Source organism: Gopherus evgoodei, chromosome 7 (genome assembly GCF_007399415.2).
Source record: "Gopherus evgoodei ecotype Sinaloan lineage chromosome 7, rGopEvg1_v1.p, whole genome shotgun sequence".
NCBI classification, from domain to species: domain Eukaryota; kingdom Metazoa; phylum Chordata; order Testudines; family Testudinidae; genus Gopherus; species Gopherus evgoodei.
Genome location: NC_044328.1, coordinates 108,368,947 through 109,522,379, shown reverse-complemented (window position 1 = coordinate 109,522,379; position 1,153,433 = coordinate 108,368,947). Strand labels below are relative to the sequence as shown.

At 47.7% G+C, this 1,153,433-nt stretch overlaps 6 protein-coding genes and 1 long non-coding RNA gene across 21 annotated transcripts; 4 read left to right on the top strand and 3 right to left on the bottom strand.

Moving 5' to 3' along the window:
- Window positions 1–493,370: 493,370 nt before the first annotated feature.
- PLXNA1 (plexin A1) lies at window positions 493,371–894,561 on the bottom strand. 5 transcript variants are annotated; one of them, XM_030568426.1, is made up of 32 exons: window positions 894,292–894,561; window positions 738,909–740,248; window positions 719,320–719,502; window positions 643,128–643,268; window positions 636,568–636,668; window positions 632,404–632,527; window positions 629,716–629,869; window positions 628,057–628,156; window positions 609,759–609,873; window positions 596,875–597,075; window positions 576,354–576,450; window positions 575,790–575,980; window positions 566,297–566,448; window positions 565,298–565,418; window positions 564,492–564,628; window positions 563,356–563,523; window positions 561,851–561,944; window positions 560,672–560,911; window positions 559,608–559,751; window positions 556,495–556,729; window positions 554,231–554,373; window positions 542,973–543,229; window positions 533,809–533,875; window positions 517,583–517,729; window positions 516,115–516,274; window positions 514,993–515,096; window positions 514,076–514,172; window positions 513,199–513,389; window positions 511,014–511,183; window positions 507,262–507,474; window positions 501,734–501,884; window positions 493,371–495,071 (listed from the first exon to the last, which is right to left on the bottom strand). In XM_030568426.1, exons 2-32 carry the CDS (start codon window positions 740,070–740,072, stop codon window positions 494,976–494,978), a joined length of 5,658 nt encoding a protein of 1,885 aa, XP_030424286.1. In that variant the 5' UTR covers window positions 740,073–740,248; window positions 894,292–894,561; the 3' UTR covers window positions 493,371–494,975. The 5 variants fall into 5 exon arrangements, with proteins under 5 accessions (XP_030424286.1, XP_030424285.1, XP_030424287.1 ...); XM_030568425.1 differs by lacking the exon at window positions 894,292–894,561 and adding an exon at window positions 770,188–770,433; XM_030568427.1 differs by lacking the exon at window positions 894,292–894,561 and adding an exon at window positions 769,156–769,233.
- Window positions 863,536–1,044,871, bottom strand: CHCHD6 (coiled-coil-helix-coiled-coil-helix domain containing 6). 5 transcript variants are annotated; one of them, XM_030568431.1, is made up of 10 exons: window positions 1,044,680–1,044,871; window positions 1,042,093–1,042,234; window positions 1,040,410–1,040,479; window positions 1,038,207–1,038,351; window positions 986,823–986,843; window positions 976,521–976,604; window positions 943,098–943,168; window positions 921,908–922,015; window positions 916,515–916,650; window positions 863,995–864,108 (listed from the first exon to the last, which is right to left on the bottom strand). In XM_030568431.1, exons 1-10 carry the CDS (start codon window positions 1,044,767–1,044,769, stop codon window positions 864,085–864,087), a joined length of 891 nt encoding a protein of 296 aa, XP_030424291.1. In that variant the 5' UTR covers window positions 1,044,770–1,044,871; the 3' UTR covers window positions 863,995–864,084. The 5 variants fall into 5 exon arrangements, with proteins under 5 accessions (XP_030424295.1, XP_030424291.1, XP_030424293.1 ...); XM_030568433.1 differs by lacking the exon at window positions 921,908–922,015; XM_030568432.1 differs by lacking the exon at window positions 986,823–986,843.
- Window positions 953,666–957,649, top strand: LOC115654326. The gene is made up of 3 exons (XR_004001166.1): window positions 953,666–954,063; window positions 955,786–956,037; window positions 956,706–957,649. It is a non-coding gene; the product is annotated as an uncharacterized LOC115654326 (long non-coding RNA).
- A 6,569-nt stretch (window positions 1,044,872–1,051,440) lies between the features above and the next one.
- On the bottom strand, window positions 1,051,441–1,076,581 carry TPRA1 (transmembrane protein adipocyte associated 1). 6 transcript variants are annotated; one of them, XM_030569012.1, is made up of 11 exons: window positions 1,076,440–1,076,581; window positions 1,067,909–1,068,117; window positions 1,067,624–1,067,756; window positions 1,064,678–1,064,764; window positions 1,062,585–1,062,657; window positions 1,061,490–1,061,569; window positions 1,060,044–1,060,154; window positions 1,059,353–1,059,413; window positions 1,057,057–1,057,159; window positions 1,056,188–1,056,268; window positions 1,051,441–1,054,518 (listed from the first exon to the last, which is right to left on the bottom strand). In XM_030569012.1, the coding sequence occupies exons 2-11, from the start codon at window positions 1,068,103–1,068,105 to the stop codon at window positions 1,054,284–1,054,286; spliced, it is 1,161 nt and encodes a 386-aa protein (XP_030424872.1). In that variant the 5' UTR covers window positions 1,068,106–1,068,117; window positions 1,076,440–1,076,581; the 3' UTR covers window positions 1,051,441–1,054,283. The 6 variants fall into 6 exon arrangements, with proteins under 6 accessions (XP_030424872.1, XP_030424870.1, XP_030424873.1 ...); XM_030569010.1 differs by lacking the exon at window positions 1,076,440–1,076,581 and adding an exon at window positions 1,076,339–1,076,430; XM_030569013.1 differs by lacking the exon at window positions 1,076,440–1,076,581 and adding an exon at window positions 1,076,339–1,076,430 and having other exon boundaries at window positions 1,067,909–1,068,112.
- Window positions 1,076,582–1,080,001: 3,420 nt separating this feature from the next.
- MCM2 (minichromosome maintenance complex component 2) lies at window positions 1,080,002–1,099,347 on the top strand. Its single transcript, XM_030570826.1, has 16 exons — window positions 1,080,002–1,080,057; window positions 1,081,778–1,081,962; window positions 1,082,754–1,082,929; window positions 1,085,254–1,085,517; window positions 1,086,502–1,086,721; window positions 1,087,315–1,087,522; window positions 1,088,261–1,088,395; window positions 1,088,676–1,088,867; window positions 1,090,277–1,090,370; window positions 1,091,050–1,091,300; window positions 1,092,232–1,092,358; window positions 1,092,610–1,092,722; window positions 1,093,668–1,093,910; window positions 1,094,887–1,095,069; window positions 1,096,188–1,096,343; window positions 1,098,235–1,099,347. The coding sequence occupies exons 1-16, from the start codon at window positions 1,080,052–1,080,054 to the stop codon at window positions 1,098,343–1,098,345; spliced, it is 2,664 nt and encodes an 887-aa protein (XP_030426686.1). The 5' UTR covers window positions 1,080,002–1,080,051; the 3' UTR covers window positions 1,098,346–1,099,347.
- A 3,826-nt stretch (window positions 1,099,348–1,103,173) lies between these two features.
- On the top strand, window positions 1,103,174–1,104,048 carry LOC115654786 (NADH dehydrogenase [ubiquinone] iron-sulfur protein 3, mitochondrial-like). Its single transcript, XM_030569563.1, has one exon. The coding sequence runs from the start codon at window positions 1,103,212–1,103,214 to the stop codon at window positions 1,103,980–1,103,982; it is 771 nt and encodes a 256-aa protein (XP_030425423.1). The 5' UTR covers window positions 1,103,174–1,103,211; the 3' UTR covers window positions 1,103,983–1,104,048.
- A 6,346-nt stretch (window positions 1,104,049–1,110,394) lies between these two features.
- PODXL2 (podocalyxin like 2) lies at window positions 1,110,395–1,152,302 on the top strand. Of its 2 annotated transcripts, XM_030570841.1 has the most exons (8): window positions 1,110,395–1,111,182; window positions 1,124,207–1,124,500; window positions 1,136,797–1,137,722; window positions 1,139,518–1,139,592; window positions 1,143,746–1,143,902; window positions 1,145,625–1,145,686; window positions 1,148,965–1,149,144; window positions 1,149,829–1,152,302. In XM_030570841.1, exons 1-8 carry the CDS (start codon window positions 1,111,137–1,111,139, stop codon window positions 1,150,036–1,150,038), a joined length of 1,950 nt encoding a protein of 649 aa, XP_030426701.1. In that variant the 5' UTR covers window positions 1,110,395–1,111,136; the 3' UTR covers window positions 1,150,039–1,152,302. The 2 variants fall into 2 exon arrangements, with proteins under 2 accessions (XP_030426701.1, XP_030426702.1); XM_030570842.1 differs by lacking the exon at window positions 1,124,207–1,124,500.
- The last annotated feature ends 1,131 nt before the right edge of the window (window positions 1,152,303–1,153,433 follow it).

Genomic DNA, 1,153,433 nt, shown 5'->3' with positions numbered 1-1,153,433 from the left:
AATCCTGTGCCCATGAGCAACCCTACAATAACAAACCAGTGAGCAACCCAGCACTCTACAATAACAAATCTGCCATAGAGTGAAGTGCCATGGAGGAAAACAAATTTTACAAAGAAAACAGTTTAGGGACAGATTCAGCCCTACTCCTCAGCTGACCTTGAAGCAAAGGCTGGGAATAGAGGGGGCAGCAACATTGGTTTAGGCCAATGCCACATTTGTGTTTCCCCCTGTATTGGGATTGCTGTGGACCAGTTGGGGCCCCAGCTCAGTTTAGAGCAGCCTCAGGTTGAAGGCGTTTGCCCCTTGGTCCTTTTGTATCTAAGGGCATATGAGACAGCACTTTATGGTTTCCTTAGCCATGGGTTTTACATCATCCTGAATTTCAAGGTTCAGACTAATCCAAATGACTCAAAACAAATTCAGCTGAAACCTCTGAGGTTCACATGGTTTCCACACAAAGCCCTAAACTAGGACCTCCACCCCACCCATTCCAGGATTCTGTAATGCAGGAGCACATGGATTCACCTATCATTCAATATGCAGCACTAGTGGGACCCGGAAGAGTCTTATGGGGGTCCTGAAGCTGCAGCACTGAGACATGGGCAGGTGGCTCATCCCCATCCTTCTCCTGAAGATCCTTCCTCGGGATTTGGGGTATTGGCCAGCTCTCTCAGAAAACTGATGATGAAGGGAACAAGACATCCATCTCCCCAGGCCCGAAAGAGCCTAGAAGGGGGACTAAAAAATCAGAGATGAAAGGATAGTGATCTACCACTGCATCCAGAATATGTCCAAAGTCATGGGACAGGAAGAGATTGGACCTGCGTACAAGGAGGGCTGGGCATGCCCAAATATGGTTGGAGGTTTTCAGAAATGTACATGAATGTTGGTGAACTCTGGGCCAGTTTTCAGATTTGTAATGATCTTGCCTGGCTGGGGATTTGTTAGAACAGCTTTGTCCAGCTCTAGTTATTGTAAACAATAGTGAAGGAAAACACGTGGTTAGAAAGGGGCCTCATCCCATGTGCCTTCCACTGACTGTATGTCAAAGCCTTTTCTGAGCAAAAAAGTGATGTGCAAAGAGAAAGCGATGGTCGGCAGTAATTCTGTTGTTGCAGTATTTTATTCATAACTGGCACTTCCTGCTCTGATGCCTTGTTTTGCAGAGAATTAATGATCACATTTCCAGTCATCACCTGATGTATATTGGTCACTTTGCGGTTTCTTCTCTGGCCTGGAGAGGATACAGCAGTCCAGAGCAATTAGGTCCAGGGATGACATGAACCCATACCCCGAGCAAAGGGGAGGGGGAAAATCACATTTCTCTAGGGTAAGATCAGAGAGGACAGAGTGAATGGACTACTTTGGTGCCAAGACACCATATGCCTCAATGAAGCTGTGAATAACTCCCAGGCCACATGCAAAGTTAAACTGTGAAGTTTCCCTTCCATTTTCCTTTCACTGCTGTGATCTCCCTCTCGGGCATGGTCACCCCACCCCACCTCAGCCTTATCCTAGCTGCATCTCTGTCATGGTATCTTTCCCCAACCTGAACCTTAGAGTCCAAAAGTTGGGGTACCAGCATGAATTCCTCTAAGCTTAATTACCTGCTTAGATCTGATAAGCTGCCACCAATCAGGAATTTCAGTGCCTGATACACTCTGGTCCCCCCAAAACCTTCCCTGGGGACCCCAAGACCCAAATTCCTTGAGTCTTACAACACAGGGGAATAAACCATTTCCCTCCCCTTCTCCTCCCCTCCAGGTGTTCCCTCCCTGGGCTCCTGGAGAGATATACAGATTCAAGCTCCGTGAATCTAAACAAAGGGATTCCCCCTTCTCCTTTCTTCCTCCCAGAACTTTCCCGCCCTGGGTACACTAGGAGATCACCATGATTCAAACTTCTTGAATCACAACACAGAGAAATCAGGTGGGTTCCCCCACTTTCTCTCCCCCTCCCTTCTCCTTCCCTGTTAAGTACAGACTCAATTCCCTTGAGCCTCAACAAGGGGAAAATCAGACAGGTCTTAAAAGCAAAACTTTTAATAAAAGAAAAAAATAATAAAGAAAATCACTGTAAATTCAAGATGGAATATTACAGCGTCTGTCAGCTTCTAGAAACTGGAGAAAAAGCCTCCTCCAGCAGAAATACAATTTAAAATACTTCCAGCCAAATACACATTAAAACTCTACCAGCCAGATACACATTTGCAATAAAGAAAAAACAATCAAAAAGACTAAACCACCTTTCTACCTTTTGTACTTACTAAATTTGAACAGAAGATTAGAGAGCCTATGTGTGGTTACTCTCAGAACCCAGAGAGAACAAAGCCAAACCCAAAAAACACAAACAAAGGCTTCCCTCCACCAAGATTTGAAAGTATCTTGTCTCCTGATTGGTCCTCTGGTCAGGTGTTTGGTTCCCTGTTTGTTAACCCTTTACAGGTAAAAGAGACATTAACCCTTAACTATCTGTTTATGACAATCTCTCAGTAGCTCTTTGCTCTTGCAATGTCCCTTTTGATTTTATTAGGGCCTGTCAAAAGTGGTGGCACTGGCTGAACTGTTGGATCACATGACTTGGTTGGGTGTCCCCAACTTTCCTTTTCTTAATAAGATGTGGTGATCTCATTTAGGTGCAGGAGAGAGATGAGATGGCTAAGGGTTCTTTCTACAGAACTTTGATACTGGTAGGAGAAGGTGAGAGACCCTGAACTCTCTTCCAAAACTTGAACCCAGCCCAAATCCTGATCCTTTTGTGACTATGAAAACGCTCCAGTTAACCTTTCCACTTTGTTATTTTCACACCCCACTTTCCATTGACCAGGACCAGAAACAGAATTGCTAAATTATGGCAAGAAAGCCTGGTTGCCCAAGGTTTCTGGGAGAGATGGGGGCCAAGCCACTGCTTCCAAATCCTGGTTGGGATCCAGAGCTATATTTCATCCATGTTCAGAGAATTAGGACCTATGTGGGTTTACACCCATTGCTAGTCATCTAGCAATCTTGTTTGGATAAGCTCTGTAGCCTTGTGGAGCTAAACGGAGAAGCTAGTTCAGATAAAGTCAGGTGCTTTTCTGATCCAAATCTTTTGTGGCTTACCCTTCCCTATGGCTCTTTGTTTCTTAGATTTGGCATCAGAGCAGGAGAAAGGACTTTTTGGACAAGCTCAGGAAAATCCTGCTCTGGTGCTTTGCTCACACCATCATTGCAGGATCCTAGTGATAGACTAGACAAGCCCAGCCATTGGTAGACACAGCCTTGAAAAGCAGATGAAGCCCCCAAAATGTCCAACCCCCCACATCAGTTTAATTTAGTACGAAGGTAGATAATCCTGACAGAGAGTGATGAGTGTAGAGCTGGGCAAAATTTTTTGGCCCCAACTTTTTTTTGGTGAAAAATGCAGATTCGTGACACTGAACTATTTTGAGAATTTGTGTTAATTTCATCAAACTGTTTATGTTGAAAACTTTCCTCCGCCCCTCACATTTGTTTCAACATTTTCCAAATGAAACATTTTGATTTTTCGGTTCAAAATGATTTTTGTTTTGAAATTTCCTTTTCTTTTATTTTAAACAATTCAAAAATGTTAAAAAAAAATGCCCGAGATCAACATGAAATATTTTGGGTCAAACTTTTTTTCAAATTTTCGATTTGCTGAAACATTTTATTCTCAGCTTGACCTGAAAACTTTTTTCCCTTGCTTTTTTTTTTTTGGAAAGGCCAGTGAATTGAACAATCTATTATTCACACACAGTGCTAGGTGAGTGCGTGTCTGTGATTCAGTAGTAGAGAGACTGTATTTCCAAAAGAGAAAACTTGACACCCCCCAGCCACTTGCCCAAGATCCCCTGACCCTGACAAAGCTGCTCCCCATCCCCCTCAGGAGGCTGATGTCCATCATTGTAACGCTGCCTCCCCCCACAAGCTCTACCTTCCACCCAGTGGGAGGAAGGAGGGCTGGCATGTCTGCTCACCCACCCCCACACGTTCCTCCACTCAGCACCCCACTTTTTGGACAAAAGTGGGTGTTTCTCTACCAACTGATCCATTCAGCAAGACCAAAGGGGACAAACGCCTCCTTTTGAAAAAAAAAGTTGGGACGACAAGGACATGACTTAAAAAAGGGACCGTCCTGGCCAAAATGGGACATGTGGTCACCCTACTCAGTGGTTCAGGGATTAATAAGGACTGTAAGGAACTCCACACTTCTTGGTTCACTTTAACAGCCCACTTGAATAGTGACTGAAAGTCATTAGTTCCTGATGGTGGCCTCTACAAAATGAATTTGTGACCATGGTTTGCATATTTCCCCAGTGGAATGGTGTCCACACTGCCAAAATCACCCACAGATATGCCTTGCTGATAATCACTCTAACGAGGCAGAAGATTGACTGAGCACTGACTGAGCGCCCTGCTTGCCCTTATGCCGGGGCATGCTGGCATGGAACAATGTACGTGGGCTGTCTGTGCTGCTGCTGCCCATGGGGCAACTCCATTATGTGAATAAGCAGAAAACGTCATTCCCTCCAGGGCTGTCAAGCCAGCACCTTTGGCCAGCCCTCCACTCACCTCAAAAAATAAAGAAAGCAAAGCAAACTGTAAGTGATGCTTTAGGGAAGTCTATTTGCTGGGAGGAGACTTTCATTCTCTGCAGCACTCCAGAGACCTCAGGGAGGTCTTCTGTATCAGCTACACATTGTGGCTAAATGCTTGGGAAGCCAGTGGAGGCAGCCACCAAAAATCTATATGGATGGAAGTTAAGCAAGGGTCTGCTAATTAACAATGCAAGTAGCACCGGCAACAGGATCTGTCAGTGGTGACAGCACAGTTACTGCTTTTCAAGTGGGAGGAACGAATTCTCCAGGAAAGAAAAGTGTTATGATACCTGACACGATGCCAGCAAGTATGAGACACAGGGCTTTGTAGCGAGAGATCTATTTATGTCATTCATTACAAGGTTATCTTTAACGACTGTCTCGTGCACTTCATCTTCAGGGCTGTGTGAGGGAGCATGAAGGAGGAAGAGTTTAAATGTCAGCTCAGCATCGGATGTGCTTTAGAAACAGCAGATGACCACGATGAAGCCCCAGCATGCTGGGGGAGGGAACAGCAAACCCAGGAGGTCCTGCCATTGGCAGGCTGGGTTTAATTAACTCCCTGGTGGCTGTTGCCTTTAATTATCTCAGTGGCTGCTGCCTAGGCCCTGCAGTCTTTTGGTGGTGGACTTGGTGGTGTTCTGTGACATGCTGGTGTGTCAGTGGAATGCTGGTAGTTCAAAGCAGGCCATGTAACTAGCACACGGAGCAACACTGGAGTTCTCTTTAGCCTCTGCACGCCTGGCCAATGGGTTGTGCTGGCAGGGCCTGTGCAAGGAAGTTTTGTGCCCTAGGCAAAACTTGCGCCCTAGGCAAAACTTCCACCTTGCGCCCTCCCCAGCCCTGCGGCAGCTCCCCATCCCCCCCAACGCCCTGAGGCTCTCCCCCCACCATGGTAGCTCCCCCTCCGCCCTAAGGCGCCCCCCCCAGCAGCTCCCTCCCTCCCCCCGGGGAGCCATGCGGCACCTCCCCACCCCAGCTCACCTCTGCTCCGCCTCCTCCCCGGGCATGCCGCCCCTGCTCTAATTCTACTCCCAGGCTTGCGGCGCCAAACAGCTGATTGGCACTGCAAGCCTGGGAGGCGGGAGAAGTGGAGCAGCGACTGCGCGCTCGGGGAGGAACACTGTAAAAAAAAATTGAGGGCACTGCTTTTTGGCGCCCCCAAATCTTGGTGCCCTAGGCAACCGCCTGGTTCGCTTTAATGGTAGCACTGGCCCTGTGTGTTGGATGTATGTGTTTGATTCTATAAAACACATTTTGCTTCCACATAGCAACCTGCCACATAGAACAGTGCATTTCCACCTCTTTCCGGTAGGTTTTAGTTCCCTATACCTGCTACATGGGGCTGCACGGGAAGTATGTTTTGTCTGATATATCGCATGCTTCAGGCTGTGATCAATTAATCTCAGAAGGCCCAATTCTATTACCCTTATTCACAGTGGCACACCTTACATTATGAATAATCAAGGGAGTACTTGGAGAATAAGGTACGTCTCGAATGGGGAAATGTGAAGAATCAGACCTTTTATTTGTAGCAAACACACCAGGCAGACAAGCTCTAGCTTGTCCTTTAAGGAATCTGCCCAAAGGCTTGGTCTAATATGCCAATCTCCAGGTATTTTCCATTTGGGTTGATGCATCTGGACAAAAATTCCTGTCTGAATTTCAGTCTACAGATTATCTGACTTAGAATGCTGGACTCTTTCCACGTCCAATTACTGAATAAAATTATATGTACTCTGCCGCACCATGGCAATTGGCAATCTCAAGTCTAACCAGGGCATATTTTCCTTTTCCTACTAACGTAATTAAAGAGCTAGGCAACACAGCTGCAAAATCCTTTTTCCTGTAATAGACAGGATTTTGAATTATTCACCATTTTTCAGGTGTGTGCCCATCTATTTTTCTGTGGTATTTTAAGACATTCTGACAACATTTCATCTATGCCTCAGTTTGGCCTCTTGCTAGGTGCCTATAGTCATCCTAACAGCTCACACTATTACAGAACTTTTTAGTCACAGATCTCAAAGCACACTAAGAAGCTGGCTGCACTTATTAACCACGTTGTGCAGATGGGGAAAGCAAGGCACAGAGAAGTTAAATGACTTGCTCAAGGTCATGTAGCCAATCAGTGGCAGAGCTAGGGAGTGAATCAATTTCTAGTCTTTAATGTTAACTGCTAGACTACACTGCTGCTCTACAGAACAGTTTCAGCTGGTGAGACTTTGATTTCTGGGCTGGAAGGTTGTAGGCTGAAGTCCTATGCCAGGACATAGACTTCATGATCAGTGGTAACTCTGAAGAGGTGTGCTGTAAAAAGTGTGTGTGTCTCTGTGTGTGTGTGTACACATATGTGTGCCGTGCATGTACCAAAGGGAGCATAGGGCCAGAAATAGAATAGTAGAGACTGATGCAGGTCAGGATTAGAGGATATTGGCAGAACTGGAGAGAGAAGACCAGAACTGGAGTAACTGGAACTGCTGCAGCTCAGGATTGAGATGCATAAGCAGAGTAGTTGGCGGGGGGCGGCACTAAAAACTGAAACATTGGGGGCTGTTGTAGGTCAGATCTGAAGAGCATTAGTATTGATGGGTGAAGAGGAAGTTTGCACAGCACCTTCCCTCCAGCACTATTCATCCCCTATGAGTACTAAATTCAGTCTCAAAAATTTTTAAAGAGAGAGAGAACAAAATGGCAGCATCAAAATAGCTCAATTCTGCCTGGGCTGTCAGTTTCCCTTTATTGCCAGTTCTTTCAGATTCATATCAGGAGGTCTGGAATCAGAACATCTATAATGAAAAAGAGAAAATATTAGTTGTTAAAAATGAAGTATTAAACTCTTATTGGTTGCAGTAGATGTAAAGGTTCATTTGAATGATTCCCCATGCAGTGAGACAAATGCAATACAGATAAACAATGCTCAGGCAGCTCCGGGTGAGGCTGATGATACATGCACTTGTATCAAAACTTGCATCTAATTTGCCTTTCACGAACCTCATTGTCTCAAAGACCTGTGATTTACTTTGTGTTTAAAGAGGCAGCTTAAGTATTCAATGACTGGGAGTGGTTTCCAGAGCTGTTCTTCCCTGCTCTGTTCAGCAGGAAAGCTTGGCAGAAAATGCTACTGAAAATGATCAGCTTCAAGACATTAATCAGATACATAAAATGTTATGGGAGGAAGTTATCTCTTATTCTTTACCCGACGCACTGGGGCCTTCCAAGTCTTTGAAGATACCCCAATTTAGGATCTAGGTGCTGAGGTCCTGTGAGTTGCACCTTCAGTTTTCATTTTGCAAGAATAGGATGTTATTTCTTGAATCTCTCCATTTCTTAGAGCACTCAAGACCTGCACTGAAGGCACCATCCTTCTGTTTAAGAATAACCAAGTTTTGGGGGAATTCCATCACAGAATGCCAGCGCTGCTGATTGGCAGGAACTGCAACATCTGGCTGAAAGTATTGCCTTCCAGAAAGCAGCATTTCTGGAGAAAACTATCACAATACAACAGCAGTTCCTCAGAGTACCAACAGGCATTTTAAATATGTGTCCATCTCTGCATTCCACAGGGGTTTTCTTTATGTTACGCCTTTCACTGTGAACCGAAATATTGCCTGTAATCTCGTCTCCAGTCTTTTCACTGATCAGAATAACCTTCATCTACAGCTAGAGCTGGAATGAAGATATTTGTACTTCTGCAGATCTCTTAGCCATTTCTATCTAATAAGAATTTAGAAGTACCTTTTAAGGTTACAAACTGAAAATGGTGGATGTGTTTCCTCTTAACCCAATATGAGCATTCTAGGCCTGAGTTATGTCAAGGCAAAGATTTGCAACCTCTGTTCAGTTTACAGGCGATCTCCATTTTGTTATGTTTTAGAGATTCAGCATTAAGATCATTTCAGTTTTACACAAGGAAAGCTGGCTTGTCCTTCAAACAGACACGAGAAATCCTTGCTGGTTGGAAGTTCAGATATGTGGTGTGCAAGATGGCTGATTGACACACCTATAATACCACTATCCTTTTCACTCCTAGATTTGATTTCACACTAAAGTGATGGGAGAACTTTTGTATGTAATTGTCCTTTACATGCCAGTAGCCAGGGATGAAAGTAACTTAAAGGACTTACCAGTAATCCGAAGTCCTTAGGAGGGGGAGGGACCTCAACCAGAAGAGTCGTGACCTCTACCAGAAGAGGCAGGGCCTTTAAATACCCAGGTGCTTTAAATCAGGATTTAAAGGGGATGAGGCTGTGGTAGCAGCATCTGGGAGCCCCGGGCCCTTTAAATCACCTCTGGAACTACCAGCTGCAGAGGTGGTTGGGAGCCACAGGGGTGATTTAAAGGCCCTGGGGCTCCAGCTGCTGCTTCTGCAGCGGAGCTCCGGGCACTTTAAATCACCAGCCTCTGGTGGAGCTTTAAAGGGCCCGGGACCCCGCTGCAGTAGCGGCAGCTGGGAGCCCCTGGCCCTTTACATCACTGCCAGAGCCCTGCTGCCACTACCGCAGGGCTCCAACAGCGGGGCTTGGGTGGCGATTTAAAGGGCCCCAGAGGGTAGCAGCAGTGGGAGCCCTGAGCCCTTTAAATCACCACCCAAGCCGCACTTACAGAGCCCTGGGGTAGCAGCGGCATCCAGGGGCTTGGGCAGTGATTTAAAGGGCAACTTCAGCTATGTGACTAATGTAGCTGAAGTCGACGTACTTAGATCTACTTACCGTGGTGTCTTCACGGCTGATGCTCTCCCATTGACTCCACCTGCGCCTCTCTCTGAATTGGAGTACAGAAGTCAACGGGAGAGCACTCGGGTCAATTTATCACGTCTAGTCTGGACGCAATAAATCAATCCCTGCTGGATTGATCGCTGCCCGCCAATATCCGGCGGGTAGTGTAGACATACTCATGCTGAGTGGTACCTTTCTCCCTCAGTAGCCCATTGTAAACAGGAGTACTTGTGCTATAAGATGCTGTTCAAAATGCATAAGGGTACCCAAATCTGGCCCAAACAGTACAACCCTATATCAATTCCCTCAAGCTTTGAAGCCACACACTGGGGTAGGTGTGTGTGAGTGAGACTAGTGGGAAGTGCTGTCCTTGCCCTATGGCTGGTCTTTCAGGGTATGTCTACACTGCAGTTAGACACCTGTGGCTGGCCCATGCCAGCTGACTCAGGCTCCCGAGGCTGTTTAATTGTAATGTAGATGCTCAGGCTATAGTCCAAGCTCTAGGACCTTCCTACCTCATGGGGTCCTAGAGCCGGGACTCCAGCCTGAGCCTGAACATTTACATCACAATTAAATTGCCCCACGAGCCTGAAGCAGCCAGCTGGGCCAGCCACAGGCTTTTAATTGCAGTCTAGACATACCCTCAGATGCTCATCATCGGAAAGCAGAGAATCATCTCATCGGGGTTTCACTCCACAACAGACAGGCTTAGTGCAGCAGAGACTAGGTTGATTCCAGCCATAGTGAGCGAATCATGGCCACCAATATGGACTCTCCATCACCCTCCCTTCTTGGACTGACCTCCGCTTTTAGCACAAATCCCTAGCTCTGGAAGCAGGCACTGTGGGTGAAATATAACTGAAAGCTCCTAGACCCTCTCTGTTAGGCCTCCTTATGCAGGTTAGTCCTTCCAAAAAATAAATAAATAAAAATAAAAAAAAGGACTAAACATTTTCTATTTCAAAACAGATTTCATCTTCCATAGAAAGTAATACTGCCTCCAGCCATGTGTAACTTATTTTTTATCCAACAGAGTATATGGGCTTATAACTAGATCCTGATAGGAACCCGGGTTTAAAACATTATTCACAGCAGGTTATTTGATCTTTATTTGCTGAATGCACTCAGCTGAATCCCTATCTCCAAACAATATGAGAAATAAAATGCCAGGCATGCTTCATTGGCCAGCTAGCTCATCTTGATTTGCAGAGACGATTACATCCCTCTCAGCAGTTTCGCACACATGCCACATTCCAGTCACCAAGGTACAATTCCCTCTCCCCCTCCTGACATACACACTTATCCCTTCTCTCTAACTCCCTTAATTAAGTGCTTTTAAAAATACTTTAGAGCTCCCCCTTCCTTCCCACTCACAGGAGTCTTCAGGGAGTGTGCTTCCCTTTGCATGCTTGAAAATGCTCATTCATTCCGGGTACAGTCTGTTATATATTAAGGGCCCGATCCTGTAAAACTCACCTGAATAGTCCCAGTGACTTCATGCTGAAACCACTGACTCTAGTAGGATTGGTCACATGTCTAAGGGTTTGTAGGATCATATTCTGTGTTAGCATAAGCAGGTATAAGTTGACAGACTCAGTTTAGCTGCACCTCCTCACACCAAGGCTGGGCTTGTCTCTAACCGTTGAACATCCCTGTTGCATATAGCCAGATGTGCCCTCCATTACTGCTTAGTCCAAGCCAGGACCTACAGGCACCTCAGGTGGTTACACTGTGTGGCAAGTCATTTGGGGACCTTGCAAGCCAGGGAGAACCCCAGGAAGTGTCTGTGTCCAGAAACCTCAATACTGAGTTCCCTTCATTACTGCCGAGTGCTCCTGGGGACACTGCAATCCCCACAGCAAGGTCAGTGATGTGGGAAGAGATTTGCAGCATCACAAGGGACAGTTAGGTGCCCATCTCCTTTTGGCTTTCAGTGTGAGTTGTCTTTGAAAATCTTCTCTGTAATGTCCTGAGATAATCACCTCCAACTTCTAGACCAGACCTTTGGCCCAACCAAAGCAGCAAATGTTCTCCAGAGGCTCCTATCTGAGACACAGTGCATGCTATGAGAGGGCTTTGGATGTCCTCTGCAGACATCCAGAGCAGCAAGATGTATTCATTAAAATAGCCAGTCCTTTACATTATAACCAAGACAAAGCAGGCAGCAGGACTCTTTTCCAAGGAAGATCTATGGCTTTTGTATTCTCTTTTCCCTGGATACATTTCAAAAGCTGTAAGGCCCATCCTTTGTATACTTCATAGCTAGCTGATCCTTGGTGTACCCTTCAAGGCCAGAGCCAAGATATTTTTGGATTCCATCCTAACCCTAGAGAATGTGTTTGTAACTTATCAGAATATATAATATTCTTTCTGGGGAGGACAGAGTTTTATCCTTGATCTTTGCCCTCACTTTGAGGAGGATTTAGGGCATATGGCCATTTTTTGTAACTATGCTTTTATTATAAACTTGTTAAGGCAACCAGAGGTCTCAGGCCATGGGGCAGCAAAGGTATCATTAGAGACAGACAGTGTGCCTTGTTAGTCAGGGTTCTGTGATCTTGAGCTAATCATTTCTTCTCGGGATACCTCTCATTCCTCTCCCACCCTTTACCTGTTAACCTCCACATTGGGATTAAAAATCCAACCCTGCCAAATGTTGGGCACCCTGAACTTCCGCTGAACCCACAGGAAAGCAGGGTGCTCAGTACTTTGGCATCAGCCCTTTAATCTGTAGTGTAAAACTCAGATTACACAGTTCACATGGAAGGAAAGTTGGAAAAGATGGGGAGAATTCAGACTATTGCTTTTCTTTCCCAACTGCAAAGCCAGGGGAAAAAACCAAACAGCCAGGGGTGTATGTTTGCCTGGTTGGATAAGAGTCACCACGTACCAGATTGGACTATCCCCCTTGGGAATGCTGTTCTGCTATTAATAAAAAAAGATAAACAAATCAGTTTTTGCAAATTCATTTGATTTCACTTCTTCTGCTTCAGGGAACCTTGTTCCAGTTAGTAAGCTCTGCAATAGGAGCGGAGAAAAAGGGTTGCTCAGGCAGAGACAACAAGGGAGGAGAAGGAGGGAGGCTCTAACCCCCTCCCTTCCTCACTCTGTATCCCAGTAGGACTGGCAGGGGAAAGTCCAAACTGCTGTCAGTGATTAAGGGAATCTGACAGCCCTTAGATCCATGATGCAACTCAATACACCTGAAGGAGGCTATTATTTATTTATTTATTCATTCAGACAAAAGACTCATTTCCTATAGGCTTCCAAAATTCCCTTCCAGAGTTCTTTTAGCTATTGGCAAATGACTGTTACTTTCCCCCTTGCTGGGTTTGAGACAAAGCCTTCTGCTTTCATAGGGCCTGCTTAGGTTGAGGAGTTATTCAATAGAGCATGGAGTGGGGATAGGGGTCCCATGTAGAAAGGAGACCATCACCTAATTTTAGATAAGGAATAGATGTCTGGATCCAAGGCATGAGGCGAATGTTGCACATCTTAAAGATGCGTGCAGGCACAGCGATTGGGAAACTTGTCGATCATTTCCAAGTTACTCAGGTTGTTTGGACCATGTTATAGATGGAGTTATGGATCTGGTTACACATTAACCTGTAATAGTGGAAATTCTGTATCAAGTTAGACATGCAATTGCATGGTGCATTTTAGGCATTTGCTTTAAAAAAAATCAGACTCAGTAGAAAGGCCTGAACCAGAATCCTTGGTCTGAAATTATCCAGCAGCTTTTGCTGATTCATTCTTATTGTAGGGCATAGTGCAGAATTTCAGTAGGTGAACAGAAAAAGTATTGGTATTGGCCAAGGTGTAGAGCTGTGAATTATCCATGTGTGAGAGAGAGCTACCAATTCATTGACATCTCCAGACTTGGTTTCCAGTTCCTTGGACTGACAGGAATTTGGAGCACTCCAGAGGCAGCAGCTGTTCAGTCAGCTCATCATAGACCTCTAATGGCAGCTGCCACTTCTGTGGTGGAATAAAATCCTCCTTGGTTACAAAGAAGGGATCCTACAGGGAAGTCATCAGGACCTACCCGGGGTGTGGCAGGTTCTGTGGGGTGTGGGGATATAGAAGGCAGTGGGTGTTTATGGTCAAAACATTCACCTTGGTGCCTTCAGAATGAGTTCTGCTTCTCTCAGTATTGTTCACAGGATTCACTTGTGCTCTTTGTTGTCAGATGCTACCGGTGTGGTGCTCTGCTCTGTTCAATGTTGATATCAATCAGCTGCGTGCGTGTGTTCCCTCTGTGTGCTGCCCCAGCTCTGCACACATAGCTGACACAGCAGACCCCCCAATGACCACAGACTCTAGTAAGGTACGAAGGCACGTCAGCCAGGTTTATTGTCGAAGAGAAACACAGTTTCCAGCTTCCTGGCAAACAAAGTCCAAGGTGCTGCTAAGGTGCAGCTAGCCAGTACATATGTGCTCCCTGGCAATGGACTCAGCTCAGCCTGTGGTGGACTTTCCACTGCCCCCTATTCTGGACAAAGACATCCACTCAGGGAGGCATTCTTATACAGAGGTACAAATAAGTCACACATCACTCCTGACGTATTGAAGTGCAACCCCCCTACGTAGCAAGGTACAACCCCTCTACGTAGTAAGGTGCCGCCTCTCACTTGTACATGTTGGTTCGAACCAAACAACTCTATCCATCATATTACCCTTTTGGCTCTGTCATTGGGATGGGTCAGTCTGTTCCTTGTTATCTGTGTGGAGTGTACAAGTATGCAAATGTTCTATTAAGACTGAGGAGAAAAACAACTGAGGAAAGTTGGCAGTTTTTCAAAGGGACGCTATTAAGGGCCCAAAAGCAAGTTATTCCGATGGTTAGGAAAGATAGAAAATGTGGCAAAAGACCACCTTGGCTTAACCACGAGATCTTGCGTGACCTACAAAATAAAAAGGCATCATATAAAAAATGGAAACTAGGTCAGATTACAAAGGATGAATATAGGCAAATAACACAGGAATGCAGAGGCAAGATTAGAAAAGCAAAGGCACAAAATGAACTTGTCACGGAGTCACCGGGTGATGCTCTGGAACTGCTCCCCACCAAGCCAGTCAGGACTTTGGGGAGCCTCCTCTCCCTTGGAGCAGACTTGTTCAGGGCAAGAAGCTCACACAGCTTCACCTCCTGGGTCTCTCCTTGGAGCATTCAGCATCCTCTGCCCCTCCGTGTGCTTCCCTCAGCGAGTCCCCCCCAACGGGGTCCTGGGGAAGCCACCGGGTTCTGCACCCCCACTTTGCAGTCAGACGTGACTCTCAGCCAGCCAGTAAAACAGAGGTTTATTCGATGACAGGAACAGGGTCTAAAACAGAGCTTGTAGATACAGCGAACCAGACCCCTCGGCTGGGTCCATTCTGGGGGGCAGTGAGCCAGACCCCCAGGTCTGCCCTCCACCCTGGACCCCAGCCAACTCCAGACTAACAACCCCTCCTAGCCCCTCCTCTCTGCTCAGCCCCTTTCCCGGGCCAGGAGGTCACCTGATCCCTTTGTCTCCAACACTTTCAGCTGGCACCTTTGCAGAGGAGGGGCCCAGGCCGTCAGTTTCTAGGAGACAGAGGGTCAGGCATTTAGGTGCACTTGCCCTTTGCTCTGCCAGATACTTAAGAACTGCCATGGGGACACTGAGGCACCAACATAGTATTCAGAGCAAACATTAAGAACATTCCTAGTTCGTCACAGAACTCAAACTAGCTATGGGAATAAAGGGAAATAAGAAGACTTTTTATCAATACATTAGAAGCAAGAGGAAGACCAAGGACAGGGTAGGCCCACTGCTCAGTGAGGAGGGGGAAACAGTAACGGGAGACTTGGAAATGGCAGAGATGCTTAATGACTTCTTTGCTTCGGTCTTCACTGAGAAGTCTGAAGGAATGTCTAGTATAGTGAATGCTTACGGGAAGAGGGTAGGTTTAGAAGAGAAAATAAAAAAAGAGCAAGTAAAAAATCACTTAGAAAAGTTAGATGCCTGCAAGTCACCAGGGCCTGATTAAATGCATCCTAGAATACTCAAGGAGTTAATAGAGGAGGTATCTGAGCCTCTAGCTATTATCTTTGGAAAATCATGGGAGACAGGGGAGATTCCAGAAGACTGGAAGGGGGCAAATATAGTGCCCATCTATAAAAAGGGAAATAAAAACAACCCAGGAAACTACAGACCAGTTAGTTTAACTTCTGTGCCAGGGAAGATAATGGAGCAGGTAATCAAAGAAATCATCTGCAAACACTTGGAAGGTGGTAAGGTGATAGGGAATAGCCAGCATGGATTTGTAAAGAACAAATCGTGTCAAACTAATCTGATAGCGTTCTTTGATAGGATAACAAGCCTTGTGGATAAGGGAGAAGCGGTGGATGTGATATACCTAGACTTTAGTAAGGCATTTGATACGGTCTCGCATGATATTCTTATAGATAAACTAGGAAAGTACAATTTAGATGGGGCTACTATAAGGTGGGTGCATAACTGGCTGGATAACCGTACTCAGAGAGTAGTTGTTAATGGCTCCCAATCCTGCTGGAAAGGTATAACAAGTGGGGTTCCGCAGGGGTCTGTTTTGGGACCGGTTCTGTTCAATATCTTCATCAACGATTTAGATGTTGGCATAGAAAGTAAGCTTATTAAGTTTGCGGACGATACCAAACTGGGAGGGATTGCAACTGCTTTGGAGGACAGGGTCAAAATTCAAAATGATCTGGACAAATTGGAGAAATGGTCTGAGGTAAACAGGATGAAGTTCAATAAAGATAAATGCAAAGTGCTCCACCTAGGAAGGAACAATCAGTTTCACACATACAGAATGGGAGGAGACTGTCTAGGAAGGAGTATGGCAGAAAGAGATCTAGGGGTCATAGTAGACTACAAGCTTAATATGAGTCAACAGTATGATACTGTTGCAAAAAAAGCAAACGTGATTCTGGGATGCATTAACAGGTGTGTTGTAAACAAGACACGAGAAGTCATTCTTCCGCTTTACTCTGCGCTGGTTAGGCCTCACCTGGAGTATTGTGTCCAGTTCTGGGCACCGCATTTCAAGAAAGATGTGGAGAAATTGGAGAGGGTCCAGAGAAGAGCAACAAGAATGATTAAAGGTCTTGAGAACATGACCTATGAAGGAAGGCTGAAGGAATTGGGTTTGTTTAGTTTGGAAAAGAGAAGACTGAGAGGGGACATGATAGCAGTTTTCAGGTATCTAAAAGGGTGTCATCAGGAGGAGGGAGAAAACTTGTTCACCTTAGCCTCCAATGATAGAACAAGAAGCAATGGGCTTAAACTGCAGCAAGGGAGATTTAGGTTGGACATTAGGAAAAAGTTCCTAACTGTCAGGGTAGTTAAACACTGGAATAGATTGCCTAGGGAAGTTGTGGAATCTCCATCTCTGGAGATATTTAAGAGTAGGTTAGATAAATGTCTATTAGGGATGGTCTAGACAGTATTTGGTCCTGCCATGAGGGCAGGGGACTGGACTCGATGACCTCTCAAGGTCCCTTCCAGTCCTAGAGTCTATGAGTCTATGATATCTGGTGTCCAGTACCTTTCGGGTATGTCTGTTTTTGCAGTATCAGCCCTTTCCTTGCCAGCTTCTGTGAGCAGGCCCTGCTTCTGGCTCACAGTTTCACTTTGCTTTATGTTAGCAAAGTTTTAACCATTACTTTAGTTCAGGCCTCAGGCCTCATATCGGGCCTCTGATAAGGGTTTATGTTTCAGGGCCTCATCTTATTACACTCTTCAGTTGATTCCCTGTACCATCACTGTGAATTGAGACTGCAGTGTGGCTTTTGTAAGTAATACCAGCTTTGAGGTGAAGTGATGAGTGGGCCGGGGAAACCAAATTCTCAGGTCAGTACAGCAGCACCTTGGCAGCAGGAGGGAATGTTCCATTGCTGCTGCTCTTGTTCTACCTGCTCGCTGAGGAACCCTGCTGGGCCAGCCCATATTCCATCTTGTTCCCACGGCCCGCTAGGGATAGTAGCTGGTGGCTCCTTCATGGAGCTATGAGCACGGGCGTGTATCTGGCACTGTTCAACCCCTGCCCTGACACCTGCCCCTTCTGTGGCATCAGGGAGACCCTGGCACATATTTACATATTTCCAGCTCCTCTAGAATCTTCTCCTTAGGCTGTGGCTGCACCTTTCCCCATATCTCCAGATTTATGCACACCATATCTGGGCCCCCATGCAATTGTGAGACCTCCTCATCAACCTCCGCCTAGTTCTGGTCCCGGTGACCATCTATAAAACCAGGAGGAGGAAGCTGGACAGGGAGGTGCTCAGTGACTGTAGGACCTATTTCCGTTCCTCCTTTGGTTTACGTCTCTAGGCAGAGTTCCTTTGGGCCGTGTCTGATGGTTCCCTAGACACCTTCGAGGAGCAGTGGGTGCTGTCCGGGGTTCTCTGTTGAGTGTCCCCTTCTGGATCCCTGATTTTGAACCTGTGACCCTCACTCTTGACTCTGTTTTTCATTTGTTGTACTCTGTAATTATTTGAACCTCAATAGAGGCCTCTAGTCTCCTGTGTTCTCCATCTAGTACCTTTCATCAACATGGCATTGTGCTTATACGAACAGACGCACACAAGTTTGAAAAAAAGATTATTTCCCTATTATGTTCTCGATGATTGTGAAAAGAGAAAGTGAGAGCAGCACTAGAGATGGTGTGGATGGTGTGTTAACGGCTGCATTAGCTGTAGAGGGGCAGTCAAAACACGATGTGTAATACCCCACCCAGGCTGCCCTTTAATTTGCTGTTACATGGAGCAGAAGATTTGAAAGCATATTTCTGGGTAATTAATTCAAAGAGCAATTCTAATGGCTAATGCTGTCATTTGTGACTGCAAGGGAGGTCTGGGGCTGCATCAGTCAGTGAAGGGAAAGGAAAACACTTGGAGGTCAGAAGCAGATGTTAAAATATTTTGACAGCCCACATGCAAGAGGCTAACTTAATGAAATGCTTTAGCCAGCACCTTCTAAGAGGACTGTAACAGAATCCATTTATTTCTCTCCAGTACGTCACTCAGTAGGTATTGGCTTGGACACTGGCTTGGCCATTAATCACCATCCCCCATCTGGTGAGTGAAGCCATCCATCACTAACAATGCCCAGCAACCTAGATGGTATCTACATTCTGTGCCATAGCAGAGCAATATTAGGAGGGATTTGGTCTCACTTTAAATTAACTCAGAAATTTTCAATGACACATGACATAACCTTTAGCTTCACCTCTGCTGACTGTTAAAGTCAATGCCGCTGAAGTCCTGCACATCTCTATGAAAATTTACATTTAGTGGCACCACTAAAACTCCATTCATGACCATTGCTACATCTTTCCTTCCTGAGAGCTACTTAATCAAACCGTTGAAGCTTGCTGGTGAGCCAGTGTGTAACTCATGAGGTCTGTTCACTTCTGCATTTCCTAGGTGTCCACACTGCATTTACTAAATATCCCAATAGTCCTGTCCCAGCATGCACTGGACTCAGTATAGAATCTGGAAAGGATTCCTCAGGTCAGTTTCTTCCTTAGTTTTTCCACAGTCTTGGTCAAGAATCTGGAAGGAATGGACCCCCTGCAGCAATACCCATTGGCTTCCCTATCTTTCTTGTGGTTGAGAAAACACCCAGAGTGAACAGACTGTACATAAAAAAACCTTGACCATGAAAAATAATGAGTAGGAGATTCGGTTTAAGTTTGAATTTTGAAGGAAGGTTTGGGTCATGCCTTATTGTGCCTAAGCCACACTGCCCATCTTGCTAAGTTTATGGAGAGGGTGGTATGATGGGATAGCCTAATTTTGGCAATTAATTTGGCAATTGATCTTTGATTATCAGCAGGTAAGTATGCCCAGTGGTCTGTGATGGGATGTTAGATGGGGTGGGATCTGAGTTACTACAGAGAATTCTTTCCTAGGTGCTGGCTGGTGAGTCTTGCCCACATGCTCAGGGTTTAACTGATCACCATATTTGGGGTTGAGAAGAAATTTTCCTCCAGAGCAGATTGGCAGAGGCCCTGGAGGTTTTTTGCCTTCCTATGCAGCATGGGGCACGGGTCACTTGCTGGAGGATTCTCTGCAGCTTGAGGTCTTCAAACCACATTTTGGGGATTTCAATAACTCAGATATAGGTTAGGGGTTTGTTACAGGAGTGGATGGGTGAGATTCTGTGGCCTGCATTGTGCAGGAGATCAGACTAGATGATCATAATGGTCCCTTCTGACCTTAAAGTCTATGAGTCTATCTCTAGAGTTTGTATCAATCCTTGAAATATGGGGTGTTGATAAACTGGAAAAAGCATTCATCACTTGCTCCTAAAGTTTTGTGTAGTGTTGTGGTGCATTGAAAATAGCTGCAGTATTTCATATCAACTCAGAGATGGCCACATTTGAGTGGTAAATGAAGTGATCCATGTTTGTGTGTAGTTTTTATATGGGTTCTGCTCTGTTTTTCAGTGGACAAAACTTATGGAATTAGAAAAAAGGAAAGCACAGGAAGTTTGCATGCATGCACGCACGCACGCACGCACGCACACACACACACACACACACACACACACACATTACACAGATGTATACACACTTGGCCAGATTTTCACTAGACTCTAGGCATGCAAACCCATGCACAAAATGTAATGCATAATTGTATTCTTAATTTACATGCAAACACTAATTTCCCACACCAATTAGGTAATTGTATGTACAAGTGGCTAATTGGTTGTATTTGTGCATTCAACTGTAGTTATTGCATGCCTAATTACAGATATATTTGGTACATGCGTGCAAGCATAAATTGCCTGAAAAGTTTGGCCTTGCCTACAGAATTTACAGTTCTGTAAGGAACCTGGTGCTATAGTGTGAAAGACTATACACATAAAAACAATCTGTCTAGTTGAACACATTTTTCATCAGCAGTGCTCCATGAAGGCAAATAAATGACTGTGTATATATATGTATACAATTAAACCATTACTTACACAGTATATCTCCAGGTACATGAAAAAATCAATACGGAATGTTCCCAGATCAGCAGCAGTCATCAATCCCCTTTGCAATCAGTAAATATCTCCCTCCCTGTCCCTGCCAAAGGACACAGAAGACAGAACACAGATGCAATCCTTATATTCCCTTCAGAATGTCTGAGAAAAAACCTTTCTCCCCTCATATGATAATAAAGGAACTGACTGGACTGTCAGGGGTGTGCCAGAGCTTTATGCTTGGCTGACCCAGAGTGCTGGGCTGCTATTTATTCACACTCCATTGCCTTTTAGCTCCATGCAGAGGTTGCCTCAAGCAGCCCCTGCCAGCCTTCTCGATATTTTGGACACAGAGTCCTGAATGAACAATAAGTAGGCAGTGTTTGTGGGGAGTCAGAACTTCTCTCATTCCTCTCTCAGCTGGTCTACCAAGGAGCTCAGGGATGGCTGGACAAATGAGACCTGGTTCCTCAGGAAAAGGAGGGAATATACTGATAGCAGCAGAGGGACTTTATTTCACCACCTAATTAGGATGAGGCCTGGGGAAGGCTGAGAAGGATTTTTTGCACTCAGTTCCTTCCCAGCAACATTCTTAAACAGAAGAGAACTTTCCCCACGGAAGGTTAAAACAAAGCCATATTCTGATGAGTCTCCAATGTGAATTTAAAACACACACACAATATTTAACTGCTAACTATGGCCTTTGAGTTACAGCTTTGCTTATTCACGATAATGGTGTGGTAACCAATTCCTGGTGATGTCAAGCAGAACTGAACTGGATTTAGAGATGGGCAGTGCTCAGAGGCTGATTAGCTTTGTGGTTTGAGGACCAGTCAGGATGAGGAACTGGGCTCTGATGCATTCCATACCAGACTATTTCTGCCTTTTGGCCCTGAATGGCAGATCAGTTGTTCCTGCAAAATTCTTCAGAGGTGGGGAAAATGAGGCATATAGAAGTGATGTGACTTGTCTAAGGTCACCCAGCAGATCTACAGCAGAGATGGTTTTGGAATCCAGGTTTCCTGAGTTCTGAGAGCTCTGTCCACAACACCTTCATACTGTACATTACAACTCCCTATATATTGTTAATACATATTGCAATTGGTAAAAATAACCTTTTACTCCTGTTACTCTGCCATAACCAATACAGCTACAAGAAAGCAAGATCTCATTTCTTCTGCTTCAGGCCTCCTCAGCAAAAATTGCCAGCTAGATTTCAGCTGCAGAATCAATATTGCATGCTAGTGATGCTGTAAGAAACAGAAAGACCCCAGCTTGATTTTCAGAGCCTGGCCAAGTTTAACTATGCAGCATTTAGCAATATGAAAATTTTTCTTTTGATTTTCAAACTGGGCAAATTTAATCTAGCACCCAGTGGAATCAAATGAATCATAGACCCCCTCAATATTATTTTTAGAGCCACTTTTCTGACTGCAGCCAAATGTTTTGGAAAATGAATATTTAAATACCATGGCCAAAATTTTCAAACCTGAACATCTTAAGTTTCGCTCCTAAGTCAATATTTAGGCAATTAGAGTATGTCTACACTTAAAACTGATAGGGAAAACAACCCCCCGCCCTTAGTTTAATAGGCTTGCATATGTAAGTTTTACGGGCATACATATAGAGGCCTTAGGCTTCTGCTAACTAATAGGAGTTAAAGGCTTAATTGAATTAAGGATAAAGAAACAGGATATGCAACACTGACAAAAGAGGATCTGGAAAAGAAACAACAGGTCCCTTAGAAACCTGTTCCACTATAGATAAATATATTTGTTTTAGCTTGCATATGATGCATAAGGTGGATCCCAAGGAGGGGTCACCAGGTAACCGGCTCAATACTGCCCTATCATATAATACTCGATAATGGCTTCTAATGGAATTCCCCTTTAGCTTCAGTAAGTTCTATAACAAAGGCTTTGTTGGCTTTATGCTAACTTTGCCTTAATAACTTGTCTGTCTGTATAAAGTTAAAAGCTTGCTTATCAGTATAAAATTAAAACTTGTCTGTCAGCGCAAAAGCCATCTGGCCAGAACTGGGGAAACTGAACTCCAAAAGAGGATCCCAGGAGACCATGTGAAGCTTGCTCAAAGTAACTGCAAGTAGGAGTAACAGAACAGTCAGGGCCGCATAATGGCCAAAGGACATCAACAAGGAAATATAAAAGTCAGTTGCTTGCAAAATTGTATGTATGCTATATAAGGAAAATATTAATTGTGTTTTGCAGTATAAGCTATATAATAATCCAAATAAGGTTGTGTTAATGCGTAAGCAAGATATGATAATTTGCGGTTTTAAGCTTTATAAGGTAGAGGAAAATCTGTAAGGGCAGAGCAGCTTACCCCTTGTTAGGGGATATGCTAGCTCTCCTGGTATGCATACCTGTGTATCAATAAAAGAGCCTCAGGCTGTCTGATCAAATCATTAAGGTAGTGTTTTTTCCCCCGACAAAACACTGCAGCTGCATCACTGTAATGCTTCAGTGTAGACGCTACTTGTTCCAATGGCAGGTGTTCTCACATCAGTGTAGTTAATCCACTTTCCCAAGAGCCAGTAGCTAGGTCAGCGGAAGAATTCTTCCATTGACCTAGTGCTGTCTACACTGGGGGATAGGTCGGCTTCACTACATATTTCAGGGGTGTAGATTTTTCCACCAACATAAGTTTCCAGTGTAGACCAGCCCTTATGGTATGTCAACACTATGGAGACTATACCAGCATAACTAGGTCTCCGTAGCTATGCTACCCCGCAGCATAGATGCAGCCGACAACAAAGGAAGGACTTTTTCTGTTGGTGTAGAAAAACCACTCCTCAAACTACAGTAGCTATGGATATAAACTGGACACTAGGATATTTAGACTTGAAATTAGACCAAGGTTTCTAACCATTAGAGGTGTGAAGTTCTGGAACAGCATTCCAAGGGGAGTAGTGGGGGCAAAAGACATATCTGGCTTCAAAACTGAGCTTGATAAGTTTATGGAGGGGATGGTATGATGGGATAGCCTAATTTTGGCAATTAATTCATCTTGGATTATTAGCAGGTAAATATGCCCAATGGTCTGTGATGGGATGTTAGATGGGGTGAGATCTGAGTTACTACAGAGAATTCTTTCCTAAGTGCTGGCTGATGAGTCTTGCCCACATGCTCAAGGTTTAGCTGATCGCCATATTTGGGGTCAGGAAGAAATTTTCCTCCAGGACAGATTGGCAGAGGCCCTGGAGGTTTTACGCCTTCCTCTGCAGCGTGGGGCATGGGTCACTTGCTGGAGGATTCTTTGCACCTTGAGGTCTTTAAACCACGATTTGAGGACTTCAATAACTCAGACATAGGTTAGGGGTTTGTTACAGGAGTGGGTGGGTGAGATTCTGTAGCCTGCATTGTGCAGAGGTCAGATTAGATGATCATAATGGTCCCTTCTGACCTTAAAGTCTGTGAGTCTATGAGACTGAAGTATTCTTCAGTGTAACTGTGTCTGCACTGGGGGTTAAGTTGGCATCACTATGTTGGTGAGGGGTGATTTTTTCACACCTTTGACCTAATTTTTAAGTATAGACCAAGCCTTAAGCAGTTGTTTTCAAGCATGCTGAGAACCCAGCAGCTCCCATTTACTTTAGTGGGATAAATGCTTAGCATTCACCAATTCCAGTGAACTCCAAGAGTGCTGCAGGTGTCCAGCGCCTTTGAAGATGAGGCTAGTTTTATTTAGGTACCAATGCATGAAATTATTTTCAATGGTACTTCTGCTCCTAAATCTGGTAGGTGCTTGTAAAAATCTCCCCTCAGGTTTGTAAATGTTGGCTAAGTAATATTATTACTACCACCAGCTTGTTAGTGTCCTTGCTTAAAACGTTGCCTTTAACATCTATCACTGCTGAAGCTAATGCAATGCCCTTTGCACCTCAGGCAGGGCTATGCTTTAAGAAGCTCTGTTTCTCTGATTCATGTCCAGACTATATAATCAGGGATAGGAGAAAACCTGGAACAAAGGTCTTAGAAGTTACCTCCTGGGTTGGGAGAAACTTTCTCTTACCTTTGAAAACTACAGTGCTTTTTCTACTTTAAAAAAACCCCATGATGTCTGCAAAATTTCTACAACTTCATAAAACTACTGCAGACTTTCTGTGAAATCCCCATGCTTACTCTTCTGAGATGGAGAGGACAAAATATCAGATATCAATCCACACAAAACCTGGTGGGAAGGGAGATCAAATATATTTTCTGTCACTTGGTTTATGTATGTTTTTAAAAAAGCTAAAATTTTACTTCTGATTAGCAATGGACAAAAAATTGGTATCAGGCCATCAACATGAGTGTAGCTCCCTACCCATCGTTAGGGTGATTTATGTCACATGTGCACATGCGCCTTGCCCTGCTAACAATGGATTCTAGTTGGGACTAATGCTAGTGGAGTTGCGTCCAAATAAATAATGCTGAGTGTTCAAAAGTCATGTCCTGAGACCTTTGTTTCTTCCTTTTGGTCTTTGTGGCATGACTGGCAGCCATCATGATGACTCTACAAATAGAAATGTGCCTGTGTTTTGTCTGGCATTGAAGAGAAGACCAGTGATGGGACGACAGAGGAGAAAGGGCAATGGCGGGGCAGGGGGAAGGGAGTGACACAGTAGCAGGAAGAAGCTACAGCGATGGGAATGAAGCATGATGCACAGGGGCTAGAGACACCAGCCTTTCACGTCTGGAGAAGGGAGTTCAGATTCTGGGTTAGACCTCAAAGAGAAATTAGTCTGGTCCAGGTCTTATCCTATCCCCCTATTTGAATAGATCACAAAACAACCGGTTCCTTATATGCTCAAATTCAGCCAAATTAAGAGTGAGATCGTTACCCAGAATATTTGGTGTGTGGGATTCAGTACTGGAACAGCAAAGGGGAGTGGGATGCAGTCTAAGAGTGAAGTGCATTGGCAGAGTTTGTTTCAGGGGACAGGATTCGAATAACGGAGGGATTACAAATCAAGAACGAGGTGCATTGGTAGAGCTCTACTGAGATCTGAGGAAAGGAATAATGGATTAGGACAGAGATGCTTTGGCAGAGCTCTTGTGGGTGCTCAGGAATGGAATAGCAGGTAATGTTGCAGGTCAGAATTAGGGGGTTTACAGGCAGAGCTGTGTATGGGAACCCAGGGCTGGAATAGCAGTGAGTGCTGCAGGTCAGGACTGAGCTGGATTGGCAGAGGTGTTTGGGGCCAGGAAATGCTTGCACAACACCTGCTCCCGCTGTGACTTCCACCTGGCGCCACTATTAACAGTCCATCCCTTTCACAAGAAGCTAAGTCGTTCAAAAGCACCTAAAGAAAAAAGACTTTAAAACTTGTCAAAAGAATGATAAATAAAATAGCTGTATAAAAAGGGCCATTTACATTGGTAGGGTTTTTAAAATAGCATTTAGAGGGAAGTCATTGGCCCCACCTTTGTCTGTGCTTGTATTTTTCTCAGGCTGTCTGAAATTTCAGGAGTTAAGAAAAAACCATCGCACTGTCTATCCCAAAGAAATGCAATACAATCTGATTTCGCCTCTTTCTCTCACGCCTGAATGTGCTCATTTTGGCTTACAAAGGAAAGGCACAGAAGAATGGTAAGAAAAGGAATCAGATAGTGCTGCCCGATATGGTTTCACAGCTAAAACATGAAAACAAGCCCAGCTTCTTCCACTGATGTTTGGGTCTGGAAAATAAGTTATTATTCTTTTAAAAGGGACTTCGTTTAAAGGGAAATCATTCGGAATGCAATCAAAAGCCCTGTTTATTGTGACTTAATAGAACAGTTGTCTCGTGTTCCCTAAAGCCAGCTGGAGCTGGGAGTGCTGTGGAGACAGCATACTAAGCCTCCCTAGGAAGAGAGGATGCTAGAGTCATTCTACAGTATACCTTCTATCAGATCTAGCACTGCATAGATGGGCTGCAAAGGGAGCTCTAGTCTATTCTACTGAAGTTCTTATACCTGGGCTCCATGCAGCTGTCCTTGGTTGATGCAAGGTCACCATGATGAGGGCCCTTGAGGAAGACATTGTGTAAATCAGGGGGTGAAGTTCTATGAAGGGCCTCCCTTGCCCACTCCCCCACTCCTCCAAAGCCCCCTACTAAGTAGAAGATTTTGCATTCTATGGCCTGAAAATCATTAATTCATATAAAGGGCTTGATTTTCCTTTCGCACTGAAGTCATTGAATTCACACAGGTGTAAACAGGAGAATCAGTTCCCCAAATCTCGGGTTTATAGGCTCTTTGGCTGGGCATATTTCAAAGGATTGGATCCCTCAGATGTATATTTTGCAGGGCTGCTTTTGCAGGCTCCATTGCCATTCCCAATCCCTTCTCGCACTCTAGTGGCTTCTGCTTTGTCAGGTCAATGTGAAATCCAAAAGAAACTGCAGTATTTGAGTCTTCGATTCAGAAGGTTTTGTTGCTGTATTGTATCCTGGTGAAACAACAGCTTAACACAAAGTGAAAGGGGGAGAAGGATAATTACTGGGGAATTCCCCCCCCCCTTCAAAAAAGTTTTATCTGGCCAAAACAGGCATGTGTGGCATTTAGTTTTTACAGCATCTGAGCAAGTTACCTCCACTCTCCTAGTAACTGATTAAAGCTGTCTCAGCAGCCTAATTCACCTACAGTGACTCCGTCATTGAAATTTCTCATGTGTATCTGTATAGTTTATATCTCAGTGAAGTCTCATCTTCCCAGCCTTCTTCCATAGGGTCTCAAATGAAAGAAATGTTTAGCAGAAGGCTAATGGCTCTAGCCAGAACACTTGGAGTTCACATACCCAGGCACGTCAATCAGCTACTCTTTAGTTTAGAGAAGCACGCTATCAACTCTGCAGAGGCTGAGCCATTGAGGTGGTCTTCAAAAATACTCCCTTTGTAACAATATCATAGCACCAGTGGTAGTTGAAACTATGAGATAAATGACCATATTATTGTAGACTGCTAACCTACGGCTTCCCCATCATCTTCCTTGTCCAGTTGACAAGGTAGTGATAGGCTTGAAGAAATCTTGGATCTGGATTTGGATCCAAGTGTGCAATTTGAACCTACAGTGTATCCTATAGTAGGACACACATTAACACACAAAACTTCAGGGAAGTTCACACTCAGATGAAGATTTTGAACCTCTATATTCCAGGGTGTATGGGTATGGGATTTCAGTTCTGCCATCTATGGGGATGTGAAGTTCAGACTCAGGGGTTTGATTCGGGCCCATTGCTAAAAGAAGCCACCATTAAAAACCAGGAGGAACTGCTGTTCAACAGAACCCAAGAACATGTAGATTGTGCTATGTATGGCAGGATAACTCCTTACCTAATCCCTGTTTCAGCAAAGGAGACTATTACTATCTGCATCCAAGACCAGAATGTGTGGCTGCTGGAAGTAGACTGAAGAGCTGTCCTCTCAGAAGGGAAAATGGGATATAACAAAACAATAGAACTTAGGCCACGAATGTCTTGCTGCTGGTCCCATGGAAAAGATCCATTGATTAGGGTGGGTATCAAGGCAGTGCAGATGTTCCAGGTAGGCCCGTATGGCAGGCTATAGTTGAGTTTTACTCCCAAGTGCGAGACAAATGGATGGAATGGCAATGGCCATCCTTGGACACAGATTGAAATGGGTTGATTGGCAAGATGATTTGTTCAGATGGCAAGTAGTTGCCACTGTCTTGGTTTCACTGAGCATTTTCTCCATTGCTGGAAGTAGGTGGTCAAAATGTCCATACCATGGCTGAGATGTGGAAGTCATTTCCCGTGTCAGCAATACAGATGTCATCAATATACACATACCTGGAACACCTGACAGTGAAGATCTCGTCCCTTGATACAAAAACTGATGGGAACTTCCTGGCCAAATCTTTTTGTCCTCGTAAGTCTATATTGGCACTGGTGTTTGCTCCACCTGAATACTGCTCTTAGGTCTGGGGGCACAGCTGCCACATCAGCTTGTCGACACAGCTGAATTCAGTCACTCACATTATTAGTGGCTGCTTGAATTATATGCTGACCTCCGGTCTTTATTCATTAGTGCTCATAGTGAAACCAGACCTTTGACAAGATACCACTACTGTTAAGTCTAATTGGAGAGCTGCAACAGATTAAACAAACTTACTATATCTCAGTTTGACTGATGCCCCAGCCTCAGAGAGGGAACAACTCACTGTACCAAATCAAAGATCTACTCATATTCAGGGGAGGGATCTCATTATTATGGACCAGGATCTGACATCGCAGCTGATGTCTCAGTTCTCCTTTGCTATGGAGCTCACACACACTTGGCCTTTACCATGCACAGATGATCAGTGCCACCAGGGAGCTTCAAATTATATCCTTACAGAGTTGAAGCACTGATGGGAGAAGGTCTAAGTAACACACTCAGTAAATTCAGGAATCCACCACTGCACCTGCCTCCTTCTCCATTTGATGATAGATCCTGGACCAGGCTCAACAAGCTAGTCTCTGGCTGGATCAGGGTTGCAACAACCATGCACTGGTTTGGACTGGTTTCCTTCCATCTCTGACTGTGGGGCAGCATCATGCACAATAATTCATGCGGTGGAAGAGTGCCTAAGCCAAAATCTGAAGGGTGGTCTACAATGCCCAACCTTCCTCGATACACAGGCCATCTTAGTAATAATTAGAGATATACCTATCTCCTTGAAAGGTCATTGAGTCCAGCCCCCTGCGCCTTCAGTAGCAAGACCAACTACTGATTTTTGCCCCAGAACCCTAAGTGGCCCCCTCAAGGAGTGAACTCACAACCCTGGGTTTAACAGGGCAACACTCAAACCACTGAGCTATCTCTCCCCCGTGACAGAACCTGGGCATCAAACTCTGATATCTGCATCTGAGAGGAAGTAGTGTGGGTGACAGAGCTCCCCTCTCACTTCCCACAAAATCAACACCACCATAGGCTGTGTGTGTCAGGGGCTGCTGGGCAACTCAATGAGGCAGGGTTGGAGCCAGTTCAAGCAGGTACAGGTGGATACTGCTATGAGACTAGCTGGTGAGAGCAGGCTGGAGGTTTCAGACAGGAATGGGTGCAGGCTGGAAGCCTAGGCAGTCTGTTACACCACAAGGCAGAGGGAGAGTTCCCAGCCGAGTGGTGATGTTGCATAGAATGGCTCACTGCAATTTCTGAGGTAATAAGCAGCTGCTCCTGGGAGTCATCTGACCTGCTCCTGGCTTTTGGATTGGCAGCTGCAGCACACCAGAAGAATGAGTCATCACAGGTTCTGGCTGAGGAATTACCTCACAGCATGGAACATTCCCCCCAGACCTGTATGGTCAGGGATGTATGCGCTGCATTTACCAGCATTGTCACAAATCAGCTACTCCCCTCGTCAGGCTCACACTCAGTCACCCTCTAGAAGCAGGCAATGTTATGCTAGTTTCCATTATGAGGGAACCAATTCTGTTGATGAAACCCATCAATGGCATGTGGTGCTGGCCCAGTCCTTGGATCCTCGGATGAAGGCATTCACTAACCAGAGCACAAAGCAGTCAGAACGTTGCCCTCCTTGGGCAGCTGTGGATTCCTCTTGTGTAGAGGTATCCCTGGATCATGTAAAGCTGGCACAGCTGTCTCTATGACATTTACTTCTTGATACCCACGCTATAAAGGGGCATTCCTGAGTGCATGAGGCATGGGAGAGAGCATGGCTGGAGTTCCTTATGATCAGTGATGGTGGGCAGGCAGAAATGCACCCCGGGGGACAGCCAGTGAAATTTAGAGCAATCCTGAGGCTGCTCTAATTTATACCATGGCCTCCACTAAGATTGTAAACAGTGTCAAGTTGGTTTAAAGCCACCTTTCTCCATACTCAGGACCTGTAGCTTGGCCAGATCTGAGAGACTGGCCCTAAATCTTCCCCTGTGTGGAATATAAGAGAAAAAAATTGCTTGCCTTTCCCAAGGCATAATAATGGTGCAGAGTTTTAAAATAAAAGTTCTCCCTTTCCAAGGTTCAAACATGAGAGCAGATTGCCTGAGCTTAGTGTCCTCGCTACCCCACCACTGCTGTTTGCTTCCTTCTGCTTTTGTACCCAATAGCTGGGCTTGAACCTTGATAGATTACTGACCCCAACTGCATGGCCCCACCAACCTTTAAACCTTTCCTGTTTGCTTCTACACGGCCAGCAGAAAATGGGATTGGGCCAGAGAAACTATTGCAGAACCATGGCCAAACCACCAGCAGCCTCATGGGAAACAGGTAGGTTGTACGTCCCACCATAGCGCTAAATATTGTTAGTATTAGACAAGAGCATCTGAAATGCAGATTGGAAACAAGAGTTTTGCCCTCAAGTTAAGCAGTGAACTAATAACATCAGCAATTCAGAGAAATTTTCTTTATAGAGATTTCTTTATTTTTACAGGTTTCTTTATACAAATGATGTACTGGTGGTTTGAATATCAACTATCAAAGTCATCACTCTAATATCAAGGGGGTTATGTTTTCTTTGTATCTTTTAATATTCCATATGCTGGTCATACAATACATTTCTTTGTATTCTTGTCCCCTTTTATGCTCGTTATTTGTTCATTTGATGCAGTTGACCATTCACGACTTATCTTTTGGTGGCAATTTAATTACTGGATCTATATTATTATCATTTTTTTTAAAAATGCAATAAGAAGTTTCAATACAAAATAATGAAGGCAATTCAGTTTCCATCAGTGGGAGAGGAAGGTGGACACATTCACCGGAAGAGGAGAGAATACTGGAATATAACATTTTAAATAATAATAATATAATAGCACTTTGTGTTGCTTTAACACCTTCCACCTGAGGTCCCCAACAGCTTGAGAAATATTAATAGTACCTCACTCTTGTACAGCACTTTTCACCTGCAGATCTCAAAGCATTTAACAAAGGTGGATCAGCAGTGTTACGTCTATTCAACAACTGTGGAAACAGAGGCCCAGAGAAGTGAAGTGATTTTACCACAGTTATACATCAAGCCAGTGGAAATGTCAAGAATAGAACCTAGGTCTGCTGAGTCCCAGTCTAGTGTCCTATCCATTGGATAGTACCACCCCTCATGTAGTATCACAGATCCTCGCCTTCTATGATAGGTAATAAACACCTCCCTTTTTTTGTTTGCCAAACGACCATTCTCTTTTTCTGAAATCTTTCCTTAAAATGTGGTCCAGCCACAGAACTTGAGGCCCAGCATTCCTTTCACAGCTCAAGCTTGGATTTCTCCCTTGCACATCATATGTGTCTGAACAGCTTATCTGTGTCTGCAGTAGGCTGTAGGCTCCTTGGGGCAGGGATCATGCCATCTCATATGCTTGTAGAATGTCTGGAGCACTTCCAGAGTTGGGAGCAGTAGCAATTTAGCCAAGACACCACACCCAGGCTCTGTCTGATCTTTAATAACTGTGTACAGTTAAGATCTTGGTTTTACATCACATTTGAAAGATGATGTCTCCAGCAGCACAGTGTCTCCTAGCAAGTGCAATGCTGGGGCATTGGGTCCAATGGAAACTTGGAAGGAAGAGCACCACCTACTGAATCACTAGTATTACTTCCCGTAGGGCTTTAGTGTTTCTTGGAGTCTACAAAGTATAACGCCAGCCTCACAAGGTCTGAAAGGTGCAGCACAGGCTGTGGCTCCAATAATGTGTGGGCAGATCCCTGCAACTGGACAGAGGCCTGTTGACTTCTTCATAGGTGCAGGGCTCTGCAGGATCACGGGCTATGTACCTATATCTTCCTGAGACTTGAGACTCCGAATCCATAACTAGGCCTTGTGAAAGATATTATTTTCTGGTCAGCAAAATATTTAAAGAAATATTTTTTTTCAAAATATACCAGTCAGTTTTCTTCTATGTAGCCTTTTTTTTTCTTTTTATGAAACCATCAAAAACATTTCCAGTCCCCAATTTATCACAAAGACACAAAATGCTCACAGGAAAATGAGAAGGGAGAAAAGGAGCTAGAAAGGTGGTCTTGAAATTGGCAGGTGTCGAATGGAATTTTATTTTTTTTATTATTACCATGGAATTATTGTATCTGCGAGCCAAAACAACAGCACTCCCTGGTGCCAACTCCAGCTGTTCCTCTCTTGTAAAATTTATGAGCTGTTTTCAACAGCTTGAGTAGATCTTGTGAGGAAACTTAGGTGCAGCCACTAAGATATTTTTAGTTGTTGCACTGTTGTCAGGTTTCCCTGTGCCACAAAGCATGCTGTTAGTTGGTTGATTAGTGTCTGAGATGCCAGCTTCCCAGGTCACCGAGCTAAAGAAAAAAGTCAATCTTGACTTCTGATCCGCTGCAAATACTTGCTGGGAACACAAACAAACAAAGCCCGCTGAAGTACTTTTAAATAAGCAAGTGCAATAGAAGAAGAATTTGATAGAATTGTTTGTTTGTAAGCTTCAAAGAGCAATGAGCATAGCACTACCCCTGGGGTGGCAACTCCACCAGTTTTCCTTTGCTAAGAAGGGTCAGGCTGAGCCAATAGCAGGATAGCAGTTTGGCAGAAAGTGTACTGTTGAGTCATCTGGCGAAGGCTTCTCTGTGCCGAACCTGCAGCCCATTGTTAGGGCATGCATGCTGCTGCAGGGGCTGCCTTTCAGGCTGGTGTACAACTGAGGTCCCGACCACATGTTATTAATGATTGTCGGGCACTTGTAAGGATAGGAGTGTTAACTCTGGTGTCCTGGCCAAACTTCAAGTATGATAATTACATTTTGCTTTTCTTTCTTCCCCTGACGCTTTAATTAGAGAAGCTGTTCTTCACTTCCTGGCCTTCAGCGCTGCTGCACTGTTCTGATGGCTGCCACATTCTTTCTCAGAGATGATTACATTGTGGCCGTGGATGAAACGAGCTACTTCCTGTGTGGGCCGTGTCTATACTAGACTTTCTTTTCTTAAAATCTCCAAGTGTTGCTAGTCATGCAGGTCTAATGAGGGGAGCAGTAGTGTAGTCCAGACACCAGCCTCTTCACCACCATGTTGTCTACCCCTGTTCACAGCAGTGCTAAACAACGTCATTGTTAAAACATCAATGGCACCTTGTCTACATTAGTGCTCCCACTGTTGCTTGGTGTGGTTGAGCTGTATGAGGGGTTGCTACTGTGTCCCATGCTAACACGGTGTCGCTCTTTGTCCTATCTAGTGGCTGAACTGCATAAGAGGTTAATGAGCCTGCTCCTGCCTTTGAGCTAACAGACCTAGTCCTTAACTCAATTAGTAGGAGCTCATGCTTTTTAGATCAAGAAATCTTGGGTTCAAACCCTGCAGATGAACCAAACATGGATGGGCTGCCACTTTTCCCATAACCTCTGGACAAGTCATTGCAGGGACTAAAGCCAGCACTTTTAGACCTAAAATCTTGATTCTCTAGTGTTTGAACTAAATAACCAGAGCCATTAGCTCAGAGGCATACTCAAACCTCCACAGATTTTCCTGGCACTAGTGTGGGACAAAGATCCACACTCCACCAGCAAGGATTAGAGAGGGTAGCCTTTCATCATATCTGACTGTAGTGCAAGAAACCTACAGGCCTGTATCCTGTAAGATGTTAGCTGGAGCATAAGTTAGCATAAGGGTGGTTAAGTGGGCCACAACCAGGCACAGATCCAGGGTTACCTTTAGATTTTGGAAACTAAGAAGAGCTTGCTCAATGGTAGAAGTTAGAATGTTCCAGTCAGTGCGACCACAAGAAATCTGGAAGGAATAACCACAAATCTGCTTAAGCAAGGGGTGATGGAATGATCCTGTGCTGAAATGGTAATTACTCATGTCAATATGTTAACCTATAGAATAAGTACACCTCAGTATTATATTGGTGAAAAGGCTAAATATGGGCATAGTAATGGGCATGGAAGACTGAGCGTGAGCAGATGATGCTCAGGCCCTGTAACAGGACGGTCACCATGTGGTCTGGGGCTGTTCTTTCCTGGGCCTCTTCCATTGCTGTCTGTTTCTTTTCTACTTGACCCTTCAGCTCATTGGAAACTTGGACCATCGGCACTGTATGCTAGAGGCAGGGCCGGTCCTTTTGTCTCTTACCACCAGGTCCTCAACTAAGGGTGTGAGTATGAAATTCTAAAAGCTTATGCATAGTATGATCCTATATTATCTTTATCTTGTTACATGGCTTGGATCTTTTCTAGCTTTCTCCATTATTTTAATAAAGGTATCTAAGGTTTTACTTTGCCCTCAATGTGAGCGGGTCCTTGTTATCCACCCTGAGATATCCCCACAAGATTTTGAACTCCAGAGGTGAATTCTGTGTAGCCTGATTCTGGGAGAAGAACCTTACTGCAGTCAGATCAATTGTTCCTTATTCTAACATTATCAAACTTAAAAAGGATCAGGAAACAGGAATCATGAGTAGACACAACCCTACTTCTCTACTAAGCATATTCATAATATTTTCTGAGTCCATTCAGCTATGATTCAGTCCCACTGAGATCTCAGGTCAGCAAGAAAATTTGCCAAGCACAGATATGAGACAATAGCCTTAAAACATCTGTCAAGGATACAAAATAAGGGACATAAAATTTTTAATTAAGGAGGACATTTGAAAAGCTGTGGGATTATTAATTGCTTCCGTCTAGCAAAGTTGTCTATAACCTCGGTTCCCCTTGCGGCTCAGAGGTAAATTACGGTCATAAAGGAAGCTGGCATATTTCGGTACATGTATGTTTAAACTACAAAGAAAAACCTGTAGGGCTGAATCTCAGAGCTCGGGCTCCTGGGGCTTGAGCTGCAGGGCTAAAAATAGTAGTGTAGACCTTCCCTCTTGGGCTGGTGGCTGTCTCCTAGACCCCCCCGCAGCCAGGTTTCAGAGCCTCAGTTCGCATCCATCTCTTTGAATACCAGCAGGCTTAATAAGAAACACTAAGTGGTGAGAGATTATAGATTGGATTCCCAAGACTTTGCTCCAGGATGATGAGCTGCATTAATTATCAACATTATTGAAGAACCAGCCCACAGAACAGCATTGCCTTATAGCAGAACCAGCACCTGCTGTAATGTCCTGGGAAGATACCAGTTGTGTTTGGATAAGGACTTAAACACTTAAGGAGAGGAAGAATCCATCTCAGGTTTTATGAGGAAACTGTGCAAGACAGCTAAAGACTGCCACATTTATACCAGCTCTCTCACCCTCATTAAGTTGTATCAATATGAGGCAAAAATGCAAAATTTCCAGTATCATGATGTGATCGTTCCAACCATAGCTACGCTATGTAAAAAACCAAGCAGGCTGCTCTCTCAGGTTAACAGCATCCATGTTGTCTGGATGGACTGCAAAACAATGATCTGAGAGTCATGGCTGTCTTTCAAATGAAAGATGAATTAACAAAGAGTCTGTCAGTAGGAGACTGCTAGGAAGAGATCCCCGTGAAGGCACAGCAAGTGAATAGCATGTGTTTAAAGAGCCCATAATCCTATATTTACAGAACAGTCTTTAATGGCTCATTCAGAGCCATTGCAAAGAACCAAGTAAATAGTGTCATTAGGAAAGTCTGTTATTCTGTATTTATTCACAAGACCATCTGCTGTGGAAACTGTGAAGTGCCCCATAGAGCAGAAAGAAGTTTTTCATTTTCAGCAATGACAAAAGCGACATAGCAATGAACTGAAGACCACAGTTTCCATGGGATGTATACCTCACGTTTAAACAGTGAGTGTGAACTGCCACTGCAACAGCTTGTCAAGGGAAATGGTAAATTCATCATCACTTAGTGTCTTTTACATTGAGATTGGGTTCTTCTAAAAGATACGCTCTAATTCAACCACAAGTTATTGGGCTGGGTAGTGTTCACTTACGCAGCTGGAAAAATTCCTTCCTTCCACTACAGGAATTACTGGAAGCAATAATATGGCCAGTTTTACACAGGAGGTCAGACTAGGTGGTGACAGTGATTCCTTCTGGCCTCAAAAACTATGAAATTATGTACCCAAACACAATTTACACCCTCAATAATTTGTGCCTGGAGGCCCTCAGAGCTTCAACTGCAAGCCCAAACTTGCGCACAAAAACCAGAGAGTGAAAAGTGTACCTGACTGGCAGGTGCAAATGACATTGGCACAGAATACTGGGGGATTTGCATATGCAGATAATTGTAGGTGGAAATGTTGTGGCCATTTCTGAAAATATGACCCTAAGGATCTGACAAAATCCACACAAGCCAGAAAATTCACAGAGGAAGCTGAAAATCCCAGTTCATGGACTGTCAAGTCTTAGCTTTACATTTTCAAAGCTTTGTACCAAACGTTAACTAAATAACCCTCAGAACTCCCCTGGGAGAGAGGCATATGTTGAAACTAAGTGAATAATTAATGCAATGAATTTCTCCTTTTTTACTGTTTGTGACGTGTCCATGAACTGATTGCCAAATTATGAAAGTTATTCATTATTCAAAATTACTCACACATTTATTCAGTCAATAATACTTGGTTTGTAGATGGTTCACAAACTGCAAATATTTGCCATTCATGTTGTGTTGGTGAGTTTGGAGTCATGTGGTCCTGTTGCTCATCCCTGATTGGATGATTTACATAGCCAACCATAACAGCTGTCTAATGGACTGGAACACAGGAGACCAGGGTTCTGTTCTCAACTCAACCTTGGGGAAATCACTTCACCACCTCCTGCCTCAATTTCACCATCTGAAAAATGGGGATAATGACACTGACCTGCTTTGTAAAGTGCTTTGAGATGTACTGATGAAACGCACTATATAAGAGCTAGGTATTATTTTACAACTGAACATATCATTTGAAATTTATTTTCAGTGACTTCTCTAACTTCACATTTGCTTCTCTTGTGGATTCGTGCTGACAATGCTTGAGTACTTGAATGTGTCTGGGGGACTAACACAAGAGGGCCGGGAACATGGTCTGAAGTTTCCCTTTAAAATTGAATGGCTATATGTGGTAAAAAAAGGCCTGTGGCTGACTCAGTTCTAGCAAGTGTTATCCTTGCTTTGCACATGGGGAAATTCAGACATAGAGAGGGGAAGTGTCTTACCCAAGTCTACAAAAAGAGTCAGTGGCATAGCTAGGAATAGACCCTGGTTCATACTGAATTATATTCAACTATATTCCTCACCTACATAAAAAAACATCTCAGCAGTATGACTAAAGGCCAGCGGAGCCATCCAGATTTTCCACATTACACTAAATCTGCTTTTCCTTGATAGCATTCATTGAGGTCAGGCCATTTATATGACAAAAATACATTTGTGTCATTGAAATTTTTAATGTATTTAATTAACACACTGAAATGACCATAAATGAGTGTTAAGCAAATTAGTATGAAACTTCTGAAGTGAATTTAGTGCTGGTGTGACAGCTCTGAAGATTGAAGCCCACTGTCTATTTAGCAAGCCAGCAGCATTGCCAGCATTGTCTTCTGCTGCCAATCTCGTTGAGTCCTGTCCCAGCTCTGTGGTCTGAAATTGCAAGGAGTGATCAGACTCCCTGGCTTTTCATCTGCATTCTGAGCCTGTCTGTTGATACTGTGAAAAAGACCATTATGAAAATATTGGTCTTTTAAGTCTTAGCTTGTATATATTTATCTAGCTAGGCAACTGGATCTATTTTAATTGATTCCACCCTGGAGTACTGTATATTGGGGCTTATACAACCTGCTACCTGGACAGATAGGGAGATTGCAAATGGTAATCTATTTCTCAGTGACTGTCAGGGATGATTCAGCATTGGTTTTGTGCAAGCAGAACTAGCTCCATTACAGTCAAGCAGTACAGCAAGCCCTTACCAACCAGTCTTTGTCAGTAGCATGTGTGAAGTGCATTGGACTAGTTCTTGCCATGCATCTTCCTCTTAAGGGTAAGATTTGTTCCATGGTGTGGTCAAAATATAACCCCTCATGCAAAGCCATATCCAAAACCCATTAAAGTCAATGACAGCCTTTCCAAGGACTTCCATGGGCTTTGGATCAAGTCCGCACACTCCACTCCCAATGTGTGGAGTTTTTTGCATTGCAAGTACGTAGTTTATATTCCTCCCCACGCTCCCACCCCAATATGACCTATTTGTAGTGGCCCGATCTTTCCATCTCCTAAAGATTGGTGATCCAAAGCAGCGGGAGGAGAGAAAGGTTGGGGGCAGCTGTTCTAAAACACATTGTTGTCTTTCTTTCCCAGTGGGTTTTTTATTTTCTTTTTAGCTGACATAAAAGACCTTATCTGAATGTGAAACTGAAATGTCTCTATCTGAACCGACTCTGGCCTAAGGACACACAGGCTTGGGAGATCCCCAGCCACTGGACAAGAGTTTTTGAGGATTTGCACAACCTAGGAGGCCTCTGCCACTGTACAAACGTGTGAGTGTACATGGGCACTAGGTTTGTGTAATTTTTGGTGGTGCCCAGAACGGGTCCAAGCAAAGCCATCTCGTGACAGACCAGGGCAACCGCCTCAGGCCCCGTGCTTTGAGGGGTCTCCACACTTCAGGGGGAAGCAGGATCCAGGACAGCCTGGCACTGGCAGCAGCAAGCAACCCAGCCCCAGCCCACCCCGCTCAGCTCCACCTCATCCCGCCAGCTCCCGGCATCGCTCAGGGGAGGGGGCAGAAGCCGGAGAGAGACGGGGCAGAGGCACGGGCTTGGGGGAGGAGCCAGGCCCCCCTCTACCTCCAGGCCGCCCTGGACCCAGAGCTGTTCCATCCATAGGACGGACTGGGGCAACCACCCTGGGGCCTGCAATTCAGGGGACGTGGGGTCCAGGGCAGCCTAGGAGACTAGTGGGGGGCCTGGTGCCAGCAGCAGCAAGCAACCCAGCCTGAGCCCACCTCTGCTTCACCCCTTCCCTGCCCTCATTCCACCCCTTCTGCCAAGCCCTGCCCTGCCTCTTTCTGGCTTCCACCCCCTCCCCCGAGCGATGCTGGGAGCTGGTGGGGTGGGATGGGCTGGGGCCCAGTCACTCTATGCTGCCGGCGTCAGGCCCTCTGCTAGCCCCACAGGCCGCCCTGAAGCATGGGGCCCCACAGAGCACAGTAAGCCCAAACATTGGTGGAGCCAGGTCCACGTTCCTAAATATTGGTGGAGAAGAGGCAACATGGACTGATATAACTCACCACCTATATGAGTGTATTGTTGACGACATGCCAATCATCAATAGCAGATTTAGAGTTGGGGGGCCCTGTGCTCAGCTTCATTTTTCCTCCCACCCACCCACAGGCGGAGCATTCGCTCTTATCTTGCCCCCCACCTCGTTTGTAATTTTTTTTCTGCATTCTCATCCTTGGGCTCAGGGCTGGGATTGCAGGGTCTGGGAGGCAGTTATGATGAGGGATGGAGCTCAGGGTTGGGGTGCAGGGTCAGAGGGAGTGGAGTGCGGAAGCGGGCTGGGGATGCAGGGTCTGGGAGTGAGTTCGGGTGTGGGAGAGGGCTCAGGGTTGGGGGTGCAGGGTCTGGCAGGGTCTTAGGGTGCAGGAGCGGGCTGGGGCTGCAAGGTCTGGGTGGGAGATAGGGTGCAGGAGTGGTCTGGGGTAGGGGTGCAGGATCTGGGTGGAGTTAGGGTGTGGGAGGGGGCTCAGGGTTGGGGTTGCAGCGTCTGGGAGGGAACTAGGGTGCAGGAACAGGCTGGGGAGGCGGGGTCTGCCCAGGAGTTAAGGTGCGGGAAGGGGCTTGGGGCTGGGGTAGGGGGTTGGGATGCGGAGCACTTACCTGGGGCAACTCTTGTTTGGTGCAGGCAGTGCAGGTGCATGGAGTTCTGGTGGCTCTGCACGACCCTGTGCTTGCCCCGCAGGCACTGTCCCCCGCAGCTCCCATTGGCCATGATTCTCAGAGCTGCTTCCCCCCAGCACGCCAGGCAGGTCTGGAATGCAAGTGCTTTAGGACTGCAGCCCAGGGCTAAGGGGGCCCCAGAGCCCTGCCCCCTTTCTGAATCCAGCACTGTGAGCAGGGGTTGCAGGACTCAGGAGGAGCAGGGGCAGCCACGCAGCCTGAGAGAAGCAGCAGTTTCCCCTTCAAAGAGCCGCTTCTCTCCAGCCAGCTGCGCAGCAGCCCTGTGCTCTTCCTGAGTCCTCTAGCCCGCGTTCCCAGCACCTCCCGGCTGCTCCCCTGAGGCTGCAGGTGAGCATCCCTCCCTGCTCCCCACAGCTTCTACCCCTGCAGCCTCTCTCCCGTGGAGCAGCCCCTCCACCGGGGGTACGCTGGTGCTGAGCTGCTTGAGTGCCCAGGCCTGGAGCCCTCTGTTTTTGGGGGGCCCCGTGCCAGGGAACTGTGGGTTTCATGGTAAATCCACCTCTGCCAATCATAGTATTTATAACTAATATAGTTAAACATTTGGACACAAAGTCCACTCCCCTTTGTGCCAGAGTCATCCCCAGGTTTCACAAATAAAGTCTTTAAAGTCTGTTCTTTCAGAAAAATCAGATCCTAGGCTTCGGTCCAGCAAAGTGTGTAAACGCATGAGTTGTCCCATTGACTTCAATGTCACTACATACATACTTAAGTGAGTCACTGGATCAGGATCCTAAGCAGTAGTAGATATTGATGAAAGCTGATTTCGCATTCAGTTCCCCAAAACACAGCCAAAACAAATATCCATGCCAGAAGTGTAGGGAGGGAATGCTGAAATGATAGGATACTTTGCCCCTATAGGGCATTGGCAGACGCATTTTCAGACGATTCTATATGGCAATCAATTGATAAGAAAACAGGACTGGACTAAGCAGGACTAAGTTGAAAAGTTTCCATCAACACTCTTTAATCCAATCAGAGAGAGAAACCTATACAGGAAAATGGGAGCAGGAGGCAACCAAACTGCAACTCCCAGGCAGCACTGCAGTGCCACTGCCCAATTAAACTATTTCATTTTTTTATTTTTCGCTGCACAGTTTATATTCTCCATGGATCCCATCCCTCATCCCCATTTTCTGGCCAGCTGCAGAGCCAAGTTCATCCCTGTTGTAAATGCACTGGAGAAACTGTTCTGAACCCTGACTTCCTCAGGTGCTCAGTTCTGAATCAATAACTCAGCACCTGGATTTTTTTTTGATTGGTTTAAATTTTTTGCAAGTGCAACAATTTAACTAGATAAAATCAGAAATAAAATCAATATTATCTGTACACCTTTCATAAACACAGGAACAAAAATGAAATCCTCTGGTGACTACGTATACTGTCAACCTTAATATTAGACCTATAGTGCACTTGGACATAGTGAAAAACTCATTCATACTAGAAATTGGCCCAAACCAATATAATTCCCACCCCTGACACCCACAAAGACACATGTACAAACTTGCGTACATGTGTCTGATGAAGTGGGTATTCACCCACAAAAGCTCATGCTCCAATATTTCTGTTAGTCTATAAGGTGCCACAGGACTCTTTGTCGCATGTACAAACTTTGGCCTCTCTGGATAACATGGAAGCTGAAATTCAAACCACACCTGGTTTTGTTTTGCAAACCCAATATGTGACTGATAAAGTTACGCAAAACCAAACAATGGGCTTCCCAGCCTCTCTGGAAAGAAGCACAATTACAGCCTCAGAATGATGCAGTGCCTCATGATATGTAAATGCTGCTCACTTACAGTGACTTTTGGATTGGAGTGAAGTAGCTCTGTGAAAAAAAAATGAGCCCTCTTTTGTGAAATGCTGAGTCTCGTTGCCATTAGGACATTTCAGCAATGCACAGGATCAGTTCCTGTGAAAGCTTTCCAGTGTGTTCTTCATCCTGTCCCTAGTGCACGAAATAAAACATGGTGCTAACAAGTGCACTTTGAGTTCATTTGTTCTGATTGGTTCAGTTTCCGCTGTTCCCCATCAGATGATAAAGTGCACGCATGCACGAACCTTCGATACCGCTCCCGTAATTAATGAACTCTGTATACGGCTGAATGTGAATTGGCTTCAGGCTTGATTGAGGACCACTTTATGAGTAAGAAGCTGTGATTCCTCCACCCAGGCTCCTAAATTGGTCACCAAGAGAAGGCTGCAGTTGCTTCCCTTACTAAATACAGCCCTGGCTTCTGAGTGTCAGGTGACTCTTCCAAGCTTCAAATTAATTCCCTAATTCTCTACCACTTTTGAGAAACTGGCTCGGCTGGGTCTAAGGCTCTTCCCTGAGAAGCGTTAGCTAATTAAATGTTTTAAGAAGCAGCGATCAAAGTTATATAGACAGAAGCAATTTTTATGAACTGGTAGCTTTAATTTAAACTCAATTCCAGCAGAGCATGCTGCAATGTTTCGGGCTATTAGCCAATCACTAATGTGAAATACAGAATGGTTAATAAAAATCCATTCAAATCCAAGACATTTTTTGATTTGCAGAATAGCTTAGTGCTCCCAATGCAGCTCAAATAATAATAATAATAAAAAAAAGACAATTCAAGTGTGATTGGATAATCTGATGGTTTTGCTCCCAGTTTATTTTTAATTTCTGGCAGGCTTGATGTTGGAAATTAAAAAAACTCTCTTGACGCTTGAGTGACTCAAATCTCAGACCAGAGGTGATGAAGTGACTGATGCAGTTCTCAGGCCTTTTATTCTCCCCCATCATTATGACGGTTAATAAGAAAAAACCTGTGAGGTTACCGAGCAGTGAAGGCTTGAGACCCCACTTCATGTGCCATCTGAGAAACAGCAGTAATAGGACAGCTCAAGCTCATTTCTAGTGGAAAGGGAGTGGAATACTGGTTAAAGGAAAAGCACTAGCTACTGTGCACCTTTGGAAAGGGACAGAAGTGGCTTAGTGATTTGAGCATCTGATTTAAAACACCTAGACTCCTTGAAGTGATAGGCTCGCATTCCAGCAGGGTTGGATCAAGCCTTCTTTGTTCCACAATCCAGTAAATAAATTGAGTTCCATTCCGTTTACTTTGCATGAGTCTTTCAAATAAGACCTTAAACCCTGTGCCCTGTCTGCTTTGCACGGATATTAAAGATCCGAGGAGACTTTCCAATCCGAACCTCTTGATTTATCTTACTTCACATGGGAAGTGACGGAGGAGGTAAACAGCTGGAGACGTGCACAGTCCTTAATAGGAAATGCTCTTAAAGAAAAGCAGTTGGGTTGAGAGGATCTGATCCTAATTCCTACCTGAAAGATATTCACATAAAAAACCACCTACTCATAACTGGTACTAACTGGCACTCTCATCATCAACAGAGTGGCTGGGGCTGAACAAACCATGGAGACAGAACGTATTAGATGGGGTTGCCCGGAGGCAGATGCTGGGGTGAGTACTCAGATAGATAGATAGACAGACATTGGCAGAAGGCAGGGGGATGCTTGCTCTGTCACCATCTAGACTGCATTTGTTTTGTGAACAAAAAAGACTTTGGTCTACGGATCTGTCAATTCCAGCAACTAATTCATTTTAAATAAAAAACAACCCTTGAGTGCAGGTGTTAAAGTGCTCTATCTGCTGGAATCTGTGTCTGCCATGTTCCAGAGAAATGCTCTGAAAGGAGCAGGCCATGGTAGGAAGGCAGAACACAGCTCTCGTTTGCTGCATAGTCATCTGTTTTGCTAATGGTCCCATCACTTGCCCTGCTCAAGAAGACTGTGTTTTCAATGCATCGTTGAGGCCACTGAGCATGACTTATGGGTTTGGTTGCTTGGGTGGGTTTTCCCCCCTACCATACAACTGGAGTGATGAAGTGCTGGGAGTTGTATGAAATGCAACCCCGTCACTTTCATACATGAGCAGGAATCAAAGTGTGCATGGGAGGAAGGGCAGCTGGGGTGGCTGATCACTAGGAAGCTTACCTAGTGGACAGTGGACATTTAGGAAGATGATTAAAATCAGGAGATGCTGCACAGCCCCTCCTCTAAGTAGAATCTTTTCTTTGCTAATGCCTTCAGTGAGCAACGAGTGTCCGCACTAACAGATGTCGAACTCTGTTCTGTTTGAGGGATTAGGAAACAGAGGGGGAACAAAAGGAGCAGTGGCTCCCATAATAACTCACATGCCTGGCAGACAGACAGGCCAAGCTGGTAAGTGAATTTCATGATAATGGGGGTGGGTATTTAACATTCGCCTGTACTTGAACAGGAGGGCCTTTGTCGCTAATTACCGAGAGACGTTAGAGGAGATGGGATGTATTTAAACCTTATTATTTGCTGTTAAAACAGGAATAATTCTTCTTCTTTTCCAGTCTAAGCAGTTAATACATTTGTAGCAAGAGCAGAAGGGCACAGTGGATTAATCACTGTCCTTGAAAATAAAAAGTGATTAATTTTAATGCATGCAAATGGTAGGAGACAGGCAGAAGCAAGTGGCCACTGGCTCACAGACCAGATCAAAGGTAAGAGCATTCATGCCAAGACTTTCCATGCTGACAAGCTATTCAGCATCAGCCCTGACTTGGATACACTATGGAGAGTAAAGGCCAGGGAGCCTGCTAGAGCTTAGTGGTAGAAATCTCCATAATCCCAGATCTGCCTCACCATAGTCATTCACAGGAGATTCATGGGACACCGGCCATTCATGTTTTGTCTATTTTCCATGCCAAAGAAGATGTCAGTTTCTTCAGGCTCAAGAAGTGCATCATAATTGCAGCAGCATCTTTGACCATTTACATCATTTCTATCCTTTGAGGCTTCTTCACAGTAACAGTAACAGTATACTGTTCTTGATTCCTTCTTGCAGCTATTGTGTATAAGTATCTACAGCTTTGTGTCCAGAATCACCGGCCCCCAGAAACAGTTAGGTCCCTATTAGTCAATAGCATAACACTAACAATGTCTATAGGGCTACTGGAAATGTCTAGAATCCTGCAACTGGTATCTACTGGTTTTCATAGATTTAAAGGCCAGAAAGGACCATTATAATCATCCATTCTGATCACCTGCATAACATAGTCCAACAAGTTCCGCCCAGCGATTCTTGAATCAGACCCCTAACTTTTAGCTGAACTAGAGCATATTTTTGAGAAAGACATCCAATCTGATTTGAGGGTTTAACATCTCTACTAGTCACTATTGGCTGGTACTGGTCTCTTTTGGCTTCATTTACAAAACTAGGAGCCAATAATCTAAGGAACACCAGACCAATAGGTAATGTTGCTTTGCTCCAAAGTCTTGTTGGCCAACTGAAGAGAGAATGAACCAAATGAATGATTTCAACCAGAATTTCCACTGAAGAGAACTCATCATCTTCAGCACATGTCAAAAACATTAACAGATTACGATGTAATTCCTCCTGTGACTAAATGAGTATCATTTGACCTCTTTTACTGAAGAGAGTTCTTAGGTGAAATGCCTTGCCCAAGGCCAACAAGAAAAGCAGTTGGGTTGAGAGGATCTGATCCTAATTCCAAGAGTATGTCCACACTGCAATTAGACACTTGTGGCTGGCCTGTGCTAGCTGACAGGAGCTTGCTGGACTGTTTAATTTAAGTGTAGACTTCCAGGCTCAAGCTGGAGATCAGGCTCTAGGACCTGTGAGGTGGGAAGGTCCTGGAGCTGCAGACCAAGCCCAAAAGTCTACATGACAATTAAACAGTCCTGCAATCCGAGCTCTATGAGCTTGAGTCAGCTGGCACAGACCAGCCACATGTTTTTAGTTGCAGTGTAGACATACCCTGAAGGGAGTCAGTGTCAGAACTGTGACTGGAACTCATCTCTCTACATATTTGTATGGATTCATCACCATGCTATCTGAATGCCCACTCTTGGGATCACACCACACCTCTATCTCTAATCAGCATAAGCACCTAATAATTAGGGGTAGGCAACTTGGGTTGGATAAAATAAGAAAGAGTCTGTGCCTTCAGCCAGGTCCCTGAAGCTTTTATGGCAGCTGGAACATACTGTTAATCTCTTCCTTTGCATGGCTGGGGGAGCAGGGCATTGTGTTTGCTTTGTTCTTTTGTTTTTCATTTCCACAAAGCCTCTGCATTTCCTGATTTCACTTGGGAATAGAAGTTTTTCCTGAGGTATTTTCTACTAGGCCGTAACTTGGTCATACAGGACACCTGACAGGAAGGCTCCGTCTCATGAGATACCTCGTCTAACTGCTGTACGTTTGGATAAACCTTTGAACAAATCTGAACTCGACCTCTGAACGCTGTGAGGTTTGCCTGTCACTGATTGAATTATGGCTGCTAACCACTTTAATTTGGGACAGTTTTGAGACTGCATGGCTCAGTTGCCTGGTGCCAGTCAGAATCCTGGTTGGCGTACTTTGTCACCAGTCACAGCCTGTTAATCAAATGAGTCAGAATGGCAATAAGCAAAGGAGTGCAATAATCGACTTGGAAAGACACAGAGGCCTGGATCAAAATCTCTGCCTCACATGATGCCTAATTCTGGAAACATTTCTCAGTTATACAGGATGATTGATGGGGGTAAAGGGAAGGAATGCAAAGGTGTGGGGTGTTGAACAGACATCTACAGCACCCAAATCTGGAAAAGAATAGGCAAAAATTCCAGAGTAGAATCACAGGGAGATCCAAAGATTTAAGTGAGATCTGTGCTGAGTCATTGGAAATGTCTATGGGCTTGTCTTCACGTATAGCGCTACAGTGGCACAGCTGCACCACTGCTGTAGTGTTTTACCGAAGACACCAGTATGCCAATGGGAGAGCTTCTCTCATTGGCGTAGTTAATCCACCTCCCCAAGAGGCAGTACCTATGTTGAAAGGAGAAGCTTTCCATAGACATAGCACTGTCTACATTGGGTGTTAGGTCAGTAAAACTATGTTGCCCAGAGATGTGGATTTTTCACACTCCACGTGACGTAGTAATACCAATATATGTCTGTAGTGTAGACCTGCTCTATGTTGGTGGATTACAAAATCCTTTGGGGTGGAATACTTCATTACATTTGTGTTTCCCTTTTCAGGACCTTGACCTCAGCTCCAAATCCTGTATTAAGCAGGGGAAGCTATGAGCCAGCATCTGATGTTTTGCTAGTCACAAAGGTCTTTAAGAAGTGGAGCCATGAACATCACTACTGGGAAATCTCCAAGTCTCCAATCTCCATCTCTGGGAAGTCACTGGCTGGGCTTGGTGACTGTGTGCATAAAGCATGTTACTGCAAGCAGGACATGAACTAGGATCCTTTGCCAGATGAGCCAAAAGGCAGCCTACTCCAGATGAGCCAGTAGGAGCTGAGCTAAAACTTTTCTCAGCTGGAAGTCACCCTTAGCGTCTATTACAACAGCAGGGTTATCTTTCTAGTTGAAAGTCAATGTAATGCTGAGCTGTGACATACTAATTGTGGTTTACAACTGCTGCGGAAATTGTCACCAGCAATGAACTTAGAAAGGACACTCAGGGAATATTAACATAGTTCAAAATAGTGGTTTAAAACCATTCCATTCGTCCCATTGCTTTCACACCGTTATCCTCAGAAGCTTGAAACTTGAACTTGGATTGCACACACGGGCAAAGCTTTATTATTGTAGGGTTGCTCACACACGAGTGCTGGGCATGTATTTCATTCAAGTGAGGGGAAAATAGCATTGAATTTGTTTGTGTTCAGGGGAGAAAAAACTCATGTAGAAATCTTTAAAAATTAAAAAAAAAAGAGGGCAGGTGAAATGTTATGCCTATTATAACAAATCCATGTGCTGAAGACAGCAGCGTAACTATTCCATCTGTCACACACACAGAGCTGGGATCAGAATTCTAATCTGTCAGCTCCACAAATACAGGCCTCTCTCACTAGAGCTAAAGGAGATTTCCCTCTACTTAGCAGGAATGCTAAGGCTGCTCCACCAGCACTGCTTAGCCCTAAAGCCAGCATAGCCAGTAATGGGAGGGTTCACCTCAGTCCTTCACTGACAAAGGATCACCACGGTCACTGTTACACTAGTCCTCTCTATGGCTCTTGTAGAGGGCTAGGCTGAGACTTCCTTGGTGCTACCATAATACCCTGGCTGTTATAATAATCCCCTTGGACAGCAGGCCTGGGACACAGCTGGCCTAAAGTCAGGTCAGGCTCCAAGGTGGCATAAAGCCACCTTTTTGTCCTCAGTGAGCTGTACTGTATGTTCTTCATCCTCCTTTGATAATGCCTTGGTGGGAGGAAAGTAGGGGAGCTTATTGTTATTTATTATTATGAGTGCTTCAGAGATTTCCCTAATTAGTATCATTATAAATACAGGAATTAATCTCGAAAGTCTGGGCTTGTCAGTTATTGACAATGTGGCAAATTAAAAATTAACTTTAAAAAGAAAAATATATATATAAGGTTTGACAGAGTGTGAAGAAAACCAGGTTCTAGCTACAGTCTCAGAGAATGTGGGAGTTTGGGTTTAATCTTTGATGACTGTGGCAGTTTAGAATGAGCTGCTGAAATAAAGGAGGCAGCCGTGTGCCAGAAAAGAAACCCAATGCTTATTATTAGTAGCATTATATTTGAAAGAATGCATGTAATTTGTCACAGGAAAAGTTTGATGTCCCTATGCATTCCTTCCACCACCAAATTCTTCCCTGCAATAATAGGTGAACATAAAGTTCCAGCCAATGAACACTGAATTCTAATGGAAAGAAACTCTACAGGAGTGGGAGTATGCCTGGCATCCACATTAATACCAGATGAGTTAGTTGTTACCGATGATATTCCAGTGAACACCAAAGGAACTAATAATGATTAGGGCCACTATTTTAAAGCATTGCCAAAAAAGGGAAACATTTAGATGTCTTCAATGGTTATCTTTCATGGTGTGCTTACTGCAATGATCATAGATGTAATTTTGCTTATTAATCAACAGGTGATGGAAAAGGACACAACTTGAGAGCACATCCACATCCATGTGCCTTATTTGCTGATGTGCCTGAGATTTTATTGCTGCAGTTGGGACAGTCCGACTTCCTGTTCTGGTAGAGAAAGATGGCTCAGGAGATTGAAAATGGACTAGAGAGTCATTCATAAAAAAAAATTTCTTAGCACTTCTAGGGCCAAATTCTGCCACCTGTTACATTTATATAGTCCCTGTCACTTCAGTGGGACTGCCTGGTTGTAACTGAGGGCAAAATTTGCCATGTAGCACCTTTTTGTTTGAAGATCTCAAAAATCTATATCAATAGCAACTGATGATGACTCATAATAACCCTTTGACAATATTATCACCATATTACAAATGGGAACAGAGAGGACATGAGGTCACATAATGATTCAATAACAGAGCCAGAAATGCAACCCAGGAGTTCTGACTCCTAGCACATTGCTGGGAACTCTCCAGCCTGTGCTTTATTGGTTCATTTCTATCACTGGCTGAAAATCATTACCAAAAGTCAATATCCATTTGTTTAATGGTGCTGTGCAGTGCAATGAATTTGGTGGGTCTCTATCCAGTTTTTAATGGACAGGTGTAACCATCACAGTTGACAATAACTGTCTATGGGACCTGGGGACTGTTTTAGAGATGCTCCTATTATGCTGTCCTTGCCTGGATGACATTTTTTTCAACAAAGAACAAATGTAAGTTTCCACAAGAAGGAGCACAGTGTGTTACTCACTCAGTAGCATTCTGCATATGAATTGAACACACACAATGGCAGCTGTTTCTGCAGCAATGGGAAGGGGACTTCACTATATTTAAAGGCACAATATAAAGAAAACAGAATAATATCATCTCTTTTCAGTCCGTTTTTGTACTACTTCCACCCCAACCCAACTCAAGCTCCCAGTCTGTTCCCAGCTACACAGGGAAGAGAAAAAGAGAGAGTTTGAGTATAGGGTTGCAATAAAATGGCAGCATCGCTCAGGACACTTTCTTCCCAGTTAAATTCATTTTCAACTTTAATTAACCTCTCCCACCCATGGCTACCATTTTCCTTCAAAAAAGTGAGCTGCTTTTGCCAGCCAGTTGTCTGTATCTCTCAGTCACAGCTTTAATGACTAATGGCCTGAGGCAGTGCTGGAAGTCCCTGATCCTGTCCCTATTGAAAACTACAAAATTCCCCATTGATTTCAGTGGTGCCGGATGAGATCCAAAATGATGAACCAGCCCTAATAACGACCCAATTGCAAACCCTCAGCCAAATCCTGACTAGCTCTTCAGCTGAGGTAGACTGGCATTACTCCATATGGATGAAGAGATGCTGATTTACACTAGCGGAACATCTGGCCTACAAGCTGTCACTTGGCATATGAGATTCTGGGCGATGCTTCTTATGAGTGCAGCAGCCCACGCTGCGGAGGTTGGCAAAGGGGGCTTTAAGCCATCTTTGTATCACCTGGATTCTGGGCCAGATGCGGGATGGTAAATGAGAGCAGCCCTATTTTACAGCAACCTCCCAAGGGCTGCCTGTGGACTGTGTTGCAGACCAGAATCCCCCTAGTGTGTGCCTGGGAGACACCTCCTTCCACCCTTGGCAAAGCCCCCTCCTTCTCCTATCCCTATCCCCAGCAAACTTCCCATGCTAGGGCTTGCAAGAGAGACAGCAATGGGCTGGTTATAGTGACCCTACACCAGAAGAATCCTCCCTTGACTACTTGTGACATTTTTATGGCTCCTGTAAGCTACTGGAGCAGCATACAGTGGTAGAGAGACCCTCTCCCTTGGTTCTAACTCAGATGTGATTCCACCCTTTCTCAGACAAAACTCCTCTGGGTTGCTTCATTCTGCCCCACTGTGTGAATGGGAGTTTGACTGATTAACATCAGAGTAAGGGCCTCAGGATTTGTCCTTGTAAGTGAACCACTAGTTGTACCAGGGACCTCCCCAACGATTCACCCACCACAAAACATCCTGGCAGGTGAGAGGTTGAATCCTACCTCGATACTTCTGTTACTTGGGAAATGGCTTGTTTGTTAAACAGTATGTTCCTGGGTGAGGTGAACCCGCAGTGCAGTGCTTCATTTTAGGGACCATGCTACAAACTGCAGAAGCAAATCAGAATATATTTATGGAATTAGCTGTATGGAAAATCGTCCAGGCTATTAAAAGCCACATGAACACACTGAATATCATGCATTTTAAATGTACATAGAAAAACATCATTTTGAAGGGGATTATTGTTTAAATAGTCAATACAGGTTCTGGCAGATAAGCATCTCGCTGGTGTCTTCTCCTATTGTCTGGAGTGCATTATCTCCCCCATACCATTCTCAGTTCTCTCCAGGAGTATTGTCAGAGTTAAATGCTATTTTAAAGGTATATGTTTATGTTTCAATAGACGTTACAATAGCAAACACATCCTTCTTTGACGGGGGCGAGGGGAAGACTACATGTCATCTACTGTATTGTGTGACAGGTGATAAACATTTTAATCAGAGACCAGAAGGTAGGAGTTCATAATACCTTCCCCAAACAGGGCACTGGATGGGACTCCAACTTGCTGATTTTGATAGCATTTGGAGGAAGGATGGCTAAAGTGTTCCGGAAACCACTCATATCCTTATGCAGTCACCTTCCTCTTTAATAATGAGGTATTGCCAAAAGAGACTACAGGTCACAGCATGCTGTGCTCCATCTCTTTCTGAGTGGTATACTGCATACCACTTGGACTAAGGTTTATTAGCACAAGACTGATCATTGTAACATCCGAGAAACGTACAAGATTAAAGATTCATCATATAATGCACCCCTTAAAAGCTAGAACTCCCTTTTTCCTCCTATTAGCTGGATTGCTATGTTGTTTAGGGTCTCGGGGTCCTTTTTTCCTGAGCTGGGTGTCTTGGGAAAAAGCTAGTTTAGCAGTGCACTCTACAGCAGTGAGAGCGGGGCTCAGCCTGCTGTCCTCCAGAAGAAAGTTCCATAATTATGTACCTGTTCTTGCCCCAGACTTGAACAAGTTGAAACCTGGGCCATAAGGTTTCCATTGAACATAGTAGCCGTGGCTGGGAGCAGAGAGGAGACACATCAAGATGGAGCCTTGAATTATGGTGACTGCATGGGTTTCAAGCCTGAATTAAAAATGTAAGTGGTTGAAATCTGATTAGTAATATGCAAATTTTGCCATACTATGCCAAACCTTAGGCTCCTGGAAAGCTTTCAGTGCAGCCCTGATCAGGGCAATGTTTGAGTGCTAGTGATACTGAGAAAATCACAGACAGACACATGGAACCGTGGGGACAGTTGTTTGTGTGTGCATTTGCCTCCTACAGTCTGTGTATGTACAATGTGGGTATAAGTGTGCTGTGTTTGTGTTTGTACAAGGAAAGAGGCAGGAACTGCCACTGAGTCTGTAATTCATTTTGTAAACTGGCAAATATCTTTACAATGTATTTCTGAAAGATATAGTGTATAGGGCGAATTTCTAACAAGCTTCCATGTGATTTTCATCTCCTGAGTCAGAGAAACCTGATAAAGATGTAGATCCTTCCTCAGATCTTGGCATAAAATCATATCTTATTGGTTTAGATCATTCTGTGTCTTATTTTTATAGTACTAGTGTTTTCTAGTTCTTGCAGAAAATAGAAATGCTCAGGAGATCTAATTTTTCTGCTAAATGGATTTTCATTCCACATAGCATTTTCTCTTTCTTTGTATAGAAAAACACATACACACAGAGATATAGCATGTGTACATACACTTGTGCGTACTCACACACACACTGCCAAAAGCAGCATTAAATGCAGTGTTAAAATAAAAAATTCCCAGACCCGTACTTGAAAATGGCCACTTTTAAACATTTACAACTTTAAAAATATTTAACCCATGCTCTTCAAACTTGAGTTGATTCTCCTTCCTCCAATGAAGGACTATAAAACAAGCCAAGTCGTGAGTTTCTAGGTGTAGCTATTTTTGGAGCAATGCACACATAACAGTGCCATTGAAACATATGGGCTAAGTGTATTTTTGTTCATGTTCATCTCACTCAAACAGCCGAGCTGATTTGGCTCAAGCTCTCAATAACAATAATAAAATAGCACACAAAGGAATTCATTTGAGAAAATGGGGAGTGTTTTTTCCTTCTGTTTGAGAAAAAGCGAGGTTAGCATGGAATGGTACCCAAATATCAACGCTGAGTACATGGCAAACTTTTTACTGCACATGTACATCCAGTTTTTGCTAACAGTTATATTAGTCTGGTGGCACCTTAAAGACTAACAGATTTATTGGGCATAAGCTTTCGTAGATAAAAAAACACTTCTTCAGTGGTTTTTTACCCACGAAAGGTTATGCCCAAATAAATCTGTTAGTCTTTAAGGTGCCACCGGACTCCTCGTTGTTTTTGTGGTTACAGACTAACACGACTACCCCTCTGATACTTGACAGTTATATTAGTATAAATCTGGAATAACTCCATTAATTTAAGTGGAGTTACAATACCTCAGAATTACAGTTGCATAACTATGAGCAGAATCTGTTCCAATTAGCCTAAACCAAAATGGTTAAATTTAGCTGCCAGAAGCTAGACTCCTAAATCCATACTAGACATCTAAATAAGTGACCTCCTTTTCAGAGTGCCAAACACCCACAGTTGCAGTCAATGGTATGACTATGGAGATTTATTGGTGTAACAGAGCAGAATTTGGCCTCCAGTCAGAGGATTAAAAATAATTTAGCTCTACTGATTTCCTAATTGATCAGCTGTTTTGGATGTTAAAAACTACTGACCAGCTAGTAATTGGATGAGATAGACAGACGAACCAACCTTAATTTTGTCTTCTTCTACTTAATTGCTTTCCCCTTAGAAATAGATGCCCAAGGAGCTGATGTCATCAACAGCACTACCCATGCTGCCCCTGCTGCCAGAGTGGATCCTGAGATTTCTCCAGATTCTAATAAGCGACCCAGGTCCATAATATGGTCCAGAGAAGGAAGAGATACTTTGTTTTCAAGGATGAACCACTTTCCATAGAAACTGGTTGTTTCATCTTTACGGCTAAGAACGGGTGTCAGAAGTACCCTAGGAGGCACAATGTAGCCCCTACCACTGGGAAACTTCAGAGGAGACAGAGAAGCCACATAGAAGATCCTAAGAAATGTCTGAGCCTCCAAAGTCAATGTGCGAGCTGCTGGTCTCAGCAAGGAAGAGAACATTTGTCATTAAGTAGAAGGCAAGCAAATAGGAAGCTGGACTGGGAGGCTCATGAGATAAAGATAACAAGAGAAAACTAAAGAGGGAAGCAAAAGGAAAGAGCTAGGCAGGAAGGAAAGGAATGTGGATGAGAAGCAGGCACTGGGTGTACGGGAGATGTTGGAGGAAAGGTGGAAGATGAGTTAAGGTTGTGTTTCAGTTCTTTCCATTTTTTTGGTTGCCACAGATTAGCGAGAGATCAGAGCTTTACATTTACAGCAAAACAGCTATCCACTGGGTTTAAAAACTGAATTCCAGTGGGCATTGTTATTATAACTCTCGGTCAGTGACTTTTTCAACCTGAGAGGCAACCGATTTTCATTCTAAACCTCAGCTGTTGCCAAGATAGATCATACTGCCGAGCCCATGCAATTCTGTGTGTGTTACTCCTCACATACCTAGCTCCCAGCTGCAGTGTGTGTATATATCCAGATTTCTTAAGATTCCAGTGGTCCCTTTTAGCAGTGGAGAGAGACTGAGAGAGAGTGAGAGAGCTACTCAGTTCTCATTTAGTTTACTGTTGACATGTACAGTTTCCAGAGTGCATGATGTGATATGTTCTTCCTTCTTCCTTAGGACACTGAGTACATGGGAATGTGAAAGGAAAGAAACCGCTTGTTAACCCCTAGGGTGTAATTGGCCAGCAGTGACGGGCATCCAGCCAAAGGATCAGAGGAAGAGAGAAATGGAGGGAAGGGGAAGGAGAAGGGGTGCATAATGAAGTGTATGCTTTTAATTTCACTTAAGAACTCAAAGGAGGAAAACCTGAGCTATATCCATTGGGATTGTAATCAATATCAGAGCAGATAACAAAGAGCTGGCACTCAGGGTAGACTCCTGCCTTGCCTGGGCCCATTAGTTTATTGCTCCATTTTTCTTTACAGATCTCTCTCCATTTCTGCCTATGTTTTGGCTCTGGCTTTGAATCCTTCAAACACTAGGGAGCAGCAGCTTCCCTTGAAAACATCCAAGGCTGCTGCTGCTACCAGCCTTTGCAGTCTGCCAGATAGTTTAAATAAAAAAGGGGGAAGGCAGAGGGGGGCTGGTGGTGAAATGTTCTTGATGATAATTTGATTGCATGCATTAATGATCAAAGTGTTGCAGACTAATTACTAACACTTACCTCTCAGATATTAAGTTATCATTTATTCCCCCCCCCCCACTTACTTTGCATCTACCCCATGATCATGGTAATAATCTGCAACCTGACTATTCTACTTGCATGCCTAAAGACTGTCTCGGAGTGCAGATCAAGAACTCACCTAACGAACTGGAAGGTGCAAACTCTGCAAGTGCCATTGCTTTGATGTCAGTTGGATGCTCTTTGATTCAGGAAGTCTTCGTCACACCCAGTGGACAGATGCATAGGAGATTTTGCCAGAAACTAACAAACAAAAACAAGTTTGAATCCACCACCTCCTTGCCCCTATCCTCTGTCTTAACGAATGATCAAGCCCACACAAGGCTGAATGTGACGAAGGTACTTAGCTGCAGTGGAAGGTCTCTCTCAGGCGGCACTCCAGATGGGCAGCCAAGGAGCCAGCCATGAAATAATAATAAAAATAATAATAATAATAATAATCCCGAACTATCAGCCAGTGATGCTGTTTCCAGTGTTGGCTCAGCCTTCTGCCATATGATAGGGAAAGGTATGAAAAGCATCAGCGAGGTATCAGAAGGATCTCTAGAGGTATTGTCAGCTGCCAACAGGTTTGGGGAGGAGGGGACTTTAACATGGGGAAGTAGGGGGAAAATCTATCAGCAACTGCAGGCAATTCCACTGTTCACTTTGTGCACAATAGTGACGGGGGAGATACCGTCTCTGACTTTGTGCATGGTGGCAGAAGTCGGGGTGACCTTGCATCCACTGATGCCTTTATTTATGGGGGCAGGTGCATGGGTTGGTGTGCTGCATTCCCTGATTCCTTTTGCTCAGGGGATGTGAATGGTGCACAGCAGCCTTTATTCATTGCAGTGAGACTATGGGTTGCTGATGCCCCTCAGGTTCAAGCTGTGCAGAGTTTGCCTCCACTGCAGCATTTAATTCATAGCTGTGGGTGTTTTGGTGAGGGATGGGACTTCCCTGATGCCTTTGTTCTTCAGAATACGTGGGGGCTGCATGGTCCAGTGTTGTGTTTATTGGCAGGGGTGGCTGTGAAAGCATATAGAGTTGTACTCACTTATGATTTTATTCATGATTATTGGATTGGGGGGAAGAAGTTGCCTATGAAATAATTGTTCAAATGACGTTATCCTTATTTGTCTATTATCTGGTTTTACACCTTCCCTTGAATCATCTTGCATTGGCCGCTCTGAGTGATGGGCCACCAATTAGCTGGGCCATTTTTCTACTCCAGTTCGGCATTTTCTAACTCAACCCAAACAACCTCCTCATTATCTGCCTGCATTTAATAGAAATAATCTAAAACAAAGGACTCGCTCCTCGGCTGGTATAAATCAGCTTCTATTTAATGCTGTCAGTGGAGTTACATCACATTTACACCAGTTGAGGATCTTTCCCAAAGTGTTAAAGAATCTATTCCCGGTGAGTTGTACTTTTGGTCCAATTCATACAATTAATGTCAGTCACTACCTGAATCTAGTTTTATTCCTACTGTTTGTTGCTACATTATGTTTCCCCCTTAGAGATCAATCCTGTGCTGATTCATGATACCTGTAGGGAATTTAACAATCTGACCAGGTTCTCCATTAAGGACATGATTCCAGCCAGGGGATTTACCATCTGCAGGACTTGGTGTGTGTCATCTCCCTGATGCTTGTACTCCCCAGCACAACTGGCTGAATCCAAGGAGCACTTTGGAAGGCAGCTTCATTGGAGTGTACACGCCGCAGATGAGATGTCACTCTGTTTACTTACACTCACTGTGCACAAACTACCCGTTACTGGCATTGCAGTTACCTGCTGCAGGAGGCAGAGTGCTGCATCTTAAAGATGGCAATGAAAGTGGGTCAGACACTTGCCGTTCCTGGGGCAATCCTTTAGCATAAGAAGGGATTTTACGTGCGCGTGCTCCCCATTATCTCGGGTTGGTATAATCCTTCTCACAAAGAAAAGGCTTCATAATTTGACCGGAGATGTCAAACACTCTTTTAGGAATACAAGGATGAAAATGACCTAAAGAATGATAAGGAACTTCCTCCTTGCCAAGGTAGGATACAGTCCTCCTGGGAGAGGATGTATCCTCTATTCAACTAATACTACACTTGAGTTTAGCAGAATAATTTCAGCATTCCATTAGTTTGATTGGTTTTCTGCCATTCCATCTCACCCACTGCAGGATAGGACCTGATCCTGGATGGTGCTGAGCAGCTGCAGCTCCCACCGGAGCTAATGAGAGCTGCAAATGCTCAGCGCCTCTCAGTTATGGAGGTTATTAGCAAAGGCAAAGGCAGGTAAAAGCGTAGTGGGCCAATGAAAAGTGCAGTGGAAAGCAGTGTGTGGAGAGCTTCAGGATACCACAGAGCTATCCACGAGCTCTATTAATATTCCAGGCAGCAACAATCTGTAATGGTTTTGCTGTCATTACAGGCACCACAAGGAGAGGTAGAAAATGGCAGCGGAACAGGGAATGTTATAAACAACACTGTTTTCATCGCAGTCTTAAAAACTAGTATCGTGGCTGTCCTCGAAGGACATAAAGCAGCTTAAAAGCCTTTGCTCGAAGTGACCTTGTCTTAAACAGCTCGTTCCTCTTGGGAGAATTGAAAAACTGGTGAAGGAGAAGGGCTCTGCCCAGGGAAGTGAGGGAGACAGAGCGAGGAAATACCTATGGCCCAAAAAGAGGCGACGACAGAAAAAGAAGAAAGAAGCTTTTTAGCTTAATGGTTTGTGTTTGCCTCTCAGGTTTGGAGGCAAATCTGTTCTCACTGCTCATGGCTTGTTACTCTGTCTGCTTTCTAAGGCCCCCCATGGCAGTGCTTCTCAAACAGTGAGGCTGGCTGGCAGGCGCAGTGAAAGCCCCGGGGAAAGTCAAGAAGAGAAAGAACAGTCCTTCCTTTTTCATTTATTTCGTTATTTTTGCTGGGGTCCTGCCAAAGAAACAATCCCCTAGCGAGTATCCAGAGCTGCAGGCGACACTCGCTAGATGGTTTCCATGTTGGCTGACTCCAAGGGGGAAATGAGCCAGCATGAAAGAAAAAGGCTCAGGCAGCCCCTGTTCATGTGATTAATGTGAAGTTATAGGCAGGGAAGTGACTTTCTAGAGATGACCTCCAGGTGTTCCAATTGTTATTCTCTCTCCAGGGCTCTCTGCTCACAAGTCAAAAAGATGATCTTTCTAAATGCCAGCTCCTCCAGCTCCACCAGGGATCGGATGAAAATTCTATCTGGCTCTTACCTCCTCACTAGCACTGAAGATTCTCCAAATGGAAATTAGCAAAACAGATTTGATAATGATGATGCACGAGCAGGAGGAGAATCCAGCTCACTATGCCATAGCTATGTGAGATCCTTGGGGAGAGCAGGAGTGAAAATCTGTTGTGTTAGCAAACAAGATGTGTCCTGAATGCACACAGGGGACATATTTATCTTGAGCAAGGGTGCCCATTTTACAAGCATATTCCTGAACTTAATATAAAACATGTAGCCCAGCTGCGCAAGTCTTTTTTTCTCCAGTAAAGACATTTTGCCCCCATGTTCCCATATTAGTGAATGTTTTGATTCCTGGGAGCATTCTGATCCTTGCCATTGTGCTTGGCAAATCTGGGGATCCCTGATCTATGTAGAAAGGGTGACTCCAGCCTCTGCCTCTTTTCCTGTTCCCTTCTGCCAAAGGCAGTTTGAGTTCTTGGGCTCCTTTCAGAGTCCACCCATGCCATTTGTAGATCAGCCATAGAACTGGCCAACATTCCCAATGTCTGCTCCATGAGGAACTCCAACATTTCACAGTTTCCTTTAGTCCAGAACTGGACTGAAAAGTCAAATTTTTGAAATTTCCCATGAAATGAAAATTTTGAAAAAAATTCATTTTGGAAATATCGAAATGACCTTATCAAAGTATTTGCCTTTCAATAAGATCAAACCCCTTCATTCTGACATTATGTTTGGACAATTTCTATTATCCTATATTCTAAATGATAGAGTCAAAACAAAGCACCTCAACAATTTTTAGTTCAAATTTTAGATAAAATAGAGATATTCCAGCAAAATGTTTCAGTTTGGTTGAATCAGTATTTTCCAATGGAAAACTGTTCCAACATATTTTTTTTGAACAGCTCTAATCCACAGTCAGACTTTTCTAGGGCTGGAAAGAAAAGACTGGCTTTGCTCTGAAGTCCTCATCTAATGAAGCCAAAGGAAGTTGAGGGCCTTACACAGTTCGCAAAAGGTGCTCAGCCTTATTGCATGTAGCTGCCTGGCTACCAGGGGTTTAACGAAGGATATAATTGAAGAGTGTACAGGTGATATATGCTAGGACAGTGTGGGTCTTTGTCTCCCTCTAGTGGCTGATCCACATAAGAGGTTATTGAGTCCGTTACAGCTGCCAGGTAAGGCAGTTAGGCCTTTTTAAGCTCATAAGAGCTGCCATACTGGGTAAGACCATGGCCCATCTAGCCCAGTGTCCTGTCTCCGACAGTAACCTGTACCAGAGCTTCAGGGGGAGTTTACAGAAAAGGGCAATTTTGGAGTGATTCACCCCATCTTCCACTCCCAGCTTCTGATAGTCAGAGCCTTAGGGTCAGCCCGAGCCCGAGTTTGTGTCCCTGACCATCTTGGCTAATAGTCATTGATGGACCTGTCCTCCATGAATTTATCCCATTTTTTAAAACCCAGTTACACTTTTATCACAATATCCCATGGCAATGAGATCAAAGATTAATTATGCACTTTGTTAAAATGTACTTCCTCCTGTTTGTATTGAACTAGCTGCCTACCAATTTTACCATGTGACTCCTGGTTTTTGTATTACGTGAAAGGGGAAATAACACTTCTCTACTGATTTTTTCTACACCATTCATGATTTTTAGACATGTATCCGATTCCCCCTTAATCATCTATTTTCTAACATGAAGATCCATAATCTCTTTAGTTTCTCCATTTCATACCCTTGATCATCTTTGTCACCCTTCTCTGAACCTATCTTAGTTTCACTATATCTTTTTTGAGATGGGGTGACCAGAACGGGACACAGTTTTCAAGGTATGGGAAAGCCATGGATTTATATAGTGGCATTACGATATTTTCTGTCTTATTTTCAATCCCTTTCCTAACAGTTCCTAATAGCCTTTTTGACCAGTGCTGTGATCCATCAATAGCTGTGCACTGAGCAGAAGTTTTTGGAAAACTATCCATGGCAACTCCAAGATTTCATTCTTCAAATGGAAGAGACCCAAGCTTTTAAGTGCCAAAGGTTCCATGCTCAAATCCTGCTATCAGCCCAAGTGGGGTCGGTTACACAAACACCCACGAGTGAAAGGTATTGTATAGGAGAGACAAGGTGGGGGAGGTAATATCTTTTATTGGACCAACTTCTGTTGGTGAGAGAGACAAGATTTTGGAGCTCCACCAAGCTCTTCTTCAAATCACGCACATCATCTCTCATATATCCTGGGGTCAGCGTGGCTACAACACTGGTGCAAACAGGATTTGGGTAGGGCAATCCATGAGGATAATAATTTAACAGCAATGGGATGAAACAGAGCAAAAGAAAGCTTAGTCCAAATATTAGGAAATATTTCCTAGCAGAGAGGTCTATTAAGCTGTGGGTGAGTCTCTCCAGGGAAATGGAGGAAATCCAGTTACATGATCATCTGAAGCTAGATTGGACAGAGCACCAGAGAACATACAGAGGGGAATAATCCTGCCCTGATCATGGCAGCAGGAGGAGCAAGGGATGCACAGGATGCGCTAACAAGTCTTTTCATCCCTGATTTCTATGAAATGGAGACAGCTCCCCTGAATTTACAGTGACAAAGAGTATGTTGCTGCCATCTCTTTCTATTTAACTTAGCAGGTCAGCTTGGGAGTCAGGATGGGAGGGTGGTAGAGGAGTGGGAACTGCTTAAAACAACTAAGGGAAAAATAAGGACATCTCAAAGGATGAAGAGAATCACTAGGAAAATGGAGTTCACTTACAAACACCTCCTTAGCATAAAGATACTAAAATCCAGCAAGCTGGATATATGTCCACAAGGAGATAGAATCCAGGTGCTTCCTCAGTAATTAGGTCACTGTCTTCAGATTCATGAATACAAGTTCTCCCCCTAGTAGGCAGCAGAGCGTGCTCATAACCTACCATGTATCTCCCAAATCCATCACCCATCCCCAGATAGCTTAATTCATTTAGAAAAACAATTTGTTTTTAAACATCAAAACAGAGAAGCAAATTCAACAAACATAGAGCACAGAATATAGTCCTTGACAGATTCCCCATTCTGACAATTTTTCAGTGTTAATCTAGCACGGGGAGATTTTTAAAAAGTCACTTTAAAATTCAACCCAAATTTCTGGTTGTTCACTTCTATTCTGTTCTATTCCATATGGGTTCTTGTATCGTCTTCATCACCATAGCATCTGAGTTGTAGCCTTGTTAGTCCCAGGATATTAGAGAAACAATGTGGGTGAGGTAATATCTTTTACTGGATCAACTTCTGTTGGTGAAAGGCACAAACTTTTGAGCTTTTGCAGAGAGGAAGAAGAGTGTGGCTCAAAAACTTGTCTCTCTCTCCAACAGAAGTTGGCCCAATAAAAGATATACCTCACCCACCTTGTCACTATAGTATCTGAGTGCATTTCTGTGGTGCATTAAGCAATGTCACTAACATTTGTCATGTGTGGTTCATTCTCTCTCAATCCTCTCTCAAAAGGGAGAACTGTGTGTGCACGGGGATGGTTTGGCAGGGTTTTGGTTGGGTTTGGTTTTTTAATAGACATGCAGCTTGGTGTTTATGTTAGAGAACAAAGGTGGAAGAAGTGCGCCTTGCATGTGGAGCAGAAAGTGGTGAGGTTTGTGATGGCCCTCTAGTGCCTCTGAGAGTTCATTCCACTATCTTGGGCTGCACCTCCCCTGCAAAAAAGGCTGTTTTCTGCACAGAAGATTCCATTGTGTCTGAGGAGCAGAACGGTTGACCATGGTCCCCGGTTTTAGGTGATCTTTTATATAATTTGAGACCAGGCTATTGAACACCTTGAAGATAAAAATCAAGACTGTACCTCATTATTCTATGGGAAGCCAGCACAGAGAGCAGAGAACAGGTCTGATGTGGTAACCTGTGTTGCTGGAAAGAGACACTGCAGCGTTCTATACTAGCAAGAGTTTCCTAGAGGCTGATGGCTTCATGCCAGGGATATTGCTTTGCTGTAGACCAGACAGGAGGTAACAAACACATGTATAACTAAGGCCAGGTTATTGTTTTCCAGGATAAGATGAAGTCTCCTAGTCAACCAGAGAAGCAGAAAGTGTAAACTCATGGCTTCTGCTATGAAAGAGCTCAGCATCAGAGAGGAATCCAAGAGCACTCCGAAACTAGAGATGGAGTTGATGATTTGTGGCTGGGTGCCTTCATCAAAAGGAGACTACACCATGGCTGCAAACTTTCAAAGTGCTTCCTTCTGCCCACCCAACATCTCTCTGTCTTGTTCAGATTCAGATTCATTCAGCTGTTCTTCATCCCCATAAGCTGATCTTGTCTAAGCCCTGGCTGATCTTGGTGGTAATGGTATGGTCATATGTTGTGAAGGATACATACAGTTGTGTGTCATTGACAACTTCCTGTGCTAACTTTTGTGCAGATGCTTAAGGCATAAGACTGCTTCCTGAGAACCCCCTGCCACAGGGAGTACGTCTGGGGGCAGAAAGGACGTGACAGGAGTGCAGAGATTCTAAGTAGGGCTAAGGCCCATAGGACAGCCCAGGAAGGCTGCTGAAACTTAGACTGGCTCCCACAGCAGTCCAATTACTCCAGGGGCTTCTCCAGTCCCTCGGGCAGCCCAATACTGGGCATGCATAGAACCTATTAACCTACCTTTTAATGGGCTACATGTTTCTCTTAGAGACAAAGGAGAATCTTATCTCGACTGTTGAGTGGAGTGAAGTGGAGTTCTGACCCAGTGGAGTTGTATTTATTCACGCAGACAATTAAAATGCACTAAATACAATTTAAGAAATGTAAGATTATTATTACTATTTATTTTAATGTAAATCCAGAGCTGGGTCTAACACTTGCTTTCAAAGCAATTTTGCTATCAGTGGGAGAAAAGCAAATCAAGAAAACGATATTGGTTTTAAAATGCTAAATTGCTTCATCTGAGTCAATGGACTTGTTTTCCTGCTTGCAATGTGTGGCTGCGCGTGCAGCTCTCCATTGTTTTTAAAGACCTGCTTGGCATTGGGTTAATTGATCCACTCAGACTTTGTTCATTAACCTCCTGACTTTAATAAAAGCACTTGTGGAACTCATAAATACTAAGACAAATTGAGATAAAAATATAATTAAATAGGTTTCTTTTTTAGCTATTTTTTTCCCCTTTGGTTTTCTGTGGCTTATAGCTGCGTATAAGAAACCAAAGAAGACAGCATGTGGTATAAAAGATTTCCTAATTACTGCAGCTAATTAGAAAGAAGAGTAAGAGATCTAACAAAGCACTTAAGCACATGCTTAACTTTAAACATGTGAATAGTCCCATTGATGTCACAGGCACCTTAATCACTAGGAGCTTGATTCAAAATCCACTGTCTTCATTAGATTTTGGACCAAGTGTGATGGGGTGTACCAACCCCTCACTGGGCTGGCAGGGGCAGACCAATCATTGTGGGCCTAGGCAGCCACACCCCTTTCCCCTGCTGCACATGCTCCAGGTGAAGAACCAAATAAAAGGAGGCAGCCCAGGTCAGTTGGGAGGAGTGACGGAGGATGAAGGACATACCCTGCCAGTTCCTGCAACACTTCTGGCAGTAGAGCCCGAAGACTCGGACTATGCTCCAGACAACTCACCAACTGCGGAGACCGCCGGGGAAGCCAAGCCACTGCCCGCTGAGGAGGCTGCTGCTTATTCTATGTCCCAGTCCAGGGGGAAGTAAGACCCATAGATGGTTGAGTTTTTTTCCCTGCCATGGGACCATAGACTAATTGATATTTTGCCCTGCCCATGGGGTTAATACCCCCATGGCAACTGCCTGCCCCACCCCGGGGGTTGCAGGGCAATAAGACTGTTTCTTTGCTTTGCCCCAGCCCGGCAGCTGCGGGGCCATAGACTGTTCGTTTGCTTTACCCTGCCCGGGGCTACAGCCTGCTTACTGCTTTGTCCCTCCCTGGGCTAATTCCCAAGCCTTGCTGCCGGCCCCAGCCAGGAGACTGCAGGGCTCGAGACTGGTTGTCCATTTTGCCCCAGACAAGAGGATCCGGGGTTCCAGACTGTTTGTTTTGGCCACCCAGAGACTATGGACTATTTATGTAAGGCCTTGTCTACGCTACAGGGGGAGATCCAGTGATGACCTGGAGCCGGTTCACACCGGTTCACAAGAGCCAGTTGTTAAATTTAGAAGCCAGTGTAGAACTGGTTGCTAAAGGGGTGGCCCAGCAGCCCTCAGGGGGCAACCTCACAGTCAATATACAGGGTGTGGTAACCCGGGGCCTACTCTAAGATGAGAGAATTGTGTGGCTCTGTCCCAAAGAGAGACAAAGGCATGGCGCCTGAGACCTGAGAGAGTGCACTGAGAGAGGGGTCAGAGGAGCAGACAGGCCTCCAACCGTGACAGCTCTATTAATTTATACAGATAACTGCACAGGACAGCTGATCTAGAAGCAGCATTGTGTTCAGAGAGAAATCTTAGCAGAGTTTTCCAGACAGCATCAGATGCTCTTTAATATTAGCCAGTGCTTCCTGGAAAGCTGTGAAAAATAATCTGGTTAGAGACAATTCTGCCTCATCTGTTACGTTTTCTCATTAGTTTTTATTATTTGGGATATTTATATCTTAAAGAGCAATTAAAATAAAAAAGGTCAAATTGGCTCAGTTTACAAGTCGGTTTTATATTTAAGTTACCTATGTGTATTTTTAAAGGCATTTACAGGTAGATGCACATGAAACAATTGTTAATGAAGTACACAAGTCAATATGTACACACATACTCAGGAAGATAAACAGGTAAATAAGATATACATTTACCTGGATACAAGGTTTCCTTTGATGTGGCAATAGTTATATACAGCTTGGCACGTAGGTGATTGCTGCAAGTTTATTATATCCCTGTACAAAGGCATGTTTTTGCCATAGCATTTATCACAGGTGTTTGCGGTGGCATTATTATCTGTGAGGAGAGACAGAAGATGATGTTGTAGAATTGTGTAGCTGAATGTAGGGCTGGTTGGGGAAGAGTCATTCTGTAAAGATATCACCAACATATGGATGACAGGTTGATGCCCTGGCTGGATGCAGTGTTAGTGACATTTGTCCTTGTTGTTCGAATGTTGTAAATAGAGTGTCAGCTGGCTCCTTGAACTGCTCTTGGGACTGTCAAGTCTGTGATTTGTTCCACCTCTAATTTCTTTTATTTTCTTTAGCCATGCTACAAGTGTGGTACTTTCTTTCCTGAACCGGAGGGACATTTTCTTGGAGCCATTTGATACTTAGAACAAATCCATCTTTTTGTGCTGTGACAGTTGGAGGGAACGTCCCCTGAGGGCATCAGAGGTCAAGTCTGTATCATGAAGTATATTTAAGGTTGTTTGTAAGCTCTCGTGTACGTATGAGCAGAATGTGGACAAGCCTCAAACGGATGTGTACATAAAGACTGACTTACCCATATCATCTCCAGCTGATCATATGAGCTAGTTTTACTGGTGATTATTAGGGTGTAGAATCTGCCTGCAATTGCTTCCCATTGGAATTCTCTCCCCTGCATTATGAGAAACTGGTTGTGTGGACATCCTGGAAAATGTTTGTCCAGATATCATTCTCTCTGGTAACCTGGAGCCCAGCATACTTTTCAGCACCGTAATAATGATAATAATAATAATAAAGGTGGAATCTTGGGAGGCCATTCATTTTAATGATTCGTGCTCGGCCTGCTACAGTCAGAGGTAATACCAGCTATCTGTCTAAGTCGTCTTTAATCTGACCAACTAATTTGAGGTAATACTTATCATGTAAGGACTCTGAGTGCTCATGAAACCATCTCTGCCACATTCACAGGACTCAAGACCTGGATTTCTTGATGCAGATTGTCCTCTTAGTATAGTAGCCTTGCTTTTGGATTTGTTCATTTCAGGCTCAGTCCCTCAAGGTGCAGAATGCTCCTCTCAGTTGCTTGCTTACCTCTCACCGACTTCAGTGAGAACCGAGGGTACTCAGCACATAGCAGGATTCGGCCACTCCTCACCAGAAATGAGGCTGAATATTTGTGTTAACTGGGAGTTTGTTGGTTCTAAAGTGGCCAGGTTTGTGATATACAACAAGGTATCTTTGGCATACAGATATATTTTGTTCTCTATTCCCCCTCTAGTTATAACTTGTATTATTTTGTACCTTACTATAATGTACAATGCTGGCTAAGGGCTTGATTGCTCAAGGAAAAAAGATTAGGAGCATTCTTGTCTGGCTCCTCTATGGAGTCTAAAAGATTTTTTAGTTAGGCCATTCACCCTGACTGTTAAGAAGGGAGCCACACATGGGAGATTAAGCCAGGACATACATATTTCTTCAGCTCCTATGTGATGTGATGTTTTGTCCATTACTTCCTACCAAAAGTTTTCTGTGTCCTATGCTACGTTAAGAGGATGACTGCAGAGTGTGGGTGACAACATCAGAAAACTTTGTTATGTTGGCTGAACCTTCTCTTCCTTATATGAATTCCAGTTAGCCCTCGTGTAATTTAGAGCAACCTCAGAGAGGTTCAAACGCAACCTGTCTGGGGAAGATATCTCAGCTGAGCTGTAGCTAACAAGAATGTTTATCAAAGTTTTCCAGAAAGATTCAGAAACTGCTAGGGTGGATTCAGGGCACTGAGGTCCCATCCTTTGCATTGCAGGCTCTGCTCTTTTGAATCCTGGTGCCATGACTCATGCAAATGAAGAGCAACACAACTTTAAAAAAAACCCATAGGGACAATCAAAGTGCACTGAATGTGGGTAGGAGAAAATGTATTTGCATAGTCATGACAGTCATCAGAGCAGTGCACAATTAGTCTCTTCCTCGCTGGTGAATTAACAATGTTTCAGCTGTGGTATCTGCTCAGCACTCTGTAGGAGAGTCAGCCAGTTCTTCAGATTTAAGATTAATGTTTTCAAAACCAGGGGAAGTTTACAGTGGAGAGACACTGCCACCCCCTCAGGATGTTCCCCGAGATATAACTCCATGTTTCACTAGCCAGCTAATGAATGTCACCGCTGCTCTGTACACAGAATTTCCAAGGTGAATTTATCTGACAGTAACACACACAGACACAAAAACCCACACAAATCTTTTGCCTCCTCAACAACAAGAAAAGATGGGGGAACTTTCTGTGCTTCACTGAATCAGATCTGACTCTCCCACTTACCTTAGGAGCCTAAAACCCAATGAATACAAATGGAAAATGTTGACATTCTGTGGGTGTATGTATATATGTCTGCGTGTATATATTTATATATGGGTACATAAAGTACACACTCAAGACATAAACATATAGTTAAAGACACAGTTGAAATGCCATTGTAGTCAGAAAGATGACTGTAAAAGTCACCACTGACTCCACATATCTGAGCCTTTGTGCATCTTTGAGTCACATTTGCTCATGTTCCTGATAAAATCAAGTGTTTACTCATTATCTTAGCCCTGTAGATGCTATACAGCTAAGAGAAACTGAGCTGGATTGTATTCTGCCTCGCATATCATTAACTTGCTGATTGCAGAATCTATATTAATGGTGTGTTAGAGAGGCAGAAAGAACATGGCTTGATTTTACAACAATCGTTGTCTGACTTGTACGCTGAGTACATTTGCTCTGTAAGCTAATGAAATAGAGTAAAGATTGAATCCAACCGGGTGACATTTGCAAAGTCGCCTGTCAGGACAACAGCACTTCTAGTGTGAAATGATGAATGGCCAGTCAGGCTGACAATCCCTAACCCTGTACAGCACCGAGCACAATGGAGATCTGGTCCATAGCAAGGGCTCTGAGGCATTACTACCATACAAACAACAAATAAAATAATAATCGTATTCTATTTTGCCTCTAAAAGGCATCTTTGCCTAGCGAAATAACCATTCTAGGAATGTCCCATTTTAAAATGTAAAATTCTTCCATTTTAAGGGGGAAGGTAGAAGAAGACAAACTGTTTCCTAAAGTAGCTTTGCTATTTCATATTTCATTGCTTTATAATAAATTTACCACCCCAGCTGGCCCGAGGGCCCTTCTTTTCTGGCTGTGCAGTGGCATCGTTTGTTCGCGGTTCATGGGACATGGAAGAACCCACCACCTTCCTTTCACAGTCTTCTAGCCCGGAACCAAGAACTCCCCACATAATCAAAACAGAGACACTCCTTTAGGGCACCATATACATTTAGAAAACAAGGACAGTCAGCACTCCATGACCAAAGCCTATCATTGAAGGAGAGGATGTTGTTTTCTATACAATACTCCCTGAACTGACTGGCAGAAACAAAACAATGAGATTACATACCCATAGCTCTCCTCAGCAGAAATACTGCGAGAAGGACACATCTACCTGCAATGACCCCTTCAAGGCAGAGATTCTGCGTACAAGAGAGCGTTCTCCTCTTGATTGCACCATGGGAGTGTACCTGGGAGATTTTGCATGGGTAAAGGCCACTGTAAAACAGAAAGTGTTTCTGGTAAGTAAAGTAGGAAACAAACTGGTACATTGGGATTCCTTGGTTCTATTCCCAGTTCTCTCACTAACTGATTATGTGGAGCTTGGGTAAGTCACTTCAACCTCTCTCGGACTCAGTTTACTTAATACTGTAGCTGTTTGTATGAACCCTCAAGAAACGTGTATAACCCCCAGGGAGATTACTTAGATTCCTGGGGCTCTGTCTGCTGGCAACTCAGGGAAGGGGAGCCAAGGCAGACTCAGAGTCCAACCAGCAACCAATAGGGAGTGACAGGCCCTCCCAGGGAGAAGCCATTATGTAGTCAGTCTGGAGCTGGGAAGGGCAGGACTGGCTGTGTGGAGAGCTGGTGAGACCCAGGCCTGCATGCAGGGTTCCCCCTGAGAACAGGCCTCTAGGGACCTGACAGCAGATCCCTCAGCTGGGTTTTTCCTTCCCCACTGATGATTCCCAATTTGTAGCGTTTGCTGGGAAAGTTCCCCAGGCAGGCTGGGTTCACCTTCCAGCTCCCTAGGTGAGACCAGTCACCACATGTTCAGCTCTGCTAGACCAGGGAAGCTGCCTGCTGAGTGTGTGACTGGAGGCTGGGCTAGGAGACGACAGTTTGGATGTTAGTGTAGTTGTATAACCTACACCTTGAGCCCTGCACCCCTTTGTGGTGAGGGGAAATCCTGAAACGGACGCAGCCTGATTCCTGCCTGAGGAGGATCCCTGACAGCAGACAGCAGCCCCTCTGCAGTGACTGTGGAGTCCAGCATCATCTTCGAACCTGAGGATCATTCATGGAGTTTGTGAGTGCACCAGTTTTTACTTAGTTAGTCAGGGAATTTGTTTTGGGGACCCCCTACTCCCTGAACTGTGTCCTCAAGCCAGGGAGTGAGGGTTTGAGGATTTTATAACCTGCTGCATATTATGCCTGTGGAGGGATTTACCACCTCTTCCCACTTGTGAGCCCTCTGGGCTGTACTGAACCCAGTCAGCCACACTGCTAAACCACTGCAGAGAAGAATTTTGTGGTTATAGGTCATCAAGGGCCACAGCAAAGTACTCGTACCAACAGGACACTAATTTTACATTTGCTACATCACGTCACGGGTGTTTTCAGTGTGGGCACCGGTGACCCTAAAAATACTGTTTCACCCTGTTATGTTGTATTTGTCTACTGTTTAATACAATTATTGTGTTGAATATATTTTTATGTGTTTGTGTTATTTCTTGGAAGTCTCCAACTATCTGGCAAGTAAGTGGGGATCACTCTGTAGTTAGAATTTTCCACCCGAGCTGCCCTGGTGACCCTGCCAGGAAGGAGCGAGGGGGTGGAGGCACCGCCAAATAATTTCATAGAAAAAAGAAAGAAGATACACCCTGCTGAGTGGGTGGTGGGATCCAAAAGAATCCAGACCTGTCCATCAAAACATGTAAGTGGATTGGTATTAAAGGAGGTAACCAGGTGAAGAGGGGAGCTACACTTGGTTTCAATGCTCACCCCTCAATGCCCATTTTGGTAGTACACACATGCAATAAAAAAGATAGACCCTTCCCCCAAAGAGCTGGCAGTCTTAGCATGTGTCGAGAGACACCGGCGATGATCATTCCTGTGTGGCTACAGATTTGGCAGCTTGGGCTGGATGAATTTTAGGTAGGGCAGGGAGCAAAGGGGGCTTGCACCTCCACAATGAAAATACTGTGGGAACTGATCTATGTTTCCAGTCCCTGCGCTTTGTTCTTAAGTTGTTTTGCTACTTATTCTGGGAACCAATTGTGATGGGTTGGATCACAGAACCCCCTTTGGGAGCTACCAATTGATGTGCCAAGACTACTTCTATCCCTGATTTTTTGCCCCGTCAGCTTAGGACTTCAGTGCTCTGCATGGTTTGAGCCAGACTCGCTAGCCTGCTGCAAACCCAGACCCAGGTCTGAATCACGTCCCCTAACAGCTGTACGCTTACCTGAAAGCAGCTAACAGAAGTGTTCCTGACTTTAACACTCAGATGCCCAGCTCCCAATGGGGTCTAAAACCCAAATAAATCCGTTTTACCCGGTATAAAGCTTATACAGGGTAAACTTATAAATTGTTCGCCTTCTATAACACTGATAGAGAGATATGCATAGTTGTTTGCTCCCCCAGGTATTAATTCATACTCTGAGTTAATTAATAAGTAAAAAGTGACTTTATTAAATACAGAAAGTAGAATTTAAGTGGTTCCAAATAGTAACAGACAGAACAAAGTAAGGCGCCAAGCAAAATGAAATAAAACACGCAAATCTATGTCTAATCAAACTGAATTCAGATAATCTCACCAATTCAAGAATGCTTCCTTTTACAGACTAATCTCCTTTTAATCTGGGTCCAGCAATCACTCGCACCCTTGCAGTCACTGTCCTTTGTTCCAGTTTCTTTCAGGTATCTTTGGGGGTAGAGAGGCTCTCTCTTTAGCCAGCTGAAGACAAAATGGAGGGGTCTCTCCTGGCTTAAATAGACTTTCTCTTGTGGGTGGAGACCCCCTCCTCTCTCCTATGCAAAGTCCAGCTACAAAATGGAGTGGAGAAATCACCTGTGCAAGTCACATGTCCATGCATGACTGAGTTCCTTACCAGTCAAGCCACATTCCTGGGAAAGTCCAGATATGGATTGGTGTTTCCAAGTTCATTGTTGGCTTAACTGTTTCTTGATGGGACACTTACTGAGAATAGTCTTTTCTCGGGAAGCTGGCCAACTGCTTCACTACAGCCTACTTAGAATCAAACAAGTATGCAGCCAATATTCATAACTTCGAATACAAAAATGATACATACATACAAATAGGAATAATAGATTCAGTAGATCGTGACCTTTACAGAGATATGTTACATGGCATATGTAGCATAAAACACATTCTAGTTATGTTATATATATATATACACATACACGTACATATATATATGTACATACATACACGTACATATATACATATATATGTACATACACGTACATACATACATATATATGTACATACATACACATACATAAACATATTTCCATAAAGCCTTATGGGTGGCACCGTCACACCAACGTTCTCTGTAAACTGCATGCACATGAAGCAATCTGCACATACCATGCATGCTAAGCTTCTCAGGCCAGGCTGGGCTTTGTGACTGCTGGCGGCAGAGGTAAGAGTGAAACCCAGAAGAGCTGGAGTGGCCAATGCCACAGTGCCCAGGATCAGGCGGGGAGGAGACAGAGCCAGGAGCAGCTACCCCTGGCGAAAGAGACTGGAACAGAAAATATCATAATATCACTTTGTAAATCCATGGTACGCCTACACCTGTGTTCTGTTCTGGTCAATCCCATCTCAGAAGAGAGATATTAGAACTGGAAAAGTTACAGAGGAGAGCAACAAAAATGATTAGGGGTATGGAACAGCTTCCATACAAGGAAAGATTAAAAAGACTGGGACTCTTAAGCTTACAAAAGTGAATAAGAAAGTTATTTATACCTTTACATAACACAACAACCCAATTAAATTATTAGCAGCAGTTTTAAAACTAATATGAATTTGTCTCACAATACACAGGCAACCTGTGAAACTCATCGCCAAAGGTGTTGTACAATCCAAAAGTATAACTGAGTTCAGAAAAGAATTAGATATGTTCATGAAGGACAGGTCCATCAGTTGCTATTAGCCAAGATGCTCAGGAACGAACCACATGCTCTGGGTGTCCCTGAACCTCTGACTTCCAAATGCTGGGAATGGATGACAGGGGATGGATCACCTGATAAATTGTCTGTTCTGTTCATTCCCTCTGAAGCATCTGGCACTGGCCACTGTCAGAAGACAGGATACTGGGCTAGATGGACCATTAGTGTGAAATGATAGGCTTTGGCCCATTGACCCTGGCCATTCTTATGTTCTTAACCACTAAGAGCCCCTTTCCCAGCCTGGAGCCAGCTTCCTCCCCACTCCCCACCGAGTCTCAGAAGCTCCCTTTGCTCCCTATGCAGAGAACCCACCCCAACTTCCCAGAATCTCCCAGCTCCCCATGCTTAGGATGATGCTTAGTACATTTAGGTTTCAGTGAGTACCTCCACTCCCCCATTCAAAGCAAGCTTCCACTGCCTCTGGTTTTATGGGGTGGGCATGCACTGTCTTCTCTGTTTATCACCAGGACAAACTGCCTATCACTAGAACCAGTGCCACGTGACCAGTCCAAACTGGCCCAGCGTGGTGATGAGCTGCAATGAAATTGCTGAAGCCAGAGGGAGGAGAGAGTACGCCGTGCTCTACTTTGCTGTTATGTTGGTGAATACAAACAGGCCTTGTGAGGACAGTCACACAGTTCACTGCAATTAAGTGATGTGTGAGGCTGGGTTTATACTATTCCCACTAAAATGCTATTGCCCTCCAGTGCTTAGGTGAGAGGTGAGCGGATAGGAGGGGCTTTCCATCACCATCAGGACAGTCTGGCTGACCGCGTCACCCATGACAATTTGTGAGCTCTTTAGGGCAGGAGCTGACTTTTTCATTCCGTCTGTACAGCGCCTAGCACAATGGAGCCCTGACTTCTGATCCAGGCACTCAGGCAATACAAATTACCACCACGACAGCTCCAGCTCTTAGCTGTCGACAGCTGCTCAGGATCAAAGCATGAGAGGAAGGAACTGCTGAGGAGATGGAGTTATGTCAAGTGCATTTTTCCCTGAACACTTTCTCTGCCAGAGGTTGGTGCCCTGACTCCCTCTGTGGAAAATGAGATGAACTGGCACAGTCTGGAGCTGGGGTTTGTCACTCCTCTGTCCCTCTGGGTGTTCAGCACTTTGCAGGCTTGAGCCCTCACCACTTGGTTACTTATAATGACAGTTGTGGATATGTGTGCTGCTCAGGAAGCTATGGAAGAGGATGACTCATAACGAGGAAAGAATTAAAGGGGTGATTATAGAGGAAACACTTCTCTTCACACAGGGAAGCTGCTTGCTGATTGATTTTGGCTACATTCAGAGGTTACTTCAGATCACTTGATTTTATGGTCATGATGACCACTTCTCACTGCCCTGATAGAGAATGAGTGGGGTAGAGAGAGGATGAGACAGGATTACAACCCACATCAGAGGCTTCGCAGAAATGCCAGCCTACCTGTGGGACATTTATTCCTCGCTGTGAAAATGACTAGACCTGGATGACACTTCTAACAATGGCTGAACTCCGAGGTCCATCTTGTTTCCCTCAGGAGCCTGCCAAATAGCTCTTATCTCTTCCCCTTTTCTGAATAGCTAGGTTTTCCTTTGAATCACCTTTATGGACAGATGTCATGACGGGTGCAAAGAACACAGTCAAATCTGCTTTGTGCAGCTCCACAGCTCAGTAATCTGGGAGATATCAGGCAGATTATTAATGCAAATGCCATTTTGTCGGACAAGAATGGGATGGAGAAGTATGGCGAGGTGAACAGGGACTTCTGGGGGCACGTGGTGCAGGAAAACAGTCCCTGGTAAAGAGCTGAGTCATTTCTGCAGATTGTGACACAGCTGATGCTATGAGAATAGATACTACCTGGGTTCTACATTCTGTGACTTTGCCAGTTACTCCATTCTTCTTTACCACTAAGCAATTTAAGCAGGTCCTCTGAACCAACCTAGAGAGCACACAGAGAGCTGGGTGCCATGGAAAACATCCAGTCATCTGGGTCCTTCCCCAAGAAAAGAACAATATGCCCCTTCTCCAAAGGAATATTGTCCCTTATGCTGTGTATCTGATTCCTCACCTAACACTGAATCCTGTATATTAAGCTCCCCATCATGCTCATTGGGGGTAGATGCATTGTCTACTGACTCTCAGCAAAGATTGTAGCTTTCAAGAACCCAAAAGGCCTTCAGGGTGTTGTTCTTTTCATGTGCACAAACCTCACTGCATTGCTTTCTTTAGGAGCTGATATGGGGCTGATGAATTCCTACCCCAAGTTTCAGGACATAATGATTTACAGGTCTTTACATTGTCTTACCCATAGACTTCTTTTTACATCCCATATTTCTTCAAAGTAAGTAGATTTTGCTTTTGAATGATGTGAATGTGTTAGCATGAGCATGACAGGAATTTATGATGTGTGAATTGCCTGCCCATCCCCTAGGACTCATGAAAATATTACACGGCATGAGGCTATCAGACTGGAGCAATGTTTCAGGCAAAGCCCAACCAAAATGGCTTTCTGGTGACTGGAGATATTTATGCATTTGCCAACGTTTTAGTCTAAAAATAAGGAGAGTTACAGCAGTGTGTGTGGAAGTGAGGAAGGAACTGTAAACTAAACATGGCCATCAATCTGACTGCCTGCTGGGCCTGCCCTGGGGGGAGGAGAGAGGCAGTCAGATCTTAGTGATGACTCTTTGCAGGCAGTGCCTATATGGGCATCCTGCACAAGTGGCAGCTCTGCAATCTGCTCTAGCTGCCCCACCCATTCCCTGCAAGCTCCACTTCCAGGCCTCTGTCTTCACCAGGAGGGTTTTGTGACACAACAGTACTTTGTGCGACTGTGGTGAGAACCTCCAAACACTCAAACACAGTGCCCCAAATATGGATTCCAAGGTGAATTGGATGATATCCACAACTGCAGAGGAGGCCTTGAAATGGTTTATGGACTGTCACGGGCTCCATTCACTGCAGGTGGTGCCTCCTACTGGCTGCTCCAGGGATTAACGCCTTTCAGTTCTGGGGCCCTCTGCTGCTTCTTGCTACACACCCTGCTGCTGCTCTCTCTCTGTGTGGCTCCTCTCTTGTGCCAGACCAAACTCCCTCCTCTTAGGGAATAATGTAGACATCCCTCTATAGTCCCAAACACACCTCTCTTTACCCAGGGAGTAACTGCAGAATACTCCCCTACAGGCCCTTCTACTATCAGTCCCACCTTAATTAGGTTTTCCTCTCAGCCTTAATTCTCCCAGCCTGCCACCTAATAGGTGAATTGGCCCATCTGGCCTCCATTAACCCCTTCAGGGTGAGTGTGGGGTGAACACCCCCTCACATGGACCTACAACTGCATCCATAGAATGCTGCTCTGCAGATGACATGAAGTGACACAACAGATGAGTCCAATCTCTATGCCAGCACTTATGCTATTGCTAGATTCAATGCGGCTGCAGCAGTGCTGGGAAGCATGCAGTTTTCTGGTGCAGTGGTTTTCAACCTGTAGTCTACGGACTATGTCTAAGATTTCCAAAGGGGTCTGTATCACCATTAAAAAATGTGCAGGGGTCTGCAAATGAAAAAAGGTTGAAAATCACTGTTCTGGCATAAGCACTGTCTAGAGGTGAGTAAGGAGTTTAGTTACTATGGGACAATCAATCTTTTCTGTTTTTGCTGAGATTAAGGACCCGCTGTGGCAGTGGCATTTGTGATGTGGACAGTGGACATGTGGACAGATGCCACCAGCTTTCGAAGGACCACCACATAGCTGTCAGAGAAGATGTTTGTCAGTCGGAGCCTGAACCAGATTTTACCTCCCATAGCCACAGATCCTATTAATAGCTCATTAACGATCCTGTTTGTCTAGGCTGCTTTGCTCCACATATTACTTCTGCTCATTAGCCTTTTCTCTCTCCCTTCCTTCTTATCTTCCCTCCCCTTCTCTTCCTTTTCTGGTGCTTGGCCTCTCACTGCAGGTAGGGAAATGAAACTAGCTTGAACTTTTGCCTTTCAGTTCCTTGCATCACTTCCCAACTCTGCTCCATCCAGCTTTTGAACCTCTTCCACTCTATAGGCATTTTGTAGAAGGCACTTCAGGCACATATGGGTTTGGAGCACTTCCTTGTTGATTGGTGAATAGCTATTTACAATCTCTAGGGTGGAATGCATCTGCCTTCCATCGCCACATGATCTAGGACAGGAAGTGAAGAAATTCTCATCACTGGGACTCACATCTTGACTGTTGTGAACAATATCATGAGACATTTAATAAACTTGAAGTGGAGATCCTGAAGATGATAACTTCGCAGCTTCTCTATGAGCCATGCTGGGGAATTGGTTTAGTGCCAACTCAGAAGGAAGAATCCCCCCCCAATGAGTCTCTGTTATGGCTGGGTGAGCCATTAGGAATAAATAGGGCTGGTTGGAGACCATCAGCATTTTGACTTAAAAAAGAAAAGGCAAAAGAATTCCATGACATTTTGACTTTTTTTGGACTGGCTCTAGCAGCAAGCAATGTACACGATGAATTAACCCTTTTTGTGTAAGTGCCTGAAAATTATTTCTATATCAGCTTTGGCTTTTACAAATTCATGCATTAATTGTAATTGGCAGATGAACATTTTATGTAAGCATATTTCAGCCTATGGGTTCTTCACATACTATTTGTGCAGGCTATGTGTATTCTTGGTTTGCAGTTGGTCCTGTAAAATCACATGGTATTGTTTCTGGCTGGAGGACAGTAACTTTACTGACATGGGCTGGACACTTCAGATGCAAGTAGAAGACAGGGAATACACGTGGTCATGCCTGAATACCTATGCTCAGTTCCCTTAATTTAAATGTTCTCAGGAAAAAGAACAAAAACAGACAGGAACATGGTTGATTCAACACCGTCTTGAGAATCCAAACATTCACTGCTTTGCAATATTTGTCCAGCACTGGACCCCATCCCTTTTCCTGTAGCAGTGCAAGTTCTCCTGGGAGATCTCCTATCCTGTTTGAGAATTGTGAGCTCTGTCGGAGATCATGGTACAAAATCACATGGCTGCAGGCTTCGTACTAGCGGCAACAGTGCAGCCCCTCTTAAAGGCTGAGAAGATACTTCTGGTAACAAATGGTGCCTAAGTGAAATGGAACAACACTAAAAGTTTTTTGTTTTGTTTTGTTTTTCAGTTGGGATCCATGTCCTATGGCAGTGATAGACAGTCAGTTCAGCTGTTAAACTACCCATCACATCCTTTCCTCCCACTCCTCTGTCTGAAATCAACCAGCTGTGTATGGAGGATACAAACAACAACCTGAGCAAGAAAAAGACAGGAAAGGAAGGGAGACTGTGTAGCACTCTGGGACTTGGTGCATGCAGTTGCCACATGAGATCTGAAGTGTGCCAGCTGTTGGGACCCACCTCCACAAGCTGCTGGCATGATCGGCACTGCAGCCGACTTTTTCCTTTCTTTCTTTCTTTCTTTCTTTCTTTCTTTCTTTCTTTCTTTCTTTCTTTCTTTCTTTCTTTCTTTCTTTCTTTCTCTGAAGTTATGAAAAACCTGTTATTAATAGTGTTTGTGCAGATCCGACTGCCAGCGCAATTCCTGACACCTACCCTCTCTCCACTGCATACGAGGGATTGTGGGGCACGCCAACTGCAAGTGCATGTCCTCAGAGTGCAACAAGCAATTCTTTTCGATGCCAGGCTTCCAAAGACAGACTGTGAGTGAGAATATGCTGGGAACTTGTACAGCTTTGAGCACCTTCTCTCTATATACCATAGCCAGAGTGCATAGTAAAGCACTGATCCATAGAGTATATACCAGTGCTAGCCAAGAGCAGGTGAGCACAAAGACTGCACTTGTGGCCATCCATGTGATTGTGGATGCAAATAGGGTAGATACTGGCTTTCTCCCCTCCCACTTTCAGAGACTGCCCATAATCTATTTTAGGTACTTCTATATCCCCCGTGGCTATAGTATCTGAATGCATCTTTAACATATTTTCCCTCACAATGCCTAAGTCATACAGGAAGTCCATGGCAAAGTAGGAAATTGACTCCAGGTCTCCCAGGACTCAGCCCTGCTCTCTAACTGCCAGACCATCCTCCCTCTCTGTGAGGACAACACATAAGGACACACAAAGTCATGGAGACACAAGTCCAGCTCAACAGAAGCCCATGCAACAGGAAAGAAACAAAGAACTCAGCTCTATGGATAGAGGAATTTTTGCTTTCAGGTAGTGCTGGTCCTGGATTGCTGGTCCTGGAGACTGAGTCAAACATTTATCTCCAGAGCAGGTACATCACAAGTATCATCACTGTAAGCTTCTTAAATACATCACAGACCATCAATTTGCCAACTCACTTGCAGCCCAATCAGCACACAGCTGTAGTCCATGTGATATCCTCAGGATCATGCACATAACATATATATTGTGTGGATGTGGCCCACATAACACAAAGAGAGCTACATACGCAGCCCACAATGATAAATAGATTGAGAACCACTGAGCTGGAGGAGTCCTTTCTATGGATAAATGGATAGCTTGATCTCTCTGGACATTCAATCCTTGAATCCTTACCAGCCTAGGAGCTAGGGAGACCAGATGTCCCGATTTTATAGGGACAGTACCGATATTTGGGACTTTGTCTCATATAGGCACCTATTACCCCACACCCCCATCCCAATTTTTCACACTTGCTGTCTGGTCACCTTATCAGGAGCTGATCCAATGATCGTGTCCTTGGTTTTTGTGCTGTAAAAACCTGGGAACTGGGAACTGGACTTCACTCATGTCCCACCTGCCAACAAAGAGGGCTGCCTAGACCCCCTGGTATATGGTCAACACTCCCTTCTATTCCTCTCTCATACAATATTCTATGCTTGGTGAGCAATGTTGCTCATGAGTGATTTCTCATGAGTGATTTCTAATCAGCTGCCAAATTCAAATTGGACCTTTTCATTTCACTGCTGCATATCCTCCCAGATGCAATGACAATAATTTGCTTGCCAGGAAGACCACTGCCATCACTGGTGGAAGGAAAATGTTTGGAGCGTAGGGTCCTTGCAGCTCTTTCTGCTGGTTGCAGAGACACAGAATGTTACAATTTGGGCATTGGTTGTCTCCTGTAGGGTCTGGAGAGAAAGTTACTAACAAACCCAGATCTTTCACTCTGAATTAATTTTCTTGCATTTCCTTGTCATTCCATGCCCTGCATCCATAGTATATTACATTAATCTAGTTTTGTTTGTACTCAGGAGCGGCGCCAGGGTTTTTGGCACCCTAGGCGGGGGTCCTTCTGTGCTCCCTGTTGTTGGTAGCAATTTTGCGGCGGGGGGGGGTCCTTCCGTGGCACCCAGTCTTTGGGGCACTTTGGCGGCGGGTCCCGGAGCGAGTGAAGGACCCGCCGCAGAATTGCCGCCGAAGACCTGGAGCACGGAAGGACTCCCCGCCACCGAATTGCCGATGAGGGTGGCAAAATGCCGCCCCCCCAAATCCTAGTGCCCTAGGCGACTGCCTAGGTCGCCTAAATGGAAGCGCCGGCCCTGTTTGTACTGAATAATGCCATGGCCAAGGGATCAGTGACAGATGCTGTGGAGAGCTTTTTCTCTATTCAAAGTCTGCTAAAACCACGACAAAATTGCAACCAATTCAATATGCAATAATAGGGACATCAGTCTTCCCTAAAATTTCTGCATGCCAGGGGCTTGCTCCTCCCTCTCTGAAGCTGGTATTTTCCTTTCTGCAGCAGGGATGTATATCAAAGATCCATGATGACTGCTGCAGCATAACCAACACTTACCCATCACCTGCCCAAGAAGTGTGTTTGAAAACCTCCCCAGTGAACATGAAGGTTCTTGGTAAGTGCTTAACATTTCAGCCTCCTGCAAAGAACCAGACTACATTTGGATTCTTCTTGTTTAGAGGGACTGGAAACCTCACCTCACCTCACCAGAGGCTGCTGCTTCTCATTCGTACTTCTGGCTTCCTAGATCTAATCTGAACTTTTCTGTGTAGCACTAATGTTATGGAAAATCAGTCTTAATAAACGAGGGCCATTATTGTTCTTCAGGTCAAGCAATCAATGTAGTTATTTCCTTCCACTCTAATGCCATTATTTGGCTGTAATCATTTCCAGCTGAGTTTGCATGAGAATCAAGTTGAAACTACTCCTGGTCACATTCACCTGGAAAATTTTCAAGACTCTCTTCTAGAAAATCAAGTCTTCCTTCCTATGAGCGTTAATTAGCTGGGGTCAGGATGGTTAGGCTCTGTTATTTAGTGCAGATTTCTCAGCTTTCAGAGATGCACCCGAGGGAGGGTGTATCTCATTGCACACGGCTCTCTGACAGAGGGCTACTGTGGCATTGGCCCTACAAGTGTGTCATGTGCTTGTTTGTTATTGTTGAACAGTAATGATAAAGAAGGAGAGCCTCCTCCCTTGGTTATCGAGTTACATCAGCCCTCAGCTACCTTTGAGATTAAAGAAACACAGAACATTCACTAGAGAGCAAACCCCAAAACACTCCCAGATTTCTTCACTAAATCCCACTGTTTTAATAGCATTTGCTTAGTTCTGATTGACATCCTAGGCTGCTGGTCCATGCTGTACCCGCTGCATTGTGGCATACTGCACGAAAGTTGTTTGCAGGCCTGTCACATTCGGGTAAAAGGTCAGGATTTCAAAATGAACATCACCTGGGGGTGTATGAAGGGCATCACTGGTAGTTCATTTTGCCACATGTTCCTACTACATTTGGCAGCAATGTACCAGGTAATATGCCTAATATATACGGGGTTTGAAAACCAGAAAGATAATTCAGGCAGGCTACCTGTGTTCCACTGGTGCAACAGGATCTTCCAGCATGGAAGCAGATTTTGAAATAGCTAATATCTGTAGAAGGAACAACTCTGACCTAATTGTTCAAATCAGCTCAGAGATTCACTCCAACTGCCTCTTTGGAAGCAGCAGCAGCAGCTTCAATAAAGCTATTGTTTGCGGAGATAGATTTGGCCTGGCTTCTGAATGCCTGTTAGAAAGCACCTTCTGTATCAGGACGGTGGTGTCCAAGAGCAGAGGGACTGGTGGAGCAGAAAATCTGAGGCACAGTCAAAGAAGCATGGGGTTGACTTTGCTAACCAGGTTTCCCTTGTGCTTAGCAACAGCTCTGGTGGGCCCCTGGGAGTTTTCAGTAGTTGGGAGCCTTGTTCCTTGGCAGGAACATAATGTTGGCTGTTTAGCATGCTGCTGAACCTGTAATCTACAGCCAAGGGATGACAGATACTGTAGCCAAGTGAACAGCAGGCTTGGAAGGGGGTTGGTTTGGAGGATGGATTTTCTTTGCCTTTTTCAAAATGGTATCCTGCAGCCAGGCCGTATGATTCAGGACTTGAATCAGGAGATAGGCTCATCATGGATGTGCCAACTCCAAGGCTCTGGGTGCATAAAAAATATGTACCATGTACAAAGGACTTCTGTTGTGTAGGGAGAAACTTCTGGTTTTGTATCAATCCTGTAAGCTCATTAATGTGAAAAGACCCATAGTATTGAACCATGCATTGTGAAGACAGGTGCTGTGCAAGCTTCCCAATCACAGCTCTGCCCATGCACCTCAGTCCTGGCATATAGCACCCTTTGCTATTCTCAGTACTCTGCCCTGGCTCTCACATAACTCCTCTATTCTGATCTGTAGCCCGAGCCATTAGCCACAGCAAAGTGTCTTGAGTAGTCTACTGGGACAGCACCTGAGTGTGCTGAGGGGCAAGTAAATAAGTCAGTGAGTGAATAAAAGGTGGGCTGTTTGCTTGTAAGTGAGTTGAATGGATTTGGGAGGGTCCTGCTTTTCAGGGTCATTAGGGTGTATATATAATGTTTCCAAAGGCTGGATATGCACCCCGAGTGCTGAATGCATGTGCAATTGCCTGCCTAAACATGACTGCATATGTAAATTAATTAATGGTGCCTGCAAATGTAATTTATGTGTCCAGTCTGCCATTTAGGTGTGCAATTAGCCCGAAGCCAGGGGAGAGGTGGGTGGGGCGCACCCCTGTGCAGGGGCCACTCAAGCTATAGCAAACGGTGCTGGATTGGCAGCCCTGGAGAGTAAAGCCCTCTAGGAAGAGAAGGTGCAGAGACAATGCAAGCCTCCCTCACTTGTTGTACAGTATTGTACCTCACTCAGTCCTGTCCTGGCGCTACTATCTCTAGCACTGACAGCAGCTCAACCTCCATGACCCGATCAGTCCTTGACTTCTTTAGGGTACTAGCTAGGCTGCCAGGCAGCATGCTGGTGGCTGTTGTGATGTGAGCAACTTCCCTCTAGGACTCTGTTTCCCATAGGCCAATAAACAGCTGCAAAGGGAGTTGTGCCTGCTTACAGCAGAGCTGAATTTGTCCCTTAGTCATTATTGACTTATATGGACCTAACCAATGACTTGGAAGTCAAAGGCTCTTCAGCTCCCCAGCCCTGTCTTTTCTCCTCAATACAATCTTTCTTACACACACACACACACACACACACACTTTAATGCTTAACACCATTCAATAGCAGAGGCTGCAGCACAGATCTTACGCTCTGACTGTTCATAACTAGCACCTCCAAATATCTACAGTGAGGTTTTATTTCAGGGGCACCAGCTCAACCAGCAGTAAGAAAGGTGCATGGAACCAGAGTGGGAAAGATTTGGAGTGCGGCAGTAAAGCTACATGTTTCTACAGCAGTCCAGCCATCTGGAAATGTTTTTTTTAAGATGTTGACAAACATTTCTCTCTAATAGAGCTTGTTCCCTAGCGTACTTTTTTTTTCAACATTATTATTATGCATTGGAAGGGGCTTGAGGGAAACAGCAGTTTTGCAAAGCAGAAAGTAACAAACCATTCATGAGCCGGGCAATGACTTTCCATAAGGACCTCCAGGAAGCCCTTCATTTAGATTTATGAAAGGACAGTTTATTTATTATGTAACCAGCATATGAGGTTTAATAATATATACAAGAGGTAAATGGAGTTGCTCTGGAATTTAACTGGCCCATAAATAGAGACTGGCACCACCATTCATTCATTAATGGAGTGAGGGAACTGCAAGGTATTCCAATTAACATTTCATAAACTGGCTGTAGCCTGTTAGTTATGAACTGGCATGTGTCATTTTCTTTTTAGAAATTAAATGATGCCTAATTCCCTTGCCGTGATGGAGCTGTCTCCTTTGATAGCATTCAAAATTCCTAAAGAGGCCTTATTCGGAAGGTATAGAGATTGGGGTTGTTGTTGGTTTTTTTTAATTAAAAAGCATTTTACAGGCTGTGTGGGCTTGCTTGCCCAACATCGAGTTAAATATCCATTAGCTAGATATATCTTACTTAATCACAGCAACTGGCCTGGTACCAGATGAGTTAGATATTTATTTAACAAATAGTCCTGTCTCTGTAGATCTAAAGTCGAGGCTTATTTGAAATACTTAAAGTGTACCCATTACTGTTTGCCCTCAGTGAAAATCCAAGTTCTGGTTACGTCCCCGCTCACTAGGATTAGAACTGTCACAATATTTATTTAACAGGATGAGGAATGCTAAGCCATGCTGCAAACATTGCTGTGCCAATATGAAGAGAAACGTACTGTTTTTAAAGTGTTTCTCTCGCTGTACATGATTTCTCTCTCTCCCTTCCTCATCCTCTCCAATTCTTCCTACCACTATACCCCCCTTCCCATTTCTCTCTCTCTCACTGAACTGTAGGGCTTGCTTGTCCCCCTTCATCTAGAAGATGATGCTGGGGGAAAAATGTGCTACATGCAGTACTTTTAATCATGAGGGCCAGACAACCCACATGATTCTCCTCAGTGCTGGTCCTAGCAACTAGTCGGGAAAGGAGACTGGGATGCTGCTGCCCACAGAAAGACATTTGTGTTGATGAGGAAATTGTTGCAGCAGCAGAGGCACAGATGGCACAGGGCGGCTACTCTGGCTGCTAAAATAGTGGTACCAATAGGGCACCAGTGGAGAGCCACAGGAGGGGGAGGGTCAAGACTGTTGCTCCCTGGAAAAGTGATAATGCTGCCATGCTGCAGCCTGTAGTCCCTGTCCTTGGATGCTCTTACTGTGCACTGCAATCCAGATAGGTTGAGTTGTGCTGGAAAGGACATATGGAGCCAAATGAGCCCTGCTGCGTCTGTTGTTGTCGTACCATGGCTTTGTCCTGTGCTGGCTGATGCCCTCACTGACTACATTCCTTACACAAACTCTTCCCCAGTAGGTGTTCTGGGGTACTCCCCTCTGCAGAGTTACTCAGCGTGTGCACAAGCTGGATAAACAGGCTGTGCTTTTGAACCAGCTGTTACTGGGTGTCCATTGCAGCATCTCTTATTTTTCCTCCGGTGACTGCCTGAAACAGGGCTCTCCACCAGTCACAGACTGATCTTTGTCCCAGCACCATATACCTGTTCCCCTTACTTGGCCAATAGACATCACCCCACCATTGCACCCTTCTTGGATCCCCTTTTACTCCAGACCCACAGTAAAAGGTCAATGCAAGCTTTGGCTTTTTTCCTTCCATTCTGGTGAAGCTCAGCTTAACAGAGTCCAGCAGAGGGGAACGCACAGCATAGACTCATTTGTCTTGACCAGGACTTTGCCATTCATCAGATCCACCTTTCCACAGGAACTCCTTGCCTTTGTGTGGCGGCACAACATTGAGGAGGACACTGCGTTGTGGTCACTGAAATCATGAAAGCCCATTCACTTTGGTGTGCACTGCACCTTTTCCAGGCTATGTGGGGAGCACAGGGGGATGTCAGCAATAGGATAACTTGCTAGAGTCATTTAGTCCAGTGATTCTCAAACTAGGACCTCCATTTGTTCAGGGAAAGCCCCTGGCGGGCCGGGCCAGTTTGTTTACCTGCTACGTCTGCAGGATCGGCCGATCGCAGCTCCCACTGGCTGTGGTTCGCCGCTCCAGGCCAATGGGGACTGCAGGAAGTGGTGCGGGCCGAGGGACATGCCAGCCGCCCTTCCTGCAGCCCTCATTACCAGCTTGGCGCGGTGAATCACGGCCAGTGGGAGATGCGATCGGCCGAACCTGAGGACGTGACAGGTAAATAAATTGGCCTGGCCCACCAGGGGCTTTCCCCAAACAAGCAGTGGCCCTAGTTTGAGAACCACTGATCTAATCAATCCCCCTTTCCCCATCTGTCCTCTCTCTCTCGGACACACAAAATGGAGAACTTGTCTTCTGTTCAGCTATTGGCCATTTGTGAAACCTCCTGGATTTCTGGGGAGGGACAAGGAGAGAAAGGGAGAGGCACAAGGTTAGAAAAGTCTCTGTACAGAGGCCAGTGCAAGGAAAGAAAAGGGAGAAGCAGAGTTCTGAATCAAAAGGCAGAAAGGAAGAAAATGGCACTGAACAATGAACTAATGGTCATTCTGATGATCCATGAAGAACAAGAGAAGAAGGTTGATGTCTCAAACTGGTATTATTGGAGGGGTTGTGTCATAAACAGATAGCTAAGGGTTAATGTCTCTTTCACCTATAAACGGTTAACAAACAGTGACCTGCAAACACCTGACCAGAGAACCAATCAGGAAACAAAACACTTTCAAATCTTGTGGAGAGAAGCCTTTGTTTGTGGGTTTTGGATTTGGTGTTGTTCCCTCTGGGTCCTGGACGGGACTAGAGGTGCAACCAGGTTTCTGCCAATCTCCCTGCTACAGTCTCTTATCTATTCAGAATTGTAAGTAAGCAAAGGCGGTCATAGTCTTTTAATTTGGTTTTTTTTCCATTTGCATATGTGTACTTGCTGGAAGTAGCTTAAATTGTGTTTCTGCTGGAGAAAGTTTCTTTCTATTGTTTATAGTTGAAAGACCCTGTAACTTTTTACCCTCTAAAGTGCAGAGATAACCTTTTACTTTTTTCTTTCTTTTTTATTAAAAGTTTTGCTTTTAAGACCTGTGTGATTTTTTTCTCCTAGTTAAGGTTCAAGGGAATTGGTGGGGAGAAGGGAAGGATAAATTGTTCTCTTTGTGTTAGGTTCACGCAGCTTGAATCTGCATGGCCTCTGTGTGAGGGGGAAAGTAACACTCCTTTCGGTGTGGTGATTCAAGAAGTTGAATCAGGCGATCTCCTACTGTTCCCAGGGCGGGAAGGAGATGGGAGGAAGAAGGGAAGGGGAAGGGAATGGTTTATTTCCCTTTGTTGTGAGACTCAAGAAATTTGGGTCTTGGGACCCCCAGGGAAGGTTTTTGGGGGAGACCAGAGTATATCAGGTGCTGTACTCTAAGTCCTGATTGGTGGCAGCCTATCAGATCTAAGCTGGTAATTAAGCTTAGGGGAATTCATGCTAGTACCCATATTTTGGACGCTAAGGTCCAGAATTGGGAATTATACTTGACAGGTTGCAAGTGCTTGGGAGGATAGGATTAAAATTCAAAATCATGAGGACAAACTGGAGAAATGGTCTGAAGTAAATAGGATGAAATTCAATAAGGACAAATGCAAAGTACTCCATTTAGGAAGGAACAATCAGTTGCACACATACAAAATGGGAAATGATTGCCTAGGAAGGAGTACTGCAAAAAGGGATCTGGGGGTCATAGTGGACCACAAGCTAAATATGAGTCAACAGTGTAACGCTGTTGCAAATAAAGCGAACATCATTCTGGGATGTATTAGCAGGAGTGTTGTAAGCAAGAAATGAGAAGTAATTCTTCCGCTCTACTCGGCTCTGATTAGGCCTCAGCTGGAGTACTGTGTCCAGTTCTGGGTGTCACATTTCAGGAAGGATGTGGACAAACTGGAGAGAGTCCAGAGAAGAGCAACAAAAATGATTAAAGATCTAGAAAACGTGACCTGTGAGGGAAGATTGAAAAAATTGGGTTTGTTTAGTCTGGAAAAGAGAAGACTGAGAGGGGACATGATAACAGTTTTCATGCACATAAAAGATTGTTATGAGGAGGAAGAAAAATTGTTTTTCTTAACCTCTGAGGATAGGACAAGAAGCAATGGGCTTAAATTGCAGCAAGGGAAGTTTAGGTTGGACATTAGGAAAAACTTCCTAATTGTCAGAGTGGTTAAGCACTGGAATAAATTGCCTAAGGAGGTTGTGGAATCTCCATCATTGGAGATTTTTAAGAGCAGGTTAGACAAACACTGGTCAAGAATGCTCTATATAATTAGTCCTACCATAGTGCAGGGGTCTTGACTAGATGACCTCTCCAGGTCCCTTCCAATTCTATGATTCTATGATAGCACTCAGAACCACCATTGTCCTAGGCACTGACCAAATGAACAGAAACATTTTCAGGGGCATATATATATATACAAACTCAAGATGCATGATAGGGAAAGCGGAGGAGGAGGAGGTGAACAGATGTGGTGGAGAGGGATAGTGGTTGCAGTGATAGGGCAGATACATTTGAATGCAAGGGGAATGAAGATCAATGAGGTGTCAATTGTAAGTGTTCCAGCCCCTTCAGGAAGGGCAGAAGTCAGTTTCAAAAGTGAGGAAGAGGTTGTAGAGCCATTCAGAATCACAGAAACTAGAGACTGAGAAGATAATTCAATATAGGAACAGTGTAATGAGCAAAGCATACCCAACTGCTCCCAAATAACCCACCCCTGTCTCTGTTAAAGGAACAGTTCAATTCAAGGGGTCAATTAAGAATGGAGAGACTTATACCTGTGCTGTCATAGCCGTGTTGATCCCAGGAAATTACAGACACAAGGCACGTGAGGTAATATCTTTTACTGGACCAACTTCTGTTGGTGAGAAAGGCAAGCTTTCGAGCTACACCGAGCTCTTCTTCAGGACTGGGAAAGGTATTCAGAGTGTCACAGCTAAATCCAAGTGGAACAGCTAAACGATTTAGCTGTGATACTGAGTACCGTTCCCGGTCATGAGGAAGAGCTCGGTGTAGCTCAAAAGCTTGCCTCTCTCACCAACAGAAGTTGGTCCAGTAAAACATATTATCTCACCCGCCTGGTCTCTGAGTTCTATAACAGTCAATTATTATTGCAGCCACAGAAAAGAAAACCTGATAAAATAAGGCTTAGATGGACAGTGGATTGAAATAGAGCTTGGGCAGGGATTGTAGCCAGAGAGAGATTAGAGGCCATAAATATTTCAAAAGGAAAGGACTCCAAGATATGGTCATATCTCACTGCAGTGCCACCCTTTATAAACCGCCAGAGATCCTGATTCACATCTCACTGTTCATGGGCATGTTGAAAAAAGCTGCACAATTCAGATGCACAGAACAAGTGAACAAAGACCCTTCTTCCTTTAATGTTACTGCCGCTTTCAGGAACAGTGGTTTCTTCAAGGCCTCCCATAGAAGCTGCTGCATCTATTAAGATATTCCTCATATCTTGTGCTAAGTCCACCGTGTTGAAGTTAACTTGTGCTTTTTCATCAACAATGCAATGTCCCTTATACCAATTTTATTTTACCTTGCCCAGGAGATGAAGGCAATTTATAAGTTTAATGAGCACAGTCTGGCTGGGATCCAAACACAGGAAGATAATGTTTAAAAGGGAATTGATGGAGACCTTAATATCTGGCATATAGCATGCCAGTTTCCCTTCCAATCTGTATAATGAAGAGCAGCAGCAAAGTGCTGATTTAGTGTACTTCAGTAATATTGTCCAAGACTCTGGATGACCTGTAGACACAGGATTATGGGGATCCCAAACCACGATCGAGAGCAAATGGCAAGAGAGCTCTGGCTTGCATATGTCTTTTCTTTGTCCTTTTGTCCAGGATTTTGGAACAATAAGATGGAAGACATGAGTGGGTACTAACAACGTGAGATTTCTTCAGGCCATGCTAGATGGATGGGGCTATTAATGGTGGATTTCACAGCCATCTCTGTAACTCACTGGAAATCCATTTCTAGGATTGCAGTGAGGTTTCAGAAAGACCTTAGCTCCATTCCGGTTGAACTGAGCTGATCAGAGTCCAACTCATTGGGAGTCATTTCTATGAGCCCTCCCGACTGGACCTAATTCTTCAAGAAGTGAGTGGCAAAAAAAAAATGAAGGAATTAAATAAAACCCTACAGTTGATGGCACTAATCAGATGGACACCCAGAAGTAGGGAACTTCTGACTTACTTTATGATACATGGCTGTGCCTCAGTTTATAGGATCTGTAAAGTGGAGATAACAACATGGACCTACATCACAGGGAGAGAATGCATTTGAGACTTAATGAGGAGTCACAATATAAATTAAATTGGTAAGTGTATGCTTATATAGATGCCATGGGTACATGTTCAAGCTCTGGATATGGAGAGCTTGATGGGGCATTCACCCCACACCAGCACAGATGGGGTTAAGGTGGCAAGAGAGGCCAATTAGCCTTAGGCTGCACCCGCTGAGGAGCTAAGGGGCAATGAGACTGGCTGAGAATGCTGCTCACCAGGGCAGGAACAGGCAGGGCTTCTATAAAGCCTAGGAGTTGAGGAAAGGGCTGCAGGGAGGTGAGCCTGTAGTTACACTCCCTGGTACAGGGCAGAGTAGGAGCTGAGAAAGGCAGGCGAGGAAGAAGTCCAGGGAAGGAGCAGTTAGGTCTGAAAGGGATAGACCTGAACTGCTGGTCTGAGGGTCCCTGAATTGTAACCTGGTAGTGGGCAGGCCTGGGTTCCCCTTCCAACCACTGTGGGAATGGTGCAGTCAGCACTGTGGAGATGGAGACTGCCTGAGACTTTGGGGAAGGAGTCTCTGATAAGACCCTGGAAGGGGAGGACAATAGTGATTTGGCCAGAAGGCTAAGCCATGAAGAAGAGGCAGTGCAGCTACAGACTTGCAGGACCGTGGCTGCAGAACGAGTCCCTGGGGCAACAGGCTGAACAAGTGCCAGATGGGGCGTAGCCAGTGGTGAATTAATTCTCCAGATGGACCACAAGGAGGTGCCACCAAGCAGTGAGTAGATGACACCATTACAGAGAGATAAAGCTATGCAGCTGTATATGTAATGGGCTGGCTATCTAACCTGAGATCAAGAGAAATGCATTCAGCAGAGTAATATGTGTCACAGTCCATATTTCATAAAATACAGTAGTAGCTAGAATGTGATCAATTCAGTGGCTCAGATTATGTAGCAGCCGTCTGCTGTAGATTCTACTTGCCTGCCAATTTCAAGATTTAATGGAGTCACTGTCCCTTTTAAAAAAGGGGTGTGATCGTTGGTGATAAACACTCAAGCCTGAAAAGCTGCATGGTGTATAACCCCCCCCACACACACACACATACATATTCTTACAGCTAATTTTCTTGTTGATGGGAGGTGTAATGGTGGATGAAATGGTTCATTTGAGGAACAGTATAGGAAGATTATACCTTTAAAATTCCTACTTGGGAGGGATTTATATTGCTCCCCTCTCTACACAGCCACGGGAAAGGTGGACGAACAGCCTTTTTAGATAACTTGTGAGGGACTTCATCTCAGTCATGGTACACAACCATGGTGCTGGTGGAGAGCACTGTATGATTTAGGTGGCTTAATTTCTAAGCCATGCTCAGCCAATATATGCCAAAGATCTTGTTGCCTTAGAATTTCCTAGGGATATTAGGAACAGAAAACGATGAAAGCTTCTGGAATAGACTGTGCATCCAATATCCAGGAAGATGAAACCTTCTCTGTGATGTACCTTCCCAACTGTGCAATGCAGCATGTCAGATGAGTTCCTTCCTGATTCCTCAGGTGATCAACTAATGCCCCAAAGAAAATAAATTTGATTTGATTAGCCTTACTACATACGTACAAATATTACTGGTTATCCAACCCATTTTTAAATTCAGACATCGCACATGGCTGTCTAACCTCTTACAGAAGGGACTCCCAGTTTGGCATTTCCCTTTACACATTCTACATTTACGAACGATTCATTTCAATGAGATGCCCTTTGCTGTCCTAGGAAGCAGGATGGTGTAGAGAAGATGCCCATCTTGTGTAAGTGCAACTTTGCCATGTTTGACATAGAATGTCCTCCCAAATAGACTGGACATTTCTCAGATAGCTCCTTTGGTTTGTATTGCCTTGTTGGTCCAGGTCTAGCTGCACTGGTCATGTGACAATTCAGGGATTTAGGTTTTGATCTCTAGCTCCATTCCAAACTCTCAGGCCAATATGAGATACCAGGTGTTCAGTTGTGGGGGTGGAGGTTTCTGCATCACACTCTGGACACACCCCTCCCAGCATATGCATGAAACAACATTGATGGAGTCCAGACTGAGTAGTCTCCTGCTGTCCTCCAGGGGAAGGATGATTGCTATGTCATGCGGCTTTTAAAGTAGAAAAAGTGGATGTGGGGAGAGAGAGATTTTGATGGTTTGAAATAGAGCTTGGAAGACTTTTCCCTCCATTAGAAAAAAAATTGTAGGCCAAGCCCACCCAATCATTAGAAGACAATTAAGTTGGGTTAAGGCAAGTTTTTGCTGTATTGTTAACATTATTTCCATTAGAGTTTTATGCATTCCTTGCTGGTTATTGAGCAAATGATGTGAGTCATTAACTACTGAGGTAGCTCAGCGGATATGTTGCTACCGTATAGCCTGTGGAATTCTGCTTTGTCTTGACAAAAATCAGTTCCGTCTGAGAATAGAATGTTCTGAGTTTTTTGGCACCATGCACCATTTAGTGTCATGGAAACAAGAGAGGGAAAGGACCCACTGGAACAGCTGCTCCTTTGCCCCACGCACATCAGAGAAGCTGGAAGAAGGTTCCAGTTGATGCAGAAGGTGGCCTACTTTCATTTACATTTGCCTCTCAGTTGTTTTTCATACTACTCTCCTTTCATCAAAGTCAGAGCAATATAGACTCATCTGGGCTCAGTGGGCCAAATTCAGAGGTGACCTGCCCAGGCTGAATGTTCAGTAAGTGAGAGTGGGTCTAAATAAAGTCTCACTAAGACAAAAGGAGTGTTTGGGGGGGACTGGAAGAAGGGGAAAGTACAACAATTTAGATGCCTTCTAGACTTATTTGAATTCACATATTAATTTGCTTACAGGTCTTTCTCCTCTAATTTCTATGAATTTGTCATTTGTTCCACAGTCTAGTGGACATCAGTGTGAGGAAGACCAATTTCCCCGAGTCTCAACCTAAAATTGTCTTTTGCTCAGTCTCACGAACTTTCTCCTAATTTATCCCAACAGGGGTATGTATTCCAAGCCGCATCCTTGTCAGAGGCAAACAGGGACGTTGGACTTCATTGGTGCAGGAAAGGGGAAGGAGATTTTTCCTATTGTAGTTTATCCAAACCCAGAGAAAGAGCGTAGGCCCTGGCTTGCGCAAAGCCCTGATGTATGCAAATCCCTCTTCTGCGCCTGTGGACCTCTTCTATAGTTTTCTTCTCTCCTTTTAATTCCAGATTTGAAAATAAAATGCATGTTGACTGCATGGGGATCTCTCATGTGTGTAACTTCCCATTGTGGCAAATTGAAACTGTCGATGCAAACAGCTTGTATTTATTTATATATTTAAGCGGGGAGGGAGGGGGGATCAGATCCAGGCAAAAAGGGATTTGAATCTCAGATACCGCTTCCTGGCCCATATTATAAAAAAACCCTCCAGCCCCATCCATGGCTGTTTCTTGCCTGTTTAAAAACAACAGGCAGGAAATCAAAAACCTCTTTTTTTCATACATCAAGTGTTGTCGAGTTCTGCAGCTGCCGTCAGCCAACCAGAGTCTAGTGCTGAGGCTGATACAATTAATACTTGGTGCTTGAAAACATTAATGTAGCTATTTATATAAATTAGTAACCCGAAGCCCAGGCGGTAGCATTATTACAGCATTACTAATTAAATCACAATAAGCTTAGTTTGCAGTAGTATTAATTATGAACCTGACAGAGTGATACTGGAGATCTGATTGGTCCACTGCCAGTCATTACCCTGTCGGTAATGAACCAGGCAGGCAATGAAAATCAAAGCAGCCTCTCTGACAGAGCCTTTGTGGCTTCCCAGGCAGAAGGACAACAATTCTAGCAGCAAACACATAAAGACCCTTGATCAAAATAACACTAAGGTTTGTGTAGCATTAATTGTAGCTGAAAGACCCAGGGTTTGTGAGTGCTCCATCTACCGCAGGGGTTTGCCGGCTTCTTGCCAAAAGGATTTCCTCCTGGAACCCTGAATTCTATTAGATTCTTAGGTAGCAGAAGTGGCTTGTGCCACTGTTTTCCACCTGTGGTTAGCTAGGCTGTGGGCCACCTTTGCTTGGGCAGTCTTCTTTGTAGTGTCACAAGCCTCTGTCCACTCTCATGGCTACTGAAATGCAGTCCGACTGCTCTAGGGAACCTCAGTAGGGTAGTTATTACAGTTGGCCCTGGTCTACACTGGGGGGGGAGGGAATATTGATCTAAGTTACGCAACTTCAGTTACATTATTCATGTAGCTGAAGTCAATGTACTTAGATCGACTTACTGTGGTGTCTTCACCATGGTGAGTTGACTGCTGCCACTTCCCCGTCGACTCTTGCTTGCGCATCTTGCAGCACTGGAGTACAGAAGTTGACAGGTGAGGGCTCGGGGGTCGATTTATTGTGTCTAGACTAGATGCAATATATCGATCCCCGTTGGATCGATTGCTGTCCGCCAATCCGGTTGGGTTTTGTTCAGGGAAGGGTATTGTTCATGGTATCTATTGAGGGCAGCTCCATGCTAATTTGTAACAGTCTCTTACATTTAGCTAGCCAAAAATCTTCTGCCAAAACAGTTTCCTGTTGGGAAATGCTGATTCGATAAAACCGAAAGGTTTTGCAGGAACATACTGATCTCATCAAAGTTTTAATGGGAAATTATCAAAATGTTTTGTTTCAACTTTATCCCTTTTAAATGAGTATAATATAATGTTAAATTTATATTTTTCAGTAAAATCAGAAGGTAATATTTCCAGCATATTTTGTTCTGCAAAAAATTCTCAGAGTTCAACTTTTCTTCCTGATTTGGGACAAAACCAAATTTTGAAATTTCGGAATTCCCCACAGGATGGAAATTCTGCTTCCCACCTAGTTCAGTGCTAGCCCAGTGCTCAGAGGCTGCAGGGAAGCTATCCAGTTGGCTTTAGCCATTCAGGGATGTGGAACATCAAGCTCCCTGAAGCACATTTGCATTAATACAGAAGTAACTCCAGCCAGAGATGGGAACTTACACTTCCATGAATCAGTCACCATCTCTGCCCAAGACAGGAGGCAACGGGATTGTGCCCAGAACCATGGGCTCAGCTGGGAGATTCATGGGCTTGAACCATTGCAGACTTACTTTGCTAAGGTGTCCAGTGCAGACGTCTGTTCTAGCAGCACCCCTCTCTCCTGCTTTGCAAAAGCAAAAGCTTCTGAGTGAGTAGGCCATAAAGTAGAACAAGAGTACACTTACCTACAGCCTATGAATGTTTCATTAAGCAAGAAGGTATATGATGGGACCAGTACTTAGCGTAGTCTGCTCCTGTGTTCCTTCCTCTTGTATTTCTCTATGTACCCACACCAATGAGCATACCATGGAAACTCAAGCAAGAAAGAGAAAAATCCTCCACTTCCCCATTGATCCAGCACCCTGGTTCTATGTCACAAAAAGTGTTTAGTGCTAACTAATATATTAAAACAGTCTAAATCTTCACTCACTAAAGGTGAGACCCAGATGAAAATGAACTTGATGTGATCCTACTGGATGGGGGGAGCTCAGTTTTATTTCTATATAGGACAAGAACAGGGCAGCAGTTGACATCAGAGCAGAGGGAGGAAGAGTCTTGGGAAGAGCCAATAGAGCAACATAACCTCTGTGCCACTTGACCTCAACAGCAGGAGCAAGGCCCTATGTAGTCAGTGATCTTCAGCCATGGAATCTGCTGTGGATCTTCCCCCCTTCCTCCACAGCAGAATTGTCACAGGATATGTGTAACTCTCCTTAACTTCAAAATGGGTCTTTGTCTCCTACAGGGAGGGGAATAGGGTCCCATGTTTCTAGCCTGCACGGCTGTAGAAATAACTTAGCAAAGATGACTGAATATAAACCAAAGCATAGTTGTCCCCAGTATCTGCAGGCATCCTGAAATTTTAGGCCTGAGAGGTGTCACCTGCTCTGCTCATCTCAATGAGGAGCTCATTCTGAAACCAAGATGATAATGTCAGTATTATTAACTATTTCACTGCTGGTCATTTTAGCAGAAGCCTCCAGCAAATGCCCTCCCACACTACCCTAGCTCCTGCTGTCCTCTGTTCACCTGCTGAATCTGGCAGCCTCCCCGCAACATCTTCCACACAGATCTGCACCATCAGTACAGAAATCTGGGGTGTATCAAAAACAAGGAGCAAAGTCAAATAAATTGAATTTAACAGGACACTTAATAACACAAGGAACACTGTATAGGTTTCATTATCCAAGGTTATAACTAATTCATTAAACACCTCACCTGTTTTTAGAATGTAAATGAAGCTGTCACTGTCTATTCCAGTCAGCTGCACCAGAGTGCTGCAGAATCCAGCAACCCTGCCGTGCAGAATATCTGGGGAGAGAACCTCAGCTGGTGTAAATCGGTACAGTCACTGATTCCAAGCAGAGCCACCTGAAGTTCTGACCTTTTACATCCAGCCTGTCACAGAGCTCATGGAGTCTGGTTGGCCTTGGAGCTGGGGGTGTGAGTCCCAGCTTACAGAGGCGTCCCCATGCTAGCGCTGCTCAAGCTAGCATACTGACGAAAGTAGTGTAGGAGTAGGAGCACAGGCAATGGCAGCGCAAGTTAGATGTCCCAAGTACAAACTCATCTGCACTTGGGGCAGCTACACTACTCCCTAGCTGGAACAGAACTAATGTTGGTTCATCTGCATGCTGGAATCACCCCGTCCCCCAGTTCCAAGTGTAGATGTAGCCTTTGGCTATATAAGTTCTGTATATGCTACAGTTAGGTACTATGAAAAAGGGACACGGTGTAAGTTATTGATGTGGCATGGGTCAGCTGATGCCACTGTTACACTTAGTCTTATACATTCTCTTTCTTAGCACATGAGCAAGTTTGAAGTCATGGACGAAATCTAGTGATGTTAGATGCTGTTGTTTCTCTAGGAGAGCTGTGGCAAGCGGCATGGGAGTTCAGCCTCTTCCTTCATCTCCCTAGCTAGAATCAATTCTCGAGGCAGAGCTGCTCCCTGCAAATGGTGCATTCTTGTTTGGGCTGATATCTCTGAAAGAAGGAAGTGTCTGCATGTTGTGTGTGACCACCTGTGTTCCAGGAGTGGTGTATAGAGCATAAATAAAACAGGTTACACTAAGAATATATCCAGACTCCCTGTCACTGATTTCTCCTCCAATGGGAAGTTGACTTACGAGACCTCAACATCCACTACCACAACAGGATTTTAATGTAATTTTTGGTGTTGCAATAATGTGCAACAATAGGAAGGAAGCCATGGGAGGTGGAAGGTGGGTCCCACAACAGCAAAATAGGTAGAGAGGAAGGGGAGAACAGAGGCTGAATGAGGAGAAAGAAGAAACGAACTGGGACAGTGGTAACACAAAGCGCATACTGCCTCAGCTCAACACACACAGTGTTTCCTGCCAGTACCAGCTCTATTTGCAACAATGTTATAAATTGTAATCCACGTTGGTGGATAAAAAAACCCTTTGCAGCATGTTCTGCCAGGCTCAGGCTGCAGCATGGCCCAGAGCCTCAGCTGCTGGAGATGTTAGGAGCTGGCTGAAGACATTGGCAGGCATTTTAAGGCAGCAAAGATTGAAAGCAAATAATAATAGGCTGCCCAGGGGCAATCTAGTGCTCTGTTCAGTTTGAGTGGGAAGGGACAGTGAGAAGACCCTGAAGGGGATACCTGCACTGGCAGCTCATCAGGTGGGATCAAAAAAGGGAAGAGGTGTCTGCAGGGACCTTTGCTCGTCTAAAACCAGGCTGTGAGCTAGTGACATCCAAGTAAACTGGTGGGTGGGTAGGCTAGCATCAAGAGTCCTGGGGAGAGTAGGGGTAGGCTCACATAAAGCCAAAGATGAGACACTGAGGGGACTTAGGTGAGGCAAAAGGCAGGGACTGAGGCGGCAGCCTTGGTGTCTTGATAAGAAGTGAGCTCATTCCATATCATGGTCAATGAGTCCTCTCAGGTGGGGATGAGGGAAGACAGGGTACTGTCACAAAGCTACCACAGGCTCTAGGGACGACATCCAGTTGGCTGCAAGATATGCATTGGCATTACTCTGGAAGCTACTGCAGTCAAAGATGCGCCTTGCAAAGTCATAGCACCAGTCCAAGCCATCAGCAGTGTCTGCCTAGCAAGGGGGCAGTTCAGGGCATGTTACAATGAACACATACTCTCCCTAGTGGGAGCAAAGCATGCTGCAGCAGAAGGGATACCAGCGCAGGGCCAGGCAAGGTTCTCCTCTTCCCGAAATAGGATTATTGTGAAGGCAGTCACTCAATATCCAGGGAGTGCCTTGCTTTACTCTCTAGATGCCCCTCCTGGACTCCTGAGGTAATGGCTGGTCTCTTCAAGTAGCCACATCCAGCTCTGCTCAAATGGGGGGGAAAGCCACTGCTCCACAGGGGTTGTGTGAACCACAGAAAATGGAGGCAGTGTTTACATGTCAAGAGAGGCTCTAAAAGAGATGAGAAAATAAGTTGCATGGGACCATAGAAGGAGGAGTAAACAGTAGAGAGAAACCCCATAATGAGGAGAAAATGATGAGTCCTGGAGGATCCCTTTTCCCTCTTCATAAAGAAGAGAACACTGTGTGTATGTAATGACCTATTTACTTTCCTAATGCAGAAAAGCCTGTATGTGTATGCAGGGGCATCAATAAAAACCATTTCTAGTGCAGCATTTCTAGTGCAACCCCATGTACCAAACAATTCCTTGGACCATTATCAACACCAAAAAAATGTCACTGTGGCCGATGTGGAGAACCCACCACAAATAGGCCGATCTTCAGTGACTTGGGCAGCCTTCCTTAATGCTCTTTGCAAGCTGCATGTGTAGGTGACCCAAAACTCCTTCTGCTCACCAGGAAAATTACCCCAACTGCATAATTTAGTTCTGTAGATTATAGCAACAAGAGGAGCAAAGCAGCCAAAGGATTCGGTCAGAATGTGGGTTGAAAGCAGCAGCAGCTGCTGGGACACTAGCAGGCAGCACAGCCAGAAGTGACCTCACTGAGCTGTTCCCCAACTCCTCACGTGATCACATCCCAGCTAGAGCACTGCCAAGCCAGGCTGGAATGTCCAGGCCTCAGGCGGAATCCGCCACCACTGCATTATCCTTCACAGCTGCTGTTCATGTGCTCATTCTCACTGGGAGAAGAGGTGGGAAAGAGGAGGGGAGCCAGAGCTATTTTTAAACACCCTGAGCAGATCTTGGAAAGCACAAAGTGGTCACAAAAGCATGGGCCATGTTTTCAAAGATGATTAGAACTATGAATCAGGCTGGTTTGGGAGGGAGGGTGGTGGCTGCGATATGAAATGAAAGGCTGTAGAGAGAAGCACTGCAGAGCAGAAATAGGTTTAGAATCCCATGGAAGGTAGAGTAGTTATTCTGTGCAGGCTGGACCCTGCACAGAAATCATGTTTATTACCAGAGATGGGCTCAAGCTGAAATATTCAGATCTGGATTTTCCACATCCCAAAGTTCAGGGATCCACAGTTCTATGTAAAAAGTTGAGGCCATTTGGAACTAGATCTAGAACTGGATCAGATGATTCAAATTTCCAAGTGGAGGAATGTTTGGATCAAGGAGTTTTCATTTGCACCCATCACAATGTATAGTCCTTTACAAAACACAGAGGAAAAAATTCATCCGTGGTGTAACTGCACTAGCGGAATTTGGTCCATGACTTAAGCCCAGGTTTATTCCTTGAGGAGCTGACAGTCTAAATTCAATGGAAATAATACAGACAATTATAGACAGGGTTTGAGAGAAGGAGCAGGTGGAGTTGTAATCAATCAGAAGTGAAGAGCTAGGTGGGAAGAATGGGGCTAGGGAGAGATCTCAAATGGGAGATGAAAGAGGCTTGGTGTACAGGAAGAGGAAGACTTCAAAAAGACAGAGCATGGGGTGGAGAAAGGGAACTCAGGACTTGTACAGCTCTGATTGACAGAACTCTTGATTTAACTACTCTGGTGCTGCAGCTTCCATGCTGCAATTACTTTTGAATTGGTTATCTGGTGCCAGCAGTGGAGAAGCTCAGATACCATGATGATGAGGGCTGGATAAGAACTTAAATAGAACAGAACTGAATATAGTGCAAGTAGGCGTGAAGCAGTGACTGTCACCCATAAAAGCTGGGTGAACTGGTGTTGGTAAAAGATGGGAGAGGTGAGCTGTTGGGTCCCTGGAGAAAAGATGGAGCCAGAGGAAAAGAGACAAGGGAAACAACTCTTTTCCTGAGCTCCTTCTGGAAAGCAGCCTAAGGGCTCACGCTCTGGGAGCGCCTGTCTATAACTAAGTTGTTAAACTTCCCATAAACATGTCTTTAATAGGCAAGCAGCATTTAATTACTATACAAGCAACTACATCCCTTTACAACTCTTCCAAACCCTTCCTGTAACACTTTTTCCCTTCCGCCAACCAGCCGTCTCCTCCATGGTCTGCCATGCCATCTGTTCTGTAACCCACGCCCTCCCTTGAGCAAAGGAATCAATAAAGATGACCAGAGCCCTTAGTCAGCTGTGGAGGAAGGGGAGGGAGAAGGGGGATATATTTTCAAGACAGGACAAGTGCTTGCCATTTATATGCAGAATCCCAGTACATCTCAATTACATACCTCCCACGGGGGCCTATTACAGCTATCCTGGGCAGTGAACATGTGTCAACAGAGAAAACATCGAAGACTTCTCCAACACATTCCAAAATGAAATGCAGAAAAAATGGGATCTGAGCCTGTCTGCAGCTGCTGCTTTTTCTTTCTTCCAGCATTTTTCATGTTTAACAGCCGTGTACTGCCCCGCATGTTTGACATTTAAAAGCTGTGGTTGCAGAGTTCCCACCTCGCTCCACATGGGGGAGTCTGAGACAGCACTACCGCCACATCATGGTTCCATGCAAGTCATTTTGTGGCTTATGTTACAAGCCAACACTCCCTACTTTTTTTCATACAAAGCATGTGAAGTCCCAGAAAGGAATGGCAGTGCAGAGGGTATATATACATATAGGAGGGAGATATAATTCCTCCTTGAAAAAGCCTTTCTACCCTTAGGATGACAAACACAACACAGACACTCCCTCTATCTCTGAAACACCCCCTCCCCCCAACCACACAAAGAGAAAATTAAAATCTGAACAAAAACCTTACCCCAAGCAGAGTTTTGATCCTGAAAAGGGAGAAATGAAGAGACTCCATGAGGTTCACTAGGAACTTGCTATTGATTTTACACAGAAGGCACTCAGATACTATGGTGATGGGCAGCAGTATACAATCCTGAGAGACACACAGAGAGAGGATGCTTAGAATTAACATCTTGTCTTCTCTTGTCCATTCCCAGTTTAGCCAGGTAAACCCAATTGGCGGTACTGTTGAATATACCATGTGCATCCAAGTAGAACATACCTACTGAGTTGCTTATAGGGGACCAGAATTTCCAAACTGCGTTTTGTCACACACCTTGCTTTGTATGCCTATGTACCTATGCGCTGGAGTTTGTGTGTACAATTCAGGCATGCACAAAAGGGCACAAGCACTCAAGAAACCCGGTCTGTACCAGGAACTGCCAACTGGAATGCATTTCTCATGCTACTGAATATACCTGCTAAAATCTAGGTAAAACACACCCTCTCTGTTGCTTACCGTACAAGGTACAGCCAGATAGAATGCTGCTGGGGTGCTGGTGAAATCTGTCAGGCATTCCAGTGAGTTCAATGGCCAACACCAGTTCAGCTGACTCAGTGGCTAAAGGGTTAAGAATGGAGAGATGGATGTGGCAAAGAAACGGCATGATTTTACTTCCTTTTTTGTTTTAAGTTTGACTTTGGGGGGCCAAATGCAGAAATGTGGTGAACAAGTGCAACTCCTGCTGAAGTCAACGGAGTAACACCTGGTCTGAATTTGCTCAGTTGATATTATGTGGCCCAGGAATGGACTCTGACAAATCATCTATGTTGCTGCACCTTTGATTAACTGTATAGCTCACTCTTTCACTGTTTGCTCTCCACTGTTTCTATTATCTGAGAATATTTGTTGCTACCATTAGCCTGATACTTATCCAGTGTTTACCTTATCCAGTGTTTACCTTCTTTATTTATCTTACCTAGTCTAGTTGCATTTCCTATCATGCAGGATAGTACTTGGTGGTAAGAAGTACTTATTTCTGTCTTCAGCCTAGTCTTTAATATATCCAGTATATTTTTGGCTGCTGGTTTCTGGAGGGCAGGAAGTTCCTTATATGTAATCTCCTTGTATATAGCGCCAAGCTTGCAAATGAGCTCATCTCCTGTTTAAGCACTTAATTAAGAGCCAGATTTTCAAAAGAGATCAGCCTCCAATATACTGAGCTGTTTTGCAAATGTGCCCTCTTATTTTGTAAAAGCAACAAAGGCTACGTCTACACTACAGCATAAAATCGAAATTACTAAAACCGGTTTTATAAAAATGATATTATAAAATCGATTTTATGCGTCCACACTAGGGCACATTAATTCGGTGGTGTGTGTCCATGGTCCTAGGCTACCATCGATTTCCGGAGCGGTGCACTGTGGGTACCTATCCCATAGTTCCTGCAGTCTTCCCTGACCCTTGGAATTATGGGTTACTACCCCAGTGCCTGATGGGGCAAAAATCACTGTCGTGGGTGGTTCTGAGTACAGCCTCACCCCTCCCTTCCTGAAAGCAGCAGACAGCCATTTCGCGCCATTTTTACTGGGTGAACTGAGCAAACGCCATAGCACAGCAAGCATGGACCCTGCTCAGCTTGCTAGCGCGATCGTGGACGTTGTAAACACCTCGCACATTCTCGTGCTGTCTATGGTGAACCATGAACTGCAAACGCAGGAGAGGAGGAGGCAGCTACGGCAGCTACGGCAGCGCAGCGACGAGAGTGATGACCTGGACACTGGACACTGGCCTAACCGTGGGCCCCCGCGCTTTGGAGCTCCTGATGGTAATGGGGGAGGTTCTACCCATTGATGGCCGATTTTGGGCCCGGGAAACAAGCACAGACTGGTGGGACCGCATAGTTTTGCAGGTGTGGGACGATTCACAGTGGCTGCGGAACTTTCGCATGCGTAAGAGCACTTTCTTTGAACTTTGTGACTTGCTTTCCCCTGCCCTGAAACGCCATAATACCAGGATGAGAGCAGCCCTCACAGTGGAGAAGCGAGTGGCAATAGCCCTCTGGAAGCTTGCAACGCCAGACAGCTACCGGTCAGTAGGGAATCAATTTGGAGTGGGAAAATCTACTGTGGCGGATGCTGTGTTGCAAGTAGCCAAAGCAATCATTAAGCTGCTGCTACGAAAGGTTGTGACTCTGGGAAACGTGCAGGTCATAGTGGATGGCTTTGCTGCAGTGGGATTCCCTAACTGTGGGGGGGGCCATAGATGGAACCCATATCCCTATCTTGGCACCAGAGCACCAGGGCACCCAGTACATAAACTGCAAGGGGTACTTTTCAATGGTGCTGCAAGCACTGGTGGATCACAAGAGATGTTTCACCAACATCCACGTGGGATGGCCAGGAAGGATTCATGACACTTGTGTCTTCAGAAGCACTGCTCTGTTTAAACGGCTGCAGCAAGGGACTTACTTCCCAGACCAGAAAATAACAGTTGGGGATGTTGAAATGCCTGTCGTTATCCTGGGGGACCCAGCCTAACCCTTGATGCCATGGCTCATGAAGCCATACACAGGCAGCCTGGACAGTGGTCAGGAGCTGTTTAACTACAGGCTGAGCAAGTGCAGAATGGTGGTAGAATGTGCATTTGGCCGTTTAAAAGGCCGCTGGAGAACATTACTCACTCGCTCAGACCTCAGCCAAACCATTGTCCCCTTTGTTATTGTTGCTTGCTGTGTGCTCCACAATCTCTGCGAAAGTAAGGGGGAGACCTTTCTGGCGGGTTGGGAGGCTGAGGTAAATCACCTGGCCGCTGATTACACGCAGCCAGACACCAGGGTGATTAGAAGAGCACACCAGGAAGCGGTGCACATCAGAGAAGCCTTGAAAACGAGTTTCATCATGGGCCAGGGTACGGTGTGACTGCTGTGTTTGTTTCCCCTTCATGAACCTCTCCCCTTTATTGACTCCTCCTGCAAGCAACCTACCCCCCCTTCCATTTCAGCTTGCTTATGGAAGTATAGTTACTATCGTTTAAAAAGCTTGTATTCTTTATTAAAAGTCATTCCCTGTAAGCAACCCACCCTCCCACTTCGTTTAAAAAGCATGTAATTATAAAAAGAGTAAGAGAAATAACAAGGTATCCCGGGAGTGGTTTGGGAGGAGGATAGGAGGGAAGAAAAAGGCCATTAATGTAATCACAGCCTTTTGGTTGGACTGTTCACGGGGGTGGAGTGGGCGGGTGCAGAAAGCCTTCCCCCACGCGTTCTTACACGTCTGGGTGTGGAAGATATGGAACATGGTGAGTACTGAGGGTGGTTAAACATGGGCTGGAGCGGCACTCTGTGACCCCACTGCTCTTTCTGAAGAGCCACCAGCCGTCAGAGGATGTCAATTTGATCGCGCAGCAGCTCCAGCATTGCATCCCGCCACCGCTGATCTTCCTGCCGCCACCTCTCATCTTCCTGCCGCCACATCTCATCTCGAGAGTCCCTCCTGTCCTCACGTTGGTCCCTCCTGTCCTCATGTTCACTGGCATCTTTCCTGTACTTTGCTACCACATCCTTCCACTCCCTCAGATGAGCTCTTTCATTGCGGGTTACTGCCATGATTTCTGTGAACATTTCATCTCGTGTCCTCTTCTTCCTCCGCCTTATCTCAGCTAGCCTTCGGGATGGAGTAGGGAGGCTTGAAACATTTGCAGCTGCATGAATGGGGGAAAATAGTGACAGAAGGATTATAAAAGATACATTTCACAGAACAATGGTTATACTCTTTCACAATGAACTACACTATTCACCTTACGTAGCACATGTCATTTCACTACAAGGTCGCATTTGGATTCTTTTAGTATTTAGTGCCTGCGGCTGTGATGTAACAGATCAACACAGACGCAGGTCCGGGGATCACAATTCAGCTTGCATGCGGTCATGGTAAGGCCTACATCTAATCACCTCCCCTTTCTTCTCCCCCCCCCCCACCACGTGGCTAGTAGCTGGGAAGATTCCTGCTGGCCAAATGCTAAAAAGCTCAGCGCCATTAAGCCACCTCCCCTCCCCCCGCAGGGCTACCTGCAAGGAAAGATTTCTTTTCAGCAGCAGGCAAGCAGCCCCGTAGGAAGGGTTAGGGTTAGGGTTAGGGGCCTAGATGATCAACTGGACCTTAGTTCTCAGGCTAAGGGAATTAGATGTCTAATCACCCCCCCTTTCTCCTTCCACCACCCCTCCCCCAACACGTGGCTAGTAGCTGGGAAGATTCCTGCTGGCCAAATGCTAAAAAGCACATCTTCTCCCTGTTCTTCTGCTTTTACAAGGAGCAGCAGACGACATACTCTACCCCTAAGGGAATTGTCTGTCCCCTTAATAAAATACATTAATTTTAACCAGGTTACCATGAACAATATCACTCTCCTGAGGATAACACAGAGAGATAAAGAAATGATGCTTCTTGAATGCCAGCAATCACCGGGACCATACGCAGCTAGGCTTTGTCATGCAATGATACCCGATTACTTGCTACAGGCATGGCATGGTAAAGTGTCCTACCATGGTGGACGGAACAAGGCTGCCTTGCCCAGAAACCTTCTGCAAAGGCTTTTGGAGTACCTCCAGGAGAGCTTCATAGAGATGTCCCTGGAGGATTTCCGCTCCATCCCCAGACATGTTAACAGACTTTTCAAGTAACTTTAATGCCAGCTAATGCATGCAAGCCCTCATGGCAAATCAATCATTAAAAAACGCTTGCTTTTAAACTATGTTTTATATTTACAAAGGTACACTCACCAGAGGTCGCTTCCATGGCTTCACTGTCTGGGCTAGTGGCTTGGAAGGGCAGGGACGGTAATTCCGTCTGGGTCACAAAAAGCTCCTGGCTGTTGGGGAGAATGGAGTGCTGTGTGCTTTCAGCAAGCTCATCCTCCTCTTCCTCCTCCTCATCTTCCCCCTCCGCTGAATCCTCATCTATGGTTGAGATTATAACCCCCACCTTGGAATCCACGGACAAGGGGGGGGGTTGTGGTGGCGCAGCCCCCTAAAATTGCATGCAGCTCAGCGTAGAAGCGGCATGTTTTTGGCCCTGATCCGGATCTGCCGTTTGCTGCTTTGGTTTTCTGGTAGGCTTGTCTGAGCTCCTTGACTTTAACTCTGCACTGCACTGAGTCCATGGTATGGCCTCTCTCCCTCATGGTTTTGGAAATTTTTTCAAAAGTTTTTTCATTTCGTCTTCTGGAACGGAGTTCTGTTAGCACTGAATCCTCTCCCCATATAGCAATAAGATCCAGTACCTCTCTTGCGGTCCATGCTGGAGCTCTTTTTCTATTCTCAGGAGACTGCATTGTTACCTATGCTGATGAGCTCTGCGTGGTCACCTGTGCTGCTGAGAGCTCCACGCTGGCCAAACAGGAAATGCAATTCAAAAGTTCGCGGGGCTTTTCCTGTATACCTGGCCAGTGCAGTAGAGTTCAGTTAGCTGTCCAGAGAGGCAACTGGTGCACTGTGGGATACCGCCCGGAGGCCAATAACTTCGATTTCCGTCCACACTAACCCTAAATCGATATAGTAATATCGATTTTAGGGTTACTCCTCTTGTTGGGGAGGAGTACAGAAATCGATTTTAAGAGCCCTTAAAATCGATTTAAAGTGCCTTGTAGTGTGGACGGGTACAGCGTTAAATCGATTTAACGCTGTTTAAATCGATTTAACTGCGTACTGTGGACCAGGCCAAAGAGTCCTATGGCACCTTATAGACTAACAGATGTTTTGGAGCATGAGCTTTCGTAGGTGAATACCCACTTCGTCGAATGCATGTAGTGGAAATTTCCAGGGGCAGGTATATATATGCAAGCAAGAAGTAGGCTAGAGATAACGAGGTTAGTTCAATCAGGGAGGATGAAGCCCTCTTCTAGCAGCTGAGGTAGGAAAACCAAGGGAGGAGAAACTGGTTTTGTAGTTGGCTAGCCATTCACAGTCTTTGTTTAATCCTGAGCTGATGGTGTCAAATTTGCAGATGAACTGAAGCTCAGCAGTTTCTCTTTGAAACTAAACAGGCCTTCTTATTTTGGTGCCTGTTTAGGCATCACTCAGAAGGGTTGTCAGATAGAAGGTCTGCACTCAGAGTGTGCCGAGGGTCCCCAAGTTTGGGGCAAGGGCTGAACTCTGTTCAAGATCCAGGAGCTTGAAACACCCCAGGGACCCGGAGTGGTAGAGTCCCCTCACAGCAATCAGAGTGGGTCACCAAGCAGGGAGTGCTCATAAGAATCTGCGACACATCTATTTTCCCCCTAACTTCTGCTACCCCGCTGTCAATTTTTTCCTCTTATTATAAATTAGAGTGAATTACAGGACTCAAAGTGAGGGACTGATAACTCCAACTAGACTCAGACATGAACATTTGGATAAGTGAGTTTTTATTTCAAGAATATTCCTGGAAAGAAAAAGCATCACAAACACTGGAGAAATTAAACAGCTGTGAGAGTATTCCTGCTGGAAATGCATTCAAGGACATTTTGAACAGTTCTATGTAATACTCACACAATGGATTAGTTGAGCAATTATGCTTGTTTGCAGATATTCTGTGGATGGGAAAAAAGAGATAGTCATCCAATCAGGGGAAAGAGACAATACCATGTGACTTAGGTGACGGACTATATGGAATGTATATTAAATAAAATGTAGCAAATACTCATTGCAAGTAGTTTGCAAATGGACCATCATTTAAATTTATTTGTACAAACCATTGCGAACAAGTGCAAAATTGTAAGTAATGAATAAATTAATAAACGTCATGACCTACTGGTAGATAATTTGGTGAACAGAAAAATAAAATGAGGTTAAATTAGTTGGATACCTTTGTGATGGATAACTTGATCAGCTCTCCTCAGATGACATTTATGGACACAACTCTTACCCATTCAATGGAAAGTGCTTTAACAATGGTCTGCTCCAGTGCAAAATGTCTCTAGAGGATGTTCCATCCCTTTAGATCAGAGATGCTTTGAATGGTCAGTTTTGTGGATGAATGGTACCTTTGGATGACACCTACCAAAGATAAACTTTTACTTGAACATACCATAGATTTTGAATACCACAAAAACTGGCCAGTTTTGTAAAATCTGCAATGATTTTTACACAATGTTACATACATTCCCAGGACATGTTAAAATGTTAGTTAGTTATGTTGTTTATGTAATCATACTGCGATAGATTCTCATTGAAGTCAATTGGGATGCATCGATACATACCAGCTGAGGATCTGGTCCAAAACACATAAGAATAGCTGAGGGAGATGCAATTTTTTAGAAGGATTAGCTCCTAGAAATGGAGCCTTTAATCTCTAAGAATTTTATTTAATTCCACCCCAAATTTGCAACTATCTGATGGGCTGTTTGGTGGCCTAGCAGAAATAAGTTAGTGGTTTCAGACCATGTCCTTGGAGACATACATCCACATCACACATTCAAAACACCCCGCCACCACAACAGATACTGTTGTTTGTAGGTGTAGCAGGGGAACAGGAAAGCTCAGCCTCCATGGCCCATTTAGGTACTGACCTATCTGCTGAGACAGCAAATGTGAAGACCAATTGTACTGTTAGATTTTGTGATGTGGACTCCTCATTAGAAATTCGACTGAGACTCACCAACTCATTTCACATAGACCACACCAAGCAACCCATGGATATTGTTCAGTGTCAGTTTGAGCCTTGATGTAGTGACCTGAAAGACTCTGTATCTCTTACCAATTATCGAAGTCATCTTGTCTCCTGCTGTGGTATTTCCAGTGCTTCTTGTTGTCTTTGTGCTAAGCATCAGACTTACTACAATACCCTCTTTGTCTGGATGAATTTGGCTAGCGTGCTCTACTATTGCTTTGATCATTTCAGTATTCTGTCACTTGATTAGTTTGTTGTTGCACTCCTCCCCCGGGGGAAGATGTGAGTGTGAAATAGGAAGAGCAGACAGCAAATTAGAGTAAAGAAGACTGAAACAGTCCATATGGTAGAAAGCCCAGCCATTATACATGGAACAGTATAGAAACAGTTATATGCCTGAATCTTATTTGTGTATCAAAAATGTAACTTGAGCAGAAAGCTGCAAAGAGCCTATATATTGTCAAGGCAAGGGGAGGAGAATTGAAGAGTCTAGAAAATAAATGTAGCCAATGGTTCCACCTTGGAAAGTTGTCTTTTCTGGTGACCAGCCAGCCTTTAAAGTTACAGGAAAGACCAACTACTAAGAGAGGAGTGGCAGTGGTAAACAATAAATTAAAGGATCCACCAGTGACCCCTGGAGAACTGGGTTCAAATCTGGAAGACATAAATGATACGAGTTGCATGGAAATCGGTGTACATTACAAAACTAACACACCAATGTGGCACAGTTGCAGTCTATACTTAGAAATAATAGTGGACATAACGGGTCAAGATTAAGTGATATTGGCAGAGATGTGAGAGGAATAGAAGGTCAGGTGCATGGGGTGTGTGAAGGGCCAGCGACTGGCACAACAGGGGATTGCATACATCAGGAGTGAGGTGCATGGGCAAAGCGGTGTAGGAAATCCTGGAGTGGAATAGCAAAGGGTGCTGCAGGTCAGAATTGGGGTGCATTAGAAAACCTGTGGGGAGCACGTGGTCCAGGGCCGGAACAGCAGGGCTGCTTCGGTTTATGGCTGAGGTGTTTTAGAAGAGCTGTGTTGTTAGCCCCATGAGAATCACTGTTTCCCTTTCCTTTACTGGAGCGCCATTGAACAGACTCATTTCTGTTTCCTGACACCTGCAGAAAAAGCAAACGGCTTCTTTCTTAACATTCATACCAACTGACTTTACTGAAGTTGTGTAAAAATTAAAGGAAAGAAACTATCCTGTTTACTTCCAGACTGAGAGCGTATTTGTGACAGTTGAGTATTTAGAGCCAAAGTAAACAATCCCACAGCACAGAGAACTGTACAGTGGAAAGGACACTGATCCAGCCTCTGCATTAGCTGGCTGACTGTCACACTGCCATACATATATAGCAGATCACTCATGGAAAGTTTCAGTTCGGTCTTCCTCTGGACGTAGAATTACACTGCATCTGAGGAGCACAGTAAACCAGCAGGAGCTATGGTGCTGCAACAGTTCTATGTATGAAGGCCAAAAATTTCAAAAGTGGACTCTGATTTTAGCCATCTCCATTCTTGGGTGCTGAACTTGAAGACTCCTTAAAATTCATCAAGTCTGAAATGATCTCCAACAGCAATAATGATGTGTGTGCAAGAAAAGCCTTAAACCCACAGAGCTGTTGAATACTCTTAGATTCCAAGGCCGGCCGGGAACACTGAGATCATCTAGTTTGACCTCCTGTAGAACACAGGCCATAAAGCTTCCACAGAATAATTCCTAGAGCAGATCTGTTAGAGAAACATCCACTCTTGGTCTAAAAATAGTCAGTGATGGAGAAGCCACCATGACATATGTTAAATTATTCCAGTTGTTAATTACTCTCACTGCTAAAACTGTACACCGTATGTCCAGTCTGAATTTGTCCAGCTTCAGCTTCCAGACATCGAATCATGTTACACAAGCGTGGGCAAAAATTTTGGCCCAAGGGCCACATTGGGGTTGCAAAACTGTATGGAGTGCCGGGTAGGGAAGGCTGTGTCTCCCCAAACATCCTGGCCTCCGCCCCCTATCTGACCCCTCCCAATTCCCACCCCCGTCTGCTCCTTTCAGAATCCCCCAACCCATCCAAACCACCTCCACCCCACTCCTTGTCCCCTGACAGCCCCCTCCTGAGACCCCTCACCCCTTATCCAACTCACTGGAGTCCTACCCCCTATCCAATCCCCCTCTTCTCCCTGACAGCCCCAACCGCTATCCACACCCCCTCCCTCTGACAGGCCTACAAGGGACTCCCAAACTTATCCAAGTCCCCTGTTCCCCATCCCCTGACCGCCTCCCTGAACCTCCACTCCATCCAACCACCCCCTGCTCCCTATTGCCTGACTGCCCCCTGGCACCCTTGCCCCTTAATCCAACACACACACCCCAGCTCCCTGCCACTTTACCATGCCGCTCAAAGCAGCATGTCTGGCAGCCGCACTGCCTGGCTGGAGCCAGACAGACTGCCGTGCTGCTGTGCAGGAACACGCCGCTCTGCCACCCAGAGCACTGCCCATGTGGCTTCAGGAGAGGGGGGACAATGGGGGAGGAGCTGGGGGCTAGCCTCCCTGGCTGGGAGCTCCAGGGCTGGGCAGGACAGTCCCGCGGGCTGTAGTTTGCCCACGTCTGTGTTAGACCTTTCTCTGCTAGATTGAAGAGCCCATTATTAAATATTCATTCCTTATGTAGGTACTTATAGACTGTAATCAAGTCACCCCTTAACCTTCTCTTTGTTAAGCTAAATTGATTGAGCCTCCCATCACTATAAGGCATGTTTTCTAATCCTTTAATCATTTTCGTGGCTCTTTCTGAACCATCTCCAGTTTTTCAACATCCTTTTTGAATTGTGGACACCAGAACTGCACACAGTATTCCAGCAGCAGTCACATCAGCACCAGGTCCAGTGGTAAAATAACCTCTCTACTCTTAATTGAGGGTTCCCTGCTCTTGCATTCACGGACTGCAATAAACCTTTTGGGCAGAGCATCACACTGGGAGCTCATGTTCAGCTGATTATCTCCCAGAACCGCCAAATCTTTTTCAGAGTAGTTGCTTCCCAAGATAGAATCCCTTATCCTGTAAGTATGACCTATGTTCTTCGTTCCTAGATGTATACATTTACCTTTGACCATATTAAAATGCATATTGTTTGCCTGCCCTCAATTTACCAAGCAATCCAGATCACTCTGTATTAGTGACCAGTTCTCTTCATTATTTACCATTCCCCCAATAGTCATGTCATTTTCAAACTTTATCAGTGATAGTTTTATATTTTCTTTTAAGTCACTGATAAAAATGTTAAAAAGCTTAGGGCTGAGAACAGGACCCTGTGATACCCCCACTGGAAACACACCTGTTCAATGATGAGTCCCCGTTTACAACTACATTTTGAGACCTATCAGTTAGCAAGATTTTAATCCGTTTAATGTGGGCCATGTTAATTTTATGTCATTCTAGTTTTTTAATCAAAATATTGCGTGGTACCAAGTCAAACGCCTTTGAGAAATGTAAGTACATTACGTCAGCACTATCATCTTTATCAACCAAACTTGTAATCTCACCAAAAAATGATATCACGTTAGTATGACAAGATCTATTTGGCAATCAGCATGGGTGTATGGAAATCATTATATTCCCCTTCTTTAATTCTTTATTAATAGAGTCCCATATCTGCAGCTCCACTGTCTTGCCTGGGCTTGATGTCCAACTGACAGGCCTATAAATATCCCATTGATCCCATTTTCCCTTTGTAAATACTGGTGCAACACTACTGTTCTTCTAATCTTCTGGAACTTCCACCATGCTCCAAGATTTATTTAAAATCAACATTAAAGGATCCAGCAAACTCCTCAGCAGCTTTAAAAAAAATTCTTGGATGCATGTTATCTGAAGCTGCTGATTTTAAAATGTGGCGCTTTAGTATATGGTGTTTAACATCCTCCTGAGATACGAGTGGAACAGAAAGAGTGTCATCTTCTTAGGATGAGCCCAAGTCATCTGTTTTTCCCCCCAGACACAGAACAAAAATATTTATTGACCTCTTCTGCCTTTTCTGCATTAATTCTGCATTGATCATTCTACCATTTCCATTAAGTAATGGACCAATACCATTGTCAGGGGTCTTTTTGTTCCCAACGCTGTATAGTTAAAAAGATCTTTCTTATTGTCTCTAGCACCACGCCTGTTCACTGCCTCCTGAATGCCTTCTCATTGCCAGGTTGCCTGTGCAGTGCCTGGCCCCCATTTTCTCCTTCATACAGCGCTCCCTAAGCAAACTCCACACAGCCAAAGGAAAATCAGAATATTCCCACTTGAGGTACAATGTATTCAGTCCTCAGATAGCACACTGGCCCTCCAGGCCCCAACCAGTTCAGTGTTGCTGTCTCCATAGTTGGTGGGTTCCCAGCCCTCTTTTCCAGAGCTGAGTCACAGTAAAATGTCTCTGTAAGAGTCAGTCTTACTCCCTGAAGCTGCCTATTCAAGCCAGCTACAGCTTCTCAGTATTCTGTTTCCTGAGCAGCCCCCAACTTACTGCCAGGATTCCTATTCCTGGCAGCCTCAGCTACTGTCCCTCAACCACCCCTCCTTTCCCTGCAGCTTCTTTCTCCCTTTTAAGCTGGAATCACCTGATTCCTCTTAGGTGAGGCTGATCTTGTAACCTGGGTTGTCTTAGACGCAGGCTCCAGCACCCAAGAGCAAGCCACCCTGGCCATAAATTTCTCCTTGGTCACTTTGCTTCCCTTATCAATTGTCTACAGTTCTTAGCTTCTCATTTCTATTCATTACTATCAACTTCACCTTTCTACCATTTTTATTATAGCATAAAGTATTTTATTGTACTATATAGCATGGGGAGAAACTAATGGGTTTAACTGATTTGGGGCAGGATCTGGGAGAATAAAGGAGAAAAAAGTTTCTGACACCTCTATGCCCCCTGCCCTCCACCTTGATCCTGGGCTAAACAAGAGATGGTTTGGGACCTAGCTCAAATTAGATCAGCTTAAGCAGGGCCATTAAGCCAACTAGGGATTGCAGAGGTACTGCAGTGATCTGGCTATGCCCTGTCCCCCAGCCAAGCCCCAGCATCAGGGTTGTAAAGTGGGGGCTGTTGTGACATAATAGCCAACTTTATGCTAACTGGGATTTCCCCACACCAGAGGGATCCTTAACCAACTGGTTAAGCTAAACTTACATCTGCTTGGGGCTGCTCAAGTGATGCAGAGAGGCCATAGGAGGGTCCAGGAGCTGACTCATGCACAATTTACAGGATCAGGCCCTATATCATGATAGCAGGTGGAGGACTGATGGACTCTTCTCAGCTGTGTTCCTCTAAGACAGCTCTTTCTCTGCATGTCACTCATGGTAAAACTAATTGGCCTGTCACTAGCAAGCCACATTAAAAATTATGAGATGTCAACAGTCATCTTAAGGCTCTCTCTCTAGGGAACAGTAACAAAGAACGGGGTGACCCACAGCTGGTGCGTTCATTTACTTAAGAGCCTACGTAAGTTCTAAGTTTGACAGAAATAACAAATGTCCTAGTGGCTCACACTGGCATGGTTCTTCCCCCTCGAGTCTCTTACTCATGGCAATTCCTAGAGGGATTCTCATGACATTCAGCTGGGCAGTAACTAGGGCTTGAGACTACTTCTGAAAGCCTGATATACACATGCAAAGAGGTCACCTTCACTTATATTATACACAGGATGTTGGCATTTTTGTTGGCTAAAAAAATAAAGGTGGCATTTCCTGCTGAATTTTAAGCAGGCCAGTAGTTAAAGGTAAATCAATAAGTCGGTTAAATCACCAGTCACATGGCCTGGCACCAGCCTAAGGTATCGGTCCTTTGAACAGTCAATCATTTAAAGCACATTTAAAACACACAAATGCATTGCTATGGAAGGGAAGGCTTGAAAGGCCTGCTGAGTCTTACGGATCCTCCGTCAGCCCGGAACCCTGTCTGCCCCAAATGGAATCATGCAAGCAGCTGCCAGGATTCTCTGTTGCAAAACAGGATGAGCATTTTCTGGAGTCCTGCAGTGGCATTCAGGTGGGTCTGTCAAAAAGAGAGCAATAGGCTAAGATTTCAAGCTGCATAATCCCCCACCTGCAAGGTACAGCCCAACCCATTCCTATAACTGTTTGCCTCTGGCCTAGCGATTGGTGAACCAGTGGGAATAACCCTGGGGCAGTCAGTGATCACTCTGTGCCCAAAGTGCTTCCCAGAGCTCTGGTTTATTCTGTGTTTGGCTCCAACCTGCTGTGCATAACAGCAAGAGCTTCACAGCGCCTCACCCAGACTGTGTCTGGGAAGCTCAGCCCTCTATTACAGATGGGCACCATGTGCAGAGCTCCAACCCAGATCTAGATCCAGGTTTTCCCAAAGATCAGATCCAGGCGTTTGGTTTGGCCCACAGTAGAAAAAGGGGCCAGCCCTGAAGCTGGGATATAGATTGACATTAGAGTGACCAGATCTCCTGATTTCATAGGGACAGTCCTGACTTTTAGGTCTTTTTCTTATATAGGCTCCTATTACCCCCCACCCCAGTCCCAATTTTTCACACTTGCTGTCTGGTCGCCCTAACTGACATTGAGAGCTGGGTTTTTGGATTGGGCCTGTCACTGCCTCTTGCAGTTCAAAAACGTTCTGAGGAAGTGTCACCCTATGTGGTGTCCAGCTCTGTTCTTCATGGCTCCTTTTCAGCTCAGCACCCAGACATCTGGAGCCCTTAGCCCGACGGAACCTCTGAGCCATTTGAGGTTGGCCCTTCTACCCTTTCGCAGCTCTATGATGCCTCTCATTCTACCTCGCTTGCTTCCTTCTCTCATTCCCCGCTCCCCAAGGATGGCAGCACTTCAAAACAGCTTTAGGGATTCTCTGCAAGGAGAAAACAAGGAAACCCAGCGACAACAAGCTAATCAGCAAACAGCTGAGCCGGGGATAAATTCACATGGAAAGCCTGTGTTTGTTTATTACTAATGGGTAACGAAGATGATAACCTTTTAATCCAAAACCATAATGAAATATGCATATTTGTTAATGTGCAGCTCTAAAATGCAAATCTTGCAAACACAATGAGGAAGGGCAAAGAAAGCACTCGGCACCAAACCTAATTTATTCCTTTGGCTTCAGACATTTATCCAAATTGAGTTGTGTATGTAATATAAAGTCAAATGAATATGTAATTGTAATGTATATGGATAGCCATTTTCTTCTCGAATATGCCAACTGTTTATCATAATAGGAAGTAATACATATTTTGCAGGATAAAAGGTTACCTATTAAAATATTTTATACATCCCCCTTAAGCTTTTGTATCTATAAAAGCTCTATTTACATAGAGACGATATCTGGTTTCCCTTTTGAGATACAGCCTGACTTCAAAAGATATAAAAGAGATTAACAAAGTAAAACCAAGATTTTTATTCAAGTCCTTTTTTTTTCCCCCCCTTTATCCAACTGCACTGAAATTAATGAGCTTGGCTGGACTTGTTCTAAATGGATGTTTTCCCACTTTTTTGTTTTCAGCCCCCGAATAAATGGTCTTTTCCTGTTGCTCTGTGTTCCCCTTTTATTTGCATTTTTATGCACTAGGGACCCAGCTTTACTGTTAACCCTGCTTGCCATAGCTCCTGTAAAGCTCCTCACTGAGAGCCCAGCAATTTGCAGGCTACAGCACAGTGAGCTTGGTGTATGCAAGATTGGCTAGAGCCAACTTGCTCATGTCCCGGGTTGAGATGAATAACCATAACAGGAGAAAAAAAAGACCCAGCTTGAACCTTCCTTCCTGAACTCAAGCCAAGCCGGAACCTATTTCTGCGATGTGAAAAAGCTCACGAAACCCTCTCATCTTTCCAGCTCTCTCTCAGGTTCTTTTATGGCTCCCATCACGATGGCATTTGAAGTCACTAGTTTGACAGTAGTCAAGCCTGTTCCAGAAACCAGGTGGAATCTTTCCAATGGTTTCAGTGAGCACTGGATCAGGCCTAGGGTGACCATATTTCCCTATGCTGAAAATGGGACACCTATTAAGATTACTTGTATTCAAGCCTGTTCAAAGGTGATCCATCAGAACTATGCAGTACAAACATTTAAATTAACTTCAAGTTGACTGAGCCCCTATTAAAAGAAATATTGCTTAGTTGGATTCTGTATATTTCTTATCTTTAAGGCTTTAGTGTTCACATACACACACTCCCATACACTTCTCCTACATGGGGGTAGGCGTGACCGACCAACCCTTCCTGCCTAGCGCTCTCTGCCCTCTGTGTCTGGATGGGCCACCGGAGAGGACCTGCCTCTCCTAGTACCTGGCACCACATCTTCCCGAGGCACCACATGGGTGGGGGGCATGCAGGGTCACATGCCTCCACTCCCCAGATTTCTGTCAGAGTTCACACCAGAATGTGTGGGAAGGAACGGAGCCGCTTCCAGCCCCAGGGGAGGAGGAGATGGGGAAGAGATGACATGATCCGTGTCTTTGCAGAGCTCATCTCTCTCCACCTCCCTTCCCCATGCAACTGGAAGCAGCTTGTCCCTTCCTGCCAGCACAGTGAGGAAAGGCAGCTAACTCCTCCAGGCTGCTGCTAGCCACTGACATAACCCAGCTGCCTCCGGCTACAGCACAGGCAGGAAGGGGTTAAGACCTAAGGATGCATTGTATACCAAGGCCTGGGGAACCTGATCGCAGGGGCTTCAGCAAACCCACCAGAGAGGTGGCTACCAAGGGGAGGGTGCCTAGAGGACGGCGCAGCCCCGTGTTCCCTGGGGGCAGGACCCCGGGCAGGGTGGGGGCTAATGAAGACGGTGCTAAGCCTTTGCTCCAGGGGACTGCTGTGGAGCCTGCAGGTTGGGGTGTGAACAGGCTGGAATCCCCCTCCACTCCAGAGCTCCCCTGAAGGGCAGAGAGGCTTCCCCGTGCCAGCACTGCGCAGGGCTTTAGCACATGCAGGGCTCGGCTTCTCCTGGCCAGCACCCCAGGCCAGAGGGTCTTGGGCTTTCCTTGGGTGCCAGCCAAGCCAGAGGCAGTGGAGAAAGGAAGGAGCCTGCCGGCCAGGCTGATGGCCAGCTGAGCGCTCCAACCAGGGGCCGGTTCTCCACACATCGCTGGGAGCAGGATGCGCCCTGTTGGGGTGGGATATGGAGGAGCAGCAGGGCTGGGGGCGGGGAGTGAAGGGGCAAAGCAGGGAAAGGATAGAGAGAGAGGGAGCATGTAAAGGGCCAATGGGTGGGCAGCAGATGCAACACATAACCAGCTGCCACCTGGCGCCTGCCTGCATTCACCAGCCACCGTGGCTCACAGTGCGCATCCAGGGACGGCCGGAAATGGGATGGTGTGTGGGGCCCTGCTGGCCAAGACCCAGCATGCAGTGAGGGCTGTGCTGATGGACCAGCAGAGGGAGCGTCCAGTCCTGAGCTCTGCATCTTTGCCTCGCCACCAGCATTGCACACCCATCCCCATTATTGGGCACTGGATCCAGGGCCGGCTTTAGGCCAATTCAACAGATTACCCTGAATCAGGCCCTGCACCTAAGAGGGCCCTGCGCCCTTGCCGCTGCCGGTACGCTGTACCAGGGCAGCCGGCTTCCTCAGGGGGCAATTTAAAGGGCAGCTGGAGTCCCAGGCCCTTTAAATAGCCCCTGGAGCCCCCTGCTACCCCAGGGCTCCCTTGGCTATTTATAAAGGGCCAGGGTGATAGAAGCAGGGGAGCCCTAGGCTAGCCCCTGTCTCCAGCCAGCCACGCACCCCCTGCCCTCAGCCAGCACCTGCTGCACCCCCTGCCCTGCCTCCAGCCCCGCCCCCTGCCCTGCCTGCAGCCAGCCAACTATCAAAACATAAATTATTTTCCTAATATGAAAGTGAAAATCTATAATTAATATTCTTTTAGAATGTGGTGATGTCTATCAATATGGGTAAGAGATCAAGAGACATTGGTAGAAAGTACCCAAGTGGGATTAAGAAAAGAGCCATATACAAGGCAAAGGCAGTTGAAAGACAGAAGCGAAGGGATGCTTTAAGCAAGTATTTTAGCAGACCTGATTCTACTGTTGAGTCAGAAGAGCTCAGTGAAGACGCAGATATGATTGAAAATTCTCCAGTAGAACATACGACACAGACAGAGAACGACAGCAGTGACGAAGAATTTGAAGAGCCAAATCAGTCTGAAGAAGACACTGAAGACAGTCATGGTGAAGAGAAAACTACAACAAGGGCTGTAACTGATGCTGAAGGTACTGAGGGTCAAGAATGCTTTTCTGATAATAAAGATGTGAGTGGTTTAGATCCAGAGCAGAAAGGCAACTTTTACTTTGCTGACCAAATAGAATATCTGATGATCCTGCAACTTGGCCAGAATACATTAGCCAGCGTATCAGGGAGTATTTAGTAAAACAAGGGCTGCCTAAAATTATTGTAGAAGATTTCTCTAAAAATAAGATTGGGAAACACTTTTCAAAGTTTCACTGCAAAAGAAAACTTTCAAATGGTGAAATTGTACCTCGTCCATTGGTGATATACTCAGTGTCAGCTGACAAGATCTTTTGTTATTACTGCAAGGTTTTTTTTGCAGTAATGTGACAAGTTCATTAACATCTAATGGTTTTAATGACTAGTCTAATATTCATACAAGATTGGCAGAGCACAAAAACTCAAAAGGAAATTTACAAGCTGTGCTTAGTTGCTGCAAGCTTCAGCAAAGGTTATTTGCTGGTAAAAGCATTGACGCAATACAACAAAAACTTATTGACCAAGAAGCAAAACACTGGCATCAAGTTTTTGAGAGACTAGTAGCTGTCGTTCAATTGCTAGCAGAAGGAAACTTATCATTTTGTGGGTCTGATGAATGGCTGGGAACATCATACAATGGAAATTTTCTTGGAGTTATTGAATTACTGGGAAAGTTTGACCCAGTGATGCAGGAACATTTACGAAGAATCAAGAACAAAGAAATACATTATCATTATTTAGGAAAAAACATTCAAAACAAACTTATTAGTATTGTAGGGAATGCTGTTGAAAATGAAATAATAGCTCGAATTAAGGCTGCTAAGTATTTTGCTATTATACTCGACTGCACTTCTGACATTAGTCACCAAGAACAAATGTCATTGACAATTAAGTATGTGGCTGATGGTGTATCACCAAATATTCCGGCAGAAGTATATGAACATTTCATTAAGTTCATAGTAGTAGAAAGCAGCACAGGTGAATATTTGTACAATATCCTTTTAAGTAAACTTGAAGACCTGGGATTGGACGTTGCAAATATCCGTGGGCAGGGCTATGACAATGGTGCAAATATGAAGGGAAACATATCAGGTGTACAAGCATGACTTTTGAAAACAAACCCAAGAGCTATTTTTGCACCATGTGCATGTCACAATTATAATGCCATTTTGGGAGACATGGCCAAAACATGTCCCGATATGATGACTTTCTTTGGAGCCTTGCAGCGTATTTACATCCTTTTTTCTGGATCTACTAAAAGATGGACTATTTTTAGAAAACATGTTACTGACCTTTCTGTAAAGCTTCTTTGAGAAAAATGATGGAAATGTAGAATGAAAAGTGTCAAAGCTCTGCGGTACCAAGCAGGGGAGTTTTATGATGCACTCGTTGAGGTAGCAGAAACAATTGATGATGCTCAAGCAAAAAGTGAAGCTGAATCACAGGCTATTCGAATAAAGAATTATAAGTTTTTGGTTTCGCTAGTTTTCTGGCATGATTTACTTTTTCGAGTGAATTTTGTGAGCAAAGAGCTACAGAGTGATACAATGGATATTTCTGCAGGAATTTCTTCATTCGAAAAGCTTTGTAACTGGTTAAAAATGTACAGAGAGAAGGGTTTTCAAGAAGTGTTAATTGGTGCCAATGAACTTACCAAAGACCTAGATGTGACTCCAGTATACCAGACTCAAAGCTTGGGCAAATGAAAAAAAAAATTTGAGTATGAGTTCGCAGATGAGTCTTTTTCTGATCCAAAAGAAGCTTACAGAGTGCAATGACTCATAGACTCATAGACTCTAGGACTGGAAGGGACCTCGAGAGGTCATCGAGTCCAGTCCCCTGCCCTCATGGCAGGACCAAATACTGTCTAAACCATCCCTAATAGACATTTATCTAACCTACTCTTAAATATCTCCAGCGATGGAGATTCTACAACTTCCCTAGGCAATCTATTCCAGTGTTTAACTACCCTGACAGTTAGGAACTTTTTCCTAATGTCTAACCTAAATCTCCCTTGCTGCAGTTTAAGCCCATTGCTTCTTGTTCTATCATTGGAGGCTAAGGTGAGCAAGTTTTCTCCCTCCTCCTGATGACATCCTTTTAGATACCTGAAAACTGATATCAGGTCCCCTCTCAGTCTTCTCTTTTCCAAACTAAATAAACCCAATTCCTTCAGCCTTCCTTCATAGGTCATGTTCTCAAGACCTTTAATCATTCTTGTTGCTCTTCTCTGGACCCTCTCCAATTTCTCCACATCTTTCTTGAAATGCGGTGCCCAGAACTGGACACAATACTCCAGTTGAGGCCTAACCAGCACAGAGTAAAGCGGAAGAATGACTTCTCGTGTCTTGTTTACAACACACCTGTTAATGCATCCCAGAATCATGTTTGCTTTTTTTGCAACAGTATCACACTGTTCACTCATATTAAGCTTGTGGTCCACTATGACCCCTAGATCTCTTTCTGCCATACTCCTTCCTAGACAGTCTCTTCCCATTCTGTATGTGTGAAACTGATTGTTCCTTCCTAAGTGGAGCACTTTGCATTTATCTTTATTGAACTTCATCCTGTTTACCTCAGACCATTTCTCCAATTTATCCAGATCATTTTGAATTTTGACCCTGTCCTCCAGAGCAGTTGCAATCCCTCCCAGTTTGCTATCGTCCGCAAACTTAATAAGCGTACTTTCTATGCCAACATCTAAATCGTTGATGAAGATATTGAACAGAACCGGTCCCAAAACAGACCCCTGCGGAACCCCACTTGTTATACCTTTCCAGCAGGATTGGGAGCCATTAACAACTACTCTCTGAGTACGGTTATCCAGCCAGTTATGCACCCACCTTAGAGTAGCCCCATCTAAATTGTACTTTCCTAGCTTATCTATAAGAATATCATGCGAAACCGTATCAAATGCCTTACTAAAGTCTAGGTATATCACATCCACCGCTTCTCCCTTATCCACAAGGCTCGTTATCCTATCAAAGAACGTTATCAGATTAGTTTGACACGATTTGTTCTTTACAAATCCATGCTGGCTATTTCCTAACACCTTACCACCTTCCAAGTGTTTGCAGATGATTTCTTTGATTACCTGCTCCATTATCTTCCCTGGCACAGAAGTTAAACTAACTGGTCTGTAGTTTCCTGGGTTGTTTTTATTTCCCTTTTTATAGATGGGCACTATATTTGCCCCCTTCCAGTCTTCTGGAATCTCCCCCGTCTCCCATGATTTCCCAAAGATAATAGCTAGAGGCTCAGATACCTCCTCTATTAACTCCTTGAGTATTCTAGGATGCATTTCATCAGGCCCTGGTGACTTACAGGCATCTAACTTTTCTAAGTGCTTTTTTACTTGCTCTTTCCTTATTTTCTCTTCTAAACCTACCCTCTTCCCGTAAGCATTCACTATACTAGACATTCCTTCAGACTTCTCAGTGAAGACCGAAACAAAGAAGTCATTAAGCATCTCTGCCATTTCCAAGTCTCCCGTTACTGTTACCCCCTCCTCATTGAGCAGTGGGCCTACCCTGTCCTTAGTCTTCCTCTTGCTTCTAATGTATTGATAAAAAGTCTTCTTGTTTCCCTTTATTCCCATAGCTAGTTTGAGTTCATTTTGTGCCTTTGCTTTTCTAATCTTGCCTCTGCATTCCTGTGTTATTTGCCTATATTCATCTTTTGTGATCTGACCTAGTTTCCATTTTTTATATGCCGCCTTCTTATTTTGTAGGTCACGCAAGATCTCAAGGGTAAGCCAAGGTGGTCTTTTGCCACATTTTCTATCTTTCCTAACCATCGGAATAACTTGCTTCTGGGCCCTTAATAGCGTCCCTTTGAAAAACTGCCAACTTTCCTCAGTTGTTTTTCCCCTCAGTTTTAATTCCCATGGGACCTTGCCTATCAGCTCTCTGAGCTTACCAAAATCCGCCTTCCTGAAATCCATTGTCTCTATTCTGCTGTACTCCTTTCTACCCTTCCTTAGAATTGCAAATTCTATGATTTCATGATCACTTTCACCCAAGCTTCCTTCTACTTTTAAATTCTCAACAAGTTCCTCCCTGTTGGTTAAAATCAAGTCTAGAACAGCTTCCCCCCTAGTAGCTTTATCAATTTTCTGAAATAAAAAGTTGTCTGCAATGCAGTCCAGGAACTTATTGGATAGTCTGTGCCCCGCGGTGTTATTTTCCCAACATATATCTGGATAGTTGAAGTCCCCCATCACCACCAAATCTTGGGCTTTGGATGATTTTGTTAGTTGTTTGAAAAAAGCCTCATCCACCTCTTCCACCTGATTAGGTGGCCTGTAGTAGACTCCCAGCACGACATCACCTGTGTTTTTTACCCCTTTTAGCCTAACCCAGAGACTCTCCACCCTTCCGTCTCCTATGTCCATCTCCACCTCAGTCCAAGTGTGTACATTTTTAATATATAAGGCAACACCTCCTCCCTTTTTCCCCTGTCTATCCTTCCTGAGCAAACTATACCCATCCACACCAACATTCCAGTCGTGTGTATTATCCCACCAAGTTTCAGTAATGCCAATAATGTCATAGTTGTATTTATTTATTAGCACTTCCAGTTCTTCCTGCTTATTACCCATACTTCTTGCATTTGTATAAAGGCATCTAAGATACTGGTTTGATCTTGCCTCCCAGCTTCGCCCTGACCCTCCTTCCTCTCTGCCATTATAGCCCGTGCTCCCTCCTGTTTCCAACCCATCTCCCAGGTCTTGTTCCCCACTTACCTGTGGGCTTTGCTCACCTGTCCCCGTCGAACCTAGTTTAAAGCCCTCCTTACTAGGTTAGCCAGTCTGTGCGCAAATAAGGCCTTTCCCCGCTTCGAAATGCTTCATTGAAATGCTTGATTGAAATGCTTCAATCAAGTCTTAGACAAAGCTTTACAGTCACTTGAACCAATGTTTGAAGAGTTACAAAAGCATGTGAGTTTATTTGGATTTTTATGCGAATTCAAAAATCTTCCCAGGGACACTATGTGAAAATCTGCAGCAGATCTGGAACTCATATTGACAGAAACTAGTGCAGGAAAATGAACAAGTTTCAACTGTAAAATCAGTTGACATAAATGGCTATATGCTTTGTGAAGAACTGGAAGCATTAAAGCCAATTCTTCCGTCTGATTGTAGAAACTCCCTAAAAATGCTTCAATTTCTTGCACTTAATAACCGATCAACAGCATTCCCAAATTTATTTATAGCAATTCAGATCTTCCTGACTATTCTAGTAACTGTAGCCTCAGGAGAGAGGAGCTTCTCAAAGTTAAATCTAATTAAAACATATCTGCGATCAACAATGCAGGAAGACCGATTAAACAGTTTGGCAATCATGTCAATTGAATGCAAAGTAATGAAGCGCTTAAAGTTAGGCAATATACTGAAAGATTTTGCTGAACAAAAAGCAAGGAAGATAAAGTTTTAAAACCATATAGGTGAGGTGTACAATAAAGTTCCTCTTAACCAACTTGATATTTATAATATATGACGCAATGTACGGAATATATAATTTTATTATTATTGATATAGTTATAGAAAGCAAATAATACATGGAAGAAATGAAAGGGAGTTTTTTACGTGTATTTTTTTGAAGTCATTCCTGCTGGGGACCCGCTGAAAATGTTTGAAATGGGCCCCACACTTCCTGAAACTGGCCCTGACTGGACCCCCCCACTCACTGCTGGTGGGAGGGCGGCTGGAGAGCAGGGATCCGGCCAGCAGTAAGACCCACTAGTACTGATGGGGGGGAGGGGAAGGCAGAAAATACAGGCCAATTCGCCCATTTTTAAGAAAAAGTTGGGACACCTGCAGGAGGGCTTAAATACGGGACTGACTCTTTAAAAATGGCATATCTGGTCACCCAATCAGGCCCTAAGCAAGAAGACAAGTAGGAATAAACTGGATTCTCTTTTAAGCCATCTCACAGCTTCACCCAACTTGTTCTACCCTGTCTCCCAATTCCCTTGTTCAATCTCCCTCTAGTGTTTGGATATGTACTGCATTTACTCATGTGTGCCCCAATCGGTTGACATTAAGTGCAACAAACTTAAAGTTCATATGAAATATTTGTCACCTCGTTCTGTTTCTTGGTTCTCTACAGGAGCAGCTGTGCCAAATGAAGGCAAGAAGAGGTGGAAATAATAGTAATATTTAGCTGTTGTCAGTACATTTCAAAACACTTTACAAAGGAGAGCAGTCTGATTATCCCCCTTTCACAGAGGGAAAACTGAGGCACTGAACAAGGAAGTGACTTGTCCAAGGACACCCAGCACAGAACCGAGGTCTCTCAGTCCAGCGTTCTATCCATGAGGCTACACTGAAAGGTACAGGGAATGCATGACAAAGCCTGTTCTTTACAGCTCCAAATTGTGCAAACTCAAGCGATTTTGACCGTACAGAGAAGCGTCCAAAAAACTGGTTGCTTATTAAGAATGAGTGACTTCCTGACATTTTGAAGTGCGCCTAACACATTCTTTAAGATGCAGAAAGGAATATTTTGAAATGGACTTCTAACGAAGTCCCATGCACTAAAGTAAAGAAAGTCTATAGATTTACTCCTCCTTTCTCCATGTCCCTACGAAAAACAAAACAGTCTTATAAATTATGGCCTGGAACTATTCAATGGCTCATCCACCCATAGGCTGCAGCTTCAGTTCTCTTCCCTGTCAGGGCCCTACAATTTATTCCTCTAATAGAATTGATCTCAGGAGGCCTGTGGAAAGTTCTCTTACTAAAGTCTCAGTAAACTCTAAGAAGACATCGGTAGGAACCTTCCTGCACTGCTAGATTGACTGATACTGCCAACTTCAATAGCAGCCAGTGCCATAATAAGATCAGAGACCTTGAAGTGAAGCCAAACTTTACAGCTGGAATCAGTCCAGCTACTAAGGATTTGCAGGAGGGGGAGGGGTCTTTCTTCTTCCTATATTATTTGAGACTTAGATAAATATTAAAGGAATAGCAGCAAGAAAGCAGCAAGCTTAAATATTTCTTTCAATGCCGATCATCAGTGAAGACCCCACTCTGTGAAAAGGCAGCATGGGAGAAAAGACACATTTGCTTTTGTGGCGATCTGGGCGGGGGCTGGAACGGGGGGAACCCTGGCAGAATAAAAAGTGTTTCACTAAAAGTTTCCAGTCATTTTAGACTCATAAATCCTGACACAGATTAATGAGAAATTAATGCAGTGCACAAATTACTGGGTGTGAGAAACTGTCGGTCAACAACAGGAGTGCCTGCCTGCTCATGAGATGGAGCGGTGGGTATCCAAAGGGTAAGAATGCTCAGCAGCCTGTAGTTGTTCTTTAAAGAGCAGGGAGGAGGGTCAGCTTGGGAATTAAATAGCTTTATTCTGTAGCTTAGTGAAGATGGAGAAGTGGTTACCCTACCTAAGGCTCTTTGGGATGATTTACGTTGAGATCCTGTTGTCCTATTCATATTACCAATGAAAATTGCTCTAGCACCAAATCATATTATCTTAGCAATTTAATGGAAGAGAGTGTGGGGAGAGAGACACAGAGGAAGAGACTATAAAAATGACGGAGGTAAATTTCACTATTCATCTCTTCTGTTTGCAAAAAAAGAAATTTAAACAAGGAGAAAATCACTCACTTTGCTACTTGTTCTCTCCCCTCAGATCCTAGGATGACATTATTTTAAGTATTTAACCTTCGGGAGGGTTGGTCACAGAAGTCACTCCATTTATTGGCAGCTTTTGAGTGCATTGTTTACTGCGGCAATAGAGAATGCTGCAGAGATTACTTTTTCAGATACAGGTGCATGAAACAGCTGGAAAGGCTGATTTGTGTGACCAGAGATTTGAACCCTGGACACTCAGATTAAAAGTCTGCAGATCTACCAACTGAACTAGTCATGCTCACTGATAGGGCAATAGAAGGGTTGGAGCAGGCATATGATAGATCGGGGTCGGCTACCTCTGGCACACAGCTCGCCAGGGAAAGCAACCTGACAGGCCAGGCCAATTTGTTTACATGCTGCATCAGCAGGTTTGGCTGATCGTGGCTCCGACTGGCCACGGTTTGCTGTCCCAGGCCAATGGGGGCGACGGGAAGCCATGGCCAGCACATCCCTCCCTCACGCTGCTTCCCGCCTCCCCCATTGGCCTGGGACAGCGAACCGCAGCCAGTGATAGCCACAGTTGGCCGAACCTGCTGATACAGCAGGTAAACAAACTGGCCCAGCCCGTCAGGGTGCTAACCCTGGTGAGCCGCATGTCAGAGGTTGCCGACCCCTGTGATAGATGATCCCCTCTCCTGTTGTCTAAGCATCCGGGGCTAGATAGAGATTAAGATGTTGCTTGCTTAAGTGTTTTGGGAGCATTCTTTGTAGAGAGCCGGGGGAAGGCTGAAATGTAACCCTCTCTCCCTCCTTAATTTTTTACAAATAATGAGATAAGGTGACTACAATGGTCCCTTTCAGAGTAAAAATATGTACAGGAGAAGAAAGTGCTCTTAAGTGTTAATGCAAAGAAAGAAACTGTGACCTCATGTCCCAACCAGTTCATGCAAATTTGCAATCAGAGCAACAACGTGTGGGTGTGGTTTCAGAGGAGGTGGACTTTCCATAAAAGGAATAGGGAAATATTTTTGCAAATGTTGCAAAAGCACCTTTCTTTATGGCTTCTGTTGATCCCACACCCAGCAGAATACCTGTAACCATAGCAATAGGCACTGAAGTGTCTCTATTGTGTGCAGAATGGATAGTGGCAGCTGATGGTATCAACAGAAAGAAGTATTCAGACAGTACAACTGTGGATGATGAGTGGATAATGAGACTGCAGTCCCAAATCCCAGGAAGATGAAAATCCAAAACAATCCAGGTAAATCAGGTAGGCAGCAGAACTCAGATACCATGGAAATGGGCATGATAGAAGAACCTGAGTAGAACAGAAGTCAGAGGTGTACAAGAACAAATATTCAAGCCAACTCAAATGTGACTGAGACATCACTACATACCATTTCTAATAGAGCTGTACATGCAATCTTCTTTCTGCTCAATCCCAACATGTCTGTCACTGGAGTGGGTTTGCTGGAAAAATTAGATTGTGGTTACATTCAATCAAGGAAAAACAACGATGTGTCCTTGTGGCACCTTAGAGACTAACAAATTTATTTGGGGATAAGTTTTCGTGGGCTAGAACCCACTTCATCAGATGCATGGAGTTGCATCTGATGAAGTGGGTTCTAGCCCACAAAAGCTTATGCCCAAATAAATTTGTTAGTCTCTAAGGTGCCACAAGGACACCTCATTGTTTTTCCTGATACAGACCATTCAGTCAGGAGTTTCAGCAGCATTGCAAGAAGAACAGGACTCATCTTTATAACAGAGCTGACTGATTCTGAGATGGATCAGTAATGGAGATCATGCCCCCACAACTAATGACACATGCCTGAACACCACATGATCCATCTCCCCAAGCATGTTCCATCATATGCATATTCTCTATATAATGGCAATATGACAACCATATGATAGTAATAGGACAAGCCAGAATCTCTCAAGGGTCTGGGGCCCAGCACTGGACCTATGCTCTCCTACGTTCCATGTGTGGAGTGGTAGAGGTGCACATTATAGATAACTTGACAGCTGTAACTTGCAGCCTGGTTGGCACTCTTCAATTCAAGGAGGGGATCGTACTGAGAGAGAGAGAGAGATTTGGCCTTTACACACTGACGTGACATGTAGGAAAATTTCCTGCGTGCCCCCAGTCAGAACTCCCCCATACCTATACCCCCAACACAGTCACTGCAAGAAAATAATGATTAGAAATAGGGCTGTCAAGGAATCACAATAATGCACATGATTAACTCAAAAAAATTAATCATGATTAATCACACTGTTAAACAGTAGAATACCAATTGAAATTTATTAAATATTTTCAGATGTTTTTCTACATTTTCAAATATATTGATTTCTATTGCAACACAGAATACAAAGTATACAGTGCTCACTTTATATTATTATTTTTATTTCAAATATTTGCCCTGTAAAAATGATAAACAAAAGAAATGGTATTTTTCAATTAACCTCATACAAGTATTCTAGTGCAATCTCTTTATTGTGAAAGTGTAACTTACAAATGCAGATTTTTTTGGGGTTACATAACTGCTCTCAAAAACAAAACAATGTAAAACTTCAGAGCCTACAAGTCCACTCAGTCCTACTTCTTGTTCAGCCAATTGTTAAGACAAACAAGTTTGTTTACATTTACAGGAGCTGCTGCCACCTGCTTCTTATTTACAATGTCACTTGAAAGTGAGAACAGGTGTTCGCATGATACTTTTGTAGCCAGCATTGCAAGGTATTTACATGCCACATATGCTAAACATTAGTTTGCCCCTTCATGCTTCGGCCACCATTCCAGAGGACTTCCTTGCATGCTGATGATGCTCGTTAAAAAATAAGGCATTAATTAAATTTGTGACTGAACTCCTTGGGGGAGAACCGTATGTCTCCAGCTCTGTTTTACCTGCATTCTGCCATATATTTTCATATTATAGCAGTCTCGGATGATGACCAAGCACATGTTCGTTTTAAGAACACTTTCACAGCAGATTTGACAAAACGCAGAGAAGACACCAATGTAAGATTTCTAAAAATAGCTACAGCACTCGACCCAAGGTTTAAGAACCAGAAGTGTCTTCCAAAATCTGATCGAGATGGGGTGTGGGGCATGCTTTCAGAAGCCTTAAAAGAGGAACACTCAGATGCAGAATCTATAGAACCTGAACCACCAAAACAGAAAAACAACGTTTTGCTGGTGACATCTGACTCAGATGATGAAAATGAACATACATCCATCTGCTCTGCTTTGGATCGTTATTGAGCAGAACATGCCACCAGCATGAACGCATGTCCTATGAAATGAGGGTTGAAGATGACAGGACAAGTGAATCTTTATTGCATCTGGCATGTAAATATCTTGTGACCCCGGCTACAACATTGTCATCCAAATGCCTGTTCTCACTTTTAGGTGACATTGTAAACAAGAAGCGGGCAGCATTATCTCCTGTAAATTGTAACCAGACTTGCTTCTCTGAGCGATGAGCTGAAGTAGGACTGAGTGGACTTATCAGCTCTAAAGTTTTACATTGTTTTATTTTTCAATGCAATTATTTTTCGTACATAATTCTAGATTTGTAAATTCAACTTTCATGATAAAGAGATTGCACTACAGTTGTTGTATGAGGTGAACTGAAAAATATTATTTCTTTTGGTTTTTACAGTGCAAATATTTGTAATAAAAAATAAAGTGAGCACTGTACACTTTGTATTCTGTATTGTAATTGAAATCAATATATTTTAACATGTAGAAAACATCTAAAATATTTAAATAAATGGTATTCTATTATTGTTTAACATGATTAATCATGATAATTTTTTAATCACAATTAATTTTTTAATCGCTTGACAACCCTATTAGAAAGAATACCTAGCACTTTACCAACATTAATCAGCCCAATAACCCTATGTGACAGGTAAGTAAGGACTGTCCTCATTGTATAGATGGGGAAACTGAGACAGAAAGATTAAGTGACTTGCCCAAAGCCACTGAGAGAGCCAGTTTCAGACAACCAGGATTAAGACGCAGGAGTTCCTGATTCCCAGTCCTATGTCCAGACCTCTGAACCGTGCTTCTCTCTCAAATCATCTTAAACCCTCATTGTTTCCAATCTTCTGTGCATGAAACGGGTTGTCTCCCTCAGCTTTGGTGTCAATATTTCTCTGGGTTTCTGCTGTTCCTCAAATTAAATATGGATGGATCTATTCCAGAAACACTGCAACTAGTTCCTGCAGTGATGTCTGATCCCTGTGCAAACAGGCTGTTGTCTTGTCCCAATGATGATGACTCTTGAAGTGTGTATATTGATCCCGAGCTCGCCATAGTCATGATGTGGAACATCAACTAATTTGGAGTGTATTATGAGACTAGTTGCACCACAAGTGCCTTAATAGGACAGGTGGGTCACACAGTCATGCAAACCGCACTTCTCCAACTGTTCCACTTGCTTTTAACATGCACATTCTGTAGTGCTGCACCACTGTGCCTAACACACTTTTTTTTTAACCTCCCAAAATGAGGATGAAATGAAGAAAAAAAAAACAGAAAAAGAATCCTATTTGTCAAAGAAAATAATGGCTCAGTGGTTGCGGTGAAATAGAGATATTCTTACTTAGTGATAATAAGAGGAAAAAAACATTGTCGGAATGATAAGACCATTTCTGCTGTCTCCCCAAGTGATACTATCTCTGCTACCATGCATCCCAGAATATTGTTAGGATATTTCATGAAGTGTCTTAGGCAGAATAAATAGACCAAGCTTATAGTTAATCCACTCCACTTCCAGCCCTCCTCCCCCTTCACACAACAGCCTCTGCTTTAATATCATTGTCGTGCCAGTTTATATTTCCCAGTGCTTCTCTCCTACTTCATCCTAAATGTGTTGCTGCTCCATGCTTAGCTGATGAGGGACCTTTCACTGATAAGCAGCCCAACTTTGTCTTGCAATAGGTCATCAGCCAGCCTGCCAATCACATCTTGAAAATTGCAGGAAATGTTAAAAAGTGCCAGTGAAATGAGGTGTGGGGAGGGGAAATAACAACACTGAAACAAGGATACAGGGATCAGCTGAAAATCTGCTGGCACAAGGCCTGATGTTCTTGCAGAGCTTGGAGATAAAGCTGCTGACCTTTATACTAAGAGGCTGAGATTTTACTCTCATGCCAGTTTGACACCTGTGCACCATCAGTGGAGTAACTCCAGATTTATGCCGGTGTGAAAAGAGACTCAGACCCTATCCTAGTCTTGTGCACCTGTCAGTGAGGGTGTGTGTGAGTCTCATGTATATTTGCACGATGGTCAGCACTGCAAAGTCAATATCTATCCACAAAGTCGTAAGCTAAGGAGTGATCTCCTGTCCTAAGTGTACGGGAAATGCTGTCTCAGATACTGCAATGTAACACCTGGCAGATGTTCACTTTTTAAAGGTGACCCCAGTATATGAATATGATGAAGATAATAATAATCATAATATTTCTATAACCATAGAAACTTGTCTACCTGAAGGATCCAAAAGCATTTTACAGACTTCAGGCTTGAATCTTAGTTCAAAGGAGTTGATCCTGACTTAAGTGAGAATAGTTAGATGAGATAGTATCTGTCTAACAACCTCCACCATAGAGTAATCAACAGTGATGGAACTTGGGACCTTCAGCACAGCCTGCTACCAGTTGAGCTAACTCCATTAGCTGGTAGCAATAGCAGGCTCTTATCCTTGTAGGCCTAACCTGACATGAGTAAGATGACATAAGTAAGACTTCATTTCTCAGTGGGAATGACTGGAGAGGTGAATGGAAGATTAAGTCTTAAATCAGAGTATAACAAGGATTAGGCTGGAGTTGACCTAGCTAAGTCAAGAAGGAGCAGATAAAATAAATGGATTAAGATAAATGGAATGTATCAGGTTATAAGGGAACACCACATCGACAGAGTATGCTGTACATGGATTGGGTTCCTGAAAAGTTATGGAGCCAATCACAAAGAGTGTGATGCAGTGTATAGTCAGGAATGTAGGTGTTAGTAAAGATGTAGATAAAGAAAAGTTTTGCTGTGTAACTTTGGATTTGTGATATCCCCTGTATCCACCCTCTGTCTGAGCATGGCCAGCTTGGGCATAATGTTGCTGTGTGTCAAATTAATGTACTTGAATTCCAAAGCCAAACTGAAGTTTTAGGAACCAAATGGAAGAGGTTCTCAGAGGAACCCAACAAGCCTCTGTATGGACCAACCACCAGAGAGAGGACATGACGCACTTCCCCCAAGAAGTACATGCCCTTCTAAGGTTTATTGCACCCTACTGTAGAACATTATCTAAGGATCAAATGAAATAACAAATCCAGGGACCTACATCTGCTTCGAATGTTTAAGGGTTGGACTTTCAGCAATTAATGAAGATATGCCATTGCCATCAAAATATGGACCACATTCTTCCACTCTGCCCACTAAGTTATGTCATACCAATGAAAGCTAAGGAAATGAAAAAGCTGGCTGGCTATTCTGCAAATCTTGATTAAATCCTTTATTCAGAGAAAGCCTTTCCAAAGGCCATGGCGGCGGAAGGAGAAACATGCTCTGAAAGAGGTGTGACATGAAAATCTGATTGCAAACAAAATGAAGCCTGTTGCTTCCTCTACCATTGAAATGCAGCCATCTCTGGGGTGTAACACAGAAGCTACTTAACAGCACTGCAAGCAACAATTTACAGCAAGAAGGGTCCATGCATATGCATGTCTATACATATCTATGAAGTATGTATATTAATTTATAAAATGCCTTTCACCCCTGTCTTCAAAACCATGACAGAAGCTGCAGGAATAAAGATGATCATAACCTCAGAAATTCCCCAGGAAGAGGGAAGTCAAAATCTTTGGAATGAAAGTCTGTGGAGAAAACAGATTTTCTTTAAGTCAATATTTGAGGCACACCATGTGAGTTGTGGTAAGTATATCAAATACAGTGAATCCCCAGATTATCAGCTTTGAAGGCATTAGCTGTTGGAAGAAAACATCCACCCCCAATCTGCAGAATTAGAAAGGGATAGGGAAAAAAAAAAGGCTCGTGAAACAGTGAAAAAATCCCTAACAATCCATCTGAATAAATAGGGCACAAAGTGTCAGCATTCCTATTAGTATCTGTCGGTCTCGCTTGTGGGCCTGGTTCTTTTTCCTCACAGCTATTACCTGCTTTGAAATCAAGTTGACAGAGAGCTACATAGCTAATCAGGATGGGGGGCAGATGTTCTCTTCAAACATCTTCTTAAATTCCTAGCTAGAGTCATCCATCTCCTCTTAGTCTCTCTTTTGCATCTTCCTGGGGCCCTTATAGAAAACGGTGTTTCATGTGGAGTATAACAGTTGGCAAATGCTGATTTTAAGTGCATTCCTACCTTTGTGGATTGATCATAAAAAGATCAAAAGTAAATAATCTCCCTAGTGCTCTTTTGAAAAGAAGCTAATCAAGCTTGGGGTGGGGAGAGGGAAGAGGGGAGAGTTTAGACTTAAAAAAATGATTTTATTGTAATTAGTAGGAACATTTTTTCCCACCTCTCCCCACACCCCATTTCTCTTTTATTTGAGATTTTCTTGTTATCCCTCTGCTATTTTATTTTATTTTTGTATTTTTCATTTAAATAAATACTTAGGATCTCCTTCCTACATAAAGGAGGGACTCCGAAGCAATCCTACAATAACATCACATTCAAAATAAAGATGGGTATGAACCAAGCATCCCCTTATCCCCATCTCCACCTCCAAACTCTGGAGAAGCCTATCTCCAGGTTAAAAAGGTGGATCCAAGATTCACAGCTGGCTTACTTCTTTGTAAGGGGCTGGTGCAAAATCCCAGGAACAAACACAGCCCCAAACTTGCTGGGAAGTTTGAATCTGTACTCAGATCCAAACTTTGCCACTTGGGTCAATATCCCATTCAAACAGACGGGAAAAAGTTAAAAAGTTAGCAACAACCCTTCAGCCACAAGGCCATCTCTCCAGTCACACAGGAAAAGGCAGCGTAAGCTAAACTGCAACAGCTTTGTTCTTATACAGCATTATAGCCACTTACAGTCTGCAAATATGCACAACACTCTGGTCTCCATTAGATCTGACAGGCGCTGCCCAAACTCCAGCAGTCGGCCTTGAATATTGATAGGAGAGTTTTAGTCGAAGCATTCAGATAAAAACAAGCCAACGGAAGACGGGAAAAAAAAAACATTAGAAAGGGGTCATGGCTGGATTTGCTGAACAAATGAGCTCTCTTGTGACGAGGAGATCTCATCAAACTCCTCTCAGTTTTATAATAGGAAGCAGCACAAGACAATGGCTGCCATTCAAGTACAGCGTGGGAACATGCAGGCTGATGCTCAACCAGAAAAGCCCACCTAGAAGGGTATAATCATAAATTCCCTTAGGAGAGCTTTTCCATGCTGCTGCTTAATCTCTCCTGCCATATAGTTGTGCACACATTTCAAATATATCGACTGCACAGCTACATTCCAATAAGGCCCCAAACATATCATAGGCTGTTACTGCAATATGGATTTACTTTGCAGCAGGGTGGGAGGGATGAAGGGCTCCACTGGCCTGCAGTATATTTCTGGGTTATTTGGTGTACAGACAATGTCTTCCTTTAACAGAGCTGGGGCATTATTGTTATCGCAATAGCGCTATGAAGTCCTGGCAAAGACCAGGGCCCCATTGTGCTAGGTGCTGTACATATAAACAGGAAGCGAGAGTCCCCGTACCAAACAGTTTACCATCTAGACAAGAGAAAGGGTGGGAGAAAGGGGGCATCATTATCCCAATTTTACAGATGGGAAACTGAGACCCAGAGAAGCTCAAAAGAGATTTTCAAAGTGGCCTAAGATGTTTTTAATAGGAATTAGGCCTCCACATCCCTTAGGCAGCTTTGAAAATCCCACCCTAAGTGAGCTGGCCAAGGTCACAGAGAGAGTCCATGGCAGAGCTGAGTCTTGAACTCACAAACCTAAGACCCAGTCCAGCGCTTTAAGCATAAGACCATTGAAGTCATTTTGAGAGGCCATTGACATTGAAGTCAATGGGAATCCATCTGCTTGGACCCAGTTATAGGATCAGATGCTGATTTCTATCAACTCTAGACACAAATGTCTGTGGCTCCAGCCCAGAAGGACTCGATGTCCACTTCCATTTCAGAAGGCATGCATTGCCATGGTGAGCGGAACAGTGACAAACAGGAAGCTGAATCCATTTTATTGCAAGGAGTGGATATTTCCAAACAGCAGGCTGGCTGAGCCTCTCTCGCAAAGCTTTTTTATCTACCTGTACTCACTGTAGACCTAAACGAGATACAATACTGTACAATTAAAAGTTAAACCCTGTGCACATCACTGCTGGATCTGACAGGGACACGTCTAACTTTATTACCATGGTTTTGTATTTTTTCAGCATCACCCTACAAACAGGTCGCAGTTTTGATTTATATTTTGCCATCTGAAATGCATAAAAGATACGGTGCTTTTGCTTCCCCATTAATCTTCCAAGGTTTTGTTTGAAATTTTATTGAAGGTGACATGACAAATTACTGCCGGAGTCAATCTGTTCTTGAAGAGGGAGTCATTTAAAAATAAAAGAAGAACAGAAAAGGAACGAGTGAATAGGGGTGGGGGGGGAGGGAGGACGCACTAATGCAAAGTAAATGGCCTCTCTGAACATGTGCTTCAGTTCATATGCCAACGGAACATCCTTTCAAAGGCAGCGCTGCCAGAATGAGAATGGCAGGCCAATTACCAACACGGCAGGTTCATAGATTCAGAGATAGCAGGGCCTCAAAAGACCAGTTGGACCATTCAGGAGAGTAAGACTCCTGCATTTATTTTTTTTGGCAGAACTGCTCACTACATCATTCTCAGCTGAGGCTGTCTGCAACCTATTCTTAAATCTGTGTAGTGACTGTGCTTCAACCACATCCTCTGGGAGTCCATTTAACTGCCCAGTTTTTCTGACTGCTGAGAACATATCCCTGCTGTTTCTACTCAAAACTTTTCCATGGGGGACTGTGGCTGTTTTGTGATGCTGATAGCGAAGGTAGAAGCACGGTGGGTGTATCTACAAATATTCTGGATGTTATTCTGATGTATGTGGTCATGTGACATGTCCTGAAAGCTCATCTTTCCTCATGCTGTGATCCACTGACTTTAATGGGAGTTGGATGGCCCCGAATAAACCCTGCCTCAGAAAAGTGTGACCATTTAAGATAGCTGGGAATGTAAAACTATCCCCCTACAGCTTGTATTCTGTCAAGAATGAGCAGCATTGATGGCAAAGGGCCTCTTAGGGTATGTGTTCACTGCAGAGTTAAGGTGGGTGATTGACACCCATGTTTGAGCCCCCGTCTTAGCCCTGGCCTGGGTCTAAACAGCCATACTGCAAAGCCATACTCGAGTTACCGTGTTCTCACTGATGCTGCACCCACCTGTGTGCATTGTTAGGCCTTCCGAGGTTATATCCCATTGATTCCTTGTGCTGCTGTAAGCTGATCTGATCTGTGAGTCTTTCCCAATGAACTGTGGGAGAAGTTTTCTGCCTTTCTGGGCATATGGGGGAAGTGTGGGAAGGCACTGGAGGATTCAAGTTGTTTAGTCTGTGTCTCACTGCTGAGTGGACCGATAACAGCTCAAGTGGAAATGGCACCTGAGGTCTAACCCATCCTCAGCTGGGACAGTTAGCCTAGCTGAAAGCACCCACAAAACTCAGGTGAGAGAGGTTTGTTTGTAGCTAGGACGAGGATTGGGGCCACACCTAGGTAAGAGCTCAGGCTAAATCTGCAGTGAAGACAGACCATTAATCTTGCAGATCCATTGCACTCTTGGGCACTGTTTCTAGGATCTATTGTGCTGAGGTCAGCCAGGTGAAGTGAACCATGAGTGAAGTCTGTTAACCTGTTATGCAAGGTGAGATGAGACTAAAAAGGAAGTCTGCACCGGAGAGGTGTCTGTGCATGTATTATTGGAGATCCAGCATTCTGCTGCCTTAAAATATGGAGAAGACAATGGATTTACCATCCCTTTGATAAAAGGGATCCATTAGACCACCCCATCTGTGCCCGTGCAGCAACTCATGCCATGATTCTTAGAGATAAATAGCAATAATAAAAAGCTACAGTATTCAAATTGGTGCATTTCTTTCCTTTTGCTGTTTTATTAATTCAACTAGCTGCTAAGTAACTCAAGCACCCTGTTTGCCTCAACCTCTCACCCAATGGCAACTCAATTAATTGTTAAGTGCCTAGAATCAGAGGCCTCCTGAGCATTGTCTGTTTTGGAAGAAGCAGATATACTAAGGAGCTTGCCAGCGAGCTCTATTTGCATGTGGTAGTCTCAATAACTCACTCAAGTGTTTGACTGTCTAGCAAGCGGGTGGCCACTCATTGAAAGCAAGAGTTGACAATGAAAAAACTCCTGCATTTTTCTCCTTCTCACAGCGATATTTATAGAGCTGGACAAATAGTGCAAAAAGAGTATTTGTTGAGAACTTGACTCAAATGATTATGAGGTATTAGTGTGATTAAATATTTGACCTATACAGTTCAAATGTATGTATATGTGCATGCTAATGAGGGACAAGGTAGTAGAAAATAAGGCCCTATAGCTGTAGAGATCAAGGGGTGAGAATGGGACAATGGTGGCATTTTACACCCATTGGGCGAAGAGATAAATGACTACACAAGGTGCAAGGCAGTGGAGAACAAGGCCAAAAGTTTATGAGACAGGTGCTCTGAAGAAAGAAGGTACATGGCAAAGGTTTGGATCAAGCAGGTATCACCTGTGACCTCATGGACTGAGATCCCAGTCATTAGTCAGCTGTACCACAAATCTAACCCAAACGCTTTCCTGAAAGCAAAAGATACTTCCGTTATAGCTGATGACTTTTGACCTCTTTTCGTGAGGTGAAAGGCGGCCCTGGGGCTTTTGGCTTCTATCACAATACACTCAAGATGTGCAGGTGATTTGGTATAAGCAGATTAATGAATGTATTTAAGGTCCCTTTGAAAAAAAGACAAAGCACTATAGTAAGCGTTAAATATGATTATTAATAATATTCACACTTTGCTACGTGTTACTTCTCCTACATATTTTAAGGTGTTGGAAGGGGAGTTTATTTATACAACCAGTAATGACTCTGGTGTTTGCTTCGCTATCTAGTTTCAACACTTTCTGCAGACAGAAAACTATCTTCTTGTTGTAAATATAAGGATATTTCTCTGCATGAACCACCATTTTCACCACCTCACCAGGGCCAAATTCAGAAACACTTGTGAAAATCTTTGATTTCACACATGTCCTGGTGAAGCAAATATGAGCTGAGTCATACACAGCTCTGAGTAACACACGTTCTCGCACTTTCGGTCTGAACTGGTCTTACAGGCAGGTGCATATGGTGAATTTATACTAGAGACACAGCCATTCTGAAAAACATGAATTTGTGTTAATTTAGTGTTTCAATCCTTATCTAGAGACAAGTCATTTTAAGTGTGACCTTGCACTTCCCCCTCCATTTACTGACAATATAAGTCAAGGATATTCCTATTGCACACAGAATTGTTGTTACAAAATTACAGCTGCAAATTATTATTTCCATTTAGACTTTATTTACTGGGAAAATAAAAATGTGACAGAACATGCAATTTTATAACAAGCAGAATCTAACGATTCTTTTAATCACTTAGCCAGACTTTCCAGGTGCATCTTGGCAGAATGCACCTGCTATACTGCTGAATTTTCCAAGCATAGTATGTCCAGATAGAAAACGCCTACTATTTTAGATACACATAAGGTAGAATGTACCTGCTGTGCTAGTGAACATACCAGGTGCACCCAAGTGGAAGGGGATTGGCATGCCACCAAATACAGTACATACAGGTAGAGCAAACCTGGGCTGCTGCCAAACATTTCATATACATGGGATTCGGATATTTCTTTTAAACTCCTGGGTGCTCTGGGGTTGTTCTAACAAGAAAGCTACTGCCTGCTGCAGAATATTCCAGGTACATCCGCGTTGCACACACCTGCTGGGCTGCTAATGTTTCAGGGATGTCCCATTAGAACACACCTATTATGCTGCCAGATGTTCTAAGTACCTTCTAACAGTCCATTGGTTTCAATGGAATGTTAATAGTATGACAGTAGCACAGCAGTTGTGGTGAGCATCTGGCAGTGAAGGAGTTAAACCTACAGTCAATGGCAAAACAGCAGGCCGGGACAATGATTTGGGCATACCTGCACTGGAGTGTTGTAACAGTAGCAACATTTCCTCGGGAGGAGATATGCATTTTTGCCCAGTTGGCTGGAAAAATAAGTGATCTAGAGCAGACAGTGAGTATGGAAGTCATGGCTTCTCTCATGCCAGGGTAGCTACTGTTCTGGGCTTAGCTTTTGGAGACGTTCTGTATCGTAAGGTGTTCAGCACAAGCTGCGGAAATGCTGGGATAGCTGCTGGATGAGGCACTAGCTCAATTAGTACCAGATCATACAGGAGTCATCTATGCTAGTGCAAATCATCAACAGTAAAGGCCACAGCCAGGGACATTTGTCTGAAAATCTGAATAAAACAGCAGCGATTTGACATCCCCACCAAGTGGTTGAGCCCAGTGAAAAAGCAGAATAGAAAAACAGGCCCCACTGAGATGAGGGTCAGGGTGAGGTTCTGAATGGGGATCAGTCTGACACCCATCCTGGGCAGACACCTTACTAGCACTCTCCTTTTACTGGATCTCTTTCCTTCCTGGTTTGTCTCCTTATCTTCCTCCTTCTATTTTTACATTTATGATGATTGAATGTAACACACAAGACATGCCTTTACTGTCCTTCTGCTGTATATTCTCCACTCTTGTATTCCTTATAGCCATTAACATCATTTTGGGAATACATCTTGAGTGAAAGCTGGGATACCAGAAACAGACTCCAAATGACCCAACAGGCTCTAGGAGCCGGTTACCCACTGAAGGGCTGAAAACATTTTCCTTACTCCTTTCTGAGCAAAACCTGCCTTTGTAAGCTACCAGCAAGCACAGCCAGATAAGGAAGTCTCTTCACAACAACAACCTGGCACCTCCCATTGTTCCAGATATCATCTCTGCTCCTTCAAATCCCTCAGTTCTTTTTCCCAGGATCTTACGGTGACCTCCTTACAGACCACATCTCCCACACCATCCTGCATTTGAGTTAAGATCCCATCTCTGCGACATATCTGCCGTAGAGTGCAGAGTATAATCTTCTAGAGGCAGGTTCTATCATCTTAGCATCAACAGTTCTGTCTGTCCCCTGCCAGTCTGCTAGTCTAGTTCTATGTAGTTTTATCTGCTCTACACACATCTAATAATCATGGTAGGAGCCCAGTAGCTGATTCAGACATCTGGGGTAGCTGGCTGGTGTGACTGTAAGTTGGATAATGACCCCTGCCATGTGACTGATGACCTTTTGGAACACACATGCAGATGGCTGGGGCCAGGAAATGAAGAGTAATCTTTGGCCAGCATGCCTGTGTTTCACACCCTCGTCGCAACCAGCATGTAGCAGTTTCTGCAGTGGACTAGTTTTTGAGCTATTGGGGGGGAAAAGAAGTTGAAAATCTGAGAGTTTGCATGAATTTAAAGCTGGATACAAGAAGGATGCACACCCACTTGCCTATCTAACATCTGCCCCAGACAGCAGCTTGTTTTTTTGGAACTAGCAACTCTGGCATAAATAGCAAGCCAGGCACTTACAAAGGGCAATGTTATCAAAGGATACTGCCCCTGTTCTCCTCCAAAATATGAGTTACTCAGGAAGGCATCCTTTATTTATTCTCCTCATCCCCCAATAAGTGCAGGTACGAAGTCTTTTAGAGGAACAGTTAGTGTCTTTGGAGAGGCTCCTTTCATTCTGTGTTTCTATCTGAAATGCATTCCAAAGGAAATACACAACTACAGCCACAGCAATGGAGTTGGGAACCATACAAGATGATGGGGACAGTGAAAGGGGGTTGCCAGAGACTTATACACAGTATATAGGATCTTGCACCATTGAGTTCAAATCCATGCGCCTGCAAAGTTTAAGAATATTTAGGTCACATTTCTGGTTTACCCATTATATAGATGGGGACCATCTGCCAAGTTCAGATTTGGTTCCAAATTTCCTCAAAGTTCAGGCACATTCAAATCCGAGCTGTTCATTTGGGCTTGTCTCTAATTCGCACAAATCTTGCTAATGCCAGTGTAAAATGTAGTGTATGAAATCATCCTTTCTTGTTAATAGGAACTGGGGGACAGATTTTCAAGAGCGCTCCCCTTTAGACACCTGGTTTTCAAAATTGCTCAACACCCAAAGAGCACCTACCGCTTTGCTGGAACTTCTGGTCTCTGCATGCATAACTCCTAACCCCTGCCAAGTTAGGTACCTCATGGTACCCACAAGAGTGCCTGTCACTAGGGGTTATTTGGAAAACCAGGCACGTGACAGGGGTAGCAAGAAATTCACATACTATCCACCCTCACCAGAAATGCCACACAGGTAACCCTCTTTAGAAGACAGAGGTATATGAGACACTCCCTGAAAAATAGTCTCTCCTGGTAGGGAGTGTGCAGGCAAAGGATTTTGTGACTGGAGAGCAACTATCACAACAGCCCTTCTCTTCTGCTTGCTTACTCACTCTCTCTCTTTTTTTTTTTTTTTTTTTTAAGAAGAGCAGCAGCAAGATCCTGTTGACAGCCCTTCTCCTCTAACTATCCACTTGACTCAACACAGGCCATGCTCTTGAGGCTTGTTAAGGAAGGGAAAAAAATCCCACCACTGTTTTCTTCCTTCACTTTCTTCTTTTTTTGATTAAAGACAAGCAAGCAGCCCCCTCCTCCCTACTCTTTGGCTTGCTCCACTATCTTCCCCGCTGTCAAATGCTCCAACATTCCTTGCACGTGTTTTGCTTCAAAAGTTAGGAGACAAGAGGGAGAGGGAGGAAGAGAAAGAGAACCACATTGTACAGTCCCTGTTGATAAGGTTCAAAGCAGAGATGCCTCAGAAGCACATGCAGTTGCTTGTTTGCTCTCTCGATCTTTTTTTTTTTTTTTTTAAGAGCTAAATTCCACAGTAGACTTTGCTTTCTCTTGCTGCCATTATCTATCCCTCACACAGGCTAGAGGTAGGGGGAAGGTAGAAATTATCTGTTTACCTGGCATTATTTTTACCCCCACCCACTCCTTGAAACGTCAGCTCTAAGCTGCTTTGCACTCCCCTCTTTTTAATGGCATTTGTAAAAAGGAAAAGAAAAAGCCTGCACATGAGGTTTATTCATTATTTACACACACACACAGCTACAATGAAACCAGCTGGGGCTGCCTGAGAAAAGACCCGACCTACCTTCTCTTGTCATTGACATATTCCCCCACCTTGTAGTTCTCTGGAGTGTGTTTTCCTTTTCCTTAGTACCTCCCTGTGATTTTTCCCTTCTAATCTAGCACTGGAGTGGCAAGTGAGTGATACTACATTACTACTCGTGGGGAATCCAGCCAAGAATTTCTAGGCATAGCAATATACTCAGAACCATCTGTCTGTTTTGCTGAGGAGAGAGGAGGAGGAGAGAGGAGAGGAGAGGCAAAAACAAGTCCTATTAAACTAGCCATTGCAACCTACAGTCACTAGGGACACCAAGATAACATTTGAGTCACTTCACTGGGGTATTTTGGGGCAGAAGCTCTCCCTTTATTATCTTGAAGGAGGATTTCTTATGGCAGAAAAAGAACTACTAGGATCCAGTAAAAGTTAGAGAGACCTGGAAAGATTATCCCCTCACATCCCAGCTGTTTAATATGAGCATTAATCTACTCAAGATGCAATACCCACTCCACAGGCCCCCTAAAAAGCAAGTTTCAGAGAGCCCAATTTATAACTTCCCTCTCCTTAGGCAGGTGGGCATTGAAGAAGATATCTTGTGACCTACAGGTGAAAAATGTTAGCTCCCAGATTAACTAGGCACCTCTCTACCTCAGTACAAGGTTTGTTAAGAGCTAACATTTTACACCTGTGGCAGGTTAAAACCCAGCCTGAATGTCTTTTCCCCTCTCCCAAGCAATTCAAAGCCTTTCAGCAACAGCTTTTCTTTTGTCTGCTCTTCAGGCAAACAGTACTGCCTGTGAATGTACAATACACAAGGTGAATACCTGCTCAGATTGTCAAGCCCAGTGGTAATAAGGCACAGAGTGTCTCATCCCATTGTAGGTGACTGATTGGGGCAGTTGCTCAGTCCCTTTTGGAATTTTTCTGGAATATAGCAGCTGTAAGTCCTCAGCTCAGATAGCCCTTCCTTACCCTACAGCAGGGGTCAGCAACCTTTCAGAAGTGCTGTGCCGAGTCCATTTATTCACTCTGGTTTAAGGTTTCACGGGCCAGTAATACATTTTAACCTTTTTTAGAAGGTCTCTTTCTATAAGTCTATAATATAGAACTAAACTATTGTTGTATTTAAAGTAAATAAGGTTTTTAAAATGTTTAAGAAGCTTCATTTAAACAAATTAAAATGCAGAGCCCCCTGGACCTGTGGCCAGGACCCAGGCAGTGCGAGTGCTACTGAAAATCAGCTCGTGTGCTGCCTGTGGCACTCATGCCATAGGTTGCCTACCCCTGCGCTGCAGCATGGTTTCTTGTGGGCTTTTATAGCAAAAGACACATTAGAAAAGGGGGCAGGGATTATGGCTGGGGAATGCTGGCGAAAAGGTAGGAGAGGGGAATTTATCTCAGTGGTAAACAAAGCCTGTTTTCTTTTTTTCTTTTTTTTTTTTTTCCTGATTTGTGTCACATTAGCCAAAGGAGAGGAGTTAAGAATTCGGAGCTCTTCTAAAGGTCTGATCTAGTCTTCTTCAACTAAGCCAGAAAATGGATCTTCTGTGATATTTGGATTTTGTGTTTCTCCCTAGACAAAGAGCAATTGTCAGCCTGAATGACTTGTGGATCAAGAGAAACAATGAACCAAAAAAGTGTGCACAAGAAAAGTCTCCATGTGTGAGAGAGAACATGGTGTGTGTGTGTGTGTGTATCACAACCCCGCCCCCCTGAAATGTAATGGGGCAGTGCATAGAAAACAAGATGGCAACAGTTACATAGCAACATACACCCCATAGGTGGCTTCCCTTTTTCAGTTTGAAGGTAGAGATCAGCCAGGGAAATTCAGATTCAGACTTCATGGTTCCAGGCCATTCTTATAATGGAACAATCATGGACTGCATATGTGAGCCCACAGCCCATGAGATGCAGATCAGCTTCCAGATTTGACCTTCCTGATTCAGCCCATTTCCCATTGTAACCACTCCAGAATGTGTTATTTACAAACCTATTTGGAGGCTGAGATAAGTCTTCCCTGTGCATTACATAGCATCTGATGACAAGACACCAAAGTTCCTTTCCGCCACCTGCGAAACAGACATTTCAAAGTTAAATATCTCAGCCAGTTTCCATTTTTCTTTCCAATACCCGAAGAGATTGCACCACATTATGGGCTAATCACCTGTCAAATTTAATTTCTTAAACTGAAGGTACTTTAGAGTCATGCTAATAAAAGGGAAAATACTCCAGCGAAACACACTATATTATTATTTTTCATACTAGGACAAACACCTAAAAATAGCAGCATTGGCTTTCCCTTTTGTTTAAATGGATAGTAAATGTGTTACTGCCAGGCTAGGACATTCTGTGCAAAGTGTTAGCCTCCAATGTGTGTTCGTAGCTAAACTGTAATCTCATGAATGTCATGAAAATACCAGTAGTCCTAGCTAGAAGCAATGACCTCCTCTCCCTGGGTACTGCATCTCAGCATTGCAGGGGACAGACCTGATGATCTAATAAATCTTTAACCTCTCTAGACACTAGGCTCATTACAAAGAGAGGCTAGTAGTACCCACCCCTTGTACAAGTTGGCCAACACTTTCAGATTTTTTCAGGGGCTTTTAACTTTGCCAAACTTAAAGTATTTGGGATGAAATTTTACATTCTGGGTGTCTACCTCTGGCTGAATTTTTTGGAAAGTTGCAGCCAAAAGAGTTCTGCCATTTCCAAGCTGAACCTAGGCAAAACATGTTGTTTTGTCATTAAAAAGAAAATTCCTGGCAACTTTTTCTTTGAGAAGCCCTAGCACCCCCATTGCTTTGGAGAAAGAACTTGAAATTTAGCAGGGAGATGACCTTTGTGTCATGGATGTGCCTTTTGCTGTTCCTGTGAAACCCTAATTTGGCACAGTTTTAAGCCTTTCCAAAACCTACATACTCAAATACTCAGTAAAGTGCTTAGAGTTTAGCTGCTAAAATCTTGGATGATTCCATACTCTCTGAGCATGCTCCAGCCTGTCAGCTCTGAGTTCTGACTAGACTGACATGTGCCATCCCCAGAGTGAAGATGGACTCTTCTGTTGTCATTGCTGATCCTGGTTTCTCTGGGCTGGGGTGGGGCCATGCATTGGAAGTGAGATCAGGAAGCCTTTCTCTTCCGTGCTTTCAGCTCACCCTCCCCCCCCACCCCGCCCGCCCGCTGGTGCTCAGGCAGTGTAGAGGCATCTGTCTGATTCAAATGCAGAGGGGATAAGACCCAAACTTAAGGAAGGGAAAGGAGCAAATTGGGACAAGGAACCATGTAAAACTTGGACTCAGAGCCAAGAGAGGCAGGGGGACAGATTGGATGAAGAACCAGGAAGGGATAACTGCAACTGGGTGGGCAAAGAAACTGGGGACAATTAGTCAGGACAAGGGGAGGGAACTGGGCAAGGATACTAAGACTGGGAGTATAGGGGAGGCTGGTACTTGGACAGGGAGCCCAGAGAGGGAGATTAGGACTGAGTGGTCAAGGAGAGTAGGACTGGATGAGAAACATCAGAGGTGGAGACTAAGACTGGGTAGGCAAGGAGGAGGGGACTAAGTCAAGCAGTGAGGAATAAGGAAGTGATAGAACAGGGACAGGCTGGAGTCAAAGGGATCAGGTTTGAGAGGAAGAGGCAGAAATGTTTGTGACCACTAGTGAACACTCTCCTCCTGAGACTGGAATGGAACCTAAGGTTCCTCAATCTCATCATTCCACTGCTGTCAGCAAATATCAGTGAAACACATTGGATAAGTATGTGTCTTCTCCTCCTCTAGAGCTGGTCCAGATAGTGGATTACAACCTACTACTACTGTCATGGTATGGTTGAGTGACACTGGAAGAGTCAGAACTAGAACCTAGGTCTCCTAACTTAGAATTGGGTCTAACCACTAAGCCATATACATTTATGCTCGTGATAGAGGGAAAAAACACAAGCCAGCTTAAAATAGCCTTTTCTGGTTCACCAAAATCAATCTAAAACCATAGAATCATAGACTGTCAGGGTTAGAAGGGACTTCAGGAGGTAATCTAGTCCAACCCCCTGCTCAAAGCAGGACCAACCCCCAAAACATCATGGTTTGCACGCACACACACTTACACGGGGCACGTTTCTGCTCTCTCATTGTTAGTGGTGTAAATCTGGAGTAACTCTACTGAAGTCATTGTAGCCGAAGGGGTGCAATTGAAAGCAGAATTACTCTCAAGATGTGTGTGTTTCCACTGAGTCTTCTCTGCCTTTGTGGATAGCCTCATGGGGTAAAAGCAACTGGAGGTGGGGAAGCATTTAAATAAACTCTCTGAGTGCTGAGTGATCCCTCCTTCTGGCATCTGTGAACAGGCTTGTAAAATGGCTGAAGTCAGCTGAGCAGATGTCCCTATAAAAGCGAAGAATGGCATAAATTAATTCATTCATTAAGGTAAGAACGTGCTGCCTTTGAGCAAACTGGTGCTAGTCTGCAGTTGCCATTTACAAGAATTGCAATGGTGCACAGAACAGTTCACTGTGGGCAGATCTGAGGGAAATGGGCTGTTGTAACTGTGGGGTTAGTGGGTGCTGATGAAATATAAATCACACACATCACAGGAAGGATTAACATGCTGGGAGCATGTTCTTTTTTCCTTCCCCCTCTTCTATTTCTGCACACACAGGAGCTGATTTTAATACATCAGCGCTGGAAAGGGAGCAAGCACAGCAAGCGTGAAGGTCTGAGTATTAGTCTAGAGAAGAGATGAATAAATAGCCTTGGAATGGTGCTCATCTGCGTTTTCTCCGCCCACTGCCCTTTCCATTGCGGTGGATGCTACTCCATGCAAGTACTGATTGATCAACTGAGACCACTTACCCCTTCCTAGGTGGCTTCTGTCTCTCTCCACCATATGAGCTCCCCACCCCACCTTTCTACAGCCCGGAGCGAGTGAGGTGGACATGATGGGAGACAAAGTCTGCTCTCATTTTACAGTCTGGCAGAAAAGGGACAGGCCTGCAATGTGTCCAAGTCCAAAGAACCTCCTTACTCCTGGACAGGGAAGCAGAAACTAAGGGCCTGATTCTCCACTGCCCTGACCCTTGTGTCTTTGTTTATATCTGTGCAAAATGGGCTGGATCCTGGGCTATGCCAGAGCTGTGCTTGGCACAACTTGGGATGAAGGGGTGAAAAGGTGATCGTAAGCTGCCATTAGGCTTTCTCCTTACCTCTGATCCATTCCCCTGGGGCAATTTAGAGACATCTCAGGGCTACTATAAGTTATTCCTGTTCTCCATGGCCGCAGGAGGGATTGCTGGATCGTGCCCCCTATTGCAGCGGTTGGGAGAGACGATGTCATGGAATTGTTATGCCAGTTTTATGCCATCTGGGGATTCCTCTTATGCACATGGATTCCTGGGGGGGAGGAGGAAGCCATCTTCTGGCTATTGGCAGTGCTGGAGTAGTGATAAGAAGCTGCACCATAGGGAGGGTGAGAATAGGCATAATTTGACTTCTATATTGGGGGGGAGGGCAGCTCCAGTCAGGGAATGGGGCTGCGCATGGGGGGGGGAACAAATTCCATGCCTATTAGAGGCTGCCCCCCACCCTCAAACTACACCCATGAGGGTAAGGGCTAAAAAGGTGTGAAATGAATGAATAACCCATTCTGATTGAGTAGTGTTTTACACACACTTTACCCATGTACCAGTGAGAAACAAGGTGCAAGGGAGGAGAGATGCAAGTCCTGGGAGTGTAAAATACACCAGGTCCCGTGCTGATGCACATATCAAGATTTCTCCTTTTCAAGATTCCCCTGACTCCTGTTAAGGGTCCCTCCTATTCAAGTGTCTGAGTATTATGTCTTGCCTACACGTGAAAGTTAATCTGGAATAAGGGAGGGTGTGAATTTAAAGTGGATATATTGTAGCTAAGGGTAAAGAGCAAAGGCTGTTTTGGGAAGCCAGTCTCCTTTTAACACTGAGATCTATAGTTGGCTGTGGAGGGGTCTTTCAAGGGAAGAGTTGGCAGTGGTATCTCCTGAGCCATTTAAAACTGGACCGGAGAGATCAGTGGAGAATACAATGCAGGGAACAATCCTCTACTGGCCCCCGAGGGGGGTTGAACTAGATGGGACCTAATAGGTCTTTTCCATCTCTGTTTTCTATGATGTGTTGTACACAAAGCAAGAAACAGCAGCAGCTAAAATCGATGCAGAGCCGGAGCCGAGCTGAGGGGTTTTAATCAATCTCAGAAGTCATTTATTGTGAGGATGCAACAAAGTGACAGATTATCGCTATTACTCAAGAAACCAGAACATGGATAGCAAGAAAGGAGCATTGAGCTCTTCCCAAGCCGGGGCTGGAATGTGCTGTGGCTGCCTCTTTCTTGGACTTCATAGCAGCAGAGCTAGAATGAATAGCAGTGTGGAGGTGTGGGGGTTGATTACATTCCAGCTACTGATCAGTGGTGGATATAGAAAAGGAATGATTTCTTTAGCTCCATAGACCAGAGGGGACTAGGAGGGAATCAGAGGCAGCTTGCTCAGCCCCCCAAGGTGGAGGGAGTACCTTGTGTCACTCTCTACCAACCCCTCTGGCTGAAGCTCGGAGGAAACAGGGAGCAGATCTCGGAGGAGCCCTGTCCATGGTCAGAGAGAAGGTTATTGTGATGTGGGTGTTTAGAGGCGTCAAAGGAGGAAAGACAAATAAGGGATTATCCCAAGGACCACCTGCTCTGCAAAATGAACTAATCAGAGGGGGACTGGGTGGGTTTGAGGACCTGGGCAGGAGTCTTGGTGGAGGGTTTTAAGTGATTTCCAGCACCTAGAAGAAGGTCTGAGTGCCCTGTTTGTAGAGATGGGTGCAGACCAGACATCTGCTGTAAACATCCCTAAACTTGGAGAAAATTCAGATCTGAATTCTAGCTTTGTGTCTGATCACATCTGTGTCATGGAGTCCAAACTAAAACCTCAGCTCTGAGCACCTCTGAATTCAGAGGAAAGCTGGGATCCAGGTCCATACTGCATAGCTTGAGGCCATCTCTCTCCAACTGTTACTAGACACTTAGAACAGCAATAAGGGTTTTACTGGTTGCGGGAGGATAATTGTCATGTTATCTTAGTTGTGACTGGCTAAAATACTACTTGTATAACAGTGGATAAATGCACTTCAGAACTGATGCTTTTATCAAGTATCAGTGCTTGTCATGGCACGGGTACCAGCTGAGCCTCACAATTTCACGAGTACTGTAATTATTATTACATAAAACAGCTTTTGATAGGGCTACATCTGCAAGGGAAGGGATTGGCTATCCTAAGAGAGATTTTCCATCCTTAACTTGTATTAAGTTCAGAATACAAATACGCTATGACACTATGCAAATACTCAATAAGTGTGTGTGTGTGTGTGTGAAACTATATCTGTCTAGCTATCTATATCTATAAGATTGCCCAGGAGAAGATAGAGGGAGGGACTACTGAAAGGAGCTCTTGGTTCTTTAATGACTTCCCTCACTTCTCCCCAACCAGAAGACTCCCACTGATGCTCCCACACTGTCCTCCCTTCTACATTTCCTGCTGAAAAACTACAAGGCTGCTTGATTGCTGCCACATCCCACAACTGAGAACATTCCACAGGCATCAGAGCATCCCGGGTGATTGCAAAGTTTGCCTAGCCCTAAGACTGGCTCTGCTGATGGCTCCAGTTCCTCTCCTTCATCTGGAAACCCTCCCAATATTCCTAACCAAATGACACCCCCACCTGGCACCTGCTAGAAATCTTCCTTGTTAATCCCTCCTGAAACAGACATCCACTGGATCCCCTCACCCTGCTGCCAGAAACTCACCTAGTCCCCTTGACCAAAAGCACTCTCCCAGCAAATGAGAACCTCAACTCCTCCCCGACCTATATACCTATCCAACCACCTACCAGAAGCCAGCCACATCCCTTCTGACCCAGAATCTCCACTGATCCAGCTGCTGGAAGGAAAACATCAACAGAACCTCCTTTATATTATGGCAGTGCCAGCAGCTGTGTCCTGCTCTTGGTATGGATAGAGAGATTAACTGTATCAATTTCATAAAGAAGGACCGGATCATGGCTGTCCTATGTGCCTGCACAGGGGAGTAAGGGAGGTTAAGGTGCACCCTTAATCCCCTGGGACAGCAACCTTAAACATGAGTAGCAGTGCAGGCAGAGGTGAAAGTAAGCCAGTTCAGTCCAGTATGGCGTACCAGCAAGAGCCAGTGCACCGTGCTGGACCGCATCGGCTTCCACGGCGGGGATTGAAAGGGGTCTGGGCTGCCCGTGGCTGTGGGCAGCCCAGAGCCCTTTCAATCCCGTCCACGGCTGAGATTTAAAGAGCTCAGAGCTCCCTGCCACTGCGGGCAGCCCAGAGCCCTTTGAATCCCAGCTGCGGCTCCGGCGGCCAGACAGGGGCCAGGATTTAAAGGGCTCAGAGCTCCTCATGGCTGCAGGCAGCCCAGAGCCCTTTAAATCATGGCCATGACTGAGATTTAAAGGGCTCAAAGCTCCCCGCAGCTGCAGGCAGCCCAGAGCCCTTTGAATCCCGGCCACAGCTCTGGCGGCCAGGCTGGGGCCAGGATTTAAAGGGCTCGGGGCTCCCTTCAGTGGCAGGTGCTCTGGGCCCTTTAAATCCCTGCCCCAGCCCTGCAAAGCTCGAGGTTCCCCCTGGCGGCGGGAGCCCAGGGGCCTTTAATTTGCCTCTGAGCCCCGGGAGCCTCCCAGCCACCTCTTCAGCTGGGAGCCCCTGGTTGATTTAAAGTCCCTGGGTCTCCCAGCCACAGCTGGTGCCCCAGAGCATTTAAATCTTGAGAGGACCCTCCTCTTCCGCTTGAGGCCATGCCTCTTCTGGTTGAGGCCATGCCCCCTTCAGAACTCCAGCAGTACCGGTAAGTCCTGTAAGCTACTTTCACCCCTGAGTGCAGGGGATGGAGCAGACTCCGTGGGGCCTCTGTCTCTCCACTACACATGTGGGCAGAAAAGGGGCAAAAAAGGAGTGGATGATGGATCTTTGGCTCTGATCCAAATGCTTAGACAAGGCCACTGGGGGAAGTACACTGCACCAGGTATAGGGCTGATGCAGAGTGGGTTTGTTCAACCTGGAAATGAGGGAAACTCGGAAAAGTCAGCCTACTCCTTGAGGCCTACTTCAGGGAGTGTGCAGCAACAGACTGCCCTATTGCACAGGTCTGTGGAAAAGCCATGATTTAGTCCTAATTTAAAAAAATGTTATCAGTCCATGAGGACATTCCTGACAACCAGCAAAGGGGCCATGGAGGAAAGCTAATTTTTTTCCTAGTCATTACCTCATGTTCTGTTCAAAACATCCATGCCTTAACTGTGAAAACTGAACTGAATGCATACACAGCTGAGAGGTTTATAGAAGAAAACCTCAAACAAACAAAAGTAATCCTTAATATTTCTTTAATGTCTTTTTTAAAAAATGGGAGTGGAGGAAGAAGTGGGAGAAGGAGAACCTAGCAGAACAACCTAACTATAAAAATGCAACTGCAGTTGCTAAAAGCCCAATCTATTTTCAAATGATGTGCTCTAATGGAATGTTGCTGTACATCTTTTGATGAGACAGGAGTCTATTTAAAAAGACAGGCGCCTTCGAATGTGCTTTTAAACCCTGTCTGTCAATTAGAACAACATCAAGGGTTCAGTGGCTGGGAAAAAAGATGACAGTAATGAAAAGCTGGGAGGGCAGGAAAAGAAAAGAAAGATAAAGACAAAAAAGGTAGAAAAAGAGGAAGAGAAGGAGTAAAAGGAAATGAGATTACAAAAAAAGAAAGGTCAGGAAAAGGGGAAGGAATAGGGGCAGAATAAAGATTCATGCCCAAGTTAAAATTCGTCCTCTAAAGAATATGCTCATTCATAGGCCTGGACTGTGCTGAATACAGGGAGAGCAGATAATGCAGTTGCTCTCATACAGCCTGCTCCTGTTGTCTTTCAAAGTTGTATAACTTTTCACTGGGGTGGCAAAAGGCACATCTCTGATGCAAAGGCCACTGCCTTGCCAAATGTTAAGTTCCTGCTCCAAAGCACGGGGGTGCTAGAGCTTCTCAAAGAAAAGGTTGCCAGAATGTTTTAACATGAGCAAAATAAAATATTATTTCCTAGCCTCATTCTCAGAAAGAAGCAAACTATTTTGGCTGAAAAATTCTAATCATAATAATTATAATTAATTCATTAATAAAAAGAAGCCTGAGGGAGACACCTGGTGTGGAAAATGTTAAAGTTTGGCAAAGTTGTAAGTAACAGAAAACAGGGACTTATAATAGGACTTGTCGGGTATCCTTAATACCAGCCCTGCCTATAAGAAAGTGCTTGTCATCTGAGAACTCATACGACCTCACAATGAGGGAAGTCAGTGTCATTACCCCAACCATACAGATTGAGGAAACTGAGGCACATAGAGGTTAAGTGATGTGCCTGAGGTCACACAGGCACTCATGAAGCAAGGTCCCTAAGCACATGCCTAACTTTAAGCACATGCTTAAAAGCAGGCAAGCACTTAAGCAACCTCCGCTGAATCTGGGCCACAGTGAGAAAGCAAGGAAGAGACCTCAAGTGTCCAAATGCTCTTTCTCTACTCTAGCCATTAGCCCACATTGCCTTCTACCTCTCACTGCAGCTCAGCTCTGTGCATTCCTCTTCCCAGGTGAGGAGAGCTCTTGGGAAACTGCTTGACATTTACAATTGACTAGCTATCTAGACAGCCAGGAGAGAAAGGATGGCCCAGTCACTCTGTGCTTCAGTTCCAGCTGTAAAATGGAATACTACCCCAGCCCTAGCTCACATTAAAGACTGTGAGGGACTCCACACTATAGTAATGGGGGCCATATCAGTCTTGTAGGTTGCTCGCTTCTGTTGCCATTAGCGTTCCCTGTGCAGCAGAGGCCATCACAATTTCTGCAGGTAAAATGCAGGGGGGGGGGAGTGTTAAAGCAGAATAACTTGTTGCTTTGTCCCTTTTATTGTAAAGACCAAGAGCCATCACAAGTAAAAGCTCCAAACTCTCACTCACTCTGCTGTGATTTAAATTCTTTGTTTAATTAGTTTCTAGACTGTACGTTGTTTATAGCCTTTATTTCAATGTGCCTTTAAAAGTTAGACCATCTAACCTACTCCAGTTCTCAGACAAACTAAATAAATCCCGCTCCTTCCCAGTCCATCCCATCACTTACACTGCAGAGGTAGGGAGGCGTCCTTCTTACATGCGGAGTTGTGTATAAAATGCAGGATGTGACTTCGTGAGATTTCATTACAGTCATTTGCATATTGTGATCTCCCCATTGAATCCCTTCTCTTGTGTTAAGTATTATTTTAATTATTTGTATGACAGTTACTCCCAGGGGTCCTAACCAGGACTGGCACTCCATTGTGCTATCTTCAGGAGCAAGGCAAAGCCAAACAGATGTAGGCTCCTTGCAAATGCAACATCACCTAGGTAGAGCTCCAACTAGGTCCATATGACTGGCTGGCTGGCTGTTCCATATGTACAAACCTACAGCAAGACAATAGAGTTACACTGGCCTAAAAGCAGTGTGACAGGAGACTCCTATCTCTAGAATGGGCCAAACCAAATTCGATGTCCCTAGCCCCATCCCCACACAGAAAGGTATTTGGGAAAGTTTATCTCAAGTTCCAAATTTTCTGGCTCAGTCTCATCTCAATGCAAAAATGTACCAGTGTTCTACATGTCTCCCTGGAAGGCACTTTGTGACTATTGAGTCATCTTAATAACACTGGTGCTAGTTTGGTGTTGAACATTTAGGGTGGGAGTGTCTAAGTTGCCCAAGGGAATCAGGAACCTAAATCCCACTGGTGCCTAACTCCCTCTGAACCTTTGAAAATTCCACGCTTAATAAATGTTATTATTGCAGTTCCAATATATCATAACAAAATAACTAATGGCAGTGCTGGCCACTCGTGAACATTCACAGGCTCAGCAAATATCCTTCCATTATCCCTGTGACATATTAGTCCTTACTGTCCAAATCCATCCTTTCAAATTCATTGATGCTAGTCCATTCAGTCCTATGGCTCCGGGGTTCAGATTAACCACTGGCATCCACTAGTGCAACTTCATTGAAGTCAAAGGAGTTGTGCCCCTGTGTGTCCAGAAGGGAAAAGGCTGGATAAGTCTTAACCCTTGAGAGGAGAGGTTCCCCACAACAACTCTGTTTTGACGTAACAGGGTATTTGTAGATTTAACAGCCACATCCCCACCTCTCTGCGTTGGGTAGTATATAATGGAAGTCATGGCATGCTATACCTCTATCCATTCACATGGGAGCAGACAGAAAGAACAGTATTGAGGTTAAGGTACTGGGGCGTAACTCAGGAACTCTGGGTTCAATCCATACTTTTTTGCTTCGTATTTCCTGTACATACAATAAAGAAGTCACTTAAACTCTCTCTGCCTCAGTTCCTCATCTGTAAAAGCGAGGAAATATACTTCCCTGGCTTATGCGGCGTTGAGAGGATAAATTCATTAATGTTTGTGAGGCACTCAGATGCTCCAGTAATGAGGGCTATATAGTACCTAGATAGAGTGGGTACATTTAAGCAACCACTGCATAAATCTCCAGTCATCATTACCCTGAGAAACCTGCTGTTCTTCTGCTATTTATGATCTCCTCCTCCCAAACCTACCCTGACTATGACTCAACCCACAGTCTTTAAAGTGTGCAGTGTATTGGCATTTATATAGTACATTTCATACACTTCCTCTCAAAGCTTTTTACAAAGCCATGAATTACATACCTGTCACCCACTGAATTCATTCATCCAAAAAAGATGCAGTCATTACGCACTCAGCAATAAGCCTCATAATACTACCCGCCATTGAGTTTTTATATGTGTGCGCCAAAGAGATAAAGTTACTTTAATGCCATCGCTGCTATTAATGCAAGAGAGAGCATGGGGTAGGGGGAGAGAAGTAAATGATGGGTGGGACGGCTGGGGTCTCTCTCCATAACTAGATGTGAAGATGCAGCATATATTAACTTCTTAAGAGGCTGCAGCTGTAGAAACCTAATTGTGTGAGTAGCAAGGCGTCCTCATTCTAGCCTATAGGGGAGATAATAAAACAATAAAATACTTTGCATTTATTTAGCTCCTTTCATTCAGGGATCCCAAAGTGCTTTTCAGATATGAATTAATTCCCATAAAAACTCCTGAGAGGTTCTCATCCTTAGGCACAGACAGGTTAAGTGACTTTCTCCAAGTTGCACTGTGACTCGATGGCAGAAATAGTACCCAGGAGTCCTGGTTCCCAGTTCACTTCTCCAAGGAGCAGATTTACTGCATGCCCATCTATTTCTGCCATACCCAGGATCAGCATCTGCTCTTTGTAATCAGTACTCTAGTGGGCAAGGTTGCCTTTAACCTTTGTACTAATAATCGAGCATATGCATAGCAGCTAATTAATATCCCTGCTCAACCAAAAACCCTAAAGGAAGACAAAAATCTCCCCAAGAGTGGGGGGGTGGGCGGGGGCAAAATTGTGTCAGCATATAGAACATTACATATGATTATATTATATTCTATAAAGACGGTGGTGGGGGTTGGGGAATGGCAGCAAAAACTGGAAGACATAATGGAATATATAGACCTATGAAGAGTCTGGGGAGGGGGAGGAGCAAACCAAGCTCTGGGGGTAACTGCCCCCCTTGCCCCATAGCTAATGATGCTCCTGAAGGAGAAGTCAGAGGTGGGAACAGAATTTGTGTTCGGCCTTGTTCAACCAGGCAGGAGATCGGTGTTTCACCATCAAGTCTTGGGTCCTTTATTTGGCAGCCGGGCTAAAATTGTCAGCCTCAGCCATGCTCCATCAGTGTGAAGGCTCAGTCCTAGCATAGCTTCTGAATCCAGGTTTAACTGGGGAGCAAGCACCTGAGATAACCTCCCTGATATCTCTTCTTCATTCATTCCATTACTCCAACTATTACTACTATCTGCAAGAGAGGGTCTTGTTAGATTAGTCACTTCTACCTCTGTGCATGTCCTGTCACTGAATCCTACATTCATTTATGTTGCTGCTCTAGTAGAGAAGAAGATAGAAAGAGACAGAATGGAAAGAGAAACCAGGGAAAAGAAAGGAGGGCAAATCAAGGAGGAAAGGCACTCTGGCTGAACGTTCACACTCCACCTATCTTTCCCATTCAAATAAATGAGAAGCCAATCAGAAAATAGTCCCCTCTGTCATATGATCATGCAGGGGCTAAGACTGCACCTGAACAGGTTCCAGTAGGCTCAGCTCATTTCGTAGGGGAAGGAGTCTGGTCACCAACTCAAGAAAGTAGCTCCAGTGGAATCCACTCAAGAAATACAGGTAGCCTCCTTTTTTCCTAGCCCATGATCCACTTTCTTAATTATTTTGCCAGTGGTTAGAGAACATCAGGTGTTCCCAAAATGCTCAGGAGAATGTCCAATCTCTTAGCGTGGGCTTCATCGTACCAGACAGAGATACAGAAAGAGCACTCAAGACAAAGGGGTATGTCTCTGCACTGAGAACAACTGAATTCTTATAAAATAAGGAATGACCTAAACCTTCCTTCTCCCCATACTCAAGCTGAACCTATCTCTGGAAGAATCAAAATAGCAGTAACACTTTGACTTTCTTGAAAGTCTCCCATCTAAGTAATGAAACAGCCCAATCCTGCACTGCTTGCAAGATCAGACACTATCAGGATAGTATGTCTGCCTCAGTTATATCAAAGGGAGCTACCTACAACAAGTGCTTAGGCAGCCAGGCCGATAGATGATTAGACATACATACAGACAGATGATATATAAACAGATGTCACAGTTGGGATCTAATTTACATCCTATCCTAAACTGTTGTGTAATATCATCATTCACTCTTACAGAGTTGCTGCATTCCATCCTAGGTGGATGAAGTCTGTGCTGCAAGTACAGAGCCTGGTTCTGGTCTTTCATTTAAATAGATCAAGAGTAACTACACTGAAGTCAATCATCTTACGCTGAAATAAAACCAGTGTAAGTGGGGGTGAATCAGGCCCAAAGTTCTTAAATCAGTTTGTAAATACCTTTTTGATTTTTCTTAATGAAAGGCACCATCTAAATGCATGCCATTAACTTATGTTAAAATGATACTAATGCTAATATCGCCTTTAGCTCCCTTCCTCTACTATGGTGCAGAATGCTGAAAAGCTAACAAGTGATCTAAGCCCCTCATTCAGTTACAGTTCCAGGAAATTAATTTGGATGCCAAACACTTGACTGAATATATAAAAACAACCCAGTGAGCACCCGAGTTCTGCATCCTCTGACACTCACGTACCTTTCAAACACAACACCATGCAGCGAGGAAAAATAGTTTCCTTCTTCCTCCTCTATTTATAATATCTAAAAAGGGCAAATGCAAAACTGATTTTACTTATGCTCATAAAATCATACTTCTCCATGGGAATTTAGAGATTAAATATGCTTTTAAAGCTTTCCACAAATGGCAAAGTAAAACATTATGATATCAAAGCAGAAAAGAGTTCATTACTTTAAGCCTAGTTTTCATCATAATAAAATATAAAGATGTTTATTCTACATTTCTCCAGCAACTTTCATTCCAAGGTATATTATGGAATATTGTTGAGATTTTCAAAGCCATATAGGGGATTTAGACATCTAGTTACCTCTAATTTTAATGGAAAATCAAGATCAATGTTTAAATCTCTTACATCCTCTCTCTACACATACACCCACTCTTTGAGCAACCACTGAAATGCAACAGCTCTAATGAGAACCCAGTAGTTGTTTATCAAAATGCAATGCCACACATCAGTTTAAGACAGGAAGCCAAGAAGGAGATATCTTACTGGAACTGCAGGAGGACTTTAGGGAGGCAGGATGCTCCACCTGATATGACCAGGACAGCAGAATTAACATCGTAACTCTCACAAAAAGTCCCATAAGTTCTTTGAGAGCTAAGATTTGTTAGAAGCTTGGTCTTAACATCTCATAGAAACTATATCCAAGAGACAGAGACTCTAGATCCTCCATTTGGTTAGTACCTCCAGCCAGTGCCATGACCATCATTTAGGATGGTATCTTTGTGGATAGTCTTACTGGATGATTCCTAGAAGACCAGCAGATGTTTCAACTCAGGCTAATCTCACCTGTTAGGACATTATAAACTGAATGAGTTACAAATAGTAATACCACTACACAAAGCACCTGTATGTTGCAGATAGAGACAAGGTGGAGAATAAAAAGGAGCAGGAAATTTAAACCTGGCTACAGTTCACAGTGATGTCAAGCTGCAGGAAATGAAAGAAAAAAGTGAAGATTTATGAAAAAAGTGGCAAGTGTAATTATTATGTGTGCAGTATTGATTAGAGAAGATCACACTGCCCCCAAATCGAAATGGCTTTTATGTGTTTGGGCCCATCCCTGATAAAAACACTTTCTTCTCTGTTGACAAGGCCCTGTTGCCATGGAAATACAGGGCTGGATGCATTGGCAAAGGCACGTTTCGATAAGGCAGGCCTAATGGATGTATTTTCACAACATTCACAGTTCTTTTCTGCTCATTTTCTCCTGGGCAGACTCATCCATTCCTTCTATTTTGCCACTTGATGAAAAAATATCTTTTTAATCTTTTAATTTAGCTTAGATTTCCCCTCCCTCTAGCACTCTGGGTTAGCAATTAAACTACTTATCTGGAGGCGCCACACCAGGGCTGGATCCCTGTTTTTCATTATCAGGCTTTTTTTCTGTGAATCTTCTTTGCTGCTTCCTGTCCATTGTGGTTGTTACTGCATAAGTAACCTACGCCTTCATGGTCCTGCTACCAAAGGCAAGTATGAGCTGAATTCATTCCTGGTGCAGCTCCACTGAAGTCCTTAGAGCCATAAACAATACTGTGTTGACTGGCACACACAAGTGTATGTAACTCACTGGTGAATGTGTGACAGATCCTCTCTGTGCCCAGTCTACACAGGAGGTGACTCTGTTACAGACTTTTAGCTAAAGGTGTTGCAACTCAGGCTTGTAACTCTGCTGGTCCCTGGTACTGTCCCCAGTACCTTAGCCAAGATGGTGGCCATCACACAGACATATCCTGTAATTTGATACAGTGGGCTACCCTAGAGGAGAGTCACTGATGCAAGTGGAGCTACAATGGGGTTGTGTTTGTCTCAGCATGTGATTTCCTGTTTAGTTTTCAACCGGGATCATCATTTGGCAACTTTACACTTAAGTGGATGGGGCTGCTCATGTGAGAAAGTGCTCACCAATATGAGAAATGGGCTCACAATATGGACCTAAATGAACCTCTTTGTGCCAGATTGTCACTTGCTGGAAATGGGCACAACTCCATGGATTTTGGCGCAGCTGCGTCCCATTTACACCACACGAGGTTCATCTATACACATTGCAACATTTTCATTCTTTTTAAAATAACACATGGACAGGAATAGAAATGGGCAAATTTTGCACACATGCACACACACACATTATTCCATGCTCATTTGAATTTTGAGATGGATTTGTTTTCATTGACTTTGAACACCCTTTGAGTCTGTTTTCCATGAATATCCTACTAACCATATTCACCAGGAAGAATGTTCATGGAAACATCACATTTGAATGTGTGGAAAGGGAATTTTGAATTAATAAATTCAGTAATTGCACTAAAAATATACACATCCTACCAGGAGGAGAGAAACATGCCATTTGATGGATGTGTTCAATAAAAACCAACCAAAACCCCTTGAATTCTGAATGCTCACAATGGACTGCTCCTGAGAAAGAGTTACAGACCCAGAACTACTGCTTGCATCAGCAAATGATTTCAAATAACCAATTAGTTTGAGAAGAATCTACAATCTGCCCAGGAATAATTCACAAACAGTAAAAGAGGCAACATTCATCCAATAAATTATTAATTGTGAATTATTTGCCCAGCTCCAGTCAAGAGAAATGGCTCAGGTTATTACGAATTAGACATGGACCCTAGGTCAGCTGTGTGAATCAGGCATCATTATGGAAGTGGCTGAGAGCCATTACTGTACGGTGTCTTATTTTAAAGGAGTTGGGGTTTCAGGATAGTTCCTAAGGGACAAATGTAAACATCACAAAACCTGCCATCGCAAGTGTCTGTAATGGATTATTTTTTTGACAGTGTCAGTACAGAAGCCAAGGACTGAACAGGCATGGACGCTGAACTGTGCTTTCGTATTTCACCAGGCCAGAGGTGCCGACTTCCTGTGTTCCGGGGGATGCTCAATCCACACTCCACCTCAGGCCCCACCACCACTCCACCCCTTCCCCTAAACCCCCACCCCATCCAGCCTCTTCCTACCCTGTTCTGCCTTCTCATGCCTCTTCTTGCCTCCACTTCTTCCCTGTCCCTCCCCACGCCTCCTGTATGCTTATCACTGGTGGGTGGGAGGCACTGGTGGGGAGGGAGGGGAGCTGAGCTGTGGGGCTGCCTATGGGTGCTGAGCACCCACTATTTTTTTTCCATGGGCGATCCAGCCCCGGAGCACACATGGAGTTGGAGCCTGTTTCACCCCTAGAGGTCAGGCTTCAGACACATTATTGGGTCCATATCAGTATGTCTATACGGCAAAAAAAAGACCTGTGCCAGGGAGTCTCAGAAACCAAGTCATCTGACTCAGGCTCAAGGGCTGGAGCCAGGGCTCCTTTGCTGGGTTTCAGAGCTCAGTCCCCAGCCCAAGACCAAACATCCACACTGCTATTTTTAACCCCATAATGCAAGCCCTAATCAGTTGACCCAAGCTCTGGGACGCACTGCCGTCAGTCTGTTTTGGCAGTGTAGACATACCCTCTGTGGGAAACTTGTACTTTTCTATTTGTTGAGTGACTACCCATAGGACTTCAAACGTCAGAGCCGTCAATCAAATGCCTTTAAAAAATTTTAAATATAAACAATGCTCTTGAAAAGTAAAGAAACAGGACTCCTGGGTTCTATCCCTGGTTCTGCCTCTGTTAGTACAACACCCAGTGTAATGGGACCCTGGGCCATAACTTGAGAAGAGAAGGCAGAGAAGGAACATGATAGCATCTTCAAATATGTAGAAGGTTGTTATAAATAGGATGGTGATGGTTGTTCTCCATGTTCACCAATGGTAGAACCAGAAGTAATTGGCTTAGTTTGCAGCAAGGGCGATTTGGGTAAGACATTGGGAAAAGCTTTCTAACTATATGGGTAGTTAAGCACTTTGCCGAGGGAGTTTGTGGAATCCTCATTATTGGAGGTTTATAAGAGTTAGACAGACATCTGTCAGGGATGGTCTAGGGATACTTAATTCTGCCTCGGAGCAGAATTATAGTGATCACTGGCCCTTCCAATCCCACATTTCTATGATTTCCATGCTACCCAAAGACTAAGAATCACCATAATAATAAGAATTCTTTGTGACTTTGGATAAGTGATATTATCTCCCTGTGGCTCAGTTTCTCCATCTGCAAAATAGGGGTCATGATACTTATCCAATTTCGAGATCTTTGGATGACGAGTACCGCGTAAAAAGCATTATTGTATTATTACTAAAGCTAATATTTTAGACTACAGATGCTCATACAACCCAGGATCAGCAACGGAGAGCAGTCCTGGAAAAGCCATAATAGAGAATGGGACTGCATGATGTGACTTGTGCTGTATTCCACCACACCCCGCCCCAGTTGTTATTGACAAAAGACTGAATCAGCTTTCTGTAGTATCCTTGACAGAAGTAGTGAACCCAAAGGAGTATGACAGTCTCTCCCAAACACTCCTGGATGAGTTGGAAGGGTGGAAAGGGACCTGAGTAAACAGAGTAAGGTTCTTTCTGAAGTGCAAGAAGGCTGTGGGGGGAGGGGAGCCTTATTTGTGCACATTGTGTGTCTGTGTGTGTGTTGTGCACACTAGATAAGCACTTCTGGCCAAGATGGTAATGAAGAGTAAGAATGGGAAGGAGTCTTATTAACTAATTATGCCTCCCACCCCCACCCCTTGGTTATCTTGCACACCTGAGAAGACAAAGGGAGTAGAGCTACATGAGTTACATGAAATGGTCTGAGACCTTGATGCTTGCCTTATAGCACTACTTTACCGGTGTTTCATATGCTCATGCTTCATTGATAAAACTAGTCCCAAGAAGGTTTATTCATTTTGCAGGCATATTGTTTTGTCTAAAAGGGGTGATTGCTAAAATTAAGTGTTCTCCGGTTATTCATATTCCTTCTGTCTCTTTCAGATGCTTCTTGCTACAGCAGCACAGTATACTGTTTAGAGAATGAGGGAAAGTGAGGACTGATTCTCTCATCTCTAATTCCATCCTTATTAGACCAGTGAAATGTACAGCCTCTGCCTCTCACAGGTTCCTCATTCTTTGTCCTTGGTGGGCCTGATCTAAGGGCTCACAGAATATGTCTCCTTCTCAAACACACACACACAGACACACACATATTTGTTTTATACACATCCCCCTTATAAATACAAAACAAAAATTTCTATAAAATATATATCCCCGTGGTATCTTTGTCTATTAATTCAGCTTCCCACCCCCAGTGTGAACATCTGGAAGTTGTTCCAACAAGTGTCCCTTTAACATATCACTTCCCCACTTCTCCCTCCACTACACCCCACACACAGTTTGGGGATCAGTGGGTAGCATCGCAGAGTCCTGCGGTGCACTTGGGCAGGCCTGTCCTAATCTGTCTCACCACTTTATTCAGCTCAGCTTGTGCTGGGTACACCACACTCAGCTCTATTGCTGACCTCTGAGCTGCCTCACCACGTAGCCACTTCCATCACATATTTTTGCAAAGTCATTAATGGAGATCAGTGATACATTGCGGTCTTGGCACTGAGGCCACAACAGACTCCTTGCCCCATATTTATTTCACTTCATTTCTACTACCCCTCCAATCTGGAGTTTGTATATAGTTCTGGTGACATCACTTGGAGGAATTCTGGGTAGAAAACTTCTGCAAATGAAACTCTGTTCCCCTAGTTCACCAAATGTGACAAAGATCCCCTGTTCACCAACAGATGTTAGTAGCAAGCTTCCTACTCTCCATACCTTCAGGCCACACACACACACACACACACACACACACACACACACACACACTGTCTGTACAGTATATATATATTTAACTTTGTTGTTAAGTCCCTGGTTCTGTTTTTGGAAGTTCATGCTCAAAGCTGATTGGTGCAAACTGAGAACCAAATGCAGACTGACTTGTCAGTCTTTTTTTGGCCTCTATCACACACATTGCTGAGGGCAATGAAGAAGGAGATTGGAGTACAGGTTGGTTTTTATGATTGTCTATGTGGCAAGAATTAGTTGTGACTTAGGGAAAGGAAATAGAGCAAGAAACTCTCCCCAGGAAGTAGGAGAATTTAGGCTGCTGGGATCATCAGCTACATACATAAGGAACCACTGGGTGTTTTTCACACAACTGAATCGCATACCGTATTCTTCTCAAGTAGCTAGATGCACCTGAGTGCATCTTTCCTTTCTGCATCTGGCACCACCAGAAGCGCAAATGTTCTGGTTAATTGCCCGGACTGAATTCTGATTCTTTTACTGAAGAATGTTTTCTGTCCCATAAACAGCGCAGTGTGAGCACACCTGGGATGGGCCTCATGACAGATTACATTCCTCCCCTATGGGTCGTTCCAATAATGGGCAAAAAAAACCAAAACATTTTTCCATTCTTAAAACTCCAGTTGAAAAAAATGGATTCTTCCACAATTTGTATAATTAAACTCTGTAGCGGTGTACCAGGTTAGGTCTACTCTCAACTTTTGCTATTTTCTTTAGAAAATTTGGCCTTTTGAGGCAAAAATACAAAATTTGTGAAATACCCCTGGCTCATCTGATCAAAACTGTGAATTTATCCCAAGAAGTTCATCATTTTGCAGCAAAAAGATGTTTCTATTTTCCCTGAAGTGGGAAAACTATGGTGACAATTAAAAATGGATTGATCCATCCTGAATGTTTAAAAATAGAATTTTTTAAAAAAAATATTTTCTGCTAGTTTCCTTGATTCTCATTATGCAACATGCCATAAATGTGAACTCTAATAATATCTTGGAGCAATTCCTTCTGGGAGTTACCCAGGGTGCGTTTCAACTGCGGCCTCAAGCCATGAACATTTTGAGGGTACCAGGCCTGAGGAAACAACATGTAAGGATAACAACAGTAGGTTGGGTGCTCCTTCCAGTCAATAGACGCTGAACTCAGCCATTGTGTAATCAAGCTCAATTCAACCAATTGCAGTGTTACTATTATTATTACTTATTATTTGAATGATAGGAGCACCTGAAGGAGCCCACCCAAACTGAGGGCCCGCCACACTAGGCACTGTAGAAACTGTCCCTGCTTCAAGGGGCAGACAATGGGTGGAACAGGAAAGAGAAGCACAGAGGGGTGTCAACAGGATTGTTCCTGCTTGCACCAAGTCTGAATTGCCCCAGTAGCAGCCAATGGCATATCTTGTTGTTCACATTCTTTCCCCCACCCATATGCATCCTTCCCCATGTCACCTTCCCTGTCATTCTCAATCCACCTGTTATGACCATCCCAAGTCATACATCTCTCCTGCTCCTTCTCCCCCCACACACTTCTCTCACAAACTTCCCCACATCCCCATGTCTCTGTCCCATATGCCTCCTCCCTCACTCTTCCCTGTTTCCCTTCTACATACTTCCCCCCATTTTTCATGTCCCCCAATTTCCCCACACAGCCAAGAAAAATGTCTCACGTTCCTTGACATGTCAATTAGGTTTGGGGGTGGGACTTCCATTTCAGAGAGATCAAGCCCACGCTGCCTGTCATCTGTAAGCAATATGCAAGACATGTTTCTTCCTTCATAAAAAAAAAGTAATTTATTTTCTAATTACAAAAGAATATAGGATAAAAAAGAAATGATGACTGCCAGATGGCGAATCGCCATTTAGCAGGAGCAGGAAAAAGAGGACTCAGTCAATCACAAGGTAAGTGATAAGACACTGCAGTGAACTACCAAAAAGAAAGGAAGCTCATTACACCAGGCACTAAATTATTCTTATTGAGACTTCTCCTCCTTCTTCCCTTCTTCTATTTTTTATTCTGAGCCATAAAGCAAGTAATTCTACTGAGACCCTCTTTGAAATGATTAACATTTCCATTTTTACTTTTGTTTTTGATTGTGTCCCTGTCATTAATCTCCCTGTCTCTTTCCCTGCCCTGCTATTCACCCCACCGTCTAACATGCTTATTCATTCTACTGCTTGCCTGTGCCCATGGATGCAGCAATAGTACTTCCTGAAGGTGAGGGCCAATGCTGGTATTCTGGAGATGGAAGGTCATGTGCCTGGATGGCGTGTGGACCGCCGGCTCGGGGAAGCTAGCCCTCCACCCCACCCCTTCTGCCCAAAGCCTCGCCCTTTCCACCAGGGCCCCAACGTAGCCCAGAGCCCTCCCAAGGCAGCCGCTGGCCCCCACCCCAGCCTAGCACCCCCAGCCCCAGAGTACCCCCAGCCCCGGGAGGGCAGTGCAGTCCCAGGCCCCCCACCCATCCCAGAGTGCTGGGAGGGTGGGCAGCATGCCAGAGCCCCAGTGCCAGCCCTAGCCCAAGCCAGGGACCCAGCTGAGGGGAACTGGGAAGAACCTGATTGGGAACCAGGGCGGAGTGTGGTTGGATCCATACCTGGCTGTTTGGGAAGGCACAGCCTTCCCTAGCCTGTGATACCCGCCGCCCATAGTCATGTGGGTTCACCACCCTTGCCCTTTGTCTGAGTGCAGTACTAACACAATAGCATGGCAGGTTGTTACCAGCAGGGCTGGTGTAAGGATGTTTTGTACCCTAGGCGAAACTTCCACCTTGTGGCCCCCCCTCACCCCGTGCCCGAGCTCAGAGGCACTCCCCCCCGCTTGCGGCAGCTCCCCCCCTCCGCCCTAAGTCATCATGGCCACATAAAGCATGTTGGGGGTGTCCCTAAGTCTGAACTGCACTCTATACAACCAAATTCAGTTCTGGTGCTGCATCTGCCTATGCCTTCCCCCAGTGCAGTGTTTCAGTGAGACTGAATTGAAAGTACAGCCCCTGTGGGGAAATTGCTGTAGAAATGAGAGTGGGTTTATACCACATCTGGACCGAAGATTTCCCATTTCCTTAGGGAAGTTACAGGGAAGCCTGCAAAGATCTAGATGGCTCAGGAGATGGATTAATTACATGTGTTTGTCTGTCGGAGGGTGGGAGGACTGATATCTCTTGCATCTTTAACCTGACGGGTGGTGCCCTGCTTGCAACCAGCAACTCACGAAAGATCTGTAAGGTAATGTGCTCTCGTGACTAGGGCACTGGACTGTGAATCAAAAGGCCTCTGTTCTGGTGCTGCTACTGATCTGCTGTGTGATGCTAAGCAAATCACTTCCCTTCTCTGTGCCTCAGTTTCCCCATCTGTAAACCGTGGATAATAACTGACTTTCCTTTGTAAAGCACCTTGAGCTCTACAGATAAAAAGCACGGTGCTAGATCTAAGTTTTGTTATTATTGTCTTACTAAGTTTTTTAAAGAAAAACTAGCAAGATGAGGTGGGAAATGACCATATGCAGGTACATTTGCTGATTCAGGGACAGGCAGAGCTGAGCACCCAGGATTCCTCCCATCCTATAGTTTCCCTTGTGAAGCAGCAGTATGAAGCTAAGGTCAGTTGCTGGCACTGTAAATTCTTTCACAGTACACATGGCCTTGCTCATGGTGAAGCCTTCCCTGGGAGAGGCTAGCTCCCTGTTTTACTTCTTCCATTCTCAGCCTCACCCACACTCCACCCCCGCCCTGCCCCAGGCCCCACCCCAGCTCGGCCCCCTTGCCTGTCATTCGCCGCATCCCTCCTCACTCCCTCACCAGACCCCCCTGCCCACCATGAGATCCCTTTGCTTGCTGCTCACCTCCGCACCCCCCTGCCAGATCCCCCCTACCCACAGCAAGACCCCCGCTGCTCACCTCCTCACCACCTCACCTGCCAGCCTTCTCACTTCCCCAGTCCGCAGCAAGACCTTTGCACCAGCCAGCTGATTGCCTCCTCAACCCTACACCTGCCTGCCACTTGCCTCATCACTCCCCTGCCAGACCCCCCTGCCCACAGCAAGACCCCCACACACCTGCCGCTCGCCTCCTCGCCCCTGTGCCTGCCCGCCACTCGCCTTCTCACTCCCCTGCCAGACACATCCCCACACCCTGACAGTGAGATCCCCATGCCTGCTGCTGGCTCTCCGGGTCTCTCCTCACTACCCCACCTACCACTCGCCTCCTCACCTCACCACCCACCACTGGCTCGCCGCATCCTTCCTCATTCCCCAACCTCTGCAGAGGAGGGATACGGCAAGTGACGGGGACCTCAGGAGAAGAGTAGCTGTAGTGGAGGAAGACTTATCAGGCAGCAGCAGGCAGTGTGGGGACTTTGGGGAAGGAGTGGAGCAGGGAGGGGAAGAGGCAGGGCCACCACACCCAGGTGTCCAGCAGCAGTTTTGCAGTGGCTGTGGCAGGAAAGACTTAGCCTTCCATGGCCTGTTATACCCACCGCCAATGGCCTTGCTAAACTGGCATTAATATTAATTGTGTCAATGGGGATTTTGAGAAGCATTACACTAGGTATCGTTAGTCTGGTATTTTATTACCCATATTTCTTTGGTGTGAATCATGGACTGGACACAGCTTTGAAAATGAGCCAGGCTGACAATGAATACTTTTGTGACACTAATCAAAATAAATCCAGTGTCTACTACTGAAGAGGAACAAAACCTCTGGCACTCTTTTTAAGTATAGTCTGCTTTCCAAATTAGCTCCACTCTGTTGTCTTTTGCTGCAGAGAGATATATCTCCATTTGGGTGTAACAGAGCAAAGTAGTTCTCCATAAATAGGAACCAACCATTGGTAATTGGGGGACTCTGGGGAATGAGTTTTGTGTTACACATCTCTTTCTCTTTATAGGTAGCACAGAATTGACTGTGGAGTTTTATCTAGAAAGGGTTCTTGGAGGGGTTGAAAGCAAGTATGTGGTAAGGAGCCCTTAAGGGAGACTAGAAGCACTACAGCATAGGGTACTGAATTCCACAAAGACTACAGCAGTAATTTATGGTAGTTTGGTCTTTTTCTTTTCTGAAGCTGTGTAAGCAGTTTAATAAGGAAGCGGAGATTCCAGTCCCTGGGTATATTTTTGATTAAAACAGGAGGAGTTTAGCTTTTAGTGGTAAGGGAGACTGTTAATTGTACCAGATCATGAATATGGTACTTTATCAATAAATATCAAATCCTGCACTTGAAAAGAAAACAAATTACAATTAATAAATCAGTGGAAAAAATTTCATTTGATCCAGGAAAAGCAGCTGGAACTATCAAATCTAGGTGGGCAAACAGGATAATCAAATCAATACCCACACTTTCTTATTGGCACAGAGCCACAAGTTACAAAGCAAATGCACACATGTGAATCCACTTCATTTCTATTAGCTGATTAGTTATATAATGAAGTTGAATTCAAACCTGAATGGGAGCCAATCATGCATGTCATCAGCTGCCTGGATCTATGTCTATACAAGAAGGATGAACTTTCCATACTGTTGTTTTACCCACATCTGGTACCGCTAATGTCATTTTGGATACAAATTACACTCCTTCCAGCTGGATTCCTGGTATCTACTTCTTGCCAATAGGAGGCCTAATTTTTCTCTGTCTTCTCCCGCCTCCACCTTCCAGTTCTATCTTTTGGTGGCAAACCCCTTTCTTTATGGCAAACTGAGCACTCTGTGAAATGCACTGTGTAGGAAGTGGGGGCAAGAAACCAATAATAGCCCCAAAGTGCCCTCTTCCCACTAACCCAAGATTAGAAGCACAAAAGATCAACCCAGCCTATTAATATAATCTTTAATCAGTGCCATTGTCAACAAGAATAGCTGTGAATGATTAGGATCAGACGTGCATTTAGTTAATGGGGTCTTAGTTAAAACTGGATTATAGTGCCCCAGCACAGGGTCAGAGGTGAGGAAGAGTGGATGTTTTGTTTTTTTCTGGGCTGGGGGGAAGGTTTGGTAATAGTTTTTAATAAAGTTAGCACTGGTTAAAATTACCAGTCGGACAGCTGTGGACTGCAAACCTCTCTTTAGCTGCTGAAGAAGTCTGACAAAGGCTTCTGCAAGGCAGGCTTCCCTCCCCCAGTTCCCAAGTCCTTCTGCAAGCAAACATCACCCTTCTTCCAGAAGGAAGTTCAGTCTCTGGGATACAGTCCTTGGCTTCTCTGGTGAGATTCCCCAGCACTAACTGGCCCTTCTGTGGAGATTTTTGGCAGCTTGGGCACCTCTCTGCTGGGAACTGAATGCACCACCTCAGGTTCAAAGCCTGTCAAAAAGCCACCAGTTTGAAACTGGTCTTCAGTCAAAAACAACCTGAGCCAGGTTCACACAGCTAACCTGGAGATTAAAAAAAAAGCAAAAAACCCCCCATCTGTTTCTACCTACCCTGAGCTGCCCAGCCTCTAATGGGGGAGAGTAACTGTGGGTGAAGGAGAGTCCACTGACAAATTGAAATCTTTAGTTTTATTTTCTACAATAAGCCAGGACAAGCCCATCTACTCCTAGGTGCATTAAATAGGCTTATATTAACATGCAAGAAACTCTGCCTCTCTGCAGTTAGAAATATAGATTTTGAAGATGGGCAGTAGCTCTCTTAAATGAAAAGGAACAGGATTAGTGGTTTTTCCAGCTTAAAAGCTGATGACTCCAAGTACACTGATATCTGTGAGTGCCATGCACTTTTATGCCTCATATGGTTGCTAGTTTTGGGATCCCACTAGTGAATGAAGAAGGATGTTCCTATGACTATGGAACTAGTATAGGATTTGTGAGAGCTAGAGTCAAGTTTCTGTTTTGCCGCACTTACTATGTGATCCTGGGCAAGCCACTTAACCTCTCCATGCCTCAGTTTCCCATCTGTCAATTGGAGATGAAAGCACTGCCCTACATCAAAGGATAAATGTTAAAGATTAGGAGGTGCCCCAATACTAAGCTATCCTGTTTGCCCACCTAGATTTGATAGTTCCAGCTACTTTTTCCTGATCAAATGAAATGTTTTCTACTGATTATTTAACCCTAGACATTTCTCTAGGGTTAGATCTGTTGTTCACAACATTCTCTCCTGTAAACTGGAATAGCTTGTGCCACAAATGATCCTGTCTCTAACTGGTGACTTTTATGTCTCCAAAGTTACATGTGGATGCCAGAGTTCTCAGCTCTGTAACATAAGTATCTATACTCTCTTCAATTTCTTTGTTTCAGATAAAGAAATGGTAATTCTCTACAGTCTCATTCTATCTGGGGTCACAGTACTCATCAAACACCTTGGTCAGCTGCTCTAGGGTTTCAAGAATTAGTTCTGGCAACAGTGTTTTCTCCCCAATGAGAAATTAAAGAAGTTTTCTCTTTATTTTCTCATCTTCACCCCCCCACCTTCTCATCAGCTCTGTAAACAGACTTAATTCTTGCTTTCATTTTTTCTCTGCTTATACAAGGTACTTTGTCTGGAAATCCAGCACTTTTGATGATCTAAGTCCCTCTGTTTGCTCTTTTGCTAAGTGCTGGTTTGTTTGCCTGTTAATCAAACTATCTTCTTTGCTGTGGGTCTCGCTACACTGACCTCTGCCACCATGTTGCATGTACCATATGCTGGGTAATAACATGAAAGGACTCTGTGCCTGTAATTTTAAATAGGTCTCCTAATAAAGAGCCAATTTACAAAGATGCTGCAACTGCAGCTAGCATTCCAGCCATGTGCATACAGACCAATGTTTTGGCGCTTACTCCAAACTCCTGAAAACTGTGCTCCTCCCTCCACGTGCCATGCAGGTTGTTGTACGGGGCACACGTAGGATTGGGCTGCTCATCCTACCATAAAGTTCTTGCTCAGTTTCTCTGCTGTTAATTTCTCCAGGCCCTACTGTAATCAATGGGAGTTTTGCCATTCACTTCAATGGGCCAGAATTTCATCCTCTGTCTCTTTTCTTCCTGTTGATCAAGACAGAACTCTATATGTCTTCCTATTTGGGATCAGTCAGCAACTAGGCAAGGAAACCTGCTCCATTGCCTTAGTGGATAGAGATTGAAGTCACGATTTCCACCCCTAATCGTGCATGTCCATGACAGGTCAACAGCTCTGACCTCTGAATCATTAAAATCTGACAAAGGATTTGTTCTTTGGAGAGGAAAGGCTGAACTTTCATCCTGGGATAAAGACAGCTACCTGGTGGAGAACAAAAGACAGAATTATTCTCTAGTCCCTAAAGAAGCTTTCTGACCATCCTTGGTTACGAAGCTCTGAGTAAGCTTGAGAGCTTGTCTCTCTCACCAACAGAAGTTGGTCCAATAAAAAGTATTAACTCCTCACCTTGTCTCTCTACAGTACATTAAATATGCACAGGATATTGCTACATCTGTTTGTGGACTGAGCATTTCAGGGGAGAGGCAGATGACAATGCTCTCGCTCACGCACACGCTCACACACACACACACACACACACTCTCTCTCTTTCTCTACAGAAGCTGGCCAGATTTCTGAGTGTGGATTGGTGCTGTACTCCCTGCGTCAAAGGAGCCATCACCATGCAAAATGTTTCATTGTTACACAGAACAACAACTCAAATTAAAACACTGTTAAGGGGGCAAGTTCTCAGGGGGCTTCTGTTCATGAGTTCATGTGTTGCAGGCATGGGTGCACGTGCGCACATGGAGACATAGACACACACACTGCACACTCAGCCTAACTGGGCTCGTGAGGAGGTATTTGCATGCACAGTTCAATATGCGCATCCCAAATGAAAGGGATATGCCTGCACTTTGTGTGCGTTGAGGCGTACTGACTCTTTAGCACCTGCTCTTTAATCTATATGGGCCAAAAAAAAAGAGAATTCCTGAGTGAAAGCAGGACATTTGGACCAGATCCTCCAGTGCATTGAGGTTGCACTGCTGGTGTACTTTGGCCCCAGATCTGGGTAAAAAGCCCCACGAGGCTCTTCCCAGCCTAAGGGTGGCTTTTCAGTGGAGTGCAGCCAGTGCCGGGATTTATGCATTGCACAAGCTTCTCGCTGCCAGCGTAGTGGCCAAGAGTTGTGTGGCTACTGAAAGGGGGAAGGGAGGTGGTGTTAGGTCAGGGTAACTGCAGCAATCCTCAGACTACCCTGCGCACACATGGCAGAATTACAGAGCAGAACCGAGGATAGGGAGGGGCACAACTGTACATCCTGTTCTGATGTGCTCTGTGCATACTGGGGGGATTTGAGCATCTGACCCTTTATCTTCAAATCACTCACATCTGCCTACTTGGACCGCAAATTCTAAATACTAGGGCAGTCCTTATTCAGGCAAAAATGAGAGTGTTACTGACAAAGGGCAAGGTAAAAATGGAGTCAGAATCTCAGGATTTGGCCTATGGGAGGTTTAAAATCCCCTGGCATTGAACAATCCCCCTGGATTATCTAGCCACAGCAGGGTAAGGAAAGGATGGAAAAGTAGCCTCATGTCTGAATGTCTTGGCTTTTCCTGCCTCCACTTAAACCCTCCTCATTTATTTTCGTGTCAATTTTTGCAATTCATTATAAATGTAATCAAGACCTCTTGCATTTTATATCCATTCCAATAACTGAGGTCATTGGTCATCTCTTTAGGGGGCTGGGACCTTTGACCTGCCATTAATATTGTTGCGACCGTTCTCCTGATGTCCCAAGGGACAATGTTGCAGCAGCATGGCTCTTAGTAGCAACATTTCCCCACAATGCTGCATCTTCGCCATCACATGGAGCTGGAACATTGCACCTCAATGCAGAGGGGTTGTGGCGCTGTGACCAGAGCATGCCCGATGGCTTCTGTTGATTGAAAAATTCAGCGACGTCATGCAGCAAATCAAATGAGAGGGCTTTGTTGTGGTTAGTATTTATTTGTATCGCTGCCGCGACCAGGTGGGGCCCCAGTCAGGAATAAGGCCCCATGGTGCTAGGTGCTGTAACACATACATTCCCTCCCCAGAGATCTGACCATATGACCGACGTATAGGTGGAGAAAGGCCATTTGATGGGGGGCTTCCCTAGCTGGTGGATAGCTCCAAATTCACACTCCGTGCCTTAGGATAGAAGCCCCTTCTACAGACAGGCAGAAATCACTCCGACACCTTTATTAGTAACAATCCCCTTAATCAGCAAAGAGCACTTTTATTAGCACACATAGCCCAAGCACTCTCCAGCATCAGTCCCTCAGTCACTGATCAGGGCATCTGCTTTCCTTGAGCTCTGGCTAATCCTCACATGAGGCGCAAGCTCACAGCCTTCACACAGACAGGCTCCTCCGTGGGCCTGTCCTCTTACTTCTGTGCTCAGACTCTCAGCCGCCTGAGTCTCTGCAGAGGCAGCAACATTGGCCCCCTCCAGGAGCCTGCACAGTTCCTTCTCAAAAGGCATCCCTGGAGGAGAGCAGGCAAGTAAGGGTGGGATTTCCTGCCAGGTCCCTAGCCTATCAGGACTCTGGGGTGTGGGGGAGAGTGGGTTCCAGTTGCACAGCAGAGGTAGCGGGTGGGAAGAGAGTTGTGACTAGAACAGGAATACACGGTGACACAGACCAGTTACCTACCTCACTGCAGTTGGATCTGATTGGTTTTCGTATCGGTGTCCAACAGGCCACCTGTCTCGTCGTTAATGTACGGTTGACACTACAGTAGAGGCAAGTCTGAAGAAGGGATCTGACATAGGACCAAGCAGTGGCATTGAAGCGTAAGGGGAGAGATGGAAAAAGATGCAAAGGCACTTGCAGTGCCAGAGGACAAATCTGTGCCAGAGGACAAAGGAGGCCAGCATGGTGGTAATGTGAAGGACTGCAATAAGACCCCAAGCAGGTATTGTGGAGCTGAGTTCTGAAGGCCCTTGTGTTGGGTGGGGTGGAGAACGGGGACTCGAAGGGGTGACATGGTCAAAGCTACAAAGCAAATAGATGACCACCTCAGTTGCATTTGGATTGGATCTGAGTGGAGAGGGATCTATTTACATATTCATGCAGATTTGGCAAATCCACTCTAGCTGTGACCTATGGTCGTACACAGCATGACTTCAGGGCTCTTGAATTCCCCTGTGAATTCATCTTCACAGCCAAAGGTCAGATGCATGAAAACCACATGGCCCCACACATGAAGGGGACTGGACTAGATGATCTCTCAAGGTCTCCTCCAGTCCTATGATTTTGGGAGGGGAAGTGATCATAACTATGAGCAACACTCTGCCCTTTAATCCCACTTTAAAAGAGCCCCAGCACATTCATTAAAACCCAGGAATAGCTCTGAGCTGCTTGTACAAATTCAGGTCCAAACTTTTTTGAAGTCCAAAAGTGTTAGGATCCAGGGGTTTGGTTTGGCCACTTACAGGGTCAAGGGGGCCTGTATTTTCCCAGCCTTTTGGAGAGTTCGCAACAGGGCTTTTGCTAACTCTGATAAAGTCCTCAGTAAGGGGGCCAATTATAGTACCAAATGAGCAACTCAGCATGTAGTTAGCACATTGAGTTTGGTTTGGCTGACACTTGGTAGTAAGTTAGTGCTGTCTTATTTGTGTATGTTTTCATATGGCACTTACCACAATAGGGTCCTGCTCCATGATTGGGGTTCCTAAGCAATCAGTCAACCAGTAATTAGTATCTAAGGGCAGCCTAATCCATTAATGAATGGGGATTCTGTTCTTGTCCTTGCGTCTACTTACAGAATCACCAGCTTTCAGCATGTGCCCTGACATATCTTAGGACTAAATATGCTTATGAAAGGAATCACATAATATGTGTTTCACTTCAAAACACTTTTCACTGGGATTTGCCAGGCCAGGGAAAACCACAACAAATCTTCCTTTTAATGCAGTCAAAAATCAAGCAGTCACCTTCTCATTGCTATATGGAGCAGTGCCATGCAGGTGCTGAATGCTGTTTTGGAAGCCTGGCTATCCACCTCTATCTCTCCTTCTCTCAAATTCATTGCACACAGGACCATTGCAGTTACTCCTTACACATGTGCGCATACACACACACAGCCCTCCTATCAGCAGGGCTGCCAGCCCCTGAACCTGTGATTAAATGAACATGTGAGTCGGAAATGTGATTATGCTCCTGTGCCCCTACTAAAATGTATTAACAGCAACTGAGGGGCCCAAATGGAGACTGGCTTTTAGCAGGAATTTCTGATGAGGAAAAAGGCTCATGTCTCGTTTGTCAAGCACGAGGCTAAGCCCATGTTGGTTAGTCGATGCAAAATTTAATTTGCAATAAAATAAATAAGAGTCCAAACATCAGGGTTTCTTAGATGAAAAATGCTGTAGCTCATTCAGTGTCGATACATCCAGCTCCCAAATAAAATAACCAAAAAAAACCAGTAAATATTTCAACACTTTGGGACTGTCACCTGCTGAGCTTTAAAGCCCAGAGTTTGCTTTGTACATAGATTAGATCCTCAGCAGCCACTGGACCAAGCTTAGAATGCTTTCTTCTAAACAAAAAAATTAACCCCCCATATTATCCCTTGTGTTGAGAGAGAGCTTAAAGGGATTGAGAGTTCAAGGTCTCAGTCCTTATCTTCAGTGTGCTCTTGCCTGGGCCCAGGGCATAGACAAGATTTCCTGAAGCTCCAGGATGTAGATTGAGTTCTACATGTCTGTTCTTCTGGCACAACGGAACTTTTTGTACCATAAGGGTGAATCTCATCTGTGCAGGAGACAGAGCTTTCTATGGGGCTGGTCCTAGACTATGAAACGGACTCTCCCCAGGAACTAAGGGCCATCACAGACCTCCCCTCCTTCCTGGCCAAGTGCCAGATGTGCTCCTTTGACCTTCCTTTTCCAATATGGACACAGAATAGAAGGTATATGTCTAAAACCAGTACCAAAACAACACAATCCACTGCACACACAATTCTCCTCCTGGCAGAGGATGCGAGAGAGAACAAACCACATGTGACAGGTGGCAGTCAGATTGCTTAATGCACCGCTGGAAGGTGCTCAGATACTCCAGCGATGAGGGCAGTAGAAGAACCCATATAGATTAGAACACAATAGGTTCCACACAGTACTCAGAGGGGCAGAAGATGAGTTCCATAATGATGCTTATGTGGCAGGATTCCTAGCAGAGTGCTTGAAGCAAGCAAAAGTTCAAGGTCAAGCAAAGTTTGAAGACCAAAGAGAACATCAGGGCCTAGTGGCCAAGTCCTAGGACAGTCCTCAGAGGGAGGACATGCAGACTGAGAGCTGGGGCAATGCTCAGAGGCAGCCAATGCTCATATCTGAGCTGAATCCTGCCTTGATGCTTAGGGATAGAAAAAGATTGAGGAGCCAACTCCTGGCATGGCCCTCAGAGGGGGCAGGAGCTCTCACAGCCCATCTCTAGTGACCATCTCCCCTCTTTTCCGAAGTTCTTCAGGGAAATAGATTCAGTGACTTATCTACAATTACAAAGGATGCTCTGCCCTGCCTTAGCCACACCCTGTAATGTAGTTTGTTATATAGCTTGTGAGGGGGCTGTGCTGCTAGTTGTTTACTGATTTGTATTGATCAGACTGTTTATACCAGTTCAGATCAGTACCCTGAAGGAACGGGGAGAAGCCATTGGACATAGCTATGAAGTAACCAAAAAATATGGTTTATAGCAGAAGTGAGCCTAGAATCAGGTGTGAATCCACATTTTCTCAAAATCCATGAGAGTTTGGAATTGTGGCCATGGCTCAGGCTTATGGTCTTGAGTCACGACATTCAGGGTTACATCAGAGTTAATCCAGAGTAACCTCAGTGACTTCAAACGTGTTCTTTCAAGTTCACACTGCTGTCATTGAGATGAGTTTCTGGCTCCAGATCTGGCTCTGAATTTCCCCAGAGTCTGGATCTGGTGGCCTGCTCTGGTCTCCAAAGGCCAGCAGTTGGGCCCTGGATATGGCTGGCAGGTCATCACGAAGGCAAAGTATAAAGCCCCAGCATCCTTAACAATACCAGGATTTTCAAAGCCAGTCCCGACCCCCACATTTCCCTGCTATTTCCCCTTTCTGAAAACAAACAAACCCAAACCAGGGGTTGTCGCATGAATGCAAAGGAGGGGGAGAGAGAGAGAGAGAGAGAGAGAGAGAGCAAGTGAGTGAGCGTGCTTGTTGGAGAGAATCTCTTTCCTTTGGGCACTGAAGTGTTCCGACATCAAACCTTCTGTCCTCATTAAGAAGCTGTGTGTGTGCCATTGTGACATCTTTATTCACACACCCCAAGACTTCAAAGCCTTCAGGAGATTTCCTTGGTGGGTTTAACATAAAAGTATCAGGAGATGAAACAGTGCAAAAGGCAGCCCGGTGCATTCTTGTTTTAATTAAACCTCCGGTGGAGGGGAATGAGGAGAGAATGGTTCAGATGATATGCACATTCAAGCACGCACGCACACACAACACTCTCTCTCTTCTCTTACGGATTGCACTATCATACACAGAGTGCACACAACCTGATCAGCTCTCACCTTTCTCACGTGTTCAAGTTTCAGGACTGTGAAACAGATCGTGAATTCAGCAATATGATTTTTACGCATATAAACAGACACGCACTAATGTCAGGAACAAGACATTGTCGCAGATGAACTGCATTTTACTGTTACACTTCAAGCTTTGTATTTAGCTAACTAAAAAATGAAAAAGAAGCAAAAGTAAGAGAGAGTGAAAGAAAGAGACTAGTGAAGCGAGTCAGAGAGGTCTTGGAGATTTTGGATAGGAGAGACTAGAGCTGGACAAATGATTAGAAATGCATCATGTATTTAGATGATGTTTGCCTCTCTTCTGTTTGTCATTTTTCCATGAACACATTACTTCTGTTGTTGTTTATTCATTGTTTAAAATTATTTTCCAGTTAATTTCCATTAATAACTCTGTCTGTAGCTTGTTCACAAGCAATTGGTGGTATATGAAGTTTGCAATTGAGCTGTTTTGATTGTGTGTGTAGGATGTGGTAGGTTTCTGGTCCCTGATTGGGTGATAATAACTCTTTAGAATCCAGTTGCTAGTGAAAATGCTCTGAATTACAAATGCAAAATGTAATACTTACTATAAATGTTCTCTAATATTCACTTAACATTTTCTGTTTCTTTTAATATCCCTGCTAGTAAACTCATTTGCTAGAATGCTCGCAGGAGGCAAACACAAAGGATTGCATTGAAATGAATTTACTTATAATTTTGAGTGAATATTCACAGACATTTTGTCCTCAGTATTTAGCCAGCTTTATGACTGAGCCAATTTCTCCTTGCAAAGAGTAAACAATTAAAAAAACCTCTCTCTAAAAAGGTCCTCTTCTCCTCTTTAATTTGGTGACACATGGGAAGCTTTTTTGTAGGAGTCAGATCTGAGGTGACAACCCCAAATCTTACTTACCTTTGTGTTTCATATATTGGAACCCAGATTCATTAGGGGCTTGCAGCCTCATCCAAAGGCAACTGAAGTCAACAGTGGCCCTGTCTCTAGGATCAGGACTACTGCTAGGTGGTTCAATCTATCTAGATATCTTAGGTAATGGATCAAAACAATGACAGACACAAGTGCAGAACAAATACACAGGATCGAGCTAAAGGAAACTAGGTGACAGAAGAGACAAACACCAACCAAGATTGCAGACATCATAGTCCAGAAAGCAAAACAAAAGGCAGAAAGAAAAATGCCCAGCCTATGGGCAATGGTGCAAGGGATGAGGAAGATAGAATCAGTTCATGTCCCAATGCTGCTGCCATCCCAGGAAGAGAAAAGCAGTGGTGCAGGCAGTGATCGAGGATGTAGAAATGTCCAGTAAAGAGGAGGATAGATGCAATGTGACTTCAATGTACACAGACTGCAGAAGAAGACTGCCAGACATTCTACTCTCATATTTGCAACTATGCTATTCAACCAGCAACCAGTTCTATTATAGCTGGAGTGCGGAGCCAGCTGCAGTCCCAGTCACCCCGGTAAGCAGCAGTATTAGACTAGAGAAATGTGACCAAGTGCTGGTGATATACAATAAAATCATTCTGTGGCCAGTAGGCAAATGCAGGATGTTGACTAAAAACCATGAAAGAAGAGATCTTCTTGCCTGGAGTTTACAGCAGTTGACCTTCAGGGCTACCATTGACTGCTGAGCATCATTCTTTGCATACCTCCACTGGCCCTTTCTTCTCTGCTGTATGGAATGTAAGCTACATTTGATGTCTTCACTTTCAAGGCCCTTCATGACCTATCTCCACTTTGCCTATCATCTCTCATTTACTAGCACCATGTCAACTCCTGCCTCCAACTGGCTCATGGCACCAGCCTCCATCACCCACTTATCAGATGTTCAACAAGTTCCTTTGTGCTCTCTCCCACATTGCCCCTCATACCTGAGAGGCGCTCCTTGTAAACCTCCACAAAACCCATCCCTTATCTTCCTCCAAAACCTCCTCAACACTCCCCTTTGCTGAGAAACCTACAACAAAATTGGCAACAGTAGACCTGATACCACTGCTGATCATGCTGCCCACTGTTGTCTCCTTGTCTCTTTGTACTCCCCTCTGGGGTCTGTCTGTGTCCATCTGTTGTCTTGTGCACTCTTTGGGGCAGGGGCTGCCGTTTGTTCTGTGTTTGTACAGCACCTAGTGCAATGGCGTCCTGGTCCATGACTGGGGCTCCTGGGCGCTATGGTAATACAAATAAATAATAGCAATAAAAAGAGTAGATTATTTCAGCGGCACCTGGAATTGGACAGTTCATCGATTTGCACATACACTGACAGCAGTATAAATCTGAATGAACTCCAGCAGCTTCAGTGGGAATATTTTGGGTTTACACCAGTGTAACTGAGCACAAACTCAGGGCCATGCCTTAGATTTTGCACACAACACTTTAGATCTCTGTCAGCTCTAGTAAACTCTGTTTAAATCCCTTCCCCAGCCCCTCAGTGAGCTGTCTCAATGTCACTAGGAACTTTTCAGCAGCTTCCCCAAACTTTGCTGCAACCTCTGGCAGCCAGTTCAGGCTTCCTGCATTGTGGTATCATTCTCTTAATTCTAAGAATGGGCTGCTTACTTTAGCGTGTCTTTGTGTGGCCTTTATAGTCTCTGAGGATGAAATAGGCAATATCCTCATCCTTCCTTCCCCAGCAAGCCAGGCTCCCAATGCCTGGTCCAGGGTTAATCATAGGGTTAAACAAGTCATGAAAAATACTCTGGGTAAATGCAAAAGATTTCTCCCTTGGCTGAGCTGAGCAATCTTTCTTTTTTAATGTCAGTGTCATGGGGTAGCCAAACAGATCTTTCTCCCTTTTATGCAGGAGCTTCTGCTGAGGCAGAGACTGCACAGATCAGCTACAGAACATGTCTCTCTTCTCCTGGAATTCCCTGGCAGCTGCGAAGGACTAGAGTTTGCTCCAGTCCTTTTGGAATGCTTGCTCTGTTTTCCTCCCACTCCAGCACTGGATTCAGGAGCAGCAAGTCACAGCTCACTTTTGAACTCACTGTAGGTCATCCGACTTATCTCAGATGGTGCATGTTGTCAGGCATCAAAGCAATGGACCAGATTTCTTTCTGCACCAGGCTTGATTTGATCCTGCAAAATGTAGAAGCTGATTAGACGATCCACATCCCAAAAGCCTGAGAGGTCTTGGGCAACTTTCTGACTTTGCCTGTGTCTTCCTCCTTCCATGTTAGTGGTGCTTCTTTATGCCTGTCTGGATTCCTTTGTATATAGAGATACCACGGTGAGGGGCATGGTATCATAACCTAGTCCCAGATTTGGACCTTAGCGTCCAAAATATGGGGGTTAGCATGAAACCCTCCAAGCTTAGTTACCAGCTTGGACCTGGTAAAGCTGCCACCACCCAAAAAATTAGAGTGTTTTGGGGCACTCTGGTCCCCCCGAAACCCTTCCCTGGGGACCCCAAGACCCAAATCCCTTGAGTCTCACAACAAAGGGAAATAAACCTTTTCCCTTCCCCCCTCCAGGTGTTCCTGGAGAGATACACAGAAGCAAGCTCCGTGAATCTAAACAGAGGGATTCCATCCTCCCCGTTTCCAGCCTTGGAAAACAAAAGTACCGAGAGCTAATCTCTCTTCCCCCCTCACCCAGAGGGAATGCAAAGTCAGGCTAGTAAATCTAACACACACAGATTTCCCCCTGACTTCTTCCTCCCACCAATTCCCTGATGAGCACAGACTCAATTCCCTGGAGTTCTCCACTAAAGAAAAATTCCAACAGGTCTTAAAAAGAAAGCTTTATGTAAAAAGAAAGAAAAATAAATTAAAAAAATGGTCTCTCTGTATTAAGGTGACAAATACAGGGTCAATTGCTTAAAAGAAATTTGAATAAACAGCTTTATTCAAAAAGAATACAATTCAAAACACTCCAGCAACTACATACATGTAAATACAAAAAAACAAACCTATCTTTGTACTCACAGCTTGGAAACAGAAGATTAGAAAGCAGGAAACAGAAATCCCCTCATAGCCAAGAGAGAGTCAGACAGAAGACCAGAACAAAGGACTCAGACACAAACTTCCCTCCACCCAGATTTGAAAAAGTCCTGTTTCCTGATTGGTCCTCTGGTCAGGTGTTTCAGATTACTTCTTTCCAGGTGAAAGAGACGTTAACCCTTAGCTATCTGTTTATGACACATGGTATAAAAGCCAGGGTGCATGGATGAATGCATGCAACCTCTAGGGCCAGAATCACTGAAGCTGGCCCAGAAAGGTGCAAAGTTACACCTCCGTACACCAAGATGACCCCCTGCATTCTGAGCAAAGGTAAGCAGTGATATGATGACAACCTTCCCTAGGAGGTAGGCAATTTACAAGTACAGCCGAGGGAATACACTGAGAGTGCACACCTCCCAGCGCCCGCTCCTCTGACCATTCCCAGCCAGTGGGACCAATAGAGGTCATGGTCTCTCTCTATTTTTCTCCCTGGTGGATTTCCCATCATGGAGGTCAATTTGCCTGGCAGTAGCCTAGTCCTCTGTTGAATCTGGCCCTTGGATTGACTGTAGCCTCTTCATCTTCCTCTGTTGTCTATATCTCTCTTTCACTGATTTTTCTTCATTGTCTGCACCCGGCCCATTCTCCTGCATTGCACCTTCAAGGCTCTGCATAGCTCTGATCCCTTCTCCCCTCCTCTCTGCCCCAGCTTTCCTCCTGCAGAACTTGGTGGCCCAGCCCTAGGGGAGGAGCAGGTGTAGTTCACCTTAGCCAGTTGGAATGGGAGGATTTAATGTACTGTGAGGATGGATGTTCTGGGCATGGAAATGACTTCCCTGACTTTCACATCACAATCAAACAAGTGTTGCTGAATGTCACCTCTGCCAGCAGTATCTTCCTGAGGTACTCCTGGTTGCTTTGCAGCCAGGGAATATGATGTGTTAAGGTGGCACTCCATTACATGATATGGTGGCTGCATGTCATTTACACCTTCTCGCTACCTCTTAAGGATCTGCCTGCTTAGGCAATGCATCAAATTAACCAGAAAGAGCAGCCATGCTGAATGCTCTGGCTCCCGGATCAACATCACAGACATTTCTTGACACTTATTAGGGTTTCAAAATATACCAGAACAAACCACTTGTGTTTGGAAGTTCAGGCTGAGTCCCCCTGTGCGGGCAACCAGCATTTAGCACTGGATCTTTTACCAGCAGGCAACGTAGGGAAGGTGTGGGTGGGGAGGCTTGCAGAGACAACATGCTCAAGAAGAGGAAGGAAGGAGGAGAAGGCCCTGTCCCTGGCTCATGACTGCGTTCGACCAATATCAACAAGCACTTTTGGAAGGGTGGGTCAGCTCAGCATGGAGACTAAGCAAAATGAAGGTTAAAAAAAGGGTGGGTTGATCCCTCCAAAAGAGAAAATAGTCACTATTAAAGTTCTGATTTTAAATCCCTTAGATAGTCATCTTGTTGTGCTGGGCTACAGCAAGCGTCTGATATCAAGATGTCAGTGTGTTTGAAAAGGCAGCTCATATCTGCCGTGTATATAGATGAATTCATGGTGTATAACAATCCATATCAGCCACGGGGCAGTACCTCACACTGGAGTCAGGTCTTATTACAGAGGCTATAACCTACTCCTATGCTATTGAGCAGTTTTTTCCCCAAACTGAGCTCTCATTACATTGCCATCTAATTTGGTTGAGTTTATCCTACAGGTGGTTTTTAATTAACTTATACCACTCATTCCTTTTTTCAAATTGAATAGTGACATGTTCACTTCCTGTCCCAAAATGCTGTATAATGTTGTTACACACTGCTATGCAGCTATTATATTCCACCCCAGAGGTGGCTATATGTCAGTGGTGGGTGAAATGACTCTTGTGTATTTAGTTTATAAAATTCTTTGGCATCTTTCAGGATAGAAGCCACTAGAGAATTGTAAGATATTAGTAGCAGTGCGCGCTCGCACACACACACACACGTATTTTCCATTTCATATGCCCAGACAGAACATCTCCTTTTCTGATGAAGAAGCCTAGATCTTTGGACCAGTAACATCCATGAAGAGGAGAATCTTCTGAACAAGTGTATAGAAAATGTAATAGAAATGAACACAGTGGGAATGTTATTGTTGTGAGCTGGATAAGCTATTGTGATTGTGTGTAAGACCAAGGAGACCAAAGAAAATCCGCCAGCAGGAAGCACTCCTCAAATTGATGCATGCAGCAGTCACCTTTGTGAATGTTTGTGGTATTAACCCCTATGATCGGAGGAAACGAACTGATGTGGCTTGGAAATACATTATGTAGGATTAAATAATAGAGTGTACACACACATAAACAAGCAAGAAGCTGCGTTTTAATACTGTGTATTATTATTGACATGCGGGACCTTAATGGCTGTAATGTCAATGGGCACTCTGGGACCTTTTACTCATGGATTATTAAAGTATTAGACCACAGCTGTTATGGGCTATTGTGTCAAGAGCAATTTTAGTAGATATCTATAGTTTGGACAGAATAAATACATCATTTAATCAGTGTTCTATACACTGAAGACATGTGAACTGTGCACCCTAGAAATCCTTTAGACCATTCTGTAATACCATCTCTTAGCAGGTACTTTCTTATAGCAACATTGTGAATGCCAGATAAGAGCAAGAGAGAGATTGGAGAGAGATCCTGTCAGTTCTTCAGAGGAAGGCGGGGATCCACCATAATGTACACAGACAGTTGTGAAATACTGCCCCGTGATGTGAGGACACCAGCTGCTGCTCATTTGAAACCCTGAAACATGAAGATTAATAGCCTTGTTTAGTTAGTTAGTTTGCACTGGCTAGGATAAAATAAATAAACTGCAGGTGCAACTTTTAGTCCTGTAAATGTGTGCTCCTTTCCTAACTCTATTTGCTTTGCACAGTTCACTCCATGGGACTTCAGTGGACCGTGAAGCTTCATGTTGACCCTCTGCGCAGGAATGAATTTCATACTAAGGTCTTCATCTTGAGTGGTGCTGAGGACCCCTCAGGATCTGACCTTATTTTATTCCAAAGGGCCTTTCTGAATGCATTGTAATTCACTGTAAAAGCTGAAGCAAGCAAAGTAGCTGGAATCTCTGTGTGATTAATTCCAGGTGAAGAAAATGCATATATTCGCCATATCTCTGCTACATGTTTGGTAAGATCCATTGGTCAGATCCCACAGGTGAAATATAGGGGTCATAATAAACCTGCGAGGACACTTGGAGTGTAAGAGTGGCTGCGTGTCAGAAGTGAGATGCACTGGAAGAGCTCGGTGTGGAATCAGGAGTGGAACAGCAGATAGTGCAGCCAGTCAGGAGTGAGCTGCACTTGTAAACTTTGTTGTTCTCCCTGAGGTCAGCCCTGTTTGAGCCTTCATTTTCCTAGGCACTAAACTCAGATTCTAGGGAAGGAAAAGAAATCCCCTGATTCTCCTGACAGTACTGAATAGAGTTAGACTTTTCATCATGTCATATCTGGGCCACGGAAAGGCCCCTGCTTTTATTGTGTGACGACATGGAAATTACCGAGTAATTATAGGATTATGCAGTACCCGGTAAATTAAATGTTACCTCTTTACCTTTTATAGAACAAAAAATAACCATGTAATTTCCTAGTGAATTAAGCTGTTAAGGTCTCATAGTAATTATACTTGGAGTCAAAAGCTCGGAGTTCTTCTGGTAGTTACAAGTAAGGAATTATCTTTCATTTTTAAACATATGTTGCAGTCGGATCCCAAACCCTGCATTTCCATTTTAATAACACTATGCCATGCCCAAATGAAAGCAAGCATATGTTTCCTATCGATGTGTCCAAATATAGTGCACATGTTATGTAAAATAGATTGGACATATGCAAAACTGACCCAGCTTTGTACCAGAAAAAATTATATGGAATGACACGAAATAGACATAGAGCTAAAATATTATCAGTCAGATCATAATGTTTAAAATCATGCCTAGTTTCACAGCATGATGGCTAGTTTTCACGGCAATCAAGTCAGTGTTGGGCTGGGTTTTTTTAACATATATGAGCAATATCTTTGAATATAGACAGTGGAACTGGCTGGTAAGATGCTTGAATATAGCCCAGCTGTTTACAAGGAAGTCTAATGAAAGCCCTGAATCCTTTCAGTGTGTGGGTGCATCTCCCTGTACATTGCCCACAGGTAGAGAACAATTTTGTGTGGGCTGGAGTGTGAAGAGAGTATCATATAAACAAACAAAATAGTGAAATACGCTGTATGGGTTAAACCCTGGCCGTGTCAATGGGAGTTTTGCCATTGACTTGAATGGGGCCAGGATTTCACCCTTGTCCCCATATCTTGGGCCTCCTGTTAGAATTCTCAACAACGTTGGGCAAAGACTCAGCTCTTGGGGTGTTCCGTTTCCAGTGTCTGCAGGCAGGATATGAATGAGAAAACAGAGCCTGCTACAGGGCTATTTATTGATCACAACTCTAGAATAACCCCATTCAAGGTCGAATGCAGAGCTTGTACAAGTTCACTCAGCACTGGGGGATATGATAGCCATCCAGCACAAGGGAGCCCATATGTGTCTGATGTATACTGAAGAAACAGGGAAATGTGGTTTTCAGGCTTAAAATACATCCCTTGAGAGCAGACTTGAACAAGTAGGCAGCTTGAATAAGACATAGAAGCCCACCAAAATTTACAGCACTCTAGCTATTCCCAGATAGCTTGTCCAGTACTTTTCAGGCTACCTAGCTAACCTTGCTAGGGTAGACTTATTTTAGGGCTGGAAGGCAGGAACTGATCCCAACTCTGTCACTGACTGTGCAGCCTTAGAAAAGTTATTTAGGCCAGGATTAAACTGAAACAGATGGGACAGCTCTCCTGGACCCAAACAAATAAGGAAGGAAGATGTGGGGGAGCTTTATTTTATATACCAGTATTAGTTGCCTGATTTGTAGAGGTGTTGAGAACCTGCAACTCCTTTTGATTTCTAGTGTTGTTCTGTGAGCTGGTCAAAAAAAAAAAAAGCCTCTTGTATTAAAAAATGCTTGTGCATTTTTCAACATTTCCTACACAACTCTTTTGGTTTTGTTTTCATTTGTTTGTTTTTGACAAACAAATGAAATAAAATAAAATAAAATAAATAAAACAGGCTTTTGAAAAACATTGTCAATAAAAGTTTTGGTAAAATGAAAACTGACCATTTTTATCTGAAACCGAAAAAAAGTTACTAAATTCTTTTCCATTTCCAGTTTTTTATTAACAAAATGGAAAATTTCAACAAGAATCCAAAAGCCATTTTTCACCAAACATGTTTTAAGGAAAAATGTTGGCCCGTGCAGGTGCTCAGAACCACTGATTAACCAGGCATTTATTTAGGTGCCTAAATATGTTTTTAAGTCCCTAACTTTAGGCCCCCATGTTTGAAAAAATAAAATGACCTCAATACTTTTGCCTCAGTCAGACCGGGATAGTGCAACATTCTCAACTGCAGTACTTCACAGCGGTGCTGTGTGCATTCATTAGCTAATTTTATAACTTGCTTTTAAATATGTAACATAGTATAAAAGTGCTAAGTATGATTATGGCAGCATTACTGCAGACTCCTTCCTGAAAGAAAAAAAAAGATACAGAACGACTGTCAGGATTTTTAATGAAGTTTAACACTAATGTTTTAAATGTTAACATTTGAGTCTGCATTTTTTAGCACAGATTGAACAATTTCACCTATAAGTCATAGCAAATCCAAGCAGTAATTGCTGCGGGTACACATCTGCATTGAAATAATTATCCTCTGATCTTTTTATTTTGAGTTTTTCTTATTTTAGTTTAATATTAGCTGGCAGCTCTCAGACAGCCAGTTTGTTTATTAGCATCCCAGCACTTTGAATCCTGTACTAATATTGCACACTTCCATTGCACGGCGAAACCAATAACAGGCACTTATTTAAAGGACATTGCTGTATCCCACAGTTAAGTATGTAGCAGTTGCTATCGATATGTTGTGGCATTTTGGTGCAAATGAGCTTTTTTATGTAACTTTTCCAGGCTTTTTCACAATCTGCCTGTCACTCTTAAAGCTCGATATTTGCCTTTTGACAAATATTAATAGTCACTCTTTGGTGTTTGATCTAAGAGTTAAAAAAAAACCACTCTGTGTCTCATCCCTAGTCTCTTTCATATCATCCCTGCAGCCTGACACAGATTATTGCTAGCATTGTGCTTGCCTGGTCTCTCTTCTTAATAGCCTTACATCTCATTCCAAGAGAGATGAAAGAGTGAAGTACCAAAGGGCTTACATTCAATTAATGGGGAAAAGGGGCGGGCCTTCAAAGTGCTCATCGACAACTCTGTTTGCAGCAGGCTGCTGACTGCAGATCCTGTATCAGCACTGTCAAGATGTGTAAAACCAGCACTTTCACCCCCACGCTTAAACCGAACAGGGCGGAGGAGGAAAGCACTTATAAACAGGGTGACCATATTTCCCAAAGCGAAAATGGGACATCCTCAGCCACTTGCCTTCCCACCTTCCCGGCCCCACTGAGTCTCTGGAACCTTGTCAGCTCCCCGCATCCTGGAATGCTGCCTCTCCCCATCCCCAGTACAGGGCTGGCATCTCCTCTCACAGACCCTCCCCCCATGTTCCTCCACACTGCACCCCACTTTTTTGACAAAAGTGGGCATTTGTCCCATTTGCTCTTGCCAACTGATCAAATTGGCAAGAGCAAATGGGACAAATGACCACTTTTACCCACCCCCAACAAAAAATAAAAGGTTGGGATGGATGGGACAGGGCTTAAAAAAGGGACTGTCCCAGCCAAAACAAGACATATGGTCCCCCCACCTGCAAAAGAAAACTGGGTTTATGGTCTTTTCTACTGCTTTATAGATGAAGAAAACCTGAGTATTCCACACAGGACCATAGAATATTTTTTTCTCTTGCTTGTTTTTCACTTTAGAAATATCAGGAGTATCAATTCTTATTTTCCCTAGCTTTGCTGGAGATCTCCTTGGAGGACCAGAGACCTGGATCAGGAATTCTCTCTCAACCCTTGGCTGAATCGTTGAGGAAGTTCAATTTTGAACAAAGAGAGCTTTCCTTCTAACTTTTTATTCAAGTCTTTGGTTTAAAGAGGCATTATCCACAACAAATAGTGGGCCGAAGGATTTTTTAAACACCCTTTTTAAGCCAACTGGTTTAGAAGGAAACTTTCCTTAGAGGCAGGTTATTCCATAATTGTTCACTGGGAGAGAGGGGGAAGGGCCGGCGGGGGTGAATTTGGTACTAGCAGGGCCGATGCAAGGATGTTTCGCGCCCTAGGCGAATCTTCCACTTTGTGCCCTCCCCCCCATCCGCCCTGAGGCGCCCCCTCCCTGCGGCAGCTCCCACCTCCGCCCTGAGGTGCCCCCCCACCCTCCGCCCTAAGGCACTCCCCCCACCCCAGCTCACCCCTGCTCCCTCTCCATTCCAAGCACGCAGTGGCTGCTTCACTTCTCCTGCCACTCAGGCTTGCGGTGCCAATCAGCTTAGGCGCTGCAAGCCTGGGAGGCAGGAAAAGTGAAGCAGCCATGGCGTGCTCAGGGAGGAGGCGGGGCAGGGGTGAGCTGGGGTGGGGAGTTCTCCAGAGTGCTGCCCCCCCCACTTGCTGCAGGTGGCCCTCCCCACACTCCCCTGCCCCAGCTCCCTCCGCCTAAATGCCAGCGGCGACCGGGGCGGCCGAAGATCTGGCTGCCGCGGTCGCTGCCGAAGAAAATGGCGCTCCCCAAATCCTAGCACCCTAGGCAACCGGCTAGGTCACCTAAATGGTTGTACCAGCCCTGGGTACTAGCCCCTGTTATACACAATGCTAAACAGGAAGGACCAGTGGCGTGGTTCAGTATGGCAATTTTTGTGTTAGGATTTCTTTGGTCCACCTTTTTTTTATAGTGAATGACTATTTGCAAAACTTAGCTGTGGATCAGGATTTGAATTTTCAACACTCCTAAAGTGTTGCGCAGGTTTGGGCCCAGATGTCATATGATACATATTAAATATGTCACTGTAACATACAAAATGCTGGGAAAGGATGGCCTCTTAAGTTCCAACAAACACTGAGTCCGTACTTCGGTTCGACTTAGATTTTGTTTTGTATTTAAGAGCTTTGATATCGGCAAGATCCATTCTGGAATTAGACTGAATTATCTTGAGTGATGCTCGGAGCTGACCTTGCACCAGGACTATTTGGACTTATGGCTATCCAGGTGTGTTTGTTTATTGGGATGCTTTGCATTTGCCTGAATTTGCTTTTAATATAAACTTTGGAGAACAGAAAGTTCTTGCCTGAGACCAAAACCATCTGCTTCCCTGGACTCTATCACTGCCTCATGCCAATAACATCCTCCACTACTTTAACCTTTTACAATTCTCTGCATTACTATTGGATTTGGCCTCTCCGCTTGTTTCTCACAGGTTAACAATGCTGTAAAGAGCCTGGCTGGTCAGTGTAATCAGAAAACACTGAAAAGGTCAAGGCATGTTGAGGACTGCAGAGGCTCCCCTCTAATTTAGTGTAGCCTGTGACCTTCACTTACCCCTTTACTTTAAATTATTGCAAATTAACTCAGGCAGCAGAATGGGGGCTTTAGCAATCTAAATGAATTGAAAGAGGAAACTATATCAAAGAGCTTTCCATCAATGTCAGGCAGCGCTCTCCAGCATAGCGTACACCAAATATGCACACAGACAGAACTGTCTTACTTAGCCAGCTGGGCTATAGCCCTCAGCGTTCAAATAAAGCCCCATTAACTTCCCCGATACTGAGTGACGTTCTCTACGCATTCATATGTTGGGACCGTATCACATCATCCTCTCAGAGAAATGCTCACCACGGCACATCTGGCACTCTAGGCCAGAGATTTTTCTTCCTGGTGCGGGCCCAGGGCCTGCATGGTTTATGTGTATGGAGTACAAGTGAGGAATTAGACATCATAAAGCCGAGGATCACAATAAAGCAACCTGATCTTGCACCCACGGAAGTGAATGGCAAAGCTTACATTGAATTCAATGGTCCAGCATCAAGCCCTATATGCTCATGGTGACAAAACTGTCCACCACCAAATGTCAGTGATTAAATGTCTGATAAAGTAGCAGATAATAAGAGCTGCACAACAAAATGCCCTGTGACACACACGTGCTTGTGCTCTCTCTCTCTCTTAACCCTTTCTGCACTGTGACCCCATGTTACAGTGGAATAAATTTTCAGGATCCTCGCCCCTCTCTTATCTAACCATAAAGAAAAGGAGGGTGAACGCAACCTCGAACTGAGCACTCATAATCTAGGTGTCACAGAGTGTGGGGAGTCCAGTCCTGCACCCCTCTTCCTGGGACCCACAGTGAATCTTAGCCAGACAGTAAAACAGAAGGTTTATTGGACAACAGGAACACAGGTTACAGCAGAGCTTGCAGGCACAGTCAGGACCCCTCCCTCGAGTCCTTCTGGGCTTTCAGGGTGCTTGGATCCTAGCTAAGATACCCTGAATTCCGCCCACGCAGCCCCAAGCCCAAACTCAAAACTGCTTCCCTTCTGCCACTCCCTTCCTTTGTCCCCCTTCCCGGGCCAAGGTGTTGACCTTTCCCCTCTCTTACCTAGCTCAGGTTACAGGCTCCTGTCTCGTCCATCCCCTAAAGTCCTCCCCTGCTCTCCCATTCCCCACACAGACAGCCCCTACTCCATCACACTAGGTTCTTATGCAAAGCCCATTACCAGGTTTTGAGCCAGGCAATGTGTCCAAGAGCTTCAGTAAGAGTCAGGTGAGATGGTTCCCCTTGACACACGCCTTTCGAATCCAGCTGAAATCACAAGTGTTAATTAGCAAACCAATTACTGCAGAAAGAGGAGAATGTGTGAGACTTGGATGTGCATGGCACTGGCATCAGTTCTTGCTGCCTCCATGAAATGGGCATCAGTTTATTAGAAAATGTTTAAAAATAAACAATACAGAGAGTTTGAAAAGTCAGTTATTGATCATCGGGGGGTAGCATACAGAGTATAGGGGGATGCTAGTAGTTTGGTATTGAACAGCACATAGCATATACAGTCTGCCATGTTCCCAATGCTGGGTGTACGGTGGGTGAGATCAAGATACAGTCAGGAAGCAGTGGGGGTACATCGCTCATACGTACAGGTTACAGACAGTCATGGGTAAAGATAAGCGGGCTGGGTAATGGGGAAAGGATGACCCTCACATGGTGGAGTTCAGTTCGGTGGGTTCAGGGCTCAGGGGATAAAGTCCAGAAGGGGAGGTCCACAAGTAACCTCCCCCTTGTGGGTTCACAAAGTCACACCGGCTCACACTTGGTATTGGCGGTGGCCGGTGATGTGCTCTGTGTAAATGTCTCTAGACCATCGAATAGTGTCCGAGACCATTAGGCGTTTCATGAGCCGCGCGTAGCGACGGCCCACCCCACAGATGCGAAGTACGCATTCATTACAGGGGACCCAGGCACCCAGGGCCCCAACGATCAGAGCGTCAGTGTAGACCTCGTAGCCCTTTGTTCGCAGGGTGTCCACCAAGGGAGCATAGTTTCAAGTTTGCAGGCTCTATTAAGGTGGCTGTTTTCTTCTGGGTACACATTTAGCTGGCGCTTTTTATTCCACGTTGGCAAAAATGGAAAGGGAGCCATTGCTGAAGGGAAAAGGTACATTTCCCCCCAAATGTAAAGCTACTTCCAAAGAGCGAGAAATTCAAAGCAAACACCCACCAATGTTCACCCCTAGCAACTCCACTGAGAGCCCAACTTTTTGCCAGCTTCACTGATGCTAGGGATGTTTCGCAGCAGCTGCATTCGTTCTGCCATAAGCTCAAACGTTGTTAAATACCTGGGTCCAGGAAGGGCTGCTCAGTGTGATTAGTTGGCCGATAGTATATGCTACTCAGTGAATTCCCATGGAGATGGCCTGATTTCCATAGCAACTGAATTCATCCTCTTACCTTTCCCTTAAACAAGCATAAGTGCAATGATTAAAAATACACTCTGGTGTTCTGTAGTCGTGGCTTAGAGCCCTGTAGTGGCACCATCACGGACCGTAATAGTCTGGGCTATTACTGGAGCTCCTAGATAATCCGGAATATTTTTATTCGTGTGGACTCCTGCCTTCCTTTTCTTCTCATTCCTTAACTTTTTATCAGGCTACCTGTAGCAAGGAGTGAGTATTGACTGAGAAAGCCATTGTTGGAAAGGTGGGTTTGACACTTCACTCAGAATTATTTAGATTATGGCAGTACCCAAAATGCACATGGTGCTTTCCAGGACATGGAGGTGGACACAGTCTCTGTCCTGAAGAACACACAAAAACTGATGAAGACTTGGGGAAAGGGATGTAACATCACAGGCCCAGACTTTTGAAAGTGCCTGGGGGTGTTTGACACTTGGCTTTGCCCCAGAGCTTGTCCCCACTCCACCTCTTCCCCCATGGCCACACCTTCGCCCCACCTCTTCCCACCCCAATTCCACCCAGGCCCCGCCTCTTCCCACCCAGTTCCACCCTCTCCACTGAGCACTCCATGTCCTTGTTCCTCCTCCTTTCCCCCCAGAGCCTCCTGCATGCCGCGAAACAGCTGATCATCGTGGACGGGAGGCACAGGGAGGGAAGGGGAGGTACTGCTCTGCGGGGTCCGCCAGCGGGCAGGAGGCTCTTGGGAGGGGAAGGAGCTGATGAGGGGCTGCTGGTGGGTGCTCAGCATCCACCATTTTTTCCCCTTGGGTGCTCCAGCTCCAGAGCACCCAGGAAGTCAGCGCCTATGTGCAACCTACAAGCAAAGAGATCAGGGTGGTGACAGGCACAAGTTTGTTGTAGGGTTTTTTTGGTTGTTTTTAGTGTAATCAACAAACAAACAAAAGTTCCCTCTTCCCATTTCTGCCCTCTCTTCACACAGCAGCTCCTAGGTTCACTTCTACTGTCCTTACCCCCTCTCTCACTGTTTTCATCCCTCTTCTTCTACATAAATGAGCATAAGGGCTAAATAAACGAATCCATACATGGATGACTTCGTCAGGAAGTTTCTTCTAAGCATCATGGAAGAAGTGGGTCTTAGGGATGGAGTTAAACGAGACAGTGGAGACCTTGTGGATCTGCTCAGCATGCATACAGGACAGGGTGACCTAGAGGGAAGCACTCAGATGATAATAAGATCACATGTCAATCTGATGTCTGGTGGAAGGGGGCTCCACAGACATTATGGGCCAGCCACTGAGATGGCCAAGTTTCCCACTCCTGCAAGTTATTTTCTTGACACTCGTGACTCCACAGTGCTTGATAATCACATCTGTCATGTCAGGAGAAAGAGACAGCATCTGAGATATCCTGGACCCTCTCCATTAAGGTACTGGTAGGTCACAATCAATAACTTAAAGAGGATCTGGAAGGGAATAAAGAGCTAGTACACAGGGCAAAACACATAGGTTAATTACTGCATTGCTTAGAAGACTGGTGGCCACATGTAGGCCATCGGAAAGTTTTGCATGGCCCCCTGTATAGGTAGAGGGCTTTGCAGTAGCAAAGGTTGGAGGTGATGAAGGTGAGCACCACTATGGCTAGGTCAACATCCAACCGGAAGTGGCACATTTACTCATCTGGCCAAAGATGGTGAAAGTTGTTTCTGGCTATGGAGACCATTAGGGGATCCAGGAACAAAGAAGAATCCTGAAAGAATGAAGCACCAATGCACCGGGCTGATCAGGAAATGGGCACTCACCGTCAAGGAGGCCGTGCTGGGATAGTGATGTCTGTAAAACTTTGTATACACATGTGCAAATGGAATCTAACACACTTTCAGATATAGCTGTGCTGAGTGTCCAGATGCTCCTTCGTGTTCACAGCTGCCCACTGTGGGTGGGTGCAACCTACCTAGGCACCTCTCCTGGAGAATGCTGACCCTAATTCCATATGATTATTAGCATTCATCAAGCTACAACAGCTGGCTCAGGCCCCGTGCAGGATCTGCCATGAGGCGCTTACAGCACTTGCAAATTTATTGAAATCTGCTGTGTTTAAAATATCAGGTGTTATGTCCTAGATTTAAATCATCATAAAAACCGGCCAATTTCCTGCAATCTTTGCAATATATTTTACACCCTGTCCAATAGTTTTGAAATCTAAACACAAGGCACCACCTGAAACTCAAACCCTGGGTTGGCAAATCTCCTGTATCACATCCCCCCCATCCCGAGTACCAGTGTTACACATTTCCACATGGCCCCATCTCCTTTCTGCACCTCTCTTCCCCTTCCGGCCACCATGCCCCTTCCACCCACTCCATCCAAGGATTTCATTTTGCACTCGACAGACATAATCATTCCTTTCTCCTTTCCCCCTTTGCGCTGAAAACCAGGGAGGAAAGCATAGCAAATTGAAATAAATGAGAGCGGAGGAAGAAAAGGAGAGGAGGGGAGGGAGCAGGAGAGGGCTCCCAGAGCTCGTCAGTTTAGCAGCCTCAGGGGGAGAAGGGGAGACGGGCTGGTGATAATCAGACCAATGCTGGAGCAGAGTGTGCTTCTTGGCAGAGAGTGTCAGGGAGCTTTATTGCCCGTGACCTTCAGAGCACTTAGTGCTGATGAGGGACCAGTGAGGAATGCTCAAATTATCATATTATGGTTGTCACGGGGCATGGAACCGTGTGTTTGTGCGAGGGGGAGAGGGCCTGAAGGAGGGGGAGAAAGGAGGGGCCAGCACCCAACTTTGCCAACACCAAAGGATGCAGCACGCAAAAGTGAATCTGTTCCCTCTCCCCCAAGGTGAATCAGGACAGGACCATGTTAGATGCAGCCACCATCCGGGGCAGGTGGACTCATGTGCTTTGTATTTGTTCATCCCAGACGGGGAAGCCTGGCTTAGTTGTGTGCTTGACAACCTTGTGAAAAATGGCAGCCCTGGAGCCTGATGTCCTGCTTTCATTTCCAGGATGTGAACACTGGGGTGGCAGTGGCAGAGGCAGCTTCCCTCAGCTGCCTCGTGGGCCCCATGCAACTGCATGTGTTTTCATGAGCCTAAAACAGACTGTAATTCGGGGGTGGGGGGAGGTCAGTCTGGGTGACCCAGATGTTTCCTGTGGCCCTGCTATCTGTGTATCCACATAACATTTCTTCCCCCTCTTCTTTGGTCCTCTGCTGAGTTGTCAAGAATCAGTGGGAGCTGGCTGGGGATTCTTGGTGTATTTCTGATCCTAAAGGAGCAGACGCTACCAGAGCCTCCTTTTGGTTGCTTCTCTGTTTGCCCCAGTGCTATTGATTGTGTGTGCCAGGCCAGCCTAGTTCTGGGATCAGTGCTAGCTGGGGAGCCGGTCACTGCAGACCGTCAGGAGGAGCTCACAACACTGCACTTTGCTGCCTGTTTGTTGCATTTTTGGATTTCTCAGCAATAGAAAGGCAGGTGTTTGTAAAATTGGAGGAAAAAAAAACCCTCCAAAGGCATCCCCAGCTCAGGGAATAGGCTGTAGCTTTAACCCACTTCCTGTGCTGGAAAGGGGCATGGAGGGACTGTGCTGGCTGACTCCATGCAAATTCTTGATGGTGGCTTTCAGGAATGCATGGCACTGTGGCAGCTCCATCACCCTGGGACAGGGGGCGAGCATGTGCTCTGCTCTGAGCTGACTGGTGCAGGACTATGGAAAAAGCCACGTCTCCATCTCACACCTCTCTGCCTCTTTTGAAGAGGCTAGTGATCATTGCTTGCACTCCCCAGCCACGGGCATCTGGCTGTGTGTGTGTGTGTGTGTGTGTGTGTGTGTGTGTGTGTGTGTGTGTGTGTGTGTGTGTGTGTGTGTGTGTGTGTGTGTGTGAAAGTCTTTTGCACTCTCTGCCTCATGCACCTGTCCTCCCAGCCAGCCTTGATCTAGCCCTTAATGAGGGTGAAGTGGGGGTCTGTCAGGCCCTAGCTCTCTGAAGGTCTGCAGTGTCTCTTTAAAGGAAGTGTCTGTAATAAAAATTTACCTCCAGGTTTAGGAAGACAATTATTGCACGTTAACTAAATATGAAATTACACTTAAGAGCATATCCATTGCCTTAACAGCGACTGTCTGTAATAATAATAACACTTAGCACTTACACAGCTCTCTCCATCTACACAGCACGTCACAAACATTAACTAATTAATCCTTGCAACCTCCCTATGAAGCAGAGAGACCACTGGGAAGTGTCAGGGGAGTAAGTCTCCTTCGCCACTTCTTACTATCCCGTTGAGGCTGCTTTTCACGCAGCTGCAGTGCTAATGCACTCGCTCTCCCCATCACCTTGACCCTAGTTTTGTCATGTGGCTGTACCACTGCTGTAAGGCAGGTAGGCCCTAGGGTGAAAGGGAAACCAAACCAGGGAAGTGATGTGACTTGCCCATCAGTACTGACGGTGTCAGAGATAGAATTAGAAGTCAGGGCTCCCTGGCTCTTAGGTCAGGCTTTGTCCTCTAGACCATGTTTCTTGCCTTGCCCACCTTGTTAGCATGCAGTACCTGAAACTGACTACTGACTTGTGTGGAGAAAGGCCTCAGCTGCCGAGCTTGAATGCAGACAGTGAAATGTGACGGCATTTGGACCTGGGATTCCAGGTTGGCCCATTAAAAAGGTCAGTTACAAGGTTCTGATCTGAATCCATATGGCCCTAAAATGTGAGGGGTCCAGCTCTGTAATGTATGTAGTTCTTATGTCTTATGTTAAGTATGAAACTTTAAAACAAGGCCTGCGTGCACCCCAAGTCCTTTTATGCTGCCCTCTGCCAGCTAGAAGGTCGCTCTGATCAGGGCCGGCTCCAGGCACCAGCTTATCAAGCAGGTGCTTGAGGCGGCAACCCCAGAGTGGGGTGGCACTTTCAGATATCCGGCGGCAATTCAGCGGAGGGTCCCTCACTCCCCCTCCGAGAGAAGGATCTCCCGCTGAATTGCCGCAGATCACAATAGCTGCTTTTTTGGGGTGGGGGGGGGACTGCTTGGGGCAGCAAAACCCCTGGAGCCATCCTTGGCTCTGATTCTAGCCTCTTCACCTGACTTTGAATGTGATTCTGACCATATAACCCAGCTTCCCCTACTGTGTTACCCTTTACCAGTGTCATAGTCTCTGCCATGGGCAATGGACCCAGAAGAGCTGCAAAATCGCAGCTGCCATTTTGGATTCCCTCCTCTCCTTGGCTTTGCCCACATAGGTTGTGGTGTTGGGATACTCAGATTTTTTGAGTCCAGACCTGTTAGAGATTGAGGTGGATCACCTCTGAGATTTCCTGAGGTTATAAGGGGTTTGGATCCAGAGGTCTGGCTTGGAACCCATCGTTAGCTTACCTAAGACAGCTGCAGCGCAAGTACCACTAATGTGATCGTCTCACACGCTGCCTCGACCAATGAATCTCCACGTTGGCCTGAAGGGGCAAGAGGGAAGTTCAGCCTTCTATTCTGTTGATAAAGCGTCTATTGCTTGACCACACTTTGGTCTGTTATAAAATATACTCAAGAGACCAAATAACCAATGTTAGTCTGGTTTAAAGCTGTAAGCCAATAATAATAGACTACAAGAAAAAAAAGCCCTATACAATACCAGTCTCTGGGAAGCCTCCTTGTTCAGCAAAGTTACATTTGCCTGCCGCAGAAGGTGTGCTCCCAAAGTTACACATTTCAGCGAGTATTATTTATACGACCATTTTACAAGTTTTGCATCTTTTTATACATCACTAAAATCGTACCCATCAGTTTGTCCCAGTTTCCTGACATTGTTCTGTTCCTTCCTCATGGGTTGGATACTAGCACTCTAAGTACTGATCCATGAAGGTACTTCCCTAGCTTGTAATAAGACATAGACTGGAATATATTTTGATTTTGACAAGTTTCTTATCTGCAAATCCAAGGTGTTATGGGATACTTAGCTTAAGTGAACAGGGTTATAGTAAAGGTGTCATCCAGTTTTGGCTATACAACTGATACAATATTGGTGCTGAAAGTGCTTTGTGCTGAATGTGTACTAATATATATGGTGCAGATAATACACATTATTAATGTGATAGATATAGATATGCTAGCCCGCATATGTTGGCCAATAATTCTGTTCCATTCTAGTCTATGTTGTACTCATCACCTTGGCTTCTGAGCTGCCTGAGACCATTCCTCTATTGCCTCTCTGCTGGGACAGCCAATAAAGGAGGGAAAGGAAGGCTCATTAGAGGTGGAAATTCAAAATAGCGGTGGAAGCTGCTTCATGAGGCTGTCACTGTGATGCAAGGCCCTGAGTGAGCTGCTACTAATGGAAGGTACGCGCACCCAAGGTTAAGCTTTCATAAATCATTGCTGCCAAAACCGGCCAGAACAAACTCCTCTCTTGTCGAACACCTGCCCTGGATCTGCCTCCCCCCTGACTGCCTGGGAATTCTAGAGCCACCTCTAATGCTGGGGCTGTCTTTGTGTTTGTGTCCTGTACAGCACCAAGCACTTTGCTGACACTTAACAACTTAGTATTAACAAGCCGTAATGTGGCTCTGTTCACATCACTCCCAAGAATGCTTTTCCAGCTCAGAGCTATTTCATAGGTGACTAAACTAGCAGAAAAAATACACAAAGTTAGGTCATGATGAGCACTTAGGGCTGCAATAAGGAGAGAGGCAATTATGTGCCCCTTTTCAAGCTGGCTTTGTGGGAAGCTTTCCTCATGTTCCTCTTTCAGACCTGTATTCAGCATCAGTTTCCTTAAATAGCCAATGAATATTCAAAAGCTCTTTATTTAGATTAATGGCCACGCGCTAATAGTTACACCATCTACAACACAAATCCCTGTGTATATCTGCTAAGCAGTTGTCAAGCCACAGCAATATGTGCTCAGCGATAAAGTCGTGGTGAAGACATCCCTTGAAACATTTAGGACTAGACTGGAAGGAGCACTAACAGCTGTACAGAGCAGTTCTGCAAGGGGGAGAGCAAGACGATAACCTCATAAATGCTTTCTGACTCCAAGTTCTGTGATTCAGCTGTGATTTAACATACAACAACTCCATTCTTAAGGCCCTGGTTTTTCAGAAGTTTCTCAAATAAGCCTCCAATTTTGTACCCACTAATAGTTGCCTGTGGCACAGTGTTGTGGGTGTAAATGATTTCAAGTATATTTTGTGGCACTTAGATATCTAATAAGTTCCTGTCCATGTCCCCAAAGTAGACTTCCAAGAGCCAGGTGATGTACCTGGAATTATGCAAGGGCATAGAAATGTGGGTGCAAATTCAGAGGCAGCCTCTGATCATCAGGACCTAAATCTCTACGGGCTAGATTGTGAAGATACTTTGGTTCATGCAGAATAATGCTTTATGCCTTGAGTAGCCCCAGCGATGTCAATAGCACAATTTGGGCAGTGAGGTAAGGACACAAGTTACAGATAGAGACAGGGCGACCCTCAAATCATTCATTCACACTTCAAGCCCTCCTTCCCACAAACTGTGTGGTCTCAGGTAACATGGAACCTGGCCTATCCCAGCTTTTGACTTTGTTTTGCAAACCCAAGCTTCGACTGATGAAATTTGATCAAACAGTGCAACTAGCACCACCATCCATCTCCAGTTACAGGCCAGCAAAGAACTGAGTGTGTAGATTTCAATCCTCCAACTTTCTGGTCAGTTCTTTGTAAACGTCATGCGTATATTGTGTAATGCCAGTGAACCGCTTTGCTGCCCGGCGTCATGTAAATGATGTGAGAAACGGTGAAACACACCTAGATAATTTGAAGTCAAATTGCAGCAGGGAGGAAAGATTACTGTAAATGATTCTGAGTGGGCTTGGCAATGCCTGCCCTGCCCATGAGCAGGTTCCTCCCCTAGGGTTAACATGGAGTCACTAGAATGCAGCGGTCCCCCATCACTATTCTCACCCTACTCAGTCCGCATCTGGTTCTTTCTCCTTCTCACTGGTTAATAAATTGGCTGTTCTCTGAGAGCAGTTAATTTCTTATTAATGGCGCCCATTTCTCACCACGTACTTTGGCTGCCAACTTTTGAAGGTAATTGCATTGTTATTTAGAAAAGTCAAAAGTGCATTCTTCCGGAGAGATTGTAGCTGTGATCTTGTGCACTGAAGTCTGCGGCTTGAGATGGGGCCTGCATGCGCTTGTTAGCAGCCAGGTGTCACTGCAGGCAATGGGAAAACAAGGATGGATTCCAAGTCTCACCCCCCCCACCACACACACAGAAAGGATGAATAGAAGCCTTTAAATGAAGAAGAAGGCAAAAAAGAAAATTACCGTTTAAAATACACAACACAAAATGTTCCCTTCTGTTAAGAAATTGATGTCGCAAATGACCTTATTAAAAAAAGGTAAAAGGCTTGTTTACTTAAAGCTCGTGCTCACAGACAGCAGGGGAAACGTGGCTTTAGGACATTTTTCTTTCTCCTTCCTCTTTCCTCCTAAATGAGATTGAAATACAGTTTCACATTTGCAAGGGCTAGTGCCCTTTCTGCCAAGAAATCCATTGACAGTCCAATCAACAGACATGTTCTAGTTACAAGAATCAAGCATCAGTCAAACACTTGAAAGCCAGATCCAGCAAATACAGGAGATAATCGTATTGAAAACAGCCAGTGAGGAGAGGGAAAAGTTATTGCAGTATAGGCAGAGGCTAGTGTAGGTAGGATGGATTGGCACATAGCAGAGGATAGAAAGGGAGGGGAACAGTGGAGGAAGGCTAATGAGATGGGTAGTTTAATGCATCAGGCTTTTGTCTCTGGGGACCCACATTCAGACTGTGCCATGGGCCACAACTGGTAGTTATTTGGATGGACTCAGCCTATCCCACGGGATTTGTATCCCATCCACTCCATAAAAATACTGCAACTTCTGGCACAAATCGAACAAACAACATGACTCAGGCAAGACCCCAGAGTAGAATAACAAGTGGATGCTTGGCAGAGCAGTGTGAGGGCTTGGGACTGGACTGGCAGTGATCATTGCAGGTCCATACTGAATAGGTTACCAGACAGAAAGAGTGAAAAATCAGGACAGAAGGTGAGGAGTAATATGCACCTATATAAGAAAAAGTCCTGAATATCAGGACTGTCCCTATAAAATTGGGACATTTGGTCTCCCTAATACCGAAGGGCTTTGGTAGAGCAGTTTGTGGTGGAGAGATCAAGACCAGGATTAGCGAGGGATACTGCCGGGCAGGATCCATGTGCATTTGGCAGAGCAGTGTATGCCTGTCAAAAGAGTCAGGCCTGAAATACCCCAGGAGGTGCTGTAAGTGAGAACAGAGGAGCATTGGTAGAGCTATAAGAGAAGCTTTGCAGGAAGCCCCCACATATGTGCCCTTTGTGTTGCTGAAACTAGCGATTTCAGTTTCTCACAAGCCCAAAATTTGCTGATTTCATCCCAAAATGTAAAAATCTAAAGAAGATGATGAAAGCAAAAATGAACAGAATAGAACTTGATTGTATGTACTGTATCTTTAATGTATTCCAGAGCTCTAGCTAGTAAAATACCCAGTGTCTGATTAGAATGGTGATCCCAGTAGAATTACTTTCTTCCCATGGGTAACATGGCCAGCAAATTACCGGAACTACCTGTAAACCTGCAATCCTCCTTTGGAACTCAGTTCCTGAAAGGGAAATTAGGCAGGTGGGATAAGGGAACACTATCTCACAAGCCCCCAATTTTCAACCTGGGTAGGTTTGCTCACCCCTCCAGTTTTTTGCATCTCTTACCAGAAGTCACATGCCCCTTCCCTCTTCCACTTAGCACCCCAATTTTATTGCATCATTGGGGAAGGGCAGCTTGGCCCTTAAAAAAAAAAAAACCAAAGAACTTTAACTCTCTTTTAAAGAAGGCACCAAATATTCCAAGGGAATACAGCTCTGACTCGAGCAAGTGGAAGTGGCAGGTCAATCAAATATGTATAGGAGAACTCCATCCATTAGCATTGGTGCTGTAATAGGAATGACTGAATGAAGTCGGAAGCGTTTTCAGACCTGTGGGAGGCGTACACAGCTTTGCCTCCCAGAGATCAACTCTGGGAGTCTAGCAGCTTTGCCTTGTCAAGGCAGTGAGTGGGAAGGTTTAAAAAGGGGAGGCAAGGAGAAGAGACGGAGGGAGACTGTTGGAAGCACTAAAAATAGTTTGGATTATTCAGAACCATATTTTAGAATAAATTCCCCTTATCTCCTCAGGCGGCTGAATGTGTTTGCACACTATCGAGGAGATCCGTGCCCTGAAAGGATGCATCCAGCGGAGGCAGGGCATGTCTCTCTGTGTGTGAGTGTTTATAGAAGAGGAAAGGGCATCATTTTTGCATTCACTAGCAACACAGTCGTTACAATCGGTGAAATGCCAGAAAAGGTTACACCACAGCAGCTGAAAACTATGCAGGAAACCTTAGGAAGAGAGTGGAATGGAGCCCTATTTTTAGGATCACGTGTTATGAATTGATTAATATTTTAGGTGGCAGTTATCACGTTAAAACACCAAAAGATCATTAGCAGCCTACTCAAGCACATGCTGCCAACATTTTAACGAGAGGACCTCATCCAAAATTCCACCTCCTCTCGGGTCTATGATTGCTAGGAACAGGGGTGTAATGTGCTTGCATTGAAAAGGGGTGAGGAACTGAGGAATCTATTCATTTGCTTTCTCATTCAAACTAAGACACACTAAGACACTGTGGCCATGATCAAGGAAGAAGGCAGCACTGCTCTGCACAACACAGTTAGCTGAAGATACGTGTTGCTGGAAATGTTTATACTTTGCCAATGAAAAATGTACTCTATGTCCATCAATAGCAGCAGTAGGCCAAGCAAGAGAAAATCAGGTTTGTGATTAAAAGGGCCACATTTGGGGTACAGTCTAGCCAAGTATTTAAGCACATGCTTATCTTTAAGCATGTGAGCAGTACTTCCTAAACGATTAATCACAACATAACATGTTATTCTAAGAACAGGCGTGCTGACTCTATTAGACACTCTTCCTAAGGTCTCCTGGGTGATTTTAGCTGTTATGGCTTAACAGCTTCTCCTGTAAGCATAGTCCTCTGAGACTAGTCATTTGCTTAAAGTTAAGTATGTGCTTAAGTGCTTTGCTAGCTTTGCTGTGCTGCCATTTGTGGGGATCAGATAATTTGTTATTCACAAGTATTTGGAGCACTGAGTTCATGAAAATGTGCTTGAATCTTGAAGCACCAAGATATGTGAGTCCAAAACCTCATCATGGAAACACGTCTTTTGTCAACCTTCATTCACTAATAGCTTTACAAAGTTTAATTCATCCAGTCTGGGAGCAGCATCAATACCATGTGACTGAGGTGACCAATCACGCTGTTCCCACACCATACTTAGGAAGGGCTTGATATTCATGAACAACCCATGCTCTGAAAATTGATTGGCCAAAGTGTTTTGGGAATTAGTACTAACTGCAAAGAGGCAAACAGTAACTGGGATCAGTGGGTGAAGTGTTAGCAAGAGATACATTGGTGACCATGATAAATGACAGCATCGCAGTATTCCCCTTTTTGATCTGGAGTAAAGGATTGGAGCAAAGACTCTGTAAAAAGGCACCAGAATGAGGCCGTATCACCAAACGGATAGATCACAGGACTGGGACAAGGAGACCTGTGTTCAGTTCCTGGCTCTGTCACTGGTTTGCTGGATGACCTTTGGCAAATCACTTTACCTCCCTGTGCCTGTTTCCCCATCTGTAAAATGAGGCTCATGATTCTGATCTCCTTAGTAAAGCACCTATGGGTTCTATGGTGAAAAGCGCTATATGTGTGTGAAAGCTAGGCACTGTTAGTATCCTTGTCAAGGACTTTCTTAAAAACACAAGCCATTTGGTGCAATATGGTCCATGCCAAAGGCTAAAAGAAAAAGCTCTTCACGAGTATTTAGCCCGTCGGATAGGTCATCTCTGGCAAGGATGATTTGGCAGTAGACAGAATGGGGGAGCTCCATTAGCGGTAGGGGAGTCATTCTAGTCAGACTGGTGATGAAAACTTTGTAAGGATATCCAGACCCTGCTCTCATACATCCCTGACCCTACCCCACATTCTCTACTGGTGTAGATCATCCTGGTTCCATCAGAGTCAATGGAGCTTCCCCAAACTGCATCCGCTAAGGATCAAGCCCATTTCTGTATTTCCTGAGGTTTCAATGCTGTATTCCAGACCTGTGTCTCCTCTCTGCCAGTGCTGCAAACTCCATGAAGCATGGGAGAATCGCACCAGTGTGTTAGTTCTGCTCCGCACAGCAACACCAGCGCTAAGGGATCTGGAGTCCAGTGTGGTAATTCTGCAGGTGATAGTCAAGGCAGCACTGAAAGCTGATCTCCCCTTCTGCCATTGGAGTCTTGCCCATGCAGGGCTGGTTTATTTTTGTCAGTAGACCAAGCAGACATGACTCAGAAAGGAAGTTGCCTAAGGAAGCAGGTACGTGCAATAACAAGGTGCCATTTCCAGAGTTGTCATTCTGTCCGCAACCAACACTTCAAACGTGTCCCAGATGTACTTGGGACCCAGGTGTTACCATTTAGAAACATTCACTTTGGAGAATGGACTTGAACATGGAAATTTTCTTTTCCCTTAGGCAGTTTCTGGAGTTTTGTGACTTACAGGGAATTTAACCTCTTCGTTGATGAAGCACATGAGACAGCTCCAGCAAATGCAGATGTCCAGGGCATATGGCTGGTTGTAAAGGAGCGGGGATGTGCCTGAGATCCCATTCATTTGACTGGCTGTTCCACAGAGAACTGGCTGCAGGACACACCCACTCAGATTCTGCTCACTGTGAATGGGGGAAATGATCTTTTGCCCATAGCTAGAGGAAGGATCCTGGAAAAGTATTTGGTTCCCAGCAGAGTGGAGGCACCGGTTTAATATACCTGAATACTGTATATTTCAGTTACTCCCTTGCAAGACCCGTGGATGTCAAGTTTACTTCTGTTTTTCCGTCTAAGACAGACACTGATAAATGTTAAAGACTAACAGATTTATTTGGGCATAAGCTTGGGCAAAACACTGCATGCATCTGAAGAAGTGGGTTTTTTACCCACGAAAGCTTATGCCCGAATAAATCTATTAGTCTTTAAGGTGCCACCGGATTCCTTATTGTTTTTGTGGACACAGACTAACACGGCTACCCCCTGATACTTGATAAATGTTATAAAGTTTTAAAAATTGAAATTGTTAGTTTTCTTTGACTCATTTTAGATTTTATTTTTAGCTTTATGAAGTGGCTTTTCCATTAGCAGTTTAACCACTCAGGCTTTCTCAGCCAGGTTCAATGCACAGCTCAGTCTAACTGCCACTCTCTACTTGGGTGGGCGCACAGGACTGGAAGCGCACACAGGCCAAGACTGGGGTTCATTGGCAGAGCTATGGGAAGGGCAATCAGGAGAGGAACCAGGACTGCAATAGTAGGGGTCGCTATGAGTCAGAGGGAGGTGCATTGGGCAAGCTGAAACGGGGAGGCTTCCAAAGTGTCTACCCACAATATGCATGTAACTCAACTCCGGGCTGTCATTCACTTTCATCATGACTATTGTGCACTGGAGCTAGTATTTGTGCTTTGCATTTTTCACCATTTCCCTCCCCCAGTGATTCAGGGAGATATTTATGGGTCCAAAACTCGTACAATAAAGTTGCTACTATGTTCTACAGCAATGGCGCCAAACACTGCAGCTCCCAGTCATGCTACCGCAGCAGTTTGTTCTGTTGTTATATGACATCCATGGAAATTCTGGGCTTCCCAGAACACGTTAGTTTCTGTATAGTGACTGCATCTTGAGGACACCAGGAGAGGCTGGAGATCTGGAATTGTTTTAGGCAAAGAAGACTGAAAGCCCCAAGGACAAATGCAAACACGAAGGTTTATTTAGCATTTCTGCGGTAGCAAAAAAAACAGGCTTGTCTGGGCACCTGCTGGCAATGGCCTGATTTTGATCTCATTTACACTGGTGTAAACTGGGAGTAGCTCCACTAAGGCTAATGGAGTAAAACCCGTGTGAAACTAGAGTGAGCTCACGATACAAATGTCTTCCGGGAACCTGATCCACAGCCCACTGAAGTCAGTGGAAATACTCCCATTGATTTCAGTGGACTTTGACTCAAGACCTGAATGCATAGTATTAATATAAGCTTCAGCTATCCTACGCTGAATGCTGCCTGCCACGTGCCATTTCGTTTTGCATGTCACAATTACCATTTTTAACAATGCCTCCACATTCTCTTGTCTAAAGAGACTCTGGAGATCCATCTGAAATAAAAGATTTCTCTTCCCCTTGCCTGGAGGTGTATCTGTATCGCAGTGAACTCTTCCTAAACGCTAGTTTCTTCAGAGACACTCCCAGCTTCATCTCCTCTACTCGAGATCCACCTTTGCCATCTCTAAATAATAATGCAGTTACATAGTAAATGAGTAGTGGGGACTGTGCAAGCAGCAAATCTCTGTTCTGGTGATGAAAAAGAAAAATTAACCCACTTATAGCTCAGTTCTGAGGCAGCAAAGCTTCCCAGATTGTAGCCATTATGTTTACAGAGTTCCCGTTGACTTAAATAGAAAATCTATGCTTGGAATGGCTGCAGTACTAGACCCTATATATACAGGAGAACAAGCCTGCTAATATTGACTCACTGTACATTGATATAGTGACTTCCATCCTGACGTTCTGGGTAAGGATTTGCACTTCTAAATGTAAACCCATTTCTTAGTGTGACAGCCACCTCTTTGGCTGGCACATCAGAGGACTGAACTGGGGAGCGCCAGAGCTCAAAGCATGAATTTCTACAGTTTAAGCTAAGCACTAAACTGGCTGTTGCAACACAACCATCTCCTCTGGGATACAGGACACGTAGCACAGGCTGATCTGTGGGTTGCAAAAGCAAGCGGCATCCCAAATTGAGCCTGGGATATTTTATAGTCACCTTCTGGGGAAGAGATGGAAAAATTCCCTGGTTTCACCAGCCTTTGTATTTGACCCTAATCTTCCCCAAGCCAGTGTTCCCATCCCTAGTCTTTAAAATTTTAAGGGGATTGGATAGCTCGGTGTGTCTGACTGAACCTCAAGCAGTTATTTCATCTCAAAATATAGAACCAAAGCAAACTCATATAGGAAACAGTACTGGGTGGCAATGCTGCAGGCTGGAATCTGATCTCGGTTATGCTGGTGTAAATGAGGATTAACTCCAGGATTTAAAGATCATGCCAGGGAGATCAGAATCAGAGCCAATGGGAAAGTCTATGTCATTTCCACCCTTAGGGATGACTCACCACTCACTGATACAGTTTTACGCCAACAAAACCACTGATCTCAACAGAAGTTGTAAAGCGTCGCCAGTGATCCCTTGGAGTTCGAGGATGATAGCCAGTTAGGGTGACCAGACAGCAAATGTGAAAAATCAGAATGGGAGTAGGGGGCAATAGGAGCCTATATAAGAAAAAGATCCCAAAATCAGGACTGTCCCTATAAAAATCAGGACATCTGGTCACGCTATAGCCAGTTATTGCAACAAGATGATTGCGTCACAGTGAGGAGATGCCGCGTTGTTGCTCGTGGTGAGAAGAGAAGATGCAGTCTTGTGTTGGTCAATGAGATGGCATTGAGAATCACAATGCATTGTGATGGGATGATGCACTGTTGAAATGGGATAACCTAGTGTTGGGCTGACACTGTATTACCATGCGACAGTGATGCCTTGAGGCGGATAATGCTACAATGTGATGGGACTAAGCTGCGCTATGGCCATGAGTCAGTAAAATATTTAAGCATGTACTTGATCACTTTGCCAAATAGGGGCAGACAAGCATGTGCTTAAGCAATTTGCTGAACTGGGGCCTATGTTGGAATAAAGCCATGGTCTGAATGGGTATTATATTGCCTGGGGACTGCATTGCACTGCAATGACTCACAAGTGTGGCATATCATCCTTAAGCTATATCTGGGACTTCTTAATGTCCTGCAAGACAGTATAGCTCAACATGAGCTAGATCCAGTGAAAGCTGGATTGTCTCACAAAAGTCAGGATGGGTGGCAGCCATACTAGTCTCCATGCTAACATTCGTACATCATCTACTCCTATAGCTGACCCACAGCCAGCTGTGTTTTCCAAGAGCTCTCTGCAGCCTCTGATGGGCAGCCTATATCCTGGAACCCAGAGGAATAATGCCAGCTGAGAAAATGAATTGCCAACCTCCAATGAGGTGGTGGCAAGAAGCAGTGTATATATTACATCCCTAGATGTAGCATTCTGCCATTCAAAACAGCTCTCACGCATGGATAGCACAAGATCTGCTCAGAACAGTACTAGGTGGGGGGATTTTATTCAGGCAGTGTCTGAAACTTAGTTTTTGTTAAATTTTAATGTTAATTAATTGTGCTCCCAGGGGTGAGCTGAAATGGCCTCTATTTTTAATTTTTTCCCTTGAGACGATGTCCTTAAACCCCTTACCATAATGATATGTTCCCAGCCTGGTAAAAAGCCAGTCTGGATTTATTATTCTGCCTCTCTTCTTGTCCCATCTAATCCTAGCGAGACTGTTGCAATGACTGCTGGTTAGAAAAGTAGTTAAGTGAACTGTATACTGTATTCTCCATCTGTATTTTTCCTTATTAGGCTAGGCAGAAAATGTAGTTCTCTTCCCTTCCTCCTACCCCCCATGGTGGGAACCTTTAACAGCCTGTCGCACCTTGCTTGCAAAATGACGCACACCCCAAAGCCCTCAGGACACCTCCATTTCTAGAGCAAATGTTTTGTATCATGTTTGCAGGGAGAGGGGGGATATGATAGAGGTATATAAAATCATGAGTGATGTGGAGAAAGTAGATAAGGAAAAGTTATTTACTTATTCCCGTAATACAAGAACTAAGGGTCACCAAATGAAATTAATGGGCAGCAGGTTTAAAACAAATAAAAGGAAGTTCTTCATCACATAGCGCACAGTCAACTTGTGGAACTCCTTGCCTGAGGAGGTTTTGAAGGCTAGGACTATAACCGCGTTTAAAAGAGAACTGGATAAATTCATGGAGGTTAAGTCCATTAACGGCTATTAGCCAGAATGGGTAAGGAATAGTGTCCCTAGCCCCTGTTTGTCAGAGGATGGAGATGGATGGCAGGAGAGAGATCACTTGATCATTACCTGTTAGGTTCACTCCTTCTGGGGCACCTGGTTTTGGCCACTGTCAGTAGATAGGATACTGGGCTGGATGGACCTTCGGTTCTGACCCAGTATGGCCGTTCGTATGTTCTTATGTAGGTTTGCCAGGACACGGGAATGGTTTGCTAATGATTGACTAGCACTTAAATAATATACCTGTAGGGACAGTCCTGCACTGAAGGAGTGTGGGCCATGGACAAAGTGGCCATTCTGTTTGGGAAAGTGCATTGCATGGGTAGTTAAACACTTGATGGCATGTATTTAAAACATTGCCGAAATGGACCCATTTACATGATTGGTGAGATGCCCAGAATGCTGTCGTTATACAATAGGATGTATCGCAACATGCTGTAAATCCAGTGGAGTCCACATCTTCACATAGACTAGTGAAGGGAATGAATTTTCCCTGCAATAAGCCAAATCATTCTACAGTGCCCATTTTTAAAAGAATATCTGCCAAAAGAATAGACCCATTAAGAGAATAAGCTCCTAGGGAGTTAAATAGAGCAATTCAGGAGGAGGCTGACCTGAGAAGAGCCGAGAGAGCTATTAAATGAAGCTATTCTTTGTACTTCAAATCCAAATATATCTCATAAGGGAGCAAAGCTTTCTGAAACAAATCCCTGTGACAGAAATAGAACTTAGGTGCAACGAGGTTGTCTGTTTAATGAATTCCCAGTATTCCCTCTGTCGAGGGAGAGGACCCAAGCCTCGAAATTCAAAGCCAATTGTGGATCAGAACGAACACGAATAAAGTTTGAGGGGGCTCAGAGCAGGCATTTCAGTGTGTAGTCCCCCTCCAAAGCTTTAAGTCATACCTTTTAATTGGAGGTGAATGGATAATTCACTGCAAACAATGTAAACAATGATTTTAACTTCTCTTTCTGGCTCCCTGAATATCTGACTCTGAGCCATGATGCAGGCCATATTTTCAAAAACTAGTGCCTAAAATGCATCAGCAAAACCTTCCTTTGCCCTTGCAAACAAATTATAGTGCTTACCCTTGCAGTCACCCATTGGCAAATGTATCATTTATGGGCACAGCTGAAACACCAAGTCAGCATTTGAAAAGCTGGGTTCTGTAATAAGCCACCTGCTTCATGAGCAGAGCACAGTATGTGTCCTTTTGTTTTGAAAGAGACATACTTAGGCACCAACTGGGGCCCTGCATGGAGGGAAGGCTGGGTGGGTTTGCTGACCATGTTTTGAGTCAGATATTGACCTCGCTGCTGTAAATTGTTTGTGAAATAAGGGTCAGGAACCCAGAGCTCAGCCTAGGGCAAACTACAAAAGTTTTTGTCCTGGGAGCATCCAGGCTTGCATGTGTAAATGTGTTAGCTAACTCAGAGTAGGTGGCAATCAGTTAGCTCAAATTAAAACACACCAGAGTGGACAAACTCATGGAATTCAAGGGCTTGCAAACTTCTTGAGCTCTGTCCTGGGTTCAAAATATTAGTCTGAGTTTAGGAACCTTCTTGCCCTGTAACTTACACAGGCAATGGGGCCTTTTACCAAAAGGTGATTCAATTATTTTTATAAACAGTTTTACCCAAATAGGCAGCTTGAGTGTGCTATGTGGTAGGGATAGAATAACACTCCTGACCATCTCAAGCACAAGCTACGCTGGCATGACTGGACAGACTGTAATAACTGATTATGTTAACATTCACATTATTCTCACTTCCCCCCAGATGCTTTATTACCCCTCTGGATCTTTTCTCGCTCTCCCTTTCCTTTCCTTTTCTGTTCCTCCGAAGTAGAATGTGAAACCCACAACAGGAGCATTCAAGGAGAGCTTAGGAACCTGCAGTGTTCAGATGGATTTGTTGTTAAGCCAAAATCATTTCCCCCTGGGAGCGCACTCAGGACATCCATGTTGTGGATGTTACCACGCTGATCACTGTCATCTCACTGTTACCATGTGCTCCCCCAGTATGTTTATTGCACCGTCTGTTGTTTCTTGTCTTACAGTTGGTTTGTAAGTTCTGTTTTAAGTCTGTACCATGCCTAGCACAATGGGACCGGGACCTCTAGGTACTGCCAGTGTAACCCACACACCTTCTGGGTGTGGTGTTCTGTCCCATCCAGTGGCACCGAGACCACTTCGAGAGAGTGATAAAATGAGTCTGCTCTACAGCCTTCGCTAAGAGGCAGTTGGCTTTTAGCTTGTGCTGTAGAGGCTCGTGCACTTAGCTCCAGAGGTCCCATCCTGCCCGCTGATGACTGGGGTCTGTCAGTGTTACACTAGTACACATGGAGTGGGCCAGTGCTGCATCCTCATTTTAAGGTTCTCATCCTGCACCTGTGAAATTAATGGGGGCTTTGCTATTCATTTCAGTAGCCACACAATCAGACCCTGAATATCTCCCCAGCCTGCCCTGAGCCAGCTTCAGAAAAGGAGTTGGTTTTATTGAAGGGACATTGGAGTGAGGCTAAATGAAGGACTGCTGAAAGATGCCAGAGTGACCACTCTGGAGGCTTCCAAGCAGGGACACACACACACACACAATTGTCCCATACAGACTGGTTCTTTAGAATGAAGGGACAAGACTGGTAAAGCTTCCTAATTGGTCACCATTGCTATTGTATGCATGTCAACAGTAATTCAAGGGCATGACCTCCCTCCTGCTGATATGTCCCTTTCCTGTCAATTGCATCAGCTCAGGGAATGCATTTCAGGGGGATTGTTGCACTTCTTGGGCAGCTTGAGGTCACTTGGCTTTTGGCTTCCTACTTCACACCACCACCAAGGGCATCCCTAGGAAAGGCATGGCCTGTCAGGTCTTATAACTTAATTAATTTCTGATTGCTGAGCAAAACATAGCCTCACCTCTCCAGGGACACCTCTGTTGTTCTCATTGGGAGGTTGCAGGGGGAGACTGATGTGAGTATTTGCACTTCACGTGCTGGCATTTGTTTGAATTTTGCCTATTTCTGTGGCCTTAATGCCTCAGGGAATAATTTATGGGTCCAAAACAATATAGACTCCTAGAAATGTGGGACTGGAACAGCCCTTGAGAGATCATCTAGTCCATCCCCTGCACTGAAGCAGAACTAAGTATTATCAAGACCATCCCCCAGCCTGTTCTTATCAAATATGAGATCTCGTGTCCTCACAGAAGTGTTTCAACTCCTGGATGGTGGAATTAACATGGTGAGACCAGATCATGCATTATTTTGTGCTGTAAAAATGGTTTCCTAAGGCAAAAAAAAGCCCATGGTTAGCATGAGGACAACGTGATACCAAGATATTTGGGCTTAGTCAGCTCCTATGATGGCCAACTGCTCAGCCCTGCTTTTTAGATACAATGGGAATCTATCCTCTCATGCGCACAAGGGAAGACTCCTTTGCACTGATCTCCATAAAGTAGCAGAATATTATAGATGATCTCTTGAGATTTCTCCAAGTCTGTCATTTGTTTCACTGAAAGATCCCATAAGATATTACTACCGCTATGTTCGTCCCCCCCAGGATCAGACTCGGATTACCCTGGGCTCAAAGCCACCAAAACTTCAGCCCTCTTATCTGTAGCCAGATCAGCTATATTCACATTATTGTGCAATCTTTGGTATAGGCTCTTTGGTTTTAAACAGCAGCTAAGAGCAGAGGAGCAACTGTCGGCGACATGCTTTCTTAAGGGACATCAGCTCTCTCGGGCTTTCTGTAGTCAGTCTTTAGTGGCAAGAGTCAAGGCAAAGTTACACTATACTGGTGATGCTGGGAGAGAGGAGCAGGTAGCTGAGCACACAAGTTATTCAACTCGTTAGCTAAAGAGAACTGGATCGTATCACTGAGATTTACCCAAGGTTTCCCATTGCAACCCTGTAGGAATTATTGCAGAGTTGTCACCAGTGGTGTGCCATGACAGTTCTATAAAGCATATAACAACTCACTTGCATGTCTTAAGTGATCCAAAATGGTGTCCTCTACGGTGGCCAGATTGAATTGTTCCACAGGCTGGATCTAACCCATGGGCCACCATTGAACAATGCACAGCCAGTCGGGTGTGCAAGTCATGCCTAGATGGCACAGCACCACTTGTCACAGAAGCTCCCAAACTGTTTCCTACCAGCAGCTAGAGATGCAAGTTGTTTCATGAAAGCAGAAATTACTTACCTTCAGTTTTAAAACAAGAACTAGTGAATAACCCTAGGTAGTTTTAAGGTGGAGCTTGATAAGATTATGAAACTGATTATATGATAGGGTTGCCTGTGATAGCAGGGGACTGAATGATCCATAAAGTCCCTTCCATAGGTTGCTAACTGCTCCCCACACCCCACTGGTCTTCAGCCGAACTGAACAGGATTTTTTTTCTTTTTAGATTAAAAAACTGCTTGAGAAACTGTTTCTTTTCTCTGTAATGTTCACACACCTGCTCACTTCCTGCTCCCCTTCCAAAGCAGAAATACCACCAAGAAATACTGTGCACAGCATATTTCTATGTTGATGTCAAAATCAGGATGTGCTGGAAATCTCAAGATTTCCATCCATCTAGACACCTTCAGAATCTGATCATGCACCATTTGATGTCAATAGGAGGGTTACCATCAACTCTCAATCACAGCCGCTGAGTGCCCTTTGCTGCGGTGTCTCAATGCTAGATACAGAACTCCAAAGTTAAACATAATCTTTCCTCCCCTCCTCACTAATTCAGCCAATCTTATATCATTTTATTTAAAGGTTGTTGAATCTACCTATACGCTTATATCATCCTCTGCACCATAGTCTCTGAAAGCCTCACAATCATTAATGGGTTTTATCCTCACAATATCCTCATTTCACAGCTGGGGAAGCAAGTTGCCCACAATCACATAGAAAGCCTGTGTCATAGCTGGGTACTGAATCCATGTGTCCTAAATTCCACTGAAACACTCTACCCAATACCCAATCCTATCACCCCTTGTCTTCCTTCTCCTCAACCATTTCCTCCTCCTCTTTATCATTGGCCCACCCCATTTCCATCACCATCTCCAGCCAAGAGAGGCCAGGAGAAGCTTGGATATGCTTTGGCTATCTGGGCTCATAGGTGCTTGAATCCAAACAGAGCTTTGCAATATCTTGAGGATGCACATCCACAATCTGTCTCCTGAGCCACCAGCCTACTGAAATTTCTCATCTCTGATCAAGCAGATTAGCTCCTGGAAATGTCAGAGAGAGGCTACAGATGGCAGCTCTGTGGGGAGAAACTTCCCTGCCAGCTCTGGAAGTCGCTGAACACTGGACCCCAAGAGGGATGCTCCACAGTCCATGGCACAACGTGAGTTGCCCTCTAAGGCTATTACTGCAAAAACACCCCTATGTGTTCTGTTCTCTGCAGTCAGTTAACAGAGCATCCGCTCAGGCAGACAGCCACTTGGTTCAGTGTTTCTTTTTTTACATTTTGATAACGGATCGGAGTCAAATTAACAACATCTGGCAATTAGTGCATCTCTGTGCTACTCACCTCTGCAGCAAAGTTCTCAATGTTTGACTTTAATTTTAAATGGGTGGCTGTCAGAGAGAATTAAATGGTGCCTAAAGAAACACACAGACATTATAATTAAAGACACGCCAATCTTGACAGGTAGCTAGAATTGAGTTCAGAATTTCAACTTTTAATAGGAAATCATCTTCAATATATGTGTGCGTGTGTGTGTGTATGCACACATTTTTCTGCTTTATGTGCCCTTGCTGTTCTAGCCTCAGATGTTTTTTATGGCTCCACACTTGCAATTAGTTTTCCCTTCATCTACTAGGTATCAACTGTGATCTGGCCCGTTCTGCACCAGAGGCACTTTTATCGGGGAATATAACACAACTCCATTAACTACACCTCTGCATGTTTCTGGTGGCCCGTTCTGAATAATAATCGTGATGATAATTAAAGGATAACACACAAGGAGGAGTGCATATGTTCCAGGGTATCAATGCACTCTGAGCGGGAGTGCCACCAGCTTTTTTGGCGTCCTAGGCAGTGGAAGGTCCTGCCCCCCAAATTTGTTAGCGCCCTAGGCGACCACCTAGATCACCTAATGGATTGCGCCGGCCCTGACTCTGGGGGCTGCAAAGGTACCAGTCTGGGACAACAGACATGCCTGCTGTAGCAAGTACCATTGGCACCATCCCAATACCGGGCGACATTCTCGGGTAGAAATGGAGTTCCAAATTATTAGGATTTCCTCACAGGGCACACATGGTGTCTTACCCCCCCTCTAGCAGTGTGTTATCACTTCTCATTCTGTCCACCTGTCTAATTTAGGCAGGGCCTAATCCTTCTCACTTCAACTCACAGGTGTCCATGTCATCAAAATCACCAGGGCAGCTGGCACCTTTAGGAGACTGAATAGGGCATTGAATCCGTGCTACCATGTCACCTGCTGACAGGGAGAGAGTTGCTTCAGAGCAGCATTTAATGGAGGCACCGCAGAGTGGAAGCCTGCCTTGTCACTGACCATGTGATTAAACAGAGGAACTGAGTCTCAGGGCTGGCATTCTAGTGCATTCCATGTGGTTGGCTTGGACGTGTGTAACTCTAGAGTATATGAGGTCTCAACCTGGGAACAACTTTTTTTTTTTTTTTGCTGAAAAATGCAAATTCAGGTCCACCAAAACCTTCCACAAATTCATGTCAAATTTCCCAAATTGTTTTGGTAAAAAAAAAAAAAAAAAAACAGAACATCTAAACATTTTGTTTCAAACACTTTTGAAATTAACATTTTGATTTTTCAATTCAAAATAATGTTTCTGTTTGGAAATTTACTTCAATTTCATTAAAAATGTTTTCACATGTTTTTGAAAAGCTTCAATGAAATGAAACATTTCAGGTCAAACAAAATGTTTTATTTGACTCAAACCAATTTTTTTTCAACATTTGGGTTTGCCAAAAATATTGAAACATTTTTGCTTTGGGTCGACCTGAAACAATTTTTTTCCAGCCTTTCAGAACAGCGAGCAAACGGAAAAATCAGTTATCCACACAGTTTTAATGAGGTCACAGGTTCAAATCCCCCGAAAGTCTCTTAGAAATAGGTGTTAATGTTATGTCTTTTATAGCTTTTCCACCCACTAGCCCAGGATTTAAACAGCCTAGCACCTTTTTCCCCTATGAAAAGCCAAATGGCACAAAGTTGTGAGGTGCTAAATATCCCCAGCTCCCATTAACTGAGCAAACATCTTTACTTGCATTGAGCAGCAACCTACTCCATGAGTAGTCTAATTCATACTCCTGTGGGCATTCTGCACCCAAAAAAAATAAAAAAAACCCACAAACTATGTCCATAATATTTTAAAATTCTGCAAATTCTATTTGTCAAATAAATGTGAAGGCTCCAGCATGGCACTGGGGAGCACAGGCCACTGGCTGCACAGAGGTGGGAGATCACTCTGCTGCTTCCCTGCCCCCCGGGACACAGACTCAGCGGTGAGGCTGCACCCAACCCTGACACGGCGCAAGGACCGGGCCTCCCCCAGAAACACTCCAGGGCCCTGTCCTGCTATGCCAGGTGCACTAGGTGCAGGCAGGCAGGCTCAGCAAGGCAGGATCCAAGCATGGAGGGGCTTAGTGTGGGGGAATCCAGGTGTGGGTTGAGACGGTTCTGTGTGGGGCAATCCGGGAATGGGGGATCTAGCTGCACAGGAGGTTCTTGGGGGGGTTCTGGGTGCAACGGTAATGGAACTCTGCAGGGGGATCCAGGTAAAGGTGATTGGGGATCGGTAGGGTGGGGATGCGGGTGGCTCATAGGGGTGGTCCAGGTGCAGGGGGAGTAGGGCTCATTGGGAGGGGAGTTCTGGCTATGAGGGGGTCTGGATGCACAGGAGTTGGGTGGATGGGGGAGCAGCTCCCTGTACAGTGATCCCTCCCACTGCAGCTGAGCAATGATGGATGCAGGAAGCACGGCGGAAGGGGCGGAGGTGGAGTTTGCAGAGCTTGCTACAGCTGAGGGAGAAATTTGGGGGTAGGTCTGACACAGGCCTGGATGCCATACAGGGGAAGAGGAAGTCCCATCCTCCCCAGCCCAGCGCAGGTTAGGAGTCACTAGCTGGGTTTTCCCCAGCTCCTCTCCCTGCCCCACAGTGATTTGCCTCTCTGCTGGCTGCCCTGAGCATCCAAAACATACTGCTGGGGAGGGTCGCTTGCCCACTCTTGTGGCTTCCCTTTGCTTCCCCATCTGAAAGAATTCTGTGGGGAACATAAATTCTGCGCATGTGCAGTAGCACACAATTCCGCCAGAAGTAAATTCATTTCAGTGAGGCCAAGATGCTGCTGAGCTGAGCAAAGGTGTTAGAATCTGGCTCTTAACTTTTAAGGTAAGGCAAGTCTTTGGAGTAATCACCCTTCCTGGTGCAGCGTGGCCTGCACTGAATATGCACGATGCTTCGTGGGCCTGATTCTGATCTCAGGCCAGCGTAAATGGGAAGTACCTCAACTGAAGTAACTGGAGTTAGATTCTTGTAAAACCTGCATGAGCTCAGAATCAGGTCCATTTAGTATAACCCCTGGGCTCTGAATACAAGATCGAATGGTTTGAAAACTTGCTTTTATTCCCCTTCCTTCTTTCGCAAAACTGTAAAGAGAATGTGATGCAATTTTTGCCTGGCTCCCTACAGGGAAGAAAAAAACCCAACAGATGATGGGCATCTGGATGTGTGTGTGATGGAATGAGGCCCTTGCAAAGTGAGCATGGTCATCTTCATTTCCATGAGTGTCTCCTGGTCAAAGCATGGTATTTGCTACCGATTTCTCTGCTTACCCATGGTAGTGACAGATCTAATTATAACATAAAACAGGCCTGCCTCAGAGAAGCAAAGAGCCAAATTCTTCATAAGTCCAGTCCAGAATTCTCTTTCTCCCACACACAGAGTTGTGGGAAGTCAGGGGAGACCAGGCATTGGGGTGTCATGGGGTTCAGCACAACCAAATTTAACCAGCCCATCATGTGGCAGTCAATCAGGCTGAGATATATCTCCTTGGCAATCAGAATGTCCTCAGTCAGCTGCGTTCTTCATTGGGGGGAACTCAGAGCTGAACAGATCTGTGACATGATACAGGAGAGCAATCACCCCACCATCTTCCTGTCTCTCTGCAGCCCAGATTGCTGTGGGGAAGATAAGATATTTTCGAAGGAGAGTGAAGCTAGAAAAAACATTGAGAGATGGAGCTTCCCATCTCTCTTTCTCTCCTTCATTTTCGTGGGCTTCCTACCGCCACACCCTTTCATTTGTCTTCCTTTCTTTCTTCTTCCCTCTCCCTTTTTCCCCATGCTCCTCCCCACTGACTCACTCTGTCTCTGATGGATGGAACCATTAGTGGAATCACTGTAAATAATGTGTAAAGTTAGAAGTTACAACAAGGTATCTCATTAAAGCCGCTTCACTCATCTTACTTCCCAATTAATGTGTAAGGCTTCACTGGAATGCAGTGACAATATGTCACAGTGAATCACTGTGGCAGGCGACAGAAAGTTAATAACCCAATGGCCCTTAAAGGGTCCCTATATTGTCAGCAGCAGAAGAGTAAATAACCCTGGGTTTTGAGTAGGCCTGTAAATATGAGAGCTCAGGAAAACCCTGCCTCTGTAGCTCCCGTTCTGCTTCTCAGCTCTGCTCCCCGTCCCCCACCCCTTTTTTTTTAAATGTCCCTTGTGCTTTTTTCTTCTTAGGATTTTGTTTTCTCTGAGCCCCTAAATGCAACTGCACAGTGTCAATCTAGGGGAAAGGCTCCTTTCATGTGTAGTGGCTTGATTTGTCATTACTGTAACTTTCCTCCTTTGACCATACTGCTTTGCGGGGATGAGGTTATCTTTGCCTTTCATTCTGCTAAGTATCTTCTGCTTTTCAGGGTGCATTTGGAGTTCTTTGCTGTTGTGTTTGCAGACTATGGTTCTGGATCAGCGCAAGGTCAGGAGGAAGCAGAAAGTTACTGAGTGGGTTGAATTCTGGTTTCAAACCCAATGGTATAAATCCAGAGTGACTTCACTGAAGTCATTGAAATTGTTCCGATTTACCCCAGTGTCACTGAAAGCAGAATTTGACCCATTGATTTCATCAGTGCAGTTTCTGTGGTATAACTGAGCTCAGAATCTGGCCTACTGTGTGAATTGTCTCTTCTAACCATGCTCAGTTTTGAATAAACAGCTTGTTACCTGAGCTCCTGTCTCTGTACTTGTAGCCAACATAATAATTGGCAGGGGGTATGGAAAATTTACACACACAATCTTTATTTTTAAAAGTTTCAGGAGTTTTCTAGTGACTGGAGGATAGGACTGATGAGCCAACACTACGGGTTGTAAGCCCAGTTCTGCCACTGCTTCATTGTGTGACTTTAGGCAAATCATTTATTAACCAGTTCTGGCCTCAGTTTCCCCATCTGCAAAAGGCTAAAGAGGCTCATCCACGTTGCCTAATTATTCCTTTAATGTTTGTAAAATTCTCGGAGCTCTTTGGCTAAGGGGCACTATAGAAGCACAAGGTATTGTTGTGACTATTTGGGTATGTTTATTATACCGATAATACAAGGATGAGTATAAATGTACTGTTATAAGATTAGGTACATTCAGGATGAACAACAAAAAAGATGTCCTAGCAATGAAATCTGCCAGTCTCCAGCATAGGCTCCTGAGAGAAGTGACAACTGTCCCCATTTAAGTCCATTTAAAATACAGCTGGGTGCAGCACTCCAGAATACATACAAGATGCACTGCCCAGGGAGGGGGGACAAAGGGGACCTAATAGATCTTTGCTATCCCTCATGCCTAGGAGGGTCTAGTGACACTCTGCAATTGCATTGTTGGCATCAGTATCAAGAGAGCCATTTATAACTCTTGTGGGCCATGGCCGCCGCCTCCAGCAGGATAACAACAACATTAATATAGCACTTTACATCTTCAGAATGATCCTTACACAGCTGGGAGATGGGGTGTACTAGGCATTTGCCACCACTAGCCAGAGGTCCCACCTCCTGGGCACACCTTGCCATATGAACATCTCCTGCTGGAAAAGAAGAGAAGTGAGTTCAGAGCTCCAGGGGATGCGCAGAGAGGCCTCCCATGATCAGCTGCAGGCAGAACTAGTGCGAGCTGATCCTCCAGTCAGAACCCAAGCCAGAGAAAAAGGGCTGGTGGCTTCTACTGCTGGCCTGTGCTGGGCGAAGCCAGGAAAGGAAGGATCTCCCTGCCCTAATCCAAGTAATCTGGCCCAGTCAAGGCCTCACCTTGATAATATTGTCTCTGTGAGCACTAGTGTCTATATTATGGACTTTATCACCTGGGTGATTATTCTGAGATGAGATTTAATTTGGTTTTCTGTTTACTTTCTGATTGTGTTAATTTGTTTTATTTTCTTGTTACAGCCATGGATGCCTGCGGGAAAGACCTTGCTGAAAGAGAGTTGTTTTCTTCCGCTGAGTCACTGGCTTCTACTCACATCTGCTGATGTAGAAACACCCCTGCCATGTGCTGCAGTGGGCAAATAGTAATTCCAGCTGCAGTGAAACTTCCATTTATGGGGAAATTATCTTGAGAAAGAAACTCTAGATAAAGTTCCCTCTCAGAGGATTGAGCTGTTCACATGGCCAAGAACCTGGAGGGCCATAAATAGACTCTGGGAAGGGAATAAGGAAGGTGGGCCTGATCTGCTGCCCAAGAGCCCTAATGGGTAATCACACTGCGACATGAAGATGGAGGGAAAGGGAGACTAGCCCTTTGTGTGTTGGAGGAACATGTAGCAACTCATGGAACAGCCAGCGGGAAGAAGTGGTCCATGCCGGGGCACAGAGTCAAGCAATATCCTTGGGACACCATGTCCCAAAAGCATGCCAGAGGTATTAGCAATGCCTGGAAAGGAATCAAAGCTCCATGTGCCGCTGTACCATTGGCATTCCAGTGCAGACCTTACACAAGAACAATACTGTGAGGAAGCACCATTTAGGGTTTAAAGCAGAGGCTTTACTGATATTCAGGCCTCCTGGGTTCTATTCTGTGCTCTGTCATTAACTCACCACGTAACCTGTGGCCTCTTTGTGCCTCTCTTCACCCATCTGTACATGGCAGTTGATGATACTGACCCTACCTCCCAAAGCTGTTGTGAGGTTAATTAATGAGTGTTTGCAAGTTGCTTTGAGATCCCCCATGAAAGGCACAACAGAAATGCAAATTGCGTACACATTTTTTTCCTTCTCTCCCTGGGCTCAAATACATTATTGATTTGCTCATTTAACAGGGGCCACTTGTCAAAAGCATAATAGCATTAGCAACACTTGACGTAATAGGGGAACGGAGAGGTCCGTGATTAAGTTTAGACAGTCTTGTCTGACTTAACTAATTGGTTAAATACATTTGGTTACACATGCAGCTTTGGGCTTTTGGCTTCAATAAGATCTAATATTAATTCTAATTAAAGCTCAACAGAGTTGGCCAAATATTTCTGTTTTCTGAATATTTTCTTTAATTGCATAATTCGTATTCTGCAGTGAGAAGGATTCCAGGAATGGTTGAGGCTTGGAGCCTTTTCCCTATAGAGAAAGATCTGGGGAGATTGAAAAGGGCTAACACTGAGAAGAGATTTTTTTTTAAATCTTTCTAACCAGAGGGGGAAATAAAATGGACCAGGGGCAGGTTGAGAGAAGATGGAAACCTTCTAGGAATCTGGGTCTGAAGCAGAATCAGCTCAATGGTGAGTGAAAGGCTTTGCTAGACTGGTGAAATATTTATTGAAGTGTTGTTTTTTTTTCCAAAGGAGGAAGGATGGCCCAGTGGTGAGGGTCCTAGTCTGCTCAGGAGACCCGGGTTCAATACTCTGTCTCAGATGCCCTATGTGACCTTGGGCATTTTGCTTAGGGCCAGATTTTTAAAAGTCTTTAGGCACCTACTGGAATTTTTCCAAAGCATGTAGGTGCCTAACTCTCATGCCTAGGTTCTTCTCAAAATGACTGTAGGTACCGAGCTGCATTTCTGGGTCCCTTTCAAAATCTGTGTCTTAGTCTCCCTGTCCCTCGGTTCACCATTTGTAACATGAGGATAATAGCAATTTCTTCCCTCACCGAGTTTGAGGATAAATGCATTACAGATTGTGAGGCACTCCGACACTGTGATGATGGGAGGGCACACAAAATAGAAGGGCAACCTGGATCTCCAGTTTGGTTGTCTGGCAAGATAATATAGTTGTCTCAAATGTTTTCCTGTAGCCATGCTGTTCGCAAATAGCCACATGAACTCTTCCCAAAATTCAGCAAGGGTTGCAAATTGGCTGAGTGGAGCTGCCAGAGGAATTTAACAAATGAGTGGGTCAGACCATCCATTTTGTCTGCCTTCTGTGATGTTTTCCAGGAAAATGAGGCAGATGGGCAGTTTTCATATTTAGCTTTGGGACTGGTGCATTGGTCAGCCAAAGCACCCAGAATGTTCAGTAACTCATCTGGATGGTGCAAATAACTAATTCCACTTCCCCAGGCTGGGACTTGGTTGTCCAAGGACATTGATAGCAATATTGTTCTTAGCTTCTTTCTCTTAGAATTGTTACCTTTTAGACTTTATCCTCCAGCATACAGTCACTGTATCAGTTGCAGGTCATGCACAGATACCATCATGTCGTCGTGCAGTTGTCAAAACACAATGCAATGACTTTTTTCCCAGGATGACATTCTTGTGCTGTTGTAATACCTTCTCTCCATCATGCTTCCACAGAGCCACACTGTAGGAGTCACATGCCTGGCCACATGGCCCCAGAATTGCTTTGAGCTTTGACAGCTATGGGATGCACATATCCCTTGAGCCCAACATTCCCCTGTCCATGGGTATAAATATGACATGTGTTCTGACCACCCAGCTTTTTTCTCTTCCTAAGGGCTTGAGGAGTTGAAGCAGAGAGGAAGAGGAAGGGTCATTGTGTCATGGCTCTTTGGGAGGCAGTATATTCAGAGAACAAAAGTTAACTGTGATCAGTAACACCTCTTGCTAAGCCTAGTTTACAGGTTACAGGCAAAACTCAGATCAACCCTAGGCAATGCCTGATTGTTGTTCAGTGGTCTCAGTCCAGTTTCTAGAAGACATGAGTCCATCACAACATGAGTGCTAGTTGGCACCTTTATCAGCTGCCTCAGCCCAGGGTCTCAAAGACTGGAGCATGAGTATCTTTAACCCATAGCTCACACAAGGAATCATCTTATCAGGGAATCTCATTTGACATCAGTGATAAACACCACATTCATTTCCATCCACTTTGGTTGACCATTGAGTTGATATGTGTGCGAGGGATCTGTAAATAACAGATTATTAGATCTGCAAAGGATAGCTTCCATTGGAGAGAAACTCCCCCCCCCACACACACAACTTGTGCCTGGATTGACCCCTCTGTGGCTCATTCAGCTGCTGTTCACAGAGCATAAAGGTCCCTATCAAATGTTCAAGCATGGCAATAAGCCAGTTGCACATGTCCAGAAAATCCAGCCACCTGATAGAGGTTACTCCTCTAACTGGCCTAGACTAACCCAAGGCTCTGCAGGACACCAATGGGCAGGCAGTCTCAAGAGCGCCCAGCAGGTGTTAATGGGGGTGGGGTCTGCCTCTTGTGAACTGTGTGGACATAATAATTACAAGAGTTACTATTGCCTTTTTAATGACAGCCATTGAAAGAGAAAATGCAGCCATAGCGCATTAAAAATAACCCTCTGCTCCCACGAAGCAGCAGCAGCTGCATTTGGAGGACTTGCTCAGTGCAGAGAATTATCGTCCAGCCCCTTGGTTTTCCTGCCAACTACCCACTCTGCCACTTCCCATGTCAATTTTTTCCCTCTTTTTCTATCTAATATTAGAGTCAAAGATAATAAGGGAGAAAAATGGAAGGCAACGGTGGCTCATGTGCAGTATATGAGCAACTCACAGTGCTGCTTTATAGTACGCACATGGAATCTAATATCAAAAGTATTTTTTATAATATTGAGACTCAAACCTGCATGTCTTAATTAAAGTGTGGGTGTGGTCAGACGTCTGACTGTGCAGTGGCAGCACGTTCTCACTCAGCAGATCGGTCCTGGATGTGGTCAGGGTCAGATATGTGGGTGCTACTGACAACAATGTGCTTTTACTACTTTCTGCTCCCTTTGGCACAGCTTCTGGGAGAGGGAGCTGGATTCTATTCTGACCCATGCAGCATCAGTGCCATTAACTAAATTTTTCTGATCCATTGACTTCAATAGGACTTAAAGTTAAGCAAGTGCTTAAGTGTTTTCCTGAATTGGGGCCCAGGTTCTCCTTGTAGAATCTGTGGTCACACTCTATATAAAGGGTACATCTATAAATATTTTATAAAGGGTTAATACTAATACATATTACTAGATATAAATCAGGTGTATAGAGCCCAGCAGATCAATAGGTTGCTTATAACTATAGCTAATAAGAACATCAGTGGTCAGTATAATACACACTGCTCACGTTTGTAACATATTTATGACACCTATTACGCTTGTATTACCCCCTATAAACTATTTATAAATACCTCCTTAATATAAAGTGCAAGTACATGTTTATTCCTGGGGTAGGTTGTACCAGTTCAAAGCAACTGCCCTGCATTCCCCCTCCATGGTCCGGCAAGGGGACACACTTTCAGGCTTCCAGCTCCCCAACTGTCACACTTCTTGAGAGGAATCATGTCTCTCTCCCTCTGTGTGTGTTTTTCCCCCCAGGCTACACAGTTCCCTGCCTACACTATGTTAATCCTTGCAAGGCAGATGACCTAACCAGCTCAGCATCTGCACTTTGCTTACTCTTCAGAGGCTACAGACAATGTGTTTGCCCACAGTTGTAAGTTACTACACAGCCCTTTCCAAGCAAGCACATTTATTCCTAAGGCAAAACCATTACAGAAAAAAGCAATAAAGACCTACATGCATTCTAACATGTTTACTGGAGATCAGCTTCAACTCCAGCAAGAGCATTGGTAGGTAATCAGTTCTTCAAATCCCACACAGCGGGGTTTCTGGGGTTACAAGTTCATAACTGCTTTTGCTCAGAACAAGAACAACCATAAAGAGTTCGTTCTTTCCTCTATATAGCTCGGGCCTTTGATCTTGTTCTCATTTAACCAGCTGATGAGCAGACAAAGGTCCTTTTCTCAGGGCATAGCTTCAAAAGGCTGGGTTTTTGCATAATTACAAAGGAGGTAAATTTGCATTCACCTTCCCCTAGAGATTCCCACTTTACTCTGTTTGTACCAAAAATTCCTCTTTGTCTGGTCCACTTTTCAATATAATTATCTTAAGCTTGTAATACTTCTCAAAGTTTTACATTGGCCACACTCTTTCCCTCTAGAGAAGTTACACACGATTCCACAATAATACATAACATTTACATTTTTAATACAATGGGTCCCAAAGACAGTTAAACTTAATTCAATAAGGTTTTTCAAGGAGATTGCAGGAAATGTCATCTCGGTCACAGAGCTGATGATGCATGAGCCTGAAAGCACTCAGCCTGCTCAGATCCCAGGGTGAGTTCCGATCCCAGCTGCAGTATCCTTCGTTTTGCATGGAGTGTGTTGCTGTTCAGACCTCCTTTTCTCGAGGAATGATGGATGTGATGTGTGGCTTCAGATGTGGGTGGAATCCTTTGAATTTTATTCTAGATTCTGGGATACGTGGTCCCTGGGCGAGGAAGGATTCAGTAAAATAACCTCATTATTAATATTGAACCGCTGATATTGAGATAACGCATAAAGACCACAAGCAGGTTGGGCCCCATTGTGCTATAGCTCAATAGAAGAATCCTGACATTCCCCTTGTTTTACTTGTAGCAGAGAAATCAGACTTAGGTTTCCCAAGGGAATTTGTTACAGGACCAGTTCAGGAGCGACATTTAATTATGGAATAATGCATGTTCTTCCCCCTACTCTGTTTCTAAATTAGCCATCATGTCACTAAAAATGTTTCTGTGTTTCACAATCAGTCCACTTAACTATAACAAAGCAGCACAGATCCATCAAACTCACAATGAGCTCGGCTAATGACTGCTGAAATTACCAAATCAGCCCTGCTTCCCAACACCCCAGCCTTTCTCCCGTGTCTCTCCTCAATCATCTCTCTGCTTGTGGCCATGCTCAATGGGAAAGGACCATAGCAGGAAGCACTTGAGCCCAGGTCCCAGAACCAAATGCATTATCGTGTTACCTTTTTGACTGATTATTCTCCAAGCTATCCACTTTGTTACGAGGCAGTGGATGGGAGGCAGGGGAAGGGAGGTGGCAAAGCTGAGGCCAGCAATAAAATACCAGCAGAGTGCATTCTTCTCATTCCCTGATTATGCATTTAACTGCATTTCTAAGCACATCTATTTTTTTTTTCTAAACCAGTGCTTGGAAGTGCAATTTCATTGCTATTCAGATACAATGTGGCTTCTATTCTCTCGCTCGATTTTAATTATGTGTCCGCTCCTGCGCCTTCTCCAAGCTGGCGAACTCTGAGATTCATAATTTCAGCCTAACACCATAGAAACCACTTAGTTTGATTCAGGACCCTAATGTCATCACTTGCTAGTCTTGAATGGAGCAGGGAGAGAGGGTGTAATTTGAAGGCAGCATCACACAGAAAGTGCAATTATTTCTCCCTTTCAGAGGGAAATGTAAACAAAAGGTCATCACTGGTCAGTGCTCTTCATTCCCATTCCTGCACATTGACAAGATGACTTTTTTTGTTTATTATTTATTTCCTGATTATTCCTCTCCACATAAGGGCTGGAACTAAGTAGCAGCCAGTGTTACCACACAGGCGAGGGCATAGACTGCACCCCTAAATTACCCTGGCAGCTCCTCATGAACATGGCGGCCTTACAGAGCTTGTTAACAGCACTCCATGTTCACGGCACCGGTGTAGGCCAAGAGCATGACTTCTGTAGCACTCTGCACCTGGATACTTCAGAGTGATTAGCAGGATAGACGGTCCCAGCCTCCATCTTGAGCTCAGCAACCTTCTGCTCCAATCAAGATGGAGTGCTGCCTTATGGACTGGTGGTTGTGGACTGAACCTAAAAAAAGAAAGAGCTACACAGTACAATGCCATGGTCCATGTTATTAGCCGATAGTCTGCAATTTGGCCACATTTCTAGGTTAAACTTTGTCTGATCACGGTGGGAAAGAGAGAGGCGCTTAGAAAGAATATTGGCAAGGAGAATTAATACTTGCGGATGGTGGAATACAATTTGCTCTGCGCTGTTCTGCAGATTCTGCTGAACTAAATGAAGCTCTCCTGATCTCCCCCTATGGCTCAGTGATAGAAAGGAGTTAAGTGAATATAAATGCTCATATCAAATCACAGGTATTGATTTTCTGAGCTGGTAAATGAAGGTGCTTTATCTCCAATGGGAGATTGAAGGTCTGTGTGCCACACTTTGCTCTGTTTTCATAAAATGCCGGCACGGTGAAATTCTTTTACCTGACACCTAATAAAATGAAAGGGGATCAGATCCTAATGTCAGTCACATTGGTGTAGACCCAGAGTGACTCCAATGCAGCCAACTGAGTTGTTCTGGATTTACATCAGGGTAATGGAGAGCAGAATCTGGCTCAGGAAAAAGACGGTTACTCACCTTTGTAACTGTTGTTCTTCGAGATGTGTTGCTCATATCCATTCCAGTTAGGTGTACGCGCCGCGCGTGCACATTCGTCGGAAAACTTTTACCCTAGCAACTCAGTGGGCCGGCAGGTCGCCCCCTAGAGTGGCGCCACCATGGCGCTCCATATATACTCCTGCCGGCCCACCCGCTCCTCAGTTCCTTCTTGCCGGCTACTCCGACAGTGGGGAAGGAGGGCGGGTGCGGAATGGATATGAGCAACACATCTCGAAGAACAACAGTTACAAAGGTGAGTAACCGTCTTTTCTTCTTCGAGTGATTGCTCATATCCATTCCAGTTAGGTGAATCCCAAGCCTTACAAAGGCGGTGGGGTCGGAGTGAAATGTGGCAGAATAAAACTGCCGAGCCAGAGGCTACAGCCTCTCTTGACTGCTGAACCAGGGCATACTGCGAAGCAAAGGTAAGGACCGAGGACCAATGGAGCTTCGCGACAGGTCCCGTGGGTAGAAACACGAGCCAGCAAGGCGGCAGATGAAGCCTGAGCCCTGGTAGAATGCACGGTGATGTGGCTTGGGGAAATATGAGCCAAATCAGAACAAGTGGGGATGTCCGCCATCACCCAAGATGAGATCCTCTGAGAGGAAACAAGCAAGCCCTCCCTTTGGCCCGCTACCGGGGCAGAGCTGGGGCACCTTAGGAAATGATTCTGTCAGCACAACATAATGCGAGCACTCCACAGATGTCCAAGGAGTGCAACGGTTATGCCCATTGCGTTGAGCTGTGGGTAACATGAAAGGCCAAAACACCTTAGGGAGGAAAGCCGGGTGCGGTCACAACTGCACCTTGTCTTTGTGGAACCTTCGTAAGAGCTCTGATCTCAGAGACCCGTCTGGCCAAGACTAGGTTGAGGCCCCAGGGCGGGGCTGGGCGGCGCACCCGAGGGTGCAAGCGCTCCAAGCCCTTGAGGGACCTCGAACCCATAGAGCGTGGGACACTGAACGTCCATCTTAGCCTGCTGGAAGGTAGGGACGGCTGCTGAGAGTATCCTCAGCGATGATACCGCCAGATCCTGCCGCTGAAGGCCAGAGGCAGGCCAAATAGAGGGGATCGAGACCTCAGCAGGAGCAAGATCGAGCGTACTGCAGCTGTAAAGGAAACGCTTCCACCTGGCTCGGTACGTTGACCAGGTGGAAGGCTGCCTGTCACCCCAACTCAGGTACGCAGGAGCCACCGTGAGGCGAAGAGGCTGCAGGTCCGAGTGACGAAGCCTGTCATTGCCCTGAGTGATGAGGTCTGGGCTGACAGGCCGAGCAACGTGGTATGTCAGTGCTGCCTGGACCACTCTGGAGTGATCATGATGACGCACGCTCCGCCCCTGCGGAATTTGAGCAGGACGTAACGAACCAGTGGGAACAGCGGGAAGGCATAATGCAGTTGGCCGTTCCACGGTATCAGGAATGCGTCCAAGATCGATTCCGAGGAGAGACCTTGGAAGGAGCAGAACACCTGGCATTTCCTGCACTCGCGGTGAGCGAACAGGTCTGTGTGAGGAACCATTTCCACTTCCGGAAAGCGGGACGCCTCACATGGGGCAGAGTGATGACTCGTAAGACAGGAAAGACCTGCTGAGTCAAAGAGATAAGACGTTCCGAACGCCTGGGAGAAAGGACGTCGCCAGCTCCATCGAGCGGGCCATGCAAAAGACCCGGAAATGGATGGCCTCCTGACAAAAAAGGGGGGAGGACTATGTCCCCCCTGAATGCTTATGAAGCACCTGGCCATTGTGTTGGCTGTAAACACCGAGATACAACGGCCTCGCAGCTGCCGCTGGAACCCCTGGCATGCCAGGCGGACTACTCTGATTTTTGGGGCATTAATGAGGAATGCCAGCTCCCTAGAAGACCGAAGGCCTTAAGCTCGGAGGTGACCATGAGCACTCAAGCAGAGAGATGATGCGTCCGCCGTCAGGGGCAGTGAGGGCTGGGGCGGATGAAACCGCATCCTGTCCACACCAAGGAGGGGGTTAGCCACCACTCTAGGGAGCCTAAGGCGTTCGAGGGAACGGTGACTACCATGACCATTGGCTCCCTGTCCAAGCGGTACGCCGAGGTGGGCCGGACTTGGAGAGGACGGAGGCGGAGCTTGGCGTGTTTGGTTACAAACTTGCGGGCAACCATGGACCCAGGAGACTGAGACAAGAACGAGCTGAGGTCGTTGGGAAAGCCTTCAGACCTCAGATGATTGATGCCATCGCCTAAAACCGCAGTTGCGATAAGCAGGCTCCGGCTAGGTAGGAGACCAAGATAGCCCCTAGGAAGCCCAACCTCTGCGTGGGAACCAGAGTGGATTGCTCTATAGTAATCATCAGGCCTTGATCTGTGAATAAGACCGTGACGATGCCCACGGCTGAGTGGGTTGTGTGTCAGAGTCTCCTCGGATAAGCGAATCGTCCCAATACGGAAAAACGCATATCCGACATAGCTACGGTAGGCGGCGACTATGGCCGTAAACCGGGAGTATTCACCGCTGGCTATAAAGCGGAGGCATCTCCCGTGCGGAGGGAAGATGGCATTGCGAAAGTACGCGTCCTTCCTATCCAGGGCGGCATAGTAGCCCCCAGGAGGCAAGGATGGAATAATGGTTCCCAGGGATACCATGCAGAACTTCAACCTTATCCCAAACCGGTTGAGTCCATGCAGGACCAGGGAGGTCTGAGACCTGTGTTCGAGTGGGGAACTAGGGCATAACGGGAGTAAAACCCCTAGCCCCTTTCGTCCGCTGAAGGGGGACAGGGCTGGAGCAATTTAAAGGTGGTACCTATGCTCCATCGTGCGCAGGACCCAGCGATCTAAAAGTAACTGGGGCCATGCCAGGAGAAAGCGGGATCAGGATCCCGTCCTGCGACTGGTACACCGCCCTCCGACGAACCTTGGAAGGTCCGTCTTTGGTCCCAGTGGTAATTGCGAGGGACCTCGACTCTGGCTTTTTAGGGGGCCTGACGTTTGTCTGCGACCACCTTGGCCTTGCCGTTTTCCAGAGTTCTGCCTCTGGCTAGGCACAGAGTATGGCGGCTGGGGCCATAAAGGCCTGCGTTTGGTCGCAAGCGTATACACACTGAGACGCATTAGGACCCTATTGTCCAGCAGGCTTCGCAGTCTGGGGCTGTCTCTGCCGCGAAGATGCCTTTACCAACAAAGGGTAAATTCTTTCCCCCGTCCTCCAAGACGGCAGCGAACTCTAGGTGGGAGGTTCGAGGGAGAAACTCCTCCACCCAGGTGCTATAATTATCGCAGCTAAGCAAGGCTTGTTGCTTTGCTACCCAGAGGCGCAGGGCCCCTGCAGAGTACACCTTGCATTCGCCAAGGCTCTTTCTGCTTCGGGGCTGGCGCCCGCTGGCCATGATATCAGGATCGTGGTCCTGAGCATAAAATCTGCGCATATGGGATGACACGGATGCGTGTCCGGATGGCCATGGAGGTACTAAAAGAAGGCACGGGCCGAGTCTCTGACTCACTCGGACCTTGCTCAACTCGGCACCGGGGACCGGCATCGGGAGGCGTATCGGTACCTGGAACGAGATCCAGACCCGCAACCAGAACGGTGTCGGGAGGTCGACCGAGATCTCGAGGCTCGGAGAAGAGCTACAGGAGTCAAGGTACCTGCCCCGGTGCCAGATGTCGGAACGGTGCCGATAGCGGGTCGGCGAACGGGATACCGACCGGTGCAGCGAGTGTGACCAGTACCGAGGAAAACAGTACCGGGACTGCCAGTGGTGTCCGGCGTGCCGACAGGACTTGGAGTGTCTGCGGGACCGTGATCATGGACGGTGCCGCTCTGCTGTACTGACAGGGGACAGTCCCTTGAAGAGACTGTATTACCCGTACCGGCGGTGCCCGGGTCAGGCAGCACTGACTCTGTCATGGCACTGAGAGCCCTCGCCGTTGGTAACATCTCCGGCGTGCAGGGAACAGCAGGCTCAACCACAGTGCGTACTGGGGAGCTGTCAGGCACCGGATTCGACGGCCCTCGTGGGGCCGGGATCCACGGTACCGAGGTCATCAGAGCTTCGATAGGTGCCGGTGCCGGGCGAACCGAGTTAGATAAGCTGTCTGGCTGCGGTGCCGTCAGCACTGAAGCAGCGGGAGTAATACGCTCAACCACGGCGCGTGCCGGGGAGCCGTCGGGCACCGGATTCGATAGCCCTTGTGGGACTGGAATCGACGGTGCCGATAGAAGCAGCCGGAACAGGAGCTCAACCACGGCGCGTGCCTGGGAGCCGTCAGGCACCGGATTCTACGGCCCTTGCGGGACCGGGATCGACGGTGCCAACGTCATCGGTGCCGCAGCAGGTGTCGGTGCCGGGCGATCCGACTTAGACTAGCTCTCTGACCGCGGTGCCGTTGGCACGGAAGCAGCCGGAGCATTAGCTCGACCACGGCGCGTGCCGGGGAGCCGTCAGGCACCGGATACTACGGCCCTTGCGGGACCGGGATCGACGGTGCCGACGTCATCGGTGCCGCAGCAGGTGTCGGTGCCGGGCGATCCGACGTAGACGAGCTCTCTGGCTGCGGTGCCGTTGGCACGGAAGCAGCAGGAGCAATACGCTCAACCACGGCGCGTGCCGGGGAGCCGTCAGGCACCGGATTCTACGGCCCGTGTGGGACCGGGATCGACGGTGCCGACGCCATCGGTGCCGCAGCAGGTGTCGGTGCCGGGCGATCCGACGTAGACGAGCCCTCTGGCTGCGGTGCCGCTGGCACGGAAGCAGCAGGAGCAATACGCTCAACCACGGCGCGTGCCGGGGAGCCGTCAGGCACCGGATTCTACGGCCCGTGTGGGACCGGGATCGACGGTGCCGACGCCATCGGTGCCGCAGCAGGTGTCGGTGCCGGGCGATCCGACGTAGACGAGCCCTCTGGCTGCGGTGCCGCTGGCACGGAAGCAGCAGGAGCAATACGCTCAACCACGGCGCGTGCCGGGGAGCCGTCAGGCACCGGATTCTACGGCCCTTGTGGGACCGGGATCGACGGTGACGACGTCATCGGTGCCGTAGCAGGTGTCAGCGCCGGGCGATCCGACTAGACGAGCTCTCTGGCTGCGGTGCCGCTGGCACGGAAGCAGCAGGAGCAATACGCTCAACCACGGCGCGTGCCGGGGAGCCGTCAGGCACCGGATTCTACGGCCCTTATGGGACCGGGATCGACGGTGACGACGTCATCGGTGTCGTAGCAGGTGTCAGCGCCGGGCGATCCGAGTAGACGAGCTCTCTGGCTGCGGTGCCGCTGGCACGGAAGCAGCAGGAGCAATACGCTCAACCACGGCGCGTGCCGGGGAGCCGTCAGGCACCGGATTCTACGGCCCTCGTGGGACCGGGATCGACGGTGCCGACGTCGTCGGTGCCGGGCGAGCCATCTTAGACGAGCTGTCTAGCTGTGGTGCAGCTGGCACAGAAGCAGCAGGAGCAGTAAGCTCTACCACGGCGCGAGCCGGGGAGCTGCCAGGCAGCGGATTCCCTGGTCCTGGGGGACTGGAATCGACGGAGCCGAAGTCATCGGTGCCTCTGCAGGTGACGGTGCCGGATAACGCAACTGAGGCGAGCTCTCTGGCTGCGATGCAGGTGGCACGGAAGTAGCGGGAGCAGGGGGCTCAACCACGGCGCGTGCCGGGGAGCCGCCAGGCACCAGCAGGAATCGTAGACTCTCTCGACCTCGGAAGAAGGGAGCGGTGCCGAGTCGACATCGGTGCCGGCGACGGTCGGTGCCGAAAGGCCTTGGTGGTACCGGCGGGGTCCGGTGCCGAGGAGGCGCTTCTGCCCGCCGCTTGAACATCGCTCCGCGCCCAAGGTGGAGGGGCAAGTGAAAGTCCCGCACCTTTTTGTTCTCGGCTTAAAAGCCTTGCAAATGGGGCACTTATCTGTCAAGTGTGATTCCCTGAGGCACTTCAACAGGAGTCATGTAGATCTCTCTTCGGCCGCGGCTTCTGGCAAGCCGGGCCCCTTTTTAAAACCCGGTGAGCCATGCATGGCTCCGGCACTGGGCTCATGGAAGGGGCTACTTCCTGAACCCCGCTAACTAAACTAACCATACAAATATATATATAAAAGTGTTATAACTGCATAATTATATACGAGAAAACGAGTAGCTAGGGAAGTGGAGGTCAGCTAAGCCGCGCTCCACTGTTCCAACGACCGACACGGGCGGTAAGAAGGAACTGAGGAGCGGGTGGGCCGGCAGGAGTATATATGGAGCGCCATGGTGGCGCCACTCTAGGGGGCGACCTGCCGGCCCACTGAGTTGCTAGGGTAAAAGTTTTCCGACGAATGTGCACGCGCGGCGCGTACACCTAACTGGAATGGATATGAGCAATCACTCGAAGAAGAACCAGTCTTACGTGTAGACCATCCATGCAACAAACATGTAATGCCTTTCCAGGGTTTCCATGGCATTGCTACAGCCCTCCAGAGCCTGTTGGTAGGGAACAGGCAGGGGTGTTACAAACACACACATGTATATACACACAAACACACACACACACACACACACGGGCTGCACGACAATTTTGCTAAGTTAATCTTTTATCTAAACTATTTTATCCCACTGACTGGTTTGAATCAAGACATGTGGTTTCATTGGCACTTAGGCTCAAAAGAGTTTTGTGCTCAAAAGAGTTCTGAGCAAGATATGAGCTATAACAGCAATGAGAGACACCTTAAAGAGAGCGCTCTGTGTCCTGAGGAGTGCTGTGAAAGACCAAAGCAGGATGAGGCAATGTAACTCAAGTGCCCAGTAGGGAGGAAGGAGCTATATAAGTCACAAAGCCCTCTTGGAAAGATAACCTTTGTGGCATTACACTCCATCTTCTTCATAAAGATATTGTTATGATATGATTATGGCATAACTACGATGTATCTTATGCAAGATAAGGCATGTGAGATCACTGGAAAGGTTATGATTTACTGAATAGGGTTATCCTATTTGTAGGCATGTAGCATTTTTGTGTCTGAAGTTAGGAATATTGTCTATGAATCTATTACAAATGTGTTTATACCTGGGGAAGGCCCACTAGCCAGAATGCAATCAGTCTAGATGGTTCGCTGGGAAGGGCCATTTGGGAGAACAATAGGTCTTAGAACAGTCGTTCTCAAACTGTGGGTCGGGGCCCCAAAGTGGATTGTGACCCTGTTTTAATGGGGTCATCAGGACTGCCGTTAGACTTGTTAGGACCTGCTGCCTGGGCCAAAGCCCAAGTCCAAGGGCTTTAGCCCTGAGTGGCTGGGCTCAGGTTACAGGACCCCTGCCTGAGGCTGAAGCCCATGGGCTTCAGCTTTGGCCCCCCTGCCCAGGGTGGTGGGGCTCAGGCTTCAGGCTTTGGCCCACCCGCCTGGGACAGCGAGGCTTGGGCTGGCTCTGGCTTAGGCCCCCCTCCTGGGGTCATGTAGTAATTTTTGTTGTCAGAAGGGGGTTGTGGTGCAATGAAGTTTGAGAACCCCTGGTCTTAGAGGATGCTAATCTCCCACCAGGAAGCCTTCCTGGGGACACTGCAAACAGACTCTGAGTTATAGCTGCAGGAACATGTGACCAAGTCACCTGGTACTGGACTCCATGCTATACTAGTGTTTTTCCACTGACTGGGTGTGGGAATCAAACTAGGAGACAAAAGATTCCCACCACATGCAAAAACTATTTAAGGCAGGGGAGTGACATCATCGTGGTTCATTCTTCACTGACTCCCTGCCCAAGAAAGAAGACTGCTGGAAACATCTGAGAGCAAAAAGACTGGCCAAGGGAAGAAGGGCTGAGCCCAGGCTAGAGGGTTGTCTGACCTGTGAAAGGAATATCTGGAGCTTTCAAGAATCTCTGCAATCTGCCTAAATCAACTTTTTGGGTGAGAATGTGATACTTATGACCAGTTTCTTTAGTATATGAAGCAATAAAGAGTAAAGGGAGCCCAAGCTGGTGGGTCAGGTGGGCTCAGTGGTACCCCAATCCCAGGTGGCACCCAGAAGAGGGAGGTAACCTGTCCCAACCTCCTGCTGATCAACCTGTGTCTATTGTTTTGCCTGCCCAGCCTGATGCAGCTCCAACTGAAATCAGTGGGCTTGCTTCTGACTTCAGTGGGAGCAAAACTAAGCCCATAGACCAGGAGTCAGCAACCTTTCAGGAGTGGTGTGCTGAGTCTTCATTTATTCACCCTAATTTAAGGTTTCACATGCCGGTAATACATTTTAACATTTTTAGAAGGTCTCTTTCTATAAGTCTATAATATATAACTAAACTATTGTTGTATGTAAAGTAAATAAGATTTTTAAAATGTTTAAGAAGCTTCATTTAAAATTAAATTAAAATGCAGAGCCCCTCGGACCGGTGGCCAGAACCCAGGCAGTGTGAGTGCCACTGAAAATCAGCTTGCGTGCCACCTTTGGCACCCATGCCAGAGGTTACCTACCCCTGCCATAGACTATAAGTTCTAGGGAGCAGAGGCCATGTATTCCTCTGTGCTTTCTAAATCACTGAGCATACTCTTGGTACATAACAAATAAGATGGAAGGAAAGGAATCATAGAACTGGACCTCCGGGGTCAGGAAGGAATTGTTCTCCCTGAAGCACAATTGGCTAGACATATTCAGGGTTGGGTTTTTTTGGCCTTCCTCTGAAGCATCAGAGATTGGCCACAACTGGAGACAGGACACTGAATAGGGTGGGCCAGTGCTTAGAGATGATAAAGAAAGTCCTTTCTAGTGACTTGGCTGGTGTGTTTTGCTCCTTTGCTCAGGGTCTCACTGATCTCCACATTTAGGGTCAGGAAAAAACTTTCCCTCAGATCAGATTGGCAGGGACTTTTTGTGAGTGGGGTGGGGTTTGCCTTCTGGGGTCAGCTGGGTATGGTTTGAGCATTGGCCTGCTAAACCCAGGGTTGTGAGTTCAATCCTTGAGGGGGCCATTTAGGGATCTGGGGAAAAATCTGTCTGGGTATTGGTTCTGCTTTGAGCAGGGGGTTGGACTAGATGATCTCCTGAGGTCCCTTCCAGCCCTGATATTCTATAGTCATCTAGTCTGGTCCCCTGCACTCAAGGCAGGACTAAATATTATCTAGACCAGCGGTAGGCAACCTATGGACAGCTGATTTTCAGTGGCACTCAAACTGCCCCAGGTCCGGGACTCTGCATTTTAATTTAATTTTAAATGAAGCCTCTTAAACATTTTAAAAACTTTATTTACTTTTCATACAACAGTAGTTTAGTTATATATTATATACTTATAGAAAGAGACCTTCTAAAACTTTAAAATATATTACTGGCACCCGAAACCTTAAATTAGAGTGAATAAATGAAGATTCAGCGCCCCACTTCTGAAAGGTTGCCGACCCCTAGATCATCCCTGACAGGTGTTTGTCCAACCTGCTCTTAAAAATCCCCAATGATGGAGATTCCACAACCTCCCTAGGCAATTTATTCCAGTGCTTAACCACCCTGACAGTTAGGAAGTTTTTCCTAATGTCCAACCTAAACCGCCCTTGCTGCAGTTTAAGCCAATTGCTTCTTGTCCTATCCTCAGAGGTTAAGAAGAACTATTTTTCTCCCTCCTTCTTGTAACAATCTTCTATGTACTTGAAAACTGTTTTCATGTTCCCTCTCAGTCTTCTCTTCTCCAGATTAAACAAACCCAATTTTTTCAATCTTCCCTGATAGGTCATGTTTTCTAGACCTTTAATCATTTTTGTTGCTCTTCTCTGGACTTTCTCCAATTTGTCCACATCTTCCCTGAAATGTGGTGCCTGGAGCTTGGCACAATAGTTCAGCTGAGGCCTAATCAGCACGGAGTAGAGTGGAAGAATTACTTCTCATGTCTTGCTTACAATACTCCTGCTAATACATCCCAGAATGATGTTTGCTTTTTTTCTTTGCAACAGTGTTACCCTGTTGACTCATATTTAGCTTGTGATCCATTATGACCCCCAGATCCCTTTCCACAGTACTCCTTCCTAGGCAGTCATTTCCCATGGGAAGGTTGTTGAGACATAGGACAGGCTTTTCCTGCTTAAGAACATACAATGGAGAGCAGTAGTGGGACCTCTGACCCTTGACTTTCTTCACTTCCATCACATGGGCATCTCTTGGTGTTGGGCATCTCTTGATGTTAGCCAGAGGCATATTGTCTCTAGAGTGGTGGCCTTGTTCCAATATGGGAGTTGGTTCACAGCATATATCTGCCGTTGCCAGGATGCAAAATCCAAAACATATCAGATATTTCCTTCAGTTGGCCCTTTTGCATTCAGGCATTGGGCATATTCACATAAAGAACCTCTGGCTCTAGGGCGTTCTCCAGAAGCTAGTCCCTTGATGCACAGCTCCCCACACTGTACCAGCTGCAGTAATGAGGAAGACAGTGGTGGTGGCAGCATCCTCATGGCGTCAAATCCCACTTTTCTATTTATTCTGTTGTCTGTAGGTTCTTATCCCACCCTTGTAGTATCTGAGTCCCTTCCAGTTGTGCATTAAGTGACTTGCCTAGGATCTGTCCCAGGAGATTTGTTCTCTCTCTTATCCTCTCTGCAGGGGAAAAATTGTGTGCACTGTGGAGTGTTATTTGGGGTTGGGGTTTTTTTCTTTTTCGTTTTTAAGGTACACGCCACCATGTTTGCCAGCTTCCCTCTGCTTGGAAAGCTTTTTTTTCACGTCTTTTGTATTTTTTTTCCCAATCATCATCTTAGCACTACAAGTGGAAATGTCTCCCCACACAAACTCTGTGCAAAGTGCAAACATCAATCCTTTCTTATTAAGCTGAAGCTGAAATGCTCATAGACAAGCTGTTAAAAAGAAGAAAGTGTCCACACTGTGGCGGAAAAGGTAAAATGCAGTAATTGTCCAAACCTTTCAAGAGAGGAAATTGCATTGGAGAGAGGAGGACCTTTTCCTTCTGCGACAGTTTGCCAAAATAATGCAGAGAGATTCACTTAACTTACATATTGTTAGGTGCAGAATCACCTGAGTGCCTCTGATTCCTGCAGCTTTGTACTACCCAGTCAAAATGCAAAGAGGGATTGAATACCCTTTGTCGTTGCTATTTAAATATGTTGTATTGATTTATTTGTAATCCACAAAAGTGAAAATGATGTCTCAGACAAACAGTGAGTTCCCAGCAGGCAAAATGGATCAGAATGAAATAAAAGAAACAAGAACTGTAATAATGCTGTGGGCCCTGATCCTGGGCTGTGGCTTTAGAACACACGCTGCAAGGGGTGCAAGGTGGCTTTAAGACATTTTTTGCAGGATCCTGGAAGCATTGTGCACTGGGCCAGTGCCCCAGCATCTAATTTGCAGCAGTTGTAATGGGCCCAAGGGGCTGTTACAGTAACTACGGATCACAACTTCAGCAATGAGAATAGCATAGCTGAAGTCAACGTATCTTAGGTCGACTTACCTCGCGTCCTCATGGCGCGGGGTCGACAGACACCGCTCCCCCATCGACTCCGCTTCCGCTTCTTGCCGTAGTGGAGTACAGGAGTCGATGGCAGAGCGATCAGGGATCAATTTATCGCGTCTACACTAGACACGATAAATCAATCCCCGATAGATTGATCACTACCCGCCAATCCAGCCATGGAGCAGGGATGGCATCAGAAACACTATGTTCAGCTTACCCTTGAGTGATTGTTTTCTTGTCTGGTTTTGCTGGCTTCAGGCCCAAATTGCACTGCTGGAGAGAAAGGATAAACAGAGTGGCAGGAACTCAGGAGATCTTGGGTCAAGTCACTTAATATTTCTGTGTCTTAGTTCCCCATCTGTAGTACTGGAATAATGATATTTCCTCTCTCCTATCCTGCCTTGATCTTATCTGTTTAGATCATAAGCACTATGGGGCAAGGATTAATTTTTGCAATACTGCACCTGGTATAATGAGGCACTGATCTCACTTGGACTCTAGATAACACCACAGTGCAAATAACCAAAAAACAGCCTGAATGCAGGGGAAAATCTGGGCCTGGATTTAGAAAGTGAAACTGATTGTGTCCTTTCAGTGGAAAGATGGGGAAAATCTCCTCTCTTCTACTATCTCTCCCAGTTGTCTTTCACAGAGTTTAAGGCCAGACAGTACCACTAGGTCATCCACTCTGACCTCCTGTGTATCACAGGCTACCAACACCACCTAGCAACCCCCACACACACTAAACCCATCAATGGAAGTGAGACCCAAGTAAATGAGACCCACAGGAGACTATACTATTATATGGCACAGGCTGAGAATAGGAGAGACTGAGGTACACCAGCGCTCAAGGCCCCTGCAATGGCAGACAAATGATTAGGTGAGATATACCCAGATAATCCTGGCAAACGACCCACACTCACACTGCCACGTATGGCAATCAGTTAGACCCTGAGCACATGAGCAAGAACCAGCCAGCCAAGCACCTGTGAGACAGAATGCTCAGTGCCACCTCGGAGTCCTGGTCCTCTACATCCAATGTCCCATCTCCATCCATGGCCATCCCTGATGCATCAGAGGAAGACGATAACCCCCCAAAAATATTGGGGAGGGGGAATCCCTTGCTGATCCTTGCCAATGGTCATCTGAAACCCTGAAGCATAAGCATTAGGACCTTTGTATTTTTTAAATTCTTTTACCTTCAGCAAAGATTCTATCTATGAAACTGACCAAAATAGGATGGAAATTCTGGAGCAGCAAAATCCCCTGTGAAATGCATAATGGTCTGTGCAGCTTTGCCCGGAGTTTTCCAATGCAGGATCCAGAAATTGTACATGAGATTATCGCGCCTCAAGAGAAAAACCCTAATGGCAGTAAAGGAGCTGAAGTACATCAAAGTCTGAACAAGTCGATACAGCTCAGTCTCATTTATACCACCCCAGAAAGATAGTCCATATATTATTTAAACTATCCAATTTACTGAGCGGCTTAAACAGGGCTCTCGATGCTGCAGTCAGAACTGCCAAGGCTGCCCAGAAAACACTGAAAAACATTCTGTTTAGAGACAATTCTGCTTCAGTGTCAGAGATTTTTTTGCTTTTAATCATCTCCCATTCTCTAATGCTAGGATCACTTCCATGAAGAAAGGACCTTTGTTCCTGCTGCTTATTCCCCACCCCAGAGCAGAATCCTTAGTGATGGCCTTGCCATCATCTCCACCACTGCGTATGAGGAAGCTGCACAGCTTCGTGGTCCCAGGCAGGGGACTTGAGGCTACAGTGATGGGCACACACTTGCAATATCAGCATAGGGAGCAGGACCAGATGAACTCTTAATAAACAAAGACTCTTTTAGAGTTCTTTTGTAACCGGAGCAACAGCCCTTACCAGAGAGAGATTGTATGGCAAGTGCCTGCATGGATAACTCTGTGAGGGTAAGGGTCCAAATCCCGCCAACCTTATGGAGCTCTTCAGATTCCTGGATAATGGGGCCCATATAAGAACCTCAATATCCATCTACTTCCAGACAAAAGCAGGATGTACAGCACCGCCAGACACTGTGCAACAGAGAAATCAATCAAACTTTTTCACACTTAAACTACATTTGGCCATTAGTTCCAGTTGTTGTCTGGGTGACAGTTTGAGTCAGTTGTTAATAGATCCTAATCTTTTGTGACAATCTTTGGCCTCTGCTTTTCAGCCAATCACCAATGAATATTGTTAGGATACAGATATTCAGGCCTGTCTGCACAGGCCTATACTTTCAGAATTTAGGTGTATTCTTATCACTTAGCTAGTTATAGAGGTATAAAAGAAAGAATCAAAATCACTGTCTGTGTAATAGCCTTCTCTTACTGTGACAGGCAAAGGCCTTCAGCTAAGATGTAGTTAGGCAGCCATAAGCTGGGAAGTGTATGGTCACATTCTTACATTCCAAACTAGTCACATTGAAATAAGGTGCTATTGGGCTATTAGGAATACAATCCTGTCTTGATATTCCTATCACCTCCAGAGAAAGGGAAGAACCTAGAAGATGTAAAAGGATACTTAGTTTGATCGCATCCTGTCTGGCAAGAACTCACTTATCAATAGACACAGCTGGAGAACCCTTATGTCTGTATAGATGTAGTTGTGAAATCCTCACTTCTTTATTGTTTTGTATGTTTATTTGCATGGTCTCTGTCTGGTTCTGTAATTGTTTCTGTCTGCTGTATAATTAATTTTGTTGGGTGTAAACCAATGAAGGTGGTGGGGTATAACTGGTTAAATAACCATGTTACAATATGTTAGGATTGGTTAGTTAAATTTCAGTAAAATAATTGGTTAAGGAATAGCTAAGCAAAACTCAGGTTTTACTATATAGTCTGCAGTCAATCAGAAAGTGAAGGGGAATGGGAACAGGGACTGAGGATGGGGGAATTGGGATGTTTTGCTAAAGGGGGGAATGGGAACAGGGACTGAGGATGGGGGAATTGAGATCATGTTTTGCTAAAGGGGGAATGGGAACAGGGGATGGGAACAGGAAAAGGGACACAGGAAGGCTCTGTGGTGTCAGAGCTGGGAAGGGGGACACTAAGGAAGGAAACTGGAATCGTTGCTTGCTGGAAGTTCACCCCAATAAACATCGAATTGTTTGCGCCTTTGGACTTCGGGTGTTGTTGCTCTCTGTTCATGCGAGAAGGACCAGGGAAGTGAGAGGGTGAAGGAATAAGCCCCCTAACATATATGTTTATATTTGGAAGTTGTGTGAGTGGCTCTTCCCTACCTGGCATAGAAGTGGAGACAAAAGGGTGAAGGGGCACATGTGTGCGCATACACAATGGGATTAGCACAGCTAGTTATAAACCTAATAAATTGGGAAGCCCGGCTATCCTTCTGTTATCATTGGCAAGATGCTTGTAGGAACAGCACCTTTTGGATATTCCATGGGAAACTGTAACCAGTCCTGAGCCCCTGCTGGCTACTAAATTCAAAAGGATCTGAAGAGGAGGACTCACCATGGCAGCATCAGCCCCAGAACTGCCAAGATCAGAGATTTCTCTCTCTTCTCGCCAAGATATACCTATGGCCTTTAGGCAATTTTCTCTGCTGTATAGTGGAGATGGGCCCAAGTTGTTTAGTGTGGATCCCAATCTCTATCTGAACGTTCCCAGTTCTAACAGGTTTGGATGAGGCATTGTGCCCATCTCTCTACCTCATTATTAATTATTATCATTATTATTTGTATGAACATAGCAGCCTGGGGTCCTAGTCACAGACCAAGACCCCACTGTGCTATGCACTGGACAAACGCAGAACAAAAAGATGGGGCCTGCCCCCAAAGGACTAACAATCTAGGTATAAGAGAAGAGACAACAAGTGGACTCCGATAGACCCAAGCAGGATCTCAAGGAAACAATGAGAGAACACTTGGTCAGCATGGTAGCAGCGGTCCTTTCAGTATGTTTCCCCAGAGGAAGGAGGCAGAGGGAGAAGATCTTCCCCACCATATGTCTTTGCACATTTTGTATTGAAAGCAATTTTTTGCTGGTAAAAGATGCTGCCTTGACAGGCTAAGAGACCAGCTTCGTCTACTTCTCTACAGAAGAGGAGCAACAGCAAGGTCGAGGCAAGCTTCCCTCATGCTGCTCCACTAATGTCTCCGGGGAAGAGGGGAGCTCAGTCTCCGTGGCTCATTCAGTTCTTGGCCATTTTTCTGAGACTGCCAGTGAGGGGGAACGAGGGGCCTCTTAGTAGTTTTTGTGATGTCTCTATGTGGAATTGTTTCATGTGGTATATAGAACAGTTACCAGATGGCAATGCCTTTTGATTGCTTCCAACCTTGACCAGTGCCCAAAAGGTGGAAAACTCTCAAAATAATCCATTATCTCATGAGCCCGTCAGCCCACTTTCATTGTAAATTCTAAACAAGCCCGGCTGGAGACTGTTGGCAAAGGAGAACTATTGAAATCGCAGAGACTAGAGACTAACCTGAATGGATTTAATTCTCAGATTGCAGGAGTGACTGACATGATAAGGTAGAATTAGCAGCTCTGGGCTGAAATCCCACTTCCACCAGTGACTCGCAATGTGGCCTTACAAAAGTCGCTCAACTCTTCTGCGCATCATTTTTCCCACCTGGGAGATCAATGAACACCCACCTTTGCAAAGCACTTTGAGATCTACAGCTCATATTTATCCATATTAGTTTCTTGTTGGAGTCTTTTTGAAGTTTTTTTGTTGGAGAATTGCAACTTTGAGGTCTGTAATCGAGTGACTAGGGAGGTTGAAGTGTTCTCCAACTGGTTTTTGAATGTTATAATTCTTGACATCTGATTTGTGTCCATTTATTCTTTTGCAACGAGAAACTGCAGAATTGGAATTAATTTGCAAACTGGACCAGGGCCGCCCAGAGGATTCAGGAGGCCTGGGGTCTTTGGCGATGGGTCCCAGAGCGGAAGGACCCCCCACCGCCGAATTGCTGATGAAGACCCGCTGCGGAAGAAGCTCCGGGGGCCTGGGCCCTGCGAGAGTTTTCTGGGGCCCCCAGAGCGAGTGAAGGACCCCGCTCTGGGGGCCCCAAAAAACTCTCATGGGGGCCCCTGCGGGGCCCTGGGGCAAATTGCCCCACTTCCCCCCCCCCGGTGGCCCTGAACTGGACACCATTAAATTAGGCTTGAATAAAGACTGGAAGTGGATGGGTCTTTACACAAAGTAAAAACTATTTCTCCATGCTAATTTTTTCCTACTGTTAGTCACACCTTCTTGTCAACTGTTTGAAATGGGCCATCCTGATTATCACTACAAAAGTTTTTTTTCTCCTGCTGATAATAGCCCACCATAATTGATTACTCTTGTTATAGTTTGTATGGCAACACTCATTTTTTCATGTTCTCTGTGTATATATATCCTCCTACTGTATTTTCCACTGCATGCGTCTGATGAAGTGGGTTTTAGCCCACGAAAGTTTATGCTCAAATAAATGTGTTGATCAATATTAGTGTTAGTGATAGCCTCCTTTGACCCGAGCAGATAGCCAAAGCTTACAGCTATACATATTGTTTCCACTATGAAGAGAAACTGAGACGAGAGCCAGGTATTTTCTTTGATGTAACCCTGTTTATTCACACAGATTGTACATCAAGTCCTGCTTCCCAGAACACAGCAGGAGACAGTTCCTCTGCTTGCTTTTCCAAATCTGCCTTTCCAGCAAGCACTTTGTGCCCAAAATTCTCTCTCTCTCTCCTTGCTTTCTCTCAGGGCTACATCACCAGTGCCTCTGTATTATTTGCTTGGCTTTCTGATTGCTTCTGTCTGTCATGAGAATGGCCATACTGGGTCAGACCAATGGTCCATCTAGCCCAGTGTCCTGTCTTTCAACAGTTGTCAATGCCAGGTGCTTCAGAGGGAATGAACAGAACAGGTAATCAGCAAGTGATCCATCCTCTGACATCCATTCCTATCTTCTGGCAAACAGAGGCTAGAAACACTCACAGCATGGTTTTGAATCCCTGACCATCTTGGCTAATCGCTACTGATGAACCTATCCTACATGAACTCATCTAGTTCTTTTTTTAACCTGATTATAGTCTTGGCCTTCACAACATCCTCTGCCAAAGAGTTCTACAGGTTGACTCTGCATTGTGTGAAGAAATACTTCCTTTGTTTGTTTTAAACCTGCTGCCTATTAATTTCATTGGGTGACCCCTAGTTCTTGTGCTGTGTAAAGGAGTAAATAACACTTCCTTATTCATGTTCTCCATGCCAGTCATGAGTTTATAGACCTCTATTATATCCTCCCTTAGTCATCTCTTTTCCAAGCTGAAAAGTCACAGTCTTTTTAAAGTCTCCTCATATGGAAGTTGTTCCATACCCTCTACCTGCCTCCCCTCGCCCCCTCCACACACACATGGGTCCAAGCCCTAGCCCCTCCATTTGAAACCCATTGGACCACATGGTTCGGCTTCTACTCCAGCTTTTTCATGTGCCTGCGTTTTGGGTACTACTGCCATACGTTTATCCTGAATGAAAGGCGGTGGTTATACCCAATACATGCCACCATGTGCTTATAGAGATGATGGCCCCATATTGCATCTTGCAAGCCATGGCACATGGTGACTGGGGAAGTGATAGCAACAGACTTCACTAATGGTAACTTATAAACATTTCCACTTGTTCTTGTCCCAAAAGAATCATGATGACATTTTGAGATAATAGAATAATTAATCATACAGCACACCTGTAAGCTCCTAAAAGGATCTTGCTGATATCACTGACCAGGACTCAAAGTGGAGACTTCTTTGCAAATAATCTGGTTCAGGTTTTACCCAGCACCCAGTGCCTGCTGGATGGGGATGATTGGAGTTGTTGTGTGGGTCCTGAGACCTCCAAGCCATCTGGATGCATTTCAGTACATCCACTAGCGCTGCTTAGTCCTAGCATATTAATATGAGGCTGCTGGAGACCCCGGCTACCCTCCCTGGGTAGCAGGCTTTTTGAAACATTCATGCAAAAGTTCTGGGCTCTGCTCTTGAAGAAGAAAAGCCTTTGGAGTCATGCCGTGGCATCAGAGCGCTTTCTGTCCAGTGCACAGGAGCAGCTAAAAAGAAAATAATGCTTTGGGTGCGTTTACATGAGAGAGTGCACATAGTGCTGAGCAGGGTTGGCACTGGACAGCAGCTCTGGTGATTTCAATGTAATAGAGAATTCAGGGCTGTGTCTTGGCTATGAGGCTGGGGACTGCAGGATAATGGACTGTGCATCTGGGCAGTGGCCACTGAGCCCTCAGGCTAAATTCACTAAAATTATAGGTATATATAGAGAGAATATATAGAGCATATCCCCTTGCAAGTCATAAAGCAAGAGCTGGTTTACATCCTCTGAGTTGGGTTTCCCAGTAAGGCTCTAAATGAAGTGTCTCAAATAAGGATCCACTTTAGACTCAATAAAGAGAGTTATTGCTTAATAATGAAATGGAGAATGGTTACTGTAAACACATTCAGTGAGGTTTAACCACCCCATAAATGGGTATGCAGAAGTCTTGGCCTGGCCGGGAAAACTCAAAGAATATCTTTTTAATCATATATTGGGATTTAATCGATATACAATTCTATTCCATTAAATCTGAATTAAAAAGACACCACTGCAGTGAGAGCCTACCCTAATTCTCCTGCATTGCCAGGCTATTTCCACCCATTGCAGATGGCTACCATTAGAGCTGGGTGAGATGTTTGCACAAAATAAGCATCAACCTTCACTCAACACTTTTGACCCAGGATCATTGAGTTCTTGGATCACTTGTGCCCTTCCCTCCCCTTTTGGTCATTGTTAAGCATGCAATAGGAAGTGCTTCCAGACCCATGGTGAACCAAGAGTTACGGTCATCTTAGTTGCCCCCTCCCCTTGCACGTTAAAAATCTAGGCTGTGGTTGGGAATTTGAGTTCAAGGCCATAATGGGATCAGGGTTTGATTTTGTGGCATTGACATCTCATGAGCTCTTCATGGGAGATTCCTGCCATTTTAGCAGCGCATCTGAACCACATCTGGAATATAAACCCCATCTGGCATTGGATCAAACCAGGCTGAGATCAGAAACCTGAATTTCATGGGAAAGGCAGTTCAGATTTGAGGTTCTGGTTTGAGTCAGTGTTTATATAAGTCTAAACAGTGCCCAGGGTCCATAGCTACCAAATGGCCACACAGCAAACTAAAGGGTCTGTGTAACACACATGAGATAATAATATAATATAAGGAGATATACCTATCTCATAGAACTGGGAGGTCATTGAGTCCAGGCCTGTGCCTTTACTAGCAGGACCAAGTACTGATTTTGCCCCATGTCTCTAAATGGCCCCCTCAAGGATTGAACTCATAACCCTGGGTTTAGTGGGCTAATGGGTAAACCACTGAGCTATCTCTCCCCTGTGAGTGTCTTGGCTCCCTGTCCTGCCAGTGATACCTCCTTCCCAGCCCTGAGTGCCAAGCTTAGCACTTTCTGCCAGTGCCCTACTCCCCACAGCCCCATACGCAGAGGGATGGTAGGCCCTCTCCCAGCCTACAGCTTGGCTCCCTGAACCCTGCCTTATTCCACTCCTGCTGCTTGTGGCAATAAACCTGCCATTAGTTACTACATGGAGACATTTCTGCCATAGAACTGCATGAAGTGCACTGTGTAACCTCTTCATGCCTTACAGATATCAATAGCAACTTAAAGATCCCAATTAAAAAAAAACATGTAGGGCTTCATAAGGCAGGGTGTACAATGGAGGATGCAAGCAGAATCAATTCCTTTAAGGACAAAAAAAATATTCACACCACATATTGTCACAGAAAAACACTCCCCAGTTAGCAGAGTAAAGAATCTCGCTCCTTTCCACCAGCCAGTGACTTAAATTGATCTAATGCAGGAAGCCATCCCGGCTAATCCTAATTTTATAGGGTCTAATGGGCATCACTTAAACTGTGATCACACTTCACCCGGTGTGTGAAAGAGATGCAGTTCAGGCTCAGCTAAAGCAAGGGAGAGATTATTTTCTTTCCAGATACATAAAGAGAGAGGGGAAAAAAACGCTCACCTTGATTGAGTAAGGCAGTTAAGTAGCACATCAGAGACCACACAAATGGAACTTGAGCTTTTATGGAGATCTCCACTCTTTATTTTCTTTAAAGATTACTCTTCTGCTTTTGTCTTTACTAACTAAATGGCCCTGGACAAAAGGTACTCGCTGACTAGCATTTCATTTGCTTGTTATATTTGGGGGTGAAACTAATGCTCATGAAAATGAAGGACTGAAAAGGAATAGACCAAGATCTACAGGAGGCAGGTAACATGCAAGCTTATAGTACCACATGGCTCTGCCAGTGCTCCTCCATCTTGTCCTGCAGTACCTCCTGCTATTCCAGCCCTAGGCTGCACACACAGCTCTGTGAATGCACATCAACCCTAACCTACATCCCGGACCATCCTACCCCAGTCTTCCAGCTCATAAAATACTGCCAATGTGCTTCAGTTTTGACCGGCAGAACTCTTGCTATTCCAGCACTGAGTCTCTCTGTTGTAAAGACTGACGGTGGAACCAAACTGTTCCAAACTGGGCTTTCTGATGCTTTACTGATATGATAAATTCAGGAAGGAAATGGAGTACCAAGGTTATCCCCAAATTCTTCCATCAAAGTTTCCACTGATATACTGGCCCATAAAAACTCCAGCAGTTTCGACTCATGGATTAGATTCTATTAACTAAAGCAGGCAACTATATATACCATTAAATACATAAGCATGGTAGTTTGTAAATTTTCTCAGGGCACAGATTAAGGACCCGATACAGAAAAGCACTTAACCACATGCTTAACTCTAAGCATGAGTGTAGTTCTATCATTGCATGTTTAGAATTAAGGTTGTAAGTAAGTGCTTTGCTAAATCAGGACCTAAGGGCTTGTACACACTACCGCTTATGTTGCTATAACTTATGTCGTTCATGGGTGTGAATAAGCCACCCCCCTGAGCGATGTAAGTTACACGGACCTAAGCACCAGTGTGGACAGCGCTGTCGGCAGGAGAGCTACTGCCTCTAGTGGAGGTGGTTTTATTATGCCCCTGGGAGAGCTCTTTCTCGTCAGCATAGAGCGTCTTCACCAGATGCGCTACAGTGGCGTAGCTGCCTCGGTGCAGCTGCGCCACTGTAGTGCTTCTAGTGGAAACTTGCCCTGAGTGGTAAAGGACTGCTCATTTCATTTAGGCCTTGTATTTTTTTTTTAAGTGATGTTTTACAAAATCTAACTTGAACCGAGCTGTATTCAATAGCTTTAAAAGAATCATCAAAGGAAAAAAAGACCACTTCAGGGGAGGAGGGACTGGATTTAAATTATTCCATGCTCTTCTTTAACCCCCAAATGACTAAAAATGTGAAAAATGAAACTTACTATAAACAAAAGTGAAATTGCCCAGTCTCAATTTCATTCTTTAAACTCAGTGAAATGAAAGCTGAAAATAAACAACACAGTGAATGGGAATTAGATTAACAATCTAGGATGTTATCGCAAATAATGATAACATTCATCTATAGACATTATCGTTCAATAGAGCACACATATCATTAGAAAAAGAAGCGAAGCACAGACAAAAGGATGCACGATACAAAGGTGTAATATAGGTAAACAGAGTCTCAGCTGGACCATGTGGGTCAGTTTTGCTTGGCTATATTCATGGTGAGAAGCACAAAGTGCTGAAGCAATGACCAATGCATCCATGTGGGTATGTAGGGTGGACAAAAGCACTTGTTACTCCAGAAATGGCTTTAGCGTTTCATTATAAAGGATGGATTTTTGCACATGCCAGCACATCCAAAGTTGTGCACAAAAAATGTTGCCACCAGGGGGGAAGATAACGAGCTGACTGCCTCTTCCAGCTCCATACAGCACTCTTGAGAATTCTTGTCATTAAATTGGCATTCTGGAGGATTCTGTCCCTGATCAAATGTAAAGGTTTTGGTCAGCCTGGAAATAAACACTGGATAAACATGTTCTTGACAAACTAGTATTGGGATAAATTCCCTTGTGGCATTTTGCGAAGGCTGTTGAGCAATGCAAAGTGGAAAGGCAACTTTGGGGCATCAGCTTCCTCTTCCATAACACAATTAACAGGTCTCTCTCATTAACTGAAAAAGGGTTTATGGCCTCCATTCTGATTCATATCTGTCAAGTCACTGGACACGGCCAGATAAAATGTGACCATGTGGTAATCCAAAGGAGAGGCACAACAAACAGGGCTGGAAAGGGGTATTTCAGAGAACAGGGAGATTCATTTCTCCTTTGCCTATAAGGGAAGCTTTTGCCAGTTTTAGTTTAACAATATGAAACTTGCAATCAAATATCTATTATGAATGAGCCAGATCCTGCCATCTTTATTCAGGCAAAACGTCCACTGAAGTGAATGGTAGTTTTGCTATGGAAGGTGTTCAGGATCTGGTCCATTATTAGGTGGCTAATGCATGAAGCTGGAATGTGCTTCTAAGCCAGCAATGAGTTCTGGGTGCCAAAAGACAATAGACCAAATGCTGCTTTCTGTTACACTCATGCAGAGGCGGATTAGAGGTTAGTGGGGCCCCTGGGCCAGCACAAGTGGGAGCCCCCCTACCTCTTCCGCCTGCAGTCCCTGTGTTCCTGCTGGGGAAATGGAGTCGGGATGTGGGGCTTGCCCCACTCTGCCTGCCCAGGGCTCCTGCCAGGAAGCGAGGGAAGCCCTGGTGCCCCAAACATGCTCCCGGGCAGAAGCGCTGGGCAGGAGGAGCAGGTCGGGGCATGGGGTCCCTCCCAATTGGCCAGGGCCCCTGGGCATGGGCCCCGTTGGCCCAGGGACTAATCCACCACTGCACTCATGCAACACTGCTTTGCATTGCTGACTGAGGCTGCTTCACACCATTAATCTAGAGAACTCCAATAAAGACAGAAGCTGCCCTTTAAAGAGCAAATGAAAGGCCTCCTTGGTGACTCAATCATTAGGCACTCAAGAGTAGAACAAATCCTTGTTTAGCCCTTCTCATCTTCTTAGGGGCCTACTTTATAATGGGACCATCTGGCACCCCCTTAACTACAGTGCCACTAGGACAATTACTCTGCTAATATTGTTTCTCCCTTCGCCCTATTCCTTTTTAGTTAATTAACTTAACACTAAACCATCCCTGGATAGGCTTGAAAGCCACATTACACATACACACAGATTTAAAATAGGCTGAACCAGCATAGCACAAACAGAAAGGCAGTATAGGGACTGACACGAGACTGATGCATGAGTCATTCATATGTAATTCCTAAGAGGGGGCAGGCATTGGGATTCATGGGGAAAAAAATTACCTGGCTGCGCCCAGGATGCTCAGACACACAAAAGAGACAATACAATAATAACAAGAGAGCAAATGGGATAAATAGAAGGCTGGACATGAGGTTAATTCCATGGCTGGGATTGAAGAGATCCAGTTCTATTCCCACTTCTACCACTCACTGTGTTACCTTGGTCATGTTACCCCACCTCCTGTGCCTCGGTTTCCCTATCTGTAAAATGGAGATACTTAGCTCACAGGCAGGTTGGGTTTTAATGCCACATTTACTGACTTTTATAAAATGATTTGAGATCTTCATCTGGTAGATGCTATGGAACAGCAAAATATTACAACTCAGAAAACAAAATCAAGAGGAATGTGGTATTCCCAGCAGCAAGTGTAACCCACACATGCTCTGGGAGTGGTGTTCTATTCCATCTAGTGGTACCGAGACCTCTTAGAAAGAGTTAAATTAGCCTGCTCTACAGCCTTAGCTAACAGCCAGTTGTTTTTTAGCTCATGCTGTAGAGACTCAAGAACTAAGCTCCAAAGATCCCCGTTCGATCCTGCCTGACGACGACCGGGGTCTGTTGGCATTACAGACTTACTGTAGACTCTGCTAGGACTGCGTGAATCATTCACAATTAAGTTCAAAAACTTTAGAATCCTGCTAGTTTCGCATTTGGTTTTGATTTTGCTTAACTGTCCAAATTTCACACACAGAGTAATTGTTGAGAAGTCATGGTATTTTACCAAGCAATGACAAAAAATACTGGAAATGGGTCCTTTACTGTTCATGACTGATGCTAATTTTTGTTGTAAGCCTCAGCATCTTTAAATTTAAAATTCAAAATCAAATGCAGGCAGGGATCAATCTGGTCATCAAGAGAGGTCAATGGAGTTTTTTTTTCCAACATTTTGCTTGTTTTGATGCGAAAACTTTGGAAAAAGCCTAATGGGGGGAGGAATGGCAAATGGATCCAGAATGACAGTGCAACTTTGACCTACATTTTCAAAAGTGAGTAGTGACCGTGGGCCTCACTTTCTGGCTGCCCCAGCTAAGATCCTTAAAGGGGCCTGATCTCAGCCCTTACTGAAAATCAGGATCCTTAAAGATGACCCAAGATGACATCAAAAAATGGACACATCACAAATCTCTGGTCACTTTTGAAAATATGTAACAAATTTTAATGAATTTTTGCAAATATATATATATAGAGAGAGAGAGATTCCTTACATTTCCTTCCTTTTTATGACAGCTCTAACTGTCCATAAAGATGGACTCTCAACAAAACCAAACCATCTAGCCTCCCTTGGAGAGCCACTCTTTGTTCTCCTAGCATGGCCAAATCCCAGCTCTCTACTAACAGAAGGGGGTTTTGATGAAGGATTTCCACATCAGAGCAACCGATTGGGGAGGGAGGCATGATGCCTTACTGATTGCACACAGCAGGAAGTGGTGAGAAATCATTTTACCGCTGTCTGCTGGTGTGACAAAGGAAGAGGTTTGGGGACAAAGCTCTGATTTGGGCTCATCATGGGAGTGGTTAGAGAGGCAGAACCCCCGGTGCAAAGCTCCTGACATTTCTATGCAGTGACAAGGATACCTCTCTCTCCTGGATGAGACAGCTAACCCTTCCTAGCGATGCCCCCTCCCTCTCCCCAAAAACTGTGACTATGGGAGATGTTTGACTTGGCTAGTTCTGTGTTCCTTCTGCTTCCATGTTTGAAGGGGAGAAAGAGTTAAACTGCTGCCAGTCCCCCAAGAGATGGCAATATCCAGAAAATTCTCTGGTTCCTATTTCTCTAAACACTCATTCAGATTCAGTCTGCCCCCTGGGTTTTCCCCCGTATTAACTATCTTCATTCCCCAAACCCAAATAGTGTTGTTAGTTCCAGTCATTTTTTTCTCTGTTTGCATTATTTTTATCATTTCATCCCCCTCTGCCCACCTGTCGGCGCACTGGTTTCCATCCACAAACAGCAAATCAACCCATCTCAGCTTCTCTTGTCCTCTCCTACTCCCCTGAAGCTTGTGGCTGGCCTAATGTGATGTTCTAGCAATGCCCATGTCTGAGGGAGGACTCTTGCTTGGAAGGTTATTTAGAATCTATTGTACTTATTGGTGTACCTCTGTGGGGGTGGGATGGCACAAGGAATTAAATCTAGCTGTAACCTCTAGGTTACTGGTTTACATCCATCTCAGGCAGGTCATCACCTTCTTAGAGCTGCTCAATGGCCGATGGGAAATGAGTTAGTGGTTTCAGTTCTTCATGGGGCAGGTGCCTACATCGCAAAACCATCTCAAGTGGTGCTAACTGTCTCCATTGTTGGCACAGGTGTTGTGTAAACATGTAACAAGAGTTTCCAAGCTCATCCTCCAAATAGACAAGGTCAGTAAATGATGGGAGAGGAAATGGAAACACGGAGAGGTGAAGTGACTTGGCCAAGGCTACCCAGTGGGCGTGTGGCAAAGCCAGACCCCACCCCCTCCTAGGTCTCTTGAGTCCCCATCCGGTGGTCTAGCCACTGACCACTCTGCCTTTCTCCTGCCTTTTCTCCTCCTGTCTCTGCTGAATCCTGCCATCAGACCAGGATGCTAAACTGGTGACATCACAATCAACTGCGTACCCCCAGGCTGTGACGTTACAATCCCAGGATCATGACTTTGCTCTAGGGAGTTGTAGAGTCTGGCCAGGGGTGGGGGAGATTTCTCTCTTCTTCAAACACACAAATATCTTCCACAGCACCTCTGGGGAGAGGAGAAATTGTCGGCAAAATAAATTGCTTTTCGGATTGCTTTTTGTCCCATTGTGAGAGTCTCACTTTAAGAATTGTCATGGGAAGGGCTGACATATTCATGTATAAAGCACACATTCCAGAGGCTGCTCCCAGGGGCTCCGTGTATCAAAAAACATATTCCCTGTGGCTCAGGCAGGCCGATTACACTTAGCACGGCCTTTATTTGTGTAAAATGCAACCATTATTTTTAAAAATTCATACCAAAATAATGGTAAAAAATTCCTAGTTTATTAATCCGTTATTAGCCGGAGTGGGAGCAATTATAGGAAGAATAGGAAGTGGCAGCTGCAGGCCCTAGATAGTCAAGGCACAAAAGGGGAGGTTTAGACAAATGTCCTTTGGATAATGGGTTTGTTTCTCGTCTGGTTTGGGGAGGAGGGTGGTAGGGATGGGATGTATTAAGAGCCTCTTTCACATGTAGGGAACTGAGAAGCTGCTGTCAGGAGGATCTGCAGGAGTAATTAGATGTCATTTATTGATTTATTTATTTTTACATTCCCTAGTTACATTGCTTAAAAGCAATGCAGCTCCCCCAGAGCCATTTACACCAGAAAAGGCACAGGTGGGTCCCAGGAGTAGCTACCTTGCAGGGGTGTGGCAGGATGGGTGCAGTGCACAGGTAATATGGTAACAGGCCTGATATAAGTTGTCATGGTATAATTCCCCACTCTGAACCTTAGCGTCCAAAAAATGGGGTACCAGCATGAATTCCTCTAAGCTCAGTTACCAGCTTAGTACTTGTAGCGCTGCCACCAACTAGGAATTCCAGTGCCTGGTACACTCTGGTCCCCTGCAAAAACCTTGCCCGGGGACCCCCAAAACCCAGTCCCTCTGGATCTTAACACAAGGAAAGTAAACCCTTTCCCTCACCGTTGCCTCTCCCAGGCTTCCCCTCCCTGGGTTACCCTGGAAGATCACTGTGATTCAAACTCCTTGAATCTTAAAACAGAGAGGAAAATTCACCTTCCCCCCTTCCTTCTCTCTCCCCTTCCCAGGCTCTCCCTGAGAGAGAAAGTAATCTTAACACAGAGAGAAATTAACCTCTCTCTCCCCCTTCCCTCCTTTCTCCCCACCAATTCCCTGGTGGATCCAGACCCAGTCCCCTGGGGTCTCACCAGAATAAAAACAATCAGGTTTTTAAACAAGAAAAGCTTTTAATTAAAGAAAGAAAAAAACAGTAAAAATTATCTTTGTAAATTTAAAAAATGGAATAGGTACAGGGTCTTTCAGCTATAGACACTGGGAACACCCTCCCAGCCTAAGTATACAAGTACAAATTAAAATCTTTTCAGCAAAATACCAATTTGAACTCCTTTCAGCCAAATACACATTTGAACTCCTTCCAACCAAATACACATTTGCAAATAAAGAAAACAAACATAAGCCTAACTCACTTTATCTACCTAGTACTCACTATTCTGAACTTATAAGAGCCTGTATCGGAGAGATTGGAGAGAAACCTGGTTGCACGTCTGATCCCTCTGAGCCCCCAGAGTGAACAACAACCGAAAACTAACAGCACACACAAAAACTTACCTCCTTCCAGATTTGAAAGTATCCTGTCCCCTGATTGGTCCTCTGGTCAGGTGACATCCGGCTCACTGATCTTGTTAACCCTTTCCAGGCAAAGAGATCTGAAGTACTTCTGTTCTATTAACCCTTACTTATCTGTTTATGACATAAGTACTGACAGCAGGTAGAAGCATTCACTCCGAGAGTGGTGATGTGGCCCCCAGGACACCAGAGGAAACTCAATAACAGTCATCTAACAAAGAAAACCCAGAGAATCTGGAGATTATAAATAATGAGTCCTTTCCTACATTGCTCCCTCTGTGAGATCTACTTTAAAGGGGTACCAGATGGCATCTCTTGCCAAAGAGTGTTTAGTAACGAGACTTCAAGGACTTGGTATTGTCAATGTGCTTCCCACTTTGGCCATGTTGAGCTTCACACCAACACATGGATGCAAGTCAATTTCTCGTGCTCCAAAGGCTCAAAGGAGATTCTCCACTAAATGACAGCAGTATTGGATCTGTAACTATCAGCTCTGAGAAGTTCTAATTCCAGGGGGCAGAGTGCTGTCACTATGCATTTGCCTGTTCATTACAATCAAATATAACATTTAAACGTTTTGGATTTTATTGCATCTTCTTCCAAGGAAGCTCCACTAGAGCATCCTCTTTCCCCTCAGAGCATCCCAGGCTGTTCTATAGAGCAATGAATTAGGGTGTTGCAGCATTTTGTAGGCAAACAGGGCAGCCTTTGCTGCTTAGCAGCATCTTCCCCCAAGCCTGCCACTATAGAACCCGCTTTATAGAGACCAGGGATGCTAGGTTGGGTTCTTTCAGTGTTTTTGAAGAGGTTCCGTGGAATTGTTAAGTGAAACCTGTGTAATCCTTTTGCCAGGCCAGGTTCAAATACTTAGAGGTCTCTCCTAAAATTCACCACCACCAGCAGCTCAGGCCTCTACCCAAAATGTCTGAAATCACTAAGCATCTTTCTTGGGCACCTCAAGAGGCAATACTTCCCCTCTTGCTAGCTCTGAATCTGTGTGTAGAACAAATAAATCTTTATTAGAGGAAAAGGGAACACAGCATCAACTTGGGAAAACACAGAAACAATCTCTCTGTATGAATGGTCCATAAACTCTCCCCGTGGTGCCTTTGGCAGTAGTCTGTTGTCTTTGTGCCTCATCTTGATATCCATTTGTCACATGGCTTCCCCCTTCCCATTCACTAAACCCCACATACAGTTTGGTGTCAGTGGGTAGTGGAGTCTCATAGACCTGAGGTGCACTTGGCCAGTCCCTAGGAAGTGCTGTCTGGTTCTATCTAGAGGCTCCATCATCAAATCCAGCTACAATACATTTAAGAGGCTGGGGAGGAAGGGCTTCACTGGAGTCCGATCAGATCTGCCACTGTTCTCTATGTTTTTAACAAAAGTCATCCCCAGAATGCAGGATCCTCAGAGGATGGAAAACCAGCAGCATATAAAGCCCTTGAGCAGAAACTGCCATGAGGTAGTAACGCCTTTCCTCCTCTTTCCATTCAGTTCCACTACCCAGTGAGTGTGTGCACAGTTATAGTGGCTCCCAAAGTTTCACTGGAGGTATTCTGGGAAGAAGCCTTATGCAAATGAAGCACTCTTTCTCTCTCTTACTCTCTCTCTCTCTCCTCTCTCTGTAGCTGCACTTCCCCTTATTCCCCAATAGATGGTTATTCTGGGTTAAACAGCTGATGCAGATAAATTAGCTTGGCATCTGTTCTTTGCCCTGTCCGTCAACAGCTCCTTAACTTCTAGAACTTCAGGCCATAGGCCGTACATCCAGACAGCCCCAACCAGAGCTAGGAGCTCCCTTTTACCTCTCTCCTGAAGGCTCGTACCTCTAAGAGTGAAGCATCTCTCTCCCCCCATTAGAGAAAGTTTGAACGTCTCCAAATGCCAAACCCAAGACCAAAGCCCCTCATTGCCCAGGCCCTCCTGTGCTGCTTCCCCTCCTGACTAACTTTCTCATGAACCTGAGATTGGCTCTCAAAGCTCCAGGCCTGTTCCATTTCCCTGTGAGAAAGTTACCCTTTGCTGCTCTAATCCCTAAGGTTTTTCCAGTTGCCTAATAATAAAAGGGTTCTCTCCTTTCAGCGCACAGGGGAGCTTAGGGTATGGAAGGCAGAGGAAGAATGATTCTCTTATATAACAATGAGTTCCATGATAACAGTGAGAGAAGCAGCTGCAATTTGCAGAGATGATGACACATAGGTCAGATATGCTCCATTGTAATTTACTTCTAGGAAAATGTAACCAGACATGACCAGACAAGGAAGTACGACTGTTATTATGAACAAAGAACATGTGGGGGTAAAATTAAAGGCCTCTGCAAGGCCCTTCTGACTTCAATACCGTTACATCTCGGAGTTTAGTTATGTGGCCCTGTGTGCGTTAGTAGTGACTTCTGGATGTTTGAGTTCCTGTGTCACAGTGTGAGATTCAGAACCATCGGCACAGCACACGGCTATCAGAGCTTCTTTAAAAGGACTTATATGAAATTTTCCAAAAAAATTCAGCCTGCGGCAGACGCCTGGCATGGAAAACTTCAGCCCCCAGATGGTTAAAGCTTGGCAAAAGTTATGAGTATCTGAAAGCCAGGTCTTATAATGGAAAGGGCTGGGCAATCTGTGGATAGTTCTAAGAAAATATCCACTCAGTGTGCAGCGGCAGTCAAAAAAGCAAACAGAATGCTGGGAATTGTTAAGAAAGGGATTGATAATAGGACAGAAAATATCATGTTGCCTCTATATAAATCCATGGTATGCCCACATCTTGAATACTGCATGCAGATGTTGTTGCCTGTAGCGAAGCGGTGGGATACCCCACAGCCCCGCTGAGGGATGAACCTCCCCTAACACCACTGTGGGCAGAGCCGCTGGGTCCTGCACCCACCCCTCAGAGGTCACGGCGCAGACCTGGAAGTATAAAAGCTTGCCTGCAGAGCTCAGTCAGGGCCCAGCAACCGCAGGGGTCAGACCTCTGTGGCCGCTGCCAGCCGGAGCTCACACCCAGCCAGCCAAGCCTGCCCCGCGCCCACTACCCCGAGGAGGACTGGCCGAGCCTGCCCCGCGCCCGCTGCCCCGAGGAGGACTGGCCGAGCCTGCCCCGCGCCCGCTGCCCCGAGGAGAACTGGCCGAGCCTGCCCCGCGCCCGCTGCCCCGAGGGGGACTGGCCGAGCCTGTCCCGCGCCCGCTGCCCCGAGGGGGACTGGCCGAGACTGCCCCACGCCCGCTGCCCCGAGGAGGACTGGCCGAGCCTGCCCCGCGCCCGCTGCCCCGAGGGGGACTGGCCGAGCCTGCCCCGCGCCCGCTGCCCCGAGGGGGACTGGCCGAGCCTGCCCCGCGCCCGCTACCCCGAGGACGACTGGCCGAGCCTGCCCCGCGCCCGCTGCCCCGAGGACGACTGGCCGAGCCTGCCCCGCGCCCGCTGCCCCGAGGACGACTGGCCGAGCCTGCCCCGTGCCCGCTGCCCCGAGGACGACTGGCCGAGCCTGCCCCGCGCCCGCTGCCCCGAGGAGGACTGGCCAAGATTATCCCGCTCCAGCTACCCTGAGGAAGAGCCGAGCCTGCCTCTTACCAGCTACCCCGAGGGGGACTGGCCGAGCCTGCCCCCCGCCCGCTACCCCGAGGAGGACTGGCCAAGATTATCCCGCTCCAGTTACCACGAGGAAGAGCCGAGCCTGCCTCTTACCAGCTACCCCGAGGAGCAGCTGAGCCTACTATCGGCTACTTACCCAGAGGAACCGATGGTGTTTGAGACCACCGGTGATGCTACGACGACTCAGGTACCCTACGAGGGAGAGTGTGGAAGTAGCCCGGGGGCAGCCGATCCCGGTCTGGCTGCAACACTGCCAGAGCCAATGCCAGTGTGTTGCAGCCAGGATCCTCACTGACAGCAGCGAGTTTCTGCCACTGCTAAGGCCCACGACTGGGACGCAGTGGAGTGAGAGGGCCTGCGCCCTCCCTGCTGCCCCACTCCAAGGTGGCAGGCTCCCCCTTCCCCTGGCCTGAGGAGGCCGAAGCCTGTGAGTACTGCTCAGCCCTGCCTGAGGGCCTGAGCATTCTGACTCAGTGTTTGTTGTCCCTCCCTGACCTAGGGCCTGGGCCAGTTTCAGACTATTGACTCAGCCCTGCCCAGGGTTTGAACCCCCTTAACCGAGTGTGAGTTATTTCCCACAACAGCAGAGCCACCGGCTGGCAAACTAGAGCGAGGCGGTGAGATACCCCACAGCCCCGCTGAGGGACAAACCACAGCCGAGCATCAGTACACTGCCCCATCTCAAAAAAGATACCTTGGAATTGAAAAAGGTTCAGAAAAGGGCAACAAAAATGATGAGGGGTATGGAGCGGCTTCTGTATGAGGACAAATTAATAAAACTGGGACTTTTCAGCTTGTAAAAGAGATGGCTAAGGAGAGATACGATTGAGGTCTATAAAAGCATGACTGGTGTAGAGAAAGTAGATAAGGAAGTGCTGTTTACTACTTCTCATAACACAAGAACTAGAGGTCACCAAATGAAATTAATAGGCAGCAGGTTTAAAACAAATAAAAGGAAGTATTTCTTCACACAATGCACAGTCAACTTGTGGAATTCCTTGCCAGAGGATGTTGTGAACTCCAAGACCATAACAGGGTTAATAAAAGAACTAGATAAATTCATGGAGGATAGGTCCATCAGTGTCAGTTAGCCAGGATGTGCAGGAATGGTGTCCCTAGCCTCTGTTTGCCAGAAGCTGGGAATGAGCGACAGGGATGGATCACTTGATGATTACCTGTTCTGTTCATTCCCTTTGGGGCACCTGGCACTGGCCACTGTCAGAAGACAGAATACTGGGCTAGATAGACCTTTGGTCTGACCCAGTAGAAACATTCTTATGTTTTTATGCTATGTTAACCTTAAAACTAGGCATGCTACCAGCTCTGCCTATAATATGTATCCTCTAGGTTCAGGACATGAACTAATCTGTGATACTTTGACTCCAAGCAAGTGCCACTGCTCATCCCATTTGTTTTCTCATATGAATTTTGTACTGCTGACAGACTGACAGCTATGAATACTGAAGTACCCAGCCATTGAGGATACTGAAGTGCCCATCCATAGAGCAGGTATGGAAGGGGCAGCTGCAAGGCAAGTTTCCCCCATCCTTTCTCATCTACCAGTATGCCTCAGTCTTCCCATATTAAGATATCCACTAAGGACCAGAGCTTCTGTCTCCAGATCACATTCATTGTCCTCTGTGCTGTCAGCAAAGGTGCCCCTGTAATGGCTTATTTAAGATGTGGTACTGGATTGACTCCACTAACATTAAACAGACTAGGGCAGGGACTATGTATCTGCGCACTGGTGAAGTGCCTAGCATAATGGGGCCCCGATCTTGCCTGGACGTATAAGTGGGCTAGCTGCCTGCCATGTGCCCTATTATGGCCTAGGGTCAAGTTACAAGCAGCCTGCCTCAGTTTCCCCACTTGTATTTTTCAAATAAACTTAAATTGAGGCTTTTCCTTGGTCAAAAAATGTCCCTCCTTAGGGCTGCGTTGATTAATATAAAATGAACAGTAAATAAAACTCAAACCTCCAAACAAAGTCCACTCATAAGTATGCACAACCCAAGGTTTCTCTTCCCCCTCCCAGCCCTTCCTGCCTGGGGTCTTTGTGGTCTCCCATGCATGGGCAAGATCTCTTCCAGGTCTCCCTGTCAATAGAGTTTTGCAGTCCCTCCCTTGCTGCTCAAGGTCTCTCCCTGCCTGGAGAGGTTTCCTCCCTCTCTGCCATTTCCTGAGCTTCCCCCCAGGACAAGTTTTAGGGACAGGGATCATCTTCTGCAATGTGCCATCATGTCACCTTAGTCCAAGGAACAGGACAACAAGGAGTTCTCGCCTGGAGCTCACACTCCAGCTTTTGTATTTCTTCACTTCTCTTATTCCTGTCAGCACAGAGCTCCCCTGCTCTCACTGCAGACGTTATCACAGATTATGCTGTGCGTGCACTGGTAGGGCACAGCATCATCATCATTCCTCCGAAAGGAAGCTAAATGAGACTGCAGCGGGGTGGGAGGGAAGGAGGCAAAGGCATTTTGTTAGTGTAGGATGAGGCGGACGGGAATATCAGTTTTTCAGTCCTTTACTTTAAGGGAAGGTCAACGGGTGTCTCTGAGCAGAGCAGCCCAAGGCACTTCTCAGTCATGGCCTGCCATATCAGATGTAATCATATGGTAGTTGAGTGTCATCTCTCTCTCCTCCTGCATTGTTGTGACTCAACTGGAAATGAGATCACTTATCTCCCAGCCAGTGCCAACATTTGTTTCATCACCGTCCCTCTCTTTGAAAAGTATGCAAAGATGGTAGAGGAAGTCAGCTCACATGGTAGATGTTTCAAGTACATTCTTGGCTGCAGAGACAGTGGAGGATGGGTCACAGGGAGATGTTCAGTGACTTGCCACCAACCTGGGTAGCTGACTGGTGGTTAAAGCAGGAGTGCCAGAAGCTTCCTTAGAAGTGGGGAAGCCACTGGCCCCCCAAACTATCATCCTGGCCCCACTCCACCCCTTCCCCAAGGCCCTGCCCCCACTTCACTTCTTCCCCCGGAAGCCCCCCCCACTCACTCCTCTCCACCCCATCGCTCACTCTTAAGGCAAGTAAAAAGTGATGGGGCTGTCTCAGGGTGGGAGGGGTCTGCACTGAGACTAGCTAGGATAATATTTCAAGGACTATTCTCCATCACCATGCTTCAGAGCCTGACCTGACCACCAGCTGGGATCATGAACAAATGTCTTCCAGGTAATGGAATTGCCCAATTCAGAGATGCATTGGGGGAGGGGGATGATGAGCTACTACGGCTGGCTCAGAGAAACCTGGGAGTTCCTGCACAATCACTCTAGGAGGCCCCAAGATTCAGTGTGCAACTTTCTCTCCTCTCCACCACTTGTCGGAGTCCAATGGGGCTGCCCATGGCAGCTCGAGGAGAATTACGTGACATGCCCAGAACAGCTGAGTGTGTGTGAAGGGAAAACAGTGAGTGGGGGGATGTGGTGATATGCCCCAGCCACGGCTGCAATAGAACTTCCAGGCAGCATGGAGCAGTTCATGTTCCCACATCCCATGCACCTGGAGTATGTGTACTAAGTGTCACACTAACATTTCAACCTCTCCCTGTTCAGTGGGGCCCCGCACTGGCTGAGGAGTCCCTTGCAGCTGCAGGTTTGGCAGCGTTATCTGAACTATCCCTCAGGGTTACCATTTTCCTGGACACATCCAGAAATGACAATCTGGATGCTAGATGAAACGAACAATTGCTCTCACCTGGAACTGTATGGCAAGAGCATGTTACTGTCCTAGATGGACCATTGTTCTGATCTAGTATAGCAGGCGATAGGTCTAGCTGAAATACCGAACTGTTTCCATATGGTAGCTATCAAGATGCCAGATTAGGGAATGGTCTGTCTGTTATGGTAATTGCTATATTTGTAACCATCTCACTGTCCATTTTGGAATCACCTGGTGGCAAAAAGTATCATACATTCTCTTTGGCTCAGGCTGTGTATTTTCAGTCCATGCTACTCTATAATAACTGATACTAATCTCTAAATAAAGGGCACACCGCAGCACCACATTTCTGCTCTCTGTTGTTATAATCCCCTCTTAGAAGGTTGGAGAGGGGGGACGTCTCCCCTAACAATTTGCTTATTTCTTCATTTGGCAAACACGGACTAAACTTCTTCTAATGAAACTAGACAGAATTCTGTCTAGTTTTGTTATTGTTTGTTTCCTGAGAATCAAACTTCTTAATTTAACTGATTGAATCCCAAAGGGTAGCCCCTGAATCACTAACCATCCCTGCAGAGGCAGTGACCTACAGATTGAAACACTTTGATAAGGGATGGAGACAGACTGGGAAGTTGGGACAGGAGGGGAATCTGTGATAGGATCTTTTCTATACAGGGTGTTCCATAGAGTTTAACTATTGCTGTAGGCTCAGCAGAGGGACAACAAAGAACATAACATATTTTTGTAAGTCCTACATAAACAGTAGCAGACAGAGGAATTTTTAACATTTTCTCATTAGATGCAAGATAAAAAATGCATATTTAGGCCTGTATTTCCTCTATCATCCATTTTGCTGATTTCACCCTAGAAGAGTTACTTCTGCCTTACTCTAATATACCCAAGAACAGAATCAGGCCCTTAGAAAGCAAGTGGGGGATCATTCCCCTAAAAGATCAATAAGCTTTTCAGACAGACCAAATATTGAGCTTCAGGTAATTGGCAGGGATGCTTAATGTTTAACATTCACTTACTAGTAGGGAACACCATTAAGCAATAAGATATGGAAGGACCTGAAGTGCCAGGCATAACAATTCAGAGCTAGTCTGTTGTTCATCAGAAAGCTGAATACTGTCATTTACTCTAGGGGTGAATTAATACAACCAAAATCACGCACTGAAGCAGCTTATTATTGCCATGATCACATTTTATTATGAAACGTTTTTGTTTTGAGTTTTTTTAAATGTATTTATCTGCATTAATTCTGTACAGAGGCAAGTAAGTTATGAGCAGGGAATTGTATTAATTTCGCTGCTTGGAAATATTTTAATAGCTGATTAGGTTGTTCGGGTTTTTTTTTTCCTGCTCATTATGTAATTGGTGGTTTGTAAAACATACACCACAGGGAAGCATGCACCAAACCTCTAACTTTGTACTCTTCTCTCCAGACATCCCGTCTGACCTAGTCTCCCCACTACTCCCCCCACTTCCCGCCCCTATAGTTCAGTGGTTGGACATTACAGCTGTAACACTGGCAGACCAGGTGCCAGGCCAGCTCAGGCCAAGGTCCCCATGCCTCAACTGAATACTGACAAATCCATAGCTGGAATCAGGCTGGCTCACTTGTCTGTTCGTATTGTTAAAATAGCTGTTAAGAATGTGTTCAATATTTAGGCTTTGTTGAATGCTTGTGAGTTGCTGCATGCATTCATCTCACTTATAGCATCTGTATCCCATATATATGAGGTAATATATGAGCATTTGCCTTTGTAACTGTGTAAATCACCAGACAGGAGAGAGACATTAACTAGTGTGAAATGCTGGTCTCTAACAGAAGGTGTTATGTCCTACCAGACTAGCATGAAACCTTAAAAAGGACAAAAGACTGCTCTTTACTCTCACCACTACCATCAAGATGAGTCTTGCAAGTGAATTCCTCCCATCAGCTGAGTTTGCAGCTCAAAGCAGAAGAGGGGAGAGGAAATAAAAGCCCCCAGCAAGGAAGAATGGTATCTTCATGAAGCTTGGACTCTGGAGGGACAAGGATTACTAAGCATAAGTAAAAGATCCCCAGTGCTTGGCTTGGGTTAGCCCTAAAGGACCTATAGAGGTTGCTTATTATACAAGTGTCTATTACTTTTTGAAACTTAATATTGGAACTCATTTGTGTGTATATGTTTACCTACTTTAACCTTGTAAATAATACTTTTGTTTCTTTTTTCTGTATAATAAATCTTTACATAGTTTATTATAGGATTGGCTACAAGCATTGTCTTTGGAGTGAGATCTAAAGTGCAATTAACCCAGGGTATGTGACTGCTTCTTTGGGACTGGGGGTAACCTGAGTATTGCTGTGATTCTTGGTGTAAGGGGCCATCTATCACAAAAGCAGGCTTAGCTAGATGACAGGACTGATTGGAGTACCCAAGGGGACTGTGTGTGACTCCATGTTTTGGCTGTTGTACTGCCTGGGACATTTACACTTGATAATTGGTTGACGAAATTTAAGTCTAGACCTCACACCCACTTTGGGGTTTGTGCCCTGCTTCTGAACAGCCTGGCCTGAGATTGATGCTCAAACACTTTAGCCACTGTAGTATAGCTTGACAACAATCAAAACAGAAGTGTGTTCCATAGCTCTCCCTATCCCCTCTCAATGCAAATCAAACACATTCTACTCTGATGTCAAGCACAAGGGGGGTTAACAATTTTGAATTCAGCAAAATTGCAATTCAACAACTGCTAGTAAATAATGTCACACACCGAGTACATGATTGCTCTGCATTATCTCAGCCTCCTGTAAGTAATGCTGCTCTTCTTACATCTAAAGGAAGGCTCCAGGGACTAGCTGGCTGCAGGGAACAGTGAAAAGCTAAAGATCCTTTCGTTTCTAGGTCACAGGTCAGTACTGAGTTGAAATGTGTTGCTGTCCTGCAGCTCTTTGGTGGCCAGTGTGGAAAAAAGGAAATTTGGCAGGACTCCGCCTGTTTCTTGGTGAACAGTTTTCCATATCACCGGGGGCATGATGCTAAGTGCTAGCAGTGAGGACAAGGACCATGGAGAATGATCTCTCCTTCTGTCTGTATAGAACAGAGCAATGTGGGTGGATAGCTTGTTTCTGCTGTATCTATTCTGTGAATAAACAGCAGGAGGAGTTCAGCTCCCAGATCGGTCAGGCTTGCACCTTACAACAGCATGAAATTCATTTTCTATCGTAGCAGCTAAGGGGGAAGGATAATTATTGCAGCCTCTCTCTTTCTATGTTTTTCTTAAAAAAAAAACTGTCCAGAAAAATATTGTTTCCTAACCCAGCTGCCCCTGTCATGTTACAGAGGAGAAGTGTTTGATCCATCCCATGTAAAGAGAGAGAGAGAGAGATCTACTTTAAATATCTGCCACCTTCACATTTTATACTTAAAGGCTTAAAATGAGTTTTAAAAATCTGGCTTTGTGGGTTACTGTTTTTTCCCCATGGGAGCTGTGCTCCAGTCTTTATCATGTCACATGTGAAATGAGTTTTGGGGTCTCAGGCTAGCTCCTGATGGGTATTTATCTGCCTCATGCAAAACCCACACACTTGCATTCACCACAGCTGGGAGTCTCTGTTCAGAAGTCCAGGACTGAAGCAGCAGGGGCTTGCTGCAGGTGCATTGGCAGAGCTGGAGGGTAAGGTCCAAACTAGAGCAGGTGGGGGATGTTGCAGATAAGGACTGGGATACAGGTGCAGCATATGTGCAGCCCAGCATTGGAATAGAAGCAAGTGCTGCAGGTCAGGATTGAGGCTTCTTTGGCAGAGCTGTCGACAGGACAAGAACTGGCACAGCAAGGGAGGTTGGAGGACAGCAGTGAAGCAAATTGACAGAGCTGGGCAAAGGAGCAGGATTAGAACTGCAGGATAGACTGCCATTGAGAATCTTAAATACCTGCCCCCATGTTGTCCCTTGGACCCATGTTGTTAGCTCTTCACTCTCATGGACACCAGATTCATCCCTCCCCGTTTTTAATGGGAATTTACTTTAAAAATCCCACCGAGAGAAACAGAAGCGGCTCCATTGTCTTGCATGCAAAAGAATTGCATGCAAGCCCAGCATTTCCAGCTGCTAACATCAGAGGCTAAGAAGCTGATAGGAATCTAGCAGTAACATTTTTCTTTGGCTTAATTACTGAAATAGACAAATTGGAAATTGGCCCATCATGAAGATAAATAGCAATAAAAAAAATGCAGTTGAGAAAACTGTTTCTTCTAAATTATAATTAACCACCCATCAAGCGCTACCTGACAGAGGTGAAATGGGGTTCCATTAACAATCCCACTGATTGGCTAGCAGTGTATCCCCTGATGATCCTTGTTACTGCACCTCCAGGGCTCTTAATGCCGCAGTTTGCTTTCAGTACAATTATAAAAGGCCACTTATATCTACAACCCCCCTCTTTGCCTCACCACCCCAAGATAGCTAATAGTCTAAATTATCAGCAAATTGCCTATTTGATAAGGGCAAGCCATTTTGCATTGAGAGCTGAACTACTTCCCACTTCTGGGGGATAATATTAGGCAAATAACAAGCATCATTCTTTTGACATGTACAATTATTTGCCAAGTGTATGTTTGAATAGCCTGCTCCTTTGTGTGACAGGGTCCGTTCTCCATTAGCATACTTGACAGATGAATATGCTGGGCCATTGCGGAAAACCTGGCAGTAACCATGGTGATCGGGAGACAATGTTTTGAGTGAGGGATGTATTCTCAATTTCAACTGCAAGTTTAAAAAAAAAAAAGTGTATCACTAACCAGCCGATCTGCAGTCTGGGGGAGTATATTGTTCCTGGGTAATTAAGCCAATCTCAGTGCTAGCTTTCGACCCACCTAAATTAGAGACATGGGTGTCTCCATTCCTTGCTTGCTTGTACTCTTCCTTTGTTTGCTGCTGGTGGTTGTGGCTGTTTAAATTAAAGTACTTTTTAAGAGCAGGAATGTGCCCTGTTTGTGGCCTTATTACAGGTTTCTCCCCCACCCCCTGCATCCTGGGCCCTGTAATGTCCACAGCATGAAGTCCTCAGGACCTACATGGCCCATCTATAGGAGCCAATTTGGATCCCAAGGGCCGATCATAAAATAGGGGAAAGCCAGGCGTGGCTGTGGTTACTGCTGCGGCCACAGTTGGGGAGACAGTGACAGGAGAATAAATGGTTTGGGGAGGAGACGTCCCCTTTACGCCAACCCATTGGGAGCACCCACTGCATAGAGATTATGCAACTGCTCAGCCCCAGCCCGGAATGAGAGACTGAGTGAGCCTGCGGCCAATCACTGGGCTGACAGTTCCAAAACAATCATCGAGGGAGGGGGAGAGGGACACCCCCAAAATAAAAGGGCATCTGACCCTCTTCTCCTGCCCATCCCCAGTGGAGCCATGTGGGCTAACCTCAGCCCTGCAAGAGAGGAGAGTAGGAAGCAGGAGTGAGACCATTGCAAGGAGTTCCTTGCTCCCTATGGTAACAACAAATCCATCAGGAGAGTCCTTGCTGTGCCTCTCCTTTCACCAGGGGGTGCTGTTCACACACTTCTTTCCTCTGGGAGGGAGAGAATAACTAAACCTACCCCTATCAAGGCAGCAGGCCTGCTTCCCCCTTCACTGAGCTTCACCCAATTGTTTACCCTGCACAGAGTGGGCAAATAGCATGACTGGTCTGACCTGGTAGCACTGTACCCTGGCTTTGCATGGGTGCAAATGCTGACGCTAGGACTAAAGCATATTTCCTTCACTCTCTGCTAATAAAATTAAGTGGTCTGTTCAACCAGCTGTCTTCCCCCCTCCAAAACAAACAGCCCTATCCTCCCACCCCACCCCTGCAAAAAAAAAAAATCCTCTTTGTCCGCATAACTCATCTCTATTTTGCTGTAGCAGAGACAGATTATAGAAACAAGGTTATTGTAAGCGGTTTGATTAGGAACATATTCTCAACTGTCCCTTATTAGCAGGGATGTCCCTGCTTTTTTAGACACACGTTTGCCATCATTTCCCATACACCTGGTGTTCTCTCGCTTTTTATGATCGTAATATATTGACACAGAAAATGCTGATTCGGAAGATCAAGGTCAGAGGGAAGGTTATTTACATTGAAGTAATGAGTCCCACTGTGTTTGGAGCATCTTGTCTTTTTCCTCGGTCTTTGTCACATGTCTGCATCTGATTCTCCCCAGCCCCTGCACTCACAGGCACCCTTTCCTGTTTTGGACCTTGGCAGGTTAAGAGCTACAATTAGGAAGCATGCTTATGGGGCCATATGGCTCGTGATTCAAAATAACAGCTGCCTGGGAATTTAGAAACCATCCCTACTCAAGGTCACCATGGAAATGTGAGAATGTGCCCACCCAGGTGCTACACGGGAGCTTGTAGTTTGTCGATCTATTACAGCACATACGCGCGCACACACAAAATGCCGTCCATGCAAGCTAATGTCAGAACAGCTGTGAAGTGCCAGTAACCTCACCAAAGACAGCATCCTTGTAAAGTGTTTAAAAATCTGTTTGCCTGAAAAGTCTATTGGAACCCTTGGGTTTTTCAGCTTCTTCTTCAAGGGACTATCCACAAATTCCTGGAAGCTTACAGCACTATGAAAACAGTTCATCTATTACTTATATCTCCCTAGCAGGGCCAGCTCCAGGCATGAGCAAAGGAAGCAGGTGCTTGAGGCAGCCAATGGAAAGGGGCAGTACGTCCAGGTCTTCGGCAGCAATTCAGCAGCGGGTCCCTCAATCCCTCTCAGAGAGAAGGACCCTCTGCCATATTGCCGCTGAAGAATGAAGCAGCATGGCTGAGCTGCCGCCAAAAAGCCCCAGATAGGGGCTTTATCTTTTTTTTTTCCCACTTCACCACTTGGGGCAGCAGAAAAGCTGGAGCCGGCCCTGATCCCTGGTTACCATAATAGCTGAGCACCTCACAATCTTTCATGTAGTTAGTGTCACAATACTCCTGCCAGGTAAGGCAGTGCTGTTAGCCCCATTTTATAGATGGGGAACAGACGCACAGAGGGGTTAAGTGACTGGCCCAAGGTCACACAAGGGAGTCTGCAGCAATGCAGTCTGAGTCGCCCATGGCCCAGACTAGTGCTCTACCTCCTGGATCATGCGTTCATCCCAACTACGTTCTGGAGGGAGTCATTTTGTCAGAGGCTCTCTAAGAGTAAATTTGATGCTGGAGACAAGGTTAAGGCTGGCCGTTCCAAAAGAGCCAAAGGGAGTTGGGTACCCCATGGGTGAATCTCAATAGGAGTTGAGCACCTTACTCCCTTTGGCCCCTGGGAAAACCCCAGCCTAAAAAATGAAGTGAGAGTTCAGTAATAGACACAGAAAACAGGAAGCAGGTGTAAAGGCTAATAAGAGTGTGACGGTACCTCCCATAAGGCTTTATGGGAATATGACATAACTGGAATATGCTTTGTGCTGCCTGTGCCATGTAACATATCTCTGTAAAGGTTATGGTCTACTATATCTATTCATCCTATTTGTACACATACATCATTTTGTACCTGAGGTTAAGAATATCAGCTGTATACTTGCTGGAGTCCTGAGCTGGCAGAGAAAACAGGAGGAGAGGTAGTCTTGGCACATCAGTTAGCAGCTCCCAGGGAGATTTCTGTGATCCAGCCTTTCACAAAGAGAATAGGCCAGGACTGAAACAAATCAATGACAAAGGCAGATCTGCCAGGGCAAAAGAGCAAAGAATCACACACTAAAATGGAAAGGGTTTAAAATGAGCCTGTGAGTTTCCTCCTTTTACCCTCCCTTGTCGTTTATTGTCTGTTCAGTTTGTAAGCTCTTTGGAGTAGGGACCTGCTCTTATGTCTGTCAAGTGCCTTGCACAGCTATTGCACCATAATAAAAACAGTCACTGTGGAAGCCACTGTGCTGTCAACCTTGAAGACTGAGGTGGTCTGTTTATCCACAGTATGTGGTGTGACATTGGGAGTAGCAGGGCAAGTGCCTCCCACACTGCCCCCTACCAATGTGCTAACCTTGTCCTGGAGAGACCACCTCTAGGGGCAGGCAATGACGGCAGTCTACCTGGCTCAGCCAGTCCTTGGTTTCTCCCCTGAATTCCTCAGATTATTGCCAGTTGGTTTCCGTGGCAATCCTGTCCTAGACCTGAATGATAATGTCATCATCATCACGGTACCTTGTCTGGCCAGTCTCAGCCATGCAGGTCATGAACATGTAGCAAAAGGAATGTCACTATAATCACCAATCCATCAGTCAAAGCAATCAGTGATTTGTCCCCGATTAGTTTTTCGATAAAGCAATCATTCATTTGCCATAGAAATGACTTTGAAAAAGCAATCTGAGCAGTCTTGCACCCAGCAGCTTTTCAGGAAACCTAGTGCTGAGCTGACCATTCTGGCAATTCCTCTGGGTCCTGCGCGAAGCTGAAAGAGATGTTTTTAAGGATGTCAGATTCACAAAAGAGTGAGAATGTGACCTGACCAGAGCAGGCATTTCATAGTCTGGTTATCACCCTATGATAAATGGATAAGAGCATTTGATGTTCACAGACCTTAATGAGAGTTGAAACAGAGCCCTCTCTAGAACCATGCAGATGGGCCTGTTACAGTCACAGGAATAGGCTTGCCTGTCCAAATGACTGACTTGTTGGCCATCATCTTGATGGAAGATGAAAGCTTTGCATGCTACGTGGAATCACCCACCTCTGAAAGGTACCCATTATTATTGGAACAAGGCTGTTGTTTTAACAGAATTTGGCAACACTACACAAGAGTTTGATAAAGGAAGAGAGGAAGGCAGCCACTTCTGTCTGATACTGCCAGGGGAAATTAGCTTAGCAGAATGTAGTTATCCAAAGAGACTTTTAGCAGGAAGCCAGGGCTCCAACTCTTGAGAAAAGTGCCAGGAGATTTTTTGATGACAGCAAGTTATTGAGACCTCTGCTTTACATCTCATCTGAAAGCAGCATTGCCAGCACCACACGGAGGGCTTTGCATCAAAACAAACTCTGAAAGTGGTGATTTCACAGGTAGCAGCTCCCACACCACACTTCTTTCAGTGGGTCTCCCATCCAAATACTGATCAGAGTCAAATCTGCTTAGGTTGTGAAATCTGAGCTGTGCATTGCCCTGGATGGTGAAGTTGCAAAAGTAATGTTCCTGTAATGGGGGGCTAGGAGCACAGGTGCTGACTTTTGTTTTTCCCAGTGGGTGCTCCACCATCGCTCCATCCCAAGGCCCCACTCCCACTCAGCCTCTTCCCCCAAGGCTTTGCCCCCACTCCACCTCTTCCCGTCCCACTCCACCCCCTCCCCCAAGGTCCCTTCACCCACCCAGCACTCCCTCCTCTCCATCCCTCCCAAGCACTTCCCACCAGCCACTCACTGGTCTGCAGCCAGCCCTGGGGGGCCACTGAACAGCTGATTGGCTGCCAGCCCCAGGGGCCAGCCCCCTGAATAGCTGAGCAGTGGCCAGCCCCAGGGCCAGAACTTGTAGCTAGTGGGTACTGAGCACCCCCTAATTTTTTCCATGGGTGCTGAAGCACCCACAGAGCCAGCACCTGTGACCAGAAGTGTCCTCCAACTCTGTCATATGCTTCAGAGCCAACCGTGTTGTAATCATTTGCTTTGTTCCCAGCTCTCATGGTACCAGCATGCAGAATTGCCAGCATACTCATTAGTCTGCACCCGTCTATCAAAAAGCGAGTGACTGATGCATGTAAGCGAAGGTATTTGTGTATCTGATGCAAGGCATAATTCCAGAGGCTTTTGCTGAGCGACTGAGTGTTTCCTGCATTCTCCAGTGCTTCCACTGGGCATTCGTCTTTCTCAGCTCCATAAGGAAAGTTCTTCAGTGTCTTTAGAGAAGAGTAGCCCATGGGCAAAATGGAGATAATGTTACTGACCTCCTTTGTAAAGGGCTTTGAGATCTATGAATGAAAAGTGCAATCTGAGTCATTGGTATTATTATCATTAATACTCCATTTATGGGAATGGATGTTCTTCAAGGAGCTGTTTGCCCAGACATGAGGATGTGTAACTGCAACAAAGGGGTTAATGGTGAGGAGCAAAGAATGGAGATAGAAACTGAGGCTTGGACAAGAAACTACCAAAGGTCTTTGGTACCCATAAGGGTCACATCCTTCCAGTCCAAACACCACAGCTCATGTGGGCATCACCACCCCGCTGAGGTGTGCTTTGCCTTTGCCAGTTTGTGTCACCTGCTTTTTCCCCCAAGGTTTTGAGGAAATGCTCATTATGTTAGCCTGGGGCAGAGCCACAGGGTTCTAGGAAATGGGGTGGCCCCTGGCATCTGAGAGGGAGGTAGGTTTGACTCCTGTTCCATGTGGCAAATTGCCAGTACTGCTATGCTGGGTCTCACACTTTCTCTTCTTTGGGGAAGGTTCAGGACGCCATTGCTTGCCTCTGAACCAGTATTTTAATTACCCCACTAGTGTCCTTGAGGAGGGGAGTGGAGAGGGAGGGACCTGGGCCCACCCTCTTCTCCAGGTCCCAACCCAGGGGTCCTGAGGTTTGTGGTGAACCACTTGAACTAGCGGTTCCTTCCCCTGGGCTACTTCCCTCTCCTGCCCTTCAGCTTGGGAAGGGGCTTCTTGCCCTCCTTCTTCACAAGCCAGGTGCCCCTTACCTAGGGCTTCTTTTGGATTTCTCAGCCCACCGCAGCACTCCTCCAAACTTTCCTTTTGTCTCTCTTCAAAACTGCTCTCTGCTCCAACTCCCACACTGTCTGACTGAAGCAGGGGGGTTTTATCACATGACTGACTGCTGGTGCTCTAATTGGCTTCAGGTGCTCTAGTTAATCTATAGCAAACCTTCTTCCCCTTGCAGGGAATAAGGATCCCTGCTAACACTCTCCTGCTGCCCTCTGGCCATGCTGTATCACATTCCCTATAGCTTCTGTCACTTTGCCTCTGCTCCTCAAGGTATACACAACTCCCATTGCAACTGCCTCTGACACTGACAAATGGGGCCACTAGGATAAGAAACCACCCAACTCATTATCTCTTGTGACCGGTGGCAAGGGGTTTTCCTCATTTGGCTTCAGGCCTTGGGGCGTGAATGCACTAACCCCACTTTGAATCTACTATCCAACCACGTGTTCAGGTGGAAGCACTTTCTGTGAGGGCATGGAGGCTGTGCCAAGCCTGGGCCCCCCTGCTATATGGTCCTCTCTGAAACAGCAGCAGCAGCAGCAGGCTATTTCAGCCGGGATCTGAGACGATAGTTACTACTAGACACAGGCCTAAAGACACATTAAAACATAATGATGTGTCTTAATCATCCCTTACAAGCTAAATTTATCACCGGGAACTATATAAAATGAAAGTGAAACAGCAATTCTACGACCAACACTTACTGAAGATAGAGAGATATTATTTGTTGTTAATGAATGGCAAACGTATTGTCATCCCCATCCCTATGAATGAAAAATATAGGGACACAGAGAAGGAGCTCTGGGCTACATACAAGACATTTTGCAATCAGCTCACGGCATCTATTTGAACTGCCAGGAAGCTCTGTTACACTGATCGACTGGATAATGTCCAGACACAGACACGTCTGCCTCAAAAGCCTCTACTAACCTAAGCTCAATAGCATTCCTACCCCTCCAGATTCAATTGCCTCAATCAGCGGGATTTTCCCTCACAGAACCCAAAGGGATATTGCAATGCTTTCTGAAGGTTCTTTATTGAAGCTGAACAGCTCTTGGCCTGAGCAACATCTCAGCCAGCATCATTAAGTATTTGACAGCTGTTAAATGTTCCTGGATGTATCCAGGAAAAATGCACCTGCAGCGCTGCTGATGTACCAGGGGCATCCCAGGTAGAATGCATTGCAGCTCTGCTGAATGTGCTAGGAGCCTCCTGAGTGGAGCACACCCATTGTGATGCTGTACGGACCATCCTGTCCCAGGAAGAACACACTTGCTCTGCTGTCAACTGCCCCTGACGCATCCCAAACTGGAACAGATCTGCGGGGATGCTGAACCTACCAGGTACATTCTCACACTGCATTTGTTTTAATAGAATGATATTTCAGCAGCACAGTAAGCAGAGAAGAGGTTAAACTTACCCTTCATAATCATCTCACGGCCCATGCAGATTTCACTGGGCAGTGACTGGAGATCCCATTCCCCAGGGGGCAGAGGTGCTAATTTCCTGAGCTAGGTCTGTTTGACTGATTCCACGGGCTGAAAGTTTAAACAGAAGGAGCCTTGTATGTTACTTCCCCATGACTGTTGTTAATATTTCCCTAGATGCAGGACAGGTCCCCTACAGTTAGAGAATAGCTAAAATCACCCCCAGCCCTTACACAGTGGGAGGTGGAGCTCCAAGGGAAGTGAAGCTCCAATCTCTCATGTCCCACTCCACTTTCATTCCAGTGTCTAGTCCCTGCCTGCTCCTATTCTTGTGCCATGGTCCCCTCCAAAGAGGGAAGGAAGGGAGAACAGCAGAGACAAGCTGTGAGAAGGAAGGCGGTGGCAAGGACCCGCAGGGTTAAGGAGAGTAGGAAAGGCAGATTGTTTCCAGACATGACTACACTACAGTCTGGAGAGGGACCTCACAGGTGATCTGGGGCACGGGACAGCAGCTTTTCCAGTGAGGAACCAGTCCAGCACACTCCACTTTCTGATCTGTGGCTGCTTCCAGCTGAAGAAAGTCGCAGATGATCCTAGGACATTCCATTCCTTTCCTCCCCCTTTCCTCAGCTGTACTCTCAGAATTCACAGCATCTCCAAATCTACACTGCCCATCATGATCAAAGGGAAATGCATGCAGCCATCTTGCTCGGTCACAATAAAGCTTTCTGCCACAGCTAACTTCTGGACATTAATTAACTATCTTCAGTGTGCCGCCTGCTCGGATGCAGCCCTAAAACTGCTTTCAAAGCTGCCTGAACAGCAAGTGGTTATTGCAGTCCAGGAGGATAGATGGAGGAAGTCCCACAGGGCTCAGTTATAGGCCCTTTGCTCTTTTCGATACATGCAGACAGCGATCTCTGTCCCCAGTACATGCCCTTAATTTGCTGTTTTCCTGTGGCCTTAACGATGATGACACTATGCTTTGTGAATGCAGATAAATCCTTAGACAAGACAGAAAAGGCTCTGAGCTCAGAGCCACTTGAAGGCTCTAGGAGCCTCTGGAAAAAACAGTTTTCTCTTAATCTGAGCAGAACTCAGTGCCTCGTGTTCCCACTGAGGGCAGATTTTTCCCACCGTCCCCTTATGCCAGCATTTATCCTTCCTCACATTTAAACACTCAGCATTCTGTCACATGCTCCGAAGCCAGAGTTTCCTGCAGTTTTTCTCTCATGAAATGTGATTTCACAATCTCTTCATTAGAGTCAGGCTTGACAATGCACAATACACATGACCAGCCAGAGGGAGCCGGTCTCTTCCTTCCTCCCTGACAGGAGTGCGTGGCTCACCTTCTGGTGACCTGCCCTAACTCAAATACAGAATTCTCAGTACAGATACATAACTCCTTAAACATTATCCATCCGTTTCAAAATGATTATGCTGGCCAGTGGGCTACTGGCTCTTGAAAGAGACCTCCCATGCCACCCTTTGGTAAACTTAGTATGCATATATTGACCCAGGGGCGCTCTGTAAAACTCTGCACCCCCCCACCACGCCCTTTGCCAGTTGCCACAAAGAGGTTCCTGGGTGAGTCATAGTCACCAAGCATAAACATTCTGGGATTATTACAGTGGAAATTTTGGAGGCACCCTAGTATCATGAATAGGGTACTATGCCCAGCTCTGCTACTGATTCACCACGTGAGTTTGGGCAAGTCACTTCATCTGTTTGTGTCACCTGTAAAATGGAAAGGTTGGTGTCCACTTTTATTAAGCTCCTTCAGAGCCCTGGATAAACAGCTCTTGGTGTTTTATTAATCATTGTTCTTATTATCATTTACATTGACCTGAGTGACCGGGAACCTTTGAAGTCAATGTCTGCAGGAAAGGGAAAGAGACAGCTCTCTCTAGCAGCCAGGGAGCCAATTATCCCATCAGCTGCGCTCCTACCCTGTCTCATGACAGTTAGTGAGAGCTGCACATGTACACTGGATGGGACTCCTGGTGCCTGAAAGCATGACTGGGCTGGAGACCCTAAGTGGACCCTTGTGCTGCTGTAACTTCTGGGACTATATAGGCCAAACCATGTCTATGATGCAAAAAAATAAATAAATCATCCTCTGAGCATTCCCATCTATCTCTTTAAAAGCGGACAACACATCATGACTTTCCTGCCACGTGAGGCTGGCTGGGCTGTTTTCTTTGAGAGGATTTCATACATCCACCTCTCCTGGAATACTGTGATGCAGGTAACTGTATGTTAGGCTGTACCCAGTGTGAATACAGGAAGACTGTACAAATAGAGCATCTTGTCCTTGAAGAGCTTATAAATAAATGGGCTCTTACCTTGACTTCAGGCTGCGGCATTAGTCAACACTTGGGCAGTTCATTTGTATTTGTACACAGTAGAATTGAAGACACTTGAAGAAGCGGCAGAATGTTCCTCTGTGTGTGTGTGTGTGTGTGTGTGTATGTGTGTCTGTGTTTAGTGCTTCTGAAAGCTGCTACACTGACAGCCTTATAGTAGAGGTGCCCTAGCTGTGAGGTGCACTCCCACTGGGGGGGGGCATGGAGGAAAGTTCAGGGGCACCCCACAGGGGGTGGGGAGGGAGCACCACGCTGCTCTGCTCCTGGGCCTGGCTGCTGGCCCCACCTCCAGGGCTCCACTCCTGGCGGCCGGTCCCACTCCTGGAACCCCAGCTGATGGTCACATACCCAGGGCCCAGACCAAGCCTCCGCTCCCGGCCCTACCCCCGCCTGTCACCCCTAGCTGTGGCCCCAGCCTCAGCCCCCTTACTTCTGTCCACATCCCACCCCACAGAACCATGGCCCCACTTTTGGCCCCTGGTCTGGGAGGGCATGGACGGGGTAAGGGGGGGTGCAAGGTAAAAAGTTGGGGGACCATTGCCCTAGAGACTGAAGTCTCCTACCTACCCACAGAATAGGTCCAGCACAGACAGCAGAAGTACAATTTTTCCCTTCTCTGCCACCTGGGCAATGTGCCTCGATCCTGCCTAGGACCACCTCTCCGGCTGACAGGGGAGTTCCACTTCCATGTCTGCTCTACTGATGCTGCCAGTTTGTACCAGTCCGACAGCCGTTCGCTGCCAACTCAGGCACATGGATTGCAGCTCCACTTACAATGTTATGGACATCTCCCGCCAGTACTGCTCCCCTCGAAGCTTGCAATGGTGAAAGCGCTAGTGTGAACTCACCCTTGCTCAAAGGAAGCATAGATAACACAGTGGTGAAAATGTCTCTCCATAATGTCAGAAACTCATATGCCACAGCCTGCGTAAATCTCTCTCTCACTCACACACACACACACACTCACTCACTCACATAGGAAGCTGGGACTAGCACTCTTGGCCATCTGCTTAAATACACAGGCCTCTACCACTTGAGCTAAGAGAGATCTCCCATAGCTAGCTGTAACTGTAAGTCCCTTATCCTGTCTGCAGTTTGTTCACTAGAGGGTGCCATCATTCATTCTACACTCAAAAGGACCTGATTTTCAGAAGAGCATAGTGCCTCCAACTCCATCTGAAGTCAGCTGAAGTTGTAGCTACACAGCATCTCTGAAAACCAGGCCCAGAACCAGTGTGTTACAACTGAATATCAAACAGCCAGCCGATAGCAAAAGTTACCTTCGATAGAAGTTGGATCAGGCCCTCAGTCATTGCCAGCCTGGATGGATGGGAATCTCTGACCTAGAGGGGAAAATCTCCATATCCCATTACCAGTCCTCTGCTAATAAAACATTTCTCCGTTGGTCACTTGATTTTCTGCACATAACCATTGTAATCATTTCTTTTTTCCTCCATTATTAGCCTTTATGGCTGGATGCCTTCATTTATTCATCATTTAATGTTTTTACCTCACTGTTTCAGTAATTTATACTGCATATTGTCTTGCTGCCTTGTATTATTTAATTTTGTAAAGTATTTTGAGAAACCATTTGACATAATATATAGAATAGACTTGTAGCATATTGTATTGCAACCGTTTCTGGCTGGTCTGCTTCACAGATAAGTCTGGGTCAGAATCATGAGGGACATCAGCCATTAGAATAAATGAAACCAGCCCTGACTGATCAGTCTGTTTGTGAGATATCATGTTCCATCTCAGTCACGTCATGCGGGACTCTGCGTTACTGAACAGCAAGAGCAGACTCTGCGCAAGCGCCTCTCAAGGAAGAATTAAAAACCATCACACGCTTAGTGAGGCTAAATGAGTATTCAAATTGGCTAATAAAAAAGTAATGAGAAGTGCTTGCAGCCCTCAGCCACCTAAAGAAAATCAACAAACTCCAGTTACAATGCAAACACTTTCTGTGCTAGGCACTGGGGATTTCAAAACAAGGAGTGGTGCTGGAAAAATGCAAAAATCACAACTGCAGTGGGAAGGGACAAACCTTAAGGGGATTCTTCAGTTAAGCCAGAGACAGAGCCACCCTTGGCATCTACTGGCTGATATATGGGATAGAATTATTCAGCTTCCCAGCCTATCGGCAAGACGTACCATAATCTCTACTCAGTGTCGACCATCACACATCCTTCCCAGGTTAGGCCCCAAATTCCTGAGTCTGTCCTTACTAAGTCTCCTGAGAACAAATGCAGGCTATAGAAAGTGGATGGTTTCTTTTAGGAATTATTAAGAAGCCATATTACCATACAAATGTCCTCGCTAAAGGCCTGATCCAAAGCCTGTTCAAGCCACTGGGAACCTTTCCCTTGACTTCAGTGGGCTTTGGACTGGGCCTCATGGCCTGGCAATGTCAGTGGGAGGATGGTCCAGTGATTAAGGTAGTAGCCAGGTATTCAGAAGATGTGGGTTAAAGTCTTTGTGCTTCTACAGCCTTCCTGTGTGATCTTCAGTAAGTCACGTGGTCGCTCAGTGCCTCAGTTTCCCTATGTAAAATGGGAATAATAGCACTTCTCTGCCTCACAGGGGTACTGTGAGGATACATACAGTAAAGACCATGAAGTGCTCAGGTACTACGCTAATGAGGTCTAGATAAGTATCTAAGATAAGATAGCTGCAATAATAAGTCCTACCGCAACAGTGCAAAACGCTACAGCTTATATCAGTGTTACTGCAGTGTTTTGGTCGATTATTATAGTATTTTCTAATTAGACATGGTGTCATCTCTTCCAGGGTTGTTGCTTTGCATCCCTACATGCTGAGAAACAGCAAGTGTTTCTTTCTGAAGGTGCCTTGATTGTGAGGGACATTCATTGGGTAGTTCAAGAACCCCGGCACATTCAGTCAACGATGAGCCAAAGAGCCTGAGTCTAATCTCGAATACACTCCTGGCAATAAAGAGTGACTCTATGGAGATCGATGGAGTGACACCAGTGTAAAATAGATCCAGATCCAATGAGTTTTCAAAAACCTATCTAGACTAGTCATGAGATTTCCAGTGCTTCTGGGCATGAAATCCTCCCCCAAACTACCTTTCTCAAGAGGTATTTCACCTCGTCTGCTTCACATGGAAACCTAGAAGCACAGACACTTGAAAATGAAAAGTGAAGGGGAAGAAAAGTTAAGCAAACTTTTCTGATCCTCAAATTCAAATTTTGTGGTACTGCTCTGGATCAGTGCTTATTTTATCCTAACCAATTTGTCCCCTCCCTAATCATCTCAGCTATTGGCATATCCATCCAATGGGAACCTGAAGAGCTAATGAAAAAGAAACAAATGACATTGACTTTTTGTGCTGTAACTAGAAAAGGGATGGAATAAAAAAAGAAGCCCTGGAAGAAAGCCAGATAATGTGTTTTCCGGAAACATATAATCTGTAATTGGGCTAATTCAGATGTATTTGTTTCTCCAATTCTTTGTTTCACTGTTGTCTGTATAACTCTTGATTGGAACATTCGATGTTCCTTTTGTGAGTTCCTAAATCCAATCCTCTCTGATGATTTACATGAATGTGCATCTGATGGATGTTTTCCAGCACCTTTTTGTTCCTTCAATTAAGGGATAATGAACAAAAATTGTTTCTATTTGTAAAACAGCTCCAGCTATTTCTTCCTTCCCAAATGGTCGGACAATGTGTCTTAATTAAACACAAAGCATTGTCACATCAGTTACAGGAATGAGATCGAGAATGGAAACAGAGAAAGAAATTGTGGGGAGAGGTGAGATTGTCTGAGCAATCGGCTTCGGGAGGCAGGTTTGATTTGTTATAATAATTGCCACACCATATAGGCTTCCTTGGGTCTAACAGTAGGAGAAGAAATGAGGACATCTGAGGAAGCTACACTTAAATCCCAAACTCCATAAAATATCACAATGGATGGCTCAGGGAATGAAATCTGGAAACTTTCACTTCCATTTACCAGACTGAATCCAGTTAATCTCCATAGTCGTGACTGTAAACCCTTGCCACTTGATGGCTGTTTGGTGGCTCATGTAACATGAAATCTTAACAGGCATGCCAAAAAAATCCAACTGTCATCAGTGGCTGGCAGTCTCAGCACAGAAACCAAGGACTGACTGGATCATGAATGGAGACACAGCTCCCCTCTCACAAATACAGGGATCCCTCCAGTGTTGAAGCTTTCTGGAGCAGGGTGGGAGACCCTTGCATGTGCACTGCTGCTGTCCATGCTCTGTAGATAAATAAAGGATGTCAGTCTGGTCACTTTCCACCAGAGTGAAATTCACTTGGTTGTATATTTTAATATTAAGTGTAATGCAGCAGGATCTGGCCAATTATACATCATCCAATTTCCTATTTTAATCCAATTAAAAGCCTTAAATAGCATCTTCTTTTCCCATTATAAAAAAGCAGTTTCCATTTTGTCTTTACTGTCTGAAATCTCGTTAGCACCCAGGTTCAAACTCGCCTGTCCTGTTCACTCTAGTGCAAGTCCCTACGGTAGGTTTCTGTTTGGCTTCCAAGGCTTTGAGGTCAGGTACATTAGATCAGCTGTTCTTCTTGCCAGGTGTTCTGCTTCTTACAAACTGTAGGGTGTTAGGTTCATGTGAATGTTGGGATTGTCCAGTGTTACGTAATCGCAGACTAATCGGTTTCTTGCTTATGTCCTCACCCAAACTTTTCATCCCTTGCTTCCATGCAGCACCAAAGAAGAAAAATTCATCTTGAACTAATAACCAAGATGTTCAGACTAAACGCGGAGCCCAGCCCTTATTAAAATAAAACCGTGTGTTCAATGATAAACACACAGAGTCAACACAAGAAGGGAGTGGAGATGAAGACTCTCCCTGTTCAACGTTTAGCACTGAAGACCTGTGTTACACACACAAATATCGGCTGATGGAAGGGGGGGCTGTTCCCCTTTCAGTAGGTTGACAACTATTCAGAATCATGACATTATCCTGCTCTCACTAGTACACACACACACAATTACAGAGAGAGAGAGACAGCGTTGTTCTGCCAAAGCCCAGCCCAAGAGAATACAACACCCTGCAGGACAGCAGAATTTTGAATGTGTCCTAACACCAGATCTTCATGCCCATAGAATATATTAAAGAGAGAGAGAGTTGGAATGACAGTGAGACAAAGGACTGACTCTGATCTCCCCAACCCAGTCTGGTCCCAGTCCAGCTCCCAGAGAAGTCAATGTGAAAACTTCCACTGACTTCGGGGAAGAGCAGAGGATTGCTCCCATTAACCTCCACTGTTTCTCCAAATTTGCACAGGTCTAACTGAGAGCCCTGTGCTGTTCAGAAGCTTTAAGATGCTCTAATGTAGCAGTCAGTTTCTAATTGGAGCACTATATGTTCACACGGGTGTGAGCGCCTCTTGGAAGACAGCAGCAATGCAGTATTATCAGAGAAACGAATAGCTGTCCGGGAACTCTATACCTCACAATAATTCAGAAGAACATTAAGGAAATTGCCCAGTTTGAAGCTCTAAGCAGCTAAAACAATGCAGTTTATGGGGTTCCAGCAGTGCCCAGCTCCTTCCATGACCAACAATTCTTAGCATCCCAGTAGCATTGTCTGGAAGCAGCTAGTTGTTCTGAATAATGTTTTCAAAATGATGGGTAAGTGGCAACCCTGCCTTTAGCATCATTTTACCCAGCTTTAAACATAGCTTCCCAGGACTGTTCAACACAAAGGTGATGAAAATGATATAAATGGATTGAACTCTTCAGGGCAGGAGTGTGTCATTGTCTGTGTGGACAACATCTAGCACATTATGGGCACTACCAGAAACAGGTCAAAATAAAGAAATGGAGGCTAGAAGTAGAATAATTACGGGCTTGGTCCCATTCCCACTGCAGTCAATGGCATAATCCCCCTTGATTTAAGTGTTGCAGGATGAGGTGCTAATGTGTAACTAAACTAGGATATAATTGAAAACACCCTAAAACCAGGGAACTCTTGTTTAATCTCCAAAGGAACAGATGCCTTCATGGGAGTGTAAATACAGACTAATGAAATAAAATTTAGCCTTAGAAAGTGTGGTTTCTTTGAATGGATTTTTTTTTAACTATCTCAGGCATCAAAAAAGCCAAGAAAATGCAAATGTTAAGACTTTCTTCTTTCTTTTTAGAGCTGGAAACCTTCCAGCCTAACTCCCTGCATTCCCTGTTCCACTGGTGTCCCCTCAGTAACAGTCCATCCAGGGAACTTTGGTCCTCTCATTCCAGTTCCATTAATCAAGATAGATCCAGAAAACAATAGACAGATGGCAGCCCCGGAAGTGGGAGAGCCGGAAGTTGCATTGCTGTCCCTTTTGTATATAACACAGCTGGCTACTGTCTCTGAAGCAAGGTGGAAGTTGGAAGGGTCATCAAAGATTAATTCGCGCCTGCTGCCCTCCTCCCCACAATTTATTTTCCTTTTGCAGGGGGTGCTGTAATGCGAGTTATCTGGTGATATAACCTACTCAATTTGGAGCTTTGTCCCAATCTAGTGGTGGCTCGGCAACATTTAGAGCAGTGTCTCTCAACTTTTCCAGATGGCTGTACCCGTTTCAGGAGTCTGATCTCCCTAAGTTTCACCTCACTTAAAAACTACTTGCTTACAAAATCAGACATAAAAATACAAAAGTGTCACAGCACACTAGTACTGAAACATTGCTGACTCCCATTTTTACCCATATAATTATAAAATAAACCAACTGAAATATAAATATTGTACTTACATTTCAATGTGTAGTAAACAGAGCAGTGTAAACGTCATTGTCTGTATGAAATTTTAATTTGTACTGACTTCACTAGTGCTTTTTATGTAGCATATTACAAAATTAGGCAAATATCTAGATGAGTTGATGTACCCCCTGGAAGACCTCTGCGTACCCATAGGGGTACATGCACCCTTGGTTGAGAACTGCTGATTTAGAAATTTAGAGGCTACAGCCTCAGCTAATGGAGCTGCTCCTTTTAGATGAGGCAACAGAGATTTGTATTTTTAGAACCAGAGATCCTGAGTTCAATCCCTTTTTCCAACAACCCACCCAGAGGTGCAGCATTACGGATGCTCACTCTCTCACCACATGTATACCACCATTCTCTCTGCTTTATTCCCCTCTATTTCCTTTTTCTCTCACTCACTTGTCTCGCTCACCCTTTCTCACACTCCCTCTTTCCTCAAGCCCAGAGCCGTTTACTCATTTCAGACAGCAACAGAGCCATGGACACCCTAATGAAGAGTGCATGCATATCTATGCACTGGGTGTGTGATTTTTTTCACCCTCAACTTAAAAATTGTAATTTCTGATGGCCATTCAGTGATTAATGCTGATGAGCACTGATTCAGCATGCCACAAAGTGAATTCTGCACTCATATTATACTCTTTTGTAACTATATTTTATGCTGTTATATTAGTATGGCCCCAGGTGGGTATAAATTGAGGGTGGGGGAAAAGGTAAGATAAAGGAATTACAATAAAGCCAAGCTAATGTAAGAACAAGGCAACGTCTTATGTGCCTCAAGGTGTAGAGTTAATCTCTGATAAGTTATTAACTTATTAATGGGCTGAGAAAGGATGAACTACTTTTCATACAAACTCCCATGTGCTCCCGTTGTCTTCAGCATACTCATCCTGTCAACTAATTCCCCTTCAGTGCTACTTTTCCACTTCCTCATTTCCTTAGTGCATCTTGTTTTGGACATAATGAACTCAGCTTGGTAGGATTTCTGCATGCAGAGCGTGGATTGTGTCGGAAGCATGGGGCGCTGGGACTGCAGGAAGGATTCTGGGGGAGAAATCTGGATGATCAAAGTTTAAAAAAAACCTGAACTTTAAAAAACTTTCTAATTAATTCCCCCCTCAGTTGTCAACGAATTGCTGATGCGGAAAGGCAAAGAGAGAAGCGAGTGTTAGCGGTCTGAACAAAGGACATGGAGCTAGAAACTCTCACACTCCAGCCCTGATTTTGGCACTCACTCACCGCAAGTTATAAAAGCCAGAATTTCCAAACTTGCCTGAAGTTAAGCTCGTAAATCCAGACCTAGGCCTGCTTTTCAGAAATGCTGAGCACCTACAGCTCTCATCCACTTCAGGATCTCTGAAAAGCAGGTTACTTAGGGTCAGATCCTGCACCCATTGAAGTCAGTGGCAAAACTGACTGAGCTAAAAGGTGCAGGATCCAACCCTTAGGGGCAGATGGAGACTTTAGACTTGCCTTTGTGTTGGGGGGGGGTGTAGCTGTGTCACCCCAAGAGAAGCCCTGGAAAGGATCTGTGGCTTTAGAGAATCACAATTCTTTCACAGCTTTTCCCTGGCTTTCAGGAGGGAGTAACTTACTGCAGCCCTTACACAGTTACAGCTTCTCTCTCCCCCCACACCAGTTCAGCTCAACAGGTTAGTGATCGGGGATCAGACAGCTCCACCTACACCCTGCCCATCTCCTTGCTACTCACCTACCTGCTCTCCCTCAGCACTGGGAACCAGGGCCACCCAGAGGATTCAGGGGGCCTGGGGCAAAGCGGGGGAGCGGACATAAAAAAAGGCGCCACCTGCTGCAGCGCTTGTGCTCACCGGGCGGCGCTCCGAGTTGGACGCAGCGCCAGATCCTTCACTCGCTCCGCGTCTTCGGCAGCACTGAAGGACCTGCCACTGAAATGCCACCGAAGACCTGGAGCGACTGAAGGGCCCGCTGTGCCCGGTGAGTAGCCAGGGAAGGGATTCTCGGCCAGGGCTCACAGGGCCCCTGTGGGGCCTGGGGCAAATTGTCCCACTCTCCCCCCACCCCACCTCCCAGGCGGCCTTGCTGGGAACCACAATGAAGGGAGCAATCACGTGGCCATGGGGGAAGAGGGCTTACTCCCGGTTACTTCACTGTCTGGCCATATAATGCTGTGCCACAATCCAGCTCTTACTAAGATGCCTAAATATGGACATAGGCACCCAATTTCTGCCCTTGTTTTGCATATTTATCCCTTTGCCCCTCTGCCTCCATTTCTCCATCTGCAAAATAAAACTATTGGCAGCCATCTCAGAGGGTGCCGTGAGGACGGATTTGTTAGGGTCTGTAACGCACTAGGTATTTTTCAGTGGGGTCGGATAATGGACTGGCCCAAATCCTCTGCTGTGCCCTATCCACATGAGAGTGCTCAGCACTCATCTCTTCCAAGGCTGCGTCCCCTAACAATGGCCTTGAACCCAGGAACCGCAGCCGAACCAAAGGGGGCTGCCGTGAATTCATTAATTTTGTTTGTGGGGACTTGAGCTGCAGCCTTGGGGCATCGGAGCAGGTCTGGTTGGAGTAATTTCCCTGTGCCCTGCTGCTGCCTCTCCATTCTCCTCTGTGTTGCTGTGTCCAACAGAAGCATTCTAAGGAGCATTGTAGACAGTCACAGATTTAAAGTCAGAAGGGACCAGCAGATCATCTAATCTGACCTGTTTATCACAGGCCACCAACACCACTTAGCCACCTCCTCACCACACGAGGAGTGACAGAAGGTCCCTAAACGGGCTCGACTCTCACTCTGCCCTAGGCCTTGCCCCCACTCCACCCCTTCCTCCAAGCCCCCACAACAAGCCGCCTCTTCCTCCCCCTCCCTCCATGCCTCCTGCATGCTGTGAAACCAGGGCCGCATAGAGGATACAGCGGGTCTGGGGTCATCCCTGGCACTTTGGCGGCTGGTCCCGGGGCGGAAGGACTCCCTGCCGCTGAATCGCCTCTGAAGACCCGGAGCGGAAGAAGCTCTGGGAGCCCAGGCCCCGCAAGAGTTTTCCGGGGCCCCCGGAGCAAGTGAAGGACCCCTCTCCAGGGGCACCAAAAAACTCTCATGGGGGGCCCTGTGGAGCCTGGGGAAAATTGCCCCACTTGCCCCCCCTGGTCGGCCCTGCATGGAACAGCTGATTGTGACAGGAGGTGCTGAGAGGGATGAGGAAGAGCTGATTGGCAGGGCCACCAGCAGGCAGAAGGCACTGGGGGAGAGGGTGATGCACTAACCCTCAGGACTGCCTGGTGGGTGCTGGGCATCCATTATTTTTTTAGCACACCCATGGAGTCGGTGCCTATGGGGTCATTGGCACCCAAACTGTGGCTCCGCCTCCCAGCACCACCCCTTCCCCAGAGGCCCTGCTCCAATGCTGCCTCTTCCTCCCTGATCCCCCCCTCTTCTGATGCCCCTGCACCATGCCCAACACCTGAAATAAGAGCAAAGTATCAGCCCTCAGGAGACTAAACTAGGCAGACGACAGGAAGGACTGAGGTGCACCAGCATCCAAGGCCCCTAAAATGGCAGGGAATTGATTGAGACCCTGATGAGCCCAGCAAGTGACCCACACCCCATGCTGCACAGGAAGCTGAAACCCCCCCCCCCCATGCTCACTGCCAATCTGAGCTGGGGGAAAATAATTTCCTGACCCCCCAAAAAGAGTTTCTAAAAGATCTAGACTGTGACCCCCAGAGGCTAGAATCCCTTGCGGTTCCCCCTCCTCCGAGTTGTGCCGGGGACCCCACTGTGACATAACACTGTTTCTCCATCTTTGAGAGCAGAGCACAGATTTCAATTTTTCATTCCTGGCTCAGGACCCTGGGGCTGAGGTTGCCAGAAAAAGCTAAAAGAATAAAGCCCATTATAAAGTACAGAAGCTGATGAACCCTAGAAATCTTCCACATACAAACCCAGTGACCTTTTAGCAGCCAAAAGGCAGGATGTCTCAGCCCAAGGCAGAGTGGGGAGGAAAATAACCAACTGACAACTCTGGAAAAACACCCAAAGGCCCTTCCCTGAATCAGCAGAGGCATCAGCACAGACCTCCTGGTTCCCTCTTAGACAGGTTGGCATCTCTGCAGTGCTGCAGGAGGCAGAAAGCTTGCTGAAGCATGAAAGAGAGTGTGATAAAGATATACTGACTGCCATTCTCCTTCCAGAGAAACAGGCTAAGCTTCTGGATATAGATGACATCTCAGACACCAGGGTTGGGGAGGGGAATTATTTGCTGTTCCTCCCCTACTGTTTTTATTTGTTTGTTTGTTTGTTTGCCATCAAGACAGCTTTTCACACATACAAGCGGGGGCAGCAAAGCCCAGGTTCCTCAGTACTTCTGATCCATGATCTCTGCTCACTAATTCACTCACCTCACTATTGCAAAACAGAGAAGGGGTTGAATGGTTCTTGGTATGTACATTTTGTTGCCGATTTCCTGGCTTTCCCTTCTTAGGAGTTATTCTTACACCAACCCTGCTTTCTACTAAAGTCTGCTACTCAGAAGAATTTTCAGAAGACTCTGCGCAAATCATTTTCAGCCAGGTATTCCAGCCAGCCATTCACCATTTGGTCTTTGTAGGCTGTATTTGGTCACCTAGGACACAGGAGGCCAGATCTTCGGTTAAGACCAACATGTCCTTGGCACAGCCATGGGTGAAGCCAAGGAGCTTTTTGTACTCCCCCAATCATGGGGCTACTCTGCTGGTGGCCAGTCCCCAGGCAGGCTGCACCAGCTGCCAGTGGCCTCAAAATGCTGTTTTTGGGATTGCCAAGGCATCCAGGCCATGCCCCTGTGCCAGCAGCTGGGCAAACAAGTGACGGAGGAGCCACAAAGGTGTTTTTGTACCACCTGCGGAGTGCCCTATGCAGGGGACATCCTCCGGGAGCTGGATCTTCCAGACATAGGAACAAAGAGAAAGGATGGCCAAGGGGTTAGGGTACTAGTCAAGTCCTTGCTCTGCAACAGACTTCCTGAGTGACCTTGGGCAAAGCACTTAACTTCTCCATGCCTCGATTCCCCATCTGTAAAGTAGGAATAATAGCACTTCCCTACCTCACAAAGGTGTTGTGAAGATAAATGCATTAAATAGTGTGAGAAACTCAGATTATACAGTAATAGGGGCTATATAAGTACATCAGCTAGACAGACTTTGCACCAGGACAGCTGCACAAAGCAACCAGAGCTTGGCCCAGGATTGGAGGCATGATATTGTTTCTGCTAGGTGACTGAGAATAACGAACACCACATGACAAATAAAATACCCAGTCTGGACCAAGTAGCCAGTTGTTTAAATATTTATGAAGCCTTGGGATTAGTGAACATTTTTCCAAAGACCAAGTGTTTCAACAAACACTCATGAATCAAGAAGTAATTGTCATAACTTACTGGCCAGACATAAATAAAACAATGCAACCTTGGCTACCGCCAATAGCTCATTGTCAGGCAAGTGTTGGCAATCTAACAAACTCCCAAGTTGCAAACTCAAGTAACAAATTGCAGATGGACACTGTCATGGGCAGGGGAATCCATGAATTCTGTATGTTTTTGACATGAAACCATAAATCACCCAGCATCACGCCAAAGGCTAGCGAGTGAGACTGAAACTCAGTGAACCTGAGCAGAGCTCTGGAGTTCTGCTTTTGTAATAATACCCAAAGCCAGGCCAGTTTTGCATAGTTCTCCTAGTTACTCATATCTCTAGCACAAGGCTTGAAGCTGGAGGCCTTTGCTGTATTCTTCCGCAACTGAAATGAAAGATGTACACGCTCAAGTCAAGGGGCCAAATGAATCTCACTTGTAACTCTGCTGACATCAGTAGAATTACACCAGGGATAACTCTGGCCAGAGGAGGAATTATAGCAAAGAACTAAGCTTTAGGAGACCTGGGGCCTGTTCCCAGCTCTGCCAGTCACTCACTGTCTGACCCTTGGAAGGCATCTCACTTCTCAGTGCTCTCCTTTCATCATGTGGCAAATAGAGATGACGACTCGGTCCCAGCTCACGTGTGGGATGTGATGCTTCATTCATGAATTGTTGCCAATCTCTATGCAAGCTACTAGTGGCAGTCACTAGAGCCTATGGAAGTTAAGTGCCTGAACACCATTTGAGGATCAAGGCCTCTGTTCATAGGCTTGTCTTGTTTCCTCATGTCCCACAGACTGCACTCGCAGAGCCTTTACTGTCCCCAAAACTGCTGCCCCCAAAGCAGCAGCATCCCAGGACAGTGGTCCCCAAACTTTTTTGCTCATGCCTCCCCCTTACCTGGTTCGTGCCCGAGCTGCAGTTGAGAGCAGGGGGTGGGTGCGGGACCAGATCCATGGTGGGGAGCCGGGGTCGGGAGCTGGGCCGCGGCTGGGAACCAGGAGCCAAGAACCATGGCCAGGATCTGGGAACCATGGCCAGGACCAGGAGCCAGGAACCATGGATGGGAACAGGGCCAGCACTGCAGCTGGGCCAACGGTCAGGGCCAGGAGATGGGGCCCCCAGTCAGGGCCAGGAGCTGGAGGCCACAGCCAGGAGTAGGCCTGCAATCAGGGCCAGGAGCCAGGGGCCATAGCTGGGAGCAGATCCATGACTGGAAGCAGGGCCATGGTCAGGGCTAGGGCCAGGAGCGGACCTGGGGGCAGAGTGGGGCTGGGTGGTGATCCATCCCCGCACATAGAGGCTGGCCCCAGCCCCTCTGCACCCCCTGAAGGTTCCTCCACACATTCCCTAGGGAGCCATGCCCCACACTTTGGGGTCCACTCTCCTAGGATGTGTTGTCATATTCATGATGACTATAAACCCCTGGGAATAAGATCTCCTAGCAGAAATGCTGTGAGAGACTTTTCATTAGACTGATGCCAACAGATACTGCCTCTATGCTAAATGGGCATGTTCCTATGAATAAATATGGGTGTGTATTTTACATGCGTTGAATATCTATAGTGACAGAGTATAGATATGTGCAGGCATGGACATTTAATATGCAATTCCACCATGGAGAAGGAGGAGCCATAGTAACAACTATAATTCTGTTGATGCTGATACCAACCACAAGGATGCACGGGGATCCCAGAGAAACAGCTATATGGGATGTTAGCAGTGGTTCCTTCTGTCTGTTGGCATTGGGAAAGACACCCTATTATAGTATTATGCATAGGAGCCTGAGCTCCCTCTCTAGCTGGGGCATGAACCAGCTGGAATTCAATAAGAACCCTGGCTCTTTCTGAGCATTTGTCTGAAGCCTCAACCAAGTCCTGAAAGTTTGTTGGGATTTGGAAAAGTTTGGTGAACTTTTTGGTCTAATCCGTTTTTATCACTTTCTCTGCTCTCTCATCACTGGCTGCTTATGGACACAAATGGCAACCTGGAGATCTCACGAAGAAGGCTCTCCAGTGTTCCCACCATGACCAGGAGCAGAAATTCACAAGAGAGTTTGTTTTCACGAGATTTCCCTGGAGGCTGCACAGACCCATGGAGTTTTGAGAGCTTGGAGCCGCATCTGAATGGCTGGGTGCTTTCGCACACAGCATTCAAAGCTCTTGTGATTCACCCATCACAAAAAGTAGAGGGAAAGGAGCAAAGTGGGGTTCCCCCAGTCTGTGCAGTAGCCGTCATTGTCGTGTAAAGATGTGGCTGTAGAGACCAGAGGACATCATCTAGTCTGGAAGGTTGAGCCCTGAACTGCTGGGGGCCACAGGCCGGAGTACACACCAGGTTCTGGCTGCAGTTGTGCTAGAGTTAGGTAAATCCAAGTGTTAAACACAAGCTTTCAGTGCCCTGAGAGGAAGCACGCCCCAAGCCTCCACCTTCCGCAGCCTCTGGATTGCAGTAGTTTGTGCTCCTGCTGCATCATGCCCACACAAAAGGAATAATGGGTGATCCACCAGCCCCAATATTCCCCCTCCATGTTGGCACAGAAGAAGCCCCAATAGGAGGGCATATTCTTGGCATTCTGCCCCTTTCTCAGGAGAACCGTGCAGAAGACACTGCAGGAAGAAGCCCCTAGAGGCATGGCGGCGGCTTAGCACCTAACTGAATTGCACTTGTTTCTATTCCCTAGAAGTAAAAGAAAGCCAGATGCATTCTGAGTTCCTCCTGACCCAGCCTGAATAGCGCCTTGTTAGGTTTTGTGATCAGTTAGAAGTTGCCGTTGAATACCATAATGGCGAGGTGATGGTTACCAAGGCAACGGGCCAGCAGAAGGTCAGCGTTTGCTGGTTATTCTTTATGCTTTATCTTGTTTGACACTTCTTCCAGACCAACACATTTCGGTTTCTTCACCCCAAAAGAACAAAACTGCCGTACACTTGGGAGAAGATTGACAGGAAGGCAAGAGAGAAGTCCCTCTCTTCAAACTCTCCACAGCCATGCCCTGCACCAGGACAGCTGAGGTGTTAACCTCACCACTGCTCTTGGTATAACTATCAGAAACAACTATAGTGCCACTATCTGCTGTGTTTTCAATCCTGGGATCTAACTGGGCGGCCACTGGGTCCATAATACCCAGGCATTTCGCTTGTGGAGTGGCAGGTACAAAATCAGTTTAGCTCACAAGTATGCTGGGAGAAGAACATAAACGCATACAAATGCCACAGCACAACAGTAGAGTAATTATGGTCCAGATCCTGAGCTGGTGTCAACCAGCACAGCACCACTGACTTCCATGGAGTTATGCCAGTTGACACCATCTGAGTTTCTGACTCTCCGGTAATGATAATACCAAGCACTAGATACTTAGTTGGGTAATGAGACTATCTACAGTTACATTCCAGAGGATTTAAAGAAAAAGTTACAAGGGATATAAACTCTCATGCTTCCAGAGGTCAACCGTGTGTTAATTGGCAGGAGTTAGGAAGAAGATTCCCATCCAGGGAGGTTATTCTACAGTTGATCGTGATAAGTCATGGCCACTCCCTCTCAGCATTTGGTGCTGGCTGCTGCTGGAAATCAGGATATTAGCCAAGATGGTGCATGGGTCTGATCTAGTGTGGCTTCCTGTATTCCTAACAACAGCTTACGTTTCCATAGTCCCTTTCATTCTAAAGGATTGCACGCAGTATATGATATACAGGAACATAGGAATCGCCATTTTCTGTTAAAAGTGTGTGCTGAGAAGTGGAGCCAGCCAAGCTACATAGTCCTTAGCTAGGGTGACCAGATAACAAGTGTGAAAAACCAGGACGGGGCAGGGTAAGACAAAGTCCCGAATATCAGGACAGTGCCTATAAGATCAGGACATCTGGTCACCTCGTCCTTAGCCAGCAGTTTGCACCACTCTGTGTTTTCTAAGCTCTTCACAACAAAAAGGGCTAGAGCCCAGCCTGTACTGCCCCCAGCAGCCCCCTGCCGCCAGCCGGAAAGCTGCCTGCCCCATCCCCCCCAGCCCTCAAAGCTGGCTGCTTGTTCCCCTAGCCAAGCTCTGTCTGCCCTGAAAATTAGAAGGACTCACACCTGCCTGCAGTGGGAGGCAGCAGCTTCAGCAGCCACACACACTGGGAACCAGCTGATAGGCAGCAACTTCGTGCCAAACAGCTAACTGGCCACAGCCAGCCAAAGAGCTGAGGGGGCTGTTGCACATGTCCAATAGCTGATTGGCAGTTGCCAACAGCTGATGTCCCCGGTGGGTGCTAAGCACCCACTAATTTTTTTCTGTGGGTGCTCCATCCCCAGAGTACCCATGGAGTCAGCGCTTATGGAAGAGACTTTTTTTTTAATATAACGCTGAGATTTTCCTTCCCAGATCTCAAAGGTCCATTCTGTTTCCAAGGGGCTTGTGAGAGAGCCCCTTTAGCTTAGGATGGCTCCAGACCCCTAACCGAGTGAACTTCCAATATCAGCTAGTGAGAGAAACAAACCGTGCAGCTTGCCTGGACAGAGCAGGCTGTGCTCAATATTTTAATGCTAAGGCAGCTCAGCCAGGCTATAATCAGCTCTAATTGGCACTTCCACGTAACACGCTTTACCTGCGGCCAAGTGGCCCTCTGAAAGGTGTCAAGTTCCTTCCCAGCTTTGACAACAACAAAGAAAATCAAAGAAATTATTTCCAGTTTGATCCTCCCAAGTGAATGCCCTGCTGATCTGTCTGAGCAAGGGGCAAACCCATTAGGGAATGGCTTTTGGAAGACAAGTTTTGATGCACAGGTCTAAATAGGCATGTTCAATTGTACACTGCTGCCTTGCGTGAAAGCAAATGCTTCAATGCTTTTTTTCTTTCTTGAAAACAAAACAAAAAACCAGGAGGCTGGTGCTCATGAGCAACCCTATCATAACATAACTAGTTTGCACAGCCCAGCACTCAGGAGCAACTCAGGTGCAGTAGATAATGAAGGTGCTCAGGTCAGTACTTACAGTAACCCTGGAAAGCAATGTGCTGTGCATATTAGATGGCAGGAAAAGCGCTCAATTAGACAAGCTGTTTTGTGAGATGTAGGTAAATAAAAAGAGGAAGCAAATTATTTTTTTAAAGCATGGAAAATATATTGACATTGTCCCTTTAAGATGCAAGTTGGGGGCCATATTTTAAAAAGTGAACTGCTATACCTGATCTGCACATGCCCAGTCCCTGAAGAGGGTATGTGTGTGAGTCCGGGCAAAGGGAGGGATTTGCAGATGCACACAGCTATGAGCACTCAAGCCTGACTGGCATGTATTGCACATGTATACTTTGGGATGATTTATTTATATTAAATATTTAAATACAAGCTGATTATTCAGTAGCTGTTTGTTTACACTCAGCAACCACAGAGCTGATCTATATCCCTCAGGCAACACAGCTCCCTTCCTCATTCCACATCAAGTCCAAACTCCTCTTCCTCACTTTCCAGGCTGTACATGGTGCCATGAGCTTTTGTGGGTGAATAACATGCATCCGACGAAGTGGGTACTCACCCACTAAAGCTTATGCTCCAATACGTCTGTTAGTCTGTAAGGTGCCACAAGACTCTTTGCTGCTAATAAAAACAAGTTTATTAAACAATAAGACATAGGTTTAAGTGATACCAAGTTTAAAGAATAAAGATAAAAAGGGTTCCAAGCAAACCATGAGGAAAATACTGAGACTAAAATCTGATTTAACAAGACTCTTTGCTGCTTTTACAGATCCATACTAACATGGCTACCCCTCTGATACTTGTTTTTGTTATAATCCGGTTCTGTGCTTTGATTAAAATAGAGTGTTTGTTAACCCCAGTTAAGGTAAAAGGCAGCTGGGTACGGTGTCTTTAAGGGAGCAATGAACTTAATAACTTGTATAAGGATTCAGTGAGAGGGATGGACACTACAGGGAAAATGGTTTGGGGAAAATTTGAGACTGGGAAAGTGTTGTGATCAACCTGCAAGGAGTAACCAAGGCTGTTGGCAGGGCCGGCTCCAGGGGTTTTGCCACCCCAAGAGGCCAAAAAACAAACAAACTGCAATTGCGATCTGCGGCAATTCAGCAAAAGGTTCTTCTCTCCGAGCAGGAGCGAGGGACCCTCCACCAAATTGCCGCCGAATAACTGGATGTGCCGCCCCTCTCCAGAGTGGCCGCCCCAAGCACCTGCTTGCTAAGTGGGTGCCTGGAGCCTGCCCTGGCTGTTGGGAGTGTGGGTGTGAGCTGCACAATTGTAGGCTATTGGTGTCAGGACCGTGAGCCACAGCAGCATAGCACTTAAGGCATCCAGGTTTACAGGACAGGCAGTGATACAGTCCCTTTCTGGGCTGGTTGAATACAAAAGCATCACAAGATCTCAAAGGCAGGGAGTGTCCTTACTCTCTGCCCACTATCCACTGTGTGGCTACATTAGGCCAGGACACAATCCAATCCATTGTCATTATCTGTATTGGGAAGGTACCCAGCAGTGCAGTTTCTAGGTGTCCTTTTTGCTACATGCCTTGTCCCTTCCTTCACCTGTTCTGTCTGTCTTTGCAGTGCCATTCCTTGGAGGCCAGGGACCTTCCTTAGATACCTAGCAAGCAACATGCCCCTGACTGGTGCAATTGCAATAATAAATCATCATCATGGTGTGTTTGGAACAATATGGAACTTATTTAAGGGGACCCTGTCAACTTGAAATCACATACATTTCAATGTATATGATTCCAGGAGCACCTCTGATCATGAAAAAGGAAAGAATTTTAAAAATGCGGTTTGCTTATCAGTCTTTCTGCCTTGTGTTTGTGTTTTCCACTTTTCTCAGCTCGGACAATGAAAATCAATGCTTCCCTTGCATTTATCGTCCCTTTGGCTCTCCGGTTATCACTGCCACAGCCTGGGTTGCAGACACGGCAGGGGAATGTTTGTTAAGTTAAAAGCAACTGGTTCCACTGGAAGGTTTTGTCTGAAAAGAACAGAAACATTTTTGTTGGTGTCAGGCTTTGCAATAGCTCATTCATATCAATCCCAAATTTGGGATTGATTTGAGTTGGCAGTGTCTGTTTAACGTACAATACCTGTCTTCTTACACCTCCATCTAATGCATATTTGGGAGCCGTCACTGAAAGCTCTGTATAAAGAAGTATTATGACGTCAGGAAATCTAAAAGTACCTGAACTGCAGATGTGATAAATTCAGCAGGGCAATACGTGCCTTGAATTCTTGCTCACCTTTCCATTGGCAAACAGTCACCTGGGCTGTATCCCCCGGGATAGCCGAAGAGTACAGCCAGTTTGATGAGCTTAACCAGCCATTGGATGGCACTTTGGCTCCACATTAATTCAAGGGAAACAGCATTTATCTGGCATAGGCAGCCAGCTCTCCAGCAGCTGAGAGTTTAATTATTGAAGGTTCAGGCAGATTCTGCTCTCTTTATCTCTGACTGGCTGCTGGGTAGAAAAGACCTTCCTGCCCTGCCCAGAACTTTGTGCAGCTCTTGCAAGTTCTCTTGCTCACTTAAAATGAGTCCAATCCAGTTTGCCCTTTTCCTGCAGCAGCTACCAGCTTGTTGCTAACAGAAAGGGAGAAGATGAAATGACAGCAAAGAAGAAGCCAGCCTAGAAAAGGAGAGGCAGCCCCAGTGGAAGGGACTTTCTCAGAGAAAGCATCAGCAAGGAATGTCACTATTGGGCAGATCTTAGCTGATGCTTCAGTACTACAGTGATGCACGTATTAGAAATGCAGTGTGTGTGTGTGTGTGTGTGTGTGTGTGTGTGTGTGTGTGTGTGTGTGAGAGAGAGAGAGAGAGAGAGAGAGAGAGAGAGAGAGAGAGAGAGAGAGAGAGATTCCTGAGATTGCTATATCTATATGCAGCATCACTCACTTGAATCCAGTCCAGACTGGTTGTTCCTGAAAGTTGTCGCTGTCTGATTGGTGGCCAATGTGAGATGAACTGGTGGCCCTTAGCCCGGTTCTCAGTGGAAAGGTGTCTGTAGCACACAAAACATCACCACAAGTGCCACCGCTTGGCCTTCCCACTGGGAGTCTTTCCAGACTGGCTCTGGATTGAATGGGCCATGGAAACAGAGCTTCCCCTGCGTGCAAGGCTGAGGCTCCTTGTCAGGACCAAGAGGAGAAGCCTGCACTTGGAGCCATGTGTCCTGTATCTATATTGCAGATAAATGCCAGTGTTCAGCAAGTAGCGAACGGCTACTCCAGAGAAATCAAGGGGAAAATGGTGGTACTCTTCCAGTATCCACCCATAAACCAAGCAACACTCACTTGAAATGTGAGAAACTGATGCCAATCACAGCAGAATGTGCAGATGTTGAAAATATTAGCCCATGCCCTGCTGGGTTTCCCAGACTTACTTCCCTCTGTGTCTCAGATACCCCTCGGCGTTCCACAGGGCTCCTTCTGATTAGTGTCCCCCTTTGTGGGGTGCAGATGCCCGCCAGGACTCATCTTTTCTGGCTTGTTGGCACTCTGGGTTAGACTGAAAACAAATTGCTGGGGTTATCTCAAACTCTGCTCACAACCCAAGCTCTGCCCACTCGTGAGACCAACATGAGATATCCCTCGCTATAGATTTTTTTCATGTTTCTGTCACATGACCCTTCCTCTTCTTTCTAGATTGTTTTGATTGGCACTGAAATAGTTAATAATGTTGACACTTAAGCTATCATCACTGGACTTCAGAGTCAACATGCCAGTAATGTGAACAGGGATGTTCACACTGCTCTCAGAGCTACTGTTTCGGGCTCTCTGCAGCCTCAGGCACACATCATTCCTTTGGTTACACACATTTCTCTCTTCAGCTATAAAGGCTAGAGGCTTGATTTTTTTTCCAAAGGAAAACTTAGATTCTGGATCACAAGATGGCTGCCTCCTAAAAAGGACCAGCTTTCTGAATCACCGTGAACAAGCCCACTTCAACCTTGACTTGTTTCCCAGGAATGCCTGTTATGCAGCTGAGCGATCAGTGAGGAGCACTGTTACTAGGTGAGAGGAGATTCTTTTTTCCCCAACCTCTACCCAGGAGAAGGCTCTGTGAAGTTTAAGGAATCCCTGTTATTTCTCCTTATCCCCCAAGCCTTCACCCCTCGGGAGGACTGGACATTCCTTCCCCACAGAAACTGTCTATGCTATGTCAGTCAAAGGCCAAAGAAGGTAACTACAGTGACAAGTTCCTTCAAGGAACTGGACCAACCATCCTGCCAATGATTCCCAGGCACTTGCTCATGGCCCCCTCAAGAGCAAATCTTCCCCATGCTCCTGTGCGCAGGAAATGGTTCTGGGAACGAGCAGCGTCCAGTTACGCAGACGGCAGGAGTGCCAGAGCCACAGTAGCAGAGACCTGGCAGCTCGGTGCATGTCTGAGCCTGGGAATCAAGAAGGAGGAGCGGATAGGCCGTGACTGAGAAAGGAACTAGATAAAAGAGGCAAATCATGTGACCTACAGCACCTGGAGCAGGAAAGCATCTTCCTGGAGAAGGCCTCTGAAGTTCCCCTGGACCCTTCTTGTATCCTACACTGTCTAACGAGGAAAATTATTAGAGTACTTGCCCCATTATCAACTTGGCAGCCTTTGCACCCGTTGCAGGTTTCAGCCCCAGTTAGCCCAAGAAGTGTAAGGTGTCTAGAATGGCTCCTGAAGCTGCATTATCCAGTGAAATTGGATGGAAACAAAAGCAGTCTTCTGGGTGCACTGGCTGATGCAGCATAGATAGAGCTGGGTGCAAATATGGGATATTTCACCCCTTGGCATCACCACCACCACCAGTGAACTCAGAATAAGTCCTGCCAGTTGCTTCAGATGGATGTGGAACAGATGCTGGAAAATCAAGGAAGATGCCCTGGAGGAGGTCGCCTTGGAACCTTGATCTCGGGTCCCCCAGCAGTAGCATATAGGGGCTGTCAGCAGACAGCTGGGCCAGGCTGGCTGATTTTATTTTTTGTCAACGGAAGGAACAAAAGTGCTTATTTAATGCTGTCTCTCTGGGGTTCCCCCAGCTCCCTCATCTCCAGACCTGTCAGTTTAGTTACAGCATTTCCAACGGCATTCTGATTAGGCCAGTTTCCCCTCTCCTCTCCCCATGGCTATCACTTTCATTAACAGCGAGGGGGTGATAATGGGGAAGGACGATCAAAGCTGATGGTATTAACACAGGGGATTAACAGTATTTATATTCCTGATCAGTGCACTGTGTGTGAAGAGGGGACTGCTTCAAATCAGCAATCTCCGGCTGAGAGGTACTGTAGTGCTGCTGCCACCTAAATAGCTTCATGCTAATCAGCTGTGGCTCTAACTCAGGGAGAAATGCATAGCCAGTTGGATAGCTCAGTTGCTCACTGGCCAAGACTGAGGTTATGCCAGCTAGGTACGGTTTAGCAACTGAAAAATCCTTGCTTCTACCTCTGACCCTAGGTTACAGGCCTGGGTCAAACGAAAGCAAGTTATTTGTAGGCAGCAGAAGGAATAGCCAGTCTACATTCTGGACTGGGATTTCGCAACATTCAAAGCCGGGGGCAGCCCTGGAAAAAATCCATCCCAGGTTTTACACATAGGACAGAAAGCTTTAGTTCTGTGCAGACGTCCGAAGAGAATAGATGTGTTTAATAAAGCCATGAGGTGCAGTGTATTGTTTCAGCCTGGTACCCATCATCAGGCTGAGCTTGGGGGGGGCAGGTGGGGAAGAGGGAGCAGTTTAACTTGGTCACTTATGATCCCACACGCACACACCTATTGTTAGGTAATAAAGCAAGTCCTTACTCACCTCTCCAGCACCCGAGTTCGTGCGGGAGGCTATGGGCACACAATTCTGTCAGAGACCAGACACAAATGCGTTGATCAACGGGCTCACACTAACCCAAAAGCTTTAGAATAAGTGTGGCCCCTTTATTAGGGGTGAGCATCAATATTTATACACAGAAGTAAACAAAGTGATTAATAAAAGATAATGGTCATGCATAATCAATCAAGATTTTACAGGAAAAGCAAGTTTAACAAGTAAATGCATAGAGATAAAGGCTAATGGCTACTTAATAAAGGGGGTGTCATGAGTAGTTTGCAGGTCAGTGCTTTGTTCGATAAAGGGTTCAGAAAGGATTATGCAGAGACGGCCAGTCTGGGTGTGTTTTGGCTCCAATAGTTCACCAAAAGTTTAGACCCAACATTCCTTCATTTGTAGCTTTGAGATAACTATTAATCAAAAAGCTACACCCTATTTCAAGATCTCAAGGGCCGCTTGGCAATTTTAGCCTGGGCCAATTCGAAGAGAGTAAGGCTTTTAGCTGAAGTGGGAAAAGAATAAACTGACTTACATGAGTTTATGAGGGAGGGGACACACTGAATACAGCAACACAGTATTATAAGGACTACTATGGCCCCAACAACACCCACCAAGAGGTTTTTAACCCACCCAAATCCGGGCAGCCAATTTCATAAGGCTCCCCACCAATTATAAGGTGGCTGGCCAGAGGAGTAGTTTTTAGCCATTTCCCTTAGGTGTTTGGTACGTTGAAAAGTGTCAGAGTAGGTGTCATTTACAAAAACACAGCATTCTTCATTTATGAGGGCGCAAGTTCCTCCCTGGGCTGCTAACATTATATCTAAAGCCATTCTGTTTTGCAAAGCTAACTGGCGCAGCTGGGACATTTTCCCGGCCTGATTTTCAAATAGGGTTGCAGTTTCATTGGTCAAAGATTCTAATAGTCCCTGTAGACGGATGATAGCACCCTTCAAGCTAGTGTGACCAGCCCACCGCTGCCAGGACAAACCATCACGGAGATTAATATCTCTGTCAGTTTCACGGATGTTACGAACGTGGGGAAAATGAGGGGGAGTGAGGGAGATGCGAGAAGGCGGTGCTAGCCATGCCAAATAACATGACCCTGCCCAATCAGGGGAGAGAAAATAATAAGCCTTGGGCCCGCACACCCAGTATGTTCCATATAATGCGTTTTGGGTATTCCATTTCTCAAAGTAGGAGGTAACCCACCACCCGGTGTACCACTGTTTCCCTGGTAACGCAGAGGGGTCGTTGTGTGAACTGCAGAGGCACAATTTGGTAGTGTGGTCCTCAAAGGGCAGTGTAGTACTGCTTGAGCAGTTGTAGAAGGCAATTGTGTATCCTTTAACAATTAGTTGGACACCCTCGAGATCTGAGCAGGGCTTTTTAAAAACTGACTCTGAAAACCTGCCCCTCCATGAAAAAGTTGAAAAGGTTGGATTGGGGTGAGGGATCCACATATGGGATAAGTGGGATGCGCAAGGCTTGAAGCCAAGATTTTTACTAAAGGCAGTGCCATTAAAATATATGTTGCATTTACTTGTTTCCACAAAAGTTGACCCTTTTTTTTTTAACAAAACACAGTGATCCTGTTTGATTGGTTACCCTGAGATATTTGTTAATTAGCACTTCTGTTTTGTCCCATGTAAGATTGGGTTGGACTGGATCTTTTATTCTAGTCGGTGGCATCCAAGTCATATTAGCAGTGGTTAGGGGAATGGGTGTGAAGGGGAGTCCCTGTGCTGCATTTACTGGAAATTGAGTACATACCCAGCAATTACTTTTATTTTCTAAAATACGAGTTTTAACCTCGTGGGAATATTTAATAAAAGCATTATCTTCATAAGCAGAAAATAAACTAAAAAAGCATAAAAAAACATACAGTTGTCAGAATAAAGGGTCCTCTCATTTTTTCCGAGTTAATTTAAGTCTAATGTCTGAGAGAGGTAAGCTGGTCCACTGGTCGAAGGCAGTGTCCTCAGTGGTGACAAGAGCTGCTGGTCCGTCACTGTGGTCCACTACGGCTGGCTTGACGTGGGAGTGGTGGATCCAAGATTTGCGTCCTTCCAGGAACACTGCAGTCTGGGTTGTCAAAAGAACCTGGTGGGGTCCAGTAAACCTTGGCTGGAGGGTGTCGTCACGAAGGAACTTTTTGGCCCAGACGAAGTCCCCTGGTTGGAACGGGTGGATTTGTTCCTCCAGCGGCACGGTCTGGGAAAACTGCGAGGCTTTCCAAAGGGTACGGAGGCGAGCCTGTAGGGAGAGAAACTGACACGCGGTCATATGATCCCCTCCCAATAGTGAAACATCAGCACGTGGTAGCGCCCCGCCTTTGAAAGGGGGGTGTCCATAGAGCAGTTCAAAGGGGGATAATCCCAATGCGCGGGTTGGGCGAGTACGAAGGTGAAACAGGACCAAGGGAAGTACCTGAGGCCACTTTAATCCTGTTTCCTGACAGTATTTAGCCAATGTAAACTTAAGTTTCCTATTTATATGCTCAACTTTCCCGCTAGACTGGGGGTGGTAGGGTGTATGAAAGGAGTGTGAAATGCCCAGTCCTTGTTTTAAACGGCCAAGGACATGACCAGTAAAGTGAGGTCCGCGATCTGAGTCGAGCACAAGAGGGATGCCAAAACGGGGTACAATATCTCTAAGGAGAATCTTTGCCACTGTGGCAGCAGTACAATTAGCAGTAGGAAAAGCTTCGACCCAGGAAGTCAGAGGGCAAACCAAAACAAGGAGGTGCTTTTTCCCAAAAGCCTTTGGCATATCTGCAAAGTCAATTTGAAGATGTTGAAATGGAGCAGCAGGCGGAGGTTTTCCACCCTTAATTTTGTTAAGAGGCGGAGCAGGTCCATTACGCTGACATGTGCTGCATGCTTTCACTATTGATAGGCAATAGGGTTGAATGCCTGGAGCATACCAAAAGCGAGCGATAGTGTCCACGAGGGAGTGCGTGCCGTAGTGACCCCCTTTATCATGGTGCCAGCGAACTGCCACGGGGTATGTGGAGCGAGGGAGGCAGGCTCGGCCATCTGGCATAAGCCAGGTCCCTTTGACCAGAGTGGCCCCGAGGCTTTCCCATGATTTTAGTTCAGCAGCGGGTACTGGTACGGGGTGCGGTGGAGTAAAGGAGGAGGTTGCAATAGCCAATGTGGGCATGGCTAAAGGTAAGGTGGCAGCCTTTTTGGCGGAGGCGTCAGCCAGGGCATTCCCACGGGTAACGGGGCTACTATCTTTAGTATGGGCCCGGCAGTGAACTACAGCCAGGACAGAGGGTTTTTGGAGGGCGTCCAAAAGCTTGTGGATGAGGGGGAGGTGCTGAATGGGTTTACCGGCAGCTGTCTGGAAACCTCGAAACTTCCAGAGGTGGATATGACAATGCACAACTCCAAAAGCATATTTGCTATCAGTAAAAATGGTAACGGTCTTACCAGCGGCCAACTGGCAAGCTCGGGCCAGGGCATAGAGTTCAGCGGCTTGGGCTCCCCAGTTGCCTGGCAGTGAGGCGGCCTCTTGAATGTCGCATTCAGAGGTGACAGCATAACCAGTGAAACGCTTGCCATCAACATAGAAGGAGCTTCCGTCCGAGAAGAGGATGCAATCGGGATTGTCCAGTGGCACGTCAAACAGGTTGTCCCTTATCTGTAAGATGCTGGAAACTACTTCCACACAGTTGTGCTGATCCTGGAGGACTGGCAGGTCAGGAAGCAAGGTAGCTGGATTAAGGGGTCCACACCTTTCAAAAATTAGGTTAGTGTCTTCTAAGAGTTCGGCCTCTAGCTGTTGCTGACGATGGGCCGAAAAGACTTGGGTTGTGCCCCTACGCAGAAGGGCTGACAAGGCATGAGAGGTCCAAACCGTGGTAAAATGACCCAGGGTTAGGCTTTTTGCCTTTGTGATCAGCAGGGCAGCTGCTGCCAGAGTCCGGGTGCAGTATGGGGTTTCCTGAGCGACAGGGTCGATTTGCTGAGAGTAAAAAGCAAGCGGGAAATGGTGGGGCCCGCTCAGCTGGGTAAGGACACCACTAGCAATTCCGCCCCTCTCGTGGACAAAAAGGTGAAAGGGTTTGCTGTAATTGGGGGGGCGGAGAGACATGGAGGAGGCCACACTGTCCTTGAGTAACTGAAAGGCTTTAATAGTGTCCGGGGACCACTGCAAAGGGTCAGGAGCAAGGTTAGCAGTGAGTCGGTGGAGCGGTTTGCTTAACTTCCCGCAGGATGGCAACCAGGGGCGACAGAAGCCAATTAATCCTAAGAAACCTCGAAGTTGTTTCTTGGTGTTCGGTAGAGGGCAGTTTTGAATAGTCCTTATGCGGGCTGGGTCCATCTGTCTTCCCTCTGGGGTTAACAGGAAGCCCAGATATCGGACCTTCTGTGAGACCCACTGAATCTTTTTAGGGTCTACCTTGTGGCCTCTGGTGTGTAGGTATAATAAAAGTGCCTTACCATCGATGCGGAGGGCAGCTTCTTTGCGATTACCTAATAGGATGTCATCTACGTATAGGACCAATGTGGATCCCTGCGGACTGGTGAAACCTTCCAAGTTGTGGCGGAGGCACTGGCTGAAAATCGTGGGGCTGTCTCTGTAGCCTTGAGGAAGTCGTTGCCAGACATAACTTTGTTCCTCCCAGGTGAAACCAAAGAGATACTGAGAGTCTGGGTGCACAGGAATGCTGAAAAAAGCTGATTTTAAGTCAATAACAGTGAACCACTCAGCATCCCAGGGGATTTGGCTGATGATAGTAGCTGGGTCAGGAACTACTGCATGAAGAGGGACCACATACTGATTAACAACTCGTAGATCCTGTACAAAGCGCCAACGAACAGGGTCTCCGTTCTTTTTAGGAGGCTTTTTGACAGGCAGTATAGGGGTGTTACAGGGAGTGCGCTGAGGGCGGACTAGCTTTTGTGCAATGAATCCCTCGATAATGGGGCGGATGCCCTCCCGGGCTTCCAGCGACAGGGGGTATTGAGGGACTGACAGGGGGGGGTTAAGGAAGGCTTTACCTGAATCCTTACGGGCTCTGCCGAAAGGAGCAGGCCAACATCAGTGTCAGAAATTTCCCAGAGGGTTGAAGGCAAGTCAGTGAGGTCAGGGGAGAGAGAGGGGGGTGTTTCCCAATTACCCTGAGTAGGGGCCGAATCTCCTAACACTGTCATCAATAATCCTACCCCTTCAGGAGTGCAGGTTAAAGTAGCCTCAAGCTTACAGAGTAAATCCCGGCCCATCAAAGGGATCGGACAAGCTGGGGAAAAAAAGAAAACGGTGAGGAAAACATTTATCAGCATAAACAACATTCAAAGGCAAAGTGAGTTCCAGAGACTGTGGGTTGCCCTCCACCCCAGTCGCAGTTTTAACCTCAGAGGATAGCCAGGGAGAGGGGGCATGATTTAAAAGAGAGAAAGTAGCCCCAGTATCAATGAGGAAAGAGACAGGCAGTCCCTGGACTGAAAGGGTTAAACGAGGCTCTTTGCTGGGAGGGGAGAAAGTGAGAAAGGAGCCGGCTAAAGACATTAAGGAAATAAGACCATCACATTGTTTGCCTTCGCCCCCGGGGTACCGTCATTGAGGAGGCTGAGTTTGCTGCGGCTGCTGCTGTTTCCCGTAGTTGATCCAGGCCTGGGGAATGGGCTGAGCTGGTGGTGCAGGGGTGTATTTCTCACTTGTGTAAGCATCTGCGGATGCAACCAGACCCTCTGGGCGTCCCCAGGGGCATTCACATTTAAAGTGAGCAGGCTGTCCGCACTGAAAACAATTTCCTGATGGCTGGGGTCGCCAGGACCCCTTTCCCCGAGCACCCTGGAATCCCCTGCCACGGCCACGGCCTTTGCCTCGAACACCGCCGTGAAAAGCTAAAGCCATCAGCTTATATTCTTCCTTTTTCTCTCTACTTAACAACTGATCCACATCCGTATAAGTAGGATTATAACTTAAAAACAATCTTTCTAGAAGTTCTATGATCTTTCGGGGATTTTCCCCAAAAGACCCTGACAACTGTCCCACTCTTTCAAGTCCCATTCTAGCCATCCTTTATATTCCACAATACTAGCATGTTGCAACCGTCCATCATTGCCCATATAAGGTTGATCATGCACCTGTAAAGGCATCTCTCTAACTATACTTTCCTCAGGGGGGGGCATGCACCCTGCCGTACCTGCTTGGACATAAGCCTAGTAACTACTCCTCCCGAGGTTTGCCCCTCCATTTCCTCCTCATCCTTCTGCAGAAATTCCAATCTGGTATCCTGCAGATTCCCCTCTGCTACAAGGAGAGAGTCCCCCTGCGGAGGAATAGGGGCAGGTGCAGAGGGGACCAGCTGACGAGTCAAAACACGCCGTGGTCTACACCCTTCATCGAAATAACCTGGAGGGGGTTCACTCTCGGGAGAGTACCTGACTGCCATAATTTTTAAAGATTTCCACAGCTCTGCTGCTGTGTCCCAACAAAACCAGTAACATAACTGTCCCGGATGGTCTTTTTCGATCTGGCTCTTTACTCCTCTTAAGGCAGCCTGTTCGAAAGAGCCATACGAAGGCCACCTCATCCCCGGGTCGGCCAATACCGCGGTATACCCAGTCCAATTCCTTACACATAGTGTGTACAATTTCTTCCTAGACATTCCTGTCTGTACTGGGAGTTTCCCTTCGTTCCATAACTTATTTACAATCCCCAACGGACTCTCAAGAGGCACGCTAGTCCCTTGACCCATGGTGTCTGACAGGAGCCCTCCAACTGGCATTTACCCTGCTGTCCAATACACGACCCCTCAATATTGAATTGGCTGGGAGAAATCTCCTGTGGCGCCTTGCCAATTCATATATGAGTGGTCTGACCACTGGACAGAGGTACCGCACCAGAAGGTATCCCGGACGAGCCCCCAAATTGTTAGGTAATAAAGCAAGTCCTTACTCACCTCTCCAGCACCCGAGTTCGTGCGGGAGGCTATGGGCACACAATTCTGTCAGAGACCAGACACAAATGCGTTGATCAACGGGCTCACACTAACCCAAAAGCTTTAGAATAAGTGTGGCCCCTTTATTAGGGGTGAGCATCAATATTTATACACAGAAGTAAACAAAGTGATTAATAAAAGATAATGGTCATGCATAATCAATCAAGATTTTACAGGAAAAGCAAGTTTAACAAGTAAATGCATAGAGATAAAGGCTAATGGCTACTTAATAAAGGGGGTGTCATGAGTAGTTTGCAGGTCAGTGCTTTGTTCGATAAAGGGTTCAGAAAGGATTATGCAGAGACGGCCAGTCTGGGTGTGTTTTGGCTCCAATAGTTCACCAAAAGTTTAGACCCAACACTATCAAACACACAGCTGATTGAGGAGCAGATGTGTCACATTTCAGAGGCTGAAGACCACTAAAATGGGGAGCTGGAGAGGGCAATGACTTCTAGCATAGGACTTATTAGTGGAGGGGCAGGCTAGTGTGGCACAGTTTTCTGTGACACTGATGTGCAAGGGGGAGGGGGAGAAAAGTCCCCCCAGAGGTGACTTTCAGAGGGCATAGGTGTATCTGTGGTGATCAGGGCCAGCGCTTCCATTTAGGCGGCCTAGGCAATCACCTAGGGCACCAGGATTATTGGTGGGCGGCGTTTTGCTGGAGGGGGCGGCAGGCTGCTCCGGTGGACCTACCGCAGTCGTGCCTGTGGAGGGTCCGCTGGTCTGCGGCTCTGGTGGAGCTGCCGCAGTTATACCTGCGGACGGTCGGCTGCTCGCGCGGCTCCAGTGGCCCTCCCGCAGACATGACTGCGGCAGCTCCACCAGAGCCGCGGAGCAGCCGACCATCCGCAGCCACGACTGCGGCAGCTCCACCGGAGCCGCGGGACCAGTGCGCGGGGCAGCGAAATTGCCATGCGCCTAGGGCGCTAAAACCCCTAGCACCGATCCTGGTCGTGATTCACCATGGGGCAGGTCACAAAACAGCACTTTAGCAAAAGGAGAAGCGGCGCTTGCCGAAGCTGTGGAGAAACTTCGCAACCCTTTCCACCCATCTATCAGAGCGTTCGCAGTCCCCTTTGAAAGCGGGTGACACAACAATCAATGTGGAGCCCAGGAAGTTAATCCATATCCAGAACATTTTAATAAATAAAAACTTTACAAAACAAAAAAATCAATGTGTCCCCATTGGCGCTAGGCGTCTCTTACAGTCTTAACACCATTTGACTAGTAATAAAAGTTTCTGATGGGTTTAGTTTGCAGCACTGAGCTTTTTACCACATGGACCACAAAGAGCTCACAGCAGGGGAATTTATGAGACTTGCCATGAACTCCTCTAATTAATTATTATTATTATAAAATAAGGCATCTTAAACAAAGCCCTGTTTATTTGTATGTAATTTAAGGTCATTGCTTCCTTTGTGGGGAGTTAGAATTATCTGCGATCAGCTGCATTTTAACAATTGCTTTTCCCCTTGTGGTGCATCTCTTGCTCCTTCTCCTCTGTGCAATATGATGTCGTAAGGGCTTATTTATATCATCATAATCAGTTGCCATGGAGATGATCATAATGTCACAAGTACCGGACTGGGAACTGTGGATTGAGAGAGAGTAGCAAAGGGCTGCAAAGGTGCGGACTGCTGCTGAAATGCACATTTGCACAGCCACATAGACATGCAGTAAATTATGTACTTACATACCCAGGCACAACAGGCACACCTATTCACCCACACACACACACTCATATGTGCAGACACACTCACAGGCATACACATTTATATTCACGCACAGACACGTCCCTACATGCACACAATGCATACATTCTGTACATGTTTAGAGCAGGCAGGCAGTGACTTGCCTCTGCTGCAGGCCTCAGGGGGTACCAGAAGCCCTCAGGCTCACAGCTCCCCACTTCCTCTGAATGCACAAGATGTCACATCTGTGCCAATGAGCATGTGCTACTTGCCCACCAGGTCCCCGTCCCAGCAGCTGGGAGCATGCATCCCAACAGGCTACCACTCACCAGCTCTGCTTTTCTGAAGGCAACATTTTGCACTGCTGGTTCCTCCTCAGGGCATGACGCACATCAGCTACAGTAAAGAAGGCACAGGCCCCGTCCTGCAGAGCGATGGGACCTTCTCACTGGCCAATTTCCCAGCATGCCTTTGTCACAAGTGCATCATAGATCTGGCTGATTAGGGCCTGTTTGTGTCCTGGGGCAACAGGCAGAAATGGCAGGCATTTCTGCCGGGCTCCCGCATATGTCTGGCAAGTTGTCATCTCTCTTCAGGTACTACTGACAAAGACGTAGGAGAAGTGACTGCTCAGGGGCTCGGTAATGGACTATGGAGCCTTTCACCTCTGGGTCACTCATTTACACAGATGCCGGGTCAGTATCAATTGCCTCTGGCGGTTGTTTAGTAACCTATGTGAGATGAGAACTGGTCTCTGTCCAGTGGGGGAGTTTCACTGAATCCGCTATCCCAAGTGGCACTGTTGTTGGCAGTCTCAGCAGGGGTTTGGCCATGGAGACAGAACTCAGCCTGACAGGTCATCCAGGACACAGTGGGGAGGCAACATGGGGGAAGCTGCCTGTGCTGGAGTTGGCACCAGACCTGTTCCAACAATGAATAGAGAGTAGTTTGGTCTCCTGGTCTGTCTGGGCAGGGAGGAAGGGCAGACTGAGAACAGAAGTGTTCAGCTTGTACTCTTGAGTGGCTGGGAGTGCTGTCAAAGCTGCCATGTGGCCCAAATAAATGTGTTACCTATCTATGTATCTGATTCAGAGGTAGGTATGCTTCAGAGAGATCGCAGAAGGCACCGAAATTATTTAATGTAATTAACTAAGCATCTTTCACCCTCCTGAAATTCACTTATTGTTGTATATTATAATCATAATCATAATATAAACAAAGCTATGGATTAAAGAGACCAACAGAATTTTTTAAAATGTAAACTCACTGCAGGAAGAAAAACAATTGTATTTAAGGTAAAGACTGCCCATATTGTTAATAAATATTATTGGAGGGACTCCCAGCTTTTCACATTACCACAGTGTGATATGACAGCATATAATGGATTTCTCAACTGCCCGAAGCCATTGTAGGAATAAATCCCTTTTAATATTCATGTGCGGTCTTTGAGAAAATAGATGTAAGCAGTTAATACTTTTCTATAGACAAAACAATACAGTTTATCAACCCAAAATATATGCGTGAAACAAAAAATCCCAAAGCTCCTGGCCTTTCTCTTTTCACAAATCAGAGAAGAGTAAGAATTCCCACAAAACAAACAGAGGTCTGGAGTGGCCGAGGAGCTGGAGATGGGCAGGGCAGGGGCATGGGCCAAGATACTTGCTGGCCTGTTCCTTAGTGCTGATAAAGAGAACACTGAAACCGTGAGAAGTGGTTTGCCTGTTGCAAATGGAACTCTGGGTTGCTGTCACCAGGGCACGAGAGGATATATGGGCTATGCGGCAAATATAGATGCCGCTCATTAAAGAGCTTTAGTGCTCTTCAAGGTGGAAGGAAACTTGCCCCATGGCTTTTAACAGGAGAGAGAAGGGCCCCTAGACCCTACTGCAGCAACATGGATTTCTGCATTTCAGTTAGGGTGATCAGATGTGCTGATTTTTTAGGGACAGCCCTGATATGTGGGGCTTTTTCTTATACAAGCGCCTATTACCCCTTGCCCCTATCCTTATTTTTCACATTTGTTATCTGGTCACCCTAATTTCAGTACGGAAGGGCAGCCTGCCGAGACTGCAATATTATTATTGCTTAATATTTACATTCCAGTGGTACCCAGCAATGTCAGTCAGGATCAGGGCCCTGTTGAATTCGAAGCTGTACAAATACATGCAAAAGCAAGACCCTGCTTCCCAAGGTGCTTACATTCTAAGAAAACACGTGCCATATGGTGAGGAGTCCCAGCCCTGGAGTGCCCCATCCATATCACTCAAGTAAAGATGGAACACTGCCTCCTGAGAGCAGTAGTGTCTGCAGGTTGACTGGCCATATTAAAAGATATGGCCCTGCTGCATTCTTATGCTATACAGGTGCTGCTACCACTGGGCCTGTGCTATGCAACCTCTTGGGTTGGGTAAAAACTGGGCAGCCCCACTGCACAGCATGTACAAGGAAAGCAAGCCTGACGTCTCATAGCCTACATCAGCTGCAAAAGAAAGGACATCAGGGGGCCAACAGCAGTCACTGAAGGGCACTGAATGCCAAGAAATTCGTGAGTAGGGAGCAGTGTGTGCAGCCAGCTGATGGCTATTCTGTTTCCCACGGTCAGCTCTGTGTTCCTGCTTCCTCTTTTATAGCTGCTCTATTAAACCTGCAGGGGTTTTATCTCTCTTTCTTTACACAGCGGAGCAAGGGAAAGCAGCAGCATGGACAATCCCTTGTTCCTTTGCGTGAGGTGTTTAAATGTAACACACAGTTGAAAAAAAGCAAAAGGAAACAGGAAACAGAGTTTAACCCTCAAAACCCTTGGACCCTTCCACCCACCCAGCCAAATGAATCCTCATGGTGAGGTATGAATGTAGATAGCTAGATAGATTCAACTCTATCTAAGTGGATATGGGCAAAACGGGGTGGTACATTTGATTTTGCAAAAGCAAAGGCAGTTAAGAGATGGAACACCTTTTATCTAAACCTCCATACTTTGTGTGGGAGGAGATTGCATACCTGTTTCCAGTTTGGGTGCATCTCCAAGTGCAAGAGAGGGAATATAGAATTTCTGTAATGCCTTCATCACCACAAGCTCTAGGTACCATGTACAAGCTTAAATGCAAGCACCAGAAATCCAGAAGGCTCATGTTCCTGTGATGTCTGTGGTTGTGGGGCTGGCCAAGTGATTTGCTTGATGCATACATTGCCTCTGAAAGTGGACGGGCAAAAGCCGTAAATGATGCCACTTACAGCCTTTTATGACAACATGAGGCAACAACATTGTACCTGACTCAGACCAGGATAGTCAAGGTCTATCCTCAAGAGATTCCACTGACTTTGACCCAAACCAAAATATAGGCAAGAGTGTGACACCACTCTGAATTTCACAGTTCACCCAAAGCCCCAAGCCTGCAATGAGTTTCAGAGGTGCTTAACTTTACTCTTGTGAGTAGTGCCATTGGTTTCTGTGGGACTACTCACATGAATACGGGTTAGTGCATGCATAAGTTTCTATCAGATTAGGGCCTTAGTTTGAACTATCAGTACTACACCTGACATGCTCTGATTCTGACAGGTCAGGAACCTAAGACCCCTATAGCTTAAAGATGCTAAGGCAAAATCCTAGGTGTCCCCTGTTTTGCTAACAACTCTTGTGATTAGCAAAGTGGAGAAAAAAATAATTTACTTTCAGGTTGTTTGCATTTGTCACCAATCAGCTTAGCTTATTATGATATTATTATTTATGTTGTGGGAGCATCTAGGATCCCTAGTCATGAACCATGCCCCCATCATGCTAGGTTCTGTGCAAACACAGAGCAAAAACCTGGTCCCAGCCACGAAAAGCTTAGACAATGAAAACAAACTGGGTTGGGAGAGGAAGGCTGGTTAGGGGTTATAACACATGCCTGGGGCTTGGAAGACGTGAGTTCTGTTCTCTGCTCTGCTACAGAGTAATCTTGAGCGCTGGGGCAAGTCACTTAGTCTACCTGTCTCAGTTTCCCATCTGTAAAATGGGGGTGACAGCACTTTGCTTTCTTGTGAGGGTAAATACACTAAGGCATGTGAAGCACTTTGAGATCTACTGATGAAAAGAGCTGTCTAAGAGTTGGGTGTTATTACTGTCACTTTCTCTGTCTGCATTAACGCAAAGAAGTTGGGTCAGCCAGGCTAATTCAGCATAGCTGAATAATGCTAGCCAGATTCATCCCAGCTGAGGACAAACTAATTGGGTTTAGGTTTCCAACACTGCAGGAAAGATTTCAGTTTTTCTTAAAACATTTATGGAACCATTTCCATAAACACTGCGTTTTGTAAATCCCAATTTTATTTTCCAACCCAAAACCCTGTAGCCAAAATGCTGTCTGTATCTTTTTAAATACATGGTCGTTTTATACCATGTACTTGGCAGTATGAAAGTGGGTCAGTTATATAGGTCACATCCTTTTTGAAAATTGAATAGATTAGGAGAAGATTGGGTGCAGGTACAAGGAGAAAGATTTTCCTGCAGCAAAGCAGAGGTGTCTTTCTTTGAAAGGAAAAGAAAAAGTTTCACCTTTTAATTGTTGTATCGAGTGGCTCATCGACAGAGCTTTTTGTTCAATATCTTTTTTACCACTAAGATTTTCTAATCAAAGTCTTTTCCTTCCTCATCCCAGCTCACCAGACTCTGTCATTGATCTGAAATTGGCAAGGAAAGAGGAAAACTGGTCCCTGGAAAAGAGAATACAATTAACACCCAAGTGGCTTCAATTCATGGGTGTCTTTCAACATCTCACACCTCTCTGGGTCTATGCTCTCTTTCTTTTATTTTCCCTTTTGTGCTCCTGAGTTTTCTTTAAGAAAAGCCTTTGTCAGCAGCCCAGAGAGAAGATTAAAGCGCCCGTCAGAGGGAAACAGGTTGCTTTTGTGTCCGAGTCCTTAATCCACTTTATTAAAATGTTCCAAATCTTCTTTGAGAGAAAATATCACAGGAAAGTTCCCCCATCACTCCTGGCATACAATTCTTTGGATACCTGCATGTCATTAGATACTGCAAAAAAAAGCAAAAAAAAAAAAACAAAAAACAAGGAAAAAAATGAAAAGGGGACTGGATGGGTTGGTAAAAATGGGCTACAGGGCCTTTCACCTTAACGTCCCTGGTTCCAATCTGGCCCCAAGCTAGAAGTGATTGGAGCTGTTACTATCTCAGGGCTGTTTGTGTCAGTTGAGTTGGTGGGTCCCTGGGTATGTCTCCACTAGAAAGGCTACAGTAGTACAGCTGCAGTGGAAACACTTACTGCAGCGAAGGGAGGGGTTGTTCCATCACTGTAATAAATCCACCTCCCTGAGCAGCTTCTCCCATCGACCTAGCGCTGCCTACACTGGGGCTTAGTTAGATTGGCTTCACTACATCACTCAGAGGGGTGGATTTTTCAAGCCACATAGCTCAGTCACTTAAGCCTCAGGTGTAGACCAGCCCTCAGTCTATTTTGCCATTGAGACTGAACATACAGAACCCTTTCCTCCACGGGACAGGCCCCTCCTGAGCAGGTCTGTGGCTAAATAGGCTCTCAACCCCTGAGGCTGTAGGGCTGGTGCCTGTCATACCATTTACTTATGGAATGTGATTGAAAAAAGGTGCAGGCTGCCTGTGATGAAGAGCAGCAGACACCTCCTGGGAAGCAAATCCAGATCTGAATCCAGACTACAGTTGGGTCTATCACTATTTCATACATTGGCATGCAAACCCGATCCTTGCCCAAGGACTGTTCATCTGATCCTGCCCTTCCCTCCTGGAGTCATAAGCCTCTGTCTGACTGCTGACATCACAAATGGTTACCGTGGAGATGATGTGATGTCACACAGAGTCTTTTGGCCAGAGGTGGGCTAACGACTGGGAGAAGCAGATGGATTTTTGGACGATTTCTTCTTTACGCTAATGTCTTCATGGAGAAAAAGTGAGGGAAGAGAAATACCAAAGACTGGAGTATGAGATGAGTCTGAACCAAACCACTGCCAGACTCTGGGGAGTTTCTCAGCTCAGGCCTCTCTGGCCCTAATTTTCAGGTCTGGCTGAGCTGTGTTTGCTGCGGGACACTAGTGCGTAGGACAAAGGTGATTTTCTGCCACTTTTGCAATCTCTCATCCCATTACCAGAGGCTGGAAACAGCCCCAAGTGGATGGTAGCGAAGTCTAAGATAGCTGTAACCAAGCAGCCACCTCCACCCCTCTTCTTGCCTCCTCCAAACCACTAGCCCAGCACCCCCGCTGGGGTCTGCAGGAGGAATCCCCTACAACAAGTGAAATAGCTGCATTAGCCCCTTTGCTTACTGGAGTAGCACAGGACAGTGCCACCCACCTGATCCAATGAGTTCTCCTGTTGTGAGGAAGTATATTTGGTATTAATTGCAGATAGTTTGATATTATATACACCTCTATCTGAGATACCGAATCTCTACATGCCCATTGTGGGTACGTCCACACTATGATCAAGCACCCACAACTGGTCCATGTTCACTGACAGGCTCACAAAGCTTGGGCTACCGGCCTATAAAATTGCAGTGTAAATGTCTGGGCACCCAGAGGAGTCCCAGACCTCAGGCTCCAGCCTGTGCCCAAACATCTACACTGCCATTTTATAGCCCCACAGCCCCAGCCCAAGTCAGCAGGCATGGGCAAGAGGCAGGTGTTTTATTGCAGAGCAGACATACCTGATGTGATCTTGTGTGAAAGTAGCTATGTAACTTCCATAACTTCATTTTTCTCTTTACATTTCTAAAACAGCCACCTGTCTGCATGGGCAAAGAAGATGTATGCTACTACAGACATACACACTCAGCATGCTTTCTTGGGAAACCTTTACTTTTGTTCTTTCTTGTATTGCTGTTTCTCTTAGTCTAAAATAAGTCATCCAGTCTGAGAGCATATGGCTGAGCTTTGAATATGGAAAACATAACAAGAAACCTGATGACAAGGATGAGAGAAGCAGCACTGAAGAGGCCTCTGAGCTAAGAGAGAAGAAAAGTAAATGAGAGAACACAGTAACAGCTCAGCATCAGCTCTGCCTCATAAAAGGGTAGACTCCTTAAAAATTTAAAGGTGCAGTACAGAGAAAACAAAATCATTACAGTTACATACACCACAACGTACACAACAGATTGACTTTCCACTGGCCAGTTAGCTCTCCTGGACTAAGAGTACCAAAGTAATTAGCTTTTAACGTGGGTAGCTGTGGTCATAAAAATGCAGTTGTAATGACGGCCCTTATTGTTACTGTTTGTATTGTGGTAGCACGTAAAGGTCTCAGCCAGGATGGGGGCTCCATTGTGCCAGTCCCTGCACGAAAGAGCTAGCAATCAAAGGGGCAGATTTTTAAATGGGACAAGTGCTCCTAAGCTCCACAAACACACTTTTAAAAAATCTCCCCTTAAATAGACAAGACAGACAGAGGTTGGGAGAAAGACAGCATTAGTGTTCTCATTGACAGAGATACTGAGAGATTAAGTGACTCGCCTAAGGTCACACAGGAAGTCTGTGGCAGAGCCAGGATTTGAACCCAGGTCTCAGTGCAGTCCCTTAATCACAAAATCATCTTTCCTCTGTGTTTACAGCAGATAGGTTACTGTGTTTTGAATTAGCTAAAGCTCCAGTTCCAGGCAGAGTGCCATGTAGTAGTCTAACCTTGGTGTCTCATGTTCATTTATTCTCTCACAATGGCCTCCATAGATATTTGCTCTATTTTAGCAGCAAAGAATCCTGTGGCACCTGTGCATGCATCTGAGGAAGTGGGTATTCACCCACGAAAGCTCATGCTCCAAAACGTCTGTTAGTCTATAAGGTGCCACAGGATTCTTTGCTGCTTTTACAGATCCAGACTAACACGGCTACCCCTCTGATGCTCTATTTTAGTATCTATTTGAAAGCCTTTTGAAGTTGCTTTTGTGCTTGGAGATCCACCTCACGCTTCTTTCCGCTCCATCCATCTTCCCAACAAACTCTAAAGCGAGGGCATCACTGGCAGTTCTGTCAGTGATACGCGAAGCAGAACAGAATCCAGTTCACTCTGCTGCAGCTAGACTCAGTAGCACTGACAAAAGAAGCAACTTGATTTTATCAATACAACTGGGCAGACAGATGCAGGGAGCAAATAGGAGCAGTACCAGGGGGCCGATTTGCTTGGGTGAGGTTTTTGGTTGGTTTTTGAACAGATGCACCTTTCTGACCACAGCCACCTCCCTGCTAATGGGGAAGATAAGAAAATGTGATGGATCAGTAGATGAAGGAATACAGTGATGGAAGGTCTCAGTGGGGCACGTTGGTCCCAATGATCCGCCATCTACTCTGCAATTTATTTCTTGTTCTGAATGCATTTGCTGGTTTGAATGACAACTGGGTGGCATTTCTGCAATTAAGCCTATCAAAGGGAGATGATTTGATGTGGAGTCGGCCTCATATTTATTACCCCATGTTTTTGTTTATGCGTAGAGGTGCTGCCAACCATCTCCCTAGCAAGGCCATACAAGTTCGCAACAGCAGACACTGGGTTATTAACCAAGGATCTTCTCTTGACATTTGAAGACAGCACAGCTAAAATATATAACCTCAGACTGTCCTAACAAGCAATCTCTAAATAATAAATATGCAACAGTAAGAGAAAGTATTTCTTTCCCAGTGATGCACTTCAATGAGTGGATGGCTCAACAAGTCTTTTACATGGCTGTTTTCCCCTCTTTGCAAATATTGAGATTTATGGCAGGAGGGGAATGGGGAAAATAAGGCATATGTGCTCAGGGAGAAACTGAAGGAATAACAGATTCCACCCCATCTCTTGCCGCACTGTTTTCCAAATGCACCCATAAATTGTGAACCAACTGAACAGCTTCGGCACCTGGATGGAATTAGCCCTGGTGGCTGAAATGATAGGTGGATTCAGAAAGGAAAGGAATCATGGATTCTTCCAGTCTGCTAATGTGAGGACCACTTGCCCAGAGCTTTTGAGTTCTGATAGCAATTGCCCACCACTCATGATGACGAGGGAGGGGAAGAGAGTTTGTGGTGGGTTTTTTATTTGCAAGGAAGCACTAGCACTGGTGAAGGGCCTTTCCATTCCCATTTTCAAATGATGGGTCAGATCCCAAGGTTTTTATGTAACACTGACTGACTCTGGGCATCGGCAGGCGAGGTTGGACCTGGGACCTCTAGAGCTAAATGCGTGAGCCTCTACCGCATGAGCTAAAAGCCATATGGCTGCAGAGCAGACTCATTAATCTCTCTCTCTCTAAGTGGTCTAGGTGCCACTAGATAGAACACATTACCTCCCAGGTTATTGAATATTCCAGATCTTACCCAAATACATGCTACAGCCAATTCTTGTTAACTAAACTAAAATTTATTAAAAAAAACAAAAGAGAGAGAGTATGGGTTAAAAGATCAGCATACATACAGACATGAGTTCAATTCATTGAGATGCAGATTCATAGCAGAGATGGTGAGCTTTGTGGTTGCAAATCGTTCTTTCAAAAATAGTTCATAGGTTATAGTTCAATGTCAAAATATCATATTCAGGGTGTACCAATGTAAGTAGGATCTAAGTCTTGTAACTCAAACTTCCCCTGATGAAGCCTAAGCAGATCTGAGATGACGGAATCTGGACCCAAGGATCTTTTATACAATTTCATCTCCTGTTTAACAAGTTGAGATTTCCTAGGGGGATAAAGGGCAATTAGGATGACTTTGAAGGAGGTCCATCACCAGTACTTAGCTATACGAATTAACATAAGGCCATTTGCTTGTTCCTCCACCATTCACAATACATTTCAAAGAGAGCTGAATACTGAGATATCCCATATTTACAATTCATTTAAATGCTAGGATGTTCTTTTGATCTCTGAACTAACAGAATACAGCATAGACAGAGACTGTTGATTACACTGTCGACCCTACTCACACATATATAAATACACAAAAACACAAACATTAGCTCTCCACATGTCTTTTGAGGGTTATTTATTTTGCAGGATTTTTAACCCTTTCAAACCATGTGTCACACCTCTACAGGGTAACTCTCTTGACTCACTGCTGCACTTTGAAGTCTTTGAACAAGGAACATCTGGCCTCAGGGACCCTGAAGAATGTGCTATGGGAAGGTCTTGTCACTGAGGTCACACAGATGCAAACATCAGCAGAATAAATATGATGCTTTGCACTTTCCTTATTTATCCAAAAAGCTATTTTTGTTCATTAAAAACTAGTTACTAGCTGTATCTCCCCAATAACCTGGAGTGCCTGCTTGGTTAATTTAAGCAAGCAGAGCTTTGACGAAGTAATTTTACTGTCCTTGGGGATCTGCCAGCTTATGCCGGTCTTCACTATTTCAGATGAAATTGAGTTAATTTTCGCTGAAATTGCTTCTTAGCAGACAAACACATTCCCCATCATTGTGAGCTTATGCCACTGCAGCTCTATTATTCTTTAATTTACACACCCCAGCAACGGGGAATTAATGCCTGAGACATACAAAAGGCTACAGAGTGGAGGGGGAAGGAGAGGAGAGAGGGAGAGTGGAGCTCTGCGGGGAATAGGTAATGGTGTTTTAGCTTTATAGTCAAAACATTTAAAGTTTGGCATTAACATGAAGTCAACTCCTGTTGTCCTTTCACTCTGGAAATTCAACACCCAAGTTCTCAGGGCAGCAAAATCTGAGCGACTCAGCCACATTGGAGATTGCATAAAGCCTTTCTTGGATTGATGGGCTAAGAAGGCAATAAACTGCTCTGAATCCAGGAACCGATTGACAGAGAGCCAGGTGGCATCAAGCAGAACTGCATGAAGTGGCTATATCTTTTGACAGCATCTTCCTTGCAAGTCCTGGCTTCAAACAGAAATCCCATGTGAAGAGGCTGCTGGTGAAGCCCCTGGGATATGTCTCCAGTGCTCTGATACTAGAGCGATGGGGCCATATCTCATCCCAGAGAGATCCTCAATTACTCCTGAAGCAACTCCACATGTACTCAAAGGGTGACTGCAATCGGATATTGTATATACGGGCATAAGTCCAATGTCCCACTAGGTTCTCTGGTCAGTATCCCTGTTAAGCTACCAGAGATATCTTAGGTTATTATTAATAATAAGTATTACTATTTGTACTACAGTAACACCGAGCAGCCCTGGTTATAAGCAAGGGGCCCTTTGCTCTAGTTGCGGTACAAACACAGAACAAAAAGACAGCCCTTGCCCCAGATTGCACACCATCAAAGTGTAGAACAAGAGACAATCAATGGACAAGACAGGGAAGCACAATGAAGCAATGAGATGATATTGTCTAAACAGACAAGACAGACACAGAGTGGGGGAAGGATTGTTACACACCCGCAGAGTAAACAATGTGATGGTGGCAAATGTCATGTTAGTTCCACGTATCTTTTTTTTATGTCCTAACCCAGGCACTGTTGGTGACTAGTAAGAACAGTAACTAATGAATACAGAGCAACTACCCTGTTCTTATTTAATTTTTTAAAATGTAGAATATATATCTAAACTGTGTAGGCGGTGATCATATCCATCCCCACAACCCTTCAGATTGCTCTGGTCTTCTGAGATCTGGGTTTCCAAAGCTTTGTAAGCTGGCAACTCCTTATGTGAATTCAAAAATTTTCATGACTCTTTTTTACGTTTGCTATAAAAGTAAGAGTTAAAAAATGTATTAATGGTAACTATGATAAGCCTCGAGCATTCATTTGGGTGCACATTTCAAGGTTGACAAGTTGAGGGGAGTGGAGGAGCTTCGTATTGTAATAAAATCTTCAGTGCCTCATGACTGCTCCCTACCCCCGTTTGCCTTTCATAATCCTCTTAGGGTCACAACCCACCAACTGGGACTATAAGCACTCCAGGGCAGGGACTTTCCCTTTCTTCCTGCGTCTATGGATAGAATCTAGCCCAGTGTTAATATTACCAGAGCACCAAGACTAATGTTACTACAATGCTAGTATGCAAGACAACATCATTTGAAAGTCAAACTGTATATATGGGTGCAATGGCATAGCCAGGTTTTAGGCGTAGGGGGAGCAAACATAAAAAAGGCGCCCTCCCTTGGCTCCTTCTCTGATCACGCCCCCTTGGCTCCTCCTCTGGCCACACCCTAACTCCTCCCGTTTCCCCCCCAGATTAACCCCAGGCTGGCTCAGGATTCCTGCGGGCTTCCTGGGGGTGAGGATACCCCCCCGTCCCTGGGACAGTCGCCCCTGCCCAGCATGCTCAGCAGGTGTCCCCTGCCGGGCTGTGCCACCTCTCCACACCATTGGGGTCCTGTCCCCCCCATCCCGGGCTCCAGGATCCTGTGCCACACCAGGGCCTCCCATCCAGACAGCATGACCTGCGCCCCTGCCCTGCGAGCCTAGCCCCGGGGAGCCCCTTGCCTGGATCCCCCTAGTGCAAGGCACCGGGGGCTCGCCGCTCACCTTCTGTCCTGCTTCGCTGCCTGTCCCCGGCCTGCTCCCGGTGTTCGGTGCGCTCCATGTGGGGCTCGCCAGCCAGGCGGCCTTAAAGGCACAGGGGCCCTTCGCCTCCCCCTGCCTGCCGCATTAGCAAGGTGCCGGGAGCACTTGGCCATCGAGCCCTGAGCCGCTGCTGCAGAAGGTGGCTGCGGCGATGTTGGGGCCGCGCTGAGCATGGGGCACTAAGGCCGAGGAGCTGGCCCCCCTCACTTCTCTAGCCACACCTGCTGCCCCTCCATGGCTCCTCCGGTCGTGCTGCCGCCAGTGCTGGCCCGGCAGGTGCCGCTTTTTGAAAACATGCTGAGGGGAAGTGGCTGCTTCCCCTGAACCCCACTAGCTACACTACTGCATGGATGGGGAGTAGGGTGACCAGATGTCCCGCTTTTACAGGGACTGCCCCGATATTTGCTTGTTTGTCCCGCGTCCTGACCAATGTTAGGTTGGGACACTAGACAAACAAGTAAAGGCTCCAGAGCCCAGAAGGGCTCTTGCCCTCCCCCGTCCCAACTCTGCCCCCTTCTTCCCCCATTGGATCCCTTCCCAAATCCCCACCCCCATCCCCACCCTCTCATGGCCCCACAGGCTCCCTCCCCAAATCCCCTCCTCTTGCCAAGCACACCATGCCCAGGAGACGCAGGGGAGCACAGAGCCGGGGTGAGTGTGAGTCTGGCCTGGCCCAGCGCAGGCAGGACTCGGGGGCGGTACCTGGAGGGATAGTAGGGGGAGGCCAGAGGGGCCAGGCGGTGGCTGTTCTCCCCACCTGGGCAGAGGGACTCAGGAGCAGCCGCTGCTGCGGCTCTTACTGCCACTGGGGGAGGAAGGGGCCAAGCACATGGAGCTTGACGCCTGCAGCTTTGGCGCCCAAGAACCCCCCGAGCCCGGGCCTGCTGCAGGGACCCAGCAGCGCACACGCTGTGCCCAGCCCCTGGCCATTTGCATCTGGGCTGGCTGCCCAGCTAGTGCAATCCCCTGGCAGAGGCATCGGCAGCCCAGCCATATTCATTCCCCTGCCGGAACCGAGCAGGATGGGGGGGCTGGGGCCTGCTGCCCCCACTCCGGAGCCGCCCGCGGGATTGCACCAGCTTGGCAGCCAGCCCAGACACGACTGGCCAGGGGCTGGGAATGCACAGCGTGGGCTCTGGGTCTCCGCAGCAGGCCTGGGCTCGGGGGGTTCTTGGGCACCAGAACCGCAGCCGCCGAGCTTGGCCAGCGCCCGCCTCCTCCCCCCGGGGCCGTGGGAGCTGCAGAAGTGGCTGGTCCCGTGTCTTGCTGCCTAGGTGGAGAGAACAGCCGCCACCTGGCTCCACAAGCCACCCCCTACTCTCCCTCCACATACCGCGCCCGAGTCCTGCCTACTCGGGGCCAGGCCAGACTCACACTCACCCCGGCCCCGCACTCCCCTGAGTCTCCCGGGCCTCCCTCTAGTGCTTGCGGAGGGAGGACGAATCGAGGGTGGGGGATTTTTTTTTTTTGCTCTGCTGCCATTTTTTTTCCCCTCTGTCCCCGCCCCCCCGCATCCCGATATTTGACCTGGGTGATCTGGTCAACCTAGTGGGGAGAGGTTGAGGTGAAGGAACTGGCATCAACTGTGTTTTGTCAGGACTACCCCGAGATGGCCGGGAACGAGTTGGCAGTGGGAAGGCACCCAATCAGATTCATGGGGAGGCAGGGTCAAGGAACACAACAGACTACAGTAAAAGCCCCCACACAGTCCCTCTTACAGTAATATTACTGCGGCGGTGGGGGTTACCATTATCTTGCAGAATTCTTTCTTTGAATGTGGGAGAACAGAATGTGCCAGGGAAAGGAGAGCAGCTGCACTTGGCCTCTCTCACCACTTGCACTCAGGGGGAGACTCAGCAGTGAAAACGTGTGCAGAGAGAAGGAAGATAAAATTGGAAAGACAGAGGGAGAGAGAGGAGGGGAAGAGAGGAAGCAGAAGAAAAACCTTAATAGAAACACAGTTCCATCGAGATGAACAGTAAATATTGAAAAGCACGGGGTGCATTCAGCTGCCTGGAACTGGAATCTGACTTACAATGCTGGCTAGTATAAATTTATTCCAGCGTTCCACCTGCAAGCCTACCTATCTCAAAAACAACTGATATTCAGCCTAAAAATGTGTATTAAACAAGTGGCCTATTAGTGCCCAGCAGCACAGGGTAATAAGCCAATTGCATGGGAGAGAAGGGATGGGGGCTCAGATGGAGCCTCTGAGAAGAAACTCTTGAAGATACTGGAACTCCAGCCCCATTGCTTGTAATTCTGCTTCTTGGAAGAAGAATGTGTAAATCTATTCAGCCTCTGGTTTTAGCAGGACACAGTGCATTATGGGCTTGGGGATGGGGGTGAGAAGCCAAAGAACCCAATCTCAGAGCTACCCTGCTGCTGGTTTGTTTGAAGAATGACCCAGCCTCATTATTTTCACACCCATTAAACATCTCACTCTGGACAGAAAGACATTTGTGCTGTGTTTTAATGAGGCACTTTCAGAGACTACAATTTATTCAGGTCAACATGGTGCTGAGGAAAGTTGCCAGACTGACAATCCTGGAGGCTGGAGTCCTCTCTTTATCCACAGCACCAGGAGCTGTTCAGGCAAGGAGAGAGCAGGCTTCTCAGACAGAGCCCCATCAAACCTGCCCGGCAGAGGCCATCCCTGTGGGGACAGCTGGGAGCACAGTCTCCATGACTCAGTCAGAGTTTGGCCTTTCGAGCCTGCCAATGAGTGGGACAATCACCGATGCTTGTGAGGTGGATACCCATCTACTAGTCATGGGGCTAACCCAGGGGTCAGCAACCTTTCAGAAGTGGTGAGCCGAGTCTTCATTTATTCACTCTGATTTAAGGTGTCACATGCCAGTAGTACATTTTAACGTTTTTAGAAGGTCTCTTTCTATAAGTCTATGATATATAACTAAACTATTGTTGTATGTAAAGTAAATAAAGTTTTTAAAGGTTTAAGAAGTTTCATTTAAAATTAAATTAAAATGCAGAGCCCCCCGGACCGGTGGCCAGGACCTGGGCAGTGTGAGTGCCTCTGAAAATCAACTCACATGCTGCCTTCAGCACACATGCCATAGGTTGCCCACCCCTGGGCTAACCCGTCAGCTCATTTGACCAAATAGGCCATCACGGGTCATTGGGGCAATAGCTTCCTATCTCCGTTTCAATGGCTTGAACAAGGGAGACTCCAAGTCTTGCACTTAGGGTGCCTCATTTAAAGCCCAGTTCCTAACTAGGTGACTGGGCTGCTTTGGAAACAGGTAACAAAGGTGGGCAAGGCAGTTCCTTCTGCATGGTGGGGATCATCTCCAGGAGCGGCGCCAGAGTTTCTGGCACCCTAGGCAAAATTCAGGGGGTGGCATTTTGTGCACTCCCCACTGGGTGCACGGGAGCTTCCAGTTTCACTCCCATCACACCACCGAAGAAGGACTCTCTGTCGAAATGCCACAGGAGACAGCAGCAGTCATTGAGGTGCGCAATTGCCTGCCTCTGTTTTCCGCAGCACATTGGCAGAAGGTCCTTCTTCGGCGGCACAACGGGAGCAGAACCAGAAGCTCCTGTGCACCCCATGGAGAGCACACAATATGCCACCTCCCGAATCCTGGCAACCTAAGCAACAGCCTAGGGTCACCTAATGGAAGCACCAGCCCTGATCATCTCATCCCTCCAATGTCCTGGTGCAATTCCCATCAGCTTCCTGGGAAGGCTGTTTCTAAGACTGACTCTCTCAGGCTCCTGGCTTTTAGCCTGATGCATTTTTTTAGAAGTGCTGCCAGTCTGAACAGGGTCTTTACATTTTTTAATTGGTCTGAAAGTAACTGGGGATTTATAATAGGTTTGATTCGTTTTTCTGTCCAGTTGAATTCCAATAGCTTGTCTTATTCCTAGCAAGTGCCACGGTCTCTATGGTGATGAAGGAACCTCTACGGGAGGCCCCTGAACCGAAGGGGGAAGCATTGGCTTGTTTTGTTTGTTTTTTCCTTTGAACCTTCTGTTTATTTTGAAATGAAAAGGGCCTAAAGAAATTTAAACCAAGTGCAAAATTTAAACCAAGAGCAAGGAAACAATCCAGCTTGTGCTGATAACTTAGTAACCTATAAAGACCAAGCTTGCTACACTGATTCCTCTGGTAGCCCCTAAGGATCAGGACCAGGAATCATTGTCAGGTCTCCCTCCCAGGCACTTTCATCAGAGCATAGATTTTATCTTGTTTTACTTTGTACCTACTGCAGAATGGACATACCCCTGAACTTCTTGGTTTCATGGGAGTCAGAGCCTTAACATGAGAGATGGAAGTAAGTTGCACAACTCAGGTCCTGATTTCAAACTCAGTCTCCCAATTAGTGAAGGCATATAGATATGGGGGTTTGGTTCAACCCATTATAAAGAGAGGAGCCAAACACACACACAGCTGGGGTGAAAGGTCTCTTCCAGAGGAGAAGAGGAAGAGCTCAGTTGTAATAAATATAAAATGGATTCTCCACTGAGGCTGCTAATCAAAGATGGGAACCCAGGTTTCTCGTTGGCTATCCAGCTACCAACCTGTCCTGCCTAGCGTCACCGTGCAGGATTATCTGCTGTCCTACAATGAGTCTATCAGGGAATGGATTGATAACTCTACTGAAGGGGATGTATTCTGAGTAGGGCTGTCAATTCATCACAGTTAATTCACGCTATTAACTCAAAAAATTAATTGTGATTTAAAAAAGTAATCATGATTAATTGCATTAATAACAGTAGAATACTCATTGAAATTTATTAAATATTTTGGGATGTTTACTACATTTTCAAATATATTAATTTGAGTTACAACACTGAATACAAAGTGCACAGTGCTCGCTTTATATTATTATTTTTTATTACAAATATTTGCCCTGTAAAAATGATAAACAAAAGAAATAGTATTTTTCAATTCACCTAATACAAGTACTGTAGTGCAATCTCTTTATCGTGAAAGTGAAACTTACAAATGCAGATTTTATTTTGGTTACATAACTGTATGCAAAAACAAAACAGTGTAAAATTGTACAGCCTACAAGTCCACTCAGTCCAAATTCTTATTCTGCCAATTGCTAGGACAAACAAGTTTGTTTACCTTTGCAGGAGATAATGCTGCCTGCTTCTTATTTACACTGTCACCTGAAAGTGAGAACAGGGTTTGCATGGCACTGTTGTAGCTGGCGTTGCAAGGTATTTATGTGCCAGATATGCTAAACATTCGTAGCCCCTTCATGCTTCGGCCACCATCCCAGAGGACATGCTTCCATGCTCATGATGCTGGTTAAAAAATAATGTGTCAATTACATTTGTGACTGTAGTCCTTTGGGAGAGAATTGTGTCTCTTGCTCTATTTTACTCGCATTCTGCATATATTTAATGTTATAGCAGTCTCGGATGATGACCCAGCACATATTCATTTTAAGAACATTTTCACAGCAGATTTGACAAAACGCAAAGAAGGTACCAATGTGAGATTTCAAAAAATAGCAACAGCACTTGACCCACGGTTTAAGAATCTGAAGTGCCTTCCAAAATCTGAGAGGGATGAGATGTGGCGCATGCTTTCAGAAGTCTTAAAAGAGCAACACTCTGATGCGGAAACTACAGAACCCGACCACCAAAAAAAGAAAATCAACCTTCTCCTGGTGGCATCTGACTCAGATGATGAAAATGAACATGTGTCAGTCCACACTGCTGTGGATCGTTATCAAGCAGAACCCATCATCAGCATGGAAGCATGTCCTCTGGAATGGTGGTAAACATCCAAAATTATTTAAAATAAATGGTATTCTATTGTTGTTTAACAGTGCGATTAATCACAATTAATTTTTTTAATTGCTTGACAACCTGATCTCTGAGCTAGGATTTTTGGTTCCATCCCATTTCTACTTCTTAACCATTTGAATTGAATTGTTGCAAGGGATGAAAGGATCCAGGATGTCTGCAGGCCAGCATGGTGACTGGGTAGACTGAGCCATTGGCAAGATTTCTACGGAAGCAAAACTTCATATATAAAGTTCAGCTTTAACCACAACCACTCTCTACCCTTCATGCTGGCCTCCCTATAATACACAAATCTCACCAGCTCCTGTTTGCATCACACAATGATGTAACCAACAGCACCATCTCTGACTGCTTGGTGGAGCCCAGGACCTAGGGAAATCCTGGCTGATGACAGTAGATAGCACAGGCTGGGATAGTCAAGAGAGGGAGCTGTGTACAGCAGCCTTAATAAAGAATCTTCTTTATAATAATTACAGCTGAGGCCTGCCTGTTTGTGGGCATGAGGGGCATTCCCCAAAGAAACCCCATCTTTCCTGCAGGGAGAGACCCAAAGCCTCTGTACAACACACTATGAGACATAAAAGGAAAGTCTAGCATGGTTCGAGCAGACCTCCTGCTGTGTGCGGCTCCTGTATAAAGCCTGAGGCCGCCTCAGTCCCAAGACATCTGTAATAGACAAAAGCCCCACCAAAACATGATTGGACCTGATTTCCCTGTGTGCCTGTGCCGACGGAGACCGTACACAAGCCCTGGTGAATGGTAGATCTGCAAAGTAATTAGTGTTTGTCCACTCACTAGGTCCTGAAGGCGATCTGACTAAATGTTCTCTCTGTCTCGGTCATTGGCGATCTTAGACTCATAGACTCATAGACTTTAAGGTCAGAAGGGGCCATTATGATCATCTAGTCTGATCTCCTGCACATCGCAGGCCACAGAATCTCACCCATCATGGTTTAAGAACTTCAAGATGCCGAGAATCTTCCAGCAAGTGACCCGTGCCCCACACTGCAGAGGAAGGAGAAAAACCCACAGGGCCTCTGCCAATCTGCCCTGGAGGAAAATTCCTTCCCGACCCCAAATATGGTGATCAGCTAAACTATAAGCATGCGGGCAAGACTCACCAGCCAGACACCCAGGAAAGAATCTTGGAAATGCTTCATAAAGTCCCCAGACCCATGTCTACTCTGTATGCTTTATTAATTACGAGTAACTCTATTGATCTGGAGTTCTTTGTGAAAATGTGGAGAGTTATCACAGCCCTTAAAACAACCCCAATGGCAGGGCATGTTACAGATGCTTCTGTGGATCTTGGGCTATGCCAGATACAACAACAAATTATCATACCACTGAAGCTTCTGGTGACCGCGTGATCACAGACTGTGCAGCAGCCTTACTTGGTAAACCAGGGGCAGAGGTGGACTAGCAGTTTGTGGGACCCTGGGCCACAGCAAGTGGGGGCCCTCCCCACCTCTTCCACCTGCAGTCCCCCCCAGCCCCTCCCCCAGAGCTCCTGCCAGGATAATGGGGTCAGGGTGCAGGGGTTTCCCCCACTCCCTGGCAGGAATGCTGGGCAGAGTGGGTCGGGGCACAGGGGCACCCATTTTTCTGGGGACCCCCAACTGGCCAAGGCCCCTTTGGCCCAGTGGCTAATCTGTCACTGGAGCTGATGGAGGGTTTGGCTACAAACGTTCTCACTGCTGATCCCTAGGCGCTGGAGTAATAGAAATAATAACAGGAAACACTGTCCTAAAGGGGAGAATGCTCCTCCCCTTAAGGCTGAGAAGGGGTCGCTCCCTATGGCCCATTCACTTGTTGGCCTCTCTGCTGGCAATACCACAAGGGCTCCATCAGTGCTGGATGTGATGGTTTTAATGTAGAATTCTTGTCCATTGGGAACTAGACTGAGGGGGAGATCTTCAGGGCACAAATGGCAGCTTCGTGTCTATCTGTCACCGAAAGTCAATGGGAGTTCAGTGTCCTCCTGCCATTTGTTTCTTTGAAGGAGTCTCCAAGCATGCAGATCTTTGCACAGAGGACAACAAGCAGCTAATGATAACTCAGTGACACTATGAACTTAACTTGAACTGCGCCTGCAACCTAGATTTGAAAGGTTTGGGTTGTGCACACCTGCAGCATGGAGCATGCACTCTTTTCTATTTGGATGGATAGGAAGGATGGTTCAATGCTTGGGGCACTAGCCAACTTGGGTTCAATTCCCTGCTCTGCCACAGACTCCCTGTGTGACCTTGGGCAAATCACTTAGCCCTTCTGTGCCTCTGTGTCTCATCTGTGAAATGGGGATAATAGCACAGCTTTATAGCCCAGGGGTGTTGTGAGTAGAAATACATTAAAGATTGTGAGGTCTTCAGATACTACAGCCATGGAGGCCATAGAAGTACTTAAGACAGATAGATTTGGAAAGTGTTTACCAGTCCTAGCTGTCCTGGGAATTAACAATAATCATAATAACCAACAGGCATAAAACTGGCCATGTACACATAGAATCCTTGATTTGAGCACACACAGAAAGCAGCGTTTGGATGAACAAATTAAGCATGCACAAATGTATACAGACAATTGCCTGTGCCTGACATGGACCATGGCAGCTCCTCTTGGTCTGTGTCACTGCTTCCATGGTTGTCAGGCCTCCTAGCAATGCAGGACATGCCTGCAAATTAATTCACGCACAGGCCCCACGTTAGCATTCCCATCTCGGAGCAGCTAAATCTGCAGACAAAATGAGTGTCACAAGGAAAATGAAAAGCAGTGGAGGCTTTAATCCTGTCAGCACACAGAAGTTTGTCATTGCCTCGCCTGCCCCTGAATTATGCATTGTGAGTTTAAGGCCACTGGCGATATAAAAGGCAGAGGGTGGATTCCGCCCCACCTTCCCCTGGGTCTCAAGTCCAGCAATAGGAAAAAACACAGGTGCTGTTCCCCTCCTTCTTGGAGCTCAGATAATCACAGGGAGGAGGGCAGCCATGCCCTTTCCCAGCACCTCTGTCTGTGAGCCATTTAAAGGCACCTGTGAGACATGATATAAATTAAATGTCCTCCACAGGAGCAGGATGCTGGGAAGAGTCCACCCGTGCCAGTGTGGAGGTTCTTCTATAGCTCCCTCCAGTGGCAGTGAGCTAGGAGCATCTCCAACCAAGCAGTGGGGAGGAATTCCTCAACTTGGTGCCATATCGGCTGCTTGGGACCCCTCTCCCTAACAGCTCAGTGGTACGCGCACCGATTACATCTCGCGCTGGTACAGCTCTTTGTACCCGTGCACGCTCGGTGAGGGAGGTTTGTGACTCACCCAGAGGCCTGGGAGCGTCATGTTTTAGGGCACAAGCTGATCATCTGCAGAGATCTACCCTCGCTGTACAAGTGGAGGTACATTATGGGGGTGAGACTACCCTCCTTGGAAGCCACAGGCACTGCTGGCCATTGCCAGAGACTGGTTGACTGTCTGTCTTGCTACCCAGTCCAGCAGCACAAAGGTGCTGTGAGCCAGTGCCACGTGGACTCAGGTGTTGTTTAAAAACAAAATTGAAGCTTTTAAGTGAACTAGACTGTAAATCATTGACAGAGGAGGGGAGAAGGGAGGCAGAGCTGGAGAACAGAGAGGGGCAAGGCGGAGAGCAGGAACTCTAAAGGTGGACGAGGAGAAATCGAAGGAGAATCAGAAGAGGAAGATGAAACAAGGATGGGGAGACAGAAAAAAAGAGAGGGGGTGGGGAAATAAGAGAGAGGCAGCAGGGGGTAAAAGGGAAAGTGGGAAATTAATTTAAATGAGTTAGAAAATTCCAGCCAGATGACTTCAGAAAGTCAGCAGCTGAAATGCAGGGCTTCATTAGCACAGACCGAGGGAAGATAGAGACATTAAGGAAGGAAATGTGTGACTCACAGGGGAAAATGGGAAAAACAACACAACATAGCAGCTGCTCCGTTTACTTCAATTAAAGAACAGCTCAAAGGGTATGTTAGGGATGGGGGGGGGGCAAAAAACAGATGAAGCAATTGATACCCTAAAGCTCCTAAATGATCTGACTCAGGAGTCTGAGCACAGAGCCAGCGTTCTTTGTCCTTCACTTCAGAATGTATCTCGCATTGCAGAGCCCGGCTCAGTGAGGAGAGGCTGGAGTACCAGCAAAGGGCCTCAGAGCTGCTTGATAGGTGTGGAGCAGAGTGGGCAGCCATTGACAGCACAACTCCTTGGCTTTAAAGAGATCTGCTGCCCCCTGTTATTCCCCAGCATGGCCCTTTAAGGCACTATTACACAGCGAAGAGCGCATCCCACTGCATCTAAATCACCAGCTGCATCCAACGCCAAATGGTTGCGCTTTAAAAGGGGATGTGCAGGGCCTCTGGCTGGCAGCATCTGGTGCATTAATGAAGGGCATCACTAGCAACAGAGCTATGTGGGCCAAATGTGCCAGTTTCACCTGGATATGGGTGCACAAAACAGCAGCGACCCCTTGCACACATTAATCGCACCACAGCAGTGAGGCAGCTAATGATCTAAAACACGCTGAACCTGTCACCTGGATTCAGCATGGTTGCTGACTCAGGGCTGCAGGATCAGACCCTACAGCTTTACCCTTAGCTGCAGTTTGGATAATGCAAACTGTCACCAAACATCTGACCGTTTCCCTCTTTTGTCTTGTTACCACATGGACTGCCAGCCTTCCCCTGAGGCAGGAGTGGAACACGCTCACCTCCTTGGCAGGGTGTGTGGATAGCCAGTGAACTCACTGAGATATGCTCTGGCCTCAATGCTTCTCTCCAGGAAAAGCAGCTGACGTTAATTTGAGCCAAAGTCCTTTATTATTGCAGCTGCTCAGCTTGACTGAACGCAGCATTGAAGAATGTGCTGTAGGGCACATTTTTAGGCTGGACAAGTAATACACAGGAAAATGAACCAGATGTCTTGATCGAGCATTTCCATCTTTAATTTCTCTGAGTGTGGCAACTCGGGCTGAGTGAATTATTCACACCTGTGGCTCTGAAGACCCGCTCGAGCTGTTCCCTAGTCTAGCAGAGTACAATTGCAACTACTGCAGTCCAAACAGCATTTCTTTGACAACAAATGAAAGTGAATCCATCTTTAATCGGGTTGTTGATGTCCTCGCTGGATCACTGGCAAAGCGGAAAAGACGCTGACACTCTCCGATTGAGATGTAGGTGAACAGAAATCAGGATGACAGTCAGTTTCTCATCATAGTCAGGAAGTTTTGACACAGGACTGCGCATAATCACACCTGCCTTGAATTGCCTTGTAGAAGTGGAGATCTCACAGGGACATGATGATGGGCTATGGAGCGGTCTGCCTGCAGGTTGCCAGTTTGGATCTGGCACAGTTTAATCAGTGGTGGCCATGTGTTCTTACCCTCTGCTGAGCGCTCACTGATCTGTGGGAGTTTTGTGGCCTAAACAAACACTATTTAACAACAAACGGGGGGGGGGGTGAAAATTTTCATGAACATTTTGTCCTCTTTTTCATTAGAATTTGGTATTTTGATAAAAAAAGGCATCAAATTTTTCACCTAGCCCTAGTCTCAGCCCTCAGCCCAGGGATGAGGGTCAACAGCCTAGGAATCTACTGCTGCCGCAGTTCTCAACCCTATTAGGATCCGAAAAGAGAGGCGAAGGGTTGAATGGTCCCTGAAGACTTCCTCTTCTCACTAAAGACAGTCCTTGCAGAACAGAGTTGAGACCAATAGAGAGGAGCAACAGGTGAAAGTTTGCACTGCAAACCCCCATGTTGTTCTTGACTTTTGGAAAGAGAGAAGACTTTGGTCTCCAGGCCTTTCAGTCTGGCACATTTCACCAGGAGTAAATGCAGTAAAGGTTGGTGTGGAGAATAGAGATACCCATGTGTAACCTACACAAACCCATGGTGGGTCCTTGTCTCCTTGTCCTAGCTGCACTATATAAGAAGTCTACCAGTTTGCTTCTACTGCCTGGGTAAGAGGCTTAGTACCTTAGCTACATCAACAGAGGCTCAGCCTTTCAAATGTGGAGGTCCCAAATTCAGTGCCTGCTGCTGTCCCATTTAGGGGACCCTTACACATACGTTTAAAATATCAGAAAAGTTTGGGTTGGGAGAATCTTCATTCTAATTTTATCTGAGCCAATTCTTCCATCCGTTTCCCTAGGAGATTCTTTCAAGGCCATGTATACCGAGAATCTCTGACCTTTCTGCTAACCAGTTCCATATATAATCACAGTACTGGATTTCATCACCAAGTCTCATGGGCCTCAGGATAATTACCTGCCCAAAGCCTCAGATGGAGCACCCAGATACAAGCAAACTCCCAAAGTTCTGCCATTTATCACTCTAAAGAGCAGCCAGTGGAAAGGCAGCCCCTATCTGATAAGAGGTGTCAGTCAAGATTTCAACACTGCCTGCTGCAGCATGAAAAGGACACATCACCATATATCTGCAGAACTAACTGTGGAGAATGTTAAATCTAAACAGCCTGGGAATCAACACAATGGACACAATCTCCATAATTGATAATGGGAACGCATGAGTCTCTTATGTGAACTTTAATGACACATATACCAGAAACAACCACCAGGAAAGAGAGGCTTTTCTTCCAGACTTCTGAGATTGGCTGCATTTAAATCATTCAGCTCTAGCTAGCTGAATATTCAGCTTGAGACCATATCTTCATCTCTACACAATCAAACATCACGTCAGTCTGAGACCTAGTTGTTAAATTCGGGATACCTTAAAGGGCATGTGAATGTGCTTATTAGGAAAACAATGTTTATGTAGCACCGACATGGGCTAGGTTCAAACTTCAGCTCTTCCTCTGACATTCTTCACATTGCTCTGAGTTCTGAGACTCCACCTTGCTTTGCAGGGAGGTAGGTATGTTTTTGGCAAAAGACTCCACTTTTCCCAGATCTGAATTTGGATCATCACTTGGGCTCAGATCATGGAAGATTTTTGGTGACTATGTCGCAGAACTTCCTGGAGCATTGGGGATCCCTAAACGCCACGTGGAGCACAGGAGACCTCAGCTACATTTTGGACAGTGGAACGGGGAATTGAGAGGCCATCAGAACAGCCTTTCTTTGGTAGTGTACAAATACTGGCTCTTTAATCTGGATGCTGGAATTCAGACAGGATGCCTGCTAATGCTGCCTAAAAAAAAAGGATTTGATCAGTTCAGGCACTCACTGACTGGGACATGAGAGGACAGGGATCAGGCTGACAGCTGGTTTCCTAAAGCTGTAAAGTTTTGACAGAGCATTAGGTATAATCACGCCTGTCAAGAATGATGTTCTGTAGGAAGCCCTCTCTTGGAGAGCTAATGGTGGATGGCCGTCATAAACCCTCAGTGTCACCTCTGGATTCCCAGAGTCTGCAGGAGACAACTTGATAAACAGACAATACCTAACTGGACAGCCTAAGGCTTATTTAGCCAGAGCTGTCCTTGAAGGCAGAAAAGTTGTAAGTCCCTTTACTTCTCTTAATCAATAGGAGCCAATAATGCGCTTCTCGAGATCACCACCACTTAGGGGCATAAGAATTGCTGTGCTGGAGCAGCCCAACCAGCCATCTAGTCCCCTGTCCTGTGACCCCAGTAAAGGGTAACATTGCTGAAGTTTTCTGGGTGTTTACGAAATCCAAGTGGGTAAACAAAGACCCTGAGATGTCTGACAACATAGGGTTAAAGTCTGGCTGCCCCCTATGTAAGTGAGTTATGGGAGAGTTATGGCTTCTCCCTTCCCAAGCATCCCTGTGTGGGACTTAAGCAGACTGCTGACATTAGCACTAAAGGGGTAGGCAGCTGATTGCTTGCCTGGGGGCACTTCATGGGCCAGATCCTTGACCAGCAGCACACAGAGGACTTGAAACTGCCTTAGAGTAGCAGCTGAGGATTCCCCTGCCATAAGGAATCCCCAGCAAGTGAAAAACTGGGTGTGATGTTTTGGGGGTTCAACCCAGACCAGCAAGGGGTTGTGTCACCACGTGCCCTGCAACTCTGGGTGACTTCAATGCTTCGCTGCTGTGGCTCACAGCCTTGACACCAGCAGCCAGCCTACAAGCATCCAGGTCTTACCCTGGCTCCCACTGCCCAGTTTCTTTTTTCAGAGTGACGCCAACACTATCCCAGTCCTGAATTTTCCCCAAATCATCCGGCAATATGCTGAAGTCCCCAGAACCGAGTTACTATATTACCCCTCTCAGCCTCAGCAAGTGACAACTCCCTGACACACCAGCTTGTCTGTCTTGCTAGCAAACTCTTCAGGACTCTGCCAGCCCAAACCATGCCTTGCAAGTAACCCACGGTGAACCCCAACTCCCATGTTCCCCAGAGATGTCTCCCTGCAATGTCAGCCCTCTCCTGGAACACTCACAGAAGTTACTACATATGTCCGTTGCTCCTTTAAAGAGACACTACACTGCAGCTCATTAGTTTAACTGGGGTAAACACACCCGTCTCTTCAAACATAGCACTGAATTGGTTTATAGTAAAAGTAAAACAATCTTATTAAATAAGATGTCATAGGTTTAAGTGCTACCAAGTACAAGGAGTACAGATAGAAATGGTTAAAAACAAAAGTAAGACTAAAATTTAACTTCAGCAAATTCCAATCTTTGCCTAAGTAGGCTTCTCACCTATATTCGGTTCCCACCGACTTCAACCCCCTGGGTTGAAGGATCCACTTTTATCAGATGTACCAGTGACAGATAACTATGGGTTCTCTCATCTTTCTTTTTATAGTTCAGTAAACCTTTGAAATGTTTTCTTTGAAAAGTAAGGCCAGACAAAGCTTCTTTTCCCTGCTAGGTCTGGATGCCATACTGTCTTCTCTCCCACTGGTGATTTTTACAATGCAAATGATCTCTTCCTGTAACTTCCCGTACCAATGAATAGCCCACTGAATTTAGCCACACCTGGTTTGAGGTTTTGCCCTCCTTTCTTTGGAGAAAATCTGTTTGTCAACTCCCCGACATGCCTGGTTTAAACACGCTTTGGTGACATATTTCCAGCATACGTGTATATGTCTTTTGTGAGTTAACCAGCCACACATGGTGCAATAATATTAATGAGCAGTAAGTTGTTAGTTTATCGGTGATATATTGCATGCCACCTTTGGGTACATATCATGAGAACAGTGTGTTAGGTGTAGTCAGTATGTCAGACCTGACAGCAGTTCCTGACCCCGAGTAGTGAACCACCAACAGGCCTCTGAGTCACAGGTACAAGGTGCCGGGAGCACTCCATGTTGGGCTGGGGATGTGGCAAAGTAAGGGCCTGCTCTAACTTGGGCTTGGGGCAAGGGTCAGTTTATGCCCTGATAGCCCCTGGTGCCCACCCTGCAGAGATGCACCTAGAATCTGGCCCTGAGTATCCAAGGGGTCATAAAGAGGCACCCGTTTTCCTGTGTACTTGCTAGCAGGTGCTAGAGGTAATACACAAGCAGGTGTAAGGAGCACTATACAATATGGTCCCCACATCGTTCCCTTGAGGTAGTCTGCCTGTGTCAGCTCTGCACAGACAGAATAGCTCCAGACATCTTATTGGTTGCCACAGCTCTATATGCCTCCTGTTCCACCATTAAACACTCTAGAGAGGAGAAAGGTCAAAATATGGCCCATGGAGTCTAATCCAGATATTCTTATCCAGGTAAGGCTTGAATAAGAACCAGGAAACAACTAAATTCAATATAATGGACTAAATCCTACTATCCTTGTTCAGGCAAATCCTCACTGACTTCAGTGGGAGAAGTGGCCGAGTAAGAACTGAGGACTTCAGGATTTGGCAGAATCTATTTAAAATATTGCAGAATTGACTACTGTGTGCATTTAGCTAGTTTCCATGCATATGTGTGGGTATATATATCTGTCTATCGCACATCCTTGCATCCTACCATATGTTTTAAACATCAGGTGAATGGGCCAATTTGGAAGCATTTCAAATGGATTTCCCATTGTGTTGCACCTATTTTAAACAGATGCAGTTGCCCCCCAAACAAGTAATAATTATAAAGAAAATGTGTGTTCTTCCATAAAAGAAATATTATTTTAATGCGAGGGAGTCTGTCCAAGAAGATTCCCCTGCATTCTGAAATGTGTTTTTTTTAACGTAAACAAAATTCTTCTGCAAAAAAAAAATTATTATACATATATTAAGAAAAGGAAACCAATAAGAACAGGCATCTTAGTAAAGTGAAGGGATTTTCCAGTGCCACCAAATCTAAATCTTATAGCAAACTGACCATGAACATCCAGAACAGAAGATCAGCAGAACAGTGCCAGAGAGGGCAATCTTGATTTGGCTGAGAACCGGGCTGGATGCTCTAGCCTCTATAAAGATTGTGGTTTGATCTTGTATTAATTCATCACCACAGTGCCGCTCACGAGGTTGTCATCATTATAATACCCTGTGTTTTGTTTCTGAACCGATTATCTGATTGGCATCATTGCTGCTCTGCCACTTTGTTCTTGTCATTATTTGTATTACAGAAGCATCTCTGGGCCCCAGCCAAGATTGAGCTAGGCGCTGTCTATCTACATAGTAATAGAGAGTGCCTGCTTTGAGCAGGTTACAGTCTATAGACAAAAGAGAGATTATTACCCCCATTTCACAGATGTGGAATTGAGGCACAGAGAGGTTAAGTGATATGCCCAAAGTTGCACAGTGTAAAGTGCTTCACTTAGGAAGGAAAAATCAAATGCAACTACAAAATGAGGAATAACAAGGTGGTAGTACTGCTGAAAAGGATCTGGGAGGTTACAGTGGACCACAAATTGAGTATGAGTCAACATGTGATGCAATTGCAAAAAAGGCTAATCTCATTTTGGGATGTTTTAAAAAGTGTTGTATGTAAGACACAGGAGGTAATTGTCCCACTGTACTCAGCATTGGTGAGGCCTCAGCTGGAGTACTGTGACCAATTCTGGGCACCACACTAGGAAAGATGTGGACAAATTAGAGAGCAACAAAAATGATAAAAGTTTTAAAAAGCTTGACCTCTGAGGAAAGGTTAAAAAACTGGGTACGTTTAGTCTTGAGGAAAGAAGACTGGGGGGAAGCCTGACACCAGTCTTCCAGTATGTTCCGGGTAGTTATAAAGAGGAGTGTGATCAATTATTCTCCATGTCCACTGAAGGCAGTCCAAGAAGTAATGAGCTTAATCTGTGGCAAGGGAGATTTAGGTTAGATATTAGGAAATACTATAAGGCTAATTGAGTACTGGAATAGGCAGAAGGGAAGTGTGGAATCCTGATTCTTGAAGGTTTTTAAGAGCGGGTTAGCCAAACAGAATTGTGACAAATTGAAGCAGCAGCCTGGAAAGGATTAAGGGATCCCTGCATAGCACATGGCTGGGCGGGGCATAGAAGAAAGAGAGGGGTGGGCCCAACTGGCCGAGATGAAGGATATCTTCCCACCTGGGTAGTGGAGCCAACGGAAAAGCCTATAGGGACTGTAACCAGATCAGTTGTATTATGGCAAACAATACCCTGTGTCCTGAAGCAGGGGCCTTTAAAAGACTAGGATGAGGTGTTTGCTTCCCTTCCTGGGGTGGTGAGCCAGCCCACCAGCTTACAAGAATCCTCTAAAGTTTCCAAAGCTCCTTAGCTAAAGCAAGGAGGGATGCAGAGGATCCAATCATCCCTGTACTTGTCACACATTCTAATTGCAAGGGCATTAACACAGTGATGGAGTTCCCACTCTCCTGTGACATTAGTGCAGACATTAGCCGCTCTGACTGTTCGGCTATCACTCTCCAATGGGAACCCTATGCTCTGGGAATAGTTCTACCTCACCCTTGTGTGCTAAAGCAGCAGTGTCAGTAACAGAGAGCAGCAGAGACATGCTTTCAGCCAATTGTACTTGTAGTTTTTAAGACCATGTTTTATTTCCTAATTAAACTGAAAGGATAGGAATTGGATAACAGTATAGAAGATTTGCAAGCTACATATATTTCAGAAAATGAGTCGTGTTCCCACCAGTGTAGCTCATCAGCCCCAGCCCGTGCTGCAGAGTGTGGGACTAATAGATTTGTAACAGTGATAGCTAACATAAGGCTGTTCAGGTTACATACTTACTGTGCTTCCTTGACGGCTTTTCCGCAACACGACTGTATTCAAGTGCTTTATATTTAATCATTTCTGCCCACAAATCCTTTGGCACATTGGCCCCCAAAATAATTCATCGAGGCAAGGCCACATGTCTCTCACATTTATTTATGTCCTTGGAAAACTCAATGAGATGGGAAGATTTCCACACAAAACAGGAAGCCAGATCTTCGGCAGGCATGAAACAGTGTAGCTCCACTTCAGCTGGGGAGCCAGCCTTGTATCTATAACACAGCAAGAGCCAACTAAAATATAGAATGATTTCTCTATAAAGAAATCATTCTATATTTTAGTTGGCTCTTGCCTGTTAATGATGATCCATATGGTACCGTATTACATCAGAAGGGAGTGAAGAACACAGACGACAAATGGCAGTTGGATACAGAGGGTTGGCTTTAAAGCCCACTGAAATCAGTGGAAACAATCCCATTGATTTCAATGTGCTTTGGATCAGGGCACAGGGCAATGCACAGATCCAAGACATCCTTTATTGGATATAACACTGACAGTGAGTTGACTGAAGTCACAGCAAAGCTTTTTTTGCCACCTTTAAATCCCTAACATTGTCACCAAACTGATAAGGGTTCAGTTCTGGCAAACAAGAGCAGAGAACGCACCTGTAACCTGTGTACTCCGGATCCCACCAGCTGAGCACCTACCACCCAAAACAGAGCAGCCCTGGACTCTGGCATTGCCTTAATTGACCCAACATTGGAGTTGGCTGGTCTTGAGATGTGACCATCCAGTGGGGCCGCATCACAGTCTTCAGTACCTGTGCTTGTCTGTGGCAGAAAGCCTCAAAACATGAAGCCCCTGCTGGAATGCCAGCTTCTTGAGCGTTAATGCCCTTCCAGTGACCTGGCAGACTGCAATGCTCAGGCAATCACACATGCACAGAGGTGGCAGGAAGCAGTATGAGGCCAGGACAAGAAGGGGATGATCAGGGCTGTGGCAGCTGTTGCAATGAAGTAAAAGAAAGCGGGTCATGTTTGGTGACATTACTCTATTTGGGGATGATGTTTTAGCCGTGTGCTTTCCTGTTACAATCTTATTCACCAGTGGGGCTGGGGAGATTCATGTCCGTAAAATAAAAAAATACATCCTAAGTAGTCTACAATAGCAATGCCCTGCTCACCTCTAGTTGTACCGCCAGGGCCTGGATCCTGAAATGAGATGTGCTAGCTCAGAACCGTCTACCATACGGAGACCCAGTGATCATTCCTCTCCCAACTTCATGTTTACACCCTTCAAATATTTTTAGACTGTTGTCATGTTCCTCTCCCCTCCACACACACACACACACACACACTTTGCCATCTCTGAGCTCACTTCGCTGATTGAGTCTTTCTACATAAATCACTTTCTCCAGCCACATGAGCATTCGGTTGCTCTGCCCCCAACTTCCTCCCATTTGTCGTTATCTACTGGTAATGTGGTTTATGTCAAGACATCACCACAGAGGCTTCTGAACAGCCCAAAATATGGCAGCAGCTGCTGCTATATGAGTGTCTGTATCTTTCATGCCGTTCTCCAGTACTGTTTATAAGGCTGTCCGGTTATTTGATAGTTGTCACCTGGTCTATGTCCCATCTGGACCGGTTAATACTGACCTGATTGTACTTTGGACTTGGGTTCTTCTTCATGGTAATGGCCAGGAACTTAGTTTTACCCAGATTAATAACCAGAACAATCCGCACTGCTTCTTGACCAACCAGCTGCTGCAATTCACCAAACTGAGGGATATCATAACATCAAGCTTGCCATGAAGCTGCAAATCTATAGGACCGTGATGATACCAACATTACTACACAGAAGTAAAACATGGGCACTGAGGAGTGCTGAAGAACTCAGGATTTACTTTTTCAATTCTCATTGTCTTCATCAGCTGCTCCATAGCAAGTGGCCGAACAAGTTCAGAAAACAAAACCAGTCAACCTCACCTCAGTCCCTGAAAAAATCATGGAGCAGGTCCTCAAGGAATCCATTTTGAAGCACTTGGAGGAGAGGAAGGTGATCAGGAACAGTCAACATAGATTCACCAATGGCAAGTCATGCCTGACCAACCTGATTGCCTTCTATGATGAGATAACTGGCTCTGTTGGTATGGGGAATGCGGTGGACGTGATATATCTTGACTTTAGCAAAGCTTTTGATACAGCCTCCCACAGTATTCTTGCTAGCAAGAGTATGTATGTATGGATTGGATGAATGGACTATAAGGTGGATAGCAAGCTGGCTAGATTGTCGGGCTCAATGGGTACTGATCAATGGCTCAATGTCTAGTTGGCAGAAATATCAAGCAGAGTGCCCCAGGGGTCGTTCCTGGGATGGTTTTGTTTAACATCTTCATTAATGATCTGGATGATGGGATGGACTGCACCCTCAGCAAGTTTGCAGATGACAATAAACTGGGGGGAGAGGTAGATATGCTGGAGGGAGGGATAGGGTCCAGAGTGACCTAGACAAATTGGATGATTGGGCCAAAAGAAATCTGATGAGGTTCAACAAGGACAAGTGCAGAGTCCTACACTTAGGACGAAATAATACCATGCACTGCTACAGGCTGGGGACCAACTGGCTAAGCAGCAGTTCTGCAGAAAAAGATATGGGGATTGCAGTGTACAAGAAGCTGGATATGAGTCAACAATATGCCCTTGTTTCCAAGAAGGTATTATCTCATCCACCTTGTCTCTCTAAACTCCTGGGACTAACACAGCAACAACTGCACTGCATATTATTATAATGGAAGATCAATGAATTTCAGAGCGTGTTTACCAGTGAATGCTGCTACATGACCAGTGATCATGTAGGCACCAAAAGCTTTGGGGGCACGATAAGATTCCAGTGATGGACATAAATTGAATGTCCAGCCAGACTACCTTAAGGGTCTATCTAGAGATGGATGTGCGTGGCACTCAATACTGCAAGGAAGCCATGTCCCTTGGGGTTTGCCAGGATGAAGGCAATGACTGGTAATGTTGTGTCTGGAACTGAATGCAATATTCCAGTTGTAGATGTATCAGAACCTTGAGGACAGGGACTGTTACTTCCTTACTTCATGATGTGATGCCTGTATAGATGTCGCCTAAAATTGCACTGTTGGGTTTTTGTTGTGGTTGATGGGATTTGTTTGTGGTTTGGTTTGGTTTGGTTTGGTTTAAGAGTCATACCACACTGCAAACATATCTATTGTGTTGTCCACTATCACCAGTAGGACTCTTTCAATTTCACCAGATAAGGTAGTTGAAATTTTCCATCTAAACTGCTTTTTGGTGGAAAATTGGGTTGCTGACTAAACGAGAATTTTGTGGAAACATCTGCTTTCCGCAGAAAATTTTGACTTTTAATTGAAAATCCCCAGATGGACATGTTTTCAAACAAATTTAGTTGGGGGTTTTCAGTTTTCAGTTTTTTGACCAAAAGTTGAAAATTTCTGCATGAGAAAAAAGAATTGTTTTCCAGCTCTAACCCTAGACGCTCAAATTTCTCCTCCTCATGGAGTAGGTCGTGTACCCTGGATACTGATAAATGTGCAAGTGCACATAGAAGGCAGAGTTTACGGCTGGCAGACATCAAACGGCAGTATCTGGTTTGTGGGCATAGCTGGTAGGTAGCTAGGCAGCTAAGTATCATGAATACGATGTCAACCACTCACACCCATAAACTCTCAGACACCAAGCGGATCCTTAATCTTTCCGTATCAGTGAGTCACTTCAGCACAAGGTCCCCTTTCTTTGTAAAAGCCCCATTATTAAAACGGGGACAAAAAAGTCAAATATCAATGTGATCAATCCACGGCTCTGGAAAGAAAAAGATATTTTGGTCCAAATCCTTTGGTATAAATCAGTATAGCTCCACTGACATCAATGGATTTATGCTGATTTGCACTAGCCGAGGACCTGGCCCATCCTTTTAAAGTCTCCGTCCAGAAATATTTGGCTAACTTGCTATATCAACTGCCAGTATATCAGAGGGACCATCCTTTGGTGGCACAAACTGATTATTCCTCCCTTTTTCTTTTGCTCCAACTTCTCCTCCTCCCACCTCTGCAATGTCCCTGTTATTAGGTTCAGTAGTTGACAGTTATGAGTTTGTTACTGGTGAACAAGGTGAGAGGCTGGCCTGTTGAAGATGCACAACACCATCCTAAGGCCCAGCAATATCTCACACTTCTCTCCACCTCTGACCTCCTGTGTTTTGCACCATCAAGAGCCATACACAGGGCAGCTTCCTCACAACTGGGCTTAACCACGGGTTAGTGCTTTACTCTTCATCAGTTATTAAAACAGTCTCCATACATGACAGCTCTTGCCTCTGTGAAATGCAAGCCCGTATCTTTTTGGCCTTTGTGGGTTACAGAGGGTGGTGTGTAACCATAGAAACCATGTTGTAAAACAGCATGGGAGTTGATGTATAATAAAGTGCTACTGCCATGCAACACCTGAGCAGAGCCCTTCAGGAGGAATAATTATGGTTATGCTTGTAACGAGTTTAAACAGCGCTGTCCTGCATGGAAAGCAAATCTCCTTCTGGAATATGGTGTTTGATGGGATATGCCACATACTGGTCAATTTTCCAACATCTTTCTCAAGAGGGAAAATGACAGAGAGACTGACTGACAGACAGACAGGAGTAGCTCCAGACCCCAGCACGCCAAGCGCGTGCTTGGGGCGGCATGCCATGGGGGGGCGCTCTGCCGGTCACCGGGAGGATGGCAGGCGGCTCCAGTGGACCTCCCGCAGGCGTGCCTGCGGAGGGTCCATTGAAGCCGCGTGGCTTCGGTGGAGCCGCGGGACCAGCGGACCCTCCACAGGCACGCCTGCGGGAGGTCCACCGGAGCCGCAGGACCGGCGACCGGCAGAGTGCCTCCCACAACATGCCACCCTGCTTGGGGCGGTGAAATGTCTAGAGCCGCCCCTGCAGACAGACTAGGGATGGCTCCACATTCCGAGCCACCACTAAGTTCAGGAATGTTTAGTTTGGATTCATCAATTTGATTCAATCTATTTGACAAAATGCAAAGTTTGGATTTGCGCTCGGTCTGGATTCTGATTCTCCCTCCCCAAAGAGCGAGGCAGGTTGGTTCAGTTCCACCTCTAAGAGACACAGGCAGACGTGTGTAAATACGATCACTGAGCATTTTCTAAAGTATCATTATGAACTGTTCAAAACAGCAACATTTCATCATCTGAGAAGCCGATCTTCCCATAATGCCTGCCCGTTGGGGCTGGTAACATGTACCTTTTAGATCTCGAGGTGCAGGATCCTAAACTGCCTTTCTCATTGTTTACTTTACAGCTTCTTTGATCCCCTTCATCGCTTCTTCCCAATTCTCCTTCAAACCTAGCCGTACGAGGAGGAATTCCCATTTCACACTACAGCTAGTCCCAGATCTGCATTCTCACTAGGCAGGGGGAGGCTGCCAGATGGCAGTGAGCAGGCAGGGAGATGTTGCTATCCACATGCAGGGACTAAGATTTAGCACCTCAGTAAAAGTAAGGAACAGCCCAAAATCCATAGTCAGGCAAAGTTGGGCCCTCCTATAGCAAAAGGGGGAGACTAGCTGGCTAAACCAGAATGAATGAAAGCAGAATGTTGTTGTTATTATTTATACTAAGGCAGTGCCTAGAGGCCCGGTCAGGATCAGGGGCCCATTATTCTAGGTGCTGTACGTACATACAGCAAGAAGATCCCTGCCCCACAGAGCTTACAGTCTTACTGAGAAATCCACAGACTCTCTTAGTCTAGTTGCAGCAAACAATTTAAAGCTCAGGATGATATCTGAGCTGACTGGGAACTCCTCAAGGCAAGGCATGCAGACTCAATAGCAAGGAGATCAACTATAAGCTCTGCTTATCACATCTGCACTCCATTGGCAACCACAGAGCACAGACTAAATTCCCCAAGCCCCATCTCAGCATGCTCTGAGCCAGTGGTTCTCAAAGCTGGTCCACCGCTTGTTCAGGGAAAGCCTTTGGCGGGCTGGGCCGGTTTGTTTACCTGCCACGTCGGCAGGTTCGACCAACCACGGCTCCCACTGGCCACGGTTTGCCATCCCAGGCCAATAGGGGTGGCAGGAAGTGGCACGGGCCAAGGGATGTGCTGGCTGCCGCTTCCCGCCACCCCCGTTGGCCTGGAGTGGCGAACTGTGGCCAGTGGGAGCCGCGATCAGCCAAACCTGCAGATCCAGCAGATAAACAAACCGGCCTGGCCCACCAGCGGCTTTCCCTGAACAAGCAATGGACTGGCTTTGAGAACCACTGCTCTGAGCTCAGTGTAAATCCTGGCATAGGTTCTCTAGGGGTCATCTTCTGGTTATTCCAAAATCCTGATCGGGGGTGTGAAGGTGGCTCCTTCATGACTGGTTGTATTTACATATCAAGATAAGTGCCTTATAAATACATCTGGTAAGGGGCAGATAGATATTCTCACAAGATTTCCTCTTCTTCTTCCATTAGCAACACCTGAGAACTGTCCAGCAATAGGTATGGCAACAATTAGATAGTAAATGGAAAAACTTGTAGGATCATTTTAAGGGCTAAATACCGAACTTCCTATTTCTTTTCTGCTGAGACCCTCCTGTCGATCTCAAAAGGAACCTGGCAAGGGCAAAGGGGCTGTAACTGTGGTAGCCCTTGATCAGAAGATGGAAGGTTCTCTCACCTTCATTGTACAGCCACAATCTTGGTCTAAGACCTTTAAAATCAGATTTACCTGCATTATTCCTGCCCTTGCTGCACCTGATGCCTTTGAAAGAGGAAGCAGTGAGGCTAATGCAACGTGGTCCAGCTCTGGTTTCCGTCGTTCTCTTCTGTTGCACATATGGCACCATAATCCCTAGTGGCTAAACAGAATAATAGTCTCCATGGCTGTGAATCCAGCACTAACATAAAGCTTCTTTAAACACTAGCCTCTCCAGCAACAAGTGATGTCTGCTCCATTCCAGATGTGTGCTTCAGCCCCTCACGCAAATAGTAAATGTGCACTGATGCAGCTGTCCACAACATGCAAATGCAGTGACTGTGCCCTCCAAACCAAGGTTCTCAAATGGAACTCTCCAGCAGCTCCACGTTCTTCCTGTAATCAGATTCGTTATTAATGGAAGGAGAGTGCTCTGAGGCAACTATCATCTGATAATTAATACACATAGAGTGAGGGGAGGGAAAGAACTGAAGTGCTACTGAGGTCCTGTAAATTGTAAGAAGTAGGATTGTCGTTACGCTTTCCTTCCAAGCCCACGAAGTCGGTAACACGCAATCGTCGTCCATCGACAACTCACCCAGGAAACGCAACCTGTTCCATTCGCACTTCAGAGATGAGGCACACCATGATAGAAATGTTCACGCATTGCCACAATTCTCAGTGGCATCACACACTCATATACACAGACCCCCATGCACACGGAAAATTGAATACCGGTTGTCTATGGATTTCCAGAGGCTTTTGTGGATTTATTATTTGTAATAACTACAAAACTCCATTCCTTTCCTACTCAAAAGTTAAACTGATTTCCTGCTTGGATGGAATTGTTCCATTAAAACCTTAGGAGCTTGTACAGTCTTTATAAAAAGATAAGTGAAAAATGCAATCTCTTTAGTATCCACAAAATACCTCCCCACCCACTACAATAAAATTCTCCTCCACTTCACAACCCAGTCAGACTCCATTCATGCCGCTGCACCTCCAGGCAGACTGGGAGACCAGATAAACCTTGCAGAAAACCCTTCAGGTTGAAATCCAAGCTCTGTTGGACCAAGAGGTTAAAACTCTTCAATAGCAATGCCCTGTTTAAACCTGTTTAAACTTGTCAGACCAAGTCCCTAGGCTAATCATACCTGTTGTGGCCTCACAGAAGGAGACAGGCTGAAGGATAGGCTTGTGTTTAAGGCACTGGAGAGGGACTGATGAGATGTGAGTTTAATTCCTGGCTCTGCTACAGAGTTCTTGTGTGATCTTAGGCAAGTCAATTAGTGTCTCCGTCTCCCATCAGTAAAATAAAGCTAACAAGAGTCTTATGAGGGTAAATTCATTAATGTTTGAAAGACATTCATATCCTATGGCAATAAGAGCCATAAAATCACTGAGACAGGAGGTCTGAAAAATAGACAGGACTTCATGCCCCTCAGGAATTTTATAGATTTTTACTTATAAAACCCCTTATTTTTTCACCTTTTCTTTGATACCTATCTAGATGATTTCTTCCAAGGACTGAACTATCTATCTATGGCACCTATACCATGCCTCTCACCAAGATATCTAAACTCCGGGGATTTGCAAAGGACTTTACACTAAGTCAGTGTCCCATCTTCACTGGGAGTTAGGTCAGTATCATCACTTCCATTTAGAGATGAGGAAACTGAGACAGAGAGAAGCAAAGTACCTGGCCCAAGTGGCTCCTTCCAGAATCTTGCAGCTGCTTTCCCTGTTTATCCAGCAGGTCACACAAAGGATTCACAGGTCCTGTAATGGTGTGCTGTCTTTCTGATGCCTCTCCACGCCCCAGCCAGAGGAAGTGGTGAGGAAAACACAATGCAGTCCTGTGCTGGTGTCGCTCCATCTCTCTTGCCACACATGGGGCCTAGTAATCCCTTTCAAGCCCTTACAGCCTGGCCAATGTGCTTGGGTAACAAAGAGACATAAATCACCAATATGTATTTCTTTTTAAAGGGTAGCAAAGGAGAGGAGCATTCTGGTGCTTACACTGGGAAAGCTTTATTTCCCCCTGAAAGCTTCACATGGCGAGTTAAAGCATCTAATCCGAACCTCGCCTGAGCCTGGCTGACCTCTTTTTGCAAGATGGAGGAGGAGGATTTCTTTAGTTTTTTGGTATTAAAATCCCACAGTGTTATTAAAAGGAATTGTTCAATCCCTTTAATTGGCTCAGAAGATAAATTCTTCCCTCAGCCCAGGGGTCATGGCCATCAGCAGCTATTTATTAGCTGCATTGATTGAGAAGAACAGCCTTTAAATGGAAATAAATTGAATTCTATGGCAAAGAGGATTCCATACCAGCTATTAATGTAAGACAGGGAGGCTTAGCAATTGCTTGGTTTTTTTTCATTTTTTTTTCTTTGCAGCTCCAGATATCCCCAGCTATTCAGCTCCCCACCATCCACCTGCCCCCCATCCGATATCCCTCAGTAATCAGAGGCAACAACGGGGACACCATTTCATTGCCTTTTATAGCCAGGCAAGAGTGAGTGGAAAATCGGGGGTGGGGAAGAATTAGACGAGTAAGACGTCTCAAAATAACTTGGATCAGGATACTTAGGGAGTGGGGGGCAGGGAAAAAAGGGGAAAGAGGAATGCAACACTCCTCCTTTCAGAATCTGCACTAGAAAGAGAGGGGGACTCTCTCATTCTCTCCCTTTCTGGGGCATTTTCATTTTATTCACTACTGCTCAAAGATGGTCTTTGCCAGCCCCCGCCACTGCAGAATACATTTCATGGTGCTTGCCTTCATTCCGGAGTTTAATTGCTTGAGATTGTTACTTGCAGGCTGTTAATTTATTAAAACCAGATCTCCCATATTACTCTCGAGCCTGGAAGAATCATTGCATTCCATTAAAGGCAGTGGCGCGCGCCGGCTTTTCTTTTTCTCTGGCCACCTCTGTAATTGCAGCCTTCCGCTAAGCTCAAAAACTCCCCCACACAAGCTAAGCAACCAGCTCCTCCCTGGGGCAGAGTAGGCTTTGGAGTAAGCACAGAGGCCAAATTCACTAGTGGTGTAAGCAGAAGTAACTCCACTGAGGTCAATGGAGTTGCATCTCCTTGTATTAAGGCACATCTTGGCCCATGAGTTAGCCTTGTGGGTACTTCTTAGGGGGCCGAGGGGCACAGTACCCCATAGTGGGGTTCACTGTAATGGATCCAGGTGCTGCAGGCAATAGATTCAGTTACTAGATGCACCACATACCTAAAGAGCTGGGACTAGAGCCCTGCAGTGAAATCCTGGCCTTGCTGAAGGGACTGACAAAACATTCACTTCTGGTCTTCAAGCTGCAAAAGCACAGATCTCTTTCAGTTGATGTAAATAAGATCTCCCTTAGTCAGCAGTAGTAGTAGGTCCCTAGTCCTCTTGGTGGGTCCAGCCATTAGAGAGCAACATTACTTGTGTAACCCACATACTTACTGGGTGTGGTGTTCTGTCCCATCTAGCAGCATCGAGAGGGGGATAGATATATATTAATGAGTCTACTGTACAGCATTAGCTAACAGGCAGTTGGCTTTTGGCTCATGCGCTAAGCTCCAGAGGTCCCAGGTTCAATCCCGCCCACCGCTGACCGGGGTCTGTCGATGTTACATTTGTACATACAAAGCCAGTATATGATGCCATCCAAGAGCATCACTATCCGCAGGGAAATATCTCACAGGACTGCATCACCTCTGGCTAACCTGACACGTGGTCCCGTGGTAAGTTTGCCACAGGATGATCATGGGTAACCCCCTTACCGTCCCTGCTCTGTGCAAGAGCTGGATATCCTTGGGCTATTGTATAATGTACCCAGCTTTTCCTGTGCCATCATTCCCATCAGGAACCAGTACGGAGTCTGACCAGAAGCTAACGAATCACTGAGCTATGCAGTCATCATGTTGGATTGACTCTGGACTGACACAGTAACAGGCAAGACAGCCCTGAGTCAGCCTGCCCTGGGCTAGGGCAGGTAACATGCACGCCCTTCTGATGACTTCCTCACAGTGAGGAGCTGCCCGAAATGTCGCCTCACATTGGCTTTGCCATCTGTATCGCTGCACAGACCTAGCGTTGGGGATGCTGAACAGCCAGGCCAGGGATCGGAAATACTATTTGCCTTCACTCAGCCAGGGTACATCATGGAAAGCAAATTAGCTACTGCTGGGGACTCCACAGCAGCCTCAAGAGGGGAGGCTAGTGAGGAGATGTGCTGCCTTGACCACACACTTTGGGACCCCAGCAGAGGTTGCATCCACCTTCCAGCACCGGAGAAGCCATGTGTACAAGAGGTGAATCTAAACCAATAAATGGAATGGTGAAGTAACAGGAAATGGCTACTTCAGTGAGGCTTCTGTTGCCCCTAGTGCAGGGAAGTGCTTCCTGTCAGGGAATAAGGCTCTTGTGTGAGTATAATTGTGCTAATGGGTAACACCATCTGTCTCAGCTCTTCCCAGCGGGGCTGCCAGCCCTCTTAGAGGAGCCTTGCTCTCCTCGTTTAAGCCCCCAAAATGGCCTGTCTTAAAAGGATTCTGGAATCTGGCCCTGGCCTCAAATGCCCTCCTGATTCTAGAGACACTACTGCCCCCTTGCTACGAAATCTAAAAGCCCCACAAGCAATTTACATGCCCACCACAGATTACATCATGAGACCATGGGTGAATTCCCCCTTGTGGCTCCTAAGAGACACGTCTCCCACAGTTAAGTGCATTCCTACTGACACCGTAGCTGCAGCCTGGCTAGTGAAAGGCACCACATGCTATCTGACTAGATAGAGGCCAGACTGTTTGTCTTTGCCACATTGTGCATTACTGTTATGAATATCTCGTCTGCCTTCAGAAAGTGCCTGTTTGCATGGTTATAGTCCTATACTAGGGTGACCAGATGTCCCGATTTTATAGGGACAGCTCCGATTTTTGGGTCTTTTTCTTACATAAGTGCCTATTACCTACTCCCCCTCCCCCCATCCTGATTTTTCACACTTGCTGTCTGGTCACCCTGTCCTATCCAGGTAAGGAAGGGAGTAGCCCAGGCAGTCAGGAGACAGTGAATTAAAATAAAAAGAAAATCCCAATGTATTGCAGTGAGTGGATTAGATGGCCATGACAGAATCAGTGCAATATGATGCATTCTCTTTGCCTGCCTCAGATTGTTATCTGGGGCCATGTTAGACTCTGCTATCTCCGAGATAAATTACACAGATTTAAAAAAAGCCACACAAGTTGCATACAGTATGGCCGCTGAGATCATAAAACCATGCAAAAGCAGCAAAGAATCCTGTGGCACCTTATAGACTAACAGATGTTTTGGAGCATGAGCTTTCGTGGGTGAATACCCACTTCGTCAGATGCATGTAGTGGAAATTTCCAGGGGCAGGAATATATATGGAGGCAAGCTAGAGATAATGAGGTTAGTTCAGTCAGGGAGGATGAGGCCCTGTTCTAGCAGTTGAGGTGTGAAAACCAAGGGAGGAGAAACTGGTTCTGTAGTTGGCAAGCCATTCACAGTCCTTGTTTAATCCTGAGCTGATGGTGTCAAATTTGCAGATGAACTGAAGCTCAGCAGTTTCTCTTTGAAGTCTGGTCCTGAAGTTTTTTGCTGCAGGATGGCCACCTTAAGGTCTGCTATAGTGTGGCCAGGGAGGTTGAAGTGTTCTCCTACAGGTTTTTGTATATTGCCATTCCTAATATCTGATTTGTGTCCATTTATCCTTTTCCGTACAAACTGTCCAGTTTGGCCAATGTACATAGCAGAGGGGCATTGCTGGCATATGATGGCGTATATTACATTGGTGGATGTGCAGGTGAATGAACCGGTGATGGTGTGGCTGATCTGGTTAGGTCCTGTGATGGTGTCGCTGGTGTAGATATGTGGGCAGAGTTGGCATCAAGGTTTGTTGCATGGATTGGTTCCTGAGCTAGAGTTACTATGGTGCGGTGTGCAGTTACTGGTGAGAATATGTTTCAGGTTGGTAGGTTGTCTGTGGGCAAGGACTGGCCTGACACCCAAGGCCTGTGAAAGTGACACCACGGTGCAAATAAGTGATGGTCACGTTAACACCACCCTATACCGAAAACCTACCGACCGCTATGCCTACCTTCATGCCTCCAGCTTCCATCCCGGGCACATCACACGATCCATTGTCTACAGCCAAGCACTTAGGTACAACCGCATCTGCTCTAACCCCTCAGACAGAGACCAACACCTACAAAATCTCCACCAAGCATTCTCAAAACTACAATACCCGCACGAGCAAATAAGGAAACAGATCAACAAAGCCAGACGTGTACCCAGAAGCCTCTTACTGCAAGACAAACCCAAGAAAGAAACCAACAGGCCTCCACTGGCCATCACATACAGTCCCCAGCTAAAACCCCTCCAATGCATCATCAGGGATCTACAACCCATCCTGGACAATGACCCCACACTTTCACAGGCCTTGGGTGTCAGGTCAGTCCGTGCCCACAGACAACCTGCCAACCTGAAACATATTCTCACCAGTAACTGCACACCGCACCATAGTAACTCTAGCTCAGGAACCAATCCATGCAACAAACCTCGATGCCAACTCTGCCCACATATCTACACCAGCGACACCATCACAGGACCTAACCAGATCAGCCACACCATCACCGGTTCATTCACCTGTACATCCACCAATGTAATATACGCCATCATATGCCAGCAATGCCCCTCTGCTATGTACATTGGCCAAACTGGACAGTTTGTACGGAAAAGGATAAATGGACACAAATCAGATATTAGGAAAGGCAATATACAAAAACCTGTAGGAGAACACTTCAACCTCCCTGGCCACACTATAGCAGACCTTAAGGTGGCCATCCTGCAGCAAAAAACTTCAGGACCAGACTTCAAAGAGAAACTGCTGAGCTTCAGTTCATCTGCAAATTTGACACCATCAGCTCAGGATTAAACAAGGACTGTGAATGGCTTGCCAATTACAGAACCAGTTTCTCCTCCCTTGGTCTTCACACCTCAACTGCTAGAACAGGGCCTCATCCTCCCTGATTGAACTAAACTCATTATCTCTAGCTTGCCTCCATATATATTCCTGCCCCTGGAAATTTCCACTACATGCATCTGACGAAGTGGGTATTCACCCATGAAAGCTCATGCTCCAAAACGTCTGTTAGTCTATAAGGTACCACAGGATTCTTTGCTGCTTTTACAAATCCAGACGAACATGGTTACCCCTCTGATACTTAAAACCATGCAGCCACCAGCAGTGCTAATGCAAAAACCATGTTCCGAGCAGAGAGGGGCCTGACCTGGAACCTCACACCTGGCCACCTCCAGACTCTGGGGAGGTTTGTATCCTCTGCTGGATCTGGCACTGAACTTCATTGCTAGAATGGCTCCAAACACAACTGAACTTTGGAAGCACATCAGATAACCGGGCTCTGAAATTCTGAGTCTCAGCCCCATTTCTAATTCCCTGTCTGCAGATGGACTGGAGGTCGACTTGGGTTCTCCGGTATCTTCAGTCACCTTGTAAGCAGGATTTAGGAGGAGTCTTCCCTTCTAGAAAGCCATTCCTGGGAGTTGAGCAGTCGAAGGATGAAAGCCAGGGGCATAGACTAGGGATCACACACACAGGGATGGGAGCTTGCGGAGAAACTGGGAGTCAGTGTGTAAGAGCCCTACTTCACAGGCAAGCTTTCTAAACAAAGGTGGCCCTGATTATAGGTAGCAATTGCAGCAGAAATGGGCCAAACTGGAGCAGCCTGCCCAAAACACAGGCCACACCTGCCCATGGGAACTCTGAAAGATCGCCAGCTATCTCCAACAAGCAGCTCTTCAGGGGTTGCTGTATCTAACACTGCAATGTCAGCGCTCAACCACAAGAGGAAGGGGCCAGCAAATGAACTCCACTCATATTTCCAAACTCCCCTGGGCCTTGTAGAAAGTTCCTTATAAGTGAGCTGTTCGGCAGGGTTGTTAGAGTCAGGGGCGGCTCCGGGGCCCAGCACGTCAAGCAGGAGGTCTGCCGAAGCCGAAAGACCAGCAGACCCTCTGCAGGCAAGCCACTGAAGGCTGCCTGCCTGCTGTGCTTGGGGCAGCAAAATCCCTAGAGCCACCCCTGGTTAGAGTAGGATTTCAGACTAAAGGGCACCCATCTCTGAACCTGTGTGGGTAGGAGGGACCCTTCACACCTGAAGAGTAATTAGTATCCTGCTTAATACCTGCGGTGCAGGTAAACTTATGTTCCTATTTTCCAGGACTGACCTCATAGTTGGGGCTGGATGACTGTTCATTGCTTTCTGTATTTATTGTTTTGCGGTGTATTCTCTGTTTGACAAAAGGTGATGCATGGTCAGCTCTTGAGCCCAAAGCCCTCTGTCCACAGAACAAGTACAGTACAGGCAGCAGCAGGGCAAGTTTCAATTACACATTGCCCCCACTCTGCACTTTCCCTCCAACGTGCCTCAATCGTGCCCTGACGGGGCCACCCTTACATGTGAAAATGGAGTCAAGTTCTCATGGCCTATTCATTCCTTGGCTGTTCATTGAGATGCCAACAACAGCATCGCTCAATGCCAGTTGGGACGGCAGTTTTGGTGATATGGATACTTGTCCACTGGGAACTGAGCTGAGAACCACCAAATTCATTTTATGCAGGCCACACAACAGTGTGGGGGATGACCGCTTTCAACCCAAACCATATTCAAGCCTATCAGCGAGATGGGAAAGGCCCTGTACACCATCACCCATTCCTTTAGTCATCCCTTCTCCTTCATGTCACCATCCAGATTTGGGAAATTTCCTGGTGAGGAATTCTACATGAAAATATCCACTAATGAGGGACCACCCAAAATTCTACTTTCTACTCAGTTGCAGTTCCATATCAGCCACAGCAAAAGCCCAGTTAAAATGACTGACCCCTGATGAATCAACCACAGGGGCAGGGAGAAGGTGGTGAAAAGAGATGGCATTGTTCCGAAGTGATAGCCATCCATTGTAGGGAATCTTAGCACTTTTCTTCTAAGCATCTGCTTCTGACCACTATCAGAGACAGAACATAAGAACAGCCATATCGGATCAGACCAAGGGTCCATCTAGTCCTGTATCCTATCTTCCGACAGTGGCCAAGGCCAAGTGCCCCAGAGGGATCCATCCCCTGTCGCCCATTCCCAACTTCTGGCAAACAGAGGCTAGGGACACCATCCCTGCCCAGCCTGGCTAATAGTCATCGTTGGACCTATCCTCCATGAACATATCTAGTTCTTTTTTAAACCCTGTTACAGTCTTGGCTTTCACAACATCCTCTGGCAGAGTTCCACAGGTTAACTGTGCGTTGTGTGAAGAAATACTTCCTTTGGTTTGTTTTAAACCTGCCTATTAATTTGGTAAATAACACTTCCTATTTACCTTCTCCACACCAGTCATGATTTGGACAGGATAGTGGACTTGATGGGTCTGATCTGGTATGGAACTCAATAGATACAGAATTGTTGTTAAGTGGAATAGCTCCACTGAAATCAATGGAGTTATGCTCATTTATGCCATCTGAGAATCTGTACCTATGTTCCTAAATCAGATAGCCTTCTGCTTGAAGTTGGGCTGCATCCTCCTAGGATTTGATTTATTTTAGGCACAACATCCCCAGATCTAATCAGAGATCTGCAAGAAGCAGGAAAACACACAGAAAAAGACAACACTTGTAACAACCCATTTAATTTAGATTAAACAAGGCAGTTATTGTGTTTTAATAAAAGAATTGATTATTATCAGTATGTTTATTGAGCTCTAGCATCTAAGATTTGTATCTATTTCATAGTTGTTAATCTTCGATAAATATGTTTTTAATAATCTCTAGGTATTTATTGAATATAAAACTGTCTTGTGAAATTGAAAGTGAGATTGCTAAAGATACTTATTCTACCTTACTTCAATACAGATTCATTATTAAAACCTTTTACTGAGGTTCACTTTTAACCACTAGATAACAGATGCACCTACTGCATAGTTAATCTGCAATAAATGCATTTTTAATAAACTATTGATATTTAACCCACAATAACCAGCTTAATAAGTGCAATATATTAAATGGCTGTGGGAAAGCCTCTCCCTTTCTTTTTTCTGTCAAACATTTGGTGACTGTGCTGAAATCAAAGTCTAGAACTAGCACCGTGTGACCAGGCAGAGCACACATTTCACCCACACAACTCCACCAATGCACCTCAGTCCTGACCTCCAGCCCCTTTCCCCCCATGCTATTTCAATCCCCAAATTCCCCGCTATTCCAGTCCTGTGTCCCCACATGATCCTGCCTATATATCTCAGTCCTGATCTGAACATCTTCCACCAGTCTCATCCTAGACCACAGCATGCTCGGCCCAGGCAGATGAATCCTGCAACGCCGGGCTTGTTATTCCAGTTCTGGATATCTCCTTAGAAGATGCTGCCACATATTTCACAGTACGTGATTGTTTTGCAAAGTGTATTAATGTCCTTTAGGGACCAGAGATGGACCACAATCCAAAAACCCAAACTTTGGGGAAATGTGGATCTGTATGAAGGCCCAAACTAGGTGGGCTTGGTCCCTAAATCACTGAAAGTAGATTGATGCCATCAAATTCATTTGACTCATGATCTAGGAGAGAGATTGAATCCCAGCCACCAGAGGCGAAAGGCTTTATCCCCAAAGCTATTTAGTCCCTGCTTAGGCTGAGGATTTGTTAATTCTTTCTGTATCTCTTAATCACTCACTTCAGTTATTCCCATGATCAGACTTCAGTGGTTATGCATAAAACTTCATTCACTTTATTAATCAAATGGGGGACAGGTGGAAGAACTCCTTCTTGGTCCATTCAGCCAGTGCCTACCCAGTCACAGTTACAAGTCCTGGAATCCTTCCCCTCGTCTAGGGGTGTCAAACCTATTTCATATGGCAGGCATGATCCAGTACCCTGGTTACTGGCAGGGGCCACATTAAGCAAAAGTTACTAAATTAAAATAGATAAACCATGCTGGAAATTATTTACATTTATTTTATGCCTCTCCGATGCCTCTTAAACATGACCCAGTGGTTGTACCTGCACACGAGACTTCTCTGGATTACTGTACCAGAGTCTGGACAACAGAGGTGTGATTCATAGAAAGCACCAATGTAGTGTGCTCTCACTCCCCTATGTTGACCCAGCTGGCACGCACTAAATGTTCCTGTTTGGCACAGGACTACATCAGTGCACACTAGCAGGATCTACACAGGACAGTTAGAATGCAACACCCCGGTGGGCTCTACAAATCACATCCCCACAATGTGGACAAGTCCAAAGATTCATTGGCAGTCCATGGGCAAGGTCAGGGGCCATATGTACTCTAAGCCATGGCTGATTCCCGTACATCATGGAGAACCACTATCTTAATGTGGCAACTTTTAATTGAGCTGTATCATCAGCTGCAAACATGAAATTAATGGTTCTACATCATAATCATAAATTCATACATAACCTCATGCATCAGCAAATAACTCCTTGCAGTAATATTACAGTGCTAAGCTGATTTGCAAGTAGCACACGCTACCGAGGAATCCTAATTAACCAAATTAACACCATCACTTCAAATCATGTCCCAGCAGTAGGACATTTCCGACTGGCCTCAGGCTGGAGCAAAACAGCCAGATGAAAAACTGATTCCATCTCCAGGGGTCCACAAGGCTAATCCTTCAATGAAGGAAACGGCTGGTGCCCACACTGGATATGCTATGTGTACGGGTGAATATGTGCACTTGTGTGTGTAGGCATGGACAGGGTGCATGCACAAGTGAGTGCATGCACAACCTCAAAATGCTATGAAGGCACAGGAAAAACTCAGTACCACAAAGCAGTGGTTGCCAACCTTTTCAGGCAACTTTAACAGTTTAATCGACAAGATCTAAGTTGTGCTGGCCAGTGCCAACTTCCTCCCATTGAACTGGGAGCTCCCTTGCCCACCACAGAGCTTGGGATGCTCACAAAGCCATTTGAGAGACTGGGGTGGGTTCCAAACCCATGACTACAAGATGGAGGCTTGGATCAGTCCTCCAAATTCCATGGTGCATCAGAGCCCTCACAGCTGAATGAGAGGCAGTCAGCAGCACACCTGGATCTGGCAGCATGACAGTGCCATGGGTAACTCAGATACTGATTCTGCTGATCACTGAGGCATGTCTGTATGGTTGTGGGGGAAGATTGCATAAAAGGCTCCATTTTGATCTGTCGGTAGTTAAATAGATTATAATGCACTCACTGCATTCATCATCCAAGGACCTGAAGGTGCTTTCCAAACAGGAATTAATTAAGCTGTACAATATCTCTGTGGCGGGGTAAGGGATATCAAAATACCATCAGGGCTACTTTACTCATTACTGAAATGCAGCCACTTCTGGGGTGAAATCAAACAGCCCTTTAACATCTTACAAGAATGCCACACAAATTAAAGAATACCGTGTCCAATTTAAAACTGCAGGGGACATTTTGGATACCAGAATGTAATTATCTCAGTTGACATTTGGTCAGGACCCACGCCATTGTTCCTTTATGAAAAGGACCATGTCATTATTAAGGACCAAAAATGATTGTGACCTGTTTTTGTATCACCCCCAAAAGTCATCACTTCCAGCAACACAGCACCCCTTATCACCACGCCAGAGCATTAGCTAGAATACTCGACCAGCATCAGTTCTTACAACACCTAGATGGCCTAAGGAATTCCATCATTATAGCATTGTCGTGACTCAATCCTGTTTAGCTTGCAGGATCATAGCCCAGCCTGCAGTGGTCCCAGTACCTTAAAAATAGCATGCATGTCAGAGACAGAGAACCACTGTGCTAGAGTAAGTGTGGCAGGTCCTTTTGGGCATTAAGGAATGGAAGATTGGAAGGAATGTTGATGACTTATTCAGATCCAGGGATTGGATCCACCCCCGCAGTGCTATTGCCCCCATGTAGAATAAATCCAGCCATGTGCAAGTTTCACCTTTCTGGAATTACTTTCTCTCTCTCTCTCTCTCTCTCTCTCTTCATGTAGGGGAAACATTTCCCCAAGTCTTCCTCCTTCCCTTCCCCATCCCACTCCCAAGTGTTTAGCAATCCTCTGTGTAGTTGGTCCATTTGCAGTGCACTGTCCCGGTCAAGCTCGCCTGTGGGAGCTTCTAACTGCAGCACCCACATTAATGCCAAGCAAAGTCATTATAACATCGGATGTGTTGCACTAGTCAGCGCCAGAGGAATCTGCTCCTAATGAGAGACTTCAAAGCATTAATGAGCTTGCAACGCTCTCCTCTTCATTTACAGAACTGCACCCATGTGTTCAGCACTTAGACAGGGGTCATGCATCAGGCAAAGATAATGCCTGTGTATGTGCACAGATATAATATATTTGCCATCCTCTAAAAAGCGAAGATTAATAATGCCTGCTCCGAAACAAAGCTTTTCCGCTGTGCACAGCATGGGCAGCTCAGACATCAGGGGCACACAGAGTTCAGATCCCAATGTGCAGATGATGCACCAAGCACTGAAGTAAACATCTCTAATTAACCATTTCATTCCATGCTGTGGAACTTGGCAATAACTGGCAGCAGGAGCTGAAAGCCTGAGGACTGAACGAGCCGTTTCCCCTTGGGGTGATCCCTGCGGGGCAGGTTGAAGGCACTTTGGCAGAAAGTAACGTGCGTGCGTGGAGCTTACTCTGCTCTTCCCTGCCTGTTGTGTATTCTGGGAGCAAACACAGGTCTTCAGTCTCCATTTGCTGTCGGTCTGACTCCTTTCTGCAGGATGCTGTGCTCCCCACCTGTATCACTAAAACCATCTAGGCAGGAGTGTTGTAGGCTGGGCCCCAAAACAGCTTTGGTTCCCACAGCGCTAGCATTGTGGCCACTCTGTCCAGCTGTCCTGTGCGCTTTGCAAGGGTCACTCACTCCATCATTCCAACTAAGAACTTTCCCAACCTGTCTTTAGGTCTCTTCTGTGAAGTTGTCTCACCCAGCTCACTGGAGTCTCCCACTGTCCGATTGCTCTCACCATTAGGAGCTTGGATTTGGAGTCCTTCCCAACCAATCAAAGGGCATAAAAACCCCTGCGAGGCAAACAGACCAGGCTGGGCAGGCAGTTGATAGTTCCTCATTCTGTTGCATGAGGAGCCATGCTTTTGCAGCGCTTCTCTCTGCTCCCTTTGTCTCCCAGGACTTTCCACACCGATTTTATCCCCATTCCTGATCTCCACACCCCTCTACATGCAGACTTGCCTATCAGCATTCACACCGCTGTGGTGCTGTGCAGCGGAAGCACTGCACACTGGTTTGCTGTCTCATCATCCATGTTGCTGAACAATTGCCTTGTCCAGCACGCAGTCACACTGGTGGAGGGACGAGTCAGCTTCTATTGGCTAATTTGACATGTTCCAGAAACCCATTGCCTCAATAGGTACTGAGTCCAAGCCTTGCTCAGAAGACACTGGTGGGGAAAGGAGAAGAGAAGAGGGAGACAATCAAATAGTGGGATGTAGAAGGCGCACAGAGTGAGCAGAGAGGAACTCAAATGCAGGGAGACTGAAGAAAGAAAGTAGGTGGAGGAAAGAGAAGGCACCTAGGGCATCCAGTGGACCTCACAAGAGGTTAGTAGTGGGTACAGGACACAGTGCAGGTAGGTTTTAATTTTGCATGTTGTCAATATTTAGCAGCCAGCCAGAGTCAGCAGCTAGGTACCTCTGAAATGAGTCGAAATCTTGTGAAATGGGAGGGGGTGAGGCAGTGACATGAGGCATAGTTCAGAAGGCTCTAATGCAGATCAAAGAACCACTTAAACCTTTGGGGTGATCATAACCTCTTTAGAGTCTAATTACAAGATGCAATCAGCTTGTAATCTAAAGGTAATGCGTCACAGCATGCGATGCCTGAGTAATCCTAATAACTAATGTATTGCAGCACTGCTCCTCCCAAAGGGTCCCCAAAGTCCTTCATAAACTATAGCTATGCAGGAATCACTTCTCAAGGGCAGTCTTCTCTGGGGAGGTGCACAGTTGCTGTTTAACAGTGCAATAGAACACTTTAGTATGAGGATGGGGAATTCTGTATCCAACTGAAAATGCAGGGGAAATTTAGTAAGGTAGCCAGTAGTCACCAAATACAACTTGGTGCAAACATTAGGGTTAACACTCTTTCAGGGTTACATGTTATCAGTACCTTGGTTTTTCATTGCTTCTGAAAGACTGTACCTTCAGCAGTGTGCCACTTACTGCATCATCTGGAGCACCTTGCTTTCTCTTGACTGTCTCCCATTCAAGTAGTGGACCAGTCAGAACCTATTTAATTTGTGTAGCCTGATGAGATGACAGCCTAAGGTGACATAGCCGCAGGCTGTTGAAATACACACTGTGTAAAAGAAAGACACTAATAATGTCCCAAAGCCAGTCGGCTGCTACACTTACTGAGTTTCAGACACACATTGGCACCATTAATTGGAAAGCAGGCAGTCCTCTGATATGGGACAGATCTCCTGGCACTGTACCGCTAGTCAGTAGATCTGTGTTTAATTTAAACAGCCACTGGAGGCTATTAGTGCAGCTGGAAAGCATCTGATGAGTAGTTAAAAAAAAATCTTAAGTCCTAAAACCATAAGGAAGGCAGAATAGAAACGACACTTTGGGAAACTTCAGTTAAGAACTCTTCTGCATTACTTCTATGTGATGCAAAAAATGTATCCCTATATCATAGCCCCAGAAATGGCCAGCCAGAGACAGTAACAGAGAAACAGTGTGAGCAGCACAGGGTTGTGTCCCCTGTTTATTCCTTTTATATCCTTCCTCTCTCTAAGGTTGGTCTCAGGCATCCAAGCAATTCAGTGTATGGGTAACAGCAGCCAGGAGTATATAGCAGCCATTGCTATTTGGATGGGGACAACCAAATAGAGGAGGTGCTATTGGAATTACAGGCAAATGATCAATCATCTGTTGCTTATATTTGGTGAGGAGAGAGTGCCTGATTCGATCTTGCATAAGGAACCTTTGACCAAAGGCCAGTCCTGCACATTGCAAAGATGCTGTTGTGTTGAGTTTATACTAAATAAGGAAATTCCTTGAACAGGGTCGGATTTTAAAAATAAAGCCCCACCTATAATCCCTAAATCCTCCCACAGTCCCAGAGTAGCTGGATGTTTCTGCTCAAATGAAGGACTAACTAGGGCTGACATTATTATTTAAATTGCAATCAGTAGGTTTCATACTGAAACTGCTGGAAAGAAGGGGGGAAGTTCACACCTTCCAGAGCTATTGTTCCTCTCTGTCTAAATGCAAGCTCAGGAAGACAGCCCAGCATCATCTGACGTTCAGAAGGTTTTCATCACAACCATAAAGGCTAGAAACTTTAAATTTTATTTCTTTAGAAGAGAGCTTAAATTCTGCAGAATCTGATATGGTATCCCACCAATTATTGGCTCAACTGAGCCCCTGGGGAACTAGAAACGTTGTGGTGCTATGTAACTCTAGGGGAAACGGTTTCCTTGAAGTTTGCAAATGCTGATACTTGGCCACAAAACCAGAGCCCCCTTGCTAAGGGCACACGGATTGTATTAAAAACCAGTGGAATTTTGGGTTATTTATCCCAGAGAGAAAATATGTTTTCTGTGTAAGTTCCCAAAAAAAAAGCAGTGCAATTATTGGAGCTGTGCAAATAAGTCACAGCAAATAATGTATTTGTCCAGATTTTTCTGCTCATGAATTATCTGCCAGCTGTTTACAATTTTCTCCCAGCTATTGTGATCCTAAGTTATTTGCCAGATAGTTTCTGCAAATTGTTCCTCAAGCAATTCCTTATGAATATTCAAAATGTGCAATTCAAGTGACACGTGACATGGACCCCCATGGTATTACTGCTGTTCCGTGACTGGATGGGCACAGAAGCAGGTTTCTATAGCGAATATTTGTGGTTATGAGTTCCAAAGTTATTTGCTACGAGGATAGTCATAAATACCTTCCTTCCCATTTGCAATCCCATGCACTAGTTTCCCACCCATGCACTGTCCCATAACATCCCCATGGAAATGACAGCAATAGCTTATACAGGAAAGTACTCTCAGAAAAATATTGAACTAGTGACTAGGTGATGTTGGTGCCTCACATTCTGAGTGCCCCTTGACACACCTTAATGGGACCTGATTTTCAGAAAGTGCTCAGCACTGCTAGCACATGAAGACCTAAAGCCTAAGTATTTATCATGGCTATTCTAAGAACAACCATAAAGCTTTGCAAAAAGTAATGCTAAAAGAGATAATATAGAATTATTAGCAAATAAGAACCAAACTGCTTGTTAAATGGAAATATGTTTCAGAGCATGACCTTTTGTTATAGCTGTATAAGGTTTTTAATCACGTATGTGCTTGCTAGGTAAAATATGATTGGCTAAGCAACTTGAATAACAAGTTATGAATTGTAATGGAAACCACCAGTAAGGGACAAATAGTTAAAAACATCAAAAGGGAATGAACAATGAAAAGGCAGACATGACAGAGTGCAACAATTAGTAGTGACTGAAGACTTGTTTTGAATCCATGTTAAAATAGGTTAAAGTTGTTATGCTTCTTTATGGCTGGAAACGTGGAGCAAAGTAGAAATTGTAAGACATTGACAATGAGTTGACATTTGTTACTGGCGGGATGACACCAGCTATGTAGCTAAACCACAAACATTGTACGATGGGCTAAACAAGGGAGAAGGGCAGGCAGGCCTGGTACCCTAGAACTGGTAAGTTAGGCTTTTCTGTTTGTGCAGTTTATTTTTAGAAACCTAGATCTATGATTAATAAAACAAAACTGAGCTTGACCTGTTGATCTCTCAATAGATAAATAATCCAAGGAACCCATTACTTACGGCACCCACCAACTCAAAATGAGGCCTGTTTGAAGTGTTTCAAGTTGGGCATCCAAAATACTGGTTGCTTTTGAAAATCTTGGCCTATGTATCTTTTAAGCTGCCTTTTAATGCAATTTAGGAGCTGGCAGTAAAAAGGAGACGATCTCCACCCAGCTCCAGCAAGTGCTCCCTTTACCAATAATGGTCCAAGGACTACCAACTGGGAACCGCTGTACTACAATACTTGAAGAAAGCAAACAGAGAAGAGATGAAAACAGACACAGCAAGTACGATTAGTGTGGGTGCCTATTAACAGAAAACATCTCCACACATTAGTCCAGCTATAACAATTATTTCCGTGCCACATGCAAATTTGTTAATTCAAAGCAAGTGGAAGAAACTTGTTCCATGCCACCTATTGCATCTGCAGTGCCCACTGTTGTTTGCCAGCCTAACAGAGAAGTGTACAAGTGACACAATAAACCCAAGATGTCAAGGTATGTGTTGCATGAATTCCTAAAGTGACATGTGTTCTTTAGCCCAGAGCCTGGCTCCAGGCTAAGAGCTAAATTTGATGTTCTCTGAGGCTAAAACTTCTTCAAAAACAATTCTGGATTAATTAGAGAAGGGAAGTTTTGGATGCACTATCTGACATAAAAGCAGTTTGGGGAATGTTGTGAAAGTCATTATTTTGGGGAGACCAAAGAGAAAGAAAAAGCTAATTTCTGAAGAGCTGTTCCTGAGAACTTCAGAAAAGTGCAGAACTTAAAAAAAATAAAATAAAAGACGTTTCTGAAAAGCAGAACATACCCTTTGGCTAAGCTCATCCTCTCCCAGAGGTGCCACATCATTCCTGCTGCTCTCAGAACAGCTTCTGTCTCATTTTAATAGTTTTATTTTTAGATTTGTCTCATATTTAATTCGCTCTTTCCTTATGTAAGGATGTTGGAAAGGCTGCAGTGTCAAACAATAATTACATCAGAGAAAATTTAAAATTCACAATGTTAAAAGAGGCCTTTGCTCTTGACAGATAATGAATGTATGAAATGATTTGATGTAATCATGGGAAACATACATCTGCACTGCATTTGCACGCCTGTATTAGCACACACCCACATGCAGCTGTTTTTGCATATACCTGCATACACCTGCCCACACCTACACTTGCATTAGCTCACACCTACCCATATAAGAAAAACTGAATTTGAATAAATATATAATTGCATTTGCATTAACACACCTGCCCTGTTGTACAAGGCATTAACACGCCTGCATTAACATATCTGCACCGCCACTATAGAACAAGCATGTATTCGCCTTAGTATGTGCCATCATCTATATTAAACAGTACACTTATAGCACATGCCTCAGTTACTACACAGCTGCACCTGTATTAAAACATCTGTAACATACACCTGCCTCTCTGTTACTGCACACCCATATTGGTATAATCACAGGGATGGAGGAAATCAAGGTGAGGTTAAAAAAACTCATAAAGTTTCTATTGAACATAATGAGGAGAAGGAAGCACCCAACCTGGGCAGAGTGGTACCACTGCTCTTCAACAATCGTGAGCAGAATGGAATCCCTCGGGAAGCAGCTGGGGGGATGCTAAGCCCGCCTCTGTTCTCACCCCAGCATCTGGCTCCTTATCCTGCATAGCAATGCTGGAAGACAGGGAGAAGCAGGATCTGGTTGAGTCAGAAGGATGACAATAGGTGCATAAGCAGCTGAGCGACAAGAGAAATGGAGGCCAAGGAGGACGAAGAGAGCTTGTGAATCAATGCAGGGATGAGGACATGCCTCTCACAGAAGGGAATGATCTTACACCAGATTTACAAACAGAAGCCATGCCAGCATCAGGACAGAGAACTGCAGGGTTGAGGGACCTCTAAACTCCAAAGGCTTCTGTGGACAACCAAGAGTCACCAATGACCCAGCCTCACTGAGCCTCAAGGCACGATTCAGTATACAAGGTACAGTACTGGGAGAGAGAGCGAAACAGGCTGAATGGCACAGGCTCTTGGAGAGGCTGATTTTCAGTGGCACTCGCACTGCCCGAGTCCTGGCCACCAGTCCGGGGGGGCTCTGCATTTTAATTTAATTTTAAATGAAGCTTCTTAAAAATTTAAAAAAAACTTATTTACTTTACATACAACAATAGTTTAGTTATATATTATAGAAAGAGACATTCTAAAAATGTTAAAATTTATTACTGGCACGCGAAACCCTAAATTAAAGGGAATAAATGAAGACTCGGCACACCACTTCTGAAAGGTTGCCGACCCCTGTCCTAGAACGTATAATAGAAATAAGCAAGTCTCCCTGCTGATTTCACACCAGTCTGAACACTCTCAGATTCTCCATCACCACTCGCCGTCTTGTCAAGGAAGTCCTTCTCAGACTTGCTACCCCAAAGACTCCAAGGGAAAATCTCTGACCCTGTATCACCCTGAGCTGTGGGAAAATGGAGATAGCAAGAAGATAGTCCATAGATAATCCCCAGGAGTGAGAGAAAAAAAGGACCTACTAGATGCTCCAGTCCCTATCTCCGAGTCCAGTGCAGGAGTTTCTCTGGAAATACACTGCTCTTCAGGGCGTACAGTGCTTGGAATAATGGAGCCCTGAGCTGATCGGGGTCTCTCAGTGTTACTGTCTCACTGATCATAAATACTGTGACTAGCGATGATGATGACAATAACAGTGCTCTGTCCAGTGCAGTTAAGAGATGATGAAGGGGCTAGCAATCCCCTGCCAATGTCCCTTGTCCCACAGCAGGTGAACCTGAATGAAGAAGGCAACCCAGGCAGAAGACTACTAGGCAGTATGTCAGCACTGCCTGGCTACAATAATGTACAGGCCCAAGGCCAGGATTCTTGGGATCTAACGAGCTGGCTGAAGACACCTACAGGCGATTCAGGGAAGAAGAGCTTGAAAGCAAATGAGGACAAGGTTCCTGAAGCAGGTCCTGCTGCTTAGCTTTGTGCAGGCAGTGGCCAAGTGTGGGGAGCAGCAGAAAGAAGTCCCTTTTGGGAATATTCTCTCAGATGCAGTCTGCTGGGACTGGATGGCGGGAAGTGTGATACTGGGGGTAGTACTAGGCCAATACAATAAGACAGCCAGTGGTGGTCTGATCACCAAAACTGGGGCAATATCCAGTCTTTCCAAGCTATATGGAGCACTCCAGGTCCAGCGATCCACCAGTGAGAGCCTTCAGCTACCCAGATTGCTTGCTCACCAAGGCCAAGGAGCAGTCACAGGATGTCAGAGGTTCGGAGGAAATCCAAGCAGATGGAGCAAGGGAGGGAAGAGTACAGGCATCTGAAATCACAAGTGAAAGGAAGGTTGGCTTGGAGTTTGCATTATTTAATGCCAAAAAGGTATGGATCAAAACAAGGATATTGGGCTGCTGTTTTTTCTAATTGATGGAGGAGTTATCTAGGTTTGATCCTGCTCATATTGAAATCAGTGTTGACATTCCCATTGACTGCAGCACCGGAAGATAAGACCAAGGCCAGCATGGTGTGGCCAAAGAACCGTGACTGATCCAGGAAAGTGGCCTGCTCCAAGGAGCATAGAGTATACACTACCTGGTCTGGGTCCACCCATGAGCCTCACAGTAAGAAACCAGAGACTCAGAGAGATAGCCGTGGGGATGTGTGCCAGCCAAGCCTCATGCCAGGCCATGGGGAGGAAGCTGGTTAGGCTCGTTCATACATACAAGCACATACAATAATGTCTCAGTGAGATAACAAGGTTCTGGGAAATATATTTAATTTATTTCCTCCTATGAGTTATCAGCTGGATTTGTGTGCTGCCTTGGAAGAGAAAAATCAACTGTGATGGTGTACAGTACCCTCCTAGTTAAATGTGGCTGTCTCTGCAAGCAGGGGCCGCAACATGAGCACTCTGCTGGCCTGGATGTCTGCCCAGCTTCTCTTGGAGGTTGCTTTTTTGTTGCAAATTTATTTTATGTTATAGGCGTAACCCACACACCTTCTGGGGGTGGTGCTCTGTCCCATCTAGTGGCACCAAGACCACTTTGAGAGACAGAGAAAATGAGTCTGCTCTACAGCCTTAGCTAACAGCCAGTTGGCTTTTAGCTCATGTGGTAGAGACTCGTGCACTTAGCTCCGGAACTCCCCAGTTTGATCCTGCCCGCCAACAACCCTAGTTACATAGTCTGTAAAATGCCATAATGTAAAAATGGGACATGGTGAAAGTGGAGGGTGGGAGAGCATTGCCCAGCACTAGGTAGAGCGCGAGCAAAGCTATGTGAAGTCTTCCCAATGCCACCATCTCCAGCTCTGCTGATACTCCTCAGTCCTAACCTGCAGCACCCTCTGGATTCCACTCCTGAATCCTTACACAGCCTCGCTAACATCCCTTCAGTCCTGACCCACAGAACCCCCTGTTACTGCATTCATTCCTCCTTCTCCATGTAAATCCTCCCCACCAGCAAAACCTTTGCTATTCTACACAGTGGCTCTACAGAAGCAGAGCCAATCAATCCTACTGTCATGGTATAATTCCCCACTCTGAACCTTAGCGTCCAAAAGATGGGGTACCAGCATGAATTCCTCTAAGCTCAATTACCAGCTTAGAACCTGTAGCGCTGCCACCAACCAGGAATTCCAGTGCCTGGTACACTCTGGTCCCCCCAAAACCTTGCCCGGGGACCCCCAAGACCCAGACCCCCTGGATCTTAACACAAGGAAAGTAAACCCTTTCCCTCACCATTACCTCTCCCAGGCTTCCCCTCCCTGGGTTACCCTGGAAGATCATTGTGATTCAAACTCCTTGAATCTTTAAACAGAGAGGAAAATTTACCTCCCCTCCTCTTTCTCTCTCTCCCTCCTAGACTCTCCCTGAGAGAGAAAATAATCCTAACACGGAGAGAAAAATAACCTCTCTCTCCCCCTTCCCTCCTTTCTCCCCACCAAGTCCCTGGTGAATCCAGACCCAGTCCCCTGGGGTCTCACCCGAATAAAAAAAAAACAATCAGGTTCTTAAACAAGAAAAGCTTTAATTAAAGAAAGAACAAAGGTAAAAATTATCTTTGTAAATTTAAGATGGAATAGGTACAGGGTCTTTCAGCTATAGACACTGGGAATACCCTCCCAGCCTAAGTATACCAGTACCAAATTAAAATCCTTTCACCAAAATACAAATTTGAACTCCTTCCAGCCAAATACACATTTGCAAATAAAGAAAACAAACATAAGCCTAACTCGCCTTATCACCTAGTACTCACTATTCTGAACTTATAAGATCCTGTATCGGAGAGATTGGAGAGAAACCTGGTTGCACGTCTGATCCCTCTGAGCCCCCAGAGTGAACAACAACCAAAAACTAACAGCACACACAAAAACTTCCCTCCCTCAAGATTTGAAAGTATCCTGTCCTCTGATTGGTCCTCTGGTCAGGTGACAGCCAGGCTCACTGTTTTTGTTAACCCTTTCCAGGCAAAAGAGATATGAAGCACTTTTGTTCTATTAACTCTTACTTATCTGTTTATGACAGCTACCAAGCTGGGTAAATAATTTGCAAAACAAGCAGACAGCCACTAGGGAGTCGGTTAGGCCACTGAGATTGGATGACTTTTTCTAAAAGATCTGCTCTGGCTCAGTCAGAAGTGATGGGCTAGATGCAGAAGTCACTGGGCAAAGTTATTCTGGCCTTAATATCTGTGGATCAAAATTCATTTCACTTGTGACCTCTGTGTGGATTTCAATCTAGGTTGAAAAGCTGGAACTTGGCAGACTTAGCCCTCTGCCATCTTTGTCGCATGGCCGTTACGTCACTCACCCCAAACGCTTAGCCCAGTGTTTCAAATGAGCTAAGGGGTATTAGGGACCCAATTCCATTGAAATCCAATGGGAGCTGAGTATCTAACTCCTTCAGACCTCTTGGAAATTCCCAACCTTAAATGACAAAGAAACGAACAAACAACCCTCTCACATACTGGGGTCATTGACTCATAATTTTTAAAAATAAGTTATGTTTCTTCTGGGATTTACAGCCAGATTTTAGAATAATTAGGCAAAATAAACCATGTGTTAATTCTTTTTTTAACGATCTGCTGTAAATGTGGAGTTTTGGAAAGTAGACAATGAAATTATTATTATTTTGTCTCACAGCTGTGCTAAAGCACAGGGGAGATGGTGGAGAGGCACTACTATTTGTTTATTTGGCTTTCTATTGCTATGACAAAGCAAATAGCTTTGGTCTTGGTCCATAATTGAGCTAATTGGTAACACCTCAAATTGCATGTCCTAAAAACTTCTAATTAGCAGCTGAATGCAGCATAAAGTAGGTGCTGTTAGCTCCCTCAGGCTCCAAAATGACCAGTTTATTAGCGTTTAGTGCATTCATAACAGCCAAGTAGAATTATGATCCAAAAGACTCTGTGTGTGTGTATGCGCGCGCGCGCGCGCACGCATGTCTGTGTGTCACTGAAATCAACAGATGTTGTGGATGCTCAGCATTCCTCAGGATTTTGCTGTATGAAAGCATCCTCCAATTATACACTTCGAGTCTGATGAAAATCCTATTGACATCAATAAGAGTCTTTCTGTTGATAGCAAAGGGCTTTGGATCAGGCCCTTGTGGCAGGGCCTTAGTTGGTCTTGTTCTTCTGTAAACTGTGATCAGAAACTATATTCCATTTTAGAAAATCAATGAGGAGAATCTTGTTGTTTGCTTTTCTGTTTGTAGTCGGAGCCTCTCACACTCAGGGAGGGTGCTTAGAGCTGCCTGGCAAAGAAATGAGGTGGCAAATGTTGAGGAAAACCCAACTTCCTTTTAGGATTGAGCACTGATTAATTTCAAAAAGGGCTGTAGGCTGGGACTCTGAATTTTATATTCCTGGCATGGAAATTAGAAGATCCAGACCAGAAAATCATAGATCCAAACTGTATTGTGTAGGACACTAACAGCTGAGGTGTGCCGTGAAGGGCAGACTGGTTAGCCTGTGGGCTTAATAACGAGCTATGGTTGGAGTGTTTTAGTGCCATTCAGCACTGGTTGGTAGTGACCAATAGCTGTTTGAAGCAGATGGCTGTTTGAAACAAGCTGCAGGGTCTCAGACCATTTCCTATTGAACCGATGCCCACAGCACAAACCCACTAGCACAACTGGTGCTACTTAGCATCTTGTTGGCAATTTAATCAGAGAACCGGATGACTCATTGGGACTGACGCTTCATTCTGTTCCCTATCAGCAACTGTGGCATCAAATGTTCGTGGATTAGAGCAGGAGTGATTAAATGTAATACATGAGAGCACTAGGAGTGTTGCGAACAAGAGCAGAAGAAAGACAAGATTGCAGGATATCCTGCTTTTAGGCCAAAATGCAACTTCAGCCCCTCTATGTGACGGGCAGAGGGGAGGTCTGCCACTGTGTCCAGTCTGTACTCACTGGTGGCTATATAGAGGACATCGGTCTGCAGGGCAGCAATAATGTCATCTTTCTCTAACATTACAACTGAAACACAGCCCCATTTCCGCTCCATCAGTCTGTCCTGCGCTGAGAAAGAAAAGATACATTGGTGGATTCACAATCCCCAGCCAGATGCAGTGACATGACAGCTAAAGACACATGGGTATATTTATAAAGAGAGACTGGACACAGCCTGCTAAGACTCTCATGGAGTGATGCAATCATATATGCAAAAAGTTGTGGGGGCTAGGAATGGACATACTTAGTCCTGGCATCTTTACTGGTGGTGGAGATAGATGTTCCAACACAGAAAAACCTTGGGAAGGCAGGACCTGTTCCCTTTTACCTCCCTCCCCAAACTTACTTACACCGGTTCCACCTCTATGAAAATGGACACCCTGCAAGAATGATTCTAAGTGTTTAATAAAAGCATTCTCAGTGCTCTTTCTGCTTTGCCATTTGCCTGGCTATAAGAGGCAGATTGCCTTCTTTGGTAACTAAATAAACAAGGAGCACAAATTGAGTGAAATGAAAACACACATGGCTTGTCTGCAAATAGAGACAAACTCCCTGATCGCATGGCTGCACCCAGATGTCTAGCTGTTACCTACTTTAAGGGCTTTAATTTCACAGTAAAGTCAATGCAGTCGTAGCGTCTCCTCCCAGGTTGAAAACCTAGCTAATGAAACACTCAGGTTTGAATTGAGTCCACTTCAGTGCATTAGCTGAGTGGTTAGACGAGCACTGGGCAGGTGCCACTACTTTTCTTAGGCAACGACAAGGCACCATGCTGGAGTATTTTGAGTGAGGGGACCACTGAGCAGTTATTGCAGATGATGTGAGACAGCAAGAGATGGATTGTTACCCTTTATTTCTATTGAAAGATGTGGATCACCCATTGAAAGATGGGGAATTTTTATATGCATAATGCCACTAGTGGGGGCGAGCAGCGCAGATAGCCCCTGCTTCTCCATACCCTGGGGGGTGAACAGACTCTTATGTGTTTATTAGTGCCAAGAATATTATAATACCTTGTGCTTTTTTGATACTTTTCATCACAGGATTTTAAAGCACTTTACAAAGGTGGGTGAGTATAATCATCCCTATGCTAGCTTGTGAAACTGATGCACAGAGAGATGAAACAATTTTGTCAAGGTCACAGAGTGAGTCAGTGTCAGGGCCAGATGCAGAACTCAGGTCTCTTGATTCCTAGGCCCCTGGCTGCAGCCACTGGACCCTACTATGCTCTGATAACAAATGCCAGGCACTAGCAAATCTGTAGCCACCTGGGACATCAGAGTGGCAGTTTTGCTGCAGAGCATGGCCAGAGGTGAGGCAGACTCATCTTCTCCTCTCAGTTAGCTCCCTCTGAAGCTTCTCACACTGCTCTCGAGCCTTGACTAACTGAAAAAAAAATGGTGTCATCTGCAAATTTTGCCACCCCATTGCTTACTGCTTCTTCCAGCTCATATATGAAAGCAAGCCAGGTCCTATTATCAATCCTTGTGGGACTCCTCTTTTAACCTATTATGCATTAAAAATTGACCATTTTATTCCTGCCCTTGGCTTTCTGACTCTTAGCCAGCTTCTAACTCATGACAGAACTTTACTTCTCACCCCGTGACTCCTTAATAGCCTTTTATTCGGGTCTTTGTCAAAGGCTTTCTGAAAGTCCAAATCAATTATATCAGCCAATTTTCCTCTATCCACTGTTATATCGATACATTCAAAGAGTTTTAATAGATTAGAGAGGCATGAGTTTCCTTTACAGAAACCTATCATCTCTCATCAGTTAACTATTTTACATTAGTGTTTCAGCAAATTTTTCTGATATTGAAATAAAGCTCACTGGTCTGTAATTCTTAGAGTCACACTGAGTGTCTTTTCTAAAGATGGCTATAACATTTGCTACTACGCCAGTCCTCCAGTGTGGCACGTCATTTTAAGGAAACTGTATTTTTTTGTTAGCAGCTCATTCACTTCATTCCTAAACCCTTTCAGAAATCTTGACGATACACCATCCCGTGCCTCTGACTTGTTGAATTTTAATGTATTTATTTGTTCCAGCAGCTCCCTTGGAAGCACTTCAGTCTCAGGCAGTGCCTTATCTATATTATGTGGGAAAGGTAGGTCCGGGTTGGTGTGTTCCTAACTTCCTTGGAGCTGAAGACTGATACAAAGAAATCATTTAGCTTATCTGTAATGTCCTTATCCTCCTTAATTCCTCCCTTTACATCTTGGTGGTCCAGCTGATCCACTGATTTTTTTACATGCGTCCTGCTTCTGACATATGTAAAGAATTTCATGTATTTGTGTTTTATGTCTTTGGCTATTTAGTTTTAAACTCAGTCTTAGCCCTCCACAGGTCCATCTTATATTTTACCTTTCCAAGACTCCTTTCTATGGGCTTCTCTTGGGTTGGAAACCCACTGTTGAGGGCTACCTGTTTGGCTTGAATAACCCCTTGCACCTTGCCATTTACCCTGCTGGCTTTTGTTTCTTTGCTTTCCCAATTCATTATTTGTTTAGGCACTCTATATGTGATGTTTAAGCAGTCTCCATACCCAGTCTAAAGATTTTAATTTCCTCCCTTTAGATTTTAGGGTCCATTTGACTATCACCAGTGGTGAGCTGGAGCCGGTTCGCACCGAACCGGTTGTTAAATTTTGAAATGGTTTTAGAACCGCTTGTTAACCAGCTTCCCTGTGCAGGGGCGCTGAGGCTTTGATGGGCTTCGGCTGGGACTTGATGTAATTCCTCCTCCAGCAGCCAGGGGTGCTGCACTGTGGGAGCCATGTGGACCACAACCTGGCCCTGGGCACAGGCCCTGTTGCTGCTGCTGCTCCCCCGACTCCTGGCCCTGGGGCTCCTGCTGCTCCCTGGTGGGTCCCTGGCTGCTCTGCTGGACCTGGGCTGTGTCCTGCTGCTGAGGGTGCTCCGAGTCGCTCTCCCTGTGAGTACTCGCCACCCTGCCAGCAGCCAGCTCATCTCCAGCCAGCCCCACACCTGCTGCCCTGCCCTCACCAGCCCCACAGACCCTGCCCACAGCCAGCCCCTGCCGCACCTGCTGCCCTGTCTCCAGCCAGCCCGCTGCACCCCCCTACCGGAAGCCAGCCAGCCCCACACTCCTCTGTCTCCAGCCAACCGCTGAGACACACCCCTGTGGTCCTGCCCGAAGCCAGCCAGCCCCACATACCCCTGTCTCCGGTCAGCCCCACACCCCTCTGCCTTGCCTGTAGCCAGCCCCACACTCCCTATCTCCAGCCAGCCCTGCCTCACACCCCTGTCTGCAGCCGGCCCCATGTCCACTGCAGTAGCGTAGCTAGCGGGGTTCATGGGAAGCAGCCACTTCCCCTCAGCACGTTTTCAAAAAGGGACGCCTGCTGGGCCAGCACTGGCGGCAGCATGGCTGGAGGAGCCATGGGGGGGGCAGCAGGCACAGAAGTGACTCCTGTCAGGCCAGCGCTGGCAGCAGCACGGCCGGAGGAGCCATGGGGGGGGGCAGCAGACGCGGCCGGATTAGTGAGGAGGCCAGCTCCTCGGCCATCACACCCCACACTCAGCATGGCCCGAACATCACCACAGCCACCTTCTGCAGCGGCAGTTCAGGGCTCAGCGGCCAAGCGCTTCCCGCCCCTTGCTAATGCAACAGGGGGAGGTAAAAAAGGCCCCTGTGCCTTTAAGGCCGCCTGGCTGGCACGCCCCACGTGGAGCGCACCGAACACCAGGAGCAGGCTGGGGACAGGCGGCGGCGCAGGACGGAAGGTGAGTTGTGGGCCCCCGGTGCCTTGCATTGGGGGGTCCGGGCAAGGGGCTCCCGGGGGCCAGGACGCAGGCCGTGTTGTCTGGACAGGGGGCCCTGGTGCGGCGCAGGAGCCTGGGCAGCACAGCCCGGCAGGGGACACCTGCAGAGCGTGTTGGGCAGAAGAGATGCTCCCAGGGATGGGGGGGTATCCACAGCCCCAGGAAGCCCACAGAAATCCTGAGCTGGCCCCGGGGTTAATCTGGGGGGGAAACGGGAGGGGTCAGGGGACATGGCCAGAGGAGGAGCCAAGGGGGCGTGGCCAGAGGAGGAGCCAAGGGAAGGTGCCTTTTTTATGTTTGCTCCCCCTACACTTAAAACCTGGCTACGCCACTGGTCCACTGGTGCCCTGCAGTTCCCAGGGCAGTAATCCTGCACACCTGCTTCAATGATGGGGTCAGGGAGCAACCGGGACCCACACATGTGCACACCCTAGGGTGACCAGACAGCAAGTGTGAAAAATCGGGACGGGGGTGGAGGGTAGTAGGAGCTAATATAAGAAAAAGACCCAAAAATCGGGACTGTCCCTATAAAATCGGGAATCTGGTCACCCTAGCACACCCCCAGGGAGTGGCGGGGACCCACACATGTAAAACGGAGCTCATTTCTAGTTCAGGCTCATCTTTTTAAAAAAGAACTTTAGGTGGGGTTAATATACATCCATATTTTCCCTGACATGTCCAGGAAAATATGGATGTATGTTAACCCCACCTAAAGTTCTTTTTTAAAAAGATGAGCCTGAAATTTAAAATTTAAAAATTCCTCCCAGGAAAATACAGACGTATGGTAATCCTATTGGTACAGAAAATACATATTGTGGCACATCCCTTAAATCAGAACTTTTTATAGGGAACCAGTTGTTAAGATTTCGGCGGCTCATCACTGACTATCACCGTCTCTCTTGTCTTAAACTCCCCTTCTCTAGGAGTCTTACTTTAGAGTCACTGTGCAGTTTTCCTCAGCACTGTGCACTCTGCCTCCTTTTCCTAATTGGGAGGCTGGGAGGATAGCCCCCACTAATACATTTGCATTATTCCAACTTGTGATTAGTACCTACTCAGAAATTTTATCACATTGGATTCTGCAAAATCTTTTAGGTACCTACAGTAAATGAAAAAACAGAAGTTCCTTTTGGATTGAAAAATTATGATGCTGGCAATTTTAACTGCTTTTTATCTTCTCCCTGTGTCTTCTCTGGCTCAGACGTGCTTAGCTTGCTGCCAACAATCATAGATTCATACAAATTTGAGACGGAAAAGCGCTGTTAGGTTCAATTAGTCAATTTCTCCTTCCAGGACAGGATTGTTCCCTACAATATGAGTTCTAGTATTTTGTCTAGTCTATTTTTAAATGTCCCATGTAGCAAAACTACATTTACAATTATCAAGATTTCGGAGTCAAGTTCATTATGGAAGTAGCAGCTGTATTCTAACCTGCCTTGTGTGGCAATGGCAGCAGATAAAATGCTCGCTATTCCCTTTGAAGTGGATGGTAAAACTCTTATAGGCTTCAGTGGGACCATTCTCAGGTCTTGGTATGGACAACTGCCGTGAATAGCTATGGAGCACTGATAAGCCATTCTTCCCGTATCACGTTCCAGGCCATAACTGCATTTCAATAGGCAAAAATATTGTTTCAGCAGCAGCAAGAGTGCAATAATAACAAAGCCATGCCAAGCACATTGCAACCTGGTTCTAAACAGAAGCGCCCTCCTCCATTACCAGAGCAGGTCGGATGTCATGTCTGGACAAGTTCTGCATGATTCAAGGGTACGGGCAGAGGTGGCTGTACAATATGGCTACATCTCACTTAAAGCTGCCAGGTGCTAGTCCAGCTCCTAATGTATATTAGAGCCACCTCAAGGCTACTCTAATATGCACCAGTTTGCAATTGCCCCTACGGAGCTGTTATATCACTAGGAATAATTGCAGCCTGGAGTGCTGCAGTCACCCCTCTCCTACTGCTAGCATGTCAGGCAGAACTTAGCACAGGGCTGGATCTGCCCTGTTAATTTATTATAAATTATTGGCTGTTGAATTATAAAACTCATTTGACTAGAACTCAATTCTGCTGCTATAAGCGAAATAATAAACCAATACCCCTGTTAGAATTAGCAGGATGGAATGCTCCACAATGAGAGTGAAATTCTCTCTCATGCATATATGACATCTGCAGAGCAACAGTTTGTAGATGCTGGTAGAGGTCCATAAGCCATTTCAAGGCTCCTCGATGACATTGTGGGCATCCAGTTCACCTTTGAAACTATATTTGGGGCACTGCATTATGATGTGTTCAATGATTTGGATGTTCTCACCACAGTCCCACGAAGGGCAGTCTTTGATTTGCTACTTGTGCATCCTGTAGCCGCATCTTCCAGAGTTTGTTGGGATGCAGTTCAATGTGGTCCCAAGTCTGCATGGCAGGTTGAAACCAGGAAGGCAGCTTGTTGGGTCAGTAATAATGTGCTTGATTGTGATGGTAGATGAGGTCCAAGCACTAAACAACTAGCTGTTGTGACTACAATCTGATACTTCACTTTTTCCTTGTTTGTTAAAGGGCCGGTGTCAGGCAGATTGTAACCAAAATCTGCTTCAATTTAAAAGGTTTTATCCCTGGGAGAACACCCTTTGTCTCCAAATTGCATTTCTATATGTTATCCCAAAGGGATTCATAAACAGTTATACAAGCTCGACTCAGCGGCACTTTTATCCAGCACTGTCCTAAGGATTTATGGATCCCGACAGAGTATTAAACTGGTGCCCCTCTGCCCAAATTGCTCTTAGCAACACAAACATAAGCTTACGGTAATGGAAAACTTGCCAAATGCACTTTATTAAAACCAATTGAAACAAATTAAGCACACTATAATGCTGATGGACTATGTCCCCCCACCACATTGCAGACACACACCGAGCTTCCTATGGAGCAGATGCTGCAGCAGCCCAGAGCGGGAGCGGGGAGGGACGAGGCAGCAAAGGATACCAAGCTGCTCTACTGGTGGTGGGGGTGGGGTAGGAGGAACTGGGTCTATTCCAGGGGTGCTGGTGGGGAGCGGGAGATGGGGCAGGGGAATTGGGTCTTCAGTTGCTCTGTGGGGCCTGGCCCAAGGGCGCTTACCTGGAACAAGGGGCACTCACTGGTCAGGGTGTCCGTCCACTGGGTGCTGGTGCCATCTCCTGCACAGCATGGTCCGGGAACCCCATGATCCCTGGCTTCCACCATCGAATAACAGTGGGTCCGGGGCAGGTGCACGGGGGGGGGCATGCACAGCACCCTTCCACCAGCACTGCCCCAGGCCCAGCAGGGGCCCAAGAACACAGGGAGGAGGCAGGGGGCACGCCATGGGGGAGCCCAGCTGACCGGGGCATGAAGCGGCTTAGCAACCAGAAACCTCCAGGCCTGCTGCCAAGCCTCCCCTCCATGCCCCCCTCCACCTCGCACCACCAAGTGGTACAAGCCCCTGGGGGGAGGAGGTGGGGCCGGAGTGGAGCCACAGAGGCTGAGAGCTCCTCTTCACCCCAGTCACTGGCAGGATCCCTCAGAGCTGGCGGCCAGCTGGCCGAGAGGAGCAAGTGAGCAGGGGGGAGAGGGCAGGGAGAAAGCAGCCCTGGGCCTGCCGGCGAGAGCACCCAGGGGGAGGGACTGGGCCGGAGAGGAACCTGCGCTGCAGCCACTTGGCTGCGGCACACATGGAGTACCCACCCCGGCTGCCCACCCCAAAAAGGCTGTCCCTGGTCCCAGTGGTGCCCCAAATTTTCTGGTGCCCTACACAGCCGAGTATGCTGTGTATGCCTAAGGACGGCCCTGCTTTTATCCACCACTGCAATGAAGCTGTCTCTCTCTCTCTCTCTGGGGTGGCATACAGCAGCTGTTTAATAGTGCACAACCACACTGTGCAACGGATTAGGTCAGGAAGTGAAAAATACAGTAGCCATGGAAAGCTGTAAACAGAAAGTACGCAGGCAGAATGTAATGATCCCAGCCTGTCATTCACCCTGCTTATGCGGGTTAGCAGCCCTTGTCGTGAACAGATAGCTAAGGGTTAATGTTCTTTTACCTGTAAAGGGTTAACAAAGGGAACCAAACACCTGACCAGAGGACCAATCAGAAAACAAGATTTTTCAAATGTCAAAGGAGGAAAGTTTTTGGGTGGGTGTTCTTTGTCTTGGTTCGGTGACCCTCTCGGCTCTGAGAGTGATCTCTCTATCTCCAGGCTTTCTAATCTTCTGTTTCCAAGTTGTAAGTACAAGGATAGTAAGACAATAGGTTTATATTGTTTTTTGTATTTACATGTGTGTAGTTGCTGGAATGTTTTAAATTGTATTCTTTTTGGATAAGGCTGTTTATTCATTTTTTTCTTTTAAGCAATTGACGCTGTATATTGTCACCTTGATACAGAGACATTTTTATGTCTTTTTCTTTCTTTTTATATAAAGCTTTCTTTTTAAGACCTATTTGAGTTTTTTTCATTGGTTAAAGAGGGGGAAAATCTCTTTGTGTTAGATTTACTAAGCCTGACTTTGCATACTCTCTGGGTGAGAGTAGAGAGAGATTTGATCTCTCGGTACTTGCGTTTCAAGGACTTGAAGCAGGGAATATCCTAGAGTACCCAGGGTGGGGAAATCTGGGAGGAGGTAAAGAGGGGGAAGGGAAGTGGGTTATTTCCCTTTGTGGTGAGACTCAGGACATCTGAGTCTTGGGGTCCCCCAGGGAAGGTTTTGGGGAGACCAGAGTGAGCCAGACACTGGAATTTTCTGGCTGGTGGCAGCGATATCAGATCCAAGCTGGTAATTAAGTTTGGAGGTTTCATGCTAGCTTCTCATGTTCTGAACTCTAAGGTTCAGATCTGAGTAGGAAAGTTATGACAGCCCTGTTCCTCAGAAAGAGCCAGCATGAGATCTCCTAGTTACCACAAGAGTAGGTGTCACAATTCAGGGTGATTGCACCTGTATTCCCCCTCCCACCCCAAGTTGTCCAGCAAGGGCACACACTCTCAGGCTTCCAGCTCCCCATCTGCTGCCTGTCTTGGGTGGAGTTATTGCAGACGTACACCAGTGTCTGTGAAATCAGAATCTAGTCTTAACCATTAAATGCCTCAACTTCCTTTTTTAAAGGCCCACATAAAGCATGGGTCAGATTTACCATGATTTTCATCTGTGTGTGTATGAGTTATACAGACAGTAAGTATTCTGTCATCAGGAATTCTGCCAGTGTGTTCATTTTTACAGTACTGATCATAGGGAATTAATTTGGTCTTCATATAGCTGTTATCTGTATTACCGGAGCAGTTTCATTCTAATTTAGCATTACTTAATGGCAGTGATAAAGTTAAGTGTTAGCTACATGGGTCTTTCTTCTGTTTCTCTCTGTGTGTGCAAAAGGAAGAGCACAACTGCAGGACACATAATGACCAATAATTTGAAAGATTATGAAGAGGAGGGGAGAGCAAAGATCAAATACTTGTCACTCACCCAGAGTCTTTCTGCTCATATGTTTCTGAGTGGACCCAGTAATCTTTGATGTTTTCTCTCTGATTCTTCTGGTTTTTGAAATAGCACAACCACCAAAAATACTTTTTTAAAAGAAAAGCATTAGGTTAAATTAATCTGTTTCCAATTTGTGTGCAATAATCAGAGGTGAAAGTAAGCCGGTACGGTAAGCCAGCATGCCGGACTGGACCGACTTCTCCGGTGGTGATTTAAAGGGTCCAGGGCTCCAGCCACTGCAGGGAGCCCCAGGCCCTTTAAAGCACCGTCCAAGCCCTGCCATCACTACCCCAGCAGTGGCAGGGCTCTGGAGGTGACTTAAAGGGCCCAAGGCTCCTTGCAGTGGGTGTCCTGGGCCCTTTAAATCACCATGGGAGCCCTGCTGCCACTACACCTACTCTAAAAGCCCAACCTCTTCCAGTTGAGGCCATGCCTCTTCCAGTTGAGGCCACGTCCACTCAGGACTCTGGCCTACCGGTAAGTCCTTTAAGTTACTTTCACCCCAGCAATAATAATCATATGGAAGTGGGTACAGCAAGCAAAACAAGCAGGCTGTAGGGCAGCTCCCCTTGTAGGGTTCACAACTCTGAACAGATGAAGTGAAATTGACAAATTAAAACCCAGCCCATATAGATGACAGTGACAGGTGCAATATACAAGCTGGCTGAGTGTATGAGCTGATGCAGGGAAATGGAGCAATTTTATAGTATCAGTTGAGTGACTTGTCATCGCAATACCCTCCACCCACCTCACTCACCCGGCTTGGGAGGCTAATCATTCTGTGTATATCACTAGCTTGTTTAAACTGGAGCCGAAAAACTGCAAAAGCACAACTTAATTGAACCCTGTATTGTATTATTACAAACTATGCCAACCTCACTTACAGTCCATGATTGGAGGGGTCTGCTGAATGCTTTAATTAAAGACAATAAGGCTAATAAAAAGGCATCATTTTCTTGTCTCCAGCACCGCTGGAGAGTTGGGCTGATAAACCTGGATTATTTCCTGCCAATGCTCTTCTCTGTTTCCTCACTCCCCCCACCCCCTGGTTTCTAAATAACATGGGCTCCCAAATTCCAAAAGATCCTTTTAAAAAAAGTTTTCTGATTTGTTTATATACATTGATCTATGACTACCTAGGCCCTTCTTTCAAATCATCCCATCACCCAGACCTCATTGTCCTTAATCCTAAGAGATGGTTCCAATCCAGCAAGAATCCAGCTTCTCTGCACTCATGTAGGGACCAAAGTAAAATGGCTTAGGGACAGATTCTGTCACGGGGACTCATGCTGAGTAGCATCTGACTCCTGGCATCAATCCTATTGATTGCAGTGGGTAAGATACTGCTTGACGTGAGCCAGGATGGGCAGAATCTGGCCCTGAGTAATCCAACGCCTCACCATAATTAGGGTGCTACTCACAAATGGACCAAAGGTGCCATCTCTGTTTACTTTCATCTTGGTATCATTAATGACATTGAAGAGGCAGCACAATGAAAGCCAATTAAGGTGGCCTCATTGGGCAAATGCCTGTCTTACCCACTTTCAGATCAGAGCAATACAGCAGAGGGAAGGCACAGTGGGAGCAGAGGGGCAGTCAGGAGCCAACGGGGAATAGCATAGTGGGGAAGTGGCTGAACCATCTTGCGGGAGGAGTGGTCTGACGAAGGCCACGGGCACAATGCAGGTGGGGACATGTCAAAGAGGGAAGGTAAAATTGCCTCATAAAAAAGAGCAAGAGGTAGGCAAGCTGGACTGTGTTTGGCTCAGCCTGTTTAACCTGCAGGGGCATATGGGAGAAAAGGGGGCCAAGGGTAAAGGAAAGTAGTGGCCTTTGGGACACTTGGATGTGGGGGAAGGGATGTTTCTATCAGATGTTTCACTCGGCATCGATTGCTTTTTCCTTCCCATTGAAGGTAAACATATTTATTGCGGCCAAAAGGTGCTGGGGGCTGAAATCCACTGTTTATACCCTCAAATGCCTGGCGCTAACGTGCTGCTCCCCAGCTATATGCATAATGCCCTGACCTCCAGGAACAGCCTCTAGGTGTGAGAATAATGATCACTTTCCATGGCCCATTCAGCCCTTGGCTTCTCGGCAGAGGAGGCCAACAAGCAGAGGGGGTCAGCTCATGCTAACTGTGCTGTGGGAGTTTGGCAATATGGACACAGCAGCCCAGTAGGAAATGGACTGAGACCAACAACTTATTCCACAGAAACCACCAAATGGTTGAAACATTATGTCACTACCAATCCAGGCCACATTTCCACTAGACACCTAGTGGTAATAGACTTTAGCACCGCACTGTGAACAGTCTGAGGCTCCCAGTCACAATGTAATTAAAAATCCCTTGAGGGACAAGGGAATGAAAGACTAGCACCAAATACCTGATCCTTGGCCTCTCAAGCAGGAGTGCAAAGCGCTAAGCACTGAGCCAGATCATCTTTATGAGATCTTTATAGGGAAGGAACGTTTGCAATTAAACACTGCAGAAGGGTTTCTCCACTTTTAGCCTCTGAATATTGGTTGAAAGAGACAGAGAGAGTCTTAAGCAAAAGACCAGGTTAAAAAAAAAAAAAGAAAAATAAGCAAGCCTTGATCTGTAGGCTGCTAGCTCAAAGCTAATAGAAACCCCATCAACTTACTGAATGGGAGAAGTGCGGGGAGGGCGAAGACCATGACTTCTCTTTGTGCTAGAGATGAAGCTGCAATGTGGAGCAGGGTGACCTAGTTACATATTTCTCTCTCTCTCTCTCTCTGCTGCTGCTGCTGTTGTTTTCTATTTAAAAGCCACAGTTGGGTTCGGCTGCTACTCTGCAATTTGTTAATGAAGCTTCTAACATCCAAGCCAAGTAGGGTAAAAACAGGGAGCTATTTGAACCCAGCCCCAGCTGTATCAGAGTCCCTTGCAAGAGTGCTGCAGCCCAAAGGTTTGGGGAAGCAGCTGAACTGCTGGTTCCTTCTCCACGCTGAAGCCTCAAGTCATCTATCACTAGTGGTGAGTTACAAGAAGTGATGGCCTTAAACCAAACAGATGAGATGCAAGGGAAATATTCCTCCTGCTGAGAGCAATTAGATTATGGAACAGCTGCCAGGAGAAGACACGGAGGAACTACCAATAGAAACATTCATAAGGAGAAAAGGCAACCCTTTGGGGGTTTGTACATAGGAGAACTGATGCCAAATGAAGGAGTTATAATGACCCATGAGGTGTCTCCAAGCCCTAACTTCTAATTACAACTGAAGGGAAGGGAAACTGGAAACCTTCTGAACTTTCCACCATGCGATCTTTAATTTTGAGCCACATAGACCCTCTTCCTAGGATAGGGACAAGTTCCCAGTCACACTTGTTGTGACGTTGAGCAATGCGTGGATATTCTGTACTTAAATAAAAATGTTTTCAATGGAGAGCATTGGGGTTGTTTGTGTGCAGACTTGTTTTGTCAGTCACAGACAACCCCTCTGGTTGTAAGGAGGAGATCTGCATGAAGCGGAAGTCAGGGTTTCAGGGAAAGGAGTGGTGTGGACGCTGAGGCTGATGTTATGCACAGCTTAAGCTAGGCAGAGTTCATTCAGTAGTCAGCTGCCATGTCACCACTTTTCAATGTCACTCTCTATATACAGCCCATCTCGCAGGGCAGGATTTGCAGAAAGGGGGTTAAGGCAGAGGATTGCTTGAATTTTGTGGGATCATCCCCCAAATTCACTGGGCGGTCCTGGATCCTGCAGACAGAGCTTGAAGAATCATGTTATTGATTGCAGACTTTTAAAAGAAACATTGTTGTCACGCGATGCCATTGTCCTGCTGGGTAGTACATCAATGCTAAAGGTACGTCCACTGCAGCTGGGAACATGTGTCCCAGTGTGGCTAGACAGACTTGTTAGTTCTGCTCAAGCTAGTGGGCAGTGGGTCAGGCTAACAGCACAAGTAAATACCCAGGGGGTCAGGGCAGGTTTGGTCTCCACTGGATAGCCCGAGCTGCCACCCCTGGTTACACTGCTCTTTTTAGGGCCCTAACTCAAGTGGAGCTAGTGTATGTCTGTCTACTCCAGCTGCAGTGTGAACGTACCCTAAGGAGTTTGTCCTATAAGACAGGCTCTCGCACTTTTAAGAGTTTCAAGACCTGTGACACCTTTTGCCTTAGGGTGTGAGTCCTACATTTAAAAGTGCTAGCACTTGATCTCTATGGAAGAGGAGTGACTCCAGGATGTATCTTTCTTCATTCTTGGAGGGCCATAAAGAATCATTCCTGCAAAAATCATTTCAAGAGCTCTGTCCTTCCTGATGTAAAGGAACCCTAAATGCATTCACATGTGCCCATGCCACTAATTAGTCACCATGTCCTCTGATGGCCATCAGTCAGGACCACTACTCTTCTGTATTAAGCAAGGCCATCAGCCAGTGATACCCAAGCATTAGGACAGCAGAGGGCATTGCTGTGTACAGGTGGGGAATTAGCTTCATAGAACCCAATACGGTTGTTATAAGAACATAAGAACCACCATACTGGGTCAGACTAATGGTCCATCTAGCCCAGTATCCTGTCTTCCGACAGCAGCCAATGCCAGGTGCTTCAGAGGGAATGAACAGAACAGGCAATCATCAAATGATCCATCCCCTGCCGCTCACTCTTTGCCTCTGGCAAACAGAGGCTAGGGACACCATCCATGCCCATCTTGGCTAATAGCCATTGATGGACCTATCCTCCATGAACTTATCTAGCTCTTTTTTTAACCCTGTTATAGTCTGGCCTTCACAACATCCTCTGGCAAGGAATTCCACAGGTTGACTGGTACTTCAGAACCACCAGCTCACATCAGGTCAGAGTGGCCAAAGTAGCTGAATCACTCCAGGGATCCTTGGGAGGGGGCAGACCAAGGTCTTGACTCTCCCAATCCCCTTTTAATATCAGATCAATAGGCTTGATCTCTCTAAGCATTATCTCAAGGTGCACAAATGAGTTCCCTGCCCTATGTGCTCCCTGGACCCCTCTGTCCAGCTACTTTTTTCTCTGCTCCGAAATCTCTCCTGTGTCTTGCTTTGCTTTTCTCCCCACTTCCCCCCGCCCCACAATTCTGCATTGTCTCTGCATTCTGACCAGCTTTTTTCTTAATGTACAAAAGCAATAAATAATGCAAATGAGCCACCATTTCATTATTATCTCGGTTTGTTGTTCAAGGAGCAATTTGGAGCATGGACCCAAGCTGGTGAATCGCAGCGCATTCCCTCCCAAAGGCGGGCATATGGCAGCACCACTGCTCCCCCTGCCTCCCACGGACCTACCCTCCAGCTTCCCAACACAAAGACTCACTTCACAAAATTTAATTACTCTGCTAACATGTCCCATATGCTCCGTGGCAGGCAGAGAAGGTTTTAATTACATCTGCGCTAGATATGCTGAAGAGCCCCGATTTCCCCAGATCCCAGGGGCCTGATGCAGTGCCCAAGGGAAAAAGCAGGTGCTGCCAGACGCATCCTGGTGCCTACAGATTGGGCAATCAGTCTCAAGAAACCCCTCCCATCTCCTTTGTCTAACACCCCCAGCTAAATCTCACTGCAAATGAGGATTGACAAAGGTTCCCTACTCGTTAGAGGAGAGCAAATTCCCCATCCTTGTAGACTCCTGACCAGCAACACTAATTAATTAATTAATTATCATTAATAATCAGAAGCACTTTCCATGGGACTTCTCCTTTGCTTGATTACAAACCTAGATCAAAGTGGTCCCTGCCCTGAAGAGACTAAAATAAATCAGATTGGGTAAGCAACTCGAGTGCACCTCCAAACTCAAACCAAATCCCCAACGTCATCCTGGGATTTGAATCAGCTCAGTTAGCTTCTCCCCTCTGTCCCCTTTACTTTTCATTTTCACAGCTGCCTCTGTGATTGTTAATTTACAAACTGCCAGTTGTTGCATAGGCGGCAGGTAGGCAAGACCATTTGGGGGACAATAAATCAGATGGAAGACTAGAATTGGTGTGACGTGACATCATTATGCAAGGAGGGGTACCTAAGATTCTTGGAACAGCTGTATCGTATTCTTCCTAGAAGCTGAAATCATTTTAGTTTGAGTATTTTAGTCTGGGTCCATGACTGTGTGTCTGCTTGTTTTTTATTTGCTGGAAGTAGAGGGTCTGCTAAAGCGGATCTGCCCTGGAATTAGTCCTGGGAAGGGCTGTTTCAGATGATGGCTTATTCCGGATCTCATATTCCTTGAATTTTGTCTAGGCACATCTTCATGTAAAAATCTCTTTTGTGAGCCACAACGTGGTGATATGTCTCCTAGCAGCTATTGTTAATATTTTGAATAGGTGTCACTCTTCAGTGTTTTTGAAGGGTTTGGGTGGAAGTTTGTTTCCAAGGATATATAGCAAGTGGAGGGGCGGGGTTTAAACAAATGATGCCCTGACGAGTATTTTTCAGGCTATTGTATATGTATGACCAGACATTTTGTATCTGAGGGAAGTCCCATAAAATGTGTATGTGGTGATTGATCTGTCTGCAATCTCACTGGCAGAGATTTAGGAAGTCTGGTTTATTTTATTGGTTGTACACTGGAATGAGGTTATTTTCACATGAAACTCTCCCTAGTATGGTGAGCAATTGGTGGGATAAGCCATTCAGAACTTAATTATCTAAGAGTCTACTATGGCACTCTGGAATTTTAAGTCCCATTTCATGTTTAGATCCAGCATTTTAAGGCTTTAGAGATTATTTAGGATTGCACAATGTCTGCCTGTTAGCACTTCTTTTTTTTTTGTCTAAAGTTGTCAATTCAGTTGTAGATTTGGAAACTGATTGACATATGTTTTGCCCATCAGAGCTGGTGTGAGGGTGGTATCATCAAAGAAGGAAGTAATGAAAATCCAATTTGTGTCATTTGAATTCTTGGGTCAATTGCTTTTATGGTTTTGAGTATGTAATATGGAAGACCTGACCTAGCTGTGTCAATATCTCCCGTGTTCATCCATGATGTCCTGGATAAGGCCAAGGGTAAAATCTGGGCAGTCACGGATCTGTATTAAGGCATAGATCAGCATTCACATTGCACTCCCCATCAGTACCCAGCCCAGGCCAGGGAAGCTAATGATCCAACCAGACGACAAATTTGGTGATGAATCCTGGTCAGGTGCCAACTGAGGCATGTTGCGCATGTGATAAGAAAAGGAAGTTGGGATAAAATTGTGATTCCTAACTTCTGTGCTTTCAAATCATGAAGGTATTTTAAACCCATATATTGTTTTGAAATTAAGATGCAATCTTTGATCACTTTAAAGAGAGTTGGTAGAGAGGCGTTTGGCTTGGAGCAGAATGTTATATGCCAACAGGAAAATGTTGTTCTTCTGTCATTGTAGGAATGGGGTAATTGTGTATCATGTTAGTCATGTTGAGGGAAATGAGGGAGGTAATCGTTAACTTAGTCCAGTTCTTTGGTTCAGCCTTAAAGGTTCAAAATATAGACTGGTCACTGGGGTTAGGAAAGAAAGGACTGGGCTTATGCATAGCTTTGGTACCCCGGATGAATTTGTCTCTGAATCGCATGTGGTATCATAGCGCCAATAGACACAAATGATTTATTCTGTCAAATGCATGCTCTAAAGTTAGTGATAGTAAGAGGGGGCTTTCTCTGAAGGTTAGAATTTGGGGGAAAGACATTTTAAACTCTTCTGAGCTCAGATGAGCGTCATCTCCCTGGTATGAAGGGCATTTGGTTTGGGGAAATGGTGAAAATTATGGGTTTAGCTGGCTGGCTGGCTTACACAAAAACAAACCATCTGTTTGGCAGCTGGTTGCCATCTCCAGACAGGAGATGACGGTCTGGGGGTCAGGAAGTAAAATACAGTACTGGTGGGAGTCACCAGATGGCACTGTTACACATAGTTTTACAAGTTCTTTTTCCTATTATGTGGGCCCTGTTCAGTCTGAAGAAATGCTGTGTTCTTGTTAATGACCTGTTGTACTTTCTTTCTGGTGGAGCTCTTGCAAACAACACAGGAGTTAACTTTCTTCCTTATTCTCTCTAACTACCGTCAAATCTTGGGCTAGACTTGTTCCCTGGGAGCCAGGCACTGGAATTTTGGCCTCATGAAGAAACTTGCACAAATACAGACAGATATCATCTTCCTTTCCAAATGCAAACGGATGGACATCATACCAAATGGACTAAAGGTAAAAAATCCACTGCTATCTACATACTACACAGACCACAGTGAGAGATTATGCCATACTCTATCAAAGAAACTGAGGAAACACCTGATCAGCATCCTATACAGCAAACAGGAAAACATCAAAAAAGAGCTCTCCAACCTGGAGACTCTCATTAATAACCAAACTTCCATACAAACGGACTTCACTAAAATAAGACAGGACATCTACATTACTCACTTCACCTCTCTACAAAGGAAAAAGGACTGTAAGCTGTCTAAACTCCTACCTGCCTCATGGGGCCACAACCGTGGTACCCCCAACCCACCCAGCAATATCATCAATCTATCCAACTACACGCACGGCCCAGAAGAAAAGTCTGTCCTATCTCTTTCTGCCCTGCCACCCCCACCAATATGATACAGTTCTGCGGCGATCTGGAAGCCTACTTCTGCCATCTCCGACTCAAAGAATACTTTCAGGACAACACTGAACAGCACACTGATATACAGGTACTCTCCCACCAACAGCACAAGAAGAAGAAGAACTCCACATGGACTCCTCCTGAGGGTCGAAATGACAGTCTGGACCTCTACATTGAATGCTTCCACTGACGTGCACAGGCAGAAATTGTGGAAAAACAACTTCGCTTGCCTCATAATCTAAGTCGTGCAGAATGCAATGCCATCCACAGCCTCAGAAACCACCCAGAGATTATCATCAAAGAGGCTGATAAAGGAGGTACTGTTGTCATCATGAACAGGTCTGACTACCAAAAGGAGGCTGCCAGACAACTCTCCAACACCAAATTCTACAGGCCACTTCCCTCAGATCCCACTGAGGAATACACTAAGAAACTGCAACATCTACTCAGGACACTCCCTACACTAACACCGGAACAAATCAACATACCCTTAGAGCCCTGACCAGGGTTGTTCTGTCTACTACCCAAGATCCACAAACCCGGAAATCCTGGACCCCTATCATCTCGAGCATTGGCACTCTCACTGAAGGACTGTCTGGATATGTGGACTCTCTACTCAGACCCTATGCCACCAGCACTCCCAGCTATCTCCGTGACACCACTGATTTCCTGAGGAAACTACAATGTGTTGGTGACCTTCCAGAAAACACCATCCTAGCCACCATGGATGTAGAGGCTCTCTACACGAACATCCCACACACAGATGGGATACAAGCTGTCAGGAACAGTATCCCTGATGATGCTACAGCACAACTGGCTGCTGAGCTCTGTGCCTTTATCCTCACACACAACTATTTCAGATTTGATGACAATATATATCTCCAGATCAGTGGCACAGTTATGGGCACCTGCATGGCCCCACAATATGCCAATATTTTTATGGCCGACCTGGAACAACGCTTCCTCAGCTCTCATCCACTCACGCCCCTTCTCTACCTACGCTACCTTGATGACATCTTCACCATCTGGACCTATGGGAAGGAGTCTCTGGAAAAATTCCATCACGATTTCAACAGCTTCCACCCCACCATCAGCCTCAGCCTGGACCAATCTACACAGGAGGTCCACTTCCTAGACACCACGGTGCAAATAAGTGATGGTCACATTACCACCACCCTATACCGCAAACCTACTGACCGCTATGCCTACCTTCATGCCTCCAGCTTCCATCCCGGGCACATCACACGATCCATTGTCTACAGCCAAGCACTGAGGTACAACCACATCTGCTCTAACCCCTCAGACAGAGACCAACACTTACAAAATCTCCACCAAGCATTCTCAAAACTACAATACCCGCATGAGGAAATAAGGAAACAGATCAACAGAGCCAGACGTGTACCCAGAAGCCTCCTACTGCAAGACAAACCCAAGAAAGAAACCAACAGGACTCCTCTGGCCATCACATACAGTCCCCAGCTAAAACCTCTCCAACGCATCATCAGGGACCTACAACCCATCCTGGACAATGATCCCACACTTTCACAGGCCTTGGGTGGCAGGCCAGTCCTTGCCCACAGGCAACCTGCCAACCTGAAACATATTCTCACTAGTAACTGCACACCGCACCATAGCAACTCCAGCTCAGGAACCAATCCATGCAACAAAGCTCGATGTCAACTCTGCCCACATATCTACACCAGCGACACCATCACAGGTCCTAACCAGATCAACCACACCATCACCGGTTCATTCACCTGCACGTCCACCAATGTAATATATGCCATCATATGCCAGCAATGCCCCTCTGCTATGTACATCGGCCAAACTGGACAGTTGCTACGGAAAAGGATAAACGGACACAAATCAGATATTAGAAATGGCAATATACAAAAACTTGTAGGAGAACACTTCAACCTCCCTGGCCACACTATAGTAGACCTTAAGGTGGCCATCCTGCAGCAAAAAAACTTCAGGACCAGACTTCAAAGAGAAACTGCTGAGCTTCAGTTCATCTGCAAATTTGACACCATCAGCTCAGGATTAAACAAAGACTGTGAATTGCTTGCCAATTACAAAACCAGTTTCTCCTCCCTTGGTTTTCACACCTCAGCTGCTAGAACAGGGCCTCATCCTCCCTGATTGAACTACCTCATTATCTCTAGCTTGCCTGCATATATATACCTGCCCCTGGAAATTTCCACTACATGATTCTGATGAAGTGGGTATTCACCCATGAAAGCTCATGCTCCAAAACGTCTGTTAGTCTATAAGGTGCCACAGGACTCTTTGCTGCTTTTACAGAAAGAGGGAATTGCCTGCATGCTGTTTGTGACCCCCTCTGTTCAAGGGTTGGCACATAGAGTGATTTCTTTTCTGACAGGAAGCTAACCTACAAGGTCACTACCACTGGGCAGAGCAGTGACCATGCTTTCCTCTCGCACAGTGTTCAGCACAGTTACCCTCTTTTCTCTATAGTGTTTCAGTCCATGGGGAGGTCCCAATGGGTCAGTAAACACCCAACAGTCCTCTAAAAATACACTGATCCAGATGCTGCCCTTTCATCCAGTCCTCCCTAATGTAGAGCACTGGTCTCGGCATTAACTCGTCACGATTGCACACCAGGGAATTAATATGCACTGGATCGGCTCTGCGCTAAGGCTTATGCATTAACAGAGATTCCTTCTTCTGCAGCATCATTAGCTCTGTCACAGTCTGGAGCCTAAAAATACCACCAGAGCAGAGGAGAGGGGGGCAGGAAAGCAAAGGCAATAAAGAAAGCAAGCAGGGAGTCAAGTGAGAGCTTAGGACCTTTCAGCTAGGAAAGGTCAAGTTGCACTTTTGAACGGCTCAGCCATCATTTAGGTGCATAGTAACGGGAGCTCCTGCCCTTCTCCGCTTTATGGATTTGAATGGTGGTTTTGCCCTTTAGGTGAATCAAATTGATTTAGTCCAGCCACTGAGTTCCATTTCTAGGACTACTTTGCCCGGTCTCTCTAATCCGTGAACAGGATTTCATCGTGCTAGGTGTGTCTGATTCTTCAGCATGTGGCTAAGCATTAAATTGGGCTTCAGAGATGCAGGGTGCTCGGATTACGCATTTTAAAGATCAGAAGCGGGGGTGGGGGCAAGACACTCAGCTATGTTCGGGGGGGTGAAAGATGTATTTGTTTGTGGGCTTGGCTGGGTGAAAATAACCCTCCAGTACCCTAGAGTAAGGATACAAAATGCTCTAGTCACTAGGGCTGGTCAAAATACTCCCCATCAAAACGCCCCCAATTTCTGGTTTTTAGATTTTGGAAATTCCAGCAAAATTTTCTGCTGGAAATACTCCACCCTCTCCCCATTTTCCAACACACTCTAGTAGTATCACTAGCACCTGGGAGCTCGGATCTAGAATACTGTGGCATCTTTCTTACTACCGCTGAACAAAAAGTGCTGCTTTAACAAGTGCTTAGAGATCAGTGAGCAATGTAAGGGTGCTGAGAGCCCTCAGCTCCCATTGAAGTCCATTGGGAACTGGAAGTGCTCAGTACCACACAGGACTGAGCCCCTAGGCAGGGAGTTGTGAGCTGCTCTGAAGGGCAGGAGTTTTTTTCTCTCAGCATCTTCAAGAGCGAGTGAACTTCCATCATCTCCATTTTAAAAGAAGGGTACGCAGAACCAATAGCGACTCATTGAATATCCTGTGCATTTAGCAGCACAATCAATACTGCATGGTAGCAAGGAACAGCTGGGTTTTGTTAATACTCAGCACTGCTAAAGTCAAGCCCTTGAAAGTTAGGAAATACAGATTTACGATTGTACATGCAACCTTAGTTCTGCCTCTAAGTGCATCCAATCCATGCACAGAATGAGGTGGGGAACCCTGTGGAAAAATCATATGTGATCATGCAATTAAAGAATGGCTTATAAGACAAATGCACCAGAGGGCTGAATTAAGATTGCGTGAGCATTTTTAAACTTTTGGGCGCTCACCTTTCAAGCTAAAGAACGCCCTTTAAACATAGTGGTGAGGTTTTTGTTTGTTTATTATATAATTTCCGAACTTTTTTATTTGAAAGGAAAAAAGGAACAACAAATTCTATTACATGTAGCTGTAGCAACACCCACCTCGTGCATCAGCAGCAGCATTTGAAGCCTGAGCCTTGAGCTCTGCAGCACAGGCTGCTACCAATAGAACTATGGGAATAACTATATTAGCTGGCAAGCAGAAATTACTGTTGTCCCAGAAAGGGGATGGAGTGCTGGATCCAGGTGTTGGGTGTGGGTGGTCGGGGCAGAGCTAGCCCAGCCTGGCTTAGTCTCTTCCCTCCACCACTTCCCCTCAGGAATTAGGAGTCTCCAGGCCCATATGGTGCCTCCAGGGGGATGGGAAGACAGGGCTTTATAAAAAGAGCCCTGTCGGTCTCTCCCTCCCATCCCACAACACCAGCTGAGAGCCGGGAGAGTTCCTGTCCTATGTGGTGCCAGCAGAGGGGGACATGGACCACTGGATTATGTGCCACTAAGGTGACCAGACAGCAAGTGTGAAAAATTGGGACGGGGTGAGGGGTAATAGGCGCCTATATAAGATAAAGTCCCAAATATTGGAAATGTCCCTATAAAATTGGGACATCTGGTCACCCTATGTGCCATCCCGGCTCTCTTCTCCACCCTCCACCCCACCAGCCACTCCAGCAGCAAACAGGTGGTCCAGAGCACTGTGCTGCTGCTGTTGCTTTGGTGGTGGTGTGAACTTGGCCTTAGATGTTTGTATGTTTAATCATCATTTTGCCAGGCTGCCAAAATTCAAAGGACAATTTTCCCTAGTTTGTATCTCAGCAAAAGCTGAACAGAACATCACCAGGGCCAGCCTTAGGGAAAATGGCTTCTTGGGTGAGCTTGTATGTTGGCACCCTCTTTCTTTACCAAGATATCCCACCCTTACTTCTGCGCTGCTGCTGACAGCGGCACTGTCTTCAGAGCGGGGCATCTGGCCAGCAGCTCCTACAACAGCCTTGTGACCCCCTTTTGTGTTGGGACCCCCAGTTTGAGAAACACTGTTCTTGAGCATGGTGCCCCCCGCCCATGATCACCCTAGGCGGCCACCCATGTCGCCCACATGTAAAGCCAGCCCTGTTTGCCACCTGCCCAGGTTTTGCCAGGATTGTCCCTTTTGTTGATATAGCTGCCCCAGGAAAGATGCTTTATACCCACTTCCAGCTGGACAGTTCTATTGGCTCAGGGTCGTCCTGAATGTCTCATTTTTTGTACCTCAGAGGTGGCAATTTTAGTCACAGTCCAAAAAAAAAAAAGCACTGCCATAACATTTCCTCCACTGTACATTTAAGGCCTGCTGTGTGGAATGGAGGTGACTTGCCGAGGATCAACCTGTGAGTCAGCAGGAGAATGGAGAATAGAACCCAGGTCTAGTGCCCTATCCACTGGACGTTGCTGAACCCACTTCTTAAATTAAATAAGACGGATAAACAGACATACAGAGGTTCTTGTGGAAAGACAAAATGATCATCTACTGACCAACTGGATGATCAAATTAAGCCTTATTAAATTTCAGCCACGCTGTGTCCAGTGACAGTAATTATTGTGTATTTAACAAATAGTAATTGGTTTTTTAAAACATGCTAATGAACATCATGGCGAGAATCTCATGCTATTTAATTAACATGCTATAGCTGTCCCTTTATGACACTTTTTTCTGCGTTTGTGTGTTAATTTGTCTCTCTTCTTTTATTTTCGTGAACTGCCAGCATTGTAGAGAAAAATGAATAAAAACTCGGGAACTTATAAAAAAAGAGTGGATTTCTTGTCCAAAAAAGTTGGAGATGGCAAATGGCTAGAGCAAAACATCATAGAGGCAGATGCTATGCAAGCTTCTCCCAGCCCAGACTGGGACTTGCAACACACTTCAGTCCTGTCCTGCAGTACCCAGCTATTCTAGTCCCGGGCTCTGCCAATACAGCTCACTCCTATGCTGCAACCTCCCCTGCCATTTCATTCCTGAATCCCTCCCTCTCCCTTAGATCTAGCAACGCAGCTCTTTGTTCTGACCTGCCCCAGGCCTGGAATTCAGCTGTTCAGAAATGGCTAATGCTAGCAAACCACACCGCAGCTTAATGGTGTGCATCCACATGAACTAGGACGACACCTACCCAAAGCTCATTTCCACTTGCGGCTCCAAATGCAAGGACACCTGTGGCAGAATTTGAATCTGGGTCCCCAGCGCCAAGCAAGCCTTGTAACGCACTGCGTCAGCTGCTGATCTCCAGTGCACTAAGTGTCTCATTAGTTCTAAACAGCATCCTCATTTAACACACATCCGTTTAAAGTAGAATTGATATTTCTTACTTCAGAAAGTCTCACCTGCCTCTCAAACAGCTCCTGGCAGGCTGCCCATGCTCACTTTCACTTCTGCTGTAACAAGGGGAACCTTATTCCTCTCCACTGGAAAAGAGCTTGAAGCCCTTGATTTAAAGCTCTGCCAACACCCCCCCCCCCCGCCCCCCGCCGCCACCTTAAATGCCTCAAAAACCAAAAATGTATTTATTGCTGTTATAATTGGGATACCAGGCTTTTTCCAATATATTTCATACCTCAGGTATCATGAAACCTGAACCTGGAGTTAGCATCTAACAAAGGACTCAACAAAGTTCAGCGCAAAAGGGCCTGTATTGTTCTCTGGGGGAGGGAGGTTGAGAGGGGTTGATTCTTCTTTTGCTTCCACAAGAATGTTCCCTGAACATTGAAGCCTTAGGTGGAATATATCTAACGCTTCAAGATTTCTCTCCCCTCCAACCCCCAACCACCCTCCTTCCACCGGTGGCTTGAAATGCAGAGATCCAAGAGAAAAGAGCAGCACTCGCAGTTCCTGCTTTCCTAACAAGATCTCATTATGGTGCTGGGGAAAGTTGGCCCTGCCAGAAGTGTCAAGCCGAGGCACAGCATTTATTCTGCACACCGTTCGCTTCTTCTATAGCTTAGCAGTAGCTGAAGGGGATTTTCCCCCTCTCCTTTTACTATCACAGGGAGTGAAGTTTGTAAAAAGAAGTTATTTTAAAATATATGTTTAACTCTTTGTGCTATTTAAAACCACCCATAGAACAAACACATATTCAGAGAGGATGGAGGCAGAAGATCCATGTGCAAAAATGTGTGTGTGATTGCACACGTGCACACAAAGGTGTTGATTGCAATAATTTGCAGATGGCCAGCTTTGGAGTTAGCTGCTTAAATGACCATTAGGATGAGATGCATAGTTTGCATGTGCAATCATGAACATCTAAAACATAATAAAACTGAATGGCTTCTATGGGTGACTAAACTCCACACTCAGCCCAGGCTCATCCCAAATCTCTGTGAGCGCTTCCTGGGTGAACACAAACCTCAAGTTCAGCCAAATGTGGGAGTGGCCCCATTGGGACTGCACATAAAGGAAACATGCACACACCTCACGTGTGGGGGAAGTGCTGAGTTTTGCGTGGCCCAAGCAGTTACACAATCACATGCATTGTGCTTCCTGCTCCCCTAACCATCCCTGTTCTGTATGCTTGAAAATCGCTTTGTATTCACTTCACAGAAGTTTCTGGAGAGATATCCAATATGGCAGCTACCGCCACTGACTAGTGAAAGGCCCAAGACTACAACAGGATCTAAATCTAAACTTCCCCAAGGGCTGAACTGGTCCAGCAGCAGAGGGGGATGAGAATCAGCTTCAACATGTAAGGTCACGATTTACTTTGAGCTTCACCAAGCAGCAGCTTCAGATTCAGTCCCAAACATCCCAGAGTTCAAAGAGTCTCCACTCCTGCATTCTGTGTCAGCCTCAGCTCTAATATTCACACATATGTTGTATTGATATCCCTGGAAACTGCAAACTTCTGTCAACAGAACAAGTACAGCCCCAGGACAAACTTCCCTTTCCACACACCCAGAAGCCTGAGGGACCTCATTTTAGTCAGTGGATAGAGAGGTTGGGTTCTAGGGCCTCCTTGTTGTCTCAGACCTGGTCCACACTACGCTGTTAAACCGATTTTAACAGCGTTAAATCGATTTAACGCTGCACCCGTCCACACTACACTGCTCTTTATATCGATTTAAAGGGCTCTTTAAATCGATTTCTGTACTCCTACAAAACGAGAGGAGTAACACTAAAATCGATATTACTATATCGATTTAGGGTTAGTGTGGACGCAAATCAACGTTATTGGCCTCATTATTTTACAGTAGCTACCCACAGTGCACCGCTCCAGAAATCGACGCTAGCCTCGGACCATGGACGCACACCACCGAATTAATGTGCCTAGTGTGGACGTGCACAATCGACTTTATAATATCTGTTTTATAGAATCGGTTTAAGCTAATTCAAATTTATCCTGTAGTGTAGACGTACCCTAACTCAGCAGATGCAGATCACAGTAACTGGTGTGAAATACGATTTGGAAACTTGATCCCTAGCAGTTTCAAAGCACACTCTTGCACAGGGGCTGGCTAGCAGCCATTGGACAGCAACAGTTCTTTTTCACTAGTTACTCAGTTTGGATTGGCAGCCACAAGACAGAAGGGCTTAAACTATTTTTTTCATACGTAGCAGATTATAAACCCAATCTCTGAGGCTACAGAAGCGTGCAGTCAATGTTTATCTGCAGAGTTTGAGTATTACAAAGTTGTCCATGCTCAGTAAATATGTTTTCTGATAATCAGCTGGCATTTACTTTGCAGACATCTGAGTTATTAAATACACAGAGAACGGGGATTTAGGGATTTCAGCGGCAAAGGCTCCCCAGATCAGTCTATAAAGCACCACACAAATCCAGGTGTCTGTCACACAGGGAGGTGCCACTACACCTGACACCTTCACTCAGCCTACAAAGATGCTGTAACTGCCAATCCTTCCTCCGAAGTAGATACTACCGTAACACCTGCCAGGTAAATGTAGCATGGACACTGCTGACTAGTGCTGAATTATTCAGCCTTCCTGCCCATGAAAGGAAATTATCCGCTGTTTAAGTGGGATGAAGAGAAGTTTGCATCAAAGGTACCTTAACTCAACAAAACACAGGTTGAAGAGTTCCTTGTCTCTGACTATCAGGGGCAATAATCGCAGCTCTGATCAAACAAACAGCCCTTCAGACCCACTTAGTCCCTGTAATCAGCAGGTTCAGATCTCCTCTCTCAGCTGTCAGGGGGGAAAGAGTTTAAAGGGTTTGGGGGCTGAGTCCAGAAGAGATAGGGGGGCGGGTGTTGGGCTATGGAACAGGAAGGTGTTGGTTATAAAGGACGCTCTGGCAGATGTGGACTTTCTGAATGCCCAGATATTTTGCTTTATACCACTCTGGTCCCATCAGCGTCCTCCTGTCCCAGGAGGATGGGTCAGTTTACAGGAATTCAGCATTAGTCTATTAAATTGACCCTGGGTGGCTGGAGGAGTGCTAGAGCCAGTGCTGGAGAGCATCTTCCTTCACACACTGGCTCTGAGCTGCCATAGCCTCCTCGCATCAAACCAGCATCTCTGAGATCCCACCTCACACCTATCCTTGCCTGTCACCAACTTTCACCTCCCCCAGCTCCTAGTCGCTGGCCCTCTGACCCCCTACACCTTCCTCTTGTCATAGACTCCCTCAGCTCCTACATTTGCCTAGCTGCCCACCAGCCCTCCCAGCCACCCACTAGCCCTCCTGCTGCCAAAGCTGGAAACAAATCCCAGCCTCATGCTATTCTTCATTCAGTGGGTTCATTGGATGCTGCTAAAATACGGCACTGCAGCCTTAGATTCCATCAAGCAACTGTAGCTCAGTGCTTTGAGCATTGGCCTGCTAAACCCAGGGTTGTGAGCTCAATCCTTGAGGGGGCCATTTGGGGGTTGGTCCTGCTTTGAGCAGGGGGTTGGACTAGATGATCTCCTGAGGTCCCTTCCAACCCTAATGATCTATGATTCAAACTACCATTGTCTCTAAATCCCACAGCAATGGAGAGCTGTGGCACAGCTTCTTCAGGCCCAAATGTTATTGCCTTAGGGAAGGCTGGCTGAAGGAGCTAGTCTGGCACTACTAGCCAGGAGTCCCCTGGAGAGAGCTGGTTATGAAATGTCTTCTTGACTGTAGGGCACTGTTAGAGCAGGGGCTGAGGGGCCATGCCAGTAATATGAAAGCTGGGCCAAAAGATGAGGACATTTGGTGAGCTATGGGCTAACAACAGGCTGTGATGCTGGCAGACCAGGTGCCAGCTTATGCCAAGGCCCCTAAGCCTTACTGAACACCGACAAGTGCATAGCTGGAAAGCAGTCCACCTCGCCCGTGTGCTAGTATTGTTAAAATGGATATTGGAGTTTAGACTTTATGAAATGCTCATAGGATGCTGCAGGTATTAATCTTACTTGTAACATCTGAATCCAGCAGTATAAAGTAATATTTAAGTGTTCACGCTGTAACTCTAAAAGTGTTTGCTAAAACTGCAAAACCCCAGAATCAGGAGAAAAGCATTACCATGTATGAAGTGCTAGTTTACCACAAGATGGGGTCATCTTTCTCCCAACAAAAGAAGGCCTATAGTCACCAGGTAAGCCATTGTGGAACATCAGTGGACAACAGCCATTGTTGATTACTTCCTCCACGCCCACAAAGAGGGTAGCGCACAAGCCCTTGTCCCATCACAGTTTGAACTCTGGAAGAAGGGTATAAAAATAACTGACCAGAAGAAAAATGTTATCGCTATGCTGCTTTGAGTTAAGAGATGGCAATATTTCTAAGCATAAGCAAGCAATCCCTAGGCTGATTGGCTTGGATTAGCCCAAAAGGACACACAGAGCTTGCATATTACAGCTACCACTATTCCCTTTTAGAATTTAAGACTGTGTTTCATTTGTGTGTGTGTTTACCTGCTTTAACCATGTAAATAACTCTCATCTCTTTTTCCTAGTTAATAAACCTTTAGTTAGTTTACTATAGGATTGGCTATAAGTGTTGTCTTTTGTGAGAGACCTAGGGTGCACTTGACCCAGGGTAAGTGACTGCTCCTTTGGGACTGGGAGTCACCTGAATATTGTTGTGATTTTTGGTGTAAGGGACCTTCTATCACCAAGGCAGGAGCTTGCCTGGGTGGCGAGATAGACCGGAGTGCCCCAGGGGACTGTTTGTGACTCCATGTTAAGGCTGTCACAGTGCCTGAGGAGTTCACACTTGTTACTACTTGACAGTCTGGCCTGAGGATGGCATTCATGGGCATGAGCCACTCCAAACAGTTTGACGCAAGGGTCCTGTTGTCCCAATTTTAGGCCTTTCTCCTTCCTCAGTTCTGATAGATTGTCCCCTTCTCTCCAGTCTATATCCTTCCCCTCCCGCCGCTCCCACTCTGTTACTTGCCCTCCATTGGCCCCACTTCCAAAATGCCATTGTCGGGGCACTGGCCAGCAGCACTAGCACTGCATGACATAAACTTGCCATCCCTGGCATAGCTGAACTACCGTGGCTGCCATTGCTTTCCACTCCACCACCCCCACCCCTTCTCAGAATTGCTAGCATTAAAGGGATTATGGAACAAAATGATCCGAGGGAAGGGATTACAGAGCATTATCAGCCGTGATCCCCTCTTAATTAATTACTGGTCAGATAGAAGAATGGATAGCTCCAGCGCACCCCACTATGCTGAAGAGGAAATGATATGTGTGACTGGAAGGAAGCTAATGCTAAGGAGAGTGTTTGAAAAATGCCCCTGCTCATTCCACGGCAGCTAGGGTCTGGGAAAGGGCTCTTAAAGGGGCACTTCTGTGTGGCCCATTTTGACTCCTATGGGGCGTTTTTTCTCCTCAGCACTAACTCTTAGCTTGCACTAGCATCCCCATTCACATCCTTACACAGAAAGCAGAGCTGAAGCTGCAACATCTTCCGAGCAGAGCCCTGGGCCAAGTACAATCTGCACGCAGCAGCCAGCTCTGGCTCCAGAGAACATTTCCCCTTTCAGGTGACAATCAAAGCTTGTGGAAAACCTGCTCCCAATCCCATTTACTCCAGTGGGAGTAGGATGGGCTCCAAATGTTTGTCATCTTTTGTAGGCAATAAAACTTAGCAGCAATCTATGGGCCCAACCCAGTTCCAACTGAAGGCAACGAGTTTTGGTGTTGACTTCAGTGAGAGCCAGAATGAGCCACAAGACCATTATTTTTGCAGCTGTTCCTTGACTTATCACCTCCTGTGATATTTCAGTGTAAGTTAATTCAGCAAGAGGAATGGGGACCCATCCCTCCAATGAGTGCAAGGTTGCTGCTCCCAGGGCTGGGTTTGTTGAGCTAGTGTTTCTGGGGTTGTTGCTGGTATTTCTCCTGTCCCTCTGATTGCTTGAACCTATTCCCTGGGGTCCAGAAGGGCAGCTCCGCTCAGCACAGAAGAGGTTTCTCCAAGAGACAGAGGCTGCATTTTAGCTCCGTTGTCGTCTAGCTGAGGGGAAATAAAACAATCAGGAAAATCTATTTCTCCCACGTGTGTTGGCAGGCAGGAGTCTAGTTGGGTTTTATTACCCCTCTAATTCCACCATTTATTGGGAACTGCCTCGTTATTATTTTATTGTTTGGCTCAGTTAATTATATTCCCATTTTACAAGGGGAAGTGTATTTCCCTCAGATCACAGCAAAAGCCTAGTCTCTGGGTATTATTGTCAGCGGCCCCATATCCGCCTTCAGTGAGAGCGGGAATGTCTCACCTAATGACCATGCCCTGATTTTACAAGAGGACGTTTGTTTCTCTGAGAGCAGAGTTCCATTGCTCCATCATAGCAGAGGCTTAGCCCCATCTGTGGTTCTAGCAAGTCATTATGAACAGAAACACATCCCTCTAACCTGGTGGTCCCCAACCTTTTTCGTCTGGCGGGCACCAGACGAAGGACCGTGGGGGCGGTCAAGCATCCACTGAAATGCCGCCGAAATTCAGTGACATTTCGGCAGTGATGCCTCTGGATGACGTCGCTCATCAGCAGCAAGCAGCGTCATCCAGAGGCATCACCGCCGAAATTCAGCGGCATTTTGGTGGATGCTTGACCACCGACCAGGATGCGGGGGCATTTAGATGCCGCCACAGGCACCATGGCGCCTGCATGCACCGCGTTGGGGACCCCTGCTCTAACCTAAAACTTCCCTATGGCTTCACAGTGAGACCTGACCATGGGTTCCCTCAAGCTATAAGACCTGGAAACAGAGCCAGCTACAAAAGGATTCAAAGCCTGTTTAGTAACTGGACATGTACAGCCCTACTCCATAGGAGAACTGATTCCATATGGGCCCACTTCTAAAACCACGATCCAGACATGCACTGCTTCATATCCTCTCACACGGTGAAGCACACTGAAGTGGTGTGGAATGGGCTTGGAATACATGGATGGTTCCTTCATTCCAGACTCTTCTAATCATAGAAATTGAATGGATAAGATCTTTTAGACAGACTCCCGCTGCACAATTTGCATCCAGATCTTGCTTGGATTTTGAAGACCCCAAATTTTGCAGGTGCTCTGATTGGAAGATCTGGTTGAGCCTCATCTCTAATTAGATCAACATCTTCTCCGTGCCACATCCACCAGAGCCAAACTCGTCCCTACAGTCTATTTTCCAGGGGTTGGAATCTAGATTCAGCGACCCAAGCTCCAAATCAGGTTTGGTTTAACAATGTCTAAATACTGTAACTAAGGAACAAACGTAAAGCCTGGGCACCAGACTCCAAGCCTGGGCACCAGACTCCAAGCCCCTCACAAACTTTCCCTGGGCTCTGCCTTCTTTCAGCAAGCACACATCCGCCAATCAATAGAGCAAAGAAAGATGGGGCAGGCAGAGGGAAAACCCTGCTCACTGGGAATAAATTGTTCACCACTCCTCACTGTGTTTCTGCTTGCTCAGAGCTCCAGCATGCTGTCCTGTCGAGCTTTACGCTTCTCCCTCCAAACTAGCCTGGACATCATTAACGAGATGGAGTAGGGCACTAAAATGGTGGCATCGCTCTTCCTTATTGCATCTCAAGCTTGTTTGCTTTGTCAGCTGCTGTCATTCGTCTCATTTGTCCACGAACAAAGTGGGGCAGGAGGCTACATCCCATTATCAGTGCAGCTGCCCCGGAAAGGTACATGGCTCCCCTTGCCAAGGCACCTTGGTTCCTCCAGGAGCTGAGAAACTCGAATGGCTGAGTGGCAGGAGCATCTGCTCGCAGGCTTAATCCAGCAAAGGGGCTTCCTGTTCATGTTGCACCTGCAACAATCCCTCTCTCCTCAAACTCGTTTTCACATGTGACCTTTCAAACAGAGCATCCCCAGAACCACACAGACGGGCAGGCCTTCTGAGTCCACAGAGCTTGCCTTGCTTCTAGGGGAATGGCCCTTTTCCGTCCTGCACAGAAAGGGTTATGGGAAAGGCAGAGTTAGTGAAATATCTGAAAAATACGAGCATGCTGGTTGTGACAAATGCACAAATTGGAGACGATTTGGAATGCAGATGTATGTAAACATTCATACAATTATCAGATCCTTCCTGCATAATGTCACCTTGCAGACGGCAAAAGCTCTGAATGCTTCACTGAGGCTAGACCCGCTGGATCTGTTCGAATTAAGGAAGAAGCACCTGGGAGATGACAGGCAAAGGAGCATGATGCCAGGGAAAAGGGGAAGCAGGAACCAAATAGTTAAACTAAGCAATCGTACCCAGTGGCAGGACACTCCGCCTCCTGGTTCTGAGCTGCCAGTCTCCAAGGTACCCTTTTGTACCGTGAGCTGAGCACTGGCCCTGCTCACTATACCCTGGATTTTCATGCAGCTTAACTATGTTGCCCCCTTTCGCAGGGACAGCCACTACTCAGGTACGGAGCCAGCAGATATCAAATTGTAAAAAGGGAGCAGGGGTTGAATGCACTGATGCATGATTAACGCACATCTCTGAAGGCGCCTCACCTACACCCCAGTCTATTATTCCTGTCCTGGGTTCCCCTACACACACACTCTATAACTATGCCAATGCACCTCCTGCCTGATCCATGCAGACCTCTCCAGCCCTGGGCCCCCACTCTGTTCTGTGAATGTAGCACAGTCCAGACTCTTCTCTGCCAATGCCCCTTTTCAATCATAGTTTACACATCTATTGCCTGATTCAAAGCCCATAGAAGTCAACGGGAGTCTTTCCGCTGACTACAGCAGGCCCTGGGTCAAGCCCACTGTGCCTTTCAGCCTCAGCTCTCTATGTGCTTTGCAGAGACGGCAGCTCAGGCCCAGAGAAGTTAAGCAACTTGCCCGAGATCACACGGCGTCAGAGGCAGAATCGGAAATAGAACCCAGGTGTCCTGACTCCTTGCCCCTGTTCTAACCATTAGATCATTATCCTCCATAGCTGTTGCCATGGAGATGATTTTAATGGTGCCATGACCTCTGTGAAGCATCAAACGAGAGGAAGGAGGCAAACCATGAAGGGAGAAATTACCCATGTGGAAAAACAACTCTCACCCAATTCCCACATCTCTGATGAGCAGCAGAAGTGGCAAGGGAATTCCTGGCTGATCCAGGTAAGAGGCAGGAGGATATAAAGCTTCCCCCAGTGGCAGCATCCCTCTTTAATATCAAACACACATCATTTCTATTTACCAAGAGCCAGTTGCTCTCTTCTGAATATGAGCTTCAAGCCCTGCCAAGGAAAGTCTATGGCTAATCTGCCCATTGTGCTCGCACGGCCTGAAAAGCCTCCATTCCCTTTTTCATAAAGGTTTGTATGAACAAATCTCCTTCATTAATCCCGCACCTTCCCCCAGCCTTCTGTGACAGTGCATCCCAGCACAAATCGGCTCCCTCTGCCGCTGCAGTTAAAGGAGGATTATGGGGATAACAGAGAAGTCCCTTGAACATAGGACTCCCTGATTAAACTATATAGAAGAAGGAACACATCAGAAATGGAGAGAACAGCAGATGGGCTATGCGCTCATATGGGCCCGTTTAATGCAGCCATGGGCTCCTCCAGGTAGCTTGAAAATACTCAACACTCAGTGTTTAGACCAAAGAAATAGAAATGAACTTGGCTGCCTCTGTTATTGGGCTCTAACTCTGTTAGCCTACCAGAGATACCTGGCTTCCCTATGCTTGGGCTGTTGGAATAAGAACCATCACACGTGCCCCGGACAAAGAGAATCATGCTCCAATATCCCACTGCCAGAAGCAGCAGTTGCACTTGATGCTTCAGGCAAAGGCAAACAAGAAAGCTAATACAATCAAATAATAGTTCCCTTAATAATTAGGATTAAGATTTAGAGATAAACCGGAACAAAGAGCTGTTGAGCCCCTGAGCTCTGCACCTCAGCCCCATCTCTAATGATAAGGGCAGATCCCTGTTCATTCCAAAGCTTTTTACAAACATAAACTGATATGCTGCACAAACCCTGCAGAACCAGAGCAACCACTGAATGCAGCTACCTCTGCGGTGAAGCGAACCAGCTGTCAGTTGGCCCACAGTAACACTACACAACGGCTTAGGGTGGGGAGTGAACAGTACTACATGCAGTTGAAACTGTAGAGAATTAGGAAAGCAAGCTGTAATGACCGGCACTGAAGCCTGACTCTTTTGTAAAGTGTCAGGCAATCTTTAACAACATGAGTAGTCACAATCGGCCCCAATGCCATGGTAGGATATGGATTTGTTAGGAAGCACCACTTCCTACTACACACATCTACTCCCGGCAACCCTCTTACACAATAGCTATCCACCTTCGGTATTTACATGGCCCTTATTACCATAATATCTGAGTGTCTCACAGTCTTTAACACATTTATCCTCACATTTAACACATATATCCTCACAACACCCCTGTCGGGCTATTGACCCCATTGTACAGGTGGGGAACTGATGTACAGAGAGACAGGGGCATGTCTACACTATGGAGACTATGCCTGCATAACCCTATAGCATAGACTCAGCTTACCTGACTGAAGGGGTTTTTCTGTTGGTGTAGGAAAACCTGCTCCCCAAATAATGTTAGCTATGTCAACAGAAGCGTTCTTCCATCAACACAGCAGCACTTACAATGGGAGTTATGTCACTCTGGTTACATTAGTCAGGGGTATGAACCGATGTAGCTATGCCAATATAACTTTCAAGTGTAGACCAAGCCTACATGACTTGCCCAAGGCCACAAAGGAAGTCAGCAGAGCAGGCAATTAAACCAAGAACTCCTGAGTCCCAGGCTAGTGCCCTAACCACTAGGAAAGACTTCCTCTGACCTACTACAACTCTGCTTAGTCCCAACAGACTCACAGCACCGGGCAGAGACTGCCTCAACTTTAACAGTAATGCAGCCCTATGGATGTTGGGGCTGAGAGAGAACTCATCATAAAGATGTGTGTTCCTGAAGCAGGGATCTGATTATTATTATTAATTATTTGCATAGCACCATGTGGTGGCAGAGCTGGGAATAAAGCTGAGTCATCCTGACTCACCTATAGGAAAAGAAGCCTAGTGTGTAAAGCCAACAGCAAAAAGCTAATTTTTTCCTGTTTTCCTACAATTTCATTTACAGGTTTTTCTAAAAGAAAAGAGGAGGAAAATCCCACATTATACGGCCCTTCGCAGCATCCCCTTCTCTTACGAGTGCTAACAGTTCAGCAGCTTTAACTATTGCTCTGCCGGACAAGGGAAGAACAGCACTTTGTACTTGTGCTGGGTGGATAGGTCCTGTCCGCACTTGGCCACGCTGGGGGGTTGTCCTCACTCTCCAAAGCACCTGCAAGGACTCGGTGCTGGGAGTGGCTGGATATCAGGGCTAGCACAGCTGAAGGGATTCTCTGATTTCCCCCTGCACACTATCAAAAGAAGGTGCTGCGGGTGGGGGCAGGAAGAACCAGACATGGGGTAAGGAGTAGTAGTTGTACAAATATCCTCTTTCTCCCAAACCTGGATTGACAGAGCCTCTGAGCTTCCATCTTAAGCCCTGACCTAGGGAACCCTTGTATATTTGTTTAATTAGGCTCAAGGGTGCCTTTTTAACCTCTTAGTCAGAATCCTGGTTTGTAGCACCCGGTTTGTAGCACCCATCAGTTGGGCTTTGGGGTATGGTTGATCCCAGCCAATACCCACTACCAGTCCCAGGTTCAGCAGCTCCATGTACTGCACCTCGCAGATCTGCACTGGTGCACGTTAGGAGAGCCCGCATCCTTGAGTGCACTGTGCTATTCGTTCTGAGGGCACTGCAGCTGCCTCTGGCTGGTTTATATATGTATAAGCTTGGAAAAAGACAGTTTTCAGGATTGGCTCACTGGGGGGACACTGATGTGAATTTGTTCTCTATAAACGGTTTATTTCTCCATTATCAAGACACACAAAGCAATGTCAATCACCCCATCCCAGTACAAAAGCGGTGAGGTTGCATTAAGTGCACTCCAGGAGGTAGGGTGTTATTGGAGTAAGTGCCTATTTGGTGGGAACTGCTTAAATTATAAGGGTGTTGAAGCATGTTCAGCATGAATTCAAGTGTTAAATTGTGGAAGCAGAGTATACCAGGTGGGTTATAAGGGAAAAGTCTGAACTAAAATCCCAGAATGAAACATCCTGGGACTTTAAGGAGGTTAAGAATCTGAGCATGGATTGGGATGAGAATTTTCCAGCTGCTCCTGTCTCTGAGGGCATGTCTATGCTGCTGACTCGGGTTCAGGCTAAGCTGCTGTTTAACTGTGGTGTAGACATTCGGGCTCAGGCTCTAGGACCCTGCAAGGTGGGAGGGTCCCAGAGTTGAGGCTGCAGCCCAAGCCCAGTTGTCCACACCGGAATTAAACAGACCCGTAGCCTGAGCCCTGCAAGAATGAATCAGGTGGCACAGACCAGCCTCAGGTATCTACTTGAAGCATTGAGGGGCCAAACCAAAACCCTTTATTCAAATACTCTCAAATGTTAGAGGATTTTGCAACCAGACACCAATTCAGGTGACTGTGGATGTGCTCTCTCACCACCACCCTTACCTACGTTAAGGTACGAAATGCACAACTGGCACCCTTTCAGGAACCAGGGTGGGACTAGTTACCTGTATGCACCAGACAATGAGTCTTTCAGGGAATCATGAACCATCCTCGTCTTTCACATACCAGACTTTCCTCTCCTATTCTCACTGCCCTCGCTGTCCAGTTCCCTAGCAGGATCTGTTCTCATGTTTGTGTTTTAACTAGGATAGGCCAAATGAGTCCGAACTAAATAAGAGCTGAGCTGAATCTTCACCCCAAATCAAACTGAGTCCCAGGTTCAAACACTTTCCATTGTCCTTCCTAAAAATAACCCCCAAAACCTAAATTGCTTTTCATTTCTGTTACTGCCTCTCCGCTTCATGATTCTAGCCAGGGCCTGAATTGCCATGAGAGATACTATTCTTGTAATATTTCCAGCCCAGTACTCAAGTACTGGGAATCTCATGAGAGTGTTGTTCTGGCCAGGCCTCCAGCTTAGGAGGTCTGGATTGTTAGGATATACATCAACACTCTTGCATGTTTGTCCTCAAAGCTTTGGAGGTTCACCTGTCAAGACTCCCACTGACTTTTACTTATGGATCAAGTAAGGACTATGGGGTTTGGTCCTTTGAAAGGAGAGAAGCCAGCTGAGGAAGTGGACTCCAGTTAGACTGTGCTCGTAGAAGCTGTAGAAAGATATGGAGGCAAACTCCAAATGAGAGATCACACAACAGGACTACAGAGCTAAACAGCTGGCTTTGAAAGTGGGAGCCTCACACCAGTTATTGGCATGTAATTACCAGGAAGTCATAGCTGTGCTACACCTGAGCAGGTGAAAATGTGATTGCCAGCGGGTGTGATCGCACTCCCATCACCCTGATACGCCATTCCCGGGGTGAGCGCGCTCCGTGCTAACAGGTGCAGGGACTATTTGCTTGAGAGAGATTTAAGCAATCTGGCCTAAGGAGGCCTTTAAAACAGGGCTGGGGAGGGAGTTAACAAGAGACTCTGAAGTGGTGAGACAAGAGCAGTAATCATTGCAGGAGGTGAGGATAGTATCTGAACAACTGGGGAGCTTTCTGGAAAGTCTTTCAGAGCGCAGCAAGGTGTGCACTGAGAAGATAAGGGAAGATGTTCTCCTACCAAAACTGGGTATCGGAGGTCAGTTTTATGTCACAACCTGACCCTCTTTGTGGACACCAGTCTGTTGTAAATGGACCCAAACCCACTTCCAAGCCCCCTGTGTCTGGGTAGTGACTGATCATTGTTCCTAGCTCTATTTTCTAGTTCAGTGTCTCTGAAGCATACTCCCAGGGGCAGACCCCATGTCCAACACCCTTCTTGGACAGTGAGACCCTGCAGTCTAGCTGTCTAGACCCCAGAACCAGTGACACAGCCTCCTAAGCCCCCAGTGGCTTAGACATGTTCTCCCAGAATCCACCTAGCTGCTGAAGCTCTGGAACCCTTCAGGGACAACATGGCAGTAAAGCAAGGCATACAGGCAAAGCAAGAGAATTTCTTAATGACAAACACTTAACTCATTTTAAAAAAGCGCAAGAGACTTACAGATCTGTGGAGAACAACAAGCAGCCCTGAATGCAACCCCTTTGGTCTCTCGCGCTGTCTGTGAGTCTTGGTTCTATTCAGTGTCCATAGGTAAGGCAGAGTCTCACCTGCCTTTTCTTTTCTACAGCCTGGTCGAGTTATACATTGTGATGAAATGTCCCCTTGCTTAGAAAAGCAGCCTTCTTTTAAAAACTGTCTCTGGCCTATTTCTACCCATGTACTTTGACTTGGGGGGGGGGGAAGGTTCCTAGCTCCAGTGTACCCCTCCCCAACTACCTCTGTTAGCTTCTTCACAGAGAGTCTATTGCCCCAAGGATTGGTCGCTGAAAGTAATCCAAAGACAATAGAAAACCCACCATCCCAGTAGTGAAGAATCATTAACACTTATAGCCCCGATGGCCCTCTCATTCTTAGCTCTCCTTGAGTGTCCCACTGTCCAAAATATACTGACCCTGTCAGGATTTCAACCCTGGCTTTCAACACTACCTGGATGTCTTAACTCAAGATGGAGTCTACAAGGCAAAGTGAAGATTACAATCAAAATGGCCGAAGGCATTCACAACTGACACAGACATACCTCCAATCTGTCACACCTTATTATAACTGTGATTAGCTGCTGTCAGATCTTTAAGTGGACACAGTCAACCTCATTAAGCTTAACATGCTGCTTGCTGTAAAGATTATCCCTAGGTAAGAATTCCACTACAGTTATTATCATTATTATTGTTTATTATTTGTATTCCCATAGTGCCTAGGAGCCTGAGTCATGGAGGACCCCATTGTGCTGGGTGCTGTACAAACACAGAACAAAAAGACAGCCCCTGCTCCCAAAGAACTTACAATCTAAGTATGAGACAAGTTACAGCAGATGACTACATATAGATGGAGGAGTACAAGGAAAATATGAGACAATACTGGTCAGCGTGGTAGGCAGTGGTGCTGCACACCAGAGGCCTAAACAGTGTCAAGTTTCTAGTAGGCATCATGGCACAGGAGATTTCTGAGGAGAGTTGTGAAGGAGGATAATGAGTTGGCTTTGCAGATATTTATGGAGAGCTCCTCCCCAGCATGAGGGGTAGCCTGGGAGAAAGCACAAAGGGGCTCGTTTGAAGATTTAACTTGTGAGTGATGGACTGGAGGCTGGTACCCCACACTGGTCAGAGGTGGGAATCAACTTTTCAGTTCTGAAGGAGATGATAGGTAGGGTGAGGATAGGTTGTGAAAGTCTTTGAAAGTCAAGAGAAGTAGCTTATGTTTGAGAAGATACAGAATAGAGAGCCAGTGGAGGGATGCAAAAAACAAGATGCTAGTTCTTGTGCAGTTGATCTGTGCAGTGGACAATTATGATGCCCCTTCCCATCCCCTCACCCCGAACCAGGTCAGACTTCTTCTTGTATTTGTAACATCAAGACTACAAAACTGGATATTTGATTGAATTTGGTATTGAAATATGCTTCCCCTGCGCTGACTTGTGGGTGATGTACTTACCTCAAATTCCAGAATAGAGGGAACATCTTCTGCAAAGTTCATGAACAGAGACGGGGGGACCGTAATGTAGACGCCAAGTGGCCTCCAGCCTCAATACCCCTTGTGGGGCTCCATGTGGTTGGGTTGTTGTCTTATTCCAACTGCTTTGCCTGGCTGCAGCTGGAGAGCTCAGTGACATCAAACAAAATCTGAAACTGCCTCTGTTAGACAAGTAAGTTTGCTTTCAGGTGGCTCGGTGAACTGGGACAAAGAGGATACAACTACTCCCCTGAGAAGTCTTCTGCAGCTACAACTCCTCATGTGATTCTCATGAGTTCTGTGCCTGTGCAAATGTTATGGTAATCTTTGTCCCTCAATTTAATTTTGCTAATGGGAAATTCTTGGACAGCAGCCTACTCCTGCCTCCACTGAAGCTAGTGGGCATTTGGCCATTGACTCTATGTCTTCTTTCCTAATAAACAACATGAATACAGCAGCAGCAACAATGCTACGGGGCAGCCCCAACATTCCAAACACTTGCAGATTCTCAAAACCAAACCCCTTGCCTGGCCCGCCAAAAAAATGTGTGGGTAAACCAGGCAAGTGCCCAGTGTCCTGGTCCTAATCATACATCCAGTGCAAGCTCCCTCTGCTCTCCTGTTTGTATTAACTTTCCAAGGCTGTTGCACAGCTCTGCTGGAAAAGATTGTCTGGTGCTTTCAAACCAAATGAGAGAAAACCATCTCCACAATGATGAAACCTCCCTGCCCCCCTTCCCTTTTTTTTTGACAGAATAGCAGTTCGTGTCATGCATGGAAAAGGAGGTGACTGTTTCACAAGTTGTATGGCAAATGACAGGGCCCTTCCCTCCCCATTTCCTCCCTCCCTAAGTTCAGAACCAGCCTCATGGAATGACTAGTGGATGATAGGCCTGAATGGGCTGAGACAGCCTGAGCTGAAGGCATCCTGGGGGTGCTGATCCTGGTGGCATTAACAACACACCTAAAAGCTGCATACAGAGAACATTTTATTTTATGGAATTTCAAGGGGGGAAACATGGCACTTGGATTTGAATAAGCCAGCAACCAGCAGGTGGGATTTTCATGAGCTGAGAGTCCTGAAACATTGAGCAAATGGAAAATTAGCCTTTCAAGGCCCCATGCTCAATTATTTATCTTGAGGGAGAAAAGAGGTCAATATTGAAACCAAGGGTAAATATTTGGCCGTGTGCGTAGAGCTGGCCACACACCTTGGTCCTGTGCTGAGCTGCTGCTCCACCATGCCTCCATCCCTCTGATCTCTGCAGCTCTCCAGTGCTAGAAGGTGGTATTATGCCAGTCCTACTGCTCTCAGACATCATCTCCCAGTCTGCTGTGTGCATGAAAAAAGCTAGAAGGTCAGGTGGATTTATCTGATTTGACAGGGCACCAATAACATGCAATAATTCCATTACAATGTTATATGAGCCATATGAACATCGAATTAATGGCTACTTCTGCCTTCCATATTAGAGTATTACCAAACCACATGGTTTAAGGACAGCCACTTATGTGGCCACTATTCAGGGAATTTTGTTATAACCTAATGCCCCAATGTGTCAAGATTAAGTGAAGGATTCAGAGACCTTGTGCAATTTAATTCAAGCACCAAGTATATTTCATAGACTTGACTTCTGCAATCTACAAGCAATATCTTGCCTTTGTCTAGCAGCTTTCCTCCATACAGATTCATCAAGCACTTTTCTGACAACATATTCAGGGACCATTTCTCATGTTATTTTTTTTTTTCAATCAAAAATAAAATTGCAACCACTGCTGAGGAAGCACATGACTGTTTAACATTGAACTGCAACATTATATAACATTTTAGGACAGGAAGCACTGAAGAAAGCCACATCCATTTGAAACTGCAGGGAAAACTTAGGGAAGCATAAAATAACCAGCCAAGTTTGGAATTTGTACATTACACTGCAGCTAACAACTGTACTCTTGTAAAAAAGTGCCAGAGTTGTGAATGACAAGCCAGAAGAAGCCCTGAGTTCCATCTCAGCTGAAAGCTTCCCTCATTCTGTTCTGTCCTGATGCAGAAGGAGGAATCTCACTAACGGAATAATCAACACCACTTCTTTCAGCACCTTACTTTTTCGGGTCAGGTCCGGTATTGCACCATTAGAAGTACTATGGAGCAAGGATTCTCTTTTCACTGATGCATCCAGCACTGGTTAGTGTTTGAACCAGCCCACCCAGTTAGATGAGCCATTGATCTGTTTCACTATGATGGCTATGCTCCCACTTCTGCTAATCAGTGGAGGGATGCTTTATCCTCACCATCAAAACAGTGTGTGTTTTACCATGGGATAACTAATACATGTAAGCTATCCCACTGTAAACGCCTAGGGGGGAAAGGCACAGCAGCTCTTACTGTGAGGTAGCTAGGTGAGATCAACCACAAGCAGGAATATAGGTTAAAATAACACCTTTTTTTTGCAGTGAAGACATAGCTGGGGCCTATTCCCACTTCTACACAGTCTCCTAACTCTTAATAGTGTTAATGGTGGCTTCTGTATGCATGTTAAGAGGGATAAGAGACCTGTCATTTCATAAAGGATACTCCAGTCATCATGATTATTATTTGCAAATAGGTTTATGATTTTTTAAAATCTCTTGCAAGTGACTTCATATCAGAGGAGAGGTATGAGACTTTCCATAGCTAGTTCTGTGCTATTTTGCTCACTAGCCAATGTCCTATTCTGAGCAGGATCAATACATACATGTATTTATTCATGTGTGTTTATATGAGAGGGTGCATGACAGTGAGAGTGATTTAATGTGCATGTATATGAGGGTGTATTTATCTGTGTATGCACAAGAGTATGTGTGTGAGCAAGTGAACACTTTTCAGTGTGTATCTATGAGTATGGATGGCTCTGATAGAGGAAGTATGACTATGCATGTCTGCAAAACTGTTCAGACATGCGTGTCTGCATGCATTTATATAGGAACTTTCTCCTGTCTTTCACCAGGGTTGTTAGTAGAATCCATTTGCACATCTCACACTTTTGCCACTAATTCCCCTTCCTTGGAATTGCACTGAGTGGTTGGAAAGCTCTGTGAGTTCAGCTGCCCACAGGAGCTAGATGTTAATTAGTTTAGCTAATCTGACAGCTGAATTTCCCAAAGAGCCACTCTACACACCCCAGAGAGCAGGGACAGGCAAAACACTTCAATGGAAAATAAACTTAGACTCAACTCTTCACCCCTTCACCTGGGTTTGGATAAAGCCCAACTAAGGCTCTCTCTCTGTCCTCCACAACTTCCTAAAGACTGTAGCCCCCTCCACCTTTCCCTGGGACCTTGCCGGGAGACCATCTCATTGGCAAATTGTTCCCTGAATGTTCAACCTATATTTTCTTTGGTTCAATGTCATCCCCTAGTTACAAACACTGCCCTAACGAGCTCTTCTTATTGTTTACACATTTCCAGTTCATAGTCCCATATTTAGATGTCCTCCAAAGCCCTGCTGTCTCTCAAACCCAGCTCCTTCTCACCACCAGCCAAAGGCCTCTCCCGAAACCTCAGCTTCCTGCCTTCCCTCCGTGCCCTGCCTCACTTTGGAACATAAGAGAAGTTGTGTGGCAGCCCTACTTTCTGGCTCACGGATTAAATAGACTTTGTCAGGCTTAGAGCTGCCAATCAAGTTCAAGTGCATTTTTAATAGTTTAATTTGTGGCACAAGGTTTCAAATAAAATCATGAAGTGCAGTCGATTAAACTCATTAAGTCCTTATGGACTCAGCTGTGTACAGCCTGTTATCAGATTCTGAGACATGAGAATTAATTAGGCCTCTGTTATCCTTTGTCTGGATTAGTGTGCTAGGCCCAGAGGCCTGGTGTTTGCCTGTGAAAACTCTAGGCCTATAATCTCCTTAGTAGCGCTACTGGGGGAGGCAGAGCCCTAAAGAGATTTCTTCAACACTCCTCAAAGATCAAACAACAAGGATCGTAATGTTCTTTTGGATTGTTATTTTATTTTATTTTATTTTTAAGGCACACTGTGCAGCTAATGAATAAAAGCCAGTTCCCTGGGAGCAGAACAGAAAGGTGGAAATGATTACTAGATTCAATAGGGTCCAGATATCCAGGGCTAGAAGCTCTCCGCACATGTGCTATCCTTATTGGAATGCACCTGGTCTCCCTTGCAAGATATTCGGTTAGGAAAGGGTCCTTCCTTCCTTTGCTTAAGGCCTAATCCTGCAGTGCTTGCACACAGGCTGAGTCAGCAAAAAGAACAGGAGTACTTGTGGCACCTTAGAGACTAACAAATTTATTTCAGCATGAGCTTTCGTGGGCTACAGCTCACTTCTTCAGATGCACAGAATGGAACACACAGACAGGAGATATTTATACATACAGAGAACATGGAAAGGTGGAAGTATGCATACCAACAGGAAGAGTCTAATCAATTGAGATGAGCTATCATCAGCAGGAGAAAAAAAACTTTTGAAGTGATAATTAAGATGACCCATAGAAGTTGTGAGGAGAACTTAACATAGGGAAATAGATTCAATTAGTGTAATGACCCAACCATTCCCAGTCTCTGTTTAAGCCTGAGTTAATTGTATCTAATTTGCATACTAATTCGAGTTCAGCAGTCTCTCTTTGGTGTCTGTTTTTGAAGTTTTTTTGTTGCAAAAGTGCCACCTTCAAGTCTGTCACTGAGTGGTTAGAGAGGTTGAAGTGTTCTCCCACTGGTTTTTGAATGTTATGATTCCTGATGTCAGACAGGCTGAGTCGAACTTACTCACAGGACTGGTCCAATTGCCTCAAGGCGCCTGACTCTCCACTGCCCTACACATTGTGTTGTCATTTACACCTATGCAAAGTGAGCGTAAAGTGATACCAGATGAGAATTCTCCACTCATTCGCCCCAATGATTGTGTCTGACACCCATACTGCAAAAGTGTAAATGATGACTCTGGGTATCAAGCAGTAATGAAGTGGAGATGCTCACATACTCAGTGTATGGGATGCAGAACAAGTGATTGCCTTTACGAAGTCAACAGCTACTAACAGCTGTCTTGCAGATACCATATATTATAAACAGAGTATCTCAGCATCTCAGACACCACACTGTGGCAACTGTTCATCTTTTTAACAGCAACCACTGTAGATTTGGGCTTATTTAGATAAAGTAAGAGACTGATGTTCAAGCAGGTGGGAAGGGAAACTGTGAACGTGGAGCATGGATAGATGTGGGTGTATCTGGGACAGTATATTTGTATATACAGGGTATACATGAGCAGATTTCAAGATATATATAGGGTGGCCACGTGGCCATGAGTGGCGATGTAAATCGCTATGCATGTGCATATGTATGTAAGCAGGTTCAATTCCCACCCTGCTCTAAAGAGACTATACACACTGTGTAGAGCCCAAATTTACCCCCTTTCTGGGACTTGCCACTATTACTAATTCAAACACACAATAATAACACATATATCGTACCATAAGCTTTTCCCCCAGGTTTGGCCATTCCTATAGCTTCTCAAAGGACCACATCTTCCCCCTCCCCCTAGTTCCCTCTGCTTCAAGGAGACACACCAAATCTCCTTGTGTACTGGTTGGAACTAACAAGATCCACCAGCTAACATGAGTCAGCAGAAAGCAACAATGAGTCCTGTGGCACCTTAAAGACTAACAGATGTATTGGAGCATAAGCTTTCGTGGGTGAATGCTCACTTCGTCAGACACATGTAATGGAAATTTCCAGAGGCAGGTATAAATATGCAGGCAAGAATCAGTCTGGAGATAGCAAGGTGAGGTCAATCAGGGAGGATGAGGCCCTGTTCTAGCAGCTGAGGTGTGAACATCAAGGGAGGAGAAACTGCTTTGGTAGTTGGCAAGCCATTCACAGTCTTTGTTTAATCCTGAGCTGATGGTGTCAAATTTGCAGATGAACTGAAGCTCAGCAGTTTCTCTTTGAAGTCTTGTCCTGACGTTTTTTTTTTGCTATAAGATGGTTACCTTTAAATCTGCTATTGTGTGGCCAGGAAGGTTGAAATGTTCTCCTACAGGTTTTTGTATATTGCCATTCCTAATATCTGACTTGTGTCCATTTATCCTTTTACATAGGGACTGTCCAGTTTGCCGATGTACATAGCAGAGGGGCATTGCTGGCACATGATGGCGTAGATAACATTGGCGGACATGCAGGTGAATGAACCAGTGATGTTGTAGCTGATCTGGTTAGGTCCTGTGATGGTGTCGCTGGTGTAGATATGTGGGCAGAGTTGGCATCGAGTCAGCAGAAATTACACAGCATCATTATACAGGGTTCTATCACCTGCACTTAGAGAGGAGCCCTGCAGTCCTGTGTCATAGGACAAAAAGGGGGTTAGTGGATTAGATTGTTGTAATAACCCGCTTTTTGTCCTATGACTACAGGGATGTTAATGAGTCACTTCACCTTGAATGGTCCCATAGAATATGTACTAACTACTTATGCTAAATTATCTGTTCGACTTTGTGACACTGTGAATACCTTTCCCAGACCTGCAGAAGAGCTCTGTGTAAACTCAAAAGCTTGTCTCTGTCACCAACAGAAGTTGGTCCAATAACAGTTATTACCGCACCCTCCTTGTCTCTCTAATAGCCTGGGACTGACATGGCGACAACATGGCATATATTGACCTTCCACGTGAGTCAGGAGCCTAACTGCCATTTACGCCTTCAAGAATCTCTCCTCTTTGATAAAGGTTGCCTAAACTATATCAAAGTCATACTGTTTGTTTATTATAGGGGAGGGCAGCATCCAGTGGAATAGCAGCAGACACTGATATACTGGGAGTGCATGTGTGTTTGTTTGTGTGTGTGTGTGTGTGCGCGCGCATGCGCGTGTACTGTGGGCTAGGATTGGTGCTTCAATTAGATCCTTGACATTGGGGTTTGCTGGCCCTCAAAAAGCTGTTATTCCATGTAACAATACAGCCGCTGAGGGGACTTACAGGGCCACGTTGCCAAACAGAGCTTTATCCAGGAGCCTTTTCCAGTGGACACAAATCCTTTCCGATAGCCCAGCTGCCGGTAAGCCCACTGCAACAAATTTATGAGAACATAACCATGCTGTAAAGAGATGAACTTAAGGGACAAGGGAAAGTAATCCATACTGAGGCTGGCAAGGGCTTTGCGCTTACTAGCAATCCTGCTGAATTGTATTTGAGGAGAGTTCAGCTACAGCAATTTCTAAACTAAATCACTGGGGCCTACCAGTACTTTCTCCAGTTTATTATAGAAATTTACTCACATGGATCAGTGACCCCTTAGTCAATGACTCCCTCAGGTGACTTCAAGAGCTGAGTTACGCTACAGCATTTCCTCTCTTTGAACTTCTCTCCCTCCTTCCTTGCTTCCCTTTTCCACTTCCCTTCTCCCTGACTCCCTTTCTTTCTTTCTCTTCCCACCTTCCTCCCTCCCCTTCCTTCTCTCTCGCCTCCAGTTTAACCTGACAGTGTTTGGCTAGAGCCCAGTAAAGCTCCTTCTTTTCCTTCCTCACTTTTGAACACCTGGTGGATATTCACTACCACCAGGAGCATTAAGCCTCAAAAGCTAATGAAACTCTGAAAATTAACTAGCCTTCAAGGCACAATAGCGGCATCTCTGGAGTTTAGGTCCTTTCTGCAGCATTAGAGGGGAAGCGCAAAGTGTCAGAGAAAGCAAATGAATGAGGAGAGAAGAATGACAAGGAGGGAGCTAGTTGAGGAGGAGAGAAAGAAGAGAGAAATGAGGCCAAATACAAGCTCAGACTTCTAGGAACAAAGAATAGAAGTCTCACTTGCAGGACAGGGGACTGTATAGACCTCAGTGACTCCAAAAGGGGTTAGGAGTCATGCTGGATAATCAACTGAATGTCTGCTCCCGGTGTGATGCTGTGGCTAACAGGGCAGATGCAGTCTTTGGTTGTATAGGCAGAGGCAGGGTCGGCTCTAGCCATTTCGCCGCCCCAAGCACCAGAGCCGCGGGACCAGCGGACCCTCCGCAGGCACGCCTGTGGCAGGTCTACCGGAGCCACCTGCCACCCTCCCGGCAACCGGCGGAGTGCCCCCCGCGGCATGCTGCGCCAAGCACACGCTTGGCATGCTGGAGCCTGGAGCCGGCCCTGGGCAGAGGAATATCAAGTCGAAGTAAGAAGGTGATATACAAGAGCTGGATGGAGAAACATATTCCAGTTTGTGAATCATTTCAATATTTTGACATTTGGTTTTGTTCCGATTCAGAACAAAACCCCCAAATTTTGAAATTCTCCATGAAAGGGAATGGAGCCCTGACGTATTTTGACTAACTTTTTCCAATTGCCTCTGATATTACCACTGCGTACAGCATTAGTGAGATAATCACTGAGATGGTGTGTCCCATTCTGGTATGCATACTTGAAATGGATGTTAACAAAATTGGAAAGGCTTCAGAAAAGAGCTACAGAAATGATCTGAGGTCTGGAAAACCTGCGTTATAGTGAGAGACTGAAGAAGAAGAAGGTTAAGAGGTGACTTGATTGTGGTCTATAAGTACCTACCCAGGGAGATTTCTGGCTGCTCTTCAATTTAGCAGACAAAGATATAACAAGATCCAATGGCTGTGAAACAAACTGGACAAGATCACTTTAGAAATCAGGTTCAAATTTTTAAGTGAGGATAATTTACCATTAGAATCACTTACCTAGGGATGTAATGGATTCCCCGTCACTTGAAGCCTTTAAATCAGGATGCGATATCATTCTACACGGTACGCTCTAGGCTAACTCAACCACAAGTTAAGGGCTTGATGCTGGAATATAATTCTGGGTGTAATTCTATGGCCTGTGTTATGCAGGAGGTCAGACTGGATGATCAGAATGGTCTCTTGTGGCCTTAAAAACCATGAATCTATGAGACGATGCTCACCAGCCGACTTCTTCCCCTACGCTTGCCTCCTGAGTGACTTCTTCGCTTGGCAGACCCACTGGGCATAGACCAATTCCCTTGCACTGAGTGAGTGATACCACACAAAGTGAAGAGGGACAGAAGGGGGCAGTATAGATGACACTGAGGGAGAGATGGAATAAGATGGGACTGGTGGGCAGGTGAGTGGGAATGAGGGAGTTACACCTTCTTTCCACAGGAGATGAAGTCACAACAGGATTGAAAGTCTGCACAGTTGCCCTGGCACCTCTGGTGCTCAGCATCCCAGCATTTCCTGCATGCCATTTTATTATTAGCGCCCAACAGTCCCAATCCAGTTTGGGATCCCGTTGTGCTGGGTGCTGTCAAACATACACAAGGACTAATTCCAGAGAAGTGAGTGTAACAAACAATAGCAGGGAAGAGGGCAGGAGAATGGAGGGGATGGTAGGAAGATCCCGTGATTACAATATGCACATCTTGATGGTTCCAAGTTCTTTCCAAGTTTGCTTTAACCTATAAATTAATATATATCGGCCTTCTTCAACTCTTCCACATCATAGACAACAGTAACTGGTATCTTAGAGAGGAGGAGAGGGCGGTAGGTTTAAGGATTGGTTCAGGGTGGGAAAACAGAGATATTGGTGGGAGAAACAGAGAAATGGCCATTGCAGCCTGGCATTATTAGCAATGCACAGGAGAAAGGAATGATGCAATGAGACAATGGTGGCTGAGCAATCAAGGGCACAGTTGTGAAGGGGCTTAAAGGGGAGGACAAGAGGCTTAAATGTGATGGAAGGGGAAACAGGGAGCCAGTGAAACGATGTGGGTGTGGTGATCACAGGGACAGGCAAGGAGAATGCTCATAGCAGTTATGTTTTGCATGGCCTGAAAGAAGGTCTGGCTCTGGGGGCCAGAGAGGAGGAGGCTGCAGTAGTCAGGATGTCAGCTGGAGAGGACCCAGAGAATGGTTTTACCTAGAGAGGCAATGAGAAAAAGGTTAGCTCTTTGGGATGTCATGGAGGAAGAAGCAGCAGGATTTGGACTTGGCAAGACAGAAGGAGGCATCAAAAGTTGGAGGGACAGAAAGGATGGTGGTCCTGTCCACAGTGACAAAGTGCATCTGATTTCACCAAATGAGATTAGAAAACACCTTATAGAAGCCTTAAACCCATCACAGGTGCGGCATCATGACTTTACATAGCCAGTGCCTGGAGCCTTATGAAACATCAACTTCCCTGGGTTGGTCATTGTGTGCAGATGGCTGATATTCATCTTCCAAAGCAAGTCCTCCTTTCTCAACTTAGTCACAGTAAGAGGACCCATGGGAGACAGAAGAAACTACAAGGACACCCTGAAAGTACATCATAAGAAGGGCGGCATTGACCCTATGAATTGTGAAGAGCTGGGTGGCAATAGACTGCAATGGCATTGCATTGTACATCGTCTCAGCCCGTTTTGAAGAGAATCGCCTTGCTCGAGAAGCTGAGAAACAGCAGAGAAGGAAGGAAAGGGCAGAGCATCCCAGCCAGCAGTTGTGCTCTCTGCAAGCAACCACCTGTCAGATATGTGGAAAAACCTGTAAAGCACAAATTGGACTCCTCAGCCATCTTAAGTCTCCTCAGTGACTTTTCCCTCTGGCAGGCATCATCCTCCTATCAAGGGATAACCGATGACAAGTCCCTCCAGAAGCACACAGGCCTCAGATGAATGCCAGCAGGATGAAGGGGGCACGTAAATGTTACGTTTACTTTGCTACACCAGCAGGATATTCAGGTCCTGTCATTTTGCTCTGAGCAAACTGAAGGTAAGGATGGGACTGGACAACATATCCTGTTCGTCTGCCATCTGGTGGCCACAGCCGAAGCAAGCTGAGATTCCCGGTTAGTGCTAAGAAGAGATCTTGGCAGAAGTCAAGAGGCCTGAGGAGAGAGAGAACTGAGGCGGGTCCCCAAGAAAGGGGTCAACCCTTTCTGGAGTGAAAGGGAAGTGTTTCTCGGCAATGAGATAAGTACTGGGGTTGCGGGAATCTCCTGCACTCCCACTCCAAGGAAGGAAAGCCCAGAGGTTATGGTTAGACCCATGCTTCAGGGACCACTGTCAAAAACTGCTGCCTGAGCTCGAGAATTAATAAATAATAATAGTCACCTGGGTGGAGACTGATTCAAACTGCCACCACAGTTCGCACCTGTATCCTGTGCCCAGGTGTGTGCCTAGCATCCGCTCTATCTTGGCAGAGTGAGCTGTGCCAGATTCAGTTCTATAAATGGAATGGAGCATGACCCTTCATTTCTTTTCTACTCAGATTGTATTTTACACACACCCCATGTGCAAAGATGATCTTCATACACTAGAGCTGCCATGCTGTGGGATACATCTGTAGCGTTGCCCTAAATGTATTAGTTGTAAAATGCTGGGAGAAGCTGCTGAGGTGAAAGTGCTGGGTCATTGTATCTCCTGCCCACTCCTTATTCTCCAGGTGGCTTTGCCTGAGAGATACTGGCACAGAAAGGCCTGACGGTGGAAGAGTGTGATGTCTTCCTCCATCTAGAGTGGGCTTTCATCAGTAAGGGCTCCATATGTGCCAGGGGACTCCAGTACTGGGCCTAGGCTAAGTCCATCCCCCTTTCTCTCCCTACAAGTGCATCCAAAAGAAAAATCAAACCACTCTGTCAAGGGGCAAAAGAAAGTGAAAAAAGAAATTAGAAATCATGGACTTGATTTCCAGCTCCCCATCCCCATATGCATCAGAAGCTATTCTATGGGAGACAGTGGAGTCATACCAGTGTCAACCCAGCCTCTGTGTCTGGCTGATGTGAGTAATTTTATGTACCAACAAACAATACAACCCAGTATTTACTCAACACTCGGCTCTTGGTAGGGAAATGGCAGGCAAGGCATGGATTTTTAAAGGCAACCAAAATGTGAGCATTCATCATAGACTTCTGGGGCAGGACAATAGCTTAGACAGCCTAATAAATCCTTTCCATCTCTAATGCCTGTGATTACAAGGCAGGCCAAATGCTCTCAGGTAGCTTAAGCTGCTCATTTGCTTGGTAAGAGGCACTTTTCACTTGGCCATGTTGTTAAGGTTACAATATCAAATTGCTCTGCATAACAGGGGCTGTGGAAAGCCACTTCTGCAGAATGATCGGCTCAGCTGCAGAGTGCCAGGTGCATCGAAAACCTTCTGTTGGGTGTACCTCAGGGTGATCTGGCCTCTGTCATCCTAACCTGAAACGAAGAGAGATGGATCCCAGGACAAGTCTGCCTGCAATATCGAACACAGTGAATTTAATTCCTCTGAAGTGTGAGGAAACTGCAGTCATTTACATTTAGAGAAGTCAAAGTCACCCATTCGGAGCAGAAAATAAAAACAGCCAGATTGTAACCTTGGATGTGATACCTCTGCATGGACTCCAGTCATTGCTACTTCACAAACAGCAGCTGGAATCCTGGAGGCCCCCTTGAGGGAAGGAGCTAAGATGGTTGCTCTGAAGATCTTTGGGCCCCTGGGGGTTCCCCATCCTACTTTAGTCACCCAGTTGTGGAGGGAGGCTGATGGAATGCCCGAGAGAGTTCTCCTGGCCAGGACTTCAAGTGAATGAAGTTCACTTGAAGACTCTAGACCAGAGACTCTATCCCAGGTCTTAGACAAGAAGTAATAGATTCTAGGGTGGCTTTGGGAGCTCCGGGTTGGCTGGGTGTACTCAATAAAGCTGCTAGCTCTTAATACTGAGATAGGGACCCTGATTCTCAGTTTCTCCAAGTACTTCGGGAGGGTAGGGGCAGAGCTAGCTTTAAGCCACTCTGGCACTCCTCAGATCCTGAGGCAGACAGACAGCTTCCCAGTCCTCAGTGTGAGTTAGAACAGAGACTAGCTGTAGTGTAGTGTGTTCTGGCCACCCGTGTTCCCTTTTCCATACCCACTCCCTTGATTTCATCACACACCCCAGTGCACACACCTTACACTGCAAATGGGAGCAGAACTCGTGTGGCACCTTACACCAGCTCTACACCATCTAAGTCGGCCTCTTGCTCTTAGGAAGCCAGTCTGTCCACATCAAGGCCACTTTATGCTACAAAAAAAGCATAAAGAGGCCATAGTATCTTAACTCCAGGCTCCTGGACACTGGGGCATGATTATTTTTTCAGAGGCCTCAGCTTGGGGGCGGGGGGTTGAGCAGCATTTGTGTCTATTTCTGTCACTGGAGTTGGGAGACCCTGTGTTTGGTGAAACTTCTCCAACTTGCTTTCTTCCCTGAAAGTGAAGGAGAATTTTATTTGAGCTGTGCAAAATATTCCTTCCTCTCCCTTGCCCTTCTTTAACTGAAGCCCTTACTGCCCTAGGATGATGCACTATTACCGAGCCATGAGTTTCCAACGGTGAGAAAGCTGGTGCTGTGCACACAGTGAAGTTGCCTGACAGGCATTCTGGCCTTGTTCCTCCGGGTCTGCCAAGTGAATCAGCATAATAATGAGCAGATAATAGATGAGAATTCCTGTGTGTCCAGTGTTACCCGAAATTGGGCCAGCTAGTAAGCTTAGGGAGGACTAATGACCCACCAGAGTTTGGCAGAAAGCAGCACATTTATTATAGTGATAGCCAAGCTCAAAAGAAGTGGGAGGGGGTGTCACACTCACATTAGCATATTCACGCTCCCAGGATAGGCACAGCGCTGGAGATGTTAGGCTCCTTGAAGATAAGTATCCCACAGGCAGCTCAGGGATGGACAGCGTGGTGAAGGTATGTCTTCCCGAGGCAGGATGAAATGCAACACAGTGAACTACTGGCCAGGTGGTCCGGGCAAAGGACCTTCACGGGAGGTACAAGCTTGTGAGTTCATTCCTGAGCACATGGCTCCTTCCCCTTTTAAGGGCCTGCTCCTCATGGCCTGTGACTAGAGATGACTTTGCCAGGCCTGGTTGGTCACACTCCACCTCCGGCATTGAGTGTGTGAGTGCTGCCTAGTTAGAGTCCCAGACACTTTGTCTACCTGGGTATATCTGATCTTCCAGCTGTTTAAGCGGCCCATTCATCCCACAAGCATTCCAGGAGGGAGGGGGAGGGGGAAAGCCACTTCACAGGTATTCAAAGAGGGAAAGGAGACATGAGGCACCGGGGGGGGGGGGGCAGTGTAACAGATTTTTGAGCATATAGGTTATACATAGCATACAGATCACTGGTGCTCTTACAACACCCAGACTCAAAGCCCCACAGTTCTGCTCTCTTCTCCAGTGGCTTCTAGAATCCTGATCTAAATCTAAAAGCCATTATTTTCGCAAGGAAGTTCTTAACTTGGCAAAACAAATTCCTTAGAAAGTATTTCAACTACTTTACCTTCCTCTAGAAATACATACTTAGAACACCTTGGAAAGTACTTGCAGGAAGTACTTAGCCTGCAAGTTATTTGGAGCAGGGACGCTCTTTTTGTTCTGTTTGTACAACACCTGGCACAAGGGGGTCCTGGTCCACAACTGGGGGCACCTGGGCACTACTGCAATATACATAATAATAATATGCTCTCCCCCCACCATTTCTGCTTAGTGACCTCTTTGAAGCAACATCCAACGCTCCCTGTGGCTGGCACCATTTCCTGCAAATTGTTTAATTTATCATCAGTGAAAACAGCAAGAGAAGGGAGAGGTTCTTTTCCTTTCCAGCCTCTGAAATGTCTCTCTTCACAGCATCTGTTTCCCACTCGTTCATTTTTTTGAATTCATGTGAAATTAATGAATGCCTCTTTAAGGCCTCATGCCCGCCACCTCGACAGAACACCCTTGTAAATCAGATAAATATCTCAAGGATCCTTATCCTGGGAAAAATGAGATAATTGCACTAAATTGAAGTGCCTCTTTTTTTTTTTTTTCAGCTGGAGTCTCCTGTGGTAACAGGTGCATTGACTGCTAATTCCTGCACTGAAATTACTGTCTCTGAAGGAATGGCCCTAGGTAGCAGGTCCAAGTCAACCTACGGAAATCATATTTAACCAAGATAAATTATCAGTCAGGAACCTTCCCACAGCTCCATCCAATTTCTAAGAGGTTAATTTTGCCAGACCCATAGTAAATCTAGGACATTTTCAGGTTTATGGAGTGTCTGCATGGCGTAAGTGGGGAGTTGCCCCTTTAAAAGTTGGAGAGGAGCTTGTTCTTAAAGTGCATCTTTCAGGCCAAGGTCATATCATTATGTATTGAACATAGGCGGAGTATTTGGTGCTGTACAAATTACAGACTTAGACATTTTTTATGCCCCAATGTAGACCTTACAATCTAAATGAGAAAGACTGCATATTCCAGACTTATAAGGTAGTGTGACCAGGTGCTGAGCTTCAGGACTCCATGTAGAGGTACAGAGCTATTTTACTGACTCACACTGGCAGCGATTCCAAGTGGATCTCATTAGCTCCAACTCAGGAGTATAAAATGTCCAAGGCAAAAAAAGAAAGGAGGACAGAAGGTTCTACGGGGAGGAACAGCTGGCTCAAGAGGGAACTTGGGCTAAGTTTCATGATTGTAAAGTCAGTTCTCCCTCAGACCTTTGTTAAGAACAAACTCCAAGAAGGATATTGAGTAGGGAGCATAACACACTGTGTGTGTGCCATCTGCGTGGGGTCTTGCCTGTTTACAAAGACATAGGTTTAAAATGTTCTGTGCATGACTAGTTATCACTGAAAGGTCTCAGTGAATAGAGGCCGACTAGTGGATCAGAGATTCAGACAAAGGGAGTAGCCTCGAAGGCAGAAGAATGCCACAAACAGGATGTGTTGAGATGCGGGCAGAAGGTTGGTAGGGGAAACGGAGACAGGGACTGGGCCAAGAGTAATCTACAGCCTTGAAGGCAGAGTAGTCCAGAGCCTTGAAGGCAGTGAAGCGCCTTGGATTAGCAACCGTAGGGGGCAGCTCCACCTCTTGGTAATGGGCTCTCAGCTGAAATGAAGTCTGGTCCTGGCTACTCATGACAGTCACGCAGTCCTGCTGCAGCTCCCACACTTACAGGAGGAACATCAATCTGTGTCCAACTCCCACCAAAACGGATCAGAATTTAGAAGACACAAAGGGGCTGAGGCAAGTGGCATGGAAGACCTGAGTGAGGAAGAGAAGAACAGAAGGAAGGGGGACAACGGGGGAAGGAACAGATCTGAAGGAAGACCTAAGGTTGCACAGGAGACCTGATGGTGCCCAGGAGAGGGAGATGGAAGGAAAGAGAGCAAACAAAAACACGTGAGGAGAAGGAGGATGACGGCGAGGAGCAGGAAGCTCAGTGAAAGGAGATAAACAAACAAGGAGTTTGTTCTACAGGAGACAACTTGAAAAATGAGACTGGAGGCAGGAAAGATAAAGGGGGCAGAAAAAGGTAAATACCAATGTGCCAAGTACTGGTGAGTAGGGGATGAGAGCCAGCAATGGATCCCCAGTTTTCAGTATGGTCACCATTGACTTCTAACCCATGCCAAGGAAAGTGACAGCTCCTCACCTGCTACAAGGCCAGCTAGGTTAGACACTCTGGCTCGAGAGCAGAACAAATCAAGGTACGTCTACAATGCAAAAAACGGTGTTCTTAACTTGGGTTAGCTAACTTGGGTTAAAGTAGCAGGGAAGACATAGCTGCTCGGCTTTTAACCCAGGTTATCAGCATGAGTTCGAGCCTATAGGGCAGCCAGAGGTTGAGCTCAAGCTGCTCTCCCGAGTTAAAAGCGAAGTTGCTGTGTCTTCTCTGCTATTTTAACCCAAGTTAGCTAACGCAGGTTACCTAATCTGAGTTAAGAACATACCTTCTCTTCCAAGTTAGATTTACCTTCAGTGTGACTGTGATGGGGTGGGAGACCTTCCAGCTGAGCGACATTATTAACCCACTTTCCCAATTCAATGGTAAAAGCCTTCAGAGGAGAATGCCATGGGGCGCTGGGTCGGGGGCAGAGAGAGAGACAAGTGACCTTTCTTTTCTCCTCTCTCTTGGGGAAGGAAACTTAAAAAAAAAAAAGTCCATAATATTTGGTTTCCAGCGCTGTACAGCCGAACACACAAGCAAAATGGGGACTGTCACAGGGACTGAAGGTGAATGATGGTGCAATCCAAATGGGATGATTAGTTCTCTAAGAGCTTTCCGGGCAGCACCTGGGGTCCCAGGAGGAACCAGCAGAGAGGATTTTGCAGGTGATTTTCTGTAAGAGGAGGAGGGAAGAAATCATAAATGATAGGAGGGGAGAGGGAGACGCCTAGATAAGCACAGTGAGATGACTGGGCTGCTTTCACAGCAGCACTCCCAAAACACCAACAGCGATACAAAAGAGGGGATGTGAGTGAGCGTGACACTAGCAGCTCCTCACATAGGGAAACATGTTGCTTTATGCTTCTATAGGCCTTACCATCCTCCATAGGGCAGGTGAAGAGTTAAACACGTGGGGCTAGAGGATAGGTAGCCTCAAACTGCTGTGATTAAATCTCAGTTCAGCTCTAAACCCCCAATATTCGAGGGGATCAGGTCCAGGTCCAACACTGAGCCGCTAGATTGTTTTCTAACTAGACACCGTGTACAGCATCCTGGCCTCCACAGCATCTGTTGCAGAAGGAGAATGCAGAACAAGTTGTTACTTTGCTATGTAGTTTTCTCCTTCAAGCATGTCAGGCCCCAACCACCACCAGCACCACCACACACGCACACACAATGGCCTCATGGAGCACAGGGGGACGGCAGGGAGTGCAGGGCAGGCTGGAGAGATCTCAGTGCCGCAGGTGACGGCAGCAGCAGCTGTTCCTACTTCACCTAGGTCTGCTGTGCCAACCACAGCCCCCCTCAATAGATATAGCTCTGTATGGATTCATTAGAGCCCATTCTTCAGAGATGCTCTCGCTAATAATAACTCAAAGGCTGGGCAGGACTGAACCGAGAGGCGGTGACTGGCAGGGCGAATGCCGCTGCTGTACCAACTGGTTCATAGCTGCAGAATCACCCAGGGACTGTGCTATGTGTTTGCCCCAGTTCACACCTAAGCTCACCACAGTGAGAGGGGCAGAAATGGAAGGCACTTGTGAAGAAGTGGAGAAATGGCATCACTGAGGGTAGAGTGACTGCTGAGGGGTGAGCAGAGGTGACCGATCCCTTGATTCAGATCCTGCCTCAGATTTCACTTTTCTCCTCCCCAGTGTTCCTCCCACCATGTGCTCCATCCCTGCACTGAGTTACCTATTCAAATGCTGGGCAGCTGGGACATGAGGGTGGAACCAGTAGCTGGAACGAGCAGGGCATACAGCGCGGAGGAGGAGGAGGACATATAGAGATGAAGCTTTAATCCCAGCCTTGGATCTGGGAGTATGCAGTTTACCATTCACCCTCAGCCCTGTTTGTATTGCAGCTAAGACTAGACTCCAATGAAGCCAGTGCAGCCCAAGGAAGATTATAGAAGCCAAATGTTATTGGCTTTGTACACAATGAAAGGATGGAGAGACTAGGATGGGAGAACTGGAGTAGCCTTGAAAGCAAATGTGAAGAGCAGTGATGTGAATCATGGATCTCTGCAATGTGTTTCTTAGGGTCACTTCCCTCCATCATAAGCATTGCCAGGATAATCCAAATTCCCACAGATCTGGCCTGCGTCCTAATCTAAACCTCCTTTTCTTGCCTGTTTCAGACAGCACAACAGTACAATCTCGTCCTGTTGTGATGCTGCACCCTGATGTTACAGGTCCTGGAATAAACCTGGATTTACTCAGCCTGGGAGTCTCTTCCTGTACTAACCCTGGGAGACGCAGTGGATGCTCTAAGGGGTCTCTTCCATCTCTCAGTTCTGTGACTGCTCCTGCAGGCCAGGCGCGCCAGGCATGAATCAAGACTGGTCCCTGAGTACCAGTTGGGTGGCTGTTTGTCTATGCATTATTTTAATATAGTTAATTGCTGTTGATTGGGGAAAGGTGCTGGATTGAAAGCCCGTGAGAGTGACGCCCAGACAACACGTATACCTCAGGCAGCAGTCGAGGATGCTTACTCTACTCCACTCCCTGCTTGTTATCCCCAGCTCTGACCTGGAAGTGCCACCTCCAGGGCAGAGAAGGGGAGGTCAGTCTCTCTGCCACATTCAGTCCCTGGCTGTGTGAAGAGACTAAAAACAAGGAGGCCAATGAAGAGTTTCACTGAGCGACTGGGTGGATGACCTCTAGCCTTTCCTGGTTCAGCAGGAATCTTGTCTGACATCAAAGGCATCCATGTGACATTTCCACTGTTCTCGAGAAGAATCAGCTTGATGGTGTTTTGACTCTTTTCTCGGAGACTCCCACACGGCACTTGACAATCTGACTTTGCTCTGAAATGCAGATCCTGGGCGGCATGGTGGAGACGCATGTCAAGCACGAAGCGCTGTCAGTCAGCCCCAGTCACAACATATCACGGCTTAGAAGAACTCCGATAGACTGGAGGGCAGGAGGGGGAAGAGAAGCATATGAACAAGCAGAAGAGACTGAACAGGAAGGTTAGAAGAGAAAGAGAAATCGAGTGCCTGTCAGACTGCAGGGAATACTCCATGTAACAATGGCTTTTTGTCTTTAAATGGAAAACTACAGTAGTGTCAGGAGCCGGAAGGGCTAGGAAATCAGCCAGTTAGAAAGAGTAGGGAGAAACTAGACATGGAGGATGGAAAAAGAGTGGCTGTGTTAAACAGGTGTTTTGCATAGGAGGAGAGGAAGGATGGTTTGAAATCCAGAGCCTTTCATCTCTGCTGCTGCAGGGAAAGTGGATCAGGTTGGTAGCGACTGGAACACGTTACCATTTAATGGCAGTTTGGTGGTCAATGTAAAATTTGCTAGTGGGTCACACGCCAAGTCTTAAGGGTGAGGTTTCTGCCTCACTAGAAGCCTCCCCTACAGCTGGCCCCCTCATTGACCATCTTAGCAAAGAAGCTAAACACCGAATGCTTCGGAAGAGGTCACCATTAGCCATGGTTAAGGTCACTGATGGGATTGCATAGAAAATTCCTCCCTGCTACTGCCCAGGCTGGACGTTTCTGTGAATAAAGGGAAGACCAGGCTGGCAAGAGAGGCAAGGCAATGCTGGAGCAGGGGAAAATGGGAGCAGCTAGGAGAATGCTGGGACAGGAAGAAAAGGGGAAATATTGGGGTTCAGTTTGATTCTAGTCCCACTAATCAGGTTCCTTTATCTGGCATACAACAAAGCTACACTGAGTTGATTAGACTCAATCATAGTGGGTGAGTATAGGACACACCGCACATCCAGTGTTACATAGAAAATCTCTTTCTTCAGATACATTTACTATACATTGCATTTCACATTTGGGGATTGGCCTGGTTAGTTTGTGGGAACCACAAAGAAGCCCTGTTCATGCACTGTCCATATATAACATACACTTCACGTCATCTTACATCCCAGGGTTATCTTGTCCATAGTAAATGGTTCCCTGGATGTTCTGCTTTACCTTAGCTAGTACAGGTATTCTGTCTTTTAACGTACTGAACCATTTACCTATTTTTGTTAGCATAACCATTCTATTTGCAGCCTGCTAATCAATTTACCTCCCTAACCCTGCCTCCCAAAAAATAAGACCTCACCTATGTCTGATTACTCATGTCAAGCCAGACCTACAGAGAAGACCTCAAAAAACAGCAGAAAAGCTTCAGGATCCTTATTTTAGGGACTTATTCAACATAAATCAAATTTACCTAAGCTTTCTGAGGTTGGCCCATCATTCCATGAGCCCTGCAAGTGGTACCAACAGAGATGTTACCTTCAGGTCTATTGTGGAGAAGACACTGGAAGAAACTGCAAGAAAACCCAGCTCAGCCACAGACTAGCTGTGTGATCTTGGGCAAATCACTTAATCTACCCTGTGCTCAATCCCCCATTTGTAATACTATCCTTTCCCAAAGGAGTGTTGTGGGGGTAAAACCCATTAATGACTGTGAGGTGCTCAGTCACTAGGAGGATAAGCACCATATAAGTAGCTAGATAGAAAGCAACCCTGACTGGATTTGGGCCCATATGCAGCATAGTGCTATGAGGTCAGTAGCTCATCTTAGCTTGGGGAAGGTCTGATTCTCCTGTTTGCTAAAATATTGCTGCTGTGATAGACAAGGGAAATGCAGTGGGTGGTTATTTACTTAAATCTCAAGGAGCATTTACTAATCTCTGAGAAGCTAAATGAAGAGGTTGTGAGGGATGGGGATGGGAAGCGACATAAATTACATATAGGCTAGAAAATCAGCTGAAGAAAAAAGGCGAGTAATTGGCTCTCAGAGGCCTGGCTCTGGAGAGGGGTCTCTCTGCCAGAAACTCAGTCCCGTTCATGTACTGTCCTTTGGACAATGTGTTGTGCCCTAGCCTCAGCTCACCTACTGGGGTCTATAGCTGCACCCTCCGCCTGGTGGGCAATGTGGACAATGCTGCGTTAAAAAAGGAAGTTTACTGCAGGGTGATGGGTCAAGCAGGGCATCCAGGATCACTGCCAAAGAGCAGAAGGAAGGGGACTGTAAATAGAACACACATGGGTTAAGTCTAAGGTTATGTCTACACTAGCAGTCTTGTCAGTCAGGGGTGTGAAACCCGCCCTCCCCCCCTGACTGCCATAAGTTTCACCGACAAAAGCATCGTTGTGAACAGAGCTTTGTTGGTGGGAGACACTTTCCTGCCAGCATAGCTGCTCATTGAGGTACAGTTATGCCGCTGTAAGGTCTGCAGTGTAGGCCTCACCCTGAAGACTGGGGCATAATAATGAGCTATAGCACCTTTCATCCAGGGAATTGAAAACACTTTACAGAGTTCATGAAGCAGCATTGCTTCCCATTCGTATGGCTGGAGAAACAAAAGCACAGAAAAGTGATGTCACCCAGTGACTCACTGGCAGAGTCTTGACTAGAAGCCACATCCCCTGAATCTCAGTTCCCCTACTGTAACCAGTTGTCTACACTACTTTCCACATCTGGGAACACAACCTATGAGTCCCCCTCTGACTACTAGACCCCCACACACCCTCCCATAGCCAGGAATAGAACCTAGCAGCCCTGTCACCCATTCCCCAGCTCTAACCACTAGCTAAGGGAAAAGAGGAAGAAAGATATGTGGGCTGGAGGCCGCGCTGAGCACTAAACCTCATTTGCTGTGTGTGTTGATTGTGCGCCAAACCCATATGTTTGGCGAAGATGTCATGGAACACCTCTCCAAGTCCAAGTGGAACAGCAGGGGGAGGGATGGGGAGAGGAAAAGCCCAGGCCCCACTGGTCTGCCCCAAAACGGTGGAGATATAAGTCCGACAGCACATGCTCACGAACCCAGGCCAGGCTCTGTGGGTTAATGTGACAATCCATTTCTGACAGCGTGTCAATACAAAGCAATTTAAGAGTGCATGAGAAATCGACCCAAGGTAACAGGCAATTTCTCCGCTCTGTTGGTTAGATGGAAGTAGGGACCGATGAGGCTGGCTTCTCAGAGTGCGCTCACCTCAGCACAGCACAGGGGCTGCTGTCATGTTAGGCACTCTCGCTAGAAAGAGAAAGACACAAGCAGCTGGGCTGCCCTGTTATGAGACACAGGCCTTGGGGAGGTCCCCTTCTCTGTGATCGTTTGGATTTCTTTTAATTAGAATAAGCTTACCTAAGTACAGCAGCAGGCAAGCTGCTTTGGAAATAGTACCCCTTTAGCAGCACCCACAGATTGTGTGCGTCATCAGGCAGCAGAGACCATCCCCTGCACAAGGTTGTGTATTGGATGATCGTGGATGGGGTCCTTCCTACTGTATATAAGGGGATGATTTTCTAACTGAGGAGCCGCCCTTTGTTCTTCTGGGTGCTTTGGGGGCTGGTTATTGTGGGATGGGGGAGCTGAGTTAAAGCAATCAGAGTTTCAGCTTTCAGCAACTTCTTGTGATCCACTCTTGAGAGTTTCTGTGTCTAAATGAGATTGAGCTTTGACAAAATTGTTCATAATCCTCCTGGAATGAGACTGGGGAGGAAGGGAGGGAACCCAGCCACCTGACCCTGAGTTCAGGCTGCCATCTGATGCCTTATATGAAAGGCAGATGAGCCAGCTCAGGGCACAGAGTTAACAGCTGAACTCTAATATATTGGGTAGTTCCCTCCAGAGGGTTGCTCAGGACTTCAGGCCAGTTAAAAGATGAGCATGGGCTCTAGAGAATCCATACCAGGTTTTACACCAGTGCCTGCTAGGATGGAACTTGGGGAGTTAGGCAGTGCTGGGTGGATACCCAGGCAGCGGACATGATCGATAGCACTCAAATTTATGCACCTGACTCTCAGTCTCCAAGGGCTTAAGGGGGCCCTCGTAATCAGCGATAAAGCTGTAGAAAGCCCAGCCATATGACAAGAGAGTGGGAAAGACAAAGGAGAAAATAAGGCATACTGAGGTTCAGCCCACCAGCCTTCCCAGACCTGCAATCCCTGGAACTGATTGTTGGGATCTTGGGAGAAGCATCTACGTCACATACTGCAATAGTCATCTAAAATTCACTGTCGCCATGACACTTCCTGCATGCAAACCCGCTCACTCAAAATGCTCCTGGCAGATGAATGCAAAAAGGATGCAAGCACAGTTCAAGCGAAGCCATTTACAAATCCCGACATTTATCAGCGGAAATGTTTTGGTGGTATTCATCCAGCGCTGGGCGCTGATGAGAATTTCCATGAGGGTAAAAGCTCCATGGACTGTTTTTAATTAAAAAACAGATAGAACCCTGCTTTTGACCTGAAGTCCCTCAAAATCAAGGAGTGTTTGAATCCAGTGACTAGATTAAAGACCACTTCTAATCTAAAAAGGACATAAACTGTGTCATCTCCTGCAAACTAAGAAATTACAGTATCTGGCCATTTCTAGACCAAAGAACTCTGGATGCTTTTGTGACCTGCACTTCCATCCAACCAGTAACTGAAGACTGCAGAGAGACCAGCTGTACACCCTAGAGGGGCTAAGCAAAGAAGTCAGAAGTAGAAGAAGAAGGAGATGGTGGGAAGTATTAGGTTAGAGTGAGCATGCTGGAATAACACTCCAGTTTAAGAATACTGATTAGTTGCATTTTAATCCTAGTTGCCATCAGGTAAAGCCAGGCACTGAGGGCTTATTCTTCAGCGGGTTGCATAAAGTGTCAGATTCCCATTTTAGTCAGATTTAACAATGTAGTTAATATATGTTAACAAAATTAAAAGTAATTATTGAAAGCAGATGTACTGGTGTTTGATGAACTAGGCACTAGCTCTGCCTTTGGAGCTTGTTCAGCTCCAGCATATGCTTCTGATAACCAGCTGTCACTTACCAGCTATGAGGTAACTATTTTATTAAATCCTAAATGGGCATATGGAGGTTACAGTTAAAGCACTATTCCTTCCCACATCCCACCGCAGTATCTTTTCTCCACAAGCAACCAGGCCAAATCCCCAATTTCTAGCAATATGTGGTCCTTAGTTAATGGGATGCTTGTTGAGGTCAGCTGACTCAGCTTATGACCTATCTTTTTGTTTTTACACCACTATGGAAAAGCCACATAACCTGCTGTGAATTGAAATAATCATCATAAAACCCAGATGCTTCGGTGTTTTAAATATATTTTTTTAAAGCAGAGACAGACACGTGCGCAACCCTACAATAACAAACCAGTATTCACAGCCCAGTATTCATGCATAACAAGACAGTAACAAAGCAGCGTGCCCAGTTCTTGTGAGCAGCAAAACCAGTGTGTGATGGGGGAGGGGGATGTTGGAATAGGGAAACCAGTCTCATTCTCAACTTCCCTGGGGTTGTATTAAAAACAACTGTAAGTACAAAACAGTATTTAAAATTCTGAAAACACTTGAATATTGTATCACAGTCACGTTGCTTAGTTTGGGGTTAAGCCGAGGCGCATAAATTAGCCGTGCATTCTTCAGTCTTCATAGCTGCTAGCACTTTGGTTTCCAGTAGGGAACAAAGGCAATGTACCTTTCCCAGAGGCACAGAGATGTACCTTTCCTAGAGATAATGTACCTGCCCCCCCACCAAGACATCTCCAACACAGACAAAAGTTAGAACATCGGAGTAGGAATACCAATAAGGGCCAGTTTGATTCTTACCTACACCACAGACAGCATTAAAAATCTGCTCACACGGCCCCCTTCTTGAGGGTCCCATTGCATACTGGAGATGGATCTATGCCTTCTTAACAGCATTTGAATGCTAGCGCAGCTGGGGAAGGGAAGGATGAAGGTGGATCGAGAAAGCTCTGATACTGCAAACCCGTATGATAAAGCACTGGTTAGCTTGGAGGCAGCATGTTCAGCCTCTGAAGAGGAAGGACCTTGTGTTGCTCAACAGTGATGCCTCTGGCCACACAGGGAATAGTCATGACAAGTTCAGAAGGCCTGGACTCCTCCAGCTCTGTGTGGCTGGGCACACGCAGACGTATGATAGGGACTGTAAGGCAGGTGTGGAAAGAGTTCGTAGGGAGGGCCATATTTAGTGACCACCTGGGCTGCCTGGGCTTGGAGAGCACTGGGCTCGGGGTGCTGTTTTTATTGTTAGGGACAAAAGGGAAAATAAAATGCTTGAAGTAAAACGTTTCAGGTATTCTGTATGTGGATTCACTTTTCGTTAACATTTTAGAATATTCTGGATCTGTTTAGAATCTCATGGAACCTTTCAGACTTTCAGAGAACTACATTTTCCTTGAACCTCCTAGAACGTTGTTAGCCATTTCCTTGCGAGTATATAAGGGGCGGGGAGTCATCAGTCAGTCAGGGAGATATAAGAACAAAGTGAAGTGAGAGCCCAGCTGAAATATTGTGAACCTTGTTTTATCGTAAAAGCAGCAAAGAGTCCTGTGGCACCTTGTAGACTAACAGACATATTAGAGCATGAGCTTTCGTGGGTGAATACCCACTTCGTCGGATGCATGCAGTCTATCAGGTGCCACAGGACTCCTTGCTGCTTTTACAGATGCAGACTAACACAGCTACCCCTCTGATACTTGTTTTATTGTGCAATAGTGAAAGCTTAGAGGAAACTAATTTTTTTTACTTGCTTATACATGGCATGAATAAATACTGATTTACAGATCCTAGAATGCAAATTTATCATCTTATACAACTGAGATAAATCATGGATGCAAGTTGTGCATCAAAGTCAAGAAATAGGCTACAAATGCAATAAAAAATAAGGTATTCAAAAGTTTACCAAATGGAGGGGGGGGGGCAGTGAAGACTCTCCTCAGCTGGGGCGCCATTGGTCCAGGGTCGGCCCTATATGTAGAAGCCAGAAGTGAGGCTTTAGCCCAGCCCAGGACCGGCGCTAGTGTTTTTAGCGCCCTAGGCACACGGGCATTTCGCTGCCCTGCGAGCTGGTCCATGGCTCCGATGGAGCTGCCGCAGTCGTGCCTGCGGAGAGGGTCCGCTGGTCCGCAGCTCCAGTGGAGCTGCCATAGCCGTGCCTGCAGGAGGTCCACCGGAGCCACGGGAGCAGCGAACCGTCCACAGGAATGCCTGCGGCAGCTCCACTGGAGCTGCAGGACCAGGGGAGCCTCCGCAGGCACGGCTGCAGCAGGTCCACCGGAGCCGCCTGCCCCCCCCTCCGCCGGCAAAATGCCACCCCCCAATAATCGTGGCGCCCTAGGCGATTGCCTAGGCCACCTAAATGGAAGCGCCGGCCCTGCTTGTGGCAGAAGCTGAAATGCAGAGAATAGAAAAGAACACTCTGGTACTCTGCACCAGCAGCCAGGCCTGTCTCCTTTCCACACGCCACGTGTCTGAGTTTTCTCAGGCATTACAGTCCGTAGAAGACACAAGAGCCATGTTTTGTTTCCGTTGCGTGAGGGCTCGGTGATCGCTCTTGACAGCTTTAACCCCATGTTCCTTGGATCCTCAAGGAGACTGGAGCAGATGCACTTGAGTTCTAAACTGGCTTGGAAAGTCCAGTGTGTGAATAGTTATCTGCAAAGAGGACCTGGGACACTTCCCTGCCTGCGCCTCAGTTTCATGACCATTAATACGGGGATGACAGCACAAATCTGCCTCACGTGTTGCGAGGCTCAGTCTAGCATGCGTGAAATGCTTTGGGATCCTTGGCTAGAAGGCCCTATCTACCAGATTATCAACCAGCCACAGCAATGTTAAACTACTTGGGGCTGACTTTGTGATGTGCTGTGCTCTCTGGCTTCAGGATCAGGTCTCTTGGCTATCCCTACCCATTTTCTGAGAGCAGAGTCCAAGCCCCCAAATCTCATTACAGTCCCTCTGGCTGCACAGCCCCCTCTCATTCATCACCTGAGCGCTGACTACGGCTCATAAATTAATGAGTATGTTTATCTTTAAAGGTTTTGGGGTGAGGCAGAAGTTGCAAGCTTTGGAAGAAAACAAATACCCAACCACACACAATCAGTTCAAATGATGCAAGATGTTTTACAGCATGTAAGTCCTTCAAAGCCACAAACCCCTCAGTCTCTAACCACAGGCTGGATTCGCTAATAGGTTTACCATCAATGCCAATGTGAAAGACTGTGATGCTACAGGACCCACAGTCCTTTGTTCTCCCCTCAATTATGTGCCAAGTTAAAACTTGTGCAGGGAGGAAAGGGGGAGGAACTCAATCCTAAAGTCACTCTTTAATCTTCTGCAGTTTATTAAAAAGCAAGAGGACAAGATAATCCACACGGGCTGGTGAGTTGGAGATTGCTTGCTCCCTCTCCAGACCAAATCAGCTCATGTTTTCTCTGGGGGGACCCAGGAGGTGCAAAGACCAGCCGACACTGACAATATGTTACAAACACACACACAAAAAGATAATTATGGAAAAGGTTTAGTGGAAAACACGTTTCTGCACAGCTGCTGGAGAAGGAACGAGACACACATACTCAGCGGGAGCTGCTGGCTAGTTCCTGGTCATTAGGAGAAAGCAGCACAGAGGCAGAGCCTGGGAGAAGGTTGTTGGCACAGTGGGCAGGTTTCAGTGATTCATCCTGAAATGTGTGACCCAAAGAAGGAAAAAGAAAATGTGTGAAGCTAGAGACTGAAAGGCCAGGAAGGATGGTTCAGTGATTGAAGCACTCGCCTATGAATTGAGTTCACATCCCCTGCTCTGCCACAGAGCTGTGTGACCTCACTTCATCTCTCTTTACCTCAGTTCCCCACCTGTATAATGTGGATAACAACACTGCCCCGTCTCATGGGGGTGTTGTGAGGATAAATGCATTAAAGATTGTGAGACGGTCAGATACTGTGGTGATTGGGGCCATTTAAGCCCACAGGCAGATAGGTTTCAGGTAATATGGCTTATGGGACATGACACCTCCGAGTTTATTGAGTTCTGGGATTTTTATGGTACATCATCATCTCTCAGGCCAGATTCTGATTTTAGCAGGTTAAATCTAGAATAACTCCACTTACTACAAAGGAGATTGACCCTAGAATAACTGAGATTAGATTCCAGCCCTTCATCACAGGTACCGCCCACTAGATCAGTTTGCAAGGGCTCAAGGATTTATCCTAATGCAAGCCACAAACAGATTAAGTATGAACTCATCAGACAGTTCTAAATGCCTTTGAAACTAGAGATGGGCCTGAACCAAATCCAGGCTATGATGCCCACTAAACTTTGGAGATGTTCTCATCCAGATCTGAAGGGCACAGCTCATGTCGTACCTTCCACTGGAAAGTCTTGTGGTTTTGGGGGTCCACTGTAGAGCTTGGCGGGGTGGGGGTGGAGAGACATTTGAACATTTTAAATCATATTTTTCAGCCATCAAAAAATTTCCACCAGCTCTAAAGCTGGCTGAAATAAATGGTATGAAATTTTTCAGGGTTTGGTTTGTTTGGGAGGGAGAGAGGGAGTGGGAAGACGGGCAGTCAAAAATTAAATTTTTGAAGAAGAAATTAGTAACTCAAGATTTGGGAAATGCAGATCAGCTGTAGTTCACATCCTTGTTTGTGCAGCAAGAGCAACTAGTCTCACCAGCAGTCATTGGCTAATTAGCTCCTGTTGTACAACCAGCAGAGCTGGCATGCAGCTATATAGATACAGAAATAGATGATATATACAGATTGTTTAGTTCCTAACCAAAAAGGTTAGATAGATAGATAGATAGATAGATAGATAGATAGATAGATAGATAGACAGACAGACAGACAGACCGACATTCTTGGGGCATTCAAGAGAGCAAACAACCTACCTAGTTTTAAGATGGACCTTGATAAATTTATAAATGGGATTATATGAGGGAGATGCCTGAGACAGCAAGGGACTGGACTTGGTGACCCAGGAGATCCCTTCCAGCGCTATGTTCCTATGTATTTGAGCAGGACCTAAACAAAAACAAAAGGTTATTCTCCATGTCACTGCTGGCTTTACAGCAGCTACCTAACAAACATGCCAGTGGGACCATTGATGATCTTGGTATATCTATAAAATCCATAGAGTATTTCTCTACCAGGTTCATGTAAATAAATATTTGGGATCTTTCAGCACAAAAGGTACTGCATAAATAAATGGGGCAGAACCATGGCTGGTGTAAACGGGGTAGTGCCATCTAGGCTAGTGGAGCTATGCCCATTTGATCAGCTGAGGATCCGGCCCAAAACATTTTATAAATGTCTCCCTCACATTTATGCAGACTTGTCTACTCCCAAAGCACTTTACAGTCTATATATAGCAGCTGTAATACCTGCCAGTGAAATGCAGCTCTAGGGTGGGACTGTTTCACAGTGCAGCACTACCTCAGGGCGAAAACTGAGGAAAAATACTGAATCAGAATGAGCTTGCACCCAGGTTTTTAGAAGACAGAATGCATTTACCCAAGGGAGAATTTAGCCAGGGTCCCAGGGGTAACATCCTCACTAGTGTAAAAAGTGACACAAGTGGCCAAGGCCTTGGTTTAACAGCTCATCTACTGAAATGCAGCTCTTTATTCAGAACCATCCCCACCAAGCAGCGGCATAAAATGCTGCTTAGAGACTCTCCTGGGTCCCAGCCTATGAAAGAATATTCTATTTGGAGACAGCGCATCTTTCGGTGTCTTGCTTTCATCTGGCTCTCCTGTTGATAGGATTTGCATCACAATGTCCAGGCCCTTAGGAGTTCTGCTGCTCCTGTCACCCTGTCCCCACAGGCTGAATTCATCCTTCCACTGGAGATGTCAGCACCAGTCAGCGTGGCATGAGACAGAAGGGGGGCAGAGGCAGAAGAGCGGGACTTGATGTGAGGAATAAGCAGCCAGACCACTGGCGTCTCCCAAGAGGCAAAGCTCTTGTTCCCATTCAACTGCCTTTAATAAGAAAAGAGCTCTAATCACACAGGACAGTCCAATGCAGACAGGATATGGTTTCAAGAAGCAAATGCTTTGAGAACTGGTCAAGCCTTTTAAAATATATCCTGCCTGAAAATAAAGCCCACAAGGCCTAAAGCATCCCTGAGGCAAGTGGGTGCATGTGGCAGGGGGTAGGGGTACTTCCTGGTCCCTACGGAGCAAGAGGCTAACTTAGGAGTGCATGCCCCGCCCCTGTAGGACAAGGTCTTGCTACCCTTGAGTTTGTTTGTTTGTTTTGCTGAGTCAGCCCACCATTTTGCAGTGTAATCCCCACAAAGGTGTCTGGGTGAAAGTCAGTAACAGACATAGAATCATAGAAATGGAGGGCTGGACAGGATCTCAAGAAGTCATCTAGTTCATGCCACACACTGAGTCAGGACCAAGTAAACTAGACCATCCCTGACAGATGTCTGCCCAACCTGTTCTTAAAAACCTCCAGTGAGAGAGATTCCCCAGCCTCCCTTGGTAATCTATTTCAGTACTTAACTAGCCTTAAAGTTCAAAAGTTTTTCCTAATATCTAACCCTAAATCTCTCTTAAGACCATTACTTCTTGTCTTACCTTCAGTGGCCCTGGAGAACACTGAGCACCATCCTTTTTATAACAGCCCATATCATGTTTGAAGACTATCAGGTCCTCCTTCAGTCTTCTTTCTTCAAGATTAAATATCCCCTGTTGTTGTAAACTTTCCCGATAGGTCAGGTTTCCTCAATTTTTTATCATTTTTGTTGCTCTTCTTTGGACTCTCTCCAATTTGTTCACATCATTTCTAAGGTAGGGCACCCACAATTGGACACAGTACCCCAGCTGGGGCCTCATCAGTGCTGAATAGAGCAGGACAATTACCCCCTGTGTCATAACAGGAGTGTCGTTATGTTCCCAAAGATAATCACTAATGATTCCATATTGCTTCAGCTAGTTCCTTAAGTACCTTAGGATAAATTTCACCATGCCCTGCCAACTTGAATACATCTAACTTCTCTAAATATTCTATACCTTGTTCTTTCCTAATTCTAGCTTCTGTTCCTTCCCTTTTGTTAATAATTTAATTGTGTTAAAAATCTGTTCACAATTAACATTTTAGTGAAGACTTAAGCAAAATAGACCTTAAACACCTCAGCCTTTTTGGTGTGCTGCATTATTAGCTCTCCTTCTCCTCGAAGTAGTTGGCCTACATGTTCCTTTGTCGTTCTCTTGTTCCTAATGTATTTATAGAACCTCTTTTTGCCTTTTATGTCTCTTGCTAGTTGTAATGCATTTTGTGCCTTAGCCTTTCTGATTTTATCCCTACATGCCTGAGCTATTCTTTTGTACTCACCCAGAGCAATTTTTCACATTTCCACTTGTTGTAGGATTCCTTTCTGATTTCTCAGGTTAGTAAAGAGCTCTTGAAGGATTCGCCTTGCGCTCTTACTATTCTTCCTAGCCTTTCTTCGCCTCAGGATGGGGAAGGGGGTAAGTTACACATGGGGTGTAAATTGTGAAGTTGTGTATTATGCACCAAATAACAGAGAGGGTGGCATTTACATGCTGATGGGCATAGATGGGCAATGTTGCAAAGAAAAACAGCTAATATAAAGGGTGTGTGATGAAGCAGATGGGTACATGTCCGGTGAGTTGGCTTTCCTGCTATGCCCACCCACGTTCTGCTCCCTAAGGATATACATTATACTCATTTGCACACCCACCAACTCACTGCAAGCTACACTACTTTACCACTTACACACTATTGACATCACCTCAGCACTGACTTTGACCCAGCAGCTATGTCAAAGTTGTGCCTACTGACACCAGGGCTGAATTTAACCAGTGCTGCTCACTATTTGTTCAAGAGGCCAGAACAGATCAAATGCCCAAGCTCCCCAGCGTGTAGGCTTTGTCAGTGAATTCAGTGCTGGTTACAGCCACAAACCTGAAATCTTCTGCACAGCCACAGAAAAAGTGCAGCAGCAATGAAAGGGTCCTGCCCTTCTTCCTGCCCACATGCGTTATCTCTGCACCAGGAGGCAGAATGTGGCATGAGAGGAGAGTTTGGTCTCCAAGGCCCGCTCAGTCCTTGACCTACTATAACTGCTGAGGCTGCCAATGAAGAGTGTCAAAGCCAGTTCCCCTCCTCCTTTTCCTCACTCCCAGTCTGATGGAGCCAGCCTTCCTCTGGTCTCAGATTCTAATGCCCACAGAGTGCCCTGGCACTGGGCAGGTGAGTGCCGCCTGAGGGTGGAAGCCATCCGGATGGGATTTTAGGTAGGAACGTGGCTACCACTGATCCTCCCCACCCATTGCCCAGCTCTTCAATAGAACAGAACCAAATCTCATGTGTGGTTGCGCCCTCAGGGCCCCTTGCACAAGTTATGCTGCAAGACTCTTGCTAAGCTGCCCTGCCAGGAGCCTTCTGAAGCTCTGTACAGGTTGGTGCTCTTTGCTGTTGTGGGTCTCAGGGTGGGAAGGTGGCTGCACCTTCCAGCCACTCACCTCCTCCTGACTCTCTCCTTGGTGTTTCTTCTTCAGTGCCTAAAGAGGCTCCAGTCCCCACTTCCCTTCCCTATTGGTTGCATGGAAGGATCATTTGACCTCAATCTGTCTGCTCAGATTAGAGTCCCTAGACATTCCTCTCTCCCATACACAGAGCTCCGTCAGGTCTGCAAGGCTGCACCTGCCATGTTGGATTATTCAGGATGGGACTCAGCAAGAATCATTGCTGTTATGGGAGCTGGGATAAAGGGGGCCTAGGGTCCGAGGGGAGGGAAGAGAAACTGAATTGTACCCCAGCTGCGAGAACAAAAGCACCAGGAATTACAGTGTTTTGCTTCCCCATGTTACTCCAACTGTACTAGAGGCCACAGGTTCCCTGTGCCTAGCTGAATGCAAAAGGTTAAGGCCAGAAGGAAAATGATGAGCAAGAATTCCTCCTCATAAGAAAGCAGAAGTCACTGCATGCATGGCCGCCCGGGCTCTATTCAACATGCACGCTTTGCCTGGCTCCCTTCTGCTCAGCACTCTCTCCCCTACTCTTCACTGGATGGTTATTTGCTGTGGGCCCTCTTTATCCCTTGTGCCTTTGCTGATAGGCTTTCTCAGCATCCCAGGGTGCAGGAGGGGTTCCCTGAGCTCCAGTCTTCTTTTGGATGCTAGCGATATCAGAGGTCTCGGGTATGCAGGTCAAGACGGCTTTACAGAAGCCAGAGACAAACAAAGGAGCAGCTGGGAAGGGGAAAGGAGGAAGGAGATGGGTTTTACATCCCAGGCAATGCCAGACAGCTGTGTGTTTGATGAGACATGAAGATAATATGGGGCAGGGAGGGCAGATAATATGGAAGGGCTGAGATATCACAGGGATGCCTGCGAGGCAATCAGATACTACAGAGCTGCAGACGTGCCCAGGGACTGTGCAGCTACCGCAAAGGCAGGCAGACACTGCAGAAGTGCTCATCAGCGCTGGAGATCCCATGCAGGTGCTCAGCGAATACAGAGCTACTTCAAAGGTTCCTAGCTACCCCAGTGGCTCCCAGACATGAAGGGAATGGGCATTGCAATGCAAAACTGGAGAGAGTCAACAAATGGTTTTATTTTTCTTAATGGATTTTAAAGGGTGTTCAGCTCCCATTCAGGCCCCTAACTCAGCAACGGATTTTGGGAAATACTCCTGTCGGGTGCTGAGCCCTTTGGGAGTCTGGGCTCAGTTGTGCATGCTGAGCACTTAGCAAGCCTGCCTCAAGCACTTGGCTAAGTGGGGCCTCAGGGGCTTAATTCTTTGTGTTTCTGAAGCAACTCAGTGAAAATTGTCGCTTGGCATGCTCCAAAGGCATGACCGTTCCCATGTCACCCTGCGTGGCCACGGCAGCAGACTGCTCAGCCCTAATCAGCCCTCAGTTGGAGTCTAGCCAGTGGCAGCGAGGATCCTGCAGCACCCAGATAGCAGCTCCCTGGTGACATTCTGCAGTGGGCAGAAGACAAGCTGATCTGAGCAACCCCCTATGCCTCCAACATGGGAGACCAGCCCTCTCTGCTGACACCCATGCACTGCCCGTGCCAGAGTCCAGCTAGCGCTTGGTAGAAGGCCTGAGTTCCATGACTGGTTCTAGTCTCTGGCTCTCCAGGTGAGTTGGACCAGTGAGAAGCCTTGCAAGAGGGAGAAACTAAGAGAGACCTTCATATCACTGAGTTCCCACCCTTCTGGCTGACTACAGATTGGTGTTAGCAGCAAGTCCTGCTAAGCGGGCATAGGGATGCTAAAGCAGGAGAGGCGCCCGCTCATGGGGATTTGCATTCCAGCAGTGCCTAGAAACCCCAGAGCCAAGGCCCATGTGTGCAGGGTGCTGGCCATGCATAGGAAGGCACAGTCCCAGCCCTGAGGAGTTTACAGTCCAAGGCAAGTGGCATATGAAGAGAGGGATGTTACAACCAAACAGGAACAGTTTTATAGGCCTAGACACATCTGCAGCCAAACAAAAAACCCCACAGTGTTAAGTGAGAGCCAGCTCTTCTCAACTACCCTCAGTCTGGCCATCCTGAACAGGCTGGTTTCTAAATTCTTACAGGCCTCGTGGCAGAGGTGAATCTGGAGGAGGGGCCGAAGGAGGAGACAGTAGTGGTCTCCACGCAGTCGAGGGAGGGGTTCCACACAGATGGGGCGGTATGGAAGAAGGGGCAGAGACATCTGTGTGAGAAGCTGGCTGACGAGGTTTGGCAGAGATTGGGGGGCGGGGTAGGGGCTTCAGACCTCCATCTCAAGGAAACAGGGAGCTGAAATGACAGAGGCAGGGGCAAGGCCAGTGTAATTCATCAAGCAGAGAGTGAGGCAGCGCATAGAGGCCCCATCATGCTGTTATCTGTGACAGACTGCATCTGACAGCTCCATGCATAGGTGCTAGAACTGGGGTGCTGGGGGTCCTGCCGCACCCTCTGGCTTGAAGTGGTTTCCATCATATCCAGAGTTTACAGTTAGGTTCGATGGCTTTCAGCTCCCCAACTATACAAATTGTTCCATTGTCCCTAGCTCCATGTGCACCTCATACCTACTGTGCTGCATTCCCTGAATGGCAATGGTGTGACTTTCTACAGAAAAGTGCAAGCAATGCCTAGAGGCCACCAACCACACTCCCCCTGCCAGGAACAGCCTCTGGTTCTGGCCTGATCCATTCTGGGTCCTTTTCTTTAGCATCTCCCAGACACACACTCTTAGAACACCACCCCTATATCGGAGTGGGAGGACTGAGGTCTACCAGTACCACTAAAACCATCATGGACAATCATGGTACTTGGGACCCTAATCCCTGCTCACTGCTCCCAGGGAAGTCTCAGACCCCTCCAAAGTCACAGCTACTGTATCAGAGGGAAAATGAAATCTACAGATTGGCATAGGGCTGTGCATGTAAGCAAGAATCAGCCCACAAGCATATCATCCCATTGTTACCCACCAGACAGGCACGCTCTTTCCTCTCCGCCCAGGTCTGTAATGCAGAACAGCTGGAATATCAACAGCTCGATCTGAGCTGCAAAATTCAAATCCTCGGGACCCTACACTTTAGGGCTGTCTGGCTCTGGGGCTGTTGGCTCAGCCCACTAGGGAGAGCAGGGTCAGCGGGGAAATTTGGATCTGGTTTCTGAACAGCCTCAGAAATACAAGGATGCTCAGATCTGAGATTTCCATTTCAGCCCATCCCAAGCAGAGTCACAGAAACTGGACATGGACAAGCCCTGTTAGGTCACATCTGTTTCATCCTTCCCAGAGTCCATAATGGGATCATTTACTGGACCCTATCTCCAGGGCTGTCCTTGGCCCAGTTTGAAATGTCCTGAGCAATGAGGCTTCTATTTCCCTTGGCAGACTCCTCCACAGCCTTGGCATTTGCTCCACCCTGCCCCCTCCTCTCACACAACTCATCCCCTGATTGGTCTATGCATCCCTTAAATACTGCAGACAGTTGCATCCTCCCTTGGCCACCATGTCAGAGGCAGCATGCAGCTCCACCAGGGCCCACGCAACAGCACCCAGTGCTGGGTAGTTAAGGAGTACCAGTAGCAGTCCTCAGCTGAGAAGATCAGGTGGAAACACGAAAAAGCAGGAGATCTAAGGGTTCTGATGAGGTGGGGGAATGCATCCTTCCTTCTCTCTCCAGTTCGCCCCAAGGAAGGAAAACAAAGCCTGCTCTCCTGGGGTAGTAAAGAGAGTGTGACTGCTGATGGATCAGCACTGCATAGAGAGCGGATGGCTTCAGGCTGTCCACCATGACCCCATACCACCCTGTGGTCGCACTATTCTGGAGACAGCTTGCAAGTCTGATGAGAGATGACATGGTGCTGACAGGATAAAGGCCTGGCTGGTATGCCTAGGTCGGATGAGATCAGTCTCACTCAGTCTGCAGGAATGGGTCTCCAGGAGAGTGGCAAGCTCTCAGCCTGGCTGTGCTCCTGTTCTGCCCCCGACCCGCGGCCCCCACACACCCTTGACTGGAAAGCCTCTGCTCACTTCAATCCAGTGACACAGAAAAGCAGCCATCAGGAAGTGGGGTCAAATGCCATCATGGAGAGATCCACTGAGTGAGACGTATAAATAAATGAAATTGCTGCTTCTCATGTCAGAGCAAGTAGCACAAACTATAGCTGCAGAAAAAAATCCAATAGACACCAATTAAATGCATGACTTGGCTGCTGCTGCCGCTCCTGCTAGTGGCTGCTCGCTGGTGGCAGCTGCGTACTGCTGATCCCAGCTGGAGTGACACAGATCCGGTCCGGATCTTACCGTGCTGCCTAGTGACAGGCCGGCTGCTGCTCTGCTTCTCCCAGCCTGTCTTTGTTTCCCAGAGGAGGCAGCGATGGGGTAGGGGGGTTGCAGAGAGGGATGTGGGGATCCGGGACTCTGAGCACCTTCAGCGGAGGCTAGGTACAGAGAGCAACATCCCGTCAGCAAACAGAAGGCATTTGGGGGGAAGGATCTAGCATGGAGTTTCCTCTGATTTAAGTCAACAGGAGGTGATGAGCACTAAGGATGGGAGCTTCAGAAGGGCTCAGAGTTAGCCTAACTCTGACCATAGATTTCAGGGGGAGCAGGGATAGGCCAACGCTGAGTGCTTCTGAACTCTCGCCCTAGATCTCATCACAGACAGAACTTAGATCCTCCTGCTCTAAAAATTAGGCTGCCTCCACATGAGCCCAGGAGAAGCTCCACTAGCTGTGTTAGTAGGTCTATGACACAGCAGAGTAGTTGCGATTCCCTCCAGGAGAGGGCAGTGGTGCATGTACACACTGTTGTGCCACCATTCCTAACCTCACACTCATCCCCCTCTCACCTCTCTGTCTGTAACTCTCTCTGGAATGCCCACTGCATCTCTAAAAATACTACAGTCATCCAGAAACTTTTCTTATTATATAACAAATGGAAGCAAGGAGAAGTTTATCGTAATGAATATAAATCAGAAGCTAGCACTTGTAGAAAATTGATAAGGGAGGCAACAGAACACCAGGAGAAATCTATAGCCAGCAGAATGAGGGACAATAAAAAAAGTTTTAAAAATATATTAGGAACATAAAGAATCCCAACAATTATACTGGTCCATTACTAGATGGAATTAGTGGCACTGTCAATAATTATGCAGAACAGTCAGAATCATTCAATAAATATTTCTGTTCTGCATTTGAGAAAAAAGCAGATGATGCAGTCACATCATATTATGATGATGAAACACTTCCCATTCCAATAGTAATTCAGGAAGATGTTAAACAGCAGCTACTCAAATCAGACATTTTAAAATCAGCTGATCTGGATAACTTGCATGTAAGAATCTTAAGAGAACTGGTTGAGGAGCTCACTGGCGTGTTAACATTGATTTTCAATAAGTCTTGGAACACTGGGGAAGTTCCAGAAGAGTGGAACAAAGTTAATGTTGTGCTAATATTTAAAAAGGGAGAACAGGATGTGTAAAGGGTAATTTTAGGCCTGTCACCCTGACATTGATCCCAGGCAAAATAATGGCCTGGTTGATATGGGACTCCATAAATAATTAAAGGAGGGTAATATAATGAATGTCAATCAACATGGGTTTATGGAAAATAGATCCTGTCACATTAACTTGATATCTTTTTTGATGAGATTACAAGTTTGACTGATAAATGTGATAGTGCTGATGTAATCTACTTAGACTACCGTAAGGCATTTGACTTGGTACCACACAACATTTTGATTAAAAAACTAGAATGATACAAAATTAACATAGCAGGCATTAAATGGATTAAAAACTTGCTAAATGACAGGTCTCAAAATGTAATTATAAATAAGGAATAATCATAGACCATGTATGTTTCTAGTGATGTCCCCCAGGGATCAGCCCTTGGCCCTGTGCTAGTTAATGTTTTTATCAATGACTCGGAAGAAAACAAATTAATCACCAATAAAGTTTACAGATGGCACAAAGATTGGGGTAAATAATCAAGAAGACAGGTCAATGATACAGGCCGATCTGAATCACTCGGTAAGCTGAGCAAAAGCAAACCATATACACCTCTACCCTGATATAACGCCACCCGATATAACACAAATTCAGATATAATGTGGTAAAGCAGCTCTCTGGGGGGTGGGGGCTGCACACTCCAGGAGATCAAATTAAGTTCGCTATAACGCGGTTTCACCTATAACGCGGTAAGATTTTTTGGCTCCCGAGGACAGTGTTATATCGAAGTAAAGGTGTATGTTTTAACACAGTCTGATGTAAAGTTATACATTTAGGAACAAAAAATGTAGACCAAACTTACAGGATGGAGGACTTTATCCTGGGAAATAGTTACTCAGATAAACAAACTGGTAAGGAAGCAGCAAAACGTGAGCTCCCAGTGTAACACTGTGGCCAAAAAGGCCAATGCAATCTTTGGATGCATAGATGGGATTATTGCGTAGGAGTAGGGAGGTTATATTACCCCTGTATTTGTCACTGGTACAATCGCTGCTGGAATACTGCATCCAGTTCAGATGTTCACAGTTCAAGAAGGAAATTGACAAACTGAAGCGTGTTCAGAGAAGAGCAATGAAAATGATTAAAGGATTGGAAAAGATGCTTTAGATTGACTGGGTTAATCTGTTTATTTTAGAAGGCTAAGGGGTGACTTGATCACCGTCTATAAGTACCAAATGGGAAACAGAAATTGGATAATGGGCTCTTCAGTCTAGCAGACAAAGGCCTAACAAGATTTAGTGGCTGGAAGTTGAAGCTAGACAAAGTGAGAGTGGAATTAAGGTGTAACTTTTTAACAGAGGATAATTAACCATTGGAACTATTTACCAAGGGTTGTGGTGGATTCTCCATCAAAGGCAATTTTTAAATCAAGACTGGCTGTTTTCTAAGAGAAATGCTCCTCTAGTTCAAACAGGAATTAATTCAGGGAAGTCCCATGGCCTGTGTTATACAGGTCAGAGTAAACGCTCACAATGGTCTCTACAGTCTATAATCTTTGAATGTGTATCTCACTCCCTCTAGCTCCTGGAGCTCCCAGAGACTGGATCCCTTCATCTGACACTGCCTCGCATCAGCGCAGGGACTCCACCTCCCCAGGAGGCAGTAGCTATGTCAGCGGGAGAAGACCTCCTATGGACATAGCACTGTCTACACCGCAAGTGTGGTCAGTGTAACTGCGTCACTCAGGGGCGTGGCTTTTCCACACCCCTGCACGACGTAGTTATACCAGCGTGAGTTCCTCGTGTAGACCAAGCCCAAGCTAAACAATCTGGAGGTATGTGTTTCACTAGTCGCAAGACCCAGGGTTACAGGCGCTGGTGGGTCCTTCTAGCCAGACAAAGCCACTTCCTCAGACCATTTAAAAATAGCCAAAAAATAATAAAATAAAAGTTTGAAAACCCACCATAACCTTGAAATCTCCATTAATTATGAATTTTGCATGGCAACCGTTACCAAGCAAGTTTCCTCTGAAACTGATGTTCAAAGAACTTTACATCAAATCTTCAAACAGCTGAGAAAGGTTCAAGCTACAAAGTCGAAACATCTGTTGCTTTCCATGCATTTTTCAATGGGGAAATCAGAGAGAGGGGGAAAAAAGCATACAAAACAATCCTCGTTCTGCTTTATTATGTAAATATAACAACAGCCTGCAATATACACTGTATGCAAAAAGAGAGCAGGAATGTAATTAGGGTGTACACAGACTTAATCAGAGACAAAAATATACACTCCCAGAAATAGTTGTTTCTTTTCTTTAAATTTAGCCCTGGTAAGAGAAGCTACATTGGCAGCCCTGGAGGCTGAAGATTAGGACTGGAAGGGAAGGACATCATCTCCAGAGGAAACAATGAGGTTGCAGATCTAGGCAGAGTTTAGTGGATTTGACAAGTGCCGTATTAAGTCCATTTAACGTATAATGGTGCGAAATGTATGCCATAGTTTGGAGGGTGTTTCTCACAACCACACATACAGTATATTGTACTGCAGCCAACAGCAGGCTAGAAGAAAGAGTGTCCTGTGTGTCTGAGACCTTTGCAGGACTGACTGCTCAGGGCCACATTTTCAAATGTATTTTCAAAATGTGGTTTTGGGCAAGCAGATTTTGCTCCCATGATCCAAGGATGGGCATAAATCTGACAATTTGGGCCTCTTAGTAACCTATCTGTCTGTCTAGCTAGCTTCGTATTAGAGGAGGTTGCAATGTTTCACTTCTTTCATTAATATTATCCAAGTTTTCCAGGTTTTTGCAAAAAATTCTATGACATTTTTAATCGCTATTTTTCTCAAAATAGTTTTCAAACTCATTACTGAGTCTTGGCTTGACCGGCAACATGGTTACCAGTACTTAGGTAGAAAGCACTTTGGGGCAGGGAATGTCTGTGTTCTGTGTTTGTGCAGGGCCCAGCACAGTGTGATCCTGGGCCCTGACTCAGGCTCCTATGTGCTATGATAATACAAATAATAAAGAATCATAACAACATAATCACATAACTTCAATAACATTTTGATTAAAATATCAATTAAAAATGTAACAGAAAATGTGTGGGAAATGGGGGTATTTTGAGCGCTGTGAAATGGAAACCACTGGCAATTTGGAAATGTTTTCCAAAATAGCATTCCTGCTTTTCAACCAGCTGTTCTAGCCAAGATTGTGACAGTCATTGTTGCACCTGATTGTGGTTGCAAATCCAGCAGCTAGAGACACACATAGCCAGACACCTCCCCACAACCCATTTGTTCAGGACAAAAAAAAAAGACAAACTTCATCCCTTTGCCAATGCATCCCTAATGACGTCATCCACATGCACACAAGCCATCCACTGAGTCTCTGCAGTGATGGTGCCCTAGTGGCCTCTCTCAGGAGCCTTTCCGTTGTTGTGATGGGGGAACTTTACCCAGTGACAGTGGTATATGCATGGTTGTGTTCCTCTGCACGCTGGACATGCTTAAAAGAGGTACCTGCCTGGATGATGGCCAGATGGTCCGACCGCATGCACCCAGGGTTCTGTTTCCCCATGAGAGCTGCTGACATTGCTGTGCTGGTAGAAATTCCCTCTGCCACAGGTTGGTTGACAAGGAAATGCTTTCACAAGGCGAGGCGGTTCATGCATGCAGTCAGCCTCTTCCCCACCCCCGTCTCCTCTGGCTGCTAAACGCCATCAGCTTTCTCCCACACACCTTCAGCTTACTCGGCCTGACTGCAGAGCTGGAACCAAAAGATCCCAAAAAGGCCAGTGGAAGCAGTGGGCATTCAGGCCTTTGGGAGGGAACATGCCCAAAGGGATACTAGCACATTGATTCAGCTTACACCACCAGACCCTAAATGTCATGGCTAGGTATGGGCCCAGAGTGCAAAGATTAGGCCCAGAGCTGAACTCCCTCCATTATTCAAGGCACTTAAGACTCAGGGCTTTGGTTCAGCCCATCTCTCACCTGGGTCCCTGGAAGGAGGGCAGTGGGGGTGGGAGGGCTGCATTATTGCTGCTTGTATGTAGTGCTATTTCTGTGCATGGCAACATACAGCTGAATAGGAAACCTCTGCTCCTAGGAACTGACACCCAAACCAGGCAGAGGTCTAAAGTAGCTGACATCTAAAGGCAGATGGCTCAGAGGGGAACAGGAGATAGAGCCATGGCGAGGCAGCGATGGCTGCTCTTGGGCAGGGAGGGTCCCCTTAGGAAGCAGCTTTTCACACATCATTTCCCAGGGTTTGTTTGGTGCGTAATGTTCTCCCACCAGAGAGCGCCCAGGTGGAGACTGGGACTGAAGGGCTAGCCAGAGGGGGGAGTGGCGGATGCGGGAACTGAAGCTGGAGATGGAGGCTGTGGGGAAGAGATCGGCTGTACCAGGAGGAAGGGTGGTCTGAGGAAGGGGGTAGAGTGGGAGAAGGAGGTGAAGGGAGCAAGTGCAAAGGAGAGCAGCATGGGGACAGAGATGATCGGATCCCACAGTGCTGAGCATGGGATGAGAAGAGAGAAGAAATGGCAGGAGACACCGGACAGCCACCAGCAGCCCTGCCGCTCATCTGCCCTCAGAAGGAGACTGTAGTTCCAAGGCCTGGGAAACCCCATTTCCCTCTTGGGAGGACAACTGGCTCAGCAAGTGCATTTTGAGGCAGGCCTCAAAAACTCCCCAGCCTCCATGGGGCCATTGGGGTATCAGGGACACAAGGCCCGGCAGGGAAGGGAAGGGGAAACAGGAAGAGGTGAAAGTAAGCTGGTGAACCCCGGTACAGAGTACCGGCAAAAGCCAGTGTGCTCTACCGGGGCAGATCGGCTTCCCCCGGCAGCCATTTGAAGGGCTTGGGGCCCCTTTAAATCGCTCAAAAAACCACTGACTGGGCAGGATTTTTGCAGTTCCTTCTCAACTGCATGAAACTAGTCCCTAGATTGCTGGGGGGAGGGGAGGACCCAAACACCTATGAAACATTTAAAGATTTTCACTTAAAAACCATCCCTATAGCTATTGAGAGCAAACACCTTCCACTTTCTAGAGTTCTGAAATTTTCTATATTTCAAATTGCCCTGTGCTGCCCTGCCAACCGATCCCCTTACCCTGTGCCTCCAACAGCACCCCGCCATCCGGTCCCCCTGCCCCGCACCCCCAGCAGCATCCTGCCAGCCGGTCCCCCTGCCTCGCACCCCCAGCAGCATCCCGCCAGCTGGTCCCCCTGCCTCGCACCCCCAGCAGCGCACAGCCAGCCAGTCCCCGCGCCCCCAGCAGTACCCTGCCAGCCGGTCCGCCCTGCCCCACACCCCCCAGCAGCGCCCCACCAGCCGGTCCCCCCGCCCCACGCCCCCAGCGGCGCCCTGCCAGCCAGTCCCCCTGCCCCACTCCTCCAGCAGCGCCCCACCAGCAGCCGAAGCCCCGGCCCTTTAAATAGCCGCCGGGACCCTGCTGCCGCCTCCTCAGGGATCCAGCAGCAGGGCTCGGGGACGATTCTGGGGACTGGGGATTTAAAGGACCCGCCTCTTCCGGAAGAAGCCATGCCTCTTCTGGTTGAGCCCCCGCCCACCTCCTAAGGACTCTGGAGTACCGGTAAGTCCTTTAAGTTACTTTCACCCCTGGGAAACAGATTTCCAAATTGTTAGTTTTCAGTGACCTGGGCCCTCCCCGACACAATAGCTCCCTCAGAGGCTGGGGGGAGTTTAACCCTCTCATCAAAGTGCACCTGCTGGGCAAGCTTGCCTCCCAAGAAGGAAATTCCTTCACAGGGGCCTGGAACAGAGCCTCCCACTGGAAGAATCTCCTTGACACCTGCTCTGGTCAGGGCCAGACAAGGTTAGGCTCCTAGATGCAAATTTAGGGACGTAGCTAAAAGCAGCCTGTGTCTCAGAGGTGTCAGGCACCCCCTCCCCCGGATCCCATTGATGTCCACAGTGCTCCACACCTTTATCATTCAGGGAGCTACTGAAAGCATTTGTGGGTGCAGATAGATAAGCAGACTGTTACATTCTGTCATTTGGGCCTGCAAGCTAGCGTTTGCAAAGCAGAGGCCTGGTTATTAATGGCAATATGCCCATTAATGGCTATTCGTGGGCTCCTTCTGCGTTGCTGTTTCCAAACTATGAAGCATACAAAGCGTGCACCTGGCATTTTTGAGTCCGCACCAATGTTCTGCTGATCATCTGGGATCTGAACCTGTTTCTCTATCCAGTTTGGAAGAACTAGTTAAGCAAGGGGCTGGCCAAGGGGCTTAGCATCCCACTGCTGTGGAGCTCACTGCAGGGAGCCTTTATGTCAAAGGAACAAAGCTGCCCCTGGCAGGCAAAATGGATTAGAGATTTGCAAGTGAGGATGCACAGATCTGGGAGGCAACAGATCCCTAGACTGGTCAGCTTCCTCCTCTAGCTATCTGTAGTACCAGCACCAACCTGCTTCATTTCACATCTGAAAAGCTAGCATCCTGCAAGGGAAGGCAGTGTTTCCTAGTGGTTATGGTCACAGTGCCCTGGGAAATAGGACTCTTGGGTTTGAGATAGAGGATGGTGTTTTACTTTGATGTGCTCTTTGATCATTTTAATCCAGTGCCTGATGTCCATTGCTGCTGTCTAGAGCCCACCTCTGAGTGGGGAGGGGCGGGAGGAATGCTTTTTAAAGATATCACCATGAAGTGTTGTTAGTCCCACCTGTGTCACAGCTTCAATGCATGCCCTTGGGCAAGTCACTTCTCACTGTGACAGTTCCCCCCTTCTTTGAAGTGAGGCCAATGCTAATGATGTCCCCTCAGGCACTGTCAGCATTGGAGATCAGTAGCACTAGGTATAATTGATTAGCGTAGGCACTGCCTACATGCCCCAAGTGAAATTGGGCCCCACTGTGCTAAGAGTAAGAAGCATTTCCTGCCCCAGAGATCTTACAGTTTAAACAGATGACAGGGGGAAAGGAAACAAGTTACTCAAGGTCAACCTGTGGGGGAGGGATTTGAACCCAGGTTTCCTGAACGTTCATAGAATGTTAGGGCTGGAAGGGACCTCAGAAGGTCATCTAGTCCAACCCCCTGCTCAAAGCAGGACCAATCCCCAGATTCCTAAATGGCCCCCTCAAGGAGTGAACTCACAATCCAGGGGTGGGGGGGGGGCAATGTTCAAACCACTGGGCTATCCCTCCCCACAGTTAGTGTTAGTCTATGTCTCACTCTCTACCAGCCAAGCTGCGAGGAATTATTATTGACAGAGCAGCCTTAGCTCATAAGGCTTATCTGCCTGTGATCCAAATGGCCTGGGGCCGACAATCAACCACGTTATCTGGAAAGTCCCAAATATCCCTCTTGGAGGGAAAAGAACACAAAGGTTCCCAAGCCGAAGGGTGTCTCAGACTCAGAGGCGATTCAGTTCAGTCATAGCACATTAAACGGGGCTGGTACTTTGCTCCCCTTGCTCTGCCTTTATTACTTTGTTGAAGTACTTTCAAGTATAATACTTATATTTGATAGGTCTCAAGCACAAGATTATTCAATTTGCTTTATGGGCCTGGTCTGATAAATCCACTCAGGAGCAAACGACATGGTAATTGAAATCCATTGCCTGGCGAGGAGGGAATTTTTGCGTCGACATCAGCCTTCATTTCTGGGCGCTGACATTCTGTCACACACGCGGAAGTAAATTAACCCTGCTCGGCTTTACGAGCCGGGGGGGCAGTTAGTGACGAGTGTGGGGAGGGGAGATGGAAACACCTTGTTGTGCTGGAGGACCCTCAAAATTAAACCCTTTCTTCCTCCCCCCTCTTGTTCTGTTCCTTTGCTCTACCCTGAACAAAAATAGTCATCGTAATAAGTGTAGAAAATAACGCCGGGGCCCAAATCTCAGTTAAAAACTGCATTTAAAGCAGTAGGCTGGCTATGAATCAGGTGCAGCCGTGACTGAAAAGAGACTGTGAATTTTTAAATATGCCTTCAGGCACCGCATTTGACAATTTATCCCCGCCTGCTTTGAGCTGGCATCAGCAGAATTTATCAACTGGCTCCAAATGAACTCAGCCGCAAGTCAGTCTCCTTGGAGAGACATGCCTCTTAGGAAAAGCTTAGCACTGCCCATGGGAAAAATGAGAGTCACCCGCTTGTTTCTCACACACGCACACCAACGCTCCCCCCGCCCAGAGTGCACTACTCCCTGAGGAAAGTCTTGGTGTTAGTGGGGATTTGGAGGCAGGCGGGGCCAGGCACTACACTAAACCCTTATCCAGGGCACTTTCCCATGGAACCGGACATCATTGCTGCAAATGGCTCCAGTGGCCAGAAACGCTTTTTAACAAATTCTGGTGGCCCAAGAGGGTCCATGTTCACAGGAAGCCATGTGTAAGGGGACTTTTGCTCCCTTACTAACATTCAGTGAGGGTGTTTTGGTTGCTAGCTCCCAGCACTGAAAAGGCAGGGGTCAATGGGAAATCAGGAGCCTGAGACTGACAGTCTCCAGGATCAATGTGAAGAGGCCAATGCTCCAGATCAGCCTGACTGACAGGGCGGGCAGGCTAATCAAGGAGTCAGGAGGCCAGGGGGGTCCCATCCTCCGTGTGAGCTGGAATTGTCTGAGTCAGATGGAGTGGGGCCGAGCTAAGGAAAGAGTAGGGGCCCAAGCTAAGCTGCTGGGAGCAGAGCTGCAGCCCAAAAAGCCGGAGCACAGCCCAGAGAGAGCAGACCTGCCCTGGGAGGAGAGTCCAGCCACCAGAGCCAGAGGGGCCAGACAAGCAGCCCAGGAAACAGGTGAGAGCTGAGAGAGAGTCACAGAAGCAGCCTGCAGAGCAGACCTGCCCTGGGAGCAGAGCTGTAGCAACTGGAGCCAGAGAGGCCAGAGAAGCAGCCCAGAGAGCTGAAGGCAGAGCAGCAGCAGCAGCCGTGCTGAGGCAGTGTGGAGCTGGGGCTGGTGCAGTCCGGAGCTGGATGCGGTGAGCAGCTGGGGAGAGCGAGGGGGATCCTGGGCAGTGGGCACAGCACAGGGAGACGCCTCAGCCAAGAGGCCCTGCAGGCCAGACTTGGAGGGGGATCATAACCCTGACAGGGTGGGGGTGACACTGGGGAGAAGTGTCCTGCCACCCAGAGCCTGAGTGTGTGTGGCCACCACCAGAGCAAGTGTCCAACCCGCATTGTCCCTGCAGCACAGCCAGGGCCTGAGAAGTAGGCCTGGGACCTACAAGGAACAGACTGTGAAGTGCCCTGATGTCCAGAGACACTGTTTGTGATGGTCCCTGCCACAGAGCGGGGTGATGTGTTTTCCATTAACCTTTCCCATTTTTCCTTATTCTTTTTTAAAATTAATTGTTAGTTAAATAACTTGTATTTGCTTTAAATTGTATGATGTGATCAGTGGGTCAGGGAGGTGCGCAGTGCAAAGAGAGTACCCCGGAGTGGGGACACCCTAGCCCCTGTGCTGGGTGACCACAGCAGGGTTGGGGGTTCAGCCCCCCAGGAATCCTGGGCCCAGCTTTGTTGGGATTACGAGAACGCTGCCAGACAGGAGAGTGGAAGGGGAGTCCTCAAGGGCAGGGAGGTCTCTGGGTAAAGGAAGTGGGAGCGAGGACTCAGATCCTTTCGCTAGCCCACTTCATTGGGGTAGTGCAGAAGCCAGGAAAGTTCCCCACAATAGCAGGACCATTCCCCCGCTTACACATGCTTCCCTGGCCTGCAGACGCCACTACAGCACCGCGCTGCACTGGGGATTGAAAATGGGATCCCTGAAGAAACTCAGTGAGGTGTGGCAGCAACAACACAAACAGAGCCCCTAGTCCCCTGCTCACTACATTCTCATCCCACACAAGGCCAGAAGCCTGAAGAGGCTGCGCATGAGGTACCTTAAGGATCACCTCTCCTAATACAGCCAGCAGTTCTGGAGACCCACGCTCATCAGACATCAGAACAAGGGAGTAGAACCGTGCCAGCAGAGTACCTCCTTCCACAAGAGCGCAGAATGAGCACAAACATGGCATCCTTCAAGTCAACCCCAAAAGTCCCTGCTTCCACTTGGCCTTTCCACAATAATTAGTGCATGTGCTTACATGTGCTTAAAAGAAAACAAAATGCCAAACTCCACACCTTGGTGGAGAGGAGAACACAAAGCACCCTGCTCTTCCTTTTTGACTCCCCTCCTTGCAAGGTATTCAGGTATCAAACTTGGCTCCTACAAACACATGCCTAAAGCACTAAGGAGCAGCCCAACTTCTGAATGGTACAGCCTGCTGTCATCATGCGCCCAAGTGGGTAGAATAAGAATGGAGGCTATGAGCCTAGGTTACCCTTTACCAGCAGCAGCCTCTTGTATTTGTGTAGCTGCAATGCCCAGGTGCTCAGTATGATCCAGCAGCCCCTATTGACCATGGTTGGAGAACTGTTTGGTCATTGGCAGATTTTTGGGGGAGGGAGAACAAATGTTGTGGTCATAGTTTGAACCTGCATCTGTCACGGAACATGAGGGACTAGGGCTCCAAGCCCACATCTCAGGAGTGCATATGCCCTGGGCTAGATTTAAATCCACATTTTCAGATAATTGTCAGATCAGATCATTGAGCCGTCTAGCCACCATCTCACCTCCTGCACAAGGTCAGTCCAGTGGTGTGTCTAGTCCAGCAATCCCCCTAATATCAGATTAGCCCATTTTTCCTTTAGTTAATGGTTTTGCTGCCATGGTAACAGGCCCGAGGAAAATTAGTAAAAAATATTCAGATCAATGTGTCCAACAGGTCAGGTGATGGAGAACCCTGAAAGTTACATCCCCAGCATGGCTTGCCTGCTCTTTCTGTGCCCTCCTCTTATTGCTGACAAGGGCTGAAAAATTAAATCACTCTGCCTCGCTAAACACTCCCTGCATTAGCACCAGCTCACTTGCTTTTTTCGCCATGTGTCACTAATTTTACTCATTTTCTGGGTTTGTCAAGAACAGTAAAAGATTTGATTAGAGCATTCCCTGTTTTAATTGTAATTAGGACAGTCATCATATGGGCTATAAAAGGAAATTGGGCTACCACCGAGTGGAAAAGCTCCAGTGAGAATAGGATATGAGGCTGGAGAACTTTGTTAATAAAAATCCAGTTTGGGAAGGAATACAGTTCCAGTTCAGCACTCCTTGGTAGCTGTGGAAGCCCCAGTCACACAAGTGGATGGGGGAGCAGTGTCTAGTGGTTTGAGCATGAGGATAAGAATTGGAGTGGGAGGGTTTCTACTCCTGACTCTGATTCACTGTGTGCAGGGCCGGCTCCAGGCCCCAGCGCGCCAAGCGCGTGCTTGGGGCGGCATGCCACGGGGGACACTCTGTTGGTTGCTGGGAGGGCGGCAGGCGGCTCCGGTGGACCTCCCGCAGGCGTGCCTGAAGAGGGTCCACTGGTCCTGCGGCTCCGGTGGAGCATCCACAGGCACGCCTGCAGGAGGTCCACCGGAGCCGCGGGACCAGCAAGTGGCAGAGCGCTCCCCGCGGCGTGCCGCCGTGCTTGGGGCAGCGAAATGGCTAGAGCCAGCCCTGACTGTGTGACACTGGACAAGCCAGGTCTCCCCTGGCCCCCTGTGCCTCAGTTTCCCCTGTGGGGCTAATGGGACACTGAGACCAAGGAATGGGGGGTTGGGAGGCTTAATAAATGATTGCTTATAAAGTGCTTTGTGCTAAGTAAGTGCAAAGTACTGAAACAAATCCATGGTGTCTGATAACATCCTGGGTGTTACCTTGTCGCACACCACAGCCCCTGAAAACATCACACCCACAGGGATAGAACTCAGATTCTCTTGTTCCCAAAGCACAGCTCTCCACAGCTTGAGCTAAAGGAGAACCTGATCTTGAGATTAGGCACGTACAGCCTCAGACATAAAGTTGAGCCATTCTGATGCCGTTCAGCAGAGGGAAGATGAGGCCAAGTCATTACAGGCTTGTTGTTATTAATCACTGAAGCAGAAGGAGATTAGTGTGAAAGTGATCTCTTTGTCCATCTGAACTAGGAGCTGGGCATGTGGCCATGCCCTTAGCTAATAGACTATTTGCATTGCCTTAGCATCAGGGAGGCTGGAATCGCCTAGATTATTGGGGCGTCATGCCAGAGGGCCAGGCTACCTGGTGTCCAAGGGTTCACCTAGCTGGCCTGTAGAACTGTGACTCACATGAGGCAAAGTATATGAAGCAGTAGTCAGGCTTCCCTGCAATGTCATTTCTCAGCTGACTTCAGCTCACAATAAATTGCTTTTGACAGTCATCACAAAGATTCTTGGTCATGGTCTTTAGCCTTGGCCAGTGTTTCCCCGCTCCACCCCTCCTGCCTCCCTGCTCAGATAATCATGAGCTAATGGAACCGTGGCTTCGCTCCAAGCATCTCCACAGAGCAATTACAAGTCTTAGAAAAGAGGGCACCTTTCTAAGCTGCAGCCAGCTAGTTCCACCAGCACTGACCTGGAAAGCAGAGGCTTTCCCTCCAGGCAGTAGGCCAGGAGCTATTAGTCAGTGTGTGTAAAAAGGACTCCAGCGGTGTGCCCTCTGCAAGGTCAGTGGGGAGACAGCCTTGGCCAAGGAACTATCCAGACACTTTTGCACAGTGGACAGGCTGCTAGCGAAGAAACCTGCAGGGGGTACCACCAAGGTTAGTGGTGGGATTGGCCACAAGAGAGGTGACTGAATCACTGTAAAATCAGAGACTGCGTGAATTTAGAAACACTCCTGGTGTCTTTGTCCCATTTCACCAGGAAAATAATTAGCACGCATCCAAGAGTCCATGCGCTCAGCTGACATGGAGGCTGGGTTCACATTCTACACTGGATCCCAGCAGAGGCCAGGACTCCAGGCTGGGAGACAAATCTTTTCCCAAATCTTTGGCTGAGTCGTGGTGCAATCTTGGACAATTCACTCCACCTCGGTCTCTCCACTAGTAACATGGGGATGATGTCAGTGGCCCATCTTTGCAAAGTGCTTTGAGAGATCTTGATTTAAAGGGCTACACACCAGCTGTGGTGGAAGCCTGCCCTGACACTGTTCCTTGCTGTACTCGTCCTGGGAAGAAGATGGCTTTAGTCTCCAGAACAGTCAGTCTGAGGCTATCCAATTCAAAAGAAATCAATACCCCAGCTTTAATTCCACAGATCTGGGTGGTCATTTTCCTGTAGCAATAATTTGCTGTAATGGGGCGGGGGAGTCACTGATCATCACACATCAGTGTGCATCACTCGATGCCTGCCAGTTGCTAATGATCCCCAGCTCCAATTCAAGCCAAGAAAACATGGGCTTTTTAGCGGTATGTTTAAAGCAAAGAAACATAAACCAGTTGCCTCCTGGAGTGACTGTGATTTTCATTAGCGAGGGAGGGAGGCGAGTAGGGTGGTGCTTGCACTCAGCTTTTACTGCCTTCACGATTTATGGATTTTTTTCCCAGAAGCTGGGAGGAAACATAATCATCACCCATGGCTGGAAAGAAAGCCCGTTTGATTGTTCTCATCACATGCACGCCAAAGGAATCTTCCCTGCTGCTCCTTCTCCTACTCCTTTTGAAAACATTCCACATCCACTCCTGCAGCCCCAAAGACAGCACCTGACCCATCGGCCATGTGCCAGGACAGGACCAGCACTAACGACTGACTTGGTATATAGCTCCAGTTTTATTTATTTAAGGCTGAGTTTCCAAATCTAACTAGGGGATTTGGACACCTGAATCTCCCATTCACTTCACTGGGTCTCGGGGACCCCAAACCTTTCAGCAGCTCTGGAAAGCTCAGCGTTCCTTATTTTGTGAGTTATAGGAGCGAGAGAGACACCCAAGGCCTCGTAGTACATGCCAATGGAACCAACCCTCCCACAGCAGGCTCGTCTGGTATTGACGGCACTTGCTGTGCTTGCTACACGCCTCATATACATGCACAAAAGTTCTTGCAGCAATGCCCAAGCGTTGCCAGCGCTGCTTCGACTGCACTTACTCAGAGTCGCTCTCCCAATTATTCCATGCTGCATCCAGTGGCCCTGCGCTGTCACACCGCTAGTCTGGGTTAAACGTGCTGGCTGCTTCTGCACTGCAGTTGGTCCCCCCAGTGCTGTTCCACATACCATGGTCCTTTTCCTGGACAAAACAGGTTCCACAAAAGGTAGGTAGTAGCATCCACTTCTCTGGAATCACTGAGTTCACAACCCAAGCACACCAGCCTTCAAGAATCTGTCCAGGAACTGGGGGATAGCTACCCATAGTGCACTGGTAATGCAGTAGTTGCAGACACTGATGTGTGTGGCCTGCTGTTCCTGAAACTGCATGTCTAGTGCAGATGCACGGCACTCTCAGAACTTGCACTGATGCAGTTCTCTACTGTGGGGAGGCTAGGGAGTGGAGGAATTGAGCTACCCTCTGAATGGGGGCACACATGCTGGGGATGGGGGAAGAAGAAGGGCGATCTCTTCCCACACCCTGTGCTGTCTGTGCGTGAGCAGCCTGTATAAGGCCCTTAGCATATTAAAGGCTGCTGCTAGCCATCTGAGCCATAACAATACCCTGCAATAGGACCTGACAAGCAATCAGCACTCATAAGCTTTGTGGCCAGTTAGTGACTGCTCTTTCCATCTGCCCTTTTGCAAAGTCTAAGAAGAGGATGAGTCTAATGACATCTTTAATGGATAAGCCTCTCAGGGAAGGGGCTCAGTATGGAGTTCTCTTGCTGGTCAGTGCTGCACATGGCTTAAGAAGATTACTGGAGCACTCAGGACTATGCACATGTTGCAAAGTTTTGCTGCTCTAAGGCTCGGAGCAAATCAGCAACAAAAGCAGAGTTATGGGGGGAAGAAAAGCCTTCTCTGGGATCCACAGCCCTGAGGCTCCCTCGCAAAGGGATCCATGGAAGAGATAAGGCATTACCCATATGGATCTGGGCCAGGATACTGGAATAATTGCATAAGCCTGACCCAAAGCCCCATGCAGTTTCAATGGGATTTTTCCTGTGCTAAACCTATATAGCATCACTGTGCACTTTTAAATGCCCTCTGTGCTCCACTTTGAAGGTAGCTGCATTTCAGTGGTGTCATAACATTTTTTCCCAGATCTGGACCTTAGCATCCAAAATATGGGTGTTAGCATGAAAACTTCCAAGCTTAGTTACCAGCTTGGACCTGGTAAAGCTACCACAAGCCAGGAATTATACAGTGCCTAGCTCACTGTGGTCTCCCCAAAACCTTCCCTGGTGGACCCCCAGACTCAGATGCCTTGAGTCCTACAACAAAGGGAAATAAGCCCCTCCCCTTGTTTCCTTGTTACTTCCTCCCAGGCTCCCCTCCCTGGACGACCCTAGGAGATTCCCTGCTTCCAGTCCTGGAAACACAAGTACCGAGAGAGCTAATCTCTCTCCCCCCCTCAGCCAGAGGGTATGCAAAGTCAGGCTTAGTAAATCTAACACAAAGAGATTTTCCCCCTGACTTCTTCCTCCCACCAATTCCCTGATGAGCTGCAGACTCAATTCCCTGGAGTCCCCACTAAAGAAAAACTCCAACAGGTCTTAAAAAGAAAGCTTTATGTAAAAAAGAAAGAAAAAAGGACATTAAAAATAGGCTCTGTATCAAGTTGACAATATACAGGGTCAATTGCTTAAAAGAAAATGAATAAACAGCCTTATCCAAAAAGAATACAATTTAAAACATTCCAGCAACTACACACATGTAAATACAAAAAAATATATACACCTATTGTCTTACAGCCTTGTACTTACAACTTGGAAACAGCAGATTAGAAAAATCACTCTCAGAGCCGAGAGGGTCAGACCCAAGAGAAAGAACAAAGAACTCACACCCAAACTTCCCTCCACTCAGATTTGAAAAAGTCTTGTTTCCTGATTGGTCCTCTGGTCAGGTGTTTCAGGTAAAAGAACATTAACCCTTAGCTATCTGTTTATGACAAGTGGGGAGTACCGCAGCTTCTGAATACATGAGGCCAAATCTTGATGTCCTTCATCTGTAAACCTCATTGAAGACAATAGGAGTTTTCCCTGCTAAGAAAATCAGGACTTGCCCTATAGTTTATGAGTGATCTTCAGAATGGCAGGCACAGAGAAACATAAATGGTCCTAATATTACTCCATCTTGCTGTCTCATCAAGCTGACTTTCCTGGCAGCCCAAGTGCAGGCGTTTTGGTGAGAGGACAATGGCTGGGAACTACCTGTGTATATGCACAGCAGCACACGTACATTCGGAGAGACACACACACTATGTTCCATGGAGCAACACAGTGCAGGTTCCACACAGAGGCAATGCCTTTGACTGGCTGACAGTGCCCTTCGGCCACAGTTTTACAAGAACTTGGTGCAGTAAGAAACGGTGACTTTCAAGAGGTGGTGCCTGGAAAAGGAGAAAGCATCAGGAACGCGAGGAAGACAGGGCAGAGCAGATACAGAGGAGACAGGGCTATGGGACACAGGAGGCTTAGAGAAGGATGTGAGCTCAAAGAGGGAGGATGAAGAGGAGTCCATGAGGCGTTTAAAATGGAAAGGGGAATTCTGAAGTGGACGGGAAGATGAGTGAGGTGATAAGGTCCCACTTTCTGGAGAGAAAGGGTAGTTTTGCGGTAGGTTTCTGGAGGCCCTGAAGTCCAGTGACTTAAAACCACCATAAAACCGGACATCAATAACTGAAACAAGAACAAGGCTTAGTGGTTAAAGCACTAAGATTCAAGAGAACTGGGTTCTATTCCTACCTTTGCCACTGACCCATTGCATGAGCCTGGGCCAGACACATCGGTGCACCATGCCTCAGTTTCCCCACATGTAAAGCAAAGCTCATGATAGTTCCTTCACAGGGCTGCTGTCGGGTGGAATTCAGACAGAGTGGTAATCAGCATAGAGATCATCAGCTGCAAGGTGCTAAGGGGCAAGTGCTACATGTAGAAACATTTCATTGAGTTGTGCTTACAAGTGTATTACTGACAACACACACACTCAAGGGCCCAGTTCTGCAAGACAATTTAAATTTTCCTGTAGATATACCCAAGCGAGCTTTAATCTAGCGAGCTCGGGGACCAGAGTGGCAAAGTCACATTAGCACATAATTCAGTGTGGGCTGTACAAGCCTTCCTGGCACCCAGGGTAATTACACACAGCTACTCCAGTATCTGAGTTAGCTACACGAGCTGCAGTCACACCGAGTGGTTAAAGTGTAGACATACCCAGCCTCCAGTGGGCTGCTGAGGGCACTCACCACCTCCTGGATCAGGCATTAAATTCCTACTAGGAGCCTACAAATGGATCAGTGAAGATAAGGTACTTGTGGGAGCCTCGATTGGCAGGGCAGGGCAAGGCAGGAAACGCTCCAAGATATTTTTGACAGTCTGGCTTTTTACGCTGCTACAGTCGTGGCTGATGATTTACTGGATTAGTTGCATCTCCGTCTCCAGTAGTGTATGTTGTCGCTGGAAGGTTCACATTTTATCATTTAATCAAATAAAGTGCATTTACGGATTACACAATCCTTCTCAGTCCCTACTAATCCTTTTCTGCTTAGCGGTGCACTAGAACTGGGAAACAAAGACATTTATTGCAATCTTTGCAGGCTGTGCCTCCTTGCTAGGAGTGCTGGCTCTCTGGAGATGCTAGTGCAATTTGTATTACATTGTGTCCCATCCGTCATGAAATATTAGGAGATTTTTTTTTTACCATCTGGGGAGTTTAAACTTCAATCCCAGTAAAATAATGAAACAAATATTAAGAGAGAAACATCTGTAAGTATCTGGAGGATAATGGAAGTGCGAGAGGCAAGCACCCTGGGGAGGGTTTACAGAGAACACCTCGTGGCAGACCAGCTCTGTGGCTCTCTTTTGGAGCAAGCTATAAAATTTGGGGGAGATGGGAAGCAGTCGATGTCATACATCCAGGCAGCATGAAAGCATTTTGTACAGTAATAAACACCCACATATGAATTTGTTTTTACATCACAATATTCATCCCTTCCGCCAGAGGGCTGCACGAGCAAAGACTGGGAAAAATCCAGATTCATTGGACCCAAACTAGTCACCAGGATCACTTCATCCACCAGTGACATGCAGCTTCCCCTTTCCACAGATCAGTGGCCGGAACCATTAGATCTACAGCACAAGCACATACCATTTGAGCTAAAGGAGTAACTCCATTACCAGGTAGCAGTAGTTCATCCCATCCTGGGCTGTTTATGCCATCCTGGACCAGCCAGTAGAACTCTGCTAATATGTTACTGACTTTCTGTTGGAGGGAGATCCGATATCTTCTGCAGCTCAAGGCCTTATTCAGGCATCACATTGTAATGACATCGGTCATCAGTAGGGTTTGAATGCAGGATCTTCACATCCACAGCACTGCCCTCTCTCACATGATCCAAAAAAGTAGCTTCCTTAAGCTGGTAGTAATAGTAGGCTGTTATCCTCCAGTGGACAGGCCACTAGTGGCCGGTGCAACACATGCTCTTGCCAGTGTGTTGCACAGCCACTTCTGGGATGAAACAGCAAGTATATCACAGAGCTCAGGAGAAAAAAGAGATAGACAGGCAGGCACTGGAGGACAAAGATCCTGTTGTGAGGCAAATGTCCTCACTGAGAAATGTAAGGAGAGGGAGTCGGGAGAACCTACAATACCTAGGCTTCCTTGTCTCCAAAGGGAGAGCTCCCCATCACCTAGGCAAAGCACGCATGTGTTTAACAGGCAGAGGAAGGACACTCTTGTTTAAACATTCACCATGTGTTGCAATATTAAACAGTGAAAGAAGTCTGACTGTTTCCCAGGCAGATTTATGGGCTCCGTTGGGCCATGTGGAATAGGTGCCCTATGTCACAACGAGGGAAGAACAGCCCAGGTGGAAATTAAAATCGTTTCCCAGAGGCTTATGGGTTAACTCCTAATTTTTCCTCTAACAATCCCAGCATGATTTATGGCACCTCTCCATCGCCAGCAATGAGTCATCCCTCTCATTGGGATGTGCCCCAGCTGATCGCTCTGTTTCTGATGCAAGTTCCCATCTCTGTCTCCCATTCACGATCCCCGAGTCCCCCGAAGCCTAGGACCCACTCCCACACAAACCATTAGTCCCCATGACAGTGGCAAGGGAACAGAGGGAGCATTACAGTGTATCCAGTAATGGGAGGGCAGCATGCCTCCCTGCATATCCACACACTGTCTAGAGTCTCCATATCACTAGCGCACCAGGAAGGAGCTGGAAGGAATTGTGGGAAGAGGGAACCTGGAAAGCACCAGCTGGGATTTCACAGCTGTTAACTAGCTCACAAGTGAGTGCAGAAAGAACAGAAGGGCTTGTGCACAAGGCCCTGGGAAAGGCAGAAGCAGGCTGGCAAGTGCTTCGGTGCCCACCTTTTACAGGGCACCTCTTAGCCAATATCTCACAGAACACTGCAAAGACAGCCTCCCATGCCACCAGGCTGCTCAGAGGATAACAGGACCCTGCCATACAGGTCCACTGGCTGCTCTCTGAGTCAGCAGCAGGGACCACCCAGGTAAGTTATATTTACACTGCAAATCACAGGCACCTCAGCTGCCTCTGTATCAGAACTGCCCGGCACATGCTGACCTCAGTTGTTAATGATGAGTGCTGCACCTGACCGGGGGTCAGTGCTTCTACATCCCTGGGCACCAAGAACATTCAGAAGAGGGGGGAGATGCTGTCTCTCTCAGGGCCAACGGAGAGTGCCACATTGCCAACCATAGGGCTGGGAGAGCACCATGTATCTCCAGGACAAGTCCAGCCAGGCAAGCTTCCTCTCCATTCCTCTCCCAGCTGTGGGCTTCTGTGCTGACCATCAACATACAGCTTTTGCTGTGAGAGGGGAATTCTCCCTTCCCACCCAATCGGCCTCTTTGCAGGCGCTGCAGGCCAGCGTCAATTGCACTGGCATTTTTTGTGATGCGGGCACCTGTGATGTGATTGAGAGAGCAGGCCCAGGGCATGGGGACCCATGTATGCCTCAGATGCCAAACACCTTTAACACTGCTGGGAGGGGAAACTTTTTCAATTTTTTCTTTTAAAGGTCAGGCAGATAAAATGACTCTGCTCCTGGGGAAAATGGCTAAGACAAATAAATAACCTGCCTGGATGTGCTTCTTGCTAACACTGCCACAGCATAAATCTCCCTCTGATTTAACTCCCAGTGGCTCTGGTTTCACCAGGACACAGCTGGAGAGCCTGGAGAACGTTGGGGCTGGGTTGGAGAGCACAGATCTTCAATATTCTCTTCTGACAATTTAATTAAGATAATAAAAGCAATCAGGACAAATAAAGCTAGCACTCTTAATGCAGGCCATTCCCAACAGAATTAGACACGTTGGGGTGCTCCATCCCGGAGATGGCATGTGGGTATCTATATGCATGTTATTGCATATGCCCAAACTCTCAGGCATGGGGACGGACTCACAGGGTGGCTGACTCTCACCATGTTATGCTTGGGTCTCACCAGATTTGTCGAAGGGGGGGTTGTTTTTTTTAAGTCCCACCTCCTGGAATCACATGATTATGTGAGAGACTCCACTTTCCATTTTTGAAACAACTACGTTTCTTGTTCTCCAGCGTGGAAACATGACCCATGCGCACCCAAACGATTCAAAAAGCAGAAAGAACCAAAAAAAGATCATTTACAAATGAGAGAGTCATGATTTTTAAGCCAATCTCATCATTTTGGGTCACCTGACTCATGAATTTTGAATGCTGGGGGTTGCCATGCCTGGTTTCATCCCCACGTTGGCACTGGGCATCAGTGCAGGGATTGAGGGGTGTCGTTTGTGCCTCCTCTGTTCAGGGCCTGAGGGGCCTGGTGCAGCCCCAGATACAGCCTAGGGCAGCCCTCAGGGCTGCCATAACTTGTCCCTCTACTTCAGGGCCTCTATGCAACTTTAGATGTCTGTTCTGGCCATGCCCCATCATGTGCGCTCTGGCCTGTCTCTGTTCCCTGCCAGGAGAAGGGGAGCATAGCTGGCTTTGTGTCATTTATAGAAGCTCCTCTGTCCCCAGAGAATTCCCTCATAGCCGCACTATGGCTCTCTTACATCAGCCTCGCTATCATAAAGTTGCCAGAAAATGATCATTTGGGTCAGTGGTATTTTAACTCCTATCACAGGATGAGTGAAACTTGATGGTCTGTATTATTGCCACTTTCAGTTGTTGATTAAGGGTTAAATAGAAGGAAATTCACTCTCATTGTATTTGCCAAGTCCCAGAACGTTCTGGGAAAAGGAGATCTTTACATAGGAACTGTGTGCCTTTTATAAAACAACATGTCAGCTCAGGTCCCTGTCAAGCCCTCCTTGGAAGGAGCTTTGGGAGACCTTAAAATGAAGATGAATTAATTCCAGGAGGTCCGTGTTGGTCCTACTGCGGTTATAGGAGTTTCGCTGTTCCCTTAAATGGAGTCAGGACATCACGCCAGGTCCAACAAGTGATGACGGCCACCCTGCTGCTTTTAAACAGTGTTATTAATGCCAGAAGATGATGTAATATAGAAACATAGAAATGTAGGGCTGGAAGGGACTTTGAGAAGTCACCAAGTCCAGCCCCCTGCACTGAGGCAGAACCAAGTAACCTAGATCATCCTTGACTAGTGTTTGGCCAACCTGTTCTTAAAACGGTCAATGACGGAGATTCCACAACCTCCCTTGGAAACCTGTTCCAGAGCTTAACCACCCATAGAGTTAGAAAGTTTTTCCTAGTATGATACTGTGAGGTGTGACACTGAGCAGATCAAGAGTGACTACAGGGCTCTGGGAGTACGGGTTAAGGAGTTTGGAGCGCAGGTGGTATTCTCTTCGATTCTTCCTGTTGAAGGTAGGGGCCCGGGCAGAGACAGATGCATCGTGGAGGTGAATGCCTGGCTGCGAAGATGGTGTCACCAAGAGGGCTTTGGCTTCCTCGACCACGGGACGCTATTCGAGGAAGGACTGCTAGGCACAGATGGCGTTCACCTTTCGAAGAGGGGAAAGGCCTTATTTGCGCACAGACTGGCTAATCTAGTAAGGAGGGCTTTAAACTAGGTTCAACGGGGACAGGTGAGCAAACCCCACAGGTAAGTGGGGAACAAGACCTGGGAGATGGGTTGGAAACAGGAGGGAGCACGGGCTATAATGGCAGTGAGGAAGGAGGGTCAGGGCAAAGCTGGGAGGCAAGATCAAACCAGTATCTTAGATGCCTATATACAAATGCAAGAAGTATGGGTAATAAGCAGGAAGAACTGGAAGTGCTAATAAATAAATACAACTATGACATTGTTGGCATTACTGAAACTTGGTGGGATAATACACATGACTGGAATGTTGGTGTGGATGGGTATAGTTTGCTCAGGAAGGATAGACAGGGGAAAAAGGGAGGAGGTGTTGCCTTATATATTAAAAATGTACACACTTGGACTGAGGTGGAGATGGACATAGGAGACGGAAGTGTTGAGAGTCTCTGGGTTAGGCTAAAAGGGGTAAAAAACATGGGTGATGTTGTGCTGGGAGTCTACTACAGGCCACCTAATCAGGTGGAAGAGGTGGATGAGGCTTTTTTCAAACAACTAACAAAATCATCCAAAGCCCAAGATTTGGTGGTGATGGGGGACTTCAACTATCCAGATATATGTTGGGAAAATAACACCGCGGGGCATAGACTATCCAATAAGTTCCTGGACTGCATTGCAGACAACTTTTTATTTCAAAAAGTTGAAAAAGCTACTAGTGGGGAAGCTGTTCTAGACTTGATTTTAGCAAATAGGGAGGAACTCGTTGAGAATTTGAAAGTAGAAGGAAGCTTGGGTGAAAGTGATCATGAAATCATAGAATTTGCAATTCTAAGGAAGGGTAGAAGGGAGTACAGCATAATAGAGACAATGGATTTCAGGAAGGCGGATTTTGGTAAGCTCAGAGAGCTGATAGGTAAGGTCCCATGGGAATCAAGACTGAGGGGAAAAACAACTGAGGAGAGTTGGCAGCTTTTCAAAGGGACGCTATTAAGGGCCCAAAAGCAAGCTATTCCGATGGTTAGGAAAGATAGAAAATGTGGCAAAAGACCACCTTGGCTTAACCATGAGATCTTGCGTGACCTACAAAATAAAAAGGCGTCATATAAAAAATGGAAACTAGGTCAGATTACAAAGGACGAATATAGGCAAATAACACAGGAATGCAGAGGCAAGATTAGAAAGGCAAAGGCACAAAATGAGCTCAAACTAGCTATGGGAATAAAGGGAAACAAGAAGACTTTTTATCAATACATTAGAAGCAAGAGGAAGACCAAGGACAGGGTAGGCCCACTGCTCAGTAAGGAGGGGGAAACAGTAACGGGAGACTTGGAAATGGCAGAGATGCTTAATGACTTCTTTGTTTCGGTCTTCACTGAGAAGTCTGAAGGAATGTCTAATATAGTGAATGCTTACGGGAAGAGGGTAGGTTTAGAAGAGAAAATAAAAAAGAGCAAGTAAAAAATCACTTAGAAAAGTTAGATGCCTGCAAGTCACCAGGGCCTGATGAAATGCATCCTAGAATACTCAAGGAGTTAATAGAAGAGGTATCTGAGCCTCTAGCTATTATCTTTGGGAAATCATGGGAGACGGGGGAGATTCCAGAAGACTGGAAGGGGGCAAATATAGTGCCCATCTATAAAAAGGGAAATAAAAACAACCCAGGAAACTACAGACCAGTTAGTTTAACTTATGTGCCAGGGAAGATAATGGAGCAGGTAATTAAAGAAATCATCTGCAAACACTTGGAAGGTGGTAAGGTGATAGGGAATAGCCAGCATGGATTTGTAAAGAACAAATCGTGTCAAACTAATCTGATAGCGTTCTTTGATAGGATAATGAGCCTTGTGGATAAGGGAGAAGCGGTGGATGTGATATACCTAGACTTTAGTAAGGCATTTGATACGGTCTCGCATGATATTCTTATAGATAAACTAGGAAAGTACAATTTAGATGGGGCTACTATAAGGTGGGTGCATAATTGGCTGGATAACCGTACTCAGAGAGTAGTTGTTAATGGCTCCCAATCCTGCTGGAAAGGTATAACAAGTGGGGTTCCGCAAGGGTCTGTTTTGGGACCGGTTCTGTTCAATATCTTCATCAACAACTTAGATGTTGGCATAGAAAGTACGCTTATTAAGTTTGCGGACGATACCAAACTGGGAGGGATTGCAACTGCTTTGGAGGACAGGGTCAAAATTCAAAATGATCTGGACAAATTGGAGAAATGGTCTGAGGTAAACAGGATGAAGTTCAATAAAGATAAATGCAAAGTGCTCCACTTAGGAAGGAACAATCAGTTTCACACATAGAGAATGGGAAGAGACTGTCTAGGAAGGAGTATGGCAAAAAGAGATCTAGGGGTCATAGTAGACCACAAGCTTAATATGAGTCAACAGTGTGATACTGTTGCAAAAAAAGCAAACGTGATTCTGGGATGCATTAACAGGTGTGTTGTAAACAAGACACGAGAAGTCATTCTTCCGCTTTACTCTGCGCTGGTCAGGCCTCAGCTGGAGTATTGTGTCCAGTTCTGGGCACCGCATTTCAAGAAAGATGTGGAGAAATTGGAGAGGGTCCAGAGAAAAGCAACAAGAATGATTAAAGGTCTTGAGAACATGACCTATGAAGGAAGGCTGAAGGAATTGGGTTTGTTTAGTTTGGAAAAGAGAAGACTGAGAGGGGACATGATAGCAGTTTTCAGGTATCTAAAAGGGTGTCATCAGGAGGAGGGAGAGAACTTGTTCACCTTAGCCTCCAATGATAGAACAAGAAGCAATGGGCTTAAACTGCAGCAAGGGAGATTTAGGTTGGACATTAGGAAAATGTTCCTAACTGTCAGGGTAGTTAAACACTGGAATAGATTGCCTAGGGAAGTTGTTGAATCTCCATCTCTGGAGATATTTAAGAGTAGGTTAGATAAATGTCTATTAGGGATGGTCTAGACAATATTTGGTCCTGCCATGAGGGCAGGGGACTGGACTCGATGACCTCTCGAGGTCCCTTCCAGTCCTGGAGTCTATGAGTCTAGTATCTAACCTAAATCTCCCTTGCTGCAGATTAAGCCCATTACTTCCTGTCCTGCCTTCCACAGACATGGAGAACAGTTGATCACCATCCTCATCATAACAGCCCTTAACATATGTGAAGCTGCTATCAGTCTTCTTTTCTCAAGACCAAACATGCCCAGTTTTTTTAATCTTTCCTCATAGGTCAGTTTTCTAAAGCTTTGATCATTTTTGTTGCTTTTCTCTGGACTCTCTCCAATTTCTGCATATCTTTCCCAAAGCGTGGAGCCCAGAATGGGACACAGGACTCCAGCTGGGGCCTTGCCAGAGCTCAGTAAAGCAGGACAATCAGCTCCAGTGTCTTACATACAACACTCCAGCTAATGCACCCCAGAAGGAGATTCACCTTTTTTGCATGCCTCACTCATGCTCAATTTGTGATCCACTGTCACCCCCAGATCCTTTTCAGCAGTACTGCCACCTAGCCAGCTATTACCCCTTTTATGGCTGTGCATTTGATTTTGCCTTCCTAAGTGCTGTACTTTGCACTTGTCTTTACTGAATTACATCGTGTTGATTTCAGACCAATTTACCATGGTCATTTTGAATTCCAATCCTGCCCTCCAAAGTACTTGGCAACCCCTTCCTGCTTGTCGTTGTCAATACATTTTATAAGCACACTCTCCACTCCCTTATCCATGTTATTAAGGAAAATATTAAATCGTACTGGACCCAGGACTGACCCATCCAGATACCCCCTCCCATTTTGACATTGAACCGTTGATAAAAGACGGTTACTCACCTTTGTAACTGTTGTTCTTCGAGATGTGTTGCTCATATCCATTCCAGTTAGGTGTACGCGCCGCGCGTGCACATTCGTCGGAAAACTTTTACCCTAGCAACTCAGTGGGCCGGCAGGTCGCCCCCTAGAGTGGCGCCACCATGGCGCTCCATATATACTCCTGCCGGCCCACCCGCTCCTCAGTTCCTTCTTGCCGGCTACTCCGACAGTGGGGAAGGAGGGCGGGTGCGGAATGGATATGAGCAACACATCTCGAAGAACAACAGTTACAAAGGTGAGTAACCGTCTTTTCTTCTTCGAGTGATTGCTCATATCCATTCCAGTTAGGTGAATCCCAAGCCTTACAAAGGCGGTGGGGTCGGAGTGAAATGTGGCAGAATAAAACTGCCGAGCCAGAGGCTACAGCCTCTCTTGACTGCTGAACCAGGGCATACTGCGAAGCAAAGGTAAGGACCGAGGACCAATGGAGCTTCGCGACAGGTCTCGTGGGTAGAAACACGAGCCAGCAAGGCGGCAGATGAAGCCTGAGCCCTGGTAGAATGCACGGTGATGTGGCTTGGGGAAATATGAGCCAAATCAGAACAAGTGGGGATGTCCGCCATCACCCAAGATGAGATCCTCTGAGAGGAAAACAAGCAAGCCCTCCCTTTGGCCCGCTACCGGGGCAGAGCTGGGGCGCCTTAGGAAATGATTCTGTCAGCACAACATAATGCGAGCACTCCATAGATGTCCAAGGAGTGCAACGGTTATGCCCATTGCGTTGAGCTGTGGGTAACATGAAAGGCCAAAACACCTTAGGGAGGAAAGCCGGGTGCGGTCACAACTGCACCTTGTCTTTGTGGAACCTTCGTAAGAGCTCTGATCTCAGAGACCCGTCTGGCCAAGACTAGGTTGAGGCCCCAGGGCGGGGCTGGGCGGCGCACCCGAGGGTGCAAGCGCTCCAAGCCCTTGAGGGACCTCGAACCCATAGAGCGTGGGACACTGAACGTCCATCTTAGCCTGCTGGAAGGTAGGGACGGCTGCTGAGAGTATCCTCAGCGATGATACCGCCAGATCCTGCCGCTGAAGGCCAGAGGCAGGCCAAATAGAGGGGATCGAGACCTCAGCAGGAGCAAGATCGAGCGTACTGCAGCTGTAAAGGAAACGCTTCCACCTGGCTCGGTACGTTGACCAGGTGGAAGGCTGCCTGTCACCCCAACTCAGGTACGCAGGAGCCACCGTGAGGCGAAGAGGCTGCAGGTCCGAGTGACGAAGCCTGTCATTGCCCTGAGTGATGAGGTCTGGGCTGACAGGCCGAGCAACGTGGTATGTCAGTGCTGCCTGGACCACTCTGGAGTGATCATGATGACGCACGCTCCGCCCCTGCGGAATTTGAGCAGGACGTAACGAACCAGTGGGAACAGCGGGAAGGCATAATGCAGTTGGCCGTTCCACGGTATCAGGAATGCGTCCAAGATCGATTCCGAGGAGAGACCTTGGAAGGAGCAGAACACCTGGCATTTCCTGCACTCGCGGTGAGCGAACAGGTCTGTGTGAGGAACCATTTCCACTTCCGGAAAGCGGGACGCCTCACATGGGGCAGAGTGATGACTCGTAAGACAGGAAAGACCTGCTGAGTCAAAGAGATAAGACGTTCCGAACGCCTGGGAGAAAGGACGTCGCCAGCTCCATCGAGCGGGCCATGCAAAAGACCCGGAAATGGATGGCCTCCTGACAAAAAAGGGGGGAGGACTATGTCCCCCCTGAATGCTTATGAAGCACCTGGCCATTGTGTTGGCTGTAAACACCGAGATACAACGGCCTCGCAGCTGCCGCTGGAACCCCTGGCATGCCAGGCGGACTACTCTGATTTTTGGGGCATTAATGAGGAATGCCAGCTCCCTAGAAGACCGAAGGCCTTAAGCTCGGAGGTGACCATGAGCACTCGAGCAGAGAGATGATGCGTCCGCCGTCAGGGGCAGTGAGGGCTGGGGCGGATGAAACCGCATCCTGTCCACACCAAAGAGGGGGTTAGCCACCACTCTAGGGAGCCTAAGGCGTTCGAGGGAACGGTGACTACCATGACCATTGGCTCCCTGTCCAAGCGGTACGCCGAGGTGGGCCGGACTTGGAGAGGACGGAGGCGGAGCTTGGCGTGTTTGGTTACAAACTTGCGGGCAACCATGGACCCAGGAGACTGAGACAAGAACGAGCTGAGGTCGTTGGGAAAGCCTTCAGACCTCAGATGATTGATGCCATCGCCTAAAACCGCAGTTGCGATAAGCAGGCTCCGGCTAGGTAGGAGACCAAGATAGCCCCTAGGAAGCCCAACCTCTGCGTGGGAACCAGAGTGGATTGCTCTATAGTAATCATCAGGCCTTGATCTGTGAATAAGACCGTGACGATGCCCACGGCTGAGTGGGTTGTGTGTCAGAGTCTCCTCGGATAAGCGAATCGTCCCAATACGGAAAAACGCATATCCGACATAGCTACGGTAGGCGGCGACTATGGCCGTAAACCGGGAGTATTCACCGCTGGCTATAAAGCGGAGGCATCTCCCGTGCGGAGGGAAGATGGCATTGCGAAAGTACGCGTCCTTCCTATCCAGGGCGGCATAGTAGCCCCCAGGAGGCAAGGATGGAATAATGGTTCCCAGGGATACCATGCAGAACTTCAACCTTATCCCAAACCGGTTGAGTCCATGCAGGACCAGGGAGGTCTGAGACCTGTGTTCGAGTGGGGAACTAGGGCATAACGGGAGTAAAACCCCTAGCCCCTTTCGTCCGCTGAAGGGGGACAGGGCTGGAGCAATTTAAAGGTGGTACCTATGCTCCATCGTGCGCAGGACCCAGCGATCTAAAAGTAACTGGGGCCATGCCAGGAGAAAGCGGGATCAGGATCCCGTCCTGCGACTGGTACACCGCCCTCCGGCGAACCTTGGAAGGTCCGTCTTTGGTCCCAGTGGTAATTGCGAGGGACCTCGACTTTGGCTTTTTAGGGGGCCTGACGTTTGTCTGCGACCACCTTGGCCTTGCCGTTTTCCAGAGTTCTGCCTCTGGCTAGGCACAGAGTATGGCGGCTGGGGCCATAAAGGCCTGCGTTTGGTCGCAAGCGTATACACGCTGAGACGCATTAGGACCCTATTGTCCAGCAGGCTTCGCAGTCTGGGGCTGTCTCTGCCGCGAAGATGCCTTTACCAACAAAGGGTAAATTCTTTCCCCCGTCCTCCAAGACGGCAGCGAACTCTAGGTGGGAGGTTCGAGGGAGAAACTCCTCCACCCAGGTGCTATAATTATCGCAGCTAAGCAAGGCTTGTTGCTTTGCTACCCAGAGGCGCAGGGCCCCTGCAGAGTACACCTTGCATTCGCCAAGGCTCTTTCTGCTTCGGGGCTGGCGCCCGCTGGCCATGATATCAGGATCGTGGTCCTGAGCATAAAATCTGCGCATATGGGATGACACGGATGCGTGTCCGGATGGCCATGGAGGTACTAAAAGAAGGCACGGGCCGAGTCTCTGACTCACTCGGACCTTGCCCAACTCGGCACCGGGGACCGGCATCGGGAGGCGTATCGGTACCTGGAACGAGATCCAGACCCGCAACCAGAACGGTGTCGGGAGGTCGACCGAGATCTCGAGGCTCGGAGAAGAGCTACAGGAGTCAAGGTACCTGCCCCGGTGCCAGATGTCGGAACGGTGCCGATAGCGGGTCGGCGAACGGGATACCGACCGGTGCAGCGAGTGTGACCAGTACCGAGGAAAACAGTACCGGGACTGCCAGTGGTGTCCGGCGTGCCGACAGGACTTGGAGTGTCTGCGGGACCGTGATCATGGACGGTGCCGCTCTGCTGTACTGACAGGGGACAGTCCCTTGAAGAGACTGTATTACCCGTACCGGCGGTGCCCGGGTCAGGCAGCACTGACTCTGTCATGGCACTGAGAGCCCTCGCCGTTGGTAACATCTCCGGCGTGCAGGGAACAGCAGGCTCAACCACAGTGCGTACTGGGGAGCTGTCAGGCACCGGATTCGACGGCCCTCGTGGGGCCGGGATCCACGGTACCGAGGTCATCAGAGCTTCGGTAGGTGCCGGTGCCGGGCGAACCGAGTTAGATAAGCTGTCTGGCTGCGGTGCCGTCAGCACTGAAGCAGCGGGAGTAATACGCTCAACCACGGCGCGTGCCGGGGAGCCGTCGGGCACCGGATTCGATAGCCCTTGTGGGACTGGAATCGACGGTGCCGATAGAAGCAGCCGGAACAGGAGCTCAACCACGGCGCGTGCCTGGGAGCCGTCAGGCACCGGATTCTACGGCCCTTGCGGGACCGGGATCGACGGTGCCGACGTCATCGGTGTCGTAGCAGGTGTCAGCGCCGGGCGATCCGAGTAGACGAGCTCTCTGGCTGCGGTGCCGCTGGCACGGAAGCAGCAGGAGCAATACGCTCAACCACGGCGCGTGCCGGGGAGCCGTCAGGCACCGGATTCTACGGCCCTCGTGGGACCGGGATCGACGGTGCCGACGTCGTCGGTGCCGGGCGAGCCATCTTAGACGAGCTGTCTAGCTGTGGTGCAGCTGGCACAGAAGCAGCAGGAGCAGTAAGCTCTACCACGGCGCGAGCCGGGGAGCTGCCAGGCAGCGGATTCCCTGGTCCTGGGGGACTGGAATCGACGGAGCCGAAGTCATCGGTGCCTCTGCAGGTGACGGTGCCGGATAACGCAACTGAGGCGAGCTCTCTGGCTGCGATGCAGGTGGCACGGAAGTAGCGGGAGCAGGGGGCTCAACCACGGCGCGTGCCGGGGAGCCGCCAGGCACCAGCAGGAATCGTAGACTCTCTCGACCTCGGAAGAAGGGAGCGGTGCCGAGTCGACATCGGTGCCGGCGACGGTCGGTGCCAAAAGGCCTTGGTGGTACCGGCGGGGTCCGGTGCCGAGGAGGCGCTTCTGCCCGCCGCTTGAACATCGCTCCGCGCCCAAGGTGGAGGGGCAAGTGAAAGTCCCGCACCTTTTTGTTCTCGGCTTAAAAGCCTTGCAAATGGGGCACTTATCTGTCAAGTGTGATTCCCTGAGGCACTTCAAACAGGAGTCATGTAGATCTCTCTTCGGCCGCGGCTTCTGGCAAGCCGGGCCCCTTTTTAAAACCCGGTGAGCCATGCATGGCTCCGGCACTGGGCTCATGGAAGGGGCTACTTCCTGAACCCCGCTAACTAAACTAACCATACAAATATATATATAAAAGTGTTATAACTGCATAATTATATACGAGAAAACGAGTAGCTAGGGAAGTGGAGGTCAGCTAAGCCGCGCTCCACTGTTCCAACGACCGACACGGGCGGTAAGAAGGAACTGAGGAGCGGGTGGGCCGGCAGGAGTATATATGGAGCGCCATGGTGGCGCCACTCTAGGGGGCGACCTGCCGGCCCACTGAGTTGCTAGGGTAAAAGTTTTCCGACGAATGTGCACGCGCGGCGCGTACACCTAACTGGAATGGATATGAGCAATCACTCGAAGAAGAACTGTACATACAGCTTACTGTTCATCTCGTTCATGTCCTGATTGCAGCTGGCCCTGGGTGTGCCGGTAGTTACACTGGCAGAACACAGTGCCAATTCTCACATCTGCCCATTCTCAAGCCCAACGATTCCTTGTACACTCCCCCGCCCCACACTTGCCCAGCCGCCAGCCCAACAATTCCTTATACACATCACATCTGCCCACTCCTCAGCACAGCAATTCATTATACAGACCCCACCCACATCTGCTCAGCTCCCGCCCAGCAATTATGCACCCCATATCAACTTAACCAAGGGTCATGGTGGATTCTCCAGTGCTGGCCAATTTTAAATCAAGACTGGATTTTTTTCTAACAGATCTGCTCTGGGCATTATTTTGGAGACCTTCTATGGCCTAGGCTACAACAGAGGTCAGACCAGATGATCACAGTGGTCCCTTCTGGCCTTGAAATCTATGAACCTGTAAAACTTTACCTTTCTTCTGCCCTGCCAGGTTTCACTTCTCCCTCCCCACATTTCCACATCTGTACTGTGCCTCTTAGTGTACCTCTGCTCCACAGGGTTCTTCACCCCCTCTCCAAGGCTTGCAGCTGCAGCAGGGCCCTCTCCTCCTCAGGCCTGGGGGGGGGGCAGCTCCATGGGTTCTTTAGTCCCACCCCACGCCCACTGCTGCAGGAATGGAGAGGAGCACACCCATTTTTCACTGAAGCTCCCCTGAGCTTCTAGGCTTTTTCTGCTCCCCCACTTCTCTTCTCCAAGGGGCGCTGCAGTGGGGAGGGCAGCCAATCCGAGGTGGCTTTCCCCAAGGCTGAAAATCCCACAAAGGCTGAAGTTTCTCCCCTTATTGGATGACTGGCTCCAGCAGGGTCTAAATTAGCCTGACTCTGTGAGTAACAGGGGGCAACAAAGATGACACCACAACACACATTGTTCCTGGAAATGAGTGAGTGCTGCTATGGGATAATTATAATGAGAAAGGTTATAAGTGACTCTGTGAAAACTCACTGACTACGGCAATGCAAACAATCAAATAAAAACATCTGAACAGCCTTCCCCATCCCACAGCTCCACTTAACGTAAAGGGGCAGGAGAAAAATCCTCACCCAAACTAAATCATTGAGGGGCCTAAGGAAACGGCAATGTTCACAGCTTCCTACAACAGTCTGACTGGTCTCAGCTGTTCTTATTAGCCAGCATCTCAGTTAGCTTTGCCCTTGCAATGACGCAGCCGACACAAATGTGACACTCCTGCCTCGCGGAAAGCAGAGATGGAAACTCACCCTATCCATCCGTTTGAGGTGAGGATGTCAAAACTGAATCTAACATTAACAAGGACAAGCAATCCTTCCTACACTCCGCCCTGCCTTTCCCCCCCCTTTCTTTATAAAGCCAAGGGAAATTAAGGGCACAAAGCTGCACTCATGCAGCATGAAGCTTCCCCAGTCGCAAACAGTCTGGCAGTAATAAAGTTCTGGTTGCAATAGGAACATTAACTCCTCCATGTCAGAAATATGTAGCAGTTTATACGCCTATTTTGTTGGATGAAGTGCGTAGCTTAGCATATTACTGCTCATGTTCAGTGTAAACTGTATACCATAAAACGTAGGAGAGCAAAACGCACACTATAAAATATACAAGATATGTGTAACACGGATAGTTTAACATTCGCGCCAAGTACTTTAACTTACGCATGTCTTGTTTTTTGTTGTTGATTTTTAACTAGGCAACATTGAAGGAACAGCATCGCCTTCAAAAAATCAAACCTGAGAGATTCAGGTTGCTGGTTTAACCTGTCGCGTTCCCAAGTAATGCTTAAAATTCCTAGAACAAAGTGATTAGAGAAGAAAACGCTGTTCTGTGTTTTTTCGGGTTATTTACCTCATGTACTGGACAGACCTGTCCATAGGGTCAGTTTCATCATTTCCCCTGGAGTGTTAATTACACCCTGACCCTGCAGTGAGCTCTGCATGAGTGCAGGGATTCAACTCTGGAGAATAATTTGCTGGATCCAGCGTCCCCTAGATGGGAAAGGCCCCAGATAGCCTATTTCTTGATCTGGAACTGGATCCAGGTTGCCACTCCCTAGAGGGGAAAGGTCCTGTATCCCATTCCCTGCCCCCCAAGCCAGCCAGTCCCCCAGTATGGGAGCAGATTGGAGCTGGATCAGAGTTTGCAGGATCGGGAAAAGTGTTGATTAATTTCCCCTGGTTGTGTGGGTATTTTATACATCAGAAAGGAAGAGCAAATGAAGAAAAAAAATTGAACATGCTCCTCCAGCTCTGCACCCTTGAGCCTTTACCCCAAATCCCAGGCTTTGTAGAAACTTCCAGAAAGTTTGCCTTCAGCTTTCCCTCCTTGTTTTTATTTGCCCAGTAAGCTGCCCAGTGCTGTTGGGACCACAATTGCTATCATAATGCTTGGGTAGGCCCTTCTCACAGGACTGGCCTAGCAGAAAGCTGTGGAAATCTTGTGGGGAAAAGCCTATTCCCAGGAGATTCCCAGCCCCAAGAATTGTGGGTAAAACCTGTGTTTATGTCCCTGAACTTCTGGGTTCCCAGGTGTCCCGTTTTCAACCAGAACACCCAGTCAAAAAGGGACCTTGGTGGCTCTGGTCAGCATGAACCGAGCCATTAAAAGTCTGGTTGGCACAGGGCTGGCAGACTCCCTGCCTGGCTCCACGTGGCTTCCGGAAAGTGACATGTCCCTCTGGCTCCTAGTATCCCTTGAGCCATGGGAGCTCCACGCGCTGCCCCTGTCCCTAGCACCAGCTCCACAGCTCCCATTGGCCAGGAATAACAGCCAATGGGAGCTGTGGGTTTGGCACCTGCAATCAGGGACGGCACCTGCAGGTGGGGGGGCAGCATGCAGACCGACCTGGCTGTGCCTCCACCTGGGAGCTGAAGGGTTATGCTGCCACTTCCTCAAAGCTGCCTGAGGGAAGCACCGCCCAGAGCCCGCACCCCAAACCCCCTCCTGTACCCCAATCCCCAGCCCAGAGCCCTCTCCTGCACCCTGAACCATTTCTGGCCTCACCCCAGAGCCTGCACCCCAGGCCAGAACCCTCACCCCTTCCTGCGTCATCCTCCTGCCCCAGCCTGGTGAAAATGAGCAGGTGAGTGAGGGTGGGGGAGAGTGACCAACGGTGGGAGAGGGAAGGAGGGAGTGTGGGGCGAGGCCTCAAAGGGGCAGGGCCTCAGGGCAGGAGGCGGGACAAGGGTGTTCAGTTTGGTACAATTAGAAGGTTGGCAACATTTGCTCATCCAAAGCTCCCTTGCTGTCCTCACACTTGCCATCTTGTTACATTTGATTGATAAATTGAGGCAGACGTGTTTCTCTGGGGATTTGTTTTTTCTCCCCTGCTCCCTCTCCTCATCACCCATCTACCACACACTGCACCAGGCCATTCTTCAGCCATCATAGAGGGAAAGCTTGTGTGGAGAGGTGGGGCTCACACTGATCGCTGGCTGGAAAGGGTTCCACCAGCAAGGCCCCTGCACCAAAGGTCTGATCCAGCTCCTACCAAACGTAGTTGCAATGCTCACATTGATTCAATGAGGAAAGATGGAGCCCCAAGTCGGTTTCCAAGAGTCCCCATCCTGATCTCCATCAGCCAGTGTTTACCTTTTGGGCTCAGCTGGCTTGGTACATTGTGGATAGACAGGCGGGCCATGCTGAAAGAGGATTTCAAGCTGTTGGAGGGCTTAAATATCAGGACTGGGCCCTCGAAGCAGTTCAGGAACTGTAGAGAGCCAACAGAATGCATTGGTCACCCTTGCTCAGAAGGCAGGCTACTGGGTGTTGGACTAGATGGAGTTTAACTGTGCAGTTATAGCAGATACTTGTGTGACACCCTGGCTTAGTGAGTGCGATCGTGTATGTCTCCACTAGCGGCTAGCCCTAGCCAGGATAAGCGCCTAGTATGTATAGCTAGCGGATGGAGTTACTCCTTTACTCACGTGGCAGAGACCTGTGCCTTTGACACTAAAGACCTTAGGTTCAGTTCTCACCGAAGACCATAGTGTCTATGCATAGGTGGCCTCTAAGTTTCCTGCTTATTGGTCAGTCAGGTTTCTCTTCTCCTTTAGCCTCTTTCAGGGAGCAAGCGTGCCATGGCGTATGGCACTGAGCACGTTTCTGCTCCACGTAGCCATCTTTAAATGCCTTTTTGCAGTGTATCCGGCCTGCCAGAAATGATAGATTTTTGACTAGTTCGTCACATTGATCTAGATCCCCTTCTGGTGGCTGTGGGATTTTTTTTTTAAATGACTCCTTGAAAACAATGCATTTGAAATGTAATCAATGTCTGTTACTAGTGGCGGAGGACAACACCAGGGAAAGCAGTTTAAACCCCTCATTATTTTCTTAGGCATTGAAAGCAGGTGCAAGGAAGCTGCCCTTGTGATGCGAGCCAGGTGAGCCGAAAACTGAACAAGAAAATGAAATAGGCAGCAGTTAACCAACACTGTGGCACAGAGGGAGGGGAGAGGGAACAACCTAAGCCTTTGGCCAACACCTGGTAGAGTTGGAAGGGAGATGGATCAGCCTTGGTGAAAGCTAGGAGCAGCAGTCAGAGGGAAGAGGGAACAACCTTGGCCGAGATCCGCAGTAGCAGTCCAAAGGAGGGGTTGGACCCTTGGTCAAAGGCATGTAGAGCAGGGGAAGTAGGGTGGACTAGGTCAGTCACAGGCAGGATGCACAGAGGTTAGCACTAGCCTTGTTTGAGGCTGGCAAAGCAAAGGAGAAAGACAGAACAGCCTTGGTGGCTCAGATCAGAGACTAAGGCTGCGTCTACGCTAGCACTTTTGTCAGTCACAGGGTGTGAAAAAATACACCCTTGACCGACATAAGTTTTACCAGCAAAAACTCTAGTGTGGACAGCTCTGTGTCAGGGGGAGAGCGTCTCCTGCCAACATAGTCACAGCTGCTCGTCGGGGATGGTTTAATTATGCCATCCGGAAAGGTCTCCCCTGCTGGCATAGAGCGGCTACGCAGTGTACACATAGACTAAAACAACACACACGAAAAGTCAACAGCTGAAAAAAGAAGCTGGCAGGAGCGAGAGAAGCATTAAAATACCTTGGTGTGCCCACCCCGCCACACATTTCAAAGGGCCTCAACTGGCTTCTTTTGAGCCCAGCTGATGTTAACTAGATGCTGAACTTTGCCAGTGGTTTACCTCTTTTTTTTTTTTTTTTTTTTTTGCTGTCTTGATGGAATTGATTTGTTTCCTTTGCATCTGATCACAAGGCCTGGGAGCTTTGAAATCTAGGGAGTGAAACCAAACAGTTTAAATAAACCACCCTTGGAAAATCAGCCATGTAAGAGATGGAAAAGATTCATCTCGGCCCCTCCTCCTTCCCCCAGCCAGTGCCTTACCGTAGGTTCTCCAGGGGATCGAACAGAAGCAGTTCAGTTGGTGAGCGGGATCCATAGGTGCCATTCGGAATGAACCGAGCTGGCTGGAGCTGGCCCAGCTGCTGGGGTTTGTTTAGATTGGCCACTTTTAAATGGCTGGAGTGGGCTAGTGACCATCTAGGTTTTCTCTGGGATGGCTGTAGGGAAATGGGTTCTCTCTCAGTCTGTGGTGGGGAGAGACCCCCTCAGCTGGACTCTATCCAGTACGACCATTCCCCCCCCCCCCGCCTTTCCATTGCTTGAGTGTCGAGCTAGCTCATGGACCCTCAGGAAAGGCTCCAGACCACTGGGGATCCACACGCACTGTTTGAGCCCCAGCTGCAATAGGGAATGTTGCCTCATCCCATCTGCACAGCACATGGCTGCATGCCCATCACACCTAGTAACCTGCCACCTCCAGGCCCAGAGCAAGGTTGTGTTTCAGAGCTCCCAGTGATCACACAGAGCTGGGGTTAGCTCAGGGGCCACCTCCCCAGCTGTCTTCTTCTCCCAGGACCCTTCTCGCCTGCATTCCACCCTGGAGATGGCAGTGTGTGTGTGTGTGCGCGCCTTGCCTAGGTTAGCCACTCAGCTTGTCAGCTCCTCAGTCCCAGGGCCTTGTCTGAGGTGCCACACATGGCTCTGGGGCAGGCACATGCAGGCCTCTCTGCTCTTTGTTCCTGCCTGCCCCCAACACTGCTGAACCTCACCACCTGGAAGAGGATGAAAGGGAGAGAGAGTAAGATGGACTCCTGGGTAATAGTGGGCTGGAGCTGAGCTCTGTACTCCCCTGAGGAGAGAGCAGCGGAACTGCACCTCAGTTTCCCCATCTGTAAAAGGGGGCGCATGCTACTGACATCCTATGTAGCGCTTTTGAGATTGCTGGGTGAGAGGTGCCAGATGAGAGTTCAGTTTTATCAGTGAGTTGCACCAAGGAGGGGCATAGCTGGTGGAAACCAAAAGGAAAAGGGCAATCCTCACAGGAGTCAGAACAATGCGAGCAGCCTTAAAGGGCCCGCTACAGAAAGTAACAGCAATGGAAGTGTTGCTAAAGGAGGAGGAGTGATTGCTGAAGGGACAAGGAGCCACCGTTCCCTGCAGGCCTCGCAGCGCTTTGACACTGCTCATCGCCCAGCAAGCTCGGAATGGTAGTTCCACTGCTCCACCCCACCGTTAGCCCTTGTTGGGCTGTCGCAGCTACCAAGGGGGCTTGAAGCACCGCTGGCGATGCTCAGCCCTTATCCCCAGTCTCACAGCATGGGGTGCTCCAGGACTCCTATGATGAGGGGAGATGCTCAGCTTTTTAAGGAAATGTCTGGCCCTGATGGCTGCAAAGAAAAGCTTGAGTAGGTGACCCAACGGGCAGAAAGCAGGTACAAAGGAGTATCCTATGATTTTAAAGCCGGTTTTTTGGATTTCAAGGGGCCTGACCCATGATTTGTGAAAGCTGCGGGTAGGCAGTCCTGGTGAAGGTGAGAGGAGCAATGAGCTGCAAGGCAGTGCAGGAGTTAACAGAGGGTCTCCTCAGTCCATAGAAGCGGTGCTGACTCTGTGTCACTTCCAGGTTAGCAGTAGAAAAGAACCCACCTCTGCGGGCACCACACGTGCGCCTCCATGCCTGCCCACAGTGCAAGGCAAAGGGACATGGTTCCGCTAACAGGGAGCGGCGTGAGTGGGCTGCAGGGTGAGTCCAAACAATTGTTCTGGGAATGACACTGAGCCAACATTGCCCAGCAATGATTGGGGGTTGGGAGGTCAGGAAAACAAAATCCCTGGCTTCAGCTGCCTCCTGACCTCTGCCAGGTTCTCAGGTACCCCACGCTCAGCACAGCAGTTCAGTGCCTCAGATGTTCCCAGGAAGATGCAGCACCGGCTGTCTCCAGGAGCAGCTGCCTTGGCCCCTCACTTCCCTGGAGCACCTCCAAAGTGGATGTAAAAACCCAGGCAAGTCATGTTATTTAGCAAAAATGTTTAATCTCTCCTTGATGCGCGTGTTTATTTACAAGTACTAAATCTGAAGAACATTAAAATAGGAAATAGGATATTTACACGGTCGAAGGGTGTCGACCAGCCACACTGGCACAGTTGCTTCAAGTTTGAAACAATCACAAAGTTTTCAGGACTCTGTATGTTACTATTAAAGTTCTCGGCCTTTTGTTGTTGGTTTCCCCCCTACATTCTTAAAGGACAGCTAACTGTGCACTGTGGTTCCTTCAAAGAGAACACAGCTCTGCTTATATCTCCCAGAGCAAGGCCACTCAGCTCCCATGAGCTGGCCAGCTGCTGAGCAGGTAGTGGGCTCATTCTCGATAGAAGGGTAGAGAAGGGCACTTCCATGGCTTGGCTGCATTTTAAATCTAAAATGAACTGAAAGGAAATGTGTGAATATTGTCCCAAATCAGAAGATAACCAAGATGGCAACAGCCACATGGTCATTTCCACCCTGGACCAATGCAGCATTGATCCTTGTGGTCTATTCTCTGACACCAGCATCGGGCAAAGCCAGGATCTACCCAAAGTCCAAGGGCTCAGGCTTCAGTGCTGAGAGATGAGGAGGCATGGGCTCTCGCAAGCACTTCCCTCCCTGTTTTCATTCCCAGCAGGATGTTTTGGAAGAACCTACATGGCCAAAGCCTGCAGGTCTCCATTTTGCTGCCACCATCCCATTCCCATGGTTCCTATTTGAATACCACGGTAAAGATCCCAGTTCTGGGGGGAACGGGCGGGGGGGAGCTCCGGGGCACCAGGCAGAAGTCTGAGCATGATCCTGGGCGTTAGATATGAAAGGCTAAAAGTAGCACCTGACAACTTAGCAAAAGTGGAGAGTATTAAAAAAAAAGTCCCTTTCTTAAGAATCTCTCAAGTCATGGAGATGCTGTCTGACCTCACCAACAGCTGGGCCTGGCAGCGATGGGACCGTCTCCAAGGTGGGAATGTGCTGGGATGGGTCTTTGGTGGAAGAAACTGATGAACTTCCAAAGCACCTTCCAGAAATGCCACACCAAGATGAGTGGGGGGAAGAGGAAGAGAAGGTGGCTGCCCTGCCCTGGGAGCTGTGCCTATTCCCAGGACCAGAGTTAATGCCCTAGAGGGAATCCTGGGCTCCATTATCACCATCAGAGGGGCTCATGCCAGCTCAGGCAGATGTGCTGCTCATGTCAGTCAAGCTATATACCTCTTACACACCAGCATCGACTTGCACTTACTTCTTTCCTGCTATTTAAAACCCACAGTCTCCCTTCCTTCTCAGCTGGCTCCTCCTGCCTGATTCATTGAGGCCACTGATTAGGGCTGGTGACCTCACAATTTGTCAGCACAAGAGTGGGATGATGATGAATGACTCAGGCAGACTGATTGGAAAGGAGAAATGTAGGTAGGAGCTGGGTCCCTACAGCAACGAAGGGAGGAGGTCACAGGGGATCTCGCTCCCAATGGCTGGAAGGTCAGTAGAGGTGCAGGCAGGCTGAACTGCACCCTCCTGCCTTCCTGATCTGAACTGAGTCCCTCTCTGGACGAGATAGGCCTGCAGCTCAACTTTGGGTCCAGATATGAATTGAGATTTCACTGTTCCCCTCCGCCTCCTCTCTAGCGTAGCTAAACCAAAACCCATGTCCAGAATGCCTTTGGGCACACACCCATATATACCTTCTGCCTCACTAAAAACCATGTGCAGTGTAATTACAGCCTAGAAATTGTCTACATTAAAATCGTCTCTTACTTGATGTAGCTGGAGGATCTAAAAACAACTGGTTACTGCTTCAAGTCATTCTTGGGCTAAGGATAATAAAGCAGCCTCACCACAGAAATGCCCTTCCCACTACCGTGGATTATTGCGGCCAAGATACCACGGTGTTGTGTGTAAATTCCTAGCCAGGTTGGTGGCACTGGCCTTGAACATGTTTCAACCAGTGCTACACAGCAGGAGAAACAGGAAAAACTTTAGATCAACGTGCCCTTGTCTCTCTTAAAAAACACTGATTTCAATGAAGCTCTGCCCATTTACACCAGCTGAGGATCTGGCCTTCATTTTCTAAAGTATCCACAAAGCCAAGTTTCATGGCCCACAGCCCAGTTTCACTTGAGGATTCCTTCCCTCTCACCACTGCTGAAGGAGATTCCAAAAGAGCAAGTGAAACAGATGTTGCCTCTTTCGGGGGCCCGCTGGCACACAGCTGTCCTTTAAGGGTCTTTGAGTACCATTTTGAGAAATAAACCGTTGAAGTCAAATTAATTTTTGTCTTTGATGAGAAAGTGACAAATTAATTTCAAAATGTAAAAGAAAAGGTCTAAACAAACCTCTAGTATTCAACACTTGCAGTTTTTTGTTTTTGTTCCTTAAAAAGTTCAACTCAGACTAAAATCTAGCACAGTCATGCAACAGCCCACAGGTCCCACAACTCCGGAGATGGCTCAGGTTGGGTTGGGTATTTATTTTATCTTTTTTTGTTTGTTTGTTTCGTTTGTTTTTGTTGTTTTATTTTAAAAAATCACCTTCTCCTTCTCCTCGTCTTTAATTCAAAAAACAAAATTACAACGTAATTAGAGATGTGCAGGCTTCAAAAGATTGTTCTGCTTGGTGAGAAATGCTTGGAAATTTCTTCCAGATCATTTGGTATTTTCCACTGGCTGCGTAAATCCATTTAATATTTAATATTGGTTTGTTTCTCCTTCAGTTAACTATACAGCACCCCACTGGGGCACAAGAATTAGATTGTAACCACATATATATATATATATATATACACACACTATTTTTTTTAATTAAAAACTTCATTATTTTTCCCCCTCCGCCCCTTACTTGCAATCTAAGGAAATGGATAGAAACTGAGCCGGTATCTTTTAAATTTTCAGTAGCCCACCTCTGGCATGGTGGGGGCCTCTCCTTGGCCCAGGCAGCAATGTAGATTCGCAGTTCCGTATGCAAAAGAAAACTAAGTTTATAGAAGGTTTTGGTCACCTGCTCTGAGTCTGGGCAGCGGCTCGGCATCTTTGTTTCTTTAAATAATAAAGCCAAGAGGATCTGACATGCCAAGCAGAGGCTTCCAAAGGAGATGGATCCCTGGATTTCCAGTGAAATGAGAGAATGCAACAATCACCCAAAAAGACAGAGCGGGGGCTGGGGGAGCGCGAGAGGGGAAGAAAGAGTGAGGAGAGGGGAAAGAGAGGTACATTCTGGGCAGAAACCCAGTGAGATCCTAGCCTGGGTTTGGTTTCCTGGGATGTGGGGAGCAGGCCAAGTCAGAATGCTTTGGCTCCTCACCTAGCTCTCAGTGGGCTAATGAAGGCTAAAAGGAGAATTCTCAGGTGCTTTGTAAAACACTCGTTCCCCAGGGAGAGGGCTGGAAATCGGCCCTGTGGAATTCCAGGGCCCTTTCCAACCATGGCTGAACAATGCCATGCGAGGGCTCTGGTGGGACATACAGGAGCTGGGTGGTTGTATGTGTACACACACAGCGGAGGTATGAACTACGTGTAGCACCACCAAAATACAGCACAACATGGCAGCCACAGCAGAATCCCCCCAGTCCCTCCTACCTTCCCTTTCGCACTGTCTCCTGATGATCTATCAGAGGGTTTTCTATTGCGCCCTTCACCCTGGTACTTGAGCACATAACTATCTGGATAACTAGCATCACCGCTGTGTGAGCTGTGCACAGACACGCCACGCACACACACTTGCTCCAGGGGCTTGGGGACAGCAGGGTGAGTGGTGCCTGCTCCCTGTTTTGTTAAACCAGTGCATGGCAAACTCATTGAACAGCTTAGTTTACAGAACCCTCTCCAACCTTTTGTGCCAACAGCTCCTGACCGCGTACACAGTAGCAGCAGGGATCTGAGACAGCCGAGTATGCAGCGAATTCACATCTGGAGAGCTACGGCAATCACCACTCGGGGTTTGCCCTCTTAGCCTGTAACCGACCACACACAAGGGTGGACCTTTTCTTTTTCTGCTTTCCTTCCATCCAAGGTTACAGCCCATACATCCCTCCGGAACCAGTGCAGCTACAGAGAAATGCCTTATATGGCATCATTGGTCTGTGACAGATTTCTGCAGAGAAATAAGGACCTAAACCATTTCCCTGGGTGACCCAGGCCCTTCCCTTACACCAGCACAAAAAGAGGACCGAGAAAAAAGGTTTCACCATTGCAGTCAAAATTCCAGGGCCATCCTCACACCCCCATCCTCTTCCCCTTTCCGGGATCGGTTAGGCCTAACCTGAAACAAATCCACTGATGTAGCTCCAAACAAAAATGCATGTAATTGGACTGTGAGGCTGCAGTGGGTTATGGCTCTGTTACAGCAGAGTGGCAGGCTGACAGCTCCCCACACCTCACACCTAGCTTCTTGCTAAAAAAAGAAGGGTATGTTGGACTACTGTCTCCAACTGCTTTAAATACAGGAGCCTGCCTGGTAGTGCTGGGAGAACCCTGGGATTGTAGAGGTTTCGGAGCCTGGCTGGAGTGTGAGCCAGCTGCCATCAGTGGCTTCATTCAGGCTGCTTTAAAGGACACCAAGAGCTGCAAATGTGCTGAGATGCTCAGCACCTTAGGCCGTTAGGGGGCGTCAGAAGGAAATTTCTCAAAGGAGGCAAAGACAGGATGCTAAAGCCCCACGCTGACACTCCCTTTCCGCTCCCCGTTCGGGTCGCAAAGCCCTTTGCTCCTAATCCACGTTGATGTAGCGCAAGCTCAAGCTCCCAGAACATCAACCTCCCCACTACAGTCATCTAGCTGCACTTGGAGTCATGGAAATGCCAATTTGAAAGGTCTGTTTTCAACAGCTTCCCAGCTTGAAAGGTCCCTGAGGGCTTCTCCATGGCCCAGACACCCCTCACAGCACCGACTGCCACCAGGGAATGCTGCCCAGAAACTCCCCTTTCACAAGAGAGGATGGAGCACATGCTCTAGCTATAAAGAGCTCAACGATTCTCCTCCTTCATCTGCGTTGTCCTGTCCCACGCAGAAATAGCAACATGCAAATAAAAACAAGGATGAAGTTGACACCATGCCACACCCCCGCCATGATTCACAGCACCGGCCGATCCCTCGGAAAAGGCCCCGAAGATCGTCACCCCTCTCTGTTCTTCCTCCTCTTGGATTGTGACCTTCGGACACCACTTAAGCAGCATGTAAATTAGAGCTGATTCAGCTAACAAAAGTTCCTGTTTTGCCTTCTGCACTAAACAACATTCAAATCAAACATGGCCCAGGACAAATTTTATGGACTACCCCAAGGTTCTGGGACTTGTCTCCCACTCCCTGCCCATCCTCACCCTTCTCCTCCCAGAATCTGTCCTTTGAGTGATTTTTTTAAATCCTCCTTTTTTTTGTTAGTTTGTTGCAAAATTTAGAACCTCCCTTCCCCTCCCCGTTTGTGTTATACATTGTTTTAATTACATTTTTTTGTTTCTCTCTTGTAAATTGTGCAAATATAGCAGTTAACACTAATGGCAGAAGGGCAGAGAGCTGGGGTGGGGAGGGGAGAGAGAGAGAGAAGGGGGAAGGGATATGGGCAGAGAGCTGGGAGGCAGGTGGGGAGGAAGGGGGAGTGAGTCAAGTACAGAAAAAAATGAAAGCCCCGCCCCCCCTCCCTGCGCTAAAAACAACAACATCAGACATGTTGCCCTAGAAGTTAGTGCAGTCCCCGACCCTCCAGCCTCCATCGCCAGATCGAGGACATGTCCCCAGCCGGAGCAGCTGTGCTGGGTGTGCTGCAAGCTCCCTGCAGTTCTTCTCGGCTCCTTTGCACTCCTGCCCACACTGTCCCTTTTGCAAGGTCTCTGAATAGGTCTGATTGGATTGGGTGTGATACGGTGGTAGGTTTTCTTGTTCGTTTGTGTTAAGAGTTTCGGGACACGGTGGGCTCCGTGTGTCCATTTGGCTCTGGACCCAAAGTACTCTGCTGCTGCCGCTTGCTGGCCTCTCTCTTGTAGTATCCACTGCTGGAAAGCTGTCAGGGCTGCCTCGGCCTTTTCAGCTGCTTAGGGCCATTGTGTCAATTGCCTGCTCCAGCTTACTCCTCAGCCGTTGCCTCCTGGCCTGTTCATCCTTCTCTAAAGCAGCTAAAATCTGGCAGGGAAGAAAAGAGAGGGGAAAGGATGAGCAAGGAAGGATGAGAGAAGGTGGTACTGTTACCTGCAACCTAGAAAGAGAAGATGGGAAAGGAATGCAGGTCCACCAATGCCACCCCGGCTTCCAGGAGAGAGTTGTCAGCCCTCACTAACAGGCAAGGTAAAACACTGCTGCGTTCATTCCCGAGCACTGCCCCACCAGGAAGATGGGGCCAATGATGGGAATTCAGAGAAAAGCAACAAAATCTGATCAGAGGTGAGAGAGATTGACCTAGGGGGAGTTATTAAAATAGCTAAACATGGGCTAAGCCAGTGGTTCTCAAGCAGGAGTACGCAGAGGTTGTCCAGATGGTACATCATCTCATCTAGATATTTGCCTAGATTTACAACAGGCTACATGAAAAGCACTAGTGAAATCAGTGTAAACTAAAATGTCATACCGACAATGACTCGTTTATACTATATCAGGGTTTCTCAACCTGGGGGGTCACGATTTATTGTATAATTGGATGGTAAAAATGAGAAAGTAAGCCATGTGTCAGCACTAGTGTACTGTGACACTTCTGTATTTTATGTCTGATTTTGTAAGCAAGTAGTTTCAAAGTGAGGTGGAACTTGGGGTATACAAGACAAATCAGCCTCCTGAAAGGGGTACAGAAGTCTGGAAAGGTTGAGAACCACTGGGCTAAGCAACCACTAAGGGGAAAAGCATATGAAAAAAGCCCGGGGGCGGGGAGGTGTCTAAAGCCCAAGGATGGAGAGAAATTATTTAGCATGAGCTTATGACTAGGAGGAAATCAAGACTGAATTTTCCTTTTCTTCAACCTCAGGAAGAACTTCCGGAGAGTAAGATCCCTCCCTCTGTGAAACAGCCTTCTAAGGGATGTGCTGGAAGCCCAGTCCAAGGGGACATGTCAAACTAGACTACACAAAGTACTAAAAAAAGTCAGTAGGTGCCAATTCTGGCTTTCATCACATACCAAGGGCCATCCGGTGGTAACAACTCTGACCAAGATTTTCAAAAGTAACTAGCTATTGTGGGTGCCTTAATTTGGGGATGCCCAGTTTAGGGCACCCTAGAAAGGCCTGATTTTCAGAGGGCAGATGCACAGCGCATTTTGAAAATCAGGTCCCTTTACAGTGTCTCAACCAGACATCTACACTCACTAGTCATGTCTGAAAATCTTGCCTTCTCCATGTGTCTATTTAAATCGCTGGGTTTTGGCTGATGTCTTTGATTTTATTAATAAGGAGCTAGGGATAACATTGTTGAGTTGGTGGTTGATTAGAAAACATGCTAGCCAACACAGACATCACTGATTTGTCTGTCTAGGGGATTGTTTTATTTAACTTCCCAATTTGATCAAATGAATAGAGTGTCTGTCTGTATGGAACTGCTACAGAACAAAATTCCCAGCTATGCAATGAGGGGCCCCAAAAGGCTTGGGGCCAGCTTCAGTGACGCCATGTGAACTCAGAACAACTCAGCCGAAGACATGGAGTAGCTCTGGATGTTCAGCAGTGTAGCCGAGATCAGAATCTGGCCTTAGGGTACATCTACACCACAGACACTATACTGGCCTAGCAATGCTGGCATAGCCCCACAGTACTGACAGTAGGCGTTCTGCTGTCACCGTAGGAACACCTCACCCCAACCCCCAATGAAGTTAGCTATGTTGATGGAAGCCCTCTTCCATTGACACGGCAGTGTCTACTCTGCGGTTTTTGTTGGTATAGGTGCATTGGTCACGGGTGTGGTTTATGCCAATGTAATTTTTCAGTGTAGACCAAGCCATTGAGTGCTCATTTTAGTGTGAGACTGGTCAGGATTGACGCAGGCTGGCTCAGCCAGTGGGTCCGCTGAACCAGTCTGATTGAGAACTGGCCCAGACAGGCACCAAATCTCAAAGAGAACCAGTACCAAACCCTGCATTGGTATTATTTGTGCTGCGGTAGCAGCTGGATGCCACAGTCAGGATAAGGGCCCTGCTGTGCTGCGCGCAGTACAAACATGTGGGAAGAGCTTACAGTCTAACCTGGGAATAAAAGTGATGGCTGGCAGCACAGGCAGTGCCTTATCTGTTTCCCCAGTGTTCTGCACTGGCCTCAGGTAAGGTGCAAACAAAAGTTACAGGAGACAAGGAAACAGCCCCGGGGAAACAGCAGCACTATGCGGGGTTTGCCCCACCACCTTCAGCTTCAATAACCTTCAGGTAACACTTCATCTGCCTTTATTTTTCAGGGCATAGCTGCCTCTGCATGTGCGGGACCCAGCCAGGACAGGAGCCAGGACTATCCTAGCAATGGCTATTGTTCTGCTGGTATTTCCAGGCTGCTGTTAGGTAAGAAACACTGGAAACCTTTCAAATAGAGCCCGCTCTCCAAATGTTGACCCAGCAGCTTCTGAGAGTGCAGGGAGCAGCCACACAGCTGGGTGCTTCTCCAAACTCACAGGCCTTTCATGGTTTCTCAGCTGCAAGCTCCCTGGCTAGAGAAAGTTTGTCTGACTGCATTTCCACCAATGACAACTCTTCTGAGGAGTGGAGATGTGGCACTTGGCACGGTGGGAGCGACACAGGAAGACATTCAGGCACGCGGCCTCAGCAGAGTCTGCCTCAGGCAGTGGGTGGCCGCACTGCTATGCAGGAGAAGTGCTCGCAACATTGGAAACATCAGACAACGGGATTTCTCCATTGGAATCTCATTTCTCTGAACAAGCTTGTCTTTTGGTGACAAATCAGAGGATGAGAGGGGCACATTTCTCTGGTATTTACATGAACTGGGACATTACTAAAGGCACAGGGAGAGGCTGGGTGCTGAAGGCAAGAGTCAGCATGGTGAGGGAGGGGTAATGGAACATAAAAGAGGGGTAGTTGCTCGTCTACCCATCACCCAGGAGTCTGAAGTGCTGAGTCCAGCTAGCTAACATTGTGCCACCAGACACAGAACAGCTGATTTAAAAACAACCTGACAGAAATCCTGTCTCCCCAGATAAGTTTATCAGGAGACCAAATTTTCTGCAATTAAATGTCAAGGCATCCGTCAAAGGGGATTTGATTAACCATTTCATTGGCTGCATAATTGGAAACAAACTGTTGTATAATTAACAGACTTACTAGGAGGCAGGCAAAAGTCCATCACAAACGCTACAGGTAACTCCTTAATAGGGAAATCAGCTCTTTTTGATTAAAAGTCACTGCAGCGCCCTGCAGGTTTCCAGCACTGAGCACACAGGACGTGCTGTGGAGGATATGCAGCGCTGGATGCTGGGAGACTCACGGTCACAGCGTGCATCTCAGTGCAGTGCAGGTGATGCCAGTCAGTCTGGCCTAGTAGCCAGCCCTGGGCAGTGGCCTATAGCTGACTTCAGATAAGGATGAAATTACCCCAGCTGCAGTACACCTAACCAAAAGCTCAATCCCGCAAGATGCTGAATACTCGACTTCTGTGTGAATTGAGGGTGTTCAGTGCCTGTCAGGATCAGACCCTGGCTCAGATACAATAGCATGAGGAGAAAAATTCCTCCCCGAGATTCACTTACGTCCTGTGGGGATGCAACCACAAGATACTGACAGTCATGAAAGGCTCCTCCAGCGCTCTTCCAAATCTTGCCATGCTTCTTGGCTGCCCATTAATTTGGTTTAGTGACCTCTTGTTCCCAGATTATGGGATGGGACTCCTGGGTTTTCACTGTACTCTTTGGAATTTTTGTCCTTCAGAGGACATCCGACCTACCTAACATCCAAAACCCGAGCTGAAAGCATGCAGCACAAAGTGGACATTTGTGGAGGGATGTAACTTTTGACTATTTCCATTCTGATTCAAACTCTGGGTTTGTTCATCCCATCAAGTCAAATCGTCAAGCTGGACTTTAGAAAGGGCTGCTTAGTTTCATAGCCACCAAGAGAAACATTCATAGTTCTGCTCCATAAGGGCACCAGCTGATCACTTGTGACACTCAGGAAGAAATTTCCCCTGTGTGCGTGTCACAATTAGCCAGATATACTACAAGGGTTTTATTTGCTTTCCTCTGAAGCATCAGCTATAGGCCAAACCTGGAGACAGAATACAAGACTTGATGGGCTCATAGTCATATCCAGTTGCATACTCTATAACAGGGGTCAGCAACCTTTCAGAAGTGCTGTGCCGAGTCTTCATTTAGTCACTCTAATTTAAGGTTTCGCGTGCCAGTGATACATTTTAACGTTTTTAGAAGGTCTCTTTCTATAAGTCTATAATATATAACTAAACTATTGTTGTATGGAAAGTAAACAAGGTTTTAAAAATGTTTAAGAAGCTTCATTTAAAATTAAATTAAAATGCAGAGCCCCCCGGACTGGTGGCCAGAACCTGGGACGTGTGAGTGCCACTGAAAATCAGCTAGCGTGCCGCCTTTGGCACACGTGCCATAGGTTGCCTACCCCTGCTCTATAATATCAATATACACGTCCCTGCTATTAACCAGACCAGCCTCTAGATGGCACCAATGCACCTTATACCCAACCACCCCAAAATATTCATCTGGGAGTCAAAAAACACATAACACATATCTTAAAGGCATCTGAATCAGAATTGGACAGGATCAGACAGAGAATATGAATCCAAGACTAGTCCCCTGTACCCACCTCACCGCTGCCTCTCCTAATAAGAGAATAGTTTATCATTGAAGTCTTAGAGTGCTGAAAGATTCACAACCTGCCTTCTCTTTATTTGATTATCTGTTATCTTGTTGTCCTTATGGAAAACAACACAGCAAAAAGAAATCCATGCAGAGTATAAAGAGAGATACATGCCTGTCACCTGCTGTAAGGAGCCAGGACCAGTAATTATGAAGATGCAAGTACCCAAATGAAAATTAATTATGATTTTCATTCACAGCCAATGACAGCATATTACTGCACTGAACAACAGGAAAAATGATTCTCTCCCATTTCGCATCAAAGAGGGTGCAATCGGGCTGCATGTAATTGTGCTTAATGAATGAAAACAAACAAAGGGAACAGCTGCGATTTATTAATCCCATTATGAATAATAAAAGAAGTTCCTGAGAGCTGAGAACACACTAGTGGTGCTTTCAGAGTGGGCTATGGGGGAACATTCAACAGATGCCAGACTGCAGTGAACTGGCAAGAACACAGGATGGCTACTCACCCTGCATCTTCAAAGAGCAGCTCGTTAATATCACACCTCCCCCCGGACCCCGTCCCCGACAACTCTCACACAGTGGCTGGCTTGTGGTTGATTTTTGAGGCTTAGGTGACTTTTGGTGCTGATGAAAGCCTGATGACTGAAGAGCCAGGCACAGGCCTGGCAGGTGTTACGAAATGTTTCCCCACCCCTCTGCCAATGCATGTCAACCCAGACTGCTCACAGCTCTGCCAATGTGTAACAGCCCTCACTTGCAGCAGACCCTGTCACCCCAAAACTGGGCTCTCCCCACACAGCTCTGCTATTGCTCCTAAACTTAATCTATAGCATCCCTTGTAATCTGTTCTGCTCTACCTTGTCCCACAGCACTCTTGGCTACCTGTCTACTGATGGCCCTCACTTCTTCCTGGCTCTCTCACGGCTTAGACACCCTGTCTCTCTCAGGAGACAATGCAGCAGCTTGGGGCAAAGGCTTTTTATTACTAAATAAACCACTGCTCGAACACAAGTTTTCACTCTGCTTTATTGGGACAATAAAATCTAGGTTATGTTTTTATATATATACACAACGGTTATATATTTTATTGCTTTAATAAAGTATTGCAGAGTGTGTTTGAATAGTGCTTTATGAAGTTAATTTGTACAATTTACAATTGATGGGTTTTTAACCACTCTTGTTAATATTCAAGAAGAGGCCTATTGGCACAGTCACCTCATCACTCCAAATGCCCCCCTAGGATAGCAAGCAAGGTCACTTGGGTACCTTCATGGGTTCTACTGTGCTAGGGGGTCATTTACAGCAGGTGGGGAAGAGAGAGGGATGGTGGTGAGATGAGGCGAGGCAGACGGGGGTTCAAATCCTGACTTCATTCATACGGGAAAGGAGTTTAGCAGTTTCCCATGCTGCTTGCCAGAGGAAATATGGGTACAAAACAATACTCTTATCAGAATGTATGCTCAGGAAAGGCCCAGGACTGGAGGAGCTGCTGCAGGTTGGGATGGAGGGGTATCAGAAGAGCAGATGGGGGAGTGCCCATGGTAAGAACAGCATGAAGAGCTGCTGGTCATCTCTAGAGTGGAACAGCAGGGTCAGGAGTGAAGAGAGTGGTCAGGAAAAACTTGTGTACCACCTCCTTTCACTGTGCCTGGCTCTATCACTGCTCTCAGCCCCTTCTGTCACTTGTACAGGGTGAGTGTTAATCCAGGTAGGTGGAGGTTATGAAGGGTATTAGTGCCTGGTAACGTCTATCACTGGCTGGTAGTCACACACACACAGTAATAGGACAGGTAACTTTACTGCACACGGGGATACTTTACTACACACTTTCACTGTGCAGGCTGCTATGATCCAGAAGTGAGGTGAATCCAGCCACCAACAGCAATTTTCCCCTCTCTGTATTTCCTACGAGACAATTTTTCTGGGCAGCAAGAGGGGGAATGCAGAAACTGGGTGGCAGGTGTGGGGATGTGCCCTTGTTTGAAAACAAGATGCCCCAGCCCCTGTTGACTTACCTCATCCTTGTACTTGGTGATGTATGAGTAGATCTCGTGCAGCGCGCTCATGCTGTTGAACTGGCTCAGGTGTAACCGGGACTGTTCTGCCAGGTATGCACTCATGTCCTGGTCACTGATTGCTGGCATTTTAGCAATATCTGCATAATATCTACAGGGGGGTAGGAGAAACAGAATAGTGCATCTGAAACAGGGAGAGGGGCAGACCTCCATGAGACTCCCTCTGAGAACACCCTGGGGGCAGACTGAAAGGTGAATACAAGGAGCCTTTTGTTTCACAGTAATAGTACTATATGGTGCTTTTCATCAATAGATCTCAAAGTGCTTTACAAAGGAGGTCAGTATCAGAATCCCCATTTTATAGCTGGGGTAACTGAGGCACAGAAAGGGGAAGGGATAAGTCACCCAGTCGTCAAGTGGCAGGGCAGGGAATTGAACACAGGCCCCGTAGAGCCCATTCCAGTGTTCTGTCTAGTAGGTCACACTACCTCCCCCTTAAATTAACTTCTTGTTACACTGAAGCAACTGGGATAGTTAAAGTCAGGTGCTCTCAATGATTTTCCACCTGCCATCCTCTGACCACCCACTATTCCCTTCCATGACCTTCCAAACTACCCACTTTTGCCCTCACGACCAAATATCCCCAAATCCTTTCTGCTGTTCCAGTCAAAAGCCCTGCCCCCCAGGTGCTGCCATATGTAACAATTTGTTTGTTTGCAGTGATTCTCTTGAAGTTTACTGTGTCACAGAAAGCCAAAGATGGCATTTCACATTCAGTGCATACGCTTGTGATATTTTCACATCCACATCGGTACTGTACACATCCGTACTGAACATTTCATGAATTGCACCTTCCCCGGTGATGTATATTCAGTAGCCCGTATTATTGGGCTAGTTGTGCTTGGAAAGGCTACTGCTCAACAGAAAGGTCAGAAACTGGGTTTTTAGTGAAAACAGATTCTGCAGAAAATGTGAGAAATGTCAGAAAACAGCTCAATGAGCCACTATGGGGTCATAACCCTGAGGCTGAGAACCCTGCTTTACCGGAATCAACAACAGAAAATGTGACTTCACCCTGACTAATGCTTCATGGCATCACGTTACCTGTACCCAGACAGCACTCAGCGTTAGCCAGAAACTTGACAGGGCAGGTAATCAAGCATTCTACTGAAGTGTTTTGACCATTGCTGGAGGAAGGATACTGGCCTAAATTGACCAGTGGACCAATAAGGTATGATAGGAGATGGAATACTTGGGTTATTGACCAATGGTCTCACCCACTCCTACATGACCCACTGATCTGATTGGGTAGGGCAAAAGGGGGGCATACGGGACTAGATGGCTCACTGGTATGCTCAGCAAATTCAGGCAACTATGTAAATTGGACTCAAGGGAATTCAAAGCCATGACACCCAGATTAACAGCAGGTGCATTATCCTAGCATCATCTGATGTTCTTAGCAGTTTCCTGCATTCACATGTCATCCACAGGGGCGGGACATTCTTGCACAAACCATACGAGTATATTCTGTGCTGCCTTCAATGGCAGGGGCTCCCAGTGCACGCATGGGATACCCATGTACATCACTTCCTGAGGTAAAAGCAAGGCCTGCCCGGACTGAGGTGAGCTTTCCTGGGGAGCAGCTCAGCCATTCCCAGAACAGAAACCTACCAGGCACTGTGCTCAGGATGGCTGCCTTTAAACATTTCCCACAGGAACATGCTAATATTTGTTTCCCTAAAGATATTTTGAAAAATTTTTAGGGCAAAATGATCAAATGTACGGTCTCCATTTTTGCATGGGCAGAAAGTAAAGCTGCAAAATCTGAGGGCAGATTGAGGTCCAGCAATCAGGTTCTTAACATCTTCACAGACTTCTCCTGCAAAACAGCGCTGTCCTCGACAATCAGGCCTTGCCACTCCAAATACCTGTAAATACTGAGTGCAAACCCCACCCAAACATAGATCATAGAATATCAGGGTTGGAAGGGACCTCAGGAGGTCATCTAGTCCAACCCCCTGTTCAAAGCAGGACCAACCCCCACACAGATTTTTGCCCTCCCTCAAGGATTGAACTCACAACTGGGGTTAGTAGGCCATTGCTCAAACCACCTTGCTTTAATCTCTCATAACCCCATGGAAATGAAACACCAATGCAATTCACAGTCAACATTCCGGCACTGTGATTATTAGCATCATCATCATTAGCTGAATCCAATCTCACTGAGGTGGAACGATGCTGGGTCAGGTATTTGTGTGGGAGCAGATGGCAGCGTAACACCTTCAGGAGATGAACATGAGCCCCACTCTATCCTACGGTACTGAGAGCAGCCAAGAGTGCATGTTAAGATGCTTACGCAGGGCAGCGCCCAGCAGGGGTTCCGGAGACGCCGCAGATTCCAATAGAGCCGGAGAGTCTGACTCTTCACCCTCTAAGGAGCAGTGCAGAACAAAGGTTCGAGCACAGAACTGCCAACTATAGCAGGCACCAAGGGATCCACTGTGCAGCTGAGAACATCAGACGTGGTTTCGCATCTTTTCCTCTCAGATTTTTCCTTACAGGATAGAAAACACCTTCCATCCACTTCAGGAATATGAGAGTAGAGAGACCAAGTCTCGGGGCTCACAATTTTCAGCCATCTTCTAAATTAAAGGCCACTGAAATCACACCAAGATCCTCCAGGGCATGCTGTAGGGTTGAGTTTGTGCCTGGGAACCCAGCTGCCTGGACCACGCTGTCTGAAATGCCCTTGATGGGAGGCGTGACGAGGGGGCTCCCACGGCAGATGGGTGCATCCATGACTGCAGTACAAGATCTCCAGCCAAAAGGAAGCAGAGAAACCTTTCTGGTTCGAGACTTATGCAGGGGATATGGGGCCACAATTTTCAATGCACACAGTGACATCTCTAATGGACTGACATCCCATGGATTGCTAATGTTCAAGCTGGATGCCTACAAGCTGAGAGACTACACACCTTGCATAACAGTGACTCAGGATGCAGCCAGCCTGGAAGCAAAACTGGGTGTGACTCTCTCCTCCCCCATTACTGCGTGCTCACCCTTTTAACTCTGTTTCTTCCCTGGAGTGGCCAACTGGCAAAATGCCTTTTTTTTTTGCCTGGTGTCTGGGTATCACGATGATGGACATAACAGACAGATCTTCCATTTGGACTGCCAGGTTCAGTCAATCGCCCTCCCTTCATTTAAACCCTTCCTTCTGCAAAGCTTTGCAATGATAATCTTCCAAAGAAAAAAACTGCAGTTACACAACAAAGCCCCACCACAGATGAGAGGTGGGAAATCCAACCTCTTAGCCCAGAGAGGAGAACCTACTCCCCACAGGGCAGTCCTGCCCTCTTCTTACCTGCTGTGGCCTGCTGACATTTTTCTTGTGTTTTCAGTCAAATTGAGGTTCTAAGATCCTCAGGGCAGGAACCTTGTCTTTTAATTTGTCTGCAAAGCACCATGCATGCCCCTATGGAGTTATATAAATATTTAATGCGGAAAAACATTACAAGAACATTATTTAGGAGGCAAAATCAAGCAGTCAAAAATTAGGTAATGCTAGATTTATGGTTGCCTGTGCAACTTTAATTTGGCCCTTTGTGCGGCCATCCTGTGCACTGAATGACACAGGGGTCCTGGGGGGAAAACGAACGTGATCATGTAGTTAAAGACTATCATTATACATAACGCACATGAAGGCAGAATTAAGGTTGTACAGGAAACTTTAAATCTGGCATTTCCTAACTATCAAGTGTTCAATTTGGCATCCTAAATAACTTTATGTATTTTTTGTACATAATTTCCTAGGTTTTCTTTAAAAAGACAAAGGTTAAAAAAATTGATTATGTTTGACTGTTACAACACCCAGCCATACATCGCAAGCAGCGTTTGAACCAGGAAATTTCAGCATTGCAGCACATCCATCTACCATTTGAGTCACAGGACCTGCTACCTCAGCTAATGACAGGAGAAGGCTATTATCCCAGAATGGGGGATGGACTACAGAACAAGGTCCTGGGTTGAAGGATTGTTCGGGGGGGGCCCTGGTCTGGTTCTCCCCCCTTCATCCCCGCTATAGCTGTTCTGGCAGCACCTGGGAATTCCCAGCATAGTGGCAATAGCTGCTGCTGCTTTGATAGTGGCCTGGGCTCTGCCTTAGAATGTTTATGTGCCATTATTATTTTAGAAGGCTCCCAAACTTTTCCTGACGAGCAGACACGAGAGAGGAGAAATGGACCTGAATGGATTTTCATGGAACAAAGAAGAGGCACTTCTCTAACCCAAGGGCTTTCTCCTTGATGATCAAAGGCCTACTGCAAACAACACAGGTTAGAGCTTTTGACAAAGATCACAAGAATCTCTTGCAATAGAAAACATTAGGCAATCTCAAAACAGACGTCACTACCAGCTCCCCTATAAACAATCATAAATGGCTGCCTCCAAATGTCAACCCCAAAACAAGGCACTAAGGGGCTCCATTAGCAGGCAGATGCCCCTGACCTCCTGAACTTTCCACTTCCTAGAAGACCACCTTCCAGCAGATAGTTGGTGAGACTCTTCTGCCATCCACCTGCGAAGGATTCTCTATAGAAAAATCACTGCATTAACCAAGCCCTCTTCAGTATGATGTTCTCTGTCATGCTTACAGATGCCTTTCATGACTGTGACACAAGGATTGGCATCAGATACCGGACTGATGGCAAGCTCTTCAATCTGCTGAGGCTACAGACAAAGATGAAGATACAGAGAGTGACTCTTCATGACCTTCTGTTTCTGATGACTGTTCCCTGAATTCCAAATCTCAGTCTGACATGTAGCAGAGTATGGACTATTTTTCTTCACCTTGTGACAATTTTGATCTCACAATCAACATCAAGAACACAAAAGTGATGTACCAGCCTGCACTAAGAAAGCCTTCGGTATAGCCTGCTATCACAGTGAATGGCCAAACCCTGCAGGCAGTGGACAAGTTCACCTACCTCAGCAGCATACTCTCAAATGCAGTTCACATCAATGATGAAACTAATGCTAGAATTGCCAAAGCAAGCATGGCCTTTGGCAAACTCTGTGAAAATGTGTCCGAGAGCAGAGGCATTGGGCACCAAACAAAACTGAAGGTCTACAAAGCCATCATGTTGCCAGCTTTGACGCATACCTGCGAAACCTGGACGGTGTACAGACGTCATGTTATAAAGCTGAACCACTTTCACATGGGCTGTCTGAGGAAACTGATAAAGATAAGATTAATCAAGTGACCCATAGTAGCACCTCTTGTTCAGTGTGCCAGAGACAGCTGAAAGCTCAAATTGGCCTGATCAGCCACTCATGTGTTCACAGAAACCAAACCAATCAATGATGTCATGGTCATCTTTGAACTCAAAGGATGAACAACAACCTAGAAGGATCACTGCATTAATCAAGTCCATGCACAATGAGGACTACGAGGTCTGTACTTCCCCCATATACATATTGCAGACATCATGGATATACAGCACGGAGGAAGCAATGCTGAGGTCACTCACCTTTCTACCCAGCTCTTATAGTTGGGGATGTCCTTGGCATACAGTAGTTTGTTGGAGGGAGAGTCTTTCCCTAGCTTGTGCTCAGAAGTTGAGCAGGAGTCCATGAATGTCTGTGCCACCACGGATAGGCAAGCATCAGTAATACTGTTCTTGTGAATGTCAAACACAAACTGGGGGTTCTTAATCACATTCACCCAAAAACGCAGAGGTAGACTGAGGAAAGAAAGAACAGAGATGGTCACTGCAGGAAACAAGACCCCAGACAGGAGCTAGTGCAGACAGAGCCCCAGCAGCTTCCTGAATTTGGCAGATTCAAGCCTGAATTTGGCAGTCTTCTCCCCTAACCCCACAAAAAGATAAGTAAGTTGGGGAAAACATTCATTCACCTACCGCCCCAATGGCACCCTGGACACCTGGGCTATCATACCCTCAAGCTTATCCTGAATATGGTCATTTCTATCCACTGGGCACAGTTAAGAGAGAGGCCTTGGGGGAGGAACTTCTCAACTTTGTCAGCAATTTCAAAGAGAGCAGAGGTGATCGGGACTTGAGGATGCTTTGGGGACCCTGCATCAGATTGCTGTCAAATGACGGTTGTAGATGCTAAGAAAGATTCCCTAATTACTACAGCCTGCCTCTTGTTTGACCAGTGGCAGTGCTGGTTAGGAATAAATCGGCTCCTGTCTTGCAGCTGCCACTTCACCACACAGCTTTGGTCATAGACACCTCACCCCATTGGGGTTTGTGGGCATGGAACCAGGAATTGCAATGCCCTACCTCTCACAAAAGCCCAGGTATTACTGAACAGATGCAGCACCACACAAAGAGGACACAGCTGTGACCACGTGCCTGTAACATGAGGATGACGTTGTACGGAAGACATGGGAGGGAACTATCCCGTTCTCTTTGGCACCAGTGAGGCCTTAGCTGGTGCACTATGCCCAGTTTTGGGCACCACCCTTTACAAAAGATGTGGACAAACTGGAGGGAGCAACAAGAATGATAAAAGGTTTAGAAAACCTGACCTATGAGGAAAGGTTAAAAAACTGGACATGTTTAGTCTTGGGAAAAGATTGAGGGGGACCTGAAAACACTCTTCAGAAATATTTTATGGGTTGTTATAAAGAGGACGGGGATCAGTTGTTCTCCATGTCCACTGAACACAGGACAAGTAGTAATGGGCTTAATCTGCAGCAAGGGAGATTTAAGTTAGATATTAGGCAAAATGTTCTAGCTATAAAGGTAATCAAGCTCTGAGGTAGGCTTCCAAGGGAGGTTATGGAATCCCTGCCATTGTAGGTTTTTAAGAAAGGGTTAGACAAAAACCTGTCAGGGATGGCCTACATATACTTGGCCAGCCTCAGCATAGGGGGCTGGACTTGATGACTAGAGCCCTGCAAATCTGTGGATATCTGCTCTACATCCATGGACCACGTTTGTTGATCGGATGCATATACAAATTTTGTATCCATGCAGGATTCTATGGATGACCTCTCAAGGTCCCTTCCAGCCCTAAATTTCTGTGATTCTAAGATGGGGCCCAGCAAAGGTCTAGGATCACGTAGACTCAATTTTAGTATTCCTCGTAGGCCAAGTCACACGGGAGAAGAGGAAGCCAATGACACCAGGTGCTGATGGCTCCCAGGTACTCCTCTCCTGGAGTCTACAGATGTAGGCATTCACTCTACTTTTGAGGTTTTTCCCTCCCTTGGGTTATTGTAGCTATCTGGGGCATGGGTGCTCGTGGAGGACAATCTACAAACCTCACGTACCCAGGGCCTAGGGAGGGTGTCCCTTGACTTTACATCAGTGAATGGTGTTTTTAATGCATTCCCTCGGAAGTAACTCCAACATTGCAGGGGCTCCGAAAGATTTAGTATGGCATAGGGGTCTGGGAGAGACTTTGCTTTGGAATAGTTCCCTGCTGGCCCACGGCCACAATGGGGTCTTCAAGGATCTTGAAGAAAGGCCATCACAGTATTCTCTCTCTCTTCCCTGTCCAACTGCCACCTCCCAAATGCGTCGTCTCCATTCCAAGTCCTCTGGGTGTTCTTTCCCTCCCCTTTCCTCACACACACTCATAACCCCAAATCCCACCTTATCAGAAAACCAAAGCTTCCAAAGCCCAGTGATCAAAACCTCAGGAGTCCCGTTTAACCCCTCTGAACACTGCTACTGCCTCGGTTCCTAGGACCGGCTCAGCCGTCTGCTCCCATTCCACAGGAGCCGGTTCCATTCCCATGGAACAGTCATTGCTTATGCCCAGACCCTATAGCTTATTTCAAACCGTGCAACCTTTCTTTCCTGCCTCGGCTGATCCTTTCTAAAACCCCTCGGGGAACTTTACAAAGCTCCGAGACAGGCTCAGATGGGAGAATTGTTGGGCTCTTTAAGGGACTCATTAGGACATTTATTATCTGAGGAAAACGTAGGCTACCTCAGATACTGAGATAACAAATCTATGATTCAGATGGGCTCACAGCACAAGAGGGGAATCCTGGCTAGTGACAGACCATGTGCTTGTTCACAGCACATATGCATGCCCCTCTTCTATTCTATCCTTATATCACCTCCTCTCAGTAGCATCTAACTCTCATTAGAAGGTCCTCAGAGATCGATCTCTGGTATAAAGCTCCTGAGAACTCCTCCTAAGCTTCCCTGTGTCATCAACAATGCTTCTGTCTAAGATGCCAAATGCTGGGCTCCCCGGGACTCCTATAATGAGGGTGCTGGATGCACATACATATTTCAATCTGTGAAGGGAGCGGCCTCAAGAAATCAGCTCCACACATCGAATTAGCGCCCAGAGATAAGCATGAACATTAGTATGCAGGAGCCTGCATCCCAGGCCCTGTGGAACTGGGCTCCCTCCCACCACCAACTCCTTCCTTCCTTTAATATAGAAAGCAGAGTTATAAATCAGTTCCAAGCGCTTCTGCACTCTCATATCTCCATTTAAAAATGTTTCTTTTCCTGCCCTGCTAATTGCCGACAGTTACTGAACTATACAAAAGCAATTTGGCTGCCATTTAACAAATGCCAGACATGGGAACGTATGTACTCATTGCCAGTAGCGGCTAGGAGATCAGAGAGATGAAATCAGCGAGGCAGCAGAAAAGAGGACTGCCAGGCGAGGAGGGAGTTGTGGAGAAGTGAAGTCTATATACGGTGGAGTGCTAGACCCATCACATCGCTCACAGAGATCTTATCAGCACCGGCCCCTCTTTCCTGGAAGTGATTAGCAAGCCTGATGGGTCAGCTCTTCAGGCTCGGCTAGGGAGGATGCATGTGTGGTATTACACTACCTTCATTACGACATGCTTGGCTATGTGGCAGGCTGGAGTGCACATCACAAACACTGGTGGTATGAGAATATAGCCTGGGGTTTGCAAAGGTGCCTAGGGAGCTAGGGGCCAACATCCCATGAATCTGCAGGTGAGCTGGGCATTTAACGGCACAGCCCAGCCATATTTCAATCATGGAGCACCTAGTACTTCAGGATATGATGTTTATGGGAAGGGTGACATGGCTGAGACTACTTGTTATAGCAGAATGTGCCTGGCACTCACCCACCCCGAGCAATACTGGTATACAAGTAGGCTTAGGTGCCAGGGCACTTTTAGTGTTAATCTGCCCTGGCTGAGGCTGGCATAACCAAATTTCACCCCAGAAGCTTGGAGACATTCATTAGCTGGGATAACACAAATGGAAACGGCTGACACCTCTCCCTCCCCTGGCACCTGCTCAATTACCAGTTACTCTTCCAGGTGTGCCTGACGTCATAATCGTTGATCTGATGTTTGTCGGCTTGTTCGTCCAGAAAGTCGAACATGTACTTGATGGCCAGGGGCAGGGCGCTCCCGCGGTGTGCCGTGCTGAAGATGGTCTCAAACAGGTCATCGACGAACTTCTGCAAGGTGCCCTGGAGATGAGAAAGTGAGAGTGGCTGCTCAGTACTGCCCAGAAAGTCAGGCATTGGAAGAAAGGAGAAAGCAATGGGGCTAGCCATCAATTTCAGATATTAACATCACTGCTATCACCAGTAACGGGCCATAATCCAAGATGGGGCTGTGGGGAGGAGGGCCGAAGCCAAAGGAAATCAGTGGAACCACACTGGTCCTTAATGGGGAGAATACTCTGTGGTGACAAGAAGATCTCACAAGCCTGTGTCAGAAATTCTGGGGTGTTGTCTGGCATCATAACTCGAGCCACTACAGGTCCACCCCAAAAGATAACTATATTGTGCTGCTTTACAGCATGACATAGTCCCTCCTTCATGGTCACTGCCCTGTCTGACTAACGAGGGAAACCCATTTGGATGATTCATTTTTTTATGGCGCTGTATTGTTTGGTTACTGGATTCCAAAGACAGATGTGGGCGTGGCTTTTAACCCCTGGTGAGCAGAGCTCAACTTGGAAACTCAACTGACAGGAACTACTTGGAGTTAACTAATCAAATGAAAAATACCATATAGACCAAGTGACTCCCATTAGGGTGTCTGAGTCCTTCACCAACACTAATGAATTTACTCTGAGCTCCCCTATGAGCTGGAGAAGTATTATCCCCATTATACAGATGCGGAACACAGACACAAGTGCTAAGTGAACCTGGAGCTCCTGAGTCCTGATTCAGTGCTGTAGCCTCCCCTTCCTTTCTACGTCAGTCTCAGACATACAGCAGCTGCTGTGCTGCAGAAGGTTTTGAGCATGCCCAGGTAAGATGTACCTGCCCTGATGCCAAATGTATGAAGTACATTATCATTATTTCTTCACTGAGCACCTCAAAAGTGTGCTAGGCACTATACAAAGAAACAAGACACGGTCCCTGCCCCTGAGACATTACAGTCTGATGTCTCTGATTTGCGGCCAAATGCACCAGGTCCATTCCAGATAGAATGCACCTGCTGTGTTATTGACTACATTAGCTCTGCGTGGGCAGAAGACATTTGATTTGCTTCTCAATGTTCCAGGTTTGTTCTACCATGCCACTGAGCTCCACAGAGTGTCATTAGAAATATAACAGCAGTGCAGGTCATCAGCAGTGAAGGAGTTAAAGTCCACAGTCGACTGCTACAGTTGATGGTGGGGCTTGGTTTGGAGGAGAAGGAATACCTTATAGCATGTGTATCTCAGCTCCTACAATTAACAGGGGGTCCCGCCCCTTAAATCACAGCAGTAGGATTTCGTCTGCCTCTCCTATTGACCATACATGTGGCAATGGCAGAATTTAGGGCATTTGTGTCATAAGCTAACCCAGCCCCTCTTTTGCAAATGCAAAGAACTGGTAAAATGATAACATCTCTCACTACCCGAACAACGAGCACTGGGGAAAATCAGTGTTTGCAGCAACTGCAGGATGGGCGGAAGCTTTGCTTCTTCAACAGCCTGGCAGCAAAACTGGGCTTTGCAGCTATTTCCTTCGCCAGATGTAATCAGTGCTGCAAGTACTTGGTTAGGTGAAGAGACAGCAGGAATGGGGGTTGAGCTCTACGGTGGAGCTTGGCACTGGTGGGGGCTGAATCTGAAGATAGCAGGGCAGGGTTATCTGGTGAACTATGGAGACAACAGGGGAGGTGCAGAGCCACCTGGTGGAACACAGAGGCAACAGGACAGATGGGGCACATTTTGAACCCTGCTTGATGCAGCTGTAGCAGTAGGAGGTACAAACTTCTGGGGCCAAGCTGCTGGGAGATCAGAGAAAGGGTGGGTCGCGGTAGCTGCATGAACCTGATTCCAGACTGCTCCCTGCCCATAGGAGATATTAAAGGCATTTAGCTAGAATTATCTATATTTGACCTCTACTGTAACCAGGCAAGGAAGCTGGCTGGCAGGCACAACCAAGGGGATCCCAGGAATGATTCCCAGTCAGCACCCTCATCTCCCACCTCACCTCCCACTTTGAATGCAACCAGGCAGCCTTGCTTCCTGGTGCTGTACCTTGGTAGCCAGCAGACGGGTCAGATAGATCTCGGACACCATCTTGCTGCCCCGGTCTCCCTCCCGCTGGTCCATGTGGTCATGATTCTTCACTAGGTGCCAAAGCTTGGTACCACTCTCCAGGTCAGGCGTGATCATGGGGGTCCGTGAACGTAGACTGTCGGGGCTGCTGGCTGTCCGGAGCATGCTCTCTGTGGGAAAACCAAACATAATGGGAACATCCCTTGCCTTCTGTACTGAAACCCTAATCCTTGTCTGCTTCCTCTCCACCTCCCTTCCCTTTGCCTGCAGACAGATGTCACAGCACACCCTCACCCACAGTCTGGCCTCTTCCTTTAGTCTTAGCACACAGAATGGTCCCTTCCAACCAGGGTGGAGGCACACTGGCAGGACAGTGTGAACAACGTTGCTCTGCAGCTCCTTGTCTGTACCTGTTCTGGGGTGCACAAAGGACTTCAGGCTACAAGCTGCCAATACAGCACCTCTTGTGCACCTGAAATTCACTTACACATAACTTCCTTGGCTCAGATGTCCCTGTACCTATCTGAATTTGCAACCTGTATGTTCGCTGTCTAGGAAGGGAGATCCCTTTGCAGCTCTCCCTGTTTGCCCCTGTGTACCACGTTGCACGAATAAAGGAGGAGGGCATGTGGTTACCGGAGGCTGTGCTTACAGTCTGGATGGAGCCCAAAGCGAATGGGAGGGCACAAGAGAGCTGGGAAATTTGGAGGTGCTTGTTTCAATACATCACGCATGCTGTAGTCTGCCTCCTTTTCTGTTCTGTGCTTTGGGTACACACCCTCGTCCCTGGCCCATCCAGAAGGGCTTGTTCCCGTTGGCTCCAGAGAGCAGGCTGTGGGATTTCCTCCACACTCACCATATCTGCTGAGTGACTTGGTGAAGGTGGAAGAGTTGGAGATGTTGTATGCCGAGTTCTGCTTGGGCACCAGTGCCACAGAGGAGCCGTCAGTCACCTAAAGGCAGAGCAGTGTGACCAGAATGTGATTCATGGAGATTCACAGAGAGGTTCTGCACAGCAAGGGGAATGCCACTGCAGCAGTGAGAAACCAGTAGCTTTCGGGGTCCACTAATGACACAGGAAACCCTGTGCCCCTTCCCCCTGCACTGCACCTCTAGAGCACCAATCACCAGCTAATGCAAACCAGAACCACCCTTCTCCACTGACTCCATATAACAGAGCCTCTGGGGGTAGCAAGATCTTGGATCTAAGTGCTTTCAGTGGGAATCCCAACAGCTGCCTTGAAATTCAGATAATACAGTAGGGCTCCCTGATCTGGCCCTTCACTGAACCTTGGGAAAGGAGAGGCCTTGATGCAGCCCTGAAACAATCTCCTATCCCGTTACACACACCCCGTGAAGGCCTCAGGTTGCAGTCCTATCCCTCCATTTGGGAAGCACTAAACGGGATGCTCATCAGAACCAATAGATGCTGTTCCCTCACTCGCCAGTGGGTTTGCTGGGCAGGGAGATGAGCAGCTTCATCTCCACTCTGTGAGGCTCACAGATGTTGCCTGCCAGCCCCAGAGACCGAAACACTGGGCAGTGAACTTAAGTCTCCAGATGCCAGTCCAGAGCAGTGGCTATTGGGCCCTCTGGCCTGGTGTCCCTGCAGCACTAGAAGTGAGGGATGTGGATTAGCAGCCAAACCCAGTTCCCACAACATGCTAGAGAAGAGACTTAAACCTCTAGGTACCCAGGCTAGGCCAAGTTCCTTGACAGCTGGCAACTGCCCACTGCCGTACCCCAGTGGTTTGCACCTGGGGGTGACCTGACCTGGTAGTGGGCGAGGGTGTTGAGCCTTTTCCAGTCATTGTCTATCTTTGTGGTCACGTCTTCATCCTGCAGAATGATTCGGGCCATCCTGCCCTGCCGCCACTCTGCACCGATGAAAGAGAAAGGCAGGGAGTTAGTGGCACTCTAGATGGGACACAAAACAAATGGGAAAGGAAGTGGAAGAGAGAAGGAGCCAGGGCTCCAGAACCCTGGCACAAACAGGTAGGAAGCTGCTCCCTCTACAGAGTATCTAATGCACTGGGCGTGACGCTGGGTAAAAGCAATTTCTAAGCACCCAAGTGAAAAGACTGGGCATCAGTTTGGGCTTGGCATCACTGAGCTAACTTTGCTTCTCTATTCTCTATCCTCCTGCTCCTGGCTGGGAATGGGATGGGTCATCATTTCTGGTCTCCTCTGCTCTAGTCTCAACCCACTGCCAGGAATGCAGATCACAAACCAACCCAGAGATGTCCCCAACCCACCACCCTCCAGTTGTTACAACGCACAGTTTTATTCCCAGGTTCCTCCCATCTTTGTTGTCACCGTGAGGATTCCTCCGTAGTTTGCAGCCGTTGCTCTGAGGTCAAAGCCACTAGCACCAGAACCCCAGCCAAAGGGACTGAATGGTTCCTCCCCTGCTTTGGAGTGCCAGTCAATGCTTCTTTCAACCATTCCCCAGGGTCGCTGTTGGGAGATGTGTGGCTCTCCCACCCTCTCGGGGGTTCAAAAACATAATCTCTGCTACATGGCCTGTCCTGGGCAGCCCAGAGGGTAGGAGTCCAGGCCTGGGAATTGCAATCAGGTTTCCTGCATGCCAGTGTGGAGCATTTATCACCAAGCTGTTCCCGTCATACTGTGTGTACCCTGCATACTGAACAGCTAGCCCGTAGCTACTGGATACATGTTCCCCATTGTTACGCAGTGGTGGATTAAGACAAGATCAAATGTAATGGTCCCTCTGGACCATGTGTTCTACAGGACACTTGCATTAGGTGCTCTGCCTCCACCTTCTATGGAAACACTCAGACTAGCTTGTGGCCCCTCGCATCAGGATCTTCTAATCGACATTGATGCTCCATCTGTCCTACGCATATGGCAAATGCCTCTGTCTCTTAATCTCACCCAGGTCCATGTCTCCTGCCTTGGGTCTCTGGGAGTAGGGCACGCCCTTGTAGACAGCATCTAGCAGCTTCTCCTTCACTTGTGTGATGGTGTCGCAATTCAGAACCTTGACAGGAATCTCGGGGGCATTCTCATTCTCAGGGTTCACGCAGTTCAGCGTCTGTGCAGCACAGGGAAGCAGAGAGACTTGTGTGATGGGACGCACCTCACCTTTGGCCAGGAACATATAACCAGGGGCACAGGTCACACAGCTGTCTACTGGCTGTGCCTCCACATCCAGGGGCAGTTAGTTTTGAGGAGTGGCAGCTCTGAAGAATTCCCCTAACCCCAAAGCTGAATATAATTAACCCCCTCACCCCAGGAAGGCAGAGAGATATCAACAAGGGGATCCCAGCAGCCAGCAAACTAGAACAAACTGATAAAACAGTGCAATCCTGAGCCACGCCCATGCCTGGACGTATTCCAGAGAAGGTGGAGTAGGAGAAGTCCCTGTCCCCACCTTCTGGAGAGCACAACATGGGACAATCAGCAGTTCCAACTTCACAGATGTCTTGATGGGACAAAGCAATAGGTGGTGCTTCAGAGAGACTATTCCTACATAATGGTAGGGCTGGCCCACACTAGAAAATTAGGCTGGATTAACTAAATCAGCCAGGGCTGTGAAAAATCCAAGCTCCTGAGTGGGGAGATGGATGTCCTATGCCAATGGGAGAACCCCTCCTGTCTACATTGAAGCGCTACAGTGGCCCAGCTGTGCCACTATAGTGTTTTTAATGTAGACAAGCCCTTAGCTATGAATGGTAAGAGCTCACTGCATGTTCTGTGGATAAGAGGCAACAGAAGGGTAACCAATCACTCGCCCCCACACTTCCAAAGCAATCCAAGTGAAGATAAGCAGGGAGAAGTCAGCACTGGGTTTAGTCATGGGAAGGGTTCTACTGAATCACCCAGAGGGGGTTGGACAGACAAGACAATTAAGGTGGGTGGGGTGGGAGGAGGTGACAGCTAGTACCTAATTTCAGGCTCTGAAAAGAAGGAAGAAGATATATACCTGCAGCCATCTCTGCCTTTTACAAAGACACCCTCATCCCACCCCAGAAAACCCATCGGCTGGTTGGTCCAAGCCCCTGCCCACAGTGGGCTATGCTCAGTAGCATCTCCTTCCCCCTCCATCTCTGACAGGGCCCCAGGGAGTGTTGGTGCACTGCATCCATCCGTCCTGCGCTCAGCTCTCCCAGCTGTGCTGTGATGGCGAAGCCTGCCATGCCACCCACTCTCTCCAGCCCAGGACACGTGAGGAACAACGTGGTCAGGGTAAGAGGCACTACCAGGGATGCTAGAGACAGAAAAATGAGACACGAACTGCTCTCTGCAAAGTACCTTGGCTGCCTCAAAGACCTCGTTAAATAGCTGAACCTAGGGGTCCTGGCAAGAACCAGTCCTGGGCGAGGCTCCTGCTTGCACTAACCAGCATTTTGTAGTCAATCTGCTGCCGGATCAGTTTGTCTTCGCTCAGTGAGTAGCGGGCCTCTCCGGTGATGGCGTCAATGGGTCCCTTTTCCATCTGCTGTTTGATGGCACAGTACAGCATAAAGAGAGGCTCTCCAGCACACTCCTGTGGGGTAAAGGGAGGGAGGAAGAGGGAGAGGTGAGAAAGCACCAGACACTAACCCTAACCCTTCAAGGAAGCCCTCAGCTACTGCAAGGAGAAACAGAATGCAGGAGTCTGCCACGTTCAATCACCAGTGTGTGGCCTTATAAATACTGTTCCCAGCACTTGCCAAGATAGTCCCAGTCTACCTTTCTGCAGCTCTGTTACCAACAGCAAACACGTAATGTTGCCAAATGCTTTGGGGAGCATTAACTATAAAAGACTGCCCTATGTGTGCATAAAAATGACCCATGCTGTGATCTCAACAGCTGGGGCAAATGGAGGCAATTTACCTCCTTCTATCGCCCTCAGAACCAGCTGCTGTTTGTTTCATTGCACAATTCCCTAGTTTATTTTTTAATTAGAATAATAACCCCTAGCCCATTCCCACAATGCTTTCCAGTCATTCTCTGCTGAACCCTGCTCAGGTAGGAGTGCGCCCATTTTACAGGTGGGGAGACGCAGGCAGAGAAGTTAAGCTCCAGATTAGAGAGTGAGTCAGCAGCAGAGCTAGTCTGTGCTCAGAGCACCCCTCTAAATCTGATCTGGGTGAGCTCTGTCAGCCATCTTGGGTTTTCTGAGCTTGTGGAGTATAATCGATGGCCTGAAGTGGCCAAAGGAAACCACTCATGAACTGGACACCCTGCCAAAGGGGGCAGGGAGCGGTAGCATCATGGACCCCACCCAAGGATTACAAAGCGGGAAGACCAAGGATTACATGCTTAGCTTCCTTGGAAAGGCCAGACTCAGGTGGGCAGAAGGATAAATAGGAAATGTTGATATTATGGCGATGGGGACCACAGCCAGATTCAAGAGACAGAAGGATTAAGAGGCCAACTCAAGAACTCTTCTGCTGGCTTGTCAGTGGAGGCTTGGGCTGAGTGATGGGGTTTCCTTCAATTCACCCAGTCATGTGGCCACCCACGTTGCCTGCTTGGGAAGCAGGCAGGGCCAGTGCAAGGATATTTTGTGCCCTAGGCGAAACTTCCACCTTGCCCCCCCAACCAGTAACATCAGTTCATTGAGGGGCAAATCCCAACAAGCCTTTATAGACCCCAGGGGCCAGCCTGCCCAGGGGCTGCTCCCCAGACCAGGTTCCCCACTCCCTGCCTCCTGAACTCTCCTGGAGGGTGACAGACACCCCGCCCCCGAGCCCTCCCCACCACACCCCAGTGGCCTCCACCCTGAGTCCGCTCACTGGCTTTGCTGGACTTAGGCCACTACAGCATTTCGACAGGGAGGAGGTGCCTTCTGGGGACTCCTGCAGCACATGCATGCGGGAAGAAGCGCCCATGTGCCCCCCAGCTCCCCCCTTGCCATGCTCAGACTCTGCGGCTTCTGGGAGCGTGAGCCGCCGCTGCCACTGCCCCTCCTAGAGCAGGTTCAGGGCCCTGCACCCGGCAGCAGCTCACATGCCCGGGAGCCACAAAGCCCGAGCATGGCAAGGGGGCAGCTGGGCAGCGCACAGGGGCCTCTGCCTGCATGCATCTGCTGCAGCCTGCAGGAGCCCCTCGGGGAGGTGCCAGGCCGCAGCCTGGATGGGGGGGGCCCACGGCTGCTCCCCGCTAGCGGTGCCGCTGCCTTTGCAGGGCTCCTGCCCCACTGCACCGTGTTGGCTCCTCCATGGCTGGGGCTCATCACCGCCGCAAGCAGGACACTCTGGCTCTCCAGTGCCTCCAGAAGGTGGCTCCTCCCTGCTGAGCCAGGGCACCGCTTTTTGGTATCCCCAGAGCCATCCTTAGGATTTATGGGGCCCTATGCAGTCTTATTAAACTGGTGCCCTTATGCCCCATGGCAGCCTGAGCTTGCAGCCCCGGCAGGGGTAGGGGCAGAGGGACAAGGCAGAAAGAACAACAAGACACTCGGCCTGTCTCAGAGTGGTGGAGAATCACAGTTTCCCACAGAGACCCCTGTACCCTCTCCCTCATGCAGAATGGACATGCAGAAGGTACCTAATTAAAAGCACTAAACTTGGAAATAAAAAATGTCAGTCACAGGTTTTTTGATATGTCCTGAATTTTGTCAGACACTTTGTAGTAAGGGCGAGCCAGCTGTCTTGCTGAATACAACACTCAATATTATGGAATACATGATACAGCTCTTCTTTGTTTTACATTTTCTCAATCAGTATTTCTAAGCTGATTTTATATTTTAAATGTACTCTTAAATGTACCCATTCCAGATTATTACATATTTAACTCACTGAAACAAACATTATTTTAAATTAATCAGTCAGGAGGTTCAGTGTGTTCATAACAATGTCCATCGCTTTTAGAAAAAGGGAACACTAATTTACTGTGTGTGATCTCCATAACAATACACGTTTATGAAATTTCATCAACTTTAAAAAATATGTTTCCAAAGATTTTAGGAATAACAAAGGATTTTATATCTTACTAAGGTACGGATTTTGCTTAAAACTATTTCATCAGATAAATCAGAAGTAAAGAAAGGGAAACTCTTTGTCTGGCTATCTGGAAGCAAAGGGCTGTTGCTTCCTTCAGTGGGGGAGGCGGGAGAGAGTGGAGGAAGGGGAGAGGGGGTGAAGGAAGAAATGGATAGACAGAAAGGACAGGAAGACTTTGGAAGTAAGTTTTTTTACTATAGTAATTAAAATATGTATCTTAGATAAGGGTGCTCTTTTTAAGAATTTATTTAAAAAACCATATGTCTGAAGATCCAAGCATTTAAGGCTAAAGATGATTGTGCATCTAAAAATCTATGCAAGGATTTTTTTTAGAGATGTGATTGTATAATCTTCACCAACTCACTAATGAAATATTTTTAAAGCAAATTTCAAACTAAGGTCCTGTAGACTGACATGTTCTGAGTAAACTTTAGATAGTGTTTTCACCTCTCAGCCACAGTCATGCACAACTGTTTTTGTCAGTTCTTTCAGAAACTGACAGTAGATACCTGGGAGTTGGCAAATGCCTGTTAAATGTCTTCTTTGCCCCTTGAATGGCTCTTTAACAGTTTCAGTGTTGTGCTAACAGCTCTGGCAGACTGGAGACTTTTTCTCTTTTAACTACTAGATCCCCTTCCCAGGAAGACTCAGAAGCCTATAGAAAGGGTCAGAACAGGGATAGGAAAACCAGTGGACACTAAGACCCAGTGGTGCCCCAAATTTTCAGGTGCCCTACCGAGCTGCCTATGCCTAAGGACAGCCCTGGGTGCTCCCAACCACTCGCCACCCTAGGCCACTGCCTAGCAGGGCCACCCAGAGGATTCAGGGGGCCTGGGGTCTTAGGCGGCGGGGGGCCCCCACTTCGGCGGTAATTCGGCGGCAGGGGGTCCTTCCGCTCCGGGACCTCCACCAAATTGCCGCCAAAGCAGGACCTGCTGCCAAAGTGCAGCCAGGTCTTCGGTGGTAATTCGGCAGCAGGTCCCGTTTTGGTGACAATTCGGTGGCAGGGGGTCCTTCTGCCCCAGAGTGGAAGGACCCCCTGCCGCCGAAGACCCGGAGCGGAAGAAGCTCTGGGGGCCCAGGCCCCGCAAGAGATTTCCGGGGCCCCCAGAGCAAGTGAAGGACCCTGCTCCAGGGGCCCCGAAAAACTCTCATGGGGGCCCCGCAGGGGCCCGGGGCAAATTGCCCCCCCCCCCGCTGCCTAGTTTGCCTACTGGTTGTACCGGCCCTGGAAGCAGGGCATGTCCTCACTATCAAACAACATGCTACCAAACTCCTCTGCAACCCTTCAGCCACCATTACCCCATAAAGAGGGGCAGGGGATGCATGAAAAGTGGCCACAATGGAAAATGTATTAAACTGCAACATTCTCAAAAAAGACAAGGCCAGGCCAAGGGTGTAGGTATGGTATCATCACGCGCCAGGGGTTCTAGGGAAGGGAGGCATGGGATGGAAACATACCGTGATCAGCGCAAATGGAAGGGGTGAGGAGATGGAAGGGGGACTGGGAGAGCAGGGATGTGGGAGTTGGGGAAACAAGAGAGCCAAGTCCCACAGCGATGACACTGCTAACATAGTGCCCCACAACTTGAATCTTCCCTCTGAACTGCATGTCCCTCCCAGAAGCAGGCTTTACCTGACCAAACAGGGACAGGAAGAGGGACCGGGTGGGCAAGAAAAAATTCCAACAGCTTCCACCCAACCAGCACCACCCCCCTAACCCGTCCGCCTTACAAATAAATTGTACTTTGGTGCAAAGTGCGGCTGCTCTCCCTGTCACCATATGCTGTTAGCATCTCGTTAGCATCTGCGGTAATTAAAGAGACAGCTGCTAACGAGCAGGAACAGGCATACATCATCCCCAGACCTTCCGACAACACGCCTGTCTTTGAAATTATGTTTCATTTGCAAACTTGGCTTCATTAAGTCAGCTTGGAAAAGAGAGAGAGAGGGAGAAAGAGCCCCAGTGTGGGTGCTGTGCTGTTTATTAATAGCTTCCTCGTAACGCAAAAGCAAAATAATGACCGTAAACCAACCAGCCCGCTCAGCAATTCCATTCCAGCCAGCAGAGACGCGCCTGCCTTTCTAGTTTGCTTTCTTTGCCTGCTTTCATGAGAGTAAAGAAAGGGAGTCACTTCCTTTGATTGCTTATAAAAGCTCCTGTAAAACTCCCAGCCAGGGGAAAGTGACACAGATGAAGAATAAATTGGAGCAGCCTTCGTGGTCACATCTTGTTTCTCTGCTCCATTCTCAGCACGCAGTTTTCTCCCTCTTGCCAGCAGTCCAGCCCCACTCTCTACAGAAACCCGCTACCGTAGCAGATTGTTTTCTAAAAATGTCACCCCTGAGCACTGACCCATTTCGTTTTCCAGGCCAGTGAGGCTCTGCAGATCCCCTTTTTGAAAGAAAATGAATGTGGAATATGGGGCTTTCTGTATGCAAAGGGCTGGAGAGACATTAACTAATTAACCAATTTGATCCTTTAAAGCATGTTTAGCACTCTGAAACGGTGACAGGTTGCCAGCCTAGAGGAAGCAGTTCAGCCCAGGCAGCTGCAGAACGAGCTTCCTCCACCCAGGCCTGCGGAGACCCCCCTCTAAAAATGACAGGTATGTCCCTATAGTCCATTCAATCCTTGGCTTCTCTGCCGAGATCTCCAGCAAGGGGGAGCAATTAGTGCCAATCATGGTGGTTTTTCCACACTGCAGATCTCTGTTCTCTTGCAGCTGGACTGACACCACCTGATCACTTCACACAGGTCACCATTAAATGGGCCATTAGATAGGAATGATTTTTGGTCTCTCCCTGCCACAATCAAATACACCTGTACACCAATATAACGTTGTCCTTGAGAGCCAAAAAAATCTTACTGCGTTATAGGTGAAACTGCTATATCAAACTTGCTTTGATCCACTGAAGTGCGCAGCCCCACCCCCTTGGCACACCGCTTTACCGCGTTATATCTGAATTCATGTTATATCGGGCGCGTTGTATCAGGGTAGAAGTGTACAAGAGGTGAAAGGCTCTGTGGTCTATTACCAATGGCCCTATGCCAGACAGTTCTCCCCTTCTCCTTACTCTTCTGACTAACTCTCTGCTCCATTCCAAGCAGAAGCAAAGATGACAGACAGCACCCGGACTGGTTGCCATCTCACTGTGGAGCTGGAGTGCATGTCCCCCGGGTGATCTGAAAGGAATCCACAATGCACTCCCACTGCTGTGAGATAGCGACCAGTGATCTGGAGCCAGTGCCCAAGAGAGCCAGCAATCAGCTGTTTGCAGCAGATCCCAATCTCAGTGTCAGTGGATCCCTGCAAAGCATCCTGTGGGACAGACCTCGGACAGGCCATCTTAGCCCTGTATGGTTACACTCCAATGAAAGGAGGAAAGCATTGCCACCACTTTTCACCTCCTCCCAATCACGTGGGAGAGAGGGATGCTATCCAGAAACTGCTGGGGGTGCTTTGACCTTGACCAGAGGGTTCCCTTAGGAGCTCCCTACAATACCAGATTGCTACAGAAAGCAAAATAAAAGGGGGGCCCAGGGACATCCCAGTGTGGGATCTCCTCTCTGAAACGTACCCAACGATGTGCCGCCCCGACGGCACAGAGGGCAGCCTGGCTTTAGAATGCAATTCTGCCCAAGATTCCGGCTGCACCATTGCCAGCACTTAGTGTGTCTGAAAAAGTTACAAAGGAAAATGCTCCTGGAGAAGTTCCCTCACACGAGCAAGACAAGCTGCAGGAAGGAGGCCTGTAAGAGAATGTTTGTATGGCGCATACAATGTGGGGGGCGGAGGGGGGGCGAGAAATAGGCCCTAGGCAGTCTGAGCTAAGCCAGCAAATGCTCACAGTGTCTTACTGACGAGATTTAGCTCATCAGGCACCTAATACCATGCATTTTTCAATGCTCGTCTCTATTTTTTTCCCTTCTGCCTTCCCCTGAGGTGTCTCATTAAGAGTCTGATGAATGTTGCTGCAGGGCCCTATGAAAGCACCAGGCCTTGCTGATTCCACTGCTGCCGCCTGTCCCCATTTCCTCCTCAAGAGGCAGGGCCAGGAGACACCTAGGCAGGAGGAGAGAGGAGCTCTGGGATCCTATCCTAGAATCGGTTTAATTCTTACACTGGGTGGAGCTAGACACCTGTACTGCACTGCGAGAAACAATACGCAATTTCCCAGTTGTGTATGACGACTGGCCAGCTTGCTTTGTTCCTCTGAGTCCCATGCTGCCAGATCGCTCTGTGCAGCCGCATCTCTAGGTGCTAGCCACCATAGGGGTACCCAGGGGGTGCATTCTCTCTGCTAGACCATGGGCACAATGCACGCAGGCATGGGGGGCAAATGCATCTGCCAGCGAGTGTACAAATTGCACCTTGCTCACTGCACTCCTGCTGTCAACTGGCCGTACGTGCTCCTCGGGGTGGGGGAGGGATAGCTCAGTGGTTTGAGCATTGGCCTGCTAAACCCAGGGTTGTGAGTTCAATCCTTGAGGGGCCATTTGGGGAGCTAGGATAAAAACCTGGGGATTGGTCCTGCTTTGAGCAGGGGGTTGGACTAGATGACCTCCTGAGGTCCCTTCCAACCCTATGATTCTATGGAAGCTCCTCTTGGGGGAAAGCCAGAGACAAGAGGCCCTGCCGTCTATGGCTTTGCACCAGATCAGCAGCAGCTCACATCTGCTGAAGACACCGGGTCAACCCCTGCTCAAACAAAAAGGACATCAGGGCAGTTGTTTCTGAGAAGTGTCCTAGCAGCTGTGCACAGAGAAATGCTAGCCCGGCCACATGCCTAATTTACATGCGCAATTACCACCAGTTGGTGCAAGGCATATGTTTCCCTGCTGGCAAACTGTCTGCTGCAATAATGTTCCATCCACCTCCAGGGTTTCTTCTCCCTGCCACCTGCAAGTCTAACCTCGCAGAATCACAGAAATGACATGGTCCCACCCATTCCATCTCCCTGAGACCAAGGCAGGAGCAGTCCCTATCAGACACATCTTCTAGGGCTTTGTCCAGGCTAATTTTAGGTGTCCCAAGCAAGCAATGAGACTTCCACCGCCTCTCCCGGCTGACTGTCTCACAGCCTAACAGATCTCACTGCCAGCAAGTTTGTCCTGGTAATCTGCATACATTTTCCTTTAATTATGCCCCTCGGTACTGCCCTAAATAATCCTTCTCTTCACTGCTCCTTAGACCAGGGAGACTGCATCCGCTCCCGCTGCCAGTTAGCCAAACATCTCCATACAGAGATGTTCCTGGTCCCTCCCCAAGTCTCTCTTTTCCTCTTAACTTCTTAGTGGGAGTCATGCCCCAGGACAGACAGCGAGTGAATTGACTCAGAGGAGCTTTCAAATCAGACAAGGTATCGAGGTGTCAGCAAGGAGAGCAAAGCACACACAGGACATCGGCTCAGCATGGAGGCTGAAACAACTGCACGTTCAACTCCCAGCAGGATTGGTTGAGCCCTTCATCCTTTATGGAATACAATCTGCCTATCTCAGTAGCTCACTCTGTGGGTTTCATCTGAACGAGACCAGCTCCTTTATGTCCCACACACGCAGCCAGAAACCCGTTGTTAGAATACGCATAGTCACATGCACAGAAATGTGAGCGCCTTTGCAAAGGCCTTTACTCAAGCAGTGGCACTTACTTCATGAGTAAAGAGCCAGTTAGATGCATCGCTGGGCATTAGCATGTCCAAGCAGTGCAACGGCACGCACAGTCACAATTACACGAGCAAATCAGGTGCACAAATGCACTCAATTGTATTTTACAAGAGCAAATCATTTCCAAAGGTCTGGCCCCTGGAGATCACCTGCCATTTTCCCCAAAGTGTGAGTCTGTCCCAGTATCTTTGGCCCCTGTGCTGTAGTGAGGGGCACTAGGCCTGGATCGTTCACTGACTGCATTTATAAAGCCTTTTGAAACCACTTGCGAAGCAAAGGGTGATGCGCAAATGCAAACCCATGGAGTGAGGAAGACATGGAGGATTTTTAAAGGCGAAAGCTCACTCCTCTCCTGCCGTGGGAAAGCGACAGACACTGTACTGATATATTTTTATAGATATGGGCCATCCCTAGACAGAGGCACAACGCCAAGTGCATGTAAGTGATATTATAAATCACCTCTCATTGGCTATCACTCCAGGTCCGCACAGACGCCTGCTCACACACATTCCTCTCCTGGAAATGGTTCAAACTTTCTTTATCTTAATGAGGGATGAAATTGCACGAAAATGGCTCCGTGCCACCAGGACTCACTGAGTAAACACCAGGCGAGGTCCTGGGGAAGTGGCTCTGCTGACAGAAAAATGGGCAGCACCATTAACCCAGCTTGTTTCCTTCTGGAGCGTGCAGCAGACCACTGTCCCTAAACTCTGCCAGCAAACTCGGCTGCTGCAATTTGCCACTGGTGCAGCCCTAACGGTGGGGGCAGTAGAGTACACAGCACTCAGGTGGTTTTATCTCCACTGAATAATATTAGATGAGCCAGCGGTAAAAATGCTCCCATCCTATTTACACCTCAGCTTCCCTCCTTGCTACCGCGGGTGAAGCTGCGCTGGGGTGAATTGTGGCCACCAGGTTTGCAAGTGCAAGGAAGGAAATGCAGATACTGGGTGCCAACTGGGTATGGAGAAACCATGAGCCTGGCTGAGAGAAGGGGGCTCCTTCTAAAGGCACTGACACCTCCTGAACAGCTTGGGAGAACAGCCTACTGAGAGGCCATTTGGCTCCCGCACTGCTGAGCCATGCTGGGCCTACAGGATGTGGGTGTGAGAGCAGCACCTGTGTTGCTCAGAGTCTACCTGGCTCCTGCTGTTTGAGTCCCTGTCCCACACTGCCAACACCTCAGTCAGCACATGGCAGCTTGGCGGGTGGGGGAGACGTGAATGGCTGGAGCCAAGGGACTCTGCAAGATGCCATTTCCCTGCTGAACAGCCTTAGCTATAACAGATACAAAGAAAAACAAAGCAGCTGAACAGACAGGGCAGGGCAGCAGAACAGGCTCTACGTCGAATGGGCTGCAGAGCCTTCCAGCTGGCATCCACAGCTAGAGCTTTAGCTGGGAGGGGCCAATCCTGGGACCCTGGCTCCTGCATTACTCTGGCAAACTCCCAGTCCCATAAGTGGGGATTGGGCTGAGTAAGGCCCTCAGGATTCAGGTGACAAGAGCACCAGGCCTTGCTCTAGCACTTTCCATGCAGAGAGCTCAAAACACTTGGGTATGTTTACACCTAAATCACTACAGCTGTGTGTGATGCAGTAGGGACTGTCTGTGTGGGGAGTGGGAGAGCAGGGGAGGACTTTAGGGGATGGACGATGCCAGGGCCTGTAACCTGAGCTAGGTAAGGGAGGGGAAAGGTCAACACCTTTGCCCGGGAAAGGGAACAAAGGAAGGGAGTGGCAGGAGGGAAGCAGTTTGAGTTTGGGGCTTGGGGCTGTGTGGGCGGAATTCAGGGTATCCTAGCTAGGATCCAAGCACCCTGAAAGCCCAGAAGGACTCGAGGGAGGGGTCCTGACTGTGCCTGCAAGCTCTGCTGTAACCGGTGTTCCTGTTGTCCAATAAACCTTCTGTTTTACTGGCTGGCTAAGAGTCACTGTGGGTCCCAGGAAGAGGGGTGCAGGACCGGACTCCCCACACTCCGTGACAACTGGTGGTAGCGGTGGGATATACTGCACCCCGTGGATGGCGCTTCCTGCAGTAAGTGACTGGGGAGCAGTAAAATGAAGGGGTGACTAACCCCTGGGAGTGTGTGCCCAGTGAGAAGGACTTTGCAGTAACAGGGTCCCCCAGGGGATTGCAGCGAGTGGTCCCAGGGGCGAAGGAGTCGGCAGCTCGACCCTGGCAGAGAGGTGGTGACCTCACGAAGGGCTGGTGCACTAGGGGTCCCCCTGGAAACTGTGGGGAGCGGCGAGCACCCCGGCCTGTGAGTGGCCAGCAGGAAGATGTATGCCAAGCGGCGCAAGTGCGACCTGCTGGAGCTGTGCAAGCAGAGGGGGTTGCGCCCAGGGAGACGCACCAAGGACCAGCTGATTGCCCAGCTGGAGCAGGGAGACCGCATGAATGAACGGAGCCCTGTCTCTGAGGGAAGCAGCCGAGCAGATGCAGCACAGGCACCAGTGTCTGTCCCCGCTGGGAGCGGTCAGCCGGCGGACGAGGGCTTCCCGAGACCCCCCCTTCCTAGGCGTAGGGGAAGGGCGGGGAGGAGCCCAGTGTATACCGAGGGCACCGTGACCCCCCCCGGCCAGCAGGGGAGCCTCACAGCGAAGCTCACCCCCCAGCAGGGGATCCTCCCGGCAACGCTCGGCATCCGTGGAGCGGACGCGGCTGGAATATGAAAGGGAGCTGAGACGGGAAGAGCTCGAGTTAAAGAGGCGAGAGCTGGAGGAGAAGGCGAAGCGTGAACATGAGGAGAACCAGCGTAAACATGAGGAGAACCAGCTCCAGCGTGAGTGGGAGGAGAAGGAGAAACAGCGTAAACATGAGCTGGACCTGGCCCGGCTGAGGAGCAGTGAGGCTCCGGCTGCGGTGAGTGAGGGGGGACCCAAGCCTACAAAGAGCTTTGATAAGCACTTGCTGCCCTGGCGTAAGGAGGGGGAGGACATAGATACCTTCCTGACGGCCTTTGAGAATGCCTGCGAGCTGCACAGGGTTGATCCTGCAGACAGGATCGCAGTTCTCACCCCCTTACTGGACTCCACAGCCGTGGAGGTGTACAGCCGACTGAAAGGGGCGGAGGCAGGGGACTACGAACTGTTCAAACAGGCCCTGCTCCGCGAGTTTGGGCTGACTCCTGAGATGTACCGGAAAAAGTTCCGGAGCCAGCGTAAAACCCGTGAGGTCACATACCTACAACTGGTCAACCGGGCGCAGGGGTATGCCCGCAAGTGGACAGCTGGGGCCCAAACTAAAGAGGACCTGCTTGACCTATTCATACTGGAGCACCTGTACGAGCAGTGCCCGTCCGACCTGAGGCTGTGGTTGATGGACCAGAAGCCGGAGAACCCGCAGCATGCAGGCCAGCTGGCCGACCAATTTGTGGACAGTCGGGCAGGGGATGGCAGGGAGGAGTCTCGAAGGAGCAGGCCTGCCTCAACGCAGAGAGAGAGTCATCATGGGACCTCCCAAAGGGGGCCTATGGAGAACCCCCCCAAAAGGGGAACATCCAGCGGCAGGTCCCTCCGACCCACTCAAGGGGACCCACGAGATATGGGCTGCTATCGCTGTGGCCAACGAGGTCACATACGGGCCCAGTGCCCCAAGCTCAGGGACAGACCAAGCAGACCCAACCGGCAGAGGGTGGACTGGGTAAAAACCCAATCGGAGGAGGGGCTACATTCCCAGGAAAGGGGGGTTGGCAACATACTACCTGTGGATGCTCCAGGTTCCGGGTTTTTGGTTTACCGGGTGGGCGCGGGGCTGCCCCTCCGGAAAGAGTGCTTTGTTTCCCTGGAAGTGGATGGGAGGAAGGTCACTGGGTACTGGGACACGGGCGCAGAAGTGACGCTGGCCCGGCCCGAGGTGGTGGCCTCAGATCGGATGGTGCCCGACACCTACCTGACCCTGATGGGCATGGGCGGGACCCCATTCAAGGTACCCGTGGCAAGGGTACACCTGAAATGGGGGGCCAAGGAGGGCCCCAAGGATGTGGGGGTACACCAATATTTGCCCACTGACGTGTTAATGGGAGGGGACCTTGAGGACTGGCCTAGTAACACCCAGAGTGCCCTGGTTGTGACTCGTAGTCAGAGTCGGCAAATGGCACTGCTCCCTGACAACGGGGAAGGTACTCGACCTGAGGTGCAGGACCCTAACTCAGGGAGCGGGGAACGCCCAGGGGCACGGTGCAGAGAGGCTGCGGCCTCAGACCCAGCCAGCAAGAGAGAGCCGGTCCCCATTCCTGTCCCAGCTGCTGAGTTCCAGGCTGAGTTGCAGAAAGATCCCTCCTTGCGGAAGCACAGGGACCGGGCTGACCTTAGTGCGGTACAGACCATGAGGAGAGGTTGCAAGGAGAGGTTCCTGTGGGAGAAGGGGTTCCTGTACCGAGAATGGGCTCCCCCAGGGGAAGCAGAGTCATGGGGGATCAGGAGGCAGCTGGTGGTTCCCCAGAAGTTCCGTCACAAGCTGTTGTACCTGGCCCATGACATCCCTCTTGCAGGGCACCAGGGAATCCGGCGCACCAGGCAGAGGCTGCTACAGAACTTTTACTGGCCTGGGGTCTTTACCCATGTCCGACAGTACTGCCAATCCTGTGACCCCTGCCAGAGGGCGGGGAAGGCCCGGGACAAGGGGAAAGCGGCTTTGAGGCCTTTACCCATCATAGAAGAACCTTTCCAGAAGGTGGCCATGGACATAGTGGGACCCCTCAGCAAGACGACCCGGTCAGGGAAGAAATACATCCTGGTGGTCGTGGATTTTGCCACTCGCTACCCCGAGGCGGTGGCCTTGTCCTCTATCGAAGCAGACACTGTGGCAGATGCGCTGCTGACAATTTTCAGCCGGGTGGGGTTCCCCAAGGAGGTCTTAACGGACCAGGGGTACAACTTCATGTCGGCCCTGCTCCGGTCCTTATGGCAGAAATGTGGGGTCCAGCACAACTGGGCCTCAGCGTATCACCCCCAGTCCAACGGGCTGGTAGAAAGGTTCAACGGGACGCTGAAGATGATGCTAAAAACATTTATGAACCAGCATCCCGCAAGATTGGGACAAGTACTTACCTCACCTGCTGTTTGCGTACAGGGAGGTACCCCAGGAATCTACCGGGTTTTCACCTTTCGAACTGTTGTATGGAAGGCGGGTGAGGGGGCCCCTAGACCTGATGAGGGACGAATGGGAGGGGAAGGCCACTCCCGAGGGAGAGTCAGTGGTGGAGTATGTCCTGACCTTCCGGGAAAGACTGGCCGAGCTCATGGGCCTGGCCAGGGAGAATCTGGCCCGAGCCCAGAGGAGGCAGAAGGTCTGGTATGACCGCACAGCACGAGCCCGTGCCTTCGCCACCGGGGATCAGGTGATGGTTCTTATCCCCGTGAGGAGAAACAAACTCCAGGCCGCCTGGGAAGGGCCCTTCAAGGTTATCAAGCAACTGAATGAGGTAAACTATGTGGTGGAGCTGTCAAGCCGGGCACATCACCGTCGGGTGTACCATGTGAACATGATGAAACCATACTATGACAGGGAGAATGTGGTGTTGGACGTGTGTGGACATTGGGAGGGGCAGGGAGATGACCCCTTAGTGGATCTATTCCCTGGGACAAAAGCTGGTTCCCCCCTGGAGGCGATTCCCCTCTCTGAGCAACTGACCCCGGGCCAGCACGCTGAGATCAGAGGGGTGCTGCATCTGTACCGACAGCTGTTTTCCAACCAGCCTGGACGCACTAATTTGACTGTCTACCGGGTGGAGACCGGGTCACATGCCCCTATAAGATGCTCCCCTTTTCGGGTCACTGGTAAAACCGCCCAGGATCTTGAAAGAGAGGTCAGGGACATGCTGGCTTTGGGGGTGATCCAGCCGTCTTCCAGCCCTTGGGCCTCGCCAGTGGTGCTAGTCCCCAAGAAGGATGGGTCAATCCGGTTCTGTGTGGACTATCGAAAGCTCAGTGCCATCACCGTATCTGATGCCTACCCTATGCCCAGGCCTGACGAGCTCCTAGACAAGCTGGGAGGTGCTCGGTACCTCACCACTATGGATCTTACCAAAGGCTACTGGCAAGTGCCGCTGGACGCAGATGCCAGGCTGAAATCGGCCTTTATCACCCCTTTGGGGCTCTATGAGTTTCTGACCCTGCCCTTCGGCCTCAAGGGAGCGCCGGCCACTTTCCAGCGCCTGGTGGATCAGCTACTGAGGGGGATGGAGAGTTTTGCCGTGGCGTATATTGATGACATCTGCGTCTTCAGCCAGACCTGGGAGGACCACATGTCCCAGGTTAAACAAGTCCTAGACCGACTCCAAAAGGCTGGGTTAACAGTAAAGGCTGAGAAGTGCAAGGTGGGGATGGCTGAAGTATCTTACCTGGGCCATCGGGTGGGGAGCGGCTGCCTGAAGCCGGAACCAGCCAAGGTGGAGGTGATCAGAGACTGGCCTGCTCCCCAAACCAAAAAGCAGGTCCAGGCCTTTATTGGGATGGCGGGGTACTATCGAAGGTTCGTGCCCCACTTTAGTGCCATAGCCGGCCCCATCACTGAACTGTGCAAAAAAGGGAAGCCAGACAAGGTGATCTGGACTGAGCAGTGCCAGGAGGCTTTCCGGGCGCTGAAGGAGGCTCTGGTTAGTGGCCCAGTTCTGGCAAACCCAGATTTTGACAAACCCTTTATGGTGTTCACTGATGCCTCAGACACGGGACTGGGGGCAGTGTTAATGCAGGAGGATGAAAAGGGGGAGAGACACCCCATCGTGTACCTGAGTAAGAAGCTGCTACCCCGGGAACAAAGCTACGCGGCCATCGAGAAGGAATGCCTGGCCATGGTGTGGGCCCTTAAGAAACTAGAGCCATATCTCTTTGGGCGACACTTCACCGTGTACACCGACCACTCTCCCCTGACCTGGCTGCACCAGATGAAAGGAGCCAACACCAAGCTCCTGAGGTGGAGCCTGCTCCTGCAGGACTATGACATGGACGTGGTCCATGTGAAGGGAAGTGCCAACCTGACAGCGGATGCGTTGTCCCGGAGAGGGGGCCCTGAACTTCCCCAGGTCACTGGGCAGAGTGACCTCGCTCAGTTCAGTCTCGAAGGGGGGAGAGATGTGATGCAGTAGGGACTGTCTGTGTGGGGAGTGGGAGAGCAGGGGAGGACTTTAGGGGATGGACGATGCCAGGGCCTGTAACCTGAGCTAGGTAAGGGAGGGGAAAGGTCAACACCTTTGCCCGGGAAGGGGAACAAAGGAAGGGAGTGGCAGGAGGGAAGCAGTTTGAGTTTGGGGCTTGGGGCTGTGTGGGCGGAATTCAGGGTATCCTAGCTAGGATCCAAGCACCCTGAAAGCCCAGAAGGACTCGAGGGAGGGGTCCTGACTGTGCCTGCAAGCTCTGCTGTAACCGGTGTTCCTGTTGTCCAATAAACCTTCTGTTTTACTGGTTGGCTAAGAGTCACTGTGGGTCCCAGGAAGAGGGGTGCAGGGCCGGACTCCCCCACACTCCGTGATACTGTGCCACTCCAGTGCGGACCCCATCGATGCCAACAGGAAGAGTTCTCCTAATCCAGCCTTGTAAGAGGCAGTAGCTAGGTTGACGGAAGAATCCTTCCAGAGACCTAGCACTGTATACATCGCGGATAAGGTCAGCACAGCTGCATCTCTCGGGGGTATCGTTTTTTTACACTCCTGAGAGATGAACGTTCCCAGTATAGACCAGCCCTTTGTGTTAGGCTAGACAGGACTGGATTTAGCCTCAGGACCCTGCCCTGTGGGGAGGTGAGTCAGAATCATTAGCTCCATTTTACAAGAAGAAGGGGAAACTCAGGCACAAAGGGGAAAGCGACATGTCCACAGTCACACAGCAAGTCAGTGGCAGACCTGGGAACAGAACCCAGCTCTCTTGGCTCCCCATCCACACAACATCCCATCCCAACACAGAGATGGCTCCCACAGGGAAGGAGGCCAGGCCTTGGCCCCTGGGGCTAGTGGTCTCTTCTACACTTACCTTTAAAAACTTGTACAGGAGGAACGTGAACCAATTCGTCAGCATCTTCTCAGCCACAGACTCCGTCCTGTAGGGAAGGCAGAGAATAAGAGCGTCACAACAGAGAAGTGGAGGTCTCCGCTCTTTCCTGCAGTCTACTCCGTCTCGGACCTTTTACCTATTTCTCGTTTGCTTTACAGGTCATGTCCTGAAAGGCAGAAAACTCAGAGCAAAGGACCAGGAGGATGAGGCAAGAGTCCTGGGGGTTGAGATGGCCCCCTTGGGAGTCAATCCTGGCATTCCCCAGGGAGAGCTCATTAGAGGGGAGCCCGCTCACCTGCAGGACTCAACCACAGGAATCCAGCCGGAGGGAGAAGCAGAGCTGACTCCATTCCCTGTCAGCAACACCTCAGTAGGGAGGAGATGGCAGGCAGGGCTCCTGTCCCCAGGGGATCCTTGCAGCAATGCAAATAAGCCTGTGCTGTGCTCTTCCCTTCCTCCCTCCCTGGTAAGCCCCTCCCACCCACAGCTACATGAGATCTCTGGCCTGTTTTTCCAGGTGTCCCACTTTGGGGCTGGACAGTTTCCTCTACAATCCTTCTCAACTGGGGAGCTTGATCTCGTAAATTTCACCCACTGGGGTTCATCTTAATGTCTTCAATGGGAGCAGAGCGTTTGAGGCATCCAGTAGAAATATTATAACAAATCCATGCCCATCTAGAACACCATATTTGTCACCAGGCTGCACACCTAGGTCATGCAGAACTTCGGGAACAGCTGAGGTATGTATCTGATCCTTCTGCTCCAGAAGCTCAGGCCCCTGCCACTTGAGCTAAAGAAGAGGGTCCAGAGAAGAGCAACAAGAATGATTAAAGGTCTTGAGAACATGACCTATGAAGGCTGAAAGAATTGGGTTTATTTAGTTTGGAAAAGAGAAGACTGAGAGGGGACATGATAGCAGTTTTCAGGTATCTAAAAGGGTGTCACCAGGAGGAGGGAGAAAACTTGTTCACCTTAGCCTCTAATGATAGAACAAGAAGCAATGGGCTTAAACTGCAGCAAGGGAGATTTAGGTTGGACATTAGGAAAAAGTTCCTAACTGTCAGGGTAGTTAAACACTGGAATAAATTGCCTAGGGAGGTTGTGGAATCTCCATCTCTGGAGATATTTAAGAGTAGGTTAGATAAATGTCTATCAGGGATGGTCTAGACAGTATTTGGTCCTGCCATGAGGGCAGGGGACTGGACTCGATGACCTCTCGAGGTCCCTTTCAGTCCTAGAGTCTATGAATCTATGAAGAATCACCACAAGCTGTTAGCAATGCATGGCCTATGACATATGGTTCAGCAGATCTGATTTCAGCCAGTAAAGGACAGTGGCGCTCACACATTAGCCCATCTATTCTGCACAAACAATGCACCCTATATATGAACCAACTGGAAACTCAAGTTGTCTTCCATGTTCCTTTGGAGCACTGAACAAGGATCCTCGACCAGGAACAGGGGGGTTTATCCCCTAAGACCGGATCCCTGCTGGTGGAGTGGAAGTGGGCTGACTGGTGATCCTGGGTCCTTGTGTGGCACATGCCTGTTTCCCAGCAAGGTGAATGTGATGGAGAAGGAGTTTGGAGCAAACGTTGATGGAGCTGTCAGTCAGTGCTGGCACCACAAGGCGCTGAAACACAGAGACTGATAGATAAAGTGATGCTTATCAAACTTCAGGGGCGCAGCAACTCTGTAAGCAGCCTCTTGCTTCTGGAACGTTCGGTTCAAATCTGGATCACATCATGGGCAAAAATACTGGAGGACAGCAGGGACAGGGAGTGCAAAATTGTTTCCTATGCACCTTCAGGAATATCACAAAACCACCTAAAATTCCAGCACAGCTAGCCAGGTCTGGACAGCAGAGGGCCTGAACTGGAATAGTAGGGGCTGCAGGTCAGGCATGAGGCGGACCAATGGATCTGTGTGAAGGGGCCCAGGAGTGGAATAGCAGGGGATGATGTGGTTCAGAATTGAAGTGCACTGAGAGAGCTGTGTGAGAAGCCTAGGTCTGGAATAAGAGAGGGTGCTACAGGCTGGCAGTCAGGCGGGGCAGGAATGGAATAGCAGTGAATGATGCAGGCCTAGATTGAGGTGAATCAGGCAGGCTGCATGGGAGAAACTTGCACAGTGTCTGCTTGCAATGTGCATGTCCCTGCACATGACAGGCCTCACACTGTCCCCAGGATCAACGTTCTCTTTAACATATTCATTTCTTTAAAAGCCACTCGCACTTCCTTAAAAAGAAAAAGCCCAGACAGTTCCCATTGAAATTCTCTAGTTATGCTTTTTCGGCTCCTCCATCCATTAATCATCAGATCAGCTATTTTCGAATGCAGATGCTCACAAAAGCACAAGCCACACTAATGACCTCGAGAAGGTAACTGCCTTCCCGCTGCACCGGGGGAGCAAAGAGGAACACAGAAAAAAGCCTTTATTTAAAAATCAAAAAAACCCCAACACTTGGAGCCATGCGGACTCTAAGCCATGTCCCCGTGATACAAAGGAAGCGCCACGCGGGGAGGATGGGAAGGGAACAATTAATGATTACAGATTGTCTGGAGCAGATCACCTTTCCTAGTGTTAATTTCATCTGATCTGCTTTTCGTCAGTCCTGCCCCCACCTCAGCCTGCTCTGCATGTGAGAAGGGGAAGGTATCATGGGGAAGAGGGAACCAGAGGATGAAAATGAAGAACTTTAACAGACATCCCACCCCAACCCTCCGGATTGTACAAGAGTTCCAGAATAGCCCCTCCCGTTCATTTCAAGTCAGCTTCTACCACCTTTCTCAGGAGATTGTTCCACAGTCCTGGCTACAAGCGGACGTTTGTATTTATCTGCGCTGTGGCCAAATGCCACAGTTAGAGGGGATTATACAACAGTAAAACAACTAAACACCACATCTCCTCGGTCTGGTTAAAGTTAATCCTGTTACTCTTGATGTTCGATCCCACCCCCTGATCCACCAGAAGCCGACTACAAAGGCTGGAGGAGGAATAGTGTGCGTGTGAGGGCATGGGGACTGGTGGAAATCGGTTCATTCCTTAAACATAACCACACAACAATTAAATGAGAGTAAAAAGAAAGGCATCAAGCTAGGACTAGCTGTGGCCAGTACACCTCAATCCTGCCCTGCAGCATTCCTTACTACTGAGGCCTGATCCCCACACTGCTCTCTGCCAGGACCCCTTGCTCCTGCCTGTCAGTTCCCCCTGCTATTCCATTTGTGGGCCCCTCACAGCTCCTCTGATGCACCTCAAAAAATCCAACACCTGCTGCATTAAATCCTCCGCGCTGCTTAGGCCCTCTCAGAACACAAACTCCTCCTGCACCTGTGCAAGACGAGACAGAGGTAGCAAGGGCTGGGTCTGCCTTCCTCGCCGGCCTTGGACCGCTGCCACGATTTGGAGGAGACGGCTGCCGGGGGCTCCCCAAGCCAGGGCTCATTCACTCTCCTTTTACTGATATTGATTTGCTTGATTCTGGAGCTTTGCTTGGCGGCGGCTCTGCAATGCTCCAAGTGACACACGATCTGATCATCCGGCTTAAATATTTCAGTGAAACCAGTTGTCGTATGTAAATGGGAGAGCGGTTGCGAGAGGGGAGGAGAAAGGCGGTTTGAGCAGAGTGCTGGGGAGGATGATAATGGTGAGATTATGCAGAGAAAGGAAACGCACAAGGTCACAGCCCTAGGTCAATGGCCAGAACTTGGTCCATGTGTCCTTCCCAGGCACCGTCTATCTGCACTCAGGGCGGACATTAAAAAGCACGGCACTCCCTGGAGGTCTGGGTCACCCCCATTTTACAGATGGGAAAACCGTGGCACAGGGAGGGGAAGTAGTCACCCAAAGAGAAACAGACAGACAGGAGGTGGTTAGTGGAAGCCCTTTTGGGACCTTCCCCTCCTGGTACTGCCAATGAAAAATCCCACTCTTTGGAAATTAAGCTCTATGCCCAATGAGCAGCAAGCCCTTAAGTGCCATCCATGCAGAGGCCAGCAGACCTTGGAAACCCTGAGTACATAAACATATCTCCCTCTCGGCTTGGCTGGCAGGCTGCGGGGAGAAGAATTACTGTCCAGCTCCCCTGCTCCCTTCTGGTGGCAGGCTAATACCATGTCCTCTGGGCCACCCCCACTCTCCTCAAAGGCTCACACCAAGTCCAGGAAGAAGGTTCTGTGGCTGTCCTTGACTCCACAGGTCTCTTATCCTGGAGCCCTCAGGTGCTGCGGTGCTGGGGAGAGGACAGCATGGCAGGGGAAAGGTGAGCTCTAGGAAGAGGAAGAAAGGGGGGGCAGGTGCTGCGGTGCTGGGGAGAGGACAGCGTGGCAGGGGAAAGGCGAGCTCTAGGAAGAGGAAGAAAGGGGGGGCAGGTGCTGCGGTGCTGGGGAGAGGACAGCGTGGCAGGGGAAAGGCGAGCTCTAGGAAGAGGAAGAAAGGGGGGGCAGGTGCTGCGGTGCTGGGGAGAGGGCAGCGTGGCAGGAGAAAGGCGAGCTCTAGGAAGAGGAAGGAAGCAGGGAGGGGCCAGGTGCTGCGGTGCTGAGGAGAGGACAGCGTGGCGGGGGAAAGGCGAGCTCTAGGAAGAGGAAGGAAGCAGGGAGAGGACAGCGTGGCAGGGGAAAGGCAAGCTCTAGGAAGAGGAAGGAAGCAGGGAGAGGACAGCGTGGCGGGGGAAAGGCGAGCTCTAGGAAGAGGAAGGAAGCAGGGAGAGGACAGCGTGGCAGGGGAAAGGCGAGCTCTAGGAAGAGGAAGGAAGCAGGGAGAGGACAACGTGGCAGGGGAAAGGCGAGCTCTAGGAAGAGGAAGGAAGCAGGGAGAGGACAGCGTGGCGGGGGAAAGGCGAGCTCTAGGAAGAGGAAGGAAGCAGGGAGAGGACAACGTGGCAGGGGAAAGGCGAGCTCTAGGAAGAGGAAGGAAGCAGGGAGAGGACAACGTGGCAGGGGAAAGGCGAGCTCTAGGAAGAGGAAGGAAGCAGGGAGGGGCCAGGTGCTGCGGTGCTGAGGAGAGGACAGCGTGGCGGGGGAAAGGCGAGCTCTAGGAAGAGGAAAGAAGCAGGGAGAGGACAGCGTGGCAGGGGAAAGGCGAGCTCTAGGAAGAGGAAGGAAGCAGGGAGAGGACAACGTGGCAGGGGAAAGGCGAGCTCTAGGAAGAGGAAGGAAGTGGGGAGGGCAGGTGCTGCGGTGCTGGGGAGAGGACAGCGTAGCAGGGGAAAGGCGAGCTCTAGGAAGAGGAAGGAAGCAGGGAGAGGACAACGTGGCAGGGGAAAGGCGAGCTCTAGGAAGAGGAAGGAAGCAGGGAGAGGACAACGTGGCAGGGGAAAGGCGAGCTCTAGGAAGAGGAAGGAAGCAGGGAGAGGACAGCGTGGCGGGGGAAAGGCGAGCTCTAGGAAGAGGAAGGAAGTGGGGAGAGGACAACGTGGCAGGGGAAAGGCGAGCTCTAGGAAGAGGAAGGAAGCAGGGAGAGGACAACGTGGCAGGGGAAAGGAGCTCTAGGAAGAGGAAGGAAGCAGGGAGAGGACAACGTGGCAGGGGAAAGGCGAGCTCTAGGAAGAGGAAGGAAGCAGGAAGAGGACAACGTGGCAGGGTAAAGGCGAGCTCTAGGAAGAGGAAGGAAGTGGGGAGGGCAGGTGCTGCGGTGCTGGGAAGAGGACAGCGTGGCAGGGGAAAGGCGAGCTCTAGGAAGAGGAAGGAAGTGGGGGGGCAGGTGCTGCGGTGCTGGGGACAGGACAGCGTGGCAGGGGGACGGCGAGCTCTAGGAAGAGGAAGGAAGCAGGGAGAGGACAGCGTGGCAGGGGAAAGGCGAGCTCTAGGAAGAGGAAGGAAGTGGGGGGGCAGGTGCTGCGGTGCTGGGGACAGGACAGCGTGGCAGGGGAACGGCGAGCTCTAGGAAGAGGAAGGAAGCAGGGAGAGGACAGCGTGGCAGGGGAAAGGCGAGCTCTAGGAAGAGGAAGGAAGCAGGGAGAGGACAGCGTGGCAGGGGAAAGGTGAGCTCTAGGAAGAGGAAGGAAGTGGGGGGGCAGGTGCTGCGGTGCTGGGGAGAGGACAGCGTGGCAGGGGAAAGGCGAGCTCTAGGAAGAGGAAGGAAGCAGGGAGAGGACAGCGTGGCAGGGGAAAGGCGAGCTCTAGGAAGAGGAAGGAAGCAGGGAGAGGACAACGTGGCAGGGGAAAGGCGAGCTCTAGGAAGAGGAAGGAAGCAGGGAGAGGACAGCGTGGCAGGGGAACGGCGAGCTCTAGGAAGAGGAAGGAAGTGGGGGGGCAGGTGCTGCGGTGCTGGGGAGAGGACAGCGTGGCAGGGGAAAGGGGAGCTCTAGGAAGAGGAAGGAAGTGGGGGGGCAGGTGCTGCGGTGCTGGGGAGAGGACAGCGTGGCAGGGGAAAGGTGAGCTCTAGGAAGAGGAAGGAAGTGGGGGGGCAGGTGCTGCGGTGCTGGGGAGAGGACAGCGTGGCAGGGGAAAGGTGAGCTCTAGAACGAGGAAGGAAGCAGGGAGGGGCAGGTGCTGTGATGGTGTCGTTTATTAATTGGTTTTGTTCTGCACTTGGTGTATCTTTCAATATTCATCGGCCCGTGAGAGGAGAGCTCAGCTCTGTCATTAAGTATTGATGGGGCAGAGCAGACTCATGGTGGAGCTGGAAGGCTGCCGCCTGCTCGCACTCCCTTCCTTCGCCTGTCTCTGCCCCCAGCCAGACAAGCTGCTTGTGAAAATCCACTTGACTTGCATAACCCAGCAGCTTGCCTGGTCATGTGGACAAGCCCTGAAGAGGCAAGGGGGATGGTTTGCTGCCCAAGGAGACATAGGAAGGGACCAGCACATATGTTTGGTGGCAACCAACCAGGGAGTCAGCTACAGAAGCCATTGAGGTGAGGTAAAATGCGGCTGAGAGTCTCACAAGTGGGGAGATGCTGACTGCCTACGTAAAGGCCAGGAGCACCAGGTTGCTGGAAGGGGTGCTGGAAGGTGGTCCGGGGCACTGGAACGCCAGTGAGAATAGTGAAGACCAGAAGGAGTGCTGGAACGCCAGCAGGAATGGCAGGGGCACGAGATGCTGGCTGTGGCACTGGAATGCCGGCAGGAATGGCAGGGTGCCGGAGGGAGCACTGAGATGCCAGCAGGAATGGCAGGGTGCTGGAGGGAGCGCCGGAACGCTGGCAGGAATGGCAGGGTGCTGGAGGGAGCACTGAGATGCCGGCAGGAATGGCAGGGTGCCGGAGGAAGCGCCGGAACGCCGACAGGAATGGCAGGGTGCCGGAGGGAGCACTGGGATGCCAGCAGGAATGGCAGGGTGCCGGAGGAAGCACCGGAACGCCGGCAGGAATGCCAGGGTGCTGGAGGGAGCACTGGGATGCCAGCAGGATGGAGCTGGGAGCATCACTGCAGTGGTAGCAGCAGCCTGTGCTAGCTCACCATAGGTCTCCAACTCTACATAGCATCCCCAATGATGTGGAGTTCCCGTTCTCCAAGCAGCTGTTAGCCATGGATCAATTTGCCTTTAGTGCATGACGCCAACACCTCCCCCACTCATTCGACATCTTCTCACATAAGTCAAATGAGAAGCCCCAGAGTTAGCATTGGGGAAAGCATGGATGTGTTTTCCCTCCCTCATGCTAGCCAGGCACTGGGAGCCTCCTGGAGACAGAGAGCTCAGGGCTCTGGCAGGGGAGGAAGCTCCATTCCTCACTCAACAGTGACTCCCCTCCATTTCCAAAAGCAGCAGCAATAATAGGCTTCCAGTTGAGTCCTGCCCAGTTCAGTCACCTCAGCTGACGGACAGTCAGCACCGAGACCCCAGCGGGGACAAGGAGGAGATGTCCCCCAGCCTCATGGCTCCCAGCCTCCATGCCAGGCGCACACCAATAGAAGGGAAGGCAGATAGGAAAGCACACACATCCCAGCCGGGCTCGCTGCTGCACCCAGGGCAGTCAGGGTCACAGATAACTCACACAGCCACAGATGGGTGGCACAGCACGCTGCTGAAAAACTAGGTGGGAACCAACAAGTTACAGGTCCAATGTGTTGGTACTGCCAGTGGCTCCTGCCACTGCAGCCTGCTGGTAACGTACATATGGCAGGGGCCCTGCGCCAGGACCAATACAACACAGCACCCGTCCAATGGCAGACCTGGAGGGAATCCTGGCTAACCTCGAGCCGAGGAACCCACAGGTGCTGGACACCTGATATTGGCCAATTTGGGAAGCCTGCAAAGGCAGCACAGAAGGATGGGCATGTCTGGCCTCTCCCTACACCTCAAAGCAGCCAAAGCCAGGATGAGGTGAGGAGGAAATCCACAGGCAAAGGTCTCATAGGGAAGTCTGAATTACTGCACTAGGGACCCAGCAGGGAAAAACACGTTGTCAAGGGAGTAGAAGAAATTGAGGGTTTCATTTCCAAGGAACAGCCTGGTATGCTGAGAAAGCTCCATCTCCAGCACTGAAGGGTTCGATCTGACATCAAAGAACTGCAGAAAGCAACTGCTCCCAAATAGCTTCTAAATCCTTGGCTTAAAAACAAACCTGTAGTGTTCTCTAGGCACTGAAATAAAGCATGACTTCCGAGCACCCGACTATCCGTAACTCAGGGAGCCTTTCCCAAGGTCCCACACCCGTCTCACGCAGGGAAATCTTTCTGAGTGAATCTCTCACACAACCAAGGAAATGCTTTACCAAGGGTCATATCCATTGGATGCTGCCACCACTGCCACCAACTCAGCTGATGGAGAAGACACCTCACATCACAAAAGGGGGGCACAGTGCACTTTCAATACATGCACAGGCATAGACAGGGGTGAGGAGGCAGGAGCAGGGCAGCAGCTCACGTGCCAAACTGCTGTGCTCTCTGGAGTTTGACCACAAGGAACCACAGAACCACAGTCTAGAGCAGTGGACAGAACACCTCTGCTTTCACACTGCAGAACAAGATGCTCTGATACAACACCATGGTCAATGGCATCAGCACTGATGCTGCCCCCTCGCTGAGAAGTGTCTGTGGCGGGTGAGCAGGAATCACCACCAGAGGCACAGACACAGTGGGACTTTCATGGAGCGTCGTGCACCAGCGATGAAGACCATGGTGCACTTTTTGTACTGACAGCACAGGGTGGGGAGGCTCCATCAGAGTCCATGCCAAGCATGTATTTTAGACAGACACTCACCTCCGCAAAAGCAGCTTGGGATGGTTCTTACTCTCCAGGTTCTTCTCAATCAGGTCTGAGAGGAGCTGCTTCAGCACGCCGGTGGCATACTCCATCTCCCCCTGCAGCGCTGTCATGATCAGGGAAGCCACGTTGCCCCGGTCCCGCATGGAGAAGCTGCGTTGCGCCTCCAAGGTGCGGATGAAGGTCAGCAGGAAATGTTTCTTGTTCAAGAGCTGCCCAAAGAGGCTCAAGGACTTCTCCACATTCGCCTGGACCTGAGGGGACAAAACAATCACCCTGAGTCAGACTTGGGGAGCAGACATGCTGGAGAAGGAAGGGGGACTGCACCTTGTTAGTGTCCTGAACTTACTCTCCTTCCCATCCTGTGCCTTAGCAATGCAGAGAGCTCAGAGAAGCACATCTGACTTCATGGGCACTACCAGGCAGGCTGCATGGCAGAGGCACAGCAACAGGGGATCAAGGAATATAGGAATCGTCATACCAGGTATAGCCAGTTGCCTATCTAGCTAGCACCCTGACTCTAGCAGTGGCCAGTACTGGATACTTCAGAGGAAGGGGAAAGAACCCCCCTAGTGAACAATTCTGGACTACCCTGTGGCGAACAGAGGACAGGTAAACAGAAGGCATTTGCCTGAGAGTTTGCTTGGGGGGAGTTCCCAAAGAGGGGTTTTTTTTTTTGCCTTTCAGGCTTCTGTGAGCAGTAAATACAACATCTGAAGAGGCTCTTAGAAGGAAGACATTATGGATAGTGAGTGATCAGCTGTTCTGACCTGCACAGGATGTGCCATGTTTGTCTTTCTCCCAGAGGATAGAAGCAACTTCGTCTGTAGGAAGTGCAAGCTGGTCTCCATATTGGAGGAAAAGGTTAAAGGATGAGAGATCCAAGTATCAACCCTGTGCTGCATCAGAGAAAAGGAAGATTTTCTGGACAGAAATCAGCATTTGGTACTGCAGCACAGCATGCTGAAAAATCTGCGAGGGTAGGGCAGAACGCGGAAGAAAATTGGCAGCATGTGATCTCCAGAAGAAGAAAGAGGAGAACCCATGTATGCCCAGTGCAGATAGAGGTAAGAAACCATTTTCAGGCTCTCTGCACAGGTACTCTGGTGGATAATGGTTTGGAAGAGTCATCTGACAGACGGCATCAGAAGGAGACCCCATTGACTGGAAGGCATGGGATGCATTGTCCTAGGAATGGGAGTTCCATGACCGCCACTCCCAAGAGAAGGAGACAGGTGGTGGTGGTCAGGGACTCCCTCCTAAGGGGGAAGGAGTCATCCATCTGCTGTCCAGACTGGGAAACTCGAGAAGCGTGCTGCTTGCCTGGAGCTATTGTTCAGGATGTGATGGAATGTTTGCTGACCAAGCCCTCAGACCACTACCGCTTCCTACTTCTCCATGTGGGCACCAATGATACTGCCAAGAATGACCTTGAACAGGTCACTGCAGACTATGTGGCTCTGGGAAGAAGGATAAAGGAGTTTGAGGTGCAAGTCGTGTTCTTGTCCATCCTCCCTGTTGAAGGAAAAGGCCCAGGTAGGGACCATCGAATTGTGGAGGTAAATGCGTGGTTATGCAGGTGGTGTCAGAGAGGTGGCTTTGGATTCTCTGACCATGGGATGTTGTTCTAGGAAGAAGGATTGCTAGGAAGAGATGGAATCCACCCAATAAAAAAAGGGAAGAGCATTTTCGCAGGCAGGTTTGCTAACATAGTGAGAAGGGCTTTAAACTAGGTTCACAAGGGGATGGTGACCTAAGCCCTGAGGGGAAGTGGGATACCGGGAAGAAACACAAGGAAGACGATGTAACAGGGAAGGCCTCCTGATTCATACTGAAAAAAGTAGAGCAATCAGCTAGTTATCTTAGGTGCCTGTACACGAACATAGGAAGCCTGGGAAACAAGCAGGAAGAATTGGAAGACCTGGTACAATCAAGGAACTATGATGTGACTGGAATAACAGAGACTTGGTGGGGTAACTCACATGACTGGAGCATTGTGACGGATGAGTATAAACTGTTCAGGAAGGACAGGTGCGGGAGAAAAGGTGGAGGAGTTGCACTGTATGTAAGGGAGCAGTAAGATTGCTCAGAGCCGCAGTATGAAACTGGAGAAAAGCCTGTTGAGAGTCTTTGGGTTAAGTTTAGAGGAGAGAGCAACAAGGGTGATGTCATGGTGGGCATCTGCTGCAGACCACCAAACCAGGAGGATGAGGTAGACAAGCTGTCTTCGGACAACTAACAGAAGTTTCCAAATCACAGGCCCTGGTTCTCATGGGGGACTTCAATCACCCTGACATCTGCTGGGACAGCAATACAGCAGTGCACAGACAATCCAGGAAGTTTTTGTAGACTGTTGGGAACAACTTCCTGGTGCAAGTGCTGGAGGAACCAACTAGGGGCCGTGCTCCTCTTGACCTGCTGCTCACATACAGGGAAGAATTGTTTGGGGAAGTAGAAGTGGGTGGCAACCTGGGCAGCAATGACCATGAGATGGTCAAGTTCAGGATCCTAATAAAAGGAAGGAGGGCAGCAGAATCTTCTATGATTCTATTGGCAAGTGTCTTCCAAACCCCATCAGTCAGTGGTTGGCATATGCCAGAAAGCATGAAGGTTATAGTCCTTTTAAGCAAAATGCAACTGTATCTAATATAAGCAAGGGTGTTTTCTCTATCAACAGGCATGTTTCATCTTTTCTTATTCCTGCTGAGCTTTTGTCCTCAAAGATACTTTGTGGCAATGAGTTCCACAGATCAAATATGCATTGTGTCAAAAAGGATTTCCTTTTGTCAGTTTTCAGTTGGCTGCCTTGCTAGTTGACTTGTTGCCCTATCTAAGCACTACAGTAACACAAATTAATAATAATAACAATAATGACAATAAAGAGGAGCCTGATTTCCGTTCTCTCTACCATTGCATCCTCTCTTATTATCTCATGTCTAAACTCAGCCTTTTAAATTTTTCCTTACAGGGAAGTCTCCCCAGGCCTCCAACTCTATCAGCCATCTTCTTCCGCTTTTATTTCTACTAGCTGGGAACTCAGAACTGCCCTTTTGTGTGTCACCCCTTTGCTATTATCTGGGCACAGTTTTCCTCATGTAATTCCACATAGCTACCTGGCTATGCATGGCACATACTGTTCATGTGCTGGTGACAGTGCCTCTGGGCATGGTGCAGGTTAATACAAACTGAGCATGCCATACAGCCTTCACGGCACAGCAGACAGCTCCCTTAGATTAAATTACCTCCGATATCCCCTTTGTATGAACAGCCTGAGACACCATCCCTCTAGACTGATACCCCTCACCTCTCCAAGCCATCACTTGGTGCTGCCAGGCTCCAGACAGAGTACATCCAGCCTCCAATGAGGGCTTGAGGGAGGGTGGGGTTTGCAAGAGCGAAAACGAAAGAGTTAAAAAACACAAGGAACCTAGAAGATCCTCCCCAGCTGTTGCTCAAGGTAAGAAGAGGGGAAGTGCTATCGAACAACACCGGACAGCCTTGCCCCTACATTCACTATGCCCCTGGGAGCCAAAATGTCCTTGCAGAGGTCACTGCTGGGAACCTGTTTCTTCGACACATGCTCTGTATTAGTGACTGGCCACAGGCCACCTCTCTGCCCACAGTGCAGTAAGGCTGTTTGAGCAACAGCGAAGCACTGCCTGAGTGGAGAACAAGAGCCTATCTGCAAAGAGATGCCTTCAGGGCAGTTGTGATGGCTAGATTAGAATAGAATGTCCACAGACTCATTCTCCCTCTCCAGCATGCAGCCTTACCTTCCCCTCTCTGAGACTTCGGGGGATTGGCACTTTTTTACACGTTGGCAACATGCATTTGTCAGGCTAACAATGTCACTGAATTTATGTGAGCGAGGGCACACGTGCGCACACACACACACACACACACTCACAGTCTAACTTCCAATCTCCTATCCAATGGGAAGTTGAATTCACATTGTACCCAGCAAAGACCTCGAACCAGCTCTTTGGACATTCCGCAACATAAGAAAACATCTCCCCCTTTTCTACCTTTCCAAATAAAAGAACTGCCAAAATACTGAGCTCGCTAAAGGACATAAGTGTCCAAGCTTTTCTGGCTAGATCTCAGCACAAGAAGCCCAAAATACTTCCTGTATCCTCGAGATTCATGTTACGTTTCAGGGCATGCTTGGTTCTGTACAGCAGTCAGCCATGCATGTGCCTGGGCAGGAAACCCAGGGAGGGAAAGAAGGGGAAGCTGGCTGACTGAGGAGATGGGGTATGGAGACTTCTACCTCCACCTCTCCAGTACCAACCCAGTTTTGGTCAGCAGTGAATGACAGTCGTTACTAGAGATGGATGAAATATTTCACACTCAAAGTCTTCCCATTGGAAAACATGGTTTCATCAAAGTAAAGTATTTTCCGTAGGAAAATGTCAATGTTAATGAATTTTTTCCCCATTTTCCAATCAGGGGAATCAAAATGAAAATGTCGTTTCAAGCCAACGTTTGAAACCAAAGAACATTTTTCATTTCAAAATGTCAGCTCGAAATGAAAAATGGAGCTTTGACGCCTCCCATTATTTTGCTGAGATTGAAACTTTTTGGCATTTTTCATTCTGTGAAATTTCCCAATGTTTCAACTTAATGTTCCACAGCAGAAACAAATTCTAAACTCTGGGCATTTCCCACAGGACAAACCTCCCCTTTCTCTCATCACCAGCGGGTGGCTGTTGGATAGTTTGGGTGACCACAGGTTTGTGCGTCACAGCCCAGGTGTCCATCTCACACCCCAAACCACACAACAGCTGGTACTCACTGGCCTCTTGTTGGCAATCTCAGCATAATGGCCAAACTATGAATGGGTGATGGACAGGGCAGAGGTGAGGAACAACCCTGGTGCTGTATCTGCCCTGCAGAGAGAGAGAGAGACTCTCTGCACATCTCTACTTAGATGGCCCCCTTGCTGTAGTATCTGAGCACTTCCCAACCCTCACAAAGTCAGGCAGTACTCTTATCCCCATCTTATATATATATATATATATACACACACACACACACAGAGATCTCATAGAACTGGGAGGGAATCTGAAAGGTCATCAAGTCCAGCCCCCTACCTTCACTAGCAGGATCAAGTACTGCCCCAGAAGAGCCTATCTGCAAAGAGATGCTTTCAGGGCAGTTGTGATGGCTAGATCCCTAAGTATCTCCCTCAAGGGCTGAACTCACAACCCTGGGTTTAACAGGCCAATGCTCAAACCACTGAGCTATCCCTCCGGTTCCAGCTGGGGGAATCTTCCAGCGGGGGAACTGAGGCCTGGAGAGAATAAGGGCATGTCTATACAAGCACTTACTGTTGTGCAAGCTGGGTTGTAAAGCTCCAGCCTGTCGTGCTAACCGTCTGCCTGGACTCAGCTGACGTGCACGAGGAGCTCCCTAGTGCGCACTGACAGGTGGTTTGAAACAGTGGTGTGCACCCACCCTTCGTGACTTGCTCGTGGTCACGCAAGAAGTCTGTGGAAGAGCAAGGAACTGAACGCAGGTCTCTCAAGTCCTAGGCTAGCACTCCGGTACTTTCGGCTAGTGCTAAAGTCACTCTGGCAGCGAAGCCCTTGAAAGGAAGGGTGAGAAAGAGGGAGGGATTCTTCGGGGAGAGGGTGGGCAGGTGGCACAGCTGCCTTCAGCATTCAACTCTCCCCCAGGGGGTTTGATATGGGTCTGAGCATGGAGAGCCGGCTGCCTGCCACATTTCTGACACACTGACTGATTTCAAATGGGCGCAGGCTACAATTTCAAAATAAACATCGTCCTCTGCTTGGCTGGGAGATGCAGGGATTAGATGGCACGATCCTATTGGAGCCGTGTTCCCAGTTGGTGGAGCAGCCAAAGCTTGATAAGCGGGGAAATTGGTCCTGTCCAGCCCCAGCGATCTTATCAGTGTCTTGCGCAGGGGATGGAAGAGGACAGCGGGGGAGAGCGCAAAGCATCTGTCACACACGGTGTCACCGAGCACGCCCTCAATGAGCCCACTTCCCCGCTCTGCAGCAGCTTTGTGTCTAACTCACTGATCATTAGCAGAAGTAAATGAACAATAAAGAATTAAATATTTAACAGGATTAAATTCAAACAAAGCAAAGGAAAAAAACAAAACCCACACAAACCCAAAGCAAAAGGGAGCTGTTAATGACGGCTCTAAGACTTAGCTTCGAATTAGGGTGTGTGGGGAAGAGCTCCTTCCCCGTCACTTGTAACAGCTAGCGTTACACTCATTTTGATTAAGGGGACAAATAAACGCAAACCTGATTAAATTATATGAAGCTTACACAACTGTATTTGCTTTATTTAATCTGTTTTTTTTTCCTCCCTTGAAACTTTTAACACTTCACTTCCCAACCAAGCCCACATACTCTCTCTAGCATTTGGAGTGCAGTATGTTTAAAATCACAGTAATTGGAGTTGGAAAAGACCAGTGCAGAATTATCCCCTGCAGTTACTTCTCCAGGGCTTTGTCATGTCTGGATTTCAATGAGGTTTCCATCCCTTCCCTTTGGAAAGGATTCCACTGTCTAGCAGGTCTCCTCGCTAGGAAAGGTTTCCTGATATTCTGCCTAAATTGTCAGTGATTCAATTTCATCCCTTCTCTCCTAGCAGTAAGTTCTATCCCCAGTCACCCAACTTGGCCCTTTAACTTTTGCGCGCGCACACACACACACACACACACACACACACACACACACACACACACACACACACACACACACACACACACACACACACACACACACAGGCTAACTGAGGAAGTGATAGCAGACAGTGTGTGGTCACCGCAGACCAACTGCCAAAAGCGAGGCTGAGATGGGCCAGAACATACCCTAGGAATTCTAGGCAGGGGGAGGAGGTAGAGTCAAATCCTTGCATCTGAATTTGCCCTCACAGTTTGGATCCAAACCCAGAAGGGGCCTGTTTTCTGGTTCCAGCTCGGCTGTGAGAAAATTTTAAGCTGGCAAAACTCTCCCAACAGCAGCTGACCTGACATCCAACTGCACGGAGCCAAAATCTCAGGGGGATTTGGAACTGTGAGATCCAAACCCCAGCCTAAGCCTAAATCCAGACCCAGACCCAAGCCTCACCTCTTAGGCCCAGCTCTAGTCTGGAAGTTTTGCCCAGCGAGCTAAGTTCGCTGGGGCTACCTAAACAGACAGGAAAGCAGGAAGCTGGTCGGTAGCACTGAGAGTACAACAGAAACATCAGCTGCATTCTCACTTCTGTCACAGCTGGGGCATCATGGCTGAGCAATGGGACTTCAGATACGTCCCCTCCTCCCCGTTCAGGGGCTGAGCTTGAAACAGAGAAAGTGAGAAGGCGGAGCCTAGAACCGCTCTGTCATGCTGGGCAAAGAGGAGTGCCATTGGGTAGGGCAATTTTCACAAGCAGCTCATACCCACCCCCCCCAACAGCCCGAGAGCTATCGCTGGGTTAACCCCGCGACTATGAGTACAGGTCCTTGTGAAGAAAATCCATCTTCTCCAGATCTCCCCAGCTCCTCCTGCCCTGCTCTGTCCCCACACCTCTCTCTCATGCACAGAGGGAAGGGCAGCACTGTCTATGGCTGCGGAGCCAGACATGGGTTTTTCTATTTAACCTGAGTTGACAAATAATACTTCTCCTCTGCAAGAGGCAAATAGTGAGAGGCAGAGCCCAAGATTCCCACTGTGTGCCCCCGAGTTACTCAGCCAGCCCACGTGTGGCTCCCGTCACTAGCTAAGGCTGCCAAAGCCACGGGAAGACTCCACCAGTAAAGGGTCTGCCCTGCTCATTAGCTCACACCCAACACACAGGAGTTCATTCATCTACCTAGTACTTAGATACTCATCACCATAGCCTCTGAGCACCCACCTTCCCTTTATCCTCACCATACCCTGCTGTCAGCCAGGCACTGCATCCAGGTGTCCCAAGTCCAAGCTGCAGGCTCCTATCCCCTAACCCATTCTGCCTGTGAGGGGGACTCGCTCCCTTCTCTCACGACTGTCAACTGTCATCTACAGGGGCGTCTGGGTTGGGGGAACATTCATGCCTGTGTCAGATCCAGGGGAGCAGAAGGGGATAATGGAATGGGCCCGGTGAGCTTGGGAATAGAGAGCCAGCAGAGGCAGCAAGATAGTTATGAAGAGGCAGCCCCCTCATAGCTCTTAGTAGCAGGTTTATTCGCCAAGAATTAGCCCCTCCCCACCGAAGGCCCAAGCTGACTAAAGCCCTGGTTACAATGGAAAATGAGAAAGGGTTAGGGTCTCTCTGGCCTCTTCATCTTGTGCTGTGAAGCACAGGGGGGAAAGACACCTTTGTGCTGTGTGGTAACAGTACAGTGCCCTACAGCCAGGCCAGGACTGTCTGAGCCTCCTGCAAGCCTGGGGGAAGGTAGATCCATGAACACTGGGACTCTGTGGTGAAAGCCAGGACAAGTGCTCCCCACCCCCCACAACGCTGGGGGTAGGGACTAAAGGGAGCACGGGAGATAGAACTACAACCCACCCCACTGAGAGAGCCAGATAACAGTAGCAGCAGCCATCTGGGTTACAATGAATGCATATGCATTTGCAGTTGTAAGGGGCTGATTCCCTGTAATTAATAACTCTGCATCCTGCACCAGGGCCGATTACTTCTCCTAAACATGTTCTGAAGTCTATGTCAACATTAATTACTGTGTCCGGTCAGCAGCGAGGGGAAGCTAAGGTCACCCCACACCACTCCAATCAAGAGCAACGTTGGTACTGAGGAAAACCAGAAGCCAATTTATGTGCACTTGCATGCACTAAATTAAGCAGACATTGTGAGGCTGGGAGGGAAGGAGGAGCTGGTTTGGGGAGCAGGGGGAAATGGGACAAGATGCTCTTCTGCAGGGAGGAGCCATGGAGCTGGGAAGGTGGATGATGTCGGACAAGTCTGCTGGAAATGAGCAGCGGGTCATGCATCAAACAAACCCAATTGAATAAATCAAGTGCAACAGAAAATGACAGCGGCAATGATATTAATACAAATATTGATATTAATGTCAGTGAGTGTGGTAGCCATGCAGTGGCCTCCCTGTGCTCACGTTGACCTGCACGTGGCAAGATGCATCACAGAGGGACAAGCTGGTGTCCAAGACCATGTGCTCAGGAGCTGTGGAGAAGGGGCAGCATAAATGCAGCCATGCTTGTCTTAGACTAGGAAGTGAAGCCCCCGCAGATATGCAGAGACCCGTCTTGATCATGCTGGTGGTCTCCAGGTCCCAGTTAAAAGGAAGGGCAGGTGTAGTCTGCTCCACCTAATGCAGATGAGGTGTGGCCCAGGCTCTTGCCCAGCTGCCAACGTAGGCCTAGCTAGGTGAAACTTGGTCAGTGCAGCCGCAGAAGAATAAAGTGGGGTGTGGAAGGTGGCAATGCAGGTCTGTGGCAGGGAATGAAAGAGCAACACTTCCCAGAGGGGAAGCGGGTGGCAAGCACACAGCCCTAGGAGTGCTATAGCTAGGCCGCAGGGTCACCATCCTGGAGACAAGGTGAGGGATAAGATGGGGACAACAGTGATGGAAGCAGCTGCTGGTTGGGTGATCTGTGGTCCCCCAGAAGGACGGGAACAGGTTGAGCCCATGCTTCAGTGTCTGGGAGAAGCCGCTGGTCTCTATGGCTGCAATGACCTTCTCACTGCAGGACAGAACAATACCAGCAGCACAAGGGTTAGAGTCTCGGAATCACCAGCAAGAGAGATGAGCCAGGCCTAGTCAGCAGCACCAGCCCCACTCCCTGAGACCAACACTGGATGCTTCTCTACTGTGTGTTTCCTAGTACATTGTCCACTCAGAGTTTCCACTGTGCCAAGCCAGGAGACTTCTGACATTTCCTCAGGAGACTATTCCACAGGCCAGCAGATCCAGCGATCAGAAAAACACTCCTGCACTTTTCTTACCCAACGTCATCCCATTACACCTCATTATACTCCCTCCCCTAAACTGCCCCAGACAGCTCCTCTGCTTCCCTGAGGTTTCCCCTTCACCTGTCTCTAGATGGGTCCACCCTCCCTCCTCCTGTCGCCATTCAGCCTCGCTATACACTTAACTCTTCCAAACTTTCCCCTTTCTGTTGCTCTTCCCTGAATTCCCTCCAATTTGTCAACATCTATCTGGTACCACGGGGACCGAGAATTGTACTGACTGCCCCAGGCACTGTCTCCCTGGAGCCGCACAGACAGGGACCGGCTCCTCTGGACTCTGGGGATGAGACAGGAACATAAGAATTGCCTGATTGGATCAGGCTGGTGGCCCACCTCCAACAAAAGCTAGTACCAGATGCTTTAGAACAAGGTGAAGAAACACTATGATGGACATTTGTGGAATAACCTGACTACAGAGGAAGTTCCTTTTTAACTCTTGTCACTTAACACTATACTCCATCTGTTCTCAGTGGGGGCTGAGTGCTTTTGAAATCTGGCCCTTAGCACCTAGCTAATTGCCCTGAAGCTTGGGGGTTTATATCCCTTATAAAGACATTTTGTTCCTCTCTAACATACCTATAGATCTTCTCATTATCTGTAGAAATAGCTAATCCTACTTTGAATCCTGCTAATTGTTGGCCTCAGTGACATCTGTGCCAATGAGCTCTGCAGGTTAATGATACACTGTGTTAAAAAATACACAGCCCAAGATTACATTGGGTTCCTCTGCTATGCTGCACTGCAGTCCTGTAAGCTCTCATCCCTCGGTTAAGGAGTCACAGGGCACCATAGCAGAACAAACCTCTCTATCCAAGAGAGGAAACCCCAGTGTCACCCAGCTTTACCATGGGGGTCCTGGAGGACCAAGAGGGAGGTTTCAGAACATTGTACATACAATCTCCTCAGTCGCTTCTGGCTGGAAAACCCAGATGTTACAAATCCAGACCCCAAGAGCTCAGGCAGAGGACACTGCATGGACAGGTTGCCATGAAGAATGCTCCTCCGTGGTCTGTAAAGAACATGGACTTTTGCCAGAATAGAGTCTCTGCCCACTGCAGTATGTTGCAATCTCCTTGGATGGGTGGCCAGAGTCATTCCTGAGCCAGTCATCTCTCCCCATCCATTGCTGAGCCCTGACCTGTGAGTTCCCATCATTCACTGAAACTTCCAAGACTTCCTCACTAAAAATGAAGGTAGAAGGTGCAACGGTGAACCCTGCAGCAGACGGGCATGGAGAGCAGCTCCCAGAGGCAGGTGTCCCCAGGGTGAAGCATCAGAGAGACAGACAGACACACATACACACATTACCACACCTCCATCTCCTTCAGCACAGGATGGTCTTCTATCCCGGGGAAGAGGACCCTCATGGCGTAGGTGCGATAGTCCAGGAAGGGGATGCCAGCCCCGTCTAAGTCGTTCGTCAGCTCGTGGATGTCTGTCTGCAGTTCAGCAAAGGCTGAGATGGAAAGAGCAGAGTTATGTTAGGGGACTATGGGCCTGCAGGAGGTCAATAGGTGAGGTCAGGTTGGGCCCTAGAGCTACCACACTGGTGCCAGCAAAATACAAGAGCCCCACAGATCTAGAATAGTGGGGGCTGCCCTCTGTCCCTAGCACTGGTAATTGGATGGGCTCAAGGCAATTTACAGACATCAGTTAGCTCAGTCTCACACCACCCTGTCAGGAGGGGCTGTGCCCTTATCTCCATTTTACACATGGCAAAGCAGAAGCACAGAGAGGGGACATGACCTCCCCGGGGTCACACAGCAAATCGGTGGCAGAGCCGGGAATAGAACCCGAGAGTCCTGAAGCCTCAGCCTGTCAGCTCTAACTCCCTTTCTATGTGCACATATGTAAGAAACCTGTAGGCGGCTGTGAATGACAGGGCAGAGATGCTGGGCGAGAGAGAGGTTTAAACCACAAGAATGTTCTCATTTCATTCTGACCTAAATAACATTAGAGAGAAAAGCCCAACACAAACCCAGCACCCTGGGGTAAGAACAGGCACAGCCTGAGCTTGTGCTAGACAGAGGGGGGGAAATGGTGTCCTGTGCCTTTAATGGTACCCATGGGGGAAGGCTTTGGGGATGGAGGGGAATCTCTAGTACTGTATAAGGGAAAGAGAAAAAAACACAGAGAAATCAAATTAACAGCACTTTAAAGGGAACTGGAAGCTAGGCAGAGGGTTGCAGGCTTGTCAGCCTGATGAGAAAAAACAAACGTCAGCTTGAAAGGCTCGCTATCTTATCTGTAACTAGAGGGACTAGAAAAAAGAAAAGGCAGGGAAGAGATTGCGCCTTTTAATTAAAAGCAGATCCTTTTATCTGCCAGCTGTGGAAGAGGAGACGAGATCCCCTCCACCCTCCCCTCTCTCTGTCACTATTGCCATCTACATGGATTTTTAGGGTTTTTTTCTTTTTTATTATCTCATTTTAGGTGCCCGCTTCTCCCCCAGCCTCTGGGCTGGCTGAAGTTGGCAGGGTCACGGCCCCAGGCACTGGCTTGTGGCGATAATGGGCAATTAGGTTTTATCGGTAGGATCATAAGAGGCATTCTGTCCAATTTCGCAGCATCCCTCTGTCACATAATGAGAGACACAAGGCCCTTTTCAGGCAGGTTCCTCTACCCTCTTTTGTCCTCTTTTACACTTTAAAAACATAAAATCCTTAACCGAAAAAATAAATCCTACTCAAAATAAGTTAAGTTCCCCCCCAACAAAGTCACTTTGCCTGCTCGGATCTCCAGTCCCAAAGGTGGCTTAGAGCAGGGGAAGGTCCCTGTAGATCAGGAGCATGAGACCTACAGCACTGGGACGAGAGGGCAGATTTCCCAGGCTGTTCTGACATGGTGCTTGCAGAGCAGGAGACTGGCGGATATGAAAGAGAAGGGAGCACATAGGAAACACCTGTCCAGCAAAGACCCTTGTGCCATAAGACCAGGATGGTGCATTGCAACATACTGTGCTGTCACTGTGGTGAGACCATACTCATAGACTCATAGACTCTAGGACTGGAAGGGACCTCGAGAGGTCATCGAGTCCAGTCCCCTGCCCTCATGGCAGGACCAAATACTGTCTAGACCATCCCTAATAGACATCAGCCCTTTGTCATATACGGGTGGGTTCCTTGTCCCACGCTGGGACCAGATGTTGTTAACGGACACATCAAAAGCTAAAACAAGCTGTGGCACTCAGGATAGGGACCTGCTGCCTGCAAATGCACACGCAGCACCCTATGGGAATGCAGAAGCAACAAGGGAAAGGACCTGACAACGCTGGAGAGGATGGGGGCTTTCATGGGAGTCTCTATAGAAATGAGCCTGCCAGTCTCTCTGACTGCATGTGAACATCAATACCCTGAACATCTGACCTGGGAATCTTGGCTGAGCGATCATGGATGTCCATGGTACTGCTACCTCCTTCACCAAACAGTAGGGTGTGAACAGAGTGTCTTGGAGCAAACACAAGAGGAGAAACCAACAACCCAGAGGGGGCAGAGCTGGCAAGGCAGGTGAAGGGGCTGAGAGGTGGGGACAGGCTGAAGCTGGGAAGCCGTGGGGAGAGAAGCAGAGATTGACTCACCCTCCTTGCACTCCAAGGCCACACGGGACTCCAGGTTGTCCATCTGCAGCTGCAGGCGTTTCAGGGTGCGGTCGGCATCCCGGGACTTGCGCTTGTAGGCGATGAGGACGATGATGATGATGAGCAAGAGGAGGCCGCCTCCGCCACCGATCCCGATGATGGCAGGCAGTGTCAGTAGGCTGTCTGAATAGATCTGCAACGTCCCCGGGGAGAACTCAAACCCTCCAGCCTTGATCTGAGCCGCATGGGAGGGAAAGGGCTTCACGTTAGTGCTAAGGGCTGGCGAGTGGCTCGCCTCCCTGTTGAGAGGGCTCTGTGCCTCCTTCTTCCACCCACCTGCCACCCTACAGGCTGGGGGATGCTATACAAAGAGAGAACTGCAGAGCCCCCGGCCGACTCTCATATGCCCCAAAACACATCTGGGGACAGGAGCGTTTGGCAGCTGAGTGAGTCGGGGAGACTTCCCATTGGCATGGGGAAAAGGTAAAGAGTGGGGGGGTGGGTCAAGGCACCTCTCCTAACTGAAGCAGGTTGTGATCAGAAGGGTTTTTCCAGCTGGAAAGGGGCAGGGAGGGCCTTTCACCACCACTGGAGCTCATCAGACCCCCATGACATCCCCAGGAGCCAACTAGGGAAATGTGGTCTAGGTGAAATGACTGTCAGGGGGGTGGACAATGGAGGTTGGAAAATCATAGAGTAGTTATCAGTGGTTCACTGCCACTGGGAGGGCTATCTAGTGGGGGCGGCAGGAGTCTGTCCTGGGTCCGGAACTGTTCCATATTTTCATTAATGACTTGGACAATGACCAGTGAAGAAAGGTTAAAAAAACTGGGCATGCTTAGTCCTGAGAAAAGCAGACTGAAGGGGGGGACCTGATAACAGTCTTCACATATGTCAAGGGCTGTTATTCAGAGGACTGTGATCAATTGTTCTCTGTGTCCACGGAGGGTAAGACAAGAAGGAGCTTAATCTGCAGCCAGGGAGATTTATGTTGGATACTGGGGGGAAAGGTCTGACTCTAAGGGTAGTTAAGCTCTGGAATAGGCTTCCAGGGAGCCTATCCCTGTCACTGGAGGTTTTTCAGAACAGGTTGGACAAACACCTGTCGGGATGGCCAAGGTTTACTTAGTCCTGCCTCAGTGCAGTAGGCTGGACTAGATGACCACTTGAGGTTCATTCCAGCCCTACTTTCTATGATTCCCTCTTTAAAGGGGCGGGGGGGGGGAAGCGACCCTCCCTTCCCCTTTCTTGTTGGGGAGGAGGTGCATGCTGGAATGGGGTTCTCAGAAAGCAGAGACCCCCAGACCGCAGGATCTGTGTCCACACAAATGGCATATGTCCAAGGTGTGTAATAGGAAGGTCAGATCATTATCATGCCAGCCTGGGCAGAGCCCAGTGAGTAGTGAACCCTCACTTCTGAGGTTCATTGACACCAGAAGATAGTTTGGAGGAGGCCATGGGGCAGGCCGCAGAGCAGGTGCGGGGACTACAAAGCAAGGGGCTCTCCGAGTGCATGCAGAGCTTTAATGGGATGCAGAAGACATACTGGTGTGTTGTCAGCGCCTGTGAGGAGCAGGCAGCGAGTTTGATGTCTCATTCAGACAACATTACAATAACAGATGGGATGTAAAGTGAGTTCCCTGATGGATGGATGAGGAGCCTGGGGGGACCGTTGTGGGTCCCTTTCAAATACACAAGGCTGCACTGAGACCCTGAGCGCTGCTGCTGCTGAGCTACAACCTGACAAAGAATCTTACTTAAAGCTAACCCAGGAGCTGGGGGAAGTGAGGGGGAGGGAACCGCTTGACCATATGGCTCAGACTGAGTCTCCTGCGGCCAGTAGGGAAGGAATGGAGCTGGCAGATCCAGCCAGGCCCACCCAGAGTGTGGGTAACAATGGAGCGTGCTTGTGGCGGGCTGGCTGGAGCACTCAGCCCCTCTGAACAGACTACTGGGGGTGGGGGACCAGGCACCAGGGAGGCAGGCAGCCAGGGGTTTCTCCCAGCAGATCTAAGCCCCTGCATGTGCACATAATCTGGTGTTGATGAGCTCTTACCCAACAGGAACCAGTGGTCAGCTGGCGCCAGGCAGGGGGTGAAAGGGGAAGGGCCCCTGCATGCTTTCCAATGTACGCCAGAAGGGGATTAAGCCCCTCTGTCTCCAGGCACTGCCCCCTGCTCAGTAAAAGGGGAGCCTAAAGTCCCAGGCTGAACGTGAGCTACCGCTGGGCATGTGATGTCCCCAAAGTGACCATCGGTGAGCACCGTGCCAGGTCAGGTGCCTTGGGAGGCACCCAGGAACAAGGATCTTTACAGAGCCCAGTGCCCTAGCCTGCAGAGGAACAGCACACCAGCAATGCACTCAGCTTAATAGGCTACTCTATCCCTCATGGCAGCATGGGCTGAGCCAGAGGGGAGCGGCCCAGGGGAACTAGGCATGTTTAGGGTTACATCATCATCAGAAAGTTTCATTAGGTACGGCTGACCCCCCAGCGGGAGGGGATTGAGGCAGTGGGGTTTAGCAGGGTGCCATGCCAAAGGGAGTGGAAGGGGCATGGCAGGGCCCGTTCACTAAAGGAGGATGGGGTACGGCAGGGCCGCATGCAGGACAGGGCTGGAATTCAGCAGGGCCCCATGCAGGAGGGAATTGAGGGCTGGGGAATGGCAGGGTGCTATGAAGTAGGGGGTTGGGGTCCAGCATGTCAGCCCATGCCTCACCCTCCACACACACACGCACACAGTTGCTCTCAATGGCAGAGTTGTGCTTCTTGGTAACTTGGGCTGCTTTTACGACTGAATGCCACCAGGCACATTCCCAGTGCTGTGCGCAGGCTGCTGCCCAGGGGACTCCCCTTGGGTCCTGCTACAGAAAGTGCTCCCAGCTGGGGCGGGGAAATGCAGCTATCACTCAGAACTCAGGTGGGACCCAACAAGGGTTGATAAATCATATCCCAGCTCTGCTTTGGGGCTGGAGGCTCTTTGTCTGGAGGCCCCAGCCACACGAGGCTTGTTCAGCGGGAAGAACAAGTGCCCAGTGCATGGCTTGGTGCAGTCCTGGCAGCACCTGCGGGGATGCCAGGGCCCAAAAAGGCCCGTTGGGGCGGTTAGCAGTACCGTGACTTTGTGCTGTCCTGTGAGGTTTGGCGACTCGCACAAGAGCTGAGTCTCGGAGACAGTCAGGGCGCAGGGAGTGTCACCAATCAGCACCGTGTAGTTCAGCCGGGAGTTACCAGCAGCCGGCGGGAGCAGGTTCCGGCCCTTTAAGGGAAAAAGGAGTAAGATCATTAGTTCTCCCACAGCTGGATTCTCCCATTACCAAGCAAATTCTCTTCCTCAGCCTTCTAACCCCAGGGAGAGCAGGAGGCTGCAGGGATCCTTCCGCTCCGCTGTAGTCCCTGATACAGGTCCAACAAGAAGTGAAGGGGGAGTGGGAATCTGAGCCAAGGAGACACAAAGAAGATGCACCCAGAATGGGCCAAACCCCTGGGGCACGCTCCCTGATTGCAGTGCAGTTACCCCACGGATGACTTTGTCCCTGAGCTCTGAGAGGAGGGACGCCCCTCCCACCCATGGAGACACAGGGTTAACTGGGGGTGCCCTCATCTAAAACACTCCAGATCCCTTCTGTAAGGCTCTAAAGGTGCCACATACTCATCTGCCCCATGGGGATAATTAAACCAGGGCTTCGTTACCTGGGGAGCGCGACCCCACCGGTGCCAAGGGGTCCCAACCACGCTGCCCTTCCCATATCGCTGAGGGGGAGGGAGACAGTTTGGAAAAGGGAGACCCCGTGATTTCCATCTCCGTGGAACACACTCCTTTGTGTACCTCCTGCAGCAGACCCCAACTGCATCAGCCTTTACCTATAGCCAGAAAATCCCACCTGTTCTGCAGGCAGAGGGTTTGTAAGGGCACAATGGGGTTCTATGGCTCTCCCACTGCTGGGCATGGAATACCACCCCTTCCCCACTTACCTGGCCGGGAGAATCCATTTAACCCCCAAGAGACCAGCTGCCAGGTCAGCAGCTCTGACTCTGAACTGGTCCATTCCATCCCCGTTTGAGTTCTCTGACCTGCTGTACAGGCACTGCTGGCCCAGGGTGGAAAAGGAAGCCAGAGATCTGGGGCTGCAATAGGGCAGCACAGGCAATGGGGGAGAAGAGCTGTGAGGGGCTTACCTTGAGGATAAGGGGAGAGCTGGGCTTTAGCTCCAGCATGCCAGAGGGGCTGAGGGGCTCGAAGACGGGGTCCGGATAATAGACGAAGCTGGTGGTATTAACAATCAGCAGGGCCTGGACATTATCCATGACAAAGCCAATCTCATCTGGGCGGTCACCGATCTCCGGGGGGCTCCGAGACGGGTTGTCGATGGATGGAGCGTAGCACAGCATGGTGGTGTCATTGTAGACAGTACAGTTCTACAGAGGGGACAAGGCACCAAGGCTGATCAGACAGTCTCCCATCATCTCAGGCTGGGATAACATCTGATCTCACAAGCTAAGTTGACTCAAGAGTGCTCAGTCCCAGGAAGGAAGACCCCCCTGCAAGAAGTAGTTGTGCTGAATCTGTCAGGGGCACTCTTCCCTCCGAATCACCCCTGAACCTAAGAGGTGCGGTGCTGTTGGAAGCCCGTCTTGTAACGGAGACGCAAAACCAAAGTACTGAGCACTTGTGGCCATTCAAAATCCAGTGACATTTTGCACAATGGCTGGTGCTGGGCCACACCCCATCCATAATCCCACCTTCTCACTGCTCCCAAGTGAAATGGAATATAAAGTGGAGCCCTTATATCTTCCCTCACCGCTTGAGCACTGCCTGTCAGCTCCCCCCGAACTGCCAGCGGGATACCGGATTCTTCTCCACTTCCTGTCCTAGACTGTACTGTAGTGTTGCTGTGCAACACCTCATGTTCCATCCCAGAATTGGCTGCATTTCAGTGCTGGGTGAGGAGACTCCTGTGTGCATGGGGCTTGATTTTCAGAGAGTGGATGTAAGGAGAGACCCTGCCAGGGACTGGAGCTTTGCTGTCCCCCGTCGGTACCATTTCTGCTTCCAAAGCACTTTCATGAAACAGCATCCAGTTCCCCACTTCTCTCCCTCTCTCCAGATCGCTAACCCCATCCAGTCACTTTCTCCCCCACCAGTGACAGACCTGTTTTGGCCCCTCCCCAGGTAAGACCCAGCTGGCTTGGTGTCTCTCTTCTAATGACTGAGAGTGTCAAAGTCACAGGTACAAAGGGGAGGTGGCAGAACTGCTTTTCACTGGTGTCCTGCATGGAAGAAAGGAGATAGGACTCTTTGCGCTCCCTCCCCAAACCAGGCACAGGGCCTCTCCAGACAGCTGAAGATCTACTTACGTTCTCCCTCTCAGCGCTGCCGTACTTGGCACGGATCCTAGGCTCTTTGATAGTGGCCAGGTTGGTGCCTATCACAGTCAGCAACGTCCCACCACTAGGAGGCACAGAGAGAAAGGAGTCAGAGGAGGCTGTCCTGGCACAGGGCACCCAGGCACTGGTGAAGGTGGGCACATGCCATCGCTGCCTATCTTGGAACCTGTCCCAAGGGACTCGCTTGTAATACTGGAATATGGAATCGTCTCTCCCAACTCCAGTTTGGAAACATCTCAGCAACCCATCAGCATGGGCCAGGTTCTGCCATTGGGAACAATGTGCCCACCTCACTTATGGCACCACGCTGGCTTCTGTCCACGCAGCAGGAACAGCTGACTTCCACCTTCAGCCACAGCGGCAGATCGGCCAGAGGCTTCCATTTGAAACAACAACGCCCCCATGGACCATTCCCATAGCGCTTGCCCACTGCCACCTCCTGGCGAGCAGTGCACTGAGAGCATGGCACAGAACCTGGCTGCTTTGGGCAAGTTCTCTGCTGTGCCTGTCGGCTTCCTGCTGCTGGAAGGTGCTGGGTTTGCAGTCCTGGCGATTGCAGATCTCTGCAAGCTCACAGAGGAGCTACAGCAGGTTGCCATAGGGCAAGCTTCCCTCCGCCACAGACCTCTGGGATGTGTGGGGAATTCAGTCTCCAATGACCCACTCAAGCCTTGGCCACTCTGCTGAGGCAGCCACCAGGGTGCCGATTGGGGGTGGGTTCTGGAACATGTACACCTGCCTACCAAGGGGTGAGACCTTCCCACCCCATCTTAACACAGGTCCTCAAAGCGGCAGCAGCTGAGAATGTCCAGGGTACATTCCGACTGCCAACCTCCCTTGGCCATCCAGTGAGACCCAGAGGAGTTTGGAAGTCAGAAATGGAAAAGCGCACCCAGGTATGCTCTGGGGGCCAGGACAGAGCCTTTTCTGGGTCTTTGCTTTAAATGCAACAGAGCAGCAGGTCTTCCCCTCAGGCTTCTTGGGGAGCCTGCAGTTTAATCGAGTCCTTACCTTCCGCTCCAGTCAATTCAAGCCTTTTAACAGCACATATAAACCCTTCAGAAATCCCCTGGCGGAAATACTTTCATGTTATTCACTGCAGCCAAATGCCAGGCTGATAGCCCTCTCCTCTTCTGCCCCTGCCAGTCTAAGTGCTGCAATTCCAGGAGTGTGCTGAGGCCAGGTACCATGCCAGGCACCCCTGGCTACTCCTGCTTTCCTCCCAGTGCTCTGCAGTGTGTCCTGTAGCCAGCCCTCCAATGGCCTATGGTGGCAGTGCCCAGAGCCCCTGATTGGGATGGGAGCCCAGGCCTGCTAGGCGCTGTGCAGACATATCAGATGCATGATCCCTGCTCTGAAGAGCTATGTGAGGGCCTCACCTCTCACATATACTCAGCATACACTCACACCTGCTAGGGCCCATGAGTAATTCCTCCCCCGGTGAGCATGAGGATCCCTGCCCTCTGCAGATTTACCTGTTGATGCTCCACTCTGGGTCTATCTTCTGGATGGTGGGGTCCTCTGTGTAATTGTACTTCACCTCGGAGTTACTCAGCTCGGCCCGGTTGATGTTGATGAGGATGGGTGACCCGCCAGGGCTCTGGCCTGGTGGTGTCCGGCACCGGATCTCCCGAGCGTTCCTCCTGGGGACAAGGGAGAAGAGCCATCAGATATCGAGGAGGCTCTGAGCATCTCTGGCTATGGGGAGGGGCAGGACAGCATCTCACTCTGAGCTGCACACTGAGCGCCAGACTCTATTTGATGGTACCAGCCCTCGCGGGCACCCTCCACCTCCTCCTACCCGAGAGGGGGGCCCAACACTCAGTGCTAGAGGCGGGACAGAAAGCCACCAGCCCAGTTGCACAGGTGATGCAGTTGTGTTGGAGAGCATCCCCCTGTCAGTTCAAAACACAACTTCACCCGCCAGCCACGGGACCTCTGGGCTGGAAAGTTTCTGGCAATCAGAAAGGGAGCCCTGTGGGGTGTCCAGGACAGCCTCATCAATGCTCAGTTCTAGCCACGGCCTCCAGCTAGGGGATGGGGTGCACTTTGGAACCTGCTGACACCGCTCCTGGTCCCACCAGCCTTGGGCAAACCCAGCAGTGACAGCGCCCGAGCACTGCCTGCTATCTCTACCCATCTCCCCCCTCTTTCCCCGGGGAACTGCTGGTGAAATTGTCAGTTAAGAGAGAGAAAAATAAAACAAAAGGCAGAAGGAGAAGCCAGCACGACTCCCGAGCGTTCCCCATCGCGCGGCTGCTGCAAACAGCAGCGATTAGGGCTGATAACCAGTAATTACCGCAGGAAAATATTTAAAGAGCCGCTCCATTATCATCCCTAATCTAAAAATTATCCACTTCATGCCTCAGGGCTTTGTGATTTTAGAGACAAACTCCTCATTCTCTGGTCTCTTTCAGGATCCTTGGAAACAGAAAAGCCAGGATTTTGAGGGAGAAATTCCACAGGAACCTGGCAAAGGCACCTCACTCCAGTGCCCTCACTCCACCCCCAACATGGCTGTGGGTTCACTCCCCAGTCTCTCCACACAGCCCCGGGATCATACCTGACTTTCCAGCCTGCCCCAGCGATCCCCTGTCCATGGAACCCCTACCATGAAAAGATACAAGGTCGTCCCCCGATGGTCACTGTGACATCACTGCCTGCATTGAGATGGTTACCCTCAATGCTAATCCAGGTGCCCCCAGAGAGAGGACCCCAAGCCGGAGTCACACGGTGGAAAGTGGGCGTCTGTCAAAGAAAAGCAACAAATCCAGCAATTCAAGCGTGAGCAGCGAATGACAAAGTGCAGAGCCAGAAACTGCACGGGTGGACGATGGTGAAGGGGGCAGCTATTGGAGCAAGATGTGCAGGAGGTGGGAAGTAGCTGTAGGACAGCAACAATGCACTGAAGTTAAGGCTGGTGTCTAGAGGAATCTTATACCCAGCTGAAACTGCAGAGGTGATTTTAGAGAGGCAGAGCAGTTAGCTGAGATTTGACCAAGACACCCCAACTCTTGACAAGAACCCCATGGGATCTATAGTGACCAGGGCGAGGAACCTGTTTTTATTGTCCAGCTGAAAAATGGTGCTTCCAAGCAGCAAAGTGTCAACTCAGCAAGATGCATTGTGTCTGGAATCACCGGCTCTGCTTCCTGGAGTGTCTGGGTATTCCTAGGTCTCCCATCCAAGTCCAGAGCCAGCCAATCCCTACTTAGCTTGGGAGACCTGACAAGGTCGTAAACCAAGGTGGGCTCTTTGCAGGCTTCAAACTGGGACCATGTCCACCTCTTCTCCCCACTCCCCAGAGATTTGTTTCTATGAGCTCTGGTGCCCCTGGGAGGGAGCGGGATTGGTAACTACAGATCAAAGGGAGGGAGACATGCTGGGAGCCAGAGGGATAATATTGTATAACCTTACCACAAACGTGAAGCTTTTCGGGGATGTGGCCCTGTAGCTGGGGGAGCAGTCCCTGATGCACACCTCCACACGGGCATCGTGGGCTCGGCCTGTGCTGGCGTCTCCGATCTCACACACAATTCTAGGGGAAGCAGGAAGGGAGCTCTCAGCGCATTTGCCATGGTGAGGCTGCTCCACGGAGCTACACATGGATGCCCTGGAGCAGAGGGGCTGGGGAGCCGAGGGCAGGCCGGGCTGGGTGTGCATGTCTCCTGGAAGAGCAACTACCATGACGCTTGACTATAGGACCATGACTAGTTCTGCACAGCTCTTTCCTTGCCACCTCAGCCCTGCATTCTGATGGGCTGTTATAATTCACACAGCCTAGCCCATGGAGACGCAGGAAGTTACAGCTCCCAGAAGTATGTGCTTGGAGGGGAAGGGACAGTCCAGCACTGATCAGCTGTCATTGGAGTAGATCTCATGGCACAAGCTGAAGCCCCTGGCTGCCAAGGAGCTCCATGTGAGCATGAGGACATGTGGAGATCTTCCCCAGAGAGCACGTGTCCTCCTTCACCTCTGTCCACAGCAAGCAGAGCCGCCCACTGGCTCTCTCCCACTGTTCAGGTTAGTCCTTCATTGCCGCCTAGCCCAGGGACAGGCCTGGGGGGGCTCATGGGACCAGAAGAGCTGGGTCGACAGCTCTCCGCTGACCGAGATCACAGCTCTAGGCTAGGAAGGCAGCAGGAGACACTAGGGCCAGTCTAGAACTGGCCAGCGTGGCCTGTGGGCTGGGTGGGTTTGCAGCTCCACAGGCAGTGTCAGAGCCACCTCCCTGCACTGGCTGGGCACGGGCTCTGCCCCTCGCTGCTCCAGCTCAGTGCTCCAGTGTTAACACCAGCTCCCAGCAGCGGGGGTGAGCACTCCCACGCAGAACACGTGAACCCCTCCAACCTGGAGTCACCATCTCTGGCTAGCAGACCAGGGCACCTGACCGCCCCCTGCCAGTTGGGCACTTACTGCTCCGCGCTGATGTACTCGCTCTCGATGGGGGTGCACATCACTCTGCCGACCCGCACTCCCATGCGCACATCCTCAAACTTCAGGCCCAGATTCTCCCCGGTGATGGTCAGACGGGTCCCTCCCTGCCTGGGGCCTGTCTCCGGCGACAGCTGAGAGAGAGCAAAGCAAAGCTTGAATTGGAGGCAGCAAGAGGACAGGGAGAGGGCACTCTGGCCAAGGGTATGAAGGCAAATGCTTTGGGCTATGATAAAGGCCCAGGGGTTCTTACTGTGCACACAGAGCAGAACAACCCCCGCTCCTCTTCACCCCGGGCTCCCCTGAAAGCCCCGCAGACAGTAAGCTGCCTGGCACTTTGGTTATCTGCCTCGGGTGGCGGGGCAGTGGAATTAACCCTGTGCTCCAAGGAATCTGGGTCTTTCAAGGCACTGAGCCACCCCCTCTAACTCACAGGAACTCTGCCCATGCCCATAAGCGCCTGCTGATGCATAAGCACAAACAGTCTGTAGGCCCAGCTGCAGGGACAGCCATGGCTGCATGGGGTGCCAGGCCTTTGGACAGATCAAAACACTCTAGAATCAGGACCACACCCTGGCCAGAGGACCAGCTCCACCACACTCCTGCTGTCCTGGCAAGATCAGCAGAGGCCCCGCCGAGAGGCTGCTGCCCCTATAGGCAATGGACGCTAACCCCTTCCCCACAGGCACCCAGGCCCCTCTCAGCAAACAAAGCCTGAGCTGGCGCCAGCTGGGGAGAGAACGGAGCCCCTGACGTTGAGACAAGCCTCATTTAGCAGGATGATTCCCAATAAAGCAAACAGGTGTGGCCTGACAAAAGCCAGCACGATGACGGATGAGCAGAGAGGCGCAGGCCCACCACTGCTAACAAGGTAATTATGGGCAATTTTACACCAGATTTCACTGGCCCCGGCACTCAGCACACACCTGCAGGCATTAAACAGAATTAATGGGAGCATGCTGTGCTCCCATGCCGGGGGGCTGAGACATTGGGAACATGGAGCCTGGGGAAGGAAAGGCAGGAGAAGGCTGCCACGGCAATTCCCATAGGCAGTGGATTCTTAGAGTGGTGCCAGTGGGGAGCGAGCTGACACGTTAATACAGGGGCAGCACCTTGACCCAAGAGCATACGTCTGACCTTCCCACATCCCAGCAGGGAGCGCTGGGAGAGATCGTGGCGCTGTCCTTGACAGCCCCAGGTTGCTATGGAGAAGGCCTCAATGCCAGAGCCAGCTCCTTCCTTTAAGAGAATTTTCTGTTCAAATTCCTGGCTGGCCCTTTCCTCCCTCCTTGCCCCAAAGCCCATACCAGCTCCCTTTGGGGCTGCTGCAAAGCCAAGCTGGCCTAGCCTATCTGCATTCATGGCAAACCTGGCCTGCTATAACTATGGGTCTTGGCTGCTTTATCAGCTGGGGATATCCCCGTCCTGGTGGTGGGTGTCCATTCGCTAGACACAACTTCTCCCCAGCCAAGAGCCAGGGCAGAGAGGAGCACAGGGAAGGAAGAGAACCAAGCAGTATCCAGCCCTGTCTCAATGCACCCCAGACGTGAGGAACTGCGCCAATCTAGGAGCAATTTCAGTAAGGCAATCTAGTTCCTCGCCACAGCAATAGCCACTGCAGGGTTACTAATCAGCACCTAGCATTCGCACACTGCATCTCATCTTCAAAGTGCTCTGCAAACATCTCCGTGTACAACTAATGATGCTGTTCAGAACAAGTCCTAACTAATCACCCCCGACCGAGGCACAGGCTTGCTTCAGGTCAGCAGTAGAGCTGGTGGCAAAACCCAGGAGTCCTGGTTCCCATTCCTGCACTCTGACTCACAGGCCACGTCGCACGTTAACTCACAGCAGGCTCAGGGCAATCACACGCCGTGAGCCGGAATTTATACGACAGTAAAACTGATTTGGGCTTTGGGGTTTTGCTGTTTGCCTAAATTCAATCCAGCCCTCTGCTAAAGTCCCGGATCAGGACTCATTAAGGCAGCTGCAGCAGGCGATCAGATTTGTTCTCCCCTAAATTGGGCTCCACTGGGGCGGTTGGCGAGAAGCGGCTGTTTGTTCGGCATTTTTAAATTAGTGTTAAAAGCTGCCCCAGCGTGTTAGATTCCTCCTCCTCTGCGGTGAAATTGACAAAGGCCATGCACGGAGGGAGCAACAACCCTGGGAAAGAGATGACACCACTCGCACCGCTGCGCGGGAAGGTCACAGCTAAACAAGGCACATGGGAGCGAGAGCTAGCAGGGAGATCGGAGGCTCTCCCAAACTTCCCACCCCCAAATCCCCACCCACCCCAGCTCCAGCCCTGACAAACAACATTGCTCTTCTGCTAATTGGTTTCACAGGGTCCTTTTACATAAACCAGCAACTGGCTCCTCTGAGCGCAAGAGGAGTGCTTGCTCCTCAGACCTGCCAGCCACAATGGGTGCAGGGACTGCCAGTGGCAGAGAACAGGGCGCAGGCCAGGCCAACTGGCTGGTAAATCGTTCCTAAGGGGACAGCCCCATTCAGTTCCATACTGGGTCCCTTCTCGTACTAAGCACTTACGTGCATGCCAGATCAGAAGGCCCCCGCTCATCAGACAGGCTAGAGAAAGAGGATCTGTTTGCAGAGATGCTGGGAGCACAGAATCACTCACATCCAGTGTCAGGGTCACCATCTCCCAGCTAGGAGACAGCTGTCCCTAGGGAGAGGCTCAGGCTAGACTGGCTGCAGCAGTACAGCATCCCCTCACCTCTTCCCATCACAATGCTGTGTCAACACAAAACAACAGCACGTGACCACACAGGTGGCCAGACGCTGCAACGCAGCATTGCTACATGACTGGGTCCCACAATATCAAACGCGGAGAGGTTCCCCCTGGGATCCCTCTGCCCCATGCTCTGATCCCCGGACCCTGCTTGCATCTTCCTCAGGCTGGATGTCCTCTAAGTGCAGGAGTCACTGAGAGCAGCATGGGTGCTCTCCTGACTGCACTCCCAGTCCCCGAAGACACTTGATTCTAGCTCTGCTTTATATTGTGCAGCTGGTCTGGGTTAAACAATTGCATCATTTCTGCGCACAGGCACGCTCCAGCGTCACTGTGCAGCACCCACAGTTTTGTATAACTGTAGGACCTACAACCAGTGCAGCAGCTGAACACAAAAAAACAGTCACCAATGCCCCCACACCCACCCTCTAACCATAGGCTCGAACAAAGATGAGCACATGCTGCAAGGGCAAATGATGATTGCTCATTGATTTATTTATGCAGGACCTAAAACCAGTGTGGCAATTTCTTAATTTATTTTTAATGATTTAGGGACAGAGAGACTGATATTAGGAGCAGACAGCAGCAGCTAATTGGATGCAGCTTGTAGCCAGCACATGCCATGTCTGATGCATTCAGAGTGAAAGGCAGGAGCCCAAATTCCTCAGTCACTCCCTCAGTCCCTGAGGAAACCCCCCAAAGTCAGGGCCCATGTGTAGAGAGCAGAGAGCCTGTGGGTGCAGTGAGCCCCCTCCCACGAAGGGGAATGTTAAGGGCCAGATTTCAACATGCTCAGCACGCCCACTTGGAGCCAGACTTTCCAAAGCCCCTTATTTAAGTGCTGAACGGGAGCTGAGCTCTTTGGGATCTCTGGCCCAAGTGTGGGTGCAGACTCCTTTTTTAGAATCCTGGCTTCACGGGTTACCCTCTGCCCCGAGACGAGTTCTAGTCTAGGGCTGGCGTATTTTTAAAGCTTCCCAGAACAGCACCGAGACATGTGCTCTTCCCCTGGATTCACACAGTGGAGTTATCTGTACCAAAGATGTTTGATAAGTGGATCCCTGTTAGCCACAGCTGGGTTTCCCATACAGAACATCCCCATCTCTCCCACCTACCCAGCTGAGCCAACACCCCAGCAGCCTGCCATTCCGCAGCCCCACCTGTGAATAGCTTGGCCTGAGGGTTAGGAGCCCTTGTTAGAAGCCCGTCCCTTGGGCGCTCCAGCTCAGTCAGGCATTCAGGCTGTTCTAGAAGCTGTAGCAGCATGTTCTGCTCTGGCAAGAGGGAAGGAGGGAAAGCACCAATCCACTGGCCTGCACGACTGCTGCTCCCACCAAGCAGAAGAACAGGCAGGGGAGAGCCCACTTCCTGCACACAGAGTCCTGGCCCAGATGGCAGACGTGCAGGCAGTAACAGCTGGGTTGGCTGCCATTTAAAGCAATCAGCCCTCGTGGCTTTAAAAGCACTTTCAGGTCTATGACACTGCAGCGTTCCACCTTCCAGACACTTAGAAAATTCATTCCTTGACCTCTCTGATATCACAGGGCTGTCCCCCTTCGAAATTTTAGGCAAAACTAGAGATCCTGAAATGAGAAGCTGACAGGGCAAGTGATGGGCAAGCTTCTTCCTAACATAGCCCTGCCAAGGCATCTCACTTCTCACCTGCAGCGCTCCCTGTATTTCACTCCTGGCTCTCATTCCCTTCTCAGTGTGTCAACTCCATCCTGACCTAGCACCCCCTGTTAGCCCAGCAGCCCCTGGGGCCCACCCACAATATGTCCCCTCCTGCTGCCACTGAAGCCAATGGGAATTCGGCCACTCACTTAGAGGCAGCAGGATCGGGCCCATGTGAGGTCATGTGAGATCAGGGCATGCATCTCTTCATATGCAGAACTGGCTTCAGATAGCTCAAAATAAGGTGACAGCTGGTCTCCTGGATGGCAAACATACCATGAGGAAAGCAGAACTGGGGTCATTTCAGTCCTAAAGTGACTCCCAGGCAAAGAGCAATCTACATAATACAATTCCAGGAACTCGCTGTGTGTCTCACTCTGAAACCTAAAATCTCTGTTGAGTCAGTGTGAAGCGATAGATACAGCTACAGTCATGGCTGAGAGCTCTTTCTGTTTAATCATCACTGGGATGCATGGTCTGCTACCATCCAGTTTTTAAGGTCTCAGCCACTTGGGCTTTTTTACACATATGACTTTATGAATTATGCCCATGTGACAGCAGGACTTTTAGCTACTAGTACATAATCAACACGCTGGCCCTTCCAGCACCTACTAATCCAAGGAGCTCACTACCCTTTAAAGACAGTAACAAAGCTTCCTAACCCTCTTAGGAAGCAGGTCACTATCATTAGCTGCATTTTACACATGGGGAAACTGAGGCACGCCGAGGTCTCAGAACATTTTCAGAAGTGTCTGCTAATTCTGCATGCCTCAGTTATTGGGGCCCCAACATGGGGCTTCATTTGCAGGCATTGTGTGCACCTGCTGTTCCCACTGACTTCAACAGGAGTGACAGGAGCATACTTCCTGAAAATCAGGCCCTGGTTGTCTCGAGCTGGGCACCCAAACACAGGGGTCGCTTTTGAAAATGATGGCCAAGCGGCTCGCCGGCAAAGCCAATGTGACTCCCATTCCTGTGACATCTGAGTTCTCATGCTTGGGCGTCTCCGCACCAGACTGGCCTTGTGTGATTCTAAAATATCAGTTACCAGGTCACCTTATAATAGAGCTGCCAGGCCTTGAAGTGCCCGTCCCTAAAGAGCTATGCTGGGATTCTCCCTGGCTACCACACCCAAGAAGAAGGGGCTCAACTGGAGAGCTCTCAGCACGTTAGCCTGAGCTGGTGGAAAGAGAACAGATGATGAGGTGCATTTCCAGGTCAGGATTTACACAGTGTGTGTGTTTTAGCTGATGAGGAAGGTAGGCGACAGGGAGCAAGGCATGTTTCAACACCCAATGCCCAGAAATGCTCCTTCTCCTATCACTCCGTGCCCTGCCCCCAAGATCATTAAAACTGAGTAGATCTTAAACCCCTCATAGACTTCATAGTCAGGGCCGGCTTTATGAACTGTGGGGCCTGATTCGAATACCTGGCAGCAGTCCTGGACTTTGGCAGGGTGTGTGTGTGTGTGTGTGTGTGTCTGCTCCAGGTCTTCAGCAGAACTTTGGCAATAGGAGATTCGCTCTGGGTCTTCCGCGGCACCAAAGGACCCCCTGCCGCCAAAATGTCACCAAAGACCTGGAGTGCACCCCCTTCCCCCATCGAAGACCCGGAGCGGCCACCACCACCACCCCCCGCCGCCAAAATGCTGCTGAAGACCCGGATCTTTTCCCCCCCACCCCACAGGTGCCGGGTGAGTAAAAAAAAATTTAAAAATTAAAACGACACCTACAGCACAGGGTCCTCTTAGGCGTGGGGCCCTCTTAGACGCGGGATCCAATTCCCAGGAATTCGGGGAATCGGCCTAAAGCCGGCCCTCTTCATAGTCTTTACGTTGTTTGTTTTTCCTTCCTGCACATCCTGCCCAGCCTGAGGCAGAGAAGCTAAGGGGGCCTATTACCTTTTGTAGGCCAAACCCTGCCCTAATGCAAGCAGGTGCATCTCCTGATGACTTCAACAGGAAATGCGCTTGCTTTGGCACTTGATGAATTTGGTCCCCTCTGTCTAATCAGCATCACTTTGTTTTTAGCCAGTTCCAATGTCAGGATCTTAGGTACTAGCTCAAGGCTGTAAGGCTGGAGAATCCAATGCTGCAGAGCAGCCCCTGCTCTCCCCATCCCCCTAAGCAAGCTTTCATTGATGTTTATTAATTTATTAAGGAAGTGTTATTTACTCCTTCTCATAACACAAGAACTAGAGGTCACCAAATGAAATTAATAGGCAGCAGGTTTAGAACAAACCAAAGGAAGTATTTCTTCACACAACACACAGTCAGCCTGTGGAACTCTGCCAGAGGATGTTGTGAAGGCCAAGACTATAACAGGGTTCAAGAAAGAACTAGATAAATTCATGGAGGACAGATAGCCAGGCTGGGCAGGGATAGTATCCCTAGCCTCTGTTTGCCAGAAGCTGGAACGGGCAACAGGGGATGGATCGTCTGATGATTACCTGTTCTGTTCATTCCCTCTGAGGCACCTGGCATTGGCCACTGTCAGAAGACAGGATACTGGGCTAGATGGACCTTCGGTCTGATCCAGGATGGCCATTCTTATGTTCCTATGACCGCTTTAATGTTAGCAGACATTTTGGAAGAGCCATTAAACCTTATGCCTCAGGGTTTAAGCCAATCTCTCTTTGCTGGTGACTAAGAAGTTTCTTGCACCTTCCTCTGAAGCATCTGGTGCTGGGCACAGCTGGAGACAGGACACTGGACCAGATTGCCCCCGATTCAGAGCCAGCACGGCAATTCCTGTGATTTAAACCTTGGCAGCAAGGGGTGATAAGAAAACACTCCTATACCTAGAACACGGGAGTCGGATGAACCCTTTCGTGGGTCATGCACACAGTATGGAACAGTGTGTCTTGTGCTTAGAAATGAGGATGGCATCAGAAGCCCTTCTGCCAAATCCATAGCTGATTCGCTGCAGGACCTTGTCACTTCCCTGTCTTGTGCCTCGGTTTCTTCCTCTGTAAAAGAGGGATAATGGTCCTTATCCCCTTCCATAAAGTGCTTGCAGCTGCAGTCCCTGGGTGGAAGGTGATGAGCCAATCCAGGTCTCAGAGCAGAACGTCTCTCAGGCTCTGCGGCTCAGCCCATCTCTGCTATAGGATGGCTCAATGCTCTTAATCACTAGTATTTTTTATCATTAATTTGAAACAAAATCCCAGTGGATGGGTGACAAGCAGGCATTGTCGGGGCATGGTTCCCACCCACTGCTGTGAATGGCAGACATGTGCCTGCAATGGAATTACACTTCTCAGCAGGGCCAGTGCAATAGTCACCTCAGTGCCAATAACCAGCCCGAGCTGAGCGACTTTGGGGAACAGGAGAGGCACGACTCTCATTTCCAGCCTTCATCTGATAGGACACTGAAACCCAAATAGATTAGATACTGTGCTGAGATTCCGGTAATTAACACCGTCAAGGCCTGCCTGGCCTGGAATCCGTGGGTAAATAGAACACATCAAATAGAATTACCCACCAATCCCTCCTTTAATGCACTTGGAGCCTGGCCCAACAGACATGTTAACATTAATATACACTATCTTATTAACTGAAGGTCATAAAAGCTGTCACAGACCAGAGATGATGAACTACCACTGCCCAGGGGGCAGGGAAGAGGGGGGAAAGAACCCAGACCCATGGCTTGCCTGGGATTCCATACCAGGATCCAAGGAAACCTAGGAATATGTGAGGAAGGTTGGAGCCTCTGGGCGTGAAAGCACCAAGAGAGAGGCTATTAGTCTGCAAAACCGCAGAGAGGGAATAATAAACAAGCAACCCACGATACCAAGGCCATGTTTACACTAATTGGACCATAGTGGCATAGCTACATGCCAGCAGCACGCTGGGATGTAGTACCGCCTGCACCGATGGAAAGGGGTTTTCCATCACTGCAGGAACACCACCTCCCCAAGCTACATCAACAGAAGCATTCGTTCACTGACCCAGCTTTCTCTGCCTCGGGGGTAAGGACAGCATCGCTCAGCGGCTTTTTCACACCCTGGAGCCACACAGCTATGTCAACCTCCATTTCAGGTGCAGCCCAGGCCTAAAAGCCTGCCATCTGAGGAGCTCAAAGAACTAACTAATTATGTGGAATCATTATTACTATTTTACAGAGCAGGGGAACTGAGGCACAGAGCCAGGGTGTGACTTTGCCCAGGATCACACACAAGTCAGTGCCAGAGCCAGGAACAGAATCACGGAGTCCTGGCTCCCAGCCCCTTGCGTTAATCCACTAAACTGCACTTCCCTCTCTGTATAGAAAGATGTGACCTCCCCACCCCCATCGCATGGGAAGGCATGTGCCCCATGGGTGTCAAGAGATCAGCAGCAACAGGTGAGACAGGGAATTCAGGCTTAATGTGTCAGAACAAATGAGGGTAGAGTGACATGAGAGAGCCGGGGAGATCCCAGTCAGGAGAGCAACTAGTGTTGCTGAGAATTCCGCATGGTCACGGGCAAGCATCACCAGAGCAGGCAGGGAGCCAGGGGAATGTGCTCATTGGGGCCAAGCAGGAGAGAGATACAATAGATATGAAAGTGTATATAACTAACTAGGAGAGAGAGGGACTCTGCCTCTGTGCCACCCTCCCCATGTCCCTAGCCCTGAACTCTGCTAGCTCTGGTCTCCTTGACACTCCCTCTGCCTCCTTCTCACACTCTACCCCATTTCTCGAGACACCCCTTGCACCGGTACATCCGCCCTCTGCCTCGCAGTCTCCCTCTCCAAACGCTGAGAAACGCTGTCTGAACAACTGCTCCCTGGAAGATCTTCCCTGCCCGAGAGCTGCTAGCTCTGTATCTCTCTCTCCCTGCTCAGCCATGCTCCTGTATGCTACCCATCTCCTTTAGACTCAAAACTCTTCAGAGGAGGAAGCTGGGCTCCTTAATGATCTGGACAGGCACGTGCACACCAATGGCACTCAATATGCTAGTCCACCACAGCCATGTCCAGTGCTGAACTGCCCCCTGCAATGTATTCTCCAGCACTGCATTCAGCACGTGTGCACACACACAGGCCCGTCTTCCCCCCCTCCCAGACATACCTTGATGATCTTGGGGTCTGTACAGCGGCTGTTGCCATTACTGGCATGCATCCAGCTGTTCTCGTAGGCCGGGCAGTGCTGCCGCAGGGTGCACCTCTTCTCCGTCACGCACCAGCCACACTCGAAGCGCGGATCTGCCTTGAGGCAGAGGCCACAGCTTTCACGCAGAGCCGAGCACTTGTACAGATGAGCTGCAAGGGAAGGCAGAGGGGTGTCAGGTCATCCATGCATTGCTGTTTTTTATGAGGAGGGCACCTGCCCACCTACCCATAAGGACCCGGGCAGAGACCCACCAGCTTATTTAGCACTGGCCAGCCAAATGTCTGACAACGGCTAACACCTCGGGATCTGCGCTGACCAGATGGCCTGGAGTGCGCTGCTTCGCAGAGGACATGCTTCTGGAACAAGCGCATCTTGCTTAAGGGACTGGCTGGCTCAGGGGGCTGGGAATGGGTATGAAGGGCTTTCCCTCTAGGGCGCCGGCTCTAATCAAGCCCCAGCTAGAGGCTGATGGCTGGGAGGCTTGCGAGTGGGCTGTGCAGACAGATCATGTCCCCTGCTTACCCTGGATGTTCTGGGGGTTGTCGATGACAAAGTTTCCATTCCACACCACCGACAGGTTCACGGGCAGGTCGCTGATGTCATTCCCTTCATAGAAATACTGCAAGGGGAGACACAAGAAAGCAGAGACCCTTCGTCAGTGGGGGGAGGGAAGCCAGACGTGTCCTGACGGATGAAGAGAGGTCCAGGAATCTCCCCACTAATGCACTATTCCCTAGTGGGAGCACGGAGAAGGAAAGAGACTTGGCTCAGATGATCCTGGCCATCAGGGATGGGTCTGGCACCGCAGGTGCTTTTGTGCCACAGAGATTGGCGGCTGAGGGACAGGGAGAGAGTGCTCATGCCCAAAGGCCTCGACCAGCAAAGAAAGAAATGTCATACAAACCACGGGTTTCAAACTGGCAACAAGCCCCATTAATCAAAGAGATCCCACAGCCAGCCGGAAACTGTGCCTGCCGGGGAGCAATAAACAGAAACCCCCCAGCACACATGTGCCCCCAGCAGCTAGAAGGGAGGCTGGGGCGACACTGGGGGGCTTTGCTACTTGCTAACGGGGTACTGGGACAGGATTCCTGAGGATCCTGCGGGAATGAGTGGACAGGAGGTGGGGGAGCATGAGAGCCACCTGGGGACACAGAGCTCATAGGCACCTTGCAGCCAGAGCCGATTCCGGCGGGGCCATGCTGTACTGGGTTTGCTTGATGTGGGCACACGAGACCCATTCCCTACTAACTGCTTTTCTCTTGCACCTCCCTGCTGAGGAGCAGCACAGCCATTAGTCAGCTACCCCGGCATGCCCCACCCTTGCCCCAGGGATGGGGGAGGGCAGCTGCTTTCAATAGCACTGTGCCCTACCGCAGCCTCTTCTCTCTCAGGGGGCTTTGGACACTACCATACACCTCTCCTTGCTGCTGTGGAAGGAGCTGAAGGCCAGGACTACCAGCCCCATCTCACAGGTGCAGCGCTGAAGCACAGCGATGAGGGGAGGAGAGGCTAATGAACAGCGTCACAGATCTGGGAGAATTTGATACATTCTCATCACAGTCAGAGACTCCTAGCACCGACTGGGCAACTTCCCGTTCCCTGTGGCTCTTCCAACGTACCTCAGTCCTAAGCAGAGACACCCACTGTTATTCCAGTCCCAACCCCCCTACCGCTCTGCCAATGTTCCACCAGGCTGCCTCTCAGCACCCACTGCCATTCAGATCTCCTGATCCTCCCGCCTCTGCTGACACCCTTCGCTTCTAACTTGCAGTCCCCCCTCCCTGCTATTGCAGGCCTGGGCCTCTTGCTGCTCTAACAACTCATCACAATCCGGACTCAAAACCATCTCAGTGAGGCAGGCAAGCATGCATTAGGGACTAGGGAAAGGCAAACTCGGGAGCACAGAGAGACGACATCTCTCTCTCTGGGAAGAGTCAGGATGGACCCTGCTATCTGCAGCTTCAACACTTGCTCACAAAACAAACCTGTGAGATAGTCTTCACCAGAGCAGCATCAGCACCTGCAGCCCAGAAACGGGGCCATTCTGGGAACACCATGGGGGGAAACTACTTCGATTAATTATCCTTCAGTCCTCATGATACACAGGCTCAGTCTGTGGCCACAGTAAGGAGTGTATTCCCCTGCTGGTCTGTTTAAATGGAACGATTGAGCTGCCCACACCTTGGCAGAGATTGGAGCTGTCTTTCTCCCCTCTGCAGAGCACAAGTGGTGCTGGATTCTACCTTCAGTGAAGCACAACTCCCCCCCCCACCCGCCCATGCCTGGATTGCAAAGCCAAAGGAACTCAAGCCACACTCAAGCTCTGGGGAGGTAAGCAGGGGGCAGTTCAAAGACAAAGAAAGCAGAGATTAGAGCTGCAGCAAACTGCTCCTCCTGCCCCTGGGCCTCCTCCCCACCAACACTGTCTACCTTGCTTCTAACCAGAGCCAAACTCCTGGCAGCCCCATCAGCAGTCCCTCCACAGCCCCTGCACGCAGGCGGAGGATTAATCGATAGGGAGACAGAAAGGCAGTCGGAACCTTCCCTGACAGCTAACGACCTACTCTGGCGAGAGAGTCTCCGCTCCTCTCTGGAGAAAATGACAGGCATGTCAGGAGAGATTAAATGAATGATTCATGGGTTGCTGGAGTTTGTTGAGAGCCACATACATGGCCATGTTGGCGCTCTTTGGCTCAGACCCCACCCCCAACCCCTGCCAGTTACTCTGCTGCCCAGCTTCACAGACTGGGCATGATGATGGCGGTAGCAGGGTAAGTGGCAGCATTGCCCCCTGGTCCATCCCTTCCTTCAACACCAGTTCCGTACTTGGCTCAGAGGAAAGTGAAGTGATTCATTCCCCCTTGCAGCCCTCAGATGGGACTAAACAGATACCAGTACTAGGGGGAGAGGCTTTCTCCTGCCAGGGAGCCAGTAACACCTCTGCACCCCCTTGCCTGAGCTAAATTAATCACCACGTTATATTAGATATGGAACTTTTCATGGAAGAATAGCCGAGCTCGCTACAAATGGGGAACTGAGGCAGAGAGCGCGAGAGAGGCAGGAGGAGGTGAGTCACCTGAGTTCATACAGTGAGTTGGTGGCAGAGTTGGGAATAAAACCCAGGAGTCCTGAGTACCAATCCTGTGCTCCAGCCACTAGGATCCTGCCTCATCTGTGTGAAGCAGCAGCAGGGGGCTGAACTGCAAGCTTGGGTGGCAGCAGCATGAGTCCAGCGGGGACAGAGAAAACCTGGCTCCGTGCAGACAGGAGTCACGCCCCCTTTAGGGCTGGGTATACTGGGGAGTCTGCCAGAGTAGAGGAGTTATTGGGACTCATGCCAGCCTTCAGGGCCAGGCACCATGGGGTCACACAACAGCTGGAGGGCCTGATTTGGGCACTATCTGCCTTTCTACAGATGTGTAAGCTTGTACTCTTCAATGGTAAACGGACCGGTTCCTGTGCTGCTTACTGAGCAGTGGAACTTCCAGGAGACCGGGAAATCCTGCATCCCGCCTGCCCTTCCATGGACACTAAAGACCCTGGAGCACCTCCTATCAGAGATGGATTTCACCCTGCAGTCCTTAGCCATTAGTTCCCCAGTGCAATGTTGTTGTGCACCGGTTGGCCATTGCCCTTCCTCCCAGAGGTGGCTGCATTTCAGTGGTGCTGCATGTACGCCTGTCTGTACAGGTGCACTTTGGGAACTTTCTGGGAGGGAAGGTGCTAAGGGAATAAGATACTAGTAGCCTGTCTACACACCCGAGCACAGTCAAGGGGGTTAGGACTCAGAATGGAACATATGGAGAGAAATATGGCAAGGGGACATTTTTCGTGCTCACATCAGACTGCCTTATTCTGTGTCAGTGCACACCCTGGATAAGCTGCCTCTCGGACCTCAGGCTAGTGACAGCTACCACAGCAGCCCCCCACTAGCTAGCAAGGGGGGAAATTCCTTGGCCTTTCTGGATGGGACCAAGAGCACATGTGGGCAGGCCAGTAACTGTTACCTGGGCTGTGCTGGCCCCCGCAGGAGGCCTGCCCAGGGAAAAGCACGCCTGGTAGTTCAGTGATGGTAGCACAGGATGATCTCAGTGCCAGTGTTTGATCCCTGATCAGTGTAAAATCAGAGGGACATCTGGGCTCCGTGCCCTACATTAATGGGGGTAGGCAGGAGGAATGGCTACTCCCCACGATGTCTCTCTGCCTGGACCAGAGACCAGATTACACCAAGGCCCCTGGCCCGTTACTGGTGCACCCAGAAGAGATGGGGGCCTTTCCTTCCTCTGAACCTCTGCACTGTGGTTACTGAAATGCCTCATCTTTAACCCAGCTGGCGGGCTGAGAAGCTCCCTCAGTGCTCCTCTGGGGATTGGCCAAGAGGGAGCACCACAGTGGAAACCAGCTGCCCCACAAGCCAGAAAGCCCTGCTGGCCCAGCCCTTCCCTCCTTCCCACATGGCGACTCAGGGCAGGAGACGCGCCAGCCCCAATACTGAGTCATATACAGGGCTCTGCTTTACTGGGGCCATTCGCCTCATCTCCAGGCTCCCAAAAGGCTGTAGTGCGTTGCTGAGCAAGAGCCAAATGGATGTCCCAGGAGATGGAGCAAAACAACTCTGCTCCAAAGCCAAGGCAGCAGCAGGAGGTGACACATGCAGCAGTACTTGGGGTCATTCCGACTTCATTACACAACATGCCCCACCAGCCTTGGATATCCCACACCCAGGCCGCACCATAGGTTATAATCCATGCATGGCATACACACATACCCCCACTAGTGAAATGCAGCCACCTCCAGGGTGGAATGCAGCTGCTGCTTGCTCAGTGGTGCAAGGCAGTTTATGACAGGAAGTGAAGAAGAATGACCTATCCAATTGAAATCACCACTGGGCTATTCATTATCATAAACCACCAAGAGCTCTATTTTCCAGCTCAGCTGAAAGCTTCAGTGGAATAGCACTGCCACCATCAACACCCTAGTGATTCACGGCTCCCGCACAGCTGAGCCAGCACCAGCACTACATGAGGTGCTCCTTGACGGTCTCCCATGCAACTCTCCTTGGCACATCGTGGCACATTGAGCTCCTTCCCCACTGGTCCCAAGATGACAGAGCAGAAAGGGGTAGGAGTTCAGAACTTTACAGGTGTATCCTCCTTTCTGTCCTACCTCCACCTCAACAGGTGGGCAGAGCCTGAAGGACCCTCTAAGAGGGACAAACTACATGAACGAGTGGAGACCATCAATCGGCAGCCTCGGGAAGCGGGAGTTGGGGGAGGGGCAACAGAGCAGGATTTAGCTGTGACGAGCAGCATGGCAGCCTAAGTGAAATTGGCATTTTCAATTTGTACTCTGACATGTCTCATTTGGGGCCCTGGCATCTCGGGAAGGCATCCAGCCTGCAGCTGTCCAAAACACTTATTTGCATCTCTCTGCCCCAACTCCTTTTGGAAATGAGTTCCTCCTGGGTGGGGGTGAGGGGATAAGAGAGATGATTAACCCTTCATGCACCAGCCCTGGAGACAGCAACAGGCACATGTGGGAGGCTGGGAGGGGACAGACCCAACAGACTGCGTATCTGCCTCTGGAAGAATAGGCCTCCCCACTCAGCTCAGACTCCCGGAGCGACGACACATGGCCTGGGCAAGGAGGGTGCACTGAAAGGCCGGCGCTGTCTGAGCAGAGCAAAACGCAAGGTGAAATGGGAAGAAATGGCAGGAACGGTCTCCGAGCTGCACACACTGCCAGCCCTCACTCTGCCAAATGAATGAATGATCATGGCCAATGGTGACAGTTCTGCCCTGGTTCTGAAGTTCACTTCAGTCATGTATTATCTTCGCTACTGAGATGAGCTAAAGCCATGCAACTCAGATTTGAATTACAAACACCTCCAGCCCTACAAGAGGTTTGGAGCCAGGGCTTCAGTTCAGCCCTTCATGTAGACCGGAACGGTTGGCTTGAGGTTCAGCTTTCGAGTCCTTTGGAAGGTCAGGAGTACTCACATCAAACCCATCTCTAATTTCTATCACATAGTGTGATGAATCGGGAATCTGTCTGTACAGTCTATGAATTCTGTGTGGTTATGAGCCCTATGTGTCAGTGTCAGGCAAACTCTATTCTGAATGAGCCACCTTTTGTCTTGTCCCTGACCTGTTTGCCTCCAAGCTGGGATGAGGGTCCAAAGGCTGGTGGCAATCAAAGAACAACAGAGGCTAGCTAAGTACCCAGTTCTTTGAAATCTATTCACAGTAGACAGAAGATTGGTCCCTGCCCAGAAGAACTGGTTTAGGAGGTGGGGAAGTCCCCTTGGCAGCAGGCACCTGAAGGGGTTTCTGCTTGTGTAGGAAGCTGTCCTGATGCAGGGGGGCTAAAGGTTTTAAAAAGGCAGAGGCTGGTCTGTTTGGAGGCTATTTTCTCCAGTCCATAAGGGAGAGGCCATTCACCATGTAAGAGCTTGCGTGAAAATGGGACATCCTGCCTGTGCCGAGATGGACCCCCAAAAGCTCACAAGGAAGGGTAAGATAGGAAGTGAGGGCCTTGCGGGTTCAGCTGTGCATTGTTTTGTATGATCTGCACTCTCCTGCACTTGACATGATTAAGGATGGAAGAGCATCAGGCAGTTAGACTGAACAAGTGTATGTGTAGTGGCTGCTTCTCAACTGCAGTGTGCCCCTGGAGCTGAAACTGGAAACCAGATGCTTCACACCTTTGGGGTGGAGTTCTGGGACAGGGTGTGTTTGAGTAAACCAGGAATCTGAAGTGTCAACATAGCACCCAGAGAGGATGGACAGAGGGCTCCAACATTCAGAGAGGGCTGCCACATGGGGTCTCTAGACACCCTCTCAGGGTGCAGACCTTCCAAGTTTGGGGAAGTGGCTGGACTCCATCCAGGCTCCAGGAGCTTGAAACACTCCAGGGAGCCAGAGTGGCAGAGGCTTGGATTCCTGTCCCAGCCATCCTAGTGTGTGGACAGGAAGACAGCTCATGACACGCAGTACAACTTGAAGTACACCATAGTGCCCTGCCAGCATCGCTGAAACGCAGCCCTTTCTGGAATGGAGAGGGGCAGCCCCTGGCACACACCTCAACCTTTTAGTCTAGCGCTCAGTGAAAAGTGCTGTGGAATCATTAATGTCCCCCACAGCAGACAGCACCTGGGTTATTAAGGTCTTGTCTTAAAGACACATGCAGCAAACTGCATGGAATGCAATCCACAGCACTAGCTGAGGTCCACGAGTCACCACTGCCAGGATCCTCGTCTGGAATCCAGGAGTGGGTGTTTCTTCCCACTCCCAAAGCCAGGGACCATGTAAGCCAAGAGACTAACTCCGAGTTCCCTGCACTTCTCTCCAGACCATCCCACCTCCCAAACACAGAGATCACGGAGCACACAGCTTCAGGTCCCTTCCTGAAGCACAAAGCTCACTTAGCAAGCGAATGCTGAGCGGGCCAGAATCCAGAGACTCTGACAACAAAGTGCTACAGCAGGTGTGAGGACACCTCTCCTCGATTTCACGGCACCCCTGCTATGTTCCACTGATGGCATTAGGCCTGGCCACCCTCAGCAGGGCAGCCAGCAGTGCACAGCATAGGAAACACCCTGCTCTGTTCAGAAACAGACCTTAACTATTCCTGCAAGTGGGAAGATATGAGCTGGCAGCCCCAGCTGGTTGTTTCGATGGTCACTTAGCTGGGGAGCCCAGCAGCTCTCGCTGCAGGGAGGGTTACAGAGGGCTGTGAATTATTAAACCCTGTTGTCCAAGATGTTCTTACATGAGCTCTCATCTCTTTCAGCCACTCCAGGGAGCCTCATGGGAAAACAAGTACTCTTTCCTTTGGGCTCAGCTTCTCCTGGGCCAACTTGGCAGTTGCCCGTCTCTCCATGACTCAACCGGAGGGAGGCCAAGCCAGCCTTTTGGTCTTTCCAGAACTGCCGTGAGCATCTCCTTGAATGTTACACATAGGAAGGGAGCCCAACACGTATCCTGAAACCAAGCAGGGGAAGCCAGGGAAAGTGGGTGTGTAGGAAAAGTGGTGAGGAAAGCAGCCAGCAAATCTTCTCCCAGGCCAGGAGTCTGACACCACAAGCTAGTGTTACACAAACACAGCCAAAACCTCCCTCCTGCTTACACCTGGCTTTTTCTTTTTACACCCTTACCCATCTTAGGAGCTGGAAAATCCCTTCTCATTTCTTCCAGGGTCTGCCCTCTTTGGAGTTGACCTACATTAGCAATTTAATCAGGGCAACAAGCTTAGGGTGACCAGACAGCAAGTGTGAAAAATCAGGATGAGGGTGGGGGGTAATAGGCTTCTATATAAGAAAAAGCTTCAAATATCGGGACTGTCCCTATAAAATCAGGACATCTGGTCACCCTAAATGGGCTGGACGTGAGCTCGCAGGCCAGCTGTGGGTTTGGTATCCATGATTCTAGGGTTCCCCTCCCTGTCAAAAAACAATCCCCACAACCATGTTCTCAGGGATTGCTCTTTACCTTTGTGTGTAAATTACTTCCATGTTTGTGCACCAGGGTCAGTGCCAATGTCAGCAGAGCTCTAGGAATCCAACAGGTCTGAACAGATACTGTTGTGACAGATGTTTCGATACTACGGTGACAGGCACCAGAGAAAATCCTCTAGTTAGAATAGGGCCTTGTTCTCCATTGCCTTGCACCATCACTTAGGCCTGTGCAAAGTGAATGTACAACACACCCATTTTGATCAGGTATTGCATATGTAAAGGACATGAGGTAATAGGCAGGGGAGAATCAGGCCATAGGTTTAGAGGCATTTGATAGGAGGTTCACTGCTGTTAAAGGTAAATGGAAAAAAAAAATTTTTTTAATTAATGCAGAATCTGAATCAGATGGCAGATGCCCATGAGGAGAGCCAGGTGGACTTCCTCAATCAGCATCTCCCAAAAGATAAGCTGAATGGCTTTTTATTCCCCAGTGTTGAAGATCGGGGCGCCGAGCTGTTTTCTCCTACAATAGTTGATGACATCACTAACACCTACGGCAGAGCAAGGAAGCTGCTGCATTCCATACCCCGATTTACTGGTCGTGACTGTTACAAGGAAAACAGATTCCTGACCTCGGGACTTGGCAGTTAAGGAAAGAAGTGGCTGATTTCCAACTGTTGTTGAAGGCTACACAGATGGGTTCTGTGCACGTTCTGGAATCCCAAACAGTGTTTGTATTTCAATGTAAAGATGTTATTTAATAACAAGGACACTCACAAGTCCATAGCGGTAGGACTCTACACTTTAAAAGACTACACAAAGTAACTGGTTTACTCCCCCAGCTTCCCCTCAGCCCCACCCTGGGAGGCAGGTAAGTGCATTCTTATCATCTTCCTTTTTCAGATGAGAAAATGAAGTGTAGATAGGGGAAGTGACTTGGTCCAGATCAGTATCAGTGCTAAGCCTGGGACTGTGGTGTTCCTGGGTGCCATTCTGCCTCCAGTTCCCCTTTAACCTGTGTTCCCTCTGCTGAGCTAAGTGAATAACGGATGCAGAAGGGCAGGCCAGATCGTTCAGTGAGTTATTACATGTCACTTAACCCAAAGATTCCCAAACCACAGCCACAGAGAGCCAGCTAGTCACATGGTGCAGGCTCCTGCTGGTTGCTAGCTATTAAACTGCATTAAAAGAAATTAAATACCCATTAAACACTTTGCTAGGATTAAGTGCCCAGTTAATCAATGGTTACAGTTGCCAACGGGCTGTTCTGTGATGGTGGGGAATAGGAACGACATAAGGGTTTGGGCAATGGCAAATGGTGGGGATGTGCCTAGCAGACACTCTTCTTATGAAGCTATGCTTTCCCTGTGAAAAAGCTTAAGAACCCCTTGTTTAATCAGACAGTCCTTTGAGGACACAAGCAGCACAGGCACATTGCAGAAGGAGCCATAAAGTAGAGAAATTTGCAGCCTGGGGACAAAAATAGGAACTGCAGCCTGAGTAGCAAACTATACCCCCACCTCCCCACCCCACGAGCATTTCTCTGGCATCATGCCACTTTCAGCACATGCATCATCATGGGACACAGGACTAAGGAGATACGCATCAGACAGACACACACACAAACTTTCTCCCTGCTCCAGCCAGGCTGGCAGAACAATAATACTCAGCATGTGTATGGTGCGCTTGATACCCGGGAGGTAGGTCAGCATTATCCCCATTAGACAGCTGAGAAAGGAGGGGAAGGGGCGTGCCCAATGTCACACAATAACTCAGCAGCAGAGTCAGGAGTTCCCTGGTCCCAATCCCTTGATCTCACGTTTGGTGTATCAGAACAGAACAGCCTCCCTGGAAGACAGAGCATGGGGTAACTACAGTGGTGCTTCGCTAGGAATGCCCCAGCCTGCCCACTCCTCTTCAGATTGCACCTGATTGCTCCCTGCTGGGTATCCGGTCCAGCTAGAAACCACTCAAGCGAGAGGGCTCCCACCATCTCTCTCAAGACTCATCCTAATCCTATCTCACTGACTTTGCTGATTGTCAGCCTACAATTTCCTTCGGTTAATTTCATCTCAGTCCTGATAGCTATATCATCTCGTACCATCCTAACCCATTTCTCTCAGTCACAAGCACCTGTGGGTCTGTACGGTCCAGAGTACTGGGACAGGGATATGACCTTTCACCTCTAGCACAAGTGTGTGAATCCAGCCCAGAACAGCAGTGACAAAGTCATTACACCTACTCTTCCCCCCGACTTCCAGCCTCAATGTGCCCCATCTCTGTTCCTCTGGCTGATCTTGGACTGGGGTTGATGGGCCCCAAAGGGAGCTGGAATCTGTCCTCTTTGGGGAGAAAGATTTGTTGGCAAAGTGGGGCCTTTGAAGAGGAACCCCTGAGAATTCAGTTTCCCAGCATCCAACAGGGACACACAGGAAATCTATGCACAAGAATCGCTTTAGCCATCTGCTCTGAGCTGCTCCTCCAAATTCCATTTGCCCCCATTCATACAAACCAAAACCAACAAGCCCCCACCCCAGCAAGAATGCAGGAGCCTGTCCAGGCTCCGCAGAGGCATGTGATGCATGACCTTCAGAGCAGCACTTACAGGAAGGGAGCTGGGCCACTCAGCTTTTCTCCCAGAACTGTACATTTTATTGGCACAGTACATCTACCTTCCATAAGCTCAGTGCACACACACACAGACCTCCCTCTCATACACACACGCACACAGACCTCCCTCTCATACACACACGCACACAGACTCTCACACGTTCTCTCCTCACTCTCATGTGTGTGCGCCCCTTGACTGCATTTCTGTAGGAACGGTACAATTGCAGCTGTGTCCTATTTTTCTGTAGTTGATGACCTCAACTTCTTCCCCGCGCTATGGGGACGGCTGTAATGTACGTTGTGTCTCGCTGGGGCTCAACTGCAATTCATCATTATTTTATCTGCTGGAATTTAATTGGATCCTATCAAACTCTCCTGATACTCCCTTTTCCCTTTAAACACTGCTGCAGGAAAGATAAATGTAGGCGCTGCTCAGAGCGCGCGCCTGGTTTTTTCCAACATTTCTGGGGCTGTAGGATCCAATCCTATTTCACTCTCCATGGCTGGTTAATTAGAGACACATACACTGCAGGTGTGCAGCACTCATCACAGAGCATGTATGTATGATTTGTGTTCCCCTATAAATATACTCCAGGCCCAGTAAAATACCATCACAAACACCATGAGCCTTGGCAGTAATGCTTGGGCTCTGATTTTACAACACCTCTTTCTCTTTTACCATTCTCCTCTCCCGGCATCTTATTCAAGTTCCTTCCCTCAGATTCACCCAGTCGAGAAACCTGAGTTCAGTATGAACAGGGCCCAGAATATCATCAACAATAATCTGGAGACCCTCGGAATTAGGTCCGATCAAAGCACAAGCCAAATGTTTGCTCAAATCCACTTGAGGTCTTCTGACATCTGGCTTAGTGTTAGCCATGGAAATGATGCAAGATCCCACCCACTCATCTGCCCAGCCCCCAGTACTTGCAACATCATGGCACTGTAAGTAGCCTGGCATCTCGTTCAACATGAGAGGAAGTGTTGCTAGTGTTTGGAGTCAAGACTCTATTTCTGGTTCTGCTAGTGGCTCGCTCTGCAGCCTTGGACAAATCCCATAATCTCTGTGCCTCAGTTTACCCACCCATACACGGGGACAATACTGCCTACCTCCCAAGTGCTGGGAGGCTTACTTAGGGTTTGCAAGTAATTTGAGTGCTAGAGCTGTGCATAGGTATAATACAAAGCAATCAGCTCACCAAAAATATTTACATTCTGGATCCCTCTTAATTTCAGAGAAACTCTACAAGAATTCATAGAATCATAGACTTTAAGGTCAGAAGGGACCATTATGATCATCTGGTCTGACCTCCTGCACAATGCAGGCTACAGAATCTCACCCACCCACTCCTGTATCAAACCTGTGTCTGAGCCACTGAAGTCCTCAAATCATGGCTTAAGGACTTCAAGATGCAGAGAATCTTCCAGCAAGTGACCCGTGCCCCACGCTGCAGAGGAAGGTGAAAAACCGCCAAGGCCTCTGCCAATCTGCCCTGGAGGAAAATTCCTTCCCAACCCCATATATGGCGATCAGCTACACCCTGAGCATGTGGGCAAGACTCACCAGCCAGACACCCAGGAAAGAATTCTCTGTAGTAACTCAGATCCCATCCCATCTAACATCCCATCACAAGCCATTGGGCATATTTACCGCTAATAGTCAAAGACCAATCTCATTATACCATCCCCTCCACAAGCTTATCAAGCTTAGTCTTGAAGCCAGATATGTCTTTTGCCCCCACTACTCCCCTTGGAAGGCTATTCCAGAACTTTGCTCCTCTGATGGTTAGAAACCTTCGTCTAATTTCAAGTCTAAACTTCCTGATGGCCAGTTTATATCCATTTGTTCTTGTGTCCACATTGGTACTGAGCTTAAATAATTCCTCTCCTGCCCTGGTATTTATTCCTCTGCTATATTTGCAGAGAGCAATCATATCTCCCCTCAGCCTTCTTTGGGTTAGGCTAAACAAGCCAAGCTCTTTGAGTCTCCTTTCATAAGACAGGTTTTCCTTTCCTCGGATCACCCTAGTAGCCCTTTTGTGTACCTGTTCCAGTTTCTAACGAACAAATCCAGTAAGTTTCAGCCTGGCTCCCCTCACTGTGCTGGGTGGTGCTGGGACATGGGAAGAGCGTTTTCCAATCACAGGCCACTTTGCCACCGGGATAAAAAGGAAAGGGGGGAACTCGCTGTTCGTTTTCCAAAGAGGTAGTTACACTGGCAGATGCCTCTCCACACCAGGAACACCATGCTGGAAGGGACGGAATTCAAAGAGCTCACGGCTGGAAGCCAGAGATAAGATGCATGAAGGAGAGTGACTCTTCGGCTGTGAGTGAGGGGGGAACTCAAAGAGAATGACCCGAAAGGGCTTTCCACAGTTGACACAGCTGCACACCACCAAGCGTGGCTTTTGTTAAAGGGAACGGGAAATAGCTTAGCGCTACATTTCCCCTCAAAGTGCCCAGACTACAAACCCAAGTGTGAGCAGAAAGGAGAGCCGGCGTGTATTCTTATTTTACAATGTAAATGGACAGAACGTTTCTAGGGCCTCAGTGACTGACATTTCACCTTGGAAAGGAACATTCTCAGGAGAAAAAACTTGGGCCAAATCCATTTCTGGTGTAACTCCTTTAACCCATATCGGCTACACCAGAAATCTGGCCCCATATAATTAAAAACAACTCTTACCTTTGTTACTAGCAATGCCTCAGATTATGAAAAACAATGTGTGGCTGTTTACTGTTTGCTGACTCTGTTACCCGGCTGGCAGGTGGGCAATAGGGAGCAGAGGTAAGGGCTTGGGAGAACGGGATGGTTTAACTGCACACATTTAAGAGACTGTATCAACTGTGAGGATATGCAAATATTTATCAACCTTCCATTCGCACTCATAGACTCTAGGACTGGAAGGGACCTCGAGAGGTCATCGAGTCCAGTCCCCTGCCCTCATGGCAGGACCAAATACTGTCTAGACCATCCCTAATAGACATTTATCTAACCTACTCTTAAATATCTCCAGAGATGGAGATTCCACAACCTCCCTAGGCAATTTATTCCACTATAGCATCGAGCCTGCGAACACTTTGCCTGCACAAGTAGCTTTACTCACAGGTAGGTTTGCAAGATTGAGGCAAGTGTTCATCTCCACACTTTTACATGTTAAGGAGTTTTAAACTGCACAAAGGATACATGCTTCAGTTTCAGTGTATCACTATGCCTAATAATAAGGCTGAAGTTTTTGTCTCTTTAAGGATTTTAATTAACCAAAGCACTATACTCAAAGTTGACATGCAAATAACCTTTTTTTTTAATCAATCTTGTGCCCTGTTTTTGTTTCTTTATGATGTATACAGAAAGCTCAAGAGCGGGGGGTTAGTCTGCTTGCTTTTTACCCATACAAATATCAGAAATGTCATGTCTGGTGCCCCTTAGTTTTACTGGATGGTGTGCTAGATGTCTCAGAGAATGCATATTGTCAGGTTTCATAACTTACTGGATGGAGTGTTGAATCTTTAACAAAGATGTCTTTTCTTCAAAATGTTAACTGGTCATTGGAGTTAGATAAAATATATGGAGATATACCTATCTCCTAGAACTGGAAGGGACCCTGAAGGGTCATTGAGTCCAGCCCCCTGCCTTCACTAGCAAGACCAAGTACTGATTTTGCCCCAGATCCCTAAGTGGCCCTGTCAAGGGCTGAACTCACAACCCTGGGTCTACCAGGCCAATGCTCAAACCACTGAGCTATCCCTCCCCCTCCAGATCAATGTTACTAAAATTAAGCACAAGACAGAGCATCTCTCAATTAAAAATGTCTTTGCCATTCAGCCTCCCTGGCACCTTTCAGAAAAGCATCCCTAATCAGAAAAGCACTTAACTCCATGTGTAGGTCCCACAAAAGTCATGGGAATTAAGTATATGTTTAAGGACCTTCCTGAATCAAAGGGCTCAATTACACAACTTTCAGTCTCTGGTGATTTCAGCATTTCACTAGTTCTCCAGTCACTAGAGTGTCTTCTGGCTAGACAAGATAACTTTCTAACATTGTAAACGAGTCAAATTTAAACAAACAAACAAAAACAGGAATAGCATCCAGCCTTCTTTATCCATCACAAAGAAACAACCCAGGGTAGGAACTCTATCCCTCCTCCACCCCCTACTACAGGTCACCATTAATTATACTTAACTGCATGGAAAGTGTGAAGTGTTATCATCAAGCCAGATGGACCGAAAAAGGATAGAGGAGTAAAATTACAAAGAAGTGTGAATTTTAAGCACCCACTCTAAAGAACGGGCTGGCTCATTGCCTACAAATATTAAACAGGCACTGAGTGTACCCTGAAAGTAAAGACACGTCCTGTCATTTGAGAAAGATTTCTCTTGTGCAGAGTTAGAAGGGGAATGAAAATTGGATTTACAAAGGAATTCTGATTCATATCTTAACACCATGGAGTTGCAACTGACCAGCCCCAAAATCTCAATGATTTGTAACTCAAGGACAACTTGACCAATGTTCTACACCCTGTACACAGACATTTTGCTTTGCTGCCAGGGCACATTTGATCAATTCTAGGCCAAACCTGTGTTTTCATACTAGCCAAATGGCAACCTCTTTGCAATTTTTAATTATGGAGATGTAGACTCAAGCAGGAGATGCAGTGCTGTCCAATGGATAAAGTATTGGACTGGGACACAGGAAACCTGGGTTCTCTGTCCCCTATATGCCACAAGCTGTTTTGTGATCTTGTGCAAGTCCCTGCACACTCTCTGTGCTCATGTCGTTTCTTCTCTGTTCTGCCTTTCAGTTCTTTGGGAGCAGGGACTACCTCTTACCAGGTGTCTGTACAGTACCTAGCACAATAGCCCCACTGTAACACAAATAATTCATAAGAGTGGCTGGTTCTAGAGTTAAGTGTTGTAAGTTCTGGAACCGCCTTCCAAGGAGAGCAGTGGGGGCAAAAGACATATCTGGCTTCAAGACTAAGCGTAATAAGTTTATGGAGGGGATGGTATGATGGGATAGCCTAATTTTGGCAATTAATTGGTCTTTGACTATTAGCAGTAAATATGCTCAATGGCTTGTGATGGGATGTTAGATGGGGTGGGATCTGAGTTACTACGGTGAATTCCTTCCTGGGTGCTGGCTGGTGAGTCTTGCCCACATGCTCAGGGTTTAGCTGATCACCATATTTGGGGTCGAGAAGGAATTTTCCTCCAGGGCAGATTGGCAGAGGCCCTGGGGGGTTTTCGCCTTCCTCTGCAGCATGGAGCACGGGTCACTTGCTGGAAGATTCTTTGCATCTTGAAGTCTTTAAACCATGATTTGAGGACTTCAATGGCTCAGACGTAGGTTAGGGGTTTGTTGCAGGAGTGCGTGGGTGAGATTCTGTGGCCTGTGTTCTGCAGGAGGTCAGACTAGACGATCATATTGGTCCCTTCTGACCTTAAAGTCCATGACTCTATGACTCTAAAATACATTTGTGTTTCAAACAAAACCTGCTGGTTGGTGCCTAAACTAAAGAGCCCTCATGTTCCTTTAAATAAAAGCTCCAGGCACAGTGCAGTTAATGTACCGTTGCGAGAATGTACAGAACTGCTCTGAAAATACAGAAGTTACCTTTTGCCCCTAGCATTTCCCATCGTCCCTGTTTGCAGGCAGTAGTGGAATGGGAAGAAATCAGCACAGAGTGTCAGTAATTCCCATCCCCATCCCCAAAAAGCCACCTACTCGCCCCCAGTCATGGTAGCATCTCTCCCAGGCTTTGCATTTCTATAGACAGCTTCTCCCACTGACTGTGTAACAGATACAACCTTCAAGACCCATTAAGCCAGCATTCCCGCTACCATTCAACCATGCCATTTATTTTTATATCGTGCCCATCAGTACCCAGCATCCCAGAGCACTTCAGAGTGAGCTAAGCCAACCCATACGCTACAAAAACAGAGACTGTTTAAGAGAAGATTTAGCCGTCTTAACTCCCACTGAAGCCAGCAGGATCGAGGATCCACTCAGCACCTCATCGGATTGGACCCAAGTGAATTGATTCTGCATCTCCAGGGGAGGAGGGAAAGAATAAGTCAAAAGAGTTAATTTCCCGGGAGGCAGGAGCCCATGACCAGAGGCCTGGACTGAGCTGGCAGGAGGGAGGCTAGGGGCAGGGAGGTGGGATTGAGAGCAGAGGCATAGAATAAACTGGGGAGGGAAGGAGATGGCGACAGGGTGGCTCCTCAATAAATGCTCACGGATGAATACCCACCTTAAGGCTGGGAGATCACCAACGCCCACCACCTCCGTGCTTCTCTCACATTTTCAGCCTGGTTTCCTTCTTTTCCACTCTGTTGAGAGCAAACCCCACCAGACCTCTGGCAGGTACTGAAGCGCTGAGGGAGGGTGCGAACACAAAGCTGCTCTGATCTCCCGGGGAGCACAAGGGCAAGGACCCAGCTCTGCTTGGCTGTTCTTGGGAAACACCCCCAGGATGCCGGGTAATGGGCAGATCAGCAAAGGAAATGCTGGCTTCTGTGATTCTGTGATGTGGGTCCTGATCCCACCAACATTCAGGTAAGTGAGTAGCTTTACTCATGCGAGTAACCCTACTGACCTTAACAGGACTACTTGCATTAGTAAAGTCAAGCCGGTGAATAAGCAATTGCAGAATCAGGAACTATATGACTTTTCCTCATGCACCAGCTGTATCTGCACTGTCTTTCCCCAAAGAGCCATCCCACGGGTGCGCTGGGTGGCTACTCGCCAATGGATGTGGCTGGCATACTGGTAACCTGTCTCTGCGCTGGGCTCAGACTCCGTGCAGCCTCGCTGTCCTGCAGTGACTAGGAAACCCCATTCCTCCCTCCTCCACAGCTGACAAACGGCTCCTCCAAAGCACTTGCGCGACCAGGCTGCAGAATCCCCCAGCCTCCTAATCAACCCCATTTCAAGGCTTGCGAGCACTGGCAGTTGGGATGCGATTAGGCCTCGTACAACAGCCCGTGTGTTGCAGTAACGGCCCCCAGATGGCTGAGCAGGTATTTTGTGTAATTGGCCTCCTGCTGGGAAAATGGCCATTCTGCTGACCTCCAAAGAATCTCTTACAAGACTCTTATAGAGACGGAGCAACAGAGCTATCCACGGTGCAGGAATGAGAGTCCAGCTCGGGCGTTCCTAGCTGGGGGAGCGATCTGAGCTCTCTCTCTCTCACACAGACACACACACATACAGCACAAGGACTTCTTCATTCAGTTTTTCTTCAGACATTTAAAACTGGGCTACACGGAGTCCTGGAAAACAGACTGAGCCCACCAGTATGAGGTCAAGGGGATGGATAAGATGGGACCTGATGTCCCTTCCCTATCTCTACAGGGCAAAGCCCTGGTGGAGGATAACCCTGCACTGGCCCCACAGAGGGCAGGGCAAAGTGGAGCCTGACCAGGTTGCTTCAGCTCTGCATTGGCTTCCTCTCATCTCCCAGATACAGTTCAAGCACCTCAGCCTTCCCCGGAGAGCGCTCCCCAGCCCTCCCTGGACCCAGAACCTTTGCCAAGCTGCCAGGAGGGAAATGGCTGAGATGGGTGCGGGACTTAGGGCTCACCACGGGGAATGGAGGGCAGGAGTCAAGGCTTGCTGGCTGTCTGAGGTGGGATTTAAGGCTTGCTAAGCGTGTGCAGCATTTAGGGCTCAGTGGCAGACAGGTGGAGGATAGGGTGGAATTTTGGAGAGCTCCCCAGGACAGAAACGGTGATGTGAAGGAGTCAGTGACCCTTTGAGAATCTGAAACATACTCTCTCTAGAGCCCATTAGTAGCTCACATTCACAGCCATGTCTGTGTGGAGGGATCTCTCTCTCTCACACCCACCCACACACACAAAAACAAGACCATGGCATCTTACAAGTTCAGCTGCCCCTTGTTGCTTCCTCCCACCCCACACCTGCCTCTCATCTGAACTCATACAACTCTGTGTGCGACTTCGTGCCATTTCACAGCTGTGAGCAGGCTCTGCTCCAAGCCTGGCCTCAGCCCAGCACACATACACTGGGTAAGTGCCCCCTCCCCTTTCCCGTTGACTTATACGACAACACAATGTAGATCTTAGCTTGAGTTTTCTCCCATGAACAGTTTCTTCCTAGGAGTCTCCCTGCAGACCCTTCGGTACCAGCCTCCAGTCACCTCTCTACCAGAAAATGGTGCAGACATTTTATACCGCTGGGTCAGGTCCCAGGGTGAGTCAGCAGCAAAGGCGTAGCTGACTCGCTGCCCACCAGCCCAGGCCCATCCAGAGAAGGGCGCAGCTGCCCTGCTGTCAACCAGCTGGGGCAGAACAGAGCTGATAGTTTAAGTAGCAGATCCATCTGGGTGGAGAGCATCTCCTCTCCCCCAGACACACTATATACATCATGGGCAAAGAATCCCCTCTGCCGAGCTCCCTTTCCCCAAACCCGAACTCAAAAGTGTGGAGAGAGAGAGAGAGAGAGAGAGAAAGAGAGACATTGTGATGTTCTCCGGGCCCAGCCTAACACCCCCCAGTGAGACCTGCGAGGGGGAGGTGAGGAAGGAAAGGCTGTCTCAAGCAAACAGCAGCTTTTCAATAGCTTCTAAATGTCACTTGTGCAGCTGAAAGATGAGAGAGCAGGGAGCACGGCTCACGTAGGGCTGCAAACGAGTTTCATGGTGCAAACAAATTTTGAAAGGATTAAATGAGAAAGCGAGAGGAGAGGCCCCTTTCATGCAGATGAGGAAAGGCCAGTACAGAGCCTAGCAAGTCAGCAAAGGAACTGTAGAAGCAGCATTCCTTAGAGGTGAATGGAGGATTGATACTTTAGATCTGCCTGTTCGCAGCATCAGCGCTCTCCGCACACACAGCTTCCCAGAGGGACCACATGGCCTGGCTGTGAAAGCCACTCTACTCCTCATCCCATCCAAGGGCAGAGCGAGCCAGCCAAGAGGCGGTGCATCAGCAGAGGTGTTTGAGGGGGACACTGGGACTGCTGGAGGTCTAGACAGAGTGTGCACTGGCAGAAGAGTAGGAGATGGGTCTGAAATGCATCATCAGAGCTGGGGAAGAGGAGCTGGAATAGCAGGGGAAGAGGTTCAGCATTGAGGGGCATTGGCAGAGTGCTGAGAGAGAGCTCAGGAATGGAAACACAGAGGGGCTGGAGGGCAGGAGTGATGGGCGTTGGTAGAGGTGTGGGTAAGAGCTCAGGACTGGAGTAGAAGCGGGGGCTGCAGGGCAGGGTTGACAGTCATCGGAAGAGCTGTGTGTGGAGGCCCACGGTTGATGGACAGCAACCAAACAGGCTGGAAAAGTGTGACTGGACTTGTGTGAGCGCGAGTGAGCGAGTGCAATGCTGCATGCAATAAGGAATTAACTCAATTCCACTTGTAAAGTGGGATCATTCGGTGTAAGGGGAAACCAAGTGCAAACAGGGAAGGAAGGAAGCGGGAGCAGAGTCTCTAACTCCAGCCCAGGCTACTTTCTTTGGCTTTCATAAGCAAATTCCCTTAGAAATGCTCATAAAGCATGGGAGGGTCCCCCCTGGGGTTGGTTTGGCTCCACAGCAGAGGAGGGAGGGGTGTTGATTCTGCATGGAACAATTCCACCAAGCAATCTCTCCTTGCAGCTGGGAGGGGAAAGAGACAGGGAAAGGAAAAGACAGAGACTGGAGGGGAGGGATACAGAGCCCGAGGAGCTGGAGAATCTCTCCCAAGGCCCCAAGGGCACCATGAACTTACATTTTCTACCTGCCGATCAAGCATGAAAGAGACAAAAACCAGCCAGGGAACAAGCGAGGCATGGGGTGACCTTTAATCCGTGGAGTTTGTGGGGCAAGTGGAGAGGAATGACCTGGAAGCGAAACACGTTCTGCCTGGAGAAGTGCCAGGGGAGGCGTCCCAGACACTCTGCAGGCAGGAATGATGTTCGCACATACCCTGCGATGGAAGAGCAGCCCAGGCCCAGCAGGGTGGGAGCCGTGGACTCACCGAGGTGTTCTGGCACTGGATGCTGGTGCTGTTGAAGCGCAGAGCTGTGACACGGGTGGTGCTGCCGGGGATGTGGAAGATGCATTCGTAGTTGCGCTGGCCAGACTGTGGCTGTGGCAGGTTCTTGGCTGTCAGAGTGATGGGCTTCACCACGCCCACAGGGATGTAGATCTGGGTGGAGGGCAGAATCTGTGGGCAGTCCTGCAGGAGGAACAAACAGTAGGCCATGAACTAGTGAGACAAGGCACAATAACCCCCCAACCTGGAAATGCAGGTCATCACCCGCACTGAGATACTCCAGACCCTACTGAGAAAACACCCAAACCGATGGGCCAGGAAAATACCATGAGAGATGGTACACAGCTGGAAGGGCAGGATCCTGCCCTTTGTGAGTGCAGGAATTCACAGCTGCTTTGACCAAGGCTCTGCATACTCAGCAGCACGCAGGACCCACCTTCTGCAGCATGGCCCCCTGGTTTCTACTGCAGCCCAGTGCAGCAGGCTGGGAATTCTGCGGCACCTTTGGGCTAACACAGAAACAGGACAATGTCAATGTCTTCATGTCACTCTGTCCAATGTTGAATCCGTTTCCCACTGCCCCAACATCTGCCATTTTTAATGAGCAGTAGGATACAGTTGCACAAACATAAAGCCCAACTGTGTTACAGACTGTTGGGCCGGCAGGGAGACTGTGGGAGGCAGGTTGGAGTTGTGGGATGAGCTTGTTAGCTGCATGTTTCTGGTAAAATGATCAGCAGTGAAGTAGGCTTTGACATCTTCATTTTCATCATTAGGTTTCAGAGTTAACACACTGAGGTGCCCTTTCTCGGGCTACCCTTCTCAGAGCTACTGTTTCAGCTATCACTGCATCAGTTTCCCTAAGTTCACATTGTGACGAACTGGGAAAGTTCTTAATGTTTTCTCTGAATACTGTATTGGTGCCTCAGTGTCCCCATGGCAGTTCTTAAGTATCTGGCAGAGCAAAGGGCCAGTGCACCTAAATGCCTGACACTCTGTCTCTTAGCAACTGATGGCCTGGGCCCCTCCCCTGCAAAGGTGCCAGCTGAAGGTGTTGGAGACAAAGGGATCAGGTGACCTCCTGGCCCGGGAAAGGGGCTGAGGAGAGAGGAGGGGCTGGGAGGGGTTGTTAGTCTGCAGCTGGCTGGGGTCAAGGGTGGAGGGCAGACCTGGGGGTCTGGCTCACTGCCCCCCAGAATGGACCCAGCTGAGGGGTCCGGTTCGCTGTATCTACAAGCTCTGTTTTAGACCCTGTTCCTGTCATCGAATAAACCTCTGTGTTACTGGCTGGCTGAGAGTCACGTCTGACTGCAAAGTGGGGGTGCAGAACCCAGTCGCTTCCCCAGGACCCCGCTGGGGTGGACTCGCTGTGGGAAGCGCACAGAGGGGCAGAGGATGCTGAATGCTCCAAGGAGAGACCCAGGACGTGAAGACGTGTGAGCTTCTTGCCCTGAACAAGTCTGCTCCAAGGGAGAGGAGGCTCCCCAAAGTCCTGACTGGCTTGGTGGGGAGCAGTTCCAGAGCATCGCCCGGTGACTCCGTGACACACATTTGGAAAGATTTTGAACAATCACTGAGGGTTAGGAAAGCTGAGTTTCTGGAACACATTTCTGTGGCAAGGGGCGAATTCTGCAGCAAATTTTTCAAGAGGGACAAGCTTCCCCCTCACCCGCTTTCCTCCTACACCCTCAGCCCCTGTCCACAACCCGTCCAACCAAGAAAAAGAGGAGACCAGTTTTAGAGCCCATCAATGACACCCCCCACTCAGCCGGAGGGGGCACTGCTCAGCGGTACCAGGCCATGTTATTCAGCATGCCGTCACTGCCACACTACACTCAGCTCTGTCACATGCTACACTGCCACCCTCCTCACACTTGAGCCTGCCGGGAACCTGTTCTCACTCCCGTGCAACCCTCTCTCTAGGGCAGAGCCAGGTCCACGTGTTGTCTCTCCCACAGACACTGCTGGGCTCAGTCAACTCAGGCTAGTAGCCTGGAGGGGAACAGACGACAAACCAGCTCGCACTGAGCCCCCGAGCCCTACTCACAACCTGCCTGCTAATGCAGGGCTTCCCATGGAGCATTCCAGCTGGGCCTAGGCAACTAGAGCCAGCAAAGGACAAGTGAGCCCCAGGCCAGCCCATAGGCCCCGGAAAGGAAGCAGCTCTGCACTGAAGGTTGCAGGTCTATTTACAAAACGGAGAAGGGAAACTGAGACTCAACACCGGCCGGAGCCAGGCACACAGCAGTCCAGGCAGCCAGGCAAAGTTACCCCCACCCTCACTGCCCTGCCAGTGCATCTCCCTCCTGACCCACAGCCCCCCTGGCTATTCCAGTCTTGGGCCCCACACAGCTCTGCCAGTGCACCTCCCTCCTGACTTCCAGGCCCCCTATTTCAGCACTGGGCAATCTTGCTGAACCCCAAGCAAGAACCAAGTCTAAAATAAGTACCGTAACCCACGAGGGTGGAGAGTTGAGCATGCTACAACTTGTGGGCCCAACACTAACCCATCTGTGACAGCCCGAGTGAAACTCCACAGCTTGCCGAGAACAGAGCCCTGATATTCCAGAAGGAAAATCCTGCCTCCAGTTCATCCCTTTAACGTTCCTCATGAATTCTAAGCTGCAGAAAGCCCAGCTGGCCCATGAGGCCCTACAAATAAACAACAGAGCCAACTCCGGCTCTCCCGGCAGGTCTGACCTAGAAATCCAGCGCAGCCCTTGCAAAGGAGAAGCAGAGCATTCAGTTGTGGGATCTGCATAAAGCCACTTCCAGCCAAGAGGGGCTTAACAGAGTGTTCACCAGCTCTGCCTGGCACAGCAGCCATGTGCAGACCCCATGGAGATCTGCAACACTAGTGGGAGGCTCCACTGATTGGTGGCAACATCCACGCAGTAGATACGGCATCAACCCGGTCCCAGAAAGGAGGGTGACATGCGCGATGGATGGCTCAGAGCTGCACCTGAAGCTGGATTTATAGCTGAGCAAGCTGGGAGCTCAGAGGAACGGCAGCTGGCACCTGAGCCAGAGCCTCATCTTGCCAGTCTTCTGCAGCAGCTCAAGGGGGAAGCGGGCGGGGGTTGCACTAATGCAAAAGGGAACTTTTCACAGCATTCAGTTTCAACACTCAGGCTGCTCTCTGGGGATCCCCCAGGCCTGTCTGCAAAGCACAGGAGAGCGGGTGGAGAGCAAAAATAAATGGGTCTGGGCAGAACAACAGCTCGGCATTCCCGAAGGACCTCGCTTCGGCAACAATAGCCTGATGCAATCCCCAGGCCAGCCTTGCAGGGCCCGGTTGGGGACTCGTGCCTGGGGACAGCTACTCTTAGTGGCACTGGCTTTAAATAGGGGAGAGAGAATAACATGTTTTGAAACGAATACCGGTCCAAGAACAGAAACGGCACTTTGTTCGGGGATCTGCAGCAGCTTCTCCTGGCCGCCCTGATGGGAGCAGGGCGGGTCGGCCGATTCCCCAGCTGCAGCCTTCACAGCTCTCACCTGACATAGTGATGCTAATTCCAATAAGTGGGGCTGGAACCAGAGGCAGGAATAGCAATGACTGAGGTGCCATTCCACTGAGGAAAGCTACTCCCAGCACCACTGCCACTGCACATTCACCGGAGCACCCAGAAACACTTTACAGACATCCTTAACCACCACAAACCCCTGCACCCCCAGATCAGCAGAGAACCAGCACTGCTTGAGAAGAACCAGACCAACTTGCCATGTGGTCCATCTCCCTGAGGGCAGCGCAGGCTTGGGCCCTGCAGCACACTTCCTAGGGCACTGTCCCACCTGCTTTCCAGAGCTCCATCACCTCTCTTGGGAGGTGATTGCACAGGCTGATCCTGGTCGCCACCAGCAGGGTGATCATCTCCGTTTTGCAGGTGGGGAAAGTTAGGTGTAGAGAAGGAAACTGACTTGTACAATGATAGAATCCAGGAGCCCTGACTTGCAGAGATCCATGATCTCGCTCCCTGGTGGCGGCGGAGGGGCTCATTTAGGCTCTGGTTTAGAGCCCAGATACGTCATATTTTTCTTACAATGCTGTAGATTCTCTCCAGGCCACCAGGAGACAGACACCTGGCCCTGGGTCGGGGACTTGCAATAACGTCTCGGCTCTGCCAATAATCCCAATGCCATGGCAATAACTCCACTCTGGATATACTGTCCCTCCAGTGGGAACCTCCAGGGGATGCCCAGCTCCATACATTCGCTCAGGGGCACTCTGAAAACTGCCAGCACTGGATCATAGGACCGATTCAGAGAGCAGCAGCCGGGTCTGAAACCCCACAACCTCCTAGCTGGTGCTGACTCCCATCAGCCATTGCTCAGGATGGGATGTGAGCTTCTGACAGGATTTTAGCACTCTGTAAAATCCCCCTGCAGTTCAGGGAGGTATGGTAGATGGCGCAGCCTCCCTGGCCGGGAATCCACACACTCTCGGGGGCTTTGCTTCTCTTAAACAAGACCCGAAACCCCTCCACTTCCTTGCCTTCAAGGCCCTGAGTAACTGCTCACCCACCCTGCTCCCATCTCCCCCATGTCAGCCTGCCTATGTCTGCTTCTCCAATAGCCACCAGTGCAACTTCTCCCTAGGCATGGAATGCTCTGCTCTCCCTGAGCTGGTCGACAAGCCTACTGCCCTTGGACCCAGCGCCCTCCTGAAGACCCTCCACCAGCAATTCTCTGACTGACCCTTAAACAATTGGCTTGTGCTCCCTGAAGCCTCTGCTGAGTAACTGTGCGAGCCGATTGCTGTAGCTCCCTACCCTGCCAGCTGTTCTGTTACCCCACCTTGCTCAGGCATGCCTGGGTGCAATAGAGAATGGGCCCCACAGTCCATGCAAACAGAGATAACGCTCACACTCTCACATGAACACACAGTTAATTCTTCCTTATGCGCACACGTGTGCACTCGCTCTCTCTTACACACACACACACACACAGAGTCAATGCGCTCTCTCTCTCTCAGACACACTCACACTCCCATTTTGCTGAAGGAGCCGAATCCACCAGCTACGTCACATGTTCTGCATCTGCCGGGAGATTTGTCTCATCCAGCAAAAATCTCACCCTGCTCCAAAACAGGAAACACCTGGTGCTGGGAGCCATTTCCAGTGAGCCGCAGGCCCTGTCACTCCAGGCCAAAGCGCGTGATGAGGTTTCCTCGGGGGGACTGGCTGTGACTCTACCCAGCCCCCATCTTGTGTGGTGGCCAGGGGATTTTTATAACTCCTTCCTGAACAATTTTCAAGCACCAATTCAAAGGACTGATGAAACTTCCCATGCAGTCAGTTAACTCCTGCCATGCTGGAAGGCTCCATAGAGCCCCAAAAGCTCTCCACCCAGCTCAGGGGCCTATGCCGCATTCCTCTCCAGCTCCCCCTTCCAAACTCCACCACCTAGGAGCAGGGCAGGTGGAGAGTTGGGTTGGTCGAAAATTTTCCATTTTTCTCCAAGGGTTTTCAACAAACCGAAATACTCGGTGGCCATGTCAGCTGCCCTCAAAAACTGGAGACCTTTAATTAAAAAACAAACAACCCCTAAAATGTTAGATTTTCACTTTTTTAATGAAAATTCGTAATTTTCCACAGAACTCCCCCGCCCCTGTTTTCCAAAAAGCTCCAGTCATGGAGTTGCAGCACCACATAGATATTCCACCACATGGTCCAGATGGGTACTGGCCACTGAGACGAGAGTGGATGGCCACCCTGGCTGGAACCTCCCAAACTCTAGGGGCAGTGCCTGGGGGTCAGGGGGTGCAGCAATTGGGTACGAGGCTGCACCCCCGCCCTGCCTCCTACGCCGGGCCTTGCCCCTCTCCATCTGTATCTCGCCATCTCTGGGCCATTCTGACCCTCTCTCTTCCCTTCCATCTGGCTGCTTCTCCCTGTCCCTCAGCTGTCACACTCTCTCCTCGCCCTCCATCTGTCTATCCCCCCCCGGCCCCACCCATCTGTATCGTTTTCTGTCTCCCTTTCCTCCACCTTTGGGTGTGTGTCTCTCTCTTTGCTTTCCCCCACCCTCTATCTCTGGCTATGTCTCTCCCCACCCCACCTCCCCACTTCTCTCTGCCTCTCCCTCTTTGGACTGCTTCTCTCCCAGCTGATTCCTTCACTGGATGAATCCAGCTCTCACTGGCAGGAGAATAGCTGTGGCATATGCACAATTCTACCCTCAGGAAGTGCCTACCCATGCTAGCATGACAGTACACTGTAAGCAACCAGATTCAGCCATGCCAGGTCCTCAGCTCCCAGCACATTGGGGCAGCTGGGAATCTGACAGCCACTGCTCTCATTGGGGGAAATGCACTGGAGGACTTTGCTGAAGCCCCTACCCAGCCCACCCCAAATTCCTCTTGGAGTTTGTACCAACTCAGCTTACATTCCCCCTCAGTAAGGGCCCACCATCTTCCCTCCCAAAACTGGTGGGGGGCCCTCATCTTCCTTTAGAAGGATTGGAACAGCCACCAGGGTGACCAAACCTCCCACTCTTCCCCCAGGGCTGGTCCCTTCTTTCAGTATAATTAGCCCTTCCCTCTGCTGTGATCCCTGTCTGCGGGCCTGCCTTAAAGCAACTCTGGGCCAAGCTGGCTCTGAGTTGGGACCTGGGCTGCCCCCTAACTCCCCTTCCACTGAATTGTGGCTGCATTAGTGTGTGAAGGAGTCTGGCTTGATCTGGATTCCCAAGAGAGAAGGGGTAGGCCTGGGAGGCTGGGAAAGGGGTTGAGTTGGGAGGTTTGGAGGTGGAGGTGCAGGAGAGTGTTTTAGCAGCTGATGGGATCAGCTGGAGAGCATGTCAGTGGCCTGAGGAGAGGCGGTCTTGGGTTAACACAGCAAAGGGTAAGGTGGTTTGGACACGTGGGGGAAGCAGGTGGCTTGTCCTGCGGGTGTGGGTGGTTGGTGCAGTCAGCAGCTGGGAACCAGGTGCACCATCCTACAGAAGGGCCCGGTTCCATTCCTGGTCTCTTACTCCTCAGGGCTGTCAGTGCTGCAGAGGCCAGGCCGGGGGTCCAGTGGTTAGGGCTCTGCACACTGCCATAAGGTCTGGAGGAGAAGGGAAGACCCTGAACTCATTGCCAGCCCCAGCCCCTTGCTCTGTGGGTTGGTAGCATTGGAGAGTCGCTCTCTGCTACCCCTTCCACCCAAGCTGGCTGAAGGAGGCCCTGCCAGGCTCCCAAAGGAAGCCATCCTCCACCCAAGCGCTTTGATCCTTTCTGGGGAAAGGCAGAGGAGTCTTTCCAATGCTTCAGGGATGCCCCAAAGTCCGACTGGGTCTCCACAGCTCAGAGTAGCACCTGCTCCTGGGTATGGGGGAAGAGCTGACAGCATTCAGCACAGGGGCTCTCCACAGATCGTTGCAGCCTTCAGAGCACAAGCCTTTCATGGTCCTCCCCAATTCCACGGCAAACTCCCCTCCAGCAGACACACAGGACCCTGTCTCCGCAGAGCAGCCTTTTACTAAAAGATAATTCAATCTGAACGGTTGATCACATTCTCCAGCCACCACTATGAGTGGGAAAGTGGGGCGGGAGATGGGAGCTCCTACTCTCCCCCCATCATCACGGCCTTCCCTCCTGCCGCACTCCTAGGGAAAGCCCAGAGGGTCAAAGAGCAATGTGGAGTTAAACCTCAGGAAACCAAAGCCCAGAGATTCCAAGCCCACCAATGGCCTCGGGGCAGGGGCTTAATTCTCACTGGCAGCAGGAAAGTGGCAGGGTGCTGGCTGTTCCCAGGCACACCCTGGACAAACACAAGGACAAATGCAATGAGTGATAGCTCCTACCAACCCGCAATCCCTCCTGGCCTGCTCTCATGAACCAGCCAGCACCAGCTGTGCTACCCAGCTTTCCATACACGCCCCATGTAGCCCGCATTTTCTGTGCTGCCAGTGCCCAGGAGCCTCCAGGGGACTGCACTGCTCCCCTGCTGCATGTGCCAGACTGGCCCAGGTAGAATACACCCATTCGGCTGCCTCATGCAGCGGGCGCCTCGCAGTGCACCCCTGATTACAAGGAGAGCTTACTGGCCAATGACAGCACAGCAGGTACAAGAGGAAAACCAGCAAGGAAAGGGTTAACGCTCTGACTAGAGGCAGGAGATTTCCATTACCTCACTGGCCACACTCAGACAAGCTGAAATTCAGCCAGACCAAGCCCTGCTTAAAATAACTCTGAGGGTTAGACACACACCCACGAAGGCTAGAAATTCAGCATCAGGTTGAGTCTCTGTTCTTAATTTGACCTACAGGCGATGGCCCAGCACCAAGGAGGATTGCAGCAACCTCTACACACTCACGGGGCTCATCAGGATCTGTGTCTGAACCGCTCTCATTTAAAAACTTCCCGAAAACAGGCTCTGTAGGTAGAGTGGCAGGAGCTGGGAGAGGCATCCTGGCAGACAGTTTGCCAGTACTTCGCCACCCCTGCCAGGATCCCCCAAGTGAAAGTGACCTCAGCTGAGCTGTTCCAAGCATCGCACAAGGCTCAGGTCCTGCCTGAGTTTAGCCCCAATGTTTGGCCAGGGCCAGATCTCACCCACACGGTGCCCGTTCTCAAACTTGGACCTCTGGGAAGGGCCCATGCATCAGAAAACAAGAGTCTGTGGATATTTTCAGATGCTTTTAGAATCATATCTCCAAAGGTTACTCCAAACTGCTTCCTGCCGAGGTTTGCACATGCAGACACAGCTAATGAGTGCATGCAGAACAGGGAGGTATGCAGCGAAAGGGCTGTGAGTGATGACCGTACAGTTTTCAGGTGCGATTTTGGAGTTGGCGAAAATGTGAGCCCTAAAGTGCAGCTGCTCTGGAAAACAGCATCATTGGGGTCTGTGTTTATTGGGCCTCGCTGATTCCAGATCATGTATCCGAGATATTATGAGGTATACAAGACCAGGTCCTCTTGCCTTGCTCATGGAAGCAGCCCCACTGACTTCTGTGGGAGCAGCAGGATCAGGCCCATTGACTTCCGTGGGCCCCTTGCACGAGAAAGGCATGTAGGATCGGGTCTATCATAAATAAAGTCGCTCCCTCACACGTAAGCAGCCGTTGCACAAGAGTAATTGTGCTGCTGATGGCTGGGCTCTGGATGAGTAATTGCCCAGTTCTCCGCTTCCTTCCTGGAGGGCCCAGGCTCCCAGAAATGACAAAAGAGGGGGAAAAGAAAAATGAATGGTTCGTCGCTGGGAGCTCGACCTATTCAATGCCGAGCAGACGCTCGTCAGCCCGGAGCGGCTGCAGTGACAGGAGTCAGGGTGGAAACGACGCAACGAGAGGGAAGTGAAAAATACCAATGAAGGTGCCTAGGCTGCACTGGCACTCACGGTTGGATCCATCTAACTCTGCACATGAGCCACCCACAGGGTGGAACCAACTCACAGCTACTCCAGAGGAGTGCCAGCTTATACACCCTGTGCTGGGGACTCAGGAGACACCAGCCGCAAGAGATGAAGAGGAAAGGCTCCCAATGGTTATGGGGAGGGGGCTCTCTGAGAGGAAGCTTCTGCTCACCCTAAGCATGGGAGCAGAACTGGACAGGGGCAGGACAGTTAACTGGCTGGGCTATTGGCAGGTCCCATAGCTGATGTGGGGGGGTGAAGGCAAACCAAGGGGTATACGTGAGGGATGGCTGAAGATAGGAAGTAAGCATCTCTGGTGGGAGGAGGGCAGGAGGAAAGATCCCAGAACTGTGGAGGAGGGGTGGCTATGGGAAAGAGTCTGTGAAATGAGGTGGGGATCAATGACGTTGGGGGGCAATGTACTGGTGAATCTAGGCCTTCTCCCAAGTTGGAGGGCTGACTGGCTTCTATAGGAAGATGCCCTCTACTGAGGAGGTGAATGTCTCTGAGCCAGCCAGAATTTCATAAACCCGGAGAGAGGAGAACAAGGGGGAAATCTTAGCTGTTTTTTATACATGGGAAAGTACAAGCTTTACTTTCCCTTGCTCCCTGGGCCCAGTCCTAGCCTGGGATCCCTGATGTGACATGAGTTCTGCCAGATCTCAGCTTCACCATTAATGGGCAGGCAGGAGAGAAGTCCCTGAGATCACGTTGTCAAGTGTTTTCCCCAGTAAGAAACACATTTGAACCATCCCCCTGAAGAAGGCCCATTGCTCCTCCTTTCAGCAGAGAAAGGGGAAAGCACCTAACAGGTGTCTGGATGGAAGGGGGACAACACACACCATGTCTAAAACAAGGATGAACATTGTCCTCAGAAAGCCTCATTATTTCTAGCACTCTCTGCTAATTGCTGGGGGAAGGCAAATGGGAGGCCTGACTTCCCAGTGTTGCTAATTCCTCCTCCAATTCAGAGAGGCCCCTCTACGAGCAAGTGCTTTTTCAGCCTGCCTTCAGAACAGGATGGCTCTAAACCACAGAATGGCTAGCCAACCTCTGTGCCTAACGTTGAGGGCTGGGTGTCCATCAGACAGAAACGCAAGCGGCAGGTCGATCTCCGGGGGCAGACAGCCAAGGAAATCACCAGAATTCAGTGCAGTACTGCTTTTAAGCTGATCAACACCATTTGACAGCGGGGAAGGCATTTATGACAGTTTGAGTCCAACAGGAATGCACTCATTTTAAAAGCAACCTCGAAACCACCTCTCTCAGGTATTAACAAGTACTTGTTCCTTGTAATGTATCAGCAAGCCAGGACGTCAGCTACATCTACACTACAAGCTGGGGGGTCTGATTCCCAGTTCACGCAGACATCCTCATGCTAGCTCTCATCTGAGCTTGCACACTAAAGATACTAGGGTGGCCACATTAGCATGGGCAGTGGCAGTACCGTGCTAGCCGCCCTGAATACAAACCTGCCTGAACCCCGTGGGTACATATGCAGGCTGCTAGCCTGTGCCACCACTCACAGCTGCCTGCGGTACCACAACGACACTATTTTTAGTGCACTAACTCAGATAAGAGCTAGCACGAATATGTCTCCTCCAGCTGGGAATCACATCTCCAGCTCGTCATGCCAATGTAGCCTTGGGGAGCGTCTGGTGACAGTACACAGGCTGTATTACTCCACCTGGGAGCTAGACAGAGCCATAGACTCTGGCTGAGCTCAGAAATTCATTGCAGCTAAGTGCTGCCTCTTCTCTGCACCCCTACCCCACAGTATTCAGGTGCATAACTGTTTGACGCTGGACGAGGTGAACAGGTGCAGTTCAATCACAGTAAATCAGTCACCAGTGTCTGGAGCATCCCAACGCACCCGTCAGGGCTTGCAGAGCCCCAGACGCACACACACCACAAAGGGTCACTGCTCTAACCACTAGACATTTCCTTGCCTTTGGCGACTCAGTCTAAAGCTTCCAGCATGGGAAGGGTTAGTGCCGCCTCTGACAAAATCAAACTGCAAAGGGGAAGTGATGGAAGGGCCGAAGGGAAACGGTTCTAGGCAAGTGGCAGTTTTTAACAAAGCGCTCCTAACACATGGCTTTTTAAGGGAGCCCTTTTCTTCCAATTTAGCAGATGGTGACAGAAAGCACAGAGCTCAGTCTAACACAGACAGCCTTGGGGAGAGAGAAACCTTCATTAGTCACTTGCTCTCCGCAGCAGGCTGGGCAGCTAGTAACACAGGACAACAAGGCCGGCAGCCATGCATGTCTGAATCGGAAGGGGATTCAACTGCTGTCTTCAGGGCATTAGCGCATCACCACAGGGGGTCAGGAAGGAAATTCCCATTGACCCCAGCTCTAGTGACATTGTGCAAATGGCCACATGGACTTGGGCTGTATTGGGCCGCTGCAGGAAGCCACATGCTGGCATTGCTGGACCTCTGGCCACCATCCAGAGATAAAACAAGCTGCATGAACTCTTGAGTCCCGTCTGGAAGGCCTATAACACAGCATGGGTGAAATCCTGACTCCACTGAAGTCAGTGGTCACACCATAGGTTTTGCAGCTGCACACACCCTGGTACCACACCACCACATGCAGTCCTAGTTACACCTCTTACCCCTGGCAGGGCATGGAACATTCCCCCCAGGCAATGGCAGGAGCTCTGACCTAACTGTTCAGAAGTGACTTGTGATGCTGGGTGCTCAGCTTGAGACACATTTGGAAAGGGCAGATGATCTCATTCTGAAAACCAGGCCCCTGTAACGGTGTCTCAAGCTGGACACTCCCAAATCACCAGTTACTTCAAAAGGCAGGTCCTATGCTTGAGCCATCCGGAGCTAGCCTGAACAAAGCGCATGCTCTCTGGACTAGTCCGGCACTGCCTCCTGAAGGAATAGGCTGAGATGGTCTCATGAGCCAATTTCCCACTCCATTTGCGGCCATGGCTGTTCACGAGTGTAGTGAGACATGCACAGTGTGACGCTCATTTGTGCCTGCACACACTGGGGTTGCAAGTGTTAGAGGCCAGTTGAAAGTTTGGCCGAATTTCTACAAGTCTCTAACTCCACGAAGTAACTGTAATTAAATGACTTGGGAGCCCCCTGCAACTGCAGCACATGAAGGGTTAATGGTCTAACATAGTAGCGGGTTTGAAGCCGCCTAGATAAGATGAGGTGCAGGAGGGTGAGAGGAATCACCAGTGGCCTGGTTTGTAATGCACTTACTGTCACCCAGGCCTCACTCTTAATGGCTCACACAGTGACTGATCATCAGGACAAGCTGATGATACCACTCAACTGCATCCATCACTGCCCAGGCAACAGAAACCACGAGCAAGCCCTGGCTGGAGGGCTGCAGGCTTGAGGCCATCACAGATTTCGGAAGGTTTCGGGGGACAGAGAAGGGATTGCAGCTCTACAGATCTCTCCCTCAAAAGCTAGCAAACAGTCCATGTCAGAAACCAAAGCAGAGCAGATGGGAGGTGGCTGGAGACTCTGGGGGCAGCAGTTTTACGGCTCCTTACCTCAGACATGTTGACACGCCCCTCCTGGAAGGAGCAGTCAGCAGCGTTGTGGGTGCAGATGTGCCGATATTTACACCAGTGGCATGGGAAGGAGCCATTCACACAGGACAGGCAGCTGTAGGGAGAAAGAGCCCATGAGGTAGCATCAAAACACTGTGAGGCAGTCACCACCTCTTGTGGTCCCAAAGCGCCTAACAGACTGCAACAGGGCCCGTTCCTCCACCCACAGAAATGCAGCTGTATTAATGGCCCATGGCAACATTAGGCCACACAATAATTTAGGACAAGAGGTGAAAACACACACTCACTCTCCAACTGAACCTGCAGGGGGATTTAGGGAGGCAGAATGGAATTACCCGCAGTCAAATTTGGCCAGCATCTAGGGGTTAACATCCTGACCCTTGCTTAAAGTGCAACAGGATTTTTAATCACCATGAAAGGTCAGGGCCTCTATTTCACATCTTATCCACATGGTTGTATCTCAGGGGTTCTCAACCTGGGGGTCGGCACCCCTCAAGGGGTCGTGAGATTATTACATGTAATGGTGTTAAATATATAAAAAAGTGTTTTTAATTTATAAGGGGGCGGGTCACACACAGAGGCTTGGTAGTTGAAAGGGGTCACCGCTAAAAAATTTGAGAGCCATTGTTGTATCTGATACAGCACAGAGCCACCTAGCACCACTTTGGGGGCAGCACACAGTCAGAGGGGAGAATGCCCTTACCACGTCACCCACTCCATTACCTGCGGCACAGCACCCCCTCGCACCACCCTCAGGCACTGAGACAGAGCACAGTCAGAGGGTTGACAGACCCCACAGAGTCACCCCTCCACTCCCTATGTCAAAGCACCACCCTGGGGCCCTGCGGTCAGTCTGACTTCTAACAGGGGAGCCCCCTCCAATACCAAATCATCCACTCCAGGGCCTGTATACAAAGTTTACAGCTTCTCTCACTCCTCCCCTTGTCCCAGCCACGTTCTCCTCCTCTACTTCCCCTCAAAACATGTGGTGATAACACACGCCATGTGCTCAAAGGCAGGGGACCTGCGGCCAACCTTTCTCTCTAACTTGGCAGCGCTGGGCCCTTCCCTTCCTGCCTGCTCATGAGGGGGCTGAATTGCACACTTTGTGAGCTTTATTTTTGGTTTTATGAAAGGCAATTTTAGCAAATGGAGTCAGAACAAGGCCCCTCCATTGCAGGGAGAAAAAGCCCTCTGCATTAATGCACATTCATTCAGAGGAAAATTATAACTGGCCAAAGGTTGGGTCAGATTAACATTTCATAACTGAAGCGCCTTTCACTTGGTTACAATGCAATGTGTGTGACCCCCCTCTGTCGGCCCCCTCCCACATCCTTGGTCACTCGCTGGGCTATGCCTGTGTTTCCCACCCCCTTTTCTGGTTGTTTGTGTGTCTCAATCCCTCCCATGGTTTTCTGTCTCCTTCTGGCTGATTGTGTGTGTGTGTGTTTCCCCCTTCGCTCTAGCTATGTGTCTCTCTCTCCGCCCCCCTTCCTCTATCTCCTCTGCATCTCCCCAGGGCCCATGCTCACCATTGTTTGATCCCAAGAGCCCTGCTCCTGTACTTTGAAGTCCCTGTGTCAGAGACGCCTTGCAAAGGGACAGCTTTGGTAGGATACAGACATGGCAGGCAGGAAGCTTTTATTGAACACAAAGAGCACAACTGTAGCCCTTCCAAAGCACCATAATTAGAGCTGGACGCGAAAAAGAGACCTGGAGTTACCTCAGCATGTCAGCCAATTCCCAGAGAAACTGAGCAGCTAGCCAAGCCTGCAGCATCGGAATCCACAGGGCCCCTCTCACCTACCCACTATAGCAGTGCAATAGTCCGCACTATGTCTTTGGTTCCAAGGCTGGGCATAGGGATTCAGTGTGAAATATCAGTCTGAGCCACACAGAGGGAATGGTGGGAAGGGGCACTGCGCTCATGCTGGAGCCCCGGCATGGGACAAGTGCTGCTGGATTTGTGTTAGCTGTCGATCCTGGCCCATGTGCTCGTGGTCTGGACATGCTGTCTGCTGACACTTCCTTGGCTCTATTACAAACCACCCCAGGGATTGCTCACCTGGGAAGAATTCTACTAACTTGATGGTATTTTGGCCTTGCCACATATTCACGCAGCCTAGGGCTGATCACACCCAGCTAGCATGTTTGCCAAGGTATTAAACCCTTCCTATACTTGGTGCTAATACACTTTTAAACAGGACTTTGTTTAAAATGTGACAGCTAATATGTTCTTCAGAAACACCATTTCTCCGAGTCTAGACAAGGCCACCATCCTGTTGTAAGACACATTTCAGAAGTGCTTTAACAGCCTGCTTCAGGTCCAGGATCAGCTGACACAGAGTATTTCTAGTACAGATGGCGATCTCACATCAAAAGAAGGCTCAACTCAGGCAGAATCCCAGCTCTAAGCCATCACCCAGATATTAATGTGGTTGTTAAATAGCTGTTTAGCGCAGAGCAAGTAGCTAAATAAATGAACAGGGAGTCTCTCCGTGACACCAAACAACAGTCTCTGACACTATCACTGCTTCAAGGGTAAATCACCAAGGAGCTCAGTGTTTTGCTGGCATGGGGCATATCTCCACTGGGAAGGGTGCAATTCAGGTCTGCACCACTTGAGTCTTGACTTCACAACACCTGCCTCCATCAGAACATGGCTCCTTCACAACAAGGTGCTGTCACAACCCCACAAGGCCCTAAATTAATCCAGGATTCTTACTCTCAAGCCAGGCCTACAAGAAGCAAGAGCGTCCCATGGAACCAAACCTGGCCTGCTGATTGAGAGACAAGCAGCAGGGGGGATGGGAGGAGGCAGGGAGACAACCAAGAAGGAGGAAAGAACAACGGCACAGCATAGATTACCCCCAACAAAGGGCCTGTCCTGCTGCCATCGTCCCCACTAGCACAGAGCTGGGCCCCCAGCAATTACGTGGAAACACAGGGACACCCTTAGGTACATAGGGCCCTTGGCAGGAATGAGACCAGTGCACTGCCTAGAGTGGAAAGGCTAACCTTGAACCCCATCTCTGAACAAGTCAGGCTTCCATGCCAGCACCCCCTGTGGGGCTTTCGCAGGAAGAGCAGTGAAGGAGGTGAAAGGGAGGGGGAGACCCTAGATCTGCAGTGTAAGGAAACAGAATGCCTCCCAAATAGGAGGCTCCAACCAATTCAGGAATCACGCTGAATTCCTTCTTCCCCCTCTCCCCTCAGCCCCCTGGGCCGAGCTGTCACTTCAGAGGTGCTGGGATAACACAAGGATGGTGAGTATGACATAGATGCCTGCTCAGACAGATCAAGCTACAGGCAGCTTCTGTATAAATCCACACACCTGGGGCTTTGCAGGGACGGGGCTCCTTGCTCTAGAGTTTCACACCCCATTACATATACAGCAGTGGCTTTTTAAATCCATGCGCACATGCTAAGGAAATATTTAATTAAGCTGCTTGCAAAGGGGCTGAAGTCATTTCCGTGTTTCGCTCACGTTTTCACTTCCAAATGAACAGCCCTTGTTGCTTTACCCACAAATATGTTAATTGAGATGCTCCTTATGCAAATATATACAATTTTATTTCAGCTGCAGATATTCAACTTAAAAGCACAGCTGTAGCCTCCTATCTCCAGTAGCTTTAATGGGGTGGTGCGGAGTGGAAAAAAAACAAACAATAAAGCAAAAGGATTGCTCCTATCCTCCCTCGAGCAGGGATGGGGAGGCAGACAAATCTGCTATCAGGGTGATGGGAGACTGGCAATTAATCCAAGCAGTAAAGCAGTATCCATGGAGAGGTTGGTCAAAGGGGTTCCTGGGTACAAGCGCCTGATAGGGTGATCACTGAGGGCAGAGTAGACTCGTTGGGTGGCCCAGTGGTACAACCAGAAATAAGAGGATGAAATGAAGCTCCGGCAAATACAAGCTGAACAGGAAGAAACATCTTCTAGCCATGAGATTTTTCAGACTGTTTCATAGTCTCTCGAGCCTCCATAACTCTGGACATTTAAAATGAGGCTGCAAAAACACTGGGGAATATGTGGTATGCCCTGGGCAAGGAGAAGATGGACCAGAGAGAAGGACTCCACCTAGGAATCTGTGTACCACATACAACCTTATACCTAGTCTTGTCCCATGTTACCTTCAAGGCTAAGCAGTCTTTTCTTCCCATCTCTTTCAGGTCATGGCCTAATGCTTCCAGACCTCTTCTAAAGTTGCCATCAGTCCTGAATTGGGAGGGACAGTCCCACATTGGGGGCTTGATCCTAAAAGGCACTGAGGCCATGAGCTCCACTCCGAGGCAGAGCACTCCAGCCGTGTGTGTGGGGAAGTGGGAGGGGAGTGATGAGTGCACCTAATCATCTTCCATTCCCTTCTCCCAGCCTCCCCTGGGCTGAGTCTTGGGGTTCCCTCTAATTTTTCCCACCTATGGGCAGAATGAATTTTGTTATGTGCACCAGTATGGAGATGATGTGTCACACATCACCTTCATATCAGTGCACATAACAAAATTCATGTGGTGGGGGTGGGGCCGAGGGGTTCAGTGGAGGGGGGGCTCAGGGCTGGGCCAGAGGGTTGGGGTGCAGGGCTATGAGGACTCCGACTGGGACTGCGGGCTCTAGGGTGGGGCTGGTGATGAGAGGCTCAGATCTAGGGCAGAGGGTTGGGGTGGAGAGGAGGGTTCTGGCTGGGGGTGCAGGCTCTGGGGTGGGGCCAAGGATGAGGGGGTTGAGGTGCAGGAAGGTGCTCTGGGGCTACAGCAGGGAGAGAGGACCTGGGTTGGGGGGCGAGAGGCGCCTCTCCCTGCTGCGACAGCTCCAAAGTTGGGGCTGCAGGATAGGCGCCCCTCCCCCAGCCCCAGGAAGTCCAGGCTGGGGCTGAGTTTGGTGAGGGGCGCCCCTGCCACAACAGGTCTAGGCCACAGCGGGGTTCGGGCTGGGCCACCCCAGCTGGGTTCGAGCCGAGTCACCCTGGCTGTGGCTGGGTCCGGGCCACGCCACGCTGCCCTGACCAGATCCGGGCTGCCCGGGTTCAAGCTGTGCCGTCTCATCCGAGTTTGGCTCGCCCGGACGCAACAGATCCAGGCTGCAGCATAGCTGGGGCTGGGGAACTGCCCTGGCCTTGGCAGGTTGAGGGCCGGTCTAGCTTGGGGCTGGGGAAGGTGCGCCCCTCCCCTGGTTGTAGCTGGTCCCCGGGAGGGCTCCCTGAGCATCTGTGCGGCGCTAAATAGGGTGCCACACAGTTGATAGGGAACTTGGGTCTCCAGTATCCCCAGGTATACTTTAGGCCGTGTGTACCTTACCAGTTACCCACACTGGGTTCTCGCTGGCCTGCTGGCTTCCTCTTTATCTGCCAGGGAATAGACTTATTTCTAGTGACTCTAATAAGCTATTCTTCAGCAGCCTCCAGGGATTTTAATTTCCTAATTTACACCTTCAGGCTCTTTCTAACCTAAGAGAGCCATTTCTAAAGTGCCAGTTCCTGGAGTTCTGCGTGACATTGTTACCTCTTGCTAGGATTCCCCTCCACCATGAAGATATCAAATGTAATTATATTATAGTTACTGTTACTTAATCCCTAGTGTACAGTGGCATTAACAGAGACTGGCTGGCCAAACTCTCTATAAAACATATAGCAGCTAGAACACAAGCACTAGGGAACCTAAACTAGAACAGAGTTAAAGACAGTTCTGACATGTGTTACCCTTACCTATCCTAGTCAATTCCAATTCCAGTTCCCCTCCATTCAGCAATACTTCCTTGGCAAGTCCAGGAGTCAGATTGGGACAATAAATTAGTAATTCTACTCTCCTGAACTCCACTTGCGGCCTAAGCTTTCTCATTCATGATGCCAGAACGAGACCCAGAGGGTACAAACCATGTTATTGACATTGTCATACCAGGCCTATCACTGTGATCATAGAAATTTAGGGTTGGAAGGGACCTCATGAGGTCATCTAGTCCACCCCCGCAAGCTGAGGCAGGATTATGTATCATTAGACCATTTCTGACTGATTTTTGTCTAACCTATTGTTAAAAACCTTCCATCACCTTCCTAGAAAGCCTGTTCCAGTGTTTAACTATCTTTATAGATAGAAATATTTTTCTAATATCTAACCTTAATCTTCCTTGCTGCAAATTAAGCTGATTACTGATATCTGATTGTCCCTCTCTTTCCTTGCATGCTTTGATCAGCAGTGAAACAGTTAGCAGCCTTGAAATGTAAATGATCACGATTAGGTGTTGGAACCCTTTGAAATGAATATGGGAAGCTGAAACCTCTCCCAGAGCTAGCTTTTCAAGCAGTCTGCAGACTGAGGGCTTGTCTACATCAGAAAGTTGCAGCGCTGGTGAGGGAGTTACAGCGCTGCAACTTTGAAGGTGTACACATCTGCAGGGCATCACCAGCGCTGCAACTCCCTTTTTGCAGCGCTGGCCGTACTCCCGTTTTGTCTCGGGTGTAGAGGATCCAGCGCTGGTGATCCAGCGCTGGTAATCCAATGTAGACACTTACCAGCGCTTTTCTTGACCTCCGTGGAAGGAGGAAGCCTCTGGTAATCAAGCTGGTCTCCTTTCCCGGTTTGCTCTCTCGTTCCCGGAACCCCGAGCAAGCAGGTCTCCTTCCCTGCGGTTTGCAGGGTGGCTCCGGGAACGCGAGAGCAAACCGCGGCGAAGCTGGTCTCCTTTCCCGGTTTGCTCTCTCGTTCCCGGAGCCACCCTGCAAACCGCAGGGAAGGAGAACCGCTTGCTCGGCGGTTCGGGGAACGAGAGAGCAAACCGGGAAAGGAGACCAGCTTCGCCGCGGTTTGCTCTCGCGTTCCCGGAGCCACCCTGCAAACCGCAGGGAAGGAGACCTGCTTGCTCGGGGTTCCGGGAACGAGAGAGCAAACCGCGGTGAAGCTGGTCTCCTTCCCCGGCTTGCTCTCTCGTTCCCGGAACCCCGAGCAAGCAGGTCTCCTTCCCTGCGGTTTGCAGGGTGGCTCCGGGAACGCGAGAGCAAACTGCGGCGAAGCTGGTCTCCTTTCCCGGTTTGCTCTCTCGTTCCCGGAACCCCGAGCAAGCAGGTCTCCTTCCCTGCGGTTTGCAGGGTGGCTCCGGGAACGCGAGAGCAAACCGCAGCGAAGCTGGTCTCCTTCCCCGGTTTGCTCTCGCGTTCCCGGAACCCCCCTTGAAGCCGCCCAACAGCGCTGCAGTGTGGCCACATCTAACACCACTTGCAGCACTGGTTGCTGTAAGTGTGGCCACTCTGCAGCGCTGGCCCTATACAGCTGTACTAATACAGCTGTAACAACCAGCGCTGCAAAATTTTAGATGTAGACATGGCCTCAGACACCACTGCACTAGTTTGCACTTGTCCGTTATGAAAAACAACCTTCAGAACAGGAAGCAAATGCTAGAGAGAAGATAATGAAAACTGAGATTCTAGAGATGAGATACCTCTAGCAGCAAAACTTACTAGTTCAATGAATCACAGCAAACTGGCCCAGTTGGATCCCTGGTGTTGCCAAAGCACACAAAAGAGCCCGAGCTCTCTGCTGTGCATTTGAGAGAGGCGCATTCTGCCCAATGTCAGGCTGTGCTGCGCATTTGAGGTTTTATCCTGAAGTGTCCATTTGTCATTACTGTCTGTTCCCGATGCAGTGGCAGGTTGCTCGGCAGCATGCTGCCATCTGTGCAGTCTCTCTCCTGCTTCCCACCGTCAGGCATTTTTAATTCCTCGTCACTTATCAGCTAAAAAGCTTTCATCACTCCTGATAACTGGAGGAAATCTCCCTCACACTCATCCTTAAACTTTAGACATTGGGGCAGACAGCAACTCTCCTATCGCACCTGTTCCACAACCAACCAAACTGGGCAGGAAACTATTTCTGTTGGAGCCACAATACAGACCCAGATGTAGGCACAGAGCCCCAACCAGCTCAGCCGCCATGTTACCCATGACTAATTCACCAGCAATTTCTCCTGCCTCCTCCAAGTGGTGGAGCCAAGTGTCACGAGTGGAGACAAACTCAGCAAAGACCTCCACTTAGGCAAAATAGAAACCGACCCCGAGGGACTGGATTCATTGGCAGCAACCACCAGGAGGCAGACTAGCAGAGTTGCCAGTCACACTCCCCCTCTCCTTGCCTCCTAAGGGTCTCTGAGCATTATGATGACGATTTATTAGTTGTATTACTGTAGCTCCTAGAAGCCTGAGCCATAGACCTGGGCCCCATTGTGCTAGGTGCTGTACAAACAGATCCCTCCCCCAAGGAGCTCATAGTCATGAAACGATCCATGTCTGGGGTTTTCTCTGGAACATCTAAGGGGGCCACAATGGGCTGGGGTGCATCATGGCCGTAGGTTCCCCCACCTAGAAAAAGAGCAGTGAGGTCTGCAGCCAACGAGGATCACCCTAATAAACACAAAGCCTTGCAGAAAGAGAGGTGGAGTGAGCAGCATTGAGTAGGGGACACTGAGCCTTGGATCTGAGGCGAGAATCTCCACTCATGGCCTGCTGTCCCCGCTAGGTGATGGCTCAGCGGGGCTGCTTTCCTTCCAATTCTGGGGTCATTTTTGAATTTGCTCACGGTTCAATTGACACAAAGAAACATCTGATACAGGAGCACCAGGCAGCAGTGCAGGGGGGTGTTTGAGGTTAGTGAGTCAAGGAAGTCTCTGGATACCGCAGGAGAGTCACCAGGCTATATGGAGAAAAGGCTATAAAGAGTAGAAAGCGTCACTCCTGAAATCCCAGCTAGGACACAATCAGCTCCACAGAGCCCAGTCCGAGAACCTGTGGATCACAACATCAGGAGACAGTTTCCTGTCAACAGTTTAGAATCAAGCAGCTCAAGTCCCCATGGCCTTCTTCCTGCTGTCCCAGGGCCTGGTCCAAGCCTAGTGAAGCAACAGGAGTCTTTCCATTGAGTCCGATGGGGTAGCATCATTCCTCATTCACCTTAACTCGCTCTCATCCCCAGGCACAGAGTGCACCTCACCATTATATTGGTAGATGCATGGCCTGGGGCACAAATCCCCTCAATTCTCTCATCTCCAGCTTAGCGCACCGAGAACTCTTCAGCGCTCTGTGCAGAGAGAGGGGAAGGCAGAGAATAAAACAAGAATCCACAGGGGGGAGATAAGCCTGACTGGGGAAACAAGTAGAGAGCGGGGGGGAAGGAAGGAAGATGCAAGGTGAAGGTGGCCAAAGGTGCTCCCCGAAAGCGAGAGAAAGGAAGAGGCAGGTGTTTGACATGAGAAGTCTGGGCTCTTTCACGTGAGGTGCTAGGAGGAAGCCCTGCTGGTGGGGAGCACTGCCTGGAGCAGTGATTTCTACACAAGCCGGCTCTGGAGGAAGGATACGGAGCAAACCATGGAGAGGTGAAGGGAGGAGGAGGCAAGTTCCATTACGGGCACACACAGAACAAGAGAGATTCACTGGAAAGGAAAATTATATACATGATCTGTGCTGATGGAAACAACATCTGCATACGCATAGCAGCTCCTGACTTCCTAAGATCCCCCGAGCTACTTTTAAGACGGTATCTCAGGATGAAAGATACATCCTTAGAAATATTACATTCCATTATAGCCTACATTTGGAGTGGCAGCTGAGAGGGAGGGAGGTTGCATTGCAAGCGCCTTGTGCTTTGCTTCCATTAATCTGCAGAACACATTGATGGGGGGTGGTTTAAGGAGGCCTGTGCTAGTGGGAGTCATCAGTGGGTTGATGGCATTCCCCCCCACAGAACCCCACGAGTTTGAGCAGTCTCCTGCTAGTCTATGGCAGACTTCTGTCCATGTCACCAAACTGCCAGCCCCCTTCATACTCACCAGGGTACAAGAGAGACCTAGGACTGAAAGAGCAAGGAGTGCTGCAGGCTGGCTCTCATCTCCTTTACACCCACGCCGCTCTCTTTGCTCAACCTAACCCATCTCTGTGGATGCCTCTCTGAACTCACCTCTACATCTTCTTTCGTGCTGCCCTATATCTGGGGCTCCCTCCTGACCCTGCTCACTACACCCCCTCCCTCCCATTCTCGGAGTCTCTCCTGAAAAGTTGCAGCTTTAAGGAGGCCTTTCAACCAAAGCCTTAGATTTAAAAAGAGAAACCTTAAGATGTGCACATTATTCTCCCAGGGAACTTATCGACCTTGCCTCTGTCCTCCCTATACCGCTGTGTGTCCCCAGCTCCTCATGTCGTTGTTGATTTTCTGCATCCCTTACGCCAAACAAGTAGCATAACAGTCCCATCAGAGGCAGTAGGATTGCTCACATAAGTAAATGCTACTCATTGGGAGTAAAAGTTGCAGAATCCGGCCCTAAAGTTATATGATCTGCAGGATGAGGACACGATCTGTACTTGTTTTGTAAAGCACCAATTGCATCTAAATTGCCGGGCACAGGCAGAACCATGTAGGAAGTCTGGGACAGGGACAGCAGGGGGACCAAAAGTCTGGACAGCGGGGGCACGAGCAGAGCTAAGAGAGTTTGCACAACACCTGTCCATACTACACCTGGCTCTAGCAAGTACCAGCAGCCGACACTTTCCTGAGGAACACAAATTAGTTTTAAGCTATAGAAGAAAGAAGGAAAAAGGCAACAGCAGGGTGAGGAGCCTGGAAGAGTCTGTGCAGTGAGCAGGGGCTGCAGTGATTCACACACTAGCAGCGAGCCCAGCCCCTGCCTTCCTTACACTGCCATGTAGCACCCGGCCCCTGAAGCAATGCATTAAAATCCCATTTGCCTAATGGAGACTTATAACAAAAGCCTGACCTGTGAGACAGGGCTGCTCTTTCAACCGCAGCAGCATTCACATGCCTAAAGTTAGAAGGACACCCAACTGCAGATGTGGTAGAGTTACAGTTGCTTGGCCATTTCTGTATTGTTTGGGCCTCTTATTTGTGATGCCCTCAAATAAGCTTTATAAATAAAATGTATTTTCCTGCCTCCCCATCGGACAAACACCAACTCCGGCCCCCCTCTCCCTTTCCCACAGGGCTAGTGGAGCAGAAACGAAACCAGCTTCTTTTGCTTCGCTTCCTTCTTTGTGCACCAGTATCACCCTACACATTGCCCTCGTTCTGGGGTAGGGTTTATGGGCAGTCTGCTGCCACGTGGCCAACAGGGGGAGCTCAGAACACAGGGCCGGTGTGGTGGAGGCTCCAAGAAAGAACAGCTTTGCTGGGAGATGTTAAGGAGGTTCAGTTATTGACCACTGATGGTTCTTAAGGCCACCACTGTCACCACCTGAGGGCAGGGCTCTGGGCCTCCTTGTTTTCTGTGTCAGCACCTGATGGCATTAATGTTTCACATATGAGAATTACACAGAGGAAGGGTGTGTGAGCCCAGGCGTGATTTCCCCAATCCAAAGTGCCATCCCACTCCCATCAACCAAGTTCCCCTCTGTGACCTTCCAAAATCCTGCCATCCATCCAGATCAGGCACTCTATCACCATTTGACCTTTTATGGGACCAGCTTCTGTTGGTGAGAGAGACGAGGTTCTGAGCTTACACAGAGCTCGAGAGCTTCTCTCTCTCACCAACAGAAGTTGGTGCCATAAAAGAGATTACTTTCCCCACCTTGTCTGTCTAATATCCTGGGATCGACATGGCTAGAACTATGCTCCCTATGCCATTTGACCTTCTCCATTCCCCTATGCCAATGAGAGGAGTTTGTTTACATGCTAGTGGGGCTGCTACTTTGTAATGGATTCATCTCTGCACAGGTGCCTATGTGAGTCTGAACAAACTTCTGTTAAAACCCAAATGTTCTGCCAGTTCATCGAAATGAAGAAACTAAGGAACTAGCCCCCGTGTCTGTTAAACCTCCCTCCACCCTGTCCCCAGAGTTTCTCTGGTTCTGGCTCAAAACTTCAGAGAGAAGCCACAATAGAAGCTCTGACCAAGAGATTCCAGAGGGGGGACCCTCCCCCCCGCCAAAGAAATACTGGGAACAAATTTGTTTGGGTTTGGGAGGTTTCTTTCACCTTTCTCTGAAGCAGCTGGGGCTGGACACTAACGGACTCAGGACTGGATGGTGTCCCTAGCCTGTTTGCCAGAAGCTAGGAATGGGCAACAGGGGACAGATCATTCCCTCTGGGGCACCTGGCACTGGCCACTATCAGAAGACAGGATACTGGGCTAGATGGACCTTTGGTCTGACCCAGTATGACCGTTCTTATGCTCTTATAGATGCCCCTTACTCTGATCCAGTCCGGCAGTCCCTATATTCCTACAGGCCAGCCCTCCTGCCAGTACCCTCCCGCTCTCATATCTATGATTTCCCCCCTCCTAGATGTCTGAGTTCAGAGTTCTCCCTTCAGAAGTGTGTCCCTATATTGAGCTCACTCTCTCACTCTCTCTCTCTCTGGAATTTCCAACTCACTTTCAAGGCAAATTTCTCACTCACCTATGTAACCAGAGCACAGTCTCTATTCAAGTCAATATGGGAACCTAGCATTATGTCTTTATCTCTAAAGAGGACTCAATTTCCTGAAGAACACCTTGACAAGGGAGTTAACGCTTACAAGAAGGGCCGTGTCATCTGGACACAGAATGACTAATTGGATTATCAAAGCAGCTGGAGTAGCCTTTAAACAGTGTCTACCTGATGGGGACAGAAAATCGTCAAGGGGCAGGGCTAGCAGGGAAGGAACCTACACTAGGTTCTCCCTGGGGAGATTCCTACACAATCATCCCATCACTGAGTGGGGGAGAGGAAGAGAGTTTGCACCCCTGACCTAAAGACCAGCCCGCATGGACAGCCCACAAACCCAGTGGATTCACATGAATTCAGGGTCAGGGGAAGGCCCCTACCATTGGTGTGGGGTCTGCGTCTCTGCATCAGCTCTGGGTCTCCACTGCTCCACAAAGTATGGCTCAAATACAGGTGTGCTGACAGGGCTCCCACAGTTAATGGGTGCCCCCGAGACACCCCCACACACACACACACACTCTAAGGAGAATCCCCACTGCAGAGGAAAGATCCCAGAACGAGAATACAGCCTGGGGCTATACATTTTGTTACTCTGTGCTCTACAAAGCTGAAATATGTCTCCCATCAGCCCAGCTCCTCTCCATGAACTGATCCCACCACCCATAGAGTCTCCTCCTTGTGATCCAGAGTAAGGGAGGAGAAAATGTTGTCATAGAAGCCACTAAATCCCTTTTCCATACCGAAATATGCATTATACTAGGGAGTGCAACAGGGCCCAGCGTTACTCTGTATGTTTCTCAGCCAAAGATTTAATGAAAACACACAGAGCCATGGGCTCAGGACAGCTTAATATAGCCTCAGACTTCACACTAAGAGCATAACTAGCTACCCCTTAACCAAAGGCCTCCCCCAGGCATTTCAGGGAAAGCTCAGCCATATCTAGTCACTACACGCAGAACTGCAGACGCCCCCAGCACATGGAGCAAGTACATAGTCAAACGCTTTGTGCTAATCTAGGTTTAACAAACAGGAGCCTGGGTCGTCTTGCCGCAGCTTTTTCTGAAAGGATAGAGACTAGATTCTTCTCTGCGCATCTGCTAGATGTCACATAGGACTGGCCTTGAAAAATCAGCTGTGGGGCAACCTTGTCAACAGTCAACAGCACTTCAGTGAGAATTACATAATCTGTATTGAGAGGTGCTATAGGCCTCCAATTCCTAGTGTCAGGGTGATTCCTCTCTCTGTAAAGCAGAGCGACGAGAGAATCGTTGTAAGGCTCTGTCATGGCTCTCCCCTCTCAAAGCAGTTTGGAAAATACCGACAAGGTCAAAACAGATTAACTCATGGGGGCATTTATAAAAGAGAGTTCTAACCCCCTCCTCCTCCCCCCGTCTCAGATTTACCAGGAGGACTCCAAGCAACTCCCAATTCCTATTTGTTAATTGGAGCATGGAAAGCCATAGCTTCCCAAAAGGGGAAATTACTGAGAATCCCCTACCTGTCTCCTTGTCAGTGTCCTTCCCTTGCAAGAGGTTACTACGGAAATCAGGAATAAGGTGCATTATCTTTGTTGCTAACACAAACTGACTCTTCAAGCAAACCTAGCTAGTTTCTATTTTAATTCAAGCCCAACGACGCTCAGGACAAGGTCTGCTTTCCTAGTGATGCTGTAAAGCGGCAGTTACACTGGAAACAAGGGCTCTGATTCCCACCTGCACCTTGCAAGAGGCCCAGCTCCAGATGGCAGTGGGCAAAACTCTACGCCCAAACCTCAGCACATGTTACAGCAGCACTACTGGCTGTTCTACCTAACGGCAACTTCCCACAGCTACATATAGGCTGCTCAGCAGCCCAGAATAGCTGGAACACTCGCACAGGCCCGCCAGCCCCAACAGACCTCTTCCCTCCCTGACCCACTCCATAGCAAATTCCTGTGCCACAGACTGTGTGGGGACAGTGACACTGGGCCACTACGCCTGCCCTACACCACCAAGGGAGTCCCTGCACCAGAGGAAATTACAAGAGAAAGAGGATTGAATGACATCCAGATGTGGGATCAAGATCTCACCTCCTCCTTGAAGGGAGTTGTGACAAGATTTTCAAGGGATTTTGGTGCCCAACTTGAGACACCTTAAAGGGCCTGATTTTCATCCCCCCTCTGAAAATCAGACCCTTTTATGGCATCTAAGGTTGGGCACTGTAATACACTAACCATTTATGAAAATTGTAGCCGGCAACAAGAGATTTAGGTTGCAAATGTTGGAAAGGAATGTAAGAGAGTGGGAGGAGAGGCCATTTACAAAAACCTAACACCAATCGAAATGTATTCATGGATTTTTTAAAAAGCTTTCAATATAAACAGCCTTTTGTGGTTGTTGATTTCAACATTCCCCTGGGCTATCAGAAAACCCAACACGGTAGCACTATGCACACAGAAATAGAAAGTGCAAGTGATCAGCCTGAGGTTTCCCTTCCCCCAAGCTGAGGAGGTACAAAAAGTAAAACAAGCAGCAGCAAAGCGGAAAAGTAAAGGAGATTGCTTAAAATTATTTCTGCTGTCGTCATCTGAGGTGATTAGCAGTACTGCAGGGAAAGACTTTCTAAGCCCCCCAAGCAGAGCTCCCTATAACCAGGGAAAGGAGAAATGCCAATGAAATTCATTAGAGATTTGGTTATGCTAATCTATCAAGGAGAGGAGCCCATGTCTAGAGTGCTGGTTGGAAGCACAAAGCCCTAAGATAACAAATCAGAAAGAAATAGGATAAAGTCCCCTTAGGTTGTTCTCTCGAAGATACATTCACAGGAGAGACTTTTTAAACAAGTTATTTTAAGCTCATCTTGACTATTGATGATTCATTTTCATTATGGTCACTTAAAAATAAAAAAGGGGGGAGGTGGGAGGGGTAACATACTGTTACCCTACCCAAGTCTCCCCTATAGCGAGACCAAGATTCCCAGGGCCCTTAGAAAATGCACAGAGAGCCCAGTTCATGCATGGCAACAGGAATCAAAGGTTCTCCATGCATGGCAGGACCAGACCCACAATCTGCAAATGGATTTTAGCTGCAAATTTTCTCAGTGCTTTTCCAGAGCTCTGCTGAAAACACACTGGGCCAGCATTTCCACTGGCATAAATTGGTGGATCTTCATTAGAGTTCCTGGTAGCTACTCCAATTTCAGCTGGCCCACAATTCTTCTATCTTTCTATAATGATTTGAAAATCTCCCAAACCTTTCATCCTCAAGCAGAGAAATGATTCAACACTCAGGCCCTTGACTCCTGACCTAAGTGAAGCTGCCCAAATGTAAAAGTAAAACATAATACATGGTGATCAGAAAACTAGACAGTAAAAACATTAGCCTTGTGGAAAAACACATTGTTCCTAATACAGAATTTATCAGGCTGACTTATAGATTTTCCTCTGCAAAATATGAAACTTGGATCCAAAAGGCTATTAACTCTGAAGAGATCCATTAAAGCCACCTGTCTGCAAATGGTATTTAAACGTATTGCATCACCCTGGATACTGTCATGTTCTTCGGCTATGACTTGACTGCAGGGCACACAATTAAAATTGCCTCCAAACTCTAAAATCCTTGACGTAAAGAAAATAATAAAAATGTTCAACAGCCTTGAACAAGGACTTTCCTATCAGCTCCAACCCAGAGTCCATAAATATTAATGAATCCATAATTAGCCTTTTTAAATAATGCATCCAAAATCAAACCTCAACCTGATAATAAATCAGGCAGGGATTTTTGTTACGGGTTTTTATTTCTACGTCATGCCCATAAAATAAAATGCCACTTCGCTCAGCATCTCTATCCTCTAGACCAACACAATGGGGCCCCAATCTGGCCACAGTTGATGCCACTTGTAGTTAAAACTCTTGTTTCTTTTACTGATTTATTTTTTTAAAATCACACCTGCTTTTTAAATTTGCAAAATAATGACATGCAACTTTCCCCAGCCCAAGCTGATCTAACAGTACTGAAATCTCACGACATGAAGGGAGACAGAGCTTTTGTCTTGGGTCAAGGTGAGAGAGAAAGTCCAGTTTTAAAACTCTCTTCACCCCTCTCTCTGCAAGGGAGTAAAGATCTGCTCTTTGAAGAAGCAGCAGGCAGTACCAAATTGCCAGACGTGGGACCGGCCTTACCTCCCCAACACAAAATACCTGGAGGGAGCATTTCTGTCTGTACATCACAGCTTCAACTGTCTACCTCACAGTCCTGACTGCTCTGTTCTGATGCCCAGCCTTTATGCCCTAGAGGCCCTTCCCAATTCCACCTGGATACAGACATCTCCCTGGCAGATAGGTACAGATAGGTGTATTCAGGCTCTCCTGTTCACCAGCAGCCCCAGATGCTGAAGCTTGAATATTCACTACAGGTTTCCAGGCACCATTCCGGGACTCCCGCATCTCAACTGCTTTTTCCCTCATCAGAGTTGAAAACTCAGCTTGTTTGATGAATTGTCTTTGAAGAGGCTTTTTGTAGCAGAGCTCGAGGCTGCCCCTATGATTTGGAGCTAAACTCTTCTGCAGGAAACTTTCCAACACACATTGCCAGACATCCACTCTGCTGGAATCATTGATCACCCTGTCTCTTGAATGCAGGGTTTCTGGCAGAACAGAACCACTCACATTCAGAGCTCAAGAACCATTCTTGAGCTCTGAATTTTTTTTCCCAAATACACCCCCGACTCTTCTCTAACTAAAGTTTGCATACTACACTTATTGCCATGTTATCTACACATGGGGTATATCACCCATCACTGCATATCCCAATAGTCACATATCCCACCCCATATTTTATCATAAGCATGGCTCAAAGACATCACAGATCCACATTTAAAGAAGGTTCCAAAAGAGTCTGGGTAGAAAGCTAATCCACAGCTACTTCCATTTAGAAAACTCCTGGGCAAATGCTCCACCATATGCAGGATGTTCCATTCAGTCTTGCAGGAACATCCCAACCTGCCATCCCTAGGAAAATGTAGGATTTCATGAGTTCTGCATAGCCAAGTCATTCCTGCCCTGCATGTTAACTGTTCAAAGGCATAACAAGATGCGCAGCCCCTAAAAGAGGAGGTTGAGTCACAGGAATTGCTAAGGAATCTGCATTCTGGTGAGTATCCAACTCGTCCCTGTTTCTTCCAACGCTTTCCAAAAAGAAAATCCTAGTTTTCAAATGAGCTTCTGCTATGAGCAGCGACTGTAGAAAAGAGGCACTGTGGGGCACCATGTTTATCGTCTCACATCTGCTTCCAGGTCCAAGCGCTTCGTTTACAAGTAAAGAAACTGGCCAGGTGCTGGGGGCTATCTAACTGCCAGTCCTGCAAACCCAGCGTAGGCTCAGAATGTCACACTTGTGGGCTCTTCCCTTCCCGGTTCTGCAGGCCAAGTCACCCCTTCACAAGATAGTTTATTGTCTTGAGTGCCACCTGCGCAGCACAACGGCCTTGCATGAGATTGCACAGGTGTGTTTGACTGGAACTTTGCAAACGGTTCTGTTGGAGAAGCAGCAGGAATGGACTCCCATTCCCTCTCTCTCAGCTGAACAACAAGGACGGGATGGATTTATGACTGTTTAGAGATTTCCCCTGTTCTCAGGGACCTTGGTCCAGTCCTTGCCCCTTCGCTACACCAAACTTTAGGGGAAGACCAGTTGGCTTAGATCCCCAACAATCCTACCCCAAATCCCAATGAGCCATAGCACACAGCTAGCACTGTCTGGGCCTGTCTACACACGTTTCTTAGGTGCATAGCTGGCATCTCTCCCTGCCTGCTTCTGCCTGTCTCCGTCTCTCATGCCCTACTCTGACCCCTCCTCAGAACCCACTCACGCAGCCCAGGTCACTTACGACTGATGGACGCTGCAGTTGTAGAAAATGAAATCCACAGCAGCAAATTTCTTCCCAGTCTCCTTGGACTTCAAGTAGAGCTTCACCACCCGCTTGTCGCCTGCAAGAGAACAAGGTGCATGCACTGTTCAGAGAGGGGCCACAGGCACAAGGGACATGGATCAGAGAGAGGCCTATGGAACAGAGCACATGGCACAGCAGCGAGCAATCGAGGCCTGTGTGCAGATTGACTGAGGCACGAAGCAATCCCAATTAACCCCAAATAGCTAACAAAATCATCCAGTTACTGAGATAAAAAGGGAGGGCTCTCTTTCAGGAAGCCTCCTGATTGGCTGGCAGGGCTCAGAGGACAGGCAAAGTTGCTCTGCACAATGCCCCTTCAGCTTCCTGCTCTGCGCGGTGCTGGCAGGTGGAGGTGGGGATCGGAGGAGCACGCGCCCTGGGTTGTGCTCATGGTAGCAGCACCGTGAGGGGCTAAGGAGGGCACCCAAACCAGATACTGGAACAGTCTAGGCCAGCAAAAGAGTCTGGTGGAGTCTGCTGCAAAATCAGCCTGTTTGGAGAATGCTCCAGTGCTAGGGAATGAGGTGCCACAGAGCCCTGTAGAGTACCGCAATGCTAGACTGACAGTCAGATGCTCGGGTCATCTACAGGCAGCTGTGCGCAACAAGCGGGAGAGGGTGAGGGCAGAGCACAATGAAGCATCTACCCCTTTCTTAGCTGCAGTCTCCCCTCTCTCACCCACACAGCATATGAATCCATGCCTCCAGGAGCCGAGTTCTTGGCAGACTCACCTGCATGCTGCTATACGGGGACAGACTCTCTGTGTAACAGGTCACTACACCATTTGGCCCAGAAGGAGGAGTGGCCGGGCCAAATCTGACTGGCGTTGTGACCCCTTGCCCCAAGTAACCATGCCACTCACTGAAATTTGGCCAGCCCCCCCCCCAACCCCTCCCAGCAGTGCCCCTGGAATGTGCCCCTGACTCTATCCCTGAGACAAGTGGCTGCCCAGTTACATGCACATACAAGTGTGCAGAGAACAGAAACAGTCTCTCCCACTGCTGCATGTCCAGCCCCACAGCATCAGCGCCGCTGGATATGGAAAAGAACTGCTAGCTCACCCAGCCATCTCCCCAGGGCCAACACAGGACTGATCCCGACAGGGCATTTCCTCATGTCTGGTCCAGGCCAGCTTTAAATGCCCCAAATGATAGGGTCTCCGCATTGCTCTCCTGGAGAGACTACAGCACTGCTAATTTCATCCAGGGGGCAGGGATGGTGTGTGTCTGAATGCCCACACCCTGACCACACGTGTATTGACACACTTTACCCCTCTCCTCTATCTTGTGGCAGAGAGGGGGGCTGTCACACGCATTTACGCTATAGATAGCTAGAAAGAGGCAGAGTTTTGAATGTAAGTTTAAAATATACAGGCTAGGGGTGGCTGAGCAGCCATCGAACTATTCCAGACATTCATGCTTCCTCGCTGGCTTCAAGGTCTACAGCACTATGGGAACTGCGGAACTAAGTCATAAGGGGAAAGCCGGCGACTAGCCCAGCTCCTGTCTGCATGTGGCTTCCATGGGAAAGTCCTGCAAGGTATGTCAGGCAGCCGCTGTGAAGGTGACATGGACCAAGTGTGGTTCCTAAACTCACCCTTGCCCCTGGTGATGGGGATCACATCCTTTGCAGATGGAGAGCTACAGTAGATCCTCCCATCTTCAATGCGGCTCTCGGACTCCGTGAAATCTTCAAAGGAGCAGTTTACCCCAGCGGAGAGATCTGGGACATTCCAGGCCTGCAGAACCAGCTGGGGAAAGGAGGGAGAAATATCACACAGAGAATCAGCTAACAAGAGGAACTCATTAATGATCAACCAGACCAAGCCCAGCCAACAGGCCAGGCCAGGAACAGTACCCACATGCTCCCTGAAATCCAGCAGGGGAGCCCGGTCCCAAGTCCAGAAGCAAACACTCACTCATTCCTGAAAATTCCGGGGGCAAGGAAGGAGGTGAGATTCAGCGAGCACAAGGCCAGAAGGGACCATTAGATCATCTAGTCTGACTTCCTGCATAGACTCATAAAAGATTAGGTTAGAAGAGACCTCAGGAGGTCATCTAGTCCAACCCCCTGCTCAAAGTAGGACCAACCCCAACTAAATCATCCCAGCCAAGGCTTTGTCAAGCCGGGTCTTAAAAACCTCTAAGGATGGAGATTCCATCACCTCCCTAGGTAACCCAGTCCAGTGCTTAATCACCCTCCTAGTGAACTAGTGTTTCCTAATATACAACCGAGACCTCCCCCACTGCAGTCTGAGACCATTGCTCCTTGTTCTGTCATGTGCCACCACTGAGAACAGCCTAGCTCCATCCTCTGTGGAACCTCCCTTCAGGTAGTTGAAGGCTGCTATCAAATCCACCCCCAAAGGTCTGCATAGCGCAGACCACTGCATTTCATCAAGGTACCTCTGAACTGAGCCCAATAACTTGTGTTTAGCTAAAGCACTTCTTACAAAAAGGCATTCAGTCCTGATCTGCAGACGTCACGAGATGGAGAATCCACCACTTCCCTTGAGCGTCTATTCCAATGGTTAATCACTCTCACTGTTAGAAACGTGTGCTTGATTCCTAATTTAAATTTATCTGGCTTTCACTGAAGCCATTGGTCGTTCTCATGCCTTTCTCTGCTAGATTAAAGAGCCCTTTAGTATCTGTTATTTTCTTGCTGTGAAGGTACTTAGACATCATAATCAAGTCACCACTCCAACTTCTTTTTGATGAGATAAACAGACTGAGCTCTTTAAGTCTCTCTCTCAATAAGGCATTTTCTCCAGCCCTCAAATATTTTTATGCCTCTTTTTCTGCACCCTCTCCAATTTTTCAACTTCCTTTTAAAAGAATGCAGTATTCCAGTATTGGTTTCTCCTATGCCGTATACAGAAGTGTATCACCGCCCTGCCCTGCCCACTACTCTCCTGTTCATATACCCAAGGACTGCACTAGCCCCTTCTGCCACAGAATCACTCTGGGCACTTGTCTGGAGTTGCCTGTCCACTCTGACCACTAACTCCCTTTTGGAATCCCCCATTCCGCAGGAAAAGCCTACACGCCTTAGTCTAATATGCACAGCTCTGTATCTGGCTATATTAAAATGCAGTCTGTTTGTATGAGTCCAGCTTACCAAGTGATGCAGATCGCTTGGTCTGACTGCCCTGGCCTCACCATTAACCACTCTGCCAATCTGCATGTTCTCCATACAGTTTACCAGCAGTGATTTTATACCAACTTCCAGATCACTGATGAAAATACTGAATAGTGTTGAGTCTGTCCCTGCAGAACCGCGCTAGAAACAACCCCATTTGATGGTGAGTCCACACTGACAACTACTTTTTGAGATCTGCTGGTTAGCTGTCCTTACTCCATTTTGCATGTGCTTTATTGGTACTTCATAGTGCTAATTTTTAATCATAATGTTGTGTGTTACTAAATCAAATGCCTTACAAAATCTAAGTATATTACATCTACACAGTTACCTTTGTCAACCAAAACATGCAATCTCACCAAAGACTGGATTCAAGTTTGTTTCACAAGACCTATTTTCCATAAAACTGTGTTGACCGGCATTAATTATATTCCTATCCTTTCACTCTTTATCAGTTGAATACCGCATCGGTTTTTCCATTATTTTGCCCAGGTCAAGCTAAGCAGCCTGTAGTGAAGCAGGTCATCACAACAGCCTTTTCTGGTGCGCCTTTTTGAATACAGGCGCATGAGCATTTCTTCAGTCTTCTGGAATTTCCCCCTATATTAACAGAGATTTATTAAACTCTGTCATCAGTGAGCCAGAGATCTCCTTAGCCAGCTCTTAGGTGCTAGTTAACTGAGTCTGCTGATTTAAGAACGCTTATCCCTAGTAGATGCTATTTAACAGCCTCATTAGTTACTAATGGACTGGAAAGTACTTTATCAACCTCATGTGATACGAGTACATCATCCTGCTTCTTTCCAAATACAGAACAGAACGATTTATTGAACAGTTCTGCCTTTTCTACATCATTATTAATAGTTTTACTAGCTCCAGGATTTTTTTTATTCCTGATATACTTAAAGAAATCCTTATTAGCCCTAGTCCTGCCAGGAATGGCTTTTTCCCTGTCTTTAGCTTCCCTTATCAATTTTCTGGATTTCATAACTTGTAATTTATAATTGATCACTATCTATTTATCATTTTCTCTATTTGTTTGATATTGAATTTTTATTTCAAATTGTTGCCTTCACTTTGCCACAGCACCAAAATGAAGCTAGCACAGGTGACACTTATATACCCCCAGGCTGAGCAGCTTACCGAGACCTCAGACATAGTGACCGATATGTTCTTGGGCTGGACGGTGAGCTGGACGCACTGGCGCAGGTCTGAGGCAAAGCGCTGAGGCTCATCAGCCCGCTCACATCGGTCCTTCCGCGAGCAGCTGCAGAGGGATAAAACAGCCACAGTGAGAACAAGGAGAATCCCCTGAGCTCAGAGCTAAGCACTACCCAAACCTGCGGGAGGGCCAGTCACAGGGAGTTACTGCTACAGTGAGCTTTACACAGAGCTCAGAGGCTGGCCAAGACTAGAGGACCCACATGCTGCGAACTCACAGGTCAGAGCTTTACCAGGGTGGGATGGAGAATGGACATCACATTACAGGCAGTCTCAGGAGCCCTCCTAAATCCCTGAACAACTACAGCCAATCCCAGAGCAGGTGTTTGGAGAGGATGTATCACATCCACCAGGCTACTCTAACCCTGGGTACCTCCCACGGCTCTCTCCCAAGGCACCCCAACCAGCTACTCCAGCCTGGGTATGCCACACAACTCTGCCGACACACCCTACTCCAGCACTACAGCATGCCCCTGGATATTCTAACCCCCTCTCCCAGCTCTTCTGATGGTGCTCTCGTCTAATTGTGCGGTGGCCTGGGGTGGCGTGAGAAATTATTTTCCACTTGTACTCTAAACTCTGCTATGGACTCAGGTCTTCAGAGGATAGTGCACTAACTTAGTCCCTTCCCTTCTCTTGCACCAGTATCAACCAGCTCCTCCAGAACATGCTGAAGCTCCCCCGTCTTTCCTCTACGCTCTAAGTGCTTCTTCTCCTCCCGTACATCACCAGATCTCTCAGAAAGCAGTTCTGGAATTACCAGCCCTCATGGCATGGGAGCCATTCCCCCACTCTGCAGCCCCTTCCAGACGCACTGCTTCCCCTTAATGAGTTCAAAGAACTTCCCTTTATCTTCAACAACATTATTGCATTATGGGAAAAGTTTAATTAAGTGGAGGGCAAAAAACAAGAGAGATGCCTGGACGCATGTCAAGTCCTGGCTGTGGTCTGGGTGATTTATCCCCTGAGCAGATGCCAGTGCCACACCGTACCTCGAAGACCCCAAAATACACTCTGTCCCAACCCCCCTCAACCCCCCCCCCCCCCACACACACACACCTCTCTCGGAGGGATCATGGAGGGAGACAGCAGCTCAGAGTTTAATTAAACACTCTGCATGGCTAGAGAGGCAGAGCTTTGCCAGGGAGAGACACGCTTCCAAGGTGATTTTCAATTCCAACCCCCAAAAGAAAATCCCCAACTTTGTGTTGGTTTTTCTACCTTTCAAGCCACTCTCCCATCCCTCCTGCATATGGAGCTGAGCTGTGGGATCCTGGCTGCCAGGTTAAAGGCCTTCCCACCCAGCTGTCCAGAGCAAATTACAGCCCATTAGCACTGCCCCCTCCCTGCAGTAAGTACGGGTGAGGCATGACTGCCTGCCTGCGATTTGCCTCTGAAACACTATGACTTTCATTCCTGTCAGACACAGGTGGGGAGCGAGGAGAGAGTCAGGGCCCCTGCGGTTTAGCCTCTCCGTCCAAGCAGCTGTGCCGGCATCACTGCTAACCGCAGGTGTCTGTGGCTGACCACATGTGCACCACAGCGGGATGTCCCGCTGCTGAGGGAGCTATTGCCCGGTTCATTGGGTCTGACCTGAAATCTACCCTGGGGATAGGGAGAGAGGCATCAGTTTTTGCCCCTTGGACAGCATGAGGCCCAGCAAGTCTGGAAAAGGAAGGTTCGGGTGAGGCCCCCGGCCAGGAGTTCACTAGCTCCATTCAGCAGAAATTCCCTCAGACTGCCCCACACCCCATGTTTGGGTCTCTCCTCCCCAATTTCCCTCTGCTTCTTGCCTACCCCTCCCTCCACAGGCCCACTACAGCTTGGCTGGAAGCTTGAGGGGACGGCTCACCATACTATGGCTCAGGTGTGTAATGCCTCAGCTCCCCTCACAGCCACTGGGACAAATCCCAACAGGCTCAGCTCAGCCTTTTGCCCTTCAGAGCTTGGTTCTATGCAGGTTACTGCATGTGGATCCTGCAGAGTGGAGACACTGAGCTCCTGCCTGCTCGGCATGGACATTAAAGATCCACGGGCGCCCTGAGAAAGCGCAGGGCTTTGTCCACGGGGCACTGACTGCTGCCCTCCATGCCTGAGGCTCTGCATTTTGGCTGCGCTGTGCACACGAGGTGAGAGGCGCAACAGTGCAAAAGGCAGATTATTCTATTGCATCTCTCACCCACTGTCTGCACTTGCAGCCCACTTTCACTGCTAAGGGTGCTGGCACACAACAGGGTCTTGGCTCTGTGCAAGTCTGACTGTGCCCACTGCCTCTCCCCAAGCTGCACCATCACACGACGTGCAACAGCACAGCCGGCTGCCTTGGCCACCGACACTGGCTTCGTGTTGCCAGCGGGGAGCTGAGGAACAGGGCCTCTGAGAGGTAAAGGTCCTGCTTTCCACAGGCCTCCTGAGTAACAGAGAGTTTAGCTCCAGCACTTCTGGCCTAGATGGCACAGTGAAATCGAGTACGTTTGCATGAGTGTGAGAGAAACTGGTGTAAACATCACAGCATGAAGAGATGGGCAGCTCCTATTAGCTCCCTGAGTCTGTCGCCCACTACAGGCTTAGCCCCACTGTGCATTTCCTAGGAGCAGGTGTTGCTGGAGGCAGTGTAGGAGACTGAGGCCAGGATCAGTGTCAGGACTCGCTCTCCCCATGCTCTCTGCCATCCATGCTGCAGAGTGACTCCAAGGCTCTCAATCCGTGCCCGCTCTGCTAAGGCTGTTCACAAGGTGGGTACTTAGTGCCTGTCGTGGTGGGAGCTCTGTGCTGTGGGCACCGGTCTGCTCAGGACTGGGCTGAGCCCCAGCAACTCATTTCACAGCAGGCTCCGAACCACCGTCAAACCACGTCTGGTCACGAAGGGGAAAGTCACCACAGGGATGAAATCTCCTGGACTCCACAGGGCTAATGGGGCGATCCAGACTCTGACACTGCAGCACCCTGCATGCCCCAGCAGCTGCCAAGCCCAGAAGGGCTGGAGAACAGTTGAGCAAGGGGAGCAGGGGAGAGCTTCTCCATTGCCATGTGACCTGCATTAATGTGTGCTGCAGGGGGATGGGAAGCTCCTGCCCATCAGGGAGGGAAGCTTCATGTCTAATCCTTACCCACCCGGCAGATCTGACACTCAGAATCCTCCGCGTGCTAGATGGCTGGCGACTCGGTGCGGGCTGCCATCAATCACCCTCGCAGCACCACTTCATTCCAGGGGACACAGCACAGCCGGAGGAGCCAGAGAGAGACAGCACAAACCAGGCAGACGGGCCCTTATCTCCCAGGCTGGTGTGCCACCAGCTGGAAACTGGCAGGGAACCAACCCCTCAGCCAGTGCCTCTCTCTGAAGGGCTCTCATCTGCACCCATACGCTCCACAGAGTCAGTGAGTGGCAAAATCACCCACAGCGGAGGAAGCTGAGGGTCACACCCGCTGAGATGGACTATTCTTCCTTTCGCTGGGGTCTGGTAGGGGCTGAGCATGTACCACAGATCTCAGCAAGAGCACCTTGAGAAGCCACCCAAGCAAGGCTAATCGGCCAGCATCTCTGGTGAGGACTCGAGAGGGAACAGTGGGGGGCTGCAGGTCAGCACTGAGAGGCCCTGGCTGAGCTGCATGAGGGGCCCAGGACAGGAATGGGGAGGGGGAAAAGGCTGGACAGTGCCCAGGACAAGGATAGTAAGACAGGTGAGGAGCAATGGGCACTGGCACAGCACCTGCCTGGATTGCGCTTGGCTCCAGCAAGGCCTATCATCAGTCCCTGTAGGAGCAACAGACTGGCACCCAATCTGTTTAATGTGCAAGGCACTCAGATACCACGATGATGGGCGGCAGTACAAACCCATACAGACAAAAGGCATACAATAAAAATCCAACAGCATGCTCAACCCCCAGCGAAACAGGGATCTGTTATGTTGTGTTGGGGTGGGGTGGGGATTCATGTCCTTGCTGGTCCTGGGAGACCCAGCGGTGCCCTGGCTCAGGGGGCAGCAGTGAGTGTTTGTCCTGGGCAGCCCTGCACGTGACCGGGGAAAGAGGGCAGCTGTGCAGGGCTGGCACAGACACACAGCACGAGCCCGCCATACTCACACGTTATGAAGGACACACCAGCCACAGTGGGGGTCCTTGGATCCCAGGCACAACGCACAGCTCTTGTATTGCTCACAGCTCTCCACGGGCACTCGTGTCACCTGGGGGAGAGAACGAGACAGACAGATTGTGAACATGCCCATCAGAAAGCCCCAGGCCAGCCTGTACCTACCCACCCACCTCTTGGGGAGCCCAACAACACACACCAGGAAAGGGGCCCAGCCTTGGCGGAGTGGGAGCAGCATCGGGGGCAGATGGAACCAGTGTATGGAGAGAGTGGGGATGGAAGAGAATGGGGGAGATGAAGGGATCCTGCAAGGTAGATGGAATGGGTAACGGGGAGCGGGAGGGGAGTGGGACAGGGAGAGGAGGAAGGAGGCAGGAATGAGTGACAGCGAGGGAGGGAAGAAGGGAAGGTGGATCACACTACTATAGTGGCTCAGGCCCATGATTAAGGGAAAACTGTAGGGTACAGTCTCCTTATGGTGCTGGATCCCATCCCCAGTTAACTCTACACTGTGTTAAAAGCCCCACCTTTGGACATGAAGGGATTAACAAAATATAGGGGCACGCCCCAGGTTTGTTTCAAGCCCAGAGCTAAAGACCTGAGGTGCCCTGAGGGTTTCTTTGAGGCTAGGGGGGAGCAGTGGGGCAGCAGGCAGACACTCTTCTCCTGTGCTTTCATCTCATTCTGTGCTCCCCAGAGCCAGCTCACTGCCTATGAATCCAGTGATGGGGCTAGGAGCCCAGTTTCGACCCCTGTACAAGCTATTGTGGCTGGTCAGGGACACAGAACCTCCCTCTCCCATCAGGACGGCCGCAGTGAGCACATGACGTGAGCAGGTGCCCTTGCTGACTCCACCATAACCAGAGTCCCACAGCTTGGGGCACGCAGGCAGCATGGCGCCTCGCAGCCCCCTACCCCGGCTACCCGGGGTGAAGGATGCCCTCGGAGTTCCCTGGGGGGGCTACAAGTGTCTCCTGCCCATATGTGGGAGTGTCTGTTAGAGAGTCAGCAACTGTGCATGGGGCCAGTTGCTGAACAGAGGCGGCTCTCCTAATAAAGGCCCAGAGGGCCTGTTAACACTACAGCTTGCCTCATGACTTGAGCCTAGGCTGGCAGAGGCTATACCTAGGGCAGGGCTTTCAGAGATAAGCGGCTAGATTTAGGATCAAGGGGCGACGTATAGACACCTGATTTTTACAAGTGCTGAGACCAGAGAGGCAACGGTGCCCTCCCCTCAGTCTCAGGCAAAGAGCAGCAGGACCTGGGTGAGCATTTATTCGTGCTTAATGCCCACAGGGAACACTTTGGGGGTCAATAAGGTGAAATCTGGTCTCCAGGAATAGCAGTCCCATAAATCCACTAGACTGCAGGTTATTTCAACCCTATAAATAGCTCCCTTCTTGTTCCTCACAAAGCCCATATACACATGACCACAAACACCAATACGGGGGCATCAGGGGTGTATCCCAAGCACAGGGGCACATGGACCACAAATGCACAACCCTGGGAAAATTCCCATGGCTTCTTCCCAAGCTGGATGTCCCTGTCTTTCACTTATTATCTTATTATCAAAACATAGAAAAGTAGGGCTGGAAGCGAGCTCAAGAAGTCATCAATCCAGCCCCTTGCATTGAGACAGGACCAAGTAAATCTAGACCATCCCTGACAGATGTTTGTCCAGCCTGTTCTCAAAAACCTCCAATGATGGGGATTCCACCACCTCCCTAGGACCCTTCTCCCTCCGCATCACTCCAGAGCAAAATCCTGAGGCTGGAACAACAGTCAGAACAGGTCTCCATTACAGACTTCTGCTGGCATCACTCAGACAGTCAGAGGTGTGAAGAGGTGGGACCCCTGACAGGCAGAGGCCCTAGTGAAGACGCAGGTATACAGCCAAGCAGCACTTTCACCCATATAGCTCATTTTGCTCATGCGGGGGACTTTCGCTAGACTGGTACAAAACGCAACTTTGCTGGCATAGCTTCAGCTACACTAGCAGCGCTTTGCTGGTATGGTACATTGATATCCCTATACCTGTACAGCACTCCTAGTGTAGCCATGGCCTTCCTTGCTGTGGCCATCAGTGATGTTCCAAAGAGCAGCAGCAGCAGCATTCTGTAAGTATCAGCTGTGACGGGCTAACATGCTTACAGCCTCTGATGGACAAAGGCCAGGTGCCAACCCTGCAGCTGCAGGGGAGAGCGGAGATTTTAAAAGGAGCAGGGTCGGTAGGACATTCCCCCCTTACTAGCCTAACCTGGTCCTCAACGGCCTGTAGGTCACCTGATATGGTTGAAAAGAGCCCTACAACCTTCTACACCTAATGTACAAGTCTCCTGTGGGGACCAGTCTGAGCTCCCATGCAGGTAGCTAAGAAGGGGAAGAGAGGCTGGAAACTCCTGGACCATGTGAGGACACCTTTGCTTGCCCCATCGGGCCCCACACAACACTTAGCTCCTTAGGACGCTCAATGGTGAGAGGGAGGGCAGGCGAGGCTGCTCTGTATCTGTTCCCAGCAGCCAATGGAACACCGAGTTCATTTCAATCCAGAGGCAAAAGCACTAAGAAAAGCTACATTATTTCCATCAAGAATTATTGAACCTTGAGAGAGAAAAAACAGCTCACGAGGGACCTGAGAGAGCCAATGTACCCAGCACAGACACAGCCTCTCTAGTGCTCTCCGGCTTTCATGGAAAGGGACACAGGGCTGTGTCCAACATTTCACAAACACCTAGCAAAGACTTATGCCGCTCAACCTTGACCTTTACTCCCCCCTCACCCCACTATCAGCCCTGCCCTCCTCCTACAACTCTGCCAATCCCCCTCCACTCTGACCCACAGCTCCTCCTGCTACTCTAACCCTGAGCTCCTACACGACTCTACAGACACTCCTCAATCCTGACCAGCAGCCCACCACTGCTACTCCAGTCCTGGGCCCCTGTCCTCCAGAGATGCCCCTCAACACTGAACTTCAGCAACCCTCCCCCCACAGAAGGGCCTCCCCTGAATGAGGCTATTCCAGAATATAACGGATGTCATGCCAGGATTGTGACACACAAGCAGGGACCAGACTGAGACCCCACCAAGCTCATTGCCAAGACGGCCCAAGTACTGGAATCAAAGGCAGTTTCTGGCACACAGAAAGGTGAACGGCTGCGTGGCCTGGCGATCTAGCCAACTCTGTAGAGCACAATGAACTGGACTCTCCAGAGTTTAGGAAAACAGGCTATCATTTTACAGCCCTCTATGCCCATTTCAGATGCTAGCCAGACCCCAGCACTTTTCGATATGTGACAGCAGGAGTTGGCCTTAAAGGGTTACAAGCTCTTTTTTAATTGCTCCTCCATATTTGATTAAAATCTCCTCGTTTCTCTGGCCCTCCGAGCTCTGTTACAACTGTTCATTTAATTACTTTCCCGCAACACCCCGCTAACACCAGGCTGCGATGGAAGGGAGCTCTTTTTATTGAGGAAAGGAGGGGACGGGGGTGGGAGGTTTCAGAAAGGAAGAGAGTTCTTTGCTTCATCAGCAAAGAGACAGAAGCTGCAAAAGCAAATGTTATAATACCCACTTCCAATCTGTCTGTACAGCACCCAACACAATAAGGTTTATGTCCTGCTATCCTCGCTGTGAAAAACACTTCAACTCAGCAATACATCCCATCCTGTTGGGATTCACTGAGCAAAGCCCTCGTCTGTCCAGCTGCCCCTCAAATATCCCACCAAGGGGATTCTGTGGTAGACAGGCCTTAGAACTGCAACGGGGCAATGACAGGGAGGCAGCAGCCAAGAAAAGCTTCTCAGATTTCCCCCCATCCTTTCCTTTAGGGTCCTTCCCCTAGCCCCACAATCCCCAGCCTTTCCCCATGGGATCCCCACATATACAACTTCAAGCCCTCCGATCTCCTGGGGAGCAGGGAACCCTCTGTGCCCTGGAGCATCCATAGATGGTCCTAACGTTCTCTTGGGGCCTGACAATCCAATCAGACCGTCTGCATAATCCAGGCCAGACAATTCCACCAACAATTCTGCATCAGACCATCCCTTCTGGTCATCACTCCTCGCTCTCCAGGTGGCCACATCTTAGGGCATTAGGATGGGGTTGGGAGTGCAGAACAAGGGGAAGCAGGGACTTACATAGGGAGTGAAATCTCCACGCATGGCCTGCAGACTCAGGAACATGGTCTCTCTTTCAGCTTCTGCCTTGGAGCTGAAGACCATCTCCTGCTGTCACTTCAGCAATGCCACAATTTCCAGCTGCCCCAACGCATGTCTGTCAGGAGGGGACAGCCCAGACCTGGGAACGCAGGGCCAAGGGGAGAGGCTGCTCCACTAAGAAAGAGTTACGGCCCATTTTCAATCCTGCTGCTGTTACCCAGCAGACAGGGAGAGGAGGAAATGGAAGAGCTGGGAATAGTCAGAGGCTCGGTGCTGAGAGGCACCTTTGAGACACCGGGGTTGGGGGATTCGGCCAACAGACTCCCAGTCGGCAAGTCACCCAGAGAGCCCCAGGTCTCCTCTGGCAGATTGTAAACCGGAAACAGGGGCTGGCAGGAGGAGGAGGACATAGGCTGGTTCGTCTCCATGGGATTTCTGGATCAATCAAAGGCCCCATTTTCACATCCCCCATCTGGGACAATGGACCTGGAGATGTATTATGATTCTAGTTCAGCTGTGGTTTCAGACACATGCACAGACTGAGACACACCTGCCACAGCTCACCCACGCTGCCCACCCTGCCACATTGGGAAAGCTGGGCCACGACGCAGCTCCGGCAGGAGTCCATCTCAGGGGGGCAAGAGGCCCACTGCCCCCTTGGTTCATCCCGTGCCCCTGCTCCAGCGGCACTCTGAGCGAGGCACAGCACGGGTAAGCACACTGCAAGGGGGAAGAGTGCTCACAACTCACCAAGGGACAGCCACGCTGTCATGGGACGCCAGACATGGCTGTTTTGGGAAAATAGGTACAGACCCTACACAAGCCCTCCCAGGGCAAGAACACTACATCTCCAGCAAGCCTGCCTGCAGTGAAGGAGGATGGGGTGGCGAGTATCCCCTGAACCATGTATTTGGTCAGCTCAGCTGGACTGTCTGTCCCTACTTCTTCCAGCAGACCAGAAGAGATAACTGCCTGCTGCCCAGTGGGGCCGACCCAGCAGCAACCAGTGCAGAAGAGCCAGAACCCATCGCATTCCGCTGGCTGGTGCACTGGCTAGGGGGAGCGACTGAGCCCCAGGACATAGCAGAAGGGAAGATCACACATAGCTTCACACCCCCTTATGGTGGACCAAGGAGCAGAATGACCCTCAAAGGAAGCCTTTAGTCAGCATTCAAGCTGGGATTTCCAAAGGAGCGAAAGAGAATTGGGTTCTCAGTGCCCACTGAACCCAAATGGAGCAGGGCACTGCATCCCTTCATCCCCCCACCAGGCTCCTCTGCAAAGCCCAGCATGAGTGTCTAGAGCAGAGGTGGGCAAACTACAGCCCGTGGGCCACATCCAGCCTGCGGGACCGGCCTGCCCGGCCCTTGAGCTCCCAGCCAGGGAGGCTAGCCCCCGGCCCCTCCCCCGCATGGGCAGCGCTCTGGGGCAGCGGAGCAGTGCGCTCCTGCCGAGCAGAGCAGCAGCGTGTCTATATCCGGCCTGTCGGCGCAGCTGCCAGATATACTCCTCCGAGCGGCATGGTAATGGGGCCGCCGGAAGGGGGGCTGGATAAGGGTCAGAGGTTCCTGGGGGGCAGTCAGGGAACAGGGGTGCTGTATAGGCATGGGGTCCGGTGGGGGGAGCCGTCAGGGGGTGGGGGTGTGGATAGGGATCAGGGGACACAGAACAAGGGGGGTTGGAGAGGTGTGGGGTTCTGGGGGACCTGTCAGGAGGCGGGGGTGTGGATAGGGGTCAGGGGACACAGAACAAGGGGGGTTGGATAGGTGTGGGGTCCCGGGGGACCTGTCAGGAGGCGGGGGTGTGGATAGGGGTTGGGTGACGGAGCAGGGGGTTGGGGGAAGAGATTTTGGGGAAGGGGGGGCTAGGGACAGGAGTCCCGGGAGGGGGCAGCTAGGGGACAAGGAGCAGGGAAGGTTGGCTGGATTGGAGGTTCTGAGGGGAGCAATCAGGGGACCAGAAGTGGGAGGGGGCTGTTTGGGGAGGCACAGCCTTCCCTACCCGGCCCTCCATACAGTTTTGCAACCCTAGTATGGCCCTCGGGCCAAAAAGTTTGCCCACTCCTGGTCTAGAGCTTGTGCCATCAGATTGCAAGACCATGCAGAGGGGGTCTCAGGCCTCTGTCAGAGGCTCCGGGAAGATGAGAGGGACAGTGCTGGCACTCTGTGATTGGGGGAGCAGGAGCAATGCGGCTTCTGTCCCTATCATGCTGCTTACTACTGTGTTTGGTGCCTGGGCACTGCGGTGATGGGAGCAGGCTGGGACCCTGCCTCTTTAGGATGGAGTGAGATGGCTGCTGCTGACTGCAGCACAGGCTGGTCCCCTCAGCTGCCAACTTCACACTGATCCTGCTGGTGAAGCAGAGCGAGCCTTGCCTCTCCCTTCTGGACAGTTACCTGTTTCTCAGTCATAGCATAGATGTGCTGGCGGTCCGGGCTGAGCACCAGGTCTCGCAGGATAGAGCTGCCCTCATGGGCCACGACGTTCTCATACTGCAGCGCCAACCGCCCGCTGGGACTGGACAAGTCCACCAGGATCTGTGGACCAGAGGAGAGAAGGTTAGCGCTGTCCTCCAAGCAGGGAGGGGAAACGCTGCAGTCATACCAATGAGGTACGCACGGAGGGGTTTCAATCACGCATGGACCCTAGTCAGGGGGCCTCAATCTCCCCTCCCCCAACACTCCACCTTGTCACCTTCCACTCGTCTCCACCCTGTGTGGTTTCCAGCCAGGACCACAAGCGGAGACAAGAGCCATTGCTGACTTCATGAAAATTAGACGGCAGCAGAAATCAACCTGGTGAGAAAGGCCCTCAGGCTCCAGACCTCGGAGGGGCTTTGGCTGCCTTAGGGAAGCACTGGAGCAGCAGTCCAGGCTTCAGAAAGCTCTCCAGACCCTCTCTGCCATCTGGCAGATGTAATGCACTACTTTCCCGTGGCCCCTCCTTTCTCCTACACAGGCTGCACACAATCAAAGGGGGGGAGCAGGGAGTAGGCCCACCCAGGGCAAGACTGTGCCCTCAGTCTGTTCTCCAGTCCCAGAGTTCAGTTGTCAACATTCCTAGCAACGGGGCTGTCGCTCTAGGACAATATCAGGAAACCCTGCCATTTACTCATCCCACTCTTCCCTTTGCTCACTTTCATCCCACTGCTCCTCGGTCCACCCCACTGGCTTAGTCTCAGGCAGCCAGTCCCTCCTGGCATTTACCCTTGTCAGAGATCCACAGGCAGGAACTGCCTTCCCATTCATCGTCATGCAGCCAGGCTACGTGGACTTCGCTCTGTTCATCCCTCCCCAGAAGCCAAGCCCTGCAGCCACCTGGTTATTTTTGCTGCTTTCCTCTGAGCTCCCTTCAGTCTGTCAATATCTTTTGAGCTGGAGGAGGCCAGAATTCCCAGGGCACTGTCCCCAGGGCTGTGAAGAAAAGGCCTTGTGCCTCCCTACTCTGGGATGTGGTGCCCCTCGTACAGAAGAGCCCAGAACTGAGCCGTGTCTGACAAGAGGCAGGGGGATTTGACCCAGTAATAGCCAGAAAGGGCTACCACTTCCGTAGGCCAGTCTCCCGTGATATTCAAGGAAGGTCCCAAAGGTTGAAGGCGTTTTTCTGGGTCGGGCCTAGGAAGGTCTAGGGACCCACTGTATAACGGAGATAAGACAGGGTCAGCCCAGAGGTTCAGAAAGCACCTCTGTTCCCCGAGCTGTGCAGGGCCCTGGCAAATGCTTTAATCCCTTTACAGCTCCCTTTACATTAAAACTCTCCCTAAATGCCTTGCTTTCTCACTGTACTGGCAATAACCACATTAGAAGCACCACAGGGACAGTCCCCCACTAGGTGGGGTTAAATTCAGCAGAGCTAATTCCATGAACCCAATTGCCACTCCTTGCTTGCAACAAACAAACACACTCATAGACTTTAAGGTCAGAAGGGACCATTGTGATGATCTAGTCTGACCTCCTGCACATTGCAGGCCACAGCCCCTCACCCACCCACTCCTGTAATAGACCCGGAACCTCTGGCTGAGTTAGTGACATCCTCAAATCATGGTTTAAAGACTGCAAGTTACAGAGACTCCACTATTTACTCTAGTTCAGACAGTTAGCGACCTGTTCCCCATGCTGCAAAGGAAGGCGAACCCCCACTTCCTGCCAAGGTCTCTGCCAATCTGACCTGAGGGGAAAAATCCTTTTCAACCCCAAATATGGTGATCAGTTAGACCATGAGCATGTGGGCAAGACCCACCAGCTAGGCACCCGGGAAATAATTCTCTGGAGTAACTCAGAGCCCTCCCCATAGAGGCCTTGGCTACACTGGCGCTTTACAGCGCAACTTTCTCGCTCAGGGTTGTGAAAAAAACACACCCCTGAGCGCAGCAAGTTACAGCGCTGTAAAGCGCCAGTGTTAACAGTGCCGCAGCGCTGGGAGTGCGGCTCCCAGCACTGCAAGCTAATCCCCATGAGGAGGTGGAGTATGTGCAGCGCTGGGTGAGCTCTTTCCCAGCGCTGGCGCTGCGACCACACTCATACTTCAAAGAGCTGCCACAGCAGCGCTTTGAAGTTTCGAGTGTAGCCATAGCCACAGTGTCCTGTCTCCAGCCACTGGGAAAATTTGCCATTTCCACTTTCAGCTAATGGCGTAGCCTGGGAACCTAGCAGAATCCAGCAGCCCCTGGCCTTCAGCAGTCTCTGCAGAGAAGGTATTTCAGAACTGGAGCAGGAGGCCCCACACCTTCCCAGGAGGAATCCAGACACACAGAGAAAGGGGTGTTCTCCAGAGCCTCCAGCCCTGCTAACAAAGCCAGTGCCGGTGACCCTGTCACTCACTCACAGTGAGCCCCTGGCCCCTGGGAGTGGGAGACTGCCATTCTGCATGGATCTGGCACTCAGATGATCAAAGCGGCCTCGGGACAGGCCAGAGCCTTTATGGACATGTTCCTTGCAGCAGTGAGTCTCCTGGAGCTCAGGCAGAGAGGCAGGGTCCTTCTCCACTAGCAAATGGGAAACAGAGCACTGGCCAGTAACAGGAGTCATGCTCCCGCTGGGACAGATGGGGAGTTCCAGGCAGGAGGTCTCGGAGCCTTCTGAGCCCAAACCCTGCCCCAAAACATCCAATGCACTAGCTGTTAACAGAAAAGGGACAACAGAAATTGGCTTCTCCAACCCACACCCAAGCTCTGCAGAGTAACCCCCTCCTGCTCCACCCAGCACCCCAAAGCATGCTGAAAGCTTTGCAGTCCTCGCTGCAATAAACAGACTCCAGCATTTGCATAGTTCCCACTCAGGCAAAGGACGCGGGACTCGGAAGGCAGGATCCCAGTGTGCGGCTGATTAGCATGGAAATATATGCAGCTCACAAACAAACCGCGGCCTGTTTAATTAGAGCGGTGCCTTTGATTCATCACCAGCATCCCGCATGCACCAGCCCCGGATTATTTTTAGTCAGTTTTACAAAACAAATGTATTTAATTAAGAGAGACACCCCTGAGCTACTATACAGAGCAGAGAGCTCCACGTGGTGGGGAGAGGGGCTGCCTCCTCGCAGGGTGTGGGGCACTGGGGCTATGGGCAGGGTATAACTCTGCATGGAGGAGCTGACAGCTGCTTGGGGAGCCGCAGGCAGAAGCTGAAGTGTGTGCCTGTAGCCACTGATTTCCGCTGCAAGCACTGTGTTCCTCGCTCCCCACCCCGTTACCAGTGCTCGCCGCTGTGCCATCCACATGGGCCCTGCTCCCCTTCCCCTTACCGGCACTCCCCACCCCATTACCAGTGCTCCCCGCTGTGCCATCCACATGGGCCCTGCTCCCCTCCCCCTTACCGGCACTCCCCACCCATTACCAACTCTCCGTTTTACGCCCCTTGGAGGACTGCCCCCCTTCCCGTTAATGACGTCTCTGTTCCCTTCCCCCTCTGCCCCTTTCTGGGTACCCCCTGCTCAGATTTGGGATCTTGGGTTTGATCCTCCCTCAGATCCCAAACAGGAGCAAAGCTTCCGAGGCGCACTCAGCACTAGAGCACCCAACAGTGCTGTGTGGGGAACAGAGTAGCACACCAGGAGCCAGGGCACCTGCTCTCTATTCCTGCTTCCAGCCTAGCTCCCGGCAAGACCCTCTGCAAGTCACTTCCCCGAGTCTCGGCAAAAGGTATAATGCTCCTGCCCTATTTTAGCAGGCACTGCCTGGCCGTGCACTAATGAAAAGTGCTTCACAAGGGGTAAGCGCTGTCTGTGCCTAATGGTGAAAGCCCAGCCAAAAGCTTCTCAACCCTGACCTGAAGGGAGTACAGCCAACACTGTCCAGGGGCAGCGGCTGTGTGTGTACAGCACCTAGCACAACGGGGTGCTGGTTTGCAACCACGGCTCATAGGCACTACCACAATACAAACAACAACCAGCCCCAATGGGGGCTGAGCGCGAGTCCCAGCTCCCCAAACTCCTGACGCACACAGTGCTTGGGCTCCTAACAGGCGGGGTACCCTGAGTAGAGAGCTGAGGCTGACTGTATCCTGCCCATGCCCCCACACACAGCATCAAAGCCATGGGCATCTCCTTCCCTTTCCCCTGCAACCCGGCATGGGCTCTCCCACGGGCTGTGGCAATGTCACAAACTCACCTTCCTTTCCAACCCTTTTACAGGCCACAGTCACAGCGCCGAGAAATCAATATAGTTTTACCCTGGTTTTAAAATAGATCTATGGGTGGCTGTCACTCCGGCAGTAATTTTTAACTAGCAGGGTAATTTCCCCATTACATTATTGCAGTGTGCAGTGCTGGGAAATAGAAAGAGACATTAAAAATAACAGACGTTAAGCACTTCAAACTAATGCAAGGCTTCAGGAAAAGCTTCGGAGTCATTGCTCCAGCCCAAAGAGGGATGGAGCTGAGCCCCTAATGGTGTGGGACACACTGGAAGGGAGTACATGACCCTTATCAACGCAGCCAGCCAGGCAGGCAGAGAGACACAACTCTCTTGCATCTGGGCATCTCTTCTGCGAAAGGAGAGGCCAGAGGCAGAAGACGGGCGGTGTCAAAGGCAACATCCAGCAGCTTTGGGTTCTGGGAGCACAAAACTGAAAGCTGGGAGGCAGTGGGATGGGGGGATTAAACTACTACTGGGTTGTCAAAGGGCCCTAAGGTGGGGCGGGGAAGGGGGAGGGCTTTTAAGGGTCTGAAGTTTCACTTACAGTTCATAGTAGGTAAATTGAAGGGAGTGAAAGGCTTGGGGAGAGCAATGTTCCAGGAGTGGGGGGAACCTTTCCACAATACACCTCACTGCCCCCACCCCCCAGGGAAGGCTTTCTACAGTGCACCTCACCCCCCTTAGCTCCCCAAACCCTCACCACCCCCACCTTCGGGGAAGGCCTTCTACAGTGCACCTCACCCCCCACCCAGCTGCCCAAACCCTCACCACCCCCACCCCCAGGGCAGGCTTTCTATGTGCACCTCACTCCCCTTAGCTCCCCAAACCCTCACCACCCCCACTCCCTGGGGAAGGCTTTCTACAGTGCATCTCACTCCCCTTAGCTCCCCAAACCCTCACCGCCCCCACCCCCGGGGAAGGCCTTCTACAGTGCACCTCACACCCCCAGCTCCCCAAACCCTCACCGCCCCCACCCCCGGGGAAGGCTTTCTACAGTGCATCTCACTCCCCTTAGCTCCCCAAACCCTCACCACCCCCACCCCCGGGGAAGGCTTTCTACGGTGCACCTCACTCCCCTTAGCTCCCCAAACCCTCACCACCTCCACCCCCTGGGGAAGGCTTTCTACGGTGCACCTCACCCCCCCCACCTCCCCAAACCCTCACCGCCCCCACCCCCAGGGAAGGCCTTCTACAGTGCACCTCACACCCCCAGCTCCCCAAACCCTCACCGCCCCCACCCCCGGGGAAGGCTTTCTACGGTGCACCTCACTCCCCTTAGCTCCCCAAACCCTCACCACCTCCACCCCCTGGGGAAGGCTTTCTACGGTGCACCTCACCCCCCCCAGCTCCCCAAACCCTCACCACCCCCACCCCCGGGGAAGGCTTTCTATAGTGCACCTCACTCCCCCAGCTCCCCAACCCCTCATAGCCCCCACCTTCGGGGAAGGCCTTCTACAGTGCACCTCACCCCCCCAGCTCCCCAACCCCTCACGGCCCCCACCCCCGCAGAAGGAATTGTGCCCAATGGGATTATGGTCCAGCCCCTTCACTTTTATTTTTAATTCAGAAACAGGCTGGGAGAAGGACCAAAAGTGGAGAGAGAAAACCTCTCCCACAGCGAGATGGGCTAGACTGGCAGAGTTTCCTTGCAGGGAAGGAGCAGGAGAACTAACACTTGGGGGAATTTAAAACTGGACTGGAGAATAGACTGGGGGGTACCTGACCTGCCCTGGGCATCATGGGGGGGAATGGATGTGATGGGACCTTGTAGTCTATAGAGGGCCTTTTCCAAACCTTCAGCTGGTAGGATGGGGAAGCTCTGGTACAACCAAGATGTCACATGCAGAATGCACCCTCTGAAAGGCAACAGCCATTGAACTTTGCTACAGGCAGCTCTGAGGAATCCGCTTCCACCTCCCATTTCCAGTGGGTGGGGGATATTTGAGAGATGGGGAGGAGGATGCAGGTTAATCATAGCAAAGCCCTCCCTCCCCCCAGGAACCATGTTTCTTCCTGCCTGCCCTGCTCTCCTTCACCCAGGGGAAAAGACCGTTACCAAAAAAAACTCCATTAACCTTTCTCCTCATCCTGATGCTGATAATTACCCAATACTAATAATTACTCGTGCTAATTTCTCACTCAGAATTCTTGCCCTCATTCTGCTTGCCTTGTGTGAGCCAAGCTGAGTCCTCAGCCAGGAGTTACAGGCTGGCTTCAAGCAGCAGCCTTAACATGCTGTATCAAGGAGGGAGAGAGGCAAAGGAAGGCTGGAAGGAGGCCCCCCAGGAGAGGAAGGGACTCTGAGTCCCTGAGGGGCAGGCTGAGATGGAGAAGCCACATGGGGAGGGTCTCTCTGCCGTAAGGCCAGCAGGGGCAGTGCGATAAGTCCCTAAGAAAGGTGCAGCCTCTTCTGCCCACCACCGTCAACACAAGGAGTGCCAGAGGGACCCAAAAAGGGCGGGTGCTGGTCAGGTTGGGGAGCCATGCTGGGCGATGGGGAGAAAATATGGGGATCCCCAAAAACACCTTGCCACAAACAAATGTGTGGTTCAACATTAGAACACCCTTAAGACTGTAGGCCCCTGTTCTCGGTGAGCTGCACCAGCTGGCTCCAGGGGACAATCCAAGGTGTGAAATCCTCTGGGAAACCTCTCCTGGGAAACCCGCACCATTTCATCTGCAGGACACGGAGCCCCCACATCACTGCAACAGTGCCATCTGTAGCATGGACACTGCTGAACAAACACTGACCACTCACTCGGCAAAACGCACAACACAGCCAAACCCCACTGCTCCAGGGAACACCGCAACCCCAACACCTAGCTTAGAGGCATGAACTTTTCAAGCAATCAAGGGATGTGAGCAGAGCTGGGTGGATTCAGGGGGCCAGGTGGGAACCCTTAAGCTAAACAAGGGCAGTTCCAGTGGTGCCCTGCCTCCAACCAGGCAAAATTCTGCAGTTTCATTTCAAGTTTCTGACTTTGCTCGATCTCAAGTGAGAAGCGGAGCTGAGGAAATGGGCCGATGACCCCACGTGAGCCAAGCCATCTGAGTCACATTGATGAAGCCAGGAGACCGGCACACTGCACTCCAGAACAACATCTCAACAACCACAAGGCCCAAAGTACTCAAGATCCACAAGATCCCAGGGCGCAGGATGGATGCGGTCTGTCTCTCTGATCTGAATAGACTCCTTACCCTCCCCTCCCCTGTACAACCCAACTCTTTCCATCTTGTGCAGGAGCAGAGCTCTTCCAGCTCCTTTCTCTCCCTGCAGTAAAACGGGCTGGTTGTCTGGGCAGAAGCAGCAGGGATGCTGCTCCCTGGAACCATCCCTGTCCAAATTTACACAGACCAGCCGCCCAAGTGCTCCCCTGCTGGATACAGTGTTATCCCAGAGGAACTAGATCAAGCTGTTACCTCTGCTGCCATGGCAGCGGGGCTGCTATCTCTGGAGGGCAGGACCCAAACGTGGGAGGAGACTGGAACAAGAAAATTACAGGGTGAGATTTTTAAGGGACCAACTCTAAAAAATAGCTAGTGGCCTGAGGTTGGTTTGCAAGTAATACAAATGCGAAAGTGTCTCCATGGTGGCATGTGCAAATAGCTGGTCAGGAGCCGAACTCCCTTCCCACGCCAGCAATCAGAGGATTTTCCTTTGCAGTCACAGGGGCTGCATTTTTGCAGACCAAGGCCTGGGGCTTGTAGAAGTGTGACCATAAGGTTCTCACTGAAGCACCCAGCAAAACCCCTCATCAGAAGTTTTAAAAACTGCTTGAAAATGAATGCTTGAAAAACTGCTTGAAAAGCTGAGAGCGTGACCCTACCAAGTGAGCTGGGTCAGCTTCGCAGCAGTGGGATACACGGCCACAGCAGTGCAACAGCATGGGATGCACATTCTAGAGGGGTATTCTCTCTGTGTTGCAGGGGAGTCCTCTTCGCCACAAGACACGTACACTGGGAGAGGAGAACTCCTGAAGATGATCAAGAAAAGGACTGCATGCAGTCAGCTTGGAGGTTATAATACTTTGCCTTTCCAAAGCACCCTCTCTCCAAGAATCTCAAAGCACTTTACAAACATCAATTACATTTAGAATACCCATGCCTGGCAGGTCATACGTGAGTATCACCAGCCCCCTTTTACAGATGAGAAAAATGAAGTGCAGAGAGGGGTCACACTCCGGAGTCCGTGGCAGAGCCTGATATAGTGCCTTAACCACAAGACTGTCCTTCCTCCCCTGATCTCTGGGTAGAAGTGTCAGAGACAGGTGCAAGCAGAGCTGACTCCCTGTAACAGGAAGCAGGGTCTGGGAAGGTTACATCGAAGCATGGGCCAGGAGAAGCTTAAGGGGGGGGGGTGACATTCCTGAAGTGCAATATGCAGAACCTGCTGCTTTCTTGTCTCCCTACACACACATTCGCTCCCTGGCACTCTGTCTTATTTCTCAGCTCTTTGCCTCTTAAACTGAACTCAGCATTAATGGGGGACATCTACTCCAGAGGAGCGAAAGAGCAGCAGGACTTAGCCAGCAAAGGCTGCAGCTAAGCCAGAATCATGCCCAACATGCCAGAGGCAGGTACTTACCTAAAGAGGACACACCTTGATAAAGATACACCTTCCCAAGGGCAGCGCTAAGCTGACCTCCACAAGTCACCTCAGGTGGAGATCAGGGTCAGACACTGGCAGGAGGTGTGAAAGGGCTGGACAGTTTCAGGACTGCTAATGACAACATTTGTAGCTCAAGTTGCCAGGGGAAACCAGATATCATGTACCATGGTGTATGCCGAACATTTGAAGGAGAATCTTCTCCATAACCCTCAACATGATATTGCATAGACAGGGCAATTACATGCATTACAGGGGTTCCAACTTCACGCAGAAGTAACTCATATAAGCCCCAGCTGGAAGTGGGATTCCTGCGTTAAAGAGAGCAGTGGTCTGATATTCCGTGGTAGGAGAAGTGATACTGGACTCAGTGGACCCTTGGTCTCATGCTGTAGCTATTCCTCCATTTCTAAGTGGCTACGTGATTATAAGAGAGAGAAGGTCAGGGAGAAAACATCTGTTACTGGACCAATTTCTGTTGGCGAGAGAGACAAGCTTCTGAGTTTATACAAAGCTCTTCTGCATGTGATTACAAGTCATTGTCATTCTTCAGGTGACAGGACAAGCCAGGCCATTGATGACAGGACAGGACAGGTCATTGATGACTAGTTTCTCAGGGGAAGAATGGCCTCCCCTCAGCTTGACACTAACCCCAGCATAGGGAGGCAGGTCATAGGTAGTCAATGGTTGATGGCAAGTCAGCTCAGTTGATGGCAAGTCAACCCAACCCCATTCACAGCAAGACTACAGAGTTAGTTCATGGCCTATCTCAGAGGCTTATAGCTAAACAAAGCCATTCCTCTGGCTGAGGTTTAGGTGGCTCCCCCCACCCTTGCACCACCCCACAGACTCCAGTTCCTGTCTTGCTTTGATTTTGCATCAGCTCCACTCGAACCACCCTAACGAGTGCCCTGGATCAAGGAGCTGTTCAGAACGTGCCCAAACCCAATCGAAGAACGAGTTATGGGGATGGAGCAGCTACAAGTGCTGCTGTTAGGAAAAGACTGATCCCAGACAGAAACACTCGCAGTGTGCAAAGGGACAGGACTGAGACATGGCTGCAGTGCACATTGCTAGGCCAGCCACCTTCTCAGCTCTATGCTTCAGTGGACAGTCACTGCATTGATACACTAATGCTGGGAACCATGACGCAGGTATTTCAGGGCATCAGAATGTGCCTTCCCAGCATGTACTACTTAGCCTGGACATTGGGGACCCCAATACATGAACAGTCTGTGGAGGGGAATGTGGATGTGAATCAGAGGTAGATGGACTGTACAGTCCCATCTGGGAAACTCCCCTGTGACACATGGTTTTAACTGTTCTGGATCCTGCCAGGCAGCCAATACTCCTATATGCCTTAACCCAATGACGTTTCCCCTGAACTGACATAGGAGTATGTGACGGTACCTCCCATACGGTTTTTGGAAATTTGCTTAGAATGCGTTTGATGCTACATATGCCATGTAACATATCTCAAAGGTTATCATCTACTGAATGTATTAATCCTATTTGTATGCATTTATCATTTTTGTATTCAAAGTTATGAATGTTATGAATATTGGCTGTGTACTGGCTTGATTTCTAAAAAACCTTAGTAGAGCATTTGGTCAGTTACTGGAGAAAGGAATGTTGAAATTAAGTACCTAACCAAGAAACACTTAAGGGACAATGGATCTTGGAATGCTCCAACCCACATAAGAAGGCTACTTGAGGACATTCAACGTAGCATGTAAACAATGGATGCTACCTGTAAGAACTGTGAATCATGCATGGACATGTGGCACAGATTTCCCCCTGTGACATCAGCTATGGTTATCATCATGGATATACATGGGGTTGCACAGGCCACCTTAACTTATGATTAAGGGTTAAGGTTACACAGTCCAATTTAACTGTGGCATTTCCTAACTTTCTAGGGTTTGGACTTAGAATATTAATGTTCTTTTAACATAGTTTTTTTCTGCATAACAATTCCTATTACTGGAGCACCCAAAAGCTCCAGGCATGATCTGGGCCCCACTGCATTAAGCATCATACAGACACATGTCAACAGTCTCTGCCATAAGGAACTTACAGTATGAAGAGGCAAGATACAGTGGGTGAGCATGTCAATTAGGGGCTGGGGGACAGCAACGAGAACATATTTCACAGACACTAACAGTGAGCATAACTCAGTGCATGTGAATCCATTAAAAGGTTTCAATATTTTGCAACCCCCCAGTGGCCGTCTCCCTCGCTGTCAGCAGCTGGCAGCATCACAGCAGAAGCAGGACTGGAGGAAGACTGTGGAGGAGGACAGGGCTTTACACATTAGTTCAGGGAGTGTGCACCATGTGTTGGGGATGGGGTTTGGGAAAGCACACAGCTGCCTGGGGAGAGTTCACAACACGTTGGACTAACTCTCTGATTTTATCCATGACAGAGGATTTCCTTGGTGCTTCACACTTGCTGGGGCTGGCCATACCCAGACAGCCAGAGTTCGCCTTCTCCTAACTAAAAGGAGGTAGGGTACCTATAGGAACAACACAAAGGCTACCCAAACAGGTCATTAGGCAGTATGTGATACAGCTCACAGGCAGGAGGGCCAGTTTGGCTCATGTTCTTAGGCCTTGTCCACAGATGGAAGTTACACTAGATTAGAACATGTCGGCTAACACAAGGTTGAACAGTGTGTAGACAAGGCCTTGTGCTTAATATTAGGTCACCTGGGCACAGTTAACTCTCAGGTCCACAGGGTTCCCTCCAGCTGACACAATGGTAACCATGGCCGTCCCTGCCAACACTGTATTTCCCAGGGTAGGCCAGGCTTAGAAGGTGCATCTCATGCTGGTGATAGCCCTGGAGATTGCAGCCTCTCTCCCTGCAGGTCAAAGTGTGTGTGGGCAGGAGAAGTAGGGCAAGCTCCCCTCACCCCCAAAGGCCTCATAAAAGGAACATTTGGTAACTGCACCAACTCATTACACATATGTTCCCAAGCAACAGCCAGATGGAAGCAATTCTCAGCCACTCCCACCCTTGGCATGGATCCAACTGGTTCTTTCTCCCCTCACAGTGCTGGAGCTGTCTAGGCTCCCAGAAAGCACTTCGATCTGGCACTTGCACTGGAAAGCACTCCAGCTAGGAGGGACAGCTGGACCCCAGCACCTGCACTGCAGAAAGGAGTCCATGGTTATCGCTGAATTTCACCCTCCACATGCCCCTGGTTCTCCCCAGTCTGCAGCTCGGCTCTGCCTGAGCACCAGCCCAGCCCAGCTCCACACAACGCCACCTCACTCCGCAGTGCAGGGGAGGCTCAATGTTTCCCACTCAGAGTAGCATCCTATCAAGACAGAGAATTATGGGGGTGGCTCCCAAAAGAGGGCGATGATTGAACAGTAACATAATAGGGGAACAAAAGAGGCAGGGGAAGGGGACCTGACGCTCAGTGCCCCCCGCCTCCTTAGACAGGGGTCACACCTCCTCCCTCTCCCTGGTCTCTGCCCTGGCTCTCCTCCCACTTCCCCAAGTCCCTCCCTCCCTGAATTCAGCATCCCCATCCCCTCCCTCGCCCACCCCTGGGCTCACCTTGTCTGTGTCTCCCCACTGCAGGCCCTTCCCGCGCCAGATCCACTGCACGATCCCCGCTGGTCCCTACACCCCCTGGCACAGCACTCGTGTTGCTTTGTACTCTTATCTGTGTGTGGCTGTGATTAATTCTTAGTGGCTGGAAGCAGCTACAAGGTGGGGAGCTTTAGCCCGCTGCCATACTTCAAAGGCAGGGATTTATCTGCCTGAAACACACTTTGCAGCCTTTTCATGGGGACCCTTTCCAGTTCCACGGGCCAACGCAAGAGGGGTTTATTTATGGAACTGCATTTCAAAGGGCCCTCTCCTTCCCTCCCCCACCCCCTCCTGGTTTGTGTTTGGCCCTGACACCTGCTGGAGGGGATGCAGAGGCACAGATTCCCTTCCAGCTCCTAGCACTCACAGCACCTGCCATGCTGAGCTTTTTGTGGAAGCTACTGGAGGGCAAAAGGGCAGGCTGGCTAGGTGGGGGGGCTGAGCAGAGGCAGTCTCTGGCGAGAGCTCCAGACGCAGGGCTGCTATGGGAGACGGTCAGTGCCGGTGAAACAGGTTGGAATGAGATGCCCAGAGACACCAACCCTCTGCTTATCCTAAGAGCAGAGGCAAACCCCAACGCCATCCCCAGCACTGCCGTCACTGCCTGCTCCCCAGGACGAGAGAGGATGTCAGTCCTTGCCCTCACTAACTGGATGGCCCAAGCAGGCGCTGATTAGGGTTTTGTGGGGGCCTTGGGAGAGAGCAAATGAGGGCCCCTCCTTATCCCTTCTGCCTGACTCCCCCCGCACGCTTCTGCCAGGGAATTGGGATTGGTGCATGGGGCTTGCTCTGCCCTGCTCGCCCAGTGCTGTAGCCAGGGAGCTGGGTTGTGGCACAGGGAGAAGCTGGCACGCCGGGCGGGTGGGCTGAGCGGGATCAAGGCACACAGGACAGATGTACACATACTGCACTGCCCAGCAGAAGGAACTGCGCCTTTCCCTTTCTACACCTCCCAGATGGACAGCTGAGCCAGCAAGCAGTGGAAACCCAAGCCAACAAGCCCAGGCTCTCCTGAGCGAAGAAGACAAGCCTGGAGTTGGGGCTGGGGCATATGCTCCACACTCTGCACTTCAGGCTCCGGTCATTTGGGTTTTTTTCTATTAATAACAGAAGAATTTTGCTGTGGTGGCTACCCCGCTTCCCAGCAGGGCTCAGAGCAGCAGAGACCAGCAGGTGGGGAGGAACAGAGGCTGAACGTTCATACCACAGCAGGAGGGGTTCACTAGTCAAGCTCAGCGGACTGCTAAACCATGTGCCTCGCAGGCAGGGGGGTAAGGGCTTCAGAGGATTTGAAAGGTTATTGACGGGAATAATTTCTTATAGAGTCTGCGCCTCTGATCCTGACTGAGCCACAACACAGTGCAAACTACATATAGGAACTGGCCGGCCCACCACAAACACAGTCACCTCTGGGGTGGAACATGCCAGCTGTTTGACAGGGCACAGTAGCACTGCATGCAACAGCTTAGGGAAGCAAACGGAGAAAGCCAACTGAAATTGCAGGGGGGTTTCGGGAGACAGAATGAAATTAACCACGTTGGGATCTGGCCAGGATATCCATGGGAAAGAGTGGGCAAGACTTGGGCTTTATGTCTCATCCAAAAGAGGAGCACTGGGATGGGTCTAGGAGGAGGGGGCGATGTTGAAATACAGGGGACAACTGCAGGTTTCCTCTGTGTGTACTGGAGCACAGGGACTTGGGAGAGGAGGGGGAGTCCCCCCCACTATGTACATTCCATCTCTAGCCCACCCTCAAGAGGCACTAGGAGACCTGTGGCACTCAGCAGCCGTCAGGCTCAGCCCCTCGCTTCCCCTCCCCTTCTCAGATTTCTAAGACAGGGGTCCTTATTGTGGGATCTGGTACAGGCGAATATCTTTGGGGGCAGGGCAGGGAGTGAAGAGCCATCTCAGCCCCTTCCCCTAGCCCTCCCACTGGGGCACAAGTCACATATTTCCCCTGCTTTGAAGTGGCAGGGATGGAATGGTTAGGGCCCGTCCCACTCCGGAGAGCAATGCTGAGCAGAGCCAGGGCTGTGGGGAGGAAAGGGGAGGGTGCTTCACTAGGACTCTCTCCCAGGCCACATCTACACTAGCAGCTGCCTTACCAGTGCCAGCTAGGAGAGAGCACTTGAGCAGACAGGGCACAGGCGTTTGGCCAGCGGGGTCACCTCCACAGCACTGAGGGTAGCGCTGGTGAGAAGAGCGCAGAGGAATGCTAGTGCAGATACAGCCAAAGGGGAGCCCCCCTCCCCGCAACAACATCTGTCCATCTGTCAGACCACATTAGACTGAGAAGCAGCTGAGTCCCCTACAAGTGCCCAACTGTTGGACACAGGTGCTGGCGTGAGTCAGCCTTCAAATTGCTTTGGGTCAGAACTGCAGTATTTCAGCAGAGTAGGGGCTGGGGAAGCCCAGGACTGGAATCGCAGAGGGCTGCGGGTCAGCACTGAGGAGCACTGGCAGAGCTGGGTGCGGGAAGCTATATAATGCCAAATCACCCCTACCTGACTCATCCTTGGCTTCTATGAACACAAAACCCCACCCAAACAACTGAACGAACAGGGGAGGCTGTGCCAGCTGCATGTGCACAGGCTTTTGAAGCGCAGAAAATTATTGTCTCTTCAGAACAGCCTGAGGCTTGGATTTGCAGCCAGGGCAAGGATTAGAGATAGCAACCTCTAGCAAATGATCCCCAACTACCATGGCTTCAGTGCTGGGAGGGGGATGTGAGATAGATGCCAGCTGAAGATGCTGTCTCTGGGATCATATTGGGGCCAGCAGGCAAGGTAAGTTTTCCAGGAGGGAGCCTTTTCTAAGGGGGTCACTCTGAGCAGTGGAGGTAGAGCCTCCCAAGGAATGTTCCGAGCATGTAACCACCTCAGCAGGCTCCGGACACCACAGCTGGCACTGACTGATGCATGCACAGCTGCTGCTGATCTCCCCACTTTCCCTGCAAGCCACTATGGGAGAAGCTCTGAGCCAAGTCTGCCCTCCACAGAGGCTCCACAGTCCCTGCATTCCCATGGAGGAATCTAAACTATGTGGAATGAAGAGAGTGCTGGGCCTGGTGCTTACTCTCTGCAGAGGAAGGACAGGACAGGACCCAGCCTACCTTTGCTCTACCCTTCCTCTGCCCTCCCGGCCCTGGCTCCAGTTCCAACAGCTGCTGTTCAAAGGAATTTATTCTTCCCCGGTTGGATTACAGACATGTCTCTTTCCAGACAAGCAGCTGGGCAAACAGAGCCTCGTGATCATGGCTGCTGGTGGGGTCTCTGGTGGAACATGGCCCGACTTGTTACGGAGAACTATGGGATTACCTGGCATGTTGGGGGAGAGGCTTCTCTGTTGATTTATTGGTGCAATTTTCTTTGTGAAGAATCTCATGCAATTGAGAGGGCACAAGCTCCCCGTGCCCTGACACTAATAAGCATGAATCTCAGGAGCCTCTGGGATGGTGGGCATGAGCCCACACATACCCTGGGGATCACAGGACAGTGGGCTCTGTAGGGATACATCATTCTGACTCCCAACCACCCTCAAACCCCAGCCCTGGAACGCTGCCCGTCTCAATATCCCAGAAGGGCTCAAAGCCTACAGGTTTATCATGGGCACCCAAACATGACTCGTGTGTGTCTGGCATGACAGCACGTTACGTGGCGTGACGGAGGAGGCTACACACAACATGACTGGGCTATCACTTGAGATCACCAGTCATGTGATGTGAGATCACAATACGACCATATTCTTTCATGAGGCCAACCCTGCAGAGCTGGGAGCAGTATGGCCAGATTTGGCAGATAAGTGGGCTCATTCCTAGCCCTCAAAGCACTAGCCCAAGGCAATGCCCCTAACTTGAACCTTGCTGCCACATGGCCATTGTGGCCAACAGCGTGGCACAATAAGAACTCGAGGGGGCCCCTGGCATGATGGCACAGGGCTGACAAGGCGTCTCCTCACAGATGAGTGAGCCCCCAGAGAAGGAACTCACCAGAATGAGGGGAACAGCACCCCACCCCTGCCCCGTACCTGGCTGTGCCATAGCACAACAGAGCCCTGTTGTTTCTGTCCCGCTTCAGTGAAAGGCCCATGTGTTGAGCCTCTCCAACAAGCCCTATGAGCAGATGGCTCTGGCCTCTCTCTGCCCTGCCATGCTCACCTTCCCCCAGTGGGACGAGCCCTGCGAACTTCTGCCCTCAGCAGCTGCCAGGAACCCTCTTCCCGCTCTCATGCCCTTCCCCTAATAGGCGGGGCAGGTTATGCCTGCCCAGCTGGGATTCAACCAGGGCATCTGGTTTCAAACAACAGACACACAAAGGTCTCTGCTCTCCTCAACCCCAGCACAGCAGATGGGACTTTCCTACTCATTTCTTCCCCTAGGTCACAAACAACCCCCGAGAGGATTAACTATCCATCTATTTCACTCCCTGCTCTTCCACCCTTAACAAATCCCTCCAGGGCAGCTCTGAGGCACAACCCAGGGGAAACTTGCCATGTCACTGCCAGCACCCTGGTCTCCAGGCTGTCGGACTGGCCCTGAGATGTCACAAGGTTTACTAAATACAATGCAGAACATTAGCTGCTGTAAAGATGATACTGAGACAGGGCACAGGGCAATTTACCCATTCAGAGCACTGGACAGACATCATCTAGCTCAGCGGTTCTCTAACTGTGGGTCGGGACCCGAAAGTGGGTGATGATCCCATTTTAATGGGGTCGCCAGGGCCAGTGTTAGACTTGCTCCAGTCCAGGGGTGAAGCCAAAGCCTAAGCGCTGCCTGCCCAGGGTTGAAGCCAAAGCCTGAGGCTTCAGCCCAGACACAGGATCAGGATCGGGCTCCAACCTACCTCCCCTCCCCTCCGGGGTCATGTAGTAATTTTTGTTGCCAGAAGTGGGTCGTGGTGCAATGAATTTTGAGAACCACTGATCTAGCTAATCCTCATGGGACTGGGTCATTATCTCATTAGCCCCATTTTACAGCATTAGAAACAGAGGCTGAAGAAATGTCCTTGATTGCCACACAGCAAACTGTGGTAGAGCTGGGATTAGAATGCATGGTTCCTGGCTCACAGCTCTAGGCTCAGTCCACTAGACCATACTATCTCTCAATGGCCATTGTACGTATGAAGTATTAGCATAAGTAACTCAAACCGAGCTGCCCTCTCCGAGTGAACAGACAGCAGCTTCGATGATGCAGCTGCCTTGACTTCTGAATCTTATTTATTTTTGCTTACTGACTAAATCACGACATTTGGTAACTGTATCAACAACGATACCTAGCGCTTCATCCAGGATCTCAAGGCACCTTGCAAACACAGGGAAGTATCACAATCCCCATTTTGCAGATGGCACAGAAAAATGATGAGATCTGCCCAAGCGCTAGCAAAAATGGGATTAGCACCCAGCTCTCCTGATGCTCAGTCCAATGCTCCAACAACTGGCTCACACTGTTGTTAGTGTAGGGAATGGAGGTTCTCTTGGACCGCAGAATATTCTAATTGTCGGAAGGCAAGCAGTTCCCATGGGTGTTTGCCAGCTGCCAAAACCAAACGGCTAATTCTAGGTGTCTGGGAAATAAATATTGCCAGGAACACAGAAAGTTACCCAAGGTACTATGGGGAGATGCTGACTCAATCCCACCCCCACCCCTTGACTACCCCACAACACACAGGGTGGGAGATCAGAAGAACTGCCAAGCTCCTTACCAGCTGGATGTCCTCCCCTGCAAGCGATAACAGGCGCTTACTCCTCAAGCCTGGCAGAGGTGCTTTCTTCTCATCAATAATGTATTTGGGGAGGGGGAGATAAGCTGCCAACTTTCATTCTGAGAAACAGTTCCCATTTAATAAAGATTAATACAAGCAAGGTTTCCATCCCGGACCCTGCGTCGCCGCAAGCCAGAGAATATTGGAACTTTAATTATATCAGCATAATAAAGCAAAAAACAGGGAGATACTTAATCTAAATCAATGTTCATAACAGCAACAAACTCTAACAACTCACCGACGCTGACAGATATGACACTGGTTAATCTAACCAAATTCAAAGTGAATGTTATTAATAGTCCCGCTCAGCATGTGCACACATTACTCACATCACTAATCCCTGGTGCCTGGGCCATCGATGGAGAGGCCAGGCTATCTATTAGAGACCAGCAGGGATACCTGCAAACACACGCAGGGTTGCTGCCAGTACACACACACACACACACGCCATGGGCATAGATCTCTCCCTCTGCACATACAGAACCCCAGCTGCTAGGGTACACACAACTATGCACAAGCACCAGCCTCAAGCCCACACCCCATGCACACACAGCTCCCCAACCACTGAACAAACTCAATCATTCATGCTCACACTGACTCACCCAACACACTCCCCCAATATAGCTCCATAACTACTGATGCATGTGCGCACACACGCACAGTTCCAACACAAATACTCTTGCTTACACACACACACACAATACCCCAACCACTAGCGTGCACAAGCATACACAGTTTAAGTCCCAGCACAACCGCATGCATCCATGCTCAAACAGCTTCTCCCCAGCACACGCAGCTCCCCAACCACTAAGACACACAGACTCAACCCCAAAACAAACCCACCCATCCGTGGTCACACAGCCTCACCCCAACACGCAAACTAAGCACATACAGTATTCCCCCACTGCATCACAAGCATCCATGTCCATGCAGTCTCCACCCTTCATAGCACCACCACATCCCTAGCCTTACCATCATCACACCCCTGCAGGGACAGAGACTTATGCCCTTAACACACCCATGCACAAGCACCTACAGACCTGCCAACATACCCTGCTATGCACATGTACCCTCAGGCGCCAACATTCACCGCCACCTTCATGCACTCACCATCAGTGACCCATACACACAGAGACATGGACACCCTCTCACATCTAGGGACACCTGCTGAGCCCAGCTGTCAACTCACCCATTCCCATCCCTGGTCAACAGCAATAAATACAGCCATGGGAGGAGGAACTGCATTTCACCTCAGGGCTGGACACAGCCATCCCCAGAAGGGAGCTCTAGGAGGGGGAATGCTGCTTCCAGAGACATTACAGAACTCAGCTACGTGCTTGGGGCTGTGAGAATGGGAGACCTCCGCGTGGAAATCACTGTGCAATTTACAACTTTGGCCTGTATCTGCTGTCCAGGCTACCGTCACTATGCTCAGCCCAGAGGTCTGACCACGCTCCAGACAGGGAAGCTGGGTCCCTGACAGCCCAGCTAGTGTCATTCCTGAGCTGTGCCCCTGAGCTACCCACAACACATTCATCAGACTTCTTGGGGGAAGCCATCTTCAAGCTCATCCTATCACCCCGAGTCAGAAGCCCACTACCTCAACAACAGCCTCCATCACCTGACACCAGAGACTGAAAGAAACAGGGCCTGCTCCGTGAAACCTGGAGCCTATTCCCCTGTTTGGAGCTATGAGCACCCAGAGCCCAGCCCTGCAATCAGTCCTAGGCACAGACAAGTGTAATGAGCAATGCTTTGGTGCATCTGCAGTCAGCACTGGGAGAAAACAATCATAGACAACCTGGGACCACACTTTGGGGACACAGTCATGTACAGCTCCAGCATGTGAGCTAAGGACGGACAAACTCACTGCACCAGGCAGACACCATGGGTTTGATGCCAGAGTAAACATTATTGGGTTTGCACTAGGAGACTCAGAAAGAAGGGGAGATCCAATGGAAACTGAGGGGAGAAAGATGGAGAGACAGTCAAAATCTCACACTGAGAGACAGCGAAAAAGGAAAAGGGGATAGAAAACTCTAATGACAAAAGACGCTAAAGATACAGGTCCTCAGTGGTGCCCACCAGTCTCAGAACTCTCCTTGCCCGTTTTTAACATACAGCACCACTTTCTTGTCGGCTAAAATGGCATTTTTTTAACTTCTTCCTTTTGAGAAAATGCATGTTTAAATTACAGAGGGGAAGAGGCACGAAGCCAAACTGGCTGTATACAGCCAATCAGAACTGACCTAGGCTCTAGCCCTGGCCCCACACTCTGGAAAAGTTCAGAACAGGCCCTGACCTTGACCCTGACCACAGCTCAGGACTGCTAGAGCTCAACCTCCCACCAGGCTTGCAAGCTCTTTCAGGAGCTTGAACCTTTCTACCCAGCAGATCCATCTGCAGCCCATGAAAGAGAGGGAGCCACTCCAGCACAGCACGGGTTAAGAGCGACTCCATCCCACTATCGTCTCGCAGCTGATGCAGCACATCGCTCCCGACCCAGCCCCCAGTGCCAGACACGAGTCTCCTGCATACAGAAACATTAGGGACACTAGCTGGCAGCAAGCTGCAGGAGCCCACTCGCTCACGGCTAATCGCTTTCACCCCTATCCCATACGATGAAGAGAGATACAAGACAAAGGCCCCTTTCTTCCCAGACTGTATTGACTCTGGAGGTTATTAATCTCTCTGCAGGGGAGGGGAACACTGGGCTTTGGCCAACATGCAACAAAGTCAAACATTTGTCTTAAAGCCGTAAAGGAGCCCCATGTGAGCATGTTCGTGGGTTTGCAAGATGACCCAGCACCAAGTGGGGATGCTGAGTCAGCAGATTTGATCACAGCACAAGAGCACGCGTGTCTGTAACACAACCCTCAACTCTCTCCAATCAAACCTCAGCGGTGAGGAGCCTGCAGGAGGCTGTGTGCTAGCAGGGGCTCCAGCAAGGCGGGACAGGCATTTAGGGCACACACACACTCAGACTTTAAATGGGACAAAGGAGGTGCTGCAGCATAAACAGCTACTTGAGGGAAAGCTAGTGGCAACTCCTCAGGGACAGCATACGGCCTGTCCCCACTTGGGGCCACGGGAGAAGAATCATCTTGCCATTAGAGCAGGGGGCAGAGTCAGGATTCGTGGGTTCTACTCCCATATGAGCAGAAGTGTGATTGAGTGGTTAGCCCAGGAAGACGGGCCCTTGTCTTCACTAAGAAAGAGGATGTTAGCTACCATACGGTAACATCTCAGTGCGGGCAAGGCATTTGTGGTTTGCACACGAGTTAGCTCGTCGAGGCAGACCCTAGGATCCACTCTAGTGTTTACCTCAACACGCTAGAGTGAGAAAACTACAGACTGCCTTGTCCACACTAAGTTTGAGTTGGTGTTATTTACTCTGTGCTAGCTAGCCACTGACTCACCATACACCTTGGGAAAGTCACTGTTGGGGCCTCAGTTTCCCCACCTGAAAACCAAGGATGATAATACAGCTCACCCACCCCCTGCCCGCAGCCTGTTAGCTATTATTTCATCACTGCTGACCTGCCTCTTCAAAAGGATACGGGTCTGAGAAGACACAGGGTTCAAGATGCCAATAGGGCTGGAAGAATAACTACAGTAACGAATGGGTGGAGAGAGAGGACTGGTTAAAATCTATGACAGAAATAATGGTTGGGATGGCTCTCATATCACAGATCCATTTACTTTGGAAACAGCCCCACGGACAGGGCCCATGCAGACCTGTAATCCAGGGACTCTCACAGGACAGACAATGCAAGAGAGTATCCCCATGGACACTCCAGACCGCTCCAGTCCATTGTCACTCAGGCCTCACAACTCATGCCCCCCAGCCAGCCCCCTACACTGTCCCCCTCCTGTCTGCCATGACAACAACACAGCAACTGCAGTGATTGCCACCATGGGAAATCCATACTCCAAAAGTTCTTTGAGGTCTTTCTACTGCAGTTGAGCAGTTGGAAAGAAGGGGAGTTTGCACCATGCAACCAGCCAGCCCTCCACTCCTCACACCACTGCATGGGAACCACTGCTCTGAGAGCATAGATTAAAAGGACAATCCCTGCATCTACAGAAGCTGGTCCCCATGTCAGGACTGCAGAGGCTGCCTCACGGGAACACGAAGCTGGCACCCCACCTCACATGGTGAGAAAAGCACCTGTCCCAGCCATCCACTTGCTAAAGAATACATCACTGGTCTGGCTGCCTTTGGCTGGGAGATGGGCCATGGTAACCCCTTACATTAAGCCACGTTCAAATGAAGAAGGGAAGGGAAGCAAAGGGGGCAGTTAAGTGAGGACGTGGTGCTGGTAAACTGCACTCAGGAGCCATGTACCCTTGTAGTGGGAGGAAGAGGTTAGGATGCTTTCATTCCCCTTCTTCCCTCTGCTACACACCCAGTGCACTGAACCTCCACAGTTCTGTCCCCCAGTCGCAACTTCATCTCCATTCTCCACACTTTCCCCAACCCCACTCTCTTCTCCCCAGCTCGACAGCTGCTCCAGCAGCCTCGAGCCATTGATTTCTCAGCTTTGCCCTTCAAAACTCTCCTGGCTCCACGCCCGGTTTGTATCGTTTAGTTACTCAGGAGCAAAATATCTCTATTATTATTGCAATTATTTCCCAATCAGTGTCGCTCGGGGCTGATTCAATCGGAGGGGGGTTCCTGCCAAGGAAATCAATGTGCAGCCATCACCCTGAGTCACTGAGTCAGGGAGCTGCAGGGCACCCAACAGAAGGCAATTGCAGCTGAGCGGGGGTGGGAGGGGTTCCACTGTCACATTCTGGTCACTGCTTTGGGAAGCTGCATCTCCAGTGGGGTATTGAGGTCATGTGCCCCCTAGTGTTTTGGTTACTGGGATTCAGGGGGGCAGCAGTGCTCTGAAAGGTAACTTGCAAGGAAGAACCAAAGGGGTTGATACCCTTGTGAGCTTTCACATAGACTCTCTGACGTTAATGCCAGAAAGGACCATGGTGCTCATCTAGTCTGACCTCTTGCACATCCCCCACCTATGGGAAGGTGCTGCGGGGGTGAGGCTAATAAATAAGGCCTTTTTCTGCTTGTTTTTATATTAGGAATTCAGGCCTTGACTGCCCTGTTTTTCCAGGAAGACTCTACGGCTGACAGGAGCTGTAACAGCGCAACGACCTCACAGCTACCATAGAGAGACCGCATGGGAATCAGCTTTCTGACTGTTGCAAATGGTGTGTTAACACAGAAAACTCCTGAATAAACAGTGGTGAGCTGGAGCCGGTTCACATCGGTTCACATGAACCGGTTGTTAAATTTTGAAGCGGTTTTAGAACCACTTGTTAACTAGCTTCCCTGCGAGGAGGGGGAGCTGCGGCTTTGATGGGCTCCAGCTGGGAAGTGTGTAATTCCTCCTCTGGCCACTGGCGGCGCTGCACTGCGGGAGCCATGTGGGCCACTGCCTATCCCTATTGCTGCTGCTGCTCCTCTGACCCTTGGCCCCAAGGCTCCCGCTGCTGCCTGCTGGGTCCCTGGCTGCTCTGGTGGGCCTGGGCTGCGTCCTGCTGTTCGGGCTGCTCCAAGCTGCTCTACCCATGAGTACCCGCCACCCTGCCCACAGTCAGCCCCCGGCTCTAGCCAGCCCCGCAACCCCTGCCCTGCCCGCAGCCAGCCCCATACCCCCTGCCCTGTCTGCAGCCAGCCCCTGCTGCACTCCCTGCCCTGCCCGCAGCCAGCCTGTCTCCAGCCAGCCCCACACCCCCTGCCCTGTCCGCAGCCAGCCCCTGCTGCACTCCCTGCCCTGCCCGCAGCCAGCCTGTCTCCAGCCAGTCCCACACCCCCTGCCCTGTCCTCAGCCAGCCCCTGCCGCACTCCCTGCCCTGCCCGCAGCCAGCCCCACACCCACTGCCCTGCCTGCAGTCAGCCCCTGCCACACTCTCCGCCCTGCCCACAGCCTGCCCCTGCCACACCCCCTGCCCTGCCCGCAGCCAGCCCCAGCCCCTGCCGCACCCCCTGCCCTGCCCTAGGGTGACCAGATCACATGAACAAAATATCAGGACAGATGGGGGGGCAGGTCCAGAGTGCCGCCAAAGCAAAAAATAAATAAAACTGAGCCGGAGTGCCACGGGGGTGGGGGTGGGGGACACTGAGCCAGAGCACCATACTCCCTGCCTTGCCCACACCAGCTACGCACCCCCTGTCCTGACTCCAGCCAGCCCCATACCCCCATCTCCAGCCAACCACACACCCCCTTGCCTCCAGCTAACCCCACGCCCTCCTGTCCCCAGCCAGCTCGGGACCCCCTGCCCTGCCTGCAGCCAGCCCCACACCCCCTGCCTCCAGCTAGCCCTGCCCCACGCCTCTGTCTGCAGCTGGCCCCACGTCCACTGGTGCCCTGCAGTTCCCAGGGCAGTTACCTTGCACACCGGCTTCAATGAGGGGGGCAGGGAGCAGCTGGGACCCACACACGTGCACACGCTAGGGTGATCAAACAGCAAGTATGAAAAAGTGGGACAGGGGATAAGGGGGGGAAATAGGAGCCTAAATAAGAAAAAGCCCCAAAAATCAGGACTGTCCCTATAAAATCGGGACATGTGGTTACCCTAGCACACCCCCAGGGAGTGGCAGGGACCCCACACATGTAAAACAGAGCTCATTTCCAGTTCAGGCCCACCTTTTTAAAAAAGAATTTTAGGTGGGGTTAACATACATCCACATTTTCCCGGACATGTCAGGCTTTTTAGTTCTTAAATTGCCGTCCAGGTTCAGGAAAAGACGGACATATGGTAACCTTATTGGTACAAAAAATACATACTGTGGCACATCCCTTAAATCAGAACTTTTTATAGGGAACCAGTTGTTAAGATTTTGGCAGCTCATCACTGTGAATAAATACCCCTCACCTTCAACTGAAAGCCAAGACAGCTCTCAGTCCGTGGCTCTGGGATCCAAGGAAACAGCCAGAAAACTGGGATGAGCAGTCCCAACGGTCATGATAACGGCAGAGTAAGGCCATGTCTACACTAGCAAGCTTGCAGTGGCACAACTCTACCAATACACCTGTGCCACTGTACGTTTGCGCATGTAGCCACACTGTGCTGACGGGAGACCTGTCTCCCGGTGACATAATAAAACCACCTTAATAAGTGGCAGTAGCTATGTCGGCGGGAGAGCAATGACGTACGTGGAAGTGTAGACATGGCCTAAGAAATAAGCCAACTTTTCTCTTTTGCAGGTCACCTTCCAGAGTGATGTGCTGAAAGTCGTCCTTCTCTCTCACTTTCTCAGCCTGGTTAGACCAGGGGGGAGGGTCCCCAAATTAATGCCCCCTCTCAAACTGGTTAGGACAGATATTCACACCCTATTGCTGCAGAAAGGAGGAAAGCCATATTCTCATTTTAAAGAGAGCCCTGAAGGGGGAGGACCCAGCAATGAGCTTGCCAACATCTGCTGCACAAAGGAAGCACAGGAGAGAGGGCCACTCCAGGGGCTGGAGTGCAGCTAGACTGGCACTGAGAACAGCTGATCCCTGTGCCCATCTCCTATCATCGCCAGGGAAAACACTATTTCTTTCCTTGCCCTTAAAACAACAAAGCAGTGAGAGTGAAGCTGAATGGGGCAGGGGGGCATCCTGCCTAGGATCATGGGAGATAAAGACAGGAAGAGACCAAGCAGGGTCCTGGGAGCCCAGGATTGGTCCCTAGACACTATTGCTCCAGAACTTTGCTCCACAGAGCTGGAGAAGGCCTAGCAAGTGCCATCCTGTCTCTCCCTGGTCGAGGCCAGCGCAGGAGTGTTCCCCACTACTGTCTGTTCATCTGAGGCCCCATCCTGTCCCATTTTAAGTGGGGCTAGAGACTGCCTGAGAATCCAGCACTACTGAAGTCTGTGTCTTGGTGGGGGGAATCATTTCCAGATACCCAAAGCCTCTGCTCCAGCGAGTGAGGAAGGCAGAGGGAAGTCAAGCTTCCTTCGCACCACCACGCCCAATGCTCCAGGCGGGGACACAAGCCAGCTCCCCTTATCCAGCCTGGTGTCTCTGTTTCACCCACGCTTCTCATCCCATGTTCTGAGTAATGCAGAGGAGGAGAACCCAAGGCTGAACCCCAGAGCAGCTGACACAGAGGATTCAGCATTTAGAGCTTATGGAATCCAACCACTTCCTCAACTGAAACCAGGTGGACAGCCCCGAGCCAGATATGGACACTGTCACCTTTCATGGGCTGCCTTCCAAACACAACTCCACCTTCCCCCCACAAATCCGACCTGAAAAAAAATCTCAGTCTTAACCCTCAGCTGCCCAAATCTCTCAGTCTATGAGAAATGCTTTCTTAAGGGGAAAGGACAGGAGAACATCATGAGAGGTGTGTGAAATATTGTGAGAGATGGAGGTGGGTTGCACAACCTTCACAGAGTTTCATTTATTCAGCCTTTTATGGGAAATTCTTACCATGGCCTCTGCAGTCACCAAGATACGCCTGGGGGAAGTGTGGGGACCAGTCATTTAATGCCATGATGTCTAGTGATATTCCCCAACACTACTATGTAGCAGCTCAACTAACTTGTAAGGCCGTTTCCCCACGTCTGTATCTAGCACACACAGCAGATTTTCAGGTAGATGACGTGATTATTGTTGTTTATAAGGCACTGCAGGTATGCATCTAAGTTTATTCATCCATCAAATTTCTCTCCAGAGCCCTACATTCAAAATCAATGAAACCCCATGAGCTCTAAAACCTTCTGAGCAGGTAGACCGTAACCCAGACTGCCCATTCACTGAACTCCTGCCATGCGAGTGTAACAGTCATTATTTCCACTATGTACAGGCTGAAGGCCATTTGCTGCAGTAATATAATACAACAAATGTATCGCATGAACTAAATCCACTGCCCCTTCATGTCTGCCCAGGGAGGACAACTATGCTGGCTGCGCAAGTGAGATTCAACTTCAGCTATTTAACAGAGGCTTTGATCCTTTTATATAGAGCAAGCCTCTTGTTCCTGCAGCTCTATGCTGCCCTAGTGTTTAATCTTGATTGACAAATAATATCCAGCAGACGTGAAAGAAGGCGATAAGTGATAGACGAGTGGTGTCTAAATAAGTGGCACATCAGCAATACAGGACGTTAACTCCCAGGATAGAAATAGAGTTTCTATAGAATCCACAATGTCTGCAAGGCAAAATTATAGATTGCTCATAGAAAGCCCGACCCTCAAAGGGGAAAGCAAACCAGTGGGGGGTGGAGGGGAGAAGGGAAACTATGTATACAAATCCATTGAAGAATCAGTCCCTGCTCTACCTACCTGCCAAAACCAGAGTACAGGGCTGCATTTTCTTCCCAGAAAGAGTCAATGATGTTCATGCAAGCCCCCTCCCTTTTTTTTTTTTTTTTTGGGGGGGGGGGGTACAACATCCTCCACTCTGCATTACGTGTCCTCGGCAATAACACAAAACTAAGGGCTTGTCTACACTGGCACTTTACACTACTGCAAATTTTTTGGTTAGGGGTGTGAAAAAACACCACCCTGAGCGCAGTAGGTTTCAGCACTGTGGTTTTTTTAAGAGCTCTGTGAGAACTCTCTCCCAGCACTGCAACCACACAAGCCACGTTAAGGCACTGCCGCGGTAGTGCTTTAGTGTTGCCAGTGTAGACTAGCCCCAAGTCAGGCTGCAGCAGGTAAGCACTGGTGAACACTTGCAAATTTTTTTCTTCAAAATGCATCCTCTTGAAGTTTTAACTCTATTCCACATACATGGGCCCTTCCTCTCTTCGACTTGAGATCTTCATCTCCGTTCATTTCATTGGTTTGATTGTTTTGTTTGCTAAGATTTGCAGCAGTTCCACTTGGCTCTCAGACTCTAAACTTCTGACCTTCTTTAACATCGTCACAGCTCAAGTGTACCCATTAAAGGGGCATCTCTCATTACACTATGGTCCTGATCCAAAGCTCAGTGAAGTCAATGGAAAGAAAGTCCCACTGAGGTCAATGGCCTTTGCATCAGGCCCTGTGGCTGTCTCTCCGACTTGCACAGAGCCTGTGTGCAGTTCAAACAGGAGGCGTGCTTGGGATTAGGGGGCTTATCACTGAAAGAAGTTATGAAAAATGAGCCACTCTAACCTGTGTGTTGGGACACCTTGGGAGAGACTGAAAAGATTCACATTTATTTCTGAAGATACATAGTTGGAGATATTTAAGAGCTAAGGTTTCATACAGCAGAGGCATTTTCCCCGCAGCACATGCATGGACTTTCCACTGGCACTAATGAAAAACTCCCAGGGTTACTTCTAATAAGCTAAGCAAATATTTGGGCTCAGATTTCCAGACTGGTGCATGCACATTCACTATAATTGTGTACGAATCCATTCTAATTGCACAAGCAAGTCATCAGTCAGGAGCCAAAGAGTGTCTACATTGCATCTGGGAGCAAGCCTCCCACCTTGGGGCTACAGACATGAGCTAGCAGAGCTCTCACTAGCATGCTAAATAGCTGTGTAGATGCAGAGGCTCAGTCTGGAGCTCAGACTGTCAAGTCCACTCCACAGGCTTGAGAGTCCAGCCCAAGTTACAGCACCAAAGCAACATCTATAAGGCTATTTTTAGCACGCTAGCAGGAGCCCCACTCACTTGAGTCTGTGGGCTGGCAGCAGGGGCAGCTCCAGGCCCCAGCGCGCCAAGCACGTGCTTGGGGCAGCATGCCGCGGTGGGCGCTCTGCCGGTTGCCGGGAGGGCAGCAGGCAGCTCCGGTGGACCTCCCGCAGGCGTCCCTGCGGAGGGTCCGCTGGTCCCGCGGCTCAAGTGGAGCATCTCCAGGCATGCTTGCAGGAGGTCCACCGGAGCCACGGGACCATCGGACCCTCCGCTGGGACGCATGCAGGAGGTCCACCGGAGCCGCAGGACCGGTGAGCGGCAGAGAGCCCCCCGCGGCATGCCACCGTGCTTGGGGCGGTGAAATGGCTAGAGCCGGCCCTGGTTGGCAGGCTCACTCCCAGAGGCAACAGACATACCCTAACAGGTCATTTGCATGTACAATTACTGCATGTCATTGCTTTGTGCAGGTGCATTTGAGCTCTGAATGGCTGAACAGAACTAGAGTACATACCATGTTAAAAACTGAATTCTCTGAGCAGCTTTGAAGAACACCTGCCACCATCTCAGTCTCTCCAGAACTTCAAATGCTGCCAGTGAATCTCAAACGGGCGCTGGCGTTTTACGGTTACTTTCCCAGCAGGAAGCCCAGGCAAATGACATGACTGATGCCTGAAATGCAGATCACCATCTGAACGCATGACAGTGGCACGTTTGCAAAGCCACAGCGAGGTCAAGCAGTTAGGCTGAGGAGTTGGGGAGTTAATTTAACAATGCTTTCACATACATGTTTCTCCATGAGCAGACAACACAGCTGCCTTTATCATACGGACAGTCTCCTCTCAACCATACCTTCACATCCCGGAGCTCCATGGCCTGTCCCCCAAACTGGGTCAGACTCGCAAGACAGCTGCTTCCTTGTCAATTATTCTTCATTGTGTGACATGCTGTTTCCAGATATATTCAGATTTAGCCTCTATGCATGGCGTTGCGGGGTTTGGGGGGGAGGGGGCAGTGGGAGAACAATCTGACAAGGAGCACAAACGGGGTTCATTTAAATGGGCTCTTCTGCAACAATGGGCTGGAGGTGTCTCTGTTCATAAAGACTGACTGGCTGTGCAGGGGTTAACAATGGGGTGTGAGGAGGGGGGTTGCCACGAGGCTGGGGGGATGCATGTAATTTCTCTAAGATGCCTTGTGACTTACAGCTAGAAGTGAGAAAGAGAAAAAAAAAACTCAAAACAAAAAGTTTATTTTATTCCACGATTAATCCTGGCAGTAGCCCTGGCAGGGCCTAAAGGTGCTAAAGTTGCAGCACTTGAATATCTGCACTGTTTAGGGAGGCCAAAGGGTGGGAAACGATGTTAATTAAAGTTTTAATTACAATAGCCAAACGACTAGTATAATTACTTTATTCTCCTGGAGACTTCAAACTGATCAAGCACACGTGTGCAATCTTTAGGTTGATTTGATTTTTAATTAAACGTACCATCAAAGATGGTGAGGGGCTGGCTGGGCAATGGCTTGCCCTTGGTCGTTGCTCTCTCCCCACCACCTAATCGCCGTCAGAGACTGCGCCCCAGAGAGCACCCAGAACAGAAGTCAAAGGTCAACGTGCTACAGATTTACAGCAGAAGAGCACGGAAAGCACCGAATGGAGTAAAACTGGAGGCTGCATGTATGTGTGTCTACATGCGAATGGGTAGGGCATATAGGACCTGGATATCAAACACAGATATGCCTGTCTGGGAAGGGCTACACCTGCATGTACATACATGGGATACTGTGTGTGTGTCTCTCTCTCTCTGATCACGTTTCTTGGTATAACAAATGAGATTGCGTGTCTGGCGACTGTGCACACAAACATGCCTCGAAGCTGGTGACTGACTTGTGAGTGACCAGGAGGACAGCAACCTCTCGGGATAAGCTATAATGTTTTCCTCCTCAACAGAAAAAAATATGAAGTACCTCCCCCTCCAAGCACTGCGAAGATGAACAAGTCCAACATCTGTAAGTTCCTGCCTTTAGACTCTGCCCATACTGTTCTCCCACCTGCCTTGTAACCTCTTCCAGGAGATAAGCACTGCGAAGATGAACAAGTCCAACATCTGTAAGTTCCTGCCTTTAGACTCTGCCCATACTGTTCTCCCACCTGCCTTGTAACCTCTTCCAGGAGATATGCACTGCTCCTTCCGTCTGGCAACAGGAGCATCACAATGGAATGAGTGTTTGTACCCAGGCCACTTTACAGACTCAAAGACAAAGTGCCTACCCCAGAGACCTCACAGCTGAACAGCAGCGTGGATAACCATTAGGACCAAATGTGCATAGATACTGCGACAAAGTCAGCCCTCCTGGCAGCGGGTACAGCTCCAGGGCTGACTAGAGGTGAGAGGCAGGAAATCAGGAAGGATTCACAAGAGAGGCTGGAGTTTAAGAACAAATTCAGTGAGAAAACCTCACACTTCTCAGGAGCTTGCATTTGGTTAGCTGGTGGCAGGGAAGGGGAGGGAGATGAACACAGAGGGAGGCTGCACAAAGCAGAGAGTCTATTACGAGCATCTACCAATTCCACACTTTTTCCAATACAAGTTATTTTGTTCCAAGATGAAGCAAAGTCACTCACCCGCTCCGAATCACGAGCGATGCCTCGGCTAGAATTTTACACTGCACCCTGCCAGTGCTAATGCGTAAGTGACAAACACAGGTGCCATTCACCCTCCCTCCTGTAGATTCCCTCTCCCATCCATTAGCCCTGATTTTACATTCCTCTGCTCCCCGCCCATACCTTTAGGAACATCTTAACAACAATTCCACACAGTCCCCTAAAATATTAATGAACTTGTGCTGCCACAGGGGGGAATTATTAAAAAAAACAATTTTGCAAAGGTATCCTTTTCAAATAATACTACCACTACTAAAAGACAAAGCGGTAGAAATTAAATTCCCAGTCCCCTACCTCAAATAAATTCTATCAGAATTCTAAATGAGACATAATTACCCCAGCAAGGTTAAAGCAGCTAATGCACGCAGAATACGGAATCACCATTCATCATAATCACATCTCATATCACAACCATTATTTATAATTAGGAGGCACGGTTTAAAAAACACATGAAGACTCCCATGCAATGCAGTAATTCTTGTGTTATTGCTCCTGGGGGGCCAATCCTGAGCCTTTGGAAGCACTATGTGGAATCCATTCACACACAAAAATAAAATTTGGGGGGAAAACAGCGCACACCTCCAGTTGTTTGAAAGGGAAGGGCCAGGCAGTGAGATTCTATCTGCATTTCACAGACTAGATGGAGGACCCTAAGAGACTTCAAAGTACATTGGTGTCCGCGATGGGATATATTCTGCCTGCTCTGAGCAGTGCTGGAACAAGGAACACCCCAGATCATCTCACACCCGTCATTTACTCAGGTCTGAATGGGTCACACAAAATGCACTCCCCAGCCCCCATCACTACATCAGGCTGACGACATTTTCTTGAAACACAATGCAGGCAGACCAGAGATCGTGCACAATTAGTCTGTGTCTATCTAAAGCCTCCCCTTTACACTGCCCGCTATTTCATTAGCATTCATACTGGACACTAAGAAAGTTAACACACACAATCCTCACTTCCATAGCACCTCAAAGGGTGAAATTCTGGGGGACAGCTGGAGGATGCTTAGCCCATGTCACATAAAGAGATGATTCCTCTCAGGTCTGCAGAGCTGAAGATGCAAGGATGGGGCTTTCTGAGCATCTGAAAAAGAGGACAGCCTCCCCCATACCCAGCTACTTTCCTGCCCTCTGCCTCCTGTGCAATTCCATAAACACCTGCCAGAGCCCACTGGTCAGGCTCTACCAGCTGACTCTGCAAGCCAGTTAAACACAAAGGAAAAGAGCAGAGCAATGGACTTACATTGGGGCTGTTGGGTGTATATATATATATTTTTTTTAAATAAACCACAAAAGGAGTTATTGCAAAACCTCATGCCTGAACCGAAAAGCTGCTGGAGACTGCCCTCCTTTGAAGTGAAATCCTTGCAGCCTGCGCCTGTGTCCCAATGAAATATTAACAAGCTCCGGATGAAGTCGGAGGAAATCACCTTTAAGGTATTCTGGGGAAGTACGTAAAAAGAGAGGACTGTACACAAGGGCTAACACCCAGTGACACAAGCTGCACAGCCAACACCACTGACGACCCAAGACTCGCTTCTCCTTGCAGACAAGGAGCTGTGGGGCAGTAAATTCTCAGCTCTGGCGTGTTAAATAGTATCTCTTGCACTTCTATAGAGCCTTCCATGTTAAAAGGCCACAAAGGTCCTTACAAACCATATGCAGGAATCGCTTTGCATGTCTCTGAACGGCAACCACTTCTGGGGTAGAATGTGGCAGCTGTTAAACAGGGCAGAGCAACACCTCATAGCACTGCAGGGAGATTTAGGAGGGTCTAATGTATTAACAGCCCACACTAAGGCTAACTTCCTTTTCCCCCCACTTAGAAGAAAGTATGGGATGTAAAAATGACCATAAAATCTAGTCTACACTGGAGGGGGTGAGGGAGGGGTGTAGATCTAAGTTACACAACTTCAGCTATGTGAATAACATAGCTGAAGTCGACGTACGCAGATCTACTTACCATGGTGCCTTCACTGTGGTAAATCGACTGCTGATGCTCCCCAGTCGACTCCACCTGTGCCTCTCGCTCCAGTGGAGTACAGGAGTCGACAGGAGAGCACTCGGCGGTCGATTTATCGCGTCTTCACTAGACGCAATAAATTGATCCCTGATGGATTGATCACTCCAGAAGTAAGTGTAGACATGCCCCAAGTAGTCAGGATCTGATGGTATCTCATAGGAGAGCTGGGGCTGGGGCGAGTTGCCACATGCCTTTGCACCCCCTAGCTGCTAGTTATGGAGCAACGCAGTAATTTCAGAGTCTTCCTGGATGCAGAATTAGTGCCATGATTGCAGAGGCTATTGTCAAAGTCTAGCCCTGTCCCCACAAGGATGGGTAGAAGGACGGATGGACAGACGGACAAATACACTTAAAGTGGGTTTTGTGGTGGAAAAATAGGCTGCAAAAGGTAAACAGAGAGAGCGGAGCCAATGGAAACAGATATGCAGGCCCTGGGAAGAATAAATTCCTTGTCTTTTGCAACAGGGCTAGGAGCTTATCCCTACAAAGTTTGCTCAGAACAGCCTGAGGGGCACAAACAGAGCTTGTTTTGCGAGTCTTGTGACTTACTCACAGATGGAACTGCACTTTTCAAGAGTTTAATACAACTGTAAAAAGAAACAGGAACTGAGTCTCCACTAGAGTGTCCAGCAAATATATTAAAAACAACAGTCACAGCCCCTCCCAGGGAGAAGGGAGGGATGCTGCACCCCAGGGAACCAAGGAGGTGTGAGCAATGTTCCATGCTGCAGGGTAGCTGAGGGCCACTGTTTGTAATGAAAGCCTGAGATCAGAGCCTCATTATGCTAGGTGCTGTACACAGCCCCACCCTGCCCCCATCAGCCATTAGAACTGTCCAAGGACGACATCCTGCCCCTCAACCGATCAATGGAGGGAACAGCTGGCACCTTGATAGGCTGGTGATTAGTACTCCACATACAAGAAATGAGGCAGACAGACTAGTGCTCACATCACTTGTGCCAAAAAAAATGCGTGTCTATGGGGGTGAGGAGCTCAGGCACTCAAGTAGAGGGGTCTGCAATCCTCTTCAGTTATGCTGGAGCCAACAGTGACAGTCCGGCCTTCATACAAACTCAAGTACTACTTGGAAGTGATCAGAAGCTGGGGAAGAGAGGGGCTGACTCAGGTTTCAATCCCAGGGTTGACAGGACAGCTGGTGGAAAGGGAAATTGGGCACAGACAATTCCACTGACTTCCAAGGTCCTTCTCTGCTTCAGAAAGATGGGCAAAGGTAGGAAATTGCAGCCTCAGATCTACTATACAGGGTGGCAAGAGAACAGTCCAAACCTTTCAGGAATGATTAGCCCAGAGGTTCTCAACCAGAGATATGTGTACCCCTGGGGTACACAGAAGTCTTCCAGGGGAGTACATCAACTCATCTAAGCCATTGTTTTTCACCCTCATGGTTGAGACCTTATGGGGGTGATGGGATGGTTTGGGGGGGGGGTCATAAGTGCGGGGCTGGCATTAGGTGGCAGCAAGCAGGGAAACTGCTCCGGACCCCACACCACAGGAGGCCCCACAAAGCTAAGTTACATGCTTCAGCCCCCACCGGTGGGGCTTGGGCTTCAGACAAGGCTCACAAGTGAAATACTGGCACAAATATCACACTGAAATGTAAGTACAATAGTTATATTCCAATTGGTTTATTTATAATTATATGGTACAATGAGAAAGTCAGCAATTTTTCAGTAAAAGTGTGTGCTGCATTTTTATGTCTGATTTTATAAGTAGTTTGGAGTGAGATGAAACTTGGGGTACAGGGGTACAATGGTCTGGAAAGGTTGAGAGCCATTGGTCTAGCATGTGGGAGATCATACAGGGACTGCCACAGTGGAAATTTTCCAGCTGGCCTCAGGGCAGGGAACACTCCAAAACCAGAGCTATGAGAACTGCCCCAGCAGCCAAGACACCTAGGACAGATCCTTCCACATTCCCTTGGCCTCAGCACGCCAGCAGAATGGTCCAACCCTTCCAAGGAGAACAAAAAGTCCGATCGCATTGGGCTCCATCTGGCTTCCATTGCAGACAACGACAAAACTTCGCAGGAGCAGGCCGGCTGACATCAGTGGAAGTAGAGAGTGCCTGGCCGTTTGCAGGATTGGGCTCTGAATCACAATTCTCCCCCAGTGCTGCTAAGCACATTCAGCCCCCTCCCTCTTTACCCTGTTGAAAACGTGACAGAACCTCATAGCGCTTTGCAGCTGAAATTGGCAGGTCTTAGATTAATTGACTACAATTTTACACAACAACATGTTTAGCTGGGAGTTGGCCTGGGGCCCGCTTGGCTCGCCACCACTCCCCAGACACTTTTCAAGCAACCTCAAAAACTTCATAACACATCTAAGCAAGAGGAGCAGATTGCCAATGTGACCTGCTCCCTGCCAAAATCACTCCCCTTCCATTTCCCCACCCACTTCCAGACCCTCCCCAACTCCACCGGTGTTTTCCCTGTTCTCGTTAATGGCTTTTTAAATTATTCTAATCGTCTACAAGGATCTTGCTCCTCCAAACCCCGAGGACTGCAACACAGCCTTCACTCTTGCTGGGTCACGGGCCTGCTGGTTTGCCATGGTAACCAGTGCACATAAGACCCATTGCTCAACAGGCCTGAGAAAAGTTGGGTTTTCATTTCCATCAGTTATGTCACATCCCTGCTGTCCTTCCATTTAATATCCCAAAGGATAAGGCTCAAGCAGAAAGGCGATGACATGGTAGCAACTCAAGTGGCAAATCCACACCCCCACCTATCCCAGGGCTGAGAGCCTGGAGTTACTTGTTTATAACCTTTAAAAATATAAGTCCCCTGGAATGAAACGGTCTCTTCAATTCACCCCCCCCCGCCCCTTCGTGAGCCAGCTCAGCTTAAAAGAAGTTTGTGATTTTTATCAGAGGGCCTGAGCCAGCCTTTCCAAAACCCTTGGGTTTTGAGGAGGGGTTGTCAGAGTTCATATCCCAGAACTGCACCCCTGCAGGTTTGGGCCCACGTCAGATCTGGAACTGGGAGGAACCTGCTTTCCAGATCCAGTCTGGATGAAGCCAAGGCAGGGGAAACCTGGCAAGTTCTGCTGATCTTGTAAAGGTCCCACAATTTGAGGGGGACAATCTCAAGAGAAAATCTTGTAAGATTCCAGTGCTGTCTAATGTAAACCTGAATCCCAGCCACAATCCGAGCCTCAGACCCAAATCCCAACCTAATCCAAACCCAGAAGACTCCTTTTGGGCTCCTCTCCAGTTTGTACTTGCAACACGAACTATAGCTGAGCTGAGATTTGCTGGAAAAGTCTGAGAAGGGGTGGGGAGGATTTCTCTGGCACTGCGTGAAACCTGGGTCATGCAGCTGATGCTCAGCAAAAGCCAAATTGGGGGTGGGCTGTTTGTGTGATTTCATTTCTTGAATAAACAGAAACATCCTGTGTGCGATTAAGAGCCCTTACGAAAATCACAATAGTAACAGCCCCAAACACTCCAGCCTGTGCAAGGACTATAATCGTTACAGCAGGGGATGTGCAAGTGGGGGAAGGCACTTAGCTCCTGGAGGGAGTTTAAAAGCCCCCTAAAAATTAGATCCTAGTTTCAGTCACACTCTTAGCAGAGTTTCTCAGGAAAGCACCAGGAGGCATCGAGGGTCACTTGCTCCACAATTTTCTGCCAGACAGGTCCTTCCCTCAGCAAAGCTAAGGGTTTTCCATTCCCAGCCCGTCCTGTTTCTAACCTGTCCAGTGCTCAGGAATTCTGAGCAGTGGAGACACAGGTTAAGAACAGTCCAAGCAAATGTCATTATCTTCAAACGAACAGGCCTGGGAAGATTCAGCAAAGCAATCTCTGAACAGAAGAGGGGAAAGGAACAGCTCTTGAAGCAGCCTCAAGCAAATAACAAAGGAATAATGGTAATGTTCTGTCTTCTTTTAGCATCTTCTACCTGAGGATCTTAAAAGACTCTGCATACATTACTGAGGCACTCTTCAGTCTGCCCGTATCATCTTCTGTATTCTATAGAGGAGAAAACGGAGGCACAGAGAGAGGTGACATGACCTGCCCACGGTCATAAAGCGAGTTTGTAGCAGAGTCGGGAATAAAGCTCAAATCTCCTGAAACTCAGATCTTAACCCCATGTCCCTCTTTTCTCAACACACTGCAGCACCACTTCCCTGGCCAGCACTACAGAACCAGGCTGGGCTAACATGCGATTTTTAACTTCGCAAAAAAAAAAATTGGAATGGTTTGCATTTTGCTAAGTTTGAAACAGCCTTTTGTTTTTTCCCCCAAAAAATTTGGAGGGACATTTTTAAATAGAACTTTTCACCAAAAACATTCTCAAAACAGTGTATTGACATTTTTCAGTTACCATAAACCTGTTTTATTTTTCAGTAAGTCAAATATTCTTATAACAATTTGGCAACTGTTTTCAATAAAAAATTTGATTTAAAAAATTCATCAAAAAATTGCCAAAATGACAGTAACGTTCCACAAAAAACACACACAGCATTTTTTGGACCAAAAAAAACCTGTTTAAAAAATGCCAACCACCTTTTACCATGCAATTTGGGGCTAACCCATCCATGTCAGCTACAAACCTTCCAAAGACACTGTTATTCTGCCTGCTGTGCGTGGCTGTGGCCCCAAACTTAGGGGATAGATACAAATAAATGCTGGACAAAATCTAACGCGAATAAGAAATGCCTTCTGAGATGCGGGTTCCATTTACAGCCAAACCTTTTATAGCTGGTTTGAAACAAAACGTTGGCCGCACAAGCAGGAGAGCAGCCAGGACAGTCGGAGAACAAAGCTGAGCAGTGATAGAGCACAGCTGAACCACTACCCAGTAGATTGCAGAAAACAAGCAAACAGCTCCAGCAGTGATAAGATATTTGGGGAAGAGAGGGGTTATGGTGGGATTTTTTAATTCTTTCCATTTTAATAACGTGAACTACTAACAGAGGGAAGGACTTTTCCTGTTTCAGTAGATGGCTATTTACACTGTGAATGCTAGGCACTGTATAGTCATCTTGGAAGACAATCCCTGCCTGAGGTTTGAAAAGGCCAGCTAAGATTAGGGGCACAGCATGGCACAGTGAACTAGGACTCAAGAAACCTGGATTCTATCCGCTGCTGGATGCTCTGGTGTGAGTTCCTTCACTTTCCCGTGCCTCTGTTTCTCCATATATAAAATGGAGTAACGATACTGACCTGCTTTGAGATGTACGGCTGAAGAATGGACAGTACCCGCTATTCGAGAGCTATCAATAAGGGCTAGGGATCACTATCTCAAGGTACCTGCATGGGAAACAAATATTTAATGGGCTCTTCAATCTAGCAGATAAAGGTGTAACACAATCCAATGGCTGAAAGCTGAAGCAGACTGGAAATAAGGCATATATTTGTGTTCCAGAAGTACCTAGTAGCCTCGGCTGAGATCGGACCCCATTGTGCCAGACACTGTATGCACATTTGTGACAGTCCCAACCCTGAAGAGCTTACAGTCTAAACACACAAGATTGATCAAATGTATGACGGTTATCGTGCTGTTGTCTCTTTAAGAGAAAAAAAAATTGCAAAATACAATGCTCAGTCTGACTTTGCAAAGGAAATCCGGGGACTGAGTGTCCGCTGTCCCATCCCTTGCAGAGTTCTTTGCAACAGCGCTGAATGAATGTAAAGAATTCGGATTCAGTAATATTTATAATGAGGACTCACAACCAGCGGAGATAGTTATTTTTGTCCCTACTTTAGAGAAAGGGAAATGGGGCCACAGAGAAGTTACATGACTAACATGTATTGTCACGCAGCAAGCAGAACCCAGGAATCTTGGCCCCCAGTCCCTTTGCTCTGGACACACACTCTTATTTTCTCTCTCACACACCGATTTAAAGAAACAAACAAAGCCCAGGCTCAGAGGGAGTGTCTCTCCATACCTGCTAGAAAATAAATGTCTTTAATTTGAAATGTTGAGTGTAAAAACACTTGTCTGGAGGCTCAAACATAACAGGAAAGAGAGGACGAGAGACAGAGCAACCTTGGGGAAATAAATGTGGAATTCAATTCTGAAAGCTCCCATCCCTTGAGCTGGATGGAAAATGTCCCCAGAGATGCCGTACCTGGGGGAAGGGGGTTGTTTTTAGAGACTCTTACCGGACAGCTAAGTTTGATTGTTTCTTCCGAAGGTCCTCACAGAGGCAGCTTCTCTCCACATCGCAACTCCTGCCAGGGAGACAGAGCTGACATTCCCCAACGATGCTCCCCATTAGCAGCACTGTTCTACCATTAGGTCCAGTTGCCCAACTGGGAAGACTGGTTGAGACACTGGCAGCAGCGCCATATGGAACGCATTCACAGAGAAGAGAAATCTACCAGGAACAAATAGCGCAGCTCACAGTTACCTAGGGAAGCAGATCGTTGTAGTGTGTCTGACCCAGCCTTGCACCAAAGCTGACCCTGCTCCTCATTTTCTTTCCTCACTGAGGGGTTTTTCCTTCAGATGGGAGTACACTGTTATCGCTGCAGGACTGGTTCTGCGCTATGGGTACAGAGGCTCCGAGTGGCGACGGGTAGAGGGGCAGACACACGTGGAGTCTTGGAGATGAGCTGAGTGCAAAACAGGAGCCAAGGGTCGCAATCACACCATCCAAACGATGCTCAAGCCAATCTCAGGGAGTATGCTCCAGCTGAACCACTGATCTGCCCCTAGCCCCTAGCGGAAAGTCACACACAACAAGGTCCAAACAGAGAGCACCTCCGGGGATCCAGTGTCCCAGTCCCTCTGAAGACAACAGAGAATGGCAGGCCATTACCTCAGGCCAGGACGTGTGACCCCAATGCATTGACCTGGGACCATCAGGGCTATGCACACAAGAAGGGAGCCCACTACATTGCATGTAAGCGCTGGCCGCGTGCCCACCAGTTGGACCAGACATGAAGGTTGCTCACTGCCTGATTCCTCTTGCCCCCAACTCTCTCAGCTTAGGACTCCACAAGCCATAAAGCTGTCATGAGCCACTGTGCCCCACAGAGGGTCACCCACCAGGTCTGGGCAGAACAATCCCACTTCCAGCAAAGCTCCACCACATGCAGATAACCCCAGGAGACTGCAGGGCCCTGAAGCCCATCCTCAAATATTTTCAGGGCTTGGCACAGCGCCACCAACGCGATGGGTTACGCCCCTGCTGACGCCTGCACCACACTGCAAGCCAGAGACCAGAAGGGTGTGGCTGTTTCATCCCTGAGGGGACTCCTAGCACTGGAAAGTCCAGAGCCTCCATGTAAACCTAAGCCTGCAGGTACACATCCTTCCACACCCTACATTCCAAGGGCATGCAACACTCTTCAAAAAACACTGGTTCAGAATCACCTACCTCTCCCTGGGTGGCTAACAAGAGCTCCTCAGGCCCAGCTGCCTGTGGTTAAGAAATGCCAGGAAGCAAAATCTCCCCACAGCCACTTGTGCATGCACAGCTCAGTCCAGCCTGAGCTGCCCCTCTAGAGAAGATGCTCAGCAGAGCTTCCTTAAAGCCACATCAGCTCACCCAAAATGGAAGCAATAGATCCAAACAACAGGAAAGAAAATTCCACTCCACCCCACCCCACCCCACCCCCGGCTTTCTTGTTGCTCCACTCCATGTCCGCACCACACCTCTCACCTGGAGTTCCCCCAGTCACACTGCTCTTCTCCCTGATTCCGTGTCAAGTTCTAGGCCTGACCCTAAAGGATGGGGAAGAAGGGGTTAATGCCACCCCACAGGCCAAAACCCTCTGTTCCCTTAAGGATCTGAGGAGCAGCAGAAGTAGCAGTTCCCGAACTCCATGCCCTGTCAGACTCCGCACCCAAGCCATGTCGCACATGGGCCAGTGCCAGCCGCACACACTCTCTTTCCTGTGCTAGTGCCTCCAGGGCACAGAGCAGATGAGATGGTGTCTCAAGGCAGAATGGAATGGGGTGAGGCAATCGTTCCTCTGCCCTCCCTAACCCCACAATATCCATGCTGGATTCCCCAAGGCCTTGTCAGGGAGGGACCTGTGCTGGGTCCTATCCCACCTCCCCATGCTAGTGCTGTCCAAGCAAGGGCCCTATATCCCATGTCTGTCAGCAAGGCACCTGCTCCCCTCTCAGCATGGGCTGAGAACTCTGCTCCCCCACCACCTCAGGCTGCAGCCCAGCTCAGTCACTTGGCTCTCTGCTCTGGCCATGGTCCACGTGTGTTACAGAAAACACAGGTTGGGCCTCCCCAGCCCCAGCTCACCTCCAAACAGACCATTCCCCCTGACTCCAGCCAAAATAGGCCTTCATCTTTTCCTAAAGCTAGCAGGGCAATACATTCTACGGCAAGGAGGGGCAGCAGGAGCCTGAGCCCCAGAGGTACAAGCACCCACCTCCCCCACTACCACTAAGGCTGCTGAAATGAAATGACCTAAGCCAATGGATGGCACCGCAGGCACTTTCACTCAAGCACCACAAAGGTGGCCTACGGGCCTAAGCACAGGCTTGGGAGCTAGGGACTCCAGGGCTCGAATGCCAGCCCCAACATACTCGCTGGTGAGTTTGGGTCAGTCAGGTGTTCCTCCCCCCTTCCCCGCCTGCATTTCCACATGCAACCAGGATAATCCTGACCCACCCGCTGGGGCTTGGAAGTCTTCAGGAATGGTGCTACCAACACATGACTCTTGATGATACAACTGTTTTCCATAGCTAAACTCAGCTACAGTCACCTTGGCTGAGACTTGGACCTATTTCTGGAAGCTTTAAAGGCACACAGAGTGTGTCACTTTTTTCTTCCAGAAATGTTTCATATGCATTCTGTTCAGTGGCTGCTAGGTAGTTTTAACCAACTTTAACAGAAAACAAAACACACTCTCAACCAAAGAAAAAGCCAGGTGCTCAGTTACCCCCCTGGGGCCTGTGCTCACCCACCGTGAAAACCCAGCAGACGATGCTACCACTCCATCACACCTTCCACACCAGGATTACAAAGTGCTTTACAGCCACTGAATCTCATGTCTCCCTGTGCACCACTCTGCTCCTCACTGTATAGATGCAGGCAACGACCTGCCCTCTGACACGCAGAGTCAGTGGCTGGGCATAGAACCTAGATCTGTCTCCTAATCACCTGCTCTGACTACCTAAACACCATCTCCCAGAAGCAGGAATAGAATCCAGGGGTCCTGATCTCTGAGTCACCTGCTCTAACCACTATATCAGTGTTTCCCAAAGGTGTTTTCCAAAGTGTTTCCTGACCTACCAGTGGGTCGGGGGAACATTGAGATGGGTCGCAATGTCCAGGGCCAGATTAACTGATCACTGGGCCCTGGTTTAGGCAAGAGAACCCTGTACACACAAGAATCACTTCACCTACTACTGAAATGCAGCCAACTCTGGGGTGGAATGTGGCATCTGTGGAAAACAAGAAGTAATTACTAGACAGAACTATTAGAATTATCAATAATACAGAAAAAGCAAAAGTGTTCAATAAATATTGTAGTACTGTATTCGGGGGGGGGGGAGAGGGGAACAGTTGAAATAATCTAATCATATGGTGATAACACATTTTAATGTCTTCCAGAAATACTAGTAGAATGGAAACCAAAGTTACTAAAGTTAGACTTTTTTAAATCATCAGGTCCGGATACCTTGCATCCAAGAGTTTTAAAAGAGCTAGCTTTGGAACTCGCTGGACCATTAACGTTAATTTTCAATAAGTCTTAGAACCCTGGGGAAGTTCCAGAAGACTAGAAGAAAGCTAATAATGTGCCAATTTTTTAAAAGAGTAAATGGGATGACCCACGTAATTATAGGCCTGTCAGTCAGACATCGATCCTGGGCAAGATAATGGAACAGCTGATCCGGGACCCTTATTAATAAAGAGCTATGGGAGGATAGTGTAAGTAATGCAAATCAACATGCGTTTATGGAAAATAGATTCTGTCAACTAACTTGATATCTTATTTGATGAGACTACAAGTTTAGTTGATAAAGGAAATAGTGTTCATGTAATATACTTAGACTTCTGTAAGGCGTTTGACTTGGTACCACAAAACAATTTGATTAAAAAACTAGATCGACATAAAATTAAAATGGCACACATTAAATGGATTAAAAACTGGCTAACTGATAGGTCTCAAAGTGCAATTGTAAATGAGGAATTGTAATCAGGTGGGCCTGTTTCCAGTTGGGTCCTGCAGGGATTGCTCTTGGCCCTACACTATTTTTATCAATGACCTGGAAGAAAACATAAAATTATCAATGATAAAGTTTGCAGATGACAAAAAACCTGGGGGAAGTGGTAAATAATGAAGAGGACAGATTGCTGATTCAGATTGCTTGATAAACTGGGCGCAAGCAAACAATATGCATTTTAATAAGGCTAAATGTAAATCTATACATCTAGGAACAACGAATGTAGGCCATACATATGAGATGGGGGACTCTATCCTGGGAAACAGTGATTCTGAATAAGATTACTGGGTCATGGTAGATAAATCACCTGAACATGAACTCCCAGTGCAACACTGTGGCCAAAAGAGCTAATGTGATCCTGGGTGCATAAACAGGGGAATCTTGAGTAGGAGTAGAGAGGTTATTTTACCTCTGTATTTGGCGCTGGTGCAACCACTACTGGAATACTGTGTCTAATTCTGGTGCCCACAGTTCAAGAAGGATGTTGATAAACTGGAGAGGTTTCAAAGAAGAGCCATGAGAATGATTAAAGGATCAGAAAACACGCCCTATAAATAGTGATAGACTCAAGAAGCTTAAGCTATTTACCTTAAGAAAGAAAAAGTTATGGGGTGACTTGATTACAGTCTATAGGTACCTACACGGGAAACAAATATTTAATGGGCTCTTCAATCTACATAGTGATTCTCAGCCAGGGTACATGTACCCGTGTGGGTACGCAGAGGCCTTCCAGAGGGTACTCAGCTCATCTAGATATTTGCCTAATTTTACAACAGGCTACATAAAAAGCACTAGCAAAGTCAGTACAAACTAAAATTTCAAACAATGACTTGTTTATCCTGCTCTATATACTCTACAAAGAAACGTAAGTACAATATTTATATTCCAATTGATTTATTTTATAATTATATGGTAAACATGAGAAAGTATGTAATTTTTCAGTAAGGTGTGGCTGTAACACTTTCGGTTTTTTATGTCTGATTTTGTAAGCAAGTAGTTTTTAAGTGAGGTGAAACTTGGGGATACAGAAGACAAATCAGATTCCTGAAAGGGGTACAATAGTCTGGAAAGGTTGAGAACCACTGATCTAGCAGATAAAGGTGCAACACAATCCAATGACTGAAAGCTCGACAAATTCAGACTGGAAATAAGGCACACACTTAATGGTGGGATTACTTAACCATTGGATCAATTTACCAAGAGTCATGGTAGAGTCTCGATCACTGACAACTTTCAAAATCTAGATTCTCCTCTAAGAATTATTTTGAGGGAATTCTGTTGCCCACGCTGTACAGGAAGTCAGACTAGATGATCACAGTGGTCCCTTCTGGTCTTAGAATCTATGATAAATAGCAGCTCCAATCAAATAGCTGTGTTACTGATGTTGCAATTTCAGCCACATGCTCAAAGGCCATCCAGGGCAGATGCAGATGGTCTTACGTAACAAACTTTATCTAAGAGATTAAACCCAGTGCCTTACTCCCCATTCAATATGAGTAACCATCTTCCTACCCTGTCTCAGGAAGCACAGACCTGGGACAGGATGGGATAGGCAGTGCCAGAAAATATCTCCACCCCATGCAGGTTGCTCAGTCTGACCCCTCAGGGGAACATTAACATGCTGCAGTATTCAAGACTCCTGCTTACAGCTGCCCTGTAGCACAGCAGCTTTTGGCTGACACATGTACCATCACTTGTCCTACCTGCACTGTCTCTTGCAGCCAGGTCATCAATCCAAACCTTCCCTCTAGGGAAGGATATGCAGCATTTAACCCTTTGTGGCACTGCCCAATGTTCTGGTACATTACTCTGTTGGAGGAAGCCATTATTTCCACCCACCCACACAACTGCAGGGGTAATGCCCTGCCAGGGCCATTCTGGCACCACTGGTGCTACTTTATTTCTTCCTGTCATCAACAAGGCTGCTATTCCTTGCCACACTGGTGCCAAAGTGCCTTGGCGCTCTCATTGCTAAGCCTCTCACCCTGTAATTATACCCTCCAGCATGGAGCCAGATGGCAGACACAGGGCTGCCCTGGGCTATGGCTCTCCATCAGCAGCAATGCAGCACGGGGAGGTGCAACAGGTGCCCACATTCCCCAGCTCCCTGCTCATCCCTGAGCAGAACAAACATCTCCCCTAGTCTCACCGCTAGGTAGATGCATTCACAGGGCACATACCACATGCCCAATGCCAAGCAAGGAGGCTGACACAGGGCAGCTCCCCTCCCCTCAACCTCTGTGCATCTCCCTTCGGACATGGCCTCTGAACATACCGAGTGGAAGGGGACTTCTTCTGTGCTGCTCGTCTGCATCTGTGCATGCATTTCTAGGGCAGCTCTTCACCGCGTCTTCAGCCTCCTCCCTAAGACCCATTTTGCTCACGTTTCAGGCTAAGTTCTCGTGGCTTTACTGGTTTCTGACACCTGCCCGTTACAGATATTCAAGTGAAATCTCCCTCTCAGCTGTTCATTCTACAGTCATTTTCTTTGCCTACTCTCCAGGCTAAGTGTGGCCATCTGAGAGCGAGCAGGGGGTGTGAAAGGGTGGTAAAGGGCTTGAATTCACCAGAATTTTGTCTCTGTAGCTTTGGGTTCAAATCCTGTAGGGGAGGGTGTCATAAATGGAATGAATTGGAGGGGCTCAGCCTTGTTCTCAGGGGGCATCTGCTCTTCTCACCAAGCCAGCAAACAGTTTGGCATAACCAGGAGCCTCTGCTGCAGATTAGGATTGAGGTGCATTGGCAATGCAGCCCTAGAAAACAGGGTTTGAACAGTGCGGGAGCAGCAGGCCAGAACTGGTCAAATTGGGAGGATGGAGCAGGACTGGAACAGCAGGGTTCAGAGACTAGGACTGAGGTGGTTAGCAGAGCTAGGTGAGGAAAGTTCCCTTAACTCCTGCCAGCACAATTCTCTAGCCAGTGCCACAGCTGCTCAATCAGCAAGGCCTAGATTCACGCACAAAAGTACGAAACAGTATACAAAAGCATCTGTTTATTGCTCCTTTGCATACCTGAACCAAGAGCAGCTCTGCACTAAATCTCACACCTAAAGCTCTCTCTATGCCAACATGTCAGGCAATCTGTCACGGTGCCACTGGTCTCAGCAGGACTTGAAGACACAGTGGAAAATAGGCCAGTGCTCCACCTATCCTGGCTCTCCTGCCATTGCAACTATGAGCAGGGTGCACCAGGGAGAGATTTCCCCAAAAGTCCTAGTCACTGCAGGCCCAGCCTACGAAGCTTCTTAGCTCCGTAAACACCCAACCAGCAATGCACGGGTTAAGCCTCCAGCTACAGGAGAGGAAAAGGTCACTCAGTCAATTTTGTTGCATAATTAAGACTCTGTTAATCACCAAAGGCAAGGTAAGCAACAGATGCCACCAAGTAACCGGCGCCTGGCACCCAAGGGACACTGGACTTCATGGCATAAACCCAGCACATACTTGTGCGTGATTCTGAGCTGCCTGCCCTCCAAGCAGATATGCTGCCTCCTCTTCTCAACTGCTTTGGGGCTAGTTAAGTATGGGGGCTCCTCTCCCCTCCACTCCAAAGGTCACTGCGTGGAGGTCAGGGTGACTTCCCCCTCTTGGGCTCCTCCACCTGGGGAAGAGCCTTGGGGGGCTGCCAAGGCTCAGGGAACTGAAAAGGACTGGAATGATCTTATGCATCCCAGGCCCTGCAGGGAACAAGCCTAGCCCAGGAACCCAAGCTGTATTCTATGGCCTCTCCTGCTTCCCTAGTCACCCACACCTAAAAAGGGCGCACTGGGCCAGTGACTGTAAGGAGAAGGGCAATGCCTTGTAATGCTGGGAAGGGACAGATGCAGGACCCCAGCACTAGAGGACCATCATGGCACTGCATATGAAATCCCCCTGCGCTCCCCACACACCTGCTGTCTGCCAGCATGCCACTAGCCTGGTGCTACGGCTCCTTGCGCTATCCCTGCTCCTTCACAGCATGTACCAACCACCGGGGTTCAGGTGCAGTTTGGAGGCGGGGAGCTATGGCATGTTCCCCATGTCACTGAGCACCGGTGGCACGTGGGTTTTGTGCCCACGTCAGCCGAACTCCATGCCTGCAGATGTCTCCATTACAGAATCTCCCTCTTGAGGCATGTGTGAGGCAAGGCAACCCCAGAGCTTCAAGCGCCCCACACAGAGGTTCGAGGGGTATGTCAAACTGCTAAAGCAATTCAGCCACTAGAAGGCAGGAGGGGGGCATTAGGCTCTTATGCTACCTGCTGGTCCAGCAGAGCAAAGCTACAACAGTATCAAAGGGTTCCCAATGCATCTACAGTGGGGCAGAGCATCCACATGTGGCTCACAAGCCTGGGAGCACCCAAATGCTGGAGCATCGCTGGACATGAGAACAATCCCGTGGGACCCCAGGGGCCTGCGGATAATGAGAAGGGACGGGGGAGGGAGCCTGATGCCATTGCGCCAGGAATAGGAAAGTGAGAGACACAGGCCTGGCAGTGCATTGTTTGTGGGGAAAAATACAAAAGGTGCTGACCCAGACACGTTCTCCTAGCTTGGGAAATTCATCCACATCCCCTGCATTGCTAGCACCTACATCTGGAACCCCCAGCCGGCCCCTCATCTCCCCTCCCACACCAGGACCCCCCTCCTCCTCCCCCAGCCAAAATGGCCCACCCTCTCACCTCCCCCAGGGAGCCACCTCTCTGGGAGCTGGTCTACTCCTAGACAGGGAACAATGTTCGGACATCATTACATTCTCCCTTGTCGTGACTTGCTTTATTCTATTGTTTTAACATCTGGGGCAGCATACCTCCCTGCCAGAGCCTCTCTTGGCCTCCACACCACATGCCCTTGCCCTCAGGGCTCTCAGACTGAGCCCCAAAACTGCTGATGGGAGCTACCACATTCCAGGCACCCACCCACTCTCCACTCCCCTTCAGCATTCCCAGACCTGACAGTGAACTCCCAGCAGGCACAATCAAACAGGAAAATACCCCCTACTACCCCTGACATCACACTAGCTGTCAACAGCCTGGGCCAGCAGGCCCAGCCACTTGCAGATCATCTCTACCCCGGGCTTTAGGCATGCAAGAGCTCATCACTGTTCAAAAGCTGGCCTGACCTGCTTGGTGATCTGTCAACTCTGCCCTGTGACCCAGCGGGAAGGGTCATTTGCAACTGTTTGTATAAAACAAAAAGCAAAGGTTATCACCCCGTGAAGACTCTCAGGAGCTGGAGTGTTTCTGGGATAGTCAAAGGGGGATGAGTAAGAGCCACAAAGGCCATTGACCCTAGGGGGCATGCAGGGGGCCAGTGATGCCGGGCATTAGGAGGGGCAGCTGTTGATGCTGGGCATGGAGGGGGCTCAGCTGCAGGTTCCCCCCAAGCTGCTGAGTTGGGAGCTCCATATGGAGCCCTGTCATGATGGCAGCCCGTTTAACAAGTGGGCTTGGTGTGAGCTAGGGCTACTTGGTACCAAGTGGAGCTGCATCGTCTCTGCCTTTGCTGTAGGGGGCACTGCCATTCAAATACACCTGAAACTCCGAACGATGGTGCTGGAGAAGCTGGGTGCTCCAAGAGAGGTACAGCCTGGCCAAAGACAGGACAGACTTTTTCACAGTGGGATCCCCTAGGACTTAGATCCTCTCCCCGCTGAGGGGCAGAGCGTGAAGTCCTTCGGCAGGGGGCTGACACTTGCGGGATCTTACACCCAGCCCCATGACTGAAGTGTCAGCCCAAATAATAATGCTCCTTGGGGAGCTACACAACTGTTATTCCACCCCACTCCACAAGGCCCAAGGTTGTGCACAGAGCAAGGATCAGGGCTCGAGGACAACCCTGCTCTTTTTGCTATTGCTGGGAATAGGTCTCCCCCGCACTCTCGGATACTTTGCTGCAGCAGTATCCATAGCTGGTGTTTGCTTCGTCGAGGGCCAACCAATGTGCCACGAAGACTACTTATCTAGCTGTGTCTCAGTCAGCGGCTGGAAACCCTCATCCCCACAGGGATTACACCCTGGGCAGAGGGATGGGCACAGGCTTTAACATCCTCCAGGAAACCGGTAATACATTCCCCTGCCAGGACCTTCCCTACGGTGGGGGAGCGGCAAGCACGGAGAACATGCTCCCCACTTGGGAAGCCCCAAAGGGCGAAGAGATCAAGGAGTTGAGATTAGCAGCACAATCCTGAGGAGCCGTTCAACGTGGTCAGCCTTAATCATGAAAACTCTCTCTAATGCCTGGCCCTGGATCCACATGCCCCAGAGCAACTAATACTTGGGGCTTTGCGTTAACAAAGGACCCCAGAGCAGGCAGCACATCCGGGATTAGAGGGAGGAGGGAGGAAAGGCTGCTCAGCCAGGTTTGAGCCAAATAAAGTGTAGGGAAAGAAATAATAATGCTGATGAAAAGGGGCGCCTGGGGGGAGCGCTATTCAGCTCCAGACCTACTCCACCAGGCAGCCAGGAACAGAGGGGAATTTCTCATTAACCCTTTCCTAACCCAGGTAGCTGCAGAGCCCAGATCCTCACAGTAAAAAGCCCTAGGTGGCAGAGCTAGGGGATCTCCAGTTCATAAAAGCCTGGAAAAGGCCAAACCTGGGTAGCAGTATGGCAAGATTTGCCCCCCACCATTGGGCATCAACCCTGCCTGGCAAAGGCTGCTCTTGCTCTACACCTTAGAGGACAACAGCTCTGTTGGGGCCAGCCCCACTCTAGCCTGTGTTCAGAGGGTGAAGCACTCCTCTTCAGCAAGATGGCATGCAGACCCCCACCATTCACCATATGACCAGCATCAATCCATGCTGGCCAGGACACCTGAAGCCAACGGAAACATGTGTGAGCTCAGCAGTTGAGCAGGGAAACAGACCCAGTGTTCAATGAGGTGAGAGGAGGAGAGTTGGAGGGGTGCACACATGTGCAAGAGGGGTGTAAGTGTCTCCCCCAGCCCAGGGTCTGCATATCGCAGGAGTCCAGAGTAGCGCACAAACTGTCTCATTAACTTTCATCCCATTAAGCCAGTTTCATGCATTTAACATTGTCCTCGGACTATTGTTTGTCTGAAAATTAAATTACAGCAACATTTGTTCTTCCGGTGAGTTTGTCAACCACAAATGAAGCCAGAGGAGGGTGGAGGCAGGAGAGTAGGTGGGATGCCACCACCCATCCAACTGCAGGACTCCCATGCCAGACAGCTTTCGGTTAGGATCGGAAACAGGGCTACCTTATTCTTCCCCTGGGGGAAGAAGCCTCCACTGTGGTATTTATGCAGACTAAAGCACAGCAGAAGAGGAGAAAGCAGCAGAGATGCCTGATACACACAGGAACTGCCAAACCAGATCAGATGAATGGTCCAGCTAGTCTACAGAGTAGACAGATGTTTCAGAGCAAGGTGAAAGAAACCACCATCATGGACAGTTATGGAATAATGTGCCCAGAGAAGCAGCTTACGATAAACCTTTAACTGGGTCATCAAAGGAGGAACCTGCTAAGTAGTATGAGCCTTTTTTAAAGAGCTGGGGGCTGTAAGATGAACGGAAATGCTCTCAGGATCTTTTGATTTAGTTCCATTACTCCCTCCACCCCAAACAAACACTCCCCTCTGCAGCATCAGAAACACAGACAGCAACATTTTGCTCTTTCAGGTGAACCAGTAAGTGAAACGGAAGAGAAATACATGTGATACTGACCAGCTTAAGTCTGCGTCACGGTAATACAAAATAGTAAAGAAACAGCTTAAAGGGGAACAAGTCCTTTTCATTTTTAAAAGTCTGGCAGTTTTATAAATGTAGGCTATTATTCAGAAACCCACAATTAAGGTTATATTTATTAAAAACTGATGGTATTTTTAAACCTGACATTGTCTCTCTCATTTCTATTCAGATTATACTAAGTGAAAAACAGCTTCCATCAAATACACAGCAGTAACAGAGTTGCCTTCCTATATAATTTACATTGCTTTAGCACCAATATACCTCAGCCAGTTTGGGTCTCTATTGCATCAGGAACTGTACATATATGTAGCAATGAGAGACGGAAACAGCCTATTAGATTATCCTGCCCTTCTCTATGAGACCAACACGGGATTGTTCCCTATAGTCTATTCTCATTCCCAAACTCATGATCTGCAGAGCGCAGGTTTGTCACATGATGCTGGCTCACCTCCTCCTTTCTTGCTGCCAAATTGCATTAAAAGAAGCTAAACAGCCATTGAATAACTTTGTTACTATTGCTTTCCAAGTGGGCAATTGCTGTAGTTGCCACAGGGATGTTATGTGATTGTGATTACAAATGGGACCATTCGCAAACGGAACATTTTTATTACAAATACAGTCCGTGCTAGGAAAAAGTCTGGGAATCCCCAAATCCAGCACCATGTCCGTTCATGGATTTCAGTGTCCCAAGCAATGGAGCCCCCTCTGCCCAAGGTCCCCACTTCCTCCCCCTCTCCCTTCGCCCCGGCTTTGCCTCATCATCAGGAAGATTTCCCTGACATTTAACCTTCACTTTCTTTTTCTTGAGGGGCAGCATATCTCCCTGCCAGAGCCTCTCTTGGTCTCCACACCACTAGGAGAACCTGTGTCTGGGTCCAGCACTAGGGCAGGAGGGGGTTCTGGGTGAATTTCCCAACCTGAGAGAGTATGTGGCTGCCTCTGCAATTTTGTATTTCTCCCAGGAAATGAGAGAATAATGACATAATCACTGGCAAAAAAGCTGATGATATGTAGCTGGCCACCTGTGAAAGCAGTGCCTCCTATTAGTCAGTGGTCAGAAGTGCACCCCTCACATACCCACAATGCGCAGAATACAGGAAGGAAGGGAGACAGGACTGTCTGCAGCAGGGCAAGAGATTTCAAATATTTGAAAAGGCCAGACAGATAGTCAAACATCCCAGGTCTGAAACAAGAGAAGAAATGGCACCTAAATCCATCCCAGAACCATGGCCTCTGGGGCGTTTAGGCACTCCACTGCCTCCGTTCTGAACTCCCCTACCAACTGTGACAATGCCGCTCACTCCTGACATGCAGCACCCCCCTACTCCAGTCTCAGTACACTCCTGAGTGACTACGTCAGTTATACTCAACCCTGCATGGGTTTAGTGATGTGTCCAACTGAAGGATTAAAATGAGAGTCCATCAAACTAATGTCACTTGTAAAGAACCATCATATAAAATGCCAAATATTATCATGGCCTAAGACAAGATTAGCACACAAGTCTCCTATGGCTGGAAGATGCCGTTCCTTATCCCATTAAGCCTAGTGATACGTCTAAATCCCACTACCTCATCTTTTGTTTCTGCTGCTGTCATAAACAGATAAGTAAGAGTTAATAGAACAAAAGTACTTCATATCTCTTTTGCCTGTAAAGGGTTAACAAGATCAGTGAGCCTGGCTGTCACCTGACCAGAGGACCAAACAGGGGACAGGATACTTTCAAATCTTGAGGGAGGGAAGTTTTTGTGTCTGCTGTTAGTGTTTGGTTGTTGTTCTCTCTGGGTTCTGTGACCAGATATGCAACCAGGTTTCTCTCCAATCTCTCTGATACAGTCTCTTATATGTCCAGAACAGTGAGTACTAGCTCGATAAGGTGAGTTAGGCTTATGTTTGTTTTCTTTATTTGCAAATGTATTTGGCTGGAAGGAGTTCAAATTTGTATTTTGCTGAAAGGATTTTAATTTGTACTTGTATACTTGGGCTGGGAGGGTATTCCCAGTGTCTATAGCTGAAAGACCTTGTAACATATTTCATCTTAAATTTACAAAGATAATTTTTACTGTTTTTTCTTTAATTAAAAGCTTGTCTTGTTTAAGAACCTGATTGTTTTTTTATTCTGGTGAGACCCCAAGGGACTGGGTCTGGATTCACCAGGGAATTGGTGGGGAGAAAGGAGGGAAGGGGGAGAGAAAGGTTAATTTTCTCTCTGTGTTAGGATTACTTTCTCTCTCAGGGAGAGTCTGGGAGGGGGAGAGAGAAAGAGGGGGGAAGGTGGATATTCCTCGCTATTTTAAGATTCAAGGAGTTTGAATCACAGTGATCTTCTAGGGTAACCCAGGGAGGGGAAGCCTGGGAGAGGCAACGGTGAGGGAAAGGCTTTTCTTTCCTTGTGTTAAGATCCAGAGGGACTGCGTCTTGGGGGTCCCCGGGCAAGGTTTTGGGGGGGACCGAAGTGTACCAGGCACTGGAATTCCTGGTTGGTGGCAGCGCTATAAGTACTAAGCTGGTAATTGAGCTTAGAGGAATTCATGCTGGTACCCCATCTTTTGGACGCTAAGGTTCAGAGTGGGGAATTATACCATGACAGCTGCCTTGATGAGCGGAGCCCTCGGGTGTTTGCTCTAATGTGAGGTACTCACGGATTATAAAACACGGCCTTGATTGTGTGTTTGTTGCCTTGTTTCGTACAGGTTAAATACAACCTACACAAGATCGAGACTGAGGGACATGGCCCTGCTGGACTTTAATCACAGCACAGCATGCCATGCACACTTCCAAGGCATCAGGGAGACTGGTTTTAGCTCCTGCCCCCCACCCTCCACCGCAAAATAATCCACCAGCTCTCTGGTGAAACAAATGTCTTAAGCTGCTCCCCTAAGGGGATCCGCACTGATGTGCTCTCTTATTAGCAGCAGGCCATGTGTTACAGAGCCCTGTCAGTTACCACCCTCTAGCCCCATTTCTGCAACCCCCCATCTCAAATTTCAACTCAGTCTTTTGATCTCCAAGGCCCTGACTAAATCTCCACTCTTGGCTGTATCACTTCAGCCATAAGGACACCTGCATTTTCCCCATTTCAAAAAGACCAATTGATCATTAATGAAAGCGAGGGAGAGGGATAAAGGGATCCCAGCAGCAGCTTGTCTCAAGCCTTCGCAGGCCCTGGCCATGCTGGTGGAGTGTGTTCGGAGCGCAAACCCCCTGTTGGGATCCATGCAATATAGATGAATGCGCTGCAAATATCAAAAGGCTCTGAGAATTAGGATGGGCTCCAGCAGCAGCCTTCAATCGCTGAGGAAGCAGCCAGTATCTCAGCCCCTCGTTCCCAAGCCCTGCACATTCCTCTCAGTCTCCCTACTGCCTGCACCTCCGTTTCACTCTTGATTTATGATGGATTTCCCTCCAAGGCTGGAGGTCTCCTCAGTCGCATGTACTGGTAGTTGCCATAGGAACCGCAGAGGTCAGGCCACAGTGGATCAGTAATGGCTGACTTACCCGGTTGCCGCTATCTGTATGTGCTCTGGCCCTGGGACGCGCACAGGCCACCCTTGCTACTAACCCGCAGGTCAGTCCAGCCCAAGGAGCTACTGGAGAAGTGGCAGGGCTAATGTGTTCCAACCTTCCCACTCCCCTGGAAAGTCAGGATTCACCATGCCGGCCAAAGCATCACAGTGCGTAATGCAAAGCCAGACCCCTGCAGGTCAGTCTGTGGCAGGGCCACCAAGGCCAGACAATACCATTCACCCCGTAAGGCAATGGCTACACTGCGAAGAAAGTGTGTTCGTAACCTGGCTCAGCTAACTCGGATTAAAAGAGCAGTGAAGACACAGCAGCTCAGCTTTTAACTCGGATAAGCAGCATGAGTTCAACCCCAGGCTGCCCTATACTCATGCCGCAACCCCAGTTAAACAGCCAAGATGCCATGCCTTGACTGCTATTCTAACGTGACCTAGCCTAAACCAGGTTAAGAACACACCTTATTCTGCAGCGTGGCCACAGCCTACAACCCATTCACCATCTTCCCCAAGACAGGCCAGCAAAGAGAGGCCAGAAGAGGGGCAGCCAGGGACTAGCTCTCAGGAGTGCATCCCCCACAGTGCCTCGCTGTGAGCCCTAGACTTCATTGCCTCCACCACTCCCTCCTCCAGCTCTCCCCAGGGCTTGTCTCAATCCCCCTTCTGGCAAATAGGACCTTCTCATCCGCTTTAGTCTCTTGGCACCCAGCTGAGCTGCAGCATTACATCCAAGGGCATTAGCCTTGCTGTCCCCAAAACCCTAGCACCACTGCCTTTTCCATCCCCCCTTCTTAGCCCGTGCCCTGGCGCACCAGCACCCCTTGTCTCTTTGCAATGCCAACTGGAGTAAAACAAAAAACAGGCGGAGCAGAAAGCGACTCTGGCAATTAGGGCCCAAGAAGCCGCTAACTCCTCACTCCACTGGGGGGCAGGTTTCCTCAAACAGGCAGCAGTTCAGAGAGGGACTGAGGGAGATTCCTCAGGCATCATTCATCTGTGCTGGTCAGGTCAGACAAAGGCCTGCCTGGATACCAGAGCTGCCCCTTTCCGCACCAGCGATGTCTATAGACCCCCTGCCATCTGAATAGCCACCTCCATTACCAGCCGCATGCTCCCCCTCACCCTCTCCTTTCCCTTCAGTGGGACACGGGGGCTATTCTCCCGCCTGAAAGGCCCAAATTAGTCAGCGTCACAGCCTCCGAATGGACACAATGCCTCCGACAGGAGGGACCTCTCCAGAGCTCGGGACTCCAAGCTCATTTCCATCTCAATGGGGGTGGCTTTTCACCTCAACCCATTTCAACCAGGGCCATCCCAGTGAGGTCCCAGAGCTCATCGCAGGGGAGTCAGGGTCACAGGTGTGAGACAACAGCCATGAAAAGGATGGAAACAAACTGCTTGGCAGCCTCACACTCCAGAGGAAAAAAAGCATACTCCAGCTGGAGCCTGACAGAGACAGGAGTGGGGGAGGGAGCAGCCATCCCTAGGATCCTCCTGAGCCCACATTCCCACATCATCCTGGGCTTCGGGGACACATTTGCCAGGCCCATTCTGCTGGGGAACTGCACAGAGAACCATATGGATCACCTTCAAGCTGATCTCACACTCTTCCCCCTTCCAAGGTGGTTGCAGCTGGGTGTCAGGCCATAGCTTTGACGGAGGGGTGGAAAACACCTACCTTCACTTGTCCCTGATCCCTTCAATCCCGAGAGCCCGCATCAGCCAGGAGGAGAATCCTAGGTTCAACTTTCCCTCAAAGGATGTCCCTCCTGGGCCCCTGCACTGATCTGAAGGAGCCAACACAGGCCGGGGTGGAAAGACCATTTGTTGGGATCATGTGGCAATTTTAAATCCCTGGATTTCAGGAAACACACAGATCTTCCCTCTGCTTTTTCCTTCTCCTCCCTCCCTCCCACCCACCACCACCAGCATCTTCTTGCCTGTTCCACATGTGCCAGTCACAAGCCTGGCCAGAGTGCTTGCAAGATGCAATCTCCAGCAGAACCCTACACTCCCATGATCCTGCACAGGGATCCAACTGCATGCCCAGATCAGTGCATGACCCCATGGTGGAGCTTGCTACCAGAAGAGAGGTGCTCTTCGCATCCAGTGGAAACTCAAGGAGCTAGCCAAAGGATTTGCCACAGCAGGCAAGTACTTTGATCCATCTTGTCTAGGGACCTGCATTCAGCAGTATCCAGTGCAGGCTGCTTCAGAGGAAGGCCAGAGGAGCCCCTAATGCAGCTGAACAGGATGTGCATAAGGAGACCACTGCTTCCTGACACCTGAGGTGATCATTGTCTGACCTGTAGCAGCACATGCCATCCTGTGCCAGGCTGTTAATGGCAGCATGGATGAAAGTGCTCATCCTTTTTCCAAATCCAACCATCGTGTTAGACCCCGTGACTCTCTGCAGTGACTGAAAATTCAAAAGGCCCCTCCTTTGTACCCACTGCAGACACCTAATTGGCTGCTGTGCTGCCCAACTGGCACCCCCTACAGGTGATTTTGACACATTACTGGAAGAGGGACTCATTGAGCTGAAGGCTCTAAAGAGATGCCCACTAAGTGGGTAGGACGCTAGGACCCAATGGCGCAGCCTCCTGCCTCAGAGGGTGTCGCACAGCTCTTTTGCCTTGCTCCTTTCTCCTGGGGTTGATGAAGCACGGCTGCCTCTGATTTATAGCTCTGCCTCTGACCAAACCCGAGTGGCGAGGGACACAGGGAGCAGGGGAAGGGGAGGCACATTCTCCCCTTCCCTGGATCTATTGTCAACCTAAACATGGCAACGGCTCCCGCCAGGCTCCAGTGAGAGGGATGATTTGCGGCCTCTTGGTGCGATAGCTCACTGGAAGCAGGAGCGATGCTGCTGCATTTCTATCAATACTGTTCTGCTCCCGCGTGTTAGCAAGCTTCTGGGATGAGTACAGCAGAGGAGGGGACGGACACTGATCTCTCCACTCTTGCCAGTAAGATCTGTGAGGTGCTTTAACACTATGCAGCAGCTGGAGGATGTTTCTTTGCCTCCTGCTGGGCACTCCATGATCTTTGCAAAGGCCTGCACTGGTCCGTGGCAAGGTGAGCCAGAGGGCAGGGCACAGAGATGCAGGCGCATGCGCTCAGACACACCCAGGAGAACAGCGACGGCTGGCAGAACAGGCCACACAGAAAGGAGAGAACAGTGCCTGAAATCACTGCAACAAATACTAGGCCATTTTAATATGAATTAGACACACCTGGGACTGGTATAGCATGGGGCTGAGAGGAATTGGCCAAGCAGTGTACAGGGGCCCAGTGCTGGAATAGCAGGGGGCTGCAGGTCAGGACTCATTGAGGGGCATCAGCAGAGCTGGGGAGAGGAGCTTGCCCAGTTCCTAGTTATATAAAGCCAAGCTTGCGAGACAGGTCCATTTTATGTATCCCCAGCAGCGCAGGAGCTGTGCTGTGCCACCCCTTCCCTTCAGAGCCTGCTCCACACCTTGGTCCCTCTGACTTTATTCAATCTCATCTCTTTGCTCCTAATTACAGACCCAGCCCTGCTCATACTCCCCATTGGCCATAAACTCCCACTGGTTTCAGTGGTGGCAGGGACAGACCCTCTTTCCCCCTTGCGCCCCTCCCTCCATGGTGATTAGTGTGTCAAGCAATCCAGGCCGCCCTTGGATGTTTTAATCTTGCTCCCTCTGGATCCTTAATTATTTTTATAGATCTTTGCTGAATTCCCTCCACTCTCTGCATCTTTCTGGGAACGTGGTGCCCAACACTGACACAGCTGGGCTCACCACCACAGAGAGGGACCATCCTCTTCCTGCTTTGGGGTATGCAGGCCCAAGACAGAATGCAGAATGCAGTGTCCCAGCCAGAGCTGTGCAGAAGGTGGGGGGCTGCCCCCTCTGCTGTGAGGCATGAAGTCTCTCCGAACACAGCCCGAACTCACTGGCCTCTCTTGGTGCCATGCTGCCTGCTAGCTCCTCTTGTGCTTGTAGCTGGTGATCAGCCCAGGATCTCTTCATGCCTCCCTGACGAGTCCCCACGCTGCAGCGCGTTTCTCTCCCTGGCTGTAGCAGCAGGAGAGACACGGCACACGCGAGCTCCCAAAGCTTTGATCTGCCTCGACTCCATTGCTCCAAACCCCAGACAAATGGTCACCTTCCCCTGACACCAAACCTGAATGGCTGGGCAAAGCCTGGTGGGTGTGGTGGCCCCCTCTGGTAGCCAGTGCTGGCTGATGGATGGCAAATACACGGTTCTCTGCTTCCAGACTTCGAAGTGAAAGGAGCAGAGGAGATGTGCAGGCTCAGCACTTTCTAAGAGCAGGGCTTGCAGCTCCCCTCACACCGTGTCTCCAGCTGGCAGGGAGCCAGACTCCAAGCCCTGTTTCCTTCATTTCTTCACCTGTCTGCATTGTGCTGAGTACAGAACAGATGGGGAGAGAAGTTACAGCCCATGAATCATAGGGCCCTGGCCAGCCGGGAGGCGGGCTGGGCGGAGCCTGTGACCACACAAAACCTTCCCCTCCCTCCCCAGGGAAGGCCGTGTCATTAGTCACAGCGGCCTCCTGAAATGCCAGTAGTGATTCAAAGGGTCACTAAAGGGGATAGGGCAAAAGGGGGTGGGGGCACAGCAGCATCCCTGGTGAGGCAGGAGAAATAACCTCCAGCCCAGAGCTGTCAATCCAGCCAGTTGTCTGCCTCTTGTCAAGCGGGATGCATCCAGACTCTGTCCCACTGAGACACCTGAGGGTGGGAGCGGGTGGCTGCTGCCAGCCCTGTCTGTGGCTCCAGGGCAGCTCGCAGAGGCCAATGGTTCACAAGGAAGCAGTTCGGCTGAACAAAGCCAGATGCTAATGAGCAGCGAATAAGCCCCCTTCCTCACAAGCAGGAACCAGCCAATGCACACAGCAAAGGGCCCTAGCCCCCATGGCGTGCTCTGGAGACTCCCTTCGCTCCTCCCCAATACCCAGCAGCTTAACAAGCCACAGCCCCAAGCCTCCACCCTGATTAAAAGGGCTGGAGCTTAAAGACTCCAGCGAGTGTTCCCAAGGGGGTGGGGAGCAGCCAAGAGGTATTTGATGGATTCACTTTGGCAACGCTCAGCTACCTTGTCACGCCAATAAACTTACTGCTATTGAATGGAGAGCGGCAGGCACACAGATAAGGCCCAATTCTTCCACTGCAGGATTCGAGACACCCCCAGAGAAGTCTAGGAGATCTAGTTGTCTTCTATAGTGGGAGAAGAGGGTCCCCAGAGAGGAGGGGACAGAGACAACCACAGAGTAGGGGAGAGACAGAGAGAGAACAACGGGCCCTTGTGCAGCACAAACAGCTGGCTTAGCGATCTCCAGTCCGATGGCCCAGCTCTGTGCTGCTTGCTACACAGAACAAGCCCCAGGGCTGTGCGGGGAGGCCCCTTCCACATAAGAGCCATATGACATTCCAGACTCAAGTTGGGAAGCCCAGCACCCACAAGCCAAACCCTTGGGGCAGCTGTACAGGGGGCACGGGGAGATGCAGTGATGGGAGCAGGGAATGTAAGGTTTTTTTAACCTGTTCTAAACCCTTCTGGGATTTGCAAAAGGCAGTAATCCCATTGGGAGCAGGCCAGAGCAGCGCAGGTGGGTTGAGCCAGACCCCTCTGCAAGTGGAGCATGCTATTCACCCAAGGCTATGGCAATCACAGGATTCCCCCACCCTACATGCTGCTGTGAGGTTAGGGAAGCCTCTCACATAAGGCGTTGCCTGGGCCTGGCCTTGCTACAAGGAGAATGTCTCTGGCAGCACTCCCCAAGGGAAGGCTAGACCAGGCATTTAACCCATTCACCGCTTGGCCCTTCCCCCACACTTGTTGGGCCTCCCCTGCCCATGAACCTTCAAGCGCAACCTAGGGAACATCAGGACTTACCCGATATAGTTGGCAGGTGCCCCCTGCCTTGGTACACCTCAGCACATTCAGCAGGGCCCAGTGTTGAAAGTGGGGTTTCAGATAACAGCAACAAGACCCTCCTAACTAGCCCTCCCTGTAATTCAGGGGCTTCTGCCCAGCTGTTGAGTCAGGGCCTGCTATGATAAGAATAGTAGGGGCCTGCCAGTCAAGACTCAGGCCTGGGCAGATGCGGGGCAGAACAGCAGGAAATGCCCAAGGGGCTCAGAACAGCTACAGATCTACACCAGGCCCAAGAATGGGATTGACAGATCCACTGCCAGATGAGCTGCCCCCACTAGGGGCCTTCCACATCAAAGCACTTTGTGCAGAGCTAGGGGCATAGCACATGCCGCCAGGTAACCCCCACCTTTCCCTTAGCTCCCCAGTTGGTATGCAAGGGTGGTACAAGGCTGCTAAGAAGATGGGTTCGCCCACATCAGCCCATACTGCTGGGAAACACTGCTCATTCCAGAAATAGCGCGCACCAAGGCCAGGAGGTAAATGACTCACTTCCATCCATGGCCCAACGCTGGCTCTGAAGGCATCACCCAGCGCTTCTCCTCCCCTTTGCAATGGTTATGACTGCCAGCAGGGCAGGGGAAAGCAGAGTCACAAGGAGAGTTAGCGCGTTTTTTAACAAGTCCCAAGAGCCAGGGGCTGGATTCCACATGTTGGACACACCATGCAGCCAGCAGGGACAGGGAATGAGGCCGGAGCTCGCTGGATGCATGCCAAGGGCCGACAATCCATGTAGCATGGTGCACTACCCAGGACTGTGCTGGGCCATTTGGTCCGTGATCTCTGCCAGGTCTCATCCATCCAGAAGAGGTTCCACCTTGCACCATAGGGTGCAATGGACAAGCCTCCAGGGATCTGGAGGATTCGTTCCGGCTATCCTGTGTCTGTGCATGTCGGATACCAAGAAAGGGAATGCCATCCCCTCATGCACTGACAGCCTTCGAAGAGGTGGATGCCAGCCCCAGACACTGGTGTGGACCCACCTCCCCAACAAAGGCAAGGGTTCCAGCTGATCCCTTCAGGAGGTAGCTCAGATAGGGCAGACACACACACTGCTTCAGCTGCTGAAAGGCCCAGCAGTGGCTGCTCTGCTAGGAGAGTGGGAAACCAAGCTGTTATTGGAGATTAGCAGCATCCCAGCTTCTCCCTTCAATCCCCACCACCATCTCAGTCGCACTGAGAAACACTTCTGTTGCATCCTCTAAGCTGAATTGCATTCTACAGGGAGACACCTTCTCCAGTGACCACCACTGCCTGCATACAGATGGAGGAAGCGGCAGACTTCCCTCCAGAGCAGTGCCACTGAAGGACCTGCAGGTAGTAGTGGAGGCAGAAGGGACAAGATAAGACACCTTTTCAGACAGGCAACTGCCCCTGAGTGGCATTAGGGGCCAATCCCTGCCTCCCTCAGGGAGATGGCAGGTGGGAACAGCCTTGCTTAACCACCAGCGCCCTGTCCCGCCTCAGTCTCTATGTACATTCTAACCCAGGAGTCCTCACTACTCCTCTTTCAGACAGATGCCTTGCAGTCCCTGCCAAGCCTGTGGGGATAACTGTTGACCCACTAGGGGTGGGAGAGGGAAGAGCATTGCAATGGGAAAATATTTTGCTTTTAAATCACTGAGAGAAGATTGTTCTCTGGGAGCAGAATAGAGGCAAAGCTGCCCAGGGGGGAAGAGGACAGAAGGGGGCGTGCCTGGCTTCCTGTCCTACCTCAGCAGCTTGGAATGCAGCAAGCTACTGATTCTTGCAAAGCCCTTGGCCAGAAGCACTTCCTCCCCCAAAGTCACCAGGGTCCCCTCCTTCCAAACTAGAGTCATTACCATCCCACTACCAAGTGATTCTAGGGGGCCCCCACCTTCCCCTGTCCTCCCTCTGTCGCCCCAGCTTCTCTGAGGACCTGCAAATGCTGGAGAGGATGGGGAGGAGCTTGAGCCATTGCATATCTGGAACCTTAAAGGCAAAGCATCCACTGTGACCTCCTCCCAGGTGAGACCAGCTCTCACCAAGTCAGTAACCTAGCAAGCATACGCCCGGAGCCCTTTGATCCTCCCCATAACAAGGGATTGGGGGGGAGGGGGAGAGTATGTATATATGTGTTTAAAGGGGTCAGGATGACCACTTAGCATGAATAGATTAACAACAACAACAATAAAAGAAGCAAAGAAGATGAGCCAAAAAAAGCAGATGTGGGGCCAGCTCAGCGTTGCCTTCCGTGGGAGAGAATAAACAAGCTGCAGAGAGTGTGAGCTCTGAGGGGGAGCAGATTCCAGGCACAGACACTCCCTAATGCATTTGCGCCAAGGGCCATCTGGGTTCGGGACGGGAGGAGGGTTAAAGGGATTACAGTGGCGACCGGACAGGCAGATCTAGACAAAGAAACATCCCCCCAAAATCAGAGCTCAGCTTGCTGCGAGAGCCACTCAGTCTGACACCTCTTGAGCCGCGATGCCAGGGAAAGAGCGACAGACCTGGTCAGTCAGTCTCTCAACGGTGCCAGCCTTGGGAGCTCTCAAACACTCAGCTTTAACCCCCCTCTTGCCAGACTTCACTTTCACTATTGCTTCAGAAGAACAGCAGCACGGTACTGAGGATAGATCCTGCATAAGAGGGGCAAGGCAGGTCTTCAGCACCAGCCCAGCCAAGCCCACCCAGACCGAGTGATAGTGATTCCAAACCAGCACAGCCCCTGCGAGGAAATTCAGGGAAGAACACTGACCGTGAGCAAAGATTTGTGGGGCAGGACACAGAGCTAACCACATCTTGCTTGGCTCAGCAGGTGCTACGGAAGGGAGTGGAGATCAAACAGGAAGGGTCCATGTAGGGTGGCCAAGGGAGTATCCGTTACACAAAATGTGATTAAATTAAGCAAAGGAAAATTTTGCTTGAATATTGGGAGATCTACTGGCCTGTCACACACCCTCTCCATAACAAGAGGTGTGAGCCCCATCCTCGGAGACATATGAAAACCCTGTGGAATACATCCAAAGGAACAAACCTGCATTGGCAGCTGGAGGAAAAGAGTGCAGCAGGTGGGGAACACATCCCTGAAGTGACCGTCATCTTTGATCTGGGCACATACGATAATCTTTAGCCCAGTTCTCATGCTTTCTACCTGAGCAGCTCAAAGCGCACCAGAAACTTTAATAAATGGGACCTCATTGGTAAGGTGGGGAGAATGAGGGAGCAAGAGAAAAAGGATTTGCCCATGGTCACAAAGCATATTGGGGGCGGGGGGGGGGCACGGAGGGACAGACAAAGACACAGAACTCCTTGTCCCGACTCCCAGACCTGTGCTTGACCAAAGAGACCATCCTTCCCCTCTAACAGATCTTTCCCAGCTTAATTTGTACAAAACCATTTAAGAGTCTGGCTTGGAAAATCCACTCCTCCTCCCCCGTTCTGAGGAACCTTCCCCTGAGGAATGGAGGGGCTGGAGGCCTAGGCCAGAGACTCCCACTAAATCCAAGCTTTCCTTTAAAGCGATTAAAAGTGTTTCTCATTCCTGACTGCGAAGACAATCCTTCCAAGTGAGGCCCGATGCAGCATGGTCCTCTCCCTGAGTCTGCAGACAGGCAGCTCCAGGGCCTCTTCTCTGCCCAGTCCCTTCCCAAGGCGGCAGGAGAAATTCACAAGGCTTCAGCCATTTTTGCTGCAGCTCTTTGGATCCCTGTGGGCAGCCAGGAAACTACTAGATTTAGGTTAGTTTTGCTTTGCCACAGCTGCTTGGGAAAGCTCTGAGGAGAGCCACACAGAGGCCTAGGCAGTAAGCACATGGGACCCAGCCTCAGAGACCTCAAAGGGGCCGGGTTTTCAAAGAGCGGGTGCTCAGTGCTGTCTGAAAACAAGGCCCTTCATTAAGGTGTACACCAGGGTCACTAGTCACTTGGAAAATCTTGGCCTGGAGCTATTCATGGGAGAGGACGCTAAGGATGGGAGAAATCAGGGGTTCTCAAACTGGGGGTCGGAACCCCTCAGGGGGTCACGAGCTTATTACATGGGGGGTTGCGAGCAGTCAACCTCCACCCCAAACCCCGCTTCACTTCCAGCATTTATAATGGTGTTAAATATATTTAAATGTTTTTAAATTTATTACGGGGACTCGCACTCTGAGGCTTGCTATGTGAAAGGGGTCACCAGTAAAAAAAGTGTGGGAATCATTGGGACAGATCAACGGAGGCCCCCCTCATTTACCCCTCTGATCAAACAGGCCCGGCAAGCTGATGGGGGAAGGGACAGGAGAATGGGAACACCACCAGACAAACAGCAGCCAGGAGGTGTGGCAGAGATGCACATCTCCTGCACATGACCCCTGGCAGCAGCAGAGCGGTTGGGGAAAGGTAGGTAGTGGATCCACCATCCCATCAGGAAGAAGCTTGGGGGGAGGAACAAAGGCACACTTCCTTCTAGCAGCCTAGAAGAGAGGGAGGACACTACAGTTATCTGACACCCCCTATCCAGAGGCTATGGAAGATGGAGCCACTGAGCAGGCTCTGGAAATAGCAACCTGATAGGAAACCCAGCACCTTTGCTTGTCCCAGCAGCCACAGGTCAGAGGGTGGACTTCTCACCAAGGTATTAGCCCTGGGCCTTTCTGATTTGGCCTCGCTTGCCCTTCACATCAGCCTTGAGCTAGGCACTGCCTGGTACATCCTTCAAGCCCATTTGCAGGTAAAAGAATAAAGCTGTTAAGCCACTATGTACCCGACAGGCTCCCTACCACCACCTCCCATCTCTGCCCAATGCACCGGGGAGAGCAAGAAAGCTGCTGTATACAAAGCCTCAGCCAGCAGAACCCCTCCCCCGCTTCCCATTAACCACCTTTAGGATCCCACAGCTTCTGTTATAAATCATCTGCGTCCCTGAACTTTGGGCCCAATCCTAATCCCACCACTGGGCCAAATTCTGCTCTCACTGACTGTGGGGTATATCTGGAGTAACTCGATTCCCTCTCGCCCCCTCCCTACCAGTAGCCCCAGAGAAGCCATCCAAACTCCTATCCTGAAAAATACAAATTAAGACCCCCAAAGCCCCCAGATCCCAACTAATCCCCTTCCAAAAGATATTCACAGCTTAATCCTCCTCATCCAAGTGACAAGCCAGCTCCCTAAAGCCCTGAGCCTGCGGCAAGGAGGCAGCAGGGCACCCGCTCTGAACCCGTCTCATCTCCCTCATCAGTATTTCTGGGGACTCCGGCACATTGGGGGCTATTGTAATCTTAGGGCCAGCTGGCTGCTGAACGTAAGAGCTGATCCTACCTCCCCAACAAGTCAGGTGGCACCCAACGCTGGGTCAACCAAGGGGGCCACAGTGGGGTTTAGCAGAAGCCCTAAGGCAATGCCTAATTTGCATAATGTGGAACAGATGGCAGACACTGTTCCTAGCATGGAGAGGTGATCCCATGGGACTACAAGTCCCAGGACGCAATGCTCCATCTCGATGTGAGATGTATGTTTGGGAAACTGTGGTAAGCAAGAATGAAGATACAGGTTACAAATAATGGTGCATTTTTTGTTCATGCCCAATAAGCTTATAGCTCCTGGTGCATTTTTCACATGAACACTAAGCATACGTGAAACGTGTGCACTCGGCACGTGCATATAAGCATCAGTTGGAGATACATGTTTGCATGAGCAAATTAAGTGCATCAGTGAGCAGTTTTGCAGCTGCACATGTGGCTTTTTGCACATCAGGCCCATAATGTCCCACTTTGCAGGAGTATGAGACAGCCCCAAGGAAACCATGATTCTCCAGTGAATGTCAAGATGGGGAGAGGGGTCAGCAACTGCCTGGCAAGAGCCAGAGTTAGGAATCAAATCTCATTTGCCTTGCACAGAGCAGATTTTCTTTGGAAACCACCAAGGAGAATAAAGACACAAAAAGATCAACTCACAGTGTCACTTCCCTGGTTCTAAAAATCCAGTAAATCACAGGGTAAACCCCACAGGTCTCTGATAGTTCTCCCCGCTCTCTGCTGTAGCCTAAGAGGAAGTGGCTTGCATCCAAAACTGGCAGTATTCGGGAAGATCATCCCCCAGTTACTCATCCTGGCAATGGCAAAAATTACCCAGAGAACACAAAACAACCCCATGACTGTGGGGAACAGATAGCACGAGGGTACTTGCACAACATTTCAGAGACTGGGCTTTCCAAAGATAACCATGTGCCTGGTGACACAGCAGAGAAATCACCAGGTAGGGCCAACTTTTTTGTGGTTTCAATGGCTTGGTCTGCTCCACGCAGCATCCCATTCCTGCCAGATATCAGTCCTGTACAGCTCTGCTGATGCTCCTCACTCCGGACTTCAACACATCCTGCAAGTCCAGCCCTGGGCTCCCCACCACACAGCCAAGGCGCCTAAATCCTGACCTGCAACCCCCCTGCTAGTGCAATGCTTAGAGTCCAGTCATACAACTCACTTCCTACTGCAGTTGCATCACCATTATAACCATCTGCTCCCAAACCTGACTGTCCTGCCATCCGCTGCCAGTCACCCCCCTCCCCGCCTGCCCTAGGGCTCAGCACCATTCAAAGCCAGCTCCTGTGCTGGAAAGCAGACTGGGCTTCTTATCAGTCAGTGGGAGAGGAGGATTCTGAGTGTGACACAATACTCCTGCCTGTGCAGAGCCAAGAAGAGGGGGCAAGGGAAACAAGGGGGGACAGGATGGGGAAGTGCAGGTCAGGGAAGAGGCTACAGCTGCAAGAGCAACAGGTGCTGACCAGCAGCTGAGCCTCTGAGAAGCAACTGTTTGCAGCCTGTCTAGGAAGCCTCTGCAAGCAAGCCAGCCCACGTGACCCTTTCCTGGGACAAAGGAGAGTTCTGTCTGCAGGCGACAGCCTGGGCAAGTGCTTGGAGCTGCCATCCAGGGAATGTGCAAACAGGGCAGTGACTCTCCCCACCCTCCCACCCTCAATTCCGGATGGCGATATCCTCTTTAACCTGGCATCCATTGCAGGGCTCCTGGAAATGCTAGCAGAAGTGTCTGTCTGTCCCAGGTGAGCTCTCAGGTTGCTTGGATAGCTGAGCTTTGGGCAGCGAGCAGGATGTTCACATGCAGGCAATGGGGTTTCCCTGGGCACAGAGACATCCCACAGACACCAGCACACTTATGATCTTGGGGACTTTCACTACATGGTCATGTTATTGTGGGGTCTAACCCAACACCAGATCCCATGCTAACACATTGCAGGGCTGAGGAGACAGCTGGGGATAGAACTGCTGGGCTGACAAGGCCGCCTGCCAAGCATGCAAGGGAAGGAGGCAGGCAGCATGGCTTAGACTTGGCATTTCTTTCCCGCTGTGCTCCACATTCCGGCAGGACAACAGAGGCTTCACCTCCCTCAGGAAGGGAGACAAGCCCAAGAGGGGAAGGGGATTATCCAGCAGCGTTGTGCCAAATGTAACTACTTGCCAAGGTGACAAGCTCGCAGCCATATGGATGCCCCTCGATCCCACCCTGCAGCCCCCCTGCTACCCAGTCCTGGACTCCCCAACAGCTCTGCCACTGTGCCCCTTGATCCCCAGTCCCAGTCTCACCAACAGCTCTGTCAATGCCCCTCAATCCCATCTGCCTGGCTAAGGGCCTGATCCTGTGAGGAACTCAGTGAGAACAGTACACCCTGCAGTGAAGAGAGGTAAGCTGACCCATGTCCCTAGCACACACTCCCCTCCCCACTGCCAACACAAAACATAGATGCAATACCCTCTGGGCAATACCACCACTCTTCTCTGTTGCTCCATAAAGCCCATTGGCCAAAGCACATCAGCATTAGGAAGCAGGACAGCATTGGAGGAGGACTCAACTTATTAACCACTAACCTACCACTTCAGGAAGTCCCGCCTTCCTCCAGGAAGTAGGTTACAGCTGCCCTGCCTGGCAGGTACATATATAAAGGGGAGGCAGGCACCAGTGGTATTAGTCCAATTTAATTCTTCCCAGGTTTCCCCATGATCCATTCAACCTCTTGCAAGGGGCAACTGGTGCAACCCCCAAAGAGTTGGGGCATGAAAATCCAGGGCTCTAAGCAGCAGGAGGTCAGAGGAGACGTGTACCACCTGCATGCCTGTGTTCCCCTCATTCCATCCCTTCAAGCTAGTGGCTACTTCTCCGGGTGGGGCTCCCCGAGTGCACTCTCCACCACCCAGCATGGCTTACAGAGTGACCTACACAAGGCTTTCTTCCTCACCCTCCAAAGACCCTACTGGGGAAGCAAATGCACCGCCTATCCCGCTCTCCCTCTCACACAACAAGCCAAATCTCCCAAGCAGACTCAGCCTCCAGAAAACAGACTGCTTGAGACCTGAGCCAGCGCTACTCCAACTCCAGAGGAGGCAGCAGAGACAGCCAGCGGCAGGGTCTGGTTACACCGGGCTCCCCAGGAAGATCAGGTAACTGCTGAGGCAGCACTTTCCCTATCCTCCCGGTCCAGCCAGACGGCCCCAGCTGGGAGAAGCTGAGCTCTCTGTGTTGCGCCCCCCACAACACCCACAGCAATGCTCCAAGGTTAGAGTAGGGGACATAGGACACCCCTCCCCTACGCACACACACTCAGCAGCCTTCAGCACATGAGCCCTGAAGGTGCAATGGTTGAAAAAAGATCTACCCTCCCCCAAATGAGAGGTACTCCCTCAAATCTTCAGAGCCCTCTGCTCCCCCTACTTACATTTCTGGTTCCCTCCAACTGGGCTCAGTAGGGTGGACTTTCAAAGTCAGCCAAAGCCCAGGTTTTATTGTTATTGTACCATATCTGGGTGGATTTTATTCTGGTGATGGATGCTGGATTGGCAGCCCTGGAGATTGAGGGCTTCTAGCCAAAGAAGAGGTTGAGATTCCCACGCATCCTGAAGCACATAATAATCCAGCGACTACTGAAAAAAAACATTGCTCCCCCGAGAGACCTCACATACCACTATAGCCCTTTCTAAGCAATCCAGGAGCTGGCAAAGCACAGTCTCCAAGGTCTCGTTAGTAGCCACAGCCCTGTGTCCCACATGTCAGAGCAAGAGACACCAAGAGCACATGCTGCTCTTGTGGCCAACCTCCCTCATCCATTGACAAGGAAAGTCCAGCCATGCTCATCTTGCTGAGCCTTTTCGTGTCATCTGAGATCATTGATCTCCAAACAGCCGGGGAACGGAAATACACTGAAATGCCTTGGGTTCTTCCTTCAGGAGAGCACCCAGGGAGATGTCATGGGTAACCACTCTTCCACCTCCAAAGCCTTTACCTGCAGACTCCACGACGCTCACTCCTCTCCCCCTTATTACTCAACACCCAGACAGACCCGGGCAGAGTTGGTCAGAAAACACAGGCCAAAATGCCTGCAGTACACAGACAACACCCGCCTCTATGGCAAATTCCCATCATGCACACACAGCACAAGCTCCCAGCTGCAACGATGACATGGGTGACCAATGAGGCTGTCTCATGATGAGTGCAGGAGCTGGGACTCCCCTGGGGAGGATCTGGACTGTGAAATCTGCTCCCATAGGGGTAAGAGTGAGCACAGACCTCGTTGCTTTCAGAACTAAACGCAACATTCTCACCTTCTGCTCTGCCTGCCTGCTAGAATTTTTTTTTCCAATTGCAAGTAAACCCTCGCTCCTCTCTTACCAAATAGACTATTTCCTCTGCCTCTGAGTGAAAGCAGAAAGGAGGCACAAAAAAGGAGGAAGCGAGTGCTCTTCTCCTTTTAAAAACCCTACAAGGTGCTCCAGTGCAATGGCGATGGACCCTAGAGGACAGCCTAAGGAGAAACATCCCCTACACTATCCCATCAGTGCGTCCTAGCCTGAACCACTGAACGGGAGGAGAGTCTTGTCCTTGGCCTCTCTCAGAAACAAGCCCACCAAGACTGTGAGGAGGAGACCTGCTCACTGGAAATGGGACGGAGAACCACCCGTTTGTTTCCTGTCAAACCCCATTTTGTTCCCTTAAGCCCTAACGGGCCAGAGCCCATCATACCCGGTGGGCCATGGAGCAGCAGGGGCTCTGATACTATGGCTGCAGACGGGCAGAGTGAAGCAAATGGAAAGAAAGGAGAGACTCCACATGAACATGAGTCACACTAGCGGGTCTGAAGTTCCAAAATCACTGCAGGGCTCAGCAGGACCAGCCCTGCATCCTCTATTATCCTGAGGGGGCAGCCCAGAACCAGCGGGGCTGCCCATGTACCTCGGGTGGGCACTCACTCTATCTACTACCACAGCAGGGCCACAGAAGTCGCAGGAAGAGGGGGAGGGAAAAGTTAGATGAAGATGCAGGAATGGAAACAGAGAAAGACCTGGCACCTCAGGGAGAAATTTGCCAGACAAATAGCAATCGTCAGGTTCCTGGGATAATAACTAGATGTGTAACACTGTCTCAGTGGCTTCATGAATCCTCCTCCCACACTTCCCTCCCCTCCCTCTGCACCACACTGGCACAGACCTATTTAAAACCTGCAATTTAGAATTCAATAGCAGGAGAGGCTGGTGGAAATGCAACACCAGTCACTTCAGCTCCCTTATTGATCGGGAAGAGAGGACAAGCTGCCTTCGGCAGCAAGCCTCTCACAATCCATGCCAACTCACTAGCGACCCCGATGCCTCCTCTGATAGAGATGATGATGTCGAGGAGGAAGGCAACTGAAGGAGAGAAACGGAAATTGAGACTTCGGAACAGATGAAGAAACCCAAAGGTGTGGTCTAGCTGTAGGAGCAGAGGGCAGACTGCACGGACCCCTAGGTTCTATTCCTGGATCTGGCACTGGCTCACTGTGTGACTTTGGGCATGTTCCTAACCTGCTTTGTGCCTCAGTTTCCCCCTCTGTAAAACTGAGATAAGGATACTGACCCAACCCAGTGGGGCTGTGTGAGGTGTCTTCATTCACTAATGCTCATGAAATGCCATGAGATCCTCTGACAGAAGGAAATACAGACAATGGGTTGGATTCAGACATGGTGGAAGCAAGAACACTTCCACTGGAGTCCATGCAACTGTCCCCACTTACACCAAGACTGAATTTGGCCCAATACATGCAGAGGGTCACAATCTCTTCCCCTCCCCAGTACTGCAGGTTTGCACCTTGAACTCCAAATCATGGACACAAGCCCAGAGCTGCCTCCTCGACTCTCCCTGCACCAGCTTTTCTGTGTGGCTTTTCTGTGTGGCCCCCTTTTTTTCTTGGGTTTATTCGGTATCCGGGGTTCACAACAGACGCCACCAGACCAGGGATGGGGAAGGATCCCAGATAGAGCAAGAGGATAACTGTGTGGGGACTGCCTACTGTTGCATCCAAGTCGGGGGAGAGTACTGCCAACTGATGCATCCCAGAAGAATGAGATAGTGGGGGAAAGGTGTTCAGAGACTAACCTCCCACCCATCCAGACACACATACTCTTCTCTTTGCCAACAGCCACCCACTCAGCCTCACCTCAGTTCTTGGAAAAATCATGGAGCAGATCCTCAAGGAATCAATTCTAAAGCACTTAAAGGAGAGGAAAGTGATCAGGAACAGTCAGCATGGATTCACCAAGGGCAAGTCATGCCTGACTAACCTACCTGCCTTCTATGATGAGATAATTGGTTCTGTGGATGAGGGGAAAGCAGTGGACATGTTATTTCTTGACTAGCAAAGCTTTTGATACGGTCTCCCACAGTATTCTTGCTGGCAAGTTAAAGCAGTATGGGCTGGATGAAAGCTGGCTAGATCATCAGGCTCAATGGCTAATCATCAATGGCTCCAGTTGGCAGCCAGTATCAAGCGGAGTGCCCCAAGGGTCGGTCCTGGGGCCAGTTTTGTTCAATAGCTCCATTAATGATTTGGAGGATGGTATGGATTGCACCCTCAGCAAGTTTGCAGATGACACTAAACTGGGAGGAATGGTAGATACACTGGATGGTAGGGACAGGATACAGAGAAACCTAGACAAATTAGAGGATTGGGCCAAAAGAAATCTGATGAGGTTCAACAAGGACAAGTGCAGAGTCCTGCACTTAGGACGGAAGAATCCCATGCACTGCTACAGACTAGGGACCGAATGGCCAGGCAGCAGTTCTGCAGAAAAGGACCTAGGGGTTACACTGGATGAGAAGCTCGATTTGAGCTGAGAGTGTGCCCTTGTTGTCAAGAAGGCTAATATCATTTTAGCTGTATAAGTAGGGGCATTGCCAGCAGATCGAGGAACATGATCATTCCCCTCTATTTGGCACTGATGAGGCTTCATCTGGAGTACTGTGTCCAGTTTTGGGCCCCACACTACAAGGAGGATGTGGAAAAATTGGAAAAAGAGTCCAGCGGAGGGTAACAAAAGTTATTACGGGGACTGAAGCACGTTACTTTTGAGGAGGGAACCGGGGGAACTGGGATTGTTTAGTCTGCAGAAGAGAAGAATGAGGGGGGGATTTGATAGCTGCTTTCAACTACCTGAAAGGGGGTTCCAAAGAGGGTGGATCTAGACTGTTCTCAGTAGTAGCAGATGACAGAACAAGGAGTAATGGTCTCAAGATGCAGTGGGGGAGGTTTAGGTTGGATATTAGGAAAAACTTTTTCACTAGGAGGGTGGTGAAGCATTGGAATGGGTTACCTAGGGAGATGGTGGAATCTCCTTCCATAGAGGTTTTTAAGGTCAGGCTTGACATAGCCCTGGCTGGGAAGATTTAGTTGGGGATTGGTCCTGCTTTGTGCAGGGGGTTGGACTAAATGACCTCCTGAGGTCCCTTCCAATCCTGATAGTCTATGATTTTATGATTCTCAGTTGACCTCTCCCTACACCAACTCAGAAGCCAGTTTCACGTTCATCATGATTTCAAATCCCCAAACTGACTGGCAAAGGGGTCTCGAATCCAGCAGCCTGGTCTCTGTCCTGCCACCAGCCAGCATGGGAAGCTGGATCAGAGACCTGGGTGCTGCCTTGGATGCTCAGCTTTGGCAGTCAGCAGAGACGGGGGAGCAACAGAGATCTCGCTCAGCTCAGCACAGCATGTGTATGCATTACGCCATGATGGCTGGGACCCCTTTGGGGCTATTCAGCTCTGCTGGAGCCAAGCCAAGGAGACTGGGGAGAGGGTTGTGCAAGCAGCTCTGTCTAACCCCTACTCACACACAGAGGGCTCCCCTCTGCCAGCACTGGCCCCACGCAGGCGGACACCAGCATAATGATTTAACCACACTCCTAGTTCAGTCCTGAACTGGCCTTGGGCCAATCACTGTATTTCCGACCCAGTGAACCAGGAATCAGCACCTCAGCAAAAGTCTGCTTCCTCTAGCACTTCTATAGGGGTGAAGGGATTTGTGCCATTCACACCAGAGTGGACACAGCTGATCACAGACTAGTGGCCCAGAGGAAACCCACACAGGTCAAGTCCAACATACTGCACACAGTCAAACAGAGAGGCAGCAGAGTCATGTGGCTACAGCAAGGGGTCAGGAGCCAGGAACTCTGAGCACTGCTCCTGGCTCTGCTACTGGTCTGCTAAGTGGCCTTGGCAAGTCACTGCATCTCACTAGGCCTCAGTTTCCCTATCTGCAAAATGGGGAATACACTAGGACCATCTCCTGAGGTAGAGGGGCTAGAAGAACACTTAGCTCATGTTTGTACAGCACAGTGAGAGTCCAAACCCCTAGATAAAACCACCTGGCCTTCCTTGTGCATAATGTTCCCACTATTTTGAAATCCTTCCCCACCTCACCAAAAGGGGGGGTGGGCTGCAGCCCCCTCTAATTTAATCCCCCTATTAACTTGGCTATGTAAACACCGACCCCAAGGGAGCATGTGGCCTGCCTATCACATTGTCAATTCATGCAAGGAAACAGCTGCCAATGGCTTCAGGACTTCCAAGGTGACTACTGCACAGCCCAATGCCAACGGACCCCACCCTGCCGACAAATGTGGTGCTTTCACCCCCCACTGCACCATATCTCTAAAGAGCTGACTTTGCTTCTACATACCAGTGAGTCATTTTAAAAAGGAGGAATTTTAGCTGGGAAACAAAGATCCAAAAGGAGCTCAAAATTCAAGCCATTGATCCCCAGGGCCGGGTAGTGGGTAGGCCCAAGTGGCGGTGTCTCCGGGCTCTGGAGGAATAAACAGAGCTGGGTGCTCCAGCTGAGTCCTGCACTTCAGGCCTCTGGCAGGACTGTACCAGGACCCTCAACATGACTTTGCCTGGTGGAGGATGCAGTTAATGTGCGCTGTGTTTATACAGGGAAGATTCAGCTGTAATTATAGGAATGATGTTATGATAACAGGAAATCCATGCCTCATGGAGATGCAGTGAGAGGCACAGACTTATTTGCTAATTACCACCAACAAGAAGCCTTTTGTGTCGCTGGGGAAGAGAGGTCTCCCCCACATTGTGGAGTTTTGCCCACAGATGGCTTAGGTCAGCCAGGCTGGAGCACAATGCAGCCCCAAAGAGAACTCCCCTTCTACAGAAGCTTATTAGATTCCTTCTGCTCCCATCATGGAGCATTACCATCCACCTCAGGGCTTTCCCAAGACAGAGGCTGCAGCAGGGCCTAGCATGGCACGGGGATAGGAGCTTAACGATGCTAGCAATGCAGGCAGGGAAGAGGGGAGCAACCTCACTGTTCAATACTTGCAGTCTAAGAAACATGTCACCCCCTCTGGGGTCACATCACCCAGCCGAATGGGACAGGGACGAGGCCCAGGAATATCTAAGCAAAGCACAGGTGCTATGGCAAGACGAAAGCTCTCCCCCTGCTGATCTTCTGAGTGTGCCGGCCTGGGCTAAAGGCTCTTTGCCCTGGAGGACTGTCCCTTCCTGACAAGATTTCAGGCCTTTCCCTCTCCATTCCATCTTATTTCAATCATTTGGGCCCAATTCAGGACTTAAGGCCAACAGTGAGGAGGAGTTTCTGAACTTAAGAAGTGCCAAGAGAAGGCGCTTCGCCTCGCCCAAGAAATGCCAGCTCACACATGCCAGCACTGCCACCTGGCAAGAGGGCAGAGACCAATGAAGCACCACAGGCATCAACCCATATACAGGCATATACAACCCATGTGCAGCCCCTCTCAGGTCAGTGGCAAAGCAATCCAATGATAAAAGCACACAGGGTATAGAGGGAAACCACCAGTATTGGCATACCTTGCTATGTTGTGAACCCAACCCCCCAGCCCTAGGAGAGATTGTGCGATGGGAACTTCCACTAACACTGCTGACTGGGACTTGAATGAGGGGGGCAGGGGTTGGGAATTTCCCCATCTTATAATCCTGCTATAAACAATTGCTTTAATAAATATGCCTGGTGGACAAGAGGGAAGGGAACTGGCCTTCGTCAATGCTGCCACTCCCCATCCTGCATACACCATTTGTGCCTCAAAACACAGCACTGAAATCCTGCCCCTGCCCCAAAGGAAGTAGTCAGTCAACCAGCCTCCTCACCCCGGCCCAGTAAGCTGCCTACCTTTTTGATCCTGCCACTCCGCGTGCCGGTGAAGACCACCGTGTGTCCCCGGTAGTCATAGGCAGCCACTGAGGTCATGCCATCCTCCTTATCCACAAAGAGCGCTGTCCCCTCGATGGTCACCGTCCCGCCCAGCGGCTGGTTAAAATCCTGGCCACAGAAATAGTCGTCAATCTGCAGAGGCTGCCAGAGAAGAAGGGAATGAGAGAGATGAGCCGTTTGTCAATACATCGACACTGCTTAAACTGCTGTGTGCAAGGGGGGCTGAGCTCCTGACTTAGTGCAATAACCAAGTGAGGAAATGATATGAGCCCCTCTTAGCTACCACTGGCTCATTTCTGCCCCAGATCCAGGGCAGCCAAGGAGAGCGGGGAAACATCATCACTTAGGGGCATGATGAGGGGTCAGGGCAGCCACTAGGGGCTTGCCTCAGATTGCTTAGAGGCTGCTAACAAGGCATGGCGGTAGCCAGGAGCTCCGCCATCCCCTTTCTCTCCCAGGGATTGCTCCTGGGTGGGGCAGGAAGCTGTGGTCTCAGAAGCAGTTGGGAGCTCACACACAGCAGCCTGGTACCAGACATACCCATAGCTATGCCCAGGCAGGAGTCACAGATTAGCCCTGGGGCACCAGGAAACCATAGAGGTGGGAACCTCAGAGTCTGCAGAGAAGCCTGGGTGCTGGGTGGTGCGGGTGGGCTCTGCTCTCTGAGAGGGACCCCAGGGCACAAGGGGGCCGACAAAGATCAGAAAAGGCCTCCCAGACAGGAGGAGATAGCGGTAGACTCCAAACACAGTCCTGCTGCCCAGGACTCTAACCACAGGACAGCAACGATTGAACACAACGGTTCCCAGTGGAGCCTGGCAAGGACCCCGCCCCACCCCATCCCACTCCTTCCCTCCACCGCTGAGGTGCCTGGCTCCATTAAAGAGCAATTAGGGCTGGACAGAGGAGATAAGATGAAAGACTGGCTGTAGCCCTGGTCTACCCCACACCTACAGGCTGCCAACAAGACTCCCAGCTGTTTCAGCACCTGGTTTCCCATCTGCAGCTCCATCAATACCCTAGTTTCCTGATCTATAGTACTCCAGCCCCTAGCTCCCCACCACCACCAGACACCCCTTTGCCAGTTCCCCTCCATCCTGACCGGCATCGCCCCCTGCTATTCCAGCCTCTGCAGGAAACAGCTCTCCAGACTCACAGGCCGTCCCTGGTGAATTGCTGATCTGGCTCCTGCAGAGAACAGTCATTGCTCTTACTCAGTATCTCAAAATCCCCTCAATGCTGTTCTCCCAACCAGAGGATTCATTGATGCTGGCAGTTCTCAGTCTGAGGCCAGACAGGAGGCCGGCAGTAGTTTTATAAAGGAGTCATGAGTCTGCCTGCTCCCCATTTCCCAGCCAGAGCAGATCTGCTCAGCCTCTCACCACTGCAGGCTGTACTCAGAGGCAAGGGATGCTGCTATCTCCTTCAAGTGTCATATGAGCTGACACAAAGGATTCTCGGGCAAGTCTCAAGAGCGGTGGCTGAGCGGGGGATGAACGTGGAGAGCCCAGAGTGAAGACATAGGAGAACCTCTTTCAATAAGTGAGTCCTGATGTTTCCTCCTACCCTCCAAAGGTTAATCCTGCCAAATCCCCAGAGAGGCTGTACCAAGCACAGATCGCTGCCTGAAAGCTCCACCCCCCCCCCCCCCCACTCCTTACAGAAGGTGACCAGGAGCAGCCCAATGCCACATGCTGTAGCTGAGACTCAACAGCTCCGGTCCCTCAGGAGAGGCAGTAGTTGGGAGGTGGAGAGGTGGAGACACTGATACTGAGTAAGAGGGGAGAGTGTCTCTGAATCAGAAAGTTGGGTCCTGGAACAGCCTTTCCCTGCTCCCTAATAACCTCCCTAATCCAAGCCCCCAGAAGAGAGTGAGGCAGAGAGGCTCCCAGCCTCAGGCACGTCTGGAGCAGCACTTAGAAACCCACCACTGAGCCCAAGCTTCTAGCCAGAGAAATACTGTGAGAGGAAGGAGTGGGAATCCCATCGTCATTCAAACCAGGTTGGCTGCCTACCTCCCACTGAGCTGGGCTCCCAGGATGGGGTGGGCAAGCAGTGATCAGAGCCCATAGCTTGACTGGCTCCCTGCCTCTCTCTGCAGTGAGCTCCAAAGCCAGGAGAGTGAATATTAATTCAGTGCAAGGGTCCAGGCAGCTGAACCGCCCCAGCAAGGGCCCCACTCCAGCAGAGCTGGGGGAGCTGTGCGTGCAGACCTGGCCCATTACAACACTGCATAAAGGCAAAAACTGGCCTTCACAGGACTGGATTTGTTAAGACAAAGCCTGAGCCTGGGAGGTAAGATGAGCCCAAGCAACAGCAACTCCCAGATCTAATTACATTCCCCATAGGGTCCCATGGCTTAGTCTGGCTACAAGACTCCTTTCCATATAACTCCCTCACTGCTGGTTTCAACAATCCCTAAACCCCCTTCCAAAGCAGATCTGGTGTCATGAGGGGGGTACAATGTCATCATGAGCCCTGCCTGCAGTCAACCAGGGAGCACCAGACTTTTGCTAGCAGAGGCCACGTCTCTGTGAGTGCCTCAGTGTAGGAGCTCTACTTTCTGGTTTTATCGTAGTCCTGGGGAGCAGTTGCACAATTTCATTTGGATCTGTACAGAGGCCTTCAGGGGGTCTGGTGCTCTGTATCTCCACACCTGTTCACTTTCCCATTCCACACCCCCAGGTCCCTCTCAGAAAGGAAATGTTGCATCTCAATGAGCTGTAATCAGGGGAATGTGTTTGCAATCCACACACACACACAGGCTGTGCTCTGTCCCTGTACATTCCCCCTGCAGCTTCCAACAGACACCCCATTCTTCACTTCCTGTCCTAAGCTGCTGGGCATTTCAGCAGGGGGTGAAGATGATTCCTATACAGAGTTCAAAGAGTGCTTTGCGCTGGCAAGGTATTAGGGGAATGTATAAGGGCTATTTTCAGTGGCTGTATTTAGGGGATCTATGGCTCCTGGGTGCAGAAAAAGTCAGAAGTAGCCCCATGTCACACCAGTGGCCCTGAACAGCTTATCATGGAGCATGCTTTGCCTGCAGTTACAGATCTAATGCATCAGATGGGGCTGAATGACATAGTGAAAGAGGAAGAGAGGAACTGAATGGGGGAAGGGGGGTGGAAAGCAAGTTTCTGATCTGCCTAGGACGTGCTTGAGTGGCTAAGGAGCTATTTTTCTCATTGCAAACCAGCATCTATCAGAGACAGTGCCAGGATCCATCGACAGCAGAGGGGAGCAGACAGAGCTGCCCCCTTGGCCAATGTAATAGTCCAATCTGTGGTGCCACAGCAAAATGTCTCCTCACACTGCTGAAATAGGAGCAGCTGGCGGGCAATTACCAGCCCCTGGGCCCATCCAGTTCACAATACTGGCTCCCTAATCTCTTACCATCTCGGGGAGCGAGTATCTGTACAAAGGAGCTCTCTCATCCTGCTCCACAACCCCAACTCCAGAACAAATAACATGGCAGAGAGGCTACGCAGAACACGCATTTAACAATCCAACGTCATTGAGCTTCCTAGGGAGCCATTCCCAGCAAGTACTATAGCCTCACTGGTTCCATTGGAACTGTTCTTGCAAGCAAACCCTGCAAGGTTTGGCCCCAACCCATGGCCACCAAGCACATCAGGCCCCTTTAGCCAGGAACACAATTGCTGTCATCCTCCAAAACCTCTGCCACAGACACTCCCTATCTTTGGGTTCAACTTCTGCCAGGGGTACCAAAGGGTACGTAGCATGCCCTCTCCCACATCCCACTCCCAGATTGCTCTGATTTAAAACAGAGCCTGTCAGGACCACTGGAGCGGTCAGAGAAAAACCCAGGCTAGCACAACACCACAGCACTGGCACTAGGATATCAAGTGGAAAGGGCCACTCTGGAACACAAGAGGAACCGCCCGATGCCATGCCCGGACCTTCCTGCAATGACACCACCATTTGCACACTCCCAAACCAAGGATCTGCCAAGACAAACAGGTTCACTTTACATACGAAAGGCTCCGGGAAACACACTGCTTAATATTGCTGCTCCTACCCCTTCCACTCAGGATATTGGGTAAGTCTCTGCATTTCTATAATACCCCGTTCCTTTCCCAATTTCCACTGATCCCCCAAACGGCTGAGCCCAGGTGACGAGACCACATTAACAAGGGAAAAGCTGGCTCACATCACTGAGAGCGGGGAGAGATGAAATTAAACATTTTCTTTCCAGGTGACTAACCCAGAATGGTAGTGACCCGAAGTGAATTCTATCTGCTGTCTTTCCAGCGGCATGAGCTTGATCGGTCTCAGCCCAGTTTACGGGAACAGCCACTTCACATAAGGCACTATCACTGCTGGCACCACCTGGTCCTCTTGCTGGCAGTTATAGCAGAGAGGCCAAGGACTGGGTGGACAACAGAGGCTGAACTCTCTTCTCTACCTCGAGGGCCGAAAGCAGGCAGCACAGTTGAGAAGCTGCTGCCCATGCTGTCCCCGCAGGCAGCAAGCTTCAAGCTCACGGGCTAACAGCCCAGCAGTACACTCCCTTCAGGGACACAGGAGTTAACACAGCCAATTGGAGCAATGTCTGCCTGGTGCTTTCAGCAGCGGAAACTGAACTTCCCCACAATGCATCCAGCCAGCCAGGCAATGCTCCCACGTGGGAGGAAGGGAACAGAATCCTGTGTGTCATCCTGCCCCCCGCTGAGCCCCTGCAGGTTTGGCAGCTGCAGCTGGACTGCAGATCCCCTGCCAGCATCAGCTAGCAGCCTTGTTGGTTAAATACTCTCCTGCGTTTGCAGATTCAGGAGAAGTCTTTTCAAAAGGGAGCTCAAACAGCAGCCAAGAGCCATTGCAGCTCAGCCAGTGCCCAGCACTGGCAGACACAAATGTAGGGCAATTTCCCAAGCACTCTTTTCACCAAGCACTGTAGCTGCTGTCCAGGGAGACGGGAGAGCAGCAGAGGCAGGCAGTTCCTGGTAAAGGGCTCATTCCGGGTGGCCTCCAAAGGCAGGGGGGAAGGCACAGAGGAATCACCATCAGTGCACATGGACGGAAGAACTGGTGCAGAGCTAAGAGGATGGAGCCTGGTTTTGCCAGACACACACACACACACTCTGTTTGGAGCACGGCTTTGGAGCTGTGCTCCGGCTCTGCTCCAGCTCCAGGCAAAATCCTGCAGCTCCACTGCTCCGGAGCTGCTCCACGCTCCTGCTACGGGCACTGCTCCAAAGTCTGATTTGGAGAGCACTGAACCACAAACTGTGATGCTGTTCCACAACTGATGAGAGGAAGAAGAAATTATCTGTAAATTAATCTGAAGAACCAATGTCACAGCCCTGCCCTCTTGATCTGCACCATTCCTTGCCACCTCAGACCAGGAAACAAGATACAGGACCTTTAATCTTCAGGTCACCAGCTCCGATCCAGCCCTAGGTCAGTGGTGATTCAGAGTGGTCACCCTCGGACAGCTGGCCTGCGGGCCCAGAAATGCTTTCAATCCAATTCCTATTGACTCAGATATCTGCCCCAGAAAAGCCGTTTTCCTCACAGCTGGCCTGGCCCCCTCAATGACAGCAAGACCCAAGAAGCCCAAATTCCCTTCTCTGCCCTACAGAGGCCATCCTGGGCAGGTCTGAAACACAACAGCAAGGGGAGCAGGGTATGAAGGAAGTGTGTCTACCTCTCCCTGGCTGTTCCCATGCAGTGGCTGCCAATCCATCACCTTCCCCCAGACTCACTAATGTTGTGAACAAACAAAAAGAAAAGGCAGTACGCTCAGAAGAGGCAGCAGGTGAGCCGGGGAAAGGAATGAGCCTCACCCCTGACAGCTGGACTCTGCCTGTGCCATCTCTGCCAGACCCGCCCCTGATGAGAGTCATTTTATCCTTCTCCCTAGGATGCCCCTTCCCCAGATCCTGGACCTCTGAGACAAACCCACCTGGCTCTGCTGCAGCTCTGTTTCAGTCTCATTTCCACAGCAGTGACAGGAGAGGGGAAGGACAGGTGTCTGCACTCAACATACAACGTCTGTGCCATGTCCTCTCCAGCCTCCGATGCAGGCCCAGCCATGTGGTGCTAAGAGAGGATGACAGGGATAGGGGGATGCAGGGGGTGAGGGAGACGGCAGGGAACAGGGGTCAGGAACTGGGAAATTCCCTGAACCGTGAAATCTGCTTCTATCTTCACCTCAGTGGGAGGAGAGGTGTTGCCATGACAACCCCTGGTCCAACAGCCTCTGACCATGGGTTCCAGGCTCTGGGAGATGTGGAGAAAGGGAGGGGGAATGGGGACTGAAGAGAAACGACTGAAGCCTTTCAGCCAGGCACGGGGGGTGAGCTCAGTTACCCACAAGGCCCAATGTGGGCATAGGTGCTGGAATTAGGTGTGCAGGGGGTGCTGCTGCACACCCTGGCTTGAAATGGTTTCCATTATATAAAGGGTTTACAGCATCCCACTATACAAATTGTTCCAGCCCCACTGTGTCTGGGTGGGGCAATGACTGAGCAGAGCATTGCATGCCTGATGCCTTCACTCCATAATCCCAGCAAACCGCCCGGCTGGAATTCCCTCTCCAGCGCCCAGTCTCAGGGAGCCTCCAGGTGTGACGCACTCGCACGAAGCCCAGCCCAGGCATGAAGCACATGAAGTGCAGCAGAGGCGCTTTTTTGAATGACACACATTGAGGATAGTGGGGCATTTGGGGCTCGGAATGATTCTGTTTGGAGAGGCTCCATCTGCAGCTCAGAATTTAGAGGGGAGGCTTTGGCAAGGGATGGGCTCAGAACCTGCTCCAGTCCCTGGGAGGTTATAAATCCACAGAGTGCAGATGTAACATACGGGGAAAGCGCTGAGCTCCTCAACTTTGAGAAGTGGCTCCGGGGGAGGGGGTGGCAGATAGGAAGCCCAACTCAAAAACCAGCTCCTCCAGGACTATCACTTCATGACAGAGTGCGACACTCACACAGCATGGAACAAGGAGAGTGCATTCGCAAGAGACTCCCCAAAGATCAGTGTGCAGTCCAGTACCAGCTCACTAACACCCCCGGGGAAGGGACACTGAACAGCCATCCACTGATGGCCATGCTCTAAGCCAGGGGTAGGCAGCCTATGGCGCACGTGCCGAAGGCGGCACGCGAGCTGATTTTCAGTGGCACTCACACTGCCGGGGTCCTGGCCACCAGTCCGGGGGGCTCTGCATTTTAATTTAATTTTAAATGAAGCTTCTTAAACATTTTAAAAACCTTATTTATTTTACATACAACAATAGTTTAGTTCTATATTATAGACTTATAGAAAGAGACCTTCTAAAACGTTAAAATGTATCACTGGCACACGAAACCTTTAATTAGAGTCAATAAATGAAGACTCGGCACAGCACTTCTGAAAGGTTACCAACCCCTGCTTTAAGCCCACTGTTTTTAAAAGAGCCATTCATTTTCACTTCCTGTTTGGACTTGCTGTCCTTGGGGCCAGGCCCCTCCCTGCTTTTTCTCAAGATGCCTGCAGCATGCAATTCCAGCATGACAAAGGGACAGGATCTCTAGCCCACGGGAGGAGCCCTCATGGGTGACCCAGGAGGCCAGAGCCTCACACCATTGCTGCAGTTCACAGCTAGCACCACAGCAGTGGGGAGCGCAGAGAGGTGTGAATAGTCCAGTGGATGCAAAGCTGTTCACAGCTGCAACTCAGTTCGCTTGCTCAGCAGCTCTCACTTCCTCTAGCTGGAGTGTCAGGGTTTAGGACGTGGTCACAAGTTGACTCCTTTCCATGCCTGACTTTCTATCTCCCCTTCCCCAGGCAAGAAATTCCTCTAGAAAAGTCACACAGCTTGCGCACAGGCCTCACTGGCTCCCAAAGAGGGCTGTGTCAGTGGCCCCCGGAGGCAGACTGCTATACCCACTACCTAAGCCCTCATTCCAGTGGGGGCAGGGGATCAGCAGCATAGTGGGGAGTTAACAAACCTCAACTCGATATACTGAAAAGCAGGTGGAAGGGTTCAAAAGCCCCCTGCAATCTGAACACCCAAGGACCTTGCCTACTAATAGAATGGGGTGTAGGACCTTGCTGGTCTCCGCCTTTCCATTCTCAACATCAGGAAGGCAGCGGCAAGAAAACACATCGTTCCAGCGATAAACCAAGTTGAGTTCAGGGGCCCACATCCTTCTCCAACACCTCGACCAGAACCTCACCTCCATCAGGGCTGGAATAACTGAACATTAGGGATTGGCTCCCTGGGGGCTGAGACAGAAGCCCCAGGGGCAAGAGCCCCACAGCTCAGCCTCACCAAGGAAGATGTCACTGAGAAAGCAGTGAATCACTGAGGCCTAATGAACAATCGATATTGTGGAGGAAGACGGGAGCAATTTAGTAGCAGAGGCTTTGGCCCCAGCAGAGCATCTGGGGTTCTTTGGCTATTTTGCTCTTAGGGGAAGCTGTGAAGGACTCAGCAACTGAGGATAGGTGGGGGCTCACACACACACAAGGGAGACATATTTACTTTTATACGATTCTATATGTTAGTGGCAATGGGAGGCTCCCACTGCCCAGCCCCCCAAGACATACCCCTAGACATCACCCTTTCAGCCACCCGGTCCCAAAAGCACAGTCTGTTCCAAGAGGAAGAAAGAGATACCTGGTCATTGCCCCTAAGCACAGATTGGTCCGGTCCCTAGGTGCATTCAGCCCCCTTAGGGCAGCAGCTTCCAAGACTCAGGGAAGCCCAACATGACTCAGGCGCTGACAGGGCAACGTCCCCTCCTGCAGCAGGTCACTTCTTCCCCGATGCAATATCCTGCTCCCCCCAATGCATCTTCTCCCATGAAGAGAGCCCCTTGAGCCCTTCTTTCTGCCTCACGGTGTGCACAGCAGGCAGCAGTGAAGGGGTGAATGGAAAGCCTGAGTCCCAGGCAGACTGGAGCGGAACCAATGAAGGTATTTAAGTCCTGGCAGTACCTCGCAGCCAATGCAATCTCCATGTCACACTGCTCTCTGCACTCCAATTTGCAGCTTCCCCAACCTCATCTGCTGCTGAATATGCAAGAGGATAAATGTTTACGGTGTTTACTCCTCTCTGCTTTGTCTCAACAAACTCTAGGAAACGACAAATACAGCTGCACCGCTGCACTCCGGGCTGCATGGAGCGTGCGTCCGCCCGCTACAGCAACACCGACACCGCCTCAATAAATAATGACACCGACAATTAGCTCACTAACAGCAAACTCCCTTGCTAGGCAGACACCATGGCAAGGCCAGGCCAGGCTGGGTAAAATCGGATGGGGGAAGCAATCTGAAGGGTATGGTGCCAGTTACCATAGCAGATCCAGACACTGGTCCATCGAGTTTGGCCTCTGCCAATGGCTACTGCCGGGTGCTTCAGATAAAGTCAGGGGAATATATATATGGCCAGTTGCATCATGCTGCATGGAGCAAGTAAATTTCCTTCCTGACCACTGTGCTGACCAGCCTCAAGTACGAGGATCGATTACCACCCACCCAGGCACACTGCCTGACCTCGTATAGCTACTAAAGCACATACTCAACACTCGGGTTAACAAGAGACTTCACACCAGCATGGCTGGCAAAGGGTGACACAATCGCCTTTCCAGCAGGCTCCGACCTTATCAGCTGGGGTGAACGAAGGCCCCACTGACATAGTGGGAGACCTTAACCAGAGAGGCATCTCTTCTCGTGGACTGGCACTAGAGGCATTTGGGGGGTGGGGGGGTATATAGGTTAAATATTTGTGTCAGGGTGTTCAGTGGCCCCAATACTAAACAAGCTTGGCAGGATCGCAGTTCACCTCTTAGTGGGACTGGTGGGCACATCACAGAAACGACCACCCGAGTTGGGCCCTTAGCAGACAGTTTCAGCAGAGATGCCAGGAAAGGGATGAACCAGGAAGACTGAACCCCTCACCCCTAGAGAAGGGCCCTGCAGGGCACAGCAGAGACATCTAGGCAGGGACATGGGGTATGGACAGCTGGCTAGTAGATATTCAGAAGATCCAATCTCCAGGAGCATGATAATCCCACACTTTCCACCAACGCAACCCTCACCCCCCAAAAAGGCCTAGACAGTACAAAGGGTGGGCCAGGCAAATTTAAGTGGCACTGTGACTCTCCCAGGAAACCACCCTACAGTAGGGAGAGCCCGAGATACAGCAACCTGGCCTCAGACACACACAAAGCAGATGCTGAGCCAGGGCAGTAAGTAGCCGTCTCCCCGATGTGCCGAATCATTGCTTCCCTTCAGGCCCACTTACCAGAGCAATGAGGGAGCAGACAGGAGAGGCAAGATTCATGCCATTTAGTGTTATTAATTGGCCAGTAATTTGCCAGTTAACATTTGTAAATGTTCTCCCTTTGCTGCCATTGAGTGCCTGGCTTCCTGACGTCTGCTGGGGGACCTTTAAGCCCCTGGGGTCTTTTGATAGAGAAACCAAAGCTAAAAGCCAATAGTGGAGAACAAGCGTGAGGTGAGACATTGTTACACACTGTGAGGGCATCAGCTCTTTGCCTCTGGAGGCCAGGATTCAGCTCAGGACTGTGTGACAGAGCAGAGAACTTTGTTGGTACTCAGTCTAGAACCACGTATCCCTCTTACCTCAACCTCACAGGGCATAAACTGATGTGAGTATCAGGCAAAGGGGAGCAGGGACTGAAACCAGACAGGATCTCTCTGAAACTCACATCCCATGCACAAAATCCACAGGCAACCTAATCCCCACAGAAGAATCTGAGAGAAGCTGGAGGAAATTTTTCACGGGGCAGTGGGGACTGGGACTCCAGTTTTTTCACATCTAAGTCCCCTGTTTGAGTTTAGTCCCAGGTTTAGTAATGAATGAAAGTTGCTACCATCTGATCTCTGCTATGTGCCCCTGTGAAAGATGATTTGATTTATCTCAGCCCAGCATGAGTAGCACAAATGTCTACATAACAACACACCCTCCTCAGAACCAGCAACAACTGCCCCCTCATTGGCAGACTCCGGAGTGAGGCGGGGACTCAAACAGGCCATGGAATCTGAACTCCTCCCCCAGACAGGGTCCCTCGCCTCAGGCATGAGGCACTTCAGCAGAGAGAGCAACAGGTGGAGAAAGCCTACCCTGCAGCTAGCCATGCCCCATCTGCTCTGTGCAGAGAAAGAGACCTTCAGTCAGGCAGCAACATTAACCCCTTCTTTGGCAGCCCATGGAAGGATGTTCTGGTGACTGAAGTACTGGGCTGAAACGAAGGAGATCCGAGTTCAGTTCCTAGGTCTGCCACAAGCTTCCTGTATGAACCTGAACAATCCATGGAGGCCCTGATTCAGCAACACACTCAAGCCTGGCGCTGAATGCTCTGCTGACTCAGGGCTTTTCCCTCTCTGGGAAGTGGAGACGTGTTGTGAAGGTACCTTGGTCAGTGAGGTGATCAAATTCCACCGACATGTGGACAGTAGAAGGGTCTAGATAACCAGAACCGAATATACCCACGGCAGTTTGCCTTGCAGAGTGGTGAAGCAGAACGTTCAGACATGCGAGTCTGAGGGAGCCTGTGATTTCTCATCCAACACTGAAGAGGTTAATAGGCACTCTGAGCTCTGACTAGAGCTGGTTTAGCAGAGTCATGCAGGCAATCGCAGCCATTACTGGACTGTTTTTAAACTCAGCCCGCAGAGTCTGAACTAAACCACCCCATTCCTCTGTAGCAGGTGCTGGCCCTCCCCAGGTCCTACAGAGGTCACGGGAGGAGAGCAGCAATGGGGCAGGGGAGGGGGGCTTAGATAACTATGCAGAGACCCTCACAGCCTGCTCAATGCAGTCTCCTGCTCCAGGTCTGCCTCTTTCAGAAGATGAATTCCTGGTCCCAGCAGGGGAATGAAAGAAACAGACAGGATGAAATTAGTTCCCTAGCCAAGTTTGTTCGGCTCTTCAGCGCTGGGGAGGAACCGCTAACATCTTCCAAGTGCTCAGCCAAGTCTGGCGGCCTCTCTTCCTGGCTCCAGCGTGGGCTCGGCGATGGCCCACAGCACTTGGGGATTAGATAGTCAAAAGTTCATGCTGCTGCCGCAGCAGCTGGAACCAAAACACAAGGATGCTGCTGCACTGGGGATGCCGTGGCCATGTGCCCTGGGAACTCAGCTGAGGGAAGGAACAGGGAAGCTCATCCAAAAGTCACATCCCCCTACAGTTCCTTTCACCCTTGTCCTCTGAACCCTGCTGTATGAGATGTCATCCACCAAGCCTCATTCTGGAGAGGCCGGAGCACGATGAATAGAATTCTTACAAAGCTGCTGGAGGGGCTCAAAGGAAGGGAGTGAGGTTCATCATGAGACAGCCCTCTCCCACTCCCCACCATCCCCCTCCACTGTCAGGAGATGAATCTTGATTGACAGGGCCTTCCCATGAAGAGAAATCCCCCCTGCCTGCAGCAGCCATAGAGCCTGGCTCTTCTGCCTTCCAGATGAGACTTTATACCAGAAATCCTGATCAGGAGCAGCACTTTTCACACCAATCAGTCATTAACCCCAGAGTCTCGGGTTCCAACCCAGGCACCTCTATTCAGCCTACTTAGAAAACAACCCTATAGCATCAGTTGGAGACACTACCCTTTGCTTCCTGACAAGTGTGGAGCGTTGCTGTACAGCCCTTAATCGGCTCCCATGGCCCGCCCCACAGTAGGCAGCATTTCAGTGGTGCATGAGAAGATTCGCACCTACTGGTTTTGCACACTTTGGAGGATGTGGTTTGGGTATTGCTAGAAGAGAAGTGAGGTGATGAGGGCTTGGTTTGAGATCTGGCAGCACCTTCCTCTGTTGTGCCCCCTCCTCTGCTTGGCCTGAAAAAGCAAACCATGTGAGGGAATTTCTCCAGGCCCAAGAGGTGGGACAATCCTCACGGGCTCTCTAGCACAGGTAGTGCTGGCGTTGGAATGCAGCAGCCCACACCTCCATGCTTTACCTGAAACCTTCAGAAGCTCACATTATAATCCCAATGCCAGAGCAGCCAGGTTTCCCTGTCATGGTGAGCGCACACGCACGCACGCACACATGCACACACACACACACACACACCCCTGACTGGTGACTGGTTTCCTGCAGGAGCTCACGCCCTGTAAGAACACTGGGAGAACCAATTCCTGTAGCCGGGGGAACAATTACCCAATTCTCTCACCACTAAATGGCACAGGATGGTTACATTCTCGCCCGCACTGGGATATATCCTCCCCAGGGCTGGAAAGGAGTGTGAGGGGGCCTCTAACTGAACTCCTAGCCTACTGCCAGCTCAGACAAGTCACCCAACTGGGATTTCATCAAAATCTAGACATCAGAGCATTGAGCTTTCCTGAGAATAAACAGAATCAAATCGTGCCTGCCAATGCTAATGAAACGATGGTGGGACTGCAAGAGCTGCCCGGGACAGAGTGAAGGCAATGTCTATGTAAGCCACTGGTCAGCGTGTGTTGTGTGTCCCCTTCTGTGCCCGATACACAGAAGATGGGAGTCTGTCACTGACAGCAGCTGCAGACCCTGACTCTTTAGCTCAAGCTAGAGAGACTTATGCTTGTATCTCTAGCAGTCCCGGGTTCTCTCTGTGGTGTTAGCCAAGATAGCAGCTGTTACACATTACAAAGCACATTTGATCTGTTGGAGCTTCAGGAAAGCAGAGGGCACCCAGAAACCATCAAGTAACCTGTACTTGGTAACTTATACTCTTTCCACAACTCTCATGAAGGGGGGTGTTTAGCTGAACTGATGCCCCCTTTTGTCCCCCAGTACTGACTATGATAATGGATAGGTGTTTCATCCTGGAAGCTTCCAGTGCAGTCTACGAACTGATTTATGAGCTATACCACAGGAATCATTCAACTACTGCAGAAATGCAGCCACTTGCGGGGGTGGAACAAGAGAACTGTTTAACAGCACACAGCAGCTAACCATTTAGGACAGGAAGTGAAGAATACCACATCTAATTGAACCTGTAGTGGGATTTAGGAATGCAGTTATTACCTAAGCTGGACTTTGGCCAGGACAGCAATGTTCACATCCCTGCTCTTCCATAAAGTTCCATTAAAGAGCCCAAAAATCAAGACCTCAGTGCCGCATCTCAGGCACCTTCAGCAACGCAGCACTCTCCTGCACAAGGCTGGGACAGCAGCTCAGTGCTGGCTCACAGAGACAAGCACTATTCAATGCGTTACTAGCCACCGCTTCTCAAAGCACCCTGAGTTCTCCCTAGAGCTCTCCCATTCAAGCCCTGACTCAGCCCATCTCTGCTCAGCCTGGAACATGTGGTATGATCAGAGCCCCAGGGAGGGGAGTGGCTGCTTCCAATCTATGTTGTGTTCTCCTAAAAGTGGGGGAAATTAATCCTATTCCCAGCCAGGGTTCAAAGGCCACACACAGGGGCAGCCTTGCCATCAGCTCTCAATTCCCCAAGGACCAGGAATTTGCCCTGAGCCAGCTAGCCAAAGACAAGCTGGATCCTGGCAAGGATGCGAAGAAGCCAGGGAAGCTGGTGGAAGAACAACTGGCCAGAACTGATTCTGTGGCTCCATTTCCAGCCAGACAGGTTTTCTTGTGTGCTTGTTACTTTTGTGAGCAAACGGCTGTGTTGTGGCTTTTTTATTCTCTGTTCCTTCCCTCTCTCTTTGTTAGTCCCGTGCCAAGGCAAGAGACAGAGTGAAAGGGGAGAGGTTGGGAGAAAAAGACACAAGGGATCCACTAATGACCATCTTCTTAATGTTTCCGAGAGACATTTCGCAGCACAGGAATTAGTAATCTGCAGAGTAGGAACAGCCACAAACACCCATGCTACCTTGCCTCCCGCTACACTGGCACAGGACAGGGCCCTCTAGCAGCAGAGAGAGGGGGGAGCTCAGCATCCATGTCCCATTCGCTCCTTGCTTGTTCTGCTCCATCTACCAACAAGGAGGACAAGGGCAGCTGCAGTTTGAATGCTCATCGGCACGGCACACTTTGCTTAGGCTCCCTGAGGGGCCAGTAAGCACCCTGGAGCCCACTAACGCTGCCCAGCAGGGATCAGGGAGCTCCAGGGGAATAGCCCGTCTAGATTGAGAATACTGCTAAAGATCTAGCTCTGCACACAGACCCGTACCCAGGCTAAAGTCCTTGATGCTCAGAACTTCCCTCTGCACAGCACATTTCATATATCAAACCGGCCACCCTATGCCAATCCATCAGAAGACCTGGCTACAGCATCATCAACCCCTTTGGCTGAATGGCACAACCACCCTCTCTACACACATACCACCAGCTCAGGGACAAGGTGACATTCCCTTCCTTATACTTCTGTCTCTCTCGTTCAGCAACTTGCTTAGGAAAAGCCCAAAGGGAACAGAAGAGCTGCTCTGAGGCACAGCTGGGTCCCCAAGACAGCTGTGCAGGCCAAGGGCAGTGAAGAGAGAGGGAACGGGGGATCGAGAGACAGAGCAAGAGAGGGAGGCAGGCAGCTCCGTTCCCGGAGTCAGCAGTCGTATGACCCAGCAGGCAGCAGTGTAACGATTTCATCATTTTCCACCAGAATTGAATTAGTTTGAAGCCAAAATCAGATTTGTGAGCCCAGTGCTCTTGACAGCAAACCCTTTACTTTGTCAGGCAGCTGTTAGCTGTCTCCCTCCGAGCTCGGGAGAGGACAAAGGAGGGGCTGCCTGGGACAATTCCACAAGGATGCCGATGCACTCCAAGTGGATGCGGTTAAGGCAGGTGGCTCCCACAGGACAGCCCCGCTTCCCTGTGGTGACTGACCTGCAAGAGGGCACCTGAGAAACAGCACAGGCCAATAAAAGACTCCCCCTGTGTTACTCCTTCTGGGCACTAAGCCAAGGGGAGACCCTCACTCAGGCATTGCTCCTGCTGCACCTCCCGGTGCCCCAAGGGCCAATCAGAATGGATGTTCAGCGGGGACAGCTGTCCTATGGCTGGCTCCCCCTTGAAGGGGCTCAGATGGCCACGCTCCACAGAGTGGGACTTGGGGGACCGAAGGACTATTTAGAGGCTCCTTGTGAACTCCTTAATCCCCTGACATGCCAGCAATAAGTAGCTCACAGTGAAGCTCCTTGGGAGAAGGGCACCACCAGGCCCTAGTGTACTGCCTTTCTGAGCACAGCACAATGGCTTTGAAAAGACAAATCCCGCACAGACTCCAGCACAAGGGGCACACAAGGGCTGCTCTAGGAAAACTCAGGGCACAGGATCTGCTGGCCAGAGCACGAAACAGCAGGGCAAGCTCCCCTCATGCAGCTTTACAGACCCCCTGCTATCCACAATCCCAGCTTTGTCAACCCCTCTCAGTGCTGGCCTGCAGCCCCCTGGATATTCCAGGTTGGGCCATACCACCACTCTGCCAATGCCCCACTGTCCTAACCTGCAGGTGCCCCTGCTTATTCTGGAGCTGGGTTCCCTTGATCAGGGAAAGCCCATCAGGCCAGTTTGTGTTATTTGACCAAATACCCACCCTGGACTAGCTTGAAACCAGTCATTTCATGGTGATCTAGCAAAGTCTGGAAGCCCAGGCCTCAAAAGAGAGAGGATAGAGCAGGGTTCGGCAACCTTTCAGAAGTGGTGTGCCGAGTTTTCATTTATTCACTCTGATTTAAGGTTTCACGTCCCAGTAATACATTTTAATGTTTTTAGAAGGTCTCTTTCTATAAGTCTATAATATATAACTAAACTATTGTTGTAGGTAAAGTAAATAAGGTTTTTAAAGAAGCTTCATTTAAAATTAAATTAAAATGCAGAGCCCCCCAGACCGGTGGCCAGGACCTGGGCAGTGTGAGTGCCACTGAAAATCAGCTTGGGTGCTGCCTTCGGCACCCGTGCCATAGGTTGCCTACCCCTGGGCTAGAGCATTAAACCATTGCACCCCGCCAGCACTGACAGGGGACTAAATTCAGCCTTGGTGCAAGCAGGTGTATAGCCCACTGAGGTCATACACCCGTTTATGGCTGGGCCAGATCCTCAGCTGGGGTAAACTCGTGTAGCTAAATTGATTTCAATGGCGCTCAGCTGATTTCCCCCTGTTGAGGATCTGGCCTGCAGCTTTTAGCCCACACTGCAAGAGGCTGCCCAGGCCATGCCAGTTTAGAGATGCCTGGATATATTACACTCCCATCATCCCGAGTAGCTGAAATAGCCTCCCTGTGACCATTATATTTTATAATATCATCTGGAAGAGAAGCCGGCAATAGTTCATAAACCAAGCAGGCTCAGCACCCCCTTGCCACAGACTTCATGCAGCAAAACAGGACAATAAGCCGGCAGCCGCGTTCGTGTGTTAGCAATGGCCGGTGGGAAATGCTTCCCTTGGGACAGGCAAGAGACTTTCCCTAGGTTGGGAAAAGCAGCCCAGGGATTACAGCCCTGGCATGTTCCCACATCCCCAGGGGCAATGGTTTGCTGCTAACTGCCTTCGACATCAGATGCATTCGCAGTGCCTCACTCACACCTAGGACATGCTGCAGCCCACGCTCTGCCATTCCCCATCCATGTGCCCTGAATGCAAATGGAGGAGTCAGCCACTCCCAATGCTCCGGCACCTCTCATGGCCTGGCAGCCTGGCTTGCAGAGGAATGAGGATCCTAGGTTTTTGTTGCACATGGACCTACCCTCTTTATGCTGCCTCATTGCACGCTGACCTGAGGACAGAGGCAGGACAGCGTGCCCAACTGGAGGAGCCACTGAACCACTCTGAAAGAAGCTCTGCCCTCCGACAAATTCTGGGAACTGCCCAGGCAAGAACTAGGGAACTGTCACCGCGGGATCTAGACAGGAGCTGACCTGCTCCCACTCTCAGCAGATCCTACGAGCACGCTCAGCAATGAATGAGCTGCCAAGAGCTAAAAAGACTTTCCAGGCCTCCATCAGCCAGTGGAACAGGTCTGACCAGGTAAGGAGCAGCCAGCATGGAAAGCCTTCCTTCAGGGACAGTCCTATACCATGGTGGGGGAGGATGAGAACAGAGTGCAAGGACAGGAGGACACAGAGAGGCTTGACAGAGGCTGAATGGGCCAAGCATGCGCTAGGTATTGGCAAGATCACAGAGAGAAGAGGGTGTCACATGTCAGAGGCAGATCATTTCTCTGGAGTCTGCCAAAGGCAGGGCTGCCCTGCAGTGAGGGCCCAGGGTCTGGCTGTGTGACCCAGCCCCTGGCACAGAGCTAGCAGCTCGCAGGAATGATCATTTTCCAGCAGGAGTAGAGTGTGTTTGAATCCAGCTGCCCTGGGCCGGTTGTGAACGTGCTGACTCAAGTGATCAGTTGTTCTAAAGGGGGCCTGAAGGCAGAAATTAAGGGGTCAGACACTCTCACACTCCCTTCCCACCAACTCATGCTACGGGGCATGCAACAGTTGCACTTAGAATGAACAAAGGCCAGGGAGCGGGCAGCAAGGAGTCTCTGCGCCAAACGCTGAATGAAGCTGTGCAGCCCACAAGCCTGCCGGACGCCCTCTGACTCTGCCTTCTCCACCCCTCCCCACCCCTGTGTTCTCAGTCATACGCAGCTGCTTTGGAGGTTCTCTCTGACCATCCCAAAAGCCATGGATGCCATTTGCAAGGGGCTCTCATGATTAGCCGCAGCCATCTCCACTCTGAGCGCTGGCATCGACCAGCGGGAAAGGAGCCACCTGTGCTTGAAGAGGGCAGGCTGCGCTCCCTTTAATCCACCGTCGCCAAGGTTAGCTCTCTGAAGCATGTTATTAGTCTGATCTGCAGGGAGATTAGCTGCCCCCGCCCCCTACACCCTCCCCAGGAGGGAATCAAATCTGGCAATACTGCAAAAGACAAAGAGGGGAATAGTTATTGTTTGCACCTAACCAACTCCATCCCTGCCTTCCCAGCCCATCACATGCTGCAGTAGAGTCAGCTGTTCCATGTACTGTATGCAGCCAGGAATTGCACTGCAGGGTATCACCTCCCACCATCCCGCTGCTTGGGCCCTAGGATGTCTGTTACACTTGCCACAAAACTGGAGAAGGTTCAGCATCGCCAGCAGGGCCTCAGGCTCTGGATGGTGCATCACCGTGAGCTCCGGTACAATCATCCCAGCAGGAGACCTGGACTGCCGGAGCCAGCATGGAACAAGGAGGAGAAAGAGGTCCCCAGGCACTCGCCTATCTAAGGAGCTGGTGGGTACCAAACCACTAACATCAAAAAGCTTCTGGGTGCTTTGGGCACTTTCTGGTGGTGTTTTTGCCCTCCCAGCCCTCTGCCCAGCATTACACTAGCTAAAACTGGGGCAGAGCTGAGGCCCACTGTATCACCATTGGGAGCAGCATTTACTACACACGCCTGGATCCACTGGTAAATACCTGTTTAAACCAAAACCCAGTGACCATCCCGCACCAGAGCTACGACCTGGTGCTCCATACTCAGCATGGGATACCACTAGATATTCTGCATCAGCCTGGGCTCCCACCCCCACCCTGTTGGCAATAGTTCTCACAACAGACAAGCAGCCCATCAGAGCAGGCAGCAGCCCAACCAGGTGACCATGACGGAAGTGGATCAACCGGACCGGGAAGCAGCCCCCCTCAGCTAAAGCTAAGCAGGCACTTACTGAGTTGATGCAACCCAATTCCTTGTTCAGTAGCCAGGGCAGTGACAGCTTTCCCTCCCCTCGGTAGCAAGACTGAATGCGCTCCTTGATTTTGTCTTTTATCTTTTTCAAAGTGAAGAGGCAGAGGACGGACTCCTTGGGTGGCTTGACCCTGTTCTTCTGGCCCTGGGAGAAAACAGTGAAGAGGATATCTTCCTGCTCTGAGATGCCCAGCTGCTTGGCAAGCACCTTGCCAGGCTTGCTCAGGTACGCGTCCTGTATCAGGCGGTACTCGACGCCATCCCGCATGCAGCCAATGGGGAACTCCACGTAGGAGTAGAACTTGGGGTCGTCCACACAGAGGCGGACGATTTTGGAGGTGAAGAACTGCTCCCCTGTGGAGTCAGGCGAAGTGAGCTGGGTGTCCAGCTGCAACGTCAGGTAGTAGACGAACTGCTCGCTGCTGAAGCTATAGATGTAGTAAATGTCGAACGTGGGAAACTTGGAGAGCGTGTCTGAGGGGATCTTGAGCTGGGAGGAGACAAACTCGTCCTGGTAGACGAAGCCAAACATCTCCGCATTCTCCTCGTTGGTCATCAGCTTGCGACTAGAGAGGGTGGGGAAGTATTCGGACTTCCCATCGATCGGTGTCCCAATGAAGAGCTTGTTTTGTCCGTTAGGCACCTCAATGATGACACCCGACATGGTGCCTGACTCATTTACACTGGAGAGGTAGTGCTCCTTGCGGTGGTGGGGTTCCCCCAGCTTGAAGAGGTCGTCCAAGCGTAGGAACTGGCAGATGCCCTGGGAGGCACTACCACAGGCAATCAGCCGGTTCCCTGAGTAGTCCACCAGCAGCAACTTGTTGACATTGTTGGTGGTGACCAGCCCATGGGGGCAGGACTGGACGCTAGGGGGCGGATAGCACTTCTCATTATCATCCACAGGTCCTGTCACATGGGCACGCAACAGCGTCAGGTTGTTGGAGAGCTTGTAGATCCGGTTGACAGCGCCCACGTAGACCTCTCCAGTTTTGTTGTGGACTACCAGGTGTGTCAAGCTCCAGTCTGTGACAGAAAAAGTCCTAAAGGGGGTGCCCTCTGCCAGTGGTAGCCAGGCACTCCCCAAAAGCAGAAGGGTCCAGATATTAACGGACAAGTGGTGCCTGAGCCGAAGGAGCCACATTGCAGCAGTGTCACATCCGACCAGGGCCGTGCACAAACCTAGCCACAAAATAAATAGAAGCCAACCCAAAATAGACGGGTGCGGGGAGGGGAGGGGGTATTACAGGGCCAAGATCTCCTCTGCTTCTGCTAGACTCCACATTCAGGGCATCGTGGACACTGGCAGCCTGATCAGCCCTAGAGGGAAAGACAAGAACAGGGTTAGGCAAGCCCTCCTGCAGCTTAAGTTATAACATTAAGCCTTTGGGGCTCCTCGCCCACCCTCTTGCCCCCTGCCAGCCACTCTCCATTTCTGGGGCTTTGGTTCTCACAGCCCTCTGGGGGATTAGCAGGCTTCCATCTCCTATACATGGCAATGCAGTGCCCCTTCCATCCATCTCCTACAGAACGTTACTCCCCTCATTCAACAACCACAAGCAATGGGGGGGAGGGGGGCACAGCATCACAGAAAGCCACATTCGCCCACCTTCCACCTCGTCCCCCACCCCAGCAGCACAGAGACCATAGCTTCCTGTCTGAAGGGAGACGAGCTGAGAGCTGATTAGCACAACACAGCCTAAAACCACCCCAGTGAGCCTCCGGGCATTCACGGCCACTTTGCTTCCCCACCCTGACACTTGCTGGCCCACATCACAGCCACCATCTCCCCCACAATGCCAGGGCAGAGCGCAGCTCCCTACGGAGCCTGTCAATGCTCTGACACTCCCTAGCAGGCATGGGAAGGTTGCTCTTGGGTGCTGTCAAGCACTCACTTCCCAGGGTGGATGAGCACTCAGCCTCAGCATCACTAGTCCAGAGAATCAAGCTGGCTCTCCATCAGGACCTGAAGCCACAGGCCAGCCCGCAGCAGAGGGGACAGAGTGTAAATGCTCCCATCATTTCAGCTGCCAGAGTGAGTGCGCAGCGTCTCAACACACACATGGCAGGCAGCAGGCTCAGGCTTCACTCTCGAATGGCTCACAGACACAAGTGCCTCCACCGGGCGTAGCCAACACGTGCCCTTCATGCCGGCCATATGCACAGCCAGTCACAGTGCACAGGAGCACTCATTGCGGCCTGTCACCTCCCACCGTGACACAAAGCTACACACGCCTTGGCCCTGGCAGTTCCGCCCCAGTTCATTGTGGGTTTTAAAATCTGGTCCTTGTGGCAGTTTGTTCACCACCCAGGAGCCACAAGGGAACCACACATGGTTCCTCTGAACAGCCAGCTGTCTCACTTCTTATCTAAAGTAGCTGCAAGACTAGGGGACGGGATGGCTTAGGCACAGGCACCAGTCAGCAGAGTCCCCTCAAAGCCCTCAGTTCAAATCCAGCCTAGTCAGTGCTGACAAGGCTGCTACCATCTGAAGAAGTCCCTCATGAAACAAGCTGGCGAGTCTGCCTGAGCTCTAGGAGACAGGTGTACCTCACAACTCACAAAACCCACCCCCTAACTAACACCAAACCGGCTCCCTTCCTAGAAATCTCAGCAGAGAAGCCAAGAACTAAAATGGGCCACGGGCCTACACCCAGAGAGCAAGATGAAGGCTCGGTGGCAGGGGGAGTTCCCGAGGGAGACCTGCCCTTTTTGGAGTTATACAGAGGATTTCCATTGCCCAAGATAGCAATCCAGCAGTCCCTTTCCCAGACAGGAAAACAACCCACCAGTGGCCTCGCACTCAGCCCCACGCTGTGGGAGCTGTGCATTTCACACCCACCACGCTGCAAAAGCAGTTCCCTCCTGAATTGAGAGGCTGGAAAACACCACAATGCGAGCACCTCTGGGCCCTTCTTCCCTGGCCTGTGCATGCAGCGCAAGGCAGCCTACAAAGCGTTCATTGCATTTCACCAGTTACCTAATTGGACTTTAATGTGCTGAATGGCTGGTCATTAAAGAGATGTTACTTTTATAAAGACAGAGAGAGAAAGACTTTCACAAATGAAGGGAGAAATAAATGGTGCCAAATGTACTGAGAGGAGAACACCCTGGCTGGAGTTAGAGCAGGAGGACTGGGAGTAAGGGTTCTGGAGGCCTTCGCTACTGACATGCTACATGGCCTTTGGGGAGGCACTTCCCTCTCTCTGTGTTCCAGTTTCTCAGTCGTCTATAGAACTGGGGTAAAGATAATAACCCACTGCATGAGGAGGATTAACATTTATAAAGTACCTTGAGATCCTTTGATGAAAGGAGCTGTAGGTGCAAAGTACAATCAGACCCTGGGATGTTTGCCCCAACCAAATATCCAGGGATGTCCAGGTGCCCAGCCTGGTGTTAAATCTTCCGTTCCTCCAGACCCCCCCAGATAAGAAGTTTGAAAGGCTGTAACAGGACAAGAAGAGACACTCCTCATCTGAGATCCCTGGCTCAGAGATAACCCTGGCACAACTGGTGGGGATGCCTAGGATCTCCAGCAGGGAGTGGCATAGGCAGGAAATATCGCCCCAGGCAGGAGGATTGTCAGACTGCTATGTTCCACCACAGACCACATATCCAGCAAGAACAGGGATTCACCTTGCTCTAGACCATCAGGTCGCAGTCAGCAGGGGAGGTGGGGAGACAGACTCTAATGGGACAGCAATCCAACCTTGCATGATGAACCCAGCAATTACCGGGACAGAGGCAGGAAACCAGCAGCGGCAAAGACTCCCACCCCCGCTACCCGGAGTCATTTCATTCTCAGCTGGGGGCACAACTTCCTTCCCAGCTCCCACCAGTCATCCAGGGGCATGATCCTGCCACCTCCCACTCCCTGGCTCCCATCTTCCAGGGAGTCAGGTTTTCTCAGCCACTTGCTAGCAGATTTCCTTGAGACACCAGCCTGGTTCTCACAGCACTCAGCAGATTCCCATGATGCCTCCTTCAAGGTGCCAAGGGAACCAGAGCAAAGGATTCTGGGGCCCCCGGGGATGGGGTCACTGTACAAAAGGACTAGAGAGTCCCTCATTCAACCTGCACAGCTAACATGTGACAGTGCCCATTCCCCCTCCTGGGGAGCTCTAATTGCCACCTGCAGGAGAAGCCCACTCCAACCAGCCTAATGATATCAACAGCTTCTCTCCGTGCCCTCCACCCAGCCCTCAGACCTCCTCCAACCCATCTCCCTGTGCACTCAGAGTGGGGCTGGGCTGCATTGCACTGCCCCTTTGGACAGGGCACATGGCCAGTATCACTGAGGAGAAACCAAACGCACCGGGACTTCAGCTACAGGTCCCCAGACAAGCCAATCATCCACCTCTGCTCCCAGACTGGCTCCGACATGGAGCTCCTTCCCTTTCTTCAGGCCTGCTGCTGGGCCATATACTTCCACGACAGCTCCCTCCACTGCAAGGTCAGGACCAGCACCAGCCAGTGGAGCACTGGCACCCTTGATTTCCCACCAGTTTTGAGGGAAGTTCTGCATGGCGAAAGGGTTACTGCGACCTTGCCTTCGCTGGTGCCAGTGTTAGCCCCACCCCGAGACCTACCTCAGCATCCTTGACAACAAATCAGCATTTGCAAGGCAGAGAGCAGGGCTGGCAGAGCTCCAGGTGAGGGGGTGGGGAGGTTTCAGAGCAGCATTGCCCGCATGTTCAGTCTCTGCAGAGGCCTTTTCAGCCTCTCATCTCTCCAGCAGCATGGAGTCACACTCACCCCCGCTTTCCTTCCCCTCAAAGCCACAGTGAAAGCACCACTAGGACAAGGTAGGGTAACGCAGCACTGATGGAACGACACTAGGGCCACTGACAGATTGCCCTTAGCAGCACTGTCACAGCAGCAGCCCTGCCAGCTCCGTTCTGGCGCACCGCATAACTCAAGCAAGGCCTTGGCTCCTGCTCCGGATGGTAAGTGCAATTCTAAGCAGCCAACGGGGCTCTCTCCAGCTGAGCGGGTGCCAGGTTCAAGTTGCCCTTGCTGTCTGTTTCACAGGCAGCGTTTGAAGTCCTAATCCCTCCTCCCTCCATCCTCAGGGCTCTGTAAGGTACTAGCCTAGAGGGATGTTTGTGCGGTTGTATATACACATTGTGCAGACTAACATGGCTGCGTAGGAGCAGCAGGGAGAGATCAATGCACGTGTTTAACTGCAAAGCTTCTTGGGTGCTGAGTTAACTGATTCCAAGAGCCACCAGCCCCGGCTATAGTACTGATTATAACAATCTCACATTTCTCGGATCACATCTGATCACCATAAAGGAACCCAAAGCACTTAGCAAAAGGTATATTCACAAATCACTTTCCCCACCTCTGAAATGTAACCGCCTCTAGGGTGGAGCACAATAGTCAGGCAACAAAGATAGGGAAACTCTGGCCCAAGCTCTCATAGCTAAAACATCAACTCGTAGGTCACATCTACACTACAGATGCTCTAGCAGCACTGTACAACCCTACTGTACACTACACGACCCCATAGTGAAGAGAGAGACTACAGCGATGGAAGGGGCTTTTCTGTCACTGGAGGGACTCCACCTCCCCAAGCCAGTAGCTCGGTCAACAGAAGCATTCTTCCATCGACCTAGCTGCATCTACATTGTCTACAGTGACATCACTCAGGAGGGTGGATTTTTCACTCCCAGAGTGCCATAGCTAGGTCAGCCTAAGTTTAAGTGTACAGCTGGCCTTACCGAGAAATGCCTGGCAACCTTGAACACCCACCCCCAAGGCAGACACAGCATGTTGATTTTCAAGGACCTGTCTGAAAGATCTGCACACTGAATTGCATAGGACGCCATATAAGGGTAAAAGGCTACATTGACCCTGCTGGGGCCTGAACTGTGCCTCCGGACAAAACTGGAGACCAAGGGCAGGGGGAAGTGCTGCAATTTCCTTCTGGAGTGGGTGCCTTCAAAGGAAGGCTTCCGACCCCCTAGAAACAGGCACCACTCTCAGCAACAGACAGCCCAGACAACTCTGCCACAGTGCTCTCCACTGACACCCCCATCCCCATACACTGAGGGCAGTGTCATGTAGCAAGGTGGGAACTAGGCTATGGCTACACGACGAGGCTTTTAGCGACATGGCTGTGCAGCCACAGCCACACGCAGTGTAGCTGCTGTTTGTCGGCCAGCAAAGCGCTGTTCGGTAAAACTTTTGTCGTTGGGGGGGTGGGAGGGGAAGGGATGACAAAAGTTTTGCCGATAAAGTGCCAGTGTAGACTAACCCCTATTTACGTTACGTATTGTTTCATCTCATCAAAGTATACGAGCCCTTTACAAATATTAATTCATGTCTCGCCCCTTCTGAGAGGCCAGGGAATATCATCACCACCAGTGCTTAATTTGTGCCGGGGCTCCTCTGGGCTGGGCCGTTCATAGCCCCGGCACCTCTGGGCTTGCTGTGTCAGATATGAAAGTAAAAAAATTGCTTGAACCCTGGCCCGGCTTTCATTATAAATTAAGCACTGGTCATCAAATTCCTGATGGAGAAACCAGTGGCTCCCTTCAGGTGGCAAGGCCTATCAGTAGCTCTTCAGTAAGGGGGAAGCATGATACACATTCCTTCCATTATGCCAATTCCCCCGACACACACACACAGCATGCCCCACAGCGCTAGCCCAGATCACCTTCCCAAACCAGACTACTGCTCTGCCTGGTTCTGAAGACACCACCAAGTGTTTTCAGCATGTTATTCCTGTCTCACACAGAGGAACGAGAGTCTAAATCTTCACTCTTCTTCTCCCCTGAGGAAATGGTCCCTCAACTCCCCATTCCCTAGCTGTCAGACACACAGGATCCCACTACTCTAATGGGACTTTACAAAGAGGAGCAAGTCCCACGCAATGCCTGCCTTCCTCTTATTTCAATCAAGACTGTTCCTCTGTCACTGTGACTGAACTAAGTGGCTGATCTCATCCCTGCAAGCAGCAAGGCGCAGTTCACAGAGCACACAGGAGAGCTCACATTTCAATTGCAAAGTTTGAATAACACACATTCTGTTAGTAATAATACCACTGTAACAAATCCATGGCCACCCAGAATGTCATACAGGTTGCCATACTTCACATTCTCGCTGCTCAGAGCTTCCCACTTGGCAACACCAGGGAGAAAAGGAAGATCTTCCTCCCAAAAGTCCAGGACTCTTCCACTTGAGGTACAGAAGATGGGCAAATGTGTTAGCAACAAAGGTTTTGTGGACCACTGAGCAGTTCTGGTGCCATCCAGAGGGGGCGGTGATGCACATGAACACTACCCTAGTTATTGTATTATTTACATTGTCAGAGTCATGTAAGGACAGATATGTAAATACCTAGGTCTCTGTCTCAAGGAGATTACAATGTAAATCAGACTGACCAAACCATGACAAGACTATGAGGAGAGGAGGGAATGAGGACAGAGACCACAACATGCACTGGGAAGACTAGGATTCCCTGTAATTCGTACACAAAACACTGCTCTAGATTCTTTAGAGGGAGCAGAACACTAAGTTGTTTTCTTTGGTGTACTTCCGGTTAGTCACATATTTTAGGAATCAGGCCCCAGAGCTGGAAGAAGCCATGCTGGTGTGGAGATCAGTACTGGAAGACACTGAAAGAAAGGTCTCGAGTCACTCAAAGGGGGTATCTGGACATAGAAAAGAGAGTGGACAAATGAGAGAGGAGCAGGGCACAGCATATATGAGCTGAGCAGGAGGCAGAGCAGAGATGTGTAGAGTTTTTTGTTCTTGTTTTTTTAAAACAGCTCCACAGAGCTTTTTGCTGGTAACTCCACTTTTTTCATCATGGATCCTCCTTAGGCACTTGCTTCTCTCTCATTCAGAACTTTGGCTCTGTTATTAAAGGGCAGCTTCCTATAGCTGGTGATTGCATTATCGAATAATACCTGCCTAAAGCAATCAACATGACTAAAAGAATAGAGGAAGTTTTATTAATTTTTTTTTTAAATACAAAATGATTTGGGTTCCTAAGGTTTGGATCAAATTAAACAGAGGATCAGACTAAGTAGTGATTGAATGAAGTGGAAGGATCTATTTTAAAGCACAGAGACAGCTGGCCAATCTAATTTTGTTTTTACCACTTAGACACGTGCTAGAACAGGTTGGGGAATCATAGAAAGGAGAGGGGGGTCTCCTTCACATTAGTTTTCTCTCTGGTGGCTACAGCCCATTTTGAGAGAGGCAATGACTTGAATGTTGCCATGGGCTCTGTGACAGGGTGTGCACATCACGCACTGGACAAGAGAGGGCTAACCCCACACTATGGGCATCAGAAGTCCTGCCCCTCAGACCATGCTGGGCATGCTCCAACTGCTGCCTCAGTATAAAAGAAGCAGCCCAGTTCATTCTAGGCTGACCAACGGAGGAGAAGGATCTTTGGTGGAGGCTCCAGCTGAAGAACCATTCCAGCTCTTGCCTGCAGGAGCCAGAGATCCTGAGAGTCGGACTGGAGGTCTGTGGCCAATGGAGCCCCAGGGAATCTCCCAAGCTGAGGAGCCCGGAGACCCCAATGCCCCATGAACTGCAGCTTCTGGAAGCACGGTGGGAAGTAACCCAGGGAGGGTGAGCGACTGGTATCTCCCACCCAAGTGAGGTTAGTGTGTTTTGGTGCAATTCCCCACTGATCCAGTGGCAGAGTCAGGGCCCCGGGTCAAGGCCTGGTGGAGTCGAGTGGGCCCAGACCCCCCTACCCAGGTTGCCACCCCCCCCCCAGTACTGTCCATTAGGCTGCACTGCCCTGAACACAAGAGCCACTGTAATCGACTCTGGCCATTGGGCAGTACTGCCCTGACCCCAAGGACCGCCATATTGACTCCAGCCTCTAAACCATGCCTCTTTCAGCCTAAAGACTGTCAGGAAAACTGTAACCAGGGTGGTATCACAACCCCGCCATGCCCCAAAGGAGGATGGGGTGTGCAGACCACGTGACAGGCCCTCTTCCCAAAATAGCCACAGCCTGCTTCTCAATGCTAAATTCCCCTACCAAAAGCATCCTATCATTACTACCACCAGTGGGAGTGCTAGTGCAGAAAAATGCCAGCATTTTAACCACTCCATCACCTGGACCTTGTAGGGCTGAGCTCAAAGTGTCTCACCAAAGAGCCTACAGAGAAAGTCTGTGACAAAGTTAGGAGCAGAACCCAGGACTACTGACCCCCAGTCCCGCACCTTAACAGTGCCATCCTTCCACCCTAACACAGCAATGATGGCTAGTGTTAAATGCCCCAGGCAGCCACTTCCCTAACCTCTATCCCCTGGGTTCCAGCTGGAAACTCCATTCCCACTGGAGACCTAGCAATTTATTTGTCTACGGGAAGCTGATCCTGTTCCGCAAATATGGCCACCATGGATACGGGACTTTGGAAACCTCCAGGCAGATGCCTTGGAGCCAAGCCCAGGCCTGAAATGGACTGCATTAAAAAACTACACCCCAAGCCCAGGCCGCAGGCTAATGCCAACTCAGAGAGCAACGCAAATAGGCCTAAAAATACATTCCATTATTCTGCCTGGACAGAAAAATAAACAGGGAAGAACTTCCTGCGACAGAGAACAACCCAGCAGGATGACTCAAACAGCAGCAATGCAACAGGAACGTGGAGGAGGTAACATACAGAGGGGCTGCTGGGGAATAGTTTGTGTTTATTAGAGAGAGACTCCCCCAAACAAGCGTAGCAGGAAACCTGCCATCAGAAACAAAGCTGACACAGAAACCACAACTGCCAGACTCAGTCAAACCCCTTTTATCCCACACTGGAAAGGAAATTTGCTATCTGCTTCATCTTTAAACTGGCCATGAAGCCCTGATTGTCTTAGACCCTGGTCACAGCTGCTCCATGAACTAGGTTAGAATGGACTGTCTGCCCGCCTGGCTGCAGCCAACAGACACACTTCAAAAGACTCTTTCATCAAAATACCATTGACTTTCCCCATAAATGCTTGTCCCCCGCTTACTTTCTAATAAAGATATGGAGACAGGCCATTCATTCCTCCAGCCTGCTGCACCTCTCCTCCCACTGCATCCTGCAGATATGTCAGAATCCTGTGTTTGTGACTTCAGAGATGCAGTCATCATAAAAATAATTTAGGGTGGCACAAAGGGTAGAACCAAGAGTGCTGGGATGGAATCAGGATTAAAGAGGTGAGGAGGAATTTAGGCTGAATACCAAGGAAAACTCCCTAATCTAGGTATTGGATACTAAAGTGCCTCAAAAGGGCATAAATTGATAGAAAAGTGGGCAAGATCCAGCCCAACATAGAACAGACTCCCCTAAGAATTGATGGAAGTCCCACTGCTTGGAACATATAAAGAGCAGTTATGATCAGCAAGGTGCAACGGCTCTGCGTCTCATGTGCATTCAGTGTCATTAGAGCTCACTTCGCTGCTCTTAGCCTTGCAGAGCTGGTACAGCTACAGCTGTGCAAGCTGGATTCTACTTTGGCTCGTGCTTCATTAACAGAATCGATCATTATCTGTGTTCTCATTGCAGCATGTTCATTTGTGGTGATGATACACAAGTCAGCAGGAGCCCGGGTTGACTGCTGGAGTCCCAGGCATGTTTACAGAGCTGGCACTTAGAAAAACCATCCCCCTACTCAAACAGAGGGAAACTGATCTGGAGTCAGCCAGATAAGGAACAAAGAGTCCCACAACCACCACAACAGCTTCAGCGTCACATTTCAAGGATGAGCAGCACTTTGAAAACTAGGCTTGGTAAGAAAATTGATGAATAAGGAACTAACTATCCTGAACTGGCCCCCTAAAGAATGGGAGAAATGGGACTTAATGGGTCTTTATCTTTAAACACTGGGATTCACTTGCTGTGGTCAGCAACCAGCACCTTGGTTGACACACCTACCCCTCTGATGATTAGCAAAGGTAGAAGGGGGAAATTATACGAAGGAAGCCCCACAAGTGCAGTGGACAAGCCAGCAGATTGCAGGAGACATTAGGTATATTTTTAGGTTTGCCTTCATGGGAAGAATCTTAAAGCCTTGCAGCAGTAATGAAAGAAAAGGCCTAGCTTCACCCCACACAACGTGGTATAGGGTGGAGAGTTGTCTAGTGATTAGAATGCAGACAGGTAGGCAGCAATCCGGGAGTCTATTGCTGGCTGTACCACTGACTCACTGAGCAACCTTGCGTGAGTCACTTAACCTCCTCCTGTGCCTGGGTTGCCCCAACGGAGAAACGGGAAGGAGCTGAGGTGTACCTCTCAGGGGCTCTGCAAAGTAATTTCACCTCCTCAGATAAAAGGGGCACTATCAGTGCACAGTCATATTGCAACCATAAAACAAACAAACATGGGATTTATCGGAGGTATATTTTTCCCTTCCTTGGCAATTCGGCATGCAAAGCAGCACAACGTTTTGTCCAGAGTGAACGAGTTCTTAGCCACCCAGCCACCGTATATTTTGAAAACTAAATATTTTTACACTCCTTGCAGAAAGTCACTTCTGAGTTGGCCCTGATCCCTTCCGAGATGGAAGCACAGCATTTTTCAAATCCCCAGCACGGTGGGCAGGGGCAGAGAGACGCACAAAGACCACACCCAGTCCTGCCATTAGCATTTGGTCCACACAAGAAAAGAGTAACCCAGACATCAGCAGAATACATTTGTTCAAATGTTCCCGGCGCTGTTAGCATCTTGATCAATTCTGGGAGAATTATAAAAATGCAAAGCTCCAGCTGCTCTGTCCATCTTTCCACAAGCACACCCAGGGATCTGTGCCCCACACACTTCCAATGGCATCTCTCTTTCTATCCCATAAAGCAGATCTCTCTTTCCATTCATAGCAGCCCCTTAATGGGGAGAATTGACAGGGAGCAGCACGCACCCAGCCTTTTCCTTTACCACCTGCTGGCAAGGAGGCATTGCAAAGGTCTGGACTGGTCTAGGAGTGGGGCAGGGACCAATGCACTGCCTCCAGCCTAAATGCAGTGTATGTCCTGTGGTTTCCCTCCTGTTTAATTAAGGGGTGCAGCCTGCATAATCTATGGGCCATGGCATACAGCGCTTCATCTTGACCAGAGGCTGCTCAGAGCTATGTGGGGCATTGCATGCTGGGAGCTGGAACTGCTCCAGCACACCAAAGATGAGGCCCCAGCAATCTGCTCAATTTTATGCAGATCAGGCACCGCCCTCAGGCTCCTGGTTAGTTAATGCAGCCCCTCAGCTGGGAGAAGTTAGAGCAGCCAGGTAATTAACAACAGACTGCTTGGCTGGCAGGGAAAGCCAGCCTGGAAGAGACAGGGCTAAAAATGAACAAAAATGGACATGCAGCAATATTTGAATCTAGGATATTTTCCACTTCAGAATCAGAGATGAAATGATCTGTTAGATTAGTGTGTCCATTTGGAGAAGGTGGGGGTGGGAGAGTAGATAGTGCCCTAGACTGAGCAGGGTAGATATGAGGAAAGTTTCACTTGATCTTAATCAGAAAGCAACAGCAGATGTAGAACAGAACACATGCACACGCATGCTAGTATGCGAACCAGCAGTGAAGTCAACATCCCCGCTGGGTGGCTCTGTAGCAAACTCTTTAAACATGTGGCTATGTAAAGCCTCGCTGTATCTTCCAGCTATAACCACCACCTCAGACCAGTGAGCTAGAGTTCAGGAAGGCTGGCCTTGTGCTTCCCAATGGGCAGAGTCATTTGGAAGGGAGCAGTTTCCACCAGAGCTGATCTTCCTCTCCCCACACATTTCACAGCCTTAAGAGCTTCCCAGAGAGACTTACCCTGCACTCACATGGCAAGCAGAGCCCTCGCCCACACGCATCACCTCCAGATCCAGCCTCGACTGCTTGCCCCTAGTATTCTCCATTCTATTCATCAGGCCTCTTGGTCAGCATTCCCATAGCATGGGCAGAGGGGGAGAGGCAGCCTAACCAGGACCAAAGCCAGAAACTCGCCTGCAGCCCTTCCCCTGTTCAATGGAGAGTGGATCCAATAAGATCAGCTGAGGAGACACAAATGCCGAGGTCTCTCAGGGGGTGAGAGGCCAAGCTTTGCTAACTGAGACAGTGAAGCAGCATGGACTTTGCTTGCACACACACGCACAACTTGTCAGCTGGGAACTTTTATTCACTGGGCCTTATATGCATGAGCTCTGAGCCAGGCAGAGCTGGACACGGCTGCTCCCAAAGAGATTCAGCGCCTGCCCACAGCCTCTCCAGAAAGACACTCCTATCCCACTTGGCAGGGAGTGCTCACATCCCAGCCTGCTGAATGCCAGTGGCTCAGGATAGAGAGAGAGGACAAGGGGAGTTAAGCTAGCTCCAGCTGTACTTCAGCCTAAGGCACAAAGGATTAACACACCGGGCAGAGGCAGCCGTGCCAGACCCCCTACTCTCTACTTATCCACATCTCTTGTAGAGATAAGCAGGCCCTAATCAGCCCCCATCCCTCCAGCCACTGAGAAGGGTGGGACATTCCATTGAAACAGTCCCGGCCATCTCTGTCCCCGCAGGCTGTAAGCTCCTTGGGGCATATGCTATGTCGGCGTCACATCTATGGCAGAGCTACAGACATCGCCAGCGCTGCACAGACGGCCCTGGCGGAAGGGACTGGAAATTTCCATTAACTGACAAGAGAGGCTTTGCCTAGGGTGGGTGCAAGAGTGCAGAGGTAGGTTAACCCTTTCTATACTGCTACCCCTGGACCTGCGGTGTGACTATCATCTACACGCGTGCCACTGATGCCAAGGGACCGTTCCAATGTGCCAGCGAGGCATGGTGCAGTCCAGCCCAGGCGTACCCTGTGTGCTCAAGTGGTACCTGCCATGCTTGCCAAGCTATATGCACACTGTACACCAGGGGTCGGCAACCTTTCACAAGTGGTGTGCTGAGTCTTCATTTATTCACTGTAATTTAAGGTTTTGCATTCTGGTAATACAGTTAAATGTTTTTTAGAAGGTCTCTTTCTATAAGTCTATAATATATAACTAAACTAGTGTTGCATTGTAAAATAAGGTTTTCAAAATGTTTAAGAAACTTCATTTAAAATTAAATTAAAATGTTGATCTTACGCCGCTGGGCCACTTAGCCCACTGCTGGCCTGGGGTTCTGTTCACCTAGAATGGCAGTGGGCTGAGTGGGGCCTGCGGCTGGGACTCCAGCTGGCAAGGGGCCAGCAGCCAGAACCCCAGACGGGCAGTGGGCTGTGCGGGGCCAGCGGCTGGGACCCCGACCAGCAGTGGGCTGAGTGGCTCAGCCCACTGCGGCTCACGGGTTCCATCCGCCGGCTCCTGCCAGCCAGGATCCTGACTGCCGGTCCCGCTCAGCCCACTGTCAATCTGGGGTCCCGGCGCTGCCCACATCCAGTGGGTACCTACCTTCTCCCTGGTTCTGGCCCATTCTCTTCCTATCTCTGCACTGACCTGAGGGTGGGAGTGCACCGAGCACAGGGCTGGGGGTAAAGGGTCTGGCCAGGAGCTAGAATGAGGGAGGGGGCTCAGGGTTGGGGCAGGAGGTTTGGGTGTGGGGCACTTACCTGGGCAGCTCCCATATGATGCGAGGACTGCAGGTGGGAATGGGGCGGGGGGGGTGCAAGAGCTCCCGTTTGGTGCTCAGGGTGAGGTTGGGATGTGGGGGGTGCATGGGGTGTGGAGGGGCTAGGGGTGTGGAGGGGTGCAAGAGTCAGGGCAGAGGGCTGGGGGCATGTGAGGGGGGTGCATGTGGCAGGGCAGAGGGGGGGCTGGGTATAAGACCCCCCACCCTAACTGGCCCCCCAGGACCCTCCTTGCCCGCTGTCCCCTGACTGCCCTGACCCCTATCCATCCCCCGCCCCCTAACAGGCCCCGGAACTCCTATGCCCCATCCACCCCCCCGTGCTCCCTGACTGCTCTCTCCAGAGACCCCCGCCCCTAGCCACTCCCCCTGGATCCCACCCCCTATCCAACCCACCCTGCTCCCTGTCCCCTGACTGCCCCCACCCCTTACCCCCCCCGGCCTCAGACCCCTTACCTTGAAGCTCAAAGCAGAGCCAGATACACTACCCCGCGGGAGTGCACAGCCCCGCCCTTCAGAGCGTTGCGTCCGCGGCGGCAGAGCTCCGGGTGAGTGGGAAGCGTCTTTCCCTCCCCGTGGAGCCAAACACTGCCCCACGGGAGCGCACAGCCCCGGCCCCCAGAGCTCTGCGTGCATGGTGGCAGGGCTCCAGGGGAGGGGAGAAGGCGGGGGAGGGACCGGCGGCTTGCTGCGCTCAGCCCAGTGCTCCAGCGGACCCCACGGCTTGCCGCACCAGGCAGGATTTTTAATGGCACAGGGAAGTCCCAGCAGGCAGCCGCATGCCATTAAAAATCGGCACACGTGTCATAGGTTGCCGACCCCTGCTGTAGATCCATCCTGGATGAGAACAACGAGTCCCTCCCAGGAAAGGGTTGAGGATACTGTGGGCTGGTCTCTGCAAATGGAACAGGTGAGAATTGGCAGCAGCAGTGCAGGGAGCAACACATAATGTTCAAACCAGGCCCACATGCAGCAAGCCCAGTCTGAACCTACTCCCATTCCAGCCCCTCCACCCCGACCTGCTGCCTGAACAGCAGGGGCCTGTGTCATCAAAGAGGGCCATGCGTGCAGTGCAGGCCTGCTTCTCCTACCACCACTCCTCCCAGTGCCCCAGCCCGCACTTGGCAGGACCTCTGCTGAGGCACAATGCTCACTCACAAGCACGTGGATAGCACTAGACACCACATGATGCAGATTGTTCCCCCAACGTCTGTCAGAAGAAATCTTCATCTCTCCAGCTCCTCCGCACGTATAGCAGAGGAGGGCCCCAGCGCAGCTGGAAAGCAGAACTATCGGTAACAAATGAAGGACACTCAGGCGTTCAGTGACCAGGGAGGAAACCACCTGCGCAAAGGCTGTAGGGAGACAGCCTGCCTACTCGCCAGAGCAGGGGACTGAGCGGCAGGGCTCCTAGGCACTATCCCCAGCTAGAGTGCAGACTCACTTTTGCAGTGGTTAACCTCAGAGCTTCCCCAGCTGGGAAACGGGTATGACCTATTGAGGTGAAGTGGCTTGAGCTGAGCGTCTTGGATGCACAGTGCTAAGTGCAAAACTTGAGCAGCAGTAAAGTTACACAGGCCTCTCTAATAACCCCACCCCCACCCCCCAGTCGGGAATTTCAGGCGGGACTTGCCATGTTTACAGGCCACAAGCTGTGTCTGCCAGCTCAGCTCCTCTGGGACCTGAGAGGCAAGTTGGGCTCTTCACACACAGGGACCAGCAACTCTCTGGCTTTTCCAGGGTGCACACGAGGGGTTTGCAGGATAAACCGGCTCAGCCCTGAGCCTGGAAACAGGGGAAAGGAGGCCCATACCTCCCTGGGCTGTGACCCTGCTCAGGGCTTCCCCACAGGGCCCTGCCCCAAGGAGGCTTGAAGACCAAGTTTCACACTGAGTGTGATATTAACCCCTTCCAGTGCCTGCAGATACTCCTCAGGCAGCAACAGGAAAGCGGGGGAGGGGCCGCTCACATGTTGCTCTGGCAGCCTGCCTCAGTATTCTGTGCACAGCCAAGCTGACCTTAACCCCTGCAGCGCCAGGAGGACTGCAAGCACAGGAGCTTGTCTGCACCGCACTGAAAGGTGCACAGGGCTCCTGGGCCTCTCCCATTCCAGTCAGAGCAGCTGCATTGCAGTTACCTTGCTCAACGCAGGCAGCCACAGGATACATTGGCACAGTCACGAAGGGCCATTGGCACATTATGCCTGGCTCAGTCTCCAGCTAGCACTTTAAAGGGACACTGTCAGGTTAAAAACAGTCATAATGAAGATATCTAATTCCCTCCGTGGGTTACTATCGGGGCTTTAAATCAGCAAATGCAAAAGGCTTTTCGAAACCCAGTCAGCTTTTCACAACCCATGCAGTTTGTTTCCTTTTCCTGCACTTCACTTATCTCAGGAGAGGGAAGCTAAACTGGCCAGTTTCTCTTGGTTCTCATGCAATAGCCTCTGTGTCTGTGCAGCTGTGTTTGGGTTTCCAACACAGCAGGAGGAAGGTTACAGACAAACAGTGCGCTTTGTATTACGGTAGAATCCGACTGCAAGCAACGGAGACTCCACCACGCCCCTAGGTATGTTGTTCCAATGCTGGAGGCCACTAGTTCAGATCTGACCTGGCTGCTGATTAAAGATCACATGGAGAAATTCTGCAGAAAGCATCTACAACCACCATTTTCCTTTCTGAGTCAAACCTAGTTTGTCACCTCCCTTAATGCTGCAGCGAGTGGTCATGGGGAAAGCTCGCCTGGGATGCAAATCTGCAAAACTTCAGGCTCAGCCCAACTTGTCCTGAGACCATTTCCCAGCTTGCTGGGGATGCTCTCACTCCCAGGTGCGCTCGCCATTCCCTGCTATAACAACCCCCCCTGGAGGAGCTGAGCCCACGTCCCAGACACCGAGCCATTGCAGTTCTCATTAGCAGTTCAGCTCCATTGGCAGCCTCAGGTTGGGAAGGTCGGCAGGTGAAATTGGTGCTTAAGAAAGTGGCCAGTCCCATTGGCTTGTACCTGGCACAAAGCAGCAAAAGAACCATATGAGCCCCTCAGTCCCGACCTACAGTCCCTGCTGTTGCGCACACACAACAGATCCAGCCCCTGCTTTTCTAACCCCGGGCTTCTCTTGATCAGAGATTGCTAGTTGGGCTGAATTTTGTGATGTGAACAAAGGGAGATGTTGCCATGGCCAAATATATTTCCCATCATATCCAGAGATAGGAGCTGAACCAAGGTCTACAGGGGGAAAGGCAAATACACCAACCTACAGCCACCAAGATGAGTTAGTGGTGGGGATTTTCTCCATTTGCCCCCCTAAATGTATCATCGGGGGAACCACACGTCTGGGAATTGACCCCACATACAGCAGGGGAACAAAGCCTCTAACTTTGGGGGGAGGGATGACTCAGTGGTTTGAGCATTGGCCTGCTAAACCCAGTGTTGTGAGTACAATCCTTGAGGGGGCCATTTAGAGATCTGGGGCAAAAATCTGTCTGGGGATTGGTCCTGCTTTGAGCAGGGGGTTGGACTAGATGACCTCCTGAGGTCCCTTCCAACCCTGATATTCTATGATTCTAGATGTTGTTGCATCTCCTAAGGACAAGCCGCCAGAACAGGGAGCCAGCTAGGCTACTAAATGCAGAATCCTAGTAGTCCAGGCATGATTCGGTGGAGGTGCTCTGCTCTCAGACTCCAGGGAATTACACACAGACAGAGACACACAGATATTCCTTGCCTCCTAACCATCTGATGCAAGCCCTTTAGTAGGCCAGCCCAGCCAGAGATACAAACCAGCAATCATCCTCTCCTAAGATCAATACATCTCCAGCAACTGATCCCCGTGAGAGATTGTTTCTCCTCACATACACCCTTCATCTAGTAACCTAGCAAGAACACGGTGAGTCTAGCCTCCGGTGAGCTCAGCAACCCCACAGAATATTCACAGCCCTTTTGGTGGCAGGGAAACTTCTCTCCTTCCCAAACTCAAGCCAGGTAGATTTTGCAGCTTCCCTGACAGACTCACTCCACAGTGAAAATTCCCAGTTTACAGTAAAGGCAGGTGAACTGACTCTTGTCATCAGCTTTACCTCTGATTCCCCTAAGCTCCTTGCTAATATGAGTCTCATGACGAGGTTTACCTGAGCCCAATCTGCTCAGCCTTTCCTTCCACAAGAGGCTTTGGTTCCCCTCCTCACTAGCAGCTTCTTTCATTGCTGCTCAGTCCCTGCTGGAAGCCTGGCTCACCCTTCCCAAAGCACAGACGCTCCAGCCTCCAGAGAAGCCAATGAGAAAGGGCCCTTGGAAGTCAAGTCAGGACTCAGAACCACTTTCATTTCAAAGCTCCAGTCCCACAAATGTAGCAAGAGTTTTTAATTGCCCTAGGTGCAGCAAGCCTGGGAAAGCTGCAAGTAGGGAGATAACTTGAGAGCTTGCGGCGTCTCGCTAGACCGCAGTAGGACGGGAGAGAGAGAAGCCTCTGAAAATGTTCCAACAGCAACAAAACAAAGAGAAGGGAAACTATGTTTTAACAGATTGACAGAGGCAGATACCAAAGGATCATGGAATTCAGTGTCTCAGAGCAGTTACAGGAACAGGGGCAGGCTGGCAGGATTGGATGCAGTGCTTTTCGCCTTTAACGCCCTTGGTTCAAATCCAGCCCAGGTCAACAGTGAACAAGTGTCACAGGCTAATGGCTGTGCATGCAGGAAATAAATTGATGGTCTCTGAGCAGCGCCTTGGGGACACACATAGGTGCTGGAACAGGGGGTGCAGCAACACCCCCTGACTTGAAATGGTTTCCATTATATACAGAGTTTACAGTCTGGGTCAATGGCTCTCAGCACCCTCGCAATACAAATTGTTCCAGTGTCCCTGGGGACCTATGGCTGTACCACAAGGAACACCAGTGTACATGATGTGAATTCACTCATCAGCTGTTACTGCAAAGGGGCCAAGAAGACTGGACTTTGTTCCTGCACTACAGACATCACCTTCCAGGAAGGGACTAAGGCGCATGGATGGATCCAGTTTCTTTTAGGTACAGAAATCCACTTTAAAATAATGAAAATATCCATCATAAGAGCTCAAGCAAGTGGCATCACCCCATGGAGTGCTACAGGATGGCCTTACTGCAGGGGTTCTCAGACTTTTGTACTGGTGACCCCTTTCACACAGCAAGCCTCTGGGTGCGACCTCCCATACATTAAAAACACTTTTTTATATATTTAACACCATTATAAATGTTGGAGGCAAAGCGAGGTTTGAGGTGAAGGCTGACAGCTCACAACCCCCCAGTTTGAGAATATGTAATAACTTCGTGACCCCCTGAGGGGTCCCGACCCCCCGTTCGAGAGCTCCTGCCTTACTGTCATGACACAGTATGTTGCAATATATTGCACATAATCAGTGATCACCAAGATTTCAACATTCGCCCTACATTGCACATCACGGTATCAAAATGTCATGGTGGTAGCAGGGACAGAACTGGGATCCTTCTGCTCCAAAAGCAACTGCCCATTACATTTGAGCTAAAGGAGATTCCTCCTTGACTGTGAGCATTACAGGGCCTGTGACACATAGCTGAAGAGTTCCGACTGCATCCAAAGGCAGTGGTGCACACCGGTATAACTGCAAGACTATGATGTAAATGACAAGAGGGAGCATGACCTAGCAGACAGGACACTGGGAGACAGAAGATGTGGGTTTTACTCCCGGCTCTGCCACTTATCCATTGTGTGACCTTGGGCAAGTCACTTGTTTGGGCCCCCATTTGTCCTCCTACTCCGTTTGCCCTGTCTATTTTGATTACAAGCCCTTCAGAGCAGGGACTGTCATGTCCTGTGTATGCAGGAACAATGTCTAACACAGTGGGGCCCCAATCTCTGTTGGGGCTTTGAGGTGCTACCATAATACAAATAATAATGAACAATAACTCCTGTCAATTTCACACAGGCCCACTCTGTGTTGTAAAGGCTCATCGACACACACACAGTTCCAAACAGTCTATTTTGGAAACAATCCTGCTGGTGTTCCTGTGCGTTTTCTGCATTACTCCTCCCCCATTTCTTCCTGGGGACAACAGCCTGGAAAACAGGTTCTTGGCTTTTTAAGAGATCCTCTGGCTGCTTATTATCCCACCTGAGGCAATAACCACCACCTCATTTGCATCATCACAGCTGGAAATGATTCTGTCACCAGAGAACAGGACCTCAGGTAGGAAACTACAGACTAACGCTTACAAATCAGGCCATGTCTACATCTAAAATTTTGCAGCGCTGGTTGTTACAGCTGTATTAGTACAGCTGTATAGGGCCAGCGCTGCAGAGTGGCCACACTTTCAGCAACCAGCGCTGCAAGTGGTGTTAGATGTGGCCACACTGCAGCGCTGTTGGGCGGCTTCAAGGGGGGTTCCGGGACCGAGAGAGCAAACCGGGAAAGGAAACCAGCTTCGCCGCGGTTTGCTCTCTCGGTCCCGGAGCCAGCCAGCAAACCGCAGGGAAGGAGACCTGCTTGCTCGGGGTTCCGGGACCGAGAGAGCAAACCGGGAACGCCGCGGTTTGCTCTCTCGGTCCCGGAGCCAGCCAGCAAACCGCGGGGAAGGAGACCTGCTTGCTCGGGGTTCCGGGACCGAGAGAGCAAACCGGGAACGCCGCGGTTTGCTCTCTCGGTCCCGGAGCCAGCCAGCAAACCGCGGGGAAGGAGACCTGCTTGCTCGGGGTTCCGGGACCGAGAGAGCAAACCGGGAACGCCGCGGTTTGCTCTCTCGGTCCCGGAGCCAGCCAGCAAACCGCGGGGAAGGAGACCTGCTTGCTCGGGGTTCCGGGACCGAGAGAGCAAACCGGGAACGCCGCGGTTTGCTCTCTCGGTCCCGGAGCCAGCCAGCAAACCGCGGGGAAGGAGACCTGCTTGCTCGGGGTTCCGGGACCGAGAGAGCAAACCGGGAACGCCGCGGTTTGCTCTCTCGGTCCCGGAGCCAGCCAGCAAACCGCGGGGAAGGAGACCTGCTTGCTCGGGGTTCCGGGACCGAGAGAGCAAACCGGGAACGCCGCGGTTTGCTCTCTCGGTCCCGGAGCCAGCCAGCAAACCGCGGGGAAGGAGACCTGCTTGCTCGGGGTTCCGGGACCGAGAGAGCAAACCGGGAACGCCGCGGTTTGCTCTCTCGGTCCCGGAGCCAGCCAGCAAACCGCGGGGAAGGAGACCTGCTTGCTCGGGGTTCCGGGACCGAGAGAGCAAACCGGGAACGCCGCGGTTTGCTCTCTCGGTCCCGGAGCCAGCCAGCAAACCGCGGGGAAGGAGACCTGCTTGCTCGGGGCTCCGGGACCGAGAGAGCAAACCGCGGCGTTCCCGGTTTGCTCTCTCAGTCCCGGAACCCCGAGCAAGCAGGTCTCCTTCCCTGCGGTTTGCTGGCTGGCTCCGGGACCGAGAGAGCAAACCGGGAAAGGAAACCAGCTTGATTACCAGAGGCTTCCTCCTTCCACGGAGGTCCAGAAAAGCGCTGGTGAGTGTCTACATTGCATTACCAGCGCTGGATCACCAGCGCTGGATCCTCTACACCCGAGACAAAACGGGAGTACGGCCAGCGCTGCAAACAGGGAGTTGCAGCGCTGGTGATGCCCTGCAGATGTGGACACTCTCAAAGTTGCAGCGCTGTAACTCCCTCACCAGCGCTGCAACTTTCTGATGTAGACAAGCCCTCAGAGTGTCTGTGCTCATGCCAACACTTCTAGGAATAACAATGACTGGGGAGGAGATGGGGGTGGAGGGAAGTGTGACATAGCAACATAGCAGATTTGAGAGAGGATGAATTTCAAACATTTTCTCAAAGGCATCACAGCTCTAAGCTTCCCACGACAAACTCTAGATGTCTCCTCTTCAGAGAGTCTCTCTCGGGTTAGGAAATAATTCCCTCCTTCTTATAGAAGTAGAAACAACAGTCAGCGCTTACCTAGTACTCTCCATCCAAAGATCTCAAAGCATTTTATCATCTTCTATGACTTCATCCTCACCACCTCATTTAAGTGTACTTAAATCCATTTCACGGATGGGAAAGCAAGGCCTGGAGAGGGGAGTTGACTTGCTTAGAAGAGCCAGGCTTGACTGAAATTGCAGAATCTAAACACTCCTGAATCTGAATCCCAATTTTGCCAGAGTTCAGGATGCTCAGATTCATCCTGCTGGAAAGAGACAGGATTCACATGCAAACTCAGGACCAAATCCAGACCCTGGCTCAATCTCTGTTGCCCAGTTATACAGCAAGTCCAAGGCAGAACCAGGATTAGAGCCCAGGTCCTCTTAGACTCATAGACTTTAGGGTCAGAAGAGACCAATATGATCATCTAGTCTGACCTCCTGCACAAAGCAGGCCACAGAATCCTACCCATCCACTTCTATAACAAACCCCTAACCTATGTTTGAGTTACTGAAGTCTTCAAATTGTGGTTGACTCCCAGTGGTGTGTTTTAAAGGGACCTAGCCAACCCACTAACTAGATATTTTTCTAATCAATTAACACTTTTTTTAAATTAAAGTGCCCTTTAATCAGCATAGCTTGAAAATTATTTATTTGTACAAATATTGTAAGGGTTTTCTTGTTCTCCTGTCAATATTTGTAAAAGGTCTTTACAGCAAGGGAGAAACTAATTGATTATATAGAGGACAAGTAAAATGGACTATACACACAGTGCCAAGAAATGCATAAAATAAACACTTCTTTCTGTGACTGTCACCTCAGGTGTTACCTGTAACTACAGCAGGACTGGCGCTTGTCGGGTGGATTTTCAAATTGACAGTGTCTTTTTAACCATTAGGCAACTCTTCGCCTCATCCTATCAGAATGATCCATCAATGCCAGTGCCCTGCCTCTGACAATGGCCAAAACCCAAATGCTTCAGAGGTGGGCAGCAAAGAACCTTAAAGCACCCGATTAGATATACTATGGCAAATACCAAGTGCAGAAATTTCCTTCCTAACCAGAGTCAACCACTAGCATTTGTCAATGTGACGGTGGTTTCCGACTCATTGGGGACTCGATTCTGCAAGAAATTTGGGCCCAATCCAGCAAGGCACTTAAGCACATGCGTAACTGAAAACTTAAGCAGCCCCACTGTAGTCAATGGGACTACTTCAGTGTTTCAAGTTAAGCATGTGCTTAAGGGCTTTGCTGGATCAGGGCCAGAGCATTCAACACTTCATAGGACGGAGGCCAGGAATGAAGGGCCAAGTGCAGGAGGTCTGACAGATACAGAAATCAGCTCTGATTCTAAGTGTTTAGCTTACTTTCTGTAAAGGGTATGAAAACAAGCCTCTTTCCTAAACTCCTGCATTGTGGACGGCAGCTCTGCTTCAGTGAACTCTAAAGAAAACATGAATCACTCAATACTTATCAGTTCAAAACACTCGTGCAATTAACAAGATTTTTTTTCCTACAGCATAATTATATACATTTTAATGCAATTACCACCTCTGTATTTTGTACATTAAACAGTAGGCAACCAAAGGAAGAGAGATACTTTCTTTTTCTTGGCTGAGCGTTCCTGAAAATAATAGAATATTGCAAAACTGCCTTGCCTAGAGGGGTTTGTCTTCACAAGAAAAGAAGGGAGGAGAATAGAAAAGGAAGATGGGGGGGAAGAAACAAAAAGAAAAAAAATGCAAGTACAATATATGGTCTTCCTCTGCTGTTATACAATTTGTAAGGTGCCCTACACAGGCGGCTGGACCCTGGAAATCAACTCTCTCCCAGGCATCACATCCATCCCCAACAGCCAAAGAAAAGGAAAACCAAATAAATAAAACAAATGGCCATCAGTCAGTCCCCAAAGCTGGGGTCATTAGGCAGATTAAAGTTTCCAAGCTCTGGCCAGTGGCATGGTTAGCAAAGTGCAGTTAAAGTGCCCAAATTGGATTACTACTACTCTTCGGTCTGAGTGCCAAGTTGGCCAGCAGATTGAGGGATACATGAGATAGCAAGAGGGAAGGGAGGTGGAAAGCCCACAGGCTGCTCTGCAAGCTGTCCGCCATTGAGCAGCCTTAGCCAGACCACTGCAATACAGAGTCACACTACATGGGGGTGAGGCAAAGCTGATGGTGTTAGCTGCATTTGGGCAACTCTATTAGAGACACAAAGGGGGGATTGCAGAGGGGCTCCTAACACACACACTTGGGTAGCAAGACAATGCAGGAGCACTATCTACAGGGTCAGGAAAGGGCAGCCCAGTTGTTGCGAGCTGACTGTGTCACCTGGGCCATCACAGCCCCATCACTCTTTCCATTTACTCCATCTAGAGCTCTCAGACCACTTTCCACCAGTAAGGCAACATCATCATCCCTGGCTGCACAGATGGGGAAACTCAGACACACAGGGGCAAAGCGACTTGCCCAAGGCCACACTGCAGGTCAGAAGCAGAACTCAGATCTCCCATATCCCAGCGCCACACCCCAACTACTAGACCGCAGCTGCCCCAGGAGGACAGAGAAATTACAAAACTAATCTAGTATTTAATCAATAAAAAAATACTCTGTATTCAATTAAACCACCACCACAGTTCAGAAAAGATTCTGTCAATGCTGAAAACACCACATCAAGCACATGTGGAGCCTTGGACAAGGGTTAAACGTTACCCCCTTTGTTACAGTGTTCTGGTAACTGTAAAACCATCATCCGTCACAAGGCCAGGATTATATTCTATACTTTGCATTTAGATAGCATCTTACATCCAAGGATAAACAGGGAAAAAAGATAACTCAATTCAGTTTAAGTTTGACAGTCTAGATGCAGGGTTTGTATTTTAAGTTGATTTAAATTGGCTTAAGCATTTTGTCACGTAGGGAACAAGGAGATTTGGCAGGTGTTTTTCATGCTCGTCCTAAATAAAGAACATCAGTTTTTAACAGGGAGGCTTTGTTAGCCAGTGGGGCTACATTTAATCTCTCAGTCAGAGAGATTTGCCTGCAGTGGAAAGGGTTGGAAGCAGCGGTGGTGCAAAAGCAAAGAAGTTGGGCTAGATCATAACCGCAGCATCTAACAGTAAAGGCTGCTCCAACGGGAAATGCATGGACATGGCCGAGCTGCTAGTTTGAATGGTTTCACTTTAAAAAACAAAACAAGTGATTGCCACCTATGCTCCCCTCCAGAGCGAAACTAGCCCTGCTCCTGCTACCAGGTCAGAAGACTTCTTTGGCATGAAAGGCATTAGACACAGTGAAGCCACATTGTGTTTGCTAGGCAGCCCTGTATCCAGTCAATGCTGTTGGCGCTGCAGAAGGCCATCAGGATTTATTTCTTAGTTAGCACTTCACCACCACGGTGCACATGACATTTGCTCAGACAAGACTCCCAGACGTATCTGGATGAACAAGCTGTCTGTGTTTACACGTGCCGTACCCAGTGCATGCCGCGGTAACGGCACCAGAACGCAGGCTGTGTCTGTCAGAGACAGAGTCAAGACGTACCAGCATCCCCCCGTAGATCAGATCTATAAAGGGGAGTTGTTTAGAATGCAGCAGTCCCCAGAATGTGCCACATGCTGCACAGACACAGGGTACAATACATTAAAGTCCCTGCTTTCAATGCTGGGCACCAGTGCTCAGCTGGACACATATGGGGCCTGATTTTCAGAGAAGATGAGCACTCACAACTCTCATTGGCCTTAAGTGGAGCAGCAGGTGCTCAGCATCTCTGAGAAATCAGGCCCCAGGCGTCTCGGGTTGGGCATCCAACCAAAAATGCATGCATCCAAAATAATGTGTCCACTTTTGAACTAAACTCTCAATTTCTCAGCCTCACACACACGCCAACCCCAAACTTCAGTTCCACTGCCCTTCCTCCATTCCCATCACACAAATGAGCAGGTCACTCCCGGGAAATTAAGAGGATACACGCTCAGATGAATTCGTTGGCTAGACTCTTACAGACATTGCAAAAAAGTGGGTCTGCAGAAGGTGATGGGTTACCGTGAATACCAACCCAAGATCTCTGTACACTTCAAATATTTTATTCTTTATGGTTTTGGTCACACAGACCCTGATACAGTTCAACATCTGTGTTTGCAAGGACCCTGGTGCAAGGCCCCTGGGCAAAATCCCAGCAGGCGGAGGAGCGGTGGTGGCGCCAAACTGCCATAATCTGCACCTGCTGGGCTGCAGAGGTCCAGAAAAAACAGGGAAGTAGAGAGCCCTGAGTAGGTCAGGGGCATTTAAGGCCAGCTGGGGGATGAGCTGCCAGAGGAACCAAAACTATAAACTAAAGCTGTCCCCACATCCACTGAGATTCCCAGGGAGGGAGCAGCCACATTTCCCTTGGCTTGTCCCAGGTGCGGAGACTTCTAGTTTACACACACACGCCAGCATCCGTGGCTCTGGGCCTTGCAAAAGTAAGAAGTCAGTCAAACAGCAACGAAGACTGGAAGCCAGCCTGGGCCTACAGAGTAAACACAAACAAGAGTCCGTCATTAGCTTCGAACTGAAGGCCAGACAACCAGGTTCAAATGGAAAGTAATTCCACTGAAATACACAGGCTTGCACTAGATTTACACCCCACATGCCAGTGCACAGTCTGGACCAAAGGGTTTACTTCTGTTCTCTCTCTAGGTTTCAGAGAGGAATGGCTGGCGGGTTATGTCTTCTTGTATCCGAATGGGAGAGAGGATGAGCGGCACGCATCCACAGTGCACAGGCAAGGCATACGCTTTTACTGCCCCCTCAGATTTCAGCAGTGTAAGTCTCCCACTAAATAACAGCAGCCATAAACACTGATGCGTGTCCCTCAATTCCATCACAGCTTTAGTTAGGAGGGGCTCATCTATCTATTTCAGTGTTCTCTCGGCCTTTAACAGGAAAAGTGCTTCTAGATAGAAGCAAAACAATTTTCACATCCAGAACCACAATCCAAGTGTTTACGGAGGTTGATTCCCAGGCTCTACACCAAATTTTACATCTTAGGAAAGGGGGCTAAGTGGGTAAAACTTTGGGCTTTCTTCCATTCCCATCCCTCACCATGTCTGTTTAAGAAGAAGCTCTTTCAGGTTTTGATATATTACTGCACTAACAAAAATACAACAAAAAAATAATCTTTAGAATGTGATCCACAGAACAGAAAGCCCAGCGATCAAACGGTGAAAGACAAAACCATCCCTCTGGCTGCTGTTTCTTTACAAATCCATTAGAGAGGGACTACACATTATTCCTCTTCACTGGGATCTTAATCCAAGGAGACAGATCTGTTTAACTTTTCTGCATAACAGATGACACTGGGTGCATTCAAGTAACAGGTAGATCTGGAATGGGGTGCACTGGATTCCCAGCTCCTCATCCTAGTGGTGTATCTGTATGCTACATGATCATCTATTTTGGACCCAAACTTCCTTTCCACCCACGCAATCCTGATACTGTCTTGCTTCTCTTAACACTGTAATTTACTCATATCGGAAGAGCTGAACTATGCAAATACTCAGAGGCAAAACCTTCTCTCTTTGTAACCACTTAAGAAATTATCTCCACATCATCTAGGAAATTTCTACCCTGCAGATTTTCCTTGGCTTCCTTACTCGGCAAATTCGGTCACTGGTATCTTGAGATAGATACACCGAGTCACTCATTTTACCCACTGAGTATATACAAAAGACCTTGAGATTGTTCAGGAAGCAATTAGACGCTGTTCGGAGGAAAATGGTGTTTTCAAATGGATAACCTTTGATGTAGTCAACAGCCTTTTCTTGTCCCTTTTATCTGCCCCCTTGCAGAAGAGATGAATAATTTTCATTCCTGCAAAAGGCCAACGACACACTCTTATATGGAATACTCCCTGTAAACTGATTTTATCTTAAGCAAGACAAAAAGTGCCTCCTAAATGCAGCTCATCTTCACAACTTTTCTCCCCTCGGAGATCCTGACATAAGAGGATGATCATGAATTTTTATTAGTGTGTTTGCTCTTGTTTTTCTCTCCCTGAAGCATGAGGGACAAGGGAGTTAACAAGTAAGGCTAATGCCTGTCTTTTCCCTCCCAACCCATCTCATCTTTAACCAGTGACCTTCATGTCAATTTCTGCTTACATACTGGCTCTACTCACCCCATCTCCCTCAGCACAAACACTCATGCTTTGCTAGGGAGAGAAGGAAGAATCTGACTGCTGTGAGGAGCAAGGAAGGCAAAAAACACCTAGAAAAATAGGGATGTACGTATTCCACAGAGCATGCCACTGAATCTTTGCAGATCCCTCCCCACAAGCACACTGGAGCTGTGTATGTATGTCCAGTCCTCAGCACAGTGCTATATGTAAGCGGTCAAGAAAAATAAACGGAGAGGCAGATAGCTCTTTTCACCACCTTCCACGTTATTAGAGGGCTTCACACACACAGTGGTACATGTATAGATATATATAAATCCACCCTGTGCCACTAGATATGGCTATAATTAGAGATACACATTGTGTGGAAAAGCACAGCGGCCTTTCACAAACTACAGTATAATAAATGCTTCACCCATATATGTAGTGCTTTACCTTTTTCAATACACTGCAAACCTGAATTAATCCTCACAACACTCCTGTGTGATCTGGTCATCCTCCTTATTTTAAAGATGGGGAAACTGAGGCGCAGGGAGGTGAGGTGGCTATAATGCTCTGCACATTTCTCTGCATATAGACTCACCCCTACTGCCCATTCCAATGGATGCAAGGAATAAGCTAAGGAGAGGTCTCTAGCCTGAGCTGTTTGGTCAGTTTCACTAGCGCAGCTGGGTTAATGCAGGCAGTGGAGGAAATTTACAAGCACAAAAAATAGCTGCTTCATCTTGGAAAGAAGAAATCCAGCATGGGAATGAAAATCCTCTCCGTAGGGCAATAGCAGCTGAGACCCATGCACCCAGGGAGCCTTGTGTACCACCACAGCCCACACAATCCCCTGTCTGGCTATACCCACTATTGCCTGGGAAGATCTGGCGAGTCACCCAAGCAGGGAAGGATGCCTCTCTATTCTCACTCTGACCAGCTAAGGCCAGAAAGGCATCTCCTCCAGGAGTCCAAAGCAGGAGCAACACCAGCCCCCATGCATGCTGGGCTTCCCCTAATAAAAGATGAACCGTACACTCCAGGCAAAGTTCTTCAACCCCAGACACTCAGAGAAAGAAGAGCCCCAGGGGCTCAGATGAGCAATCAGGCAGGGCTTGGGGACCTCAGCTCTTCCACCTCTCCCTCAGACACCCACAATTGGACAAGCACAACACTAGCAAGAGTCAGACCTTATACATCCCGTAATAAATTATGCACTGGAAAAAAGAAAGACCCCCATCCCCCACCTGCCACCACCCACCAAAAATATCCGTGGTGAACAATCGGAGTAAACTTTTCCCTTTAAGCTCAGGCTCGAGGGAGGGGAGATGCTGATGGAAATAAATACAATCTAAAGCGCTATCTTCACCGCCGGATCCATTCCAAGGATGACTCGGAGTTAGTCACTACTGCAATGCAAAGCTATTTCCCAGCTTTGCAGCCTCCAAATCGGGGCAGGATTGCTTTCCACCTCAAGCCCAGATCCAGCTCTTCTCTAGAACAAGTCCCCAGAAAGCAGGGGCTGGGGAGGAGAAGATGCAGTGCAGCTTTCACAGCCTTCACTGAACGCCCCATCTCCCCACAACAGACAGATCGCTTCCCTCCGTAGGACTTACACAGGGAGGAGATTTATTTTACAAATAAAATACAATACCAGGCAAATGTAAATGCAGAGAGATCCGGCATGGCTTTCCCTCCTGGCTCACTCCCTGCCATGCACACATACAATCCATCCTGCCTGCTCCAGGATCTCCCTTCTTCCACAGCCCTGCTGCATTCCCCCTTGTGCTAGCTCTTCGGTACCTTCCACATTGCCGCTGCATGTTGTGACGGGCGGGGAGGTGGGGGTGTCTCTCCCCATGCAGGGAACCAGCAGTAGCACGTTTGACCCAGAGAGAGCATTTTAAGCGTTAAGATATTTCTTCTCCCCCATCTATTCTAAATTAAGCGGTTACAACCACATGCTGATCAATTTCAGTCCTTTCCATTTCATCCCCCAACTACACACACCCTTTAGTCAATTTCAAAGGCAGCAGATTTCCTTGCCCTCCACACTTTTAATAGCAAACCCCCTTCACGTTCATTTTAAACTCTTTCCGCTCCAACCCTGCCACATTTCAGGGGAAGCAATTCAGACTCATTTTGAAGCAGATTTCCCCTGTGCAATCCACCCACCCCCTCTGATCCTATTCGGCTAGGCGATTACCCTCTTCTCCCCACTCCCCCAAACGTTTTCTGGTCTCTCTAGTTTACATTCTTCCAGCACCGGCAGAACACAACGCGCGCGCACACACATAGAATCACAGCAGCGATCCCACCCAGCAAAAGAATCCAGCAAACTCCTCTTCCCCTGTGCACGCGAAAAGAAAGAAGGATCTCCCCGTAGGGGGAGGGAAAACTGCAAATCCTACCCCAGCACAGTACAGTCTTCCCGAGAGCTGAGAAACGCAGAACATTTCCCTGTCTGTGTGTGTCTCTCTCTCAGATGGGGCACAACTGTTCCAGAGACAGGCGAGGAAACAAGGAGAAAGGCATTTTGCAATCCCCTCATCCTCCTGTACAACCGCCTTTCCCGTCCCTCTCGCTGCACAATCACCGCCTCTTTTTTTTAGAAGGGGGAGAGAAAAAAAAACATGCATCCGATTCCTGGGAACTGAAGGAGTAAAGTTGGATTCTGGTTACTTACAGCCTGAACCGGAGCTTGCTTCAGACGTGCCAGCCATAATTACATTCCACACCAACCAACTAGCCTTCCCCGCTCCCTGCAAATCGGGGCTCCGGCCCTCGCTCGCTTCTCCGCTGCCGCCGCCGCTGCCTCTGACCAGCATGAATGGAATTGGAATGGAATGCAGCGCAGGGTTCCAATGGAACTCCAGCCTCGATCTGACTTCCCAGGGAGAGCGACTGAGGCACACGTTCAAAGGGGCAGCTGCCGGCTGCTCCCCCAGCGAACCCCTCTAGAGGGCGCCCTGGCCTGCGCAAACCTGCGCACCGAGAGAGGAGGAGCAGCAGCAGAGGAGCCGAAAGGGGCGGGCACCCCGTTAAAAGGGCACTGGCCGAGGGGTGCCGTAAAAGCGGCAATGCTTTTGTAAGTGCCAGGAGGCTCCACAAGGGCTGGAGGAACCTGCAGGTCCCTTGTTCTCAGCTCCCCAGCAGGGCAGGAGGGCGGTTGCGGGGGGGAAACAAACTAGCAGTGTGCTGGCAGCCAACCCAGTACTGCTGTGCAAGTTTACAACACCCTCCAGCCAGGGATGGGAACCACTCTCTAATGACCGAATTCTGCTGCCCATTGTAGCATCATCATGGTTTTAAAAGCATGGATATTGAGGCACACACCAAGAGGCCAAGGTCACAGGGTGATTAAGGGCAGAGCTGAAAATAGAACCCAGGAGTCCTTTTTCCTAGAGCCCTGCTGAAGCTACTGGATCACATACCCTCCCCAGATCCAGAAACAGAATCCAGGAAACTTGACCTTGTGTCCCCCGCTAGACGGCACTTCCTCTCAGAGCTAGGAACAAGGCTCAAGAGACAACTCTCCGTTCTTTGGTCCAGTCACTAGACTACACCACCTCCTTAAGCTGTGAACATAGATAAACATAGAATGCCTGAGTTTCACTGCTATGGATACCAATCACTTTAGTTAGCAAGTAATGACCCAGCAACAACTGTCTGGTTGTTTAATTTGGGTTTCCCAGGCCTAGGTAAAGGAAAATAAACAACTGCATCACAATAATAATATTTTGCATTATGATACTACTTTTCAAAGGAAGGGCTCAAAGCACCTTACAAGTTATTAACCACCTCTGGGAGTCCAGAGCATCATCTCTACTTTACAGTTAGGGTAACGGCCAGCACCAAGACATTAAGTGGCTTGCCCAAGGTCATGTTAATTTTGCCAAGGTCGTTCTGACTTGCCATGCATTAGTGCCAAGTAAATAGCAAAGCCAGGACTAGAACCCCAAGAATCCTGACTCTGTGCCCCATGTTCTAATCATTTAATGTGCTCTTCTTTTATTGTTTTTCATCCTGAAGGATCCCCATATGTTGCATAACCCACATACATACAGTGTAGCAGCTGAGCAGCACCGCAGCAGAAGGCAGGCAAAATGTTGACCAAGGAACCCAAGACAAACCCCAGTATGCACAGCAGAGAGGCTCTGGATTTTAAAGGCCTCATCTGAAGGATCACACTTCAGCATTCTCCCCAGTACCATGGCAAGAGCACTGATGCCCAGGTTGCACAAGGCTGCATTGGCACGGGGGCACTGTCTAGATACTGACATGGTTGTTAAAGAAAAACAGCCACTCAAAATGCAGGTAGAAAACAAGGGAATATTTTCCAAATTAAAGAGACCAAAAATTGTTAGGGGAAAAACAATATCCCCGGCCTCCTAGGAAAGCACTGCAAACTCTAGACAAAGGGTGAGGGAGGGCTGGAGGGGGGGCCATTCAGAGCCAGTCCATGCTTGTGGTATCCCAGAACCAGATCAACCTTCCCAGGCACAGATCAGGCTATTAACAGACAGCGCTTTGGGGCTAGAAAATTCTGCAAGGATCTCCCCCTGCACTTCCCCTAGGATCATGTTATCAGAGAGTGGGACAATGGTAGGAGTGAGGAACAATGTGCCTCCAGCCCTCTCCTTCCGGGCTCCATCCTCACTCCACAGAGGGGGCACCATGGGGACAACACCTCAGAGGGTATGACTCCACCGTCACCCTGTACATACTATGTGCAGACACGGTGGCCCGTCTGACGGTGGCTCAGCGGCGTACAATATGAAATGAGTTTGGGGTCCTAGAACCTATTCTGGCCCCTTTCACGGGTGCAGAGGTCCCTGACCCAGTGGACCTGGCACATGTCCAGCCTGCCAAAAAGCACACAGAAGATCCTGGGGAGACCACAGCTGCAGTGTCTTTGCCATGCTCCCCAGGAGAGGGCACAGGAGCTAAGGATACAATAGGAGTTGTGGAGCAGCTGCCACTTTGTGGCCTGTGAATTCCTTCCCCGGGCCCAGTGGGGGGGCCTGCAATGCATAGCATAGCCACATGGACTGAGTGCTAGTTCCAAAAGCTAGCCCTTAGTACAGTTCCCAGGGGACAGATGGCCACACATCCCAACTGACAGTAGTGGGCAATGTCTGCCAAGAGACCCATGCAGACTGGATTCCTGGCCTGGGGTGAGTGACATCGGCAGGGAGCCACGCAGGAAACTGGCCCCTCCTCTGCTCATGCTGTGTCCATTCTGCAGCTAGCCGAAGGACTTTGTGCTCCAGAACTGTCAGTTCAGTAACTTTCACTGGCACTAAATTCACTTCACTTAAAAACAAAATTATAAAGAGGAGAAATAATGAAAGCCATAAACAAGACTAAATGACGGTTTGAGTTGATTATTTGTCTTTTAATGCACTCCGTGCCAGCCACTTTTATCACTTCCATTTTTTCCCTTTACTCTCTGCTCCTTGTGACACTCTCTTATCATCCAAGAAAGCAACATTGTTTCCACACTGAGCTGTGTCCTCCCGTGGCAAAGGGGCCGCTGTTCTTTCCAAACACCTCTCACCTCAAAAACAACAACTGTCTTGCAGGACATTTATCCCCAAAGAGTAAAATGTAAGGAATCTGCAGGAAGCTCATAACTGCTCAAGACTCATAGTCATTTTGAGCTGTATATATGGGTTATATTTATGGAATAATATATTGATACTGAAAGTATGCTTCATGGATTTGGAGTAGAAATTAGTCATCAGAGGTCCTGTATCTCAGGGATTACCCATTCAAGCAAAGAGGGAGTTGTCACCCCTCTACTGGGCTGGGGACATAAGGCAAGGTTCTATTATCTACCTTTGCCACATCCCACTGAATGGAAAATCATCAGAGATAATGACAAATAACTGAAACACTTGGTGGTGAAAAGGAACATTATAGCAGGCAGGAGATGGCCCTGGCTATGAATCAGGGTGTAGGAGAAGGCGCTCTGTATCCATTCACTGAGGAAACCCCTTAGGGAGCAAGGAACTTTCATGAACATGTGGATCCTGATTCTTGTGCAATCAGTCAGCTCTGCAACAGACTGAACTTGGTGGAGATCCTACCTTAGTATATAGGAAAACTAACTGTTGGGGCTTGTCTACATCACACAGCTTTTAGCAACAAGGCTGTGTCGACACAGCCTTGTCACTAAAAGTCGGCATGTATAAACGCCCTTTGCTGGGACTTTGTCAGCACTTTTGCTGACAAAATACTTCCAGACCTGTCGTCAAAGCTGCATTCACAATGCCACTTGCATCAGCAAAACTTTTGTCTTTCGGGGGCGGGGGGGTGGGTGGGGGCTTTTTAAAGCACCCATGAAAGACAAAAGTTTTGTTGACAACTTCGCAGTGTAGACAAGCGGTAAGTGTGAACCCAGGTTGATGTTTAATAATTCTGTTTTGAGTTGTAACCAGCTGTTTTCACCACTTCCTCTCTTATCTAGTTAAATCTTTAGTTTCTCTTAAATAAGCCTACTTCTGTTTTATTATACGTGTTCGTGAGTGCTGTGTGGTTTATGGTAAAATGGTAAACGGAGCTACACTGCACTGTTGGGTGCAGAGGATCTGGAATTTCTGTGAGTAGCCAGTGTCAAGGGCTGGATATCACAGGGGAACGATTCAAAGGAGACTTGGGGACAGGGGTGTACCTACTGTTAACCTACAGGGTGAAATCAGGGTAGGTTTTTTGCTGCCCCAAGCAAAAAAAAATTTGGTTGCCCCCCACCCCAGCCCTGGGCTCTTACCCCCCACAACCCTCTGCCGACCCAGACCCAGGCTCTCTCTTACCCCCCCATATCTGCAACCCCTGCTGCCCCAGCCCTGGGCTTTCTCTTCCCCCCCCCGCACCCCTCCCCACTACCACCCCAGCTCTGGGCTCTCTCTTCCCCACCCACACCCACCCCCTGCCGCCCCAACCCTGGGCTCTCTCTTCCCCACCAACACCCACACCCCCTGCCGCCCCAGCCCTGGGCTCTCACTTCCCCCCACCCACCCACACCCCCTGCCGCCCCAGTCCTGGGCTCCCCCCTACCAGTGCTGACTCCGCCTGCTCCTCCCATGCCTCCAGCCAGCGCTGGCAGGGTCAGGGTAAGCAGCGGGGCTTCCAGGCCGCACCTCAGCCCAGGGTCCCTCCAGCCAGGGCTCTCGCCTCCAGGACCAACCAGGACCCAGGAGGGCAGAGTCAGGGGACCGCCCCGGCAGGGGGGCTGAGGAGTCGGGGCAGGGTAGCCCCAGAGGGAGTGGAGCCCCAGAGAGCAGAACATGGGCCCTGCATGGCAGCGCCCCGCCCTCCATGGCCTCGCTGTTGCTTCTTCTGGCCACCCTGCCGCAGTCCCTGGGCAGCTTGGGCTGCTTCACCCAGCCCCGGCTGCGGCATTGAAGAGCGGCTGCCCTGCGGCACCTGCAGGCAGCTTCATCTGCCCCGTGGGGTGGTCCCCAGCCTGAGTGTCCCCCGCTCGGAGCCTGCCCGGCCCAGCCATAAGGTCTGGCACTGATCCCCCATGGCGCAAACTGCAGCAGCCCCAGGGCACCCCCGGTGCATGTCGTGCTGCTGCTGCCAGGGCCAGCTCTAGGCTTTTGCCACCGGAAGCAAAAAAATAATAATAATAAAGGATGTCCAAAATGCCACCCTTGAAAATGTGCCGCCCCAAGCACGTGCTTGGTTTGCTGGTGCCTAGAGCCAGCCCTGAGTCACGGCCAGAGGAGCCCAGAGGAGAGTGCCTGAGTGGCTGAAAGGCTGGTGGTGCTACCCAGCTACCACAGGAAAGAATCCCTGTCCCTGGAGGTAGGGGAGAACAAGATGACTCACAGTCTTAGGTACCCTGAGAATCATCACCCCTCCCATCTGCCAACTCCTGATTCCTCCCTCTCCCTGTACTTCCCTCCACCCCCAGTGAAATCACTGCACCTGTTTGTTCCTTTCTTTCTCTGCACACCAGGATTGCCTGGGCCATCAGCGCCCGTGCACCACTCAACCAGCAGAGGGCCTCCTGCACACTTTTGTAAGTCCCACAAAAATGGCGACTGTGTTCTTTTTCCTATGACATTTCTCAATTGGACTGTGATCCTTTTTAACAATGAGATATTTCAAGTGAGAAGTGCACTTCAAAAGACAGTGCAAGGATTCTGTGATCAGAAATGTTTGAGACATAAACCTGAGGATGTCTCTTTAACTGGGTTGGGCTGGAGCCTCAGGCAAGTTTGCCTTAACATAACCTAAGTTTGGTGATGCACAGGCTGTAATGTGCTAGGGGAAAGGTGCAAATGACTACACCACAGGCAAGGTCATGGAGAACCAGGCCCAGGGAATGGAGAAGGGAGGCAGTCTATTCTCCCTGCTCCTGGAGCAGCTTGGGACCAGTTCAGGGGGGCACCATCCACACAGGTCCAATAGTAGGATTGGGCCTTCATCTATCCACAGGTCAGCACTAGCAATGCATAGTTCTATTCCAAATGACACTTCTGCCATTGCTTAGCCCACTGGGCTCTTGAATGATTCTACTTTGCAAGAGCCAGGACCAAAAAGGGGTGAAGGAAATTCCTGACCTGCATGAGTCACAGCTCCCTAAGGGACACCTCTCTGCCTCGTAAGATTAGCTGGCTGTTCACTGTCCCTGCATCTGAGCATCTGCATGGCTGAGTAGGGTTACCACCTTTGAAATGCAAAAAAAACCAGCCCCAAATCCCTGCCACAAAGCAAGCCCACCACAACCACAACCCCCAGCCATAAGGTACCTCTGCAACCTCTCCCCGCCCTCAACAGCCACTTCCAGTATCTAGAGAGATAACACATATGGATAAGATTGGTAAGATTGGTCACCTCACTCTTGGGTGACTCACTCCCTCTCTCACACACATGCATGGTGCGCTTGCGTGTTGGTGGGCAGATAGCTGCTGTATTTTCAACCGTTTTGAGCTATCACATAAACTGCAGAAGTGGGAACACTGCAGCATCTTCAGCTGGACACAGAAACTTTTAACATTAGATATCCCAGTGTATTGTGATAATAATGCAAATCTTTAGACCCATGTAAAAAAAAAATAGCAGATTAAATTATTTTTCTAGAAACTGGCAAATCCATAAAAAAACCTGGGCAGGCTGGTCAGATATCAGCCAGTTGATAACCCTATGGCTGAGGCAATTTGTTTTTGAAAGGGAGAACCTGCTCTGGAATTTGTTTCCCTTGCTGCTCTTACAGATGCTGGGGCTTGGTGCAAAGGCCAACTCTTTCCTACAGCTCTAGCATCAGGGGGCGAGGGTAAGTGTATTTCTGTCTACAGCTGAACATGTCAAGGTGCCTGCACCAAGAGATAATCCGACATGTACCAATGAATACAAATTCTTCGTAATGAGGCTTTGCACCCACAGCGTGTTTTCACTTGAGGATTTCAAAGTGCTTTACCAGGGGATCAGGGGAGTAAAGTATGGATACTCCATTTTACAGCTGGGGAATCTGAGGCACAGAATGGGCAAGCATCACGCCATCTAGGAAATCGGGAATGTGACTCCCAGACCAGCGTTCAGATCACTGGACCACAGAGGGCCCCTGCTTCATGCCTCTTGGGATGTGGATTGTAGGGATCTCCCCAAACTACAGGCCTTTATATTAACAATACGACTGAAACAGGAATAAATTCCCACTCCCGATCTTTAGCTATCCTAGAATTACCAATTTAACAACTGCTACTGATGGGTCCAGCTAACCTATCTGAAGGCCTCCTAGGAGAGCACCCCATGCTGTTCTGGAATCATGCTCCCTCTGGCTGAGTTAGGAGTGATTTGATGGGATCAGGAAGGAGTTACATGCAGGAAAAGCAGGTTGGCCTCACGCAGGGGGAATAAGAGAGGAAAATGTGGGGTCCTGGAAGCCAGGGATGAACTTACAACTGGTAGGGCCTTAAGTAGCCAGAATGGAGAGGAAAACAGGGTCTTGAACTGCTTTCCGTTCCGGCAGGTCAGGATCTAGCAGAAAGTAGATCATTGAATCAACTGTGCAGGTCCCCAGGGGTCCCTTACAGTGCCAAAGGCTGGTCCTGCTCAAAAGCTACCCAACAGCAACACAGAATTGCCAGCAACTCCACTTGGCATGTCCATTCCAATCTAAACAGGGTTGGTTGCGTTTTCAATCCTATCAGCCCGAAAAGACAGAATACCTCATCTGCCCTATTGTGGCAGCTTTGCAGAGCCTTGATTGGATGCATTCCCTTTCAAGTGCCGGTTTCTCCTCCTGTATTTGTCACATTCCTCCTGTATTTGTCACATTCCTTATTTGTGTATAGAGCACCGTGCGGAGGCTTAAAAGCTTTTGAGACAGAGAGGAAAAGAATGAACAAACTAGCTCTGACTAAAGCAAAGTGATTGGAGTTTGGGTTCCTCTCCCTTAGATTGAAATGAACAGCTTTCCTTTTCTTTTTCTTTCTTTCTTTCTTCTTTTTTTTTCCCCCAGAGGCTAAATTTAGTGAATTATTTTCACAATAAAATCTTGTCAGATATTCACATCCAAAGAGGCTGCTGCTTTCCGTTGTCGAGGGAGTTACTGAGGGTATGGCTACACTTGAAAATTCAAAGCGCTGAGTCTGAGTGTGGTCGGAGCGCCAGTGCTGGGAGAGAGCTCTCCCAGCGCTGCACGTAAACCACATCCTCTACGGGTGTAGCTTGCAGCGCTGGGAGCCGCGCTCCCAGCACTGCGGCACTGATTACACTGAGGCTTTACAGTGCTGTATCTTGCAGCGCTCAGGGGGGTGTTTTTTCACACCCCTGAGCACGAAAGTTGCAGCGCTGTAAAGTGCCAGTGTAGCCAAGGCCTGAGACAGCAAAACCTCTTAACCATGTGAGGAAGAAAATATTCAAGATATCTCCCACCACCCCTTTAAGAACCTTCTCTCTCTCTGACTTCATCTCCGAATCCTTACAGAAGCACATTGGCCTCCTCTTCTCTGGCTACTTCCTTGTCCTGCAGGCACAAGGTAATGGGTGGAATTATCTCTAGCTCTGGTAGGTGCTTCATGCACTAGTCAGGATCACGTGGTCCTTGGGCCATACTCCCATGGACATCAGTAACGATGCCACATGTGTAAGGACTGCAGGATCAGGGCCGTTATCCACTGGTCTAATGGTTCATGAGGAGGAGGTTGAGGTGACTGATGTCCAAAGTTCTGCTCAAACTAAGGGGATCTGGATTGTCATAAAGGGGATGAGAGAAATTAAGGTCAGTGGCTGAGCTGGGAAAAGAACCCAGGAGTCCTGTCTCCCAGTCTCATACTCCAGCCACTAGGAAACATATCAGCAGAATTCTATGGGGCGGATATAGACACTGAAGAATAAAACAAGTACCGTGAATGTCCAGGCCGCAGAGCAGGAAGTGGGCAGTCTGGGAGCAGGCAGGAGAATTCTGATGAGTTTGGGTTGGAGCAGAAACAATCTTTCACTCAGAGTCCCCTCAACCACAACCGCAGCACAACGACTAGGGTGACCAGACAGTAAGTGTGAAAAATCAGGACAGGGAGTGATGGGTAATAGGAGCCTATATAAGAAAAAGACCTCAAAACTGGGACTGTCCTTATAAAATCGGGACATCTGGTCACCCTAATGAGGACAGCAGGAGCCATTGCGGCTGTTGTGACATGCATACAGCACAACATGAAGGGTGCAGCTTCTCTAAATGCAGATCCAGCAGCCATGCCCACACAGTTGTCCCATGTCCCAAAGCAGAAAGAGCTCGCAGCTCTGTGCGGCAGGAGATCCAAGCTTTTGCACAGATCCCCACTTCCATGCATACCCTCCCTGCACAGTGGGATCCAATGGTATTCAGCAGCCCTCAGTTAGGCCAGAACACTTGGCCCAGTTGGTGTCTAGCCTGCCCATCTCTTTTGTCACTGATCTAGGATCTTAGGCTGTTCTTTCATTCTATTTTATTTTATATTTGCAATGCTTTCCCATTCACCTTAATTAAGACACCTAAGATCCATACTATCAGTCATGCTCCAGTCTCCCACCTGCCCCAGGGCAACTGGCATGAAAGGAACATTGAAGGTACTTGACATTACAGAGCTCTTGTTGGCTCTGGAGGGAAGATTGGAAGTAGATGGCTCAGCTTTCAGATGGACCAAAAAACACAGAGGTTAGGGGCTTCCTCTCTCTCGTTCTCATTATGCTGAGAATGAGTAGCCGATGCCTGCATGACTCACTGAAAACTTGGACCCAAATTCCATTTAAAGGCATCTGTTTTCAGTATTTCTGGTCCATCTTCCTCTATTAGATAGATGAATCAGAGATCATTGTTCCTTAAGGTGACTTGCAAATATTTTGTTAAAAAGAAACTAGCCAGGAGGATTGGCTGGCTCAGAGGAGTGTCTTGGCTGAAGGAGGCATTCCCTTTCAGCTCATTGGTTTGAATCCAACCCAGGCTAAGAATGAGTGGCAAAAAATGATTATCTAAACTATGGCTCTTTGGTATGAAAAGGGTTTGGTGGCCTCAGGTCAGGTCTAGTGGCCACACACCATATCCTAAAACCAACAGACACTCTTTCTATATGAGTATAGCAGAAGAGTAGCCTAAACAGCCCTGGAGTTTGGGGTACATCCCGATCCAAATGCTGCAGCTTAGTTCCAGCTGATGTAGAGCCCATATGCCCTTTTCTGCCATCCTCAGCTGGGCAAGAGGCAGCAGGAGCAGATGAATCCCTTTGAAACACCAACCCTGCCATTTCCCCCACCTCGCGCTGATGTCTTTGCTAATAAGGAGCCAGGGAATGGAAGCACAAAGCAGACAAGCCGGGCAAGTGGAATGGTGCCCAAACAGAGGGTTTGTCAAAGATTTCCAGTCGGCATCAGTGACTCTTTAAGCTTCTTGACAGTCGGGATAACAAAATATGTCTGTAGAGCTCTGGGGATACAGAGTGAAATTAAAATGGATAATGAATAGAGCTGTTTTCCAGGATATTGCAGCTGCAAATGCTAGCAGGGCCAGAAAGCAAACTGTACTAGACAGGCACCTGTGAAAGGGGCCACACGTGTTTTGGGGTCCCATCACCATGCAGCCCTGTGTTCCTCTGCCTGATGCATGAGGAAGGTATTTGCCATCGCTAACAGGGATCTTACACTTTATCTTTGAGAGCTACCCTCTAGATTGCCAAGTACGCGCGATGTATTGCTGGGTACGGAGCTAATGGAATCATCTCACCCATTTGCTTGTTGTGCTTATGTCCCTGGAATGGGGATTTTTTCTATTAGAGCCCTTGTTGAGCAGTCTGCGACTGGAGGGGTTTGTGTTCTCTCCCCGCAAGGGTATAAAACAAGAGGATTGCACAGTTCAAGGACCCAGGTCATCTTGGGGGGTGGGGAGGAAGAAGAGGAAATAAAGGGGGTGGTCTTTATTTTATGTGTCCTGTTGCTCTTGGATCAACCTGTTCTTAGACTTGAGGAGTGGGGGGCTGTTTCCATATATTTCCCAAATGTCTCTGTTATCCCAAAGCGAGTTTGTATATAGGGTGAGAGGTCAGATGGGTTATTTATTTGCTGTGATGACTCTAGGGTATGCTTGACAGGTTCTCCAGATTGTTATTGAAAGGTCTTGGTGCAAGATTCAATACGTGTGTTTCAAAGCAGGGCAATCAGCACTAGATCTAGGATGTGGGCGTGAGGACAGAGGGAGGAGGAAGATGGTTTTTATGGGAGGTTTGCATGGCTCTCACTCTCTCTCTTACAGCTGCCTTTGTACTCACAGAAGACACCAGATTTCATTGTTTCAGAGGCTGAGGTCCTCCATTTCCACAGAACAAATACAACACACTGCACTACTGTCCCTCATCAACATACCTTGACAATGGGCCTACAGACACCACTCTAGGGAAGAGAGCACCTCTCGATTAGCCAGTAGGGGCTGAGAGGGAAGATGGTTCATTCAGTCCTTAGCCTGTTACTCAGCAAGCGTGATGTAGACACCTGCCAGCTCCCTGGAGACCTCCTGCCCATTTCACATAGGCCACTCCGGGGGCTGATAGGGAGGAATGACTACCTGTATTGATGGTTCCTCATCTAAGTCTATTTTCCAAGTCATCAACCTGCCATCTCAGCACCTTATAGATTTTGGAGGTGCTGGTGAGACTAACACTGTGTCACTCAGTCATTATCTTTGGGCTTCCAATTCCTCCTCACAGACTCTTGCTGGTGCTTCCACACTGCAGCCTGAGTGACTCCTTGGGATCTGTGGCCTCCTTGCTAGGTGATGCTGGGATCACCTGCTAAACCAAATCCAGGCCCCTCACCACAGTGTGAAACCAAATGCAGACAAGCCTGACTTCTACTTGGGGGAAGTTTGAAGGTAAAAGACAGACTCTCTTCTTGACTCCTTTAGCACCATAAAGAATCGAGTGAGAATATCTAACATCATCTTGTAATCCCGTCACATGGCAAACAGCCTAAGATATATCAGCAACAGAACTCACAGCCTTTAACTCCACAAAGCCAGGGCCTCTGCCTAGTGAGCTACAGCAGCCCCTGTGTTAAGTGAGCCACAGAGCAAAGCAAACAGCTGCTTTGGCACAGTCCAGCCTCTAAAGGGAGGCGTTGTACACACAAATAGGTTGGCTGGAGCTGGTACTTGGGGACATATTGTACTTCATGGGTGGCCCCAGCAGTTTCTGCAGCATTTCAGCTTTACTTAAAGATAGATAAATAAATTGTTTGCCCTTTCTGGTTGCAGAGGTGGCGTGATGCAGGGCTGTCTGGCTGAGTTTGCAGGCAGCCTGAGACACTAGCTCTAAGAGATGGGTAAGGCAAGCCCACTCACTGCAATAGAATGTTGACTGAAAGAAACCTCAGCACAGCTGTTTGAATGTCAACATGCATATCACTGTGGACCATTTTAGCAGGGACTGTCAGTTACTCTGGTAAGGCGGACAGCACTTGGAATTGGGAACCATGCTTGTGCAGAGCATTCATTCCTTTTCCACAGCCAAACCAGCTCATTAGAAGAGTGCCGTATCTCTGAGAGCCATCTGCCACCTTGGCCAAGTCCCCACCTCCCTTCATACCACAACCACCAGCTTCTTCACGGTGCAACATTTACTGTGTTTTTCAGCTCACACTCTCCTCATCTCCTCTCTACAGCCAGGTGCAGCTGTAGGCTCTTTGCAGTGCAGATCAGGTTTCTTGATGGCATTTGGGACCACAGGCGGCATTTTCTATCCAGACAAGGTTTTCTGCTCCTCCAACAGGTGGCAGCAGCAGTAGAGGTGGTGCTCTGTATGTGAGTATTGCACAAGATGGTTTGCACTCTCACCTGGTTTAAACTGGAGAGGGTGATTGCTGTGATTTAGACTTTCAGTTCCAGCTAGTTTTATACTAATCTCTTTCCAGCTGGAATTGAAAAAATATAATACCAGGTTAAAAGACATGGCTTTGTGTCCTCTCCTAGGATGATAATCAGGCTTTACACTTACCTAGCACCTTTCATCAGAGAAGAGGGTTAAGTAGCATTATTCCTATTTTGCAAATGTGGAAACTGAGGCACAGAGCAATGATGTGACTGGTCATATTGAGTATCAGCGACAAAGAGTCAGGACTAGAATACAGGTCTGATATGAATTCATCATATCAGAGTATCTGGCTGCTCCTGCTAAAATTCAGTTGTGGATGGAGCTGCACCAAACCCTTTACCAGGTCAGATCTGTTTCCTCGTGGCACACAACATGTGGGGAGACAGAAGAGACACAATCACTCTGTTGTTTTCTTTGGTGCATACAGAGAAGCCCATTTAAAATTAAAATGGACATGGCAGGAGCTGGTGTAAATAATGCATTAGTGGTGCACTACACAGTTTACAGAGCCTGTATTTACTGCTTAATCTTATTTAAAGAAACCCAGCCCTGCTTGCATCATTAAAAATGCATCCTGGTTTCAACTTCAACATAGACATACTCACCACTGAGAAGCAGACAGCTCAGATACTGTTTTCATGTCTTCACAGTCTCAGTTGGTTCTAGTTACTTTCCTACAGGGAGCACTGAGACCTCTGGATCCCATGGAAAATTCATACCTTGGCTCTGTCCATCTTCTATACGGCCCTTTACAGCTGTGCACTCTGCATAGGGGCCTGGGACAGGAATCGGGACTCCTGGGTTCTAGTCCTGGCTGTGACATCAACTCATTGTAAGGACTTGGACAACTCACTTTCTGCCCCTCTGTCTCATTTCCCCTGCCTGTAAAGTGGGGATAATCATAGTTATGACCAGAACACTGTACAAAACAGATATCTCTAGATGTGTATGTGTAGCTAGTCAGCAGGAAGAGTGCCATCTGCTGGCACATAAGAATACCAAGCACTGTTCAAGGAGTAAGTTCAGTAAACCAGCTCTGAGCACTACAGATCTACCTTTGTAAACTGCTTGGCTATCTTATGGAAAGTGCTATACAAGGCCCAGAGGTGCTGCCAGGTGCTGGAGTCAACAGGACCTGCTTTCAGACCAAACAGCAGTTAGTATTACTATTCCTTCCTTTGCATCCCTCCCTACATCTCAGGTTTTCTTTCCCCGATCATCCTCTCACTGCATGAAACTCATCAGCTCCTAGCTGGCTCAGTGCAGGCTGTGGGCTGTAAGCTTCTCTAGGCAGGCCCCCTGTGTGTGTGTGTGTCTGTGCAGGACAGCCTACACTTAGCGCGGAGAGACAGCAGCCTTGAAAAATGAGTCTTTCACATACTGCAGTTGTTTGCTCTGGGTTTTCCTGGAAAGCAAATGCCTCTCAGACCAGGAGCCCTAAATAATCATCTCAGGCCCCAAGGGGCATGGTCACACCTTCTGCCACAAATTTCACATAAACACAGACGTTGTACATGATTCAGCTGACATCTCTGGCCACTGACAGCAGTGTTGTAGCCGACTGTCTGTGGCCTCAGAGGCAAGAGATGGAGAGAACCCCTCTCCCTTTTCCTGTCCCAATGCAGGACCGCTCCCTACAGCGCCTTCCTTCCAGCTCGAGGCTATAGCCCAAAGTCACCCTCCTTGGGAAAACAGGTTACCACACAATGTTTGCTTTTCATTTTCATTCCATTGACACAGTTTCAGGGGCTGGCATTTCATGCAGGTTCCTGACCGGCTCTGTGATGGAACCTAATTCGCCTTGCATGATGTGCACTTGATGATGGGGCCTGGCAGGGGTTAAATGGGCGGGGAGAGGAGGGAGAAAAGTACTCCAAAGGCTTGGCTGCAATTTGCAGTGTCTCTCTAAACAGTATAAGCTGCTTGCTCAGATGAGCTTTCTGGAGGGGCGAGGTTTGGTGCAGGGGGGTCTACGCTAAAGCTGGCTGTAGTACTAAACACCCGCCTTCCACCAGTGGGCGCTTTTCTCAGATCAATTGTTCTAGCAATTAATGTTTGCAATTACCCATAATAACCTCCACCCTTCCTATCGGTCCTACACAAACAAAGCAGTTTATGTTTGGGACACACACAAAGTGTGCTTTTTTACTTAGTTGTTACTTGATTGAGCTGAATTGAAATTCCCATTCAGGTGGAAAGAAGAAAATCCTGAGATTTTACAGACCAGTTCAATGTGGGTCCCCACACAGCAAGCACTGACCGTGGGACCCAAAGGGCAAACAGTTTCTATGCAGTACAGGTCAGTGGTATTTTCCAGGACTTCGCCCCTTCATTCCTAGAAGAGTAAAACTCCGCTCCCTCTCAGAGGGAGCACAGCCCCTGTCATTCTCAAATCCATCTGCCATTGCCAAGAGCTAATCACTCCCGTATTAACGACATTTCAGGCTTCAGCACATGAGCTGGTACAGTAAGTGAAAAGGGTTTTTTCTTTTAAGGAACAGTGGTGCTGTCAGCTGCATAACTGAATCTTGATGACGCCTGCGTTCCCACGCACTGCCTGCCAGTTCATGACCGCAGCTTCTGTCCAATCAGAGCAGAGAACATGCTGTGTCCTATGCTCCTAGAGGGTTTGCCCTTTTGACGGGGCTGGAGACTGGCTCCCTTGCGTTAGCCCTGGGGGAGGTACAGCACATGGCAGCAGCCCTGCCCTTTCCCACAGCTCTGCCAAGGCACCTACCGACGGCCTGCATACTCCTCCGCACCATTTCAGTCCTGCCAATACACTTGGCTTCCCGATGCTGCTCCAGTCCCCATATACCTCTGCAGATGCACCTCACTCCTGACCTGCAGGATCCCCCTTCTGTTCCACTCCAGGCTGCCCTAAGAAACTATGAGCCTGACCCTGCAGTGATTCCTTGCTACACAAATAACCCCAGCTGAGGCCACTGCACTTGTTTCACTTGTGGCCTGAAGCCAAATACAATCTTCAGTGTCTCCAGTGGTTACACCCACCTCTTCCTCCAGTCCCCGAGGGGCTAATCAGAAACAGCAATGGATGAAGGGATGCTCCCCTGTCCTCTCCCCCATAGATCCCACGGGTACATGGGGTGTGGAACAGAGAAGGGAAGCTCACAGCACAGCCATTAACAGTCTGGTTTGGCTGGGACAGTTCTGGGCTTTGAAAACCCATCTTCGTCCTGCTGTTTCAGCCAGTGTTCTGGAACCGTGGGGCAGTCAGCTTCTCAGCAGCCTAGCTCTTGCAGGCTGAATATCATGGCTGCAGGCAGTTGACTCCCAGCTCTGACCCCCTGTAGCTTTCTCTAGAGCTGCACTCAGCTGGAGATGGGGAGCCTGATGCATGAAGTGGAGAGAGGAAGCCAGCAGGGAGCAGAAGAAGGGGCTGCCCGGAAGCTGGGCCGGAGCCTGCTGTCTGTGTGGGCAACAAAAGATCAGTCTCCAGGGGGAGATGGGGCAAGTCATGCAGGGGGAGAGCCATGAGGGAGGGAGGGAGAGCATTAGGCGGTGGGGTTTTATACCTTCGTCAGAAACAGCTGGTACCAACCATTGCCTGATCCAGGTTACTGGTCTAGATGGACCTTGGGTCTGATCCAGTCTGGCAAATGTCTGTGTAACTGGGAAGGAGAAAGGGAGGAATGAAGGATCTGGGAGTGAGGAGGTGGGCAGAAAATTGGCAGGGAGAGAGGTATCTCGGGAGAAGTTTGAGAGAGAAGCTGAGGTTTCAAAGGGCTGCAGAGATGTGGGAAAATGGAGGCTGGGGGATAAGAATAGCAAATGTCACACCCAACACAGAGAAGGGGAAGAGGGAGCTGGAGAGAAGAGAAATAGACCCACAGGAAGGAGGGAGAGAGAGAACGGGCAAAGCCAGGTGAGATGTAGCTGGGGGGGTTGGGCTGAGGTGCAGACCCATCACAGACAGGGGAACTCAGCCCCGAGAGGCTGAGAACCGTTTCTGAGATGAGAAAGCCCCAGCGGATGGCAGGTTTAGTTGGAGACTAGCCTCCAATCACCCCTCCCTGCTCCCAGACCAGTCAGCCCCACCGTGTTACTGACACGGCCCCACTGCCACACAGCCCTGGTGCTGCATGTGTCTGTAATGGAATCTCATGGTAATTAAGAGGCATGACGCTATGGACGCCTTAATTCAGACATAACGAGCTACAGCGTGTTCTTAGCAAAGACGCGCTAAGTGAGCTTGACTGGTACCTTCTTCCCAATGAATTAGTCACAAGCAGGAACAAGTGAGGTTAAAGCTGTTCACGTGGGCCATTAAATACTGAAACCAGCTGGCCATCTTCCTGACATCCCCATTACAGCTGGGTTTGGGGCAGGCCCTATGGGGTAAGCCAACTGTCCAGGTCCCCATCTGCAGCCCACTCTCCCTATATGGCCAGCTCTCCTGCCTCTGTGTACCCACCATCTGGTCTACCCTGCCTGTAAGCCCCCTCGGACTGCGGTGTTTCCCCTCCACATCCCATACACCTGTTTGTGGGTCTCTAATGACTCTGACCTATATGGAGCCAGGAGCTGAAACCAAAGCAGAATTTTCCAGAACAAGGCAGCATGGGGGGAGAGCCGGTCTCTGCCGTGATGCTGAACTCAGACAGGAAGGGGGGAATGGGTGAATCGGCTGAATCTGCAACGGGGGCCTCCAAAGACCTGATGGCTACACATCACCAGCTGCAGTTTTTAGGGATTTCCCTACCCACTTCCAGATTGAAGAGGAAGCGTCCCCCTAAATGGCCCAGTGAGTACATAGCCACAGAACAGCTCATGCAGGCGAGGGCATTTGTGCCACCGAGCCATGTGCTCAGGGGTAAAGCTCAGGCTTCATGGAAAATGTGCCCACACAGGGTCTGGACAAGCAGGGCCAGTTCATAAGATGCCCACTAGTGAGTCCTCATGTGCACAGGGAGCTGGACGGAGCCAGGGCTGGTTGGATCACTTGGATGTGCTTCTCCCTCCTCCCCACCCCATTTGTCCTTCACAACAAAACTGCAGTCACAATGCTGTGGGCCAGCCTTTATTCCACCTTGGTCCCAGGGCCTGCTGGGGACATCGGCTGGCGGCTCCTTCACGGAGCCGTGAGCAGAGGCGTGTACCTGGCGCAGTTCACACCTGTACCCGAGGCCTGCCCCTTTTGCGGCGTAAGGGAGAACCTGCTGTAGGCTCAGGCCTGTCTCGAATGCACCAGGTTGCAGCCCCTATTCTGGCTCCTCCAGAAACTCCTGTTGAGGTTCTGGCTGCACTTTTCCCCGCACCTGTTCATTTTCAAACACCCTATCCGTGGCACCAAGAAGTCGCGAGACCTCCTCGTCAACGTCCTCCTGGCCCTGGCCAAACTCTCCAGCTACACTACCAGGAGGAGGATGCTGGATGAGGGGGTGCTCTGCGACTGTGGGGCTTATTTCCGTTCCTCCCTAGTTTAACGCATCCAGGCAGAGTTCGACTGGGCAGCGTCCGCTGGCTCCCTTGACACCTTTGAGGAGCAGTGGGTGCTGTCCAGGGTTCTCTGCTCGGTGTCCCCATCCGGCACTCTCGTTTTGAACCTATGACCTTCACCTCAGTCCCTGTTTTTCTCATTTGTTGTCCCCCATACTCATTTGGTCCCTGGGTCCAGTTGTCCCTTCTGGTAGGCTGGGGGAGGGGCCTTTAGAAGTGGGTGGGCTTGCACCCACCCACCTCCTGGGTTTTCCAATAAGACACTGTGAAATCTGTGCCATTGCAACACAGCATCCCCTCCTGGCAAAGGCACATCCCTCCTGCTTTGCACCAGGTCACTAGGGGGCCCCACATGCTTTCAGGGCTGTCCACGCAGTATAGAGCTGGAAGTTGGGGCCAGCTAAGAACAAGCCAATGTCCTAGGCAGGCCCCCCATGCCACTGGCAGCGCTCTAGGGGTATCAGCAGAATTGGAGATTCCCTACAGTCATCCAGAGGCAGATATAAATGGGGAGCACATGGCTTTAGCTAGCCCCTCCTCATTCACCCTCATAGACAAGTTCTTTGCCACCCACAATGGTCAGTTCCAGCTGGGCCACCATCCTAGGCTGAGAACCAAGTCACAGTGCGCTGACAAAGCTTAGCCATCTCGTCACTCCAAGGGTTCCGGCCCCTGTTCTCAGTGAGGTACTGGCCACCCCTCTTGCCTTGGTTCCCCTCAAAAGGAAAGGTCCTTGTCATTGGCATGGGGGTGGCTATGCCTGCACACACCCAGTGTGAACCAGGGTTCCAGGAGCCAGGACAGATGCACCAGACCAGGCGGTTCTCTCCTGAGTGCTTGCTGTATATTATAATGTCTAACCCAGCATGGACTGGGCCTGCACGTGCTAAGCTCCCTCTAAAGAGCTGATAGCAGGCCATTTGTTAGGGGCACATTAATTGGCAGTGTTTAACCCTCCTGGGAAGCTGGTGTATAGTTTATTCTGTTCCTATTGTGCTGGGTGATCAAAATTAGAGAGCTCTAATACTCAGTCAAAGTAGCAATGAGGAGCTAGCACAGAGGAAAGTCATCTTCTTCTTCCCAGGGGGCCTGGGCTGTTTCCTGTCCGTGACTGAGCAATGCAGGATATGTCTCTGCATGCAGCTCCCTCCACATCTCCCCAGCCTTCCCTCTCTGCATTAGGATTAGGCCAAAAGAGCCTTGTGTTTGTGACCATCCTCTGCTCGCTGATCTAATTCAGGTTAGAAGCAACCCAAGCTTTAACCCTTTACTCCTGAGCCAGTCTGCATCCTCCCCTTCCACCTTGCCCCAGAAACACTGAACTGTCAAAGGCCAGGGCATGAGGACACCTTGCACGTCTCCAGTGTTTCTCATCCCAGCGTCTCAGAGGGAGTCAGTATCAATACCTCTAGTGGACAGCGCTATTCGAAACTGAGATAGAGAAAGGGGATGTGACAACCACGGTCACACACAGCAAGTCAGGGGGCAGAGTGGGGAGAGACTGCAGATGTCCTGGCTCCCAGTCCTGTGCTCTTGACAGTTAGTCACATTGAGATTAAACCTGCCACCCCAGGTTATACCTCTGGGTTTTTGTGTCTGCCAGCTCAGTGGGGAGCTCTCTCCCTCCCACCAGGCTTCTCTCCCCTCTGCCCACCAGACAGCTGTTTCTAGAGCATTTCCTGGTTCCCTCCCCCCCCTCCAGTCCCAGCCTTTGCCCTGCTCCCCCACCGTGCACCTATGTGTTAAGCCATGAGCAGGGAGTTAACTCCTTTTTTGCCGGCAGTCAGGGAGGGTCACTTATCCAAAAACAATAATAACCCAAGGCACGGCCCTTTCTCAGCTGTTTCCTGCCTTATCGCTGTGGCTTGTGAGGTGATTTGTGGTTAAACAGGAGTACTTTTGCCTTGGTGTAACCCACCCTTCCTCCCTGTCCGGCTCAGTGTGGGATGTACAGACACACACCAGATGGCTCTGCTAGAGCAGAGAGTTGCTGGTGGGAAATGGCGAGATTGTGATGGGGGTGGGGGTACCCGGGCTGCTAGCGTTTCCATTTTCTTCCACACACAAGCTCCTTCCCCACTTTGGGGAATGAGGCAATTCCCCCAGGAAGCAGATCCTTCCCCTCTGTGCAAGATCCTATGCCTATCCGACCTACAGCAGCTTGCCCCACTTGGTGAGAGTAAAGGCATCCCCTACAAACAAACTCCTTCCCCCAGTTTGAGAGAGCCGGGCTCCCCTCTAGATTGCATTTCCCCCCCAGAACAATGTTCTCCCCACATAACACACACACACTAGTGCCTCCCCTCATTCTTCAGAACACAGACTATCTGCCTCATGGGAAGGAACATCTCCCACTTGGCGTGGTGGCTTCCCAGTCCAGAGTGGTACCAACCTCTCCCCTCCCCTCATGCTGACCCTAACCAGAGTGACCTTTCGCAGCAGCGCCGAGATTCACTGGCAGGATTAAACCCACATACCCCCAGGCATCTGCCCCAGCTGTTAACAATGCCTTTGACCCCAGTCCAGGAGGCCAAGAAGGCAGCTGTCCAGAAATAAACCCTTTGCTGCCCTTCTACTACCAACCACAGTATACAGACTCCCAAGTGATCAGACTGCATCTGTGCTCTGATCAATAGCTGGAGCTGTTGACTAATATTCACCTCCATGGCATATATATCTTCATGTTGACTTTCAAGTTAAGTGTGTGGTTAAATAAGTGCTGAGAGAGAGAGAGAGAGAGAGAGAACGTATGTGCATGTGTGTTTTGGAAGGAGGCAGGTCATTATTAATAATAAATAATATTTTATAATTGTTAACACTGATTTTCACTGTATAGTGCCTCCTTCTGTCCCAGACACACAAGGTGCTATACAGCAGAATGAAAAGACTGACAGTGTGATAAAACAAACACATACCTACATGCAGATACCCCCACACACACACACACGCACACATAAAGCCCACTGTCCATTCTCGCAATTGGCTGAATGCACAACACACCACAGGGCAAACTGTTTGCAGAAGACACTGCAAGGGAGCTTGGGAGATAATGCAAGTCTTTGGTACGAGCAATTAAGGCACATTAATAATAATAATAATAATAATAATAATAATAATAATAATAATAATAATAATAATAATAATAATAACAAAATAGCATTTTTATAGCCCAATATTATGCTGAAGGATTTACAACATACTGTATCACGAAGTTCATAATTAAAGTTATTTTAGTTTCTAATTTCATTTTAATTCCATTCCAATAAAATATATGACAAATATTTTTTTTTAAATCCAGAAACTATTACTGAAGACAATTTCCCTGTACAGAGACGTTATATTATAGCAGAGCCATCCCTCGAGAAGCATCACGAATCTCAGCAAGGAACAAACGTTCAGCTGTATGAAATATATTCCCTTAGTTCCTGTGCTCAGGACTTACTCTAGTGGCTAGATCCTGCAACAGTAACAGTATGCTCTCCCTCCCCAAGAAGAGTCACACCTACAAAAGTGGCAGGAGTTGGTGCTTTTGGTGTTGGACACCCCTGGTTCAAACTCCTCCCCCCATGATGGTGTCTGTGTATATGAAGCTGTAAGCGTGTAACATGTGGATGATGTCTATATTAATAAAAAAGCTTTATGCCCATTATGTCTCCTGAAATCCAATAAGCCAAATATGCCCTTAGTTAACTGTATTTGCTTTAATCAGATCAGAATACCAAGAAAAAGAAAGTACCCATGCATCAAGTTAGCACAGAGAGTGGATTCTTATTTACAAGCTATATTCAGTTTCACTTCATTCTTACCTCGAGTCTCCAGCGGCCATAGACTGACAGGCAGAACGAAACAGTTCAGTTTTATCAAAACAAAACGTTTTGATTGACCCAAAACTATTTTTTTTAATTTCATTTTGCACAAAATTTTGAAATTTTTTTGGTTTTCTCATTTTGAAATAAGAAATTCTCCCAGGAAACGAAAAATGCAGTTCCCGTCCAGTTCCACGGCAGCCCTTGAACAGGCAATAACCACATGTCGTCTCTGTGGCCTTCATTTTCAAAAGCAGCAACTAATTTTCAGTGCCTCTATTTTGGTTGCCCAACTTGCAATGCGTGGGGCCTGATTTTCAGAGGTGTTAAGCGCCTGCTGATCCCATTAATGCCAGGTGCAGCTGAGGGTGCTCACTGCTTCTGAAAATGATGCTCAAGGTGTTTCCAAGTTAGACACCTAAATCAGGGCCCTTCTGACATTTTGAGCCATCTTTTAAAGCTCCATATACCCCAAAATACTCCATCCCAGCCCACCAGGCTTCTGCTCCCCTGACAATCCAACCGTTTTCCCTTCTCAGAACCAAACCAACAGTCATTGCTACCAGACCTATACAAAAACCAGTTCTGCCTCTGCTCTGCTATAGGTGCCCCCTTAAGAGGTCAGCCCTGTTCCTAGAATTGGGCTAACACCACTGAAGAGGCTGGCACACAGACAACGAATAAGTCAAGAAGGAGTCATAACAACATCAAGATCTAACAGAAACAGGGTTGGAGGGAGAGGAAAATCAAGGTCTGGTAACTGGAGAAGAGGGAAAGAAATATTTACCGGCTTGGAAAGTAGCCTCACTTGGTACAAGCATATTAGTAATACAGTATCAACCCCACATGGGCACCTAGGACTTCCTGGCTAGGGCTAGACTCAGAGTCTCTTGCTCAAAATCACAGGTCCCTACCATTTAACATAAATAAGAATCACCACTGACCATTTAGCAGTACAAGATTTAGGACTCCCAGATGTGCAGTTCTGACTCCATCCTGTAGAGAGCATTGGTTCTCATACACGTCAGTAATATACTACAATGCAGTGGTGATATTTGCCAACCTTGCAAAGGGTAAATATTCAACAACTGAATATTTGTAAAGTACTTAGGAGACAGGGTTCAGGGCATATAAATTGTTATTATTTAGACAGGGCCATAGGTGTGCTTGGTTTATAACTGACCAATATGAAGACAAGGTCCCTGCCGCAAGGGAAAAGCAATCTAAATAATTAGTATTTTAAACACCAGAGAAGGAAAAACAGATAATTTGAAACCAAAAGAATGTGGTAGTGTCCTTTTAAATTGCAGCTCTGCATTCTCCTGAGAGATTCCCCCCCTCTCTCACCCTCACTGCCCTTAATGAGGCCTCCACTTGCCTGACACTGAGGGTAGCTGAAATCTGAACACGGAGGACTCGATTTTATTGTGTTTGAATAACAATAGCTGCTTAGCATAAATAAATTGCATTTCCCCCATATTTACAAGTGAGTTTCATAAAAAGAGAAACTCTAATCCTCATTGTATACCTGGGCCACCCCCCCCAAGTCCAGGGCTACACACACACACACACACGGACACAAGCAATCATACACATACAAACACAAACACACACACACAAGAGACAGGCTGAGTGAAACACACTCACAGGTTGGCAGACACACAGGGCCCTCTCCAGAATTGCCTTACAGACACTTTGCCCAAGGATAGGTGCAAACCCCACCCCCGCCCCTACCCAGAAACACTCCTGGGCACAGTGAGCCCCTGAACCTGATGCAAGCTGGCTTGGCAATGAGCGGGGGGCATGGCTGAGTCAGTCCCACCCCCCAGCTTTCTGCACTCCTGCAGCAGGCTGTGACAACTACTGCAGCTGTAAGTTAAGGCAGCCCTTGGGGATAGCCTAGCAACAGCCAGGGGTTATACCAGGCCCTGGCCCCCTGCCGCCTCTGAATAAGGGAGGCACAAACTGTCCCTCTTATGCCCCTACACAGGTACCTGCACAGAGATGAATTTCCCCCACTGAGTCAGATACACAAACAAACACACACACAATTGATCTTGCATTGTACTGCATGGCCAAACATGAGTCATAGCTGCTCCTCCCCCCACTATTATGGATCCATTATGCAGCTAGCACAGGAACAGTGCGGTGGCCGTGGCAGGCGAGTGTGTGGTTTGCCCAGGAAACACAGCCAGTCTATTTCCTCCCTGTAAGGGCAACACAGCTTCCTTGCTCTCCCCCTCCCCACCTTTCCCTCTCTATCTCCCTCTGCCACCACTATCTGCGCTCTCTGCCATGCAGCCAGGATCACAGCAGCACCCCTTTGCTGCTGGCCAGGTGTTGCTTCACACCGGGCTGTGCCAGTGAAGAGAGAATGGATTAGGAAGGAGAAGGCCTTGGGACACCAGCTGCCCTTGAGGTTCAGTCTGGGCCATGAGGACATCCAGATCTGAACCCTTCTTGCAGGAGTTCCTCTCTGGGGCCCGATTCAAGCCCAGCTCTGGTTTTCCTTAGTGCATCTTCCCTTTTACTGTGGCCTTCTGACTAGATCGGAGTCTGCGTTGGGCTAACCGGCCCACGGAACTAGCAGGTGTTTGCAGGGGGTTTGGTGCTTTGGCATAGCACTACACCTGGGCAAACAATTTAATGAACAGCCCATGGATTTCCTCCCCTTGTCTGCATGTGAATTAGCCACGAACAGGGCATGATTCTCACATCTCTGCTTACTATTCACAGGGCTTCAATGAACAGTTTGCACAAGTGCTTAACTTGTAATGAAAGAGGTGCCTGAGCTCAAGCAATTTTTTTTATTTCATAACTGATGCGTCGAGCCCAGAGGTGCCGGGGCTATGAACTGCCAAGCTTTGAGGTGCCGGGGCTCAGCCCTGGCAAGCCCTGGCACAAATTAAGCACTAGTTTGCCCAAACAAGTCTGAGCTGGTAGGCTATTTGCCACCCTGGCTTTCACTCACACTATGTGAGCTGCATTTCCTGCTACACTCCTCTCACCCCGCCCCTTGGTTAAGGGAGATACTCCACATTGGCCTCCCCTAGACTCAGCAGGCTAGCTCAGAGCTGTTGTGTCAGAGAGGGTGGGGTTTGCACCAGTGGGTGAGTGTGAATTCCTAAGGCTCTGTGTCAGTACAACTTGCATACAATAGGCCTGATTTTCTTATCACCTATCCTGGTGTAACTCCGTGGACTCCCACTTGGCACTGATGAAAATGTCTGCACAAGATGCAGGGCAACAGAGTCCCGAAGCGTATGCCTACACAGCAACGAGACGGGCCAGCTGACTGGGACTTGGGGGGCTCGGGCTGAGGGGCTGTTTCATTGTTGTGTAGACATCTGGGCTCAGGCTGGAGCTCAGGCTCTAGGATCCTGCAAGGTGGGAAGGAATCTACCCAGCAGCCAAACCCCTTGAGCCTGAGTCAGCTGACATGGGCCATCTACAGGTTTTTCTCTGCTGTGTAGATATAATCCTAGAGGCCAGAGAAGGTGTAAATCACACCAGTTTTAGATTCCCCCCAAGCCTGCAACTCCTCTGAGGATGAGCAGAGAACATAGCCCCAACCAGGAACATATCGAAGTTCCAAACTCCAGCATTGTGCATCTAGATACTACAATGAGTGGAGATAGATCAGAGAGTTACAACTTCCACACGCTTCTCAGAGCCTCAGCCCAAGCCTACACACACACACACACACACACACAGCCATAGTCCATGCTTCTACAGGAACCATAAGCCAGAATCTTCTCTCTAGATCAGACTTTCTGTCCAAGCGTCAGTCCCTTTGCCTGGCTGTTCTGCTCAGTGCAGTCACATTGATGACAAGTTTATTCCATGCTCGTGTGGCCGGAATGTTTAATTATAGAAGAAGTCAGCTGTAATTTACCAATTACTGCACCGTTATCACTCCCTCTCCCAAATCCCTGCTTCCTAACTAGGGGATGCTTCATAATGTCTAAGCCATAGTTATTTGTGTAAAACACACCATCCGGAAGTCTATTGCCGTCATACATCAGAGGCACAAATCATTTCGGCTGACAAGGGTGCTGAGCAGGCATGTACAAGGACAATCTCTGCTGCATCAGGGTGACTGGTCACAGAGGCTTTTTCCTACTCACAACCAATCCTTTCTTGGGAGTGGTGGCATGGTGGGGCTGTATGGTGGCAGTTTTTATTCCTGTCCCCATCACTGCTCTCTGCTAACACTGGCCCAGACTTCTCTCTAGCAGTCATGGGCTTGATAGGGTGTGAAGGGCCAAGGTTCTCTGGGTGGTTGTAGGTTATCACTACACATTGTTGGCCATCACTACACTTCTTAGGACATGTGGCTTCCTGGATAAGGACTGCACAGAAGCACTGGCTCCTGCCATTTCCATTGTTAGGAAAGAGCCATCAAGCACGTCTGGTGCCAGGATTTAAAAGGAGAGCAACATGTACAAAACGGTTTATCATTCTGTGTTCCCACAGCTTATCATCAAAGGGACTTGTGCTTCAACCAGGGCTGAAGGAGTCTGCAACAAAGACGCACTCCTGCCCTTAAAACAGCATGGCATGGTGCCACATGAATGCCTGTGATGTTGTAAGTACAGTATTATGATGTCACTGCAGGATCACTGGGCAGCAGAGGCTGGAGCTGGGGAAAAGTGAGTGCCTTTAGCAGAATACCAAGGATCTTTGATCACTGGCAAACATGAGATGGTATGTGATGAAAACAGCATGAAGGGTGCAGGCTACCTGGGAGATAATCCTGGTCTAACAGTCACTTTCCAGTTATTGTCCTTGAAAATCAACAATCACCATTACAGATGGGCCAGACTCAGACCCTGGATCCAATCCCACTGCTTTGGTTTGTTCCAAATCCAGCTCCGAGTCTGAATTTTGCAGCTTGAACTCCCCTCTGCTTCATGCACACTTTACATCTTCAAAGCACTTTACCCGCAGTGGGCCAGTTTCCACACTCAGTTACACCAGTGAAAATCAGCAGTGCCTGCCTCAATGGATTTATACCAGGATGCGTAAGAGCAGAACTTGGCCTCCTCCTCAATACTCACAAGGCTCCTGTGAGGTTAGTCAGTATTATCTCCATTTTGTAGACTGGGAAACTGAGGCACAAAGCGATTAAGTGACTTGCCTGAGGCCATGGAGGGAGTCCATGTCTGAGCTGGGATTGGAGTGCAGGAGGTCCTGGCTTCCAGCCTCAGGCTTTCCTTACTCCAAATGACTCCAACAAAATGACTTTTTGGTGCACTTGTCTCACGGAGCTTACCCCTAATTTCTGCCCCTCTGACTCCAAATGGGGTGAGTGTCAGTCTCTTCTTTGCATCTCTGCTATCACAGAGCTGGGAGGCTTGTATCTCAGCCCAGGGGCGGAATGGTACAGACAGGATCACGGGAAAGCAGAGAGCCCCTCCACTACCAGCCCCAGTGACTTAACTTCTCCATAATTAATTAAGTGCTTCTGTATATACTGCCATCCACTGGGGCCTCCCAAATACAGATTATCTACCTCAGTGCGGACGCAGGAAACATTACAAGTGAGTCCAGGAGACAATACATCTTGGCTCTCTGACATAATGTAAATGATGGCTGGTTTGCATGGCATGCAGGCCAGGTCTGATTCCCAGAAAGCTGAGCAGAACTGTCTGCTTGAGGCACTCAGGATTCTCAGTTCCAGCCACAGAGCTGCCCATTTCCAGGTGGACGAGGTGACTCAGAGCCAGGAGCAAAAGGTGGGGGTGTGTATGAATGGGGGGAGGAGTTTATTTTAGCAGCAGGCGCTTTCATGATTCTGGGAGAATGATTTCTAAATTATATCCCGATTTGTACGACGAGATCGATAAATTCACTAAGCAGGAGCAGGTCTGCAAGCCCTATGGTTGTGTTACCTTGTGCCACCTGTTTACCCAACACCCTGCTTTGCTTCCCGACAACAGTTAGCACGCATGTGCCCTGTGACGCCGCCTCTCTCGGTGATTGCTTCCCAATCACCTGCCACAATCGAAGCATGAATTTCTCATGCTCCTACAAAATGGGCAAGATTTTCGAAAGTGATTAGTGACTAGGGGTGCCTAACTTGACCCCAATGCAGTTGTCTGATCTGCAGATGGTGCATGCTCGGTACAGCCACTGGAAAGACGGGACGGAACTTTTGTGAAGATTTAATGAAAATTTGGACCCATTTTTCCCATCAAAATTCAGGGGAAAATATTCAGTCAAAATTGACCAGTTTGAACATTTTTGACCAGTTTTTGCACTTAGCCCTTTCTGCAAACCAGGCCCTTTAAAGGTGTCCCAGGTTGGGCACCTTAAAATCGACCCAGTCAGAATCACTAGTCCCATTTGAAAGTCTCAGCCCTGATCCAGATTCAGTTGCACAGCCAAGGGCAGGAGGTAAACTGGTAAGCAGTGTTAGACAGAAGCCCTGAAAAAGGCCCTTGAGGACAATAGGTCTGGGTCGGTAGGACTAACTAATGCCCCTGCCAACTTATGCTTGCTAAGAGTGACATAATCCCAGCACTAAACTCTTGGGCGTGATCGATTTCTAATGACCAGCATTGAAGGGCTCTTCTCCCTTCCTCATCTCAGGCCTTTTCATTTGCACAGCAGAGCAAAGAGCAGTGCTGAAGAGTCCTTTACCCTGCAGCAGGGCTCAGAGCAACTGAATGAAAGGATAGAGCCAAAGAGATATTGCCTATCTGGACAGGACATCCTAAGGAAACCAACAAGTGAATCTTCTGGCATTCAACATCCTCCCTCAAGCGGAGGATGGTCATTAATAGAAATGGGTCTCTGCTCAGTATCCTACGAGAGCCTTATGTTTTGCTTCTTGCAGTAGATTAACATTATCATCATTTATATAGCGCCAGAAGCGTACATGGCATCATACAACGAGGCCTGTGCCAAACAATTAAGATGTCTGTGCTCTAAGCAGTTGATAGAGTGCAGATAATGCAGTCCAAACCAGACTGCATGGGGCATGATCATGAGAGCAGGTGTGCTTCATGGACTGTGGGGAGAAGAAGTCGTAGAGGGTATTTGAACCTCCAGGGAGGAAGCTTGATGTACACTGCTTGGGAGGCTGTAGAGAACTTTACAGGATGCTACCAGTGGTCTTCGTGAATGGTAAGAAATGGGATGTGAACCCCAGTTGCCTCCCTAGCATCTCCCAAGCAAGGACCTCAATGTGCTTTACAAATGAGAGAATTCTACCTCCCAGTAAGTATCATTATCCCCAATTTACTGATGGTGCTATGGCCACACACAGAGGTGGAATGCCTTGCCCAGGGCCACACGGCAAGACTCACAGAGACAGAAATTAACCTAGATCATCCTGACACCCAGTTCTGGACATTAACCATCCTCCTCCTCTTACCCATTGCCTGTTTCCTGGCTACTTCTTACAAACGTCATTGATTTTGCAGAAACAAAGAGATCATTTTAAACTAAAATGTGCCGGAAATCTTGAGGAGCTCAGCTGCCTGGTTATTTGTAAGGTGGCAGATTTAAAAAGCATTTTACTCCCTCTTTGCACTGGTGTAAGTACACAAGGAGCAGGGCAATGGAGAATCAGGCCCAGCCATTCCACCTTTCCATACACACTTTGGCAGATGCCTTCTCCAAATGGGAGAACTGGATTGTTTTAAAGCCAGCTCAGCCTATGAGTTGCTCTGCTATGTAGAAAAAAAAAGTTTACAAAACGATGAGTGAAAAGATAGTTAATGATGCATGGTACAGTCAGCACAAGGCACACTGGAGAGGGTAAATGCACTAAATGAAAGTCCTCAAACATGAACAGAATCAACATTTAATAAGATGGTTAATGTATGTTATTTAAATGTCACTTCATTATTAAAAGTGTATATTTTTTGAGATTTAATAACCATGTAATTGATGCATCTATTCCATAGTTAAACCTTGGCAAATATGTTTTTCATAATTAGTTGGTATTTATTTAACATGCAATAACCATCCTATTAAATTTAATGAGTTCATGTAATAGGTACACAGGGTTTTTTAATGTAAATATGTGTTCTTAAAGATGGTTCCCACTATCATGCAGTTAGGAAGCTTGATTATCTAGGAGTTATCTAGGTCAAAGATCAGCTATTGTGCTAAGCAGGGTGAGGCCTTGTCAGTACTGAGATGGAGATCTCCCAGTTGCTTTACAAAGTGGTATTGCTAATTCAGTAGGCAGAGCTCTTTCTTGTGGACAGGCACAGAGGCAGACCCTCAGCATGGTGACAGGAGGCACTCTGCGGATGGAGGTGCTAGCCTTCAGGTCAGACATACAACTAAGGGCTTGAGGACTTGAAGTCATTAGAAATCCCATGTGGTTTTTCCCAAGCATAGGTTTGTTAGCTCTCCGGGTGTCCACATCAGATTCCAGTGGGGTAATTACATCCCACCCCTTCCACTCCATTGGATATGCTAGCATTCTGCACCTCCTGCCTTAAAATGGTGTGCAGTGCTTTGAGACTGCTGTCAGGTTGCACTGCAGAGGTGGCTGCACTCCAGTGATGGCTGAAATGGCTGCTGTTGAGCTGCAGTATACAGCTGTGCTAAACAGCTGTCATGCCCCCTCCGTCAAGGAAGCAGCTGGATTGCAGCAGTGAGTGAAGAAAGCCCTGCACACAGTTTGTAAAATGCTTTGGGATGAAAGGTGCTCTAGCAATGCAAGGTATTGTTATTGAAGAGAGGAGAGCAGCAGGGGCAGCAATGCTCCAAACTCTCCTTTCTATGTTTGCCAGGGAAGGAGATTGCAAGTGGTATTCCAGGTGGACACACCTGGACTGATCAGAGGTTAAACCATGCCTGGGAAAGCATCAAGCGAGCAAGAGCAGCATCTCTGAGTCGCTCTGGCTCCAAGGGACACCTGAGCAGGGTTGAAATTAAAGGCTCGCAGATGGCAGGAGGGGAAAGCAGTGGTAATACGCGAAAGCCCATGAGGCACTGGAAGCTCTCATTAGCCACCCTACAAACTGGAGCGTTTAGCCTTTGAGCCCTGGCACCGGGAGAAGCTGTCCAGAAACCGAGGCATTGCAGAGGACAGCCACTTGACCAGAGTGTTTAATAATAAGGCTGGACTGGTGGAGCTGAAGGTCAGTGACCCTGTGTACAAGCAGGGCGTCAATGTCTGCTGTAGCTGCAAGAGGGAAATGTTGATGAGTTAAGGCAAGCGTAGAGGTGAGGATTAAAACGGTGCTTTGCAGCGCTGCCCAAGTTTGTGAAAACAAAGTTGAGCAGTTTCTGTCTAGCGAATGATCGCTCCCCGCAGAAAGCACAGCGCCCTGAGCAGGGCAGGTTGAGAAAGTCAGACCTAGGAAAAGGTTGGGGAGCTGGAAAATGCGGGGGCCATCTGCACAGGAGGAGAATGGACTCAATGACCTGAATGGCTTTTTCCATCACGCGTTGCAATGGCTTGGGATTCAGCATGTAGGGCTCCAACCTGTACAGGCAGGGGTGGCTCTAGGCATTTTGCTGCCCCAAGCACGGCAGGCAGGCTGTCTTCGGCGGCTTGCCTGCGGAGGGTCCACTGGTCCTGTGGCTTCAGCGGACCTCCTGCAGGCGGACCCTCCGCAGGCAAGCCGCCGAAGGCAGCCTGCGCCTGCAGGAGGTCCACCGAAGCCGCAGGACTAGCGGACCCTCCGCAGGCATGGCACCAAAGGCAGCCTGCCTGCCGCCCTCACGGTGACCGGCAGAGCGCCTCCAGTGGCTTGCAGCCCCAAGCACGCGCTTGGCGTGCTGGTGCCTGGAGCCGTTCCTGTGTACAGAGTCTCAACATTCATTGACTCCAGTCAATGGAGTCACTGCAGTCAATGGAGCTGGGCCTGTCTGTACCAGCTGAGGGTCTGGCCCTCTGGCCCTTAGCTGTGTCCATCTGGGATGAACCAAGTCTACTGATCTCCTCTCAGGAGAAGTGTCCTGACGCCATGGGCCTTCTTGTGTTTGGGATGCAAGGCAGCAAAGAGTTCTTGCTCATCTTCCCATCCTCACAAGCCTCCCATTCCCATGACCCAGGGCTCTGGCTGACTTCAGAGTTTTTCCTGCGCCCTTAGTCACCCTTGGCCGAGGACAGAGTGATATGGTTGCACCATATGGGACTGGCCGAGAAAATGATGCAATGAAGAGGAAGGAAGGATGGCCTGATGACCTTTCCTCAACCCCTGCACAGATATTTCTCCCATAGTCTAATTCAGACTTAAAGGAAATCACCCCAGTTAGCTGGGGGATGGGAGAGGAAGGCAGGAGTGTTTGAAATCACAGGGATTGGAGGGATACAGCTGCTCTGGTCAGCCTGACTGTGACTAATGCTGGAACTGCCACCATCTTCCGCGAAGTGAGTAGGGTGCTCCCGGCTCACAATTTATTACAAATCCTGAATGGAAACCGGCATCTGAAATTCAGCCCAGCCTGGCATGGACAGCGGCCTGGCTGGAGCTGAGCACACCACACTGGTTTAGCTCAGCACCCATCAGGGGCCTCTGGGTCAGGATTGGCCTCACACACAGAGCAGTGAGGGCTCAAGCTAATGCCACTTTTACCTCCACCTTGCCAGGTCTGATGGCCTGTGCGGACTCCCATCCTGTTACCATCACACATACCAGAGTCATACCGCCCTCAGCCCCCCAGAGCACTATGTGCTCACTAACATGCCCAGACTGGGCCAGAGACGCTCCAGACCCCTCCCGCCCAGCTCTCCTCCCACAGGCAGTAGTGCAGGGAGGGAGGGGCCTGACATAACCCTCTCTTTGCTCCCACAGGGGAGAAGCAGGAAAGGCTGGCTCCTGACCCACACTGGGTCATATTGAGCACTCCTGGTTTACACGTGTTTGCAGACTGGCACCAGTGGTTGCTCTGGAAGGGCCCTGAAATATCCACATCCACATCATGTGACTAGCACCAGTAGCTACACTAGCTAGGGCCAGCGCCGGTGCAACCATTTAGGCGACCTAGGCAGTCATCGCCTAAGGCGCTGGGATTTGGGGGCAGGGGCGGCTCCAGGCCCCAGCACGCCAAGCGCGTGCTTGGGGCGGCAAGCTGCGGAGGGCACTCTGCCAGTCATCACGAGGGCGGCAGGCAGGCTGCCTTTGACGGCTTGCCTGCGGAGGGTCCACTGGTCCCGCGGCTTTGGACCTCCCACAGGCACACCTGCGGGAGGTCCGCCGAAGCCATGGGACCAGCGGAGCCTCTGCAGGCATGCCACCAAAGGCAGCCTGCCTGCCATGCTTGGGGCTGCAAAATCCGTAGAGCTGCCCCTGTTTGGGGGGTGCCATTTTCTTCGGCAGCGACCGTGGTGGCTGGATCTTCGGCTGCCCCGGTTGCTGCCTGCATTTCGGTGGAGGGTGCTGGGGCAAGGAAGCGCGGGAAGGGCCGCCTGCAGCAAGTAAGGGGGAGGCGGCATGCAGGGGAACTCCCCTCCCCAGCTCACCGCTGCCCCACCTCCTCCCTGAGCACGCCGTGGCTGCTTCACTTCTGCCTGGGAGGCAGGAGAAGTGAAGCAGCGATGCTCGGGGAGGAGGCGGGGCAGGGGTGAGCTGCTTCACTTCTCTTGCCTCCCAGGCTTGCAGTGTCAATCAGCTTTGGCGCCGCAAGCCTGGGAGGCGGGAGAAGTGAAGCAGCGACGGCGTGCTCGGGGTGCCCGTGCACGGAGCAGGGGTGAGCGGGGGCGGGGGGGGCTCAGGGTGAAGGGGGGAGTGGGGAGCTGCTGCAAGGGGTGCGCCTCAGGGAGGAGCGGGGGAGCTGCCGTAGGTAGTGGGGGACTCAAGGTGGAAGTTTTGCCTAGGGCGCAAAACATCCTTGCACCGGCCCTGGCTAGGGCTTGATCCAGTGCGCAGGCTGGGTTTAGAAGGTGATACTGAAGCCTCTGCCCCTAGTCTGAATCAGGCTGAAGGACATTACTCCAGAGAGGCCAGGAAGCACAGGGGAATCATCCCCAAGCCCCAGGCTACCAGCAGCCCAGGAATCCTCTGCCACGGTTCCTTCCACGCCACCCTCCAATCAGTCACCAAATATACCTATTGCCGGAGCCTTTCAGGGGGGTGATTCAGTGTGAGGCTGAAGGGCAAACACTGCAGTCACCTGAGACACAGGAAAGCCCCAGCCCAACACACACCAGCCAAGTCTTGTAGCCATTAGCAAATTACCCAGGGTAAATTGACTAGTTTATTGACCCATCAAATAAAGAGCCATTAAACAGCCAGAAATAAAATGCAGCCTGGACTGTGCCTGCTACAATCCTTCAGGGCTCTATGCAATAAAAGCCATTGCAGATAAAGAGAATGGCTCTGTCACAAACACACATGTGCCTTTACCCATTACCTCCCAGTGTCTTTCCTGCTCAGGGCAGGGATCTCTCGTCCCCTAGAACACCCAGGCCCCACTGCTGCTACAGGCAGCTCCCATGCACACAGACACAGCTTGTCCCCCACCACAGCCAGCTCTCCACCTCCCAACAACCCCAGCAGCTCTCCCATGCAGATAGATGTTCCCCACCATTCCCTACCACGCCCAGCCAGCTTCTTCCACCCAGCCCTCCCTTTCTATGTCAAGCCCTGCTCTCCCCCACATGCATTCAGCTCCTCCAAGCTCTCCCGTCTCTTCCACACCCAACTCTGTCCTTCCTGCTCCCGCACAGCACGCTCACAGCGTCCATCCGTTCTCAGGGCCTGCTCCCCCAGCAAAGCGTTCTCCTCTAACAGGCCTGCTTCCCCCACCTGCCAGTGGGAAGCTGGGTGGGCAGGTCAGTCTCCTACCCTGTAAGGAGAACTGCCTAGCAGCAAAGATGGCAGAAGGGAGTCAGTCAGTACAGCCAGAGGAGAGGCAGATAAAAGTGTTGCTACCCCGACTGGCTCAGCCTGAGCTAAAGCTAAAAGCAAAATACCCCTCTGCCTTCAGAATGACAGCTGGGACTAAGTGGGTCTCCTCTTTGAATCCTTCCTCTGACTTCCCCCAGGGCTGGCGCTACCATTTAGGCAGCCTAGGCAATCGCCTAGGGCACCAGAATAATTGGTGGGCGCCGTTTTGCCGGAGGGGGCGGCAGGCGGCTCCGGTGGAGCTGCTGCAGTCGTGCCTGTGGAGGGTCTGCTGTTCCGCAGCTCCAGTGGACCTCCCACAGGCACGACTGCGGCAGCTCCACTGGAGCCGCGGAGCACCGGACCCTCCGCAGGCACCACTGCGGCAGCTCCACCAGAGCCACGGGACCAGAGTGCGGGGTGGCAAAATTCCCATCCACCTAGGGCGCTCAAACCCCTAGCGCCGGTCCTGGCTTCCCCTCTTCCATTACATCAAATTCAAGCTTCTTCTCCTAACCTATAAGCCAGTCCCTCCTTAGCTATCTGTCTTTGTCTCTTTCTGTGTTACCCCCGACCCTCTCCACTCTGCCAGTGATGCGATCCTCAGTGCCCAGTGTGTCTGCTTCTCCCACAAGCCTCTCTGAACCTGCTTCTATGCCATACGGAATGCCGTCCTCAAGCTGCTCCACAAGACCCCTCCCCTTCAGAGCAGCACGTACAGGCCACTCCCAGCAGCAGAAGGGTGCCAGACTAGAGAGACCCCAATGGCCTGTCCCTGTGTATTAATCATCTTGTTTGGAGACACTGTAAAGTACCACTAATGACCCCGCAGCCAATAAGCATCCCTCTCTGCCCCCCCTCCAGCTTAAACAGCCACGTTAACTGGAGATGGGTAGAATCATTGCAGAAACCTTCAGCCTCAGCATACTTTAAAGACGCACCCTTACTAGACAATCGGTTTTTCTGGCCCATTGAGCAGTTGTTTAAAGGGTTTCCCTGGTGTATTGGCTTCCTGATCATCTGGTGCGCACGAATGAGTGGAAACCTCTGCAGGGTTTTGTGGGTGCCAGGGAGTCACCACAGCAGCAACATTTTCACCACATCCTTACTAGGGTCATTGTGAACATTGCACTGTCACATCCCCTCCACATTCCTGACCAGCATTTCAGGGTAACCAGAGAACTCATCACAGATTTCACTCTCAGGCCAGTGCACTCCAGGACTTAGGGAGTGCTATTTGGATACCTGTGCGGTGCATATATAATCAATAATGCTCGGTTATATAACTCACTGCCGAGCCTGGGAGCTCTGATTTGCGGAGCCCCCACTAGCCACTGGCCCGTGTCTGGATCGCTATGTTTTCAGGAGCGCTCAGCACTGTATGCTTTTTAATTTTCTTCTTATTGCATTTTAAACATTTGTTCAATAATAAAAAAAATCACAGAGATTAAACCTTCACCCACTGCCTGGCAGCGGTAAATGGAATAGATTAGATTAGAGGTAAACAACTCTGTGCAGGAGGGTTCACTGAAGTCTTTCAGATTGTGGCTGTCTAGCACTGAGGGAATCTACTGCTTTTATCCACCCAGCACACTGGGGAAGTGGATGAGGTAGAAAGTCCTGCTTCCGCCACCACCATCAAGTTCAAGGATGTGTGAGTCAAAATGTCCCACACGTCCTGACCCACCCTAAAAGGAGCCAGTGGTCTGCATTCTTAGACACCACCATGTCACAAACGGCTCAATATCAGCCAAGCCTGGATGCTGTTCTGTCTGCGTCCCAGATCCCCCCCAGCCCAAGTGTTGGGATAGTTGCCCAGGCTTAGTCCTGATAAAGCTGCTTCCTTTTATCAGCTAAAATACTACATTCCATTTTCAAATAGCTGGACAACTCAAGGAGGCTCCCAGTTCCAAAGCACCCATCAGACATGGAGAGTGAAGCCCACTTTGAATGAAAGATATCAGGACAGGAGAAAACCAACTCGGGTCCCTCCATTAGGACGTTCCTAAAGGGGATTCTGCAAGGAAACCACCTGTTCTAGGAACACAGGAATTGCCCAACTGGGTCCAATCAATGGGCTAATCTGGCATCCTGTCTCGGACAGGGACCACTACAAAATGATTTAGAGGAAGATGCAAGAAAGCCCATGATGGACAATTATAATACAGTAACATGGAGGAAGCTTCTCCCCAGCCTGAGACAGCTAGTGGATGGCTTCTCTCGTGTGACAGGAGATATCCCTTATATATTTCTATCCTAGCTAGTGTAAACTCCAAGTGATATTCATATTATTCCCTTAAAACTTCCCTTGCTGTGATGCCTATAAAAATCTTGGCAGTAATTAGGCCATTGTTGAGCTGATATCAATCATGCTGACCAATATTGTCTCACTGTTTCCTAGCATTCTCCCATCTGTCTGTATCCATCTGTTGTCTTCTACTTAGATTGTGAGCTCTTTGGCGCAAGGGCTGCCTTTTTGTTCTTCATTCATACAGCACCTAGCACGATGGGGTCCTGGTCCACGACTGAAGCGCCTGGTTGCTACCATCACACAAATAAATACTTAATGTTTCATCCTCATCTCAGCCCCACATCTCTGCTTCATTGATCTGGCCTTCAGTTCTCTCTCCCGTTTGCCACAGGCATTTCCACCTGTCTCCCACTCTAGTCAACCCTGTTATAATTCCACCAGCTTCAGTGGAGTTGAACCACAGGGCACAAATTGGAGCCCACTGGGACTATTTGCTTTGATGTTCTGTCTTGATGACTTGTTCCATCTGTTTCCTGCTCTCAGGTGAAGAAGTTCTGCTCGAATTCCCTGCTTGCTCTTAATTTCTTCATCTCAAGACTGTGTCCTCCAGATTCCCCCTCCCACACTCACTATCGTAACAACACTTCATCGGACACCTGGACTGGTGCAGTCACTTTTAGCAGGGTTATCTCCAGGCCTTCTCTCCCATAATGAGCCTTCATAACAAGCTTTCCTCATTAGGCAAAAGAAGTCTTGCACAGGGAGTTATGCTGGCTGCTTCAAATCACACCCTCTCCATGACAACTGTAGCATCCATCTCTCCCAAAGTTTGGTGGCATTTGGACCCAGGATGTACATCTAGCCCCGTCTAGGTAAAGAGGCCATCTGCGAAGTTTGGATCCAGATATTAATGTCCATGAAGTTTGGGGACGTTCAGAAACTTGAGTTTTGGTTGGGACCCATCTGCAGCGGTGACTGGAGTGGAAACCATTAGCATCTAATACCTGTTGGGCTCCTCCTGGTGAAATGCATCTGTGGGGTTCAGATAGGGTCCAGTGGACAAGTTTCCATATTGCAACAAGCCACAAAACCAGCACCACAATGAGCCCTTTGTTGGCAGCCCCAGCAGAAAAAGCAAAGACCATAGAGAATGAACTTCCTTTTGACTCCTATAAATTGTCCTTCCCAAAAGAGCTGAGGAACACCTGCTGGAGGCCGTTCCTGGGGTGGGGGCGGGAGCATGCACAGCAATTGCCCATAAAGAGGGGACTTTTCTCCTGTGCTCCCAGGCTGGTACCTTTTTCCTTCAAGACATTTACTGGGGGAGAAAAACAGAATACTGGGGGGATGTCAAGGCTACTTTCCCCCAATCTTTTAAATGGAACAGTCCAGCTGTGGAAATGGAACAACCCAAGAATGAAGAGACTCCATGGGCAGCAATGTTCAGCAATCTGGTTAGCTGAGCATCCACAGGCATGTTGCAATCTTCCTTACTGACTGTCTCCAGGAGACTGTGTCTGCAGAGTTTTATCCTGCCCCACCTGGCATGAGTGAAACAGAATCTGATCCCCTCACATCAGAGTGCCCTCAGCACGCTGTCCACTGACCACACTGCAATGCAATGGCTTCAAAGGGCTCTGGCAGGCACCAGCTTGCTGGACCCAATCCTCCTGCAGATGAAACGTGAGGAAAGGATACCTCAGAGAACAGCGTCACCCAACTTATGTGGCCTCCAAGAGAGAAGAGCTAGACAGCAAAGGCATTCTTGACTTTCTGTGGCTCAGAGAGGCACCCAAGCCTGAAGAGGGTGCATAAGTCCATTCGGTAAGTGGTTCTGTATGAACTAGAGAAGAGGGAGAGTATGGCACTGGAGTTACACCAAGGTTTTACAGGGCCAAGCCCCAGACATTCAAGAGAGGACCCTCTACTGAGCCTATCCTGCTGGGAGATCAGTCTACGTGAAAGGGCCCCAGGGGCTGGAGAAGGAGCCGGAACGGAGGAGCAGAGCTAAGATCCAGCTCTGGCAATACACTACCATAGCACATTGCTCTGCAGTACAATTTTGTTGTTGTTCTTTTTGTTAAGGTGCCCAGAGGTTTTGGGACATCAAGTGTCAAGAGGTTTTAAAGCATTTATTAAAATTATTTCAGAGGCATATGAAAATCAAGAGCTGATGGGAGCTGAGACTAGATGAGAGTCCAAAGCCCACTGCAGCCGGCACCTGGGAAGGGCCACGATATCCGCTGCTCTTGCAAAGTGTGAACGGCTGTGAAAGGAACATCTGAGCTGAGAGAACCTGGGGATGCTGGTCCCCCAGGCAATCAAACCAGAGCAGCATGAACAACATGCACATGGGCCAGTTCCCCTGCTCTTTTCTCCTCCGGGAGCTGAGCGGGATGCGGTGATGAATGGCCTGACCCTGCAGGGTGCTGAGGACTTTCTACAGGGTAGAATGTGCCCTCAGTGCCCACTGACTTCCATCCAGCAGGGGCCCTTGGAACCTTGCAGGATCAGGTCCCCGGGCTTCCCCTACTTGTCTGAGGCTTGCTCCAGGTGTAGTATGGGGACTGGATGGCTCAGTGCACTGATGGATTTATTTAGACTGCACCAAAGTCCCTCTCCCCAGTGGCACAAGCACTGTTACAAATGTTCCAAACAGACACAGGCCAAGGATAAAACCCAAAACAATCCACAGCAACAGCACATGGAGCTGCCTGTGCTAAATCAGCCAGCAAGAGAGAGGGAATACGCTCCCAAATCACACAGCCACTCTGTACCCCTCCATCCAGCTCCTCTGGAAAAGCCAGATTGGCAATGGAACATGGATCTTTCCCCCTTCAAGGTCACTGCTGTGAATCTGACCCAGGTCCATAGTGACCGAAGCTCATTCCCCTCTGATGGCTGCTTGGTGGTGCAGGGTCTACCTCAAAACTGGCACACGTCCAGCTCCCTTGCTTACATCCACTGTCGAAAGGCCATGGAGATAGTTCTCTTCTCCACGGGTCAGGGTTGAGGAGCACTGGTAGGAAGCAGTGCATGGGGGAAACTCACGAGTTTCACGGTTTGGAGCAAGGACCTCAGTCTCCAGGCAGCCAATGCAGCACCAGCATGAAATTCTCAACATCTTGAATGAGGATCTCCTCTCATAAGCCTTCGACTCAGTAGGAAACCCAAAGAGTCCCTAAACTCAGATGCAGTTCTTGCTGTTTGGAGGGGCCAAGCGAAGTCTGATGTGATGCCAAAGAAAAGCCTTTCTCCTTGGGTGCTGCTCCACCAGGTGCCTTCATTGTATGTCATCCCACCTGAGCGCCGCTCCATCAGCTCCACTGCTTGCTCGCTCTTGTTCCTCCTCCCATGCTCAGGGCCCATTCGGACAGGTGCTGCACCCACAAATCTGCCACTGATCCCATTGGGACTTAGACACCCTCTCCCTCCCCCGAGGTCTCTGCCTTTCATTACAACTTTGGGGGCCAGATCCAGAGACATGGTGGAGCCAGCATCTGGCTGAAGTCAGTGGAGCGATGTTGATTTACACCTGCTGAGGAGGCAGCTCTTGGTCGTGGCAATTTAAATCTCATGCTCTTCCTCTTTTCCACTATGCCCCGTTACCCCAGTAATAACAGGAGCCTCCCCAGCTACGTGCAGCCCCGGTGGACAGTTGTACTAGGTGCAGCACTGGATGCCAACAAAGGAACTCCTCTCCTGCATCCTGAAAGCATCACCTTGCACCTCGCACTCAGCTTCCACGCCGCATGCTGGAAAGACCTGCGCCGTGTGGAGAAAGAGCTCCAGGTCCAGCAAGCAGGTCATGAGTGTTCACAGCTGATCTGCTTCACCACTAACAGTCGTAACACCCTGCACCGCATTGCTGCCTTCCACGGCTGAGCAGCAGCTCAGGTGACCCCCATGGAAGGGATGACAACTCTCGGTGGAGCACAGAGAATATGGACAATTAACATTACACTGGCGGAAACGGGGGAGTTTGATGACAGTGGGAGCCTGAAGATTCCCCAGCTTTTCCCTGCTGCACAACGTATCTTCCCATTGGCACATCAGCTGCATCCTAGTACATGAGACCTAGAGAGGGCCTGATCCGGGCAGTTGCTGAGCTGGCTGGAGGAGGCGCCATTGCACTGGGTGGGTCGCACCCTTCCCCAGACATCTGATACTGGGAGAACAACAAGACTGCAAGAGATGGGTCATGCTGTACGGTGGACTACCAAAGGACATGCTCCCTGCAGGCTCAGGAGCTGCAAGGTCTGACCGGTGCCAGCTCTGTTTAAAGATATTCCAACCAGAAATCTAGACTTAGCCGACACCTTGTTTCCTCCGTCCCCTGATTTTGCTTTGCCTGGCTTAATTCCCACGGCGCACCCTTTTGTTGTAGAGACAGCAATATCCAACATCGCAGGTCAACCAGGTCAGCTGCCAGGCTTGACTATGGCAGCCAGAGCCAGCCAAAGGGTCTGCTCCCATTCCAGCAAGTGAATTAGTTGCAGCAGTCACTGGGAGGTGGGAAAGTCGTCACAGCAGCTTCTGCCAAACACCACGCTGCAAAGGCCAGGCAGCCCCCAGCTGCTGGAGCTCCACGGTCACAAGACCAGGCCCACATGGGGCCGGGCAAAAGATTAAGGGGAGAAGGCAGACAACAAGGGAGGATCTTCCACCAAGAGCAGCGGATGGTGTGTATTGATAACTGAACTAGGGAGCATGCACATCGATCAGCTGACAGGGCTGACGGGCTCTTTAAAGGAGCTGATGGGTACAGCGGCCCAACCCCCATATGCTGTCTGCTAAGGTGCACTGACCCATGCTGCTCCAGACCTCCTTCCCCGCCCCTCCTCAATCCCTGCAGCTGGGAGCTCAGAGAGCCCCCTCAATGGGATTTAAGCAGACAAGTCTCTGGCTCTCAGAACAGGGCTGGGCTCACTTCTGTCGTGACCCGAAGGATGCAGGGATCCAGTGAGTTAGTTGTTTTCACTGTGGCAGGCCAGGTCAGTCCCCAGCCCACTCAGCCTTAACAATGCCGTGTCCCATGGGAAGCTCCCACAGCCCTATGGCATGAGAGCTGCCACTAAGTGTGCCCCGGGCAAAGGAGACAGAGACATAGCAGGGGCTCCAGTCATGCTACCAGCCCACTCCTCACCATCTACAATCTCTCGCTGGGCCAAGCCATCTCCTCCTTCTGATCACTGCTAACACTCCCCTACTGCCCCAAAAGGGCCAGCGGATGCCAGCCTGCAGCTCTCCTCATACCTTCTGCGGCAGCTATAGTGCATGTGCCCAGGGTTTTGGCCTTTTTCTTTGGCATCACCGTTTTGGAGATGCCCAGGATGCTACTGCTGTCTGTCCTGCTCTCAGATCCCTGCTACTGGCACAGCCCCCCCCATCCTGTGATCGACTCCCACTGCTGGCACACACGGTAACCCGCTGAACCCCACCACACCCTGGGGGGCCAGAGGGAGAGATGGGAGGGTGCAGGCACAGATAGGCTGAGTGACTTCTCCAGGTTCACACACAGCAAGTCAGGGGCAGAGTCTCAGGCAGAAGCCAGGAGTTCTGATTACCCAGACCTGTTCTAACCACTAAACTACCTTGCCTCGCTTCAGACGTTGAGGCATGATATGCTGCTCCAGAGGCTGGTGCTCCTGCAGTCAGTGGCGGATTAGTCAATGGGCCCACAGGGCTGATGCCCAGGGGCCACAGCCAGTTGGGGGACCCTGAAAAAACAGGAACCCCATCCCCAGCAGACAAGTGCCAGGATAGGGCGGGGCAAGCCCCAGAGCCCCAACCCTGTTCTACTCCCTCGGAGCAGCACCGGGCAGGGGGAGTGGGGCAAGCCCCTACGCTCCGACTCTGATCCTTGGCAGAAGCACCAGGCAGGCAGGGCAGGGGAAGCCCCCTGTGCCCCAACCCTGCTCCCCAGCAGCAGTGCCAGGGAAGCAGGGCAGGGGAAGCCCTGGTGCCCCAACCCTGCTCCCTGGCAGAAGCATTGGGCAGGCAGGGCAAGAAAAGGCCAAGCACCCCAACCCTGCTCTCCTGCAGAAGCGTGGGGTATTGGGGGAAGCCCCAGCGTCCAGGCTCCCGCTGCAGCCCCAGGACTGGAGGAGTTCTGGCTCCCTGCCGCAGCCTCAGGGCTAGGGGAGCTCTCTCTGCCCACTGGGGCCCTGGCGGGGGGGATAGAGCTTCTCCAGTCTTGGGGCCGCAATGGGGTGGTGGTGGCAGAAAGGAGCAAACAGGGGCCGCTGTGAGAGGAGGGATGGAATGGGATGGGACAGTGGGTGGAACAGAGGCGGAGCCACGGGGGAAGGGGCAGAACAATGTGGGGCCGTGGGCAGGGCCGCAGGCAGAAGGTGTGGGGAGAGGGCTCCACACTTGCTCTGGCCCAGGGCCCCACAAAACTGTAATCCTCCTGTAAGCAGAGTCAGGATGAGCGCTACCCTGACATCTGGTGGTGAATTGTAGAGAGTGTGGAAAGAATTTTAAGAAGTTGCATTAGCATGCACCCCTCCCCCCACTTAGCATAACCCCACAGCAGCTTGGGATGGGACTGCTTTGTGACAGAAATGACTCAACCTCAGTTGGGTGGTACTTGCTAAACATGGGACATGGGTTCCAAAATCCCATGAATGGAGAGAGGTTGGGGGATTGGTGTGTGTACACCTAATGGTATGGGCCCCTTTTGAGGGCCTGGAACACCAATTGCACATCCTCCTCTCTCCAATGTTAAAGAGTAGAGCTAATTTTTAATTCTATTAGGAGTCTATCTAGAGACTGCTGAGCTGAATTCATGTTGGGCCAATGGTGCACCAGCACCAGGGCTCCCCTACTAAAAGTTGAAAGAGCTGAATTGAGATCATGGAGTGCTGTGCTAACTAGTGGGGGAGCCTGAAGACCTATTGTTAAGCAGCTGGCAGAGCAGAGCAGTTTGCAGCATGTTGGAGCAGCCCATGGAACAGTGAGCGGAGTGAAGCGGTTTGCAGGGACAGCTGGAGGAGTGGCACAGCTGGTGTGGTGGAGCTGGTTGTGGTGAAGGCTGCAGCAGAACTCCACGGAGAGGCGGAGCAGTTGGCCCTGGCCCACGTCAGGTGCCCCTTAACACCCTGTATGGACTTCCCCCCACTTTCCACCCAGGCTGTGTGTGTGGGGGGTAAAACTCTGCAGATAAACTCTCGAATTCTGGGGTGGCACTGACCAGAGACTTTTGGGTTGTTGGACTTTGGAGTGATTGGACTTAAGACCCTAAGGGGAAAAGGACACTGCCAAACGTACCTGGGAGTGGGGTTTTTTTTGTTTGTTTATGGTTTGTGTTATAATCCTGTTTGTAGTGTTTCTCCAGTGGGATGCCGCATTGTTTCCTTCCTTTATTAAAAAGATTTTGCTACACTCAGACTCCGTGCTTGCGAGAGGGAAAGTATTACCTCCTAGAGGCGCCCAGGGAGGTGTGGTATGTAAGTGTCCCAGGTCACTGGGTGGGGGCTCGAGCCGGTTATGCATGGTGCTATTGAAACGGAACCCCTGGATACTGAACTCGGCCCTTGTTGCTGCCAATTCAGAGGGGCAGAAGGGTTACACTTCTCTCAGCTGCAGTAGTGGCTGGCTTGTTCTAGTGATTTCCCACAGCACCCATCCTCTTCCCAAGATGTGACTCAGCCTGGAGCCCAGATGCTGTCCCTTCCAAGGGTCCCACTGAGCCACCACTGAGCCTAGGGACAGTGCAACTTGCATGCACCATTGTCCCCAGCCAGAATGGAGGAGTGGTGCTGCCTGCTGGGCCAGTGCAGCTGTTTGGAAGCCCCTGCTTCAGCGGATCAGCTTTGCAAACACAGTCAGACCAAAGCTGCCTTACTCCACCCAAGACAAACAGTCATGTGTGTGCATTATTAAGGTAACTTTCACAGAAGGGCTGGCTTGAGGAATCATCTCTGCCACTTTCGCTAATGGAGCGTCTTGGCTGGCTTCCTTGGCACAGGGTCTGGCACCTGTAACTCCAAGGAGAAGGGGGCTGGGAGATCCTCCCAACACCTACCCTGACCATGACAATCACCTGCTCCCACTGCTGTCCCCCTCATCCTCCCTTCTCCCACACTCCCAGCAGCCCAGTCTAAAGTCAGGGCCAGCTCCTGAGAGGTGCTGACCATCTGCAACCCCCGCTCTGTTGGGGCATCTCAGCCTTCCTGGGATCTGTCCCTCAGGCTTTAAGCTCTCTGGGGCAAGGACACTGCCTCGGTTCTTGGCCAGGTCCCAATGCCCAATACTTGATCATAAGTCTGACGGATACGATAACAACAATCATGAGTTGAAACTAGGGCTGTCGACTAGTTGCAGTTAACTCACGTGATTAATTCAAAAAAATTAATTGTGATTAATCACACTGTTAAACAATAGAATACCCACTGAAATTTATTACATATTTTGGGATGTTTTTCTACATTTTCAAATATATTGATTTCTATCACTACACAGAATACAAAGTGTACAGTGCTAACTTTATATTATTTTTATTACAAATATTTGCACTGTAAAAATAATTTAAAAAAAAAGTATTTTTCAATTCACCTCCTACAAGTACTGTGGTGCAATCTCTTTATCACGAAAGTGAAACTTACAAATGTAGATTGTACTCAAGAACAAAACAATGTAAAACTTTAGAGCCTACAAGTCCACTGAGTTCTACTTCTTGGTCATCCAGTCGCAAAGACAAACAAATTCGTTTACTTTTACAGGAGATAATGCTGCCTGCTTCTTATTTACAATGTCACCAGAAAGTGAGAACAGGCATTCGCATGGCACTTTTGTAGCCGGCATTGCAAGGTATTTACATGCCAGATATGCTAAACATTCGTATGCCCCTTCATGCTTCGGCCACCATCCCAGAGGACATGCTTCCATGCTCATGATGCTCGTTAAAAAAATAGTGTGTTAATTAAATTTGTGACTGAACTCCTTGAGGGAGAACTGTATGTCTCCTGTTCTGTTTTACCCACACTCTGCCATATATTTCATGTTATAGCAGTCTCGGATGATGACTCAGCACATGTTCGTTTTAAGAACACTTTCACAGCAGATTTGACAAAATGCAAAGAAGGTACCAATGTGAGATTTCTAAAACTAACTACAGCACTCAACCCAAGGTTTAAGAATCTGAAGTGCCTTCCAAAATCTGAGAGGGACAAGGTGTGGAGCATGCTTTCAGAAGTCTTAAAAGAGCAACACTCAGATGCAAAAACTACAGAACTCAAAACCAAAAAAAAGGAAATCAATCTTCTGCTGGTGGCATCTGACTCAGATGATGAAAATGAATATGTGTTGGTCCACTCTGCTTCGGATCTTTATCGAGCAAAACCTGTCATCAGCGTGGACGCCTGTCTGCTGGAATGTTCGTTGAAGCATGAAGGGACATATGAATCTTTAGCACATCTGGCACATAAATATCTTGTGACGACGGCTACAACAGTGTCATGCGAACACCCGTTCTCACTTTCAGGTGACATTGTATACAAGAAGCGGGCAGCATTATCTCCTGTAAATGTAAACAAACTTCTTTGCCTGAGCGATTGGCTGAAGTAGGACTCAGTGGACTTGTAGGCTCTAAAGTTTTACATGGTTTTATTTTTGAATGCAGGTTTCTTTTGTACAAAATTCTACATTTGTAGGTTCAACTTTCATAATAAAGAGATTGCATTACAGTACTTGCATTAGATTAACTGAAAAATACAATTTCTTTTATTTTTTACAGTGAAAATATTTGTAAACAAAATAAATATAAAGTGAGCACTGTACACTTTGTATTCTGTGTTGTAATAGAAATCAATATATTTGAAAATGTAGAAAACATCCAAAAATATTTAAATAAATAGTATTCTGTTATTAAGAGCATGATTGTGATTAATCAATTTTTTTAATCACTTGACAGTGCTAGTTGAAATCTCTGTAGGATCTAAAGCCACATCCGCACACAGACACCATTAGCAGAGGGGCCAGGGATGGAACGGCCCATGGATGCTGAGCCCCTTGCCTGGTATCTTCAGGATGGAGGTCAGGCAACAAGCTGAGGGGAGGGGAGAAGAAAAGCTTGCCCTACTGCTGCCCATTCTGAGCCAGTTGAGTGGATGGACAGGGGCCTCTATCCCCCAGGGCTGTCAATCAGCCAACCCCCACTAGCACCACATGACAAAGGAAATTTACCCAAGCCCATGGACCTGCTGCAGAGATCCAGAGATCTGCTTCCCCGGCAGCAGCTGGGTACGAAGAGAGTCTCACTCTCCCCAGTAAGTGCCCACCTCTGTACCCTCACTTCCCACTGGCCTCTGCCCTGCTGTAAACTCAATTGCTCTCTATTGACCCACGAGGCATGGGCGAGGGGTGAGATGCAAGCAGGGCAATAACCATGGACAGCAGAATGCACAGCTGTTCTTGCAGCAGCTGGATGGGACTCACTAGAAGGTGCTTCGCTGGCAGCTGGACAGCTGAGAGCCAGTAATTTGGTTTCCTGGTCCCAGCTGTTGTAAGGCTGATTAGGTGGGAGGGAATGTGTGTGTGTTGGCAGAGGGGGCTCTGGGGGAGCGAGAAGGGGGCTGCTATTAGGCCGGAAAGAAAAGCCTTTAATGAGCCCTGATGTCTGCTGATCCTGCAGCCTGCATGGACGGCATCCAACCTCACAATGGAGTTACCCACTTAAACAAAACAGCGCCAAAGGCGCTGAGCTGGGAAAAGAACACATTTTCCTGTGTAGCAAACTGTGAAGTACGATCTGGAATACACAGCAAAACCCTCAGAAACCAATTACTGCTCACGAGAGCCACATTGCTAAAAATACACCACCTTTCTGCTCTAGCAAAGGTGAGGAAGTGCTGAGCCAGCACAAAGATTCCCCCAAAGCGCAGCGCAAGGGATGGCATCTCCCCAGGAAACGCTCCCTCCAAAGGGTCAGAGCACACTGTGGCTTAGCACACTGCTCCTTCCCTGCCTGAGACCTAGGCTCTGGTCCCAAGGCTGGTTCACAAGTATGATGGATGTGGCAGGTCTCCTCTAAGTGCCTTGCCTGGATGATACTGGTTTGCACCATGAAACCTCAATCCCAGTGATGAGGGGAATCTGCAGTGTCTGGTCATCCCGGACCAATCAAGTGATCTCAAACTAGCACAAATGTCAGGATGCAGTGAGTTTGGGGCAAACATTCATGGGATAGGTTAGAGTCTGACATGCATGTTGTTTGGGTAGCTTCACTACCTTTGCTTCACGCTCTCATGTCAAAAGTTGATACACAACAGATCACATCCCACTGGAAAAGGGAAGACTTTGGGACAAATTTGCAGGGAGCCTAAAACTGGCCTCTTATATTGCACCTGCCCACAAAAAGCCACAGCTGGCTGCACTGTGGGTGAAATCCTGGCCCCGCTGACGTCAACAGCAAAACTCCCACTGACGCCAGTGGCACCAGGATTCCAGCCTATATGGTTTCCCTTTGCATAGTGCTGCATACTGTAGGGTCTGAGCCTGGCAAACACAGTTTGCCCATGCGAACACCTGACTACCAGCTGTGCGCACATCAGCAGGGTTTGCATGCACACAGACGGGCTCCTGCACGCACAGACGCACATGCGACATTTCACGTGTGAGGTCAGCTGTCAGAGACTGGTTTTAGAAACTCAGCCCTTTGCCCCAGGTAACCAGACCCTGCGGGAGAGCTCAGAACGGCAGAGCAAACTGTGGACTTATAAAGCCACTGTGGTTACTTCCTCCCAGTGGTAAATCAGCTTGCCCATGATCAGGGGAGGGTTTCGGGGAAGGCTGTGGGGGGAGGGAAACCAAAGAGGCCTTCCCATGTCATTTGTTGCCAGGTGCAGCCAGGACAAGGCTGATGCCTGGGGCGTGGTTTTCACAGTGGATGCAAATGAGCTGAAATGTCTTCTCACTGGACACAGCTTTGCCCTCTCCCGCCACCAGTTTGCATCAGGTACGTTCTCCAAAGAGCTCCCGCCTTGCCGAGGAAAGCTGGGGCGGGCGTCGCATCTGATGATAAGCACATACATGTGCGCAATAGCATGTGTGCAGCTGGAGCGGGAGAGGACGAAGAGAAATGGGAGGGGCGAGAGAGAGGGCATGGAAGGAAATGGCAAAGCCAAGCTACACAAAGAAACAACCAGATTGTGGGAACATATGTCTGTGTACACTCACCATGGTTCTGAATGACATGCCGGTAATGCTGCCTGCTTCCACCGGCACGAGGCAAATTCTGCCTGCGCTCACGTGCCATGTAAGCTGCAGTGTAACAAGATGTAATGACAATCAGTGGGTCTTTCAGACATTTTATTGTGGTGTTAGTAATCAGAGAACGTATCAGTCCCTCTGACAGATCCACGCTCAAGACTCCTATGGCCATCTGCTTCCACAGAATGAGGTCCCCCGGAGTCCCAGGCGGGCTGGCTAGCATGTGGAGAAATGATTTATTGAGGGGGGCTGTAGACAGCGTTAACGTTTACAGATTTGGTTTGCATTGCTCCCGGACAGTCTTGCTCCCCTCCCTACCATGCTCACACCTGTTGTTCAGTTCAAGTTCCTCAATCAGAGAGGCCCAGGGCTGGGGGGTTTCTTCTCCAAGTCCCATCCACTCCCAGGCTCAGGGAGAATGGGGACACAGGGCCTAACTTGGATTCTGTGGCACTCCTAGCACCAGGGTCACAAACAACTGCAGTGTGAAGAGAAAGAAAGCAGGAGGGGAGAGAATGAGCTGCAGAACCCGGGGGACGAAGGCAGTGTGAGAATGGGGTGATGGAAGCCCTGGTTTTGCTGGCATCAGGGGAGATCCCACTGGACAGCAAGTGGTGGCTGATTACTGTGGTATGGCAGGCACTGGTCAAGACACAGGGAGACAGAGACCAGATGAGTATAAATGGGTTCATGAGATGAGGGGCTTTGTTGGTGAATGACTGGCATCCGGGAAGGGGCAGTCAGAGATCAGAGGGTGGGAAGAGAGGGGACAATGTTGTGGACATAAGAGGAAAAAGGAGAGATGGCTGAGGTGATGCTGCTGTTGCTCCTTGCCTGTTTTACAACTGAAGTGTTTGTTCATTTTCTTACTCACAGCCCCCAAAGTCTTAATGATTCAGAGGCTTCCTGTCCCCTGAACTGACCCCACATGGGACGCAGAGCTAGGAAAGTACAAGGAAACCCTGCACCAAACAGCCAGGACACAACAGGGTCTGGGGACTTGTCATAACCTATTCCCAGACTTGGACCTTAGCGTCCAAAATATGGGGGTTAGCATGAAAACCTCCAAGCTTAGTTACCAGCTTGGACCTGGTAAAGCTGCCACCACCCAAAAAATTAGAGTGTTTTGGGCACTCTGGTCCCCCAAAAGCCTTCCCTGGGGACCCCAAGACCCAAATCCCTTGAGTCTCACAACGAAGGGGAATAAACCATTTCCCTTCCCCCCTCCAGGTGTTCCCTCCCTATTTCCAGTCCTGGAAACAGAAGTACTTCCCTCTTCACCCAGAGGGAATGCAAAGTCAGGCTAGTAAATCTAACACACACAGATTTCCCCCTGACTTCTTCCTCCCACCTATTCCCTGGTGAGCACAGACTCAATTCCCTGGAGTTCCCCACTAAAGAAAAACTCTAACAGGTCTTAAAAGAAAGCTTTATGTAAAAAGAAAGAAAAATACATAAAAAATGGTCTCTCTGTATTAAGGTGACAAATACAGGGTCAATTGCTTAAAAGAATATTGAATAAACAGCCTTATTCAAAAAGAATACAATTCAAAGCACTCCAGCAACTACACACATGTAAATACAAAAAAACAACAACACCTATCTTTGTACTCTCAACTTGGAAACAGAAGATTAGAAAGGAAGAGACAGAAATCCTCTCATAGCCGAGAGAGAGACAGGCACAAGACAAGGAACTTAGACACAAACTTCCCTCCACCCAGATTTGAAAAATTCTGGTTTCCTGATTGGTCCTCTGGTCAGGTGTTTCAGGTTACTTCTTTCCAGGTGTAACAGACATTAACCCTTAGCTATCTGTTTATGACAGGACTTCATGTCACTCAGTTTGGCTCCTCCTCCCAACTCAGGAAACTGACCAATCATGAAGAGAGCTGAAGCACTGCTAGACCTCGTAGACTGGTTAGCTTGGACTGTGAATGGCACAAAAAGCCTTTTAACTGGAGTCCCCCAATCTGGATCTGGCCCAGGGTGATAGTGACCCGAAGTCTTCACCACATGGTGGCTGCTCAGGCTGTTCACTGCAGTTCCTAGGACACAAGTGCCCTCATCCCAGACCAACTTCGGATACAGATTATCCACCTTGTTGGCAGGCTCAGCGAGGAGACAAGGGACTGAATGGGTCATGGAGACCGAATTCCCCTCTCAGCGCTGGAAGGGCAGAGCTGAGGGGTCTCATCAAAGGGCACTGGGTGGTTAGGGGGAAGCTTGCCCTGCAGCCACCCATGCAGTGCCTTCTCTGAGGATAGGGACCCCAAGGTTCCAGTGCTGCCAAGCCAGCACCCCTAACTCAAACCCATCGCTGCACCTCAAGCCCTTCTCAAACAGGTCACGGATTCAGCTTGGAAATGACCTGGATGAATGGGAGAGGCTGGGGTAAAGAAAGCCCCTTCAGTCAGCCAGGGTTATCTACCCTTCCCTGTGGTGCACATTCTCCCAGTCCAGGCTGGATAACCATCCAGCAGCAGCTTTCATGGCAACATCCCTGAGAGGTGTTCAAGCAGGAACAATAATAAATCAAACCACTAGATCTATCCTAAGGGTGCAGGGCTTTCAAACCCAGCCAGACTGGGCACTCACACCACCTGGCAAGGAATGAACGGGCATCAATTCTTCTCTAACAATAAGAGCATCAAGCAGCATTTGCCTGAACCTATCCCATCTTGGGTGTGACTCTATGGGAGACCACATGCTAAGCAGCCCTGGGTCAGTTCAGTTAGTTGTCTGGGGAAGAAAAAACCCAGGATATTGCTCTTCCTTCTGAATCAGAACTGAATGCCATGCCCCTGTACAGCAGGGTAGGGGCTGCTGTGTAGCTGGAGGCTCCCTCTTTCACGAGACAACACAGGTCCTTACACCCGCATGGCCATCAGAGATTTCACAGCACTTTTTGCAGGAACCAAGGCATTCATCCCCACATCCTGACTAGATTCCAGTGGGGTAAATTCCCCCCTGCATTTCCAGCTGAGACACAGGATTTTTCAGCACTGCACTGGGCTGTTAAACAGCTGCCATGTTCCACCCCTGAGGTGGCTGTACTTCATTGTTGCTCCATGGAGGTCAACTGTACATAGCCTGCAAAACATTTTGGGACCGTTCCCACGGAAAGGCGCTAGAGGAGTGCAGAGTCATTACCATTGCTAGAGACTGCAACAGAATATTGCCCCCCTTTGATGGGAATTAACCATCTACCACAAATATCCTGTCTGACGGAGCATGGCTGATGGGATTATTTATTACCTCAGGCTAGGCACAGGTACCCAGTGGTGAAGCTGCCAACCAGTGAGCAGCTCTCTGCATCAATGTATCCATAAATTACCCACTGAACCCATTAGGGAACCAGGAAGTTTAGGAGGGAGCCAACTTCAGAGGGGAGTGGAAGTGGAGCGCGTCCCTGCAAGTGGGCCGGGGCCAGGCAGTGCGCAATTAATCCTCGTTAATAATGTCGCAAACAGAAGTGCTCACATGGTGCACGAAGTGGAACAGATGCACTCACGCACCTCAGGGGCATCTTCTAGGGGCCCGCTTCTCCACGTTCCCTCCCAGCCAGCTCCAATGTCTCTCTTGCTCTCTCAGTGAATCTTTCTTATTTTTCCTTCACTGCTGCTCTTCCTCTTTCTGGATTCCCTCCTTTCTCTCTTTCTTTGTGTATGTTTGCTTCATCCCTTCTCCCCTCCCTCCCTTTTTCCTTCACCTCCCCCTCTGTCTTTCCTTTCCTTCTCTCCGATTTTTTCCTTTCCCTTCTCTCTTCCCTTCTCCTCTTTCTGTCTCCCCCCCACATAGGTACTTCCCTAGGAAGATGCTCCTCATACTGTCAGCAAAATGTCAGCATCAATCAGCCAATCTGGAAATCACTGGGGACTTCTAAACAAGTCTCTGCTGATGTCTGGAATTCCCGCCTGCCCCAGTGCAGGCTCTGATGGGTGGTGAAACCTGATGGCTCTCTTAAGCACATTATTGTTTGAGACTGCACGATGCCCCGGAAATCCCAGAACAAAGACCAGGAAAGGAAAAGCAGTTTCGGGCACCTACTTAGCTGACACACAGAGAGAAACTCTGCCTCACCAAGGCCCGAGATAAATATGCAACTCTTAAATGAATAATAAAATAATTATCACCTAGTGCAGTGCCATGATTAGCAGGCCTGCTTGGTGACTTCACCTGTCGAAATAAGTTGATGGCAGCAATTTTCAGCAGGAATAGACAGAATTTGATGGAGCTTGAGTTCCCAACAATAGTCCCAGTTCCAGAGATGCAGGGCCTCATTTTTCATTATACTATGGCCGCCTTGTGCCATTCCGGCAGCATAATGGGTGTGTCCAGCTGACAGAACTGAACACTAGGGAAAAGCCCATCAGAATATGGTTTTCCAGATGGCTCTGGGCCAGCCCTTTGTAGCCTTTGGCATAGGAGAGCATGGCCAGGGGAAAGGTAGCACTGCTGCATTTTGGCTATTATCAGCTGCTCTGGGGGTCATTCCCTGTCTGCAAACACTCCCACATGTTAGTTGCATGGATTTAGTATACCTGTCTTGTTCTGTGTAAACCAGAGGATTCTGCATGAAAATGAAATCTCTGGCTGCATGACATGCCTGGGACCTTTTCTCTGAACACTCAGGCCAGATCCTCAGCTGGTGCAATCAACCCAGCTCCACTGACTTCTTCAGCTAAGGATCTGGCCCAGTGAACCATCCGCAGCCCAGGTGTCATTCCAAATGAAGTCAATCGGAGCTGTTTCCATTTATAACCTAGGCCAAATCTGGTGATGGTTCCAGCGAACCTGTTTTCTAAAGCTGTTTGACCGACTGGGGTGAATGGAGTCAAATCATGTCGGAAGCACATTTACAGAAGGACTGAGGTCTGGTCCCAGTTTCAGCATGGATCTAACAGGATTTAGCCCTATCCTGCTTGTCTAGCAAAACCCAGTTAAACTCTGTTTGGCTGCAACCCTCTTTAAAGCAGAGCTGAACCTAAAGCAGAACTCTGCACCTAACCATCCCTAAACTTCTGGGGAGGCAGGAGAGATCCAGAGTTGGACTTTCCGACTGGCCCCTCTTCAGTTTGAACATGATTCCTTAAGCCCATCTGGGCCTGGGCATGGATGGGGCCTTTTTTGTGAAGAGCTGGGTTGTTGCTGTTCCTTACGGCCCTCCTGAGATCACGGCTAATCTCCTTTTGGAGAGATCACAGCTGGTTGCTAAGGAAATTACTGTGATATCACAACATGAGGATTATGATTTCAGGTGGGGAATAAGCAGCTGGAGCCAATGAATTCTTAAAGAGCCTCCCCTCCCACATCCCTGCACACGGCATGAGTAAATGCAGAGCAATGCAGAGGACAACTGATCCTAGAAGCAAAATGCCCACTAGCAGAACTTCTAGAGAGGCCTTCCTATACTCTCAGACCCCTCGTTGCATGGGTTGTGCTCTTGTCAGCTCTCCTGAGCTATTGCTAAGAAGGGTCAGGTCTATACTCACATGGGAGCCCATCAAGGGAAAGCTTGGCAGCAGCAGGAAGGGGTGCTGGTGACTCGGCAGGATCCACTCTTCTCTGAGTCCATACTGAATGAGTGCTCCAGCCTGGGGCTAGGGTTGCCATCTTGCAAATGAGACATAAACCCAAGCTCCTGAGCATTGAAGAGCTGAGGGCGTATCACAGCAGTAAGTGGCATTAGTCCTGCGCTCCTGGCCAAATTCCACTTTGAGTCGTTACATTCTGCCTATCTAAAGCTTCCCCTGCAGTGTCCATCAGATACCGTGTCCTCCTTACCCTCTCTGCAAACTGCTGCTGCTGTGGAATACTCCACTGCAGGAATGGCCATGTTGCAAAGGGTGGGAGAAGTGACTGGGGTTGGCACAGCCTTTGCAGACATAAGGCATAAAATGTGGATCTTCTTCCCCATGAGGCCACAACAGAGCTTGGAGGGATTTTGCCCTCATTATCTCCCAGTGGGACCTGAGCAAACAGAGTGGTTAAAGCACTGGGCTGGGAGTCAGGAAATGTGGGTCTGAGGCCCAGCTCTGCCATTGACTCACTTGTGTGATTTTATCGAAACACAGAAATCACAGTGTAGGGCTGTAAGGGACTATCAAGTCCAGCCGCCTGCACTGAGGCAGGATTAAGTAAACTTAAACCATCCGTGAAAGGTGTTTGGCCAGCCTGTTCTTAAAACCCCTCCAATGACTGATGTTCCACAACCTGCCTCGGAAGCCTGTTCCAGAATTTAACAAGCCTTAGGGTTAGAAAGATTTTCCTAATACCTAACCTAAATCTCCCTTGCTGCAGATTAAGCCCCTGGCCTACCTTCCGTGGACACAGAGAACAATTGATCACAGTCCTCTTTATAACAGCCCTTAACATATTTACAGACTGTTATTAGATCCCCCTCAGCCTTTTCTCAAGACTAAACAGGTCCTGTTTTTCAAACCTTTCATCATAGGTCAGGTGTTCTAAACCTTTTAGTACACTTCTACCCTGATATAATGCAACCCGATATAATACGAATTTGGACATAATGCGGTAAAGCAGTGCTCCACGGGGGCAGGGCTGTGCACTCTGGTGGATCAAAGCAAGTTTGATATAAAGCGGTTTCACCTATAACGCGGTAAGATTTTTTGGCTCCTGAGGACAGCATTATATCGGGGTAGAGGTGTAGTTTTGTTGCTTTCCTCTGGACTCTCTCCAATTTGTCCATGTCTTTCCTTAAGCACAGTGCCCAGAATTGGACAAGGTATTCCAGTTGAGGCTTTACCAATCCCAGATAGAGCAGAACAATTACCATCCGCATCTTCCATATAACAGTCCTGTTAATACACCCCAGAATATGCCCCTTTTCACAACTGCATCACATTGCTGTCTCATTTTCAATTTGGGATCCACTATAACCCCCAAATCCTTTTCAGCAGTACTACCAGCTAGCCAGGTATTCCCCATTTTGTAGTTGTGCATTTGGTTTTTCCTTTCTAAGTGAAGCACTCTGCTCTTATCTTTACTGAGTTTCACCTTGTTGAATTCAGACCAATTCTCCAATTTGTCAAGGTCATTTTTAATTCTATTCCTGCCCTCCAAAGTGCCTGCAACTCCTCCGTGCTTGTTGTCATCTGCAAATTTCATAAGCATATTCTCCACTTCATTATCCAAGTGATTAATGAAAATATTGAACAGTACTGGACCCAGGACTGAACCTGTGGGACTCTACTAGACACACCCTCCCAGTTTGACAGCAAACCATTGATTGCTATTCTGAATACAGTAACTCCTCACTTAACATTGTAGTTATGTTCCTGAAAAATGTGACTTTAAGCGAAACCATGTTAAGAGAATCCAATCTCCCCATAAGAATTAATGTGAATGAGGGGATTAGGTTCCAGGGAAATTTTTTCACCAGACAAAAGACTATATACACACACACACACGTATAAGTTTTAAACAAACAATTTAATACTGGTACACTGATGATGATTGTGAAGTTTGGTTGAGCGGAGGAGTCAGAGGGTGGGATATTTCCCTTACTGCTAAATGATGAACTAGCAATTGGCTGAGCCCTCAAGGTTAACTCTCTCTCTCTCTACACAAGGCAGCAGGAATGGAGGGAGATATGCGCATTTCCCTTAAGTACACTGCCTTGTTAATTAGGTCAGCTTGCTGAGAGGCAGCTGCTGCAAGCTCCCTCCATCCTGCATCCTGGTCTGTCCCCCTGCTCTATGGAAGATGAGGTAAGCAGGGTGCAGGAGCAGGGAGGAGGAGGACACCCTGACATTAGCCCCTCTCTTCCTTCCCTCCCTCCCACACAGCAAGCAGGAGTCTCTGAGAGCAGCTCCAAGGCAGAGGGCAGGAGCAGCACATGGCAGTGGGGATAGGGACACAGCTGAACTGCAGGCAGCTGCTGCACAGGGAACTTAGGGGAGCAGGGAGCTGATAGGTGGCTGCCGGTCCACCCTGGTTCCAAGCAAGCAGTAGACAAAGCAGGCAGCTGCCAAACAACGTTAGAAGGGAGCATTACACAACTTTAAATGAGCATGTTCCCTAATTGATCATAAAGAAACAATGTTAACCGTGACGACTTTAAGTGAGGAGTTAATGTATAGACTTTCAACCGTGTGCTCACCTTATACAATAGAACCTGAAAGTTATGAATGCCTCAGGAATGAAGGTTGTTCGTAACTGAACAAAACTTTATGGTTACTCTTTCAAAAGTTTACAACTGAACATTGACTTAATACAGCTTTGAAACACTACTATGCAGAAGAAAAATGTTGCTTTCCCTTAATTTTTTATTAGTAGTTTACATTTAATACTGTATTTGCTTCTTTTTGGGGGGTGGGAGTGAGGGGGGCTCTCTGCTGCTGCCTGATTGCATGCTTCTGATGTGTGTGGTTGACCGGTCAGTTCGTAACTCTGGTGTTCGTAACTCTGAGTAATTTAATCTAGACTGTGTTTCCCTAGTTTGTTAACGAGACTGTCAAGTGGGACTGTGCCAAAAGCCTTACTAAGATTAAGACAGATCTGATATTGACCTACTGTACAAGGGTGTTTTTAATCTATTGTAGGTACTACAGGGTCCCCATTACTGTAGTATCTGAGTGACTCACAGGATCTGGGCTGAGGTTCCTAAGGCTCTCTGTTCTTGTCCTCTAGGCTCTGCTTCCCCACCACACCAGCGAGCCTCTGTTTTCAACTCCAGTGCATCACTACTGCTGGCCTCCCGTTCACCAGTGCATGCTGGGACCCACTCTGGCGCTTGGGCCATCAGACTGGGCCCTGGAGCAGCTCCAGCTCAAGTAGGTTGGAGCACACACAGTCCGATGGGAGGTGGCTGCTACAGGAGAGGGCAGAACTGGGTTAAACTGGTCCATCTGCCCATTCGGCAGACACCACAACATCTGGGTGCGGATTCTAATATGCCAGTATTTGGGATGTTCCACTCCAGGGTTTGATTCAGGCCCATCAACTGCAAAGACCTGACCCAGAGAAAGCATTTATAAAATAGACAAATAAAATAGCACTTAACACTGCCATAGTGTGTTTCCTATGGGGACATCTCAAACCAATCAATGAAAGGTGCGTAAATACCTTTATCCCCATTGTACAGATGGGGAAACTTAGGCATGGAGAAAGGAAGTGACTCTTTCATCTTCACCCAGCAAGTCAGTGGCAGAGATTCCCAATTCCCAGTCCCCTGCCCTAACCACTAGACTACACTACTCTTCAGGGCTGAGATTAGAACCCTAGAGGCCCAGCTCTGAATCCAGTGGTGCCCTACCTAGACGATACTCCCTTCCCAGAGCCAAAAACGGAAGCCAGGATTCCTTAATCCCATGCCCCCTGCTCTAACCACTCAACAACCTCATCCTTCCATAGCTGGAGGTAAAACCCTTTCTCTCATGCCCTTCCCCCTTTCTAGTGCTCCACTGTGCACCAACCCACAGTGCGTTCTTCTGCAGAGCAGAGCCTGAAAAGGGTTATGTTTGCAATTAGCAGTTACTTGGGAAGGCAGCACAACACTGAAGCAGGAGGAACTTTATTTTTTAATCTATTTTTAAGAAAAAGCCTGAGTGCAAGTCTGCTTTTAAATTCAAATGTGCAATATGGGCCAGTGCCTTGGAACCAGACTGAAACAGCAGATTTGGGCAAGGAAACAAGGAATATTTCACTTCAGCTCAGTCCAACCCATCTTGATTTATACAGCACTTTGTGCAAAGAGAAAGAAACATTCTCTGAGGGCTTTGCAGCTTTAGTAATTAACCCTCCACCTACTGCACCATAGAATGGGCAGGTTACAATGGAAAGGCACCTCAGAAGGAGGGGATGGCTTCGGGGACTGGTAAAGTTATGCCAGGTTCTCTCCTCTGGCTTACTGGTTCCAATCGCATCAAATCAGTGAGGACTCAGAGTTGTGACAGTTATGTGTGGGGAGCCCCTTGGATCAAGGCTCAGCGAGAGGCCTGTCTACACTAGAGTGACTAGCTCTTGTTAGCAATGGCGCTGCTGAACCAGTGCACAGGTTAGTTGCAAGTCATAATAATAATAGTCATAACACCTACCTCTGACATAGCCGGTGTATCCAGGGACAAGCCATGCCCAGCACCATTTCAGTCATCAACATTACACCCTGCTCTCATCAGGGCGCTTTATTGGTCACATCTGCATGGCACAAGCATGCATACAGCACTCAGTGAGCTTCCAAAGTCCTGTCTCAGCCTGCACTGGGGTCAGGTCAAATCTAGGCTGGATTAACCAGGGCAGCCTCTTCTCTGGTTGTTCCAAAGTCCTGGTCAGGACTCCAAAGGAGATATGCGCAGTTACCCACACATTACCTGATGCGCTGTGTGAAAAGAGTTGGGGAGACTTGGGCCTGAACCCAGAGGGCTGGCATGTTCATGACTAACACCCCCTGCCCCCGAGGACACACTGGAAATCTTTGTAGTAGGGGCAAGAGCTAAGCACTCTGGAGGTGCAGTGAACAAGCCCGTGGGTGTGGGTGTGCACGTGTGCATGCACCCTCCAGGGCCAGGCTGGTCAGCACATGGGGAAGCCCATACTACATGTGCTCTGCAGATGACACAGGACTTCCATCTCCAGAGATGTCAGTCTGACACCTTTTACCAGCAGGAATTCACTTAAACCACCCACCCAACCAACCACAGCACCAGTTTTCTAAACAGGTACTTAGTTGCTCGACTCCACCAGCAGATAGAGCTCAGGGCAGAAAACAAACGGTTTTGTGTCGGTGCTACATAAACACTGGCTATTGATAGCCCACACGCAGTCAGACAACACAGTGGTGAACATTAAAGGCCTCTCATTATACAAGACTAAGATCCAATCCTTCCCTGTACTCTTCAACCGCACCTTCCTGGCTATTCCAATGCTCTTTGCAGACTAGCTAAACAGACCCCTTTCGCCTAGCAAGTGCTTTGCTGAGCCGGCTGGGGAGAGACACAGGCCAAAGAGCACCTGGAGGGTGACTTACCCAGACAGACCTGAGCGCCTGCTGGCCACCATCACCTAGGAGCCCAGCTCCAGGTGCCTGGGGCCATCTGCCATGGCAAAACTCAAGGGGAAGGACCCACATCACATCTGTGACCTGAAGATTACAGGGCAGCTCCAAGGTCAGGCAGGGGCAGGGATGGATCCACAGGCTACTGATCTGGGGAGGGGGAATGCAACATGGCACAAAACAACTACAGTAAGGGAGATGGGGAGAGAAAACCAAACCTGGGGAACCCGGGTACTAGGTGGCTGGATATAGGAGACAGAGCAGCCGCATCTCTGGTAGCACCACCGCCATCTGCTGGTTAAATGACAGGATAGGTTTTTCCCAGACACATCCCCATCACACAGCCCTTCTCCCCACTCGCACATTCTGTACAGTGAGACTCACCTATACAATCACCCTCCTGTGCACAGACACACTCACACACTCTAACCTTCCTGAACATGGATACACAACCTCCCCACACCACAAAGATACATTCCTGCAAAGAGACCCATTGCTATGCACCTGCTGCAGAGATGCACCGTGGTAACACACATACCTGCACGTTTGCAAACAAACCCACACTCAATAGCCTGCACAGCAAGACAAAATCTATATACTCACTCTACCATGTGCACACATGCACATAGGCGCACAAAGGTTGCTGAACTCAAAGAATGACTGGTGGCAGGTCCCATTCCGCATCAGGTCAGTCCTGCTCAAGGTTTACCAACAGTTATATCAGGAAAGCAATTTTTCTTCTTTAAGTCTGCACTTTATCAACACAATATGCCCAACTTTGATCATTGGTGCATCCAAAACCACTAAGTACCTGGCAGCACTCCCATCCCCCCCAGGCCTGCTATGGCTCCGGTCCTGCAGGGCTTACAAAGTCACCCTCCAGGACTGTCCAGGAGTCTCCAGGAATTAAAGATCAATCTTTAATTTAAAGATTATGCCATGTGACGAAAAGCTCCAGGAATACATCCAACCAAAACTGACAACCCTACGCCCAAAGGAGGGTATGGGTGTGACATAATCAGCATGACAGGAATTAAGCTGAAGCAGAGGTAAAGGGAAACTGGTTCTGAGCATTCCACACTCATACACAGGGTCCCCCTGCTCTTGACTGCGGGTCCAGAAACAGACTCAGAGCAGAGCAGCTTTAATCACACTCTGGAGGGAGTGGAACGCAGGAGAGGGCACTCCCAGCAGTGAAGCGGGCACAGGAGCTGCTGTTAAACAACACTAAGCACCTTCCCTCACCCGTGGGTCTCTAGCTCTACTTAGCTATTTCTATAATGTGCGCATCATGGTGGTGTCTGGCCTCAGGACACAGTATTACCAACCCCAAGCACTCAGGTATCATATGCCAGGCCCCAACACTTCATGAGATTGGTTTAAAAAGCATGAAGATTTTTGTTAATATATGGAGATGTACCTATCTCATAGAGCTGTGAGGGACCCTGAAAGGTCATTGAGTCCAGCCCCCTGCCTCCACTAGCAGGACCAAGTACTGATTTTGCCCCAGATCCCTAAGTGGCCCCCTCAAGCATTGAACTCACAACTCTGGGTTTAGCAGGCCAATGTGCAAACCACTGAGCTATCCCCCCCATTTAATAATAAATGCAGAACTATTTTACACATATTCACTGGTCTCCAGGAGTAGAGGTTTAAATCAGGAGATTCATGATAAAACCGCAGGAGCTGGCAGCACTGGCATGTTGTCCATACAGCACTCCTAGCCCCTGCCAGATCAATACCCGGGAGACTGAGACCACTAGCACTGGGACCACGACTTGCATGGCTGGGGAAAGCTCTAACTGCTAGGCCAGTCTCTTCAGCACCCCCAGCCTGGGATCCGAAGCCAGGTCTCCCACAGAGCAACAGGTTAGAGCTGGGCAAAATATGCCCATTGTTTTTTGTGGTAAAATAATGTTTACATTGGGGGGGGGTATTTATTTAGTTATTTTTTTAATTTCCCAAATTGTTTTTCCTATTTCTTTTGGTTTTGAAAAACATTTTCAGCAACAATTTTCAGACAAAAATAAATTAAAAAAAAAGATTGGTTTTCAAAAACTGAAGGCTTTTACCAAAACCCAAGGTCGTTCCTGAAAATTTTCAGTTTTAACTTTAAAAAGTGGAAAATTTCAATCCAATTTAAAACCTCCCAGCAAAGTTTCCTTTTTGGATGAAAAAAACATTTTAGGCTGGCTCTGCAACAGGAACACGACTCCTTGGGTCCAGAACCAGTTCCAAAGGGGGCCCATCTCCTCCTGGCTTTGGTTCCAAACCCAGCTATTGCATAGTGGGCTGTATGTGGGCCATGCTGCAGCACTCAGCCACTGCCATTTCAGGATCTGAACCCAGAGCTCCTGCATGGTAGGAGAAAGTGCCCATCCTTGGGCCCTGGGCTGGTCTCCATGGCATTCCCTGCTCCGGCTCATGTGGGAAGTCTCCCATGTGGCAGGGCAGCTTCTTCTCTTTGGTGTTGTCAGTTTCCTTGAAGAACCTTTCCTAGAAATTTTGGCGTCAGTACAAGATACCATCTGTTTCCCTCCCTCTCTCCCTTCCTCCTTCCTGGCTCAGAGTTGGGCTCACATGCACCAGGCAGGCTGTTTTCACAGAGTCTTCCGCTGGCCCAAGTTCCCTTTGAGAAGGGGGAGGTGGGCAAGCGGGTGTCACCAGCAGCTCAGCCCCCCTCTGTAAGGACTGACGGGGTGGAAGAGCCCAGGTCCAAGGCAGTGGCTACCACAAGGCTAGTCTTGGGGTTAAGAAACTGCTGTGAGATGCAGAAGAGCTGGGTTCAGTTTCAAGCACTGACTCACTATGTAGCATTGAGAAGCCATCTCCCCATCTGTAAAATGTGGATGGCGATTACAGCCAAGTGGATACCTGATCTCTCAGTCTGGGGAGTTTCCATCTCAGATCATTTTGGAGTGTTTTTCAGCTTATTTTTTAATAGCTACATTTCTAAACAAAATGCCATTTAAAAATGAAAAATCACAGTGTTTCATTTTGAAGTGGCTGCAATCAAATGTTTCCGGTTTTTTGAATTTTCCCCCATTTTTTTCAGCCCAAACATTTCGATAAATTCACCCCGAATAGTTTCATTGTCTTGAAAATGATTTTCCCCCCAATTGTTTTGCCCAACTCTAATAATGATCCTTCCCTACTCACAGGGGAGTTAGGCTGTACGCACTGATCTTTGCAAGGGACTAGGTACCAAGAAAAGCCTATTAAGATAGGAAACACACGCCCATCCCAAGGGCTAGCCAGTTTTTGAGCTCAGCGGATCTTCCAGCGAATGGGTAAGAAGAGGGCTCTGATGGAGCTGCTCCTTGAATTCAATCACCTTCAGGTTTCTGATACAGCCCTTAAGCCGCCGCTTGTTCAGGGAAAGCCTCTGGCAGGCCGAGCCAGTTTGTTTACCTGCCGCGTCCACAGGTTCAGCCAATCGCGGATCCCACTGGCTGTGGTTCGCTGCTCCAGGTCAATGGGGGCTGCAGGAAGCGGCGCAGGACGTGGCAGACAAACAAACCGGCCCGGCCCACCAGGGGCTTTCTCTGAATAAGCAGCGGCCTAAGTTTGAGAACCACTGCCTGCGGAACAAAAACGGTTTTGGAATATTTTAATTTTTCATGACCAATCTCATCCAGTTTTTGCCCAGCTCAAGAGGACAATGGGACCTGGAAGTGCTCAGCACCTCTTAGGAACAGATCTCCTCTCTCCAGACCTGGGAGAAAAAGAAACATATGAGCCTAAGGTTAGAGACCCAGTCAATGCCTCTGCTCTGCCCACCTATGACAGGAAGGGGTAAGAGCCCTTAGCTATGTCAGATGGCCACTGAGGATAAATGATGCTGTGGAGCATTAGGTCTGATCCAGGACCCTCAGTCTCTGAAACCCATCATGAAAAAACAGACAAAGATCAAAACTCATCAGATTTTGCCAAGAGCCAGATGGGCTTATTACTCTCTGTATCACCCCCAGCACAGAGCCAAAGGACAGGGCTTTGTTCCATAGCGGCGCTCTTCTCTCAGGCCTCCCATTGCCACCCAAAGGCTAGATCATACTCTTTATCCCAGCAACGCTCACACTTTCCCCAAAGCCAGAAGATGGCTTTAATGGTTAGAATTTGCAGACACTTCTCACTTGTAAGGTCACTAGGTTAGTTCATTAGCCTGTGATTTTAGACACCTGAGCTAGGGTCACATTCTGCATGGGTCATAGATTCATAGACTTTAAAGCCAGAAGGGACCATCATGATCATTTAGTCTGATCTCCTGCACATTGCAGGCCACAGAACCTCACCCATCCACTCCTGTAATAGACCCCGAACCTCTGGCTGAGTTACTGACATCCTCAAATCATGGTTTAAAGACTGCAAGTTACACACTAATTTAAACCTGCAAGTGACCCATGCCGCATGCTGCAGAGGAAGGCAAAAAACCTGATCCATAAGTGAAATAGGTCAAGTAGACAATCCCCAGCAGATCTGTGTTTACACCACAACCTGCACATAATTCACCATGGCACAGCTTCTTCCCGTTCACATAAGATGGATGGAGGTAAACGAGCCTCGCATCTCCTATGGTACTATATCAATACATAAAGAATGTCAAGTTCAACTTGTTAATTTTATACTATATACACCAGTCCTGGAACAGGCATACTCAAACAGCATGCATGCAATCCCCCATTTTAGGAATCTGAGCCCAAACTTCAATTCCTGGTTCCCAGGATGCAACTCTGTCTCAAATTTAACTCCAGTTTGACAGATTACGGCAGAGAACAAAGTCCCGTACTGATTACCACAGCTCCCTGGAAAAAATTACTTCAGAAGACTAACAATGACATAGCGGTTTCCTCCAGGACTAATAAAATGCTAGCCTGTGAAGAAAAATAATTTGTAACACTCTGTGTAACAGCACCATCTAGTGACCCCTGCCAGGACAATCGTGTTTCTGCTCCAAAGAGGCCTGGGACTGAGATCGTGGGGGAAAGAACTTGACTGATAATCAGCAGTGAGATGCATTAGCAGAACAGGAGAGGAGCCTCCGGACTGGAAAGCAGGGGTGCTGCAGATCACTGAACTGCATTGGCAGAGATGGGGAAGGATAGAGAAGTATGCACAGAACTTTCCTGTAGTGCTGTAAGCCTGGCCTTAGCCTAGTACTGCCACCCATTCTGGTACATCTGAGATCATCCTGCTTTCAGTGGGGTGAATCCTGCACCCTGCTAGAGCAGCCCGAAGGCACATCTAGTCCATCTCAGGATACATTACCTGCAACAGCTGGGGACTGGACTCAACTCAGGAGGTCTCTTCCAGTCCTATGTTCCTGTCTTCACGGGGAAAATTAATCGTGTTGCAAGATATTTTAGCTAACACTACGTTAAACATGACTTTCATAAGGACCATTGTGATTATCCACAGCCAGGTACCACACCTGTCCTTGTCCATACTAAGTAGAATGTCATATTAATAGCATGTTAGTTAACAATTTTTTTATCCTGATGAGCCCTAAGGGACATTCCTGGGTCCCAAAAATCACTTGGTTGGTGATGCTGCAGCAGCATGTTCTGATACAACACAATGATGTTGTTACAGTAAAACACCATCATGTTGAACTCAGATGTACCAACCCAGTGTCATTTGCAGACATCAGAGTCATAACTGCTGCATTTGGGTTGTAGCCTGCAGGTACAGGGATTTGCGAGGTAAGGCACAGGCACAAATTAAGGCAGTAAAGCAATGAGCCTACAGGCCTCAGGCCTGTGAGATAATACCTTAGCTAAACAAGGGATAAGCCCCAAAACCTTAGTATGGGCAGGTAACCAGGAGTCACCCCAGATCCTAAGAGAATGCTGTAATGACTAAACTGCCAACAGGTAACCACAGGATTCTAGTTTATACCCGCTTGGGATATTTTAAGTTAGGAACACCCACAGATGTCTGACCACAAGAATGCCATGGTAACTAACTGATGTATATTCTAATAAGCTCGAGGTAAAAGGCCTAATAACCTATGGGAGAAGGACATTATAAATAAGGAAAAGGGGAGAACCCCTACTGAATATGCATTAGGCACAGTGGTGTCAGCAGTTGTATCCCTGCCTGTGTGCTTTGGGGAGGGAGAAACACAGCCCTTGGGAAGTGCCAGGATGACAGCTATAGACGATGGTGCTGAGGAAGGAGATGATGGTGACAAAGATAATGACTAGCATCTATGAATGCATGCATGTGTGTGGGTATGAATGTGTGAGTACACAAAAGGGTGTGGATATGTGCATTCATGAATATACGTGAATGTGTGTGCAGATACATGTGTGCTGGAAATCTACATACCTGTACAAATCCACATACATGTTTCACTGCAGGTCTGGCCTTACGGGCAGGCGATCAGGGTGGTCACCTAGGGTGCCAACTTCTGAGGGCATCGAATCAACAGCTTGATGGGGGAGGGGGCACCACACCACTCAGTGTTTGGCCATTTGTGAGAGAACGGGGGCTGTTTGGCCATTTTGCACAGCCTTTTTTTTTTTCCTCTTTAACTCAGCTACTTGCAGGGCACCAAAAGGCACCTAGGGCCGGCCTTGCATGACTGTGTATCATATGTACTCATGTGAGTACAGCTAGGAATGCATTGTGTGTGAAGACATGTGCTTTGGTGCCTTGGGAAGGAAATCCTTGTACCACCTCCTGTACAGGTGGGGTGAGCGTTAAAATTGTTCGAACCCAGCAACAGCGCAGGCTGATGCCACATAGGGGGCATTGCTGGCAGGACGACATGGAGAATTCATACTGGACAGAGCAAATTCTCAAGGGGAAATGAGACTGCTTTCAGGAAACAGCCTCTTGCTGTGTCCAAGCAAAGAGAGAGAGAGAGGGAGGGGAAAGGGGCAAAGATGGGGAGAGAGGTTTTCCCCTGGCCCCCGTCAGTCTTCATTCATAAACAGAATGTGTCTCGCTTTGGTCCCTACTTGCTGCGGGATGACATGTGTGAGTTCAGCGCTTGAGGGTTTCCAGGAATAATAAGGGGATGGGATGAGAAGGAAAGGAGAGAGACATGTCTTTGGGGGTTGGGGAATGCAGGGAAGACCCCACAAAAGCTTGTCATGAATGTCACCATACATTCCTCACAGAGCGCCAGGCGGAGGTAGGATGCCTTGTTGCTATGACACATTTACTAGGCAGTGAAAGGACAGGGGCTGCTAATTCTAAAAGAAATGACATTACATTCTTCTCCTTCCCTTGCCAGGCCCACCCCCCACCACACACACTTGCCTTTTAATTTCCCCCCTTATAGGTTACAAGCAACATGCATGGGATGGGAAGGGGGAACAATGGTTAAAAAAAAAATCTGCTTCACAAATTGCTGCTAGTAGCAAATGTCCCTTCTTATCAAGACTGGACGGGTATTCAATTTTCTCTTCAAACGCCTGCCTTCAGAAATGGTAATAGAATTTCAAATCTGAGGGAAAGGGGCGGGGGGGAGCTGAATATGTGAGGATAACAATGAGAGACAGAGGGAGAGAGAGAGACAAAGGAAGAAATTATACCAAAAACATATAGTGGGAGTCTTTGCAGGAATTAATTAAATACAAATATAAAGAAAAAATTAACAGTCTCATGCTTAGGAAGGGGGAAAAAAGGATATTTTTTTAGTTTAATTAACCTTTTTTTGGCCACGAACAATAAAGGGATGGGGGTGGGTGGGGAGAAGATGGAGAGTTCTAATTGTTTTGGCTTCCAGGGGATAATTAAGGAAGCAGACCCTGTCTTGTGTCAGGGCGTTTGTGTGAGTTTGTGGTGTGTGTGGTCTCCGGTTTGGGTACGTCGGAATTGTGTGCATATAAATAACTCATTTGTTGCTCCTAATTGGTGGGTGGTTGAGAGAGAAGAGAACTATCTGAGGAGAGTGCAAGTCCCCTATAACAATAAGGACCACTAAGCAGTGCTGAGGAGCAGGGGGGAGTTTTGTATGTCCCTCCCTCCCAGTAGGTAGGTAACTGCTGAAGTGCAGCAACTGTTCCCAAGAGCTCATGGCCCTCTTGCACCCAGGTTTGGAGGGTTTGATACTGGGAGATGTAGGTCACTGGGTACCAGCTGAGAAGGGAGCAGTATATGGAGCAACTGCATGCCAACTTAATGGTACTTATCATCATACTCTTCATTGGGGAGAGGAAAATGGGAGTGGAGGGGAAGGAACAAGGGAAGAACAATGATAAGGATCAATTGGTGCACTGAAGGCAGGGCAAGAAGCAATCAGCTCAACCTGCAGCAAGGGAGGTTTAGATTAGATATTAGGAAAAACTAACTCTCGTGATAGTTACACATTGGAACAGGTTTCCAAGGGAGGTTGTGGAATCCCCATCACTGGAGGTTTTTAAGAACAGGTTGGACAGATATCTGTTAGGATGGTCTAGATATACTTAGCCTGTTACCTAATGGGTCTGTCATACTCCAGTTAAGAACAGCACTGTCCACACACTCACGGGCTGATCCATCATGCTGTGCTAGCCACGGCCTTTGGGGGCTGAAGGTTAATTTGACAGCTTGCCCGGAATGACTAGCATGAGTGGCTGAGCTCCAACTTCCACCAGATCTACTTCCTATAGCCTTACGCTAGTGAGGGGAGTGGTTAGACCTTCCTTACTGCAAGTGTGCGTTTTTCACAGGCTTTCCTGGGGTGGCTGAGATAGCCCAAAATCTGGTCTCTTTATGCTATTGCAAATCCTGCAGGGTGGACATACTGTAAGGAGAGCAAAGGTTAGTCCAGCTACTGAGACACTGAAGACACAGTGAGAACCCCCTAAATACAAGCACTGCAGTACTTCGGTTCACCTGCGTGTACCTGACCACAGAGCTGTTCGGGTTCACTCCTGATTCTGCAGAACTCAAATTATCATCCCTAAACCAAGGCACTAACGGTACAACTGAAAGAAACGAATGGGCTCAGAAATCTCTCTGCAGCTGGAGTTTAATGATTTGCACAACAGGAGCATGATGGGGCACCAGTGTGCACAGAGCTTCCAGCCTACCACTATCACAGGATGACAGCTACTTACACTGACCAGCCCCTGGGTCAGAGGTCATGCATCCAATCCTGCTGTTTGCCATTTCAGATTATCAAGAAAGGAAGCTGCAGTCTCCATCTTCACATCTGTCAAGCACCCTCATTCCCTCTCTTCTAAGAGGGGCTGCTGCCACAGAGGCAGAGGAGAGGGAAAAATTGACCAAGAGAAAGGAGCTCTCATGGGCTAGATAAGCATCACTCTGGCCCTGACTTTACGGAAGGAAGATTTCAGGTTAAGTTGGCAGGAGAGGGAAGGGACTGACCTGGGCCCTGGTGAGTTGGCCCCGCTACAGTAGCCCATAGCGGCTACTACTAAAAGGCGGAGGTTGCGTTCCGTGTTGAGTGGCAGGGCATTCTGATTCCCCAAGGCAGGACTGGAGCACTTTCAGCCAGGCCCCAGTGTGTGGGCAGCAGGCTCCCTGACGGAGGGAAGCGCTGTCAGTTTTCCCTTTCCTCCTCAGTGTACATGACAGGTGGAGTGAAATCACGTACAACAACCAGCAACTGTGTGGGAGTGTTTTGACAATAGAGCTCCTGCTCCATTTCGTGCTTCCAGGAGGGCTAGTTTGTGTTGTTGGGGTTCTAGCATGTTTTCTCTTTCCCCTGTGGAAAGGCTGCAGAGTCACGCCCCCGCCCCCTCTCCCCACTCTGCCTGGCCCTGGAGCAGACAACAGCAGCCCAGTTGCAAGACGCTTCCACCTGCTGGTCTTACTTCAGTCACCACCTCTCCACTCCAACTCCCCCACTAGCTCCCTGCACTCTTCGCAGTGCTCTCGCCCTCCAGCTCCCTCCAGCACCTCCTCCCACTCTCAGCTTGCTGTCAGCTCCCCTGGCTTCCTTCCCTGTTCGGCTTGGAGCACTCTCCTGCCCACGGAGTCCCCTCTCTCTTCTGAGCTCGCTCTCCACACCCAAACTCCACTTACTCTGTTCTTCATGCCTCCCCTTCCTTACAGCTTGATCCTTGGAGGTTCTCAGGATCTGCAACTCCCCTGAAATAAAGTGACACGAGGCAGGCAGTGATTCAGCTCCATAATGTCACCATGTGCTCCTGCAGTCAGAATCCCCAGCTGGGATCCTTAACTCCTGGCAAGGGGAGCTGGGGTTTAATGCCTCACTGGGCTGACGTACCATGCCTGTTTAGCACCCAAAATGATGGACTGGGCCTTTTGTCCCTCTCTGTTCATTGGTTCCCGCTACCCTGTATCTTCTGGCTGAGATGGAAGAACAAGGATAATGGAGTGTCTCTCTGTAGAAACAAGCCAACAAAACTCTGTAGATGATCTTGCAGAGGTAGCCTCATAGACAATAGGGTCAGATGCATCATTTTTGAGAACACCTGAGCAAGGCCTGCTGAGGGTGAACACAGACCCCACCAGGTTCAACCTCAGTGGGAAGGTCAATGGGGTGGACTATGCTAATGACAAGCCCCTGGTCACTGCAATAAAGTCTTGAGCATGATGGACAGGAGCAGGCGCTGAAGAGACCTTCAGCGGGCCTGGAAACAACTGACAGGTGAATCGAGCAGCCAAATTCATAGATACAAGAGCAGCATTGAAGAGTTCATTGCTCTGCAATGGAGCTGAGAACAGCTGCTATGAATGGGCAGGAGTAGCTTTTGGCAGGCAGTCATCTTAGAACCGTTGACATGGATGGATACAGCTTTATCCCGTTAGTAGAACGTTGAAGCCACCAACTGCACCTTGTGTTTATTTTAGCCTCTTTGTGCAGCCAGGCAGCGAGCGTCCCAGGTGACAGACAGACAGACCCCGGCAGTGACCAGTGCCTTATTCCCATCCTGCATAGGGAAGCACTGCATCCCACTGGGCAGGGTACCCCAGCACTAACTTCACAGCCCTGGGAAGTCCCAAAATACAGGTAAAGAGACTTCAAATTTATTCACTTGATACGCCAAAGGGAGCGGCCAAGGAGAGGAGGTGCACAGTTTGAAAGACAGCGAGTTACTGGGAGTGAGTCAAGGGAGAAAGTCAATGGCCTGTGCTAAACAGAAGGTCAGACAAGATGATCTAAGGAGCCCTTTCTAGCATTAAACTATGAATCCATGAGCACTTTAAAAGCCATGGTCATGGCAGTGGGGGTCTGTCTCTCTCTCTCTTCTCTCACACACACACCCACACACCACCCACCATCCTCATCCAAAGCCGAGTGGTATGCTAAGTGAACACCAAGGCTACTCAAGATCTTTGCATCGGATTAGCAAACCCTGGGGATGGGCTTCAACCAACCACTGCCCTGGATCTGAGCATCCCTGGGATAGAGAGGAGGGAGGTATGAAGTCCAGACTTATATCCAGATGCAGAATTTGCAATTGGTCCGTGAAGAGACTGATAGCCAGGCATACACACGAAGGAAAGGCTAACTTTAAGGTTTCCTGGCTCAGAACCAATTTGAACTCTTGGCTGTGAAATCTGCAGCTATGTATATGGGACACTGCTATGTACATATATGTTGCACTGGCCATGCCTTGCCCCATTGTTACTGGGGGGGAATGAAGAAGCCAGTAGGCAGCCCTCGATGGGAACTTTCCACCAGGGCATAGCTGGGTACCCAAGGTGATTACTGACTTGGAAGAACTGAAACAACCTCCTGTGGGAGGTGGGAAGCGGGATTGTTTTTTGACAGATGCTAAATTTGTTACAAGTAACTAAAACCTGAGACCTGCTGGGGACGAGGCTGTCAGCCTGGGAAGCCATCTGTTAGGCAATGCTTTCACTTGGTTATCTTACAAGAGACAAAGCCGCATTAGCAACACAATGGTCCCCAAGGGCCTGATTCCATTATCCCTGAGTGCTTGCTAGGGAGGAGAGTTGGCAGCAAAAGGGATTGCAGGACGCTGAGTAAAGTGACTCTGTTAAGCTTGAGATCACAGGAGTCTAGATGAAAATTCCGGTCAGTTGGAGACTGGGTAAGGGTGTGGTGGAGGAGAGATGAGGAAGCCTCTGCTGCATGAGGCCATGTATCAGCCCATCATGTCAACATGCTGTATTTAGTGGGACAAAAGATACTTCTCATTCCCTTCTCCTCCTTCTTTGTCCCTTTCATCCTCATTTCTCCACCCCCTCCCGAGACATCTCCCCTGTTTCACTCTCACCAGACTCACTTGCCATCCCAGCAGCTTATGTGTGTCCCCCTCTCTCCAGGGCTAACTCTCCCCAGGATACAGCATGAGAGCAATAGGGAGAACCAGGGAGAGAAGGGATTAGCACCATGGTTCACCAACTAGCATGTGGGAGCTGTGGGCAGGCAGCAGTGAGGGGCCATCTTTTACACTTCCAGGGCTGCCCTAGAGCCCGATCAGCTGATGCTAAAAGCTTCCATGGTTCACCATTTATCCTCTTTCTATTCAGGTTGCTTAAATGATTTCCCTGGTGTTGACCCCCACTCCATGGGGTGGCTCCATTCACCATCCCTGACCTCATACATCTATGCTCTCCACAACCCACTTGCTCTGCTCATCATGTCTTGGCTCCCCCACATGATTTTGTGCTGCCCCATCTATTCTGTGTCCCTCTCCTCCCGAGTTGCTTCCTGTTGCTAAATTATCCATTTCTCTGTAGTGTGCAAGTGACTTTCCCTGGAAAGCATTTTACAAGGTTGGGTCCATGCCAATAATTTGTAGCATGGAAAGCCTTTGAGAAAGAACAAATACAGAGTTCCTGCATGAAAGCAAAAGAGTCTGAGGGAAGGAAATCATTTAAGGAGGACATGACCTAGAAGGGCCAAAGTTTGACCTGCCTTAAAATCCTTCCACTTTCGAACGGGAACTTCCTCAGGATGCTAGATATCTAGGTTCTTTAATCCCCCATTCTACCATCTTTTTTAAGAAAGATGTTTATGTAGGACCTACGATATTATAATAAATCCATGGCCACCTAGCACTTAAAGGTTGGCCTGATGCAGTAAGACCCACTTAGAATTTAGCTCCTCCCGGTTGTTGCTCCCCTACCACTTGAACTAAAGGAGAATTTCTTTTAGTTACCAGCAGAATAAGAACCTGACACACAGCTGAGCAGTTCTGATTCTACCCCAGCAGGAGACAGTGCTATACACACTAACCAGCCCCTTGCAATATGCTATGCTCTGCCACTGCAGCGCCAGTCAGCTGTGAGCCCACGAGTTAACTAACAACCCTACTCCCAAAGCAGTGCTGGCATCACTGATGCTGTGGCAACTCCAAGGAAGTAAGCTAAACCTAGCCACATTGGCTTCAGCCTCCTATAAACACAGGTGAGAGGGAAATCCACGAATCCATTGAAAAAGGAGATGAGAGCTGTGTAGTTAGGACAGACAGGTTACTGCCATCATCAGAGAGAACCAAGCACAAAACATAAAGTGTCATGGGATAAGAGGGAAGGTTCTCTCATGGATCAGTAACTGGGTAAAAGATAGGAAACAGTTTTCAGAATGGAGAGAAGTAAATAGTGGTGTCCCCCAGGGGTCTGTACTGGGACAAGTCCTATTCAACATATTCATAAATGATCTGGAAAAAGGGGTAAACAGTGAGGTGGCAAAATTTGCAGATGATACAAAACTACTCAAGATAGTTAAGTCCCAAGCAGACTGCGAAGAGCTACAAAAAGCTACAAAACTGGCAGATGAAATTCAGTGTTGATAAATGCAAAGTAAATGCACATTGGAAAACATAATCCCAACTATACATATAAAATTATGGGGGTCTAAATTAGCTGTTACCACGCAAGAAAGAGATCTGAGACTCACTGTGAATAGTTGTCTGAAAACATCCACTCAATGTGCAGCAGCAGTCAAAAAAGTGAACAGAATGTTGGGAATCATTAAGAAAGGGATAGATAATAAGACAGAAAGTATCATATTGCCTCTACATAAATCCATAATACGCCCACATCTTGAATACTGCATGCTGATGTGGTCAACCCATCTCAAAAAAGATATATTGGAATTGGAAAAGGTACAGAAGAGGGCAACAAAAATGATTAGGGGTATGGAATGGCTTCTGTATGAGGAGAGATGAATAAGACTGGGACTTTTCAGCTTGGAAAAGAGATGACAAAGGGGAGATATGACAGAGGTCTATATGTGACAGAGGTCACATCATGACTGGTGTGGAGAAAGTAAGTAAGGAAGTGTTATTTATTCCTTCTCATAAGCACTAGGGGTCACCAAATGAAATTAATAGGCAGCAGGTTTAAAACAAATAAAAGGAAGTATTTTTTCATACAATGCACAGTCAACCTGTGGAATTCCTTGCCAGAGAATGTTGTGAAGGCCAAGATCATAACAGGGTTAAAAAAAGAACTAAATTAAGTTCATGGAGGATAGGTCTATCAATGGCTATTAGCCAGGATGGGAAGGGATGGTGTCCCTAGCCTTTGTTTGCCAGAAACTGGGACTGGACAACAGGGGATGGATCACTTGATGATTACCTGTTCTTTTCATTCCCTCTGGGGCACCTGGCATTGGCCATTGTTGGAAGACAGAAATACTGGGCTAGATGGACCTTTGGTCTGATCCACTTTGGTCGTTCTTATGTTCCATGTTCATTAAACAACATGAAAAACAACTTGCCCAAAGTCCCTTTAAGAGAAAAAAAAGACGGTTACTCACCTTTGTAACTGTTGTTCTTCGAGATGTGTTGCTCATATCCATTCCAGTTAGGTGTGCACACCGCGCGTGCACGCTCGTCGGAAGATTTTTACCCTAGCAACTCCGGTGGGTCGGCAGATCGCCCCCTGGAGTGGTGCCGTCATGGTGCTGGATATATACCCCTGCCGACCTGTCCGCTCCTCAGTTCCTTCTTGCCGGCTACTCCGACAGTGGGGAAGGAGGGTGGATGTAGAATGGATATGAGCAACACATCTCGAAGAACAACAGTTACAAAGGTGAGTAGCCGTCTTTTCTTCTTTGAGTGAATGCTCATATCCGTTCCAGTTAGGTGATTCCCAAGCCTTACCTAGGCGGTGGGGTCAGAGTGAGATGTCGCAGAGTGCACTACGGCGGAGCCGAAGGCTTTGTCATCTCTAGACTGCTGAACCAGTGCACAGTGGGAGGCAAAGGTGTGGACCGAGGACCAGGTCGCTGCACGACAGATTTCATGAATGGGCATGTGAGCGAAGAAATCAGCTGATGATGCCTGAGCCCTGGTGGAGTGCGCAGTCACGTGGCCCGATGGGACGTGAGCCAAGTCATAACAGGCGCGGATGCATGACGTTACCTAGGAGGAAATCCACTGCGAGGAGACAGGAAGCCCCCTGATATGCTCAGCCACAGCGACAAAGAGTTGGGGGGTTCTGCGGAATGGCTTAGTTCGCTCTCTATAAAAAGCGAGTACTCTACGAACGTCTAGGGAGTGTAGCTGCTGCTCCCTGCGAGACGAATGCAGTTTTGGGAAGAAGACAGGGAGGAAGATCTCCTGGTTAACGTGGAAGGCCGATACCACTTTGGGGAGAAAGGCCGGATGCAGTCGCAACTGCACTTTGTCCCTGTGGAACACAGCATACGGGGGGTCAACCGTGAGGGCCTGAAGTTCCGAAACCCGTCTCACGGATGTGATGGCCACCAGGAAAGCAGTTTTCCAGGAGACATAGAGAAGGGAGCAAGTTGCTAACAGTTCGAAAGGAGGGGACATGAGTCTGGAAAGAACCAGGTTAAGGTCCCACGTTGGGGCAGGGTGGCGTACTTGAGGGTAGAGGCGCTCTAGGCTCTTAAGGAACCAAGACACCATCGGATGAGAAAACACTGAGCGGCCATCCTCCCCTGAGTGGAAGGTAGAGATGGCCGCCAAGTGGACCCTCAGAGATGATACCGCCAAGCCCTGTTGTTTGAGGGACCAGAGGTAATCGAAGATGTTGGATATGGAGACCTCGTTGGGAAGGAAGTTCCGCTCCACACACCAGCACGCGAAGCGCTTCCACTTGGCCAAATATGTAGCTTTAGTGGAAGGCTTCCTGCTACCCAGGAGTACCTGCTGCACCGGGGTGGAGCAACGCAACTCAGAGTGAGTCAGCCACGCAGGAGCCATGCCATGAGGTGGAGCGACTGAAGGTCTGGGTGATGGAGCTTGCCGTGGTCCTGGGTGATCAGGTCCAGGTGAAGAGGCAGGGGAACAGGGTCGGCTATGGATAGGTCTAGCAACATGGTGTACCAATGCTGTCGAGGCCACGCTGGAGCTATCATGATCAAGCGGGCTTTGTCCCTGCGTGCTTTCAGGAGGACCCTGTGGACGAGTGGAAACAGTGGAAAGGCGTAGAGCAGGTGCGTCGTCCACGGCACAAGGAAGGCGTCCGCCATTGAACCCGCTGAGAGGCCTTGAAAGGAGCAGAACGTCTGGCATTTCCTGTTCCCGCAGGATGCAAAGAGGTCTATCTGGGGAAACCCCCACTTCCGGAAGAGTGAAAGAGCAACATCCGGGCGAAGCGACCATACGTGGGAAAGGAAGGATCTGCTGAGGCGATCCGCCAGCGTGTTCTGAACTCCTGGGAGAAAGGATGCGATGAGGTGTATAGAATGGGCTATGCAGAAGTCCCATAGTCATAAGGTTTCCTGGCACAGGGGTGAAGATCTCGTGCTGCCCTGTTTGTTTATATAGTGCATGGCTGTTGTGTTGTTGGTGAATACCAACACACAACGGCCCTGCAAGTGTTGTCGGAACGTCTGACAAGCAAGGCGGACTGCTCTCAGCTCCTGGACGTTGATGTGGAGGTCCAGTTCATGAGGTGACCAACGGCCTTGGGTGCGTAGGTGCCCGAGGTGAGCCCCCCAACCAAGGGATGATGCATCCGTTGAGAGGGACGCCGAGGGTTGGGGCGGGTGGAACGGGAGCCCCGCACACACCATGGAGGGATCCAGCCACCACTGGAAGGAGTCTAGCACGGTCGAGTGAATGGTGATGACCATGTCCATAGGATCCCTGGCTGGACGGCATTGCGAGTTGAGCCAGGATTGGAGGGGCCGTAGGCGCAGTCTTACGTAGTTTGTTACGAACGTGCAGGCCGCCATGTGGCCCAAGAGAGCGAAGCAAGTGCGTACCGAAGTTTGCGACGCCGCTTGCAGCCTCTGGATGATGGCCGTCAGAGCCTGGAACCGTGGCAGTGGTAGGCAGGCTTTGGCAAGAGTCGAGTTCAAGGTGGCACCAATAAACTCTGTCCTCTGAGCGGGGATTAGAGTCGATTTTTCCACATTGATCATTAGACCTAGATGTATGAAAAGGTTCTTGACAATGTGGACGTGACTGAGGACTCGCGTCTCGGAGGTCCCGTGGATAAGCCAGTCATCTAGATACGGAAAGACGTGTATCCGACTGCGGCGAAGGTGGGCAGCGACTACAGCCATACATTTGGTAAATACTCTTGGGGCTGTAGAGAGGCCGAATGGGAGGACCGCGAACTGAAAATGCTGCCGGTCGACCACGAACCGGAGGAACCTCCTGTGAGGTGGGAAGATGGCTATATGGAAGTAGGCATCTTGCATGTCGAGGGCGGCATACCAGTCTCCAGGATCCAGGGACGGGATAATGGTCCCCAGGGATACCATACGGAACTTCAATTTTACCATGTATCTGTTGAGTTCCCGCAGATCGAGGATTGGTCTGAGACCTCCCTTCGCCTTGGGGATCAGGAAGTAGCGGGAATAAAACCCCTTGCCCCGCTCATGCTCCGGTACCTCCTTTATGGCTCCTTTGGCGAGGAGCGTTTGCACCTCCTGTAGGAGGAGTTGCTCGTGAGAGGGGTCCCTGAAGAGAGACGAGGGAGGGGGAAAGGGGGGGGTATGAAATAAATTGTAGATGGTATCCAAGTTCCAACATGCGTAGGGCCCAATGATCTAATGTTAGCTGGGACCACGCAGGGAGGAAAAAGGCAAGCTGGTTGGAAAAGGGCAGGGACAGATCCTTTAAAGAAACTGGTACAATGCCCTCGGGCGCACCTTCAAAAGGAAGGTTTTGGCCCAGAGGAAGGCTTGGAGGAGCTTTGGTTCTGGCCCCCTTGGTTGCCTGATTGCCTCCAGCTGCCGTTTCTGCCTCGCCGTCTGGCGAAGTCTTGTCTCTGCCGAGGTCGAGGGTAAGGGCAGTGCTGTTGGGGTCGGAAGGGCCTGCGCTGAGTTACAGGCATGTGCATCCCTAACGAGTGCATAATGACCCTGTTGTCTTTTAGGCTCTGCAGCCTAGGGTCAGTTTTGTCCGAAAACAGCCCTTGACCCTCGAATGGAAGGTCCTGAATAGTGTGCTGGAGCTCCGGGGGGAGGCCGGAGACCTGCGGCCACGAGATACAGCACATAGTCATGCCAGAGGCCAAAGTCCTGGTGGCTGAGTCCGCGGTGTCCAGGGAATCTTGGAGGGAAGTTCTCGCGACCTTTTTCCCCTCGTCAAGGATCACCGAGAACTCCTGCCGTGCGTTCTGCGGAAGCAGCTCCTTAAATTTGTCTGCTACCGCCCAGGTGTTGTAGCTATAGCGGCGAAGGAGGGCTTGCTAGTTGGACACACGGAGCTGGAGGGCTCCCACAGAGTAAACTTTACGCCCTAGTAAGTCCATGCGCCTCGCGTCCTTCGATTTAGGGGCTGGGGACTGCTGGCCATGGCGCTCCCTCTCATTAACCGACTGGACGACAAGGGAGCAAGGAGGAGGATGTACATATAAATATTCATAGCCCTTTGAGGACACCATGTATTTGCGCTCTACTCCTTGCGCAGAGGGCAGAACAGAGGCTGGAGACTGCCATATTGTAGTGGCATTGGCCTGTATGGTCTTAATAAATGGGAGAGCCACTCTAGTGGGGGCATCAGATGACAATATGTCCACCACTGGGTCTTGGACCTCTGGGACCTCCTTGGCTTGTAAGTTCATGTTCTGTGCAACACGCCTGAGGAGGTCCTGGTGGGCCCTGAGGTCAATTGGAGGAGGGCTGGCCGACGAGGTTCCAGCTACAGCCTCGTCAGGGAAGGATGAAGACGAGAGACCTGGAACGAGCGGGTCTGATGAGGGTTCCGCCTGAAGCATCGTGTCCGTCTCCCTGGGGAGCTCGGAGTCCTGAGGCTGGGTCAACCCTTCCTCCATAGTAGGAGGGGGAGGGCGGGTAATCGTGGCCTCCGGTGCCCTGTGTTCTGAGGCCATCGAGCGCGGTGGACCTGGGAGAGGGCCCTGGGCCTGATGGTAAGCCCAGGGCGTCCAGAATCCCCACTGCTGCAGACCATGATCCTGAGGCTGGGGCTCGCTGAACAAGACAGCAAGCACGTCTGTGTCCGGGGCGTATACACTGTCCGCTTGAGATGACACGGACGGCTGTCGGGACGGCCATGGAGGAGCCGAATGAGGCTGGTATGAGTCCCTCGCTCCCGTCGTTGGAGATCTCCTCGGTGCCGGGGATCGGTACCGGGAATCGTATCGGTGCCGAGACCGAGACCGGGACCTGCAACCGACGCGGTGCCGGGAGGTCGACCTGGATCTCGAGCGTCTGTGACGGGACCGGCTGCGAGACTCTCAGTGCCGGGAGCGGTGCCTAGAGCCAGAGTGGTATTGAGAGTACCGACTGGGACGAGAGATGGATCTGTGCCACGAGTACGACCGGTGCCGCCTGGGTGAGCGGTGCCAGGACTGCGAGCGGTGTCGAGATCGGGACCGACCACAAGACCTTGAGCGGTGCCGGGACCTGGATCGGGATCGGTGCCAGCTCGACTCCAGCGAAGGAGGCCTCATAGCGGCAGGCTTGCCTCTGGAATTGAGAACCCACAATGGCGGTGCCGGTGGTTGAGGCAGGGCAGACTCAGTCATTGCAATAAGGTCCCTGGCCGAGGAGAATGTCTCCGGTGTGGAGGGGACTGTCAGCTCAACCACAGGTTTCACCGGGGAGCTCTCCTGGACCGGACTCGATGGCCCTCTCAGGACCGGAGTAGACAGTACCATGTCGTCGATGCTGCGGCAGGAGTAGGTGCTGGGCGATCCGGATGAGTCTGCACCGAAGGTGTGGAGGAAGTTGAAGGCCTTCGGTCAGGTCCCTGCGCCGGAGAAGGCCGGTGCCGAGGTGTCTTGGCGGAGCCGGCGCGGCCTGGTGCTGGAGGAGCGCTGTCAATGCTCGGTGCCGAGGACGGAGGGTTAAGAGCTGCCTCCATAAGGAGAGTCTTTAATTGAAAGTCCCTCTCCTTTTTAGTCCGCAGCTTTAAAGGCCTTGCAAATGCGGCACTTGTCAGAGATGTGCAATTCCCCGAGGCACTTTAGGCAAGAGTCGTGGGGATCGCTTGTGGGCATCGGCTTTTTACAGGCCGAGCACGGTTTAAACCCTGGTGAACTGGGCATGGGCCCGGACACCAGGCGTGGGGAAGGGCTAGAGCCCAAACCCCACTAAACTATGTACAACAACTAACTAACAACTATAAACTATAAAACTAATTATACTATGGACTAAGTCAACTATATACAACAAAAGATCAGATGAACGAAGAGAAACTAGGGAAGTGGACAGCTAAGCCGCGCTCCACTGTTCCAACGACCAACACGGGCGGTAAGAAGGAAGTGAGGAGCAGACGGGTTGGCAGGGGTATATATCCAGCGCCACGGTGGCGCCACTCCAGGGGGTGACCTGCCGACCCTCCGGAGTTGCTAGAGTAAAAATCTTCCGACAAGCATGTACGCACAGCACGCACACCTAACTGGAATGGATATGAGCAATCACTCGAAGAAGAACAACTGTACCAAGGTGGATTATGTAAGCAGCTGCTGACCTTGCTACAGGCCCAAATGCCCACGTGTGAGGTAGCTGCTTCAGGCAAGAACTCTGCTGCCACCTCTAATACACACGTAAGAGTTACCATTTTAAAAATACCTAAAAGTGAATAAGGTTAAAACTGAGTGTCTAACTTGGGTGGGCTGATGCCAGTGAGCACATGTAACACTAGGAAAAACCAAGCCAATTTGCACACGTCAAAGAAATCAAAGCCACACCAACTGTTAGGAGCGCCAAAGAGGCTGCCTAAGCCCCACCAACCTGAGACTGTCAAAGGACATTCTTCGTTAGGTATAAGATCAGATTTTCCTTTTGACTTATTATAACTTATTATTTCTCAAAAACAAAAAGCTGTTGCAGGAGAAAAGAACTGTTTTTCCTCCATCGAATGCAGTTACTGATTTGTTGTGGTAGGGTTGCTATTGCATTGTGGTTTATCAGTGCGGGGTTTTGCTCAGGAGGTCTGGACTGTGTGTATCAGTGTTAACAGATCATTCAAGCTCCAAGTGAGGTAGCCATAGAGAGGTGCAGGGTTAGTTTGCAGCACACTGCTCCTGAATGTGATTCACCTTTGCTCCTTTATGTGGACTGGGCTTGTCTGCAGAACCATGCAAGCTGGACCTCCCATACAATCCCACGATGCACAGTAACAAGGTGAGCTCTTGTAGAAAGTGACCAAGCAAGAACCAGTAGAACAGTGCAGATTGGCTTAAATGGTGGAGGAATCATAGAGGTGTAGGGCTAGGAGGGATGTCAGGAGGTTGTATAGTCCATCCCCACACAGTGATGCAGGACCAAGTAAACTTTGCAGGTGTCCGTTTAACTTGTTCTTAAAAACCTCCAATGACGGGGATTCCCCAGTAGCCTTTGGTAACCTATTACACTACTTAACTATCCTTAGAGTGAGAAAGATTTTCCTAATATCCAACCGGAATCTACCTTACTGCAGATTAAGCCCATTATTTCTTGTCCCATCTGCAGTTTGCATGGAGAACAATTGATTACCATCCTCTTTATAACAGCCCTTAACACATCTGGAGACTTATCAGGTCCCTGCCCCCCAGCCTGCTTTTCTCGAAATGAATATGCCCAGTTGTTTTAACCTTTCCTCATATCATGGGGCCCCACTTCTCCCCATGATTCTATGCACTGCAGAACACACAGCCTGCCTCCCAGCACAGGAGCCTTGCTGCTCTCAGACTCTTCTGGGAAAGGGTTAAGCTTCGCTTGGCTATGCAGTATAAATTGTATTAGGGTAAACTATTTGTACTGTGTCCCAGTCTTCGCAGGGCATCAAGAATGGTTCATTTTGGCTCCCAAATCATGTTTGTTATGACTTGTTTGGTCCATCATGCTTGATGAAGCAGGTGTGGCCATTCTCCCAGATGCAGGCCTTGCTCCACTTATCCCAGCCTTCACCACCCGAGTTCAGACTCCTGTAACGTCTGCTGCTTGGAGCTACATTTTGAGACGATTTATCAGAATAAGGCAAATTACTTCGCATGTGGAGCTTTATGTTGGGACCACACACCACTAGTGCTTAGGGAGCTGCACTGGCTGCCTGTAGCCTTCCAAGAGGAATCTAAGGCGCTTTTGCCCTTTGAAGAGCTAAAGGACTTCAAGACCTGCCTACTGGAAAGGCTTCCTCCCCTCCCATGGCACATTGCTATGACTATAGTCAGCTGAGGCTCTTGGGCAGGGACACCCTCAGTACAGAGAAGGGGGAGCTGCTGGCAGGCTGTTCTCCAGGAGAAGCCCTGCACTCTGGAATATACTTTCTCTCCCCCTTTCGTTCGGCCAAAGGCCAAATTGACTAACCTTTCCATCATGCTGCAAAGCTGGTATTTCTTGGGTGCTTTGGGAGGAAACAATCTGGGGTCAGACGCGGTTGATTATTAGCGTTGGAACTCAAGGCTGGATCAGATGAGGATGGTGGGGACAGGAGTCATTGATTTAACAGTGTTAAATACACTATTTGTACTAATGTGAGCATTATACTTTGGAAAGGGCACCCATGGCTGGGGATGGGCATTTCTAGTACTGAAACGGATCCCCATGAAATAATTATAGCTTAACTTAATGGTGAAATAAAATAGTAGGCAGATATTTTGTCCTTGTGTAGCTCCTTTCACTTAAAGTCTCAAAACACTGTACAAACGTATTAATTTGATGACAGCGCAGGTCCATAAGTCAGTCAGTCAGTCTGTCAAGGCATTTACACCTTGCTCAGCAACATGGTATTTTACAAAGGCACAGAGAGGTGAAGTGACTTGCCCAAGGCCACACAGATAGGCAGTGACTGAGCAGGGAACAGAAGTCATAGGACCCTGAGCCCCACGTCTCAGACTCTAACCTCCTAGATTGCAGATCCCATGATGGCACCTGCCCATGGGCTGCCTCAAACCCTCTCACGCCATCCAGCTGTGCACCCTCCTATAGAAGGAGCACTAATGTGTTCTCTGGCTACTGGGCTTTTCCCCACCACTTGTAATTGCTTGTGACTGTGGAGCAGTGACTGGAGAACAAGCACAAATCTCACGGTAAAAGGTGGCACTGGAAGCCTGCAGCATATAGATAGATACAGCAGTCAAGTTCACTCCATGTGCAATGCTGGTCCTCACAGATGCACAGCATTGATCTGTTTAATCCAATAAACTGCAATCCAAGGAAATTATTGTTAGTTGGCAATGGCAAACTGGAAGCTAAGGAGTAGGAGGGGGAAAAAAACCCAACCATACCCAACACAAAAGAGGTTTGCAGAAGAAAATAAGTAAGGAAGGATTAAAGAGAATATCAAGGTTCTTTCATTCAAGCAGCCCATAAAGAGCTATTTCTCTGCCTTTTATGAGCTTTTATTTCAGCTGATATGATTCAAGCTAAATCCTGAAAGGGCATCTCCCCCGGCTCATCAGGAATGATGAGGCTTGGTTGCAGTTACTAATCAGATTTCTTCAGCAGTTAAAAATGCTGCTGCAGAAAACTGAAGAATTAATTTGGTTTAAAAACCAAACGTTGCATCATCACATGGCACAAAATCAGATGGCTCCCCCAGTCCATCCCCTCAGTGGGTATTGACAGTACTGGCAGAGCTCCTACCTACTTGCTTTATGACATTTCTAACAAGGATCTCATTAAATTAACAGCCGTGCTTTATTTTTAATGTTGTGTTTAGCTAATCCTGACTTACAATGTCACTCCCTGTTTGCGTAAAATACTACTAAACGCAATATCATGATGCATTCTCTTGCAGAGCCAGCCGATCAAAGGGAATGCTTAAGTGGTCCCTGCCAAATGGCTTGGAAGGAACAGGCCCTCTGATTCACTCAAGTCTCCAAGTGATTCCTCATCTAAGTGAGCTCAGGCAGTTCAAACTCTAAATCTCACAACCGAATTAGGACCCAATTAAAACCGTTAGGAGTTTAGGAATTGCCCCACCAAATTCAATCCATGGTCCATCTAGTCCAGTATCCTGTCTTGGATAGTAACTAGTACCACATACTTCTGAGAAAGGTGCACCATTTCCTACTGACTGCAATAAGGAAAAAACTTCCCTCATGGGCATTTATTCCGTAACTTTGCTAGTTAGAAATCAGCTTATGCACAAAGAAAAGAGTTCATATCCCCTCTCTTTTCCCCCTATCTACTGTAGCAGTGGATGTTCTCATTATCCATACAGAGGTATAACCTCCAAGCAACACCTACTGGATCAGGTCCCATTCAGATGAGACCAGAGGCTCAATGACTATTTATCCACAGTGGAACAGTCATTGGGCCAGAAAGGGACAGAGAATGGGAACGACTCTAGGGTACAGTGGTTATTGCACCCACCTGGGAGGTGGGAGACCCCAGGTCCTATCCCCTCCTTCAGCTACTCTTTCATCATTTATCCAGAATGCAGAAACTTCAACCGGAGACTGAGGGAGCGCCACATCAGCATAGCCCAGAGCTCAGCAGTTGGAGCACTCTCCTGCAAGGTGGAACACCCCCACCTCAGTTCAAATCCTCTCCCCTCCCTCTGGCAGAGTGCTCTAACCACTGAGCTAAAAGTTTAAGGTGGGCACCACCTGCACCTGTGTCATGTGGAGCAAGGCAGGTGTCTAACATGCATTCCCTCTAAAAACGTTTTAGGGTAACTCAGGGCTGGTGCAACCATTTAGGTGACCTAGGCAGTCGACTAGGGCACTGGGATTTGGGGGTCGCCATTTTCTTCGGCAGTGACCGCAGTGGCCAGATCTTCGGCTGTCCCGGTCACCGCCAGCATTTAGGTGGAGGGAGCTGGGGCAGGGGAGTGGGGGGAGGGTCACCTGCAGCAAGTAAGGGGGAGGGGGCAGCATGCAGAGGAACTCCCTGCCCCAGCTCACTCCTGCTCCGCCTCCTTCCCGAGCACGCCGTGGCTGCTTCACTTCTCCCACCTCCCAGGTTTGCAGCACCTAAGCTGATTGGCGCAGCAAGCCTGGGAGGCAGGAGAAGTGAAGCAGCAATGCTCGGGGAGGAGGCGGATCAGGGGTGAGCTGCTTCACTTCTCCTGCGTCCCAGGCTTGTGGCACCAATCAGCTTAGGCTTCGCAAGCCTGGGAGGTGGGAGAAGTGAGGCAGCAACGGCATGCTCGGGGTGCTTGTGCGCAGAGCGGTGTTGAGCTGGGGTGGGGGGATGCCTTAGGGCAGAGGGTGGGGACCTGCCACAAGGGGGGGGTGCCTCAGGGTGGAGGAGGGTAGCTGCCGCTGGGAGGGGCACCTCAGGGTGGCGCAAGGTGGAAGTTTCGCCTAGGGCACGAAACATCCTTGCACCGGCCCTGGGGTAACTCTACCTGGCGATAAAAAACCTATCACACTATGTCTCAGAAAATGGCTCAGCTGACTTGGGCTGTGGGGCTATAAAATTACAGTGCTAGCTTTTGTGGATCATAGTCTCAGGCTCGCTCTCTCCCCCCATTCATTACAGCGGAGCCTAGGCACCTAACGTGGCGTTGTGGGTCGCAGTGCTGTTTCTGTGATCTTCTAGACGCTTAGAAGTTAGGCACCATGATGCTTAGCAATGCAACATCTAGTTTCCTTTGTGGATCCCAGCCTTACTAGCTAAGAGCTGTTTGGCGGCTTACAGGGTTGTTTGCACTAGGTAAGTTCACTGGTTCAGGCACAACCAGTTCAGCTGTGTGGTGCTAGGCCCACTCTTCATTGCCATGGGGTCACAGCATCCACACTACAGTCAGCCAGTTGTCAGGTTCCCCAACCACGGCTAAAGTAGTGACTGAAGCTTCTAGCCCACTGGTCCCTACGCCAGACCGTTCCAGTACAGCAGCATAGGGAGAACTGGTGGCAAAGCAAGTGTCGTTTGTAATAGGTTTTTATTATTAAAGTACATTTGATACTTTTAAAAACTTGTACTGATCATGTGTCTCCTGGTTAGGGTTCATGGGGTACCAGACAGAGCCAAGATCACTGAGCACTGCCTTGGCTCCACTCAAGTCTCCTGGGTGGGTGGGGTTACATTGTGTCCTATGTTACACATGTGGTCAGACTAGAACAATAGTTCCCAAACTGGGGTTCACAAAATGTTACAGGGGGTTCTTGGGAAAAAATTCACATAGTTGTCCTTAGGGATCTCTGGCAGCACGGGGCCAGCAGCCCGGAGCCCCTGGACTTCCAAGAGCTAAGCAGACCAAAGCAAGCATATCTATCACACTGAGGAGATTTAAACAAGACTTCTTATAAGAAATGGAAAGGGAGGTAGATAGTTTTTGCTCTTTTTCAAATTAAATAGGCAGCTAGTATTGTTTTTAAAATTATGATGAAGAACAAGTTAAAGCTTTATTGTAATGTGCGTTGTTTGCCTGGACGCTCAAGACCTGAAGTCTTGTGCAGCAGGAACTCTTTGAGTTGGCTTCTTAAATACCTTCATGCTGTTTCACATCTGATACTCCTTGATGAAACATAAGAGCCTTGTCTTATAACTAGCTTAATCAAAGTGATACAAGCTATGAAAGTGAGATCTTAAGAGTGTTGCCGTTTTCATAATGTAATAAAAATACTGTAATGATAAATAATAGTAGTGTGTAATAAGCATGTCATAAAAACAAATTTTATATTTCCAAGATCACTTCTTTAAAATTCATACTCAGGTAAAGGAGGAAATCCCTGGAAACATTCATTTTTAGGAGGGGGTTTGTGAGAATTGACGTTTTAGGGAAAGGGTTTCACAGGTTGTTAAAGTTTGGGAACCACTGGACTAGAAGATCCAATAGTCCCTGCTGGCCTTAAAACCTATGGAGAGAGCAGGGAGCTAGGGAAAAGTATTAGGGGATTCAGCTGGGACTGCTGGCTGCTACATTTATGGTACCCTGCCATGCTGGTATCATAGTAGTGTGCAGTTAAATTGTGCAGACACAGCTATTATAAAGACGTGCTCAAAGAAGATACAACCAGAACAGTAGTGGCACCAGTTGTGCTTTGGAGGAAGTGTTGCAGGTAGGGGTGCTGACAACATATCTTCAATGCTCTGCAAGTACTCCACAGTACTATTGGAGTGACACCATTTTTCTCTAACAACATCAGACTTCCTGTGAAATGAGTTAGTGGTCTGGCTCTGGTTCCTAATGGACAAGCATCCTGGTCACAAGAGATACCACAGTCATTAGTATCAGTTGCCTGACAAACCCAGTTGAGAAACCAAAAACTGCATGTTCTCTGGGCATTGAAATGCCCTCTCAGCTCAAGAGGTGGCACCTTTGGCCAGAGATGAGGCATGAGATGGCAAGAGGTGAGGGGTAATGAACCTTCTCTAAGTCTAGCACTGCTTTCTGGTACCTAGGTCATGACAAGAAACTGAAAATAGATAAGAGACAACTTAGTCAGCCTGGGGTTTTGCCCCAGGAAAAACTTTGGGTAAATGACATAAGCACATCTAAAGTGCTACCCGCACAAGCATCCATTTTAAACTATTGCGGCTCCTCCTTTCCCTGCTCTTCCCTTTCAGTTATTTGCCTTCAGTTTTAGTCCAAGTGGTCTATTGCTCTTATAAACCTCCCTTGTTTAAGAGATTGAGGGTTTTGAAACCTGAGTCCCATGCACCTTTGTGCAACTCCATGCAGAACCATTTGATGTGAATGGTCTTCTTAGGGCCAATAGTAATTGGTGAGCTTCTATGGCCAGGAGATCAGCAGCCATGTTTATGCTAAACCTAAGCATCTGAAACCAAAGAGAATCAACCGTGCACTCCATTGCTCCCACCCCGTCAAGTGCACATTCCAGGGGAAGCACTTCTCAAGAAGACAGCAAAAAGGGCATGTAATTTGGGGCATTCGTGGACAGATGAGGGTAGCCAGCTGTATTTTGTTTCAGATTCCAGAGGAGCAGTTGAATTTACCTTTAGCACAGAAACAACAGTTTGCTTGTTTGTCTCTCCAGCAAGAGACAAAAAGTTCCTTGCCTTGAGCAGACCGGCTGTGAACATACGAAGACAAAGTGCATGGTGATTAAATGCAAGAGACATTTTGGACGTGGAGGCTTGCTAGTGCTGACAGCTGCTCCAGTCGCTCCCTTTAGCTCTACCACAGGTTGCCCACAAACTACCACCACCCTGCAAGTGCAATTAGATACCCGAGGGGGAGGGGTATCATTACTTGCACAGAACAATTGTGGACACACGGGAGGTTGCAAAACCAGGCTAGGAAGAGACTGTAACCACTTCAGTCTGCATCCTCTCAACATGGAGAATTGGGGAAATGAGGAGACAGCAAGACACGAACACGTGGTGGTGGTGGAGGAAGGTTACCAGATAAGGAGATCCATTCAAGAATATTACAGCCACCTTCCCCAAGGACAACTATACAGAATTCCATTCGAGAGAAGCAAGTGTTAGCGTACAGGCCTGCGCAACTCTGTACTGCTGTTCAGATTCTGGTTAAAGACAGCCAGTAATTTCTGATCGTGTTGCACCAGCTGGAGAGGGAAGAGATCCTGGTAAGAACATAAGAACGGCCATACTGGGTCAGACCAAGGGTTCGTCCAGCCAAATATCCTGTCTTTTGACAGTGGCCAGTGCCACGTGCTTCAGAGGGAATGAACAGAACAGGCAATCATTAAGCAATCCATCCCCTGTCATCCACTCCCAACTTCTGGCAATCAGAGGCTAGGGACACTCAGAGCATGGGGTTACATCCCTGATCATCTTGGCTAATAGCCAATAGGTATTCTAACGCAGTGCAAGTTGTAATGGTTAATTTGTGTTAGTCTTTGTGTACACACAACAGGCCACTGCAATTGTAGACTATATTTTAAATAGGTACCTTTCTACTACAGCAATTGGAGGAGGAGGAAGAGAGAAAGCCAGGGGACATAGAACCGATAATTCTTTCACTCCCATACAGACTGTGACAGTCATTACAACAGGCCACCATGCAAAGTTAAGGACCTGAATCGGGAAAGGCACAGAGTGTCTGCAATGGAAGCTCAGCACCTCCAGAGATCAGGCCCTGTTTAGCTAGCAAGCTACAGAAAAGAACTTTTAACTAGTTTGGCAATAAAATAAAGAATACCTTAAAAACAAATGGAAAATTCTGCCTGGAAAAGGAGCACACAGCATGAGATCACAGGATTCAGCAGACTATAAAATAGGAAGTGAGACTGACTCTTCTCCCCCAACAGCTGCACAAAACCGTCCTACAAAGATGACAGACACATTTGGCAATTGCCTTCCTCCTTCAGCCTCTCTCATCGTGGACAAGGCAGAGCTGGTAAAAGCACGAATGCAGAGAGGATATTAGATAAAGCATCTTGTAAAGTCAAGCGTGAAATATTAACCACAGGAGGCGATGGGTTGTAGTTTTATGCAAGATCACAAATTCAGTGTTTAGAGAGTCTGAGATGCCCTTGTATATTAGAGCTTCTGAGTGCTTGTTGAATGTTGCATTTAAAGAGCTACTGAGTCCTCTTGGAAAATTTTGAACAATTTTTCTCTCTTTTGTTGTTGCTGTTCCCTTCCCTTACCATTATGCTAGGGCCTTTTGCATGAAAACAAGTTTCTTTAATTCCCACTCATCCAGCCAGTTTCAGACAGTTTGTGCTTGTAACTGGGCATTCTGCAAACCTAATTTTCACATGCCGTTACCACAACTGTACACCCCACATGCTAATGACTAGTTGCATTTGTGCACACAATTACCTATTTGCACACACAACTACATTAACTGCACAGGCAAAGTAGTTATGCAGATGCTCAGCTGAACTGTCTGAAAATCTGGCTGTGTGTGTATTTTGTGCAGGTGGAAGAGGCTGGAGCAACAGTCCTGGATACTGAAGTCCTACATATCCACTAAACGTGCAGCACAGACTGCAGCAGAGCAAGCTGCTCTCATAATCCTTCAACCTTGCCTTGAAGGGACCTTCTTCTAAGGGTGAGAGCGCAGTTCAGTTTCTATGGTCTGCTCAGTCCTTGTTTATTCTGGTGGAGACTGCTAGGTTGCCAATTAGTGCCAACTGTGACAGGCTGTGTGGTGAGGACAACTATCCGCCACTGAGTACTAGACTGTAATCATAACAAACTTTGCCACTTAGTTTAACTGACACCTGCCATCACAATCCTCCATGAAAATCAAACTCAAGCTCTGCAGCAAGCAACAAAGATTTCACGAACAGACAGTCAAGGATTCAGATGGGGAGATAACCCGCAGGAGCTGATTAAGGCATGGTACAGGGTGTCTCCTGTCTTTGCAAGGCCCTCAGGAACACAGGCCAAGGGAAAAGGAAGAAAACAAGCCAGAGAACACTCATTAGAGATGGTGTGGCATGTGTAGAGAGAAGGGTTTTCACAATGCTCAAAGGTACCCAAGGCTCTAGGGCCAGGATACCATTGGCGTACCAGCGTGAGCTTTCCAAACAGATCAGTTTTCTCCCAAGCCCAGTTGACTCAGAGGAAGATGAGGGGGAATGTGACAGCTAGCACCTTTCAATGGCATCATTCAGCAATGAGGGGGTAACAAGTGTGCTGGATTTTCTGGAAAGCAGGTGGAACCACAATTCCATCCTGCAAGGAGACATCCTGAGAACTACCAAAACTCATTTCATAGCCCTGCTCCCAGGAGAAGATCAAGCCAATATCCCAGCCTCAGCCTCAGATGGGTTTATTTCAGTCTTCATATGTATCCTGCTCTCACTGAATTCTTCCGAATCAGGACTTAAAGCACCAGTATGTAAGGAATATGACAGTGAGAACAGAGGCTACAAAATGAGTTGGTTTCTGTCCAGGGCTGGCGCTTCCATTTAGGCGACCTAGGCAATCGCCTAGGGCGCCAGGATTATTGGGGGGCGCCATTTTGCCAGGGGGGAGCAGGAGGGTGAAATGGCCGTGCGCCTAGGGCACCAAAAACATTGGCGCTGGTCCTGTTTCCGTCATGACCAGCCTCACTTCACCATCAGCTCATCTACGATTTCTGGTGAGATGGCCCCCCAGTGGACTGGGGAAGTGATTGAAGGGCAGAGGGACTAAAGACAGTTAAACTAATCAAGCACTTCATTAGGAAGTGTCGGACAGCCTCAGACTGATACTCTGTCATCACTGGGGCTGCACAACAGTGGTAGTGCACCTGGCCAGCATTAGCCTGAACGAGGCCAGAGATGTTGCATTTGCCTTTTATGACTGGATCTTCCCCTCCCCCACTATCTATTGGGTTCATTTTGTGAGCGATCGCATCTGTTTATGTTTCATAGACACCTGCATATCTTGAGATGACAGCAACTCCCTGAATGCTGTAATCAGTTATTTCTCAACAGAGGAATTGCCAATTTGGTAAATAAAGCTAATTATGAAAGAAAATGGAAATGTATTACAGTTGCCTTAGGGAAAAAATTGGCCTGCTCGGAGAGATATTCAGCCCTGACATCATAATCCATCATCACCTCCACCCTCACCCCGCAAACTGGGGCGGCTGAAATGCAGGTCATGCAGACCACATGTGCCAAACAAACCTGGGAGAGAGGCGGGACAAGGCAGCAAGCTAATGGGGACAATCACCCCTCTAAGCCAACAGTAATTAAGTAGTAGTAGTCACCTGGAGATGAACCTTACCCCTCTAAATTCCTGCAGGTAGTGGCTTTAGTGCTCCGCTCCACAGATTGTACATGCTGTAGGCAGAAAAGGAGCCATACCTTGCTGGCCTGGCAGCAGCACAGAAAGCTCTCCCAGCTCTGCCAGCAACAGATCTGAGGGCCCGGCTCTGGTTCGTGAAGCTTTCCCTCCTCTGCTAGGGCCAGTGGGTCTGATCTGCACATTGCAGCAAATTTGGAATCAAAGGGAGAGCTGTGACTTTAACAAAGGAAGGGCAATGAGTGAGTGAACACAGTGCCTTTTACAGTGAACAAGGCTTTGCAGCTCTGTCCTGCTTGATTAACAGCAAGTATAAAAGGCTAGAAAACTGAGCTGACATATGGGCACATTTCCAGTTTAAGTTCACCCATGATGAGCGGCAAAGTTCAATAATGACTCAGTAGGTGGCACTCTACTACTGAACCGGGCACTGTAATGCTGGAGGTGCGACATTAAACTGAGGTCCTGATCTCATGCGGTTCTTGAAGACATAGTCCATCCTTCAATAGCTTTGGTGCTGGCTGGATGTTTTGGCTAAATTCCAGTCCTGCTCATTTCATTCTGGCTACCCTATAATTGCCCCTGTGGTTTCAACTGGAGAAGTTATTCTTCATTTCCTGTGCCAAAGTATTACATAGTGTTCTTGGCATGGAAATCAAGAACCAGGTCCCAACCTACAGGTGGCTGCATGTCAAAGATAGGAGAACGATCTCTACACGTACTATACACATAAGTACAGAGTGTGCAGACTTGTTCAGTCACAGACCAGAGCTAGGCCGTGCCGATGCTAGGAGACACTCAAAGAAATACATTCCAAATAGACTGACTGCCTCGCAACATGGACAGCGATGCAATGCTAGACATGCTGTTCCCCACTGCCCCTTGTTCCACAAAGAGGGAACACAATGGAGCGGGGCTGGAGGGTGAGAGAGAGAGGAGAGAGTTTACAGCGAGCAGGAGAGGGAGAGTGCACAAGAGATTGGTGCAGTGAGGACTCTTTATTAGGTAAGAAGCTTTTTGCAGCATGATTCACCACAGCTAGTTCCCTTTTGGCCAAGGCTTTTATCCCCTTCCGGCCAAGGCTTTGTCCCCTTCCAAGTACTTTCAGAAAAGCCAAAGTCATTCGACCCCTGGCCTGAAACAAATGAGCTTTTTAATTTACAAACTGTGATTGGAACTATTCCTATCTCTATTCCTGATGCTTATTGGGAATTGACAGATTTTCACTGCTGGCAGGGGGAGAGGGAGAGTAAGGAGCAATTCTCAGACTCACAGGGGTGAAAACATCTCACACACACAGTGACCATTAGACAGTTTATTGTTCTTAGGGGGGAGCCTTGGAAGGGAAGGAATGTGTCTGCTGGTGTTAACAACAAGAGCATGCTAGGAACAGTTAATCCTAACAAGCAGGTCAGGGTTGCTTCCCCCAATACTTCAGATGCCTTTCTCTGGAGCACAAGGACAAAGGCAACAGCACTGGAAACACAGGTTGCATAAGTGAAACCAAAACTAGTACAGAGTTAACTGGGCCTTAAGTCACATGGGCCTCTAAGCTACTTGCGGTGCTGTGGGCACTTACGATTGACAGGCTTCTTTTCACAATGAATGAATATAAAGGTTGAAGCACATTTGGCAGAACTGTGCTGCCGCTCAAGGCCTCCCCCTGCCCCAACTCCAAAAACATCCAGTGAGACAGATACATGCAGGCGTTCAGAAGAGGAATCATGTCGTTTTCTTGGACTGCTACAGACAGAAGGCACCGATTTTGGTCAGCATAAATCCAGAAGGATGTTGGGCTTCCAATGGCCTCTGTGGTCTCTGTTCTCTGCTCTTTGGTGGCTGCCGGGGTTTATCCATAATTAACCAACAGTTCCTGGGAAAGACGGAAAGAAGAAGACAAAGGGAAGAGCTGGCTGGTTAGTTATTCAACTGCTGACACTGGACTGTTTCTTTCTGAGATGCATGAGTAACATGAGCAGGGATGAGATACAGCTCACACCCAGTCAGGAGAAACAGCACCTTTCAGAAGATTATCAGGTATTCCTCGCTGCAAAACAAAGCAAGATGTGGGGGGGAAATAGGGATCATAGAACAGGTCACTGGAACAGCCAAATGGCAGAGGAAGAACATTTCAAAATGTGCAACTGGCCCCTCAACTCTTTCCACCCTGTTCCACCCAAAATCAACATGATCCCACCCCAATTTACAGGTCTGTAACATCTCAGGAGGGAGAAGTTAAAAATCCCAAAGCTCCATTTGCTTCCTGATGAGCTTTGAATGAAGATCCTGTAACTACACAGGGTAGCTCTCAGTAGCAGAGATCTTCACACTGCCATTAAGGTTTCCTCTCAGGCTCTAGCAAAGTCAAAGTTGGTTTGAAGAGGAGGAATGAACCCAGCAGTTCACTTGTTCCAAGACTGTTTTCTGGATCATCACCCTTACATGTTGTGAAACAACAGACCTGGGTTTCCGCTCAAGCCAAGAAGGATTTCTTCCAGGTTAATATATGGAGATATACCTATCTCATAGAACTGGAAGGGACCCCAAAAGGTCATCGAGTCCAGCCCCCTGCCTTCACTAGCAGGACCAAGTACTGATTTTTTGCCCCAGATCCCTAAGTGGCCCCCTCAAGGGTTGAATTCATAACTCTGGGTTTAGCAGGCCAAGGCTCAAACCACTGAGCTATCCCTATCACACCTAACACCTCGTCAGCCCCTGCACCATACAGCTTCTGGGAGTTAGCAGCGAGAAACCCCAAACCAAGCTAAAGCATGTTAAAACCTCCTTGTTTGTCCTTAGGGCTGACCCAAATTAAGGCTGCTTGTTAGGGGGTCACCATCCCCTACAATCTCTGCCTGGCTGACCCCATCACCTCCTCTGATAGTGGAGCTGGAACAAAAGGAAACACCTTTTTGCCAGACTGCTCTGATAACAGGTAAGAGAGGAAGTAACTTGTTGCCTTATTTGCCACCTTTCTGGGATCTTGAGTCCCACAAATGGGAAGGCTGACCCTGGGCCAAGTGAAAGCAGCCCCAGGATCAAACATGAGGCACAAGCTCTGGTGAGAGGCACAAGAAAACACTTGTCCAAGGAAGGATTTAACAATGGGGATATAAGGACTTTGGTGAGAAACAGCAGGTCTCTAGCCTCAGATTCAAGAGTCACCATTCCCAACGTAAATCACATTGGAGACTAATTATTTTTTCCATCGAATATTTATACAGTGCCTATCACGGCAGCATCTTGGCCTCTTACTATAGGTGCCAAACTGACACACACAGAGACCTATATGACAAAGAAATGTCTATTCTTGCCTTTTGATGGGCCTGGGCTCTGACCCTTCCCTGATTAAACAAGGCAGTTTACAATCTGCCCTGAAGGCCAACAACTTTGAGCTCTGGTAGACCAGAAAGAGCAAGTTCCACAGGCGAGAGCTCTCCACTGAGAATGAATGCTCTGACACTGGCTTTGGAAAGCTCTGCTCCAGCAATCAACAGCAAGAGTGATGATCCTCCCATGATGGTCCATGGACAGGTGGAAACTAGGCAAGTTCCAGATCAGCTATGGGTAACAGTACAACACCCCATGGCAGGGCTGACAATCTAGTGCTGTGTTCACTCCCTAGGCCCAGCAGGGCTTGAAGCACTTTGCCCAGCCCCTAAGAAGCTGAACACTTCCTATCCATCTATACATACATACATACACTCCTGACACTTGGACAAGTACAGACCAGCTTAGAAGGGAACAGCACCCTATCTTCCTTCCAGAGGGTCTGACACGAGAAGGATAGAGGATGAAGAAATAGAGGGTCCCACAGACCACTCTGATCCTCACCAAAGTTTGAGGGACTTTTGCTTTTAATCTGAGTGACACAAACCTTTCAAAAACCCAGACCGACCTCATGTGCTTTGTCCCCAGAGGAATCTTTTAGCTTCTTTGAACCCTGTTCTCTACTTACACTCCATGTCATGTTAATGGTAAGAGAAGACAGAAAATCTGTGGGCCTGTTCAAACCCTTTTTAGGATATCATGGTGGCTGCAGCGCATGCCATGGTCTCCCCATCTTTACTCCCACTTCTCTCATTTCTGTAGTTCAAAGAAAACAGCTGTCCTGTAATGAGCTCCTATCTCCTCCCCTTCCTGTGGATGACAGCAGAGCTGATGCCAAGTGAAGGCTACTTTCCAAGGTACTTGTGTGATGCCAGCAAACGTTTCTACTTTTAAGTCAGAGTCAAAACCTTAAGGATGAGTGGTCATTCTTGCCTAGAAGCAGATGCTAGTATTGCCAACCACTTGTATACCCAGGGTACTTTCAGTGATTTATAATCTAGGCTCCTGGTGTCTGATGCCATTTCATATAGTGGATAGTTGGCTTCCCTGTATCAGCAACAGCATCATCCTACCAGCCGCACATTCAGCAAATTGACAGTCTGTCTAAACTACAGTGAAAAGCATGTTGAGGGAACCAGTTATGATGGTGGTTGTCTCCCCTACTGGGTTAAAGCATGGTTCCATTTTGCAGGGCAAACAGAACCTAGACATGTTTAAAGAATCTTGCTAAAGCCAGCTACAGAAAGCAGGTTGAGTGACTCAGGGATGATGGCGGTCTCACACAGCAGTCCAGAGATTCCGGCTGGATTTGAGCTCTATCCCCCTGTCTGCCTGGTGGTCTTCCCTATGGGAGAAGCTGCTTTTCCTGCAAGCACTGGCCCAGAAAGGGGGGTCCTTACAAGAATATCATCACTGTGCCGGATAACATTCATCGGCAGCTTGTGATGTCACTCCAGCAGTAACCTAATATTACTTGACCAGCTCTAATTTCCCAAGTAATTCTTCTGATCATTAGAAAGTTAAAGTTTTACATTAAGCAGTACATTTTAAAAACTGCAAAACATAATAAGCAAAGAAGCAATACATTTCACAGTAAAAGAATTCATCATATTCATTCTAACATTTTAGTTAAGCATCATGGAATGTTGCATTCTCTACTAGAGCCACTAATGCACCAACTCACCCTTCAATTATATTTTAAAACTTTTAAAAAAGCACTTTTTCGCCCTTCAGATTGTGATATCGATCAGTTATTTTCATTTGTTTTTAGTTGCTGAGAGAAAGACAATTAGCCAGCACTTACTGATTAAAATCAAATCCGTCCAACCCCAAACTATCTACACACCTCTAGAGATGTCTCAACCTGAAGGCTAACAAGCATTTCTAATGCTAGAACATCACAGGATCCATCTCATTTGGGGGGTGGGGGAGGGAGAGGGAGGGGAAAGAGAGAAATAGAACTTGATGAAACTCCCTGGCTAATAAGCATTGGACCCCAAAGCTGGCAGGGTGCAGGACAGAGCTGCCCACCTGCTTCCTGCCATGCAGCTCGCATCAAGGAAAGTTTCTATGAACAAAGGCTGCAGTTGGATAGCACTATCAATCAGCGCAGGCTGCTCCCAATGGAGGCTTGATACAATTACATCTAAGATCAACATGCACTGGATGGAGTGACTAATTAATTTTTGCCCTCCTAAGAGAGTACTGCATGTTGTGCTCATGAAGGTTATGGGACTGGCAGTGTTTGGAGACTGAAGTACTCTCAGCACATGGCTGATTGGATATATGGAAGCCTCTCACAGCCATGACTGTTTCACTTCTTGGCACAGAGATCCAGGGCTTGGCTACACTTGCAAGTTCAGCGCATTAAAGGAGCCCCAGGCACACTAGCTCACTACCCGTCCACACTGGCAAGGCATGTAGAGCGCTCTGACTCCACAGCTAGAGCGCTCCTGGTATTTCACCTCGGTGAGTAGAATAACATTTGCTGCATCCCCGCTGGAGCGCTGCAGCACCAGTGTGAACGAGGTGTTGCATTACTGCGCTCTGATCAGCCTCCGGAAACACCCCATAATCCCCTTAAGTCAAGTGGCCACTCTTGTCATTGTTTTGGACATGCCCTTTGAAAGCTCCATTTCTGACAGCCGACATGCTTATCTGCTCTGAGATAAAGCAACCATTACTGTGGAATGCTGTGTGTGAGAAAAAGAGGTGGGGGGGGAAGAGGTTTGCTGCTGTCTGAACTTACAAGACAGCATGCTGACATGCTCTCCGCCCCCCAAAAACCCACGCTCTCTCCCCCCCCACGTACACACAACACACTCCCTGTCACACTTCACCCCAGCCCCCACATTTGAAAAGCACGTTGCAGCCACTTGGATGCTGGGATAGCTACCACAATGCACTGCTCTCTGTGGCCGTTGCAAGCACCGCTAATGTGGCCACGCCAGTGCGCTGGCCGCTGTCAGTGTGGACAGACTACAGCGCTTTCCTTATTGCGTTCTGCAAAGGTTGGTTTAACTCAAAGTGCTCTACATCTGCAAGTGTAGCCATGCCCTCAGACCCACTCTCATAGCATTTACCAATGCAGCACAGACCAGTGATATCTTGTCTCCAGTAGTGGCCAGTGACTGATGCTTCAGAGGGGCACTGAAACTCTCTTAATATGTACTTAGGTTCATTTTAGAAAGAAAGCAAAAAACACGGCATCGTGTATGAGCTGGCTAATGAATTCACCATTGCTCCTCCAGGATGGAATCAACTGTGTGTCACGAACTCTATATTTTTAACGGTTAATGATGCTGGGGGCCTGTGATTTTGGTGCCAGAGATCAAAGTTCTATCCCCACAGCCACTGTAAAGAGATAATCAGTCATAAGTGCTGCACAGCAAAAGCCAGGGGGAAGGCATGGATGGGGGGTCTGATTTGTCACAATATCATATGCACATATACTTACAATGCAAGTAGAAATTGTCTCACTTATCATAGGCTATCCAATTAAACAAACTGCTGGGTGCTTACCCTCCACATTCCCACAGTATGCCATTCCAGGAGTGCACAGATTTCACTGGATGAACCAAACAAATCCCTCACATGGCATACACAGCATTCCATCCCTCAAAGCCAGTCTAAGTCAGCTAGCAACCAAGAGTTGTTCCTGTGCGATGGCCGTTTGGTGGCCCACAATGAAATGAGTTAGAAACTTCAGCTCAAAATGTCTTCATAATAAATCACCACAACTGGCACTAAGTAGTCTCCTTGTTACAATTTCAGTAGTGAAGCTAGGGACCTAATGGGGGCATGGAGGCCATAATCCTCGGTCACACTTGGAGGAACAAGGGTGAGGCATGTTTGCAGCAGAGGGGAGGAGCTTGCCATGCTGCTGCCCAGGATATACATGATCTGTAGATGGAGGAATACAGTCTCTAGTGGTGTCAGTCTAGCATCTTTAAACGTGTGTGTGTGTGTGTGTGTGTGTATTATATTTATATAAAGAATACAAGATAGTTCCACACAACTACAGCTCTAGCAGGAAGGGAAATTTGTCCAGTCTAGAAAGCATCTCCAGCTTTGCTTGTCTCTACCTCCCCTTTCTCTCCTGACATGCAGCAATCTGAGCTACTAACCCACAACTCGTTACTACTGTGAGGCTTTTCCCTTCAACTAACAGCACTGAAAATCAGCCAGCTACTAGGCTGCCAGTCTGTCATCTCACAGCAGCAGCATGGAAAGCCAGCTATCCTCCATCCCTGATTCCATCAGGGCGCACAAGAAAGGGTCAGGCTCTGCAATCATTTCAACTCAAGACATTTTGTCCTTTTCGAGGCTGTGTTTAGATGTGGGGCCAGGTAAACCCACTCATCCTTGTACCAAGATCAAAGGCCAGGTAAACCCAGCAACAAGGTTTTGCAGTGCTGCTCTATTATCTTCCTCTGCCCTGTGTATGCAGCCAGAAGGGTAGCCAGTTAAGATCACTTGGGTCAGTATAGAGCTGTAGTGAGGAACCTTTCCCCCTTTGCCCCATCAAGGCTGGGTTGATCTGGCTGTCAGGGTCCTGGTGATGCCTGGCACTCACTGGCAGGTGTGGAACATTCTCAGTTGACAGCCTCATACCCTGTAAAACTTGCTCCCTCTGGTGGTTTGTGGGAAGCCATGTTTGGCAAACCTCAGCACTGAGCAAGGCACATTTGTTAAATTAAAGCTCGAGCAAACACCATGGCAGAAAACCCTGCCATTTGCCGGGTGCCTCTGATGGACACTATTTTATGTTTGTTTTAATATTATTTTCAGCGCTCAGGCTCCATGGCAACAGGATCAGGATTGCCAGCCACAAGCCAAATGTCTTGGATCCCCCTTCTCTCCTGAATCCCTCCCTGAGAAGGGTAGTAGAGAAAAAGGGGGAAATGGATGTTTTAAGCTTCTCCCCCATGGCTGCCACTGTAACCTCCCACCCCAAACCAGCTTATCCTCTCTTTGGAAAAAAACTTTCATTTAAATTATTATGAATCTTTTTGTGAATCTGCCAAGAGAGCTCCCCCAAGGTCTGAGTTCTAAACAGCTATTAAGGGACTTTTTTGAGCAGGGTGCAATCACCTGAGTGCAGAATATTAACTCCTGATTGCACTTGTGTTGCAGATGCTGACACTTGCTGCCTTATCTTTAGCACTTCTGTGGGGCTTTCCCTCTCCAGAGAACTTTACAAACACCAGTTACCTTCCCAGAATCTCATGGAGGTGGGGAAGTGTTATCCTCATTTTACATGGGGGATACAGGCTCAGAAATATGAAGTAACTTGTTCAAAGCCATGCAGAGGGAGTCAGTGGCAGAGCTGGAACTACAACTCTGGAGTTCATGGCTCCCTGCCCTATGTTCATATCATACCTCTCCACAGCAGCCTTAATACTGGTGCACGTGTTGTCTGCCTTTAGCCAGCATGACTGCAGAAGTGTTTTTCACTTTTGCTAACTTAGAAGGGCCCTCCAAGAAAACACAGAAAACAATGCCAGTCCCAAGATGGGTATTCAAGGCCTTTTTACTGGCTAAGGCATTTACTCCTGGACTATTAGTATCTCAAACCAATTTTAAGGGCATTTGCGTCACTTTGATTTGCAGGTATTTTTCAGTTATGTGCAATCGGTATTGTTGCATTCAGTGTATGGTCTAGTCCAAGGAGCAGCTGTGCTGACAATTGGATCAAAGCACTTCTAAGCCACACACTTACTGCACAAAAATAAAGCAGCTTGATTCCTCCTCTCTATCTCACGTCCTTCAGGCTAACACGCAGTCCAAGGGTACTGGGGAGGTCTGCTTTTCTTGTCACAAAGTCTGGATTAAGAGGGGGCAGGAGGATGTTTAAGCACCAAGAAAAATGGTTCATTCAATAAACAACCCACAGAGTTCTGCTTCCTCATCCCCTACTCTGTTAATTGTTCCCAGTAGCTTTGCAGAGACAGAGGAAGAACAGAAATAAATAGCTTCTGGCCTACTTCACTCCTGGATATAGATCTCAGAAGCCAGCATGATGGCAGAATGGAAAGCCTCCAAAAGGGTACAAAGTGCATTGTGGGGAACCACAGAGAGCACATCAGCATGGAAGCCCCCCACTTGGTCTACACAGCCTGATGGAAAAAAGGAAAAGGAAAAAGATCTTCTCTACTTATTTCTTTTATTTTCTCCTTGACTCGAGAAACCAGAAGCACTGTTTGCTTTGCTCTGCCACTACACCTCCTGTCATCAGTGTATGATTGGAAGATGGAGTAATTCACTAGCTCCACTAATCTCTAGTTGTTCTGAGACTCACCTGTTTGTTCATGCATTATAACATATTGATTTCCACAGGACAATCACTCTGATCATTGTTCTAGCCCAGAAAGAGCCCTCATCATTACACCTGCTTTACAGGAAATGTTTTCCCACTGGCTGAGAGTTTCTGCAATTCCCAGAATGCTGTAAGCAAACAGACTCCATTTGGGGTCCAGTCCGCTAACAAGTCAGCAGCCCCAACATATTATGCAGGGAGTACACAGCTTTTTTTTTATTTTGGACTTGAGCTGGAAAACACTGGGGGCAAGAGGAACAAACATAATTCCACAAAGGGTCACTCCTGAGAGAATGATTGCTAATGGATTGCAATAAATACTGAGGGTGTTTTTTATTAATGTCCATTAATTTTATCTTGTTTTCACCATTAAGAAAGCTGACCAGGCTAGAGTGAAGTTCCTTGTGCCTGGCATGCAGACTCCACCCACGTCTAAGTGGTGATGCAAAAGGAGAAAAATTTAGAATAATTCATTTGTGAACTCCTCTTCACCCCACCCATCATTTAATGATTTGGAACAGGATACATCTGACAATTATTAAACTATTTTTTATTTTTCAATAAAGACTTATGGAGTGATGGAAATTGTACAGGAAGCCTTTCACTGCTAGATTAATCCTGCTGTTCTGATACTGGCACTTGCTCAGAGCTTGGCACCTGCATCTCCCTGTTATTCCAGTCCTGAATCCCTTCATGTCTCTGTGCACCTCAACTCTTCCATGAAGCACTCTCTGCTATTCTAATCCCGGGCTCCACACACAGCTCTGTCCCTGCACCTCAATCCTAACCTGAAACCACACCTGCTATTCCTATGCTGACCCCTCCCCTGCTCTGCTACTGCCTCTCCTGGCTATTACAATCCTGACCTTCTTGAGCCAAAAGTGCCATATCATGCTGAATTCTGTCAGTCGCTAATGTTCTGTAATATGAAAAAGTATCTGCTATTAGACAAGGCTCAGGCCAAGCTCATTTGCCTTGTAATTTAGCCCACCTTTAAAGCCAGCCCTCCCAAGATAAAAAGCTGGTACATCTGTCTATTATATCACTTAGTTCTATTGACTGTGCCATTATCTGAACTGCAACCTCTTAAAGAAACAGGATGTTCCCTCTCGCCTCTGCAGGAATAGAACCTTGGATCACAGAGGCAGCCTCACAGCACACACTGCTAAAGGGGATGGGGAGGGCTTATGGCTATTGTCTGATTTGTTCCATAAAGTACTTAGTTCATTTTTAGACTCTGTATATAACAACAATCAAGATTAGGTGATGGGTCTCCCATATGGCAGCACAAAACAATAATCATCAGAACCCAAATCCAGGCCTGGGACTTGCAGTTTATTGAGGATTTTTGTTTAGACATGCTGCAAGAGTTAGTACTATATCTTATTGGAGGAAAAGGACATACAGCTGCTGTGAAATGGGGGCTGGGTTTCTGGTGGTATGAAATGGCTCCACTAGAGTTGCTCAAGATTGCTTCAAAATTCATTTCCCATTAGGATTGTGACCTCTCACAACCAGACACAATGATTCCGCCTTGGATGAAGATAATTACATCCCACTATACACATTAGAAGGTACAACCACAACAATGCACTTTATAGGAACAGACTGAGAGAAAGGAATGTATAGGGAAAGGACAGAACACTAGATATTCCTTTCCAGTGCAATTGGAATAACCCTTTGCACTCTTTAAGCTTGTAGTTTAGACCTCAGGAGGGATAAAGGAATCCAGGAGATACCTGATGTTTTCTACAGCAGATTAATTACAATTTGTACAAATTCAACCCTAGTTTTAGGTGGGATTAAAAGAAATGTTGTCAGTCCTCATACCAAAGACCCTGGATAACTGCAGCCAGGGGAGCAATACTCCCACTTCCACAGCCAAAAGTAATAGAAAATCACCCCAGTGATGCAACATAAAACTTTGGTCCTACAAACTGTAACCCAAAAGCATTAGTGAAGTAAGGACAGAGGGTAGCAATATTGTTGTTGGTGTAGAAAGGCTGTGGCTCAAGGTACTTTTAAAACCACTGTTGTGTTTTACCTTGCTCAGAGCAGATCTAAATGAACCAGAGAATATATAACCATGGCTACAATCAGTTGAACTGAATAATTGGAGCAACATGGGAAATTAGAAGAAAAATAAAAAAATACTAGTACAGACAAGGCCAAAGAAACATTGTGGACCAGTCTTGTAACCTCTCTATGCTGCCATAATATTTACCTGTCTCACAGGGGTTGAGTGTGACAAGGTGGGTGAAATAATATATTGTACTGAACCAACTTCTGTTGGAGACAGAGACAAATTTTAGAGCCACACAGAGCTCTTTTTTTAAGTCTTGGAAAGGTAATCAGAGCATCACAGCTAAATAAAAAGTGAAACAAATTGTTAAGCATCTCTGCAGTTGTAGGAAAAAGGAGGGTTAGTGGGCTACAGATTGTTTTAATGAAACATAAAATCAGTGTCTCTATAAAGTCCATGGCTTTTAATGAAGTTATGAATATAAGCTCCCAAGCTCATCTTTTGAAGATGATGTGTAGGTTTCCTTTGAGGACAAGAACTAAGAAATCAGATAAGAGTGATTGTTTTGTGAAAAATGTTTGCCCTGGGATGATAAGGCAGAATCAGTGAAAGAATTCTTCTAGTTCTCCATGTTAGTATGGTATCAGGGTCTGTGGTGGGCCAGAAGTTCAGTCCCTTGGAGAATACAGGTAATTCATCTTAAATTAGGGAGTCCTTGATAAACTGATGATGCTGGGGTGTCATCTATGTTGTCCGCCTCAAAGAATCCTTTCAAAACAAAGATGACACCATCCACAACGATCATGTCCCCACTGACAATCACAGAAAAAAAGAATAATCTGACAGGTCACCCCCAGTGGACACATACTTGATCATTACATTGATTGCTTTAGTTAAAAAAAAAACAAACAGAAAAAAAACAGATTGAAATCTGTAACAAACATCACACCCATGCTCGTCACTCCACCACTGAGGGAAGAGCTATACAGCCCCTGAAATCCAACCAAATGGTAACAATCAAATCAACAGACAAAGGGAGTGCCATCATAGTTCTCACCGATGATTACTGTGTCAACAAGGCCAACCCAGAACTGTCTGACATCACCTACTATAAAGAACTAAAAGATGACCCTGCACCATAATTTACCCAGGAGTTTAAGATTATTATCAAATCCTTCCCCAAACAACTCCAAGAGAAAAGCCATAACCTCACCCCGCAAGAACTCACTCCACCGACCTTCCTCACGTTTCCCAAAATACACAACTCATATCTGGCCACGGAACTCTACTGAGGGAATATCAGGACTCATAGAAACCATCCTCAAACCACTAAATACACAAAAGGCCAGGTTCCTCCAAGACATAACTGATTTCCTCTAGAAACTCGCAACATTAACAACCTTCCTCAGAACACCAACCTTGCCTCCATGGATGTCATCTCCCTGTACACCAACACCCCTCACCATGATGGCATCACTGCCTGCCTCAAACATCTACACAAGACAATGAACAACAATCAGGTATCCATCCTAAACACAGGGCAAACTCATCCATATCATCCTCACCCATAACCGTCTATTCAAAAACAAACAAACATTTTGCCCAAATCATGAGAAGAGCCATGGGTCCTAGAATAGCTCTCCAATATGCCATTCTCTGCATGGGCCACCTCAAGAAAGAATTTCTGGAAAAATGCACCTCAAAGCCAATGATATGCCTGAAATACATCAATCATATTATCACCCTCAGGACAGGTTACTTAAACTTCCTCAAATTTCCACCACAACTACAACCACCACCACCCATCCATCAGACTGCCTCAAGAACACTCCCACACCAGTCATCAATATCCTGGGCACCACAATCAGCTTCAACAATGTAACCCTCCAGACAACTGTATACAGGAAACCCCAGGATTACCACACTCACCTTCATAGATCCAACTACACTCCAGACAGCACAAGAAATCTTATCTATAGCCATATACTCAGACACCATAGAATCTGATCTGAGGTGAAAGTCTGGGATACACACCTTGACACACTTAAAACTGCCTTTGCCAAAGGAGGACACTCCACCAGAGAAATAGATCACATGATGGAACGGGCCAAATACCTCAGGAGAACCTGCTTCGATACTGTGTGTGTGTGTGCGTGCGCGTGTCTGTGTGCGCACGCAGACACCCTTAGTTGTCACCTACCACCCCTCACCTTTTGTAACAAACAATTTGTAACTGTAACAATTACGACTCATATTTGATGAGGGCTACAATCTGAAAGATATCTCCCCTGAACTCTTCTTCCCCAAACAATCCTCCAAACTTGCCAAGCTCATCAGCAGAAGCAAGCTCCCCACAGACCAGGACACATCAACTCAAAGCAGCACCAGATCCTGCCATAATAAATGAAAATCCCGAAGACATATTTCCACTGCTATGATGATCAACACCCCCCATTAACACACCTTTCAAGATCCATGGGCTCTACACATGCCTATCACAACACATGGTGTACTTCATTCGTTGCATCAAAAGTCCCAACAACGATGATGTGGGTGAAACCGAACAATCACTATGCTCTTGAATGAACTCGCACAGAAAAACGATAAGACACTAAAACATCTTATCACCCATGGGCAAACACTTTTCACAAAACAATCATGCCATATCTGACCTCTCAGTCCTCATCCTCAAAGGAAACCTGCACAATACCTTCAAAAAGCAATCTTGAGAGCCTAACTTCATAACTTTGCTAGATACTACAAATCATAGACTAAGGCCATGTCTACGCTTACAAATGTGAAGCGGCACAGCTGTACCAATATAGCTGGGCCACTGTATGAGTATCCATGTAGCTGTGTTATGCTGATGGGAGAGAGTTCTCCCGTCGACTTAAAAACAGCTCAATGAGTGGCGCTAGCTACGTCAGCAGGACAGCATCTCCCATTGACGTAACACTGTGCACATAAGTGCTTATGCCAGCACAATTTATTTCGCTCAGGAGGGTGTTTTTTAACACTACACGAGAAAAGCTTTGCCGACATAAGTGCTAGTGCAGACATGGCCTCAATAGAGACTGGTTCTATGTTGTATTAATTGCCCACTTCATCTTGAATGGTTTCTTGCAACATGTGTTAACTGCTTATGCTTAATTTGTTTCACCTTGTATTTAGCTGTGATGCTCTGATTACCTTTCCAAGACCTAAAAAAGAGCTCTGTGTAGCTCTAAAGTTTGTCTCTTTCTCCAACAGAAGTTGGTCCAATACAATATATTATCTCACTCACTTTGTGTCTCATGTTCTGGGACAAACACGGCTACAACAACACTACAAATTACAATGGGTTGAGAGATTAAAGTAAATAGTTGGAATGTAGTTCAAATCTCTTGGATTAAAGGGATTAGAGAAGTACAAAGCACATGATACAAGATAGTATAAAACAAGACACCAGTAAACTGCATCTCTGCAAGAAATAGAACCAACCCAGACAATGACTTCTGCAGACTTCTAGGGAAAGGAAGTCGGAGGAGAGAGATTGACACCAAGATATCAGAGGAATATTGGCTTTGAAGCCTGTAGTTTGGACATCTGAATTCAGAATGTCACACTGTTACTTAATAAATCTACTTCATCCCAGCGAAAACCATAAATAGGCAGGACTATATGCAAGAAACAGAGGAGACATATAAGTCAGATATGCAGAAATTCATTTCGGGATCAGTTTACCCTTGGAAACCCCTCTGGATTTCAGATTCATGAATTTGTATATCTAATGTTCCAAAAATAATTCATTACAGATTCCATGCAGGGATTACTTTATCACAGAGGTGGGCAAACTATGGTCTGGCCTGTGTGTTCCTGTTGGGGAGCAGGGTCTGGGGCTTAATCTGCTCCAGCCAGAGTGCAGGGTTGGGGGGAGGGCGCTCCACACAGCTCCCAGAAGCCGCGGAATAGCTCCCTTCTGGCTCCTATTTGGTCCAATTGTCCCGCTCCAATGGGAGCTGCAGGGGCGATGCCTGCAGACGGAGCAGCGTGCAGAGCCGCCTGGTCGTGCCCCCACATAGGAGCCAGAGAAAGGACATGCTGCTGCTTCCAGGAGCTGCTTGAGGTAAGCGCTGCTCGGATCCTGCACCCTTGAGCCTCTCCCCATACCTCAAACCTCTGCCCCAGCCCTGATCCCCTCTTGCCGTCCAAACCCCTCAATCCCAGCCCAGAGCACTCTCCTGCACCCCAAACAGCCCCACCCAAGCCCGCACCCCAACCTCCTGTCCCAGCCCTCATCCCCCTCCCTCCCTCTGAACCCCTTGGTCCCATCCTAGAATACCCTCCTACACTCCAAACTCCTCATCCACAGCCCCACCCCAGAGCCCGCATGCCCCAGCCAGAGCCCTCACCCCCGCCACCTCATTCCCAAACCCTAGCCCGGAGCCCCCTCCCGCACCCTGAACTCCTCATTTCTGGCCCTACCCCAGAGCCCACACCCCCAGCCAGATCCTTCACCCCCTCTCAAAGCCCAACCCCAATTTTGTGACCATTCATGGCCCACCATACAATTTCTATTCCCAGATATGATCCCCAAGCCAAAAAATTTGCCCACTCCTGCTTTATTATGTTTGGAACCACTGACATTTGAGAAGAGGCTCCTTTAAATATTTTTTTTCCCTGCCTCATCAAATGCCATCTGACTGAGTGGTAACTAAAGTCAAATGAACATACTCTGGCCAGACACAAGAATTTTAGATTCTTCATCCCCCTTCCATTTGATAATTCAAAAACTCTCAGCTCAGTTCACTCACTACACTTCCCACAGAATTAAATTCCATAGTGCATTAGTGCACCAAGCAATTCTGATGCTGTCCAACTTTGATGTCTTTGGGAATCCATATTAATCTGAAACCAAGTCCACCAAGTCTGGTCAAGACATGATTTCCTCTAAAACAATGTCATCCTGATAAAGAGAAAATACTCCCTGAATTTCTTCTGTATCCCTAAATACTGTCCAACTTCACTCCCACATATCCTTAACCCCTCAAAACTCCAAACAGCAGCCAGTGGTTGGAAGATCAAGGAAAACAGGATGCTGTTCTGTTCTGAGGCAGTCAATGCTGCCCCTTTATAATCACTGGACACATTTTTAATCGATGCCTCCTCCTTCCCTTTTCAAAATATCACATTTATCTTGTGAATTTCAGTGCTCATGAAAGTCAAGTAGAGACAAGTTTGCAACACCCAACCCCATCTACAATGTGAACAGTTTGTATGTAGGCTTCACCACCGAACAACTCTGGCACCATGTCTCAGTCCAGATCTGTAGCATCACCTGCTACATGCCACTTGAGACTCTCCTTAGCAGAGGCTGAAAGTCTCGCCATACTATGCGATAGTTCTTTGATTAATAGAAAGTAAGGGTGTTTTGAGGCAAGAGAGAATGTGTATGACTCAGGATTCCTGGGTTCTATTCCCAGCTCTCCTACAAACTTCACGGAATGACTCTAGGTAGGTCACTCCCTGCCTCAGTTGACCATTCTGTAAAATAGGAATATTGCTACTTACCAACCACACAGTGGCCCTGCAAGGGTCCAAGTGCATTAATTAATTATTTGTCACTGGAGGATGCTACAGAAGTACAAATTCTTACCACTAAATTCTCTTGGGATTTATTTCCACAGCAAGATTTGAACTCGGGCTTCGGAAAGGAAAAGCTAATGCATTAATTTGCTGTGCTAGCCAGCCCACTTCTACCTTGCTTTAAAAGATTCCTGCAAAGTACTGTGTATTTTGATTTCTACTTCAGCTCTCGGAAAACATTTTGCGTAAGGCAAACTCCTCTCCTGTCCAGTCTCATATATTGAGTGCACACATGCAGGCAGGAATGACTTCCCTAGATATCCCTCTTCTATGCCTAATTCTATTTCTGCTCAGTGATATACTGAAATTCCACCCAGAAGTATTATGAGCTTGACTGGCTTTATTTGTTTAACAGCTCCCATTTTCATTAAACTGTTGCCATTCGGCAGCCAGTAATTTTATTTGTATGATAGCTGTATTCATCTCGTGCTTATGGGTGTTAATGTCGATTCCTCTCTGCAAGGAGAAGAGAAAGGGTGTCAGCAGAGAAGACAGCGCTGGGGCAAAGGGAAAGCTGCACACAATGTCTATTTGCAAGTATGTAAGGAGTATAACCTTCCCTACCTGCTTTTATAAAACACCTACCAATGACTGACTGGTGTCAGAATAAATAATCCAAGGGTGAATCAGAAAGATATTTTACACAGACATTAACTGAAATGCACAACCATAAGAGCTGGAGATGAAATGGCCTCCAAGCAGGACTGACTCCTTCAGATCAGTGCTGCAGCACTTCAACACTAGAAACTTATCTATAAAGCTACCGAGGCATTTGTACCACATTCAACTTCGTGGTATCCAACAGTGCGTAGAGACCTGATTAGATTACAAGGCGAAGAGTAGTCTTATGATCTCATCCACACTAAACCCCTGATTGATGGGCCTCTGCAGACCTGCAACAACCAAGCACAAGAATGTAACAGGCATTTCTCATCATGTTTTCTGATGTGAACAAACTAGGCTGCAGCTGAAAATTAAACTGTCTACTTCCGAACCCACACCTCATGGGTGGAGGCTCCAGCCTTCACGCACCAAATCCAAATGTTTCACTTCCTTACATTTGCTGGCAGATCCTGCCTTTCTACCAGGTCAAGGAGCCAGGAAACATGACAGCCTAGGTTTCTCAACTAGCACATAATGAAGACTTAGCACCCATTGCTGGAAATGCATGATCCACTGGATCACTGATGGGTATAACACAAAACCCGAATAAAACAGGAAAGCTAACAAACGGATTAAAAACGAAGAGAGGTGCCTGGTCATGCACCCACATGCAGATGCCTAGCCATGAACCAATGATAGACATGACTAGTCACAAACTCAGATGCGCGCAGACACTAGGCCACTGTAGAAGGAGAGTCACCTGCTTCTGCCCTGAAAGGGTTACAGCCAGCCCTGGGAAAGGGCTGGGGCTGTGAGCCAGTGACTAGGCTGACGGGGAAGGGAACCACAGCTGGGGCTACACCGCAATCAGGCCACAGCTGGTCCTATAAAAGGGCTGTGAGGCTCAGGCAGTCTCTCTCTAGCAGTGGAGAGAGAAGGACTTGGCTGCCTGGGAGCTGAGCAGGGTGCCTGAGGTAGAGCAGGGCTGGGGAAAGGCAAAGGAGCAGGGGAGCTCCAGCCTGGCAATTCCTCAGGCTGCAGGCCTGGCTAAAGGCCCAAAGAAGGGCACTGGGGTTGCAGAGGTGCAGTCCAGGGTAGGCAAAGGCAGCAGGTCCAACCCCCCCTTGCCGATGATGAGAGATATAGACTACAGTCTGCTCCAGTAAGTGGGAGCTAGACGGTGACTGGCAGTAGCCACTGAGGCAAGGTGGCGGTAGAGGGTTGGGGGTTCCCCTGGGTGGGAAGACTCAGAGAGTGGGGGTACTGCCAGGAGGCACCAGGGTCCAGGAAGGACACGGGGGGGCTAGCAACAAGTAGGACATTGGCCAGCAGAGGGTGCTCCAGAGCTGGAGAGTTAATTCCCAGGATGACCAACAGGAGGCGCCGTGCCAGTGAGTCATCGCTTCGCTACAGCCACATACACACAGTTGTCATTACTCCTTAACACTGCAGCAAAATGGTTTTGTATAGCTGACCATTTTTATCCAACTCACCCAATGCTATTAAACATAATTGCATACATTATGCTATAACTGAATGCAGCACTAACAAATGAAGGGAGAGCAGCAACGATCCTGGGAAACGAGGATGTTTCTCCACATATTGCCTCCTCCTATCTAAGTCAGATCCAAGCCCATTTCCAAGATTAAAATTCTTTAAAAAAGCAGTATTTCTCCACAAACTTTCTCCTCCTCAGGATGGAATGTGACAGTTCCCATGGTTAACGAGATGGAGGCGGCTGGGAAAAGACACTAGGGCTGCCTAAATGATCATCTCCCCTTTCCATCGCTGCAAACTTCTAACCCAAGATACATAGAATGGAGACCTGCTGCCATCTAAAACCAGTTTTTACAAACAGGACCTGAGGTGGGATGTTTAACTAGAACAGTTTAAAATGCATAATAGACTGGAAAAGAAAGCAACACTTTATAAATATGCTATGCGGGTGTCTTGTGGACACAGCTCAGGTCGAGGGTGTTTTAATTTTTGACTAATGGTGCTAGCCGCATCTTGTAATTTCTCTCACTGTGGAGCGTGTCTGTTTGTGATAGATACCAGCACAGCTGCTTGGGTGTCCTTTTATCTGCAGAAAAGTATTGTCTGTTTGGAACCAACTCATCCCGAAACAGGAGCCCCCGAGAGGGAAGAGAAGGTGGAGGGGATGAGGGAGCTGTCAACTGGGAATACATCAATGCTTCTGATGTAAAGGCTCTGTCAAATAACAGGCTTCATGCTTCAGCTGAATCCTTTCCTCACCCCTCCCTAACCATTCTTTACCTGTAGCGCTAACACCTACTTATCCTCTTTCCACAAGGACTAAACATTTGAACAAATTATTTAATATTTTGCATCATGATAGAACAAGGATTGAAGCCATGGGCTTGTACAAATACACAGGAACACACAGTTAGCAACCTGAACATTTTATAATCCAAGAAAAACAATGTAACAGAGAGGAGACAGGGAAGAGAGGTACACAATCAAGATTTACACACTGTTTGTGTTCATGCAGACGGTACATATCCCCACTTAGCTTTCATGAACTGGACAATTTCCTCTGAGCAGAACAAACCATCCAAAATATTTTGCTTTCCTAGAGAGCCTTTCAGAAGAGGATCTCAAAGAACATACAAATATTAATTGAGGCTCATCAAAACCTGAGATATGTGCTATAATGAAAACAGAGCAATGGGCTGTAAAAAAATTAAAAATCAGTTCAACAACAAAAAAATCCCACAAAGATTTAATTTTCAGTCAAACAAAATGTTCTATTTCACCTAGTTTTTTTGTTTCATTTTGGGTGAGGGTTTGTTTTGTTTTCTTTGGGTTTTGTTTTGAACTTTTTTAATTAGCTAAATTTCTAAACAAAACAATTTTGAAACAAAAAAATGGAAATGTCATTTCAGAATGGTCAAAATGAATCTTTTAATTTCAAGAGTCAAAATGGTTTGTTCTGATTTAGAAAACAATCAGAATTTTTTTTGTCAGACTACACTATCCATCAAATTTGACCCAAATTCACAAATTCCTTTGGTGTACTGAAAAAAATGCATTTTTCAGCGAAATTATTCATCAAAAAATTTCACCCAGCTCTAGTAATAACTCTGTATTACAGATGAGGAAATAGAGGCAGGGACAGATTAAGTAATTTGTCCATGGAAACATGAGTCAGAGGCAGAGCCTTGAACAGAACCCCTGGCTCCCTGCTCTAAACAGTACATCACACTCCATCCCAGAGGTAGGAACAAAACACTGGAGTCCTAGGTCCCAATTTTTACTGTAACCATATCACACTGCCTCCCTCAAGCAAAGCAAGAATCTTGAATGAGTTATTTTTTAGAAAAGGAAAACTATAGTGATTAACTATAGCTAGGGAGGAATATACTCTTATTAAAACATGATTTTTTCAAAATGGTGTTTAGAATAGCTATCAATATTTCACTATTGCCAAAATTATAAATGGTGTCCGAGTGGAAACAGTCATGTACAGACACTTCCTGTTTAGTCTAGGAAATGCAGCTGCCACATGAATTCATGGAAAAGCTAGGACTTTCAAAAAGTTTTTAAAAAGCTATACAGTTTTAAAATATACCCTGTTCTATTCATTCAAGACTTGCTAAGCCACTACTAAATAAAGCAAAATTAATTATTGTTAACTTAAACAGAGACATTTTTAATAGTTAACTCATAGTACTGAAAGCCTGAGCTTTCCTGTGTCTCTCATCTGGATTCCCTCAAACTTACTCTGCATCACACCATCAATATAGCAGTTTTCCATTTGATTTTACCGTATTTAAGACAATTCCAAATGCGAGTGATTTGCTCTTGTCATGAATGATCAGACTTCTGTTAATACTGGGAATTTTCTTTAAAATGGATAGTTTGCAAAAAAGTTTCCACATAGGTTTTGACAACGTGGTAACTCAGGGGTCAGTGGGGACAGAGGTAACTTGAGATCTGAATTAAGTAAGGTGATGACCTTTGCTGTACAACTGGTAGCACTATGAAAAACACTAAGAAAATATTTCCTGTGCCATAGTGTTTAAGTTCACCATGGTACTTGTGGCTGCTTCTGTACATGGACCAGGAGATCCTAAGTGAAAGGCAGGAACCAACCCACATTAAGTGTCAGTTTGGTGTTTTAATACAGTAAGAGTTACATTCCTACCATATATTTGGGTGGGTGGGTGCACAAATGGTTTTTCACTGGTGATCTCATGGCAAGGACAGCCATGAGCAGGGGGTTCTCAGCACGAGGCACAGAATTATGGAGACTGAAAGTGACTGCACTGAAACCAGCCAGTCTCTGCATTTCATCCATCTGCAGATAAAATAATAATGGAAAAAAAACCCCACCCAAAGCCAGCCCACGCAGCACAAAGAGGACAAGCGGGTCGTTTAATTTGCAGAGAGCTATTCCATTTGTCCCACTCCACTTCCTGCGGTGTTTGAACAGACAACCTGCTCCCCTTTCATGTGCGCTGCGGTGGCCATTTCTCTAGAGCTGCTCATCATTTCCTTATCAAGCTGGAAAAATGAAGGATCACTGGAGACAGAGCTTAGCCTTGCTGAGATTTCACTCTCTCGGTGGGTTGTAAATGCCCCTATAATGTTGGCTTTTTAAATCTTGGGTTATTATTACCCACAGCTGCCATTCAGCCTGCAGAAAATAAAGCACCACGGCTTTCAGGACAACACAATGACTCTGTGCATTTGCCAGTGATTGGGAAAACAATGCTGTCGAGTTTCAGCTTTACTGGAAACCTTTATGTTGTGGGAGTCTGACCGCACGTATGCCTCTGCATGGGCAACGGAGGGGTGTGAATGTGTACCATAGAGATTGCAGGTATGTGTGCCTCTATGTCGCACTGAGAAACCTGTGTGAATGCACGTGGACGCTCACCTGTGAGAGTCTGTCTGTGCCTCTCTGCAGGATTATTGGGAAGTGTGCATATGGACCTGTGAGTCTAGCTGTGCATCTCTGAAAGTCTATTGAGGGGCCTGAGTCTGAATGTTCATCCCTGTGTGAATGTGCATAACTACAAGTATGTGAGTGTGGATGTGCACTGTTGCCAGTTCTTATGATTTTATCCCAAGTTTCATGATATTTGGTGCTATAGAGATTTTTCTCAACATAACTCCAGCACCTGGGGCTTTATTACATGAGAATCTCAGAAAGTCCTGTGGCACCTTATAGACTAACAGAAGTTTTGGAGCATGAGCTTTCGTGGGTGAATACCCACTTCATCACATGCATTCAACGAAGTGGGTATTCACCCATGAAAGCTCATGCTCCAAAACTTCTGTTAGTCTATAAAGTGCCACAGGACTCTTTGCTGCTTTTACAGATCCAGACTAACATGACTACCCCTCTGATACATGAGAATCTCAGTTTTCACCTCCATATGAAAGAGGATTTGACCCTCAACGGCTGCAAAGAAAAAATGTGGCCCTCTAACGGGTCAAAAACAGGAATGCAAATAAGTGTTCTTGTGAGTTTTGCAGATCCATGATTTTTGAATGTTTGTACATACATTCCCCCCTCCAGAGTGTGCTGTATTGCCCACCCCAAGTATTAAAAAAATTATGAGTCAGCCCTCCATCCCACTCAAATCATAAGATTGTTTTCAATAAATTTAGTATCCTTTTCATTTGCCTTCTGGTTTTTGAATCTTTGGGGTGGACTCAGGTCATATTTTCAAGATTTTCTTTGTAAACACAAAGGACAGAAAATTTACTTTTTTAAAAAAAATGAATGCTGAGATTCATGTATTCACATGACTCCAGAAGCTGGGGCAATAAGAAAACTGTGACATATTGCAAGAGTTGGCAAAGCAGAGGTGTGCCTGTCTCCCTGTGGCAGGACAACCATGATGTAGAGTGCTGAGAGTTAAACCAGCCCTTGGAGACCGCAGCAGGGAAAGTGCTGCAGTGTGTTCACACTGTCAACTGCAAGTGCACTGGCATGGCGACATTTGCGGCATTCGCAGCGGCATCGGGAGCGGTGCATTATGCAGTGCAGCTATCCTACAGAGCACCTCTTCCCATTCTGGCGCTGTGGCTTGTGGGAAGGGGGCAGGGTTGGGGGCATTGTGGGTCCTGTTCCAATGCCCCATGATGCACTGCTTCACATCCCAGCAATCCCTGTGTTTCTGTCCACATTTGGCGCCATCTTTCAACATTTTTTGTACTGCGCGCTCTGTCTTCCCTTCCGGTCTGCAGGAATGGATCCCGAACTGCTGAGGAATACGCAGATGGGTCTCACCAGCACATCACAAATTGCAGTCGAGTTACTCCTTAAGCTACAAACTGACAGTGAGGAGTCCGACGATGATGTTGACTCACATAAAGCATACAACACAAGATTGCTTGTGGCACGGACATGCTCACCATAGTGAAACACCGGTTTTGGGATGAGTGATGGGATCACACCGTCATGCAAGTCTGGGATGACGAGCAGTGGCTGAAGAACTTTTGGATGAGAAAAACCACTTCATGGGACAGTGTGCTGAGCTCGCCCCAACCCTACGGCACAAGAACACGAGACTGAGAGCTGCCCTACCGGTGGAGAAGCGGGTGGCTACTGCAATCTGGAAGCTGGCAACTCCAGACAGCTACCGATCGGTTGCTAACCAGTTTGGAGTGGGAAAGTTGACCGTTGGAATCGTGGTGATGCATGTTTGCAAGGCTATTAATCACATCCTGCTCAGAAGAAGTGTTACTCTGGGTAATGTGCATCATATTGAAGCTGGCTTTGCACAAACAGATTTCCCTAACTGCCGAGGGGCGATAGATGGGACACATTCCAATTCTAGCACCAGCCCACCTAGCCTCCGAGTACATAAGTTGGAAGGGGTATTTCTCTATGGTTCTCCAGGCACTTGTGGATCACCGTGGGCATATCATTGACATTAACGCAGGCTGGTCTGGAAAGGTGCATGACACACGCATCTTTCGGAACACAGGACTGTTCAGGAAGCTGCAAGCTGGGACGTTCTTCCCAGACCATAAGATCACCATAGGGGAAGTCAAAATGCCAATTGTGATCCTTGGAGACTTCGCTTACCCTTTAATGTCATGGCTTATGAAACCCTACACAGGGAGCCTTGACAGCAGCAAGTAGCGGTTCAACAACAGGCTAAGTCAGTGTAGGAAGACTGTGGAGTGTGCTTTTGGCCGTTTAAAGGGCTGCTGGTGCTGTCTGTATGAGAAGCTGGACTGGCCAATGACAACCACCCCACACTTATATCCGCGTGTTGTACCCTCCATAACATTTGTGAAGGGAAAGGTGAAAGATTCAGTCAGGTATGAACCTCAGATGTTCAAAAGCTGCAGGCTGAATTTGAACAGCCAGAGAGCAGGGCCATTAAAGGGGTCCAGTATGGGGCTGCAAGGATTAGGGATGCCTTGAGGGAGAAATTTGAGGCTGAAAGCCACCACTGATGTTTGGTACCCTGCATGGGAGTGAAGTGCAGTGGTTCCAATGTTAGTAGAAACCGATGTCCACTATGTCCGATTCACTGACTTGCAGTGCCTGCTGCTTTCCTGGGCTACGGTTCTTTTACTTAATGCAATAATAAAGAATGTTTTCAAAGCCAAAAAAATCATTTATTGAAAAGAAACACAACTGCTTGGGAAACAGAAAGGGCATGACACAACTGTGCTGAGTGGGACAAGGGAAAGGGGTTAGGTGGGGAACGGGACAACCACAGATTTGTGTACGTCCTGTTATCATACTTAGCCTTCCTGTCTGGAGTGCGTGCAATGAGTCCTGCACTTCAGGCTGGCTAAAATGCATGGCGATGGGGGTTGAGTGCAGGGGGTAAGGGTCATAGTTTGCACAGCTGGGTGGTGAAGATACAGGCATTGGAGGCAGATTGTGGTGATAAGAACCCGGATGTTGGGGAAAGTGGGTTGGCAGTGACATAGTGACACAAGGGAAAGAGTTTGGGGGCAAGGGCTGCAGGGGGGAGAGGGTGCAGAAGTGCTCCGCCTGCATTGCTACAAGCGCCTGTATCAAGTCCAGTTGGCACTCAATGAAGCTTAGCAGCTGCTCTGTGCTTTGGTGCCAGCGACCCGCATTCTGCTGGCAGACCCTCCTTTAACTCTCCCTTCACTCTTGCACTTCTTGATTTTCATTAAGGGACTGCTGCACCACTTCCTGCAGCATGTCCTCTTTGCTTCTTCGCAGATGCTTCCTGATTCCGCATCTGTCACGGCACGTGGCGTGGACACGTTAGCCTTACTGGGACAAGGAGCACAGTAGTTCTGCCAAGGAACCTGTGCAAGTGGATTGCCCAGCTTCTGTATGAGACTCTTGAAGAGATCACTGAGGCCAATTACCAAGATGTGAGAGAGCACATCAACGCCCTACTCCTCATCTAGGCATGCACGCAGCCCTAACCCTCCTCGCCCCAAGAGCCTGCACCGAATAATTTCCTTCCAAAAATAAAAGCTGCTTACCGGGCACCTCCTCTGGTGTTTGTTCTTCCCCAAGCACTGGCCGCTGCAATTGGCTACCTTCCTCCTGGCTTGAAAACAGCTCCTGGCTGCAAGCATCTAGGGATGCCAGGCTGTCTCCCTCCTCGTCAGCACCATTGCCTCTGCTTTCCTCCTCCTCCTGCCTCGTTGAACTGCGCTCTGAAGTGTCCATGGTAGTCTTCAGAGTGGAGGTGGGGTTGTCCCCAGTATTGCATCCAGCTCTTTGTAGAAATGGCAGGTCATGGGGGCAGCACCAGAGTGGTGGTTTGCCCGGCGCGCTTTCCAGTTGGCATTCCACAGCTCCTTCACTTCGGGACACACTGCAGTGTGTCCTGGTCATGGCCCCTTTCCATCATGTCCCTTGATATCTGCCCAAAGGTATCATAATTCCTATGGCTGGAGTGCAGCTGGGACTGGACAGCTTCCTTCCCCCAAACACTGATGAGGTCCAGGACCTCGCCATTGCTCCATACTGGGGATTGCCTGGCGTGTGGAGGCATGGTCACCTGGAAAGATTCGCTGAGAGCATTCCACGCCTGGCTGAGCAAACAGGAAGGGGATTTTCAAAATTCCCAGAAAATTTAAAGGGCGGGTCTGACAGTTGATCACCTGAGGGCAGGGCAGTAGAGTTCAAAGAGTACAGAGTGGCTAAAACAGGCTTTGTGGGACACTTCTCGAGGCCAATCTGAGCGCATTAATAGACCAGGCCAGGGTGCAGCAAGCGTTATGCTTCTCGTGGAGGTGGATTACCAGCAGTGCTCCAGCCACAGAGTCCGGGCACTCTACATGCCTTGCCAGTGTGGATGCATCATGAGTCAGGGCGCCCGGGGCTGCCTGAATGCACTCTAACTTGCAAGTGCAGCCAAGCCCTGAGTGTGTTTGTGAGTAACAGTGACTGAGCCTGAGCCTCAGAACCTGTGTATCTATGGATGTGATGTGTTAATGCTATCAGCTCTCAAGGAGGTGACCTTGAAATTTGGTAGGAATCTACTTTCCCTTCCCCCCGAATATCAATATGTTACAGGAAAATGTGGTCGAGCTCAGAACAACAAGTTCAGATGCAGTCTTCAGTCAGTGTGAAAGTTAAAGCGATAGATGGGATAGAGCACAGATCATGGGCACAGCCACTGGACTCAGAATATACACGGAACCTGTACCCATCCTTCCTGGGGTTCGGCTATAGCATCCTCTCCTCCCACCTCAAGCTCTCACTGCAAACCAAATTGCAGCCAGCAGTATCATTTGGCTGGCTGTCCTGCTCCTCCTCTTGTGGTCCATGTTAACCCTTAAAATCCCATACTCAAGGGAAATCTATTCAGAAGTGGAGTACAGACCAAGGCTTCAGGAGCTGCCCCAACCATATGAAGAGCTACTTAGAAATATTTCTAAGGGCTGTGGTTTTCCTGGTGGCACAGGATAGCCCCTAAAAGGTTCAGTATGTTCAGTTAACAGGATTCATGCTAATATACTGCCTTTCCCTCATGCCTAATTTCCAAGGATCTTATAAACCTTTACAAACTTTAATAAATTATCATTATAAACCCATTGTGAAGTATCAGTGCCTAGACACCACAGTGATAGGTATGTTAAAGATGCCAAGAGAGGAACAGACAGAAGAGAGCAAAATATCTATTTTATATAACTGAGGCACAGAGAGAAAACTGACTCGCCTAGGGTCACACAGTGAATTAGGGTCTAATTCCTGGCTTTGACACCATGTCTCCTGACACCCAAGCTTGTGCCTTACCCACAAGACAATCCTTCCTCAATTGGTATATAATTTATATGCCCCTCTCTCACAGATGTGGGAGAGGAGAGTAAAATCACACATCAAGCAGGGTCCTCCTCTTTTTAATATCTGACTGATCTTCACAATGGAAGTTCTGTCTTGTAGTTAAACAGATGTGACACTATACATTTATGTCTCCTTAACAGCTGCACTTCTTAGGCATCTCAAGACCTCTCCCTCTCACTAAACTCTCCAATACTTCTGTCCACTAGAACCTCCTATACTCTCGCAAAGATGACAGCAGGAAGCTGTATGGTACTGCCCTAGCCACTGGTAAACTGGTGAAAATACATTATCTGAAGCCAGCAACAAAGCACCACACCAAGGCAGCTTCACAATTGAGTGGATCTCTCCCCCTCTCCATGTCATATTTCTCTCTCAGTTGGGTGACTGAGGGACAATGACAACTCCTAAACACACGCATATTGAGAACATACACCACAAGTGCAGCTCCACTAATAGCAGAGACTGTAGTTCAGGGGTTGGCAACCTTTCAGAAGTGGTGTGCTGAGTCTTCATTTATTCACTCTAATTTAAGCTTTCACATGCCAGTCATACATTTTTAGAAGGTCTCTTCCATAAGTCTATAATATATTAACTAAACTATTGTGGTATGTAAAGTAAATAAGGTTTTAAAAATGTTTAAGAAGCTTCATTTAAAATTAAATTAAAATGCAGAGCCCCCTGGACTGGTGGCCAGGAGCCAGGCAGTGTGAATGCCACTGAAAATCAGCTAGCATGCTGCCTTCAGCACGCATACCATAGGTTGCCTACTTCTGCTGTAGTTGGTCGGGTCTCAGGCATTTCTACCACTATGTCACCTAATCCTGCTTTAAGGTTAGAAGACATGGTGGTAAAACCATCTGAGCCCTGTCTACACTTCAGCCTCTGCTGTTAGTACCTTTGGGGGGTTGTGTGCAAATGTTTCAGTGTCTGCGCAGTCTAAGTGTCTAAATGGCTCTGAGGTAAGATGACAAGACAGAGGTGAATCTGAACCCTGATCAGTTTTATGAAAAAGATAACGTAAATATCTTACGCTTCAATAATGCTTTTCTAAGGAACTCAAAGCACTTTCCAGATATCCAGTCAATCTCAATAGGCCTACCAAGTAACTAATATCTACCCATCTAGATATGGCCAAACAGAGAAGTTTAGTGTCTGGTTCAAGATATCTAATGAGTGTAAGGCAGAGCCACAAATCTAACAGCTAGAGAACTCTTCCCTCTTGAAACACACACAGAGGTTTAAACTCCTCATCCAGGTGTGAAGCCTGCTATGTTCAGTGAGAAGTGATTATTCTTCCTGCTGGTTCACTGGTGCTAAAAAGGTATAAAGAAACAAAAGCCTTTACAATAGAACACGTTCAAACAGATGCAAATAGGGAAGCGAGGGATTTTGCACCTGGTTTAAGTTACCACCATTCATACATCCCATTTGTCTATCAGTTACTAAATTATCCACAATCCATCAACAATTCAAGTCTCTCTCCAAGAGGCAGAGATTAATTAGGAATCACTATGCAAAAATGTTTCATGTCTCCCTCTAGTGAGATCAGTTCATGAGGAGTGTCCTGTGTGTTTGGAAACCAAAGAGGGTTTTGTGAGCCGTTCCTTCAGAGAGCAATGACAGACACACAAAGAGAAGGGAAAACGCTATCATCGGGAGGTGAGGTACTGTAAGGCAGGAAGTAATGGCTTTCAGATTCATACCGTGGTCTCTCTTATTGAGCACATGCATGTGCCTGGAGAACAGGAAGCTGCATTTCAGTTCAAGCAATAATGCAAATGAGATTTTCAGGGAAAAACAATGAAGCTAGTATGTAAATATTAATTTAACAATCTACTCTTCAAAATCTCAGCTGATCTATAAATAGCTGTTTTATTAAAAGGTGATGCTCAAGGCAGCTATCCTGACTCCTGTTCCCACAATCCCCTGTGCCATCTTGTTTTCATTATCCCTAGAGACATTGTCTCTCACTTTATGCGGCTTGCTCCTCTTCCAGCACCTGCAGTGTAAGGAGCTCATTCCTACAATACAATACATACTCACAGAGCCCCTGGCAAGACAAACATCCTGAAGCGCCGTGCAGACAACAGCTCACAGAGCTCAATTAAAGAGTGCAAAAGGCTTCTGAGAAACAAAAATTAATGCAGTCCTCTTTTAAAAAGAACTAACTGGGGAACTGGCCAAGCAGATACTGACAGGCATTCAAAGAATGACTGACAAGGGCCCTGGCACATTCTGTCCATATTTACACCACAAGGCCTGCCAACATATGATTGGGCGTAAGTGCCTAGAATGTGCATAACGAATCTAGATGAAGAGATATCAGACAGTATCACCAGACAAAGGCAGAGTCTTACTATCTGGGATAATGTTGGTAACGCAAATCCTGAGGTCCTTTATCAGTTTTTTACACTCATTAGAATTATTTATATTTCATAATAATTATGTATCTCTCTACCACCTTTACAGGTTATACACACCAAAATAATATCTTCCATTGTTGAAATGTAGCCATCCTTATAGTGACACATGACAGCACACAGCAATACCACAACAGGTTAAGGCAGGAAGTAAAGAACACTGTTTTCTGGTAGAACTGTAGAGGCAATTTAGATTAACAGAATGCAATTACCCAAACTGAAAGGTGGCCAGAAACCACATTCTGAAGTTTTAGGATATTCACGTGGATTTTGTATGTATGCTCCAAAAATGTAAAGTATTGTAAAGTATTCCTTTTGCTTCAAAGAACTCTGACAAAATACCTATGTTGGGCCTGCAAACAGACAGGTTGAATATGAAAGAAAAGGAATGCTCTTCACTACTTACCCTCTCATTTATCTTAGACATCTGTTCACTCTGAAACTCACTTATACTTAAGACACTAGCAGTTACAATTTCACTGCTGATCACAGTGCCAGAAACTTCCAGCCAATACATTCAGCCAGTGAGCGCAATATGCCGGTCATATTATTATCCTGTGTTTATATTGCTGTAGCATCTAGAAGCTAACCAGATCAAGGGCCCCCTTGTGCTGAACACCATACAAACATATAGAAAATGACAGTCCCTGCTCCAAAGAGTTACAAACTAAAATATCACAATAATCCATTTCAGGGGAATGGAGATTTCCTATGGTACAGGTTTTGAACATGCAAAGAGCTGACTATTCTTTCATTAATCTGGATTAGAGACATTTGCATCAGTTTAAAAATTAGTGTTGAAGCATGTATCCAGCACTGTAAGTAAGTTTAAGAGGGTCAGACTCCTGCAGCTTGGCTCATGGGACCCTCAAAGTCATGGTGGGATGTGGTGCAGTTTCTAGAATAGCAGCAGAAGTAGATCAATTTAGTAAACCAGTACCTATTTGTGAATAGTCCTGCTTGTATTTTACAATAGTTATGCAACAGGACACAGGAGGCTCGTCCAGCAGAACAGAAGGCAGAAGAAACATGCTGAGAAATCACAAGGATTTTCAGGGGTGGGCAAGTGCTAAAAGATATTATCAATTGATCTTTCATTTTTAGGATCATAAATAAAGGGATCAATTAAACTCACAAGTCAACATGAAGAAAACAAGTAATGGATTTGTGGCTAACTTTACTGTATTATTTAGTCTAATAAAAGCTTTTGTAAAACTAGTAGCAATCGACTTAAGTTGCAACAAACAAGGAAGACTCAAGAGAAATTTGCTAAGAACGGTTCAGGAAATGGAACAAGCTGCCGTGAGAGGCTGCAGAATCACCTTTACTGTAGAGATCCAAAGCAGATGATAACCCTTTCTATCGGATGCAGGATTAGATGACCCAGAAGAAGCACTTCCAACCCAAACGACCCTAGGATAGTCCTCTCCTGTAGCTATTATAAAGCTGTGAAATCTTACCCTATAGTGGAATATTCATTCAGCCGGATCCTTAATTTTGGGGAGTATCCAGTTATAATCCAGGAGCTTTAACAAGCCAGCGCCTGAAGAAAAGTTAAACTAAGTTTGCTTCTCTCTGCAGCAAGTTTCCAGCAACTAGAGCGCAGATGAAATCCAACTTCTCTCGTCCAGACAGAGTAATTCATTCTTCACGCTTGTTTAAACATGGTCACTCACCGAGCGCAGCCTGGCAGCCTCTTTGTAGGCTGTAGAGTCTGCTTCACTGCCAGGAGTTGTGCTGAGACAAGTCCATGTCACATGTCAATGGAGACAGACTGAATCATTGGCTCTGGGACAGAAAGATCAAAACTGCCGGATGGGCTCTGTCCCTTGCCGGGTACACTGATTTTTATCAACGGGAAAAGCCAATTAAAGTTGATAAAGACACATTCTCTGCTGATTTTCCTTACTGCCCACTGCTCAGTGCTAGAATAATGGATAATACTCTGCCTGTGGGTGTATTTTTCTAAAATCTGTCAGTTCTGACAGCATTTTGGCACCTGGATAACTCAAGATTTATGTCAAGGGTCCAGGACTACACCATCGCTCACTAGCTGATGGGTACATTTTTCAGCAGGGCTTCCCTAATTAAAGGGATAGAGATAGATGGGATCAGATTGATAGGTTTTGCAGTCAGATATTTCACGCTCAGTTTGATGAAATACAAATCACTCTTGGAACTTCTCTTAAACATGTGAGAGGAAAGAAAAAAAATGTAATGAGAATACAGCAATGGGTCCAAAATACCCTGATATTGTCACTTATTTTCAAATTCTACCTTCTGTCACCCATGGCAAGGTCCTGACAACAGATGCAATGCTTACTACAAAAGCTAAAAGGAAAACAGAAACTCTGAAGAAGACATTGCTGCTCTCATTGCTTGCTCAGAAACCCAGGAGGTACTGCCCGCCTTGGGAAGATCAGCACAGTCTGGGAATTCTGCATTAGTTTAGATTGCCTCACAACCATCAGCTGGCAACATCCTATGGCAGATTAGTGGACAGCTTTGACAGGGTAGTTCTGTCTTGTCCTCAGCAGTCAGTGCGGTGGCTGTAATAGATGGGGACTAGAGAGGGACTATAGTATTTCAGCACTTCATATCACTTTACATATATTAATTAATCTTCTCAAACCACTTTCTGGTGACATTATTCCCATTCTACAGATAGGGAAACTTAGATTCATAGATTCACAGATTCATAGATTCTAGGGTCAGAAGGGACCAATGTGATCGTCTAGTCCGACCCCCTGCACAAAGCAGGACACAGAACCCTACCCATCCACTTCTATAACAACCCCCTAACCTATGTCTGAGTTATTGAAGTCTTCAAATTGTGGTTTGAAGACCTCAAGCTACAGAGAATCCACCAGCAAGTGACCCATGCCCCACGCTGCAGAGGAAGGCGAAAAACCTCCAGGGCCTCTGCCAATCTGCCCCAGAGGAAAATTCCTTCCCGACCCCAAATATGGCGATCAGCTAAACCCTGAGCATGTGGGCAAGACTCACCAGCCAGCACTCAGAAAAGAATTCTCTGCAGTAACTCAGATCCCATCCCATCTAACATCCCATCACCGACCACTGGGCATACTTATCTGCTGATAATCAAGGATCAATTGCCAAAATTAGGCTATCCCATCACACCATCCCTTCCATAAACTTATCAAGCTTAGTCTTAAAGGCAGATATGTCTTTTGCCCCCACTACTCCCCTTGGAAGGCTGTTCCAGAACTTCACTCCTCTAATGGTTAGAAACCTTCTTCTAATTTCAAGTCTAAACTTCCTAGTGTCCAGTTTATACCCATTTGTTCTTGTATCTACATTGGTACTAAGCTTAAATAATTCCTCTCCCTCCCTAATATTAATCCCTCTGATATATTTATAAAGAGCAAGCATATCCCCGCTCAGCCTTCTTTTGGCTAGGCTAAACAAGCCAAGCTCTTTGAGTCTCCTTTCATATGACAGGTTTTCCATTCCTCGGATCATCCTGGTAGCCCGTCTCTGAACCTGTTCCAATTTGAATTCATCCTTCTTAAACATGGGAGACCAGAACTGCACACAGTATTCCAGATGGGGGTCTCACCAGCGCCTTATATAACGGTACTAACACCTCCTTATCTCTGCTGGAAATACCTCGCCTGATGCATCCTAAAACCACATTAGCTTTTTTAACAGCCATATCACATTGGCGGCTCATAGTCATCCTGTGATCAACCAATACCCCAAGGTCCTTCTCCTCCTCTGTTGCTTCCAATTGATGTGTCCCCAATGTATATCTAAAGTTCTTATTATTAATCCCTAAGTGCATGACCTTGCACTTTTCACTATTAAATTTCATTCTATTACTATTACTCCAGTTTACAAGGCCATCCAGATCTTCCTGTATGATATCCCGGTCCTTCTCCGTGTTAGCAATACCCCCCAGCTTCGTGTCATCCACAAACTTTATTAGCACATTCCCGCTTTTTGTGCCAAGGTCAGTAATAAAAAGGTTAAATAAGATTGGTCCCAAAATCGATCCTTGAGGAACTCCACTAGTAACCTCCTTCCAGCCTGACAGTTCACCCTTCAGTACGACCTGTTGTAGTCTCCCGTTTAACCAGTTCCTTATGCACCTTTCAATTTTCATATTGATCCCCATCTTTTCCAATTTGACTAATAATTCCACATGTGGAACCGTGTCAAATACATTACTGAAATCGAGGTAAATTAGGTCTACCGCATTTCCCTTGTCTAAATAATCTGTCACCTTCTCAAAGAAGGAGATCAGGTTGGTTTGGCACGATTTACCTTTACTAAAACCATGTTGTAACTTATCCAAAGAGTCTAGTGGCCTGATTTTTCAAAGGTGATGAGCACCCACACAACTCATGCTGGTTTCAATGGGACTTGGAAGTACTCAGCACCTGTGAAAAATCAGGCTATAAGTGATTGGTCAAGGTCACACAGTGAGTTAGTGTTAGAGCTGGTGTTAGAACTCACAAGTTCCTAGCACCCAGCCCTATTTTCAGACCACACCATTGTCACAGAGGCTTGGAGAGAAACTCACAGGATAACCCTCTAGAGAAGGGGAGAAAGAAAATAGCCTTTCTGTGCATAACTTATCAAAGAAAGCTGAACAATTACAATGCAGAGCAACGAAGATGTGAAAAGCACTGCTTTCCAGGCACTGAAAGGTTAAACTATTATTTGAACAGCTGGGAAAATTAAAATGGTAAAATAATAGCTACCCTTCAAAATTCTACAGATGCAAAGACACTCTTCAATGAATAACTGATAAAGGGGAAAAAACATTTTAAAGAGAAACTGCTTCATGCATGAAGGTCAAACAAGTAACAGCTTCTGTGAAGTACCTAGATTTTCAGACTTGGCAAGCAATGCAGTAGCAGGGTTAACACAACAGACTCTTACCTCTAGAGACCTGGGCTCAAAGCTAGGGTGACCAGATGTCCTGATTTTATAGGGACAGTCCTGATTTTTGGGGCTTTTTCTGATATGATGCCAATAACCCCCCACCCCCGGTCCCAATTTTTCTCAGTTGCCGTCTGGTCACCCTCCTCAAAGCCCAAGTACACAGGTGACACTGACCATGGGCATGTCTTACCCTGCACTACCCTTTTTGGAGGTTTATCCATATCACAAAATGATCAAACATTGACCGTGTCTACACTAGCATTATTTAAAAAAAAAAAAAAAAAAAATCCCCATCTCTGCACGACCACTTGCACAGCTCCACACAAGTGGCAGCAACATTGGGAGCACAGGGGTGGACAGGGCTCAGGCAATTTTACTATCCTGTTGTCTAGCCTTACTCTGAGCACTAAAGCTGCTCTGGTAACAGTGCAATTTTTAATAACAATGTTATAGACACAGCAAGCGAGGAATAGTTAGCAGACTGTTTAGGAGAGATCAAGTGTGGGGAACAGAGATTACAGCAGGTCAGGACCACAGTGAATCAGCAATGCAGTGTTGAGAACCCAGGTTTGGAACAGCAGAGGGTGCTAGTGATTAGGATAGAGGGACATTGGGAGAAGTATATAGGGAGCTCAAAGCTCCAATAGCAAGGCGTTCTGCAGGTCAGGAATGACCTACATCGGCAGAGCTGGGGAAGCTTGTAATATTGCTTGGCTCCTGCCAGGACCATCAAACCCTTCTTTTCAGGTGCACCAAATTCCCCTCTGCCACTCAACATTCTTTTTGTTACAAAAACAAGAAAAACATACTAAAGGGTGAATTCACAGCATGGCATGTGCCAATTCATTTACACTCGACAGCATTTACCTCTCTCCTTCTCCCCAACCCACTTCATCTGCACAACTTCCTAAAAATACCAAACAAATTGTAAGTAGAACAGCAGCTGAACATACCTAATCAATCGAGGCCCTGATGCTTCGACAAAAACTGCCAGCATCAGAACAGAAGGCAACATCAACCCAACCAATCCAGACTTCAGCTCTTCTGATCATTTTGCGCTGACAAATCACAAAGGAAACTCTGGTTTCATAGACTCTTCCTCTGTGTTAGAGAGGGAGGAGGAGTGGAAAAATATGTAGAAGCCACTTCCTTGTATTTATATTTGGAACTTTTTAAGCTGCAGTTTTCATGAAGGATGACCTCCTCACCCTCAAAGCACCCTCTGCCTTAGCATTGCTAGAGTCCGCCTACAGAATACTCCTTACATTGTGTGCGCAGCGTTCATTTTCTCTCTGCCTTGGTGCTGGGTTTAACTGAGCCACTCTGGGAAAGGATTCTGCTCTTCTCTGCTGGACAATGATCTGGTGCACCTCCTTTGTTTGGGCAGGCACCTTACACGCCAATGACACTTGAAGATTGGTTGGCACAGATCCTGCAACTATTCATGTAATTTACTTTGGGAGATCTGAGGTGATCACAGCTTAAGCAGGGATAGACTTGATCACTTTGAATATGAGAGACCACCATAGTGCAACAGTAAAGAGTGGAATTCTTCTCTCAGAATCAGTATTAAACCAAGTGCTAGAAAGGCAATGTGATGTTGGAAGTCCCAACATTCACAAAGCTGAGGCCCTGACCTCCAATGACCATTAATGATCCTGTGGCATATTTTGCAGAAGTCAGGACCACGGTGTCCTGCCAAACTGCAATTTGGATAGTTACATTCAGCCTAAGTAAAATGACTACTGCAGTGTCAACTCAGTATACTATCCTTTGCTTCCTGTCCTAAGCTGTTGTGCAGAGTTGCTGGGTTGCTAAACAGCTGTTCTGCTTCAACCTTCACGTGGCTGCATCTCAGTGGTGGGAGAAGGGTTTCCTGTACATATAGCTACACTGGAAATTCACTATCTCTACTTACCCTCCTTTACCAGGATGATAAGCTACTAATCTTCTACTTGCCCAAGGGAAACAGAATTTTGTAAAGGTTAAAGTTGATATATAATTATGTAAGGCACCTTGGGAATTGTTCAGGGTTGAAATGAGATGTATAAAGGGAAGAGGAAAGAAGGAGAAAAGTGTGATGATTACACACACATCCCTCCCCCATCCTCTTTCCCAGGGGTCTCCCTTACCATTGTTTTGAGAGTTACTTCTATTCCTCTCCCCTGTGCAATTTCACCTTTTAGCTTTCTGAACCCTTGTTCTGCAAGAGAGGCACAAGGAATACAGACCCATGCTCTATGTTCTTACGAGCCTCCAATACTCAGAGCCTAGAGATTTTTCTGCTCCTCTGTCAACCATTTTGAGATATATATTTTAAGTAAGACAGGTACTGAACTCTGCCTTGCCCACTAAGGAAACTGCAGCCTCCTCTTTCCAAACTGCCAGTTCAGTGCTACAAAGAATAGGCATCTTGATGTCAGCTCCAATTCAGATTTAAAAATGAAAGGAAAGCAAAGAAAGAATAGAGCAGAAGACAGGAGAGGGCGGGAGGGAGAGAGAGGGAGCCTAGAGAGAGTGGAAGAAGGCGGGTGGAATACAAGGGCAGGCAGACACAGAGGGAAGGGAAGAAATTGAGCATGGACTCTGGACAGAGATGGGTAAATCAGGAACATGAAGTGCTAAGAGGAAGCAGGGGCAGCAAGAGCAGGATTGAGGTCTCCAGCTGTCTTTAACATTCTAAATGGCAAAATTCTTGGGATGGTGGTGAATGCCTGGGCACTCTCCCTTTGAGAGAGCATAGTTGGCACACCCTATATTTTATAAGTGGTTTCCCCACACACAATATAGCCTGTCCATAAACCACCCATGGCCTGAATTCTAATCTAACGGAATTTCTTAGAATGGAGCAGAAGTGACCTAGTGCAAGCTACACAGGTCCTCCATTACTTCTGCTGCTTTAAGCTCCTGCTTTCAGGGGTCATATCACAACCTGCATCCTTCTGGTGGGGGAAGACTGGACCCCCTCTTTGGCGCTCACCAGCACCAGCCATCCCAGAGGGTAAACATGTCTTCCCCACACCACCCTCAGACTCTGCCAGTTAGTGAAGCAAGAGGCTGGGTCGGTCTGAGATTCAGTTACAAGTTTCCTGCAAGGTGACACATTGCTACAGGAGAGCTAGTCTCATGTCTAACTCCTTTGTGAACAGCATATGCAACTTCTCCCATTTATTTGTGCTACATGATCTTTCTCCACTGCTTCACCATCTATTGAGTGTAGCCACCTCCCCACTATTTCACTGTTCAAACTCACCAGAAAACAACAGGATGGCTCAAAGAGGGAGAGTCACATTTATGATTGGGAAGAGCAGGCTTCCCTTATAGAATCAGATACAGCATCAAGCTCCTGGGCTAGGTGGCAAAAGTACAGTGAAGGGGCTGCACTTGTTCCACAAAGGGAACACAATTCACTTCCACCACAAAGATGGAAGCAGAATCTTTCAGGTTTGGAGAGAAGTCACAGCAGAGGATACCAGCTGAGTCAGTGAAATGGATTGCTTCCTACTGGGGATTTTTAAATTGTTTTATTCCTTGTGGAGTTAGACTTCAGCCTCATCAGCACTGTAACAGGCTCTGCCAAAGCTTCACAGAGGTGATCCACCTCACTGTGACTGGCAGCTATACTAGTCCTGAGTCCCCCCACAGCTCTGCTGATTTGTCTTCATCTTCAATGATAATACTTCCCAGCCTCCCATTAAATCCAGCAGTTGAATGAGGGTCTGTCAATCATGGCACACTGCGCTGAGTGGACTCATATCCATTGGGGACTGGACCAAGATGACCAGACTCATTAACCTTATGATCCAGATCGAAGTCAAGTCTCTCCAGGCACAGCGCACATGTATTACATCCTGCCAATTACACTGAGTACCTGCTAGTGGGTTGGGAGGTCTTTGAAGTGTATTTACTGGACGCCTCTTCTCAGCTGACAGAGGCGACAGAAAGCATTCTCCATGTAAAAGAGTGAATTGACTCAGATATGTTCTTTCCTATTAGTCAGGGCTTTAAACTCTCTACATGAGCAGGTTATGAAGTCCCGCTCTCCCTCCCTCAATCACTGTCCTGCCAAGGCAGTAAGCAGTGAAAACAAGCTACTAAGAAACTGACATCTGGCTGACAACTAGCCATAAATACTGCTGATCAGCAGGAAAAGGTGCTCAGGCCAGCTAGAATTAGCAGCTGCTCTGGATTCAGCTGGTCCCAAGTGCGTACATTTCCCAAGCATGAAATATCTAACTGGACAACCCACACCGGGCAAAACTAAAAGCAGCCTTAAAACCATCAGCTCTCTTTTCCTTGCAAGACTATTCAGATGGCTGCTCATACCTAACCATACCACCTCACGTTTTGTCCTAGAAAGAAAAATGAGAGCACTGAGAGAGGTTTTGGGGATAGGGCTGATAACTTCTCATAAAATAGGTCACTCTTACAGTGTCCAGCCTTCAGAAAATCAAGGTAATTTCACAGCACAGTGGGAGGAAGTAAATAACCTTGCCTTGTCTTTCCATCTCTCTAAGTCTGAAGGGCTGATGAGGCCCTCTGCATGGTTTCACTACCTTGGTTTCAGCTATTCCTTGACTTAGAACAGACAAGTTCAGCTTGGTCTCATTTCTGCAGGTAGTCGCAGAATGAGCACTAGAAGCACAGCACACAATATTGTCTTTTGTTATTTATTTATTTATATTTTTACTGCAAGGGCCCAGGCTGTATCTTCAGGCACAGGAAACCTGATGAGACACCCACATGATCAGAGAGGCTTCACTGGGTTTTATGGTGGTTTACTGCAGCAAATATCAAGGCTTGGCAATACATGACGAAACTTCACAAAAGATGCCGTGTGCAGCTTGGGATCTCTCTCCCCCTTCCCTCCCTTTTGGTTTGATACTGCATTATGCAAGGAGCTTAAAAGCTATCTGCTGTCTCAAATCCCTGCTGTTGCTTCTGTGTGGACAGACATCCCATTTCAGAACAAGCTGGTGCAAGGTGTCAGGTTTCCATTAAATGGCTTCAGAAGCACCTTTCCCCCTCCACAGAAAGTAGTGCCAATATGACCTAGCAAAGACACACTGGAGTTTAGGACAGGCTGGCAGGAATGAAATTGATACGGCTTTTTTGGACATTACTCTCCAACGTGCTCCACAGCAACCTTGACCTGCCTTCTGATTTACATTGTATAGGTGAATTTAGTGCTCATAAACTCTGAGACTCTATCACGTAAGCAAACACCAGACATAGCACGGCACGCACAGTCAAGCTCACCACCCACTGCTCTTCCAGTGCACCTCAATCCTATTCTACAGTACCCAGGTCATTCCACTTCAAGGTTCCAACTCTGCCTTTCCGATGCATCTCACTCTTGTCCTACAGTACCCACTGCTATTCCAACCTCCCAGGGTCTTCACAATTGTCACTACTTCTGTACATCATGCCTCTTTGAAAATGCACTGTGACAGCAGTAACAGAATTCTGATCCTCCTGATTCAAAAGCCCAGGACCAATGTAGCTAAAAGAGGTTCTTCGGGTATGGTTACACAGAGATAAAAGATCCATAGCAGCAGCTACCTGGGTCAGCTGACTTGGCTCGGGGGCTAAAAATTGCAGTGTAGACATTCAGGCTCAGGCTAAGGCCTGTGTTCTGGGACCCTCCACTGTCACAGGGTCCCAGAGTTTAGGCCCCCAACCTGAGCCCAAATGTCTACACTACAATTCTTCAGCCCCAGAGCCTGAGCTCCACAAATCAAAAATCAGCTGACCTGGGCCAGCCATGGGGGTTTTATGAGAAAAAAAAAAAAACAGAGGACAGCTACCAGTCATGAGTAAGAAACACCATGAAGGAAACAAAGCAGAATTTTAAAATAATCCAAACAGGCTATTTTGAATTAAGGAAGCAAAGGATAACAGAGGCTGTTAATATCTATCACGTTTAAAGGTGCCTTTTGTTCAATTTGCTTATTTCTTCCCCAGGCTAGACCATGTAGACCCACATTTCAGACTCCCTGAAAAGGAGACTGGAAAAGTCAATGGACTGAAGGTCACTGGTGGCCTGCATGGAGTGAGTGGTTGGGGCTTAAGCCCACTTTTTAAAAGACAGGTGTACACATAATAAAAATCACCAGCACACCAGTAATTAACTGGCCCTCTTAGTCTTTCTGCTAAGATTGCCAACAAGAATGAAATGGGCCGTAGAGAACAAACTCTTCTCTTTCCATGAGTGGAGGTCCAACTAGGTTAGGGTTGAGGAACACCACATTCAAAGCAGCACACAGAGGAAAATGGAACCCCAGTACAGGTGGTTTACCAGTTCTGGGGTTAGATGACGTCAGTGTACTGGGATTACTCAGCACTAAACTCACTCTTAAAAACAGATGGGGGTTAAATCCCTGTGAGTAAAGGATACAGTGCCAATTCATCACAGTAGATGTACAGGTGCTCTGCAGAGTTCCCAGATACCTAATCCCAAAGTGCTTATTCTTCTGGGAAATTAGGAGTCTTCAAAAATATGAAACAATTGACCTGTGCTTGGCAGGGTGGATTGAATCTGATAAACATTATTTCTGTTACCTGACCTAGGGAAGTGGCCCAGCAGATGATCCACTCAAAAAAATAGCAAACTCAGTCCTCGTGGACAGTGGTGCAGCCTGATCTCAGTGGAGTAAAATTCAGAGCCAGATGGTTGGAGGCAATGGGACCTGACAGAAATATAACTGAGGAGAGGGCAAGCAGAGAGCTTGAAGAACTGAGGCAGAGGAGCTAAGATTTTACAGGGTATAAACTAAACATTTTAAAGATAAAACAACTGTTTTCTGGTTGCATTATTTTTTAATCGCTCCCCGTAACGTACCCAGGGAGCCACCGGATAGATTATGATCTTTAAACTCTCCTCACCGTATCTTATCAGGCTAATTCAGATACGGCTGAACCTAAAGCCTGTTTACACAGGACAAACTCAGCATTCATCAGGGACAAAGACTAAACACATTGTCAAAATAATTTTTCCTGCATTTCTGGATGCATGCTCAGGCTTTACACAGCAGAATGGTAGGTCAGTCTCTCTCTGGAAACTATTCAATACATGTAACGCTGCAGCACCGAGTTACCTCTAAAGACTGTGCATTGTTTGCTTTATATTACAAAGGTAGCTAGTCCAAATCCTAGCATGTGAGCAGTTTTGCAAATAAATTCTAAGAATACTTTGCATTTATAAAGGCCCTTTCATAAGATCTTAAAGCACTTTACAAAGGTGAGTAAGAATTAACCTCATTTTACAGATGTCAGTACAGAGAGACTAAGTATCTTCCAAAAGGACACAGTAAGCCAGTAGCAGAGCTCACTCCAAGTTCTATGCTTTAACCAGTATAACAGAATGCTTCCCTCAGGTCTTCTTGTATTAGTATTTGAAGAGCGTCAAGCACTAAGGAGGCAGAAAGATTACTTATGGTGGTTTGAAAAGGTGTAGTTAGGAGTAATGGCGTGCCATTACTCAAAATACACATGGAGTCTTAGGAGTATCTCCTAGCAAGGAGATCGGTTAGATGGCAGAACAGTCTCACACAGGGTTGGAAGTTGCCTTTACTGGAGATACACACACTATGCAAAGTTGAACAAAAACACATTAATTTTAGATTTGGTTAAAAGGTGCCAATTTAACAGCCCTGGAGACAGAAGATCTCTATCTACAGAAGAAGTACAACAAAAGCAGTAGCCCAATACTTCTCCTCCTATGTCCCATAGCCGTAACCTGAAAGCACCACCTCCAAGAACAAGGGGGGGGGTTCAGTATCCCTGTCCTAATTTCTATAACTGCCAGCAAAAGCTGCAATTAATGCTTATTGCAATAGTCATGTTCGATGCAGATACTTTTCCATTGGACTAAGAGCAAACAGCCATCAGACTCGAGGAACTACTTTCAAACACTACCAACCAGAGATGGATCTGAATCGACTGGTGAAAGGGAATACATCTGATTACTAATCCTGGAGCCATTCAGACCATCTACTAAAAACATTACAAACTAAACACAGCATTTTGGAATGGATATAGGGAAGGAACAAACTTCATGTTGTAGGGAACAACTGGGCACTGACCTCTCAGGGTATAAATCACATGGAACCCAATAGGAGTTCAACCTATTCAGTTTATCAAAGATAGGTGAAGAGGTGACTATAAGTACCTACGCAAGGAGCATACATTTGATAACAGGCTATTCAGTCTACCAGAGAAAGATATAACATGATCCAATGGCTGGAAGTTGAAGCTAGACAAACAGAGGGGAAATAAGGCATACATTTTTAACAGTGAGGGTAATTAACCATTGGAACAATTTATGGTAGATTCTCCATTACTGGCAATTTTAAAATCAAGATTGGATGTTTTTCTAAAAGATCTGCTCTAGGAATTATTTTGGGGAAGTTCTGTGAGCTGTGCTACACAGGAGATCAGACTAGATGATCACAATGGTTCCTTCTGACCTTGGACTCCATGAATAGCTCTCCAGTTTCTACAACTCTGATGGAAAGTTATATCCAGGTTGCCTCATCCCTCAAGTCATAACCAAATTAAGTTCCATTCCATGACAACAGCAAATAACAGGTTGCACATTTCAGGGCTATTTTTGAACTTCTTGGGAAGTTAAAGCCACTTGGCCATTGACCTTGTGTTACTAATCTGCAGATGTTACCAATTGCAATTTTTGTAGGTCTGTTTCAGTCTATCCTGAGTCTCAAACAAATACCACTCTTCAGCTGGGAAATGAACTTCTTTCTACTTTCAGCTGCTTGGACACTAATGTCTCCCAGAATTAGTTTGGATAGAAATGTCCACACATCCAACATGCCAATGCAGTGCTCTGACACCATGAAATCATGAAAAATGCAACACTACAGTGCACTGCTACATTCCTTTTGGCCCTGAAAAACAGATTCCTAAATGCAATAACCCTCACCAAAGATATGCTATGTTCACTCAGGATGACACTGCCTATTTTTGTGTATGTTACATCACTAGAAAGTTATGCATTCAAATCCAGAAATACAGAATTAGAGAGCCTTGTTAGGTATGATAGCTCTGAATACTCCACTGTATACTTACTGTCTAGGAAAATTTATCCTAAAAATGACCCAGTGTAAAGTCGCTAGGATAGAAGAGGCCCAAACCTTTCCGAAATACTGTATACAAGAGGACATATCCACTTCTTGCTTCTAATGAGTAGTCAGCCAAACTCGGGTTGAAATTTTAATTTTCAACATCAGCATATTTTCAGTTTTACCCACTCTGAACCTAACAGCGCTGATGTGATATAGAACTGAAATATACAATAACCCTCCTTCCAGCACTTGACTTATTTTCAAAGACAGTCATTCCAACACCACCAACCAGGTGACTAGGGAGGAGGATCTTACACAAGCAAATACCTGAGATCACCTCTTTCCCTGAAAAAACATCCAGGACTTGTCCAGGTTCTGTGGTTACAGTCCCCAACCTTAAAAATCTCTGGTTTTAACCCAACACCCTTTAAATTAGCTAGTACTCCACAGAAGTGAGTGAATAGTTAACAGGAAATATTTTATTTCAACTGATTTGTCTTTTTTATTAATAGTCCATGAGCAGCTTACAATTTTCTCAGATCTGTTTGCCAAATTTCCATAAACAATTTTCAGTTTGCATATTTTCATGAGCAGTTTGTTACAAGTATTCAAAATTAGTTTTGGTTGAATGTACCAATTACAAGGCAGCTGGCTAACTCTGACTGCATATAAGTTACATGGCCTGATTTCTGTTCCCTGACTTAGATGTGCATAATTCTTATACCTTGTCTATACTAGGGAAATTTTCCAACTGGTTTTGGTAAACTGATTTTAAAATCATTAAGAGCTATTATGTAAATCTGGTTTTAAATGTTACAACATGGCCTTACCCATCTTTACTAAGCTGGTTTCAAGACTACCTGGGGAATATGCATATTGACATTAACTTTACTTCGGACCGGGCCAGGGATAAGAAGAGCCATTAGGAAAGAAGTTAGGCCCTGGGGTAACCTGGTCCCACTGAGACCAAATGAGAAGAGCAGATGTGTACAAGAGACTCTTTTGGAGAAGAGAACTTGGGGGTCAACAAGTCCTCCTTCTTTCATTCAAGGTACTGGGGTGGTTAACAGTGTGACAAAGTGGGAGTTTTTTCTAATATCTTTCATGAATCCTATGTATGCCTTATCTTCCCTTGTACCCACCCAGTGGAGAATATGGGATTATGTCTGTTGTTGGGGGCAGCACAGACCAAGACACAGGCATGTGGGTGTCATCCAGCTATCTGAGCAGTATGAACAGGTCATTAAAAAGGACAGCCATAGGATGACTCTTATCAATGGAAAATCTTAGAGAATGTAAACTCCAATGATTCTACAATCAATCCTCAACTGTGGAAACCCCCAGAATGCGGGGTTGTGAACTCAGCATAGCCCTGCCTCGAGAACAAAGGACGGAGAGATGCGAGGTGGGGAGTAAATGCTGGTTGCTGGAGGAAGCTGGGAGCACCGGAGAATGGAATGGACTAAAAAGTCAGGGAGATGGAGTCCATCACAGCTTGGCTGGCCCATAGGGGCCAGAATGGACTGTGGTGTAACTTCTGCCTCTCAGTGCAAACCTCAGGACTTCTGATTGTGTGCCAGGTGACTAATAAATTGTTACCTTGTTTTGAAAAGGCTGCCTGTGTCATTGTAAAAACTCACTGAAAGCATTGTGCCCTGACAGGGCACAGTACAATCCTCCCACAGGAATCTGCTCTGCTGCAGGGAGCCACAGAGAGAGTTAGGGAATGCTAGTGCTGAAGGCCCAGTCTTGGGGGCATGGACCTGCTTCTCGGTCCACGTATCCTTGGGACCTGGTCCACTAAAGGGGTCACTTCTAAGAAACTGTTACAGGATACCATGTGACTCCGTGACACATAATTAAAGATACAACTCCATGTTGCCCTATCAGGCTAACAAGAACTTTTGCTTTGAACATGCCACCCTGTTAGGTGTTCATCTTGACGGAAAAGGTTAAGTGGGTCCTGCTGAGGCAGGTGACTTTACCTGGCTATAAGGCCTCCTTGGAGTGTGGGAGAAACAAGGGATATAGGGTGTGGGCAGAGCAGTGCTGGAGGAAGAATCTTGGTGCACAGCCAATCACGGGGAGAAGTTCTGAGCTGATATTTATGTTCACTCATTGCTTTCTTGAATAATGCCAAACTCCAGGAAGGTGGCACATTTGGGCTTTACATAGCATGTGGACTGTGTAGCACAAATAGGGAAAGGCACTTGTTCACACGTGTTATTACACACTGCTGATATGCCACCCTGGAAATACCAGGGCTTTGTGAAGCTCTGTGATACAGAGCAAAAGAAAGAACTTGTGCGTCTAGCTTTGTAAATACCGGGTGCACGCAGCAGCCATTTCCATTTTAAGTAGGCCAGCATTTTACTCTGGGACATGCCTCATATATTAAGAGGGCAGTTTATTTCCTCTCAGGCAGCTCCATATTTTTACTTTTTCCACCAATGAACACTAGCGCACATGAAAAGCTTTTGTGTATGGACCAAATAGAGACTCTTCAGATCTGGGAATCTCTGCCATAGGATCTAAACAGTAATCATTTCCACTTCTTTACAATTAGAAGCAAAATATCGATCATTTTCACCCTCATAAATAATAGGCCAGGAGAACGCCTGGGTACAGTTAATCTGATGCTGCTCTCCTCAGAGTTTATGACTAAATAAACAGCAGCTGCTTGCAGTTTGCGGCCTCTCCACTGATTCCCTTGTGAGGGCCATTTATTGAGTCATAAACTCTTCCGATACTGTTATCACCACAGCATTTGCACAAACAAAGGTTGGAAGAGAGAAAGATTAAAAACTGAACTAACTTTACAGGGAAAGCAGGAGAAAACTTTACAGATCCGTACGCATTTTAAAAAGATAGGTGGACATATGCAGACAGCAGAGTGGGAATATAATACGGGGATGGCTGAGTGCTCCAAGCTCCAGGTATAAAATACACAGACTTCTCTGAAACTACATTTGGATTCCAGAAAGGAAGTACTGTCCATCAGCCGTCTGAGTTAGAGATATAGTGTTCCATGTAGTACACTGAGTATATGTATATATCTTTTCAACAAGACTTTAACGAGGTCCTACATGCTCTACAAGGTTGTTAAAAATCCTCTGGCACACCTCATCAGAGTAAGATTTGCCTCAGCATACATGGTCGGTTTTCCTCCTTCATACCTTTATGTAAGGTGGTGGGTAGTACAGAGATAGAGTGAAAAGGATAAGGGAGAATTATGAACTCCTCATAACATCTTTATGTAAGTACCTGCTACTGGCAAGAGAGAATGGTAATGTGGTAGGACCCTACTGAGTGAAGTCTGTGCATGGCTTCAGCCTTACATAAAACACAGCCTGGCCATAAGCGTCAGATGAGCCAAAAGGCAAACTGATGGATAGCGATCGATCCAGCGAGGGTCAATTTAGCATGTCTAGTATAGACACGATAAATCAACTGCTGATCGCTCTAGCATCGACTCCGATACTCCACCTCAACGAAAAGCACAAGGGGAATTGACGGGAGACACTAGTGAAGACACCGCAGTAAGTAGATCTAAGTATGTCAACTTCAGCTATGTTATTCACATAGCTGAAGTTGCATAACTTAGCTCGATTCCCCCCAGTAGTGTAGACCAGCCCAAAAGGTCAGCTTGACTGTTCCATAAGAAAAAGGTCCTGGTGACGCTAGGGTGGCAGTCTGAGGGAAGAGGCAACTACTCACAGAGAGGCAAACCTCTGCAGGCATTTGTGAGAACAGAGAAGGGTTAAGGTGTTAGGCCTACTGGCTCACTCTTGTAGGTCATACTTTCGACCTAGGGGCTGATGGGAGATTTGATTGTATAATGACAGGTTACATAACAAATCAGGCAGAAAATTCTCTAACAACTAAAACCGTAGGTGAAATTCAGATTCTATCTACTCTCGAGGGCAACAGGGGAAGGACCCTTTTCAGCAGCAAAGATTCACAGGGACATATTTACAGAAAAGGGAAACAGGGAGGCAATAAAATACTTCTGCAAGCCTAGGGGCCCCAGTTCAGGATGGGGCTGGGAGGCTTGATAAAAACAAAGGCTTTTGCTATTTGCTCACAACACCACCTGTCTCCCTACCTGTGCTCCAAGAAACAAATTAACGAGATTTCCATTGACTCCCTTTCCCCCCCTTGGCATGAGAGAAAATAGAAGCCTGGTCTTTCAATTCCAATTGTATGCAAGCTGTGGTAGCTCCTGGTGAAATTTGCAGTCAATAAACTAGAGACAATTTGAAGAGACACAATGGGAGCTGCCCCTCCCACAGCTTCCCCATTATCCCAGCTTTTATTTAGGTCTAAAAGTAGTGATTTTACGCTTTCTTGTCTGAAGTTCTGCAGAGATATGAAAACAGACCCAAACTAAACAGGAGACATCACAAGCAGGCCACTGTGATAGTCAATGTGCTTCCTAGCAAGCAAAGACACAGCAAGCTCAGGATGCTGGTGCTCCGATAATGGAGAGTACTTAGCAGGGGTGGCTCCAGGCACCAGCGCAGCAAGCATGTGCCTGGGGTGGCAAGCCGCAGGGGGCGGCCTGCCGGTCGCTCTGAGGGCGTCAGGCAGGCGGCTTTCGGCGGTGCACCTGTGGGAGGTCCACCGGTCCCGCAGCTTTGGCAGCAATCTGGCGGCGGGGACGCCAATGGCACAGCACCGGCGGACCTCCCGCTGGTGTGCCGCCGAATCCACGTGACCAGCGGACCATCCATAGGTGCGCCGCCGAAAGCCACCTGCCTGCCATGCTTGGGGCGGCAAAAAACATAGAGCTGCCCCTGGTACTTAGGTGGAATAATACCCACTAGAGTCAGTACTGAGGCTTCTAAACTCATTGTTAGATAGGCTCCAATGGAGATTTGAAACCTGGTCTCACGAAGTGCCTCAAGTACTTCTCCTTTGCTGGGAGGAGGAGACATTAGAAAAGTAGCCTCACATTCATTTGCATGAACTGCTTAAGCGGAAGTAAATAAGTGAAGCATATTCTTTGAGTCAAAGCCAGTGAAGAGGGGATTTCCCTTACATTTCCTCAGCACACACCTTCACTTCATCCCTGCCCATCAGCCTCTGCCCCATCAAGCCCACAAGAGTAAAAACAGCCACCATCTTAGGAGGACCCAAAGGGTTTTCCACGGCCTGGCACAGGAAGCAGTATCTCTATGGCATAGAGAGTCCAGGAGCCAAGGGGCCTCTCCTTCCCTTGTCTCATGATTTTCATCAGGTGAACAGCATTCCCCCCTTCCCCTTGTCCACAAAGCCTCTTTGGGGATGCTCTTTTCCAGAGTTGGCCTTGCACCAAGCACCCCTTGCATTGCAGAGTACACTGCTGAGATTGGTCACTGACCCTGGCAGCTCAGCCAACAATAACGAACTCACAGTCCTGGAGCCTTTATTGCTCTCTCATTCTCCTTCCTTCATCATTCCATCATCTCCCCCCCATTAGGAGTCCCAGCTTTTGGCCTACAGAGAGATGGCTGCCCTCTCCCCTTTGTTCCTTAATAAAACAGGAGGTCTGCAGAAGTCCAGTGTCATCCTGGTCACTGTTTCAGAACTCACTGGAACCCCAACAAAGGGCTAGTGCCGAGATAGGCCAAAGAACCAGGAGCGGAAGAAAATGCCTCAAATATATTTTCAAACTAAAGGGAGTGGAATTAAACAAGGAAAAAACACAAGAAAGAAGCGAATTCTTCTATCTATTTGTTAACGGGGTTGGGGAACTCAGAGCACATGCAACACTTCTGGCTCAGGGAGATTTTCAGAGAGAATAGGGGATTTTTTAAAAGGACAGGCTCTGACCAATACAGGCTCTGGAAGGGGTGGAGGAACAGTAGCCATCTATTGGGAGCTGCAATTTTCACTTCTGTCATAGTTCAGAGTCCTCCCATCCTGTGTCTAGTTTAAACCAGGGGCTCTCTCAGTAAAATTTTTGGTGGCCTCAGAGTTCAGCCACCATTCTTGCTTTTGGCTGCTATGACAATTTTTCTTAAAATACACCTCTACCCCAATATAACGCGACCTGATAGAACATGAATTCGGATAGAACGCAGTAAAGCAGTTCTCCGGGGGGTTGGGGCTGCACACTCCGGTGGATCAAAGCAAGTTCAATATGACATGGTTTCACCTATAACACAGTAAGATTTTTTGGCTCCCAAGGACAGCGTTATATCGGGATAGAGGCCTAATTAATTAATTTTAGGAAAAACAAATAAATATGCACATATACAAGTCCAAATCATTGTACTTTATTTATGGAGGGGTTTCTTTTTGTGCAGACTCGATAATAAAAATAATGTACAGTTCTCTATTCTTTACTGGATCTAAACAGAATAGAAACACAATGTGCTTTGCACATTGTAGTCTTTTGTTGTTTTCTTCTTTTTGGTTGCTTTTTTAAAAAAAAGACTTGCTAGCTAGTAAGTCTGCTGCTGTGAAAAGTAATATCTGTATGTTTGCTAATATCACTTTTCATAGCAGGATTATTAGCTAGTTAGGAGGCTGTGATAAGTGATATTAACAACGGTTCAAATATCAATTTTCACAGCAGATTTACTCAGCCCTGGCAAGCCAGGGGACAAATTAAGCCCTGGATGGGGAGGTGGAAAGTGGGGCAATGGGTGCCAGGGGCAATGTGTGTGGGGGAGATAAGCCCAGGTCAGAGCCTGTCACCTTACGGTCAGAGCACGGGGCCGGAACAGGCTGCAGGGGGGCTAGGGACAATGGGGCAGAGAGTGAGCCCAGAGCCAGTACCCACCACTGCTTGGCTGGAATCCAGAGCTGAAGCCCAAAGTCCCACGACTGGAACCTGCCACCCGCCGCCCCAGGGTTGATGCCCGAAGCCCGAGCCTCACACCCCTGGGAAGGTGGGGAATTCACTGGCTGCCAGCTCCTCCAGTGTTTGTGGCTCCAGAGGGAGGGAAGGCCCAACACTTCTGGTGGCCCTGGGGGAGAGGCACCTCTTTGCACCCTACCCCGTCACTGCCCAAAGGTTGTGACCATTGTGGCCACATTTAAGAAATGCTGGTTTAAACTATGTCCTGGACACCTTTCTGCCACCATCAAGGGGAGCTCTCAAAGCACTGCAGGATTCATTAAGTAACATATGATGAGCATTACAAGATCTTTGGTGAAGGAAGGGCACTAGTGAGGGCAAAGCATTTGTATGCAAATAAACTCAAGTCACCTGTGTACAGTGGCTAGTGGGAGCCAACACCCCCCCATCTAGAAATCAAGCTCGGTTTAAAAACATAACGAAGTTCGTCCCTCTTCCCCACCCTTCTTCAAGGTGAATCTACAAATGTGCAGAGATCTTGAGGCAGCGGGGCATCTGGTGTAAGATGTAAATTTAAAAAAAAGTCGTCTTTTTTGGGGTTAGTCTTGTAATAGCCTTTCATGAAAAATAGCCAGCTGCCTGTGACTGAGGCAATGCACACACCTTGGGGTTCAGAGGACACCATACACCAGTGGGGTTAACTACCATGGCCAGAGTTAAACCTGGGGTAAACCAGAGAACTCACTGAAGCTGTAAGAGCTTACACCAGGGCTCCATTTGGCCCAGTGTTTTCAGAACCTTTTAATTCATAGATTATAAAGCCAGAAGGCACTGTTGTGATTATCTTGTTTGACCTCTTATGTAACACAGGCAACACGACTTCCCTGACTTAATTCCTGTTTGAACTAGAACAAACTAGAAAAACATCCAATCTTGGTTTTAAAATGTCCAGTGATGGAGAACTCACCACAAATGCTAACCTCAGAGCTCACAGTTACCCAGGCAGTAGCCTCTCTTCCCTCCCAGTACATACAAAAATTTCCTGCCACCTTGCCGTCCCCTGCAGCACATGAATGTAATGTGCTTCAATACCCTGCCAGCATCTCTTTCCAGCAGATTTCCACAACACCAAGGGAAACTTTCTAGCAAGGTTCATTGTACACAGAAGTCTTTGGGAACTAAAATTGCCCAGGAATTTGGTTTATAAAGAAAACACACAACTAAAAAAAGCTCACAACCTCCAAGCTAATAGGATCTTTCACTGCCCTCTGCTGTTACCAGTCATTCAGCTTCCAATTTACTCTTTAATAATGTCAGGCTGGGGCTCAGGACTGGCAGCTTCCCAGCTTCTTTCTCAGGCAAGCTGGAGCTGCAACTTGTGAATATGCTGAAGTTTAATGCAATCTGTCTTCTTTGGTAATCACATTTCGTCTGCACTGGGCGCAATAAAGATGTATTGGTAAATGCATTTGCTAAAGATAAACTCTGCTGGAAAGGCTACAAGCCTGATTTACAGGAGGCAAGGAGGAAGCATTGCCTAGCAGAGACTGGCAAGAGATATGCTCTGCTCTGCACACACCAACAGGGGGCAGAGATTGTGCAGCAGCAGCACAGGCCCTGCTTTACTTTAGAGCCGAGAAAGAAAAAGAAACCACATGTTTTGGGAGCTGGTGACTTTAGAGATACCAGAGAAAAGCCCTTTCCCTGGCAGCTTTAACCTTGCTGATTTGCAGACATACAAAGCCCTTCTTTATAAACAGGAAGGAAAAAAATTCCACTAGGACTTGCAACAACATTTGGTCTAATATATCCTGACAATTTTCCCATCTCCTTCTGTTGGGGCTTCTTCTGGGAGCCGGCTGGCAGCTTGTTTCATGTTATACTTAAATCAGGCAAACAGCTTCCCCTCACAATGCTAATGCAAAGGAGAGAGGCTCCCTTCACAACAGTCTGAGCCTATCCCTTTCACACAGGTGATCCCATGAGAAGCATCTCAGTCTCATATTTCCTACAAAGCTCTGCTTTTGCCCTGAAGTCCATCCCACCATAAACCCCAACACTCTTCAAGAAATTGCTCAGAGAGGATGGCCCCATACCTGGAAGGACACCTTCCTCTTTTCTTGCACACTAGAAATCCCACATCTTATACTCACCACCATCTCAAAGACTATTTTTACCAGTTGAGAGCCCTGGAAAGTGTGAATTTCCAGTGGAAGTGGTCTGTGAATTGTGCATCTTTTCCACTCCCTTTCTTTTGTTCAAATACTAATGGACTAATTCTTCAAAGATGCTGAGCAGCCAAAATTGATGGATGTTAATGGCAGCTGTATGCGCTCCGCACCTCTGAACATCAGATCATAAGGGATGCAGGTTTCCTATGCTGGGCCACCAATTTTGGGATACCCATAATCCGTTAGAGGAAACACCTTGGTCTAATTTGCCAATCTAGGGGAACTAACGACAAGCAGCAACAATAGGAGGCAAGCCCCCCAATTTTGGGGTGCAATACTAGGAGATAGAGAGCACTTAGAGCTCTGGTCATTCAAAAATATTGCTGGTGTTGGAAATATTGCTTTGTCATCTTAAATGTGAAGGGTGCAGCTTGCATGGTCCATAGGAAATGTTGAGATTTGGAGGAAATGACAAGATCCATGAGAAGCTTATCAGAAAGCCAAAAGTGATTGGCACTACTGTCTCAAGATGCTAACTCAGAGCATCAGCACCTGCTGCAATTGGGGGATTCAGCAGCCTGTGGGGAGGTCCTAGGGAGAGACTGAGGCCTGTGAGCATTCTGATCTTGCCATCAGAGCCACAGCAATCTGAAAGAAACCTCCCCATAAGGAAAACACCATGCAGAGAGGACAGCAAAGCCAGTAGGATGCAGTGGGGAAGTAACTGTTACCTTCTGTGCTGCACTAACACAGCGCTGGTACTCCTTGGCCAGCTCCGAGCACTTGAGCACTTCATGCTTGTTTTCTTGGTAGCACTTCAGAATCTCAGACTGCAGCCCTGCGCATAGAGGCTCAGTGTTCCTCCGTCTGTAGCGAAAACGAGAACAGGAGGATCTGTGACAAGGGTAATGTTCACCTACTTACTTTAACTCTACCAATTCCCATATATACGCCAACCCCTGCACTGGAACCACAAGAAAAATCTTCAAAAAATAAGTTATCCAGTAGGAATAGCAACTACCAAAGGAATCATATCATTCACAGTGCCTTTCAGTTGAGGGTTCAAAGCACTTAGCAAATACAAGCCTCAATCTCCCATGAGGTTAGGAAGGGTTATCCCTATTCAGCAAGTGGGGAAAGAGACAGAGATTAAATGATTTGCCCAAATCGCACAAAAAAAATCTTTGGCAGAGCTGGAGGTAAATCCCAGGAATCCAGGCTGAACCACAAGACTCTCCAAAACAACCAGAGGTCTACCCTAAGAGTCAGAGGAGCAACCATGACTTGTTGAATAATCCACCTCATTCTCCAATTTACATCATAGCTATTAAAGCATGTCAAAACAAAACAAAAAGGAGCAGGTTGGGGTATGTGACTGCCCTCAAGTAGGTATGCATAGCTAGCTTTAATCTAGCTGGAGCAATACAGCTGTGGCAGCACAGGTTTCAGCATGGGCTAGTCCCACATGTAATTACGCAGGGTTCGGGATGGGCCTGTACAGTCTGCATTGCAGTCCATGCTGCCATGGCTTCACTGCTTCAGCACACTAGCTAGTTAGATTAAAGCTAGCTGAGATGTATCTACTCAGGCTGCAATCAGACCTCATGACTGTCATGTAGACTTACGGAAGGTGTCTGAAGAGCATCTATATAACTTGTTGAATAAACCACCTCACAATCTCCAATTCAAATCACAGCTATTTAAGCACTTCAAAAAACCAGGAGGGTTGGGGTCATCATGACCATTCTAGTGGCTAGAAAGAGTAGGGAGTAAGAGTGTGACTAAATATGTTTTTTTATTTTTTTGAAGTATTTCATTCAATATTCGTCAATAGGTGACATTTACAGCTACCCAGGTATAACATGGGATCTTCCACATATTACTATAAGATGTGTGTGTACATACAGGGCTGGCTTTAGAACGTGCAGGGCCTGATTCGAAAGAGCCACTGCCGAAATGCGACCGAAGACAGCAAAGTGCCATCACCTACACAGGCATGCATACACAAACTGCAGGATTTGCACCACACTTTAGAACTTGTGTGCAAGTGTGTGCATATGTTAAGGAGGGAGTGCGCGCAGGAAGAAATTCTCAGATGTAATCGACTACACCTTAAATCCCCACTTTTCCTGTACTCTACATTTGTAGGTCTGTCTCTGAAGATGGAGCCCAGCTCTTCTTTCAACAGCACTTGATCCTACAGGCAAACTGTAATGCTGTGCAATGACATCACATTCATTTCCTGAGCAACAAAATAGTGTCATCAATGCATCCTTATGACTTCAGTGCACAATCAGGGAGGCGCTGAGAGGGAGTTTCTGGATGTTGCACCTGCTGCATATTTAAGCTATTATTTGAGTCACGTTTCTTTCTACTGGGCAAAGAAACTAAAAATCCTGTGCTTCTTGGATCCTTTGTGACTGTTGTGAGGATGGGGAGAAGGGAGCTCAGACATGAACTTCCAGCCCTCACATTTTTTAGGTTGGGGATGCATGCTGGGGGTAGGAGGCATGATGAGGGCAAAATATTCTGTTATATCTGGATACTTCTCTGAGAAAAATGTACTAGGACAATGTCCAAGAAGAAGTACACCTTCAGCCTTGAGCACACCACTTCTCAAGGGCAAAGCTCTAGCATTTATCAGGAACAACATGCCTAACATACCAGCCAGAGCCTGAAAAGTAACAGCAACATTGCTGTTCTTGGATTAGACACAGTCAAATAATTTAGAACCTCCTTCCTCCCCAGAAATGGTATGGTCTTTAAAAGGAAGGTAACTACTATGTAGGATCCCTGGACTTTGTTCATTATTTTGTATGTCATATTAAACAAAACAAAAAGATCTTTTAAAAGCCTTCCAAAAGTTTGAAATGGAAAAGAACTTGCAGGGAACTTCAGAAACTCATAAGATTGGCATTTTGCTCTGTCACTGCGATTTTAATATAATTCTAATCAACTCAGTGAGTCCTTCAAAACAATACCAAACAGTGCTAGGTCAGGAAATACCACCAAATCCCTCAATTCATTGGGAAAGTTAAGACTTTTTAAATTAGGTTTTTAACTCAGCGTGTTAAAAAACCTAAAGTGAATTTTGTATCATCCAACAGGAGGAAGGGGGAAGAAAGATACAATATGTTATGAAATCATTCATCTATATTCACCTGAATGTAATAGTGCGATACAAGCTTCTCAGATGGATGGATACATTTTAGAGAGAGTTTGGGTTTCACTTTGCCAGTCTCAGAATGGAGGGTCATTAAGCCCTTATTTGCTGGTTCCTCACCTACTATGGTGCCTGCCTTCACTGACTAAGATCAATGAGAAGTTGAGACACACTTGAGGGCTCATGGCACCCTCTTGCCCAGACTGTGCCAGGGGGTGCAGGCAGCACTGCACAGGGTGTCATAAACAGATAGCTAAGGGTTAATGTTTTTTTACCTGTAAAGGGTTAACAAAGGGAACCAAACACCTGACCAGACGACCAATCAGAAAACAAGATTTTTCAAACGTCAAGGGAGGGAAGTTTTGGGTGGGTTTTCTTTGTCTTGGTTCGGTGACCCTCTCGGCTCTGAGAGTGATCTCTATCTCCAGGCTTTCTAATCTTCTGTTTCCAAGTTGTAAGTACAAGGATAGTAAGACAATAGGTTTATATTGTTTTTTTGTATTTACATGTGTGTAGTTGCTGGAATGTTTTAAATTGTATTCTTTTTGGATAAGGCTGTTTATTCATTTTCTCTTTTAAGCAATTGACCTTGTATATTGTCACCTTGATACAGAGACCATTTTTGTGTCTTTTTCTTTCTTTTTATATAAAGCTTTCTTTTTAAGACCTGTTTGAATTTTTTCACTGGTTAAGGCTAAGAAACGAAGGGAGGGGGAAAATCTCTTTGTGTTAGATTTACTAAGCCTGACTGTGCATACTCTCTGGGTGAGGGTAGAGAGAGATTTGATCTCTCGGTACTTGTGTTTCAAGGACTTGAAGCAGGGAATATCCTAGAGTACCCAGGGCAGGGAAATTGGGAGGAGGTAAAGAGGGGGAAGGGAAGTGGGTTATTTCCCTTTGCGGTGAAACTCAGTGCATCTGAGTCTTGGGGTCCCCCAGGGAAGGTTTTGGGGAGACCAGAGCGAGCCAGACACTGGAATTTTCTGGCTGGTGGCAGTGATATCAGATCCAAGCTGGTAATTAAGTTTGGAGGTTTCATGCTAGCTTCTCATGTTCTGAACTCTAAGGTTCAGGTCTGAGTAGGAAAATTATGACACAGGGTTAAAGACAAAACCAAATTATAGAAAGCAGCTGGTGAGGTTCCTGCCACTGCCTCTCCCCTGCAAGAGGTGAGAGATCAACCCATGTAAAATGACAGAGGTTGCTTGGGATGCAGCTGCATTACCAGTGTATCTCCCACTGCTTCACAGAACAGTTCAATAGCAGCGCGTTTACACAGCAACTGAATCTCAGTTAGCCAGAGTCATCACAAACACCTTATGCCTGCTTCAATAAATTAATTTTTTTTTCCAAAATGAAAGCTGAGATCTCATTTACACACAAGTTGCACCAATTTAACTAAACAGGTTTAGATAGATAAATTAGAGGAATAAAACACAAAGACAGTTAAGTCTATTATGGATTTGAGACATTCTTAAATCGATTTAAGAATATCTGTACAAGTTAATTGCACTGATTTAACTAAGTCTGTTTTGTAACCTTACTTAGGTAAATCAGTAGAACTTGTATTTAGACAAGACCACTGCTTTCACTCAAAAAAGGAGTCTCATAGTTGTAAAGAAAACCTTAAAAATTTGAAGGAGTGTAACCAATGCAGTAAAGTCTGCCTGAGTTTGTAAATAGCCTAAAACAATAGCTCTGAAAGGGTGGACTGTCCCATCTATGAGATGCCCAATAACAATTTAGATGCCAGGTCTGTTAACTATCTTACTACTGCTCAAAGCATGTCACAGATGGAGCAGGAAGATCATTTTGAAAACTGATTTTGGTGCTATAAGCAGGTAGCATCTGGAAAGTTCCATCATTTCTCCCACCAGCCCTCAATTTGACCTGTGGAGCTAAGAAGCTAGAGGGGAGGAGCCTAGCCCAGAGGTCCGTACGAACCCCATCAAAGGGGAGGCTATCCTGGAGAGCCCAATGGGACACCTAAGCCTATGCCTGCCTGGCCCCACCATGCTCCCTCAAAAAAGGGGGTGCCTGGACTGCTTTGGTGGTGAACTTAGGGCTACACAGTTTCTTTCCTAGTTCCAGTGGCTGCTGCTCCTCCCTCTGTTTGAGGCTAGTGCAGCGTCAGGCAAACATCACTGTGCTGCTTCCTCTTGGATCACGTTTTTAATTGTTGTTTTAAACCTGGGAACTGTGATTGTGACATCACCGCATGGCTGAGAGCTATGGCCCCAAGCACCCGTTGTACCTATGCCTTCATCTGTCCCTGCTCACGGGTGTTTCTGAACTCCCCTGAGAAGGAGCCAAGCCTGAGGAGCCTAGTGGAATCCAGCAGAATGTCATAGTTCAGACACCTCCATAATCTCCTGAGAGTGATATCCCATTTTGGCCTCGGAAGTACCTCCCCTCCCCTCGGTTAGCTACAGCCAGTAGGCTCAGATTTCTCTGAGGAAGGTGGCATTCTAGCCTCCTCACTGGGCTGTTGTTGGTAAGACAGCGTTCTCAACAAAAATGGGTCTGGTGTAGTGATACATCTGGGGCTTTCTTTGAAAAGATTTAAGGCTCACTGTTTTTAAAAAGGATTTATTTATTTATTTATTTATTTATTTTAAAGAATACAAAAAGACTATGCCGGCTCCAGAGAAGGCTAGGCTCTTAGACCTTGTTTAACATATTGAGTTATAATTCCCACCAGTGTTACTGAAACTGGTAGATGGGACTCATCTACAGGGGCTGAGAGAAAGGACAGGAGGCAGGGTTGCAAGTTAGGGGCTTGAACGATGCCCAAGGAAGAAAAATGAAGCATATCAATACGAAAGGCTAAATCCATAATCTATGCCCCCGTCTGTATATTAGGCAAGGTGTAAGTCAACAGGTGGAAAGAAGGACAGCTGAGACTAGAAATAAAATAACTCATTAGTTTTGCCTCTCTCATCAAACTGGGGGAAAACAAACCTTGGCTTCTCTGCTGTCCAATAGGAAGGAAGGCTGTGTACACATGAAATCCAGGATTTCAGATCCTCCTCTCCCCCTCCCACTGAGTAATCTAAATCAGGTCTTTGTCTGGAAAAGAAGGAAGAGGTTTTCTTAAATGAAACAAAGGGCATCTCTCTCTCTGCCATCCCTTGAGGTAAGCATGGAACCAGAGAGATCTTGCTGCATTTCGACACACTGAGACTTACCAATTCCTATCTCTTTCCGTGTATTCCCTTTATTTAATAAATGAAATCTCATCAACTTATCCTTCTTCTATTATCATTGCTGACATCAATCTGATAATATTGGCTTGGCGTGGAATCGTGCTATTATATGTCCTCCTGATATTTAATTTAAGAGAAACGTCTGCAGTGGGGTGAATATGTGAAGCAAGCTTTTTATTACTGGCAGCAGTAAGGACGCTGGGAGTGAATTAGCCATTCATCTTAGTCAGGACCAATCTAGTGGCTCAGAAGAGGTTTTCTCTTTAACCCTCTCTTGGCTGTTCAGAGTGGCAGGTAACTGCTGCTCCAGCCAACAGCTGCATTCATCTGTCTTGGAAAATTCATCTGTGTGTGAATATAAACCCAGTGAAGAAGTGCAGAGTGCCTGGGAGGTTAAAGCTAGGTTCCTAAAGAATTTCCACCATCAATTCTGGGCTAGCAAAAAAGTGTGTATCAATTAATCAAACTGTAACACTTCCCCCTCCCCAACACACACACACAGACAGCCAGCTATTACAGGGATAGATTAAGGCAGGGGGCTCAAACTCAAATGATCACGAAAGCCACATGAGGACTAGTACATTGGCCTGAGGGCCACATTACTGACACCTCCCCCCCTGCTGCCATCAGCCCCACCCCTACTCCACCCCTTCCATGAGGCCTCACCCTTGCCCTGCCTCTTCACATGCCTTCCCTGCTCCAATTCCAACCCCTTCCCTGAAATCTTCACCCCAACTCCGCCCCCTCCCTGCCCCCAGGGGCTGCAGGAGGGATGAGAGGTGTGGCAGGGGGTCAGGGCAGTGGGTTGGGTGCAGGAGGGGTGCGGGGTGCAGCAGGGGACTCAGGGCAGGGGATCAGGGTGCAGGGTACGGCAGGGGGCTCAGGAAGTGGGTTGGGGTGCAGGAGGGGTGTAGGGTGCAGCAGGGGGCTCAGGGCAGGGGATCAGGGTGCAGGGTACGGCAGGGGGCTCAGGAAGTGGGTTGGGGTGCAGGAGGGGTGTAGGGTGCAGCAGGGGGCTCAGGGAAGGGGATCAGGGTGCAGGGAACGGCAGGGGGCTCAGGAAGTGGGTTGGGGTGCAGGAGGGGTGTGGGGTGCAGCAGGGGGCTCAGGGAAGGGGGTTGGGGTGCAGGAGGGGTGTGGCAGGGGGTCAGGGTGCGGCAAGGGGCTCAGGGCAGGGAGTTTGCCTGTAGGAGGGGCTCCGGGAGAGGGTGCTGGCCCAGCGCGCACCGGGGGCAGGGCAGGGTCCCTGCCTCTCTGCCCTGCCCCCGCGATGCTTCAGGAAGCAGCTGGAACATGGGGGAGGAGAGGTGCAGGGGTGTGTGTTGCTGTTGCTTCAGGCACTGTCCCCAGCATCTCCCATTGGCCAGGAACGGGGAACCACGGCCAATGGGAGCTGCTGGGGGCAGTGCCTGAAGCAACATCAACACACATCCTTGCGACCCTCCACTTCCCAGAGTGGTGCGGGGGCAGGGCAGGCAGGCAGGGAACCTCTCCTGCCCCCAGTGCGCGCAGAGCCAGAGCCGCTCTGGGTAAATGCTGGGGGAAGGCGTAGAGGGGGAGCGCGAGGAGCTCACAGGCTGCAGAAAATAACCTTGGCCCGTGGGCCACGTGTTTGAGACCCCTGGATTAAGGCAAGATCCTTAGGATCTAGCCCCCAGGTGTAGATGCAGGAACAAGGCAGAGTAACAGGCCTCAGAGAAGGACCCCGCTGATTGCTGGTGGTAGGCTGCCTCCTTTAGGAGGAAGACCATGGACTCAGTATTGGGAGGTGGAGGGGAAGAGAGCCACTAAGGCTATGTGTACACTACTCAACTTTTACAGCCGTGCCGCTGAAAAGCATGCAGTGTAGCTGCTGTTTGTCTGCAGGAGAGAGCTCTTCTGCTGATTAAAAAATTCCACCTCCAATGAGCAGCAGCAGCTTTGTTGGCAGGAGTGCTGTTCACACCGGCGCTTTTTGTCGGTAAAACTTTTGTCGTTGGGGATGCGTGTTTTTTTTTTTTTAACATCCCTGAATGACCAAAGTTTTGCCAATGAAGTTCCAGTGTAGACAAAGCCTAAGTCTCTGCATGGTGACAGAAGGGTGGTCGTTGCACAAAACTTTGGTAGATGTAAGTGCCATTTAATCTTAAACGTAACCCTGAGGTTAGTTGCACCGAGAAAAGAGAGCTGTAAATGCTGCAGTAACATAGAATGACAGGAGGATATTCTGTTCTAAAGATGAATGGAAAACATGCTCATTCCTCCTAGTCAGTAAGTCATAGATGGGAGACCAGTCCAGTCCCTGCTCACATAAACCTGTCTTTCCACCACATGCGCATCTGCAGGTCATAGAGTTGGTATCTAACTTTTCTCAAGTTCATGAGCTTTCAGATGCAGGATTTTGGTTCAGACCCTGTTCTCCACCCTTCTGGGACAGAGTTCCGAACTCTGGAAGTCAGTTGTTTAAATAAAAAGAGTAGACTGGTATATCCCACAGCTGTGGCCTTCCCCCGCCCAACCTTCTCAAAAAAATCCCTAAACCCTACAAGTATTGCGCTATTTTGTCCTGCAACTAAAAATACACCAGCAAACTAAATTTCTAGCCCTATCATTTTAGGACACAGCAGCCCCATAGGCCAGTGCAGGACAGCAATTTCCTCATGGTTACTATACACCAGGCAAACTAGTTGATTGTTACAGAGGTCCCAGATGTAGTCAGAACATGCCATAGCAGATTGCTCTTTTACACTCTGGTGAACTGTATTCAGACTGAACTCTACACTGCAGTTACAAAGGAGTTTGTGCGGCAAATGGGGTGGGAAACTAAACCTAGACATTTTCATGCATCTGCTCAGGAAAAGCCCAGGGCTGAGATATCAGGTGGTGTGGCAGGTCACGAATGAGGTGCATTGATAGGGCCCAGGGCATAGATAGCTCGGAGCGTTGCAGGTCAGGATTGACATACACTAGTGACTTGTCATAGACGATACGTCTACACTATGAGCTGGGGTTGTGACTCCTAGCTGGCGTAGACATACTCACGCTAGCTCTCCCCAAGCTGGTGTTCTAAAAACAGACATGTAACTGAGGTAGTATGGCAGTGGTGAGCATGCTGGGGACACATGCTTGGCACAGCTAGTCCATGCCACTGTTCACTGCTGCCTGTGCTACCTTGGCTACACTACTATTTTTAGGGAACAAGTGCTAGTGGTAGTATGTCTACAGGAGCTGGGAATCACATGGTGGGATGCTTTTGCATCACAAGGCGTGCGGTGGGTATTTTAGAGTGAGCGTGTTGGTGCAATGGTCAGGTACTGTGGTATGTTGTGGCACGATATTGCACATATACAAAATACCTATGTGGCTAGCTGAGCTGGAAAACTGCATTCTCCCTTTGGTAGTATTTGGCTGTCACAGACCGCGTCCCTTTAAATATGTCAGGAAAATAACTCTGGAGGAATACATCGATCAGGACAAAGAGAGGTTTCTTCTTTTCTGATTATCGCATCCTTATCATTTACAGCCAAAAATTAAATACAACCCAGTATTTCATTCGTAAATAACAAACTGACCACCACAGAGAAAATAGCTGTAGAAACTATCTGGGAAGCTATCAGCTGGTGATCAAGGAGAAGGACTACAGGATATTGCAATATCACAAATCCAGCACCATGACCTCACTACTTCCTTTGGAATTCCCTGTCCCAGCAGGTCAGTTCAATAACATAGCTAGAATTAAAAAGGGGATAGTCATTTGGTGACTGATTTAGCAGGAATATTGAGTGGATGATCTAATAGATCTCTTCCATCTACAACTTCCATGATCCAATAATATTCTATTCCAAATATTAAAATGAGGTACCCAAATCGTATGTTTCAAGAGCATAACCTCTATGGTCAGGAAGAAAACACTCCTGTCCTTCCTCAAGTATTCAAGAACACTTTTCAACTGATCGGGTTTCACCATCCTCCAAAGCATCGGGATCGGACACAGCTGTGGATTAGTTACCACGCTGGGCAGAACTAAAGCCCAATCTGCTATGACAAATACTATGTTATGTCAAGTAAGAGAACAATTTGGACCAAAATAGAGAGAATCACCCCTGGGACTTCTCATAAGGATTGCGCCATTAGCCTCAGTGTTCTAGATAAATTCCAGCTCAGATAACTAAATTCTGCCTCCTGGAATTCACTCTGCTGTTGGATACAGTATGCTGCTTTACCTCCTGTCATCATAAACAGTTGTGCAGCACTGCAACTGAACAGCTGCTGCATCCCACCCCAGAGATAGCTGCATTTCAGTGGTGGGTGAAGTGATTGCTGTATTCTAGTGGCATGGAAGTGCCACTATTGTTAAGGTTCCATTGTGCCACCTGTTTAAAGGTAGACCTTTCAAAGTCCTCTAAAATCAACACACGTAGTTGGTTTCTTTGAAATTTAGTATGCCTCAGGAGAGTGCAGGATAGTGTTAGTGACCAAAATATGGAGTAATTTGAGCCAGGGATTCTAGACATACAAGACCTCATAGATAGCCATTTAAAAAAAAACCAAAAAAAAAACAAAAAAAACCCCTGTAGGTGAGGTTTTGTTTTTTGGTATTTTGCACAGAGCTAGAGATCAAACTATTGATGTGATGCAGGTCAAAAAGGTCTCAATCTGTCAAGTTTTATCCAAGTTAGTGTATGGTACCCACCATGGGGTAACTCAACCTCTGCCCCTGGCTCTGCCCCAGACCCCGCCCCACTCCAACTCTTCCCCAAGCCCCCACTCCCACCCCGCCTCTTCTCACCGCCTCACCCGAGCCCGCCTGGCCCTCACTCCTCCCCCCAGCACCTCCTGCCTGCTGCGGAACAGCTGATTTGCAGCAGGTGCTGGGAGGGAAGGGGAGATGCTGATCCATGGGGCCGCCAGCGGACAGGAGATGCTGGGGGCATGGGAGCTGGCTGCCGGTGGGTGAGGGTGATCTCCACCCACTATTTTTTCCCCATGGATACTTCAGCTTTGGAGCACCCATGGAGTTGGTGCCTATGGTACCCCTAAATGTTTGGGGAATCCAACTTGAAGAAAATGTACACTTATATTGCACATGCACCAGTACAGAAAAACAGCTAGAGGGGTTTCCATGCCCACCATTGTATATGGTTTAAACTCAACTCTTGTAAGCGCCTCTCTAAAATCTGCTCTTTGCAGTGTTGTTGTAGACATGTTGGTTCCAGGAGATGAGAGAGACAAGGTGGGTGAGGTAATATCTTTTACTGGTGAAAGAGACAAGCTCTGTGTAGCTCGAAAGCTTGTCTCTATGGCCTGGTCTACACTACGCGTTTAAACCGATTTAACGCTGTACCCGTCCACACTACGAGGCCCTTTATATCGATATAAAGGACTATTTAAATCGGGTTCTGTACTTCTGCCCAATGAGAAGAGTAGCGCTAAAATTGGTATTACCATATCAGATTAGGGTTAGTGTGGCCGCAAATCGACGGTCTTGGCCTCCGGGCGGTATCCCAGAGTGCACCACTGTGACCGCTCTGGACAGCAATCTCAACTCGGATGCAGTGGCCAGGTAAACAGGAAAAGCCCCACGAAATTTTGATTTTCATTTCCTGTTTGCCCAGCGTGGAGCTCGGATCAGCATGGGCGGCAATGCAGTCCCAAATCCAAAAAGAGCTCCAGCATGGACCGTACGGGAGATACTGGATCTGATCGCTGTATGGGGAGACAAATCTGTTCTATCAGAGCTCCTTTACAGAAGACGAAATGCCAAAGCATTTGAAAAAAATCTCCAGGCTATGACACAGAGTCCACAGCACAGTGCTGCGTGACAAGCGTAACGGAAATCCAAAGAATCAAATGGACACTCATGGAGAGAGGGAGGGAGTACTGAGGACTCCAGCTGTCCCACAGTCCCCAGCAGTCTTCGAAAAGCATTTGCATTCTTGGCTGAGCTCCCAATGCCTGTAGGGTCAAACACATTGTCCGGGGTGGCTCAGGGTATAGCTCGTCAATGTACCCCCTCCCCACCCCCTGTGAAAGAAAAGGGAAAAAAATCGTTTGACTTTTTTCAACATCACCCTATGTCTACTGAATGCTGCTGGTAGACGTGACACTGCGGCAGTGAAGAGCAGTATCCACTCCCCTCATCTCCCCAGTGGCAGACAGCACAATATGACTGCTATCCGTCATCATCATCAGCCCATGAGTGCTCCTGGCTGGCCTCAGGTGAGGCTGGCTGGGGGTGCCTGGGTAAAAATAGGAATGATTCCCGGTCATTCCCAGAAGATGGTACAGAACGGCTGGTAACCATCCTCATCATAGCAACTGGGAGCTGAGCCCCATCAGCCCCCTCCCTTTCATGTGTAAAGAAAAGATTCTGTACTGCCTGGACTATCATAGCAACGGCATGCTGGGCTCCACTCCCCCACACCGCTTAATGTCCTGCCTGGACTATCATAGCAGCTGGAGGCTGCCTCCCCCTCATTTTATCTCACTAACAAGTTACTGTTTCTTATTCCTGCATTCCTTATTACTTAATCACACAAATGGAGGGGACACTGCCACGGTAGCCCAGGAAGGTTTGGGGAGGAGGGAAGCAACAGGTGGGTTTGCTGCAGGGACACCCCCTAGAATGGCATGCAGCTCATCATTTCTGTGGGATCTGACACGGAGCAGCTGTGCTCTGGTTCTCTGATACACTGGTTCTCTAGTACACTTGCCCCATATTCTAGGCAGGACTGACTATTTTTAGATACCATAAAGGAGGGATTGACTCGGGGAGTCATTCCCAGTTTTGTCTTTGCCCCCCCAGCCGACCTCAGCCACGGGCACCCATGGCAGCAGCAGATGGTACAGAACGACAGATAACCGTCATCTCATCACCTATTTACAATGGTGCAGCAGACGGTACAGAACGACTGATAACCGTCTTTGCTATCATGCAAAGGCAAGTGAATGCTGCTGTGTAGCGCTGGAGCATTGCCTCTGTCCGCGGCATCCAGTACACATACGATGACAGTAAAAAAAAGCTGAACGGGCTCCATGGTTGCTGTGCGATGGCATCTGCCAGGGCAATCCAGGGAAAAACGGCACGAAATGATTGTCTGCCGTTGCTTTCCCGAAGGAAGGAATGACGACATTTACCCAGAACCACCCGTGACAATGATTTTTGCCCCATCAGCCACTGGGATCTCAACCCAGAATTCCAAGGGGCGGGGGAGACTGCGGGAACTATGGGATAGCTACAAATAGCTACCCACAGTCCAACGCTCCAGAAATCGACGCTAGCCTCGGACCATGGACGTACACCACCAAATTAATGTGCTTACTGTGGCCACGTGCACTCGACTTTATACAATCTGTTTTACAAGACCGGTTTATGTAAAATCGGAATAATCCCGTAGTGTAGACGTACCCTATATTACCTCACCCACCTTGTCTCTCTAAAATCTAAGCAGTTATTTAAAGTGCTTTGAAATTTGGTGTGCCTCGTGGGGGGCACAGGATACTATTAGTGATCCAACGCATTTCTGAGTTCTAGGCCTCCCAAATACCACTTTCCTTCTGCTACCTTGTACGACTAAACTCGGGGTATGTCTACACTGCAATCAGACATGCACGGCAGGCCTGTGCCAGCTGACTCGGGCTTACGTGGATGTTTAAGTGCAGTGTAGATGTTCTGGCTCGGGCTACAGCCCAAGCTCTGGGACCTCGCACCTTGTAGGGTCCTAGAGCCCAGGCTACCGATTGAGCCCAGACATCTACACTGCAATGAAACAGCCCCACAGCTCAAGTCAGCTGGCATGGGTCAGCCATGGGTTTTTAGCTGCAGTGCAGACATACTGCCAGAGGTACTCATGACTGAATGAATTGCTTTGCAGACCTCTTGATAATGATGAGCACCCTCAGTTAATATATCTAAGGATAAGCTAATCACAAGCCTCCACCTAAGACAAAAGGAGTTTTGGATTTAGGGAATGTCTCCACAGCAAAAAAAAAGACTAAGGGTATGGCTACACTTGCACTTCAAAGCGCTGCTGCGGGAGCGCTGCCGCGGCAGTGCTTTGAAGAGCTCTCCCAGCACTGCAGGTAAACCACATCCTCTACGGGTGTAGCTTGCAGCGATAGGAGCCACGCTCCCAGCGCTGGGAGGCACTGTTTACACTGAGGCTTACAGCGCTGTATCTTGCAGTGCTCAGGGGAGTGTTTTTTTCACACCCCTGAGCGCAAAAGTTGCAGCGCTATAAAGCGTCAGTGTAGCCATGGCCTAACAATAGAGAGTCTTAAAGCCCAGGTCAACTGACTCGGGCTAGGACTCAGAGGCTCACACTGCAGAGGTAAAAAAGCAGTGTAGACGCTGGAGCCCAGGCTCCAAGACCCTTCCTTCTTGTTGAGTTTCAACCCAGGCTCCAGTCCGAGCCCAAATGTCTACACTGCTATTTTTAATACCCAATAATAATACACAGACCCTGTACTAAAGAGCTTTAACAACATTAAACTTCACAAATACCCCTTTGAGGCAGGTAGTCTTCCTATTTCACAAATGATGCACCTCGTTGCTTCAGTTTAACTGACTTGCCCAAAGTCACAAAGTCTGAGTTCAAGGCCAGAAATGATCATTTAATCTGACGCCCTGTATATCACAGGCCAACACCACCCCACATACTAAGCCCAGCAACTGAAATGAGACCAGAGTATTACCGCCCACAGGATACTAAACTAATATGTGCCACAGGCAGAGAACAGAAGAGACTGAGGTGCACCAATGCCCAAGGCCCCTGCAATTGCAGGGAACTCACTGAAAGGTATACAGATAATCCCAGCAAGTGATCCAAATATTGCAGAGGAAGATGAAAAACTTCCCAGGTCACTGCCAGTCTGGTCTGGGGGAAAATCCTTCCTGACTCCACATATGGCGATCAGTTAGACCCTGAGCATGCGAGTAAGAATCAGCTGAATCAGCATGTGAGAAATAGAATGCTTGGTGCCACCTCAGAGCCCTGGCTCACGCCATCCAGTGTCCCACCACCAGCCATGACCATCTCTGATGCTTCAGACGAAGGAGACCAAGAAAACCCTGAGTACATTGCCAGAGGGCGGGGGGATGGGGAATGACCCTTTCTGACTCCTGCAGGTGACCAGCGAAAGCCCTGAAATATGAGCTTTTAGGAATACAAAACACAAACCAGAAGGGACAAAACTGGGACCAGAACTGACGGTTCCTGACTTCCGTACTGTGCTCAGCCCAATACTGTATACCATACTACTTCCCATGCTCAAACTTGTTTTCTTAACCTCACTAAACATAAGCAGTTATTCTCCATTTCACTGATGAGTGCCCCTAGGCGGCTTCCATTTATATCTCGGGCTATTTTGCTAGACAAAGTCAAAGTAACGTCAATTACTGACTGATATAATCTCTACCGGTGCGGATACTTGTGTTATCTGTTGAATGCTGGTACTCTCAAAACTGCACAAAAAGGAAGACGACATGGCCCCATCCCATTGAGCCTGCAAATTAGATAACTATTCCTACTGGCATTTTGCATGGCAGATGGCAAAGTTGCGCGGTATAACAGAAAAGACTTTTTCCACAGGCAATTCAAACGTATATTTGGACATAGATTCTTTACTAGTGATGAACGTAGGATATTGACTTTGGAGGAACTCTGCCAGTTTTGAAGCGGAAAGGAAAATTACAGCCTGTTCGTTTCCTTGCCAGGAGATACTGAAGTTAACAGAAGTTGATCTCATGCCTGCAAACACCACACACCATTTCATCCAAAGATGCCAAGCTACTAAGGTTGACAAGCAAAGATGAAGAGTCTAAAGTTAGCAGTAAAATGGCCTTTGGAAGTGAAACAAGAACGAGTCAGAACCTTGTTGCTGCAAGGAGCTCTCTGAATCAGAAAAGGAGGATGGCTGACTCCCACAAGGCAGAAAAGCAATACAGCAAGCAGTAACTGCATCTGAAACAAAACTTAGCCCTACAGGTGACCCAAACAGGGATTTTTTTTTTTAAATAAGATAAACAACAACACTTAAGAACAGTTAAGACCTCAGATCAGGAATGGAATTTGTGCAGGTCACTGAATGCATAAATTACTGTCTCTAAGAACAGAAATGTTGGAATGGTCAGTGCTACAGTGTTTAGGGGGTAACTGCCTACTGAGAAAATGCTACATCTATACAGATTTGAAAATTCCAAAAGCAGCCCTTATTTATTGTACCTGCAAGACCTGAGGCCTGCAAGAGAGGAATTTATGATGTTCTCACAAAGCTAGAGAGATGTTTTCCTTGTAGTGATACCCCCTCCTACTTTTAGACTGCAGCCCTTCTGGATGAAAGGTGATAAGTATTTTAGCAGCTTCCTACAGTATTTCTCCTTGTAGTGATACCTCCCTCCTACTTTTAGCAGCTTCCTACAGTATTTACTTCACCCACCACCAAAATGCAGGCATTTCTGGGGTGGACATGATAACTAACAGCCACATTATATACACTACATACAATAGTGTATCCAACTGAAGCTGCAGGTGAAATTTACAGAGACAGAATTAAGTAATCCAAATTAGAATTCAGGTGAGACACTGAAATTAAACACTTCAGCTTAAAGACCCCATGGCACTTTCTGCAATCTAAGCTTAAGGATGACGAGTCATGTATAAGAGGATGCCTTCAGCCCCACAGCACATCATGCTTACACTATGTTGTGTGATTCACTCACTACTGACTCCACCACCATTCACCCATCCTTTTAAGCACTGGAAATGCTGCTGTTGCAGGAGAAACACAAACCCTTGAACTCAGCTCTTGGCAAGCAACACAATCTCAGCAAAGTATTTAAAGAACACAAGAAATTCCAATAGAAAACAACTTAAGTGAACATGTTTTTCAATTCATAGGAAACCATATGCTTTCAAACTGGCACCAAAAGCCTCGTACAAGTTAACGTGACCAGCACCAACTTCAGGGTGACTGCCTTCAGCTATTAATGATAATCAGAGTCAGCTCCAGTTGATGACAGCTTACTGCTGAAAAATCTTCTCCAAGGAAGAAGTATCCCTATGGACTACTCTGGAGTCAGTAACGAGGTATTCCGTGTGCTACATTTTTACCGAATTAGACATGGGGCTAGAGGGCGTGGCAGAAAAGCAGGGTGTGCACCTATCTCCAGGGGTCAACCTCAGGACACAGAGAAGAAGCAGAAGGTGAGGATGAGAAGTATGAACTAAACTCCAGCAGGCCTAGACATACTGAAATTAGGCTGAGGGTCTACTGATTGTGAGGCTTCAGTGTTAATGGGACTCTATGCAGAAAGCTACTGGTTGCACTACAGTTTACATTAAAATCTATTTTAGTTGAAGAATTTTGATCATCCATAAAGTGCTCGTTGGAGTATGATGCTATAAAATTATCTCTCGCCCTCTACAAGGAAAGGCAGGGCAGCTTGGACACTGATCTTTGGGGAGACAACTCACCATGTTGGAGGCTTGTGTAGCTATGTCATGACTATCATCTCAGGAGGAGGAGATTCAGGGCACATATTGGAATATAGAATCTCCCCCCTCAATACTTCTCAAATTCTCTCCAATATCACGTTCCCTTGTTTCCTATCACCCCATGAGGAGAATATAACATTCAATAATAAATAGAAATATCTCACATACAGAGCATATAATTCAGAAGCATGAATACAATTACTGTTCAAAATAGCAACACTGCCCTTGAAATCAGTTGTTAGTGAATTAATGACCAAATTGTTAGGAGTGTAGCCTCAGCTTTGCCTCAGGCTTCTAATTAGCAAACAAGTCATTAATTCACTGGTTACAAGTGGTTTCTGAGGCATTATTGCTTCTGACATCACAATTTTTTGGAAAGGCTTCTCCAGATGACCTGAGCCTCATATCAACCCTTGGCCATCACCACCACCAGCACACAGAAAGGCAGCTGCAAACATCCAGTGCTGGCCAACCTGAGGTCACTAATCAATATGCAGGGCACCTTCCCTGGGAGAGAGAGAAGGCCTAAAAAGTCACTAGTATGGAGTCACATAGGAAAACTACCTCCAGGTGAGTCTCAAACATCCTGAAACTGTTAAGTTCTTGCTTCAGCCATATTGCTTTTCCCACTGCACAATCCCCAGACCAACCATGTCAGTGCTCTGGTCCCATTTTCACTTTTATTCTTGATGAAGAAGTCTGTGTCTTGCAGTAAATTTGAGCTGCCAGCCAGCTTTGTTTAACATGTTTTAGAGTATGTTAACAGTGGTTTTATTTTAAGGGCGGTACATATTATTGCTGCTGAAAGTAATCAGAATCAGCTTTGTCAATGCACTTTATACTATTCACCTATCTTAGGGTTTTATGCTGCCACCCATCACCATAATATAAGTTCTTTCCATGTGAAATCAATAGCAATAGGAAAGTCCCTAGCGAACTCCACAGAGTCTGTCATTTCTTCCCCTGCTAGTCCAGTCTCAACCTCCCACCCTCACCCCACAGCTATACCATTGCACCTTCATTTTGACGTACACCAACTGCTGCACTTCTGAGGAAAAACCCTCATTTTCGCATTGGTTTTGCAATAGTGACAAACCTGTACAGTTTTTGTACACTTGTTTTCACTCATCGTCCCAAATAATGCAAGGAAGTAAGAGGCAATATTGTAAATACAAAACTGGGATATCATTAAATGAACTGGGTCACGGGAGGGATATGCTTTTGTTTAGACACAAGCATCTTAGAATGCTAAGAATTGCAGAGAGCACACTTTATCCAAACTGTCATGTCTTCTATCCGGTAACATTTCACTGTGGCAGTAACTATTTAAAGCTTTAAGAACCACTCCCAGGAAGAGTAAAGTAAGCCAACTGGAACAGTTTTGCAGTTCCATCACAGCCAGTGCAATCCTCATTATAATATCCCACCCTCCCAGGACAGAAGGGACCACAAGAACAGAAAACTTACAAATGGTCTGAGTGCAAGACCCTGAAATCAATGTACAGCTAGAAACAGTTTAACAGTGGTCCTCCTGAAACAGTACTGAAAATGCATAAGTGCTAGTGTAAATGGGGCAAACTACCATTTAAGAAAGGATAATTAACTCTTGTTTCTATAAAAACTCGCTCACACTTTCTGAAATGGCATTAAAGCCAGTAATGTCCCATCTACTCTAGCACTTGTATCATTTTATATATCACTTTGGGGGAAACATGTTCTTGAAGGCCAGTTTCAGCAATACTTCAATTTCCCGACTCAGACCAGGTCTGGAGGCACAAGGGGTCAGTGCATCCCCGGCCAGGCTGTGATGGAATCCCTTTATATGACATTCATGTGGAACAGATCACTGAAGGCAGGGCTGGGAGCAGCCAGCATAAATAGCCTTAGGAGCGGGAAGAGCCAAACCGTTCTTCTGTGGGGTAAGACTTGCTCTTACCCCAACATGAAGTGAGGATGAGCTCCAAGGGGTAGCTGGTCTTGTATCCCTGAGAGTTACTATCTCCCTATTGCCTAGGCCTCTAATTCAACCATGCATGAATCTATTAATCCAATAATAGGAGAAATCCCACAGCCATTTTGCTTGAAGCCCATAATGTCTCTGCCTCTTCTTCTTGCGCTTCAGTATTTTCCACTTAATGTCTGCTTCAGAATTCTACCTCTGTGTGCAGTCCCCTCTGAGTAGAAATATATGGGTCTAGTTAAAAACTGTCCCATTTCAGACCTTAAGATTTCATGAGTCAACAAAGTAGCACCATGCATGATCTTTTGAACCTTCCCAGACTCTAAAGAAACCAGTCAAAAAAGCTGGTAGTTCCTCGGGGATTTGCTCATGATTGCCACTTTCAGTGAAGGCCTATTGCTGCTATAAAGTCTGTTATGAAATGTAATAAGATCCTAATTTTCAGGGGATTGAACTCAGAATAATTTGCTGTTCCAAGCTCTCAGTCTGTCCAGAAGCTTTTTACCCCATGTCTCTGCCAAGTCTGTGCAGTTCTTCTTTCTATACAAAGCCCAGGAGGATACTTACCACTTGTCAGTTTCTTTAACATAATCACCTTAAATACTCATGTCCATTAAGTTTAAAGATCTTAGAATCATTAAATGAACTCTTAGATATGAGGTCTCATGTGGAGTAAATCTTGATGGCAGACTTTCCATTGGAAAGTTGCCTTGGTTTCAAAGCTGATCTCTATCAGGATGACAAGATAGGAGCAGTCTTTAAATTCTCATTGATAACTGTACATGGCATATTCAGTCCTCTCAGCGTAACGAGCTAAGCAATAGGGCTCTTGGTAAGCAGCTTCAGAGAGAGTTCAACAGACCATAAGACGATCTCAGAGGGAAATTATTCAGCTCCAGAACAATTTTATCTCTTAACAACTTCCTAATCCCCCTGCCCCACTCTGCAGCTTTACCTTTTAAAGAATGCCATATGCCCACACCCAACCATGCTGATCTTTGCTTCCAAATTTAAAAAACAACAACAAAAATAAGATAAGGTCAAACTCAACAAAAGAAAATAAATGAAATTTAAAAAAAAACAGAACTTTGAGGATAAATCTTGAGTGCCTGCACTAAGTCGTAACCTCTTCACTGATTTTTCCCCCCCTTAACAGATTCAGGGGCTGTAATAACATTTAATCCTCAGAAGCTAATCTAAATGTAACACTCAAAAGAAGACAAAGACAATGCAAAAGAAAAAAAATTTGGCCACTGCCTTTTGGGACTCCTGCTTTATCCCAGGAGCGAGTGCATTAATAGAGCTTGGAATGAAATGCCATTTTATTCTCTGTAGCAGGGAGGGGATTAACAAATTGTCTTCTCTAAACCCAGTCTGAGTCATGGCTCTCTGAGCACTGAGAAAAGGATGTGAAGCAAAGTGAAGGGTGGGGAGCACTGGTCTTTTATGTACATGCTGCTTCTTTTGTGGGTGGTTACTGATGTGCAGAGTTTGCTAAACATGGAAAGAGGGAGGAAAAGTTCTGAGTCTCCAGACTTTAATTCCACTGGTTAACAAAGGGCAAAATAATAATGCAGCAATTATAATAAAAGCAGACAGATAGTGTGTCCATGGCAGTGCTCCAAGTCATCATAGCACGCAAACAACAAGGGCATGTTACTAAAGGTGCTGAAAGAACTGCTCATTTTCCAAGGTCTGTTCACTGGCTTCCTGTTGCTAGGAGGTTCTTCTTGGAAGAGAGACACAAATTGGATAGAACCCAGGACAGGACAGTGAGCAGTATGCAGAGAGGATGGCTATGCAATTTCTTGAGATACTTCACAGGAAGGTGGAGTCTAGGTTCAGATAATGTGGTTAGGAACAAAGACTGTCACACAAGATCAGACCACTGGTCCACCACGCACAGTAGCCTGCCTTCAGCAGTGGCCAATACCTGGTGCTTCTCTTGCTGACTTACTATGTGGCCTGGGGCAAAGCACTTCATTTCTTTATTTGCCCTCCTGCAAGATGGAGATAATAAGGCTTACCCACTTGCCTCACAGGCACATTGCAAAGACTTGTTAGTTAAGAGCTGTACAGCACTCCGAATACGTGAAGAGCCATATAAATACTAAAAGAAAAAAACTAGTGCACTTGGCCACTTGTGCAAAACTGCAGCTGTTTGAAAGAGAGGGCTTCTCAGATGCCTATAAATGCCACAGAAGCAGTCTCCGTAATTTGTGCTTCTTTGACCTTTGTTGCAGTATGGTCTCTGCAAAGTAGAATTTACTCACTGTAGGGGAAATCTCATTTTTCATTCCCCACCCTTCAGTACACTAAAATACAAATTCAAATGTGGTACTTGATAAAAGGTGAAAAAATGCAGGACAGCTGAGTCTGATCAGGTGTGTGCGCACACAAGGTAGAGAAGGTAAGTCCAGTGATCCACCATGACTGATGGGATTGGTGTGTTATGGGCTGAGAGAGATATTATGGAATGGAGACAGAGCATCCTGCACAGGGAAGAACCACCCCACTTCCCATTTCTTCTGGTTATACAGGAGCAGTGGTGGTCAAGTGTGGTCACTGTGCATGGGGCTGGGAGTTGGCAGACCTGAGTTTCATCCCTAGCAGAATCTGTGTGACCTTGTTTGTGTCTGAGTTTCTCTATCTGTATAATGGGGATAATCAAATTTATTCACCTTGGTAAACTACTTTCAGAATTACAGATGGTCTAGTGTTTCAAGACTAAACAGCACGACTAGTCCTTCAGTTGGTTTGTTGCTCACTGAGTTCGGATGGGGGTGGCAAATTCTGCATTCTTCAGTACTCAACAAACAATGCCTGATAAAGGGACCTTGTAGCATAAACAAATGTTTGGTCCTAACCAGTAAATTCAGAATACTGATATGTATACCCACAAAGGAACTTTCTTTCATTCCATCCAAGGCGTAGCTCTGTTCTAGTTTTAGGACTGTAAAGCAATTTGGGCAGGAATTGTATGTTCATATATGTTTGTACAGCACTTAGTACAATGAGGCCAGAATCCTGAATGGGCCTCTGAGCACTACTGCAACACCCCTCCCAATACACACACACGCACGAAGATGGTGAGCTGGCAGGGAGAAGCAAGGTGGTCAGTATGATTAACATGTGGCACCATCAACCCCTAGATGGCATATTCCAACACAGACCTTAGGATGTAGGGCAGAGGTGGGCAAACTATGGCCTGCAGGCCAGATTTGGCCCATCAGGGCTTTGGATCCGGCCTGTGGGATTGCCACACCCGTGGTGTCATGGGCCCCGCGCTGCTCCTGGAAGTGGCCAGCACCACGTCCCTGTGGCCTCTGGGGAATGGGGACGAGCAGAGGGCTCTGCGCGCTATCCTCGCCTGCAGGCACCACCACCTGCACATCTCATTGTCTGGGAACGGTGAACTGCGGCCAATGGGGGCTTTGGGGAAGGTACCTGCAGGTGAGGGCAGTGCGCGGGGCCACAGGGACATGTTGCCGGCCGCTTCCAGAAGCGGCATGGGACAGCACAGGGCCAAGGCAAGCTAGCTTTCGTGGGCTAGCTTATGCCCAAATAAATGTGTTAGTCTCTAAGGTGCCACAAGGACGCCTAATTATTTTTGCTGATACAGACTAACACGGCTACCACTCTGAAATCATTCAAAAGAGGTAGATGATGTGAGGAACTTTTCCCCACCCCTCACATTTACCAGCCCTGCATAGCCTATCCTTTCCCAATAATCAAGGCTTCCAGAGCATAGTTCCCAAGCTATTTTTTTCAAAACAACAATGTGAACTTCAAAACAGATACCACATTGGAGCCAAAGGAGAGCTCTGGTTGGGGATGGGGGAGGGTGGAGGTTGCTGCCATCTAAGGCCTGGTCTACACTATGCGTTTAAACCGATTTTTAGCAGCGTTAAACCGATTTAACGCTGTACCCGTCCACACTACAAGGCCCTTTATATCGATATAAAGGGCTCTTTAAATCGGGTTCTGTACTCCTCCCCGACGATAGGAGTAGCGCTAAAATCGGTATTACCATATCGGATTAGGGTTAGTGTGGCCACAAATCGACGGTATTGGCCTCCGGGTGGTATCCCACAGTGCACCATTGTGACCGCTCTGGACAGCAATCTCAACTCGGATGCAGTGGCCAGGTAAACAGGAAAAGCCCCGCGAAATTTTGATTTTCATTTCCTGTTTGCCCAGCGTGGAGCTCTGATCAGCACAGGTGGCAATGCAGTCCCAAATCCAAAAAGAGCTCCAGCATGGACTGTACAGGAGATACTGGATCTGATCGCTGTATGGGGAAACAAATCTGTTCTATCAGAGCTTCGTTACAGAAGACGAAATGCCAAAGCGTTTGAAAAAAAAATCTACAGGCTACACAGTGTTGTGTGACAAGCGTAACGGGAAGCCAGAGACTCAAATGGACGCTCATGGAGGGAGGGAGAGGTACTGAGGACTCCAGCTATCCCACAGCCCCCAGCAGTCTCCGAAAAGTATTTGCATTCTTGGCTGAGCTCCCAGTGCCTCTAGGTTCAAACACATTGTCCGGCGTGGTTCAGGGAATAGCTCGTCAATGTACCCCCTCCCCCTCCACCACGTGAAAGAAAAGGGAAAAAAATCATTTCATGACTTTTTTTAATGTCACCCTATGTCTACTGAATGCTGCTGGTAGACGCGATGCTGCGGCAGTAAAGAGCAGTATCCACTTCTCTTCCCTCCCTGGTGGCAGACGGTACAACATGCTTGATAACTGCTGAATACCGCTGGCTGGCCTCAGGGGTGCCTGGGTAAAAATAGGAATGATTCCTGGTCATTCCCAGTAGATGGGACAGAACGGCTGGTAACCACCCTCATCATAGCAACTGGGGGCTGAGCTCCATCAGCCCCCTCCCTTTCATGTGTAAAGAAAAGATTCTGTACTGCCTGGACTGTCATAGCACTGGGAGGCTGCCTCCTCCTCATTTTTTCTCACTAACAAGTCACTGTTTGTTATTCCTGTATTATTTATTACTTCATCACACAAATGGGGGGGACACTGCCACGGTAGCCCAGGAAGGTTGGGGGAGGAGGGAAGCAACGGGTGGGGTTGTTGCAGGGGCATCCCCCATGAACAGCATGTAGCTCATCATTTCTGCGGGATCTGACACGGAGCAGCTGTGCTCTCTGATACACTGCTTCTCTAGTACACTTGCCCCATATTCTAGGCAGGACTGACTATTTTTAGAAACCATAAAGGAGGGATTGACTCGGGGAGTCATTCCCAGTTTTGATTTTGCACCCCCAGCCGATCCCAGCCAAGGGCACTCATGATAACAGCAGACAGCACAGAAGGACAGATAACAGTCATCTCATTGCCAAATTACGCTGGCACCAGACGGTACAGAACGACTGGTAACCATCTCTGCTATCATGCAAAAGCAAATGAATGCTGCTGTGTAGTGCTGGAGTATCGGCTCTGTCCGCGGCATCCAGTACACATACGGTGACTGTAAAAAAAAAAGCTGAACGGGCTCCATGGTTGCCGTGCTATGGCGTCTGCCAGGGCAATCCAGGGAAAAACGGCGCGAAATGATTGTCTGCCATTGCTTTCCCGGAGGAAGGAGTGACTGACGACATTTACCCAGAACCACCCGCGACAATGATTTTTGCCCCATCAGCCACTGGGCTCTCAACCCAGAATTCTAAGGGGTGGGGGAGACTCTGGGAACTATGGGATAGCTATGGAATAGCTACCCACAGTGCAACGCTCTGGAAATCGACGCTAGCCTTGGACCATGGACGCACACTGTCAAATTAATGTGCTTAGTGTGGCCGCGTGCACTCGACTTTATACAATCTGTTTTATAAAACCGGTTTATGTAAAATCGGAATTATCCCGTAGTGTAGACGTACCCTCAGTGAACCCAAAGAAAGTCTCTCTATTTATAGTGACCAAAGTCGGCTTACTCTTCCAACAGAAAATATTACAAGAAAGGGCAAGTAGGAAATCTCAGACTGGCTGCTCTTAGGGGCACAAAGAAAAGGGGAAGGGACCTCTAAGACCCTAGAACATTCTTGCTAGATCTCAGGAAACCATTAACTTTTGTACTGATCTCAACTGTTTACCATTTTGAGGAATGGCTGCATTACCAGATGATAATATATGCTACAGGTCTTCATCTTGCAAGGAACAGGGGAGATCAAATAAACCTCAAGGGAATCCAACTGAAGGCTGTCCTAAAACAGGTTTGACACAGCCTATAACAACAAATACAGGATATAACCTGGAGTCTTAATATCCTCTAAGAATTCATTATTTATGTTACATATCCCTGTTGTATGTATTCTCACCAACTGGCTACACAATTCTGGAAGCACACTCAGATAAAATATCTTCTCTCTGCTCCAAGGGGGCTAAAGAAAAGACTGTCAGGTCTTGATTACCACATCTACAATTTTTAAAATTTATTTATTTTAATAACAATTTAAATTATATTAAGGAGAGTTCTCTGAAAATGTCTGGGATGTATCAGCACCTTGATTTTATAAGTACATTGCATGTTAGCTTTTGCCACAACCAAACTGTCCAAGCACCAGTGCAGAATTATAACAAGTTATGTGATGATTTGGCAGACAGTCATAATTATAAAAAATGCAATATAATGTGCTGTGTGCCCCACTTACATACACTTGTATAATCTATTTATGTAGTTAAATATCATGCAGTCTGGACCTGATCCAACCGGACTGCATATGTTGTTACTCCAGTTGGCCAACTGTTTGTTGTACCAAACTGAGGTACAAATGCTGCTCTTAACAGTGTAATTTCTCTGGACTCATGAATAGTAAAAAATTCTCGTAAACTTATATTTTTTCTTAGACAGCTGTTAGTACATGTCGAACAATGAGTTGGAAAAGGCTACTGGCACACAAAAATGGATGAATTTAGACATGAAATGCACTATGCTGGCAAAAAGAATAGACACAATATTAAAGGACTCCGAGCCAAGATAAAAACCATATTTCAGAAAATACATTTCATCTGTGTCGCTATAAATGATCATTAAAACAGATTTTAGCGTTATTTAGGCATCATCATTTATGCTATTTACTTTTTACATTTCTCTTGCCTGGACAATGGAAAAAAAAAGTTTCACTTTGCTGGGCTAGTGCATAAGAACAAGAACGTCTGGGTTGCAAACACTGTGGCGGACAGTTTAAATGTAAATCAAAAATACTTTTCACTGCTATTCTAAAAGCCTTGAAAACATTCAAACCCAATTTGTGTTTTCTAGACCCCATCCTCATCTCCTCCTATTTTTATTTTCATAGAAATTCTACACTTTGACCCTCAACTTTCTCCCTTTGAGTTAGCACAAAGAGAGAGAGAGAGAGTTTACAACGGTTCTGATCTCTAAATACTTAATCTGAGGTAACATCACACTTTATTTATGTAAATATCCAGGGGCTATGCACACAGAGTATTATAAATACAAACAAAACTGTTGAAAAGAACCAAAATGACTTCTTACTTTATGTGGTTCTCTGCACCAGTGGCTGCCTCATGGAATTGCTCTGATGTCAGCTTGTAGATTTCAGCATTCTGAAACAAAGCAAATATTACTTATCACTCAAGATTGTCCTTTTTTGTACCCTACCCTGTGATGTAATTGTTTTCTATAATAAACAACATTCATTTCTCACCCAGCAGGCATCATATTCTGCTACAAAACAACTTAGGCTCCACCAATATAAAATATGAATATGAAAGAACATATGCATTTCTCAACAGATCACATCAAGGCAACAATCTTGAGTCACACCGCTGAAGACACCTCATGTGGGGAGGGGTATGCCTCTTGGCCAATGCTCAGCTTGTGTTATTTCATCCAAACTTCTTTTCCAACAGGAGTTTCCAAAGCTGCCTGGGGTTTGTTTTAGTTTTTTTAATTGCTGTGGGGAGCCTGTAGGTTACTGACTTGCAAGTGTCAAAGCTAGCAGCTAACACAGTTAGCCTAACAAGAGAATTAATTTTATATTTCAACCCCATGTCCATGCAACTTGCTTTTTAAGGAAAATTCCTTGAGCAATTTGTAGACTAGCTACCATGTTTCCTCTTTAACAGTATAGTGAAGAGTATCAGACTTGAGACAATCTGAAAGAGTAGATCCAAACTTATACAAGAAGCAACCACTTTTTAAAATTAATGAAGAGATGAGAGAAAAATAGTCTTGGGGGTAATGACTGAAATTCACCTTAGGGCCCATCCTTGCTGCTCTCTTACCTGTCTCCTGATTTTTGTCATTTTATATTAAACCTAATTCTCTTCCTCCCAACTTTTTCTCTAGTGATTGCAACTCTGGCCCTCCACATCAAGAGACTGCAAATATTGTTCAGTGGTTAGAAAAAGAAATAGGGCAAATCACCATCTATGTGTCTCAGTTTCCCTTCTGTAAAGTGGGGGGATAATACCTGCCTAGTCCACAGAAGTCTTGAGACTTTTAGCTAATGGAAAGGTTTATGACGTGCTCAGTTTAAAGGTATTTATTTGTCATTTCTATACATATCCGCATTTATGTAACACACAAACCATAGGAAGGAATTTAACAAATTCTGACCTCGTAATCGCTCTTAGACCTGACAAATCACCGATCAGTAATCAATCCAAAATTAATTTTGCCAGCAAGCAGTCATGAATGTCTTTGTTTGCTTATTTGTTACATAATAGTCAAACTTCTATGCTGAAAAAATCCTTTTTACTTCTTTCAATAACAAAAGTTCAAATTTTAATGGAGCCTTTTTCTCTGCCCTGTAAACAGATCCAATGACTTTCAGCTCCCTGCTGTTGCTTATTCACATATGAACCTACAAAAGACCAATGTGCCAATTAATTAAATTTGCCATTAAAAATGAAATAATGTGAAAACGTAGGGTATGAGCGTTATTCTCCATGAGTTTCATAAATCTCACTGTTTCTCCAATTACTTCCCAAGCAATTTTCATATTTCATACCACCTGATTTCTCAAAGGATCTGGATTTGTGAGATCAAAACGAGAGAAAGAGAGAGAGAGAGAGAGAGAGAAAGGAAGGTAAGAAAATTAAGCATTTTTCAAGCAATAGGAAGTAATGCCATCAGACACCATTAGCCTGCAGCAATCTGCAGTGAAACAGCAGCAGGCGAGGAAAACAGGAACAAATATGTTGTATGTGAGGCCCAGCATGAAGTTGGCATTTAACCCACCTAAGGAAGGAAAAAGCAGCAGAGTTGTTTGCTGGTAGAACTGTAGAATTAAAGCACTTGTGCAAGGGCCTTTGTGTGGTTTATGGGAGAGTTCAGCCCAATGATTTTATTTTGACAGAGGTAGTAGAAATACTGATGATGCCACTACTGCATCAAGTTCCTGCCTGAGCCTCTGGGCAACATCGGGTGGGATCCTCAAGCATGGACAGAAATACTGAGGCATGGAACCAGTAAGACATCACTCCACCTCTCAACTTGGCTGGGAGGCAGGCAAATGAGAACTCTGATTGGGAAGGGCACCTCAACCTCAGTGATCGGGGGGAGGAAAAGACGACAACCCTGCCAGACCACATGTCCGACAGCCTGGCAAGTCTGATGTGGGTGTCACTGGGGATTATAATGGGAGGTGGGAGGCGTAGGAGGCACAGAAAGGAATTTAAAATGCCAAATTCAAAAGGGGAGGTAGGAAATCTAAACATGGATTCAATTAACCCCCTTTTCCCACCAATCTAGATTCCTCTTTGATTTGCTTTTGGGTTACTCCTCTGTTTTTCATTTTGGGAAGACTTACTGCTTCCAATGTTATTAATCAATATTGTTAAGTGCTTCCAAAAGAAGAAAAAAGTTCCAGATTAGCCATTCAAACCTGGGCTTGCTCAGCAACTAGAAGTGTTGAAAAGATTTCCCCATCCCTTTGGGCCTCTTCCTCTTTGGGGGTTGCTCATTCACTTCAGTCCTACCCTGAGCCAGATGGGGGAGCAGAACAAGGGGGCTGCTCATTCACTTCTGTCCTTGCTTCAGATTAACCTTTCTAGGAAGCCTATTCCAGAGTTTAACTAGCCTTATAGTTGGAAAGTTTCCCCTAATATCTAACTTAAATCTCCCTTGCTGAAGAGTAAATCCATTATTTCTTGTCCTACCTTCAGTGCACATGGAGAACAATTGGTCACCATCCTCTTATAACAGTCTAAACCTTTGATCATTTTTGTTGTTCTCCCTCTGGACTCTCTCCAATTTGTCCACATTTTCTTAAAGGGTGGCATTCAAAACTCGACCCAGTACTCGAGCTGAGACCTCATCAGTGCTGAGTAGAACACGACAACTAGTGTAGGAGTGTTGTATGTAGTACATCCAGAAGGATATTAGGCATTTTTACAATTGCATCACATTGTTGACTAATTCATTGATCCACAATTACCGCCAGAGCCTTTTCAGGCTGCCTAGCCAATTATTCCCCATTTTGTAGCTAACTCTTTTCTTCCTTAGTGTAGAACTTTGCACTGCTCTTTATTGAATTTCAGACCAGTTCTCCAAATCGTTTAATAAGAACAAATTCCACCCAACTGCCTCTCAATCTGAGCACTGAGCAGAGGTGGTTCTACAGTTTTGGGGCCTTTTCCCCCAGTGAGAGTAGTTTTGAGAGTTCCTCACATTCAATCTACATCTGCAAAATTTGCTGCCTCTTGTCATAGTTTGAATCCTCCCAGTGTGATCCTGTGCACCACCACACTGTGACAGAACATTCCAGTGGCTAATATTAACCCAGGACTTTCTAACTGGCCTGAAAGCTCAGAACAGGCAGCCATGTGAAAATGCAGAACCATCTTACCCACATTACACTAGGTGACAACTTCGTCAGGTCACTCATAACCACAGTGTTGGTGTCTGAAGCTGGGGCTGGCTGTGGCATTGCTCAGCCCCAACAGAGAGACTATTGGCCATATATGGCGTAAAGAACCCTAAATTAGAAAAGGAGATTCAGTTGCAAGCATGTATAAAAAAATATGCTCAGAAAACGTCCCACACTCACAGTGTTGCCAACTCTCATGATTTTAATAACGAGTCTCATGATATTTAATGTTTGGGTTGTTTTTTTTTTTAAAAAGTCCCAGCTCCTGGAGACAAGTGGCTACATGAGAATTTGAGCTGCCATTAAAAAAAAATTGTAAATTTCCAGCCTTTATGGTGCAGAAAATAAAGTTTGATAATGTGCCCCACATGAACCCAAAAGGCTTAAAGGAAAAGCATCTGAAATGTATTATTTTTATCTAAATCAAATGAGTTTGGGGGGCCTGACTCATGATTTTTTATGTTTGGGGTTGGCAATTTTGGGATTCTGTCTTTAGAGTGTGAACAAGCGGCACCGATGCAGTGCAAATTCAAAGGGTTTACCTCTTCTGGTAAGTAATGGGTTGATGGTGAGAATATGAAAATATAGTCTCAGATCTCTCTTTCATACACACACAAGCGCCTTAAAATAAAAACTTCCCTTCCCCACTACAACTGAGGTTCAAAATAAATTTTGGTTAATTCCCCACATATACACAGGCTCCAGTATGTTTTCATACTCTTCTGTACTGTCTGGTTTCTTCCAAGAGAGAAAGCAGAAAATTCAAACTATAGCAAGGAAAGCACTTCTTGGTTTATTTCAGAAATAGAAATAGCTGAAGTGTCATGAGAAAAACCCTGCCAGCTCAGTTTTGCCCTTACATTGAAGTCCATTATATACCACCTCAGTAGAATGTGCATTGTTCACTATGATATGTGAAACACTTGACACAAGAATGCGAGTGAAGTGAGAAAAACCTGAAACTAATCAGATTTTAGGTGAAATGCTGTGCTAACCTTAAGCAGCAGCAGCAACAACAAAAAGCTCTAACACCAGAACACAGATTTATCCATCAGGTTAAGAACTGGGTCAGTGGATCAGAGGCTCTTTGGATATAAAAAGACAACAGATACCAAAGCTATCTTGAGGTATTTTGACACCTTGGTGTATAGAATCTTGTCAGTGGTCAAAGTGCTTAAAGATACAAAGAGGATTAATGTCTGTTGAAATGTTGCCAGCCTAGATGAATGCTAGCGATACTTCTGATGAAACAAGAGCAGGCCATTGGAGGCCTTGACAAATGCTGCAGACGACAGCTGTGGGATTAGATGGTGAAATCTGCCTAACACCTGACAGATGCATCACTTATCTCACCCCCCCACCTCCAATCACCATCACCCTGTCTGTGTGCACTCTGCAGCATTCAACAAACTTTCTAATATGTGGCCCTAAAGAAGCTGACAGGAATGGGTGTCTCCCACGTCCACTATAAGGGAGGAATATGCTCTAGTCCACAGGAGGATAAATACAAAATGAAAGGCAAGGAGAAGGGGCAAGACAAGGGAGACTTTACCACCTCCGCCACAAGTGTCTACAAAAAAGATTTTAAACCTCTGCTTCCCAATGCCACTAAAGTCAGAGATTAAGACTCACATAACACTCATGAGAACGTGCATGTCTGCTGCCTTCTGTCATTTGCACAGAGAGCTCATGAAGCAGCTGCTACAGATGTTTAGAGGAGTGGTTCTCAGACTAGGGTCCATTGACTGCAGAGGGTCCTTAGAGTTCGCACATCTGCTGGGTGGCCCGCTGAGGTGAGTCGGGGGTGCTCCTTCCCCGAGCGCCACTGTATGGAGCCAACCTGAGCTGCCTAGTGTCACCGCGTTCCCCCTATATGTTGCTTTGCACCCCCGGTGATGCAGAGAAACGTTCGAGGGGGACAGCAACACGTAATGTAGCTCAGGGAGGGAATGCCAGAGGTTTTCAAACTAGGGGTGAGGAGGAATGTTTGGGGGAGGGGAAGATAATTCCATGGGGCTCAGGGAGGGAGTGCCAGAGGTTTTCAAATGAGGGGGGTACAGAGGAACATTCAGGTGGGCGAGCAGTGAAACCAGGCTGCTCAGGCCAGCCTTGCATGGCAGGGCTCGGGGAGGGAGTGCCAGAGGTTTTCAAAGTAGGGGTGTGGAGAAATGTTAGGGGTAGGGGAAGACAATGCCACGGCTCTTGGGGAGGGAGTGCCAGAGTTTTTCAAACGAGGGGGCACAGAGGAACATTCAGGTGGGCGAGTGGTGACAGGTGGCTCAGGCCAGCCCTGCGAGGTGGGTTTCAGGGAGAGAGTGCCACCTCCACTCCCAACTAACCTCATTTGGCCACCAGCCTATCTGGGTTGGAGGGAGTGCAACCAAAAATTGCAGCATCACTGCAGAAGAGAGATCTCTCCCTGCCATCAGAAGGGGTTGCCTCACAGCCATTCACTCCATGAGCAGGCACAGCTAGCCAAAGAGGCACACCACTGCTCTGCCCTGCTACATCAGCACTTCAGGGAGGAGGGTCAAATGACCTCACGTAGCACACCTCCCCCCCACGTTGGCTCTGCATCACACAAGGATGGATAGACTCTGCAGTCAGAAGCAGGAACACCCATCAGACTGATATCTGTAAGTACTCTTATACTCTCTGTCAGGGTTCCTTCCCCACTCTGAACTCTAGGGTACAGATGTGAGGACCCACATGAAAGCCCCCTAAGCTTATTTCTACCAGCTTAGGTTAAAACCTGGCACGCTGCCACCACCAAGCAATTTAACAAGAAACAGGGAAAGGACCACTTGGGTTCCTATTCCCCCAAAATATCCCCCCAAGCCCTTACACTCCCTTTCCTGGGAGGCTTGAGAATAATATCCTAACCAATTGGTTACAAAGTGATCAAAGACCCAAACCCCTAGGTCTTTGGACAACGGAAAAATCAGTGAGGTTCTTAAAAGAAGGATTTTATTAAAAAGAAAATGTAAAAATCATCACAGGATGGAAAATAACTTTACAGGGTAATCAGATTCAAAGAGCCCAAAGGAACCTGCTCTAGCCTTAGTTTCAAAGTTACAACAAGACAGGGATAAACTTCCCTTTAGCAAAGGTAAAATTCACAAGTTGAGAAAACAAGGATAAACTAATATGCCTTGCCTGGCTGTTACTTACAAGTTTGAAATATGAGAGACTTGTTCAGAAAGATCTGGAGAACATGGGTTGATGTCTGGTCCCGCTTAGTCGCAAGAGCGACCACTACCAAAACAAAGAACACAAACAAAACTCTTCCCTCTGCCCCCCCCCAATTTGAAAGTATCTTGTCCCTTTATTGGTCCTTTGGGTCAGGTGTTAGCCAAGTTACCTGAGCTTCTTAACCCTTTACAGGTAAAAGGATTTTGGTGTCTCTGGCCAGGAGGGATTTTATAGTATTGTATACAGGAGGGTTGTTACCCTCCCCTTTATATTTATGACACTCTCTTTCTTAAAACATTACAAACAGTACATATTTATATGAAGTACACACATACTTTTGCCAATCAGTTTCTCAGTTGGAGGTCAGTGATTAATACTGCATTTCAAAAGGTGTCCATCAAAAAAGAAAAGTTTGAGAACTTCTGGTTTAGAGAGTGTTCAGAAGGCTACTGCTCCCATGGGAGCAACAGAGGAAGGTCAGCCGAAAACTTCAGCTAGCACAGACTGCAGCAGCCATATGTGCTCAGCAGAGTCTCCTATAGGGAGCACATTGGACCTGTGCTCCAGAGATTCTAATAGACTGTAACTCAGATTGTTGGTTTTCATCTACAAGTTGTCCCCCAGAGACTGGAACCTGGTGATCTGAGAGTTTTTCCCCACCAATAAGTCCTGAAGCTGCAAGCAGGTAGTCCCTTGAATTAGTCTTTTTCAGTGGATAACCCTTTGGAATTGCTTCCAACATACACTTGTGCTTTGGTCTGAAAGAGCTGAGTTTTGGTTCTTCAGGACACACTGCAAAGGCTGGTCACTTCAAGTCTCGGGGTGGGGGTGTTGCAGAACTCCTGTTTCTGATTTGCTGACATTGGTCCAGCAAATACACACAGCTGATGCTTTCCACTGTTGCTATGTGTAAATGTACGTGAAGGATAACGAACAAGCACTCTTTGCAAATGGAAAAAATGAACATATAAAGCATGCTACATGTGGCTCCTGGGAGTAATGGATTAAACTGAAGCGCATCTTTATGAGAATTTACTTCCTTTCTCCTGGGCTTAGCACTGGGAAGATACAGGGAATAATGGGGGAAGTACAGTTACTATCCAAAGGCAGCTTCTAAATGAAGTTCTGGTATTCGCTGTTCAAGCGTGGGCTCATCCACTCCTACTTGAGCCTGCAGTGAAGTCAGAGTGCTGAATCTGTGACACCCAATTCATTCCCTTGGCAACAGGCTGTGAGATCATAAATGCTAGATTAGGATTCACTGCAGAATCAAGGAGATGAGCTACATCTGCAATACTAGCACAGGGGAAATTAAACTAGTCAGTGGCAGGAGCATGTTTCTGTTTGAATAAATCTGCTGCAACTCTACCTATGGGTGAAAGCAGGATAATACTTAACAGCTATAGAAAGCTTTCATATCCAAAGTGCTTTACCAATATCAGCTCTCACAATGCCCCCTCTGAGGGAGATGACTGACTTGCCCCATTTTGCAGGTGATGAAAATGAGACACTGAGTGGTTACATGACTTGTCCTAAACCACAGGCCATGCATCAGAAACAAGATTAGATTTCAGGACTTCCTAGTTCCCAGTCCAGTACGCAGGCTATTGTATCAGATGAAGAACACACTTACAGTCTGACACTGGGCTTCGATGATGCTGGGGTCACATTCAGGAACCAGGGTGCCTTCAGCAAGAGGGTTCCAGAGAGGATACTCTAGTGAAAAGCTTTATTTGTATAAATACACATCCTGTTTTGTGCCCAGGGCCAAATGTCTCAATGTGCCCCTCAGAAGTCCAAATTCAGCAAGTCTTCCTTTAGAAAGCCATTATATCCCATTGAAAATATGAACAAAAGTCTGAGTTTTTAAAACTTCTGATATTAAAAAAACTGAATTCTATTTCTCTCCCTACCCCCATTTTCATGGAAACAGGTCTTAATAGTTCTTTAGAGGTCAGTGTCCCACCAGCTCAATCCTCATATGTGGTTATGAGGTCAATTGCTTCTGGTTGGAAAGACAAGCAGCAGACAAACAAAAACTCAAAGAATGAATAACCCTAGCAATAATAAAGGGAACCAAAACGTGGAAAATATATCATGTTATGTAGAAACAGGACTGAGTTAAAGTAGATAGCCTGCAAAATTTGCTGTGAAACATCAGTGGTGTTTTAAATACAGAAAAGCAAAATCAGCTTCGTGGAGGAAGGCCATAAAATGCCAGCAGGCAACAAAGACTCTCTGACAAGGACAGCATTGGGCAATGCAAAAGCCTCAGAATCACATTTAAAATGCCTTGGAAGAATATCCTCACACACTCTCTTTCTAGTTTAAAAGTCCACTATAGGAGTCAGAAGTCCTAGGTGAGGAATTCACAGTAAATGCTATAATCAATTATACCTGACAACTGCAGGTAAACAGGCCTCACCAGTATTGATTAAGCATCAAGGTTTTTCAGCATCTGCTTTACGGAACACCTCAACCTGATAGTACTGTACAGATAAAAAAGCACCCAAAAGGCTTCAGGGCATGACAGTTTCTGCTCAGTGCCTCTATCTGGGTAGCCTGGCAGCACAGCCAGCCACACAGCAACAGATGGATCCTACCAACAGATCAGGGTTACAAAAGCAGAAAGGTCTCAGCGCAGACTGCTCCTTACAACTCTAACAAGCACAGAGTAACTATATTAAGAGTGGGGTAAGGAGCAAGTGGCTTGTGAGGTGTGCAGGGGTACTAGTCTGCATAACCAAAAGCTTCAATCGAGATAATGATCAGCACTTCATCAATAAACCTAACAGTCTTCAGGTAACTGCAGCATATTAAAAGGGGGATATTACTTAATACATTCCACCGTCAACCCCCTCTGCATTAGAGGGGCATTTGATTTGTTTAAAAGACTGTAATGACTGTCCAACGGCTAGTATTTGGCAGAAGCCTCCATCAAGGGTTTCTGAACACCAAAGTCGTCCCCTCCTACCAAGACTGCTGTAGCTAAAAGTCTGGGGTTTCTCACCATGAATGCCCCTGCCGCACTAAATCTTATTTAGGAACTGCAGGAGACTTGCCTAGTAAACAACCTTTGCCCCTCCATACAAGAGACCTGGATTACATTCTCAATCCTAAACTTTTGCACAACAGGTAGTCAAAGAATGCAGTTGACTGGGTTCCAAGAGGCATTCAGTGCCCAGAATGGAGGGCAGGGGTGGGTACTTACAGACAGGAGGTGTATGCAGAGGTGAAGGAGAACAGAAGAATGTGGGTCATGTTAATGCACCAACATGGACACAGAAAACCCCATGGAAAAAAATAAAATTTGTGTTTTTGTTGTGGGGGGAAGGAGGGGAGGAGAACAACCTGGCCTACAATTTTCCTTTTTTTCCCCCTCTTCAGGTTTTTCCCCTCCAACTGCAAATTACTCTGCATGCAGTTCCCAGCAAATCAAACTTTGCTAAATAACCCTGACATGTGCAGGGCTGAGAACCAGCCAACAAGCAATGATGAGATGTCCCCAAAATGATTAAGGAAAATGCAGAGCATCTCTCAGGTTACATATGAAGCTTGTTGTACTTTCGCCTCAGCGCATGGGCGATGCTGTAAGCGCTGTTCCCAAAACCTCTGATATTCAAAGCTCATTTGTTTGACAGGAAGCCTGTGGATTTGTGGACAGATTGTCACACAAACTGTCAGGTTTTTTAGAAAGTCGTTCAGACCCTCTCTCTGCTGCGTTACAGAAACACATTAAAGGCACAGAAGATGAACCATACACACAGATCTGACTGAGTGGTGGGTGTATCTGTTCAGAGCACTGTACTAGTTGGGGGGGGGGCGGGGAAGAGGATGAGTGGTTTATAATGTGAATAATCAAGGGCCGAAAGTTCCAGATAACTTGGACACAGTTTTTTGGCAGCAATTCTCATCTTTGCATTTATATATTTATGAGACAGATTTCCACACTAAGAGCAAACGAGGGAGAGAACAAAAATTATACAAGCAGCAATTTAATTTGCCACCACATTATTCCTCCCTCCCCTATTTCTGAATATATTTGTATTTTGAATCTGAGCTCACTCATATTCAGAGCCTGGAGCTGCAGAGAAAGAGTGGTCTAGTGGTTACACCAAGGAAAAGGAAGTTATTTACTGTGTTGTAACTGGAGTTGGAGATGCATGGTTGCTATGTTCATTCCACCGTGGATACGCATGTGCTCCATGGGCCTGGGACTGGAGAATTCTTGCAATCAGTGTCCATTGATCTGAACCTGCAGCCCTGCTCTCCTTGTGCTCCGTAATGAGGTTGTAAAGGGTGGTGCAGACTGATCGCCTGCTCTAGTTCCTTCTCTACAGCGAATCCAGTCATAATCCAAAGCAGATAGGAAGGCGGTACGTAGTGGAATGCACATAAGGATTATGCCTCTTGGAGAATTCCGATTACAACAAGGTATGTAACTTTCCCTTCTTCTCCGAGTGCTTGTCCCTCAGTGTATTCCACTGTAGGTGACTGAAAAGCAGTGCTCAAAAAGGAGCAGGATAGGAAGATGCATGTGGTATAGCAGCTTGTAGAACAACTGCCCCAAAGGATGCATCAGCAAAGGAGTCTTAGATCAAGGCATAATGTCTTGTGAACATGCAGATGGAACTCCATATAGCTGCCCTGAAAATGTTGAGTACCACCTGTTGAAGTGATGCCACTGAGGCCCATTGTGCCCTTATAGAGTGAGCCCTTACTTTGTGTGGGGCATGGAGTTGTGCCAACCAGTCGAGCAGGATGCTACCAGAGATTCACTTAGAGACTTTCCGGGAGTAATATAGCTTGACCTAGAATTCATTCTGCTACAGCAACAAACGGTCTAGGTGACTTTCTGATCAGTTTTGTTCTCAGCAGACAAAATGTCAGTGCTCATTGAATGTTGAGGGAATGAAGTCTCCTCTCCATGCCTGAGATGTGGGGCTTGTAACGTTGTCTTGAATACATGCTAAAACTGGATGAATGGTAGATAGGCTTTGCAAGCTTCTCAGCTTCTCAGAATGCTGAGTGTTCCAGAAAACTGACATGCATTCTGGTCTCTCAGGGCATTCAAGTGCCCTGCACCATGTAACTGTCCATGTGAGCTCCCCAGCCTAACAGGGAGGTATCTGTAATGACCATTTTGCTGGTTTAGGAGCCAGACCTGCTGCTGGCTGCTTCTGGGGCGCAGCGCAGTCCACGGTGCCACAACAGGCAGGAAGCCTGCCTCTGCCCCCCAGCTACATCACTGACCAAGTGCTGCCAGACGTAAGCCCCCCCCATACCCTGGAGCCCCAATTCCCTGCCCCAGCCCCAAGTGCCTGCCCAATCCCGTGCCCCAATCCCTTACCCCAGCCCTGAGCCCTGCCCCAAAGCTGAAGCCCCGACCCCATGCCCCAGCCCTGAGTCCCCCCACAAACCCGGAGCCCCAACCCTGTGCCCCAAACCCCTCATCCCCAGCCCCACCCCAGAACCCCCTCCCACACCCTGAACACCTCATTCCCAGCCCCATGCTGCAGCCCTCACCCCCACACCTCAACCTTCTGCCTCAGCCTTGAGACTCTTCCCACACCCCAAGTCTCTTATCCCCAGCTCCATTGGGTGGTAAGCATCAACAGTTTTCTTCAACTGGGTCACCAGAAAAAATGTTTGAAAACCACTGGTGTAGACAGTGCCCTTGCTTATGTCACCTTAAGTGGCCTCCAGGAGGTTTCTCACAATGCCCATCATGACTGCTCTGGTAAGCAGTTTCTACTTTGCTGCCCTTCAGCCAGGTACATGGGCACATGCCCCTCCCCCTTTAAAGCCCCAGGGTTTTTTGAAATTCCACTTCCTGTTTGCTCATGGACAGCTTACATCACATCTTCCCAGCTGACCATGCCGGCTTTCTGCAGCAAGTGCGCTCCCACCTGCAGTAGACCAGAGTTGTTGGATCTGTAGGGACTGTGGGGAGAGGAGGCTGTGCAATTGCAGCTCCAATCCAGCCATAGGAACTTTGACACTGACAAGCAGATGGCTCGTGGCATGGATGAGAAAGGGCACAAAAGAGACACACAGCAGTGCTGTGCTAAGATCAAGGAGCTGAGGCAGGCGTACCAGAAAGCCAAGTAAGCCAACTATCTGTCTGATGCAATGCCAAAAACATGCTGCTTCTAGGAGGGGCTGCACACCATCCTCGGCAGCAACCCCACTTCCACTGCCAAGAGCCCCATGGATACTTTGGCAGGACTGGAGGCAGCCGATTCAACCCCAAGGACGAAGTGGTGGATAAGAAGGTAGAGTTGGAAAAGGATGCGAGACAGGCAACAGGTTTGTCTAGTGGCGTGGCAGCCAGGACCTCTTTTTGACTCCAGAGTGGTTTAGCCAGTTCTGGCTCTGGCATCCCTGAAGCTGGAGAGGAGAGCTCCGGTAAATTCTCATTTTGCTTTGATAGTGCATGGTTACATGAGCTAGATGTGTCCTTTATTTTGTCATGTGGGAGAAGGGAGGAAATTAACACCACCAGGTGCTGTTTGTATCTGCTTCATGTTACCCTATGTAGTTACATAGTGGGGGCCCTGTGGAGAAGTTTGTTAATGCACACACATCTCCTGGGAATCCTTCAGAGATCTCTAGGAAACTTTCCTGCAGATACTCTGCAATCCTCTGCCGAAGATTCCTTGGCAGAGCTGCTTTGTTTCTTCCCCCTTTGTAGGAAACTTTGCTGCACCAATCGGCAATTACTTCTGGAGGAATCAAACCAGCACACAGCAAGCAGCATACAGACCTGGTCTGAAGTCACACACATGAAAGAGATGCATCCTTGCATCTTTGGTTACCCTCGGGTAGTGAGAGATCAGCTTCAATCACCCCCATCTGTGAAAAATGGTGCCAGTATTCAGATTAGCGTACCTAGGCACTTGTACTGATCCCCTTCTGAACCCACCCAGACCCTTTGTCCTTTTTTGCACCTTACTCCTGGCTGTGCTGCATGCTTGCCATGGGAAAGTGAGAAAGAGGTGTATGTAACCTTTATGATTCAAGATTGAGTGCATACATAATATTGACTCTGTGTATTGTTTCTTTTGCTTCTGCAGGTGTGCCCTTGAGGGCCAGTTCCACACCAGCAGAACGCCTCCATCAGATAAAGTAGTGAACGAGGAGGAGTAAGGAGGACATATTTTGTAAAGAGCTGCAACCATCAGATCAGGCCAATAGTAAGCATGGAGATACACAATCAAAATACTAGAAATGAACAGCCAGCGAATGATACAGAGCCAGGAGCAGATAATAAAGTTCATGGAGGACCAAACAGAGATGCTGAGGTCCCTGATTGTGCTGCAGGGGGAACACATGTGTGCTCGACTCCCCCTGTAGCCCATACAGAACTGCCTTCATTGCTCTCCCAAAACTTCCCATACACATTCCTGGCCTATCACAGTAACCCTTGTACTCCACCGCAAGGACATTTTCCATAATGACGGCTGGACTTACACACAGCTATGAGATCCTCACTTCAGAGAGTGCTGCTCACTGTCATGTCCCTTGTAAGAAATGTTAATCTGTGTATTGCTGTTTAATAAAAATTTAGTCTTACAAAGACAGTGATTCTTTATTTGTGACCTACACAGGATGGTTGCAACAGAAATTCATACACAGTGGAAACTAGTACATTTGCAGACTAAATTAATGCTCAGGCAGGAATCATTACAGGAGTCATTCAATGTGGCAAGTAAACAATACCTGGCACAACTCATTACAGAAAGACATTACTGGGGCTCACTGTCAAAATGCTGCTTCAAAGTCTCCCAAATTTGAATAGCTGCCTGTTGAGCCCCTCTTATAGCCCGGTTGTCTGGCTGCTCAAAATCAGCTGCCAGGCGATCCACCTCTACCCTCCACCCCTGGGGAAACTTTTCCTCCTTGGCTTTATAAATGTTATGCAGACCACAGCAGGCTGCGATGACCACAGGAATATTTTCCTCACTGAGGTATAACCTGCCAAAAAAGAAGCGCCAGCGACCCTTTAATCTGCCAAACACACATTCTACAGTCATTCTGCACCTGCTGAGCCTGTTGTTGAAGCACTCCTTGCTGCTGTCAAGATTTCTGGTGTATGGCTTCATGAGCCATGGGAATAAGGGGTAGGGCCTGGGTCTCCCAGGATCACTATGGGCATTTCCACAGCCCCTACTTGAATCTTCTGGTCTGGAAAGAAAGTTCCTGCATGCAGATTTATATACAGGCCAGTGTTCCTGAAGATGCGAGTGTCATGCATCTTCCCTGACACCGATGATCCACCAGCACCTGCAATACCATAGAGACATAGCCCTTATGTTAATGTATTCCATCACAAGATGGTCTGGGGCCAAAATTATGACATGCGTGCCATCTATCGCCCCGCCACTGTTTAGTGAATGCCACTGCCACAAGCTATCCACTATTTTCTGCACACTGTCCAGAGTCATAGTCCTTCATAGCAGGAGGCGATTAATAGCCCTGCACACTTGCATCACCACAACCCCTACGGTGGGCTTCCCAACTCCAAGATGATTCGTGACTGACAGGTAGCAGTTTGGAGTTGCTAGTTTCCACATGGCGATTGCCACACGCTTTTCCATCATGATGGCAGTTCTCATTTTGGTGTCCTTGTGACAAAGGGCAGGGGCGAGTTCCACACACAGAGTTCAAGGAAAGTGGCTTTCTGTATATGAAAGTTCTGAAGCCACTGCTTGTCATCTCATGCCTGCATCTCAATCCAATCCCACCACTCGGCACTTGTTTCCTGAGCCCAATTGCAAGGATCCACTGTATGCACCTACTCCATGAACACAAACAATCTCAAATTGTTTCTTTCTATGGCACACAGCAGGGCAGGCACCACGGATTCTTGTTCAGATTCACAGCTCACAAAATACTGCAGGATCAGCTGCACTGTGCTGATAGCGCTTATTGCAAGAATGGTGAGCAGTGCAGGATCCAGGCTGCCAGGCAGAGATGGTGGGCACAAAGTTTACAGGGGCAGTTGAAAAATGGTGCGAAATGCAAGCAGAAGCCCTTGGAATTATGGAACGGAGAAAACTGCATCATGGGGAAGTGATCCCGCCCCCTATGACGCACCAGTATCCATTTGCAGAACTCTTAGTGGAAGAAGGTGGCAATTTGCACAATGACATAGTTACCCATGGTCCACTGCTCTATCGGTGGACAAGTTCCACCGACACAAAGAGCGGTGTCTGACCGTGCACAAGCAATGTAATTACAGCAGTTTATAATCACTGACGTAGCTTAAGTCAACTTAACTGTGTAGTACAGACACGGCCTATCGTTGCTCCTATAAACTCTTTAGTCTGCGTCGCGATTAGCATAGATTTCTCCATGTTCACACAGACTCCTAGGGATGACTGATGCTGAAGCAGCAATGAGGTTGATATGAGGTCTTCCCGATGTGTCCTGCCAAAAAGAAGCCAATCATCTAAATCCAGGAAGAAGGATGCCGATGCTTTGCCTGAACTATTCTGCTACTACTGGAAACACTTTGGTGAACACACTGGGTGCAGTTGCTAGGCCAAATGGGAGCACCTTGTATAGACAGTAGTTGGGACTCACCATAAAGCAGTTATTCTGTGCTCAAGAATAACTAGTTTTTCCTTTTTTGGTTTTTAAATGTTGTGTTTCAAAATGGGCTAAGATTCTTCCAGTGGTAAGTAAATAAATAAATGGTGGTTATTCAGGGGGAGAGAGTCCTGCCAGTCTGCAGGGAAAGGCCAGGTAAGGCATGTGGAGGGAAGAGAGATGGTAAGGAGGAGAAGAAAGAAGTCAAAGAATACTTTTTTAAATCACTTCCTTTTCCACAGTTTGACAGCCACATTCTTTCTGCTTTTAAGTATATTCTTCTTCTCCTTCATGTAATTTTTAGAGCTTTCCTGATTCCTCTGAAGAGAATGAAACATCAAGGAGGCTTCTTTGTTGCTGGCAAAGAGCTTGAAAATTATGAATACATAAGCCAATCAGAGCGGAGGGATAACAACAGCCAATGAGATTAGAAATAGATGCATATTCACAGTAGAGTTACTGAGACGTAACCAGGATTATGCAAATCAGACAACTACAGCAGAGTGCAGGGAACTGCATAACTGAGGAGGAAATCACATCCCTGCACTCTGACTGAAACATTTCCATCTGACTAGATTAGTATTACAATCCTCATATATGACATCAGATGTGGCCTTGACCGCTGTTAGGTCACCATAATTTAAAAATTATGGTCTCACTGCAGGACCAACTAGGAAAATGGGTTTCCTTCCTCACAGCTCACAACAAAGAGATTATAATCTATTTTTCAAAACAATATTTAAACCAGGAAATTGCTGTTGAGATGAAAAGTCAAGTTTCCAAGGGCATCCTGGGAGCACAAATTGATGAAGTAGGAACACATGTAGTTACCACAGTCAAAACAATAAATTTAATGTAAACCTCCACTTTCAGAATTCACTCTCTACATACCAAAAGGTCTCCTCCTCCCACAGCAAAGGGTATTTCTTACAAAGAAAGAACTTGGTCCAGCAACTAAATGAGGAAGCACCACATGTAAACCCCCTAAAGCAATTATAGATACATTTAAATTACCGCTGGGACTTTGTGGTTGTAGCTAACAAAACATACAGAAAGGAAAAGTTTTCTTTTTTTAAGTGACTTTGGTACAGGTTAAAGATGTGTCCTTATTTGACAACTACACTGGTGGGCAGAGCCCACCAAAACAATGAAATCCGTACTTCACCTCAGCTGAGTTGGGGGCCATAAAGTCCAGAAATCAACAAATCATGGGGACAAAAAAAAATGAAAAAACAAAAACAAAACGGGAATGCAGTTGCAGATAAAAAAATATTTGTGTGTACAGTTGTAGAAACATCCCATCTTGCACACTGAGACCCCTGGAAAATGAAATCCTTGATCCAGAGAACAAATGGATAAACCAAAATGCAAACTTCCACACCCTGCCCAGTGTGCCTGGCCTCTGACCTAGAGAGGCAACCTCTGTATCCATGGCCAGGTCACTCCTTCCCCATCTTCTGAGATTGTCAATTGGGATACACTTTTTTTTTGTTTTGTTTTGGCAACATGAGTACTTATATTCTAACAAGACCAAGACTCATCGTTTCGTTGCGACACAAAACACTGCACAGACTGCAAATGGTGGCTGCAGCTAAACCAAGCTGTAATTGAATGAATGACCTAGAGGTGAAAGGCTCCATATCCCATTCTCACTACTAAGTACTGCCTTTCATGTGATGAGAGGGCAATTTTGTTGTGCACACACAATCGTATTTGAAAAATTGAGATCCCAGTAAATTGACTCCAGAGAGCAGATGAAAGCTCCCCAAGACATTTACATGTCCAGTTGGACACAGGGCATAACATTTTTAACATGTCCAAATGAAAAATGCACATACTGAAAGAGAGAAAAAAGGACTCGGAATTTCCTATGTGGCCACTCTGACATGAGACATTTTCCTCCTTTTTAAAAAAAAACCCACACGCAAGCCTGCTCAAAATTTCTTATATGCCCCAGGCTCATCAGGCAATCTCTTTGTACTGCTTGATGCACCACAATATGCCTTCTAGAACAATCAAGAAGGGAGAAAACTAAGGGTATGGCTACACTTGCAGCTGTACAGCACTGGGAGTTACAGCTGTCTTCGTACAGCTGTGTAGGGAAAGCGCTGCAGTGTGCCACATTTGCAGCGCTGCTAGGAGCGGTGCATTATAGGCAGCTATCCTACAGAACACCTCATCCCATTTTGGCACCGTGGGTTGTGGGAAGGGGACGGAAGGGTGCGGGTCATTCCGCTTCCTGTCCCAACGCCCCGTGATGCATCGCTTCACATCCCAGCAGTCACTGTTTTTCCGTCCACGTTTTACGCCATTGTGACTCTCCCAACGGTTTTTGTGCAGTGCGATTTCTGTGGGAAATGGATCCCGAGCTGCTGAAGAGTATGCTGATGAGTCTCGCCAGCACATCACGTTTGGCAGTTGAGCTATTCCTTCAGCTCCAAAGTGACAGTGAGGAGTCCGACGATGATATCGAGTCGCCTGACGTGTATGACACTAAATTGCTTATGGCATTCACAAAAATGCTCAGCACCATGGAACGCCGCTTTTGGGCTCGAGAAACAAGCACTGAGTGGTGGGATCACATCGTCAAGTCTGGGATGATAATCAGTGGCTGCAGAACTTTCGGATGAGAAAAGCCACTTTCATGGGACTGTGTGCTGAGCTTGCCCCCACCCTGTGGCACAAGGACACGAGATTGAGAGCTGCTCTGCCAGTGGAGAAGCGAGTGGCTATTGCAATCTGGAAGCTGGCAACTCCAGACAGCTACCGATCGGTCGCGAACCAGTTTGGACTGGGAAAGTCGTCCGTTGGAATTGTGTTGATGCAAGTTTGCAGGGCCATTAATCGCATCCTGCTAAGAAGAACAGTGACTCTGGGGAATGTGCAGGACATTGTGGATGGCTTTGTACAAATGGGTTTCCTAACTGTGGAGGGGTGATAGATGGGACACATATTCCTATTCTAGCACCACCCCACCTAGCATCCGAGTACATTAATCGGAAGGGGTATTTCTCTATGGTTCTCCAGGCACTTCTGGATCACCTTGGGCGTTTCATTGACATTAACACAGGCTGGCCTGGAAAGGTGCATAATGCACGCATCTTTCGGAACAGTGGCCTGTTCAGGAAGATGCAGGCCGGGACTTTTTCCCCAGACTGGAAGATCACAGTAGGGGACGTCGAAATGCCCACTGTGATCCTTGGAGACCCCGCTTATCCGTTAATGCCTTGGCTCATGAAACCGTATACAGGGAAGCTTGACAGGAGCAAGGACCGGTTCAACTACAGGCTGAGCCGGTGCAAAATGACTGTGGAGTGTGCTTTTGGCCGTTTAAAAGGGCGCTGGTGATCTCTGTATGGGAAGCTAGACTTGGGGGAAAGCAGCATCCCTGCGGTTATATCCACGTGCTGTACCCTCCATAATATTTGTGAAGGAAGGGTGAAACATTCAGTCAGGAATGGACTTCCGAGGTTCAACGCCTGGAGGCTGAACTTGCACAGCCCGAGAGCAGGGCTACTAGAGAGGCCCAGCACAGGGCTACAAGGATCAGGGATGCCTTGAGGAAGGAATTTGAGGCTGAAAACCAATAGTAATGTTTGGTGCCTTGCACGGGAGTGAAGTGTAGTGGTTACAATGTTAGGAATTTGTTTTTCCTAAAATGATTTGCAGTGCCTGTTTCTTTCCTGGGCTACGGTATCTTTCACTTTCTGCAATAATAAAGACTCTTTTCAAAGCCAAGAATTCATTTGTTGAAAAGAAAATAACTTTCTTGACAGACACACAACATTTTGGGAACCTAAAAGGGCAGGGGGTGGAATGGTGAACTGTACAGTCATAGGCTTGAATATGTCCTGTCTGGAGTGCTGTGCAATGACGGCTGCACTTCAGGATGAAAATACTGCATGGTGATGGGGGTTGAGTGCAGAGGGTAAGGGTTGTAGTTCTCAGGGCTGGTTGGTGAACACACAGGTGTTGGGGGCAGCTGGTGGTGGTAAGAACCTGGATGCTGGGGAAGGGGGTTTGGAGCTGACATTGGGGCACAAGGGAAAGAGCTTTGGGACGGGGGGCAGGGGCCAGCACAGTAGTGCTCTGCCTCCATGGCTATGAGTGACTGGATAGAGTCCGCTTGGCACGCCAGGATGCTTATCAGCTGCTTTGTGCTTTTCTTCTTAGCCGCTGCGTTTCTCTGGTGGATCCTGCTTTCCCTTTCCCTCTAGTCCTGCAGTTTTTTCCTCCAGTCCTGCAGCTGTTTAATCTCTCTGGCAGAGTGATCCATAACTGCTTTCAGCATGTCTTCTTTGCTTTTTCGCAGCTTCTTCCTGAGGTTTTGTAGCCTCTGAGCAGTCGATGATACGGGCAGTCGAGTAGTCGAGGACACTTTTCGAAAGGCAAAAATGGCAACAGTTAACAGAGGCAGCATTGTTTATAATCTCACCCAGACAGTTATTCCCACACAGTGAAGGAGTTTACAGTCTTCACTTTAGCATAATTTTCCCATACCAAACAGAGCGCACATAACCCACAGGAGCCACGAAATGGTGAGTAAGGGGGACTGATTGCTTCAGGGATGTGCAGGGGTTTCTGTGCGTTGAGGAAAGCAAACTGCTTCAGGGGGCATCTACACTTAACATTTTCCACAGGAGTTAATCCTGGAAGATATCTCGCTGCTGCAGGTCACCTGGGAAGAGCGGGAGGGTCTTTTACAGCAATGCGGATTCCACCCTGGCCCCTATGCAGCTTGCCTGTGTACAGCAATGGTCCCCCCACCCCTCACGGCACAATGGCGCGGATGCATTAGCCTGACTGGGACAAGGACCACAGTGGCTCTCCATGTAAACTTGCGCAAGTGCATTGCCCACACTCTGGCTGAAACTTTTGAAGAGATTACCAAGGCCGATTACCGCGACGTGATAGACCACATCAGTGGGCTATTCCACATCTAGGCAGGCATGCATGCATGCATCCCTAACCCCTACTCCTCTCCCGAAACATTTCCATCCTGAAAATAAAAGCCGCTTACCGGGAACCCGCTTCTCTGCTTGTCCTTCACCAAGTACTGGCTGCTGCGACTGGCTACCTTCCTCCTGGCTTGAGAACAGCTCCGGGCTGCATGCCTCCTGGGACTCTGAGGTGTCTCCCCCAACCCCAGTCCCCTCAGTCTCGGTTTCCTCCCCCTCCCGCCCCCCCGGTCTGAAGTGTCCATCGTGGTCGTTGGATTGGCAGTGGGGTCACCCCCAAGTATTGCGCCCAGCTTCTTGTAAAAACGGCAGGTCGTGGGGGCAGCGCCGGAGCGGCGGTTTCCCTCGTGGGCTTTGCAATAGGCACTCCGCAGCTCCTTCACTTTAACCCTGCACTGCACCGCGTCCCGGTCATGGCCCCTTTCCAGTATGGCCCTTGATATCTGCCCATAAATATCGTAATCCCTACGGCTGGAGCGCAGCTGTGACTGCACAGCTTCTTCATCCCAAACACTGACGAGGTCCAGCAACTTGCCATTGCTCCATACTGGGGCTCGTTTGGTGCATGGAGGCATGGTCACCTGGAAAGATTCACTGATTGCACCCCACACCTGGCTGAGCAAACAGGAAGGGGATTTTTAAAATTCCCGGGGCATTTAAAGGGCGGGTCACCGGAGGCCAGGGCAGTAGAGTGCGAACTGATGAGCAGAGTGGCTGAACAGGCATTCTGGGATACCTCCGAATAACTCTGCAGGCCAATTACAGTGCTTTCTGTGGCCACACTGGCGGAGCAGCGCTGCATCACCAGTGCTGCAATCGTTATACCCCAGGCAGAGCAGGAGTATAGCCAGCGCTGCATCCAGGGAGATGCAGCGCTGTATGTGCCTTGCAAGTGTGGACGGTGAGTAAGTTGCAGTGCTGTAAACCCACCACCAGCACTGCAACTCTCCAGCGTAGCCAAGCCCTAAGAGTTGCCGGTAGACCAAGACCTGCAAGCCCATGGCAACCCATCTTCCGTAACTAGAGGGCACAACATTGTAGATGTAGACTCTCAGCTTTTATTAAGAAAAAAAAAGTAAGTTTCTAAGCCTTTTTCCTCATGAAGACACTTAAAAATATAATAGCTAGAGGGAAAGCTTGTCATTCCCTAAAGATCACCAGTTATTCACAGTCCCCTCAGACAACCCAGGGCTAGACTTTGTGTTCCAGGAAATGAAACAAAACACACCCACAAACACACCCCTGTAGGGTGGCAGACTAAGAAGGGAGAGGTACAACAGAGAAAAGGCTGTTCATTCCCTCCTCATTACTTATGCTTTTGCCTTCTTTTTTCTTTTCTCTTTCTCCTCACTCCTCCCTTCTTGGCTCTCACCTTCATATTGCCCTCTCTTAAACACAGTGCACAAATTCACTGTCAAACCACTCACCCCTCTTACACCTCGGATTATTTTCCATCTCCAAAAGCTTGCCACAATCCAGTCCCCCTGTGTTCCTGGCCCTTTGTCTGGGGCTGTAACTGCACTACCTTTTGCAGCAGTTCCCATGGTCTCAGACTTCACTGGATCTTACTATGGAAGGGTGCTAGGTTGGCTTACAGAGGGGTGGAGGGCATGAAGAGGGAAAGTCCTCATTTGGAATCTTCCTGGAGGACAACAGACCTGAGCATGGTCCCTGATGTGTATAGGTGTTCACACCCCAGCATCTTGTCAATTTCATCACCTCAAGCAGCTAATGGCCTGTCTGCTGGGAAGTACAAAAACCAGGATAAAACACTGTTTTCTGTGACTCTCACAGGGCCATTCCCAATTTTTAGGGAAAAGTAGTTACTATTTTTATAAATAAATAGGGAGACTTAATTGATTCATTAATGCTGAGTGTGGCAAGATCATAATGGGCAATTCAGTTAATTTTGGGGGACACACAAGGGTTAAGGGAGAGTGGGACTTCAGTCTTTTCTTGCAGGTAAGAGGCAGGTTTGGCAAAAAAAAGTGCTAAAGACCAGTCTGGGGACAGGGGATTTTGTGACAAGTGAAACAAAATACCATTTGCTGGAGTCCAAGAGCTCATAAGAGGCCCTGAGGTATACGTATATTTAAGGAGGACATTAAAGCACATTATTTACAAATTGTTCTGTCTCTTGGGTATGTGTATTATATGCCCAAGAAATTGGAATAGCTCCGTTATTCATACATTTCTTTAAATGCCTGGCTGATAGGGAAAGCCTTCAAAGAAGTGGCCCTGGGCTGTCATGAAGCATATATTTAAACACCCACAGAAAACTATTCCTATTAGAAACACACACACAAAACCCTTGTGAGATGTAGTCACAGTAAGTGCACAATAAGTTCAGTATCTGGACTGTTTCTAATTTAGTGGGGATCTGAGATACTTCATGCAGCTAGTACCAGGGGTAGGCAACCTATGGCACGTGGTGGCCGAAGGCAGCACATGAGCTGATTTTCAGTGGCACTCGCACTGCCTGGGTCCTGGCTGCCAGTCTGGGGGGCTTTTCATTTTAATTTTAAATTAAGTTTCTTAAAAAATTTTAAAACCTATTTACTTTACATACAAACAGTAGTTTAGTCTTATACATTATAGACTTATAGAAAGATCTTCTAAAAACGTTAAAACGTATTACTGGCACGCAAAACGTTAAACCAGAGTGAATAAATGAAGACTCGGCACACCACTTCTGAAAGGTTGCTGACCCCTGAGCTAGACCATATTATGGACTAATCGCTGTCCTCATCATTTCTTCCTCAAAAATCAAGACAGTACAGAACAGAATTTTAAAACAAACTTTGTGCGTAAAACATTCAAGGGCTTAAACCCAAGCAAGTAAAATAATCGTTTAAAAAACTATATCCACAGAACTGAGGCCTTCTTTGCCACTTTTCAGCCAGGAGCATTTTTTCCATAACCAGGTTATGAGCCCCAGTGAGAGGAGAACAATTCTTGTACCATAAAGGTGAATACAAGCAAGGAGAGGTACTGGACTGTGAGGCAGAATTTCTGCGTTCTATCGCTAACATCTCTCACACACGCTCCCCGTGTGACCTTAGGCAAGTAACTTTTCCAATCTCCTCTGTGAATTGAACATAATACTATTGACTAACCCTCTCTGGGACGTTGAGAGGCCTAAAATTCTTCACTGTTTGTAAACCATGGATCTTGGGATCCCTGGAAAGAAGACACTAGTGAAAAACAAGTTATTGATAAATTAATTGTAAGGATCATGCATGTGATCAGTAAGGGCTTTATTCTCTCCTATTCCAAGTCAATATTTGAGACAATTTGGTCATTGCGCCCCTGCTTCTGAAAGGAGCTTCATATCAGTTGATTCTGCGCAAGTGCAGGGCTCTGCCTACATGGAACAACTTGCAGGATTGAGGCCTACAGCTGGAATAGTCAAAGAGAAGCATAAGAGAATTAAGTGCTCAAATCTCCACAAAGTGCCTGAGGCTCCTTTGAATATCTCATCCTAAGTTACAGAAGACATTTCAGTCAGCACATTTTTTCCCTATCAACTCATGAAGTCATTGTTTTCCCTTTCTCACTTTCTGTAACTGTATACAAGAACTAACTACACACAGCCTGGTTAAACAATTATTTGGGTGCAAGAGGTAGGATTGATATTTATTGTACTGGGACAGTGTACATGGTATTGTACAGACTTACTTTGGAATGGTTGTACAGCACCAAGAAAAATACTGCCTGTAAGTACAAGAAGGGCATAACCACTTAGGAAAAATAAGGAGTCAAGAGGCTTGGAATAAGGAAATAATGGGATGAAATAAAGGAAAATAAAGGAAAACGACTAGGTATTAAAAAGAAGTGTCAACGGTGAGCTTTATTAGACAATGGAATAAGCCCATAAGTGGACTGGACTGAACAAAGCACTCATCTTCTGTAGGGAACAAATGTATGCTGACAAAGAGAGACAAGATTATGTCCCACATCATTTCTACCTGTAAAAAGTCATGTACTTCCATTGATGGGACCAGATACCAGATTATTATCTATAGTCAGCTGCTAAATTCAGTGTTAAGTCACCGAGTTCAAAACCACACATTGCCACATTTATTTCATAAGCAAGTCTAAAGATGGATTATTCCAAGATGAAGCAATCCATAAGCATCATTCTTTTCCTGTACAAAGGAACCTTAAACACACCAGAAAAACAAAATTATCCTGAGGCTCAAGCAGATCCCTGTTCAGCACACAGGCTGCAAATGCGTCTCTAAGCTAATCATGAAGACTGAAAAGGAAGCAGACACTTAGTTGCTGTTTGCATAGAAGCCGCTTGTAAACTGATGTCAGGCACTGAACATCAGTCAACACAGTACTTAAGGTGAACATACACACTGAGGCGAAGGCAGGCAGGTGGTACTGACATCTAGCACACTTTATTTACCCTAATATAAACGTTTTTTGAGTTCATCAAATTACCACTCAATTTCTCTGGTCTTTGAAAGCAGGTGCACTGAGGTATATTAACTACTAAACTTTACAGGCTTTTAGTGAAACAGCCATTAATGGGTGAATCAAGCATAGAGCACTGAAAGCCAGCTTGTAAGTCTAGCCAACAGAAACGTACAGTCGCATTTCACAGAAGACATAGCCACTGCATGGAAAACATCAATACAAGTGCCTCCAGCTGAACATTTCTAGAACCTGCCAGGACATATGCAGGCCAATGGAGGGATGTGGGAAGCAGGTAACTGGAGAAGAAAACAGGGAAAGTAATTTTTTCAAAACATGGCACATAAAGTATACAGTTCTACAAAAAAATTGGGTGGAAGGCAGCATAGGAGGGAGAGGTCAGAACTTGTTTCAGATGGCTACTCCACTGAGTTCAGAAGGTTCTTTCCGCTCTATAACATTGGCTCTGCAATTAAGAAAAGTAGTTTAACTTAACTCATAAAAAGGTACAATAACTTCCCTTTGCTAAATCCCCAAAGGTTTGAAGGAGGCTATGTTGTGGCTTTAAGGACTTCTTGTGTCACATCAGTGAAGCAAGCATGACAGGAGCCTCTTGAAATCACTGTTGCCTGACGAGGGATGTTCTGCAGGCTCTCCAGACAGACTAAGTAACTGGAGAAACGGTCTGGAGGAACAGAGAGAACCTTATCAACCTATTACAGGAAGCTACACTGGGGGATTATTTTTCTTCTGTTCATGGATCAAACCATCCACTTGATGAATTTGGCACTCTGTTGTATTGCTCGATTGGCTTGATAGACAAACCTCTCACAGTACTTCTCTGTACTTTAGAAAACTATTATCAGTCTACAGTGCTTTTGATTTCATAATGGTAATTCAGGTGGTGAGACGTTCAATAGAATAAGAAATGCACAAAAATTATTTTACTGAAGTCAAATCAAGAATGTTCAGATTCTTAAAACAGAGCAGAGGAAATCAACCTATCTAGTGATGGGAAAGGAAGAGTTACTTCAGAAAGGACAATGATTTCTTATAGCATAGAATTTGGTTTTATACCAACCTCTCTTACTCTAAGTGTCCTAAAGCACTTGACAGAGTGATAAGTTAGGTACTGGCAGTATAGTGACTGGAGGAAAGCAGAGCAGCCATTACACATATAGCAATAGCTCACATGCAGCCAGAAGACATTAAATCTGTTTTACTGAGAAAAGAAATGGTGTCCATGACACCTGCCAAGAGATATCAACTCATCTAGCAAAGGGCAATGAATATTTAACTCCCATCTAGATGGGGTTAACATTCCATCCCAAGGTCAACACCTCAGCATAGTCCTTGGTTCAATACTAGGTATAAGCACTTTAGGTTTCATGGATAGAGAAACTCCACATGGACTCCCCCAGCTCTTTTTGGTCTGTCTTAGTAAATGGTTTTAGTTCTCCCTTCATCAGATATCAGCTTGCAGTATTATTTGTCAGGTGGCATCAATCAGTTTGCTCAAAACTGTAGAATACAGAGAGGACAAAAAGGGATTGCACAGACAGTGGACCAGATGAAGAGAGAGTCTAAATTAATTTTTGTTTTAAGAATTATTTTAGATTTCTCTCTTCAGTGGATTAATGCTAAAAGACTGAAGGAAGGTGTGTATTGTAAGGAGGAATCTGAATGAAGCGGGAGTGAACGTTTGACATGCCAGAAGTGGGAGACTGTTGTAAGGAGAAGGGGTAAGAAGAATCAATATCAATAAAAATAAACGAAAACAACTTAGCACTTCCATAGTACTTTACATGCCCTAAATGTTTTACAAACATGAATTAATGTTAAGTGCAAGGGAGGAAGGAAGATTAATTTAACCAAATCGAATAAAGTGAATGCCACACAAAATTATGAGATCCATGAAACTAAACAGAAGAAAAGGCACATTAGATCTTTATCAATAAAAATTATATTTATGTAATGCATCCCTTTCCTACCTACATAAATACGCAGCAGCTGCAACTACCTCTTCTAGTACTCAATGCTTTGAAAAACCATGAGCGGTGATTGTCACAAATTAATGTATCTACTGCTCAACACTGTCCATAGCTACATACTAGAAATTATTATAGGAGTCAGTGCTTAAGAAATCAAAACAGAGAAAACCTCACTCTACAGCAGAAAGCTCTGCTTCATCCACTGAGATTACCTTGAACCTTTCTGTGCCATCTCACACTACACAACAAGCTATCCATTTTTTGCTTTATTGTAGTATTGGCCTTAACTCCTCCAGGTCACGTTAAATGGAGAAACAGGAAGAACAGCAGAAAGAATCAAGCAAATGTCTATACAGCTATTTACCAGGGGAAATGTATTCAACAAGCCGCATCAGCATCTGAAGGGTTTAAAAGGCAGCTGAACTGCTTTTCATTCCATTTTAATAGGGATGCATCTGCCATTTGCAGTGGCGAGCATGCACACTTCCCACCCCCGTATAAAACACATGTAATTCTCATCCAATTCTGAACAAGAGTAGATGCTCATTTTTAATCGCCAATTTACCCTCTCCTGGCATTTATTGGTAACTCAAACACTAAAAGTCAGCCTAAGCTTCCTCCCCAAGCTTGATTGTTTCTATGATTCTCTCTGAAGAACTTCTCTTTCTTGTTCCATGTTCTTCTTATCCAGAAAAATGCTACAGCACAAACCCTCCTGACTGGAGGAGACCCATTTCAAGACCTATCTCCTAGCATGACACTGCAGAAATTACACAGGACCCAATACAAGATGACTCAGAGCAGCACTGCATTCCTATGCAGGATACTAATCTGCTATCCTCCTACACAGACAATTGATTCCTATTCCATGAGTTATAAAAGTTGACAATGATTCCCTATTCTCACTTTGGTCTCAGAATTCCTATCAGAGGTTGTGCTTTCTTTCATGTTACAACCTACTACTACTGAAAGCATCAATAAGAACCATAAGACCAGAGAGACTAAGGTTCTTAATATCTGCTTTAAAAAAAACAAACAGTTACTCACCTTCTCATAACGGTTGTTCTTCAAGATGTGTTGCTCATATCCACTCCAATTAGGTGTGTGCGCAACACGTGCATAGTTCGCTGGAAGGTTTTTCCCCTAGCAGCACCCATCGGGTCGGTTCTGGAGCCCCCTGGAGTCATGCCTTCATGGTGCTGCACATAGGGCCCTGCCAACCAGCCGCCTCTCCAGTTCCTTCTTGCTGGATACTCCAACAGAGGGGAAGGTGGGTGGGTTTAGAATGGATATGAGCAACACATCTCGAAGAACAACAGTTCCGAGAAGGTGAGCAACCGTTTTTTCTTCTTCGCGTGCTTGCTCATATCACTTCCAATTAGGTGACTCCCAAGCCTTACCTAGGAGGTGAGGTCGGAGTTTATGGAACTGCGGATTGAAGCACAGCCCTGCCGAACACTGAATCATCCCTAAAGAGCCAATTGGAAGGCTAGAACATTTGAAAATTGGCAAAAAACTTCCCCTTTGGCTGGCTCTGTTGTTCTCCCAGAGAGCAGAGACAGGGCTGAAGCTATGCTATAAAAGCTTGGGCCAGGTATGAAAATTATCAGATCATATCTAGAAACTACTCATTTGAAAACCCAGATATGTAAGTAGATCAGGAAATGCCTAGGAAGACGTGATTAGGTTTATCCCTTATTTTTTTACGGGCTTGTGGACCCCTCTCATCGTGGATAGTTCTCTGAAGACATCCATGCTGTGTGCAGCAGCAGTCAAAAAAAAAGCAAGCAGGATGTTAGGAATCATTAAAAAAGGGACAGAGAATAAGACAGAATATCTTATTGCCCTTCTATAAATCCATGGTACGCCCACATCTTGAATACTGCATATAGATGTGGTCTCCTCATCTCAAAAAAGGTATACTGGCATTAGAAAAGGTTCAGGGAAGAGCAACTAAAATGACTAGGGGTTTGGAATGGGTCCCATGTGAGGAGAGATTAAAGAGGCTAGGACTTTCCAGCTTGGAAAAGAGGAGACTAAGGGAGGATATGGTAGGGGTATATAAAATCATGAGTGGTGTGGATAAAGTGAATAAGGAAAAGTTATTTACTTGTTCCCATAATGTAAGACTAGAGGCCACCAAATGAAATTAATGGGCAGCAGGTTTAAAACAAATAAAAGGAAGTTCTTCACACAGCACAGTCAAGCTGTGGAACTCCTTGCCTGAGGAGGTTGTGAAGGCTAGGACTATAACAGGGTTTAAAAGAGAACTAGATAAATTCATGGAGGTTAAGTCCGTTAATGGCTCTTAGCCAGGATGGGTAAGGAATGGTGTCCCTAGCCTCCGTTTGTCAGAGGGTGGAGATGGATGGCAGGAGAGAGATCATTTGATCATTACCTGTTAGGTTCACTCCCTCTGGGACACCTGGCATTGGTCACTGTCTGTAGACAGGATACAGGTCTGGATGGACTTTTGGTCTGACCCAGTATGGCCGTTCTTACATTCCTTATTTTTGTGTCCCTAAGAGGTTTTGCATATGTTCTTTAATTAGCTGGTGGGACCAGCTGATTTCCTTTGTTTTCTTTCTCAGCCCTTCCCTGGGGCAGGGTGTGTGCGCGCGCGTGCGAGAGAGAGAGAGGGCTTGAGGGTACCCCCAAGAAGGAATTCCCAGGTGTGCCTTCCTGGTCTCTCAAAGGAGTTTTTGCACTTGGATGGTGGCGGCATCTACATATCCAAGGTCAGAAAAAAGCTGTAACCTTGGGAGTTTGATACAAGCCTGGAGTGGCCAGTATTAGTTTTTAGAATCCTTGCAGGCCCCCACCTTCTGCACTCAAAATGCCAAAGTGGGGAATCAGCCTTAACACTCTATCTTAAAGGTACAGCAGGAGAGAGGGTTCGGAGACAGGCAACAAAAATCAGAGTCCTGGAAAAACTTTCATAGGAGGAGAGGATGAAAAGGTAAGGATTGTTTAGTTTAGTAGAGAGATATGTAAGAGGGGACTTGACAGAAGTATTGAAAGATAATGAATGGCACAGAGAAGGTAAATTGGGCACTCTCATTAACCCTATAATAATACAAGAGCAAGGGGACAGTCAATGAAGTTAAAAGGAAACATTTAAAGCAGATAAAAGGAAACTTTGCAGAATGCATGGTTAACCTGTGGAACCCACTGCCACAATATATCAGAGACCAAGAACTCAGGAGGATTCAAAAAATGAATTACATGTTTGAATAATTGGAATATCCACAGGCTCATTCAATGGTATAACATTTTTTAAGGGATATAAACCCTCGTACTTCAGGGCATATGTCAATCTCTAATTGATAGCAGTTAGGAAGACACTTCCCCTGTGGGCAAGTTATTCCATAATTATGCACAACATAGGGTGGGGTTGGTGAACTTCTCCTGTTGAAACATCTGAAATTGGCCACTGGACCAGATAAAACGCTGGTCTGATCCAGATGGCAATTCTGTCATTCCTATGAAATACGCTTCTCCAGCGTGGTGTGATTATCCTGATGTCCTATGAAGTGAATGGCTGGTTACTCAGTGGGAAAACTTCAGATGGAGAACTAGGTCTGTTCCCGCAGCCAGCAAAGGGGTTAAAAACATCCCTCGAAAACAGATAAATACAAAAGTCTGCTGCTTTTGCATTCCGTTACCACACGCAAGTGGGGACCAAGCCAAACCCATGATTCAGATAAGCAAAGTACAGGCAGGGAATTCCTGACAGCTTGTTCTTCCCACGTATGATTTTGGGTTCTTCAGTTCTGTATTGAATCATCACCTCTCCTTCGCCCCCAACTGGCCACCCTCAAACAATCTAGCTTTGGCAATCCCAATGTCCTTCCGTGACATTCTGAAATGTTGGAGAAGGAAAAGAACAGCTATTCAGATGCTTCCCCCAACTTGTCTCCCATCAAACCTCTTAAGAAAAAGAAAAAAAAGGTTCAACTGGAAGATTCTGAAACAGTGACTATAGAAGCAGTCAAGGTCTGTGCGTATTCAGCAAGCGAAAGTGGAATTATATAAAAGCAGCAGCTAATAAAAAAGATTGTTCTGTGCTGTGTTTTCCATCTTTCCAACCATTATAAGAATAAAATTATCCACAGAGAAGATCGAAAACCTTTTTCAAAACTAATACAATTAAGCTTTATTGCTCTATTTCGAGTACATTTCTCTCATCTCCCGACCCAGCTCCTGCACCTCCTGCTCCAATCTAGACTCTAACAGTTGGAGACTTTCTTCTATTTTGTTACCAATAAAATGTTCATATTTAAGGGTCAAAATTATCTACTATTTTGAGGTAGGAAACAAAGTCTGCCCTTATTACCTACTTACTATTGTGCAAAGAAGAACTAAAGAAGGAAAATATCTATGCATCAGCAATTGGAATGGGCTAAAGGTCTTCCATCTGATCTCAAACTAAGTGAAACTCCTGTAGCCAAAGCATCAGTCACCTTGTATTTAAAAGGTTAGTCCTATACAAGAATGCAAGGAGAGGGCAAGGCAGGGCTGAACACAACTTCTCTCCAGCCCACAAGTCTGTAAAAAGACAGACACACACACACAAATACTCCTTGTAGTTTCCACTTTGGGAAACCAGATCTGGAGGGAAAAAAAATATAAAAGAGACACACAGCATGAGGCCAAGAAATTGCAAAATTCCCTTTACATATGAATATATGGATGACTGTGATAGTTAGAGTGACAGTGGGTGGATTGTTTGTGCAGTGGAATCTCAATCTCCATTATCCATAAACTGAATTAAAACCTGAATTTATTGCAGCATTAAGTGGTAGTTTTAGTAGTTTATTTTTGAAATTAATTATACAGATAAAAGTGTTGAGACAATGTACAACATAAAACTGCTCCTGGATATGTTTCATATTAATGGCATTAAAAAGTACTGTATGGAACAAACATGCATTAGCAGACGGAGGGAAAAGGAAACTAAATATGCTGAAAGAGTCCTTCCATTTTTACAATGTAATTTTCCAGTGAAAATGGGCCACTGTCACACTGCATGTTGGTAGTAAAGCAGATGCACAAATTCCACTGTCTCTTTGGGATCCACCTTCCTCCTCAATGCATTTTTCCTTCAGGCATACATCATCACTAAAAGTCAGAGCTGTGAAACTTCTCTGTCACAAGGTCTAATTGTTTCCAATTGTAAAATAATATTCTTTACGTTTATTAAAAAATAAATACTACTACTGACATTATTTCATTTTGTCAGGAAGAGAAAAACATTTTAGTTCATAAGGAACAGTGTGGCTGCTCTGATTTTTATTACATCAATTTTTAAAAACTCATCATGGTAAACAATTAAACAGAAGCAAATCCCACGTTTAGAGGAGAGATTCAAATCCCTAAATGGATTTTCAAAGGTCATTTCAGGCTTAAAAGATGCCTGACAGTGTCTCTTTAAATCACATTCATTTCAAAGGCTTATCCAGCACAAGACAGACAGTGCATTCCTGCAACACACTTTGATCTGTTGGGCTCCTCTGAGAAAAATTAATAATACAACTTTAATTCATATGTATAGCAAGATTTGAGATTATTTTTATTTTTTTGGCCATGGATTTTTAATAAAAAGAATGAAAACAAGACAACTTTGCTTTCAACTAAACCCTGTGGTGAGAGAGAAAAATAAAAACCTGAATTTTTATAAACTAGTTTTTAAAAAATCATCCAATTAAAAACCAATTATCTTTCAAATGTGAGTTGTTCAAAGGTTCTGTTTGTGGAGCTGTTTGATTTAACCGCATAAGGTGGATGGGGGGGATAAATAATGGGGACTGACAGTTCCAGGTTTCAGCACAATGCTTCTTGTATCTCTTCTCTGCTGATCCACTCGGATCCATGTCTGATCCCATTAGCATTCAGCCACTGCAAATGAAAGACAACATAGCCTTACCTTCCTCTCAATACGGGCCAACTGCTCCTTACAGAAGGCGTCCCGTCGTTTCAACTCCATCTCCTTGCACTGTAGCTCCCGTGCCTAGGAGGAAGAGCAAACAGCCTATCAGCAGAATAGGATGGAGAAGAGGAAAGCTAAAGGGACAAGAATAGCAGGACAAGATTAGGACTGAAAGGAGTCCAGAAACCCCACATTATCCAGGACTGGTGTAAAGAGGCTCATACCAGGTCTCTCCAAATAGAAGTCAGTCAGAGCTTCACCACATTAAACATACACTTGCTTAGATCAGGATTGCTCTCAAAGTTCTAAAGGGCTGTCACCATCACACATCCATTCTCTACTCGACATGTATTCCTTCTCCCTAGTAAAAGAATGGCAATATAAGTCATCTAAGATGCATAATCATAAGTGACCCATATGGCCAACGTAGAACTTTTCCCCTGCCTTTTCTAGAGTTCCATCTAGTCTAGAGCCAAATCTCTCATATGAAAGGACTTCTACCACTTCCCTTAGGTGTCTATTTCACAAGATGCTTTAAAATACAAAATAAAAACCTCACCTTCAAGCTCCTACCACTTGGGGTTTAAGAGAAGTCACACAAGAGTCAACTCATTCTTAAGATCTTGAGGGTAACCCTGAATATCCAAACTGTATTATACAGTACTATTAATACCCCACACACTTCATTGGGCAGGCATTTGCTTTTACACTTACTTAGTGCTTAAATAAGGTGGCAAGACAGCCCCCAGTTTCTTTCCATCCTTAGTGTCTATTCTCCCCTCCCACCCCGAGTATACATGGCCCCCAATCTTTGTTTTAGGTTTTACCCGACACCCTTTTAAAAAAAAAAAAAAAAGGATTTTTTGGCTTTCTTGTAATAAAGCACAAGGTTACAGTGTGTTTGACCCTTCAAACAGCAAGTCAGGCATCTGAACACAAGCTTAAAATATAACCTAGTCATCAGCCAGAAAAAACAGGATAAGAAAAATATAGGAACGTAGCTTCCCCAATCAGAGAACAGTTTTGTACAGTTAGGGGTTCACTGCACTCTCACCCCCTATGTTAAAGTGGCATTGAGATAACAAGGCACTGATGGAATTGAACTGATATTTCTTATTAACAGCTAAAAACAAAAATCAGGAACATTAAAACTGCAGTGGAGGAGGGGAGAATGATGGAACTTGTGCCTCCAAAAGTCTGCATGACTCTCTAACTTGGACCTTTCAAAGGCAAAATTATTAGACCGTTTCATATGAATGCAAACACTGCTAATCCATACACAGATCCCAGCAGCATCGTTCTTAACTTTTAATGATGCCCGACTCAATTGCAGAAGATGCTGGTCCGATATGATTAAGCAGCCTGGACAGGAATGTCCCCTGTGGGCTCAGACCTGTCATTTTACAGCCAGCAGCCATTGTTAACGAGAAAAATTACATCTGAAAGCGAGTTGTTGCGTGTTTCCTTCCCTTTGCTCTCCTGACAACGGACACACTGTGGTATAATGAGGGGATCTTTTAAGTTAGGGAGGGATGGGGGAAACAGACAAAGATGCTGGTAAAGAAGCAAGTAGGAGGCTTTTTTGTTACATGCATCATCTTTACAGAGATGATAATGGTCAACTTCTCTGAAGCAGTAACCAGATTTGAACCTTTCTGCTTCCCACACTTGCTTTCCCTGCCCTTCAGGACCAGAATAAGGCATACACACCATAGGCCCACGCCTAAAGCCCCAGCTCCATGAGTCGTGTGATTAAAGAAGAATTTCAGCTTCCATATTAAAAAAAGCGTTTCTATCTGTCATGGTGGCAAAGAAAAGCTTAAATGTGACTCAGGCATAATCAAATCCCCGAGTCTGCAGACAGCCTGGAAAAGACAATTGTCTTTCGTAACTGTTGTTCTTCGAGATGTGTTGCTCATGTCTATTCCATTGTAGTTGTGTGCTCACCATGCACTGGTGCTGGAAGCTTTTCCCTCAGTAGTATCCACAGAGGACTGGCTCTGGCACCCTCTGGAGTGGCGTGCATACGTACTAATATAAGGGGTGCCACTGTCTCCCCCCCCCAGTTCCTTCTTGCTGGTACTCCAACAGAGGGGAAGGAGGGTGGGTCATGGAATAGACATGAGCAACACATCTCCAAGAACAACCTTTATGAAAGATAACCACCTTTTCTTCTTCGTGTGCTTGCTCATCTCCATTCCATTGTAGGGGACTCCCAAGCAGTACCATCAGAGGCAGGTAGGAGTTCATGGACGTGTCGATTACAACACAGTTCTGCCAAATCCAGCGTCATCTCTGGCTTGCTGGGTGATGGCATAATGCGTTGTGAACATAGGTACTGAAGACCACATTGTGGCCATGCATATGTCCTGGACAGGGACATGTGCCAGGAAGGCAGCCAAAAATGCCTGAGCCCTAGTTGAGTAAGCCTTCACTATCAGTGAAGGCACAGCCTGTGCCAACTTGTAACAAGTACAGATGCAGGTGGTGATCCAACTCGAAATTCTCTGAAAGGACACTGGAAGGTCCTTCACCCTGTCTGCTATTGCGATAAAGAGCTGGATTGATCTGCAAAAGAGCCTGGTGCACTCCAGGTAGAAAGCTAGAGTGTGTAACCGCCTCTCCTCATTGGTCATGTGAGACTTTGAACGGAACACGGGGAGGAAGATATTCTGGCTGACATGAAAGTACGAACCACCTTTGGCAGGAAGACAGAATGGGGCCTTGTCCTTGTAGAATATATTGTGTATGGGGGCTCCGAAGTGAGGGCTTTAATCTTGGCGACACATCTCACCGAAGCAATAGCTACAAGGAATGCAACCTTCTACAGCAAGTGGGAAAGGGAACAAGAAGCCATATGCTCAAAGGGCAGAGCCGTGAGCCTGGAGAGGAGCAGGTCGAGGTCCCATTGGGGAACCAGGTCCCAGATAAGCGGAAAGAGTCTTTCAAGGCCTTTCAGGAACCTGATAGTCATCTCACGTGAGAATGCCAATCTACCCTGGATGCGAGACTGGAAGGCCGATGTGGCTGTCTGGTGCACCTTGATCAAAGAGAAGGCGAGACTTTGGTGCTTTAAGTGAAGCAAGTAATCTAGGATGGACTGCAGAGACAACTAGGTCAGGGAAGATATTCCGCTCCAATGCCCAGCAGGAGAAACGCTTCCACTTTGCCAAGTAAGTTGCTCTAGTGGAGGGCTTTTTGGTCTCCAACAGAACCTGTCACACCTGATTACAACAGGTTTGTTCAAGTGCAGGAATTCACCATGATCCTGCGAGAGTAGGTCCAGGTGGCTGGGAAATGGCGACAAGGTTGCTACGGCCAGGTCCATGAGCGCATTGAACCAATGCTGGTGCGATCATAATGACCTGTGCCTTGTCCCTCTTGATTTTCGAGAGGACTTTGCTGATGAGCAGTACTGGAGGGAATGCATACATCAGGTCCCTTGACCAAGACAGGAGAAAGGCATTGGATAGTGAGACTCTGCCAAGGCCTTGGAGAAACCAAAACTGATGACACTTTCTGTTCTGTCTGATGGCGAGCAGGTCCACTCAGGAAGCTCCCTACTTCTGGAAGACCATTCTGATGACCTCCAAGTGAAGGGACCACTTGCGGTGAGAGAAGAAAGACCTGCTGAGGTGATCCACCAATGTGTTCCGGACACTGAGGAGGTGCAAGACATCCAGGTGGATTGCATGCTGAACGCAAATGTCCCACAGACAGAGGGGCCTCCTGGCACAGAGCCAGGGGAGCAGTGCCACACTGATGGAGACCACTGAAAGGGTCCCAAGGCAGGTTTACCCCTCAAACGGGGCACCTCAGTGGGTGGCACCAGAAGGGATAAAATGTCCTTACTGGCCTGAAAGGCCTCCAGCATAGTCAGTACCTCCACATGCCAAGTGTTTCTTCCACTTCCCTGGGTGGCGAGTGGGCGGGCTGTGAAGTGGGCTCAACAGCACAGTGGGAGTCAGAACCTGGCCACTGTCCGGAGGGGAAGAGCTGCCCCACATGGGTCTTTGCTCTCCTCCAGCTCTCTCCTTCCCTTTCCGGGACATAGGAGAACACCCACTCCTAGTCTCTCTTTGCTTTACAGCCAGTAAGGGGATGGGGATCAGCGCCAGTCAGAGGTCGGTGCCAGCAGTGCCCCTTATACCGGTACATACACATGCCACTCCAGAGGCCGCCAGGGCCGGTCCCCTACAGATAACACTGAGGGAAAAACTTCTGGCACCGATGCAATGTGGCGACCACCACACACCTACAATGGAATGGACATGGGTAAGCACTCAAAGAACAACAATAGTTTTGAGCATGGTGAACTGCCCCATGCATCTCAGAAGGGTGTTAATAGTAAGGAACCACTACTCTGAGGACCACATCAACACTACCCCAACAGACAAGACTGTGTTTTAAAACCAGAGGGAAAAAGTGCAGTAGGTGCAGCAACTTACTCAAGTAAATACTGGGAGGACTCCTGCTACAATGGGTCTATCCCAGTGGTTCCCAAACTGGGGTTCACGAAATGTTATAGGAGGTTCTCCAGAAAATATTCCCCAGTGGTGGACAGAGCTGTCCTTAAGGATCCCTGGCAGCCTGGAGCTCCTGAACTTCCAAGAGCTAAGCAGATCAAAGCAAGCATAGCTATCACACGGAGGAGATTTAAACTTCAAGATTCCTTATATGAAATGGAAAGGGAGGTGGACATTCTTTGCTCTTTTTAAAATTAAATAGGCAGCTAGTATTGTTTTTAAAATTATGATGAAGAACAAGTTTAAGCTTTGTTGAAATGTGTGCTGTTTGCCTGGACTGCTCAAGACCTGAATGCTTATGTAGAAGGAACTCTCTGAGTTGGCTTCTTAAATGCCTTCATGCTGTTTCATATCTGATACTCCTTGATGAAACATAGGAGCCTTGTCTTATAACTGGCTTAATCAAAGTGATACAAGCTACAAAAGTGAGATCTTGGAAGAGTGTTCCTGTTTTCATAATACAATAAAAATACTGTAATGATAATTAATAGTAGTGTGTAATAAGCATGTCATAAAAACCAACTTTATATTTCCAAGATCACTGCTCTTATAATTTATATTCAGGCAAAGGAGAAAATCCCGGGAAATATTCATTTTTAGAAGGGGGTTCATGAGAATTGACATTTTAATGAAAGGAGTTCACAAGTTGTTAAAGTTTGGGAACCACTGGTCTATCCTAAGCCAATCAGAATACACTGGCCAATTATGGTCCATTGAGCTATTTTTATTCTCCTGCAACAGCATCCAACTTCTATCAAATGAAATAACTTCTCAAATATCAACCCTGCAAATAACTGCAAAGTCTAATACAGGAATGAGCCTGTTTACAAGATAAACAATTTAAAACATAATCGTCATCTCTGCTTCTCCTCAACAGTTCATAGAGTAGCAGGGAACCATTATCCTGGGGGCAATATTCCAATTCAGTGGCATGAAAATATAGCATAAGGAATAATACTGCAGGGTAGGGAGGGGTGTTGACAGGACAGGGGCCTACCTATCCCTCCAAAGTATTATGTAATCCCCATTATCACAGTACCTGTGTACCCCACAATCTTTAATACATCTGTCCTAAACAATCTGTGTGGTAGGGCAGTGCTAGTATCCTAATTTCACAAATGGGGCACTGAGGCACAAAGAGACCAAGTGACCTGCCAATGGTCACAGAAGAAGTCTGTGCCAAGCAGGGAATTGAAGCCAGGTCTTCTGAATCCCATGCTAGCGCCCTAGTGACCGGACCATTCTTCCTCTCAATACCTCTTTTCCAATGAACTTCGCCAATAATTCTCTCCACTATCAGCATTATCCAGTTGAACTACAGACCAGAGGTTCTACAGAAAAAGCTTTACTTGGAACTCAGACAAGTTTTCAATGACTTGCTCATTTTAAATAACTCCACTGAAGTGCCTGAGAAAGTCTATTTAGAAACAGATCTGCTTGAAAGTTGCTTTCTGTTTTCCTCTACCCCCAGCTGTTATGACTAGGAACTTTCGTACACTTTATCATAATGTTTGAAGTAAGTATGGTACAGTCAGAGAATGTGTCATTTGAAATATTCACTATACCAAACATTACAAAACTGGGTTAGGCAACCAGGGACATTTTGCCTGAATGCAGGATATTTATTAAGAGTTCCTCTTGTCCTGCTGCTTATTCTCCACCTGAAGTCAGAAGCCTGTGATGTCCCAAACAGAGCTGGCTGCTGTGGAGATGATTATAAATTTCACAGAGGACTGAGACTGCAGGTGGCAAACAAAGCATCAGAAACACTTTTCACGTAAAAAGTTTTTCACTAACAAAGGGATGGAGGAAGAAAGAAATATGTAACACCACACTGGTTTCTAAATAGGATGCTGCTGATCCATTTTGTGTCCATTTTTAAGAGGCTGAGTTGGGCTTGGGCATGTTGTGTGAGGAGTGATTGCGTTCCAGAGGAGCATTTGAGAGTAGAATACTGACTTCTCAACAACCAAATTCACACTCTTCTCAAACAAGTGATCTATGAGCATATCTAAAGGGAAGTGGAAACCATTTAGGGGAGATGGAATGTCTAACTGAAGGGGCACACTAGGCAAGGAGATTGAGGAGGTAGGGCAGAATGGACAACAGAGAGGACAGCACAGTGCAAATGGCCTCTTCCCTCCTGTGCAAGGAGGAGGGCATAAAATGGCTGACAACTGTCTGTAATTGAGTTGGGAACTGAGGGCTTGTCTGCATGCAGCTTTACTGCACGGTAAGCTAAGGTGTGAATCTACAGAGCACTAGCTTGCTGTGTCATACTCCCATTTCAAAATGGAAATATGACAAAGCATACTACAGAACTTTTAGTGTGCTGTGTGTCCACACAGCTAGTTAGTGTGTGGCAAGCCAGCGTGTGACTCCACATTAGCTTGTTGTGCACTAACTCGCTGTGCAGATAAGCCCTCAGTGCTCTCTAATCTCAAGGTGGAATAGTGAAGGTCCAGAGCCAGTGTACTACCTCACTCTGTTCAAGTGAGCAGCTGCTGCACCAGGCTTAGCGCCTTCTAATTCCAAGGCTCAACTCTTTTAACCATACATCAGACGCTGGTGAAGTTTATTCAGTGAGATGGAGAGAGTGTTGAAGGGCCTTCTAATTTCTCTCTTTACACCTTCCTCCCACCCTATACACAAAAAGGCTCTGCATAGAAACAATCCTCTTTTCAGCCAAGAAAGTCTGGACTTATCTCCCCAAAAACCACTGCTCTTGGGTCCACCATTAAGGAGCTGTTGCAGAGCAACGTGTGGCCCTCCTTCCATGCACCTCTCACTTCACCATGTAAGAAGTTATGAATAACTCTGAAGGCACCTGTGTTTGTTACTAAACTGGTGGGTTATTAATCATTGAGGAGTTGAGTGCACTGCTCCCACAAGCACAAAGAGTAAGAAACGAGCTCAGTACTCAATCTGAGAACTCCAGTGCTATGCTTGCGTCATATGGCAACGTTGTACTGGAGTTCGGAGGACTTTGCAATTAGTCTTCCCGTGCAAGTCTCACGGCAGGCATCGTCCCAACTGTGTTAATTTATGTTTTATGCCCTTTATTCAAAATACAGATCTCAGTTTTACATTTTATTTATCTCTTTTCAGTTTGTGCAAAGGTCAGGCCTCCAGTACACATCTGTGAGACATGCACATGCAAACCAGAGAGAAAATTTACAAGTAAAAAGAAGTTTGTTGGCAGGGACAGATCAAGGTAGGCTAAACGGGATTCTGAAATGAGGCACAGCAATAGGGCACAGCTCACTATTGTCCCCAGGCTGCTTCACTTAAAGAAGACTATCCAGGACCCCAAAATGTGGAAAAGACAAAAATCCAACACAGGGAAACTGGTTGTCTCCACGTGAGTTTGACATAAGAGAAAAGGTCCATAGCACAGCCCATGGGAGTTCTTCCCAGAAGCAATTCACAGAATCTGGTAACAGATACTTTTGAAATTTATTTATCCATGAACAACACTCAGCTGGGCACATATGTCTACAGACTTTTACTCCTGGGGAAATACTGCACCACAGCATGTGCACAGAATGTATGTCCCCTGCTGATTTCTTTGCTTCCCCGCAGAAAAATGACTTTCTGACAGGGAAGCAAAGGGAAGCCACAAAAGCGGTCATGCAACCCTTCCCAGCAGTATGTTTCAGGTGCCCAGGGCAGCCAGTGGAAAGGCAAATCAATGTGAGGTAGGGGGCGGGACTGGGGAAGACCCAGCTGGTGGTTCCTACCCTGTGCCGAGCTCAGCTGCTAGCCCCAGCTGGGCTGGGGAGGATAGAACTTCCCCTTCCCCTGCACAGCATCCAGGGCTGTGTCAGACCCACTCCCAGATTTCTCCCCTGGCTGTAGGAAATTCTGCAAACTATTCCCCACCTCACCCCACCCCACCCCCACATGCTTCCTGCACACATCATTGCATCTGGATCCCCTCATGCCCAGACCCTCATGCTGAGCCTCATCCCCCCCACAGCCAAAATCCCCACCCTATCAAGCCCCAACCACCTGTACCTGGATCCCCACCCCCACTGAGCACCACTCCCCAGCATCTGGACCCCCCACACATAGACCCCCCTCCCCATGCTGAGCCCCAACCATCTTCACCTGGATCCCTGCAGACTCCCATTACCATTGCACCCAGAACCCCACCACAAATCCCTGTGCACCCAGATCCCGCCCCCCACATCCAGATGTCCCACTGAGCCACCCACCCCCAGACTGCCCCACACAGAACCATCTCAACCCACACCTGGATCCCCCCACACTAAGCCCCTCCACACTTGGCTCCTGCCTTACTGAGCCTGCCTGCCTGCACCTGGTGCACCTGGCACAGCAGGGCAGGGCCCTGGCACATTTCTGGGGCAGGCCCAGTCCTTGCACTGTGTCAGGGTTGGGTGCAGCCTCACAGCTGAGTCTGTGTCGTGTGTGTCGTGTGTGTGTGTGTGTGTGTGTGTGTGTGTGTGTGCTCCCACCTTTGTGCAGCCAGTGGCCTGTGCTCCCCAGTCCCAATACTGGAGCCTCCACATTTATTTGACAAATAAAATTTACAGAGTTTTGCAGAATTTTAAAATACTATACATAGAATTTTTACTTTTTTGGCACAGAATACCCTTATGAGTAACAAACTCCAGCACTGTTTTACAGGGTCAGAAGCATGGGACAGCACCTCCTTACACCCCACCCCACCCAAAAAAAAAAAAAATCTAACCTCTTTTACAAATTCCTTTTTTCTATTTTAAATTATTTTAATTTTTTTTTGGGGGGGGGGGGAGGAAATCAGCTTCCCCAAAGGAATCCAGTACCATATATAAGATGTCTCATCTGGGGCACCTCAGTTTAACAACTGCAGACACTTGTTGCCCGTGCCTGCTTATGTGTCTTCTTCAGTCACTAGAGCAGAGAGGATACTGAAGAGAACCCTGTTCAGGACCCAGGACTGGAATAACAGGTGTGCTACTGGTCAAGATTGAAGTGCACCAGCAAAGGAGCGTGTTCTAGAACTGAAATAGCTGGAGTGCTGCTGGTCAAGACTAACAGGCAATGGCTGAGCTGAAAGGTGCAAAGCAAGACTGAAATGGTAAGGGATGCTGTAAATCAAGACTGAGATCTGTGTAAAGAGGGGCATACATTACTGAAATAAAGGGTTATTTAAATCAGGATTAAGTTGCATTGCCAGAAATCTAGCCAATCAACAGCGGTTGGTACAGTTCTCAATGTCTGTGTTAAGTAGCTGAGACCTGCAAAATCACTCTGGAGTTTTTTTGTCCACAAAGTATATTACAGGTAGGGCCCTGCGTGGATACAAAATTTATATCAGCATCCAATCCACAAAAATGGTCTGCGGATATAAAGCAGATATCTGTGGATTTGCAGGGCTCTAACTACAGGTTCTCTAGAGTCCAGCCCTACTATCACTTCCACAGAAATCAAAGGAAGTTTTTAACACCAACTAGTGGGTTCAGACTTGGGCTCTAATGAGCAACACTGGAGAAACCTTTGTTTCCTCCCTGCCTCTGCTACCCACTTAACCCCACATACACATACCCATCACCCTATCAAGTTTGGTCTCAGCAGCTGTAAGCTACACAAAAGGAACCAGTGAAAGTCTTTATGGAGGAAATAACATGCAATTTTCTAGCTGAACACCTTTTAAAATGTAATGACAAAATAAAATCCTGCATCTGTGCTCAGCAATAACAATCTGTAGGCATGCAGTAACAATATGAATTTGGAATAAGCAAGATGCAGACAAAAAAAGAGATCTTACCCAGGCATCCAAATCCGCAGGCTTGGGGGAAAGAAGGGGGGGGGGGAGGAGGAAAGGAAAGGAAAGGAAAGGGGAGAAAAAAAGATATCCATGATTTATGGAGGCTGCCTACTGCTGCATGATACAGTTCAGAAAAGTTCTTTAAAAGTGGCAAGCATTTTAACAGTGCACCTATGTCCCCTGTTAGCTACTGTGCTGTAAATAGAGGCTGTTAAATGGACTTAGGCTTGGTAGTTAAAGAAAAATAAAACAACCACCTAACCCCCACCCACCCCCCACGCGCGCACACTCTCTCTCTCTCTCTCTGCAATGAATGCTGCACCGTGCTCCCTATTGAGCAGATGATCGGCAAAGACAGATGTGACACAGCCAGAGTCACGCAAGGCACTGCACAACATTAGAGATACTGGTATCAGTAGCAGCACACAGCAAGGAGTGTGGTATTGTCAGGTGCACTGTAAGGGACAAGGCCAAAAGCCCTGCTGCTTCCAAACTCCCCAAGAGGAGCAGGTACAGTATTTCCTGCACAAGAGCAGTTTTATATACTCAAGGTGACCTAGCTAGCAAGTCATTTTCACTCATGTAGTTGCACCGGATACCTTACGTTTGACAGTTCAGTCAGTGAAAATGTGAACAGTCAATGACCAGCTTTTCAGCCATGCCCCCTTTCATAGGCAGACCAATATTCCTACGGTATATAGTCTGAATCTCTCTACCAAATCCATCTTATTTTGCCCCCTCATCTTTTGCTTGCAAGGTCTTTGTTTAGGGACTCCACGGTGAAGATGCACAGATCACAAGGATTTCAGTATCTCCTGTCTCTCACTTTTTATTACGATTTTTGACTTAAGCAATAACCCAGCAGCAGCAAAGCAAGTACAAGATGATAAACACCTCTCATGCCCATAAACAGCCTGGTTTCAGACAGATGTTTAGAAGGCAGCCAGAGTGCATATTCGTTGTCAAGGACTGCTGCATCTCCCCTGCTTCCTGAGGTTACTCTCGCTCAGCAGAACATTCTGTAAGTGGTTACTTTGGAAGGGCTCGCCTTTTTTATCACAATTATTTATTGGAGGGGGCTTGGCAAAGCAGGAGGGATGTTCTTGTTGGTCGTAGTTCAGTGCCAGAGACAGCAGACGGCACAGAGCAATTGGTTTATGGAAGCTGCTGTTGTTTTCATGGCACACGGCAGCCACTTGAAGTTGTGAAGGGATGAAATGTGATTAGCTATGCGTCCAGGTCTGTCCTGATCCTCTGCAATAGCAGAGGGGGTGGAACTGAACGTTTACAGCTCATCTGAGTAAAGCCAATTCCCTCCTTTAAGCAGATGCACCACAACCAGAAACAAGTCTTCAGTCCACTAAGCCAACACATCAAGCATTCACTAACAATTGACAACTGATCATGACAGTAGCCTGGTTTCAATAATATTTTTCTTCCTATCTGTATTTGCAGTTTAGACAGGATATGCTGGTTTTGTTTATTTTAACCTCTCCATTGCTGCACTGTACTCTGCCCTCAGTAGATGGGTGGGAGGGAATGGGTGCAGGTTGTAATGCGTATTGTTATTTCAGTAGATATGCCATATACAGGTAGCTTTCTGACGGATTTATGTCAGTCATCCATAGGACACTTAAGTCGTTAACTGTCAAGCTCCTAAGGGAAAAACATTTGCATCAAAAATCCATAAACATTGGCACTGACTCACTCTCTTTTGGGCAGCCTCAGCAGAGGCGCAGAATATTAAGAATGAACTTGACCCATCACATTTGAAGGGGCCTCTCTATGTCAGGTTTGAGATGCAATGGTATATATGTGTGGGGGTAACTCTGCAAGGGAAGTTTGTATTATTATTGCCATGCTATACCTGTTCTATGGATACAAGGCTTCATTCTCAAAGGCTTTAAATTTGTCACCTTTCACAAAGAATAAAATTCACTTTAAGAGAGTCATTAAACGGAAACAGAAAAGTTTATCAAACAGTCCAGAATGTGACTAGACCAGCTCCTATATTGGAAAAGTCAATCACATCCTGAGTAAGGGCCCAGCTAAGTGGAAAATAAGAAAAGAGAGAGATTCAAAATGAAGCCACCTCTGAGGTCTACTTGGTTAATATTTGCATTGGGCAGGCCCGTGCCAACAGGTTTCGACAGACCTGCATTAACTGACAACAATGTACTCAGAGTGCCTAAACACTTGTTTCAGAATTCAAGTTGCCTGGCTAAGAGATTGCCTGGCTAAGAGTTGCCTGGCTAAGATTTTGTATATCTTGTTTCCCAGCCACGTAGACTCAGCTTTGGAGTTACCAGCTAAAGGTTTCTGTATTTTATGCTCTCTGTACCAATACTTAAGCCACATTTTCAAGCCTTTTGTCATCTCTGCAGCATCCCTGTGCTCAGGGACGACTCTAGCTTTTTTGCCGTCCCAAGCACGGCAGCCAGGCTGCCTTTAGCGGTGCGCCTGCAGGAGGTCCCCAGTCCCGCGGCTTCGGTGTACCCACCACTGAATTGCCACCGAATCCGCGGGACTGGCGGACCTCCTGCAGGCAAGCCACCGAAGGCTGCCTGACTGTCGCCCTCACAGGGATGAGCAGTGCGCCCCCCCGCGGCTTGCTGCCCCAGGCACGTGCTTGGAGTGTTGGTGCCTGGAGCCATCGCTGCCTGTGCTGAGACAAAGAGTAGAAGGTTAGATTCACTTCCTACCCAACCCACTATGGAGGAATTACAGTAAACCATACTATTGGTAGATTTATTACTTTGCAGCCCAAAAGAAATACAGATTTTTCCTTTGATTGTAGCAGGTGCATAAGGTTACTACCGAAGCAAACACAGCTGTCAGCCCAGTAAACCTTCATTCTGGACATTCACATAGAAAAGGACCGATGCCTAAACTGCCCTGCAGTGTCTACCTGGAGTGGACTCTGGCTATGTCCAGGAACTATGCAAGTTATAAGTGCATCAGGAAAGTTAATATTCAAGCAGAGATTTCGCACTAGGCAAGGGGTAGAATCCCAAGTATCTGTTAAGTGGTTCTCAGTCCAGTACACAATGAAATCATCAACACATGATGTCCCTTTAAAATCAGTCATCACAACCTAGTAGTGCATATCTGTCCATTTTTATGGATCTCTGACATTTCATTCCTCTACATGATATCACACATTTCAACACCTAGCCAGATCATTTCTGTCATCTACCTTGCAACGTACTACAATAAGGTGGACTCTCAAGGAGTGGACTTTGGGGCAGGATGATGCTTGTGAGCTGCACCAACAATTGCCTCGGAGTTATTCCAGCAGCTGCTATGTTGAGATTGCGGGATGGGCATATGACCTGAGTGCCCGAAGACTCAGTAGGAATCCGCGCCACTGGCTAGATGTCTCCTTCATTAGAAGTCAACATGCCTGGAAACTGGCACAATGGTTGATGGGACATTGACAGCGTCAGGACAGTGGAGTGCGACAGGGGTGGGATTAAGACAGAACCTACAAGAGGCTTGAGCAAATATGACACAGCAGATGCCTGGATACAGGGAAGGGCATAGGTTCACAGTAACCTAAGCAGCTGCTTGCAACTCCTTTAGGGGTCACACGGCAGAGTTTGAGGAGCTCTGCTTCAGACATACTGGCATCCTGATGGCCAGACTTCATCATTTGAATGGACAAACAGTTAGGTTTCTTCAAGGAGAAAATCTGGAAACTAAAATGTTTCCATGGTGATAAGCATTAGAGAACTTTGAGGCTGAGACTAGACCCTCATTACCCATGTATCTGTCTGTCTCACACTTCCAGCCCCCTCCCTCCCCCAAACACTTCTACTTTAATGGGAGACAGAAGCCAGCAACAGTGTTAAAGCATAACAAGGCAGAGATGTAGCCAGCCAGCTGAGGGAGGGGGAAGAGTTTCTCAACTGAGCTGCAATCAATTTCAAGGAAAGGTTGTGCTGAAACTGCCAAAGCCTAATGTACACCAAACATACAATTTTATAAACTTGGAAGATGAATAGTAGCAGTAAAGGCCTCTGTTCCTTTATGATTAACAGACAACAGCACCTCTAATGCTTATGGAGTTGCTACAAACAGGTTTGCAATGTCCACAGCTGATTGGCCTTTTATTTTAAATTAAAACTATTTTACAAATTTCAAAGTAAAACCTGATGCTTTCATTGTTTTCTTTAATACTTATATCCACCTCATATTCACTATCAGGCTGCCATGCAGCCAAGAGTACATCCGGTTCTTTCACTGCTACACTTAACTTCACCCCATATTCTACCACCCTTCCACCACTGTGATACACACACAGCTCATAGCATGGGCTGCCAATAGACAAGCCATTCAATGTCTACAGCATGGATAGGTAACCTATGGCATGCGTGCCAAAAGCATCACGTGAGCTGATTTTCAGTGGCACTCTCACCGCCTGGGTCCTGGCCACCAGTCCGAGGGGCTCTGCATTTTATTTCAATTTTAAATTAAGCTTCTTAAACATTTTAAAAATCTAATTTACTTTACATACAACAACAGTTTAGTTATTTATTATAGACTTCTAGAAAAAGACCTTCTAAAAACATTAAAATGTATTACTGGCATGCAAAACCTTAAATTAGAGTGAATAAATGAAGACTCGGCACACCACTTCTGAAAGGTTGCCAACCCCTGGTCTACAGGAAGTCCCTGGAGAGCGAAGGCTTTCCAGGCATATGCTCAAGATACTCAGGCTATGGCTACATTATGAGGCTTTTAGCGACACAGCTGTGCCACTACGGCCATGCCACTAAAAGGCACACAGCGTAGTTGCTGTTTGACGGCAAGAGAGAACTCTCCTATCGACAAAGCACTGCTCACACTGGTGCTTTTTGTCTGTAAAACTTTTAAGCCTCAGTGTCTGATAACAGGTGAGATAGCAACTAGGCCTGGGGTGGGCAAATTATGGCCTGCGGGCCAGATCTGGCCCGCCAGCCGTTTTAATCCAGCCCTCAAGATCCCATTGGGGAATGGGGTTTGGGGGTTGCCCTGCTCCAGCACTCTAGCCAGGGAGCAGGGTCAGGCACCACTCCACATGGCTCCCGGAAGTAGCGGCATGGTCTCCCTCTGGCTCCTACACAGAGGCACAGGAAGGCAGCTCTGCACGCTGCCCCCACCCCAATCACTGTCCCTACACCTCCCATTGGCCAGGAACTGCAGCCAATGGGAGCTGTGTGGGCGGTGCCTGCCGGCAGGGCAGCATGCAGAGCTACCTGGCCGCATCTCTGTGTAGGAGGCGCTGCTTCCAGGAGCCGCTTGAGGTAAGCGCCGCCTGGAGCCTGAGCCTCCCCCTGTGCCCCAACCCCCTGCTCCAGCTCTGATTCCCCTCCCGCCTTTCAAACTCCTTGATCCCAGCCTGGAATGCCCTCTTGCACCTCAAACTTCTCATCCCCAGCCCCAACCCAGGGCCCACATCCCAGCCTGGAGCCCCCTCCTGCACCGCACCCCAATTTTTATGAGAATTCACGGCCCCCCATACAATTTCTATTCCAGATGTGGCCCTTGGGTCAAATAGTTTGCCCACCCCTGAACTACGCAGTCTAAACCTTCTCTTCCTCCCTTAAATTCCTCTTCTGCATACTAGGTTCCAGAGTCCCCAAGTCTGCCCCCATCAACTTATAGAAGAGGAAAATGGTTCTCAAAGGGCATCATGAGGTTCCACAGTGATTGTGTCTCACTTATTCCAGACCAGATTTACTCAATCTACAAGGTTAATAGATCCCCCTCCCCTGTAACATCCTGCATCATAAACCCACCCAAAGCTTATCCTGGGTTATTTCTGGATCACTCAAAACCACTGGTAAAGGACACAGTTTACCCACCTATACCACTTACTTTTATCCCTGGGGAGAGAGGATTGATGGTAGCAGTAGTGATCACATGTGCCTGCTCCCACACATTTAGACACAGAGAGAGAGAAAGAAACCACACCCCCAATGCTGGTTTTTCTCATTCCACTCAGAAGATGGAGATACCAAGTTTTTGGGTCAAAACACATCAGATGGAATATTTTATCTACTATTGCCAATGTTATATGAAATTAAGATTACATGATAACATGAGTAATCCACCAGCATCCCTCAGGGCAGTATAAAGTGATCAATCCATTGGGTCAGGAAAGAAAGAATCTCTCCACTCCACCCCACAACATAAAGCATTATGCAGTTGCATTACAGGCAGCAGCTTTCACCAGCCTCTGAAGCAACAGCTACTGGCAACTGCCAGCAGCGGGATACTTTACTAGATGGTCCAGTGGCCTAATCCAGTACAACAAATCCTTTGTTCTTGCCAAACTAGCTGCCACAAGATTAAAAATCTAATTTCTGTTCATTTAAAAGCTTTTCTCAAACACTCTCTGGTCTGAAGGAAATGCAGTCAGTTTTGGACCTGCTTTTTAATACAGGCTCAGGTGGTTTTATTAGCTATGCTGCTTGGATAAGGAAATCCTAGAAAATCTTCAGCTATCGTTGTCCTGAATCTCTCTCTCACTCACTCTCCAATCTCTAAATAAACTCACTTCGCAGGTGGAGACCTGGCGGTCCAGTTTCACACATCACTGCTCAGGTTTCTACAAGCCCAGAAAGTCCTGTATATTTTCCAGTGTTCTCTACTCCTTCAGCCCCAGACATACACAAAAATACACTTATCCAGAAATACCCAATCAATATCTTTCAGGGTCTGGAATCCAGCCTAACAGGACACTGGAATGCACATGTAAAAAGCCACAAGAAAATCATCCAGGGGAGAAAAGGTTTAGCATAAATTGATTGCCTTCTAAATCCATGGGGAAAGGAATAAAATAGATACATGGAGACATACAGGAGATGCCACCCACTTTAACTCCACTCCTAGAAGACAAGCATCCCCATCATAATGTGGTATATGAGTGCGGGTGATTAGAATTTGGTAAACTGGAGATGGAAAAAGCTTTAAATTAGATATATTAATAAGGATTTCCAGGGGCCGGTGAAGGGATTATAGAATCAGAAATGTAAGGCTGGGAAGGACCTTGAGAAGTCACCAAGTCCAATCACCTGCATGGAAGCAGGACCAAGTAACCTAGGCCATCCATGTCTGGTGTTTGGCCAATCTGTTCTTAAAAATCTTCAAATGACAAGAATTCTACAGCCTCCCTTGGAAGCCTATTCCAGTGCATAACTACTCAAGTAGTTGGAAAGCTTTTCCTAGTATCTAACCTAATTCTCCCTTGCTGCAGATTAAGCTCATTACTTCTTGTCCTACCTTCAGTGGACATGGAGAACAATTGATCACAGTCCTCTTCATAACAGCACTTAATATATTTGAAGACTGTATCAGGTTCCCCCCTCAGTCTTCTTTTCTCAATATTAAACATGCCAAGGTTTTTTAACCTTTCCTCATTAGGTCAGATTTTAATTGTTGTAGTTGTATACTTGATTTTACCTTCCTAAATAAAATACTTTGCTCTTTTCTTCATTTAGTTTCATCTTGTTGAATTTAGACCAGTCATCCAATTTGTCAAAGTCATTTTGAATTCTAATCCTGTCCTGCAAAGTACTTGCAATCCCTCCCTGCTTGTCATTGTCAACAAATTTTACAAGCATACTCTCCATTCCATTATCCAAGTCATTAATGAAAATATTGACCCGTACCAAACCCAGAACTGACCCCTGTGGGACCTCACTTGATACCCATGGCAGTTTGACAGCAAGCCACCAATAACTACTCTATGTAGTGGTCTTCCAACCAGTTGTGCACCCACCTTCTAGTAAATTCATCTAGACCATATATTTCCCTAGTTTGCTTATGAGAAAGAGCTCAGGTGGAACTATGTCAAAAGCCCTACTACAATCAAGATATCACACTTACTGCTTCCCCCCCAACCAGTAGGCCAGTAACATTACCAAAGTAGGAAATTAGGCTGGTTTGGCAACATTCTTTCTTGACAAATTCATGGCTATTGCTTATAATCCTATTATTCTCTAGGTGTTTACAAATTAATTGTTCTATCATTTATACCAGCATCTTTCTAGGTATCGAAGTTAGTCTAACTAGTCTGTAATTTCCAGAGTCCTCTTCCTTTCCCTTTTTAAAGATAGATACAATGTTTATCCTTCTCCAGTCCTCTGGAGTGCATTATGGAATGGACTGACTTCATTGCAACATCCCTCACCTCCATGATCACTAAACAGAGACAAGCAGGCAGCGATTAAGCTTCCCCACCTACAATTCTGTTTATGCATGCACCTCATTCCTGGCCTGCTACACCCCCTCCTCCCCTCAAACCACTCTTCAAGCACCTCCTATGAAAAGGCTGCCAATTAAGTTGCAATTCTGAGATACAGACAAATGTCCACTAGGGACTCAGTCTTGCTTCTGGAGACCTTGCTTCCAACTGTGCATTTTGGGCAGCATGTACACTGGTTCTTGGCTAAGTGCACTATCCAGATTTTACAAGGCTCTGATCAGAGAGAATGCTGCAAGGTAACATCTTTTAATGACAGCTGAGTATATCATAGTGAAGCCATTTGCAACCCAGCAAGAGTGTAGATACAGCAAAGAGGAGAACTGCAGGCTATTGTAGAACTATATACTTTTATTTTTGCACTGCAATCTCCAGGGCATGATTGTATCGAGAGAAATTTGCAAATATATGTCAATGTCAGCAAAATTTTGATTTCTATTTGATAGCACAATTTGCAAACAGCAGTTTTCTATGTTGTGCAAGTGCTTAACATGTGTAATAGCTACATGAATTCGATGCCAATTTACATTTCCTGGGCAATGCACAATTTCTCTTGCACACACTAGGAAATATCGGGGTCTACAGGAGGGGTCTGCAGCTTGAAAAGACCACAGAGTTTAACTCTGTTGTGCGAGGATGCAGTAGCAAGTGTTAACCTCTCACCAAGGAGCTCAAGCAGGAAGTAAATGCTGCAGTGAGGTTTCTGGTCGGTTTAGTAGTAGGAAATTGTTAGGGAGCACTAAGAAGTTATCTTTAAAACCAAAAGATTTAGTTTGGCTCCCAAATCCAAATGGTGAGCTTATGAAATTTAAATGTGCTGTCATACGCTAAACCTTCTGTCATGTGCTAAGGAAACATGGAAATATTCACTCCTAAACCGATCACAATCTCTGTTCAATGAACACTGCTCAACATTGAGTTTAAAAAAAGCTATAAAACCTAGTGGCTAGAAGAGCTGGTAGAGCTAAGAGTCTCAGTTCTATGGGTTTCAATTTGCAGGAATCAATCCAGCTCTGAATACAATGTAAACTTCAAACCAAACCCCCTCTTTTATTGTAGTAGATGCTATTTATAAACATACCTACACACAGTTTGCTCTCTAATTACAGCTGCGGCACACGCAATCATTTACCTCCTTTGAGCTGCTTTTGTACCTTACAGTTCCAAATAAAGAGAGTCAATAAAAGCCACTTCAAGAACCTGTTGATTGATTTATTGATTAAATTATGGATTAAACAAGTTTACCAGTGCAACAGATTAGAAATAGCCAGAATGGAAAGTGGCTTTGCATATACTCGTTTGGAGGCTAATGACTGAAGGAAGACTTGCAAGCTGGGCACAGTTTGTTTAGTAGTAGGACCCAGGCTATCAATTAAGGGTTGGAGCTGAAACACTTAATTATGTCCCCTTTTACTGACCTGGTTAATAAAGTCCATTCACAAAAGAACAGAAAGCTAAGGCTTTGGCCAGTTCTGCTCAGTGCTGTAGGGGTTAATGCAATCAGTGGAAACAGTTGAGAGCTAGCTCACCTACATGTTAGTTGAAAACAAATGAGAAAGAAGGATAAAGAAAAAAAAAGCAGCAAGAGCACATCCAATACTATATAAAAGAGTTTGGGACAGGAAGTAAAGAAGAATTATCCAAGCAAAACTTCAGTGAGTGGAATTTAGGGAAAAAGTGTCCATTTCCCCAAATTGAGATACGTCCAGAGCAGTGTGGCTAACAATTTCTATGCTGGAGATAAGGCCACAGAAGCCTTCAGTGAGCACAAACTATCAGGGCCTGGGTTATACCTCACACTTCCTTCTCCAGCAGCACAAAGCCTGCCAACCTCATGATGGCAGCACTGGGTCACTAAAGTCTCATTCGTTTATTTCAACTTGTTGAAGAGCAACCATCCAACACTGACCACACTTACAAACTTCATTGATAAAAAAACTACATAACAAGTAGGGCCCAATTCTCCTACCATCTGCTCAGACTCACTTCCCTTACCCCAAACCCAACCTCAGAGGAAAAATATCAGAGAGAACAGATACATTTTGCACAGTGATCTAAAGATCAACAAATTAGAGCTCCAGCGAATCAACAAAGAAAGCAAATTCTGAAGGTGAGTAACCCTCCCCTTCCCTGAAATGCTCTTCCTGCAGCCCCTTCTCAAGTAAACTAGGGGGATATAGTTCCAGAGCAAATAAGAACTGAGTGCAGAAAGTTTCATGTCAATATGGAGCCATCACTTTTCAAGCTACCATGCAGCCAAGAGTACATCAAGTTCTTTTACTGCTACACTTAAACACTGGTTATGAAAGAAAGGAGCCTTTGCTCAGGGATAAGACACTATTGTATGGATCACACTTTCACAAGCCTAATTTTAGTTATCTTCACTGTAACATATTTGCACAGTGAGGGCACATAAAAGAGGATTAGGTAGCTCAGCCAGGGACATTAGTGACTGCAAATCACCACCATCTGGGTAGCCTAAGTGAAACAAGCTACAGGACTTGTTCCAGTTCCTACCAGTGCCCACATCAAAACCACTGTCATTGCAATGGTTACCATAACTGGCAGCCTCAGGTAGCTTAACTTCACTAAGGAATTTAATCAGGTTTCACCACACTTTTGACATGATGCTTACACACAATGCTGACACAACTTGTCCTTTCATTCACTGACCAATCAGCTGTAATGAGCATTGCATTGCCAAACTCAGTTGTTAAAGAACTGATTTTAACCAGGATTCAGTTTCATTGTGAAGACAAGCCCCAGGAGACCAAGGATTGAACAACCCTCTCCCGGACAGAAGTGGTCTCCTGTGAGGCAGGGTTGAGGAACATTGGCAAGGGTGGGAGGGAAGGGAAAAGCTTCTGCCACGATCATTTATCTGCATAAGTGTTTATAATACACATCACTATGGTATCCAAGAGTCTGGACTGCACTGGGGATAAAAACAGGAGAATTCAACACCCAGGACTGTCAATAATGCTTTTTCACAGCACAAAATTAACAGAGAAAAAAAATACTCAGCTATATAGACAATAAAGAAGCTTCATGAAAGATTCCCCCCACACCAGACCAAATTCACAAGCTGCTAATTAGTAAGGATTTCAGCTTCTCCATACAAACCCTGAGCCTCTTTGGAAGAAAATGCCAGACTTATCAAAACCACCTTTAAAATAAAAGGCTCCCTCCTCCTTCTCTTAATATACATGATCAAATGCAAAATTCACTCAGAGAATCAACCCTCTCACATTCCATTTTCTATTTTGTTCTAGAATATCTTCCCCACAAAGATCTTAAATTCCTATTCTTAAGAGATCAAGCTTTCCTCTGAATTAGTATCCCCTTCATGTCCTGAGTTGTGGTCATATATACCCTTTGCACCTTTTCTCTCTATTGAATCAATCTCCCCAGGCAACTTCTGGGGTGGCACTAAGCTCTCCCCACTCCCTCTGGCTCTTCTTCCCTCACTAATTCTGTGCTCAGAACTGTGACGCACAAAATTAGACATTTCAAATTAAGCAAAAAGAGAGAGAGAATGAGTAAAAAATTATTAAATCAACATTAGCATCAACAGAGCATCTTTAAGAGAGAAACTCATTTGCAAAATATTATAAAACCCCTTACGTTGACAGAAATGAGACAGGCAGCAGCTTATGCCTTCCTCCTCCTTGCTCCATCCCTCTCTCCATACTGGTCACAATGCCTGAGCAATGATAGCAAGGTCTTTTCCAGACCACAGCCCCAAAGATTGCAGAGCCTGTTTTGAACTTACAAGCTCTGGAATTGCTAGACAACAAGTATATTGCTCAGCTGCGTCTGTACAACGTGACACCTTAGTCTTTTGGAAAAGTGCTTTTTTGGGGGGAGGGAAGGTGCTGGAGGAAGACAACAGAAGCAGATTCCTCCTGGGGGCTATTTTTCAAGGCCAAGTCAACAACAAAGTTTTACCTCCACAAGCTGAACCACAAGCAGGGCTTTGTCTCCTGACATTGACATACAGAAACTGACATGACGAGGACTAAGCATGGAAACTGATGGAGACTTTTGCTATTAGGGGTGATATTGACCTAAGCATTTGGTTTGAAATACTTAGTCCCCTGGAGTCAAAGCTCCAATTCCCAACTGGATAAGTTCAACCCTTCCTCTTTTTGAAGTAACTTATCTGAAAGTTTCATGCAATTCACTGTCTGCTATGCAATCATATGAGGTCTTAAAACTGATGAGCTCTGCTCTTCATGACCTTTAAAGTTCCCCTGCCAAAGAGTTGTGGTTTTCCCCTAATGTCACCAGCTCAAATTTCCATTGCATACGCTACTGCAGGGGTAGGCAACCTATGGCACGGCATGCGAGCTCAATTTCAGTGGCACTCACACTGCCCGGGTCCTGGGCACTGATCTGGGGGGCTCTGCATTCTAATTTAATTTTAAATGAAGCTTCTTAAAAACATTTTAAAACCCTTAAAAGCAGCAAAGAATCCTGTGGCACCTTATAGACTAACAGACGTTTTGGAGCATGAGCTTTCGTGGGTGAATACCCACTTCCTCAGATGTATTCACCCACGAAAGCTCATGCTCCAAAACGTCTGTTAGTCTATAAGGTGCCACAGGATTCTTTGCTGCTTTTACAGATCCAGACTAACACAGCTACCCCTCTGATACTTTAAAATCCTTATTTACTTTACATACAACAATAGTTTAGTTATATATTATAGACTTATAGAGAGAGACCTTCTAAAAATGTTAAAATGTATGACTGGCATGCGAAACCTTAAATTAGAGTGAATAAATGAAGACTTGGCACACCGCTTCTGAAAGGTTGCCGACCCCTATGCTACGTGTGCTTGTCTGGCTGGCTGCCATCCCAGCATGGTGGTATTCCAGCACTGTTGTATGCAGAGAGCTTATAAAGTGCTTTGGGTAAAAAATGCTATGGAAATAAATATTAAAACCACGTTAATTTACAAAAAAGTTATGATTTTTCTCTCAGTATTTCAGGGACTGATTAAATCAGTGTTTGAAGTATTTAATTAGCTAGGAGAAGAAGGGACAAGGTTTCTCAACCCATGGGTCATGACCCAAAACTGGGTCAGCAGAATGCATGAAACGGCTGTGGCAGGGTCCACTGCCATAGCTACCTTAAGTCTGACCCCAGCCCTGCATGCATGCGCCGTGTCCCAGCGTTCCTGTCACGAGTCCGACCGAGGCCCTGCACGCATGTGCCATGGCCCAGCATTGCTCTCACAAGTCCGACCCCACTCGTGCGCACACCACAACCTGGTATTGTTGTTTCAAGTCCAACCCTGTCCATGCATGCATGGGGCACAACTCAGCATTACTACACCATACACATGTGACAAGTCACAATGACCCCATCAGTGCCAGGCAGGCCCACAGCTAGACCCGTGGAGTCAGACTCAGTGGCCATAGCTGGAGGCAGACTCACACCTTTATGCCACTCATTCACGGAGTTAAGAGGCTGTGCTACACGGAACTCCCCGTCCCCCGAGAGTCCCCCAGTGTTAGCTGGAAACAGGCAAAGAATGCCAGTCCCAGTCAACGGAGGAGACAGATGAGATCAGTGCTTGGAAGGCGGAGCTGGGAGAGGGTTGCAGCAGAATGGGAGGGATATGCCCAATCCACTGCCTATAATAATTAGTGAGGTGTCTGATGGCAGTAGGACCTGTAGATTAGAATTTGAAATAAGGTGGCCTGCCATGATAAGGCCAAGCACGTGTGTGTCAGGGAGTGTGTTGTGGTCACTGCATGGTCAGTTCTGCCTCAGGGGATAAAGAAGGGGATGTGCTGGATCCCCTTTGGACCATGGCAATCCCTGTCCCATGCACTGGAAAAGAGCCCTCCCTCCTGCCCCCCTCCAGGGCAGGACACAGTCTGGCACCCAGCATTGGGGACTGTCCTATGCTTTGGGAGCTGGCGCAGATCCCTATGGAACAGGGCACTGGGTCCCAGCATGCTATTCCCTCAAGATCTGGTCCACGCTAAGGTGTTAACCCTTTTCTGGCCAGTGCCCAGGCAGGCCCTTGCTTGGATCACAAGCCTTAGAAACACAAGAAGCCCACAGAGGGAATGGAAGTGGCTGAACCAAGAGAAAGACACCTGCACAGCTCTCCAGTAACATGAGTCCTTTTATATGAGGCCAGGCAGGACAGACATAGGCTGATAGGAAGAAGGGGAACACACATCAGTTCTCAGCGTCCAAAGAAAGAGACAGATTCATAGCAAACAGATCACATGTGAGGGAGAAGCAGTTAAGCAGACCACATCCTGCTAGGCCGTCAGAGCTCAGGCATCAGAATTAAGTGGAGTTTAGTCATCAGTGTCATGGCTGATTAGTGTGCGGTTTCAAATATCAGGAAGAGGGCTCTTTCTACCCTAGCCCAACTCTCCTGCCCTCTTTTTGGTTCTAGAACAAGGACCTCAGAATTTCTGTGTTGCTATCCTGTGCCAGGCCAAACCTGAAGTTCTTGCAATACCTCTGTAACGGGTTATTTAAATAGCAGCAGACACCAATGATTAGCCAATCAAATGCAACAGTGCATCATCTTACTGTAATCTTGCAGTGAGGAAGTTGGTGCATTTTAGTCAGAAGTGAGTTCTGCAGTCAGTAAAATGGAGAAAATTTTAAGCTGTGCTGTTGCAGTTGGCAATGAGAGTAGGAATTCTTCACAATGTGAAAAGAAAAATAATCATAAGTATGACCCTGCGTACTTAAAGTTTGGAGTTTTGCTCATTGAGGACCAAACGGGTAAACACAGGTGTCATAAACAGATAGTTACGGGTTAATGTATCTTTTACCTGTAAAAGGTTAACGAACAGGGAACCAAAAAAAAACACCTGACCAGAGGACCAATCAGGAAACAAGATACTTTCAAATCTCAGTGGAGGGAAGCCTTTGTTTGTAGTTTTGGGTTTTGCTTTGTTCTCTCTAGGCTCTGAGAGTGACCACACATACCTACAGGCTCTCTAATCTTCTGTTCCAATTTTGTAAGTACAAAAGTAGAAAGACAGTTTAGTCTTTTTAATTGTTTTTCTGTATTTGCAACTGTGTATCTGGCTGGTAGAGTTTTAAGATGTTTTTGGGTGAAGGTATTTTAAATTGTATTTCTGCTGGAGAAAGCTCTCTTTCTATTGTCTATAAGCTGAAAGACCCTGTAATATTTACCATTTAAATTGCAAAGATAACTTGTACTTTTTTTTTCCCTTCTTTTTATTAAAAGTTTTGCTTTTTAAGACCTGTTTGATTTTTACCCCAGTTGAGGCTCAAGGGAATTGAGTCTGTACTCACCAGGGAATTGGTGGGGAGAAGGGAAGGATAAATTTCCTCTTTGTGTTAGATTCACAGAGCTTGAATCTGTATTGCCCCTGGGTGAGGGGAAGGAGGAAGGGTGAAGGGGGAATCCCTTTGTTTAGATTCACGGAGCTTGAATCTGTCTCTCTCTCCTAGTGTATCCAGGGTGGGAAGAGCTGGGAGGAAGAAAGGAGGGGGAAGGGAAATGGTTTATTCCCCTTTGTTGTAAGACTCACGGAATCTGGGTCTTGGGGTCCCCAGTGAAGGTTTTGGGGGAGACCAGAGTCTATCAGGCGCTCTACCTAAGTCCTGATTGGTGGCAGCATATCAAATCTAAGCTGGTAATTAAGCTTAGGGAAATTCATGCTAGTACCCATATTTTGGATGCTAAGGTTCAGATCTGGGAATTATACTATGACAACAGGCCCCAGTGAAAAGCCTAAAACCATCAAAATTATTCAGACATTCGGGGACAAAGCACCCAAGCTATAAAGACAAAATAGTTCATCTTCTTCAATAAAAAAGCAGAGATAAGGAAATAACACAAAAAAATCTTGAATGTGGATATCCTGTTCGGGGCAAGCACTGCGTGCCTCTTACCTCACTGCACACTGCCTTGCCAAACGTTAAAAAGCTGAGAAGTTAATTTTACCTTCTGCTAATGATATGTGCACTGAGCAGCTGGGTGAGTCAGCTGCTAAAAAACTGAAAAAATAAAAGCCCCTGTTTCCAATGACGCAATACAGAGAAGAACTGTGATATTTCAGAAGACGAACAAAACAACTGATCATTTTTCAGCAAGTGACTTTCGCTTTACAATTAGATGAATCTATAGAAATGTGGCAAACCATGCCATTTGCCTAGTTTATGCAAGGGACTGTGATATTCAAGAACAGAACCTATTTAGTGCAGATATTCCTACTGCTGTTGACATATTTGTTGCACCGGATAATTATATGCAGTCAGTGGGATTGAGCTGGACAAAGCATGTTGATATTACAACTGATGGAATCATTTCAATGGCAGAGAAACACTTGGGTGTTGTGCAAAGGATTCTTTGAGAAGCACCCAATGCAATGTGGAACCACTGCTTCCTGTACAGGTACGCATTAGCAGTTAAAAGCATGATACCCGAGTTTCACAAAACTCTTACAGACGTTGTGAAACTGTAAATTATTTCAAACACAATGGCGAGAATTCCACATGCTTTCAGGTTCTCTCTCAGGAATTGGACAGTGAGCATGCCCATCTGCTTTTCCCTGCTGTTGTTTCTTGGCTGTCCCATGGCAAGGTTTTGTCCAGGGATGAAAGTAACTTAAAAGGACTTACCCGTACGTCGGGGTCCTGCGCAGGGGAATGGCCTCAGCTGGAAGAAGCATGACCTTTTAAGATTTAAAGGCCCTGCGGCTCTGGCTGGAGAGGCAGCTGGGAGCCCTGGGGCTCAGGGACAAATTAAAGGGCCCGGGGCTCCCGCCATCCCGGTGCTTCAGGCCCTTTAGATCACTGCAGGAGCCCTGCCACTGCTACCCAGGGCACAGGGCTCAGGCGGGGATTTAAAGGGCCCAGGACTATGGCCGCTGCAGGCTTCGGCAGCGCTTTAAAGGGCTTGACATATACAATAGAGGTCCCTTCCTGGACACATGAGGTGGTAGGCCCAAGCAGGGATAGAGTAAGGTCAAGACAGCTGATTATAAAGGTACTGGGCCAGACTGGCAGTGGACAGGTCACCACAGTCATGCTTTGGTTCCCCCATGGAACATTTGCAGAACTCTCCATAGGATCCTTTTCTGATCTGATGGGGGAATAGTTCCCTACTTGATTTGGGGGGAGTGGGGAGTGAATAGGAAATGGCAAGGATTTGTGGGGTGGGGGGAAAAGTGAATAGGAAATGGCAAGGAGAAGTACATCACCAAAAGCAGTGGTGTCACTAGTATCAGGATTGCCAATGCCAGCCCTTGTCATGGTGCCGAGGTGAGAAGTGATGTCTGTTCTTCTAAACAGCTCACCAACTGGTGCTGGCATTGGTGAAGGTGCAAATTTGTGTCAAAGCCTGTGTACCAGTACCTTCATCTCCTGTACCTTTTGTTCCATTAGTCCCTTGTTCAATGCTGACATGGGCTTGGAAAATTTGTCCCTGGAGAGATGTTTCAAATCCTCTTCGCAGGAGAAGCCTATTGTACACAGAGCTGTGCTTGTACTTAGTAAAGGTCTGCTGGCTTGGCACTTTTTGAAGTAGATAGCATAGGTGACTGGTCGCCTTGTCCCAGAGTCTGCGATGATATGTTTAGCACCAAGATCATCTACGCCAAGGGTGCCAGTGCCCAGGCAGTCAGCATCATAGATTATATGGCCAAGGAAACGTGATCATTTAGTCTGATCTGAATAACAGATCACAGGACTTCCCTGAATTAATTACTGTTTCAATTAGAGCATATTTTTCAGAAAAAACAGCTGATCTTCATTTAAAAGGGTCCAGTGATGGAAAATCTACCACAATCCTTGATGAGTTATTCCAATGGTTAATCACTCTCACTGTTAATCCTCCCCCCCGACCCCCGATTTCCAGTGTGAATTTGTCTAGTTTCAACTTCTAGGCCCTGAATCTTATTATATCTTTGTCTGCTAGATTGAAGATCCCATTATCCAACTTCTGTTTCCCACGTAGGTACTTATAAACTGTAATCAAGTCACCCATAGCCTTTTCTCTGTTAAGCTAAATAGATAGAGCTCCTTGAGTCTATCACTGTAAGGCATTTTTCCAATCCTTTAATCATTCTTATGGCTCTTCTCTGAATACTCTCCAATTAACAAACATCCTTCTTGAATTCAGGATGTTATATTTCAGTAGTAGTCACATCAGTGCCAGATACAGAGGTAATATAACCTCCCTACTCCTACTCTATATTCACGTTTATACATCCGAGGATCACTTTTTAGTCATAGTGGTGCACTGGGAGTTCATGTTCAGCTGATTATCCATCATAACACCCCCCAGTTCTTTTCAGAGTCACTGCTTTCCAGGATAGAGTCCCCCATCTAGTAAGTATAGCCTGTATTCTTTGTTCTTAGCTGTATAATTTTGCATTGGACTGTATTAAAACACATATTGTTTGTCCTGGGCCAGCTTACCAAGCAATCAGTCTCATTCTGTATCAGTGACCTAACCTCATCATATTTACCACCCCTCCAATCTTTGTATCACCTACATGCTGTATCAGTGATTACTTTATGCCTTCTTCCAGATCACAGATAGAAATGTTCAATATTGTAGGGCCAAGAATGGATGCTTGTAGGACCCCCACTAGAAACACACCAGCTCTATGATGAATTCCCATTTATAATTATCTCGAGATCTCTCAGCCAGCCAGTTTTTAATCCTTTTAATGTGTGCCATGTTAATTTGGTATCATTCTAGTTTTTTATTTTTTAAATCAAAGTATTATGCAACATGTGTAAGTATATTACATCAACACTATTACTTTTATCAACCAAATTTGTAGTCTCAGGTTAGTTTGACAGCATCTATTTTCCTTAAAATCTCTGCTGACTGGCATTAACTATATTGCCCTCCTTTAACTCTTTATTAAAAAGGAGTCTCACATCAGCCAGTGGAGATCTTCGTGTTGCTACTGGTGGTTTTGGTGCCCTTTTATATTACTTCTCCCTGCTCAAATCAGGATGGTGACTGATTACTGGGGCAGTTGCCATAGATAGCCTCAACTCGCATTTGGTGGACCTCCCCTCTCCTGGATCAGACACAACTTTCATTGATTGCTCAAGCAGCAAAGAATCCTGTGGCACCTTATAGACTAACAGACGTTTTGGAGCATGAGCTTTCATGGGTGAATACCCACTTCTTCAGATCCATGTGGTGGAAATTTCCAGGGGCAGGTATATATATGCTAGCAAGCAAGCTAGAGATAACGAGGTCAGTTCAATCAGGGAGGATGAGGCCCTGTTCTAGCAGTTGAGGTGTGAAAACCAAGAGAGGAGAAACTGGTTCTGTAGTTGGCAAGCCATTCACAGTCTTTGTTCAATCCTGAGCTGATGGTGTCAAATTTGCAGATGAACTGAAGCTCAGCAGTTTCTCTTTGAAGTCTGGTCCTGAAGTTTTTTTGCTGCAGGATGGCCACCTTAAGGTCTGCAATAGTGTGGCCAGGGAGGTTGAGGTGCTCTCCTACAGGTTTTTGTATATTGCCATTCCTAATGTCTGATTTGTGTCCATTTATCCTTTTCCGTAGAGATTGTCCAGTTTGGCCGATGTACATAGCAGAGGGGCATTGCTGGCATATGATGGCGTATATTACATTGGTGGATGTGCAGGTGAATGAACCAGTGATGGTGTGGCTGATCTGGTTAGGTCCTGTGATGGTGTCGCTGGTGTAGATATGTGGGCAGAGTTGGCATCGAGGTTTGTTGCATGGATTGGTTCCTGAGCTAGAGTTATTATGGTGTGGTGTGCAATTACTGGTGAGAATATGTTTCAGGTTGGCAGGTTGTCTGTGGGCAAGGACTGGCCTGCCACCCAAGGCCTGTGAAAGTGTGGGATCATTGTCCAGGATGGGTTGTAGATCCTTGATGACGCGTTGGAGGGGTTTTAGCTGGGGGCTGTATGTGATGGCCAGTGGAGTCCTGTTGGTTTCTTTCTTGGGTTTGTCTTGCAGCAGGAGGCTTCTGGGTACACATCTGGCTCTGTTGATCTGTTTCCTCATTTCCTCATGCGGGTATTGTAGTTTTGAGAATGCTTGGTGGAGATTTTGTAGGTGTTGGTCTCTGTCTGAGGGGTTAGAGCAGATGCGGTTGTACCTCAGTGCTTGGCTGTAGACAATGGATCGTGTGATGTGTCCGGGATGGAAGCTGGAGGCATGAAGGTAGGCATAGCGGTCAGTAGGTTTTCGATTGCTCAAGTGGACTTAATTTGAGCCTCATTTCTCAATTTTCAGATGCAGAACAAGAAGGAATGGCAAATTGAGCACTTGTCAAGAATGCATCCTTCCGAAGCCAAAAATGCATCTGCTATGCCTGTCGTTTAAGGACATAAGACCATTGCATGATGGACTGGATTTAAATCCCAAAGGTTTGAATCTGGGGTAGAGGAGGTCCTTCCGGTCCTTTTTTGGGGAGAGATGGGGGAGTCCAAATCAAGAAAAATTAATGAAGAAACAAAGAGGGATTTCTTTGCAAAAATAAACATGGAATAAGTTGAAGTTCAAGGAGGAGGAGTGCATCAGATGCTCATCAAGTTCCAAGTGTCAGAGGGGTAGCCGTGTTAGTCTGGATCTGTAAAAGCAGCAAAGAATCCTGTGGCACCTTATAGACTAACAGACGCTTTGGAGCATGAGCTTTCGTGGGTGAATACCCACTTCCTCAGATGCATGTAGTGGAAATTTCCAGGGGCAGGTATATATATGCTAGCAAGCAAGCTAGAGATAACGAGGTCAGTTCAATCAGGGAGGATGAGGCCCTGTTCTAGCAGTTGAGATGTGAAAACCAAGAGAGGAGAAACTGGTTCTGTAGTTGGCAAGCCATTCACAGTCTTTGTTCAATCCTGAGCTGATGGTGTCAAATTTGCAGATGAACTGAAGCTCAGCAGTTTCTCTTTGAAGTCTGGTCCTGAAGTTTTTTTTGCTGCAGGATGGCCACCTTAAGGTCTGCTATAGTGTGGCCGGGGAGGTTGAAGTGCTCTCCTACAGGTTTTTGTATATTGCCATCCCTAACGTCTGATTTGTGTCCATTTATCCTTTTCCGTAGAGATTGTCCAGTTTGGCGGATGTACATAGCAGAGAGGCATTGCTGGCATATGATGGCGTATATTACATTGGTGGATGTGCAGGTGAATGAACCAGTGATGGTGTGGCTGATCTGGTTAGGTCCTGTGATGGTGTCGCTGGTGTAGATATGTGGGCAGAGTTGGCATCGAGGTTTGTTGCATGGATTGGTTCCTGAGCTAGAGTTATTATGGTGCGGTGTGCAGTTACTGGTGAGAATATGTTTCAGGTTGGCAGGTTGTCTGTGGGCGAGGACTGGCCTGCCACCCAAGGCCTGTGAAAGTGTGGGGTCATTGTCCAGGATGGGTTGTAGATCCCTGATGATGCGTTGGAGAGGTTTTAGCTGGGGACTGTATATGATGGCCAGTGGAGTCCTGTTGATTTCTTTCTTGGGTTTGTCTTGCAGTAGGAGGCTTCTGGGTACACGTCTGGCTCTGTTGATCTGTTTCCTTATTTCCTCGTGCGGGTATTGTAGTTTTGAGAATGCTTGGTGGAGATTTTGTAGGTGTTGGTCTCTGTCTGAGGGGTTAGAGCAGATGCGGTTGTACCTCAGTGCTTGGCTGTAGACAATGGATCGTGTGATGTGTCCGGGATGGAAGCTGGAGGCATGAAGTAGGCATAGTGGTCGGTAGGTTTTCGATATAGGGTGGTGTTAATGTGACCATCACTTATTTGCACCGTGGTGTCAAGAAAGTGGACCTCCCGTGTAGATTGGTCCAGGTTGAGGTTGATGGTGGGGTGGAAGCTGTTGAAATCGTGGTGGAATTTTTCCAGAGTCTCCTTCCCATGGGTCCAGATGATGAAGATGTCATCAATGTAGCGTAGGTAGAGAAGGGGCGTGAGTGGACGAGAGCTGAGGAAGCGTTGTTCCAGGTCGGCCATAAAGATATTGGCATATTGTGCGGCCATGCGGGTGCCCATAGCAGTGCCACTGATCTGGAGATATATATTGTCATCAAATTTGAAATAGTTGTGTGTAAGTATAAAGGCACAGAGCTCAGCAGCCAGTTGTGCTGTGGCATCATCAGGGATAGTGTTCCTGACAGCTTGTATTCCATCTGTGTGTGGCATGTTCGAGTAGAGAGCTTCTACATCCATGGTGGCTAGGATGGTATTTTCTGGGAGGTGACCAATGCATTGTAGTTTCCTCAGGAAATCAGTGGTGTCACGGAGATAGCTGGGAGTGCTGGTGGCATAGGGTCTGAGTAGAGAGTCCATATATCCAGACAGTCCTTCAGTGAGAGTGCCAATGCCCGAGATGATGGGGCGTCCAGGGTTTCCGGGTTTGTGGATCTTGGGTAGTAGATAGAATAACCCTGGTCGGGGCTCTAGGGGTATGTTGATTTCTTCTGGTGTTAGTGTAGGGAGTGTCCTGAGTAGATGCTTTAGTTTCTTAGTGTATGCTCAGTGGGATCTGAGGGAAGTGGCCTGTAGAATTTGGTATTGGAGAGTTGTCTGGTGGCCTCCTTTTGGTAGTCAGACCTGTTCATGATGACAACGGCACCTCCTTTATCAGCCTCTTTGATAAAGGAGATGTTCCATCAAGTTCCATTTCACTAACACAAGCAGTAAACTGGAACTGAGGTAGAGTCACGGCCACTTATGCCCTTGACGAGGATTAACAGGGTACATGCATGTTCCCAGTGGACACTGCTACTCAGGAAAGCTTCCAAGTTCCCACCCAGGAGGCACACATGCACCTACAGTGGGATGCATACTGATGCATACTCAAGGAAGAATGGAACATTCAATTTTCACCTTGGAGGACAACAATGGTAATATAAGAGTTCCCAGGGTGATCCAAAACAAAAGGATTCGATGAACGTGACCAATTTATCATCAAATTATAAAGTTAAATTGCCAGGTAGACAAAAGAGCTGGTCTGTTAATCTAATGAATCATTAACTCTTCAATTCTAAGGTTGTTCTCAGCCTCTCCTGCATGTTGTGGGAGGATCTTAAATCAAAATGCATTTAAAATAGTCTACCACATATCAAAAGTAATCTAACCAGGTAGCTCTGCACAAGAGAAATGGAGGGCTAAGCAAAAAAATCAAAACAGTTTGCCTTCCTCCCTCTCTCTGCCTCAGCAGGTGTCCACAGAGGTTTGATGGGGGGGGCGGGCGGGGCGGGGTGCTGCTGAACAAACTCTCTCTTATGTATTGGTAAAGTATCCACCACTGTAGTACCTAAGAAGCAAATAAAGTAACAGAAATTCACATAATGTTGTCAACAGAGAGCATGAACAGATTCATTTTGGTAGGAGAGATGATCCTCACACACACGAAGCAATATAGAGAACAACAATGCTGGAAGACTATGATCTTAGCATACAGCCACAATGGAATTTCAGAGACTTCCCTGAGTAACAGGAAGTCTATTCTTCCTGCACAAGAACTATGATAACATTTTTACGGCCAGTGCTCCCAGTTTATCAGCCATTACCCCACATCTGCAGATTTTCAGTGTAGTGGTCAATTTTTACCACCATAAAAATGGAGTATTGAAAGGACAATGAAGATCTGAAATAGCCTCTTCAGTGTAACTCCCAACTCTCCCTTCTTGCAGACCCTCAGTCAATTTGATAACATGGCACATACCAACCCCTATGAACAAGTAATGGAACAATATGCATATTTATAAAGGCACTTACATCTGAAGGTCTGGGAAAACCTTCAGAAAGTTACAACTAAAACGAAGAATTTTAAAAAGCAACAAGGCCCAATAACCAAACAGGCCCCAGATGGATATTTTTACAAAATAAGGATCCTTAACACATACAAACACTTTTCTTCTTCAAAGAGCTCAATGAACATTAATGAATCATGGCAACACCCTCTGAGACAGGTATCATTTTCAGGGAAACTGGGCAAGTCATTCAGCCTCTGTGGGCTTGTCTACACTGGCAATTTACAGCGCTGCAACTTTCTTGCTCAGAGGTGTGAAAAAACACCCCCCTTAATGCAGCAAGTTTCAGCACTGTAAAGCACCGGTGTAGACAGTGCACCAGCACTAGGAGCTAAACCCCTTGTGGAGGTGTTTTTTTTAGCTTTAGCATTGCCGGTGTAGACTAGCCCTGTGTTTCACATCTACACAGCAAATAAGAGTCAGGATCAGGATTAGAACTCCGGAATTCCTGGCTCCCAGGCCTCTCTTTCAAGAACTGAATTACATCTCTCTACTGCCCCAGATACAATGCATGGCCCAGCAGAGAACTAAACTGCAAAATAAATGAAGTTTTCAACCTGGCCTGGCCAGAGGTCACGTATTGGTCATATGGGTTCCAAAAGGAAAATAATTTCACAATCACAGGGCATCAACTGATAAACCCCTGCCTCTCATCATCTTGTGATAATAGTACAATCAGCAGATCTACACCCCAAACCTTTTCAATCTACAATGAACAACAAACAACATCATTTGAAACTAGAGGAAGGAACTGAAGCTGCAAGAGAATGAAATAGGATTTGATTTAAGAGACTCAAACAGCTAAAGCTATCAGTTTATTCAGGTTACCAGCACTGCCCACAACGGTTACTTAAATCAAGCTACCAGTCTGTCTACCATGGTCATTGTGGGAAGTTCCAGCTACCAGCATTAAGGGAGTGGACTCCTAAGGAAGACATGGAAACAAAGTGAAGTGAGAGAGCAGCATAAACACTGAACAACTGAAGACAACGGAGCGTCATGCTGGAGTTTACTTTCAATGTTAACACTTGGCTGTGGTGTTCAGCTCATCTCAGAGACACCAGCAAATGCACCCCCATCATCAGTCAGTTCTTCATGCAGCAAATCGGGAATTAATGTTCATGGGTTCTGATGAGTGACATAATTGCAATTTAAAAAAGGCAATTAATCATCAGCTGCTGGCTGCCTTATCAGGCTGGGATCCTCTCCCTCCACAACAAGTATCTTTTCTCTCCTCTCATCCCCTCCCCTGCACCTCACCCCCCAGGCTCCAACACCTATGTTAATGCTTATTTTAAAACACATCCCCATCTGGATCATTTTCTGCCCTTTCTCCCTTCTGCGCCCGCATTGTCCCTGGCCAGTCCACTTGCCATTTGAATAAAGAATGCTGTCAATAGGTTTCCTCACTAGTGCTAACTAAGATATTCAAGAGGCTCTCAGTTCTAGCACCTCTACTATGCAGTTTCCCTCTCACACACTTTACTGTGTTCACATAAGGGAACAAAAGAAACTTAAGAGTGCCATCCCATCCCACTCTCACTTGGAGGGCATATACTGATGCTTTTAATGCTACAGTTTGTTTCTACAGATAGAGCCAACAAGACAGCTGAAGGCTCCAGACCTGGCAGGGCAGAGGGGAGAAGGGAGCGTTTATGAAGAGCCAGGAAAGTCATTTTCAATAGATATCGGGCAGGACTGATTTCTTCAAATTTCAGTCATTTTGCACTGTTCTTATGGGGGGGGTTTCCAGCATGCCCTGAAAGTGATCACTCTGGGACTAGTTTTGCTATGTCTGGAAGCTTGTTCCACAGCTGAACCTCTATTTCCAGATATGGAAGGAATTTCAGCAGTCAGTATTTAGAGGAAAGGCAATTCCAGAGAAGTATAGAAGCTCAGCAGATGGCATTGGGGTTAGGGGAAAGGAAATTCTGGAAGAGTCTTCTTACAGCTAAATAAGGGGAGAACACACCCCTTTTCTCCACAAAAAGTATATTTTTAGCAGAATCTTCCCTTCACTAGAACAGGAAGAACAGAGTTTGTGAAATCAACTGGAGACCTCACCATGCAGACCTAATCACTGGAAAATATTTATGTAAGCAGAGTCAGGATTCTTTTCCACACTGACATAATTCACTACCCTGACATCTGGTGGTGAATTATGGCAAGTGTGGAAAAGAATTTCAGGGGCTGATCGTGTTTGCATAGGCACACCCACCCCGCCTGGCATAGCCCATGGCAACCTGGGATGGTTGCTTTGGCAGCTGTGGGATCCCCAGTTTCTTGTCGTTGGAGTGGAAGGAGTGAAGTGTTGTCACCCTGACTGTGTGGACGAGGAACTGTGAAACTGCTTTGTGACAGGGAGTCTCACCATAAATGGAATGACACTCGCTAGACAAGGGAGTGGGCACCTTGTGTGAGCCAGAAGCATCAACTGCACGCACCCCCTCCTCTCTCCACTGTTGAATATCAGAGCTGATTTTTTATTCCCTTAAGAATCGAAATTACAGGTTACTGAGCTGAACTCACTAAGAGCTGAAATCACTAAAGAGCTGTGCTAACTAGTGTGGGAGCCTGAAGCTATATTACGGAGCAGAGCAGTTTGCGGGACGGTTGGAGCGGCCCACAGAGCGAGCGGAGCCGAGCTGTTTGCGGGGACAGCTGGAGCGGATCATGAGACAGCTGGCGGAGCAGAGCAGCTGGCAGAGCGGAGCAGTTTATGGGATGGTTGGAGCGGCCCACGGAGCGAGCGGAGCCAAGCAGTTTGCGGAGACGGCTGGAGCGGATCACAGGAAGGCTGGTGGAGCAGAGCAGCTGGTGGAGCGGAGCTGAGCAGTTCGTGGAGAAGGCAGAAGCAGAATCCCACGAAGATGCAGGGCAGTCAGCCCCAAACCACGTATGGTTCCCCTTTCTACCCAGGCTGGCAGAGGGAAAACCCCTGCAGATAGACTCTTGAACTCTGGGGCTGCACTGACCCACAACAGAGACTTTTGAGTTGCGGGACTTTTGGGACTGTGGGTGATTTTTGGGTTGCTGGGCTCAAGAGCCCAGGGAAAAGGACACAGCCTAGTTGAGGTGTTTCTCCAATTTAATGCTATGTTGTTTATTTCATGTTATTAAACATTTTCTGCTACACTGAGACTCTGTGCTTGCGAGAGGGGAAATATTGCCTCTTTGATGCACCCAGCGGTGTGTGTAAGATTTTCCCAGGTCACTGGGTCGGGGCTTGAGCTGGTTTTCATTACATTGTAGGGAAGGGACCTCTATGTATTGAACCTGGCCCTTGCTGCTATCAGTTCGGCCTGGCAGAAGGGTTACACTTAGATGCTATGATACACACCCTAGAAAGTTTTAAGATTGACAGATTTAGAGCTCTATAAGCCCTGATGGCAACATACATAGAAGATTACATCCCCGGCTCAAAGAGTCTACATTAGAAATCACTAGAACCAAATGAGATTGCCTTAGAACAGGCATCCTTGATCCTTGCTGAAGGCAGCTGATACATGCTGAAGAGGAACTTGCCTTGTAATATTGATTGCATATGTCTCACCACTCATTCAAAGTTGGTGAATTAATACAGGCTTCCATCTCAACAACATAAGGAAAGGACAATGAAATGACAACTCTTCTAAGAAACTTGAAGAAGAATGGAAACTGGCTCAGAGTTCTCAGTCACTTCCCAGGGTCCCAAACAAGGTAGTTGTCAGCAGTCTTTGCCAGCAGGTGTCATCAAAACTTTAAAATCCAGTCATTGTTGGTATGTGGCAAGCAAGAATCTCATCACCTGAGCTCCCACAAATTTTTTTCTCCCCTTTTGAAAGGTGGCTGAGAGGGGTAAGAAGTCAAGGGAGGCAACCCCATGCTAGTTTGGTTTCTTTAAGTTCTATCCTAAATAAGTTTAGAGGCTGACTTAGGTTGTTGGCCTGCAGATTTCCCAAGCAGCCACACCAGGTCTGCAACAAATGAAGCCACACGAGCTGGCAGCCATGCTAAATGTCAAGGTTTGCAGCTGACCAACTAGGCTCTGGCAACAGAGTGTCCTGGAAACTTCTCAAATGCATGAGATATTCAATGAGTTCCTCTCAAAGAGGAGGGGGACATACCTGCCACACACTCGCATTCTCTCCCCTCCACCACTGTTTAGATCCCTAGGTGGTAAGTGCATTAGAGCCCTGCAAGCTTATCACTGCTGCAGTTCTGATAATACTTTACATAAGTCTGTGTTATCTTTCATCTGGAAATTTCAAGCTGCTTTACAAATATTAATAAACGAAGCCCCACAACCTCTTTCCTTACTAACTCCATTTTACTGATGAGGAAAATGAAAGCAGGAATAAAGTCACTTGCCCAAGCTACCCAGCACGTCAGTGACAAAGCAAGGAAGAGAACCTAGATAAAATGTGGCCCCCAGGCCAGTGGTTTAACCACAAGACTTTCCTTCCTCCCTAGATCAGGAACTCACACAAGCTCTGCCTTAAATGTCCCACTCTTCCCCTTCAGACTCACTATGGTTAGCTCCAGAAGTTGACAAATCTACATTTCCTGTCCTAAACAAAAGTCAGTTCTCCCGTTTTGTTTTCACCTGGAGTGGGTGGGGATTTGGATATCTGAAGATTGTGTGATTCCCTCCCAACGGGGCTCAAACTGATCCCACCTGCCCTTCACGCACATGCATCCATGACTCATTATAGCCAGTAACATTCTTTCCAAAGAGAACTGGATAGGACACCCCTTCTTCATCCCAAAGCTGCTCCTTAATGGACCAGAGATGTTGTCATTGAGCAATACCAGGTACTTGCACCTAGGAGACAAGCAGGCAGCCTTCTCCAAAGCAGGGAGTGAGAATCCTGTATCTGTACTTGATTTCATGCACATCAGAGCAGAGTGCAAAGTACGGGGTAACAGAGCTGGATCCCCAAAGGATTTTAATGGACACCACTGTGCTCCATCAATAACAGCATTTGCAGAACATTTAAGTCAGGGAGTAAGTTTGAGGAGTAGGGAAGGGGAGAGGTATGCACAGTGTAATCCTCTGGGGCCCGGCGTGGGGTTTCTAGACTGTAGTCTATACTATCAAACACTACATTTTCAAATATTCCTTCACAAGGAAACAATTTAAAAAAATCTCTACAATTAAATATATTTGTGCTTCCATATCTTTCTCACTCCCACAAGTTTAGTCTCTCCCCCTAAGTATTCTCCCACTCTTCTATCTCCAACCTGCTGCTAGGAGGTTCTGATAAGCCTTAGTTCATTTTCCTTCCAAATATCTATGCACCCCACACCAAATATCAACCACTACCAGAAGATCTGGGATCCAAATTCCTCATTACACCTACCTTTGCATTGCCCACATGCAGCGATCAGCAATTAACTGGGTATTGGGTAAGGCCCAAAGCACTGCAGTGTTATTACACACTTATTTCTACAAAACCACCCTGCACAAGTGACAACTTTCCTGGGGGTGGGGGGGTTGTGCAGCTTCGTGATAATTAAAGCAGAGATGAGTGTCACTGCTCTAGATAATTATGCATTAGCACTGAAATTACTTAATGGAATAAAATAAACTAAGCCAAATGTTTTGTTTTAAAGGCAATTCAGTGCCTGCGAAAGGTGCCAGACTGACAGCCCTGGAGACTGAAACCCTCTGTTATTCATAAGTATTCGAAACAGGTATAGCATGAACAGCAGCAGGAAAGGCTTCCACCCACCCTGACACCAAGACGTGTTAGGGGCAAAAGGGGATTTCAGCCTCCAAGGCCATTCAGTCCTTGGTCTCTGCCAACACTGCTACACAGGGGCCAATCAGAGCTAATTGGGAATGGGTTTATAACAAGGACACCGGCCTGGATAAAATGGCCTGAATTAACAAACTCATCTCACATAAACCCCTGAACAGCTGTCAAGATGACAACCACTTCCAATACCAATATGGGTGAGTTTCAAATCAGTTACTTGGAAGTGATGGGGTATTGGATACATGATCTATGACTTAGCTATCTGCCCTGACCAAGTCCAAGAGTTTTTACTTCCCCCTTGTCCAAACAATCACACCTGCACACTTTCCCTTCATCACTCTCAACTAGATCAGGTCTCAACAGCCTCCACTTCCTTGTTAAAATGAGGAGACTCAAGGTCAGTCAGAATTTATAAGGCAGCCATTTCATCTTTCGTGCCTCTCTGGCTAGATTCCTCCTTAAAAGCTGCTGAACACTGAGGATTCTGCTGGGTTTGAAAGGCCTGCCAACACCAAGGCCAATTAGAAGTTTTAGGGCGATGCACATTAGGGTTATTATAGGCGGCAGTTATGCAGCCAGAATAAATCTTAGTTGAACCTTTAAATGGTGTCTGTAACTCAGATTTCCCCTTCTTGAAAGCAGAAATAAGACGACAGACCTGCTCTCCAAAGAAATCTGCAGGGATTCAGGCAAACCAGCAGTATCTCCTTCAAAATGGGATTCTGCACTTACAAGGGTACAAGAGAACAAGGGCTACAACCATCAAAGATCACAAGAGCTGTTGTGTGTTACAAATCCACACTTGGTTTATCCTCTTTGGTTTATTTTTAAAAAATCTGATTTTTCATAGCTAACTAGAACATCTCTATGCTTTAAATTGCAGCTAATTAGAAACTCAGAACAGCAGCAAGACTGAATTCAGATACTCCTGTTGCAAAGCACAGGCCCCTGCCATTTGGGCTAAAGGAGAGTCTCCTTTAGCTGTCAGCAACACAGGACTGTTTTGACACACAGCTGAGCGGGTCTGATTCCAGGCAACTGAGGGCAGTGGGTTAAGATAAACTAGTTTATTACATTACTCTCGGTTTTGTGGATAACATCTAAAAGGAAGGCTGGGATGGAGGTCAGTAGTTGTGAATATTGAGGAGGATCTTCTGTGACTCTCAGGATCAAGCATGGGGCATTGCTTTGGTTGCAGTTTTTCTCTGACTGGGCTCTAAAAAGTTGCACTAGCTGCTACTAGGGATCATCTAACCCTCAAAACAGAACTGTTAGACCACACTAAAGAACCTGGACTGCAAAGACACATAACTGAAGTAGCTACAAGGATTTCATAGCATTTGTTCAGAAATGTGTTTCTTTCTTGATAATTCTGCTCATCCTGTTGCTGCAAATTTATAGATTCCAAATCCAGAAGGACCATTGTAGGGTGACCAGATGTCCCAATTTTATAAGGACAGTCCCGATATTTGGAGCTTTTTTCTTTTAAATATAGGCACCTATTACCTCCCACCTTCATCCCAATTTTTCACATTTGCTATCAGTCACCCTACACCATTGTGACCATCTAGTCTGCCCTCCTGTATAACACAGGCCATAGAACATCCCCCAAAATAATTCCAGAGCATTTTTTTTAGAAATACATCCAATCTTGATTTAAAAATTGACAGTGATGGAGAATCAACCACAAAATTGTTCCCAGGGTTAATTATTGTCATTGTTAAAGCTTGAAAACACACCAATATAACTGGTGGCTGCTAGATCTGTGTGTTTAAACAGAAGGAGAAAAAGCCTCAGAGGGCATGAGGAGAAAATGAAAAGAAGAAGGTGGTGGATCCAACATAGATTTCTAGGTTTTAACGTGTTCCCATACACAACAGCCCCACAATTCCAACAGAATATGTCTCTATAGAGAGAGAAGCAGATGGCCAGAACATGGTACAAACTTGCATTCAGAATGAAAACATGGCACATTCTACACCCCAGCCCAGAAGAGCCTAGGGACAGAATCAAAACTTTGAGAGGTTTTATTGGTATGCAAGCAATTCAAGGCCTCAGCAGCTACTGCAAGAGAACACTGGAAGGGTGACTTGGTCTCCCTTTACTGCCACCAAGTGGAAATGTTTGCCACTTTTGTGAAACCCTTCTCAATATAGCGGAAAAGAGACAGGCTCAGGAAAGGGCTCATCACTGGCAAGTAACTGAGGAAGCATTTGTTAAATTTTTCAGCCTCACAGTAAAAAAGTGCAACATCCAAGAATGACATCTCAATAACTGGAGTAGCAGCAGAGAGGCGATACAAGATCAATATACAGAGCAGACTCCACACTGGGCAGTGGTTTTGGTCTATGGAAGACAGATAACTCTTGGGCCTAGTAAAGGAGGCAAGTAACTGATTTCCTGGGCCCTAAGTGCAAAGGGTAAAGTATTATGGTGAGAAATCAGTACTCTGTAAGCACCTGCTGTTTTGATCCTACTTTTCAGACTCTTGCCTGCACCACTGGGTTTTAGAGAAAGAGTGTCACACTTAGCCAGTCTGAGAGTTTTCATGACAGGTTTCTCAGGAGGGTCACAACAAACTCATACTCTCCTAGGGAATGCAGAAGATTTTATGGGAATCAAGTTCACCCAGGGCCACTAACCAAGTGCAAAACCAATAACAGATCAGAGCGTTACACAGCTGGAGATGTACTTTAAGGCAGCTATACGTATGTAGAAACATACACATTTAAAATACACTTCAAGACTAGGGGTCAGTGAATTGACTTGTTGATAAGCAATGTAAATTATCAAGCAGGAGACCCAGGTTCAACTCTCAGCCTGGGTATTTAGCTCCTTAAATAGGCAAATGACTTGCTGAACAACAAGAGGAAGCCTAGTACAGCTCAATAGCAACACCTGGTGGAGCAACATTAATGAAGTTCAATTATTACCCGTTTGTTTTTACTAAAGCTGTAAGTTTTCGTCATGTTTTATGAACAGAGTAACATTTCCTGCCTGAAGAGCTTAGTCCTGCCCTTCAACGATGGGTGCAACCAACTGAAACATGGAACTTAAAATGTGTGTGCACAAATGTGATCATCTGCATGTGCCTATCGCTGAGATACAAGTTTTGATTTTGAAACATTTCAATTAAAATATATTAAATTCATATTGGAGCAGATGAGCTGGAGGTGGTCTCTTCGAATTGCCTCAATCCTATCTGAACAATGCCTTGGGTACCCTGTGAACCAGCTTCCTTTCTCAAGGAAACAGCCAGAATGTCAATAGCCTGTGGCAATAGTGCATTTACCATGCACACCAGTCCAATCTCCACAAAACAGAAAGGTAACCAAGATCATTAGAGTTTCTTTGCCTCAAGGTGCCTTAACAGGTTCCTCATTAACGCTAGGAAAGGACCCATTATAGCTAAGTTATAACACAGCTAATGGTCTCAGCTTAATCTGGGCAAGCAGAAAGTTATGCTGTACCTGGACTCATTACAGTGAAAATATTAATTTCAAACTCCAGGTTTTGCCTCATCTTGGAAAGTATGGCTGCCCACACAAATTTCTTATGAACTTCTTTAAAGAAAATGATGGAGCAGAATAGCTCAGGTGGGTGAGAATGGGACAAAGAGGGGGGCGTTTTTTAGATCATCAATTCTAATTTGGACCAAGGTCATAGTGACCAACAGTCTGGGAGCATCACAGGCTATCAAACAGCCATCAGACAGCGAGATGAGTTGGTAGGTCTCAGGTTCAGTTATCAGAGGAGAAATGTCCACAGTGCTACAGGCACTGGTAGAGGCATCAAGTATGGGGCATGGATACTGAACTCTCCTCTTCCTCCTGGAGGTGGCTCTAGCACAGGGAGTCTTGTGCTCCACTCACCAAGTGGAAAGGGGACTTCAGGACTGTCAGATATCCCTGATGTGCATGAAGTTTAGAAAAATTAGACAGTTAATTGATCAATTAAAGGATGAAACTCTTGAGCAGGTGGGGATGTTTTGGAGAGAAGCAGCTGCCTTCTAGGAACAGAATTATAAGATGGGCTCAGGTTTAAACCACTTAAAAATGTCACATTTATACACGGAGATTGATGAGCAAAACTGGGATTGGCAAAAGTAAAATGTCCTTCCTGTTCCCTCCCTACCCCTCCCTCACAAAAAAGAGAGCGATTCCATTTACTTATTAAAATAAATTAATATTTATCTTCTCATAAATAGAGCTCTCGCTCTCTCTCACACACAAAATATTGGCACACAAATATTTTGGAAAATAAATTTGCAAGTGTTAAACTGGTAAGAGAACAGTTTCTGTTGGAGCCAGTCACTCACATGCTGGGATTCTAGAGTTTGCACAGTGGAAAAATCTACTAATATGGACAGGTATGGTTTTAATTTGTGAGTGTGCATTATTACTGCAAGAGGAGCTGAATACCAATGATCACATCTGTTTCATTCATTGAAAAAAAAAAAAAAAAAAACTAACTGAACAAACCTACAGGTTTAGAAAGACTGAGTCTAAAGATTTGTTTGCTAGATGAATGCTCTGAGCCAGGTAAGCCAGCAGTGACTCCTCATATTCCAAAGCAGCTGAAGACCTACTCAATGTCTCAGAGGACATACATGGAGGGCTGTCATATCTTTAATTTTAGGAGCACTGGAACTTTAACAGAGATATCATTTCTCCAGAGTGTTGATTTACTACCAAAGTTTAGTAGATGTTAAACAAAAAAAGTTTTAAAACTATCATAACTAAAAGATCTTCCCCATCCTCTCAGTTGCTCAAGTTTTCACTCTCAATTCTTATGATGTCATTCCTCTAAGTCTTCCTATCACCATAGAGTTTTTCAAGCTAGATAGGGCCTGAATTTCAAATGTAACACACAAGCATAAGTAAGAAAAATCAGCACTCTTCCCTCCACACCCCAAAACCCCAAGAAATACCCTCCCCATCCCATTCTTTTAGGTCCACCTTATCCGCTGTTAAATTAAAAGCAAAAAAGGCATAAACTAACTGTTTGTCTCTTTTGCAGGTGACTTTTAAATAATTCTATTAACTTCATTATCTGATAAGAAAACAATTAACAGGTCAAATTCTGACCTCTACCAGCCTTCACAGAATCCCTTTTAAGCAGCATTACCACCCAAGGTTTACATATACACAGAGAATCACAGTGAACAAGCACAGAACAATGCTATAGAATTATAATCAAAATCCTGACATGATCCAAAAGCAGAAAGAATGCCAGCCATAAAAACCAGCAGCTGGAGTCTGATTCACATGACCAGTTGATGTGCCCTTCAGTTAGAGGGCTCAGATGATATAGGGATGGACTTTGAACAAAGTTGGACTGGTTGTAAGGAGCTCAGTTACCTCTGAACACATATTTCTCACATCCTCCTTAACTGTGTAATATACATAGTAAATTCTTTCCAAGAGTTTGCATCAGGAAGTAGGAATGGTGCTCATGAAAGAACTATTTTAAAAACAGTGAAATTCCACTACACATGGGTATGTACAGACACAATTTGGAAGAAATTATACTGATTCTAACAGGAAACTTTAAAAAAAACAAAAAAACCAACCACCCAGGCACCCAAGAGTTAACATTATTGGTTTCTCATCTAAACCCCTTCAGAGGAGGTTAAGCACACAATAGACTATCTAAAGCAACAGATAGAGAGGCTGCTTGAAATTCCACACATGTGCCTCAGCAATGTATTTCTATTAATGTCCAGTGTGTGTCAGCATGAAGATAAGGTACCAACATCATGTCCAACCAGCCAGCTAGAGAATGGGACGCGGTGTAAAACATTGTCTGATACTTAAAGTCCCGGAGAACGGTGGCGCTTGCAATCTCACTCTCCGCACAGACACACCTGATAACACCACCACCAAGAGAAGGCAACACAATGAAACTGTCCTGCAACTTTAAGGAAGAAAAGAGATTGAGGATGCAGGAAGCTAGGAAGAAAGAAAATAAACTTGATCAGCAAAAAAAAAAATAGCAGGTTTTGAGTACCCAGCTTTGGCAGCTGTGCAGGAATGATAGGCTGCAGCTACACTAACTAGGAGAAAAGCCTCAAATGGAATTTACTCTTCACATCATCAACTTCTTTAATCCTCATGTACTTTATTTTATTTTTAAAATGTAAAACCACACACACACACACACACACACACACACACACACACACACACACTCCTTATTGCTACTTTTTATCTCTCCAACTATACCATGTACACTCACTATATCCCGCAGAACGATACATAGATATGATTCCATCTCAAGCATAGGCTAATCGCCATCATCCTTTGCAGTCCCCTCAGGAACACTTCATACAGGACTTGTTGAGAAAACAAAAACAAAACACTCAAAAGTTAAATTAAGCTACCAGGGCGGAAGGGTGTGAGAAGTGGGAGGGCCATGGTTAGATTGGGGAGGGGGGGTTAGGCAGGATGAAAGGAATTGGTCAAATGTGATGCTCCCAACACATTATCTAGAAACACAGAGCTACCCAGCAAGTTTTTCGTTTCATGTAAGTTAGATCATTTCCTAGCCAGCATACACCCTTTAAATTCACCATCTCATCTTTCTCCCAACACTCCATATCCATCTCAGTATTTTGAGAGGCAGAGCAATTGCCCAAATTGAAATTAGAGTAAGACATTGAGAATAATACTTCTAATCTTACAAAAAGTGACATGGGATCTGTAGTGATTTCATATGCAGCACCACACTGGTTCAATACTGACTCAGAAATAAAGGGCTACCTACTGAAGCTTCAATGTAATACCTTGAGAGATGGTGCTGCTCTCAATCTGAAGAGCTGTAATGCCTAACCAGGCCTTCCATGTGGAATCAGAGCACTGGTACTCATGCCAGAATATGACTGCTAGGAATAAGAAGAACAGAATTCCACCTATGCCATGAAGTTTGGGCCTTTGGTTATAAGGGGATGATCAAGGAGTAGATTTGATGGATTCATTCACTGTCAAATATCAATTTATTAGCCTTGCATTTATTTGTCAATTGAACAATTTGTGGCCATGTTCTTTCTCCTCTGCTCCCCTCCCTCAGAGATGGAATAGCTTTGCTGTAACTCTAAAGCTAACCTGTTTTAACTTTAAGGGACTTGGCAATGGCAGTGCACCAAGGATCATGGTGGAACAGGTTGTTCATACACTTTAACGCATCTGGAAATCAATGTTCCCACAGTCTTCCAGCCACTCTTTTGTGGCTTGTGACACACTCTTTTTGGCACAATTTAAAGTTACTGCTCGTGAAAGGTCCAAGACAATAAACAGAATGAGCTGCTATGGGTCAAAACAAATATTTTGACAGAGCCAAGGACTGGAACACCTGCTTGTGCTCTACAGGAAGATTAAGGTGCATTGACAGAGTGATGTTGGATAAGCTCGCACAGTAGTGACCTGCACTGCCCTTGGCTCCAGCTACTGCAATTAGGCACTCACTGCTGTGAGCAGTAAATCCACTCACAACTAAAATAGAAAAAACTAAAATTTTATCTTAGATGCTGAGGCTTTTCCTCGAAGAATTAGTGATTTATCCATTATTCCACAGCTCCAATAGAGAAGAGATTCTGAAACTCCCAAACCCATTGCAACCCCTGCTAGTGCAGGCTTTCTAAACCAAAACAAAACTATTTTGACAGCAGATCCTATGAAGTGAATGAACTTTGTAGCAAACACACACAAAATGTGAGAAAAGCAGCCAAGTCAAGCAGCCCCACAGATGACTTCAATTTGTTGCAGCTGTATGGTTTAAAAAGAGGCCAGCCTAGTGATAAGGTCATCTAGCCAAGGCAGCTATAAAAATGTGAAGCTCACATTAGACCATCAGCTGCTGAAATCTGCACAAACCCTCCAAACACAAAATTAATCTTCAGAGTCAGGAGATAAAAGAAGACTAGAGTAGCAGAAAACAGAAGTGATTTTTTGGGCATTTAAGGGGGAAGAGAAAAAAAGATTGTTACAAACGTCTGATCAATCACACTAGTACAGGTTTCTCAACCTTAGAGTCAAAGCCCCAAAGTGGGTCGCCAGAATGTGTCAAAGGATTGCAAGGGCTGGCTGGGCTCAGCTCCTCAATTCAAGCATTATGACCTGGTGCACAAGGCCACAGCAGTGCTCAGGTTTGACCCAGCCATCCCTTCCTTCATAAAGATGGAGGCCGGCTGAGCCAAATTTGAGTGAATGATGCAGTAGCCCTATGTGCCAGGTTGCAACACTATCACGGAAATTTTGCCCTGACCAAACTAAGTGGCACTGTGACCCTGGAAGTCACCATGCCCAGAGCAGGGAGCAAAGCCCAGCTAGCTCAGCAGGAAAGGAATCAGGAGCAAGTGGCTGGTGTCACTTTTTCCAAATCAATGCTGGCTGCCGATGTAACCCCTTCACCGCAGCAGGGCAACACTCGGTCTTCCACACTCCCTATCTTGCCCTGCAGCCCAGGCCACAACAAGGTACCCCTCCCCTACAGTCCAGGAACATTCCCCCGTCATACCACCCCATCTTGATCCCCAGATCTTCCCTCACATTACCCACAGCTTCTTCTGCTCCTCAAATCCTTCCTCTAACCCCCCCTACTTTACCTAGGTCCCCAAATTCCACACCTCTTTAACCTCAGTCCCTCATGGGCCATGTTCTGGGGCTGTGTTTTCTCTGTAGAGCTATCAGCCTACCATCCCTCCCCCAGGCCCTTCTGTTCCCATATCCTTCCCCAGTCCACCCAGAACACCAACTCCTTCCTCACTACACCCCTGGTCCCTCAATCTCCACACTTCACCTCTAGGTGCCCAAATCCCCCCCACTCCTAACTCTCTGCCTCCATAAGCCATGGGTGGGGGGAGGGAAGGGCTGTGTGTTTTTCAGAATTGTCTCAGCTCGCTGCTCCTCTGCCCAGTTGTTCACAACTGGAGAGAGTATATGAAATCATAGCTCCGGGCCCTCCATACCACCAACGGACCCCTATGAGGGAAGTGGGGAAAGAACAAGTCTGGGGGCATCACAGAGGTACCTCTGGATTGTGACAGGCCATCAATGTTTACAAATGGGTCCAGAACCCACTACACCAGTGGTTCTCAAACTTCATTGCATCGTGATCCCTTTCTAAGAACAAAAATTACTACATGACCCCAAGGTGTGGAACTGAAGCCTGAGCTCACTTAAGCCCCATCACTCCCAGTGGTGGCCCAAAGCAGAAGCCCAAGGAATACAGCCCTTCAGGCCTGTAACCTGAGCCCCACTGCCCAGGCCTGAAGCCAAAGCCTGAACCCCACCGCCTGGGGCTGAAGCCCTTGGGCAGTGGGGCTTGGGCGTCAGCCCTGGGTCCCCACACGTCTAATATCAGCCCATTAGGGTGGAGTCGTGACCCACTTGAGGGTCCTGACCCCCAGTTTGAGAACCGCTACACTACACTATTGGTAGCTGTGAAAATAAACAGCACATAGGCAGCCTCTTATCCTCTGCCAGATAATGCCTTTGCTGTCTCCCCAGGATAAGGGAGGCGAGGGAGAGGAGTTTTGGCAAAGGACTCCAGGTCAAATTCAGAGAAGTGCCCTGGAGTCTTTAATGTCCATGCAGAACAGACAGAGCACAAATCTAACCACATAGAATTCAGCTCATCGAAAAGAAAGAGAGGGAAATTCTGGAGCTGTATTATCCAGCCCAGATTGCACTAAATTGCGGGGAGACAGAGAGAGCAAGTTATGAAGCTGCACTGCCTGGTGATTTAATTCCCCCCGTCAATTTCTTGCACTAGATACAGGAAAAGAACTGGAGCTACATAAACCAGTCCAGACCCCTCAGCAGAGACAAAGAGGCACATTTAAGAATGCTGAAGGCACAGTATTACAACTCCCATTTGCACACAATAGGAGGATGTTTCCATATCCTACATTACGGGGGAGCCAATTCCAGCAGGCATACTGTCTAAGCCCTGGTCCACACTACACAGTTAGGTAGCTTATATCGACCTACCTATGTCAGTGCACACACTACAGCCTTGCTCATCCCGCCGATGTAAGTGCCCTACTACACCAACATAACTACTCCACCTCCACAAGAGGCGTGGGGCTTATGTCAGTGTAGTTAGGGTAACGCAGTGTCCATGTAGACACTGTTATATATATGGGATGCTGGCTGTCATTCTTGTCAATTTCACAACTCCAGCAAGGAGCCCTAAAATTGACAAGAAAGGCTGGGCTGCTGCCCAGAAGCCTGGCTGCCCCGCTCCCAGCAGAAAGGCCAGGAGCTGGGACAGTGGGGAGTCCAGGCAGCTGCCTCGCTCCCAGTAGGAAGCACTGAGCCGAGAGCAGGGAGAGCCACCAGGCTCCCAGTGGGGAGCAGGGAATGGAGAACAGGTGGGGGCAGCATTGAGGGAAGCTGAGAGCCCGGACTCTCAGCTCCCCACACTGCTCCTCTTAGGTCAGTGGAAGCGGTCCTGCTGAGAATGCGCATCACCAACCGAAGGAGGCTAGCATGGACATGAAGCACTGCAATAAATTACTGCAGTGGCTGTAAGTCGACAAGTTTTGAGTGTAGCTCTTTCCAGGTCTAAAGCAAACAAAAATATCACACAAAACAATATGCCAACTAGACAGATAATGTTGACTAAATTAATATAATGGACTTCACATCAGGCAACCTTGTTTTACTAAAAAATACCTATGCAGTGCGAATAGTGGAATTTCTGCATAGCCAGAATGGTAACTGGTCTTTTGAATGATGCAATGAAGCGATATTCTTCCAAATTACAGTTGTCAGTGTGAAGGAACTGCCCAATATTAAAGTTTCCAAACCAGCACAATATGGAGGAACATGTCACTGGCAGCCAGATGCTCTAGGCCTGCGGACGGGCAGCTGCAACCCTAGTTGGTTGCTGAAGAGTTGCAGCAGGCTGTACTTCTCTTTACCTCTCTCATTCTTACAGTGCTTAAGGCTAACAGACTCTCTGGATCTGCTACTGTCACCAAGTGAAACAAGATCGGCTCATTGGAAGCACTGACACCAAAGCAAGAGTCACAGTCAGACATTTGCCTAACAAAGTTAGCAGCTAATCAGAACTACCAGCATGAAGCTGAACTGGGCTGTAGTAAAGAAGAAACCATGCTGCAGGATTGTCTGTTGCTTGGTTCCACTTCAGGACAGATAAAAATCAGATTTTTTTTTAAATTATATTTTTTAAAATTTAATTACATTTCTTTTTTAAAATTAACCTATTTAAAATTAAATTTTAAGTTATGAAAATGTATGTTAATGCCTAAACTACTTATAATCTGTTAAAGTCAGTTAAATTAAATAGCAATATTCAAGCAGTACATGTTTACTGCCAAATTTTTAAATAAAGTCAGACCACTGAACTGGCAGAAGCCACTAAGTACCTAGAACCAGAGCAGACTATTTCACAGGTGCAGAGAATATTTTCTTAATTTCAATTTATCCAAGTATTCAATTCAATGTCTAGTTCATTGAAAGTTAAGAATGATGGAGAGTTAAAAAAAGCAGAATAGCTCATTCTCCTCCTCCAATTTATGAATAAAAATAAGGTATGACCTGATGAGATCTAGTAGTTCTAAAATCTTGAAGGACATAGCAACTAGAACACTGTAGTGTTTCTCAAACTTTTCTACTGGTGATCCCTTTCAAATAGCAAACATCTGAGTGTGACCTCCCCTTATAAATTAAAAACACTTTTTAATATATTTAACACCATTATAAATGCTGGATGCAAAGCAGGGTTTGGCAACCCCCCCACGTAATAACCTCGTGATCCCCTGTGGGGTCCCAACCCCTAGTCTGAGAACCTACCCTAAGCAGGGAGCCTGAACTAGAATTAGTTTAATTTACTAAGTAGTTTGTTTAATAAATCAGTTTTAAATGTAACATTTTTATAAGTGTGCCGATATAAAAAAGTAAGTGTAAGGTATCCTTTTTGCTAGCTAAATAACATACTTAAAATCTAGTAAATAAGAAATGTGTCATTTTTATTAGAAAACGCTGAAAGTAAAAAATTAAAGAATCTGAATAATGTATGTTAAGCTACTTAATTGCTTAAATAAAGCTATACAAGTACACTGTATCCTCCTGATTACCAAAAAGTAATTCTCATACCAACCAATCAACCTTTCTTTAGGAAAATAAAAAAGCAGTATAATGCAAAACAAGACGAAAGTTATTTAAGTCAAAATTTTCTGCTTACTGATTTAAATAAAAAAAAATTTATCTTGCCATTCCACCCACAAAGAAACTGCTGTTAAATGTTTTTGGTTTTTGTTTTTTTTTTTAAAAACAACCAACCTGTAGAAACAAAATTCATGCTTTACAATGGTGCTGTGAAAGATACTGATCCAGCATTCATTGATGACAAATGCAAAAGCAAAAACCCATGCTTCACACAGTCAGATTTCTAGAGCACTGCAAATTCACAAGTATCCACTTTATATCTGTGGACTACTTTTGCGGACAGCAATGCGGATGTGGATACAAATTTTGTATCTGTGCAGGGCTCTTATGATAAGAGCCAGACGGGCAGCTGCGAGGAACCAAGACGCAGACCCTTCACCTGCCCAGGGCAGGTAGGTCTGGGAAGCAGGGACACGGGCCAGGGGCTGCTCAGGCCCCCTCACCAGGGCAGGTGGAGGGTCCACAACGCAGGTCCCCACAGCGGCCCGCCCAGCTCTTACTGTGGCTGGGCTTCAGCTCCGAGCTGTCTCCCCAGCACTGTCCGCAGCCCAGCGGAAGAGAGCTGTGCTGTGGGGAGCTTGAGTCCCTCCACATGCCCTGGGCAAGGGACCCGAGCAGCCCCCAGCCCGCGTCCCTGCCCCTGCCCCTCAGGCACTCTGCCTAGGGATGGCGGAGGGACCCATGCTCCCCACAGCTGCCAGCACAGCTCTCCGGCCCAGGCCCGGAGGAGAGGGGGGCAAATCAGAGCTGCAGCCTGGCCACAGTAAAAGCTGGAAGGGCAGAGGTGAAAGTAAGCCAGTATGGTCTGGTACGGCGTGCCGGACTGAATCGGCTTCCATGGCGGTGATTTAAACGGCCCAGGGCTCTAGCCGCTGCGGGCAGCCCCAGGCCTTTTAAAGCGCCACCAGAGCTCCGGCAGCCAGGCTCGGGCGGGGATTTAAAGGGCCCAGTGCTCCCGCCGTTGCAGGGAGCCCCGGGCCTTTTAAATCCCCGATGGAGCTCCAGCAGCCAGGCTCCCATGGTGATTTAAAGGGCCAGGAGTTCCACGGCAGCCAGAGTCCCAGGCCCTTTAATTTGCCCTTGAGCTCCGTGGCTCCCAGGCGCCTCTGCAGCTGGTAGCTCTGGGGTGATTTAAAGGCCCTGGGACTCCCAGCCACAGCTGGAACCCCCAAGCCTTTAAATCTTGAAAGGCCCTGCCTCTTCCAGTTGAGGTCATGCCCCTTCCCGCTGAGGCCACGCTCCTGCTCAGGACTCCGGTGAACCAATAAGTCCTTTAAGTTACTTTCACCCCTGCGGGCGGGCAAGTGTGGGGAGCCGAGGTGGACCGTCCACCTATCCTAAACGGGGAGCCCAAGCAGTCCCCGGGTCAGCTCCACAGATCATCCCCCTTCCTCCCCGGCCAGGCCAGTGTAGAGCCCAGCTGGGGAGCCGTGGTGGACCCTCCACGGTGCGGGGGGGGGGGGGGGAGAGGAGGAGCTAAGAGAAGCCCCCAGCCAGGTCCCCACCTGCCCCAGGCTCCCACAGCTGCCCACACACCTCTTCCCAACCGGGCTCCTGTAGGGAGGTGCCTCGGAGCCTCAGCCCAGCCACAGTAAGTAGGCCCTTCAAATCCGTGGGTGTCTGTGGATATCTACATCCATGGATGTGGATATTCACAGATATTTTTTGCAGATCATGGATCAGATGCAGATCTACACTTCTGTACTCGCACAGGGCTCTACAGATGTCTGGCCACAGAAATGGAAAGGGCACAGCCAACATGCTGCACCATGACTGCAAGGCCCGCACAGCAGAGAAAGCAGGACTGGTAAAGCTATGCTGAAAAAGATTCTAAGAACTGGATTTGAATCCGTCACCCAAACTTGACATAGTGGTAAGAGACTGTGTGCTTCAAAAGGCTTCGTTACACTAAGAAGTTTACCTGTTGATGACAACAGGAGCCAGCAAGGGTGCAGCTGCTCCGTAACTAAACACGGCTTACTTGCAAGTGTGAACAGAACCAGATCATGTTCAGCACCAGCTCAGCTATATCTATTTCTGATACCAGCAGTCAGCAACAGGGAAATTCACTAAGGTAAATACAGCTATACAAGCCAGCAATACAGCAACCAAGATTAGTTTTCAACATAAACAATTGCCTGGAAGCCCACAAAATGACAATCTTTCCCCTCCACCTGTGGGACCAAAGGGGAAAGACAATTCTTCACCTGATCATCTCCCACCTTTCCATGCAGAAGCCTTACCTACACTGACAAATTTCTCAAACCGTCCTTCCACTGTATTAGCACTGGGGGTTAAACTTACTGTTTAAAATGCCAATGGCCAGTTCATGCGTCACCTTGGTCTGCTCTGAGCTAGGTTAGAAAAACAAAACACTGGTTAAAATGCCAATGGCCAGTTTATGCTAGCATTCCCACTGCTATTACAACAGTGGGAAGTTTTCAGAGATCTACCAGTGTAGACAAGGTTCAAGAGCTTGGAGTTCTGCAAATCATAAGGTCAGCTCCAAAATCCAAGACCAACACTCATGCTTACCTCATTCCAATCCCAAGAAAAGTAACAGGAAAAAACTGAAGAGCAACTAGCTTATTTCTGTGCATGAAGTGTGACCCACAGAATTGGACTGCCCATGATTACTTACAGCCACCATCTACCTGAGCACTAGAGAGGGCACAAACCACAATATTTGGCGACAATTTCCCCCAAGTCCAAAATTCCAGTGTAGGCTCATCTCGAGTGCCAGTGAGCAGGAATCAGTGGATAGCAGAGAGATTTTCTGCCCAGCTGGCACAGCACGGCCAAGAACACACTGCATGAGAAGCCACCATTCTACACACAGCAGGAGGAATTCATCCCAGCAGACGAGGAGGTCTGCTTCCATCCTAGCCTGTTTCCACACAGCAACCCAATGTCTTCTGCTCACATGGGGAAAAAAGCTAGTTATGTGAGGTTTGAGTCTACCCTCATCCATTCTGAATTCAACCTTTTCTCTAAAAGGAGGGGAGGGGCCATGGGAAGAGAGACTTTGGATCAATAAATCTGACAACCATTATTCTTGGGGGATTAAACAGGGAGATAACAACTTCAGGGCTTTGCACAAATCATATTAGTTCAGTTCTCAAATCCTGGTAATGCTTCTTTTCAAAGTATTAATTTCATTTATTCTATTTGCTCTCCCTCTATCCTGATAACACTGGCACACACGGTCCCTGAATCAGATCCTCCTATAAAATAGGTTATAATCCTCCCTTTCTAGAGCAGTAATGAGATGTCTTCGCTTAATCGCGTTTATTTCCCACCTGCTTCTCCCCCTCCCTATCCTACATTGATTTGTTTCAAACATTTTGGTTAAAGCCAGCAGGCCTGAAAAGTCACTGCTTCTGACTGAGTGGCTGACAGATGGATGCTGAATGGCCCCAGCAGATTAAGGAGATGTGTGTGGGCAGCCTCACTTGCAAAGTTGTTGTTTTGGCAAAAATACAAGAACCAGGAGGGGAGAAAAAGATTGTGATTAATTAGAGACAAAGAAGAAAGAAAAGGTATCTGGTTTGGGGAGAAGTGAGACTATGCAGGGCAAAACCAAGAGACAGAGTAAGGGAGAAGCTGGTCAGGAAGCTGCAATCCTGGCTTCGCACGCTAAAATAAAAAGGGTTCATAAAACAGCTACATCTGTTCTCAGCCATTTGATAGCACCTTTTGTGTGAGAATCAAAGCACTTTACAAACACTCACTAAGAATCAGAGCCCCTCTGTGAAGTTCTGCACATATACTTTTCATTGTACTGGATGTTAATATTGATACACTGGACTCTTGCTAGAATGCGCGTCTATATAACGCGAATTTGGATATAACGCGGTCGCGGCCATGGATCCCAAATTTAAGTAGTGTACAGTACAATTTTTTTCCGTATAGACATGATAAATCAACCACTGAGTGCTCTCCTGTTGACTCTAGTACTCCATCAAACGAGGAGCGCAAGCGCAGTCAACGGGAGAGCATCACCTATTCACATACTGTAGCTGAAGTTGTGTATCTTAGCTGGACCCCATGCAGTAGTGTAGACAAGCCCTAAGATGATTGCTGTAGGCCTAGAAGGCCATACAAATGTAATGTAATAAAAATTTACAGGTATTTATCTTTAGAAAGATGTCAAAAACATCGGGCAAAAGGAAGGCTTACTTGGTACAGGAAAAACTGCATGCTATCGAATGACTTAGAAATGGCAAAATCCAGGCAAAGATTAGCTGTGATATTGGCATTAACAAGTCCACCTTTCATGGATGGCTAAAGAATGTTGACAAGCTCGGAACTTACATTCATAACCTGGATGAAGAGCCTGGCCTTCAAAGAAAATGAGCCCACTTAGCAAACGATGCAGATCTTGTTTCTGCAGTATACACGTGGTTCGTGCAAGAACAGTAGAAAGGCATTTTGATCTCTGGTCCGCTTGTAGCCATGCAAGCGGAAAAATTCAACCGGAACTTAATGGCAAATTCAGCAACTTTAAGGCGAGTTCGGTTTGGCTATGGTGCTTTCAGAAGAGACACAGAATCTCTCAGATTGCAGTGTCAGGAGAAAAACGCTCTGCTGATGCTGATGCCACACAATCATACCCTGAGAAGCTGAGGGAAATTTTACAGGCAGAGGGTTACTCGGAGCAACAGGTTTAGAATGCAAACAAAAAGGAATTTATTATAAAATGTTGCCCGATAAAACCCTGGCTGTCAGAACAGATGAACGTAAGAAAGGAGGATATAAACAGGCAAAAGATCACCTTACTTTATTGTTTTGTATGAATGCAACAGGCAAGCATAAATTAAAACTATTGTGCATTGGAAAGTCTCGCACGCCTCGGTGCTTTCATCACATAAATGTGAATTGCCTGCCATTTTTGTACAAGAACTCAAAAAATTCCTGATGACAAGAGATTTTTGAACAATGGTTCTTCATCGGATTTGTCCCTTCTGTGTGAAAGCATTTGCAGGCAAAACGCTTAGAAGAAAAAGCCGTTCTTTTGCTAGACAACTGTCCAGCACAGCCTCTGGCCAAAAGGCTCGGAACCCGTGACTGTAAAATAGGGGTTGAATACTTACCTAAAAACACGACTTCCAAAATCCAACCATTTAATCAAGGTGTTATTGCTATTTTTAAGCGGCACTATCAACGGAACTTGGTACAACAAATGATAGAAAACGAGTTGTCTCATCGATTTTCTGAAGAAGTTGACTATAGAAGACTTATTTTACATTGGCAGTGATTCCTGGAATTTATTAACGGGCTGAAACGATAAACTGCTGTTGAATGGTGGGACTGAGAGAGTCATTTGGTCACCTGCTCCTGGAAAAAAATGAAGAAAGCAGATCACAGTCTGACAAGGAATTTGACTTTGAGAGATTTACAGAGGAGAAAGTTGGAAGAACAAACATGGAGTGGATGCAGGAGCTGTGCCAGCAACTGTATGGGCTCGGGGTAACTGTTCTGCAACAAAATATCGAGTCCTGGATAAGAGATGATGATGAAGCAGAAGAACTTTGTCCCATTGCTGAAAGTTTAACAAATGACCAAATTCTTCAGGCAGTATGACCAAACAACATTCCAGAAGCTGAAGAACTGTCCTTCGCCGAGGAAGATGAAGTGAATGTCGTTCCAACATCAACTGCGACCATAGCTGGCTTAGAGTCTGCTTTGAGATGCAAGACGTTGAGCCTATAAAAATTATCCAGCTATGTAGTCTTTTGCAGTTTGCTAAGCAGAAGCAGCACAGCAGCAAGAAGCAAAAGCAACTCATTGACTTCAAGAAAAACTAGACTAGTTTATTAAAATGTCTACTTTAAATGTCTAATAAAGCAACATTTTTTTCTCGTTTGTTTCCTTCAAGTAGGAGTCTATTTTCTAAGGTTTTCTATACTTTATGGATGTGACATTTACTGTATACAGTAATTTCATTTCAACACGGTCCCCGCTATAATGCAGTACTTGGCATGAATCCCAAATCCCACGTTCTAGCGAGGGTCCGGTGCATTATGAAGTACCTATGGGACCTGATCAGATCAGAGCCCTGTTGTGCTAGGTTCTGTACAAAGATACAGGAAGAATCCACTACATGCAGAGAGGACTTAAGAGTTCATGCCTACAGACTGTTTCCATCCCACCTGGTTCCACACAACGGTACAACACCTATGGCTCCTTAAAGGGTAAAGTTAGTAGTGCTGTGAAGTTCCTGCCATGAAGCGCTTCCTATGTAAGAAGTTTTACAACTAGAGAAACAGGCACCAAAAAGGATAAGTAACTTGTCCAAGTTCAAAATAAGAGAGGTCTTGCCAGAGTTTAGAATAGAAACCAGGGAGACCTTACTCCCAGGGTCCTGCTCCAACCACTAAACCACATATCTTCTCTGCCTGTTCTAAACTGAGGCCCTCCTGTAAGTAATGACTTAATTACATGCATAAGCCTGCAACAGGGTCCATTACTGATGGGTTAGTGTGTACTCTACTTTCCAATCACAGGAAAGCATACAATCCAGTAAGACTGAACCATCACCTTACACAAATGCTACTAATAATAAACGTCAGTGGATAAAACTGTAAAGAACACAGATTAAACATCAAGTGCCTTTCAGCACAATCAAAAATAAATTATTTAAAAATATAGCTGCTGTATTCAAGTTTACGGCCTACAAGTGGCACGGTGAAGAGAGAACATGGCTACACAGTAGAGGTACCTAATCAAGAGAAGGGTATTAAAAGCCAAATTATTTCAGTACCAAGTGCTTACTGCAAATCTAGAAGAAATGAGCTTTCCAACGATACGTGGCATGATCTTCAAGTCCTAATAAATTTTGAATTGCTGAAGGCAGACAACTCAGTTGCCCCAAATAAAACAACAGACGTCTCAGACAGCACAGAACACCTGAAAATTTACTCCCCCTGGCTTCCATGTGCATGACAGTGCAATCCTGACCAGCTGTATAATACAATCAATACCTATAAACCACACACACACTGCTGTTTATCCTTTGAAGTTAGGGGCAAGAGATAGGGCAGTGAGGTCAAAGGATGGCCCAAATCCATCACTCCCCTCATGCTCCAGGCTTGAGGACAAGAGCCAACACTCAGTCACCGTTTCAGACTAAGGGGCCAAGGAACTGGAAAACAGAGGAATCCTCACAAACAAGGATACTGACAGATGAGAGCCACAGTTCAAGGACAGGGTCTTGGACCTTCAAACACTAACTGGGAAGTTTTCGGGTGATGTGGAAAGATATTCACCCCTAACAAACAGAGGTCAGACAGTTTGAGAGGCCAGAGTGGGGAACCTTATATTCAAAAGGTGCCTGGAATTGAGAGGAAATAAATCATGGAAGAGTCCCCATAGTTTAAAGAGTTGACACATTAAATTTCCTGTTGAAGAAGAAATCCAGGAATCAGTAGCCAGCACCATTGCCTGACTCTTGTTAGAACAAAGTGGACAACCCAAAATTTCTCATTGATTTCTAAGGCTCTCGGATTTGTTTCATGTCAGTGACCGATGGAGGAGATTACACAGCAATAAACCAGTTTCTCTACCACCACATTCTGGGCATAGGCTGCATATTCACTATTTACTTTCCATGGGTTACTCAAGAAAAATCCGATTTGAACCCGCTTTGTGTTTACAAACTGTCACGTACCCAGCAACTCCATGCTTCATACTCCGGAGGATTAAGTGTTACATTCTGATGTGATCACAGCATTTGTACATAGATAGTAGGTCTACGCTGCAATTAAACATCCATGCCAGGCTCGGGTCAGCTGAGTCAAGCTTATAGGGCTCAAGCTATGGGGCTGTTTTACTGGGGTATAGATGTTCAGGCTCAGGCTGGAGCCCAGGCCCTGGGAAGGTGGAAGGTCCCAGAGCCGAGGCTCGAGCCCAACCGTCTACACCACCATTAAAGTGCCCCGTTGTCCGAGCCCAAATTGGCAATGGAGGAGCTGCAGGTGTTTAGTTGTAGCGTAGACATATCCTAAGAGTCAGGTCCTAGTTTGTTCCAACCATAAGAGCACATATCAGTGATAATGCTGACACACCTCAGTCACATTCTTCCCCGACAGCTCTTGTCTCTCTCACTGAGCAGTGTCATCTCCTCAGATTTAGAAATTAATTCTCTGCCACTTTCTACAAAGGTGTGTTAATTACATTTATAAAAGAAACTATCATCCTCCTGGTGGGCACATAGAAAGTGCTACTTACCAGCTGCAATGTCTCACCCAGATGCACAGCTCTTACCTGCCTTAGATATCAACTCCTTTTTTGTATTTAACCCTTCTGCCAGAGAGATCTCCCATCCTTAGTCTTTGCTGTTTCTTATAAAGGAAATCACTTGCCTCACAGGGGTCACTTATGAACCACATCAGGGAGATCAATATCAAAAGGCAGCAGGGTAGCATGTTGGCTCAATAATAAATTATGATACTCAGCTGTTCCAGAGTGCTTCAGAATGCAGGTCATGCATCTGATGAAGTGGGTATTCACCCACGAAAGCTCATGCTCCAAAAGTCTGTTGGTCTATTAGGTGTCACAGGATTCTTTGCTGCTTTTACAGATCCAGACTAACTAGGCTACCCCTCTGATACTTCAGAACCAAGTTACACCTCACTACCCTACCCCAGAAGGTAAATATCATCAACATCTATTTACAGATAGAAATATGGAGGCACAGGAGGGATTTGTGATTTAACCAAAGCCACACAGCAGATCAGTCTGGGAGGGAGAATGGGAAAAAGAGGAAGGGAAAAACAGGAACAGAACTTAGAAGTCAACTCCCAGCCCTGTTCCCTCTCTCATCTAGACATTGTCCTTTTAAAAAGCAGTGCGACTCTCGGTGAATTAGTCTAAATATCCACCTTGCTATCTACTGATACCCAGGACCAGTTTCACTGTAGCAAGCATCATCCACACATTGTTATAATGGGACAGCTCATGCCACTACAGTTCAGAACAAGCTGCCAGTTCCTGTAAGACACTCTACTCCTGACTATTCAGGTGTTTGTGTAACTTTACTCAACAGTCCAGATACAGCAAAGCTGAGACAGGTCAAGTCTGTCTCTACATCAAAATACTCATTTCACACATGAAGAATCTTAGCAGAGCTCCATCCAGCCCAGGCTGTCACAATGCTAGTCTCCCAACCCTACATATGCAGCAGGCTCTCGTCAGCCATTTCCACTCTCCCACAAATGATGCTCCCCCCTTCATGTACTCAGATGCTATACCAGCTCAGCATAGGGTTAGTGACATGACAGACTTGCCAACTACAGCATAAGCCAAAAAGCAGGTGAAGAGTTATGAGGTGATCACTACCGTGGACTTGGGACTAAGCAGCAGTTGCTGAACTCATCACACAAATAAATGGCATTTAACTGATCCCTCAAAGGCCCTGGAAATATGTTGCTTTGTACCTACCAGCTGAACTGCTTTCTGCCTCTCTTCATTGGTGCTGTTCTTTTCCCGTTGGAGGGTTGTACTGAAAGACTCGCTGGCTGCCTCCCGTTCCCTCTTGGCCAGCCGGAGCAGTTCCTCTTGGACCAGTGCCTGCTCTCGCTCATACCTGCATCAGTGCCAAAGAAAGGCAGAGAGAAGGTGCTCAGCAGACTTCTGGCAACTGGTTCATTGGATAAGCTACCCTACCCTTGGCCACGAACAGAACAGGCAGAGGTGTGATTTACTTGGGACAAAGCCTGCTCACAACTCCCAGGCTTCTCTGGGAATTCTGGAGCACCATGAACTTTAAAAAAGTGACCTGAAAGTTCAGTACGAAACAATTTAAAAAAAAAAAAAAAAAAAAAAAAAAACAGGGAGGGACAACGCACATAAACCTACAGTTCAGTTAGGTTTGGCTCTTAAATACTTGACAGTCACCTCAAAAACAGTGAGAATAAAGGATTTCATAATCTATCTATAAAGATGCTTTTAAAAAAATAAGATACAGATCACACAAAAAGAAGTTTGTCTGCCCAGCTGACTTTTACTACCAACCCTACCTTACCTGTTTGCTTTGCTGGCCCTGTGAGGCAGAAGGAGCCCTCTGCTGAGTAAGTACGATGATTGATGTCAGGGAAGCAACCTTGAGACATGTCCATAGTCTAAGCATCTGAACCTAAAGGACCACCATGGAGCAAATATAGTGCACCTAGAGATCCGTTTGCACTGCAGTAAAAGACTGCAAAATGGCCACGGCCGGCCAGAGTCAGCCTACTTGGGATTAAGCTGCAGGGTTAAAAATTGCAGGGTAAATGTACAGGCTTGGGCTGGAGCCCAGGCTCTGAGACCAACTCCCTTCACAGGATCTGCAACCTAAGTGTCTACACTGACATTTTTAGCCCTGCCACTCAACCCAATTGACCCCGGCTCTGAGACTCAGAGCTCCCAGTATTTTTTTTTTCCCCCAGTGTATTCATAGCCCAGCTAACCGCCATTCAGACCCTGGGAGTTTCACATGCACAGAGGGACAGGCTCATCAGTACACGAGAGAGACCAGCAGATCTCTATGCCACTCCCTTTCTTTCTCCACAGCATTCACTAAAGCATCTGTGTCCAGAAACTCCTGAGTAAGCCAGGACTGAAGACTACCAGCAATTCTGATTTCACCATCTCTTTAAAGAACAGAACAGAAGCAACTTCCCAGAGAGTCTACTAGGTGTGTCAGACACACAATTATGGACAGAGGGTTCAATGCACCACTTTTACAAGCCTGAATAATCAACAATAGCACTGAAGAGGACTCATTTTCATAGTCCCCAAAGCTGGACTTGTGCAATATGCAGAGAAAGCATGGGCATAGTAAGGAGAACGTAACACAGCAATGGAAGAACAGGAAAAGGCAGTTAAAGAAGCTAGAAAAACATATGGCAACAGTTTTATAACAGACAACCCTCCATTGATGGGGAAGCTGGACCTCCTACTGTCCTGAACCCTTGGAACAAGCAGCAGAGACCCTGAGGGTGAGACACAGCAAGGACCGCATTTCACTCAATTCACCTCATTCTCATTGTACTTCTACATGCACTGACACCTTGGCAAGCCAAAATGCCTCATACAGGAAAAACCCAGAGTGCAGTGGAAAAGGCTGGCAGCCACCAGGTCTAGTGGAGCAGGCACAGGAGAAGAAGCTGAAGATGTCTACACATACATTATTTCAGATATAACTACAGAGATTCTCAGTCACATATAGAGTTAAACTGATCAACAGATTTGAGGTCTGGGCAGAAGTTTCTTCAATGACTCAACAAGAGTCTTAGGGGTTTTCACTTTCCTCAGGACGCAAGAGCAGGCAGACCCAACTTTAGGCTCCAGTGGACATATGTCTCATATGATTTTCTATGGGTAGTGGAGAAAGACAGGAGGAGCGAAGAATGCTATGTTTCCGTAAACTCCTTCCCATTGGTTCCCAGCCCCCTTACCTGTCTCCAACCCTAGGAGTCACATGCTCTCTCAACAAATATGCCCAGTGGCCTTTGCCTACATTAAGATCTCATTGAAGACATACTATGCAACAACACATACAATCTTCACAGCACTGAATTCTAGAATGCAGCATTACACAGGGCATGTATGTGGCCCAGGCAGCACAGGTGGCTGTCTCCTGACAGGAAGAATGTCCCCCTACCTCTTGTATAGGTCCTCCTCTGCCTCAGAGGGCTTCCGACCAGAGCTACTGGCAGTTGGTGGATGGATTCCTGAACAGAGGAACAGAAGCAAGTGATGACTATGGAAGAAAACACTGGCTACCAAATCATGAGAACAAACATTATCAGAGGGAAGAGAAAAATTCTCAACAAATGAGCAACACTCTACAAAGGGAACGCTCAGTACAATAAGAAAAGTCAAGGGGAAAAAAGGAATAATTTTTCAAAAGTTTTATGGCTGAATTTAGCGTTGATGTAAGTGAGAGGCTGAGAATACTGCCTTGAATAAGGCATAATGACAGTGAGCATTATGCAAGCTTCCTCCATCTGAGGATACTGATGCACTTCAACCCTGAGCCTCCTCAAGCACCCATGTTTCTTTAATCCTATTTTACACCCCTTTTCCCCAGTTCTGCAAAAGCATCTCTTCTCCAGACCTGCTGCATCCTTTGTTACTCCAGCACTGGTCTCTCCTAAGTAGAGACCAAATTATAAAGTGGTTTGGGACATTCACAGACAGGGACAAGGATGAGGCACCACTAAACCCAGTTTTAAAACAAGATTTCGGCCACAAATGAATGCTGGTCTCTGTCAGCAAAGGAATGGTCCACCAGCCCTCTGCAGCACTCTGGATCCCAGAACGTTTCTGTTTAAGGCTTTTATGGGATCAATAACAAATGTACCAACAATATGTATTTGAGCACCATGGAGTAAAACACGAGTCAGCTGATTTGAATGAGAAAACAAGTCATTAAGCATGCAGCTAAATAGCTGAGTTTTGCCAATTTCTCCTCTTCTCTTTCTGGTAATAGCTAATATCAGCTCATGAAATTTTTCTCTTCTGAACCTGCAGAACAACATGACATACATTCAGTAGATTCCCTGTCCACTGAAAGGAGCTGATATGACTAATGCCCTTTTAGAAGCATGGTTGTAAGTAATACTCTACTGCTACCATACCTGTAATCCAAAGATCTCAAAAGACCCTTACCACACATTAATGAAGTCACACAAGTATTTGATGAAATAGGTATTACTACTATTCTACACATGGGGAAAACAGAGAGGCACTGAAAAGTTAGATGACTTGTTTAGAATCATACAGATTCATTGACAGAGCCAGAAACAGAACCCAGAATTCCCAACCGTTCTAATTACCATACAACCGAGGCCGGCTCTAGACATTTCACCGCCCCAAGCACGGCGGCACGCAGCAGGGGGCGCTCTGCCACTCGCCGGTTCTGCAGCTCCAGTGGATCTCCCACAGGCGTCCCTGCGGAGGGTCCGCTGGTCCACCGGAGCCGCGGGACCAGCGGACCCTCCGCAGGGACGCCTGCGGGAGGTCCACCGGAGCCGCCTGCCGCCCTCCCAGCAACCGGCAGAGCGTCTCCCGCAGCATGCGGCCCCAAGCACACGCTTGGCGTGCTGGGGCCTGGAGCCCGCCCTGCATACAACATTTTCTACCTCACCCAAAAAGACTTTCTTGCAACAATATGAATGTCCAATCTGTGTAACCACACTGATACCCACAAAGTTGTAAATGCCACTCATCATAACAAGCACATCCTGACAAGGTACAAGTGTGTTATAAAGGCACTGACCACACCTCAGTGACCAACAGTGTCAATACTTTAGATTGCAGACATAGCGCAGATTGACAATACCTGAAGTAAACTTGGGCTTCCCTTCTGCAGCTTGTGGTGATGATGCCGTGTCACGGGATGAAGGAGGAGGAAAGGAAGATGGTCTCTGGTCCCCTTTAAGTTGAGAAGTTTCCTTCATTCGGTTCACTACATCTTCAGAGAGCTACAGCAATTTGTTGGGAAGAGGTTAAGTTAGTCAATTCTTGATTTTTATTTTGTATTAAGAGGAGTTTTCAACAGGTAATTATTTTTAATACTGCTTCAAAATACTGCTAGTTATGCTTTTTTAAAACATTATCTGAGATCAAGTTCTCTGTTGTTGAATTCACATTCAGCAAATATATTACATCAGGAAGTGATGGAGTTCAAGTAATTGAGTCTTAAGGCTAGATTGGATAACAAACTGGAGAACAAACTATAGGTAACAATCCTGTACGTACCCAGGAGGAGGCGGGGAAGGATTATTACTTAGTAGATCTTCAGTTCCTACTTTTATAAGACTAGGCGGAGTTTTCCACAAAGCAATAGCTAAATGGAGGCGACAATCGTGTCCAATTCCAGTTGTATTGCCTATTTCCATACTTGGGTGCAGAACCAGGGAAAGGTAGAAAATGCACCCAAAAGTCTCCTGGGAATTCAATTCAGAGTGCCTTTCTGCCCTTGCCTTTGATGGCATAGACAGGGCTAAACTGTTCTTCTGATACACCAATCAATAATTTTATACTGGTCACTCTTCCCTAATGGACAAAATTAAGGGGTGCTCAATTTCCATGCCCAGGCCAGACTCCCAATGACACATTTCAAAGCATAAACTAGACCATCAATTTTAGCTACGCCACTACTGCCCAAGATAAGCAGCATTTTAACATCTTGACTACATATTGTGATTTTGTCAGGTTGGTCTTAGGTCTTCAATTCTATTCCCTTCTGCTTGCACTATAAACGAAACACACACAGCACCCTGTTAACAGATCCCAAGGTACACAGCTCCAACATGCACTGTAAAATAATCTACATAATAACGATGACGTTTTAGTGAAGACAAGGACAAAATTAATAACTAGAAAAATGAGTGTACTTCCTTGAAAGAAAATGAACTGTCAACACTAGCTAAAAAGTGTCTGAGGTTTTTATTAAAAAAAAAATAATAATCCTCTTCGAGTTCCAAAAACGAGGAAGCCTATTTCATTTCATAAAAGCTTGTGACTGGATTCAGCTTTGAATTCAAATGAACGAGCCAGGGAGGCCTCTGTTCATTTAGCGTGAGCTCTTATAATGACAAATATTGGGACTCCCTGCATTTAGTCTGAATTCCTAGAGATCAAGGAATGGACCAATAACCATAAATCAACAAGTTTCTCTAATTCCACCACCATTCGTCTGAGCAGCAACATAAAATTAACAAAGCAATTCACTTTGCTGTGTAGCTGGTACATGCAGCTGAATGCTAAACAGGCCCAGTTAAGAAGTAGCAAAGAGAAAATTGATTAGGATTAGATTCTTCTTTATATCAAAGATCTACAAGAGGAATGTGAAACAGATCCTTGTGATTGTTCACTTCTTTTCTGCAGCTTCCAATCTTATCCAGTCTCATTCAGAAGGCCCTTTCACATGGGGCTAAGCAAATAAGCAGCCAAACGGGACACACATGGCATAAAAGAAATAGGGCAAATGTGCAAAAATTTAGAGTAACAGAGGGGAAATAACAACAAGGAGTCCTTGTGGCACCTTAGAGACTAACGAATTGATTTGGGCATAAGCTTTCGTGGGCTAAAACCCACTTCATCAGCTGCATGGAGTGAAAAATACAGAGAACAGTATAAATAAGATAAATAAAGAGACAGGGGGTATGTCTACACTACCCACCAGAGAGCGATCGATCGATCTATCAAGGATCAATTTATCACGTGTAGTGTAGATGCGATAAATCAATCCCCGATTGCTCTCCCGTCGACTGCTGAACTCCCGCTCAGCGAGAGGCGGAAGCAAAGTCGATGGGGGAGCGGCAGCCGTCGATCTCACATCGCGAGGATGCGAAGTACGGGATTCTAAGTCAATCTAAGATACATTGACTTCAGCAACAGTATTCTCATAGCTGAAATTGCATATCTTAGATTGATCACCCCCACCCCCCAGTGTAGACCAGGCCAGAGATAAGAAAGAAACCGAGAAAAATGCACCCTAGTGACACCACCAATTCTATCTCTTGGGTGTCCTATCATGATGCAGATGGGGCCTCCTTCCCGAACTCCAACTCCCTTCCTGGAGAGGCATCAGACCTTCACTCACAACAACTCCTATCTCCCTACGTGTCTACATTGCACCAGTCGCTGTAGTACTCAGGTGATATTAATTTAGGGTGATGGTCCTTCCCTTGGACGCTCTCTGAGCCAGTCAGAGCAGCCACCTCCTGCCCTTAACGTAAAATCTCCTCGAGCCCACAAGGAGTCAGAGTGTAGGATGGATTAAACAGCTCTGGGGAAAGGCGCCAGGGGAGAGGGGAGGTGCCTTTAACTCACTATCAGGCAACAATACTATGGGTGGGTGTCACCCTCTTCTCCCAGCCCCTCAGCACCTCTCCCCCCAGCCCAGCCCAGCCCGTTCTCACCCTGATGCCCTGCAGCACCCGCACTCGCTCCTGCTCATCCAGGCCGAACGAGACCTTCCTGTTCCCGTGGCTGCTCTCGCTGCTCCCCATGCCGGCGGGGCTGGATGGGGGTTAGCCCACCCTGTCCCTCACGCAAGCTGAGGCACACAACCTCCTCACCTACACAAACTCTCCCTAGTTCACCGACCAACAAACCCGCGCCTCATTGGCGGCTGGCACGGGAGCAGCCAATGGAGAGGCACGTTGCTGACAGTGGCCCGCGGGGCAGGCTGGGAATTGTAGTCTGGTCGCCGTCGAGGTTCCTCCAAAGGGTCTGTCGGGCTAGGACAGAACGAGGAGACCAAGGAGAGAAGTGAGCATGAGAGGGGGCGGCCTACTCTCTGCGAGCCCAACTCAGGCCTGAATTAGCCACTGGGCATGATAGGCTGAGCCTAGGGTCCTAGCCTCCCACAGGGCTTCAGGGAGCCCACTCCCAACCCTCTGGGAAGAACATAGCTCTTCTGTATAGCAGTACTGCCAATCCCCAAGCTTTTAGGGTGACCAGATGTCCCAATTTTATAGGGACAGTCCAGATTTTCGGTCTTTTCCTTATATAGACTCCTATTACCCCACCACTACCTGTCCCAATTCTTCACACATGCTCTCTGGGGACCCTACAAGCTTTCCACATCATGAGCTAGGCAGGCCTTCAAAATAATGGTTTTTTTTAAATAAATACCTGTTGGGCTATTGTTTATCTTCTGAATTCTGAGTGTTTATGTTCATCTGCTTTGCATCTTCATGGATTTTCTCCACAACCACGAGGTCTTATAAACTTCCTTTAAATTAAAGCAGAGATTCTCATATAATCTCATGACTGCAGCGCCTGGGGCTGTAAGACAGCACTAATAAACACAGCAAAACCTGATTTTTTAAAAAGAACTTTTAATGGTGCTGGTGGGGTGAAAGAGCATTTGACAACTTTGTGTACAGTTAGCTACCTTTCTTCCCTTAGAGTCAATCCTCCACCCCCTGCCTCTCTTTCATTGATTTATGGCTGCAGGACATATTAAGAGACATGACAACAGAAGAGAATTGCCATCAATTCTACTAGGGAAAGGGGAAGCAGCCATATGCTTTAAAAAAGAAGGCTGAAATGAGACAGGTGAATATGACTATTCATAGCCAATAATAGAGACAGGCTGAATGCCCATAGACTTGAGCAGTAAAGGTGGAGTTATTTTAACACAGAGACTAGAATGCTTAGACTTAAATAGGAAAGAAAGGTGTCATGCTTATTTACCTTGCATTAGCCAATGTGACACTTGTATTTTTATATCTGATTTTGTAAGCACATAGTTTTTAGGTGAGGTGAAACGAGGTTACGCAAGACAAATCAGATTATTGACAGAGGTACAGTAATGTGGGAAGGTTGAAAGCCACTGCCTCAGAGAATGTGTACTGAAGCAGGTATGTGGAGTCTTATAAGGGGCATAGCTATGCATGGAATATTTATTGAAATCCAAAGTAATTTTAAGCTAATTAGGTAATACAATTTATTAATACTGCTTTATCAGTTCATGGAAAACAGTGGCAAATCTCTCATTGCCCAAAACATATGGTGAATTATTTGACAGCTTGATCCAAATCTTTTGAATTTTCTCATAAAAATTGAGAAATAAAAGAGGGCCTAATGTACATTAGGGGCCAGACAAATGGACACACGAAAGACAAAGACTGTGATCATCCAAATACAGGTACATCATTACCCCAAAAGATGAATTTAATTACAAAAAGCCTGGAAAATGGCTGCCTTGCATCCTGCCAAAAGAATTTTATTTTTTCAAAAATTTGCATCTGGCATACAAAAACAGCAGGCAAGATTCAATCTTACTACATAGCAGCAAACAGAAGAAAATCTGCCATTATTAGGTCTATCCAGTGATCCTGAGTGTATAGGTCATTCTAGAGATCTTAGGATCTAAATACACAAGGCTTTCTACAAGATTACTAAAATAAAAATTTTGCAAGACGAGGATTAGTTTTATGTGTTGGAGACATATTAAAGGTTTTACAGAAGGCAATTTGGATTTGCTCCAAGAGAAAGGCTTGGTGCTACAATGGTGGAACTTGGAATCTCTTAATTTATTTAATTTAGTGCATTTTGCTCAGTGAATACAGTTAATTATCACTGTTAGCACAAATAAAATGTGATATGCTGTTGGCAAGATATGCCTATTTAATTATTGCACCACTAATGAGATTAAATATATAAACCAACAAATCACCATTGTGTTATGTTGTGATAGATGGGTACTAGGCTCCAAGATGCTAAGGTGATACTAGAACCTGTGTTTTCCTATTTAAACATGAAACTGTTAATTGTGGATTCAGGTTCTTGTGTAAAAGGGATGCTTTTCCCATAATGACCACACTAGGACAATCCTTCCAAACATTTGTTTAAAAAAAAAAAAAAAAGACATGCAAAATAGAAACATTAAAATTCTTGGAATTCAAAGTTAAATGGTTATTCATTATATTATATTCAATATCCTTCATATTTCATTCACATTCAAAGTCTTTCAGAGGGAAAATGTTGATTTCAAAAGTTTCTTGCTGGTACCAGAAGGCTTTGTTGGAGAAAAATGTTTCAGTCTGCTGCTGGTGTTGTTCTTGTTATGATCAGTCCTGCTCTTTAGGCAAATGCACACAAAAGAAGAGAAGGGAAAGGAAAGAAAGAAGAACTTCTCTCTCACTGATGCCTGCTTAATTCACATGCCGTAGGCAGGATATGGTACACAGGTCAGTCACAAACTGGTGCATTTTATCCTCTTCACCCCATTCACTTCCCCAGTCTGGGATGACATCTGGCTGGTCTGCTCTGGTTTCTTCTCATTAGTCTTCCTTCATGCTGGTGCAAATCTGGTTCAAGTCTTAGCCTGTTCTGTCTTGTTATGGGGATGGTAATGTGGAGTTCAGTTAATTTCAAAGATGGTTAATCTTGGAACTGATTCATCTATTTTAAGACCAGATGTGACTATTATTGAGTCTGACCTCCTGCATAACACAGACCAGAGAATTTCACTAAGTGATTCCTGCATCAATATGATCACTTCTGGTTGTGCTAGAGCAGGGGTAGGCAACCTATTGCATGTGCGCCAAAGGCAGCATGCAAGCTGATTTTCAGTGGCACTCTGACTGCCTGGGTCCTGGCCACCAGTCCGGGGGGCTCTGCATTTTATTTTAATTTTAAATGAAGCTTCTTAAACATTTTTAAAACCGTGTTTACTTTATGTACAACAATAGTTTAGTTATATATTAGAGACTTATAGAAAGAGACCTTCTAAAAATGTTTAAATGTATGACTGGCATGCGCAACCTTAAATCAGAGTGAATAAATGAAGACTCGGCACACCACTTCTGAAAGGTTACCAACCCCCGTGCTAGAGCATCTCATTTAAAAAGCCAGCTAATCTTAATGACTTCCTGTAATGGAGAATCCACCACTTCCTTAGGCAAAATTGTTCCAATGATTAATTACTCTCACTGGTAAAAATTTGCACCTTATTTCTAGTATGAATTTATCTAACTTCAGCTTCCAGCCATTGGATCTGGTTACGCTTTTTTCTTCTAGATTGCAGTCTTTTCCCTATGCAGGGTATTTATAGACAGTGTTCAAGTCAAAGTCACCTTGTAAATCTTCACTTTGATAAACTAAATTGATTGAGTTTCTTTAGGCAAAAGCCAAACAGAAAAGAAAGAAAACAGAATATCGCAGGGGGAATGGAGAGCAGGATGCTCATATCTTAGTTCCCAGAGATTGCTTTGGATTCAGCTGATTTAATTGTGATAGCATAACAGCTGCACTGTTGCCTGAATGTAACAAGAAATGCCTCCAAAGTCCACTAGTGACGATATTATCTGTTGCATACAAGTTCACCAGGGTGACCCTGGGGACTGTAAGATCCTGAAACATGGATGTTGATGTTCTTTTCCCTCTAAAATGTCCCGAAAGGGAGTGGTTAGCTATCACGCTCCCAACAATTTGATCATTCAATCCAGTTTCCACTGTTCTGAGTATAGGCATTTCTTTCCATTTCAAGGAATTCCTAGTCCATCATTATACCAACATGTATCCTTGGAAGGCAGCCCACCATTCAATTTCATCTTAAACTCAATTCATGCAATTCCTTTGACAGCAGTTTGTGCTTGTTTTTATCACCAATTTTAGATAATGCTTTGTTGTTCAAGATAACCTTTCCTTACCTATCACCTATTTCGGTTCAGCAAGGCTTTTATGAATTACTGCTATTTATTATGTGTATGACAGTGACACCCAGAGGTCCCAACAAGGAGCCGAACACTTCCTTGTACTAGATACTGTACAAATCCATAGAAAGACGCTCCCTGGCTCAGAGAGCTTAATATATAAACAGAAAAGGCAGATAAAGGATGTGGAAAAGGTATGCAACATACAAGCAGATTTGATCAGAGTGTTGACTAGCAGACATGTTATTTTCAAAGGGGCTCTTCCCTAGCTCAGATTTTAAGCATCCCACGCAACCTAACCTCTCTATTATTTGACTTTCCTCATTTTCAGAAGGAAGTTAATCCCCTTACAGCTATAAAGCAAAAACTCTTGATATGTTGCTTGCCTCTTTCGTAGTTATGCATTTGGGATAGAGGTGTTCAGATAAAGCTTAATATTATTAATTTAATAAATATGAAAACCGCAGCCTCAGTCCAACAATGGGGCTCTGACCAAACACAAGGGTCCCTCTGTGTGGATCCAATTGCAGAAATCTGGGGCCATTAGATTGTTAGCTCTTTGAGGCAGGGCTCATCTTTTCTCCTGGTCCACGACTGGGGCTCCTGGGTTCTACAATAACACAATACAAATATTGGTACATTACTTGCATTACAGGGGTGTCTATGTACAGAAAGAAAGCAAAACATTTAAAACACCCTTCACACAAATAGCCACCTGGAATCTCCCCTAGGAGATCCTCAGAAATTTTGGGGGTGGATCTAGCAGCCTATTCCGTGTGTGGAGCAATCCCTGCCATCTCCCAATGGAAAAGTCTGGGAGGAACTTGGTGAAGGGATGCTTACAAAGATTTCTACCTTCTAAGACCCGCCCCGCACCAGCAGGTTTTACTGCAGGAGGATCTGATCCTGTCCCATGGTAAAAGCAGGGATCCCTTAGCTCTAGCACCAGGTACTTTTTAATGCCTGGCCACTCTTTTGGTCTTCCTCTGTGCCACCCATGCTGCTTAACACTACCATTCAGTAGCCATCTGATCTATGCAACTGCACTGTTAGGGGCACCAAATACAAATGCAGTTGGACATAAAAGCCAAAAGACTGAAGATGCCCTGAACCATATTGACCCCTGCAACTGCTCATCCCAAACCACAGCCTGACACCCAGAGCCACTGGCCCTTCACCATAAATCGCCAGCCCTACAAACCCCCTCCCCAAGGTACAGCCCGCCATTCTGAACCACTGCTCCCACCAACCCCTCCCTAAACAGCTGCTCTTGCAGCTCCTCACCTGAGCCACAGACATCTCAAGCCTCTGCCCCAAACATCCCTCACTCCAAACCACCACTGAAGCCCTTGAGTCCCTTGCTGAGTCCAGGGCCTGCCACCAGCCATTTGCCCACAAACATAAGAGAGATGAGTGTCCAACAAGTTGCAGGTTCGCTCCCCTGCCTCCCCTTTTGTTGCCAGCATAATGTCCACTGCCAGATGCTGCCTTTGACCTGCGGGAGGAGGTCAATGCACTACCCCCATTGGTGATGGTTGCTAGGCAACATAGCATTAACAGCCTTTCTGACTGCCTGGCACGGGGCAGCTGACAGAACAGGAGCAGCAGTACCAGCAACACAGAAGCAGCAACTGCACCAATAACTCAGGTTTCCTCCAGGGAGGAGTCAACAAGTCCAAGGAGCCCATCAAGGCAGCCAGACCTCATCAGAGGTGAGCATAGGGCAGCATCCCATCCCAGAAGAGATGGAGAGAACAGAGAGCACAAGGGTCCATGAAATCAGCTACAGAAAGACGAAGTGGGGGGTATTTAAAAAAAAAAAGTTTTTTTCTAAATGGATCTTAAAATTCATTTCTCTCGAATAAGACTATCAGTGAACAGTGAGCATACGATCAAATTGCTTTGTCATAGGAAGTGGCCGCAGCAGTATTCTGCAGAAGCTAGAGTCTGGACAGCTGGGACATGCAAAAGGAAGCTGTTAGAGTCAGACAGGAAGAGATGAAAACTAAATGATTGTTTCAGCAGAGGAAATGGTATACACACAGGCAACCTTGGGAAGGCAGCTTGTTTTGGAGGAGTGCTTGGAAAGGTGGGATTGTGGTCAAAGGTGGCAATGGCCTTGTGGATATCTGGTAGCAAGTGGCCGTATTCTGGAGTAACCTCTCTGGCCAGCTCAGGATCAGTGTTCATCAGCTCTGAAGGCTGTATCAAGTCCGAGACAGGACTATGGAGTGTGTGCAGCACAAAAGAAGTTCCAGGTAGCTCCCACTTCTGCACCAGAGGAAGAAGAAGAGGATAGCTGAAATCTTAATTGACTTAATTACTTGGAATTGGGGACCACTGTCACTTCAGCTCCACACTGTTAAATGGTTATTGCTAGTATAAAAGACTATGTACAAAAATCACAGCCTTTCCCTTTGAAAAGGGGATGTTACATATACTATGGCAGATATTTTTTTAAAAAGATTCTGAAGAGCATTTACACGGCCTGGGTGATTTGAGAGAGAAATTGTTACTGTTTATGCCAAACATCATTTTATTTATTTTAAAAACAAAAATACACATTGCTCTATTTTTAATCTCCCCCAGTCCCCCCCAAAACATACACACACTTCTGCTCATGGACCATATCATGTGCTGGCCTCAGAGACATTACAGACATAAAAAGACAACACAAGGAAGATCAGTCCTAGACCTAGTGCAGAAGCTCCTCAGCAGAAGACAACGTGGGACATTCAGAGATGATATTGGGGATCACTGAATCTTGGAGAAGAGGAACTGATGGACACTCTGAACATAGGCCCAGCTGATCCTTCAGCATTTGATTTAGCAGATAATAGGTTGTATTCATAGTCTGTTCTTCATATCACCCACGGAACAAGAAAAGTCCTCATTTTCAAGGTCTTGAGGAGTTTCAGCATTTGCTCCTTGGGGTGGGATAGGTCTATACAAACAAGACTAACATTCTTTAACCAATCTAAAAAGCCCTGCCTGCCTTAGGGAATTTTTTTTGCAAGAGTTCTCCTGCTGTTGCTGCGCTGGTCCAACTTCAGTGGTGTCACCCATCCTGGTGGCCTAGTGCTTCCAGGGAGCATGTCATCTAACCCTACCCACAGATGCAGTGTTTCAAGCACCCTCTCCTAGGATCCCCACATTGCTAACACTATTGAAGCTGAACTGGTGTCCGCAATGGTAGGAAATTGCAACATTTCCCTAATGTTAAAAAGGCTGCCCTGGCCAAGTAGCTTAACAGAAAGAAAGACCAGTCTGAGCCTCCTACTGTCCAAGTCATTGCAGGCAGTGGGGATTTAAAAGGCTTTGAGGAGCTACATGAACAGTTCAACAGGAGCAATCAGAAAAGTTTTTCTTTAAAAAGTAAATAAAAATTTTAAAAATAAACCAAAGGATCTTTTCTTTCATGTCACAGCACTGCCTGCAGATCAGCAGGGCAGAATCCAAAGGCAGTAGAACTTCCTGGCCATAGAGAGGCTGCGCTGCTCATGAACAAGAGGAGAGAAACCAGGTGGCTACATGGCTTCAAAGACCTGCACTAGCTTCCAGTTCTCACTCCTGGTGTTTCCCCTTCCTCACACTGGGCACTTGCAGAAGCTGGCTGTACTACACCTTTGCCCCCCTCCTACTCACAATTCAAACCACCACCACACCACAGGATAAGCATTTCCTAAAATCTTTGCCTCCTTCGCTTTCTTTGGCTGCCAGGTACAAGAAAGTCATAGGAGGGAGGGAGAGGGAGAGAGAGACATGAAATCCTCAAATGTTTAAAACATTCTCACCCTGCCATCACTAATGGAATGCAGACATTTCTTATAAGAGCCTCCACCTCCACAGAGCTCCCAGTTGGAATTGTACCCCCTCAGTGCTACAGGCATAAACCTGTTAGCCAACAGTGCATACAAACCAACCACAGGGATGCCACCAGACTGGATGCTGCAGCTTTCAGTGGAACAGCCACATGTTTGGACCATGACGAGGTCCAGGAAAGCCATGCCAGACTGGACAGATACAAGTTGTTCTTTCACTGTGAGCAGGTTAATGGCAGGTCCTTGATAGTCTTTAAAAGAACCACGTTCTAAGTGCAAGAAAATATTTTCAATACATCCAACTATAAAATCTGTTCAGGCCAGTGTGACTGTGCTAGGCTGCAAGCTGTAAAGCACCACAGGTCAGGAGAGGGAAGCCGCCACAGAAGTAGTAGCAGTTTGCCTGTCTGCCTGCATCCCATCTACCTCCGAACCTAAAACACTAGTCACCTTGACCCTAGCACTCTGGTGGCTTCCCAGAGTTCACCAGCTATTGGTCACTGGAAGCCAGGACTCATCCGGGGCTTCTGCTCTGCCTCAACCCATCTGAACACCTCTTGAGCCTTCATCTTCAAAGCCAAAAAGCTTCCTCCTCTACAGCCCTCTTAGAGCTCTGGAATTCAACCAGGATTGTAAAGTAGAGTGCAGATCTGAAAAACTCACACTTGGCCAATTTTATTCTTAAAACTCAATCCTAATTCAGTGTAAAATACATAGCCACTTGTCACCGCAAGTTCACAGTATGAGTTCAGTTGCGCATAAGCATGGTCTTCAGAGACCCTTCCATAGCCACTGTCTCTCCAACAGACAGCAATGCTGGCTCTTTAAAAGTCTCTTTCCTTGACCCAGGATATAGCTGGTCTGCCAGATCCCAGACAGTGCCCCTCTAATGGTCACAGGACACATTTAACAGTTCGCTCATCAGTGAGCCTTCTCTCATACACACTCAAAACACTCCTTGTAATTTCCATTTTACTACAGTTCATGATTTCCATTGGTATCTGCTGGAATTGAGGAGCAGCCCTGTTCTCCCAGGCCTCCTCTCTCCAGACAGCGCTCTTCCTACAATACAATGCAATATGACATGGGAAAGGGGACCTGTTGAGACAGCCCATGAAAGTGCCTTTGGCTCCATGCACTGAATGCTTCGCACATATACGCCATGGAGAAGCCAATCTCAACTCGCCCACCCCAAAAGCCCACTCCCTTCCCAGTTACACAAGTGTTTTCAGTCACTGAAAAGGAACGGGTGGCAGCCAGACCCATCTTCTGGGTCACAGCTATATCTGGAACACCAAGGATCAGGAAGGTTCAGCATTTAGATATTTATGAACAAAGCTGGTCGAGGCTGTTATCACATAAAGATACAAAAGTCCTTCTGGGAGGGCTGGAGCTATTTTGTTCCACGATGGGTTTTTTTAAAGCCCAGGGGAAGAGGGAAAAGCCACACCAAGTGACTGAGGACCATCTGTGATGCACATCCTAACAGCTGTGTGATCAGGGAGGGTGGCATCGTGCTGGGGGTCTGGGTTGATTTAGGCATTGATGGCTTTCCAGCGGTCACTGTCAATGCTGTTGACACTTCCCACGTGGTAGGGCATTGAGGCCACGTCATCCAGGTAGGCTGCGGTGTCGATTTGGGTGCTGGAGTAGAAGCTGGAATCCACGCCCTCTTTCTTGGCCACAGCATAGGCATTGGGGAGGTGCACATCTACATCCTCAGGCTCGTCCACTTGGCATTTGTAGGAGAAAAGGATCTTCGGTTCAGACCTGGAGTCAGGGAAAAGAATTAAGATCCTTGTTAAGTGCTGCAGTATCACAAGAGACGCAACAGCACCTATAAGGAACCTGCACTGTCCTGAAGGACAGTCAGCCACAGCACATTACCCCATGGTGCTACCAACAGGAGAGTTCCATGATCGAAAAAGCAGGGGGCTCTGCAGCTCAGCAATGAGGTACATTGGCAGAGCTACAATTGAACAGTCATGGCTGGAATGCGGCGTGTAGAGGAATATGCTCTGATCGCAGCACATTTAGCTCCTAAAGACCATTGGTGAAATCCTAGTGCCACTGAAATCAATGGGAGTTTTGCCACAAACTTAAATGAGGCCAGGCTTGCCCCTCAAGGCTCCTCCAGGGGATTTCAAACATGCTCCAAAAGGAGGCATTTTTATCCGAAAAACCATCAGTTCTCATCTATAGCCGATTCCAAACCAAACTTAGCCCCTTCCAGACTGCATATGGGGCCCCAGAGACAGTTTTACTTGTTCTGAGAATACTTCAAGCCCTTAAATGGGGTTAAGAAGCTGCTGCTTCCTCCCCCACTGGCAAGATTCACACAAACATCCCTGCGTGTTTTGTTGTGTCCTGTTCTTGAAACATTGGTAAGATGAAGACACTGCACTTCCTCGGTCTGGCCACACAGTGGCACCTCAAGCCCAAGAATCAGTTACTCAGAGAGCATTAGTGAGGGGCTGAGGGATGTTCAAGGAGTTCCCAGCCTGGTTTTGGATATCCATCATGCTAGCTCAGGGATCGGCAATCCTTGGCACACGGCCCATCAGGGAAAGCCCCTGGCGGGGCGGGCTGAGCCGGTTTGTTTACCTGCCGCGTCCACAGGTTTGGCCGATCGCAGCTCCCACTAGCCACAGTTTGCTGCTCCAGGCCAACAGGGGCTGCATGAAGTGATGTGGGCCAAGGGATGTGCTGGCTGCCCTTCCCACAGGGCCCATTGGCCTGGGATGGCAAACTGTGGCCAGTGAGAGCTGCGATCAGCCAAACCTGCGGACGCTGCAGGTAAACAAACTGGCCCGGCCTGCCAGGGGCTCTCTCTGACGGGCCGCGTGCCAAAGGTTGCTGATCCCTGTGCTAGCTAATCCACAGACCGTTTCTCTAAACCCAGGGTTCTCAAACTGGGGGTTGGGAGCTGTCAGCCTCCACCCCAAACCCCGCTTCGCATCCAGCATTTATAATGGAGTTAAATATATTTTAAAAGTGTTTTTAATGTATGGGGGGGGGTCACATTCAGACTTGCTGTGCACAGAAGTTTGAGAACCCCTGCTCTAAACCCATCTGAAAATCCAGGAGCCAAGACACTGATTTAATCCTGCTGTGAGACTCAGGCTCCCACTAATCAGTCGATTATTCATTTCAGGACCAAAATTACGGGTGCTTTGCAGACATTAACAGCTTAATCCTGACAAATTCCTGAGCCCAGTTTAAGTATTATTCCCATTATACAGATGGAGAAATGTAGTCCCAGAGAGGGGAAGTAACTTACCCACGATCCCATATGGAACAAGCGCCACAGCCAGGAACAGAACCCAGTTCTCCTGAGCCCCTACCCACTGCTCCTTCCACTGCTTTTATTTTACAAATGGGACAAGTTGGACACAAAGATCAACAGACATGAAAATCCCCTGTTGGTTTGGCTACTCACCCAAAGAAGCCTTTCAGGAATGCCACATAAATAAGAGGTGCAAAGAAGCTGAAGTAGAGGAACGTGGTGACGTCGACACAGCTTTGGAGGCAAGAGGAAACATGCAGCCACTTAGTGTCCGCTGTTTAATGAACACGACCATGCTATCCCATTCCATCCAGAGTGGGGGAAGGGGGGTGGGGAGAACCACAGGAAGAACCTTCTATGAAACAAGTACATGACCCTGGTGCAAATGAACGAGTTCTGCTGCCAAAGCCTCACCACTCCCAGACCCCCAAGGACAGAACCAGCAAGCCCAGAGTGTCTCAGTCCAGTACATCACAATTCAAACTCTGGGGGAGCGCCTTAATAGCAGGGCATTGTACCCCATAGCAGATCCTGCCAATTCCAAAGCACAGCTCAAGGGGTGTCCCAACACTACTTCGGGGAAACTGTCTGTCTTCATGTCTTCAATTAATCTCTACTGAACATGGTCTCTCCCACTGTGGAAACCCCAGACAAAACAATGCCAATGGCTAGTCATCAATGGAAACAAGATGCTGCCCCATCCTAGCCAAGAGGCCCATGTGGAGAGAACTAAGGAACAAATCCACAAACCCCTCATTCCCAGTAGCTTCCTGCACTGTTGCTTTTTCCTGGTGTGATCTTAACAGCAGTACTGTTTAATTCATGCCAAATGCTTTATTTCTGTTTAAGGACAGTCAGGAAGATCATCATCCCAAGACTGTGCCTAGGGCAGGGGGAGAAGGTGATGCAAGGCACTCATTAAATAAGTCATCTTAATTGGGCTACAGATATCTCTTCCTTCTGCCAACCCAAGGACCCATCTACAGTAGCAGGCAGAACGCTGGGGGCCCCTGCATACATACCACAATCCTTCTATGATATCCACACAGAGAAGGGCACTGCCCAAGCCCTGCACCAGATTCAGCAGAGCGAGAATTCCAGCATAGACATAAAAACTCTTCCTAGCTGTAAGACAGACAAGGACACAAGGATGAAATCTAACCCCATCAGCACTGACTGAATACAGGATCATGATAGAGACACACTGCCTCATGGAGGCAACACAACCCATAGCAGAGGGGAAGTGTGTCAAACATTTAAAGAGAAAGCACTATGGAATGCTTGGAATGCGGGAAGTCCATGTCCCATATTTCTTCCCCAGACCACATCTTGTGCCAGGAGCTCTGCTGGAGACCAGGAAATAGACAGCTATATATTAATAGGATATAATGGATGAAACCACAGGCTCATGCATCATCAAGAAAAAGGTGGAGTTAAAAAGGGTGGTATCAAGGCAACACATGCAAGCCTGTTACAGCTGGGCACGTTGACCAGGTGTTGGTCACAAGGCAAACAAATGTGTAGCACAGGTGGCAATCTTGGACACAAAGGCCCGTGATTGAACCAAAGAGGTGCTATGGGTCAGGAATGAAGGGCATTAGTAAAGCTGCATGGAGGACAGACAAGGGGCACTTTGTATCAGGTGTGAGGGTACCAGCAGAACTGAAAGAGGCAAAGACTGGAATAGCAGGGGATACTGCAGATCTGGAGCAAGGTGCATTGGCAGAGCTGTGGCCTGGCAAAGAATGCCCGGCACCTGCCTGCAGCATGTCCAGCATGTCCTCTCGCTTTGGTGAGCATCATACGGACTTTTTTTCATGTAAAGAATGAATAATCTAATGGAAGTATTCCAATAACCTGAACCACCCATCCCCTTGTTCAGCTACTGCAGCCATTTCAGGATGCTAGAGATGTATCATACTAACAAAAATGGCAGAGTTGCCAAACCAGACAAGACTAATTAGCAACTCCCAAGCAGTCAGTCTAGAAAGCTTAGAGCTTTCTCTTCCCAAGTGGCCAGACAGCAGCTGTACGCCAAGGTGATGTAACCTTATGTGCTACACAACAAGGGGCTTTACCTTTCAGAAGCCAAGCCCTTCCTTATGGTACTCGCCACACCTTACAAGAGAGTCTTACTAGGACCCAAACACATTACACCTCTCCCCACTCCCACAATAATGGAAAAGACCCATTGTTTTCATTCAATGCCTTGATGGTCACAGCGAGGACACAAACACACCCTCTCACCTCAGGAAGGAGAGACTGAAATGCAACTCATGCCACTGTGCAGGGATTTCACCCCTCACGAATTAGCTACTTGCACTTTACAGAACCCCCAAGTAACCCTCATTTACCATAGATGCCTACATACATCTCATTGTGCTAGGACATTTTTGTCTGCCAGTATGAAAAAGTGCTGGCAGCTGGAAGGCTAATACTGACCAACTACACCAAACCTACAGTATCCAAACCACCCAGAAAATGGGGATCCCACTGAGCAGCAAACCTCTACTCAATCCCCCACATACCCAATGTCCCAATCACTGGTTGAGTAGGGGTGTTTGTATTTGCTGTAAATTTGGTTACAAGGGATACCTAAGGAAAATGCAAACCAACCCCCACCTCCAATACCAGAACCGGCGCCAGTGTTTTTGGCGCCATAGGTGCACAGCCATTTTGCTGCCCCACGCACTGCTCCTGCGGCTCTGGTGGAGCTGCCGCAGGCGTGCCTGCTCCACCGGAGCCGCGGGACCAGCGGACGCTCCGCTGGAACGCCTGCGGCAGCTCCACTGGAGCCGCGGGACCAGCGGACGCTCCGCTGGAACGCCTGCGGCAGCTCCACCGGAGCCGCGGGACCAGCGGACGCTCCGCTGGAACGCCTGCGGCAGCTCCACCGGAGCCGCGGGACCAGCGGACGCTCCGCTGGAACGCCTGCGGCAGCTCCACCGGAGCCGCGGGACCAGCGGACGCTCCGCTGGAACGCCTGCGGCAGCTCCACCGGAGCCGCGGGACCAGCGGACGCTCCGCTGGAACGCCTGCGGCAGCTCCACCAGAGCCGCGGGACCAGCGGACGCTCCGCTGGAACGCCTGCGGCAGCTCCACCGGAGCCGCGGGACCAGCGGACGCTCCGCTGGAACGCCTGCGGCAGCTCCACCGGAGCCGCCTGCCGCCCCCCCGGCAAAATGCCGCCCCTCAATAATCCCGGCACCCTCGGCAATTGCCTAGGTAGCCTAAACGTAAGTGCCAGCCCTGCCCAATACATGGTTCTGTCCCAGCACTGACTGGCTATGCCATATGAAGCCTGGTGCGTCCACTTACATGGTAGAGAAATCCGGTCTTTCAGGGGAGTTTTTGGAAGAACCACCACCAAGGAATAGACCTGTTGAGGAAGAAGGAGATAGCTAGGTCCTTGCCCCTTGCAAACTGTTCTACTGCTGGCTTGGAGTTAAACTGCTAAAGTCTCAAGGGAGTGGTGGGTGTGCAAAGTTCCAGGCACCCCATTTCCACTATACAAATATGAATTCACAGGGAAAAGAAAGGGGATACAGGAAACCAAGCCATTGATATTGAAGCCAGTAGGAGCCCTAGGTGCTCAGTACCTTGCTGGCTCAGGCCTTTAGGGGCTCTTCACTTCGGAACACTGGGGAAAGGCATCAAGCAGAGCTAGAATTTTGCTGCCAGAAATGGAGCCCCTCCCACCCAATCTTTATCTGCCCTCCCTACCCCTCTGAGAGGCATCAACTCCCAGGTGTTCCCAGTTCTAGCACTGCACGCAGGAAGTTACAAGAGAATAAGCAGGTCCCTTTGGGGAGCCAGGAGCTGTCCAGTGCCTGTGGTTTTGCATTTGACTACCTGGACCCAAGTCTCACTATGATGTTTAGAAGACATCAAGCATCTAGATAAGCAGAGATAATAAATACGCTTACCAGAGAAGAGGTATCAATTTGATACCTCTCCAAACTGTCTTTCCATGTGTCTCAGGGAGGGTCAGAATGTGCTTTGTCCTTACCAGAAAGAAGAAACAGGAGCTGGCGAGCCAGAAGTGCCTTCCTCCATGGCCATAGATGTTGAAGTCTTCCGCTGAGAGGTGAGCATCAGGGTAGAGGATCTCCAGTGTCCCCTAAGAGAGAGAAAGGCATTATCAGGACACAGCCTCTTACAGACCCCTCTATCTCCCACACACACGCACCAGCACAGGACACCGGACAAAGGATATTTGCATTTACACATGCTCAGACAACTGCGCCACTGAACCCTGCACCTTGCACTGCTCAGACATTCCTTCCTTCCCTTCCTGCCCCCGCCCCCCCAGACAATTCAGCTTCATCTAGGTAAGATAGTGGATGAGATGTGGGTGAGAAGCTAGGGAGCCACAGGACTCCAACAGAGCAGAAGGAGGGGGAAGGAAGTGGCAAGGGTAGGTGTCTGTTTAGCAATACATAAGCAGCCATCTGAATGTATGCGCAATCACATGTTATTGCAATGGGAAAGACTTCTCCCCGGGGCCCGGGGAGCAAGCAAGCCAGGGGACCAGCCATAAGGACCACGGGTCTGACTGGGAATGGCAAGTGCCATATTCCCTTCTCCAGAACTGACACTTCCTATTGTAAGATCCAATCTGTAAACCCTTGCACTTGTGCACAGCTGGGAAAGGAGATTCAGTCTCATATACCTGGAGCCCATCTGAAAGCAGATTAGACAGAGATCTGATTGCACAGACAATGAAGAGAAAGAGGGGATTACTGAATCGAGATACAGCTCAGCCACTTGGTATTTAATGAGGCTCTTCCAGAGTATCATGTGGTAACACTCAGCTCACTGCCTCTGTATGTGAGAGTCCAAACACTGAACAATGACTGCCCTGTTGCTCTGATACTGCCTCAAATAGAGAGACTATTACAAAGGGCTGGCCACTGCCACTAGTGAAGATGAGAACATGCCCAGACACACATTGTTCAGAGAGAACGAGACACAGCTAATATACCAAGCGGTAACATGATGGGAAGTGGCAGCTCTCCAATCAGGAGGTGGCATGAGACTTGAGGCTATGAGGGCTCACTGCACAGCCCTAGTTCAATAAGCATGTTCTGTTTCTCCTTTGAGTTCAGATGGAACTAAAGACTGGATTTGGAAGTAATTTCCTAGATGTGAAAAGCTCCAGCACCCACTCCTCAATCCCTTCAACCAGCCAGTCCCCGCCCTAACCTGGTATTTGATTCCCTGCCAGTCAGTCCCCTTGACTTGGGTTGCTTTCAGCCCACTGCACTAGAGATGAAAGGCTCCAGTCTCGCAGAATGGAGATTACTCTTAGCTACATTTCTTTCCTCCCCAGACTCCAAAGCAACAGGCCCCTTTCTCCACACAGCTGGCCAGTTCTTCCCAGGCAAACGCTGCTCGACATCAAACAGCGTACTCCCATTCACTAGCACTAGCTTGCAGGCCCCAGTGCGCTCACCTGGGTAACAGAGTAAGCCAGTGACAACACTGTGGTGATCACCAGTACACGCTTGACACTGGAATTGCTTTCAAGATGACCTGAAAAGAGCAAGGAGAGATCATACTTCAGTCACCCTCACCACATCAGCTGTGTCCAGGAGCTGCTGTCACACTAGAAAGCCCCTGTCCACCTCCACCCCCAGTAGGAGGATTACAGCTCATTTAACTCACAGCAGCTGTATTACTGCCCAGATGGCTTAAGCCTTTCACAGGCCTCAGCATGTCATATCTATAAAACAGGAGAGTCTGACTCTGCTTCCTTCCCACTCCAGAAAAGCAACTTCCAGTACAATTACAAGTCAGAGTAAGCAGCAATGTTATCTACACAGAACTGCAGGAAACTTTTTTCTTCACAGAACAGCTAAAGGAGGACTCAAGTCAGGGCCAACGTCATCTGGGAGAACCTGCATCGAAGTTGTGAGCCCTCCAGGGTGGGAGATCCAGTTTTTAGATACAGCAGTGATGAGCACGACAGAAACATCTATGAGCACACACATGCGCCTGAGGACTACTCGATGCTAAGGAGCATCTCCCTGGGCTCGAATGAAAGCACCTCTGACAAGCTGCAGAGGAGGCTTCATCCTGCCCATGCCAGGGAAGAGGCAGCAAAAGGAGGTGGATAGAAGGGCCCCAGAGGAATCTCCCTCCCAAAGATGGTGGAGTTCAAACAAATACAATAATGACTTTCAGAAGCCTGTGGGAAGAATTTGCATGCTGGAGGGGACATTTTCAAACGTGCGCTTGTGCACCAGCATCCTCTCCTTCCCCCAGTTTGCATGCATCATCACCACAAGCGCATGTGTGACTCCAACATTCATGTGCTGTCCTGGCAACTGCATGAGCCACACAGGAAATGGCACAAACGACACTTCAGGTCATTTCCAAAAATGAGAACCTTGCTTGTCTTCCATTTTTATTCTAGTGATGCCCCGCTTCACAGGATTACCCCACCCCAACTTCCCTGCAGGCAGAGGCCAGGCTGCACGCACCACCTCCACAGAAGGGAAGAGAGACATCCGGAGCACTGGAAAGCAGGAAGCCTTCTGGCACCTACCGAAGGCAAGGCCTAGGATCACCACACTCAGCTCAATGGCCAGGAGGAAGAACCTCGTGATCTCCCACAGGATCTAAGAGACAACAAAGACCAGGGTCAGGAGGACCAGGAGCCAAGGTGAAGTTTATATAGCGATACTCAACCCCCTTGCCTTGGGGGAAGACATTCTTCAGATAGAGCTGATTGTTCCCATATACCAGAGGTGGCCAAACCTACTGATTCTCCGAGCCACACATGATAATCTTCAGAAGTCTGAGAGCTGACCACACCTGCTCAGGGCTTCTGCCCTGCGGCAGGGTGGTGGGGCTCAGGGCTTCAGCCCCCTGGGAGGTGCCTTCCAGTGCTCAGGGCTTCAACAAGAGCAGAGCGGAAGCCCTGAGCCCCAGTGGGTGCCTCCTGCAGGGCTGAAGCCCTTAGATCCCCTCCCCATGAGGCAGAAGCCCCTAGCATCACCACTCCACTTCAGGGCAGAAGCCCTGACCTCTCCCCCGCACCGCAATCTGGTAGCTGGAGAATGCATGGCTCCGCAAGCCACACTGCAACTATAAGAGAGCCACAAATGGCTTGCAAGCTGCAGTTTGGCCACTCCTGCCATATACCTTCCTCACCCTTTGCAGAGGAAGGTGCTGAAAATTAACTAATCCCCCCAATTATACCCCTTGCCACAAGGCCCAGCACTGCACACACTGCTCATCCAGCAGAGAAGGACTCAGTGGGAATGAATCATGCACCACCTGAAGGACTGAGAAAGTGGCCCCACTTCAGCGCAGTTAAAGTCCTCTCTCTGGGGCAGGGGGTGTCATGTCTCCTGCATTCCCAATCACTGCCAACCCAAACAACATGTGTCTTCATCACCTTAGAAACTAGGACTATGGGGCTATTTTGCAGCAAATCTATGGCTGGCAGAAATTCTAGTGTCCTCCTCTGATGCTGCCTATCCAGGGATCTCAAAGCATAATAAACCCTTAAAGCTCCCTAAGGGGCTGGTAATTATTATTTCCATTTCACAGACAGGGAAACCAAGACACAGAGAGATGAAATGATTTCCTCTAAAGTGAAGCAGCAGCGTATCTGGGATAAAAACCTAGGAATTTCAGGAGTAGCCAGTGTATCTCCTGGGGAAGATGCTCATAGACTTTGGAAACCAGTCACACAACAGCAATTCCTATTTAAAAAAAAGATGCACTTCCTGTTATAGCACCCCATCTTACAAAGCCACGTAACAGCACATCCCCTGCAGGGAGTACAGGACAGGATATCTATATGTCCCTTCGTGATTTCACAGCACCACAAACAGCAGAGAGCTGACAGAGACACAGAAGTTACTCTCATGAAATCTAATCCCTTATTTAATGTTCAGACCCTGATGCATGCAGCAGAGGCTCAGGAAAAAGATCACCGTGATATAGCCAGCTACTCACAACAAGTAGTGTGTTAAAAAGCAGTGATCTGCCACAGGGAACGTCAGAGAGAAAAGGAACCTAGAAATTACAAGGGCACCCAGGGAACTCTGACGAGAGAAGCTTACATTTTCTAGGTAGGACTTCTGCCTCCAACACCACAAGAGCTACAGAGCATTTGATTTAGGGGATGCCCTCTTGTGGTAATCATTTAACTCTCTAGAACAAAATTTACTTACAAAGATATTTCCTGTTTGCTCTTTGCTTGATCCAGAAACATTCAGTTATTAGGATCACAATGGACTTCAGGGTTGTTTGTTCTCAGCACACAGGAAAGTACCCTACATTTTTCACAAGGCTACAGCCAGGGCCATTGAAGTCTGGGTGTTGCCAGTCATTAGACAATTGTAGGAGGACCTGGCTTAGCATCAAGATGCCTCACTGATTCATTCTCTCCTTGCAACATGGAGATTTTGCTCCTATTGATGTGTTATTTAGGAAGTTCATTGTTCCACAGATCTGGATGCTGTGATCCTTTGGATTTGGTTATCAAAATGAGACTCCACCGTATTCACACACTATGAACGTTGCAGATAAAAACATTCTTCCAGTATGCCTGTAAACAGGAAGCTGCTAATCACAAGGGCCATAACTGTGCAATGCAGAAGTGTCAAGGGTCAGTGCTGTACTCACCTTATCAGCAACTGTGGCAGCATCAGAGGCACTGACGGTCATGGAGACAACTGCACGAGCAATCCCAACTAAAGCCACCACAAACACCTAGGAAAAGAAAGCAAAGGTGAGCTGGTGCCCATATGCTGCACATTGCCCATGATGCTAATCAGGAATTCTGCTCTAGGAACCAGTTTCCACCTTAGCTTGGAAGCCTAACAGTTAATACTCGGGGACTTCCGAGTCAGAGATCCAAGATAGAGTCCTGGAGCCGGTCTCCCTCTCCCTAGGCTTACTTGGTGCGAGTATTGCATAGGCAGCAGGCTTAGACCCTGTGAAGGAATGAACACCTAATTTCCCTCAACAACCAGTGAAAGGAGCCTCTTCCAGTCCTTGTACACATGGCTTTATGGAGGGGATTCTCCAGAGTCCAAGAAGCTAATTCTTTTTTTTCCCTCATTCGCACCAACTCAGCCCAAGTAAAGAGTCAATCAAAAAAATACCACTCCCAATGATGAAGGCAAGTGCCCAATGTGACTCAATATACAGAGCTCACCAGATAACAGATATCACAGGATATCAGCCAACAGACCTCAGATCTGTTATAAAGCAGAGCTCCACAGTCCATTCATTAAACACTGGGAGCCCTCGAGAATGCGGAAGGTGGGAAATCAGCTGAGGCCAAGGGCTTTCGAGTTTCTGAAAACACAAGTCTTTCCAAGAAGAGTTGTCAGCATTGTGGGCTAAATTATGCTAATCTTCTAGGGATATAAAGTGGCTAAACCTATCCCAATGGGGGAAAGGTCAAATCTGATTAACCAGCTCACAAACTGTACTGGCCTTTCCATGGTGACGGCGAGCTGGGGGGCTATATCATAAAGCGTACTGTACGTGTTTTGAAGTGTACCACCTACTAAAAATCTTCATAGCGCCTACTACTGATCTTCATAGCACCTTCCTGCGCATTCCAGCTTTACATCCCAGTGGGTGCTCTGAAGGACACCCTTGCAGGTGGGTGTGGGGAGGAGTGCAACCCCGGGAGAGCAAGCAGTGTTGCTACTCATTGGAGTGCAAGATTGGGGGGAAAGTTGCTCTGAGAAGCAAAATCTCTGAATGCTCCATGGCACCAGTTTAGCAGCCATATTTTCCTCCCCTTTATGGGAACTGGATTTTCTTTGCTACTGCTGTAAGGGGCAAAAGACTGGCCTCTCCCTCAAAGCCCATACTTATTTTTAACAATAAAGAAACTGCATCAGCTCAGTAAGAAAGCAGTAACTTGTACTAATGTCAGGTGGGTTTTCAAACAGGGCAAGAGGAGATGTAGGCTGTCTTTAGCCTGTCACCAGTCCAACAGGCTGCACCATGCCCTAGGAGAGGAGAACCTTCATTAGCTTTTTAGAAACCAGACATAGAGAGTTGTCTGAAGGGACACTCAATTTACAAATCCTGATTTCAAAGGAAACATTTTATATCCTCTTTTTCCTACCAGTATGCCCGAGATTATAAAATGGAGATATGCTTTTCACTGTCTCTGCTGCTGGGTTCCTTTTTGCTCCTCCCAAAGCCAACAGTCTAGACAAGTTTCATTTTTGTTTCTTTCCTTCAGCTTCTGGTCAGTTGCACTTTTCTGTCCCATGGCACTTGCTCCCTGCTGAGCCGGTTGCACTGGGAAAGGTTTAAATCCAAGTTTTAAACTATTGATAATGCTTTTTAAAATTCCTGAACATTTTTCTAATTATTAGATTGTTCTAAAATTTCCTACCAACACCGGCCGGTCCCTGACATTCTGTGCCTGCATTACTTGACTGTGCCCCCTTCCCAGAGCTTAGAACTTCCAATTACAGGTTGAGACTAGGTTTGCTATTATCTTGGCCTCAGTTTTTCACACTTCCTGATTTTTGTCTGTTACTACTCGTTCCTAGTTTGAGGAAAGATCTCTCTCTCTCTACCACGGTGAACTCTGTCAAGCAGGGCACTGTACTGCTGCCACATTACTCCCACTGACAGACAACAGACGTATGCATGCTGCTCTGAGGCAGCAGGGGCCTGACTACACACCCATGACAGTAGCTTCATGAACCTCATCCACACACTTAATCCAGCCAGGTCCCTAGCTGCACTTACACCATTCACCAATGGCAGCACAGCTGACAGAAACAGTAGCTACTACAGAGACTTTCCTATCCTGATTAGAGGCTGCATGTGACTTTTTAAACTGTGGAAAGGAAAAGGAGATCCTACGTGTTCGAGAACTATGACTGTTCTCATCCACATGTTCTGTTTTCACTCTCCAACCTCGTATCACCAAGAATCCATGAGAATGCTCTCAAAACCAAAGCTGGGCCATCCAATTAGAACAAGCAGCCCCTTTCCCGCTGTCTCAGAGAGGAATACCCAAGCTGGGGATCTCCAAGTTCCAGGAGCTCAACTGGAACCCATCACATCAGGATTTTCTATAGAGGGCTAACTTATGTGCAGTCTCTTTCTGGCAACTTCACGCATTTCATTTTTCAGGGGATTTGCTTCCACTATATCTCAGTGAAAAGTTAGTGTTGTTTTAAATGTGACATATTGTAAGAGAGGCAATGAGCAGGGAAGATATAAGATACTAGATAGTAAGGTGAAGTAAAAAAAATTGTGCTAGATTAAAAACGGGCCACTTAATGGTAGAGAAAGACCCAACCCAAAACCCCAGATCCAAACATCCCAAGTCTCAGAGAAGTGGAATCCTGATCTGGATCCAAATTCTGTAGCTCCGTGCCCATTTCTAACAGTGAATCCTAATTTAAAAAGAAAACCTATATGTTTTTGCAGGAGCCAAAGGGCTTTTACCTCCAAGGGATCTGACTCAGGTTAACCCCGAATGATAAATGTTCTGGGAAGGCGAGGGAGGGCAGACAAAAAACAAACACACACACAGCACTTTAACACTCCCCAGGCAATTCAGAGAGCAGACCTGGTACTCACTAGTATGTAGAAGGTAGTAAAGATGGGGCTGGAAGTGACATGGATCTTGGCTCTGGCAGAAGGCAGTTTCCAGAGAAGAAAGACAAAGAAAAGCACATTGGGAACCAGAAGCATAAGGTCCCAATAGCGGACTCTGCAAAAAGTGAAATAAAATAGTTAGAAGTGCATCTGCATGATTCCCTTCCCTGAGAGGAGGGCAACAGCCTTACTTTCCCCTGCTCCCACACTTGAGGGGGAAAACCATCGTTTCCTAGACAAGGTCCAGCCCCAGCTCCTACACCTCACCTGGACTTCCCGATGTCTTCATATAGCAAGAGCAGGCACTTGTGTGGCATAGTGATGTTGGTGTCGTTGATTGCCCATATTGTTGTTTGGGGCAGAGCAGTCACATTATCTGAGGCCATAACCAGGGCATTGGCAACAGAGTGGGTGATATTGTCATACGTGGAGAACCTCACCACAGACGTCACAGACTGGGACATCCTGCCTCTGCTCTGGACATGGGACAGAGAGTTAGAGTCACACACAATGGGTGCTAAGACCAAGCATGATACAACACAGAACAACCAAGATGAAGACAAAAAGCAACCTTAAATCAACTGAGCAGGAAGATCAGCAAAGAGTGTCCCTGACATTAGACCCTATGTAACTGCATCCTACTCGCTACTGCAAACTACCAACATCAGCCCTTTTCATCTGAGGATCTCCAAGCAGTCATCAACAAACTAAACCCCTCACCGCTTCTGGGATACAGGTTACTATCACTGTCCCTAATTTATAAATGTAGAAACTGAAGAACAGTTATTCAGTGACTTCTCCAATGTCACACTGGGGGACAGCCAAGTGTAGAACCTGTAGCCCAGGGTAACAGTTACCTCTTCTGCCCACTGTTCCACACACCCTCTCCCGAGCATTTTGAAGGAAGATGAGATTGGTTTCAGCAGGGGAGTGAGCAGTTATCATATGACCTGCCCTCCTTGAATGCATACTCACACTCTCCTTGCCTATATACCTGACTTATCTCCACATCTCTCCGGTACCAGGGGCTGCTCCTGCTGGGTTATTAGTTGTCATTCATATGTTATTGGGCCAAATTCTGCACTCACATCCATGAAATCTCAAGTCCTGGCCACTGATTTTAGTGGGGTTGTAGAAACTGGCCCCATGATTTCTTCTAAGAACCCAACCATACCACAGTCCTAACTGGGCTCACACACATAGTACTTACAAACTGACATGCAAATTATATACAGCCCACCACCAGAGAAATGCAGCCTGGGAGGCATGTCATGTTATGCCTCAGGGGACACAGTGTGTCATGGGGTTAAAGCAGACTGGGAGATGGGAGACCTGGATTGCTTCACTAGTCCTGCAGCTGATGTGATGCATGACCTTGGGCCAATCCCCTCTCTACACAGAAGTTTCCCCACTGTGAATGAGAACCCGACCCTTGCAATGTGCTTTACAGTTCACAGACACAAGATGCAATACAACTGCAAAGTCCTGTTCTCTCTACAACCCAGCTCTCCCCAGCAGAGCCATCTCAGAGCACAGTGAGGTTAAGAAAACTTGCCTACTGTCATCACAACGCCACATGTCCCTGGGTAGTGGGCGCAGACGTGTCACTGGTAGGGTATGTCCACTGGAAAAAAACCCACCAATCACAGTAGCCAGTCTCAGACACTGGTTCAACAGACTCAGGTTCTGGGTCTTACTCTCTTGGGCTAAAAATAGCAGTGTAGACATTCTGGCTCAGGCTGCAGCCCGGGCTCTGAAATTTTTCAAGGGAGGAGGGTCTCAGAATTTGGGCTCTAGCCCAAACCAGGAATGTCTACACTGCTATTTTTAACCCCGGAGCATGAGCACGAATCAGTTGACCCAGGCTAAGAGATTTGCCATCACAGGGTTACTGGGGTTAGGGTGGGTTTTTTGCAGTGTAGACATACAGATAAAGCTTTGGCAGCCAGTTTGCTGTAGCTAATCCAGGATTAATCTCAACAAAATTCCCCTTCATGTGGCTTCAAACTACAGCCAGCACTGTGAAAGTGAGCAGACAGGATGAGTGGATTTAGGAAGGTAGGGTTTTTTGCCACATGCTGGCAGCAGGAGTCAGCAGATGGATATTTTCACAGATGGGAGGAGAGGTACAGCTATGTGTCATCTGCTGAACCTTTAGCATTCAGGGTTTACCCTTCCAGGGTTCTGCCTGAAACTCTCATACACAGAGCTGTTCTTTCTTCTGGAAAACTGGGATCCTTTCCAGGGCTTACAAGGCAAGTGGGGGAGCCCTCTGCTAACAGACCCACTTTTCATTCTACATTCTAACAGGTACTTGTTAGGCTGGGGATTTTTTTAATGATCACTGTATATTTCACCACCTTAGGTACATAACATTAAACAAACACACTCTTGGGAAGATTAACTTTGTGCTGAGGTGGCAATTTCTGTGCCAGAAATCCTAGTTTGGCAGAGGTTCCAATGAGTGACCTTCGGATTATGGAGACATCTTCTCCTCCCCCAAGAGGTGCATTTCACCTTCTCCACTTCCCACAATTCCTAATCAGCGTAGACACGTCACTGAAGCAGGCATTTTCCTTCTCTAATTACTTTGCTCTATCCATCTAGCCTGACGCATGCGACGGACCTCTTCACTCTAGGAAGGGCAGGAATTGGGTAGGAAAGGGTGAATACCATCATGCTTACTTGCAGAGTGGAGATTCTGCCTAACTTTTTTTTAAAATAGGATGCCGAAGGGAAGAGAAACAGAACCACGAGTGCAGGGAGGGAAAAGAGAGCCATGAAATCAACTGTGAGCCATGACACCCCAATGACATCCACTTTGGGACACAGCATCTGACCTGCCTTTCCCAAGCAGAAAGAGCTTGGGTAGAAATCAGTCTCTCTGGGAGTTAAATAAGAAAGAACAAACATCCTTCTTGTAGAGGGCATCCCAGAGACACCAGATCCTCTCCTTAAAACTCACTGATATCATGCAAATACAACACAGTGGTGATAAGCAGAGCTGGGCTGACCAGACCTAAGACTTACAATCACAAAGCCTTGAAAGGCAAGTCAATACTGAGCCTGCCTCTCAACCAGGCTACTAGTTCTGGGCAAATGATAGTTGTCCTTTTTGCTTCCAAAGACGCTAGATACAAAAGCAAAGTAATAAGACATCTAGCACTTAAAGAACAAGTCAGGCTAAGTGGCACTGTTTATAGTGGTTAGGGGTTATAGTAAGGGAACATCAGTATGGTGAATTGATCAAGTGCCTTTGCTCTGCTCTCACTGAAGCACCGGGCATTTTTGCCACTGACTTTTCCAATGGGAGCAGGAACAGTCTCTAGGCTACATAGTCTTAGCTCCTTCATCCATCACAGGACTATGCTTTAGCAGCATATTCCCCAGGGCTTTGTCCAGTCTAGTCTGAAATACAATCAGCTGTGTGCATTGTGAGAGATGTTTCATTAAGACCTTCTACACCACCAAATGCTGCACAGCTGTTAAACTCTGTTGAGGCTGACCTAGGTTGGCCCAGGCTGTGTGGATGAGGCAAAATCATATTATACCCAGGTAAAAAAAAAAAAAGTGCTATAGCCCAGGTCCCTCTTCTTTCTCCTACAGGAGGTGTTTCTTTGTCACACAGCAAATCAATTCACACTCTTCCTTCCCCATATTTTGGACAGAGCTGAAGCCATTCTGACCTAAACTGCATCAATGTCTCTTTCCAGCAAGCCCTGGACTCACAAGGGACAATAGGAACAGGACATTTTACCATTATTATTGATCTAGGGCAAGAAGTCCTAGTCACGGAGTAAGCATGGAGCACTCATGTTATTGTTGGTGTGACATAAAAATGGTGGGTATTTTTGCCCCCTCACTAAAAAAAAAGGTGGATTTTTTTTTATTTTATTTTATTTTATTTTGAATTAAGAGAGTAACAATTTCAAAGATAGATGAAGTTTGTGGCTGAAATTACCAGACAGCAGTCTGCTATCTCAAGGACCATCTCCCCTACAGCTGAATTACACAGCTAACAGAGTTGTAATTTCCCAGACTGGTGAGGAAAGGATATTTTTCTTCCTTTCTGGGAACCATGTTAGAAACCCCTGTTTATCCATTACATGGCATGATGAGCAGCCTTTTCCACATACAAGCAGCCCTGATGACAGAAAACTGTGCTAACACATACCTTGTTTAAATGCAACTGTTATTGCAATGTCTTTAAAGGTGAAAATAAGGGTGAGGGGGTGAATTGGGAGTGGAGGGAGGAAGGTTGAAACACAGCTTTTCAAGAGTCAATGTTTGCTTCAAAATTCCTGAATCCTCATTTTGTCCACGGGACAAGCTCACAAGATGGGTTTTTCCACTCAGTGGCAGAAATGCGTTTACTTAATTCCTCTCTCCCCTTCCAGTTTCAATTTCACATCAGAATTTGAAGCAAGTTTTAAAAAGTAAAAGAAAACCACAATGCTAAAATAATAATTAGCATAAGTCTCACCAGAGACCCAAACCCACAATATAATGAAGCCTAGGTTATGAGCAGAGTCCTTTATAAATATCCCTTAGCTCACCACAGCAGATAGGAAGGTAGTGCTGCCTTCTTGTGGAGGGGTGAGAGGAGTAGCAAAGAAGCTTGCAGTAAACAGAGTCAACATACCCCATGAAGGAGAGGAGGGAAGGTAGGATGATTACCTGCTTAAAGCAAATGAAGGACTCCAGAGATCCTCACCCCCACTCCAGCCCCTTTACATCACGCACCAGAGCAGAATAAATGGGCCCTAGAAGCCCTGGTTCCAGCCACAAGAAAATTGCCCCAGTGCAGGCAGTAAGGATGCTTCCAAAGGATCACCTCACCAACCCCCCTTAGTCCCAAACAGCACTGCAGCCATAGAGAAGCCCCAGAAGGCTGGGTAACTCAGGCCCCTATGTCTGTGTTATGCTGGTGGCCTGCAGCACAACTTAAAGCTGTCTTAGGCCATGTCTACATCTAAAATTTTGCAGCGCTGGTTGTTACAGCTGTATTAGTACAGCTGTATAGGGCCAGCGCTGCAGAGTGGCCACACTTATAGCAACCAGCGCTGCAAGTGGTGTTAGATGTGGCCATAGTGCAGCGCTGTTGGGCGGCTTCAAGGGGGGTTCGGGGAACGCGAGAGCAAACCGGGGAAGGAGACCAGCTTCGCCGCGGTTTGCTCTCGCGTTCCCCGAACCCCCCTGCAAACCGCAGGGAAGGAGACCTGCTTGCACAGGGGTTCGGGGAACGCGAGAGCAAACCGGGGAAGGAGACCAGCTTCGCCGCGGTTTGCTCTCGCGTTCCCCGAACCACTCTGCAAACCGCAGGGAAGGAGACCTGCTTGTTCGGGGAACGCGAGAGCAAACCGGGGAAGGAGACCAGCTTGATTACCAGAGGCTTCCTCAGGTATGCTGGGATACCTGCTTATTCCACGGAGGTCAAGAAAAGCGCTGGTAAGTGCCTACACTTGATTACCAGCGCTGGATCACCAGTGCTGGATCCTCTACACCCGAGACAAAACGGGAGTACGGCCAGCGCTGCAAACAGGGAGTTGCAGCGCTGGTGATGCCCTGCAGATGTGTACACCTCCTAAGTTGCAGCGCTGTAACCCCCTCACCAGCGCTGCAACTTTGTGATGTAGACAAGCCCTTAGTCACCCCCACCCTTCAGCTGCAAGTTCTGAACCATACCACATAAGAGAATCAGACCTCAGGTTATAGCCTCAGTTCTGTCACGCAAACACTGTGACAACTCAGGCAAAAGCACTTAAGCCTCTCTCTGTTTCAGATTCCCCATCTGTAAAATGGGGTATTCCTCATCCGCCTCTCCAATATGGCTCTAAGGTTAAATTCATTACATTCTGTAAGGTACTTTAGGATCTTTTGATGAGAGATACCTAGAGAATTGCAAAATATTACGTACACTGGAGATGAAAGGTCTTAGCATTCTGCCATTTGAGCTCACTTGACCATGCCAGAGCAGACTTGGTTTAGAACAGTGGTTTTCAACCTGTGATCTGCAGACCCGTGGTGGTCTGCAAATTACATCTAAGATTTCCAAAGGGGTCCTCACCTCCATTTGAAATTTTTTAGGGGTCTGCAAATGAAAAAAGGTTGAAAACCACTAGTTTAGAAAACAATTTAGTTTTTAAAAGCTAGTGTTTTCTGATGTATGTGAGGGTTAACAATAGATGCAACATACAATTTCTCTTTCCTGGGTATCCCGTCCTTATTACCGCACATATTTTTTGCTCCATGTTAGCGATGAGTATTTTTTTAGTTGATCATATGTTATAGAATATTTAGAATTTAGTTTCTGTTCACAATGATTACCTGGAGCTCAATTACATCGCAAACGGCATTATGGAGTGATCATATTAAGTACCACAATAAAAAGCTTAAATAAGAAAGACTGCTTGTGCACCCTTGACAGATTTAAAGTCCAACACATCAATTGCCTTCAAAATAACCTAAAACAGTATCAAAATCCAACAGAATTTTTTTGAGAACTCTTAAGTTTGGTCCTGATCCTGCAATGAGCTCTGAGTGAACAGAGTCCTGGGCGTGCATGGAGCCCCACCGTAGGATCAAAGCCTTACCATTAAGTAAGAAACTCAGGCCAACATTTTAAAATGTGTATGCCTCATGTTAAACAGCTAATTCATACTTTGGCACCTAAACAAGTAGCCTAACTTTCTGAGGCACTGAGTATCCACCACTCCCTAAAGAGTTTGAAAATCAGGCCACCTATGAGGTGTCTAAAGAGACATCGAACTTGAGGCACCCGAGTTTGAAAAGTCTGGCCTAAAAAATTAAATTTTAAGTAAAACTTGCTCCCCAAGTTAAGAGGCCAGGTCTGAAGGCCAGTTAGAGATCATTTGTCAAATCCTGTTTACAGTCATAACAATAGCTTTGTTTGGGAACACAGGGGTATGCCAAAGATTTTCAAATATGGGTTCAATAATCATCATAAAGAATTCTCCCAAATTTCTCCCACTTTATACAGTAAAGCAGCATTCCCTCTTAGTAAAGGCTTTTAAAAGAATAGCATTTGTACATTCTTAGAGAGATCCTCCATATGCAGGCTAACATAAAGGCTCCCAGCGATGGCTATAATTCACACACCATGCAGTTAGCTGTTTGTACTTCCCAACAACAGCTGGGCCAAGCTGCCACTGCCTTCCATCTGCCCAGATCTGCTTGATTTCCATTTTGAAATACTCACTCCTCATGGAAGAGGTTTGCAGTCAATTTCAGTGTTTCTCAAAAACAACACTGAAAGTTCCCAGTCAGCAGCACCCAGGCAGGTGCTGCTAGAAGTTACTGGTTTATGAAACCCAGTGTACATTCAAAAAACACAATTAGCAAAAAGAGAGAATATTTCTCAACTTCTTTAGAACTCCTGAGACCAGCAACAAGCTCCCCAACATACACACATCCCCAGAACAGATTGAACAGGTATTTCCCATTGAAACCCGCCTACACACAAAGAACCTGTCTAGCCCAGGAAAAACGGTGTATTGTTAAACTGTAATACGTTACATGAATATCCTAGTGTAGCCAGAGCAAATTATAGTTTTATCATGTGTTAGCTGCTCAGGATGAGTTCAAGGCTTCCAACTAACATGTTAAAACTATCCAAACACACCCCAAGTTACCTCACTATAACTAAAGGTTCGTTTTAAACAATGTAGTTAAACCCATAAAAACCCTTGTGTCAGCTTAAACTTGGATTTAAGCTATATCAGTTTAGCTTGTATTAGTAAATATACAGGCAGAAACTAAACCTATGTAACTTGTTTTTAACTGATACAGGTGTGTCCACATGGGGGTTTGCAACTCTTATTTTAGTTTTTAAAAGTGATTTTAAAAACAGATGCAACTTCTGCATATAGCCAACCCCTAAGAAGCTCATTGCTCTCATATTAGCGGTACCCTCCTCACAGGAAGGCTTGAAGAGACAGGATATGAATCAGAGAAATGCAGGGCTCAAATGGACCTTGAGAAGTCATCAAGTCCAGGTCCCTGCAGGGAGGCAGGACAAAGTACACCTGACAGGTGTTTGTCCAACCGGTTCTTAAAACACCTGCAATGACCGGGATTCCACAACCTCCCTCCGAAGCCTATTCCAGAGCTTAACAACCCTTATAGCTAGAAAGTTTTTTTCTAGTATCTAATCTAAATCTCCCTTGTTACAGATCAAGCCCATTGCTTCTTGTCCTACCTCCAGCGGACACGGAGAACAATTGTCCACAGTCCTAACAGCCCTTAAGGGAGCCGAATATTGTTTTCCGCCCCCCACTGACCAGCCAGGCTAGAGACCTCGGTTTAAGAAAAGCGTTTGAAGCCCAGGGCCGTGGCTACACAACACCCGGAACCGAAATGACCAGCTCCGCTGCGACTCGCCCCTTCCTTACTTCCCTGCGAGGCCGCGCCCGGACCAAGTTACACGGAAACAAGCCGCGTCCACACAGGGCCCCTCGGACACCAGCGGGGCCCGCCGGCAGCCCCGCACGCCTCCGGCCCGGCGCCGGGCTCCCCCTTTCACGGAGCTGGCCCCGGGGAAACCCTCCTCCCGGGTTGGCACCGGGCCCGGCGCGGGCGGGCAGCCGGCCGCGGGGCTCCCTCTCCCGGCGGGGGCCGGGCAGGCGGCGGGGAGCCGCTTCTCCCGCTCGGCCTCGGGACCCCGGCCGCGCAACTCACCCGCGAGAACCCAGCTGGGGCTCCGGCCCCACCGCTTCCACCGGCCGCGGGCCCGGGGAGCGTCGCGAAAGAGCCACACCATAAGGAAGCCGCAACCCTACCCATGTCACCTAGCCCCCTCCCTTCCGCTGGCACCCCTTTTCCCTCCGGGTGGGGTCTGCTGCGGCTGGTCGAGCCCATGTAAGCCGGAGGGGACTCAACTTCCCGCGAGGGGGAAGGAATGGCCTATTCGTCTGGGCCTAGAGTTGGTATTTACAGAGGATCTCTGGGCCGGAGTTCTTTGCCCAATCACGAGACGCCTAGGTCAAGAGACTCGCCAAAAAGAGAAACAAAACGGCCATAGGAACCAATGGAGTTCCCTGGGAGGCGGGACTTGACCTGCAGGACTGCCAGGGTCTACAAGGTGCAGGGACACAATTCACCCTTCTCCTGCCAAGCACGGAGGGGTATTGGCAAAGTGGGTGGGAAACTCGGAGTAAGGCGCTGGGGTGAGCAAAGGTGGCAGAATCTGGGCCACAATGAATATGGAGGGTAAAGAGAAAGCAGAGGATCTGGGTAGAGAATGGAAGGTACAAAGCAGGGCAGGTACAAACTGAAATCTATTGCAGGAGGGTCTAACGGAGAGAACTGGGTTAGGATTGCAAAAGAAAAGATAATGGGTCCCAACACTAAACCAAACAGCTTAATGTGAGAGAGCCATGGGCAGTTTCAGGGTAAAACAATTTGATTGCATAGGATGTTCTGTGTAAAATGCTTTAAAATCACCAGATGGAAGCTGCCAGAGGAATGCAGTGTTGAATAATTTGTGTTGTAGTCTCAGTCATTAGGCAAAAGCCATCCCCAAAGCAACTACCTTTTCATCTATCAACACCCACTTCTGCTGGGATCACTACAAGACTTTAACCAGCTTACAGTGACTAAGTTGGGAGGCAGTTGAGCTAATATTTGCATATATGGAGAGAACATTTATACACATTTTATCTAGTTTTGATGGTATTCCTCTTCCCCCATCCCACCCATTCATTGTCATGTTTCTTCTTGGACCTTAAGCTTTTGGGGGCTGGATCCCTGTCAATGAGACCATCATATTGACTGGAGTCTCTGGGCCCTGCCACTATATAAGTAATATAATAAGAATTATTAAATAGGCTCATATAGTCCAAAGAGTTGCAGAATGTCTGCTACTGTCTTCAGATCTTTGTATCTTGCTTTCTGAAAGTATAATTCAATTCTCATTGATTTAATTGAGAGGTATATTAAGCCTGGGGTTGGCAGAGGCTCAGCATACAGTTGAGCCAGCACCCACACCTTTAGAAGTTCCCTGTTGATTTGACGATTTCACACCTTTCTTTGAATCCCTCCACTCACTGACTACTTTAAAAAAAAAATTGGCCACAGCAAACATAAGATACTTGTCTTCGCCTTCAGAACCTTTGACAACCAATCCCCATCGCTATCCCCTCCCACCTAACCTTGTCATTCACTATCAAGATGTCAACCAGCCTCCATTGCTCACTTGTTAAATTTCAAACAAGCACTGTCATGCTTTTCCTATGCTGTCTTCACACTTGGGAGGAGCTCCCAATAAACCTCTATAAAACTAAGTCATTATCTTTCTTCAGATTGCTCCTTAAAACTCTCCTCTGCCATGAAGCCTACAAAAAATTGACAATGGTTAGACTGCTGGTGCATTGAGGGCACTGCCTACCACACCCCGCGCCCCAAGTCTTAATAAATACTGTCTAGAATCATCAAGCATTGAGCTCTCCACACCTTTGCGCCTAGGTCTGCGGCTTACATAGGTGCACACACAAAGGTGAGAAACTGTGCTACCTCTTCATCTTTCCAACGTTGTCAACATTTTCATTTTGCTTCCTGGGTTTTCTAATAGGAACATAGGCATTATTATTAAAAATAACAAGAGTGTTTTCATCCACAAATCTCAAAGCATTTTACCATATTGAGACAACAGCTTCTTGCCTGAGAGGATGAGAAATTTAGAAGCCTTTGTATAACCTTGTTAGCTTCTGGTGGACCCCTGGCAGAGCTGTCACTATGGCATCTCCAATTGTTCCAATTCACTCTACTTTGGTTCTAGGAAATCTCATTTTATTGGAATATTTTAGCTCTGGTGGAAGGTGCTGACTTGATGACCCTGGAGACAGTAGCCCTATATCCACAAGACAAGGACAGCATGAGCTGTAGCAGGGCAAGCTTCGCTCTCACCAATCTATGTGCCTCATCCTTGCCTTGGATAGGGGAGTTCAGTCTCCTTGGCTCATTCAATCCTTGCCATCTGCTGGGACTGGCAAAAATGGAGGTCAGTTACTGCAATCTTGGTGGTGGTGGATTTTGTTATTTTGTTGGTCACCATTCCACTAGGACAGTGGTTCTCAAACTTTTATACTGGTGACGCCTTTCACATAGCAAGCTTCTGAGTGCGACCCCCACTTATAAATTAAAAACACTTTTACATATCTTTAACACCCACATAAATGCTGGAGGCAAAGCGGGATTTGGGGTGGAGGCTGACAGCTCGTGACCCCCCTATGTAATAAGCTCGCAACCCCCTGAGCAGTCCCGATCCTCAGTTTGAGAATCCCTGCACTAGGAATTAGACTGATTTCACAAAACTCTTTTCACTCAAGCCACCAGGCAGTTATCAGATGGTAAAAAACAGCCTTTACCTGAATTCAGACCAGCAGATGGGTGTGAAGGGTTACTTACCCTTCTCAATCCCATGGAATTTCCCAATACATAGTCTCACCTAACGGTGGACGAGCCTGGATCCAAACACTTGAGCCATTTCAAAACTAGCCATTGATTTTAACTGCCCAATCTGAGCCACCTAAGGGCCTGATTTTCATAGGTGCTGCTGAGCACCCGTAGCGCCCATGGATTTTATTAGGTCATCTCTGAAAATCAGGCACAATGTGTCTGAAGTTGGGCACTTGTAAAAACTTGCTGGGTACTTGTGCACACTTGTAAACGTGCGAGTATCAGTCTGTCTCCTTGGGAAATGCCACTTGCTTACCCCACCCAGCTGTCCTGTGCCTGGAACAAGGTGTCAGTTGTGGCGAGACCAACGCACTAGAGCATTAAGTTCCCTTGATCTCGCGTTATCCTGTTTATCCATCACTCCCAGAGAACAAAAACACACTGGCCATCTGGTCACCCTATACCTAGCACCCAGCTCCTCCCAGCCCCCACTCCTCCCACCCACGCCAACCCCCCTTCCCTTCCCTTCCCTCCCCTCCCAGTCCCCCCATCCCATCTTCTTCCGGCCAGCCCCCATCTCCTCCAACCCAGCCCAAGCCCCTCCACTTCCCAGTCCCCGCACCCCATCTTCTTCCACCCAGCCCAGCCCCCTGGCCCGCCCCCATCTCCTCCAACCCAGCCCAAGCCCCTTCCCTTCCCAGTCCCCGCACCCCATCTTCTTCCACCCAGCCCAGCCCAGCCCAGCCCAGCCCCCTGGCCAGCCCCCATCTCCTCCAACCCAGCCCAAGCCCCTTCCCTTCCCAGTCCCCGCACCCCATCTTCTTCCACCCAGCCCCGTACGCCCTGACTCCTTCCTGAATCCCGCCTGCGAGGTTTCGATGAATATTCATGAGTGGCTCGTTAATTATTCATGAGATTTCGCGGGCTTTTGCCGACCACGTGGAGTCGTTTTTTCGCGCGCGGGATTCCGGCCGGTAGAGGAAGCTGCAGCGGGGATGGCGGTGAGCAGCGAGGCCCGGCTGGGGTGACTACTTAGGAGCTGGTGTCTGGATAGGGGTGACTCCCGGGGCCTTGAAATCCCTTCCCGGTGCCCTGCGCTCTGCATGGCGAAGGAGCCCCTGGGCACGGAACCTCTCCCCCACCGGTGCCCTGGGCTCTGCATGGCGGAGGAGCCCCTGGGCACGGATCCCCTCCCCCACCGGTGCCCTGCGCTCTGCATGGCGGAGGAGCCCCTGGGCACGGAACCTCTCCCCCACCGGTGCCCTGCGCTCTGCATGGCGGAGGAGCCCCTGGGCACGGAACCTCTCCCCCACCGGTGCCCTGCGCTCTGCATGGCGGAGGAGCCCCTGGGCACGGAACCTCTCCCCCACCGGTGCCCTGGGCTCTGCATGGCGGAGGAGCCCCTGGGCACGGAACCTCTCCCCCACCGGTGCCCTGGGCTCTGCATGGCGGAGGAGCCCCTGGGCACGGATCCCCTCCCCCACCGGTGCCCTGGGCTCTGCATGGCGGAGGAGCCCCTGGGCACGGATCCCCTCCCCCACCGGTGCCCTGGGCTCTGCATGGCGGAGGAGCCCCTGGGCACGGAACGTCTCCCCCACCGGTGCCCTGGGCTCTGCATGGCGGAGGAGCCCCTGGGCACGGAACCTCTCCCCCACCGGTGCCCTGGGCTCTGCATGGCGGAGGAGCCCCTGGGCACGGAATCTCTCCCCCACCGGTGCCCTGGGCTCTGCATGGCGGAGGAGCCCCTGGGCACGGAACCTCTCCCCCACCGGTGCCCTGGGCTCTGCATGGCGGAGGAGCCCCTGGGCACGGAACCTCTCCCCCACCGGTGCCCTGGGCTCTGCATGGCGGAGGAGCCCCTGGGCACGGAATCTCTCCCCCACCGGTGCCCTGGGCTCTGCATGGCGGAGGAGCCCCTGGGCATGGAATCTCTCCCCCACCGGTGCCCTGGGCTCTGCATGGCGGAGGAGCCCCTGGGCACGGAATCTCTCCCCCACCGGTGCCCTGGGCTCTGCATGGCGGAGGAGCCCCTGGGCACGGAACCTCTCCCCCACCGGTGCCCTGGGCTCTGCATGGCGGAGGAGCCCCCTGGGCACGGATCCCCTCCCCCACCTGGTGCCCTGGGTTCTACATAGCAGGGGGGGACCCTTGGGCACGCAACCCCTCCCTCACCGGTGTCTTGGGCTCTGCATGGTGGAGGGGACCGCTGGGCCCGGAACCCCTCCCCCACTGGTGCCCTGGGCTCTGCATGGGGGAGGGGACCCCTGGGCACGGACCCCCCCCCCAGTGCCCTGGGCTTTGTATAGCAGGGGGGACCCCTGGGCACAGAAACACACACCCCCCGGTGCCCTGGGTTGTGCATAGCAGAGGGGGCCCCTGGGCATGGAACCCCCCCATATCCCCCGGTGCCCTGGGCTCTGCATGGGGGAGAAGGCCCCTAAAGGTGTCGTGTCTCTGTTGTCACACACACGTGATCTGCTCAATGGGTAATTTGAAGATTATTTTAACTCTTTTCCCTGCGGGAGATGGTCTGTCCCTTCGCAGATTGGTTCTGGCACTATGTGGCTTGTTGGGAGGGTAAACCCATGGGGCATTTAGCATCCCTTCCACCTTATCTAGTTCTGTGGCCCCTGCACTGGGGAGAGAGGGGAGACCTGTGCATACTCTATAGGACAGTCTCTTCTTCTGCCAGCCTCTAACATGACTCTGCTTTTCCTGTAGGATTCCTCCGAGTCCCAGAACGTGGCCACCAGTCCTGCCCGTAGCTCTCGGCGAGATGCCTTCACTTCCAGCCCGGGCAGAGACCTGCCTCCTTTTGAGGATGAGTCAGAGGGGCTGCTGGGGACCGAGGGGCTCCCCGAAGAGGAGGAGGATGGGGAAGAGCTGATTGGGGATGGGATGGAAAGGTAGGGAGTGTGCAGCGATCAGGTGATGATGTGAGAAGCCTCCTGAGGTTGTTCTGTGCAGGCAGCACCTTGGCAAAGGGGGCAGTATGTTTGCCTTTCACCTCTGGACACAGATTCAGATTCTTCTCAGGGGCATTAGGGAGAGAACTCATTGTCTTTAGCCTGGTCCTCATTTGTGCACCCTTCAGAATAGCCCTTTGTAGTTCAGCACGTTCAAGCTATGCAGGTGTTTCTAAAGGCATCATCAGCGCCCTGGGATGTGTCTGCTAAAAAGAAGCTTGGGATGGGAACATCAGAGGGGCTGCATAGCACTGATGAGGGGTATGGGCAGGCATGCAAGGCTAGGATAGCAGGGGAGTGAGGAGCGTTGGGTGAGCTGTCTGGGGTGAACTTGTACAGTTCCTACCTGTGTGTCTGGCTCAGATCAGCACTAGCCCCTCACGCAGGGGAGCATGAAAATCACAACCCTACTTCTTAAGCAAAACTGTTTATTCTACAAGTATTGGAACCTTTGCAACTGGATTTAAAAAGAAACATCATCTACCCCATGTCCAATAACAAATCAGGGAACAGTGTGGTACAGAGACTGTTAGTCTGGGTTTATATATTGGTATTTACTACCATAGTACTGGAGTGTCTCGTCTGCCATTGGTAATGTGGAATTGTAAAATTCCTCTTTGTTTTGGTAGCTCCTTCTGATGCCACCTTGCCCCAAACAGTAAAGCAGTTGGAAAAACACTGTAATTTGGCTAAAGTGCAAAGCTGATTAAGCTAGATCTGTGTGTGTGTAGGGACTACCGCCCGATTCCCGAGCTGGATGTCTATGAACCTGAGGGCCTGGCCTTGGATGATGAAGATGTGGAGGAACTGACTGCCAGCCAGAGGGAGGCAGCGGAACAGGCAATGAGGCAGAGGGACCGTGAGCTGGACCGTGGCCTGGGCCGCATGAGACGGGGGCTGCTCTACGGTACGTGTCAATGAGATTTTACAAGTGATTGTTTGCAACCTGCCCTTTCGGGAGAAGCTAGTCTCTCCGCCGCTGCGTGGAGTTATTTGCCAAGCCTGAATAGCCTGACCACTGTAGGAGCACCACAGCTTGCTGAATAACTAGATGTTGAGGGGCCTGTGCAGCAGTGGGCTCACCTGAATTCCCCCCATACACAATCCCTTTGTGGTGGGCACTTCGGGAGCTCTGGCAGTAGCAATATTAGCCCGGTGCACTTGATGTGGCTGCTGCTGAGCCACAGCTCCCAGGTCCACATCAGGATTTGGGCTTATGCCTGGTAAGTGCTGGGCAGGCTGCTGCACTCCTGACTTCAAACCAAGCAATGAACCATCTCTGATGGGCTGTCCCCTGGTCCCTTTATAGGAAGGATAATTATTAACCCTGATGTCCAGTCCCCCTTCTCTCTCTCTCTGGACACAGGTTCTGATGTCAACCTCTGTGTACAGTTTTTGGGGTCTGCATGGGGCTCTTGCTTTTGCCTCCATAATCTCTGAAAAGCCAGTTTCTAAACCATATCTCTTAAAGCTTGGGGGCTGCTGTAGACCAGAGCTTGGCTTGGCATGGGGAATAAAGACAACCTGGCAAATTGCAGACCATCAGTCATCTTAACTTCAGTACCTGGAAAGATAATGGAGCAAACAATTATGCAATCAATTTGCAAACACTAGAAGATAGCAAGTTGATAAGTAATTGCATGGATTTGTCAAGAACAAATTGTGTCAAACCAACCTAATAGCTTTCTTTGACAAGGTAACAAGCCTTGTGGCTGCGGGGAAGGGGTAGATGTGGTATATCTTCACTTTAGTAAGGCTTTAGATACTGTTTTGTGTGACTTTCTCATAAACAAACTAGGGAAATGCAACCTACATGGAGCTACTATAAGGTTGATGCATAACTGGTTAGGAAAAGTGTACCCAGAGAGTAGTTCTCTGGTTCACAGTCAAGCTGGAAGAACATATCAAGTGGGGTCCTGCAGGGATCAGTTCTGGGTCTGGTTCTGTTCAATATCTTTATCAGTGACTTAGATAATGGCATAGAGAGTATGCTTATAAAGTTTGTGGACGATACCAAGCTAGGAAGGGTTGCAAGTGCTTCTGAGGATAGCATTAAAATTCAAAATGATCTGGACAAACTGGAGAAATGATCTGAAGTAAATAGGATGAAATTCAATAAGGACAAATCCAAAGTACTCAATGTAGGAAGGAATAATGAGTTGTACACATACAAAATGGGAAATGACTGCCCAGGAAGGAGTATCGCAGAAGAGATCTGGGGGTTATAGAGTTTCACAAGCTCAATTTAAGTAAACAATGTAACATTGTTGCAAAAAAAGCAAACATCATTCTGGGATGTATTAACAGGAATGTTATAAGCAAGACACAAGAAGTAATTCTTCTGCTCTACTCTGGTCTGATGAGGCCTCAACTGGAGTATTGTGTCCAGTTCTGGGTGCCACATTTCGGGAAAGATCTGGACAAATTGGGTAGAATCTAGAGAAGAGCAACAAAAATGAGTAAAGGTCTAAAAAACATGACCTATGATGGAAGATTGAAAAAATTGGGCTAGTTTAGTCTGGAGAAGAGAAGACTGAGGAGGGACATGATAACAGTTTTCAAGTACATAAAAGATTGTTACAAAGAGGAGGGGGATTAATTGTTCTCTTTAACTTCTGAGAATAGGACAAGAAGCAGTGGGCTTAAATTTCATCAAGGGCAGTTTAGGTTGGACATTAGGAAAAACTTCATAACTGTCAGAGTGGTTAAGCACTGGAATAAATTGCCTAGGAAGATTATAGAATCTCTGTCATTGGAGATTTTTAAGAGCAGGTTGGAAAAACACCTGTCAGGGATGGTTTAGATCAGGGTAATCTGGTGGCGGGCTGCGTGACAGTTTGTTTACATTGACTGTCCGCAGGCACGGCCGCCCACAGCTCCTGGTGGCCATGGTTCGCCATTCCCGACCAATGGGAGCTGTGGCAGTGTCCGACTCTGGTCTAGATAATACTTAGTTCTGCCTTGAGTGCAGGGGACTGGGAAGACCTTTTGGGGCCCCTTCAGTTCTACAATTCTGATTCTGTGGTGGTAGAATAGAGCTTAGTTTGGTCTGGCTATGTGTTGGGAACTTCTGACCATGCTTGCAAAGACGTTATGGTCCATTCCTTTTTTATACATATATATATATATATATATATATATAATATAATATTTGTTTAGGATTGGGGCAGGGAGGTACAGAGAGCAGGAATGTCAGTTCTGAGTGACGCCTCTTTATCTTTAAATTTTCAGATAGTGATGATGAAGATGAAGATCGTCCTTCCCGGAAGAGGCGGTTGGCGGAACGGGCTGCAGATGGGGCAGAGGAGGAGGATGAAGACATGATTGAGAGCATTGAGAATCTGGAAGACATGAAGGGACATTCAGTAAGGGAGTGGGTGTCTATGGCGGCTCCCCGGCTTGAGATCTACCACCGCTTCAAGAACTTCCTGAAGACCCATGTGGATGACCATGGGCACAATGTGTTCAAGGAGAGGATCAGTGATATGTGCAAAGGTACGGCTGACTGGGGGGCAGGTGGGAACGGCAGATGAGCAGACCCACCTGGATGTTTTGTTTTTTTTTGCAGTGAAACACGCTTTGGGGTGTCTGATACGGCGTTTCCCCCTTCCTCCTTGTTTGTGGCACTCTACAGCTGTATGTCCATATGTCCTCTTCCTCTCCTGTCTACCCCAAATGCTGAATCAGCTTTTTTAGGGGCTTTGTTGCTTTTGATGAAGCTGGATAAATAACGCAGAACTTTGCTGCAAACTGTCCTCTAACTTCTTAATTCATGCCCCTTTTGTGTTCAGTTTCCATTGTGCAGCTGAATTCTGCCAGCAGGAAATGCTGCATAGGGGTGAAGATGGGAGGCTTACAGGCTCTGATACAAGAGGAATTTTATATTTGTTTCTTGGCATCATTTGCACCAGGAACCAGATCGTTCACACAGGGAACAGAAACAGTGCCATATGACTTAGGAGACCAATCTCATATCAGCAGTGCAGCCTAGAATTTGTAGTAGCGAGCCACAAATGCTGGTGACTGATCTTGAAGAAGAAGAAAAATAGTTGCCCAATAGAAAAGGCAAAATTCATTGAATCTGTTAAGAATGGTTCATGTAGCTGTAGGTGTTATCAGTTTAACCCCATTGTGCTAGGTGATGTACAAACACAAGGGGAAAAAGCAAAATATCAGTCCCTGCCCCACAGAGCTTACATGAGGCACAGATTTTGGGGTCCATCATCTGGCACAACATCTCAGGGGCTAGTAGTCACTGATTTAGTTTTTTGGAGGTGCTTTGGATGACCCCCAGGCGTGGCAAGGCCATTCAGTCTTGAAAACATTGCACCGGACTTCTGTTCTTTTTGGGAAGCTTCCCTGTTCTTTGTCAAATCAACTATCTGGAATCTAGTACTGGTGAGGAGAGATGCAGTAGAACATTGGCTAGAGGAGAACACTGACTACAGATGTAATCCACCCTACTTGTTCCCTCTACAGAGAACAGAGAGAGCCTGGTGGTGAACTATGAAGATCTGGCTGCTCGGGAGCATGTCCTTGCCTACTTCCTGCCAGAGGCCCCGGCTGAAATGCTGAAGATCTTCGACGAAGCAGCCAAGGAAGTGGTGCTGGCCATGTACCCCAAATATGACCGGATTGCTCAGGAGATCCATGTCCGTATCTCGCATCTGCCTCTGGTGGAAGAGCTGCGGTCTCTCAGGTAGGCTAGGGGCAGAGTTGGTATTGATGATGGCCAGTCCTGCGAGGGCCTTCGGACCACGTGTTTGGGATGGTCAGGCTTGCTGGAGTTACAGTGACTAAAGTTCTGTGTGAGAAAACGGGAACTCTGGGCTATGCTGGGGAAAGGATGCCAACGGATCCAGCCTGTCCCAGTAGGACGATGGGCTCTGTTATTAAAGTACAGGTCCATCACATCTTATGCTGGGGTTACGTTCCGCAGTCAGCGTGTAAAGTGAAAATTGCGTATAGTCAAAATTACATTGAGTGTAATGGTGGGCAGAATCACCTGCACTACAGGAACAGTATTTAAATTGTTATTTTTCTCGTTTGTTTTTTGTTCTTTTCTTGTTTTTGCCGACTGCGTAAAGTTGAAATTGCATATGTTAAATGTGCCTAAGATGCCACAGACCTGTAACCCAGTTGCTCAAGGATAATGTTTCTGATGTCCCAAAAGATAAACCACAAATCTGTGAGAACAGGCTCCATTATCAGTGTTCCCCATTGGGCAAGGAGGCTGTGGCAGGTCCTTCTGCCTCCCCTGGAGCCTGCCAGTGTCTTCCCTTCTCTCTTTAGGCAGCTGCACTTGAACCAGCTGATCCGAACCAGCGGCGTAGTGACGAGCTGCACAGGGGTCCTGCCTCAGCTCAGCATGGTCAAGTACAACTGTAGCAAGTGTAGTTTCATCCTGGGGCCCTTCTTCCAGTCCCAGAACCAGGAGGTGAAGCCCGGTTCCTGCCCAGAGTGTCAGTCGGTTGGCCCCTTTGAAATCAACATGGAAGAGGTAAAATTTAAACCCTTTATACAGTGTTGACACATCTCCTGCAGTGGCACCTTCTTCCCACCTCTGTCCAGTGGGGAACTGGACTGATGACCTGTCTGGTCCCTGGATCTAGATCCAGTTGTGTCGGGGCCTAAGAGTCCTTATCTGTTTGACTGGTGTAAGGGCATGTCTGATACCATGTTGATCCCAGTGCTATGTAGATTCCTGAAGGTGCTACAGGGTTGCAAATACTGAGCCTTCCAAACTACCCTCCTCCCCTCACTGCATGGCATGGGCAACTGAGCCACAGAGTCACTGCAAGATAATAGCAGCACTACTAACTCAAAGCTCCTGGCTCCTAGTTGTTGGCCTAGCCACTATACCATGCTCCTCCCTACAAGCTGGGTGTCTTTACCCAAGTGTTTCAACAATGGAGTCCGGAGCTGGATAGGTAAACACAACTAACCTCTCCCTCATGCAGGTGGGTGCTGGAGAGTGAAATACTTTGGTCAGGGCAACATGGCAGAAGCTTCCGCCGTTTCCAGGGCTGTTTATCCAGCGGACGGCCTCTAGCCCTAAAGCTACTTCTAATCAATCCCTAGCCAACCCTGGCGCCTGCCCTTTACTCAGAGCGTAGTAAAGTCTGAACTAATTGCTCCAGCACTCTCCCTGGCCTCTTCTGCAAAGGCCCTTTGGAAAGTACCAGTGCAGGCTTTGAGGGTGTCTCACTCACTGTTCAACTCATGTTTGTTATCCCAGACCGTCTACCAGAACTACCAGCGCATCAAAATCCAGGAGAGCCCTGGGAAGGTGGCAGCGGGCAGGCTGCCTCGCTCCAAGGATGCCATTCTCCTTGCTGACTTGGTCGACAGCTGCAAACCAGGGGATGAGATTGTAAGTCCGTTGGGGTGAGCGTGGAGCAGTTAAACTTATTCTCAGCCCTGTGGGAGCATTGTGAGGACCTGGACTGTCACTTCGTTGTGTGTATGAGGGGATGGGTGATATTGGGGGCTGTCTTAGCTCTGAGACATTTCAGATTGGGCTTGAAAGTCATGTTTCCAGTGTCTTGAGAATGGAGAATTAGTGGAAGGAGGAGACAGTCTCGTGCCATGTAAATTGGTGCTTTCCTGCTACCTAGACATTAACCTGTCTTGTCCCTTTCTGTGCCTTCTAGGAGCTAACGGGGATCTATCACAACAACTACGATGGCTCACTGAACACAGCCAATGGATTCCCAGTGTTTGCAACAGTGATCATGGCAAATCACATTGCCAAGAAAGACAACAAGGTGGCAGTTGGGGAACTGACTGATGAGGACATGAAGGTTATCATAGGCCTGTCTAAAGATGAGCAAATTGGGGAGAAAGTGAGTCTGCTTGAAACATTTCTTCTCCTGGCAGCTAGTTGTTTGCATGAGTCCAGTTCAAAGAACAAAGTTAAACTGTGTGATATTACAAGTTAGAGGGACACCATCAGCTCAAAAATCAGCTTCTTTCTGAAAATGCCTTGTCCCCTGTAGTGCTAAGATGGCTGTAAACAAGAGTGAGAAACTGAAGAGGGGTGGATGGGACACTTAATTTGCTTTGTAAATTTTTGTCAGTACTTTGTGTAGGGGCAACTTCACCATTCCTCCTGGATTGTCAATTCCCATCTTGTTTGTACAAGCCTTTCATACCACCACAGGGATAAAATAGGACAAGGTGACTGGGGAAGCCACCAGACTTGACAGAGAGACTCCACCGGGGCAGTTCTGAAACTAGATTGATGCCAGCTGATGGGTGTCTCCCTGAAGCAGTGGCTGCCTAGTGGAGAGAGCAGGAAGAAAATCTAGCTCCAATGTTCTGCGTCTCATCTCCTGTCTCTCTTGCCTTGCTCTCTAAGGGCAAGTGCCTAAAACAAGCATCTTCCCCTTAAAACATTCTGTCCCTGCGCCTTATTCATGGGGGGTTGTGATTTCAGGTTGGCAGGGAATAAGACTGGCTTAAACTGTTCAGTTAGCAACGCTTTAACCTGCCAAGACCTGAGTTGATACACTAAAGAACGTGGAGCCAGATTAAGCACCCATAGGGCAGGAAGCGTAATGTGGTGGGTTCAGATCCTTTACCAAGGATGAGATCTCGGTCATCTCTATCCTGTCATTAATTGCAGAGTCTGATATTTGTAACTTTACTTCCACTGTGTGGAGCTGATACATCTATAAAGCCAGAGTTTTGGAAATAAAACTTCAGTTCTTTGTCCAAGAAAAAGTAGGTTTGAAATCAGTCGTGACCAATATCCAACATTTTGACAGAACTTGCCTTAATTGGGCATGCAAATAAACAATTGCCTGTAATCTAAATACTTGGTCTTGAGCCATTAATCTGCACAGCAGATCACCAATCTTAGTTATTCCTGCTGATAATTGTCAAATATTAGTGTATCAGTTAAACAGGCTTCAGTCAGAATCAGGGTCTCTAACTCAGAACACAAAGTAACACATAGTCTCTTCGCTGTATTTAGTGCGAAGTCTGAATGTAGTGGTAATAGCGAATCCTGCACTGGATTGCACATTGTGTCCTGCTCATCAACACGGGGCTATCATAGAACCTTTGAGGTGTATCGGTCGTATTATTGCATTGATGCTATGTTCCTCTCCATATAATAAAGGAATCCTTGATGTCAGCAGTGTGATTTCAAGCACTGATTAGAATAGCCACATAGCTAATGAGTCTTGCTGCTTGTCATGCTAAATGTTGAATACAGTGGGCCACTGAAAACTCCTGCCTTTCCTTTCAGATCTTTGCCAGCATTGCTCCATCTATTTACGGGCACGAAGACATCAAGAGAGGCCTGGCCCTTGCCCTGTTTGGTGGTGAACCCAAAAATCCTGGTAGGTGTGTTGTCAGTTGTATTCACTGTGTGATTCCAGACCTGTTTTTACTGGTGCACTGAAGGAAATTAAGAATTACCTTTGTAATGTGACTTCTGGGTAAGAAGATCAGGAGTAGTAGAGTAAAGGGACTTCTCTGTGAATAGAAGTAGGAACATATGTTCCACTCTACAGGAGTAGAAATACATAGTGAAGATGAAGTCCTAGCTCTGAAGAGCTAGAATTTAAGCCCCTAGCATCATGGGTTTAACATATCTCTGCCCCTAGCATTCTGGGTTTAGTGTCCTTGTGCAGGTCGGATGCCTGGGGAATCCTCACTGCTTCCTCCTTGTGTACGAAGTGTCTTATTTCAACTGGGGGAAGAAATGCAACATCGCACACCTATACATAAAAGAACCAGGTTCCATAAGGGGAGGGCTGAGAGCCCCTAGGCCAGCCATATGTACTAGAGCTCGGTGACTCTGGATCTCTTGCAGATCTATTTGTGTGGATTTTTGCACGTGCGTAACTCCATTGGTGAGTGAATTGGGACCCCCCCCGCCCCCCCCCGAAATGTTCACAATTCAAACTCACACTGAAGGTGGCGGTGGGTGGGAGGCGAAGAGGGAGGCAGAAGAAATTGATCTTTAAACAAGACTTCCTGGCTTGACTTCCTCTCCCATTTCTGACCTGGCTATAGGTGGCAAACACAAAGTCCGTGGTGATATCAATGTGTTGCTTTGCGGAGATCCGGGCACAGCCAAATCTCAGTTCCTCAAGTATGTGGAGAAGGTGTCCAGCAGAGCCATCTTCACCACTGGCCAGGGTGCTTCTGCTGTTGGTCTGACTGCTTACGTCCAGAGGCACCCAGTCAGCAGAGAGTGGACTCTGGAGGCAGGGGCGCTGGTGCTGGCAGACAGGGGTGTCTGCTTGATAGATGAGTTTGACAAGGTGAGCACCGACTTCATCTACGCAGTAAGGCAGAGCTAATGGGGTGTGAGTTAGGGGCTCTCTTGGCTGAGAAGTTCAGTGGCTCATGATTCCTCCCCCGACCAATGTTTTATCTGTTGCTTGCGGGAGAGAATGACCCAGGCTGGTGTGGATGCCCTTTGTTAGGCCCCGGCTAGGCTCACAATGCAGTCCACATGCGTATGTGATGCTCAGGGAAGTCATCAAAGTACCCTTCATGCAGTGCCTCCTGCTGAAGCACTTCAGCCCTGACCTGGAGGGATGAAGGGAGCTAAGATTGTCTCCCATTCATTCTTTGGTCTCTGAGGATAATGAATGCCCATTCTTGTGGTGTGGTGCCAGTGTATTTAGGAACTGCATGGAGACACCGTTTCCCATAGGCCACTGAGACCTCATCAGGTGATGTGAGCTATCGCTTGCTGCTGAGCTGGGCCAGATTTTAATGGGTCTCCTAAGAAGAGCAAGTGAAAGTAGGATTTGCCACCACAGTTGGATAGAGGGGGCTGGCCTGAATCCAAGCCATCTGCTGAGTTCCCCACAGGTCCAGCAGCAGTTGGGTAAGGAATTAATCTGAGGATCGAAGGGCGGTTTGTAGCAGTGAAGGAAGCAGATGCCTCCTGTCCTTGAAATATCTGTGCCCCCTAATCTAGAGCTAATGGATCCATCCTACATCCTCGCCTGCCCAGGGAAATGTTAAAACAAGTTTCTCAGCTCTGTACAACAAGCTCTTGTGAAGTGGGTGGGGACTGGTGATTTTTTTCTCTTCCTCCCTTCCTGCTGCGACCCTGGCAGCACGCACCTAGTGTAGGCTCATGGAAGTTGGACCATGAGGCCCTGTGTAACATGTTCCTTCACTTTTGGCCTCCTGCAGGAGTGGGCACCAGTGAATGTTAAAGTCTTTGCTTTCTCCTAGATGAACGACCAGGACAGGACCAGTATCCACGAAGCCATGGAGCAGCAAAGCATCTCCATCTCGAAGGCCGGCATAGTCACCTCTCTGCAGGCTCGCTGCACAATTATTGCTGCTGCCAACCCTATAGGTGAGTACCTGGGGACCAAGAGAGCAGGGAGTCCCTGTCTCAGACCCATGGTATCAGTTTTGCAGTCACCAGAACTGAAGCACTACCTCTTTATGTACCTCTGGTCACCAGACCCTCTAACTCTGTTACTACATGTGCCATCTGGAGACAGAAACCAAACCCACAGGAACAAGGTTATGATGCTGGATGCAGGGTCTCTTGGGGGGGCACATGAACTTGTTTGACCATGAGGGACTCCGTCTGTGATGCAGGTGGGCGCTATGACCCGTCGCTGACTTTCTCAGAGAACGTGGATCTGACGGAGCCCATCATCTCTCGATTCGATGTCTTGTGTGTGGTGAGAGACACGGTGGACCCAGTTCAGGTACAAGCCAAAGTGTGACTCTCACATCTTATGCGGTGGTGGGGGTGCCACTACCCGTGCTGACAGGGAGCTGGTTAGGTTCTGATGCCTACCATGCTGTGATAGCACTGAAGTGGTGGGAAGGGGGGCATAGGGCAGCGCTACCCCTTGCCTTGGTGCTCTTGCCAGGTAAAGTCTCCCAAGCCTCAGCAGGTCATTGACTACAGGCTGCTTTGGGGGCCCCAACCTCCACCCCTAAGATTTATCTCATTCCAGCCACGTGCCTTTCATCCAATTCTTTGAATGCCCCTGCCTCTCTCCATTTCACCCTGTGGCCAGTCGAGTGGCTAACTCCTTGAATTGGCCATTCAGGGTATGGAGAGAGGATTGCACCACACCCCTTCCCTTGAGGCAAGAGAGCTTCATCCCCCATTCTCCGCCAAGAAGCCACAACATCTCCCAGCATCATTCAGAGCCTTACTCAAACCTACGTGTCTGTCAGGGCTGTGTACAGCCCTATCCTTCATGCTGTGAGATCTCCTGTAATTGTTTCTCCTCCTGAGGCACTTCCCCCTCAGCATATTGAGGATTTCCACCCTGCTCCAAAAAAGAATGACATTGCTTCTATAAATGTGATGTGTCCTTTTTGCGGCACAGTCTCCATCCAGCAACTGGCTGAGATTCCCTTTTGAAACCAGTGCACATGGCTCCAACATGCACTCATGTCAAATGCCGTGAGGCCCTTGCGCCCCTTTTCCAAAGACTGAGTGTGACTCTTCAAGCCTTCGCCAGCCTGTGTGACAGACTGGGAATCAGTCTGGGTCCCCTTGTTTGAGTACAACCATTGGCTGACTGCTCATCTATCCCCAAGCTTCTGTCTGTCTGCAGCACACAGCTGCATGGTTGAATTCAGCTGCAGAAGCAGCAATGGCTCCAGTGCCTGTTACTCCTACCATTGTCCTGCAGGACGAGATGCTAGCCCGGTTTGTCGTGGGAAGCCACATCAAACACCACCCTGGCAGCAAAGATGTAGTGAATGGAGATGCCCAAGAGATTATCCTCCCTAACACCTATGGCGTGGATCCCATTCCCCAAGAGATCCTGAAGAAATACATCATCTATGCCAAGGAGAAGGTCCACCCTAAGCTAAACCAGATGGACCAAGACAAGGTGGCCCGGATGTACAGTGATCTCCGGAAGGAGTCCATGGTGAGTAGACTTAAATAAAGGGCTTTACGGGGAAGTGGGCGGAGCTATCTGGATCAGCGGTGGACTACCCCAAGATCTTCCTACTTGTTCATGTTGTGTGCCTCACCATAGTATCTGGGTATGAAGCTCTGGGTCACCTTGCCATAAGTGGTGGACTGTGTCCAATGTTGTAGAGACACCTGGTAAATAAGTGTTTCTCCCTCATCTGAATGTAAAGGTACATAGGTTAGTAGTGAGGTTTTGTATGCTGTAGGGCTAATACGTTCTGTGCCATTATGCGCTCTGGTAGGAATCCATGGAGATATCTTAAATATATTGGCTTTGCTGCTGTGGAATCCCATAATCTCCTGCTGCGTCTTTGGATTTCCTTTGAGGCAGTCACATTCTCCACCTTCACCCTTGGGGGCTGAAGGAAGCGCTATGGCAGTAGGCAAGCTCTGCAGTGCTTTCCCATTGTGACTATGGACTCCTCTCGAGGGATCCTGGATCTTCCTCTTCTCAAATGAATCTGATGGGGCCACAATGAGTTTCATGGACCTTGGGGAAAATGTAGTTTAATGTCTGACTTCATCTGTTTGTTTGTTTCTTTTGTTTGTTTTTTTTGTTTAAATTCCCTACTAAGAATTGGGTGGGGGGAGAGAGAACTCTTTCACGCCTCTCATCATAAATAAGCAAACTAAGGGGCAAAAGCACCTTTATAGCTCACCTTTAAGTGAATTAACGGTGTTGTCTGTCTAGGCCCATAAGTATCAATTACCTTTCTCCATACTGCACTATGTCTGCCAGTAGGTGGTGCAGTTTCCTTGGTTTCTGAGGCTTCTTGATTATGAAGGTTCATGACCAGTCACCTACAGTAGGTAGCCTTGCATCTCAAGCAGACATGCATGGGCTGAGAAGGACCCGTTTAAAGAGTCTGGTCTGCTATCTCTCATGTTCTGTGTGTCCCTGTAATATTGTCCCTCCCTTCGCTCCATAGGCCACTGGCAGCATCCCCATCACAGTGCGTCACATAGAGTCCATGATCCGCATGGCCGAGGCCCATGCCCGAATTCACCTGCGGGACTATGTGGTGGAGGATGACGTCAACATGGCCATCAGGGTGATGCTGGAGAGCTTCATTGACACTCAGAAGTTCAGCGTCATGAGGAGCATGCGGAAGGTGTGTGGGAAGGGGCTCATGGGTTGGAGTCCCTTAACCAGCTAGATTAAAGCTCCACTGAACTGATTGGGTTGGAAACCAGTTTGGTTTGGACAATGGCTAAAACACTGATCTTTACCTCTGACCCCAGTGCGAGCAGGGCCTTGGTGAGCAGCTCCGTGTTACGCTGCAGAACACCAGGCCTTCATATGAGAAGGTACCCTGGGCTGCACCCTCGTCACTCTGGTTTTGACATGCAAGGGTCTATGCTTTTTCTAAGAGCCAAAGATCCTGGCTCTGAATTATACTCTGCTTTTGGCTGGCTGCTAAACTCAGTTGGCTGAGCTCAAGTTACTACTTGGGTCTGCGAGACTCCTGGCCGTTTTCTCGGGCTGGGGGCTGTGATCAGCAAGTTTTAAGCTTGGGGGGCCACTGTGAAATCTGTAGAATTCGGGGCCATATATAGACTATGTTGCTATATAGACCTTTCTCCCAAGGGTGGGTCCTCCCCCAAAAGCCCTGTCTTCCAGCTTACGGGGAGCATCAGGGTTGGTTCCTAAGCCTGTGAGGATATCCTATATTGCAAGATCAGAGAGCATCTGATGGAGGTTCCTCGGCCTGGTTAAAGTAAATATGATCACCCTTTGGATTCCCTGAATGTCTCCTGAGCCACTAACCTGGCTGGCAAAGGCCTGTGTTCCAAAGGTTAGTCAGAACCCTGAAGGAGGGTGTGAAATGGAAATGAATGTTTTTGTTTTATACTTGACAGCTTAAGCCTCACCATCCCACGCACTGTGTCTACACTACAAGTGCTGCAGCTGCAGCTATGCCCCTGTAGTGTAGCTATTTCCTACCTTGCTGGAAGGGGGTTTTCCATCAATGTACCTAATCCACCTCTCCAAAAGGTATTAAATAGGTCAGCCGAAGAATTCTTCCTTCTACCTTGCCCTGTCTACACCAGGGATTAGGTTGACCTAACTCTGGCCCTCGAAGAGAAATTTTTCACAGCCCTGATGGATGTAGCTAAGTTGATCCAGTTGTTAAGTGTAGACGAGCTGTTACACTTGTGTCCTGCGTGTAGGTCATAGGTTGTGTGGCCCTCTGATTCTAACCCTCTTGGCTCTTCCTTTGCTTCCCAGACCTTTTCCCGTTACCTGGCTTTCAGACGAGACAACAACGAGCTCTTGCTGTTTATTCTGAAACAGCTTGTGGCAGAACAGGTGATGTATCAGAGGAACCGCTACGGGGCCCAGCAAGACACCATTGAGGTGCCAGAGAAAGACCTGGTGGATAAGGTATGGGATAGGTTCTGTGCACTGCACTCTGCCGGGGGGACTGACTGCTCCCTGACCCTCCCCTCTCCTCCTCCCTGCCCCAGGATCCTTAGGCTCCCCTTTAACCTTCAGTGCTAATAGTCCAGAGTTTTCCTTTCTCTATGTAAAAGGAGATGCTTGTGATACCAGAGAGGAGCAAGAAACCAGCTGTCCCAGCCCTAGCAGACTGTGAGTTGGGATGTCTATTTTGAAGAGTCTTCTCTAGGGTATTCTGTTACCACTGTCAATCTGCCAGAGGGTCATAGGTATCTTTAAAGGGACACTGTCAGACTAATAACGTTTTTGAAAACCTCCTTGCCTGAGTTGCTGCACCAGAAGAATGTGGCATTAGACACACCATATATACTCGATCGTAAGCCAGTCCATTTATAAGCCGACCCGCTCAAGATGGATAAGTAAAAATGGAAAAATGTTATAACCCATTCATAAGCTGACCCTGTAATTCAGGAGTCGGCAAACTTTGGCTCCTGGGCCATCAGGATAAGCCACTGGTGGGCTGAAATGGTTTGTTTACCTCGAGCATCTGCAGGCACGGCGGTAAACCTAAGTAAACGAAGTGTCCCAGCACGCCAGCTGCTTACCCTGATGGGCCGGGACAGCAACTGGTGGGGAAATTTTTTTCGAGGGCAGAAGCTGGGAGTCAGGGGAGTAACCCCTGTGACCACCCCACACATGGCCCCACCCCTAGCCCAGGACCCCCACACTTTCCCCATCCCATCCCTTCCCACCTTATCTGGGGAGGGCCGGGGAGGATGTTTCTGACCTGGCTGGAGCTACTCCAGCAGGCCGGGTGGTGTGGCCGCAGCCTGCCAGCTTCGGAGCTGGGGGGAGAGCAGCCTGGCCAGAAACAGAGAGAATCCGGTCCTGCCTCTTCCCTTCTGGCTCTGCTGGCTGTGCTTCCTCTCCTTGCTCCCTTCGTTGGGGGGACGGGCTGTGTCCCACCTCTCCCTCTCTATACCCATTCATAAGCCAACCCCCTTCTCTGGTGCTTCCCTTTTTTACTAAAAAAATTTGGCTTATGAACGAGTATATGCGGTAAGCCATTTTAAATTAAGTCTAGCTTTCAGTCTGTCTCTTGCCTCTTTGCTTTTCTCCCGTCTGGGTAATAGAATAGTGGCTTTCACTTATTCCTAATCAGTTTTGTTTTCTGGTTCTCCTGCGCTAGTCTAGTGCTGCAGTGTTTGGACAGCAGAGCCCAGGGAGTGGCTGGTGTTTGCCCCATGGAGTTTAGTCTGATTGGACAATGAGCTGTCAGGATGGGAAAAGCAAGTGATTATACAAGCAGTGATCAGTTAAGATCATACCTACTCCCCCGCCCCAGTCACTGAGAGTTTTTGGCTTCCCTATCTGCCTATAAGCTTTTTTTAACCAAACTAAACTGTTGGCCCTCACGGGGGAGGTCTCTGAACAGTGCATGGCACCAGTAGAGTATCAAATTTCCCATTCCTTCTTTCTTTACTTCTTGGTCCCTGTCCTGGAGCGTGCCTAATAACTGTACCTCTTTCAAATGTCAGGGCCACCAGAGTGGTTTGTGAATTGAGCCCCTCTTCTTAGAGAAGGCTTTTGTGCAGATCAGAAATCCTAGTGTAACTCAGTTCATGCTGCATATGATGGGTCTCAGCTTTCTCTGGTTATGGTTGCATTTTAGATCCAATGGAAGTAAAGGACAGGCAGAAAGCAGACCGATGCTGAGCTAGCATCCTCCATGCAGCTCTCCTCAGTCCTGACCTGCTGCAATCCTGGGCCTTTGCTGAGCAGAGACTGCTCATTTTCATGAATGGTGTGAGCCCTCTGCAGTGGAAAGTCTTTTCTGAAATGAGCATTAACGTCTCCCTCTGTTCACTTCTCCCAGGCTCGCCAGATCAACATTCACACCCTCTCTGCCTTCTATGACAGTGAGCTGTTCAAGATGAACAAGTTCAGCCGCGATGTGAAACGGAAGGTGATTCTCCAGCAGTTCTAAGGGCAGTGGCAGAGCCTGCCTTGTGTGCAAGGGAGAGGAGAAGTTGGCATGTGTCCCACCCAGGAATGCAATCGGAAATAGGAGAACCGGAGCACTCAGCCATTCCCTTGCTTGCTTTGTGCCTTATGGATTAAGGGAGTGCCTTAGAGGTGCTGAGCCTGTGGAAGGACTTGTAAATAGAGTTAATTAGGTAAAGGCCCAGCTAAGTCTGTTTGTTAGCAGCTTTGGTAACTCTTGTCTCTTAGCTGAACCTGATAGGTGAGAATTGCTGGTTGTGACATGGGCTGGATGTTTTACACCCTCCCCACTTCCTCCATGCCGAGCTCCGGCTTGAGGTTCCCCATGACGGCACAGCTGGAGCAGTACCGGCAGAAGGGCGTTCCTTCGCTGGCAGATACGTTCCAGTGAGATCACCACAGCCGTCAGCCTCCTTCTGTTTCTGGTTACTGCCTAATGGAGGGGCTTGGCGAGACTTTAACATGGCACATAGAACACAAACGCCTCAAATATTACAGCTGTTTAAGTGTTTATTGGCAAAGGAAGGGGCTGGTATTGCATCTGTCTTGCACTGGGGCAGTGTTCAGAGTCCCTTTCTGGTTGTTAAATGCCTTGGTGGGTGGAACATTCTGCCCTAGGTAGGAATACAGGTCAGAACCGGAACAAGCAGCAGAACCTAAGCTATATTGTGGGTTTAGGAATGAAGCATCACGCCTCCCCTCCCCCCACCAGTCCTAAAGCAACCCAGCTTGTACAGGACGCTGACTGGCTGGTGAGCGTGTCTTCAGTGCAAAGTGTTTCAGTGTCTTTAAGGGCAAAGTCAATTGAGATGCCACAGATGTGAGAACTGTGGTGGCAAGAACCCCAGCAGGACAACATGCAGGAAGAAATCTGTTGGGGGACGGATGGTCTGAACACGTTCCTGTGTCACACCTGCTTTTTGTATATTCGACTGCGAGTCTTTTGCTCTTTTACTGTGTGTTTGAATACATGTGTCTTTGAATAGGCCTGTGTTCGTATTCCTCTGGAAATTTCTCCCCCCCTGCAGTAAGGAAGTATAAGCATGACTGAGCAGCTTGCCTGCTCTCATCCTTTGTCTTGCTAAGTGTCTGTTCCACCATTCAAAATGGAGGCTCACAGCGAGAGGGAGGAGCCATTTTTATCTCCTGGGGTTTGATATCCTGGCCCTGCTTTTGTACTTCTTGCACGTACCAGGTAACTATCACTGTGAGGAGGAGTGGGAATGGACTGGGCACCTGTTGAAGCACTGAGGGTGGGTGGGGGCAGACTGGGAACGCAGTAGTTTTCTCTAGGCTATTCAGCATTTCCTCACCGTGATGGGACAATAGGAGACTGCCGCACAGGGCAAGGAGAATGATCGACGCTCTACCATTTCTGCCCAAGGCCAGTAGTGGCTGGGCCTTTGAATGATACCTGGGTCTGTGGACTTTTTCTGGTTCCTATAGAGTGTGTGGGTCTGAAGGCCAGCCCAACTACTGTTCTGAACTGCTCATCCCCTGTTGTGTTCCACTGGTTCTCCGTAGGCTCCTGCCTCTCCTGTGAACGGCACTGTGACCATGGCTTTAAACTACAGCCCAGTAACCCCAGTTCCCTTCCTTTTTAACATAACTACAGCCCAGTAACCCCAGTTCCCTTCCTTTTTAACATACAGCCTCCATGTCAATCTGCAGGCTTGGCTGAGGGGCTGCTACTTACATTTCGCTGCGGCACAGCCATAGACCATGTCCAAGAGCAGTTCAGCTATTTGGCTTTAAGTGCAATTTGCCTGACTGGTGTAGAATAGCCTCAAACCTGGGTTTAGACTTTCCTCACCTACTCTAGAATGTGTCGTGGAAATGACAGTACCTACCGTGTGGGGTCCAGGCAAACTCCTTGGTGTTCAGGTGCCTTTCACAGAACTTGTCTGCAGTTACTGGCGGTGTTGGCTCCTTCCCCATAGGTTACATCCCCACACAGCTTGGCTATAACTCTTGGCAGCAGGGCAGCTAACAGTGATCTAGATTAGCACGTGACTCTTGTCCCATAAGTGGTTCAGCACACTGCCTTTGTGCAGTGTAAACTAGACTCCTACCTGGGATTAGTATAACTGGCTTGACTGTCCCCTGGGGCTCTGTGTGGCAGGGCTTCCTATAGCAGCTCATGGGCATGTCTTCCTGGCCCCCTCTCCCTTGCTGGGGGATTTTTGCCTCCAGAATGTACTGATATAAATATGATTAACTAGAACACTAGATGTGGATGTGCCCATGTGGTTGTCATGGCAGAGCTGGGGTGTGGATACAACCTATAAATTGTAACCAGCTGGGGTGATCTGAGCTTGAAGCCCGTTTCATAATTGTGGTTAAAGGCAGTAACCAGGACAGAACCTTTTAGCATGAACAGCGTCCCAGTAGCACCCGCAGCTTGTTCTGATTTTTAGTGTACAGGGCTTTGAACACCTCACCTGCTACTGCCTGAGGTGGTGGGGAAGGCGTAGTGAGGGACAAATGGCCGGGGAGAGCAGCTGGGAATTCTGTGGCTGGCTCAGCCTTTTGTTCCTCTCTGTCACTCAAGACAGGAGATGCTTCCACTGGAAGAGGGCAAGGACCTTCAGTCTGAGATGTTGCTAGCCCTGCCCCAGTGCTACACACACCATGAGCTCTTAATTTAGAGGCAACTACAGTACTTGGCTTCACCCCTCACCTTGTTGCATTGTCCAGCCCAGCTGTGCAGGACAATTCTTGACGTCTGTGGCCCTTGCTACAGCTGACATTGGTGTCACTAGTGGAAGATCCCCACAGGCCAGGAACACACATTTTACCCCCTTTGGGAAGTAGCCACACTGTGGGTGTATCAGTACTAGAGATGTAAGTATTGTTTTAAAAAGTACGTGTTTACAATTAAACTATTAAAATTATACTGGTTAACCGTTTACACAAGGTGGGACTGGGGCTGCTGTCTGGCCCTGCACAAGGAAGTCTGGGGCTGCTGCCCGGCCCCACACTGCAGGGGCGTCGGGACTGCTGCCAATTTGTTCTAAATATTAACTGAAATATATTAACAATTGGTTATTGGTTAACCGTTTAATATTTGACATCCCTAACAGAATAGAAGTATGTGGGTGCAGGGAAGGGGGTTCCTCTCCAGTTTCTGTGGTACTCTGACTCTCCTCCCTAACACAGGCCTGGAGGAATATTCCTCCTCTTAAGACTGTCGAGCATCCAGGGTCCCTAGAGTGAACGCGGGCCCTCAGAAACATCAGGTGCCTGGTCTGAGCTGGGATGCTGCACTGGGTGAAAACTGATGCTGCTTCGCTCTGAAGCTGCCTTGCTGGGAAGCGTTCATCAGTAGACTGCAGCAAGGATGGCACTGCAGGGCTCGGTAGAAAGCACTCCGCTCCTCTCTGGAGTGTTTCCCTAGGAGCTGCTGCCTTCCCTTATAGGCTTCACTGAAAGTCCCTGGGGTTAGCCAAGTTTGGGCACTCTGCTCCAAGCTATGTAATGGGTAAAACATTACATGAAAACCTGCAGGTTTTGTGTGTTGTGAGGGATGGGAGAGGCCACTGCTCTGCTGGGATTTGTACTTAAATCCACTGATAGCTGAGAAGTGCAGAGTTCCTTCGATAATTGCTTTTAAGAAATACACAGGCAAGGTGGTATCACTGCAATCTGCAAAGGCCTCTGCTGGGCCGTTGGCTGCTTGTGAATGCTGAGTCAGGCTGGCTTTGGAAGAGGCTCCAGTGTGACTTCAAACCACACTGATTGAAAAGGGGAGGGTTTGCCCGGACTCTGATCCAGTACAAGCTGATCCCCTGGTGCGTAAGCTCAAGTCTCCTGGAGTTGGAACAATGCATCTGCATGCACTTTACAAAACCGCCATCTAGGCTCAGCCTAGCTTGAGAACATAGCATAAGTGTCCAACCTAGGGGAGACCTGGATGAACTTGACTCTCTAGGCACAGAGAATGCTCTCTGGGTCTGGGTGGGCAGCTGGCTGTAAGTAACCAGCTCCTTTCATAGGTGAAGTAGTATTGTGGATAGTTCTATAAAACTAATGGCACCTCAATATCTACTCCAGTCCTGTAAGCTTTCCACTAGCAGTGTTACCCCTGTTATATATAGAAAGGTTTACCAGTTCAGTGTTACCTTCTGCTTTCACCATGGCCCCAAAGCACCACCATCCAACCTCTCTCAAAGCTAATTGCATGCTGGATAGTAGACATGTCTGAGCATGCATGTCAAATGACAGATGACAGCCAGCATTCACAACTACAGCTGTAATGCAAAGGCTTTCACAAAGTAATGGTAAGATTAGAACACACAGTGCCTTTGGCCTGACAATGATTCAAAATCTTCCATGGCGAACCTGCAGGGCCAGGTCTAGGTTTTTTGCGGCCCCAAGCAAAAAAAATGTTGGCTGCCCCCCACCCCCTGCTGCCCTAGCGCTGGGCTCCTCCCCATCAGTGCTGACTCTGCCCATCCACCCCCCTTGCCTCCAGCTGGCGCTGGCAGGTCGGGGTAAGCAGCAGGGCTTCCGAGCCACACCTCAGCCCAGCGTCCCTCCAGTCAGAGCTCCCGCCTCCAGGACTGTCAGGGACCCAGGAGGGCAGAGATGGGGGACCGCCCCAGCACGGGGCTGAGGAGTCGGAGCAGAGTAGCCCCAGAGGGAGTGGAGCCCCGGAGAGCAGGACGCGGGCCCCGCACAGCAGCTCCCCGCCCTCCATGGCCCCGCTGCTGCTGCTGCTGCTTCTGGCCAGCCTGCCAGTCCCTGGGTGGCTTGGGCCACTTCGCCCAGCCCCGGCTGCGGCGCTGGGGGGCGGCTGCCCTGCAGTGTCCTTGTGTGTCTGTGTCCCCAGCTCCCTGCCCAGGGCAGGATGTTGGCAGTAGCGCTGGGGCTGGCCTGGGCTGGCCTTAGAGCTGCTGCACGCCCTGCAGTGCTGTTGCAAGCTCGTTTTGAGGGGAGCTCCACAACAGAGACCCGTCCCACCGTTCAACCAAAGGATGAAGTGGCCCAGAACCAGCTATGTGCTTTTGGAGAGTATGTGGCTGAAATTCTGCCCAAGTATATCCAGCAACTCCAGGTGACCTGTTTCAATGAATTGGAGAGATATATCCATCCTGATGGGATTGTTCCAATTCTGACTTTTCTTCAAGATCACACCAATGCCCAATTTAAATCCCTGGCTGATTTGACTGCTATTGATGTCCCAACTCGACAATACCGTTTTGAGATTGTTTATAATCTCCTGTCTCTGCACTTCAATTCTCGGATCCGTGTGAAGATGTACACAGATGAGCGGACACCTGTTGATTCAGCAGTGTCAGTGCACCAGGCAGCAAACTGGTATGAAAGAGAGGTTTGGGACATGTATGGAGTCTTCTTTGCCAACCACCCTGACCTGAGGCGAATCCTAACAGACTATGGGTTTGAGGGCCACCCATTCCGGAAGGACTTTCCACTCTCTGGATATGTAGAGGTGCGCTATGATGATGAGGTGAAACAGGTGGTGGCAGAGCCTGTGGAGCTGGCTCAGGAGTTCCGTAAATTTGATCTGAATAGTCCCTGGGAGACATTTCCTGCCTATCGCACAGCTCCAGAGACCCTGAAACTAGAAGCAGGAGAAAAGAAAGGAGATGCAAAATAGCAGCAGGACAGAGAGGATGCTGGGAACTTCCTGTGTGGCACTAACCTTCCTGTTCTACCTTAATATTTATATTTATATGAATAAAACCTGAGGAGAAAAAAAAGCACTTGCAGGCAGCTCCATGTGCCCCGTGGGGCGGCCCTCAGCCTGAGTGTCCCCTGCTCAGAGCCTGCCCGGCCCAGTCACAAGGTGCGGTTGCTGCTCCCCCGCAGCACGAACTGCAGCAGCCCCAGGATGCCCCCCCATGCATGATGCGCTGCTGCTGCCAGGGCCGGCTCTAGGCTTTTGCCACTGGAAGCAAAACAAAAAAAAAATTATGGCCAGAATGCCGCCCTTGAAAATGTGCCGCCCTAAGCACGTGCTTGGCTTGCTGGTGCCTAGAGCCAGCCCTGCGAACCTGGGTTATAGCTGGGCAGAAGTTAGTTGCCCATCCCTTTGCATTTCCCCAGGGCTCCAGTGAATCAGCTGAGGTTCTTTCCCAGTGTAACTCCCCTTAGCACACTTAGATGGCTGTGGCTTTGACTGTCTCTTGCACTGATGCTCCAACTGTCATCTTGCTGTCCTAGAGGAAGCCTAGCACCTGTGACTCAAATACAGGGGTAAAGGGGTGAAATTCTCAGGGCAGTGTTATAAAGTGAGGTCTGCCTAGATGTAGAACTTCTTCTATGCTACTTATCTGGAAGACTTTGTTATTACATGTCTCCTCCGCACAAGCCCCAGTAAGTGTTGAAGCTGCATCTGTGGGAAGTAGATGCACACCTCACATCCACAGTGATGTAAGACTAGAACCAGTACCTGCCCCTGCTTAGTACAAGTCACAAAATGTTTCACAGTATCCCAGCATTAAAAAGACTAAGCAAAATAAATCTCTTATATAAATCTCTTTGGAAAGAGACATGCTCAAGTAAACTTCTATGTGCTGCAACAGCACAAGATTAACTTTCCTTTAGAGAAGGGGTTAGTGCTGGGACAAAAGGGAAATAAATCCTCAACACTTCCTACTATGAGAAAAAGGATGGTCTTGTGGCTTAAAAAAATAGACCATGTGGCAGGACACTGGATTGAATTCTCAGGTCTGCCACAACTTTCCTGTGTGACCTTGGCAAGGTCACTTAATCCCTCTATCCCTCCATTCTCCAACTGTAAAATGACATTTCCTTCTCCCACTCTGTCTAGCCTGCTTAGATGGTAAAATCTTTGGGACAGAAATGCTCTCTTACTACTGTATGTTTAGTGCCTAGCATGAGGTCCGCTCTCAGTTGATGCTTCTAGGTGCTACTGAAATACAAACAGTAAAGTAGTTTGGGGGGGGTGTGTTTGTTTTGTTTTGTTTTTTACTAAAATCCTTTGTTCTGTTACTAGTTAACACCTCTAATTGTTAATGCTGCAGTAATATCAAAACATCTCTCTGCTCTTCACTATAGCAGTAGTTTACTTTTTGTTCAGCATGACAGTGGTAACAGACTGGTTGGGTTATCTGGCTTCTGACTGGTTTCACCCTCATGGTCTCAGATTAGATCAATGCTGCTTTGTTCGGCCCTAAAATCTCTTACCAGCATATTTTTAAATTATTTTTTTATTGAAGCTTGAAAACAAGTGTAGAATTTGTTTTGTTTAGTATATTTTATTTAACAGATCTAAGTCATGAAATTCTTCCCTCAGCTATTCACCCATTACTCCTATCTACTTTCAGGGAAGTTGTATGCAAATATCATGGGCCAAAACTTGACCCCAGAGTTGGAACTGTAAAGCTATGCATGCTCATAAGGACAAGGCTGTATGCTTAACTTAAAGCATGCACACTAAAAAATCTTCAGTTTTCCTCAGCAATGACGTACCTCAATACACCTGCATTAGAGCAGTGTTTCTCAAACTGAAGTTGCCACTTGTGTAGGGAAAGCCCCTGGCGGGCCAGGCTGGTTTGTTTACCTGCCCATCCACAGGGCTGGCTGATCACGGCTCCCACTGGCCGTGGTTCACCGCTGCAGGCCAGGAAGGGGCATAAGCCGAGGGACTCGCTGGCCACCGCTTCCAGCAGCCCCCATTGGCCTGGAGCGGCGAACCGCAGCTAGTGGGAACCGTGACGGCTGGACCTGCAGATGGGGCAGGTAAACAGACCAGCCTGGTCCACCAGGGGCTCTCCCTGAACAACCGGCAACCACAGTCTGAGAAACACGGCATTAGAAGGAACTTGAAAGTAGGAACAAAAGTGGAATTGACCTGACCAATTTTAGTGTTCCAACCTACATGAAGGGCAGAAAGTGACAGGTAAAGACACTAATAAAAAAAAAAGAGGGGGGAGGGGGAGAGATTTGGATGCTCCTGTTAACAATTTTCATCACAGTTTTGGAGTTCACTTTGCCATAAAACAAAGGATCCATAACACTATAGCTGAATCACAAAACTCCTTTCACTACTGCTAGTTATTAACATAATTTGAGAACATCAACCACCTACAAAGCTGAAGATCAAATAAATTATATAAACCTTCACCTGTAGCATTGTCTAAATCTTCTTAGAGCAAAATTCAGTTAACCACACTTGTCTATGGTTGTGTGGCTCAGGTGCTGAATATAAGTTCTGCATGCTATCTTGGGACTTGGCATTTGCCCACTGCTGACAGCTATTTTTCCCCAGATTGGCAGAGTTGGCCTGGCTGCCTGAGGCTAGTGATGAATGGTGTCATAGTCATTTCATTCCGTTTTAAAATGCGTTTTTCCACTTATGCTGCCTTTACGCAGATCAGTCTGAGAGCAGCATACAAGTGCCAAAATAAGGGGCAAATTTCAGCCCATCCAGAGGCAGGAGTATCATGTCACTAGAAATTTTAAATAGGCATGTGCATTGTTCAATTAGTTTCCTCTGCCCATGTTATTCCTACAAGCCCAGGGCAGAGACCCCAAAACATAAAAGGATGTAGATCAGGACTTGGATCTGAATTTATGAGCTTTCTTCTATCACTGTCAGTGGAATGAAAGAAAATCTGGACCCAACGTATCTCTAAAGTTTGGGGCTTTTGGAGGGCGGGGAGGCATGTGGCATTTGAATTGCATTAACTCTTGTAATTTCCCCATACTGGAGGGGAACTGAATTACTTGGGTTAGTAATAAGGCTATGCATTTTTTAAAAAATGCCTCAGGTCACTATTTGACCCTGACTAACACTGAGTGCTGCAGGCTTTGCTACATGAAATCAGATTGCCTCATTTGGTTGTTCAAAACAGAGCATGTCAAAAGCTGATAAGTATGTTTTGTGAAAAAAAATCCAAACGTTTTCATTAAAAAAAAGTTTGCAATTTTTTGGATGTTTTTCTGATGTTTTTTCCGGTGAAAAACAGAACCGTTTTTTGTTTGTTTGTTGTCAGCTTCAACCTTTTGTTGAAAAATTACAGAATTTAGGGGAAAATGTTGATCAGCTCTAGTTGTAAATCTGTGTTGTGCACTTAATTTGTTGGCTTCATTCTCAAAATTATGGGATTAGGAACAAGGAATTGGGCCTTGTGTGTACCATTCCCCGATCTACCACTGACTCACCAGGTCACTTTCCTTGTTTTTGTGCTAGTTTTCTACATCTATAAACTAGGTAATTAAAAGCCTCAGCAGCCCTTGGCATAATCTTCGAAGTGCATTTAACTTATTATGGAGAATAGTTTGTAGAGAGTTATTTATAAGTGACCTGATGCCTGTCTTGAGGAGCTTACACTTGAAATCAGACACACAAATATTAGATCATGCATGGGATACCCCTGGTGAAGGGTCTGCAGGTTTGCCAACTCTTGTGATTTTATTGTTAATCTCATGCTATTGATAGTTTTTTTTTAAATTTTGTAAAGCCTTAGCTCCTGGAGTCATGTGATTATAAGAACCTCGACTTTCATTTTTTTAAAACTACATTTCTATCCCTCATAGCAGTGGTTCTCAACCATTCCAGACTACTGTACCCCTTTCAGGAATCTGATTTGTCTTGCATACCTCAAGCTTCTCCTCACTTAAAAACTACTTGCTTACAAAATCAGACATAAAAATACAAAAGTGTCACAGCACACTATTACTGAAAAATTGCTGGCTTTTTAACTTTACCATATAATTATAAAATATATTTGATTAGAATATAAATATTGTACTTATATTTCAATGTGATACTTGACCCTGTTTTTCACTTGTGAGCCTTGTGATGCCCAAACCCCAGTTAGTGGACTGAAACATGTAGTTTAGCTTTGCGGGGGCCCCGTGTGATGTAGGGCCCTGCTTGCTACCCCCTAATGCCAGCCGTACACTTGCGATCCCTCTAAACCCGTCCTGTGACTCCCCTGGGGGCTGGAACCCACAGGTGGAGAAACACAGTTCTAGATGAGTTGAGTACCCCTGGCAGACCATTGTGAACCCCAGGGGTATGTGTACCCCGGTGGAGAACCACTGCCTCATGGTGTGGAGAAGAGCTTGAAAACATGATCTGAGAACTTCCTAAAGGCTCAAAAACAGAAAGCAAAAAATCTGGCTTTAAAAAAATTATGAATCTCACGATATTTGGTGACCTGACCCATCATTTTTGAATGCTTGGGATTAGCAGTACCTAGACTGTGTTAGTAAGAGGGCACAGGTGCAGGCTTTGGAAAACTGCTACTTGGGGTAGTGGATACTAAGAGATTTCAAGGGGGCAGAGAGAGGATGAGGTGGAGGGGAAAAGCATGAGAGGTCACCATCCCTTACTCTTGGCCAAAAGTGCAGTAAAAGCAAGAGAAGACAGCAGAACAGAGGGAATGAGGGGAGCACAGTAGGAAGGGAGAGCAGAGAGACAGGCAGGAGGAAAGAGTGAGGGTGAGGAGTTGAAGGTAACAGGCAGTGTGATTAGGGAATAGGATAAGATGTAGGAGGCGTCCTAGTGGTGAGAGAGGATAACTGGAGCAGCTGTGTTTTGGGAGGGCAAACTAGTAATAACTAATAATATAAAAGCTCTTCAATTGTTAAGCAGAGCTAGTTGGAAAATAAAGAGAAAAAAATTTGAAATTGTTTTACGTTTGTAGGGTGCATAATGGGGCCTGCCCTTGGTAACACTTTTTACCATGTATCCTCTAAACATTTTTATCCAAACAGTGGCTGGCTGGTATTGTTCCTTGAATTTGAGGTAAACAAAAGATGTCTGACAGTGGTTCTCAACTTGAAAATTGCTAAGAGTCTCAGCGGACCACTTAATGATCTTTCCGAATGTTGTTTGTATCGTTAGCTAACTACTGTAAAGCGCTTTGGATAAAAGTGCTATATATACAAAACCTTATTAATAATTAACATTTTTGTTCTACAAATAAAAGCACCCAACTCATTTTAATGTCAGTAGTCTTACCTTTCTAATGCAATGGATGTGCCCTCTCTCTCCTGCCACGGCCGCCCCTGAGCTGGGGCTGGGAAGAAGCAGGGGGGAGTTCCCTCTCTCCCCTGCCGCAGCAGTCCTGGAGCTGGGGAAAGTCACCACTTTATCTGGCCATCACAGCCCTGCACATCCCAAATTCCCCCACCCCCTCTTCTCACTCCACTGCCTCCTCCCACCTATCCTCTATTCCCCACATGGCCACCACTTCACACTATATGTACATCTCCTCCAGGGTCCAGGCACCTAATTAGTGAGGCCATGCCTGTGCAGCTCCACTTATTAGGTAGGTGGCTCTTCATTCTCTTGTGTGGGGCCATGCAGACGTGCACCTTAGAGGGAACTATCCTTGGACCACCTGAATGGAGGTCATGGACACTTTGAGAACCTCTGAACTAACAGTTTCCATGTGAAAAATGTTGGGTTGATATTATCTACAGATGTTGCTTTCTTTGGTGGGGAAAGTGAACAATGTGAGGACAGGCTATTTGTTCCACTGGGAGAAATGTCTCCTTTGGAAAATTTCCACCAGCTCTGCTTCTATGTAGCGCTGGGCCCAGATCTGATGGTTTTACTGGGGGTAATCTGAACTCTGCAACTAGGGCCCTGTCTCTATAATGCATGGCTCAAACCCCAACTCTGGAGTGTGCCAGCTGCCAGTGAAAAATACTATATAAGAGCTAGATGATTATATTTAAAAAGCAACAAAGAGTCTCCTGTGGCACCTTATAGACTAACGGACTATTGGAGCATGAGCTTTTGTGGGTAGTGGGTATTCACCCCTGGAAGCTCATGCTCCAATACCTCTGCTAGTCTATAAGGTGCCACAGGACTCTTAGTCTGGATCTGTAAAAGGCAACAAACAGGGCTCCCCCTCTGCTATATGATGATATTTGTAGCTCTGCCTTGTGGTGTTAATAGCACCTCCCTTCTCCCAGAAACAGCCTTTTGTGTGCACAAATGACAAGAAGACGCTTTCCCCAGCAGACAGCCTCTTAGCGGTAGTCGGGGGGCGCTTCTGCCACAGAGCTTCTCATTGTAACACACACAGCAGGGAGGGAGGGTAAATTCCCCCCACCCACAGCTCCTGCCTCCCACGGAGCCTGGCCCGCAGGCGGGTCGCTCGTGAGCGCCCTCAGCAGGGCACCGGCCGAGACTCCCTCTAGGACCCGGGGGAAGCTGATCGCGGGCAGTGGCCGGAATGCAGCCCCTGCGCAACGCCTGAGATGTCTGAATAATTCCAGCTCTTGGGAACCTGGGGCATCCCGAGCAGCCGCCGCAGCCATGGAGGCGGGGTGGGGGTTTGCCCTTAGCGGCTGCAGGAGACAGAGCAAAGCCACTGCAGCTGGCCACTAGGAGCAAGGCAGTCTCTGTGCACGCTCCGCGGGCCAGCCCCCTTTGCCCCGGGAAGGAGGATGCACGCCGCGGCTTTGAGAGATGTGGCTGATTTTATGCAAGCATCAGACCTGGGCTGCGTCTGGCAGGGCGGCTGCTGAGGCGGCTGCTGCTCTTGCCCAGCTTTGGGCTGGCTCCCTTTGTGCATTGATTGACCATTGAGAAGCTCCCCACCCCCTCCAGATCCCCTATCCTAGGGAGCCTGACAGTAGCCAGTCGAGCCCGGCGGGAGGAGGGGGTCGGGGGAAAGTTGCAGCTCAGCTGCGGCTGGTGAGGAGATGCAGGCTGAGACTGACCTGCAGGGGGGAGAGGTGGTTACTGTGTCCAGGAGGGGCAGAGCCCCGTGGGCAGCTGCAGAATCCAGGTCCAAGTGAAGAAGTGCAACGCACAGCACCATGAAGCTGCGGCTGCGGCAGGGCCTGGCGGTGCTGCTGGCCTGGGGTGAGTGCCTTTGTTGCTTTGAGTTTAAAGTGATTTGTTTGCGGGAGAGCTAATGGTATCGCGAGGAGAAGCTGACACAATCCCAGCAGAGTTCTGTCAGTTGCAGAAGAGTTACTAAATTAAAGCAGCTTGGACAAAGCCCTGGGAATAGACTAGTGGGGTCGATCCTGTCTGGGGACCAGTGGGCTGGACTAAATAGGACTTCTCTATCACTAGGGAGGAAAGTCTTGGGGAATAGACCATAGGGACCAAACTGGTTCTGGTCCATAGCACCTGGTGAAGTAAATGGCACCTCCCTTCTTGTCCCTTCTGTTACTGTAATTATTAAATAAAAGAATAACTCGCTGGGTGTGAATGTGAACATATGGGGAGCAAAGAAACCAAAACCACTCTGATCTGCTGATCCTTCACCGCTAACAACCTAGGTAGCTCCCTAGAAGGGAACATGACTTGTTATTAGTGAGTAACCCCCCTCTTCTGTATGTTTCCCTAGAGTTTGGGTTATGTGCTAAATATTCACCGCAGTGTGTTCTTTACTTCTGTGCAGCTTTGAGATCTTTGCTGGGCAGCTTCTTCCCTCCCTAAACCATTAATTTTAGGGATATAAGATTAGACTCACCCTTTTAAGTCTAGATTTTGTGACCGAAGTTTCGCTTCTATACTTTTTCCTTCATTTGATTTTATGAAAGGTGCATTTTCACTCCATGATAGTTGTAAAAATTATTTTATTATTATTATTATTATGCAGTGTGGGGATTTTTGGAGAGAGGGGGAATCATTTGTTACTTGTATGTTCTAAAAGTTTCTTTCTTAGGAAGAAGGTGTGTCAAGGCTGCTAAAAATGTCTTTGGGTAGGGAAGGTGTATGCTACAATAAGCACTTGTCCAACTGAAGTAAACAAGGCAGTGTTATTATGGAGAGGATGGAAATAGCTCTGAATGTGGCATGCTTTGTGCATGCCATTCGTCGAGCTGGGATTCCTGCATGCTGTTGTTTTCCCCAAGGGGGCCGTAGAGATGCCACTATTTTGTGCTGCACAAAAAACATCTTTATTTATGGGCTTTTTCAGTTTACCAACTACTGTGAAGTTACCAACAAAAAAAAAAAAAAGGAAGAGGGGACTAAAAAAAAACCAAGTCCACTGGCCCCAAAGATCCTAATCTTGAAATTTGGAGAAGGAGTGGGACATTAATTAAAGCCGATTAAGCACATAAGTAATTATACTTAGACTGGTTATGAGGTCTGTGCTGCTATTTTTATATAATCTGCTTGGAGATGTTTTCAAACAAGGGGCCCCTCTCAAAGAACTCTGGGAAAGAGAGTTTTGCCCTTTAAAAGAAAATTAGTTTGAATTTTGGGGTAGTGCTGTGAAAACAGAACTTTGGAATGGAGCATTAGAAGTGTAAGCCTTCTTCGTCTGGGGTCATTTGATAGTAGCCAGGTTTGAAGGCATCTTATGCTGGATCTGAGAGCATCTCTCCCTGAGTATAATGAAGGGCCAGTTTCATTAAAAGGTAGTTCGTTTGCACTAGATGATGCTCTGCGGGGTCAGTAGTATCCCACTTCTTGATGTCAGTCAAGGGTACACCCCCAAAGCAGCCAATGGAGAGATATTGACTGTAAGTGCTTCAGGGCAGGAACTGTCTTTTGATTCTTTGTGTGCAGTGCCTAGCAAAATGAGGCCTGGACCCCTGGTTGAAGTCTCTTGGCACTACCATAACAGAAAGTATATATATATTTTTAAATAATATGGAGGTAAGAAGTTATAGGACAGGAAGGATCAGAGGGCCTATTTAGGGGACTAGTACCAACTCCCACCATGGTGCTGAATCATCAGTGATGTCCCAACTGCAAATACTTGTGGTTTCTTCCTGCTCCCACAGTGGGTGGACATCCCTTCACTTAATACATTTCAAACCAAGCTGCAGCAGTCATATGAGAATGTGCGGTAAGGAACCTTCCCGCGCTGCTTGAAGGGAGATAGACAAGCTGCAACCTAACAGTTCTTCTGCATCTCTGATTTCTGATTCAGCTGTCTACTTCTGTGTGCTGGCCTCTGATTTGCAAATAGAGCTCAGAGTGCATCGCGGAGTGAGTGTGGAGCCCTGCATCACCAGAGATTCAGGGGTATCCTTAGTACTCTTAGCATCTTAAATCAGCAGAGCTCTGATGTGGGGGTAGGGGTAAATGGGCAAATCTTTGCTGGTTGGCTGACTATGCAGTCCACCCCAGTTTATGGAGCACTACTCATGGTCGTCCAGAAGTGATTATGTACCTTTTTGTCCCCATCCCAATTTGGTGATATGATAATAGTGGCAAAACGGAGAAAGAGGGGCCCGCCAGAGAGGTTATATGGTGGGGTGGGGAATTCAGAAACAAATGTGGTTTAAATTATGCCACCAGAGTGTGTTTTTGTTAGGAGGAGGAGGGATCCAGTGTCTACCCCTCTTCCCACTGGGGTCATCCAACTGTTACAGGATCAGGTCTTAGCCCATCTCCTAGTGAAAAGTTCTCTGCAGCATAGAAAGCCGCCACAGCTTGGCCCTCCCTGTTGTGCATATCTGCAGGAGACCCCAGCAGTGAATGAGAATGGAGACAATGACCTGCTCATCCTTGGAGGTTAAGGTCAGGGGTGGCTCCAGGCACCAGCACAGCAAGCACGTGCCTGGGGCGGCAAGCCACGGGGGGCGGCGTGACGGTTGCCATGAGGGCGGCAGTCAGGCAGCCTTTGGCGGTGTTTCTGCGGGAGGTCCGCCGGTCCCGCGGCTTTGGTGGCGATTTGGCAATGGGTTCGCCAAAGGCGCGGGACTGGCAGATCACCCGCAGAACCGCTGCCGAATCCGCGTGACTGGCGGACCTCCTGCAGAAACGCCACCGAAGGCTCCCTGCCTGCCATGCTTGGGGCAGCAAAAAGCATAGAGCCTCCCTGGGTAAAGTGGGGAGGTCCCTGGAGGCGAGCAGTGTGTATGTGGGATGGTCGCCCTGCTGCTTCCCGGAAGCTGTCTTTTGGGCTGTAAAGCCAGCAACTTTCACCAACACTAACTGGACAATTATTATTTTGAAGCTATGTTCGGCCTTTGGGAGGTGGCGTTAAATGACGTCTGGGAGCTACAGGAGTTGGGCTACATCACACCAATATTAGGTGGAGACGCATAGACTGGCGAAACCTTCCAAGTTTCATTTCAATTCTGGAAGGGCCTCTCTGCTGAGATGCAGCTTTGTAACTTTACAGTAATCTTCCAGCTGACAGTGACAAAAAGGAGTTTGGTCCTTAGAACTCTTCCAATTGTACCTAGCTAGTATGGGGGTGGAAGGAGACACCGAAAAGGGCACAACTTAGTACCAGCTGAATCCTTACGCTAGTGAAACTGGTATTGTGGCGGGGGAGGGTCAGTGGGTCAACTCATTAGCCAGCTGCCTCTGGAGACCTGGATTCTTACCTAGTGTAGCGGTCACAAGTGAAGAATGAGGAGTCTGCAGTGAGTCTACATTGCAAAACTAGTGCATAGTTTTTCATGACTGGCAGTCCCAGCTGAGAAGAGGTTCAGGTCTAGGCTAACTGGGCGTGATGCAGGACAGGAATGAGGTGTAGCAGGGGAGCCTCAGGACTGGAATAGGACAGGAGGCTGTAGGTCAGGAATGAGGTGGATTGATGGAGCTTCAGTTTGAGACTCCAGGGCTGAAATACTATCCCGGCTGCTGCAGATTATGTTTAAGGTACACTGGCCGAGCTCTGGGACAGTGGCAGGTCAGAACTGAGGTCCACTGTCAGATCTGGCAGGTGGTCAGCATGCCATTTGCCTGAGCGTTGCCTTACTCTAGCTAGTTATCTAAGACCTTTGCTTTCATGAATAGTAAATTTATGAGATTAAGAGAAAAACATCTCCCTTCTCCTCCCCATATCACCCCAGGTGTCTGTCTGCATGTGGCTATGTGAATGCCAGGCTCTATTAGATAATTCTTTCCCCTCCGTCTGTCTGCTTAGACAATTCCTCGTTAGCACTGTATAAATGAACCCATGCCTAGGGAGTATAAATCAGGATGGATGAAAATTCCCTGCAGTCAATTTTTCCTTTGCCTCTTCAGTAACATAAGGAAATGTTCACTTAATTATAGGCATCAGGGGTTGAAATAATTACATGGAGACCTCGAAGGGAAGCTCCAGGCGACAGGCTGCAGATCAGAACACATAAAAGTTTTCCCTCCGCTCAAAGTGGGAAGCAGCTCTAGAGTATTGCGGGTAAAATAAGCCAAGGGTAGCAACAAAGCAGGCTGGACTGCAGAGCACAGTGTGAGGGGGTGAAGGGTGAAGGCGCACTGAGGCCTGCTGCTGGTGACCGTGTGAATTTGCTGCCAGTTCTCATTGATTATTTAAACACATAATCCCAAAAGAATGGAGACAAGCTATTTGTCACCCGCACGAGTGCAGCCTGGGCAGAAGCACAACGGAGGCAAAGCAAATACATGCAGCCATTTGTTTATGGGGTAGGGATGCTGGCAAGGCACTTGTGCCCTGCTTAGCTAGGATCAGACCCATTCTGTTCACGTCCCTGGTTAAACCCAGTTGTTGGCAGGATTCAGGCATGGATTCCTTGGTGAGGGGAGAGAGATTTTGTGTGTGTGTGTGTGAGAGAGGGAGACAGAGAGAGAGATGTTGAGCTCTCCCTTAACATGACAAATACAACCAAGCCTGATTACACCACTGTCTTCATTTGCTCCTGTCATTTTTGTAGTCTAGCATGGAACGAACAGTGTTTTAAATGGTGTCCTCAAGCTACGCCGAACCCTTGAACATGTCCAGAGGTTTAGCCCAGTTAAGGAATATGGATGAGGTCCTAACTAAACTACAGCATGAAACTGTTGAAATTGGATCCTGTGGCTTGGATATAAATATAGTTTAGGGGCCCAGACCAGTGCATCATCCAACAGAAGGAAATCCTGGAAGACCCTTTGTACGCACGGGCTGGAACTGAATTTAACTGCTGTGTTTAAGCTTAGTTGTGGCAAAATCAGTGTAAACACCATTTGGCCGACTGTGCTGATGGGGCCTCTAACATAGTTTGGCTAGCATGTTTCTTAGAAACCTGTTCCTCTGTGCTCTGGTCATGGAGCCCAGGCTCTGCAACAGCTATACTGTTGGAGCCAATAATGCAACTTTATTTGGTACACCTCAGATCCTATAATACTTTGAGGGGTTATGCAGTAAACTGGGAGAAAAAAATAAGAGGCAAGGGCAAAGAGAGATTTTTCAGCTGATAGTGGAAATGCCCTGGAATGGTGATGGAACAGAAAGATCTGTCGGGCTTTCCCAGACAGCGGGAGATGCAGAAAGAAGATGGTGGAAAGGCAGCTACTAGACGAATGGAAGGAGCAGGAAGGGGAAGGAAACCAGGTCTGTGAGGATTTGAAAACAAGGAGAGTAATCCTGATCTAGATCCTGGAATGAATGGAGTGGAGGAGGGAGGCGAGGTGGGTTTGTTTGATGCTGGTGGATGGGATGAGTTTTCACTGTATGTGTGAGGAGGCATTGGGCAATTGCTCAGCATCAGGATCCTCCTGGCATTGTGACACATGCTGATGATGGGCGCATTCCCTACCTTTCATAGTTGGTCAGTGTTAAGGACCTGGCTTTTCAGAAGTGCTGTGTGTCTGTATTGCTGATTGAAAATTGCAACCAGTTGAGGTCAATGCAAGCGGGGGGTGGGTGGGTGCTTGGCAACTCTGAAAATCAGACCCCAAGATCAGGGCTGCATGGTCTGAGGCGAGGTAGCCTTGCCCAAGGGGAGGCAATTTCCAGCAGTGCCTGAGCAGAACCAGTTTCCACGTGTAGGCCTAGATTCTCTCCTGCATCCTTCCTGAAACAGCAGTGGTGCTGCCATCTGGTGTGCACTTCTTTGTTAACTGCGTCCCCCCCCACATCCCTCCCAGCATTCCAAGGTCATCTTAGTGCAAGAGCACCCATCTTGCTTGGTTTGGTGGCTCTGGTGTGGGGAAGGAGCAAGGTGGTACAGATTTACCCCTTCCGACAGAGCGTCTGCATCCTCCATAACCTCCCTGCAAAGAACTCGCCAACCACAAAGACCTGTTAGGCCACATCTTGCCCATCCTTCTCCAGTCAATGGAGAACTGTTCCCAGGATGGGTCATTAAACTACCACCACAGCCTCCCCACACACATACATCCATCGCAGTAGCCCAGAAAACATACTGGGGCCCGGAGAAGATAAGGTGTATTAAGTGTGGTAGGCACCTACGTGCTCACCCTTGGACTGTGCCAGAGGCATGCCAGCCTTCAAGCTGTGATTTCCAAAACCCTAATTAGAAGTGATAGCTCCCCTAGGCTTCCTAATCCAGCATTCAATTTAAAATGTTCCGCTAGTAAATGAGAGCAACACAGCAAGGGGAAAGGATAGAGTGAGGGGGGGAGGTGGGGAATCTTGTAGGGGGAAGGAGCAGGGGTCCGATAGTCTGTAACAATGAGCACACATCAGGCCGATTAACGCTGGCTGGGGTCTGAGCCTCTCATATGTTTCTTAGTGCAAGTCACTGAGTTTCCATGGGGCTGCTGCTGATGCAGATGAGAGTAGCCTCACTTTCCTTCTTCTCTTCCTACACTATCAGTACCTGGGATCAGAATTATCCTTGTGATTTCTCAGTTAGTTTTCATTCTGTGTTTCATGCTGCTTTAAAGAACCCAGATAATAGCTGGGCACGGAGCAGAGACAATAGCTGGTTGTCATTGTAAGTTTTAGCCTTAATTCCAGATCCGTTTCCCTCCTCAGCTCCCTGTGCCCACGCCTCCCTCCTCTCTTAATGCCCTCGGGCCTCGCTCCCTCAGCTATTCCAGACTACGCAGTGTTTTTGGATTGGAGGGGGTGGGGACATCGCTGGCAGATGCTTCCCTCCGCCTGTCATTGTGCTCCTGTCCTAACTGATTATCAGTAAGTGACCCTTTCCTGCCCCTGCTACCCTGATAAATAACATTTGCTGGGCAAACCCTTGGACCCGTTTGGGGTAAAGCTTGAAATGGAAGTCGGACAGCAGCAGGACCAAACTCGGCTGGAACCCTGAATACTCCATTTCCCTTCACTGTGTCATGGCTGCCCTCTTTCTGGTTGGGGACAACTTGAGACCCTCCTGACCCTCTCTGGTGCCTGTAACACACCCAGTTGGGAGGCTATTGTACAGAATCTGCCAGTCAGGGACATACACCCATGGAAGAAACCAATGTGTCCTGGCTAACGCTCTCCACTCGATCTCTTCTGCAGTCATGGTATTTTGTTTGCTTGTGTGTATTGTTCTCCTATCAGTTGATCTATATTTAAAGTACCATGTCAGAAAACTGACACCAAATGGAAATAATTTGTTCCCCATTTGCTCTCCAAAGGAGTCTGGCTTAGGAACAGCCTTGCTGGGTGTTGGATCTCCACTCCAGTCATTGATCCATTTCCTTCCAGGTATGCTCGTGCCACTGCTTTGAGTCATCCATTGCCTGTCTTGACAACTGCCATGGGCCTCCCTATGAGGCACTTGGGAGAATGTGAGGGGAATGTCAATAAAGATTCCAAAGAGACATCTTGGGCCTGATTCTCCGGGCCCCTGCCCCTTGTGTTCCTCTTTCAACTGTGCAAAGTGGATATAAGACCTTCCGATGCATGTGAGTGGGGTGGTAGCATTTTATACTCACTGTGCGCAAGTGTAAATGAATGCATGAAATGCAGGATAGCAGAGAACTAGGCTGCGAGTGTGTGCTAGGGCTGGGAGGTGTCCTGAGTCCAATTCCTCCATCTAACCCCTCTGTGACACTATTACAAAAGTAAACACCGTGCAACAGACCCGGGGCTTTCCCAGGACTAAAGCAACTACTTGGTCTTGCACCTGATGCTGGATGAAGTCACTTCTCTCGCTGCCATGCTCTCTGACAGTCCCAGAGGCACACTTGCATTTGGGAGATGTCCTTAGAGAGAGTGGATGGTGCCCACATGAACCATCTCTGCTGACAACTCACTCCAGAGTTTGAGACAGAGTAATTTCATCTTTTGCTGAGGGTAGCGGAACTCTGGGCTCAGCAGAATTTGATCTTTATTATTTGGTAAATTCCACAGTTAAGATCAGTGATAACAATTGGAAGAAAAGGTTAAAAGTAAACAATGTTAATACATTTTCACGGTTTCACAGCAGAGCTATGGGGAGCACCTGGCATGGATGCGGGGCCATGAGAGCAGGGTCGCAGGGGGCTCGCTGTGAGGCTGACGACACCAGATTCCTGCAGGTGCAAATTTCAGAGCAGGCTGTGGCCCTGGTGGGGCAGAGCAGAAACCCTCCCTGCCTAGGACTGTGAGGAGGAGGACAAGTCCTTGGCCATGAGGGAGACCACCCTGTCACTGAATGGCTCCGGCCCAGGGACAGCCCTACACTCCTAGCTGTTTAATGAGTAAATGGGGCGCTGACAGTGGGGCTGCAGAGGGTTGCCTGTGTGGCCACGGGTCCTGGATACCAGATCTCGAGGGCACCAAATGCACGGGAGGCTGCACTCACTGGCTGCTGTCGATGGATATTTTGTTCATTGGTTTCTGTGTAGGGTGACCATATGTCCCATTTTGGCCAAGACGGTCCCCTTTTTAGCCCTGTTCCGGCCGTCCCAACTTTTTTTGCAAAAATGGGCATTTGTCTTGGTTGCTCTTGCCAATTGATCATCACGCACAGCTTTGCCAAAAAAGTGGGGTGTGACCTCTAGCAGGCAGTGGAGGAACATGTTGGGGAGAGTGGAGCAAGCAGCAACGCTAGCCCTGTGCAGGAGAGAGGGCTCAGGAGAACGGCTTGGGCTGGGCCAGGCGGGCAGTGGGAGGGCTTGGGCCGGTCTCGCATGCGGGGGGGGGGGACTTGGAGGGGGGGGGCTAGGGCTGGCCCAGGGTGGGTGGCAGGGGGACTCCAGCCAGCCCTACAGGCATGTGGCAGGGGGGTTCAGGAAGAGGAGGGGGACCTCAGGTCTGCCCCACGTGGGTGGCAAGGAGGGCTAGGGGGAGGCTCATGCAGGGGGCAGGGGGCCTCAGGCTGGCCCTGTGCAGTGTCCCATTTTCCTTTTGGGAAAATACAATCACCCTATTTCTGTGTGTCAGGTAAAGTTGATGTTTACCAACTACAGATGATTTTAATCAAATCCTGTCCAGCCTAGTTATAGCCACCTATGCCTATCTGCCACCACCATTTTGCTGTAGCAGAAGTAATGGGGAATGGTGGAAATGCTCTACTCCAAATAAATAGCAGCCATTTTTGTGGGATGTACGGAAGAAAGGAGCTGTGCTTTCCTCCTCTTGGTATTGCCCCAGCAAACCACGTGTGTAGCAGGCTAGGCTTTCCTGGGCATTAGAGATTGCAAGGGTGGCCTTGTGGTTAAGGCACTGCTTGGGGATTCAGAAGATCAGGGTACCTTTTCCAGTTCTGCCACAGACTCACTGCATTACCTTGGGCGTGTTGTTGCACCTCTGCTCCCTCACCTCTCTAACTGGGAAAATAACACTCCCTTTCTCCCACTCTGTGTCTGCCTTGTCCATTTAGATTGTTAGCTCTTTGGGGGCAGGGATTGTTTTTTACTGTGTGTATGTACAGCTCCTAGCACAGTGGGGTACCTTTCTCAGCTGGGGCCTGAAGGTGCTACTCTAATACACATAATGATTTATCAGCTGTTTTTGCATGAGAACAAGAAAATCCTGAACAAAATTGTGACAGTTTAAGCTCTTTAGAAGTGGAGAAGGGGTGAGCACTCCAGTAGAACTGAACCTGTGAAGTCATTGCCTGTCAGGGACTATCCCAGGTGTGGGCTTCTGCTGCAAAGCCCAGGATGTCTCAGTCCCATTGAGTGACTCAGCCATGTGCCGATGAGTTTGCCCATCCCTTGGGATGCCTGGAAAAGTGTCTCCACTGGCTGCATTATGCTGCAGTAGCTTTCCTTTCCATAATGCAGTTGTTTCTATCATAGTTTCTTTCCATTTATCTGTGCTGGGCTGAGCTTATCTTGTCTTAGATCAATAGAACAAAATTAGCAAAACCAAGCAGCACTTGGGGACAGGTGGGGGGAGAAAATATTTCCTACAGCAGTAGTGAAAACACTCTTAAGGCCAAACGCAGGCAGCATGCTTGAGAAATGCAGCCTGTCATTCCCAAGTTTCCCAGCAACAATGGCAAGTGATTTCTTTCTAGAGCTCTGTACGGGAGTGGGAGGGGTGGTCTGAGCATTCAACTGGGAATTTGAAACTTCTGGCTTCCATAGCTGACTCTATGTATGACCAGGAGCAAGTCACCTGTGTTTCTAGGAGCTCCTTAAATCAAAGTACAGCCTCTCATTAGCTAGTACATGATTCTGGGCTTCACTGATCCCATGTGCACTAGATGTGTATTCATATAGCACTGGCTAAAGGCCCAGAGTCCTGTCCCAGGATGCACTGCACTCAGTGGATGGAATTTTGGGGCGGGACTGGCCGTGTCTTTGGTTGTTCCATAGATCTGATCTGGAATCCAGAGGGAATATCCCCATATATTACATCCTCTGTGCCTCAGATTCCCTGTAAGTAAATGGGGATAATACTTAACCACTTCCCAAAGCTCTAGTGATGATTAATTAACTAGATGGTTGTGAAGTGCTTGAAATATGACCATCACTATAGACAGGCTGAGTCTGTATTTAAAAGTATGAAAGAGAAACTGACAAGGTCCCATGTTGGATATGTTCTTCTGTCTTAAATCTGAGAGCATCTTGTTCCCTGTGTACAGTGCCTCCACAAAAGCTTTGTTCCATGTAGGTACAGTGAATGGCAGTTAAACCTCCACTCCCCAGGTGTTTCAAAATAGAAGGGTCACTCATTCAATTACGGGGAAGAGCCCCTTGCCTCTGTTCCTGTAGGGAAGAGCTGAGCTTCTGTAGAGGACTGTAGCAGTGAGCAAGAGAGCTGTATAACGCTCATGTGAATGAGTTTAATTATATGTGTAACGTGCCCCTGCAACATAGTGTGTTCCTAAGAGAGAGAGAGAATATATATATAGAGAGAGAGAGAGGGAGAGTGTCAGTGAGTCAGTCCTGGGGTGAAATCCTGGTCCTACTGAAGTCAATGGAGAAACTCCCATAGACTTCAGTGGAGCCAGGATTTTACTCTGAGTGTTTAAAATTCTGCCTCCTCTCCAGGAAGGGTGTTTAACAAGAATTCAGTGTTTGTCGATCGATTTCAGCCTGCAAGGCAGGACGTCCCCTGATTACTTATTTATTTAGTCATTGACCACAGTGTGCCACAGGCCCTGCAGACAAATGAAACGGCCATGTTCCCTTCCCTGAATACCTCCCAGTCTAATGCTAGTTACAGCACAGCAGCTGATACAAGCAATTTGGGTGGGGAAAAGGAAGGGGAGGATTACTGTCATAAGGTTATGCAGTTACTTTGGTTTGTTGTATACATCTCCTGGGGGACCCACCAGTATAGGTATACACACATGCAGAGGATGTGTCTCTCTCACCCCCACAGAGTCAATAATGACTAGTATCTTCTCTAACCTGTTGTGTTGAAGGTAGTTACCTCATCTTCAGAGAACTGGGCACTTCTTAGCCTTGTTAGGAGATTCCACCGACACCGAGTCCCTTCAGGATAAATGGAATTTTGAAGGTTCCAGGACTGCAGGTTTGTATCTGACCGGAGATGCTTCTGTGCTGAATAAAGAGCAGGCAGGGGCACACTTTGGTGGGGCTGGGCAGTAAGTGAATGTGCATTAACAGAACTGTTCCCTTGAGAGGGTGGCTTAGCAGGATAAGCCCCAGGCTGGTAATGTCTAGAACCACAGGTTCAACACTTCCTGGGTCAACTCAGCCATTCATCCTTCTCATACATAACTGAGCTTTGTGCAGTTGAGGGAAGATCTTTTAAACTGTCAGTCTCTGTAACATGCACCAAGATGCCCTGGCTTAAGTTGGAACCTTTGGATAAAATGTTCCCTCCTGCTGTTCAGTGTGGTGATCAATCTGCCCTAGAGGTGGTGCATTTCAGAGGTGCTGTCTCTGTGCAGCATGGGAAGCCCTTTGAGACAGGGGACCCTATAGGGATGTAACGTGGTGGTATTATTTAGAAAATGGGTGAGACTGCAGAAGCAATCTAGCTTATGTTTGCAACCTGCCTAGGTTATCGGACAACCACCACATGGGGCTCTGAACTTGATGGCTGCATCAGCCTCTCTTCAGATCCATTGGCCCAAGACAAACTGCGTTGCACATTTATCCCTTCCTCTCTGCTTATTTGTCATTTAGCATAAATCTGATTTAAAACGAGCATAGAAAAACCAAACACACAAGCTCCCAGAACATGAGCCTTCTTATGGGCTGAGAATTTTGAATGTTGCCACTCCAATCATGCGGTGTAGTCGAAGCCATGTTGGTCCCGGGCTTTTGGAGAGACAAGGTGGGCAAGGTAATGTCTGTTATTGGACCAATGTCTGTTGGTGAAAGAGACAAGCTTTTGAGTCACACAGAGTCTTCTTCGGGTCCACTGCAGTCAGGCAACTTTGGCCCCAGCCACACTGTGTCTGATAAATTCAGTGGGGCCAGATCCTCAACTGGGGTAGATTGGCCTAGTTCCCTTGAAGTCCATGGAGCTCTGCGGGGGTAAGTGCTTGGGGCACCGCTGACCTCAGCAGGGTGACACTGCTCTATACTAGCTGAGTCTGGAGGTGAACTTGTATCTGTGTAGCTTCTTGTGTATGTTTATTCAATAGTCATGATTGTTTTTGTCCTAAGCTAACAGTGCCCTCAGCCTGGAGGGTATGTGTATGGTTATTTCAGAGACTGCATCAGGAAGCTCAATGGGCTGATCTGGTTTGACAGGAGGCAGGTTACTGGGTTAGATGGTCTTGTTGGTCTGACCCAGTACAGCTGTGCCTGGAGCAACGGAACCTGTGGCCAGATCAAAACCCCTGTGTCTCATTTCATCAGTTCCCACTACTGCCTCTCACTCTGTTATTCTGACATGGGTCTCCCTGTCATTGTGTAGGGACCTTGTGTATCTGCCTTGTTTCATGTGAGGAGCCTACTGCTGAGGGTCTCACCTCAACCTCCTTGGTGGAGTTTACAATGATGTCCCATCTGGAGCTACTGGATTCCAGTGAGCAAAGCAACCTGGAGGCCACGGAGCCTGACCCTGTCCTCAGTGCCCTGCATGCCTCCGCGGGATCAGGCTTTGCCAGTGAGGAGAATGAGGAGTCCAAGATCCTACAGCCCCCCCAGTACTTCTGGGAAGATGGGGGAGAGCTCAACGATTCCAGCCTGGATCTGGGTCCAGCAACAGGTAGGTTATTTTTATCCCTTTCTTCCCTTCCTTCCTCTAGGGGAGACTCTGTTCTCTTCCCTTGACACGATTCTTGCTAAGAGGAGCTGGGATTAAGCATCAACTCCGTTATCACACCTCAGTGTCTGATGTGTCCCTAGGAAACCCTGGGCATGGACGGATATTAAAAAACAAGGTACATCTGGATCATTATTCACAAGCTGAGGAAGTAATCACGTTTATCTCTGTCTCTTGCTCACCTCATCCTCCCCCTTTCTGTCTCTGTCCTCTTATTCTCCCTTCAACTACCTTTCTTTCTTTTCCCTTGCCACCGTGAACTAAACTACGTCAATCTAGTCCTCTGAGCATAAACCTTGAAGAATCCAGGCAGGGGCCTGGGTTTGAGTCCCAGCTGAACTCACTAGGCCCAATTCTAAGCCTTGACTTCAGTAGTAGTTTGGCCAGAGTATGGCCAACAGGATCTTGCTGGCTGAGTCCTGCCAAGTGAGTCAACCAACTTTCTTAGGCAGCCTGTCAGGCTAGCTGGAAAACTGGGACAAAAAGCAAGGACCCTCTCACTGTAGCTGGGTGCCATGTCTGAGCTGAACTTCCTCTGGAGAATGTAATATACACAATCTCTCCCACCTCACCCCATACCAGGCCCACTGGAACCCACTGCTGTGCCTGGGCTGAGCCTCCCCTAGAGAACATAAATCTATACACGCCACCCCCTTCCTCCCAGGCCCACTGGAACCCACTGCTGCATCCAAGCTGAGCTTCCTCTCTGTTGACATTGCAAAAATCAAGTTGAAACTAACCTGCCTGTGTTTATCTATGTAAATGTGGCTCCTGCTTTAGCCCCCTCCTCAGTCTCCCTGAGCTTCTTAGCAGAAGACGACTTAACTTTTGAGACGCCCACTGGGAGAGGGACGGGATAGGGAGGGGGAGTGTTTTGCAGGCTTTCCTATAGCTTATGAGATTATCCCACATGACCCTGCTCTAAATTCCAGGCTGGGTATGTTTAAATACAGTGCAGGAGACTGACCTTCAGCCCGATCCCTTCTGCCCCCCACCACATCTTGTGTCGTCAACTCTTTCTCAGTAGGCGCTCTCCTGGCTTGACTGAGGTCTGGAATTAGAAAGCTGAAGTCTTTCTAGTCTTCTCTTTGCACTGATTCCTCTGACCTTAAAAAGACCTGTGCTCCTACTGGGATGAGGATAGAGCAAGCAGCAGCAGCAATCTAATTTACAGTGGTACAACACATTTTTGGCAGTGCACACACGTGCTCATACTCTTGCTCTTGCATGCACTGTACTAGACTGTATGCTCCTTGGGGCATGGATGTCATTGTCTTAGGACTTGAAATCACCATCAGCGGCGGCTCTAGGCACCTGCACTCCAAGCGCGTGCCTGGGGCGGCAAGCCACGGGGGGCAGCCTGCCGGTCGCCATGAGGGCAGCAGTCAGGCTGCCTTCAGCTGCATGCCTGCAGGAGGTCCGCCAGTCCCGTGGATTCGGAGTACCCAGCACCAAATTGCCACCAAATCCGCGGGACTGGGGACCTCCTGCAGGCGCGCTGCCAAAGGCAGCCTACCTGCCGTGCTTGGGACAGCAAAAAAGCTAGAGCCGCCCCTGATCACCATGCTCACTAATTGTGCTCTGTAAACATCCTAGTTACGCTCACAGTGACACACACAGAATCACAGGCACTCCTACACATCACACACTGTACATGCACACTCCCCCTCTGACACTCATGTGGATCATGCAGATGCTCCTCACGCACTTGCGTTCATAGTGAGATACACAATTTACGCTCCCCCCATCTCTTGTATGCTCGGGCCCCAGCCTCCCACATGTATAGAGAACACGCTTCATCATCACTCAGAAGCACTTCCACACGTGTGTAAGCACGCACAATAGCTTCACACACACACACCCCTCTCACTCCCATTGGCTTGTACATTTAGCCAAAGAATCTCACCTCCTCATCACACTTCCACATTAACAGCAATAAACACAGAGCACCAAAACCAGCCTTATCCCATGCACACACTCATCATGCAGAGCACACCCGCCTCTTCCCACTCTCGCACACAGAGTCTCTCACACGCTCTCTCTTTGCTCTCCTTTACACACACATCGACTCACCACCAAACAGCTGCAGTACTTCTGAGGGCTGGCCTTCTGCCAGCCACTGCTCTATGCAGCTCGCATCTTAGAACGTCAGTTAATACAACTCCTTGAATTATTCAAAAGCTTGGGAGCTCATTTCTATTTAAAATTTAATTAGAAACCTGGCGTGTGTCATTTCATAATAAAGGATATAGTAATAGCATCCCTAAAACAGGACGCTTTCCCCAATCACACTTGGTCTATAAGTCTATGATATACGTGCCACATGTGTGACGGAAGTGCCGTGTGATTCCCTATGGAACTGTGTAACCAATTACATTTATTATGTTACTTCTAACATACCAACTCATGAGTGATGGATTGTTGTTGTTTTTTTAAACCAACCTGCCAGAAAAACATTTATTTCATTCGCCAAATGTAAAATTTCCTCCCAAAATTACGGTGGAGTAAGGCCCAGAATGGGAAAACTCATTTCTGGAGCAGTGACAGGTCTGAGGTCTAGTCAGTCAAGGCTAGAAATGAGTCAGAGATACTATTAGAAAGGAAAGATTCCCAGCTTTGTAACAAGACACATAACATTTGCTTCTTTCACTGTAAAGTGTAAAGATATTGGGCCTCAAAATAACAGTCTGATATAGGCCAGATTTCTAGAGATTTCAAAGCTGTGTTAATTTTTTCCCTCTGAAGTCTGTAGAGTTGGACTCAGCTCAGCCTTTTTGTGGCTTTGCAGATGGAGGGATACAAAATGTAATCCCAATACATTTCTTTGTAATGTTCTCAAACTGTCCTAAAATATGTGTGCTTTTCGTGTCAAACACATGACATGTAGAGAACACCTGGTACTCATTTGGGATGGCTGGCACCACTCAGCTTCTGGCTTTGTCTCTCTGGAGTAACACACTCCTGCTGATAAAATCTTCATGCCACACCACAATATATTTACATCAGCTTCAGTGGGTCCCTGCCTGAGTAAGGACCTCAGGATTTGTCTCATACTGTCTTGGATTTTTATCCATTTTATCCATATTCCTCCTCCATGAATGTGCATTGAAATGTACAGTCCTCCACACTAGCCCATTGGCACCCCCTTTGTTTTCTATATATGCACATCCATTACCCATCAGTTACTCAGATTCGATTCTACAAGATAAATTAACGTGGCTTGGCACAGGGGTTTCTGTAGTGGTCAAGATAGGGGATGGAATGCTTTTTCCTTAGGACAAGGAGCAGCAGCTGAGTTGCTGTATAGCTACAACTGCAGCAATTGCACAGGAGGGATTGACTGGCAGATTCACATATTTGTGAACCCATTAGCCATGCCCTTAACTCTTCCTTGCCCTGTTTTCAAAACCCCCTCCACATACATGCATTGAGGAAAATGGCCTGCAGAGCGCAGGAGGGTGGGAAAGGGGTCATGATTTCTCTGCATTCAGCCTTCCTGCACAGTGGAGCAACATCCATGCCCTTGCCTGTTGGGCCGTGCGTGAGATGAGGTTTAGGATTTACACCATTGCAGCAGCCCTGCAACAGCTGGAGTCTCAGATCACAGAACCAAAACCATGACCCCTTTAGCCTTTGCTTAGTGGGTTGGCAGGTACGCTGGGAAGCACAGAGGTGTCTGGGGGCTAGTGCAGAGGCATGGATCAGTGTGAAGGTATTTCATTGCATGTTCTTGTGAGTGTATGTGTCTGTGTGTGTGAGAGAGCCAGCGCTAATTATCTGACTTAGTTTGAAAACCCCACAGAGGATGTGCAGAAAAAAGTAAAGAGAATTTGTAGTATACTAGTGCCTCACTGAGGACTGGGGAATATTTCAATGCAGGGTGTTTGGAGACTGAGTCCAGAGTTTCCTGCTTCTCCCAAATGCAGAATGAGTCTCTTCCTGCTGTAATGATGGCTGTCAATTGTCTCCAAGGCATGATTAATGATTCTGAATGTCTTGGGAAGCATTGGGATCTTCCTATGATATTAGGGTGACTGATATGTATATGCAGTAGAAACCTAACACCCCTGCCAGAGGATGAGTACACCTAAGATCTAAAGGTATTGGCACTTCGGTCTCTGACTTCAATGGGAACAGGATCTGACCTTTGAAGTTTAAAACTTCCCCTCGAGGATGATGTGCTTGGCCTATTTCTCTGTCTTTGTTTCTGAATGCAGCTGATACTCTGGCCCAGGGAAGAAGAAGTCAGCGCTGTGCGTGAGAGTCACATTACAGGACTGACCAAGGACCAGAGCAGAGACTTGGAGGCAGATCACCACTGGGGTGGATTACTTAAGGAGCGCAGATGTTAGCATACAAGGAGGGACCAGTGGAGGAAGAGTCAGGGCAGGGCTGGTGCTCAAGTCAGGAAGATAGACGAGGGAGGAGAAGCTCCTGTAATGTTGGAGCTTCCTTCTTGATGTCAGCAGCAAAGCTCTGTGTGTAACACAGTATTGATTTGCTCTTTTCCTTCTAGACACAAGCTCCTGTTGTAAGCATGGGGAGGGGAATGAACTGTGCTGTGTCCACATGGCATGTGTATATATGACAATTTCTTGCAATGTCCTGGACAAACCCTATTGAACTAAGGTTAAGTGTTTTATGAGTTTATTGTATTAAAAATGCAAATGTTTCCATATTATTGTGGGATTGTGTGTAATGTCTCTAGGGTGGAGGCATAACTAATGTAATCCTGGGAAGTGTTATGAGCTTCAAAGGACTCTTTTAAACAATATGCCAGATGAGAATGAACTTTTAGTTGAGTGGGTTTCCTACAACATACTTTGGAGGAGAGGAAGGCAAATTCCCATTTCCGGACCCAACCTTATGAAGCTATACCTTGAGGAGAAATCCATTTTCTGCTCATCATCTGTGCCCGGGGTCCCAAGATCAAAGACTCCAGTTGTATAAAGGAGTAACTCACAGATGCATGGCTGTTCTTGTTCTGAGCGAAAGGTGTTATGAACTTGTAATCACAGAAAAAAATCCTGGGTGGGGTTTGAAGGACTGATCACCTCCCAGAGCCCATCTTGGAGTTGGGGGGTGACCTCTGGTAAGCTTATTAGTATTCATGTAGGTTCTTTTATTATTTTAATATATAATGCTTTTACCTTATAAATAAACGTGCTTGCTTAGAAAGGGCTGTGTGGTACCTTCTAAATGGGGGAATTATGCTGTTTATTGCCTCTGAGGAGAAAGCAAAGCAGATCTGTGTAGGCAGTTTGACTTGCAGGGGAATGCACAGTATCACAGGGAACTGTGCTGATTGGAAAAACTGTGATCAGGAGGGAGAGATGCAAGTCTCTGCCCAAGAGAGGTGATGGCAGAGAAGCTGGAAGCCTAGAGTGGTTGCTCTTGCTAGACCACAGGCGCAGTTGCTCTGAATGATGACAGCATGTTGCAGACTAAAGGACCAGGAGGCCTGGCCTCCGTCCCCAGCTGTCCTCAACTGCCTCCTGGTCACCTCCATTAGTCAGGTTAATGCTAGGTGACCTGGTATCCCAAAGCTCATGAGGAAACCAGAAGCTGTTCAAATTGTCATTTGGATTTGACTTTTTAATTTCTCCTTTGCAGTAAAATTGGATTGAGTGACTCCTGCAGGCACTTGCAGCAGGGTCCCAAATGACCTCTGTCCCCTCCTGTTTCCTCCTAATGCATTGCATCTCCATGGCAAGCAATGGGGTTTTCTCGCTAACTGAAGAGAAAGAAGAATGGGGTCTGCTTTAAAAAAAAAAAAAAAGGCTTCAGCTCCATCCCTGGTGTAACCCCACTGACCTCTCTGACTTCATTGACACCAGTAGAGTTGCAGTGGGTCGTATCCATCCCTGGTGTGTCTGCCTGGATCACAAATCAATATGTTCTTCTTAGGCTCAATCAGAATCAGTCCCACTGCCCTTTCTGTTGATTTTTTTCTCAGGCCTCTAAAATCCTCCATTTACCCTGTCTGTTCCTCTCCCGCCAAGGATCCAGTTTGGGCCAACCCAGCCTTCTGGCTCAGGGACAGATCTGTGCTCCCCGGCTGCCGAGTGGCAAAGTCTGTTCCGAGAAGGGTTGTTTAACATGTTGGCGTACGTTAAACCAGGACGTAAACAAATGGCATCCCGGAGCTGAGTGCAGGCAGGAGGCTGCTCAGCGCTAAGCCTCTTACACATGGTCTTTACCAGGTGCTTCATTGCATTAATGCCTTGGCTGAAGATGGGATTAAGAACTGTAGATTTGCTGTCAGTCTGGAACAGGAGGTGGCTCATTTCAATGAGCCTGGTGCCTGGAGGGGAGCAGAGGGGATAGCTGTGGCAGAGGGCAATTAATGCACTCAGGAGAAAGGGAGTTCTTAATAAAAGGGCGATGAGGTGGGAAAGACCTTAATTCACTGATTGTTTAATTGGAATTTATAATTGTAATACAGTGTCCATCCTGGCTCTCCTGATATCCCCAGCATCTTCTCTCTCTAGGAATGGCCTCTGTTAAGCAGGGAATAAGTGAGAAATTAAAAAGGGTTTTTTTAAGTGCCACATGCCACTATAATGAACCACAGCTGCCTGTATAAAGACCTGATGGTCCTCAGCAATGATCAAAACTGGTACCCTTAATCAGGGAAGATTCCTCTGTCAAGGGCGGGAGCCAGTTAAGAAGACTGGGTAGAGAAATCTTGTGTTTTGAATTTCGGTAATAAACTAGACTCCTTTCTTGTAATGGAAAAGCATTCACACCAAGTACATACACAGGAGAAGTGCCAAAAAGAGGACAGGTATTTGAAAGTGAGGTCTCTCTAGCATATCCAGGGCTCCCCAGCCAGCAAGCCAGAATCTTTAGCCAGGTTCTTTGAATATTAACCTGATCCTGAACAAGTGATGTACGGTGTAGTATGTCAACGTTGTATTGTAACGTTGCCCTAGTAAAAAGTTTCAGCAAAATAAGCCAAACTCCTAAAAGGGGAGAGTGACTGAGAAAGCATCTGCTGTGTGAAGCTTTCTTAACTGGGGCAGAAGGTGAAATTGAGGCAGCAGCAGGGCCCCAAGCCAGACTGGGTAAGCCCTGCTACCTGGAGATGTTAGCATCCTCAAACTGGAGTGCAGACCTCTCCATATGCTGTCCTCTTGTGCCATTCTCCTCTGGGATACAGGTGGGGGTCCCATGCAGGCTGAAAACCAGCAGGTTTCTGGTCTGCTGCCTCTTTGTGTCACTCACCCTGCTGTGCTGCTCTACTGTCTCTTAAGTCTTCATTACTGGTAAATTTAGTAGATCCTTCCACAAGAAAAAACTCATCTTTGAACATGGCCTATATGTACCCAGGTATGATCTAATCTACCACCGACTTAAATTGAATGCCCCTAGAGCAGAGCAGCACAGTCAGTAGAATGGAGATCTAACTGTGAAGGGGTTAATGATGAGACTGCAGCTTGCTCACTTCTGACCGCTTCTCTTCTCCTTTCTCTTGCATCCTTCTATTCCGTAAACAGGTCTCCACTTCCCTGTTGAAATATGATGCACTCATAAACCAGCCTGCTGAATCTGGCATTGCAGCCAGCTACCCAATACCCATCCTGTTAACATAATACCCAGCACCTCCTCGCCAGGGTGAGTGCAAGTAACTTGAGTCAATCTGGACTTCATATTCCGTGATGCAGGGTGACAGGATGCAGTTACTGTAGAAATCTCAGTAGTAGGGGGCAGGGGCAGTCTAGCGGCTTGGCACACTGGGGAGGTGGACAAGATATCACCTGACAGTTCTATTAAATCCAAGTTCTGTGACTCAGACTACAAGAAAAGGTGATCTTAGGTCTCAGCTTGAGGTGCCTTACAGGGACCTGATGTTCAGAAAGTGCTGGACACCTGCCCTCTAAAAAATCAGGCTCTTTTAAACTGCTTCAGGTGTGGAACTGAAAATCAATAGTTGTTTTTGAAGATCTAGGTCTTGACGTACACTAACTAGAGACGCTGAACCATCACTCTAGATCCCTGAACTCTGGAGATGTCTGAATCCCGATTGGGATCTGGATTCTGCAAATATCTTTATAATGGGCAAAACCAGTGCCTGCCAAATCTAAACCCCTCTGAACTTAGGGGGCAGTCCAAGGCTAGATCTGAATTTTGCTCATCTGTAAAGTAACTAGTGGAACAGAGTTCTTCACAGGATTTTAGGGACATTTAGGTTTTAATCCATGCCAGGTTCTTGCTGGGCCAGACATGTATCTATTGGATTTCTGGGAAGTGGGCTGGCAGAAGCCTGCCCACTGCTAAAGGATCCGCCCCCAGCCTAAGGGGAGGACCCACAGGACCTCAGAACCCCACTGATTTCGGGGGACAACTAATAAAAGAACAGGGACAGGAGTGCGGTCAAAGGGTCATAAGAAGGGAGCCTAACGGGGACACCGAGCAGAGAACCCCAGACAGTGCCCACTGCTCCTCGAAGGCGTCAAGGGAACCAGTGGACGCTGCCCAGAGGAACTCCGCCCGGATACGTGAATGGACCAAGGATTGGAAACAAGCCCCACAGTCACCGGAGTCTCCATCGGCCAACCTCCTCTCCCTGGTTGCGTAGATGGCCCTTTTAACCAGGGCAAGGAGGAGGTTGACCAGGAGGTCCCACGACTTCGTGGGGCCACGGATAGGGAGTGCATAGAGAAGGAGGTGAGGGGAAAAGTGTAGCCAGAAATGTAACAGGATATTGCTGAGGAGCCGGTATAGGGGCTGCAATCTGGTGCACTCCAAGTAAACGTGCACCAGGGTCTCCCTCACGCCGCAGAAGGGGCAGGTGTCTGGGACGGGTAAACCGCGCCAAATACACGCCTGTGCTCACGGCCCCATGAAGGAGCCACCAACTGATATCCCCGGCGGGCCTCGGAACCAGGGTAGAGTAGAGGCTGGCCCACCGGGGCTCCTCACCCTCCAGAGGTGGCAGGAGGTCCCGCCACTTTGTATTGGGGTGGGACACGAGGGTGAGGAAGTGAAGGGTATAGAGCATGAGCGCGTAGAGATGCTTCCTTGGCGCAGTTTGGAAGCGGATCGGCTGCAGATCGTGCAACCGGCTGGTGGAGAAGGGGTAGGGGGGCCAGTCAGGTCCATGGGGCAGGGGCCCGATGAAAAGGTCTGGAGGGCTCGGGGTGGTGGGTGGGCGGGGTGTGCCCTCTCGCAGGACCCGGTCGAGGTAGGCCCGAGCAGCGGGTGGCAAAGCGACCTCCACCTCCCGGAGTACGCGCCGGGGAGTACAAGGTCTGGAGAGCCCAATGCTTTGAGCGGGCGTCAGGGGATCCAGCTGGTCTCCCCGGTCGTAGTAGGACTCTGGGCTTAGCCTGCAGGGAGGTGGTGGTGATGGGGAGTGGAAATGTTAGATCGATTAGCACTGTGCCAGAGGACTCCTGTCTCTGCTTCCATATCACTGACTCACTGCTGGAGAGAAGCAGCTCAGGTTTCAGTTGTAGGCTGCCCTGTAAACAGGAGCCTGCTAGGAGGTGCAGGATCAGTTCTCTCTCAGCTTTGATCTCCCTGGTGAGACAGGAGGCTGCAATCCATCAGCTTCCCTGAGGGCTCGCTCACCCTGAGTGCTCTCTGTTCAGAGGATAGCAGGCAGGCTGACTCACATGGGAGGTTTAACCCTTAGGGAACTGGCTAATTCCCAGGTGCTCTAACAGTTTAAGAAAAGGTCAGTTGCAAGCGTTTCAAGGGAGGCTGATGTGTCAGGAGGGTTTCCAGCTGTCAGGGAGTTGTGCTCTTGCTTGCTACTTGGCCAGTTCCAGCCCTGTGCAAGGAATCTGCCTGCTTTCCAGCTGCGTGTCTTCGTAGTCCAGTGTCCCATCTCTGACAGTGCCCAATACCTTACGCTTCAGGTGGAGGCCAGTCCTCCCCTCCTTACCCATAGCGCCTCTGTGCAGGTGCGATGCCTACAGTTCTCAATGGGGCTACTGTATGGAATGAAATGCCACATGTTTCAATGGAAGCGGAAGCCCGAGAGCCTAGTGAGGTGCACTAGTCCTCCCCCGCCCAGTGCCCTCAATCCCATGGTCATTCCTGCCATTAACCAGCCTCTGGCTAGTGAGGCAGTGGCTGCTGCATATTTTCAGACAGGAGGATGATGACAGGGCACTTGGAACGGCTGGTGCCAGACTGCAGCCAGGGAGAGGTTTTCTTTGCCTGGGCATTAGCTCACTGCTCTTGCAGCCACCTTGGATGACAGGGCATAACCTCTTTGCTAGCCAAAGAACGGTGGTGGGGAGCCCTTCAGGTGGCAACTGTCTCCTTTGGCCCTTGGAACTCTTGAGACTATCGATCCTGTTTGCACGTTCGCTAGCGAAGAGGCACTTGGATTTATGCCATATTCCCTTCAGAGCTCAGATTGAGCCTATGAGCTCCAGGTGACCCAAGTGACAGTAGATCTCAGTGCCCCGTATGGGGCCAGAGGTGGGAGAGGCCCTATGGGAGCCCAGTTAACAGCACCCTGGAGGAGCTTGATGGGCTCCAGTTTCACTTTGAAGGAAAGCATCAGGAGAAAGTCACCAGCTTCCTGTCACAGTGTGGGTCGGGGGCTCTGAGCCATCACAGGCATATAAAGCAGCCTTAGGGAGAGCTGGGGGCTGATTTTAATATAAAGCTACTGATGTGGGAGATTCATGTAAATCAACCACCAGCCGGGTAGGAATTTGCCTGTGACACTTTTGTGGTCACCTTTAGGGGTGAAAGGATCAACTTGCTTCCTGCTTCGGGACTATGGGGACTGAGACTGATGTGTTGCTCAGGCAGCATGGAGAGGTTTACCTGCTATGGAGTATCCAAGTGACTCTTGCTAACAACACACTCTCCCCACCCCCCCCAGCTGAGATCCAGACGCAGTGTCATTCGGAGGTTCCTTTCACGGACGCGCACTGTAAGGCATCCAGACGGCTGCCTCCCACCATGCTTAATGAAGCATCCACTTTGGCAGCCAGGCAAGAACACATGTCGGACAATTGCTTATTTATTTATGAAGAATAACCACAGCCCAGGGAGGTGGGAGGGAATGTGTTTTCTGGCTGCAGCGAGACCACTTTCTGGCTCCCAAGCTGCACTGCTCTAGGTGTGGGGGAAAGGGGACTTGTTCAGGAGGGCAGCCCAGTACTCAGCAGCATTGTTATTGGCAGCTTCTTGAAAGGAATGGAGAGACCGATTCATCCCGGTTGGGTCCACTGGCATTAGGGATGAGTGTGGCTGGAGCATGTGGCCTGTCAATTGTCAATAGCTGATCTTGCTGTTACTGTGTCAGTCCAGGACATCTTATAGGTCCTTGCTGGGCTTCCAAGAGGAGCCACTGACTGGTCTGATTTTCCTGCTGTGAGGCCTAGTGCTCCCTCGCCCTGATATTCCACAAGCTACTGGGTTCCCCTCAAAACACCACACACACTGGCCTTCCAGAACAGTGCCACGCTGCAGTTAGTGAGCCTTCGGTTGGGAATGTGTGGATTTAGCTCAGTCCCTATTTATGGCCTTTATTCCCTACAGCTAAGCAGTTTCTTCAATAACCTGGTGGTTTGGAAACCCAGGAACCACCTGTGAGGTGATTTTATGCTGTGAGGTGCTTTCCTGACCCAGAGTCTGCTCTCAGTGACATCTGAGTCAATCCAGATTTCAGTGGCGTTACCTATGTGTAACTGAGAGCACGATCAGGCCTATCATTCTGTCGTTCCTTTTCCCCTCAATCTCTGTCATTTCCACCTTAGTCTGGTAGTGGCTAAATGGCGGTACAAACTGGTATCTGTTTGAGGGCCCCTGTATTAAATGAATTGCAGGATCTCAGCCTAGTTCCTAGAGCATGCAAACCCACCTCATGAACACTGTCAACAGAACTGGCCTCTGGGTTGGCAGGCTCAGTGGAGAGGCCTGGTACAGAAGGGGCTGTGAAGTTTGAACTCCCCTGTCATCCCTAAAAGATTTCCTCCAGGCTGAGTGGTGAATGGATGGGAAGCTTGCACTGCTGTTGCCCGAGCTGCATCTGCCAATCATATTCTTCTCGCTAACATATGAACTTAAATCTATTAAACGAACCCATTTCCCTCTTTGGTGGCAAACACCAGGGCACTCTCATAGGGCCTGCAGCCTCTGTCATCTGTGTCCCTAAGTAGATAGACCCTGGGCTTGTTTCCTCCTCTCTGCTTTCATCCCCCAGTCTTTCAGCGTTCATGATCATTTGTGATAGACTCCTAACATGAAGCATCTTGGATTTGTTTTAGACTACAGTTTTCCAGTTACCTCTCATAAGGCTCTGCCCAAGGGAAACAGGACGCAAGTTAAGGACAACTGGGAAACCACCCCCCTTCAGCCGTCATCTGATTCCATGGAGCCTGACCCAAATACACCTTTCAGCAGTGCTCTGGAGGAAGAGGAAGGGCTGCTCCCCATAAATCAGTCTAAGGGAGGGCAACAGAGCAGCCAGACTCAATGGCCAAAGGACATATCTTCAGAAGCAGCTGGCCAGGAGGACTCCTTGTTCTCCCTCCTGTTCTCCACAGCCTCCAGCAGACTGAGTGTTGTGACTGAGGCAGCTGTAGGAAGCCAAGAGGAGGACTCTCTTCCTGAGCACACTTCTTCGGGCTTTGACCTAGGGAGTAGCATGGGGCCAAGTCTGCTGCCTGTGTCCTCCATCCTGTCGGTCACCACTGCAGTATCCCAAGGTGTCACAGAACATTCCACCCAGGTGACTTCAGAAAATATTGGGACTACAGTGGGAGTCGGAGTGGAGCTAGCAGGGAGCGTGGCAACAGCAGAGTCCACACAGACCCTGGTGGGAGCTGGAGTGGAGACCACAGAGCTCCCAGTGAGAGGGGAGCTCATTGAGCCGTCAATACGAGAAGAAGGGCAGCAAGTGGGGCCCACAGTGTTAACTGGAATGGAGCAAACGGAGGAAGCTCCTGAGGTAACATCACCTGGAGGCAGCTCCCAAAATCCCAAGATTGTTTCTGGTAGTGGTGATGGCCCCGCAAATGCCAGCTCCTCGGCGGCTTCCTTGGATAGGTCTGACGAATCAGCTGCAACCCCTGCTCAGAATGGCGTGAAGCTGGCTACTGAGACCATGGCAGCAGGGCGGAGCTTTGTGCCACAGACCGGGGACACTCACCTGGATGTGCTGTCAACAGGACTGCCCTGGAACTCGGCACAGGTATCCCACTGTGCGGGGGAGGGGGACTCATTTTGGAGTATGTTTAGGTATAAACCCTTCCTCTCCCAGTGCTGTGTGAATATTAACTTATACTCACCTGTCCCTGCTTTCAAATGCCCCATCATCAGGCTGGTGGAAATAGTTGCTGGAACTTTTCCCATGACCTCACTAAAGGTTGTAGGGGATTGTTCCCTCTTTCATGGCACATTGTGGAGATGCCTCAGATACTGAGTGTGTGTGTGGGTCAATTCACCAAGAAACCCTCCCACACAGTTTTGCTTCTACCCTGCTGTCTGTGCATATATGTAATCTTTGAGCAGAAAACAGCAGTGAAAGGGTTAAAATCTAGCTCCTTTCAAGTCCAGTTATATTTCTTCAGGTTGCATTTTTGGAAATATAAGTGCATGAATAGCCCCAAACACCTCTGGGAGGTGCCTACACCACCAGTACCTGCATCGCTACCTGCGCTGCAACTGTTGGTGCCTGGACAGATGCAGGGCATGTGGAGCAGGGCAGCAGTACACAGATCTTTGTCAGCAGGTTAGTACAGGAGATTTGCAGGGAGGGAATTGCAGGACAGACATACAATACAGCTGCAGGGAGGGTTCAGAGGAAGGATGGTCTAGTGGTTAGAGCAGTAGCCTGGACTGTGGGAGACTTGTTCAATAGCTGTTCTTCCACAAACATCCCATTTGACCTTGGTCAAGTCACTTAGTCTCTCTGTGACTCAGTTCTCCATCTTGAAAATGGGGATCATAGTGCTTCCCTGCTTCAAAGGGATGCTGTGAAGATAGGATTGTGAGATGCAAAGATATGCAAATAGAGGCCATATAAGTGCCAAGATAGATGGGGGTGGAGGTTACAAGATAGCAGTACAATAAGATTGCAGGTGGTTGTATGATTGCAGGGTACCTGTGCAGTAGCACCTGCTTTGAGATCTATTGAAGCTTCTCTTGTGTTGCAAAATTTTCTGTAAGGGCTAGATGGTATAAGGAATGGAGAAAGAGATCCAGAACTTTTCACCATTAGGTCAGCAAATTTCAGTGCCACTCAAGCTGGTAGAGAGTGAGGTGACCAAGTCATTATCATCTGATAGCTGTTGAACTGGACTTTGTCTAGTTTTGAAACAATCTGCAGCTTCTAGGAGTTCAGCTGAGGAGAAGGGCTTCATTTCAGCCTGCCTAAAGAGCTGCTTCTTGAGGACCATGAGGCTCTGGATGGAGTCTCTGTTGTGATAATATGCAGGCCGCCTAAACAGCAGATCCAGCTACCAGAGTGTCTAGCTCCATTTGGACAATATAATGCAGTAAGCAGGTGTCCCTATCACACAAATCAGTCTGGCAGTTAGCACTAATTGCCTGTCCCCTCCCCCATTCTTATTCTCAATAAGGGAGACAAGGACTGTATGCACCATTAGATAGCCTCAAGATAGCAAGGCTGATTGGCATGGTAGCCTGTAGGGAGCTCACCCGGCCACTGATTGTACTGTTCCTGCTCTGAGGATTAACAGAGCACAGTACCGAAATCCACTAGCACTCAAATGAAAAAGAAGACATTTCTTTTCTATGCATTTATGTCACAGCCTGGAGAATGGGGTATGTCCTCCAGTATCCCATCTTTGGAAAATCCCCTCCATACTGGAGAACATGCAGTTCCTCCAGAGCTTTCCCAAAAGTTCAACACCCTGGTCAGCATACAGTACAACCCCTCACTTGCTCTGCTCAAGCTTCTTGTGCCTTCAGCAGGAAGCTGCAGTCTCCTTCCAAACCCAGCTGTATGTGTCTTGTCTTTTCAGGTGATCTGCAAGGACTGGAGTAACCTGGCAGGGAAAAACTACATCATTCTGAACATGTCTGATAACATCGACTGCGTAAGTCAGACACAAGAGACCTGAATAGAATGAGAGTAAATGGGAAATAGCTAGAATACAAACATGGGGGCTGGCTCTGCTACACAGGGCAGCAAAATATTTCTTAGTGTGACTGATCCTAGGATTCATAGGACATTTTCTAGGGCAGGGGCGGGCAACTTTTTGGCCTGAGGGCCATATCGGGTTTCCAAAATTGTATTGAGGGCTGGTTAGGGGATATGTCTGTTCAATAACATTTTGTGTATCATCAATATAAATTTGAAAATAGCTTTTTGCTGTATTTCAGTTTTAGTGATCTTGGATGTTCATTGTAACTAGATTTGGTATAATAGTTTCAGAGAAACATGTGATATTTTAAATGGACTGTGTTCCTTTAATTGAATCAAGCCTCTCAACAGGCCAGTGTTGTTGGTAAGCATCTTAGTTTTACAGCTGGAGAAACTGAGGCACAGAGCAGTGAAGTGACTTGCTTCAGGACACACAGCGAGTCAGTGGCAGAGCTGTGAGTAGATCTCAGATTCGCAATCCTGTGATTTTAGCCAAAAGCCCATGCATCCAGAAGGATAGAAATTGGGTTTATAATATGTGGCCATTGGTCTGCGTTTTTGTTTTCCAGACTTTTTACAAATGCTAATCATCACAACCCCAATGGGAAGATGGTTAATATTATTCCCATTTTACAGATGGGGAAAGAGTTGGCAGCGAAAGTGTTTTGTCCAGTGTTGGATCTGGACTTATATCACCATAATTCCTGGGTAGAAGTACAGTACTCAAACTACTAGCTCATATTTCTCTTTCACACTCATATCTTCTAAACCAGTTTGCTGTACTGGGTTCTGTGCTGGCAGTGCAGTCACTGTGGAAGCAAGCACAGCATCTGTTCTTAGCTTAGCAGTAGCTCCAATACAGCCTGAGAGGTCAAAATCTATTTTACTGCGCATAGGAAAATGGCCTAAAGCACCAGGTTTGGGATCTTTAATTTCCACCTGGATGACCACCAGATGGGAAGGAGCCTTTTCCCCATCTCATCTGCAGGACAGTACCTGTAACACTGCATTCCCTAGTCATGCAATGAAGCGGTAAATTTGGGGTCTGATCCTAAGACCCAGACTTTTTTCCTTTCCTCACTTTTGGGGTCTGATGTCTCTGCTCAGGTTTCTCTGATGATTCTGCAAATAAAGACTCATTGTTTCCTGAGTAAACTGGTTCAGGCTGTCACTAAATCTTCCTTAAGTGCCTCTGCTCTTGTCCACCTCACCTCCCCCTTATCTTGTTTGCTTTCCAGTGTCTGTTAACCAGAAGTGCTCTGCTAATCCAACACTCACCCATCAGTCCCTGAAAGCTGCAGTTAATTGATGAACCCAAAGCCCCTTGTGTATGTCTGGTAAAAGGGCCCATTTACCTTTGGAACCTCCCATGGGCCGTTTATCAAACCCTTAAAGACCAATTATCAAGGGGACAGGGTCAGATTGTCTTTTGTGATTTTTAAACTGATTTTTAAAATACATGATTACTTTAGAAATTTGAAACAATGTTTCTCTGATTAAATATTTTCTTCTCTTTCCATATCTGTTTTTTTTATCATAGGCCCTTGCACTGGACTAACTGTGCTGTTTTTGTTCTTACAGGATTGCTCTTGAGCACTGATCTGTGCAGATTGGTCTTTTTTTTAAAAAAGAGAAAATGAGACCCTGACGAATTTGTTTTAGAAACAATAAATATATAGATTGAATGATGATCACTTTCTAAAGGGGTTTAAGAAATATGTTCCTTTCAGTAAGCCTCCTGACGTTAGCATTGCCCCTTCAAATGGAACTGTTTGTCCTTCATACCATTTTAAGTGCTTCTGTCACAACTAACATTTACAGTTCAGAACATCAGCGCTTGAAAATAATCTTGTGATGGCTCATTTCCTATCCACCTTGGTCATTATCCCTCTCTCTCCCATTTCATCTGTGTACTACACAAGTGCAATTTTGCTGTACGTAATAGCTCTCATCTCTTCCTGTTGCCATTTGCCATCATTGAGTTTTAACCATTGGAGGGAGATAAAAAGTGAAAGCAAAAGTGCAGGGAACTGGAGGTGTAATCCTCCACTATTCCCTTGCCAAACATAGATGCCGCCCTTGGGCAGGCAGGACTGGACTGTTTTTCTACTTGACTTCATGTTTCAAAACAAATATTCTGAATAAGTGGTTTATGCAGTCCTCAACCTTATTCAAAGGGACACCTGTCAACTTAAATATTTAATACAAGTGTTTCTCTTCCCTGTGTTGTATTATTGTTTTATATGATTGAAACTGAAAGGATTTTTGTTGTTTAAGTCAAATTCCCTCATCCCCCGCCATCACAGTTGATGCAGTTTGTTTACTGTCTGTTGAACTTCATTCAGGTTGGACAGTGAAAGTACACAGGCTGGCTTCCCTGAGTGCATCAGTTTTGCTTCTGGCTCCTGTACACTAGGCCCCTGCTGGGTTTTGTTTGGGTTTTCAATGCTGCAGGAGAGTATGTTTGCATTTTTAAGCAATTTATTGATTTATTTAAATTAGTTCAGAAAAAACATGCAGATATTTCTGTTTGGTTGTAAGGGCCTGATGCTATGACGTGCTGAGCGTTAATGGGCACCTCTCAGCACCTTGCAAGATTGGGCCCTAGGATTCTGTATCTGTTACCACAAACACGCTCTTACCAAGATCTCCAGTGTAAACCCAAGTTGGCTTGGTCCCTTTATCTTTCTAATGGATTCTAAGTGCCCAGACCCTATTTGGGCAAAATTCTTAATGATGTCTGTGGGAGTTTTGCCTGAGTAAGGACTGCGGGATTGGACCTAACAATAAGGCAGGTCCATTCAGGGCCCTTCCTCCATTCACAGGCTGTTTGAACCTACACTGCGAGTTATCCTTTTGCTGGATTAAAACTATGTCATGATGGCTTCTATCTTCAGCCAAGGAGAATTGCTGGGGCTGTCAGGGCCTCTTCTGTCTCATTGCTTCTGTTACTTCAAATATTCTATCCCCCCTACTCACCCCACCTTCATTCTTTTCAGGCTGAGCATGCTACCCCTCCCTTCAGCATCCACAGGCCCCTGCTGAGCCATAGGTGGTGGTTGCGTCACAATGCGGAGAGTCGATCACTAGGCCAGTAATGGCTGCATGGCCCCTGTGTGTGGTTCTGAGCAGGAGGCCCCTGCGGTAAAGTTGTGGAGCAGTTTCCCACCCGTGCCCTCTTCCCATGCCTCTCCTGACTGGCTGCATACACTCCCTCAGCTGAAATCCATAACTCTCGCCTGATGAGACATGGCACTGATGGGCTCTTGTGATTCAGGCCTGAGTCCTAGGTTTCTTTTCCAATTAGGCCATTCACTGCTCAGGCCTGTGCCTGCCCTGAGCACTTGGGATTGCCATGGCAACCAGGAGCGCCAGCATTTATTAATCATCCGGGTGGCCTTTGAGTTGGCATGGCAACTGCAGACAAGAATAGAAACACAGGAATGGGAAAGTGGCAGAGGAGCTGCCAGGCAATGGCACATGTCAGGCAGAGCTGGGCCCCCCCGACCCGGTGCCGGGTGCTGGGAGAATTGAGGCCTTCCCTTCAGATCTGGCACTTTTTCTTGGCTTCTGAAACAATTTTACTTTAGGCTAAGAAAACAGCTCTGCACATGGGAGTGATTCTGGGATTGCTGCCTGCTGCAGGGAGGGGCTCAGTTGAGACTGGAGGATGCTACAAAGAGAAACTCAAAGTGAGGGTACAGGTTAGGACTGAGGTGCTTCAGCACAACTATGTGGGCCAGGACTGGACTGAAAGGAGACGCTGTGATTTTTGACTGAAGAGCCTCTGAAGATCTGGACGTGGAACAAGCACACTGATGGTTTGCATTGTGGTTACTGCCAGCTGCTTTCAGAAGTGCTCAATTGACTTAATTTACACATACATTTAAGCCATCTCTCAAGCCTATATGGTTCCTTTCCCACCAGACACACAATAATCCTACCACAGCCCCATTCAGCCCTGCTGTAAACAGGTATAACTCCATTGAAGTCAGTGGCATTGCACTCATTTACACCAAGTCTGCATTTGTCCCTGTTTTTCCACTCCACTGGTTCTACTTTGCCATGAAGTAGGGTAAGATGCTCTTGAATGTTCCTTATTGCAGGAGGAGTTTCGGCTGGAGAAGGGTCCCCAGCTGCTGGCTCTGGTGGAGGATGCCTTCTCCAGGCAGACAGATGGACTGCAGGCCCAGTGGCTGATCTCTCTGAGCAAACCCAATGAGAATGACAAGCACCTGCTAATGACCTTGGCAGGGGAGCAAGGTAGGTGTTGGTAGAAAAACGGAGTGGTGGTGGGAGAACTGGCAAGGGGTGTATCTGGCTTCAAGATTGTTTTCCAGTGGAGATTTCCAGTGATGCTGGAAGGAGTTTTCTCTGCCTTGTTACCCCCAGTTTTTCTTCTGGTTATAGTGACATAATCCCTCTTGCTATACAGTACAATGCTGCCTCTGTTAGCTATACCTGGTGATTGGAGGCTTGTCGGTGTGTACATAGAGTATAAGCCTCTGCCCCCCATACACCATGTCCCCCCCCCCGTACATTCCTGCCGTGGTTTTCCCTCTTGACAGTCACATCAGATTCCAGGTTCTCCTCCTGACCTTCAAGACTCTGCAAAGCTCTGCTCTCATCTTTCTCCTCCCTTCACTCCTCCAGGGCCTCCTGCTTCACCCCCTCCCTTTTTATCCTTGCATGCATTCATCTTTGTGCATTTTTTCCCAGGCTTGCCTCTGTGCCTCCCTCCCTCTTCTGCTGCAGAAGGTGAAATCGTCTGCTTTTTGTTCAGATCTGCAGAGCCTGCCAATGCTACCCAGTGAGGGTTAGAAGAACTATTGCATGTCCATTGAAAAGCAGTCCCAATGGAAAAACTCTGATCATCTGGGACTGTCTCTGTTCTGTACTGCTTCTGTAGTCTGTTTAGAGTATAGGCTCGATGAGGAAGGCCCTATAACTATGTTATTTCATACAGGGCAAGTAAGAAGTAATATTATAAAATGCAGCACAGTTGTTGGGAAATAATGTTGACATTTAAGGGGTATCTTCTACGTGCTTGTTTAAATTAGTATATTTCTCCCAACACTGTGGACTATGCCATGTACCATTAAAAAGACTCTTGTAAGCACATGAGACCCTAATGTCAACCTTTCTTTCTATTGGAGGGGATCCCCTTGGGGATGAGAAGCTGGGCTGTGTAATGCTAGCAGCACAGCTAGGCTGGGGCAACTGTCAGAAATGGAGTTCTGTGCCCGGTTAGGAGCCCTGGAATCGTCAAGGACTAAATCATTTTCTGCTGTGAAGAATGAGGCTCTTGTTAGGTTTCCTCTCTGTTGCTGGACCGAACTGGAGAGGCACTTGGAGAGGGACAAATTCTCCTTGGCCTCTAAATCCTACTGACAGGTCATGCTTTTCTGGCTTGCCAGCTTGGAGAGTATCCTGTGAGCTGTGTGGGAAGGAAGCCACTTGGGGGCCACTCAGTGATGGCTAGTGACTCCCTAGCAGGGAGGCTTTTGCAGATTTCTTTCTGCCAGGAACAAAGTTGTTGCAATATGTCTCCTGACAGTTAATTGTGTCATGCCTGGTAGGCTGCCTTGCTAGGGATCCCTGCAGAGCACAACACATGTCCTTAAGAATTCTCTAGGTCAGGAGAGAGGTGTATTGGCAGAGCTGTGTGAGCAACTCAGGAGTAGCAAGTGCTGCAAGTCGGGGCTGAAATGCATTGGCGGAGGGATGTGTGAGTAGCACAGTGCTTAGCCCCATTATTTTTGGATTCCAGGTATTCCACACTTTCAGTTGCACTTGCATGCATCCAGAATTCCTGGCCAAACATTGCTTTTACCTCATTAAATAGTTTGTAAAGTAATAAAATGTGTGTCTCCTTCTCCACATCCTGCCCTGGAATTCCCAGGGAGTGCTGATGTGCTGAATGTGTGAGCCAAAGCAGAGCATGTAGGGCTGACCACTTCTGTCTGTTTCTCTTCCTCTCACCAGGTGTCATCCCTACAAAAGATGTCCTGATGGCACTGGGGTATGTTCAGAGGAGCTTAGCCGAGGTAAGAACCTGTCTGCTTAACCTACAGGCTGAAGGCAGTCAGTGTAATTAAAATGGGATCATGCTTCAGTCTAAGGAGGCTCTGAACCCTTCATAAGCAAATTGGCAGAACTCCCTATTCCCTCTCTGATGACTGCAGAATGATCAGATGTCAGTTCCCATTAAGAGTGACTGGCTACGGGATCATCTGCTGTCTCTGGAAGGCTTCTTTGAAGTTGCTGTCCACACTCTGGGGATCCTGCACAGACCAATCCCTTCTCTGCTCCCCACACGACCATCTGCCAGGATGGGTTGCAGATTTTATCTGTAGGATGTTTTTATAGAAAGATGAGACCTGAGGTCTGTCCAGCTCATCGCCTTGTTCACTTTGAGCTCTTCTTGCCTGTAGTTGCTTAGCCTCTGCTGAATAGTCCGGGTGAGTTCCCACACTGGGCAGAATGCCCTCTAGGGTTACTCAGCCCTCTGTTTCCTAGGGAAGTATTTTTAATTGTTTTGGCCTGTCATCATGTTCCCTGTGTTACTGGGACCATACTGAAGAGCTGAACCTTAGATTTGCTCCAGAGAGGGGGACACTTGATGAATGCAGGTGGCTGTGTCTTCCCTCCCCCCAATGTTCAAGTTTGCTTTTCAGTCTCCTCTGACATCACAGCCTTCAGTACAGTAACTCCTCACATAACATTGTAGTTATGTTCCTGAAAAAATGCGACTTTAAGCGAAACGATGTTAAGCATATATACACACACACACACACAAAATTTAATACTGGTACACAGTGATGATGATTGTGAAGCTTGGATGAGGTGGAGGAATCAGAGGATGGGATATTTCCCTTACTGCTAAATGATAAACTAGCAATTGGCTGAGCTCTCAAGAGTTAACTCTCTCACTCTACAAGGCAGCAGGAATGGAGGGAGGGGAGACATCACAGACAGAAACACACACCATATGTGTGAGAGAGAGAGAGGCGCATTTTCCCTTTAAGTACACTGCCTTAGATCAGCTTGCTGAGACGGGTGTGTCCCCCCTGCTCTATGGAAGATGGAGTAAGCGGGGTGCAGGAGCAGGGGGGAGGGTGACACCCTGACATTAGCCCCCCTCTTTCTTCCCCGCCCCCCACAGCAAGCAGGAGTCTCAGGGAGCAGCGCCAAGGCAGAGGGCAGGAGCAGCACATGGCAATGGGGGAGGGACAGCTGAACTGCAGGCAGCTGCTGCACAGGGAACTTAGGGGAGCGGGGAGCTGATGGTGGGCTGCCGGTCCACCCTGGTTCCAAGCCCCCACCAGCTAGCTGCAATGGGCTGCTCTTCCTGCAAGCAGTAGACAAAGCAGGCGGCTGCCAAATGACGTTAGAAGGGAGCATTGCACAACTTTAAACGAGCATGTTCCCTAACTGATCAACAACATAACAACGAAACAACCTTAACTGGGATGACTTTAAGTGAGGAGTTACTGTACTCCATTTCTCTCATTGACAGCACTATTCGAATTCCATAGTAGACTACAGTTACTCACCAAACATTCCTCTAAGAACGTTGGTGCCCTGGATGAGGAGCCTGGGAGAAGGCAAACTAGTTTATTTGCTTTGAAACTGCCCCTTTAGCTTGTTGGACTTGAAGGCGTTAAGAGCCTGATTCTGTTCTCACTTACACTGGTGGAACTATACTGACTTCAGTGGAATTACTCCAGTGTAAGTGGGTCAGACCAGAATGTGTTGGCAGATGCATGCCTTCTCCTAACCTAACAACCCAGTGCAGCTAGACAAAGCAAATTAAGTGCTCAGTGTGGTATTGATTGGCTTACACCAGAGAAAGTGCTAAAAGCCCTACAACGGGCATTGCTGAAATTGTGTAAATAAGGTACCAGCACCCTGAAGTGGCCTTTCCATAGAAAACATTGGAGGAGACTTCAAGGCTCGCTTGGTGTTGTTTGAGAGAACAATAAACTACCTGCAGAGATCCTACAACCTATATTCTAGCTCAGCACCTGGAATTCTTTCTCCAGCCGTATCAGTAATGAAACAGACTCTTTATCACAGAGACATTGTGTAATCATAAGCTTGGAAGAAAGAGGGAGGATATTCTCTTACACTCTTCATATATACTATTGAACTGATACATAACCTTTCTGAAATCTGCCAAGTCACTGAGACCAATCAGCAATTTTCAGCTTTGTTTGCTGACATCCCATTTCTAGCAGGCAAAGTTTTGTTTTGTTTTTTAAAGTTTTGGTATCATGCTTGTCTGGAGTATGTGGCCTGGGGGAGTGATCACAGGACAGGGAGTTTGGAAATCCTATGTTCTAATCCTAACTATGACACTGACCTGCCATTGTGACTGTGGGCAAGACCCTTAGCCTGGGTTTCTCCCTTGTAAAGTGGGGCCTTACCTGCCACCAAGGAGTTTTGTGGATTGAAGTGAGTGTTTGTTAATGTGCTAAGATCATTTCTGTGAACACTTCATGGGTGTGTCTACACTGCAGTGGGGAGCAAGCCTCCCAGCCTGGGTAGGCAGAGTTGGGTGGGCTTGCACAAGTCTCCCCCTGAGCCACACCTTCCACACTGCTATTTTTAGCATGCTAGCTGGAGTGCTGCTAGCACAAGTCTGTCCGCCTGGGATGGGAGGCTCGCTCCCAGCCATAGTTTAGATACCCCATACGTCTGACTGGCCTCTAGAATATTCAGTATCCCAAGTGGAAGCTGGTGGAGTGGGTCACTCGTGTAGGAACAGAATGCCAGTCTTCCATCGAAGGAGGTTTTTATCCACAGCTTTATTCCTGCACTCCTGTGAGCCCAAGTTAGAGCAAAAGAAACAGCAGGTTTGTAATGTAATGCCCCACTCCAAGTTACACTCAGCTGAATGAGTAGTTCTGCCTCCCCCACAGGCTGTCCTCCCCTTTGCCCACTAGGTAGCTGTTTCTAGAGCATTCCTCCCTCTGACTGGCCCTGAGCCACAGCCCCTGCCTTGCTACCCCACTCTGCACACCTGTATGAGCCCAGAGCCGGGATTAACACCTGGTGTGCTGGTTTCTTCCCACTGTCACTCCCGAGAAGAAAAATGTCATGGCCTCATGGAAGATTTGTAGATAGTATTAGACTGAGATGGGCTTCCTTCCAACTGTGCAGCACAATCCCAGAGCGGATCCCACCAGTCTAGCTCTTGTTCCTGTTGGTCACAGTTAGCCTGTGCACACTGCCAGAGCACTGGGATTCTGCACAGGACAGTGACTGCAGCTCCATTAATCTCCAAATGGTTGAGCATGCCTTTCTTTTCGGTGAATTTTAGATTGGCATCCAGAACTACTCAACCACCACAAGCTGCCAGTCACGGCCCAGCCAGACTCGCAGCGACTATGGGAAACTCTTTGTGGTGCTGGTCATCATCGGTTCCATCTGTGCCATCATCATCATCATGGGGCTTATCTACAATTGCTGGCAGAGGCGCCTGCCCAAGATGAAGAACATGGTGAGTACATGGAGGGTGGGGGAAGACATCTGGACTTGGCTCTTATCCCTCAGGATGGAAGGAGTGGGGTGGCTGGGTGGGCAGGGGACATGTTCCTTCTCCATGTCCACCTTCCCAGGTGAGTTTGGTAGAAGCACCTGGGCCAGATCACTGTGGGTCAATGGCCGTGTCCATATTAGAATTTGGGACCCTGATAGTGTTCCCTTATTTGTTCTAACCCAATAGCATGAAGCGTAGCCTGCAGTGGGCCAGATCCAGCTCAAAGAGTTCTTCAGAGCAGTCACCTCCATCTTTAATATGGAGATGCTGCCTGCAGATCCCAGCATGCCATGATCCATCTTGGTTCAAGCAGCCAGAGTGCATTGCATGCTGGCAACAATGTTATCCACCATACTTTACCCCTTGATTTTAAAGTTATGACTTCAGGTGGCTCCATTTTATATAGAATAGGTGCAGCCTTTGGGCTCCTGGCATGTGCCACCTCCTTTCCACCAGAGGGCCAGTTGACCTTCACATGGAGCCATGAATAAACTCCACCCAGTCCTGTTCCCATGAAAACAATGGCAAAAATCTCCATTAACATGAACAGGAGCAAGATCTGGCCCTGGCCTTGCGCCTCTACAGCATCAGGAGCTTTTCTCAGTTTGTGTGTCCCATCCTGCCGCCTCCTCCTCCCCCTTCCAGTCACACGGCGAGGAGCTGCGCTTTGTGGAGAACGGCTGCCATGACAACCCCACCTTGGATGTGGCCAGTGACAGCCAGTCGGAGATGCAGGAGAAGAAGACCAGTGTGAATGGCGGAGGTGCCATCAACGGCCCCAATGGCTGGGATGTCCTGATCACCAAGCGGGCGAGTGAGGACGCAGATGTATTTGAAGAAGATACACATCTTTAAAAAGAGAAACAGCTTAAATATATGTCTATCCTTTCTTGACTTAAGGACAGTGAGGTGAGGGGCAGCTTCTCAGGAACCTCTTATATGGCTTGGGACAGAGCTACTCTTTCTTGTCGTGATCCTGAGGCTGCATCCGAATCCTGGAGCAAGAAGGCTCACTGGGAGTGGAGGGAGGCGGGTGGGGTGCTGGGGTGTGTATGTGTATGTGTCTTTTGCTATCAGTAGCGCCAATGCTTTTTTCATCACTTTTAAATGCACTTACTTAGCTCTCTGGTAGCGGCTGAGAATGGCTGGGTGTGAGAAATAAAATGATGAGGCTAAGATGGACTCCAAGTGACTGGGGAGTCAACTCACACTGGGTGCCCAGCAGGGAGATGGCAGGCCAGACCCTGACCTCACTGGCTCCTGGAGCTGGAATCAGAATCTGTCCCAGCAGGTGCAATAGGAAAATCTGGGTCTTGTTCTGGATCTGGGAAGCGAAGATTCATTTGAAGTTCTGGGCAGAAAGTTTGCATTCTGTGCATGTATGAAGATCAGATATTCTCTGGTGCCCTTGCTTTAGCTTCTGATGAGATGGGCTGCTGTGTTGTTCAGATGAAAACATTTTCCTGTGACCTCTCACCTCTGCCTAATACCCCCCAAATCCCTTTTTGGTTCCACAAGCACGATGTTGAACCTGAAAAGTTTGAGCACTTTAACCTAGCCTGGTTTGGCTGGATGATTGCAGAGAATTCAGTGCTGCACTGCAGGGCCTCTGTTGGTACTTCAGTGTGGGGTGGGAATTCATCTGAAAAGGACAATTGCCTACCTTCTGGCATCTTGGGAGGTCACATCAGCAAAAGATCCCTTGTCTAAATCTTAGAGTAGGAGGCCTTTTCTGCTCCTATCCCATTTTCCATGGTCGTGGCCTCCAGCTGTGGGTTGATCTCGTGAGATGAACATACAGAACAGCTAGGACATCTTACTGAAGGAAAATAAGATCCAGAGATTGAAAACTTCCCCCTTCCATTTGGGACCGTACCATATCTGTTTCAAGGGAGAAGATTCTAGTCTCACTCACATCGGTATAAAGCATGAGTAATTCCACTGACGTTATTGCATTTAACCTAGTATAAAAGTCAGTGTGAGGTCAGAATCAAGCCTAAGTGCCCATATGTGCGCTTCTCAGGCTTGCCTTGGGCAAACCTTAAGGCCCCAGCTCCCTGAGGATGTGATAAAATGAACTTGAATATTCATAACTGTGCTCCCAGCCCTGCCTAAATCATGATGCTCAAAATTACTGCTCTTTAATTTGAAATGTTTTGTCCCTTTTTTTCTCCTCATTGTTTCATGGACCTGGGTCCAAAATAAATACATAAGAAATTCCCCTCTTCACCCTGTTTTGCATATCTCCATTTTCAGGCTGGCTGGCTGCCTGCGGCAAGATGCTATTAAAGTTTGGTCTTTAAGGGAATAACTGTACAAAAAGAGCCAAATGTATTTAATGAGGATTAGCTATTCACTTGTAATTCAAATCTATCTATGTCTGTAGGATGCTCCTCACTGATATCTGAGTGCTGAAAGTGAGGATATAAATGAGATTGTTAATACAGATTAATTTTTGCATAGCATCTTCCATACAAACTGACTCCCAAATCAACTGAATTGAATAATGCAGGACTATAATTAGTCAATGTTGTGGAATCAAGAACCACTATGTTGAAAATGCTTTGAGGTTCTTCAGGATGAAGAGATGCTATATAAAATGTAAGACGTATGGTGAATAAATAAAACATTGAGTTAAATTATGTGTTTATTCTGCACCTAGCAGAATGGGGCCAACCTGCCTGTGGCCTTTAAGCAGCCCCACAGTATAATGTTAATAATATAGCTACTAATCCTCATTAAATATGTTTAATATTCAGTAGCTACTATAAAAAATAAAATCATATTAAATCAAACATGGTGTAGGACACCCACACAAAATACATTTTTCCTTGTTGGTTTCCCTCACTCGTTCCTTCAGTGCTGGGCTGCTTTGCCACTGTTGTTTCATATCCTCTCACTATGTACAGAGACAGCAGAGAACTGATCAGCTAATACTTAAGCCCAACTGACATAAGTCAGCATTTGTTGAGATGGCAGGGAGCCACCAAACTTTAAATTGTTAAAGGTTTGTCACCAAGGCTTATTAATTAGCAGCTGTAGCCAGGAGCGGCTCTAGGCACCGGCAAAGCAAGCAGGTGCTTGGGGCAGCCCATTTGCAGGGGCGGCAGCTGGCAGGGATCCAGCCTGGGAGCTGAGGACTAACAAAGCTGTAGTTCCTTGGTTAGCTCCTTGCCTATAGAGCCAGCCCTGGAACAGGGAAAGAACTACATTTCCCAGCATTTCCTTGGCTGCTATGAACAGGAATGGGAGGGGGAGGGAGTATGGTAGCTGAAACCTCATGCTTGCTGTGAATAAGAGAGCTCACTGCTAGAGCGGGGTGGCACTGTGAATGGGGAACAAGTGTGCCCAAGGAGTAGAAGGCTTTGGCCCAGATATTCCCTTCAGAAGACATCCCCAGACTGGATTAGGTATACTGGTGCGACCTCACCTTGCAGCCCCCAAAAAAGGAATTGGGGGGACTAAATGGACAGCGCCCCTCTCTGTCTGAAGCCTAGCAAGGGAGGTATGTGAATTCCACTAGAATTTAAAATGAAAAGTAAGGGAGGGGAGTCTCTACTGAACCTGGGCAGCTTTAGATACGGTACCAGGCATGTAGGAGGATTTCCTTTTCTGAGCCATGGAAGCAGAAATTGACTTTTCCTTTCCAGATTTAGCTAATATTCAGAAAGGGAATCTAGCACCTGCCTTCCAGATTTGAACACCTCAAAATTCAGGAGTGCTCAAGGTCCATTTGAGCAGCTGTTACTTCATTTCTCCCAAATCAAATATACTGATCCACTGTAATTTGCTGTAGGAAAAATAGGATAAAATTGAGCAAGAAATGCTTCCCAGTGGTTTTTAGGACTGGAATTGCTATTTTCAACAGCCATTGCCTTTTTTTTTTTTTTTAAGTTTTATTTGTTTAAAAGGAAGACAGTGATATTGCATTGGCAAATTCCCCATAGAAACAAAGAGTGGAACAAAAGAATAATAAAGGCACCTCAACTTTTCCTCATTTATGGAGGACAGTCTTATGATATGCATCCAGATATCTTCCAATCACACAAGTTAAAAATTGTTTCATTTTACTGCAGATCTGTAACCATATGGGAACCAATCCTGTCTGTGTTCTATGCACATCCAAAATTCCTGCTGAATGACCTGCCCTGGGAGCAAGTTATCAGTGACCTAGGGCTGGGGCAGAAGGAGGGGGCGGGGTGGGAGAGCCCAGGGCTGGGGCGGCAGGGGGTGTATGAGTGGGGGGACAT

Bases quoted from the DNA above. Each gene is read 5' to 3' on its own strand.
- PLXNA1 (XM_030568426.1), bottom strand. From the start codon at position 740,072: ATGTGGCTCCTTCGGCTCAGGCACCACTTGTCCGTTAATATCTGGACC. The intron at 636,669-643,127 runs GTAACTGTCCAG...TCTCTCCCCCAG, and splicing joins ATGCTATGACTGAGAAACAG to GTGACACGAGTGCCCGTGGA. The intron at 564,629-565,297 runs GTAAGGTTATAC...TTTCTTTGACAG, and splicing joins CGAAAAGCTTCACGTTTGTG to ACGCCCACTTTCCACCGTGT.
- CHCHD6 (XM_030568431.1), bottom strand. From the start codon at position 1,044,769: ATGGGGAGCAGCGAGAGCAGCCACGGGAACAGGAAGGTCTCGTTCGGC. The intron at 976,605-986,822 runs GTAAGATCTCTT...TCTTCCTCCTAG, and splicing joins CTGCGGATTTGGATGCCTGG to GCACGGGAGCTACAGTGCAA. The intron at 922,016-943,097 runs GTAAGAAGTCAT...CTTCTTTTCCAG, and splicing joins GGTGCAGAGAACCACATAAA to ACAAAGACCTGATTTAGATT.
- TPRA1 (XM_030569012.1), bottom strand. From the start codon at position 1,068,105: ATGTCCCAGTCTGTGACGTCTGTGGTGAGGTTCTCCACGTATGACAAT. The intron at 1,059,414-1,060,043 runs GTAAGGACAAAG...CTTCCTCAACAG, and splicing joins GCTCCTGTTTCTTCTTTCTG to GTCTATTCCTTGGTGGTGGT. The intron at 1,054,519-1,056,187 runs GTGAGTAGCCAA...CCCTGACTCCAG, and splicing joins TTCCTGAAAGGCTTCTTTGG to GTCTGAACCGAAGATCCTTT.
- MCM2 (XM_030570826.1), top strand. The intron at 1,087,523-1,088,260 runs GTAAAATTTAAA...TTGTTATCCCAG, and splicing joins TTGAAATCAACATGGAAGAG to ACCGTCTACCAGAACTACCA. The intron at 1,095,070-1,096,187 runs GTGTGTGGGAAG...TTTGCTTCCCAG, and splicing joins TCATGAGGAGCATGCGGAAG to ACCTTTTCCCGTTACCTGGC.
- LOC115654786 (XM_030569563.1), top strand. From the start codon at position 1,103,212: ATGTTGGCAGTAGCGCTGGGGCTGGCCTGGGCTGGCCTTAGAGCTGCT.
- PODXL2 (XM_030570841.1), top strand. From the start codon at position 1,111,137: ATGAAGCTGCGGCTGCGGCAGGGCCTGGCGGTGCTGCTGGCCTGGG. The intron at 1,111,183-1,124,206 runs GTGAGTGCCTTT...GTCATTGTGTAG, and splicing joins GGCGGTGCTGCTGGCCTGGG to GGACCTTGTGTATCTGCCTT. The intron at 1,143,903-1,145,624 runs GTAGGTGTTGGT...TCCTCTCACCAG, and splicing joins GACCTTGGCAGGGGAGCAAG to GTGTCATCCCTACAAAAGAT.